A 1,153,433-nucleotide genomic window follows, 5' to 3' on the forward strand; every position below is an offset into this window, starting at 1 on the left:
CCCTGGCAGCCCCCTTTTTAATAAGTGTACACCCAGGGGGCGAGTGACCGGATGCGGAGAGGGGGCCGGGGAGAGGAGGGAGTGGCAAGAGGCCAGATGCAGAACGGGGGGAGGGGCGTTGAGAGCAGCCAGATGCGGAGCAGGGCATGGCGAGTGAAGTGGCAGCAATGCAGCTTCTGTGCACATCTGTGTGGCCCTGCTCTCGCCCCATCGCGGCCCTGCTCCTGTGAGGCAGTGGTGCAGAGTGGCAGTGCTCCATCCCCACCCACCCCCACATACCTTTCAAAGTACCCTCAGGGATAAGCGTACCCCCGGTTGACAACCCCTGGCCAACTGCAACTATAGCCTTGTACTCATGGCTACTAAGCCAGGTACAGATATTACATTTTTACCAATATAAAGGATTGGAAATTGGTCTATACCCATAGCAGAACAGAAGCTTGGTAAACACAGACTGATTTAAAAATGGTGGAACCTGGTTTAAAATGTGCTCCTGCCACCAAAGGGTGAATGTTTGTTCTGTTCACTATTGATCTAAACTACACTGCTTACAGAAAACTGTGCAACTTAGATTGATTCTGCCTCCGGGGTTTTGAATGTCTGTACCTAGCCCTAGAGTGGTTCTAGTTCTGGAGCTTAAGATGGGCTGTGAAATCGAAAAGGCTGAGAAGCACTGCCCTAGGGTACTAATTCTGTATGTACCTTAGTCAGTATCTCCATTGAACTTAGGCTTTTATCTGTGGTGTGCACTCAGTAATAGCTTTTGTCTCCTACAGACTTGGTCAAATTTTTATCTTTACTTTTAAAATTCAGATTTTTGCTGCTGCAGTCCCTATTTTTGCTTCTATAGTCTGTGCGAGTCTCACTCCATTCTTCTCTACAATCTGTGTTCCTTATTAGGATTACATCTCCCATGATGGTCCAAGGCTCTTCTTGGGGAATGCTGATAGTGCTTCATAGCAGATACATGGCTACAATAGAGAATGGAAAATTTAATTTACATAAGGAACTTAGACTATATAGGAAAACAGAGGCATGGGGCACCCAACTATAATTCCCAGGAACCATTATAGCAGAATTTGAGAACAAATCTCTCTGCTTTTGAACATTCAGATTTATGATGAAAAATATAAATAAAAGTCCTATAGAGAGGAGACAGTTGTCTAACATGTTTACATTCATTTCAGTTTTATATGCAAGCCACTTTTCTGCCTAAAAATCCACCAGCTTCAACAAAACATGTGAGCAGTACTACCTTCTCCATTATTGAGCTAAGTAGTAAACCTCCTTATGCATTACTTGGCTACAGAGCATCCCTATTTTTATAGTTTGAAGATTTTTCAGTTCTCTTTTTTACTGCACTCCTAACACTATGGAAATATACTTTTGCTTTAGGGGTCTGGGAAATAGGACTGTCTACAAGACATATCAGTGCATCTCCATGAATTAAACTGAGGAAGAAAGTTGTATGAAATGCTTCCTTTCAGTCGAGCAAGCTGTCAGCCTGCAGACCAAGACCCAAACCTGGAATCAAAACCACATTACTCTGGCTCTTGCACTATGAGATAGCAGATGAGCTAGGTTCTTGAAAGGTTGCTGCGCACTAGCAGTTTCTGACAGGCTCAGTGAAATGGCATGAATTCAAAATACGTTTATTAAAGTGAATTTAAAAGGCTATTTGTCATCCTGTTCAAAGTGGGTAGCTACATTAGACTTTCAAGTTTTGGACATCTACTAGATTTATACTTTGACTTGGGTCATAAGTAGAATAAAGAGTAGGATGAACCTAGCCTAGTACTGCATGAACATTTGCTTTAGTAAAAACAGCATACAGCTGAACAATTTGATCAAAAGGTAGCTAAAGACTGGGTTAGCAGATGAGTTTTGAATGTTGGGATTGTAATGCATTGGATTTACAGAGCTCTGTGAGAGGCCAAAATCAGAACAGCAGGGAGAATTGCAGGTCATATTTGAGATGTACTGGCAGAGGTATGTATGTGAGCTTGTACAGACATTGCTAGGTTCCAATCCAGCACTGTCAGTTTTCTTCTGTCATCATCAATTCCAAAAGCCTATTCAAAACTATTTGAAAAACAGAAACAAAAACTCAAACCTAAAATCAATGACTCTTGTAACAGTTTTATTCAAGTCTGTGTGCTCTAGTGTTGAGACAAGGCCTAGATCAGCATTACACTGTAATACAATAATTTTAGCCATTGAACCAAGCCTGCTTGGCATCCTTGGTTTACAATTTACAGTACATCCAAAAGAAAGCAAAGAGAAAAACAAAACAACTCATCAACTTTAATCAGCTCTTTGCTTCATTTAAATATTGTTCTATAACATAAAATAACTTAAGACAAAAAAGAATCATAATCCAAGATACACATAATACATTGACATGGAACAGAGGAAAGAGATACAGTAGATTATGCACAAGAGTAATTGGTTGATGTGTTAGCTACAGTGAAACAAACTAGACATTAATATAATTTAACTATTTTTTTTAAGCCCCAAAGGGTCAGAGGCAACAGCTGTGTCACAAATAAAGCTGTTTAAAAAATAAATCCAGGCTAATTTTCCCCTAGACTCGCTGTTGACTAGAAGCTAAAGGAGGGCTCCCACAAATCACTTAATTGAATATGGTATCGTTACACACAAAATGAAAATTTGGTGGCCTCAGTTATTTTATTTAACTCCATGGGGAAATTCCCATTTGCAGTTTTCATTGCTTTGCTGCTGCAAAATTGATCATGGACTTTGGGCAAAAAGCCCCTCCCAGTAACAAATTAGTGAGGATCCTGGGTGTGAAAGAAACCCACGCTGAAGTCTTCAAACTGCAGACAGAAGGGTGTCCAGGTTCCTCCATTCCCATTGCCTCCAACAGGAGGGGGGAAAAAAGTTTTCATTTCAAACAGCTGGATACAGAAGCACAGTCTTACAAAACTGAAATCTCTGCCTGGTTCTGTTCTGTTCACTCCAGTTTAATGACTTTACTCCAGAGCACTGTATCAGAGCAGAATCAGGTCACTAAGATTTCTGCTGGTGACTTTAATAGAAGCAAGATCAAACCCACGGCTAAGAGATGAGGCAAAATGAATAGATGTTCTTCATAAAAAGGGGGAGTTGGGGGGAAATATATTCCCTGGCTAAGCAGGAAATGAAGTCTCAAAGCACAGAAGAAACAGTACTTAAAAAGGACAAGTAATTTCTCTGACAAACCCTCATCTCATAAACACACATACTCTACATATAAGGTACAGAAACTCTGCTTTACACATAAAGCTATTCAACAGTGAAGTCAAGCAAAACATTTCAGTTGCACCAGGCCCATCTTTACATATGAATGGAAATAATATGCAGCAGCCCAGATAATAAGGTGCTGGACCAGCAGCAGAGCAATAGAAAAGGGGACACAAGAACCTGATTAACATCTGACCAGCAGGTATTGAATGTTGCTGAGCTTATCAGTTCTGTCCTTGGTAACCAGGGCGAGTGTGTTTTTGCACGGGGAGAAAAAAAAACCTGAGCCAAGGTCTCAGGGCTGTTGACACACAGAGAAAGAGAAAGAAGTGTATACTCAATGCTTCACTGCTCACAACCAGCTGGCACAGAACTAGTGTCTCCTGTTTTGGCAAGAGAAACCTTCACTTCCAGAAAAGATTGTTTACAGTAAGCACTAGCAGCTAAAGGGGTATCAGCATGTCACTAAAATCACCACAAACAAGCTAGGAAATGAAGGAAGGAGCCACCTTCCTAGGGCATGTGTGGCTCCCTTACCATGATACTTGTCAAAGCAGGGCAGTCTGGACTTGTACTGCTTTCCTGTATAAGAGGACAAGCTTCTAAACATTTGGGTGTCCAAAAGTTGAGCTTTTGTCTCCTACAGACCTGGTCAGATTTCAGGGTGGGCACGTGGGGAGGGGGCCGGGAGGGGAGAGTAAGAAGCAATTGCAAATGCAATCATGCAGCAACCAGAAGTCACCAGTCTCTGTGCCCCAGGTGCCTGGCTGCATCCCCAAGCTACTGCATACACTTAACTTCCACAGACTCCAATAAGACTAAAGTGTGTGCTTAAATGTTTTCTGAATGGGGACAGATTTAAACATGCTTAAGTGTTTTATTGAATTGGGGCCTACTGACTTCCTTTGTGTCTGTACAGACAGTTGGTAGCCAAAAATCAAAGGAATGACTGTCTTCTAAATCAGCTTTTTACCTGGATGTTCCCCACTTCAAATGATTTGTCATTGGGATGGTGTCTCTGACAGGAAAAATTGCCTGCTGCTGCCATAAACTATACTATATAAATCCACAGGTAAGCATGCTATTGTCTTCCTGATGCTCAGCCAAACCAGGGCCTGTCTTGGAATACTCATCCCGACCCCAAGAATGAAATACTGTTAATATTTGGAAAATTACAACTGCAATATGTATTTCAGCCATTAAATAAGGCTACCAGTCCCAAGGGAAAGTGGTGTCTATTGATGTCAGGAGTTATACATATCTTCTTGCAGGGACCCATTTTAAGAACGCCTTTTGCTCGGAAAAGCATGGTTCAAATTCAGCTAGCCCATGTTGGCTTGGTGTACTAGCTAACCTCTTTCATGAAGCTGCTTTATCCCTAGACCCTATCATTCCAAAAATGTTCTATAACTTATGACTACCAAGATAGCTTTGAAAATAGGTCTGGGGCATAACTGATGTAGCAGCATCTCACCTGTGTTTGCAGAGTTCAGGGGGAAAAAAGGAAGTATTCTGAGAAGTATTACCTGCACCATTCAGATGCAAAAGGCAACATTGCTAACATTTAAAGCATTAGCTATTTGCTGCTCATAAATACACATGAAAAAGAAGGGACTTGTACACAAATTACTATGCGCAACAGCTCACTTCGGATCTGAAGAGACCAAGATTGGGAATATTTTGTATTTCTTCACAAACAAGGAGCCAAAATTAAGCAGCTAAGGAGCCCTTTGAAGAGAAAGGTAAGTTCAAATAGCCCATGGGGCCTAGGAACCTCAGCGAGAAATGTTCAGATGCCATTTTGGATATTTTTGAGGAACCGTTAAATAAAACACAAGGATCTGAGAAAATGTATGCGACTATTCTGAACATCTGTTGACAAAGATGTTTTAGGTCTGTGGAGTTTATTTTGTGACTGGAGCTAGGAGAAGTACCAGCACATCCCAAAAAACTAATTCTGAGCCTTGCCGCAAAGTCACAGACTTGGGGAGGCATCAGGAAATAGCTGGAGCAATTTTTCCCCCCCTATGGCCCAGCTCCCTCTTCCTCCTGCCTCAAGATGAGAAGCAAATAAATCTGTTCTTGGGAAGGTCCTAAATAGGATATTAAAATCTCTGCAGATAAACAAGCTGAGTCATGGAAAAGGAAATGCAAACCATTCCCAAATGCTATATACACAGAACACCAAGGCTGGTCCTTGCTCACATCTTAGCCACCAGTGCTTAAAATTAGCATGAGTACAGCACTGCTAAATCATGCTGTATGGGTGCAAAGTGTATGGAGTACAGTTTTGTCCGAGTGCAGCTGTGCTGGAAACTAACAGCCTAATGTAGACAAGACCTTAAAAAAGCATTTCTGGGTTGTAGGGATATGTCCTAGCATTAGACTATTTTACAAAGCATCAAAGTAAGCAGGCCTAGCAATGTCCCCCTAGGGACATGATTTAGATTCCCATTTCCTATTTGTCCAGATGACCCATCAACTGCAATTGAAACAGGTGAAATTAAACAACAGTCCACTTCAAACCACCATTATAAATCTAGTGTTTTGTGCATGGATAATATATCATACCTTCCTAATGGTTGCTGAACTGGGCCACCTGCTAATTGTGGGCACTCAGATACTATGGTGACAAGAACATTAGGTAGATTAAGAGACCTGTATTGTACACAGAAAATGTGTTCATGGCTGTGTGAAGTTCTATTTAGAAGTTAGCCAGCTAGCATTGTTTTAACCTGTACATTTATGTATCTTCATTGTGAACAGAAATAATTATTATCACAGATGGTAGGACTGTGGGTAATCAGCTCCCCGAGAAAGAGTTGAATCTGTAATAAAAGAGTATTCTATGTGTTGAAGGTTTATGATAAACTCTGGTAATTCTTTTCTGTGATGAAATGAGTTTGTTTGTTTTTTACACACATGCATGCACGCACATAATCTTGTGTTTCCAAATACACTTATATGAGTATATGTACCCCACTTCATGCTTATTTTGCAATCAAGCAATTAATTTTGGGTCAGTTCTTAATATTATTAAAAGTGAGTTACATGGTTAAAAACCATGATAATTTTGAGGCTCTAGCAATGGCAAAAGCAAGTTGAATCCTAACATAAGCACATACATTCTGTTTTATTCAAATCTATAATGCAAAATATCTGAGACCAAATTTAATGTTTTTCTACCTCTGCTTTATAGCCCATACGACTCTGTTGCTCACTAGTGCAGTTTTCATCCAACCAGTTTTGTTTCTTGCACTGAGCCCTATATATGAGAAAGCAAAAAAACACCTCACTCTCTTTAAAGACACAGCTTTGCCACAAACTAGAAAAGCAATTGGTAGCTTCCACCTGCTGCTTATAATAGCAAACATGATAATTTCCTTGTTAATCTGTCTTCCTTTATCTCACCTCTATGTTTTTTCTCCCTCCATTGCCTTTTGAAAAATGCCTGCTCGGAAATGTCTTCAGATGTAGGGGCTATCTATTATGAGCTTGCAGAGTTACCCCATACCTGTTTTGGGCCCCAAAGGATTATCCTAATACCAATAAATAATAACAAATAAACACATGAAGATGGGGGATATATCATGCCACTGGAATGAGAAACTCTCACCAGAGTCGCAGAGAAGATTATGTGCACAGTTCAGTCAATAAAAAAGCATAATATCTACAAGGCAAGTATTGGATCTGACATGCTTAAAATTACACTCAGTACTGAAAACCACAGTGCAAGTCCTTTCAAAAATAAAAACCTAGACAACAGGTGTGTGAAATAAAAAAATACCTTGAGATGCAGGATGCACCTAAAACACACAGTATATACTCTTTGGAGCACACAAATTAGCCCAAGGAATCCACACTCAGTAGAAAAGTAATGCATTTGGGACTGAAAGATGATGAGAAATCTCTTTTCTATTCTCTGAGAGCTGAGCTTCTCTTATCCATACGCAGAGCAACTGTGGCAAAGATTCCCCAGAGAAGAAAAAAAGGGAAATCTTATTACAGAGCTTCTAAAAAAAATTATGGTTTTCTGGTCACTGCAGCAGCTTCCCCTAGTCAGCCTGTGACTGACTTTATTTTTTTTAAATAAAAATAAAGTAGACCTAATTTGTTTTCTAAAAAGTCACACATCTCTCACAGGACTGGCAAGACTGCTGAGAACAGCTAAACACAAGAGAAGGCAAAAGTTAATGTACACTGCAACCGCAGCACATGGCATATTACTACAACACTTAAAATCAACCTCATTTAGTCTCCCAGTTTCATAAAATACACAAAGTAAAAAAATAAGAGCTGAGACTGCTGGATACTTGGGACTGCAAGAAAATGCCAATGGCCTCCCCCGCCTCCCCACCAACACCTACACTTTTGTGAAAATGTTCTTCTTACTAACAAGCTCCAATATTGTACAGTAATGACCCCAAACACTGAAGAACATTAGAGCAACAATACATGTTTTAATTAATTCTAGAATGGGTGGGGGACAGCATATGGCCCACCATGGCAATCCAAGGGCCCACTGTAAATCTTTATTACACAACTCATTTGCTGCTGTTCGAGAACAGAAAGGATTTAAAAAGCAAAACAGCAAGTCAAATTACTCTTCATCACCTCAGCGTCCTCACAATGAGGATTCATAAATTTCTACAAACCCTGATATGCACTAGTTTCCCCGCTTGCAACTGTGTGCGGTCTTACATTCTCGCTAGTGGTAGTCTCCCTTGGGAAGCATATCTTGTAAGTGACACTCAGTAAAGTTTGAATTGGTCACCCCTGTTCTACTAGAATACTGTAAGTCTCTATTTAAAAGGGTATTCTATGTGTTGAAGATTTATGATAAACTCTGACAATTATCTGCTATGATGAAATGAGTTTGTTTGTTTTTCACACATGCAGGCGCATACACGCTTGTGTGTGTTTCCAAATACACTTGTATGAGTATATGTTCCCCACTTCATGTTTATTTTGCAATCAAGCAATTAATTTGGGGTCAGTTCTTAATATTATTAAAAGTGAGTTACAATGGGGAAGGAAATCAATTATTTTTAGAACAGTGTAAGACTAGGGTCAGTGTTTTTCTTCATTTACTAACACAATATTGGGTTTTTTCTTTGTGCAGAAAAAATGAAAAGTTAAAAGAAAAATGTAAAGATTGCCTCTGCCTTCCTGTCTCCTTGTGGTTCTCAGCATTTGGTACTTCCTTCTAAAGTGTAGGGAATGACCAACCTGAATAAGGGACAAGAAAAAACTTCAGGGCAATACAACAGGGTGATAGAGTTCTTCCAATTCTTAATTCAGCAACCCACATCTCCAATTTCATATATTATAATGCAATAAAATAGTGAGTGTGTGTAAGGAAAGAGAAAAAGTGCATGAGATTGACAAAAACAAAACAAAACACAGAGGATGCTTTGAAAATGTCAATCAATTCCTACATGGCAATTAAAAAAAAAGAGGGGGGAGATTCTTGGAAACATTCTTTGCAGCACTCTCTGCTGTTATAGGAAATATCAAAATTTTCCTTTTCTCCTTCCTGGACCCCATAACATTTTACACCTGAACACTTTTTACTCCAGTCTTTTGGCATCATTTCCTTTATGGGTGAGGGGAAATTAATTGTGGTTTTTCCCCTCCTTTGCTTGGCCCACAGCATGTGTGTTACTCAAATACCAAAGAACTCATATATTTATAAGAACAGCGGTTTTCTATAAAGATATTGCACTGCCTCTCTCTCCCAGTCTTCAACAACACTATTACAGTGATACAGTACTACTCTGCTACTTTTAATACTGAGAACAAACTCACTCTGCAAAATGCAGAAAACCGTGATCAGAAATATCAATGGGGATTAGTGCTCTTCCAGCTGGCTTTCAGTATTTTAGCATCTAATGAATGGCAGTGAAGCACACCCTGGAGATCTGGGGCATCCCAGCTACTAGCAAGTGGGAGAAACAGCAGATTAGCAGAGGAAAGAAATTAATTGAGAATGAGAGAGAGAGGGATATGAAAAGATTAGGGAATGGGAACAAAGTTAGGACCTTGGCTTAAATAAGATAACTTTTCTTGTGGCCTTCAGGCTTGAACTATGCCCACTGACTCCAGTGACAGCGGGCCCTGAAGATTACATTCTTGACTTACTAGCATTGTCAGGATGAGGCATTCACTGTGGCAGCATGTTAAAAATGACTCTCCACGGTGAAGACATTTGATTTGATCCTTGATGCACCTTCATCTATCCTTCCCAACTCCTTTTTCTGTAAAATCATACAGTTAGTGCTAATGACAGATGCCCTATTGAGAGTGCTGGCTACCTCTGATTACAAGAAAACTGCACACCACCTTCACCAAGGAGCAATTACCTTCTGGGGTACAGGAAGTTCCCTCTCCATGGCCCATTCAAACTCTAGCCACCATAATGAGGCAATGCAATACATTAAAATATATTAGAATAAATTAACTAGTGTTTTCTATGTATTTATAGACTTCGGCTTACTAAGTATTGGACAATGACTCTTTAGCTCACTTCACAAAGGCCAGTCAATTATCAGCTGGAATAACTTTCTCTCTACAAACCTGGGCTGAGTTGAGCCAATAGCTAAGAAATGCAATATCCCATTATATCATCTACCTGGATAGCAACATAGATGATTTTGTGGACAATGTTCCTTGCTAGATTTTTTGCTGTGCAACTTTTTAAATGACTGGTATTACACTTCAGGAGGACAACTCATCCTATTCTGATAGATATAACTTCTTCAGGATAGATCACAAAATGGATCATTTTAACCTCCAGTCACTACCCTTTTTGCACAGCTTCCTATTAGAAACCTTCAGTTTGTTTCTACAGAGCAACTAAAATTAATTATATGTTGTTTTTTTTTATAGCTTCTAAAACAAAAAAACAAAGATGGACAGAGATGAGTTGAGATGAGGCAGAGGGATTGCTTGCAAAACTGGAAAGGTCAGTCTGTACCCATTAAAGACAATAAGTGCCAGAGTTCCTTTTCTTAAATAAATACCTTATCCCTAAACTCTAAGGTCTTGTCTATCCTTGCAAACTATTTACCAAGTAGCAGCAATGGGGGCAAGAGCACTGATGTTAACAATGGAGCATGCAATGACAGACAGGAGCAAGCAGTTTTGCTACTAGCAAGCGTTTGTGAAGTGGTGGTAAAAAATAACTTTTGTCCCTTATACACTAAGGATAAAGAAAATTGCAAACATAGATGCACCTTAGTTTTGTGATCTACTCCAGGATAGGGGTTTCTATTACTATGAAGCTAGAAGTCTTCTTAGACATTTAACAGCAATAAATGTTTTATGATTTATAATCCCCAGTAGTCATAGTGCCTTCCACCCAAGTACTCAAACTACTATGTATACATCATAAATGCCTCAACCTCCAGCCTGTGAGGTAGGTATTAATCAGTGTTACTTAAAAATGGGGAAAACTAGGCAAAGACAGGTTAAATGATTTGCCCAAGGTCACATGGTGAGGCAGTGGCAGAACTAAAACAGAACCTAGAAGTTCCAATTGCCATTGCTATGATCCAACCATTAGACAACGTTACCTTCAATTTACACATGCTCTAAATAAAGGTCAAACTGTGTTTCAGAACAGTGTGGGGTATTGAGCCATGGGGCCACTCCCTTGTAAAACAGGAGAAAATTAAAAAAGGGCTAGGGAGGAAGGTGCAAGGCAACAGATACAACAACTTGTTTCTGCAACCCAGCACAGCTTGAGAAGGAAAGTCCTTCAGCACTCTTCCCAGGTTGGGGCAGAGCTTGAATATGAACCTTGGACATGGAGAAAGATGGAGGTCTCTGGAACTAAATCTTACACGATAAGGAAGTGGGGACAATGAACCATGCCATACCCTCTTCACTGCTATCAAAGCAGGGGTGCATCTTGTATCTGTCTGCATGAATCAATGCCTGTGAGTGCACACAGGCTTGTGCTCAGGTACTTGTGGTCCTGCAGCAGGGGAGTGGTGATTCCTAGAGCAACCCAGCAGTAAGAATAAGTTTCAGTGAAGCTGACCTCTCCAAATATTTGCCATTTGTCCCTCCTGGCGAGCCTGGGGAAAACATCAAACATTGGTGTCTGCTGTGGTGTAACACTTGGGTTTTCAAAATATCAGTTTATAGTGGGGTTCTGATATACTGCATGTATCAAGTTCTACATGGACAACAAACAAAGACTTTGATAGGATAATTTTTGCTTACTGCAGTTTCAAACTGCAACAAAAAACAAGGAAGACTACAGAAAAACCCCACAGCAAAACTCAGCAGCTTTGAGTTGCCAAGTTACATCGAACTTCAGACATAAATCAGGCAACGAGACAACACATTTTCAGTAGAGGCAGCACCATGATATGATCTCAGTAGCATCCCTCCACTTCATCTGTCTTCAAAGTGCATTCTCAGTGCAAAAAGTAGAATTGAAACTAAAGGGGTTTACCGCCCCCTAATGGATTTCATGCTAAGACCAGAACTCTTGTTTGAGTTCATATGCTGCAGTGTTATGTGTGTCAAGTTCACCTCTGCATAGCGGAATAGTGCTGTCCTGGCTCTGCCCCTCAGCATCTATGTCCAACAGCGTTCGCTCCTCTACAGAAAGACCCACCTGGAAAGGAAGCAGAGCAGGAAGTCCTGGCCTTTCCTCTACAGTGCTGCTACTACTGGCAAAACAGGAGTCCAGATTGCTTGGGGTGTCAGTACTTGAACTATTGGCAGAAGATTCACCCCTGGCATGGCTGGGTGACACAAACCACCAGGGGTCAAGCCGCTGCCGATTGGCTGAAGGACGTGGCCTGGGCAGGAACTCCAAAGTCTTGGGTCTTTCCAGCGTAGAGTCCTGCTGTGCATTCCAGCGTCTTGGGGTTGGAGGAAAGACAAGGTTGGGGTCTGGCAGACGGGGGACCTCATTACGATCTCGGCTTGGACTGGGGGTTTTTAATACTCCTATCCAAAAGAGAGAAAGACAGCAGAAACATGAATTAGCTGCAGCAAATAAATGACTCCAACTCATCAGATTTTACTGTATGTAGAAAGTAAATGAATACCTAAAAACAGAAGGTTTGCACTCAGAATTCGGAATCCACTGAGCTTTAACACTGTATTATTTTGAAATGAGGGATCAGTCTCCTGTACAGCTTGCAACAGTTAATGAGATGCATTTGCTTCACTGCCAGGTTATGAGCAGAACACAAAGGTTAAGGGAGTAATCTCTGTCATTTCCGGATTTTTGGCTGTTTCACTCTACAGTTTCTCTACAGATTATAATAAATGTAATCTCTCATCATACAGATGTTGTATATAGCCAAGCATCCCAAAACAGATTTTATTTATCAGTAAATGGAGTCCTTCAACTAGTTAATCCAAAACGTTAAAAAATGTTGCAGGATTTTTAAAGACAGGGTGCCCAACTGGTAATGCATACTCCTATCAGTGTACCCAACGAAGAGAAATGTTATAGTTTGACATGTCTTTGTACAAAAATGTGCAGTGCAGGCTACAAGAAGCTCCCCTTCACAGTGTCTGCAGTCATTCTTCTCTCCAGTCCCCAATCCACATTTCTGAAGGGCAGTGGCCAATGTGCGTTTCTGTTGTCTAGACAGATGTGATGATGGACAGAGACTTCGGTTTCAGAATCTATAGTCTGATGACCTACAACTGAAAAGGAAGGAGGGATAGGAACAGCAGACCTAAATGCTGTTACACATCATTTGATAAGTGTTGGATCCATTTAGGGTAGTTCAACACAAGGAGATGGGCAATGAGGATGCAGCCATCATCTCACAGATGTGGTGGGGTACACCCAGAATCCTTCCAAGTGGCTTCTCTTCCCTTTAAATAGCTTGTATCACCTCAAGAGAGGCAGGCACCATACTGGGTGTCTCACATGCATTAGAAGGAGCTTATGTATCCTAATATTAACTGATGAACCCTTTCAATACCTTAGTCAACACTTTTCCTTCCAAAACTACTTCACTATTCGTTAAAATCTCAGAAATTAAAAAATTCCACATCCACACATGCTTCTCTATCCGATTCTTCTTTTTCAATTTAACTTTTAATTTTCCACAAGGACTGGTTTTATGAACATGAATGATTGCAATAACCCATGAATCATTACTGACCATAGTTCAACAGAAAAAACAAAACAAAAACTACACACTGCCAGACCCTTAACCTATCTGCATAGGAAAAACTTAGGGCTTAGCCTCAACACATGACCTGGTGTATAACTTACAGCAGTTTTGTAGTCCGGCATTCTGAGCAGAGAAGCCATCAGCAATCCCAGATACCCACTTCAGTAGGCACTATTACAAAACCTGACCACTAGATGGCAGAAACGGTGAAAATGTCTTTTTGCATAGAGCCAAAGTTTACCCTAGAGTAAAAATGGAAACACAGGGCACCTATACACATGCTCCGGTGTAGGAAGTGGGATGTTTGAATTACAGCAGCTCTCAGGAGCCGCTCTAATTAAAATGCCCACAGTGTTTCATGTATTTAGCACTCCGCCTTTCAAAATGGTGGTGGGGGTGCTCTAACTAAAGCTTATTCAATGAGCTGCAGTTAAAGTGCCCCTACCACCATTTTGAAATGCAGGAACACTGCAGCATGCTTGAGCATTCTGATTAGGAGTAAAATTGCAAACACAGGACACCTATACAGGTGATTAGGACATTCTAATCAAAATGTGTTGGAGCACATGTAAAAGTGCCCACAAAGTCTAATTTCACCTTTGAATTCTTCCAGGGGCAACTGCATACTGGATTTCTGTAAGCTACACTGGCATGGGAGTGCTATGTTATAGATGTATTCATTTTGCCCCAGCATAAGATTGAGTTATCAGTCATCAAATCACAGTACAACTCTCAATCCTAGTCCTTCTTCATGAACTGATATTTTGGGTATGCTGTGGAGGCTCTGTCCCAATGATGGACTGGAGGAACAGAAAATCTTGCAATGCTCAGTATGATCCTTCTGACCAATGAAGATACAGAAGTGGAACTGGCACATTTCAGAAACAGCTTCAGGCCTGTTCTTCTTTGGATTCTAGACTAGGGATGTTCAACTTGTGGCCCACAAAGTTACTGCATCCAGCCTGCAGGGCTCCCCATAGGTCCAAATATTTGGCAGCGGGGGAGTGGTGTCAATTATTATGGCCACCCTATCCCCTGCCAAATCCCCAAACCTCAATACCTGCATGACAGGTCAGAGTCACGCTACGCCTCCTTCCCCCATGGGGCTGGGCCATGGTCCCTGCTTTTGGATCAGAGCCCGCCCATGCCCCCCCTTCCCTCCTTGTGGGGCTGGGTTGGGGCCTGACCATGCCCCCTTCCTTGAAGGGCCAAGCCATGCCCTCTTCCCTCCTGTTGGGCCTGGGCCATGCTCCCTTCCCCCTGCGGGACTGGGTTGGATCCTGGACATGCCTTCTTTCCTCCTGTTGGGGCCTAGCCATGCCACTTCCCTTGCAGGGCCAGTTAGGGCCTGGCCACACACCCCTTCCCCAACAGGACTGGGCCACATCCCTTCCCTCCCTGTGGGGCTGGGTTGGGGTTAGGGCTGGGCCATGCCTCCTTCCCCTGCAGGGCTGGGCCATGTCTCTTTCCCTCCCACTGGTGCTGGGCCATGCCCCCTTCCCCTCATGGGGCCGGGTTGGGGCCTAGCCATGTCCCCTTTCCCACGCCATGCCAGGCTATGCCCCCTTTCCTCTCCTCTCCAAAGGGCCGGGCCATGCTCCTTTCCCCTGCAGGGCTGTGTTGAGGCCAGCCTGCATCCCCCTTGCCCTCCAACCTCTGTACAGCTAGATGGTGCCCACACTTGATCAGGAGCACAAGCTGGATCCGGCACATGGACAGACCAGGTACTACCAATCTGTCCTGCTGGGCAAAAAGGTTGGGCACCACTGTTCTACACTAAAGGTTGGACTGAAGGTGCAAGAGTGAACACTTGTGGCAGAGGTGGAATCCTGGGAACAAATATGAGAAACATTTCTTTACCATCTACTTTTTGCCTAAAAACAGCATGCTAAGATGCAGAGAAGTCATGCAACTTCTCAAAGGTCTCATAGGGAATCAGTGGCAATATTGCATGGGAACCAATCAGTGTATTTACAATTAATTGTTTGTGTAAAGACTGCACTTAAGGGTCCTTGACATGGACCAGCCATTGTGCTAGGTGCTGTACTAACGGAATATTAATTTCCTTACTTTGTCTGGCACTTATCCTAGCAAAGAAAAATATAAGAAACTTACCTACTCCCAATGCTCCTGTTAAACAGTTACTGGAAGGGCATCCATTGGCAGGGCACCCATTGGCAACCAGTCCAGCTGCTCTGATGGCTCCATCAGAGGGGGTCCGCCTGTGTCCTTTCTGGGTATGGGAAGAAAGAGTCACATGCGTTGGAGTCAGAGACTGGTTACGGTCTTCCTTGAACCTCTCAATCTGGACATTGACCAGTGGGTTGCTAATTACTGGTAAAGGAGCCTTGACTGTCACAGGGCTGACAGGCATTTCATATACTACAATCTCATCACTGTCTGAACGCAGTAGTGACCGGGTAGAGTTACATTCAGAAATAGAAGACAGGGAAAGAAGGGTCAGGGAGGTGGATGGCTCGCCCAGCAATAACATGGGCTCATCCTTCTTGAACAGCTTCCGGGAAGGTGGGCTGGTGCTCCTGCGTGGGCGTCCAGCCCGCTGAAAAATGCTTTCCCGCTTCTTCTTTTCCTCCTTGAGTGGTTCTGGTTCCTCCTCAGTCAGCAACTGACACTTGCCTGCTTCCAGCAGGTCAAAGCCTAGCCCTGCAGCAGCCAGCACTGCCCCACAGCCAAGCAAGGCAACCTCATACCGCTTATGCTGAGAGCCACCCCGTTTCAGGCTGTTGGTGGGGGTGAGCTGGGGGGTGCTTGTGGCAGAGTTCACAGGTGTGGATTCCTCATTGGCATCACTAGATGGGCCATCCCAGTCTTCGTTCTTCTGGAATGGGATGCAGAGGTATGATGGGCTGGGCCCAGGCGAGTGGTGCACTTTGCTCTCTCCATTAGCACATTCGCTGTCTTCATCTTCTGCAAAGCAAATGGGAAATGTATTTTAGACTGGCATAACTTTTTCACTGGAGAATGTGGGATAATTACAAAATGTCTTATAAACATAAATGGTGTTTTTGCTTTGATTCTTTCTCCTTTGTATGCATTGCAATCTCATCTAAAGCATCAATTGTACAACCATAGCCAAACGCCAATAGTTTCTTCTCTCTAAAGTAGATAATCGAAGAGAGCATGTAGCTGGATTTAAACTCTCAAAGCTGATGCAAGCTAAAAATCACTGCAAAAATGAAGACCAGATGAGTCACATAATTCTCATCCCAGCTGGAACTGAACAACACATAAGGACATGGCCAGAAAGGTGGAGAAACAGATAAGGAGCCCTCCTACAATATTTCTGGTAAGTAAAGGTGTAGCCAGTCCCCATGCTGCCATGCTCCCATATCAATTCCAAAATTCCAACATCAATTATCAATATTTTTACCAGGGAAGATCACACTAAGTGTAAGAAGTTCAGAGCTTCCACAGAGAACAGCGTGACAGCTGAGAGGTTTGGAGAGACTCTGTGAGCAGCAGTAGCAGAAAGTGAGGGATGAACACATACAGAATATCTAAAAGGAGAAGGAAAGCTACTTATAGAAATACAGTGAAATACAAAAGTCACCAAAATGAAGAAATCCTGGGGAGGAACAAAGAGGCTCACTCAAATGTGTGCAGAGGCAGTGGTGAAGGTGGCTCGCTCTTACCCATCTCAGCTAGGCTGGTGAATCCTGGAAAGGCAGCTGCTGTTCTCTGGACCTTCCCAAGGTTTGGGGCACTGGATGACCAGTGCTTGTATCCTTCCACCAGAGCCTTCAGGCTGGAAAAGAAAGACAGGAAAAATACAGCACCCATAAAAATCTTCCCCTTCCTTCTGTGTTTACATTTAGTGCTACTCCATTTTGAGCTGTATGAGACCCTCCATATCAATTTAGATCAAGATAATGTCCTCCTCAACCAGACATGTTACAATGATATATTTCCACTAAAGAAAAACACAGAAAGGGTCTCTCCTAGTGTACTACGACATGGCAGGCACAGGGACCTCTGCTGTGAACTAGAGCTCTTTACTGAGGCAGAAATTTACAAGGTACCATTTTAAAGGATGGAAGCTAGAGAAACTAAGCAAAACTTTCAGGTCTCTTACTAAAATGCTTGTTGTTGCTATTTCATAGTAAGTGTGATGATAAACTCTGAATAAAAAATGAATTGTCATCAAGAACATTTCAATGCAGAACACAAGACAATAAAGAAAATCACTGGCATGAAATAGGATGTGTCAAATCATGACTTCTTTGTCCATTTAAAAATTTCCCCCTAAACGTAGTTTTAAAGCAACTATTTAATGGTAGCAGTAGTTTTATTTATATATAAAAACATGGTACACCCTGGAATGATTACATTAACATGAGAACAGCTGATGCAATCATACAAGCTGCATCTAAATCACTTATTCTCTCTTGCCTATGGGCAGAACTAACATTAGCTGGGGAAACTAACTCAAAATTACCTACTTGGGAGAATTTCTGAAACTGAGCTTTTTGTGGCTTGAGCCCAGCCCTTCTGTCCACCTATATATGCTGATGCTCAGTGGTTACCTCTTTGCGCAACTGTCTAGTCAGTACAAATGTCAGCACCTTGACTGACAACACTTTTTGGCATGCCAGCAGTCAGGAAGGGTACGGCCACCCATTAACTGCCTTGCTATCTGGTCTTAGATATCTGAAACAGCTCTTTCCACACCATTAAAATAAATCCATCACAGCTTTGGTGGAGAGCTATGACCTAGTAAGGCAAATCATACACTGAAAGAAGAAATCTAGTCACTGTCATATATCAAGCTCAGTAGCCTCACTGTATTATGGAGTCTAAGGATTGTGGCCTTTTAAGAGACTCCTATGATGGTTGGGTAGAACTGACTATTAACAGTGGGTCAGAAGCAATGGTGCCAAGCAGTCGCATTATGGAGTCGTCTCCTAGTTATCCCTCTCTTTTAATTTATTTATGAACGTACACCAACTTGTTCCTGAAAGCTAATTATGGCTCCTCAGCTGAACCCATAAATAACACAGGATGTCATTACCTGACCTTACCTGGGCCTGGAAAAAGTATCTTAATAGTTATTGAATGAGTTGGTAAAGCTGGTGTATACCCAGTTCTGTTGCTGACCTGTATGACCTTGGGGAAGTGACATAACCTTTCTGTGCCAATTTCTCCAAAATGGGAATGGGGATAATGACCTACATCTCTGAGTTCTCATGAGGCTTAATTATTGCTATAGACACAGTGCAATTCTACAGCGCCTTCTATTCCAGGATTTTGAAAGTATTAGTATTATAGATTTTCTTGTGCAGGTGTGCATACTTTATTTAATCTCCAGTTAACTAGAATGCCCCCTCCTCGTCACTGAACAGAAGATTGAATTATTGAAGCAAAGTTACAAGTCTACATTTGCTGCTGCATGTAAATCAGACTAACTGTAGTATCTGTATTACCCTGAAGCCATTAATATTTCCAGTGCACAGGAACATGTTTTAAGTTGCACTAAAAGCATCCTGTACCATTCTCATTTGTTTTGAGAGATCATCATTTTCCCTATATTAATAATTTTAAAATGTGTGCTATATAGTATCCTGCACTAATATCCAGACAGCATAGCACTGACTCTTACTTTCCAATGGAAGACCTCAATGCAACTTGATAAGAAGTGTGTGGCCTGGTCGTCTGTAAAAAGGCAAAATTTTGTGTCATGCTTCATTTATCCAACATGCTCTGTAGTTATATGGTAACCATATCTTTGTAACTTTAGATACATTTAAGCATCCCAGACAAATTTCTAGAAAAAGCACCACAGAAAAGGAGACCAATAAAAGGAGGATACAGGTGGTAACTGCAAGGAAAGAGCAGTGGCACTGCGCTCAACCTAAGGTTAAATACAAAGGTCTGTAACAACATACATAAATGACAATTAGGAAGAGGTTTCTCTCTCTCTCAAACTGTAAAAATGTGAGTTAGATTGTCCATGTGCAGATAGTAAAAAGCATACATGGTGAACAATGCACAATGTTAGTCTCAACTTCTCTTTAAAGCAAAATATCCATAACAATTAAAAGGGTATCCTCAGATGCCCTTCATGACATAGCAGGATATCAATTTCTGCTTCTCTATATCGTCTAGCTAGACAGTTTCCCCTCACAAAAAAAGCATAAAACAAAAGGTTCAATGGCACTAACAAAGAGAGCTTCACTTTGAAGGTCAAGATGAGGAGAGGTCTGTATAATTCCATGACTGCTAAATTTGACTGGGGTCATAAGATTTTCTTCTCATCTTTTCATTCTTCACCACTTCCTTCTTTCCCCTCAATCAGAACCACTGCTACCAAATGTTCTTGCAAGACTGACAAGAAGAATGCTGTACATTATAAAGGCCAGTAGGGTGCACTTTAAAGCCATTCAATATATATCTTCCACTCTTAATACACAACACTGAACCACTTATACTCTGCTTGAGGTAAGAACAACTGGAGTCATACTTGAAAGCACTAAAAGCCAAGCTACCGGTTCACCCTAACAGTATTAACTATTCATTTGGAAAGCTGTGGATTTTTCAGTAGTCCAATTTGGGTTGATTAACAGGCAGGGTGTTCATGTGTTTACTGAGTTAGACACCAGAGTTAGTAAGTTTTTTCTCCTCATCCACCTTTCCCAACAAAAAGCCTACTGCCATTTCCTAGGGATTTGAGACTTGATGATACTTCATTTTGTCAGCAAATTGCCAAAGTATAACTAAATCCTTAAGTAACCTTTCATCTATAGAGGGCTTCTCCAAGAGCATGCTGTCCCTTCACGCTATGCTGAAGCATTAATACAGTCCTGAGTCAAATAGAAGACAGCCTGTTACTGAATCTCCAGTGGCACTTCCTATGGCACCAATTTTCTACTAATCAGGCTCAGCACTGCTTGGCTTATGAGATCTGAAGAGATGACAGCTCAGAGGCCTGTGGCTACCACAAATCCATGCATGTACCTTTAGTACAACACTGCATTAAAATCACAAACACTAACCCAAATGCTGATGTAAAAAGTCTGACAAATGTCTATCTTCAGGCAAAACAAAATTTCCCATACCACTTGTATCACCAGACTAAGCCCATGTCAGTGTTTTCTCCTATTTGGGTCTGAAAGGGATAGGGGAGTATTTCACATACAAGAGATGAAGGGCACTTTTACACATGCTCCAGGGGTGGGAGAGGTGGCACTTTAATTACAGCAGCTCCAAGAGTCGCTCTGATTAAAGTGCCACTGCATCTCCTGTATTGGTAACCCCATACTTAAAAATGGCTTGTCTGATAGGCTTTAGTTCAAGTGCCCCGCTGCGATTTTTAAGCGTGGGGACACTGATACACAAGACGCAGGAGGCTACTGGAGCATGGCAATTTGCCATGCTCCAGCAGGCTCAATTAATCGAGTTTGCTCCAATGCACTGGAATCCCAGCATGTCAGAACAGCCTCTGCACCTGTGTACAGGTGCCCAACGGGCTTTCAAAATATTTCCTAGATTAATTATCACAGTATCACAGCAAAAATGTCTTGACACTGGTCCAAGATACAGTCAGCCTTAATCTGTTGCTGATGGTTTAGTTTATCAACCTGTTGTTACTGAATGTGCATATCACTGAAAGCCGTAGACAAGGTTTAGAAGGGCAAAGGTCTCCATGGAAACCCCGGCCCCGTGCTATCACAGCGCAACTGCTTCTGGGGTCTCCATGGAAACCAGCCCCAACCATGCGGGCAGGGACTGCCTGGAAATGGGAGTCCACTGCTGGCTGGATCTGGCCCCCAGGCCAGACTATGTCCGCCACTGCGTTAGAGTGAAATTGTAGCCATGATGGTCCAGGAATTGAGATGCAATGTTTTTGGGGGTGATATCATTTTATTGATCCAGTGTATGAACGAGCGCATTTGAAAGCTTATCTGACTTTATCCCAAATATGCAGTTGGTCCACAAAAGATATCACCAAAAAATCCTTGTCAAATCCTTGGAAGATAAACGTTCCCACTGTCCCTACAGAAGGGTCAAAGATCGAATGGTCCACAGAGACCATTCTACAGTCTCTTGTAAAGACCATCTTGAAACACATGGATAAGGCAGTGGGGAGGAAGTTTCCAGTCATCATCCATGCAGTCTCTGCAAATAAAGGAATTCATTTTCCGGAGCATCTGTATTTACTCTATTAAAGACGAGGCTTTCTCTCACTCTTAACATGGGGAAAAAAGCCCCTCGCCTTGCATTCAAGCATTGGGGTAGGGGGGTGGCAACAGCGACAGGATGCTGCTGGAGCTAAAACTGGAGCCACAGCTGAAGCTGCAGCCTGCCTCCCCTGTTGCCTCTGCATGCCCTGCCACCCCTCCCCCAAATCCCCTAGTCTCACCCCCTCTTCCCCTGCCACTTATCCCTCTCTCTCCCCCTCTGTTGCACTCCTTACCTTTGCTCCCTCATTGGAAGACTCCATACCTGCTGCAGCCTGGGGCATGGAGCATTGCTGTAGCCTGGCCCTGTGGCTGCAGCCTGGCCCCGTAGCAGCAGCACTGCTGTTCCAGTCCCAGCATGGAGGAGTGGGGAACAGGGGAATGAGGAATTGGGGCAGCCTCAGGCTGTGGGGGAGGGGCAGGCAGGCAAAGTGGAGCTCCTGTGGAGACAACCAGGCACCCCATTGTGAAGGAGCAGTACCTGGCCCCCTTTCTCTTTCTCTTCAGCCATGTCTTTATGTTAACTGAAATGTTTTTTGACAGGCTGTCTTTAAAGAACCTTGTCTTCCTACCCTGTCCCCCAGCCCTGAGTCTGATAAGGCTGTATAGGGCTTTGCCTCTCCTCTCTTTCTCTCGTCCCTGCCCTTATTGCTAGGGGGTGGATCACCAGCCCTGCCGGGCTTCAACCTGTCTTAGTCTTCTTCCTTTTTGTCAGGGTCCGAGAGTCCAACTTCTGGTCTCTGAGCCACCAAAACCATAAATTTAAGTCCAAAAAAAAGGAAACAGAAAAAAAATCTTTGTGTACTAGGCCCGATGTTCTGTGGCCTCCTTGCCTGCCCTTACTGCCACCATGGTCTATTGGGTGTTACTATCGTCATGAGCAGGAAAAAAAGGGATAAGAAAAAAGAGCAGCCAACAGGCCCACAATGGGCTCTCAAGAGAGTCTGTGGCCCTGGCGGTGCCCCACTTTCCTGGGCCCCTCTGGTGTCACCAGTTCTTACTCTGTTTGGGCACACACAGCCAATGCTTGGGGCTCATCAAAGGTGAACATAAAACCACCTTTCAGTTTTTTGTATCTTCTTCCTAGGACCTTCCAAGGTGCAACAAAAAAGGCAAAAAAAGAAAAGAAAACAAAGTTCTCAGTATTTCGTGGGTGCTTGTTCCTCTGTTCTCGGTTCACAGAAGTGCCTCCTTTCAGGCATCAGCTCTCCTGGCTGGATGGGTTTCTGCCCTTACCTCTCTGCGGTGCTCTGTCTCCCTCCGCCTCCATGGCCACCTATCTTCCTCTGGCCTGGGCATAGTTGTACCACACAGCCCCACCCACATGGACACCTGACTGGGCTTCCCGTTCCCTAGATGCAAGTATGCTCAATCTCTTGATCTCTTCCTCCAGCTCTGCAAGTGTAAGCCCCTGGCCTGGCCACATCCTTTCTCCAGGTCTCTGCTTCGCTTCTCTACTGCCAGCTGCTTGCCCTGCTCCTGTCCAGCTGGGGCCTCTGTTGACAGCCACTGTCTTCTCCATCCCCCCCACATTTTGGCTGGGTCCCTCCTTACAGCACACAATGATTCCCTTTTCTAAGCTACAAAGGTTCTGGCCTTAAAGGAACCCTGTTGCCTTTCCTTCCCTGGCCTCCTCTTCTCCATAACTAGAGAGTAAGTGGACGGGTGGGGACAGGTAACAGGGGGCAAGCTGCCTGCCTCTCTCACTGCCTGCTCCCTACTACTTGCTCCCTACTACTCCCCACATGCCCTATCATGTTCCACCCTCTTTTGCATTCCCCAACCTGTCCCCCACTGCTGGCCCCATTACTGCCCCCTCATCACCTCTTCCCCCACCACCTGCAGTAATGGGGAGAGACAAATTTAACAAGATCTTCCAATAATTAGATTCCATATATGGAAAATTAAAATAAATTTATAAATTTGCCATGTGTAGAATCTATTTATTGGGGAGATCACCTTGTCATCCTTGTATTTGGGTATGTATGGTAATATAACAACATCTTTCACTAGTATTTAAGTTTATGGGGAGGGAAATGTTGTAAGTGGCTAGGCCTTTTGCTGGAATTTAGAAAGACTATCCACCTTTTCTACCCTTACCGCTGCAAAACCACATGAAAGGATAGGACAGGTCAGTTCCTTAAAGTGAAGTTAATTTTACCCGTTCCCTTTAAAACTGAGATGTTGTCTGTCTGTTCATATCTTTCCAGATGGATTCAGTAAGGTCATGGCATCATGCACGAAACATCTAGAAAATAACAACTGTTTTGCTGACTGGGCAATGCATATATGATGAGATGCTGCTGCTAACAAAGTATCCCAGATTGATGGGCTATTTAGGGGGAAGGGGGCTGCAATAAGCTGTATTGACTCAGATTACACATTGCCCATCACTGGTATTATCTTTTTAGTTATTTATTTTGGCACAAATCTTGAGGTTTGCTTGAGGAAAGCTAGAAATAAACTGAAAAGTACTCTGCAAGCTTCGCCCACAGGGTTGTGCCACTACCCATTAATCCTGGCTAGTAACATTTTTGCTGTTCCAGTTGCCAACCCCCTCCCTCCACCCCCTACCCCCCTACTTTCTGCCAGTACATCTTGAACCTTACTTTCTCCATCACACCTGTAACTTTTTCCACAAAGGAAAAAGCCCTGAGTTTATATGATGATGTATTACAATGAAATTCAACATCATAAGTAATGTTCCTGTTTAATTCAAATTTATATAAAGCCAGTCATGGAAAGATGGAGTAATTCTTTACCCTTCTGAAGCCCTGGCTCCTTGCAAGGGTACCAGCATGGTCCAGAGCTGGGGCACAGCCACAACCCACTGCCTGTATGCCCCTGCCTGGAGCATGCAGGCTCCAAGTTGCAGCTCTGCCCTGGCTCTAGACCATGCTGTCACTATTGAAAGATCCCAGCCCGGCTCTGGAGCACCTCCCCACCACGCCACACACCCTGCCAGTGCTGCTGGGACCAGTATCTATGGAAACTGGCCCCAGCTGGGGCTGCTGGAAAGTGGAATCTGTCCACCGGTCAGATCCACCATTTTGCCCACTCGTGCTCCGACACAAAGATTTGACAGACAGATAGACTAATTACAGGCAAGCTATATCCTGTGACATCTTCCCCTCTACTAATCTGGGCTGCATTTGAACTAGCAATCTAAACATGAAGGCCTCCCAACTTATGAGGCATATGGCCCCTCCTTTCTTTTAATCATGTAATTAAAAATATACTCTAAGCTTTGAAGCCACACTGTAACAGTGCCAAGGTTAAGATCCAGGTACACAATACTCAGAGAAGACTGAAGCTATAGAGCAAGAGTCAACATCATTTCTGCAAGAACATTCCCCCAAGCATTCATTTACTGAAAGAATATGTATACTTTTTTAAGGCTGAAAAGAAATATCTGCGCGGTTGTTCCAGGCTCTATTTAATAACATCATATAACAGAAGGAAATAAGTATATGAAGAGTATAAAAATGAAGGAGGAAGAAAAACAAGGCACATTCAGAAATTGAAAAATATTGCCCTACAGAAAAGTTTAGATTCAATACCAAGAGAACTTAGACAACATCCACAAGTTACTACCTGTGAAACAGTTTCCCAAAGTTATATAGAAGATGCCTCATTGTTTAAAACGAGAATGAACAAAGCACTGGAAACCTTACCAGAGGGAATGGTCCTGCAAAGAAAACCTGAAGATGGAGTAGGTGCTACTTTACATATTTCCTTCTTGCTATAATGTCTATGACACTGTGAATAAACATGCCATCTGAAAAGTACAGTAGGCCTGCAGGCCAGAGGGCAGGATTTCTGCCAGGTAGTCTTCCTGAGAAGTTCTCTCAGCAGTTTTAACGGTTGGAAAACTTTACCTTCTCCTACTTACCCATCTTCTCCTGCAACTAACTCCTTGTGACAAAGGGAACTTGGTCCCCACGTGCGGCCTTTCTTTTTATGGCCTTTCTTCTCTTCCTCCTCTCCTTCCTCCTTCTGAAGGACAGAGCTGCGCCCCCAGGTTTTACTACTTTCGCCAGGTGTCACTATAGAAACCAATACAAGAAAAAATGTGGGCATATGGGGCAGGAAAAAACCCCAAGATGCTGTGTATGCTTTTTGAATTACAATGCAGCATTCTTTCAGCACAGGTGAGAAGAGGAGCAAGGCAAAATGCTATAGTTTTCAAGGAAATTCATGATTAAACTTACTACTTAACCATCTACCTGAAGAACTTGAAGAGCTCACCAGCATGTGAGACTTAGTATCACACATTCTAGCATCACAACACCCATGTCAGGCAAATAAGTGTTATTACTGTGTTTTTAGAGGGGGAAAATCAGGGACAGAAAGATTATGCAACTTGCCTATGGTGACAAGTAATCTGTAACAGTAGAAAATAAAGCACAGGCTCAAAAACAATATGGCAAAGGCAATGGCCATGTAAATTCTCCGCACACTGTCTTTCTACCATGCTTCAACCCTGAATCAAAAGCAATACCTCTAGAAATGAGAACAAGGCAGATCTTCACATCCTATTTAATCCTCAATATCTTCTTGGAAACTACTAATATATACAACTAAAGGTACCTGTACACATCATAGGTTTTAATCCTCATTAAATAGATTTAAACATTTACATTTGTTTATTTTGGAGTGTTGCATCTGTGTTTACACGCACTAGGTTTTCAAGTGAATTAAGCCTTGGAGCATCACAGATGTGTTTATATGCATTAGGTTTTAAAACAAATGAAGGTGGGTCCCTGGCCAATGCTGCAGGAGTGTGGGACAGTCCAGCACTGCTCCCCATCCCCTGGCCTGAGCCCCCCCACTCACTCCATGCCAATGCCCTGCCATGCAGCTGTGGAAGCAGGGAGCTGGCAAAATACACAAGGAAAAAAAACGAAAAAAAAACCAGAAGTAATTTGAAAGTGAAACCAATTCAAAGGGGTGAACTACAAAAAAGTTGCATTAGCATCTGGTAGACAAAAAGGCTCATTACATGTCTTTCAGTGCCTTTGTGTTTGCATGCAATGAATCCATGAACATGGTGCTTTCATTCTTGGCGAGTCAAACTAAAATACATCCAAGGAGTTTTAGTTTACTGCACAAGAAAGACTTTCAAAGCATTAGGAAATCCCGCTCATGCAAATTGATATACAGTTGCAGCGCATCAAAGGGCAAAAATTGCGGTGTGTACATAAGCCCTGGAAGCTCAAACCCATACCAGCCACTAAGCCATACTTCTCATTAACTCAGAGTTTCTTTACTTCCTGACTGCTTATTCAGGAATCCCATTTCCATATCAATTACCATTATTTTCTTGCATGCTAGCTACCAAACAATATCCATTTATTTGCCACAGATTTCTCTTTCAGCCAAGTAGCCTGTCTACTCTAGAAAGCCTGTCTAAAGTCACAGATCAAATCTGTAAGTTTAGCTATAACAAATATTTTGTTTTCCCATAGGAATACTTTTCCAATGTGATCAATTAGCAAGCTCTCAGGAACATGAGTAAGTAAAGTTCAGTCATTAAGGGAAATGAACAACCCTCTTTTCCCACTTCACTCCCATATATCATAAGGCAGCCTCATTTAGGAAGGTTTATACAGGTCTTGCCCTAAGGCAGCAGCCCAGGACTTTACTGCTGCTGAACATATTGTAAATTCCCCAGATTTAATGATTATAGTGAACTCCTTACACTGGATGGCTCGGAGCCTGGGAATGATGGTAGGACTAGCTGGGGGACTGGAGCAGCTACTGATCAAGCTTTTCCTTTTGTCCATGGTTGGAGATGCTTGCACAGTGAATTTATGCTGGAAATCTGTTTGAACACATACATGAACACAAATAGGTTAAAACATTAATGAAATAAACAAGCAAAAAAACCTCCAAAGTATTTCATTCTTGGTAGTATCTTTGAAAAACGACAACAGCTTCAGAGATTGAATTTTCAGCTCATACGCAGAAGTGTATATTTTCTAGTTCACAACCATCCAATCTTTTCAGTCCCCAATTCAGTCCCCAAGTTTGTAATTATGCCACCTGATATACATCTGCCAAGGAGATGCACAAGCTTATGTACAGAAACATATGTCTACTAGGTGGCTAAATTTTATGTCTACATATAAGCCTGAAAGCTCGTCTCCTATCTGCCCCAACCATATGAATTGATCCAATGAAAGGTATTATCTCACCTCACAAATATTGCTTCTTTCATCTCCCTGGACCATCACAACTACATCAATAACACTACTAAACATATTCCTGTATCTCTTTTTTTTAAAGTGAAAACCTTGTCATCTTATTTCCCAAACAGCCTTATAGGACAAGCAAAAACTCCAGCAACAAATGTGTAAAACCTAAAGAGGGTACTATTAACAAGTAATAAAAACTAAAACTACTCTCTACAATTACCTTAGATGACATGGAAAATAGCACAGTGTATGTTAAGAACCACATTTCAAAAAGCCAGAAACCCTGGGCAAATTAAACAGGAATAAACATAGTTTTCTGTTTCTTGCCAACTTTGACCTGTCCAGTCTAGTCACACATATAGTACCCACACCTCTCATTGTGGAGTGTTACTTATATTTGACAACCATCTTATTCTCATAACTGTCTCCAGTTGCTGACCAATTGTATTACCATTTTCATTAGGGGTGTGTGAAGTGGGCCCTATTTGATTCGGATTCTGATTCAGGCCGAATCAGGGACAGTGATTCGACTCGTTGATTCAGATCACTGCCCCTGATTTGATTCATCCAAATCTGAAGATTGGATGCCGATTCGGAGAATCAGTGATTCGGACACAGACACAGCTTTAAAAGTTTTTTCTGCATACCTTGAGGTACCAGACACGGCTTGTGATTGCTGCGATGCTGGGGCGGATGAAGCGTCCCACAGAAGTGCGGGGGGGGGGGGGGGGGGGGGGCGGCCCTCCACGTGCTCAGCAGCAAACCCAGAAGTGGACCAGAAGTACTTCCTGTCCATTTCCGGGTCTTCCAGGGATCACATTGGGGGTTCCCCCCATATTCCGCCCCGGCTCAGTGATCAGCCACAGGGGGACCCTGGGTGCCCTTCCAGACCTAGGAGGCACCAGTCACCAAGCTGGAGGGGTGCAGGAGGGCCCCCCAGCACACTCCCTGGAGGACCCAGAAGTGGACCAGAAGTGCTTCTCGTCCACTTCCAGGTCTGCTGCTGAGCGTGCTGGGGAGCCCCCCATGCTTCTGTGGGACACTCCACGCACCCCAGCATCACAGCATTCATGAGCCCCTGCTACCTAGTTATGTAGAAAAAACATTTAAAGCTGTCTCTACGTCCGAATCTCCGAATTGATTTGGAAGTTCCGATTCAATTCGGAGAGATTAAAGGGTCTCCTGATTTAATTCAGATTCAGAGATTCAGCCACCGAATCGGGCTGAATCTCCACCAAATTGAATCAGGGACCGAAGCTTCACACAGCCCTAATTTTCATCTAGCCTGAAAGAGTAGAACTAAAATCTAAGTCTACCTTACTCTCCGTACAAACATTCATTAGTAGTTCATCTTTTCTTTAACTGCCTGAGGTGACCCTTAGAGTTGCAAGGTAATTTCCAAATCTAAGTTTCCACAAACAGTAGGGTAATGGCAGCTCTTGTGATCCTATGTGCATTCAACATCATCTTTATTTAACAGTAAGACTATTCCAGAGTATGTCTCCACCATTTTCAAGTATTTTCCTCAACACAATAGAGCATTTGAAGTATTGCAGTACTGACTGTTGCCATGATGAGATTTTGCTTTTTATGGCAAACCACCTTGATACCACCATCTTGCTTGGGACCATGCAAAGGGTAACATTCTCTAACATGTCACATGCTTTTCCGGGTGCATTTTTCACTTTGGACCTCTGGGCAGTGTTATTCATGAAGTATCCTCTTGCTGCCATTTTCCAAACTTTTCTGTAGCCCCTGGCCTTTAATTCTTTGATGCCAAAGGGGTTGGAATTTCTTAGAGCACATCAGGTGACCAGCAGCATTTAACACAAAAGCCATAGGCATAAAGGAGTTCTCAGATTCACTGGCCTGTTCAGTAGCACCCATCTGGCACTGCAGCACCACTGACCTGAAGGGAGGCTGATATGATTGCCATCCTTCAGCTTGAGTCGGTGCTTCTTGAACTTTCCCATGCGTTTCTTCACCCGAGGCTTCTCCTGGCACAGCTGGTGGATGATGATGTTGAGTTCCCTTTCCAGGATATCAATTTCACGTTCTGCTAGCTCCTGCTCCCGCCGCCGCAACAGCTCCTCGTGGTTCTTTTGCTGGACTGCAGCACGGGTCAGCTCCTCCTCCCATGTACGTAGCTCCTGCAGGTAGATGAGGGAAGAGGAGGAAGAAAAATTGATGGGCTACAATCAGGCATTCTGGCTCAGATCAATATACCTTTGAGGGCAAAAAAACCTGACAGTGGTTTGTATCTATCTCATTTCTGCACCCCTGTTCACAGGCCCAGAGTGAAGTGATACAAAGACTGAACTTCCCTCTGCCCCCTTCAAAATTCTCCTTCCAGTGCAGGTTGTCCACTCTCTGGTTGGGCAGTGTGGGAAAAGCTAGTTCTGTTGCTGACCAGACATATCAGCCAGTGACTAATCAGAAAGCTTCTGTTTCTAAAGGGGTCAGTCAGGCATCTTTCTAACACCAATACATTTATTTAAAAAGAGACAAAATTCTATCTTTGACAGGCTATGAATCAGTGTTTCTTTCAACTAGTATAAAACACTTCAGATAATGCTCTTGTTATATTATAAAATGTTTAAATTAGAGAAAAATCTTTCAAGAAACAAAGAAAATCAAAGACTAGAACATGTATCAGACATGAGTCTGCTCTGTCTCTCAAGCCTGAGGCTGACTATAGGACTGGATGTCTGACCTGACCTTTCAAGTCTGATCAGCATCATGACCTTAAAGGTGTCAGAGAATAAGTCTCAGTAAAATAAGTTGTCTGTGAAATGATAGCACAGGTTCAGATTTTCCAAACCAGGGAAGACGAGGGCATTTGAACCTAGAAACTTCTAGAAATCAAGGAAGGCAGACAGAAGTGATAGAGAAGGAGACCAAGGAAAGCGGAGCTTATTTTTCAGTATATCCATTTACTTGTTCCCCGGCCCAAATTAGCACCTGCATTTATTTCATAAGGAGTTTTTAAAAAGTCTAAAAATAACGCTATCTCAGGCCACATAAGATCAAGGAAACCAGCTATACCACAAATAAAAAAAAATAATCAAGGGAAAGAAAGTGGTTTTTCTTTCTTTTTTTTTTTAAGCCCCCTTTAAACTGAGGTCATTCCTATTAATTTGTGCCAGAAGTATACTCCTGTAAACATACAGAAGTTAAAATTAACTTTTTAACCTTTTCCTTGCTGATTAAATGATTTAACGGAAATTATTAGAGATTTCAAAAACCACTGTTCTTCTCACTGCACTCCTTCCTTCCTATCACAGGACAAGCAAATTCAGAAACCAGAGTATGAAACTCCAGTCGGTCAATTTCACTCCAAGAGGTAAAAATTGAAGAGATTACAGTTAAACTCCTTACAATCTGGAAGCATTCTGTTAAGTAGGTTTCTTCAGACAGATTTTTGTAACTTCACTGTTTTCTGTGATACAGTTTGATATACTTTATTTAAAAGGGAAACAGTCTTAATATAGTGTTTTTCCTTAATGTTGCAGAGAAATGTTTCTATTACTCATATAATGGTAGTACCCAGAGGCTATACTTGGGAGTGTCACCTTTCTAGCACAGTGAACTATGCACAGTTAGACAGTCCTTGCTTCAAAGAATTTATCAATGTAATAAAATGTAAAAACTCATACGTTTATCTATCCCAACCATGCAGTTTGTCCAATAAAATATATCACTCACAAAAATCCTTGCCTGTACATTTAAACTATTTTTTCTTTATCATCAATGCTGCTTGCTTATTGTTTGCTCATCATCACTCAGTTTGAACACTGATAAAATCAGACTACAACCACTTTCCTTTTCTGCTTCTGGACAGGGTAACTCTGGTTCTCCTCTACTATTCTAACATTGTTGTACTGAGGGACAACAGCACTGAAGCGATAGGCCTACAGGAAGACAGTTAATTAAAAAACAAAATCCTGAAGGCAATTCTATTCAAATTAAGATATTTGTTTGTTTTGTTTTGTTTTTTAATTTAAAACTCCTTTTGTTTCCTACTTCTTAAATCTAACTTTTGCTTCTAAAACAAGTTGATTTTTAAATGTCAGTTTAGTTTTAGGCAAACTCATTGCTCCCTTAACCATAATTAGGGTAATATTCTGGAATCATTCCATTGCCTTCCTTCGCTCTTTTTAAAAAATTGATCATTGTAAGCAGATGTTCCCCAAGGGCAGTATCAGAGTAGCTTCAGGTCATGCTTTCTTTTCACAGCAGGTATAAAGGAAAAAGACTTCAGCCCTATTCACTGAACTCCAAGCATTGGGCACTAATATTCCCCATCCTTCTAGCCCTGCGCTGACTTCATTTCCAACTGCGGCTTCCTTGCTATCCCCCAAGACTGTTTCTACATCTGACTGCTTCTACCCACAATCACCCACTGCCTTCCTTACAATTATGAAAGGCTGCTAGTGTGTTCCAGGAAAATTATTGAGAGGGTGGAGGGACAAATGGGGCAACTGTTTTGATCATTTCAGCTGTGGCAGAGACAAAATAAAAAGTATAGGGTGGGAAACCCAAAGCATCTGTGCTTTTCGTTTCTATAACCAATCTTCAGTTTCAGTCACAGAGTTCCAGCTACGAGGAGAGGGCACATGAGGATACAGCTGCTGCTTCTACCCAAACGTCTTCTGGTTTCTCCAATGGCTATTTGTTTTTTTGTCTTTATTGCTGCTCTTACAACATAAGACTCTTTCCACAGACTAGAAAGACAAAAGTTTAAAGACTCTGTGTGTCACATTTTCATCACTAACACAGTAGGCCATACATTGCTTGTGGTCAAATCTAGTATATTTCAAAATCACATGACAACCTCACAAAAAAGCCTAGAACAGCCCTACAAAAAAGCCTAGTGTAGTACTAATTAAATCAGACCAGTAGGAAACTAATACGATCTGCAACAGAGGTCAATACTTTCACTGGCATGACTAGGTTGAGATATCTAAAAACATACATATACAGACATTTGGAAAGGTTCTCATTTATATAAGGAAGGAAGCTGTGTCTAAGCACTTGAGGAGAAGAAGGTGATTAGGAACAGACAGCATGGATTCACCAAGGGCAAGTCATGCCTGACCAACCTGATTGCTTTCTGTGATGAGATGAGTGGCTCTGTGAATGTGGGGAGCCCAGTGGATGTGATATACCTCAACTTTAGCAAGGCTTTTGATATGGTCTCCCACAACATTCTCACAAGCAAGCAAAGGAAATATGGGCTGAATGAATGGACTGTAAGGTGGAAAGAAAACTGGCTAGATCATCAGGGTCAGAGGGTACTGGTCAATGTCTCAATGTTTAGTTGGCAGCCGGTATCAAGTGGAGTGTCCCAGAGGTCAGTCCTGGGGCTGGTTTTGTTCAATATTTTCATCTATGACCTGGAAGGTGGGACAGAGTTCACCCTTAGCAAGTTTCCAAATGACACCAAGCAGGGGGAGTAGTAGATATACTGGAAGGTAGGACTAGGATTCAGAGAGACCTTGATGAATTGGAGGATTGGACCAAAAGAAATCTCATGAGCTTCAGTAAGAAGAAATGCAAAGTCTTGCAAGTAGGACAGAACAATCCCATGCACCAGTACAGGCAGGGGACTGACTGGCTAAGCAGCAGCTCTGCAGAAAAGGACCTGGGAGTTGCAGTGGACAGTAAGCTAAATATGAGCCAACAGTGTGCTCTTGTTGCAAAGAAGGCTAATGGCATACTGGGCTGCATTAGCAGAAGCGCTGCTAACAGATCAAGGGAAGTGATTATTCCCCTCTATTCAGCACTGGTGAGGCCACATCTGGAGTAGTGTGTCCAATCTTGGGCCCCTAATTACAGAAAGTATGTAGACAAATTGGAGAGAGTCCAGAAGATGGTAACAAAAATGGTGAGGGGGCTGGGACACATGACTTACGAGGACAGACTGAGGGAACTGGGCTTATTTAATCTGGAGAAGAAAAGACTGAGAGGGGATTTAATAGCAACCTTCAACTACCCAAAGGGAGCTTCCAAAAAGGATGGAACTAGACTGTCCTGTGGTGGCAGATGAGCGAACAAGAGGCAATGGTCTCAAGTTGCAGCAAGGGAAGTTTAGGTTACCTATTAGGAAAACTCTCACTAGGAGGGTAGTAAAATACTGGAACAGGTTATCCAGAGAGGTTGTGGACTCTCCATCCTTGGAGGTTTTTAAGACCTGGCTAGACAAAGCCTTGGCTGGGATGATCCCGTTTTTTTTTTTTACAGCTGGGGATGGTCCAAGGGGTTGGACTAGATAACTTCCTGAGGTCCCTTCCAACCCTAATTTTCTATGATTCTGTGATTTTAAGCCTTATTCCATAAGTAGAATCAAACTGAGCTGGTGACACTGTGCTCCAGTTTTTATGCTTGAAATTTAAAAAAAACAAAACAGTCTGACCCTTATGCTTGTGATTCCAGGACTGATGCATGAATGTGGCATAACCAATACCGTGATGTTTGCTCGAGTTTGGAGATAGTATGAAATAATGGAGAGGTATGACGCACCTCTTCCATTTTACATGGATATTAACACCGAAGCCTAACAATAGTTCGTCAGGATTATTAATTATTTCACTGCTGATTGACATATAAAACAATGAAGCAGAGCTTTCATGAGGACAATCTGCTCAATAGGTAGCTGGAGTTTCATTTTGGTGTTAAAAATCAACAGAATTTAGGTTATAGATAGAACATAAAACACTTCCATCTGTTTTCTTTGTAGTTAAGCAGCTATAGACATATATTAAAACTTTCAGGAAAACAGCAGATAAAGTATACTTAGACTGTGAAATTGGACAAGATCACAGACCAAAATAGCCTGTGGGGAATGTATTCCCCTGTTTACCTTTTCTTTGGCCCTAAGTTGGTCAAACATCTCTTGGATCTCATGTTTCCAGTCTTCTTGCAAGGAGTGGAAAGAATCTTTGGGCATTTCAAAGAAGCCAGACTCCTCTATGGTGGTGAGTTGGTCTAAGATATTGGCAAAAGATGGCCGTGAATGTGGGTCAGAGTTCCAACAATCTAGAACAAGACAAAGGCAGACAAATGTTGAATATCAGAATTAATAATGAGGGTTGAGATGATGCAAGTAGGAAAAATAAATACATTCTATTACTTTTGTTACCCTGTCTCTTCATTTTTACACTTGCCCTTTATCTAGCACAATTAGGCCATGAACTGTTTGGACAGTAGGCACATGAAATAAATGAGACTGACCTGTTTTTTATTGAAAACTACATTTCCAAATCTGTTAAGAAATCACATACATTTTTTTCTAAATGCTCTAGTTTAAATGGTAAATGCTTATGCATTTCACTGTTTGTTGGGTAGGAGTAGCATCAGCCCAGCTAGTGCAAATTTCTTTTGCATATGGCTCTTAACACTATGTTTTCATTGTTAACTCATCTAAAAAGTAGAACTTAGGTTAGCCTGAGTGTCTCTGGCTACACTGCAAAGGAGTGCACAAGTTACCAGATACTCACTGGTGCTTTATTCTCACATGTATGTCTCTAGAAGCATATCCCACAGTTCTTTGTGCTTCAGCTGTAAGAATCTGCACCCACCCCCACCCCCATTCCCCTTCACCATTAGCGGCACCTCCTCTCCCTTCCCATTCCCTCCTGCTCCTCCTGCCACTGCTGCTGTCCCTAGTTGATCTGGGTATGAAGGAAGCTCCAGATCACCGTCTGCCCCACTCCAGTTAGGTGGCAGAAGGAGCTGGGCTCAGCCAGGGGCTGTAGGCAGGTTCTTCCACCCTGCCCAGAACCTGCAGTGGGCAGGTTCTTCCACCCTACCCAGCCCCAGCAGTGCTCTCTGCCAGCCTGGCAGCAGGGTTAAGGACAGGAAGCCTGCCTGGCACTGCCCCTGTTGTCCCTGGCTGAGCCCAGCTCCCTGTGCAACCTAACTGAAGTGGGGAAGAAGTGGCTCTGGAGGCATGGAACAGCAACAGTGGTGAGTGGGGAGAAGGGGCCATGCACAGAGGGAAAGAGGGGGGATGCCAAGAGCAGAGCAAGGAGGATTCTTACCCAATGCAGGGACTTTAAAAAGTCTCCAGCTGCTGCTCCCACAGTGTGGTCTACCTGCACCAGTAGAGGGTGCAACCTGGGAATGCGGGAGTAAAACCACCTCTGCAGCACTACACCCATACCTCACTTAAAAAAATCCTGGATTAGCCCACACAGGGGCCAGGAACTGTTAGCTAGAAAATCAGGTTTAATGAAATTCCAAGTTATGAAAGTATAAGCAGCATACTAAAAAACTGCACTTGTTAAATGGCTGCTTTGGAAAGTCTTAACCAAGTGAAACCTAGCTATTCAGCTGCTTCACCTCACCCTTACATCTACCTTCAACAGATGTCAATTTATTACTGTATATTATTTCCTAGTGCTCCCCTTCATAGGTTTTTTTGCCTATATTGTACCCTATTCTTTTTACTACTGCAGAACTCCTGCATGCCAGAAACTGACAAGCAATTAGATAAGAAATGCCTATACAGAAACTTAGAGAAACAATCTCATCCACCCAAATAACAAGGCTGTAATATAAAGGGCCTTCCTAGTGTATCTGTATAACCAACCATCCCTTCTAACCAGTAGTTGGTGGGACTGAAACACAGTCTATTGCATAGCCAAAAGGAGTTAAGAATATTTGTAGGACATTCTTAAAAATTATTTATAAGATATTTCTGGAATAATGTGTTATTTCAAAAATTCCCTTTGGATTCATAGGACACCACTGGCCAAATGTATCCTTGCCATAAATGTCACCTGCATGAATTGCTGTAAGGATGAACTTGAGCTCTGATATTTTTACACGTTTGATTCTTTAGGATTTTCATTTTGCATGATTTAACCATCCTGATTTTGATATTATTGGGATTCTTTGTTCAGGATTCTGAGATTGTGTGTGTGCATCATGATGTTGTTATCTCAAGATCTGATCCAATCCTAACAATGACATAAGAAGGAAATCAGTTTTTATTACTTCCAAGTTGCTTCTCCTATCTATAAAAATGTTTAGAAATGCTTTGGAGAAACCCTGCTGCTGACCAATTAGTGGCAATAGGCAATACAGACAGATTTTTCAGTAGCATAATCCCTGTCCTTCTACCCCAGGTTTTAAGCATGGCAAAGAAAACATGACCCAGCATAAAACAAAGTGCTGCAATCAGCCAAACGCATGAATGACTAAAAAGGATAACTATGCAGGTGGCCTATGGCATTTATTTTCCCAGGCCTAGATCTGCTAGTATTTGCTCTAATGAGGACAGTTGTAATATACAAATCTTTGCTATGAAGAAGGAAAGTTCAGCTTTGCCACCTCACCAAAGACCACCAGAGCATAATTCAAAAGCAAAATCAACACTAGAGGAACTAGAGTTCACCACGAACAGAAATGGGATTTTTGGTAAACAGTTTGGGTTAAGGGGAAAAACAAGGATTGTTTTGCTTTATTCCCTTTCAGTTCTTCCTCCTCCCCCACCCCCCCAATGCCCATATAAAGATAGGCATTCAAAAGTAGAATGGACAATCACTCCATGTTTGGGGTTCAGATTAGGTATATGCTTTTACATAATCCTCCACAGTTTTAGAGGATGCTATCTCCAGTCTCATCAACATCCAAATTGCTTTAAGAAACACTGAATTACTTCTTTTTGGAAGCCTTGCCATTATGAACTACACTGAAAACAGCTGTTCGCTGTTGTGCCAGTAGCTCTTTTTGACAGAGTTTACTGCATCACACTGTTTGTGCTGTATGCTTATATAGTAGTCAGACAGAATGCCCTTTGTTTCATAGCATTCTCTTATGCCTCTCATGAGGGGATCTGTGAGCAAACTGCCCTGTTTTACCCTTACTGGCTTTCAGCATATATTTACACTAGCCCCTCAGCACCATATACAGCCACCTGCCAAGGTGTTCCCAGTGTCATAATAAGATGCTTACTGAAGGTTACACATTTATAGTAAAGTAAATGTGTATGTTGGACCTGCAATTACCTGGGGGTTAGTGATCTTATGGATCACTGTTTTAGGAAAACACTGCCAGAATTTTAGACTTTTAATTGAATCTTATAATCCATATCAGGGGTTGGCAACCTACGGCCTCTTGGCCAGATCTGGCTTGTGGAACCATGGAACGTGGCCCAGCAATGTGGGGCATCAGCAGCATTCAGCAGGGGTGGGGTGCTTCAGCTATAGGTGCTCTCCCAGTACTGCTGCAGAGACAAATATGAGCTGTGGATGGGTCCTAGCACTCGCCCCTGATCCACAGAGAGTCATTCTGGCCCACAGCCAGAAAAGATCACCTACCCCTGACCTATATCAAAGGATAATTATGAGAGTCAGACCACATCAGCCAAATTTGCCAACCCTATCACAGACTTGCTGCAAAATCCTGATCATGTCACTGTCATTCTACGCCTCAGTTTCCTTTTCTGTAAAGTGAGAAGTAATAATGCCAGACTCTCAGAAGATCACAAGGTTTAATTTTTTAATGTGGGAAGAGATGTTGAGACCCTCAGCTATAAAGGCACTGTAGCAGGACAAAACATTCTATTGACAAAGTATTAGGAAATGGGTCAGATCAACTGGCTCGGGGGACATACAAAGAGCTAGAAAGAGACAAGGTCAGTCAATTACCTACTTTATGTTCCACAAGATAATTCATTAGTTCATTGTTAAAACTATAACGGTACATTAGCTCCTATGACTGCATTTGGTACTTTTATTAATAAATGTAACTTATCTTTGGACATGGATAATGCAAAAAAGAAAATCAATGTCTGATTGAGCCTATGAAGCTTTCTGTGATATAGTCATGTTTAAAATCTCTTCTGAAGAAGTGAGTACAACACCACCCTACCAATGAACATAAATCAACTACTTCCCTGTCACTGCAGTGACAAGGCATTAGCAGTACCCTCTCTTCCCTGATTTTATTTCTAGCAGGTTATAGGGTGCTCTGGGTGTTTAGGGTTCAGTGTTCATCGCTAATTAGAATCACATGGTGCAAAGCAGGTTTGCTTTTAATAACTGGCAATTCTGATAATTGGATACAAATTAAAAAGCCTGTGTGGACATCATAACCATGCATGCTCAGTACTTACCAGCTGTTGCATGGTAACCAGGCTGTGCAAAGCACAGGCGCGCGCACACACACACACACACACACACAAGCATAGATCTGATTCCAATAGCCAGCAGAAAAATAGCTTATATGACACAGTATGGGTTCAGATTTTGATGCTAATAACCAGATGATTACATTAACTAAGAGTCTAATAACTGGTGGACACTGTACATTTAAGCTAGCTATGGACTTGAGGTGAAAATGCAGAACCAGAGTAGGATTTCAATCATTTCTAAATTTAGATGTAGAGTTTTGGTGCAAATTCACCTCCATTGTTCAAACACGACGAAGACTAAAAAGACAAGAGCCCCCTATGTTCTTCATAAATGCTCCTGTTAAAGCAGCTTTAATTCCTGAAGCCTATTGGCTTTACAATAGTCATGGCAGTTTGTTAGTCTCACTTCTGCAAAAGCATGCTTCACTCATTAAAGCCATCTAGATTCCGTGATCAGAAGTGTATGAGAAATAATATAGACACTGTCTCCCTTGCTCCTATTTGGTCTTACCTTCCATGAGTTTGGCAAAAGGTTCTGGGCATGTTGAAGGGATTGGAAGGGCAAGTTTATTCATGGCAACACCATATGCTACTGCTAGACCATCGATTCCTCGGAAGGGTACTTCTCCTGTTAGCAGTTCCCAAAGCAGCACACCATAACTGAGTAGAGAGACAGAAAGACAGAATAAGTATTTAGCTTTAATAATCCCTCTATTGATCTTCAAATAAAATAGGGCATGAAACATTTATTTAACAAAGACTGTCTTACAAAGTATACTAAATAAATATGACAATTTAAATCATTGCAACAAACCCAAATCAAAAACTGAAAGCAACTAACACAGGCATGTCTGTAGACAGACCACATAATTTGGGGGACAGAGGTAGGTATTTTTGCTAAATTTGACCTTAAAAAAAATCAAGTAATTTGAAGGTTGAAGGGTTATAATTCCTATTCTTAATTTTACATTTTGGGGAGGGGAATCAGTTGATTTTTCTAAAATCTACAAAATATTAAAGTGTAATTTTTGCTCATATACATTTACACACATCACATGCACCTACAGTGCATGTTACAACAAGGTTCTTCATTCAGAGTGTAACTTAATTCTTAACAGTAGGAGAGGGTTTCTGATAGATCTGGAATGGGGTAGAAGAGAAGGTGGAAATGGCATTTTGATGCAAGGTGATGAATTCCCAGTGCTCAGGGTTTTATATTGGTAAAATAGCTGACAGATAGCTTGGCTCAACTGACTGGTAGTTCAAGACATAAAATAGCCCTAGTGGGAAGGTATCAGACCATATGGAAAGCACCGACCACTCCTTCCATCCATAATTTTGCAATGTTAATTTGTTTAGCAGTGGAGATGAGGTGCTATAAATAGAATCTTTGAACGTACATGGTCTCTGTGAGTTTCCTGGATTAATCTTGGCTAAAAAGATCCTTACTCTTGAATCCTGAAGTCAACAAAAATAAAGAATCTGTTATTAATCATCAGTGCCTGGCTTGGAAAGACACAAAGCCAAACCTTTGGATATGGAAAATTTATACATTTGTTATAATTTTCCAGGTACAGAATCTAATTATTGGATGTTTGCCCTGAATTTGTCCCCCTCCCACAGCTACAGCTGGGGAAATAAATCTGGCCCCTTTGCCCTCTGCTCTCCCCACCCTCCCAACTCCAACCCCCCGCAGCCCCTTCCCTCTCCCCTTGCTGTCTCACCTTGCTCTCCCTGAACACATGGAAGTGAGGGGGTCTCCATGGAAACCGGCCACAGTGGCACAGGAAGGGGCTGCTGGGAAACAGAGTCCAGCTGCCAGCCTGATCCATCATTTTGCCCACCCCTGAGCTGGACTGTTCTCAGTGGTGGCAGATGATAGAACAAGGTCACAAATTGCAGCAAAGGAAGTTTAGGTTAGATGTTAGGAAAACCTCTCTCACAAGGAGGGTAGTAAAGCAATAGAACAAGTTACCCAGAGAGGTGGAGGAAGCTCCATCCTTGGAAGCTTTTAAGACCCAGCTAGACAAAGCCTTGGCTGGGAAGATCTAGTGATGGTCCAGTTTTAAGCAGGGATTAGGATTACATGACCTCCTGGGGTCTCTTCCAACTCAAATTTTCTATGATTCTATGATTATCTTAGAACTGTGCCGTATAGCCAGTACTAATCTGTACAACATAGCATCTCTTGATTCACTGAATGTAAAGGTCTTATTTGATAACCTTTCTTTCCAGCAAGGGCTCTTGATTTGTTAAGAGTTTTAAAAGCACAAATCAACCTAGCAACAATTCAAGCTTATTTCCTTTTAAATTAACAATCAACATGCTACAATTTTTAACTCTAATGTGAGTTAAACCCCCCCCCCCATGAGATAATCATTTTCCTATCCAAACCTTGCAAAAACAGAGCATGCAGCACAGTTATTTATGTTGATCTGTACACAGACTGGAGAAGTTAATACCTTTATCTTTAATAGAATTTAGTCTGTCCAAGTATTTTACCATGTTCAGTCTTCACACATCATCCAAATGATGTATTATTCACACCTTCATGAATCTCTGCATACTTCCATCCCAGCCCCAAAAGAAAATGGGTTTTTTTGATGGCTTTTATTCATGTAGGATGATTAAAATAAATAACATTCCCAGCGAGCTGCTGGGAAGAGATGGCCTCCACCTCTCTCCCCTAGGGAGGAGGCTCTTCTCAGCCAGACTGGCTGACCTGCTCCACCGGGCTTTAAACTAAGCCCGTTGGGGGACGGGGGGACTACCGCCACTGCTGGCCCGCTGAGCAATCCTTGCAAAGCCAGCAGATCACGGCGCTTCAGGGAGCCCACCCCTGCCCCAGCCCTGGTAAAATCTGTGGGCAAGGAAGGAGCCCCCCAGGGGACACTTGCCTGCCTGTACACTAATGCCAGGAGCTTGGGGAATAAGCAGGAGGAGCTTATCCTCCTGCTCAGTGCAAACAATTACGATGTCATAGGGATAACGGAGACCTGGTGGGACTCCACCCATGACTGGACCACGGGTATAGATGGCTATACCCTGTACAGGAGGGATCGTGTAGAAAAAAGGGGAGGGGGTGTAGCTCTCTATGTTAAAGAAAGCTACACGTCCCTGCAAGCCGATATTGGCGACCAGGGTGGACGGCTGGAGACCCTCTGGGTTAAAATCTGTGGGGAACACGGCACAGGGGACACAACGGTGGGAGTCTATTACAGACCTCCCACCCAAAGTCCTGAGCTTGACCAGGAGTTTGACCAGGAACTGGCTGAGGCAGCTTGCTCCAGGACCATGGTTGTCATGGGTGACTTCAGTTACCCGGACATCTCGTGGGAGGATCGCTCAGCAAAATCTGAGCGGTCGCAGAGCTTCCTCTCGTGCATGGATGACCTCTACCTGACTCAAGAAGTCTATGGGCCAACGAGAGGCAAAGCACTGCTCGACCTGGTACTGGCTACTGGGGATGACCTAGTCGGCAACCTAGTGATCTATGGGAAGCTGGGTGACAGTGATCATGAGCTGATCACCTTCACCATCCGCCGAAAAGCTGGCAAGTCAGTCAGCAACACACAAGTCCTTGACTTCAGGAAAGCCGACTTTGACAAGCTCAGGAGGCTTGTCAGTGAGGCCCTAAGGGACCATGACCACAGGGAGAGGAGAGTTCAAGAAGAGTGGTTGCTCCTCAAGGGAGCGATCCTCAATGCACAAACTAAGTCTATTCCATCTTGGAGGAAAGGCAGCAAGAGGGCACAGCAGCCCCCCTGGCTCTCCAGGGACCTAGCAGACCTCCTGAGGCTAAAAAGAAAGGCCTACAAAGGATGGAGGATGGGAGTCACCTCCAAGGAGGATTATTCTGCACTGGTCCGGTCCTGTAGGGAGCAGACCAGGAAAGCCAAGGCTGCAACTGAACTCCAGCTAGCTTTGAGCATCAAGGACAATAAAAAGTCCCTTTTCAGATATGTGGGGAGCCGGAGGAAAAGCAGGGGCAACATTGGACCCCTGCTGAACCAGATGGGGCAACTGACAACTGACACCCAGGAAAAAGCCAACCTATTAAACAGGTACTTTGCGTCAGTCTTTCATCAGCCCCATGGGACGCCCATGCCCGCTACAGGGCCGGGAAGTCCGAGTGAGGGTGATCCCCTGCCCTCCATTAATGCTGACTTTCTGAAGGAACATCTTGAGAAGCTGGATACCTTCAAGTCAGCTGGCCCTGACAATCTTCACCCCAGGGTACTCAAGGAGCTGGTGAGCATCATAGCCCAGCCTCTAGCACGGATCTTTGAAAACTCTTGGCGCTCTGGTGTAGTGCCCGAAGACTGGAAGAAGGCCAATGTGGTGCCTATCTTCAAGAAAGGGAGGAAAGTGGATCCGGCTAACTATAGGCTCATCAGCCTGACTTCTATCCCGGGGAAGATCTTAGAAAAGTTTATTAAAAAGAGGCCATCCTTAATGGACTGGCCGACGTCAACATCTTAAGGGATAGCCAGCACGGGTTTGTTGCGGGTAGGTCTTGCTTGACCGATCTCATTTCCTTTTACGACCAGGTGACCTATCACCTGGACAAGGGAGAAGAGATTGATGTCATATATCTTGACTTCAAAAAGCCTTCTATCTGGTGTCCCATGATCACCTCTTGGAGAAACTGGCCAATTGTCGCCTTGGGTCCTCCACGATCCACTGGCTGGAAAATTGGCTCCACGGTTGGACCCAGAGGGTAGTAATTGATGGAAGTCACTCATCGTGGTGTCCTGTGAACAGTGGGGTCCCCCAAGGTTCTGTCCTTGGACCCATACTGTTCAACATCTTCATTAATGATGTGGACACTGGAGTCAGAAGCGGACTGGCCAAGTTCGCCGATGACACCAAACTTTGGGGCAAAGCATCCACACCAGAAGACAGGCGGATGATCCAGGCTGACCTGGACAGGCTCAGCAAGTGGGTGGATGAGAATCTGATGGTGTTCAATGCCGATAAATGCAAGGTTCTCCACCTTGGGAAAAAAAACCCGTAGCATCCTTATAGGCTCGGCAGTGCTATGTTGGCTAGCACTATGGAAGAAAGAGACTTGGGGGTCATCATTGACCACAAGATGAACATGAGCCTGCAATGCGATGCTGTGGCTAGTAAAGCAACCAAAATGCTGGCTTGCATCCATAGATGCTTCTCAAGCAAATCCCGGGACGTCATTCTCCCCCTGTACTCGGCCTTAGTGAGGCCGCAGCTGGAGTACTGTGTCCAGTTTTGGGCTCCACAATTCAAAAAGGATGTGGAGAAGCTTGAGAGAGTCCAGAGAAGAGCCATGCGCATGATCAGAGGTCAGGGAAGCAGACCCTACGATGACAGGCTGAGAGCCCTGGGGCTCTTTAGCCTGGAAAAGCGCAGGCTCAGGGGTGATCTGATGGCCACCTACAAGTTTATCAGGGGTGACCACCAGTATCTGGGGGAATGTTTGTTCACCAGAGCGCCCCAAGGGATGACGAGGTTGAATGGTTACAAACTACTTCAAGATCGTTTCAGGCTGGACATAAGGAAGAATTTCTTTACTGTCTGAGCCCCCAAAGTCTGGAACAGCCTGCCACCGGAGGTGGTTCAAGCGCCTTCATTGAACACCTTCAAGATGAAACTGGATGCTTATCTTGCTGGGATCCTATGATCCCAGCTGACTTCCTGCCCTTTGGGCAGGGGGCTGGACTCGATGATCTTCCAAGGTCCCTTCCAGCCCTAATGTCTATGAAATTTCTATGAAAAAAACAAACAAACAGTAGTTTTAACTTTTGCTCTGAAGGAAGCGCATTTGCGGTCTGCAATCACTGTCATGATTTTAGTTCACAAATCTGTAAGACTAAATTTTATTGTAATTTACTTTTCAATTTCAGGTGGGTCTTGGTTCCTCGGGAGATGACAGAACTTTATTGTTCTATGTTACAAGCCACCAGAACCACCTGAATTTCTATTTGAAATTATGCTTTAACAAATTTGCACTGTTGGGAGCTAACGGTATGTATGGTGGCATCTAAAGTGCCTGCTAGATGCCGTGTATTTATACCGAAAGTATAAGTAAACTGACATTCCACCATTCCAATTTTAATCCTATTCTCTTCGATAAAAATTCCAAAAAGGCATAGAGGAAAAATGTCCATTAATATGATCCTTTACTGAAGGCTTTCATGAATGCTGAAAATGTCAATAGGGAATGGAGGATGTCAAGCAATTGTCAATAATTCTGCAGTCTTAGAAATCAATAACAACACCTCAAGGTGTTCCACTGGAAATAAAAACCCTCTGTAATCTTTTCCTGCAAAAAGTTTGCTCTTCGCTATCAAGGAAACTACCTGAAAGATACCAGTATAATCTCTGGTAGTCAGGGTAGCAAATTTTACGCTGAAATAGGTGGATATGGGATCTCACATAAATATGAGTTTATTTTTAAGAGAGAAAGTAAAAAACATGTGCATATGATTAAGTTTTATTTAGATATTGTCCAGGTCTATATTGTCCATGCTAAATTAGGAGAAGTCAGGGAAACAGAAGACTATGACTAACACACTTTAGTGTCTTTAAAAAAAAAATTCTAATTTGATAGAAATACTCCTGCAGGGAACCATGAACTAGCATCAGAAAAACTTACTATGTTATCTGTAGTATACCTGTAAAAGCAAATAAAATAGCAGCCAGAAGTAAATTCCAGACTTGGCAGGAATGTGGGACATCAGACATTTGACCTGTCAACTGCTGTGCTGGGTATTGAACATAGCTACCATTTATGATGTTACCATAGGGCAGGAGCAGACAATTATTTTGGGTGGAGGGCCACTTAATGAGTTTTGGTGAGCAGTCAAGGGCTGCATGGGTAGCCCCGCTCCTTGATGAATGCCCTGCCCCCTTGTCGCCATCCTGGGACTGGAAGTCCTACCCCTAACCCCTGACCTTTGCCACCAGAAGTCCTTCCCCTTGCCCCTGAAAATATTCCGGGGGCGGGGGTGCCATCTTACAACCAGGAAAAAAAAAAATCATACACTACAAGTAAAAAGGCTACTACAATGTTTTTTAATTTTATCATCAAAAATATTTTTGTCATGATTTCTGTTTGTGTACTGTATATAGAGATCTGATTACATAATAACTCAAAGATAAATTTTTAGTTTTATATAGTGGGGGTGTCTGTATGGTGGGGTATGTGTGTGTGGTGGGGGTGCATCTGGTAGGGTGCAAGGGTGTATGGGTGGATTGTGAGGGGGATAGGTTATATTTCAGGGTTTTGTATATGTGGAGGGTTGCAGGGCCACAGTGTGGGTGTAATGGAGGGTGGGGGTGTGTGGGGACCCCCCACACTCCCCCCATGGGGCAGCAACAGCAGGCCGGGGTGCTTACGGCACAGGCACCTGGTGGGACACAGCTCTGGCCAGTACTGCACATTGCAGAGAGGAGCACAGCTTCCACCCAGCCGCCTATTGTTGGCGCTCCCTGCCACTCACAGGCAGCCCCTGCACTCTCCAGGCACAGGAGGGAAGTCTCACGTGCTGGGGCCAGCTGCCTTCCCCACCCCGCAGGGAAAGGCACCCAGGGCTTCCCTCCCCTGTGGCACAGCCCCAGCAGGGAAGGTAGCAGGCTCTAGTACCCGGAGCTTCCTTCACATGCCTGGAGAGTGCAGGACCTGCCCATGAGTGGCAGGGAGTGCCAGCGATACAGATGGCTGGGTGAAGGCTGCACCCCGCACTGCAATGTGCAGTGCTGGCCAGAGCTGCGCCCTGCCTGGCACCTGTGTCCTGAGCACCCTGCCACCTGCTGCTGCTGCTGCCTGCCAGGGCTGTGCGCCATGCGGGGGGAAGGGGGGGGAAGTGTAGGGGGAGTCCCCACAGCCCCCACCATCCCTCACACCCACATGCTGCCCAGTCAAGCTCCATGCTGCTGCCGTCCCCCTACACATGGACTTCACACTGCCACCAGCCTCAGCCCCATGCTCCTGCCCAGATGCAGCTCCACCCCCACTGCTTCCTTACTTGCTGCCTGGAGCCAGCAGGAGACCGAGGATGTGAAGCAGGTTCCCAGGGGCTGCAGCAGTGGCAGCACCAGCCCTCCCCAGAACCTGCGCGCTGGCTGGGCTGTGCCCTTCTATCTACGAGGGTAGGAGTGAGGTGCAATAGGGCAAGTTTGGGGCTGTGTATACATGTGGGAGCCTCATTCCCATCCTTGTGGGTAGAAAGGCTGGGTGGAGTGCAATTCATTACGGGATGCCACAGCTGGATGAAAGTGCTTGGTGGGCTGGATCTGGCCTGTGGGCCGTATTTTGTTTGCCCCTGCCATAGGGTGAAGTATCCCTGAAATAGGTATTTTCAGCATTGTACTGACACATCAAATCAAGTACTTAATTTAGTAGTTTCATTTCTTGAAGTGGAGCTTTTATCCGCTGCTGTAGTTAAGGAAAGGCTTGACAATAAAACTTTATCCCTGACCTGACCCTCAGACCAGCTGGTATACATGTCTGGAGTAACGTGTTATTTCTTGAACCAGGTAGACATATTTCTCTGTCAGATGAGTCACAAAATTGGTTTGTACTTCACTGGATACACTGGAAAATGTACGATAATTAGGTCCTACTGTGCAAAAACCTTTGAACATAAGTAGACCCAAGCCTTTCCTGGATAGGATGGCATAGACATTTAATAAACAGATTTTGAGTCAGAAGTACCCTAAAATATTTTGCAAACTCTCAGTATTTCATTCACCAGTGAAATATGGAGTCTACCCTGTTTACTAAATAAAAGAGGCATGATATAACACAGACATTTAACAACTTCCATCAGGATGTCTATATCAGATCTGATATGATGACTATAACTGTATCAGGTCATTCAATTTTATGAGCCAGAAATACAGAGGTTAAAGACAGAATGTCCCTTTGTGCCTCTTAATACTAATAAAAATAAGTAATCTGATTCTCTAGTTTCCCTGCAGAAGCAATTCCGGAAGGAGCAGAAACAGACCTCTGATATACTACTCCACATAACACCTCTTTCACCCACGAGGAGAACCAGAGAGAAATTTACTAAGACCTCGGCAGCCTTACACTTCTATGGCTGCTCCTACCAGTGCTGTCAGGAAAGTCCTATAGACAAGTAGGACACTTTTTTTGGTGGAAAATTAAAAAAAAAAAAGCAGATGAGACATTTGGGATTCTAGTAAGTGCAGACTTAATTTAAATGCTTGCAAGAAACATTGTTATGATTTATGGTTCCAATCCCATCTCCATCTCTTCCTCGAGGTGCTGAGAATGTCAGAGAGATTACCTTCCAGATCCTCTGAAGAAAGCTGATGATAAAGCAGAAGCCAGAGGCAGAAGTAGCTAACACACAAAGGGAATAAAAAAAATCAAATGGGTCTCCGCATCCTCAAAAGGAAGGAGGAAGAGGGGGTAAACCCCATTTATTTATACTACATTCCATAGTATTGTTTAGATTTTAATTACAATGGGAGCCATGTGATACTCACCATACAGCCAAGTCCACTGACACTTGTATGAAAAATTAACAATGTCCTAGGGATCCAGTAATCCTTTAAGCCATTTAACATCAAATTCAGTCCTACTCAGTGGATTTCAGGCACTAATTTCCCTTCTCCCTCTTTCTTTAAATGTTATTAATACTCCAGCTTCCTTTTCTGCACCCCTCAATGGTCACCATTTCACATGAAAAAGGTACTACTTCCTCAAACAAATTTTCCCTCCCTGCAGGAGGGACTTTGACAGCCAAGTTAGGCAAAGCAATACAGTGTTTTGAAGCCCCGATTTAGTTTTTCCACCTCCCTAGCAAAAAAATATTTTACTTCTATAAAGAGTCTCAATTTATAAAAATAAAGATTATAACTTAGTGCTATGAATGGTATTGGACTGTTAGCTTCCAGGGTTCTCATAATCTATTTATCCATAAAACATGTGTGGAATGAACAGATACAGTACAATATTCCCCCAAACCACCCTCCACCAGTTTCACCAGTATGCCTATCCACTGGCAAGTGACCTGGCACTACTGATTCATTTCATGCAGGTCATTCATAGTCCGTAGATGGCAACTATTTTCAGCCATAACCAACTTGGACACCCTGAAGACAAATGTGTTGATATCCCATACATAAACCCAAATCATCTAGATCTACTAATTCAGAAATTCTAAGTGATTCCACTATTTTTTCTCGCACAGATAAAAAAATTAAATACTGGGTAGCTAATTGGTGCTTGGATTCTGGGCATGTATCTTATGACTATTTAAATGCAAGAGCTCAGGAAATTTCAATTAAGAAAATACTGTGGCACCACTTCCCTCATTATGGTAACTGCATGGCATGGTAAAAGAGTGTATTTCTTGTTAAATTTTTTTTTTTTAAATTATACATACATATATGGGTATTTCAAAGAGTGGGATACACAGTTACCAGAAATTTCCATGAACCAACCTTTGCTTGCTCCCTTCATTTCCAAACAGGAGAAGCCTCACTACACTCAAAAGTGCCTACTGTTCTTGCACTTATCATTGATGAATGCTAAATCTCTATAGAATGTGTTTACTCTGAAATTCCCCTATCCCTCCAAAAAATCCAGTTTTGAATGGTTCCTAAATATAGTTGTGAGAGTTCCAGTAGCTAGTGGAGAGGACCCTTATTCAGAGAGGCAAATTGTGGAAAGATTCTATAAGACAAAGGTGAAAAGCTGAAGTAATCTGCTACACGTCATATTCATACTTACCTGACACATGGCTACACGTGAAAGTTGCTATAAAAGCACAAATCATTATATCGTTAGCAGAAAGTATTATATTATTGGCAGAAATTACTCCCACAAGAGGATGTAGTTATTCATTTTCCAAGTTTTTAGGATGGTTCATGGGTGGCAAAAGCACAGTTAAGCAACTAAAGGACTCAGAGCTGAGCTGTATACTTCAGTGATGCTGATTTACTACAGTACATATGCAAGTTGTAACCTCTCTGCTTCATTTGTACCCTCTGTAAAATAGAAATAAATACCTACTTAACTCACAAGGATATTATTAGAATTAAGCATCTCTACAGTGGGTGTAGTAAAAAAAAAATATCACCCACAAAAATCCTTGCCTCTTGCATTTTTCCTTGACCATCACAGCTGCAACACCACCCTAACTTTATAAGGATTCTGAGCTTTTTCTGATGAAGAGACTATGTTTTTTGAGAATAGGGGGAGGTGAGAGGAGGGAGGTATGCATGCATATGTGTGCACAATACCAGCAGAGTGGGGCCTTGGTCTAGAACTAGGGCTCCACAATGCATCACAACATAAATAAGAGTAAGGCATTTGTGTTAAATGCAAAGTACTGTTACTATCAGCAAGACTAACTGGAGCACTAGTAGCAGAAACCACTTTGTGGGAACACTCCAGTAGGTTCAGGAACTCCCTTCCAACTGTAGGAGCAGCAGAACCAAGAAATCTAGCTGGTTTTAAGATGGATCTTAATACATTTATGAAAGGGATTAAATGATGTGGTTGCCTATAATAACAAAGTATAAGATTTGATGACTTAAGAAGTCCCTTCCAGTCTTCTCCAGGCACTGCCTGTGTATTTATCAAAGGACACAAGCTGGGTAAGATCTGTCAAAAGACCAGGGGTCCCCATTAAACTAAAACCCTTTTAAGGGAATGTATTGGGTTAAAAGAGTAGGGGCACTTAAGAGAAGCACACAGCTGATTTTGTGAAGCTGCACAGATTAATTGAAGGGTTGTTAATTAGTCAAACTGAACTCACCAGTCGCCAATCTGACAGTTGTTAGCCAAGAGCCTGGGGTGGACAAAGGGAGGGGCAAGTCTAATAGGATAAAGAAAAGATATCCTGTCAGAGATTTCAGCTGCATGCTTGGGTAGCAACAGGATTCTTTAAATGTGTCTATGCCTGTTTGTGAAAAGGCTAATGCTTTCAAATGAGGCACTGACAAACACTGCCTTGGGAGATACTTCTCCCTCTGTATATCCATCTCAAACGCCATATGGCCAGGTCCCAATGTCCAACTCCACCACACACTGTCAAACATATTTCAGCTCTGATCAAGGATTAAGAACACCACAAAACAACAAAATATTCATAGCCTGTAGAGATATAGCACATCACAGTTCTTATAACACTAATAACCTCTTCCAATTAAAGAACAGTACTGGCAGCCTTAAAGGAAAGTCATCCTGTTCTTAGGAGAAAAGGCACTAAAGCCAAAGTATATGAACCAAATAAAATGGGGAGGGGAGTTTAATGAAGGAGTATAATATTTCCCAAAACTATTAGGGGCTCTCACTACTAGGTCCACGCACATTAAGGCCTGGACTACACTGATATTTTTCTGCACAAGTGTAGCAGTAGCTTTGGCTTTGCATTGATGAAACCTGTAGCATTAGCATGACCCAGCAAAACTTTCCCTGTATTGAAACTAGGATGAATTGAACTGCTGTTGCCAGTCATTTAATACTAGTGGCACCCTATCCATTCTAAAAGCTGGCATCAGTGGAGTTACACAGAGGCAAAAAGACCTCAGCTGAGAAGCATTAAGCTTCAAAGCATCCTGTTATAGAGGAGAAAACTAAAGCACAAAGTTAAAGTGATATGTACTAAATGAAGTATTCTTGAACACTAGAAAATTGTACGCACTTTTGTTTTGTTTTTTCTTGCTTAGACTACACCCAGGATAAGAGCCCACTGCTTGCTTACAGCTAACAGAATTGCTCTGTTCCCTCAAGGGGTAGCAGTTTTTAATCTGGTGATGAAGGCCCTGGGCTTTAACAATGACTGCTGCAGTGTCTAAGACCACAAATTCATCACTCAAAACAACAGAGCATGTTTTTTGGACATCTCTCCCAGTTCCCTGCTTTAACAGCTGGACCATTTTCCCACCCTTGAATAATACCGGGTTCTCTCTGTCTTCTACAGTAGCCACAAAACTATGGATGTTAGTTCACAATATGTAGCAAAGAGAGTTGCCAATAAGTCCATGAGAAGCAACTAGTATTCGCTTTGGATTCAGATTTGGCCGATTCGGGGGACAGTGATTTGAATCACTGCCTTGAACTGATTCAGCTGAATCCGATCTGGAGATTCGGCCGCCATCAAATCTATGAATTAAACAGGCCTCATCCCCTGCCTGCTCTCCCAGCCCCGTCAATGGCTGCCTCGCCCAGCCCCAGCATCCCAGCACATTTTTTTTTTTTTTTTTTAAAGTCCCATACTCACCCAATGCTGCCAGGTGCAGGGGCAATCCCCGCTGCCCTCCACTGCCCCGTGCTGTCCCCCAGAAGCCCCGACAGCTGCTGCAGCAGCTGGTGAGTACAGGGATGTTTGGTTTTTTGGGGTTTTTTTTTTTTTTTAAAGAGCTGGGAGGCTGGGGCCAGGCAGCCATTGTTGGGGCTGGGAGAGCGGGTAGGGGATGGGGGCTTGTGGCAGAGCCCCCCCACACAGCATGGGGCAGCAGGCATCTCCCCCCTGCCTGGCAGGAGCCAGTGAGTGTGAGACTTTTTTTTTTTCTTTTTAAAGAGCCAGGAGGCTGGGGCCAGGCAGGGCAGCCATTGACAGGGCTGGAAGAGCAGGCAAGGGTTGGGGGGGCACTCAGGGGGGCTGGGGGAGGAGGCAGGGGATGGGGCCTGACAGGGGTTCCCCCATTTCCCCCCCGCAACCCACCCCCATTCCCTACTTACCGGCATGGAGTCCGGGTCCAGCTCCCTGCAGTGGTGAGTGGGGACTGCCCTAATCTCCAAATCTCTCTGAAGCTCTCTGAATTGATTCAGAGAGCTTTGAATTGATTTGGACCCTTTTATTCTCCTGATTTGATTCGGAGATTTGGCCAATGAATCGGGCCAAATAATCTCCAACTCTAATCAACACCTGAAGCTTCACACAGCCCTAGTTACCAATAGATTGCAAATAGCTGGAAAACTTTAAAACAAGAATGCCTAGTAATAGCAATGTTAGAATTTCAAGACACCTCTCTCCAGAAAAATTACACTTAAAGTCCATCTTTTTAAAATCACGCACTATTGTATTTGAGAGAAAAAAGTGGATCACTGCCCATTTGAACTGCTCCAGCTGCAACTCTTGAAGACCAGCTGTACAAACATAACAACAGTAGATGCTTATCTAGTAAACAAAGTTAAAGTCATTCAGCCTTGTGCAGTCAAGAGCAAATCTTGTGCAGTATCTGTAAGTGGTAACCCTATATCACTTTCTATCATTTTGAAGCAATCTACTAGACTCTAGATTTATTCTACCAGTAAATTTACCTGGCTTTCTTGCATTCATTTACTTTGCCCATAATGGCTTCCATTTAAAACAATCCAAGTGTTTTAATAAGAGTTACGAGAGATCAGTCTTAGTTTTGCCCATAATCAATAGTTAACATCTAATTTGATTACTGAAAGTATGAAACCTTACACAGATTTAGGAAAGGAAATGTGGAATACTATGCTCTGGTGAAACTTCAAGGAAAATTTGGGTAGGTAGAATGTAAATACTGGAACTGGTATAACTTGAAGTTGACTCCTTTACTCTTACAAAATCTTGGAGCCTTTAGTTAATCACAAGTGTATAATACTTCAGTCTTCTGTCATATTAAAAAGGCAGTAGTTAACCAAATAACTGAATGGGGCGTGATTTTGGTACTATAGAGTGGTGAGGGTCACAGAAGGCTTAGAAGAAAGGCATGGAAGGGGTAAGCTGAAATCCTTGAAGGAACAAGGATTTGGAGGATGCAGGACCTGGCTACTTTGTACAGATCACATTATGGATTCCCAAGCTCAAAGACAGATAAGGATATGGGAGGGTGGAAAGCCAGGAAACATAAAAGCTCTACTAAATCAGGGACTGTGCTATTCAGTTAGCCATCCCTGGTGTTGAATTAAGTAGTCCAGTGCATCTGGGAGTCCCAGTTAACATTTCCTATCCAAGCACTTAGTGCCAAATCAATACCTCCACACATCGCTGCCTTTGGAGAACATGGAAGAGCGGATGACCTCAGGAGCCATCCAGGCATATGTCCCAGCAGCACTCATTTTGGTGGTTTTATGCCATTCTCTGGCCAGGCCGAAATCAGTGATCTTCAGTATCTTGTTGCTCAGATCTCCATTTTCCACCTTCTCGAGTATCAATACTAGAGGAGAGGGGGGGAAAAAAGTGAAAGGCATGCATCATGTGGCTAGGATTTATTCAAAAAAGAAGAAAAAAAAAGTCCTCCTGCCAAGAGAAGCTATTTCCCAACTTTAAATCTTGCCTTGACTTTCAGCCTGTCACTCAACACATTATCATCATGATTTTTAAGAGGTCTTGAATTGCTCTATTAATCTGTTGAGGAATGAACAGCTGTCTTCTTACTAATAAACAGTCAATGTAGCCAAAATATAAAAACAAGGATGTTAGACATGGAAAGGGCTCCAACCTGAAATACTTGCTCAGTTTTTATTCAGACCTTAAGTAAACTCTCATGTAGATAAATCTACTATTCTATCTGATCAAAACTGAACAAAAACTTCAGAAAGGACCTATAGCACAACTCAGAATAATCAGTTAGTGTCTAATATTCACTTCTGAGGTGCTAGAGATGCAGGGACCTTGATTTTTTTTAAACTTCTATTTAAGCTACCCAAGGAACAAGTAAACTCAGCATAACAGTTTAGTATAGTATGTTCTGTAGCATTGTTCGACAAAACAATCCTCTGAGGAAGGGAAGTGAACCACTGTAGCTTCTAGAAATCCAGAGAAAGGGTAGGTGTGATATGCACCATCTTAATTAATCTTTTCTAAGTAAACCAATTATTGCACCTTTATTGAATGGGTTAGAAAAATTTCTTATCAGAGATGCCCATAAATGTGGATACATGATTATAATTAATATGCTGGAGTGGAAGTCTTATACATTCTGATATTAAGGTTAAGATTTTCAAATGCGACTAGTGATCAGAGCTGCTTCAATATCTTAGATGCCCAATTTGGGATATTTTAGAGAAAGATATTTTACTTTAGAGAAAACTGGTGCTTGGCACTTTCTCAAAACTCAGGCCCTTTAAATGTTCTTTTATTGGGAGCCTCAAGCTTTTAAAATTAAGTCACAGTTTGGCTGAGTAGATATGCTACATCTAATGCACCACAGTGGAGTGCCAGGATGGGACAAAGGTAAAGACAGAAACAACAGGACTGCAACCAGTTACCACTTCAAGTGCACTACACTAGGGTAAAGCTGTAATACAATTACATAATCAAGTTGAACCACCATATATCTCAAGTCCATTTTCACCATTAGCTCTGGGTAGGGCCTACCATACTCTATAGAATTTGATACTGATTCCCTCTTTTACATGAAACTCTGCTACAGAATCTTAAGGTTTTTATTTATAATGCTGACAAATAAAATCTTAAAACTAACTGACTGTAAATCAATGCACTGCCTTTTCAAGTCTGCAGATACCGCAAAATAATACCTTAACAAGTTTGAACCACTCTATTCATCTCAGCAAGTTAACCCCGAAATTCAAAGATAACAAACTTAACTGACAATATTAAATGTGTCACTGTTAATCAGTTTAATGCAAAAATCCAGCTAAAGTGGTCAACCTACAATTTGAAACCAACTTCCATGACCTCTTAGGTGCCAATCCTAAGAGCCAAACCCTTCTTTTTTTTCTGGCAACATTTGAGCTGTGATTAGGCATCAGTGGCAATATAGATAGATACCATTTGAAAATGGAAAGTTTGTGAATGGTAAAAGCTAATCCAGATTTAATATTGAATATGACGGGGACTGTATTGACTATATTATTTATTTACACAATTATTTTAAAGCATTTTGATTTGTATTTTAAACTAAGCTGCCAAAGTTTTTACGCGATTACAAAGGCAGTAAAAGAAAAAAAAAGGGTTGCTGCTAAAGAATTATGCTCAGCTTGCTACAATATACAAGAATCCTTGTCTGAGCTCTCTTGCTCTGCCACTACTGCTGTCATTTACATCAGCGCTAAACAGATGCCAAACACTTCTACTCTGCCTTGGTAGCATCTTAACAGCTCCTTTGTGTTGGTGCAAATGACATAAGACAGAACAATGGAAGATAAGGCAAAAGTATGCTGCTAGTCACAAAGTTGCTGTATTTGCAGGGGGCAAGAGGCTAAGACTTTTTTTTTGGTCATTCAAAAAAAAAGAATCAAGAAAAACAAATCTGCATTTTCAGTCTGTCCAGCAGTGAATCATACCATACTGTAGCAGACAGTGGTAAGCTATGAGCATAGGCAGATTAAGGATTTTGACATCTTTCTCCAGTTAAAAAGAAACTAGAGACTTTACTAATAACCTAAGTGCCTAAGACTATATCATCCAGTTTAAGATCAAAGAAAAATAAATATAACTTAATTGGAACTTAATTTGCTATATCATGTATTATGTATACAAACACAATACTAGACAAAAATAATCAAAATATGTTGTTTCATTAGTATAATCAGTAGCATAAAATGTATATTTATTTTCAGATTCATAAAACAAAATCTAGCCTTCCTAAGCATCTTGAAAATGCATCCAGTGCGTCACTGAAAGTTACTTCCATAGTTGAGTTAATGTTTTTAGCTAAACTTAAAATCAGTCTGCAGAGAACTGAAATAGGAGCTAGATTACCAGAAGCAGCTAAGAAACAGCAGGATTGCAGAAGAAAGGGAAGTTTGATTAATGGAATATCAAAACCACCTGTGGAATGAAGGGTTTTGAAAGAATCAGGTAGTTCAGTGCTTTTAGACCGTGTTCCATGGATCCCTGGGGTTCCACGACAGATTGTCAGGGGCTCCATAAAGAGGTTAAAGTGAACTGGGAGGCAGTGCGCTGCCATTCCTGGACTGGGATGCCTGGCTCCATGTCAGCACACACAGCCCATGGAGCCACTGTAGGGGTTCCACAGCAGAAGAAGAGATAAGAGACCATTCTGTGACTTCAGGAAGTTTGAAAACCACTGAGGTAGATTACAATGAGCCATGAAGTCAACTAACTCACTCGCTGCTGCCTGAATAGAAATGTTATTGCCGTCAGGCAATGTTATTTACTGCCGTTAAATGCAGTTGCATTTAAACTTTGAGGGGATTAGGAATCAAAGGGTGGTACAAGTGAACAATCTCCCACCCCTGATCCATTCTTGAGTATGAAAATATTGTTATTACACATCTATATTTATTCGTTATTAGGGCCATCAAACGATTAGTTGCACAATTTAAAAAATAAATCGCAATTAATCACGATTTTAATCACATAGCTAAAAACTCACAATTCTGTGCAGAAAACTCAAAATTATGCAGGTACTTGGTACGGTTGGGAGATGGGTGTGGTGCATGAGTGTATGTGGGGGGGATTTATGAAGATGTGGGGGGGGGCTGTGGGTGCTTGTGTGGGGTCTGAAACCTGGGGGGGGGGGGGGAAGGGGAGGGAGGTCTCCACACACCCTGGCAGAATGTGGGATACAGTGGGTCAGGAGTGAGGGGCAGCAGCAGGGCTGGGGGGGCTGTGGCTTGGGAGCGAGGGACATACACACACACACACACACACACACAGAGCAGGTAAGTCTGTGGAGGGGAAAGAGCAGATGCTGGGGTGAATGGGACCCTGGGGCTGGTGCAGGTTGTGGGACGGAGCTATGGATGGGTGGTCCAAGGGTGCAGGGGCTCCCCACGGCTGTGTGCATCCCTGGGGTAGGCATGGGGGGCATATACCTTCTGGATTTGTGCACGGGGTGAAGGCAGGCTGCCTGCTGCGGGCTGAGGCTCTGAGCCCTGCTGCCTTTTCCCCGGGAGCCATGTGACGCCATGTTGTATCTCCCACCACCAGGCAGGCAGGCAGGGGACACATGGTACAGCCAGCGTGCAGCTCCTGGGGCAAAGGCAGAAGGGCACAGAGTCCCAGCCTGCAGCAGGCAGTCTACCTCTGCCCCATGCACAAACCCAGGGGGTACATGCCCCCCCATGCCTCCCCCAGGGGTGCACACAGCAGAGGGGAGTCCTCCCTGCCCCGCACCCTCGGACAAGCCACCTGCAGGTCTATCTCACGACCCACCACGGCCCCCCATTCACCCCAGTGCCTGCCCCTGCTCCATTCCCTCCCTCACCATGGGGGCCTCAATCTAACCCTGCCCCCCGACCTCTTCCATCCCCCCTACCCTTTCCCCTCCACAGACTTACCAGCGCAGCGGTGTTCTACATACAGCGTGCAGCCTGCGGGGGTGGGGGGGGGTGTCCATCCACCCCCTCTCCTCCTGCTGCAGCCAGTTGGTGCCCGTGCCTGGGCTGCTCTGCAGTCCTCTGCATTGCCACTGCTGGCCTGCTGGACGGCCCACAGGTGGCAGAGTGGAGCTCCAAAACCACATGCGCAATGAACACATTAAAAAACATTAATGCAAGAACCAATTAACGTGTTCATTGTGAATGTTAACTGTGATCATCTGACAGCCCTATTAATTATTAATATTTATTAATTTGTTTATATTGGTTCCTAAGAAAGTTAGGTCTGTATTGTCAAAAAGGATAGTAGGAAAGAGAGAATTAAGTAAAAGCAAATAATCACGCAAATAGGATAATTCCACAACTAATTGTAGCCATATTAAAGAAAGCAGCACAACTTCTGATGATGCCTAGTTTGTAACTGCAGTATGTATTTGGAGCAAGGTCATTATAAGCAGGTGTGTTAAAAAGGGGGGTGGGGGGGCAGGTAAGACCAATGCTGAGCTGACTGAAAATTAGATCTCTTCAGGGGCGTACCCAGAAGGGGTGCAGTGATGCAGTCTTACCCCTTTTGACTGTGTTGCACAAGTTTTGGGCACAGGAGGGGTCTGCCCAGAGGGTGATTGCTACTGAAGCCACTTATATCCTCCTCTCCCCTGCTGACGAATTCAACGGGAATGGGAAGCAATGGTGAACAGTGGCAGTATTTACCACCTGGGCCCAAGTTGCTTGACAGCAGGGGCTCCAGCCAGCCCCAGCCCCAATCAGCTGGGGAGCCAAAAGCTCACTGCTCATGAAGAGCTCTGGCAGAAACCTGCAAAGAGCTCAGAGTTCACTGTACATGTACAGCCCAGCCTAAGTGGAGAGGATGCAATCTCTTGCCCTATCCCTCGATATGTCAATTGATTTCTCTCTTGGCAAAGGGCAAATTCTCACTTATAGAACTTATTCAGCTAAACAAAAGTCATATTTTTGGTCGATCATTTCTTCTGTGTGCTTTAGAGTCCCTTCATGTGTGTGGGACTGGTTTGCAATGGGATAGGTATACTTTTCCATCTCACCGATATCCGAATTGCAGATTGTGTAGGGACCAAGGATGAAGCCACAAACGAAGAACAGGCTCAGTGGGACAGAAACTACCATATATTGCTTCTGTATTTCTTATTAGCTAACAGCATGGTACAGAGTAGAACATCATGGTTACCGGCTTTTCAAAAGTTTTTTCCTTCAGGCATAAATTCAAATTCATTTTGTAATGGCACATTCTCCAGAAATTGTGGTCAGCTCCTGTGTGGGGAACCAAGATAATCCTAGTAATGAGAGGAAAATTTTCAGACTGCTGCCTACGTCATGCCTTTTCTGAAGATAGGAAGAAGTTTCTTTCATATTCTGCAAAGGTTCAAGAAGTGTTGCATGCTAGAGGGGTATTTGTTTGGAAAAACAGCATGTTAGTGACAAAGTACTTGCACAGGAGGGGCCAGCAAATAACTCTGATTTTCATTTTAAAGTAGGTCCTGGGATGGTTACCCTCTAATGGGCAGACAGCAGATACTTCTAGCTGGATTGCTTCTGCTCTTGGAACTTTATAAACACCTTGGAGTCAAAGCCACCATACACTATATAACAACTCTCCAGATTTGCTTGGTTATTTCATTACTTATAGCATTTCACTCAAGCCCCCAAGAGTACATGATCCTGAGCAGTGGTCCCCCGAAAGAGCAGTGTTTGGTGTGGCAGAAGGCCACCTCTGTTTCTCCCCAAAAACTCTGCTCTGTGACAATTTACATGCCTTTACCCTATCTCTTTAGGTAACCTGAGCTGGATACATTCCTGAGGGAGGGGGGAAACCTGCTCCCTCTGCCTATGTGACTAGTATCACATACCTGGGTAAGGGGCTTGCTCCCTGGTGGGCTAGAGTCTGCCCAACAACTAGTGATGTATTTTAAATTGGTTGGCTGACAGCCAACAGGTGCTGGCCTCCATTGGACCAGGTAAATGAAGTCACAAGGGCTATCTAAGTTAAGGACTGCCCAGGAGGAGGGGGCAGCAGCCATGAGGGAGACTCAGAGACAGAGAAGAGCTGGACCATCTGAAACTTGCTCTCTCTCTCAAAACTCATGATCAAGGAACTGCCTGCCTCCAGAGGGAATCTCCAACAGACTCTGGATGATACTTGTGAGTAAGCTACCTGAGATCTAACTAGATATACAACCTGCAGTAACTCAGATGTGTGATCAAAGGCAGCCACGGGAGTTTGCTCTATGGGATTTCTGTGATATTGCTCTACCCTGTACCCTATTCTAACCCTACCCTCTGTAACCAATAAAGTTCTCCTTTGTACCTAGCGTGGGAGACTTACTGGGAGTGGGTCTAGATTATGCCTTGGGGTTCCCTTGGTTCGGCTGACTAAGGGAGACCACTACTTGTGCTTCTGACTGAGGGAAGCATCCTAACTTCTTGAAGTGAATCAAGTACCCTTGAGGGCTACTAGGCCTGTGTTTCCAAGGGTACGCAGAGCCAGAATCAGTCCAGAGCCCTGGGTGGTGGCAGTGGAACCCCCAGGCTAGCCGGTGTGCTCCAGGAAGGGGGTCAGCCAGACGTGAGGTGCCCCCAGGGAGGCACTTGGAGCCTGGAACTTGGTCGGGCGCAGTGAGGTGGGTGGCTCAATGTAGGAGCGCCCCCTACTGGCCCACCACATTTGGAAGACAGTAGCTTGTGAATGGAATTTAGCCACATACATACAGGTGTCATTGTCTCTCTGCTCTGTCCTGGGAGTGTTGGAGCAGTGAGGAATTTCTAATGGAACTGCAAAAAGTTCTGGAGGACTGCTAGCTGAGAACCAAAATTTAAAAAAAAAAAGAAAGAAAGAAAGAAAAAAGTTCTGAATTAAAACAAAGACAAACTTGCCATTTCCCATGAAAGAAAGTCTTTAAATACTGATTCAGAAAAGTCAGTGTTTTGTTTTGACATTGTACTTTTGTTCATTTTGACAAGATTTTTCATTAAATGAAAATTATTTAAATTATATATATTATTGTAATGAATTCGAAACAAAAAAAATGGCTTTTTCCTAAAAACGTCATGAAGTCAGACATCCTACAAAGCACTTTAATTTCAATTAAATTGATTGTGATGGAATATGGCTCTGTCAAAGATCTTTTTGATCAGTTCTATTTGCAGGTAGTCAGAGCTAAGGAATAAACTCCAATGAGTCACTTACTAATGTTGCCAATGCTCCACTTCCCTCCTGATTCCAGCAAGTAGGAGGAGGCTCTGAAGGCTTAATAAAGTGCTGCTCTACCCCTTTGTCTCACCTTGGGTTTCACTGAAAGCAAAGATTTGCAACTGAACAGCAGTGAAGTGTCCTTTCTCAAACTTTGTTGATGGGCATGGAGCAAAGCTAGCTAGTGTGGAACTAAATGTTCAATTTGTCCTGCTGAGGTTGGAAACACATATCACTGAAGTCACCATTAGTAGTAGTAGTAGTAGTAGTAGTAGCAGCAGTAGCAGCAGTGACTGAGGCATTCCCAAGAAATTGTGGTAAAGATGTTTCTCCTTGGTATCCGCAGGCAGTGCTTCTCTTTCAGCTAACCTAAATTGAGGTAACAAAAGCAAATAGCTTACCACCTGAATGATCATTACCAATGGAAAAAAGATCTCAAACCACATTATTTTGTTAAGCAATATTGTAAACCTCTGCAAAAGAACTTAATGATCCCTTGCTGCAAGCAGAACAATGGGCAGGCTCTTTACAAAGAGGATCACATTCCTGTCTTAGTCACCTCTATAGCCACAAGGGAGAAGTGGGCATCATTGTCCGGATATAGAACCCACTCAGCCTGGAAGTCATCTTAATCCTGTTGCTTAGTTTGCAGAGGATTCGGAAAGTTACCTCAATTTGAGTCTAACAAAAAAAGTCAGTACTGAGACTTTTTATGTTCAAGTAGTTTTCTTTTTTTCAAATAGAAAAGATAATGAAATGCCAGAATAAATGCAAGAGAGAAGGACAATGTAAAATCTGGACTTATGCCCAAATCTCCAGTTCTTGTTTCCATTTCCACATACAAGTCACTATATGACACTTTCCTTCCTCCCTAGGATTGCTCAGCTTCATGTTCCTACAGGCCAAATCTAAATCACCAAATTTTACAAAGTAAAGTAACCCTGCATCCCTTCACAGGCCATCTTCAGCATATTTAGCAAATTTAGTACAGAAAGACTGACCCTACCTTCAATTAGCTTATGATGCCAGTGTCTGTAGCCCACCCACGCTGCCCTTCATCCTTGGAAGGAGCTCCCTGTAGACATCCATAATACTAACTCTCCTTTACTGTGTTGTGTACAAACAATTTAACAGCGTGCTAGTATATATACTACAACCACTACCTATAATCCTGACCAATACTGTCTCATGGTTTCTTTGTTTTCCTTTATCAATACCTACATGCTCTCTATCTGATACATTGATTTTAAGCTGCCTTCAGAAGGGACCATCTTTTTGTTCTGTGTTTAAACTGCTTAACGCAATTTGGTTCTAGCCTATAACTGAGGTCCAGTTGCATAACGACGAATGGGCAACCAGGGCACCCGCTGCAAGTGTCCACTTGGAGTGAGAGAGGGAGGGCAAGAACAGCAGCTATCACTGCCAGGCCAGCTGGTGCAGCCACAGCTGCAGCATCCAGCCCAGCTCCTGCCACCATCACTGCTGTCCAGGGTGCAGACTCTGGCTGTTATGCCTCAGTTAAGCTCCATAGGCAACAGGACAATACAAATGAGCAACAATTTGCCTAACCCAGGTCACTTATAGTCCACAAAGCTGTTATAAATCAATCTTTCCATCATTTTATAGCACTGTACAGTACACTCAGAACAGAATCAAGAACAAGGAGGTGATTTCAGTAAAATATGAGACAAAAAACTTTTAAGCCTTCCCAGAAATGGTTATTTTCTTAAGTGTTGTCTCATAAAACCTAGACTGGGAACACTCAAATAGGGCAAATGCACCCACCCACCCATTACAAATATGAACAACCTATTAACAGGAAATTTGTCCCCTGCCAGACTATTAATTCAACAGACCAGGATGAAAACTAGGCATAGGAAAAGAATGGCAGCATTGAGGTATAAAACTCTTTTACTCTCCCATCTTTAAAGAAAGACCTGGTTGTCAGCCAAGATACTAGGTATAGGTTTCAGGCATTTTGAGAACAGGGAGAGCTGACTCAGCAGAAACATTCAGCATATGTTAGTTATCAGTCACCATCAGCCTGCTTCAGCATAGCCTGGGCAAAACCCCTTCTCTTCCCAAGGAGAGATGTCTTGCTTATTAACACTTGCAACAATTCCAGCTCTCTCCATACAGGCTGCTGTGAAAAAGGAGGTCAAAGGCTTTAGAATATTAAAAGCGAAAGATGAACTGCAGACATGCAGATGTGGATGGTGAGATAGTTTATAGGCTTAAGATTTAATCAAAGTTAAAAGAATATCAAGGCTGCAAAGTCAGTAGGTTTTATGATAAAACATCCTTGTTTTTCAGACACAGGACTGAAAAACCTCAAACAAATTCCGTCACATGCCACAGAGTAACTAGAAGAGGATGAGCAAGGCAGCTGCCCCAAACACCAACTATAAATGGACCTCAGAATTTCCTATGCTGGGAGTCTTCGCGGTGGCAGGGGAAGCCCTGCACTGCCCCTGCCTGGCTAAAGGATCCAAGCAGCATAGTGCTGCACCAAACAATGCATCTGGGGAACAAGGGATTAGTGAAGCAAGCAGAATGGTACTACTCCTCTCTTCTCCCCACCTGCCCCTGGAGTCTTTGCCAAAGCAGGCACAGCTCTGCTTCCAATATATCCGTAATGGGAGGGGGTTCAGTGAGCTCAATACACCTCTGGTTGCGCGCAATATACCCACATGCACAAGGTTCATCAGCTGGGTTTGAATATATTGGTCCATAGGGGAGAACTCTACTGCTTGAAGTGAACAACTGATGCTGTACTAAGTTACTATTTTGTATATAAACTTCCACTAGAAGTCAACAAGACAAGCACATCACCAGTGGGCACCACAGCTTTTTACCAAGAGCAAAGGAACAAGACTCACGACCCCAAAGTTCTATTTTGGATTCTGGAAGGAGCATACTCTGCAGGAGAAAAAGCCTTTTACTCCCGTTTCCACTGAGCTTCCACTTCAACCCAACTGTGTCCCATCATCCCCATTCCCTTATTCAAATCCCAAATTCCTCACCTAGTCCCAATCTCCATCCCCACAACTCCTATTTCTAATCACCATCCCCATCTGCTTATCAAACTTCCTGTTATGCATACAATCAACCTCCTCCAGCCTCCACAATGCAGTTTTCCACCCCTCCTGCCCAGGTCTTAATCTAATCCCAGTCCTCTCACCACTCATCCTTTGCTCCAAATTGATTCCCACCAAACCTCCTGGGCTAATTAAGTCAGTATTAGGAGGCAGGCAGCTTTCCTTTCCATGTCATCTGGAAGCCAACAGGAACAATAAGGCACAAGGAATGCTCCCTACTCTCAGCTCCCTTGTTCACCTGCACTGGAGCCAGAAACAAAAGCTTGCGAGCAAAGACCTTCTTATTCCCTGCAGATCTAGGATAGAGCGTGCACAGTTGTTCTGTGTGAATGGTGGATAAACAATCCATTCAGTGCATGGGAACACTAAGGCAGTGGTTTTCCAACTTTCTAAATTCATGCAACCCTTTTGCATCACTTCTGCTGCTGAACCTTTAACCTTATCTGAAAGACTGATGCAGAGCCAGGCATCCGGGGGTCCCACAATGGCAGGATACTGGTTCCTGGCCCACTCCACCATTGTCACCAATCTCTTTGTAGAGTCCCTGATGATCTGTCATGAAACCCCAGGATGCCACAGAACAGTTTGAACACTACAGTTCTAAGGGACTGGTGAACAGACTGATCCTGCAGAGAAATTAGCCATCAGAAACTCTTATGTTTTGTAAATAACTTTACTGTAACCCTCCAGGGCACAAATATTTACTAAGTGAAATCTATGGAAGAAAGAATTAAAACCAAAACCAATTTGATGCTCTTGTACTGTAAAAAAGAAAGCAAGCAAGCAAGCAAAAAGGCAAATGCTGCTTAATATATATATTGGTATATATATATATAGGTTCCTTTTCCAATGATATCATATTCTCTGCTTGATCCATCTCCTTACCTTTATTTTCATTTTCCATATTAATGATCAGAATAGCTTTACAGTGTTATCAGACCCTTCCATACAAGCATGGAAACATCAACCATTACAAAAATGTTTTGATTCAGTACTGGTAAGCCTAAATGGCAATAGGAAATAACAACTGTCAAAGATACTTGTTGGCCCAGCATCTCACCTAGCGACTTAGAAAGTTAAATCTAATGACACTGTAACAGGGACTCAGACAACAGCCCTATTATTTAGAAGATTGGGTCAAGCTGACCTGACAGTGAGCCCAGCCAGGTGGGGGGAGTAGCACACCTGGGACATGACGAGGGTGATTAGCCTGCTGAATGAGGCATAAAATCGGCGGTGGGAGACAGACCGATTACCTTCGGGCACCAGAAGAAGAAATAAGGAGGGATGGAGTTCCAGAGAGAAAGAAGACTTGCCGGTGATCTGGACGGACTCCAGAAGTGAAGCCCTGAGGTACATGGCAAGTTGGTGGTGAAAAGGATCACCTTGCCGAGAATCCTGTCGGATGTTGGACCCCTGAGGGATGCAGCAGGGCAGCAGCAAAAGAGATTCTCTTGCCGGTAAACCCTGCTGTGCCGGTGAGTGTGGGGAAAAGCGGAGACACCAGGTGGCAGATCCGCCGGGACTTCTATGAAGAAGGGATTGTTACCCCTTAGTGGAAGAACAGGGGAGATTGAGATCAACCCCAAGTATGAAATCCAGTGGGATCATGGGATCTGGGAGCAATATAACAGATTGTGAGGGAGAGTAGCTAGAGATTACTCTCAGGGTCATGCACCCACGGAGAATGAAGAATGCAGAGAGTGTATGCCACTAATGAGAATTAGCGGCGAGGAATCTTTATTAAGTAACTGGTCCAAGTAGTCCCTGATTGTAACTCCAATTACTTTTGCCAATTAAGTAATTGGCAAGGACGTTGTTATCTCACCACTATTAAACTGGAAATAAAACATACACTGTGAGCAATTGACACCAGGGTGGCATTATTTTATCCAAGAACCATGAAAAAGCAGTAACCTCCTTTCTTTGCTCTTTCGTCCAAGTCACGACAGGCGAGTCTAAAGGAGAGACAGGGATAAGAGTAACTATCCCGCCCGCAGACACATTTCCATATTTATCAGATCAAGCAAAAACAGTTAATTCACAGACTTCCTTAATTAAGGGCCTGTCCATGCCAGCTTCCAAGTATGCTTATAACTTGCTAAGTTCACAAGGAACTGAAGACACTCAATACCACACAGGGGCACACAAAAAAACAGTTTTGGCCTTACTTACCCACTAATTATTTTAAAGCTAATATCCCATTCCCAGTATTTATTAAATTTCAAACTGATAAATCAGTTTGCATGTAACGTGTTAGAGGCAAAGATTTTTCAATGGAAGTAGTAGTACAAGTTTGAAATCTTTTGACCTTCATCTTCTGCTTTTCAGGATGATGCAGTAGTAAATATCATTAGGTATGAATTGTTCTTCTTAGAGATATAATACTTTGTATGCATTCAACTGTAAGCATACACAAACCCCATAAATAAGATCAGATTTTTTTCCACTAGCAACATCTACTTGAACTGCCATATGAGAGCATGAAGGTTGGAAGCGGCTGTAGCTCACCCTCAGTTCCCTCAATTGAAAGTCCATGTTGCTGAGGATTTCTAAACACAGGACTGAAGAGCAGGTCATGGGATTTACACTACACCATCTCAAAGAACCATATGTGGCGGCGAAGCGCCCCCACAGGCTAGTGAGGGAGAGAAGAGGGGACCCACAGACCCCAGACCCCGAGAGCAAGCCCCCAGAAGGGCATACGTACCGGCTGAGGAGCAGTGGGAGGAAGACCCGCATCCGCGGCTGCAGCCGCGTGAGCCGCCATTACGCCGGCTCTGGCAACAGCTGTTCCCCATGCGGCGAACAGCTGAGCCAATCCCAGCGGCCGGAGCGGCCTCTGCGGGAAGGTTTAAAAACGCCGGCAGGACAGGGAGGGGAGGAGAGCCAGGGAGAGAGAGTACGGGTGTGCTGCCCGTGCTACAGGCTCTCGCACGGAGCGGAGAGGACCCCGCCTGCGGGTCTCAAGCAGGCAGCTTAGGCAAGAGCTGGAAGCCTTTCGCAAACAGCAAAGCGAAAGGCAGTCAGAGAGTGCAAGCCGAGGCACTCTCTCTGCATCCTGAAGTGGCAGACGCCCAGGAGGCAGGGGAGCGCTCTGCAGACGGGAGGAAAGGGGAGACAGCGGAGGCCCCAGGAGGGGGCTGGAACCAGGGGGAGCACCCACCAGCTCCCCCTGATTCGGAGGAGTATTATCTGTAAGAGAGGAGAAAGGAGGAACCCCTCCCAGCAGGAGGGAGGATGACCAGGAACCGGGGAACCGGTCAGAGGCCATCATACTGGGCCTGGCAACATCTGGAACGCATCGCCCAGTGGTTGGCGTGTGGACGGGGTGTAGGGGAGGCGGAGCCCCATGGATCACTGCGTCCGATAACCGTGAGTAACACCGTCTATCGGGAGGCCCCACCCAGGATAAAGATCTCCACGGTAGACCTCTCTGAAGGTAATTGAGTACATCCAAGTCGTGGCAGGCGAGTTGAGGGGAGGGGCAACACCCTGATAGGCTAGGCGGAGCGAGGCGCAGGCTCCACACCATAGTTCCCATAGAGTAACTGTACTTTCTTCTCTAAGCACATATCAATGTGGATTCCAAAGTAGATGAATGACACACAGTGTTCTTCCTTGATGGCTGGAGTACAGAATGCAGTACTGTTGTCCCTAAATCTGGCATCTGACCTGACTGCTATAATTAAGTGCATAATGGATTAATAAAAGTATGATGAGCATATCTTAGCCTGTTACATTTAAGTAGGCAAAATATATTGCCTGTACTCTAGCAGGATTGTGCCTTACATAGTTAGAGAAAGAGGTCTGTCAGCCATCTGACAGAAGGTGGAAATAAGTTATGTGATTCACGTTCAGATTCTTTTCAAAGAGAGCTTGCTCTTTTGAAGCACCAGATGTGAGAAAAAAGGCTCTCTCCCCACGAATAAAATGCTGAATACTTTTAATGTTTAAACAAGGCTCTAGAGCAGGTGTGCTCAGCCCCAGTCTGTGGGCCACATCTGACCCACAGCACCATGTCATGTGGCCTGTGGGGCTCTCCCTGGGTCCAGAAAGTTGGTGATGGGGGACTGACAGCATCACTTCCCTGCTGCCAAGGTTCCAGACCTGGGCTGTGTGTGCTGGATCGGGTGCCTGATCCCAGGGCCCAATCTTGGCACGTGGAGGCAGCACCAGGCCCAAGGCTCAATCCCAGTGTGGGGGGCCAGTGTCAAGCTCCAGGGCCTGATCCTAGTACATAGAGTTCTATCTGGCGATACTCGTGGCCCACAAGGCCAAAAGACTGAGCACTATTGTTTGAGAGAGATTCAGAACACAGAAAAAAAGAGCCTTCACTACTGAACGTAATTTCGGAAAACTTTGCAAGGTAATGAATTAGTTTGGGTGGAATTCTAAAACCACCAATCACCTTAGGCCAAAATATCTGGTATATTTCATAATTTCCTTGTCCATGAAGAAAACTGTGCAAGATAGTTCTGCCTTAACTGCTTAGAGCTCACCAACTGCCCATGATGATGTCATGATCACAAGAAAAGCCAACTTGCTTGTGAAGCAGTGTACTGAACACACTGACATTCCTTCAGAAAAAGATTTTTGAGTTTTATAAGGATGACTTGAAGTCCTATATGATACTGCAGCAAAGTGGACTTTAAAGAAAGTTATGCTTTAAATCCTGCTCCTGAAAATGTGGGGTTAGTCTTAGATTTCCAGTACTAGAACTTCCACGGGATCAATATTTTTTGAAGTTTCTAAAACCGAGGTCCTTTTCTATTTGAAGGAATCTATGTAAGAACTGACTGTCCCTGTAGGAAGCAAATCTCATTTTGCTCAGCCATCCAAAATCCAGGCCATAAAATTCAGGGATTATTGGCCTCAGTATTTTAGGGTGGTTTGTGAGACCACGCTCAGGCAGGTCAAAAGATGCATAGAGGCTTCTAAGGAATCTGTAATGGATCTGATAGCCAGAGTCACTCCAGCCAGTACTGCACTGTCTTAAGGATCAAGGTCTTACCCTGTCACATCATGAATACTATATTTACTTGAATATGGGACAAGTTCCCCCCCACCCTCAACTGGCATGGAGAATAAAAGGCCCCTTATCTTATAACTGCATACAAAGAAATCTCACTAAATACACTGTCTATCATTAAACTGTTGCCAAAAGCAGCATGTACTCAGTAATGGAAACCAATTATGAAGCTGATTAAATACAACTAACGCTGAGCATGACTATAAGACACATTGCCCACATAGGTTCCTATCAGCATGTTTGCCCAATCACAAGAATAGTTTAGTATAACCCATCTCAGTAAGACATATGGTAGTGCCCATTAAGTGCAGTCACCCACAGCAGCAACTCTTTCTCAAGTCATGGTGAACCACAACACTGCATACTTTATTTCCTCTTCACTCCCACAGTTGAGCTGTGCCTTTCTTTCGCATTTCTGATAATTTGTTTCTTCACCAGCCTTTATTGCAAGGCAAACATCAAGAAACAAGGCCCCAAACAGTTCACCCAGAATCCCTCCGTCACCTCCGCTCTCAGCCTGCCACATAAAATTTGTGTGGCCCTACTCTCAAGAGGTGAAGCCATATCAAGCTGCCATGCACCTCATCTACATATAAACCTTGGAAAATCCCAGAACTTGTGACAAGAACACCAGGTTCCAGTCACAAGTGAGGGCTAATTAGTATTACCATGTGGATCCTCTTAGGGGGTGCGGGAGGGATTATCTGGAGTACACACTTGTACACACTTGTACTGAGCAGTGCTGAGCTGTGGGGTCACCATGGCTTGAAATGCTGTTGCCTCTGGTGAGTCCCAGCCTAACGATGTGGTAAATTGAACTAATATCATGCATATTTTGTACTATGGATAAGCAGGTGACAAGGTCACTTCTGTAATATGAGAAGAGCCCATGACAAAGGATGGGGAAAAGAGGGAGGCATAGGATAAAGGGAGGAACTAGACAAGGCAATAATATCCATTTGTCTAATGGTAAAGTATGTAATGTGTGGGGGAAATGGACAAGGGTCTGGTGCAGGTCAACCATCTTATCCAACCTGCTACTATGTCAAAGGAGCACACTACATTACCAGGGAAGAGGGCAGCTGTTGTACTTATTTCTTATATACTTTTGGTATAATATACCATATGTATAAAGTAGACTGACAGCATGTATTGTCTCAGTTTATGCTAAGGATGGCAAGGCTTATGATAGCAAAGGATAGATGTAAATCCTCAGAGCACATGAGTTCGTTAGTCATCTGGTAAATGTAAGGTACTTCCAGTCCTCTCATTAAGCCCCAAGGGGAAAGTCCTTAAAAGGTATCTCTCTGGATGCCCTATTCTTGGACCTATAGTACTCAACATTTCCATTTCAGCCTGCAAGTTTCTCTTGGTCACCATCTAGAAGTCTTTAGTTATGTCCCCGAGTCCTTCTTTGCTGCCATGAGAGAACTGAACAACTCTATTCTGCATCAAAGTCATACTCAGTTGGAAGGGTCTGGCAGTTAGCCAGTACAGACGTAGTAGAAATGCCAAGGGAACTTCTTCACAATGGGTCCATCCATCTAGGGTCGTCTCGGACTTCAACTTCCCTTGTACACTCAAGACAAGTAAGTAGCCAAGTCCTATGGCTGTGCATAGTAGAGGTTAAGCTCCAATTTCCAGAGTGCATTTTATTTTGGTCTGTTTACATGCATAGTGCCAAACTAAAAAATACAGCAGAAACAATTAAACAACAAAAAACAAAACCCTTGGAAAACAATATCTTGCAGAACATACCATGCACCTTCAAACACATTTTCCAGTTGGTGTTACTATGGCCACTATCTGCCTCAGTTTTCACAAATCTGGTAACCCCTTGTTACTGGGCAGCACTAGAAGTTAAAAAGGTGTCAAATAATTTGAGGAGCTTTTCTGAGATGATCAAAGTCTCAGAGTTTCAGCATAAGAAGTTTCTGGAAAAAAGTTTAAAAGTCAACCAGTCCTAGTACTAATTTTGAAGATAATACTTCATATCTGGCAAGGAGGAGGGAAGCCAAAGTGCTGGTAATGTAGCTCCAGGTTCCACTCCTTTGGTTTTTTTGGCTTTGGTGTTCCTACCAGGAAGGCTGCTAAAGAGAAACAGTAGACCTGGTAGAAGTCAATTTCTCAATGCCAAGCAAATGCAACCTCCCACAAAGAGCCCACAGATCCCATACATGTACTAGTGTGTACCCGCCTCCACTCTAGTAGGTGTTCCCACGCCGCCTTCGACCGAGCCCTAGATCTTGCGGGCCCCTGGGCTTACAGGTGGACCCCAGAGGCTACCCCTGGTGAAGTCAGGAGGACCCCTGAACTCGCCTGCCACGACTTTGAATGTAACTTCAGTGGGGGGTCCTTCCTTGGGGTAGCTCCTAGAGTTGGCGCGGTCCCCCGCAGGTAGTCTTGGGGCTCCATCCTCCCCTACACCCCGGCCACTTGCCACCTATAGCTCTGCCTCTCCTTGGCTTCCACGGTGTCCTGGGCCTGCCGCTGTCTTACCCCCAACCTGCCAAGCGTCCGTAAAGGTCCTCGGCTCAATGGGCCGTCTGCTGGGGTTGCCAGCCCAGACCTTCCTCCTCGGCTCCTTCTTTAACCCGGCTGCTGGTTTCTTCACCGGCTCTGCTGCTTATGAAGCGGCTGGTTCCTTCACCGGCTCTGCTGCCTGAAATGTGGCCGGCTCCCTCGCTGGCCCTTCTGCCCACAGCGCAGCCGGCTCCTCCACCGGCTCTGCTGCTCAGGATGCCACCGGTTCTCTCTCTGGCTCTGCTGCCTGCAATGCAGCCAGTTCCCTCCCTGGCTCTACTGCTCCAGACGCTGCCGGCGCCTCCACCGGCTCTGCTGCCTGCAGCGTAGTCAATTTCTTCCCTGGCTCTGCTGCTCCCAACGCTGCCGGTTCCTCCACTGGCTCTGCTGCTTGCAGTGTCATCAATTTCGCCCCCAGCTCTGCTGCTCCAGACGCTGCCGGCACCTCCACCGGCTCTGCTGCTTGCAGTGTCATCAATTTCACCCCCGGCTCTGCTGCTCCCGATGTTGCCGGCGTCTCCACCGGCTCTGCTGCTTGCAGTGTCATCAATTTCACCCCCGGCTCTGCTGCTCCTGATGCCACCGGCTCCTCCACCAGCTCTGTCACCTATAACGCAGCCGGCTCCTTCACTGGTTCTGCCGACAGCGTCGGAGCCAGTTCTACTGCCAGCACGGCTGCCGGTTGTGCTGCCGGCTTTCTCGGAGCCCGCTCTGGCTCCGCCCCTTGCACTCGCTGCAGCTGGGTGCGGCGGCTGATCTGCTCCCCGCAGGAGCTCACTCCCCTCGTCTCTCCTCATCAGCTGCCCCGCTGCCTCGGCAGGGCCGCTTTTTGTTTGTTCCGGGAGGCGTCCTCCGCCCCCGCTGCTCTGCCGCAGCCGGATAAACGCCCGGCTGATCACCCGCGCCGGCGTCCTCAGTGTACGCGCCTCCCCCGGCTTTTCCGGCTCTGCGGGACGTAAGTATGACTCCTTGCTGCCCCGGCGTTCCTTCGGTGTCCCAGCTCCCCTGGGACATAGTGCAAATAGAGTCTGCTCCTTCTTGCCCATTCCTCAGCACCATATGAGACTTTCTGAACTCCTGCCAGTATTGATATTAGGCAGCAACATTTTTGCTGTTTCTACACCATTTCCATGGGCATGGATAGTTAACTGAACAACTGACCAGTTATAGATATACCTGGACCTTTGTAAATTAGTGAAGTTGTGTGTATCCATTGTATATAAAACTCCACTTACTTTCACAAATGACCCTTAATACACCTATATCAAGATCAATTTCTTCTTTGTTGCTGTAATTAACAAGATGGTTTAATGCAGTTGAGGAAACTTTCATTTGAACATCTTTCCATAAGATAGTATTAAATATTCCAATATAAATATTACAATCATTTTAATTTGTTAAATTTTTCTTCTATGTAATCTGACTTGTTTCACCTGCAACATGCCCCATCATCTGCCATGTCATCTTTACATCTGTTACTGATTACCCTAATCAGTCCTAGCCTTTTTTAGTAAATGCCTCTCTCTCTCTCTTTCTCTCTCCTTCCTTTAATTTTCTCCAAACTTCTTTTCATTTTCTCAGGTCCCCTGACCCTTGCCCAACCTGTAGATTTTTTTTTCCAAGGGTTTTGGTTTTTTGTTGTTGAACTGTTCTCTGGCTTTTCAATTTGACACCGTGCATGTAAACAGACCAAAATAAAGCGCACACTGGAAATTGGAGCTTAACCTCTACTATGCACCATGGGATATTTCCTTTAGAAATACCTATTAAAAGCCTACTCTGATATTTGGGTTTTTTTTGTTAAATCCAGTACATGAGTGCTGATTGAATGTATTAACTATTAATGCTACCTTTGGAACTGCTGCATAGTTTATGATCACTGCCTATCTGGAGAACTACTTCAGAGGTTTATTCACTGTAAGTTACATATTAGGCTAATTATCCAGTACATCAACATACTCTGTTTTACACACTGTGCAAATATTTACACAGCCCTTTCCAGCTTTATCTGAGCAGATTCCAAGTCATTAAAGATACCAGCTAAAATAAAGCCATGAACAAATTCCATTCAACATTCCCTAAGTCTGTAAAATTAATAGAGAATCTTTAGCTAGTTATGGTACTCAGCTAGTAAATTAGACCCAGATTTCTTTAACTTCACTGTGATGATGATATTAAGATGGAAATTACTTAAAATGTATACAGTCTGCTAAGAAATTATTTCCCATTCACAAAAATAGCTGGAAGCAGACAGGCCTGCAAAGATTCCTGCTCTCCAGATCCCATGACAGCTAAGCACACAAGAGATTGCTTGTGTTCCCCCCAACCCACCTGCCTCCAACCATGGACCATTGAGGGAACAAAGTGCTGTAAGAGGCCAGAGGACCAACCAACCCCCCTGCCACACTTTGTAGAACAGGCAGGCACATATAACAGGAAGCATTTCAAAGTACTTGCTGTTTCTTCCAGGAATATTTTTGAAGCACTTCACAGGCCGTGAACTTCTGTCTACTTCACATTTGAAGCACTTCAAATATGATTATCTGTCCAGGCCCTAAGACTGCAATTATTTTAGAGAAAAAGCCACACATGATGTAGGGAGCTAATATGCTAGTGAGAAGATATTTTTACTCTGAATAAGCCATTTGAGATGTTCCTCTTCCCCCACCCCCACTTTTTTTTTCTCTCTTTTTTTCTTTGCAGGTGATTTGAGTCAGCAAATGCAAATCAAGGGGCTGTTTCCCAATCAGAACTGCAGTTTATACGCAGTTACACAGTTACTCTGGACTGACAGTTGTCCTTTTAAATTTCTTTGCTATAACCTGAGATTCTCCAGCAGTTAAAGTCTCTTTCTTTGTGGTTCAGTCACACCTTACTCCACGCACTAAACATCTGACATGCAATAAAGTTTCTCCCCTGCCTAATGACTAGAAGGGGAGAATTTTCTCTCTACCTCACCATTCACAAAGCAGCTGCATTTGCAAGAGTGGAGAGTGTCTTCTCTGTCAGAAGGCTCTGCTGTACCTTGAACTCTTGGCATGGCCTGAACTGTTGCACTCAAATTGGAAGTGCCAGTATAGTAACAGTACCTTATTTATGCACAGATCACTGTTCTTCTTGCCAGTTTGGCTACAAAGCAGATGTACTGAAAGCTTGATAATCCTTTCAGAAATAAGGAAATTCCGTAACCAAGCTTTATGTGACAAATTTATTCCTTGCTTACTGGTACAGCACATAGCTCTAGTGCTCCAGAGTCTGCACTGGCTTGCCATAGTTTTCCAGATAAAATTCAAGGAGCTGGTTTTGACCTATAAAGCCTTAAATGGTCTGGACCCTATGTACCTAAAGGATCACTGTCTTCCTTATTCCCCGTTGCAATCCTTAAGGTCCGCCAACAGCAGCCTGTCAGTACTGTCAACGTGCCCTGTCTCCTTGGCAAAAACACGTAAGAGGTGATCCTCAAAAGTTGTCCCTCAGCTCAAGAACTTCCTTTTCCTTGAGGCCCACCACACCCAGGCCTGAATATCTTTCAGAAAGTCTGTAAGACATTCCTCTTTGGGCAGACATTAAGCAGACAAAGCTAGTCTGGGATACTGTTCAGGGGGTTCTACTTCGTGCTACTTCTACTCACTTTCTAAGTTTTTTTGTACTCTTATTCACTTTCCTGTTTTATCAGTTATTTTGTTCTCATTTAGTAACTATTCTAAACTGTTCTTAGGAAAGGTGGCATATAAATAATCATATATATGATTATTTATTTATATACATTTTGGAGAGCTACAAACTACAAGGCTGCTAGAAGGAGCTGAAGCAGGTATGATCAGAAACCACTAGCATGACAAGCTGCTTAATTTCCCATGGGAAATTATTTCCCATTCACAAAAATAGCTGGAAGCAGACAGGCCTGCAAAGATTCCTGTTCTCCAGATCCCATGACAGCTAAGCACCCTCATATACACATTGAACAGGAGGAGGAACGATATGGACCTCTGTGGAACCCCACAGAAAAGCCCCCGAAGGGATGCTGAGCACAGATCCATCACCACCCTCTAGGTTCTCCCTGCTAGGAAAGAGAGGGACCAATTCAAAGCAGTCTTGCAAATAACCAGCAGGACATATAAACACTTCATCTGCATCTCATGGTCAACTGTATCAAAAGCCACTGACAAGTTCAATACTGACAAGTGCAGGGTAATGCACCTGGGGAGGAAGAACCAGAGGCACACCTACAGGCTGGGGAACTCCCTTCTCACCAGTGCTGAGACAGAAAAGGATCTTGGAGTCATCATTGATGCCACAATGAACATGGGTCGACAGTGTGGGGACGCGGTCAGGAAGGCCAACCATACCTTGTTGTGCATTCACAGATGCATCTCAAGCAGGTCCAAGGAGGTGATCCTTCCCCTCTACGTGACACTGGTCAGGCCACAGCTGGAGTACTGCGTCCAGTTCTGGGCGCCGCACTTCAGGAGGGATGTGGCCAATATGGAGAGGTTCCAAAGGAGGGCCACCTGCATGATCAGGGGTCAGCAGGGCAGGCCCTACAAGGAGAGGCTGAGGGACCTGAACCTATTCAGCCTCCAAAAGAGAAGGCTGAGAGGGGATCTAGTGGCAGTCTACAAACTAGTCAAGGGGGACGAGCAGGCATTGGGAGAGTCCCTGTTCCCCCAAGCAATCCCAGGAGTTACAAGAAACAATGGACACAAGCTAGCGGAGGGTAGTTTCAGGCTAGACATTAGGAAGCGCTATTTCACTGTCAGGGCAGCTAGGACCTGGAACCAACTTCCAAAAAAAGTGGTGCTGGCTTCTACCCCGGGGGGTCTTTAAAAGGAGGCTGGACAAACATCTGGTCGGGGTTCTTTTGACCCCAGTATTCTTTCCTGCCACGGCAGGTGGTCGGACTAGATGATCTGCTCAGGTCCCTTCCGACCCTACCAACTATGAAACTATATAGTAAGATCATCAGGGTACAATTTCCCTTGTCAATATCCAGGTGAAGATCATTAACCAAGGCCACAAGCACAATCTCTGTCCTATCCCCAGCATGAAAGCCTGACTGAGAAGGGTCCAGGAATCAGATGACATCCAGATACACCTGGATCTGTCAGGTGGCCACCCATTCAATGACCTTCTCCAAAAAGAGAGGTTGGAGATAAGGTAATAACCAGCTGAGGACTCAGTATTAAGTGACGGTTTCTTGAACAGGGGCTGAATAGTCACAAGTTTCAGGATGTCCAGTACTCTGCCCTCCCAGAGGGAGGCATTTGTCAACCCCCATCAGCAGTGGGCCCAATATGTACCATTTGGCTTTTACCAGCTAAAGGCTGTTTCTGCATCAGAGGAAAAAAAAGAATCTTACTAACAGTGCACCTAGGGCTATAATATATATATATATATATATATATATATATATATACACACACACACACACACACACACACACACACCAGCTAACTGTAAGCACTATTGGGGGGAAAAAAAGAAGGCAAGTAATCCTACCCTGCAGTAAGGTCTGATCATGTACCTAAGTGTTCCCTCTCTTTTAATTTATCATTTAAATCTTTTCCAGATTTTACTGAAAGTAAGCAACAGAAGTGTTATTTTATGTTAGGAACAGTATTAGAATTACTGTCCCAAGCATAAAGTACTTGTAAAAATTACAAACAGGGTAATGCACTCTAGTAACTAGAGACAGTCTCTCCACTTATCCTCACTCACCATGTTTCTGGGGAAAATGAAGCAGCTGGAAATTGTGCGGGCCGGGAGCGGTCCGCGGCCCTTTTTTTCCACGCGGCGGGCTGTGGCCAGCAGCCCGAACATGCCGGGTCGGGGAAGGCAGGCAGCACGCTAGAATTAGGCACGCTTAATGGTTGATTTAAGATTGTTTACTTACACCGTAGATGGTCGCGGTGCAGGCTGGAAAACTTCCAGGAAAACTTTGCTTAAGTCCTAGTTTAAGGACTTGGACAGAGCTCTGGATTCACTCACACGAAGTTTGCTAGGCTCCGTGGAACTTGTGCGCGCAGGGAAGGGTACATTGAGGGCTCGTTCGGCGACGGGGAGAGGCGAGAGGCTGATCAGACCCCTATAGCCTTCTTGAAATACACGCTGGGTCCGATAGGCTCCGCAGCGCTTGGAGATCTTCACGAGACGTGAAGTCTCCTCCTCCTGATGTTCGTGGAGTCCTCCAACTTGGGCGGAAACCACTCAAGCCTTTTATATGGCTAGCAAGCCAATCGCTAGCCGCCACGTAGGAATAATTTAGAACTGGCCAATACTGGGGCACGAATCTAAATACGAATGGCGGGAACTCCTTGCAACGTGCATTTCTCTTCTGCAGCTAAGAAATGCACCCTGCAAAGAAAGCTACAAGTGGCGGGAAATAATTCAGCAGTGCCGAAGCACACACAAACAAAAAATCACACCCTTGGGTTGTGACAGAAATAACTAAAATTATGTACAGCACCACTATATTGCAAATGTAAATCCTTGTAATTCTCACAAGAACTATTAAAGAACACTATTTTCAAGCACACCTGTGCATCAAGGACAGCATGTACTTCCTAGTAGCACCACACTGCTTGACAATTGAATCCCCATTCCTCCTCACCACCACCCACACACAGAGTTCATGGGAACAGCTTGATCAGCGTTCCCAGCCCCCTCTGCCTGGAATGTACATTCTCTCAGAATCAGGAGAGCAACTGCAATAAAGTCCTACAAGGCAGCCAGTCTCTGGCATACTCCAGCTTGCAAATTCACTACAGCTCATCCACCTGTCTGTGATGTTACTTTAGAAGTTTGGCACAAAAACCAAAAAAAAATTAGATAATGAAGATCAAACCTCCATCTAACTGGGAGTTGCTGCCAAGCATCATAATAAAACAACAAAAACCCCCACTGTGCAGTCCATGAGGTCAGCAGAGAGCATATAATAAGAAGGATGAGAAATAGCAAAATCTAGGAGAGTGAAAATGGTTTTATACAGACTGGGCTACTCTTCTTATTAGCATTTTGAGTGCTGCCAAAGCTTCTTGGAGTCAGGAGATGCGTTTCACATCTACACATCTGAAAAGTGCATGAAGTATGACACGTACTTGGAAGGCAAGGGAATGAGATTAACAATACAGCTGCAGGGTGGAAGTAGGCAACATTAAAAAACTTAACCACTTAACCTGACCGTGCTATGGGGAACAAAAACACTTAGCACTTACAGAAGGCTATTTGCCCAAAACCACACTGTCACTGTTGGAGTTAGAACTCTACCACCACTAATCACTAGACTTTGTTACCTCAGAGATCTTTGTATAGCTTAACAACCTTAAAATAACTATTCAACTCAAACATGGCAACTGGGACACTTGTAGCTCAGTTTTGCCAAGCAGCATGAAATGAAGGATATTATTCAGTTTCATGATGGCTATTCAGAAACTTTGGGCAGCACAAACTACAAATGAGAAGGACACTGAAAATTAAAGAAGATAACTTTTTTTTTGCCTGGGGAGGAGCAAAGTAGCAAAGCACTGGCCACCTTGTATAAGCCAGAAAGTTCTGAGGTTGAGTAGGAAAACAGAAATATTCTCTCTTTTTTTACTAATTTTTTTTTGCCTTGAGAAATGGGGCTGATCAAGTTTGAAACCCTTCATCAGAAGCCTAAGAATTCAAAACCATTTTCCTTCCCATAAGCTTCAGGATCCTTCCCCTCAACTTTTGCATCTTCCTCCAACCCTAGCAGCCTTCCAACATCTCTGCTCCAAACTAGAGCAGATGTAGTCAGAATTGTACAAGAGAGGGATTTAGATCTGTTGTGGGGAGGGAATAATGCATAAATGTGTGTTTCCTTCTGGGAAAAAGTAAAGGATTTGGTCCACTGTCTGCGACAAAGGGTTACAAATCTTTCCCTCCTTTAAATACTTCAGATCTAGAGAGCCCCTTAGAATAGATGATAGGGTGTAGAATCTGTGTTAAAGTGAACTGTATTGGATGGTTACTAGGGCATAATTGCTACAAACTGTATTTTGAATTTTCCTCCTGACTAGCCTTTTGTACCCATCAAAAGGAGGTGATCATGTCTCAAGTATTTCTAATACACACCTGAAATGGGAAGTTGTGGTGCTCTGGAAAACACAGGTTTTTTTGGTTGCTAGGTATCAAAGAGAATACTGGTTAAATATTCTTCAACTAAACCCTACCCAACATGTACAAGCACAAGGTGGATAGAGAAGATTTTGGAGGATTTGGTGGGCTATTAAAATATATATCATCCCATCACGATGCTATGAAATTAGTCTTCTCTTCTTCCCACTACTGAAAGATCATACATCAAAAAGGGGGGAAGCCATAAATGGAATCTTGATGGTAGTATGCATACGATCATAGAATCAAAGGAAATTAGGGTTAGAAGAGACCTCAGGAGGTCATCTAGTCTAACCCCCTGCTCAAAGCAGGTCTATTACTAACTCTACTGTAACAGCCATGGTTTTGTCTACTCAGATCTTAAAAATTTAGTGCCACCTGAGTGAGAAAAGGTACTTAGAAATGTTGCAGAGTTCAACCCTGTACTTCTAGGAGCAGCCTTCGCAATTTATCCATTTCAAGAATGTGGAATATGAGAAAAAAAACAGACCAATAATGATATCCATGTGATATTGTATTAGAGTATTAACTTGGGTCCCAGGCTGGATTCTTGGACTGGGGATTTTCAACTTACCTGCCTAAATGCTCTTCACCTCAAAAGTTTCGTGCCAAAACACTAACATGCTTTTTCTGCAGCTGGCATTCATAGTACCCCTAAACAGATCATTCTAGTGAAACTCAACTGACATGGGAGCTCAGCAAGAGACTTGTGTTTAGGGCAGTGCCATAGGCCTCTGCTCAGCTGTGCATATCTGACTCAGTGTGGCTATTGTTGTAAACAATGGACATACAGTAATGAGGACAAGAGATTACAAAGAAGGGAAGACTAACATTGACCCCTTTTGACAGATGGAGTGTGTTTAATTATTACTGAGGTTGAACACTCACTGCAGATGGGAACATTAAGCACTTCCTTGTAGATATCTTATCCAATCCCACAAAGTAGAATAGCACACTGAGGCCATAGGTACAAAGTAAGATGAGAAAAGCCTTGTCAGATGGCAATTTAAGCATCAATTTGCCTACTTTCTCCCATTTAGATAATCTGAAAATACCAGGGAGGTGGAGAAAAAAGATGCTATAAAATTTAGTCAGGAAATCTGAGTGAAAAGCATGGGGAGAAAAAAAAGAAGCTAACAGAATTACTGGTGAGCAATTCTCCCTTTTGCAAGTTTGTCCCTGGCTCCAGTGAGACACACATGGGCAGAAGCCCGTCGCGCTGCTGTTGAGCCCAGGGACCCCCAGGACCCCCCAGCGGGACCCTGACCCGGACCCCCAGTGCAGCCAGAGGTAGGTGGGGCCCATGGCAGGGCAGGGAGGGACCCCAACCCAGTCAGCTGCAGGTCAGCTGAGTGGAGCCGAGGAGGGACACGCCCCCCCCCCCGCTTCCCCAGTTCCTACTTGGCCCAGTCCTCAGGGAGCCAGGTGCCTGGTCCTACCCGGCACGTGAGACTGAGCCATCCCCCTCTGGCACTTCTGAGGTCTCCACCCAGACGGAACCCATGGTTCCAGGCTCCACGCACACGGAGCCTCTGGCTCTCGGCTGCGGGGGCTGCCTGGCATGTTTCCAGGCACATGAGACCGGGAGCATGGCCACCTCCCCTTGTGAGGTTTGCTCCACTTTGGAGTCTCTGGGGTGCCAGATACAGGAGCTTCAGGCCGCAGTCCAGAGACTGCATGCCATCAGGGATAGTGAGCAGGAGACAGACTCCTACTCCCAGGCCCTTCTCCCCCTGGAGGCTGAGGGTAGACCAAAGTCACCTTCCAGGACAAGGGAGGACTCAAGGATCTCCCATACTGTCCAGTGAGGGGGTTGGACCAAGGTGGTCAATGGCCCCCAGGCCTGCTGCACCAGGGTCCCTTCCCCTCTGGAGCTTTGCAAGAGGTGTGAACCTCTTGCAGCCCCAGTAGAGCCTGCAGAGCTGCCAGCTCCTGCAGGCAATGGAGGCTTACTCACAGCTACCATCCCTGTTCTCTCTAAGGCCACATGTAGAGTAGTCGTCATGGGAGACTCCTTCCTGAGGGGGACTGAGGGTGCAATCTGCCTCCCTGACCCCTTAGCCTAGGAGGTCTGCTGCTTCCCAGGAGCCCATATCCGAGATGTAGCCAAGAGGATCCCAAAACTCATTTGGCCCACCAACCACTACCCTATATTTCTTATCCATGTGGGCATGAATGACATGGCTTGGAGCAATCCCAGTCAGGTCATGAGAGGTTACAGGGCTTTGGGAGCGGGGCTTAGGGGGCACAGGTGGTGTTTTCCTTGATCCTCCTGGTTTTGGGCTATGGGCTGAGGAGGGAGAGGAGGACTGAGGTAGTTAACCAAAGACTGCGGTGCTGGTGTCATCATGAAGGCTTCAGCTTCCACGATCACAGTCCACTCTTAGGTGAGTGGCAGTAGTCTGCTGGGAAGAGACAGCCTCCACCTCACTGAGCTGGAGAGGAGGCTCTTCTCAGCCAGACTGGCTCACCTGCTCAACTGGGCTTTAAACTAAGCCCGCTGGGGGATGAGGGGACTACTGCCACAGCAAGCCCACTAGGCAACTTTTGCAAAACCAGCAGGCTAAGGTAACTCAAGGGCACCCATCCCTACCCCAGCCCCAGAACTATGTGTAAGGAAGACTAGGGCCTCCAATGGGACACTTACGTGCCTGTACACCAATTCTAGGAGCTTGGGAAACAAACAGGAGGAACTGGTCCTCCTGCTAAATAAGAAGGACTATGATCTCATTGGGATAACGGAGACCTGGTGGGACTCTGCCTATGACTGGACCGCAGGTATAGATGGCTATACATTGTACAGGAGAGATCGTGTAGACAAAATGGTAGGAGTCCATTACAGATCTCCTAATCAGGATCAAGAGCTCAACCAGGAATTCGCCAAGGAACTGGCTGAGGCTGCAAGCTCCTGGTGTATGGTTGGGTAGTTGAAGTCTCCCATGACAGACATCTTGTGGGAAGAGCACTCGACCAAATCTGAACGGTTGCAAAGCCTCCTCATGTGTGGATGAACTCTATCTGACTCAAGCCGTCTATGGACTAACAAGAGGAAAAACGCTGCTCGACATGGTACTGACAACAGGGGATGATCTAATCAGTGACCTAATGATCGAAGGGAAGCTACGAGACAGTGACCATAAGCTGATCACCTTCACTATCCACCGTAAAGCTGGCAAGTCAGTCAGCAAAGCAGAAGTCTTCAACTTCAGGAAAGCTGACTTTGACAAGCTCAGGAGGCTCATTGGCAAGGCCCTACAGGACCCATGCCCCGAAAGGGAGGGGCTGTCAGGATGAGTGGCCACTCCTCAAGGGAGCGATCCTGAAAGCACAAGCAATGTCTATGCCATCTCAGAGGAAAGGCAGCAAAAGGGCACAACAGCCCTCTTGGCTCTGCACAGAACTTGTGAACCTCTTGAATCTCAAAAGGAAAGACCTATAAAGAATGGAAGACTGGATCCACCTCAAAGGAGGAGTATTCTACACTGGTCTGGACCTATAGGGAGCAAACCAGGAAAGCCTAGGCTGCAACTGAACTCCATCTGGCTACACGTATCAAAGACGATAAAAAGTCCTTTTTGAGATATGCGGGGAGCCGGAGAAAAAGCAAGGGTAACATTGGACCCCTGCTAAACCATATGGGACAGCTGACAACCAACACCCAGGAAAAAGCCAACCCACTTAATGGGTATTTTGCGTCAGTTTTTCACCAGCCCCAAGGGATGGCCCTGCTCAATACAGTACGGGACAGTCAGGGTGAGAGAGAATTGTTACCCTTCATCAATGTAGACCATGTGAAGGAACACCTTGAGAGGCTGGACACCTTCAAGTCAGCCGGCCCAGGCAGTTTACACCCCAGGGTACTTAAGAAGCTGGGAAGCATCATAGCTCAGCCACTGGTACAGATCTTTGAGAATTCATGGCACTCAGGTGAAGTGCCCGAAGACTAGAAGAAGGCCAATGTGTTGCCTATCTTCAAGAAAGGGAGGAAAGTAGATCTGGGGAACTACAGGCCTATCAGCCTGACCTCTATCCCAGGGAAGACCTTGGAAAAAATTATCAAAGAGACCATTCTTGATAAAATGGCTGATGGCAACATCTTGAGGGATAGCTAGCATGGGTTTGTTGCCGGTAGGTCTTGCCTGACCAATCTCATCTCCTTCTATGACCAGGTGATATATCACCTGGACACGGGAGAATAAATTGACATCATACATCCTGATTTTAAAAAAAGCCTTTGATCTGGTGTCCCATGATCATCTCATGGAAAAATTGGCCAACTGCAGCCTTGGCTGCATCACAGTCTGATGGCTGGGGAATTGGCTCTGAGGTCAGACCCAGAGAGTGGTAGTCAACAGAAGTAAATCCTTGTGGTGCGCCGTGACCAGTGGGGTCCCCCAACGCTCCATCCTTGGGCCTATATTCTTTAACATCTTTATTAATGATGTGAACATTGGCATCAGAAGTAGACTGGCCAAGTTCTCTGAAAACACCAAACTTTGGGGTAAAGTGTCCATGCCCGAGGACAGGATGGTGATCCAGGCTGACCTAGACAGGCTCAGAAAATGGGCGGACAAAAACCTGATGGTGTTCAACACTAAAAAATGCAAGATACTCCACCTTGGGGAAAAAAACCTGCAGCACACTTATAGGTTTGGCAGTGCTATGCTTGCTAGCACCACAGCCAAAAGGGACTTGGGGGTCATGATAGGCCACAAGATGAATATGAGCCACCAATGCAATGTCACAGCTGGTAAAGCGAGCAACACTCTGGCTTGCATCCACAGATGCTTCTCAAGCAAATCCCAGGATGTCATCCTCCTGCTGTAATTGGTCTTGGTGAGGCCACAGCTGGAGTACTGCATCCAATTCTGGGCTCTACAATTTAAAAAGGATGTGGAGAAGCTTGAGAGAATCCAGAAGAGAGCCATGCACATGGTCAGAGGGCAGGAGAACAGGCCTTATGATGAGAGGCTGAGAGCCATGGAACTCTTCAGCCTAGAAAAGCGCAGGCTCAGGGGGGACCTGGTGGCTGCCTATAAGTATATACAAGGAGTGTGCATCAGGATCTGGGGGAATGCCTGTTCACCAGAGCCCCAAGGGATAACAAGGTCAAACAGTCACAAACTCCTCCAAGACCGTTTCAGGCTGGACATAAGGAAAAACTTCTTTACTGTCCGAGCCCCCAACGCCTGGAATACACTGCCACCAGAGGTGGTGCAAGCACCTACTCTGGACTCCTTTAAGAGGCATTTTACGTTTATCTTGCTGGGATCCTTTGACCCTAGCTGACTTTCCTGAGGCAGGTGACTGGACTCTATGATTTTCCGAGGTCCCTTCCAGTCCTTATGTCTATGAAATCTATGAAATAAGTTCCCCTTCATGCAAGCAGTTGAAACATTCGGTGCAGGTAGACAATATAATGGGAAGCTTGGTGACACTTCTGAGTGAAATTCTGGCCATTTGAATATTTTTGCATTATGCAGGTTTCCAATACAAATAGCTCAGCAATAATCAAACTAGGGGTGCACTGATATAGACATTTTGGAGGCAAATACAGAGAGCCAATTTTTAAGGAGGCACATCGGCCAATACCCATCTGATTTCCAATACAGCTGAGTTCAGCTGGTAAGGCTGTTGTGGTGAAAGGGGAAGGGGAGGGAAGGGGGGTAGGGGGCAGATCAACGCCCACCCATGGTAAGGGAGGAAACAGGGCTGGGGCTGGGGTAGGCACTGCCCTGCCAGGGCGGAGCAGGCACAGTAGGGAGCCGTGGCTCTTCTAGGAGGTGGGAGGGAGGGGGGGCAGATCCTGCCGCTGTGTGCCAACTGTCTGGCGGCTCCTGCCTCTGCTCCCACCACTCATCCAGAAGCACATGTGCCCCTGGATCTGTGCAGGTCAGAGCAGGGCGGAGGTGGCACTGGAAGGGGCTGCAGGGGGGCTATGGTAAAATTTAGGGTGGCTGCAGCCCCCCAGTAGCCCCTCTCCCAGAGCCACCACCACCTGCCCAAGCACTGCACAGCCCCTGGCCCCAGCCTGCAGCTGCAACCTACCTAGCCTGTACAGATGCAAGGGCACATGCCCTCCCCCACCCCGCCATGTCCTCCCAGATGAGCAGCAGGAGCAGTGGTGAGAGTCACCAGATGTGCCACCAGATGAGCAGCACGCAGCAACAGGAGCCAGGTTCCAGGATGCATGCTGAGGAAACAGAGTACAGCTACAAGGCATGAAGTAGAATCACTTCTGCCTTCTTTGTCTTTGTAAAACCTTGGAGTTGAGTGGGATAAGGGGAGCACTTTGTGTTTTCCCTCAATGCCAAGGGAATGTGCTCTGGGCTTAGAACTACAACTAGGATAAAAAAACTGTACTACAGGTTTGCACTGGAGTAAGTGAAGAGATGGTTTTCCCCAGCAACAAGTCAGACGGAACAAGAGAGGACTGAGAAACCACATAGAAAGTTGAAGCTGCTAAACACTGAGCTAGTCTATTACAGTATTTTCTATGGTTTACAAGGAAGTTTCTTGACACGCAACATAAGAGGACACCATACAATAAATGGCACCTCCCTTTCAGATTACATAAAACATAAGCAAGCTGAAATGACTCTTCTGAAAGTGGTTCCAGAACTAGAAAGCTGGCCAGATGACCTAGAACTTTTAAGGAACTGTTAAGAACAGAAATAACGTTATTAACGTTAGGCTTCAGCTTCCTTGACAGGCTTCAGCTTCCTTGACAATGACCCGCACATCACGGGTCCTTTACAGGCTTTGGCTTCCTTGACAATGACCCGCACATCAACTGTTAAGAACAGAAATAACATTATTAACGTCAGGCTTCGGCTTCCTTGACAGGCTTCGGCTTCCTTGACAATGACCCGCACATCACGACAAGGTACATGCTCAGTTGGGATGGGCTTCACCTGTCCCCCAAAGGTAAGCGTGTGTTCTCTTCTAGGTTGGCGGATCGCCTCCGGCGGGCTTTAAACTAGGCTCGTCAGGGGGAAGGGAAGATGAGGGCGGGGGAAGCCATGGACCACCAAACCATGTGGCACCCACAAGGACAGCCCAGCCTGAAGAAGGAGAATATCGGGAACCTGCAATCCATGGGGCGGCCAGCAGTACAGCACAGGTAAGCAATAAGGGGCCCTTTGGGAACCAGAGCTGGGGGGCAGCAAAGGCGCCAGTCACAGGGCTCAAGTGCCTATATACTAATGCTAGGAGCATGGGGAGCAAGCAGGATGAACTAGCACTCCTGCTTGCAGAAAACACCTATGACTTAGTAGGGCTAACAGAAACCTGGTGGGATTCTTCCCATGACTGGGCAGTACATATTGAGGGTTATAAACTGTACAGAAAGGACAGAGTGGGGAAGAAAGGGGGAGGGGTTGCGCTCTATGTCAATGAGCAATATACATCATATTTGGAGTTGATATTTCTCAGTGATGGAAGCTGTAGTATTAAGAAGACATAGATATAGTAAACACCTGACAGGCAGAAGGTAGGGCTGGTTGGCACCTTTAGAGACTAGCTGGGTCAGAGAGGAATGAGCATTTATCCACCTATGATGAAATAGGTAGGCATTTGAAGAAGTAGGTTTCTGCCTACCGATACTCATGCCTCTCTGAATGAGTTCATAAAAACTCATTCACATAAAAAGCACATAAAAAGTGGAAACACGGAGAGATCACCAAAGAGGAGTATACCTCCTCTGCTCATGCTTGTAGGGAGGCAGTTAGACGGGCCAAAGCTACCATGGAGCTGGGGATGGCATCCCAAGTAAAGGATAACAAGAAATTGTTTTTTAGATATATAGGGAGTAAAAGGAAGGCCCAGGGAGGAATAGGACCCCTACTAAATGGGCAGAATCAATTGGTGACTGACAGGGGGGACAAGGCTGAACTCCTCAACGAGTTCTTTGCCTCAGTGTTCCTAAGAGAGGGAGAAAACAAGTCTCTCACTGGGGTTGTAGAGAGGCAGCAGCAAGGCACCAGACTACCATGTGTAGACCCTGAGATGGTGCAGAATCACTTGGAAGAACTGGATGCCTTTAAGTCAGCAGGCCCGGATGAGCTCCATCTGAGGGTACTGAAGGCACTGGCCGACATCATTGCACAGCCACTGGTGGGAATATTTGAACGCTCGTGGCACACAGGCCAAGTCCCTCTTGTCCAAACGCTGTATTCACACTCTGATTGGTTGTTTCTGCCAGCCAACCAGAGTGCAAATAAAGTGTTACGGGCAGACAGACAGACAGACAGACAAAGGCTTTTATAATATTAAAATGTTAAAACGGAGTTACAAAGTTGAAGGGGAGAAGGAGATATAGAGACCCAGACAAGGGAGACAAGACCCAAACAGAGACCCAGACAAGCGTGGAGGCTGCTCCGACATAGTGGAATTCCAATGCATCAGAGCAGACTTGATTAACCAAGTCTGCTGGTGCACGGCAACTGTCATGTTCCAGCAGCCTCCTGTGTCTTGTGTATCAGGCTAGGGACAGACATTCAAAAAGCCTGAGCCTGAATTGATTTCATCTTTGCAGGTTAGTCTAACTTGGCTAGGCTGAATCAGTTTGTAACCAGACAGACATCCTCTCTGGACTGAGAAATGCAGGCACATACCTGCAGTCTCAGACCAGAAGCCAGGGGGCCTAGAGCAGCCCTCCCTTCCCTTCTACAGAACTGAGCTGAGGGTGAGCATGGCCAGGCCCTGGCAGGCCGCTCCAATTAGGGAGGAGCCCACTGCATTTAGCAATTCCCCAGCAGGGAGTTGAGAATACACCATCAAGAAAACAAAAGCCTCTCTCATTAGTTCAAGCTCTTCTTAAACAACTTTTTCCAAGGAAAGAACAGAGGGACATTACCAACTGACCTGCTGATTAGCTCCAAAAAGCCCTAAGTAGACACTGTCCTGTCTGCCTTATACAGACACCTCTCAGCATTAGCTAGCATACTACATGCTGGCTATGGTCAGTGCTCTGGGAGAGGGGAGGGGGGGAAAAAAAATCACTGCTTGAGCAGGGAGTGGGAGGAGGGCAGGGCCCAGGTAAGCCAGGCAGATCCTGCTGTGCCTGCTGTCTCTGCCAGAGCTCCAGTCAGGGAGCAGAGGGGAGGGACCAGCCCACCTCTCTGGAGCAGAGAGGACCACCCAGAGCTGAAAGGCATCTGGGATGCTGGGGGACTCTGTTTTAAGTTAAACTAGGAAGGGGTCTGGGACAGAAATTACATCAATCGGTTTGACTCAAATCAGTTAAGCTGATACTACATTCAATCAGGTTTATCTCAAACAGGTTTTAGCCATTTTCAAATTGGTTTATGTGCACTGAACATCTGTTCTGTTACAGGTTTAAACCAGTTTCTGATCACTTAAACTGGTTTGTGTGTAATGTCCGTCTCTAGCCTCAGTTTCCCTGTGCTTAAAAATGGCAGCAGGGACACTTGAACTAAAGCTCGTTTGACAATCACCATGCATAATTTTGCTTCAGAAATATCTAAATGACCCTTTTGAACAATTTATTCTCTGTGATCCTGCATTTAGAAAGATTCTTTAAAGTATAAAAAGTGATTACCAGGCTTGGACCTAAACCAGGTTTGGGCTTATCCATGCACACACTACATGGATGCTCTATCATTAGAGGACAAGACCCCTTCAACACTTCCTTCACCCATAGTATGCCATTGGTTTCAGTAGACTTGTATTTTCCACCAGACGTGAATTTAGACCAAAAGGTTAGGCATTGGTACAGCCTGGATTTAACTGGACACCTTCTAAATTCCTCAAGTTGGAAAGAAAAAAAAAACAAAAACACAGTGTGAGCGCTGAGTCAGCTAGCAGATACTCTTCTCCACTCAACCTCTTCAGCAATATTAAAAAAGGAAAATGTCTGCTTCATCATGGAAGCAAAAGCATTTTAATTATCAGGTGTGTGCGAGTCCAGAAAGCCATGAAGCTGGCCAAATGTCCTGTTTTATCAGCCTGAAGGATGTGATTGATGTGACAGCACAGCAGTTCTTGGATTTTAAGCTGTACTGCATAGTAACACTAAAGAGCTAATGCATAATGGGGGATGGAACGCCTCTAGAGCCATGATATATTTAGATTTGATCCCTTTCACCTAGCCAAGCTAAAAAGTAGTCCAACAACCAGTCTGATACAAAATACATCTCAACTTAATACTCAACTTCCCAGAAAAAAAAAAAGAGAAGGAGTTGCTCGTGTGTGGTTCAGACTGAATCCCAGGTACCTAGTTGCTTTAGAATACCCTTCGTGTTTAGGCTCAGATTAGCCTACTCTTCATAGTCAGTTAAGTGCTTCACGGAAAATAATTACAAACCAGAAGCTCAATGCTACCCCAAACCATAACAATTTAAAAGCGTAGATACTGTAAAGATATTGTTAAGATACAGATAGGAATTGAGATAGCAAAAGCCATAAGTGTCAGCTGTGTCAGGAGTAAGCACTGTATCAGGCAACAAAGAACTGAATATGAAAGTGGAAACACATGAATCATATTTCATTAATCATCTCTCTCAGGAGATTTTATGAAGGTAATAGTTTTACAGGCTTATTACAATGGCTTCTATATATACTATGACACAGCAGCTTCAGAAGGAGCTGCCTCAAGATTGAAGTATAAAGGTGAAGTCAAAGTAAAATTGTTGCTTTTTGGTTTTTTTAAACATGCATTTCTACTATATAGAGTCTCTCTAATTATCTGTAGTATAAGGTCACTGTATTTGGGTTCTTTCACCAAAGACAGCCTCTGTGGTAATTGTGAAATTGTAAAAGCCACTCAAAAACTTGGTTTTAAAAAGTCAAGGTTATATTTAGTACAAACTATAAACAGCAAAAGCAGCACATTTCATTACATCAAGCAAAATGCCTATGAAGAGGCTTTGTGAAATTTCCACAATGGACCAAACTACAGCGAACAGACTTATAAATTCCCCCACTCTTTCCTCAAAGATATGCGCTACAAAGGAGATTGTTACTTACTCTCTGCTTTGGGATTCATCAATCTGATAAGATTACCTCTCCACACTCCCACCTATTACAAAGAAAAACAGTGGATTCTGGGAAGCAAAAAGCATCCCAATACAATGGAATGGATTTTTCCTCTCTTCTCCCTACCCCCTCAATCTTTCACACAAGCATATAAATCACATGTTGATTCAAGAGAATGAACAAGGGTACTCAGAATATAGGAAGAGAGAAGAGCTGGAAGGGTCATTTGGCTCCTACCCCACAGCACTATTTTCATGTGTCATTGTGTCTTACTGCTCCACTATATGACAGTTCATCATATACCACCCAGTTATCACACAGTGGCATCCAGAATAGTGTCGTAAACCCATATTTTAAAATTAAAGTAACACTGTGCAAGGGGTGTTTTCTTAATGGTAATGAGATAATTGTAATATAACCCTCCCAGCTGTCTCTGTGATATCTATTTCTGTAAACTCTAGCTTTATACTGGTGACTGACAGCATTGCACAATCTCTCTTCTACACCCCAATGAGATCTCAGATTAACAAAGCTAAAGCTGCTCTCATATCTCAGAAAATTAGGCCACTGGACACATTTAACATACCATTTCTCTTACAATTCTTTACATCCTGGTAACTGAATTGCTCACTGACTGACCTCTGGAGTCCAGAAACAACAGGATGCATAAGTTTCTAGTTGTTAACACAATAAACAGTAGCCTGGGCTACTATGCTACACCCCATCAGTAATATAAGGAAGCAAGTGGGGCATGAGTCCCAGACGCTACTAGAAGTACTGGAATGGAATGAGGGAGGGCACCTCCCCTCCTGTCTCTCATATCCCCTGCACAAGTTCCTGCAGCAGGGAGAGCAGATAAGTAGCATGGCCAATGCAAGACCACCCTTTTTTGCTGCTGAAAGCTGGTCTTTTTTGGCCATTTCACACACATACCATTGGCAAAAAAGAAAGGAACATCTCCACCAGCAACAGCAACAAACCTATGGTTGCTGCCCTTCACCATGCGATGCCATCACCCCATGTGCAGTAGTGGCCAGTTACTGGGCAGAAGTAACAACAGCCCCCCAAAACCTATACCCACTCCTCCATGCCGCCCAACCCCTCGACAATATATAAGCGTAAGACTTCATTTTAAGCTACTGTGCAATCACCTCTATGTACACTACACAAAAGCATATAAATCAGGACAAAAATATTTTTTAACTCAAATTAATGAATAGGGTAGATGTTCAATTTTTAGAATATAGATTTGGTATTTTTCTGGTTCTAAGATGGCAAAACCCCTTGCTGAAAGGAATATTTCTGGGGGCAAGGGGAGGGACTTCTGGTGGCAAAGGTCAGGGGTTAGAGGCAGAATTTCCAGTCACAAGATGGTGATGAGGGGGCAGGGCACCTGTCAAGGAGTGGGGCTACCAATGCAGCCCTTGACAGCTTGCCAAAAATCAATAAGCAGCTCTATGCCCGAAATAATTGCCTGCCCCTGCCCTAAGGGGTACATGCGGGTGGGTGGTAATGAAGTACTGCCACCCACAACCCCGTACTGCCACCTCCCAGGAGCAGGGCAGGGGCCGGGCGAGGGCAGCAGTGCCCCTCTGCGGGCCGCACAGGTGCCGCCCAGCCGGAGGAAGTTTGTATGTGGCAGCGGTAAGCCATGGCTGCCATCCACCACCCTGTGCTGCCATCATTCTACATCCAGCCATGAAACATGCTCCCCTACCCCACCCCACCGCTCCATGTCCAGCTGCCGCGGGTACACTTATTAAAAAAGGTTGAAAACCCCTGCTCTAATGAATTATTTTTTTCCCCTTACCTTCTTTCTGCTTCTTCCATCTATTTCCTATCTTTGTCTGTTTGTCAAGAGTCTGGCCTAGAGACTTTAGATAGATTTAGTTTATCACTGCTTCATCATTATTAATTTGGCAATACTGAGAAACCCAATCTGCTTTCCAAAAACTTACCAGAGTGAATCAGTGCAACCTAGATAAATATTAAACTAAGGAATAAAGATGACTCCAGGAGAGAGAAGCTAAATCATGCTCTGTGCCCTTGGAACACAATCAAATTGAATGTAATCAAAAAGAAATAGCTTCCCTATTCTGTGGATGCTTTTCTTGTTCTGAGCAAATATGGGAACTACCACCTAAAGCTGACTTCCTCATTCAGGATAAATGTATCCAATTTCAGAGAGCTTCCTTGACGATTATTAGAACGAAAGTTTCCTCTGATCTGTGGATTTTTCAGTTGTTTCCTATTTCCATGCGTTTAAATGTTAAAAGGATTTGTTTGGTGATGTACAAACAAAGAAAACTGCTGGCAGAAAACTCCCAAATTCAACTTAATGCCACAGTGTTAGAACACAAATAACCCTGTGAAAACCTTCACTGCAGAGAAAATTCAGGAGACCAAGGAGGTATGCTGCCTCCTGTTTTGCCACAATTGTTCAGATAGTGAATGAGCATATCAATAGATAAACTTTCTGGGTGATCTTAGTCAATCCAATTAGTTTCTGGCCCTGTTTTCACATCTGTCAACTGGCACTTCTGCATTGCATACTACTGTGAGACGTAAGTATGGAAAGTATCGAGATTCAATGAGGAAAGATGTTACAAAAGTAAGTACTACATAAAAAAAAATAAAAAAAAAAAAAATCAGATAGGTTTGAAAATACAACTTTAATACAAAAAGGAATAATGGACCTTCTGCAAAAGGATTTTATTTTTGCTCAGAAAAATCAGACCTTCTGTTTGCTAAATTTTGTTTTATCGTTAGCTAGTTTTCCTCAAATTATTTGTATGAGTATAGAACTACTCCCATACGGACTCTGCATTTGGAATATAAAATTTATAGCTAACATATGAATTAGCATTTTAATATTTAACCAGAACAGCTTTCAAAATTGAGTTAACATCCCCTGGATCACGGGAAAGCTACTGTATTAAGGCTAGAGGTGCACCAATATATCAGTCCAATATCGGATCAGCACTGATATAAAGAAAATTAGCAAATTGCCCATCAAGAAAGATGGCAGCGGCGGGGTAGGGTAGGGGCAGAGCCCTGCGTTAGGCCCCGTGCTCTCCCTTTCCCCCTGCCCCGCCACTCCTCATCAGCCCTGCTCTACCTCCACTCCTTCCCAGTGCTTCAGATCTGACCCTGCTCCCCTCCCCTACTTTGATCCAGCCCCGTTCCCCCCACCACTGCTTCAGGTCCGACCTTGCTCCCCCCCTCCCCCCCACACTGCTTCAGGTACGACCCCGCTGCACCCCTCCTCTGGCTCCACTTGGCCCATATCCGCCTGCCCCCCTCCCTCCCTGCTGCCTCCCCCTTCCTGCCAACTGTTCGGGGGGGGTCCAGGCTGGGCTGCCACTGTGATCCCCACCTTCACCTTCAAGCAAGAAGGCAAGGGGGAAGCCCCGCTGCTTGGGTGGCTGGGGTGTGTTCTCCACTGCCAAACTTCCCCAGCAGTGGCACAAACTTTGGCCTGCGCAGCCCAGGCCACCTAGCCAATCACTGCCTGCCCTCTCGGAGGTGCATGCACAGTTGGCCAGAAGCATTACAGACAAACCCTTTTATTATATTAGAATTGACTGCATCAGAAATCGGCCTGATGTGGCTGATAACATGGCCAATAAATGCCCATGAATGCGCGCAGCTGCAGTGCAGCATGTAAGCGGTGAGGACCACAGCCCGGCAGCTTGGAGATCTGCATGCAACTGATAAAGCCTGTTGTGGTAGACAGGGAGGGGAGAAATGGGAGGGAAGGGGCATTTAGGGGAGGGGGGGCCAGATCAAGGCCCCTGCGGTGAGGGAGGGAGTGGGGCAGGGGCTGAGGTAAGCAGTGCCCAGCCAGGCTGGGGCTGTGTCAGGCTCTTTCTGGAGCATGGGGTCTGTGCTCCTGGCACATGGGAGTTGTGCTCAGAGCAGGCAGTGGCAGCACTGGAAGGGGGCTACAGCAAAATTTGGGGTGGCTGCAGCCCCCCCCAAAACGCCCCTCCCAGGGCCACTGTTGCCCGCCCTGAGTGCAACCCCCACATGCCAGAAGCACAGCCCCAAGTGCAGTCCCCATGCCTGGAAAGAGCCTGGCACAGCCACAGCCTGCAGACGAAGCCCACCCCCTGCGCAAATCCGGTGCACATACACTCCCCATGCCCTTCCAGGTTGTGCACAGCAGCGGGAGCCACCGCACCCCCCACAGACAAGCTGTGGCTCTGTCCCATGCTCCACCCTGCCCCAGCTGGGCAGTGCCTGCCCCTGCCCCACTGCCTTCCTCATCACAGGAGCATTGATCTGCTCCTCTTCCCATCCACCACAACAGACTTACCAGCTGCATGGAGATAAATTGGAAATCAGATCCGTATCAGCTGATATGTCATCTCCTTAAAAATCAGCTATCGATATCAGTTATCAAAATCTCTATCAAGGCACCCCTGATTAAGACATTACTCTTCAAAAACAGTAATACTGAAAACATTAAAGTATCTGCCTTGTCTCAGAGGCACAAGAAATGCCACTAGTTCAAACAATCAAAGAAGAATAAACAAAGGAATAGCCAAGGTGAAGGCCCCGAGTGAAACTTTTCCTATTTACTGGCTTTTTTTAAACAGGAATAGCATTCCTCATAATCCATACTCCATATTGCAACTGATTGACTGATCACTGTGTGGACAGTAAAGACTTCTTCCAATAGAGTAGAGCATAGAAGAGAGACCATTGTACCCTGCATATTACTAATGATATGATACCATGCATGGATGAACCACGTAAACGGAAAATGGCAATCCCCACCATGCTGCAACACACAAAAAAGCCTACAACATTTTTCAAGATGATCAGACATATCTAAAAGTTTCTCCCATGATTTCAACCATAGTACAAAGGCTATACTCAGCTTTATGAACTGAGCCAGAAGTGATGAGTCATCCCTGCACACCCACAGGATCTGCAAGAAGAGGTATACTTTAACCACCCAAACCTACTGGATAGAAGTTAACATTCCTATCTCTTCCCCTACTTTTGGGAGACAGACTGAGACCAGAACCATAGACTCAGATGGTCATGTAAAACCATCAAATAGCCTCAACTCTCCTTGTATAAAAACACTGATTTTGTTAAGGTGTATTGACAGCAGAGATCAATGGTGTTCTGGCATCTTTCATCAGAAGCCTGGGAAAATTTATTCATCTGTTTATGTAAAACTACAGGAAGTGACAATGCAAACCTCCACATTGCTCTACCAATGAGTCTTAATCATGCCCTGAATGGAGCCATCTGTAGAATGGCTGGGGGATGATATAGTTTCTACTTCTATTTGTTACTTTTCCCCTGTGCTGAGGCTATCATCAGGGTCAATGTGTCAAGCTAACACCAGAAAACTGGAAAATTGATTTAGACGACTATTTTGTACAGACCCTTAGAGAGCAGCAAATTTCATTCTTGGTACCCTTGGGCTGTATTTGAACTAATTACCTAGAAATAAAGTTTCTATTCTTGGCACCTGTTTTATTTATGGAATGTTTTAAATTACTGGGACACATGTTCTGAGTGACAGTCAGTTTTATTTGGAAATTTCGGGAAAAAGAAATTCTATACATGAAATACCCATAGATTTGACAATCGTGGGAAGTCTTCTGAAAGCTGCAGTTTTGAAGATGGGTATTTCAGACTTAGTTTGATGCTTTAAAAATAAAGTAGTGAGGAATCTCTTTTGGATTCAAGAACTGAAAAGAAAATATCTCCTGATGAACACACAGGTCTGAGTCACAATACTCAGGCTTTCTCTCGTTCTGTCCCACTGTGTGACCTTGATTATGTGCTTAGTCCTACTTTCTAAATGAAGATAGTGCTTTAGTCCTCTGTGCTTTAGTCCTACTTTCTAAAATGAAGATAGTGACTTTTGTGAAGTGCTTTAATATCTTAGATGAGATGCATCTGGAAAGCACATCCCACAATGCATTGAAAAGAAAGCCACATTTTGCTGAAACAGTCAAACAAGTGCTAGTATCCCCTGCTGCCTCTCTGCAGCACCACTTAACTGGCATTGTTCCTAGAGCTGTGTTTGCATCTTGAAGGCTGATGTACAAACAGAGAAGTAAACAAAAGCACCCATGCTAATTTCAATACTCCATTAGACACAGAGAAGGGGTAGAAGTCAGGAGTGGTAAGCAGCAAAGTTTAATTCCTTATTCTGGGTAAATTCTGAGCCTCTTTGGAACAAGATGTAGTACACAAAGAGGAACCACATCTATTCACATACCAGACCAAAACATCCATCCTGACTTTTCTACTAAGGAGACACTGGATTATGTTCTCCCTTCCATGTGCAGACATAAATTGCATTAAAAGCTGTTGTTAAACAACAGGCACATTCATCCAAATGAAGGAAAAAGTGGAAGCTGGCAAAGTAGATTTCAAGTTTGACCTACTGCAGATGAGCCAGAAGTAGCTTGGTAGCAGAACTTTAACATGTCTCCAAAATGTAGCCCAAACTCAAAAAATGATCCCCATAAAAGATTAGGCTTGTTTTATAACATAGATTACAAAGCAACCAAAGCTGTCAGGTGAAAGCTACTTAAAATGGGCATCAGTGTTACAGAGTGCTTTTCCTCTCCTCACCAGATATGTATCCAAGAAGGTCAAGTTTCAGGAAGTTAAGAGAACAGAATGGGGAAGGAAAATGTAGGGGAGAGCTGGAGCTTTGCTATATGGGAAGTAAAAATAAGGAATGGTGCCTACCCTGCTTGTTAAGGAGCAGGGAGGGTGGTTAAAATCTGTTTTGCATACTCCAAATGAACAGCCAAGATATTCAGAAATGGACAGCTCCTGTAACCTGTAAATTCAGGCCCACTTCAAGATGGAATTATATTCCCAAAGAAGTCAAAATCCAATCTTCTCAAAACATTTACAGGGCACAGAATAACACTCCTATTCTGAAAGACAGTCTCTTCAGTACTTACCAACTATGCTTCCAAAGAAAAGATTTGCCAATATTCTAAACCAGGGCAATGCGGGAAGGAGGTGAGAATTACCAATGGTCCTGGGGCCAGACATGACACAGGGCCCCAATCCTGGCATAAGGGACTGGGCAGAGGCAGGGAAGGACCCAGTCCTAGGACACAGTGGTTAGTTGAGGCCGCATAGGGCCCAATCCAGGCACACAGGCCTCATCCTGGTGTGTGGGGTCCAATCTGGCCCACAAACTGGCCCTGCACCATCATCTGGCCCACAGGGCTGGAAAGGTAGAAATTAAATATTCTATACCTCTTAAATTTTTAAAAGCTATCTGCCCACAGTACTTACTCAAACATGAATTCTTCCTAAAGGCGCAATCTTCACAAAATCATATATGTATCACTGAGTGAAGAGAACATCACAGATTTGCAATAAAGTCACCAATCCGACTTATGTCTTTGATGCCAAATATTTCTGGGAATAAGCATTTTAGTTACATATCCAGACAGCAGAGTACACATGCAAACAAGTTCTTGACATAAGCAGCAACCCTAATTCACACCATACAAAGCAGAGTTTCTATTTGGATAGATAAGCTAGAAAATAAGCACACAAGCTTCTGTAAACAGCAAGCGCCAAGGCTTTATCTGCATTACCACTCTTATGGTTTTTTGTACATCTAAACTGGAGGGAAACAAATAAAAGCTGCTTACTTGAAACAAACCAAAACTCCTTGCACAACATTTTGCTTGTTTTACAGCTGTGTTACTACTGTCTGATGTTCTTGCTGGGTTACAACAGAAATTCGCTTTCCTGGCATTTCCCTACTCCTTCTGAAGACATCCTTAGCACTTCAGTCTTTAACGGCATTTTTCTCAGCAGGACCATGTGCCATGGCTAAACACTGGGTGCATCTACACAAGATGCTTACTGCGCAGTAGACTAATAACTGCCCAGTAGCATGCCAATCAAAAAAACTGTGCTAATATGCTACTGCACAGTGTTATTAGGCTACTGTGCAGTAAGCATTACAAAAAAACCCCTGTGTACTCCACTACTGCACAATAACTGTAGTTACTGAACATTTAGTACTTCATTAAGCAAGTACTAAGTTAAATGTGCAGTAACTACTACACATTAATGAATTTTTAGCCTCCCTGCTCTCAACAATGACACTTAAATGTTCTTCTGTCTTTAGCCTTGCCCAAATTTCCCCACTCTGCCTTCTCTTCTTTTTATATGTTGCTTTCTTCCAAAAGAGAGCGTGGATTGTGACAGCATACATAGCAAGCTCCTTATCTTGAATAACTTAATCTGCAGCAGAATAGAAGTTAAACACTGCTGATTTATTTTGACAGGAAACATTTACTCTTGCTGTTCACAACATGGATGGTGTCTAACTGGGTACAGTTAGACTATGACATTTTGCTTTTCTATCCCTCTAGCTGGGTAGCTGTCCATGCATGGTTGAGGTGCTTCCCTTCTTGTATATCTAGAAATGCTTTAAGTAAATTTTAGACTGAGCAAATTAAAGGTAAAGCAAAAAGGCATGGTGGGGGGGCGGGGAAGAGTCAATGTTTTTTAGGCTCTTTTGAACTTTTGAATTATCGTGTTTTGCAAATATTGAGTGATGAAGTTTCATTGCTTCCTTGTGTTATAAGCCAATGGTGAGGTTTTTTCCTTTTTTAATTGGGGAAAACCAAACACCAAAAAAAAAAAAAAAATTAGTAAGCACCAGGCTAAAAACATGAAATACATGCTAAACATGTTCACCAAGAAGAGGGAATATTTTTACTATAAAAATTAAAATTGTCTACCTTAGAAGAGAGAGAGAAAAAAGGGGGGACAATACCTATATATAAAATAATCAACAGCAGAGAAGACAAATTAGGAACTTCTTTTCTGCATGTCTCAAAACACCAGACCAAGGGCAAATTCAGTGCAATTTATTTGGTGACAATGATTAAAAAACAAAACACTCTGTCATACAATTATTAATTTAGCTGTATAACTCATTACTATGGCATTTCAAGGAGGCAAAAAAAGAAAGAGTCCAAAATGGATTCTTTATAAAGAGACTATCTAGTGTTATAGTTTATGTTAACAAATCCTGGAAGAAACATTATGCTTCCGAGCTTAAACCTAAAACTAACTATGAAGTTCTCTTTGCTGCAGCATTCGCATGAGGAAGAGCAGCAACACTACAAAAGAGCTGCAAAGCATTGCTAATTCCAGCACGAGCAGCACTCAAACTTCTGCACACATCCCTCAAAAGATGTGCTAGCTCCAGTTTAAATTAAAGCACCCCTAAATTCAAGTTAGAAACTTGAAAGTGCACGGGAATCATATTATAAGCAATACTCAAAGTTATGCTTAAACTAATACTGCAGTCAAAATTAGCCCTGATGAGGTATCAGAAAACTTGAGGCTGAGGGCAGTTTTTCCCACAGTTGTCAAATGTGATGCAACACTGGACTAAATGGAACAGGTTTGATTCAGTATATCAATGTTTACACAAAAATTATTTAATCTGAGGAACACTACCCTTAGGTTCAACTAGACTCATTATCTTAACAATGAGAGGCAGGGTTCATTGGCATTTTAAGTTCAGTTGGATTTTTCTACACACTGATATAGACTGAAGTAACAATAAATATTCACTTAAGGTGGCATAACTATAGTATACACATTAAATTACCTTAACCTACTACCGAAACACACCATACTCCAGGCCTCAAACTACTGGAGGATTTTGCAAATTTACTGCATGCAGCCAACTTCATAGATGCATGCAAAGCAAAACTGTTCACACATTCCCTCTGGAAAATAATTCTATAACAGACTTATTGCCATCTTGACAAGAACTAAACTTCCTTGTAACACTTGATCTGGGGATTGCACTAGAAGATACAGTGGTTCACAAAGGATCTTAGACTGATACTTCCCTTTGAAACCCCATCTCAATATGCTGACCTCTCAAAGTATAGTACTTACTGTTGCTGGACTTGAGGTCACGGTGGATAACAGGAACAATTGCCTCGTCGTGCAAGTAGTTCATTCCCCTGGCAATCTGAACAGCCCAGTTCACTAGTATGTCTGGGGGAATCCTTTTACCTGACAGCACCCTATTTAGTGACCCTCCACGGGCAAATTCCATGATCAAGCAGAAGTTGGGCTCCCTCAGACACACCCCCCTGAGGGCAATGATATTGGGATGCTTTAACATGGCAAAGAGCTTGGCCTCTTGGCGGACATTCTCAATGGTCACACTGATGTCCTCATCAGGGTCATAGCGAGCTGCCTTGACAGCAACCTCAACGCCTCCCCAAATAGCTCGATAGACTTTTCCAAAGCCTCCGATGCCAATGATTTCTTCCAAAACCAGCTCTGAGAAGTCAATCTCCAGTACTAGAAAAAGATGGGAGAAGGGAAAAAAAGTAAATTTTAAATTATTGGGACAGATTATTCAGCCTCAACCATAACTGCATTATAAAAATCTGTGATGCCTAATGATACCCTTACAAAATAAGTAAACCCATATTAAAAGCCATAAATGAAGCATTCACTAGATTCACCCCTAAACAATCTAAATGAGAAGACAGTTTTGTATATCTTTGCTGCTAACTAAGAAACCATCAAGGGTCTAGCATTTTTTTTTTCAGAACCTTTTTGTATACTTTGGTGAAAGTATATTCCACTTTCATATGAGTTTTGTTGGACTTCACCTGAGAAGTGTGTGATACACTGCTGGTAAGATAGCTACAGTATATCACAGAATACAGTCTATTTGTGGTGTTAATTACATATCATGAGTGGCAGGGGCAGAGGGAGGGCAAAGGTTATACATTCCTGTCACATACTGGGGGCCTAATATACATCAATTATAACACTGACTTGTAAGGTGAAAAACAAATGAAAAAAAGAGCTCTTTTTCTTGCATTTGATCATTGAGCACATTTACTTTTCAATTGCCACAGATGTGTTTTCATTCCTGTTAGACTCCAGTTTGCTCTCCCACAATTCCATAGTTTTGCAGGGCTATCTTATATGTCAGCAAAATTGTCAGCCAAGTTCTGATATTACTCGGGATTAAGTGACAAACAGGTATATATGTAAACGATGCATTGAATGCACAGAGTTGGTAATGGGAAAAGTTATGTTTGGATGAATACATAGCAAACATTTAACAGAAATAATTAAAAAAACCAGACAGAAATAATTAGAAAAGCAGAATGTCATAATTTTTAAAAGTTTCTTTACTCAATACCTTAAATTTTATAAACTACCTCAGTAGACTGGTAGTTACATGGGATTGCCCAATAATTCACAGATTCCCAAAACTGAATTTAGCAGATAAACCAGCATCTGGAGCCCAAGGGGTTGGGGGGTGGGGAAGGGGGGAGGCCAGGGGGAAGAAGAAGCCACTACAACAGTGCACAGTTTATGCTTATAGATAGCCAAAAGGAGTGTTGCATGATGGCTAGTACATTGTATGTTAAACAAAAAACCCTACACACATGATTTACCTGTGAACATACCTTGACTTCACCTGCTCTGCACTGCTGGTAGGTCCCATTCCCAGTAGGACTCAACTGATGCTATCTACCCACTGCTATACAGATTACCAATTATTGCCATAAAGAAAGTAAAGGATTTAAAAAGAGATATGTATTATAAAGCATTAAATTTTTCCAGTATTTGAAATTCCACATAAGAAAACTTCGGAGGAAATGGAATACCAAGTTTGCTATTAACTAACTTGAGTCAAATCCTTTTCCTCAGATCCATTATAGAAAAGAAAGCAGACCTGCTCTTAGTGGGTATGTATTCACATCCCTGTGTTATTCTAGGCTGGTCCTGCAGCAGCTAGGTACACAAAACTAAATTCAAAAGAAATTGACCACAGAGTGGAGGGGTAGGAGGACTTGAGGAAAGACAACATAACTAAAATTTTGTTTACAGAGGTTCCTAACTGAAAAGGTCCCAAAGCTGGATGGAGTACAGGCAGTAAGTAGCACAATCATATGAGGCTAGTAAGAACTTTCCCTGATCCCAATAACTGCAAGCACTTCCACATGTTAGCTCTAAGTTTAGTGACTACCAAGTGAAACCAGAATTTTAAAAGCCCAGAAATTAGATTTGTTTTCAGTTTGGCTTGACTTATGTCTGTCAAAAAACTAATTAACAAAGCATGGATTAGATGCAACCATAATACAAATATGCTGCAAACTTCCTCAGCAAAATGCTGCCAATGCTGCTGACTCTCTACATTTCAGATGCATACAAGATCTTCTTCCTAATGTTCCACTGTCCTTCTCACCCCATGCAACCTTCTAGTTTGCTTCCTGCAACTTTGCCAAAAGATGATGGAAGGATACTTCACAGTCCAGAAAAATAAAGGCTTGAAGAGAAAACCCAAGCTATATTTGTCTGTCACTGCAAAGGTGTAGACATGCAGCCCCCAAGGAAGTACCCTGTGGCCCCAAGCTCCTAGTCTGGATGCCACTTCCCCCACTGTTCCAGCAGCTGCTACCACTTGAGTCTCTGGGGTCCCCATCCATCCTCCAGCTTAGGCTTCCTGCCCCCATTCCTAGGAGCCACACTGTAGGGCTGAAGGAGCCTGTGGTAAGGTGGCTCAGGGGGACTTTACATGGCATAGTGCGGCACGGGGGCATCATCACAGTACAGCAGGGTGCCCACCATGCAGCACGGCGGAAGTAATCATGTGGCACAGCAGCACTGGCATGGTGAATTAGTGGGGGAAGTTGCCATGTGACATGAGGCCCCCAGCCACTCAGATATTGAAAAGCACTTGTGTAGACCATCTCTACCTAGCAACCCTTTAAAACAGGACTAGGAAATTGGAGTTTACAGGTTCTTTCTTATAATCACAGAGAGGTTATCATGGTTCTGCAATGGTAATGGCTCTGTGATATTCTAGCACTGATTTACATGCAACTGAAAAAAACATAGTTCTGTATCTTGACACTTCTAAATTAAATCAAGCATACAACAAGGGAAAAAATACACTGATCAGGGCCTATATTATCACTACAAGCATGCAAGATGCACTTCTAATAGCTGTGCAGTAGGTCATTACTACCCTGGCATTTCTTCCTGGCAGAAAATCCAAAACAGAATAGTTGCCTTCTACCACCACTTTTTTACAACTGAAATTCCAGGAAAGGCATAATGTTCCCATAGCCCAATTTAATGAGAGAAAACCAAATTAAAACATACAGTAGTGGTAGATATGGTACTAAAACATCAGTTTTACAGAATCAAAAATTCAACTCACTGAAAGTGCTAGTGGTGATACTGATGGTAGGATTTTTCCATAAGTGATTTGGTCGATGGGTTCAAAAAAGCTGCAGAAAGGAATAATTAATTCAAACTGGCTCTGATATTAACTGGTCAAAGAAACTGATCAGGCAGTTTGGATACCAACATATACTCCTACATTCCAATGAAAAAGGATGGTTCTGACCCATGGGTGCTGAATGGACAGCTCCTCAAGGACTGCATTTTATCTGATTAGTGATACAAGAGCAGGAGTGAAGGAAAACAAAATTCCTATAGTTCTACCTTTATTTTAAAAAACAAACAAACAAAAAACTCATACTCTACATAGTCCATGTATTCTATATAATACACACAAAAAAAGAAAAAATACACAAGCAAGATAGAAGACACTGCTATGGACAGGAGGCAGACAGCAGCTATTAAAAAAAAAATCTAGAGTTTGACAGATTCTCTGCAAGGGCGTGAAAAGACAGAATTGCCACATTTGTATCATGTTTCACTCTGAGAACAGAGATAACCTTTGGAAGAAATTAGCCAAACAAGGAAAATCATGTCTGACTAAATGTTCATCTTTCACAATGACACTTAAAAAGACCACTGGTTTGGTCTTAATTAGCACACATCACTGAACAAGTGAATAAAAGCTACTCATGAAACTTTGCTAGAGGTACTAACATAACTTTTAATTTAATATTTAGCTTGATAGAGATACATTCTAGCTAACTGTAAAAGTGAAGTGAAACATTAGCACCTTTTAACCATATATAATTCCCAAGGCAATAAGAGAATTAAAACAGAAATAAATTAAAATGAAGTTGATGAAAGGGATATTGATTCCTACCAGGGTTGGTAACACATAATAGAGCCTGCAAGTCACTGGTTCAAACTCAGCCCAGACCGACAATGACAGACTTGATGTATGTTTATTACCCTATGTAAAACCAACTGCTCGGTTTAACTCCTAATGAATAACGGTTCATGGGACTGCAACCAGCACCTCTGTTGACAGCTATCAAAAATGACACCATAAATTAAGGGAAAGAAGAGTTCAAGTTCTGAGCTCACTTCTTTAGGCAGTTTCTCCAAATTAAGATTGAAGTACAAAGGTCACGTGGTGGAGGATACTGCCTACTACTGTCCAGGTTATTCCAACGAAAATAAGCTCTTTCTTTACTTATTTGCCTATTGATAATGTTGCCACTCCATGTTCCCAATACAAGAGAGTTCACTATTCACATAGCAACATAAGTGGACATAGAATATCACAGAACATTTCCCAGAGTTCCCAAAGAGCCCAGGACCTCTGTGTCACAAACTCAGCAAGGAAGTAGCACAGACATGGACAAAGGCAACCAGACAATTAACTCTCTGGATACCTCTACAATGCCAGCAACACTAAGGGGAAATGATTTCCTTTAGACTCCTATGTTAGAAGGTAAACTTCTGTCACAGTGAACCTTCAAACCTAATTCAAAAGTAGCTACAGTTCTCACAAATGATCCCACACAGCCTGATCAAATTGCATCACTTCTTGGTAGTAAGCTACTGCAGCATAAAAAAACATCTAATACACAGAAGCAAATCTTGGCCTAACATCAGCAAGTGTAAAGAGACTCCAGATAGCAATGGCAATGAAGTGGTGTTATATAAATGGATGGACATGATTCAGAGCTACTGAAAGGAGTATATTCCACAACAGCTCTTTGAGCACCAGCATGCACAGAAAGAGGAGAGGGGTTGGAGATCCACTGGTACATAAATTTCTATTAAAAAAGAGGGGCAGTGATTAGGACACCAGGACTTTTGCAGCCTCTGAGAAGCAGAAATGGCTCTAGGATTTGGAGAGGGCTTCTCTCTGGAATCTCCCTCAAACCCAAATAACACTACTCACTACATGGTTTTTCCCTCACCCTTGACAAGGAGACTAAGCCAGTGTCTCAGGAGATGAAAGCAGAGTCACTGTCAAACACACAGCTTTCAGGATCTGAACAGTGAATGCCCTTTCATGCTAATAAAGCCAGGACTCTCCCATAGGCAAAAGGAAGCAGTATTTAATCCCACCTATGTGCTTTTGGGTACCCATGGGCATAATGAAAGTCATTTTGCTTATCCTCTTTGAAGGTGCATGCCTGCCTATAATAGCAGATGCAACACGGCTCTTACCCTGTTTCCTTTCTACAGAACAGTCTCACACATACAAGACTTTCCTCAACCAAAAGTAGGTTTTTAAAAAGAACATTCTATTACTAGCTTTGATTTCTGACCATGGACTAAAGGCCAGGGAGAACAGCAGGCATATGATGTGACAGCAACATTCTGGAATATTTTGCTTTTCACAGCTGGAGCTGGCAGTCAATTGGTTGAGAGAGGCTGAAATGGCTTTACACTACAAAGTCAATAAAGGCCACAAACCTGCAGTTAGACCTATACCAACACCTTCAAAGTGCCATTCAAGTCAGTGAGCTCCCAAACGGCCACGAGGCAGGGGCCCTTACATAACTGGACCCAAGCAACTGACTTCAACAGTGGCATGGTAGGTTTTTAGGGCAGAATTCAATCTTAGGCATTTCAAGTAATAAAAAGTAGGTTGGTAACACAAGTCAGCACAGCCAGATACTTCACTGTTAACACCTTTACAGTCAGGTGGGATGAAAGACCCTATGGAGCAAGCATTAACAGTGCACTGACATTTCCAGTACGAATTAACTGGTGTGCTCCCAGCGCTCTCCTGCCTGGGGCGTGCAGGCAGAAACACCTGACCGAGTAAAGACCCGGGGCCTGCAAAGCCCTGTGCCTTTATTCACGACACATCAATGCACCCCCCTCTTGAAACAAGTTGCCGGAGCAAAAGCTGAGGGACACAGAACCTAATTCATCGGCACTGTAGCAATCTAGGCTATTCCCACCAAAGCAAGCTCTTCCCTTACTCATCTACCTATTTATAACATTGTCAACACAAGAGACAGAACTGGAGGACAAGGTGGAGAAGGAAACAGGGTGCCTGGGGCAAGAAGAAAAGCAAGGTGGTATGTAGGAGACAGTGGGGATGGCCCAGCAGCTCTGGGGTGGAAGGGGTGGTGGGGGCAGCCCGGCAGCCCAGCTGCAGTGGCACCGGCCACCAATTCTCCCACTGGCTCCGTACCACTGAGGTCCCCAGTGCGACAGGCCAAATCCCAGCTCGGATGCCACCGGGAGCTGGGGGAGGAGAAGGGGTCCGTCCCAGTCCACCCGCTAATGTCACCCCAAGATCAGCCCGGTGACCTGGAGGCGCCTGAGCCAGGAGCCGAGCTGGGGATCAGGGCAGAGGGAAGCCCCCCCAGCCCCCTTACGCTGGATGGCGGGGGGCGGCGGGTAGCGGGGCCGCAGCTCTGGGTCGGCGCCGTGGCGGTGGAGGCTGCTGCTGCTCACGTAGTTACTGGGGAAGATGCCGACGCGCTGGTCGATCTGGCCCGTCCACCAGCCTTCGTCGCCGGACACGTGCGAGTCCCGGGACAGCACCTGCACCACGTCGCCCGGCCGCAGGCTCAGCTCGTCCTCGCCGCACGCCTCGTACTCGAACACGGCCGTCCACAGCGGCCCCGCGCCGCCGCCCTCGTCCTCGCCCGCCTCCGCCTCGACCGCGGCCCCGGCCCCGGCCGGCGGGCTGCGCGCTGCCCAGGGCTCCATGGCGCGGTTGCTCCATAGGGCGCGCGGCCGCCGGAGCCACTGCAGCCGGGAGCCGCCGCCTATTGTTCATGCAGCCGGGCGCGGGGGCGCCTCCCGGGGCCGGGGGGCGCCTCAGCCCCGCGCGAGCCGGCTTGGGGGGACGCAGCACCAAGCGCCGCCTCAGCGCCGCCGCGCATCCCGAGCCACCTGACGTGCCCGGGGAAAGAGGGGGCGGTGACTGCGCCCCGCCTTCGCCCCCTTCTCATTGGCTGTCCGCGCCGTCCCTCACCGCCCTGCTCTACCTGATTGCAGAGCCTCGCCCCCTTGGCCACGCCCCCTGCCGCGGGGGCGATCCCGCCCCCTGCGCGTCTCTCCCAGCTCGCTCGCGCTCACCGGCGGCCTCCCAATTGGCCCCCGCCCCGTCAGCTCTCCTTTCTCATTGGCCAGCGGTGCCTTGTCCGAGGCCCCGCCCCCTCAATGGTGAAAGACCCTCCCCTTCCCGCTCTGTTCCTCGCGTTGGCAACCAGCGAGCCCTCAGGTTGGGGGTGGGATAAACGCTTCGTCGTGATTGGGCGAGCGGCACAGCAAAGGATGTCTCTTTGTTTGCCATTGGTCGAGAGAAGGTGAAACAGTGCCCAACGGCAGCTGCACCCGGACCTGGATGAGTCGCGCGTACCTGCTGCGGGAGGGAATGAGGGAGTTCTGCGTGCATGCGCAGCGGGTCACGGAGTAAGGGTGGGGGCTTGCATGGCTCCGTGTCTAGGATTGCCGGGTGGATCGTCACTTCAGCCCTTGTAGGTTGTACCATCAATAATAGTAGAAGCGTTCAAAATGTGTCATAATTTTTAAGGCAGCTAGTTGATGTAGCGCATGCAAAACCCAAGTCACTCTCAGGGAGGCTTCACTGACTTTTGGGATTGCTCTCAGCACTTCCTTATGACTACTCACCTCAAAATAACGAAATGTTCCCATTTTGATGACCTTGTTTTCTCACTGGCTGCAGTGAGCAACAGAAGATGAAGAAGTCTTACTTGAATACTTATTTACATATGTATTTGCATATTTTTTCAATGTACCATAGTTTTTCAGCAGATAAGATGATTTTGAGCTTCCAGTACAACGTAATAAACAAGACCTGGCAATGCTGGTCTTGCCCCTGCCACATGTTATGTCACCCAATTAATGGGCAGGCAAGCTTCTTTGGGTAAATGTGATCTCTTGTTCAACCAACTGAGCCTGCCTATGTCCTTAGATCAACACAAGGCAACCAAAAACAATTAACTGGTCAGTTGCACAATAAACAGGCCTGCTACACCTGCCAAGTTATTATCATACCATAAGAATAACTTCTTATCTACAAAAAGGAGCCAACCAGCTACAAAGTTAGTGCTTACCAATGTGTAAGGGTTTCTAACCAGTTTTAATTTGCATGTGTAGCTTGGCCCTCACACTCTGCTCCTCCTGTGTTTCCAGGCAGGCTCCTCTGCTGGCTTACCCTGCTTCCCAGCTTGCGGTCTGAAGTGGATGTCAAGGTGCCCCTGCTACTACTTCTGTAAGAAGGGATTAATGAGCATAGCTTCAGTTTCTGGCCACATAGGTCTATGGTTTTGTAGCTCTTAACTTTTTTTTGCTGGGGACTTTCATCTCTGCAGCTGGTCTGGATCCCAAGGGCTGGGGCTGACCTGTAGGAAGGATCCGTGCTTGGTTCCTTTGAAGTTAGTAAGCAATTTTTGAACTTGTTCTTTCCAATCTTTATGAAGGGCCAAATCAGGTTCCTATTTGAAGCCAATGGTGAATTAGTTCCCTGTGAAAAGGCAAAGTCCTCGTCCTCACCATAGCATACAGTTCCTTAGTGTAAGTAATTACTCTGCTCTTAAAAACTGTAGGGATTTTTAAGGCCTGGCTTGACAAAGCCCTAGCTGGGATAACCTAGTTGGGGATGGTCCTGCTTTGAATAGGGGCTGGACTAGATGACCTCCTGAGGTCCATTCCAGTGCTAATGTTCTATGATTCTAACTTCAGGTTTATGAAAGGACTCAAAAACATTAATATAAAATTAGCTAAATACTCCCCCCCCCCCCCCCCAAGGTTGGGTTTCTATCAAAAGCCTCCTCCTAAAAGGCTTCTTACCTCCTTCTAGCCAAGGGAAAGTTAATGAACAACAGCTGCTACATTCAGTTTGCTGACCTTCATTTTCAGCTCTGTGTACCTGCTGCCTGCTAACAAGGTGAGTCAACAAAAAAAGCTAGGCCCTAGCAATTTGGGTGCTGAACTCCCAATTGAGTTCTTATTCCCTGTTGTGTTATTGCTTATATTGTGGTAGTACCACCACACTTATAATGCAGTGGGATTTCTATTTTACCAGGGATAATGAAGTTTTCTTATTTTACAAATAAATTAGCAGGCAGATTGCATGAAATCACTTCCAGAGGAGTTGGGAAACAGCGTTTAGGTCTAATACAATACATCCAAGTCAGATGCACATAGGATTGTTGCTTTTCACATTGAACATGTCATATATATGAGTTTTGTTTATCCAGGCTCTAGATCTTGTATCATATTCTCTGTTGCCAGAGTTGGGGGTAGAGCCCAGGACTCCTGCTTTCCAGCACTTTTTCTGTTGTCTAGTAAATAGCTGACTAACCTATGGACAAAGTATTTGTCCACTCTGTCTCTTGTGGTTAGTGTTTAAAAAAAAAAAAAAAAAGGAATACAGTAAAAGCTCTGTTATCTGGTATCCATGGGGAATGCGGGGGTGCCAGTTAATCAAATATGCTGGCTATCTGAGAGTTATACTTATCTCCAGCCCGGTGGGTTGCAGGGAACTTTGCCTATTCAGGCCACCACCCCTCCCACTGCATCTGGTGTGCCAGGGCTTTCACTCCCTGGTGTCAGTGTGCCAGGAGACAGAAAGGTGGGGCCTGCACAGGCTGCTTTGCCTCAGGCCGTGGTCCACGAGGAAGAAGTGGACTTGCAGTTTTGCTTTTGCCATGTCAATTGGCAAGTGGTACGTAAGATGCCAGATGCCAGTTAACAGAGCATTCCGGATGATAAAGTGCTGGATAACACAGCTTTTACTGTATAATTACTCCTGTAGCTCAAATGATATAAAAATAGGCAGGGGATCTGAAGGTCTGGAAGTTTAGACTTACTGATGTGCTATGTGAGAGGTGGCATTTTAGACTTGGATATAATATGCTTCCAACTGTTTGACCTGGTTTCTTTCTTTCACTCAGTGAGAGAACTGCCTTTAAAGGAGTTTTGTAGTAAAAACATTATAATCAGTAAAGTATAGTGAAATGTACAAGATACAAATGTTCTATCCTGTTGTCACATATTTTGAGTGTTGGAGGTTTTAAAATTGAAAGATATGTTACTGATGATCAAAATTGTAATGGTAGAAAGGCAAGGATTTTTCATAGGTGATATCTTTTATTGGACCAACTCCATTGTTGGGATAGATTTAGATAAGCTTTTGAATGCAATGCATCCTTCTTCAGGTCTGAGGAAAAAGCAAGTGCAGCAAAAGATTAAAAACAGTTTGCAGGGCTGTAAAAAAACCGGCAGAATGATAGTTCTAAAATTAAATGGTAGAAAGATTACTCCTTTCATGCACTTATTCATCTCCTGTTTGAAATGGCAAGTCTGCCGCCTTGTGGAATTGAAAAAAATTGTTCAGGTCCAGGTTTAAGAGAGAGTTTTACTTACTTTTTTTTTTTTTTTTTAACAATTCGTTGATTTATTTATTTATTTTTGAAAGAGAGATTATATTAATTCCAAGAATTACTTTCAGTCACTACGAGGTTTAGATTGGCAAATTGATAGCAGGAAATACTATTATAAATTGATTACATGCAGTCCTGGAAATGAAGAAATGTTGTAGTGTGTTGTTACTTGCTCTCAGGTTAAGAATAGGGAAGATTTTGAAACTGTATAAGATTTTCTGCCAAAAACATCATCTAAATATAGTACTATAGTTTTTATCATCTAATCCTGTTTTGCCATCAGTCTCCAAAGTTAGTATTCAAGCAGAAGACAGGAGGAAGAATTAGTTTTTGAACAGTGTCTGTATTCCGGTCCAGCCTTCCCAAGAGTTGGGATTTAGGTAACCTTTTCTAAAAAGATGGCCTAAACTGCAGTGCACTGATGTCAGTCTGGTGTGGTTGAAAACTCCTGCAAAATTGTGGAGGTTTGGCACCAGGGTTTTGGTTCAGGCTCATCTCTGGTCCTAAAACTGCAGACAGTTGTTTCCCAGTTTTATGCATTTGTTTCATTTCTCTTTAATGATCCTAGTGTCTCAGTAAGAGTGTGTTGCTTTGCCAAGCTGTAGTTCTAGGGCTAGCCTTAAGCTCAAAAACCCTGGAGCTGCATGCTACCACTTGCTTTGGTCTGTGAGAGAACAGAATCATGAAACCCTTCTGGAAGTGGCAGGAAATGGAAAGCGACACAAAATGGTAAAATTTTCACTAGCAGCATTGAATAGTCACAATTCACCTTATAGTGGCTGTCGATGAAAGTACAGCTCTCCAGAAACAGGAGAAAATAAGTAATTGTCCCTCCCTCTCCTCATTTAACACAGGACATTCTTTGGCAATCATATAGTAATTTATAATATATCCTATATTATACTTTATTGAGTAGCAATAAGTATTCTTCTGCCCTTTCGAAGATGTCTAAAGGCTGTAGTTACAGTGAAGAGATGCAGTTTATACTGGTAAAATAACTTATTTTGCCAGGATAGTTAAAGTATCTAAATGAACAACATAAGCTATACTGGTGAGAAGACCCTTACCAATAAATTGCATCTATGCTGGGGAGGGAGGAAATGTAGACAATAGGTTGCCAACAGCACAGTACCTAGATTCCTGATTGCCCTGGGCAAACTTTTAGTATGGGCCCCCATTCATCAAAGATAGATAATAATAATCCTTATTTTCACCATTTTCGGGCCCCCTTTCTGTCTGGGCCCTGGGCAGCTGCCCAGTTCACCCATGCCCATGTCTGGCCCTGGTTGCCAACATACAGCTGCTCCTTGCTTAATGTGGTAATTATGTCCTTGAAAGATGCGACTTGAAGTGAAAGGATGTTAAGCAAATCTAGTTACGTCATAGTAGTTACTTACTAGCAGGCGGCAGCCAAACAACGTTGTAACCAAACATTGTGTGACTTTAAACAAGTATGTTCTCTAATAGATCAGAGATGTAATAATGAAACGTTAACTAGGACGACGTTAAGTGAGAAGTACCTGTAATTAAGTCAGCTTCCATAGACATAGAAGCCCTGTTAACAAATAGGTGTTATAGCTTAGAGGGAGGCTGAAGGTTTGCATCCTAGAATTGGATTCAGTGAGAGAGAGCACTTCAATCTTTTTGATACATTATATCTGCTGATCTCCCAGATGATTAAGGAAAATAATTCATTTTTCTTCATAAAAACAGGTGACCTGGAAAACAAAGCAAGATGCTGAAACCTCTGGCTAAAGAGAATCCTGGTACAGGTTTCCCTGGTAGAAGTCTGGGAAACTAAAGCAGATTTTACAGGCAGACTTGACTTTTAAGTCTAGTTTTTGTTTGTTGTCTGTTTATTTTACATGGCAGTGATTCTATGGACATTATTATAAGTCACAATACACTTTCACATGCACCACGAGGAACTTAGAATGTTAGTAGCTTCCGAGTACAAAACAAAAAGCAGCAGAACGTTTGCATGAGGATTAATAAGGCACAAGGAGCAATATCTCTAACAGAGGTATTACTCTGTTACTTTGTCCTGTGTTCTGAAGCTAATTGCAATAAATTCTATTTATATGTGGTTGTTCAGCTCTAAAGTGCAACAGATCACATTTATCAGTATTGTGTCACCTGGCAGTGGAGTGCAGCCAGCCTTACAGTGGAAAACACAAACTGTAGATTATCACATAAGCAGTGCTTTAAAACAATTTAGCAAAGGATGTGAAGAACAATAGCATGATGAATTATTGCTGAGGAATTTAGGGTCAGCAGCATGTAAATACTTCTTCTTTCATATAGTTGACTTAGAGCAACAATTATAAGTCCAGTTTAAAGTTAGTTAATCAGTCTAATGCTCTTGAGGAAAGGGAATGTATCTCTGCAATGCCACTGTCAAATTTGTATAGAGGGCAAAATGTTATGTGACCCACAATTTAATCTGGATTGTCACAGTCACTTTTTGCAGAACTCCTAATACACCATTTGTGCATCAAGTGACCGCAGTGGCTATGACTGGTTCAAATCTGATTTAGAGCCTTCCATGTTTCTCACAGAAGATCAAAACCAGGAGGCTTTATTGTTGAATCAAAAATTAGATTTTCATTCTGAATGGTGGCTTCATTCCACGCTTTCCTCCAAGCTACTGCATGTCATGTCCTACAAGGGCTTGTACACATGTCCACAAAAGTTTTCAGGAGACCAAGCAATGAGCTGGGAGGTTCTTTAAATCTCTATGGATGGGGAGGTCTGGGTTGTCATCCATGTGGACAACCTGTCTGTATGTAGCTTCGTCGCAGCGAATAGCTGAAGGAACAATATTAGCTAGCACTGGTAACCACTAAATTGGTATAGATTTCAGGGTTCCAGTGATGGCATGCATTGCAGAATTTAACTGGATATCCATGCATTTGGTATAACTGCTAGCAGCCCAGGCAGGTGCACAGTACTTGGCTGTTGAGAAGACCAGTGCCATAGCAGAGATGCAGAATACTCATGGGGTGGCACCCCTGTTCATTCCAGGGAGTTTTTACACTATGTTCAACCAACTTGTAATCTTCACAGCTATTTTTTAAAAAATGAGTATGAAAGATTAAGGTGTGGTCAAGTGTCACACGTAGGTAGGACAGAGTTGGATCATGTTGTAATTTTTCTATGCAAAAAGTATCATTGAGATGATCATGTGCTATGTGGCTGCTGAGATGAAATGCTGAGATGATGAACTTAGTTAGATTTGGCCGCAGCCTCCACTTGCAAAAATATTCTGCCATTATTGACAGGTCTAATGTCAGCGTGTCTTCAATCCCTTTGAAGGTCCTTGCCTATGTGGTTAGTGTCAGGTCATCGGCATATGCAAATATCCTCAAAGAGGTAGCAAGCATATTGCGTATATGAATGTTGAAGAGAGTCAGGGCAAGAAAACTTCCCTGTGGGAGGCTGTTACGTAGAGTCTTTGGTCTGCTCATTTTCTCGTGGAGGTAGACACGTGTCCATCAGTTGCCCAGAAATGTCCTCAAAAGGCAGAGCAGTCTGGTGCACAGGAGAAGACAGGACAATTTTAGCAACAGACTGTGCTTCCAAGCAATATCATATGCTGAGGAAAGGTCAGTGAATGCAGTGCCAGTCTCAATGTTGCACTGGAAGCCAGTCTTGATGTTTGTGGTGAGGGCAAGCACTTGGTTACAGCAGCTTCAGTGAGGCATAAAATGTAGGATGAATGCTGTGGCAATTGGGCTAAGCCTTGTTCATGTGGGATGGATGCTGTGGCAGTCAGGCTAATCCTTTGAAGGATAAGCCGCTCCAGTAATTTGTATGTTGTACAAAGCAATGATATTGCTGGGATCCTTTGACCCCAGCTGATTTCCTGCCCCTTGGGCAGGGGGCTGGACCCTATGATCTTGCAAGGTCCCTTACAGCCCTGAACTCTATGAAATATATTGGCCAGTAGGTCCTGGGATCGCTGCCTGATTTTCCTGGTTTCAGCAGAGCAATAACCATTGCTTCACGCAAGATTCGAGGGATTTGACCACTCTCCAACATGTTTGAATACAGGCACAGAAGTCACCTTTGATCTATTGGTCCAAAATAATGGAGGAAATCTGGAGGGACTCTGTTTTTCCCTGCAACCTTCCCTCTTTTTGTTGCAGACACACCAGCCCTAAGTTCCTTGGTAGAGAAACCGTCTGAGAGTTTGGAGGACTTTAGGCAGTTGGCTATTGACTTTTTCTGTTGCTGCCTGATGTGCTGCTTATAATGCTTGTCAAGTGGTCCCTTTGAATTCACAGCCAGCGTTGTGGTGATGGCATCCTTTTTGACCTGTGCATTCACAACTTCTGCAGGGTTAGTTGCTCCAAGCTTTCTTGGGTGGTTCCAGGCTTGGTGGCTTGAATGTGTGAAATCCAAGGATTCCATACACTCAGTCCATTTCTCATGTCTGGCTGTGTCCAGGGACACAAACAAGGCTGTTGCTAGTGCAGGATCCCCTAACTGCTAGTACTGTGGGAAGAGGTTCTCACACTCAGAATTCCAACAAGGAATGTATGTCTCCCTGTATCCACACAGAAATTTGTTCTTTGTGGCTGTAATGAGAAGGGCTGCAAAGCGGCCATACTCCTTTGGTGTTGTGGGGGGTTTCCACCTCACCACCTGTTTTGACGGCATAACAGGGATTTTGATCCCACTATGGATGATGGCTGGCTGTGTGGGAAGTCAGAAAGCACATTTCTAGATGCAAGGAGAGGAGTACCATCCCTGTTGGTCAAAACAAAGGTGCAGTCTGGATTATAGTCCTGTCCCCACTTTGCAAACCTAAAAGTACCGTATTGTTTAGCATAGTACACAAACTGTACAGCCTCTGCTGACATCCAGTCTGTCAAGGCTTCCCTGTTTTTGTTGTTAACATCATATCCCCATTCCATATAATGACTGTTGAAGTCTCCATCATATATACGGGTGTTCAGGAGTTGGTAGAGCTGGATGGGGCCATTTATCATTGGGTATCTTGTAAACATTAACAATTGTCAATTTACCAAGCTTGATGGATGTTGTGCCAATGCCTCAGTTTTCAGAGGACAATATTTGTGTATAGTCGGATATCTCATTCTTCACATGGATTGCCAGGCCATATTTTGGGTTGTAAGTGTTGGTGGCAAGCTTATTGCCATCCATCTTATAGAGGCAGGCTTGTTTCTTGCTCTTGACATGGGTTTCCTGAAGTGCTAGGACATCAATCGAATTTCTCTTCAGCATTTTCTCCAGATAGTCACATTTGGCCTCAAGAGACCCTCAACATTCAGTAGGCAGATCCATGTCCCAGGACCTAAACTTTTGAAAGAAGGACACTTAAAAGGGCTTTTTTGATTTTTACGGTTGTTGCTCCATTGGCTGGAAAGCCGTTGATTGTTCAGCCACCATTGTGATGACATTAGTTGTGAATTTTCCTGTTTTGGTTTTCCATGTAGCAGGGTGGGCCACACACAGGCTGTCATCTTCCACCCCATGTAAATACTGTTACTGGTATTACCTATACTGCTGAAGCAGGACTTTACTAAAAGAGCTGTGGGATCTTTACTGAACACTAGTGATAGAGATTTTTTTTATGTATCCCCTGAAAAGGGGCACCTCCGCAGTACATAACCACCTAAAAATGTATTGAGGCTTTGATCCCACCGTATTTCACAATGAAAGATGCCACCTGCTAAGGCGTTACAGCATCTGGGTTTTCCCTGGAGGCCTCCCATCAAAATAATTACCAAGCCCATTCATAACTTGGTTTCTGAAAAATTAGGAAATTCTGACCCTTGAAAAAGCAGAAAGTGAAAAGCTGAATGATTTTATTTTGTTTCAATTTTGACAAACAGTTTTATTTGATTATTTTAAAAACAGATTTGGGCCAGTTTTCAGTTTACTCAAACCTTCTTGCACAAAGTTAAAGGAGCACTGGATCAGACCTCAAAATGTGTGGCTCCAGACCATAACCATGACTTCTGAATCCCCTTGAAGTTTGTAGAAGCTCAGATCTGAATTGGTCATCCATAAGAGTGTGACTTACTACAAATATCAAAATCTATCAGCCTTGAACTCTGAAGACTTGCATCTAATTATAGCTCAAGGTAATTTCTTATCAGAAATAAATACAAAGTTATTGAAGCAAAATAGAAGTAGTTTCTCCCTTTCAGAGACAAAGAAACTTTTTGCTGATTTGAATCTGGTTTTTTCCCCTCTAAACTGTACTCAGTGGGTTAGCTTATTATACAGGATAATAAACCTCAAGCTAAAATAAGATCAAATAGGTCAGTGCAGTAGTAATTGTTTTCCCTGCTGTCTTGAGGGAGCAGGAAGCATTTGCCTGCTGTTGTCTAATATTTGCAGTCACAGCTGCAATTTCTGGCAGCTCTAACTAGATGACACTGAAAAAAATGTATGCATTTTTATTTGAAAATTTTCAAAATGGATTTTCCTACATAGGGTTGCTTAGAGAGGAGTGGATATTATAGAAGGAGAGCATTGAACCAGATACCTCTGGAATGATCTATCCCCTATTCTTCAGTACCTTCCCTAGATCCACCATTATTGGTTTTAAAGATGCTAGAGGAAATGCCTCTGTTCAACAGCCATTAATAGATCTATTGTCCATGAATTAATCCAGTCCCCTTTTGAACCTGTCTATGCTATCTATTCATGTTTACCCGTCTTGACTAAAATCAAATATGATACTCTATGTCATGTTTAATACAGCCTCTCAGGGGACTCTTTCCTGTACTTGTATGGAGATTAGTCTTAACTATTAAAAGATACAAATATAATTATAGGCAGGGAATGATGCAATATCCTTGTTGTGATGTCAGCTCTTAGCACTGGCTGCACCAGAACCAGAAATATCAAGAAGCATCAGTCCATTAAGCAACATGACCTTCACATTAAACTGATATAATTGTGTTTTGAGTGGTTTGCCCTTTATATTCCAATGGTTTTATATTTTCTGTTCGGTTTTTCTCCACTTTGTTTCTCTAAATGGTTTGAGGTGAACTCTGGTTGTGTATACCTGACAATATAGTACACTGCATTGTTAAAGCTCTTGTAACATCTGAAACAATTATGACTCGGAAGCTAAACCTGTAGATGGGGCCCAATCTTACACAGTACTGACTGGCTGCCAACAATAGTTGGACCTGGTCCTCTTCCCATTTAACTTAGTGGCAAAGTTCCCAGGGGCACTTATGGCCTATGACAGTTTATACCAGCTGAGGATCTGCCTCCTAGAAATAAGGAAGCTCAGCACCTGCTTCAGTGTCAGGCTCAATGGGAATATTCAATACCTCTCAGAAGTTAACCATGGCAGAATAAAGTGTAGGAGGGACCTGGGAAATCAGAGGAAATCAAAGACCTTTGAGACACCTATGTCATGTTCTGATAGAGTATCTATCAATAGAGTTTTCACTAGATAGTGCCCTATATATTTTGATGCATCAGTTCAGGACAATCTTGGGAATCAAATGTTCAGCAGGCTGCTTGCAGTTTGATGATATTTTGTGCTAAGGGACCTAGGGGCTATTGACCAAATACTTGTTTAATTTGCATCCTACCAATTTCTGTGGTATAGCTTTCACAATGGTAACTGAAAAGAATTTAACCCTGTTGGCATGTGTGTGTGTTCACACATACACATATATGAAGTAATCGGGAACTTTGACCTACTTATCTGCCCACAAATTAATCTTCCCAGCATTTATTCATATATTCTAACAGCTTCAGAACACTTTTTCAAAAAGCCATTTTTAAAAATCAACCTGTCCTTCTTCAACACAAGGAATTTTCTTTCAAAATTGCATCAGCTAGAGGCCCTAGAGAAGTAAGAGTCACTGTTACACTTGTGTTTGGCTTTCCGTCTATAAATGATACCCTCTTTCCTATCAGTGCTGCAAATTGGAGAGTTATACAGCTGGGAAAGGGGAGATTTTTAGCTTCTACTTTGGAAGGTCTCAGATGATAGACTTTGAAATGGTGACATTTTTATGTATATAAAGTAATGTTAAGTCTTTCATAGAAGATTTTATGGCTTCTTCTGAGGCCTCTGAAATTGGTTTCATGGTAACAAACCACATGACTTTACAATAGGTGGGAAATGAAAGAAAATCTAAAACTCTTTCAAATGTTGATGTCAAGGTTGACTGTGTAGTTTTATTAATAGGTTAGACAACGGGTTTGGATAGGGATGATCTTACCACAGGCAGGGGATTGGACTAGATGACCTCTGGAGGTCTTCCAGCCCTACTTTTCTCAGATTTTATGATTTATGAAATATTTTTTCTGTACCTTGCAGAGTTCATGTGGGATAGTTTTAATGCTGGTTTTAACACTTATTTGGGATGGCCTACATAATTCATTCACAAGCAATGCACTCATCTCAAGTTTGTGTCAGTAAAACCTTTATGCCCTGTTATTCCACACTATCATGTATTCTCTATGGACTCAGTCCTGTTCTCACTAAAATTGGTGGCAAACCTTCTACTGACTTGGTAGCACAGGATCAAATTATAAATCAGAAGTAACAACTAACTGGTGATTAAAACATGGAATTAAGTTAATGTTTTTTAACAAGCTTCATGAAAACCTAGCATGACTCTGAAAAACTGAATGTCAAACTGTGCTGCATTGGATAAATATAGAAAAAATGTTATAGTGAGATGGTTTCATATGCGTTTAAACATCTTTTAGTGATGTTGTTTCCCCAGTTTCACTTGCCTACACAGACTTTCTAGTTTAACATATTGCATTGCCAGGTGAAGGCTGAAAAAACCTGATAAATGTCTCCAATTTACTAAATATGTTGTTGCCTGTATTATTTGTAGCAGAAGGTATACTGCACTGTTTTTTTCAGAAATAGGCAATAAGAAGAAAATTTAAAAATATATTGCAGTTTTCTCTGTGGAGGAGGATCTATAATCAGGCATAACTGATTTCTTATCCGTATGCTGAGGAAATGTCACATGCTGAGTAGCTGCAGTGTCTGCCTTCGGGCCTTGAAGCTTTAGCTTCAAGCCTGCTCTGGAGAGTCAATACATAGCATGACATTTACAGTAACCTTCTAGTGCTTATTATGATCATTGTTATTAGTGAAGCAGAGATCAACTAACTGGCAGGAGTTATAGCTAATTGGCATTGATATTCTCACAGGTCCCAATTAGGGCAGCAGAAGAATGAAGCCCTTTGCCTGCAGCAGGGAAAAAATGAAGGAGAAGAGAGTTGATGAAAACCAAGTAAAAAGCTAATCTTTTAATTCCTGGAAATTTAGTATGTGCCCAGCTAAATGTCCTCCCCTCCACCCCAACTGAATTAAGCGAGTTTTCCTCACTTTCCCTGCACAAAACGAGCTGATATTCTGTAGCTCAGATGGTAGGACAAAATGATTCAGAACTCTAGACTTGGAAGACTAGAGAATCTCATCTGAACTGCTGCTTTATATTGATAAGATTACAGTGGCACAATATATAAATCTTGTATTGGAATTTTCTTGCTAAATGTAATGACTGCATATGATATAGTATTTCCAGTAGTTTGTAACTAAGACCAGACTTGACCTGATGTTATGATAGATGGTGTATAATCAGTAGCCTCAGGGGAAAGTACTACGTTTTCTTTTGATGTGATGTCTTTGCGGCAGAGTTTTATATTACATCAGTTTATAGGAAGGTTTAATAGTCTCATCAGAAATAAATTGGGACTCAGGGGAACTGAGTGTTGTTTCAGCTCTATCACAGGTTTCTTGGAATCGTGTAACCTCTACCTTATCTGTAAGAAGAGGGATAATAGTTGCCCCAACAGGAGGTTGTAAGGCTTACCTCATTAACATGCTTTAGGGGTATAGGTTGTAGCCATGTTGGTTTAAGGACATAGGCAGAAAAGGTTCTTTGGGTAAATCTGATATCTTTTATTAAAACAACTCTTATAGTTGGAAAAATTCTTCTTTGCAAGCTTTTGGGTACAAATACTCTTCATCAGGCTGAGGAAGCATCTGTAGTTGGCGTGTGCTCTTCCTGGATGAAGTAAATAGTAAAGAATCCAGAGGCTGGTATGCATGCAAGAAAGCCACTCAGTGAAGATGTAAACTGAGGAGTCAGTGGGTGGGAGACAGGTGAGGGGGTAGGGGTGGGAAGGTGAGTGGATGTAGCTGGTAAATAGTGGAGAGGTACCTGGGGAGTCAGATGTTAGGCGGTTATAATGTGTCATAAATCCAATGTCTATATTTAGTTCATGATTTTTTGTATCTAGTAGGTTGATGAAATGAAATTTGTAGGTTCGTCTGTGAAAGGTGTTTTGTAAATTCCCTTTGAGGATTAGAACTGAGAGATTGGAGAGGGAGTGGTTTTCTTGTGAGAAATGTGTCCCCACAGGTAATTGGGTATTCTTGTCTTTGCTAGATTTTCAGTGTGCATTCTAGTGCACAGTTGTTGTCTGGTCTCTCCTACATATTGTCCACCAGGGCATTTAAAGCTTTGTATGAGATGTATTATATTTCTGGAGGTGCAGCTGTAATATCCAGGAATGCTGATAGTTCTGTTGTGAGGTGTAGTAATTGTGGGGGGTGGGGGAGATATGTTGGCAGGTTTTACATTTATTGTCATGGCATGGTCTGGATCTATTTGGTGTGTTTTGGGCTGTAGGAAATTTGCTTCTGGTAATGAGGTTAGTGAAGTTTGGTGCTTGTTTTGAAGGCTAGGATAGGTGGTTCTGGGAAGATCTCTTTAAGAATTGGGTCTTCTTCTAGTATGAGTTGCAATTGTTTGAGGCTTTTCTGTATAGGTTCCAGGTTGGGGTGATATGTCATAACCAGTGGTGTGCGATTGATGGAGGTTTTCCTTCTGTATTGCAGCAGTTCCTTACGTGGTATCCAGGTGGCTTTTTCAAAAGTGCAATCCATCTCTCTGGAGGAATGTCCAGAAGTTGTTGAGTTGAAAGCCTTTTTGTCACCTCACAAATCTCAATCACGGGTGTTCTCCTCAGTGCAAATGTGGTGGTTTCTGAAGGCGTGGCTGTATATTACAGCTTTCTTGGTGTGTTTAGGGTGATTGCTGGTTCTATGCAGATCTGTATGTTGGTTGGTCTGTGGGTTTCATGTATATCATAGTCTATATTTTACTATTCTGGATAGTGATCATTATGTCTAAAAAAGGAGATGTTGCTACTGGAGTATTCAAAAGATAGTATGATGGAGGTGATGATCATTGAATTTCTGATGGAACTCAATCAGAGATTGTAGGTTTTCAGTCCAAATAATGAAGATGTCATTGATATATCTTAAGTATAGCAATGGTTTTATGGTGCAGGCTCATAAAAAGGTTGGTACATTGTGGGGCCATTTTGGTACCCATAGCTGTGCCCATGGTCTGGAGAAAGTGTTGGTTATTGAAAGTGAAGTTGTGTGCAAGGATGAAGTGTATAAGGTCAGTAATATCTTTGGATCTGTACTCTGAGTTGTCATCTGGCTATTGTAGATATGTAAGGCAGGCTTAGATGCCATCCTGGTGTGGGATGTTGGTATATAAGGTAGTAACATCCATGGTGGCTTAGGAGGGTGTTGCTGGAAAGGTGGTCTATGCTTTTAAGTTTTTGTAGAAAGTCTGTTGTGTTTTGGACAAAACTCACTCTTTGGGTGACAAGAGGTTTTAGGATTGATTCAATGAAACCTGATTTTTCCTCAGTTAGGGTTCTATGGTTGGATATGATGGGTCTGCCAGGGTTCCCATGTTTGTGGAATTTAGGGAGCATGTAGAAAGTCCCTGGGTTAGGTATTGGGGAAGGCGGGGATCAAGGTCTGTAGTTTTTCTTGTTCTTATGGAAATGATTTGATGGTAGTTTTGAGTTTCAAGCTACATTCATTCCCCTTTTCACTTCTCCCCACTCCACCCCCCCTCACTACCACCACCAGCCTATCTCTCACCCACTGACTCCTCAGTTTACATCTTCACTGAGTAGCTTTCTTGCATGCATACCAGCCTCTGGCTTCTTTACTATTCATTCTTCCAGGAAGAGCACAGACCAACTGCAGATGCTTCCTCAGCCTGACAAAGGGTATTTGTACCCAAAAGCTTTCAAAGAAGAATTTTACCAACAATTTGAGTTGGTCTAATAAAAGATATCAGATTTACCCAAAGAACCTTGTCTAACTAGCTTTAAGCTTTTTGAGCTTCTCAGGTGACACCAAAGAAGTGAAATACAGTAAAATCTCTGTTATCTAGCATGAGTGGGGAATGGGGGGGTGCTGGTTATCTAAAAATTCTGGGTATCTGAGAGTATACCTAGCAAGGAAGTAAGTGCCATACATGTGGTGCAAATTTTCAAAGAATTAGTGTATAATGTATTATAGTATAACATACTGTATAAAGAATAAAATAGTATACAAGTACTCACCAATCAAGTAGTAGTAAAACAACACTGGAGTGAAGAGAAATCCTGCGGCAGTGATATACAGTACAGTACACTAAAGTTACGTGTACTACACTATTGGCAGCGCATGGTGTACATGTAGATCACTTAAAAATACAGTACACTTAACACTACAGCATGTGTCCTGCGGCTGAAAGTGATGCAGCAGGCAGAAAAGCGGTGCGGTGCTGTGTGCATCCCACCACTGAAATTCTGGCTAATAGAGTGTTCTGGTTAGTTAAATGCCAGATAACAAAGATTTTACTGTAGTAATATTGCACATAAAAATGTAAGTAAATCCAAGGGTCCCACAGAGCTCTTCTCTTGATCCCCTTCTGCTCTTCTTTTCATCTAATCTCTGGATAAGCTTATCCACAAACAAACCAACAGTTCAGAGGTCTACCTCTGCACTGCAGAGGTGTCCCCCCTTCCATCCAACCTGAAATCTCAGCCTTTCAGTCTGAGATCTCATTATGGATGTCAAGCTATCAGTTCAGGCTCAAGTTCAGAGCTGTAAATCTGCCTGCTAAAAAAGTTTCTTCTCAATCACTGTGGACAACCCCACAATCGTAGCTGTCACTATAATTTTAGTGTCATTTTTGCCTTTGACTTTTTATCTAAGTTTTCATGTCCAGATTAAATCTTGTAGGCTCTTTCTGTATGGCAACTGTAAGATATAGGCTTCCCTACTCATATATACAGCTACAACTCATATCCAGATTTATCCTCTCATTTACTTCAGCATCCTTTCCTTTGGTCTTAACAAATGCAGCTGTGCCATGCTGATATCACTTCAGAATTTTGCTGGAAGTTTGTTTTCCTAACTGTTCACTTTGATCATGTGATACTTCTCATCGCATCCCTTTTCTCATTGAGTACATCAAAACTGAGCTACTTTTCTTTACTTTCAAGGTCTCTTATGACCTCGTCACCTGACTTATCCCTTCTCCTTTAGTATCAAGAAGTTTACTACTTGCCTCTGATCAGTTCAGGATACCAGTCTCTCTTGTCCATCTTTATATTTTCAAATGCAAACCTTTGTGTTTTTCCCCTCATATTCAGGAGTAATTCCCTATATACATCTGTTCTTCATTATCCTCCTTCAGTTCCCTCACCAGAAGCCTCCTGTGCCATGACAAAAAATGAACAACAACAAAAAACTTTGTAAGAGCTGTGGTGCTGATATGCTGAGTTCACTGTTAATCATACTGTCTCTCTGTTTCCTTGTGTTGTCCTGTTTGTATGCCCCTTGCCTTACGCAATGGGCTTTTTAGAGCAAGGACTATCTTTGTGTTCTGTGTTGGTACTATGGCTAGCACAAAGGAATTCTGATCCACAGTTGTGACTCTTTGCCACAACATTAATAGTAATAATTAAATGTGTGCTTTATATAATATTCCAAAGGCTTTATACTTAATGAAAGTGTACTATAATTAGATTTATCCTTAAAGTTCACATTTGTGGTAAGTTTCATTTTTCAGACTGCTTTATTTCAGTTAATCTGCAGCCCTGCCACCTCTGAGTTTCTGAGAATTGACTCCTTCATAGAGTTGGGACTCATTTGGATTAGAAATCTTCCTGAAAGCTCTCCCAGTATTCCATGCTCACATCTCCCCCTTTTTGCTCAGATTTATTCCAGTGCCATTTTGGGCTGATTAGAAGAAAACACTTTTGCAGTGAATCAAAAAGGTACATTTTTCTCTTGAACATGGTATTTCTTCCTTGTCTCCCTTATTTTGTTAGCATTCAGTACCTACCATTACCACATGAGGGCTCCCTATGTTTCAGCCTAAATTATTGGAAGCTGCAGGATAGAATCTCTGACCTTTTTAAGTGTAGTGTGTGATCCTTACATAATGGTTACTAAAATGTCTAAGGAAAACCACAAAGACTGCCTGGCCACATATTTCTAAAAATCAGCAACTGATAGCTTGATTTTTATTCCCAAGAATCCTAGGTACTCAAACAACTACATTTTTCTGTATAATTTATACCATTGTACATGGATGTAAAATAACTGAGATTAGGAATGGACAGATGTGCAGCTATCCTGGGGCTATTACTGTACTTTGCCAACAGGTGACTGAGAAGCAGGTTTGTCTTTTAGCAAACTGTTACCCCAGAATGGCCATGAGCAGACAGTACCTAAATCATTGTAATTTATATTGGTAGTATTTTACCATTGCTTCTTTCCATGGTGGTTCTTCACTGGTTTAACCCAGTTTCAGTGTTTGCATCATCTCTTTTACTTTTTTTTACACTGGTGTGATGCTGATTTCCCTGACATAAATGTGCCATCTGTCCATGACTGAAGTAGGTGTGTGTGAGATCCCTTTTGTCATGCTTAATATTTACCAGCCCTCAAATTATAGATATAGATGTATATCTTAATGCTATGACACTTCAGCTAAAGGTAATCTATGCTAACTGTAGTTGTAGGCAGGGGTGGATCCATGTGGGGTGCAGTGGTACAGTTGCACTTCCCCCTTGGTTCCTGCTCCATCTACAGTTTAAAACCACTTTCCTGGCAGTGGCAGCAGCATTTCTATTCAGGCAGCAATGAGGGAGCCAGTTAACTTCATGACTTATAACCTGCCTGATTTCTTAACTCTTCATTCCACAAGTGTCAATGACCCTCTTTCCTTGTTAATTTTCTTTGTCACTGGTCAGAGTGACTAGCTTACTGCTCGCCAAAGGAGTGAGGGGCTTTCTACCCAAATTGGCCCCAAACCATGAGGAATAATTGCCCAGGAAGGGCTGTTGACAAGTTAAACTTACCCACAGACACTGGAGTGGAGAAACAAGAGCAGCATGCACCTCCGCCACGCCGTTTTAAAAGCATGCACTCCCTGCGCACAGCAGTACAGGGGAGCTGGGTGCTGGAGATGGCAAAAGACGGGGGGACAAGGCTGAACTCCTCAACGGGGGGACAAGGCTGAACTCCTCAACGAGTTCTTTGCCTCAGTGTTCCTAAGTGAGGGGCACGACAAGTCTCTCACTGGGGTTGTAGAGAGGCAGCAGCAAGGCGCCAGACTTCCATACGTAGATCCTGAGGTGGTGCAGAGTCATTTGGAAGAACTGGATGCCTTTAAATTGGCAGGCCCGGATGGGCTCCATCCGAGGGTGCTGAAGGCACTGGCCGACATCATTGCAGAGCCACTGGCAGGAATATTTGAACGCTCGTGGCGCACGGGCCAAGTCCCAGAGGACTGGAAAAGGGCTAATGTGGTCCCCATTTTCAAAAAGGGGAGGAAGGAGGACCCGGGCAACTATAGGCCAGTCAGTCTCACCTCCACCCTTGGTAAAGTCTTTGAAAAAATTATCAAGGCTCACATTTGTGAGAGCCCGGCAGGGCAAATTATGCTGAGGGGAAACCAGCACGGGTTTGTGGCGGGCAGATCGTGCCTGACCAATCTAGTCTCTTTCTATGACCAGGTTACGAAACGCCTGGACACAGGAGGAGGGGTGGATGTCGTATACTTAGACTTCAGGAAGGCCTTTGATACGGTATCCCACCCCATACTGGTGAACAAGTTAAGAGGCTGTGATGTGGATGACTGCACAGTCCGGTGGGTGGCGAATTGGCTAGAGGGCCGCACCCAAAGAGTCATGGTGGATGGGTCGGTCTCAACCTGGAAGGGTGTGGGCAGTGGGGTCCCGCAGGGCTCGGTCCTTGGACCGATACTCTTTAATGTCTTCATCAGCGACTTGGATGAGGGAGTCAAATGTACTCTGTCCAAGTTTGCAGATGACACAAAGCTATGGGGAGAAGTGGACATGCTGGAGGGCAGGGAACAGCTGCAGGCAGACCTGGATAGGTTGGACAAGTGGGCAGAAAACAACAGGATGCAGTTCAACAAGGAGAAATGCAAAGTGCTGCACCTAGGGAGGAAAAATGTCCAGCACACCTACAGCCTAGGGAATGACCTGCTGGGTGGCACAGAGGTGGAAAGGGATTTTGGAGTCCTAGTGGACTCCAAGATGAACATGAGCCGGCAGTGTGACGAAGCCATCAGAAAAGCCAATGGCACTTCATCGTGCATCAGCAGATGCATGATGAATAGGTCCAGGGAGGTGATACTTCCCCTCTATAGGGCGCTGGTCAGACCGCAGTTGGAGTACTGCGTGCAATTCTGGGCGCCGCACTTCAAGAAGGATGCAGATAACCTGGAGAGGGTCCAGAGAAGGGCCACTCGTATGGTCAAGGGCCTGCAGACCAAGCCCTACGAGGAGAGACTAGAGAAACTGGACCTTTTCAGCCTCCGCAAGAGAAGGTTGAGAGGCAACCTTGTGGCTGCCTATAAGTTCATCACGGGGGCACAGAAGGGAATTGGTGAGTATTATTCACCAAGGCGCCCCCGGGGGTTACAAGAAACAATGGCCACAAGCTAGCAGAGAGCAGATTTAGACTGGACATTAGGAAGAACTTCTTCACAGTTCGAGTGGCCAAGGTCTGGAACGGGCTCCCAAGGGAGGTGGTGCTCTCCCCTACCCTGGGGGTCTTCAAGAGGAGGTTAGATGAGTATCTAGCTGGGGTCATCTAGACCCAGCACTCTTTCCTGCTTATGCAGGGGGTCAGACTTGATGATCTACTGAGGTCCCTTCCAACCCTAACATCTATGAATCTATGAAAAGACTGCCAACAACCAGAGTGGGATGGAGACAGCTGCAAGAGCCTCCATGCCCCAACCCAGACCCAAGCCCATGCTGCTGAGCTGGGCAGAGATCATTGGGAAAGCCCCATGCTCCAGTAAGCTGAGAAGCAAAAGGCTCTGGAGTTTGACTGGGGAACTTGTCAAAGGAGGACTCCGAGGAGTTCTCACTCACCGGGTGGACAAGCTTGAGGAGACTAGAAGACTGCAGGACCTCAGACTTGTTGGCAGTGATCTGAAGTGGTTGTGTGAATCTGAACCTCACACAGTGCCATACATAGGGTGCTGTGAGATGATTAGTATATTTTTTCATGTGTTTCTTTTTTGTGCTTAAGGATCAGAGATACTGGAAGCACGCTAGTATATGTCAATGCTTAGTTAAAATTAATCCAAGTTGAGAGTGGTATGGGATTATTGGACTTTGCTGATAACATTATCACTCTAGATTTAGGAACATAAATGTGGCTTTAAAGATGAAAAGCCAAGTTCTTGACACTTATGATTTAGACTTATGGACCTGCATATGGCCAATTACTGAAGGCCGCAGGTAACATCACTGATCTCGCAATGTGAAATCCTACTTGGTTAACAACACAGTTGGCATGTGGAAGGGGTGTAGGGGAGGTGGAGCCCCAAGAAATACGCCAAAAAGGAAAATCCCTGTCTTGAAGGGATGGTGACAACCCATTATTGGAGCCTCCCTTTTCATATATTTGTTTTCATCAAGTCATGGTGAGTTAATGGAGAGAGACTTTGTTTCTTCCTTTTTGGTAAAACCCAGGAGGGTTACAGTTTTGATGTTTGACTAATCAAGCTAGCCTTTCTTCTGCATTTCTGCCATCTGGTAGCTGTTCCTGTTATTGAGCTCCTATTTTACAACCCTGAAGACTGTTTTTAACTCTTGCTAAAAAAAGATTAACTCAGTTATGGAAATGGTAACTCAGATGCAGAAATAACTTTCAGTGATGCATGGGATAAATTGTCAAAGGCTAAGTACAGACAGTCAAAAAGCCCAAGGCTAAATTGATTCAGTTTTTGCAGGTTAGTCTAAGCTGCAGAGATTAAACTGAGAAACAAGTGGACACACGTTTACTTTTGATTCACAAAATTCAGTCACATGCCCACAGTGGCTCAGGCCAGAAGCTGAGGGGCACTAAAGCATGGCTCTGTAGCATGTAGCCAGCGTAGGCTGTATGTTCGCTTCCTCTTCCTGCTGCCCCCAAAGTCTTTGAGAATTGCAGGCCACAATCACCGCAGCAGGACTCTGCAGGGTTGCTCATCACTTCCTCTTCCTGCTTCCAAGTGCCTCTGGGATTTGTAGTCCACAGTCATAACCAGCAGTAAATCTCAGTAAGACTAGCAGGGTAGAGCAGCTCCGTACTTTGGGGGAAGTAGGGTTTAACACTCTTCCCTGGCCCCAGACCCCAGCTGAGGTTTGTTTTTGGGAGGCAGGGTAGTAGCTGCCTCTTCCCCACCAACCCTTCTCTGCTGGAGCAGACATCACAGCCCAGCTGGAAAGCATGCAGGAATGCTGGGGGACTGTGATTTAACTTGAACCAGGAAGGGATCTGGGCAGGGCCATCCCTAGGGGGAGGTGAATTGGGGTGATCGCCCTGGGCCCTGTGCTTTGGGGGGCCCCATGGAGTCAGGCAGAGTGGACATGGTGATTCTGCACTGCTGTTGGCTTCATGTCTGGCTGCTCGGCACCACCACCCCTTTGGCCCCCCCCCCCCAACCCAAATCCACCACCAGCTTCCTCACATCTGGGGGTGGGCCCTGCACAGGCTGATTTGCCCTGGGTCCTGAACCCTGCTCAGGTTATCTCTGGGTCTGGGACAGAAGATTCATAAACTGATTTGACCCAAATCAATTAAGTCTGATACTACTGATAATCAGGCTCATCTTGAACCAGTTTCAGCCATTTTGAAACTGGTTTATGTGCACTGAACTTCTGTTCTGTTACAGGTTTAAACCAGTTTCTGATTACTTAGATGAGTTTATGTGTAACTTCTGTCTCTAGCCAAAATGCTCAAGAAAGCAGTTTATTTTACAAATCTGAAAGAGATGTATGTTTAATTACAATGACTACAGGACTAATAAAACAGCACCTTTTGGTTATTTTTGCCTAGTTTGTTGTGTTTTTATGCATAATATATGATATAGCAAGCTAATGCATGTTCCAATAAAGATGTATTTGTTTTTGCTTCAATCTTGAACTGAATATCCATAAGACCCTAGCATATTTGTAAAGCTTCTAGTTTCCTTTTAACTGGGGGAAAATGTGGTGTGTTATATTTGTGATTATGCACCACAGCACCTGCACCCTCTCTTTTTAAAATCCTAGTTCTGCCCGTGGTTGCAGAGTCCAGATTGTTAAGAGTAGTAGAAGATCTTGAGTTCTTCCTCTATGTTGCTGGTAGCAGGTACCGCTTATGTGACCATGCAGTCCTAACACTATAGACTCATAGAATGAGCTGCATATTATTGTCTATATCAGATCAGGTATTTATTTCCCTTTCCTCAGACATTGCTTTTTCAATACATTTTTTGTTTTGTTTTTGTCTTTTCCAAGTTCAGTGGTAACAATTAAGAAAATCTCCCAGGCTATTTTTGGACCTGCTGGAGCCACGCACTATTCCAACAGACCTCAAAGCTTATTGTTTTTTTTAAGTTATGTGAAACAGTTGTAGTCTACAGAAGACTTATTTGTTTTCCAGTTCCTCAAACCATTATTAGCTTTTCCTGTTCCCCTTAAAAAAAGCAGGAGCTTTGATACTCTCCTATGTTGCATTATTTTATTTTCTGCATGATGAAAACATAGCCATGGAAGGAAAAAATAAAGAAAGAATCTAGAGGAGGGTTTTTTTGGAGGGGTGGTGGGGAGGGAGTTGGGGGGGAAATAAAGTGCATATTGCTGAGTAAGTAGAGTAGAAAGAGCACTAGTTAGTAACAGTACGTATGTTCCTAGAATATTGGTTTAATTTCTGATGCCCAAGTATTTGGGTAGGCTACGTTTGCCATTCATGTTGCACTTTTTTCTAAAATTTGAAATGATCTTATTTTGACACATCGTGTGTCTTGGGTTGTATTCCCAGATCGGCCACTGCTTAAAATAGATGGCAGAGCTCTCTGAGTGTCCAAATATATATCTACACTAGAATTACTAGCTCATTCCCAGTAGCTACATCTCTTGTCCGTGATTATATACCTCTATTTGCAAGAAGAAAGGATTGTACAGGCAAAAACAAACAAACAGTTGAAACATGGCTCTTGAGTGATGCATTGCTAGTTAGGAAGAAAAGGCCACTATCATAATGGAAATAGAGCCCTATTATAAAGCAGTACCTCTTTGTTTTGGGGGATTTATGGACCATGCACTCTGCCTGCACAGCTGTTTTCCCTTCCAAATTATCTTGAAGCTGGAGTTAGGGGCCCTGCTAAATGAATTTGATGGAGTTTTCTGAGATTTCTGTCATTCTTTTGCTAATTAGTCCCTTTCACCCTTGATGAGTTTCTCTCTCAGGAGAATAAAATGTCTTACTATATCATTAAACTTGTTCAGTGATGGGAGGGGATTTTCTAGTAAACATGAGCAAAATTTGACAAATAAAGTACCTATGGTATTTCAAAACTTTACAGAGCTGTGTGTTAATATGTTAAATGTATAGAATCAGGAGAGGATTAGAATATGAGATTTATGTCATCATGGAAGCCTCAGTTGATGTACAGATCACAGAGCACTCTAATCTGCATAGTGTTAATTCTATAGCAGGAAGCCAGGAAGGTGCTCTTTTAAATATCTTTGTATCATTTGACATGAGTGTTTAAAGAGAAAGCATTTAGTTGGGTTGACTCTGACAAAAAGATGAAGCAGAAACATGTGTAGAGATTTGAAACATAAATCTAAATGACAAAACAGTTTGACCACCCTGTGCTTGACTGTCCTGTTGTCGTATAAAGGTTATTTTCCACATGGTTTTGTATAACATGCAGTGTTTAATTAAATCTTGGAAATATATTTTCTATTGCAAAACAACTTTCTGTGGTTCAAGGGTTGCCTGTCATGTCACAGTCTGCCTGTGGACTTCTGATCCATCCATTATTGGAATATGTGGGCTCCATAAACAAAGCGGAGAGTAACTCTATTTAAAAGGGCTGCCAGTTCTACCCAAATTTTGTTTTGAAGCCATTTGTGGGGATGGGGGGAGGGGTTGTTTTGCTTTTGTTTTGTTGTTTTTGGGAGGGATATTTTTAATGTTAGCTCATTTCCATTGCTTATCTCTATAAAGTGTTTCCAGGCCATTCCACAATCCTCTTTATCCTGGGAAAGCTTGTGCAGTGAGAGGTTTTATATTTCTTCTTTGGATACAGTTATAATTCCATGTAACTCATGTCAGCATCAGACTGGTTATATCTGACCCCATTTCTCTTTATTAATCTGTTACTTCATTTTAGTTTCAGTGCAAATTCCATCCAGGATTTACCAAGGGGCTGGCTATGCTTCTCCCTTCTGATTAATATACCTATGAAGTAAATACATGATGTACATTTTTAATATGGGAGGTGGGATGGGGTGGGGGGGAGGCAAAACAGATACAGATGTCTAAAGAGTCTTGCCCACAAATGACCCTGAATTCTTGTAGTTATCCCCATAGACAACTGAGGATCAGTCAGGTTGAAGGATGGGGTTATAGCTTGTTCTGCAAAGGACAGAACCTAACTCCAGAGAAAAGGATTGGGCCAGATCTCTGTGTGAGAATACTCCGGGAGATTTTTTCTCTAGAGCCCTTCCTATGGGCTTTAACATGGGAGGCGATTAATCCAGTAGTCATCGTGGTGTTTATGGGAGAACTTGTTGCTTGGTAAAAGGTTTGAATAAAGCTGCTTTCTGTCATTCTCTGAACTGCAGATTTTGCTGTGGTCTTTGTTTTTAAACATTTTGTTTCCAGTTGAACAATACCAAGAATAGTGTCATGCTGTAAATAAATATAGCTTGGGAAGGAATTGTCTGAGGCTAGAACCACTGATCTGTCTCTCAACCAAAGAAATACCCATTCCTGGAGTCTAGATATTTTTGACCTTTCAGAAGCTCTGACAATATGCATGAGACGATTTAGCATAAAAGGTTTAATGGATAGGATACTGGACGGGGACTTAGGAGGTTTTGTTTCTGTTGTGTTCCTTACTCTGCAGCTAGTTTATTCAGTGACCTTGGGCAAATTACTCCACCTCTGTTTCTCAGCTTCCACACCTATAAAATAGAACTACTGATATGCCTTTTGTAAAATGTTTTGAGATCTGTGGATAAAAAGTGCTATATAAGAGCTAGGTAGTAGTATTAGTCTCATTGGTTCTCTCCTCCTCCCCATTGCCTCTGTACTTTGCTCCATTTTGATCATGTATTTGTCTGTGACATAAAGTAAGTCCTCCTGAAAACAGTGTCCAGGAAGCGTGGTTTGCCGGGAGACAGTCTGGGTGTGGTAGCAGGAACTTCTTGGTGTGGCAAGACAGCAACAAAACTAGGCCCTAGATCCTTGCAAGGGCAGTAACAAGACTTTTTCTTCTTTACTGTAAATAGTTCTTTACATAAGTTCTATTAAATAATAAACTGTTGTTTACATACCACAAGCCTCATCAAGATGCTACAGATTGCATGCAGCATGCTTGCCCTGAGCCAACTCAGTTGCTGCTTTATGCACAAGCTACAGTGCTTATCTAATAGCTACAGCTGTAAGAGAGTTAACACGGGACTCCATTCCTGCTTGCTAGGGCAGAGACAAGTGGCAGCCAGTTTATCGGTCATTACAGCATGGTGGCTGTATGCTTCTATTCCAGTAAAACAAAATCACCTTTCCCGCTTAAGACACGCACCTCAATTTTGTATAGTCAGTTGCCAGGGGATGCATGAGAAGTGCATATTGTGTGTGAGTAAGTATAGTAGTATACCCACCTGTCTGATATACGCAGGGAAATGTAACAAAATCATTAGAGAGCCATACACTAAATCAGGGCCAGCCCATAGTTCATGTGCCACAAGTGGCACACACAGCTGCTTTGTTTGTTAGGCGGTAGATCTGGCAGGGAGCAGAGAGAACAGCAGCAGATAGGGCAGAGAGGAGAAACAGCAGAGTAATGGGTCAGGAAAAGAAGTAGCAGCATTTGGGGAGGGGGCAGGGCTTACCTTGCGATATGCCTGCTAACAAGGTTGGCTCCAACTGCACTAAATAGCAAAAATATATCAGCTGAAAAATTATGCACAAAAGCAAAGCATTGCATTTAGAAAGAGCAATCAACAAAGAAATATAAAATGGGAAGTAACTGGCTAGGTGCAAATACCAAAAGAGAATTTGGGTTTATAGTACAAGACAAACTAAACATGTGCCTTTTTGCAACGCTGTTGACCCATCTCATTCTGGGCTGAATTAACAACAGTGTTGCAAGTAAGCCACAGGATGTAATAATTCCATTGTGTCTCATTTCTGGCAACACTCTTAAAGACGTGAACAAATTAGAAAGAAAAAGAGAACAGCAATGAGAAGAGATTTAGAAAACAAGACAGAAGATTAAAAGAATTGTCTTTGTTTCTCCTAGGACAGAGACAAGGGCAATGGGGCAAACATAATAAGGTTTTTTTGAAAGACTGATAGACGAATGGTCCATCAATTGCTCTCCTGGTCATGAAACCAACTTAATTAGTAGCAAGGAAGATGTAGGTTGGATATTAGCAAAATTTTCTAGCTATGAGGATAATTAGACACTAAAACATTGCTTGGGGAAGTCATAGAATTCACATAATTGGAGTTTTTATGAAAAAGATAGATAAACATTTGTTGGGGATGGGTTTGATGTACTGGATCTCACCTCGGTGCAGTAGAATGGTCTTAGGTAATCTTTTAAAGTCCCTTATGGACTGGGATCACTCTAATTCCACAGTTATTTCAGAATTTACCATGTATTTATGCACATATGTGTGAATACATATATGTTGGAGAAGATATGTAAATATGCATATATATTATATAATATGTATTGGTTTTTCTTTTGGGGAGTTCCTCCTTATTCAGTCTAATATGAAATGGTACCTCAAGAGGACAGAATCAAAAACATGCTCTCTGAAAGGTAATATATTTAACCAGCAGGGGATGCAGAAGAGCTATGTAGTTGCTGTTCTTCTGAAGATTAATTATGCCACCTCCAGTTGCATTCCAAGAGCCCTTTCTTTAAGATCCATATGTCCTACCTAATAAAGCTCTTTTCACACCTCCCTCAGGCTGTTCTTATTCTGCTGTGCTTATGTCTGATTAGTTCATTTACTCCAGGCACTGGTGTGGATGCAGGACTATGATTTAATTTATTAAGTACCTCTTTTTTACAAAGGGGAAAAAGGGAGTTTATTTGAGACAGTTAGAGTTGATGCTAGGATACAATTGTACCTGTATTGTACTTGGTATGGGATTTAGGAAAAAAAAGGTTCTTAAGAATGGTTAATAGAAACTAACTTTCTGTAAATGTAACACACAGTGACAACATTCCTGGGATGCTCTGCCTAAATTAATCATGTCAGTTTAAGTTTATGCAAGCTATCTACTACATCTCTAGGCTTTGCCAGATTGTACTATAAACACAGTAGTTATTAACATCTTGGCGGTATGATTTCATCACATCTTTCAAGCTTAAGCAGGTTTGGTCTAGACTCAAGGCAGTACTTAACTGCAAAACCTCCAGAGAAGAGGCAGAGCTGATGTAAGAGAGTGCTGGAGTCAGATTTTGTGATGGGGAAGGGTGTACCTTTTGCAAGTGTGAATTGAAAGATGTAGCACATCATAGGACCTGGTCCTTAATGGTTTTACATGTAGCACTCCTCCTTCAGAAGTCCTGACTAGATCAATGCTGGACCAATGTGTGGCTGGAGATAAAATCTTTCAGAAAAGGCACAAAACTGAGATTCCATAATATGTTTCTTCAGTTCTGAGGTGTCAGACCTCAGAACTTGGTGCTAATCTTGGTGTTGTGCGTGTCCATCCCAATGCAATGAATTACGTTTGCCTTCTCAAATTCTCTCAGTAATAGCAAATGTAGAAATTATTTTCCACTCCTCATCCTAAGTAAGTGGTATACATTTTATGACAGATAGTGACATCCTTGTAATGACTACATTCAATGATAGACCCTCTCTATGCACGTTGTAAAGCCCTTGAGATTCAGTGGGAAGAAAGTATTTGAGCATTGTAAACTTCCTGGTTCCCTCTTCCCCAGTGAAACAGAAGTCTGAGCTATACTTAGACCCCAGGGCTTGCAAGGTAATCTGCTCAAGTAGATCTTTGTGCCTGCGCAGAGCCCCATGAAAACCAGAAGAAGTCCACATGGATCAGTTTAAAGGATTATTATATAGGGTCAGGGCTAACAAAGAACCAGTTAAAATTAGGGGCTGAGAATAGAGGTTGAATAGAATCGAAGTGCTTTAAAAACATTCAAGAGAGAAATTTGAGAGAGCCTTTCAAATTTGGGGAGGAAGTGGATTTGCGAATGTACCCAAGAACATAGACAACAAACATGAAGCTATAACTTTGAATTATGGTTTTAATGAAGATTTTTTCCTAATATCATGAATCATTGTTGCTGGAAATGTGCTAGTATTTCTGTGCCTTAAAATGGATTATGCAGATGCTGTTAAAATGGTTCCAGATCAGTGTTTAAATATTAAATTAAACCTGTTTATCATGTTTTATCTCAGTGGTTTTTAGGAAATTCTTGTATTGTCTCAGTGGATAGTAAAGCCCCAATCCTGCAGCTGGCTGCATACAGTCAGAAACCTGATGTTGTATGAAATCCTGTAAGTTACTCCAGCTTTGTACAAGTGTAAGAATTTTCTTTGTAGAAACATTGGTAGAACTGGATCCTAAAATGCAAAAGTGAATGGTTAGAAATAGCATCACAATCTTCCTGTGAAAATTCTACCGATAGTATTAGATAAAAGATGGAAGATCATCTTAAAATTCTCCATGACGGGCTGCAGAGACCCTACAATAGCTTGGTAGTGAAAGAATTAGTTTCTTCCTCTGACAGCCATACCCATACCGCTGGAAAAGGTTAAGGTAATAAGACTGAGGGCTTAGGCAATGGGTTTAATAATAATAGTTCCTAGATGATAAGGGAAAGGTAACTCATTCATCTCTGTTCCATTTTCACTGGGGAGTCTTGAGATCTTGGGATCTGAAGGTGTAAACTCTAATTGGTTAGTTTGTTGTGAAATGGAAGAAGCTGCTCTATGTCTGTGAATGAGTGCAGGTCACCCTGACATCCCACAGAAGGGTCAATAACTGCAAAGAAAAAAACCTTGAGTTTGTGTCCATTGATTTATGATCCATTGCATGTGGGTGAAAATAGACCTCACGTCTGAGGCAGGTTCAGCATAGCCCTCACTCACACGCAGCTTGTCCCTAGAATGAATGGCATTTAATTCAAATAAGCAACAAAAGGAAAAATGAGGCTGCTTGTTCTTGACTTTAGAAAAGACCAGTTTTCTCCTTGTTCCAACTCAATGGGCACATCCACACAAGCGCACACATGCCTCTTGCCCCGCCTCAAACCCCTTTGAGGCAGGGCAACAGGCATGTGGGGTACAAAAAAATGTTCCCCACGCTGCAAACTTGCAGCACGGGGAGAAAATTAGACCCCTGGATATCCATGGGGCTCAAAAAAATGAAGTATAAAAAAGCAGGGCCGGGCACGGTCCCCGACTGTGCCCTGAGGCAACCGGAGGCTGGGTCCTCCAAAGAGATGCTCTGGCTGCCAGAGCATCTCTATGGTTGCCCCTCGCCCTGGTGCTGAAACACGTGACTGGCCAGACTGGGGTCCAGTGCTGGTGAGGAAGGGGTCAGGGGGGCTGGAGGAGGGGGAAGGGACTGTGGGGGGGGGGGCCCTGATGGCCTCACCTTCTCCCCCAGCCCCCCCTGCTGGGGCTGGCCCCTCCCCCTGCCAGGCCCCCCAAGCCCTGCCAGCCCCCCCCCCAAACTCTGCCAGGGCTGCCCCCATCCCCCCACCCCATACTTAAACCCTGGCACTTACCAACAGTTGAAGCTGCAGCTGCCGTCTGTCTGCCTGGGGCCCCACCCGCACAGTGCGGGGCAGGCTGACAGCCCCAGCGGCCCCAGCCTGAGCCCTCCTGCCCCTGCACTGTCCTGTGCTGCCTGGGGGGCTCTGCCAGGAGGCCCTGGAGCCTCCCTGCCCCTACTTCCCAGGTAAGCAGAGGCTTTTTTTTCCCATTTTTTTTCTGTTCTTTTTCTGTTTTTGTTTTTTTTTTAAGTGATGGTGCCTGGGGTTGTAGGGGTAGCCTTGGGGGCCTCAGGGTGCAAGTTGGGGGGTGGGGCTGGGTGAGGCAGCCATTGGGGGGCTACTGCAGCTGGTGGGGGATGGGGCCAGGTGGGGCAGCAATCAGCGGGCTGGGGGTGGGGCATGTGGGCCTTGCAGGGGGGGTGGTAGCCCCTGCGGGGGCCATTTGGCCCCTGTTGGGGGGCCGTACCCCTTGTGAGCATGCCAATCCCCCTGTTGGGGGTCTGAACCCCCTTTTGGGGGGCCAAATCCTTTGTATGGGGGACAAAACCCCTGTTGGGGGGCTGAACCCCTTGTGTGGGGGCTTAACACCATGTTGGAGGGCCATAGCAGTTGTGTGGGGGACCAACCCTTTGTGTGGGGGCCATTGGCCTGTGGGAGGGCAGCAAAATATGTATTCATGAATTCATTAAACCTGTATTTAGAGTTCACTTTATTATGATGAGACTTGCTTTAACACTGTAGATATATCAATAAAACATTGTCCAACTGATTGCTCTCTCTCTCTCTCTCTCTCTCTTTATAGTGGTCTTTTGTTTTACTTGTGGAGGAACATGGATTTGGGGGTATTTTAGAGAGTGATTTTGGGATTTTTTTAATCAGGGATTTTTCAGTTTTCCAATAAGGAACATCAGAATTCCTGCTGGGGAGGCCAGTGGCAGGGCCCTGCCTGCTCAGAGCTGGCACCTTGGACCCATCTGGCTGTGGCTGACCTCCTGGCCAAATGGGGCCAGGAGGACATGCTCTGACAGTTCAAAGCAGGCCACCACACCCGGAACATCTTTTGGGTGGTAGCTGTCCAGATGGCCAGGCAGGGGGCACAAATGGCAGTAGTGCCATGCAAGGGCCAACCCTGCAACCGCAGTCCACTGGCAGCTGGCCCAGAGGGGCAGATGGCTCTACTGGCTGTGCAGTCCCCATCCGAATCTGGCAGGTGCACAGCAGGTCACAGCCAGGCAGCAGCCCCCACTGCCAGACTGCTGCAGTGGGTAGAGAGTGCAGGGAACTCTCAGGGCTGCTTCAGCAATCTAGCTGGCACAAGGGGTAGCATCCACTAGTACCAACTGACTGGGCCCCAGAAACTCCTGAGAGCTAGTAGCCCCGAGCTACTTGCCAGGGTGGCTTTTTATACTGCTGGGGCCAGGACAGGGCAGTTTTTTATATTGCTGGGGACAGCACAGGTGCTGGTCCCAGGCTCTAGCTCCCCCTAGCTGAAGATCCGGGAAGAGTCGGGCAGGGTTATTTTGCCTCTAGTGGCACAATTTGCTCCACAACAAAGTGCATGTCCAAGCATGTGCGCTGAGGCAAAAAGCCCCAGCTCAAATTTTCACTGTTTCTATTTGAGCTGCTGCAAGCGCATGTGCTTGTATGTGTGGATGCGCCTAATGAGTTCAATGTATTTTCAGAGTCTCTTTGAAGGCATGAAGGTTTGCTTGCATGCATTCAGCTACAAAATCAAGACCACAACTTTAATTAAATGAGTGGAGGTATTTGTTTCTGTGCAATGTAGATCTATTGCATTTCTATGTGTTTGGGTTACATAACTATTAACATCCCCTTTCTCAAAAAGAAAAGAAGTTTAGAAAATTTGCTTCCCTTTACAGGCAATTAAATGGAACTTTGTTTGTGTCTTCTAGTAGCCTTAATCTAATAATATTTCCATGAGTTATACAGTCCTCAAGGAAAGAGAGTCAATAGGACCTGAAACATGAAGGTGTGGCAGAAGAGGAGCAGGAAAAAAAACTGGGAAAAGAAAGGGAAATCACAAAAAAAAATCTCCTTTGCAAATCTCTGTGATGGATTTTGTTAGAGGTACCAAGCCTGTTACTACTGTTTAAGCAAACGTTCAGTTTTTTCCTATAGCTAAGGATTTACCCAAGTCTCAGCATAACAAAGGGTTTTCTGCAGCCTGCTTGCGGTGCACAGAGCCAATTTTGCAGATGGTTTGTGGTGGCAACACCCCTTGCCACTGATTGGCAGAAGGACCCTGGTCCCTCACTGCTGAGTGGCAGAGAGTGCTTTCACTCAGTCTACTTACTACCACTTTTTCTTTTTGATTGGCCGCAATTTCCCATTAAATCAATGCTGGATTTACTAGCAATCAAGGACAACACTGTTTTTTGCAGTTTCCATGAATTTTGCAAAACTGTGATTTAGGTAGGTCCCTACCTATAGCCAATATACATCTTGACTACAGTCAAGAATCAGCACTGAAAATACTCAGAACTCTAGATAGCCCAGCACAGTCAATTAATTGATTAGTAAAGGACAAAGATAGAACTTGTCCAAAGACGGCATGTCACTTTGGAGAGAAGAGGTACAGCAGTAATTTCACATGTGAGATTTTTCCCTCAAATAGTTTCATAGTTGGTAGGTTTGGAAGGGACCTGAGCAGATCATCAAGTCTGATCCCCTGCCATGGGCAGGAAAGAGTACTGGGATCAAACGACCCCGGCTAGGTGATTCTCTAGCCTCCTTTTGAAGACCCCCAGGGTAGAAGCAAGCACCACTTCCCTTGGAAGTTGGTTCCAGATCCTAGCCACCCTGACAGTGAAGTAGCGCTTCCTGATATCTAGCCTGAATCTACTCTCAGTCAACTTTTGGCCATTATTCCTAGCTACTTCTGGTAGTGTTTGGGGGAGCAGGGACTCTCCCATTCCCTGCTGGTCCCCCCTGGTAAATTTATAGATGGCCACCAGATCCCCTCTCAGCCTTCTCTTGTGGTGGCTGAACAGGTTCAGGTCCTGTAGCCTCTCCTCATAGGGCCTGCCTTGCTGCCCCCGATCATGCGCGTGGCCCTCTTCTGGACCCTCTCAATGTTGTCTACATCCCTCCTGAAGTGTGATGCCCAGAACTGGATGCAGTACTCCAACTGCAGTCTGACCAATGTCACATAGAGGGGGAGGATCACCTCCTTGGCCCTGCTTGTGCTGCATCTGTGGTTGCATAACAAGGTGCAGTTAGCCTTACTGACAGTGTCCTCACATTGGTGGCCCATGTTCATCTTGGAATCAGTGATGACTCCAAGATCCCTTTCTGCCTCTGTGCTGACGAGAAGGGAATTCCCTAGCCTATAGGTATACTGCTGGTTCTTTCTCCCTAGGTGCAGTACCTTACACTTGTCAGTATTGAATCCCATCCTGTTCTCATCCGTCCACCCCTGTAACCTGTCCAGGTCTAGTTGTAGCCCGTCCCTCCCTTCTAGTGTGACCACCTCTCCCCACATCTTAGTGTCATCTGCGAATTTGAACAAGGTGCTTTTCACCCCCTCAAGTCACTGATGAAGATGTTGAACAGTGCAGGCCTGATGACCGAGCCCTGGGGGACCCCACTGCCCACATCCCTCCGGTTCGAAAATGACCCGTACACCACCACTCTTTGGGTGCAGCCCTCCAGCCAATTTGTGACCCATTTGACTGTGTAGGCATCGATGCCACAGTCGCCTAATTTTTTAATGAAGATGGGGTGAGAGACAGTATTGAAGGCCTTCCTGAAGTCCAGAAAGACGATGTCCACCGCAGCACCTGCATCTAAGGATTCTGTGACCTGGTCATAGAAGGCAACCAGGTTGGTCTGACAGGACCTGCCCGTAATGAACCCATGTTGGTTGCTCCTAAGCATAATCTCCCCTGCTGGTCCCTTGCAGATATGCTCCTGGATAATTTTCTCAAGGAACTTCCCCAGGACTGAGGTAAAACTAACAGGCCTATAGTTTCCTGGGTCCTCCTTCCTCCCTTTTTTGAAAATAGGAACCACATTTGCTCTCTTCCAGTCCTCTGGCACCTGGCCAGAGCACTACAAGTGCTCATCAAGCCATGCCAGGGGTCCCACAATGACCTCTGCCAATTCCCTCAGCACCCTGAGAGTGGAGATCATCTGGACCTGCTGATTTGAACACGTCCAGCCCCACCAGAAGTTCCCTAACTAGGTCCTCTCTGACCCTAGGTCTGGCGGTCCCTCTCCTGAGTCCATCCAGAATCCTGGTGGTGGGGAAGTCCTGGTCCCTGCTCAGAAGAATGGAGGCAAAGAATTTGTGCAATCACCATATTGCCAAGTGTGTCCTGCAGGGGCCCCACGTTACCCAGTGCCTTCTTTTTACTTCCTATGTATTTAAAAAAGGGCTTCTTATTATCTTTGGTCGTTAGTCCTAGTTCTGTCTTCACCTTAGCCTTCCTAACAGCCCCCTACAGTCTTGAGCAATGGAGGTATAATCCTGCTTGGTGATGGCTCCTCCCTTCCACCGGGTGTACGCCTCCTTTTTAGCTTTCAGGCATTCCTGAATGACTTTGGTGAGCCATAGGGGCTTTTGAGCACTCTTGCCCCCTTTTGATTTGCATTGGGACTGTCATCCTTTGGGCTCGGAGGATCGTCTCCTTAAGGAATGACCACTCATCTTGGACTCCCAACTCCCCTACCCTCCGGGACCTCAGTGCCTCCCCAGCTAACCTCCTTAACTAATTGAAATTGGCCCTCCTGGAGTCAAGGGCTGTGCCTTGCTGCAGGCCTTTGACATCCTGTGCTGGATGGTGAATTACAGTAGGCGATGATCGCTATCACCCAGGTGATTGAAAACCCGCAGTCCCCTCACCAGGTCATTGCCTGTGGCCAAGACCAGAGCCAGCAAGACATTTCCTCTGGTGAGAATGCGCACCTCCTGGGTTAGGTGGAGGTCCTGTATCTCAGCTAGGAACTATGTGAGTGGTCAGACCTGGCTGACTGCTCCTCCAAGCAGATGTCCGGGTAGTTTAGGTCACCCATGATGACCACGTCCCTTGACTTAACTGCCTCTGCAAGCTGACCTGAGAATTCCCGGTCCAGCTCTTCCCCCTGGTTGGGTGGTCAATAGTAGACACCCATCATCAAGTCCCTTTCCCCATGACCCCCTTGTATTCTAACCCAGAGCACTTTAGCCTGCCCCTTCTCTGACCCAGAGCTGCTTGTTGAGGACATGTATTGCACTTTGACGCAGAGCATCACATCCCCACCTTTCCTCCCTGTTCTATCCCACCTGTACAATCTGTAGCCCTTGATGTTTACCGCCCAATCATGGGTTGAATCCCACCAGGTTTCAGTAAGTCCCACTATGTCCAGGTTTGTGTTAGCTAACAGGAGGGCAAGTTCCTCCTGCTTGTTCCCCATACTATGAGCATTAGTGTAGAGGCATTTAAGGCCTCCTATGGGCACATGCACCCCTCCCCCCCCCGGACTATCCGGACCCCTGTCACTTACCTGGGAACTTCTTGTGCTTGTCTTGGCTGGGATGTGTCCTTGTGCTGCCCTGTAGCCCCATCACCCAGCGAAGCTAGTTTAAAGCACACCGTACGAGATCAGCCAATCTGAAAGAGAAGACATGCTTGCCTTTAGGGGAAAGGTGAAATGGAAGCTCAAATATACCTATATTAATAGGTCACCTGTTTCAACATACTGATTAATGGAAGTTTCTGTACCTCTCTTAAATCTGTTTTTAACCACCCCATTATCTATGTTTTGACCATAGTATCCCAAATTCTGAAAACGAGCAGTTTATTTGTACTAATTACTCCCAAGTACAAAGTTCTTGTTTTGAGCATCCAGAGAGTCATTCCTTCAATATGTTTTGCAACACACTAAAGGGTAGAGTATGCTGCAATCTCAAAACTAGTTTGGCATAATGAAATACATTGTCCTTGCCAGTTGGTTCAAGGACAATAAAGGCCTGAATATCTGAAACTTATAAGTGCCTAATATATGCAGAGCAATTCTATTGCAAAGAACTCGGAAACATTTTGACTGGACTCATTTTGTTTTGAAGTCCTTTGTTTTGAGCTTGAAATGAGTTGAAACAGAGTCAAATTGAAACAGCCAGTGAAATTTCACACAGCCCTAGGAGTTAGCCCTAGAAGGGTACCCATGTATGAGATTTGGTTACACATCTACTACAGTTGTTCTCCACGTTTTTAGATTCAAGGCACCCATTGAAAAATATCAGCTTTTAGCTTTCACTCTTTTCTGTAGTTAATAAAAAAAAACAAAAAACCAGAACAATACTTCTGCTGTAAAGAACTCAGAAAGGCCATGACTACAAAGAACTACAAGAAGATCCTACTCCCCTTTTCACCAAAAAAATCAACAATACCATCAAATCATTTCCATCAAGACTACAAGAAAAACTACAGACCTTGATCCCCCTGCTACCTAACCCGGGGACTTTTTACATGCTCCTTAAAATCCACAAACAAGGGAACCCTGGCAGACCTATCATATCCAACCGTGGGACCCTAACTGAGGAGATATCAGGTTTTGTTGAATCAATCCTAAAACCGCTCATCACCCACAGAGCAAGTTTTGTGCAAGATACTACAGACTTTCTACGGAAACTTAAAAACATAGACCACCTTCCCAGCAACACACTCCTAGCCACCATGGACGTTACCAGCCTATATACCAACATCCCACACCAGGATGGCATCCAAGCCTGCCTTACATATCTACAGGAACAAGATTACAACTCAGAATACAGACCCAAAGATATTACTGACCGTATACACTTCATCCTCACACACAACAATTTCACTTTTAATAATCAACACTCCCTCCAGATGATGGGAACAGCTATGGGCACTAAAATGGCCCCACAGTATGCCAACCTTTTTATAAGCCACCTGGAAGAAGACTTCCTCAAGAACTGCACCATCAAACCCTTGCTATACTTAAGATACATCGATGACATCTTCATCATTTGGAGTGAAAACCTACAATCTCTGATTGAGTTCCATCAGAAATTCAACAGTCACCATCCCTCCATCCAACTTTCTCTAGAATACTCCAGCACCAACATCTCCTTTTTAGACACAATGCTGAGTATCCAGAAGGGTAAAATACAGACCACAGTATACAAGAAACCCACAGACCAACATACATATCTGCACAGAACCAGCAATCACCCTAAACACACCAAAAAAGCTGTGATATACAGCCAAACCCTCAGATACCACCACATTTGCACTGAAGAGAACACCCGGGATTGCCACCTCACCAATCTTAAAAAGGCTTTCACCCAACAAGGACACTCATCTAGAGAGATAGATCGCACGTTTGAAAGAGACACCTGGATACCACGTGAAGAACTGCTGCAGTACAGAAGAAAAACCCCCACAAATCGCACACTGCTGGTTATGATGCATCACCCCTCCCTTGAACCTGTACGGAAAATCCTCAAAAAATTGCAACCCATACTAGACAGAGACCCTATTCTTAAAAAGATCTTCCCAGAGCCACCCATCCTAGCCTTCAAACAAGCACCGAACCTCGCCAACCTCATCACCAGAACTTCCTCAAGCCCAGAATACACCAAAAGGATCCAGACTGTGCCATGACAAGAAATGCAAAACCTGCCAACACATCTCCACCACCCCCACAATTACTACACCCCACAACAGCCATCAGCATCCCAGGATCTTACAGCTGCACCTCCAGAAATGTAATATACCTCATCCAATGCACCAAATGCCCTGATGGAAAATATGTAGGAGAGACCAAACAACAACTGCGCACCAGAATGAACACACACGGGAAATCTATCAAAGACAGAAATACCCAATTACTGGTGGGGGCCCATTTCTCACAGGAGGGCCACTCTCTCTCCAATCTCTCAGTCCTGATCCTCAAGGGAAACTTACACAACACTTCCCAGAGATGAGCCTATGAGCTCCATTTCATCAACCTCCTGGATACTAGAGATCATGGACTAAACATAGGCATTGGATTTTTGATACATTATAATCTTAAGGTACCTCAAGGGGTCACAGCAGCCTGGTTGAGGATTGCTGATCTTGTAAGGCAGATGTGCATGTGGACTGTTATGTCTTAAGATTTTTTTTTCATTCTTACTGTCACCAGCCCAGAGGAAGCAGAATTGCCTAGTCTAGACACATAAGGCTCCCATACATGTTCAGGGAGGCTTCTCGGATGGAATGTAATTACAGCGCATCAGAGCAGTCTCAGTTAATCGAGTCTGCTGGAGTGTGGTAATTACTGTGCTCCAGCAGACTCCAGTGTCACATGTATCACCATCCCCATGCTGAAAAATGGCAGGAGGGTGCTTTAAACTAAAGCTCATTTGATGAGCTTTTAATTAGTACAGCTCTCAGAGCTATGCTAATTAAAGCACAGCCCCCTCCCCCTCCTTTCCCACCTCCCAGAGCATGTCTATAAATGCCCATAGCCAAACCAACTAGAACAAATTATGGTGATACATGGTAACCAAGAATTGAGCAGGTTATAACTCATAGTAGTGTATGACAGTTTTAGTTCCAGAAGTAATTTGGAAACTGAAGTAAACATTCCAAAACATTTGACACATTTATCAGAAGAATGACTGTTCAACAATAAATCCAGATTAATTATTGTTCCTGTGTAATAACCCAAGTCAAAGCACGCTAGACTCCACCCTTTAAATAAAATAAATTATCCTTTGAATGCTGCTAGTAGGATAATGAAAGAATAAATCACATTACAACACCGTTCATAAAGGCAAATCATGTACTGTATTATAAAATCAACCTGAGGGCAGGTTATGCATTACACTGCATTTCTTTCAACAGCGTCATCATTAGGGGAAAAAGCCAATAGTCTTAACTTAGCAAAAGCGTTGCATTATCCACATAGCAAGCTAATAAAACTTCAGTTATCAGTGCTTCTGGATATCAAGTTTTTATATACTGAAGAAGTTTTGCTTATATAACCGTCTCCACAGCAGAATGAGGGAATTAAAGTTACAGCTTTAGAGTAATATATTGTACCAGAAATGACTATCTTTAAGGTCTACTTAAGAAGCTCAGATATGGTCCAGTCTGGATCTGTGCTTAAAGATGCAAGTACACTCTTTGTACTCATCCTTTTTAAAGGTGTTTCATGCTAAATTGCTAAAGTTAATGGTAGCTAGCAGAAGAAAGAGGGAAGTCAGCTTCTCTTCCTTCTCCTAGCCTTTGTTCAGTTCCGCCTTTTGCATCAAGTCTGGTCACCAAATATTATGCCATGTGGTTACCTTTCTTGGTTTTGGGGCTTGTCTAAAATATAATGTTTTACTACTTTAATCATATTTGTGTAGTTTAATACAGCAGTGTAAGGATGGGTCCAGGTACAGGGATGGACAAAATGGAAGCGGCGACTTCCAGTTGCTATGGTGTTGTGGTTGCAAACATGCAGCTGCTGGTAGCAGCCCTTTCTTTTGCCCCCTCCCAAGCCAGTGCCTGGGGTGGTTGGTTGCTCCCCTCACCACCCTCGAGTTGTGCCAGTAAGTTAAAGTGGCAGACCCCAAAATGTAGATGCAATGATACCATGATGAATTTCTATGTTTATGCCAGTAGAGCTTATTTTGGTTCAGAGAGTGAGTGAGCTATCATGGTTTAAGATGACTTCATTTCTGAATAATAGATGATAAAATAAGAATAATGTTTCTTCCCTGGGGGAAGAGGCATTGGGTTGGGTGTCTAGTGAGTGACAACTTGCTCACTATGCTTCACTTCTACAGCTTGTTGTTTATATCTATATGTACTCTGCTACCTCTAGTATTGAACCAGGCCTTATACCCCGACCTAGAATAAAATACAATATTGTTGCTTTTATTACGCAAGAGCTGGGAAGAGATCCTAGCACCTTTTATGTGACTGGTCCAAGTCTCATTCAAGTACCCTCACTGTATTAGAATTAATATGCCAACTGACTAGCTATGCTGTTGCTAATCACTGGATTACAATCCACCCCAAAGCCAGGAATAGAACAAGGCTTTTTTGGTTTAAAAACAGTTATCTGTAAATGATGATCGCAGCTTTTTTTTTTAAAGGTTTTTTTAATCGCACTATGATGAAAATGTCAATCTTGAATATATCAGTAGGATGGTTTGCAAGATGCACAAGTTAGTTATTCCAGTCCACTCACCATTGGTGAGAGCTGAGTTGGAGCATGTTGTCCATTTTGGAACGCCATACTTTCACATAAATGAAACAGAGGTATAACTGACTACTACAGTGCCCGGGGCAATACTGTGCTCCCCTGGATCCTGCACCTTCCAGTCTCTGGCTCTGGCAGTGGGGAGGGCAGAGCAGTGGTGGAACGGAGGAGCAGTCCCGAGGTTCACTTCTGCTCTGGGAGATGTCACCTCCTTTTCTCCCCATGAACACATGTTATGCAGCCAAAAAAACCCACCGGGTTTTGGTGGCAAAAGGTGACATCTTCCCGAGAGCTCTTTGTCCTGCATCATGTGCCACCATTACTTGTCTGACATTCCCACTGCTACAGCCAGACTTGAATCTGGAGCCACTGCAGAAAAGGTGCAGAATGTGGAGGGAAGAGGAGGATGGGAGGGTAGGGTGCCCTCCCCTGCCTCCAGGCAGCACTTGGGGTCTGTGCCCTGCTCACCCACCTGTTGTTATATTACTACAGTGCAACATTAAATTGTATTGGGGAGTCTAGAATAGAGGAACAAGAATGAGAACAGGCTTAGAAAGCATGACTTATGAAGGAAGGTTGAAGGAATTGGGTTTATTTCTTTGAGAAAAGAAAAAAACTGGGTAGTAGGAGAAATTATCATTTACATATTGAAAGACCTATAAAGAGGATAATGATCAATATGCTGTATAGCCTATAAAGGCTTTTTCAGAAGAGAGGTTCAGTCATATGAAAAGTATTCTAATTATAAGACTAATTAAGCAGTGGAATAGATTACTTAAAAGTTCTAGAATTCCTGTATCTGGAGAATTTTGAGAACAGATTAGACAAATATCAGTTGGGGATGACTTGGATAACCTTTTGAAATCCCTTCCAATCTTCCTACATTCCTGTGACTGAAAATACACTTCAAACAGGCTTTGTAGCCAGATAGCATCTATTTGTTTTGCTGTGCTTTGTGTCATGACAGATTTTCCACATCTTATTAATTTGTCACGCTTTTCATTGCTTGTTACTTGTTAAGAGGTATGGCAGTGGTTGGCTCCAATTGCTTGCAGGCACTGCTCCCCAGAAGAACACAGCAGTTGACATTGACTCTGCTTTGCCAGTATGCATGTATTGTCAGAAACAATACTTTAGATTGATCTCAGGTTTTTTTCTTCTCTCCTCTGCTCAGTGTTACTAAAACATTGTCAAGTGATTTCCCTGGATGCTTCTCCTGAAGTTTGACTTCCAACTAGTAGAGGAGTATTACAGTATTTTCCATTTAACTGAATAGCCTCAGGGCTGGCTTTTACCTGCAGTATGAACTTACCTGAACATAATGTAAAGAGTGGAAAGGGAAGCATATAAATCTAACATATAATAAGCACATAATATTGCCATCACTGTGGTATTAGCAGCCCCAAGACTCACTGAACTCTTCATTTTCAAGGCTCCTAGTAGTCAGGTTGGGGTTACTATTAGAAGCCTTAAACAGCAGTGGTGAACTCGATTAGCTTATAATTTTCAAGGCCTCCAATATGAACCTGTAGACAGCTGCTTTCTAGTCACTCTTCCTGGCCTACTTAAATGGACTACAGTTGGTTGGGTAGTAGACAGATACAGTTACAGTTAATATGCAGCTAACCAAAGTACAGATAAGTTACAAAGTAGACTGTGGTGCTAAAAGATGCTCTGTGCAATGTACCCAATAGGCATTAAACTGGGTCTGGCAATATGTTATGCAGTTAAGTCAGGAATGGGCAAAATATGGCCCGGGGACCAGATCTGGTCCGCCAAGGGATTTTATCTGGCCTGCAGTGGGTCCCTCAACCCTTCCCAGTTCAGGTGCTGTGGACAGTCTGGACTGGCACATATATCTGATCCCACCACCCCCAGGTACATAGTGGGTCTGGGGCAGTGCAGTGGCTAGACTCCACTTCTGTCAGACCCAGGAGCAGTGGCTCCTTCCAGCAACCACTGCTAGTGTCACTGCTGCTGCCAGCCCCAGCCCCACTGCTCAGGCACCTTGGCCTGCACACCCTGCACCTATTGCCAGGGGCACCAGATGGAGAGGGTAGGTGGGGTTTCCATGGAAACCAGGCTGGGACCCGCACAGACGGTATGTACTCGGCTGGGTGGATGAGATGGAGTCATGGGAGCAGGGGCTGGGTGGATGGGGCTGGGATCTTGGAGCGATGACAGTGCAGGGTCGGGGTCTAGGGCAAAGCCATGATCTGCCATGCACACATCCCTGTGATGGGTACCAGTTCCGCGGGCATGCCAGGAGGAGATTGTGGCTCTGCCCTGGTCCGTGGTCTCGTGTTGTCACCATCCTAAGATCCCAGCAGTGACATCACAGAGCTGGGATCTGGGGCAGAGCCACTTAGGGAGCTGTTTGGACCTGGGAGGATGGAAGGGGAGGAGCTGCTGATCTGGCCCATGGCAGCTAACCAAAACTCCCTAAGTGGTCCTTCAGCCCAAATAATTACCCACCCCTGAGTTCAGTGAATTATATACCTATGTGGTACACACACAAGTTGAGTACACTGCTGGGAATCACATGATGGTGCTATTTTAGAATTTGTAAAAAAAAAAAAAAAAAAAAAAAATTATATCTGAATACATAGACCAAGTTGGAAGAAATGGTTACTATTAGGTGCAACACCTATAAAAGAAATATATGCCTCTGAGTCTGTTTATTGATCAGTCTTTTTGAGTACGTAATTTCTTGGGAGCTGAGGTACTCAAGTTAGGACATGCAGAGTAGCATTTGCATTTTGCCTTGTGATGGCTTATTGTTTCTCTGGATACATTCTGGTAACAGCTAGTAACATGATGAATATGATATTAAAATGCCTGATTAAAGGTCAGCAAATGAATCACCCTGAATAACTGATTTTTACTGAAACTCAGTGCTACTCTGGCTCCTCTCATGTAGGCCATATGATGGTAAAATCATATGTGCGGCACACATAAGCTTACCATATATTTACATAATATTTTGTATCTCAGAAGCTAATTTAGAGGGGACAAGACTCCAAAAACTTCTTTGTACCTTCCCCTCATTTCTAACTCCAAGTTCCTCATTAGGTAGCTGCATATATTGATATACAGAATGTGAAGGTGGATAAGCAGATATTAACTTAATGTTGCACAGAGTAATGAGATCTGTCCTCAGGAGCAATGTATCCTGATGCTCCTTTTTAAGTTAAACCAATATTCATTCTGAACTTCTTCAGGAGAAATTTTGAAGCCTTCATAGTTTAGTCAAGGTGGGAAGGGAGCGTGTGGCTTTTTGGTTGTTATTTTTTGTTTGGCTTTTTTGTTTACTTTTTAAAAGTGGAACAGTATTTCTTTCCTATGCTAAAAGGGAGACAGCATGAAAGGACTAGGAATTAAATTACTCATCTCAGGCTGTCATCAAATGTAGACTTATATGTGCTCTCTGGCTGAAAGTCTCTGCAATTAATTTGGCCAGAGATATAATCCTTATTTCATACTTTTTCCCCAAGCTCTGGCAGCTGGACTACATGTAGAAATTTGAGTCTGTCACTGTGTCTTAGTTCCACCACTGGTTCCTTAGCTAAAGTAGTGTAGACTCATGATTTCTAAATCCAGTACTTCCATGTTCATTCCCCTGGATGCATAATCTGCTGGGATGTATTACACGATCTATAGGATTACAACAGGACCAAATGAGCTAGCTAACACTGTGCTGGAAGCCAGGTATTTTTGAGTACAAACGGTGATCTTTGGCAAATCACCAGATGCCTCTGTCTCAATTTCTACATCTACATAATAGTAATAACATTTTGTTTGTTGTTACAGAGATGTTGAAAAGAATTGTTAGTAGTTTATTTTGAAGATGACATATGGCATTTAGGTCTGTACATCATTCTAGCTTGCTATTATTGATACTGTGAACAACAGTTATTGGCTTGTGATTGATTTAACAGTCATGAGCCAGAAGTAACACTTCTGTAGCAAAATGTTATGTTGTAAACAAATTTTGCAACTAATTGCTGTGACAGCTTTTACCAGTTCCTCAAAAGTTGCTTTACTGTAACCTCAGTTGCTGATGGCTAATAAGGCTTGCCTGACAACAGATGAAACAATTAATGCATTTGTTCTTGTTGCATCTTTCTTCCAAATTGTCTATATTTGTCTAACTTACAGTTTCATTGATTCTAATATGCATCTCTTACTGTCTTAAGAAAACATAGCGTTTGATAGTCCTCCCAAAAAACTGCACATTAGAAGGAGCTCCTTTTTCTTTATGTAAATTAAATGCCAATAGCAGTGCAGAGTACATTGTAGCATCATTCTTGCAAAACAGAAACTCTCTAGCATACTACAGCATATTGTTTTAAATAATGATTGTGATTTAATTTATGCTCTTGTAATACTAAATTCATTCAAGAAATTGCAAAAAGTTAATCTCTGGATTTAGTACATAGAGCTCTTTGCTGCATCTCCTATCACACTATATTATTATAGGCAGACAAGGTTATTTGGGTAAATCTGATATCTTTTATTAGACCAACTCAAATAGTTGGAAACATTCTTCTTTGCAAGCTTTTGAGTACAATTACTCTTCACTGAGCAGAGGAAGCATCTGCAGATGGTCTGTGCTCTTCCTGGATGGAGTAGTAAAGCAGCCAGAGGCCAGTACTGTAGGCAAGAAAACCAGTCAGTTAAAATGTAAATGGAGTTTGTCACTGGGTGAGAGACAGGTGGGGCGAGAAGGGGAGGGGGAATGAATGTAGCTGTACTACTTCATTCCCCTTCCCACCCCCTGACCTGTCTCTCACCTATTGAGCAACCTAACTTACATTTTAACTGACTGGCATACATACCAGCCTCTGGCTGCTTTACTACTTGGTCCAGGAAGAGCACAGACCATCTGCAGATGCTTTCTGTGCCTGACAAAAGGTAATTGTACCTGAAAGCTTGCAAAGAAGAATTTTTCCAACTATTTGAGTTGGTCTAATGAAAGATATCAGATTTACCCAAAGAACCTTGCCTGCCTATGTCCTTAGACCAACATGGCTACAACCTACACCCCTGAAACTATGTTGTTGTTGAGTTTTGTTTACTTGTTTTTCATATGTCCCCCTACCCTCTCCCACCCTGGCAAAGGCCACATTCTGGTAGATCAAAGTGTATGGGGTGAATAAAAGTTTTGTTGTAAGTTGTTACAAAATTCCAAAATTAAGGCTAAATTGAACTCAAAACAACCATTTCATAGATTTCATAGACATTAGGGCTGAAAGGGACCTTTGGAAGATCATCGAGTCCAGCCCCCTGCCCGAAGGGAAGGAAGTCAGCTGGGGTCATAGGATCCCAGCAAGATAAGCGTCCAATTTACTCTTGAATGTTTTCAGTGTAGGTGCTTGAACCACCTCTGATGCCAGGCTATTCCAGACCTTGGAGGCTCAGACAGTAAAGAAATTCTTCCTTATGTCCAGCCTGAAACAGTCTTGCAGTAGTTTATAACCATTCGACCTCGTCATCCCTTAGGGTGCTCTGGTAAACAAATGTTCCCCCACATACTGATGTTCACCCCTGATAAACTTACAGGTGGCCATCAGATCACCCCTGAGCCTGAGCTTTTCCAGGCTATAGAGCCTCATAGATCTCAGCTTGTCGTTGTAAGATCTGTTTTCCTGACCTCTGATCATGTGTGTGGCTCTTCTCTGGACTCTCTCAAGCTTCTCCACATCCTTTTTGAATTGTGGGGCCCAAAACTGGATGCAGTACTTCAGCTGAGGCCTCACTAAGGCCGAGTACAAGGGGAGAATGACATCCCGGGATTTGCTTGAGAAGCACCTATGGATGCAAGCCAGCGTTTTGGTCGCTTTACTAGCCGCAGCATCGCATTGCAGGCTTATGTTCATCTTGTGGTCAATGATAACCCCCAAGTCTCTTTCTTCCATAGTACTAGCCAGTGTAGCACTGCTGAGCTTATAAGGATGCTGCAGGTTTTTCCTCCCAAGGTGGAGAACCTTGCATTTTTCAGTGTTAAACACTGTCCCAAGGACGCCAGGGTTAGAAGGGAACCCCGGGGCCGGACCAGGGGGGAAGTGACCACCTACTTACCCCAAGCAGAAGCCGGAGGGAGCAGGGGCACGCGCGCGGGAAGACCGCTGGCGCGGTTTGTAAGCCGCGCTTATATCGAGCTGGGGCTGGGTGACGTCAGCGGGAGACACCACCTGGCAGAGATAAAAGGCGGCCCTGGAAGCAGGGCCGGGGAGAGGCGAGGGAAGCCCGCAGGGAACCCCGAGAACGGGACCCGTGCCAGCAGGGCCCATGTATCCGGCCCGACGGGGCCAGCCAAGGCAGCGGTGTCAACAACAGCAGCTGCCGTGAGAGCGGCGGCAATAACAGCATCGACAGAGGCAGGGAGAGCCGCCTCGTTAAAGGAGCCGGGAGAGGAAGCCACGGCTACAGCTGTGAGAGCTGCGCTCTTAAAGGAGCCAACAGTAAAAGGGAAGACGACGTCGGCAGCACGACGGGAGAGGGAACTGGCTACAGTCATAGTAAAAGAGCGGGTGGTGTAGCCGGTGAGGAAACTGGTCGTGGACCCCGCGAGAGAGGTGACAGACGGGCCGGCGGGGAGCCGGCAGTGGACTCGGCGAGGGAGAGAACGCCGGATACAAGATTCCCAGAGAGAGGGAGCCACGAGCCCGGAGAGTAGTCACCCGGGGAAGTCGGTGGCCTTAAGTCTCCCGACAGGCTGGGAGCCAGGGAGAGCCCATCGGCCGGGGCTTAGGCACCCGGGTCAGAGCCCGGGCTAGGCATGGTAAAGGAGTTTGGGTTTTCAGTTTTAATATTCATTTTCTTTTGGCTCGCTCATTTTTGTAGTGTTGCGGAGGCCTCGGGGTAATACAGGCTAGGGGCAGCCGGGAATCAGGAGGGGGTGAGACCCTCTAGGCAGATTTCAGCCTGGGTAGGTTGGGTCCCTGGAATAGGGACCACCAGGAGATTCAGGACCGGAAATGCGGCGGGGCCACCAGAGGAAGGCCACTAGAAGACCTGCAGCAGCAGATGGCGATTGGCTGGGGTGTAGGGGAGGTCGGAGCCCCGTGAGTGCCTGCCAAAGGCGCAACGACCCCGGGAGGCGGCATTAATGGAGACCCCCACCACTGAGGTTACATTCGAAGTCATGGCAGGCGAGGTTAGGGGGCCTCCCGTCACCACCCGAGGCACCTCCCAGGGCCCTCTCGTGAGCTCGTGGCCAGTTAGAATGGCCACTCGGGCTAAGGCAGCTCGAGAGCGCCTGGTCGAGCAGAGGCGGGCACAAACACCATCAGGTTCTCGTCCACCCATTTGCTGAGCCTGTCCAGGTCAGCCTGGATCACCCTCCTGTCTTTAGGTGTGGATGCTTTGCCCCAAAGTTTGGTGTCATCAGCGAACTTGGCCAGTCCGCTTCTGACTCCAATGTCCACCTCGTTAATGAAGATGTTGAACAATATGGGTCCAAGGACAGAGACTTGGGGGACGCCACTGGTCACAGGGCACCATGACGATTGACTTCCATCAATTACCACCTTCTGGGTCTGACCATAGAGCCAATTTTCCAGCCAGCAGATCATGGTGGACCCAAGGCCACAATTGGCCAGATTTGCCAAGAGGTGATCATAGGATACCAGATCGAAGGCTTTTTTGAAGTCAAGATATATGACATCAATCTCTTCTCCCTTGTTCAGATGATAGGTCACCTGGTCATAAAAGGAAATGAGATTGGTCAAGCAAGACCTACCTGCTACAAACCTGTGCTGGCTATCCCTCAGGATGTTGGCGTCAGCCAGTCCATTAAGGATGGCCTCTTTAATAAAATTTTCTAAGATCTTCCCCGGGATAGAAGTCAGGCTGATGGGCCTATAGTTTGCTGGATCCACTTTCCTCCCTTTCTTAAAGATAGGCACCACATTGGCCTTCTTCCAGTCTTTGGGCACTACACCAGAGCGCCAGGAGTTCTCAAAGATCTGTGTCAGGGGCTGGGCTATGATGCTCGCCAGCTCCTTTAGCACCCTGGGGTGTAGATTGTCAGGGCCAGTTGACTTGAAGGTATCCAGCCTCTCAAGGTGTTCCTTTATGGGGTCCACATTGATGGATGGCAGGGGATCTCCTTCACCCGGACTTCCCTGTCCCATAGTGGGCTTAGGTGTCCCATGGGACTGATGAAAGACCGACGCAAAGTACCCATTTAATAGGTTGGCTTTTTCCTGGGCGTCAGTTGTCAGTTGTCCCATCTGGTTCAGCAGGGGTCCAATGCTGCCCTTGCTTTTCCTTCGGCTCCCCACCTATCTGAAAAGGGACTTTTTATTGTCCTTGATGCTCAAAGCTAGTTGGAGTTCAGTTGCAGCCTTGGCTTTCCTGGTTTGCTCCCTGCAGGACTGAACCAGTGCAGAATATTCCTCCTTAGAGGTGAATCCCATCCTCCATCCTTTGTAGGCCTTTCTTTTTAGCCTCAGGAGGTCTGCTAGATCCCTGGAGAGCCAGGGGGGGCTGTTGTGCCCTCTTGCTGCCTTTCCTTCGATATGGAACAGAATTAGCTTGTGCATCGAGGATTGCTCCCTTGAGGAGCAACCACTCTTCCTGGACTCCCCTCCCCCTGGGGTTGTGGTCCCTTAGGGCTTCACTGACAAGCCTCCTGAGCTTGTCAAAGTTGGCTTTCCTGAAGTCAAGGACTTCAGTGTTGCTGACTGACTTGCTAGCTTTACGGTGGATGGTGAAGGTGATCAGCTCGTGGTTGCTGTCACCCAGCTTCCCTTCAATCACAAGATCACCGATTAGGTCATCCCCAGTAGCCAGTACCAGGTCGAGCAGCGCTTTACCTCTTGTTGGCTCATAGACTTCTTGAGTCAGGTAGAGGACATCCACGCACGATAGGAAGCTTTGCGACTGCTTGGATTTTGCTGAGTAATCCTCCCACGAGATGTCTAGGTAATTGAAGTCATCCATGACAACCATGGTCCTGGAGCATGCAGCCTTGGCCAGTTCCCAGGTTAACTCCTGGTCAAGCCTTTGACTTTGGGTGGGAGGTCTGTAATAGACTCCCACCATTGTGTCCCCTGTGCTGTGTTCCACACGGATTTTAACACAGAGGGTCTCCAGTTGTCCACCCTGGTCACCAACATCAGCTTGCAGGGACGCATAGAGAGCTACACCCCAGCCCCTTTTATGTACTCGATCTCTCCTGTACAGGGTATAGCCGTCTATACCCGTGGCCCAGTCATGGGTGAAGTCACACCAGGTCTCTGTTATCCCTATGATGTCAAAATTATATGCATTAAGCAGGAGGATGAGTTCCTCCTGCTTATTCCCCAGGCTCCTGGCATTTGTGTACAGGCAGGCAAATGTCCCCTTGGGGGCTCTTGCCTTGCCCACAGATTGTACCAGGGCTGGGGCAGGGGTGGGCTCCCTTAAGTGCCTTGGCCTGCTGGCTTTGCAAGGGTTGCTCAGTGGGCCAGCAGTGGCGGTAGTCCCCCTGTCCCCTGGTGGGCTTAGTTTAAAGCCCGGTGGAGCAGGTGTCCCCAGGGGAGAGAGGTGGAGGCCATCTCTTCCCAGCAGCTCACTGCCTCTCTCACCAAAGAGCAGGCTGTGGTCATAGAAGCCAAAGCCTTCCCGATGATACCAGTGCCGCAGTCTCTAGTTGACTACCTGGATCCTCCTCTACCTCCTCAGCCCATACCCTGAGATGGGGAGGATCGAAGAGAACACCGTCTGTGCCCCCAGACTCTTTAGCCCTGCTCCCAAATCCCTGTAGTGCCTCATGACCTGGCTGGGAGTGCTCCGAGCCATGTCATTGGTGCCCACATGGATAAGGAGCATGGGATAGTGGTCTGTGGGCTGGAGGAGCTTAGGGATCTTCTCCGCAATGTATCAGATGCGGACCCCCGGGAAGCAGCAGACTTCCCGGGCTAAGGGGCCAGGGCAGCAGATTGCCCCCTCAGTCCCCCTCAGGATGGAGTCTCCCCCGACAAACACTTTGTGTTTTGTCTTGGGGAGAGCGGGGGCGGTAGGTGCAGTTGGGCCTGTGTTGCCTCTGGGAGCTGGCAACTCAGCAGGCTCAGCTGGGGCTGCAAGAGGTTCATACCTGTTGCTAAGCTCTGGCGGGGCAGGGGCCTTGGTGCGGTGGGCCTTAGGGCCCTTGACCACTTTGGTCCAACCCCCTCACTGGACAGAAGGGGGGGTCCCAAAGTCCTCCCTTGTCCTGGAGGGAGACCGTGGTCTACCCTCTGCCTCCCGGGGGAGAAGGGCCTGGCAGTAGGAGTCAACCTCCTGCTCACAGTCCCTGATGGCATGCTGTCTGTGGACTGTGGCCTGGAGCTCCTCCAGCTGGCGCGCCAGAGACCTGAAAAGGGAGCAGATCCCACAAGGGGAGGTAGCCATGCTCCCAAGCCCCAGAGCCTGAAAAAGGGACAGGCAGTCCCGCAGCCGAGAGCCAGCGGCTCTGTCTGCATGGAGCCCGGAACCATGGGCTCCGTCTGGGTGGCTGTTTCTGAGGTGCCGGGGGGGGGGGAGGCCGCGGAGCCCGAGGGGACCCTCGAGGTGCGGTGCGTGCCTGTCCACGTCATGCCGCTGGTAGGCTGGCTACTGCTGGGACTGTCTACCCTGGGGGGCTTGCAGGGAGGGCCTCAGGCCTCCTTCACAAACTCCATGCTAACTCATTTGCTGGCAGACAAGCGTGCCTGTTTGCACAGCCTGTTCGCGCAGCTCTGGTCATGTGGCTCCCTAGGGGGCTGGCCGAAGTAGGAGCCTGGGTGGGGTGAGACCCATCCCAGCTCCCACTCAGCTGTCTCCTCCCACTCTCTAAGAGTTAAACCCCTCCCACCATGGGCCCTGCTTACCTCTGGCTGTGCTGGGGGTTGGTGGGGGGCTCCGCGGCTGCTGGGGGGTCTCTGTGGGGCTTCGGGGGAGTGGGGGCGCACTGGGCTTTCACCCACGTGTCTCTCGCCACTCCCAGAGCCTAACTGAGGCTTTTTTTGCTGTTTGGTGGGTCCGCCGTCAATGAAACTGCTCTCAGGCTGGAAGGGGGACCCTGCCCCACTGGAGAGGGACTGGTAAGTACCCTCCCCTAACCTCTCTCTCTCCCTGGGGGGCTGGGTCAAGTAGGGGCCTGGGCAGGGCGAGACTGGGCCCGGCTCCCACTCAACTGCCTCCTCCCACCCTTGGCCAGGCTTACCTCCGGCATTTCTTTAGTATGATTAATATATATTAACAAATGTTATAACCGTAATTTGATACAGAAGAGCCTCAGTCTGTGTGGTGGGGGAAAAACCCCTCACTCCACAATGCAGGGTGCTTGTCTGTACAGCTGTGGCAGGAATGTGAAAAGAACCACTCTAACAGCTATTTCACTTGACTTGTCCAGTGAATTGGTAGGAAGAACTGCTGTCTAGTTATAGCACAGGTGTGTTGAGCTTTCTTCCTAGCACTACCACAGATTTGCTATGTTACCTTAAGCAAGTTGCCTAAGTTTTGTTCTGTATGCCTCAGTGTTACCATATGTAAATATAAGGCATCCATTGAGATAGTATGTGGACTTCTAACTAGTCAATATGTTTATGCTCTCTGTACTCTAAATATGCTTGCAAGTGTTATGTATTTTCCTGACTGTTTCTTCACAGTTCTGCTATAGAGTGAGGATAACAGCTCCTTCACAGATGTTGAGTGGATAAATTAATCTGAGACACTCAGATGGAGGATAAATGTACTCTTTAGAAACAACGGTAGAAGAGAGCTGCAGGGTAGATCGCAACAAGTTAATTTCATTGTACAGGATATATGTATTGGTATCCATTAGCTGCAGTTTCTGTATGCTTAGGGACAATGCTGTTATTCTTTCCCAAGAAATCAAGTAGGGTATGGTCATCTATCCAGGTTGTAGCCATATTGATCTAGGGGCAAAAGGAATCAGAACTCATGGTAGAGGTGATATATTTTATTAGACTAACTAGATTTTTGCAAAAAAAAAAAAAATTGCAAGCTTTCGGGCACAAACACCCTTCTTCAGGCATAGGAGAAAAGGCTGTAAAAGTTCTTCTAGGTAGAAATGAAAATTTTAATTTCATAGCAGAGTTGAAGTTGTGGTTAAAATCTCCTGTTTGGAGCAGTTTATTTTATATGCAGATTAGGCTCAGAGTGGGGTATGGTGGATTTTTTTAAAATTAACTCAATGGGTGTTTATAGCTTCACCTTGTAACAGTTAGTGCAAAGGTTTTATCATAACTGGATATCATATCACTTATAGTGCCTTACTATCCTGTATTTTAAGTATTTTCATCTTGTCTGTATTCAAAATGACTTTTCGGCAGTTTCTTTAGTTGAACAGAACTCCATCCTCAAAATAGTTCATAGCTGGACAAGTAACTTCCATGGGTGGGGGTTGGGTTTAATAGCAGCCTTCAACTACATGAAGGAGGGTTCGAAAGAGGATGAAGCTAGACTGTTCTGAGTGGTGGCAGATGACAGAACAAATATCAGTGGTCTTAAGTTGCAGGAAGGGATGTTTAGGTTAGCTATTAGGAAGAATTTTCTCACTAAGAGGGTAGTAAAACACTGGAACAGGTTGGAAGTTTTTGAGGCCCAGCTAGACAAAACTTTGTCTGGAATGATCTGGTTGGGGATGATGATCCTGCTTTGAGCAGGAGTTTGTACTAGATGACCTCCTGGGGTGCGTCCACACATGCAAGCATGTGCGCTTGCAGCAGCTCTAATAGAAGCGGTGCAAATTTGAGTTGGGGCTTTTTGCCTCAGTGCACGTGCTTGGACATGCACTTTGTTGTGGAGCAAATTGTGCCACTTGGGGCAAAATAACCCTGCCTGGCTCCTCCTGGATCTGCAGCCAGGGGGAGCTAGAGCCCGGGGCCAGCACCTCTGCTGTTCCCAGCAGTATAAAAAGCTGCCCTGTCAAGTAGCTCAGGGCTACTCGCTCTCAGGAGCTTCTGGGGCCGAGCCAATTGGTACCTGGGGACACTACCCCTTGTGCCAGCTAGACTGCTGAAGCAGCCCTGAATGTTCCCTGCACCCTCTACCCACTGCAGCAGTCTGGCAGCAGGGGCTGCTGCTTGGCTGTGACCTGCTGTGCACCTGCCAGACCTGGATGGGAACTGCAGAGCCAGTAGAGGCATCTGCCCCTCTGGGCCAGCTGCCAGCGGGCTGTGGCTGCAGAGTTGGCCTTTATGAGTCACTACTGCCATTTGTGCCCCCTGCCTGGCCATCTGGGCAGCTATCACCCGGAAGATGTTCCAGATGTGGTGGCCTGCTTTGAACTGTCAAAGCATGTCCTCCTGGCCCCATTTGGCCAGGAGGTCAGCCACAGCCAGATGGGTCCAAGGTGCCAGCTCTGAGCAGGCAGGGTCCTGCCACTGGCTTCCCTAGCAGGAACTGTGGTGTTCCCTATTGGAAAACTGAAAAATCCCTGATTTAAAAAAAATAAATAAATAAATAAAATCCTAAAATTACTCTGTAAAATACCCCAAAATCCATGTTCCTCCACAAGTAAAACAAAAGACTGCTATAAAGTAAGAGAGAGGGTGAAGTGAGACAGAGACAGCAATTAGTTGGACAATGTTTTATTGATATATCTACAGTGTTAAAGCATGTCTCTTATCATCATCATCATAATAATAATAATAAAGTGAACTCTAAATACATGTTTCATGAATACATGAATATATATTTTTCTGCCCTCCCACAGGGGCTACAGCCCCCACACAAGGGCTATGGTCCCCCAACAGGGGTTACAGCCCCCCAACAGGGGCCACCATCCCCCTGCAAGGCCCATATGCCCCACCCCAGCCCCCGATTGCTGCCCCACCCCCTGCTCCCTCAGACCCCCCCCCAATGGCTTCCCTGCTCCCCACCCCCCACTTGCACCCCCAGGCTCCCATGGCTGCCCCCCAACCCCAGGCACCTTCACTTTAAAGAAAAAAAAGGGAAAAAAAAGGGAAAAAATGGAAAAAAATAAGCCTCTATTTACCCTAGAAGCAGGGGTGGGGAGGCTCCGGGGCCTCCTGACAGAGCCCCTCTGGGCAGCACAGGGCAGCGGAGGGCAGGAGGCCCCAGGCTGGGGCTGTTTCTCTGCCCCACAGTGTGGGCAGGGCCCCAGTGAGCCAGATGGCAGCTGAACTGCCAGTAAATGCTGGGGCTTGTTTTTTGTTTTTTTTAAACTATGGGGATGCTGGGGGGGGGGCAGGGATTGGGGGGAGATGGGGCTGGGCAGGGCAGGGTTTGGGGGGGTTGGACGAGGCAGGTGGGGGTCAAGGCCAGCCATGGAAGTGATTGGGGGGGCTGGGGGGCTGGCGGGGGATGGGGCTGGGCAAAGCAGGGATTGGGGGGGCTGGGGCAGTGGGGGGGGCCAGTGGGGGTCCCCCCATGGTCCCCTCCCCACCCTTACAGTCCCCCCGATCCCTTACTCACTGGCACTGGAGCCCTAGTGCTGAACACGTGTGCTGCCCTGCTCAGGAAGGCTGCATGTTCAGCACCAGGGCAAGGAGCCAACCACAGAGATGCTCTGGCAGCCAGAGCGTTTGCGTGGAGGACCCAGCCTCCAGTTGCCTCAGGGCACGGTCCGGGACTGTGCCCTGCTTTGGTTTTTTAAGCTTCATTTTTTTTAGACCCCTGGATAGCCCTTGAGGTTCCTTCCGTCCTAGTTTTCTCTGATTCTATAACTCTCTTGAGTTTATCTTGTGAATTGTGTAGATGTTTGCACACCTAAAAGTGCTAATATTATATGACACCCCATGGCAGATTAATGCATAGGCAAACTAGACACATGCCTAGGGCCCTAAGTGAAGAAGGGACCCAGTTGTGCTCATGTTACATATTATAATTATTGAGTGAAAAAAAAGTAATATAAAAATTTCATCTTTAGCTGGGGCCTACAAGTGTGTTTGCCTAGGGCCCAGTAAAGGGTTAATCTGGCTCTGGTGGCACCCTGTGACATCCTTGAAAGGATCTCACAGTCCGCTGATTGAAAACCATGGGTATAGTTGCTTCTCTTTTCCGGTGCTCAAAATATGGCTTTTGCTTCAGCTTATGCTCCATGATGGCAAAACTATTTGTGAAGACTTCTTGTAACTACTATTTAAATGTTTCTGTCTCCAGTAGCCAGATACCTATTCAAGGTTCTGCCTAACCATCCCCACATAGTCATCTGATAAGAAACTGCATGTGTGTGAACTACTCTACAAGAATCAGCAGATGGATCCCACCACGCGTAAGATATCCTCATGATCTTGCGGGGTGCTATTGACAGTTTTGAGCTTGATTCTACATTATGTGTTACATTTTAAGCTGTCTTTCTCTGACTCAGATTTAATTAAAATGTAGTTTGAAAGCAGCAACAGCACTCATTCAAAGGGCTGCAATGGATACAACTGAAATGAGCTTCAGGGCTCTGTTGTCTCTCCTATTTATGTTCCTTTTCTCTCCTTGTTTTTTTCTTCTCTCTCCATCTCTCTTTGACTTCTGTCTACAATGAGTCTGAATTTTGCTGGACAAGACCACTGCACTTTTTACAACGGTGCTGGGAGCCAGTGACTAGAGAAGCATGCTGAAAGCACTGGCATGAGTCTAGGGACCCTGCTATCTATTCAGATTAAACCTGGATGGATACCAGTTGTTTCTAGAGTTGTTACACATTTTCAAGCACTAACTTCAAAGCTGGTTAGCTTATTTATGGCATAATTACTTGAAGTGAGTAGCTGGTCTACATTTATTGTGTGATACATGTAACGTGTAGCAGGGGCCTAGCAGTTGTCAGGCTGGCAGGTGAGAGCAGGAGGGTTTTCTAGGTAGGAGGTTGTAGAAGCAGAACTGGGAGGTGTGTGTGTGTGTATGTGTGTACACGTGTGTGTGTGTGTGTGTGTGCGTGCGTTTCCAGGTGTGTGTCTTTTTTTTTGGCGTGCCTGTGTCCATCTGTTTGGCCATGTGCAAGTGTGTGTCTGTCACTTTGGCCGTGTGTGTGTGTTTCTGTCTTACTCATCTTTTGGCTCTGTGCACATCTCTCTTTGGGCGTCTCTCTCTCTCTCTGGGTGTGCATGTGTGTCTCTTTTGTTTTGGCTGTGTGCCTATGGCTGGCTGTGTGCGCACGTGTGTGTCTCACTTTGGCCGTGTGTGTGTGTCACACGTGTTGCAGTAGCAGCGCTGTGCTCTCGCAGGGGGCCGTATCTGTGACGGTGCCGCACAGCCCCGGCGCCTCAGCTCCGCGGGGCGCTGGTGCCAGTGCCCGTCCCCGCCCCGGGCAGACAGCCCCCGCGGCTCCAGCCGCAGCCCAGGCCGAGGTCCCCAGGGGCCCACTAAGGCGCCGGCCGGGGCCGCTTGCCGCCGCCGCGGCGGGCCCTCCCCTTCGCCGCCGGGCCGCCAGGGGGCTCCCGCGCGGCGCCAGGCAGGAGGCGGGGGACGCCGCTCTTTCCGGAGGGGCCGCTCGTTGCCTGCGCCCAGCGCGGGGCGGCGCTGCCGCAGAGGCTGCCGGTCCGGCGGCGGCTGGGGGTGGCCGGGCCCGGGCGCAAGATGGCGGCGCCGGTGGGGCGGCGGGGAGGCGGGCGGCCGCGGCCGGGCGGGTAGAGCGGGTGGCGGCGGGCCGCGGCGCGGGGCCGCCATGGGCTCCCAGGTGCTGCAGATCCTGCGCCAGGGCGTGTGGGCGGCGCTGAGCGGCGGCTGGTACCAGGACCCGCACCAGGGCGCGGGCGTCAACGCGCTACACCTCTACCTGTGGCTCTTCCTGCTCGGCTTCCCCTTCACCCTCTACATGGTGAGCGCCGGCTCCGGCCTTCGCCGCTCCGAGCAAGGGCCCGGGTGCCGCCGGCAGCGGGCTGGGGCCCAGGAGCCCGGTGGGAGTCGCGGCCCGTCCAGCCCCCTTGGCTGACCTTGCAGCACCGCTGCATCCCCCGGGTCTGCCTGGGGAGCGGGGTGAGGGGCTGCCCTCCCCTGCCCGCTGCTGTCACGGGGGGTTCCCAACCCTTCTGGGACCAGGACCCATTTGTAAACATCCGTGGCCAGTCCCGCCCCACTGCCCTGTCCCCAGTGTGTGGGCCAGGCCAGCATTGGGAGGCCCCAGCAGCCCCTCCCAGGCTGGAGCTCTGCCAGACTGCTAGGGAAAAGCTGTGGTTTCCCACATTTTTCTTCTTTAAAGGGGACTCCATTTTTAAAGTTTGTTCGCAACCCTTTCATATACTCTTGTAACCTGCTTTGGGGTTGCGACCCCTGGGTTGAGAAATGCTGCTCCGAGCCATGTTGACAGAGAGCTGTGTTGTGCCTGTTGTGCTTGCCACAGCTTTCGGTGCCTGCCTGATGCGGCCAAGGGTTCCTTGGGCTGAGCAAGAGGTGCCTGTCCTGCCCCTGCCCCTTCTCCTCGCCCAGAATTGGCTGCTTTTTGAGAATGGAGGATCTATTTCAGGGGAGTTTAGTCTAAGGGCCATTGGCCTGTCACTTGGCGGTGTGCCAGCTGCCATCCTTGTGTCTCACTTGTGTTTTAGCAGCAAGAGAAGGGTTTTGATAACTTGAGACCATTTGGGTGGAGGGGCAGGTTCTGGAGAAATGTAACTGGCTGCTAAAGGTGTCTTTCACACTTGGCATCTTGCTTGATGTTAGGGCTTTGACGAACTGATTCTTTTCAAATCCAGAAACTTCTTTTTTTTTTTTTTTAATTTTCTACACACACCTTGTCCGTTCTGTTTACATGCCTGTGCGTGCACATGCTTTTCTCCCGTTTTAAAAGATTTCTAAATTTCAGTATAATTATCCGCAGGAGGAAGGACCAGTGGGTAGCTTCCTGTTACGCATTACTCACTTCAGCTTTTCAGCATCATGTTCTAACTGATATGTCATCCATGAAATGGAAATTAATTTTTCAGCTCACAAATTTCTCAGCAGTAGTACAATGCAGTCATTCTAGGAATGATGCGATTAGTCTCAGATTGTCATAGTCTAATCTAATTCACAAGCCCACCAGATCCAGATGATTTGACAACTTAAAGCATCAGCTGACTTGTAAAAAATGTATGTGGATTAGTGAATGAGTCCTCAGGGAATTGCTCTGCAAGCATTTCCAACTGCAGGAGATCCAGAGCTCATAGGTCAGGCTGCTGCTTTAATTAATAAGCAAGGTAGCTTGGGAGGAAGAGAGTAGTCTTAATGTAAGTAATTGGAAAATGTTATGAAATGGTTGGGGTTGAGGAAAAATGTAAGAGGTTAAGACCAAAACCTTGCAGGTTTACCATCTCTTCTGCAGTGTAGTGTACTTTGGAAGCAGCAATAAACTACTAGCAAGGAAACGGAGGATGATGCCCAACAGCCCCTTTCTTGAGGGGGAGAGTTACAGTACATGTCGTAGATGACCAGTTGCACCCAGTTTCTAATTAAATGCATATTTGTGTAAAGATTGGGGGGGGGGGGGGGGACGGGACTTTCTGGCCAGGGGAAGATTGTGTCAGGGGGCAAGAAGATTATTAGTGTCTCCTCCTGAAGTATAGTTTAATAGAGCATGTGCTGGTCTGCATTTTTATGGTAATTTTTATATATCCAGTTAGGATATACAACGTGACACTAAATTATAGTGTCCTGCTGAGAGGACTAACCATAAACTTTGTGATGAGCTGCAAAATACTGTGCATGCAGGAAACAGAATAGATTTAATTCCATCCTGTATGTGTCTCATTTTCCCTATTTTTATTTCCTTATTTACCCAAAGAACCACGTCTGCCTTATTTTCCCTAGGCAGACGAGATTCCTTGGGTGAATCTGATATCTTTTATTAGACCAACCCAAATAGTTGGAAAATAATTATTAAGCAAGCATTCGGGAACTTTTGGACCCAGAGTGTCACTTACGTCTAATGCTAGGGCAGACAGTAGTGATTTATTTATTAAGAGCCTTTGCATTGGAATAAATTTAAGCATTCTTTTTGTTAGTCTGTTGCTATGTGCTGTGGCATCAAGGGGTGGGGGAAGGGGAAACTGGGAGGAGGGAAATCCAGAGGAAAAAAACAAGCTGTTTTTTTGAGGTCATTAGAGAAAAATTCTCTTGCTTCATAGCCTTGGACAAGCTAAAGATGCAACAGCAAGTGCCAGCTTTCCTGAGAATAAGTAGGAAGATTAGTCACAAGTTAAAGCAGATTGAATCATGTTTGGCTGTTGTCCCTCTTTCCACCCTTTGCTGTTTGTGTTGTCTAGACATAAACCAAACAGACAGACCCACTATGGTCATCTTATTCCTTAATGTCTCTTTCTCAAACCATTGTTTATTGTTGGCATTCAAGAACTGTGCCATTGCAGGAATTGTACAATTAATCAACATTTGTTGCTTATCTTTGGAGGAAGTCAGATTACTTTTTTAGAATGTGGTTCCTAATGTGTAGAAGGGGATTTCTAAACTAGCTGCAAACTTATCATTACTGGGATCCAGCTTTCATAATTTAAAAACCCTAAGGGCTCCCAGTACCTGAAGTCTTTGTTTAACTTCTTTAAACATTAAGGCCTTTCCCACAGTAGGGAATTTTAGGAACAAATTGTTATTAGTTTTACTGTATTGATGTAGCAGCAATTAGGAATTGTTTCCAAAATATCCTACAATAATAGTGTTATCCAAAGTGTTGAGGCAGCTTGATCTCTGGGAGTTAAGGATAAGGCATTTTAAGAATTTATTTTGTAGTGATTGGCTTGCTTTTTGTTGTTCAAATACACCTCTGGTACCTAAGAACCGTACCCCAAATTCTCTCTGTCACTTCTTCCTATTGGCTTAACGTTGGCTGTTAGCAGTTTCTGTTCCTAGAGATGTATAGACTTGGTCACTTCAAATACCTGCAAGTGAGGCAGCAAATAGACTTGGATTAGTATTGATTTTGTTGGGTCCTGCATCTTGGGTCCTGCATGTGACTTGTCACCTTTTGGGGATATTGCTTGAGGCAGTAATACCATACATACACGGGTGTGTGGAGGAGGAGAGCCTGGTTGGCCTCTGTAGCAGTCCTACTCCCCTGTGGGCAAGTGAGGTAGGTAGCTGTGTTTAGTCTGAAGTCAGGTAGTGAGTGCATGGTCAGGAGTTTTTCTGACTCCTGAAAGAGAAAAGGTGGGTCCCCTGTGCCCAAGTGAAAGTGCAGGAGCCAGAAAACTACTAACTATAGGCTATTACATTTGTTAATAATCTATTTTTAAAAATTTAAAAGAAAATTGCAATTTAAATAATATTTGTGGTTTAGTTTTTACATGTAAAACCGAGCTTAAACTCAAGCATTGGAAAGCTGTGAAATATCAGATTTAATGTATGGCTGAAATAGGACAAGCCTTCTGTGTGTGCCTTAGCATAATCTCCAATTGCATGAAAATATATTGTTTCTTCTTTAGGATTCTTTTCAGTCAGCGTGCAGCTGGATGAACAGGGGAGTAGGAATTTAATGTTGCATGAGCAATCATAAATGTGTAATTTCTGAACTTTCAAATGTTTTGCTTGGCAGCTTAATTTAATGCAAAACTTCTAAGCACAGCTATAAATTACATACAGAAGTTGCAACTAATAGCAAGGCCCCATTTGTTAGTTGAGCTGTACATCTACTATGTAACAGTTCTTGCACTAAAAAGAGGGGTTTGGTTTTTTTAAAATAATTTAAAGAAGTCAGGAAAGGGTGGGGGAAACTAAAATACAAAATGAAATGCAACTTGTCCAGAATCGTGCAGTAGGTTATTGGCTGAAACAAGAGTATAACTTAAAGATTCCTAGCTCCTGAGATGAATGTTATAATATACAGATTTAATTCAGTAAAAGGAAACTCTGAATTAGTGTAACCCTTCTTCCCCAGATGTGCAACACAAAATGGGGTGAAACAGGATAAGGCATAATTAATGGAAATCTTGCCACTGACTTTCAGTAATACCAGGATTTGACCCATTATTTTTAAGTGTGGCACACGTTTACAGAACTTACTCATGTCTGTCATGTTTGGTTAGGTTTCATTAATTAACTGCAATTCAGGTAATGGTGGGTTATATATACTGGGGGGGGGGCTCAACCTGTGGGCCAGATCTGGCCCCAAGTCATCTTGTCATAGGGCCTTTGGGGCTCCCACTAAATGCAAGTGGAGGTAGCATGTGGAGCCGGGTGAGGGAATGCATGGGGCTGGGCCCATGCCACTCTTGGCTTGCAGAGCCAAAAGGTTGAGCACCACTTAATATACACCAATGGCCAGTAAAAGTGGGTCATGTAAATGTAGCTTAATGTAGAAAAGTGTTTTCATGGCAAGACTTAAAAGAAAGGCGTACTATTGTGTGATCATAATAACTAAGAAACCTAGATGCTGAACAGCTCTCTACTGAAGCAGCTTTCTTCTGACTTTATCCTCTAAATGACATTTACTGATCATTTAAAGCAGGAATGTTGAACTCAGTTGATCCCACAGGCTGGATGCTGGAGCTGGCATGGAACTGGGTTCTGGAGGCTAGATGCTGGAGCCACCACCTGCTCTATCCCATCCTGCCTGGCATGTGACTAGCAGATCTGACATGAGGGGGAGGGGACCTGGTATGATTCCTAGTCGAGCATGCCCTGTATGTGGCCTGTGGGTGTCAGACCCAGGGCCAGCACCAAGGGGTCAGATGATGGGGCTTTTCAGGCTGCATCTGTTGTGACAACTGGATCTTTAGCACCCCTGACTTAAAGGATGTCCTTGCTAAAGATATAAACTTCCTGGAAAAAGTTCACTTTTTTTCTTACTCCCTCCCCTGAAAAATTTCTCCCCACCCTAAACCCTTACTTCTGTAGTCTTCCCAGATGTTTAGATGCCAGTCAGAAATCTGAGGGTTACTCTGGAGATGGACCCAGGTAGGGTGTTTGTAGCATTGGAGGTACATATCTGTCAGGCTTTTTGGGAAGAGCTTAAAGTAACAGGTATTTTTGTAGGTCAGAATTAAGGGGCAAATGTAGCTTGTGTGCAAGAAGTATCTTGCCATGTCAATCTATCAAGCATGGTTTTAATGAGTTGATCCCACAGTCATTTATACATATATAGTATAATGCACGTTTTAAGAGTTGCATGTTGTAATAGCTACAAGTTATACATGTGATCAGCAGCCTCTGTAATTTACCAGAAACAAAAATAGAGTGTATTTGTTACTAATAGTTTGTGTTGAAATATGAGTCTTTATCTTCATCTCATTCCAGTCTGGATCTTTCTTCCTTGCTGAAAATATTTAGTGTTATCAGGTGCTATAAATGCTTAAATTGGTGGTTCCTTCATTCAGAAAAGAAAACTAAGCATGTTTCCCTTTGGATCCTGATGCTAAGACTTTTGTTCCTTTCACTGATCTTTCTGGGTCTACTTAAGTAGAAATTGGTATAAGTCTTGTGCTGGCACTAGCAATGTTTTTCGAGGGCTTCCAAAACTTTTTTCGGGAAGTCAGGGATATGCTCGGTAGAAGGAGACTTGCTAAACTATTTACTGTAACTCAAGGGTTCTCAAACTGTGGGTTGTGACCCCCTGGTGGGTTGTGAGCAACTTAAAAGGAGGTTGCAAACTTCCCTTCCCTTCCCTTCCCAGCACTTTCACTTTTGCTGCTGCTGCGCTCAGCATGGCCAAACGGGATCCCCCCAGGCTGCTCATTGACCAGCCGTGGGACTCCCTGCTTCTCGACCAGCTACTGGGGAACACCAACCAAAAAAGGTTGAAAACCCCTGGCTTTAATCAATAGCTTTAATCGTGGGGGATCAGTTACATTTATATATTATTTTATGGGGTCACAGTATCACAGTGTGAGAGATCCCCTGCTGTAACTAAACAAAAGCCCTGACATTCACAAGGTGGCTTACCTTGATAGAAGCCTCATGATGATTATGATAGCAGTAATTTAATTTAGGTTGGTTGTTATTAGGGAAAAACTAGCCTAACATTTCTAACATTAGACTGAAGATGTGATGCTGAGAACTCCTGTTTCCCATCCATAAAATGCTAACTTTACATACAAGTGAAGAGTATAGCTCTTTAGAAAAATTAAAAAGATACTAATTTAGTCTCCTGTTTATTCTGCCTTGAATGCTTAGAAAGAAATTATACCACATCTTGCTGTAATTGAAACCTTTTTATTCTTGTGGAATCAGTATAATCATTGTATAGTATGTAAACAGGAAGAGCTTGTATCTGTTTACCTGATTAATTATCTGTTGGTATGAAGTTCTGACTACCCTAACTTCACCTGCTCTCACTGGTTATGCAAAAGAGCAGTCAGTATGACAGGTTATTTGCTGGAGAGTTGGGAGTGCTTAACTATATATTAAATGGGGAGTATGAAATATTCAAGTTGTACTTCATTTATTCATATACCACACTTGCCTTTCCCCTTTAAAATTAGCCACTGAAAGTTGGGCTGTATGTTTTGTACAAAAATAATTTGGTTAAAAGATTTTTTTTTCCTTGATTCCGCCTTCCTAACACAAGGCGCATGTCTTATGGGGAGCATGGGTTATGCAAATAAATACAGTGATATTTTTGTAAGAGAATACTGCAGAGACCTCTTCAGTTCTAGAGGGACTAGAAGTGCTTCTGAGGTTGCGTTTGTCCCAATTGCTGAGTTGGAGGAGATACTTGAATGCAGGAGTAGAGAGCTTCCTGGTCGAAGTGAGAAGGATTGCAAATGCTTTGAAAGGTAGTTGATATTTTGTAGAACTGAACTGTGGACAACCGAGTGAACTGCAACAAGAAACAAATGTAAGTCCTTCATCTTGGAGTATGGGGGTGCACTTAGAAAAGAAAATACAAAACCAGAATGGGAGATGATGGGCAGTAGTACCTGATGAAAAGGATCTGTGGTTTCAGATGGATTACAAGCTCAGCATGAGTCAGCAACATGATTCAGCTACACAACCCCCTCTCCTCTCCCCCCCACCCCCAATTTCAATTTTGAACGGCATTAAACAGCATGATATGCAGAGCAAGGGAGGTGGTAGTACCACTGTACTTGGCACTGGGTAGGCCTCAGCTGGAGTGTTGTGGACCATTCTGGGCTCAGCATTTTGGGAAGGATGTAGGGAAACTAGATGCAAAACCTAACAACAAAAGTTGCTAGAGTTGGAATGCAATCGGTATGAGGAAGGGTTCAGGGAACTAGGTGCATTTCCTTTAGAGAAAAAGATTGGAGTGGGGAGAAACATGATAGCAGTTTTGAAATAGCTGAAGGCTGCCATAAAGAAGAGGGGGAACAACTGTTCTCTTGCTTCAGATGACAGGGGACAAAGCAATGAGGTTAAATTGTAGCAAAGCAGATTTATATTGAATCTCTGAAAACTTCCTGAGCATCAGGACAGTGGGACAATGGAACAAGCTACCCAGGAATGTTGTAGAATTTCTTTAGCTGAAATCTGGATCATGGTGTACACATAAGAGGTCTAGTCAGGTGCCTGATGAATCTGCTTGTCAGCTGGCAGACATTGAAAGGCTATTTTATTTAATTGCACACACAATTCTTGGTTTTATAAGTTATTTTGTTCTCTTGTTTAAGCTCTTTTTGTTTTTAAAACTGACACACACCATACAGAGAAAGGAAGGTATTTCAGGAAAAGAAGCAAAACCAATTAATTCACCTTCTTGAAAGGTATTTTCTTTTAAAATTGTTATGCACAAGTCGAGCAGGAAACTAACTTTATTATATTCATAGTCTACTTTGGTCTTTTCATGAGAAGGAAAGGAAAACAAGGTATGCAAGTTGAGTATCTTGCATATGGGTACATAATAAACATTAGTGTTGGGGCCCAGGTTTTTGGGCTATTTTTTTTATTTGCCTTTGGCCAGGGGGACCAAGGACATGAAAAGAGTGCACCGGAGAGGACTGTGTTGATAGAAACTCTATAGGCACACAGGAGAATGCAGTAGAGGTAAGGACCTAAAATAGGTGGGGAAAAATTCTCTTGTCCTTTAGAAGAATTGCACACTAGGCTGGGGATAGGTGTGCAGATAAACATGCCCTCATCTTCCAATCTAGTATTATCTTGGTTTTTGAGTGCATAACAGTGGATCATTTGCATATCTTGGTAGAATACTGTTTGATTCCTTCTCAGGTGGACTGATGAGTGAAGTCCTGCTTTAAATTACACATGGTGTAGCTTAGCCTACGAGTACCCATTCCCATTTAACTGCATTATAGGAGTTGACTTAAAAACTGTATTACTTTTCTCCAAGACAGCTTTAAGAGACTAATCTTTTTTAATGAGTTTGTGAAGGAATGGTAACAAGCAGTCTCCCTTCTGAATGCCATATTACAGACTTGCTTGTTTTTCTCTCTGTCTCTTTGCTAGAGACAGGACAAAACATTGGGCACCCTGCTTGCTTTTAACTAATCAGAAAGTAAATATTTACAGTACATGGCATCTTGTACTGATCCAGGGGATCCAGGAATATATTTTATCACACCCTCCCTCCCCCACCCCCTTCCCATCCACACAAGTCATGAGTTAGTAAGGAGTACTTTTAAACTAAATTTCAACATGAGCACTACCATTTGTTGTTTGTTGTATGTATAGCACTTCCTTGTAAAGGAAGGTGAGGTAAAATGTGTCATACAGTTGATATCATCCAGCACGTGTCTGAAAGTTTTCTAGGTTATAACCTTCAGTCCTGCTCTTCCATTCAGTGTTTAAAGATGGACTGGGTACAAATGTACAGTTTCTGTTGGGACAATCACCATTCTGCTGGTAGAAACTGAAAGTTCACAGATGTTCAGGTTTTTTCTCCTGGTGCAAATATGGCCACTCCAGGTGAGAGAGAACCTGGCAACAACCAGGGTTAAATTGCTCCTTCTGGGAGATTTTTCCCCTTGTTTACATCCTCCTGGGAACCAAGAGGAATGGAGCCAGGGGAAAGGCTCTCTACCTTCCTGAGACTGGGTTATGCTCACCTTGAGAAGATGTGGAAGCTGGCTTCACCCCCTCTTGCCTCTCCTGTAAACTGGGAGGTGAGAGAAGCAGCAGCCATCGCTCCTTGCCTCTTCACCAAACTGGACAGTTCCCAGTTGTGGGAAGTCGGGGAGCTTTGCTGGCTGCTGTTGATGATGAGAATTCCTTGACTTTGTCATTATGTGCTTAACAAAAACATAGGCTTTGAAGTGTATAACATGTAAAATGAGATGAGAATTTTTTAATCATCCTGCTAGTAAGAAGTTATGATTAAAGGATAACAGAGGTGGTTGCAGTCTGAAAAGACTAAACGGTTAGTACAGGTATGACAACGATGTGACGTGCTAGATCAGCCCCACACCACTCATCCAACCCAAAGGACCAGATAAGTTTAACACCTTTGGTTTAGTGTTGTAGAACTTGCCCACAGCAACTATAATGTAAATGGCACTGTACAGAGAGCAAAGCTGGACTTGTGCATTTCATGCTGCTCTGGGGGTGAGGAGGTTTTGGTTATTACCTGCTATATAGCTTGGTTAGTAACTGCGGCCTTCTTCAGGCTAAAAGATTCTGTTGACTTGGGTTATAATGAGAGGGCCAAGAGTGAAGATAAGTCAGGAAGAGGAAAGATTTGCTAGTCAGTCTCTAAATTGTTTGATTATCAGAGACTAACAGTTTGGGTAAATGGAGCTGGTTAAAGATTTAGTACTTTTGCCCCTCTATTGAAGTATCAAAGTTTAAAACAGAAATTCCTGAGGTCTTTTAACAAACTCTGAAGTTCTGATAATTTTTGGTACTTCCAAGATTAAATCAAGCTAACGAATTCCTGAGTTATTTTTCTCATATTAAAAAGGCTGGGGTGTGAGCTCACTTAAACAATCCGTTGCAGGTCACCTTTGTTGTGTTGCTACTTTTGTATCAAATTGTAGCATGCAGTCTTCTAGATTAGCTCTGGGTGAGGCTCAGGTGTCTAGGTCATATGGCATCAACAAGTGAATCTTTTTGCATGGGCAAGAAAAACATGTTTGGCTTGGGTGATTATTATGTGGGAGTAGCTCTTGAGATGACAAATCAAGTTTAAGACCATCTAGAGCAGTAGTTTTTGACCTTTTTAGACTTGAGGGCACTCAGTTTTCACTCTCTGTTGACTACCAAAAAATTAATAGAACAGTTTTTCTTTTGCAAAGAGCTCAGGAAGACCACAACTGTGAATTAATGTTTGAAGCCTCTGGGTTTATCTTGTGAAGCATGTTTGCAAACCTATCAGTGCTAACATTTTGTGGCATACTACAATACTCTTGAAAGTATCTCAAGACACCTCAGGGTGCCATGGCACCCTGGTTGAGAATCACTGATCTAAAGTTAAAAAAAAAACAACAAAACCCTAAAACAAACTCATTGTGGCACCTTGCTTCTTAGTCATCAGGTCATTTTATTTAGTGCTCCATGTTTACTGTTAGTATGTTTGGTCTTTCTTTTTGGTGTTTTTGATTACAGCTGGGTCGAAAGGCCGAGTGTGGTGTGGGAACGGTATGTTTCCAAAGATCCAACTCTACTACCTTTATATGTGCATGATGCTTACTATGTAGCAAATGTAGAAGAGTTATTTGGGATTCTTAATGTAGTTCTTTGTGTCAGCACAGTGTGCTGCTTTGTATGCTGTGTTTTCTAGCATGGTCAAGTTATGCCTTCCTTGTTTTCCCTTGCCTTAGAACTGTATTTGGTTTGACACAACTAATTGGAACAAGGTGCAGTGCGGTGGCACCTTTATAGATTAACTCATTCAGAGAGGCATGATCTTCCTTAAGCTATAGTCTGCCCTGTGAGATACATTTGATGAAGTAGACTGTAGCCTGCAGAAGCTTATGCCTCTCAGAATGAGTTGGCCTATAAACTATAAGGTGCCACCCTGCTTTTTGTTTCTGCCTAACATGGCCTCTCGCCTTCCCCCCCACCCTTGGAACAAGTCACACGTTGCTATTTTACATAGATTTTCTTACGTTTGTTTTGGGAAATTGTCTCTTTCTTCAATACACAACAAAAGCTGCTAATTCTAGTCATTTCTATATGTGCTTGGGAGTATTAGTGTCTAAAAGCTTGTCTGCCTACTTCATTTTCTTTTTTTCTTTTCAAAGGCCCTTCCTTCTTCCATGGCGATAGTAGCAGTCTATTGTCCAGTGATAGCAGCTCTCTTCATTGTTCTGAAGATGGTGAACTACCGATTGCATAGAGCGCTGGATGAGGGGGAGATTGTGGAGAGGAATGCCAATGAACGTATGGACAAAGGAGCAAAGTCAGGACAAGGCAGTGCATCCACCAGGAGAAAGGATAGCAATGGGCCCAGGTAAGAGAGTTTCAGTTACTTATGTGATCAGTTTTTCAGTGATACTCGGACTGGGGCTCCCAAATCATAGATGGCTCTTCACAAAGTTGCTGAAATTATCAAAGCTTTTCCTTTTTTTAACCTGGATGCATTGGGTATGTTTTTCTTGGAAATATTGAATGAATAAACACATGCATCATTTGATTGTACAAACATTAGCAAGTGTACTGTCATTTGTTCCTTTGGAACTGTTCACCTCAGGATATTTGATGTTATAGCTCTCTGGTTAACAGTGGCTCATGTGGCTTCTCCTTCTATCAGCACTGAGTGTCACAACTGCCTATAAAGACCCGTCATTCTGTCTTGCATTTTTGGAATTTGCCAAAGGCAAATCTTATTGAGCAAAGTGGAGGGGAGGGGGATCAAATGCATAAATATGGAATGGGAGATGGTTGCCTAGGCAGTAGCATTGCTGAGAAGCATCTGGGGGTTTTGGTAGATCACAGACTGAACATGACTCAGCAACATGATGCTGTTATATGTATATATAAAAATAAAATTCTGATCTGTATTAACAGGAGTGTAATATGTAAAATGTGGGAGTTTGTCTCCTTGGCACTGGTTAGATCTCAGCTGGAGTATTAAGTAGAGTTCTGGGCTTTTCATTCTAAGAAGGATGCAGCTAAATTGAAGAGGGTCCAGAGGCAACTGACAAAGATGAAAGGGTTAAAATGCAAGCTGTGTGTCAAAAGAGAACTAGTTATGTTCAGCTTTGGGAAAAGAAGATTAAAGGTTGGGACAGGGGTTAGAATATGATAGCAGTTTTCAAATATGTGAAAGGCTGCCATGTAGAAGAATGAGAATAACTGTTTTTGCTTGCCTTGAGGGCAGGACATAAACAAATATGTTTAAATTACAGAAAACAGATTTTGATTAAGTCTAAGGGGGGTGGGAAGCTTCTTGATTGTCAGAATAGTAGGGCAGTGGAGCAACTGGTTACTGAAATTGCTGGTTTTCATTGGTGGTTCTCAAGGAGCTGGATGAGCTGTTGTTTGGGATGGCTTAAAGACAGGATATCCTTTGTGCAGGGTGGTAAATTAGATGACCCTTGAGAGGTCCCATTCAGTTCTGTGATTCTATGAAAAGTATGTGCTTTATGGTCAGTCTTGCTGAGTTTTGGGAAATGAAGGGGCTGTTGGTACCGAAACATAACCTTATGACCTGATGCTTAAAGTTTGCCTGCTGTGGAGAACTGGACTACTTTGATTATCCAGTATACCTGGAATCACCTAATTGGTCCCCAAACCCACAAAGATGGTCTATAGGGAAGGGCATATCAGGAAAGGTAATCCTAAAGCCAGAAACCATGCAGAAGAAAAGATTTTTTTTCTTTTTCTGAGGCCTAGATGTTATTGATAGCCTATTTGCATCGCCATTGCCTGGACAAAACCATCAGAGGAAAAAGGCAAAATATTTTGAGTGTTTGTCAAGGCCAACACAACAAAAGACTATGCAAGTGTTATGAGCTTCACTGAAGTCTCCTTCATCTTCACCACACAGTTAATTTTTTTGAGACCCCAAAGACAAATAAAATTTGAATCCTTTTGTTTTTAAAGTAACATCTTTATTTTATTTTGACTGGAGGGCTGCTTATGGAGTTTTGGTGAGTTCTTGAGAGCTGGAAGGAGGTCGGGGAGGTGCTGACCTGGCTGAGGCCCCCTGTCAGCCATTTACACCTTCTGGTGAGGAGGGTGGCAGCTAGGAAGATGCCAAATTATCCTATCTGGCCCCAGGCCTGTCCACCCTACACCCACTGCTAGGGGCACTGGATGGAGTGGGTGAGCAGGTTCTCCACAGAGACCGGCCCAGGACCCCAGTGGGCAGGGTGCACTCAGCTGGACAGATGGGATGAGGCCACAGGAAGGCAGGGAACAGTGCCTGGGAGCAGGATGGGTGACTGGGATCATAGGGCGGTGACGGCACAGAGCCAGGTTCCAGGGCAGAGCCATGATCCACTCCCCGTTCATCCCTGTGATGGGCACCAGTTTCCTGTCCTGTGATTCCATTGCCCAATGCAGGGGCATGCAGAGAGCAGACTGGGCCGGTCTGTCTGGCAGCAGTGGGGCACGCACCTGCTCCTGAGTAGCAGCAGCAGGGGCTGCTGGGAAGCTAAGTCTGGCTGCTGCACTGCTGCTGCCTGGCCCTGGAGACAACTCCTAGCGTGCCCCAGAGCTGCATGTGGGGATAAGGCAGGTTGTGCCAGGTGACATCTCTGTCCCCAGGCCTGGTGGGACCAGCCACATGTGCCACTGCCTGGGCTGCCCCCTGTGCCTGTGCTAGGCAGGGCCAAGAGACCTGCCGCAGGCTAGATGGAATCATTTGGTGTGTCATATTTTGCCCACTCTGGTGTAGTGAGGCTAGCAATTGGACATAATAAATATATCTTGTTTTGCATGTTTTGGAGAGCCAGATTTGGCTCTATTGGGAACAGTATTGTCTATTGGGAACAGTAGTTTTATGAAATGTAGTTAGCTCTTCTTAAGGCAGTTGTGAGCTTGATTCTGGAGGCCAATTTGACATCATACTCCCATTTCCAGAAATTGAAATTACTAGTTGTGTTTTTTTTCACTGAATGAGGCCTCTCTATCTTTTTGCTGTTTAAAAATAGTAATATTCTTTTAAGGGGCAAAAGATTGTTAAACCCTGCTTTCCTTCTGAAGCTTTGTGGATGGCTTCTTCAAACTGGCACTTTCAGATGGCCCCTGTAAGGGACAGGCTTCTTTCTATGGACTCAGGCTGTACTGCATGTTCGCCTCCATCACTTTGCCACAGTTTCTGAATGGAATCAAAGCTTTGGATAAAAAAAAATTAAAACATTTTGACCTTCTAGATTCTTTTGAATAATATATGTCATGATCTGATTTTAATGGAAGATGTCTTCAGATCTGTGTAAAGCCTACAGTTTTTCACTTCTATTAGATCTTTCATTCACTAGTTCCAGCATCACTGTTCCTGTTGCCTCACTACTCCTCTATTGCAAATGGATTTCAGAAAATGTCAAGACCCAGTGCATACGTGGATTAAAGTGATTGTTGTTTGCATTGTTTCACTTTCACTGTTTTACCCTAGCATCTTTTACATCCATTGGAAAAGCAAAAGCTACTAGGACCTGAAAAGGCTAGATATGCATTAGGTAGGGTAGATTTGTACCAGTAGAGTAACCAAAGTTAATTTTTTTTTTTAAACAAGACAAGCTTTTGTGAGCAGAAGCTTATTTCATCATTTACTTTTCACAGCTTTTCATATATATATAGCAATTGCTATATATATACACACACAATCTACTTTGGTCAGTTGAGTGCAAATCTACCTTGCCTCCTATATAACTTCAAACTAACAAGGCTAAATATGACAGTTTCGTAGAGTGGTGGGCATCACACCTCCCTGTTTACAAGAGAACTGCACTCCATTGTGCTAGTGCAGGGATTGACAACATTTTTGGCCAGAGTGCCAAAAACAACCTGACCTTCACCCACGTCTTGATTTGACAGCCAGAAGTGGGGGAGCCATGAGGGGCCAGATCCTTATTGCTGGCAGTGGCTGCATACACACCTCCAGGTGGACAGCGGAGAAAGGGCTGGGGTTGTGCTGCCCTGGCCCCTTCCTTGCCATGTGCTGAGGCATGCATGCATCTGCCGCTGCCATGGAGCCAGTGCCAGGGTACCAGAGCTTAGTGCAGCAGGCTGGCTGTGGCAGGTAGTCAGGAAGCTGCAAACAGCTGCACAGGGCTCCACAGTTCCAGCATCAGCTCCGTGGTGGTGGTGGCTGTGTGTGCACCTCCAGGTGTACAGTTGGGAAGGGGCCTGGGACAGCGCAACCCTGGCCCTCTCCCCCACTGCCCATCCAGAAGCACATGTGCAGCCACAGAACTGGTGCCAGGGCTGCAGAGCCCGGCACAGCTGTTTGCAGTCTCCTGACTGCCTACCACAGCTGGCCTGGGCTCTGGGCAGCTGCAACAGGCAGCAGGCCAGCTGCTTACAGCCTCTTGGCCACTTGCTGCCAGCAGCCCAGGTTCCATGGCTGGTGTCAGCTGCTTGGAGCTTGGGCCAGCTGTGGCATGCTGAGGACAATGATCACGTGTACTGGGAATTGCCAATTCCTGTGCTAGTGCCTTAGATGTCATTAACTCAAACGGGTTTGAATGTCACTTTTACCATGAGTGACTTCCGTGTGTGGGCTTATCTGTTGTCTTGCCATTGACATGATGGTTTTTAACCATTTGGAAGACATTGGCCCCATTGCAATTGCTATAGATAGCCACCCTATGAAAAAACAGACTCTGCTGTTGTAGATTACCTCTGCTTCCAAATCTGTCCAACATGGGTGGCCCTACTAGCAGCTTAAGCTCTTGCCAGCATAGTTTTTCAGGTTACTGAAGGACACAGGTGTGTCCATCAAAAAGGTCAGTAGCAAGTGAAAAGAAACCTCTAGGCTAAGGTTCATAGTCCTGACAGAGTCTGTCTACAAACCCTTTCTTTCAAATCTGGGAGGAGGGTGTTGTCTCTCAAGTTCAAATATGTGACCTTAGTTAAGATTTACAAGGGGGAAGAGGCATGCATTGTAACTATTAAATAAAATACTGGCTTGGACCCTCCTTGGCTTCTGTGCTTTTACTCGTGCTACGTGGCAAGCTCCCAGAGTCCCAGGACAGCTTTAGAGCATGATTGGGGAATGGTGGACATAATTTTTGTTGGGTGACAGATCAAAGAGAGCAATCATGATAAGCATTGTAGTCTCCATGTCTTTCATTGACATCAAGAAAATTTGGGGTACAACAGTCAGTCCAGCCCTTTAGAGCCTGCTGGGAAGCCTTGGGTCTCCTGAGAAGCTCTTTGTGTTCCTGCGTCAAATAAGTGCCAATCCTTATTCAGCCATGTGTTCCTTCAAGCTGCCCAAACCTTTTTCTGTCTCTGTTAGAGTGAAACCATATCCAATTTTGTTTACTCTGTTTATGCAGCATTTTTTGAGGAAGCACTGGCAAGATTCTTCACTTCTGGAACACTGTTCAATCATGTAAAATTGCAAACAACGTTGACATTTGCCCCTCAGCTACTTTGTAGTTGCTTTGCAGTTTACTCTTTGTGGCTGACAGCATCAGTGGCTCAGTCCAAATAAAACCTGCAAGTGTTGTTTTGCTGTTTGTACAGGGGTGGGTGCAAATACCTCTAGAACTTGCAGTTAGTTTAGAGAAGACAAAGGTTATGTACTGATTGCCACTGGGTAGAGTTGCAGTCTGTCTGTACTATATGCCTATGGAAAGTGATATCCTGTAACTGAGCTTTTATGCCTGGGCAGTATGCTAACAGATTGATTTAGTGTTAATGAGGAAGTTGTTATATCCTGAAAACAAATGCAGCTTTTGGCAAACTGACTAGGCAGGTCTGGACTCAGCTATGAATGAAGGCCTCCATGAAGGCTAAGGTTTATTATTCTGTGGCTCTTGTTCATTTGCTTTATGGGTGTGGAACCTGGACACTACTGACACTTCTGACTGCTGGAGAGAGACCACCAACACTTCCTCCATACCTGCTTATGGGTCACAGGATTTTGTCAGCCAGTGTAGAAGTGCTGCAATGAGCTGGTTATTGCAGCATTGATAATGAAGGGTGGTACTGTTGTGTGTGATGTGGCTAGCCAAAAACTAATGGGCACGTACCTAGGAAGCTACTATATGGAGAACTGGAATGAAGTCAGCGGAAATGTGGCCAGGCAAAAAGCATATTGTGGACCTTTTGATGTTCCATCTAGTTCAGAACAGGATACTAACGGACATCTGGGAATGTCTGGCTGCAGTTAGACAGCAGTGATATACGAGGATGAAAGAAGGGTTGACCTCCTGGAACAACATTTGCAGTGCTGATCTGCAAGAAAAAAAATAGACTTAAGCAATAACAGAGCAGAAGTAACAGAATAGGCATAAGATTACAGGTGGCACTGCAGAGACTGTGGTCAAAGTTTATTATTGCAAATTGACCTACCTTGGTTATGCACATTGGTTGCATTTTTAGAATCAGAATCCTCACCATCCTTATTAGAAATTAGGTATGTATCTCTGGGAAAATTGCCCCATACCCCTCTTTGAAAACCATCATCTTAAGCTAAAATAGTTAGGCTTGCCTTGAGTGCCTTGACTGTAACATCCTCAAGCCTGAAGGCTGATGCAGTGACATGAAATTTCAGTGCAGATTAGTGCAAAGCATTTCATTTGATGTTTCAGAAAGTTCAAAATAAGCAAGCTGTACATATCCCATTACTGTACTTGGGGTTGCAATGTAATTAAAATTCTTTTAAAAATCTAATATGGCCTTCAAACTGGGAAACAATTTATAGGCATTCATGACTTTTTCCCTTACCTACTAGTATATACCCATACCATCCTTCCTTGCCTTCTTTACTAGTTGAGAGGGCTCTCTCTAAGCTGAAGGCACTTTGCCTGTTCTGTGGCTTAATCTTGCCAAGTAAAGCCCAGAACAAAAGGTCCCTCTAATATAGCGGTACTCAACCTTTTTGCCCTGCAGGCCAGAGTATGAATGATTGGTTCATCTCTAGGCCAGATCCAGCTAGTGTTCCTGATCCAGTGCCTAGGCAGGCATCATTTGGCCACTTGGAGTGGAGGGCCAGTTTGCCCCAACACAGCCTTGCAGGTGAAAGGAGCTTGACCTGTGTAGAGGGAATGGGACATGGCCCAAACCTATAAGGGGTGGGGGGAAGGGGGAGTGGGGGAGAAGGGAGTGTGGCTGGGCCTCAACCCAGCCCCCATGTGGGGAAGGTGTGGCTGAGGGAAAGGGGGGATATGGCCCAACCCCCATCCAGAAACCTAGTTTCCTGTACACTTAGAAAATGTGTGGATAACACCAAACTGGGTGGTGCAGCAATTCTTTAGAGCGTAGGTTCTCAACTGACAGTCGGTGGTTGAGGGGCCAGAAGCAGGTTTCAGGGGGTCTGTGGAGCTGCAGATCTGGCAGGATCATGATTCCTGAGTTCAGCTGGGGCATCCCACGCCCACTGCTGTGAGATGCACAGAAAAACGTGGATTTTCATGAATCCTTCTTTAAAGGAAAAAAACAGGAAATGGTGGGTTTCTCCTTGCAGGCTGGCAGCATTCCAGAGCATCTCTAATTAATGTGCCACTACGTCTCCTGTATCAGCATCCCCATGCTTAGAAATGGTGATGGAGGTGCTTGAACTAAAGCTGGTGTTTGACAAGCTTTATTACTAAATATCGCTTATCAGATCAGTATCGACTGATATGGCTGGTTAATAACTGACTACTGGTATTGGCCAAGAAGATCTTTATCAGTGCACCCCTAGTTATAATTCATATTCTGTATAGCTTTATTTTCATAAGATTTCAATTTAGAGCTTAGTAAAGTGTGTGTAGTTGGTATTGCTTACAATTCATGGTGTGCATAGCTTTATTTTAATAAGATATTTCAGTTTAGAGTCTAATTGTTTAGATGGCTTAATAACCTGTCAATTAATGGTTTTCATGGGCTTAATTCCCCGGTTTAAATTGGCAGAAGCCTTTAAGGAAAACGTTAACCAATTTTAAGTGGTGTTTTGGGGCCACCGGGCAATCTGTGGGGAGGGGTGGAACTGCCAGGGTCCCTTAGCCAATCAGAAGGGTGTGTGTGCGTGCGTGTGTGCATGTGTGTGTTGTGGGGGAGGGGGTATCATGCTCAACCTATGAAAATGGCGGCTGGACCTGGGATCTGCCCATGAAATTGGCTAGCCACTGCCTCAAGTTTGATAGACCCCTAGTTGTAATGGATCGTTAGCTGAATACTCAGCTAATGTAATTCTAATATTATAAAAGTGTAAATCAACTGTCTCTGTCTGTCGTGCTTTATTTGCACTTTGATTGGCTGATGGAAACAGCCAATCAGAGTGCTCCAAGTGTAGTGGAGCGCCACCATGATTCCGAAGGTGTGCCGGGGACCAGATGGGGTGGGCGTTGCTGGCCTTGGCTCCCCCACCCAGCTCCCTGCAAGAGGCAGAACAGCAGCAGCATGGGCCGTTAGGTGGCAGCGCTCCATCCCAGTCTCCCCCTCACCCCGACCCTCATTCTTGATGGGCTGTTGGCTAGTAATGTAATATTATTGTAAAGAAGCTGATACCATAACAGAGTGTAATAACAGAAGTGTTATTTACCAGTCACAGGAAATGATTCTTCCATTCTTTCCAGCACTGGTGAGACCTTTCCTAGAGTGCTGTGTCCAGTTTTGGGTACTACATTTCAAGAGAAATGTGTGCAAATTGGAAGAGTTTTGAGGGGGAGAGGAAATGACATGGGGGTGGGGGGCATGTTTGTTCATTATAATGAACAAACATGCTTTCTGTCTTTGCCTGTATAACATTTATAACATTGTTTCTTATGAGAAAAGTAATTCTGAGTTAAAAAGTTTCGACTTAAGACGGTTTTCAGGAACCAGTTGTGTTGTAAATCTGAGGACTGCCTGTATTTGAGTTAGTTCTAATATCCAAGTCTTAAAGCCCCACAAGTTTGGTCACTGAACAGAATATTTCTAGACTGTTGAAGCAGTCTATTGGGAATACCTGCAGTAAGAAATCTTCAGCGCTGTTCACTGGAATTCAGGTTGCCCCATGATCTGTGGAGCAACAATTAGAGATCTTGTTACTAAAAGAGTTTACATGTTGCTTTCCAACTGTTTGCCTTGTGGCTATGTTACAATAGCAGTACTAAAGTCTTTCAGTGGCCTCAAAAGCCTTTTATTCAGGCAATGCAGTATGCCATTATAAGAAGAAATTAGCTTACATAGCAGTGTTTGTCTTCCACTCTCCAGTTTTTAGAGACTGGAACATATTTCTAGTTGGCTTAGCTTCAAGTTCTGATGAGCCAGATCTTACTTCTAGGACACAAGCCACCAAAGTATTTAGGCTCTCCCTTGACATATACAGTTATGCCAGAAATGCCAAAAATTAACTTCTAAAATTCACATCTTTAATGGTAGATTTCACATTCATAAAAACTTACTGAAAACTGCAAACCCAGATTAGAACCTATTAAAATGTTTTCTAAATAAGTAATTTATTATATAACATGTATAATGCAAGGGCTGCCTACTAAGCTTTCACGTTTATTTGGACTGCAGTAGTCATGCCCTACTATACTATCCCTGCTTGAACTCGGTATTCATCATGAATTAAGAGGGGCAAATGTCAGCATAATATTTAAAATGCTAAATGCTGTTTAACTTATGAAAAGTATAATGGGCTCATTTTTTAATCCTGAAATTCTAGTATCCTAGATATGCATGTACTGATAGTACCATTTTCAGTTTTCCTGGCACAGAGACTGAACAAAGAGTCAGAGAAGGAGGGAATTTATTAATCTCGCATACTTGTAACTCAGCAAATAAAGTGGAAAGAACTGATTGCTGCACTATTTAAAATTACACCACAAGTGTAAAAATATAATTGGCTGTAAAATTGAAGGTCTTAGTTTTGAGGACTTTTGAAATCCGTTATAAGAGACAACAATTAAGTTTAGAAGTCTATCTCTGTCTGCTCATTTCAACTTTAGATTTTTCCTAGCCTCAGTTAATCTTTTAGCTCAAGCAATCCTTTAACAGGTTTTTCTACAGTCTGTATAGTAGCTCTTGAACAACTCTTATGGGGGGATCTAGTAGAGTAAACTTTCTCATGCAAGTATTTTTAATTCACTTTTTAAAAGCTGTGCTAAATTCAATCAACCTAATATCTGAAAAGTCACACTTTGAGATATCTTGTGAACTAATGAAGACTGCTTAATTGCATGTTGTATTTGTAAGTAGCCTCTCTGATGTGGGCAAAGGGAGTTGTATAGTCATCAGGGTCATTTTTTAATATCAATAAAACGGTGACTGTAACATAGACAAAATCAGTTAACTAGAAAATGCTTAAACTCTTCAGTTGTTCTGTACGTAAATTTCCAAAAACATTTCTATGAGGAATATTTGCCATTTTGCTAAAGCTGGTGAAGTTAATGAGGTGGAATTCAATGTTTTACATTTTAATTTTCCTGGCACTGTCCCAGCATTGGTATTAACAGGAGTACAGCAGCTTGGGAAATGTTAACTGCTGCTATATGGAGCAATAAGAGCTTGCACATTTCTCATTGCTGAGTTGTAACAAAATGGTCGCTATGTTCAATTCTTATTCAAATCCTTGGAGACAGAACATAATTATCTCACCAGCTCATATTTTTAGGAGGCTAGTATATTCTGCTTTAAATGTTTTTGCCCTCATTCCTATCCTGCCAAGCTTTTCTCTCTCTCACAGCTACAAGAGGGTTAGCTCTTGATGTGCCTGGGGACCATTCTAGTCTCTAGGATAAATTAAAATGCCTCCATGGACTGCATTCCATAGTCTCAGTGAGCCATTGAAGCAGTGTAATGTAGCCAGAATACATTGTGTTTGCACCTTCCTAGTATGCGACTGTCTACATGGCAAATCTTTGGCCTATTCAGTCCTCTCCATTGCTTCCTCATGGGTTTCTTGCAGCTCAAACTGGAAGGAATGACATGGTCCTGTTTTCCTAGATTAGATCTCTGGACTACACCCTTCTCTGTGTTGCTGTTGAGTCAATGATACCTATCCTGTTTAGTTTTGGTATGTGTAATAGGTGCCCTTCAGGACCCTGTGATTATACAGGCAAAGACAGAAAGCATGGTTGTTCATTATTCAAAGAATATAGAAAAATAAAGGCCTTGCATCTTAAACTTCTTTTTTGCCAGTTGTGTAAGTTCTTCTGAGACCAGCTAACATTATCTGTGGCAAAGAAAACATCCCATTGTGGACCAAGCATGTTGAACCTGTCTCAGTTTTCACTGCTACTCTGGGTAGTGTCCAGCCACTCGTTCAACCTCATTCTCAACTGGATGGAGCTAGATGGGGATATTTCTCAATTTAGGCTCTTCTGGTGTTTCCTCAAGGAGCCTTATGTCTACCATTGTTGCATTTCCTGTGGATTTCCTTCTTTGATTTAATTCCTGGAATCAGGCAAATTAGTATTAATTGGATAACCTGAAGGACAGATGAAGTGTGTATGAGGTAGTAAAAATAAAACTTTCTCTTAATCTACTCATTCTCCACAGTGGCCTTAGAATTCTCTAGTGATTGGGAAATTGCTGCATGGCTGCTTCTGTCAGCATACAGGGGCCAGGCATTCCAAAACGGCATTTTGTGTTAATTTCTTCAGCATCAACTTGATGAGTATGCAATTTAGATGAACTTTCCATATCTGAAAAGAAAGTAGAAACCCTACAAAATGAATGTTTCTTGTATGCTTTCCAGTCACATGTGTGAGAACTGATTCAAGTGCATTGAATTAAGGTTTGAAATTGTTGTGTCTTTGAATTATTGACAGTAATGAGAATAATGGTTTTAAAAATATGTTCTGTTTTCTACTTTTTTTTTTTTAAGTGACCCTGGTGGAGGGATTGAGATGTCAGAGTTCATCCGAGAAGCAACCCCCCCTGTTGGTTGCAGTTCTCGTAATTCTTATGCTGGAGTAGATCCAAACAACCAGGTAGGTATTACAGCTCTTCCAGCTGTTGTTACTGCATCACCACCATAATGTAACTAGGTGGGGGTAGGGGTGGTGACTGGGGCACTAACCCCAAGTGCTGCCCTTGAGGAGGGGGTGGGGAGGAAGGGCAAAAATAGCTGCTGCTGCAGCTGGTGATTGACTGTGCCAGCAGCAAGGTAACAGCAAGTGCTGCACTTATGTGAGGTTTCAGGGCATGGAGCTACCGTGTTTGAGCTCTGGTCACTACCTCTGCTGTTCCCAGTGAGCCATTAAAATAAAAGCCTCAGCACACTTTGGCCTTGTTCTTTGTGGATTTTCTCTTTACTTTGTCATTTTAAATTATTTCTTCAGTGCATTATGGCTTATGATCTAATGTGTTTCTTTCCTTACTACTTCATTAGCTTTTACCATTTCTCACTATGGGGTTTTTGGTTGACTTGATGGTTTGGTTTTTGTTTGTTTGTTTGCTTCCTTTTTTGTTTTTAGTTTGTTTACTTTATCATGTTTTGTTTTGATACTTCCTGCCTAATGTTTGGATGTTAAATTTAACCCTCTTGGTCATTTACATAGTGTTGTTATGGAGAAGCTGTTCTTTAATCTTAGTGAATGCCTGCATTGCTACCTTCGTGTGGCTGTTTCTTGCCATGCTGACTGGATTTTTAATAGCTATTTACTCTTGATGATAGTACTGTGTTGCACTTCAGTCAAGATTGCTAAGAAAATTTGGTGCACCTGGAAAGATGCTAAATTTATTTGCTTCTAGAGCCCCAGTTATGGGTTGTAGCTTATTTGGAAGGGATTATATAAAAATAATTCCTTGGTTTTTAATGTAGCTGCATTACACACTTACGGTATTCCCTGGTAGCTGGAAGTATGCTTCTTTGTTTTAAACCCTCTCCTCCAGTAAATGTCTGTGCTTGCAGGTTTTCTGTATAAGATTGTTTGTATGCTCCTTGTATAATAGAGCTTAGAAGATCGCTTGTTAGTTGTTACTGAGCACAGGGTCATGCTCACCTTATGCCTTAGGCCATATCTGCTGCAGCAGTGATTTCCCTTCAGGTCTGAATCTGACCTGAGGTGCAAGGTAAGTTTGACACACCTGTGCTAAAGTAAAAGGGAGGAGGAAGGGGATTAAGGGATCCCCTTCCTGTCATATTTGGAGTTGATATTTCTCAGTGATGGAAGCTGTAGTATTAAGAAGACATAGATACAGTAAACACCTGACAGGCAGAAGGTAGGGCTGGTTGGCACCTTTAGAGACTAGCTGGGTCAGAGAGGAATGAGCATTTATCCACCTGTGATGAAATAGGTAGGCATCTGAAGAAGTAGGTTTTTGCCTACCGATACTCATGCCTCTCTGAATGAGTTAGTCTCTAAGGTGTCATCCTGCCCTGCCTTCTGCCTGATTTCATACTAACCTCTGCTGACCTATCTGCTCAGTAAACACCTGAATCCTGTTTAAATTATGGCCTAAATGTGGAAGGAAAAAATACTTTTTTCAGTTGCCAGTGCACCAATTCTGCAGGTTCAGCCAAAACACCTTAAGGCTTTACAGAAGAAAACAGCTGACATAGCCATGTGACTTACTTTATCGTACTAAAAAATCTTAAGCTAAAAAAAATGGTGCTTTGGACCATTCTTGTCTTCAGCTGCAAATGTTCCTGCATTGTAATGATAATGGATCTGGTTCTCTGCTACAATGCAATTCTGTGTTGTATAGGGTGAGAAGGTATTTTTAGTAGAGAGAATGACGTATTAGTATTTTTTGTATGAGCCATTGGTAAGACCTCCTTTAGAACATGTTGTACAGTTTAGGTCATCTGGGTTAAAATGAGGAATTCAGACTAAAACAGGTGCAGAGAAGAGGGAATGAAGAATTTGAGAGGAGGTTGATTCACTTGTTTAGTTGAGCAAAACATGTTGAAAAGGGATATGATTATGGTTGAAATACATGGGAGTGCAAGCACAAAAGAGGAAAAAGAACTATTTAAGTTAAGGAATAAAATGAATACTCATACCATGCACACTGGAAATTAAAGAAGCTTTCCTCACACTAGCGGGCTGAAGTTGGAGAGTAGAATTCCAAATGGTAGTAGGGGGGGCAAGAAATCCTATTTAAAGATGGAACGTGAAAAGTTCATGGCAATGATTAAATGACTGGATAGGGGTGATCCTGGACTTGGAAAATAAAGATTGAGGCTTTAATATGAGGCTTCAGGTGTTCAGTTTGTAAGTATATTTTAAGAAGTTTACAGAAAACTTGATTGCTATGACTGGAATGGGACTTCTTGACCTTGCTGATAGTGCCTTATGGGATTCAGTGAGCAAATCTGGACATGGAGACGAAATGAGACAAAGATTTCTAGCAGCAGATTTCTGGTTGAGCTCTGGAGGGTTTTTTTCATTTAAGTTATAAGTTTGCTCCTTGAAGTTTAACTGTTTGGAAGTATGGCTTGTGTAGGCAGATAAGAAAGGCACGCCAGGTAGTTGTGTAAAATCTAAATCAGCTTTGTTCTGTTGTTCATGCCCTTTTCCTTGAGCCTGTCTTATTTCCTGCATTGTTTTATATTACATTTAATCGATGCCCTATTTAAGGGCTTCTGCTGGTTGCCTGTGCAGTCAGGAAGGAATCTTTTCTTCCCATCTACCCTACATTATGCATAATTTAGTCCCTGTTTGTTTCAGAGGAAGGCGGGAAAGACATCGATGGTAGTTGCAGTTAGTGATGGAAGATTGCACAGGGTGCAACCATGCTCCTAGCAGTACAGGTTTCCCTTACTTTATGCTGTATATGCATTCCTGGAAAATGGTGTATAACTTGAATTTGCATAAAGGGAACCCACTTTACAATGTAACAAATAGGGATTCGTTCCAAGACCTTAACCGTACTGACACCCAGACCCATTTCTACTGCTCAGCCCCCCCAAACATGGGGCTACAGGCTCTGGGCAGCTTCAGGAAGGATGGGGAGGGGTGCAGACACAGCCAGGATTGCAGCTTGGCATTAGTGACTGCTGTTGTGCTTTGTGCCCAGCTGCAGCTGTCCCAGGAGCAGCGCCACTGGGCTGCTCTGCACCCCCTGCCCACCTGGCAGCAGGACACACATGGCGTCGCACCGCTCCCAGGGCAGCTGCAGCTCCAGAAGCATGGGCACCAGCTGCCCTGAGCGGTGGGTGCTGTTGCCGGGCAGCTTCATGGCTCACAGTTCCTAGGGCACTGCACTGATGGGGCTGGAATGGACCAGGCTGCAAGGGCCAACGCTGCGGAGGAGATGGGCGCGGAGCTGTCCCTGGGCCGGGGGCTTCGCAGCGGTGCTGCCCTCATGTCACCCCTCGTGTGGAGCTGGCGTAAGGGTGCGGGGAGCCCCCCCTGCACCCCTGGATGAACCATTGGGCTCCAATTGTCCCACCACCCAGCTCAGCCCGCCCCCCCCCAATAATTTTTTCTTCCTCAGCTTATGGCGTCACTCCCACAATGCACTGTACAAAGTAGCTGACTGGGTTTCCACCACACTGATCTCATAAGAGTGAGTTTACCTCAAATATAACAGTTTTTTGGTATAAAAAGGGTCATTGCATAAGAGTGAATTCACACATACAGAACCTGCATAAAGCAAGAGAAACCTGTACTGAGAAGCCCCTTAGGTGTCTGGCTGGTAGATTTTGCTCACATACATTTAGAGTTATATTGATGACCAGATTTAGAGTCAGGAAGGAACTTCCTGCTAGGTCTTATTATAGGTCTTCAGTAGCTTGGGGCAAGATCTACTTCCTGTGTTTTGGACATACTTCACCTTACAATTTCTTGGCCCCTTGCAGTAGCAAAGATATTGGCAGCGTTCTTGGTGTCTCCTTTGCTTCTCCTGTGGCATGTGTAGCTTTTGATGTTCTTTTGTCGTAACAGACTTTACTGTAAAGTTTATTAAAGGTGTTGGGGCAGAGATGGGAGAGCATGGGTAGTTTGGAGTGGATATTATTGTGAACCTTTCTGCGTTTAAAATCTATTAGATACTTGACTGTGATCACAGGGGAGTGGAATTTGATCCATGTAGTACCTCTGGGCATGTCAACACATGCAGCCTCATGCGCTTGCAGCAGCTCAAATAGAAGTGGTGCAAATTTGAGTCGGGACTTTTTGCCTCGGCGCATGTGCGTGACATGCACTTTGGTATGGGGCAAATTGTGCCACTTGGGGTGAAATAACCGTGCCTGGCTCCTCCCAGATACGCAGCCAGGGGGAGCTGGAGCCCAGGGCCAGCACCTGTGCTGTCCCTAGCAGGATAAAAAACTTCCCTGTCCTGGCCCTATCAGTACAAGAAGCCACCCTGGCAAGTAGCTCAGGGCGACTCACTCTCAGGAGCTTCTGGGGCCGAGCCAATTGGTACCTGGGGACGCTACCCCTTGTGCCAGCTAGACTTCTGAAGCAGCCCTGAGAGTTCCCTGCACCCTCTACCCACTGCAGCAGTCTGGCAGTGGGGGCTGCTGCCTGGCTGTGACCTGCTGTGCCCCTGCCAGATCCAGATGGGGACTGCACAGCTAGGAGAGGCATCTGCCCCTCTGGGCCAGCTACCAGTGGGCTGTGGCTGCAGAGTTGGCCTTTGTGTGGCACTACTGCCATGTGTGACCCTGTCTGGCCATCTGGGCAGCTATCACCCGGAAGATGTTCCAGGTGTGGTGGCCTCCTTTGAGCTGTCAAAGCATGTCATCCTGGCCCCAGTTGGCCAGGAGGTCAGCCATGATCAGCTGAGTCCAAGGTGCCAGCTCTGAGCAGGCAGGGTCCTGCCACTGGCCTCCCTAGCAGGAACTGTGGTGTTCCCTATTTGAAAACTGAAAAATTCCCGATTTAAAAAAAAAAAATCCCAAAGTCACTCTGTAAAATACCTCAAAATCCATGTTCCTCTACAAGTAAAACAAGAGATAGGGGCAGGTTGGGCAATGTATTATTGATATATCTACAGTGTTAAAGCAATTTGGAAGGCTACCAGTTTCTCTAGCCTAATAAGTGAATTCTAAATACATGTTTTGCTGCCCCCCCAGGGGCTACAGCCCCCCAACAGGGGGCCAAATGGCCCCTGCAGGGGCTACCACCCCCCCCTGCAGGGCCCACATGCCCCACTCCTGCTTGCTCCCCCAGCCCCCTGGATTGCTGCCCCACCTGGCCCCATCCCCTGCCGGCTCCCGCAGCCCCCCCCATGGCTGCCCTACCTGCCCCGCCCCCACTTTCACCCCTAGCCCCCTCGATGGCTGCTCCCCCCAATAACACTTTAAAAAAAAGAAGGAAAAAAAAAGGGAAAAAAGCCTCTACTCACCCCAAGAGCAGGGGCTCTGGGGCTTCCTGGCAGAGCCCCCCCCCCCCCCCCCCCCCCCCCCCCACATAACACAGGACAGTGGGGGGCAGCAGGGCCTGGGATGGGGCTGCTGGGGCTGTCACTCTGCCCCGTGCTGTGCAGGGTGGGCCCAGTGATCGGAACTGCTGGTAAGTCCTGAGGCTTTTTTTTTTTTTTTTTTTTTTAATTTCGGGGGGGGGGGGGATGGGGCCGGGTAGGGCTGTGATGGGGGGGCTTGGGGAGCAGGCAGGGATTCAGGGGGGGGATGGGGCATTTGAGATGCTGCAAGAGGCACGTGTGGGCTCGTCTGGATGCACCGTCTGTGTCTTGTGCCCAAAATAAGGTTGCTAAGACATAGTTTAAAGGTCTGACCAGGTATCTAGAATCCATTTTACTTATTTTGCCTTGCCTTATGGGAGCATGCATGGTGGAGTTGGTGAACCAAATTTGGGCTTATTTGAGCAAGGGATTTCTGAGAGAGTGCTCCCACAAACCATTTCATAAAGTCAGTCTACCTGTGTTTTCTCTACCTACTTGGGATGGTCCTCTTACTAATATCAGTTGTCTGGCATTTGAGTCAGCTAATGTCTGACACCTGTAGCCTATTTGGAGAAGCTGTATTGAAAATTGGTAAGGGGAGAATTAGGGTCTCTTGGTTAGTTGCTGGCAGCAACTCATGCAGCCAAACAAATTACAGCACTTATGTGCAGAAAAACTAACCAAGAACATTTCCGAACAGTCAGTTTACTTATGACATGGGTACCTGTAGGTGTATAATTTGACCATTGAACCTGACCTAGATGCTCTAAATTTGAAGTAGCTTTGTCAAAAATCCGAGCAATAACTGTAGGCTTAGTGTGCAATTCACCTGTCAAATATGCTTTTATTTGGGGTGGGATGGGGGTCCAGAATGTATTCTTAGTATAGCAGATCATTCAGAAGATATTTAAGGTATTTTTTCTAAAGAACACAAATGACATATGCAATAGTTTTTTCTGGGAGAAGGGTTGAGGTGAAGGGATTAAGGGGATGGGTTGGTTGAAGAGGTTTAGGGCAGCTGTGGCTGGGGAGTGGGTGGCCTATGGCCAGAAGAGAGGCTGATTCAAAGCTCTGTAGAAATGAGGATTTCTGGATTCCTCCAGGTACATGTTCAGGTCTTTCCCTGTAAGCTCTCACTGGGAGATCCTGAACCCTCCAGTAAGAAAGCCCCCTCCCCTTCCCCCCCCCCCCCCCCCCCCGATTGCCTTGTATCACAGTTAAACTCTGTCAGGCTCCTTCAACTAATTCTTCCACTTTTCAGTGAAGATGCATTTAACACAATGAATTCAGCTGGTGTGCGTAACGATAATTCCTAGGGAGCTTTGCCAGCTCCTGGAGAACAGAGAGAAGCTTGTGCATCCACGTAATTCCTGATTTTTCAGAGATTTGAGTGTCACTGAACTTGCCATTCTAGAAGGGCACAAAAGACCGCCAGCCAGTCTTATTGTGGTTTGGTGGTGATGCTTTGTTTGATTCTTTCCATCTGTTCCTCAGTGTTAAAGTTTGACTGCCTACCCCTGGTAGTTTCCTTTTCAAAGCAGTACATCTTGTGTAAGCATTTGCACAATTCTGTTCAAGTGAATTCCTGTGCTTATTTTTTCCCCAACCAAAGTTGCTACAGTAGCTTTTTTACTTGAAATATCAAAAAATCGACGTATATTTGAGCTTTCTTTCCTTTAGTGCTGAGTGAAAAGGCAAATCTTTTGTGTTTGTGTAGAGTTTTTAACAAAACCAATAAAAGGTCAGCTTCAACCACATTAATTATTTAAGATAGTATATTATGTACCTTCTTGCAAATTTTATGTAAAGTGATATTTCAGATCTTACGGTTGAAAGAGTACATTCTGAAATCAAATATTAGTTTAAATGTTTCAGAATAGGCAACTATATCTGGTTTTCTTCAGATCCTGACCAAATCTTGATAGTTTAAATAGGGTAACAAATACCAAATAAAGACATAGATATATATTGGCTTTGTTCAATTATTTTCAACATTGAATTATTGGATTTCTTCCAGTTGATAGGTGGGCAATTAACAGGGCAGTCTAAAATAAGTATGTGGAAAGAAAGTAACAAACTGCATGAGCTGGGTGTTGAATAAAAGATTGTATTCTGCAACATCTACTAAACACAAACATAATTTTAAGTTGGCTAACTGGACTCTTTCTGTGTCTCGGGTGGTGGGTTTTGTTTTTCCAGGACTAAAAAGCAGCTGTTTAATTTCTATCCCCCTTCCCTCTCCTTTTAAGTTATTTGCATGAAGGTTGACATCAGGTAATAGGGAATGGAGGCAAGCACAAGAACAGCTTGTAGGTTGGCAGGCTAATCAAATAATAGGTGCCTTTGATTAGTATACAACCAAACACGAGTGTGCTGTTGGTCTGTTGAAAGAGGGAGAGATCGCAGTCATTCCACAACTGCAGTTTACTTTTCAGCCTTGCTAAAATAGTTATTAATGGGCAACCTGTTGGGGTTTACTTCCATACTGAATGACTTTAATGGGAAACTGCCAGATTAAAAGTTTGCACATTTAAAATATCATAATTTATGCACTCAGTGGGAATATATAAAATAATACCACTTAGTGATGACTGTAACTGAATGAACAAGCTGTCTTGTTATTCTTGTTTACAGAAGAAAATGTTAAAAGCGCAAAGGGCTCTTGTGCATTTCCCCTGGAATTGTCAGCTTCTATTAAATGTCCTATTTATGCCTTTGAAAATCTCCCTGATATGTCCAGGTAATACATGTAATACATGCATTATAGCAGTATGAAAAGGCACTTTTTTAATGCCCTGTTTCTAGATTGGATCTGGATTGTCTCGTCTTGGAACAGCAGCAACCATGAAAGGTAAGATTGTGGCCACTTTGAAGATTGTCCTGCAGTAGCATTTTCAAGTCAGTGTGTTGCTATCAGTGTGGTGACTTCAGATCTTTATATTACCTTACCTGTCAGCCTGCTGTTGTCAAAAAAAGTTAATAGTGGCTTACAGTAAAAGACAAAAAAGAACAAAACATTGAAATAACTTGTATAAGATGTAGGGGTGCACTGATTGAGAATTTTGGGGTCAATACTGATAGCCAGTATTTAAGGAGGCATATTGGCCAATACTGATCTGATATCCAATATAGTTGCTACCATCAGGTGGTAAGTCCTGTGTGGTGAAAAGGGGAGGGGGGAAGGAAGAGGTGTGTTGGAATTACAAATGCAGAAAAGAGAGATGTAGATATGTGTATGTATCTGTTTGTGTCTGTCTGTCTGTCTATCAGTATATTTTAAATATTGAGAGAGGAAAACATGTAAATCTTTTTTTCCTTGTTTCCCCAAAACAGCTTGTACTTATACATGTGGAACAGGGGGTCTGACTAAAGTACATTTCCCCTTCCCCTCCTCAATTGGTCACCTCCAGCAATTAAAGGGAGAGGAAGTATTGTGCTGTATAGCCACTTTAAATGGCTTTTAGCGAGAGAAATGGGTTTTCAGTATGTGAAATGGCAGGTGGCTTCCTTAAGTATACAACATTTATAATATAAATAATAGGGATGCACTGATAAAGATTTTTTGGGCCGATATTGGTGGCCGATTATTAACCAGCCATACCAGCCAAAACAGATCCAATTGCAGATATGCAGCCCTGCAGCTTGGAGAACAGTGTCCGGCTGGTAAGTCTGTTGTGGGGGGAAGGGGCATGGGAGGGCAGATCAAGGTCCTTGTGGTGAGGGAGGGAGTGGGGTAGAGGCTGCACAGTCAGGGTGTTGTAGGGCATGGGACAGAGCCATGGCTTGTCCGAGGGCCACAGGGAGATGTTCCCATCGTAGCATGCGACCCTGGGGAAGGTATGGCGGTGGAGGGGCACATGCCCCTCAGGTCTGTGCGCGGAGGGAGGGCTGCTGCTGCATGCTCACGGCTGAGGGCTGTACCGGGCTCTTCCTGGAGTGGGGGCTGGGCCCAGGCTGCACTCTACTCTTTTGGTAGGTGCCAGCAGCCCTGGAAGGGGAGCCTATGGTGTGGGCTATGTTCACCCCAAAATTCACAATAGCCCCCACTCCCAGCACCATCGCTGCCCGCCCCACCCACCCTGAGTGCAGCCCTGGCCCAGCCCACTCCAGGAACAGCCTGGTGCAGCCTTTGGCCACGAGCGCACAGTAGACAGCCCACCCTCACCTTGCACACAGATTTGGGGGGCATGTGCCCCCCATGCCTCCCCCAGGGTTGTGCACTGTGGCGGGAGCCACTTCCCCTCTGTCGTCCTCCCCCCTTTCTCCCCCCCCCCCTTCTGGACAAACTGTGGCTCTGTCCCGTGCCCCACCCCATTCTGGCTAGGTGGTGTCTGCCCCTGCCCCAGCCACACTTCCTCCCTCCCTTAATCTGCCCCCTTCTCTTCCCTTCCCTTCCCCCCCCACAGACTTACTGGACAGATGCTGGTCTCCAAGCTGCTGGGCTGCATTCATGGCCGCACATGTGCTGTGGCTGTGCGCATGCATGTGGCATTTATTGACGACAGTATTGGCCACATCAGTAAGAAAAAAAAAAGAAAAAAGCTGATTGCTGATAATGTCAATTTTTTTTTTGTATTGGTACACCTCTAATTAATAAGGGGGTCCAAAGAGGAAAGCCAACTATATTAGAGTTTTGTCCCCTGTCCTGTTTTATTTACTGTTCTAGATCTTTGGTTATGTAAACTGTGGGAAAATCTGACAGACTAGTATCACTGCTCTGAATACAACCTTTTCAATGATCTTTATTAACTATAAGCTTATCTGTAGTGAGGCTTTTAACAACTGTTGTCATTAATCTCTGAACAGAGGAGCTGTGCAGTTCTGGTAACTGTGACTTATGTCAGTCTAAGTCATATTTTCTACCAGTGCACCATAGTCGTTCTTTACTCCAGTGGCTAACAAATCTCAGTATAAACAAGTCTTCAGGAAAGTTTTAGCACATTTTCTGCTTTTTTCATTGATCTGAAAGTTGCTTTTCAAAATAAGTAGTGTTTCTTCTTATAGTTCTTATAAAAAAGCACAGTTTACTGCCAATCAGAGTGTAGGTTTTGAATCTTACGGCAGGGGTGTCAAATTTATTTAGCTTGTTGGCTAAAAGGGGGCAAGGGGCCAGTCTGCAGGCCAGATCAAGTCCACAGGCTGGCCTCGCATGCCAGATCCAGGTGCTGGTTTGGTTCAGGTGCTGCATGCAGCATGTGCCCTGGACTGGCCATGCGCACTGGGGTTATGGTGGCTCCAACCCCAGCCCTGTGCACCCTATGCGGTATGCACTAGTGCTCCCCCCGCCCTTCCCCTGGCACTGTGAACAGCAAGCAGTGCATGGTACTGGTTTAGGGTGTGCGTTACACTCACTGTTCAGGGCCAGTCTGCAGTTCATGCTGCCTTTTGGCACTCACTCCAGACTAGCCCTGTGCACTGGATTTGGTATGGGTGGTCTGTCTGTAGGCTCAAGCTGGGTGGACCCCAGATCCAGTGTGCAGGGCCAGTCTGATGCAGGTACCGTATTGAGCACACCTTGCAGATTGGCCCTGCCCTGTCTTATGGTATCACAAAGCATGTTGATTAGAAAGAATAGCTTTACAATGCAATTTTACCTCACTAGATTTACCAAGTTACTATTGAGCACTAATATACTACTATTTTGTGTATTAAGGAGATACTGACACTGCGAAGACTTCTGATGATATCAGTTTAAGTCTTGGCCAGAGTTCTAGCCTGTGTAAAGAAGGAAGTGAAGAACAAGGTGAGACTTGTTATCACTTTTTAGACTGCCATTGTGGTCTGTGCTTGCTAAACAAGGGTAATAAATCATGCCATTGCCACATTAGTAAAAGTAAATTATGTTTTAATAGTTTGTTACATTACTGGAGGGTTATTCTTAGAATAGTTCTGAGAACTTCATAATTTTTTTTCATTCCTGTTAAATAATATTAATAAATAAAATATAGTATCTTTCATTCCATCTACAAATTAAATGACATCTTGGATTCTTTTCTATATGTATGTATATGTGCATGCACAGACGCTTTAATTCCTGTAAACCACTTTGATGGATAATGCACATATTCACCCTTTGGATGCATACTCTATGTTCCAACATCCTCCAAAGGGTGTTGATCATTCACTATATTTTCTGCTGTTCCCTTTCTTCTCAAAAACTCTTGCAGGCTTTGTGTTTACTTCAGACTGCAGCATAACATCGAGATGCACGATTTGTCTTTTAAACAAGCTATCTCAGTTACAATATCATGGGGGACAGTGGACTAATTAACTACTTTGCTTACTTACCAGAGGAACTTACCCCCTTATACTGTCTTCCACAGATTAAATAAGCATGTGCAGGAGTTCTGGTGCTCTAATGGCTAGCTTCTTGTGCTTGGATGCAGTCTACAATATAGACACTATATGTGTTCAATTTGTAAGACTTGAGTATCTCATATTCTGGGAAAACAGTTTGCGGTAACCTGGTAAACAGTATCTGTGAAATGACTTGCCACAGACCTGTTTTATACTTGATTTAAATGATGTTATAAAATAAGTTGTAAAATAAATCTGTGTGACCTGCTGACTTAAACATTTCCAAATGTGTACTTATGCAGATTTGGCAGCTGATCGGAAGCTTTTTCGTCTGATGTCCAATGACTCCTTTGTCTCCATCCAGCCCTCGTTATCTTCTGGACAGGATTTGCTAAGGGAAAATAGTGACAAAGTGTGCCTCTCAAACAACCATCATTTGGATCAGTCCATGTCTAATGCAAGTGATACAGAAGTGGCTTCTCTTGTACCTTTACATTCACACTCCTATAATAGAAAAGATCATAGACCACGGGGTGTGCCAAGGACCTCTAGCTCTGCTGTTGCTTTTCCAGACGCTTCTCTAAACGACTTCCCTCTTTATCAGCAAAGACGAGGGCTAGATCCAGTCAGTGAGTTAGAAGCTTCCAAACCTCATTCTGGATCCAAAGAATCCTTAGTTGAGAACTCTTGTATACCAGGAGTCTTTCAGTTGGATGACGTTTTGAAAAGTAGCAGTCCGCAGCAAGCGGCCAAGAATGGAAAGAGTAAATCCTTGAAAACAGACAAAAGTGTAGACAGTCTGAGAAGCCTGAGCACTAGAAGCAGTGGTTCAACAGAAAGCTACTGTAGTGGAACTGATCGTGATACTAACAGTACTGTTAGCAGCTACAAAAGTGAGCAGACTAGCTCAACTCATATAGAAAGTGTGTTGTCAGAGCATGAGGAAGAGTGTCCTAGAGAAGAGAACGGCATCAAGAAAAAGGACTGTTGTGTTGATTCGGAGGATGATAGTAGCTCTGCTACTGACAAAAGGACTAGTAGCGAAAGGACAGCTGTGGAAGTGAGCACTAATAGTGGTGTTCAGGAGGCAAACGGTTCTAACACATCTGATGAGATGCACAGTCAAAGGGGTCTTAGTGCCTCTGCTTCAGAAGAGGCCAATAAGAACCCACATGCCAATGAACTGACTACACAAGTAGAAAAGCCCCCTGGAAAAGCTACTGAAAAAAAAGATGAGCAGTCTGAAAAACTAGCTGTCTTGGTAGGCTCGAGAACTTGTAAAGAAATAGGTGGGAAACAAAAGGAAGGAGATGTACGACCCAAATCATCTAGTTTAATTCACCGGACAACCTCTACTCATAAATCCAGCAGGAGAAGGACAGGAAAAAAGCGGGCTAGTAGTTTTGACTCAAGTCGGCATAGGGAATATGTTTCCTTTCGAGGTGTATCTGGTACTAAACCCCACAGTGCTGTATTTTGTCATGATGAGGACTCGAGTGATCAAAGTGACTTGAGTAGGACCTCAAGCATGCAATCAGCCCACCAGTTCAGCAGTGATAGCTCTTCCAGCACCACCTCCCATTCATGTCAGTCTCCTGAGGGAAAATACAGTGCTCTAAAGACCAAATACATTGCTAAAGAACGGGGAAGCACAGACTCTGAAAACACACACAAAGCTCACTTAGGGCCTGAAGGAATTAGCAAAAAACGTTCAACACGTCGGACTTCTGGCACAAACAGTGCCAAGAACCGTGCCAGAGTATTAAGCCTGGACAGTAGTACTGTGGCCTGTTTAAATGACCCAAATAGCTTGATGGCACCAGGTAACATAAAACAGTTAACCACTTCAAAATCAGATTTGGAAGCCAAAGAGGGAGAGGTGCTAGATGAGCTATCTCTTTTGGGAAGGGCTTCACATCTTGAGTCAGTCACTCGATCTAGGAATAGCTTACCAAGCCAGGCTACATTCCCTGAAGGGGAAGAGCAAGAACCAGCAAGTGGAGGTAAGTAACCAACCTAGTGGTTTAATGTTATGAGATTTTGCTGCTGAAATTGTATTCATGATTAGTTTGTCTTTGACTTGTAGCCTAAATAATGCTTCTGACATCTTCATCTTGTTTGAGTTTAACTGGACAAAAAGGAAAGCCATTCTATGGAGGTCCTTTGTTTTACAAGAAACAAAAGTTTTAGGGGATTAAGTGCAAGGACCCATCACAATCTAATTGTAAAATATTGAGGTCCACTATTGACATTTCTTACTTTAACAAGAGCTGTGCGTTTGAGTTGCACTGTTTTGACTGAGGATTAACCTGCTTCATTTTATCTGGCAGGGCAGAATCCTATATAAAATTGTGTATTTTTAATTGTGCAGTTTTTTGTACTACTGTACCTGTTATTTGGAATTGTGTAGCACGACTTGACATTGCACTAAAATATCTACTATTGTGTTTTGATCTGCTTTTTCACATGACAGTCTAAACTAAATTCTCCTAGGAATTTGATTGATTTTGCTTCAGCCTTGTCATTGTTACTGAGTTGGCTGCATATAGCTGTTTACATCAGGATTAGTATTCTTTATATTTTCTTCATTATGAGAACACACAGTCCTTCCTGTACCAGTGAGAAGAATGTGGCTGCCTATTGCTGCTAAAATAATTGTTTGGCTTACTGCAAGTTGGCATGACAATAGGGTATAAACTTTGAATTATTTGTTGCAGTGGGAACAAGCATAGGGGTTGCTACTGAATTTGTGCATGGGGTGAAGGTTGACTGTGGGCTCAGGGCCAGGGTCTGCATTGGCCTCTTCCCAGTGGGGGAGAAGGAGGTGGGGGCTGGACCGGGGCTGTGGGCAGAGGTGTTGCTGGGAGGAGGGGCTATGTGGTGGGCTATAGCCACTGCAAAATTCGCCATAGCCCCCCTGCCCACCCCGAGTGCAGCCCTGGCCTAGCCTCCACTGGGAATAGGCCAGTGCAGCCCCTGGTCCACAGCGTGCAGCCCACCTCTGCTCCGTGCACAAATCCAGGGGGTACATGCCCCCATGCCTACCCTGGAGATTCATGCAGCAGCAGGGAGCTGCCCCCAAACAAACAAGCTGCTTGTGGCTATGTCCCATGCCTTACCCTGTTGGGCAGCACCTGCCCCTGCCCCATTCCCTCCCTCACCATGGGGGCCTTGATCTGCCCCTCCCATGCCCCTTCCCACAGACTTACTGACTGGATGCTGCTCTCCATGTCAGCTACTGGATCATTGTCGCCTACTTTTATCAGTATCAGTTGATCATGTGGTTCAGCTTCTGGACTTTCATTGGTTAATTCAACAAGCTGATTGTCTTTAAACTGGAAAGATTATGCTTGTGGAAAAAAGTGGGTCCTGAAGTAAAAATGTTCAGGTCCTTCCCTAGTTAATTGTTTCTGCCAGTGTCTAGGTTCCCTTTAATTTTGATTTAATATCTGAAATGTTTATCTTGTTACAATCAAGAAAACTATAATAGTGTGTGTATATGAATAGAAGACTGTATAAATATTTTGAAGAAATTGCAATTGAGTTTAGAGCAAATATTTAATTTCCTTGAATAGTAAAATGTAGTTTAATCCTTCATCTTGAAAAGAGTAATTTTACTGAGCTGGGAAGACAAGATACAGCTAATAATATTCCCTTACTGCCTTTGGTTTGAGCTTTATTTTTTAAATGCATTTAATTTCTGAAAAAATAACTATAGAAGTGATGTTTGTAGACTCCCAGTTGATTATTGATCAAACTTGATTGACTTTAAGATGTGAAGGTTCTTTTTGAACTGTCTAGTCTGCCTGTTACCACTGGTAACATTTTGCAAATTGATTTTAGTTGGACATCATTAAAATATAACCCAGAAAAGCATTTATCTTGCTAATTCTGCAAAATCAACACTGATGGAAACATAAGGATTCAGAGCAATGCGAATCTGAAGCTAAGCAGAAATCAGGGCAGAGTGGCGCCTTAAAGACTAACTTGTTTAGAAAAACATAAGCTCCCACATCTTAAACCAGGGTAGGCAAAATATGGCCCGTGAGCTCGATGCAGCCTGCTAACTGACTGGATGCAGCCTGCAGCTTCCCCCATGGTGCTGCATGTAGGGCTAAGCTCCATCTGCTCCTGCTGGGACAGCCCATGCTGCACTCTTATTGGCCCAGGCCCTGATGCAGCTTCTGGCAGGGATGTTTCTAGTGCGGCTGCAACTAGACAGATGCTTTTCTGCTCCCCTCCTCTTCAGTGGAAGCTTCCCCCGCTACTCACCAGGAGCGGTGCAGCAGGAGGAGCCACCTCTGGAGGCAAGGGGAGCAGAGCAGCATGTGGGCAGCTGCAGCCACACTGGGAACAGCCCCACCAGAAGCTGTGCATGCTGGCTGGGGCCCAGGCTGCCTGGGCTGTTCTGTTCCCATTATCTCCAGCTCCTGGCTATCTTCCACGTGCTCTGCCTGCCAGGTGCAATGAGCAGCTACCTGTGGGTGGGTGGACGGAAAGCAGCTGGGAGCCCAGCTGAAGCTTCCCCCTGCCTGCCCACCTGGGGTGGTGTGATGGGGCAGGAGCAGCAGCGATAGCCACAGCCGCAGCTGGAGGTACAGGGAGCAGAACAGCCCCGCTGGCCTGGGCTCTGACCAGCTTCACACAGGTTCTGGTGGGGCCATTCCCAGTGCAGCTGCAGCCAGCTGGGTGCTCCCCTCGCCTCCCGGTGACCATGTGAGCCAGGTCATCTGCAGCTACATTGGGAACAGTCCCGCCAGAAGCTGTGCGCTGGCTGAGGCCAACAGTTATGCGCAGGAGCACAGCACGAGCTGCCTTTCGTGGGGCTTGGTCCTATGGAGACCACTGTGGGGGTAGCCATGGAACAGGCAAGCCCTGCTGCATGTGCTACCTACTTCCCTCTCCCTTCCCTCACCCCCCCCACTGGCTCCTAGGCAGTCCTCCCCCTGGCCTCTCTTCACATGTGCACGTGCCCCTTCCTCCCACTGCCATACCTAGGACAGGGTGTGCAGGGAGTGGACCATGCCTATCCCACTCTGGAACACTGTTCTCCACTCATCCAAAGTCCCATAGGGCATTTTGGTGAGCTGTTGGGGGGGGGAGGGGGGGAGGGGGTTGCTGACCCAGCCCATGATGGTTCATCAAAATGCCCTATGTAGCTCTTGGGCCCAAATAATTGCCCACCCCTAGACTACAGCCTGCTTCATCATAGCATCTGATGAAGTAGGCTGTAGTCTGTGAAAGCTTATGCCTTTCTGAATGAGTTGGTTTTTAAGGTGCCACTCTGCCCTGCCTTCTGCCTGATTAAAGCATAGTAAGAACATACTTGTCAGTGTAGAAATAAGCATCTTTGACTTGGTATGCCTACTGGAAGCAGAACTGATTAATAAACTGGGTTTCTGTATGTAGTTGCTGTTCTGCTTAGTAATTGCTCGTTCTTGACAAAACTATTTAATTTTCATTTCAGTTTTGCCTGTGCTAATGACAGCCATTTAGAATGTTTCCTAATGGGCAAGAAATGACAGATATATAATATATTATCTCACTTGGCACATTGAACTTGCCAGGATTTTTGCATGTATGCTAATTGTCTTTATTTTGTGGAAGGGGTAGTGGATTAAGAGGAGAAATAGGTTGCCAACTGGAAGGCCCTCTTATAAAGAGGGTGCACACACACAAGAAAATAATTTTATATAAAATCTTACAGTTGCTGTGTACTGCATGTGAGCTAGGTAAATTATTCAGTTAGACAGTTTGAAGAGAAGAGCAAATTCGCATGGTGGGGCAGATGATTAGATTTCAAGTTTTATATTTGTAGGTATGGAGACCCAGCTGCCTAGTCTACTTAACTGGTAATTCCAAATAGGACTGTGAAGGGCATTGTGCTACAATGCATTTGACCCAGGCCGTAGATGGAAATGTTAGTTCTTTATGGCCCTCATTATGCCATCTGGGCCAGCCTTCCATCTCCACCCACCTAGTCAGCTGTTATTATGTCTTCCTTGAATTCAGATTTTTGTCCTTCTGCGCTCTTCTTCCTTTACCTACCTGTCACATTCAGTTAACTGCAGCCCTGGGATGGTTTCATCAACATTTCTGCATCAACCACACAACTTCTGTTTGATCTATATAGCTTGTCTTTTAGAAAGACATCTAGTCTTGATTTAAAGATTCAGAGTGATGGCGAATCCACCATATTCTTAGGTAATTATTTCAGTTGTTAATTATCTGAAATGTTAAAAAAAAGAAAAAGAAAAAAAAAAAGTCCCTTTAGTTCTAGTCTGGATCCACCTAGCTTCAGCTTCTGACTATTAGGTCTCATTTTGATCTTACTTTTCTTGAATGAGAGTCTTCTTCTTTCAGAAATGTCTTATCCTTTTGAAACACATTAACCTCTCTTTACGTGTACTAAGTAGACTGATTTGCTTTAATCTGACACCAGAAAGCATATTTTCAAGTCTTCAAATCACTCTTGTAGTCTCCTGAATCATTCCAGTCTGTGAGCATCCTTTCTGAACTATGGACACCAGAACTGGATTTCTGTGTTGGTCTTACTAATGCAGAGGTTATATGCCATCATTGTTTACACATCCAGACATTGCATTAACCTTTTTCTGCTACAGCATTGCATTTGAAGCTCATGTCCATTTAGTTATTTCCTGTGACTCCCATCTTTTCCAGAGTAACTGCTTTCCAGGATGTATTCCCTCATCTTGTGTGATATATGCTGTTTGTTATTAGATGTGCAAGTTTGTATTTGGTTATATTTAGAACAAATGTTATATTCTGATGAGCATATTTTATAGGGGTGGGCAATTATTTTGGGTGGAGGGCCGCTTACTGAGTTTTGGCAAGCCATTGAGGGCCGCATGACAGGCAAACAGGGGCAGATTAATATTAATTTGCTAAATTTTTTAGGGGCCTGGCAGACTGCATCTGGCCTGTGGGCTGTATTTTGCCCTCCCCTGATGTAGTGATCTGGATATGCTCTACTTGTCCCCTTTATTATTTGACAATCTTTCAACTTTAGTTATCTGCAGATTTTATTATCAATGACTTTGTCAATGAACTGGAAGCAGATTAAAGTTACTGAATAGTGTGGGACTGAGAATATATAGGTATTTAGCTAGGTTCCACAAATACCTAATTGAATTAATATAGCTAATAACAGTTTGTTGACTCACCAGTTATTTAATCAGTTTCACAGACCTTGCCCTATCTGGAACCTATTCAGCAAGGCCCACTGATGGCATTGCAGATTGAACCCAGGTGGCCAGACTAGGATCTGTGATAAGGAACTTCTTTGGTTGTAATGTTGACCTCCACTCATCATACTAGAGGGTCTCTGCCATGCAGTCTTGGTACACGTGGGTGTCAGGATAGTAGACATGCAGCAGGTTGATTTAAGAGATCGTTGTACAGCGGCAGGTTTGGATTGATATAGATCTTCTCTAATTGCTTGCTAGTTGCAACTTGCTATCGCATATGAGGAGGAGCAGTGTTGCTCAGGACTCGGAGCCATGGTAGAAGGGTTAGTTGAAGAGTTTCTAAGATGATGCACATAATCTAATGTTGCTGCTCATAGAGTTTGGTTTGTGATGACCAGTTCCAGACTGGTGCACAGTACTCTGCCACATAGTACAAGATGGCAAGAGCTGACATCCTTAGGTCCGAGGCTCTTGCACCCCACGATGACCCTGCCATCTTGTTAAAGAGGTTGTTGCATGTCTTAACTTTCATTGCTGTCTTTTTCAAGTGTTCATGGTAGCTCAGTGTTCGGTCTAGTGTCACATCCAGGTAGACAGGTTGTGCTTTGTGCCTCAGTCTCTGACCATTCAGGTAGATGTTCAGCTCCTGGGCAGCATTGGCATTGTGTAGGTGGAAAATGCTGGAAATTGTCTTACTGATGCTTGGCTGGAGGTGCCAAGTCTTGCAGTAGTCAATGTGCTTTCCAGCATCACTGTTCAGAGTGTGTTTTATATCCGAGAAAGTCCGGGCCTGGAATCCACATAAATGTTGTCGGCATAGTTAAATTTCCACAACTGGGTTTGTGGCAGTTCATTGGTGTAGAGGTTGTACAAGGTCAGAGCAAGCACAGATTCCTGAGGCAGTCTGTTGGTCTGTCTTCTCCAAGTACTTGTTGTCTTACCGATGTATACCCTGAACTGTCTATTGCGAAGGAGCAGTTTGACAATGTCATTCACCCATGCAGGTATGACTCTTGCTATATTTACAAGCAGACCAGTGTGCCAAAGAGTATCATACATTGCTGCGAGGTCGAGGATAACAGTGCCTGTCTTGAAGGTCCTTTGAAAACCGTTTTCAATGAATGTTGTTAGTGCAAGTACTTGGTCACACATACTTCGACCTTGTTGGAAACCTGCTTGATCAATACTTAGGATCTTCTCCGTCTCTGAGAGCATGCACTGTAGAATCAGGTGCTCCAGGACTTTAAAACAGACAAACAGCAGTGATATCAGGCAGTAGCTTGACACCTGGGCTAGATCTTTTCTAAGTTTTGGGAGGCCAGTAACTTTTTACATGCTCCAGATCTTCGGCCGTGTTCCCTGGCCATGTGACCCTTGTAAAGAATTGAAGCGTGTGGGCTGAGATGCTTCAGGAACTCAGGGGAGATGTCAGCCTGGGACAGTACCAGAGTTGCTGTCCAAAACCGTGTTAAGGTGAAGAACTGTGAAGGGTTCTGGATAGGTTCTGGTTTGGTACATCTGGTGGAAAGTTCTCCATTTTGTTTTTGGAGGTGGCTTTTTACTCCCTTTTCCAGCAGTGCTCTGCTGTGTGAAGTAGGTGACTGGGTACTTGTTTGGGCACCATGGGAGGATGACTCAATATTGATGGCTGATGAGCTGCTCCAAGATGATGAAGTAGACTCCAACACCTCCAGCTGGAATGGGTGAAGTCTAGCTTGGTCGTTTCCTCCCATCTAGCTTGATGAGCTGCTTCCAATGATTTGGTCAAGTGGTCGGCCACGTCTGGGTCACCAGATGACTCGTACTGCTTTAGCAGTGTGGCACATTCTGAGTTGAGGCAGGGAGTACAGACTGGGCAGCAGCCACGTGTAATGGCCCCATGAGCTGCTTTATAAATGGCACTGCAGAGACTTCTATAGGCCTCCTCCACTGGAATACTTCGGGTTGGTATTGTCATGATGCTTTGTTCCAGTGCCTTGCTGTACTTCTCCCAGTTGGCCTTCCTAGTTGGAAGTTCAACCATTTCTTAGCACTTTTGACGATTGGGAACCAAAGCCCAGTGTGGACCAGTGACGGCCTGTGCTGACTGGGCAAGAAGTCATCAAAGTCCTGGCAAGATGCAAGGGACTGTGAGGCCCAGTTTGCAAGTTGTTCACTGTTCGCATCCACATCTGTGTAGCCCCAGTCCATGTGCTGGCTGTTAAAGTCTCCAACATAGATGGCTAGATGAAATGGAGTCTGCAGAACTTGTTGGTCCCAGTTGATTTGGGAGGCTTGTAGATGTTTGCAACCTGAAAACCACCAACCTGGATGACATCACAGAGATCAGTGGATATCAACTGTACTATGTCTGTGATGTCAGACTGAACATTTGTGGCTCAGCCATGCTTTGGATGTGGAACGTAAGACAGCAAGTCAAAGTCTCCGATTTTGTAGCATTTGGCTTCAGCAGGTGGAATGTGTGTCTCCTGTAGGCACTCAGTGTTGACAGCATGTCAGTGATCAGGAACACTGATTAGTCTTTGTTTGGCAACTGACCGCCCCCTGCGTTAAGATGCGAGATTGATAGTGCAGGCCCAATGGCACGAATACCATTGGATTGCACAACGTCTGGGTGGTTGGTGGCAGTAACAGAGATTCCTCAGAATTTTTAGAATTCAGTTTGCTAGGAGGATCATTAGTTTCCCTGGTGTGGACCAGATATTGATAGTTGGCGTGATGTGAATGCTGATCCACTGCCAATCGCAATTACATAGAACTGCAATTTCATATGAAATTATATCAAGTTTATTTTAGGACCTTTTTCCCCATAAAACCATGTTCATTGCTACTAGTTCTGTTTTAATACTTTAATTCTTCACTGATTGTGCCTTATCTTACCCTTTCCAAGATTTTGTTCTGCACTGGGTTTTTTTAATACCTGACCTCTGATTATCAGATTAATTTAATTGCTTTTTTTAAAGTATTGGCATAGTTGGGGGTTTGTTTGGTCCCCCTTCCTAATTTCCTAAAGAGCATTTCCCGGAATTCCAAGACGCATTAGTTAACAGCAGAGACTCCTATTTCCTCAGCCAGTTCTTGGATACAGGTTACTGCAGATTTAAAAATGTTGAATATTAGGTATTTAATACATTCTCTGCTTACTGAATAGAAATTATTTCTGTAGGATTATAGGAAGTGTGTCATCCTACTTCTTCCTGAAAATGAAACAGAAATGACAAGTAGCTCTGCTACATGGTCATTATGGATGCTTCCAGACATGGGGGACCCTGAAACTGCACCCCGCCCTTGCCAACAGCACTTTATTTTCAGTTGTGTGCGCCTCCACACCAAGTACTGTGCATGCCCAGAAGAGGAATTGCATCAGTTTGACCTGGCTCCCCAGCATCTGTATAGCTTACATAAAACCACCAAAAAGCCCTGCTGAAGCATGCAATAGCTGATTCAATTGGCTGTTAGATAGTGCCAAAAAACCCAGCTGAAGCTGGTGAGCTGTGCTGGTGTTGGGTCAAACTGATGCGATTCCTCTTCTGGTAAAGCACTCTGTCAGCACTCTGTTATAATCCTGGTCTAGAACCACACCAATATAATTATTTGTTTTTTATTTTTTCCTGATGCATTTAAAGAATCCATTTTATTGTCAATTCATTTTATCATTGTTTTAATTGATAACCATACATTTTTCTTATTAAATGGTTACGTTTACGTCTGCTGATTTATGTTTGTTGTTAACTTTTTTATTCTTGTGTGTATATATCTATTTATTATTAATTTTTGTCTTCTCTCCTCTTAACCATAAAGGTTTCTGATCAAAGTGTTCCTTGATTTTCCACCCTGCCCCTTTTTTGGTGGTGGGGGAGGTGGTGGCAGAAGGCATGGTTATGGTGTGTGTGGGGTGGGGGGGAGCACTACATTATTAGTTAAAATGTTAATGTTTTCCTCACTCAGTTTTCTAATGTGATTTCGGCTTTGAGAATTTTCCTTTCAGAAGCGCTAAGAAGTGTGTATAATATATAGGTACTAGTCAGGAATATATTGTATTTGTACCTAACAAAATTATATTGTGATCATTTATAGTTAAACTAAAAACTGATTTGTTGCCTAATCTTCTTCCATTAAAAAAGCTCTGATGGAGAATTATGAACAAGGTGAAATAATTTTTTTTTCAGGAAACTATCATGCATAATTCTTAGAAACTTCAGGATGTTTTAATAGATGCATTATAAAACCTATTATGTAAGTCCCTCAGTTGGAATGTAATCAAGCCAGTCTGTTTCTAAGTAATTTTAAATCATTATTTGTAATCTGTTTATATACGTGCTTTCCTTTAAAAATTCATTTTCACTGGTTGGTGAAACCATTGAAATGTTTTTGCAAGCAGATGCAGACTTTACACTAAATCTGCTGTTCCTTTCTTAAGTAGCAGGTTACACTATATCTATTACACACTTATTTATGCAGTTTTATAGCGTAATTGTGTATTCAGGTTCTGAATTTTTGCATTTTTTATTACTTTAGAAAATAGCGAATTATTTTTTTGTATTAGATGATAATTTCTGGCTTGTGATTTGTTAAGCTGCATTTAGCAACCAATTGAAATTCAACAAAATGCATACAAAAATTCTTTAAATGTGCAGAACGTGTAGGGGAAATCATATTAAATGCAAAACCATGTTCTGATAAATTTTATTAAGCAAAGGAAGTACTAAGTATAGATAGTGTGATTAGCTACTCTGCCTTCTGTCTGACTGTCAGGTCATCATAGGTCAAATTTTGGGAGTTAGGACTAGGATCCTGTCTGTTATTGTCAGATGAGTCTGGTTGTGTTTTTCAGGTTGGATATGTCAGTGTGTATGCCTGACTATAATATTTGTAACTACTATGCACATTTCTTTCCCAACCAAGAACAGAACTCAGGATTCCTGATTTCTACCGTTCTCTACTTATGTACACTACTTGTAGATGTCACTTCTCCCCTTCCCTGCCTCTAGTGGCTCCTCTATGGGCTGCAGTGGTCTGCTGCTGCTATGAGTTATTAATTTAACCAATATTGTAAAAGGTGATTTGTACCTGATGGCCTTAGGTTTAACCTTCCTGATCTGTGTGAGGTTTAATATGATTCTGTGTGATGGAGCTTGCTTCTAGAAAATGACAGACTGAAAAATCAGAATCGGGAGCATATGCACAGCTGTACATTTTTAGCTTACTTGTGTGTTTGCATTGTTCTATACAGAATGCTTCATTTAATCTATTTGTGTACTTGAGGCAGCAGGAGAAGTTGCATGGAGGATTTTGTTTCTTTAAGGTACTGTACTGGGGCCCGGAACAGGTGGATTCTGTTCTTAGCTGTGCCAGTCTTACGTGATAATAGGCATGGGGACTTTTCAGTGTTAACATTCTTTTTTCTGTGGCTTTATTCAGATATAATGAAAGACAAGTAAGGCGTGCAGCAACAGTTGAAAGCGTAAATTGGGATGGGCTCCCTTTAGACTAGTTGTTGTAAGAGGCTGCCAAAAAGGGGTGTGATTGTTCAGGCACTTCATCTTCCTAAGTAGCCACTTCACCCTTGATGGTACTTTCCTGGCTCCTGCTATTATTAATGGCGGCAGCAGCAGATATCTGACTGTGTGAATTGAAATAGTTGTTTCTTAATATGTCTCCCACCATGTAGTTGAACTCATGCTGTTAGAAAGCACACCACTTTGTGTGGATAGTCTGGGTGTTTTTCCAGATGGCTTGTTTACCAAGATAGAGTTATGTTCCTTACAGATGCTCTGTCTAGCCCTTATAAAATGACTGTTGTGCAGAGACTTTAGTCTTTTGAGATACTGAAACTGCTTAATATTCTTTCCAGCCCTGAATGTCCAATTGCAAGATTTGTGATGCTTTAACTTGCATCTTACTGCTGCAGATCCTGAATATAGTCTTCAGTTTGGCTTCTGGGCTGATGATGGCATGATAGGATCCTGCTAGAGCAAGTACAGTAAGAGTGAAATGCATATGACTTAAGAAACCTTGTTAGACTTGAAAGGGTAGGTGCTGACTGTTCAGTGTGGTGTAGTTCCCAGCCAGAAATCCAGAATTTTTATTGGTAGTAAAAAAGAAACTGTTCCTTATGGGTACTTCCATTTATACTCTCTGTACTTAGTATGCTACCCAGTATTCCACAGAGATGAATGACATGACTCAAGGGTACTAGAGAGGAGGAGGGGGAGGGAAATGCATGGCACTGCATTGTGGGATACATAAGCTTAAAAAATATGAAAAACTTTTCCCCTTACTCACTGGGGAGAATTTTTTCTGAGACTAACTCACCTTGATTGGACTTAATCAAAAGAGATTTCAAGCTTCCAAAAAAATAACATAAGCGATCCTTTTTAAAGCCTCCACAATGGCTATAGGATTGAGGTGCTTGTCTGGACCCCATTTCAACTGTTTTTATCTGATGTAAAAAGTACACTTGTGAACTTTTTAATTCTCAAAAACTATAGGGCATGGTCATATTGTAGAGCTAGCTGTTGGATTCTTCACTAGTATTTTAGCATTTTATTTATACTGAGCTTGATCTTTCTTGATCAGACCTGACTACAATTAAGCTTCCTTCATGAGCCACAGATGTGTTTCGATTTTCTGTTCCTAAAAACAACTCTTGATCTTAATAAAAGGAATGCATACTGGTCTTTGCCCATTACTGATGGATGCATCTCTGGGATGTAACTTAGGTGTTAACTTCAAATTTTTGCTATACAGAATGTAGTTAATCTGTATTAAATATGACTTTGAGCTGGAGAACTGTAGAAAACATTGTGTTAATAACAAATGCCTTCAAGATCTAGAAGTTGTCACCAAGGAAAAGACAGTGTTCTGTGAATTCCTGATTTTTTTTTTTTCTTATGATCCATCAACCTAGAGTCAAAAATGTGCAAAACCAGCATCGAGTATCAAAACTATACCTTCATCCATGGGCAACTGGTGCCTCCTGAGTCGGGGGGGGCACCTGCAGAAGCTGCTGACAGTGTTGGCGGCGGGGACGGGGCTGGCAAGCACCCGCAGAAGCCAGCAGCAGGGATAGGGCTCGTGAGCACCCACAGAAGCCGGCAGTGGTGGCGGGGATGGGGCTTGCGAACACCCGCAGAAGCTGCCTGCAGCATTGGCAGTGGGGACAGGGATCGCGAGCACACATAGAAGCCAGGGACAGGGCTTACAAGCACCCTCAGAAGCTACCACTGGGGATGGGGCTTGTGAGCACCCGCAGAAGCTGCTGCTGGGGACGGGGCTTGCGAGCACCCACAGAAGCTGCCACCGGTGGTGGGGGGAACATGGCCCCCCATGTCTCCCCTACCAGTTGCCTATGCTTTCAGCATTAATATTTTACAGGTTACAAAAATTGCCCATATTACTGGGAGAAGTTGTATAGTCCTGTGTTTAAGGAGGACATTTGACTAAGTTATCATGAGAGTCCCTAACCTAAAAAAAAAAAAATCTGGATATTCTATTAGCGGTCCTTATGTAGGAGTGTAGAAGTTTGAGTTCTATAATGTTCTTTCAGGTAACATGTTAATTCTGAGAAACGTGAAGTGAAACAACAAAGAAGGCCCACAGTTCAGTTTTTGGCATCAGTACAAAAAGGTGTCCACCTGATTTCAGATATTTGGTTCAGTAGTCAAAGCAGATTTTGATAGTCATAATTATTCAGTACTAGGTAACGTTTTGCCTCTCATACTGTTTTAGTGACTTCACTTGACATGATTCATCCTCCTCTTAACACTGTTTTTGTTGTTGAGATCAGCCACAACACTCATTTCATTTGAATGCTCTCTCTCCTATGGCTAACAGAACCAAAATTCATTTCTAGAATCTTTGATTGTTTCTATCAATCAAAATTATTCTTTCCTTTCATGTCAAACTTTGTAGTTGGATTCCAGAATGAAATTTAGGGGGCAGACCCTCTTGTTCTAGTGTAAAGTGTTACAGCTTTGCAGTGGACTGAACTGATCTTTGTAAAAAGATGGTCCTAGCAGCATCTTTAATAGAACATCTTTTTTGTGCATCTCTCAGATGAAAATAGATCACTTAATGTAGTTTATGGCCAGAAACTATCAACTGACTTTCGTCGTGTCTGTATTTATAGTTTATGCTGCTTTTATTGGCACAACTAAACCTTACCTTGTCAGTCTAACACAGTTATGGAAAAGTAAGCCTGATTGTATTGCATAACTATTAAAAATATGGAGGGGGCTACATTTTCTTATTTGGATACTTCACCTGAGGTATTTAATCTTTGCAGCAAATATTTAGATGCTTAGGTTTTTTGTTGATGTAGTTGATGTACAAGTAATCAATAGTTCAGCTTAGCTTTCAGATATCATGGGAAGTCCTCAGCACAAGCAGATGCATTTGGTTGAAAGGCAGATTTAAAACTTAACCCTTGGGGTACAAAAAAGGAATGTCCAAAGATCATTTTGTGCTAACAATCTAAAGATTCTGAGGAATCTACAAAAGGGACCTTTAATATGCCCCTTTTATGGGGAGGGGATTAAAAAAGACAAGGAAAGCGCCTTGGTCTTTTACAGGGGTGTAGGTTGTAGCCGTATTGGTCTAAGGACACAGGTAGACAAGGTTCTTTGGGTGAATCTGATATCTTTTATTAGACCAACTTAAATAGTTGGGAACAAAAATTTAAGTAACCTTTCGGGTTCAAAAACCCTTCGTCAGGCTGAGGAAGTTTCAGCAGTTGCTGTGTGCTCTTCCTGGATGGAATGAAAAGTAAAGCCAGAAGCTGGGCTGTTATACATACAAGATAGGCAGTCAGTGAAGATGTAGATTGAGGAGTCAAGGGGTGAGAGAGAAATCCTGAGAGAGCTTCTCTCTCACCCATTGACTCCTCAGTCTACATCTTCACTGACTGCCTATCTTATATGCATACCAGCCCAGCCTCTGGCTTCTTTACTTTTCATTCCATCCAGGAAGAGCGCATACCAACTGCTAAACTTCCTCAGCCTGATGAAGGGTTTTTGGAACCGGAAAGCTTGCTTAAAATTTTTTTTCCAACTATTTAAGTTGGTCTAATAAAAGATATCGGATTCACCCAGAGAACCTTGTCTTCCTTGGTCTTTTAAATGTTTTACATTTTATCCCTAGTGTCTTGCCTACTCATAGCAGAATATTTTCACTCCTAGAGTTCACCAAACTACTACGCTGACTTCAGAACTAATTTCAGCACTTCCTTCACAAAAATTGAATTGAACCTTTTTAAGTAAAAATAGCGTACATTGTTTTCACCAATTCCATTTTCACTTCTGGCCTTTTGGATACGAAGCAGTGACAGTGTATGTAAAAAGTGCCGCCTCTGGGCAGGGGGCTGGACTCGATCTTCCGAGGTCCCTTCCAGCCCTAATGTCTATGAAATCTATGAATTCCCTGCACCATGATGTCAGATGCTTGTCACACTTGTAAGTATTATTCTCAAGGACCAGATCTGTAGATACTCTATTGCAAAAGAGAATAGACCATTCGTGCTTTATGATAGTGTTTTCTTACAGAAGATGGTTATATAAAATATACGAACAAATCTTAGTAAGCCTTTATAATAATTCCAGGCTTTGTTGCACAATTTAATATATGTATTTTATAGAATATTACATAGCTAATGCTTCTGAGCTGTGTCTGAAAGGAAAGAAGAGGGGGGTTAGAAATATAGGTGCAGTAGTCAGGATTGTTCAGCTAATGTTCAGATATTCCATCAGTATGGATCAGCTGCTTGATTTTATTTAATCACATAATTATTATCAGGGTACCATACTTGTGGTAGGGGGAATTCAAACCATTAAATTCTGCAGAAATTATTTTATTTAGAACAGTGGTTTTCAACCTGTGGTCTGAAGACCCCCGGGGGTCCACAGACTGTCTAAGGGGTCTGTGAAATATGACTGACCAATCAAAAGTATGTGAATACCCAAAGTTACAATTCAGAGGAGTCTTCACCTCCATTCAAAATTTATTAGGGGTCTGCTAATGAAAAAAGGTTGAAAATTGCTGCCTTAGAATAAACTTTCATCCATTATGCTGGGAACGGAGGCTTCCACGTGTATGGTATTATAGTTGTGTTCATAACTCTTTAAATGGACAGTTCCAGTGATTATGCTGCTGCCAATTGTTGCTGCATGGGTAGAAGCCACTTAACAAAATTTGAAGGCTGTGTTTGTGTTCAGGCAGAATTTCAGCAATTAAGAGCCAAAGATTACAGTATGTTGCAAATGACTGTGATCCCTGGTCATTGCCTCTAAAAATTTGACTCATCCTGCTTCTTAAAAGTGGAGTTGGAGTTAACGAAGTAGGTTTTAGGATAGTCATGACAACCTTAACACTACATGCAGTCTTGACATTTTACAGAAAAAAATAAACTCTACCTTTTGTATATGTGAAATATATTCTTAATGTAGAAATACATAAATAATTCAAAGAGGTGAGAGCTATTGTATTCCTTAATAAACAATATTCTTGTATGCTCAGACAAAATTAAGAATAGGTATTGGTCAAAATACATGATGATGCTATGAAATACTGATTTTTAACAAAAAAAAAAAAAAGTTACTTTGTAAACCCTATATCCGTCTCCCTTACGGTTAAATCACCCAGATAGCATAATAGGGACTTGGAGTTTTTTCAATGGCAGGAACTTTCCTCGAGATTAACTATATTCCAATCTCTCTACATAATCCAAACAAGGATAGGTTCAGATACACAAATTCACCCCTTTTTTAACTTAATACTTTGAGCCACATGCAGTGTGTGGAATGTCTTTTAAAATCTGTGGCTGAACTTCTTCATTATGACTTTAAATAACTTATTTTAAAACTGGTTTAACTTTTATTTTAAACTGTAACACAATTCTTTCTGCACTTCTGATTTGTTGGATTGAGCTCCTTAATTGCAACGTTTAACATCTAGTTCAATAAAATATTCCATTCACTGGTTCATAACTGTTCAGTGCTTTGAATGCGACTTCAAGATAAGGCCTTGCATTTGATAAGCTGTTGCTTCTGCCACCGGAAGAATTAGTAGTTAATGCCTTTCAGACAAACCAGTTGGTTGGTCCAGTAGCAGCTTAGAGGTTCAGATGTTACATACACATGTTCAGAATCCTGCATATACAAACTATGTCAAAGAAGCAGCAATTCAGTCTCCTTGTCTGTATAGGTTATGGTAGTCTAATTATGTGGTCATATATTGTTTTTTCTGTCTCAGGCCGTGCACCATATGAGTCTGCTGATTTGTTGCAGATGATGAAAAGTGCAGCGTATAAAAGGTGGGGGGATGGCAGAAACAAACTGTCTCACAGGAAGGGAATATGGCTCTAGGGAACTGGATATGAATGCTGCCTTGGCTGCAGCGCTCTTATGCAAGGCTAGTCAAGTTGCTTTGTAGGTTATTACTCAGTTTCTTGAGTGTCTGAGTTGAAAACCTGAGGTCTGATTTAGCAAAAAATGATTCATCTTTAACTGAAGGCATTGGGAGCTGGGATTAGAACGTGTCATATGCAACAGTGCATATCCAGAGCATTCTTTGCTCTGAAAATGCGAAGTTCTAGGCATCTCAGGTTGGGCACGCGAAGTCAGTGGATGGTTTTGACCTTATTTTTGTTTTCTGTGTCTTAATGTCTCTTCAAAATTATGAGATAATACCTCATCTCCAAGAGGTGTTTTGAAGCGAGTTCACTAGTACCTCAGTGCTTGACAAATACTAGTCATAAGTTCCATAGAAGGATCTATGAGAATTTTAATAATTCTGCTTTCAAAGCAGAATAATTTTAAATAATATGTAGTAAATAAGGCATGAAGCCATACACTGAAAAGTAGAAGAAACAATATGGAAATATTAATTGAGTGAGTACCATCTGTCTTGTGCATGGAATGAAAATGGGGTTCTTGTGTAAAACAGAAATATAGTTGTGTTAGTGTATTTGCACCAAATGGACAAAATTAAGTTGCCAAAGACCACCTGCGTTCTGGCATTTTTTGAGGTTGATTTTACAACCTTAGAATTCTTTTAGCGCAACTTTTTCATAAAGGTTCATAAGCTTTTAAAAAGTAGGCTTCAAACAAATTCCATTATTTGGCATTTAGTTTACACCATGTGGTTCATTTATGTTATTGGAACATCTAGTTTCACTGCTCAGACTCTGCCACTTAAGCAAGTGGAGTAACCTCTAGCAATCATTGGTTGTCTTCCTATCACGAGGTGGATGAGACGCTTTGGTGGTGGGTTTCATGGCTATTTGGCAGCAAAAGAATGATGAGACTCAGGAATCTTGGGTTCGTTCCAAGCTCTGGAGGGAAATGTGTTTTGTGACAGTTCCTGATTTCTTCCTGTGGTTCTTTCATTCAAGTCCTGTAAAAACTCTGGGCCCGAGTCCTGTGTCTTCTTCCCCTTTGCTCCTTGATATAGCTATAGCCACTGCTCAGGTTTCTCATTCATTTCCTTCCACAGCAAATTCTGGTCACACCCCTCCAGATTGCTGGTCACTTTCTCCCCTTGCATGCTTGACTCCTTGGATGTTCTTTCACTTCACTTCCAAGTCTTTGCCTAGCCTTTTGCCTTTTTCCTTCTCATGCTTATCCACTCCTGCTTTCATCAATTTTATATTTAAATAGGACAGCTTCCTCCTGCCCATGGTCTGGGCCCTATTTGAGAGCATCAAAATGTATCAATACAGAGCTGCACTTGAAGAAACAGTCCTGCTCAGCCTTAGACTCAGCGTGCTGCTGCAGATAGTATTGTCAGAGAATTTAGCTGCTAAAAAATAAATGCCTGCTGAACATGTGCCAGCTGATTTCCTCCCCTCCAGACGCTTATAATATTTGGCTATTTTTCATGAAGGTGGTACAATGACCAGTGCATTGCCAAACTAATTCCCTGCTCCAAAGTATGATGGGAATGTAACTTTTAAAAATATAAGATCACTGGTGGGGTTTTTAAAAGGATTAATTTGGTGCTTGTTTGTTTGTTTGTTTTAAAAAGTTTGTTATCCTTGTTCTTGGAAATAAACTGTTTTAGCTGAAGTGTTCCGCCCCAGAAAGATAGCCAGAGGAAGATGCTTGGCATGGAAAATTTGGCTTGAACAGGCAAAATTATATTTAAAAAATCCTCAATTTTTTAATCATGAAAATACTAGGTAGTATTAATAAACAGTCTGATAAGGCTGGTTTTGAGTAAACTCTTCAAATTACAAGTCCCTGCCCTGTAAAGTTGGAAGGACTCAAAGGGAATATAGGTTTTACTACAATTTTGAATCCTGACTATTTGATTGTGGGGGTGGAATATGGTGAAGTGTATATGTAATGGCAATGTAAATGTATGTCTCTAATAAAGATTGTGCTTTATGTTCCTATTTAAGCCAAAATATGAGGCTCTGAGTTATCTGAGCACCATGCAAAAACTGTTTTTATTGCTCCAAGTCAAGTCCATTAACTTGGGCCAGGGCAAAGAAAAACATCTTAAGTTGCTGTGTTCATATCTGGGATGGGTTCTTATTTGACCTAAAGTCTGTCTTGATGCAGCAGTACAAACCAGTGAGGAGACTGTCACATTTCGCCGTGAACGCAGCACATTTAGGCGTCAGGCAGTCCGGCGCCGGCACAATGCAGGGAGTAACCCCACCCCTCCTACCTTGCTCATCGGATCACCCCTCAGGTATGGTATCTGAATGTTCCACCATATTTAGCATGCATGCAGCAAACACCTTTTCCTCACACCCGCTGGTGTTCACAGACAAACACTTCCTTTTTCCTTCCAACCCTTAATCTGTTTGGGCTGCCACTGCATGTCACTGTGAGTTTGTTGAATTGTGCATGTGTACATAGCACTGTTTTCAAAGGGACCAGGATAGCTTATCTCTAACTCGTTATCCTTGGTTTCAGGTCATCCACATAATGAATGAATGAAATTTAAAATGCCTCAGAACTGTTGCATTTTAGTTTTTTGTCAAATCTTTCAAGCAAGTAAAATATTGTTAAATAATCAATTCTTCTCTTCCTATTTCCCTCTTGCCCTTTGGGGGAAAAGTGTCGTCATTGTTTCTCAGAGGCTATAAAGGGGTAGGTATCTGCAACAGTAAAGCTTAATGTAAACAGGTCATCCAGAAAAAGCTCTAAATCTTAGTATAGGCAGGTCCTGAACAAGAGACCAGCAGTCAATCCTGACAAAAAAGTCTCTCATAAAATAGCACAATTTTAATTTACATGCAATAAAATCTTTTATGCGTGGCACTCCATATGCGCCAGCAATACATTTTAGTGTACTATACATGTACTGTACTTGCATTACTTCCATTTAGCTGCCAAATATTCTTGAAATACAAGAGTTTATATTGGTGTATTCTTAACCATTCCCCCTAACATTTTAAGCATCTACTATTAGGAGCAGTCAAGTTATATAAAAGTACAAAAACTGACTAAATACATTCCTGAAATGTTTAATATTGGTTTAGCTAAAAGAGGGGTGGGTGCATGTATGCGTGTGTGTTAAAGGAGGTAAAAAAATGGTTATCTCTTATGAAAGCAGTCAAAGACCTGTTTCTAAAATATTAAATAATGAGGTGTTACTTTCACATGAGGCATCTGTTTTTCTATTTTTTGAAGTGAAAGAGGTTTACTTAGAAAAGTGTATGTTTCCTTCCCATATTGAAGATAAATTTTAATTCATCAGAGAGAAGCTTGTATCTCTAGAATTAGATCAGATTGATATGTGGTGAAAGGTTGAATTCTGACTTATAAAGGATATGTTAGTGAAGTATTTATTGCCTAGCATTCTATATTGTAATGCTGAATCAGTTTGTTTAGGGTTTTTACGTCATTTAACAAAATGTATCTTTCTTACTGATATTTGATTATTTGAAAAAAATAAAAAATTTGAACAACTTGTTAGTGAGAGAGGTTGCAACTCCACCACACTCTCTTTAGTCACCTCTGTTTACTCTGCCCCATAGCTAGTTACTATGTGTTCTCTACTCTTCTGATTGAGCATAAGAGCAGCTGTGTCTTTTGGCCTTTAAGAGATCATATAGGCTAATCAGAGCACCATTAATTTCATATCAGCCAGAGGACAATGTGATTCTCCATTGGGCTGCATGGAGCAAATTGGGGAGGCTTTGAAGTGCTTAAAACTCGGGGTTACACTCATTTCACAAACTAATGGAAGCACTAAATCTTCCATGGCCTAAAGATGAACGTGAGCGTTCCTGAGAGAACTGGACTTAAAGAAAGTAATCTTCACATAATACAAATACAGGAGGATACGTAAAAGAGTTAGAAAATTTCTGGCCAAGTAAATTGTCTTCAACATACATCATTTTTGCCCATTCCATTTTGTTTGTGCATGAAAGATGTCCCATTTAAACAAAACAAAAAACAACTCTGCATCTAGTATCTTAGGTCTATAAAGAAACGTGTCATCATGACTAAATATAAATAGGCTTAAGTACGTGCAAAGTCAAATGACTGAAGATAATTTGTGATGCTGGATGGGAACCCCAATTATTAAATGTCAGTTATTAAATGTCTTTGGCTGACTGGGAGTCAGATATAAACACAGACTTTGTCACAAAAAACCATATCTTTACAGCAAGAGGGTTGCTGGTTGTGTTTTGGATTTCAAGTGTAATTTGTATAAACTAGCAATTATTCTTGAAATTTCTATAGAAGTAGCCTGAAAAATGGATTTTCCCTTTGTGTGGGTACCTTAGTGTTACTGGGAGTTGTATGCACACTGAAGAGAGGAAAGACATTTAAAGTGTGTGCATGTATGCAGAGGATAGATTAGGGTGTAATGAAAAGTGCAGAGACATATGGGTATTTAATCCATTATGAATAGACTTTATTGACTCAGTGCACATATCAAGTATTTCTTTATATAGGTTAATAGCATAAACAAATTTCTGTCTAGTTCTTAATATTAATCATCTCTACTGCTGCCTGCTTTAAACTTTTACATAATTAGTTAACCTGTAGTTGCCCTGAAACTGCTTTAATTTAATACTCTTAACAGTGACATTTTTTTTTCTCCTCGTGTCTTGGCTGTACCATAAAATTTACCATATTTACTCAAATACAGAAGATGTTTCCCTCCCCCATCAGCATGGGGGGGACAAGCCCCTTGTCTTATAATCACATACAAGGAAACCTCATTAAATACATTGTCTGTCATTAAACTGCTGCCAAAAGCAGCATGTGGTCAGTAATAGAAACCAACTACAAAGTTAATTAAAAGCAGCTAACATTGTGCATGACTATAAAATGTGTGACCCATATGGGGTAAACATACTAATTGGAACCTACCATAGGGATAGGTTAGTGCAGCCCATTTGAAGGAGACACATGGTAGTGCCCATTGCACTTATCCCCCTTCAACATGTACTCTATTTTTCAAGTTATGGTAAGTCACTACACTGCATACGTTTACTTCCTCTTCACTCCTACAACTGAGCTGAACCCTTTCCCATTTTCCAATGGTTCCTGTTTCTTTACTAGCCTTAAATGTCTGACAAACATCACCAAGTGGGGCTGCAAACGGTTCACTCAGAATTCCCCTGTTGCCCCCCTCTTTCAGCCTCTTTCATATGACTAGGTAGTCCCACCCTCCATGAAGTGGAGCCCAGATCAGGTTGTCGTGTGCCATCTGCATATAAAGTTTTGGAGGATCCCAGGACTCATGACAAGAACACTTGGTTCAGTCATGAGTGTGGGGGGTAGGGACAGGTAATTAATTAGCACATAGATCCTTTTGGGGCCATGGAGAATCTGGAGTACACGCATATACTGAGCAGTGCTTAGCCGTTGGGTCACCATGGCTTGAAACGCTGTTGACTCTGCTGAGGGCCCAGACCAATGAATTGTATAGTAAATCATGAGGCTTTTGGCTTTGACTGTATCATGTATAGTTTGTATTATATATATTTATCTGGTAGGGGAGATGCCATGATCATCGTCTTGGCCTTGAATGATAAGTGTAACTGGAGGGTGAAGGCCTGTTCCTTGCACTGCGGGCATGCTGACCTCTGTGAAAGTCTACAAATACTTCTAAATGCAAGGGTCTCTCGACTACACAATTTATAGTGATGGGGGATTGCTTTCGGGCTTTCACCCTGTCTTGTTTCTTCAGCCTTTGACTTAGCCCCTACTCTTGCTTGCCTCTATTTGAACTCCAAGGCCTCCAGGCTTGAGGCTTGCACGTAGGATGCCTGCCATGAATTTGGGAGTATCTAAAGCCCCAGACTGAGTCTGGGAGGTAGGATATTTACCTGTGTTAGTGACATGCAAACTTGGAACTTAATTTTGAACTGATTTGGCCCTGGAAACAAAATTTTATTAAATAATAATAAAAAGTATAGTTTCTACTGCAGATAAGTAAGTACGAAAATGCTACTTAAAAGTGTGTTTGTGGGGTACTTGTACTAAAACTTGCAGCAGTTTAAAGAAGGAACAGTGCCTTAGATGAACTAAGTCTATGGGTACCTAGGGTAATTTGCCTATATGCAGATTTTGCCCCTTACTTCTACGTGTTCAGGGAGAGCCAGGGGTCTAATAAGTAAGGAGGGAGGGAGAAATTGTTGGGGGCAAAGAGTAAGAAGGAGATTTATTTTTTTCTATTTTAGCAGTGAGAGGAAAATTCAAGGCAAATCTCCTGTAATTAGATTCTATACCTGTAAAATTATAACGAATTTACACATTTTTTCATATATAGAATCTAATTACTAGGGGGTCCTTTTATATTCTAGTAAATACAGTAGCCGTCACAGAGGTGATCTTTAAAAGGCCTGTTCAATTCTACTTAATATTTTCTATATTTCTAATAAAGGTGCCTCTGCTTTGGTCAAATATTTTATTAAAACGGACTGGTGGCATTGAGTAACTGTGCATTTAATGAACCCCAAAGGTTTTTCAAATTAAACCTTATGTAGTAAATTAAGGCTTGATTTTTAAACTAGGTATATTTTAATTCCAGAACTAAAAAAAAGCAAAACTTGGATAACTAAAACTAAACAAACCCTACCAAACAAGCCCACTAGACTGTTTCCACACTATCTAGTAACTGTCAGAAATAAATACAGCACCTCAAACATAGTGCATGCTAACACTTTAGTGCAGTTCTTAGTATCCACATTTGGGTCTGACATTTGATTCGAGTATTTACATTTAGTAGTTTTAATAGCAATGATTCATACAGCTTTTTGTACTTAGAATTATTTTATAGATTAGATGAATCCTCTGCTGGATACTCGTGCAAGTGGCTGCTTATAATGCTTGCTGCTGCTTTTCTGACAGAATAGTCTGGTAGCTAGAGTAGGTACAACTTAATGTTATTGAAGAAAAAGTTGTTCCAGTAACTACCAGCTGTTTAGGTTTGCATCACATCTCTGCTGGATAAGAATACTCAAGTGAGATGGTGAAGCACCTTAAGGGATGCTGCATCTTTTGAATCTTGCTCCCTAAGCACCCCTGTTGCCAGGTAGCTCCCTGAGAGCCTGGTCTATAGCAGCAAAACAGTGAAGTAAGGTTGAAACCTCAATATGTTAGAATAAGGTAATAATGACTCTTAAGATGGCTTTCTTCATGTTTTGTGTGCATGTCTTCTTTATTTTGCATTTACTTTCTCTGAACACATGTTCTGAGCTCATAAACTTATAGCTTTTTTCCCCAGTGGTCCTGTAAAAAGAGAACTGAAAAAGAGATGCTCTAAATACATTCTGTCACTATAATTTGATTGAGTGTTATGTCAGGCATATTCCACCCATGCTTTTATCAGTTGTTTCTGATTTACAGTTGCCTTGTTTACCAACTGTAGAACAGAAATCTTGCCTGGAAGGCTCCAGAACCAGTATATGCAACAAATAGCAGTGTTTTGTGCCTCAGAAGGGAAACTTGTATTGCACAACAGAAACTTCAGAATATACAACATAACGAGACCTCTCTAAGAAGATATTTGATCACAGGAAAAGTATGTTCTACATGTTATGGTTATGCACTGTATATTTTTCCAGCCCGGAAGGAAAATAAAAACATGCAGAGTAGATGTGATTAAAGACATTTTTAAAACACTGTTGTGGGATTTTGCCACCTTTAACACTAAAAAGGCTTGTTTTAGAAGACTTAGAAGCTATGACTTTCTGTAATCAGCAGTGCTTCTGGCTTTGCTTTCTGTCTTTTTCTTCTTTCCGAGCTATTTTTGTTGAATAACTAGTATTGTTTATTAAGTAAGCAGTATAGGAATGAGAATGGAATATAAAAGAAGAAATAAACAGATTCAAGCTTTTGAAGGGTGCAGTCATCAGCTAAGCTATAAAATTCTCTTCAAAATGGGGCTGAAATTTTTATTTATTTATTTTAAACTTGTTTCTTGGCATGCAGTACTCTGTAGCAGTACTGGGGTACAAACTGCCCTAATTGAATGCTTCCAAGGTAATCTGGTTTAGAAAAATTCAACCTAAAAAAAATAAAGTTGACTGATCTCTGCTACCTAGTTACTTCATCCACAACTGCACAAATCTTTAGGGGACTGGTGAGGGAGAAGGAGGACTAAGGGACAATTTAAAAGGTAACAGGACTTATTTATTTATTTTATTAAAGGACACAGTGGAGGGCTCTGTGAATGAGTTGACTTGGGTAACTTCCCGGTATGACAACTCCTGGGTTGTCATAACCCTAATTACAAGTGGCTTTTGTTTGCTGTATTTTGTCTGAACTTTGTCCTTTTGTTAATTTATGTAACTTCACTTTTAGCTATTTTTGGATTCTTCCCAGTAATGTCTCCCCAATCCATGTTTTTTCGTAGCCTTCAAGATGGTCAGCAAGGCCAGCAGTCCACAACCCAGGTCAAAGTCCAGTCCCGCCCCCCTTCCCAGGCAGCTGTGCTCAGCGCTAGCGCCTCCTTGCTGGTGAGAAATGGGAGTGTCCACTTAGAAGCATCACATGACAATGCATCTGCTGTAGGCGGTAGCAGTTTGCACGATGAACTTGGTATGCAGGCCTTATGTAACCTTGGTGACATGGAAGTTTTAATGCAGCAGATTTATGGGTAATAATGTACTAATATTCAGTTAAATTTAATCTCCTTTTAGAAGCATGTGGGTGAATTTCTTCAAAGGGAATACTTCTGGTTGGTTTCTCAGTCTTCTACATCATCTACTTCCCTACTTCTATAACAAAGGCAAAATGGAAAATATTTTAAAATGGCTTGAAAAGAATGCCAATAATGCAAGATCTTTTATGATGTGAACAGTACGATGGTTCTAGTATGTAAGCTTCATTTATGAGAAAATACTAGATAGCCATTTTGGTCTCTCTTAGTGGTTTCCTAATGGTCATAGAGTTGCAGGGATAGAAATTATATTCTGGTCCAGGATGAGCATTTGAAATTTACAGGTCCAAAAGTGTTTTTGTTAGGTGCCAAAGAATTCCTATTCATTGGGGGTGATGGTGGTTTCATAAGTCATTGGACATTCTTGTTGTGGAGGGCTGAGTATAGTAAATGAAATACTTCTGCTATTTTAGGTTATATTTTTAAAGACTCAGTAGCTTAAATACAGCATCTTTAATATTTGTGGTTTGAGATTTTCTTGTAGAATCTTAAATTATTTGAATATTGTGCTGCTGCTTCTAAAGCATTTGACACCATAATCAAGAAGATAGCTATGTAACTGAACAGTTTGAAACGCTTCTTTTTCCCCTTAATTCCATTTTCATAAGTGGGCCTACAGTGCCTTTTTAGTACTTCATATAGTACATTTTCTCTGAAGATCTCAAAGCACTTTTTAAATATTGACTAGCACTCTCAACAGTTCAGAGGTCAGCAAAATAGTTGTTGGTGTGGAACCTGAGAGAGAGTAACATTAAATGGCTTGTCCTAGCTGATACAGTAAGTCAGAGGTAGAAATGGAAACCAAGATGCTTTTGAGAGGGATTCTTGCTTTAACCTCCTCCTAAGTTGAGTGTCTAAACAGCTGCTTACGATTTTCAGGATCAACATTGGGACTTTTACTTTACTAGGCAGAGACCATAGCTGAGAGATTGAAGAAGGGCACCTCTAACAGTAACATTTATAACTGACTGCTGATTATTTTTAGGAGCTCCTAGTCGCATAGATGGAGTGCAGTTATATAAAATCACAGGCCAGCCGAAAACAAATTGTATAATATTTGTTTTAGATTACACTAATAATCCAATATTAAGAGACAAACAGACAATACCTTATTTGCCGCAATGCAGATGAGAGAATGTCGCGGGTTGTTGTGGTGTGATGCAAAAAAACTGAAAGCATTAGGTTGCATTTCTGGAACGGTGCTCTTTAAAACTAACTACAGAAGTTGGAAATGCGCTCTTAGAAAATTTATTTTAAAACCACCACTTTAAAATTTGTGGTAGTTTCCAGACAGCTAGCCAGATGACTTTGAGGATGCCTATTTATGTAATCCTAAACTACCACATCAAATACTAAATTTTATTGTGTACTTACTTTGGACTTAACAGAGAGCATAGTTGCAGTGTGACTATCGTGGACATTATGGAGCTGAGATTTATACTTAAGGAATTCAACCATTCTTTTAAAAAAAAATAGTCTACTGTTCCCAAAATTATAGATATTCTTTAGCACACTCCAAATTTTCTGAAAATTTGAGTAAATCCATTATGCTACTTTTAAATAAAACTAGTTTAAACTGATACTTTAAGAAATTAATATTTTTTCTAATAGAATATTGTAGATTTCAAACTTGACACAGTTGGTGAAAACTACTTAAGCTGTGTACTTGGGCTGCATTGGAGGGTTTTTAGAATTTTTTGGTTACTTCTTGATTGCAGTATCGGAAAGCTTACCCTTGAGCTTAAGGTGACAAATAATACTCTTCTACAGAGAATTCCATGAATTGTCCTTAAAATGCTTGCTACTCACTGCCAGTGGGACTGAAATCACAGCTCTCTACAGTCTTATTTAAAAATGGCTACTGTTTGCCATTGTTCTAGGTTAGAGTGAAAATGAACTGCCATCAGCCAAGGTGCTGGTCCTGATCTAGGCAGTGGAGATAACATTTTTCCTAAAATTGGAGGAGAGAAGCATCACATAGCTTACCTTACAGGCCTGACTTTTCTGACAGCTAAATTTATGGCAGCATTTCTTGGCAGAGTGCACTTATTTACATTAAATTTAACAGCCTGAGTTTTGCAACGTTTTCTGCTCTTTTCCATTTGTTGATAGCCACGTGCCTTAAAATGAACCCTGTCTTATTTTTGATTAAACCCCAAGTTGTCATTTTTTTCTCTACTGTCTAGGTCAATATCTTGTAAAAGTGTTAGGGTGGGGTATTGTCACTGAGAGGAAGAAAACACGTGCCAGGAACTGCTTGGTTAAAATATCCACATATGATCTCTGATTCATTCTGGATGTCAGCAATTTTAATGCTAAGTTTCACTATTTTTCCTAAAGTTAGGGGTTGAAAAATCTTTCTTTTTAGTGGCATGTAGCAAGATTTCCTAGGAGAAGGCTATTAACTTACACAGGCTCTAAGCTTTTGCTCTTCTGGAAAAAGTTTTTTTTATCCCTCATGCTACAAGGAAAACCTTCCACACTTCTGTGTGAGCCAGTGTTATGCTTTCTAAATCTGTAGACCAGCTACCACCACCACTCTTCATGTTTTTTACCTGTTACATCAGAATGAAATCAACAGAGGAACACTGCTCAAGAATAGAGGTTGGGGAAAGAGATGGAGAAGTGATTTCCCATTTAAAACAGCTAGAAAACTGAGGAAAAGGTATATTTGTTAAGAACATCTCTACAGTTAAAAAGCTAGAAGGGATGTAGGGTGAAGCAGGAGAGCATAGTTGTACTTCTTCCAACTGATAGGATGAATGAGGCACTTCAAACATCTTTCTAGTTGCATGCCATACAAAAGGTAGGCTCAGCCTGTATTCTCTCCTTTTCATATTGAGAAAGATAAGGTTGGTTTCTCAGCTAGGTGTCTGCATAAGGAGTGGGGATAGCAGGATGAGTCTTCAGTATTTGTATGTAGCTAATTCACTTTAATGGTAGTTACAGATTTAGAACTTTTTTTCTATTGGGTGTCTCTTAACCTCTGAGTTTGATGTGGAAGAGGTGGGAAAATGAATATAAAATATGGCTCTATACTGTTATGTCAGAATAAGAGATTTTTGTAGGGAGAGGGAGTTTGAGGTAGCACAAGCTACAAGGTTAGACAGTAACAGAAGGCAAGGCAGAAAAGGAGTGGGGAGGACAAGAACAACATCTTGAGGTAAGACAAGTGCAGAATTGTATGGTATTAATTTGGTATGAATCCAGTCAAGGAAAAAGTACTGATTTGCCTTGAATGGGAGTGACAACTCTCGGGCCATAGCCTGGCAGTATTAGTATCTTGCACTTTGGTTAGTAGGTGAAGTCTTGGCTAGTAGATGTCATGTAGATATTTCTGAAGCAGACACAAAGGGTATATTGTAAAGTAGCTTACTAAGGAAGAGTACTAAATTATTTGAGTGACTACTTAATATTTAGAACTTGAATGAGAAGCTTGTTAACAGTTCTTAATTTCAGCCAGGTGATTTTTTTTTAACCTGGAAAAAGGCTGGTCTTTTGGTCTAGGCACATCCCTGTTTGGCTTTATTTTAGACTGCTAGATGCAGTAACCTTTGGCAAATCAATGTTTATGCCTTTTCTCTTATTTCTAACATTTGGATTTGTTTTTGAGATCTACTTTTTGCAAGGTCCTATTGAAGATCAGCCTTTTCAATACTACCTGTAAGTGGTTCTAATAATGCATCTGAAGCATAAATCTGAATCAGTTCTCAGACATGTATAAAAGAATAAAATGATTAATTTGCAGGATTTGGGGTGGAGATAGACATAAGTCTTCTTATCACTGCTTCTACCTTTGGAAAATATCACCCTTATTTGTTAGGGAGGTTCTTTATTATTGTCAAAGCAGTAACCCTCCAATCTTTCAATCAAATCAATGCAATCAAAAGGACCACCTTAATTGAGTGACACTGCCACAATTTATAAACTTTGATAAATAATTTATAAACCTCACAAGTGACAGATAAGGATAAAGAAAGTAAGTTGTCCTTTGAAAATGCTTCTTGTGGGCTCAGATCAAGTGTTGTGTTCTTAAAATCTAATCTTGCACAGGACAAGTGTCCCCAGTTCCATTGACTTCTTTTACTTTGTCTTGTTTAGGACTTAAAGAAATGGTGTAGGAAAGTATTAACTAATATAGTCAAATGTATTCTGATGCTAGTGTAGACCGGGGTGCTCAACCTCCAGCTTGTGGGCTAAATGCAGCCTGCAGAGCCATCGCATCTGGCCTGCGGGGTTCCTTATGTGTCTAGAAATTTGGCAGTGGGAAGTGGTGGCCATTTCCCCACTGCCAAATCCCCAGACCCCCTTCCTTTCTGCAGAGACTGGGTCATGCACCCTCCTCCTCTTCTCCCCCTTTTTCCCCCCACATACTTCCATGCGGCCAGATGTTGTCCACCGTACCTACACCAGATCAAAAGCACTGGCCAATCTGGTCTGCCAGGCAAAAAAGGTTGAGCACCACTGGTGTAGACTAACATGCTTAGATGTCCAAGTCATTCAACAGATCTACATTTTGCAAGACCAAACCCTGAGAGGTTGAGAACAAGGTAAACTGTCATTTAATTAATAGAAAATGTGAATTTTATGCTGGAAGGGAACCTCTTGGGACAATAGGTAGGAACCTTTTGGCCTGACATCTGTGTCAAGTCCTTTCCTGGCATCGGCCATGAGGGCTGGTGAAACTTTGCCTTCCCGGGATCAGTCGAACCAGCCCTGTTCTCTCTTTCAACAGTGGCATGATATTCCATTGTCCTTGGAAAAAAAATGCAGGTATTCACATCATCTTTAACATCTGCATTTGAAGGTGTAGTCTTAATTTGTGCCAGACAATCACTGATTGGTTATCTGCCTTTTATTTTCAGGGCTTCTCTAAATAGGTAGAAAACTGTTAGTAGTCAGAGTGTTCTGGTTTGGTTTTTTTTAAACAGTAAGTCTTCAAGATTCACAGACCTTCCTTTGGGTAAAACAGTTACTGTTTGTTTCCCTGTAGCCACCTGTTACTGGGTCTGTGTTTATCCTACAAATACAAATTTCAGTGTGTGCCATAATACTGACATTTGTGGTGTTGGTTTGTTTGGGGTTGGGGTTTTTTTCTAATTTCCTTCAAATTGTTGCTGTTATACTGATTAAAACCATTACTTGATAAATTAACATAATGAGAGTTTGAAAGTATAAATGAAAAATTCCCAACCTCTTATTTTCAAGAGTAAATAATCTCATTTCAGTTTTGCCTCAGAAAATTTCAGGTCTGTAAAATCACTGTCAAATCACACATGCCTTCAATGCTTTAACTAATTCAATGTGACAAGATAAATTTAAAAAAAAATCTTTACTTTCAAAGAGAATGTTGTGCAAAGAGAGAGAGAGCGAGAGAAATGTATTATTGAGGTAAACATTAAACATCTATTTGTAGTCAGCCATGTCTAAAAATAAAAATATAGACTTATGTCTGACTTGGCATTGTTTGATGAAAACTTGGTAGTGGAACATGGAAAAAATAGCCATAGTCTCATTGTTCCTACATTCCACTGTAAAGAACACATGACCTTAATCTATCACTGAGCTGCCCTGGACTTTCTGAACATATGCTCTTGATTGTGCCAAAACTGAGTCCTTTTTGGGGGTTTTTTGTGTGTGGTTTGTTTTTTTTAAGAAGCAGGAAAGCTGAAAATGCATTAATTCAAACCAACTCTTGTAATATTGTAGTCTTCCTTGCTTTAGATAATTTCAAGATTTTTTTTTGAAAATGAGTTTCAAACTCTAACCAAGAATATGCCAACACTAGAGTCTTAAAGCCACATTTTTCTTGTGGGTTATGTGGGTTAACCTCCACTAGGAAAGGGAGTCATTTTCAGCAGACATGTTGAAGCATTGCCAACATCTTGGCAAAATTTGAGTCCATTTTGTAGTTCATATCCAAATAAGAAATCTTATTTTGTCTTTTTTCATTATTTGTCAAATCTGTACTTGCAGGTAATATATTATCCTGTCACTGTCTCGGACTGATTATAATATTCTGCATTTGCATTACTGGATTATGATAGGTTTGGAGAGGAACTGGGGTGAGGGAAGGGTGCACATTTCCAAGTATGAGGCATTACTATATTAGGTTCTTCTGTACTTGTAACTCTCCTGAGAGACCATTGAACAAGATGGTACTATTATGTCAAACTCCTCTGCTGTCCAGAGGAAACTTATCTTTGCAATATAAACATTATATTAAACATGATATAAATTCATTTCAAGGAGAAGCCCTTTAGGTGACTATTCACTTTTCATTATGTTTCCAGGATTGACTCCATTTATTTTTTTAAATAAAGTTTCTTAAACTTTCTCTGATCACCAATGCAAAAGCATCAACAACCAAAACTACTAAAGCTGACCCACCTGTTCCTTTTAAAGTTAACTCGTGTGTAATATGTGTTTTATTGATCATGAATAATGGTCTTCTGAATAGAATGTTAAGCACATTGTGTGATGTTTGCATTCATTCAAACTGCTGACATCTTTGTACTGACGTAATTGTGAAACTTAAGTATAATTGGGGCAAACCAATTATGATAGAGGAGATTTTTCTCTGGGGCTTTAATTAAAATTAAATTTTGCTCCAGTAGCATAATTGTATATTACATTGCGCAAGAGAGTGCCTTCAGTACTTAACTGAGATCTTAAATATCCAAAAAGGCACTGACAGTTTTAACCCTCTCACAACCACTGCCAAATTGACAGCAGCTTTCAGTTGAGCAGCCACCTTGGCAGTGGCTATGAAAGGGTTAAAACCAGTTTTGACCAAGGGTGAGTGCCCTGTTCCATGTAGTCAGCTTTTGGCTATGACTCTGGAATAATCTCCCTCCCCCACTTTTCTGCTGTCCCAAAATCAAAGTATATGTCCAACTTCCAACCTGAATAAATGTGTTGGTCACATGGCCAGATCATACTTTCACATTCCGTTTCCCATAAATGGTCAGTAGCTTGAAAATCATACTTCTAGCTGAAAAAGTTGAAACTACAGGTTACAAGTAACACTTAAATCTACTGTAACAGATGGTGAGTTTTTGTTGCTTTTATGAAGGTAAAAAAGCACTCTTGATTTCACAATTTTTGTTGACCATCAGTTGTATTTTCCATCTTACTTCTTTAGACTTTTCTGTGGGGGCTCAGTTGTAAACTCTGTCCTCTTTTCCCCCTACCCAGCCTGAATAAGAGGAGTTGGAGTACGAGATCTAGTAACAGTAGCAACCAAAGAAAACAGAAGAGGCGAGCAGGCCTTAGTGTGCCTATAGAGGAGGGAAGTGAAAAGGCTTTATGATAATCCTAAGAGAAACACCTACTTACTGGAGCTCCTAAACATCAGTAAAGGCAAAAGAGACTAAGCTAAAGGAATTTATAATGCTGTTTTTGGTTTTAAATGATCCTTCTTAAATCCACGAACCATTACAACTGTTCTAGATCAAGTATCACTGCCTTTTTATGTGCTGTGCTGCACAGAGGGAGCTGTTATCAGGACATTTTCCACAGAAAAATTTCAACTTAATTCATTTCTCATTCTCTGGACTGAAATAACCTGAATCTGATCTTCAAAGCAACTGATAGGGGATAACTTTTTTGTATTCAAGCTTTTGTTAAGAGAAGATCGTAATAAGGATAGGTGTTCTTCAGGGAAGGTGATTTATTGTTCAGGCTTGATTTCCGCTGCCACTCCCCCTCCCCGCCTATTTTATATTTAGGAATAGGCTTTATCTCATCCATAGCTATCTGATTCGAAAAGAATGTCTTTTCAGGCTAAAGATACCTAGTTAATGGTGTCCCTCTAGTTCCCAGTAATGTAACATCCCACTTTTGCTCTCTGACCCTTGGTAATTCCTCCACTGCAAATATCCCTGCTTGGATGTCTCTTCTTTTTCCAGAAACTAGAATGGACAAATGTATAACTGACAAAGTAGTTCTCCTCTCTGTAATTTTTTTTTCTTTTTGAACAGAAACTTGGCTTTCAGAGCTTTCTGTTCTGGCCCCCTGTGCAGTTTCTGCCATAGTTAATTTATTATGGTTGCCAGTTACCAATCCATGGATGATTCATTTGAGTTCTACGTGGTCATATGATCTGCAGTCTGGTGTCTTTTCTTTGAAACACCACTATTTACCATTTCAAATAATTCAACTCTTTATTCCCTTGAAGGGAGTGGGGTGAGGGAATCTGTCTCGGTGCCTCTGCTGGCTTTATTCTCACATGGGTTTTCTTGTATTTCTAAAACAGTTTTATTATGCATACAGAAATAACCAATAAAATTAATTCAGTGCATTTGTGGCAGTGTATGTATCATGTAAACTGATATAAATGACATCACTTCTAATTGAAAGATAATTCTGAGCATTTAAATCTTTATTTGATTTTTCTTTTTATTAGTAGTACTAGTAATTTTTGTTTATGCTGACCTGTTGGTTAGGGGTATACATTTACATCATACCCACTAGTACGTTATTGTATAGAAATCAGTGCCCCTCGGATTTAAATTAAGGAAATATGATGTTTTTCTTGACCTTTTCTCTAACAGGTAAGTTCAGTTCTACACTCTACGAGACAGGGGGCTGCGACATGTCACTTGTGAATTTTGAGCCAGCTGCAAGAAGATCATCCAACATCTGGTGTGTGTGAAGGCCAGTTAATAGTGATGATTTTTGTCTAATCTGCAACCTTAGTCATAAGTATTTAATAGTAAAAAGAGCATTTAGTATGGGTTATAAAAGGCCTGAAGTAAAAGGTGTGTGTGTGTATGTATATATACAAGATTATGTATAAACCATAAATATATACTTCTGTGTTCTTTATAACTTTACTGCTGAACAATTTTTGCAGAATTGGAAAAATGTCTCTTACAGCCACCCAAAAGTATAGTAACTGCTCTCAATCAGGGTGTGACAAATCCACTCTGTGGCCTGTAGGAAACCTTACTTTTTGGGGGACCCTAACTATCAACTTGTGCAGAATGTAAACTGTTAAATAAATTCCTAGCCATTACAATTGCAAAATGAACTTGTAGTTGTTTTGTCCTTTAAGTATATAGATAATCCAAAAAAGTGTAGATAAGTGTAATGTGTCTGAGGCTAAAAGACTGACCTGTACACAGACCAAATAACCAGCTGAGACCAAATGAGCAGCTGTCTTGGGCTAGAGGGAGACTCTGTATCCTTCACCTTTCATCTCTCTTCCCACTTCTCCCTTGCCTTCAAAAAAAAAATAAGTCACTTCAATGCAGAAAAATTGGGTGGAGTAACTGCATAGGATTCATGTAATAATGGCTCTAGAGACTTGTGAAGTAGTGTGCAGGGACAAGCCTGTACAACTAAGTTTTGTTATGCAGCTCTGTATCCTTTGTGTGCAATCCTGCCATATCCTAGCCCTAGCCCTCGCTTGTTCTGAGAGTAGTGACTTCCCTAATAGGGATCCTTACAGTTGTGAAGGACAGGGTAGGATTTGCCTAGGGAACAGAATGGACTGATTTTTATCTAATTGAGGCATTAACTCTAGCCTGAGTTTTGCATGTAGTAGCAGTCTCACTTCTGAGAGGCTTTAAGCATTTCCCTCTGAACAGCACCAAAATCGCCATACATGTATAAAGCATAAAATAGGGTAAATTTTCTGGCTGTTGAATTAGTGAATTAATTAGTAAATTATTTTTTTGGTTAGCTGCTCTGAACAGAAAATAAACAGTAGAAACGTCATCTAGTAGTAATGGTAATTACAGGATTCTGCAATTTTACAGTCAATTAACAGATTGAAAAACTGTTAATATATGACTAGCATATGACAGAATCTCATCAGTTGTAGTAAAACAGGGTGGAGAGTGCGTTCAGATACAGCCGGTTTGTTAACTGGAAAGTATCACTGGTATTCTTCCAAGTACCTGCTATTGCTCAAATTATAAATAATACCTCAATCTTCTTTCACGGTGCTACTGAATTCAGAGGGAGAATCTGGGAAGTGGTGTATTTTTTTTTTTGTCCGTTGTTTCACTGACAAGGGAGTATATTATACCTATGTTGATGATATTACCTTGCTAGAGCAGTAGCCTAGACCTGCAGTCAGTGGCAAATTAAAAAAAGAAAAATCTACTTCTAATGTTTCTTACCAAGAGACGGTTCTTTGAAGTTCTCCCAGCTTCCAGGGAACCTTTCTTTAAGAGACCGTTCTGCCAGAATGACTTATTCTACATTTTAAGTCGGCTATAAACTATTTTGCAGCTTGCCTAGACAATAAGGGATAAAGAAAGACTAATGTTCAGAAGCTGCCTCTATTAGTCACAACACAAACTGAAAACGTGTGGATAATCAGATTGTTGCTTTCTCTTTAAAAGACCCTACGAACTTCAAATAAAATCCAGAATCAAGATATCTTGTAACTCAAGGTGAGGGAAAGAAACTCCTTTAACCTTTGTATAATTCTAACATAACAGCACATGGTAAACGTACATTTTAAAATGTTCTTGCTGCTGGTTAAGCTTTGCTGCAAGAAACAATGGGTTGATATTGAAATCTATCAAATGGAACCGATCCTTGTCCATAATATGCATAAATGGAAGGATAACGTTGCATTCCTGACTGGAAGTTAAGGGTACCTTTTTGCCCCCCAAAACCTCCAATTTTATTTTTAGAAGTTACTTTCACTTAGACTCCAAAGATACTTTATTCAACTTCAAAAATTTTACCCTAATTATAAAGCAACGAGCAGCAGCTTGTAGGAGAAATAAGGGAGAGTTGAATATAGGAACAAAAGTCCACAGATTTCTCTTACCTGGAGAGCTAACTACAGATACAGTGTGTTCAGATTTTAACCGACAGGTATGTAGTACTCATCTCCTTTCAAGGGTCTGTCCAGTTTCAAAATTTATACAACAGAAGACAGGATGATTTAATTCATGGTAACACTTGCCAGCCAATCCAGGGATCTCTGGCGAGCTGCAGTTAAGTCCTGATGTTTTAATAGGAGGGTTAGACGAGCAGAGCATCTTTATCGTTGTGACTATAGAAGATAATGTTGTGTGCAAGCTCTTTGCAATATAATGCATAGATAAGATTTTAGGTTTACATGGAAGATGTTTTAAAGCAGTTACTTTCATTTAGTTTTAAAAAGTACAATCTAAGAACATTTTCAAAAAAAGGTTCATATGCTAAAACATTGATGCTATATTTAATAAAGATAGAACTTCAGGCGTTTTAATAAACTGGAATGGCTTATTGAAATCCAGTGTAATTTTATAATATGAAGTCTTTCCCTATTCTTATAGTGACACGGACTCTCATGTATCGAGTTCTACCTCAGTTCGCTTTTACCCACATGATCTAGTAAGTTATTTTTATTTGTTCCTATGTAAAGCATGCAAATGGGCAAAAAGCAGCAAATTTTTAGAGCACTGATCCAACAAGCTTATTGTTAAAGTTTAGAAAAAGCAGCCTTTTAAGTTAGCTCAAGTGGAAAGAAACCCTTGTTTGCTGTTGCATTCTTCACCGCTGCTGTACCATCCCACCACTGTGCTCACGTTGTAAAGTTACGGTTGTCCATGTGCACTTGGACAAATGCATTCTGAAGCCGTGTGTGTCGCTACAAATAATGTAGCGCTTCAAAATCTGCAACTGATTCTTTAGGAAGATTTTCATTTTGTGCAATTTGACCTTACAGTATATGAGATTTTAGGGATTTCCTGAGAAACCTCAGAGCTCACTTGGAGGATGTAGAACTGTGCTCTGCAGGAGCACAGGAGGTATAAATTTCTGAGCCTTTCTTCTGTAGTGCGTAAAGTAAACATAATCATTTATATTTTCCTTAATTAAAAAGGTGTATACACCCCTGCAAATCAGATCTGTTGTGAAAAGCTTAAATCAGTAGTTCTCAACCAAGGTGCCATGGCACCCTGAGTTGCTTTGAGGTCCTTTCAAGAGTGCTGTGGGGTGTCTCTCAATGTTAGCACTGGTAGGTATACAAACAGATAAAAATAAATCCAGAGATATCAAATAGCAATCCATGCTGTTAAAAAACATTCTGACCTGTTGTGGTGTTTCTGAGTTCTTTGCAACAGAAGAATTGCTTTGTTATTTTTCTGTAGTCAGAAAACAAGTAAAAACTAGGAACTGGTATTTTCCAAGGGGTGCCTTGAGTGTGAAATGATTGAGAACCACTGGCTTAGAACATAGGAAGTGACAGGCTTGTGTAAAGGCATAGACCCAACCAGTCATTCAGCATATAGTATCTGTGCAAAAAAAGTAATCAGTTTTCTGTTTTTTGTGATGCATAAACCTGCCCAAGAATATCTGTGTACTGTAGAGATTCACCATTCCTGTATCTGTCAAACCCTGCAAATAACCAGGGCTTTGGCTCAAGCAAACAGTAGTGAAACAATGGTGGAACTTATTAAGGTGCAAGTGATATGCAAAAGTGGAGGGAGGGTTGCATTTTGAAGTCCAGGTCAAAGTGAGAAACTCTCCATCGGTGCTATAATCTTTTCAACCCAATCTTGGTATATGCTAGAAGCACCGTAACTTCCCTTTCAAGAGAGAATTCTCACTGAATATTGGGTGCTGTTTTGCTATCTGTATGGCTAGAGAATTTTCATTAATTTTCTTCCAGCTTACACTATAAGCTAATAACTGGGATCTCATTAAAATGCTGTTTGGTCTCTTAAGAAGACTTGCATACTTAGTTGGGCAGAGAGTTTTTGTAATTCATGCTTTCGCAACTCATTTTTTATCAATCTTTAATAATGATGATCCTCAATTAATAGAACTCATGTATTCTTTATTATTACTATGATTTCAAGAAATAACTCTACAGGTGAAATGGCAAAGGAAGGAAGAAATGGGAAACATTTTGGATAATGCTTGATTAGCGAGGTCATATGCATTGGGCATAAATCTGATAGTCAATACGTGCACATGCTGCTTTGTCTTGCTAAAATCAGTTATTGAGTATGGGTGTACATGCAAAAGAATGGACTACATGAGAGATACCAATGTGTAGCCATCTTTTAAAATCAGAATTAGACCTAACCTGTAGCAAGTATTACTCTTGCTTGTCTCATTACTTTACTTGTGTTCAAATTTAAAGTTTTCAATGTAAATGGAATAATTTGTTTAGCAAACACATTCATGCTTCAGTTAAAACTAAAGTGGATAATAAAATACCAAACCTTCCTTACCTACGTCTCTACTGGTGCCATTTACATGTTGCTGTAAAGGCAGGCAAAGCTTAAGTGAAACATTCAAAGGTAGCAATAAGGGCGTAGGTTGTAGCTGTGTTGGTCTAAGGACATAGGCAGACAAGGTTCTTCGGGTGAATCTGATATCTTTTATTAGACCAACTTAAATAGTTGGGGGGAAAAAATTTAGCAAGCTTTTGGGTTTAAAAATCCTTCGTCAGGCTGAGGAAGTCTGCAGTTGGTGTGTGCTCTTCCTGAATGGAATGAATAGTAAAGAAGCCAGAGGCTTCTTTGGTCAGCCCAGCCTCTGGTTTCTTTACTATTCATTCCATCCAGGAAAAGCACACCAACTGCAGAGACTTCCTCAGCCTGACAAAGTGTTTTTAAACCTAAAGCTTGCTAAATTTTTTTTCCCCCCCACTATTTAAGTTGGTCTAATAAAAGATATCAGCTTCACCCAAAGAACCTTATCTGCCAAGGTAGCAATAAAAGCAAATAACCCTTCAAAACCCCAACTGCTTAATCTTGCAATGAGTTTTAATAGAATATATAATTAAAATGTGATGGTACTTGTAATACTGACTTTCTTTTAGCTTTCTCTTCCTCAGATCAGGTTGAACAGGCTGCTAACCATAGATACAGATCTACTGGAACAGCAAGACATTGACCTAAGCCCTGACCTACAGGACCACATGCAGCCTCAAGAGGAAGCAAACCAGAAAGTTAAACAATACTATCGCTTTTGGATCCTGCCCAAGCTGTGGATCAGCATCAATTTTGATCGGCTAACCCTGTTGGCTTTGTTTGATAGGTGAGATCTTCCTCCATTACCAGACTGCAGCTTAAGGATTCAGAAATTTAGAGTTGCAACTGAACTATGAATAATTACACCATATAATATAACTGGGGCACCCCATGAGCAACCCTGAAAACTTTTGTGGCTTGCTGCAAATAGAACCAAACAGTTTACTGTTCTGATATGAGAACTAACTCCCACCCACCACTAGCTCTAGCATGGAAAACTCTTAAGTTAATTACTCTAATTGTATCAGATCAAACTGATGAGTTATTTGAGAATTAAAAACAAGGGAACTGGTATTGCATATCTTACTGTAAAGCCGAAAAGGCAGCAGTGTCCAAAATATAATATTAACTTTAAAAAATAGTCCAGAAGGTAGTTGCTAACTGAAACCCATTTGTATGTTTTCAGCAGGTAAAAAACAAGATTTATCTAATATTTCAACCTCAAGGGGTTTTTCTCTGGCTTGAAATTGCCACATGGCATACCTGCTTCTTGTCGCATGTTATATGTTGTAATAAAGAGGGTATGAATCCCTCATAATAGCCTCTGAGTATGTTTAGTATATTTATACTTCAACAGTAAATTTTCTTCAGTAAGGTTGTCTGGACAGTTTTAAGAATGTAAACACCTATTTCTGTTGTATTTTATTTAATCCAGTTTGGGAGGCTTAATGCAAATCTATAAGAGTGTACCTTCAGCTTCTTCACTACAAAATTCTGTTAAATATGTGACTTATGTCAGTGCAGCCAGGATATTGGGGGTGTGTGTGCAGTTTTTCTTTCCCTAATGTGATCATCATAGCTTGTTTAGAATTCTGAAAGATCCATATTACAGGCCAGAGCTGAACATTTAAAGCCTGGACAGACTAACATTCGAAGCTCTGCAGGTGCCTTTAAAATGCTCTAAAATATGAGGGTTCACATGCATACAGTTGATGAAGTGCTTTAAAAGAGAGAAACTTTTGCTTCAGATGACAGCAGGGGGAGAGGGAAGAACAGAAATGACCTCAAAGTGATTTGTTACATTTGCACATTGTAATAGGGAGTTGGTCAGTTCCTCCCGCATTTCACATCAGAATCTGTGATTACCTCGGAAAGAAGCGTCTGAAAGATCCAGTTTCATAAAATGCTGAATTGCAGTCAACTTTCACTGAAATTATAGTAATTTGTGTCTCAACTTGGCTGATATTTTGCAACCGTTTACCAAATGTACATTTAAGCCCACTTTGACACTTCACTTTCATACACAGCATTACTTTTTTATTTGCTAGCCTTCTGCACTAGATGTATCCTATCCACCTGACCTTCTGAAAATATCTAGATATTTTACACTATATCTCTTCTTCCACAGGAATCGGGAGATTCTTGAAAATGTGTTGGCTGTTGTCCTAGCTATTTTGGTTGCTTTCCTGGGCTCTATACTCCTTATAGAGGGCTTCTTCAAGGATATCTGGGTCTTCCAATTCTGCCTGGTGATAGCCAGCTGTCAATACTCGCTCCTTAAGGTATATTAATTTCCATCTTCATTTGAATTCCGTAATTATAGTTATGGACTGTAAAAGCTATAATTTTGTCCACTAGTCATTCATGTTTAATTCAATTAATTCAGAGATGTCTTTAATAACTGAACTGAACTTGTTGAAATGAAGACGCTATCTGTATCTGCAAAAGAGTGTGCTGTTGTCAAAAGCTGTTCGTCTATTTCAATAAACTCTGATTCCTGGTGCTTAATCAGTTACTTACATCTGGCTACTGGTCTGAATTTCTTGAAAACTGGCAGCAAATACTCACTGCTTAACAGCTTTTTAATATAAACTATTATAATAAATTATGGTTAACTGAGGCCTTTCCTTAGCCCACTGACATTAAAAGGTCTATTTTTAAATAATAAATTTGATTTTTTTTTAAAATTAAAATTACAGTTTTATGCACTTTGCAAATAACCATATTTTTCTTTCCATTTTACTTTCAGAGTGTTCAGCCCGATTCTTCTTCCCCTCGACACGTAAGTTGGTGAACGTGCCATTTAGGCCCATACTTCTACCACTGAGGACTGATGCTTTGTCTGTCATGGATGAGACATCCTTTATCAGTGTGTATAGGATGAGAATTTGAGTGTTAGAAGAGTTGTGTGCTACATACTTACTCCAATCAAGGATAAGAGATATGTGAACTCTGACATTGTATGAACACTAAACATCCTTCCAGTACATCAGATACATTGGCAAGGCTGTATTTTTACCAGTATAGTTATTTTCTTACACAGGGTGATTTTATTGCTCTGTGAGACTGTTTTTAGTTACCTAAACCAGATAGGAATCCACTAAAGGAAGTTACTTAACATATTGGAACGGGTGATTGCTGAGTGTTTCTTTTGAAGTGTGTCAATATACTGGCTTTAGCAGGAGTGATATCTGATCAATAAATGCAAAATACACATTAATTTGTCACGCACCTAATCAAAATCAATAATTATTTTGTATTGCTTTGAAAAAACCTTTAGAGCATAGGTGGATTTTTGTTTTTTTGTTTGTTTTGGGGGCTTTTTTTGAGTGGGTTTGGGGTGGTTAATAGTAAAATAAGGAACATAGTTAAAAAATGTTGTGGAAGGGTAAAATAAATATGCCCCTGATCTAGAGGGGCTTTTTATGCTTTATATATTGGAGCCAAACGTTTATATGACTTCTCAGCAGTATAAAACAATCCATTGGGAGTTAATATCTTTAAGTGTACAGTAAGAGGTGTTGGCAAATTGTGGGAGATGATTTAAAGAAAAAGAGCAACAAAAGGAGCAACAGAAGTTAAAAAATTGTAGTCAGAATCATGTTTATTGTTAGAAAAGTAAAAAGCCAATTTTTGATTAATAGTAAAGCTGTTCTTTTGGTTTCAGGGTCACAACCGTATCATAGCCTATAGTAGGCCTGTTTACTTCTGTTTGTGTTGCGGTCTTATTTGGCTATTGGATTATGGCAGCAGAAACACTTCTACAACAAGGTTCAGGTTGTATGGAATGGCTTTCACCAACCCATTGCTGCTGTTGTCAGCCAGGGACTTAATTATAGGTGAGTGACTTTTGTCATATTTTGACTTCCAGTAATTTGGGGGCATGTTCATTCGGTTATAGCTGTTTGTTCCCCCAGAGTGGAGGCATTTTAGGCTGTTATTCTGTCAGTTTTTAATACTTTTTTCAGTCCTGGATTGTTGCAAGATCATAGTCCAGCCCCAGTGTATTTTGTTTCTGTTGCAGAAAGCACCTCCTAGGCATGTTGCTGTCCATAAGAAAAACTTGGAAAGTAAAAATTTTGCTTTCATAAGCTGATTAGTTCTACAGTGCAAAATGGTGGTATAGTTAATAAGCTTGGGTGCACTTCTGTCTTCCTAGTCTCTGGTGCTTTCACTTCTGCTCTTACGACTTTATCCTGTACATGCTTCAAGGTAGAATTTCCCAATTCCCCTATATCAGCTAGGGCTGTGTACAGACATTTAGTTTCTTCCAGGAGAATTGCTGTTCTCCCAGTAGAAACCAAAAGTATGCACATATTCAAGCTTGTTAAATGGCTGCCCCTTCTGCTCAGCTGATCAGTAGGACAGTGGGTAGGGGACCAAGGAAAAGTAGGCTGGGGGCAGAGCTGCTCCCTGTGCTTGATTCCTGTTGCTCAGCAGGTAAGCAGAGGGGAAAGCCCCTTCTTGCTTCTCACACTGGGGAATCTAGGGTGAAATCTCCTTTTCCTTTCAAGTCTGGTCATGGCAATGCTGTCTATTCGTAACATAAGTTGGTGTGCTGTTTTCTGTTAGTAGTGTGCAAGCAAAGTGATCTAAATAAAAAGGAGCATTTTACTTCTCTTAGATGACCTACTTCTGCAAATATACTTTTAAAGGGTACTTTTCTGCACAAAATCTTGCATAAATAGTGACTTTATAAATTAACATGGTTTTAAAAGAATTGATACAATTGTTAGTTCCTCTCCATCTTTAACCTAACTTTTAAAGCACTTCAATAGTAGTGTCTTAAATTAGCTTTTGAATCTCTTCTGCCCTCCCCACATAGTCTGCTCAGAGTCTTGTACTAAGCCATGCAGTGTGTATTTGTTCTGCACAAATACCATATTTACCTGAATCCAAGATGACCTTTAATTTAAGACAGCCCTCCATAATTAGTTTCTGTATATGGAAAATGTATAACCTTGTTATAATTTTCGATGTATAGAATCTAATTATTGGAGGATCATCTTAAATTTTTCCTGACCACCACTGCAGTGACGAAACCAGCGAAAGAGGGGTCAGGAAGCTGGGAAGGCAGTAAGGGGGCAGGCAGCTTGCCCCCTCCTGCCAGTCTCCTTCCTCTTGTGCTTGCCCCCCCCTTACTCGTCTGCTTTCCCCCCCCCCCCCCCGGAGCCTCAGGCCCCCATCCCTCCTGCCCTGCCTCTGCCCTTCCCACTCCCCTCTATGCATCTTACCCTTGCTCTGGGGATGACAGATTCCATCTCTACTTCAGCCTAGAGCATGGCCTCAGCCGGGCATTGCTGCTGTGGTGCTGGGCTAGGGCTATACCCTAGGGTGGAATAGGGATGACGCCTGCTAGCACCAGAGCAAGGGTAAGTGGTGGAGAGAAGGAGAGGGGGAGCAGAGGGTTCAGGAAAATGGGGGGTAGGGCCTCCACCACCTCATACTATATTCCAGGGGTTTTCAACTTTTTTTTAACTAGTGTACCCCTTCTGGTGGTGGTGGCGGCCAGACATGGGGAGAGGAGGGGGATGGCACTCGGCTCTGTGGGCTGCTGACGTGCTTTATGCCCTGCCAATTGCGTGCCGCCTGTCAGCAGCCCACAGAACCACACGTGCGACTGGCCGTGGAAAAGCTGTGTGGTGGTGGTGGCTGTTGTGTGCGAGCCCCTCCACCCCATGTCTGTCCGCAGAGGGGCACCTCCCTGCCCTTGGCCAATAGCCAAGGGTAGTGGCCAATCAGGAAAGCGAGCTGGGGTGGGGGGAGTGGGGAGGTGCCACGTGTAGGAGCCGCATGTACCCTCTGTGACCTTTCCAAGTACCCCCAGAGGTACGCGTACCCCTGGTTGACAATTCCTGCTGTATTCCAAGAAGAGGGACTTTTTTCCTACTGTTATATGGGGTGGGGAGGGGGAGAGCGCTTGTTTTTTAATTGAGTAAATAACGTAAAACCTGTTACTAGTGTGATGCTTTTAAATGCATGTGTACTTCCTAAGCAATTATTCCAAATGTCTTTGAGGTTCTAGGTGCTTTATCAAATGAATGCCGCCTTTTCTTTGTTGATGAAGCCTTTAGTACCTCTCTGTCTTGGATCTAAAACAGTGGTGTGCAAGCTCTGGGCCTTGTGTGTCAGCTGTGGTGCAGGGCCAGTCCCCAGGTTGGATTGAACCCCATGTACCAGATTGGGCCTTGGCACTGACCTACTGGGTCCTTCCTGCCTCTAAGGAAATGAAAACAGATTGCGCTTTCGGATTAGTATTTTATTCATTCTGTTCCATGTAGTACTTTGCGAGAAGGCAGTTGGTGACAATCCAGTTGGTACAGTATCAAGACTCCTCACTTCTGGAACATTGTTCAGCCATGCCAGGTTGTGAAGATGATTGAAAGTCACTGCATAACTGCTTTACAAGTTGCTGTGTGGATGACACTGCAGTGGTGCATTCAAATAGGACTTACAGGCGAGGGTTGGCCCCTTTGTGGAGGCTGCAGACCTTCTTAGATTTGTGGTTAGTTTAACAAAGACTGTCATATTATATGTCTGCCAGCCCACAGAAAGAGTTGCATACCATTTGCAGTGCATACTGAACAGTCACTTTCTGACTCATGAGTTCTGCTTCTTTGGGCAATATGCTGACATATGGGCTTATTAATATCAATGCAGGAGTTGTTTCCAACATTTCGAATGCAAGTGCAGCTTTTGGCAAATTGGCCAGACAGGTCTGGAGGCAATAAGGAGTTAGGGTCAAGATTTATAAAGCTGGGATTCTAACTGTTTGTTCAGTGGGTGGGCAAGTTGGACATCTGACCTTGGGTAATGATTTTCTTGGACATCTTGCCTCAAACAGCTGAAGAAAGTCTGTCAACATTTCTTCTGTTTCTTTGAGGGTCAGATTGTTGGACAAAAGTATCTAGTGCTGTGGCGCTGTAAAGAGCCACTTGTTACTACCTTGATAATGGTGGTAGGGGTCTGCCTAACTCAGGGAGGCGGCTGATGGATTTTGTGGGGAGATCAGAGGGCCCCACCCCTGCCTCTAGCCAAGGGGCCCCGTGGCCCCACCTCTTACCACTGACTGGTTGCAACAGCTGCCTGTCATGTGGCCCCACCTGTCTGCTGATTGATGAAGAGGGGTGGGGCTGCATGACAGGCAGCCCTCAGCCAATGAGGGCAAAGGCAGGAGCCATCTTGGGCTCCCCTTCATGCCAGCAGCCCCCCTTCTCCCCTTCCCCCACTTCTCCAGTGGGCTGTGCAGCCAGGCCACAGCACCATGGGAACAGCTGTCTTCCTTGGGGAGTCAGCATTTTATTTTCAGTAAGGTGTTTTTTCTTTTTACAGGTTTTGTGGGCATAGCCCAGTTTCACAATTTTTGCGAAATCGTGATTTCTGGAGATCCCTAATGATGAGGTAGCTCTTTTGGGCTTCAGTGTCATGTGTGGACAGTGAGCACATGCCTAATCAGCTGCTGTATGGGGAACTGGAGTGCAGTTGCTGAAAGCTCAGCCTGCTTTTAAAAAAATTGTTTTGTGGACCTAATAAATTCCTCCTTGTACAGAATAGTGTACCAGCTGACTGCTAGGAACCGTGGGCACCAGACAGACAAGCCACAGCATGCAAAGATGAAAGAAGGGATTGACTTCTTTGAGCAGTGGTGTAGTCCTGAACCTCAAATGGAGCATACTAGCCTTAGTGACAGTGGCAAAAGTCAACCAAAACACATATCCACAGGATTGGTATTTCAGGGAATGTGGTCAAATCTTTTCTCTGTAATTTGGCCCAGCAAGTCATCTGCATTTATTGCACTGCTAGGAATTTTTAATAATTTTTCAGGCTAAGATGTTTAGATTGAGGGGCCTTGGATCCTTTGACTGGGTCAAAATCCCTGAATTGGAAGACAGAGTATGAAATTTTAATCTTTATAATGGAGGATATAAAACGTATTGGGTGCCTATAGCAGGGAGGCTGCTCCAACACGCTGTAATTCCAGTGCATTGGAGCACACATGATTTAATCTAGTCTGCTGAAGTGTGGCAGTTACCACGCTCCAGCAGCCTCCTGTGTTATGTGTATCAGTGTCCTTGCACTTCAAAATAGCATTGGGGGTGCTTTATCTAAAGCTTGTTCAATAGCTGCTCTAATTCAAGCCTTCCTGTCCCTACCCCACCCCACCTGCTGAGCACGTGTATTAAACACCCTTACTTTAGAAAATAGTTACTAAGGTCAGAATAGTGCTGCAGCAGTTCAGTACAGATAATCTTCTCTTTACCCACCTGAGTTCAGGCTAAGATGCTTCCAGTGCAATGAAAAAGCATGTATACCTTATGACTAGCTATATGGCTTGTTGAGGAGACTGCATGAATATAATAACTAATTTCCTCTCCATTTTTTAAACTTTGCATATATTGTAATGGTTATTTCCACTGTTGAACAAATTAAGTTAATTCTGCCACTACCAGAGTGAAATGCTGGCCCACTTCTGTCAATAGAGGGACATACTCCCCCTGTCATGCTACAAGAAGAATGAACTGGCAACATGGGAGCCTTGACTTATGCATCTGATACCTGAGGACATTTGTGGGTGATTCTTATTATGTAAAATCAGAAAGCTTATGATACAAAAGTCAACTCATGTTAAATAGCCTACACAGTTTTCAGTAAAAATAAATAAAATATACAAATATCATAAATATAATTTTAGAAGGAACATAAAGTAGAACAGCCATAGGAATGTAGGGTAGTGCACTTCTCAATACAACAAAAGTGCAAAAAAACTGAAAAGTATTAAAGTTATTTCATACTCACTCTTCTTGCCTTGCCTTTTTCCTGCAGTGTTTACGCTATGTTTCCCTATAGTATTCTTCATTGGTCTCCTGCCTCAGGTGAATACTTTTGTAATGTATCTCTGTGAACAGCTGGATATACATGTCTTCGGTGGCAATGGTGAGTAAATTTTTTTTATGTCAGTGATAAAACTATTCAATAGATCAGGCAATAGTCACAATATTTCAGATCAAATTAAGAATATAGTTTTAAAAATCTGGTTACAAGACAGACTTTTAATGTCTGGCCTTTTGATTCTAAATTGTTTTAATGAGAGGTACAAGATCCTTTGCCATATCGGTGAGAACTAAAGCTAGTGTTCGTTCAGGACTGACATAAAATGTGAGTTTTTTCTTTTGCCTTTCCAGCAACAGCAGTTAACTATTCCCCTGGTGGTAATATTGAATAAATAAAGGTATAAATAAAGGTAAACACAGCCAAGTAAGTTAGGCTCAGTTACGAAAAATATTTTCAAAATGGTTTTATGAGTAAGGTTGTTATAACATTTCTTAAAGGGTATCACAAACTATCATGCTTTTTTTAAGACAACTTTATAAAGTCATTTATGGTCTTTAATTTTGTCTATTTATTCTTTCTCCCGACATCCAGCTACCACAAGCCTGCTTGCAGCACTTTACAGTTTTATCTGTAGTATTGTGGCAGTAGCATTATTATATGGATTGTGTTATGGCGCCTTGAAGGTAAGCAGTGTTCATATACAATATACAGGCATGTTTTGGTTTACTTTTCTGCTGTCTTTCACTTGGGTACATACTTGCATTTGTGCAAAAGAGACATAGAATTACTGCTCTGAATTGGTAAAGTTTTCCTTGCTTTGCTGAAGAGTAAATGACTATAAAACATTCAAGACAGCAGAGAATTGCACCCTCTCTTTCTGAAGTGGTTTGTTTTATTTCAGGAATGCATACAACTGTAATGTGGACTTGTTCTTTATGAAGCTTTCCCTACTTCTCTCCAGTTACTTTCTGCACTGTTGGTACTCATAGGAGGCACATAGCACTTGATTTGCACGTTGTGCATTGATATTTTCCTTAGCCATTCAAAAGGCTAAAGTATGAAAATTCACTTTCAGAGCAGCAAACTAGACATGCAGTACCGCTAGTTAATGTTTGTTTGTCTGAAAGAATGCTGGGAATAGTTTGTGCTGCCAAAGCATGGTGGCATATATACATGAAAAAAGTTGAGGCAGCCAAGCCACTTAAGGGTGTAAGCAAAAATGTTACCTTGCTTAAAATGCAGTTCTGTTTTGAAAGGTGACTGTGTTCAAAGTGGTATTATAAGTCCCATGTTGCGTGGTATGTGCCAATGATTTTTAGAGCTCATAAGATCAATTTGCTAGTAATTTTTTTTGTAATGGCTAGTCCTGCAGACTCAGCCTTGGCTCTGAACATTAAACTAGCTTCTTTCCATCTCTCTGTGTCACAGGTAATAAAAGATTGCTAGCCAAATTATACCCGTAGTGCCACCTATAGAGCCCTATTAGCTTCCATTCATTTTGCACAGATGTAACTGAATAGATCTTGGTAAACAAATCTGTTGAAATACAGAATTTAGCGAATAATTTTGTTCTCTCAGTCCTGCGTCTCCAGTTTAACACAGCTAATGGAATAAAAAATATTTATAGTCAGGAAATATTAGGAAAGAATTAGTCAGTTTTCAGCATAGAACTACATTTTGAATAATTTTTATAGGGAATTACTGCCATGGAGTGTGCAGTAAATACTATATGATATAGAGAAAATAGCTGAACATTTACTCATAGTTAAATAGCATCCTACTGTATGGCACTTATGACTGGTTAATATTTAAGTTATATTCTTACCTTCTAAAACAAATGCGTATTTCATGCTAATTAGTTTTGAACTTAGGAAATGTTACAACATGAATAGGAACATCAGTTTATTCTAGTGTTCTTATATAGTATTCATCATTTGGATACAAAGGGTATAGGCCTGTTTTAAAATATGATACAAGTGTTTATCAGGGATAAATGATGTGGTTAAGCAATTAACCTGTATCTGCCTAGTCATTCTGACATGCCACGTAGTGTGTGTAGGGTTTCATCCTGCACTTCCAAAGCTAGTGGAAGATTCTTCTATTGAATTGGACAAGAGCAAAATCACGTTTTTAAACTGATGAACAGCTTTAATTTTATATATTAAACCATGGGCAAATATTTTAATTGTTTTTTAAAGACTTATGACTTTCACTGAACTATTAAGTTCTTTTTTTTTTCCCTTTCTTATGACTATACATTTTTATTATGTGATATTGATTGTGTGTGTTCTTGTCTCTGTTGAATTTTTATTCTTCTGTCCCCAGGATTCTTGGGATGGCCAACATATTCCTGTTCTCTTCTCAATATTCTGTGGTTTGTTAGTGGCAATATCCTATCATCTCAGCAGACAAAGTAGTGACCCTTCTGTACTTTTGTAAGTGGCTAATTCTTACAAGAGGTCCATTGTGATCATTAATAAAAACCAACTATAATATTCAAAATAATGTTGCATTTGCACTGTGCGAAGGAGGGGGAAAGCTTGCTTGCTCAGTGGATAGAGATGTTGATGGGAACTCCAAACCCACAGGATCGGTTCTTTACTCATCTACAAGCTTCCTTTTTGGCCTTAGGTCAGTCACTTAGGTGTTTAAGTCCACCATCTAAGCACTAGTAACATTTGTTCCTGTCAGACCTGAAGAAGTGTGCCTTGCACTCAAAAGCTTGTCTAAATCAATCCCAACTATACAGTTGGTCCAATAAAAAATACTACCCTCAAAATCCTTGCCTCTCACATTGACAGAATTACCACTCTGCTGCTGTCCTGTCAGCACCATATATTTCTGCTGCTGGGTGTTTGCAGAACTGTCTAAGTGATGATACCACTTGGTAGCTAATAAGATGCTCAGAGTATTAGCTCAAGCTTGAAACCCTAGAAGTTTCAAGTAGGATTTTTGAATTAGGTACCCAGTAACCTGTCTCAGCAGTGGGGCCCAGTTCTGTATGCATGCAGAGGACATGCCTAACCTGAATGAAACCTGCTGGGGAATTAAGTTTGTTTGTGTGTCTGTCTTTGTTTCAGTGGTTAGCATTCTCATCTGGGATATGGGAGACCTGGTTTTTAAAGCCCTTTTCCTACTGTTAACCCATATTGATGCCAGGGTAGAAAATTAATATAAATGTATCTCTTAATGATGGCTGTTATGCCCATTCATATAAATTTACTTTTATATAGTGATTGAGATTTACTTAAATTACTTTACAAAGCAGTGAAAAAGAAGATTAACAGAAAGACAGGAATCCTGTTAATTAGTAATAGGCCTATTTTTTTTTTTTTTACCACTTGTAAACCTATGCCATGAAATGTACATTTTTTCAGTGGATTCTCTCTTTATTTTTTTTAGTTCTTTAGTACAATCAAAAATGTTTCCTAATTCTGAAGACAAGAACCCAGAGGATCCTCTCTCTGAAGTGAAAGATCCTTTACCTGAAAAACTTAGAAATTCAGTGGTAAGTTGGCTTTTCGTAAACATCAGCCTGAACATTTGATCAATCTCAACTGCTATAGAATCTTCTGGTCTGATATTAAATTAATTTGCATTTGTTAGGCTCGTGTATTCATTGGTATGGTGTGGCGTGGCTGACATTTAAGGGAGGGGGAGATTAAGACCATATGGTGGCATTAGAGTCCCACTAACTTTTATTTAACTTCAAGACTTTTAGGGCTCTGTTCATAGGAATTTCAAGTGGAATAATTAATTTAAGGCCTGAGTTATCACTACTAGGTATTTGTGTTGAAAATTTACTCTTTAGAAGACAAATTTAATTTGCACATATACTTTGGCAGTTAGCAACTCATCAAGCATGAAGAACTCTGTGTACATTGTGCACAGTAATTTACAGTCAAATGTTAATGGAGTAAAAATGTAGCCCAAAACATTTAAAAGTGCAGCTCTTGATTTTTTGAAGTGCATGCATAGGCTGAATTTTAAAAGAAATCAAAAACTTTTCAATGGAAATATAGATATCACATGGAAGGAAATTATATTTGTGAGAAATTGTTCTAGATTTGTAAACTTTGTCTGTTGCTTCAGTAACTGATCATGTTGAAATGATGCTGTTTCTTTGTCCATACACCCATCTGAAAAATGCAGTGTTAAGAGTGTGACCTTTCTTTTGCCCTCTAAAATTCACCATAAGTTATTTAAAAAAAAAGAAGGTAATTTAAGGTAGAATGTCCAAATAGATCAGTGAAGGATAATTGATGGTTTTCTATGACTGGTGTATTTACTCAAATCTAAGAAGAGGTTTTTTCCCCCTCGTTCAACATGGGAGAGGAGCCCTTCACCTTAGATTCATGTAAAAGGCAACAAGCGAGACAGGCAGCTTCTGCAATTGCAGCTCCATCTCTGGCTTCCAGGCTTGCAGTCCAGATCCACAGCTGGCACCCTGTGTCCCTCACCCTCCCACCCCCTGCTTTGTGCCCTTGCCCCCCTCTTCCACTTCTGCCTGGCCAGTGGAGGTTGGGGCCAGCATGCGCTCCATGCTGTAAGCTGGAGTTGGCACTGCAGCCACGACTCCGAGGCTAGTGGTGTGGGAGTGATAGCAAATACATACATTCCATGCTTAGAATCTAATTATTGGGGGTTATCTTAAATTCAAAGTCATTTTGGATTTGGCTAAATACACTAGCTTTCATAGTGTAATATATACCTATTAAATCTAATGGTACTTACTGTGTAAGTGAAGGGTCAGATAAAAAAAGAATTTTTGGACCTCTTGCTAACTCAGTATTTCTAATACTTTGGGACTTTTTAAATACTTTTGGCTTCATTAAGTCCAGCCCAGAAACTGCAACTAAAACTTTTTTTTTAATTGAAGATTGAATTGCTTTTAGTGACAATGGAGCCTGTTCCCTTGACTTCATTACATTGGTTGTCAAGCATAATTCTGTTGTAAATGCTTAAGCCAATGGCAATGTTCAGTTATTGTCCTTTTTCATAAAACAGTACAACAACAGCTGCTTGGTCAATTTAGGTTATTTAATAAAAAGCATAAGGGTTCTGAAAGTACCTGTCTAAAGGGAGAAAAACTTCTTCTAGAGCAGATCACTATTCTGGAAGGCAGAGGCCTGACAAGATCCAGTGCTGAAAGCTGATGCTAAACTTTCAGAATAGAAATGAAGTATTCTTTTTGTTTTAATGAAGAGGATAATTAACTAATTCAAGAACTTGTATAAAAAGATAATAGTTTCTTTTTTTTCCTTTGCTTCGAAGCTTTAAATCAAATTCTTTTGTCTTGTGTTCAGAGTTAATAGTCTTACTGAAGGATTTACTGGGTGAAATTATTTTGCCTGGGTTATGCACAAGCTTGACTAGATAAGGGATTCTCAACCAGAATTCTGAGAGATCCTTCCAAGAGTCCCATGGTACGCCACACAGTATTAGTACTGTTAGATAAACAAACACCTACATATGATTCACAGGACAAACCAACAAATTTCAAATAGCACCTGTTGTGGTCTTTCTAAGTTATTTCTCCCAGAAGATTTACTGTATTATTTTGTTGTAGTCAAGAACAGAGTGAAAGTTAAGAGCTGGCGTTTTCTGAGGAATTTCTTGAGTCTAACACAGTTGAGAAATCACTGGACTAGATTATCAGAATGCGTGCCCATCTGACATGAAAGTTCTGCTAATGTGTTCATGCACGCACATACACACAGGGCAGTAGGATTTTAAACTTGGGGAAGAACTGTCAGTTGTGTTGCAAGACTCACCATTTGCAGCATCCCTTTGTGGCCAGACCCAGTATACAGCTCTTTTATTGCCCCTGCCCATTTCTTTGCATCTAACTCCTCTTGGAATAACTAAGTTTAGACTTAACCCCAAGTGTCTGTGTGCCTAGCTTTAGGCCTCTCCCCAATTTGGGGCTCAGTAATCACTGGTTCTTTACTTCCAAGGCCATCATTTTTACTGCAGGAGAGCAGAAATAGGAGAGTGAAGGGATGTACTTTTCTGCGTTCCACAGCAACAGAAGACTTCCTTCTGTGATGCCTCAGTGCTTCTGACCTTACCTGTTTCCATTTCTTTCCCCGCATTTACTCTCCCTGCATCTTCCTCCTACCTTATAGTTCCAAAGCGTCTGCAGTGTGCTTCATTTCCTGCCCCATTCTGCCTGGGTTGTAGTTGTTTTCAACTGGCTCCTTGGCACAAATGGGAGGTCATGTCTGGGGTGCTGTCATGTAAGGTCTATATACCTCACCACAGGTTGGAATGAAAAAGTGTATACTTTGTTCATTAATTTATCTTCACAACACCAAATAAATATGTTTTGAATTAAGTTATTTGAATAAATGCTGTTGACCTAAGTCCACTGAATAAGGGTAATCATGCATACTTTTTCTGTTTTTGCGGCAGTCCTTTCCTGGTAGTTGGCACTGTTTTAGCTCAACTCTGTTTCTTTCAAAGCAGGAGATAAAATTTCCATTGACATCAGTGAGCGCAGTTAGGCCAGCACTGAGCTTCTGTAAAAATAGCAACTGAAATCACGTAGAGGTAGGCAGAGATTGTGGAAGGAGAGTGCCAAAATGTGCATGCTCAAACTATTTCTTTGTTCAACAGAGTGAACGGTTGCAATCTGACCTGATTGTGTGTGTAGTCATTGGTGTACTCTATTTTGCGATTCATGTCAGCACAGTTTTCACAGTCCTGCAGGTAAGCTGTTTTAAATTGTACTTTTCTCCTTCCTTGAAAATGAATTTTTGCACATCCTATTATATAACTGTTTTCCTAATAATAGTGCCCAAAGGCCTCATTTGCGTTTGGGGGCTTGACATGCATTAAGTGTTGCTCAAACAAAATGAATACAGGTTTCCTTCGATTTTCAGCTGTACATGCATTCCCGGAGAACGGCGCATAAATTGAATTCACATAAAGCAAACCCACTTTACAATATAACAAATAGGGATAGGGTCCCATGGCGGTGAGAGAGGGAGGGAGTGAGGATGGGACTAGGGAAGAGGCGGGGGGAGGGGTACTGCTCCCAGGGCTGCACAAGACAGCAAAGCAGAGGGAACAGAGCAGCACTCACCGCGGCCCCGGGAGCAGCTGGCACTAGCCTCCTGCAGCCGCTGGGCTGCACCATGCTCCGTCTGCCTCCACTCGCCTTTGCTCCTGGGCTGTGCCGTGCCAGGGTGCAGGCAGCTGGTGTCGGCTGCTCTTGGTGCCACTGCAGCCGGGGCTGGTGTGAGTGCTCTGTCCCACGCTGTCCGGGGCTCTGCTTGTCTGAACTCACCCCAGCCCTGGGAATGGCCTCAGGAGCAGCTGACACCAGCTGTCTGCACCATGGCATGGAGCAGCCCAGGAGCTGGGGTGCGCCCAGGCGCAAGGGGACAGGCAGAGCACGGTGCAGCCCAGTGGCTGCAGGTAGCTGGTGCCGGCTGTTCTGGGGCCGCTGCAGCCGGGGCTGCAGTGAGTGGGGCCACAGCCCTTTCCCCTCCCCCCACAGACTTACCTGCTTGGGCTGGGGGGGCATCTATGGTGATTGCATAAGAGCAAATTTACCTCACATATAACAAATTATGGGTCTAAATATGCTCATTGCATAAGAGCGAATTTGCATATAAAGAACCTGCATAAGTCGAGGGAAACCTGTACTGCCTTTCCTGAAGAGCTTCAAATGTCAGCCCTTGTTTCACTTCTCCAAACCATCCCTTTCTCCCTACTCCTTCCCCATCACTGTCTCCATACAGGTTTTTCAACCTGTCTGACACCATGCCCTTCTTTCAGGCTCTTTGTGGAGGAGAAAGAAGTTATACCTGTGAAATGGTTTTAAGGCTCTGTTACCCTCATTCTTGAGGGGCTGGATCCTCCCCCTCCTATTGTGGTTGAACTACAAGTGGACACAGTCCCTTTTCCTCCTTTCATTCTGTCTTTCCCCTCCTCTCGTGAGGCCAGAAGACCTTCCTTAAGGTTAATTTCTGCGATGTTTTCCCTGTTAGCATACCTGTTATTACCTGATGTTTCAGAATATTTTTAAAGCACGTGTACTTTCAACTTGATAGGTGTTGAGTTGTAGGATTTTGTATTTATATGTCAGGGCAGCTATATCTTCCACAGTAGCTGGAGAAATCTTCCTAAAATGGTTCCATTTCAGTAGAGGCCTGGTAGAAGTATGTTATCTTATTTTAATATTATTAGATTGTTTGAGCAAATATGATGCGGCAGGTTTTGACACAGATACCAAACACTGGGTGATGGCTTCTTGAAACGATCAGAATCTTTGATTTGCTTTTCCAGCCGAAATCAAGTGGAGGCCTTGGGACCATAGTAGCTTTATCAGTCTAGTGATGAAATGCAGAAGAATCAAAACCATGAAAGAAGGTCAGAAGTACTATAGAACAAGGGTCAGCTACTTGTGGTCTGTGAGCCAGATCTTGCCCAAGGAACCTTTGATTCTGGCCCATGGACATGGGGCTTCAGCAGCAGCAGGGGGTGCTCTCTGTGGGAACTCTACCTGCGCTGCTGCTGGGACAAGCAACAGTGGGACATACAGGTCCACAGCCAGAAAAAGGTTTGCTATCCCTGTTGTAGAACAAAAGATAGCAACCCAACTCCAGGCAACACCAAAAGATAGGATAGTCTGTCTATCTTAAAGTTGTTGTCTTCTAAAGCAGTGGTTGGCGATTTATGGCCTGTGGGCCAGATCCAGGCTGTGAAGCCAGAATGTTGGTGGCAATTTGGCAGCAGGGAAAGGAGCTGCCGGGTTGGAAATTCGGTGGCAGTGACCCATCTCTTAAATTGTTGCCAACTACAGCTCTACTGCTTCCTTTATTTTATATTCTTAAAAGGGCATCATATTTCTCCCTTTATCATGAGAAACTGTGTTCCAGGTGTGCTCTAAAAGGGGCTATTGTATGAGTGCTATGGAGTTATGAAGTTATTAGCTGTTACCCTTGTTTTATAAGCTTCAAATCTTTCTTTTCTTATTCAACTTTTCTTTAGCCTGTTCTGAGCTACGTTCTCTATGCTTTGGTGGGCTCAGTAGGTTTTGTAACCCATTATGTGCTGCCTCAACTCCGAAAACAGCTTCCTTGGCACTGTTTCTCCCACCCACTGTTGAAAACAAAGGAGTATTATCAATTTGAAGTCCGCAGTAAGTATCAACATTATTTTTTTAATGTACATGAATGGTTTGCCAACTTATATTAACCATTAATTTACTTCAACACTCTTTGCCTTGCATCTTTACTTGAATGTTTTGGGGTTTCTAATTTCTAGTGTTTTCTAGATAGATAAGCATGCCTTGCTTGATCCTGTAGCATTTATTTTTGTATAATAAATAATAATAATAAAAGTAATAATAATAATGACTGTCACATTAGACAAGCTTTCATTAATAATGAAGGCAATTTCAGTAAATCTGCTTTCAGGAGTTCACAAATTTGTGCTGAAAAAAATTTCTCGTGATTTGTTTTTGCAAAATCAGTTCCATTTTTCTCCTGTTTGGCGGTTTGTTTGTTTTTTTAAACTGTTCTACTGGATTAGATATTTTAGCTTTCTGCTTACTGGGCTTTTGGTCCTTATTAAATACTACTGGTTTTCATTGGAGATAAAAGCTAAGCTTCTAAAAATAGAAAATACTACAGTGCAACAGTTCTACCAGTGTGTTCCGGAGCACCCATTGCTTCATGTTCATGTGCTCGGGAATACATATATCGCTTGTTATACAAATCTAAAGAAATGTACACCTATTTACTTTGTTAATTAGTGAAACTTCCTTGGAAAACAAATATTATAATAACTTTTTCACCTAGAAGTTACGAAATGCAGTGGAGGTCTTCCCCCATTAACAAAAACCCTTTATAAAAAGCACTGGTATTGAAATATTTACATGCAATAGCTCATTCTTGTAAGGACCTCAAGGTCTTCATAAAGAAAGGTAAAAATATTTCAGTTTACAATTGGGGAAAATAAGCTAAGGCCGCAGTCCTGGGATTCAATCTGTTGGTGGAAATGTGCCCTCACTCTCCTCCTTCCCCCCCCGCCTTATTTGATTTCAGAGGAGCTTTGTATACCCTGCATTATGAAGTATTTGTGCAGAGGTTATCTGCCCATGCTAATCAGGTTTCCAGATCAGTGTCCAGGTATCTTCAGCAAGATTACATGACAAGTCCATGGTAAAGTCAGCATAGAACCCCAGGTTTTCTCTACTTCCAAGTCCCTATTTTATGGCTAAATTGTGCTGACAAAAATATATCTAAGAACTAAAGACTTCTTTCGTTTGAATGAAAATGTAGTTGTCTTCCATGTAGCATGCAGTTTGCCAGAGTAAATTGCAGTCTCAGCCTGGGTCTAATAACTGCAAGTTCATATTATTTCAGTGGATACACGTTCAAATGGATAGACGTGATCTTGTAATTTGATTTATTTGAAAGAAAAGTTGAATGGGAAAAAATAAACTTAAATGCAGTGTTATGATTGCGACTTTAAATGCACACAGATTTAACCCCCCTCCCCCCCCCCAAAAAAAAAACAAACAAAAAACAAAACTTAGTAGCAATTACATTCAGGCCCATTGACATATTTTTAATATGGATATACTTGGTAGTGTTTCCATTATGCACAGGCAGAACTGAAGCCATATTTAAAATGTAAAATATATAGTAACCTGTAATATAAAATACAGTAATGTAAAATACTATAGGTCCTAATGTTATGCCATCTGGGCCCTTGCAGGAACAATACATCTGAAGTTAAGGCAGGTCATTGTTGGTCATCCCTGAGGGTTTCTGCTCCAGGTGTGGCAGATGGTTAGTCTCAAGTTCTTCTGGGGCACCATACATTGCAATAGGATGTGCTTCAGTTCGTATGTTATTGCTATCTTAAACCTACCCCTCTGATTTTAATACCTGCTACCTCATACTGTTCTGGACACTAGCAGGCCTTGGTGATGAAGAGCTTATTGCCAGCTTACAGTAGTGCTGCCTCTTCCCAGTGGGCCAGATGCACTTGAGGAGCATAACTGAAAACTGGCACAAGCCTAGGCTGATTATGGGTCAGTTGTGCAAGAAAGTCGAAAGTTAAGAGACTGCCATGTGTCAAGTTTATACTGGCAAGATATGTAAGTTATTGTAGGCTGGTTGTTTGGTGCATTTTATAAGAATCCGAGAGGTGGTTAGCTGTGTTAATCTGAAGTCAGGCAGGGCAGGGTGGAACTTTAGAGACCAATTCATTCAGAGAGCCAGCCATAAGCTTTCGTAGGTGACAACCTACTTTGACAGATGCTGTCACCTACAAAAGCTTGTCTCTGACTCAAGTAGGGCTGGACTGCTCACACCTAAGAAACTGCCATCTATAAGAAAGGCCTTTAAGGGTTATCTAGGTTAGTTTGATTTTTTTCAGTACAAATATGATTGTCCTAAAATGTTTTCAAAATACATACTTAAAAACATTAACTTGATCAGTATCAATAGGAATAGCCTCCATCAATTTGAAGTTACTCTAATGATGTAGTTAAGAAAATTCCAAATTCTAAACTTTGTACATAACTAAATTATTGCAAATTTCCCACCAGTGTGACTTAGTCTAACTCAATCTGAGACTCTCAATCTAAGAATCCAAATTAGTGCTTGGGTCCTCTTTATAAACTGCCAGAAGCAGCTGTTGGTTTGTGGTTATATGGAAGTAAATTTTGCATCACTGCTAAAACTTATTGAATGTTTATTTCGGCCATCCAACAATTGCCAGAAAACAACTGTTCCAGAGCTGAAATAAACTGCATTTGATTGCCAGTGTCCCGTTCTAGTTAGTCTCTCTCTCTGATCTGTGGTCTCCTCTTTTTGCAATCCTTTAGATGCAGCACATGTAATGTGGTTTGAAAAACTTCACATTTGGCTTCTTTTTGTGGAGAAGAATATTATCTACCCACTGATAGTCCTCAATGAGCTCAGCAGCAGTGCCAAGACTATTGCTACTCCAAAGAAACTGGATACTGAGTAAGTAGAAAGGTGGTCAGTAACCTGAGTAATATCCAGTATAGTGGAAGGAAATGGGTGAAGTGGCTATAAATTAGAGCCTTATTAGAAATGTTAGTAGTGCTAGAAGCTGGGAAAAAAACTAATTATTACTTTGCTTTTATTGCAAAATATTGCATGAGTTAATCACTAAATTTATTTAAACTGAACAAAATATTTCCATGTTAAATGCATAATCATACAATTAAGTCTCTGGGTTTAACAAAAGGAATCACCCAGACGGTATCCAGCATTTTCTGTTTATGAACTATTAAACTATAGAAGTTGAGAGAGAAGTTTTATTACATGATTATACAGCCTAGGCCTCCTGAAGTAGGATTGTCCCCCAACTGTTGGCTCATGATATTCTGTCCCTTGTATTCTTAAGACGACTAGGTCGAATGGTCATAAACTACTACAAGACCGTTTCAGGCTGGACATAAGGAAGAATTTCTTTACTGTCCGAGCCCCCAAGGTCTGGAACAGCCTGCCACCGGAGGTGGTTCAAGTGCCTACACTGAACACCTTCAAGAGCAAACTGGATGCTTATCTTGCTGGGATCCTATGACCCCAGCTGACTTCCTGCCCTTTGGGCAGGGGGCTGGACTCAATGATCTTCCAAGGTCCCTTCCAGCCCTAATGTCTATGAAATCTGTTAAATCTATGAAGACCCAAATCATGTTGGTTACTGGACCAGTTGCCAGGTCTATGACTCTCTTTCTGGATCTGGTTATTTACCCCTCGTAGGTCTGAGATTTACAGCTATCACCTGACTCCAGATAGCATTACATGATTCTCCCTCTCCAACTGAGGCCATGTTACTCCAGCAAGTCTGACTAAAGCTCAGACCTTGCCATTCTGCGCTCCTCCTTTCCAAGACCAAGGAGCCTTCCTAAAGTGGAGCATTTTTAATTTTTTTAGAACAAAAGCACTAAAAGATCATTTGCATGTTTTAGTTTTTCCCTACACTTCACCATTCCCAGAATCTAGGAAGACCTAAGTTTTAGATAGACTGACAAACCGAGGCGCACATCTCCCTAGGCAGCTCTGGCATACAAACTGCCCCAATTTAAGTCACTTTTTAAAAGTGTTCATAACCTATTCATCTCTTTACAAACGGCCTTGGAAAATGAGGTTTGAAGCTTGGTGGAGGTTAGATTCTTAAAGCTAATGGATTCTCCCATGGACTTACAGTATATACTTGAGATATTCTCATCTGGAAAGCCACTGTGTAGTTTTCATACATAAGGCCCATTGAACTGAAACTTTTATAAGTGTGTGATAAAAGTTCTACTACCCTCAATGTAAGGTAGAACAATACAGTATGGCAGAACGTACTAATAACCCAGTATACAGTAACTTTTCCTCATTGATCAGATCTCATGCAGTATTCAAAGAGTGCACATCACTATTCATAACAATACAGATCTACTCCCTATCATACATAGGTTTTAAAATCTTTCTGAGGGAGATTGTTTTCCAGATGGTGCTGTAATACTGTATTCTTTAAATATCGTTTGAGTAGAGAGCATTAAAGGAATGACTGTGGTAGTTAGCTAAAAATTATAAAGGGTTCACAATACATCTATTGTGTATAAGTAGTGATTGAACTGCTTGTTGCAATACAGTCCTTTCAGGCAGCAGATGAAATAATTTTTCTTCCTGAATCTTTTCTTTAGGTTGGGTGCATTAATGATCACCATAGCTGGCTTGAAGTTGCTGCGTTCCTCTTTCAGTAGCCCAACCTGTCAGTATGTCACAGTTGTTTTCACAGTGCTCTTCTTTACATTTGACTACAAAAGTTTCTCTGAGACCATGCTGCTAGACCTCTTCTTCATGTCTATACTCTTCAGCAAGGTAACTTAACACAAACACACTCTGAAAAACCTGGTTGTTTCAGGTAGTCATATTTATGAATTCAGAGAATGAAAACCCCATAATGAACTCTTATGTATCATAAGTTCTATTAGTAAATCATCGCATACTTGTTGGAGGCCTTTTTTATCTTGGCATGTGACAGTCTCATCAGTGTTTTAGAGTACAGCAGCAAAATGTGAATTTTGTGTTTTAAGGTGCAGCATCTTGCTATTGTCAGAATAGAAACACTTTGGCTGATGAATGCAAGTGCTTTCAGGACTAGTAAGTTTTCCAAGCATTGATAATGAGCTAGTGAGGTCAAAATAGAAAAAAACCCCCAATCAAAAACCTTTTAATCCTAGGAATTGGCTCTGTGAGGAATGTCATTGTTGAACCACCTTGCAGATCCAAACTCTTTTTAGGCTCACTACTTTGCTCCCTTTTTATTGATTACCTTTCATCTTTTACCCCCTTCCTCCCCACAACAACTAAGTTCTACTATTTTAAGATTGGTTTAATATTTACTTATTAAACTAGTGATTGTTCCATGCCTATATGAGAGAACTCTTCTAAAATGTTACTACAGTATTGTATTGGTAAATACATTGGAAATCATGTAAGATGCCTTTGGGTAAAGTGGTAAGATATTTTAACCATGCAAATGGCACTAGCTGTTTGCTTGATCCTGTTGATTTTTTTAAAGTGTTAAATGTAATGCTCAAACCAGTTTTAACACTGCCTGAAAGTTTGTTTAGGCTAGCATGCCCTCAGCTTTTCACAAAACCATTAATGCTTATTACCAGACTTGGCAGGGGGGCCGGACAGTAGGCTGACAGCCTGGCAGCACAGCAACTTTCCCTACACCTGCTGTGTGCTGGGCTGCAGGAGGAAGTGTGCATGTGCACGTACGCAGGCACATGCACCCCTACTTTCTCACAATCCTGAACATTTAAATTAATAAAAAAATCAAAACAAATGCTTAAAAAATAAAAATTGATATCCGTCAAAATTATTAAAAACAATAAAACTAAACTCTGCCAAACCTACTTATTACTCAGTGTGACTTGCCTTTGCCTAACCTGTTCTTATCTCTTGAAGGTTTGTTGTTTCAATACCAAATTATTTTCGTACAAACTGCAATGGTGCAACTGTTGCAGCTGCATGCTTTCATTGTGATACATGTGTAGAAAAAACATTGCAAATTAGTCCCTGCTTCCTTCAGTGATTTCATATATGTATTTATATAGCACAGCAGTTGAGATGGGCAGTTCATCCTTCTAGCCCAGTCCACGTGTCAGGCAACTGTCTGATTGCCAAACTAACCTATCTTAGTGGCTTAGACTGTATATACCATTCTACAAAGTCAAGAGGGAGGGAGAGTGTGTGTGTGTGTGTGTGTGTGCACACACTGTTTTACAGTGTTATATTATAAATGGCTTATTTTTTGTGACAGCTAAATGGTTACATAGTTTTTCTCTTGTGCCTTTTTCTAGCTTTGGGAACTCTTTTATAAACTGAGATTTGTGTATACTTACATTGCGCCTTGGCAAATCACATGGGGTTCTGCTTTCCATGCTTTTGCCCAGCCATTTGCTGTGCCACGTATCCTTTGAAAAAAACCTAAATGTGTTAACAGCTGTCTAGATTTAAACCTATAACTGCTTTCTTCTTACAGTTGTCATGTGCTAAACCAGGCTTGTCTAACATGTGGCCTGCAGGCCGCCATGCAGCCCGCCAAGCCATTTTATCTGGCCCGTGGCGGCATGGCCACCGCAGAGCACGGAGCCGCAGCGGCGGCACGGAGTGTGGAGCTGCCGCCACGGAGCGCAGAGCCGCTGTGGCGGCGCAGAGCACGGCGGCAGCGCCGCAGAGCAGCAGCGAGGTGGGCAGGGCCGGCCTGCGGGCCCCAGCCGGCAGTGAGGGGAGGGGAGCTGCTTACCCCCATGGGGCCCAGGGGAGCAGCCCTGCGTGGGAGGCCAAGCAGCAGCTGCTGGCGCTTCCGGCCCGTGCCTGCCTCCTCATCCACCTGCTTCAAGCCAGCCCCGCTGCCCTGCCCTGCCCTGCCCTGCTCTGCCCTGCCCCGCAGCAAGGTGGCATCTGCCCCCCCAGCCAGTCTCCCCCTGGGCACTGCTGCTCTCTGGGCCTGGCCACCCGCGCATGAGGCCCTGAGAGGGTCGCTTCTCATGTGCTGCTGGGGACGGGAGGAGTCCAGCCAGGTCTGTACCAGCCAGCAGAAGCAGCGGTGGAGCCGTGTGCTGCTCGGGACAGGACGAGCCTGCACCGGTCAGACCCGAGCGGCACACGGCTCTACTGCCCCTCCTACTGGCTGGTGCAGACCTGTCCGGCCTCCTCCCGTCCCCAGCAGCACATGGGAAGCCGGCTTCAGCTGCATGCTGCTTTTCCTGGCTGGTGCTGACCCGGTTCTGCCCAGGCGGGTTCTGCAGCACCATGGCATGGCACCGGCAGGCCGGGCGGGCCCCAGGTTAACCCCGGCCAGCCCCTGCGGCTTCTCTAGCACCAGGTCAACCCGGTTGTAGCCAAGCAGCTCCTGCAGCACCATGTCAACCCAGGCATGCATGCCATGTCAACCAGCACCATGTCAACCCCTGTAACTTCATTGGTGTCAAAGGTCACATGACATCACTTCCTGATATGATACCACTTCCTGTGACGTCTTTGAATATGGCTCGCCGGCCCACTGGGTGATAAAAAGTTTGTGATCTGGCCCCACATTCAAAAAGGTTGGGCCCTGGATGAAGTGCGCATTACATAAGAGGTCCTAGGTATCCTGTTTTGTTTCTATTTGTAAAAAGTACCAGGGGTTTGTCTTTGTTTCCTTAACCCTGTCATGGCACAGATTCTACAATGTTGTTTGTCCAAGCAGCTGTATCGGCTTTCTTCTCCACTCCGCTCAACCCTTTCCTGGGAAGTGCAATATTCATCACTTCATATGCCAGACCTGTCAAATTCTGGGAGAGAGACTACAAGTGGGTGAAATTAGACCATTACTAAACACAGCAGAGATGGCTTCTTAATGAAAGCTGTGACCAAATGTGTGTGTATTTCTAGGTGATATGGTTATTTTCAAGAGAATTGGTTCATGGCTTTTAATACTCGCAAAAAGTGTGTTGTTTTTCTGAAATGGTGTAGTGGGTGTGTTTTGTTCTTTCTGCTGATTTTTTTTCTATGATACCTGATGGTATTTATGTTTTTTTCTTCTCATATTTTTTTAATCACATACAAAATCTCTAAAGTGTCAGTATTTTAAAATGTAATTGGAATCTGAAAAGTGCTTTCTTATGTAAGGGGTATTTAGGGTTTACTTGTTTATACTGATGAGTGATGACTCATTTAACATTCCATTTTACAGGTCAAGTAAGTTCCCTCATATCACAGGAAGTTTCCTCATGTCACAACTTACTGTGATACCTTTTAAAGTCAGTGTGGTTTCTTCTTGGCTTATGTATCACCATCCTGAGTAAAAGATACCCCAGATCAGATGATACTTTGTGTTAAACCAAACAGGAGGGTTACAAGTAGTTGAGGAAAGACACTGATCTGCACAATCTATACCTGCTCTTGGGTGCTTTTAAGCCAAAAAGAATCCAGCTTGACTTTCAGATGCCACTGTGAGGTTTCCATACTGTCATTTAGGAGGAAAGAATTTTGTGCAAACCAGATACATTTCACATGAAATCAGAAACTAACTATGAGGCCCAGGTGTTAGTTTTAGCAACTTCTCAGAATACAGCAATTTGAATACACCTTGCCTTCTAGCCTTGAGGTACAAATTTGAGTGTTATTTTCAGCTAATAAAAATTATACCTTTCTAGATGAATGTCACTTGCGCTTCTTAACTCCTAGTATCATACTGCAAATTAAATTTTCAATGTGTAGTCAACTTGGGTTTTAGCTTTGCTACTTTCATTAACAATACAAGTGATATAGCTAAAAAGCCAAGCAGAACTTTGACAGCATCTTATCCTTATTGTTTTCTGTTGGTTAATTGAGAGGGCTTCATTTATAGATCCTTTCAGTACTCTAACTAAATGGAGTTGTTACAAACAGTGGCAGAATGCTAGATTGAAAGTAGAATAGACTACCAGCAAAGATGGAAATATTTTCCTCAATGCATTGTCCGCAGCATGTTTACCCTATATTTTCTTATATTATGAACGACTATGTTAAGAATGTTTCATTTTGTTGTCTTCAGCACAAAACGTGTGGACCATTCAAACACAAGACTGGCTTCCCAACTTGATAGAAATCCAGGTAATACTCTAAATTGTTGGCTGAAAATGTTTCAAAAGCTGTGGGGGTGGTGTGTGTGTGTGTGTGTGTAAATAACATGAAAGGGAAACATCCACTCCTTTCACCTTCATAGTTTTTTGTGACAAAATTTAAGTTTGCTTGAGAAAGTTAGATTAACCCAGGGGTGGGCAAAGTACAGCCCGTGGGCTGGATCTGGCCTGCAAGGCCATTCTATCCAGCCCGCAGGGCCCCTAAAAAAATGTAGAAATTAATATTTCTCTGCCCTTGGTTCCTGTCAAAAATGACAGGACCCAAAGACAGTAGGACCCAGGGAAAGCCCGGCGGGCTCCATCAACAGTGGGGCCTGCCTGGCCCCACCCCTCTGCCGGAAGTCCCAGGTGCAGTTTCTAGGCTGGGAGCACATGGCTGCCCTGGTGTGGGAAGCTCAGGTAAGTGGGGGGGACCCCAGGCAAGGAAGGAGCATGGGGTGGGGGGGGGAAGCGGCTCCATCCCACCCCGCCCATGCCCAGTGCTCTGCGCTGCAGCTGCTTGCAGCCCAACTGGGGCTGCCTGTGCCCGCTCTGGACAGCCCCACGTGGACTGCGAGCGCCTGCAGCATGGGGCACTGGCTGTGGGGTGGGGGAGGGGCCGCTTCCCTCCCCCCCACTCAGCTTTTCCCCAGGCTCCTTCCCTGCGCAGAGAAAGACGGCCCCTCACCCGCCCCATGGCTGGCACCCCACGCTGCAGGTGCTCGCAGCCCACGTGGGACTGTCCAGAGCAGGCACAGGTAGCCTCAGGCAGGCTGCGAGCGGCTGCAGTATGGGGCACCGGCATGGGGCAAAGAGGGGCTGCTTTCTTCGCTCCCCCCCCCCCCCCCCCCAGCCACCTGCAGCCCGCATGAGGTTTCTGGTGCTTGCTCCAGACAGTTCCGCGTGGGCTGCAAGTGCCTGCAGCACAGGGCACCGGTCATGGGACAGGCGAGGGGCTGCTTTTCCCCACGCTCAGCACCAGCTTCTTATTGCTGGTGAGCAGGGGGTCGGGGCTGTGTGCTGCCCCCTGCCTGTACTGTGGGGCTGGGCAGGCACTGCGTGTGAGCGGGCGGGCAGCTAGTGGGAGCACAGATCCTGCACCAGTATCCTGGGGCCAGCGCCGGTGGGGCCCAGAGCAGGGTGGCAGGAGTGCAGGGTCCCAGCTGACAGGGGCTCTGTGGAGCTGAGCCAGCTCCCCCTTCCCTGCTGGTGCAGCCCAGCCCAGCTCCACAGACCCCTGCCAGCCTGTGCCCTGCTCTGGGCCCCAGTGGTGCTGGCCCTGGGACATTGGTCCCAACACGTTGGGATGTTGGTCCCAAGATGGTGACCAGGGGGTGGGGCACCTGTCAAGGGGTGGGGGCTACCCATGTGGCCTTCGACAGCCTGCCAAAACTGGGTAAACGGCCCTCCGCTCAAAATAATTGCCCACCCCTGGATTAACCTATGGCTATGCTGAATGTTAAATAAGCGCAGGATTTGTGTACAGTAGCTCATCTTATAGTGAGTTGCTTTTAAAGTGTTTGACTTAAATATGTTATTCACACACACAGAACTCTAAAATATTTTTTTGGAAAAATATTTAGCTTTTCTGGTTAATCTTGAAGGGAGTTTTGTTCTAGGTGGGAGAGAAGAAATTTTGGCACCAAACTAGCTACTATCTTGGCTGTAAATTATTTTAACTGCAGAGGATATAGCCATTATTTAATTCAGGGATCAGCAACCTATGGCACACCATTTGATCCAGTCTGTAGATGTGGGACTTGAGCAAAATTTAGTGGAATGGAGCTTCAGCAGGAGTGGGAAATGGGCAGGCACTTCCCCTGTGCCACCACAGGGAAAAGTGGCAGTTGTGTCTGAGTCCTGGTGCCCTCCCGTCTCTAACCCAAGCTGAGTCATTTTGGCCTGCAGCCTGACAAGGTTGCTAACTGCCATCTTAATCTTTAGGATTTTTTATTTTTGTGTATTTTTGTGTAGTTTTTAATGCGACACATGGCATTAGTTTATCACACTCAAGGAAGAGAACATGCTATTTGCATTTTATTTGGCATGGGGAGGGGAGCAAGACAAACCAATTGATAAAAATGAGAACACCAGTCTTTTGATAAAGGACAACCTTTTGAGAGTTCCATCCTTAACCCTCCTAAGACGACAGTTGTAAAATGTAGAACCAGTCTTGTTCAACTTGTCTATTTTTATATTTTTCTGGAATCTGTTTTCCTCTCCCCTCTTTTTCCTTCCTATCATTCCATTATGATTAACTTGGTTACTTTCTGCTCTTTCCTGCCATTCTTGTGCCTCTCATTTCCCATATCTACCTACTTTTTCCTTCACTTGGTCTAACAGCACCCCAGAGCTGCCTACTCTAAACAGAGCCAAGAGGAAAATGAAGCACTTGTTTAAACATACCTAGGTGGCACCAGAATGGTGGCATTGTAACATGTTACATCTGGCCATTAATGTGGCTCTTTCTGCACCTATGTATCTAAAGTGGTGTTTCTCAACTTTTTTGCACCCCAGTGACTTGCCCTTGACTGACTTGCAGACCAGAGGAATGAATCTTTTGGTTTGGTTGGATGGGAACCTGATCAACCTGTCAGATTGTTAAACTGTACCTGGCATCAATTCTGAATAGTTGCCTCTAAAAAATAGAAACTGGGCTTTTTGAAACAACATTGCCATTGAGTAATTGTAAAGTGCAGTTTTTGTTTGGCCTGAATTTTTCCTGTAGGTTTAGATGATGAGGATGATGATAACCTGAATTCAATCTTCCTGTAGGTTCAGATGATAACAACCTGAATTCAATCTTCTATGAGCATTTAACCCGTTCCCTTCAGCACAGCCTGTGTGGTGACCTTCTGCTTGGACGTTGGGGAAACTACAGTACTGGAGACTGCTTCATCCTAGCATCTGACTACCTCAATGCACTAGTACACCTTATAGAGATAGGAAATGGCCTGGTGACCTTCCAACTGAGGGGGCTTGAATTCAGAGGTAAGAGTTTTACAGCTTAACTGTTTTAGACAAACTTACAGAGTTGGCTCTTGCTGTATCTATTACAGGTTGAACATACAGCCAGGCCTGTGGTGCTGCTGGAAGTTGGGGAAGGGGAGACTAGGGGCAGGGTTTTTTCACAGAATTCTGGGTCATAGAGCCCTGATGGACATGGCCCTCAGTAGCAGGAGGTTGAGCAAGGGCTGATACAACTCTGGTCACCTTGTGGCTGCTTGGTCCATTGCCACCACCGCTGTCATTATTTGGCTTCTCCTGTACTCTTGCCCTGCCATCTAGAAGTGCCCTCACTGCATGCCCTGGGCTGCATTTGGCCTGCAAGGAGCCCTGTGATATGGATCCATCCCTGGGCATAAGGTGAGTTTGACACCTATGTTCTGTTACCCAAGTGAGGAAAACCAGGCTTCTCAGATTGCTACCAGGTTTTTCTTTTCCTCTCGGTGTAACACAGAGTGATTGACAACAGCCTTTTTCCTTATAACAGGTTAGCTTGTTTGTTCTTAGCATGACAAATTAGAACTAAGCAGTTCATGTCTTTTGTTTAGTTAAGAACAGTTAGTTATAATTGTTTACCAGCTGTTATCAGAAATGTACTTCTATTACTTTTTTTGGCAACAACCATGTTTAAATATCAAGCAGTTTGAGATTAGTTCCCTAAATGTCCCTTTTGTTTGTTTTTTTCTCTCCTTTTGCCCAAGGAACTTACTGTCAGCAGCGTGAAGTAGAGGCTATTACTGAAGGGGTAGAAGAAGACGAAGGCTTTTGTTGCTGTGAACCTGGTCACCTTCCTCATATGCTTTCTTTCAATGCTGCCTTTGGCCAACGTTGGCTGGCATGGGAGGTGCTAGTGACAAAGTACGTTCTGGAGGGCTACAGCATCACGGACAACAGTGCTGCTTCCATGCTTCAAGTCTTTGATCTTCGGAAAATTCTCACCACTTACTATGTCAAGGTATTATTCTGCAGTTATATGAGAGTCCATTTGTCCTTCAGCATAATGTTACTCTGCTGAATTTGAAAGCATGAACTCTAATGCTTTCAAATTGTATGTGTGTTTTTCAACATGAGGATTGTGAAATGTAACTCAAACTACGATTTTAGTAGGCAGCCATTGATCGTCTGGATTGTGATGTACACGTAAGAGGTCTAGTCAGCTGCTTGATGAATCTGTTTGTGGCTGACAAGCCCAATTTGAGAGCGATACAATTTGTTTACAAGTTTCACAGATCCACGTGTTGTCTGAGGTGGAGGCCAAGCATACAGCATGCTGCTTTCTTCTTTCTCGCTTTGCTTCCATCCTCTGGATCAAAGCCAGTTCATTTTAAGCTGCACCCGATGTCAGGTGTTACCTCTGGATTGGATGGGATTCTGCACGTTCTTCCTAGCTTTCTACACTGATTTTGAACGATTTCATATAATTTTTGCATACATTGTGGTACCTCCATAGAGAGTGCATTCACTTGCTAGAGACATTTTGAATTTCGTTATACAAAGTATTCTTGGGGGGGAATACTGTCTTCTCCCGTTCTCCTGACATGGCCGATGCATCACAATCTCCTTCTCTTGATAGGGGCTTCTAAGTGTGTCAGTCTTGTGCTCTCCAGTACCTCTGTTTGGTATTCTGCCTTCCACTTTATTTTCAGGATCTTATGCAGACATCCCATGTGGAAGCTGTTCAGTCTCTTGATATGCCTAGTATATGTAGTCCACGTTTCTGAACCATAAGGTAGGGATGACAGCACTCAAGTCTCATAGATACGTTTCTTCACTTCAGCTGATAGCTTACTGTTATTCTGTGCACGTTTTTGTAACAGCCCAAAATTCTTAGCAGCTTAGCTCAAACTACATATAAGTGAATTATTTCACCATAGGACATTCATATATTTGTAAAAATAGTAATTGTTTCTGCATTTGTGCAGCAAAATTACACTATAGTCTGGGACAAAGAATGAACAATATCCACTGTACAGTTGGTGGAAATTTTGAAGGTAGAAGATGATTACTTACATTTCAATTATGGGTAGTCTGGAATCCAAACTTAGTTGGGACAATGTTGAAGAAAGAGAGAGGTTGTATTTGCCCCCTCCCCATTAAAACAAACAAAGAAAAATCTTCCTTCCTGTTGATTTGGCCTCTGTAACGCTGGTTAAACACCACTCTGCCCTGCCTTCTGCCTTTTATAGTTAGTGAAGACTAATTTTTGTATCGTTAGGAAATTACTTTTTCTTTATCTTCAAGAATATCAGAGTCCTTCATAAATTGTATGCAGACAGCACCTTTGAAATGCAGTCACCTCTAGGATTTGGTGCAAGGAGCAGAAATCCATCATCATGAGCAAGACTGCGTTACAGGGAAAGAAATTATTGACCAATTCTCCACTTCTGCATAAAGGGCCAGAGGGTCTTCAGTGACCACCAAGAACCAGCCTTCAAAGATGACCTCAAAAGATCCTTTTATCGACTCTTACACGGTCTTTATAACTTTCACCAAACTCAGAGCTTAAAATACTTGCTAGACATTCAGTACACACCTAAGGTTTTTTTACAGCCACAAGGTTTAATAGTCCCTTCCTCCCTCATTCATTAATTTAAAAGTTTATACTCTATAGAAACTGACTGTTTAATCCCCTATATTTGCCAGATAAAATTTCCCATGCACTCAATCAAATATTTAGATTGCCATAGATTGCAAACTAGATAATCTAATAAACAAATGCATTTATACCACATCTCCAGTGGCAGTTAGATTTATTCCTCTTATGCGTTGTTTAAATATGGTATGCTAATACGTTACATTTCCATCCAGGATTTATGCGAGTACAAGGAAATGGAGATTTACTGTTTCCTGTATTGACCTATGTATCTTAAACTTCTGTTCCTTTCAGGGCATTATCTATTATGTCACAGCCTCCCCCAAGCTAGAGGAATGGTTGGCTAATGAAACAATGCAGGAAGGACTACGACTGTGTGCAGACCGCAACTATGTTGATGTAGATCCTACGTTTAATCCTAATATTGATGAAGATTATGACCATCGTCTAGCAGGTATCTCCCGAGAGAGCTTTTGTGTGATTTACCTCAACTGGATAGAGTACTGCTGCTCTCGAAGAGAAAAGGTAGGCATGATTGAGTCAGGAGAACCGTTTGTGATTCCCAGAAGTCTCTTACATACGTTTTCTTGCAGGGTTCAATTTTAGTCTCTACTGAAATTTAGATTTAAAATTGATTTGACAGTAACTATTGTTGTGGACTAGGTTAGTGGGTTAATGATTATACCTGTTCTCTTTATTTCAATTTGTATTTTTATCTCTCTTGGTCAAATAAAAGCATGCGCAGTAGATTTAAGTAAGTACAGTTATCCTACCTAATACAGTATAACCTCATAAATCTGACACGTTTGGGACTGAGCATCTGCTGGAAATTTGAAAATTCTGGATATTTGAAACCAGAGTGGGTGGGTGGGGTAATGGTGGCCAGTTGGGGAGTGGCGGCATGGGGGTGGTGGATGGTAGCGGCAGCCGCCGCATTGCATCCTTTTTCCTCCGCTGCTCCGGAACCAGCTGCCACTACTCCCTGATGTGCCAGATTTTCGAGAATTTCGGATTTTTTATATCTGGATTTATGAGGTTATGCTGTACCTGGATGTGTTTTAGTCATGTTAGAAATTAGAGGCAAGTAAAATATATACATGGGCCGAATTTGGCTTGCCCAGGGATTTTATCTGACTTGTGGCAGGTCCCATAGGCCTGGCCAGCCCAAGCACAGGGGGCTGTGTGGGCTGTGGCACATGGGCCTTATACCACCACCAGTGCGCAGCTGAGCTGGGGTGGCTCAGTAGTTGAACTCTGCTTACTAGCAGCTCTTCCCACCAGACCCAGCCCTGCTCTCTGGGCACCCTGGCCCATCCACTTCACACCCACTGCCAGGGGTGCCGGATGGAGCGGGTGGGTGGTTGGGGTCAGGGGCCAGGTTTGTGAGGCAATGACAGTGTGAGGAAGGGGTCCAGGGTGGCGCTATGATTCACTGCCCACACATCCCTGCAATGGGTGCCCGTTCTGCAGGCAGGGGCATGCAGGGAGTGGGGATCACAACTCTGCCCAGGCCCTGCCCCTGCATTGTCATTGCAAAATCCCCACCTCACCTACCCATCCTGCTCCCAGATGCCACTCCTAGCCCAGCCATAGCCCCATCCCATCCACCTGGCTGAGTGTACCCTGCCCACAGGGGTCCTGAGTCGGTCTCCATGGAAACCCTGGGGCCAGGGCCAGGATTGCCAGGTGGTGGCACGCCGGGGCCTGGGCAGAGCTGCAATCCACTCCCAGGTCCAGTAATCTACCACTTAAGGAGTTGTGGTGAGCAGTTGCGGGCCAGGGGGTTGGGGAGTACTGACCTGGCTTGCAACAGCCCACCAAAGCTCCCTAAGTGGTTCTCCAGCCCAAATGATTGCTCACCCTTGGTATAAATGGTCGTTTGTAGATAGTGAGGAATGCAGGTGAAAAAAGGGGCAACATTTAATGAAGCATCTGGGGCTTTAGAGTGAGAAATTATTTTGGAAGTTAGGGAGTAGGAGGAGGTCTTTCTAGGAAGTGTAACACTTGAACCATTTTTCTAATTAATGGAAAATAATGAAGAATGTTGTTTCACTTTTATTAAGTGATTGTTACTTGCCAAATACTTTTTGGGGATGATGGAAAGTGCATTTAATAATTTATATATGTGGTAGTCTAATACCAAGAGAATTGTATAAATATTACAAATATTACATCAGAACTGCTTCTTTGTAAATACTATGCACATCACCTTCCACTTAGAAATACGTATTTGAAACTTGCAAGTGACTTATGTCTGGTCTATCAAAATGGCTTTTGCTGTGATGATCATGGATACAGTTGGTCTTTTGTGCTCTGAGATGAATTTTACAAGTATGTAGTATGCATGACAGAAGGTGTATGCATGCTGTAGGTGTGCAACATATTCAAATGGCAAACAGCACACTTGTCTTTCTAATCAGGTTTGTACAGTATCTATAAGACACTTACTTAAATAATACATAATTTGATTTTGATCAGGGATTTTGGCATCTGGGAGAGATTTATTCTTTGCATAAGCACTAGAATTTCTGTCCTCCTTCCCTTGTAGCTTTTTTCTGTTGGGTTTTTTTTTTTAGCATTCTTTCCAGAAGGATAGACTTCGCTGTAATATCATTCTCTTTACCTGACCTTCCTTTTTTTTCTATTTTGTTTTTATTATAGCCACTGGATGCAAGTAAAGACTCATCCCTGGTGACTCTTTGTTATGGACTTTGCGTTCTGGGGCGGAGGGCGTTGGGGACGGCTTCTCATCACATGTCTAGGTAACACGATGTTCTTCTTAAGAAGGCAAAGATCCTAAGAGCATCTAGATAGGGATAATGGATGATGCTTTACACAAGTAGTGGTATTCTATCTGCCCCCAAATTAAACAGATGGCATAGTCCATTAAGGGGCCAAGTGTCACTCTTACCCCCTTCCCAAGTTTGATCTGCTGCTCTGCTTTCTGCTCCCTTCCTGGTACTCTACCCAATCTGCTGCTTTGCTTTCTGCTCCCTGTGGTGTCTTCCACTGTGCTGCCAGATTCCAACCTAATCTGCTGCCCCACACACACAGGTTGACCTATCATCCCAATCCAGGGAGATAGACACTATGTCTAGTGATTTGAATCTGGGCTTTTTCTTTATGGTTTCATTAATAAATGTGGTACTTAACAGTTTTCCTCAAAAGCTCAAAAATAAAGTTAAACATGTATCAAAATCTAAAGCATGTCCCTTCCCCGGACCTTGGGCTCCTGGCAGCTGCTGCTTCTGTATGCTGTCTACTTAAAGGTCCCCTGCTCCAGGGCCTGTCAGTGCAGCCAGCCTGCATGCTGTAGTTCTCCTCCAGCTCTCCTCTGTCAACCTTGCTAGGACTCAGCTGCATATTGGGCAAGTCACCTAACCCTTTGCAAACTATCAACCCTCAATCTGATATGGAAGGTTAGTGTAAAATATGGTTGTATGCTTTGTGGGGGGAGACCCCAAGTTGATGGCTTAAATATAGGACATAAAGTAACAGAATGCTACTCATCTCTTTGACTCTAAGTACAATGTAGAGGGTAAAAGGGCAAGTATAAGATAAAAACTGATGAATAACTCCTTAGAGCCACATAATGCAATTCAGCAGTCAGGTTAGCTCATTAGTGATGTCATTGAGGTTGGTTGCATGGTCCATGACTTTTCCATATTTTCTCTTTAAATTAATTCAGAGGATTTCCTTCTAGTGTATTATGCATTTATGCTAGTGCTAATAAACTAGAGGTAATATTTTGGCATTTTTTTCAAAGTTCCATTTTCAAAGTACCTTAGAAATTTAAGTACCATGATTTGCAGTGAGACTTTGACTCAAGCGCCTAAGTTACTTTTGGAAATGGGATGACAGATCCCAAATCACATTAGGTTTTTTCTTCAAAGTTTTACCCTAGATCAGGGGTGGACAAAATGAGGGATCCGGCCAGCAGCTGGACTCCATTTCCCAGCAGCCCCTGCCTGCATCGCTGCAGCCAGTTTCCATGGAGATCCCAGGGCCATGACAGTTTGGGGTTATCTGCTTAGAAAATCCCTCAGTATAGAATAATGCAGTAGTTCCCAAACTCTGACAGATTGCGCACCACCAATTTAAAATGCTACAACCTTCAATATCGCCAGCAAATTTTTCAGTTCAATCTTAAGTACCACCAGCCAATTTTTGTCATATAGAGTAATTATAATAAATCTGTTTACAGTTACCACTGACAGGTTGTCTGCGTACCACAGATTGGGAACCACTGGAATAATGCATTCTGAACTCTGGTCTCCATAACTACAATGCATCCATTGCAAATGTTAACATATTTTTAGTGCCTACATGCTGTTGTCACTTGGCTTTCATTCTTGTGTAAGCTTGCTGCTCCCCTAACCAAGACTGTTTATGGCAGGGGTGGGCAAAATGCAGCCTGGGAGCCAGATGCGGCCCACCAGGCCATTCTATTTGGCCCGTGAGGCCCCTAAAAAATTTAGAAAATTAATATTTATCTGCCCTGTGCTGCCTGTCATGCAGCCCTCAATAGCTTGCCAAAACTCATTAAGTGGCCCTCCACCCAAAATAATTGCTTGCCCCTGGTTTATGGGAAAGTAGCACAAGTATGCATGTCTTCACATATAATAACACTGTTCTAAATCAGTATTACCTGCAGATTTGTATAAAGCAGGGGTGGGCAAAATTCGGTCTGTGGGCTGAATCCAGCCCACCAGGTCATTCTATCGAGCCTGTGGGGCCCTTTAAAAAAATTAGAAAATTCATTGTTATCTTCTCAAGGCTACCTGTCAAAGATAACAAGGTGCCAGCAGCAGCAGGACCCAGGAGGAGCTGGTGGTAGGTGTCAGCAGCAAGGCCCACTCAGCCCTGTCCCACCCTCAGCCCCCAACTGAAAGATTTTGCCTAGCAGTGGCTTCTGGCCTGCTAACTCTGGGTCCTTCCTCCATCTGGGAGTGAAGAATCAGATAAGAACGGGTGGGAGCAGGGAAGCAGTGGGCAGGGAAGGAAGAGAAGTAGCAAAGGAAAGGCAGTAGTGGCAGGCGCTGTGGGGAAAGTGGCAGCGGTTGGAAGTGCGTGGCCCTGGGGCAGGCCCCCCCCCCCCCCCCCCCCCGGCTCCTACTGTGTTCTGTAGTCCTGGCACTGCAGCTGGGAACCATACGGCATGGCACGGAGCCAGCCAGCCCAGCCAGGCACCTCCCGGCAGTGCACGGTTCCCAGCTGCAATGCTGGGACTGCAGAATGCAGCAGGAGCCAGTCCGGCCCCTGCGGTTCTTGGCTGGCTTCTGTTGCCACCTCTATTGCCGGGGCCAGGTGCCTGCAGCTCCTGCACTAGAGCTGGCTGCCTTCCCTGCCCTGTGCTGCACAGGTAGGTCCATGGACTCTGTCAGGAGTGGAGGGAGCCCCACCCCCCACTTCCCTGCAGAGTCCTGTGTGGGGCTTCCCCCTGTGTGAAGGCAGGAGCTGCAGATGTGTGGTGCAGAGCCTCTGTGATGGAGGCAAGTTGTCCTCCTCGGCCCCTCATGCAGCACTGCTGGAACTGCACCCTGCCAGTTGCCAGTGCCTACTCAGGGCATAAGCTGATCACCCCTGCCTGCTGCTGCTGCTGGCACTGGGGGCTGTGCACCATGTGGGGAAGTGTTTTGAGGGTTCCCACACCCCCCACCTTCCCTCACACTCCACAAACCTCACACACCAACGCCCTGCCCTTATAACCCCCCATATACACACACCCCAGCATACCCTATCCCCCCCCCACACAGCCACACCCTCTCAACCCCCCCACACCCCACCTTATACACTCTCACCCCCCCCACACACACACTCTCTCAATGTAAAAGCGAGACTTTATTTTTGAGTTATTATGCAGTCCCTCCTATATACAGTACACACACACGCACATCATGACATACATTTTTTGTAATAAAATTAAAATATATTTTAGTAGGCGTTTGACTTTTAGTATATGATTTGGTTTTTGTCTAGGTCTAAGATGGCAAGGGGGTGCGACTTCCAGTCCCAGTATGGTGACCAGGGGGTGGGGTTACCCATGCAGCCCTCAACAGCTCACCAAAACTCATTAAGTGGTCTTGCAGCCAAAATAATTGCCTGCCCCTTGTATAAGGGGTTATGCTTACAGAGGCTTTTGATTAGTTATGTTAATATTTGGGGCTTTTTTCTCCAAACCCGCAGTAATTTGGAATCCTTCCTGTATGGGCTACATGCCCTGTTTAAAGGTGACTTTCGTATTTCTTCAATCCGAGATGAATGGATCTTTGCTGACATGGAATTACTGAGGAAAGTGGTAGTTCCTGGAATACGCATGTCACTTAAACTGCATCAGGTAATATATTTGATATATAGTTCTTTTGATTGCTATCCGTGCTAGTGATTAAATTGCAAAGCCTGAGGCCAGTTTTAAATATAGCCAATATGGGCAGGGCTTTGCAAGCTTTAAATTGTGTTTAAAGTGATACAAAGGGCTAACTGTGTCTACAGTATGTTTTTAAAGAGAGCTTTGTGCACCCCTTTCATTCTGGCCAAGCAAGTGAAATTATGTTCGTCATGGTTAAGCCCACTGACTTGCCTGAGTAGGCCCTTAGCCTTTCCAGGTAGTTATTAATTTATTTTCCCCCTCCATCATCCACAACCCTCCTGCCTTGTCTTCTTTTAAAGGGATTATCTCCAGTGCTCCTGGTGGTGCATTATAGAGTTTCCAAAACTAGCTTCAGTATTGCTGCACTGCATTTTGCAGTTTAAACCTATTCTTGGCTATGAAATTCTTACCAGTTACATGTCTCCACATCAGATACATTTCACTGAGATTTCTTAGGGAGAGGGGGAAATTAAGCAGAGAGAAACAGGAGATAAGGAAGGAGGGAAAAATGTGTGTGACAGTGGGGATGGAAAATTAATAAATGATAAACAAACTGATCCTGTAATCATATCATTTGGATGCATTGTATCTTTTGCAATTTTATGAGTGAGGAACGATGTAACTTATAATCAGCATTTGAAAAATTAATCAGAAATAGATGGCTAGAGGCAAATGTGAAGCAAGATAAAAGGGCCTATGGACTTGGTAAGAATGGCTGAATTTAGCAAATGCATTAGGCTTCCAGCTGATGTGCAGCCCAGGAGAAAAGAGTATTGTAGCCCAGAACTGTTTTGTTGCATCCTGAAAATTGGAAAGAGCTAAATTATGACAGAATTAAATGACTAAAAAAAAAAAAAAAAGGTAAAGTCCTTCCCCCAGCAATAGCTGAAAGCTTCCCAAAATATGCTATTTTTGTACCGGTGGTAATTAGAATCATAGAAAAGGAAGCTTAGACGGGACCTCCAGAGATCATCTATTCCAACCCCCTGCCTGAGGCAGGATCATCTGTCCAGAGCATTCTATAAAATACATAATCTAAGCTCTACATCAGGCTACCATCAACCCTAATACAACACAGAGCTAACACACTAACACCTTTACCTTTGTCGCAGGTAAAATAGGGGAATGACGGCATGTAATATTCTGCTTCTATGAAATATTGTCAGTGTATATGCTCAAGAGATCCCAGGTAGAGAGAAATGTCCTCTGCTACAGAGGAAGGCAAAAATCCCCAGTCTCTACCAATATGACCATGGGGTAAAATCCCTTCCTCACCCCAAATATGGTAATCAGTTTGACCCCGAGCAGAGGTGTAAGACCCTCTAGCCAGGGACCTCCATCCAACTTTGGTCCCAGCAAGAGAATTGACACACCCCAAAGTCCCCAGCCTTGGCTATAGTCCCCACCCAATGCCTCTGAGGAAGGCTTACAGACACCCTGATACATATAGCAGAAAGGGTGAGGGCAACCAGTAAAGCCCAGATATGTGGAAAATACCTGCAGTAGTACATAAATGTAGCTACACCTAGATCATTCCCAACCAGTGGCTGCCCAGTATCTTCTTGAACACCTCCAGAAATGGAGAGTCCACAACTTCCCTAGGCAGTCTGTTCCACTGTCTCACTATTCTAATAGTGAAAAAGTTTTCCAGATATCCATTCTAAGCTTACTTTGCTACAGCTTCATACTATTGGCCTCCTCTTTGCAGCAAGAGAGAAAAGGTGCTTTCCCTTTTCTTTATGGCATCCCTTCAAGTATTTGAAGACTGCTGTCATGTCCCCTCTTAAGTACCTTTTCCAGAAGCTGAACATGCCTAGCTCCTTCAGTGCTCTTCTTATTTGATTTGTTTTCCAAGCCCTTTATCTTTGTTGTTTGCCTCTGGACCCTCTCTTAACTTTTCCATGTCCATTTTTAAAATGTGGAGCCCCAAGCTGCACACTATTCTAGATGAGGCCTAGCCAGCGCATAGTAGAATGGCACTATCACCTCTTGTGTTTTGCACCCAATGCTTCTGTTGATGCATTGCAAAACTGCATTTGCCTTTTGTGCAGCTGCATCACACTACAGACTCATTGAGTATGTGATCTACTAACACTCCCAAGTCCTTTTCCATACTGCTGCCATCCAGCCAGGTGTTTTTATATTTGTTTTTGATTTATTCTTCTCGAGGTGTAATACCTTGCATTTGTCCACTCAGTCCCAAGAATTACAGGTTTTCCTTAATTTAGCAGAGTGAATATAAACTAACCAATCATAGGAGTAATGTAACAGATAACTCTAGTAGAGCAACACAAAGCCACTGTTGAAGTGGCAGAGCTAAAATGTATAAATCCTGAAATGCTCTTCATATTGTAGGTTGCTGAAAAATTTGACCACAAATAAGATAAAAATTAGAAATAGAAAAATACATACCAATATGCATATACAATTTTTGTTTTAATGGGACCTTTTGAATGAATAAAGTTTACATGTACCAAAGCATGCCTGAAGGAATTTTGATAAATGGAAAATATATTAGGTTTTAAAATCCAGCAGTTAATTCAATAATTCCACCTACTCCCAAACTAAAAAAAAAATGAAAAGAATGATAGATTGCATAATAGTGCAGGTCTGTATTTTGACCACTGTAATTTTGTGCACTGCATCGATCTGTTTGTGTGTTTGACGTGTAAGACCTTTTTTTTTTTTTGTCAGCATCTGAAAAGTTGACACTTTCAAATAATGCTTGCTTTCTTGGGTTCAGGATCACTTCACTTCCCCAGATGAATATGATGACCCTTCTATCCTCTATGAAGCCATAACCTCCCATGAGCAAAATCTGGTTATAGCACATGAAGGAGACCCTGCATGGAGGAGTGCTGTCCTTTCCAATTCTCCCTCCCTGCTTGCCCTCCGCCATGTGATGGATGATGGAACCAATGAATATAAAATCATTATGCTGAACAAGCGCTATCTTAGTTTCAGAGTCATTAAGGTAAACTGTTTTGGTACATACCAGAGGAATGGCCAGATGTGAAGCTTGATGGTGTTTTGGAATTTATTGTAATCATTGTTGGAAACTGCTACTTCAGCCCAGCCCAGTACTTGACTTGGGGGTTATGTCATGGCTTGTCTCTCCATGTGAAGACAGCACTACATGATTTGTTGTCAGTATAGAACTAGCCATAAATATTAAAAGAAAAACATACTATTTAATGTAATTCCTTAGATATCTAGTGACAGTTCTAGCAGTCCTTTGTTCATTCCAGTGGATCGAATTAAATTTTTCACTGTTCTTCATTTAGTCACTTAGTAATGAACAACATCTTATCATAAAACTCTTTCAATTGTCAGCTTGGCCATATGAAGGCAGTAGTGTTATAGTGAGGCTTTGCACCAGCTGTGGTAGTGGCTTAAATTTTATGTATGCTTAGATGTCAATGATAAATGTAGTTTTAATCTGACCCTTGTGTTGCTACATGCTGAAATGACTCGACACAATTTAAATTTCTCTTTTAAGGTCCACATAACATCCAATCAGCTTTGTATTATTTAGTCCCTTCCTTCTGTCCAGGTGTTGTTCTTGAAAGCTCCTTTTGCCTGCTTCATTCACACCCTGATTGTCGTCATTTGCTAAGTATGCCCCCATAAAGATGCATAGGAGAAGTCTCAAATAACATATATCAAGCTGTCACTCACTTCAAAACAAAATCCAACTTATTTGTAATGGTCCATCTGCCTTCCTGTATTTGTTTATGTCTTTGAAGTAGGAAACTTGAATTCTTAGCATAGTTCTTCCACAGTACAGTGCTTGTATATATTAAGGCCAGGAACAGACCTTGCAATTCATAGATTCATAGATGTTAGGGTCGGAAGGGACCTCAATAGATCATCAAGTCCGACCCCCTGCATAAGCAGGAAAGAGTGTTGGGTCTAAATGACCCCAGCTAGATACTCGTCTAACCTCCTCTTGAAGACCCCCAGGGTAGGGGAGAGCACCACCTCCCTTGGGAGCCCGTTCCAGACCTTGGCCACTCGAACTGTGAAGAAGTTCTTCCTAATGTCCAGTCTAAATCTGCTCTCTGCTAGCTTGTGGCCATTGTTTCTTGTAACCCCCGGGGGCGCCTTGGTGAATAAATCCTCACCAATTCCCTTCTGTGCCCCCGTGATGAACTTATAGGCAGCCACTAGGTCGCCTCTCAACCTTCTCTTGCGGAGGCTGAAAAGGTCCAGTTTCACTAGTCTCTCCTCGTAGGGCTTGGTCTGCAGGCCCTTGACCATACGAGTTGCCCTTCGCTGTACCCTCTCCAGGTTATCCGCATCCTTCTTGAAGTGCGGCGCCCAGAATTGCACGCAGTACTCCAACTGCGGTCTGACCAGCGCCCGATAGAGGGGAAGTATCACCTCCCTGGACCTATTTGTCATGCATCTGCTGATGCACGATAAAGTGCCATTGGCTTTTCTGATGGCTTCGTCACACTGCCGGCTCATGTTCAACTTGGAGTCCACTAGGACTCCAAGATCCCTTTCCACCTCCGTGCCACCCAGCAGGTCATTCCCTAGGCTGTAGGTGTGCTGGACATTTTTCCTCCCTAGGTGCAGCACTTTGCATTTCTCCTTGTTGAACTGCATCCTGTTGTTTTCTGCCCACTTGTCCAGCCTATCCAGGTCTGCCTGCAGCTGTTCCCTGCCCTCCGGCGTGTCCACTTCTCCCCATAGCTTTGTGTCATCTGCAAACTTGGACAGAGTACATTTCACTCCCACGTCCAAGTCGCTGATGAAGACATTAAAGAGTATCGGTCCAAGGACCGAACCCTGCGGGACCCCACTACCCACACCCTTCCAGGTCGAGACCGACCCATCTACCACGACTCTTTGGGTGCGACCCTCTAGCCAATTCGCCACCCACCGGACTGTGCAGTCATCCACATCACAGCCTCTTAATTTGTTCACCAGTATGGGGTGGGATACCGTATCGAAGGCCTTCCTGAAGTCCAGGTATACGACATCCACCCCTCCTCCTGCGTCCAGGCGTTTCGTAACCTGGTCATAGAAAGAGACTAGGTTGGTCAGGCACGATCTGCCCGCCACAAACCCATGCTGGTTTCCCCTCAGCATAATTTGCCCTGCCGGGCTCTCACAAATGTGAGCCTTGATAATTTTTTCAAATACTTTGCCAAGGATGGAGGTGAGACTGACTGGCCTATAGTTGCCCGGGTCCTCCTTCCTCCCCTTTTTGAAAATGGGGACCACGTTAGCCCTTTTCCAGTCCTCTGGGACTTGGCCCGTGCGCCACGAGCATTCGAATATTCCCGCCAGTGGCTCTGCAATGATGTCGGCCAGTGCCTTCAGCACCCTCGGATGGAGCCCATCCGGGCCTGCCGACTTAAAGGCATCCAGTTCTTCCAAATGACTCTGCACCACCTCAGGGTCTACGCATGGAAGTCTGGCGCCTTGCTGCTGCCTCTCTACAACCCCAGTGAGAGACTTGTCCATGGACAAGTCATGCCTGTGTTTATCCTGGAACAGAAATATCCCAGGACTGTTGTGTACACACATCTCCTTTTTAATTGGGTTTTAGTGAGCCTAGGAATGCATTGCTGCTTTTCTGTCTCCAAGGCTGGAGATGAGCAGGTGAATGAGCAGGGGGCTGGAGACCAGCCGGGGGGTTGGGGGGGGGGGGGCGGGCTGCAGGGAGAGCTGTAGTCTCTGGGGTGGCTGGGACCCTGCAGGCAGGGTAGTCCATGTACTTGGGGGGGGGAACCCACCGCTCCTAAGCTGTCCCCACACTCACAGCCCCCCCATACCTACCCACACTGACTTGCATCCCCCCACATCCCTCCGCACAGGGGTTGCATCTGTTTCATTTCCCGAGACAAATGTAACATCTGTTTGTAACCTTGTTCACATCTGTACACAATAGAATAGTCACTCCTGCCTGTCCTTACCTAATTTTATAATATGTTGTCCATCTTTTTCTTGCTTTTTGTTTTCTTATGCAGGTAAATAAGGAATGTGTACGTGGCCTCTGGGCAGGACAGCAGCAAGAACTTGTCTTTCTGCGCAACCGTAATCCAGAGAGAGGAAGTATTCAAAATGCAAAGCAGGCTTTGAGGAATATGATCAACTCATCCTGTGATCAGCCCATTGGATACCCAATCTATGTGTCACCTTTGACTACTTCTTATTCAGATAGCCATGATCAGCTTAAGGAGATTCTTGGGGGAGCTATCAGTTTAGGAAATATCAGGAACTTCATAGTGTCAACATGGCATAGGTGAGCTGTGAAAATTAGCTTTCAAGAGTATCCAGATCTTTAGAAACATCTGTCCTGTCACAGTTGTTGGGTTTATTTTGGCAGAATATAGTTTAAGAGAGTCACAGCAACGTGACTGCCTCCCTGGATTATTTTTCTTTTTGGCACAGTTGTAGCACACAGCTACTACTGTAGCATGGAATTTTTTTGGCAGAGCATGTGAATAATGTCCCAAGAACTTTCTAACTGACAGTTCAAAGAAACTTTGAGTTATCCCATCAATTGTAACTGAGATGCTCTTCATTTAGTTACACAAGGAATGAAAGTCTTTGGAGGAATAAAGCTTATGTTTATGCAGCACTTTGAATGTGTGAAACACCCTATGGGTTCTAAATGTTACTGTACTGTACTACATGGCTTTTATGAGTAGCATAATTGTACATAAATTAAAAAGCAGCATATTAAGATATTGGGGCTACTTCCTCATAAGTGCTTGGAGTATTTACCACAAGCCGAAGTATTTTTTCCTGTCTCAGTCCAAGTCTTTAACACATTAGTACAGTAACTTGTCATTCCTACAGTGGAGCATTAGATGCCGGCCAAGTATGTTTCAACACCCTTGATTTGGAAGCAAATAAAGGCAAGGATGTAATAAGATTAAATGGGATAGAAAGACAGGGGTGATGCTAGGGGCCAAAGAACAAATAAATCAGTCCATCTCAGACTTCATCCTCTGAGCAATAAAGTAAAAATGTTTATTAGTTCCATGTAACAAATTGATTAACGCACCACTTGAATGTTCAAATGTTGGCAGACATGCCATACATTTCAAAGCATCATAATATTCTCTATTTGCTGTGTTTTAACTGTGAAATTGTTGCTAAAGTAATGTGTGGGGAAAACCACAAAAATGCCAGCATCATTTTTTGTTCATTTAAATACAGTATAAATATAATACAAGGAAAGCCTTGACACTAGAGATACATAGCTTCTGTGGGAGATGGGACAGCATAAACTGTTACAATTAGAAATGGAGAACCAGTAGCTTCTGCATTTTTTTAAATGTGCTGTTCTACTTAATGTGACCAGAATTTTAAAAGGTGACTATTATGTTTCTCAGATATACAGCAATATATATTGCCTGAATGTTCAAGAGAAAAAAAACATTCTTGAAAAAACAACTACAAAATTAGAAAGCATGATATAGAATAGAATAAAACATGCTTGTAACTGACCTTGGGGAAGAGGATGGATAAAGACTTCATAGTCTTGATTTTTTTTTCAGTATGATGATTGAATTTTTAGTAATTTTGTACATGCAAAGTGCAAGGCCTTCCTTTGAATCCTGATGCACAGGATGTATGATTACTTTTTCCTCATTAATGCAGATGATTTTCATTGCATTTTCAGGTTGAGGAAAGGCTGTGGAGCTGGCTGCAACAGTGGTGGAAACATTGAAGATTCAGATGCTGTAGGTGGGCCTTCCTGCACAAGTAACAACGCAGCTGTCAATGAGTCAACACAGAGCAGCGTGTCACAAGGTGGAGGAAGTGTAGTTACAGGACAGGGACCTGCAGCAGGACTCCAGCCTCCTGTTGCATTTCACCCCCCGACGCTAGGTAAAGTAATGGAACCATATGTTAGTGCCTTCCTCTGGGACAACTTGCTTTGCACCTTTTAGGCTAGAGCTGAGTTGCAAATACTAAATGGAAATAGAGCCGTATCCCAAAATCACAGACCTGGATTAGCACCATGACAAGTCCCTGGACCAAGGCCTTGAACAGTTGTTCATGTCTAGCAATGGAAATTTTTTAGATATTTCCACTGCTGGGAAACATTTCAGGTGAGGGAACAGTACAGGCATTCAACCTGCAGTTGCCCCCTGCTCTCTGTCCCTTTCCCCAGACCAGGGGTTGGTCTGGGGAAGGTGTGAGGAGCAGCAGCAGCAGCTCCAGTCCTTCTTTACCAGGAGGCTGGAATAGCAGGGCAAAGCTGCCTGCCCATTTCTCAGACGAGGGACCCATGCAGTGTGCTCCTCTTAGTGCCATATTGGGGGAGCTCTTCATCACTTAGCACATTCAAAGACCGTAGCCCACAGATGCCAAGTAGAGGGAACAGTGGGGCAAAGCCCCCAGCCTGTTCTCTAAACTAGGCAGTCCCCAGTTTGAGGAGGCAGGGAGCAGCAACTCCTGTTCCCCTCCCGTCCCAGACAAGGTTGGGAGGGAAACATACAAGCGTTCACTCTTGCGAGAGGGTTTCTTTTGTAAGGGAGATCTTCCAGGTTGGCACCTAAAAGGTCTTTATCCCAGAAGGGCCCTCTTTTCCCCAGGATAAACTGGATGCATGCCTGTTCCCTTGTTTATACTGGGAGAGCAGCAATTCCCCACAGTAGAAATGTAATGCCTGTACATGGCCCAAGACCAGAACAGTAGGGGATGCAATAAAGGACTCAAAGATGAGTTTTCATAGCAGCATACCATAGAGCAGTTTGTCTATGTCAGGCATACTCACCCCTTAATTATGTGATCACTATGTCTTTGTTTCTTAAGCTACTGCAAGTTTGCTACAATGGAGTAAAGCATCTGCTATGCAAAGTTTTCAGTTAACTTCTGAGGATGTATCCAAGTTAGTGATCTAATGAGGAATTGCATGTAGTTAAACATTAAAACATATGTGCTTCCCCAGGTACTTTAGCTCACTTTTTAGCAGAACAGAATTTTTCTACAGGTTAATGTATTGCTACCTTTTAAATTTTCTCTCAGAATCCTAGAAAATAGGGCTGGATGGGGCCTCAGAGGATCTAGTTTAAGTTCTGCTTATGGCAGGGTCATTTCAGTCATAGTAATATTATATCTGTAATTGTGGAGAAATATCATGGTACCAGAAGAAAGATGATAGTATGCCTTTAATAAGACATAGAAGTTAAAATTTTGATTGTTTTTCTTCCCACCTTCAAATCAGTTTTAATATTTCCAAACTTGTTAAAAACAGGAGCAAGTATAACTACATTTTCTATCCCCAAAACTTAGGACTACAATTAAAGCAAGTGTATCTGACTAGAAATATTTGGTGTTCTGAAATATCGCAATTAATATTATTCCTGATACAGAATTACAGAAGGCAGCATGGGAAACTCCAATCTTTACCATGGAAAACTTTTTTTTATTAATTCAGGAATAGGACATCTACATTTATCAAGCATATCTGTATTGCTAGAAGTGTGGATGTGATTTCTTAAGATGATCTTTGCCTACTCAGAAGCTTCACTGTTAGATCTATGTATCTTGCCCCTCAAGTACTGTAGATATTTCTGATGTTCCTGTCAAAGTTGTGTCTAGACACCACAACACTTGTGTGAACATCTAAAATAGCATGTGTGGGATGCTTATACTGAAACTGTCAAGCTTTCCTGATTCTGTATCTTTTATTTTTAGGCACCAGTCACAGCTCTCACTCTGTGCAGTCAAGTCTTGTCAGACATTCCCCTGCCCGTGCCTCAGTTGCCAGCCATTCATCTTATTGCTACAGCAGTCGTCATTCATCCCTTCGTACATCCACTACAGGCTTTGTGCCTTGCCGACGCTCTTCCACTAGTCAGATATCCCTCCGCAATCTCCCATCGTCCATCCAGTCCCGCCTGTCAATGGTGAACCAGATGGAACCCACTAGCCAGACTGGCATTGTCAGCGTGCAGCATGGCCTACCCTCTTCCAGCAGTTCCAGCCAAAGTATCCCAGCCTGTAAACAACATGCCCTTGTGGGCTTTCTGGGGACAGAAGGAGGGAATAATGTGATTGATGCACAGTCAGGCAGTAATGCAAGCCCTGCAAGCCACATGCAAGCCAAAAGAGATGAAGTTATTTACAGAATTCAGGTGAATCATCCAGAAGAAAATGTTAATAAACTACATTGCCTTAGTCTTCGCCCTTCATTGTTATTTCCTATGTTGTGAAAGCTACGTAAGACTGCTTCTGCCTCCTTTCCCCATACGGGCTCTGGAATATAGGTATTTGTAGTTATGGTTAGAAAAATAATATGAGCATTGTATATGTGGCCTTTTCATGTCCTTAATAGTATCTACTCATAAACATGCTTTACTGTAGCACAAAACTGAGAGAGTCAACTGGATTCTCGCATGTTAACAGTAAAATGAACCCATTAAGTTTTGCTAGCAGTGTCTTAGTGGTGGTATGAAAGATCAAATAGATTCATTTTCAGTGCTGATAGTTTAGTATAATCTCTTGATTTTTTCAAAATGAGAATTTTTCATAGAGGTCACTGTAAAAATGTTTTCTCTTTCATTTTCCGTTGTTTGCTCATTGGCTGTGGCCCCACACCAAGTCTTTGAGCAGATGCCAGTACTCCATTGACTTAAGGTGTCAGGAACAACTTTGGGAGTCTAGAAATTGGAAAAATAAATTTGTACTCTAGCTTATCAGTCAGTAAGCCCATGTGTTTGCTTAAGTGTGTTGCAGGGAGAAATTTACAAGTTGTTAATTGGGCAGAGGCCATGTCCAACTTGTTTCTGGTGGTGACATCCTAACGTAGTAAACTACTCATGATCTTAAGCTTTTAGTGTAACTTCTTTGGCTGAAGTGTTGAAAAAACTCAAATTAATTTGGCAGGTCTGAGCTTTATAGCTTTTATTTGCAGAAGAGGTTGGAGGGCAGATAAAGCAGTTAGGACCCACCAATGTTTCTACAAAACTTTGGCTTCTCCCAGAATATTTCCTGTCTCCCATATAAATGTTGCCAGTAAATTTCAACCCCTCTGTGATGGTGATAGATCCCACTTGTTCATTGGACTGCTTTCCTGCTGTCCTCTTCCAGAAAGCCCATTTATTTTAAAACACCTATTAGGCATCTGTCAAATAGAGCTTCTTTTTTTCCTGGTGATTTATTGAGTCTACCCTGAAGTCTGTAGTGCTGAAATTAGTCAAAGCTTTGCTGATGACTTCAGTGGATGCAGAATCAGTCCTTTTTTGAGAGAGAGAGTTCTTGAGGAACAGCCAAGAGGATGGTTGTGATGTATCTGTTCCTTATGAATCCATGACTCATAGAAGCCTAAAATCAATTCTGTTTATCACTGTAGATAATGGATCCCAGCCAAGTACTGGAAGGGATCAACATGTCAAAGAGGAAGGAGCTGCAGTGGCCAGATGAGGTGATACGGCTAAAAGCTGGGAGAAACAGCTGGAAAGACTGGAGTCCTCAGGAAGGCATGGAAGGCCATGTAAGTTTCATTTGGTTGCTAATTAACGAAATACTTTTAAGCGAACTAAAGGTCAGGCTGAAGCACTGTTCAGCCATCACTTCCAAACATAAATATGGTAATATGCTCTTCTTGGAACAAACATCTGTGTTCAACTTCGGTAAAACTTCTGCAGACTCAACTGATGGCAGGATGGAGAATCAGATGTCTCAGCAAAAAGGAACAAAACTTTTTCTGTGCATTGGGTAGAAACTACTGTACCTTTTACCCAGCTTCCGTTTTCCTTTCCTAAACTATGTTGACAGTGAATTTACCAGCCAGTGTTCATTTTGCAGTGATATCTTGGTTATTTCTTTGTAGGAAGTTCCTGTTCCCAATTACTGTCATTTAGTGGTACACCATGGAATAATTAGTTTTGATCTCAGCCTGTGAGTAATGGTAAACACCCTTCAGCAACTGATGGCTGGATGGGATATAGCAGTATAAAAGCTTTTGCAGAGAGGCTGAATATTGAACTTCTCTCTGGAAAATAGGCTTTTGTAATTCTCTGGGGAGCAGAAAATCAATAATCTCCAAGAAGCTTAAAGGTCCTCAAAATCTTTTTATTTATTTATTTTTTTTTTACTTGTTTTGGCAGGGGTGTTGGGCATTAGCATTTATCAGAAGTTGCCCTGCCAAAGCAGGTTATTGGAATTGGCAGCCAAAAATGCAGCTATACTGTACTTTATGCTTACAGTATTTTCTAGCAAGGGATCTTGAAGTGCTTTAAAAGGTGGTTAAGATGATTCCTGTTCTGTGTGCTGGGGAGGAGAAGGGAGGAATAGAAGGGGATAGAAATTGCAACTTGCTGTAGGTCATGTAGGAGCATTAGGAAATTGAACTTAATAGGGTACCCTGACATTGATGACCCTATTCTAATCACTGCTACTGTCTCTTATGCTCATGCTTTAGCTGTTCAGATAACAAAATGACTAAGGCCATGTCTGTACTAGCAAATCACCAGAACTGTATTCAGCTTGCAGCTGATGATCTTGCTATGCTATTGGAGCATATGCATACTTTGCTGTTTTTTGCTAGCGTTGCACATTTTCCTGAGGAGAGGTGGTATTCCAATAAGAGGGAAAATAGCTTACAAAAGGAAGTAAAGCGGGGATCGGCAACCCCCAGTACATGTGACAGAGTATCGTGCACGAGGCCATTTTGCTTGGCATGCCACCACTGGCCTGTACTCTGGGTAGCTTCTGCTAGCCATGGAGCCCAGGCTGCTCCCAGGAGATGGCTGGGAGGCTGCAAGCAGCCCAAGCTCCATGGCTGGCAGGAGTTACTGAGAGCCTGGGCCAGCTGCAGGGGTGGCACCAGACTCTTCCCAGTGGGGGGTGCTGCACTGCAGCCAGGCTCATCTGTGCAGGGCAGGTACATGATGGTGGTGCTGAAGGGGTGGCTATGGGGCAGACTAAGGTGAATTTTGGGGTGGCCCTTGGCCCTGCAAGCTTCCCCCAGTACCGCCCTTGTGGGCTCCAGAGTCCCAGCTGGGCTTTGTGTCGGTGACTGCTGTGCACATCCCTTGGGCAGACGGTAGTGGAGGGGCCTGAGGCAGTGCAACCTCAGGCCCCTCCCCCACCATCCTCTCTGGGGTGCACATGCAATTGCCACCAGTGCAGAGCTGGTGCTCCAGAGCCTCGGCATCAGCTCTGCTGGTGGTGACTGCAACGCGTGCCTCCGGGTGCAGGGTGAGGGAGGGGCTGGGGTAGTGCATGCATGCATGTCTCCAGGTGGACAGCAGTGAAGGAGACAGGGTTGCAGTGCATCAGGCCCCTCCCCTGCTGTCTGTTCAAGGGGTGCACACAAGCTGCTGGCACAAAGCCCAGCTGGGGCTCTGGAGCCCACTGGGGGTGGAAAAGAGGGCCATGGCTCCCAAAAATTCACCTTAGCCTCCCCATAGCCACCCTTCCAGCACTGCCCAGGCCACCGCTGCCACTGCCTGCCCACCCCCTGCCCCAGGAGCGCTGCACCTTTTGTGGGCTTAGGTGTGCGGGGCTGGCAGGTGGAAGCCATGCTGGGAGGGGTGGCTAAAGCGAATTTTGGGGTGGCCATCGGCCCCCCTAGTGCTGCCTCTGTAGGGGTTGTAGCAGGCCCAGGGCATCATCGGGTTGGACTTTGTCCTGCGGCCCAGTAGCCCAGCTGCATGCGTGTCTGGTTCTCTGTGTTTGCGCACGTGTGGTTCTGTGCGTGTGTATGTCTGGTGTTCGCGCTCTCACTCTCTCGCTCGCTCTCGCGCTCTCTCTCGCGCTCTCTCGCTCTCATATCACAGCATGTTGAACAACAAAGGTAGTATATAAAGTTTTATTTATTGTCACCAGGTTTAGAATTTTTAGAAAACCAGCTATTTACTATAAAAATAAATAAATAAATAAAAAGCAGCATTTATGATTATTAACTATATTAAAATGCAGTGCGTCCTTCCATGTACCTCCCCCACTCTGTTTTTTTGGCATGCCATCTGGCATCTTACAGGATAGACACTGCAGTTTTTCAGTGCTCTGGCGAAAAATGTTGTTTATACCATAGGTAGAATATTAAAATGAAATGAAACAAACTCCTAAGACCAGAAGTGTTTACTCCATCTCATGGGCCACATCCATGACCTGTCATCTGGCCTGTAGGGCTCCCCGCAGGTCTGTGGGAGGCTCTGCAGGCAATGGCCCTGCATGCTAGATTGGGTGCATGGGACCTGATCCTGGCACATCAGGATGCCACAAGGCCCCAGGGCCCAATACCAGCACGTGGGGCCCAAACGTTGAGCACTACTGCCCAGCGTTCCCTCTAAACTGTGTGGCATGCCTGGCAGTGCGGCACGAGTGTGCCTGCATGGCCATGCACATCGCACAGCTTAGAGGGAACATTGCTACTGCCCCACCCATCCCTCTTTTGCTATTAGCCATCTACCCTAAACATTCCCATATATTTAAACGAAAGCTGTAGGCTCCTATGCAAAATCTGTTAGTAGAATGCAGATGTAAACAAGCATTAAGATTTAGAGAGTCCCATTTTACCATTTGCTCCACTAGCTGTTCTGGTAAAAAAAAATATCTAACAGGGAAGTTGCATGTCAATTTGATCGCCTAATTCAGCATGCACTCTGATCATTGGCCAGTGTTGCTTGGCAACTGTTTCAGAAATGCATTAGCTTGCCTTGCTAGTCAGGGGATAGCAATATGTACTGTTTTGATGTTAAGGGGATAGAGGAAGGTTAAAAAGAGGGCTTGAAGGTTAGAATAAGTTTGAATGGATTTTAGTTGTTTATTGAATTTTAGCGCACTGCTTGCTTTTGTGACCATACTGTAGGCAGCTATTTTCTGAGGTGGGGCTGTCCCACTGGTAGCCTGCAAGGTAGCAACATGCAGTCACCAAGCTGCTGTTGCCCCTACTACTCCAGCTGCAGCAGCAGCTGACATCTTAGGGCTCCCCTAGCTTTCATTGCCTGATGCAGCCCCAGGGGGTGGGGTAGGTTGGTGGTGTATGGCCATAGTGGTGCCAAGAGAGCCTGCAGAGAGCTGAAGGTGTGCTCCATTTGTTGGGGGGATGCTTTGCTCCATGCACATGGTGCAGTGTGGTAGAGGAATCCGCACCTATGCAGTGCAACAGGGTGGAGGCATGCCTGCCTATGAAAAGTGCATTGGGGCTGGGGGGTGCCCATGTGCACTTGCCCATGGCATGCAGCCTCTTGCCACTTTACAAGTTGGACTGCCCTGTTGAAAGTAATGTTCTTTCACCTGAGAGGAAGCTATTCCATTTCAGCTGCCTGTGGTAAACAGGCAGTTGTTAATAAAGCCATTGCGTTTCCTTTCTGTTCCTGTTGTTGTAGTCCATCATTCAAGCAGGCAGAGGAGACGTGCATACTGGAATGTAGGCTTACGAAGCAGCTCGTCAGTCAGAGCATCAACTGCTCTCCCAACACACGGTTGAGCTGCAAGAGCATGGCTCCTGGTGCCACGCAGCCACCAACAAGCATGACCCATAGTGGGCACATCTACATGTGATGCTATGTGGACAAAACCCATGACACCACAGCTACATTGCTGTAGCAACACGCTCCCCTGTTTATAGTGCATTGCTACAGCGATGTAGTGCCTAAAAATAACCATGCGCAGTGCTCACTGTGCCATACCAGCTGTTACTTCCAGAAGGAGGGGAGACATAAGAATAAAGAATGGGCATAAGGAAAAGATTTAGAAGGGACGTGGGATAGATGTCCCACAGTTTGAAGCTTTGTGTGTGGGTTATGATTGGCTCACTAGTAGTGTTTCTAAAAACTGTAGGAAGTTGTTTTGAGCTGTTCTGAGGAGTTCTGCACATTGGCTGTCAAAGTAGATATGCTCAGCAAGAGCTGATGTTAATTAAAGGTGATATTTCCCACTTGGCCTTGAATTTCTTACCATTGCATATAATTCACGTTTTTCTTAAATGTACTTCTGTTTTCTACTGAATATAGTATAATACCCTTTTTATGGAAAAGTATGCAAGGCAGCTACAAAAAGCACATGTCTCTGAAGAAATCAAAACGTGTGCTTTCTGAAAGCTTCCTAGGCAGTTAATGACAATATGTTTGAATTTCTTTCCCTGTCTGTGGCATCTTCTCATTGTAAGCAGTCGCGTTAGCAATTGATTTAAAGGAATGGTTGTCAATTCTAGCTTCAGGAAAGAAACTTTATTTCAGAAAGTCACTTGGGATTGGGAGGGTGCAGTATTTCATACTTCTCAACTGAAACTGCAGTTGTATACTTCAGTGCATCAAGATAATTTGGGAATCTTTTCCATTGCAATGGGAGTGTAATTATAGCCCGCATCCCTGATGTGTATATTTTTTCCTTGGTTATTTGCTAACTTTGCGCTGACTATGTGTGTTCAGGTTTGGGTTAATGTGGCTCCTCCCTGCTGAAATTCAAATCCAAGTCCAGTTTTTCTTTACAATTAAGGGTTTAAATGTTTAAATTGAATGTTTTTTAAAAGCCATTAGTCTTCTATAAACACTTCATTTTGGTGAATGGCAAAGGAAACCCTTCCTCCTTCCTGCTAAAGATGCACAGATACACAAGTACAATAACATGTAACCTGCAGACTATCTTTACATTTGTATCTAGAGAAGTTGAACATTGTAGTTAGAAGAAAAAAGAACACAGCTGAAGTTAGGTGGAAGACAGGAAAATAAGCAACTCATGTTTTTTGTTTACCCCTTATCCCAAAATAAACCATCCTTAGCTTGGCTTGTGTATACAAAGTAATATTTGTTTCTCAAATGACTTAGGCTATTTACAACTGTTCTTTACAGACTTTTAAAGAGATTGCAGCAGCTCTAGCAAGGTTTGCAAAAGAATGTACCTTCTTTTAGACTATGCTGGCATTGCAACATGTGTGACTGGGTTGAATAGCATTCTTTGCTGCTGCCTGTATATTGCTATGCAACAGGTTCATGATTCGCCACTGCTGAATGGCAGCCATCTGTGTAGGACTGACTTTTGATTTGGCTGTGGTTACCTCTCCAGGTGATTCACCGCTGGGTGCCTTGCAGCAGAGATCCAGGTAGTAGGTCCCACATAGACAAAACCATCCTGCTCGTCCAGATTGAAGATAAGTATGTTGCTGTGGTTGAAACTGGAGTCCTCGAACTTGGGGCCGAAGTGTGAGTCACACTGACAGTTAAGCTTCCCCTTCTCCAAGGAGTCAGAAAAGAGGACGGGTCACGAGAAGAGGCTCCCAGGACACGACGCTTCGGTCCAGTTGTAGGAAATGACTTAAAAACAGACAGGGCTTGTAAAAGTCCCTTCCCCCGAAATACACAAGCGTGACAGGTTTCTTTAAGTTATTAGCTGCTGAGGAAACACTTGCATGAAGGTTAGATTTGAGACATATCTTTTATTTTTAAAATTTGTTTTATGCATTGCATAATGCTTTAAATCGGCAAACTTCCATTCTACAATTGGAGCACCTCGTTTTTCTAATTGTTTTGCCAAAAAATTACCATACTTTATCAGTATGTAGTCTGTTCACCTTATTTTAAAGAAATGGAGTAGCATACAAACCTTAAGTTTGGTGTAAAGCAGTAGAGAGGTTTTATGTATGACAAAAAGAGACTGAACAGATGTATAGATTCTTATTCCTTGTGAGCTAAAAACATTAATGAGAGAACTGCACTAATTTTTTTACAGCGATGCACTAAGAACAAAAAACCTGAGATTGCTCAGAACATTTATTTATATATATAAATAAAGTACCATTATTTAAATTGCCTTTGGGATTAATCCCCTCCCTCTCCATATATGTGTTGATGGGTAAGGGCTGTGCCATGGGTTCTGTTTGGTTTAATAGTCTGTAATTCGTACAAGTGCATTTGTTGCATCCTTTTCACAATAAATGGAAAAATACCAAATATCTAGTAATGCACCCAAGTATCCCTGTACTATATAGATATATTTTGGTGGTGGTATATCCGCTTTGTACAACATATCCAGCTTTAAAGTGGACCCAAATGTACTTTGTTGAATCCTACTCCTTCCTTTACACAGCCTTGGCTATTGTACATCTTCTGTACCCAGAGCTAGCTATGTTATCTCAATGGCTCATCTCTGGAAGAGACACTTGCCTTTCTGAGGGAGGTAGAGATCCATGCTTCACATCTACTTTGTGGGATCTTGAAGGTTTCCACATTCAGTTCAGTTAACTAACTTGACTTTTCTTTTTTGTTTCAAGGAGCTTATATAGGAGGCACAGCCCTGAACTGTTATATCACTTTTACCATTTCGCCTTTTATTCCCCTGTAGTCTTCATTCTTTTCTATGACTTGAATTTTATTTTCTGTGATTATATATTCTATGTAAGTGTAATTTGAGTATTTATAACTGTGAAGTTGAATTATTCATGTGTTGCATATCCTAGGTTTTACTGTGTTTTTTAAATGTGTATATTCAGGGAAACAAGTAACTCGAGTTTATCCTGGAGTGTGAGGGGAAAACTGCAGTTTATTTAACTTGCAGCTCCTATGACTCGCTTCTCTTAATCCATGAGAGAAATTTACATGTCGTGATTGTTTCCTGTTTCTGATCTGTAATTACCTAGGGCTCTGCACACAGTCCTAGCTTTTGGGAGCAGCCATCTTTCTCTTCCAGATCACCTCTACTTCTTCCTAAGTAACGTAACTGGAGAGACTTTTATAGCCGGTTGTCGGGCATATGTTGCATTAGTTTCTCTGCCAACAGTGAAGTCTAGTTCCACTACATACATACTTGCAATAGTGAAGTTATATGGGATGTGGGAAATATGGAAAGCAATTGTCTACTGCAAAGAATTACTGAAATGATGACCCAAGTCACCATATTTTTTTTAAGTGTGAAAGCCCCCTTCCCATGCCTGGTGTCCAGTTAATAGTGATTACTGTTCAGTGTTTTGTATGAGGGTTCTGCTTACATTGTACACTATGCAAAGCCTGTACTAAGTACCGTGCGTTTTACAATTGCATATTGTGCAGTTTCTGTATACGCAGTCACATTTGATCTTAGCATCAACACACAATTCTTGGTGTACCACCTTGGAAATATTTTTTGCTTTTCCAAATAGCTTATCACTTGGGCACATTACAGTGTAATTAAACTCGTCTCTTACCTATCTGAAAACATCATTTCAGTAGGTGACTGAATTGGTAGTTTTTGCTGTCAAGACTGAAGAAAATGTGTTTGTTTTGTGTTGAAGCTACATAAATGGCCTAGCCTCTATGTCCCTCCCCTTCTGGTAGCTACAAAATGCATTTTCTTTATGACTTAGAATGTTATTTCACAAAGGTTATGAGGAATAAGCAACCTCTCTAGAAACAGGCCACAGGTTTGATATATTACTTATAAGAACTTTGTTCTTCCAGAGCCTCCAGATAATCAAATAATTTAAATAGTGAAGCAAGTACGTAGATGTCATTTTAAAATACCAGACCCTAAAGGAAGCAACACTTCAAATACATTAGAGCTGGATTTGATGCGCAGCCTTTTTTTCTAATTCTCCTTTAGCCAAGTCTGTCATTGGTAGTGAACATCATAGAAAATGACTTGAGGATACATAAAATACTATGTAAATATTTCTTGGCTAGAGTTGGATTAAGGCTTTAGAAGACTAAAGTTCTTTAGGAGGAAGTAGGATTTCTTAAAGGGTAAAAATGACTTTTTATTTTAAGGCTTCCATTGTATTGACATTTGGGGGCAGCTGATGTCTTGGTCACTTAATTAAAAAAACATGTTACTAACTGTCTGGTGCAAAGTCATTCAAATAGCTGCATTCACCTGCCCCAGGAGTGCTCAGTAGAAGATGGCTAATTGCCATTTCACTCTTCTGTGAGATTTTGGAGATTTTGCTTACCATTCCTTATGCCAATTACTTGGATAGAGAATCCATAAATTCTGAAAGTTACATTTGACTATTAGTCTGTTCAAATTTACAGTCTCTATCCTTTTCACTGAGAGAGGAGATGAAACCCATCTAATATTAATTCTGTCTCTTAACTTGTTAGGTCTGTCCATGTTCCAAAAAGCGTTTAAGTGGAGAATGTTATGTTTTCATTCCATGCTGGTATAATGTACTGGGATTTGATCTTGATGCAGAAGAATCTTCTGTTGGAAGTGGCACAGGTAAACTTTTTCCAGGTGGTTTCCATTAAATTGGCCAAGACTTCAGGAGAGCATGCTGAAACGTCTTCAGCCCATAATGGGACCTTCAGCCTCATAGAAGTGTGCTTTCATTACACTCTGGGAGCACTGTATGCTGCTAGCATTCTGTTGTACTAACATTCCAGTTAAGACTAGGTTTTTATCCTCCAGGTGGATTCTAATCTACCTTGTTTTTGTAAGGAGGTTTCTGTAAAGGTGGTATCTATGGATACATGCATAAAAGCTTACTGTTGACTTGCATATATGCAAGTACAGAACTGTGCTGAATGTCCCACTAAGCAGGTGATAGGAGCATTCAGAAGTAAAACACAATTTGTTTAACTTGTAAATCCCTTCCTCCCCTCCCGCTCCCAGCTATTAAACCTTTTGGTGCTTCCTTTTTTACTAAAGACATTCCAGAATGGATACGAGATACCAGTGATGATACCTGAAATCGTGTCTCACTTCTGGTATCTGCGACGTTGCAGAGTGATGAAACTGGGATATCTCTTAGGATGCGATAAATACCAAAGGTTTTCACAGTAAGGTTGGGGGAAGACAGGTGTTTTTTTTTAAAGAAGCTATAGTATTTGTTTGTGATTCTATATCCAGTCCAGTGGGATACTTAGCATTTATAGACCTTCATTCAATTTTCATATTGGCTTTGCAGTTTGTCAGTCCTCCCATGCTGTCTTGCTTCCCCTTTGAGAAGCAGTGAACTCTTAGGACAGAGACTGGGTGAATCATGAGCTGAAATGAGGTATGGTATGGCATCCATACTCTTGGCATTTTGTGGCAGGTGTCCTGAAAGTTTTTCACCTTGTGAGGGTGGGGGAAACATTACCTAATCAAACTGCGAAACATTTCCTTGATGCCACCTGTATAAGACCTGGTGACCCAGGAGTGTCAATACAGAAAAGCTATTTCTAAAGAACATTCTTAATTTCAAGGACTCTTCATCCACAAAACAGTGGAACAACTTGGATTTATTACAGTGAATAATGTAATCCTTCAAAATATGCAAGTACCTTATTGAACATTGGGTTAAACCACCACAGGAATTATGTACTTAATTTTATTAAGGGGATTTTATACCTATTATATAGGCTTCTACTCTTTCCTTGTTGTCCAGCATTACTCAGCAATTTGATAACCTAATGCATTTCACTCAGTGAAGCTGGACAGGATAAGAACTTGTAGTGATAATTAAGATGTGCCTTAGTAAAACAGTGGGTACATAAAACCGGGATGAAAGATAGCATACATGGTTTGTTTCAATCCAGCATTATGCATATTTCTAAAAAGGTGATCCAAGATGGCTGCTCCAAAAGAATCTGAGAGCAGACAGGCATACATCACTCAGTCACAAACCTTTGAATACCAACAAAGCTAATGATTTCTATTTTGTACAGTTTTGGAATATATAACCCCCCAGGACATTCATTCAGCCCAGGACCTGATAGACTGAGATCATTTAAACTGAGTATATAAACTTATTCCAAAAGGACCCTAAGTAGGCCTACCAATATGCTGCTGATTGGGACATAGAGGGAGAGGGGAATAAAGCGTAAACTGCAAGAATCACAGGATGGGTTTTCACTGGGCTACAGGAAGTATACATTGCCTCTACCAGCATATGGATATCTTGCCAGGGATAGGGATATATGTACTTGCGTGTGTCTGTGAGCGTGTATGTGTCTGCGCGTGTTATTGGAAACAGCCTGTAAATATTGTAGCTGTGTAAAATGGAAAAAGCTAAGGTTTTTTTGCAACCTGTTGCATCAAAAGGACAGTATTGACAGTGAAGAAACACTGAGAAATAAATTTTTTTTCACTTGTGCTATTGTCATTTATTGAGTTCTTCACTTCCCCTCCTACAGTGTGCCTGGCGTCTCACAAGTGACTAAGAAGCACTTTTCTTAAAGTTGCACCTTTAGCACATCGCTCCTGTTCCCTTTTATGAAGGACTCTCCTCTCGATTTCTCTTATGCACTATAACTCGTGACAGCTGAGAACTTCAAAATATTAAGTATTTGTTACTGTCAAGTTTCCCCAACTGCTGCTCCTCCTTAATACAGGCTGTATGGAGCGAGACCTTAAGGTGCAAGCAGACATCACCCTTGTGTGGCTGTAAAAAAAATAAATAAAATTATGGTGGCATGTAAGCAGATATCCGAGTCCCTTGTTGCACTCCAACTACCCAAAAATATTGCCCTGACCAAAGGTGGTCACAGCTTATGACACCTTAAATGGAAGGATGTTGTTTTGCTTATTGTGTACCATGGGAATCCCCCGCAGGGGATTCCTACAGCACCCATATCAGGCCCCTGCAGGGGAGTTCTATGGTACATGTATCTAATTCCTGTGCCCTGACTCGGGGCATGTCTGCAAGCAGAAGAACCCCCATAGGGGTTCCCCTATTTGCAAACACGCGCCCTGAGATGGGGCACAACATCCAGGGCTGTTGTCCCACAGGATCAGGTTCTTGAAGCCCTGGGAGCAGCAGAGGTTCATCCCTATGGGACAAAGGGCCCAGTGAGTCTATAGATGCCACTGAAGCAGATCAGCAGTGTTGACACATCGCAGCACCGCTGATCCTGCTACAGAGATGACATCTGTTTATATAGCCTTAGAAGACATGTTGGTTCTGTTTATAGTGTTTAACTTTAAATCCTATTGATCACTGATTTTGGACATATGTATGTTAATAACAAACTTTGCAACTATTAGCCAAAAGTAGACCCCAAAAGGGAGAGTTAAGTGGAACTCTAAAACCCTTTACCCCAACACCCTGGTGTTATATCTGGGATTTATACTGTCCCCTGAAGGGTAAAGATGTTTGTCACAGCAACCATGGAAGCCCTTTGATTAGAGGTGCCTAAGGTTGATCTTAATTGGTGAAAATTAGGGCTGTGCGAAGCTTTGGTCCTTGATTTGATTTGGAGGAGATTTGGCCCAATTTGGTGGCCGAATCTCTGAATCCAGATCAAATCAGGAGACCTATTAAAAGGTCTGAATTGAGTCCAAAGCCTCTGAGTTGATTCGAGGAGATTCGGATTCACCAGGGAGAGGCAGGCACAGCCGGGTGGCTGCAGGTTCTCCCACGGCTCCTCTGTCTGTGCCTGCCTCTCCCCAGGTTGGGGAAGCCATAGGAAAAGCCCCCATGGCTGCTCTGCCCAGCCCCAGCCTCCCAGCACTTAAAAAAAAAAAAAAAAAGCCCTGCACTCACTGGCTATAGCAGTGGCGATCATGGCCTCTGAGGGCTTGTGGCAGAGCCACCCCCCCCCCCACCCCCCACAATAGGGCAAAGCAGCTGGGCTCACCCCCCACGCCCCTGCTTGGCACCCATGTGGTAGCTGTCGCATTGTGCGGGTGCGGGTGTGGCTGAGTAGGGTGACCTGGTTAACATAGGTCTGTGAATTGATAGCAATCTCTGACCAAATGGAGTGGCTAATGGAAGGTTTGATTGATCAAGGTAGACAACATCATTAATGTCAATCAGCATGAATTTATTGCATATGGTTCAGGATGTTTTTATGTGAGATTCCAACTTAATTAAAGTTAATAAATACTGCTGTAATAACTTTCATAAAATGTTGGATTGCCCAATGCAGTATTGACACAGTACACACTGAATGGCTTAATGGTTAATTGGTCTCACTGTAACTACAAGCAGGGAAGTATCATCACACTGGTATATTTTTATTGGGAACTGCAGGGACTGGTTTGTTTTTTTGGTTGGGGGGGAGGGAGGGGTTGGCCCAAGGCTTTTATTGGTGGCTCAGAATTGATAGTTTGCAGATGACGTTGATTTGGGGTGTTGTAAAGAATGAAGACGGGTCACCAAGATGTTGTGCTGGATCACTGGGTAAATTAGGCATAAGCAAGCATTGTCCACTTCAATACAACCAAATGCAGGCTATACATACAGAATCAGAAGAAAGGGACTGTATCCTGGGAAACAGTGACTCGGAAAAGATGGGTATTATGTTGGATAATCAGTTAAGCATGAGCTCCCAGTGCACTACTGGGGAACAAAGGTTTAATACCATGGTTTTCAAACTTGTTAGACTCAAGGCATCTCTTGTGAAAATGCCAGCTTTTAGCCTGCACTCAGTTCTTGTTATGAAATAACAATAGAGCAATTCTTCACTTCCAAAGGAACCAGAAAGGCCGCTGCAGGTCAGGGTGTTTTTGACACTATAAATTGCGATTTGAAATCTCTGGGTTCATCTTGTGAAAGGTGTATGTGTTTACACACCTAAGGGTGCTTATATTAAGCAGCCTTCAAAGGATCTCATGGGGCCCTGGTTGAGAATGCAGTTGTTGGATACGTGAGTAGGAACAGCCAGTAGAAGGATGCTGATTGATATACTGCCTCGGTATTTGGCACTGGGGCAATAGTTATAATTCAACAGTGTTGAAAATCTGGAGAGGGTTCGGGGAAGTTTTGAGAGAATAGCCACATACTGAAAGGTGTGGGAAAGGTTAAGGGATCTGCTCCTTGGATGCTTCTGTCTCTTCTTCCCTTCTTGTTGCATAAGTAAGCCCCTTCCTGGAACCTGCTCCGTGATCAGGCAGTATCGATCATAGTACAACAGTACAACTCTTGTTCAAGAGTCATCTGGTAGGTGTAAGCAAGCAGGAAGGCTTTGCACTTTCCAAAGGCATAGTGAGCTCATTGCGGGGCGGGGTGTATGCTCTGACCACTGTAGATGGGGGAGCTGCTCGATTACATGAAAAGTACTAAAAACAAGATCATCTGACAAACACTCTGCCTGCAATGTCCTTGGTTCCAGCCCATCTTTCCCTTGCAGGTGTTCCCTCTGTTTGGGTGGGTCACAGCAGCTCATGGTTTCAACTCTGACCTCAGTTGGTGCTGTAGCTAAGGCAACCCTCCTTATTCAAAAAGTTTATTTTTTTTCCTTCTGTCCAACTCCAGATCGCTAGGAAGCTTCCATAAAGTGTCATCTTTGGTACCTAGAAGTTCACTACTAAAAATTCAGGGGTGTACTTGGTAGCCGTGTTGGTCTAAGACAAAAAGACATACAAAAAACTAGAACTCTTGGTTCCAAAATGATACCTTTTATTAGACCAACTGGAAAATGGCAAGAAAATTGTCCTTTTCTGCAAGCTTTCGGGATCAAAGTCCCTTTGTCAGACTCTGGGAAAAGTGTAGATGGTACAAGATGGTAAAAAGTCCTCATAGGTAGGAAATAAACTTCATTTTTGCACAGAGGGAGCTGAAGATGGAAGATTGTCCCTCTGGGTCCATGAGAGTGTCTGAGCTGTGTTGAATAGCTCCTGCAGAAAAGGACAATTTTCTTGCCATTTTCCAGTTGATCTAAAAAAAGGTATCATTTTGGAACCAAGAGTTCTAGTTTTTGTATGTCTTTTTGTCTCAGACCAACACGGCTACCAAGTACACCCCTGAAACATGGAAGATGTCAAACTTTAGCCAATTTTTTGGATTTTAAACTTCATTTCAGAGCAACAACGAAGTTTTTTAACCTCCCTGCCTGCCATCTGACACCTCCAGGGAAGGAATCCTACCTGATTAACACATCAAAGAGCTACTCAACACTGCTCAAAGACTCTCATGGACCCAGAGGGACAATCTTCCATCTTTAGCTCCCTCTGTGCAAAAATGAAGTTTATTTCCTACCTATGGGGACTTTTTACCATCTTGTACCATCTACACTTTTCCCTGAGCCTGATGAAGCGACTTCGATCCCAAAAGCTTGCAGAAAAGGACAATTTTCTTGCCATTTTCCAGTTGGTCTAAAAAAAGGTATCATTTTGAAACCAAGAGTTCTAGTTTTTTGTACTACTAAAATTTTGCAATCTGCATAATTAACCTGCTACAAGTTGGGAAAAGTTTATCCAGGGTTGTGGTGGATTCCCTCTCACTAAGCAGGTCAAAACCAAGAATGGAGCAGTGTCAGGGGAAAAAGCTTATGGTTCTAACTAGAATTAACTTGGGGATAGAATATGGCCTGTGTTATTCAAGTCAGATTATTTGATGAGCATGGCTGTAGTCTACCACAAGAACGTGAGGGAAAGAGCCAATTTGTTTCTCGTTTTTTCCATGATGATTAGATTTCTCTTTCTTGGAAGCTAAGAAGCCTCATAGATTACTCCTTAAAAGGCTCCAAATCATGTGTGATTTGGGGAAATGAGCAAAGTTCCAGAGGGATGAAAAAGGGCCAATGTGGTCCCTATTTTCAAGAAGGGGAGGAGGGACTAACTGGGAAACTATAGGCCAGTTAGTCTCACCTCCATCCTTGGGAAAACTCTGGAAAAAATCATTAAGGATCACATCTGTGGGAGCCCAGCAGGAGAAATAATGCTGAAAGGAAATCAGCACGGGTTCATTGCAGGTAAATCCTGCCTGACTAATCTTGTTCCTTTTTATGACCAGGTCACAAAATGCTTAGACGCAGGAGTCGAGGTAGATGTCATCCACCTAGACCTTAAGAAGGCCTTTGATACGGTATCTCATTCTGTTCTCGTAAATAAACTGACAGGCTGTGATGTAGATGATTACACGGTCAGGTGGGTGGCAAATTGGCTTAGAGGTCACACCCAGAGAGTGGTGGTGGATGGGTCAATATTGACCTGGAAAGTTGTGGGCAATGGAGTCCCTCAAGACTTGGTCCTTGGACCAGTGCTGTTCAGTGTCTTCATCAGTGACTTGGACAAGGGGGTGGAGAGCACCCTGTCCAAGTTTGCAGATCATACCAAATTATGGGGCAAAGTTAAGGCACCAGAGGGTAGGGAATGGTTCCAGGCAGATCTGGACAGGTTGGAAAAATTGGCAGAATGAAATAGGATGCAATCTAACAAAGACAAGTGCAAAGTGCTGCACCTGGGCAAAAAGAACCGCCAACACACTGACAGGCTGGGGTATGACCTTCTCAGCAGCTCAGCAGCGGAAAGGGATCTTGGAGACATTGATGACTCATGTTCATCGTGGAGTCATCAATGCAACGAAGTGATCAACAAGGCTAACCGCACTTTATCATGCATTAGCAGATGCATGACGAACAGGTTCAGGGAGGTGATGTGCCTCTATGTGGCACTGGTGAGACCGCAGTTGGAGTACTGCATCCAGTTTTGGGTACTGCACTTCAAGAGGGATGCGGAGAATCTTGAGAGGGTTCAGAGGAGGCCTCTTGTATGGTCAGAGGCCTGCAGGCAAGGCCCTATGAGGAGAGACTGCGGGACCCAGATCTCTTCAGCCTTAGCAAGAGAAGGCTGAGAGGTGATCTTATGGCTGCCTATAAATTCACCAGGGGAGAGGAGCAGGGAATAGATGCTATATTTACTAGGGCACCCCCTGGAGTAACTAGGAACAATGGGCACAAAATGATGATGGAGAGCAGATTTAGGTTGGACACTAGAAAGAATTTCTTCACAGTAAGGGTGGCCAGAATCTGGAATGGGCTTCCAAGGGAGGTGGTGCTCTCCCCTATCTTGGGGGTCTTTAAGAGGAGGCTGGACAAGCACCTAGCATCTGACCCCAGCGCTCTTTCCTGTCCAGGGCAGGGTGTCAGACTCGATGACCTGCTGAGGTCCCTTCTGACCCTAACAGCTATGAATCTGTATTCACAGCACAGCAACAATACCACTAAGAAAAATGAGTATCTGCTATAAAGGGTGTGAGGATATGTCTGATCTAACACAAATGGAACTAGATAGCTCTAGCGACCCATGAGAAATACCTTAAGTCTTCCAGTTCAGGAGCTCCAATCGCTCCACACTTACCTATTTTAGAGCCATGCCCTGGAGAAGTAAAGCATTGTTGGGCATTAACAGGATGGAGGCTTCCAATAATTTGATACAGCTAATGAGGTAGAACAGATCCGGGGAAATTCTTCAAATACAGCCTTAATTTGTGGTTGAGGATAGTACAGCCACAGCAGATGGATGTCAAGACCTTAGTCTGGAGTAGGAGGAAAGTTGCAGCAGTTCAGCTTTCTGCATCGTTTCCCTACCATGCTATCCAATGCCCTCATGTCTGATTTAAATTATTTTTATAAAGGCTGTTCTGAAGTAAGCTTACAAACAATAAGGCAACATTTGTTTGTAACTTTAAAAAGGCACAGCCCTTCCATCAGGTGGTCTCAGGCCAATTTCCCCCTTTTTGGAAGGATCATGTTAAAATAACCCTGTCCTGAAAGTACAAGGACTGTATTTACTCATGTACCACACCTGTCTTTTTCCTAACATTTACCCTTCAAAATTGGGATGCATGTCCTAAGCTGTTTTTTCTGCCCAGAGTAAGAGCATAGAGGACACAGTCAAATGGCTGTCTCTGCTGCTTTTCCTTCTTTCCCTCCCATACAACACATGAGGGGAGAGGGTGGATTTTGCTCTTCAGCAGCGATAATTTTAACCTTTTCACAGCTACTGTGGAACTGGCACTAGCTTTTGACTGAACAGCCAAGAGCTGCTGCCAATTAAACAACACATAGGAGAAGGTTCACAGGCGGTTCCAGGATTTTGTAAAGGGGGCTGTGGAGCAGCAACGGGTGCTGCAGAGGTGTCTGCACTCTGCTCACAGCATATCTCCTCTCCCCTCCTGCTATCTGGGGCAGGGCAGGCAGACTACCCCATGCAATCAGCAGCCAGGGATTTTTTAAGTCCCTGAATCAGGTAAGAATCCTAGGCCCTAGCACTCTCAGTATCCTGTCCATTCCCCTCTGTGCTCAGAAGCACATCCCCTCCTCTCATTTTCCTCCCCTTCTTCAACCCTACTTCTACCTGCCATAGCCCTCAACCTAGCCTATGGTTACATACCACCTCCACCCTTACTTCTAGCAGTTACAAACACTACTCTGGCTTCAAGCGGTCCCTTGTCTGTGCCTTCTGGATAGACGTGGGAAGCTTTTGCCACAGGAAGAGGGCAAGTCATAGCACTCACGAGCTGCTCCTTGCAGAAGTTTCTGCTATGGAGAGAGCCCGTCTAGCCTGCTGAGTTGAGACCAGGGCATTCCTGGGGCCCTTCCTTTCTTGCCAAAAGGTCAAGCACTGAAGCTGGGAGCCATCAAAGAGGGAGGGAAAACTCCCAACACTGGACCCAGCACAACACTGTGCTTGAGCTTGGTGTACTTGCTCAGGATATGGGGAAAGAGCACAGCCTAGGTTCTAAACTACTTTTCCTCTGCAGCTGAGGGTGAAAGTCAATGTCTCCCCCTGCCTGAGGTCAGAGTAGGGTGACCACTCATCCCTAATTGGACAGGACAGTCCCAGGATGAGATCATCAAGTTCCAGTCCCCAGCCACATGACTCCAGGCCAGGATTTGTCCTCGATTTGTAGTATTGTGCAGGGATCTGGGTTTTCCCTTGAAGGCTGGCAGCATCCAAGCCTGCAAGGAGCTGCTTGGGGCTGCCAGGAGTGGGACGCAGGAGGTGCCACATGCATGCGTGCACCCACACACATGCACGTGACTAGGAAAGAGCTTGGCAGTGTAGAGAGCACCTCCCTGCAGGTAAGTCTATGGGAGGCATGTGGGGGAGGGGCAGATTGAGGACCCCATGGTGAGGGAGGGAGAGTGGGGCTGGGGGCGCTGGCCAGCCAGGGCAGTGCATGGGGCCCCAGGGACGGGGTGGGGAGTGGGACACAGCCACAGGCAGCTCATCCAGGGGGTGCAGAGGAGAGCAGCTCTCTGCCACTGTGTGCACCCCCTTGGGGGGGCACATGCCCCCAGATTAGTGCCCAGGGCAGGGGCAGATGTGGGCTGCTCTCTGTGGGCTCAGGGCTCCCCCACCTCCTGCCCTCCTCCCCTCCCCCCTGCCCGAAGCCTTGTGCTGGCCACACGCTCCCTAACTGCCCAGCAGCAGCATCATGGAGTTGTGTCCCCTGCTGCTGCAGAGCAGGCAGGGGGCACGAGGCTGGGGCAAGGCTCCTGGAGGAGGGCAGCAGGGCAGGGAGTCGCAAGCCTGCAGCAGGCAGCCTGCATCTGCCCCCGCCCCACTTGGGTCTGCTTTGGCCATGCTGCCAGGGAGCGGGGTGGGAAGGCAGGCATGTGTCCCACCTTTCCAATTTAAAAAGGTGGTCACCCTAGGTCAGAGCCCTGTCCTGAGCTGCCAGCCTATCGTAGTCTCTCCATTTGAAGCACAGGGTTAGGCAGGGGTCTTGGCTTCCTGCATCAACCCCTGTAACATCGCCCCCCCCCCCCCCCCCCCAAAAAAAAAAAAAAAGTTTCAGTGTGTAAGGCCTTGTCTACATAAATAGTGGCAGCAGTTAAATAGATTGCATGTGGCTGCTCATTCTGTTTGAGGGAGGCTGGACTTGGTTTAGCTTCCTTCTGTGCTTGCTTGTTTGTCTCAGAGGTAAGAATTTTTTTTCTGTTTGTGTACACAGTATTACAATAGGTCCCTTGGCCATTGCTAAGGCTCCTATGAGCCATTGCAGTACAAGTCAAGTAATAAAACCTTGGTCTTGGGCATGTAGACAAAGCCTAATGACCATAAACAACCTATTTAGGAAATAGGCATTATGAAAAAGATCCAAGAACGTGAAGTGTTATCAGTGCATCAGGAACATGGAGCCTGGGAGAGGACTGGCTGATGTTGCAGAGCAGCAGTGCTTCCATGGCCAGGAAAGTGTTTGAGACTAACTTAAAACAGAATTCATCTAGACGAGCTGCAGTGTGACAGCCAAGCTCTGCCCGGGCTCCTGTAAATGGCTTTGAGTCCCTCTAAGCCATTAGACTTCTTGGATAATATCCACAAATGAATGGCTTAGGGAAAGCATTGTGCCTATAGCTACAAGGGTTTTGCACAAACCTTTGGACAACTGAAGCCTTCACCTCCATGTTTTGTCTCTCAAACCATTTGATGCTACTCCTGGCTTTTATGCTCCTTCCCTATCTGTTTTCAGCTGTGTGACTGGTACCCTCTTCTGCTGGTTCCCTCTGCCCAGCCAGTCCCATTCCAGCTGCAGCCTCAATGGGGGAGTTTCCTTTGGGTCTGTTTAAATGGGGGACTTGGTGACCTCCAGCTTACTGAAGCCTCTTATCCCCACTGCAGCCAGTCTGTCTACCCTTCTTCTGTACCTGGCTACCTGCCTTTGCCCCCTCTTAACTTTAACTCGCCTCATTTTCTAACAGTCAGTAGTTAAAATGAGAGAGAGAGGGAGAAATTACTGCATGCAAGTGGGAGGGTTGGGGCAGAGGCTTCTAGCTGTGCTCAAACTGGTGCTATGTCTTTAAAGCCTTCTTATTTCAGAGCCCAGCAAGGCAACAAATGGGACGGTTATCTCACTGAGCAGGAGGACAGGGGTGGAGCAATGCCACCTGGGCCCTGCCCCTGGTCTAGACAGAGCCATTACATACGTAACACCTCTGGGGCCAAGATTTCTTTCAGTTTTGAGGCAAAGGACACCTTTCTCTGGCGCACACATCCTTTAATCCAGCGGTGGCTGCGTGTAGGTGCTCTGAAGTTTGGAAAGCTAAAGTCCTGAGAAGATGGATCAGGAGCCATGTCAGGCTGCTAATGGTACGTGACACATTCATTTTGCACTTGGCCTGCAATATATTGCATGGGCACCATGGCAGCTTACATGGTGTGTTTACAATAGCATGAGCACCAAGGCATGTGCTCCAAGAGAAGTGCAGTAGCTTCATGGAGAAGCCACCACCTTTTCCCTTTGAACCATGCTCCATTCCCCCCATCCCCCCAAACATGCTGATATGTCACCATCCTTTCAAACCTAACTTGTATTGGAGCCCTGTCCCCAGTGCCAGATGGACACAAAGGCAAATTGGGCACATACCTAGGGCCCTGAACTGTGTGGGGGCCCCAGTCCTTCCCTCTGTGGCAGTGGCACAAATGGCCCTGTCCGCCTCCCTTCCCTTCCCTTCTACTCCACTGGTCTCACTGCTGTAGCAGCTGCTTCCTAGCGGTGGCTCCAAGCCCCACTCCCTGTGGGCAGCAGCACCGGGGTGCAGAGGGGGGTCTTGACCAGCCTGGGACCCACTACAGGGTTAACCCGACCCTGCCTGTACCTGCAGGTGAACTGTCTGACCATATGTACTTTGCCTTGCTTAGGTAAATATTTAAAAACTAGAATCTTGCCAGCAGATGGCACCAAGAACACATCACAGAGGAGAAGGATTTCTCTTCAGATTGGAGGCCTTGCTCAGATGTCTGTTCAACTGATCCCTAATGTCCAGTAGTCCAACCAGTGCACTTGGCTGCTTCTGACATATTCACCTGTTTGGTTACCTTTTTCCCAGCTCTGAAAGTGCTGGCTGTACTGAGCGCCCCAGTTGGAAACCTTGTGCTGGAAAGGTGATGATGATGCATTTGGTCTTTGTGGAGCAATGTGATGGGCTATCGATACATGGCCTGACAGTTGCCTTGACCTAATCTGTCCATGAGGAAGCTTCAGTTTCTTGCAGGGTAAATGCTGTGCTTTCCAACAAAGGGAAAACAGTGCTCTTGGCAGGGACCAAGAGTCAAAGAACCATGGCTCTGGGGGGCTTTTAGGGGAGTTGGTTTTTTTGGTGTGGGATTGATTCAGTGACTGCAAACTCCAGGAAAGAAAGGAGTATTAAGGCAGGCAGTATTTTTGACTGACATCAATACGGCAATATTTTAAAACCAAACTCCCGCTTGATTTTTTTGCTTGTGTAGATTTTGTATTCCAGGATAAGATGTTTTATTTAATGGGACCACTTTGTCCAAATGCCCAAACTGTTCTGCTCAACTAAACAGTGGAATTGAGAATGGTGTTCACATTTAATTTGTCATTACTAGGTGTTAGGGTCAGTTCTGTACTAGGTGGATATAGTACTTTATTTCTGCGCAGGGCTATGGTTTCAGGCTGTCTGTGGATAAGCTCACTGAAGAAGTCTCCATACAGCACACTTCTAGCAACCAGCTCAAACCACCCACAGCTTGGTCTGCTCATATCGATGCCAATGTCAAAGCTTCTTGGAGAGGTACCACATAGGCACACTGAGGACATGTTACCTCACCCTGTCCTCACTCCTTCCTTCTCGCTGTTATCCATAACAGCCAATAATTGTCAAGCTGTCATTTTTAATACTTCATGAGCTGAGTGGCTGTGAAACTTTTAGTAGCAAGGCAGAGCAATTTGTTTTGCATAAACTAGATAAACTCTTAGGTTGTATTATGTTAGGATTTTTTTTCTGACTGATATCAAAGAGCTGCCACATATGTTCAGTCTTGGGATAGTGGCAAAAACCCTGGAACACCTAAAGACCTAGTTTAAGTTGTCAGCATGTAAAAGAGAAAAGGAGGAGGAACACCCAGGGCTTTGTGGTTCAGATTGGTGGTACCAGCCAACAGATGTTTCTGGTGTTCGGGTCATGCTCAGATCTAGTCCGAGTGGTAGAAGTCACAGAATCATAGAACAGTAGGACAGGAAGGGACCTCAGGGAATCCACTAGTTCAACCTCCTGCTCAGGTAGGATCATCCCTAGCCAAAGCATTCTCTACAAGTGCTTGTCTAACCTATTCTTAAAACTGCATAAACAGCCCTGTCACACAACTACCTGGCACATTGCTCAAAAACACCAAGAACACCCTTGCCTGCCACAAATCAAGATGGGTACAAGGGAACCATCGCTGGCCTGCTGCTGCAAGGACAGGAAGTGGTTGTTAAAAGTACACTTGAGAAATTCAAGGAAGAGAATGACTGTACCACTCACTACAGTAGAAAGCAAGACCCTCTATAATCCACTCCACTCTGACTGTGGGGTAGATGTTTCTTCTAATGGTGAGTGTAGGAGCTGGTCTAGTCTTTAACATGCTGGGAATCCTATTGGCAGTCTTAGCAGGGAAGACTGAACTACTCTCATCTTACTTCAAGTCTTCCTAGGATGGAAAGTGGAGGGGACTTGCCCTTCCACTCATTCATTATCATCATCCGTTGGCCATGACTACTTGTTTTTTGATCAGTGGTCTTCTGCTGGAAACCCGCTGTGCAAGTTTCTGTGGAGTCAATTGCAAAGTCCCTGTTAGTGCCCAGATCTGCGCATAAGCTTTCTGCACAAGTTAAAGTTAAGAGTGGGTTTTGGAGGAAAACTGATGAGGAGCTTTTCTGCACAAAGTTGCTACATCAGAGTAGCCATTCATTCGGTGCCTCATGTCTTCACACTGTCTGGCTCCAAACCAAAGTGTTGCGCTTCTCAGGCTGCAGTATGTCAGCTTCCTCAGAACAGGTGTAACTCCACTTTGCAGTGAGTTTGCTTGCTTTAGGGTTTGTGTAGGTGCATTTCTAGTTGTTCTGTTTCCAGCAGCCTGCCTGCTACTATGCCATATTGCACTGTTTTACACATGGATTGAGCTCTTGGTGTACCCATGTGCACTCCCCTGCTTCAGGTTCATCATAAGCAGATCTTACCAGGGTTTGAATTATAGGGGAGCTTGCGGGGGCTGACGCCCCCCTCCCCCATAAGAGACGAGAGCCCCCTGTAGGATTTGAAAATTATAACTGGGGGGGGGAGGAGGGGAGGGGGGAGTTCCTCCAGTTTTATTAGGACATTGTAATGAACAGACCAATTTTTTTGGCAGACTCCCACAAGACTTAGTATAATTTGAACCCTAGACATTACTTTTCCATGTAAATTCTAACGGGCAGCCAAGAATCCCCTTTTGACATCAGACAGTAGGGAGTGCTCCCATGTGCTTCTGCAGGCCCCTCTTCAAAGGCTTGGGACTTGCTAGGTCTCACTGAGAAGCTGCTTATTCAGCGGTGGCTGAAGAGTTACCAGAATGCAGGCATCGACTAGATGCTTTCTGAGCATATGAAGACAATGGGGAACTCCTGGAGCTGGTCCCAGAAGCCACATGAAAGTAAAGAGCTCCAGCAGAGAAGTACTAGGAGCCAAGGGGCTAGAGAGAATGTTCCATAGCATAAAGAAGTGGTTTGGCAAGTGATGCCACCACTGATCCCCAGGCTCGTGTGTTGGATGCGTATGTCATAGGCCGAGCTAATAAGCTCATTTTGGACAAAGGCAAGAAACAATGGGACACGTTAAAGTAAAACAAAGCCACCTGTCAACAAAGGAAGTGGAATCTTCTCAGAAATACTGGAGCTATATGCATGGAGGCCTACACAAGGTGGTGTTTTGCCTTGAAGTGTCAGTATGCATAGCAGAGGAGAGAAACAGCACAAAGAGACTCATAGGCTGAGCAAATGTTCAGGCACAGCCAGAAAGTCATTGGTAATATGACAAAGAAAAAGTGTGAAGAAGGTTTTTCAGTTGGGTATTGAGTGAAAGCGGATCGGAGCTATACACAAGGAACCTCTTGTATGGGCTGATCCTTCCTGCTTTCAAGGACATAGACCTTGGTGCATTCTTTGTAAATAAATAGAATTGTGTTGGCGTTTATTTAACTCCATCACCGTTTTCTCCCTTGAACCGGCTGAAAGACCTTAAATTTTAGCTAGCTGCCCACAGCAAAAGATGTAATGTTCTCCACAAAGCACCCAAGACAACAGAGCTGTGGTAAAGTGACCTTCATTGGGTTAATGGGGTGGTTCTAAATATTCCTGCCTGGAGCCTGGTTTCCACTCCTTCCTTTTTTCCTGTTTACTCAATGGGAGTTTTTTCTCCATACTCTGCTTGTGATGCATTTAAAATAAAGTAGCAAGTTCCTGGTTCCAGTACAGAATAAACAAACACCCAGAAATCTCCCAGAAAAAAACTCATTAGGCCCTATAGTGTGTGATGGGGTCCAAAAAATGGAGTTTTGTCATGGTGGCCAAGAACTGTATGAAGTGTCAGATTTGGGCATGACAAATGAACCTCATACAGGTAGCCCCAGTGCTGTCCAGCATGAAAATGTGTCCAGCATGAAAATGCAACAGAGATGACCTTTCCCAGTCAGTATGATGTGCTGTATTACCATGCAACAGCACAGGGAGATGAAAACCATTATTCTTGAGTACCAGCTGCTATCTGCTATGTTGGGCAGAAATAGAAGCATCTATCCTCCCACCACATTCAAGCTTTATTCCTTGCTGTATCAAAGCTCACAACAGATGTCACCTCCATTCCCTCTTCCTCAAGTTACTTCCTGCTTACTCTTTTCTCTGCCCCATCTACCCAGGATATCACACTTCCATGCCCAGCTCAACATGAGAGCCCTGGGGAATCGGTATCAAATGCACAGGTTGACAAGCGTGGTTATCACCCTGTTAGATACAGAAAGAGAAAAATCACTGGAGAAGGTGCCTTGGTTCAGTTTCATTAATGTCCTCACCATTAGTAAAGCTCACGTTTTATGAGGTAGGTGGTGCAAATCAGTCTACAGGGACAGTGCAATGTGTCTGAAGATAATCAGCCAGAGAGATGCTGGCAAATATCCACATCAGGGCAAAAAGGCAAAAGAGGAATTGCTGATTTCATCCCAAGAGTGAGCCAGAACGATAGAGTTGTGTGGGGATGGCTTTCCTGAGCAGTCGCAAAGGAACAAAATGGAGCTCATGCCCTTTGTGCGGGCCGGGCCCCGATCCCACCTTCGTCGCCATGTGCGGCGGTGATTCCGATCCTATTCTCGCCGCCATGTGCAAGCCGAGGGCGAACCGGGGCAAACCGGACCCGTCTTCGTTGCACACGGGCTGTGGCCGGCAGCCCGGGCACGCGGGGCTGGAGAGAACCGCGGGGCCGTTTAGCGCACGCAAGTTAGAATTAGTTACAGAGGCGTAATGGTTGATTGAAAAGATTGTTTACTTACACCCAAAGATGGTATTGGTGTAGGCTGGACAGGTTTCCAGGCACAGCTCCCGCTTGGATCCTCACTAGAGGAACACGACAAATCGATTGCTCCCACGGAGTTTGCTAGGCTCCGCGGGTCCGGTTCGGTTGGGTTCGAAAAGTTTCCCTGGAGTTACTTAGGCTCCGCGGGTCCGAAGTTACAGGAAAGGGATACGTCTAGGACTGCGCTTGGCAATGGGGAGAGGCTAGAAGTGAAAGCTCCGTCGGCTCGGTTCTATTGCCTCTATTGCCTGCTTAGGGGAGGCGCGTCGGGTCCGCGAGGGTCCGCAGCGCTTGGAGATCTTCATACAGAATCTCTCTCGTCCTCCCTCCTCCGACTTGGGCGGAAACTACCCAAGCCTTTTGTACGGCTAGCAAGCCAATCGCTAGCCGCCACGTGTGCCTACATTAGGAATGGGCCAATAATGTGGCGTGAATCCTAATACAAATGGCGGGAACTTCTTTACAGCATGTATCACTACGATGCAAAAGAGATGCACCCTGCAAAGAAGCTGTAATCTGGCGGGAAATCCGCCGTTGCACCAGAGTTCTCTCTCGCAGCAGAGAACTCTACCGTGCAAAGAAAGCAACAAATTGGCGGGAAAATAATTTAGCGGTGCCGAAGCGCGCACACAAACAAAAAATCACACCTTTGGGTTGTGACACCCTTGAGCATTGAAATAATGCAGATGATGCAAAGGGAGACTGCCAGCCTCCTCCTCTTTCCCCACCAAACCCCAACATGGGCCAGCAGACGATGCCACAGGAACAGCAGTTGGGGACTTGAAGTCCCCAGAGCAGGTAAGAATTCCACCCCCTTCCCCTCTGTGCTCAGAGGCACATCCCTTCCCCCCGCCTCCACCTCGTGGGAGGTGGAGATCCAGAGCTGCTTCAGGCTGGGACAGCAGTGGTGGGTGGGCAGGTTCCCCCTCCCCACACCAGAGGCTGGCAGGGAACACCCAGGGAACCAGGCAGGGAGAGGGAACCTGCCTGCCTGCTGCCACCCCTGCATGGACTTCTTACCTTCTTCATGGACTTCAAGTCCCTAGATATTGCTCCTGCTGCTGGATCTGCCCCCAAGTAGAAAATAAGCTGGGTCTTACTCTCTACTCAGAGAAATTATCGGTCTATTAATATCCACTCTGGTCTGAGAAGCAAGCAGGCAAATGCTCCTAAATCTCTATCTTAAGTCTGTCTTAATATCATGAACCTCGGTAGGCCACTTGACCTTAATACCAGAAAATCTCCTGTGATAATCAACTGAAATTTGCAGCACTACAGAGAGGTGCTCCTTCATGTAGATGAAATCTTTGGCTTGACGGGAGTCGATCCATGAGAAGCCACCAGTAATCTCTCAAATAATATCAAGCTTTATGGCATGGCACAGCCCCAATTTACCCTCCTAAGAACTCTTCTGTCAGTAACAAATTGATTAGCTCCTGACCAGGTGGTGAGCCTCCAGATGGTTAGGGCGACACCCTTTTCAGTGAGACTTGCCATCCACTGCTAGGTGAACTTTGGGCCTCTTTCTAAGAAATCTTTTTAATCCTCATCATATCCCGTTCTGTATCACTGCCCTGTCCCATCAGTCAGTACTAGGTGGCTGAGCTCAGAAGCAGCATGCTGCTGAGTAAAGCTGCTCCAAATATATGTTCTGCAAACTTAACAGATGTATTTCACTCTTGTGCATTGTCGAGGCATCAGAAGTCCTATGAAAAACTACAGCACCAGATCCATGTCTCCAAGCACAAGTGCATCATAATTTTGTATTAGGACTGCCATGATCACAGCTTCCTTTTTATAATCTTGCCACTTCTCAGTAGCTTGCAGATTTTTCCAGGGAAAGGAGGATAAAAAAACCCTCAGATTTCTAATGAGTAAAGTGAGCAGAAGCTGAGTTTAAAAAAAAAAATCTACTTGTATGAAAAAGAAAAGGCAAAAACTACCCTTTCCCTCTGCCCTTTGCCAGTTACTATAACAAACAACAGCACTCTTTGCTTGCTATTTACCCTGTGTCCATGAGAGAGAATGCAAAGAGAGGAGCCGAGACAAATCACATGAGAAGGAAAAATAGGCAAGAAAAAGAATCGGGAAAAGGACGTGAGGGAAGAGAAACAACCTCCTCAGCTTCTTGACAGAGACAGGAGGCAAGTGGGGGGAGCACTGCTTCTCCTCATTTTCCTCATTAACTCTGTTGTCTTTTACAGTTTAGAAAAGCACTGCTAAAATGTGATTTGATCTCACAAAATGCTCCATAACAATGACTTATTCTCTCCCCGTAAATAGCTTTAAGTCTGTGCCTACACTATGTCCTCAGTGAGACCAGACACCACTGAGGTATGAGCTCTGCCTATTCTTGGTCATTCAACATGTGCTCACACTCATAAATTTGTGGAGCATATGTCTCAGTAGGGTGCTAGGCACACACTCAACCTCTGTGTTCAAACTCCCTATGGCTTATTTCTCAGTGGGGAACCCAGTGTCCCTCGTAATACAACGTAGTTGTATGCTTCGAGTTCTGGGAACTTCAGGTATGTCTAGAAAATGCTAACCTACCACAGCTCCTCCTGTAGTGATAGAAGTTGTAACATAGATCAGGGGTGGGCAAAATATGGCCTGCAGGCTGGATCCGGCTCACCAACCAACTGGATCCAGCCCATAGTTGTCCCCACAGCATGGGGCTAAGCTGTACCCATTCCCGGTAGGGCAGCCAGCGTCTGCTCATGTATGCCCAATGTCCTGGGCCCTGACTAGCATGCCCAGCTTCCAATAGGGCTTCCTGGTGCTGCTCTGCTCCCCTTGCCTCCAGTGGGAACTGCCTGGCTGAAGCTTTTCCTCCCCCCTCTCCTCCCACCTGGAGTGGTGCAACAGGGGCAGAAGCAGGAGGATGAGCCATCACTGGAGGCAAGGGGAGCAGAGCAGAGCAGCATCTGGCCAGCTGCAGCTGCACCAGGAACAGCCCCACTAAAGCTGCATGCACTGGTCAGGGCCTGGGCTGGTGAGGCTGTTCTGCTTCCCTTGCCTCCAGTGGCAGCTCCCGCTCCTGCCCCTGCTGTGCCACTCTGAGAACAGGGAGCTTCAGCTGGGCAGTTCCTGCCTCAGCATACAGGGCTCTGTTCCCTGCTCCCCTCCCCCCTCCGAAGCAGTGTAGCAGGGGCAGGAGCTGCAGCTTGAGGTAAGGGGAGCAGAACAGCCCTGCCAGCCCAGGCTGCAGCTCCAGCCAGCATGTACAGCTTCTGGCAGGGTGGTTCCCAGTGTGGTTGTAGCTGGCCAGGTGCTGGGTGGCTCCTGCTGGAAGTAAGGGGAGCAGAGCAGCACCCAGTTGGCTGTAGCTGCTCCAGCAACAGCCCCACCAAAAGCTGTGTGCCAGCCGGGGCCTGGCTGGCAGGCATGGGCGGAAGTCTAGCGTGGGCTGCCCTGGGCAGGGCTGGGCCCCATGCAGAGTGCTGTGGGGGCAGCTACAGACTGCACCGCCGGGCTGAGCTCTGCTGCATTTGTCCCCCACTTCCACCTCCTTGCCCTCACCTGTGGCTGGCTCCCAGGCCCAGGCAGCCTCCCCCCACACTCACGTTTATGTCCCCTCCACAGGGCATGGTGTACAGGGAGCAGATCACAGCTCAGCCCTGCAACTTGATCCCTTGATCCTGGTCTCACCTGCCTGACTCGCTCCCAAACATTGCTTCCCGCCTGTGCAAAGTTCCATAAGGAGTTTTGGTGAGGAGGTGGGGGGAGATGACCCTACCCACAACGGTTCATCAAACTTCCTATGTGTCCCTCAGGCACAAATGATTGCCCCTCCCTGATGTAGATATACTCCCTTACTTAAAAGACTATAGAAATTTGGAATTCAGTGATGGTCCCTGTTAGGTTAGTTAGTTAAAGAGAGACCAATGGTCTTCAGAGGTTGCTATTGCTCCACAATAAAGTTCTTTGTTTAGTTTTTCTCATTCACGTATCCTTGTTTTTTGAACCCAGTGGGTCACTATCTGGTGTTGGGATTGGCATATGAGAGAGAACATGAAAGAATTTGAGTTCTACACTGAAACAAGTTGGAAAATGAGAGCAAGAGGAGCAATGCAGCCATGCAGAAGAGCAAGGGCTATTGTAAGTGATCTTCCTGCACAGAATAGTCTAAGTAAACAGACAGCTAGTTATGGAATTTTTGCAGCCTCCTTCTGGTGTCAGGCAACAAAGCAGAGAACTGAAGGGTGTTCAGACAAAGGTTTGTGTGGTACCTAGCAGCCACAAGGGCAGAAGAAGAAAAAAAAATGACAGTCATATCCCCAATCTTCTTGCAGATCATCTTTGCCTTTGGAAAAAATAAGTCAAAAGAAGAAATTCAGTAAAATATTGTCCAACTTTGAGGAGTACTGCAAGCCAAAAAGAATAAGACTCTTGAAAGAAAGAGGGTTTTTTTATGTTCAGACAAACAGCAGCAGAAAGTATAGATGGGTATGTTGCTAAACTAAGGAGACAGAGTAAGATCTGTACTTTTGGGAACTTGACAGAATCTGTGATTGGAGATGGGATTATTTGTAGCATTGCAGATGCTGAGTTACTAGAAAGGCTATTGCATAAGGAAGACTTGGCCCTGGAAAGGACTGTCCAAATGTTTGGGATCTGAAACTATGAAGGACCAGGCTGAAGAGCTGAATACACAAAAAAAGGGTCATCCATGCACTAGGCATGAAAGAATATGGCTAGAAAAAGCCACCTCACTGCATGGAATTTTCCACTGGTAAGAAACCACTGCGCAGGATGGATTTTTCCATTGGCAAGGAGAATGCAAACGGGGAGAGACCAAATAAGCAGATGTGTACTAAATGTGGAAGGCAACATGGTACCAAACCTTGGGCTGCATTTGGAAAGCTCTGTTTTAAATGTAACAAAAAGAACCATTTTGCCAGGTACTGCACATCCCAAACAAAAACCTCAGGTGCATACAATTGAGAATATACCAAAAGAATGTTCTGCAGATATGGTAGTATCAAGCAGAACCAATGAGAAGGACTGGATTTTGTCAGTGGGAATGCAAGGAGCAATGGTTTCATTTAAATTGGATACAAGTTCAGGTTAATATGAATATAGAAAATTAAAACTGAAACAAAAATGAGTCTAGCAAACATCAAAATAACTGGCTATTCAGGAACAAATATATCTGTGAAAGGGAGATGCATCACTAGCATCCAATATAAGAAGAGTATACAAACTCCTATCATTGTGGTACCTAGGGAGATGACATCAGTTTTGGGTTTGGCAGCTTGTGAGAAATGGAATCTAATAAACGTGTGGTTACAATATAAGAAGATACAATATTGATGCCTTCTACTGATCCTCTTGGCCATCATGTCCCAAATCTGGACAGTTTTCTTTGAAGAAACCTATTGTTCCAGAACATAAGCAAGCATAAGAAGTAACGTGTTAACCTATGACACAAATGCAAATAATAATATCATGCAGAAGAAGGAGATCAGACTCGGGAGTGGGGTGGGGTGTTTCTAGCTAATGATCTTGGTGCTATGTGCAAGTCGGTCACATCTCAGTATAAGCACTAGAGTCATTCAAGATGTGGAAGAAAAGCTTCCCACCAGAAAACAAACCGGAAGCTGGATCTGATACTTTGTCAGTCCAGGAGGAAAGTGAGACCTCATGGAAGACTAACAGAAAATTGTTAAAATTTGCGGAAAAGGAGGAATAGGAAAGTGAGTGGTAAAGTGCTAGTGACCTCTCCTCCTGAAGAATGGTGTTAATTGATTTTTGTATTAATTGTTAAGAGAGAAGATGTAGTGATAGAAGTTATAATTTAGAGAGACTCCCACATTCTGTTGCCTTCTAAGTAAGGGGATTGGGAGATGGTCTCTCAGTCTAGTTGGTTAGAGAGAAGTGATTGCCTACTGCTCCATAGTAAAGCTAAGTATTTAGTTGTTCTCATTCACATGTGCCTGTGTTTCTTGAACCTGGTGATCACTGTGCCACCCCTGTAATGTATCCCAGGCACGACACAAAGTGCTGTTGTTCTGAATGACTTTTCTTCTGCTTAAAAAAATCAGGAAAAGATTTTAAGTGGCATGCCCATTAGAGAGCAGTGTCCCTGCCCCTATCCCAGGCCACAGACAACTATGACATTGAGAATAACGTGGCAGATCCCTCTGCATGCAGGCCAAGTTCTTCCACACCTAAAGGGGTACACTACACCGAAAAAAGACATTATACTTCTACAATCATTTTCATCACAGCCAATCTCATTCAAGCTGTCAAAATATTTCATCATACTGTTGAAACTCAGAACCCTTTCATGTGTGTATATATGCACACTAATGTGTGTAGGCACATGGGTATATGTGTACACACACACCCTTTCTTAAAATCTTGAGGAACGGTTAGCTGTGGATAAAAGCTATTTAAAAAAATAGATTAAATAAAAAGCTTTTTTTCAAATGAGAGTATTTAAAAAAAAAAATCATCTTCCCATCCTATCAATATGTTGCAGTTTCCAAGCACTCAAAGCTATTTTAAGGATGTGAAGAAGAGTCAGAAAAGAAATTCTCCTGCAACAGAAATGGTTCAGTTTTACTGTCAGAGCCCCAAAGGCCTAGAACAGACTCCCCCCAGAGGTGGTGCATGCACCTACTCTGGATGCTTTCAAGAAACATGTGGACACTTATCTTGCTGGGATTCTTTGACCCTAGCTGACTTCCTGCCCCTTGGGCCAGGGGGCTGGACCTGATGATCTTGCGAGGTCCCTGCCAGCCCTAATGTCTATGAAATCTATGAAACTCCTCTTCCTCATTCACTATGGGAACAGGTTTTGGATCAGACCTGTTTTATGTTCCTCCTCCTTTTCACAATGCAACTGCCATGGTACATTAATGTCTCTCTTCTTGTATTTCATATTTACCAGAGCTTTGAGTGATCAGTCCTTATTATTACCTACACCCACCAAGAGAAAGCCTACTATGTTCTAAGCCTCTCTTGCTGCCTGAGCAATTGCAAGCACATTAATTCAGTTATGAGGAAAGAAAGATTCTTAGCAACTTGTCCCTCTGAATTATTATAAAACAACAGATTTCTTCAGAAGAGCAAGCACCCTGATGTATTAGGAGCAATTACAAAGTACATCTTTCCCTTCTTGTGTCATATTTCCTTGGATCTTGTTTGTTATTAATAGTATATTTTTTTCCTTCAAAATATCCTTTGTACATCTTGCTGACAAACACAACTGAAATTGGAAATGTTCATTTTAACTATAGAGAAAGAAACATGTTTGTACCCAGGCTAGTTGGAACCCTTTCTCCTCTTCTTCCTATCCCATACTCTCTGGACTGATTAAAGTTAAATCCCAGAACATTTCATCAGTTGGTTACTTTAAATCAGTGGTTTTCAACGTGTGGTCTGCAGACCCCTAAGGATCTGCAGATTACGTCTATGGGGTCTGTGAAGGATGACTGATCAATCAAAAGTATGTAAATACCCACACTTACAATTCAAAGGGGCCCACATCTCCGTTCAACATTTCCAAAGGGGTCTGCACCTCCATTCAAATGTTTTTAGGGGTCCACAAATGAAAAAAGGTTGAAAACCACAGGTTTAGATTCATGGAAACATGTCAGTATCTCAGTTTTCTCTGCCAATAAAATGGGGATGATATTATTTACCCATCCTCATAAAGTGTTTTGAGATCTTGGGGGTTTTTTTTCATACAAAGTAACTGTTCAGCATTGTTGTTATTGTTTGTTGGCTGTTTAATTTCCCTGGAGAAGTGGGCTCTGCAGCCAGCTACTCAATCACTGGACCCTGGAGGATGCCCTTTAAAAGATTGCATCTGCATATGTCCTGGATGGCTAGTTTATGACTAAAAATAACTGTATCAATAAACAGAGATAAGAAAATAGCACCTCTGTTTGCAGGTTGTACTCAAGGGAACTTGTCCTCTTGTGGTGGTAAGTCTAATTTGTTCACTTTCATGATACATATTATCACTTCTTTACATTTCTGGTTTGTTACCTGAGTGAATCTTACCTCAGGTCTATAATTTTCCATCACTGCCTGCTGGATCAAGCCCAGAGAACATGCTTGTGTGTGCCTCAGAAGGGCTTCCTGGGCATTTTTGAACAATATCTGTGCTTGAAAAAACTCCTCTAGAAACTGGTGCTTGAAGGGAGAGGGGAGAGACTCTGTTTCCTTTGTATGTTCTTCCTGTCTTGACACAAAGTAGGTCACATTTCCTGTCACCAGACCTCGGGCATTGCCCAGTTGCCCAATTCAGAGCAACGGAGCTTTTAATTTGTTTTCAAATATCTCACTTTGTTATTTCCTGGCTTAACTTGCCAGTTCTGATCAAGTGATTTCCTCTTGCTGTTGAAGACTGCAGTGCAGCTCCCTACAGTTTCCATTTTAAATAAACTGGAGCAGGGTTTGGAGACTCATTTGGAGCAATGGTTGGCAGGTGTATCCAGAGAAAGTACCAACATCTCCTACCTCTTGTGGGAGACAAAGTCCCTCATGAAAAAACACCTTTACTAGCCTGCATTGCAGTGCAAAGGTATGATTACAGCCCATGGATATGTATCCAAGCTAGCTTTGCATTGGGTAGCTCAGTTATTGTTAGCAGGCAGCAAAGGATTCAGCTGGAGTTGAACAAGCACACTTGTGGCACAAGCTATGGATTCAGCAGCTGAAGCCCACATAGCTACACTGCTCTCTAAGCCAGGCAGTTCAAAACTAGCTCCAAAATACCTATGTGAGCTGCAGCCACACTTTTGCACTCCAGTATGGACGTATCCTGTATAGTTAGAGAGAAGCATTGTCTTCCATTGCAAACAATGTCAGCACACAAGGTTGGCGGAGGCCACTTTGGTCAAAGGAGAAACAAATGACCAGGCGAGCTGTAGATATGGTTGTTCTGGCTTCTTCATTAGTAATTTTTTACAATATCGGTGGGCCGCATTCATAGTAAGATTTTGCCTACAAATGTCAGCCAAAGGCTGGAGCAAATTTTCCGTGGACTACTTCCTTTCTGCAAGAGCTATTAGAGCTGTGATGAATCTCTCCTCTTCTACCAAGAGCTCATTTCACTTCCTTCAACATTCTTGTCTCCTGCTTGCAAGCAGGTGGCCATGATAGAAATTTGAGGTCTGATCTGCTCTGTGTGAATTCTCAGTACCATGATATCTGCTGGAGGGGTAATAACATCTGGATGTTTATCTTGCTGGGATCCTATGATCCCTGCTGACTTCCTGCGCCTGGGGCAGTGAGCTGGACTTGATGATCTTCTGAGGTCCCTTCCAGCCCTAACGTCTATGAAATCTATGAACAGTGCATAGGCAGTGCAGCAAGTTTTTGGAGCATGTCAGTGATACTTTTTGGCAGAGATGTTTGAGAAACCACCTAGGTAGGAAGCTCTTCTCAGTTTGTTGCTTATGAATAGGGAAGAACTGACTGAGAATGAGATGGTGAAAGGTAACTTGGGTGACAATGACTGGGAAATGATAAAGTTCAAGATCCTAAGGAAAGAAAGAAAGGAAGGAGGCTTTAACAGATTCAGGGACCTGGTGGACAGGATCCCAGGGGAGGCAGGTCTGAGGACAAAAGGAGTCCAGGAGAGTTGGGTGTACCATTAAGGAGTCCATATTAAGGATACTAGGTCACGCCATTTTGATATCAAGAAAAGTTATGCAATACAGCAGGAAACCAGCCTGGCTAACATTCAAGTCTTCAATGAGTTGAAACTCAAAAAGGGATCTTACAGTAAATGGAAACTGGTTTGTATTGAGTCACATATAAGAGCATAGCACAAGAAGAAAATCAGAAAGGCCAAGGCACAAACTGAGATACAGCTAAGCAAAGAATGTAGCAAGCAACAAAGACATTTTGTAAGTTTGTTAGAAGAGGAAGACCAAGGAAAATGTAGACCCCGTAGTGCATAAGGGAAAAGAATCTAGTAACAAATTATGAGCAGAAGCCTGAAGTGTTCAATGTTTGTTTTTATTTATTTATTTTTTTTTTGCTTTAGCCTTCATGAATAAGCTTGGTTATCAGATGATGAGCACAGCTGCAGCAAGGATGGGGGATGAGAGTAGGGGATGTGTAGCCTAGAGTAGGGGTAGAACAGGTTAGAGATTATTTAAACAAGCAGGATATTTTCAAATCAGCAAGACTGTGTGAGATTCATTCTAGAGTACTCAAGGAATTGGCAGAGGTAATTGCACAGCCATTGGCTATTCTCCTTGAGAACTCATGGTGGCCAAGGGAGTTCCCAGATAACTGGAAAAAAGGCAAATATATTGCCAATATTTCAGAAAGAGAGGGAGGAGGAGCCAAGGAATGATAGATCAGTCAGTCTGACCTTGATACCCAGAAATATTGTGGAGTATGGTATCAAGGTATCTATTTTAAGCACCCATAAGGTAAGAAAGTGATAAGTGACAGCCAACATGGATGCCTCAAGGGAAGCTTGTACTTGTCCAAATTTATTTTCTTCTGTGATATAGTGACTGGCATTGTGGATGGAGGGGAGAGAACAGTGGATATGATATACCTAGACTTAAGCAAAATTTTTGACACTCTTCCCCATGACATTCTCAATAGTAAGTTAAGGAAAGAGAGTCTAAACAAAATCATTGTGAAGTGGATATGTAACTGGTTGTATCATCATGTTCAGAGAGTAGTCATCAATGGCTATATGTCCAAGTGGGAGAAGTTATCAAGTAGGGATCTTCAAGGATCTGTCCTGGGTCTGGAACTGTTTAATATCCTCACTAATGGTTTAGGGGATAGAATTCAGTGGACAACTGACAAATTTTTAGATAATATCAAATTGAATGGAGTTAGCATGACTTAATAAAGTGGAAAAATATTCTGAAATTAAGCAAATGAAGTTCAATAAGGACAAGTCCAAAATTTTTCATTTAGGACAGAACAATCGTGTGCACAAATACACACTTGGGAATGACTGGCTAGGCTGTAGAAAAGAACCTAGTGGTTATAGTAGACCGCAAGTTGAATATGAGTCAATAGTGTGCTCTTGCTACACAAAGGGCCAGTAGCATACTGGGCTTGTTAGTCAAGGGAAGCAATTCCTTTGCTCTGTTTGGCACTGCTGAAGTCTCACTTTCCCAAAAGTGCCCAAAGTTTTAGGAACTTTGGAAAGAATCTAGCAAAGAGCACAAAAATTATAAGAGGTGCAGAAAATACAGTTTATGAGAAAACACTCAAACTATTGGGATTATTTAATCCACAGAAAATGGGAGGGCAGGGGGAAATTTGATAACAGTCTTTGTATACTTGAAGAGGATGGTGGTAAACTTCCCTGTGGCTGCAGGTGATAGGACAAGAAGTAATTATCTTAAAGTGCAAGAAGGGAAATTTAGGTTAAATATTAGGAAAAATTCTCTCAGTATGAGGGTGGCTAAGCATCAGAACAAATTACCTAGAAGTGCTTGAAATCTCCTTCCTTGGAATTTTTTAAAGAGCAAGTTAGACAAAGGCTTATCTGGGTTGGTTTAGACATGAATGATCCAACTTTGAGCAGGTGGTCACAGTGGATGATCTCCTGAGGTTCTTTCCAGTCCTACTTTTCTGTTTCTATTACCAGACCAAGTTTTTTTTTGTGGTAACTGAAGACAACCATGTGGTAAGAAATGTCTCAGTATTGACTAGGAGCACTGCCTTTTGCATGTCAAAGTTTTGGATAACTGAGTCTAATTGATGGGTTGAGGTGCAGGTGATACTTCTGCAGATGTGGAAACTGCAGTCTCTGAGTAGCTATCATTATGGAGTTTGTGTTTGGATAGCAAGACTGGCAGACGGGTGCATCAGCATAGGCAGTGCATGGCGGGGAGTGCATAGGGGTATGTGCCCCCCCCCCCAGATATTTATGCCGATGGTGGAGTGTGAGGCTGCAGCCTGGCCAGAACCAAAGCCTGGCAGCAGTGGGGGCAGTGGTGGTGGCTTGGGGTTGTGCCTCCCCACCATCAACACTTACATGTCATCTTTGTGCATCAGTAAGTTTGATCCTTTATCAAATTGTATAGCTCAGTATCTCCCAGTGTAAGAGATGGTAACAAAGCCACTTCGAAACAACAAATGGGGGTCATTATTGACCACAAGATGAACATGAGCCTGCAGTGCAATGCTGCGGCTAGTAAAGCGACCAAAATGCTGGCTTGCATCCATAGATGCTTCTCAGGCAAATCCCAGGACGTCATTCTCCCCTTGTACTCGGCCTTGGTGAGGCCGCAGCTGAAGTACTGCGTCCAGTTTTGGGCTCCACAATTCAAAAAGGATGTGGAGAAGCTTGAGAGAGTCCAGAGAAGAGCCACGCGCATGATCAGAGGTCAGGGAAGCAGACCCTATGATGACAGGCTGAGAGCCCTGGGGCTCTTTAGCCTGGAAAAGCGCAGGCTCAGGGGTGATCTGATGGCCACCTACAAGTTTATCAGGGGTGACCACCAGTATCTGGGGGAACGTTTGTTCACCAGAGCGCCCCAAGGGATGACGACTAGGTCGAATGGTCATAAACTACGACAAGACTGTTTCAGGCTGGACATAAGGAAGAATTTCTTTACTGTCCGAGCCCCCAAGGTCTGGAACAGCCTGCCACCAGAGGTGGTTCAAGTGCCTACATTGAACACCTTCAAGAGCAAACTGGATGCTTATCTTGCTGGGATCCTATGATCCCTGCTGACTTCCTGCCCTTTGGGCAGGGGGCTGGACTCGATGATCTTCCGAGGTCCCTTCCAGCCCTAATGTCTATGAAATCTATGAAACTAGCAAGCAAGCAAGTAGCATCAGTTTACCAACTGATTAGGTGAGATTCTTCAATGTGTAGGCCTCGCCACTGCTTCCAGCTTTACTGTTTAACCGGATATTGCAGGACTCCATCTGTGAAGAATTCGCTATACAGGAAAGTAGATACTGTATCATGAATGATTGCTTGCCAGACGCACATTCTACTCTACTCTCCAGCCCCTCACTTTGCATTTTAAAATCTCTCTCATGTATAATAATGAACAGAAGTGACCTGTGTAATGAACAAATGGCTCTGAATTCAAAATTGGCAGCAGTGATACATTCTTCTGCACATTTATACCACATGATTCTTCAATTGCTTTAGATACAAACAGTTTTTCTTACAGAAAATAAATTCCCTAAATGTGAACAATAATAATAATAACTTTGGCTGGTGCATTAAAATGGAATTGCAAGGCTATATGAGATCTCAGACTATAAATGGGTAGTGTAAATATGTTTACATTTTACAGGAAACCTGGGAAAAACCGTCCTTCCTATACTTGTGCGCCAAGACCAAACTATTCTTTTTACCCCTCACAACAGCTAAAGAATTGTCAACATGTAAAGCACCAGGGAAAAATATTCCTTTTGCTGTTTCATACTGGTGTCCTTCCTTACATGGAGAGAAAGCGGTTAGAACAGGGGGCTAAAGAGTCAGGAGCTTAGGAGTCTGTTTTCAGCTCTACTGTTGTTGTGTGATCTCTCGATAGTTTTCTGTTGTGGCTGTTTTCTTGTTTTAAAACTGGGGAGGAAAAGGCTGATCTATGATGCAGGGGCTTATGAAACTTCTCTCAGTTTCCAGCAGCTGAGGATCTGCCCCAACGTTTATCAAGCGTATAGAGATTCTCAGACGAAAAATATCATGTAATGCCAAGTTGTTATATTATTCAATTAAGTATTTAGAAACGAATATCCTAATGGTTAAAGATAAGTTAAGTTAGAAAAGACTAATTTTACAGATCCATAAGATATAGTTCCGAGTACTTCTATTTAGTACTTCTATTTTTTTGAAACAGGAGACTCACTATGCAGCTTTTATCTATCTATGGGCTACTTGGACACCTCCAGTATTGCCACCCTCACCACGGATATGCCAGTTATGCATTTTGAAAATGTGGCCAGTCCGATTTTCCCAGGAATGTAGGCCTCTTTTATTGGAGCTAAAGGAGAATCTCTTCTTGGCATTTAGCCATCCTGTAGAGGGCACTGGTGACACATGCTCACTAGTCACCACATCAGACAGGGATGCACAACTTGGCATGTGGGAAAAATTCTGCAGTTTAAAATCCTGACTTTGCCCCAGAACTTGGGTCAGAACATTCAGTTATTGCTTCCCACAAAGTGTTCGCAGGCATTTTGTATGTATTTTGTTAAAGGTCAGTTGCAAAGTTCAAAGTGAAAAGCAAGTGATGTTCAGAAATATGTGCTGACAGTCCTCACAAACCTAGCCATGAAGGGCATTCAGACAGAAGTGAGTTATAATTAATCTCTGTAACAGTTGTTGATTTGCTACTGTGTAATCCTCTGGCACTTCCTTGTTTGCAGAAGATATCCCAGAATGTACAGTTTTGTGACACAAATACCACCATACCATCTGGTTTCAATTATGTCATTGAATGAGACCTTCAGTAAAGTCTTCTGAGATGTCTTTAGCAACCAGGAAATGTCAGAGGATTTCAGGGGTGCATGGGAGATGGTGGAAGGGGTGAAGAAATATTAGCTATAATTTATTCCTGCCTCAGTACCTCTCACAGCTTGGTTAGTTGGGTCACTCGGCACATTTCTGAGCTTTACTAAATTTAAATTTATTAAATAGCCATTTAAGTCACCTTTCAAAATACCCCCTTCCCTTCCCCCAGCATAATTTTAGTGTTTTTGTGTGTCTGTCATATACACATACTTCCCACCTTTTCTTAAGAAATATTTTCCTCAATAGCTTAAGCAAACGGTTCTAAAGACGAAGATGATGGCTATGCTATTGCAATGTGAAATCATCCTTTCATTGTGCAGGCAATTATAAATAGCCATTTCAAAGTTATAACTGCTTGAAAGAGAATTGCTGAAAATTAGTTTGGACTTGGTTAACTGGCAAATCATCTATAGAGCAGAGTGGAAATGGTGGGAGAGGGTGTTTGTGCAGTGTTAAAGCTAGGAACTGGAACTCTGGAATCCTGGAGTGCTTGTACATGTGATGGTAGTTTAGTCCTCACTAAATTAAACTGGTTTATTCTATGCCCCCAAATTGACATGGTGTGTTTTAATTTGTTCTGTCACTGTGTACAAGTGACAGCTTTTAACTCGAATAAATCTCAGTGTGCTATTCACAGTAGATTACTGCAGGGGGCACCACATAACAATCCACCCCACTGATCTCTGGTACTGAATTACAGCAGGGGGCACCACCAAACTGCTATTCCTCGCTACAGACCGGTCAGTGATGTGTAGTTCACAGGTCGCTGATATGTACAGCTGACTGAAACTGTTATGATTTCATTAATTTAATAAATTTAATTAAGTGTCATTTCATTAATTTCATTACTTTTTAATATATATTTTTAAACTGCTGCCATGCAGAGGAAGGACCTACCCCCTCTTCCCCCCACCCTACAGCCCCAGGGTTTTCCTGGCTTGGCAGTAGACAGCCCCAGCAAGCTGCCACCACCTGCACAGACATCTGCACCTGCCCTGCATGGCCCTGGCCAGGGTAGCTGTCTGAGTCATGCTGCCCTGGCTCCCTAGGAGCCCCATTGGGCTATAATCCACTCCTGTTTCATGCAAGGAATTAACAACTGCTTGGCTGCCTAACATGGGTGCCCAGGAGTGGTTTCATTTGCTGTTACCAACAAATGGCACTCTCCTGGGTCCAGGACACCCCAGGTCCAGTAAGGCTAGGGGTGTCAGGGAGGGCTTAGTGTCAGGCACCAATTCATGCGGGGTGTGGTGGAATGAGTCTTGCTTCGTGGCCAGCACAAATAAATTCCTTGAGGTGGCCTCATGGTGCCATGCCAATCTCAAGGAGAGCCGCCACTCAGAGTCAGTGTTTAGAGAGGAGATCATTAAGCATATGACCATGGCCCCAAATTGTAAGCGACTCCCCACCCCTCCTCCCCTGGGATCAATCATGCAAGATCCAGTAAGCTTGCCTTTTATCCATGAGGTGACCCTCAGTGAGACTGCTGTCCCTGATCAGCCCCGCATAATGACAACCTCTGGGATATCCACTGTGGCTGCGAGCACGGGGCGCCCCAACTCTATCAGGGCCAAGAGAGTGGCACAATGCTTTAGGGAAGAATGGGAGGGTCAGACAGGGTGCATGGCTGGAAAAGAAGAGCATATGATGAGTGAGGGGTTCTTACTGTGTAATGATGCTGCTTCCTTAGGAAATCAGGGAGTGGGCATCCTGTGTTATTTTGAGTCTGCTTAGGTTACTATCAATAAAGTAAATGCTTTTGTCAAATTAAAAGGAATTTTCATCTATGTCTGCTTGCTGTAATGGGAAGGATTGTACATGTGTGGTTTTGGGGGATGGGGGATGTAAGCCAAGCCAAAGATATCCTGGCTTGCTTTAGACACACTGCAGTAATGAAAGAGGACTGGCCCACCTCTGGATTGAGGGTGGAGGGTATTTGCCTAGAATTGAGGGTATCTTCATACCTCGGTATATGGTGGGGAGAGAGTCTGGGGGGACCCTGCCCCGGGATGCCGGAACGTCCCTCTGATGGTCTTTCTGCCAGCACCAGTGAGGAAGGATGGTGCTGTCCTGTATTTTCTTAGTGGTACTGATGCTGGGAGCCGATTGCAGATGGCAGGGGGTGGGAGCCATCCATGGTGTCTTCTGGCAGCAGAAATCCCTGGAAAGCTGCCAGTGCCTGCAGGGATCCTCATGCCTGTGATGCACATGGCCCTGGCCAGGATGCCCACCTGGGCCGTGCCACCCCTGGGGTGTCTTCATTGCCAGGGGCACCATTGGCCCATAATCCACCCCTGCTTAATACAAAGACTATGAAGCCACTTGGGCACTTAGGTGGCCAGGATCTAGAATGGGCTGGGTGGGCAGGGGGCACGTTGCTATGGTGATGCAGGGCTCCTGTTTGGAAGGCAGCAGGGTAGATTCATAGATTCACAGATTCACAGATTGTAGAGTCAGAAGGGACCACAATGGATCATCGTGTCCGACCCCCTGCCCCTGGCAGGAAAGAGGACCAAGGTCAGATGACCCCAGCCAGGTGACTATCTAGCCTCCTCTTGAAGACCTTCAAGCTAGGTGATAGCACCACCTCTCTTGGAAGCCCATTCCAGGTCTTGGCCACCCTTACTGTGAAAAATGTCTTCCTAATATCAAACCTAAATCCACTCTCAACTAGTTTACACCCGTTATTCCTAGTCACTCTCTGGGGCGCCTTTAGTAAACAGTGCTTCCCCTATCCCCTGTTGACCTCCCCTAATAAATTTACAGGCGGCCACAAGATCTCCCCTCAGCCATCTCTTGTGAAGGCTGAAGAGATTCAGCTCTCTCAACCTCCCCCCGTAGGGTCTATCATGAAGGCCACTAATCATGTGAGTGGCCCTCCTCTGGACCCTCTCCAGATTCCCCACATCCCTCTTGAAGTGCAGTGCCCAAAACTGGACACAGTACTCCAGCTGCAGCCTGACCAGTGCCGCATAGAGGGGGAGCATCACTTCCTTTGTTCTATTAGTCATGCACCTGCTAATGCACGACAAGGTGCGATTGGCCTTGTTGATGGCCTCGTTACACTGCCGGCTCGTGTTCATCTTGGAGTCAACTATGACTCCAAGATCCCTCTCTGCCTCCGAGCTGCTGAGAAGGACACTCCCCAACCTATAGGTGTGCTGGGGTTCCTCCTTCCCAGGTGGAGTACCCTACATTTATCTTTATTAAATTGCATCCTATTTCTCTCTGCCCATTGATCCAACCTGTCCAGGTCGGCCTGAATCTGCTCCCTGCCCTCTGGTGTACTAACTTTGTCCCATAACTTGGTATCATCAGCAAACTTGTCCAAATCAGCCCTCGTCCAAATCACTGATGAAGATATTGAATAATATCGGTCCGAGGACCGAACCCTGTGGGACCCCACTGCCCACCTCCCTCCAGGCCGAGAAGGAACCATCCACTACCACTCTCTGGGTGCAGTCCTTAAGCCAGTTGGCCACCCACCTGACTGAGTAGGTGTCCACTTAGCAGTCTGCTAGCTTCCCAATGAGGATAGGGTGCGAAACTGTGTTGAAGGCCTTCCTAAAGTCCAGGAAGATGACATCAGCCTCGGCTCCCACATCCAGGCAGTGCGTGACCTGGCCATAGAAGGCTATAAGGTTTGTCAGGCAGGATCTACCTGTGACAAACCCATGCTGGTTTCCCCTCAGCATCATTTCCCCTGCTGGGCCTGCACAAATGTGTTCTTTGATTATTTTCTCTAGCATTTTCCCAGAAGTAGAGATAAGACTGACTGGTCTAGAACTTCCTAGTGCTTAGAGTGCACCTGAGTTCCCCATTTGGGACCCTTAGCTACGATGGTGCATGGGGCAAACCTGGCCTGCTACACTACCTTTACCACCAGCTGGATGGCTACATGTCACAGCAATACACATTCTTGTCCCCCTGCCAGTGAGGAGGACGTTGCTCCTGGAAACAACGCTTTCCTCAGCATGTGAGCTGTGTGTTCCCACTCATCTGTGGGATACCGGTTGCTAAATGAGGTTGTGAACATTGTCATGCCTGTCTGTGTGCTGTGTTATTAGGAACCAGGGGCCAGGATAGTGTGGGTGGGCCAGGCAGGGAGCCCAAGAAATAAGTTGCCCCATAATGTCATCCTAATCCAATCTTCGTTTAGTGCTGATGTAGCTGGTGAGGAAATGAATGCTGACAGAACTGACACACTATTCATAAAGTGGCCATGCTTAACAGTCCTGCATGGTCACAAAATACCACTCGGGTTTCTGTTAAACCAGTGAGTGAATAAATGGCATTGGGTGGGAAATTCAGCTGTGGCTAGTTATGGGACAAGTCTAAGGAGCTAAGCTCTACAAAGAAACTTTCTGCAACTGTTGCAAGTTATGCTGGAGCCAATGAGTGGCATGTTCAGAATGGCTTGGTGCCACGGGTATGGGATTCTGGGGAGTCACAGTAAGGAAAAGAACCTTTGTAAAATTCAGCAACCCAGACACTATGACCCATTTACCCAGAAACTGCTCCTGCTGACCCCTGTCTGCCTGCCTGACTAACCCCTTGAACATCTGGGATACTGCCTGCTTCTTCCCTGGTGTTGGGCCAGGCACTAAGCTTGGGTCTGGTTTGTACCTGAAGCCTCAGTCATTGGGGCAAAACATGAAAAATGTCTGTCCTGGTAAAACAAAAGCTTCTGGGGGAGGGGGAGGCTTGCACACCAGAAAAAAATAGTCATGATGCCTGCATGCTAGAACCTGCAATCCTAGAATCAGACAACCCCATACTGCTTTAAACAGCAAAAGAAATGTCTCCTGGCAGCCCACTTAAAGCATCAAAGCAGTTATTAATTCTGTACCAGTGTAGGATTAATGCATAGGACCATGGGCATGAACAAATCTGCCAACCTAATTAATTAATGGGGTGTGGGGGGGTTAAGCCAACATGCACTTTGTGACAAGCAAGACTCTGGTTAGGGATGTCCAGGAGATTCCCTTGGTGTCACAGAGGCATAGTGTTGTGTGACCCAAAAATATTTGCAGCCATAATCACAGCCAAATAGATGGTTCCTTATTTGAGCCATTATACTTAGCACAGTGTAGTTTTACCCCCAACACTATTTATTTGCTGGGCAGTTTTACATAAAACAGGCAAGCAGCTTGCTATGAGCCTACTTGAGTGTTAAGTGCACCTGGTTTATAAATAGCAGGTCAGTTCTGTCGGTATTCATTTCCTCACTGGCCATGTAAGAAACTGAACAGGGACCAATGTCTTGACATATGGGTCACCAGTGGGTAGTGTGCTGTTGTGCCATGTTCCAAAAGGGACCATGTGGGCATCCATCATGGGCCTAGCCATCAGTACATGGCTTACTGATTAGCTACACCTTGTAGATATATGTGGTAGCAAAAATTAAAAAAAAAGTATCCGAAGCAAATATACCCATAAGATACAAAGTTGTCAACATGGTGCCAGCATGTCTGGTGTCCAAACTTAGTACACCAAAAAGAGGGTTGGGATGGGGGAACTTCCCTGGACCCAGTCACCTCAAGACTCATAAACAGAGGACACAGCTCCCTGGGGTACCCCTTATAGATCTGATATGTCTGACACGGGAGAGCAGACCAGGGCCCATAAGACTAAGACCACTTGGTCCTATACAGAAACCAAGAGCCTGGTGCAGGTGCTGGGGGACCCTGAGGTATTACACCAGTTTGTCAAAAACCCACAGAGGAACTGGCACATATACCTTAATGTATCCAGGAGACTTGCCGAGTTGGGACACAACAAGACAGTGGCCCAATGTCAGGTCAAGGCCAAGATTCTGCAGGCTGCTTTCTGCAGAGATGTTGCAAGAGCACAGCAGCAGGGCATCCCAGTGCACGATGTATCACATTATAGGTACCTCCGTCTACTAATGGAAGTACTTGAACATCCTGAACAGACAAAGACAGAGGTCTCCATGCTGTTTTCTGCTGCAGAGACCTTGCTGACCACAGCTGTGACTTGAGCTGGCTCAAGCAAGGAAGATAGCAGCAGGGTACCAGTTATGGCAGTTGCGGATTCCTCCAAGGTAGAAAGACCAGCAACTTTGACCTCCACACACAGTATGTGAAACCCCATCTGGGGACCCTTTAAATCAGCTGTCACCTGAACTGACACCGGCAATTAGGCCTCCCTGAGATGAAGCAGGGGCAGGGGATTGGGTTGGCGTATGACACTACTTTAAAGACCCCACAAGTTAGTGGGCAGTGCAGGGAGGTTCAGTGAAACACACAGCAGGGAGGCTGTGATGGGCAATAGTTCACAGCCACTCAGGGCCTGCAAACCCTGCGGCCAGGCACCCTCTTCTCGGTTATTTTTGCTGAGAAGAGCTCTCAGTACAGAGCTCTCAAAAAAGACTCTAATTCCTGCATTTCTTGATTTTGAGCTCCACTTGGTACGCCATGGCTGAGCAGACGCAGGCCAGATAGGCATGCTGTTAATGATGCCCAGACAGATTGGATCATAAACACTATCAATAACTCTGTGGTGTGGCTGTGTGAGATTGCCAGACAGGTACATCTCACTAGTGGCCGCTTCTTGTCCAGGTACTGTGGCAGGAGGCATTCCCAGACAAGGGGGAGAGAATGGCAGTCAAGCTCAGAAACTTAGAAATTCTTATTGCTCATCTATTATAGATGTTGTTGCTTATTGCTTATTGTTACCTTATAAATGCTATTTTGGGGGGAATTGCTAAATTATGATTTATATACCAATTGTGTTTAATTATGTAAATAAAGGTTTCAATGTGCTTGCCTTTATGTTCCATGTGTGTACAGGACAAAGGGAGGGACTTGTATAAGCTTGATGGGCGTGCATTTCAGTGAGGGCAATTAGCAAATATTCAAGCCAGGCTGCTTTGTTCTCTTCACTGCCAAATCAACAGCAGTTGACAGAGGGACCCATAGAGGGGCTGGTAAAACTGGAAAACCTAGTAAATCCCTGTTCCGCCCTGGCCACACTGGCAGCTTTCCAGTGTGGGGGTACTGTCAGGGCTGAGGGAGACTGTGGGTCAGGAGTGACAGAGAGGCCCTCCAAGAGGTGCCCGACACCCGGCCCTATGTAAGGCACTCAAGCAGTTTTATATTCCTTACATTAAGCAGGGGCAGATTATAGGCCAACAGTGCCCTGGCAATCAAGGCACCCTTGAAGACGGGCAGCACGGCCCAAGCAGGGACCATGCTGTGCAGGCAGGGGTGTCTGTGCAGGCAGTGGCCACTTCTCAGGGCTGTCTGCTGCCTGAAGTGCTGGGATTGGGTGGCCACAATCTTCTTTTTACCAGGAAATGAAGCCACTCCTGGGTGCCTATGTTGCCCAAGCGGTTTTATATTCCTTGCATTAACCAGGCTAGAACCTGCGGTCCTGGGACTAGGTGCCTACTTGTTTCTTTTAATGGGAAATGAAACCGCTCTCAGCAGCCCAAATAAAGCAGCCAAATGATTATTAATTAACAACATGCACTGCAGTATCCCAGATAAGGGAGCACATGCAAACAACAATTCTCTATTTAATAACATACTAGTAAAAGGCAGCAGAAGATTGATTCATGTTGGGCTGTGCAGCTACACCTGGCATCTGAAAACATGCAACACACACAAATACCTGCAAATCACACACAAGTACCTGCAATTGGAACCACATCTGGTGGACAGAGAGGCTCACTACACAAAATTTGTAGTAGCATCTGGTGGACAAAGGGGCTCATTACATGCCATTCAGTGAATTAACATGTGCGTGTAATGAATTATTGGATGAATTGTTGCAATTTGTGTTCTTGGAAACTAAAATACATCGAGATGTGGTTTATTTTGAAGCATGACAAACTCATTTAAATCACAAAAAACCTGCACATTTGTACAATGTGTCACTGTTAGATCACACAAATGGGCGATTTTCATCATGTGTACCAGCCCCTAGGTTCTACTCTAAACTCTGTTACTGAGTGATTTTGTGTAAATTACTTTAACATATCTACCATTTGCATATCTGCAAAGAAGATGGAAGCATTTTTATCTGCATTGTGGGAGCGGGGTTTTGAGGTTATTAGTATATATAAAGCTGCTCTAAAAGTTCTACTAGTACTTTTGCTACTAAAGTAGGTGGAAGCTGCAGATTTACTGTTGTTTCCGTTTTTGTCTTTTGTATCTTTTTTTAATTAAGAAAGGGGGAAAAAGTAAAATTGAATGGCTGTAATTCAACATAAAACTAGAAATCAACCAAAATCAAAGCTCTGAATGTGATCAAAGCCAAATTCTGAGATGTTACAAATTCAAACCAGGCCCAAATTTTGAATTGTATAAATGTAACCCTTCCTGTAAAATAGGTTGAGCTAAAATACTGTGCATAATACCACTGGATCACCAAATCCAAAGTGGAACATTGATGCCTGAGCCTTTTTTGTACAATTACTCTTCAGTGAATGTGCTTTATGATGTTTGGATATAAAGCCACCAGCACAGGAGTGATGTAATTATGCAACATGTCAGATATCAATACTGTAGTCTATGTCCTATTAGATGTGATGGTATTTGAATTGGAAACAGGACTTGTTGAAAAAACCCAACCTGAGCTAAAATGTTCATTCAAGATTCAGCAGATGGGAAGTTGAGGAAGAGAATGTAAAAATATCAGATCCCCAGAGACAAACTTCCTTTTGAGAGCGAGAGAGATGTGTGAAGTTCAAAAGCCCATCAACCTGGCTAAATCAAAAGAGGGTCAGAGCTGCCATTTCCTGAAACATTCTTGTCAAATTAGCAGCATCCTGCTATCAGTCAGGCAAGGCAATTACACAAAATGTCTAGACATGGCAGTTTGACCATACATGTTTAAGAAGAAAAGAGCTGACTAAATTAGCAGATTGGTGCAGAGGGACAGGAAAACCTCACCAGTTTGCAGGGGCAAACTTAGAAAAGGGGTCTCACAGAGAGTTTAACTATACTGGTCCACATGAAGAAAGCATGGCTTATGGCATGTTTGTCTATGCAGTATAAGGCAACACCATGCTGAGACATAATATGCCAGCTTTGTGATACCCACATACCCACATAACAGTTTTATGGCCACGGTAGTCAATGGCTAGATGTAACTTGACCTCTTGAAAAAACAGAGAGGGAGTGTCCATGTGGAAGCATGTGCTAGCTGTTCTTATGTAACTGTTATGTCTGACTGCTCCCACAGGGTATGAATAAGTTAAATACCTGTAAGATTATCCCAGAATGAGGCAGAATTAAAGCTGACACAGTTTTCCTCCACCTATACCACTATAATGAGCACGCAAAGGTAACAATTATACCTAGTGCTATTACGTATCACCAATATAACTGCTATTTCTGTCCACACCCTGGCTAGAGACAGACATTACACATTATGTGATCAGAAACTGCTTTAAACCTGTAGCAGAACAGATGTTCAGTGCACATAACACAATTTGAAAATGGCTGAAACTGGTTTGAGATAAACCTGGTTGGATGTAGTATCAGACTTAACTGATATGGCTCAAACCAGTTTACGCAATGTCTGTCCCAGACATCTTGCTGATTTAAGATAAACCAGACTCTCTCAGCATCCTGGCATGCTCTCTGGGTGGAGTGGAGCTCTCTGCTACACAGCAGGGCTGGCCCCTCCCTTCCATTCCCTGGCTGCAGCTCCAGCAGAGACTGCAGGTACAGCAGGGTCTGCCTGGCTTCCCCCTGCCCTGCACCACCCCCCTCGCTGCTCGCTAATGAAGCAGGGATCCCCTCCTCCCTCCCTCCCATCTCCCACAGCACAGACCCCAGCCCCACGGACCCTAGGCATGTGGTATGCTAGCTCATGCCGAGAGGTGTCTATGTGTACCTCCAATTTCACTGGGACAGACAAACAGAACAGTGACCACTTAGGGCTTTTTGGAGCTAATCAGCTGGTCAGATGGTAAGCTATTTAATTAGAGTTTGAACTAATAGAGAGAGGCCATTGTTTTGCTGATGAGGTGATAAACACAGTTATCCGCTCCCTGCTGGCTTGCTTGCCCGGCAGTTTGCTGGAGACAGTATAAAGAAGCAGGGAGAGGGAGATTGAAAAGCTCCATATCATCGAAAGATACATGCACTGCACACCCCACCTTGCCTCAGAGTGCTAGCAGGGGTCTGGGGTTTGGCAACACTCCCGCCCCTTGAGCCGCCAGTGGGGAAAAGCCTGGAAGGGTGCAGGCAGGGTGGGGGGGTTACACCCCTCCCTAATCAAAGCCTCCTGCCAGGGCCTGGCCATGCCTCCCCTCAGCTCAGTACTGTGGAAGGGAAGGGAGGGCTGCTCTAGCGCCCCCTGGCACTAGCCTGAGACACTGCAGGCATGTGCCTGAATTTTCTCAGTCCAGAGAGAATGTCTGTCCAGTTACAAACTGGTTCAGCCTAGCCAGGTTAGACTAACCTGCAAAGATTGAATCAATTCAGGCTCAGGCTTTTTGAATGTCTCTCCCTAGGCCCTGAAAATGTCTGCTGTGCCAGTGCTGTTCTCTACTTTGATGGATGACTTTCCATCTCCTACACATCCTATGCCAGTCTTCTCCCACAAACATCTCCACTCATCTTCCACATGACCTCTTTCACATGGCACACTCTCCTTGAGCAGTTCCATAGAGTCACTGACAACCCCACAAGATATGCTTTTGCTGTTCTGTTTTTAAAAAATCAGCCAGCTAATGACACAAACACTGATCTGCCATCAGGGAAAGCTGACAATATTTATTTATTACATTTGTGAAGGGAAAAAAGCTTCCCTGTGTTTCAGAACCCCTAATTGTGCATGCTGGAATCCCTATTCCCTTTCCCCACCATCTTCCTTCCCTGCACCACTACCCCTGTATTGTTTGTTTTGACAACTTAGTACATTGCCTTAAATTACTTTGCAAGCCCTTTATCCTCCAGATCTTGTGTGGGTAGCACTGAGCACCATGGGGCATTTGGGTTCTAACATACTGTGAATAACAACCGTAGCCATTCAGATTTTGCAGACAGGGGGGATATTACTCAGATCCTCCTGCTTCAAAGAGACAGGTCCCTTCTTGTACCGCCAGTACAGACACTAGCCAGCTCATTACAACATATATGAGATTTCTTCTTATGCAAAGCAGGCATCTTTCCTGAAGCTGAACATGTAATGACTCACAATTCCTTTATAAACACAACTATGAATAGTTCCATATGCCCACATTAGCTCAGTGCCATTTCCTCATTATGCCACCTGCAGAGAAATAGTTTGGTGTGCATGCCTGTATTTGTCTCTCTCTTTCTCTCTCTCTCTTCCCCCTACCCTCTTGTTGCCCCTTGTTTTCTACCATGGAGGCCTATAATTGTAATTCTACTCTGTTCCCACAAGAAATTATATTGCTAATTAAGCTACTTAAGAGTGTACAAAAGCTATAAACTGTAAATACTCGTCTGTGTTAAAAAATCACTTGACATGCATTGTCATTGCTATTTAGTTGCCAGCTTGGTTATTAAGTGGATTTAGACTTCTACCAAATTAGAGTACAGAATGAGAATTGTCTGAAGGGCTGCAATAGTTGCTTGTGGAAAAAGACTGAATTAGAGATTTATTGCAATAAGGAGACACAAGTACAAGCCAAAAGATTATTTTAAAACTATACTGTTATTCTAAACATGGCTTAAATTGAATTACAGGTGCTCTATGGGCTGTCTTAAAACTGTATGAGTTTTGTAGCAGCTTTTTGGAAATAGTTCATAATCTCTTGTGTGATATGAGGGGATGGAAAAAAGTTTTTCTCTGGTGGTAACACTTTTTTATACTGGTGTTATTTGGAGCAGTTTCTCCTGCACCAGCAGACAGGGCATGCCAAAATCTCTCAGTCTCAGACCCTCTTAGATTTATAGGCCTCATTTTTAAAGTGGTTAGATGCCTAAAGACACAGATAAGCTCCTAGTGAGAATTTTCAACAGTTCTTCAGCACCTAAGTCCCAATAGACACTGAGGCATTTTTCAAAATCCCACTAAACAGTCCTCTGGCTCTTTGGGTGACAAAATACCTTAAAAAACTGATTTCTGCCTCTCCCTAGTAACACCCCATCTCTGTTCCTGATAGCACCAGATGGACTTGTGTCTTGCCACTCATTTAAATTACATTAAGCTTTAGCAAGTATCACCTGTTACTGGTAAGTCACTGAACACACATCATGATCTAAGTGTTCATAATTCATCATAGGCACATGGAAAGGCCAGCAGCAGATGGCATCTGATGGAAAGGTCCAGACAAAGCTTCCACGTAAAGTCAGAGCATGGACTGTTACAAACGGCGTTTCAATTTTACAGATGGCTCAGCTGCCCTTTTATACCAAGATACCCTTTTCCATCCCAGAGCCTTCAAAAAGCTGCTGAGACCTCATGAAAATGTTTGGAGGGCATTTGGTTCAGAAATCTTTTGCCTGGGTGGTATAGGGAGAAGCGTTTTGGTGAAATGAGTGGCAGTAGGAGATATGGCAGACAAGGTTCTTTGGATAGACAAGATAACTTTTATTAGACCAACTAAATAGATGGAAAAAATGTTCTTTGCAAGCTCTGGGGCACAAGCACCCTTCTTCAGGCATGTGTTAGGGGGTCTACTAATTCATTTTCTTTGTCACCAAGATCATTCTCACAAAACTGGACTGGAGCTCCTGAACACCCCAGTGAGTCAGGTGACTCTCTTGCACTCCTTTTGTGCTATGTCCCAAGGGAGTCTTGGGCTACCCAAAATTAAAAAAATGGTTGATGTAAGCGCAACAAGATCTAGAAGCCCCAAGCAGGAAACCTCAAGCAGCTTGACTACAGGAACTGGCATGGTAAGACCACAAACCCCATCACGAAGCTTAACTGGGGCATCCCTGGCTGCCAAAACAGCCTGGAGCTAAACAGATAAAGGAGGGTCCTCAACTATCTGCTATCTTCCAGCCATTTATATATTTTTAGAGCACAATAAGCAGAAAAGAAGTTAATGTGCTGCTTGTTTCACTCACACATTTTGAACTGACATGCCTACCACAGAGCTGAAGTGTGACCTTTTGTGAGGAGTACTTATTACATGCATTACGGAGCTATACTACAAGTGCAGAACAGGAACCATCAGTCAGAATTCGTGTACAGTGTATGTTGTTGCACCCTATTGTTTAAAGTTTAAAGGCTATAGTTACCCACCCTTTCACTCTTTAGGATAACATTTAATAAAAACTATTAGTGCTTAAATAACAAATACTATAATTAGGTTCAGATTTTCGAAGTAGGGCTGTCTGATCACTTTTTTCTTTCTCTCACTATCTCACACATACTATTCAAACACCTAACTAGTCTTAAGTTAGTATATTCTTATGACCAAATGCATACTTAACTGGTCTGTGCAGTGTGCAAATACCTCATTTGCATGCAGAAGTTCAGGGTACAAAAATGGATCCACACAGTTGCCCATGCCTAACTTTGAAAAGGTTTATGTGCCTGAGATTTTGTGAGGCCATGAACTGTGGTGTGATCTAACCACATTTAGGGATGTGAATCACATCCATAATCCTCTGGGCAGCCCAAGCATGGAAGGCTTGAATAGTTTATGCATTCTGTGGACAGACATGCAGGCAGGTAAAGCTGGTGGAATGGGCACTGAAATTTTCTTTCACCTTTTCCCAGCATCTTTGTCAACTTCCTCATTTTGACCTATTTCCAGAAGGCTGTGATGTGTGAGGAAAGAGTAAAAAACTGTACCCTTAACCCTTGCACCCAGCTTCAAAGAGCTGGGTCCCCATCTTGCTGCATTGATTTCAATAGATTTTCCTTTATGAATAATGCAAGTGTAATTTACTGTTTTAACTCTGAACACAGTAGAAGGAAACATCTGTGATGCCTCATTTACCTGAAAGTATTTCTAAAACACAGCAGATGAGTATCTAGGACATACCATTGGGTGTGCAGCAGAAGGGGACATAGCAGTGCACTCTGAGATGCGGTGAGAGTCCCTTGATTATGAATGTGCCTCTGACTCAAGTTTTATGAACAAATTGGGCTGCAGTGTTGTTCCCTGGAGTCACTTTCTCTTCTCTTTTTTTAAAACAAACCTAGAAGATTTTACACTAAAAATCTATATTGAAGCGGTGAAGTTTCCAAAGTGAAGCACTCAACAGTAAGGACATTACAAAATTAGTGTTGCCCCTTCACCTTTAACTGCTGGTCACATGAATTCCCATAGTGCTTCCTTAAGTAAGTTCATATCCCTTCTTTTCTACAGGACTCCCAGCTTCATTCATTGTGCAGTTTGGATGGTGCAGCCCTGCAAAAAAGAATTTGGATAAAAATACTGATTAAACAGCTTCATTCACTGTGAACCATACAACAAATGAGGCAGGAGTGTTGCAGAAAAAGAAGGTATGTGACTGTGTTTAAAGAGTGTGAACTTATATACGCACAAAGCAGCCAAGTCAAGTGAGTGTAAGCAACCTTGGCTTTGACATTCCCAATCTGTTGAGTGCCTTGCTAAATAACTGTCACATTCTTTTAGCATTTTTTATTAAATAAGTATAATATAGGTTCAAAATGCTTCTAACAACATGCTTTTTTTACTGGTGGCTTATACAAACTTTAATCAGGCTCACTTTAATAACATTTCAAGAATAAATGTGATTATGGGGGGGGGGGGGGGGGTTCCATCCTCTCTATTTAGGCTGCCTAACACTTTCCATTGTAAAAGTTTCCTGTGACTTTTTCCTTGAGCAGTTCTCACACCTGTGATTTGCAGCTGAGTTTTGATATTGTACATGCTATAATTTTGCCTTTTGTTTGCTCCATGAAAGTCCATTCAGTTTACCCCAATATGGTTAAAAAACATCATTTCCCTTATCTGTCTCATGCCGGTCAGGAAAATTATGGTGGCCCACCTAGCCAAACATGCTGGGCTGACATCACCCTAAAGAAGCAGCAGCACATGCTGTACTTGGAAAACCCTGGAACCTGCCAAAGCAGCTGATGGGCAAAATTTTCCCCCTTCTCCTAGACATAGCACATAGTCCCAGTGAGCCCAACTTGACCTCTGAAGGCACCACATGGGACAGGGAAGCAGGCAGTCAGACTGGGCTCTTCCTCCACCAAACTTGCCCTCTCCATGGGCTTCATGTGTGGCCCGAGCTCCCTAACTCCTTCAGCAGAAGGGACAGGCAGAAAGATATCAGTCTCCCTCCAGCTACCTCAGATCCAGTGCATGGATTTAGTAATCTCCCAACACAACAAACTTCTGCTGCTGTTGCTGCCAGGTAATGTTGTTAGTCTCACAGGTCAAGCAGTCACAGGCTAATCCAGCATGCTGCAGGCTTGCAGTTCTTCACTCAGCTTCCTTCTGCACATGCATTATGGTCCTCTTTTTATGCAAAAGACCTACCCAGTTAATAGTAACTGACAGGCACACCAGGTGGCCAGAAACAGGACTGAATGGGAAAGTATTGATCTGTCCTTTCCAAACTTTGGAATTCTTGACTTTACAGCCTCAGGCTCGATAGCTTAATGTAGCATGTTTGTATGCAATATGGGGGTGTAGTGAGCTCATTCAGTGCCTGGGGAGGTACCTAGATATGGATGGACTTCTGAACATGCTCAAGTGCTTTGATTCAGGGACACAATGTGGCAAAAGTTAATATATTGTTGCTAATATGCTTAATAATAAAATAAAATTACCCAGAGAAGGAGAAACACCAGCAAGATGTAAGCTATGTTGCCTTTTTCTACTGGATATCAATATTTTTAATACATGGGTCTGAATGATTTTCATATTTCTATTACATGGGAGTTTTTAGTTCTTTTCTATCAAGGTGAAAGCTAGTTAGGAAGCTGGAGTGATGTTTTCCAGTGGAAAAATGCTGAAGATAGAATTTCACAACTGTTCCAGCTGCCTCTCCTGGGAGCTAGTCAGCAAGGGGATGATTTATTTACCTCTGTGAACTTCATGTGCATAGTAAATGAAAAAGTAGCTCTTCTTGCCAATACCAAAAATAGTTCTGCTACTCTAAATTGAGGTAATGACAACCATAAAAGGGCAATAATAAAGACTGCATCCGTTAGTTTTATATCTGGATCCTAAAAGGACCTTTCTAGATTCCTGGAGGAATAGTTCATGCTGATTTTTTTTTTTTTACAGTTAGTCTAAAGAGTCTATAATTTAAAGGAGAGAAGAGTAACAGTTGGTTTGATGTTACACCTAATGCTACTCAAACTGCCTGACAAATTAATATTTATAAAGCATTGATAATAAAATAAAATCTTTTGGCAATAGGTCTTGTGCGAAGGCCCCTGTAATGGTTGAGCATGAAGTTAAAACGCTAGCCCCTAGTCAATGGAAAATTTCATAATCAAAATCTGTGTATTTATGGGGCACTTATCTACTTTGCATCAAAGCACACACTCAGATCTGACTGTGGATCTGTGCTGAAGAGGGTATCTAGCACTGCTGTAACCAGGTGTACAGCAGGTGAGGGCTGGAGGAACTCTGAGATCCTGGGGTGATATAGGTGAGCCCAGAGGTATATTAACACAGCTTCTTTTGAGGGTTTCCAAAGCATTATTTTACTTAGGAAAGGAGGAGGATATACCTTCTTATTTGAAAACAGTAGATGTTCAGAATCAAGAGCCTATGATTTATTGCTGTATACTTTCACCCATAACACCATCAGATTAGAAATCTTCCACACAGTGACCCACTGAAGTGTGAATTTCCAGGAGCTAGAGGGAGATCTGTAGCCACTCCAAAAAATAGATCTAGTTCTGAGAATCTTGGCTCTTTGGCCAGTGATGAAATTAATAAAATGGGTCTATTCAACCTGTCATGACCTTTGCTAAAACTGTGTTGATTAACCACAGTATGTAGAAAGCAGGCAGGACTGCCAGAGCATATATTGCAGCTGGCTGTTTTCTCTATAGATACGTTTCCCTTTCTGTGCTCAAATGGTACAAATAAATTGATTTTTTTAATACTTTAGATACCCATCCATCACTTGAATATTTCTTGGTGTCACAGAATTGCTTTGGGGGCATCTGTTTACTTGTACGTTGAGAGGCTGCTGAAGATGAACTGCTGATGGAAGCATTGGCGCTTCTTTGCTCATCAGAGCAATTTTATTTGTTTAATCAGCAGCTCTATGCTCTTCATTCCTCGTGCCCTGTTATGTGCAGTTAGCTGCCTTGGAGTCAGTAATAATGGTAGTTAGATTTCCATTCAACTTGATATTTCCATTCAACATGTGCCTATGCTTATGTACTATTTATATATATAAGGCTGGATTATTAAACTTCAATTGAGCTACATTGATTTATACCTGCGAAAGTGCTCTGAATGTGCATAGTTCTTTACAAAACAGGTAATGAAGTATATATAAAACATAAATATACTCTGTCCCAAAGAGCATATAACAACAGGAGGATGGCAATACAAGGAGAGGTTGGGAGGAGGAGTAGGGTGAAGCCAAGAAGATCACACATACATGTGTTAAGAGTAGTGCCCACATCTGTCTGTCAGTGTCTTAAATCATTCTAGGCACCAATCACTACGTTATTATTATAATGCCCCCAAATCAGGAAAGGGCTTTACACTGCCACAGGAAGAATTGTCTTCTGTCTTGATGTGCTTCCATACTGCTTTGTTCATATGGCATTGCAAGAGATTATGACAGAATGAGGACAAGTCGGGATGAAGAAGCATCCCTGTTACAAGCACTGGTAACATGCTTATGTAGTGCAGGCTTGTGCAGGCTTGGTGATCCAAACAATTGACATATGTACAAAAATATAGGCGGCAACTAGAACAGTGAATATTTGCAGGGACACTTACTGGAGGAGCCATGAAAGAAATTGGCTTTTAGGAAGTGTTTAAATGAAAAGGGCATAGAGGCAAAATAGACCAGGCATTCTATTTAGAAGGGTCACTGTGCCGCATAGTCCTACCACACATACACTCATTGTGATTTCCAAACAAAAAAACATGAATCCTTCATTATAAAGTTCTAAATGGATATTTGACTGTTTGGTCAGATTGTTTCACTAAGTATTTTTGTGCATAATTAGAAGTTGTCACATTGTCCTGGTGATAATTTAACAAGGATGGAGGACCAGCAGAGGTAGATCTTCTGGCTTTCCTTTTCTCAAAAGGCTTGTATTTTCATCAGGCAGGAGCCTTAGGGTACAGACAGAAGTTACATTTGTCGTGTGATTGCCCCCTTGAAAGTGCTCTATAGCTGTGCCCTTACAGAAGTACATGGCTGCAGAGCACTTTAAAAGTGCCCAGTCATGTGACAATCTGAACCCTCATTACATTCCCCAACCCCCTGAACCCAACAACAAATGTCTGTTGGGTTGGGAGAAATGCTGTAACTCATGGCACTTCCTGTAAAGTGCCATGAGTTACAGTGAGAAGCTGCATGTCTGCCAGTGCCTTCTGTAGCGTCGAAAGCCCAAATTTTACAAAACGGAAAGGGATTCACGACTCTGACAATAGATGAAGTTGATATCTGCTTTACAGCATGTGTTGTGTTTCTTCTCTCAGAAATATTCAGTTTCTTTGAATCAAAGCTTGCCCAAAGGGACAGATATTATATAAAAAAGGAACCTGCTGAGGCCTTTGAATATCAGTGGGGAACCCTGATTTTTTGCAAGAAGATTTAAATGTAAAGGTGACATTCAAAAAAACATCAAGATGAAAATTGAGATGAATTTCTTCCGACCTCACTTGACAGAAACTTTTGCTTTAAATTGCCTTTCATAAATACTTAGAGAGGCAAGAGAAGGCCAGATTCTGTGATTTGAAATGTAAAAATTAAGCAATACTTAGGTATAATCAGTTGTTTAAGAAAGCAGGTTTAGCAGGGAGAGATGATCAGTGGTATGAGTGAACAGTGGAAGTAAAAAGAATATCAAAATACAGGAAAAAATATGTATCTATTTTTAAACCTTCAGCCTTGACAGTCCAACAAAGAACATTGTCATTACTACCTTAAATGGTTCAACCAGAATAAACCACCTGAAATATTACAGACAAAATGATCACTGCAAAGAAAATCAGCACGTGTGTGTCTTTGCGAAGGCTTTTTGTTGCTAACTGCAAATTCCTGTATCATTGTGTGTGTGTGTGGACATACATCCTGGGCTCAGGCAGAATTGTTCCCCACAATATTTTCTTCCATCTAGTTTGAAATGATTCACAACTGATCTTTCTCTTCTTTGCTTGGAAACTATTAACAGCTCTCCCCATTACTATAATTGAAGGAATTATTTCTTTTCAACCTATTTTACCTGTATAGCAGGCTTGCCTTTTTGGAGCTTGGGTTGAGTCCCAGGCTTGAGATTTGCTGTTTTGATTGGTGGAGCCCATCCACCAATCAGGAGGCAACAAGAGGAGCTAAGTCATGCCCCTTTCCTGAGGGGTGGGGGAGAAGAGCTCCCCCTGGACCCGACTGTAGACTGCAACACTGTCAGATCCGGAAGACTTCAGGGGCAGAGCCCTGGAGAGTATGAAAGGAGCTGCGTGCCCAGCATGAAGGAGACACATCCAGGACAAAGAAGAGAGAAGAGCGGGGCTTAGAAAAGCTGAGAAGAGCTGCTCAGCAGGGCGAAGCAGTAGTCCGTAAGTGCCCCTGAAGACTTCCATTGGTGGGGAATGGCGGATGGCTCCAGCAGCTAGGGTTTCGGTGCACAGCATGGTGCACGGTGCCCAGACCCTGGGAGCTGCATGAGGTGGCTCGGGTCTGCAACCTCTGGCATGGTGCACAGACTGGTGCACGGACCAGGATCTTTGGAGCACTTGGGTGGCTCAGTTTCCCAACCCCCAGCGTGAGGCTGGGAGTTCGGTGCAGGAGGCGCTACATAGAGGGTCCGGGAGCGGACCAAGCCCAGTGCTGCATGATGCAGCCCAGGCCTCCAACCCATAGCAAAAGGTTGAGTCTAGGGAGCCAGATGGTGCTCGGGCTACTCAGCCAGCAGACAGGGCCAAGCCAGAGGCCCCAGACACCCTGCAGAGCGGAGCCCTGTTCCAGGGGACAGTGACCCCCCCAAAGCCCACCGCAGGCAAGAGTGCAGCTTGGCACAGAGGACAAGGGTCACCCTCCAGGCCTGGGAGCTGTGAGTTGCAGGGGAGGGGGGAGTCCCCCCTGGTTAGTTAAGGGCTCCTGAAAGTGGAGGTCCCACTGGGAGGGCCCCCTGAAGTAACCAGCTTCCTTGAAGGGCTTGGGGAAAAAGCACAAGGGTATTGAGGTTTTCCCTTGGGATTAAGTTTATCTTTGAGACTCTTACCCCATAAGTGGTGTGATGTCGTGCCTTATATTTTGTGAGCTCTCATATTTGCAAATTAGTAGATGAGTAGAGTCCTAGGGCTCTGCTGGGACCCCCTTTTGCTTTTATTTCACCTGTTGTTTATTTGTATTTATTTGTGATTAATTTATTTATTGTTCACCTATACTTATCTATAGTTTATCTGTTGGCTATCTATGTTTATTTTGGGGTTTATCTGTTTCAGATCAGATACTTACCTGTATCTGGAGAACTGGTATAACGTTTTATAGCATTTACCCAGGGGGTATTGGTTATGTTATTTGTTTAGATATGATATATATATAGTACATATGTTTATATTCATGTTTCTTTTCCTTGTGATAAGTTAATGTAAATAAATGTGTATATAGTTAAGTCCCCTGACTGTCCTGGCCTGGTTCTATAGGGACGGAGGGAAACAGTGGTCTGCAGTCCCCACCCCACAGCACACCTGCCAGCTAACAATTCCCTTCAATTGGAGAAGGGGAGTATATGCTCAAGTATACCTGGGCTACACCTGTTATGACTAATTTTTTCTCTGAAAAGTTTTATTTTTAAGTTTAATTCTTATTTATGGGCTATAAATTATTTAAGTATCTGAGGGCAAGGTAAGAAGCAATGGGCCCCCTGGGACTCGGAGCGGGGGGGCAGCAAAGGCACCAGTCGCAGGGCTCAAGTGCCTATATACTAATGCTAGGAGCATGGGGAACAAGCAGGATGAATTAGCGCTCCTGCTTGCACTAAACACCTATGACTTAGTGGGGCTAACAGAAAGCTGGTGGGATTCATCCCATGACTGGGCGGTACATATTGAGGGCTATAGATTGTACAGAAAGGACAGGTAGGGGAAGAAAGGGGCGGGGGGGATTGCACTTTATGTCAGTGAGCAATATACATCAACCCTCATCAAGACAGAATCCGAGGTTGAGGAAGTAGAAGGATTGTGGGTTAGGCTACATGGGGGGCAAGGAGAAAGGGATTTGGTGGTAGGGGTCTGCTACAGACCCCCACACCAAGCGGAAGAAATAGATGCGGGGCTCCTGAGGCAACTCTCGGAGACCATAAAAGCTAAAGAGGCGGTAGTCATGGGGGACCTAAACTATCCGGACATCTGCTGGGAGACGCAGACAGCAAGGTCCCGTCGCTCACGCAGGTTTCTAACCTGTATACAGGACCTCCACCTGACACAGGAGGTGCATGGTCCCACTAGGGGGAATGCCATACTGGATCTGGTATTGGCAACAGGAGATGACATGATAGGGGACCTCCAGATCGGTAGCCATCTGGGGGACAGTGATCACCTAATAATAGAATTCAACATAAGACGGCGAGTGGGTAAGGTAACTAGTAGGGTGAAAGTGCTAGACTTTAGGAAAGCTGATCTCATTGCACTCAGGCGATTAGTCAAGGACGCACTGCAGAGTAGGAGTTTTGAAGGGATGGGAGCCCAAGAAGGGTGGCTGTGCCTAAAGGAAACGATCCTTCGGGCACAAAGCAAGACGATCCCAGACCGAGGCAAAAGAGGGAAAGGGGCCAGGAGGCTTCCATGGCTGACCAGAGAAATCCAGGGCAGCCTAAGGGCCAAAAGGGGAGCACATAAAAAGTGGAAACAGGGTGAGATCACTAAAGATGAATATACCTCCTCTGCTCATGCTTGTAGGGAGGCAGTTAGGCGGGCCAAAGCTACCATGAAGCTGAGGATGGCAACCCAAGTAAAAGACAACAAGAAATTGTTTTTTAGATATATTGGGAGTAAAAGGAAGGCCCAGGGAGGAATAGGACCGCTGCTAAATGGGCAGAATCAATTGGTGACTGACGGGGGGGACAAGGCTGAACTCCTCAACGAGTTCTTTGCCTCAGTGTTCCTAAGCGAGGGGCACGACAAGTCTCTCACTGGGGTTGTAGAGAGGCAGCAGCAAGGTGCCATACTTCCATGCGTAGACCCTGAGGTGGTGCAGAGTCATTTGGAAGAACTGGATGCCTTTAAATCGGCAGGCCCGGATGGGCTCCATCCGAGGGTGCTGAAGGCACTGGCCGACATCATTGCAGAGCCACTGGCAGGAATATTCGAACACTCGTGGTGCACGGGGCAAGTCCCGGAGGACTGGAAAAGGGCTAACGTGGTCCCCATTTTCAAAAAAGGGAGGAAGGAGGACCCAGGCAACTATAGGCCAGTCAGTCTCACCTCCATCCTTGGTAAAGTCTTTGAAAAAATTATCAAGGCTCACATTTGTGAGAGCCCAGCAGGGCAAATTATGCTGAGGGGAAACCAGCACGGGTTTGTGGCGGGCAGATCGTGCCTGACCAACCTAGTCTCTTTCTATGACCAGGTTACGAAACGCCTGGACACAGGAGGAGGGTTGGATGTCGTATACTTAGACTTCAGGAAGGCCTTCGATACAGTATCCCACCCCATACTGGTGAACAAGTTAAGAGACTGTGACGTGGATGACTGCACAGTCTGGTGGGTGGCGAATTGGCTAGAGGGTCGCACCCAAAGAGTCGTGGTGGATGGGTCGGTCTCGACCTGGAAGGGTGTGGGCAGTGGGGTCCCGCAGGGCTCGGTCCTTGGACCGATACTCTTTAATGTCTTCATCAGCGACTTGGACGAGGGAGTGAAATGTACTCTGTCCAAGTTTGCAGATGACACAAAGCTATGGGGAGAAGTGGACACGCCGGAGGTCAGGGAACAGCTGCAGGCAGACCTGGATAGGTTGGACAAGTGGGCAGAAAACAACAGAGTGCAGTTCAACAAGGAGAAATGCAAAGTGCTGCACCTAGGGAGGAAAAATGTCCAGCACAGCTACAGCCTAGGGAATGACCTGCTGGGTGGCACAGAGGTGGAAAGGGATCTTGGAGTCCTAGTGGACTCCAAGATGAACATGAGCCGGCAGTGTGACGAAGCCATCAGAAAAGCCAATGGCACTTTATCGTGCATCAGCAGATGCATGACGAATAGGTCCAGGGAGGTGATACTTCCCCTCTATCGGGCGCTGGTCAGACCGCAGTTGGAGTACTGCGTGCAATTCTGGGCGCCACACTTCAAGAAGGATGCGGGTAACCTGGAGAGGGTCCAGAGAAGGGCAATTCGTATGGTCAAGGGCCTGCAGACCAAGCCCTACGAGGAGAGACTAGAGAACCTGGACCTTTTCAGCCTCCGCAAGAGAAGGTTGAGAGGCGACCTTGTGGCTGCCTATAAGTTCATCACGGGGGCACAGAAGGGAATTGGTGAGGATTTATTCACCAAGGCGCCCCCGGGGGTTACAAGAAACAATGGCCACAAGCTAGCAGAGAGCAGATTTAGACTGGACATTAGGAAGAACTTCTTCACAGTTCGAGTGGCCAAGGTCTGGAACGGGCTCCCAAGGGAGGTGGTGCTCTCCCCTACCCTGGGGGCCTTCAAGAGGAAGTTAGATAAGTATCTAGCTGTGGTCATCTAGACCCAGCACTCTTTCCTGCTTATGCAGGGGGTTGGACTCGATCTATTGAGGTCCCTTCCGACCCTAACATCTATGAATCTATGTGGATGCATGCAGTTCTCTCTCTGAAATGACTCCAGAAAATTTTTTTTTCTACATTCTGCTTTCCAAGACCAGGGTCTGTGGCCTTTGAGGGAGAAGGAAGGAAGGGGCAGGGGGTGCAGTACATGAGAAAATTCCCTAATTATGCCTAACCCTCCATTGTGAGTGACAGTGATTCAATGTTATCCCAGTCAAATAGTATGGGAAACTGAGGCAAAGGTGTTGAGTCACACAAGAAGTTTGAGCTGAAACCAGTAATAGATACCAGCCCCCTTGACTCCCAGTGTAGCTACTCAGCCACAAGACAATCCTTTCCAATCTCCTCCATGTTAATATAGGAACAATTAAGTATAGGACCAACACATTTTGATTACATATTTCTTATGTTTCTGGGATAGGTGTGAACATTGTGAAATTCCCTAGGATACAAATTCTAGGAAGGATGATGTTTCAACTGTGTCAGATGGTAAACTAAACAGATCTTATTACTGCATACTTTCCTTCATTCATGTTCTTTCCCATCTAATCCTAGAATCTGCTCCCCATGCTGTCTTTATTTCAGAAATTCATGTTGTGTTCGGTTTTGACAGAAGATTACATGTTCCTGAGACGGATTTTATTGGATTTAGCATGGGCTGAGATGCAGTCTCCACTGACTATTAGGGTTTCACTTATTCTCTTTAGCTCTGTCTTGAAAAATGTATTTTAATTGCCAATGTTGAAAAGCTACCAGAGTATCTCAGTTCTATTTGACATTGTTCAAATGCTTGTAATTTGCTATTTATAAATGAATCTTGCAAACATTTGGATCACAGAAACTAGAGATCAAAAAGACTTATCTGGTCCATCTCCCTGTCAGTGAAGGATTGTTTGCTATTGTACATGTATTAGTGCTTTATTCAACTTAATTATAAATGTGCCAATGTCGGAGGTTCCATTACTTCAGCTTTGGAGATAATTCCTCAGCTCTCACTGCTAGGGCGTCTTTTGTGATATCCCACAATTTTCTTTAATAAATTAATTTTAGAATTTTAATTCTACACCATTCTACAGCAGTTCCTTTCCCTGCCTGGTGTTTATACCCTGCCATGTCTCCTCAGTCATCACTTAGCTATGCTATAAGCAACAACATTTTTAAGGTTAAATACCTTTCTCCATAAAAACAATTGACGTTTTCCCTTTGGCTTCAGCAAGAGAAGCTACAGGCCTTTCTCCTTCTTTTGCAAGTTGAGCTGTACAAATAATTTATTTTGTAGTTTACCAGCTGAAACAACAAAATATTTTTGGAAGAAATTTTTCCCTGCTTTTTAAAATAGATTTCTAAACAGATCTAAATAGACAGATTTCTAAACAGCACATGGTTCTACAATGGAAAACCAAAGCCTTTTGCTTCAAAAAGGACAAAACTAAATGTCTGAACTCCTTTTGAATGTTTTTTTTCATTTTCTTCCAGCTAAAATGATTCAATAACTTTGCAGATAGGTCAATAAAATATTCATCCACATTTTTTCACACAGTCCTATTTAGAAATTAGTCCTTGTGCCCTTTGGAATCTATCATGTGGTTCTTTACTGTAATGCCTCTCACTTAAAATGCAGTGATTACAATTAAATGCGTCATCGTGGCAATGTGTGATCCAAAGGACTATTACCTCCTTTGTCTCTGATGTAGTGGCTTTGTATGGAATCAATATCCAGTGTTAGGACAAATTCTTAAAAGTCAGTGGTATCTCTGAGCAAACCAGCTGGTTGCTAGACTGATGTAGTGTTTGCAGCCCCCGACAGTGTGAAGACTTTCTTCCATCATCACAAAACTCTCTCATTTTCAATGTGTGTAGGATGATTTTGCAGCATATTTTGAAGGGTTGTGTCTCCCACTTACATTTGAGCTGGCCTGTTTCTTGGGGTACATCTGAATCAAGTCAGAGACAAAGGAATAGCAGCTGTGATAATGGGGAAACATTCAGAAAAGTGGGTAATATTGCTTGTGCTTTTTCAAACAGAAAGTTGTTTGGTCAAACAGATCCCCCAAAACTGGCCAAAAAAATAGAATTTTAACATGGAGTTTAAGCATTTAAAAAACCAACTTCTGTGATTAGTTATAGCACATTAGATGCATAACTACAAAAGATTACACTCAAAATGACAGTTTTCTCTTCACTGTTAATTGTTCATTTTCATTATTGTTAAGATAGGAATGTGTCTGGTGATTTAGTATTGTAAGAGTGATGGTGTAGCCATGATGATCCTTAAATTATGTGAGAGGCAAGGATTTCTTGGGATGATCTTTTTTTATGGGACCAACCATGTAGTTGGGATAGAGTGAGACAAGCTTTCAAATGCAAGACATTCTCTTCTTTGTAATTGGAGACAATGAGAGCATCTTTTATCTCACACTGGAATTTTTTTTAGCACTTCTCCAGAGCCACCTAGCAATTTTGAGTGCTTTACAAACAATAAAGCTCTGAAAGATTGAAAAGCGATATTTTGAAAACCATAAATAAATTGGGAAACTGACAAAAAGATGCAACTATGTGAATGGAATTGAGAAGATAAGGGCTAAAATGCAGTAGAATATGAGAGTTATCTTATCTACAAGGCAGTAAGAAGTGCAGGGGGAATTGCATCACTCCACACCTATGTGCTGTTGAACACCTATACCCAAACATTGAGCATCAGGGGAGAGCGCATCCAATTGCTGAAGTTTACATGTTTCAGTAGGTAGAAAGTTTATAGCTGAAGTCATGCATTTTCATCTGTTGTGATATATATTTCATGGTTCTTTACACTTGAAGAGCTTTTCATATGGGCTGCTTCCTGCAATAACAAAACTATCTTTAGTAATGCTGAATAATTCATTTTTTTGCACCAATTTATAGTTAGTCCAAAGCATTTACCTAATGCCCTGAGTGTTTAAAAAACTTGATGCAAAACTTCTCTGGGATTAGATAAATATATTAGTAAATCATCCATATAAAACAATGCCCTACTACTTATTTCCACATCATATGTCCCTTTTATGCTGTTCATTTGCCTGATGGTAGCTGCCATGAATTCTATCATAATCACCAATAAAAAGAAGAATCAGACATCCCTGTAAGATTCCCCAATAGGGCAGAAATGATATTTAACTGGCTGATTTCAGCAATCAGTTTCATAAAATAAGCAGAAGAGAACGGTCTCTGAGGAGCCTCTTGTGACCCAGGATAGGGCAGCAGGCAGTTTGCAACTGGCAGACAAAAAAAAAGGATGTGATCTCCCTTAATGACTGAATCACCTCCAGGGCTTGATATAAACCAAACCCTTCCTGACTTGAGCCTATAGACTTCCTGGCAACAGAGATTTTCCTGAAAGGTAGTTTCCCGGGAATACGCAATGAGCAGTCATTTACTGTCTTATAAACTTGCCTGTGCCCCAGCAAGATGAATTTTAAATGAATCTATCAGATAGAACTGCAAAACTAGCAGATGAAGAGAGCACATGACGAAATGGAATATATATGTATATATATATATATATATATAGGGTTCAGTGAAACATTTGAAAATATTGCTCGAAAATAATTCAAATTGTCTTGAATATCACGAAGACACCTGGATTTAAAAACTGCCTCAAAGTCCATAAACAAAGGGTGGTGTTATGGTGAAATGTCAGTTGTCAACGAGCAGTGTCCAGTCAGGCCCACGAATGATCTGTATTAACTCTAGTCTTTAAATATCTTCATTAACGACCCTGGAGACAGAATAAATGTTATGTTAATAATATTCAGAAGTGGGATGGTGAGGCTATGCACACATTACTGGGCCCAAAGCAATAGTAACATGGCTAGAAATAACAAAATGAGATTCAATTTAGAAAAATGCAAAGCAGTCCCCCAAAACCTGGATATTACTGGGAGGAAGGTAGCTAGGAAGTAATTATTTTGAAAAAGACTTAGTGGCAAAGGGTGAAGAGTAAAATATACATGACTGTGACACAGACTGTAAAGTCTGTCAAGACATTATTCTTTATTCATCACCATGGTACCTGAACACCTTGTAGAGATTATATAAATAAGCAGTTCCCGCATCATCTCTTCTATCCACTTGTGTATGTTGGGAATTTTAGAAACATTTTTTTTTATTGCGAGAGGTTTTGAGGTATAGGGGAAAGTGGTTACTAAGCCGAGAAAATGGGGTTTTGCATTTAGTGCTGGATAATACAAGCTCTATCCATACTCTCAATTCTTGGGGGAAAAAAAGATAAATCAATGCCATAACAATGATATAGTTGCTGAGAGCACTCTGTCCCAAATTCATTCAAGCTTCATGCTAGTTTAGACAGTTCCATTGTCCTTGATGAACAGTGCTGATGTGAGAGGGTGTCTCTGAAGCAGTGCAGTTCTCATCTTATTTCGAGCTTTGAAGATAGAAATCAGGACCCTGAATCTAATCTGGTATTGAATAGTCAACCAGTGTAATGTCCAGAGCCCTGGAGTAGCATGCCCACAGCAGTTTGTGTGGGAAAGCGGTGGGCTGCTAAATTCCAAGCCAGGTGCCTTGCTTTTTCTTTCAGAAACCTACCTTTATTTCTAAGACAGTGCATTGCAGGAATGGAAGTAGGAGGTGACAACAGCTTGAGGCCAGCTACAGATGTTACACTTTTACCAGTAAAAGTGATCAGAAACCAGTCTATATCCATAACAGAAGTTTGGTGCACACAACCAGTCTATACCCAGCAGAACAGAAGTTTTGCATACATAGAATGATTTTAAAATGGCAGAACCTGGTCTAAGATTCACCCACCCACCCAAACCAAAGGGCGAATATGTTTTCTGTTCACTTTTAATCTAAACTACGCTGCTTACAGAAAACCACATAACTTAGATCAATTCCTCCTCAGGCTTTTTGAATCTGTATACCTAGCTTGAATCACCTAGGGCAGGTCCTCATCCTTCAGCAGCAATGTCCTTGCCAACTATAGACAGAGGAAGGTGCTTTTAGCTGCCTGATGGTACCTTGATATTCAGTATCAGTGAGTTTCTGAAGGAACCCCTGACTCAGGGATAAGCAATTATTTGGGTCCATGGGCCACACAGGGAGTTTTGGTGAGTTATCACAGAGTCACCACCCCCACCCCTATGTAACAACTCACCAAAACTCCCTAAATGGCTCTGCTCCATGTTTGGCCGGGCAGCTGGGATGGGCCACGGGCAGGTGGGGAGCAACATCCAGGAATAGGACAGGTGGGCAGGGCCAGGCCTGGGATTATGAGGTGGTGACAGTGCCGGGCCAGGACCTGGGGTAATGTCGTGATCTACTGCCCGCACGCCTCTATGATGGACGCTGGTTCTGCGGGCAGAGGCATGCAGGGAGCAGATTGCAGCCCATAACTCTGCCCTAGGCCTGGATCCTGGCCCCAGCCCCAGCCCCATGCTATCACAGCCCAGCGATCCCGGGGACTCCATGGAGACCAGCCGAGATCCGCCTGGATAGGGTGTGTGGCCAAACAGATGGGCTGGGGCTGTGGGCAGGCAGAAAGCTACATCCAGGGCTGGATCCAGGATCTTGGGGCCTGGGCAAAGCCACAATCCAATCCCTGCATGCCCCTTCCTGCAGAACCCATGCCTGTTGCATGGCCGTGGAGGCAGCAGATCATGGCTCTGCCCTGGGCCCCAGCCCTGCACTGTCACTGCTCTGCAATACCACCCCATGATCTTGGCTTCATGCACCTGTCCTACCACCAAACACTGCTCCACGTCTGCCCATGGCCCCATCCCATCTGCCCAATCATGCACCCTGGCTGTGCAGGTCCCACCTCCAGCAGTAGGTGCAAGGCAGATTGGCTGGGGTGCCCAGGCAGAGGGGCCAGGTCTGGTGGTGGTGGCAGCTGGAAAGAGCTGCCGCTTCCAGGAAACTAGTCCAGCTTCTGTGCCAGCCCAATCCTGCTGTGTGCCTGGGGATGGTGGGACTGGCTGCATGTGCCATGGCCTGCGCTTCCCCCTGCACCTGGGCCAGGTGGGACTGAGCTGGACAAATCCCTCAGCAATCCAGATCCAACCCCTGGCCTAACTGCATACTTCTTTGATTATCAGAGAGTATGTGCCCTTGACCAGTGTACTGGCACTTCTCTGTAAATATTTCTTTCTTCCAATCATAATTTCTGTTTTGCCAACTGTGTACTTCAGCTATTTTTTTAAAAGCCAGGTACTTGCTTTTCTTAGGCCCTGGGGCAGGGGGGTGATGGAAGTATCTGGATAGCTAGAGGGAGAGAGGTTAGAAATAGCTGAACAATGCCACCTGTATGTTATTAGCATGCGAGCTGCCTTAATCCAAGGGGAAGAAATCTCCAGGCATTCTCCAAAATGATATGTTAATAAATGGGAAGTCACAAAGAAGCAGGTGTGAAGAGAAGCTATTGTGTTTTCAGCCTTTGACTACTGTGAGGTAGCAGAAGAGTACAACAAATTGAATGATTCAGTGAGTTTTGGAGCTGAAATAACCTCCCTCTGAAGCTGAAAGGGCCACTCTGTTCTATTAACTTTCTATTGTGAAAAAAAACAAGAAACCAGATGAAGACTTGGCTATAGCTTCTGCATGTTTCCTTTCAAGTAAAATTACAGTGGTGGGCTTATTCCATGCTGCCTTATTCTGGCTGCAGTTAAAGTGAAGTGCGTTAAGCCCCCGATCTGGAAGAGGCTGGTGTTAAAGCACGAACAGTAAGCAGCACAGAAACAAAATCACGTGCTTTTTTTGATTTACACCCTCTCATTTATGCTGGCCCCTCGCCACCACAGATACTTTCTCAGCAGCAGTTCAGTCCTGAAGCAGAGATCTCTGCGTGGAAAGCTCACATCAAGGATTCTACTGCAAATTAAAGTATAGCATTCCAGGAACCTCAGCAGTGAATTAATACTATGGGTTACTTTTCCCCCAAGGGGCCTCGAGTTTCTTGTCTCTCAGTAAGTCAGAGACCTGGAAGGGTGTCATGCTTCAGAAAAGCTGCCATATGCGAAACAGGGAAAAGATTACATTGAAAGAATGATTTGTAACCACAATAATCTGTGTATGATAAATGCAAACAGCACAAAGGCCATCAGCTCTAGCCAAATCCCATTCTTAACTGTTCCTATGAGGACCAGTAAGGACAAAGATAATAATATCTGATGCTGCTCTGGGCCTTTTATTTGTGCTTTCAAACACTGGATTTTGCCTCCCAGTATCCTATACTGAGATAGCCATTATTATCACCATCATGCAGATTGAAAAGCTGACACGTGGAGATGAGAGCAATATGATCCAAACTGGACAACAAATATACGGAAGCACTGGGAGTGGAACTCTGATCTCCTGGCCCTTTCCTTGAACCATGAAGCTTTGAAACAATATCAAAAGGGCCCTCTTTCCTACAGAGGATACCTCAGGGTGCCCAATGCGTTCAACTGCAGAGAGCAGGATTGGCAACTTCTCAGGAATCAGACAGCTCTATTGATTAGACACACAAATGTGCATTCTTAATTAATGAGAAGTGAATGCCCACAACTCTAGTATTTGCTCCTACTTGTCTCTTTCTTGACAAATGAAGAGAAATTGCTTGTTATTTTAATTCATGGGTAATAAAATCCTGAAGCTGAACTGCTTTGTCCTGACTGCAATTAGAAAGACAAAGAGCACTTCCCAGATAGCACTTGGGCCTCTTGCCTCTCTGAGTTTGGCAGTTGATGAAGTAATGCTGCAGAGTAAAAACAGCTACAATCCCCCAAGCCTCTGTCTCAGGCCTTTAGCATTTATAACCATAACTCATAAAGATATTAACATAATGAGAGAAAGCAAAAAGCAGGTTTAATTCAGCCTACCTATTCACATGCCTATGTAGCCCTCAAAATCATACCATCTGAGTGCCTTTGAATAGTGAATGTGGGGTTTTTAAAAATTCTCTCAGCACCTACCTACATGTGATAAAGTATCATTCCCATTTCAGAGATGTAGGAACCAGATGGATTAAACACTTCATTCAAGGTCACCAAAAAAGGTTGTGGTTGAACCAGGAACTGAATCCAAGCACCTGAGTCCCTGTACTCTGCTCTCTCCACCAGGCTAGCCTTTCTACTGCCTCACTGTGAAGTCCAGCCTTTCTGCAAAGTACTCTGTTCCTGCTCCATCTCCTAAGTGTCACACTTGCATCTCCTCTCATCCTATGGGTCAAAATATGGAAATTAGTAGGCTGACTTAAAGTTAACTCTGCTCACCAGCAACCACACAATGCCATGCCATGGGTATTACAAACTGTCTCTTGTGCATCAAAACTCCTGACCAGGTCAACTTCAAAAAGACTTCTGACATTAAACAAAGCATTTTTTAAAAATATATACCTCAGCCACTTAGAGAGAGAGAAAAGAACACCTCTACTACTGCTGAAGACAAGTTTTGCATTATAAATAAGTATAAGTAAAGTAGCATGGAAATAAGGTTAGTCTTACAGCACATGGTCATAAAGTGCACTTTTAAAATTAATATTTTTAAAGTAAAAATACCATTTGCCACTTATTTGTGTGCTGCTATATGATGGAAACACATCAGAGAAAAGCAGTGAAGAGACCCCTCTTTTCTCTCCTTCCTTGATGAAACCCCCAAAGAATGAACTTTCAACTAGACAAAGCAGCAGCACTGCAGCTTTCTTGTTTTGGGTCTCTGTCCTGACATATGGAAGAACTGAGGGGTGAGCGGGGTGAGGGAGTCATGATTCATGGAAGCATTTACTGTATTTTCTCACATAAAAAGCACCCCAGAGTAAGAGAGGCACATTGTTTTTGAAAGGCAGAATAAAGGAAAAAAGATCTTTCCTTGTAGCAAGTAAATGAGTGTAGCAGCAGCTAGGGAACTGAGCATGCTCCCTGTGGACGACATGCATATTTTACTTTGCTTTTGCCTGGTAAGCAACAGAAACTGCTCCTGTCATAAACCTCACATATAACATAAACTCCAATTTCCAGCAGCTGTTTTTTGGGGGGAAAGGGTGCATGTTACAGGAAAATATGGTAGTCTGGCTAGGAATAACACCTGCCAGCGTTACCAGGAGCAATGTTTCATTCAGATAACAACATTCATTAGTGTTTCTGAAATGAGAATTTTAGGAAGTTTCTATTACGTGGGAAACTTTGAAAAAAATGTTTTCAATTCATATAGGGATGAAACCAAACTTCAAAATTTCATACAAAACCAAAATTCTAAGTTTCAACCAACATGACACAACTACCCTGGCTGTGGTCCACGAGGCCATGATAATTGGTCCTTGGATCATATTGTATTCCTTTCCCTTTCATAAAAGTTTGATGATAAGGGTGCTAGGTGATTCAGTAGAAAGTCTGAGGGTTGACATTGGTCTGAAGGCCAAAAGGGTTTAGGAACCACTAGCTTAGTGGGTGTCTACACTGCAGTCACTATGTGACAGTAGCTTGTATAGACATATGTAAACTTTAAACCAGCTTTAAACCAGGGGTGTCAAAGATCGGGCCCATGAAACCTCATCATCCAGCCCCTAGTGCTGCCCCTGAGTCCTGAGTTGACCTACATATCACATGTGTTGGACTGGCCCTGTGCCACATGCAGTGCTCACTACAGCCAGTCTGGGACTCACACTGCACACAACCCCCAGTCCAGATCCTGCACTACACATGGGATCTGCCTGGGCAGTCTAGGACCTGCACTGCACATGGCATCCTACCCACCCCCGCATCATCCCTCCAGCCAGTCCAGGGTAGGTGTTGCATGCAGTGTGGGTCCCAGACCAGCTGGAATGGATACTATATGTGGCACAAATCTCGGACAGGCCCTGCATGGGTGCTGCATGCAGGAGAGTCCCAGACTGTCTGGAGCAGGCCCCACAATGTACTGGAGCTGGCATGTGAGGGGGGAAGTCCATGGGTCCAATCCAGCCCATGGGACCATCCCAGCACCACTCATCTGGCCCACAGGGACCAGATGAGTTTGATACCCCTGCTTTCAACCTCAGAGCTCAGGCACCAATTGCAGTGTAGCTGCTGGTGGCATAGAGCTCAGTGCATGTTGCAAAACCCTCCAGAGATACTAGGTAAATACTCGAATAGTTAGCCTCCCATCAGCTCTGTGAGGCCATGGCTATATTGCCAGCAGTGCCTAAGCTAACTCAGGTTTGTCTACAGGAGCTGCAGTCACACATTTGATGACAAGATAGGTCTATGCTTAATCCTGACTCTTGACCCTGTGTCCTAGGCACACTACTTCCTCCAGCATACAGCACGAGAAGAAAAGTAATCCAAGTCAGCAGTTTGCACTAACACAAGAGCACCTGAAACGATACTGGTGAATACAGTAAGGCTTGTTCCATCAGCAAAGCAGAAAAAGAGTTAACCCCCCCGCCCACACACACAATTTCTACTTCAGAAGAGAGAAGATGGAAATGTTTCATACTGTGCTATTTTTAAACTGTTCAAGAAATGTATTACTAGCAGTAGGATAGAATAACTGACATCTCCCAGCATCAGCTGATACAAGTACACATTACAGTTCCTTTGGGTAGTCCAGGAAAGGTAGAACAGCTTAAAATAGCTGTAGATACAAGTAAAAAAATCAACAATCCATTACACAGTTCTCAGAACAACACCCCAATGTCCATTTTAACTGTTAGTCATTTACTGAAGTTAATAGAAAGCAATTAAGCAATGTAACCATCAGAACATCTGTTTCCCAAATGAGTCCTAAAAATAGTTTCAGTTTATTGCTGGCAGACGATGCCAGACTGACAGCTCTGGAGACCAAAGGCCTCTATCCAAATGCAACTCACTCCTCTCCTATAGGGATCTCCATTAGTGAGAGAGGAAAATACAGTCTCTCCCACTCACTCAGTCCTTGGCTTCTCCATTGGGAACTAGAGGAGTGATGGGTGGTATTTATATCAAGCCAATATAAACTGGTCTGAGACCTATCAACTCATTTCACACAGTCCACCAAATGACTGAAATGTACTTTTACTGGAGTGGCATGTGGCATAAATTAATGTATTTGAAATAGGAGTTGTTATGCCTGTGCCGGTGTCTAACTGCTGTATAAGGAAGGGTCTGAAGAATCCAATATAATCAAATCACTACTACTGCAGCTGGACAGGACTATTATTTTTCTGAGGGCTTATTATCTTGCTTGTTACATGCACATTTTGCAAGGCTCGTTCCACAGCAATTTTCAAGCAGTAAGTTCAAACAGAAATTAATGCAGGGAAGTTTTGTGGCCTGTGGTATGCAGGAGGTTAAGCTAGGTGTTTGTAATTGTCCCTCCTGGCCTTATAATCTCTAAATAGAGTTTATTGCCACAAAATAGCACAACACAATTTAATATGCGCTGTTTTCTTAAAGTCACATAAGATGTGCTTTGGCTAAAAAATGAACCCCATCTTCCTGCTCCACACAGGAGTATTACCCTCGTATTTTGTATGTGCATGAAATCTAGACCTAGCTCACAATTTCATCTATTTTTATTACAGGCTGAAACAACTCACCATGAACAGTGGAGGGGGGAAGTGGGGAGTGTTGAAATGCACACATCCTTATTTTATAGCTTGGCTAAATCTCTAGTTGTGAGAAATAAGCAGGTTCAAAGATAAGTGGTTTTAGTCATCTGAGGGATACAATTGTGTGTCAATTCAGTATGCCCTAAAGAGCTTTACTGCTATTTTAAAATTTGACCTAAGGGCCAGCCCTGGTGCCAGCACTCTGCACTAGCATTTGATGGCCTGAATGTGAATTCTGTTCCCAGTCTCTTGCTTGTTATGTTGAGATCAGGGAGTGCTGCAGAGACAGTGCTTCTAGCCTTAAAGAGGGTAGAGTGGAGCTAGTTAACAAGTACATGAACAATACAAAGGAAAAAATTAAGCTAAAGTATCACATGGCATACCTTTTTACATTTATTTGACAAGTGCAGTTTAGCTTTGCTTGTAATGATCCTTCACAGTAGGCAAGTAAATGCAGAGAGGAGAAGGGGGAAAAAAGAAAGAAAAAAGGAAAAATTCCCCCTGTAGCTAAAAGATAAAGTATCAGCAAACATGAAGTGATGTACCTATGTGTCCTGGATTAACTATAACCAAGATGCAGCCAAGAACTAATTTGTAGAGCTGGTATGTGCTGTACAATATGCAACTACTATACAAGAAAGGTATGCTTTGATTCTCTTTTGCTGTGTGGCGCACCTTGTAAACCTAAGGAATCTGCCTGTGTGTTACGAAGCAGTACTGCAAATTTCTTCAAGATGGCTGCTATAGAATAATGAACATATTGAATACTTTAATAGGAACTGTATTTTTTTCCTTTGGCCTTGACTCCAATCCTGAAAATACCTAGATACCTGCTTAATAAATAAAATAAAGCATGTGCTTGAGCATTTGCATGGGCAGAGTCTTAGTTGGTTTTCCTCAATCTGAAATAATCATCATCTTGACATAGCTTTGCAATTTCTACAGAACATGTAACAAGGGATGTGATTCTCACTTCATTTCTAGTTAATACATGATAGTACAATCCTTTTATATGGGGTATATTGCACTAAATGCCAGTTTATTCCAAAGGTACATCAGACAACTGCAAGATCATCTATATGATGTGGAGGTGTTGTACTGACCTCCGTCACAAGTAATAATAGAAGTGACCAAAATATTTAGTCTCCTGAACATTTTAGAGTAGTTCATGGTGGATTGAGGCATGCACTTTACTGCCTTTTATATTCTTCTATTATTGATCTAGATTGCATTTAAGAGACAAGTATTGATGCCAATGTGTTACGACTTGTACAAACATACTGGAAAGGCTACGATTTAGAGACAGGCATAGGGTAGCTGTAGCAGGAAGGGCCCTGGGGTGGCCATGGCACCCCCTAGGCCCACCCTAATCATGTCCGCACTCCCAATCTTCTATGCAAGACCCACCTCCCCCTATTTTATCTCGCCCACCATGCCTTGATTTTCCTTGATATTAATTGGGAGGCTGCCCCTGAGTCCTGGCATGTCTTCACCAGTCCTTTGCCTAACCCAGCTCATCTCTTGTGATCACTGGTCCTTCTGCCCATTAGCCAAAATCATGCAGTTCTCCACAGGTTTCTCACACCCCAGTGGATCTAGTGGTGCCCTGCTGGTACTGTGAGCCAGTGGTCACCACTTAAGGCCTGAATGGCCCTTATTTAAGCCTTGGGGCTCTTAATTGTGGCCTCCAGCCACCTCCATAGCCATGCCTATGCCTCTCAAATGTCACTTGGTCATCATTTGCCTTCTGGTAAAGGCTTCAGCCCTCTTTAGCCTTAACCTACAGGTTACTTTGGCTGTTGACTGGTGGCCTAGCCCCACTGTCTCTGGCCTGGTCTTTCCAGTCTCAGCCTTAGGCCACCACTATCATTCTTTCTGGGCTTAGGCTTCAGCCCTCTTGGCCTCAGGCCTGCCTATGCCTTGTGCCCTTCCCCCTAGCAGGATTCAACCTAGCATGCTCCTCAGGTACTCCTCTGGCCTCCTTTTACCCCTTACAGCCACATTTGGTCTTCTGGTATAGATTGTAACAAAAAAAATAAATAAATAAGATCAAGCAACTGCTTTCAGAGTCCACCCTCTCTAGGTCATTATGCCACTGCCAGACCACCTTCCTACTCTTTGGCTTTCCCCATCCTGGGAGTAACTACTGTAGCCTGCAGCTCCCACACCCCACCAGCCTGAGCTAACAAAAGCTCCTCTCTTTGCAAAGATCAAGACTGCACTACCCGCTTTGCCTCAGGGACTCAGGCTTATATCTCCTGAGCTCCTCCCCTTCCGGTCAGGTGTGCTCCTGGCTAGCTGCAGGTGCAGCCCCTCATCTTATTGGGCAGCTTATTGCACCCAGGCTGCAGCTGCTCCCTTCCTTCCTGCAGCTACCTCTGTTCAGCTGCCTCAGGTTCTTTCTGCTGCAGTCTCTCTCTTTAAGTAACAGGACCCCTGGCTCCCTCTACATTAGGTAAGAAGAGTATATTATACAAGGGAACTGATAAGTCTTATGATAAGTGTTTGTCTTAATAATGTTTAGTATTGATTTCTTTCTAGATTGGGGAGTCTATTTTAAAATATATATATATATATATATATATATATATATATATATATATATATATATATATAAAATTTTTATTCTTTTGAAATTCTATGCATGTCTTTTCCAAAATGTGATATACTTGATCCAATGTACTAAGTACACTCATGACAACTATGTGGGGAAAGTAAACAGGAACTATGCACCAGAATGAACTCTTACAGAAAAAAATATAAAGGACAGGGACACACACACCATTAGGAGCATATTTCTCACAGAACAACCATTCTGTTTGACCTCACTATCCTCATACTCAAGGAAAATTTACCCAACACTAGGGTTACCATATTTCCAGTTTCAAAAAAGAGGACACCTGGTTGGGGTGGGAGAAGAGGGGTAAGGGGGTATATGATTAGGGGGGCAGTGATATGCCCATGCCCTATCCCTGCTCCTCACTCCCAAGCCACAGCACCCGCAGCCCTGCTGCTGCCCTTCACTCCCAACCCATAGTACCCTGCCCCCCAGACTATGCTGTTGCCCTTACTCTCAACCTGCAGGCCCCCCATCCCTGCTGATTCTTCTCACTCCTAACCCACAGCCCTCTAGCCCCCCCAGCCCTGCTGCTCCCCTCCCTGCTTCAGCCTCAGTGCTATGCACACACACACACGCACTTACCTGCCTGCAGCTGCTGGGATCCGTGCGCAGAGGATGCGATACCCCAGCCTCCAATCACCTTTCCCCGCTGCACCTATTCCCGAAGGATGGGCTGGGAAAGCAGAAGCACAGCAAAATAATGAATATTTGCAATTTTTTTTTTTTTTTTAAATGAGGCCCAGATGGAGAAAGGAGGACCCAAAAAGAGGACATGACCAGGAAAACCCAGATATATGGTAACCCTACCTAACACCTATAAAAAGTGAACTTTAGAACAAAAATTCATAAGCTGGCTGGACACTGAGAACCAAAGATAACCATTGATATCAGTTTTATGGCACATTATGTTTTACCTAACTCCTGAATTCTTTCTATGCAGGAAAGGAGAGAATGACCCTCTTCTCTTTTGATAGGCCTTGGTCTTCCAATAGTCAGCGTTTTTCTTCTTCTAATTGTGGGTCTGCTGCCCCTGGGAATTTCTCTCACCCTCTCCTCTCTGCTGTTTTTCACTGTGCTGTACCTGGCTCCCTGTGATCAGAGACCTGAGGAAGAATATCTTGCATTCAAAAGGTTGTCTAATTTTATCCCAGCTACATAGTTGGTCCAATAAAAAATTCCATTCTGAGAAATCCTTATTTTTTGCATAAATGTTGAGGGACATGGCAAATGAAGATAAGGGAGAATTAATGAGTTTATGCGGCAAAAAACAAGGAAGGAGTCAGGCTAGTGAAAAATGAAGTCCAAGGAAGGGGAAGCAGGAGGGGGACTGACTAAAAAGTTGGGTATAGAGAAACATGAGCTTCAGTGAAGAAAAGCAGTAGAGGGGGTGGGTCAGAACTGTCCATTACTATTTTGGTGGGGGTCTTTTGGATATTCTTCTGAGCCCAATGGTTCAATCATATTAGATCAATGCAAGTCAACAAGGCATCCACATCAGCCATGGCACGTCATCCAGCAATGCAGTAGTCCTCAACTTTAGGAAAGCTGACTTTCATAAGCTCAGAAGGCTTGTTCTTGCGGCCCTGCGAGGCCATGTTTTCACAGGGAGGGGAGTTCATGATGAGTGGTTTCTCCTTAAGGAAGCAATCCTAAAAGCACAAGGGGAGTCCATCCCAACCCATAGGAAAGATGGTAAGAGGGCTCAACAAACCCTTTAACTCAACAGGGAACCCATGGACCTCCTACATCTAAAAAGACAGGCTTATGAAGGATGGACTACAGGAAACACCACTAAGGAGGAGTGTTCTGCACTGGTCTGCACCTGCAAGGAGTGAACGAGGAAAGCCAAGGCTGCAACTGACCTCCAACTGGCTACACGAATCAAGGACAATAAAAAGTCCTTCTTCGGATATGTGGGGAATCGAAAGAAAAATCAAGGGCAACATTGGACCCCTGCTAAACCAGCTGGGACAGCTGACTACTGACACCCAGGAAAAAAACAATCTGCTTAATGATTACTTTGTGTCAGTTTTTCACCAGCCCAAAGGGACCACCCTGCCTAACATGATGCAGGATGACCAGGATGAGGAGGAATATTGGGGGTGTGCAAAACGGGCCATGTTCGATTTGGATTCGGCCCGCATGGGGGACAGTGATTCAATTTGTTGATTCGGATCACTGTCCCCTATTTAATTCACCTGAATCCAAATCTGAAGATTTGATGCTGATTCAGAGAATCAGTGATTCAACCATAAACACAGCTTTTAATGCTTTTTCTACATACTTTGAGGTACCAGGCGCAGCTCATGAACACTGTGGTCCACTTCCAGGTCCTCTGCTGAGTGGTCCCCCCATGCTCCCCTGGCTCAGTGATCAGCCACAGGGGAACCCCAGGTGGCCCCCCCAAACCCAGGAGGCACCAATCGCTGAGCCGATGGGTGTGGGGGGGCTCCCCAGTGGGCTCCTCGGTGGACCTGAAAGTGGACTGGAATTGCTTCTGGTCCACTTCTGAATCTGCTGCTGAGCACACTGGGGAGCCCCCTGCGCTCCTGTGGGATGCTCCATCCACCCTACCATTGCAGCATTCATGAACCGCCTGGTACTTTAAGGTATGTAGATGTCACGGCAGAGTCCCCTCGGAGGGCCGTGATCTCCTCGAGGTCCCTCACTCTGTGTCAAGGCCGGCCCAAGGCACCCTCTTATTCTTGCCCGCCACGTCTTTGATGTTTGTATATATAGTTGGGAGGTTGCCTATGACTCCCTGGGCACGGCTACTCGGGACTTCTGTCCCCACGGTCCTTCCAGACTCCTGTGGTCTCCCAGTGTAATGGGTGCTCCCCAGGCACCCTAGCCTTATGGGCTGCGCGTGGCTCCTACCACCCCTAATACCACGCCCCAAGCCTCGCTGATGTGAAAGACGTTGGTGTGTCTGCACGCCCGCTTCCTGGGCTCTTCTTTTATAATACGCTAGTCCCCTCTAGGACGTCTCCTCAAGCCACTGGTCTTTTAGGCCCACCGCACCACTACCCTCTCTAGTACGGGCTCACCGCGCTGCTACTCCCCGTCCTCTCGGGGGCCACCGCAGCACCTTGCCCTTCTCTGGGGTGCTGTACTGCTAACCCTTTCTGTCTGGGTCAACTGCAGCACCCTTCCCCTGTCCTGGGTTTTCCGCAGTGCTAGCCTGTTACCGGGCTCGCCGTGCCCACGCTGGGCTCCCTGATAAAATCACCCCTCTCTCTGGGGCTGGGGTCTACATACCCCACACACAACCTGGGGTCTGTGTCCCCCGTCTGCAACCCACTGGTTGCGCCCGCGCCCTCAACCCACTGGTTGCGCTCCTCACCACCAGTTGCGCCTGCACTGGCGCAGTGAGAATAATGCACCCTCCTGGCGCTAGACTGCACCCTCGCTCAGGTGCCGGGACCCCCACACTCCCATGGGGCCCTTTATGAGGCCTCCTCCAACCTCTACAGCCTCACCTAAACCTCCGGTTGTAATACAAACATTAACTAAACACAACACAAGCCTCCTGGCTGTAACTCAGACCCGAAGCCCTATGGCTATAACAACATTGCTCCATATGGCAATGGTACTTGCTACTAGGCTCCTTTCCACATCCTCGCTCCTGCTGCCCAGGCTGCCGGCAGAGAACTGCCAGCCTGGCCTCAGCCCTGGGCTTTATAAGGGCCAGGCCCTGCCTCCTACAGGCAGCTGGCTCTCCTTAGTTGCTCCGGCAACCCGCAGCTGCGCTCGTTATGTCAGGCCAGGGCTCGCTCACTCATTCCCTGGCAGTTTCTCCTCTCTAGGAGCAGAGCACTGAGGTGCCCTGCGACAGTAGATAAAACAGTTAAAGCTGTGTCTATATCCGAATCACTGAATCTTTCTGAATCTCTCCAAATTGATTTGGAGGGTTCCAATTCAATTCAGAGAGATCAAAGGGTCTCCTGATTCAATTCAGATTCAGAGATTCAGCCGCCAAATTGGGCCAAATTTCCACCAAAACAAATTGGGGACTGAAGCTTTGCATAGCCCTAATGAATATATGCCCACTATTGGTGTGCATCTTGTGAGGGAGCATCTTGAGAGGCTGGACATCCACAAGTCAGCTGGCCCATATGGAATGCACCTAAGAGTGCTAAAAGCATTGGCAGACATCATAGCATGGCCACTGGCAAGACTATTCAATAACTCGTGGCGCTAAAGCAAAGTACCTGAAGATTGGAAGAGGGCTAATGTGGTGCCCATTTTCAAGAAAGGGAGGAAAGAAGACCCAGAAAACTACAGGCCAATCAGTTTGACCTTAATCCCTGGGAAGATTTTGGAAAAAATTATCAAAGAAACCATTCTTGACAGGCTGACAGAAGACAACATCAAGGCTCTGTTCTTGGACCTTGTAATAGTAAGGGCTTTGTTAAATGCTAATAGCAAGAGTTTTGTATGCTGACTCCATAGTAGGCTGGTGAAACAGCATGTAGCTTCTTGCTCTGTGAGTGTGACTGAACCATGAACCTAGATAGTAGAATGTTGTAATACAGTAGAATGTGATAAACACCAGGTGTGCTGGATCACGACCCATCCCCAAATTCTTAGCTTGAGAGAACCAAATCCCTAGTTCAAGATAACATTATTTACTTACGACGAGTTCCTCCACTCTGGCAAGAGTTCTGACTTGCGCGGAGCCCCAGCGCAGGCTATCGCATCCCCGGGATCGGGACACTCCAGGGCCAGGGGAACTATGCGGGGTGGTGGCTGCTGCCTAGAGCCGATGTGAAGTGACCATCCTCTCTGCTCTGTCCTGTTGCCTGCCTCTGTGAGTATCCTTAAATAAAGCTTTGCAAGGGTGAGAACAACCGTGAATACGTCCTTTGTTCAAGCGCGGGGAATCTTCTGAACCCAGTAGTTCATTCTAAGACAGACCTGTACTCTTTAATGTCTTCATAAATGATCTGGACACTGGCATCAGAAGTGGACTGACTAAGTTTGTTGATGACACCAAACTTTGGGGAAGAGTGTCCACACTTGAGGATAGGCTGGTAATCTAGGCCAACTTCGATAGGCTTGCAAGGTGGGCAGATGAAAACCTGATGGCATTCAATATGGAGAAATGCAAGCTGCTCCACCTCGGGAAAAGAAATCCGCATCACACTTGTAGGCTTGGCATGTTACACTCACTAGCACCCTGACCAAAAGAGACTTGGGGGTCATGACTGACCACAAGATGAACATGAGCCACCAATATGATACCGCAGCTGGCAAAGCAAACAAAACTCTGGCTTGCATCTACTGATGCATCTTGAGCAACACCCAGGATGTCATCCTCCCTCTGTACTTGGCATTGGTGAGGCCGCAGCTGGAGTACTACATCCAATTCTGGGCTCCACAATTTAGGAAGGATGTGGAGAAGCTTGAAAGAGTCCAGAGGAGAGCCATTCACATGGTCAGAGGGCAGGAGAACAGGCCCTATAATGAGAGGCTGAGAGCCATGGAACTCTTCAGCCTAGAAAAGCACAGGCTCAGGGGTGACATGGTGGCAGCCTATAAGTACATAAGGGATGTGCATCAGGATCTGGGAGAACGCCTGTTCACCAGAGCGCCCCAAGGGATGACAAGGTCCAATGGTCACAAATCCCTCCAAGACTGTTTTAGGCTGGACATATGGAAACACTTCTTTACTGTGTGAGCCCCCAAGGCCTGGAACAGTCTCCCCCCAGAGGAGGTGCAAGCACTCACGCTAGACACTTTCAAGAAACATTTGGATGCTTATCTTGCTGGGATCCTTTGACCCCAGCTAACTTCCTGCCCCTTGGGCAGGGGGCTGGACCTGATGATCTTATGAGGTCCCTTCCAGCCCTAATGTCTATGAAATCTATGAAATATTCTTTGGCGGGACTGAATCACAGATGTGTCACTGAGACTAGGAACCTGCCTCCATCTCCTGCTACTCCCATTGCCAGAGTTTCCAGAGTTGTTTAAAACCTTATCACTCAGAGCCCTGGTGGTAGTGACTTGTGGGGGTTGATTTGGGTTGGAGTACTCATTGGGGCATGGTATCCCTAAGAGGCAGTTATGGGGAGGTCTGATAGGCTCAGCTGGGTCTTCTCACTGACTCCACTGCACCCAAAGAGGTTTTTCAGTCAGTGTCCTCCCATCCAGGCATATAGGTGGTATATGAAAGCACAAATACCTCTCTAAGGGATCATCAGCTCACAGAGCAGATTCATATTAAGGATGCAAAGAAAGACCACAGTCATGCTACAGCATTATGAATCACCAAGTCTGCCAACTGTGTTCTCACTGAATCTCTCACATGTTGCTTAATGGAAAGAGTACATGACTAGCATTTCTTTCATTTCAAAACATTGTAACATACACAAGTAGCACTACAGAAATGCTGGAGCAAACTGGTTCACAGCAGTGGCAGGAAAGGGAATTTTGGCCAAGGGCTGCATGACAAACTACCACAAATGCAAGGAGAGTCTTAATGTCCCCCCATGAGTTCCTAAATGTTAAAGAGGATGGTGCTGTGGCTAGCTACCTCAGAAAGGTGAAGGTTTGATTCCAGCCTGCTGGGATGTGAATCCATACTCCCCAGTACTACTGGTGATAACCAATGTTAAATATATGGGGGGTATTTAACAGGGTTCTCATTGGGTATCAAGGAGGGGTATGGGGCTGAACTGATGACATTCGAAAGTGCTTTGAAGTGAAGAGTCTGAAAGTTAAAGACAAAATGCAGGACTGTGTTCCAGTCACTTCATTGGTATGAGAAGACAATCAATTGTTGGCAAAGTAGGAGGGGATAGACCACAAATCATCCCGCACATATCTTTTACAGGCTAGAGAGATCTGTCCCAATGATACGCAGACATGTATTAACCTCCATGCCTTCTTCATTTATTTCCCTCTTCTGTTTATGCACTTGGAATTCCTGAACTTGCCTGAATTTCAGGACTGATGTTATTCACAATGCTTTGATTACATTTTGGACCAGATTCTCTGTGAGCATAAATAAGCATGGTTTCATTAAAGTAAATGGAGTCATGCCAGTTTAGACTAGTGGATAGTTTTGCCCTTTATTTAGAAGTTGCCCCCCACTCCCTCAAGATGCTTGGGATGTTGTATGACAACATTAAAATATTACTACTATTTACTTTTTCCATACTTCCTCAAGTCACCTTTTGGGGCCTGGTCTGCGTTGAATATAAATGTATGGAGCCTGGTCTGTGTTGAATATCAAGTAATTCATGTAGCCGCTGTTGTAATATTTAATTTTTAATTCTTAATTTAGTGAACTCTTCCCAGAGCATTATAAGTATCTAGCAGCTTTAAGAAGAGAATTTGGAAGTGGAGAGGTACCCATGAACCTGCCAGATAAAGTGAACTGAGGATCTCTAAAGAGATCGGAAAGAGTGTTCTGAAATACAAACTGGTGTCCATGATCTTGTGAAGGCAATCTGGAAGCCCAGTAGTGAGTCTGTAGTCTCCCAGCTGTGTTACTTTACCACAGACAGAAGTAAGTAAAGACATATGCTGCCTATCAAGGAGGCTCATCTCTAAACAAAACTGAAGTTTGCTTTCTTGATTTATGATGCCACCTCAAACCACTGAATGCTGCACAGCCTCCCGTATTGTAGCTGGGTCTGTTTGGTATGTACAGAGTCTTTCTTAGAGTAGTTCTCTGATGCATTCATGCAGCTTCCACCAAAGTCAGTAGAAGCTGTCTGCACTTCTCCAAGGTCAAAATTTGGCCTGATGTACCTAGACATGAATATCCTTCCTTCCACTTAATAGGCTGGCAGTTCTTCAGCTTGAATTACCTCATCATAATACTTCTGTTTTTCATAACACTTTACATCCTCCATCCCAATGAACTGTACAATGTACTTTAGAAATTGAGGTCTCACAATCATTCTTACAAAGAAAGAAAATACCATTCGCCTCACTTCTACAGATGCAGAAACTGAGGCACAGCAGCATTAAGAGATTTGTCCAGGGCCACCCAACAAGTCTGCAGCAGAGCCAAAAATCCTGACTCCCACTCCTGTGCTTTAATCACTAAAAAATGTTTCCACTTTCTGGAGGCCACACCAGAGAAAACAGCTGAGGAAACATTCATGTTTGGGAAATGCTGCATGTAGAAAAAGCTGAAATAAATACATTTTACCTAAATACAATGTGTGCACAGTGGGGAAGGCTGGAGTGAGTTGCCTAGAGGGTGGTTTCCACAAGTGGAAATATTTAATTAAGTGAGTTATTTTCCTTGCAGTATTTTAAAAGGTTATATCCCCAATTAACAGTGCATTAGACCTAGCCTGAGCCACATTACGATATGCTCAGTGGACTGTGTGGAATTTACTGTCAGGTTAAAAAGACAAAAAAGGTAGGAGTCCAGTTGGTGGCAAAATGAAATTTGGCTCTTGTCAGCATACCATGCATGCCTCATTAGTTTGATTTAAAGCCAAGATACTCTTTTATGGGACAGTTTATTACCCCTCCCTCCCCCCCATCTTTACTGAGTCAGAGAGTATTTCAGCTGCAAATGCTTCCTTGCTGCATTTCTTTTTCTTTCTTTTTGGTTATAAATCCTTCCTTTGAATTTCCTTATTGGAGCATGAGGTTTGCCTACAGCTGATAAAATATGTCCTTCTAGTAACCACATCTCTCAGGCTGTTTCAAACAGTATCTCTCTATCCAAGTATTTCAGATGCGCACTCGTTAGGCTGTGGCACCAAACTTGCAGAATGCAGGGGTTTCCTGGTGAAAATGCTGGTGTAATGTTACCTGCTCTTGCTCTTTTATCTCCTGGTGAGGAATGTAAGCTGCTTTGTTTCAAGTGACAGAACTACTAAAGCTCATTGAAGAAAATGGCTACCTTCCCTTTTATTGGAGCCTAATATGGATCAAATCACTTGACTCCATATCTCCCCTCTCTTCCTTTTCCCAGAAAGTCTCCATATCCTTTTCTCTTAGTTGCCCTTCACTAACACACGTACCCGTTATGGGCCTAGTTCCCACATTGTTCTCAGCTATGCAGAAGAGCCTACTCAACAGATATAAAAGTCCCCAGAGGAATATCTCCTGCCCTAATGTTGGGATCCACCTACCTGATGTGGGTTTAGCTCTACTAGCTCTATGTCAGCACCACAAGAGCCAAAGTGACATTCTGAGATGCTCTGGACGTAAGGCATGGTGAAGGAAGGAGGTTTCATGGCTGAAGCAGACTTGTACCCCAGCAATCATGTACTCCTGTAAAGCCCTGAAAGAACTTCTGAAGCTACAAAATTAAGGCAGGGCAGCCCTAGCCTGTGTTCTGCGGTATTTTAGCCCCTTTCAACCTCAGAATAGTTGAGAGACTATTCAGTGCTTGAAGGAATCTACCTTATTACTTCCATTCCCTTGACAGGTAGGCTTAGGAGTATAACACTGTTGGTAGAGAGGAAGCCACACATGAAAGCTTGGACCTTACAACAGGAGTGAGTCAACAGAATGTCTTCTGTTGATATAATCACAAATTCCCCTGAGATCTTCTATCCAAGTTAGACTCAGCAAATATTTAATGTAGTAAAAACAAGTACACGGCAAGTTATTACGACCACTACGACTGACAAAAGCAGTCAATCACTGGCATTCAGTCACAGAGGCCCTTGAGTAATGCCAAGCAGTAGTTTTGGGTTGGGAAATGAAGGTGGAGGGAGGAGAAACAGGGAACAAATAAAACATGTAACAAACAAACAAAAGAGAAGATTTTTAAGCTGCTGGAGCACTGAGACCACTACCAATCACCTGGCTATTACTGTGCCAGTATTTTCTTGTTGGCCTCTTTCTGTCCATTCTCTCTTATGTACAGGTCATAAAAAAAGCATATTAAAAATTAGGGCCCTAATTTGTGCGAAACGGGCCCTATTCAAATTGGATTAGGATTCGGCCTGAATTGTGGACAGTGATTTGATTCGTTGATTTGGATCACAGTCCCTGATTCGATTCAACCGAATCTGAAGATTCAATGCTGATTTGGAGAATCAGCAATTCGGACATAGACACAGCTTTAAATGTTTTTTTCTACATACCTCAAGGCACCAGCGTGGCTCGGGAATGCTGCGATGCTGGGGCAGATGGAGTGTTCCACAGAAGCTCGGCGGTGAACCTGAAAATGGACCAGAACTAGTTCTGGTCCACTTCTGGGTCCACCGGGGAGTGTACTGGGGTCCCCCCCATGCCGCGCCGACTCAGTGATCATCCACAGGGGGACCCCAGGTGCCCCCCCAGACCCAGGAATCACCAGCCACTGAGCCGAGATGGTGTGGGGGGGCCCCTCAGTGTGCTCCCTGATGGACCTGGAAGTGGACTGGAGTGCATCTGGTCCACTTCCAGGTCTGCTGCTGAGCATGCTGGGGATTCCCCCATGCTTCTGTGGGACACTCCATGCGCCCCAGCATTGCAGTATTCATGAGCCGCCTGCTACCTAGAGGTATGTAGGAAAAGCATTTAAAGCAGTGTCTATATCCAGATCACCAAATCTTTCCAAATCTCTCTGAATCGATTCAGAGGGTTCCAGTTTGATTTGGAGAGATTAAAGTGTCCTCTATTTGATTTGGCCAAATCTCTGCTGAATCAAATCAGGGACCGAATCAGGGACCGAAGCTTCGCATAGCCCTATTAAAAATATGTTTCAGATTATGCAGAGCTTATAATAACACTTGGCTTCCTTAACAGTCAAGCGAGCTTCAAAAACCATCTAGGGCAGTGGTCTCCAACCTTTTTAAGTAGATCACCTTTGGCATTTAAAAGCAACCCAAGATCTACCATGCACCACCACCACCCTCCCCCACCCAGCAGGTAAGTCTGTGGGAAGGGACGAGGGTGGGGGTAGATAGAGACAGAGGGAGAAAAAATTACTTGGGGGGGCATGCCTCCCGAGCAGGTAAGTCCCACCCAGCCAGGGCCCCACTCAACTTACCCCTGCAGCACTGTCCCTCACCATGGGGGCCTCGATCCTTCCCTCCACCACAGACTGATCTGCTGGGCTGGGGCACATGCGTACATGCACTCAGCCCCCTGCCCCAGCTTTGGATCCACTCCAAGAGGCTCCAAGATGTACCGGTGGTTGGTGACCACTGGTCTAGGGAGAGCAGTGTATGAATCATGTTTCCATTTTCTACTCCAGTATGGGCAGGCTCTCAGAAGATCTCTGCCTATTCAGATCAGGACCTCACTGAGGCAATAGCCCAGCTCTCCTGGAATAATGCAGACAAATGCATTTTTTTCGCCCCTGAGCAAGATACATGGCTTTAGGAGAGGTCTAACTTGGCCAAAAGAGTTACTGGGAGGAATGAAATCTTCAGCCTTTGATGAGGGGAATAATACTGACCCCGGCACAGCCTGATGGTAGGTTCTGATCCCAGCATGGACAAGACAAAGAATGATGACGCAGGCAGAGAAAAAAAATAAATGTACATGTCATTCAATTCTTTAACTACAGGGAGCCTAAAAACTTAAAATAAAATACAAGACCAAAGTCACCACCTTTATCTTTCTACATTAAACTAGCTCTTTCTTAATGTGCAAAGAAAAATGGGAAAGCTGTGAGACATTTGTTATAACACACACAAAGCCCTACCGAAGTGAGAAATAACTTGCACAGTAATTGCTAAGGAGATGTGAGAGTGCGTACGTAAGCTGCTGTGCTGTTGAGACTCATGTAATATGATGTGATAATTACATGGAGCCCACCTCTCCGCTTCTGTCAGAAATGTCCATAAAACCCAAGGTCATGACATGCGGCAGTTCCTAGCAGCAGTCCTGCTTAATGGAGTGAAGTTAGAGCAGGTGAATTCTCCTTCAATTACCTCAGCTCTGCTGTGAGTGAGGATGGCAATTGGTCTCAGGGGATGAGGGTAAGGCTGGAAGTGGGCTCAGTAATGGAAACAAGTCTCAAACAGGCAAACAAATAGAAAAATCCCATAAAGTGAATGCTTCTAGCCACAGTGGAACAGAGCTGAAATGTGCTGTGGGGAGTTGAGCCTGCGAGAGGTTTTGCAGAGAAGAAAGAATTTGCCTGAGAGATTTCTTTAGAGTATATGTTGCTTAAAGGAAAAAGCACAGACTTAGGAGGCGGGAGGTAGTGGGCAGAATCCCACCCCGTTCTACCATCTCTTAAAGAAAAGAGGTGAGTTATCACGTCCGTGCCTCTCAGAGATGCTGACAGCCTGGCTTTGCACTTCTGAAGCTGGGAAGAAAGCCTTGAGACTGTTGTTTTTTGCTGTTGAGTAACTTAGGGCCTCGTCAGCCCCTGTAAGCTGAACAAATGTTGATCATCTTAGTGTTGTTCGGCTTAATGGAGCAGTCACATGGTAAGGTGAAAAACCTGCTCTGACTCTCCTCACCTGCACAGCTGTGACTTGCTGCTAGGGGCTCGGTAAGCAGCGGCAGGACTAGGAGCTAGGGGACAAACAGACTTGCTGATCCTGCCAGGCAGAACGAATGTCGCAGCCCCAGAGCGCCTGGCAGCCGCACTGCCTCCCACCACCCTTGGACCAGCTCTACTCCCAGTGCCCAAAGTGGGAGGGCACTGCCTCCCCACTGCCGCTCACAGAGTGAGCCAGTCTGAGCAGCAGGGGCACTGCCTCCCCAGCCTGTTCACACAGACTTTGCTTCCAGCAGGAGCAGAGCAAGCCAGTTCAAGTGCGGGGGCTGGGGGAGCGGGCAGGGGAACCACCTCCCCGCCACTGGGGGCAGGGTGAGCTGGTTTGAGTTCAGGGGCGGGTGGGAGGGAGGGTCACTGCCTCCCCACTGCCACTCACACAGGCTCTGCTCCCAGCAGGAGCAGAGCTGCAGAGCTGGTGTGCGTGGGAAGCACTATGGTGGCCAGGTGCTCCGTGGCTATGGTGTTCACTCTGTCGGATGTCCCTGGGGGGCAGGGCACTGTGCCTGGCCCTGCTGTGCCCTGGCCTCTCCACTTACCCATTGCCTCCTGGGATGCTGGAGGACTTCAACCTGGGGTGGAGAGTGGACATGTCTACATGAGAGGCTACAAAGCTCGTCACTATGGCAACATAGCATCTAAAAATAACCATGCACCACCAGGACTGTGCAGTACCAAATGCAGAGTCAGGGGCATGGGTAGATGCACTGGGTAGATGCACCCAGTGACCACAAGTAAATGGAACAGAAGCAAAAGTAGGTGGATTAGAGATAATCCTTCCCCGGAGTGGCATAAATGTTAAATCAAATAACGAGAACTTTAACTCACTTAAATGGTGTCAATGTGCAGCCAGTTCAGGGGTTAAGGGTTCCAGAAGCTGCTTAAAATTATCAAGTAACCATCCAGACTTTGAGGAGCTGGGTCACCGCATCTGGCAGTAGGACAGTCCAGACACATTTAGGTGGTGGTATGCCAGGACTCAAGTATTAGAGCTCTACTGATCATCATAGCCCAGATCCAAGGTGCACAACTCAAACGCTACTGACAGCCTCCTACAAATTGCAGTTTCTACTGCAAGGCCACCTAGGTGCTTGCACCCAAAAGGAGTCTGGCAAGGCTGGAAATGTAACCTATGCATGGATCAGTCCATATGACTATGACCATTTCCCCTCTGGCTCTCACATATGGGTTCTATTTCTGGCTCTCAGGAAGCTGTGGCTTACTGAAAGAAGGGGGAAATGGTCTTGGATTTAGAAATCTTAATCTGAGCTGTGGAAATCAAGGTAGCCCAAGGGAATTCAAAACTTGGGGTTCCAGTCCTGGCTTTTTCCCAAACTCTTATCTTTATAAGGAATGCAATTATGATATTTTGCCCAGATACTTGATCTATGCTACCAAAATGCTTGTGTTTGTGAATTTGCTGCATCCCTAAATCTGCTCAGAGCTACTGCTCCCACTCAGATGTGGAGAAGTAAGAGAGAGCTAAGGCATCACCACAGTGTCTCAAGCTGAGCTGGTAAGTCACACTTCCCTTCCACCAGGCAAGTGCTTTGTTTACATGTTTATAAATCATAACCATTTTGGTAGCAATAAGTGCCTGATGTCATCATCAGTAAAGCACTGTTTTTAACTTTACTGCCATTACTGCAGTTGTCTAAGCTTTGGACAGCCTGAGTCAGCAGGCAAGCAGCAGGACTCACACACACAGTTCTGCTGTGCAGGGCAGACAGGCAGTATGCTTGGCACTGAACCAGCCACTGCAGAGGCCTTCTGGGCACAGGTGGCTCCCCTGGTCTCACAGCTCTACTGATTTCTTACCTGGTGCATGCCACCTTCCCTGGGACCACCCCTTACCACAGGGTAACCACCTGCAGCAGTGTCCAGCACAATGAGGGTGAGGGGGCAGTTAGTGGCAATGACAGCTGTGACTCACTGTGCAAGCACATCAAAAGGACGGTGGGTCAATTCTCAGCAGCTCTAGCACCTTGATTGTGTGACTGTTATCTGGAGGCTGGAGATGAGGTCTGCAGGGACACAGCACTGCTGCAGGGATCACTGCATTCAGCTTGTAGGGTGTCCAGGCCATTGATGTTCCCTGGCATGTGCCACATGCTAACCATGGGTTATGTGTTATGTGCTCTTAGCTCAGATAAGGGGGTGATTGGTACCCTGAAATTGTCTGTACAGAAACAACAATCAGAATACGAACTTGATGAGCAGGGAAGGGTAAAAGATTAGGGTTGTTGTTAGTGGTGGGTTTAGGTCATCAGGTACTTAACATGTGATTTTTCTGCATAACATACAGCCTTTACTGATTAACCCAACCGACTATTAGCTGTCACTGTTTCCCTCACAAATATATGGGACATGATATGTATCTGGTTGATAAAATACAGGACAACCATTTGTCTGTTGTATTGCTGTATAATATGATCACCACTGCAGTCTATTATATTGGACAGTGAACAGCAGTGAAATTGCATATTGCCTCTGCCTATGTTTGATCAATCAGAGGCTCTTCTGTGCTTCAAAATGGTCTCCTTCTTCAGTAGTCCTTAGCAGACAATAAAGCCACAACAGCTCTGACTTTTTATTTCTACCTGGGTGTCCTCTACTATTCTTCACTTTTTTCCCCCAGCTCAACAGGCATTCGTGAGGATGCACTCTTCTTGTGTTTCACACAGGTGCTACATGCAAGATGAAATGTGAGAGTAACACCGTAACAAATGGTAAACCTTTTTAAACAGAGAAATAGGGAGGGGGCGGGGGGGGGGAGTTTCAAAGCAACATTGTTATGCCCTTTTTTTCTTCTGTCTCCTACAATCCAATCCCTCAATTAATTTTTTAAAAGATACTTTGGCCAATAGCCAATACACTTTCAGCAGTTATTATTTAGGATCCATCCAAAACATTATTTAGGATCCATCAAGTGTCACCATTCAATTCATTTTCAAGTACTGCAGTGTTAAGGGAAAGAGCATTGTCTCGAGTCGGACCATTAATTGGGAGACAGAAGATCTAGGTTTGTTTCCAAACTTCTCCATGAGATCACTATGTGTGTGTGTGTCCCCTTAAGTAAGAGCAGGGTTAACATTTTCAAGAGTGGCCTCTGATTTTCCAGACCTAAGAAACATGCACCTACTATCTGAAAGTATTTTGGACATTTTTGGTCATACCAGCTTTGCATAAGTGTACTCCCATGAATACATTTTATTATAGCTGGCTGTTATGCCAATAAGGGGTTCATACTCAAGAAGCAATGCAAAATTGCTTAGAAAATATTACAATAGTGCATAGTTTAGCTATTATGTTAAAGCACCCATCTGAGAAAAGGATATGTGGCAGGGCACCTTTGGTGCCTACCACTTTAAGGGGCTGTCTCTAGTGGGTTATGGAATAGAGAAAATCCCACACAATTTACTGATTCATTTTGATGCACTGGCTGGGGGAGTAGTTAGTTGATTGCACGATTTCACAATGATTACACACTTAATTCATACAACACAATTTTATTTTAAAATTCTTTGCTACGCATATAACACTGCTTAGCTTTAAGAAATACCACAAACATTAAGAACACAATAACTACATATATCAGAAACAATGCTCCGAATGCACTTCCTTCCCAAACAATGCTATAAGAATTAGTATTACAAAAACAACTACAATTACAACTAAAAGTTAAATTTGAATCAATACTATTATTTTCATAATATACTTACAATCCTAGAATTCCAAGAAGCCAAACACCTAAATATGGTTTCATTCCTCAGTAGTACAATTTAATGGGTTAGCCTCAGTAGTATGGTTCAATGGGCTCGCCTCAGCAATACGATTCAATGGGCTGGCCTCAATACTGATAGGACTAGGTCCCCTTCCTTCAGTCCCTTTTGGGTGCTCTGCAGCTTCAGCGTGAACTAAGAGATTCGTGTTCACGGAGAGGGTGGTTCAGGTGATCAGTCTGATCCGGCCTACACTTGCGATTCTTCCTTCGTTGTTCTGCAAGTGAAGTTTACCTCCAATTTTGGGACAGTAGGTTACAGTTTTTATTGAGTGAGTTGCCGTCCTGGGCCACTCCTACCTAAACCTGTCACTACCCCCAAATTTGGGCTCGGATCTTACTTTACAGATTCTTTTGCTTGGTAATCAGTTTCTTTTGTTGATCATTTTAATTACTTTGGGGAACTTCCATACCACTGCAAGTGACCTTTTCTTTCCAATCTTGTCAAAAGGCCCTAGGGTTTGATCTCTCGGAACTTGGGATATTTGCTTAAGGCTCATTTTTAGGTTCTCTTTGTTAAAGACCTCTAAAGGTAAAATTCAAGAGTTAAGACTTTGAGCAAAGTCAGGACCTTTCGCACATAGACCAAAACAATGGCCTAGATAAGGAGATAAATCTTGTCTTCTTCCTAAACTGGCTAATGGGCAACTATTACAAACATTCAAACTATTTCATTCAATATGACAGGGGCTTGAGCAGGCAATGGAGCAGCTGGCAGGTATGGTTAGGCCCAATTAGTCAGTCAAATGACCACAAGGAGGCCACCAGATTGGAGGAGGACTAGGCAGCTTCAGTTTAAGGTCAGGCCCTAAAAGCTGAACCAGCAGTTAAGTCTAGGGAGCCAGTGTGTAAGGCGTGACCTAGAAACTACTATGCAAAGCCCAAGCAAAAGTGAATGTTATGTGACGAATGCCCATCTGCAATGATAAGGAGGAGACAGTTTTAGATAAAGGAGGCTTAAAAACAAAAGCAGAATCAGAGTACTGGGTCAAAGAGCTCATTAAAATACTAAAAATCACGCCCCTAGGTGAGGAAAAAGTATGCTAATGAAACATACATGTATGTTAATGAGATACATAGCTAAAACACAGGTATAGAGACATGCTCAGTAAAGAACTCCTTGCGTCACTCCTTTATAGACAATTAGCAAACAAGGATGCTTATGAAGGTCCAAAACCCCTGTATAAAAGATGCTTAGAATTAGAAATCTGTGTGCTTGTTATGTGAAATTATTCCACTTGCACCTTTTATTGCTAGCAATAAATCTTCTTTATACTTTCACCCCTGGTATCTTTATTGGCCTTTGCATACTGGGCACGATCCCAGATTTGAGCTGGGGCTCGACAAGAGGAACAACATCACTCAGCCTGCAGCTCTCAGAACGCCTGGAGGTCAAGGTAGGAACTATAGGGATGGAGGAGGTTCCTGGTCCTGGGGCATGACCTGAAACTACACCCTGCTGGGACTGGATAGTGTGGTGGGGCTGCCCATGGCAAGGCAGTCTCCAGGAAATGGTACAACTGTGCCTCTCCAGTGAAAGGGAGTATGGGGCACTGGAAAGCCTCAGCCCCCACTGGCTTGTGGGTGACCCTGTGGAGGGGAAAGTCTAGGAGAGCACACCCCAACAGAAGAGCACAGGGCCTAGGCCCACTGAATGGGGCCTGAGGTGGGATCCAGGCATGTCAACAGACACCTAAGGCCTAAGTGCGCCATAAGCCAAGTTAGGGGTCCAGGCACATTGACAGATACCTGAGGCCCAAGGGGTGTAAGGTCCAGGAGCCCAGTGAGGGATGCAGTAGAGGCCAAGTTTGGCCTGGTGTAGAACAGAGAGCCAGAGGCCACATAGAGTAGGGTCCATGGGGGCCTGAAGGACTGCAGATAGGCCGACTGGAGTAGTGGCAGCCAGAGGCTGTGTACAGTAGTGTCCGTGGTGTCCCGAAGGGCTGCATGTAGGCTGTCTGGACTAGAGGCCCCAGTGAGGAAGCAGAGTACAGGTCCCAGTGTGGGGCATGTGGCCAAGGTATGTCTGAGGATGCCTGAGGCAAAGTTTGGGCTAGAGGCTAAATGCAGCTCAGCTAAGGGGCCGGGGGAGTAATAGTGGATCTGGATGCTATCTGTAAGGCATGGGACACAGTGTAGGGTTGGTTCAGAGCCATGTATTATGCCCTTAGCATCAGGGCAAAAAAAGGGAAGCCTCCCACCTAGGAACAACTATTTAATTCCAACAAAGGCATGGCAGACAAATCAGATAGGAGGACTGCCCTCGACAGGTGGGTGAGCTGATGATGGGACTGACCTCAAGATGGCCCCCTGTGACAGGGTACTTAAGAATACTCAAACTATTCTGACATTGAAACTTTAGACCAAATGAAAATCTTTTTTCCAAATGTATGTCAGGTAACATCTACAGTAACATAAATCCTAGCTGCCATCTCTCAATACCTAAGAGGAATCACTTATGCTTTTAAAATGTCCTAATCTGATACTTAAAATAAGGATCATAATAATACAAAGTCTATGTAGTCATCAGCATAAGGTTATTTTATATAGCTGACTTGTTTATGCTGTTCACTGCCTCTCATAAGCAGCTACATTTGAAGAAGGCCAAAACAAGCCAATAAAATCAAAATGACCAGTCCATACAGACAGATAGCTAGAATTGAGGCAATTAGCACAAGGCACAGAAACTTGCAATGCTAGAATTGAGAAATATAGACCAGTGGGGTTACAGTAACAGAAGAGAATGCCCTACCCTCCTCAGGTCACGTACCATCAGCATTGTCTCCCTCCCTGTTCACTCTCAGTTATAATTCCACCAGTAAGGAGAAGCAGACTCATTACATAGCTGCTTAATGAGGCACACTACCAGAGCAGACAGCAGAGGCTAAAAGAGGAGTGCACAGTGCTAAAATCCAAAGTACAAGTGCTCTGAAATATGTCCCAGTGTTTTCTCCTAAGCCTACTTGTTTTGTTTTTATAAAATATATTTTATAAAATATAGGAAGACTCCTTGTCTCAGAAGGGAGTTGCTCCATTCATAAGTAGAGGCCACAACAGCTGGTTGGCTTCACCATTCAAAAGACAACACTTGAATTTAATAAGATGCTCCTAGGAGTTTAAAGCTGAGTCACTGCAGGCATCCATCATTCAGCCCAATTAGTGCTGTAGGTTCCTCTGTTACCTGGCAATTTCCAATTACCTTCTCTGCACTATATTCTACTTGTACGAGGAAGAAACCCCACAGGGAGAGGCTCCTTTGAAGAAAGCCTCACATAAATGATCCTCCAGTGCTTCAACCTCTAATCTGTATTAAAAAGGGCTTCTGTCTTTTCCTCCAGCAGTTTTGCCAGTCATCTCTTTCCTTGCTTCCTTCCAGAAAAGAGGAGCATCTGTATTGACAGTTGGCACATGGCTGTGTGAGCCAGCCAGCTGGAGTTATTACAGGGTGAGAGGCTTTCACACTGCTGCCCTTTCACAGAATGGTTCTTTTCTTCCAGTGATCTGCTGTAACACTTTTCAGTCCCCATGCAGTGATTTCCCCCTCACCCCTCTCCGGTCACAGAAAGGGCCCTTCCAAATCCTCTCACCTCTCTTTAATAACCACATGATAATGTATCTTGTCACTGCCAGTATACATATATATTGTTCCTCCTGACCTGTGCAGTGGTGGGTTGCTACAGAAGTCTACAAGGCATCCTTCCACTACCCACAGAAGTGGAGTTTGCTGTCTATAAAGCCAATAATTTGTACTGTAAAAGGCAGGCCTAGGTTGTTCCCTGAGGGGCATATTCTGCTGCAACAGGGTGACACTTCCTGAGCTTCTGCATAGGAATGCAGTTTCCCTCTGCTGAGCCACCCAACATTCAGGAACTATAAACCTTCCAAAAAAAAGGCAGAGAAACTACTGCTTTACTTGGCACTGCCTTTGATTGTGTGGAGGGCCTGCTTGTAGCAAAATGAGTACAGTTCTGCTGCCTAAGCAGTAAGAAGGGTGGGGGAAGGGTCAAGGTGTAACTAGGAAATTTTGCACTCTGGGTAGTGGTGGTAGTTGGAGCAATGCTGGCAGCATGGCTGGGGGTGGCTGTCATTCTTACAACCCCTCAAGTCAATAACCAGGGGCAGTACCCTGCTTACCCACTCCTAGTTACAATACTGGGGTAGGTCTTGCTGCGGGGCGGGCAATTATTTCGGCTTGCAGGCCACTTAATTAGTTTTGGTGAGCTGTTGAGGGCCACACAAACAAAATCTTTCAGAAGATTTCATTTTAACAAACTACAGATAAAAAACCAAGTCATATACTAAAAATCAAATGCCTACTATAACATTTTAAGTTTATTTTAAATTAATTTTTGTCCTGATTTTATGGTTTTTTGATTAGCGTATATAAAAGTGATTGCATAATAGCTCAAAAGAAAATCTTACTTTTGAATATTGTGGGGGGGGGGGGATGTGGGAGCATGGGGTACAGTGTGTTTATGTGAGGGGATGTGCATGTTTGGGGGGAGCTGCCCAAATGCTAGGTCCTGGGAACTGGGTAGGGTTGGGGGAAGGGGGAGAGGCAAGAAGCATATGCAGCAGAGCTTGTCAGGGTGAAGCTGGGCCATCTGCCAGCTCCTCCCCTTGCTATCTGGTCTGCAGCACTATGCATGAGGCTGAGCCCACACTCTGCTTGTGCATACACCTGCCAGCCCTGGCCCTGGCCAGCATGCACAACTTCCTAGCGGGGCTGCTCCTGGTGTGGCTGCAGCTGCCTGAGGACTGCTCAGCTCCACTGGCCTCCAGCAGCTCCTTCTCCTCCTCCTCCTGCCCTTGCTGTACCACTCTAGGAGGGGGGAAGCTGCAGCTAGGCAGTTCCAGCCCCAGAGTGTGGGGCTCCAACTCCAGCTCTAGCTCCTGAATGGGTGGAAGGCATCCAGGAGCTGGGACTGGAACCCCATGTGCTGGGGCAGGAGCCGCCCAGCTGCAGCTTCCCTCCCTGCCTGGAGTGGCACAGCAGAGGCAGGAGGAGCCACTAGAGACTGAGGGAGCCGAGAAGTACCTGGGTGGCTGCAGCTACACTGGGAGAAGCCCCACCAGGAAGGTGTGTACATGGGCCAGGACTGGCAGGCAGTGCAGTGCAGGCTGTCCCAGGTGGGAGTGCGTGGGGTTTGGCCCCATGCAGAGTGCTGTGGGGGCAGCCACAGGCCAGATCCAATCAATTGGTGGGAGCCTACCTGTGGGCTGGATCCAATCAGTTGGCAGGCCAGATCCAGCCCCTGGGCTGTATTTTGCCCACTTCTGCCTTACAGGCTGCATGTGTTGCCCAGACAGAGCCCAGCTCTATAGGAATCCCAGTACACTTCATGCAGAGTCTAACTTCCTTCTTCTGCCCCACACACCATGGACAGGGTCTGCACAGGGAGTTGTTCCATCTGTTAGTTTGCTATAAACACAGAAGAGCAATTCTGTTTCCACTCCAGGGAACAGGCAAAAAGGTTACCTTCCCTTTTTCTGGTAGTGACCTCCATTACACAGCCAAAATACTTTGGGTAGAAATAATGTTTGTTCTTTAAAGACTGACAGTGCCCTGTGTAGCTGAAGAAGATATGGCTTAAACTTTGCTTTTAGACTAAAATGTATTGATAGCACAGAGTTTCCCCTTATGAGTCTACTCAGATAAAAATGATGGTATAGAGAACAGAAAACATAAAATTCACTTTTACAACACAGCCCATCAGAAGATTTTTAAATGCTTTATCCAGACAATGCTACAACTCTACATTACAGATGAAGAAACCAAGCCACAAGAAAGTTAACCTTATCCAGGGCCATACAGCAAGTTATTTGTCAGAGCTGAGAATAGACCATAAACCTTAACTTCTAGTTACCATTCCAATCATATCACCACATGGCCTCTTAAATTAAACTAAGTTAGTTATTGTCAAACAGAAAACCCCTTAACTCAAGTGTCATAGGGTTTTTCAACTTGATTTGGGTGGTCCATGTAAAGGCCTTGTTATACATTTCACTTTGAGCTGGGCAAATATTGATCAGTGCTAGAACTAGCTTAAGTTTAGAGTAGTCACAACTTAAGGCTAAAAACCTTCTCTAACTATCCCTCACCTCCACAGCTCTGACTTGCCAGTAGAGGGCTGGTGAGCAGGGGCCTGACCAGGAGTCACAATTGTAAGTTGCTATTACAGGGCTGGTGAGCCAGGACCCGCTTCTATCTCTGCTCTAGGTTGGGGGGTGGGGGGAAGGAGTGAGAGAGGGGTTCAGGTGGGACAGCAGGACCATGAATCTGGGAGGCAGGGAATTAATGGTATGGGGGTGGGTAATGAAATGGGAGGTGGAAAGGAAATGGGGGTGGGGGAAGGGTGGTGAAATGGAGTAAGTCAGCCACCAAAGGATAAAATAAAACGAAGTAAAAACAAGAATTTAAAAAGAAAGAGGGAGTAAATTAAAGAAGGTCTCATGTTCTAATAAACTGGGATTTTGGGGATTGGGGTGAGGGGTTCTAGTCATGCTTCCTGGAGTGGCTGGGAGGTGGGAGCAGTGAGGGAAGGCAGTTTTGAGTGAGCTACTGCCCCTCCCCTGGGAAGGAAACCCCAGCTCATGGGGACCCAATCTGGCCCCCTACCTTGTTCTCCCCCCACCCTTGTAGAGCCCACTCCTGGACCCATCCATACCCGGTGACTTGGGTAGTGGGGATGTGATCTGCAGGCTGTTTGCATAGGGTTGCACCTCTGGGGTGGGAAGGTCACACCCCTGGGGTGGCAGAGGGAGTCAGCTTGGTGCCAGAATCACCCCCTGGGCAGCAGATGCATTCCCAGGCAGAGTTTAATGAGCCTGAATTTATTGCGCAGTAAATGCTTATCCATTTATTGCACGTGTAGACATGCCCACTGATCAGAAACAAACCTGACCTGGAGTGGCCTAACTTTTAAGCCACTTAAAGTGTGCTTAAAACTAATTTCAGGTGTTAATGTGCAGACAATCCGGGGGTTAAGAGCTCCAGGAGCTGCCTAAAGTGAATGTGTAACAAGGCCCTAAAGGTATGGGGTAAATCTCAAATGAATACAACGTGCCAGCTGCTAATAATGACTACACTGTAGTGTGGGGGAAGTAAGGGTTTGTTGGTGTAAATGTAGGTTAACTCACCTCAAGTGTCACTGGTCCTCCAATACCTTCCTAAAATGTTCCCTATGTTTTCAGAAAGGACAGCTAAGTTTTCCCACAATACGCTGTGGAAACATTTATATTGTAACCCAGTTCACGGTAGTGCTAAGAATCATGGGGGGAACATCTGGAACACCCAGTGCCACACAAACAAGCACAGGGCCAGTGCAGACACAGCAGCTTGAATATTCTTTTGCAGTATGTCTACTTTCTCTCAAAGCTAGGCTCACATGAGAGGAGTAATTTGAGGACAGATAATTCAAATTAACTCTGCATTGAAGAGACTGTCGATATAACTTAAAAGAGCAGGATCTGGAGGTATCTTCACGGCCTTGTGAAATCAACCTGCTACATATTGCCTTGAGAAAGAAAAATAGCCAGACTTGATCCCTTGAAACCACTGCTATGTAGTCCATTTTATTTATTAGCCTCAGCAGTTTAAATATATAAATTGGGAGCTGTAGGGTTGGAGTTTTAAGCATGTCTAGTGCATTTTCTTCCATACTGAGTGTTTGGATGAAATCCCAGAATAACGTATCTAGAAAAAAAGAGAAACTGTATTCTATGCAGAGGGGAAAAATGGTAAAAGCAATTAATCTGCCAAAGGCAATCCTCTTCATTACAATGAGTAAGTGTTTACTGTTCCTGAGTTAGTTAAAGGTGACGTGCTTCAAACTACAGAATAAAAAGATGAATTATCTGGAATCAATTCCAGACATCCTTGCTTACAAAGAGGTGTGCATTCTATTAGTCTTACCAAAAGGAGATTCTCAGTTGGGCCATGAATAAACTTGTTAGCAATTCAATACCATGCTAAATAGCCCAAAGACAGATTAACTACATTTTTTCCCTTTCTAAGTCACTAGTGCATAACATTTGATTCAAACGCTTTCAGGAAGATGAGAGTATGACTCAGGTTTTAATTCTCTTCTCCCACTTTTTGTTTTGTTGGTGCAGCATATGGCCAGGTTCCAGTTAGATGATAACAAACTAGTTAATAACAATCAAGGTAATTTTAAAAGGGTATTTTGAAGGAGCTGATATAACAATGAAGAAGATAGATTTGCTTCATAAATGTCTTACAACATAGTTGCTCTGTATTGTCCAGGAATAGAAAGGCAGCAACAAAAGAGCTGAAAGCAATCCACATTTTTTGTCAGCTCTGCTTGGCTATAATATATAGAATCTGTTGATGCTATCTTTCTGACTTCGATCCAAAAGTTAATATCCTTATTTTTTCCTCTCCATTTAACTGCCAGTGAATATCATCTGACATGAATACATTCCAGTACTGGCCTACTTTTGGCCTTTCATTCCAAATGTCCACACTTGTGATTAATGGGGTGATGTGACATGAGAAGTAAATATCCCATCAAAAATAAATTGGAATTGACTTTCTTTTAACAAAAAAGTAGTAATTTGTAATGTGGCATTAAAAGCTGCTAAGATTTTTCAGAAGTACTTGAATGATTTAAAAGCCAGTATTTCATAGTAAGTCAATAGAAATGAAGCTCCTAAATCATTTACCTGTTTTCCAAATCACTGCCCATAGGAATTAAGGGTGACAATCTCTTTTCTGCAAGAGGTCTTGATAAGGTTCTCCTTGATATCCTGGAACTACCCTCAAGACTTGGGTTTCCAGCATGCTCAACAGCAATGGCCTGGGGTGTCCCAGAATATTCTCAGAATCTCATTTTTGGGTTTGCCATGTGCGGTATAAGAGCAGGTGGGCAGGATTTATTGTCTTGGCTGTTGAGGTGCAGACATAACTTTAAACTCTGTAGCAGGTCTATAGAGAGGCAGGGAAGTGGCCACACTGTACGGTACTGTCACAGCATGATGCCAGGTCTCCATTTTGGCTATAAATAAGCAGCCTGAAGGCAGGTTTTGTAAGAGATCAGCAGGACCCGTGTCCGCACTGTTGGCAACTTGTGGGATTTCAAAATGTGAGACATTTGGTTTAATAGCCTCAGCTCCTGAAGAGAAGTGATTTTGGGAAAATCTCAACTAAGTTTCTAGCCCTCAGGGTTAAGAAGCAATATTTGAAAATGGGAGTTGATTACCCCCCAGGGCCTCAGAAAGCAGAAGGCGAAGAACAACAATTCAACATTTGGTATTTAAAAAAAGTCTTATGATTAAGTGTTTTTAAATGTTTGGGGCTGGCTAAGCCTCATGTCCTCAACCAGTATCTACTAAAAATCCCATCTTTCTCTGGTGGGAGTGCTACTGTGCCAATCAGGGGCCACAACTTGGAGGTTGTCGTGAGGTTTCAGCTGTTCTGTATATTGCATTCTTTCTCTCAATGATTAAACTCACTGACAGTAGTGCTAGTTGTTACTACTGTGGTATTTGAAAAGTAGTATAAGTATTAGTGGCACATTATAGATAAATAAACTGTCAAGCCTATGCCTTGAAGCTTGCTGTTAAAAGGGCCATACTGTAAACTCTTACTCACGTGAGTCATCCCAGGGCACAATGGAATATTTGAGGTGACTACAAATAATTTGAACTCTGCATTCCCAATGGCTAAGGTGGCCTACCCATGGGATGTAAAGAGGATCCAAACACAGTTCAAATCTTATGTTAGCGGAGATGCACTGCAGTCCCAAAGCCTGACACCAAGAAAATTTGGTCCATTTTGCACAACACGTTGGAAACCTGCCAATTCACCCTGACTTGGTTTTAATTTTGCTTCTTTTTAGAGGTCTTAGTTTTGTTTTTCCTCCTTAACTCTCTCTCCCAGGAAATTTGTTTTGGTTTTTATACTCTAACAACCTCCCAGAACTTCTACTTATTTCCATTGTTCACAGGAGCATCACACAGGCTCTAATTTGTTTTCTGGAAGCAAATTTTCATGACTAGAACGGCATGTCTTCCTCTGAGACCTCTGGCAAGAGCTCCATGTTATATAATTGCAGCATTTCAAATGAGGTCTGATTGCTGAAAGATCCTACTTTACTTAGTAACCTAATATCACTTGCATCTTTCCATAACTATAAAGGGCTTGATTTTTAATTCATGTAATGTTCCCACTGAGAACAATGCCTAGTTAAGGCATCTGTTAAAAGCTACAGTATATTAATTTGCTGAAAAAGAATTCAAGAAGAATTTCTATTAGGTGGAAGCTAAATGGCCCAAAGGCATTGATAATAAGATGCCCAGTCTCTCTTGTAAGTCACTTGTTTAAATCCAGGCAGAGTTAGTAATGACAATTAGTTGATTGCTATTTAGTGGTTTTAATCCTGTTTCACATGGACAAATATCAGCATCACAATGGCCACTCCTACTGACAGTCTCAGCCGAAAGGCCATAGACTATGGAGAGAAATCTCCCCCACTTCCTTGCAGTGGTTCCCCCATAATACTAATAAACAGGGCCGGACACAAGCATGGGTGAGCTGGGTGGCCACCGGGGGCCTGAGCAGAAAGTGGGCCTGAAAATAGTAATTGTTTTATTTATCATTATCTCTGGCGAAGGGGGGCCTGATACTAAAAGTTTTCCTGGGGCCTCCAGGAGTCTAGGTACAGTGCTGATAACAAAATGCCAGATATGGGGGAAGCTTGCACTAGAAGCTAGTAACAGATAGCAAGCTGCTATCAAACCAGCAGTAAATTCACTTAGAAATATTGTTGGGGGTCTTTTATTGACAGTTAACTCATACAGCTGAATTGTTATGGATGTCACAGTATTTAAAAGAATTAGAAAAAGATTTAAACAGTACTATGCAATAGGATAAATAGCTGAAGTAGCTATTTCACTTGGGGCTGCTGTTTTCAGGTAGAAGGAAAAAGCTTGAAAACTTGCCTGGAAGTCTTTATGGGAGCTGTAAATTAAAATTTGCAGAGAAGTGGAAAATAGCAACACTCACTGGGAAAAGCACAAGCTCTCAGTAGCAGCCTAAGGGGAGGGCAAACCAGGCGACTGCCCAGAGCCCCACACTTTAGGGGGTCCCAAAATTTTGAATCTAGAATGAACCTAGAATATAGCTCAATGTTAAAAAAAAACCAAAAAAACCCCTCTTTCTTTGTATTATCAATATTGTATTAAGATACTTTCATTGCAGTTTCATGGAGAGGGCAAAGTGAAATTGAAATAAAAAATGTCCAACTTGCTTATAGGTCATCAAAATTAAGCCTCTAAGAGGCCCCAAATGATTCTCTTGCCCAGGGCCCCAACAACCCTAAGGCTACCACTGCAAGCTCTGAACAGATGCCAAATACCCAAACAGTTTCAAGAGAGGGAGAACATGGAATCTGTGGTGTGGAGTGCACATATCTTCCTGCCCAGAGGAGTTTTCCACCTATTGACTTCTCTGTGAAATCCTATGAAATATAAACTTTCATTTCTACCCAGGAGAACTTTTACAATCTTTTCTCCAATGCTTGATGAAGGGTGTTTGTCCCTGAAAGCTTGCAATTTAAAGAATTTTTTTTTGCAAAAATCGTTTTGGTCTAATAAAAGATATCTCTACTACGAGTCCTGATTGCCTTTTCCTCTAGACCAGTACAGCTACAACCTGGATACCTGACATATACCTTCCTAGCATTCCCTTCTGTCCCTGGAGCCCATGGATGCTTTTGGTGGGGATGGGGAATCCAGAGATGGAAAGCAGCCAAGGTGCCTGATGCAGTATTTGAAAGTCCCTCTTCTCATACTCCAGCTGGGAGTCTGCTTCAGTCTTATCTTCCAAGTAAAGGTCTCTCTCCATACCTCATAACACCCGTCTTAAAAGGTGTAACAACCAACAGGGGAAACTGTGGTAGTATGACTGCACTGGGGGGTCTGCACTGGATAACTGCTTCTGTTGTGAAGATGGGTTCAAAATGCCCTGACAGAATACACTGAGGAAAACCACAGCAGAAAAGACACTTTTTTTTTTTTTTTATGGTTCCCTCCTACAAGAAAGGATGCTTTGGGCTAGCAGCATTAGGTTTCAGCAAATCCAGCTAAAGAAGAAGTTGGTGTGCTCCACTGGCCCGTGAAAAGAAACTTTATGACCAGCCTACAAGAAATACCCAAAATCAGACTTTCAAAATTGTGCAGATTTTTAGTACTGTGACCATTTATGATGATTACAAACTCTCTTTTGACCTCAGTAGATGCTGCAATGAACAGCTAACACTGGAGTCAAATGTAGCAGCATAAGAATGTTTGTCTTTGTGCTTTTCTTAATCTACTTCCCCTCAACCTCCTCCACCCCTCTCAAAAATGTGTGGACTCAGGTATTCCACTGCTCAAACCACAAAGGGTATGTAATGTATGTCTTATTTACTGTGTCTGATTGATCATGCAAGAAGCTATCTGTATATACTGAGTTAGGGTGAGAGAACTGTTGGATATGCTTCTGAAAATGCTGCCTGTTAAATGCTCTCTGTAGCTTTTCAAGTTGTGATGAACGGAGTTGGTTCTGATAGTCTGTAAAGGGTCCTCAGACAGAGCTCTGTGCATGCTCTTCGCTCCTCTGCATTATGTATAAGGAGAGAGTGGGAGAAATTACATCAAGCTGAGATTCTTTTCTTGTTTCACAGGCTCATATTTAGCCCCATAGGACTGGCCTCTTGGTACAATGAACCCTCTGAAGAGTATACATTAGTGGAAGGGGCATTTGAAAGAAGTCAGTACCCTTACTACCTTGGGTGGCTTCCTACCTCCAGCTACTTTCCCTGATGGCCTTATGGTTGTCTTTTGCCATGGCCTCATGTCCTCAACCAGAATCTGCTAAAAATCCCGTCTTTCTCTGGTGGGATTGCTACTGTGCCAGTCAGGGTCCACAACTTGAAGGCTGTTGTGAGGTTTCAGCTGTTCTGTATACTGCATTCTTTCTCTCAATGAATTGTTTCATCTTGCAGTTGACAGCTCCCAAACCAAAATAATGATTAAACTCAGTGGCACGTTCTCTCTAACAGTTCCTTCAGGTCACCACCTACAATAACTCACTTATCTGTCTTGTGGAGAAAATGAGAAAACTGTCACAACCAAAGATACAGCTAAATTCTGCACACTTCAGGTCAATTATAAATTGTTTCTGTGTGCTTCTATGCACGTCTCAAAGTTTTTCATCACATCCAGCTAGTGGGGTAATTTGGGCCCTTTTCACCTTCCATTTTAAGATCTCTCTTTCATGTGTGCTCAAGCACTAGTTCTAAACAGATAATTTATTTAGCAGTCATCTTACAGTCTCTCTCTTGCAGGCCAGAGTCAGTATGAAGTCTATCCATCTTCTGCACAGTGGAAGTGGAAAGTTTCAGGGTTTTCATGGCTTTCTTCTATGCAAAAAACAGATGGAGTTTCTACTAAATTAGGCTCTTACTTGTGATCTCTGTGCCAGCAATCTATGAAGATGATACTCAACACAAAGTCATTCATAGCAGTTGTATACTAACATTCCAAAATCACTTCGTCTTTATCATTGAAATATGATCTTTGTGTCTTATATGGAAAATAGGTATTTTTCACATGCTTGTGTTGTATATACCTAATAGCTTCTCATAGTTCATGGTCAGTGGATGTAAAGTAATAGAATTGACAAAAATCTAAACAATATATTAATTTTGTGTATGAAATATATTTTTCCTTTCTTTATTCTAAAGTAAAATAGTTCCCTATTTGCTCTCTGACAGATGCTATTAGGGAGGGCTACCTTATGTTTAATGATTTATATTTGAACTGGCTGAGAAGGATAAGCAGTGGTCAACTGACTGTTGCATACAAAAATGCATCATGCTAATCTATTGGCACTTTTTTCCAATTCTGTCTCTCATTTGCTGGCTGACTAAGGCATTCCTGTTCCTCTCTCAGATGTTTATCAATACATATAAATATAATTTAAAACAACCCCCTCCACACAATTTCTAAACACCCATCTAGATACAGTTAAACAATAAAAGCTGTATTGTTCCTTTATGAATCATATATGATATGTATACCACGTGTGGTGATATGAGGGGCAGCAGTCTTGAAGTGTATGGACAACAAAGAGTTAGGAAGGCAACTGCACTAAAGAGCAGTCTTGGATCAAATAATGCAGAAAAGGACACCTGATATCATAGATTTCATAGACATTAGGGCTGGAAGGGACCTTGCAAGATCATTGGGTCCAGCCCCCTGCCCAAAGGGCAGGAAGTCAGCTGGGGTCAGATCACCCCAGCTAGATAAGCATCTAGGCATTTCTTAAAGCTATCCAGAGTAGGTGCTTGCACCACTGGAGACTGGAGTGGATGGTAGAGAAGTTTTTCCTTATGTCCAGTCTAAAACGGTCTTCCAGCAGTTTGTGACCATTAAAGCTCATCTTCTCTTGGGGTGCCCTGGTGAACAGATGTTTTCCCAGTTCCTGATTCACACCCCTTATATACTTACTAGCCAATTGCCCATCAAGAAGGATGGGGGTGGTGGGGGAGTGGGCAGGGATGGAGTCCCATGTTCCCCCATCCCATCTGGGCACGCTCCCCACTTCTCTCCTGCCACTTGGGGTCCTGGCCCACTCCTCCCTTCCCTGCCACTGTGGTGGGGGGGGGGGGGGGGCGGGGATGGGATTTCATAGATTTCATAGACATTAGGGCTGGAAGGGACCTCAGAAGATCATCGAGTCCAGCCCCCTGCCCAAAGGGCAGGAAGTCAGCAGGGTTCATAGGATCCCAGCAAGATGAGCATCCAGTTTGCTCTTGAAGGTGTTCAATGTAGGCGCTTGAACCACCTCTGGTGGCAGGCTGTTCCAGACCTTGGGGGCTCGGACAGTAAAGAAATTCTTCCTTATGTCCAGCCTGAAACAGTCTTGTCGTAGTTTATGACCATTCGACCTAGTCGTCATCCCTTGGGGCGCTCTGGTGAACAAACGTTCCCCCAGATACTGGTGGTCACCCCTGATAAACTTGTAGGTGGCCATCAGATCACCCCTGAGCCTGCGCTTTTCCAGGCTAAAGAGCCCCAGGGCTCTCAGTCTGTCATCGTAGGGTCTGCTTCCCTGACCTCTGATCATGCGCGTGGCTCTTCTCTGGACTCTCTCAAGCTTCTCCACATTCTTTTTGAATTGTGGAGCCCAAAGCTGGACGCAGTACTCCAGCTGCGGCCTCACTAAGGCCGAGTACAGGGGGAGAATGAAGTCCTGGGATTTGCTTGAGAAGCATCTATGGATGCAAGCCAGCATTTTGGTCGCTTTACTAGCCGCAGCATCGCACTGCAGGCTCATGTTCATCTTGTGGTCAATGATGACCCCCAAGTATCTTTCTTGCGTAGTGCTAGCCAACATAGCACTGCCAAGCCTATAAGGATGCTGCGGGTTTTTCTTCCCAAGGTGGAGAACCTTGCATTTATCGGCGTTGAACACCATCAGATTCTCATCCGCCCACTTGCTGAGCCTGTCCAGGTCAGCCTGGATCACCTGCCTGTCTTCTGGTGTGGATGCTTTTCCCCAAAGTTTGGTGTCATCGGCGAACTTGGCCAGTCCACTTCTGACTCCAGTGTCCACATCATTAATGAAGATGTTGAACAGTATGGGTCCAAGGACAGAGCCTTGGGGGACCCCACTGGTCACAGGACACCACGATGAGTGACTTCCATCAATTACTACCCTCTGGGTCTGACCCTGGAGCCAGTTTTCCAGCCAGTGGATCGTGGAGGACCCAAGGCGACAATTGGCCAGTTTCTCTAAGAGGTGATTATGGGAAACCAGGTCAAAGGCTTTTTTGAAGTCAAGATATATGACATCAGTCTCTTCTCCCTTGTCCAGGTTAAAGGTCACCTGGTCGTAGAAGGAAATGAGATTGGTCAAGCAAGACCTACCCGCAACAAACCTGTGCTGGCTATCCCTTAAGATCTTGGCGTCGGCCAGTCCATTAAGGATGGCCTCTTTAATAAACTTTTCTAAGATCTTCCCCGGGATAGAAGTCAGGCTGATGGGCCTATAGTTAGCCGGATCCACTTTCCTCCCTTTCTTGAAGATAGGCACCACATTGGCCTTCTTCCAGTCTTCGGGCACTACACCAGAGCGCCAAGAGTTTTCAAAGATCCATGCTAGAGGCTGGGCTATGATGCTCGCCAGCTCCTTGAGTACCCTGGGTGAAGATTGTCAGGGCCGGCTGACTTGAAGGTATCCAGCTTCTCAAGATGTTCCTTCACGAAGTCAGCATCAATGGAGGGCAGGGGATCACCCTCACCCGGACTTCCCTGTCCCGTAGCAGGCATGGGCATCCCATGGGACTGATGAAAGACCGACGCAAAGTACCTATTTAATAGGTTGGCTTTTTCCTGGGCGTCAGTTGTCAGTTGTCCCATCTGGTTCAGCAGGGGTCCAACGTTGCCCCTGCTTTTCCTCCGGCTCCCCACATATCTGAAAAAGGACTTTTTATTGTCCTTGATGCTCAAAGCTAGGTGGAGTTCAGTTGCAGCCTTGGCTTTCCTGGTCTGCTCCCTACAGGACCGGACCAGTGCAGAATAATCCTCCTTGGAGGTGAATCCCATCCTCCATCCTTTGTAGGCCTTTCTTTTTAGCCTCAGGAGGTCTGCTAGGTCCCTGGAGAGCCAGGGGGGCTGCTGTGCCCTCTTGCTGCCTTTCCTCCGAGATGGAATAGACTTAGTTTGTGTATTGAGGATCACTCCCTTGAGGAGCAACCACTCTTCTTGAACTCCCCTTTCTCCATGGTCATGGACCCTTAGGGCCTCACTGACAAGTCTCCTGAGCTTGTCAAAGTCTGCTTTCCTGAAGTCAAGGACTTGCGTGTTGCTGACTGACTTGCCAGCTTTTCGGCGGATGGTGAAGGTGATCAGCTCGTGGTCGCTGTCACCCAGCTTCCCATCGATCACTAGGTCGCCGACTAGGTCCTCCCCAGTAGCCAGTACCAGGTCAAGCAGCGCTTTGCCTCTCATTGGCCCATAGACTTCTTGAGTCAGGTAGAGGTCATCCATGCACGAGAGGAAGCTTTGCAACCACTCAGATTTTGCTGAGCGATCCTCCCACGAGATGTCCGGGTAATTGAAGTCACCCATGACAACCATGGTCCTGGAGCATGCAGCCTCAGCCAGTTCCCGGGCAAACTCCTGGTCAAGCTTAGGACTTTGGATGGGAGGTCTGTAGTAGACTCCCACCATTGTGTCCCCTGTGCCGTGTTCCCCACGGATTTTAACCCAGAGGGTCTCCAGCTGTCCACCCTGGTCACCAATATCAGCTTGCAGGGACGTGTAGCTTTCCTTAACATAGAGAGCTACACCCCCGCCCCTTTTCTCTACACGATCCCTCCTGTACAGGGTATAGCCATCTATACCCGTGGTCCAGCCATGGGTGGAGTCCCACCAGGTCTCCGTTATCCCTATTACATCATAATTATTTGCATTGAGCAGGAGGATGAATTCCTCCTGCTTATTCCCCAAGCTCCCGGCATTTGTGTACAGGCAAGCAAGTGCTCCCTGGGGGGCTCCTTCCTTGCCCACAGATTTTGCCAGGGCTGGGGCAGGGGTGGGCTCCCTGAAGTGCCTTGACCTGCTGGAGGAACAGGCTCAGGGCTGACATGGGGGAGGTGGGGGTGGGGGAGGAGTGGGCCTGGGCCCGAGGTGGGCCCAGGCTTCCTCCCACCACCACTGTGTTGGCTCTCATTGTGCCTCCTCCCACCACCACTTTGTCGGCTCTCATTGGCCCTGCAGGTGGCAACAACAGAATGGGGAGGGGCAGGCTGAGGCCAGCATTGGTTGCCTCTTCCTTCCTCCCTGCGATGTCCCGACCCCACTTCCACCCACACTGCTGCCACCACCTGCAAGGGATGGGGGGTGAGGTCAGCTCTGGTGGCCTTGCCACCCCCCCTCTGCTCCATCATCGCTGCCTGCAGGGAGCAGGGTTCTCCGTTGCCACTGCTTTGAGGGAGCAGGGTGGTGGGGGGTAAGGCCAGCACAGCTGTGTTAGCCTCACCCCCTGCCCTATGTCCCCTGTGTCCCTGCTATCATGGCAGTGCTCCACCATGCCACCACCTCATGTTCCAATGCTGTATTCGCACTCTGATTGGTTGCTTTTGTTGGCCAATCACAATACAAATAAAGCATTATGGACAGACAGACAGATTAAGGCTTTTATAATATTAAAACAGGCTGCCACCAAGTCACCCCTGAGCCTTCACTTCTCCAGGTAGAAGAGTCCTGTGCCTCTCAGCTTCTCCTCATAAGGCCTGTTCTCCTGCCCTCTCATCATGTGCGTGGCTCTCCTCTGGATTCTCTCAAGTTTCTTCACATCCTTTCTAGAGTGTGGAGTCCAGAACTGGATGCAGTAGTCCAGCTGTGGCCTCACCAAGGCTGAGTAAAGCAGGAGGATGACTTCTTGGATCTTGCTTGAGATGCGTTGGTAGATGCAATCCAAGTTTTATTTGCTTTGCCAGCTGCGGCATTACATTTGTAGGTCATGTTCATCTTGTGGTTAATCATGACCCCCAAATTACTTTTGGTCATGGTGCTAGTGAGTGTAGCACTGCCGAGCCTATAAGTATGATGCGGGTTTTTTCTCCCGAGGTGGAGTACCTTGCATTTCTCCATGTTGAATGTCATCAGGTTTTGATCTGACCACCTTGCGAGCCTGTCCAGGTTGGCCTGAATTGTCAACCTATCCTTTACAGTGACCACACTTCCCCATAACTTGGTGTTGTCCACAAACTTAGCCAGTCCACTTTTGACAATTGAATCCAGATAATTTATGAATATAGTAAAGAAGACTGAGCCCTGGGGGTTGCCCCTGGTCACCATGCACCATGTTGACTCAGTTCCATCAACTATCAGTCTCTGGGTCTAACTATGGAGCCAGTTCCCTAGCAATTGGACCATAAGGTTGTTGAGGCCACAGTTCCCTAATTTTACTATGAAGACATCATGGGAGACGAAATCACAGGCTTTTTTGAAATCTAAATATATGACATCAACCTCTTCTCCTTTGTCCAAATGATGCATCACCTACTCATAGAAGGAAATGAGGTTGGTCAGGCAAGACCTACCCACAACAAAGCCATGTTGACTATCTCTCAGAACGTTGCCTACTGTTAGCCTATTGTTGATGGTTTCTTTGACTTTTTCCAAGATCAGGGCTTGAAGTCAAATTGATTGGCCTGTAGTTCCCTGGATCTTCCTTCCTTCCTTTCTTGAAGATAGGCACCACATCTGTCTTCATAGATAGGCCCTATTCCAGTCTTCAGGAACCTCTCCCAAGCACCACTGGTTCTCAAATATGCTCACCATTGGTTATGCTATGATGTCAGCCAACTCTTTTAGCACTCTTGGGTGTATTCTGTCCAGGCCAGCTGACTTGTGGGAGTCCAGCCTCTCATGCTGTCCACTCACAAGATCTTCACCCATTGCCCTTACCCTGGTAGTTCTGCATCCTGTCAGGCAGGGTGATCCCCTTGGGCTAGTGGAAAACCGACACAAAGTAATAATTGAGGAGATTAGCTTTTTGCTGGGTGTCAGTTGTTAGCTGCCCCATTTGGTTCAGCAGGGGTCCGACGTTGCCCTTGTTTTTTTTCAGACTTCCCACATATTTAAAGAAGGACTTTTTATTGTCCATAATTCCCATAGCCAGTTTGAGTTTGGTTTCAGCCTTGGCTTTTCTGGTCCGCTCCCTTCAGGTGTGGGCCAGTGCTGCATAATAGGGCTGTGCAAAGCTTTAGTCCCTGATTCAATTCAGCAGAGATTCGGCCCAATTTGGTGGCCAAATCTCTGAATCCAAATTAAATCAGAGGACCCATTAATCTGTCCAAATTGAATCAGAACCTCCAAATCGATTTGGATCAATTCAGAAAGATTTGGTGATTCAGACATAGACACAGCTTTAAATGTTTTTTCTACATATCTCTAGGTAGCAGGCAGCTCATGAATGCTGCGATGCTGGGGTGTCTGGAGTGTCCCATAGAACCGTGGGGAGGTGGTCCCCAGCATGCTTAGCAGCAGACCCAGAAGTGGACCAGAAGCACTTCTGGTCCACTTCCAGGTCTGCCAGACAGTGCATGGGGGGCCCCCCCTCTCCCACCTGGCTCAGCGACTGATGCCTCCTGGGTCTGGGGGGGCACCCAGGGTCCCCCCGTGGCCAATCGCTGAGCCAGGGGATACAGGGAGGCCCCCAGCGCACTCCCTGGCAGACCCAGAAGTGGAATGGAAGTACTTCCAGTCCAGTTCTGGGTTCACTGCAGAGCACATGGGGAGCCCCCCACACACTCCTGTAGGACACTCCATGTGCCCCACCATCACAGCCTTCATGAGCCACACCTGGTACCTCGAGACATGTAGAAAAAACATTTTAAAGCTGTGTCTATGGCTGGATCACTGATTCTCTGAATCAGCATCGAATCTTCACATTCAGATTCGGCCAAATTGAATTGGGGACAGTGATCCGAATCAACAAATTGAATCACTGTCCCCAATTTGGGCCGAATCTGAATCGAATAGGGCCCATTTTGCATGCCCCTACTGCATAATCCTCCTCCTGACTTCCATCTCTTATAAGCTTCTCTTTTAGATTCAGGAGGTCCATGAATTCCCTATTGAGCCAAGGGGTCTCCCAGTCCTTTTTCTACCTTTCCTACAGGTCGGAATGGACTTCCCTTGTGCTTTTAGGATCACATCCTTAAGGAGTGACCACTCATTGTGGACTCCTCTCCCTGTCAGATCATGGTTTCTCAGGGCCTCAAAAACCAACCTCCTGAGCTTTTGAAAGTCATCTTTCCTCAAGTCAAGGATTTCTGCATTGCTGACTGATTTGCCAGCTTAACGATGGATAGAGAAAGTGATCAACTGGTGATCACTGTCATCAAACTTCCCTTCAATCCTCAGGTTGCTGATTAGATCATCCCCTTTGGCCAGCACCAGATCCAGCAGCACCTTACCTGTTGCTGGCCCATAGACTTCCTGAGTCAAAAAGAGCTCATCAATGCAAGTGAGGAAAATTCTTCACCATGAGGTGAAGAATGGAAGTCAGTCTAGCTCCAGTAATGGGTGAAAAGATTAAAATGAGGGAAATGTTCTTAAGACATTCCAGTTTTCTACATTTAAAGTTGCTTCTCCTCTAATTCCTAGCTTTTCATGAGAACTTCTTTTGATAAAGGATGAGCTTTTTATTCACAGCTAACATATTAAGCATAGGACAAACTTTCACAGTGACTTACCAATCTGGCATTAGGTATGGCATTGCACCCATTTCCAGATTGCTGGTTGGTTAGTTCAGTCCTGTAGGTCAGTGATTCTCAACCAAGATGCTGCAATACCCTATGGTGCCTAGAGATCCTTTTAAGGTTGTCACAGGGTGCCATATTCTGATAGCACTATTCAGTGTGCAAACATGATTCACAAGATAAAACCAGAGGGTGCTTGTACATGTGATGGGGTTTTAGTCCTTAGGGTTGTATTCTATGCCCTCTAAATTGAAATAGCGAGGTTTTTAAGTGTAATGGTGGGTTTTATTTTTCCATCACTGTATGTACATTATTGTCCTGATGGCCGCAGGCATCTGATGAATGCAGAAGTGGCAAGGGGCCCAATCCTTTTCTTTTTTTTCGGCGGAGCCTGCCCACCGCCCCTGTGTCCAGGGTGCCATTAATATGTGCTATTAATTTGTCAGCTCACCCCCCAGCCACAGAAGAGGTGGGCAGACTCCACAGAAATAAAAAGAATCGGGACCCCTCACTGCTTCTGCCTTCAGCAGGCTCCTGCAGCTGGCAGGATGCCTGGGGCTGCCCAGGAATGGGCTGGCTTGCCCCTGGGGCAGTGCAGGGAGGAAGCAGGAGGGTGGCAGGGTGTGCTGGTGGCCAGAGAAGGGAGTGGGGAGGTGCACGGGGTGTGGGGATTTCCCTGAGTCTGCCTGGGCTTCCAGTACCCCATGCACCATCCCCACTGCCTTCTTACCCTGCCTTCTCACCCTCCTGCTGCCTCCCCACCCTGCTCCAGGGGCAAGCCAGCCCATTCCTGGGTGACCCTAGGCATCCTGCTGGGTTCAGGTGCCTGCTGAAGGCAGAAGCAGTCCTTTTTTTTCTGCAGAACCTGCCCACCTCTCCTGTGGCCAGGTGGCAAGCTGACTAATGGGTGCAATGTTCCAAGTTGCAACATTGCAAACTTAACTATATCAGGATGTACTTTAGTTTGCAACAATGCATACTTATTTAAAACCCCCAAAACTCAAGTACGTGTAATGTGTGATGCCATTAACCTACACAAAGGGAAATTTTCATCACTGTGATGGTGTGCCCAGCTTTCCACACAAATACTGGTGCAGGAGGACCCCAGGAAGCAGGCTGGGCTGCTTGCAAGGAGTGATTGAAAGCCTGGTAAGGGTGGGAGATGGGTACCCTTTACTCACTGGGGAGGAGACACTGACAGTGAAGCCTGATGTGCTGTGGCAGGCTTGCTTTAAAAGCACATGTTCACTGCATGTGGGCATGCACACTGGGGCTGATGTCATAAGTCAGTGCCCTGATCAGTCAGGTGGACATTCCTGGGACAGCACAGAGGCAGCTGCAGGAGCTCCACAGTGATGTCAATTTGGCTGTCCAGAGACAGCAAGGGTATAGGACCAATTCCACTGACCAAAAGCCCAGAAGGGCCTTCAGATAATTGGTGATTCCAAGCCTCCAGGAGAAGAATGGCTGGAGCAAGGAAAAGGGACAGTTCCATCTGGATGGTGACAGTTGACTCACAGAAGGCACGACGACACATGAGTAGGGAGGCATGAGTGCTTTATGGGCCTAGGCACATTGGAGATGCTGCTCTTTTTTTTTTATTGTATTGAAGCTGGACAGTGCAAATCTGGAAGTATATTTCATAGATTTCATAGACATTAGGGCTGGAAGGGACCTTGGAAGATCATCAAGTCCAGCCCCCTGCCCGAAGGGCAGGAAGTCAGCTGGGGTCATAGGATCCCAGCAAGATAAGCATCCAATTTACTCTTGAAGGTGTTCAATATAGGTGCTTGAACCACCTCTGATGGCAGGCTGTTCCAGACCTTGGGGGCTCGGACAGTAAAGAAATTCTTCCTTATGTCCAGCCTGAAACGGTCTTGTAGTAGTTTGTAACCATTTGACCTTGTCATCCCTTGGGGCGCTCTGGTGAACAAATGTTCCCCCAGATACTGGTGGTCACCCCTGATAAACTTGTAGGTGGCCATCAGATCACCCCTGAGCCTGCGCTTTTCCAGGCTAAAGAGCCCCAGGGCTCTCAGCCTTTCATCGTAAGATCTGTTTTCCTGACCTCTGATCATGTGTGTGGCTCTTCTCTGGACTCTCTCAAGCTTCTCCACATCCTTTTTGAATTGTGGAGCCCAGAACTGGACGCAGTACTCCAGCTGCGGCCTCACCAAGGCCGAGTACAGGGGGAGAATGACGTCCTGGGATTTGCTTGAGAAGCATCTATGGATGCAAGCCAGTGTTTTGGTCGCTTTACTAGCCGCAGTATCGCATTGCAGGCTCATGTTCATCTTGTGGTCAATGATGACCCCCAAGTCTCTTTCTTCCATAGTGCTAGCCAGTGTAGCACTGCTGAGCCTATATGGATGCTGCGGGTTTTTTTTCCCAAGGTGGAGAACCTTGCATTTATCGGCGTTGAACACCATCAGATTCTCATCCGCCCATTTGCTGAGCCTGTCCAGGTCAGCCTGGATTGCCCCCCCTGCCTTCTGGTGTGGATGCTTTGCCCCAAAGTTTGGTGTCATCAGCGAACTTGGCCAGTCCGCTTCTGACTCCAATTTCCACATCATTAATGAAGATGTTGAACACTATGGGTCCAAGGACAGAGCCTTGGGGGACCCTGCTGGTCACAGGGAACCATGATGATTGACTTCCATCAATTACCACCCTCTGGGTCTGACCACGGAGCCAGTTTCCCAGCCAGCAGATCGTGGTGGACCCAAGGCCACAATTGGCCAGTTTCGCCAAGAGGTGATCATGGGATACCAGATTGAAGGATTTTTTGAAGTCAAGATATGACATCAATCTCTTCTCCCTTGTCCAGGTGATAGGTCACCGGTCATAAAAGGAAATGAGATTGGTCAAGCAAGACCACCCGCAACAAACCTGTGCTGGCTATCCCTCAGGATGTTGCGGTTGGCCAATCTATTAAGGATGGCCTCTTTAATAAACTTTTCTAAGATCTTCCCCAGATAGAAGTCAGGCTGATGGGCCTATAGTTAGCCGGATCCACTTTCTTCCCTTTCTTGAAGATAGGCACCACATTGGCCTTCTTCCAGTCTTCAGGCACTACACCAGAGCACCAGGAGTTTTTAAAGATCTGTGCTAGAAGCTGGGCTATGATGTTCACCAGCTCCTTGAGTACCCTGGAGTGTAGATTGTCAGGGACAGCTGACTTGAAGGTATCCAGCCTCTCAAGGTGTTCCTTCACAAGGTCAGCATTGATGGAGGGCAGGGGATCTCTCTCACCCAGACTTCCCTGTCCTGTAGTGGGCATGGGAGTCCCATGGGACTGATGAAAGACTGACGCAAAGTACCCATTTAATAGGTTGGCTTTTTCCTGGGCGTCAGTTGTCAGTTGTCCCATCTGGTTCAGCAGGGGTCCAATGTTGCCCTTGCTTTTCCTCCGGCTCCCCACATATTTGAAAAAGGACTTTTTGTTGTCCTTGATGCTCAAAGCTAGTTGGAGTTCAGTTGCAGCCTTAGCTTTCTTGGTTTACTCCCTGCAGGACCAGACTAGTGCAGAATATTCCTCCTTGGAGGTGAATCCCATCCTCCAGCCTTTGTAGGCCTTTCTTTTTAGCCTCAGGAGGTCTGCTAGATCCCTGGAGAGCCAGGGGGGCTGCTGTGCCCTCTTGCTGCCTTTCCTCCGAGATGGAATAGACTTAGTTTGTGCATTGAGGATCGCTCCCTTGAGGAACAACCACTCTTCCTGAGCTCCCCTCCCCCTGGGGTTGTGGTCCCTTAGGGCCTCACTGACAAGTCTCCTGAGCTTGTCAAAGTCAGCTTTCCTGAAGTCAAGGACTTCAGTGTTGCTGACTGACTTGCCAGCTTTACGGCAGATGATGAAGGTGATCAGCTCGTGGTTGCTGTCACCCAGCTTCCCATTGATCACTGGGTCGCCGATTAGGTCATCCCCAGTAGCCAGTACCAGGTCAAGCAGCGCTTTACCTCTCATTGGCCCGTAGACTTCTTGAGTCAGGTAGAGGTCATCCACACACGATAGGAAGCTTTGTGACCACTCGGATTTTGCTGAGTGATCCTCCCACGAGATGTCTGGGTAATTGAAGTCACCCATGACAACCATAGTCAAAGAGCATGCGGCCTCGTCCAGTTCCCAGGCGAACTCCTGGTCAAGCTCTTGACTTTGGGTGGGAGGTCTGTAGTAGACTCCCACCATTGTGTCCCCTGTGCCGTGTTCCCCACAAATTTTAACCCAGAGGGTCTCCAGTCGTCCACCCTGGTCACCAATATCGGCTTGCAGGGACGCATAGCTTTCCTTAACATAGAGAGCTACACCCCCGCCTCTTTTATCTACTCGATCTCTCCTGTACAAGGTACAGACATTTATACCCATGGTCCAGTCATGGGTGAAGTCCCACCATGTCTCCATTATTCCTATGTCGTCATAATTATTTGCGTTAAGCAGGAGGATGAGTTCCTCCTGCTTATTCCTCAAGCTCCTGGCATTTGTATACAGGCAGGCAAATGGCCCCTTGGGGGCTCTTGCCTTGCCCTCAGATTGTACTAGGGCTGGGGCAGGGGTGGGCTCCCTTAAATGCCTTGGCCTGCTGGCTTTTCAAGGGTTGCTCAGCGGCCCAGCAGTGGAATTTATTTGAAGCTGGATTGTGCATATGAATTTATTTTTGACCCAGACTGGGTGAATTTAGAAGTACATGAATTCATTGAGGATGAAATAATTGATTTATTTACATGTTAATTGATTATTGAGCTCCTACAGTTAGGAGGTGTGGAGCAGCCTGACTATCAGCTGATGATAATTGTAGATCAGGCATTTGTCATGGCAAAAGGCTCACACAGGGGATTCCTGGCATGCACTACCATACAAGTGGCTCCAAGAGTGGGCTGGTAGCACAGATTCTGCATGTTAAGGGTCCTGACAAAGGCCCCCAGAGTAACACCCAGTTGTTCTCCAAAGTAAAACCCGGTGTGGAAGGGATGAAAGGGGAGGAGGAGCTCCAAGACTATGCGTTGTATGAGCATCTCATAAGGGTTGTTTTGTACACTCCTGAACCCCCCCTTTAATTGTAAAGATCAAGGTGTGGCAGGAAAGTTGGGTATATCCTGTGTCTCCAGTGCTTCAAGAGTAAACTGGTATGACCATAGGAGGTGTTCCACCCAAGACAAGATCTCTTGAGCCTGGTGGCACAGCCTATTTTTGGCATAACCGCTCACAGTCATGTGAACATCATGACATTGTCATGTATACAAGTGCCCAGAGATTTTGTATAGGAATCCATAGTGTTAAATGCATTCTGACCTTTTCTGATTTTGAGTCCTTTGCAACAGAAAAATTGTTCTATTTTTTTCCTGTAGTAAAAAACCAAGTGAAAACTGAGAGCTGGCATTTTCTAAAGAGTGTCTTGAGTCTATTGAGGGGTGTTTTGAATCTAACAAGGAGTACCTTGAGTCTAGAAAGATTGAAAATCAGTGCTCTAGGTAAACAAAACAGTCTTCTCCATGTAGAGTAATATCCAATGACTATAAAATTCAGTATTGTCAAAGACAAATGTTCAGAAAACCTTTTTTTTTTTTAAAAAAGGTTGAGGATTCTTTTTATCTGCCCAATGGATTCTGAGTTTTTAGGTTCACATTGTCCACCTTTTTGCCACCAAAACATAACCACCATTTTAAAAAAGTTATCTCTTGTTGTAAGTTATCACTTGACTGAAGGAGCTAGGACTTGAATAACACCAAAAAGGCTCAAGACTCGCAATAACGTTCCAGTAGTTATCAACAGCACAGTCCCAACATAATGTCCTTGTTTAGTTTCTCTCTCTGAAACTCATCCTTCTTTCTAGGGTCTTTAAACCTTCATCCTGTGAGTTGAGGCCCACAGTTAGTCTTTTTCCCCTCATTGCCAAGGGGGTATCAGCACAGCATATTGCATTAGCACTACTGAGGCACAGCAGACCCCGTTCTGGCCAGCAACCACATACTCTAGGTCCAATGTCTCATCCTGCAACACTTTCCTCAATGCAAAAGAGCCCTGTGTAGCAGGTGGATCAGTCAATAGAAAAACCTGGCTTCTCCTCTCAACACTTAAAAGTCTGGAGAGGTGACAGGACACCTTGCTTGATTTTCTGGGATGGGAGCAGGAAGTGTGTGTTTGCTGTTGCAAATGCAGCAGTCTGAGTCACAAGACTAGGGAGAAGCCTCAGTGCATGGACCCTCTGAGTCTCTGCAACTTGTGAGAGTCTGTGAGGAAGGAGCTGGACAACCCAAGCAGGGATGAAGAGATGGATGATCATGAGGCAGTTGCTGTGTATTTTCTAATTAAGGTGATTGCTACTGAAAAAGGAGAAGGAGTGTTTCTGGATGATGGTAGTAGGTAGATTCTGAGCCCTAGAGCAAGGGTTGTGAGGCTAGAGCTGATTGCTGGGAAGGGAAGCAGCTGCATGTTCTATACACTCTACTCTTCCTTTCTCCCTCTTTCTGTTTCTATCTTGTATGGTTGCATCTCTCTTTCAATTCCATCCCCTCCAAGGCTGCCACCATCTTCTTCAGCAGAGCCTCTCTTAGGCCTCTTCCCCAGCTCCCTCTCAGCTGGGTGCCCTGTTATAAATCCTACCCAAATCTCAGTTGCCAGAGGTCTCTGTCAGGTGATAGGCACAGCTGTTTTCATCATGTATGCTGAAAGCCCTCAATAGATATATTTATTTTCTCTATTTGTTAGCATGTTTTATATTTCTCACTAGGCTGTCTAGAACAGTGATTCTCCACCTTTTTAGACTCAAGGCACCCCTCATTGGACTGAAGGCAACCCTCTAAAACTTTTGTGATGCCCCATTTCAAAAACTAACTTATTTATTAAAGTGCTTAGTTCCTTGCAGAGGGCCATGCTGTGGCCTTAAACCTAGGGCCTCAGCATGCCTGGTGCAGCCATTCATCTTGGTCTGCTATCTCCTCAGCTGAGCATTAGGGTGGACATAGGTGGGTCAGAACTTGCTATCTGGTCCTAGCAACCCTCCCACTCCCTGCAACTGGAGTGGCCTTTACCCCTTCCTATAAAAGAACCCCTGACTTGGAAGGGAAAGTGTCCAGGTAGCAAGACTCAACCTTGTACTTGGGCTGCCTCACTGTTGGTTTGTGCCTCTACTGACTCTTTGATGGACTACTTGGCTACCTGATCTGCTTGCCCACAGATCCTGAGTTTGGCCTGACTCTCTTTGGCTCCTTACCCTGACTAGTTTGATCTCCTGGATACCTGACCTAGCTGTCCTCCTGACTCCATTTTCTGCCCAACCCTCTAGATCTCTGACACAATTCCCCAAATGGAGCTTCTGGCTTCCTGGCTCCCCTACACTCAAAATCTGTACACTCCCCTTGGATCTGGGTTGCTTCTTCTGACCCTGGGTGACCCCCCATACCTCGCTCCCCATGGCTTAGCATGACACAGAGGGGCTGGCATGGGAATGGTTAGGCAGAGACAAACCTGAGCCTGTGCTTATCTGCCTATCTTCTCACACTTTCCAGCACCCCAGAGTACCCCAGCACCCTAATTAAAAATAAGTGGCCTTCAGATCACAGCGGGTGTCTTTACATGTGCTCCAGGGTGGTGGGGATAGACTTTAGAGTTGCTCCAAGAGCTGCTCTAATTAAAGTGCCTATAACATCATGTGTATTCAGTGTCCCATGCTTCAAAATGGCAGGGGGGGGGGCACTTAACTAAAGTTCATTCAGCAAGCTTCAGTTAAAGCTCCCTCACCACCATTTTGAAGCATGGGGACACTAAATACACATGACATGGAGGCTGCTAGAGTGACTAATTGAGTCTGCACTGACACATTGTAATTAGCATGCATCACAGCAGATGCAGGGCACATATATAGGTGCCCAGAATGCCTTTGTCCTGAGATTAAAATGGTAATGGAAATGCTGCACTTTGGTGCCTGTCCTTAAATTAAACAATGATACTTATTCACATATCTAGTGGTTGCGATCAGAGGGTCAAATGGTGTGGGTTCTAATGGTGTTTTGCCATTGACTTGCAGCCTCACTTTGAGCAAGTTGCTTTACTTAGCTTTTCAGGGTAAAAGGTTTGTTGCTTTGTAATCACTAGATGTAAATGTTACATAAGGGCTTTGTCCATTCATAAAGCAAATTATTAAACTGGTCCCTCAATTACATTTTCCATATGCAAATGCTGGCTAGATTCCAAAAGTGTATTTTCTTTCCATCAATCTGGCTGACAGACATAGCTCACAATTGACCTTGTCAACTGGGAAATGTGAAACTCAGAAAAATAGTTACTTGAACTCTTTCTTCTGGGATTGTTCACTCATCTAGTCTCAGTGAGTCATTTTAGAGCCAGTAGCGGGTTTACTTCCTTGAGACCTGCTGACAATATGGAATTGGGGGTATTTTAAGTAACCAAGTGACTTAAATGAATGGGAGTTTACAGCTGAGAGGATATGATTGATATTTAGCTGTAAGTGGAAAAATGTATTTGGATACTGGAGCTGATAGCTGAAATTTTGCTGATCTCTGTTGCTGTGTCTGCTTCATAACATCACCACTCTGAATTTGACATCAAATTGGCAATGTTGGAATAAAGACTTGAAGCATTTGGGGCGGGGACAGAGGGGGGAATTCTCTGAGCTCCTATGTGTCTTTTTCTCTGTTGCTATGTTGCAGTTTACCCACCAGCTCATTGCTGAACATTAGTACTGCTTAGTTCAATATCCAGCTAGTAGTAGACTCCATAGTCCCTCTGGTGTGGGGAACAGAAGGACAACTTGAGATACATATGGGGGTGGGGGGAGAGGAACCTAGTTTAAAAGATCACTAGAGACTGCATAATTTGCAGACCAGAAGCTGTAGCCTGACAGCTGGGTGCCAAGAGATGGTCAGACAGAGCTCAACCTGGAAACTGGGACTCAAAGGCAAAGATTTGCTGCCCTCCCCCTGCTAGCAACCTTGTAAGGATACAAGGTGTCAATATGTAGCCAGGAGGTCAATGTGGAAGGGAAACAATGACACTGGTTTGTCATTATATTTTTCTACCTGACTGTTGTAGCAGTTGTCAGGAACCATTGGTGGGTCTTATTTGTAAACATTAAGTCAGTTGTGCCTATAGCTTTTTGCATCTTCTAGTTTTAGGCTGAGTAAAGCAGTCCTCTCTCTTCTTTCTTTCGCTCTCTCCTTTTTCTTTTGAATTTGTGAATGTTTATGGGAACCTACTAAGAGTGGTTGCTTGGAGTGCCTAAGGTCTTTTAAGCTTGTAATGTGCAGCATTATGTGCATAATTTAGCGCACTCAGCAACATCCTTACTCTTCTCTTCTCCAGACTAAATAATCCCAAAACTTGAATACAGGTTTTGTAATACTTTTGCTTCTGTAGTACCTGTCATACAAGACTGGCAACACTGACTACTTTTGCAATGTGTGCGGTGTTTATTGAGTCTCAAGTTATTGAGTAATTGTTAACCTTATTTGCTGAAATAATGATATAGCAAGAGAATCTCAACTTTTTTTTTTTTTAATGAAAGTTTCTGGTGCTCCTGGATGTAAGAACCTCAGGAATGTGAAACTAGTATAACCTGAAGGCACAGAAACCAGGAGGAAACTAAAAGGAATCTAAAATGCACTATTTTTTAAAATCACATGACTTGGGGCTTGGCTCATGATTTTTAATACATCTTACTGATAAAAGCAATAAACTTCCCAACATCAAGAAACAAACCATCTGCTATTTTATATAATGCTCATGCATGAACTGCTCCGTTTTGCTAATGGATAGTAAATATCAAAATGGAGAGGCAAAAGTTCAGTGCATCTAGCCATATGCATGGGAGGAAGCTCTGAAGTCTGAATTATTTAGGAAAGAGGGTTATAGGCTAGTCTGTTACTGAGGGTGCTTACCACTTCAGAGAATCAAAAACAAAACAAAACAACAACAACAACAAAAGGATTGGAAGGGACCCCAAAGGTCATCTAGTCTGACTCCCTGTTTAAGGCCTACCATCCCTGTCTGAACCATCCCAGACAAATGTTTGTCTAACTTGCACTTAAGTGCTCAGTGACTGAAATTCCATTGCCTCTCTAAGTAATCTGTTCCAGTGCTTACCAATCTTCATAATTAGTAAATCTTTTGTAATATCTAACCTAAATCTCCCTTGCTGCAATTTAAGCTCATTCTTGTTCTGTGAACATGAAGATGGCCATAAGCAGTTCTCTTTTACAGTAACCCTTTTTGTAGCTGAAGACTGTTATCATATCAACTCCCACTTCTCTTCTCCAGACTAAATAATTCCAATTCTTTCAATTTTTGCTTATATGTCATGTAGACCTCTAATTCTCTGGACTCAGGTTATGAAAATTAAGCATTCAAAAGTTAAGAAACACCAGAATTAAGGTTGCCCATGCATATATGTTTTAAAACAGTCTTTAATCACATGACTACATATTGGTCACTAGGATACATGCCTCAGTCAGCATGTAGGGTAGATGGTGCTCACTTACTGATCACGTGTTCAATATTTTGTTTTCTCTTCGTTGTTCAGTGTTTGGTCCTGTGACTTATTTACTGCAGACTATGTTCTGAAAACAGAATTATTCATTTCTTCATGGTATTTGTGTGTGGCACATCACTATAGTAACTGAGTGCTCCAGAAATATTAACACCTTTGTGAGATAACCTCCATTTTACAAAAGGTGGGGAGGGGGTTAAAATGCTGAGTGCTTATAGTCAAAAGTATTCACCAGTCTTGGATGCCCAAGAAGTTATGACTTGCATCTGATTCTTTTCAGAGAATTTAGTCTTTTATAGCACACTATATTCAAAGCACAGCTTCTCTTGATTTCAGTTCTTTAGCATATCAGACCCCAGAGTCTCAAATCAGGAACTCAGAATAGGAGGAACACACAATTAGTGACCAGCTGTCAAAACTTTTATTTAAAAGATTTGCTGAGCATCACAGAGGAAAGGTATGGCATAGGTAGACAGAGAATTCCATTCTGCAGGGCAGTATTCCACTGCCTTTTACCATGAAACCATCCTTTCTCTTCCTGCATTCCCCTCTTTGATCATTATATAACACATTTTAGATGTGTTTGGCCTAGATTAGAGATAATAAAAATAGTAGCTAATGTAGCATACTGAATTTAAAAATAACAAAATAACAACAGCTAATGTGAAACTATTAAGATATGTACCCATACACCTTGAGCAGTCTGTGTGCATGCGTCAGCTCTTTCCTTCCCTTGCTTGTTAAAGTACTACATCCTCCAGGGCAGAGACTCTCATACATGTTTAGCAAGTACCTTGCACACACTGGGTATTATGATCTAAACAATTATAACACCACTCCCATGAGATGTGAACATCTTACCACCAGTTTACAGATGGGAAAACTTAAAATACAAAGCTTGATTTCCAAAGATGGGTTAAAATGACTTCACGTGCTTTATTTGTACGAGCAAATACCACATTTATGAGAACCAAACCACTCTTGCCTTATTTCTCTACCTACTTAGGCATACAGCTGAACATTTGAGCGTACACACTAAGTATTTGTGGCCAGAATGTGTATAATTTAGCATGCACCCATCTTTGAGAACTGGGATGTTGTGATTAATTAAAGATTACACAGAAAGTCAGTGGTAGAAATGGGAACAGAACCCAGAAACTAGCTGTTGATTTTATCTTAACACTAAGTAATGATACTTATAGCAGAGGCAAAACATGCTTCATTAAAAATGCTTGCAAATCTTCCATATAAGAAGAAAATACCTTAAATTTTGCTAGGAGTCTAAGTTCTAATAAGCACCAATCTTTCTCACTTAATTACGCTCCATGGGGAAATACATTGCAGGTGTTTTTCATTACGTTTTTCAGCAGAAGCTTGGCAGTTTCTCTCTACATTCCATTTTCTCAAGACAAATCTGTTCTTTCCAACTGGGGAATGCTTTTTCTTTCAAAATTGTCTCTCTCCCTCCCAGATCATTGGAGTGAACACCTCTGTTTTTCTGTTCCTCTACACATCTTCCTAGGAGAAGACAAATGCAGGCTGAAGAAATAGATGAGGTTTCAGGTGCTGACATTATCTGGATTTCTAACACAAGGACAAAAGAATACAAGAAAAGCATTTGATTGTTAGCAATTGAAGAAGCCATGCCAGGTGCTAGGCAATATAAAACTCTCTTATTTTAATGCTTAGCCTGCTTCCTGAAAAATCAAATTAAACCCTTTCAAGGACATGTGCCTTAGTAAAGCAAGTAACATATAGGTGCAAGGTTACTAAACCATAGCACGCCTATATGAAAGAGTGCTGAGAGAATCAGACTCCTTCAAGTTGCCACCATGGTGGTGGCTTATTTTTCTATAGAAATGACTTGAACAAGGCAGGGAAGCTGGTAACACAACCTTTGCATGTGATGATCATCCTTTAACTCAAAATCTCCAAATGATTCAGGATTTTGCAAACAGTCTCTTTCTTCAGAGTTGGACTTAAACAATAATTTTAGATCCACACACACCTGAGCCCTGAATGCTTGGAATCTGCATTTGAGCAACTGGAGACTTTTTTTTTAAGTATCTGGGTGCCTTAAGATGCAAACAGATGCCTCCTGCTGACTTAAGTGGAAACTGCTTGTCTGGCTGCCCCTTAGGCACCTAGGGTGTGTACAGAAGTTGCTTTTTTCACCATTTAAAGTGCTGTATCTTAACAGACATGCATGGCTTTACAGCACTTTAAAAAAGGGCACAGTGCTTTAAATTAACCCTTGTTAAATGAAGTATTAAATTTTGAAGTGCTGTTTTTTACAGCATTTTAGCAACCTACAGCACTTTAAATAACTTCTGTACACTAGCCATATTTCTGGTGATTCTGCCAGTATCCCATGGTCTTTGTGAGCATGGTTAGTGCTCCCCAGCACCACACACGCCCACCCCCTGAGAGCCAGTGTGGCTGGGAACCAGATGCTTGGAGCTGGGTTGCTGGCCCCATGGCAGACACAGTACCCATTCCCAGTGAAGACAGGGGGTGAGGGGAATGAAAGGGACACACTGCACACATGCACATACCCTCTGAGACCCTACGTGAACACACTGTGGGTGGGACACATACACATGTGCACACCCCCAGACACAGACACACACCTCTACACTGCCAAAGACCTTGCGTGGAACAGGGCTGGGCAAGAGCTACTGCCTGGCCTCATAGCTAACGCAGTGCCCACTCTCAGTGATGGGAGGGATGGACACACCCTGGGTCACACACACATGCACATCCCCTGAGACCCTGCATAGCTGCAGGCCAGATGCTTGGAGCAAGGCCGTCAGCCTGGGTGAGAGCTGCTGCCCAGGCTGTGGTAGAAGCAGCGCCCACTCCCAGCACTGGGAGGAAGGCGGGTTGAGTGACAGCCTCTCATCCCAGCTCTGTTTTAGCCACTGATCAGCTGCCTCCTGCCTCCTAACCTGGAAAGTGCAGGAAGGCTCAGGGTCCCCCCCTTCCCTCCCCCACCAGACACTGCACTTCTGTCATGTTTAAAAGTGCTGTAACTTCATAGTGCTATAAAAAGTGCTCTAAATTACAGCACTGTAAAACATGCATGGAGCATTTCTGTACACACCCCTAATTACCCTTAATAATTTAGCCAATAGATGCTATGGTGATTGGAGCTGTGTACATCTTTAGGGAAGATTGTGAGTCAAATCCAAATTTTGTACTCTGAGTCACTCTCTGAAACCCTAGGTGGGGAAATTGAAATACCTCCCTGTTTCCTGGGAAGCTTGAAGAAGTATCATTGCAGATGAATGTGGAATTGACAATTACTGACAAACTGTTAACAGCATTAGTCTTTCCCAATAAGGAAGCTGTCTTAGGCTATTTGGGATCTTTGACAGTATGTTTAAAACATGTAGTTTGAAAAGGGATCTAGTGGTTTTAGCAGTAGCTACCTGTAATATTGTAGCACAGTGGCATTTTGTAAATAAGGAATTGTGGAAGTTATTAGAATTATGATAGGGCCTCAAAGCAGGACTTTGCAATTATTGAGATTTTTTCCATATCTGGAAGTTTCCAAAACTGTTCACTAATTCAGTCTTTTAACTGACAGAAATATCAGGACTTGATTTTTAAATCAGACTATCATTGACTGTGCAGTATGTTCTATTTTACACCTCCAGTTTTGATCCTGTCAACCTGTTAAGCCTGCTACAAATCAACACAGCTCTCATAAACTAATTCTTAACAGTTGCTTTATCTTGCCTACTGAATGTGGGAACAGGCAAAAGAAGATGGGGGGTGAGGGGGTGGGCATAGAGACACTGCAGGCTGATTGTAATATCTTTCCATGATAATTCAGTTAGATCAGTGTTAATATTGCTATTCCCTTACAGTAATTAATAGTATCTCATCAAGGAGCCCTCTGTTTACAATTATGCATAACCCCATGATGTTATCTCACATAAAGTGCTGAATTGTGCTAAAAATGATTGGGCTCAATAAGAAAGCAAACTTGCAAATAGATTGATAGTCCAAGTAGCTCGAGCTGTTTAGAATATTTTAGTAGTAGCTTGCTTTCAGAGCTCTTAAATACAGCCTTGTGCCCTTGATAACTGAGGTATAGGGAGTCTGGTCCTAGCCCTTTCTCAGCCGGATTCTTCACTGCCTTGCATCTTGTGTAGTAATGGACATTTGTGCAAAGTATAAAGCTACTAATCAGCATTGCAGAATTTTACAGCCACTTCGCACAGATGTGTGTGCATCTAAACAAGGGGCTGGGCAAGGTAGGGAAGGGCAGAAATGGGTGTAGAGAGCAGAAGACAGAACTTAGTTTTGTGATTTACCACCAAGGTACTGTCTATATGAGTAAAAATATAACGCTATAAAACAATCGCACTCCTTTAGAGAGCGGTAGGCCTCAAAATCTTGTGGACAAGGCTTGGTTAGTTTTGATACCTGGATCATCTGGACCACTTCTGATTTTTGTAAATACTGGGAGCAGGGTTCAAAATGTGGGGGAGCTTGGGGGAGGGTGAGCCCCCCCATAAGAGACAAGAGCCTCCTCATAAAAGCCCTTGGTGGTAAAAACACCTCTTCCCTTTCTGCACTTCAACCTGGTTTGCTGTTACTACTATCTGGTCAAGGGACAGGGAGTCCTTTCAAAGGGTAGTAGAGCTATTATTCTGGGGTCTGGTCCTACAAGAAACCCTGCATCTTCCAATACACCCATGGATTTCCAGGACAGAGTTTATTAAAGGCAGCTAACTTTTAAAAGATAATCATGCTGTGTGTGTGCAGGTGCATATGTGCGGGCATGTACATGACAGTTGTGCATGTATACACAAACATAATGTATGAAATGTGTTATGTTTCACTGGTAACATAGTAGCAAGGTTCATTGTTTATTTATCAGGATTTATTTTATGGGATTTATTTAGCAATGTAGCAGCAGCTAGCTTCTAAGCTAGCCAAGTGAATAATTTCCACCTACACTAACACATGTTGAAATGGTTCCTACTGTGTGTCTACCTATTAGGAATAAACAGAAAATAATTATACTCTTCTGTACTTCTATAAAGTCTCCTTTTATCTGAAGGTCTGAAAGTGGTTTATAAAACACCACTAGCTTAAGCCTCCCAAGTCTCCTGTGATGAGGGGTACGCTATTATATGCATTTATAGATGAGGAAATTGAAATACAGAAAAGTTAATTAACTAGGGTCACATAGTAGCTCTGCAGCAAGATCAGGTATAGAACCCAAAAGCCTTAACTCCTACTCATGTAATGTAACCACTGGACAATGCTGCTGCTAACCACTGTGAGAAATATGGTTTCTTGTGTTATTTCCAACACAAAAAAATAACATGATGGAGGATTTTTTCCTCTCTGTTGCTTAGCTACCTCAGTGACCTTTGGGTATTCCTTCTCATTGGCTGGGTGGATTCATTTCCTTTAAGCTGCCTGGATTTGGACATGTCTCAAATCTCCCCCTCCAGCAGCATTTCATCAGCTGTCCGGCTTACTGTGGGTGTCTTTCCTGTCTCACTGGAAGAAGTTTTGCTATTCTGTTTAATATCTGTCAAACCTTTTGAGTACTGAAAACAATGCAGCAGGTGCTTCCAGATATATCTTCTGTGCACTCTAAAAGACTTAAAGACTTCTTGTTAATCAAGGAAACTGAATTACGAGGGCTCTGTTTCTTTGGAGTTTTCTGTCACCAGGAAATCAAAGGGATTTCCTGCCCAAAGCAGATATGACTAGAGACAGATCTGAACAGATCTAGAATAGAACTTGGCAACTTGAACATACATCTATTTGACACGTGACCCTGTTGCTCTTAGAAACTGCTTACCACTAAAGTGCTGCAGGAGGAGTTCATTTGGTTCAGTGGCTTTTCTGCCTTTGCTTGAATTAAGACATTAGGTTTCAGGACCAGTTTTTTCACTTAGTAGTACAATGGCATATATTACCTCATAGCTTCAGATCCAGTTTGCCTCATTTTATGAGCCAAAAAGCAGTCAGAAGCTTCTCAGAGGTGCTGTGTACTGTTATCCTGATGTTTCTTACTGGCTAGCTTGAAACAAACAGCTTCCCAAACAGTGCATCAAGAGGTAGGCTCCTCAAAATAGGATCCAAAAGAACCAATTTGCTGAACAGGGAGTGGCTTAAAGTCAATTTTCTCACGGTGCAAGTGCCTAATGGTAGTCAATGGAGAAATGCTGAAGACAGGGCAAGTCTAAAATCCTAACCCTCAGGCACTTCACTCAGGACTGGAAAGAGGTGCTTCTATCTACTTTGGATCCATAGAGTAGAGCCCTCTCCTGCAGACTGGTGCTTGGATGTTTTTTGTTGGGGTTTTTTTTAAAGAGCTATGCTTTTCTTCTTAAAATGCAGTCAGAGAAGAGGCACCCTTTTTACATTGTACCCTTCACCTTTTGTGTTGAAGTTGTGTGCTATATGAATTGTAAGAGTCATAGGGCCAGAGGTTATTACACACTCCTGATGGTAGAAGACCAAGCCCTGGTCAAGAAAGGGTTTTGCACATCTTGGTGGAATTTCAAATGTGCTTGTGGTATGTTTTAGTATAAAATACAAGAAAATGTAAAGTCTGTCTTGATTGCCTAAGAGCCAAATGCAAGTGCTGGAGGTTGTCCATCCCTCAGCCAAGTAAAGGAATAAAGTATAGCTCATTTCAGTTATGCGTCACAACTAGGTTTGGAAGGGGAACTTTTCCCCCCTCTCTTTCCTGAGCTCCATTTCCTTCCAGCTTTGTCAGTCATTTACATTTAAAAAAGTATGTATAAGTCACATCTATCATGTTAGTTAGTATTTAATGTCCACCTTGCACTGGTGCAATAAGGTACAGGATAACAGATCTGACCACCTGTTACCAAAACCTCAAACCCTAATTTCCCACAGCAAATCCCCCTTACAGATAAATACCAGAAGTAATTAATTCACCAAAGCTCATCCTGCTCCATTTGCTGTAAATCCCTGTGCTGGGGTAGGCAATTGTAGTCCATTTTCTAGCACATGAAGATGGTTAACTGCTTCCTAGCCAAACTCCAGACATCATCTATTTGTCTTACACTCTTTCATGTTTATAAGTTATTTGTGCTAAGTTTAATTCACAAGAATTTGCTTAAAAATTAAGACCTTTAGATAGAAGACGTTGTAGAAGTGCAAATTATTATATTTAATTGTAGAGCTCTTGGGACTTTGTCCTTTGAAGCCTAGAGACATTCGTTAACAACTGCCTGGCCTAACAGTATGTAATGCTGAACTCTTAGCAGAACATAATGAAGATATTCCCAAGGCGAGTACAGTAGAAACCCTATTTCCTCTCATGGGAGAGGATAGGAACTATCCTGTTCACTTTGGCTAATCAGATGTAGAATTTCAACATAGGTTTTCCTTCTAGGATGGTGAAATTGTGGCTTTTTCGTAAGTGAAGAGCAATTTCCAAGAGATCTTTTGAGAACCACCGCAAGGTTAGGATGCTCAGTGTTTTCTTTATATTTTTAAAGGATCTCCAGGATTTTCTTTTTAATATTCAAGTGAAGATTGTGTCTTCACTTAATCCATAATGAGCTGGGCCAAAACCTCAGATCCAAAATATAAATACTGAGGAAGTTAAGATCCAGGCTTCAAATGCTGAAGCAGGCTTCAGGCTTCCCTGCCTGAGTATTGGGGTATTGCTCTTGTGACTATGAGAAATCATCCTGGGATGGTTGTCACTTAGGTGTCTGTATACTTCTCTTGTAGTCACCTTTTTAGCTGGTGCAATAAGCAGTTTCTGTTGCGTATTAATGGTTAAGGTGCTTTAAACCGTGACAATCCTAACTACGATGTATTAAAAACAAAAGATACTTGCCCCAAGGTTGTGTGTTATATACCTAGGAATTCCTTTGTTACTGGGATCAGTACGATCTATCATGGGTTTTAACTTTAGCCTGCCAGGAAGTAACTAGTGATGGACCAAAGCAGGATAGATTTGTGAAATGTTGTGACCTTGAGGGCTGTCTAGAAAGCATATGTACCTATGTTTGAGGGATTTAGTGAATTAAATGGGCAGGGTTTGGTCTTTGGCTCCTATAAATGCAAAGTGGCCCTTTAAATGCAAAGTCTGTCATCCTGTTTCTGGGGGATCTGGGTTGCGAAGGGATTCAGGATGGAAAATCTTCCTCTCTCTCAAATGTATATTTTATTTCTCTCTTCAGTGTTTTTGTTAATTTATAATAAATCATCCAGACTGAAAGTGCATGGTTTGCTCTTTGTGTATGAAAAACATTACACTGGAGAATGTCTCACTGTTGGCATTGGGTTATGTGAGTTATGCCGTGTGTATGTGTGCCTTAAAGATTATTAATTGTTCATGTGCCTAGGACTTGGGGTACTAGTAAGCAAATTGTCTTAAGAAATATATGCTCTGACAGTATATTTGTTCTATCTATATAGATCTATATTTAGTGAATACATTGATAAATGTTCTTCTGGTAAGCAGCACACTGTGTACTGACAGCAGGTTTGTTAAAACTAGATTGTTAAATGAGATGCTCACTTCTGTTTTCATCCCTCCCTCTTGCACAGCTATGACTCTGATGCCATGGTTTGTCAAGATCAGCTTTACATTGCAAGAACATGTAGTTTTGTCAGGTGCATGGAAATGATTTTCATTGACAGAAAAGCACATATACAGTGCTAAACCCTAATCAAACTGGCATGTTCTTTCACATCCATTACAGTCAGCTTCTTAGATATGGCTTTTTCTGAATGACCATCAAAAGAGAAATGTTTCCCTTTCAGGGGCTCTTGTAACTGGATCACTACTTTTTTTTTTAATTTGGAAGTATGAGAGAGAGACTGTATACACACTCATGTACTGCATCTTGCTGGCTGTATTCCCATAATCTCTTATACTTGGGAAAGAATACTGTAAATGAAGGCAAAAACACAGAGCCATTATAGTAATTGTCCATTGGCTCTGTAGGTGTGGTTTATTTTTAATAAAAAATAAAAAATGGGGTAATGGTGACTGACAGGATGATTTATTTCAGCTCTGTAAGGATTAGCTGAAGGGGTGGTTTCGAGGTCTGTGATTTAGTTGTGAAACTAGTGGAATCTTGATTGTAATCCTGATGGCATCAATTTAGTTCAGCCTTTTGTTTTTGTTAGGCAAAGAAAATGAATTTATTCTGAGTGGGTGGCACAGAGGGCGGGTAGCGGATGGGATTTAAAAAAAAAAAAGAGAGAGATTTGGTGTGGATCCCACATCACATGGCACATTTTGGAATCAGAGAAAAGTAGGATTAGAAGAGACCTTCAGAAGTCATCTAATCCAACCCCCTGCCTGAGGCAGGATCAACCATATCCAAACCAGCCTATACAAATCCATTGTCTGACTCTTACCAAAACTACACAGTGGGCACAGCTACACGTACACACTTACTGCACAGTAACTGAAATTACTGCACAGTACAGGCATGTACCTACATGTGCATGCATGTACTACATAGTAAATATAGCAACTTACACTGACTTGAGTGTAATTTGATACCTGCATCATGCAGGTATCAAATTTATGCCCAGTTAGTTCCCGCACAGTAACGCATGTGGAGACACCATGTGTGGACTGACTTGGGACTAACTTTAGTCCCGAGTCAGTCCACACACAGTGTTAATGTGCTTTAACATCTGCATGTGTAGACACTGGCCTATTTCTGCTTACTGCGCAGTGACTTACTGCACAGTAAATTTAAGCCAGTGTAAATGTACATGTAGACATGCCCAGTCATCCCTAAATATGGGATATTTAGTATATGTGATTTTCTAGAGCAAGAGTAGTGTAACAACCTATAACTATAGACAGCTATATATAGAGTGAGCTCATCTAGAATACATCTGGCTGGTCAAAGGCCCAGGCTCACCAACTATAATCATTATATAGTTAAAACATAGGCCACAGATTGTGTCAAGTCTGTCTTGGTTTTCTTATGTGGATGAACAGGTTAGGAAGAAGATGCCTAGAACTTTCAATAGCTCACAGCACACCTGTACTAAAAGCAAAGCAAAGCAGGTATGTCTACATGTGCATTTACTGCGCAGCAAGTGGATTTTGGCCAGCATCTACAGGTGCAGGTATTAAAGCGCAGTAACAGTTTGGACCAATTTGGCAGTAAAGTTAGTCCCAAATCAGTCCACACACACAGTGTTTCTACTCAGTAATGCATCTATATATGTGTTACTGCACTAACTAATTAACTAATTGGGCGTAAATTTTGCTACTTGCATGATGCAGGTATCAGATTTATACCCAAGTTGGCATAAGTTGCCATAGTTACTGTGCAGTACGGGCATGCATATGTAGACACTGACCCATACTGTGCAGTAATTTGTAGTTCCTGTGCAATAAGTATTCATGTGTAGACATGCCCAGTGTTAACCAAATGCTTTGCTGGTTGCTGGCTAGTTGGTGGGACCTAACCAATGCACCTGTTCATGTTTCTCTGCCTCGAGATTGGTTATCAAGGCCCCTGCCCACCATACTTTTCTTCTGGCAATCAGCAGCAGGTATGCAAGGTAGTGCATATTGCTCCTTTCCTGAGCAGATTATAAGAATGCTGTTGTGTGCATTGCCTCCCTACAACAGGCTTGGGGTATCCAATGTCTCTGGCATCTGACAGCCCCTAATGGGCAGACTCGCTTGTCAATACTACCCAGCCTTCTCTACCTCCAGTCTCTTACCTGCTGTAACTTGATCTTAACATACTTAAGAGATTGGTGCCTCCAGAGGCTGGGATAGCCTCTTCTTTGATGCCTTCTCTTCTTTGTAAGGCCTGGAGGCTACTTCCCCCTTCTCAGTCCCTGGGCTACTCTGCCAAATTTCCATGGTATGTACTTTCCATTTAAGATAGCCCTGGCCATACCTTATTATATTTGTGGCCTCCAGCCACCCTCGTAGCTATGCCTGTGCCTCATAGATGACTCACTTGCAAACTGTAGGGGCCCTCCAGGCTCCCACCCTGCCAACATTAGGCCCCTCAAGCCCTTAAAATCTTGGTCCAGGCTTCAGCTCCTTTTTAATCAAGCTGAGCCCCTAATGTCCAGATCCAGTGCCTTAGACCCCGTCTTATAGTTTCATAGTAGCTAGGGTCAGGAGGGACCTGAACAGATCATCTAGCCTGACCCCCTGCCACAGGCAGGAATGAATGCTGGGTTCACAAGACCCCAGACAGGTGATCGTCCTACCTCCTCTTCAATTTGCCCAAGGTACGGGTGAGGACCACTTCCCTGGGAAGTTGGTTCCAGATTTTGGCCACCCTAACTGTAAAACATTGCCTTCTGATCTCTAACCCAAACCTATTCTCCATCAGCTTATGACCATTGTTCCTTGTCACCCCAGGTGGTGCTGGGGAGAAATTGGCTCTGCCTATTCGCTGTTGATCTCCCCTGATGAGCTTGTAGGCAGCCACCAGGTCCCCCCTCAGCCTCCTCTTGCTGAGGCTGAACAGGTTCAGGTCCCTCAGTCTCTCCTTGTAGGGCCCATCCTGCTGCCCTCTCACCAAGCGGGTGGCCCTCCTCTGAACCCTCTCCAGGCTGGCCACATCCCTTTTGAAGTGCGGCGCCCAGTACTGGATGAAATACTCCAACTGCGGCCTGACCAAACTCACATAGAGGGGGAGTATCACTTCTCTGGACCAGCTTGAGGTGCATCTTCGGATTCATGACAATATGGTTGGCCTTGCTGGCTGCGGTCTGGCATTGGCGGCTCATGTTCATCTTGGAGTCAATAATGCCTCCAAGATCCCTTTCTGCCTCTGTACTTTCAAGAGGGGAACTCCCCAGCCTGTATGTATGCTGTGGATTCCTTCTCCCAAGGTGCAGCACCCTGCATTTATCTACGTTGAACCCATCCTATTCTCATCTGCCCACTTTTGTAGTCTGTCTAAAAGCTTCCTGGGCCTCATCTCTGCACATCCTGGGCCAAATGTTTTTAAAGTACTAAGTACCCTCTAGCACCTAGATTTGTGGTCTCTAGACTCCCTTACAGTAACAATCCAGTCATCCAGCTGCAAGCTCAAATGGAAAAAGGATTATCCATCTGGTTACAACTCATCCCAAAATCCCCTCAGGGAAGTATCAGTTACTACAAGGAGCCAACCTGATTTCCCTGCAGACCCAGGATACTGCCTTTTCCCTAGCAGCTAGAGTAGCTCTTATCTTCTACTTGTTCCCATACAGCCCGCAGACCTGGATTACCCACCCCAACCCAGAGCCTGGCCTTATATGCAGCACAAACTCGGCCCCTTTCAGTCAACTGATAAATACCCTTGGTGATGTGCCCAGGTGTTCTTGCTCAGCCTAATGAGCTGTTTCGATGCCCCTGCCCTGGAGCCCTCTTTAGCTGCTTAGCAGGCCCAAGTACTGAGGTTTGGGTTCTTGCTGGTCCTGGCTCCTGTAGTGGTCTGCTCCTGTGGATCACAAAAGTTTTGCCCAAACCCCACTCTTCCCTTCTGCATCACCTCTGCATGTAGTTAACAGGGTTGGGATCCCTGTTACCACCCTCTCCACCCCCAGGTGCCTGCTTCATTTTGGCTGCATCTGGCTGCCACATACAGAATGACTTTGGGGACCGCTCCTTGACTACTATGGCTTTACTCTCCTGACAAGGTTAGTACTCTAGCATCTCAGCAGGAAGTTTCTGTATAATGAAAATGGCTTGAATAAGGGAAAATAAGGTAAAAATACTGATAACAAATAAAAGCCTTCTGTCTGTGCTGGAACTATGGGGGAGAAGGGAGAAAAGAGAGAACATTTGGTCTTACTACAGTAACTGCTCAATATACATAAATATACTGTCAATGCATACATTTATTTTTTATTTTTAGAAGTGAATCCTTACTTTGTTCCTCTTTAATTCTTGACTATTGTATTTTGATTGTTGTCACTTATCATGTGGAAGACCTGAAGGGGATAAAACATGGAAGTGATAACTTTTTAAAAATAGAAGGGAATTAACAGGAAGGTATTTCTGGGAAACCAAAGCGAGGCTGCACTGTGAAATTTAGCTTCCTAAATTTTACATTTGGAAACTGGAGCCAGAGAGCTGGATGTAGGATTTTCTGTCAGAAAAGGGTCAAAATCAAAGCATAAATGTACTGAGGGTAAAATGAATGAATGCATACACAAGTGAAAAAAATGCTAAATTGGGGAGGGAAAATACAGTTCTACAAAACTGATGCATACCAACATAGGAATTCAGTTGTTTTGAAGTCATCCTTTTAGTTTTTCTTCTGAGATGTAAAGGAATCAGGCAAGCAACTTTTATAAAATAATTTGGGGCTGACAACATCCTCCAACTATCCTTACCTGTCCAATTCATTCATGCTTTCACCAAGGCCACTGAATCTTCTAATATAATTTTGGTGAAGATCATTAAAGAAAGGAAGATTATAATATTAAAGCAGGATGTCATTTTTACGGGTTAAAACCGACGTTGCAGTCTATTCTGTTATCTCCCCTCATCAAATAAAATGGGACTTGATTCTCCTGAATGTAATCATGGTGTGGACTGAAGTCAAACTGAATGGGGCTGCATATGTGACTCAGTACATCCACAAGTGAGTTATGGTAGAAAAAACTGGTTCTTAATTCCAAATTACTACACAAGAATGGCTTCAGCTACTCCATTTTTAGCATCTGTGTTAGATTTCACGTGCAATATAAAAGTATATTTTGAGTGTGTGTGGGGAATAGAGGTGAAAGAGCAAACTAGTAATCATGGGAACTAACTGAGGTTCTTATCTTCCAAACAGGTAACCAGGCACTGTGATTCAGTGCTTACTACTAGCAGTGTTCCTCTTGCCTTCAGTGTGGACTGTTGCACTTCATCTAACAGTAAGAGCTGGAAGAACTTTTAACATAGCTTTTCTAGAAAATAAAAACAGGAAAAATTAAACTTAAACAAATCCCACAACTTCCTCCCCGATACTATTTTAAAGGAGACCTGGTGATATAATTTCCGAAAATTGTTCATCCAGTATGGCAAATTACTAGTAAGGGCCTGCTTCTGTTGCCCAGGCAAACTACAAAGTGTCTAAGTTGGAATCTGAAACTTTCAGTTAGCATCTTTTTCACATACAGCTGTTCTCTTCACTGTTCCTTTTAAAAGTCATTTCATGTAAGTCTGTTTTGTAGGAAGCAACGTAATGATGATGAATTCTCAGTGTACATTAATGTTACTTCACTAATTTCTCTCCAAATGTGTAACTTACAAATATGCAAGCACTGTCCTCAAAAGCTAAGATATACTGAGTGCTTGAAAGGGAAGCAATTACTTTAGAATATCATTTTGCAAATGTTATGAAGTCCCTGTTAAATGAATTTATGAATGTTGTTATTGGAGCTGATGCAAGCACATCTGTTACTGGCTTGGTTTAACTATGTGAACCATTTAGTGACAATGCTTATAGAGTCTGGGATATAATATGTGATTTTTACAGGATGGCTTCAGTCATGAAGAGGCATCAGCCCAGGAATAATTCTCCTTGTAAGAGGCAAAGCTTGCTGCCCTCTATTTTTATCATTGTCCCAATAATTCCTGCTTTTTGTAGACAAGAGCAGAATAAAGGGAGCTGTGTCTTAATAGAAAGTGTTTAGATGGAAAGGAGGAGGATGTTTATTATTCTGTTGACTGGAAAGCCCATCAAGGCTTGGCTAAGTCCCCCAGCAAAGACTATAACTATGCTACTTGTCTTCCTTTCCTTTCCACCCTGTGGAAGCAAGGACCAGGGCTCCCAAAGGAACTTGGAGATCGGGACCCCAAGATATTCACTTACTGGGATGAAGCGGCAGAGCCCGGTAGGGACTGGAAGCTTCTCATGCGTCCCTGCAGAGATGGTGACAGCAGGAATGGATCAGCGAAGGTCCTGCGCACAGCCCCTATTCAGCACTTCCTGCTCCCTGTGGATTGGAAGAAATCAGGGAGCTGCTGATAAAACTGGATGTCCTGTGGGGGGAAGCAAGAGAGATGGATGCTCAGTCACCAGAGCACAGTGGTAGCAGAGAGCAGGGATCCAGCCAGAGACAGAGGAGTCTCCACAAGCTGGGTGCTCAGAGGAGCACCTGGTACAAGGTATTCAAACCCCAGGAGCAGAAGACAGGAGGTGTTATCCTTAGAAATCCCAGCAAGGGTGAGCTTGGAGAGCAAGGAGTTCTTGCTCTTCAGTAACCCCTGAGACACCTGAGAAAAGCTGCAGGAGGACACCACACCAGTACACAGAGCAACAACCAGGGGTTGCAGTTTGCTGTTGCAGAGTGGTCAAATAGACTAAGTAAGGTACCTGAATGAATTGGTAAGGAGTGAATTTGATTTAATGTGATTGTGGGGACATGACTACTAGGAATATGGAATTAAATGAACTGATTGGAGGCAAAACAGATATTTGTGAGAATTAATTTTATTTATCACAATGAATTAAGTTCATTTAATTGATTCAAGATTCGAATGCCTGGTTGGCCCTAAAGGAGGTCCCACCGAGATTAATTTAAGTTTGACGCATTTAGAACTGATTAAATTGATAAACTGACACATTGGATGATGTAAGCCATAATCTATGTTAAGGAACGGTGTCCTAAGAGTATGCCACTAGCTGAAGACGAGACTGAGAGATTGTCACTGCATATGCTTGGAGACAAAGATCCGACAGTATCCAAACAACTGGCTGGCATGTGAAAAGGGAGGCAGAGCCCCGTAGTCAAGGCACCCGCAGAACCCATGCACAGACTCTCTAATAACAAGATACCTCCTTCATACTGAGCAAGAACAAGACATGGCAGGTGAGAAGGGGAAAATCACTTCTAAGTGGGGAACGCGCTGGTGTCCCAAACTGTTGACCCTAAAGACCTGGTATTCCAGGGGCTTAGGCTGTCAAGCAGTCTGATGTGTGGTGCTGAGGGTAGGTCCTACACCCCCCCCCAAATTAAAAAATAGCCAATAGGCTGTTATGCAATTTATTCCTTGATACTTATAGTTTTGTGGGAAAAAGTAACCAACCAAAGTGGGTTCACTCTTATTTATGTCTAGTTAATGTGTAATAAGATGTTGGTGTTCTCACTGAAGCTTTTATATTATTAATAAAAATATTATTTTAATAAAATCAACTGTCAGTCAGATCGATGTAAGTTGTCATCTCATAAGGTTTTTTGTTTTTTTGTTTTTTTTGTTTTTAAACAAACCAAGCAAACTCTTGCAGGGTTAGTGCTCCACTTAGACAAGAGGCCCACTGTAGAGCATTTCAAAGTCTATGAACTATTAAATAGTACTGTCTCTCTTACTCATGAATCTCATGAATGAATTCCTAGAACAGCAATTGGAGTAGTAGGGGCAAAAAAACTAAGAATGGAGCTTGACCAGTTGATAAAAGGAACTATATGATGTGGTATCTGCAGGAGCAGGTTACTGAACCGAGTGACCCAGAAGGTCCCTTCCAGCCCCACCCCTGCTGTAGTGATAGAAATTATGATTTGGAGATTCTCCCTAACTTGGAAAACTATGGAGGTGGGAAATTGGGAGTTGGTCCCTCAGGTTAGTTAGGTAGAGAGACTACAGAGGTTGCCTACTGCTCTTCAATTTAAAGTTTTTTTGGTTCTTTATCATGTAAGAGTGGTGTTGTATGCCTGTGATGGTCCAGAAGCTGTGAGAGGCAAGGACTTCTTAGGGTGATATTCTTTATTGGACCAACAGTGTAGTTGGGATAAAGTTAGACAAGCTTTTGTAGGTAAGAGTCTATCATGTCATGCTTAGTTCTTCTCATTCATTGTATGCCTGTTTTTATTGAACCCAGTGATCATTACCTCTGTTTCATTCCTTGTAGAAAACTCATGCTTCATATGGGAAATAGGTTTAGTAGAATAAAAAACACATTGTCAACAAATAGTCACCATGTGCATGATTCTTGAATATGTGTCTAAAGATCTGTTTACCCTCCTAGGCTCTGTGAAAAGATCAACTACTGTTGCAGTCCTTGCACTGTCCTAAGTATAAGGGCTGTTCCATTGTTTGGCCTTATCAACTTTTTACATCAGCAGAAAAGAGTATGATGCACCCTTCCCCACATACAAGATGAGCCACATGCATGTAGCTGTGTGTATGTGTCTGTGCGTGCATGTGTGCTCACATTACCTGTGCTCTTCTGTGGTGATCTGCAGAGGATGTAAGCTGTAAAATCACCCAGCTATGGAGTGTTGGCTCAAGCCATAGCAGCTTATATTTCTGGCTCAGGAAGTTTCTGATTCAGTTACTTGTGCTTTGACTAAGGTGGTGGCTGTTGCTCATTTTGTTCTCTGAGGAGGTCCAAACAACCATGTGAATCTGTACTGTAGAAGTGCTCTCTAGTCCCATGGATTCCTGTCTCCAGTCTCACTTTAGATAATTTGCTATGTTCTCTTTGCTTAATAAGGGAGCATCAGATGAGTATTGCAATTATGTTATGCTGTTCAATTTTTTCTAACACTATTGAATATGTATATATATATATATATATATATATATATATATATATATATATAAGGGGAACTACCATAATTAGAAACTGAAAAAAAAGTAGTCTCTGGGCAACCTTCTTTTTTGGTTGTAGCTCTGTATACTTGGGGAGTGGGGAAGGGAAGTTTAAAAGACTTGAATTTGGGGAGAAATTGTGGGTCACTACTCTGGTATATCTTACTTTGGGACTATACATTGAAATATGGGCTTTGTGATATGAATATGAGCATGAGTGGATCTAGTGCATAATTCACAGAGGACATTTTGCCACTGGTCTCAGTGGGAGTACTAATCACTTTGGTTTAGCAGTGCACAATGAAACAGTAGACATCACAGGAGAGAAATTAAAGGAAGGAAAAAAAATAATGATCTTATGAGGGACTGGGGAATCCACAATTCCCAGTGTGTTCCAGTTTGCTGGGAGTTGAATATATTCATCCTGCCCCAGGCAGTACTCAGCATCTGATGATTAAAAAGGACCAATAATTCCAGTATAGAAAGTGATTCACTGACCCTTCCCATAAGAGAGAGAATCCCTAGATTGAATGCCTAAAATAGTCAGCTCCAGAAAAGCAGCTTCAGACTCTACAAGAAACTGCCAAAAGCTGTTCACCTTCCTGAGATAGGTTGGTTTCCACAGGGCAATGCATAATGTCTCTTTCCTCATCAAATATTGGGGCATTTTGAAACATGACGATACTGCAGAAGGAAAATAATGTGCAAGTATGGCTAAAGCAACAGATCTCGTGTACATTATGACACTGGAATATTTCTTCAGTTATTGCAGCTGCTATGGTTACCAGCCCTACATTTAGCCATCTCCTATGGTGGAAGCACAGAGTAATTATTTCATACATTGCATGAAGCTAAAGCCAGATAGACCATGGGGGTGAGTAGTGGGTTGAATTTTCTTCCCATTACAGAAGGAGAAGGTTTGAAAGAAAGGAATCTGGGTGCTATTACTGACAAAATTCTTGTAAACAAAGTATGCAATTGATGGGGGTGGAGGGTTGGCTTTTCTACTAATTTTTAAAGAAAAAATAAACACAACAGAGAGACAACCAAAATAATTATCTTTGGAAGTAACAGACATTAATACTGTCCTTTTAATTCTTTTTCTTTCATTGGAAATGGTGAATTAATGACCTTAGTAGTCTATGGCACTTAATGTATGAGATTTCACAGCCTGAGCAAAAGAACTAACTCCATCGCCTGGTAATTATAGCATACTTTTGATGGACCAACAACTATAGGAAGCTTATTTGGTTCCAGTTAGATCTTTTGGGTCTTGTCCAGTTTTTTTCTCTCATGCCCCATTTCAAAATATAACCCTTCCTTTTGCTGAATTTGGGTGACTGTGCATCCGAAAAGAGTCATTATAATGCTGCTTTGTCATCCAGGAAAGATTTTAATCAATGTAACGAAAGTTTGGTCAGCTGCAGGAGGAAGCATCTATTTAGACATTTCCTGTGATATAATGCTTATTGCAATAGGCAAAAGGCAGGGTAGATTTGCACTTCTATAAACCAACTAAATTGGAGATGTATCTCCAATTCATTGTCTACAATTTAGTTGGTCTATAAAGGTGCAAATCTACCCTGCTTTCTGACTGACTTCAGACTAACGCAGGTAACAACTACTTCTCTGTCTCAATAAATAGAACATCTACTTCCCCAGTTGTGGCAAAGTCAGTCATTAAAAAACTGATCAGACTTGGAGCCCCAGATGGTTGGAGCAGCCTCCAGGGGGTCTAGAACTTTTTCAGAAGCCTCTTCTGCAACAGCCTGGCAAAAAGCAGCCTGACAATAGAAACCTCACAAGGTGTGGTAAGTCAGCTGGGGGATGATTAAGGTGCTATTCCTTCTATACAAGATAGGGAGAAAATCAGAGTTTGAGGTACATGTTGTCAGGCCTCTGGGAAGATCAAAGGGTAGCTGGTATGGGCTAGAGAACCAGGAGACTAGGATCTTTAAAGAGCAAAGGAATCTACAGTAGTTCCTTAAAGAGAGGACATGGAAAAAAACCCTTATGCTCTTCTCAGTGTGCCTAATCACTGGTCTTCAAAGTCTTGTTGGTACAAGGAGATCAGGATTTCAACTCTGAGTCCTCACTGTAGCATTGCACGGAACAGACAAGATGGACAAATTGGTAGAAATGTATTTATTTGAGTCTTGGAGCACTCTGTGGTCCATAACTGGCTATAAGGCCCCTGAAAAGCATGCAGTAAGCTTTAACAGTTCTTCCTTGTCATAAATACCTTGCTGACTAGGTGCTTTCCTGACAAAGACCTACTTCCTCTCCAGGCACGGATTCTGCTCCCAACTAGCTAGCTCTCCTACATATACTATAGCATATTTTGGGCTGTTACCCACAAGTAGTCAACTCTGCAGAAGCAGGAGGCACTGAAGCAGCCACTTCAGTTTGAAGGCTGTTTGCAACTGCTGTTCCTGAGACAGCCTTCTGGACCTACTAGTTTTCTTCCTGTCTCTGTCCCTCTGATACCCCACCTAGTTATGCCATCTCTTTCTTTCCATCCCTTTCTGCACTTCAGTAACCCTTCTTAGTTTTGTCTGTATGCTTATAGGGGATTTGCTGGTGGCTCATCAGTGGCTCCTGATGTATTTTGGAGTCACAGTGGAAGTGTCTTGCTCTAAAAACTAAATGCTAATTGATGGCATCCTGTCTGTTTATGGAGAACTGTCACAGGTAGATTTCAAAAAGGTTTCCAAGGAATTTTAATCCAGGGTTCATAGAATTAAGTGATGGTGTTGGTAAAATAGCTTTTCAATGCAGCATGCTCCTAAACTTGATTGTCTGCAGCTGTTGATGAAGTCATGGTTTTCATGGGTGTCATGGATGACACCATTCCCTAACCCATTCATCCATGTAAAAGATGGGGTGCTACTGGACTTCTGATCATTTCATCTTCATGCTGGTTTGCAAAAATGGGCCAGCATTTGTAAAACTTTGACACTAGCAGACCATTTACAATTTACATTGGTTTTGGACTGCAAAATCTGATTATTTTTATATTTACACTGGTGGTTTGTAGCTTTACCTCTGGCCTTCAGCCTTTACCTGGGTTTAACTAGTTTCTGCTCCCGTGTTAAGCATTCCTTTATCTAAGTTCAACCAAAAGCCAGTGGCTTCTGTGAGCTTCATTGCTGCCTGGAGCATTGATAAGCCTTCCCTCAAGCTTCCTGAAGCCTCCTCAGCCCCACCTCATTCATATTTATCTTTTCCATTCATCAATAGGAAAAAAATGGTGCGTCACTTTCAGCTCAGCATGCCCTCACCCTGAGTGCAGCACAAGTACAGAAGAAGCATTGTGTTAGCTTGACCCAGCTTACCCAATGTCTGTAGAGATCAGGCACTTCATTGGGGCTTTTTGGTGCTTTTATCTACTCTGTCCCTCAGTGATTGAATCAGCTATTAGACAAAGTGCCAAAAAACCTGCTGAAGCATGCAATCTATACAGATGCTGAGAAGCTGGGTCAAACTAATGTGCTTCCTCTTCCAGTAAAGTGCTGGGTTTATTTGAGTTTGTTTGTTTGTTTGTTCTTTGAGTTCACATCTGTCAGCAGTGGTAATGAAGTATTTGGGTTAATGTGACTTGCATCTAAGGTAATAGCTTGAGATCTTGGCACAAACTTATTATGTTATAAACTTCTCATGCACGATCAAATGCAGGGGTCTCTTCCCTTACTTAATCACTCTATTAGTATATTTATTCATGTAAGAGGAGTCTGTGCCTGGAGATGCATAGCATCTTCCTTGTTACTAAGCATGCTCTAGATGTGATAGAGGTATCATAAGAGAGGGATAGAGGTGAAGTGTAAAGATATGTCACTAAAAATGTGACTGGCAACAGTATTGCATAGAAGATGCTGAGATGGAGAAAAAATGGTAATAAGCTTGTATGAAATTCTTTCATTTGTAAAATATTCTCAAGCATTCATCTTGTCAGTTTTTTTCCCCCCTCCTCTGAGACTGAGAAAAATCCTTCTTTTAAAAATTTTCATTCTGCAAGTTTATTTTCAAAAAGGCTGCTGGCAGGCTGTCACAGAAGGGGAAGATTATGATTAACTGAAATGTCATCAGCCTGTTATTCTCTGCAGAGGCGATATGAATGGGAATTAAGTAATGAACTTCTGCAAACAGATGATAGGAGAAGGAGCTCTAAGCAACAAGCTGATTTCTCATTTAATGCAGCGGCTTTGCTGAAGGGTTGGGAATAGTGAGATTTCTTCCCCTTCCTGGCTTCTTATTACACCTCATCAAATCTTATTACCAAAAAAGACAAAATTCTCCTGTCTTGTCAAGAATAACTCTACAAAATAATATGAAAAAGTAGTAATATTTTTTTTTTTAAACCAAAATACTTATACCCTGGCACTTCTAAAATAAGACCTAAAGACTGGAATTGAGAAATATATGTGCTATTGACCTTCCTTAAAATGTTCTGTGATTGTTACTGCAGTAGTCATTGTGATGCATTTCTATCCGCAGCATCAATGGATGACTGTGTTTAATTTCCTCCTATGGGAAGCCCATGCCTGATTCAATCAGGCATTCTTTAATTAGTGCTTTTGATATCAAACAGGAGGGAAAACATTACATGTTAGTCTATTTTGTTTCACATTATAACAAGAGATGAGTTAAAGCCACCAAGTTTGGCTCTGAATTTCAAGTGCTGATTCCATAGACAGAGGCCATTTTCAGCATACTGGTCTGGACAGGTGTTTGGGGTCATCAGTATGTGGGTATTTTAAATCTGAGCTCTCCCCTTTAGCCCTTCTTTTTACAGTACAGTTGTTGCATAGTGCAGTTGGGATCACTACTGAGGTATTAATCATGTAGTGGAGGCTCATCTTGCCCCTTTTGGGCCACTGGGTCGACACAAAGGCAGGAGAGATTATCTAAAAGGCTCTAGATGGGTGCACCCAGGTTACACACCAAATACTTGGTGCCTGGGAAATCCCTAAGTATTTGCTCCCCTCTCCAAATTGAAGGGATGGGTGGCCAGGCAGAAGTGCTGTGAGAAGGATATGCAATACTGGCCCATTCCCTCTGCTTTCTATAGAGTCAGGTCAGGACAAAAATAGTTTAACTATATACAGGTTTATTAATATACATACACATGTGTGTGTGTACACACACACACACACACACACACAACCCCCAAAAGTGATATTAATAAACATATACAATATATAGACTTTACATGTAAGCCTATATTCTATAATTGGCAACTAGGAAGTTATACCACCACCAATGGCCTTGAACCCAGCCCAGGTAAGTACAGATAAGTCTGAATAATCAACAAGTAAATATAGATGAACAGCAAATAAATACTGGCGAACCACTGGGGGGGGTGGGGATGATATCAACAAGGGATTTAGCAAGATGGGTAAATATATATATACACAATATACAACGGTTAAACAACAACTCACATTAGAAATAACAAAATATAAGGAGCTACCTATAGAATATGAAGTGCCTGCACACCCTTCAGCGTATCAATGACACAGTACTAGAGACTCCCCTTTGATGGTAGGAGCATTGACACTGGTCCAAAAAAGGGGAGAAGGAAGGAGCCCCAGAACTTCTCAGTCCCTAGTAGCTTTGCCAGAGACCCTTTCCCCACAAGGCCCTGTGCTAGACCCCCATCCAGGGGCTTCCTCCCCTGTGGGAACCCTTTCCCTGATTAACTCACAGCTCCAATGGGCAATATGGAGTCCTTGTCATCCCAGCTGGGGTTTCTTTCAGCTGATGCAGGCGCAGGCCTCTGGCTTCTGTGGGGCCTCTGATCCCCTTGCAGCCCTGTGCCTCACTTTGGGCACCCAGGGCTCTGCGTGCTGCTCGTGGTTGGGGGCTCAGGCCACCTTCTGTGGCTCTGAGGCCCAGGTCCCTGCCTGGGAGCAGCAGTGCACTGAGGGTGCACATGAGTCCTGGCTGTATGCCAGGAAATGGTAGACCCAAGCTGCCTTGAGCGGCTCCCAGGGTCGGGGACCTGCCAGACCATGCCACACCAGCTCCAGGTTCCCGGCCTCACACTGCGGGTTACAGACCTGAGCTGCCGCATGCCACTCCCAGGGTCTGAGCTTCCTGCGCCACTGCATGCACCAAGTGGCTGGAGACCTGAGCTGCCTTACCCAGCTCCCATGGTCTCACCCCACACGCCGTGCTACGCACTGACTGGGGCTGAAGCTATCTGCCACTCCTATCTGGCAAGAGGCATCTTCAGGGGCTCTTCAGGGCAACAGCATCCACCCGCTACGCTACTTTTCCGCAGCTCTTCTTATCCCCGCTTTCTCCTCTGTCCCTCGACACATCTGCCCGTGTTGGGTACGCTGTTTTTTTTCTTATCCTCTCTGGAGCCTCTGCCCCTGGATTGTAAAGGGACCAATCAGGGTGAGGTAGAGCTGGTCTACAACAAGGTTTGGACTCTTCACCTTGCCCTGAGTAGGGGCAGACCAGCCCCTCCCCAAGTGTTGCCTGATTGGTGAGAACACCCCACCAATCGGAATCAAGCTTCTGAGCCTGGCACGCTGGGCAATGGCTGATGAGCCCACCACAGGTGTTTGGAGAGTGGGTGTAGCTAGCCCCTAAAACTGGCAAAAAAGGGGGCCTGTAACAGGGCCTGCACCAGGGATAGCTGTTGCTGAGCTCCTTGGTGGTGACTTGACTCTTGCACCGCTTAAATTCTAAGGTGCCCTCCTTTTTTCTCTTTCCTTTCGTGTCTTGATCTTGTTACTATAACTTGGAAAGGAAGGCTGCCCATGGGTCTTAGTGAGCCATAACTTACCTTCTGCTCATGGTTCCTTCTTGGACCCTGCTATATGGGCCCTCCCAGCCCACACATGCCTCCCAAAGGCACTCATTGCCTTATGGCTAATCATAGCCGCAGACTCTCACCTGCAGGTGTTTCTAATCACTATTTTGGTGGGCACTTTTTGCCCCAAACTACCAGGCTACCTTAGGCCTCCACTTCCTTGTTGGGGCCTTGTCCTTCCCAGCTTTGACTAACTGCTCTGGCTGGTCTCTTTGACCTAAACCAACTACACCAAGCCTAACTTCTTGGGCTCCAAGCCTTGTTTCACCCACTTGGGCTCTTATCTCTGCCCCTCTCTAGACTATGGACTCTCTAGGTCATCTTCTGCCCCTCTTGTGGGCTGGGTTCCCTGGCCTCTGTCTGTGCCTTGAGCCTGAGCCCTGGCAGGGATTAAAACAGTCACATGCCCCTCCAAGCCACGCCTTTTGAGTCCCACCCAACCATCAGTTCTAATTATAATGAGCAATCCCACTGACTATAACCTGAACAAAAAGTATAAATACTCTGGTTATAACTAAAATGCTTAGCATGCTGGTTAACAGTGCCCCTGTTCACCCTGCATGGCAATTCCCTACAAGACCTCAGCTCTTTACTTGTTCCCAGGCACAGCAGGATCCTAGGTAGTACCTCAGCTACAGCTGGCTTGTAGGCCTGTGTGAAGTGACTAGTATTCACTTCAGATTTGGCCAATTTTCAGGGGACAGTGATTCAATTCAGTGATTTGAATCACTGTTCCAATTTGATTTGGCCAAATCCGATTTGGAGATTTGGCTACTGCCAAATCTCCAAATCGGCCAGGCCAGGCCAGGCCCATTCTCCACCTGCCCCAGCTCCCAGCACTTTGAGGGGAAAAAAGCCCCGGCTCACCGGGTGCTGCCAGACGGGGGGGCGGTGATCCCCACTGCCCCACACTGCATGGGGGGGGGCTCTGCATGAGCCCCCACCCCCCCCTTGCTCCCCTAGCCTGCCCATGGGTGCCCTGCCCAGGCCAACTTTGGCCCTTTAAGAAAAAAAAAAAAAAAATGTAAAAACCTCCAGACTCGCTGCTTCTGCTGGTGGGAGGTGATTCCCACTGCCCCATGCCATGTAGGGGGCTCTACATGAGCCCCAAAGCCTGGAGACTGCTGCAGGATTGGCGAGTCCTGGGGCTTTTCTTGGGGTTTTTTTTTTTCTTAAAGGGCTAGACCTGGCCCGGGCAGGGCACCCATGGTGGGGGCTGGGGGAGTGGGGAGGGTCAGGGGGGGTCATGCAGAGCCTCTCATGTGGCATGGGGCAGTGGGTGCCAGCAGGGATTGCCCCCCCCCCTGCTCAGCAGCACCCAGCGAGCCCGAGGCTTTTTTTTTTGTTTTGTTTAAAGTACCAAGCTGGGGCAGGTAGGCGGGGCAGCCATGGTGGGGCTGGGGGAATGGTGGGGGAGTCAGGAAGGGGCTGGCAGGGGTCTCCCCGTGGTCCCCTTCTCCAGCAGCAGAATTTCCAAATCAGCCAGGCCAGGCCCATCCCCCCACCCCTCTCCCAGCCTGGCACTTGTAAAAAAAAAAAAACAAAAACAAAAAAAACAACAACCCAGTATACCAGGTACTGCTGGGCAGGGGGCAATCCCTGCTGCCCTATGCTGCATGGGGGGGGCTCTACATGAGCCCCTGGGCCCCCACACGGGCGCCCTGCCCAGGCCAGGTCGGCCCTTTTAAGAAAAAAAACCAAAACAAAAAAAACCCCGGGACTCGCCACTCCTGCTGGCAGGGGGTGATCCCTGCTGCCTTCCACTGCCCCACACCATGTGGGGAGCTCTGCATGAGCCCCCAAAGCCTGAGGCTGCACCAGGAGTGGTGAGTCCTGGGGCTTTTCTCAGCTTTTTTTTTCCTAAAGGGCTGGAGCTGGCCTGGGTGGAACAGCCGTGGGGGGACTGGGGGAGCAAGGTGGGGTCGGGGGGGCTTGTGGCAGAGCCCCCACATGCAGCATGGGGCAGTGGGGGGCAGTAGGGATTGCCCCCACCCCCTGCCTGGCAGCACCCAGTGAGCGCCGGGGCTTCTCTTTAAGTACTGAGCTGGGTCAGGGTGGGGGGGCTGCAGGAGCAGGCTGGGGCTGGGGCGGGGGGCTGAGGGAGTGGTTGAGGGGTCAGGGAGGCTGGCAGGGGTTCCCCACATGGTCCCCTCTCCTTCCCCCAGCCCCCTTCCCCTGCCCCCTAGTACTTACCAGCTCAGAGTCAGCCGCAGCTTGCTGCTACAGCCACCAAGGGCTGCCCAAATCATCAAAGCTCTCTGAATCTTTTCCAAAGATTCAGAGAGCTTTGAATCAATTTGGACCTTTAACTTGGCCCCCTGATTCAATTCAGATTTGGAGATTCGGCCACCAAATCAGACTGAATCTCCTCCGAATCAAATCACCACCCGAAGCTTCACACGGCCCTACTGGCTTGATGCAGAGCTCTTCATCCTGTGGCTCACAGGACCAGACTGACTACCTTGGCTCAAGGCCCAGCTTATATGTCACTTCAGCTCTGTCTGCTTCTGGTCAGTTGACTTGCATCTGTATTCTGTCTTATTGCACTATTGCTGTGCACAACAATAGCCATGCTCAGTTTCTAGCCTCTAGCTGCTTATTCCTTTGTAGCTAGCCTTCATTTACCCTTCCAGGTGCTGTCTAGTGTCTACTACTTTTTTTTTTCTTTTAAAATAACAGGAGCCCCTGGCCTCCTGTTACAGTAGCACATTTAAAATTCATAATCGAATATAATTTAACACCATGGTGCTCAAGGGCCATAATGAAGTATTTCAGAGGCCGCAAGTGGTCTTTTAAACCACAAAAGGGGCACAAGTAATTTTATACTGATGCAACTAAAGCAGAATTTGGCCCCAATTTATTTAATATACAGGAGATGTATAAAAAAACATTTTTTTTTACTCTTTCAGAGTTGCACTCCAACTTTGCTTTGTTTCTTGGGTGCTAGCATTCCATAAAAGTACTTTTCCTTCCTTATTTTAGTTTCCTTTTTTCACTAGTGGTAACTAGATTCTGAAATTAGTTTCAAAATGTAGAGAGGAATTAAAATATGATTTCTTGCAATCAGATTCTTTTCTACTTTGAATAAGGCAGACCTATTTCTGACAGTTACCTTTGGGATCTGGCTAAAACACCTTTACATCCACCATCCAACTTCAGTATAATTATCTTCAGGTATTTTCACTTTTTTTTTATATGATTAATCATGTTCACATTTTATTGGTCTTGTCTATTTGTAACCATCAGACAGACATTGCAGAAGTCACTGGGCCTTTAGAGGCAGTTTCTACCCTCCTTACTCGAAAGAAGTACTACTATAAATGGAGGCAGTGAAATCAGTGGGCTGTTTGGAGCCTAAAGGACTGCTTGGCTTGAGGATGGCAGAACTGAGCCTATAGAGATTTGCAGGGGATTGAGAATGTATGGGGGAAAGACTTGGTGCAAATCAATTTTACAACAGTAATTCTCTCAATTGTATTGAGTATTAAAGGCATTTTAGATATGCCTTAGGATGAATTGAGTTCTTGGCAGCCTTCAATTCTCTCTCCTTCCTCTTTGCTGAAATAAGAGCATGATTGTTTATTGACAAAGAGCTCCAATTCCCTATTTATGTATTAGCTCCTGTAACACCATAATGGACATTGTACTGCAAAATAGCCTGCAGCAGGGCCAGGTGTAGGGTTCTTTGTGAGATAAAGTTACTACTGCATCTTTGTGCATCATGTAACCTGCTTAGACAGAGCAGTTGGATATCATTTGGTGTTCAATTATCTACTATAACTGGTGTCTCAAATGACCTGTGGCCAAATTACTTTATGCCTGTAGTTAAAATGCAGAATGAAGAGCTGCTTCTGTTCTTTGAACAGTTGTCTAAACTCGTGATGCAATAAATGATTTTAATGATGACCCTAATGATCAGATAATTCATGGTTATCACTCCTACTAGCCTTGTAAACCCTGGCAGTGAAGGACGTGAAACTTAATCCCTTCCACAAAACCTGTTTAAGATATGTCTAGTGTTGCAGATGAAGCCTGGACAGAGGGGAGGCATGGCGCACAGACCAGGCATGGCACAGTGAGCATATATGGCATAGGGAGGCTGGGGAGAGCGAGCCCTCCCACTGATGTGTGGGGCTGGTGCTCCCAACACCAGTAAGGAGGTCCATGAAGCCCTGGCCAACTGTCTCCTGGCCCATGGGGACGAGGAGCACTCCCCAGATGAGTAGGACCAAGGGGTTTTGAATGCCTGCACCCTGGCACCAGGTGATGGATCTCCTGCCCGAGGTTCCTCTGGTCCTGCACCACCTAGCCAACACTCCCCCTGACATACACACACTCCCCTGAAGGCCACATCCTTGGCTGTGGGGAAGTGTGGTGCAAGAAAGATATTCAGTTTACAATGTTACAGTTGCCAAACTGTTCTTGTTTTTAATAAAGAAAACCTGTTGAACATTGCCTGTGTCAGAACTTGGTCCCTCTTCCCACTGATGCAAACCAGAAAACCTTTAGAGGCAGCTCAGGGTGGAGAACTTTGTGAAAGGGCAAAAATAACCTGGAGGGGCACTTAGGACAGGGAACAGGGGGAGGGGGGCAGGAGCGGTGTGGGGGAGGGATTGGAGTTAGGGGGAGTACTGCAAGAATAGAACTCAACACAGATCCTTGGAGGAGAAGTGTGGGGAAAGTGGCTTTAGACCTGATATACTAGTTCCCTGACTTAGGAGGAAAGACCAGGGACTTTTCTCCATGTAGGAGGTGGACAGGTTGGTGATCCCAGATCCACTGTCTGCGTGAGAGTGTTGTGGAGGGGGGAAACCTTCCTGGTTTTACAGCCGCGTGCCCTGAGTCAGAATCCCCAGTGTACCTCTGGAGGCAGAGAACCTCAGGTTAGCAGAGGCATGTTCAGTGACTCCAACTCTGCAAATGGGGAACTCTGGGTTTCCCTGCTTACAGAGGCATACCTGGGAAATTGCCAGGTGTGTGTGTATATATATATATATATATATATATATATATATATGTAAACAATGTCCTGAGTGGTGTCTTACAGGATCACACCTCTGAAGCCCTGGGAGCAGCAGGGGCTGAATTCTGCAGGACAATGGGCAACATGTTTCACCCAGTGAAGCAGATCAACTGTCCTGGGACACAACCTGGCACAGCTGATCCACTTAATTTTATGACATGTTTGTAGCCTTACTGTCCCTTTCCCATTGTCAAAGCTATAAGGAGGCCACTGTGCAAATGAGAAATGGGTTGAATAAATTCAAATACTAAATCCTTTTGGTTCTCTGTATAGAATAAAAAAATCCTTAAGAAATCATTCTTAACATGATTTATTAACAAGATGAGGCATCACAAAAACTCTGGTGTGGGCTGTCATACAAATAAGCAGGGTCTTGGGGAATCATGTTCCCTGGGTGTTGGGAGGGTAGACTTGTCAGGGTGTATTGGTTTGTAATGTTGAATGTCATGTACTGTAATGTTGTAGTGTCAACTACAGCTTCCAGAAGCCTGCAGGGCACTGGAGAAAGAAACTATATTATGAACTACAACCCCCAGAAGCTTCCAGGGGACTGGAGGAATGAGCTGCAACATGCATTACAGTTCCCAGAAGGCTGCAGGTGATGAAGGAAGGGGAAAAGCAGCAACAGAGCGTAGGACACTGTGGCTGGGAGAGACACCTGGCTGAAGACTTGGGGAGGAGCAGCAGAGCCAAGACTGTGAGTTGTAGCAATAGGGCTCAGATGTGGGAGCCCTGGCAGATGGCAATTAAGTGTTTTTGGGACCAGAGGTTGGTTAGGAGTCCCTCCAGAATTGTGGGAGGGTTTAAGGTTTCTCAAACGTATATACTGGGGTATTAGTGTTCCCTACATGTTACTTGTTCTTGGGTGATTTCACCACAGTGTCACTGTTTCTTACCTGTTACTTGAATCCTAAGTGTATGTACCTTATGTTAATGTTTATCCACCTGTGCCTGTCCCTTTCTCCCTAGCCTGTCGGCTTGTGACCCTAATCCCCTATATAACAGTGGGAATTTCCCTTGCCAGCTCCCCTGTGACAGTTCCTGGGGTTGCAAGTTTTGGTACAAGGGAAAAGGAGTGATTAACTCAGCCCTTCAGTATAAGTGCCTACAGTTGGCAACATTAACAGCATCTGTAAAGGAGACAATGAATCTCTCAAGTAAGCTAGCAGAGAATTGCCATGATGGTGTCTGTAGCAGCAGTTCCTAGGAATGACACAGTGAGACCCATCCACACTCTTACATTTGAAAACATCAAGTAAAGGAAGTGCTTGCCATTTCTAATTTTGCTAGTAAGATGTCTTTGTTTTCTACAGGCTGCAGCAAGGTAGTACGCATGAATTATTGCCATATTCTTGTCTTTTGCCAGTCATCCCAGGACAGATCTTCACTGTACAACTTCAGGAACTGATTAAGCAAAGCAGATAAACATGTGAATTGTTAAAGAAGGAAGTACTGCATTTAACAGGATTTCTCATGACTAAAATTAAACATGTGCTTAAGTACCATGCTTTTGCACATATAACACAACCCAGAATAAAATATGCATCCGGTTTCTGAAAGGCAGAATGAAAAAAAAAAAAATCTTTCTTTGTAGTAAGTAACTGAGTAGCAGCATCTAAAGGGCTAAGACTGCTCTTGGTTCTGTTCCCTGTGGGCACTTATATTTGTGCCAGATGCCTGATCTGACGTGTGCTATTTAGCATGCGTCACACCAGACTCAATTTATCAAGTGCTAATTAGCACTCGATAAATCTACAGTCTGAATCTACAATCCAAATCTACACTACAGTGCTAATTAACGCACTCCAGCAGCCTCAGCATCACATGTATTCAGCATCCCTGTACTTCAAAATGGCAGTGAGGGTATTTTAACTGAAAGTGGTTGAACAAGCTTTAGTTAAAGCACCCCTGCCACCATTTTGAAGTGTGTGGATGCTGAATACAGGAGATGCTGTGGGTGCTTTAATACGAGTGATTCCCAAGAGCTGCTTTAATTAAACCTTCCCCCTCCACCCCCCAACCTGGAGCACATGTAAAGATGCTGTTTGAGCTTGCAGATTTTACTTTCACTTTTGTCCAGTAACCTGCAGAGAAACTGTTCACACTGTATTTTTCATATATAACACACAGTACAATTACCAGCAGTTGTTTCTGGGGGGACAAGTATGTGTTGTATGTGAGAAAATGTAGTACTTTGCTAGATTGAAGCCTCATTTTTTTGGTGAGAGGTAGAGGAGAGGATTTGCTTTGGAGTCAATGAACACTGACCTTTCATCATCCGGCAGAGATGGCTATGAAGTGATGATTTCTGCTTTATTGTTTTTTCAAGTGGCAGTCTCTTAATCAAAGAATTTTAACTTGAATTTCACTGCATCTACACAAAATATATGTACTGGCCCTATGGCCTGTCAACAGTAAAGTAAATGACAGTATTTGATTAATTTCAAACATGGTTTTCAAAGCTTTAAAGTTTTATGCCACAAAATGTAATTGTCTTCAATAAATAGTAAAGAGAATTCCTAGCTCTTGCCTGTCATGCTTTTGCTGCTGAAAGACAAAAATAATACTATGAGGTTTCAAAATGCATCAAAATAAGGCGCTGGAATTAAGAATTAATTTTTTTTTTTTATTGAGTTCATCAGTAAAACAAACACAGTTATTAGCTCTACCATCTCCCATAGGCATCATTGCTGCTGTCAATTTGCAATTTAAGTGCTAAAGATATGAAAAGTATCATAAAGCACATGACAAACATGATCCCAGTCCTTTCAACTGTCATATTGAATGAAATAGTTTGAATGTTTGTAAAGGTTGCCCATTAGCCAGTTTCAGGAAGAAGATAAGATTTATCTCCTTATCTAAGTCATTGTTTTTGGACTACGTGCAAAAGGTCCTGACTTTGTTTAAAGTCTTAATTTGAATTTTATCTTTAGAAGTCTTTTACAAAGAGAGCAAATATCCTGAGTTCCAAGAGATCAAACCCTAAGGCCTTTTGACCAGATTGGTAAGAAAAGGGCATTTGCAGTGATATGGAAGTTTCCCAAAGGTAATTTAAAATGATTAACAAAAGAATCTGTTGAGTAAGATCCGAGCCCAAATTTGGGAGCAGTGACAGGTTTGAGTAGGAGGAGCCCATAGACGGCAGCTCACTCAATAAAAACTGTAACTTACTTTCCCAATTTGGAGGTGACTTTACTTGTAGAACAACGAAGGAAGAATCACAAGTGTAGGCCGGATCAGATTGATCACCTGAACCACCCTCTCCGTGCCGCAGAGCACCTGAAAGGGACTGAAGGAAGGGGACTTAGTCCTATCACTGCTGAGGCCAGCCTATTGAATTGTATTGCTGAGGCGAGCCCATTGAACCGTACTACTGAGGCCAACCCATTAAATTGTACTACTGAGGAATGAAACCATATTTTGGTATTTGGCTTCTCGGAATTCTAGGATTGTAAGTATAATATGAAAAATAATAGTATTGATTCAAATTTAACTTTTAGTTGTAATTGTAGTTGTTTTTGTAACACTAATTCTTATAGTATTGTTTGGGAAGGAAGTGCATTCGGAGCATTGTTTCTGATATATGCAATTATTGTGTTCTTAATGTTTGTGGTGTTTCTTAAAGCTAAGCAGTGTTATATACGTAGCAAAGAGTTTTAAAATAAAATTGTGTTGTATAAATTAAGTGTGTAATCATTGTGAAATCGTGCAATCAGTTAACTACTCCCCCAGCCAGTGCATCAAAATGAATCTGTAAATTGTGTGGGATTTTCTCTATTCCATAACCCACTAGAGACATCAACACAAACTTTTATGTAACTTCACCCATGTGAGTAGTTGTTCCCATTAAGTTCTGTAAGAATTTTCACATGCATGGAGTTATTCATTTGTGGAAGTGTTAGCTAGACTGGGATTTACATCAGTATAACCACTCTTAAAATGGAGGGGATAGCTAATTGATACAGAGGGATCCAGGTTTTCCGTTTCCCATTGAAAAACAGAAAAAAACCCACGGATTTCCATGATTTTATCAGAGAAAAAATGGTTTCCCTTTTAGCAGAGATACCTGTGGATTTCCCGCTTTTGCAAAGAGCTCTGCAGGTGGGAAGAGTTCCAGCCTGCAAGAACTGATTGCAGAAAGGGCAGGAAACCCCCAACCCTGTCCAGAAAGGCTGGGGCCTGAGGCTCTGTCACCTGAAGCTTGGCTCTTTCCTTCCTGGAGCCTGTGAAGTAAGTGGGGCATGCAGGGGGCTAGGAGCCACCTGTGGCAGGGCTGGAGGGTTGCAAGTCATGGCTGGGGGGGCACTGACAGGGCTGGGGGGGCTCGGGGTGGTAGGTGTGGATGGGGGCGACTGCTAGAGCTGGAGGAAGAGCCAGTGGGGCAGGTCATTGGTGGTAGCTGGGGGCTGAGGGAGCAGGGAGGTGTTGGGGGAAGCCCCACATAGAGTGCCTGCCAGTGGCACGTGGACTGGGAGTGGCACACTATCACCAGGCCAGGCTTTTCCAGAGGCGGGGGGTGGGGCTGGCTCCTGGTGGCACCTTGCACTCCCAGGGAGCAGGGGGGGGACCTGGCCCCCTGATCTGTGTGTGGAAAGGGGGCAGGGTGGGCGCACTGTGGGCTCGTGCTCCCCACCCTGCTGCACTCCCCCAGGGCTGCCTCAGCACAGCGCATGCGACCCGGCATGGCAGAACACAGTGGGGATGCAAATGAAAGCTTCCTGCTGCTCTGAGCTCCATACTACCCTAGCCACACTTCCCCTGTGTGCACAGGGGCAGTGTGGGCAGCAGCACAGGGTTGTGCCCCTTGCTGCTGCCCTTGCCTGCAGGGAAAGCGTGGCTAGGGCAGCACGGAGCTTTCAAGGGAAAACAGCTTTCCTGCGTGTCCCTGCTGTGCTGGTTCGCACATGCTGCCCTTTAGAAACCCCAGGGGAGGGCAGCAGGGCAGGGAACACAAGCTTGCAGAGCACACCTACCTTGTCCCCACCCCCCTCACAGATCTGGAGGGCGCAGGTTCCCCCTGCCACCCAGGAGTGCGCATTGCAGCCAGGAGCCAGCCATGCTCCTGCCTGAGCCTGCAGCAAGCAGGCAGGAGGGGAGACCTGGCTCCGCTGCCTTCTGTTGGGGGCGAGGAGCTGCAGACCTTGGTCCCTGGCCCCATAGCCCTGGCAGCTGGGGGCCCCTCCGGCAGGGCTGGGGGGGCAGGGGCTGTGGGGAGTGAGAGGCATAAGCAGAGCAGGGTGGGGGCTGTGTGGGGAGTAAGGGGCACGAGCAGGACTGGGGGGCTGTGGGCAGGGAGGAGTGAGGGGCACCAACAGGGCGGGGGGGGGAGGTGAGGGGGGCTTCAATTTTAATAACAAATTTTGGGGGTTTTATGAGAGAATTTGTTTGTTTGTTTTTAATCAGGGAAAACTAGGATCCCTGTTGCAGACCATTGCATGAGATGGGGAGAGGAAATTTTTCCCAGAGACTATAAAGAAAAGGTTTATTTTATTGAAGAGTGTTATGGGAAGTTTAATGTTCACACAGAGTAGATGACTCAAATTCTTAAGGTCTCACTGAAAAGTAACATCAAAAGTGTTTCTGTGCTTATGCTTCAACTCAACCATGTAATTAATGTTCAAAGGGCAGAAAGGACATTACCTAAAAGCAAAATTCCAACATCTGAAACACTATCTTACTTCTAACACAAAGTGTTTCTTTGCTCTTATATTGGTTTGCTGAAGATCAGAAACCAAGTCTAAATCACAAGCAACCCTGATAGTCAATGAAGTTATATATTAACAACGGGTTTCATGGAGCAGGTTCTTCTTCATTTTTAGAGGGAAGCAAAAAGTTTCAGATTGGCACCAGGAAATGAAACTTTTCTATAAAATTACTGCATATGTACTTCAGTTACCATCTTTATTTGGTATGGTATTCTACTTGGTCAGTACTAAAGAGCAAAGTATATGGAGCTTCATTTTCTCCTTTGTGTCTGTAAGCAACTGTGGTATTTGTTTCATTTAGGAATCAAATTGTATCTGAAATCATCAGTTTAAAATAATCAATAGGAGTGAATTTCCAAATAAATCACCTTAAGCCCAAGCTCCTTACATTGCTTGGCTGTGGTTATCACTAAGCACTACTCAATTATTGTGAAGGGGGAAACAAATAGAATAAAACAACTAGAATGGAAGTCCAAAGGATTTACATATGGCAGTGTTTCCCTGTCATTTTGAAAGCCCAGTTGTAGTTTCTGGTAAAGGCTATGTTGATATTTAAGGTAGAAATGAATGAATTACTGGAGGGTAGGAAACAAGTTCTGTTATTTTACATCTGTCCTGTCCAATTGAGAGGATGTTGCCACTAACATCTTTTAAAAATAATTTGAACCTGGTGAAGTGTCATGTATTTTTTTTAAAACAGTCATTGTCTAGCATAGAAAGTGGCCCCATATAAAATGCTTAGACATATATTTATGTCATTTTTATACTCTGCTTACCTTTCTACTGAGTCTGGAGATCATGCCAGGCCAGAACACGATGTTGCAATCTATTAATACTCTTCGTTTGTTTCGTACAAGGTTTATGAATGTGTTGTGTTGAAATACAATTTCAGGGAGTATTAACAGATGTCTTAATATGACTCATAATGTCATGATTCAATGAAGCTGTGTTTTTGAAGACAAGAAAAAGTGAACACCTCCCCTCCACACGTTATGGGGGAAAAATATAAATTTCCACAAATTCTACTAAAGTATGTGTCTGTGGATATGGCAATAGAAGCTGTATCTATTCCTGCTGGAGACTTATGCAACTGAAAAGCATTAACCTTGTAAGAAAATGTAAAAAAAAAATCTTATGGCTTCCAAAGAAAATGTCAAGACAAAGTCATGTTATCCATGAGTCTCATAAATAAATCAGCAGATCTATCTGTGTCATTAGACAACCTGAGGGACAGAGCAACTGAAATTACAGATATTATTCTGCTTAAAAGGTATTCACAGTCTTGTTTTTTGTAACTGAAAGAGCTTAAACTTTGTTAGTGAAGGAGAATATTTAGTTATAAAGTAAAATACTTATAGCTAAAATATTTTGCAAATTAGTGCCATGTTACTGTGAAAAATCAGTGAATCTGGAAGAAGATTCTGAAGCTGTGTTGTATCCACCACTGGTGGTATCCTTAGGGAGGCCTCATCAAGACAGACAGTGGCATATCCCTAGATTTTAAACCCAGCAGATTTTCAAAAGACTGAGAAGACATAAGGGTTCCTTGACTAGATACTAAGACACGGAATTTTGAGATCTTGAAATCTGCCTTGTGTAGGTGTGTTTTTTGGTTTGGAGTAGAACTACTCAGAAAATGGTAAGCATGTTCTACTAAAAAAAAAAAGTTGTGGATCACTTTTTGTAGAAATGTTTCTGCTTTCTTTTTATTTGAAAATTCAGAGCTGTCTATAGGGTTAGCATATGTCTGGGTTTTCTTGGACATGTCCTCTTTTTTGGCCCCCTGTGCTGCATCCGGGCAGGTTTTTAAAATAAGAGTAAATGTCTGGGATTTCTGTTCTCCTGGGCTGGCTGCCTGGGGATGGCAGCAGCAGGCAATGTGATTGTCTGTCAGAGGTTGCATGCTCCCTGTGCGGGCTCTGGCAAGCTCCCAGGTGTGAGAGAGAGAGAGAGAGAGAGAGCGAGAGCCTGCATGTGCACAATGCTCAAGCTGCTTGGGCAGCAGAGCTGGAGAAGGCAGGGGTCTGTGAATCAGGACTGAGGGGCACCAGCAGGGAGTGAGGCAGGGTACTGCTGTTTGGGAGTGAGGGGCACTGGCAGGGCTGGGGTCAGTGGGTCCAGAGTGAGGGGAAGCAGCAGGGCTAGGTGGGGGTGGCTTGTCAGTGAGGGGCAAGAGAATGGGCAGGGCACTGGCATGTCATTGCCCCCTGCATCATGTTCTCCCTGCCTCCCCACCCGCCCATGACAGGTGTCTTCTTTTTGGACCTAGAAATATGGTAACCCTAGAGATGACAATTTTTGGTGTTGGAAACTTTTTGATGCTTAGTAAAGCAAACAAACTGAAAGCATTTATAAAAACATTGATTTCAGTTTTCACAAGCATGAACATTTATCTTTTAGGGTTTTTTGTATTCATACAAATACTAAATTTTGAACTTAAATGTATTGCTTTAACTTTTGTGAAAATTTCTACTGGAAAATTTGTAGCCAGCTCTACCTGAAGTTGAGATGGTGTTAATCTATATAAAAAGAACGTAACAGAATGCCTTTTTTATTCTTATGATCAAAAAAATATCTTGTGAATAATTCAGAAAGCTCAGAGAGAGATTTTTCCTCAATGCAAGTCTCCAGTGAACTTTATTTTCAGCCTCCCAGACAATTTCAGAGGGACAATTCTACAAGATTCTGGGCGCATCTACACATGCATTTGATCCAGCCTAAGTTTATTCTGCTGTAAACTACTCTGGAGTAAGTGCTTTTGAGTAGGCATCTACACGGGCAGAGATTAGGGAGAAGATTTGCTTCTCTTTGAACCATGTTTCCTGCAGCCCTGAACTGGGCTCCTGCTGCCACTGGGGGGAGCTCCAGGCTCCCCCTGGGTGCTAGCCCAGGGACTCGCAGGGAACACTGGCCAGTGGGGCCTGCTGCTGGGGCAGAGACAATGTCCTTCTCCCCTGTCAGTAGGGAACTCCTGGCCCTGGCTCCCCAATCAGGGGCAGAGGACTTGGGAAGAGCTGCAGGGCAGGAGAGGGGCAGGTCCCAGACCTCTGACCTGGTCTGCCAGTGGGGCAGCTAGCTGCCCCACCAGAGGATTGGGTCAGGGGGCTGGGACCTACCCGATCCCTGCAGCCATCTCCAAGCCTTGCTTACTTGATTGGGGCACAGGGCTGGGACCTGTCCCTGACCAGGACAGTTCCCAGTCCCTGCCCTGCATTCCAGATGGAGCCTGGCCAGCTTGTTCCTCACTCTGCTAGGCAAGACCAGAGCTGGGGGGCGGGGGTGGAAAAACAGACTGGAGGGCTTGTTCCCCACCCAACTCCATGAGTGTGACGCTGGGGGGAGAACAAGCTGGGTGGCTTGTTCCCTGTCCAGCTCCATGAGTGCAGAGCTGAGTGGGGAACAAGCTCCCCAGCCTCTTCCCCAGCCCCCTGCTCCATGCTAATGGAACTGGGCAGGGAACCGGCTCCTCTGCCCCTACCAGCAGGAAGCTCCCAGCGCCTACTGGGAGACCCTTATCTCCCAGCCAGAGCTCTGCTGGCAGACTCTTATCTCTCAGTGCTGTCTCCCAGCCTGAGCCCCACAACTGCAGAACTCGGGCTGGGAGACAAACATCTCCCAGCACTGGCCCCATGGTTGCGGAGCCAGTGCTGGGAGATAAGGGTCTCCCAGCCTTCCACTTGCCTATCATGATGGCAGAGCAGATCCTTATCTCCCAGCCCCTGCTCCCTGATTGTGATCTTGGAGCAGGGGGCTTGGAGCTCCCTCCTGGCAGGGCAGGGGGGCATAGTTCCCTCCCAGGCTCCTGTGCTGGAGCCTCTCCTGGCACCAGGCAGCTCCCAGGGTCAGAGAGCTCTCTCCCACCTCCTGGCAGATGGCTGATTGGGAGCAGATTTTGCTCCCGGTCAGGTGTCTACATGAGCACTACTGTGCTGTTACTAATCTCAAGTAAATTTACTACTTGCATTTGCAGGTAGCAAAGTTACTTGGGATTAGGGAGGTTTACTGCATAGTAAGCATGTGCATGTGTAGATGCATGTGCTTACTTCTCAGTAAGCTATGCTAATGCAAAGTTAAGCATCTCTTGTATATGCACCTTCTGAGTACTGTTTCAGGAGTCCTGAAAGCTTTCAACTCCCATTAATATCTGAACTGCCAAAGTAATCTTAGTACTTCAGGTTCTCAGATCCTTGGTGTAAGATATATGTGTTAAGTTGAGACCAAATATATTTGGGTATGACCTTACAAAACCATAGCATCTGACAGGAATCAGAATGGCTCTACATTTGAGAAAAGAGAGGCTGCCAAGAATTGAATAGTATTTTACAAAGAATTATGTCTTTAGAGCAGTACCATAGCAAGGGCAGTGCACTGGCACCAAGCTCCCTCGCATGGGAGCACCAAATCAAATGGAAGTAATATTATATAATAGTGCATGGCGGGGAGTAGGCCCTTTGCGTATGACCTGCACCAGGTACCAAATACCCAGCTATGGCTCTGCCTTAGACTTATAGAGCCTCTATGACTCGGTTCAGAAGATTTTTTGCTGAATCAAACCTTTATGTTTTCTTCTTTTTTTTTTTTTTTTCCCCAACCAAAATATCTGCTTGGAGCCCCAAGAGAGATTTTTACTCCTTAGAAAGGTATATAGATATAAAATTCCATTTACATATATGACACTATTACTGCCATTAATAGGGTTGGCATCATGAAGAGCTGAAATAATTATGTGACTAGGAACAGAGGCATGTTCTCAGGGCATGATTAATCAATAAATATTTCTCATGATAGGAATGTTTTGCCACCTTAAATCCTGTTGGAGGATCCTGTACCAGACAAAATAGTAAGCCTTTTTATCATTCAGTTTCATGAAATATGAACTGAAAAAAAAAAAAATAAAGCCTTCATTTCTTTAAAGACTCAGATATTAAGAATACATGTCCTGCTTTGTTTATATGATAGATATCTGTTCTTAATGTGTCTCTTTGATGGAGGACTCTTTGGCAAGATCTCTGGATGATGACATAAAAACAGATGGAAATCTGACATCCAGAACTCATAGCCCCCAGATAAACAGAAAGTAGATGTTGAGTTTAGGACTCTATAATATGATAACTTAATTTAGTATTGATCACTAATAGGCAGTAGTTGAAAACTTGCATGTTCCTGAACAAGATTTTCAATTTTTGAGAAGTAAGGTAAGACCCATTGGAAGGTCGTTGGAAGTTGAGAAGTAGCAGACATGGGCTTTTTATGGAAAAAAACCCATGGGAAGGATATGGGGAAAAAGTAAAATTCTGTGAAGTTTCTCTTATATTTTTTCTAAATCTTTCTGATGGTGAGAGACCAGGCAGGATGGAGTCCTTTCCCCAAGGAGGAGGGAGCATCCCCTTGCTCAGAGTCTGTGAAGATCTCAGAGGTTCTACAAAACATCTGAGGATCTACAGAATGCTAAACCCATGTGTGAAGTGTCTGTGACATTTTTGGTAGTCCTTTGTATTTGTCTCAGTCCTGGGTAATGTGGTCACAATGGCACAAACCCACAAAGGCCTTCTCTCTGGCCCTTGCTACTCATTGTCTCCTTCATATGAGCCAAAGCTTCAGGTTGCAATAATTTTTCCTACTGGAAAAATTCTCTTGTTTCTTTGGAAGGGAGTGATGAACATCTTGCTTCCCTTCCACCTCTCTAGATTTCAAACACACATGAAAAGCTCTCTGAAATGTCCACACAGGAAGGAATAATGTTGTGGAAACATGTGTCCTTTCCATTGTCTCACCATGAATGATGGTGAGGGGTTCTGTTCCTGGCCCTCAAAATTACCAAATATCCTTTATGCCTCAGTTTTCCCATTGGAAAATTTAAGGAAAACTGTACTGACCTGTCTTACAGGGATAATGTAGAACATTGTTAGTATTGTAAAATAATTTACTGCTGATGTAAAAGTTCCTCTTTTTTTCCCAAATCTGGTTCAATAAAAATGTTCCTATTAAAGCAATTGTGTGCACAAATAAAACCCCAGACAAATTAACTGTTGCAAAAATGATCACTTTTTTAAGATTTGGTTCTATGCATCTAATATTTGATATTGATGCATTTAAAAAGAAAAAAAAACATAATTCTATTTATTACATTTCTGCTCCCAAGAGGAATAGATTCTGTAGTTCTATCTACATTATGAAGTTAACTCATTAGTCACAATGGTTGTCAGCAATGGGTCTTCTGAACTGGGGCTGAATATAAGCTAACCAAAGTGGACAGGATAAAACTGTTCTTAGCATCATTAAAATAATGATGATTGATGCTGCTAACTGTAATGGTGCAGAAATTGGTTTTAGTTTATATATCTATACTAGAAGCTAAACATCTGCAAGGGAGGACAAGGTTAGTGGGACCTAATTAATCCTTACAGCATCTCATATCCTCTTATGAGTAACTTCCTTAGAAATGTCAAAGACACCTGGGCTGTCTGGCACTGTAATTCCCTGTCTTGGACATTGACATGTAGACCATCTTGATGCCATAGAAAGGCTACGATTGAATTCACAGTGTATCTAGTTCACTTCTTAATTCTAACATTATTGCTGTTTCTCACCACATTGTCTTAAAAAAAAAACTAGGCGACTGTGGCATTGATGCCTACACAGTCAGATGGGTGGCAAATTGGCTAGACAGTTGCACCCAAAGAGCGGTGGTAGATGGGTTGTTTTTGACCTGGAGGGATGTGGGCAGTGGAGTCCCCCAGGGCTCGGTCCTGGGGCCTGTACTGTTCCACATCCAGATCACTGATAAAGATGTTGGTGTGGAAAGCACGCTGTCCAAATTCAGTGATGACACCAAGATGTGGGACAAGGTGGGCACACTGGAGGGAAGGGACAGAATCCAGCTAGATCTAGACAGGTTACAGAGGTGAGCAGATGAGAATAGGATGGAATTCAATGCAGCCAAGTGGAGGGTACTGCATCTAGGGAGCAGGAACCAGCAACACACCTAGAGGCTGAGGAATACCCTTCTTGTCAACACAGTGCCAGAAAGGGATCTTGGAGTCATTGTTGACTCCAGGATGAACATGAGCTGCCAATGTGAGGAAGTAGTCAGTAAGGCTAACCATACCTTGTCATGCATCTACAGATGCATCACAAGCAGGTCCAGGGAAGTGATCCTTCCCCTCTATGTGATGTTGGTCAGGCCGCAGTTGGAGTACTGCGTCCAGTTCTGAGTGCTGCACTTCAAAAGGGATGTGGCTAACCTTGAGAGGGTCCAGAGGAGAGCCTGGTTAAGAGGCAGCAGGTCCTGGTTAAGAGGCAGCAGGGCAGGCCCACCAAGAGATGCTGAAGGGCCTGAACTTATTCAGCCTCCACAAGAGAAAGCTGAGAGGGGATTTGGTGGCTGTTTACAAACTCACCAGGGAGGACCGGCGGAAAATGGGTGAGGCTCTGTTCTCTCAGAGACCACCAGGGATTATTAGGAATAACGGCCACACATTATTAGAGAGAAGGTTCAGGCTGGACATCAGGAGACATTACTTTACAGTTAGGGCTGCCAGGCTCTGGAAATGGCTCCCAAGGGAGGTGGTGCTCTCTCCTATCTTGGGGGTTTTCAAGAGGAGGCTGGATAGATATTTGGCTGGGGTGATATGACCGCAGCACTCATTCCTGCCTGGGGCAGGGGGTCAGACCTGATGATCTGTTTAGGTCCCTTCTAACCCTAAGCTCTATGAAACTATGAATTGGTTGTAAAAAATGTCTATGTTTTATTGGGGTTATTAATACTTTCCTCTGGGAGGAAAGGAAGCTATGGCAGAGGATTCCAAAGGTAGATATATAGAGCAGGGCATGTACAGAATTATCTGTATTTCATCTGAAATATAAGATTCAAGATCAGAGAGTTCAAAGCATGTGTCTGAAACACTAACACCCTGTTAATATCTTCCATTTTTGCCACTTTTCTAAATTGAAAAGTGCTTTAGAGCCAAGCAACATTGTAGGAGCTCTTTACCTCAGAAATGCAGCCATCACTAGTGGTGGCTATAATACAATTTGATATTTTAAACACTGTTGTGGGGATTCTTATGGAAATCAGGGATTTCCTGTACAGATCACTTGCAGGATCAGAATCTGAAGTTGTAAAGCAACATTACTACAAGAATTTAGGACAGAAAATGAAAATTCCAGGATCAGATTGAAAACCCAGGGAAAATGTAGATAGAATGAATACTGTTGACTTTAACAGGAATTGCTCAGATCCCAGCAAGCGAAAAAGGGGCAGGGCCCAATGTGTCAAGACAAACTGTTGGTCATAATCAATTCTTTCCTGAAAGATCTCAAACTTGAAAAGCTGTATTTGTCAAAAAGACATTCACCTTGAAACTTAGGTTTTACCTGTGTGCATTTTTTCTAAACCAGTATGATTAAATTGGCATAGCCCGTAGCATGGATGCAGATATACCAAAATAAAGGTGCTAATCACTACCAATCTAAAGGTGCTTAGGTAGTATGCACTGTAATTTTATGAAGATCAATTCTTAAATGGTTTAAAACAGCTTGAGGGGAATTGAGGGTGCAATCTGCTGCCCCGACCCCTTAGCCCGGGAAGTCTTCTGCCTCCCGGGAGCCTGTATCCAGGATGTAGCAGAGAGGATCCCAAAACTCTTCTGGCCCACTGATTACTACCTTATGCTACCTATCCATGTGGGCATAAATGACATGGCTCGGAGCAATCCCAGCCAGGTCATGAGAGGCTACAGGGCTTTGAAAGCAGGGCTTAGGGAGTTGGGGGTACAGGTGGTGTTTTCCTCAATCCTCCCGGTTTCAGGTTATGGGCTGAGGAGGATCGAGGTAATCAGCCAAAGACTGTGGCGCTGGTGTTATCATGAAGGCTTTGGCTTCCACGATCACAGTCCGCTCTTTGGTGAGTGGCAGTTGTCTGCTGGGAAGAGATGGCTTCCACTTCACTGCACTGGAGAGGATGCTCTTCTCAGCCAGACTTGCTGACCTGCTTGACTGGGCTTTAAACTAAGCCCGCCAGGGGATCGGGGGACTACCACCACAGCAAGCCCAGTGGCCAACTTTTACAAATCCAGCAGGCTAAGGTACTCAAGGGCCCCTACCCCTACCCCAGCCCTGGAACTATGTGTAGGGAAGACTAGGACCCCCAATGGGACACTTACGTGCCTGTACACCAGTTCCAGGAGCTTGGGGAACAAACAGGAGGAACTGGTCATCCTGCTAAACAAGAACGACTATGATCTCATAGGGATATCAGAGACCTGGTGGGACTCCACCTATGACTGGGCCACAGGTATAGGTGGCTATACCCTGTACAGGAGAGATTGTGCAGATAAAAGGGGTGGCGATGTAGCTCTCTGTCTAGGAAAGCTACACGTCCCTACAAGCTAACATTGGCACCCAGGGTGGATGACTGGAGACCCTCTGGGTTAAATTCATGGTGAACATGGCACAAGAGACACAATGGTAGGAGTCTATTACAGACCTCCTAATCAGGATCAAGAGCTTGACCAGGAATTCGTCAAGGAACTGGCTGAGGCTGCAAGCTCCTGGTGCATGGTTGTCATGGGAGACTTCAGCTACCCAGATATCTTGTGGGAAGAGCACTCAGCCAAATCCGAATGCTCACAAAGCTTCCTCGTGTGTGGACGAGCTCTGACTCAAGAAGTCTATGGACCAACAAGAGGCAAAGCACTACTCAACCTGATACTGGCAAAGGGGGATGATCTAATCAATGACCTAATGATCGAAGGGAAGCTGGGAGACAGTGACCATGAGCTGATCACTTTCACTATCCACCATAAAGCTGGCAAGTCAATCAGCAAAGCAGAAGTCCTCGACTTCAGGAAAACTGACTTTGACAAGCTCAGGAGGCTTGTTGGCAAGGCCCTAAGGGACCACGACTCAAAGGGGAGGGGTGGTCAGGATGAGTGGCTGCTCCTGAGGAAGCGATCCTGAAAGCACAAGCAATGTCTATCCCATCTCGGAGGAAAGGTAGCAAAAGGGTACAGCAGCCCCCTTCATTCTGCAGGGAACTTGTGGACCTCCTGTGTCTCCAAAGAAAGATCTATAAAGGATTGAACACGGGACCCACCTCAATGGAGGAGTATTCTGCACTGGTCTGGACCTGTAGGGTGTGAACCAGGAAAGCCAAGGCTGCGACTGGCCTCCAACTGGCTACACGTATCAAAGATCATAAAAAAATCCTTTTTTAGATATATGTGGGGAGCTGGAAGAAAAGCAAGGGTAACATTGGACCCCTGCTAAACCAAATGGGACAGCTGACAACTGCCACCCGGGAAAAAGCCAACCTGCTTAATGGGTACTTTGTGTCTGTTTTTCACTAGCCCCAAGGGACCGCCCTGCTCAATATGGTACAGGATGGCCAGGGTGAGGTAGAATTGTTACCTTACATCAATGTAGACCATTGTGACAGGTACACGATCTGGGCCGACCTAAACGTGGCCCGCACACCTGTTCCTGGGGGCAACCGCCCGCCTACTCGCCTGCCACACCTTGTTGTTAATTGATTAATTGGTGTTAATTAGCAGGAGGCTGCCCTTGTACAACCCTGCTGCCAGGGGGCGATATCTGCAGTTCCATTTCCTCCCCTACACCGCAGTCCACACCTTGCTGATGGAATAGATGTTATGTCTCATTCTAATTATGATCTGGTCACTTTTTGTCCTCTCTGAGCCTCCTCAGTTATGCCGCCCCCTCTCTGGGGCTCCCTAATAATGCCCCCTCCTCTGGGGCTTCTTGGCAACTGCCCTCTCTCTGGGGGCTCCCGGTAGTGCCGCCCCCTCTCCAGGGCTCACCATGCCTGCACTGGGGCTTCTCAGTAACTGACCCCTTCTCTGGGGCTTTTGCCCCCTCTCAGGGTGCTCCTCAATACTGCTGCCCCCTCTCGGGGTCTTCTCTGTCAAGCTGCCCTCTCTGGGCTCAACATGCCTGCACTGGGCTTCTCAATAAGGCCGCCCCCTCTCTGGGGCTCACCATGCCCTCACTGGGGCTTCTCAGTAATGCCCCCTCTCTGGGGATTCTCAACTGCCCTTCTCTAGGGCTGGGGTCTATGCACCCCGAACACTGCGCCCTCACTGGCACTGGGGTCCTCACACTCCTCTGTGAGTTCCCTATGAGGCCTCCTCCAACCCCTAATAGCCTCTCCCAAACCACCGGCCACAAACAACAACATAAACGCAAGCCCTTCGGCCCAAACAACGTTCGGTCCTACCAGTGACCCTTTAACTCTCAGTAATGTTGGATGCAGCTCCTATATCAGGTTTCCCCGCTCTCCCAGGGCAGAGAGCTCCTTCCTCTTTGACAGCTGGCAGGGAACTGCCTCTGGCCCCAGCCCCTAGGGTTTATAAGGGAGCCAGGCCCTGCCCCTTCTGGTCAGCTGACCTTCCCTGGTTGCCCTGGCAACCCACAGCTGGGCTCCTTATTTCCTGCTAGGGCTTCCTCCCTAGCAGTTTTCCCCTCTTTGGGAGCAGGGCACCTCAGTGGTCTGTGACAACTATGTAAAGGAACTCGAGGCTTGAGAGGCTGGACACCTTCATGTCAGCTGGCCCAGACAATTTACTTCCCAGGGTACTTTAGGAGCTGGCAGGCACCATAGCTCAGCCACTGACACGGATCTTCGAGATCTTGTGGCACACGGGTGAAATGCCCAAAGATTGGAAGAAGGCCAATGTGGTGCCTATCTTCAAGAAAGGGAGTGTCACGGCGGGGTCCTCTCGGAGGGCCGTGATCTCCTCGAGGTCCCTCGCTCCGTGTCAAGGCCGGCCCAAGGCACCCTCTTATTCTCGCCCGCCACGTCTTTGATGTTTGTATATATAGTTGGGAGGCTGCCTATGACTCCCTGGGCACAGCTACTCGGGACCTCTGTCCCCGTGTGTTCCTGGACCCCCTGGGGGTCTCCCGCTATGGTGGGTGTTCCCCGGACACCCTAGCCTTATGGGCTATGTGTGGCTCCTACCAGCCCCTAAAACCACGCCCCAAGCCTCGCAGATGTAATAGACGTTGGTGTGTCAACACGCCCGCTTCCCGGGCCTCCTCTATAGTCTAGCCCACTCTGGGCTCTCTCTAGTACCCAGCCTCTCACTGGGACTCTCATCCACTCTGGGACTTCCTCTCTGGCCACCTGTCTTTTGGGCCCACCGCACTACTACCCTCTCTGATACGGGCTCACCACACTGCTACTCCCCGTCCTCTCAGAGCAACCGCAGCACCTTGCCCTTCTCTGGGATGCTGTGCCACTAACCCCTTCCGTCAGGGTCCACCGTGGCACCCTGCCTCTGTCCTGGGTTTCCCTGCAGTGCAGGCCTATTACCGGGTCCGCCCCGCCCGTTCTGGGCTCCTCAATAAGGCCCCTCTCTAGGGCTCCTCAATAATCGCCCCTCCCTGGGGCTGGGGTCTATGCACCCCGCAAGTGACGCCCTTGCTGGCGTCTGCTGCGCCGGTCCTGGGCTTCCTAATATGGTGCTCCCCCTCTTCGGGGCTCGCCGTGCCCACACTGGGTTTCCCAATAGTTCAATATGGCGCTCCCCCTCTTTGGGGCTTGCCGTGCCCACCTTGGGCTTCCCAATATTTCAATATGGCGCTCCCCCTCTTTGGGGCTCGCCGTGCCCACCTCGGGCTCCCTGATAAAATCGCCCCTCTCTCTGGGGCTGGGGTCTACGTGCCCCGCACACAACCCGGGGTCTTCGTTCCCCGCCCGCAACCCACTGGTTGTGCTCCTTGCCACCAGTTGCTCCTCCGTTGGTGCGTAAACTGCACCTTCACTGGCGCTGTAAGAATGATGCGCCCTCCTGGCGCTAGACCACGCCCTCACTGGCACTGGGGCACCCCACCCCTATGGTATCCCTATGAGAACACTGTGCCCTCCTCGGGCTCTGGGGCCCCCACACTCCCGTGGGGCCCTTTATAAGGACACTGTGCCCTCTTGGCACTAGGGCACCCCACACTCTCTGGGGTCCCTATGAGGCTCAGCCACTCCTCTCTGAGCTAACTGAGCTCACGACTCTGCCCTGTAACTCTCAGGGCCTAGCGCGCCCTCACTGGCGCCGGGGCCTCACACTCCCTTGTGAGTCCCCGATGAGGCCTCCTCCAACCCCTACAGCCTCACCCAAGCCTCCGGTGTAATATCACAAACACAACTTCAAGCCTCCTGGCTGTAACTCAAAACACAACCCAAAGCCGCCTGGCTATAACTTAACATCATGGCTTAACTCCGCTCCAGCAGTACTTGCTGTTAGCCTCATAAGCTCCTGCCTCTCTGGCTGCTGGCAGAGAACTGCCAGCCTGGCCTCAGCCCTGGGCTTTATAAGGGCCAGGCCCTGCCCCCTACAGGCAGCTGGCTCCCCTTAGTTGCTCCGGCATCCCGCAGCTGCGCTCAATTGGCTCTGCCAGGGCTCTCTCCCTGGCAGTTTCTCCTCTCTAGGAGCAGGCACTGAGGTGCCCTGCGACAGGGAGGAAAGCAGACCCAGGGAACTACAGGCCTATCAGCTTGACCTCTATCCTGGGGAAGATCTTGGAAAAAATTATCAAAGAGACCATTCTTGACAAACTGGCTGATGGCAACATCCTGGGGGATAACCAGCATGGGTTTGTTGTGGGTAGGTCTTGCCTGACCAGTCTCATCTCCTTCTATGACCAGGTGACATATCACCTGGACAAGGGAGAAGAGATTGATGACATATATCTGGACTTTAAAAAAAGCCTTTCATCTGGTGTCCCATGATCTCCTCTTGGAAAAATTGGCCAACTGTGGCCTCGGCTACATCACAGTCTGATGGCTAGGAAATTGGCTACAAGGTTGGACCCAGACAGTGCTAATAGATGGAAGTAAATCATCGTGGTGTGCTGTGAGCAGTGGGGTCCCGCAAGGCTCCGTCCTTGGTCCTATATTCTTTAACATCTTCATTAATGATGTAGACATTGGTATCAGAAGCAGACAGGCCAAGGTTGCCGATGACACCCAAACTTTGGGGTAAAGCGTCCACACCTGAGGATAGGCTGGTGATCCAGGCTGACCTCGACAGGCTCAGAAATTGGGCGGATGGAAACCTGATGGTGTTCAACACTGAAAAATGCAAGGTACTCCACCTTGGGGAAAAAAGCCCCGCAGCATGCTTATAGGCTTGGCAGTGCTACGCTTGCTAGCACCATGGCCGAAGGGGACTTGGGGGTCTTGATTTACCACAAGATGCATATGAGCCACCAATGCGATGTCACAGCTGGTAAAGCAAGTAAAACTCTGGCTTGCATTCATAGATGCTTCTCAAGCAAATCCCAGAATGATTTCATCCCACTGTATTTAGATTTCATAAATTTCATAGACATTAGGGCTGGTGGAAGGGACCTCGGAAGATCATCGAGTCCAGCCCCCTGCCCCAGGGGCAGGAAGTCAGCTGGGATCCCAGTAAGATAAACATCCTAATTTTTCTTGAAGGTATTCAAAGTAGGTGCTTGAACCACCTTCAATGGCAGGCTATTCCAGAGTTTGGGGGCTTGGACAGTAAAGAACTTCTTCCTTATGTCCAGCCTGAAATGGTCTTGCTGGAGTTTATAACCATTTGACCTTGTCATCCCTTGGGGTGCTCTGGTGAACAAATGTTCCCCCAGATCCTGGTGAACACCCCTGGTAAACTTATAGGTGGCCATCAGATCGCCCCTGAGCCTGCGCTTTTCCAGGCTGAAGAGTCCCATAGCTCTCAGCCTGTCGTCGTAAGGTCTGTTTTCCTGATGTCTGATCATTTGACCTTGGTGAGGCCGCAGCTGGAGTACTGCATCCAATTCCAGGCTCAACAATTTAAAAAGGGTGTGGAGAAGCTTGAGAGAATCCAGAGGAGAGCCATGTGCATGATCAGAGGGCAGGAGAACAGGCCCTATAATGAGAGGCTTAGAGGCATGGGACTCTTCAGCCTGGAAAGCGCAAGCTCAGGGGGGACCTGGTGGCTGCCTATAAGTATATAAGGGGTGCACATCAGGATCTAGGGGAATGCTTGTTCACCAAAGCGCCCCAAGGTCAAACAGTCACAAACTCCTCCAAGACCATTTCAAGCTGAACATAAGGGAAAACTTCTTCACTATCCGAGCCGCCAAGGCCTGGAATAGATTGCCTCCAGACGTGGTGCAAGCACCTACTCCGGACTCTTAAGAACCATTTGGACGTCTATCTTGCTGGGATCCTTTGACCCCAGCTGACTTCCTGCCCCTGGGGAAGGGGCTGGACTTGATCTTCCAAGGTCTCTTCCAGTCCTCAAGTCTATGAAATCTATGAAAAATAAATTAATATCTTATCTGTGCTCCAGCATCTTTCTGGCAAATTTTAGAGTTTTACAGTCCGATTTTCCAACTCCTCCCCCTCCTCTTACTGTGTGAAAGACCTACAAACCCTACAAGGGAAACTGTCTCAGTGCTCAAGCACTACTTACCAAGTGTTGTCAAATGGACTATAAAGGAACTAAAAAAATTCTTTCTGTCTTCCAGTTATAGTGAACTCTAGTGTGATCTACAACAATAAGTACAAAAATGCTTATGTAGAAATAATTTTCATATTGATGGTTTTCTTCAAACAGCAAATTAGAAAGAGCAACTTAAAATATTTGCTTCAAAGTGTAATGAAAGCTTGTATAGCTATACTGTTGCTGACACAGTACCTTCTTCTTATTTCCAAAGTAGATGTTTTTTTAACACCAGTTTAAGCAGCGGAGGATTTTGGTGGTAATTTATGATTCTAATAGGGTTCTAGGAATGTATCCCAGAACTCAGGCTGATTGGCAGGTCTGCAAGGAGTGATAGCTAGCCCAGCTATCCATCAACTAAATGAGTGGTAAGTCATTTGGCATTTCTCCTAATATCACTCAGTTTTTATTAGAATTTAATTTTGTTGTGTATAGTAGAGATTTCTCAAAGATTAATATCTATGTCATTTTATATTTTGTTCAGAATGCTGACAGCCACAGAGCCACCTTATGGACTAATTGCACGTAAGATACCAGTTTCGAGAAGTCATTGTGAATTATGGGGAAATGAAAATAAATGTGTGTGAAGGCTGATGTTTTTATTTATATCTTCTTTAAAGAAATATATTCTCAGGTTGAAAACTTCTTTTTAAAATGAATGTACATTACTAGACACTTTTTGTATTGGTGAACTATACGCATCTCTGGAAAAGCAGAAAATTACATATATCTTAAAAAAGAGCTATTAATCATCCTGCAGCTTTTCATTTATGTCCTAAACAGTTCCATTATGTTGCTGATGCCAATGCTGTTAAATAGCTGTTGTGTCTCTATCCTTTAGCAAAGATATTTTTGTGATAGAGGAACTCCTTGTAAACAGCCCTGGTGGTGCTGCCTACATGGGTTACTTTCAGCCTCTTGTAACTTTGCTAAACAAACAGTTTAAAGCTGAAATTTCCCATGTTGGGTGTTTGCCTCAGGCTGAATTTTGTTTTAATTTTTTTAATTTTTTTTTTTTTTTTGTAAATTCTACCGAAATGGCTCAGTCATGTCTGAGAGAGAGGCCAAGGAAAAATGTTTTGCACGTGTTGCAACATTTTAGCAACCTTCTCTTTGAACAGCTCTTGCCCTTTCCTTAGATTTTGGAGATGGAACTTGAGATGTGGCAAGGGAATGTTTTCATATCAGAGATGTGCCTCTGGTTGTCTATATTCACCCAAATTTGAATGAGTTACAAGTCTTTGAAAGCATTGCATTTTCATATACAAGTAAGGTATGAAGTGACTTCAGGAGGTCATCTACTCTTAGCCCCCTCCTCAAGGCAGAACCATCCCTGACTAAACCATCCCAGCCAAGTGTTTGTGTAATCTGTTCTTAAAAACTTCCAAAGATGGAGATTTCATAATCTCTATGGGTAGCTTGTTCCAATGTTTGCCATCCACAGAGTGAGAAACTTCCTCCTAATATCCAACCTAAATTTCCCTTGCAGCAGTTTGAGGCCTTGCTCCTGGTCTTGTCCCCTGCAGTCACAGAGAACAGTATCTCTATCATTCTCTTCATAATAATCATTCAGGTATTTGCAGATTTCTATCAAATCCTCCCTCTTCTCAAAACTAAACAATCCTAGTTCTTCCAGCCTTTCCTCATAAGTCATATTTCTCAAACCTCTACTCATCTTTTGACAGGATGCTGTTGGCCTCTTTATTTTTTTGGCAACAAGAGCACGCTGTTGGCTCATATTTAAATATTGGTCTAGTGCAGGGGTGGTCAACCCATGGCCTGCACCGGCATTGCTTCTGGCCCACAGGGCTCTGTACAGGTCTGGAAATTTGGCGGGGGTGGGGAGCAGTGGCCATTAATATGACTTCACTTCCCCTGCAAAATCCCCAAACCCTATTCCCTGCATAACTGGTCAGAGCCAAGCTATGCCTCTTTCCCTGCAGGGTCGGGCCAAAACCCTTCCCCAACACACTTCTGTATCGGAGCCAGGCTATGCCCCTTCCCTGTTCCCCCTCCCGCCCCTGCTAGCCCAGGCCACACTGCTTTCCCTCTCATTGGGGCTGAGCCATGCCCTCACCTCTTGTGTGGCTGAGCTGGGGCCTGGACATGCCCTTTTCCCTCTCCACAAGGCCAGATCAAGCTCCGTTCTCCTGTGGGGCTGTGTTGGGGCTGGTCTACCATTTTCCCCTCCCATGCCCTCTGTATGGTCAGATGGTGCCTGCTGTGCCCATCGGGGCACCAGACTGGGAGTGCCAGCTAGATCCAGCCCACAGATGGACTAAGGACTGCCAATCTGTCCTGCCAGGCAAAAAGGTTGGGCACCACTGGTCTACTGTAAGCGCTGGTCCTTTTCTAGAGTGCTGCAGTCTAGCCAGTCATCCCTCAGTCTATGTGCTGCGCCATCCCAAATGCGGGACTTTATACTCTTCCTTACTAAATTTCATTTGATTGATTTCAGACCTTTTCTCCAGAAATTAAGAGGAAGGAAGGACATATCTGATGTGCAGCCAAAGTACAGAGGGAGAACTGACATTGGCTAGACAAAGAGGCTGGGTTAAGAAGGTAAGAGGAGTGAAAATTAGATTGGTGGAAGACCATGAGGCACTGGTTAGGACAAGTCAATAGGGATTGTTGGGGAAGGACTATCTGAAATCTCCTCCATCTCTGGAGCCTGGGCATATTGCTTAGGGCTGCAGGTATACACCATCCTCAACTTAAAGTCCACTTCTAGAACCTTTCCTGAAGATACTTACCTATGCCCGTTCTTTAAAAGAAATGAGCAGGGAGTCATAATTTTAGGTCTGAGCTCAGGAGTAAGTGGTACCCTGGTTGTACAACAGCCTGGTCATTAGAACACTCATCAGAAAATGGGAGACCTGGATTCCATTTTTCCTCTGGCCTGACAAGATTCAGTTCCCCACTCTGACCTCCCAGAAGAGTACCTAACCAAGAAGTCATTGGCTGTTCTGGAAACTGGAACACTCCACCCTTTCTGTTTTGAAGCTGGGACACTTGGAATGTAATTCAGGATCCATTGGCGAAAGAGAGAAGGAAGTGCACAAGACGGAGTTTTGCTCTGTACCTAATGGTTAGGGACATCACTGGGGAGAGTCCTTGGTTCTGGTTCCTGCTTCCTGGCCCTTCTCTATGTTTTCTCTCATAAACAAAACACGTTATCTGTGTTCTAATGAAGTCTTCTTATTTTCTGAATACCTGAACTCTGATGTGAAGAACTGTTTAACATTCACAGTTGCAAATTAAGTCAGTGAGAGTTCAGTGTTTCCTGTAAGGAATTTTAGAAAAAGCTAAGTACACTGAAAAATCAGGGTCTAGAATCCCATCTATATAGTGGGGATCATGATACTATCTGACTGATAATTTCCCATTGGGCTTGTGTATGGTGTTTAATAATTTCATTTTCGGTGCAAGGTTTTGATACTGTATAGTAAATAATGCATTGGGCTGTACAGTGAATGGAAAGAAAACAAAATATTGAAAAGCTGCCCATTAATTGAGACATCCATCCTGTAAACCTAAGGAAGCAGACCTGTACACCTAAGGAGGCCTTTGGAAAAAATGATGTAATCATATAATTAAAATCTGTATTATAATGTAGACACACAAGGCAACTTTACTTTTAGCATGCCTGATTTTTGAGTGCTTGACTTTGCATCCTAATACTGTATCTGTGTGCCTCCGTGATCCAGCCTCCACCAGTCATATTTCTGGCCCATCAGCTTTGACAGTTGTCATATAATATCATGCCTCCCACTTAACAATGTCCTTTGTGTCCTTGTGTATATTGAACTTCATGTCTTTTCGCTGCCCTGTGGTTTGAATTCGTTTTCTTCCCCTGGGTGCCATCAAGCTTCCTGTTTTCAAATCCTTTCTTAAACATTTTACTGAAAACTCCATTAACATGAATGTGGTAAAGTCAGAAACACTTGCTTATATTTATTTTAAAGTATACACTTATGTATGACTAGTAACATATTTATGAAGATGTATATGTAGCAGGGCACTAAGACAAGCCTTCTCCTTATGCCTGAAGAAGCCTGGCCAGGGAGCTCTGCAGGCCAAACAGAGCTCCCCCAGCTGCAGGTCGCTGGGTAAGAGCCTAAAGGAAGTAATTGGCCACACCTGCTGACATCACCTGACCAGCAGGAGGCAGGCTTCTGGGATATATAAGCCCAGGCTGTAGCTAGTAGACACACATCAGTTCTCTGGCAACTGACTGGAGAAAAGCTCCTGTCTGCTGAAGTTACTTGAGACCTGGTGCTACCTGCCTAGCCCTCCTAGTACTGCCTGCTCTGCTATCTAGGTGCTACATGACTATAGTGAGTCTCCCAAGTACCTAGATAGGGGTATGTTACTCTGAATGGAAGTTTGTCCCCTTAAAGACACATAGCACTGTTGTTATTGCTGGTATTTAAGTTATAGTCTAGGGGCTTGTGTTTGTGTTCATGTTTACCTTGGAGGATTATGATGAGGCTAGGAGGGGAGGTTTAGAGGCCTCATTAGTGCCTAGAGAGAAAGGTTATATGATTTGGTAGAACCCAGTGTCAGGCACAGCCCCTGTAGTGCCAGAGGGGTACAGCCACAGGGGTGCAGTGAGCCCCCATAGCGCCAAAGAGTCTCAGCCACAGGGCCAGAGGACCAGGTGCCCAGGAGAGAGACACTGAGCCAGGCATCCAAGAGAAAGGCACAGAAAGCCAGTCACCAGAGAACTCGGTGCCTGTGTGTTGCAGAGAGACAGGACTCAGAGGGTTCAACATCAGGGGCATATAGAGTTTATGATGCTAGTAACACCTGCAAGGCATGGGACATATGTAGGGGAGGTCAAAGCATGTATGCACCATCTGGTATAGCTGGGCACATGAAGGGCTGCAGCCACACAAAAATTTGCCATAGCAACCCCCCCGACCCCTCCCAGCACTATTGCCACCTGCCCTGAGCACAGCCTGACTCAGCCCCCACCGGGAAGAGCCTGGTGCAGCCTCCCAGTCTGCAGCAACAGCTTGCCCTTTGCCACACAGATCTTGGGTAGACGGCCCCCATAACCTTGCAGGGAGGGGAGGGAAGGGGCTGGGGTTGGAGTTGGCACTGGGCCACACTGTGCTTAAAGCAGGCAGCGGCAGTGCTGGGAGAGGGTGTTGGGGTGGATTATGGGCTCCCCCTGCCCCATAGCCCTCCTTCCAGTGCTGTTGCTGCCTAGCCTGAGTGCAGCCCTGCCCAACACTCCCACCAGAAAGAGCCCGGAGCTGCCCCAGTGGCAGCCTGCCCCTCCCCATGCAGATCCAGAGGTGCATGGCCTTCTGGGGTGTGTGACTTCCCCCCCTGTGCCCCCTGGATGAGCCACTCATGGCTCTGTCCCATGCCACAGCTGTGCAGGGCTTTCCCCTGCCCCAACCCCACTCCCTTCCTCATTGCCGGCGGGGGGAAGGCAGATTGAGGCCCCAGTGGTGAAGGAGGGAGCAGGGCAGAGGCAGGAGCAGGAGCTGGGGGGAGTGGGGCCCTGGCCGGGCTGGGCTGGGTGATGGGACAAGTGGGGTGGGGAGCACATGCCGCCCAGACTTCCACTTGTCCCACTACCTGGCCCAGTGGGGGCCCCATTCCCCCCCAGTCCCTGCCTCTGCCCTGCTCCCTCCCTCACTGCTGGGGCCTTGATCTGCCCTGCCTCCTCACCCTATGTCCCTTTCCCCTCCCCCTTCCCCTTCCCCCCACACTTACCAGTGGAGGGAGAAAAAAGATTGTTCTCCCTCTGCCTCAATTTGCCCCCCTCCCCACACAGACTGCTAAGTACACTGCCCACCCCCGCACAAAAGCTAAGTACACTGAAAAATCAGGGTCTAGAATCTCATCTATATAGTGAGGATTATGATACTATGCTGTGGGGGTGGGGGGAGGAGGCAGGGCACGCAATAGATCTTGAGTTGCTTTTTATTTCAAAAAGTGATCTCCTACTTAAAAAGGTTGAAGACCACTGTTCTAGGGCAAGCTTGTACAGAAATCATGGAAGGAAAAACCTTCCTATTTAATCTAACCTCTCAGGCTTCTGAATGAAAAGACAGACATTATAGTATGTCTTGAAGGTCATTCTGTCATGGCATAGTTCTCAAACTGTGGTCTGCATGGCCACAATCAAAGTCCACAGCTTAGGCCATGGGCTGTTCCAGCCCCCTTTCTCTCTTTTTCAGTTAATTTAATAATGGTGTATAATTGGCTGTGAGAAGTTTTTAGGGTTGACAGTGGTGCATTGGTCCCATAGTCTGGGCACCATTAATCTAGAGTTCAGTCTAGTTGGGTGTGAAATCCATCCTCTGGTCCATACAGAATGTTTTGTAACTAACTTGTATTGTTTTTCTTCTTGGGGAAGGGATGTTCTATGCAATGCTGAGGACACTGTCAGTGTTCATCAGCTCACAAATACACAAATAGTATGTTCTGTTTGAAGCCAAACTAAAAAGTTCAGCTTCTGATTTAAATTTTTCCATAGTTTCTGGTAGTTGACTCTAGAACTCTAGTTCTGGCAGTTCTAATCAGAAACAATAATATTACTTGGCCTTTACATAACTGTTTATTCTTTCAAAGACCTACATGAATGTTAATTAATCCACAGAGACTCCTATGAGTAATTTTCCCTTTCTGTAATAGGATTATGAAGCAGACAGTTTTAGGCCCAGCTGGGAGGTAATGCTAGCTGCCCCACCAGTGAATTTGGGGCAGGAGGTTGGTACCTGTCCCTTACCCACAGCTCTTTCCCAACCCCCTGCCCCTGATCATAGAGCCAGGGCTGGGAGTTCCCAGCTTCTGGGGCAGGGGGACATTGTCCTAGCCTGGACTCCACGTTTGGAGCCCAACCCAGCAGCAGGCAGCTCCCGGGAGCAGAGAGCAATCTCCCCGCCCTCATTCCAATGGTGGAGTTGGGGCCAGGAGCTCCCTGCACAGGGAGAGTTTCCTGTCTAGTGTGGAGCTGGCTGGGACCTGCCCCAGACTAGGACAGTTCCTGGCCAGCCCCAGGCTGTGCGGGGAAATCTCTACATGCAGGCTGGAGTTATCTGGGAACCCTTAAATCAGGGATGTCCAACCTTTTTGAATGTGGGGCCAGATCATGAACTTTTTATCACCCAGTGGGCTATCGAGCCATATTCAAACACCCTCTGCCCTGGGGCAGAGAGACCCTGCTTGTGTAGCCCTACCGCAGCTGCCTGTTACTGCAGGGTTCATGGTAGCTGCTGGTGGGCAGGGGCAAGAGGGACCCATTCTGCATCCAGCCAGCTACTGCCCCAGAGACTGAAGTGGAGAAATAAATAGCTCCACATCTCCATCCCCCGAGCAGCGCAGCCCCATGAGCTGGCACTGCCTGAGGGGGGCTGGAGCAAGGTGGCCGCTGCACCACAGCCCCTCACCTGCTCACCCACATGGCCCTGCTCACCGTGGTGCCCGGCCACCCACACACGCAGCCCCGGTGGCCTCAGCGCTGTGAGCCCGGAGCGCGGGGTCCGGCAGACACTGACTCCTCCCTCCTCGCCCCACAGAGGTCACACCAGTACCCCGCCTGCTGAGGCCCCCCAGTGCTGGCTTCCCATGTGCTGCTGGGGACGGGAGGAGGCCGGCCATGTTGGCACCAGCCAGCAGAAGCGGTGGCGGAGCCATGTGCCGCTCGGGACTGACCAGTGCAGGCAGGGGGAAAATGCTTTTCTCCTGGGTGTCGTACCCCCATGTTTCACTGCCCCACCCCACACTTCCCTGGTTCCCCCTGCCCAACATTGGCTCCAGGTCCTGGCCTGCTGCCCCTTTGCCTCTCCCTGGCTGTCCTGGTACCTGGAGGGCCCTGCTCCCAGGGGAAGTGCTGGCAGGCCTGAGCCTGGCTGCAGGAGAGGCTCCACACATCAGGCTTCTCGGGTGCCCAGGGGCAGGCGCCTGCCAGGCCGTGCCGCCCCCAGGCACCTTGGCCAGGCCCCCGGGGCCAGGCAGACCCATCCCAGAGGCTCGCCACAGGCTCCAGGGGGGAGCAGCAGGCCGGAGGCTTCTAGGTGGACTCAGAGGTGCCCCCATCGACTCCACGCACCGCGCTAACACAGTTACCCCTGGAGCCCGGGTGTAGGCGCCTACTGGGTCCTGCCACCCCAGGCGGCTCAGGCAGCCCCACCGGGCTGGGCAGACCCCACCCAGAGGCTCCAGGGGGGAGCAACAGCAGGCCGGAGGTTTGCCTGGTGGACTTGGAGCCGGCTCCATCGACTCCACGCGCCGTGCTAGCAGTTACCCATTGGAGCCCGGGGACAGGCACCTGCTGGGCTCTGCCACCCCCAGGCGCCTCGGGCAGTCCCGCCGGGCTGGGCAGACCCCTCCTGGATGCTCGGGGGAAGGGAGCAGCAGGCCAGAGATTTGCCTGGTGGATTCGGAGTCGGCTCCATCGACTGACCGGTGCAGGCAGGGGGCCGCTTTTCCTGGCCGGTGCTGACCCGGTTGGGTCCATCCCATCCGGAGCAGCATGCGGCTGAAGTCGGCTTCCCATGTGGTGCTGGGGACGGGAGGAAGCGGGCCAGGTCTGCACTGGCCAGCAGAAATGGCAGTGGAGCCGTGTGCCACTTGGGATGAGACGAGCCCGGCCAGAGCGGCAGGGGCTCAGCTGCATTTTCCCCCTGCCTGCACCGGTCAGTCCCGAGCGGCACATGGCTCTGCCGCCACTTCTGCTGGCTGGTGCCGACCTGGCCAATCTCCTCCAGTCCCCAGCAGCATGTGGGAATCCGGCTTCAGCTGCATGCTGCTCCGAATGGGACAGACCCGCCTGGGTCGGCACCAGCCAGCAGAGGCGGTGGCGGATCTGTGCTGCTCAGAACTAACTGACGCAGGTAGGGGAAAAGTGCAGCTGAGCCCCCTACTGCTTCGGCTGGGCTCATCCTGTCCTGAGAGGCACATGGCTACTCCTATTCCCACACGCACAGTGTCAGCAACGTCAAGCTGATGCGGTGCGTGTGGGAACCTTGTCCCTTCCCCTCCTTTCAGCAGCCGTTAGGAAGCTGCTGAGGGAGGGACAAGGAGCGGGAACAAAAGTAAACCATGTTCCCGTCGCAGCACTGCAGGCCACAGAAAATGCCTTGGTGGGCTGCATGTTGGACAAGCCTGCCTTAAATCGTCCCTTTGGAACTGGAGGACTGGTTCACTCTCTCATTTGAAAACATAGCTGCAGAAGGAAAACATGATGATGGCTCATCTTATTCTATGACACTTGTAAATTAGAGTACTTGCCCAAAAAGTGGGGGACTAGGCTTCCATGCTTTTTTTAGCCTGAGGGAGTTCAAGCCTACATCTCCCAGGAAACTGCTGTAACCATCAGACTAGATACAAGGCTGGAGTGGGGGCACCTTCTGTAACTCCTGTTGAAACTGTGCTGATCTGAAGAAAGGAATTCAGGATTCACTGGGCCAAAAGGAGAGCAAGTGAGAATGAGTATGACTGTAGCTCTAGGATGAGGATACTCTCCTAGGCATTGTCCACATGACTGTGCATGTGTGCGCAGTGGTGTCTCAAAGGAGTTTGAGACACCACATGCACCCTATGCATGAGATAATATTCCCCATGCTGCATGTTTGCAATGTGGACTCTAAATGCGATACTGGGGAATCCCTGTATCAAAAAAAGGCTAGAAAAAGCGGAGCAGGGTGCACCCTTGGAGCATGCCCAGAAACAGCTGGAGTCCTGCAAAGAGACACACTGGCAGCTGACCAGAATGTCTCCGTGGCTGCTGCGTCCCTCTGCTGCTCCAGCACACTGCCTCAGCTTTCTGGAGGAAATAAAAGTGGGGCATAGCTCACTGTGGCAGCAGGCTCTTGGAGCACTTATGGCCTGCAGGAGGCAGAGCCCCTGGTGGTGTGCAGTTCTGGCTGAGTCCTAGGAGCTGCACATGGCAGCATGGAGCCAACCTGGCCCAACCTATTGGCGCATGCCTTCGGACCAGACTAGGCTGGTTCCATGCCACCGCATGGGGCTTCTGGCACTGTAGGCAGGAGTTGTATGCCACTCGACCGAGCCAGGCTGGCTCTGTGCCTCCTTGTGGGGCTTCCAGGACTCCCAGCAGGGAGCCCCACATGGCGGCACAGAGCCTGCCGGGCCTAATGGTGCGTGGACTGGGAACCACAGGGAGTTTCATGCCATTGGGTCAAACATGGGGAGTCGCATGCCTTCGAGCTGGGAGCATAGGGAGTCGCATTGGGCTGAGCCATGTGTGGCTCCCTGCTGGAACGCTGGAAGCCCTACATGGAAGCATGGAGCTGGCCCAGATCAGCCCAATGGCATGTGGCTCCCACCTGCAATGCTGTTAGCCTTGTATGCTGGCATGGAGCCAGCCTGATCCAATTTGAAGATGCGCCCTGCCTCACCCCACACACCTCCCTACAAGCCCTCCCAGACCCTGCATACCCAGCAGCTGGATGGGACGGGACCCGCTGGCAGGAGCTGCAGCCACACAAGCAGCTGCTACACTGTAGCTCTGCCCCAAACCCACACCAGTACCAAGTCATATGGCCCTGGCATGGGGGGGAGTCCTAGTCCAGGGAACCACTTGGGATACATGTGATGGGCTGGGGAGAAGGGTGGAGGTGGCAGGAAGGGTGGGTGATGGGGAGGGAAGGATTGAGGTGGCAGCAGGGTTAATGTTATGGCTCGGGGTTGGTAGCAGGGATGTGAGAGAGACAGAGATGCAGGGACAGGCTTCAGGTAGAAATAGCTGCCAGAGCCAGGCTTGGAGCCCCTTTGCCCCCCTAGAGCAGCCTGTGTCGGGGGAGACTGGCCTGGAAGGGAAGGGGCTTGCCCAGCCCAATCCTTTAGCCCCAGTTAAGGGCTTCCCAGTAAGGGCATGGGGATTGCTGGGGCCTGGGCACAGATGCAGGGAGCAGAGGAACAAGGGCTGGCACTGCTTAGTTCCACAAAGCAGTGGGTGGGACAGCTGCAGCTGGACCCGTGTCCTGGTGCAAAAAGAGCTGCTGCTAGGAGGGAGCGAGCAGGGGAGCAGCTGGGGGCTGTGGGTCAGGAATGAGAGGCACTGGTGGGGCTGTGGGTTGCGAGTGAAGGGCAAGGGCATGGACAGGGGCAGGGCTTCTGCATATTGGTGCTGCTCAGCACCACAGAGCAGCTGTGGGGACAGCTGCAGCTGGACCTGCATCCTGTTGAGCAAAGGGGGCGGGGGGAGCTTTGATTTCATAGATTCATAGATAGATTCATAGATGTTAGGGTCGGAAGGGACCTCAATAGATCATCGAGTCCGACCCCCCGCATAGGCAGGAAAGAGTGCTGGGTCTAGATGACCCCAGCTAGATGCCTATCTAACCTCCTCTTGAAGACCCCCAGGGTAGGGGAGAGCACCACTTCCCTTGGGAGCCCGTTCCAGACCTTGGCCACTCTAACTGTGAAGAAGTTCTTCCTAATGTCCAATCTAAATCTGCTCTCTGCTAGCTTGTGGCCATTATTTCTTGTAACCCCTGGGGGCGCCTTGGTGAATAAATCCTCACCAATTCCCTTCTGTGCCCCCATGATGAACTTATAGGCAGCCACAAGGTCACCTCTCAACCTTCTCTTGCGGAGGCTGAAAAGGTCCAGGTTCTCTAGTCTCTCCTCGTAGGGCTTGGTCTGCAAGCCCTTAACCATATGAGTGGCCCTTCTCTGGACTCTCTCCAGGTTATCCGCATCCCTCTTGAATTGCGGTGCCCAGAATTGCACGCAGTACTCCAACTGCGGTCTGACCAGCGCCCTATAGAGGGGAAGTATCACCTCCTTGGTTCTGTTCATCATGCATCTGCTGATGCACGATAAAGTGCCATTGGGTTTTCTGATGGCTTCGTCACACTGCCGACTCATGTTCATCTTGGAGTCTGCTAGGACTCCAAGGTCCCTTTCCACCTCTGTGCCACCCAGCAGGTAATTTCCTAGGCTGTAGGTGTGCTGGACATTTTTCCTCCCTAGGTGCAGCACTTTGCATTTCTCCTTGTTGAACTGCATTCTTTTGTTTTCTGCCCTCTTGTCCAACCTGTCCAGGTCTGCCTGCAGCTGTTCCCTGCCCTCCGGCGTGTCCACTTCTCCCCATAGCTTTGTGTCATCTGCAAACTTGGACAGAGTACATTTCACTCCCTCGTTCAAGTCGCTGATGAAGACATTAAAGAGTATCGGTCCAAGGACCGAGCCCTGCGGGACCCCACTGCCCACACCCTTCCAGGTCGAAACCGACCCATCCACCATGACTCTCTGGGTGCGACCCTCCAGCCAATTCGCCACCCACCGGACTGTGTAGTCATCCAAGTCACAGCCTCTTAACTTGTTCACCAGTATGGGTTGGGATACTGTATCGAAGGCCTTCCTGAAGTCATATTTCCTATGATACAAAAACCAACAGCAAATGCCAAAATATATAGGTATTCAGAATTTATTTTATTATAGTAATTGAAGTGGTGGTAGGCGTCCAAATTGCATTAAAATTGTAAATATATCAATAAAACATTGTACTCAACTGATACCTATAGAGAGAGTGGTGTTTCATTTTAATTAAGGAAAAAAGTGGATTTGGCATTTTAAATATAGAAAATTCTCTGATTTAAAAACCTTGCAAAATCTATTTTTAAACAGAGAAAACCAGGATCCCTGCTGGTGAGGCAAGTGGGATCTGGGCAGAGGAGCCTGCCCAGGGCTGGCACTGGGGACCTAGCTGGAGGTTGGGTGAGGTGGCTGACTTCCTGGCCATTTGGGGCCAGGAGGCCATACTCCCAACAGTTCAAAGCAGGCCACTGCAATAAACACATCTTCTGGGCAATAGCTGCCCAGAAGGCAGAGTGGGGGCACCAGAAGACATGGCAGCAGTGCCACGCAAAGGCCAACTATGCAGCCATGGCCTGCTGGCAGCTGGCCCAGAGGTGCAGGCAGCTCTGCTGCAGTGCCTATGCCACATCCCAGGTAGCCAATGTGAACCCTGTCTAGGTCTGGCAGGTGTGCAGCCATGTGGCCACAGGTTCAAGGTGGTGGATGCCATCATAGGTGGCAGCAGGTCAAAACCAGGAAGCAGTTCCTGCTGCCAGACTGCTGCAGTGGGGAGAGGATGCAGGGCCCACTCTAGGTCAGGGCTACTGCATTTCAGCTGGCACAGGGGGTGTGTGTTCCCAGATAGCAAGTGGCCAGGCCTCAGAAGGTCCTGAGGGCAAGTAGTCCTGAGCTGCTAGACAGGGCAGCTTTTTTATGTTGCTGAGGTCAGCACAAGCTGGTTGAAGATCTGGGAGGAGCTGGGCAGGATCAGTTTGCCCCAAGCAGTAATTTGTCCCACACCAAAGTGCACGTTCAGGTACATGTGCTAAGGCACAAATCTCCGGCACAAATTTGTGCCACTGCTATTTGAGTTGCTCCAGGGAAAGTCTGGATGCCAGTCCCTATTTCAGGGACTGATTATATATTTTGCCTTACAGTTTTTGAATATAGTGACTAGTTTGGTGGCTACGGCACTCTTCAAGGAGGTGGGAAAGATGTATATGTACCCCCTCCCCATGAGGGCCTAAAGTCTAAGATTCTCATTTCCTGGGCATGTGCTGTAACTGCTAGCCAACTATAAAAGTGGGCAGTATCACCTCTTCTTAAACCTCCACTCTGGCCATGTTTTCTAATGAAAGCTACTGTGCGTTATCCTGAACTCAGTGCTGTCAGCATCTGTCGGATGTACTCTGAGCATACTTACTGGATTAAACCCTTCAAGGGATTTAGGAGCAGTGATACCTAATATGTGAATCCTAAGTGGCTGTAGGTTTCATAGATTTCATAGACATTAGGGCTGGAAGGGACCTCGGAAGATCATCGAGTCTAGCCCCCCGCCCAAAGGGCAGGAAGTCAGCTGGGGTCATAGGATCCCAGCAAGATAAGCATCCAGTTTCATCTTGAAGGTGTTCAATGAAGGCGCTTGAACAACCTCCGGTGGCAGGCTGTTCCAGACCTTGGGGGCTCGGACAGTAAAGAAATTCTTCCTTATGTCCAGCCTGAAACGATCTTGTAGTAGTTTGTGACCATTCGACCTCGTCATCCCTTGGGGCGCTTTGGTGAACAAACGTTCCCCCAGATACTGGTGGTCACCCCTGATAAACTTGTAGGTGGCCATCAGATCACCCCTGAGCCTGCGCTTTTCCAGGCTAAAGAGCCCCAGGGCTCTCAGCCTGTCATCGTAGGGTCTGCTTCCCTGACCTCTGATCATGCGCGTGGCTCTTCTCTGGACTCTCTCAAGCTTCTCCACATCCTTTTTGAATTGTGGAGCCCAAAACTGGACGCAGTACTCCAGCTGCGGCCTCACCAAGGCTGAGTACAGGGGGAGAATGACGTCCCGGGATTTGCTTGAGAAGCATCTATGGATGCAAGCCAGTGTTTTGGTCGCTTTACTAGCCGCAGCATCGCATTGCAGGCTCATGTTCATCTTGTGGTCAATGATGACCCCCAAGTCTCTTTCTTGTGTAGTGCTAGCCAACATAGCACTGCCGAGCCTATAAGGATGCTGCGGGTTTTTTTTTCCCAAGGTGGAGAACCTTGCATTTATCGGCGTTGAACACCATCAGATTCTCATCCGCCCACTTGCTGAGCCTGTCCAGGTCAGCCTGGATCATCCGCCTGTCTTCTGGTGTGGATGCTTTGCCCCAAAGTTTGGTGTCATCGGCGAACTTGGCCAGTCTGCTTCTGACTCCCTTGTCCACATCATTAATGAAAATGTTGAACAGTATGGGTCCAAGGACAGAGCCCTGGGGGACCCCACTGGTCACAGGACACCACGATGAGTGACTTCCATCAATTACTACCCTCTGGGTCCGACCCCGGAGCCAATTTTCCAGCCAGTGGATCGTGGGGGACCCAAGGCGACAATTGGCCAGTTTCTCCAAGAGACGATCATGGGACACCAGATCGAAGGCTTTTTTGAAGTCAAGATATATGACATCAATCTCATCTCCCTTGTCCAGGTGATAGGTCACCTGGTCGTAGAAGGAAATGAGATTGGTCAAGCAAGACCTACCCGCAACAAACCCGTGCTGGCTATCCCTTAAGATGTTGGCGTCGGCCAGTCCATTAAGGATGGCCTCCTTAATAAACTTTTCTAAGATCTTCCCTGGGATAGAAGTCAGGCTGATGGGCCTATAGTTAGCCGGATCCACTTTCCTCCCTTTCTTGAAGATAGGCACCACATTGGCCTTCTTCCAGTCTTCGGGCACTACACCGGAGCGCCAAGAGTTTTCAAAGATCTGCGCTAGAGGCTGGGCTATGATGCTCGCCAGCTCCTTGAGTACCCTGGGGTGAAGATTGTCAGGGCTGGCTGACTTGAAGGTATCCAGCTTCTCAAGATGTTCCTTCACGAAGTCAGCATTAATGGAGGGCAGGGGATCACCCTCACCCGGACTTCCCAGCCGAGTAGCGGGCACGGGCGTCCCATGGGGCTGATGAAAGACCGACGCAGGTGCAAGAGAAGTACTGAAATGCTCAGCTCAGCCAATATGGTAGCAGTTCTGGATATGTGCAGCAGGGGGATGTTATGGGTCTCATTACGTTTTCTGGTGAAACTGAGGCCTATGGATTCTCAAGATGGGCAGGATTTTTGAAGGTTGCTCCCATAGGCCATGTCCAGACAAGTGTGGCCATTTCTTTCCCCAGGGACAAGTAGCAGTGGCACACTTTGGACCGCTTCTACTTGTACCCAGGGAGCACCCATGCCACGTGTGCTCTGGTATGCGGGATGTTATCCCAGGTGGGGCAGGGGAGGCTAGGGCCAGCAACTGTGCTAGCCCCATTAGCTTTACCTGAAGTCCTCGGGGACCTCCAGCCTCAGTGCTCCTGCAGATGGGAGCCTGGCCAACAGCCAGAGTGTGGCTTTGACAGGCCATGCCCTGGTTTGGGGTGGCACACGCTCCTACCATGTGTATTGCCCCTCTTTTTTAAAGCGTGCATTTTTTTGACCCCAGGATCTCTGTTCTGCAAGGTAGCACCGTGAGGGACACCCACATATCCAGTGTGTGGCACTGCAGATGGGTCTGCAGTGCCACATACTGCATGTCCACGCTTGTCTGGACATGGCCATACAGTCTCTGACCCTAAGGCCTCTTTTACAAATTACAGGTATCATGAAATTAACTGGTTAATTGTGCAATTATCTTGAGACCAGCTACACATGCAAAGTACTTATCACACAATAAAAAGCTCCAATGAGCTATCAAGTTAGACCTCAAAAATGATACCAACTTTACAGCTGGTTGCTATTGAGCTTTAATTTCCATGTGTAGCACGGTCTCCCCTGTGGCTGGGAACCTTGTCACCTGTGAACTATCAGCCACAAGGGTGCACCTTGCCTAGGTGAGGGCTGTGAGTCCTGCAACTGGTAGGCATGCTCAGCCTGAGCAGCTGCAGACTGTGTCCTGGCAGCACTCTGCAGCTGCTGGGACCCAGAGTCCCACAGCTGTGGAGGCTGGGTCCCTGAAGCATGCCTCCCAGGGCTGGCACCCAGCTGGGTCCTAGTAGCCACTGGGCATGGCTACAATCTCCCAGTTCCAGGCAGAGGGGGTATCAACCACATGAGCTTGTTTCTTGCTGGTGCAGGAGGAGCCCATGATCAGGCTCTCCCTGCACTGGCAAGAAGGCCCAATGGGATCTAATACATGTATGTCAGGAGGTGCCATTGGTAGGAACAAGTGTGGCATGGCAGAAGGTGCAATTGTGTGAATTGCATATTAGATCCCATTATGCCTTTACCTGCATGTGCAGAGGGGATGTATGTGACTTGTCTTATGCTTCTGCCACTGACATGCTGTGTAGACTAACAAACACTCAGAAGCTCCCATTCCTTACAGTTCATCTGCCTGAGGAAATTAACCAGAATACCTACTGCAGTATAAATGTGTCCTGCATTATCTTTTCTGTGGGCATTCTATTGAGGAATAAGTACTACTTTATTCTGAAATAATTAGCATGCTTTTGATGTAGAGCAATTTTTCTAGAATAAAATCACTAATGAAATGTCCATACAGGCAGTTATTTTGAAATAGCTATTCTGGTTGGTTTCCCTATTTAGAGAAGACCTGTGTTGCTTTTCAATGAAAAATGACACTTTTTGAATGGCAAAAGGCATTAAAAGAAATTTTAACTTTTAAGCCTATAAAAGGGCAAGTTACTAAATGTGACAAATATCATAAAAACAAACCTATAACTTGTATAAAAGGGTACAAACAAACACTGTATTTGTCCAGGGATAAACTGTTTTATCCCCAAAGTGCAGTTGTTCAGATACCCATGTCCACTGTTCTGGGATAAATCCTAAAAAGGTCCACAGGATAAGAAGCACAAACAGTTTATCACAGGACATTGCAAAGTACATCTGAACAGATATTCTGGGATTGCATTGTTTAATCAATGGCAGAAAAATGTTTTTTCATTGAGGTTGTTTTTATTAGAAAATAATTTGTTTTGTCGTTTTGTTTTGTTTTTGTTTACTTTGCCCTTCCAGATCATGTTCTAACATGATGTTAAATACAACTTTGTAGACAATGTAGATTGGGATGAATTGTCCTTAACATTGTTCCATCTGGTCATAATTAAATCTATCACGGTGGTAGTGTTTCTTTACAAACAGCAGACACAATATTATCGTCTGCATTTTTAACATTATTTGATTTTTCTTGTGAAGACAAGCCCAGCATCACTGCCGTCTGCTCCCTTCTGGGAACAGCCAGCTGGCCCTGGATCTGCAAGCCTAAAGGTTATGTGGACTAGGAACAGGGTCTATTTTACTATTTTTAAACTTTCCTGTTTTGCTTTTGTGAAATGTTTGGAGAATGTAATATAGATATATTAAGATTTAGGAAACACCCATATCCCATGGTCTGAAAAAAATCTTTTTCAACCCTACCGGGACTAGCTCTGAAACCTTATTTTCCATTGAGCTGGAACTTCCCTGTCACTTAGCAATATGGAAAAAGTAGTTAAGTGGTGACCCTAACATCTGCTGGGAGGGTAATATAGCAGTGCACAGGCAATCCAGGAATTTTTGGGAGTGCTAGGGACAACTTCCTGGTGCAAGTGCTGGAGTGGCCAACTCGGGGCCATGGTCTTCTTGACTTGCTGCTCACAAACAGGGAAGAATTGGTGGGGAATCTAGTAGTAGTGGATGGCAACTTGGGCAGCAGTTACCACCAGACGATTGAGTTCAAAATCCTAATAAAGAAGGATGAAGAGCAGCAGAGTAAGGATCCTGGACTTCAGGAAACCAAACTTTGACTTCCTCAGGGAACTCATGGGCAGGATCCCCTGGGAAGCCAGACTGAGAGACAGAAGAGTCTGGGACAGCTGGCTATACTTTAAAGAAGCCATACTGAGAGTGCAGGAACAAATCATCCCGATGTGCAGGAAGACTAGCAAGTGTGGCAGAAGACCAGCTTGGTTTAGCTGGGAACTCTTCAGTAAACTAAATCACAAAAAGGAAGCTTATAAGAAGTGGAAACTTGGACAAATAACTAGGGAATGGTATAAGAGCATTGCTTGGGCATGCAGGGATGAAGTCAGGAAGGCCAAAGCACAATTGGAGTTGCAGCTAGCATGGGATACGAATGGTTACAAGAAGGGTTTCTACAAGTATGTCAGTAGCAAGAGGAGGAGCAGGGAAAGCATAGGCCCCTTGCTGAATGATGGAGGCAACCTTGTGACAGAGGATGCAGAAAAGGCTGAAATGCTCAATACCGTTTTTGCCTCCATCTTCAAAGTTTGGGGAGGAGGTGAGCAGCCCTTTGTGCTGAAAGAACAGGTTAGGGATTACTTAGAAAAGCTGGATGCATACAAGTCCATGAGGCAGGATGCGATGCACCCAAGGGTGCTGAAGGAGTTGGCCGATATGATTTTTAGAGCCACTGGCCATCATTTTTGAAAACTCATGGCAATCAGGAGAGGTTTCAGATGATTGGAAAAAGACAAACATAGTGCCCATATATAAGAAAGGGGGAAATAGGAGGATCCAGGGAAGTACAGACCAGTCAATCTCACCTCAGTCCCTGGAAAAATCATGGAGCAGATCCTCAGAGAATCCATTTCTAAGCATTTGGAGAAAAAGGTGATTGGGAACAGTCAGCATGGATTCAGCAGGGGCAAGTCATGCCTGACCTACCTAATTGCCTTCTATGATGAGGTGACTGGCTCTGTGGAGAGATCGGTGGATGATGTAGTGTACCTTGATTTTTAGCTATGCTTTTGATATGGTCTCCCACAACATTCTCTCAGGCAAGCTAAGGAAGTATGGGCTGAATGAATGGACTGTAAGGTGGATAGAAAACTGGCTGGAGCATTGGGCTCAGACAATAGTAATCAATGGTTCGAAGTCTAGTTGGCAGCTGGTATCGAGTGTCCCAGGGTCAGTCTTGGGGCTGGTTTTGTTCAATGTCTTCATCAGTGACCTGGAAGATGGCATAGAGTGCACCCTCAGCAAGTTTGCAGATGGCACCAAGCTGCGGGGAGTAGTAGATTTGCTGGAGGGTAGGGCTAGGATTCAGAGTGACCTAGACAAATTGGAGGATTGGGCCATAAGAAATCTCATGAGGTTCAACAAAGACAAGTGCAAAGTCCTGCACTTAGGATGGAACAATCCCATGTACCAGTACAGGCTGGGGGCTGACTGGCTGGGCAGCAGCTCTGCAGAAAAATACTTGGGGTTTACAGTGGACAATAAGCTGAATATGAGCGAGCAGTGTGCAATTGTTGCCAAGAAGGCTAACAGCATACTGGGCTGCATTGGTAGGTGTGTTGCCAGTAGGTCCAGGGAAGTAGACCTATTCAGTACTGGTGAGGTCACACCTGGAGTATTGTGTTCAGTTTTGGGCCCCCCACTACAGAAAGGATGTGGACAAACTGCAGAGTCCAGAAGAGGGGGCTGGGGGCTTTGACATATGAGGACAGGCTGAGGGAACTGGGCTTATTTAGTCTAAAGAAGAGAAGACTGATATGGGGATTTACTAGCTGCCTTCAACTACCTGAACACGTTTGAAAGAGGATGGTGCTAGACTGTTCTCAGTGGTGGCATATGACAGAACAAGGAGCAACAGTTTCAAGTTGCAACAAGGGAAGTTCAAGTTAGATATTAGTAAGAATTTTCTCACTAGGAGAATAGTCAAATCCTGGAACAGGTTATCCAGAGCGGTGGTGGAAGCTCCATCCTTGGAAGTTTTCAAGTCAAAACTCGGCTAGACAAAGCTTTGGCTGGGATGATCTAGTTGGGGCTGGTCCTGGTTTGAGCAAGTGGTTGGACTAAATGACTTCCTGAGGTCCCTTCCAATCCTAATTTTCTATGATTTCCCTGCTAGCAGGAGTCCTGACTCCCCTCCTGAAAATGAGAACCTGCAAGATCATGATCGCATCCTATGGCAATGGGGGCCATAAAGGCCTCTACATCAGTGATTCTCAACCGGGGAGGGGGAGGGGAGCTGCAGCATTCTAGGGTGTCTTGAGATCTTTTCAAGGGTACTGCAGGATGCCATGCAATGTTAGCACTATTGGATGCACAAACAAGATTCACTAGATAAATCCAGATATTTCGAACAGGTATTTGTAGGGCCACAAACATTCTGCCCTGCTCAGCTCTTTGCAAAGGAAGAACTGCTTTATTTTTTTTGTAATCAAGAAAAAAGGGAAAGCCAAGAGCTGGTGTTTTCCAAGGGACACCTCCAGTCTAAACAGTGGGAGGAGAACTGCACTCCCTGTCCATGTAGAAGTTTCAGGGGGTGTGCCTACACAAGAGGTTTACTGCGCAGTTGACTAATTTATCCCAAAATTTATATTTAAATTAAAATTAATTTCGCTCTATGCTGAAGCTCCCTGATGCCCCAATCAGCCCCTCTTCAGCATGCTCAGCCAGGGGGAAACAGTCCTGGGCTGGCAGGTTGAGCCTCAAGGCTCCCTGCCAGCCGAGGCTGCTCTGTCTTAGCTCCACATGCTGTGCATGAATAAACTGCGGAGCTTATTGTTCTGCAGATAATTGTTCCTGGGTGCGCCATTTGAACGTGCGCTGGAAGCAATAAACTCCAGAGCAATTAGCTCTGCTGTTTATTCATGTGCACTAATAACACATGTAGATACGCTCAGGATGTTACAACAGGGGTGGATCGGGGGCAGGGTTACCATATTCCCAGTATTAAAAAAGAGGACACCTGTGAGGGGAAGAGGGCAGGGGCATATGATGGTGGGGGGGTGGGCAGTGATATGCCAGTGCCCTGACTCTGCCCCTCACTCCTAAGCCCCTGCCCCCCCAGCCCTGCTGCCCAAGCAGCTCCTTGCCCGCAGCTCCCAACCCTAAGCAGCCAGCCCAGGAAAGCAGAGGAAATGTAAAAACCTGGACATTTGCTTTCATTTTAAAAACCTGCCCAGACACAAGGACAGGGGACCAAAAAAGTGGACATGTCCAGGAACACATGGACGTGTGGTAACCCTCGCAGGGCGGGAAGGGTGCAGCGGTGCAATCGCACCTCCCTTTGAGTCCTACTCTGCCCAAACTTAAAACCCTAGTGCCTGGGATGCACAGCGGCATTTCTATTCAGGCAGTGCTGAGAGAGTCGGCTGACTTCGTGGCTCAGTGTCACCTCCTGATTCCTGCCAATCGCTCTCCACTCCACAGGTGTTAGCCACCCTCTATCCTTACCCACCCCACGGGTGTTAAGGGCCCTCACCCCTTCTTAACGCTCTTGCTGTTTCTTTATTCCAACCCTCCTTTCTCCTGCGGGCTGTTAGCCATTTCTGGCTGCACCTCTTTTTTTAATTTCATAGGCCCCCCGACTCAGGCCTGTTGAGTAAAAGCCTTAACTGGGGTGCAGTCTTATTAGAAATGAGGGGCGGGGAAGCCTTGGGGGCAGCCTCAAGGTGCTCCAGGCGGCCAGGTACTGTTTGAGGGAGTGGGATAAGAAACGGCCATTTAACTCTAGTCCCTACAGCACCGTTTCGCCATCCGTGGGTCGCAAGAACATATATGAAAAGGTTGCGAACAAACCTAAAAGAAAACAACAGATCCATGATCTTTAAAAATAGATTCTCCGTTAAAGGGGAAACGTCGGGAACAAGCAGCTTTTCCCGTGCAGGCCGCAGAGCTGCAGCCTACGAGGGGCTGCTTGGGGCTCCTCGCCGTGGGGGGCTGGGGCAGCGGGTGTGGAGCGAGGGGCACTGAGAGGCCCGAGGCCCCCATTGCTGCCCGAGGCGGGAGGGAGCCGGGACCGCGGCTGCCCGCGCTTGGCCGTTGCTGTGGTAACGGCGGCGCTCCCCCGCCCCGGGAGCGCGAGTCCGGGCGGCCCTGCCTCCCGCCCGCGCGGCCTCTCTCTCGCGAGAGCTGCGGCGCTGCAGCCGCGGGCGGAGCGGAGCGGAGCAGAGCAGAGCAGAGCGGCGCGGATGAGCTCACCCCCGAGCGCGGCGCAGAGCCGAGCCGAGCCTCCCGCCGCCGCAACTTTGTTGGGTGAGTTCCGCGGCGTCCCCCGCGCGCCCCGGGGGGCAGGAGCGGCCGCCGGCACTTGGCTTTGCTGCCCCCGCCCCCGGCTTCCAGCCTGTGCTGCGGCGGGGGACGGGACGGGACGGGACGGGACGGGGCCGCGCGGGGGAGGGTCTGAGAGGGGGCAAGACCCAGGGCTGGCTTCAGCCGGGCGCCCGGTCCCTCCCCGCCCAGCGCAGCCCGACCTGCTCGGCCGGCGTGATTCATGCGCTGAAGCCTCCCAGCTTCGTACAGCTGGGGTAGCGCCTCTGCGGGGCTCTTCCTTAAGTCGGGCGGTCGCGGCTCTTTCTGAAGTCACACACTGGCACGCACGGGCAGGTCTCTCGCGCACCTCCCTGCTCAAGTCGCACACTCGCTTGTACATAGGCTCACACACACAGAGATCTCTTGTGCACGTCTCTGCCTGAAGTCACACACTCGCACCCACCGGTCTCGCACGTCCCATTCTGAAGTCACACACTCGCACCCACAGGTCTCTTGCCCACATCCCTTTCTGAAGTCACACACTTGCTCACACCGGTCTCTTGCCCACATCCCTTTCTGAAGTCACACACTCGCACCCACAGGTCTCTTGCCCACATCCCTTTCTGAAGTCACACATATACACAGGGCTGGCACGTCCCTTTCTGAAGTCACACGCTTGCACATGCAAACTCACAGGTCTGTCACATGTCCCTTTCTGAAGTCACCCCCCTCCCCTCTTCCTGAAGTTTGATGCGATTTTTAGCTCTTTCCCCACTTAGGAAGCAAGTTAGTTTGGTGCTGTCCATACTGGGTCACACACATTTCTCTCCTTGCCTCGCAGTGGGTCTAAGGTGCTGCAGACTCTTCCAAACCAGTTTCACAGCCGCAGTCGCCATCGCGATCAGCTTCGCAAAAGGCAGTGCCAAGGGGGGTGTTCTAAATCTGTGCAGCGTGGGAAAGGGAGTGAAGGAATAAAATGTTTGGAGGCAGCCACTTTCTTTTCTTGGTGTCTGGAGAAGTGAAAGGCAGAGGATCCCTTACACTGGGTCTCTTGGAACAGGTAGAGAGAAGGGAGGAAGTATTTTTGTCCGTGGCAGAAACAGGTGAAGAGATGGAAGCGAAAGATGTAGAGTTATCACTTTTTTTCCCTTTTAAAAAATATTTTCTCAGATCTTGACATTGAATCTCTCTGTATCTTGCTTCATAAATAAAATGTATACACAGACAGAACAATTGTCATGTTGATCATGTTCATTTAATGTACCCATTCCTGTCTGGCAAAAGCTGTGATGCAAAATGGGAATTGCTCGACTTAAAGGAAGGTCTCCTTGTGTAACCTTGGCTACAGTGTGCATGTGGGTTTAAGATGGAAAAAGCATTTTTTTTAAGTTGAAAAACCTTCCTTTAATCATCTTTGAATGGTATTGTTTATGAGAGAACCTTTTTGTAAAATAGTACCTGCATTGAATATTTTAGTGATGCTGTTTTAATGGTACACTTAAACCAGTGTGCTGTAAGGGGATCTGTGAGCTTGGATTCTTAGCTGATGATACAATGATAAATTTGTTTTTTGAGTAACGGCATCTAGTTTCATTAGATTCCAAGTCTATCTGGAATGAGCCAAGATTGCTGTTTCCTCTAAAAGCAGTCCTTTCATGATGGAATTTTGACTCGGGTCCTTTTTGACCATTCTAGGAATTAAGTGTTAGCTTTCCTAAATTTCTGGTATTAAGCTGTTTTCTAAGGAAGAAAATATTACAATTTTTCCATAGTTTTTGCTTCTTGTCATTGTGTATGCTAATTAAATAATGTGCATCTCTTGTCTCACTTGATGGAAAGACTGATTGTTGTTTTTTATTTGGAAGGTGCTGTCAAGCTAACCTAATTCCTTCTATTTCTCGTAGGGGGACAGGAAAAGTGCAAACAATAGTGGAGAAGTTTATGGATGTAGTAACCATAGGGGGGGAGAGGAGCAAAAGGTTCAAATATTGTATTTTATTTCATCCCTTAGGCCATCAGATGCCATAACAGTTGTTCAGTCAGAAACTTGGCATAAGGAACTTGAGAGGTTTGATTACCTAATGTAAAAACATTTTGTATCTTATTGATGTCAAGTCAAGTAGATTTCAAAATAGATTTTAAAAAATTGAAGTTTTTATGGACTTCAGAGAGTAGCTGTTTTGAAATTGCATGATTGAATGCATTATGCAAATACTGTCTTTATTTTATTGATAGATAGTTAAGAACTGAAGAACTTGAAGTTGCCTACATAACTGGGCTTACTTACTGTCAGCTGATTAAGAGATATGTACTTAGTTGCCCAGTAACACAGAGTAGGTGTTACAGCTGCTAATTTGCACTTAGTTTTTACCATTACTAGTTGGGTTGGAAATACATGATTCAGAGTTGTGGTTCAGTGAATCTCTTATACTGTAAGGTGCCAAGCAAATTCGGGTCACTGGCTGTGACTTTATTGTAGGGTTCTGCAAGAGTCAGTTGTCTGTGAGTACTAAGCAGGCCTAGATGCAAGTGACAGAATATGAAAGTGTAACAGGGAAAAAGCTGAACTATGGAAATGAAATGTCAATAAAGAAATGCATACTTCCCTAATTCTTTGTTGGATTTACTTTTTGTGTCTTTAAATATCAGATTGCCACCTCATTGTTCTTGCATGAGTGACTTTATTTTTTCTTCTTCTGCTTTTGGGAGAGACATAAATATCTCAATTACTTCCTTGATCTATGTAATTATTGCCTTAAAACCATTTATGATCACATGTGTCCAACATATTTCCTCTACTTCTCAAGCCTTTGCATTGACTGAGAAGTTGTTAACTTGGCTATATATACTTCTCTATAGTCTCAAGGACTTTGTTTGTATTGCAATGTAGTATTTGTCCTTTTGATGCTTTTCCAATGTGTTCCATGCGTTACCCCCCTTTTATTTGCAAATGCTATTTATTAGTGTGCATATGTTTTATCTTGCCTAAGCAATCATTTAAATTCAGTTTTTGTTCTCTTTACCAAGCTTATTCACTATGCGATTCAGCAAGATTACATTCTTGCAGTAGAGGAACACCAGTTGGAAAAGACATCAAGAAAACACAAACTGCTCTAGTATGGGAAAGAGTGGAAGCCCATTTGATTCCCTTTTGTATCCATCATTCTGCATTGTGCTATAGTATTTTCATTGTATAGAAGAGAAAGGCACAGTTTTCTCCATATCAATAGATTAATCCTCTCAACAAGGGTTTTCCTGCTAACCATGCAGTTTCCAGGGCTGCTAGTTAGAAATCCAGGATGTCCTACTGTGGTGCAGGAAAAGTTGCACCATTGCCCTCATCAGAATTTCAGTCATGCAGGTTGGTTGGCTTTCTGACAGTGACATTTTTGGGACTTTAAAAGTTCTTTTGATTGAGCTTGCACACTGACCTTTTGAGAGAGACTTTTTTTGGCTGTTGTAGCATCTCTCAGATTTCTAATATATTTGCCCCCTCCATTTCCAAATGTTTACCTACATTTTTTATAGCGAATTATTTTGCTGTCCATTAATATTTTTATGCCCTTGCCTTAGTCTGAAATAGTCTGAAATCTATTTTCCAGGTTTCTCTTGTGTAATCCTGCCAAATAGGTGTCCTCATTTGTCCCTCAAGTAATGCAGTGTATATTATATGTCAGAAGACATGGTCTAGCGCCCTTACTGTTCTGGTATTCTCTTACTCAGGGGAAGTTTGTTTGGTTAGTTCTACACAGTTTTTTATATTAAAAGTCATTTCCTTTGACTTCAAGTGAACCTGGCATCCAGAAATTCTTCTATTCTTTCTTAGAGTTTAAAAGACTTTGTCTTGCTTAGGAATTGTTGATTCCACCTCTTGTTAAGGAATGCGCACCTTCCCTTGTTATTATTCCTTTATTGATATAATATTTCTGGATTTTGCAGTATAAAAGTTTTGAAATCTGTTAGGTCAAGCTACTTTGCAGTTCTGCATTGAAAGCTAATCATATGTTAAATATCCTTTTGCGAGCAGGAAAAAATACATGTTAGATTGTTCCTTGTACGTTTCCAGGGAGATGTGACTCAGTAGCTTGACTTTAAATTGACTTTAAATACATCGTGCTAAAAGAGAGATTTAGAATAGGCTAATTTTAATATTTTGGTGAATTCAGTATGATCTTTGAATGAGGATCCTTAAGCTGAATGTTTTTTAAAGAGACATTTTTATAGAATTTTAAGATTTTTTTTTTTTTAAATTGGAATTTAAATTTTACCAGATGTTAGTTAGGCAGAAGTGTAATTTTCCAGCAGTAGTGTTGCCAGAGGTGAGGATGTGAATTGGGCCACTGTTAGGGGTAAATGGCAATATGTTAGTGCCTTTGACTGGTTCTCGTTTTGTATGTTTTTAGTAGAAGCAGTGTAAAACTAAGAGGTGTAGCAGTTTCAGTCTTGCACTTGGAAGCTTGGAAGCCTATCAGCAGCTGAAGGCGCAAGTCTGTGGCCTCAGGAAGACACTTTTCCCTTGGTTTGCATGAGATTTATATTTGGAAGGGTATCTTCATAATCATACAGGTTAGACTTATTTATTTACATGGAAGTTTTCAGTTTATGATGACTTTTTTGGTCTCCTTATTCAGGCTTTTTTTTTCCAAACTCTGGTTTGGGATCTATTGAGGGCCTTTTCTGCTTAGCTTAAGGTGGAAGTAGACATTCAAAAGTTGTATTTTTTAAATGGAAATGTGCCATAAAGAAAAAGTCCTGTGAATGAAGCAAATTGGATTTTTGTTTAAATCTCAAATCAACAGCTGCTGAATTTCCTAGTTGCTAATTAATGACACCTTTTCAATACTCTTTGAAAGAGGTCTGAACATATATGGAGAAAAAACTGGTGTAAAATTCTGTTTGGTGGGCTAGATCAAAATTCACCTTGGCTGCTGCTATTCATAGCACTTTTGAAGCTTAAATGATCTGTTCAGGTGCTAGAATGCAGTGTCAGCACATCAGACTTTAAGATGTCATTTGGCCCTAATGTTATACGCTGGTGTTTGTTACTGATAGATATACTGCGTTCTGTGAAAATACAGGAATCCATAGGACAACTTTCTCTACGTAAATTATTTGAAAAACCTCAGTGTTGTTGCCTATTTTCTTGGAAATAAGTGTGTATTTATAAGTGAGGTATGAAATAATACATTCTTAAACTATGTGCATATTATTGTATAAAAGAGAAATATAATAGTTTCTTTTTGTACTTGATATTTTGAAAGTGCTAATTATTGAAGGGGCATGTTTAGTGCATAGGGCAGGGAGATGAGAATTCTTGAGTTCTAATCCCAGCTCTAATGCAAACTCATTTTGCAGTTTGAATACTGTGCCCAATCTCTACTTCAGCTTCCCCATCTGTATTATGGGCATAATAACTTAATGGGTGTTGCTAAGGTCTAACACATTAGGTGCTTTAATAAGATGTGAGGTGGTAGGTTCTATAACGGGGGGTTTTCAACCTTTTTGAATGTGGGGCCGGATCACGAACTTTTTATCACCCAGTGGGCCGGTGAGCCATATTCAAAGGCCTCACAGGAAGTGGTATCACATCAGGAAGTGATGTCACATGACCTTTGACACCAATGAAGTTGCAGGAAGTGACAATGAAATGGGTCTGGAAATGTGGTTTAAAATCCAAAATAAAAACAATATAAAAGCAAGAATGAAATAATACCAAACACTTGACTAAAATAAACACTTTCGCTTCTACTCACTTCTCAATGAATGAAAGAAGCATAATGCAAGTCGACAGATCAAATGTGGAAAAGATATCAGCCAGAGTGGAAACTAATCAAAGCAACAAAATATGGGCATTTTTGAGAATAATCTTCAAGAAGATTTACTTTTATTGAATTAATAACTTGTTAGTAACACATCTTTAACAAGTAGTAACAAGTTGAACCCCCAATCCTGCACAAAGAGAAACAGAAGCAAACACAATCCAAACATTGGACCGTATTTTTACAAAGATTTTTACCTGCTCTAAATTTACATTGGAGCCCAGATCGTTTATGCTCTATTCTTGAGCATATTGTTCAGTCTTAAAGGAGGAGCATAGAGCACAGCTGCAGGGGGCTCAGCCACAGATTTCCCTCCCTGGTGCAGCCTGCCCAGCCCATCCCGTCCCCTATCAAGTGGTGGCTTCCCCATGTGCTGCTGCATTTTCCCCCTACCTGTGCCAGCTGGTCCCAAAAGGCAGGAGGCTTCACCACTGCTTCTGCTGGCCAGTGCCGACCCATCTGGGCATCCCCAGCAGCACGTGGGAAGCCAGCTTCAGCCGCATGCTGCCCTGCCCAGCCAGGTTGGCACCAGCCAGGAAAAGCAGCATGCAGCTGAAGCTGGCTTCTCACATGCTGCTGGGGACAGGAGGAGGCCGGCCATGTCGGTACCAGCCAGCAGAAGCGGCAGTGGAACCATGTGCTGCTCAGGATGGGACGAGCCTGGCCAGAGTGGCAGGGGCTCAGTTTCATTTCCCCCCTGCCTGTATCAGTCAGTCCCGAGTGGCACATGGCTCTGTCGCTGCTTCTGCTGGCTGGTGCCGACCTGGCTGGCCTCCTCCCATCCCCAGCAGCACATGGGAATCCGGCTTCAGCCGCGTGCTGCTCCGGTTGCGACAGACCCGTCCGGGTCGGCACCAGCCAGCAGAGGTAGTGGCGGAGCTATGTGCCGCTCGGGACTGACCAGCACAGGTAGGGGAAAAGTGCAGCTGAGCCCCCTGCTGCTCCGGCTGGGCTCATCCTGTCCCGAGCGGCACATGGTTACTCCTCTTCCCACATGCACTGCGTCGGCAACGTCAAGCTTACGTGGCGCGTGTGGGAACCTCGTCCCTTCCCCAGCCCTTCATCAGCCATTAGGAAGCTGCTGGGGGAGGGACAAGGGGTGGGAATGAAAGTAAACCGTATTTACTTTTGTTTCCCGTCGCAGCACCGCAGGCCATAGAAAATGCCTTGGTGGGCTGCATGTGGGACAAGCCTGTTCTATAATAATCAAATAGATTCTGGAGAATATTGTCTGTTCCCTGTTAGGTGTTGTTAAGGACCTGAAGCTAGCAGCTGGCAGGTGCCTGATGAGGGCCACCATTTTGGATCTAGGGCTGCCCATATAAACAGGGCAGTTTGCTGCTGAGAGGCCAGGCAACAACATCACCTGGCTACAGGGCTGCTGGTATCATCTGGAGGTAAGGGAGGAGCTGTAGGGGATGGTCAGGAGGCTCCTGGTCCTGGGCATGACCTAAAACTGCACCCTGCCAGGAGTGGGTGGCCTGGTGGGGCTCTCAGTGGCGCCGGGGCCCCCAGGAAATGCCAGGCCAGTTATCACCCTGGTGAAAGGTGGGTCAGGGCGCCTTAACCCCTAGCCCTCACCTTTGGGTGGGTTTATGTACCATCGGAGGTAGTTGGGGCCAGGCACAGCTGTGGCCACCTGAGCCCTGTGGGGGTGCAAGCCCTGAGGAGAAGAGTTGGGCTAGGCACGGCTATGGCCACCTGAGCCCTGCGGGGGTGCGAGACCCCGAGAGGGAAAGTTGGGGACAGGCACGGCTACAGCCACCTGGGCCCACTGGGGAGCAAACCCCTGTGGCCCCGAATGAGGGGGTGGAGGTGTGGAGCCCCAGTGAGGGGGTAGCCCCAGTGAAGGGGGCCAAGATCTATAGCCGCAAGTGAGGGGCGATGTGGTAGCCCCAAGTGAAAGGGCAGAGTTGTGGAGCGCCAGCGAGCAGGTAGCCCCAAGTGAGGGGGGCGATGTGGAGCCCCAAGCGAGGGGAGTAGGCCCAGGTAAGTCTTTGGACGCCTGAGGCCGAGGTTTGGGCTGGAGGCCGAGTGAAAGGGGCTCAGCCCCAGAGCGAGAGAGGCGAGTCCTGGCCCCGGTAAGTCCTCCACTGCTGGGAGGCCGAGTGTGGGCCGAATGTAAGATCTGAAGTAGCACCACGACCTGCTGCCCCAGGGGGATAGTGAGAGTTCCCTGTGAGACCCTGGGGTACCAGTCGTGGTGCGAGGTACCCCAGCTCCCCACATCCAGGAAGGTGGACCCGGAGAGAATGGGGGACTAGTGAGGCCAGGAGCAGAGTGCCCCCTCAACTGGTCCATGTTGGAGCCAGGACCAAGAAGGTCAAAAGGGCCAGGCGCCCACTGCAAAGGGCACCCAGAGTTGTGGGCCTGGGACCCCGCCTGGCTTTATATACCCTCACCTGGGGCTGGCCTCAGCTAGTATTTTTTGCTCTAAAGGGGCCGTGTTTTTGTCTTTGGATATCTGTTAGTCATCCTGAGATTAAAAATTTCACTTGTATCAACAGTGAAGACAGTCTTATTTCAAGCTGGTATAAAGCACTACCTATTAGAAATTGAGAACCATTTAGAAGGTGAAGTTGTCTTCTGAATCTGCTTGCAAGATGCAATTACATGGCATTGTACTCTCCAGTTGGATGGTACTATGATGTAATTCTAATGCTTGCTTTCCTAGATGGAGGAAAAATAACAAGTAAGCTCCTTCACAGGCTGTTCAAGAAAGCAGGCAAAAACTAGTACAGGTGACAGCTGCTTTGTAAAAGGTTACAGGTGTTTCTGTTGCAAATGAATAAGGGTGCACTGATAGAGATTTTTTGGGTCTGTACCAATAGCCGATTTTTAAGGAGACATATCGGCCGATACTGATCCAATTTCCAATACACAGCCTGGCAGCTTGAAGAGCAGTGTGTGGCTGATAAGCCTGTTGTGGTGGAAGGGGGGGGGGGGAAAGAGGCATGTTGGGGGGCAGATCGAGGCTTCTGCAGTGAGGGAGGGAGTGGGGCAGGGGTTGGGGCAGGCACTGCCTAGCCAGGGCGGGGGGTGCAGGATGGAGCCGCGGCTTGACTGGAGAGGGGGGCGTAAGGAGTAGGGAGAAGCAGCTTCTGTTGCTGCATGCACCCCTCCCCAATTTGTTCCTTGGAATCAGGAATCAGAGCACCCCCTCCCCTCCTTGCCTCCCAGCAAGAGCCGGCAGGAAGGGGAAGGGAGATGGCATTTACCAGTAGCCACGGCTACCAGCCTGCAGCCGCCACCCTCTGCCCACAGCCGCCCCACCAGGCATGCACGTGCAGCCACCCTGCCAGGCTGTGCCCGTTGCTACCACCGAGGCTGCCACTAGGTCCAGGCGGCTGCTGCCGGGCTTGTACTGCCTGCTGCTGGGCTTGGGCCTGGGCCTGTGGGCACTGCTGGGTGGCGGTGGCACAGGTGCAGCGGCAGCCACGGTGGGGAGTAGGCTCAGACCCAAAGCTGCAGGGGGTAAGGAGGGGGTGAACAGGAGGTGGGTGGGGTGGCGGGTGGACACGGGCCTGGCCCTGTAGCACGGGGAGAGGGTGGGGGCAAGGGTGGGGGGAGTGGACCCGGCCCCAAAGCAGGGGCAGGGCCACTGTGATGATGGGCAACGGGGTCGGGCCTGTGGGGGGTGGGAAGGAGGGGCAGCAGCCCCAGCCCGGAACCCAAACTGCTGAGTGGGACAGGGTCGGGCCTGAAGCGGTTGGGGCCCAACTAGCCTTGCGGGGTAGAACGGAGGCGCAGGGCCGAATGCTAGGCTCCATCCCGATCCCCTCTGTCATTTTTGATGGGCAATTTGCTAGTTTTATAATATTCTTTATTATAATACACTACAATCATTACTTTTATGTTCACTGTAGAAGTACTATTTCCATCTGTTTTATTATTTCACACGATCATTTAAAATATTCATTGCAAGTCTTTGACCACTTTTAGGAAGTATTTCAGGTAGACCTGCAGTTTTTCAACATCTGACTTTTCCCAATCTCTGTTTGATTCAGATAGAAGAAAAGAAAAAAAAAGCTCTCCATTTGGTAGGACTTTCTTGAGGGATTTCTGAGCTGTCTTTTAAGAATTTGGAACATCCTGCTGGTGGACTTTTTTGTGGTTTAACTAAAATGCTTTGTACTCTTGGATTCATTTTGTATTTTTTGCTTTGAGTATCTGTTGTGCGATCTATGGATATTTACTGAAGTGTGTTGATTTTGGCTATGAGGTCACAGACCTGTGATAGAAAACATGATTTCCTTTGTACACTTGACACCCTGGAACTGCAGACTTTTCTGTTCTATTGAATTCTTACAGAAGCTTTCATCATACATCTTTAAAAGTTTGTCTTTGAATTGGGTAATAACGTGAACTCAAATTCCTGAAGAAAGGATGTTTGCACAGTAACAAACTTTATTTCCTGTTGAATGAAGGAAAAAGGTAGGATTTACTTTACTGTAGCATTAAGAAAGGTAGAATAAAAATTAGTAGACAACAAATAATTCATATACCCCTGAGAAAATGGAAGGTAAATCCAAGCTAATAAAGGTTTTTTGAGAAGTATTGTTTCAGTGCAAGCAGGTTTGCAGATTCATATAACAACTAGGTTTGTACCTTTACAGAAAAACTATGATTTTATTTTGATCAGAGGTGAGAATATCAATCTCTCTCTCTCTCTCTCTCTCTCTCATTTTTAATCAGTATTCTAGTTGAAGTTTCTTTTCTATTTTAGAGACTTGCCAGTTCTAATTCTTTAGATTTTAATAATGAATTCCCTACCTACTTAGGAAGCATCACTGTTTGGTTTGTATTTTTTTTCTTTCTCCTTTTGTCTTTTTCATGAACCTATAGTTGCACAGAACTTTTTAACCCCATCATGGTAATGGACAGTATTTGTACATGTCTAGCTTAAGTTGATACTGTACTCTACAAAATAAATACTAGGGGGCCTGCCAAGTTTCTATTGGATGCAATCCCGATTTTCTAGCATTAAATGCTAACCTTGTAGAATTTGGAAGATGGAGTTGGATTTTAGGCTTCAAGGCCATGCTAAAGGACTGAATCATTTTCTGAACTTTATAAACATGCTTACCCCTGAAAAGTAAACATTTGGATTTCGTACATTAATGTGGTGTCTCTGTATGTGGCAATATTGTTGTAATTTCAGTTTTTAAATTGACTAAACCAGTGAGGTTCAACCTTTGGCCCTGTAGCCTGGATACATGGTGTGGGAGGGTTGACAGACTGGATTGGTCCCTGCACACCAGGATCTAGCACTGCACCACCTTGGCTGATCCCACACGTGCAGTCAGTTGAACAGAGCCACATTATCCAGCCTCGTGGGGCTTCCTTGGTTCCGTAAATTTGTAGCAGGGGAGTGGCAGTTAACTGCCATTGTTCCCCTGCTGCCAAGTTTTTAGACCCATGGCGGGCCCTGCTTGCTAGGTGACCTGGCTCTGTGGCTTGGATCTGGCCTCCAGGCTGGGAGTTAAGCACCTCTGGATTAAACCATTTGCTGCACAGATCTTGATGATTCAAAGTATACCTTGTTTGATTGCTGTACAACAACCTGAATAGAGAGTGAAAAATCAAGTACAAGTTTAAAGCTAAAATAAACTTTTGGAAACTGAAGGAAAGTAAATATTCATCCAGAAAGGCTTATTTAGCCACTCTTTCTCCTTATCCATTTTTCCATATAGCTACTGAAGAAGATCATGTTTGCATAACACATTTATTCCTAACTTTCCCAGTTGGCTTTCTGTTGCTTCCTGTAGTGAAGTTGTCAGTCTGTGTTTGACACAGCTTTGTTTCCATGGAAATTGTTATGATGTCATGAATTCAGCTTTATATACTTATTGTGCTATTAGGCAGAAGGAATAGAATAGAATCCTAGATTTCATAGATCTTTAGGGTCGGAAGGGACCTCAGTAAGTCATTGAGTCCGAGCCACTGCCCTGGGCAGGAAAGAGCGCTGGGGTCAGATGACCCCAGCTGGGTGCTTGTCTAGTCTTCTCTTAAAGACCTTCAAGGTAGGGGAGAGTACCGCATCCCTTGGAAGCCCATTCCAGATTTTGGCAACCTTCACTGTAAAGAAATTTTTCCTAATGTCTAATCTAAATCTGCTGTCTGTCAGTTTATGGCCATTGTTCCTGGTAGCCCCAAGGGCATCCTGGTAAACAGAGATTCCCTATTCCTTGCTGCCCCTGCCCGATGAATTTGTAGATGGCCATTAAGACAACAACGCCTCTGTTAAATATTAAGACAAAATTTCTAAAAGTATGCAAAAGGGAAATATAAGACACAGTCTATTTTTGTTCCCTCTTAAGATAAGGAGGCCAATTCTGGAAGCTTGGAATAATAGTGCCTGCATTGGGAGTTATTCAGGAGTAGCAGTTGCCTTTAAAGTCACACCTGACCTTATTCTGCAATAACTGCCTGTAGTGCAGGGGCGGGCAATTATTTTGGGCGGAGGGCCGTTTACTGAGTTTTGGCAAGCTGTCAAGGGCTGCATGGGTAGCCCTGCCCCTTGACAGATACCCCGCTTCCTAGTTGCCATCTTGTGACCAGAAGTCCCACCCCCTAATCCCTCACCTTTGCCACCAGAAATCCCTCCCCTTGCCCCCAGAAGTATTCCTTTCAGCACGGGATTTTGGGTCATGGGTGACTGGTGCTGCCTTAGTTGGGGGGGGAATGTGCCCCCCCCCCCCCCCATGATCACTGCGGCTGATCCTGCTGACCTGGGGGGGGAATGTGTGCTTCCATGGCCAGTCTTGCTGCCCAGGGGGACCCCCATGGCTAATCCTGCGACAGCCGATTGCTGCGGCCGATTGCTGCAGCCACTTCTGGGAGTGGCTGCAGCTACTTCCGGGAGTGGCTGCAGCGATCAGCTGGCGCTTGCAGGGGGGCACTGGCGCTCCTGTTCTCCCCTCTGCCCATCGCCTAAGCAGCGAGCCTGGCTGTTCAAGGGGTGCACTGGTGCTCTCAGGGCGTGCAGGTGCACCCCCTACACGTCGCCACTGCTTTAAGTATTTATTTACAGTCTTTTTTCACTGTCTTTATTCCTTCGGGGCAGACTACCTCCTGGTAGGAGTCAACATAACCAAACTTGATCTGTAAGTAAAACATTTAAACAGCGCGGGGTCTTTTCCCAGACTTGAAGAGAGTCCTCTGGTGTGGTATTTCCACCACTGACCCTGCTCTCTCTCTTGCCTTTCAGTCCCTTCAGCCACAGGAAAGGCTCACTCACAGTTTCTCTGCTGCACTCGCATCTGAGAGAGAGGCGCTCCTGGCATGATATTTGAGTTCCGCCATGAGCTTACCCGCTGACTCTCTTCCTCCTGGCTTTTGCTTTCAGCTCTGTTTTTTTTTTTTTTTTTTCCTCAGCTTCCCACTCTCTGAGACCCCTCAACTTCCAATATTCCTCTGACATCTAGCTCCCCTCCCTGGGAGACTTTAGCTTCCTATGGCCTGCTAACGATCTCTTTCACCTGGCCCAGTTCTTCAAGGCAGCCTGTAATCTGCCTGTGGCTGGGCTGAAGCTGCTGCAAGTCTGCAGACTGCTCCCATACTCTCTGAGCTAGCAGGTTTCTACACTGCCCTGAGATGTTTAAGCTTTTTAAAATTGTTTTGGGGCTTAATAACATAGCGTTGACAGCTCTCTTTAACACTTTGAATGACAATGTTTTGTGTTTACTTTTAGACACAGAAAGAGAATGTTAAAGGCTAATAGAAATGGTAAATTAAATATACTTATCTCCCCCCTTACTGCCAAGAATTATTGGTTTGGTGTTTTCTGTGGATACTTTGATCTTGGGTGGATAATGTGAATTTCATCACTCATGTAAATATTGGTGTACTGAAGATTTTTTTTTTTTAACCGACTGATAATAATAGTAATTAATAGGTATCTCTTACATGATTGATTTTTAGTTAGGAACACTGCATGGGTGAGACGAGACTAATCTCAAAAGTCATTATGTGCACCTTGCCAGTTCTATCAAATTCCAATATGTAGGAATTAGTGCTTTAACTAACAAGACAACTGAAAAGAGTACAAAACTTCCTTGTTTAGTTGGACAACTGACTTCATGCCTCTGTTTTAAAACCTTTTATTTTAGTTCCTCATTTCTAACAAGGAGATGCAAACTGATTTTGAACTGCCAACAAGTTTAGTCCTGCCAAGGACAGGCTCACATAAATTATGGACATACTCTTCAATTTCCCCTGCTGCTCATATGAGACAGAGTTCAGCAAACTAGAAAGACACTTAATTCAGAAATAGCACCTTTGAGGAACATGCAGTATGAAAAAGCATAATAAACAAAGTGAAATGTCGACCTTAGTCTTTGTACATTGCCTCTTATTAATACATACTAGCTAATTGCCCATCAAGAATGATGGATTTCAGGAAGTGTGTACATGGCCTCCCCCCAGCTCACCCTTCAGGGCCGGCCATATAAAGACTCACGCCGCTGCCGCCTCCAGCCTCTGGCGTGGGGGTTCCCTCCCCCTACCCACCTCTGCCTTGCAGCAGGGCTTGCCCCCGCCCCCGCTGGCTATTGTTGGGGCCAGGCAGTGGGGGGTGTTGCCACCATGACCCCCCCCTTCCCCCCCCAGCTTTCCTCCCTCCCTTCCTTCCTTCCCTGCCGTCTGGCCCTGAGAACAGCTGCCACCATGACCCCTCCCCCCTTTGCCACCCCCTGCCCTGTGCCTGCTTGGGCCCACCCAGCCTGCCTGCCTGCCTCCCTCCCTCCCTACCACCTCCCCCACCTAGCCAGCTGTTGTTGGGGGGCCCCCTTTCCGCTCCCCTCCCTCCCTCTGTCCCTGCCGCCCGGCTCCAACAACACTCGCCAGTGTGACCCCCCCGCCCCACTCCCCTCCCTCCCTGCCCACTGCCTCCCCCTCCCTGCCAGCTGTTCTGGGGATGGGCAGCTGGGGGGGGGGGCGCTGCCACTGTGCTCCCCCCCCACTTCGTCCTCAGGCAGGAAGGCAAGGGGAAGCCCCGCTGCACAGGCAGCTGGCGCATGTTCATCACCACAACAAAATTCTCTGGCAGCAGCTCAGACTTGGGCCCGTGCAGTCCAGGCCCGCACAGCCAATTGCCACCCACCTTCTTGGTGGAGTGCACACAGTTGGCCAAAAGCGTTATGGACAGACAGACAGATTATGCCCTTTATTCTATTAGAATATTCACGTAATCTCCAGTCAGTTTGGGGCCTCTTTCAGATGCACTTCAGGAAATGTACAGAGAAGATAGGTGACAGAAGAAGGGTTGAGGGGGAGAGATTTTGGATATTTCTGCTTTTAAAAAGACAAATTTATCAGCTTCCCCCTTCTCCCCCATTCCCCCCCCAACAAACAAACTAACCTTGTATGGATTTTAACTGCCAAGTAGTTACAGTTACCCTTTAGCTGAAACTTGACTAATTAGTTGATTTCTTAAGGAGCTCAAGCAGAGAGTCCAAGGGATTTGAAGATGGAGAACACAGTTTAGCTTTATAAATCAGTTCAGGCAGAAGGCACAGATAAAACTAGCATTTCAAGCAGGGTGGAGGAAGTAAGTATATGTTTTTGAAGGAGTAGAGAATTAGGAAGGCAAGCAGTTGTGAAGGACTTTGAGGAAGAGTAGAGGCTTGGAATTCATGTGGTGAAAGAATGGGAATCAGTGGAGAGATTTAGAGTGGTCAAGGACCATTATATTCAGCAACTTTGTATTTCAGGCGTACTCAACCTCTGGCCTGCAGGCTGGTCTGCGAGATTCCCCTTTGGTCTGGAAATGGGGGGGCAGGGGAGCAGTGGCAGTTAATACTGCCACCCCTCCCCACTGCTAAATTCCTAAGCCCCCTACCATGGGTTGGAGCCAGGCTATGACTCCTCCCCCACCCCCCAGTCAAATTGGGGCTGGGCCAGGCCTCTTTTCCTTCTGTGCCACTGGTTCTAGGTTGGCTCATACCTCTTTCCCCACTACCCCCCCCCCACACTGTGGGGCTGACTCACACCCCCTTCTTGGTTTGGGGCTGGGCCACACGCTGCTTCCCTCCTCCCCCCAACACAGGGCTGGGCCACACCCTCTTTCCCCTTCTTGGCCAGGTTGTGGCTGGGCCATGCCCCCTTCCTCCTGTGGAGTTAAGCCACACTTCCTACCCCTATGGGGCTGGATTGGTGCTGGATCATGCCCTCTCTTTGCTCCTGGGACTGGGTCAAGCCCCCTTCCCCAGCATGACTGTATCAGGGCTGAGCTGCCCCCCACCCTCCTCTGCAGCTGGATGGGCCCCATTCCTGCCACAGGCATCAGATTGGGTCCTTCAGCTGGATCTGGCTTGCAGAGGGACTGGACACTGTTCATCTGGCTAGCCGGACAAAAAGGTTGAGCATCATTGCTGTATTGAATAGATTAGAAGGTGAGAGAATTAAAGATGGAGAATACAGTTCAAAGGAGTAGAGAATGTGAACTTTACAGAAATTGGAGAGAGTAATTAAAACAGGAGGTAGTGATAATTTTGTTTGTCTACGCATTAAAAGGCTGGATCTTAAAAATGTTCAGGAGCAAGAAGTAAGATTTGAACACAACCTGGATATATATTGGGCAGCAGAGATGGGTGAGGATTCAGAAGTGATCATAAAGTTATAGCCTTAGGGGAAAGGGAAAATTAGTGTTGTCAGCTGCTCTATAATGTGGGGAATTAAGATGGTTTTGGCACAAAGATTGGGATTTCAAGTTTAGTTGTGTTGTTTTTTTTTATAATAAAACCTTCAGCATGGAAGGTACTGCTTTGCGTTTGGATGGATTCCAGCAACACAAAGGTAGATTTGAGTTGTGCATGACTATGGTAGTTGAAACTGAAGCAGATGAGATAGTCAGGCTAGAAAGTATAAAATCAGAAGGGCCCAAGTATTGGTTTTATGGTTCACTCTTGGAAAGTGGGAGAGAGAATGAGGAGGACTCACCAAAAGAAGCAATCAGAGTAGAGGAAACCAGGAGAACATGGTATAAATGAGGCAAAACTTTAGATTTTTGACTAATTCTCTTTAAGCTCTTGAAGGTAACTCTACCTCTACCTGAGTGCTAGGCCTTTGCCACTAAGTATTGGTCACAGAAGGACTGGTCCTTTTGTCCAAACATGGTTAGGTCATGTGTTAAAAACAATTGTATAAACAAAGGACTAGAACTATTGCTACTGCCAGTGGAGTGGCATCAATAGTGGTCCAAGTGTGGGAGATTTCCAGAAAAAAAATGTGGGTCTAGATATAGGTTTAGTGATTAGTACACAATTTTAAGCATTTTTCCTTACCCTTGTTTTAAAACTCATCTTCAAATTGCCAGTATAACCTCATTTTTAGTACCTCCACATATGTAATACTGGGTAATGCAGAAAGTGTATATTTTTGTGTAATCTTCTTCACTCCATTTTTTTAAATGGAGAAAGCAGAGCTTGTGATAGTGCTGTACTATTTCAGTAACATTTTACAGGTGGCAATAAAAGCTCTTGGCTTTGCTACAATATGTGGGTGTCACATGCATATGCTTGCAGCTAGAGTACTTAACTTTTAGCTTTTAATGGTACTTTTTAAAATGAAGTAATTATATGCACAATATGATGCAAAATACCCTTGTTTAAATAGTGGTTGGTTTATGCATCTGCCATCTAAACTGTCTTATCTTCACTGATATTTTCACAATGAAATCTTTTCCAAGTTAGGAGTTTAGAAGTTTGATACTAGGTAAGAAAATCAGTTTTTTAAAAACACCTATTTTTAACTCATGTTACTAGTGAGTGACTGAGCACACTTACACATGCATTAATGCATGTTAGTTAATGTACATTAAATCTAGTACCTCCATTGTGAGGTACAGTAAAATCTGTGTTAACCGGCATTCTACTATCCAGAACACTCCATTAACCAGAATTTCTGGCCAGCCGGACACCACATCGGGAAAGCTTGCATGCGGAGGCTGCTGTGCCCCCTCTCCCCCACTCTGCAGGCATTTTCAAAAAGGTTGAAAACCCCTGCCTCAGATAACTGGAAGTTTTAGGTAACTGGCACCCCCCCATTCCCTACTCATGCCGGATAACAGAGCTTTTACTGTACTAGGAAAATGTGCAGTAGCCTGTCTTGATGCATATTAATTAAAGAGCACAGTTTTTAAGTGATACTTAATGCACATTAGCCTATTTTAATGTGCATTAACTAAACATTTTTTTTAGTGATGCTTTAATGTCCTTTAAAATAGGCTAATGCACATTAAAGTGCGCATGTAAAAAAAATAAATAAATTTTCACTGCGAGTGCTTCTGGTTTAAAAAGTGGAATGGCAATTGATTCTTTCTTTGAAATCTTTTTAATACTCTGGTCAAGTGTAGGAAATATCTTAGATGTATTGAACACCTTAAACTTGTATTTTAGGATATTGATGGCTGAAGGCAATAAAGCATGATGCCAGTTAAAAGTATCTTGTTCAAAATAATGAAACCAAAAATGGTGCTAGCAGTGAATTGACACTGTTAGTTCGTTGAAATCTGTGTCCAGTGATCCTAAAATTCATTAAGATGGATGTAAATTGTTGTTCATTGCTTAACTTGTTTGTAACATTACAAAACATTTTAGCTATGATATCTATATTTCATAGATTTCATAGACATTAGGGCTGGAAGGGACCTCAGAAGATCATCAAGTCCAGCCCCCTGCCACAGGGGCAGGAAGTTAGCTAGGGTCAAAGGATATGAGCAAGACAAGCATCCAAACATTTCTTAAAAGAGTCCAGAAGAGGTGCTTGCACCACCTCTGGAGGCAGTCCAGAGGCCCCTAGGCCTTGAGGGCTTGGACAGTAAAGAAGTTTTTCCTTGTGTCCAGCTTAAAATTGTCTTGGAGGAGTTTGTGACCATTAGTCCTTGTCATCCCTTGGGGCACTCTGGTGAACAGGTGTTCCCCCAGATTCTGATGCACACCCCTGATGTACTTATAGGTTGCCACCAGGTCACCCCTGAACCTGTGCTTTTCCAGGCTGAAATGTCCCATGGCTCTCGGCCTCCCTTCATAAGGCCTATTCTCTTGCCCCCGATCATGTGCGTGGCTCTCCTCCGGACTCTCTCAAGCTTCTCGACATCCTACTTGAATTGTGGAGCCCACAATTGGATGCAGTACTCCAGCTGCGGCCTCACCAAGGCCAAGTACAGCAGGAGGATGGCATACTGAGATTTACTTGAGAAGCGTCTATGGATACAAGCCAGAGTTTTGTTTGCTTTACCAGTTGTGACATTGCATTGGTGGCTCATATTCATCTTGTGGTCAGTCATGACCCCCAAGTCTTTTTCAACTGTGGTACTAGGGAGCGTAACACTGCTGAGCGTATAAGCATGCTGTGGGGTTTTTTTCTCCTGAGGTGGAGCACCTTGCAGTTGTTGCTATTGAATGTCATCAGGTTTTTATCCACCCACTTTCTAAGCCTATCCAGGTCAGCCTGGATTACCAGCCTATCCTCAGGTGTGGGATGCAATAGTTAAAATGTTTTGTAGTAATAGTCCTTTCTGACCCTGAGTTATTGATGATTTAATACTTTATGATTGCACCTTTCTTCCAAATTGTTCCTAAAATGCTTTGCAAACTTTTTGTTCAATGAATTACATCTGCAGTTGTACCTACCTATGGGATAAAAACTCTTATTCTCCAATCCTACAGTGTTTTGCAGAAGGAAATGAGATTAATTAATTGAAGCTTGTTATGGACCCTAGGCTAACATCTATATTCATAAAAATTGCAAAGGGATTTTAATTTACTGCAAGTGGTCAGGTCCCTAGCTCTATGATTTATCCAAAATATAGAATCTCTTGCCAAATATCCTAGTACCTGGTGACACACAGTTGAGCACTGATTTGTTATTGATTCAGTTCAGGCTTGTTCAATTCTGAATGCTAATGGGATTGTATATTGGTATGCCACTTACTTTGTTAATATTTCTATGGTATTCATCACCAGAGTACCAATACCTCCATGTTTATTAGTAAGTTTAATATTCAGAGCAACCTTGTGAAGTAGGGAAGAATTATATTTTTATAGGGTGGGGGGAGGCAGGGGAATGAAGAATTAAGAAATCCAAGTGCGAATGATAAGTGATTTGGTCAGGATACGCAGAAACTCTGGTAGAGTTGAGCCAAGAATAGAAACCAGAGCTTCAGATGTCTATTCTTTAACTTGAGTAACGATTGAAAATTAATAGAATAGTGCTCCAGCATAATGTTTGACAATGCTGTAAGACGTTATATTAAATAATTTGAATGAACTGCTTTGGATTTTCTTTGCCTGCTAGATGTCCTTTTTCCAGTTTGATGGTAAATTTATGCATATTGAGCTGCAAAAATAAAATGAGACGCATGGTTTGGGAAATTGTAGAATGAATAAAACAAGCTGATGCATACAAAATATGAGCACAAGGAAGCTGTAAACTTGAAATTAGTTTATAAGAAACTGTCAAACCCAAGCTGTTGGAGAAATACTTTTTTCTCTAAAAAATAGAATCAAATCCGAAAGTAACTGGGTGAACATCCAGTATAGTCACTGAACTTCTGTTTAACTAGTTCCATTTTGACAACATTTCTGTGCTCAAGAAGTGTTGTATGTATTACATTGTATTTAAAGTACTAGCTGTCTTCATTGAAATGTGGAACCTATTCCTAAATCCCCTGGCTGAGGTCATGCCTTGCTAGAAAAAGCAAAACTGCCTCATTTTGAAACCTCAGCTTTTCCCCTATTCTAGTTGTAGCCTACTATATGTAAGTGTATGGATAGTATTGATGTTTTAAAGTTATTACATCACCCAAAACCTTCTCTTAAGTCATGATGAGCTGGAAATGAGTGGCTGTACTACACAATAACTTCAGTATTGATTTTACATAAGTGTTAAAAGTCTTGGGCCTTTATAAATATGCACATTTTTTTTCTTTTTAATGTTATCAGTATAATAGTTTTGTATTTGAAGAAGTCCACCAAGAGATTGAGTTAGGTTTAATTGGAGCCAAAATACCCATTTTTAGTGGGAGTTAGAAGACTATTGCAATGAAACAGCATTATGATGTGATATTCTGTTTTTGCTTATTTCTGTTGTTGGACTGCAGCTTAATTAATCTGTCTTCCTTAACTCATTGTGGTAGTAATGCGGTAAAGCCTCTTTTAGTTCCGTAACTGGACAGATCCACCGTAATACATCATAAATTCTGGTACCTTTTAACATTTTGTTTGACTTTTGCAAATTAAGAATACTTTTTAATGTAGTTTTTGTATATGCAATACATCTGAATACACACAAATGGTGTAGTTATGATTTTATAAAATCAATTTGCATTGTTTAATGTTTGCTAACACTTTTAACATGAAAAATATCATAGCTCTGGAAATAGTTATTGATTATTTTTGAGAGGTTGTAATCCAACTCGGATAAATAAGGTATGTAACATGTAAACATTTCTTTCAGAAGTTTGAAAGTTGTACAAATAACAATAGTTTTTAAAAAACAGACATTTTCTGGGATGCTAAGAAATGCCAGAGTGGTAAGAAGGTCTCAAATGTAGTAAATGCTAACTTTTATCACACTTATCTCTATTTTGAACTGTATTGCTATATTCTTAATGTTGGGCCAAAACTCAGGTCTGTTTCTAATTATTAGAAAGTTTAAAAAAATTTGGATATACACGCTCATAAAATAATTCATTCACAATGAAGCAGACTTCTTTGATTCTTTTCGTTGCATGGTTGGTTCTTTTCTATTTTTTTATTAAATGTTTTGCATGTGGAGAAAATAAAGAACACTTTAAAAGAAAACATTTAATGGGGCTGATATAAAATGTTATGCCCAGATCTCCGTTATTGGATGTGTCTTGGAAATTGAATGTAAAAGGCTTCAGACAGAGATTAAACACATTCTCTGTAAATGACCTAGTTCCACCATATGTTATTGTTCACATTTTGGCCCTGTCAGATTAATATTTTTTTTCCTGTCGTTTTCATAAAAAGTAAAGTTTAGAAAAGGAAGGCATCACTTGTGAGGCTTGCACTATGCTTCTTAAATTTTTTTTTCTTAAAAGTTTTCCTTTGGGGGTTATACCAGAGGCTTTAGCAGCTCCAATTCCTTTTAGGATTGACAGGGTTCTATATGGGTGGTGCTCAAGATGTTAGCTAATCCTCTTTGGAGTAGTTCCATTGCTCTCTTATGAATGCTTGCGGCTGAGTTTTTATTAGTGATTAATGCATTGTTACTACTGGTGGAGGTATGTCTATGGGAGACTTCTTGCCAAACCTCAGGTGGATCTTGATTTGGATGTTTTTGAAATATTCAGTAATTTTGATGACGAGAGGTTGTCTTAGGTTTCCAGGTTGTTTCTCAAGAACCACATTTTCTGTTAAGAGGTTTTCACTAGTTATGTTTGGGATGGAGGAAAGCTACCTGTCATTTCTCACACTTTCTAGTGATGTGCATTTATGCATGATGCTTCAAAGAAAATCAAGGAGCTATTTTTGTTTGTAGTATTTTGCATGCCTTGGTGCCTGAGCAGTGAGATGGTATTTTTTTGTTTTGCTGTTGTACTTACAAGTAGGACTGGGCTTCGCTTTTGTAAGGAGCCCTGACCCTTCTGTTGGTCCTGCTATCAAGGTTAAAAGGATTTTAGTTGGTGGACCTTGCATTCCTGTATAGTCCCACTGACTTTACAGAGACTCCAAATAGGTGCAATACTCCATCTGTATGGCTGTGATTATAGGACAGATAGAGCATATTAAGATGGTTGGGTTATAAAGAACTTACGATTTAAAGCCCTAAACATGTGAATGTGTGTAGTTCACGTGAAGTATGAGTACATCCTCCACCCAAATACTGGAAGCTTAGGCATCTAATTGTTTGTGGGATCAGGGTGTACATGTCTGATTTTTTTTTACTGTTGGTGTCAACAGAGAAACTGGGTACTAGATTGGGCCCAAAATGTATAGTGCAGACAAATAATGGGGGAAGAAAATCTTGCAGGACAGGGGTCAGCAACTGACAGTCCATAGGCTGAATCTAGCTCATGGAGCCATTGGATTCAGCCTGTGGGGCTTTGGCAGCATTTGGTAGTAGGGGCCTTAGGGTGCTCTCCCTTTGCTGCTGCAGGGATGAGTGCTGGCTCATGGGCAGGTCCTAACACCTGCCTGTCTCTGAACCAGGGCAGGTTGTGGCTGGAAAAGGTTGTCTACCCTTGATATCGGAGATACTACACTGTTGTCTGACATGATCCTTTTAGAAAAGAAGAATTTATTCTGAATGGCACTTTGAAGATGGGATGCCATACTCAGCTAATGGATATGAAACAAGGATGTTGTTCCAAGATCTCATGTTCTAAGATAATCAGGGAAGATTTTACCACCTACGGGATAAGCTTACTGTGTTGTACACCAACAGTTTTCTTTCTGTAATCACAAACAGATTTTTTTTCCCCAAGCTTCTGTTGAGTGAATTCTTTAAACTAATGACTAGCCTTTTAGAACAGCTTGAAGGCACGCTGCATTTTTGGCTTGGGCCATGTTAAATTCTGTGGTTAAGTTATGTTCAAAACAATTTAGTTTTTTCTCTAAAGTGCTAGTGTGGCAGCTGCTTCCTTTTTTATTTTTACCATTTCTGTATTCAATTATTATGATGGTTTTGCTTGAACAGAATTTCTTTTGCTATCAGTGCAAGGGTGACATAATTTTAGTATATGCCAGGACATTATATATAATATATTATGTTTACATTTTTTTTCTTTTCCACACTGGCGGTGATAGATTGTTAACTTGCAGAAGTCAAAACTCCGGAGACTGCAATTCTCAAACGTCTTAGGCAAGCTTTACAGCCCATTGGTTTTTAAAACGTCACTGAGCATAAGCTCTCTGTTTGTTTAAGGATGCTAGCACAGTTTATGGTGATACTTTCTGATTTTTCCACTGTGTGAATTTTTTCTTAAGGTTGCTTAGTTTTCTAATCTCACTGTTGATGTTTCATTATATGATTCCTCCAAGGAAAATAAAATTGTGTCAAAAATGGTTTAAATGAAACTAAATAATAAACTTATGGCAACTCACTTTTTCAGTGCGTAAGTGTGAACCGCATACTTTACAGATTCAAGGAGTGTCATATGCTGGGATGTGAAATCTTTGAGTAATGTTTATCTATATTAAAAAGAAAGGGGTACAATCTGTTGCAAATTCAGTGATGCCATTGCCACCAGGTAAATTGCTGAGTCAGTATTCTTTTGGGTAAAGATCACATACCCTAAGGTATGTACTCATAACTCTCTTTAAATGTACTCTTTGATGCGATAATATTCTAGAGTTGGAGGATACTTTTTCCTTCTTCCAATAGGTTTACTTTCTCCCTGTCTTTTTGGATTATATTTTTGTTTGTATGTATTTAGTATCATAAACATCCTACTTCAGTAAGGCACTCCAACTTGTACGTTACTTGAAGCATGCAAGGTTTATCATCTTGCCCTTTATTGGACTGCACACATGTTTAATTAAATGGCTTGCTTAAATGTCTTGCTGAATTCAGTACTTTAAAGAAAATGCCTGTGAATAAAACCATAGGACTATGGAGCCTTTATTTCAAAGCTTTATTTTTGCTATGGAGACTTTCTTCTTATTTAAAAATGACAGTACATCTATATTCATGTTGGTTCATGCTGTGGGGCTATTGTCTCTTCATTGCCCTGTTTCAGGCTTGACTTTCCCTTTACCTCTGAATTGTTTCACATGCTGCACTACAAAGACGAAAGTTGTGTTTTTCTTCATGGTTATATTATGGAAAAATCTAGATCTGTTCTGCTGTTGGTGTGCTGACATTACCTGAAACTGGTACAGCAAGGAATACCTTGTGAAAATTTCATGTGTTAGCCATTGGATGGACTCAGAAGCACACCTATAGTACATAAAGTGTTCACAAACTGCTTCCAGCAGGGTACGAGCATTTGAATTATTCTTTGGCCTGGACATGCTCTGAGCCAGACTGCTGTGAAACTAGACCTTCAATTTGTTAATTATAGGTTCTTTGAAAAGTGGGTGAAAGTTTGCATTCAATGTGTTAGTCAAGACTAGGAAATCTGTGGCGAACTTCAGAGAGATCAGACAAACCCAGATGAATGTAGGAGGACAGCAGATGAAATTGTGCATCTACATACACAAGATGATGCATAGTTCATACATGATATGTATATCTAAATCAGTTGTTCTCAACCTTTTTTTTACACTAGAAACGCTCCTTGGAAGATGCCAGGTCTTAGTTTTCACTGTGGTTTTTTTTTCTCTAACTATAGGAAAAAAAACAACTCTTTTGTTGCAAAGAACTCGGGAAGATTCCAAATTGAATGTTTTTTAACACTGTAGATTCATCTTTGAAATCTCTGGGCTTATCTTGTGAATCTTGACTACACACCAAACAGTACTAACCTTGTGTGGCACCCCACAGCACCCTTGAAAAGTTATCAAGGCACCCCAGGGTGCTTCAGCATCCTGGTTGAGATTCACTGACATAAATGAATTCTAACTGTTTAGTGAAAGGACCCATGTGTCCTTTTGAGCAGCTGGTCAAGCAGTCCTTTGCTTAGTGGTAGCAATGTTCATAAAAGAATAAAATGTGGGCATGGATAAGGAATTACATTGAACACAGTCCTGAAATTATTATACAACTAAAGTGGTTTGCACTTAACTGGAATACTAAGTTATGTTCTGCTTGTCTTATTTCAAAAGGTCTAATAGAAATAGGAAGTTCAGTGATGGCTAATGAGTGATTAACTTTATTGAAAAACATACATGTGATTGCCTAAGCCTTTTCAAATCAGCTGTTTATCAGGGAATTTGAAATATGCAATGTACTAAATGGCACAGGAAAAATGAATTGTAAGCTCTTCTGTGCCATTTTGCATAATAGAAGAACTGAAAGATAATTAGAGAAAGCAAATGCAAAAAATTAACTGGTTGGAACTCACTGATGAGATATTATTAGGGACCAAAGCTGTGCGCGTGTGTGTGTGCGCGTGTGTGTGTGCGCGCGCGTGTGTGTGTGTGTGTGTTTTATAGCCAGAAATATTTTGGATACTTGAAATGGGCATCTAAACATCTTGGCCAGCGGAATGCTTTATTTGTTCTGGGAAAACAATGCTGGAAGAGGGTAAAAAGGCTTGAGGTCCAGTTATATCAAGAATCAGCATGCTGGTAATAACTGTTAGATGGGTTGGGTGGTAGGGGGGGACTTCCCTGTTTAGGAAAAAATTAACTGCATTTTGGGCATTTTGGCATTTAGGATGCTTGCAAGTGTGTGTGTGTGTGGGGGGGAGGGCGGGGGGTGGGAAGGGGAATGACACTTTAAAGTTGAGTCCAGCGCATACCCAGAAGAGGCATTGCATTAGTTGGACTTGGCTTTCCTAATATCTGCATAGATTGGGCGCATTAGTGGGGCTATTTTGGTGCTTTTTATGATTGAATCAGCTTCAGATAAAAGCACCTAAAAGCCCCACTGAAGCACCTGATCTATACAGGCACAATGGAGCCAGGTTGAAATAATGTGCTACTACTTTTGGTAAAGTGCTTGTTGTTTTTTTGGTCTCCCCCACCCCCCATGTCTATCAGCACCCCTAGTGAACCTGCATTAACTCTGGAAAGCACTGAGATAATTGGTAAAATTTTCTTGTGATCCCAGAAAGAGGGACACAGTGTGGGATATAAATACCAGAAATCCAAGATTTTTCTTTTTTAAATGAATCAAAATCTTAGGAAATTGCAGTCTATGGATAGCAGATAACTAAGTTGCAAAGGGGGAGTCCTCCAGAGATGAGGGAAATTGTACAAGGATTCCTGTTCTTTTTACTTTGAGCCTTGCATCTTATGAAGCTGCTGGACTACTTTGTGGCTATGAATACTAACCTTGTTTTGAAATGGGTTGACGCATCCTCAAAAGAGAAGGGGAAATTGCTCTGGCTCCATTTCCAGAGCAGAAATGACAGCTTCGTCCTTGACTCCAACTAATAGTTGAGGTACCCAACAACTGGTGCTCAGTTTTTGGTATGTCATTTCATCTGGGACTCAAACTGGCAGACTAGTACAGAGAAGAAGTTGTTAACCACAGACACATTTTAAATGACAAAGCAGGATTATAAGCCCCATTACCCCAGCATGTACAATATGTTGTCCCATTTGGTTGGTTGCCTTTGGGCAGCTTTACTGGAGACCTGTCTAGTTGCATTCATATTTTTATTATATATGAAATACAGGTTTACTTGTTGGAATTCAGCTTGCTTTAATGTAAATCCAGGCAAAGGCAATGGAACCCTGGCTCTCTGCAGACCCTATACTGCCAGTTAACACATTTAAGAAAGCAGTCTAGCAAAGGCAATTGACTACCCCCACCTCAGTCTGGTGGGGTAACCTGAGAAAATCTGTCTAAAATTATTTCTCTACCCTGGCAATTACATTGAGGGGGTTTTACTAGTTTCCTTACACCTTTGTAGAAGCTACTATAACTCCAGTTTCATAGTAGATGTTGGGTCACCAGAGAGTAACTACAAAAAAATTATCATTTCACTTGCTCAAAATGGGATTTCCCCCCCCCCCCGAAGAAAGGTGTTCGGAGCGGGGCAGGTGAGGAAGGGTTTGTTTTTAAAGGGTGTATTTAATCATCTGATATTAGTCCCTTTGCCCTGTGAACCCTCCCGCAATCCCTACCTATGTGTATACCCTCCAAATCCCTCTCCTTCCTTTTTTTTTTGTACTAAATTCTCTGAAGGAACAAAAGTAAATTAAGGAGGTTATGGGGTTTTAAGCTTTATGCTGTTAAACCTCTGAGCAGCACACCTGCTGGAAAAGGTTTTGCATAAGAAAAACAAAACAACAAATTGAAATTGTTTATCGTCTTTGGAAAGTCAAGACTGGCCAGTATATTGATACATCTGTTACACACTTGTTTCTCTTCTTGTACGGCAGTACTCCATGTTCCTAAGCAAGAAATACTGGTGAGGTGACTAACTAGGCATATTTCCAGGATCAAAAAAGGAGGATACCTGTGAGGGGGAGAGGGGAAAGGGCATATGACTGTGGGGGGAGGGGGTCAGTGATATGCCTGTGCCCTGCCTCTGCCCATCACTTCTAAGTCCCTTCCTCCAGCCCCTCACTCCCAACCTGTATCCCCCTGCCCCCCCCAGCCCTGCCAGTGCCCCTCACTCCTGACCTAGAGCCACCTGCCCATCCAGCTCTGCTGCCCACGCAGCTCCAGCATGCACATGCACGCATGCATACACATACACACTTGCCAGCACTTGTGTGCAGAGCACATGACCTCCGACAGCCAATCACCTTGTCTGTAGCTCCCAGCCCAAGCATTCAAGCTCCTTCTGCCCAGGAAAAGCAGAGGCAAAGCAAAAACCTGGACATTTGCTTACATTTTAAAAACCTGCCCAGATACGAGGACAGGGGCCAAAAAAGAGGACATGTCTAAGAAAACCTAGGCACCTAGCACAAGTCAGAATGTGTGACCAGTCTTTGTGCCAAAAAATGTGGAGGTCAGGGAATGTAGAACTGAGGATTACAAGCCAAATTTAATATTTTAAAAGCAAGGGGTTAGGGGAAAAGATAAAGGGAAAAAATGGAGTACATCTGTTATGATAGGAACATAAGGCTGCTAGTGCAAGAGGGCCAGCAGGAGCTATTAAGCAAGTCTGTGAAGAACTAAAGACAAGTTCACAATTAGCTCATCTAGTTGTTTATACTTTTAGCTGATGACAGACCATATTGCTCATTTATCTAGTGCTGCATAACTTTCAGAAAAGCTTGGTCCTGAAACATTTCACTTATACTCTCACAACTGAGTAGTATATAATCATATTAAAGAGTATACCGGGGTAGGCAATGTTTTTTTGGCGGAGTGCTGAAAAAACCACAATGTCTACCTTGGAAGGTGCTGGAGTGTCGACATGCTAGAGCCTGGAGCAGCTGTTTGCAGCCTCCTGGCTGCAGCTGGCCTATGGAGCCCGGTCTGCTTGCAGCAGGCCTTGTAGCCTCCCAGCTGCGTGCTGGGAGCAGCCTGGGCTTTGTGGCTGGCAACAGCTGCTTAGAGCTCAGGCTGGTGGTGGTGTGCCAAGCAAAGTGGCCTTGCATGTCATGCTTGGCATGCGTGCTGGGGGTTGCTGACCCTTGGAGTATATTCTCATTGCTAGTCAGCTTCCAACTGCACTCTCCACCACCATCTCAAACCTGATGAATTTGAACTGCCATCTGTCAGGGCAGTGCTTCATAACTTAGGAGAGCAGCGGGTAGGCAAAGTGTAATGATCGTTGGATGGTTTAAAGAATCCATTTTAGATAAAGCTCCTTGGGATGCCTTATAGTTTAGCAACTTGAACACTTGGGTTTAAAAACCTCTGTTTTCGTTAGTTTACAACTTTGTCGGACTTCAGTCATTTGGACAGATGTTTTCCATGGATGTACTTCCTTTTCCATGGATGTACTTCTGGTCTGAATTGTTTTAATATTTAAGAGCAATTTGGTCATTTTAAAACAAGGAAACAGAAAAGTAGTTAAATTTTACTAATGTTAGTTAATTTCCTATGACTTCCTCAAATGGGGCAGGTAGCTGTTCTTGGGGTCAGAACATGCTACTTGCTTTCCTTCTAAAAATCCATGCAGATTTGGCCAAATTTATAATATCTTGAGCATTCCTTAAGAGAGCTCATTAGAAATTTTGATGCCAAAACTTCAAAGCCATCTGTATTCATCATGCTGTGGTTCCACAGAGCTCCCTAATTGTCATTTGTTCTCAATGTATTCTTGAGCATGGAACTTGAGTTTTAGATAAGAAAATGATGCAGTTGCTACCACGTACTCTTTAGGCCATTTAGTCTTGACTCTAGAGCAGGGGTCAGCAACCCCTGGCACGTGTGCTGAGCATGGCACGCAAGGGCATTTTGCTCGGCACACCACCGCCAGCCTGAGCTCTAAGCAGCTGCTCCAGGCTCTGGCATGCCGGCACTCTGGCACCTTCCAAGGTAGACATTGTGGTTTTTTTGGCACTCTGGCCAAAAAACGTTGCCTGCCCTTGCTCTAGAGGAATTAATGCTATGTTTAGCTCTCCTAATCACTGGTGCAGATGATTCTTTGTGCTTTACAACACAACCCTTATTGGTAATTTAGCATGCAGGTGAGTCGCATTTCCTTGAAGTTAAAGATGATGTTTAGAGTTTGAATAGAGTCACTTCCTGAGAATCTGGGAAATATAATCCAAAGGTCAGACTGTGTGTGTTGTGCCTGCATTGTGACTTAAAGCCTCCTTTGAAGTTGCTACATTTGGAGCTGCTTCAGTGTCTGATGTGGATTTTGGAGTAATTTTGAAGGGCCTGGGTGAGTGCATGCCTTGGCAAAAGGCAATCAGGGCTCATAGTAGAGATGATATCTTTTATTAGACCAACAAGATTGCCTTTTCTTCTAGACCAATGTGGCTATAACCTGGATACCTGACACGTGAAAGGTATCGAATTTTAGCCGCTTTAAAAAAAAATGACAGATCCTCACAGGAGGTGAGAGGCTCCATAGTACCTATGAACTGACTGCCCAGAGGAGTTTTCCATCTATTGACTCCTCTGTGGAATCCTATGAAATATGCACTTCCATTTCTACCCAGGAGAGCTTCTACAATCTTTTCTCCAATGCCCTATGAAGGGTGTTTGTGCCCAAAAGCTTGCAATTAAAGATTTTTTTTTTTTGCAAAAATCTAGTTTGTCTTATAAACTATATCATCTCTACTATGAGTCCTGATTGCCTTTTCCTCTCTAGACCAATATGGCTACAACCTGGATTCCTTGGTGAATGCATGCTTGGTATTTGCGTGCTGTTGATATACAGGACCTTGGTCTTAGTGTCTGTCTGGATGGGCCATGAATGAGGCAGAGGTTTACAGAGGTAGAGAAACTTCTTTCCTTTTGAGGTTCTAGACTGACATCCAGAAAAGAGTTGGCTTTTATTTGTGACTTTGCCACAGATTGGTGATCCCCCTAATAGCTATAGCTATGTCCTTTAAGATTATGCAGGAAAAAATAATTTATAAAGGGATCTGACTAATGGAAGAGAGGGATTTTTTTTCCGTTATCAAAGGGTCGAAGTGGTTCAGGGTATTTAAGGGAAGCACAAGAATCTATTAATCATTTTCTTTTATGTTACTGATAAAGATGTGATACGAGGTCCTTTGTGCAGATCTTCAGTGTCATTATAGATTAATCTATTTTTCAGAAGTTTTTAAAAAATGGTGCTTTCAGAAAGCTTTGCATTTACTTTGATAATCCATAACTTTCATCTTTGTTTACCAGTTCTATGTTTGCATTTGAATTGCTGGGGGAATACAATAGACAAAAGAACTAGCTTGATTAGTATGCACTTTCCCCATCTTTTACTGAAAAATGGTTAAGGCAGTTACTAGAAGCTTGGTTCCATTTTTGAGTATGTGAATCCATAAGAGGATGCAGTTATTTTGTAGATCCAGTAATAATTCACTGGGTTGATTGGTTGACCCTTGGAGAGAGGGAGAAATTAACAGATAAGAAGAGGTGAGATAAGACAATTGTTATTGAATTTTTATAGGCCTGTAATATCATGCCTTCATTCTTTAAGGCCCCCTCTGACATGTTACAGTTATCATGCAATTAACTGGAGACTGCTACCCATGAAAAGTAGCTATCACAAAAGAAAAAGCTCCAACCAGTTGTAAAATTGGACCTTGAAAACGTGTATTAAGTTTTGTAGCTGGTTGCTATTGAGTTTTAATTTGCACATGTAGTCTCTCCTGTAGCTGGAAGCCCAGTCAGCTGATGGGTCTCCTAGCCACAGGGGTGCACCATGCCCATTGTAAAATCCCCAAGTCCTAGAGAGCTGCAATCCACAGGGTCTGGGCATTTCCGACATTTCTGAGCCCTAGGGATTGTGGGAACCACAATTCCCAGGGTCCAAGGGTTTCTTGTACTCCTGAGCCCTGGGGATCTTGGATCCTGTGATCCCCCGGGCTTGGGAGTATGGGAAACCCCCGGACCCTGGAGATAGTGGGAGATGTGATCTCTAGGGCCTAGGGGTGTGGGAAACCCCTGGGGCTGGAGGATCACAATGATCCCCTGGCCCCAGGGGTTTCCTGTACCTTGGGGCAAGGAGATTGCCCTTGTGGCTATTCACTGGCCCTGGGAGTACATGGGGCTCCCAGCCACAGGTGCTTGCTGGTGGTGCAAGGGGAGCCTGGGATTGGGTTTCCCCTGCACCGACAGTAAGGAGAAATGGGATCTAATGCACAATTGTGAGACTCCTGCTTTACATTCCATCGCACCTTTAGCTTCATGTGTAGAGGGGGCCTAAGATGCATTATTAAGTGAATGATACCACAGAGCAGTATGACTAGATGTTCATCATGACAAATCTTGAAGTGTAAATCTAGGCTCAGAAGTAAGAGAAAGGAGGAAGAGGGAAGTACGAAATTACTATTTAAAGCAGGCTTGTCCAACATGTGGCCCGCCAAGGCATTTTCTGTGGCTCGCGGTGCTGCAAAGGGAAATTAAAGTAAACGCTGTTTACTTTCGTTCCCACCCTTTGTCCCTCCCCCAACCCCTCATCAGCTTCCTAATGGCTGCTGAAGGGCTGGGGGAGGGATAAGGTTTCCACATGCACTGCGTCAGCTTGACGTTGCAGACGTGGTGTGTGTGGGAAGAGGAGTAGCCATGTGCCACTTGGGGCAGGATGAGCCCAGCCGGAGCAGCAGGGCATTCAGATGGGACCTCCTTCTTTCTATTCAAGGCCTGGCCCTAACAACCAGTATAAACTATAAAAAAAAAAAAAAAAAAGAAAAAAAAAAAAAGCCCTCTGGCTGTAATGCAACCTGTCCCACACTGGGTTCGAACATAAATCTCTGCAGTACAACCCACACCTGCCCCTACGCTGGTCATTTTCCCCTGCAAGCCATCGATGCCTTACTTGAAACATCCTATATCAGCCCAGCAGTCCTCTACAGCCTCTCTGCTTAGGAGCTCTCTCCCCTTGAGCCTGCAGGGCCAGACTGTCTCCCTAGACTCAGCCCTGGGCTTATATCCACTAAGCCACACCCTTGTGAGTCCTGTGCTTTCCTTTGGCCAGCTGCAGGTGTCCTCCATTAGGTTCCCAGATTGGCCTAACTGCTGCAGCAGCATCCCTCTTCCCTAGGCTGAGCTCTGTCCTGCAGCACTATTGCTGTGCTACCAACGCTGCAATTGGCACTCTGCCCTGTAACCTTATAGCTGAGCCACTTACTTTGCACTGGGTGCCTGCAGCCTATTAGTCCCTTACTGCTCTGCCTTTCCTGGTTCCTGGTAAGCGGCTCCCTGGGGCTGTTTGCTACCCTCAAAGTAACAGAGTCCTTAGCTCCCTGTTACAATAGGTTTTAATGGGGTTTTGGAGCTTCTATTGATATAGGCATTACAAGAGATCCCTCGCACATTTTTGGACACCTGTGACCTGGTTTTGGATTTTTCTGGTAGTTTCTGAATTTCCTCAGAAATTCCTGCAGGATCATGAGTCACCTGCTGTTGAAAACTTTCAAGGATGGGCATTCCACGGTTTCTCTAGCTAGCTTGTTCCAATGCTTGACCACCCTCATAGTCAGAAAGTTCCTCCTAATCTCCAATCTGTATTTCCCCTGCTACAGCTGGATGCCAAACAGTTTTTTATAAAGAGGTTTGAGATCTGATGAAGAAGGTTATAGAATAGGTAGGCAGTATTAGCATATGCTCCCATTATAAAACAACATATATAAAATAGTTTTCCTTCTCATGGTAGCAATGGTAAAAATGTATTGGGTAGTACAGATGGTCACAATTAAATGTGTTTCAATGGTTTTTAATGTTTTGTGGATTATGGAAAATCTCAGCATTTTTCATATGACGATTACAGTTTCTCATCTGGCTGACTTGCTAGTGAACCCTAGTTACTGGTCTTGTCCCTAATTGCGCCTTGGTCTATGTCTCCTTTTCCTTTTGGCTCTTTTTGTGAGCAAGTGAAGTGATGGAGCGTGACTTTAACTTGGACACTTTTTTGTGCTTTTTTTAGGACCAGGGTATGTAGTGGTTATGCAAACTTTAACAAAAACAGTGGGTTTTATCTTAAACTGGTCACAAAGGCTGTGCAAATGGCTGTGTTTCATTTTGGATTTGGCATTTCAGAGGGCCAGTGATTTATTTTGGTGTTTCGGATCACTGTCCTGTTTCTATTTGGCCAAATCAGTTTAGGAGTTTTGACGGTGTTTCAGCCATAGGCTATAATGGGGAATCACTAAAATGCCTATAACTTTGGCATTTCATGCCTAATTCAGATGAAAATTGCTGGGATCGGTAGCCCCTTCTGATGGCATGGATCCTGCCAAGTTTCAAGGAGATAGGTATAGGGTTGTTTGTGAAACTGCACCTCAAACTGTTCAAAGCAAAACTAGTATCATTTGCTGGCAGCATGCTGTCATCCTGCACGCAGATCCGGGGGCCCGCGCCTCCCCGGGAAGAGTCCAGAACAGCCCTGCAGTCCCCAGCAGGGTGCTGTGCGCTGTCTGGGAGCTGGGGAGGCTCCACCTGTCAGCTGGAGCTCCTGGTTCAATTTCTGAGCTCTGTGATCAGTTCCCCAGCTTTTCCTAGGGGTGTGGGCTCCGGATCTGTGCTCTGGGTTTCAGCAGGCTGCTGCCACAGGCTGAGGCCAGCAGCTGCACCGCAGTCTTCCCGGCACTCAGTTCAGGGTGCGCTGAGTGGCTGCCACTGGCCCTAGCCTGCAGCAGCAGTCTGCTGAAATCCCAAATGCAGATCTGGGGGCCTGCGCCCCCTGGGAAATGCTGGGGAATTGAACCGGGAGCTAGATGTCAATATTGGAGTAGTCCTCCCCACTGTCTTCCCCCTCCCTCTTAGTTTTTGTTTCCCTGCAAGCCCGGCTCCAAAAGTCCGAAATTCTCCAAAACACTTCCAAAATGTTTCTGAGCCTTCTGTTTCAATTCAGATTTGGTGTTTCGGGCACCAAAACGGCCCAAAACACCTCTGAAACGGAACAGCTGCTCAGATTTTGCACAGCCCTACTAGTTACCTCTAAGTATCCATTTTAAAGTGTATCTGATGAGATTTCTGTAATAAGGTCAGCACCTGTGACCTAACAGTAAAACTAGTGTACCAGTATTCAGATATTATGGGGATGGGCTCCTTAGAAACAGCAAAGGGAGGTGGAATGTGTAAGGAAGTTTAGTTATTTTTGTTAGTTGAACAGGATGCATCTGGAGCCGTCAGCTGTGACCTTAAGGTACACATTTCTCTGGGAGAGTCCAGTAGTTCAGAGTTATTTGATTCTTTCACATGTGTAACTTGCAGCTATCAGAGTTCATTCTCCTAATATCATTGTTCTGGTGGGTTTGGAAGTAATTCATGCCTGACAGTTTTGCTCAGCTCTGGTTTAGACTGCAAGGTAGTGGACCTTCTAAGTGTTTTCAGTGTGTGGTAGATTTTTATGTATGTATGTGTATATTTAGAAGAATTAAACAAGGTTTTGAATTTCTTTGATTCTTTCCTACAAAACAGAACATTAAAGGAAGGGTTGGTTGCAGAAGTAGGCTCAAGTTAAATGTGGACTTACTCAGTTGATTAGGTTGCTCTATAGCAGGGGTTGGCAAAATATTTGGGCAGAGTGCCAAAACGCCCACAATCTCAACTTGTTAGATGTTGGCATGCCGGGGCAGAGGGTGGGGAGCCACAAAGGGCCCAATCCTTGTTGTGGTAGCACAGCCTCAGTCCTTTCCCTGAGGCGCGAGTGCCAAACGAATTGCCTTTGCTTGCCATACTCTGGCACATGCAGGTGGTTGCCTACCTTCCCTGTTCTGTAGTAACCTGTAGAGTTAAATTATTGCTACAGTATAAAATCTTTTTCTTTTCTTTTCTTTTCTTTCCCACAGATGAAACTCCTTCATTGAAATTGATTTAGCATTGATTCTGGCAGAAGGAATGGAAACCTCAAGATTCAAATGAACCCAGAATTAACTAGAAGAACTGATGAACAGAGTGAGAATTCAACATTTATTTTTAATACATAAAACTTAATACAGACCTGATGACTAAATATGTAGCTTTCTGGCGTGCTGTTAATAGGCAGAGGAAGTTCTAAATGCTACATGTGTAACTGAACTGAAAGATCTTCAGCTACTGGGTATTGGCTGAGATGTTGCTATGGTTTTGTGCTAAATCTAGACAGTAGAAACATGGCAAAAATGAGACACTCTCTGTAGTACAGAAATATAAAGATTAAATGTACACTTTAATTTTGAAGGGAAACGATACACCTTTTGGTATCTTTAATTTGAGAACAGCGGATCTGAAGTAAAATACAGTGCGAGTTCTAAAACCTAGTCGAAGCAGAAAATGTCCCTTTTCATTGCTTTACTATATGAGTCATAGTATTTTGAGCACTGCTCTAAGTAGTAAAAGCTCCAGGGAGGTTCAGATTGAGCTGCTCTAGAATACCCTCCGACTCAGTTCTATATGAGTTGGAAAGGGTTTTTTTATTGTCAGGTATTAAAATATTTTGCTTGAAAAAATTGCAAAGAAGCTGAAGTGAAGTAGAATCAAGAACAGAACCTTCCACTGCGTTTGAAGGCCCATGTTGCTGTGTGTAGTTGAGCAGTGCTTATGTTCTCTGTTAAGTTCCTAATGATTTTGAATTTGTTTCCATGGCCATAGTTGTGGGTGATTCATTGTAGTTATTTCTGACTGGCTTGTTCTTATGGTTCTAAGTTGTTCAAGGAATGAACAGCAGAATAACTTTCTTTTTAAAATAGAATTAAATAACTTAAAATAGTCATGGCAATAGATATGACAGAAGTTATTATTTATAGCAAACTTGCCACCATTCAGTGACTTGAGATCCTGAAGCCTGTTCTTTTTTCTTTACAAAATAAAATGTAATCCCTGCAGTGTTCAGTGTTTCTGAATGCATATGATAGTGCTGCCTACTAAGGTTGATTTGATTTAGTCTTTTAAAAAATGCAAGATTTATGTACTGGATAATGGAGAAGAGAGAAAGTAGTTTGGATTTATACAGGTAGATTTTTGTCTCCCCTTTCCAAAAGGAAAGCACTTTAGACTAATGGTAAGACTGCCTGTGTAATGGCTTTGTCATAGGCATGTATTTTTCTAACACACTCCCAAAATGTGACTGCAAGGAAACTAATAATTGGATATTTTTATCAGGATGTTATTTTTGTCAGCTATTATTTTAAATATATTTTTATAAGGAATGTGCTATATTTTTCCTACATTAGCCTCCTTTGTCTATTGATGCTCTTCTAATGTACTGAATGGATACTGTTGTACTTTCCTCTTGGGTTGGAGATGGGGCACTTGTCCCCTGTGAAAGCAGCTGCTACTAGATTGGCTTCTTGGATGTGTGCCAGAGCTGACCATGTGTCTTATGCTGATTCTTTTACAGAATGCATGCTTCACCCAGACAGTCCTCACTGCTGTAATAACAGAAAGAAATATGGAGTTTAGTTGGGCTTCCCTAAAGTTTCCTACACGTTCTATTTAATCCTTTAAGTGTGATGTGTGCTCTTCTGATGATGGAATACTTGCTTCTTAATTTAAAAAACTGTTTAATTTGACTAGATGTCATTTATCCCTTTTAAAATTTATCGTTGAATGTCTGTATTTTTGAGGGTTATAAGGCCAGGTTGTAAGTTTTGTTTTGTTACCTTTGTAAAAATAAAAATACAGTCAATTGTGGAAATGGCTTTGCATTATTTCACTTACATCATTGTACCATTACATTTGTCAGTGTTTTTGGGTACCCTGTAGATACACAGTAGGGGATTGGTTATGAAACATGGTTTAGTTTCATTATGCTACTGAAACCTATCCAGATTGTAATGATGTTCCTAAACATATGCTTGACCTGTAAAAAACAAAACAAAATAAAACAGCACCCCTCCCCCTCAGAAAACTCAGGACACAAAAAAAATCTTGAAAGGCAAGAATGATTGAAAAACACTACACATGAAATTCAGTAGGGGCCTGTGTCTGTTGTAAAACCAGAGTTATGCAGTAAATTTTATTTTTCTCTATTTGTGTTGTAGCACAGTTTGTTGGTTTTAAAGATGGATCAAAACATGCTAGAACTGAATTAAACATACTGATTTAGTTCAAATACAGATTCTAGGGTAAGATCCAAAAAGCACATTGGCATTTTAAGTCCAGGAATGCAGCGCGCAAAATGTCTCGCACCTTCATGCTCTCTCGCTCTCTCGTGCCAAACGAACTGTGGATACCTTGGTTTTTGCCACCAAAGTTCTTTAGGCATCCAAAGTTCTGTTATGGTACCTGCATAAAGGTGTGCCACCTTTAAACGCCATGCTACTCAGTTTACTCATTTTGTACAGAAAGCGTCAAGGGCTTAACCAAGGCTAAAGCCCTTGACTTCAAAAGGGCCAACTTCAATGATTTTAGGAGACTAGTGGGGGAGGCACTGAGGGTCCAGAAGGTAGAGGAGATGGGAGTCCACGAGGGATGGTCATACCTTTAGGGGCGATCCTCCAGGCCCAAAGGATAACAGTCCCTGAGAGAAGCAAGAGGGATAAGAGTGCTCAGAAACCCCCTTGGCTCAGCAAGGGCATTCAGGGGGGCGTACCACCAGTGGAAGGGAGGATCTATCGCCAAGGAGGAGTACTCCTCCTCGATCCAGGAGTGTAGGAGGGCTATTAGGAAGGCCAAGGCAGAGATGGAACTCAGGCTTAAGCGTCCAGGATTAAGGACAACAAAAAGTCCTTTTTCAAGTACATTGGGAGCAAGAAGAGGGCACCAGGCAATGTAGGGCCCCTGCAAGACACAAACGGTAATCTGGTGGCCATGCCAGACAAGAAAGCTGATATTTTTAACAGTTTCTTTGCCTCTGTTTTCTTGAACAGGGACTGGGATATCCCACCTACCAGAGGTAGGGACAATCTTGGGGATAGCTCTGTCAGGCCTTCAGTCAGTGCAGATGTAGTTAGGAATCTTCTGGAAGGGCTAGACATTTTTAAATCTGCAGGTTCAGATGCCCTCCACCCAAGGGTGTTGAGGGAGCTGGCAGGGGTCATCGTGGAGCCCTTGTCCCGGCTGTATGAGCATTCGTGGTCATCTCGCCAGGTGCCGGGGGATTGGAAACTGGCTAATGTGGTCCCAACTTTCAAGAAAGGGAGGAAGGAGGACACAAGTAACTATAGGCCTGTAAGCCTCACCTCGGTGCTCGGGAAGATCTTGGAGAGAATCATCAAGGAGCGCATCTGTGGGGGGCCTGCAGGGAAGATCATGCTCAGGGGCAATCAGCATGGGTTCACCAAAGGCAGGTCTTGCCTGACCGACCCGATTGCCTTTTATGACCAAGTAACTAAATCCTTGGACGATGGTGTCACCGTGGACATAGTTTTTCTAGACTTTAAGAAGGCCTTTGACACTGTCTCTCACCCCATCCTTATCAATAAATTAAGCAACTGTGGGATTGATGCCTACACAGTTGGATGGGTAAAAAATTGGCTGATGGGGCGCACCCAGAGAGTAGTGGTGGATGGGTTGTACTCAACGTGGCAAGATGTGAGCAGTGGGGTACCCCAGGGCTTGGTCCTTGGGCCCGCACTGTTTAACATCTTCATCAGCGACTTGGACAAGGGGGTGGAAAGCACCCTGTCCAAGTTTGCTGATGACACTAAGATGTGGGGCAAGGTTGACACAATTGAAGGGAGAGAGAGGCTGCGAATAGATTTAGACAGACTACAAAAGTGGGCAGATGAGAATAGGATGGGGTTCAATGTAGATAAATGCAGGGTGCTGCACCTTGGGAGAAGGAATCCACAGCATACATACAGGCTGGGGAGTTCCCTTCTTGAAAGCACAGAGGCGGAAAAGGATCTTGGAGTCATTATTGACTCCAAGATGAACATGAGCCGCCAATGCCAGACCGCAGCCAGCAAGGCCAGCCATACCTTGTCATGCATCCACAGATGCATCTCAGGCTGGTCCAGATAGGTGATACTTCCCCTCTATGTGACTTTGGTCAGGCTGCAGTTGGAGTACTGTGTCCAGTACTGGGCGCCGCACTTCAAAAGGGATGTGGCCAGCCTGGAGAGGGTTCAGAGGAGGGCCATCTGCTTGGTGAGGGGGCAGCAGGACAGGCCCTATGAGGAGAGATTGAGGGACCTGAACCTGTTCAGCCTCAGCAAGAGGAGGCTGAGGGGGGACCTGGTGGCTGCCTACAAGCTCATCAGGGGAGATCAACAGCAAATAGGCAGAGCCCTTTTCTCCCCAGCACCACCTGGGGTGACAAGGAACAATGGTAGTAAGCTGATGGAGAATAGGTTTAGGTTAGAGATCAGGAGGCAATATTTTACAGTTAGGGTGGCCAAAATCTGGAACCAACTTCCCAGGGAAGTGGTCCTTGCCTCTACCTTGGGCAAATTCAAGAGGAGGTTGGATGATCACCTGTTTGGGGTCTTGTGAACCCAGCATTCATTCCTGCCTGTGGCAGGGGGTCAGGCTAGATGATCTGTCCAGGTCCTTCCTGACCCTAGGTACTATGAAACTATGGATTGACTAACTAGGTTTTCTTATGTCAAAGCTCCTTGATCTGGTAAGTGTACTCAGATCATGTTGACAGCCTATTGACATGTTGACAGTGCAATGGCTATGGTTGCTCTCATTTAAAAATACAGGAGAAGGAAGAGGTGATAGTTCTGGCTGCTTACCTGGCTGCTTAAATGGTGCTGCTTACTTTTTATGCAATAGCCTAGTGAGTACAGCACTCATCCAGGAAGTGACCTGTGGGTAAAGTACTTGCCCAGGAACTGGCCTGAACCTAGCATCGGGTATGTGAGGTTAAGATTTATTTTTCTGCATGTGCATTATCTTGTGCTTGTTGCCTTTGAAGTTCATCTGCCATATTTTTATCCCATTCAGTTAGTTTTTTGAGATCTTTCTGCAACTCTTCTGTGTCAGTTTGGGATTTGATTACCCAGAATAATTTAGTATCATCTGCAGACTTGGAGATTTCACTACGCATTCCTATTTCTAGGTCGCTGATGAAAATGTTGGACAAACTGAGCCCAACACAGATCTGGCAGGACCCTACTTATGACCTCCCTCCATCCTGAAAAATGCTTACTTAACCCTGCCCTTCGCTTCCTATCCTTTAACTGCTCTCAATCCACTAAAGAATCTTCCCTCTAATTGTTTAACAACTATTTTTAAGCCTATGGTGAAGGTTCTTATTGAAATGTATGATGTCAACTGGATCTCCTTTGTCCACATGTTTTAACACCCACAAAGAACTCCAGCAGATTAGAGAGGCAGGGTTTCCCTTTACTTAAATCAGGCTGACTCTTCCACGGCATGTCATATTTGTCCATGTGACTGTTTTATTCGTTATTAATGATTCTACCTGTCAGGGATGCAAGTGAGACTCACCTGTCTGTAGAGCTCAGGATCACCTCTGTAACATTTTGAAGATGGGTGTTATGTTGGCAACTGGTCAGTTGTAACAATAGGTTGTATAATACTACCTACAGTTCTGCAATTGCATATTTAAGTTCCTTCAGAACTCTCAGGTGATTGCCATGTGGTCCTGGAAACTTTATTAATGTTTAATTTATTGTTTTTTGCTCTAAAACTTCTGTTGTCACTTCAGTGTAATCTAAATCTTGAGACCCATCTGCTAGGAAGAATTGATCTGGTTTGGGAATTAGCCTAATATGTTCTGTATTAAAAACCAATAGAAAGAATTCATTTAGCTTTTCTGCTATGGTCTTATCAACCTTGAGTGTGTCTTTTACAACTTGGTCATTGAAGGGTCCTGGTAATTCTCTCATTGGCTTCCTTCTTCTGATCCTTTTTAAAAAAACTTTTATTATTAATTTTAGCATCTTTAGCAAGACACTCCTTATATAACTTTCAGCTGCCACTTCTGTGATTCTGAATTGAAGCGGTAATCTAGAGAGGACAGACATCATACTCCTTTCCAATTCAGCTCCTTTCACTTCCTATTATAGCCCCTAGCAAGTAATCCCATCACCCATCAGTGATATGGGATTGCAGTTTGACATTTACATTCTCCCTTCTCCTTAGCCTGTACTTTGACTGTGAAAGATCACTGGGAAGCAGTGGACAGAGAGAGCTGTGTGCATGAAAGGTTTCAAACAGTTTAGGTTTTTTTGACCATCTTTGTTGTTTAGGATTAATACAGTGTTTTAAATCTGTCTGATCTAGTCCCAGCAAGTTGAATTCAAGTCTTGGTTGAATTGAGGTCAAGTTATATATGTATTATCCTTGGCAAGATAACTGTGTAAATGCTTTAATGCTTCCAACATAAAAGGTCTAGGGGCAATCTCACTATGCAGTTGCATAATCTTGAATTATATGATTTACAAACAAGGGGTGATTATAAGACTTGCATAAAAAGTTTCAAACAGTAGCAAAATTGGTATAAGGGGAGGAGATTGTTTTAAAGGCTCTGTAGTTATCCATGCCACTGTTAAAAAAAAAATAAAAAAATGTTCCATTTTGAAGTATTTCAAATTATACTGTAGTATACATGTTATATTACAGTTAATCCGTTAGATCCACTAGTAGAAACAGAATCAGCTTCAGGTATTTTTTTCACAAGGCAGGGTTTCCTTTTGATTTTTGTGTCATTAATCTGCAATTTCTAGTTAGTTGTTTCAGATTCTAATTCATTCGTCCCACAGATGACTCTTGAAAAAATAGTTGAACCGGAATGTATGGTACTGTTCAAGAAAGATGCCTTAACATAGATTTCATAGACATTAGGGCTGGAAGGGACCTCGGAAGATCATCGAGTCCAGCCCCCCGCCCAAAGGGCAGGACGTCAGCTGGGGTCATAGGATCCCAGCAAGATAAGCATCCAGTTTCATCTTGAAGGTGTTCAATGAAGGCGCTTGAACAACCTCCGGCAGCAGGCTGTTCCAGACCTTGGGGGCTCGGACAGTAAAGAAATTCTTCCTTATGTCCAGCCTGAAACGATCTTGTAGTAGTTTGTGACCGTTCATCCTCGTCATCCCTTGGGGCGCTCTGGTGAACAAACGTTCCCCTAGATACTGGTGGTCACCCCGATAAACTTGTAGGTGGCCATCAGATCACCCCTGAGCCTGCGCTTTTCCAGGCTAAAGAGCCCCAGGGCTCTCAGCCTGTCATCGTAGGGTCTGCTTCCCTGACCTCTGATCATGCGCGTGGCTCTTCTCTGGACTCTCTCAAGCTTCTCCACATCCTTTTGAATTGTGGAGCCCAAAACTGAACGCAGTACTCCAGCTGTGGCCTCACTAAGGCCGAGTACAGGGGGAGAATGACGTCCCGGGATTTGCTTGAGAAGTATCTATTGATGCAAGCCAGCGTTTTGGTCGCTTTACTAGCCGCAGCATCGCATTGCAGGCTCATGTTCATCTTGTGGTCAATGATGACCCCCAAGTCTCTTTCTTCCATAGTGCTAACCAACATAGCACTGCTGAGCCTATAAGGATGCTGCGGGTTTTTTTTCCCAAGGTGGAGAACCTTGCATTTATCGGCGTTGAACACCATCAGATTCTCATCCGCCCACTTGCTGAGCCTGTCCAGGTCAGCCTGGATCACCCACCTGTCTTCTGGTGTGGATGCTTTGCCCCAAAGTTTGGTGTCATCGGCGAACTTGGCCAGTCTGCTTCTGACTCCCTTGTCCACATCATTAATGAAAATGTTGAACAGTATGGGTCCAAGGACAGAGCCCTGGGGGACCCCACTGGTCACAGGACACCACGATGAGTGACTTCCATCAATTACTACCCTCTGGGTCCGACCCCGGAGCCAATTTTCCAGCCAGTGGATCGTGGGGGACCCAAGGCGACAATTGGCCAGTTTCTCCAAGAGACGATCATGGGACACCAGATCGAAGGCTTTTTTGAAGTCAAGATATATGACATCAATCTCATCTCCCTTGTCCAGGTGATAGGTCACCTGGTCGTAGAAGGAAATGAGATTGGTCAAGCAAGACCTACCCGCAACAAACCCGTGCTGGCTATCCCTTAAGATGTTGGCGTCGGCCAGTCCATTAAGGATGGCCTCCTTAATAAACTTTTCTAAGATCTTCCCTGGGATAGAAGTCAGGCTGATGGGCCTATAGTTAGCCGGATCCACTTTCCTCCCTTTCTTGAAGATAGGCACCACATTGGCCTTCTTCCAGTCTTCGGGCACTACACCGGAGCGCCAAGAGTTTTCAAAGATCCGCGCTAGAGGCTGGGCTATGATGCTCGCCAGCTCCTTGAGTACCCTGGGGTGAAGATTGTCAGGGCCGGCTGACTTGAAGGTATCCAGCTTCTCAAGATGTTCCTTCACGAAGTCAGCATTAATGGAGGGCAGGGGATCACCGTCACCCGGACTTCCCGGCCCTGTAGCGGGCACGGGCGTCCCATGGGGCTGATGAAAGACCGACACAAAGTACCTATTTAATAGGTTGGCTTTTTCCTGGGCGTCAGTTGTCAGTTGCCCCATCTGGTTCAGCAGGGGTCCAACGTTGCCCCTGCTTTTCCTCCGGCTCCCCACATATCTGAAAAAGGACTTTTTATTGTCCTTGATGCTCAAAGCTAGGTGGAGTTCAGTTGCAGCCTTGGCTTTCCTGGTCTGCTCCCTACAGGACCGGACCAGTGCAGAATAATCCTCCTTGGAGGTGACTCCCATCCTCCATCCTTTGTAGGCCTTTCTTTTTAGCCTCAGGAGGTCTGTTAGGTCCCTGGAGAGCCAGGGGGGCTGCTGTGCCCTCTTGCTGCCTTTCCTCCGAGATGGAATAGACTTAGTTTGTGCATTGAGGATCGCTCCCTTGAGGAGCAAACACTCTTCTTGAACTCCCCTCTCCCTGTGGTCACAGTCCCTTAGGGCCTCACTGACAAGCCTCCTGAGCTTGTCAAAGTTGGCTTTTCTGAAGTCAAGGACTTGCGTGTTGCTGACTGACTTGCCAGCTTTTCGGCGGATGGTGAAGGTGATCAGCTCGTGGTCACTGTCACCCAGCTTCCCATCGATTACTAGGTCGCCGACTAGGTCCTCCCCAGTAGCCAGCACCAGGTCGAGCAGCGCTTTGCCTCTCGTTGGCCCATAGACTTCTTGAGTCAGGTAGAGGTCATCCACGCATGAGAGGAAGCTCTGCGACCGCTCAGATTTTGCTGAGCGATCCTCCCACGAGATGTCTGGGTAATTGAAGTCACCCATGACAACCATGGTCCTGGAGCAAGCTGCCTCAGCCAGTTCCTGGGCAAACTCCTGGTCTAGCTCAGGACTTTGGGTGGGAGGTCTGTAATAGACTCCCACCATTGTGTCCCCTGTGCCGTGTTCCCCACGGATTTTAACCCAGAGGGTCTCCAGCTGTCCACCCTGGTCACCAATATCGGCTTGCAGGGACGCGTAGCTTTCCTTAACATAGAGAGCTACACCCCCGCCCCTTTTCTCTACACGATCCCTCCTGTACAGGGTATAGCCATCTATCCCCGTGGTATAACATGACATGGATATACATGCTTTTTTTTTTTTTAAGTAAGGAAATGTTAAAAATATTTTATTTATGAAGGTGAGTTAATGGACAAAGAGGTTCCTAGGACTGTCTTATAAGTACCATACATTCTTATAAGTACCATACACCATACCCTGGAATAAAATAGCACCTTGTTTTTGAAAGGCAGAACAAAGAAAAATCTGTCCTTGTAGTAAGTAACTGAGTAGCAGTAGCTAGGGAGCCAAGCTTGCTCATTGTTCTGCTTTTGGAGTTGATTGCAGATTTTTATTTTGCCTGGTAACTGCAGAAACTGTTCTTAGTGTATTTCTTGTGTATGATGTGCACTACAATTTCAAGCAGCTATTTTGTTTAAAGGTGTGTGCTGTATGTAACAGCATATGATAATAACCAAACTAGTATGCAGGAAACAGTACTTGATAAATCCTGGGCTGGAGCCTGATGTCTAGTTAAAAAAGTCTGTTCAAGATGCCATTTTTGCTCCTGAGGGTTCTGAAATTTAAAATTGTTTTTGTTGAGAAATGATATGGTTTCGCTTTGACTACAATAGTAACAAGTTGAATAATAGATTACACTAGGTGCGTCTTGGCCCTTGTATAGCTTTGGCAACGATATGAGAACTTGTGAATGTGTTTCAGTCTGTGAATGTGTTTTAACTTGTTGCATTATTTTGGCTCAAGCATAAGCTTCCAAACAGTAAAACTGGCAATATTTGAGACACCCATTATTAGGTTTAGTACCTTCCCTACTTGTTGCAAGTCAGAGTTTCTGGACAGTCCCTGATTTTGCAGTTGCAACTGGGAAGGTGGTGTTTTTGTAAATGTAAATAGTTTCTCATGCTCACTGTGTAATTTTAAAGTTGATTTAGTGAAGGAACAAACAGTTCTGCTTAACATTTTGTTTGAACATTTGATTCTATTGGATAAAATATCTGTATACAGTTAAACCTAACTTAGCATGTGCACTTTATACCATTAATATATTCTTTATTAGGCATGCCAATTTATAGTTAATTGGCTTTCAGGTCACATTATACTAGACTGAAGATTAATATGTTTTCCAAGAACAGAATCATAATGTGAAATTTTTAATGTTCTCAGTTTCAAATGTATCGTATAGGTGGTGTGTTCTTTTCAAATAATGGGGTGGAGGTATTCAGAATGATTCTGTATTGCTTCCATTTATTTGTTTTTCTCAAAAGGCTTCTGGAGTACATTTTAAAGATCTTCTATATTGACTGGGCGTGTAGGTTTTAGATAAATATAACGCCTATTTGAATAGTGTGTAAATAAATGGTTTCAGATAGTATCTCAAGTGCTGTTTGTTTAATTCTAGGACACTACAGAAAATGTACATGGTGATCCTAATGTAATTAGTATTTTCATGCATGGTAATGTTTTGTGTAAATTAATTTCACTTTTGAAAATTTAATTGCAAGAACAGTGAATCTGTATGATATTTTTGAGATAAAAGCTTATAATTTTGTTTACTAAGTGTATTTTTTTTAAATGTAATTGCATGAGCATAAGAAACAAAGTAAGTTCTGTGAATCATCAGGCTGGTAGCAAGTACCAGCTCCATGAGTGGGGGTGAAGGTGTGTGTGCGTGCTTTAATTAGAGTGGCTCCGAGAGCTGGTCTGATTAAAGGAGCCTGGAGCGTCACATGTATCAGCGTCCCAATGCTGAAAAATGGAGGCGGGTGCGCTTTAACTAAAGCTTGTTAGATGAGCTTTAGTTAAAGCACCCCCGCTGCCATTTTTCAGCATGGGGATGCTGATGCACATGATGCCAGAGTCTGCTGGAGCACGGTAATTATCACGCTCTGGCAGACTATTAATTGAATCTTCAATGTGCTGTAATTATAGCATGTTGGAGCAGCCTCACTGTGCATGTGTATAGGTGTCCTAAACGAGAGAAAATCCTCAACTCTTACTAGTTACTGAGAATAAAATCAGGGAAGAAGCAAGGGCATTTGTCCCCATCAGCTGTTCAGAGAGAACTCTTTTTTGTGTTCACCTGTGTAGCTTGCTCCCCCCAAAAACTGCATCTTTTGCTGTCTAACATGTGCATTTTAAAACAGAAATTTAAAGAATGGAAAATGTTAAGTAGTGGTATTCCTTCCAGCTCTGTTCACAACTGAACTCCTACCACTTGTTGTCAAAATAAGTAAGTCTTCATGATTTCCTACATGGTTTGTTCAGGTATTAATATTTTTTGTTCTCCATTAGACTAGATTAACTTCCTTGAAATAAATTCATACTTCTTTCAGAGTAATTGTTGCAGACTGACTGTCTATAGCCTTGAGTTCTCATTTTAACATTTATTGCCACAAGTAAATACCTGCCAAATGAGCAGGTTCTAGAAAAAACATACCAGCTCATAGAACCATCATGAATTGACTAAATCTGAACACTTCTAAGGCTGAATTAAGAAACTGGTAAAATGCATACATTTAAAATGTGTATCTTTGTAGAAAATTGTCAGAAAACATTGCTTTCTTCAACTTATTTTCCCCTTACATGCGTGTCTGGTTTGGTTGCTTTGTTGGCAAAATTAAGTCTTTGCTGCAATTAGCATAGCATATCCCATTACTTGCATAGTATTCTGTTCTGGTTCACAGAACTGAAACTGAAATCAGTAGAGTTGAACTTTTACTTTTGCCTAATGTAACAATTTCTGTATTTTTAAGCAAAGACAGATATTTGTCTGCATATTATTTTGTTTGAGCTGTCCTGTTTTGGATTCATCAATTGTTTCAACTTAACCTTTTCAGGTTTCATAGGATGAGCCTGGAGCTGTCAAATTTGATTATGTATACCAGGAAGTCATTTGAGAGACCAGCATTCAGTCCACAGGTGCCATATTTGAGATTAATTTTCAGAACAGAACTTTCTTTAATTGACCTGGGAGAACTGAAAATTCCCCTCCACCCCTCAACATAGCAGATTAATAACTGGATGTTACATGTAGACCTGTAGTTAGGTTGACCCATTATAATAATTTTTAGTGGTGTGCGGGCTGGGGGCGAGCCGGGCCTGTCTTTGCGCACACGGGCTGTGGCCGGCAGCCCGGGCACGCAGGGTTGGAGAAAACCGCGGGGCGGTTTGGTACGCGCGAGCTAGAATTAGTTACGGAGGCGTAATGCTTGATTGAAAAAGTTGTTTACTTACACCCGAAGATGGTATTGGTGTAGGCTGGACAGGTTTCCAGGCACAGCTCCTGCTTAGATCCTCGCTAGAGGAACATGACAAATTCGATTGCTCCCACGGAGTTGTTTAGGCTCCGCGGGTCCGGTTCGGGGTTCGAAGAGTTCCCTGGAGTTACTTAGGCTCCGCGTGTCCGAAGTTTACAGGAAAGGGATACGTCTGGGATTGCGATCGGCGACGGGGAGAGGCTAGAAGCGAAAGGTCCGTAGGTTCGGTTCTATCGCCTCTATTGCCTGCTTAGGAGAGGCGCGTTGGGTCCACGAGCGTCCGCAGCGCTTGGAGATCTTCACAGTCTCTCTCTCTCTCTCTCCTGGTGTTTGTGGAGTCCTCCAGTTTTCCTCTCTCTCCAACTTGGGCGGAAACTACCCAAGCTTTTGTATGGCTAGCACACCAATAGCTAGCCGCCACGTGTGCCTACATTTGGAACTGGCCAATAATGTGGCGCGAATCCGAATACAAATGGCAGGAACTCCTTTGCAGCGTGTATCACCAGTATGCAAAAGAAATGCACCGTGCAAAGTAGCTGTAATTTGGCGGGAAATCCCCCGTTGCACCAGAGTTCTCTCTCGCAGCAGAGAACTCTACCGTGCAAAGAAAGCGACAGTTGGCGGGAAAATAATTTAGCGGTGCCGAAGCGCGCACACAAACAAAAACCACAACTTTGGGTTGTGACAAGTGGTAGCTTTACTTTTTTTTATACCTATTTTAAGGACTTTATTTTTTAATTTTTCTTTTGATAAGGGCTTCTAATTTTCACAAAACCTTATTACAACACTTCTATAAAGCTGAGAGATACTATGCTTTTATAATCATATTTTGTTAAAGGCTGGAAAAAGAGATGGATTGATAAACAAACTTAAACGTACCCTTTTCTGAGATTTGGAGTGAACTTTGTAAAATACATGTTTTCTCTTTAAAACCCCCCCACCTATAATTGTAGAATGGTCATTTATTGATAAAAGAACAAACTGTGTGCATCTTTTCATTGGAATTAGCTTAAGGTAGGTAGTAAGCCTGTGCGAACAGGGAAGCATTTGATTCGGATTCAGCCAATTCGGAGGACCGAGATTCAATCTGGTGGTTTGAATCGCTGTCCCCGTTCGATTTGGCCGGATTAGAATAGGAGATTTGGCACTGATTCGGATCCGCTGGGGAGAGGCAGGCACAGCCGTGAGGCTGCTTCTCCAGCTGTGCCTGCCTCTTCCTGGGCAGGGGGAGCTGAGGAAGCAGCCCCCATGGCTGCCCTACCCATCCCCATCCCCAGCCTGGCCCCCGCCTCCGGGCACTTAAAAAACAAAACAAAAAAAACCCCAACACCCCCCCCTGCACTTAATGGCGGTAGCAGAGGCTGTGGGGGCTCTGGGACCATGTGACATAGACCCCCTGCCCAGCCCCACCCCCAGTGGCTGCTCCGCTCAGCCCCAGCCTCCTGGCAATTAAAAAAGAAAAATGGTATGCACTCACTGTCTGCAGCAGTGGTGGGGATCAAGGCCCCTGAGGGCTTGTGGCAGAGCCCCAGTGGGGGCAGGGGCGATTGCTCCCTTCCATCTGGCATCCACAGCTCCCAGACAACGCACAGTGCCCTGCCGAGTTGCGTTGCACCCATGCCATGGGGCAGCTGTCATCTGGGTGCCAGATGAGGTGGGAGGTGACCCCTGCTGTCTCCTACTGACCTATGCTGCACAAAGGGGCTCTGCCACAAGCCCTCAGAGTCCCTGATCCCTGCTGCTGCAGCCAGTGAGTGTGGGGCTTTTTTTTTTAAAGTGACGGGAGGCTGGGGCCAGGCAGGGGATGGGGCCGGACAGCCATGGCGGCTTCTCCCGCGGCTTCCCCCAACTGGGGAGAGGCAGGCACAGCCGGAGGACCTGCCGCCCAGCTGTGTCTGCCTCTCTTCTGCCGATCTGAATCTCCGAATCTCTCCGAATCCTTTCCAAATCGATTCAGAGGCTTTGTATTCAATTTGGACCTTTTAATGGGTCTCCCAATTCGATTTGGATTCAGCGATTTGGCTGCTGAATCAGGCCAAATCTCCAAATCGAATTGGCAACTGAAGCTTTGCACAGCCCTAATAGGTAGGCAATTGTTTTCACTCCTTTAATTTTTGTACTACTCTTAAGGATTTAATATTGGAGTATACCATGCTCCAATTCAAGTACTTCTTGCATAAAACAATATTTTAATTATAAACTGCATTCAGGAATTTTGTTTTTTTTCTTCCTAGCATCTAGGCTTTTGTGTGTAGGTGATAAGTGTTCAGCAATTTTTAAGTAGCCAAGATGCACTCTTAAGGTGAACTAGCTGTAAATGCCTCTGGCCTGTCCTATCTTCTTTGGAGGACTTTTTTTAGAGGCCTGCTTGGTATGATGAACACCCCTGGTAAATTTGAGAACTTTTAGTTTTAATTTGTGGTTGCAAGTATACTCTCTGTGTCTCTTTTACAAGTATATATGGCTTGAGTTCTAGTTTTGTTAAAAATATACTTTCTTATATCTTGAGATCCTGTGGGATACTTGCAAATTCTGTTTAAACATCTGGGACCTAGTTGGTGGCAGGTAATGCTTAATGCAGATCTCTTAACCCATAGGTTTTTTTTTTTTTTTTGAGGGGGAAGCTTGTTTCTGAAATGAGCCCATGTTTGAACTTTGGGTGTCACTGTGCAAAGCCTTTTTTCTACCCATCTAGATGGGAGTGAGAAGAGGTAGAGAGTGCTGATTTTTCTTCTGTGTAAATTATTGTTTTATCTTTAGCTTTGTAACATTTCCTTTTTCCAGAAAGATGAATGTTCTGAAGATTCCCAAGGAAAAATATCCTTTCAAGCTAAAGAAAATGTTTAAATGCTTATGGAAAAGTGCCAGTTTGGTTCCCATTTTCAAAAAAGCGAGGAAGGAGGACCCAGGAAACTGTAGGCCAATTAGTCTTACCTCGGTTCTGCGTAAGCTTTTTGAGAGAATTATCCTAGTGCATGTCCACGAGGGGCCAGCAGGGGAGATTATGCTTAGGGGCAACCAACATGGGTTCATTAGAGGCAGGTCCTGTCAGACCAACCTGGTGGCCTTCTATGACCAGGTCACAAAATCCTTAGATGCAGGTGTAGAAATGGACGTAGTCTTTCTGGACTTTAGGAAGGCTTTCAACACTGTCTCTCACCCCATTCTCATTAAAAAACTAGTGGACTGTGGTATCAACACCTAGACAGTCAAATGGGTCACTAACTGGCTGGATGGCTGCACCTAGAGAGTGGTGGTGGACGGGCCTTATTCGACCTGGAGGGATGTGGGCAGTGGGGTTCTACAGGGCTCAGTCCTTGTGCCTGCACTGTTCAACATCTTCATCAGCGACTTGGATGAGGGGGTAAAAAGCACCCTGTTCAAATTCACAGACGACACTAAGATGTAGGGGGAAGTGGGCATGCTAGAAGGGAGGAATAGGCTGCAATCAGACCTAGACAGGTTACAGGGGTGGGCAGATGAGAACAGGATGGGTTTCAACACTGACAAGTGCAAGGTACTGCACCTGGGGGGGGAAGAACCAGCAGCATACCTACAGGCTGGGGAACTCCCTTCTCGTCAGTGCAGAGACAGAAAAGGATCTTGGAGTCATTATTGATGCCAAAATGAACATGGGCCAACAGCATGGGGATGTGGTCAGGAAGGCCAATCGCACCTTATCATGCATACACAGATGCATCTCAAGCAGGTCCAAGGAGGTGATCCTCCCCCTCTATGCGACACTGGTCAGGCTGCAGTTGGAGTACTGTGTCCAGTTCTGGGCGCCGCACTTCAGGAGGGATGTGGACATCATGGAGAGGGTCCAGAGGAGGGCCAACCGCATGATCAGGGGTCAGCAGGGCAGGCCCTATGAGGAGAGGCTAAGGAACCTGAACCTGTTCAGCCTCCACAAGAGAAGGCTGAGGGGGGATCTAGTGGCTGTTTACAAACTAGTCAGGGGGGACCAGCAGGCATTGGGGGAGTCCCTGTTCCCCCAAGCACTACCAGGAGTGACTAGAAATAACAATCACAAACTGGCAGAGGGTAGATTCAAGCTAGATATCAGGAGGCGCTACTTCAGTCAGGGCGACTAGGACCTGGAACCAACTTCCAGGAGAAGTAGTGCTGGCTCCTACCCTGGTGGTCTTTAAGAGGAGGCTGGATGAACACCTTGCTGGGGTCGTTTGACCGCAGTACTCTTTCCTGCCATGGCAGAGGGTCGGACTTGATGATCTGCTCATGTTCCTTCCAAACCTACCAACTATGAAACGTCCTCTGTCCCTTTTTATTTAGTTTTCATGAAATATTTTTTCTTTTGCTTTTTTTGGATTCCTGTAACAAAGGCATTTCTTAAGGTTGGGTGTTTTTAAAATTAAGCATTTTTAAAGTCAATGATATGCAAATAGTTGATTTCTGAATACTTAGTTGAAACTATTTCTTTTTACGTTGCTGTTTATATGTTTAGTCAGAGGAATGTGTAACAAAACATGTTTTGCAGAACATAAATTATTTTCTAATAGATAAATCAACAGTTGGAAACTGATAGCCAGTTCTCTTCCCTGATTAGTGGCCACCCCTCAGTTAATACTCTTGCACCTCCTCATATTTATCGTAATCTGCAAGCAGCTAGGAAAATGCTTTTTATGTAAGATTATGTCTATTTTTGTAAGCCACTCTATCTGTTCAGTTCCTCAGTCAGACAACTGAATCACAATTGTGACCTAGCAATTTTTTGTATAGGTGCAGTGATGCATCGGTCTGCTATCAGATTAGGGCTGCTATAAAGAAAATTGTCTGTATCGGAAATTGGCATTTTGTGCCTAATGTGGCAGATAAATGCCCTGTGTATGCATGCAGCTGCAGCACAGCACGTAGGTGGTAAGGAGCACAGCCTGGCAGCATGGAGAGCTGCAATCAGCTGGTAAGTCTGTTGTGGTGGAAGGGGAGGGGAGAGGGAAGGGATGTTGTGGGGGAGGGGGCGCAGATTAAGGCTCCTTAATTTAGGAACGTCTTTTTATTGTTTGCACTGTAAGTAAATATACTAGAGGAACCTTAATTCTAAATTAAAGGTTTTGTGTGCAGATCAATATTCTTGTTAGCTGATAGTCTATGAAGAAATGTGGAGCTCCTTCTCCTAAGTCAGAACTGCATAGCACGGTTTAGGTGGATGCATTTTAAGCACATAAAAAAGGTTTGCTATCAAAACAGCAAGAATTTTAACAGTGTATTTCCTAGACAAAGTGCATCCTCATTTCCTCCAGGTTTAGTAGTGTCACAATATTGATATTAGATAATCTAAAGCAGTGGTTTTCAACCTGTGATCTGCGGACCCCTGCAGGTCTGCAGACTGTGTCTAAGTGGTCCATGAAAGATGACTATGATCAATCAAAGTATGTGACTACCCACATGTATACTTCAAAGGGGTCTGCAGCTCCATTTGAAATTTTTTAGGGGTCTGCAAATGAAAAAAGGCAGATAACCATTGCTTTAAAGAATGTTCAGTGTGCGCGCCGGGTCTGACCCTGGGTCGCTTTCGTCGCTCTGCACGCGGGCTGTGGCCAGCAGCTCGGGCAGGCCGGGTCGGAGAGGGTGGGCGCCGAGCTAGAATTAGGCACAGACACGTAACGGTTGATTTTAAGATTATTTTACTTACACTGAGATGGTCGTGGTGTAGGCTGAGAACTTGCTTGAGTTGCAGTTACAACAGAAAACACGAACACACGTGGAGGTTGTAAGGCTCCACGCAGACAGAACACGAACAATCACGTGGAGCTTGCAAGGCTCCATGCAGACAAACTCCAGATGTCCAGGACAAGCGCGCATAAAACTCGTCGTTACGTCTTATAGTAGGCTCCGTTCGAAGACGGGAAGAGGTGGGCGGTGGATCAGGCCGCCAAACCCCTCTGAGCGACACACGGGGTTTCTATTACCCTGCCGCGCACACCCAGAGTCCCCACAAGATGGATGTGAAGTCCTCTTCGGCTTGGGCAGAAACTGCTCAAGCCTCTTATACGGCTAGCAGGCCAATGGCTAGCCGCCACGTGTGAATAATTTAGAACTAGCCAATTGTGGGGCATGAATTTGCATACGACGAGCGGGAACTCTTTGCACCGTGCATTTCTGTGCTGCAAAGGAAATGCACCCTGCAAAGATCGCTGCAAAGTGGCGGGAACACTCCTTTGCACGCGGGTTCTCTGCACAGCAGAACTCCTCCGTGCAACGAAGCAGTAAACCCACGGGGATAATTCTTAGTGCCGAAGCACACACAAAAAAAATCAGACCTTTGGGTCATGACATTCAGGAATTCCTATTAATAGTCCATGATGCCAACCTGAGGAGGTTGTACATTGTGTTTTATTGATCATGCAAAGTGTTGGCAGTCTCCTTTCTTCTATGGAAGGTAGTTGCTGGAAGCTGTACCCATGGGAGATATTAACTGCTCAAATGACCGTTAGTTAATACAAGTAGCCGAATGTGTCAACAAACAGGTTGCTAAATTACTAGAAAATAACTTTTTGTAACTGGAGTTTCTACTGTATGGTTCCAAGAGATATCTTTATATCTGTTTCTTGCCTGCTGAGAGAAACTGAATGTGAAAATTAGAGTAAACTTTGGAACTATGGGATCTTTGAATTGAACATAGTAAAAATGCCTTTTTGAATCTCAGCATGAGGGTCATTAGGGAATACATTGTAAGGAATTAAGTAATCTAGGACCTGACCCTGACTTTTTGCCACACTTACTCACTTTTTATTAGTACTTCTATTCTTCAGGTTCTGTTGTTGAAATGAACAGGACTACTACTAAAAGTGAGAAGTATAAAATTTCTTTTGCTCGTTACACAGTTATCAAGGTAACATCTAGGGAATTATTACACTTGATTTCTGGAGTAGTCTTTTTAATCTTTTTTATGACCCCTTTCTTCTATGACAGAGGTTGTTGGGGGCACTTGGGAAGACTTAGGGGGTATGCGCGGGTGGGGACCAAGCGCTGCCACCCACCACCCTGCACTGCTGCCTCCCAGGAGCAGGGCTGGGGGGGGAGTGGGGGCAGCAGCACCCCTCTGCGGGCTGCATAGGTGCCAGCTGGCTGGACATGGGGAGAGGAGGGGGAAGCTTGCATGTGGTGGCCGCTGCCACCACCCACCACCCCCTGCTGCCACTGCTACATGTCTGGCTGTGCGCTCGTCCCCCCAGCTCTGCATCTGGCTGCTGGGGGGTACACTTATTAAAAAAGGTTGAAAACTCCTCTTCTATGATAGGAAAATCACTGTTCCAAGAGGGCAATGAGGAAAAATAGGGTAAAGATAATGCAAGATACTTAGCTTAAACCTTCTATTAACCAGTTTACTGATTTAAAGCCTTTTTTCCCTTCTTTTGGCATTAGAAACAGCTGAGGAATACATTTATTTTAGTCCAGTGGTTCTGAACTTTTTCTAGACTTGAGGCACCCCGGGTTGGACTCGAGGCACCCTGTGGAAAATGCTAGCTCTTAGTTTTCACTTATTTTTTGACAGTGGAAAAATAATAAAGTAGCTTTTGTGTTGCAGAGAACTCAAAAGACCACAAGTCATGAAGTATTTAACCCTGTGCATTCCTAGCTGAAATCTCTGGGTTTATCTTGGGAATCATGTTTGCATACCTAATAATGTTAACATTTGTGTGGCATCTTGAAAGGAACTTGGGGCACCCCAGGGTTCTTGGGCACCCTGGCTGAGAATTGCTTGTATAGTCCTCATTTTATTTCCGGTAAAATTGAAATACATGATGAGACTAACGGAATATGGAAAATATTTTCTTTTTGATTCAAGGGATAGACAAAAAACTGTGGTCAACTTTTAGCATGAAATGTATTTTCAGTACTTGAGCAGTGGGGCTTGTATATGTTTGCTATAGCTTTCACTTTGGGTTAATATTTTACTAATAGAAATTGCTTTATAATATTGTCTTTGTGAAATATTCATGGCTTCCCAGAAGTTTGTGTATGGATTGCCAATGTATATATGTCCAGATTTGCATGGCACAGATTTATATGTGTATGTATGTCCAGATAGCACAGATTTAAAAAAACTGGATGTAAAAACAATATAATGCGTCTTGTAAAAAATAATTCTTCCAGTGGAGAAGTTAAGTGAAGAATATAGGGTAGAAAAAGTAGTGAAGGATGTTTGATACCTCTTTTCCTACTCAAATCTCAGACCTTTTTAAAATCAATTACAAAATTTAGATTTTTAATGGGAGGTTAAGACTTTCACTGGGACTTGGGTGCCTAATTAATCTTTTCAGATCTCCTCGTGTATCTTCTAGATTGCTTAGGATGTAGACCAGGGAACTGTACTACAACAGCGGTTTGGTGAATCTGCAGAGGCCTTGATTTCAGTGATTATCTGCCAGACCTCTAAAGAGCACTGTGAATGGGCTCTGAGTAACATTCAGTTTTACTTTCTGTAAGATTTGTCCCACTATGCAGAGCACTTGGAATTTGTGGGATACGAAGGAGAATAAAAATAGGGAGTTGAGGGTAGATCACCTAAACCAGTGGTTGGCAACCTATGACTTGAGGGCTTGATCTGACCTGCAAAGTGATCGGATCCAAGCCACAAGGCCTGCACGTCTACAGTTACTAGCTGTGTCAGAAGGAGCAGCCCACCTTCAGAACTAGTTCCATTAATTTGGATGTTGTCTTCCTGGACTTCAAGAAGGCCTTTGACATTGTTTCTCAGCCCATTCTCATAAAAAAAACTAGGTGACTGTGGCATTTATGCCTACACGGTCAGATGGGTGGCAAATTGGCTCGATGGTTGCACCCAGAGAGTGGTGGTAGATGGGTTGTTTTCGACCTGGAGGTATATGGGCAGTTGAGTTCCCCAGGGCTTGGTCCTCAGGCCTGTGCTATTCAACATCTTTATCAGTGACTTGCAGGTGGCCGTGGAAAGCACGCTGTCCAAATTCGCTGATGACACAAAGATGTGGGGAGAAGTGGGCACACTGAAGGGGAGGGACAGAATCCAACTAGATCTAGACAGGTTACAGAGGTGGGCGGATGAGAATAGAAAGGAATTCAACACAGACAAGTGCAAGGAGCTGCATCTACGGAGAAGGAACCTGCAGCATATCTATAGGCTGGGGAACACCCTTGTCAACAACACAGTGGCTGAAAGGGATCTTGGAGTCGTTGTTGACTCCAGGATGGACATGAGCCGCCAATGCGAGGAAGCGGTCAGTAAGACTAACCACACCATGTCGTGCATCTACCGAGGCATCACAAGCAGGTCCAGGGAGGTGATCCTTCCACTCTGTGCGGCAGTGGTCAGGCCGCAGTTGGAGTACTGTGTCCAGTTCTGGGTGCCGCACTTCAAGAGGGATGCGGCTAACCTTGAGAGGGTCCAGAGGAGGGCCCCTTGCATGGTCAAGGGGCAGCAGGCCAGGCCCTACAAAGAAAGACTATAAAGGGCCTGAATCTATTCAGCCACCACAAGAGAAGACTGAGAGGGGATCTGGTGGCTGTCTATAAACTCACTAGTGGGGGACCAGCGGGAATTAGGTGAGGCTCTGTTCCCTTGGGCACCGCCTGGGATACGAAGGAATAACGGCCACAAGTTGATTGAGAGCAGGTTCAGGCTTCATATCAGGAGGCATTACTTTACAGTTAGGGCTGCCAGGCTCTGGAATGGACTCCCACGGGAGGTGGTGCTGTTCTCTACCTTGGGGGTCTTCAAGAGGAGGCTGGATAGATGTCTGGCTGGGGTGTTATGACCCCAGCACTCGTTCCTGCCCAGGGCAGGGGGTTGGACATGATCTGTTCAGGTCCCTTCTGACCCTAGAAACTATGAAACTATAATTAAAGTGACCTGCCACTCCAAAAAGTTGACATAACCTTATCTAGGCTGGTGCAGGAAAATAATAGAGCAAATTAAAGAGACGGGAGTGGTAGGGGGGAATAAAGTTATTTGTATTAGTGATTACATTCTTGCATCTTGTAATGTAAATGTCTTGGTGTGATGTCCCTTGTTCTGAAACCAAGGGCAGCAAAACAGTTTATCTAGCACGTGTCGTGGAGCTCTAAGATTAAGTTCTGAGGTAGGCCAAAGAGCTGTTTACATTTGGACAGCAGCACAGAGCTTGCAAAAACAAGCCAGTCCAGCCACAGTTTTGATTTTAAAGCTTAAACTTACTCTCTCCAATAATGATGAAAGCTGGAAATAGACCAGATTTTTATTTTGTGTCAAGATGTAAAACCAGTTCTATTCCTCCCCTAAATGTAGTGTAAAACAGCAACTGGGACAGTATGTCTTACAACTTGAATGCATACCTACCTAACTGAATGTACTGAGAATAGTCTGCATAACCAGTTACTCAAACTTTCAGTAAAGTGGAACAGAACTGCTGTCTTAGAGCTGCAAGTACTAGTAATTTGTGACTGAGAATACTTAAATGTAAAGAAAATACATGGGTGTGTATGTGTACACACGCGTACAATGTTACTTTAACTTCTCAAAGTAAGATATATCTGATGAAGGTTACATTTCTGGTTTGCATGTATAAAATGAGCCGTTTTCACACTGACTAATATTCCTCCTTCCTTATCTCTTCCTTTTTAAAATAATCATAGTTATCTTCTGCAGGTTTGTTGCTTATGCCTCCCTTTTTGTAGCTGAGCATTATTTCCATAAAGTCGGGAGTTCTGTGATACTGGTTTTTACTTTAAAAAAATAACCCCCCCCCCCCCCCAAATGCTGATATTTTGAGAAAAAATACCCCCCCCCCAAATGCTGATATTTTGAGCATTAGCACCTACACAGTTGAGCTAAAAGAGTAAATGTAAAGCTTGCCACTCATATTCGACTAGTGACAGTGCTGGGCCCCATGCGTCAGAGATAATGACTAGAATCTTATGCTAGTGACAGATGGTGTGTTCTTGAGTGAATGTTTTCAAACGAAAGCCAGGTCAAAAAGAGTTGTATTGAAATTTGATATTTGTTTGGTATTTCAGGCAACTAGATTTTTATGCATAGTTTTACTCCCTTTTTCAATTTTGTGGTTGTTGACATTCTGTTTTTTTACTTACCTCTGTTTCATGGGTCCATTGATTACTAAATATAGCTTTTAATAAGATTTATTGTGTAACAGTACATTTTGTTATGGAAAGGGTGCTTAATGTTTGCTTATTTTGTGGGTTGCTGTACCTTCTTGGAAACTGGCAGATGTTGTGGCTAGCCATCTTAGTCTGAAGTCAGGCAGAAGGTAGAGTAGAACTGATTTTATAGAGCAAGTCAGAGATGCTTAAACTTTCATAAGCATCAACCCCTTTCATCAGATGCTAGGAAGGGACTGCAGGAACTATTTTTAAATAGAAAGCAGTGGTATAGGGAAAGGGGAGAAAAAAAAGAGGGACACTGCGGAAAGGCAAAAGTGGGTAGAAGAGGTGAAAACAAAGCAGTTGAGATGCCGTTGTTGCCATTCCATTTGGTACTTGATATTATACAAATGCACGAGATTAACAAGATTGATGTTGTTTGGCAGAAGAGAGAGAGAGTTATTCGGTTGTTCCTTATAGGTACTTCACAATAAAACCTAAAACAAAACTAGGAGCTGTTATGAGAAGGGAATGAACAGTTGTTCCTAAAATGAGTAATGTGTAGTGTTGTGGTAGGAGTGAAGATTTTATATTAAATGGTTCTTCACAGCCTGCAAATGATAATGAGCTTAAATGCTAAAATCATGTTAGAATTCAGATACGTGAATTCCAATTAAGAGAACCATTTCTTGAGGAAGGAACTGAAGTAAATGTTAGTCTGAAAAAAATAAAACCCAATATTGCAGCATTAACTACAAAGTTAATGCATGTGTCCTTGATCATTTCTATTTATCCTCTTTTAATTACGTAGAATCTAGATGACCGAACTTTTTGTTGGAGTTGCTTTCAGTTATGGAGTACTCTGATTTGGAAGCTGACAGAAGAATGGAAAGAAGGTTGTGGCTTGTGCCAATTTCTGTATCCTTTCACTTCAAAATGCCTGGTTATGAGTAAAGTTGCAATGCTGGAGAAAGCTGCTGCTTATCTGTAAAAATAAAGATTTAGGTGGCAAGTATTGTAAACAGCTTAAGCTCATGAATTCCTACAAGGGACTTAACTTTAGCTTTTTGAAAAAAAGAAATGGCCTTATGCTGGAAAATGATAGCGAAATTGGGAAAAAATATGTAATTGTTAGATGGAGCTTGAATTTCACATTAAAGTACTTTTCAATATTGGGTGTTGGTTTCTGATCCCCTTATTGTGTTGATTCATCCACTCCTTTGTTAATAAAGTTTCAGAGTTTAACACAAATCAATGCATTTTCCATTTGTGAAAAGAGAAAGTTATAAAGCTCTTTAATGATGGAAATGGCAAAGAAGAATGCTGTAAAGCTTAGAGGAGAGCATGTCTGATATTCATGCAGGTGTTTATGGTCACATTGTTGGACATACACTGTTGCTTTAAGATTCTCATTGATTTATTGATTTTCTTTCTTTTTTTTTTTTAAGTTTACATTTTAAAAAATCTGCGTAAGTGATGAAATTCATGCAGGTATCAAGACCTACCAAAGGTGTTCTGCAGTTAAATCTCAGAAAAGTTAACTTTTGGTGAGAGGTGTGTGTGTGAGATTAATATTACCGTCAATCTGTATTCTTCTACAAGACCTTGAGCATTCTTCGTCTTTGTGCAGATGGAGAACATTTATTCTGATGAATAAACAGGGAACACATTGCAGTAGTTTACTAAGGGTAAAACAAAGGCTTCCTTTTCTAATTCTGTATACAGAATTGTTTTGAAGTTCTTTGAATACAAAAAAAAAAAAATGTTTTCCGCACATATTGTTCATGTTTTGGTTTACAAAGCATTTGTTAAAAAAAAAAAAGTTTCTTTTTTTTTAACTGTAAGCAGATATGTTGCATCTTTCTCTTTTTCCACTTGAGCCACACTACATTTTAATTACCAGGTTTCTGAGCACTAATTAATGCAAGAAATGGTGCACATTTGATGTTATTAGTAAATGTTTTAAAGTTTTTACTGATGTATTTACAGCCTATTTTGTAATTTGGCAAGCAACTGTAATTTAAATGTAACTCTGGAATAATTTACTACTTTCTAGTGTTCTCTTGAAGAAATGGGCTTCTCCCTTTTTGTTGCTTCATCATCTGTGTGACATAAGTAAATATGGTAGAATTGTCAAGGGAGGTGTTAGTATAGGAAGTTTTATTTTTTGTTTTTTGTTTGTGGTCAGGAAGTTTGGTAGTTATGGGATGATTTGAGTCTAGTGATTTGAAGTGCCAAGTATGTGCATTTGAGAGATAGCACAGTACTAATTTATTCTTTGGTGAAGAATAAACAAACAAAAAATTATTGCTTTATTTTAATGCACTTTACTATGGGCAGCAAGAAAAAGTTTGTTAATAGAGGATTTGGTTTTGATTTGTTTCTTTCATTCTGTTTCTTTGCTTTTGGCCATATTATCTTTGAATTGACTTTGCTACATGTCTGAGATACTCTCCTACGTGATGGCTAAAACCATGCTTATTATACACAGTTGGTCTTGGTATTTTTGAGCGTGTCAGCAAAATATTTTTTTATGCTCTTCCTTGCCCTCTCAAAGTAACTTTCACTATTATCCCACAATCCACAGAACTACCAAAATGTTGGGGTGGATGATTCCATAGTCAATTCATTAAGAGAGATAACAATTTTAAATAATTATTTTTCAGTAAAAATTAACATGAGAGATTTTCTAAGTCTTCCACCAGTCTGGAGGATCTTCAGGTTCTCCACTGAAATGCTTCTGAAATCAAGTTCAACTTTGTTCTTCTCAGTATTACTAATTTGCTTATATTGTTTTGTGTCTCTTTTTCAAGAAGTGGAATAAAATTTGCTGTCCTTCTAAGAGGAAAAATGAGGTTCCATTTCACATGATCTAGTTTGTACAAGTCTGAAATGCACAGGGCCTGAAGGCTGACTCTGGCTGACCTGGTTTTGAATACTCATCTGCAAAATATGGTAAAGAAAATAAATTTGCTAACAAGCTACTGTTTTAAACCTGATTTACCTCCATCCAGACTGCCTTGTTAAACAGTGTTAAGTAAAGTTTAGTCTAACTCCCCCCTCCCCCTATACACCTTAAATAGATGAATTCTGTAAACAATGAGTTGTGGAGAGTGACATCTTATAGACTAACTCCTTCAATAAACTTTGGTAGGTCCAATTGAGAGGAAGTCACAGAGACTCAGTCTGTTAAGTGGATTGGGGCCAGTCCATGGGCTGGATTGGGCCCACAGACTGGCTGCATGCACTGGATTCAGTGTGTTGGGTTGGTCTGATGCCAGCATGACATGTCCCAGACAGTCTGGGTGTGGGACCAGGGCATGTTAGATGCAGCATGTGGGCTCGTTCAGGGCATGCATATTGCTTGTAGCCAAAGACCCACAGGCTGTGCTGTGGCCCGGGTGATGCAGCTATGAGTTATAGGGCTCCGCAACTTGTATCTTTGACACCCCTGGTTTAAGAAATACGCAAATGATAAGACTGTTTTGCAGGGATGGGGCAATATCTTTTCTTGGACCAACTACATGGTATGAGAGATTTTAGATGAGCTTTTGAGCACAAAATGTTCTTCCTTAAGTCTGAAAAAGAAGCCTGTTAAAAAAAAATCCTTATAAACAAAATCATAGTCTGCTAAAAGGAATGGAGCAGGGCTGTAAAAACAGCAAACAAACATTATCAGGATGAACTGAAAGATGACAGAAATGGAGTAGGAAGGATAACCTGATAAGTGGAGGAGCACAACTATTTAAGAAGGAAGAGAGTCATGGAGTGCAGAGAGATTCGCAGGTAGATTATAATGAGTCAAAAAGTCTTTGTTAAATCCTTGAGTTCTGTTGTCCAGTATAGTTATGAATATTTATTCCTGGGGCCATCATTTGAAGGTGGTTTGTATATTGCAGTTGAGCACAAGGGTTGTGAGGTTGGAGAATGAGTAGTAGTTTTGTGAAAAAAGTTCTTCCTCCCTTGTTTAGATGCTATGAAAGAAGAAATATGTAACATGACATTAACCATGACATTCACAGGACCGTGAAACTAACCTACTGCTTGATTTTGTTCTACTTTTAAAAACATTACATGCAAAAGTTGCAGTTTGTTTTCCAGTTCCCTCAAAACCTTTCATAGATACATTATACACTTATAAAGAAACAGCCCTTTTTATGTATAGGGTATCATTAAGCTGAGCCACAGCTTTGTTTTAAACTTAACTGACTAGTACTGTGTACTGTGATAAACTGCTCCAAAGAGGGGTGATGCTCAATTCTGCAGCAAAGTCTTTTTGGGAGAGAAGTGAAATAACACCTCTGTATCTCATCTATTAGAAGGGAGCATGCAGGGAGTGAAATGGTTTTGTTGCAGTCTTTCTGGAAAAAAAGTTAACAGTTCCATCTGACATTTGTCAGTGAGACTCAAAATTTGTCTTGAGAAGTCCTTTGCAAAGTGATGCAAAGTTCTGCCTCTTTCCATTAGCTCTTCTGCAGAGTAGTGTAACCACAGCACTACACATTGATCCTTTCTTTCATGGTCTTTGGTTTAAATAGTATATGTGAGAATGGATTGTTGGTTGTAGCCTTGTTGGTCTAAGGACATAGGCAGACAAGATTTTTTTGGGTAGATGTGATATTTTTTATTAGACCAACTAAATAATTGGGAAAAGGTTCTTTACGAGCTTTTGGGTACAAACAGTCTTCATCAGGCATAGTCTTCTTATACCTGATGAAAGGTGTTTGTGCCCAAAAGCTTGCAAAGAAAATGTGAGACTAGAACTTTGCACCCAACATGATGCTGCACTTTCTCAAGTTGGCAGATAAGGTAATCTTTTTAAGTGTTCTGTTGAATCTTGCTTGTGATAAAATGTACAATTAGTTTTGTTTCACTGGTAAGAAAGACGTTTGCATGATTTAATCAGATGGCAGTAGTTCAAATTCCTACTCTCCATGTAGTCATTTTTATGTTTCCATCTGCTGGCTGTTAAAAATAAAAATTTTAGGATTTCAACAGGTGTGAGATTAGGCTGGATTCAGACACTAGATGGGAAAGTTAGAAATCTACCCTTCTGTTCTAAGAGAGAGCTTTACAAGATCCCCTATAAACATTGTCAGATGAGTCACAAATTATTTTATCAAGCTTGGATAGTAAGCTTTTAACATGCATTCCTACAGATTGCAGATACTGGGTAATGGTTATGGTGCAATATACTAGGCCACAAACCAACCTTTTTTCAAGTCATTCTTCTGTAAGAGCCTAACTATAAGGTTTATGACTAATGGGTGGCTTTTCTGTAAAAGAAGTCCTTTGTCCATAGTTCAGCTTGACTGCCTCAAAACAGGGGGATACAAGGTGATTTGGCAGTCCTCAGATATCTAGAAACAAAAGATTATCTCCAAAAGCATGCTCAAATTTTCTTCATTTTTTTTTGGTCAAGTTTACATTGCTGATTCCCACCCTCAAGACTGCTTGGATGATTCAATAGATTAGACAGCGTGCATTCTATCTCAGTAGGAAAAGTATCTAAGTCTTTATATGTATTTTAATAGAGACTCTGTAGTCATTATATATACATTTTTCCACACGTTTTAGTATTACTGGGTTCTAAAGTTTGCTGAGCTCTAGTTAAAAGGGCACGCTGCTTCTTTTCCCATAGCTGCTGCTTGTTGTGCTCAGGAATGCCAGTTTTGAGACATGCTGTCCCATCAATTTACTTTAAATGATGGAAAAGGTAATGATGTAGGTTTAAGTAAAACAACAACAAAAAAGCCCAAGCCTTTTTCTTTTCAACTTAATTTTAAATTTGTTTTGTCCCAGGTGAAATGTTCTTAAGTCTAGCCCATGGGTTTTACTCCTTACTAGTTGCCACTTTTGTTGTGTGGATAGGAATCTTCTCTTAGATGTAGGGACAGGACAAAGAGAAATGTTGCAGTCTCAGGTAGGATACGTTGCGTGGAGGATGCTTGTAGATATTGTAGGTTTGTCAGGTTAGTTCATAAAAATCTGTCTTGAAGCTCAGCCTTTACAAAGTGTATGAATGTTCTTTCAAATAGATTCTGTCATAGCTAAAGTCTCTCCAGTTCTGCTGAACTTTCTTTCCTTAGAAAATTGTGGTACTGCAGATTATTAACAGCTAACTTGGCATGTAGGAAAGGTGGAGAGATGCTAAATAGTTTAATTTTTTCCAACAATATACTCTTCATTATATTTTACATTGCTGGCAACACTTTAGCCCAGAAGTTTATGATATCAGAAAAAACGTTAAATATATTTAACAGAACATAAAAATGAGCCAAACACAGGAAAAAGAGGCATGTTTGCTGGGAAAGAATGTAGGGATGTGGCTAACGCTATAAACCAAGTAAGTTTTATAATTGAGTGCTTTATTGGAAATCTTTTTCAGTCAGGTTGCCAATATGATGACAACATCAATTTTTTTATAGCTTTAATTTTGTCTAACCTTTCAGTAGAATCTAGTGATAATGATTGACTGTTGGGAACTGTCGTATCCCCTCTTCCAGCATTCTTCAAATACACAGTCAACAGATAGATTCAAAGGATAGGCACAAGTCGTGTCGCTTTCTTTTTGAAGGGAAAGGAAACAAGACTCAAACTGGATTTTACTTAATTTTATATTCACTATGCTAAAGTGGGCTATCTAGTATTTGTTCTTCATTTATAGATTGGATTATATAAATGATCTGTCTGTAAAGTTAGTCTGTAAATTTATTCAGACTAACTATTAGAAGAATGCAAGGTGCAGAAGACAGGTGGAAAAATGTTCAAAATTTACTTCCTTTCTATAAAAGACATATTTAATCAATTAGGATTGTTGGTTGTAACCGTGTTGGTCTAAGGACATAGGCAGACACGGTTCTTTGGGTAGAAGTGATATCTTTTATTAGACCAACTAAATAATTGGAAAAATTGTTCTTGGCAAGCTTTTGGTCACAAACACCCTTCTTCCTTTTAACCAATATTCACCAATGTAATCAATTTTAATAAATACATTAAATACATTTTAAAATTTAAAAATAAATTTAAAAATAATACACAGGACAGTAATACTTTTCCAGCATTTAGAGAAAATAAAACATTAATTATGACATTCAAAGTAGTATTACATCAATTGTAAGTGTTGCCTAGAGGATAGGGGTGCAGTGAAAGAGATTTTTGGAGACGATACCGAGAGCTGATATTTAAAGAGGTATGTCAACCAATACCGATCCAATTTCCAATACAGCTGCCTCCAGCTGGTAAGTCTGGTGTGGTGGAAGGGGAGGGGGGAGGGAAGAGGCTGGGGGGTAGATCAGTGCCCCCCATCGTGAGGGAGGGGGCAGGGGCAGGCACTGCCCAGGCGAGGCAGGGAGGGGCTGGAGCTGTGGGGAGTGGAGGCGGCTCCCACTGCTGCGTGGACCCCAGGAGGGCACAGGGGACATGTGCCCCCTGGATCTGGGTGGGGTGGGCTGCAGCTGGGGCTGTGCAGGGCTCTTCTTGGTGGGGGCTGGGCTCGGAGCAGGTGCCAGTAGCACTGGGAGGATGCTGCATCCACCCCAAATTTCACTGCTGCTCTACTCCCAGCACTGTTGCCAGTGCAGCCCTGGCTCAATGCCCTACCTCTACCCACACTCCGGGAAGAGCCGGGGCTGCACCAGGCAGCTGGTGGCAATGGCGGTCAGAGTGGAGTGGCGGCAAAATTTGGGGTGGATGCAGCATCTTCCTAGTGCCACCAGCGCTCATTCCAAGCCCAGCCTCCTGCCAAAAATTGCCCTATGCAGCCCTGGCTGCAGCTCACCCTGCCCCACACAGGTCTGGGGGGCACATGCCTCCACCTCCCCCCATGCCCTTCTGGGGTGTAAGCAGCATCAGGAGCTGCCTTTCCCCCCACCCCCACAAGTTGTGGCTCTGCCCCCACCCCCTCTGCCTGGGCAGTGCCTGCCTTTGCCCCTGCCCCATCACTGTGGGGGGTATTGATCTATCCCCCATCCTTCCCTCCCTCTTCCCCTTCTACCACACTGAACTTACTAGCTGGAGGCAGCTCTTCACACTGCTGGCTATGCTCCTTGCTGCCTGAGTGCTGCACTGCAGCTGTGTACAGCATGAGCATTTATTGGCCAAATTAATGGCCCCATTGTGCTGATATCTGATACAGTCAGTTTTCTTTATATTGGTACCGATCCAATATCGGATCAATATAACGGTGCACCTCTACTAGAGGAAGCTGTTTTAATGGCAAATCCAAGTTTCAGATAAGTGCAATGTAATTGCCAACTGAGTCAAAGTTTAATAACTAGTTATCACAAGACTTATGAAGTTTGGCTTATCACTATCCACTTGACCAGGTTAGCTGCCCTCCTGTACACCTTCACTTTTTATTATATTAATAACAATTCTTTTGTATTCTAGAGCTAGAACATGCTATGAGTGCCTAGGGGCTCCCAGCTCTTTTCTTGCATGCTTCTTTTTTTTGTCTCTGACTAAAACCAGATTCCACCTCTTTCTGCTCAAGCTTTATTTAATGAAATTAATGAGTTGAGGTGCAGTAGCCATAGTTGACTGCAGCTGCTTAGAAGTCACTGGGATAAGATAAAATATTATATACATTTAGAAAAGATAGCTGATATTAACATTACAAAATCTGTTTACCATAATATAAATTCTGAGGTGTCACTGTGTGGATGGATTACTTCAGGAGGTACCACAAAATGAAATAAGAATGAAACAAGAAAAAAGATAGGCAGAGAGCTGGGCATGTAATACAGATAAATTATTCACAGACATTTTAGCAACCTTGATTAGAAATATGTGCTTACACCTATTTTTTGAACTTCTGGGTAAGCAAAAATTTTTTTGGGGGGGCTAGTGTTAGAAGACATACTTTTGGACATGGATTGCAGTAATATAATTTGGGCAGAAATAGCATGTTAAATTAGAGAACAAAAACATTATTAGGTAACAAGTATTGTATACTTTCTAGTGGTGAGTAGTAACAGTTGGTTGAATTTGAAAGATTGGATATGCAAAGAAACGCTCAGTAAAAATTAGACTGATTTATAGGTTGAAATTCATGTATACAAAATCTTAACATTTCAGATAATGAACATGTCATTAATCAATATGATTAATTAGATGAATGAAATGTTCAGCATTCATTTGATTAATAGAATTTTATGCATCTATTTGTTAACGTAATAATTAGGTTCACCAGATTATTCATTGTGAATTGCTGGTTAGTTCAATTTCTGTTCAGCAACTTTTCCTCTGCTAAGGGTGACCAAGTTTCAGCCTGTGGGCTTGATTTGGCCTGCAGAACTGTGTCATTTGTCCTGTGGGTCTTGATATTTGGCAATATCAAGAGTGATGGCAGTGTTAATTGATGCGTTTCCCCAAGCTGCAGCAATCAGTGCTGCCTCCAGTTGTCCTGCTGCCAAATTTCTGGGCCCACGGGGAGCTGTATGGGCCAGATCAAGAGTGTGGAGATGTCACCCAATTTGTGGGGCAATCTGCAGAGCCAAATATTTGGTGGTGGGATGAACATGGCTCCAGGAGCAATGGAAATGAAGGCTTCCCTACCAAATTCCAGCCCACAGACCAAATGATGTGGCCTCTTGCTCTGGATCCAGTCCACGGACCAGCCCTGCTCAACTCATCGAGCCCTTGGGACCGAATGAGTTGTTATACCACTTCTCTGTGCCATTCAGTTCCTCCTTAAGTATCTCTAGGGCCATATCCAGACATGCAGGTACATGTGGTTTGTAGTGCCACAAACGGCATGCATGGAACATTAATCTGTGCCCTGTACTGCAGATTTGCTACTAGGTGAAATTTGCTTCTAAGATTTCCTGGTAGCAAAAAACAAGCAGCAGGGCAAAAAGTGGTGCAGGGCATAGGAACATAGCATGTACTGGGACAAACAATGGCTTAGTCCTCCAGTGAGAAGCTCTCAAATAAAGTCTAAAGTCTTAGCTCAGAACTTGGTTTTTTTTTTCAATATTCAAAAAACGTTTCTCAAACGTTCTGGTTTGGAGGCAGGAGGAAATTCTTTTCTTAGCAAACTCTAAAGATTGGCACCAGATTTCCAAGTAAACCTTTTTTTTTTTCTTTTCCCCAGTAGAATGCTGACTGGATAGGACAACTTTTCCATTGCTATAACTTCCCCAACTTAAAAAACAAAACAAACAGGCAGTAGTTTTAGGGGTGTCACTTCTCTTTCAGACTTTTGCAATTGTAATATTTGCAGCTACAAGAAGATGAGTGATTAATTCCTTAAGACTCTTAGATGTTGCAGAATTCTCAGGACAGTTCAATAAGAGGGTTCTCTGATAGTTGGCATCCTGTTACTTCTCTCACATTGTCTCCAGCCTTCTTCCAGAAGAGTCTAGCCCTGCGACACATTCACTTTGTGGTGGAATCCTCCCAGCTGACTACACTCCCTCCAACATTTGCTTGTTTCTGTAGCATAGATGTGTTTAATTTTAAGTGGGGTGAGATACTGCTGATAGGATTTTAAAGTAATTTTATTATTGTGTAAATGGATGTGTGAGGACCATTGTTCTAGGTTAGCTTCCTGATCTTCACCACTAATTTCTGATCCAATGTCATTAGCCCAGTTATCAACAGCATTTTGTCTTCTATATTAATGTTTAAAACTGCTTTATAAAACACAAACAACAGTCCTGTGTGTCTCATAGGTGTGACCCAATAGTTTATCAAATTCTGTCAAATTTCTGTGTCTGAATTGCAGATGTTGGAAAAATGGGATTTTAAGGTCATCTGTGTTATGTTGTATTTTGTCAAAAGCTTTAAAAAATTTCTTTGAATAATTATCCAAATGTATGATACCAATTATGTTCCCAGATATAAAATTTTCTAGATAATTAATAAGATTAAATGTAATATTATTTTATATTAGTCTTGTTTCTATGAACTGATTTCAGTTTTTTTCTTTTCGTTGAAACCCAAAGTAGAATATTACCATGTTAACTTTAAAAAAGACAGGGTGGAATTTTTGAAATGCTGCAGTTACTGTTTTTGTAGGTTAATTAGCTTTAAAAACCAGATTAATTTCTAATTTACAAAAGAATTAAAAATGAAGTTGTATTCCCTTTTTCGTGACACATCTCTGTCTTTTAGATGCTTTAATCTCCACCTACCAGTATGTAATTTTTTGAATTTGTAATTAATCCCAATGAAAAATCGGTAATATGATGTCATTGGCAATCCCTCAATTTGAGGATGATCTCTACCACAGCTCATTGATATGTTTTGTGTTGGCTTAAGAATCCAATCCTTGAGCCCAGATCCATCTGTAGAAGTTGCAGGTCTTTCCACAAGAGGGAGGAGGCTGTTGGCTGAGATTCCCCTCCTTTTCCTTCCTCTGCTCCCTTTTCTCTGCTTTGAGGACAAGATACTTTCCCTTGGAGCAGATTGATGTTTGGTTGAAGTTGCAGTACCACTGGAGTTGCATAGCAGCCAGTTCCTCCCAGCTCTTGATGTCAGCATCCATTTTCTTGAGGTATGCCTTCAATGTGTCCTTTTAATGTTTCCATTGGCCACCTCAATCACAAGCTGTTGCTAAGGTGGGAGTAGAACACTTGTTTTGGGAGTTAAGAGTTGGGAATCCGCACATGATGTCCAGTCCAACAGAGTTGGTACTTGAGGATCACTGACTCAAAGCTGATATCGTTGGTTTAGCAAGGATGCTGATGTTTGTGTGTTGATCTTCCCATTTGTTGTGGAGGATTTCCTAGAGGCATCATTAGTAACACCTCTCCAGGTTTTTGAGATCATGATGGTAGGTCATCCATATCGGTAGAGGAGAGTGGGGATGATGACCGCATTTTAGACTTTGATCATGATCTCCAGAAAGACACCAAGATCAATAAAAATGTATCAAAGCAATTTCCCAAAGGAGGCACTTGTGCACCAGATCCAATGCTGGATCTCCTTATTAACGTTAAGTCTCTGAGAGGTGGCTACCCGGTTATGGAAAGTGCTCAATTACATAGCTATCAGTAGTTATTGATTTTAGACATATTATAGAAATATTGAACAATTCCATAAACTGACCCATGGAGTCGCCAGTGGGTGTTTCATCTACCATGTAAACAGTGTTTGAACAGCTTCTCAGAAGTTCAAGACATACAGAGACAAATAATTGCCTTAATCAGCATTTTTAAGGTGCTCTGATAAGTAAGGCTTAAATTGATTTTAAGTGCATCTATGTTAGGTCTTATGTTCCTGGGTTTAATGTGATCTGTTTGAAACTGATTTGAATTTTCATGTATGGACAAGGTGTATGGTTGAGACTCTGAAAGTCACATTCAGATGAATAGAGAGAATTACACATCTTTTGCTTCAAGAGGTTTGAAGAGCACTATTGGTTCACTTTGGGACTTATTGTTTAAATCAGGGGTGGGCAGTTGTTTTGGCTGGCAGGCCACTGAATGAGTTTTGGTGAGCTGTCAAGGGCCTCACTCACACTGTCTTTCAGAAGATATCATTTTAACAAATTATAGATAAAAAATAAATACATCGTATACTAAAAATCAAACCTCTACTATAACATTTTAATATTATTTCAAAAAATAATTTGAAAAAAATTGCTGCAGCTGCCCAGGTACTGCTTAGCTTCCCCTACCTCCAGCGGCTCCTCCTCCTGCTTCTGCCCCTGTTGCATTGCTGTGGGCAACAGTAGCATCGGGAAGCACTGGCAGCTCTGGGGGCGGTGCATGCTGGGCACCACATGCCCAGCCAGGTGTTGGGGGGGAAGCTGCAGTTGGGTGGCTCCTGCCCTAGATAGTGGGACTCTAGCTCCAGTCACCTGCTACCCTCTTGGCCCACCCTGCAGGATGAGCAGCCACCTGCTGGGGGTTGAGTGGGTGGAAGGCAGCTCTGCTGGGAAACTGCACATTGGCCAGTGCTGGAGCCACGGTGGTTCTGTTAGCAGGAGAGGGGCAGGTGCATGTGGGGAGAGTGTGGGTGAGAGCATGGCAGGGGCAGCAGTGCACTGGATACAATCAGTCGGTGGGCCAGATCCATCCTGTGGACTGTATTTTGCCCACCCTGGGTTTAAATGCTTATGGTTTGATTCTGTGAAGGTTTGAACCTTACTGTATCTCATTGCTAACTTAAGCTACTTTGTTACACTTGAGTAACCCCATCTTCCTTCAGGTAATGCCCTTGCAGATGGTCATATAAAGCCACTAAAGTGGCTTATTTGACTTGCAGATCATGTGTTACTAGGGCTGATGTAGAAATAGAAAGAAACTGCTTGCCAGCAGGTTAAATTTGTCCTGTTTAGAGTGAAGGACAAAACTTCAGTTTATCTGGATATTTTATTAAATCTACTTTGAACAATGACTCTGAAACATTTATCACAATTCAGATCAGTTCTGTTCAGAAAACTATTTTTGTGGGCAATGATGTACGCGATACTGACTCATTTTTAAACTAGTTACCACTTATTTGGACCTCTTGCCTGTCTTAACTTTTTATTTGTAAATCATACAAACCTTGTCACTGATTATTCCTGAGAAATATGCTCCAAATGTTTGGTTTTTTTTCTGATGTTACTTGTCTGCCATGAACGAGGGGGGAGACGTTAAACATGCTTTTGTTTAAAGGCAATAGAAAATTAGCACAATAAGCAGCAAAATGTTTTTATGATCATAAAGCGCTGCTTCTCAAGTCAAAACTTAAAATGGCTGACATCAGGGCCTGAAATTATTATTTTTTTAAATCCTCCTGTGTAAATTGCCCATTATAACTGAATTGCAGCATTGAAAGGTCTACTAACTTTTCACTATTTGTTTTGATCACCTAGTATTTTACACGCTACACTTATCAAAATGCTTGCAATTTGTACATTATTTTGCACCTTAGCTGTCAGGTGGTGGAGACCTCTGAAAAATGGGTTAGTGAAGAAAGTCAGTATGCTGGAAGATTCATATAGGACTTTAAGCAGGCATAGTTTTAATCTGATTGTCCCAGAGGATGACCCAGTTTGCTCAATTTGAATGGAATAAGCACATAATAATGCTTTTATGTCTGTATGATTTTGGTTATATACTGTCCTTCCCAACAGAGACTTGGAATGTCTTTAAATGGGAGAACAAAATAACTTAAGAAGGAGAAAACATTAAATAGAAACCCACTGTTAGACCTTGGGCAATATCCTAGCCTAGTGTGGTTTACTAAAAGCTTGCTCAAATAGGAAGATCTTAGTGTGCTTCTGAGAGATGTATGGGTTTGGGCTTTGACTAGCATTAAGAGGGAGGAAGTTCCAAAGCTGAGAAGTGACCATTGAGCATTGACCTGTCACATATTTTTGTTGAGCAGATTTGACACCTTGGTGGTACTTGCAGGAGTTTGTTTTCAGCTGACCTTCAGGATCATGATGGAGGATAAGGGAGCAGGTGGTTCCTTAGATATATGGTAGAGTCTTATAGGATCAGGTGTTTGAACTAGAATATTGTTGCCTGAGGTTTTTTTTTTCCACTGTCTGGTCTGTATAATTTTGGAGCACTCAGTTCTTGAAGGGGATTTGAACAATCTGAGTTTTTGAAAATGACCGTGGCCAACTTTGTCCTGAGCTCTTAACTCCTGATGGGTATAATAAAGTATGGAATTAAAAACAAAACAAATACCTTTAAAATCCAAAAAAAATCTATCTTTTCATATGTAGTGGGTTCCACAGCATCAGTTTATCTACTTTGTAACAGAGGTTTCCATGATTCATACTTGCTGTTTCCTTCATCAATTTAAGTCTATTGACCAAGGAAATCCTATAAGCCAAATGTGCATAATTAGAAAAAGAAATTAATGAGAAGCTTTTGGAGATGACAACTTTTAAAGCAAACTATTATCAGATAAAAAGAGGTCTTAAATTGTGCTGTAGCAACACTTCAGGGTAGATTGCCAATTCAGTTAAAATACCTGAGCTTGCTTTGCTGTTCTCAAGAGGAGATAGAGGTAATTATTACACTACCATCTAAGAGCAAAATGAATTCATTTTCTGTTTCTTGCACAAGTTGCCTACAAATGTTAAGTAATCCTTTGGGGTTTTGCTAATTAATATTATAGTGATTTGGGCCTGGGATTATTGGAGGGGAGTATGAATTTGGAGAGGGAAAATTTAGGATCAGTCTGTCCTTTTGCACAAGTTTGATACTTGTCACTTTTTGTGGAGGCTATACTTCCATGTACTAATTTAGGGTGTAGCCCGGACTCTGAAATATCCCAGTTGAATGTTAGCAAGAGTAGTAGGGTGGATGGGGAGGTCTTGCAAGTAATGGGGCCTCAACACCTTCCGGACTGAGTGGAATTTAACTTACTGGGTAGTGCAGACTAATAGTTAGAGCATTGTTGTAATGTGTTTACTCCAAGCATCACTACTCAAGAACCAGTGTGCAGTGTGAAACTAAAGTAGCTAGGTATCTCCTTGGATTAACTCCATGTACAGTCATTTATTACAGGCTGGTCTGATGCGACGAGAAAGTGTGGCTGTTTTTTGCAAAATCCACTTTAAGGACATACAGAGGTAGCTGTTCTGCTGTTTAACATGATAAAAGGCATTTTTAGTCACTACTGCTACCAGCACCTATTTGAACAGGAAGTACTTTGACGCTGTGAGTTACTTTGTTAGGAGCAGACCTCTCTTGATAGTGGAGAAGGTCACCTTTTCATTTGCTTTCATGAATTGCCTATTGACCACTCTGTCTTCCTGAACTGAGTGTTAGCTAGGTTTGTGTTTTTCCTCAGCCAAGTGTTACTGGGGGGGGTTGCAGATCCTTGACTGTAACAGCTGTAAACCAGTTAAGGATTTGTCTACAGTGTTATGGCTAAGCAATAACTATATACAGATTAGGATTATGCAGGTCAGATAGTAACAACTAATCAAAACAGAGAACTGCATAATACTTTATATATCAAAATCCCCAGTTTTTCTTTTTTTCTTTTAAAATGCATTCCCTCCCCTTCCCCAACCGTTTCTGATTTTTTTCTTTTCCTCTATTCCCTATAGATAAGTATAAGTGAGCTAAGACATAGGATAAGCTTCAGCATTTTATTTTGGTAGCAAGTTGTATTTGTTTTGTTTTTTCTCCTTCTTTATATTGTATAATTATTAGGTTTATGTTGATTTTTACTGCTCTATATTACTGTTTTACTGGTACTATATGATTTAGGCCTACATATGTAAGTTAGCATAAGTCATGTCAAGTTTCCATTTTGTCAGGTCTCCATCCTGTCCCCAAGCCCGGTTGTGTAACCAATGACTCACACTTACCACTCCTATGTAACTTGGTTCCTGAATGAATGGGGATGAATGAGGGTGCTTGAGAGACAATGGCAGTAGATCTAAAAATAGCTCCTTCTGAATGACTGAACCATCAAAACCAATACCTAGGCCAATGACCCAGCCATTGGAACCACCTTCAGCATTCAAGAAATAAAAGATGAGGCAACCCACCGTTGTGCCAGGCTGCACATGCTCAGTAAGAACACCTGGAGCCCTCTGGAACAAGACTGACCTTGGCTGGACAGGCCCTCCCCATAGGAGATCAGAGGTAGTGTGGAGCCTGCACCTCGCTCCGCCTGGCCTATCGGGGTGTTGCCCCTCCCTTCAACTCGCCTGCCACGACTTGGATGTACTTAATTACCTTCAGAGGGGTCTACAGTGGAGATCTTTATCCTGGGTGGGGTCTCCCGATAGACGGTGTTACTCACGGTTATCGGACGCGGTGATCCACGGGGCTCCGCCTCCCCTACACCCCGTCCACACGCCAACCGCTGGGCGATGCGTTCCAGATGTTGCCAGGCCCAGTATGATGGCCTCTGACTGGTTCCCCGGTTCCCGGTCGTCCTCCCTCCTGCTGGGAGGGGTTCCTCCTTTCTCCTCTCTTACAGATAATACTCCTCCGAATCAGGGGGAGCTGGTGGGTGCTCCCCCTGGTTCCAGCCCCCTCCTGGGGCCTCCGATGTCTCCCCTTTCCTCCCGTCCGCAGAGCGCTCCCCTGCCTCCTGGGCGTCTGCCGCTTCAGGATGCAGAGAGAGTGCCTCGGCTTGCACTCTCTGACTGCCTTTCGCTTTGCTGTTTGCGAAAGGCTTCCAGCTCTTGCCTAAGCTGCCTGCTTGAGACCCGCAGGCAGGGTCCTCTCCGCTCCGTGCGAGAGCCTGCAGCACGGGCAGCACACCCGTACTCTCTCTCCCTGGCTCTCCTCTCCTCCCTGTCCTGCCGGCGTTTTTAAACCTTCCCGCAGCGGCCGCTCCAGCCGCTGGGATTGGCTCAGCTGTTCGCCGCGCGGGGAACAGCTGTTGCCAGAGCCGGCGTAATGGAGGCTCGCGTGGCTGCAGCCGTGGATGCGGCTCTTCCTCCCACTGCTCCTCAGCCTGTACGTATGCCCTTCTGGGGGCTTGCTTTCGGGGTCTGGGGTCTGTGGGTCCCCTCTTCTCTCCCTCACTAGCCTGTGGGGGCACTTCGCCGCCACAGGTAGTCTATCCCATAAAAGAGGCAGTGAAGAATGACTCCTTGGGACGCCCTCTCCGTCTGGACCAGCACCATGCCACACCACCTATCCACCCAGTGGCCCTGCCAGCGACACCCCCCCCCCCCCCGGACAACACCTACTGGACAAAGACCCCTTTCCAGCCTGGATAGGTAGCTATCACCTCCCACCCCCTCTTCAACCAAGAACTTGGACTCTGCTTCTCTTCCCTACCTGGACTCCAGCCCTTCCACTGAGTCTTTCTCCTGCTGCCATTTTGTGTGTGTGTGTGTGTGTGTGTGTGTGAACCAACAACTTCATGGGGCTGTGTAGTGTGTTGTCTGTTTAATAAAACTGTTATTTGGACCCCTAATTTGGGTTTTGCTTTACTCTGGTTTGGCCCTGCTCCAATCTCTGCTCCTCGCCCCTCTAACTTCTGTCTCATTTCTTCCTCTCCTGCTTCTGGCTCTCTGCCACCTCCAACACCTGTCCTGAGCTCCTCTCTGCCTCCAAGCTCCCTGTTTCTTTGCCACTGTGTTATCCCCACTGCCTTTTTCTTTTTCCCTGAGCAACCAGGTTTCTGCCTCAGTTTCTTTCCTGGCTGTCTCCTCCTTGCCACCACTTATCTGCCCCACTAATCTCTAAACTGTCAGCCTGTTTCCAGCCCCAAACTCCCAGGTTTCTGCCTCTCTCTGTCTCTCTCTCTCTTTCCTGACTGTCTCCTCCTCGCCACCACTTATCTGTTGTCCCACTCCCCAATATCTCAGCTGTCTGCCTCAGTTTCCAGCCCCAGTCTACCTTAAGTAAACCCAAGCTTCAGTTCCTCAGCCAGCTTCTCTATAGTCCACTGGTTCTAATCCCGGTTCTGGCAACTTTCACTTCCTACACTTTAACTGTCTCTCTCTGTCACCTGAACCTTCTCCCAAGTATCCCAGGTACCCCAAGCACACACATACACACTGTACTATCCAAGTTAGGAACTGGTGTGTATGTGTAGGTAAGGTGTGTGTGTGTGTGTGTGTATATATGTATATGCTATTGTATGCATGATATATGAATTAGTGATCTAACTTTTGGGGTGTATAGTGTATGTGCTTGAATTGATGATAGGTATGCATGTGCCTAGGCTGGTTTGGATGTGTATGTGCCTGAGCTGGTTGTGTGTGTGTGTGTGTGTATGCACCTAATTGATTTGTGTTTGTATATGTGCAATTGTGTCACACCCTCCTGTCTAACAGCACAATATTGAGATCCTGAGAGTTGGCCTGACCCCACAGGGCTGGCTATCTATCTATCTGTCTATCTGTGGGTCCCTACATATAGAGAAAATGTGTATTTACTTGTGAGTGTGTGTGGATACATTTTTTCTCTATATGTAGGGACCCACTTAAATCACAGTTTCATGATTTTTGTGGAACATTGCTTTCTCTTGCTGCAAGTTACGTAGGTCCCTGTCTATATGCCGTTCTTCCCTCTGAGGCAATACCACTTCAATACTTATTTATCTAAGTCCCCAAACCTCTGAGGCGGCTTAGTAACTATTGTCTCAGGGACCATATTTTGGTATTGTTTGTTTAGCATGTAATGGAGTGGAGGCCCCATTTTTGATTTAGACCTCTGGGCACCATTGTAATATGTAATAAAGATGCCTGTTTCTTCCTATACGGATTTTAAAATATTCCAGGGATAACCCTCCACCTCATGACAGTGATTTTTAATACTGTGATTCCTGAGGAGTAATTGGCAATATTTTACAATAAAGTTAACCTTGCCATCCAGAGGGCAGTGTTTTATGTAGATATAGCTCCTATTTGTTCCATGAATTGTTCACTTTATTAAAAATTATATACATCCTTCTTATAGAGTGTGTTGCCTCAGCTGGCACAAACAAAGCTAAAATAACCCCAAACTTGGTGGCAGTGGTGTTTTTTAGAAATACATCTGACATAGAACATTAAAATTGTAATTTATTGCCTGACTTTTTCAGGCAGTAATCTAGCATAACTGGTTGTGTAAGACTTGAATTCATCAGACAAGGAAAAAATGTTGTTTGTATCACTTACATGCATACCCACTGTTGATGATTGATTTGCTAGAATAGGGAAGTTTCTTCAGCTTCATTAGTACATCTGCAGGCTGGCTAGATTTAAATAATAATTTAACTTTTTATGGGAACAACCTGTAAACTGGTTCAGAAGTTGAAAGTAGAACTCTTCTCATTTCTGAATTGGCATCTAAAATGAGTAAGATTAGCCACAACTACAGCCATTTGTAATTACTTTAAAGGAAAAGATAGTTGAGGGGGAGATCCCCTTTTGAAATCCAAAAGCTACATCAAAAAATTCCTCAAATTAACATTTTATCCTTGACCCATTTATCAGGTGTATTTAGTGTCAATAATTTAGTGTCAGAAAATGAAAATGCTGAATGCAGTGGTTGCTATAATTGTATTCTGTACCCTTCAGGAGTAAGTGTTTATTATTATAATTATACTTAAATTATTTTTTCAGCTGAGGTATCATGCATTAGTACTTCAATATTTTTCCTTCTACTCAACTATTTAAATTAAAAAAAAAAAGGCTGCCATACATATTTTATGTTCATAAGAAAGCAAAATCATGCATAGGATGGTGTAAAAACTTTCTTCTGGGAGCTATAAATATCATTGCCTCCTGAAAATATGAATATACTCAACTTTTTAAAAATGGGTTTTCTCATGAGGCTAGAGACACTATATGCAGTCAGAGAGGCAAGAGGACCAGCCATTAAAAGAGTATGGGAAACCGAAGACAGACAGGAAGTGGGAAATTCAAAAAGCAGTGGAGCCACTTTGGGTCAGCAGCCATAGACTCATTGGTGACGTCCATAGGTGAAGGTAATTGCTCTTTTCCTACCTTGCGTGGGATGGCCCCAAACAGTTTTCCCTTCATTTTTAGCCAAAGAGATTCTAGGCTTTTTGTTGTAAAGAGCCGGGTAACTAAAATTTTGGTTTGAAATAAGAAGGAGGCATCTCAAGCTAACCCTCTGGAAACCACATTGATGGAAATCCTGATCTATATTACTGTTAAAATCTAGCACTTGCCTGCTGACTGTTAAAACCCCAGCTGACGGTACTGTATCCAGAGGCTGGAGTTTATCAGTGTGGATTTAACTCAGGGGTAGGCAGTTATTTTGACTGGTGGGCCACTTAAGGAGTTTTGGTGAGCTGTCAAGGGTTGCATACACAATCTTTCAGAAGATGTAATTTAAACAAATTATACATAAAAAAACCAAATCATATACCAAAAATCAACCAGCTATTATAACATATTTTAATTTTGTTTAAAAATAATTTTTGTCCTGATTTATGTTTTTTGAGTAGTGTATATAGAGGCGATTGCATAATAGCTCAAAATAATCTTAATCTTGTATATTATGTGGAGAGAGGTGTGGGATGTATGTGTGGGACAGTGGGGGCTGCCTGCACACTACATCCCAGGAGCTGAAAGCGGGGGCCACAGGAAGCATGTACAGCAGAGGTTGCCAGGGCAGAGTGCCCACCCCACCATATGGCCCGCAGCTGCTCCTGTGGTACTCTGCGTGGGGCCAAACCCTACCCACTCCCAACCAGCTCCCAGGTCAGCTGTAACCACCCATGTGCTGCTCGTCTTCTCCTCTCCCCCCCCACCCCCAATGGCTCCTCCTCATCCGCCCACTGCTGTGTTGCTCCAGGCTGGGGGGAAGCTGCAGCCAGACAGCTCCTGCCACAGTGCACAGGGCTTCAACTCCAGCTCTTGAGTTTCCCCCCCTCCTGGAGTAGTGCAGCAGGGGGAGGAGGAGAATGAGGAGCCACTAGAGGCAGGGGAGCCGAGTAGTATCCAGGTGGTTGCAGCTGGGACCAGCAGATATGGCCAGAAGCACAATGGCAGGCTGCCCCAGGTGGGAGCAGGTGGGGCTCAGCCCCATATGGAGCACTGTGGGGGCAGCTGTGGACTGGATCCAGTCGGTTGGTGGGCTCAGTTCGGTCCATGGGTCATATTTTGCCCACCCCAGATTTAACCTAAGGATGGAAGCCTAAGTTTCCTTTGCATTTCCTTCTTTACTTGCTCTTTTAATTTTCTTCTTCCCTTTAATTTAATGTCCCTTCCTTGGAATGTCCTCTCTTCATGCAGTGAGCCAATTTCCATTCCCTTCAGAATCTGCCTTTAAAACGTACTACATTCGTGAAGACTTTTAATAAGGCATCAGATAAAATAGTCCATCTGTAATACACATCCAAAGACTAGACATTCACCTGATGTATTGTAAATGCCAAGATTGTATTGTCTGTGCTTGATTTAAATTTTAAAATTCCTTTGGGCAGCTCTCCTCTGAGAACACATTAATAACATGCTAATAATAAAGCTTCCACCAGCATCAAGGTGACTAAGAAATGCTTATATCTGGAATGCTTGAAGAAGGTTGGCAGTAGACGGGAGGAGTATCCATACCTTCCCATCTACTGTTAGCCTTCTTCAGGCATGGATGCTCTTAGGTATTTCCTTTCTGGTTGTTAGGACAGAGGTGAGAGATTATTCCATTTCTCTACTTTCCCTGTGTGGGACTGATGGTATGGGAATAGATGGGATTTTTGACTTTTTTTTTGTTTACAAATGATGGGCCATATTTTCGGTTTATAAGTAGGTTTTAATTACTTGTGGGCTAACTTTTAATCCTTTAAATTTAAAGAATACACATGTTGTGTGGGAGTTAAGGGAGAGGGGGGGAAATTGACCTACCATTTGTTCAATGATTTTGTGAAGTCTCTGATGCAAATAACTGAAAGGAAGGAAAATAAAGACTGCATCTTTTCTCCATTACTGCACATGGGAATCTTTAAAACCACTTTGTCCCTCTGCATTAGAGATTGTTGTGGTTGGAACTTCCTTTCTTAAAATTCCTTAAATGTAATTAAAATGCTGTTACCTTCTTAATATTTGCAGTTGAGTGAAGTGTATATTCTATTGTAGCTGGCTCTATCACTAGTTTTTTGCAGCTAACTCCATCTTCCATGTATATCTGATTGATCTAAGTGGGGAGAGGGTTTTCAAAAAATTGGCTAAAAGTTGTTTTAACTTAACTTTTGTTTTTAAAGTTTGATAGTTGACCCATTTTACTAGTAAGCTGAGCTACAGCATAGCCTGTTATAGGACATTCTTTTACCATGTGTCATCTCTTTGGAATTGTTATAAAAGATCAGACACCGATTTATACTGAAGAGTATTGTAAAAGTGAATGACGCATCCCAACATACAGTAGAAAGACTGCAAAAAATGTGTTCACGTTTTAGTTTGCTCCTGCTGTGGGGAAATGTGTGAGAGGAGCAGACTAGAATGGAAAGTTGATTTGCAGCTTTAGTTTGTTAATCTGATATTCAGACGACATAATCCAAATTTAGTGCCCCATTTTCATTTCACATACTTGTATAGAGTGATCACTGGATCCCTTGTGTAGATATTGAATTTGTGAGTATCTTTTTATTTAAAAAGGACATTACAGAGGTTTCAGTATTAAACACTTCTTTACCTTAATTATGCATTCTTTCTATACTCTTTATTCTGAAAAAGTATTGCTTTATTCTTTAAAGAATGGCTATAATACTGCTAGACAAGGTTATTTGGGTAAATGTGACAACTTTTATTAGACCAGCTAAATACTTGGAAAAATGTTCGTTACAAGCTTAACTATTTAGCTATTTATTTTTTTCCAACTATTTAGCTGGTCTAATAAAAAGATATCTCATTTACCCAAAAACCCTTATCTGCCTATGTCCTTAGACCAACACAGTTATAACTAACACCCCCAAAACAGGGAAGATATATAATGCTACTAAAAAAAATTTTTCTTTACTCAGTAGCTTTGAGTTGGATTTATTTATTCTATAGAGAGTCATTCCTCCTTTCCATTTTTTGTCCTGGAATTGCTGAAAGAGAATTGAAATATGCAACAATCTAAAGAATGTGATGAATTTGGTGATTCATTTGTTTACTTTAAAATTGAATACATTCCATGCTAACAGGCAGTGCAACTTTAAAAGGACATTGACTATTTGAAAATCATGGCCTGGATATATAAAAGTGACAGATGATTTGAGGTTTCTTCTTTGACTGACTTCTGCATATTCCTGCTCGTGGGATTTGCCAGATGATGTCCTGAATGGTAAAACACTCTTGTTAGTGTAGTTGTGAGCTTCTTTTGGTTCTTCCCCTCAATATTTTCCCAAATGTTCTGAGATTCATAGATTGTAAGGGGTTGGAAGGGACCTCACAAAATCATCTGGTCCAGCCCCCCTGCACTAGGCAGGAAATACAACTGGGGTCAGGTGACCCCAGCGAGGTGAGCATCCAGTCTCCTCATGAAGATCTCCAAGGTAGGTGATTGCACCACCTCTGGAAGGAGTTTATTCCATAGTCTGGACACCCTAACTGTGAAGAGGTTTTTCTTAGTGTTAAGCCTGAAACGGTCTTCCAAGTGTTTGTGGCTGTTACTCCTGGTTTTCCCCAAGGGTGCTGTGGTGAACAGTTGTTTGCCGAGCCCTTGATGTATTCCTCTGATACATCAGTGAGCTGCTACCAAGTCCCCTCTCAGCCTTCTCTTTTTTAGGTTGAAGAGACGCAAGTCCCTCGGCCCTTCCTCGTATGGCTTGCCTTGGAAGTCTCTGATCATACAGGTGGCTCTTCTCTGGACTCTCTCAAGCTTTTCTACATCCCTGTTGAAATGTGGTGCCCAGAACTGGACACAGTACTCCAGCTGCGATCTCACCAATGTTGAATAAAGTGGAAGAATCGCTTCCTCGGTTTTGCTTGAGATGCATTGGTTGATGCACACCAGAGTATTGTTTGCCCTGCTGGCTACAGCATTTCACTGATGACTCATGTTCATACTATGGCCTATTATTACCCCAAGGTCCCTTTCAGCCACGGTGCTAGTCAGTTAGCGCCACTGAGCCTGTAAGTTTGTTGGGGATTGTTTGTCCCCAGATGAAGTACTTTACACTTCTCAATGTTGAACTTCATCTGGTTCTGATCCGCCCAACTTGTCAGCCTGTCTAGGTCTGCCTGTATCTGCAGCCTATTTTCAAGCATGACCACACTCCCCCATAACTTAATGTTGTCTGTGAACTTGGCCAGTGAGCTCTTCACCCCCACATCCAAATCATTGATAAAGATGTTGAAAAGGACAGACCCCCTGAGGGACACCACTGGCCTATTGTCGCCAGGACAACACAGATCTGTTCATTAGAACTCTCTGGGTCCTACCCCGCAGCCAGCTTCCTCCCACCTAACTGTTGAGCAGTTAAGCCTGCAACCCTCCAATTTTCCAATGAGAATATCATGGGATACCAGATCAAAGGCCTTTTGGAAGTCTAGGTATATAGTGTCCGCCTCCTCTCTCTTATCTAGGTGATGAGTTAGCTGGTCGTAGAAAGAGATTAGACTGGTAAGACCAGACCTGCCCACGATGAAGCCATGCTGGCTCTTGTTCAGAATCCTACCTTCTGCAAGTGTATCACATATAGACTCCTTGATAAATTATTTAAGGATTTTCCCTGGGTTAGAAGTTAGGCTGATTGGCCTATAGTTGCCCAGGTCCTTGCTCCTCCCCTTCTTGAAGATGGGCACAACATTGGCCCTCTTCCAGTCTTCAGGGACCTCCCCCAAGTGCCATGAATTTTGGAATAGTTTCACCAGAGGCCCACAGTGACTTTGGCCTGCTCCTTCAGCACTCTCAGGTGAAGTTCATCTGTTCCTGCTGACTTATAAATATCTAACTTTTCTAACCGATCACACACCAGCTCAACACCAACAATAGAAAGGCGGTCATTCCCATCATGCCCATTCTGAACCGTATCTAGTGTGATTTTTCCCCTTAGTCCAGTGAAATACCGAAGCAAAGTAGTTATTCAGGACTTCAGTTTTCTCCTGAGTGTCAGTAACTAGCTGTCCTGAGTTGTTAAGCAATGTCCCCACAGTTCCATTTGTTTTCCTCCTGTTCCCTACATACCTAGGTAAGGTATGTAGGGAACAGACTTATTGTCCTTGATTTCTGTTGCTAGTTTAAATTCAGTTGTCGCCTTAGCCTTTCCAATCTGCTCCCTACAAGTGTGGGCCCTTGTTGTATAGTCCTCCTTGGGGACTGTCTGAAGCTTCCCTTGTTTGTATGACTCTTTCTTCTTTTTCAAGAGGACCATGATATCCCTATTAAGCCAAGAGGAATTACCAGCCTGTCTGCTACCTTTTCTCTGCATGGGAATGGACTTCTTTTGTGCTTTGAGGATCATGTCCTTGAGGAATGACCACTCTTCATGCACTCCTTTCACCTTTGGTTTCTGGTCCTACAGTGCTTCCCCTATTATTGGCCTGAGCTTGTTGAAATTCACTTTTTTTGAAATCCAAAACTTCAACCCTGCTAGCTGATTTGCCTGCCTTGCAATGGACAGTGAATGTGATGGTTTTGTGGTTGCTGTCACCCAGGCTACTCTCTATATTCAAGTCACTCACCAGATCGTCTCCTTTCACCAAGGCCAAGTCCAGGAGAGTGTTACCTCTTGTTGGCCTGTGCACTTCCTGAGTATGGTAGAGCTCTTCAATACAGGTCAGGAAGCAACGTGATTGATCCGACTTAGCTGAGTGTTCCTCCCAAGAGATGTCTGGGTAATTGAAATCACCCATGATGACCATGTCGTGTGTGCATGCAGCCTCTGCCTGTACTCAAGAGAACTCCAAATCGAGCTCCTCCCCCTGGTTTGGTGGTCTGTAGTATATACCTACAGTTAGGTCTCCCTCTCTGTGCTTCTCCCTCCTCTTCATCCCTCCCCTTAATTTGACCCAGAGGGTTTTGAGCTGCTCTTCTTTGGAGCCGATGTCGGCCTCCAAGGAGGTGTACTGTTCCCTCACATAGAGAGCTACACCTCCACATTTTCTTCCCTACTCGGTCCCTTCTGTGCAGGGTGTAGCCCTTTATGGCTACATTCCAATCACATGAGGAGTCCCACCAGGTCTCCGTAATCCCTACTAGATTGTTATGTCCACTGGAATGGAGAAGTAAGAGGGCTAGCCTCTCCTGCTTGTTCCCCATGCTCCTGGCATTAGTGTACAGGCACCTGAGTTCTTCAGTCGAGACCGTCAATTTCCTGTCATGCTGAGGAAGAACCATTCCCTCATCTCTTGCAAGAGTGGATCTCCTAGTGTCACCAGCTTCAAAGCTTTCTTGTGTGCCTGTGCCCAGGCATGTTCCAGTCAGTGTTTCCCCATCCCCTAGTGATCTCACTTTAAAGGCCTGTCTAGAAGATCAGCCATCTTGGCCAAGAACAGGGACTTTACCCCTCCGCATGAGGTGGATGCCATCTCATCTCAGAAGTCCTTTCTCTCTGAAGTGTGTGCTGTGGTTGAAGAAACCAAAGCCCTCTTGGTAGCACCACCACCGGAGTTAGAGGGTATAAAAAGGGCCTGACATTCTACCCCTGAAATTCATTCCAACTGTTGGATCCGAGATCAGAACCTTAGACTAAATAAACATTAGATCTGATTGTATCTACCAATTTCTCTCAAACTTTTCAGTCACAGAGAATATTGACATCTTTTGATCCATAAAGATTTATCTCCCTATGAAAGATGCAATATATTTTTGGACTTCGGAGGTTCAGTGTTGTCAGGTACCACTCTGGATGGTTTAGCCGAACTGACCGTTGCCTGTTCTGCCTTAAGAGTCCAGAATGTCCAGCTGAAGTTTAATGAAAATCTCTTGTCTTCAGATTGAATGCACTTGGATCCAAAGCAATTAGGGTGGTTGTACATGTGATGGGGGTTTAATCCCCAAGGTTTTTTTCTGTGTCCCCTAAATTGAAATGGTAGGACATAGAATAAAACTAACTAAACTGTTTCAATGTTTCCATCAAATTACACTGAGGGGCCTGATCCTTTTTTTTTATACCAGAGCCTGCCTGCGGGTCGGGGGTGAGCTGACAGCGGGCCGAGCAGCCCCGAGCTGTGGAGGGCTCTGGTCCTTCCCTCCATGACAGCAGCAGCACCCCCTGGGGGCAGCCAGGTGGGCTGCCAGTGGGCCGGGTGCTGCCCCAGCTCAGAGGTGCCCAATCCAACTTCCCCACCTAAAAGAAGACTGCTATCCAAGAGGCATTTATAAAACTGAGAGCTGCAGAAATGCCGAAGAAAAGGACCACATAGTGGAAATGATCTTAACTGACCAAAACAGAAGATACTTGAACTGAAATGGTTTTACAGATACAAAGAAATACACATCTTTTAGATCAGTGGCTCCTGATTGATTGATTGATTGATTTTGTACCAGGACCCATTTGTAAACATTGATTGTATTGTGTAATGATATTAAGCCACACAAAGGAAATTGTTGTTACGTGTACATGGTTGTGATTGTCATGTGTATAAATAAGCACCTTTAGATCCAACCTCCCTGCATACCTGTAGATAACCTTATTCTGTTGTAGATACTAGTGCTTGATACTATCTAACCAGAGATGCAAATGGAATATCAACAATTAGATGAAGAATCAGAGGTCAGGTATTCTCTGGTTGAGAATGTGGGCGTTATTGCCTTCAGATTATGCTTTGCAAATTTATTTCGTAGCTGGAACAGTTGAAAATTGGAAAACTGTACTCAGTAACTTCAGAGGGAATTGAGGGGGGATTTCTCCATCAGTTTTCAATATTCTAGGTTCCGTTTTCCAGAATAAAGTATCTCTGCCACAGTTAGACTATCTGTTAAGCAGCCAGACCTCTGCAGTCTATCCCATCTTTGTACCAACAGATTTCAGAAAGGCCAGCAAGCTATTCCTGACTCCATATTCCCTTGTTTGTTTGTATGACCTCTTTCCAGTTTCTGGGCAGTGGTAGCAGTACTTCATGAAACTAAAGCAGGACATTTAATTAATTCTGTATCCTTTGACAGAGAAGGTAGAAAAATACTGCCTGGATTTCTTCAGCATTAGAATAGCAAATTTAAGAGTAGGTGTTCACCAGGTACCTTTTAACATATTTTTTGCAAATAGTTGCGGGGGATAAATTGAAGAGCTACTTGGGCTCAGGAGTGGTCAGAGTATACTTGGTGGTCAGAGTATACTTGGTTACTCTTTGATTCAAACCCTTCCTTCTGTATGAATTCCTACAAGTAAGGGGTAACAGGGAAGGTGAACGCCCATATGAAGAAATTCCAGCTCCATGTGTTGAATCATGACTCTGCTGTCCATTCCTTTTCCATCTAGACTGGTTTGTAGCAGCTGATCTAAGGCAGCGTTTCTCAATCTGTGGGTCGCAAGAATATATGAAAGGGTCGCAAACACTTTAAAAATGGATTTACCTTTAAAGGATAAAAATGTAGGAAACGGTGGGTTTTCCCTTTCAGGCTGGCAGAGTTCCAGCATGCAGGGGGGTGTTAGGGGGCCCCCTATGCTCCTAACTTCCCCCCCACCCCACACACTGGGGAGCTGGGGGGCAGGGGGCAATGGGTTAGGAGTGAGGGGCACCGGCAGAGCCAGGGGACTGTTTTCTACTTAAACTATTTACTGGGTCGGGACTGGCCATCAGTGTTTACAAATGGGTCCCAGTACAAAAAGAAATAAATCAGGAACCACTGATCTAAAGGATGTGTATTTCTTTGTATCTGTAAGACCATTTCAGTTCAAGTATCTTCTGTTTTGGTCAGTCAAGATCATTTCCACTATGTGGTCCTTTTCTTCAGTATTTCTGCAGCTCTCAGTTGTATAAATGCCTCTTGGATAGCAGTCTTCTTTTAGGAAGGCTGTGTATTTTAATAGAACTGTATTTGAATGATTGGTTGCTCACAGCACTTCTTTGAAGAGGTCTCATGAAGAATATACAGTTTAAAAGCTGCCTGTTCAAGATACTAGGATTCTTTAGTAAAATAGTAAAGGTCTTTTTCCTACTGAAAGAATTCCATTGGTAGAAGTGGTTGTCTATTCATGACAAGGCAGAGTGCTTTTACCAGTGGCAAGGTTCCTGCAGTTGCAGTCTATCAGGCATCTAAATTCCTCACGCAGACAGTGTGTTTCCTAAGTATGCCAGGATCTCCTAGTGTTAGCAAAGTGTGCCTCCCTTTGTACTAGACCAAGGCTTCATCTGTATTGAGTAGCATCTAAGTTCAAACTAGGTAAAAACAGTATGTCCAAAATGTCCAACCCAAAGCAATTGTATCAGCACTACAAGGTGAGTGTATCTAAGGATTTTTTTTTTAAGGAAATGTCCTTCAACTCATCAGCTTGTTTGGTGACTGTTGGTTTGGATACGTCAAAAAATAAACGGGGAGCTCATCTAGGCAGGTTTTTCTGTAAGATTCTTAGAGTTGTCAAGAAAGGACAGTTTAATCTGGGGTTGGGCATTTGACCAGTCAAATAAAGTTTGGTTAATTGACCAGTTAAATATCAGTCAAAAATTGCCCAGTATGATCAAACAAAATTTTTGTTTGTTTACATTGAAAAAAATAGCAATTTCTTACATAATGTTGAAATAAATTTATTTCACTGTCCTTTGCAAAAACTAAACAGAGAAGATGTTTTTGCATTTCACCAAAACTGCTTCAAGAAGATGTCCAGCCAGCTGTTCTCTGTGTGGTAATGTGAAGTTTGGACATAGTTTGGCAATTCCTTCATGTAGGGGTTTTCTACTAATGTGAAAAGGCAAATTGCTTGCATATACAGCTTTACCAAATATCTGATGAAGCTCACAGCTTTCTTGTGCATTAATCCTGTCCAAAAATCCTAAAATATTTTATTGTGGTTTTGATCTGCTTGGTTTTTCCTATGAAGCTGGAGATTTCACAGAAGTTGATTCCCAAGAACTGGCTGAAGAAGACTTGGAAAAAGAAAGCTGCTGAGATGAAGCTTTGAAGTTAAAATTGCTTACAGAAGTTGAGTTTGAAGGTGAAAGAAGCAGAAGATCACCAGCCTGAGTTTCAGTATTTTCTTCCATTCCTGTCAACACACCATTTTCATCAGAAGAATCTTCTATGCTCATTGCACCATCAGAGGAAGCATCTGATGTTATGAGTAGAAGAAAACTGCTTCTTGGAATTGTTGTTACTAGGGAATCTTTCTTTTACAACAGCTGGGCACATTTCACAAACTTTAAGGTGTTTTATCATTCTGTCTACGTGAATTACATATTCACAACTGAGGAATTTACATCTGCTTTTCATTGCTTTTCCCTCTTGCACTCTTTTATAAAATTTCCATATAAAAGCTTTAGGTTTTCTTTTGCCACTCATTTCTTTTTTAATTATAGTTAACGTTTCCTAATTGAAAAGATTTTTTTTTATTTGAAACTTTCATAACACTTCAAATAAAAAAATTCACAAAAACCAATGTGCTGAAACAGTCACTGAGTATTATAAGACAAAAATATAGTTAATAAGTAAGTCCAGTGGAAATACCATCCTATATATATAAGGTGATTACATTTGCTAGTTTCATCTAGGTTATTCTAGAAAGAGAGAAACAGTCGAGAAATGTCTGTGTTATCTGGAAGATTCCAAACAATCAGATAACTGTTCAGACCTGCAGATTTAAAAACTATTCAGCTTCCATGATTTTCACTCAGCCCCCTTCAGCACCAGTAGCTCCAGCCACGTGTTCTTGTTGCTATTATGGATGTGAAAAGTTAAACAATAATTATATCTATACCATTAATATATACAGTTAACATTTAAACCAGCCTGCCTTTGCACTCTGTGTTCCCTTTTCATCAGCAGTTTGCACTGTAAAAATTTTGGGGCTGGGGTGGGGGCAGGGAGGAGGTAGTGGAGCTTAAGCGGAGTAAGCCTTCTCCCTGGAGGAGAGGAATGGAAGAGGAGGCAAGGCAGAGCTTAATGGCTGGCAGCAGGAGGTCTGGGCAGGAGACAGGGGGTGGCTCTGGCGAGAGGGACTGGGATGCGGTACAGCCTATGGGTGCTATGGCTGGCTTGGCGGCAGCATGCTCCCCTCATCCCATGCAGGGGATGTGTGTCTCCAGCCACCATGGAGGAAAAGAGTACTCTGCCCCTCTCTTCCTCTGTGGAAATGCTGACCAGGGAGGTGCCTTTCCTGTGCTCCATGCACCACCTGCCTCCCTGCTGTGCACCTGGTTGTGGGCTGCCTGGGGCTGTTTGGCTGCAAGATGCTGGGTCCTGGGCACCAGCCACCAGTCACACCAGCATGGGGAGCTGCCTTGCACCAGGGAGCCCCAGGCTTCTGCAGCATATCCCCTATGTGGCCTCTGTGCCCTTAGTCCTCCGTAGTAGGTATGTATTATCAATTCAATGATTAATATATTTAGAAGAGTAGAAATGGCTAATTTTAAAACAATATTTACATCCCTAATTGCTATAATTAGGGGCCTACTTAAGTTTCGGTGGGACAAAGCTTTGTCCTAGCATGAAGAACCCTTTTTGCGGGTATTTCATAGCAGCTCCATCCCTTGGTGCAGATTGGTGGAGAGGCCCTGCCCCTCAGCACTGATTGACAGACAGATATTGTGGGACTCCCTGGATTTTGTGGGCAACCCCAGATTTCATGATTTCTGTGAAACCACAATTTAGGTAGGTTCCTAGCTATAATCGCAGAAAGCATTCCTATAATATGTGACCGGGCAGGTTACCGTTTTGTCAATCCCAGTTTAACCTAAATGTGCTGAATTGGAGAGCTGTTTGTAAAAACTTCTTTATAAGCTGAGTGCTGAGGGTTTGGAACAGGCTCCCCTCATAGGTGGCACAGTTGTCCACCCTGGCGATCTTCAAAAGGCGTCTCAACACCCATCTCGTTGGGTTCATCTGATCCCAGTAGTCTTTCCTGCCCAAGTGCAGGGGGGCTGGACCTAATGATCTGTAAGGTCCCTTTCATCCCCTAACAACTATGAATTCTCAGATAATGTATTCCTTAACATCCAGTCATAGTATCATAGAAAAATAGGGTTGGGGGTTGGACTACATATTTTCCAAGGTAATCGTGCTTTGCTCCCAAGAAGAGATCCTGTTTCTGCTTAGTCTCAATTCTGGGAATCTCTTGTGTGTTATGCAAATATGATGACCACTATGCTACAGAAACCTGACCTGAATTTTTCTACTATACAGTTTTATTACTTGCCACTGTTGGAGGCAGGCCTATTTGACGTATTGTAGGTCATGGGCTTAGGCCCATCACAAAAAACTATAAGCTTCCCTTAATAAAGAGGCCACTTGGGGCACACCAACTGATTACTTGGGACAACTAAAAGGAAAACGGGGATAGGATTGAGATCATAGATTAATAACAAGGAATCTGGAAGAGGACACTGAGCAGAGCATGCCGGCCAGCACCCACTGCCCTCTAAATGTATTGAGGGAGCCTGTGAATGCTGACCAATGAACCTCTACTCAGAGATGTGACTGAAGGACTGACAGGAAGTCATTTGCCTGGGTTCCCTCTCCTTCCTGGTCTTATAGATGGCTAGTTTGGCCAGAGCTAGGAGGAGGTTGACCAGGAGGTCCTGGGACTTAGTGAGGGCCACGGACGGGAAGTGCATAACAAAACAGGTGTGGGGAGAAGTGCAGCCAGAACCTGAGCAGGAGGTTCTGGAGGAGGTGGAAAAGGAGATGCAAGCTGGTACACTCAAGGTGTAGGTGTGCACCAGGGTCTCGCTGTGTTGGCAAAAGGCGCAAGTATTGGGGGAGGAGGAGCCCAGCTGGAGGCAGGATACAAAATTAGATGGACTGTTGGTCTGACCAAGTATGGTACTTTGTTCTTATGTTGTTAAAGACAATGGAACAGCAGCGTATTTGAACAAAAGGGGAAAAGCTCACTCCTCTATCAAATCCCAGTATTGGTGTATTTGCTGCAAAGCCTTCCTATTGCTTTGCACTTAGCAGGCAAGGGCAGCAGCTAAGTTGATAAACTCAGCAGAGGATCGGATACAGGTGCACAAGTGGTTGAAGGTCTTCCAAAACATTGTCTTTGGTGGTTTCTGAATAGAACTTTGTCACCAAAGGCAGTATTAAATATCCTCATTTTTGTGCATGGGCAGACAGAGACAAACTAGCCAGGCTGGGTGCTTTCCTACTGAATTCCTATTCTCAATATTAAAAAAAATAATAATTTGGGAGGGGCACATCCTCCAAGCTACTGTAAGCCTGTTAGTTTGACTTAGGTAGTATGCAGACTTTTAGGACAGATTTTTTGGAGGGGAGAATGGTTGAGGACATGAAGGTAAACAAAAAGCATGGTTTTATTCAAGGCAGCTTGTTAAGACAGGTCTACACTTGATCTGAGCCAAAAGGCCAGAAGTGATTCATATCCTTCTCCAAAAAACAATAAAGGCAATGCATTGTACCTAATCTATCTGGGTTTAAGCAAAACGTTTAATACTGTGCTTCTGGGGAAACTATTAGTTAAGATGAAGACTAATATTGTAATTATAAAATGGATAAAAGACCATGCTAAAAGGGAGACTGAGCATAATCCTTCACAAAGGGAGTTATCAGATTGGAGAGAAGTTACTTCTGTCTATCAGGGATCAGTCTTGAGATTCATCCTGTTTAATATATCCATTAGGGACTTCAGTTCAAGAAAAACACATACAATATGAAATTTGCAGATAAGACAAAAGTGGGCGATTGCACCAGTACTGTTATTACACATGAATAATCAGATAACCTTGTAGATTGGAGCATGGGAAAGAGATACAAAAGGTTTTAATTAATTTTACAAAAAAGTCACCTAGAAGGTTTTGAGCTTAAATGGCATAGATTGCTCGTCTATGGGCTTTTATGTTTCTAGCTCTATTTTCTCTCTTAGAATACAGTTGATAGCTATAGTATAATATTTCATAGTGGTAGTAAGTTACATTTTATTCAGGATATTGTTAATTTTTATGACACTCACTTGAGCATGTTTCTCTCAGTAAAATACCATGTTCCACCCTAGAACCTTAATTTGGCCAATTATTTCTCCACTTGAAGATAAGCATCTGGGAGAGAGTTAATTAATTGTCAAATTAGATTTTTAAGGCATTTTATTGACAAGACAATTAATAAATTGCATGCCTTCATTTCTAACCACACCATTTGTTGTTTTTTTCCCCTCTAGAATTTTTCCTAAACCTCACCTTAAATACTCTTAGAATTAGTCTGTTTTTTAGCTTACTAGTTGTCTACGACTTCATGCTCATAAAAGAATGTAGGCATTTTGGAACCTAAAAGACCATTAGTTTATTTGAACAGGACATGTTATTTCTTTAATGTATCTGCCCACACACAAAGTATCCCCTTGCATCTCTTACAGAGTTCTGTTTTAAGATGGCAGTGTATTGGAAGGAAGCAGTTGGGCTAGTACAGAGCATTTACAACCTTTGCTCTAACTCTTTGGTACTCCTAGGACAGGGGTTGGCAATAGGGCTGTGCAAAATTTCACCGGCAGTTTCATTTCGACTCTGTTTCGACTCGTTTTGAGCTTGAAACACTGAAATTGAAATGAAACAGAGAACTTCGAAACAGCCTTGAAACAAAATGAGGCAAGTCGAAACATTTCAAAATTTTTAAAATTTTTCGAGTTTCAAAGCTCAAGTTGGGCTTGCCTGCAGGGAAACAGAAACTAAGGAGAGGGAGGGGGAAGGGGGGCAGGGAAGAAGTGCTTTCATATTGACTGTATAGCTGGTCAGTGACTGTCATCCTTCCCTGAGGTCTCTTCCAATCCCAGTGCTCTGGGGGAGGGATGGAAAAACTGCATAAAAGGCAGCATTGTTTGAACTGCTCTGCTTTCTACCTTGGTGTCAGCTACTGAGCTGTGTTCCAGTTTTGCCTGTCAGCAGCTAGAGGTGCAGGGCCCCAGAGCCCAGACTTCCCCTGCACCTATCTCCTTGACAGCTGGCAGGCTTCGTGGCCTCAGCAGGGGCTAGCAGGCTGGCAGTTTTCACCCTGCTGTGCCTTAACATGCACAGTGTCACCCATGTCACGAGTTTTGCTTGTCCACAGCTTGAGGTGCAGTGTCCCCAGAACCCCTGCACCTATCTCTTTGAAACTTGGCAGGCTTTGTGGCCTCAGCAGGGGCTAGCATACCCACAGTTTTGACCTGCTGTGGCTTAATACATACAAGTGACATGAGTTTTGCTTTCAAGACTGAGGTGCAGTTTCCCCGAAACCCCTGCACCTATTTACTTGAAACATGGCAGGTTTCATGCCCTCAGAAGGGGCTACCATTTCTGCAAGTTTCATCCAAATCAGGCCAGAAATGACAAAGTTATAGGCTGTTTTGAGTGTCCCTGAAACAAAATGGAACAGCGGTTTCTAATTGAAACGAAATTCAGAACAAAACGCTGTTCTGTCGAAACGCAAGTTGAAACAGAATGGTGCCGTTTTACACAGCCCTAGTTGGCAACCCCCAGCACGTGTCCCAGAGCATGGCATGTGAAGCTTTTTGCTTGGCACGCCAGAGCTGGCCCCAGCTCTTGACAGGCCCCTGCTGCTTGCAGCAGGTGGTGGGGAGGCTACGAGCCCTGCTGTGAGCAGCCCGGGCTCTGTGGCAGGTGGCAGGATCCTGCCCAGAACCTGGGCCAGTTGTGGCAGGCAGCTGTGAGGCTGCAAGCAGCTGCACCGGGGTCTGGAGCCCTGGCCTGACTTGTTGCCAGTGGCGGCTGCATATGTGCCTTGGGACAGGCAGGAGGGAAGAGAAGCCTGGGCTCTGTGGCAAGCAGCAGGGGCCTGCCTGCCTGAAGCCCTGGTCGCATACAACAGGCACTGCGGTCTGGAGCCCTGGCCTAGCACATTGCTGGTGGCACCTGCATACACACCTTGGGGAAGGGGCTAGGTCTGTGCTGCCACAACAAGGTTTGAGCCCCTCGTGGGTCCCCTACTATCCGCCCTGGCACAGCAATGTATTTCAAGTCGAGGTTGCGGTGTTTTTTGGCACAAAAATGTTGCTGACCCCTGTCCTAGAGGGTATTTTTATGAACTCAAAAGTTGGAACTTTCTAGAGCAGGGGTGTGAAAGGTGGTCCATGGAGCCGTGGAATCTGGCCTGTGGGGTTCCCCCCAGGTTGGGAAATTTGGTGGTGGGGGAGCAGTGGCCATTAATATGGCCACCTTCTCCACCCTGACAAATTCCCAAATCCTGCAAGGGTGATTGGAGCTGGCTTGCGTCCCCTTCCTACCATGGGACCAGGCCATGCCCTTACCTTTTGCATCTGGATTGGGGCTGGCCTACATCCCCTGTCCGCCCTGCATGGCTGGGTTGGGACTGGGCCACACTCCCCTCGTGGGGCCAGGCCATGTCACCTTTCACTGTGGGGACAAGCTGCCCCCCATCCCACTCCATATGGCCAGATGGATGCCATCTGTGCTTGCCTTCGGTGCCAGATTGGGGCCACCAATGAGATCTGGCCTGTGGAGGGATGGGGCAATTGTCTTTCTGGCGTATGGGGGGAAGAGGTTGAGCACTGCTATTCTAGAGGGTTCTTCAGCCTGGGGGGAGGTGTTGGCTGTGTATCCTGCAGAATGAAGACTATTGTAATGCAGCTTATGGTGAATAAGCTTTGTTTATTATCTGCAAAAACAAATGGACAAAAAACTCTCAAATCAACCCACTGCATGTTATTCACTTTCCTAAAATTGAATAACTATGGCCTCTGGCTGACATTACATAAAGACATGATCAGTCTTAAATAGTACTTAAATAGTAACCCAGCCACATGTTCAAGGAATTGTTGGTGCTACAAAAATATTATTCAAAAAATGTGTAAATGGTTTCTATCATGGACATGTGGCAGGGTTAGGACTGCACCAGGGTCTCCAGGTGGCCCTAGTGTAGTTCCTGCCAGCTGGCGATCAGCTGATTGTTGGCTGGCTCAAGCCCTGGTGTGGTCCAGATCCAGCTGGCAATGAGCTGATGGTCAGGCACCCAGCTTTCAATTTGTCAGTGCAAGGGGAGCCCAGGATCTTGAAGCCCAAAATTGCATGTCCTGCTATGCAGGTGTTCCATGGCAGGAGGAGTGATTGTTGGGATTGGGGATCAGATCCCGTCAAATGAATATGTCAGTGGTCTATGTGAAACACACTTGCCCTGCATTTACAGCGATCCCTTTGACAATATCTCACATTTCATTTCATTTTTAAAAGGAGTTAAATTCTGTTGTCTTAATGTGAACAAGAAGAGTTTTGGAACAAAAGAAATTGCAAGAGAAAATATTTGGTCTCTTATTGAGAAACATGATCACGTCCAAGTTAAATTAAATTGTGGATTCATTCTTTATCTTCCTTTATTAGTAGATATTGAGTCCCAGAAGCAAAGTGTTTGGCTTCTATCTTATTCTTCTTTTACAAGGAAACTTTTTCTTAGAGTTCATGAATGTTATCACTGAATATCTAAAAACTAAAGTTAAACCCAAACCAGTTGCAGTTCTTTTAACTTTGACCAAAAAGAAAATAAATAAGAACACTTATTTGTGGATGAGAATAATTTGCAGATTTTTTTTTTGTTTGCACAGAGTTTATTAGTAGTTACATGATCTTCTTTGCCTGACTGTCAGAGTAAAATTTTGATTTGACTGAAAAAGTTTCCAATCCTGTACTTGCAAAATTACATACACATTTGTTCAGAGATGTAGCATTGAAATAAAATGGCAAAGATCCATGTAAATGGATACCTGTGCAGTATAAAAAGCTGCTGCTGAAAGTGTTCTCCTTACTTTGCAGTCATTTTGTAGATCTGGAGTGTAAACAGAGGGCACAGAAAGCCTTTTGTTCCAAGATCCTACAGGGTAAAAACAGACATCACATTTGAGTTGGTTCTGATTGATCCGATTGATTGACACACACAGTTTGCCCCTAAGATGAATGGCAATTAACTCAAATTAGCTGTGATTGTGAGAGAAGGGGAGAGAGTGTAGTGTGCTATCTCAGATACTTTACAGGTGCTTAAAGTGGGATAAAGGGCTTGTACAGCTGTAGGATCCTATGATAAAAAGGCTTTCTCCAAGGAAAAATCCACATCAGTTTTTACCTACAGACATACCAGTTCACTGTCCTAGTTTATGTACCTATGAACTGTGCAAGATAAAATGTACTAACCCTTTTTCCCAGGACAATTCTGTGTAAATCTAAGTTAATAGCAGGTGATATCTTTTAGTAGACCAACTACATTTGTAAAATAAATAAATAAATACAAATTATTCCCACCCCTAACAGTTCTGGCTAATTCAAGTTAATTGCTATTCAAGCTTCTCCTGTAAATGATGGGAGTCAAAGCCTGGCAAAGTCAGACCCAAGATAAACCTGATGTCTATTTTTACTCTTGATGTAACAGATGATATCCATATTTTGGATCTTGATGGTGACTAGTCTAGTATGAATAGTGAACGAAGTTGGGAAGGCTCCATTATGCCCTGAGGCGAAAACCAATAAGTAGAAGTTGTCCTTGAATTTCTAAGACACAACAGATGTTCAGCAAGAACATTTGGTAATTAGGATATAAATGCAGATAAAGAGTGGAATCACTTTTGGAGTTTAATTTGAACAAAAGACATGCACCGACTAGGGATTAGCTCTTTGGATATATTGGGACTATTCTAGGATATGTTTAAACAAACTTGAAAAACCTGTCATGATTTCCCCCCTCCCACCTTGGGTCAGGCACAAAAAAGTGCCCACCTACCTGTTATCAACGGGATTATAATCTGCTTCTACTCTGACCCTGGTTCCATTCCTAGAGCTCCTCAGGCATGCTCCTACAGCTTTTCTCATGTTTGGGAGGCTTGCCCCTGTTGCTTTTTCATGAGTTGCAGAAATCTTTCTCCAGTTTCACTTTGATCCCTAAAATCGGCTTGGTTTTAGAACCTATAGAACCTTGAAGACCTGGCCCTTTTAGAGAACCCCAAAGATTTGTTCCTGAGCCTTGGAAGTCATCTGAATATAGCTGAAGGGAGGTTCACATCCTACAGTGTGGGGACAGAATACTTGGGTCATGGGGAGGCTATGGCCCACCTGAAAGACAACCCCATACAAAGGGGGACAGCAGATTGCAGGCCAACTAACAGTTCTTCTGGAGGTCTACTTTGGTATGCTTCCCTGATCTTGTACTGCTAGTTCTCCGACTCCTGACCCTGCTCATCTCTGTTCCTAGACTCTGACTTTTTGGATATTCCCCTTGGATCTGGTAACTCAGTCTCTGACTCTTGGTTCCCCCTAACTTTGGCTCTAGCATCCTGGTGTACCCTGATTTTGACTCTTTCAGCTTATCCTGACTTTAGCACCAACTTCTGACTCCTGCATCTTGACCTGACCTGTGACTTGGACTCTGCCCCCTAGATTCCCCTTTGAATTTGGTCTTCGATTTATGACCCCTTATTCCAGCCTATGGTTTGGCTCCTGCTGTTCCCCAGTGACCTAACCAGTAGATCAGACTGCCCATGGCCTGGTCCTTACAGCTTGGTTGGCTTGCAGCCTGCCGCTACAGGTGGAACTAAGTGGGGGAGGCCCAGCAGCCAGTCAGGAGACCCAGATAGAGGCTAGCTGGTTCATTAGCTGAGCTAGGGCAGCCAGTCAGAGCCCTCAGGCAGGTATGGCCAAGTAGGCAATTGTCCCAGGCTGCCCTGCCTCTTGAGGCCTGTGGCCACCTAGGTAATCTTACTTTTTAATCATTATCAGGGTCCCTGGGTTAGCTTTATTTTTAGAGCTCCTTCAAGATTACAAGGGACACTCCTTCATGAAATAGATCTTGTGACCTCATGCTCTATGAGAAATCTCACTTTTTACAGTGTACCTCATCTTCTGAGGAGGTACATCTGGGTGTGCCCAGTGATATAGAGATGAGGAAAGTGGGTAGAGGTGGAAACACCTGACAAAATCCTCAAAATAACCTATTTGCTTATAGAAATGTTGGAGAGAGAAGGGCTAAAATACAAAGGGTTTGCCTATGTTAATTCCGCTATGCTCTGTATTTCTCTTAAAACTTGGGTAGGCTGGACTAATCACCTAATGAATCTGTTTTTCTGGGACCCAGGTTAAAGTCTTGTAGACCTTATTTTTCTCCCTTCAAATCAAGTCTGTGGCTTTTATTGCTTTACATGTATTTTGTTCAAGGAATTCTGTCTGTTTTCTGCCTGTTCCTCTTGTCCCCCAATTATCAACTGACCATGAACAGGGTGTAATGATAGGCATAAATCCACAAAGATATTGACACCTGTCTTGTTCAAATGTCAGTGATTTGGTTAACTACAACCATTATCTGTCTTCCTACAAATATGCAAATCTGCTCAGACAACATGAGGTACTCAGTACATTAATAAAAGAAATGTAATAATTTTCTAGATTTTTTACAAGGACTTTAAGCTCTTAATTTACTATTAACATTTTCTCTGTCTTGATTTGCTTAGGTTTTGGTTCATTCCTTTATCTATCACTGTAACCTTCCCTCTAGGTTTAATGTCAGGGCTATTGCCCCCCTTCTGTTCAGGTCTAGTCTATCTACTAGGGGTGTGTGAAGCAGGCAGTATTTGAATTCAACCTGATTGGGGGACAGTGATTTGATTAACTGATTTGGATCACTGTCCTGATTCGATTTGGCCGAATCCGAATCTGAAGATTCGAATTTGATTTGGAGAATCAGTGTTTCGGCCATAGACACAGCTTTTATATGTTTTTTTTTCTACGCACCTTGAGGTACCAGGTGCGGCTTGTGAACACTGAGATGGTGGGGTGGATGGAGCGTCCCATGGGGGTGGGGGGGTGGGGTCACTGAAGCTCGGTGATCAGCCATGGGGAGACCCTGGGTCCCTTCCCCCTCCCCACCCCCGACCCAGGAGGCACCAGTTGCCGAGCCAGGGGCTGGGGGGGTCCCCTGTGTGCTCCTGTGGGACACTTCATCTGCCCCACCATCTCAGCGTTCATGAGCCATTCCTGGTACCTCAAGGTACATAGAAAAAACATATAAAGCTGTGTCGAAGGCCGAATTGTCGAATCTCTCTGAATCTAATCGGAGGCTTCCGATTTCCTTCAGAGAGATTAATAGTTCTCCTGATTCAGTTCGGATTTGGAGATTTGGCTGCCCAATTGGGCCAAATCTCCTCCGAATTGAATCAGTGACGGAAGCTTCGCACAGCCCTAGTAGCTATCAGGATCCTGGATAGCTGTTCTAGTCAAGTCACTTTCTATCCTTTTCATTTTTTTTGTTTTTATTTCTTCTGTGGCTCCTGTCTTGCACTGTAGCAAATACAGATCTCACAAACTGTTTCAGTTGTTCACTATTAGACTTATCCTGTCTGTTAATCTTTCTGTTCCTCCCTTTGCCCTGCCACTGCCTCTTTTCCTCTTAAATAATTTTGCACTTTCTTATTTGCTGCTCTCCTTGTGTAGGTAAAATCCATAAAGGCACTAACTTGTCATTTTCTCCATGTTTGTGCAGAACAATGTGGCCCAGACTTAGTTGATCTCTAGGCACTATTGAAGAACAAATATTAAACCTTAATATAAAATGGAAGGGAATTGCGGGCTTGAAGGGAGGGAAGTTGTTATGGAAATACGAAATGTCTTTTTGTGTGAGGACTGCTAAGATCTGGATGTGGGTATACAAAATGATAAGTAAATGGTTTCTCAGAACTGCTGTGATTACCGGTCATACCCGTTTTGTGGTGTTTATTCACATCTTACATGGCATACTATAACCAAATGTTTTTGAAGGGGATCAGCACACCTAATTTTTTCCTGTTAATTTTCCCAATTTTTCCTGACTCATTAAAGCACCTTCACCATATTTTCATTATTTTCTCCTTGCTGTGGATCAACAGTTTGGCTATCTGAAAAAGAATATCTAAAGAGGAGAGCTTAGAACTCATGCGTTTGCTATTGGTTTAGAGTTTGAAGCTAAGAATATGATCTTATTGTCCAGTCCCTTGCATCTAATGCACTGTGCTATGTATAGGCACGTTTTAGACTCCTGATTGAAAGGTTTAGTCAGTTGGATGCTAAAACCATCTTGTGTGGTTTTTTTAGCTTTTTCTGTTCACATTGAGCTCCATTACCTACTGTGACAGTAATGCTTGCATTAATGTACACATTTGAGCTTTAGAAGAGTAAAATTGATTGGATGACATGGAAACTCAAGTGATTTAGTGTTCCTCTTCTTACCTCCATAAAAGAAAAAAAATCAAGAATAATTGAGCTACAAACTTTCTACCTGCTGTGCCCTCCAAAAGTCTCCTATTTGTCATGAATTTGTCAACCACAGAGAAACTTCTGATTGCTTCTAATTTCATGTGGCTGATTTGTAGGTGTAGTGAAGGGTGGGGTGCACGCTTGCTTTCTGCTGTAGGAAATCTGCTAACCTAGAACTGAGTGGATTTAATTGAAGACAGTAATGTGCTGACTTACGTGAAAACATTTTAAATACTAGCTGGAAAATAATTTTCTCATTGTAGTTCCATTTTCAACCTATTTCTTCTGTTCTAGGTTTATTCCCCTTTCTATGTATTTTTTTAAAGACAAGGTTCATTAGTTATTTGAGTATTGCTTTCTTCTGCTGTTCATGACAAAGGGAGTACTTGGGATATTTTTGTAAGAAATGAGTGATCTAAAATCTTAAGTAGCATCGTTTAGAGAGTGATCATTTCCCAGCAACCCTCCCCCCTAAAACTACCTTTAATGGAACAACCTCTTGTTGTTCAGGTAAGTATGCCTTCCTCATTTTCCAAAAACCCGGTTAAACAGGGACTTGTGCAGCACACCCTGATTGTCATCCAATTTTGACTGTTTGGACCAAGGGAGAAGTCCATTCCAGTGTCTTAGAGCGCCCTCCTAAAGAATGCTCTGCCAGCAGCTATCTTTATTGTTTCCAGAGAGCACTCCTTCTAGTTTATATTGCTACATTTGGAATTTCTTTATATCTGAGGTTATCTATGCAAAGAAAAGAGCCAGATGACTTGAACACTAATTCTTCATTTCTGCTTCTGGAGTTAATAATGATTCTTCATGTATTAAAGAGGGTTGACATGAAGTGCCTTTCCTGGAGGGGGAGTCTGCTGCTACCAGAAGGCTTTCTTGCTAGCCTAGGTCCTGAGTCAAGAGTATCTGCATTTTGGAAAGCCAAAGACGCCATGTGTTGCTGCTTGGCTAGTCTATCTTTGGTGAAATCTGGTGGTTTTCTGGAACAAATTACAAAGTAACTGACACCTTGCAGGCCCTACTCCCAAACACATATGGATGCCACCAACTTGTCTTATGCTATTAATAATGTATGAATTCTGCCATGTAGAGTATTCATTTGACAAGATGTGTTCTGGTCTGTAGGGAAATTATTGCCTTTTGAACTGGCAAGATCCTTAGGCTGGCAAGAAATATGCTTCCTTGCCCCTACTGGGTCACAGATGAATGAAAAGCTGTAGCTGATTTTCTTTTTTAATTTCCCTCATTTCAGACATGAATTTATAGGACAAGAACAAATTATGTTAAATCTTCAATTTTAGTATGCTGTATATGTGTGACTCACCTTTTCATGTTTACAATCCAAGCAAGAACTATGATGAATTGGTTTATTTCTCCAAAATACTTACTAGAGTCTTAAAAATGATTTTTCTGACAAAACTTACAAAGGTGTTTTAAAAAATCAACCACATAATTGAAAAAGCAAACTGAATGTATTACTAGTTACATATTTTTGTACATTTCTTTTCATCTGAAGTTACTTTGCCAGTTTTCTTCTTTCTAAATATTTTAATTAATCTAATTGAACTTGATGACAAAACAAGTATTTAGCCAAAGAAGCAGGCTGTGCTAAAGATTAAGAGATTTAAGACTATCACGAGTCCTGAAAGATTAAGAATACATTTTCTTAACACCCTTAGTGTCATATCTTTAACAAACCAATATTTTTTGTAACTAGTATCTGTCTGGATTATGATGTCCATCAACGATTGAATAAATTCAGATTCTGATCCACATGTGGAACAATTGGTAGAGTTCTGATCTTGGATATGGGGAAGGGGGGAAATCCAGCTCTGCACTCTTGTCTTGTGTCTATAGCAACTTCCCCCTTTCTTTCTGCTTCCCAAGTTGTTTAGTGGCCAATACCAATACTCCTGTCACACTTTCTAAATAAAATGGCAATGAGTGATGTATTTTGTGTAGAACTCATTTCAGTCTCTTTGTCTCAGAACGTGTTTGTCAGATTGTATTCTTCCCATCCAAGTTGCCTGAAATGTCACACACCTACAGTATTTTGAGGTGTTTATAGAATGTCTGTCATACAGGTTTTCCTGAGCTGTTTTTACTGATACAGTATGTATAGTCTTGATGTACAGGTATTATAAAGCTTTATTAAGTCTTACTGTCCTTATGTTTATATGCATTGCAGTATTTTTAATAAAGGTATTTTTGGCATATTTTAATAAGGGTGTAGTAGAGTGCATACAATGATAATGAGTTTCAGGTGTTGCTCCTTAAACAACATTTTGCATCTGGGAGAGGATCAAAGCCTAAATGGCTGAGAGAAGTAATCACAAGAACTAGCATCCTGGGTGTGTTTAAGGGCCAGTCAGATAGACCCTTGCAGACATGGTCTGAGGCACTTGAGCCATGCCCTTTCAGACAATGACAAACATACATGTTAAGAGAAGAGACCCGTAACAATAACACCTGATAACAGGCTGTTCAAAGAAGGACATTTCTCATAGTGGGAAAGATAAGTGAGGCGGTAAATTTAGCATATTGGATTCATAATCTTTGTCTGAAAGGATGCATATATGATCTCCTGATCATAACTGGAGCAGGAAAGACTTCTGGTTTGTTAAACAAATATACTGGTGGGGTGGGGGGTGGGGAGAAGCAAGTTATACGCATAGCATGGGCTCCCAAAGAATCCAGAGAGAATGGATGTAAATGGCCAGATGACAAACTATATTTAAGGCTTGCTGTGGGAGCACGTGTCTGTCTGTATATTTTTTCCCTTGGCAATATCGGGTGACTTCAGGCCCTCAACACTGGGCTGGCTGAAATGGGTGGACAGGAGAACTTTCAGGAGACCCTGACAGGAAGGTCAAAGATAGGAGCTGCTTTCTAACCTGTTAGAGCTGAGTAGAAGCTGCATGGTTTAAGATGTAGGGTAAAATCAGTTTATTGTTCTGATATTAAGTCTCAGTCTGTCTCTCACTGTATGGTTACTGATTTCTTATGTTTGCTCTTGCTCTTATAAATGTTTTTGTTATCTTGTATAGCTTACTGTTGTCAGCCCTTATGAAGTGCTTTTGTGTAATATGCTTGTCCTGCCCACAGATTTTTGAACAAATCCCCTCCCTCATCTCTTCTTGTGTCAGCCCTAAAGCATGTCACCTGAATGTTTATTTACACTGTGGGCTTCACAGAGAGGTGCTAATCCCTTCCTAAAGAAACAGGCTGGTTAAGAAAGAGAGGAAGGGCAGTGAGTCATGACAGCTCCTGGTACTGGTGCCTTAGGGCAGCAGAATTAAGCATGAGTCACAGTTGAGTCCTCTTGCAGGAAGGAGGAGTGGGAGGGAGAGAGCAGTGTACTTTGGGATATTGAAGGACTTGGTCAAACACTATCACTGAGTATGTGCTATCCACACATTCAGATTAAAGCTTGATAAAAACCAGCTGTAACAGTGTTCTACTTTTTTCAAGCAACAACTTTATGGCTCATTGGCTGTTTTTATGGCTTGTTGGCCATTTTTATTTTGTGATAATTACTTTGCATGTGCAACACCTCTAAATTTATTGTTCAGTTAACCAGTTAATTGCACAATAGATGTAAAGTGTGTCAGGGTGAACTTACTTTATGACTCACCCTGTAGTTCAGGGCCTTAGTCTTCTTGTCTCCGTGAAATGAGATAGTAGTGGTTTCTCTCACAAGTAGAGTAAAGAGAAATACATTTAAGATTGAGGCACTGTAGTACAGGGGAGATGTACAAGTCATAGTGTTACCATATTTCCAGGTGCAAAAGAGAAGACGTGTGGAAGGGGAGGGGCAGGGGGAATATGATGGGGGCGGGGGGCAGTGACATGCTGGTGTCCTGTCCCTGCCCATTCTGTTGCCCCTCAATGACAAGCCACCCCCCACCCCTGAACGTACTGACCCCAGCCCTGCCAGTGCCCCTCACTCCCAAACTGCAGTACCCTGTCCCCCTCACTCCCAACCCACAGCCCTCTGGTGCTGCCAGTGCCCTGCACACCCAACCCACAGTCACCCGTCTCATCCCCTGTGCCCCTTGCTCCTGATCTGCAGCCCCCTGCACCCCTCCCAGCTCTGCCAGTGTCCCTCACTCCTGACCTGCAGCTCCTGTATTGTTCGCATGCAGGTTCTCGCTCTCTTGCGCGCTCTGGTTTCTGGAGCCTGCACAGGGAACATGTGACCCCTGACAGCCAATCACCTTGCCCACTGCTCCCAGCCCCAAGCAGCCAGCCCAGGACAGCATAAAACCCAGCCATATGCTCTTATTTTAAAAACCTGCCTGGATGCAGCTCAGGGGTCCAAAAAAATGGACATGTCCAGGCAAACCCAGACATAGAGTAACCCTATATAAGAAGCATAGATGGATTAATAGAAAACCTTCACAGCCTTCTAAAATATTTTTATTCCACCATACTGACATATTTGACTTGCGTGTTCTGTATGGCTGGGAAGGTTTCTGCTTTCACATTGCTGAAATTATCGATCAGATTTTGTGCCAGTCTGCAAATTTAATGAAATTAGGGCATGTATTTTTTTGGTGTCTGTTGGAGGTGGAATGAAATTCTACTGTTGACTGTGTTGTAGTGAAAGCAACTAACAACTCCATAACTACGTTACTCTACCAAATGCTGAGCTTTTTGCTAACTTCAAGTGAGCCTTTTCAAGCATTATTCTTTTAAAAGGTAGTGTGTAAGTAATAGATTGACATATGAAACAATGTAAGACATTGATATGAAGTTGTTCACATGTAACCTTGATTTTGGGGGTTGGCTTGTAGAGATGGGGTTATAGGATCAGCATCTGCCTGTTTCAGATTCTGATGCGTATTGTGGATGAAATGTAGTTCTTTGTTTTTTTTCTAAATAGGCATTCTGTAAACTGTATTCTTTTTAAGGCATGGGTAACCTGGCTTCCAACTTGCCAATTAATAAACATCCTTTAAGTTTATAAACTTTGTTTTGGGAACTGGGCTCAAAATACTGCCAGGCATTGCAAAGCCTGGAAGGAAGGTAGGGGTAAAGCATTGTACTTGAGAGAAGAGCTTATTTTAAAGCATATACTCACCTTTTGCTTTTTATTAAAAATATGCAGTGTTTGAAATTGCTTAGTAAAAATGAAAACAAAATGCCTCATTTGTGCCAGCATTCTGCAAAGTGATAGTTCTGCTCATGTTTTGAACACAAGTAAACTTTAGGTAGCTGAGCCCATGACTCTGAAGTCACATAGTTGTAAAATAAAACTTGGATTGAAAAATTAAATAACAATATTCATTGTTTGTTTGTTTGGTTTTTGGTGGGGTTTTTTGAGTGTAGACTCCAAAGACTATTTTATAGGAAGCTTTTGATTAGTCTTCGGCCTGTAATTTCTACAAGTCTTTTTCCAGATCTGGTTACAAGTACAATTTTGCTGATGAATTAATGAATAAAAAACATAATCTGAATTGATGATAAAAGCAGCACAGCCCATACAATGGCTAATGCCGTTTTTGAGAAATAGTTTTAATGATGCCCAGATTTGTTTTATGTTTATACTGTACAGGAAAAAATAGTTTTCCATCACAATAAGCATACGGTTTTCATGGAGCTTTATCTGATATGGACTACTGTGGTTTACATTTGTCTTGTTCAGCTGATTCTCTGCCGGGATTTATAAATTCCCTTTGTACTTCCTTGTTTTGACCTCTGTTTATCATGGGGAGGAAAAGTTTCAAGTCATGTCATTTAGGTTTCAATTCCAGTGTAGATTGGCTGGCTTGAAGCCATTTTCCTTCCCACCCCCCTCTTTCTTGGATTGTTGGGCACTTATTGTGTTTCTTCTTGTGTAACTTTAAACTGATTTTGAAATCCTTTGATGCTAACATCTACATCTGTTTTTCTGATACTGACATTCAGTAGATTTAGATTAATTTTTACAAGTTCTATAACCATAAAAAAATTGTGTGTGAAAAGATAAAAGCTGTAAAAGAGGGAAAAATCTCAAATCTGTCATCTTAGGTGGACTGTTTTGGTGTAATAGTGTGTGTTTGAATACTCTACTGCAGTGGTTTTTAACCTTTTTTTCATTTGCAGACCCCTTTGGAAATTTTGAATGGAGATGCAGACACACCCCTTTGAATTGTAAATGTGGATATTCACATACTTTTGACTGATCATAGTAATCTTTTGTGTACCCCTTAGACATAGGATCCGTGGGCCACAGGTTGAAAACGATTGCTTTGCTACTTTTGTATCCCAATCCTTTCTTTAATCAAATAATATAGTACAAGTAGAAACTGTACCCAGTGTTTATATGAATATTCCATCATGTAGAATGCAAAAATATCCAAATACGAATTAATGAAATGTGTTAAAATCTTGCAAGTTATGTCTTTAGAAAGTAATTATAATGCATGTCTAAAATGTTGTAGGGCTTGAAGGATGGAGATTAGTAATAGGATAAAAAGCTTTATCCATGTCACCCTTAGGGGCTTTATTTTTTCACTCAGCATGGCATTTAATGGCACCTTTTGGTGGGGGTAGGAGTAGGGGAGAGGCTTAACTCCTTACCTGGAGACTCCTTCTCCCATTGCTATGAGACCGTAGAGCTGCTCTGGCTCCATCCCTTGTTTCCTTCTACTTCTCTATGCAGCTGGAGCCTTTAGCTGTTGAGACCCTGCCTTCTTCCCCTAGGCCCTGGACATCACTAGAGGCATTTATACACATGCTCCTGGGGGGGGCATGTAATTAAAGCTCCTGGAGCATCGAATGAGCTTTAGTTCAAGAGCCCTCGCTGCTATTTTTCACGTGATGCATGTGACATTGTAGTCTCCTGGAGCATGGCAATTACCACGCTCCAGCAAACTTGATTCGAGTCTGCTCCAATGTGTTGTAATTATGCTCCAGGGTGCTGTAATTACAGTTAGAGCAGCCTCGATGCACATGTATAGGCACCCTTGGAGTCTTAGCTATGTCCCTGGGCAACCCACCCCACCTCTTACTTTGCTACTTTGCTCAGGGTAGCTAAAGAGCTTGCTACACCTCTGGGCTAACTCTTCTCTGGCCCTGTAACTGCTGCTTAATTAAGGGCTTTGAATCCTTGCTTGCTATATAAAAATGCAGCACTTGTGTGTCTGGAGAAGGACATCACCTCTCACAGAAGTGTCTTGCCCCTGCTCCATTCTGTGCTGCGAGAGGCTTGACCTCCCCTCCCTTGCCTTCACTCTGTTGTCCCAGGGTGCAAACTCTATCGGGTACATCTCTGGCACGTGGGGATCACACCTGCTAAAAAAGTCAGCCACCACTGACCTAAGTAATCCTTCCTCATCCACAGAATTAAATATGTTGAGACCTGAGTACTGGGTAGGTCTGGAAGCTGAGATGTGTGGTGACTATCAGAAGATTTCTTTCTGCTACAATAACCTGTAGACTAAAAGCTGAGAGTTTGCAGAGCCCCTGGCCTATGTAAAAAAAAAAAAAAAAAAAAAAAAAAAAAAAAAAGTTGGTCTCATTTCAGGTTCAACTTAGTACAGAGATATTCCCACCAGAAATCCACCCATATATTTGTCACAAATTAGCATCCTATTGCAGTCTAATGATTAGGATCGATTCAGCAGGGGGACTGATTTACTGTCTCTTTATTATAGGTGAACCCTGATGCTCAAGGCTGCCACACATTGAGAGATACCTGTGGGGAATTTTGCTCAGTATCTGCTGCTCAGTGTCTGTGCAAGCTGTATTCTTTTTTTGAATAAGTAGGGCACAATCCTGTATTTGCTAAAAGTGCTGAATGAACCACCTCCATCTCATCAGAAATTTATAATTTAAAAATGTATAATGCCACTTTTTTTTTCCAGCCACAAGGTCAGGTTCGTAAGGTAGTGTTAGGTGAATGATGTATTTACAAAAAATATGTTCAGGCTTTTAAAGTCCAGGTGATTATTTTAATCTTCACCTAAGTTACCTAATTATGAAGAGAGTCCACAAAGGTTGCAAAGCTTTAATGTGTCAGGGGCAGTTTTTACTTGGTATTAAAATGTATGTTGTAGTTTACATTTTTATTCAAACTGTTTTGTTTGTGTGTTAACAAAAACTAAGAGACAACAAATGATAACATTAATAAGGCTTTTGAAAAGTTTACTTTCCGTGTGATTTGAAGTAACATGAAATCTTATTTATGAGGAAAGATTAGTAAATTGTCAAAAAACCAAGATGATAATAGTGAATATTTATAGCAGCCCTAGGACCTTTTTGTTTGTGTTTGTGGGGGCGGGAGGGAAGTGCGGGCTCAAGTGAAAAGGGAATCAAAAGTAAAATAATGAGGAGTTGGCTAACAGTGTCATAAGACTGACATCTGTATTTGAATCCGAGTCATAGAAAATTATGGTTGGAAGGGACCTCGGAGGTCAACTAGTCCAGCCCCCTGCTCAAAATAAGACCAGCCCCAACTAGATCACTCTAGACCGGGCTTTGTCAAGCTGGGCCTTAAAAACCTCCAAGGATAGAGAATCTACCACCTCTCTAGGTAACTTGTTCCAGTGCTTCACCACCCTCCTAGTGAGGGTGTATATGAATTGGGTCTAAGGGAATTATGAATGTCCACTTTGTTAGCCAACATGGACTCTACAGGGTATTCCTCTTCAGTTTGTCAGGTATGTTCCTTTTGCAAAGTTAATTTATGGCATCTCTGCTGGTTTTCAATTGGAAGCTCCTAAGTTTCATTCTACAACTTATTGCAGTAGTTGGTGCCTCTGTTTGGGCATTTTCTCCTATCCTCATCTAATAAGACTGCATGAAGGGGGCAGGAAATCTAAAACTAGTCCAAATTTGTAAAGTGGAGGGATTATCTGTACCTTAGGCACGTGTTCCAGGGTCTCACTGCAGGTTCTTTATGCCTGCACTGAACCTTGTGGTGATGTATATAAAACACTCTATGAAGACTGTCCTCCATTGCTGATGGAGACTTTCAGGAGGCTGCTGTTTCCTGGAGAACGCTGTTATTTAACATCTATACTGGTTTTAGTGAAGACATTCCCTGGCTCAGGCCCTTTAAAATTTCTGGTTTAAGTATCAAGACAATAAGGAGGAGAATCTTTTTTTTCCCCCCCCCAAAAAAAACTAAGTATAGCTGGGAAGGTCCTTTCTATTCAGACTTTTAAGCCTGAGTTTGTTTTGCCTCCATGGTACTTCCTTGGAATTTGCTCAGAGAGATCCCTCACTCCTGAATTATATTGCCTAAAGCAGAGGTATCAAATATATAGCCCATGGGCCAGACCAGCCAATGCAGCAGTGTAAGGGCTGTAAGGCTCCTGCTGGGCCTGGCAGTTCAGGGGGTGGAATAAGTAGAAGTGGGGCCCACCATGGAAATCCAGGGTACAGAGCCTTGTTGAGGATGTGTAGGTCAGGAAGCAAATGACAGCTGCGGTAACTACCACCATGTATGGATCCAACCCAGAAGTCTGGATGAGTTTAACACAAGTTTAGAATTAACAAGAACAAATAGTTTTTTTTAATGCAGTGCATTTGTGGAACTTGTTACCACAGGAAGTAATAGAGGCAGATAATCTAGCCAGGTTCAAAAAGGGACTAGACAAATGCATGGATGATGGATCCATTAATAGCTATTAAAGGGAACACTTGGGAATATATCTTCTAGCATCTGTAAACCAGTGATTGTGGGTGTAAGGAAGGTATGACAGGATAGATCACTGTAGATGTATCTCATTCGTATGTTCTCCCTCTAAAGCATCCACTTCTGCCTCTGTCAGAGACAGTATACTGGGCTAGATGGACCATTGATCTGACCCAGTATAGCACCTCTGGCTTGAAGCAGTAGCATCCTAATCTTTCAGATTTTTCAGAATCCAGGCAGTCACATGAAGAGCAAAATCATTTTAGGTTAAGACCTGGATTATTTTTTCTTCAGTTGGATTTGGGACAGATCTCCTGCTGTCCCCCATTCCCACTGCCAGCTGAAATCAGGAGGAAAATTGTTTTAAGAGGAGAAATGTGAACACTCAGGGCCAAATTAATGCTTGTCCGAACTCCACTGAAGTCTTTAGTAATGCTGAGATAAATCTGTCACTGAATATTGTTTGTATTGGTATTTATTTGTATTGCAAAATCTTTTATCTTAAGGTTTGACGTTTGATCCGTATACTTAAACTGACGGTTTGGCTTCTGAAACCTTCTTCCTGGATTAATGTTGTTACAAAAGTTGGAAAGAATTCTTTTCTTAAATTAATAGCATCAGAGTTTGTGATTTCTGTTGAAGGTAGTCAGAACAGTGGTATCTGATATCTGTGGTATAAACCAATTAATTACTTGGGGTTTTTTTTGTCTTTAAGTGCTAATTTATATTCTAGTTCACACACAAGGACCAAAAGGATAAAATCCCAGTGTTGCTTGAATGCATTGTTTTCAGAATGGGGTTTAGGTCTGATCTGAAGAAGAAAGCTCTGGCAAAACTCGCCTTTTTCTGGCACGGTCAATTATGTCCATGCTGAATTTTTCTTGGTACCAGAAGTTCATGTTGTTTTTAAGTATCTGTTAAAGTTGTAATAGTCATATCTTGCCTGTTATGCATAGTCTTTTCGTTAAAAGTATGGTTTCATACTTGGTCTTGTGTTGCTATCTGCTCTGTCAGCATCACCTGCAGATTGGTGTGATGAGTTTGTTGAGGCACAGTTATGGCATGCTTACTGGAAGAAAAATGCAGGAGAACTCTGAATACTCCAGAGGGGCATGCATGGGTGAAGGAGAACAATATAATGCCTAGCTCCTTTAATTCAGGGGTGGCTAACCTGAAGCACATGTGCCACAAATGGCATGGACAGCCTTTGGATATAGCAGGCAGCACAGTGGCAGATAAGGCAGGAAGCAGAAAGCAGAACAGTAGATCAGACAGGGAGCAGAAAGCAGAGCACCAGACTGGGCAGGGGAAGGAATCAGAGTAGCACTCAGGCAATGTGCAGGGCTAATTTTTGTCATGCCTGCCATAAAGGCGGGCCCTCACTGCTTTAGTCCATTTTTTATTTCCTGCGTTTTGGCCAGTCCGACTGTTAGGTAAACAGGACGTGCTTTATTGCCTTGTATACCATGATGACAGCTACCCCCTGCTGATTTTTTTCCAATGCCATATAGCAGTCTGGGATTGCAGGGTTCCATACAACAGTCACCGCTCATTTCTCCACTCAAAGATCAGCTCTCTTCTTGGCATTTCTGCCGGTGAACTTGACATATGATTCCACAAATGTAGTCTTCTGCACCTGATGAATGTTATAGAGCCACTGCTAATTTTCTCACGTTTTCCTGTTTTGGGCGGCCAGCATGTGGCATGCCTTTGTGTGTGGCACACAGTAGATCAGGGAGGAGATGGGCAGTACAGCAGTAGATAGGGCAGGGAGCAGAAAGCAGAGCTACAGATTGAGCTGGAGAAATTAATTGGAGTAGCACTTGGGGAATATGTGGGATAAATTCATGGTATTCCTGCCAAAAATGTTGGTCCCCACTGCCTGTCAGGTCATATCACTTGGTGCTTGGTTTGAAAACAGCAGCCCTATGGCTTGCAGTTGTTCCATGAGCAGCTGTATCAGTAGTGTCTCTCTTTGACTGTCTGGTTATACTCTGTTGTGAGCAAGTACCTCATCCTTGCTTATACAACAGGATTCTCTCTTTCATTACATTGGGAAGGAAGACTCTTTTTTCTCCACACTGCATCCCTTTGTAGTAGCATGTTTTGTAATCAATGTGCAAAAGCAATTTTATAGGATAATGCCAACAATTTTAGGAAGTTCACCTCAAATCCTGTAACTCTGAGAGGCATGAGGGTATTCCACAGTATATGGAGGCTGCCTCATAGTACGTAGCAAAAATTTTCCAACAAGATGGTGCACCTGAATGTGATCATAGTGACAGTATCATTTGCTAGTGTAGACAAGACTATAGAGGCTTCATATGTGTCTCATCATCCTGTGCTTTGATCCAGTTTAATAGTTTGGTAAATTAAGCTGTTTTATTTAATAGTGAGATTTTTCTGTGGATGTTGAAACTTTAGGTGACTTCGGATACTATTTTTGAGTCAGTGTTTCACTTGAAGCTTATTTGCCAAAAAATTGGTGGTTTGGAGGTGAAGGGACAAGTATTAGTTGTCAATTCAAAATCATTATTAAATGTTGCTCAAGCAAACTGAACTTGATCAAAAGTAGTGCCGTGAGGCCTTCTAAAAGATAATCTCTTGTTCCATGAGAGATGCTTAAATGTCACTGAAAATATAATTGTGGGTCTGTTTAAAATGTGTAACGGTGAGTTAGAGTAATTTATTGAAAAAATGAGCATCCAGAAGAGGTCTCCGTTAGCAATGGAGATGTTAAATAACAGCATTCTCCAGGAAACAGCAGCCTCCTGAAAGTCTCCGTTAGCAGTGGAGGACAGGCTACATAGAGTGTTATATATACATCACCACAATGTTCAGTGCAGGCATAAAGAGCCTGCAGTGAGAGCCTGGAACATGTGCCTAAGGTACAAATAATCCCTCCACTTATTGGAATCCTTCCTCTGTTTTAACTTTATTCATAGCTTTCAGATACCCCATAGGACTGCCAAAAGTTTGAATATAAATGATTTTTCTTAGTTGCTAAACTTTTTTCTTGCTGTCTTCAGGGGACAAAGGTAAAGTTGGAGTGTGTGTGTGTAAAATTTTACTTTTGCTATCCACTAAATAAGAACAGGAAGAACTTTAGAAGCGTTTATCCCCAGGTCCTCTCTAGACATATACCCTCCCTATTTCTCAATCTGTTATCCAACAATTAATTTGAGATCAAAGGGATAAATTAGAGCAGACTTGCAACACTTCAGTTTTTCAGTTACATCACGTTTCTGAAACACTGTTTAGTATTTCAGGATTTTCAATGTGGGATTCATTAAAATTAATAGTTTGTACTTGAGTCATCTTTGTTTTTTGGACAGCCAGGTTTATTAGGCTTTATTTTCTACCTCAGCGTCCTAAAACAAGTATTTCCAATCCCCACTTCCAAAGAAGAAAGATTTGGAGTCTCTTCTAGAACTTTCATATCTCGATAAACCCTGCCTTTGTTTCAAGGTCAGGACTGTTATTCTGGATTCCATAGCTTCCTCATTAGCTCCTTAAACTAATTTGTGGCTCTCGATCTCTTTTTGTCTATCCATGTATTCAATTCGCAGGAAATTCTTCATGTTCCTACTAAGAACATCCTACTATGAGGTACAGCATTCTTTGGTCTTTTCACAGTACTGCTGGTATTCATGTCTGCCAAACACTTGGTGGAGACTCATCTAAGGATCCACGTCTACCCGTATCTTGACAACTGGCTGATCTCATGATTAGCTTCTTTGGTGACTATTGTTTCAAATGACCTTTGAAATTTAGTTGCAAGTCAGCAAGGGAAAATGCACACTTACTTCAACTCTGCTTTGAGTTCAAGGGAGCTGTGTTTGATTCCAGGTCAGTGAAAGTTTATTTTCCATAATAATTCCAAACTTTACAGAATATCATCAAGCCAGTCTCACCCGGTCAAAACATATCAGGTATATGATACACTTATATGATGCAGTTTTACAGACATCCATCCACCTATTCTTCACGCAAAGGTGGTAAAATCAGTGCATCTCCACAGAAGGCACCACAGGAATATGATGCTCACAGTCATTAAAAAAAAAAGTTCTTTTCCTTGTTAATCCGCTAGAAAGACTCTCCTTAGCTGTGTAACAAGAGTGTACTTTTGTAACTCTCTCTGCATGCCAGCTTTCTGATGGTTAGACACCTGTAGTAAGGAACAGGAAGACCTAGATCATCTTTAGATTCAGAGTGTATTGTACTCTGAAGAATTCCATCTGTCCATATACACCCTGGGACATGGAGCAATCTGTCTGGCTTCTAAAAGCACTTTTCTCTTCACTTTTACTGACAGACAACACCATAACTCTGCACTATGTCAACAAGCGAGGAGAAGCCAGGTAATCTCCACTTTCAGGATGCTTGTCTTTGGAACTGGTGCATTTGTTACTAGATTTCACTGCTGGGTCTGCACCTCTCAAGTGCTCAGAACTCACAAGCAGTAGGGCTGTGTGAAGCTTCGGTAGCTGATTCAATTTGGAGGAGATTTGGCTTGATTTGGGGACCGAATCTCTGAATCGAATCGGGAGACCAACTAAAAGCTCTGAATCAATTCGAAGCATCTAAATTGATTTGAAAAAGCTTCGGAAAAAGATTAAGCCTATTTGGAGATTCAGCCATAGACTAAACAGGCAGCTGACAGCTGTCTCCAGCTGGTACGTCTGTTAGGGTTGGGGGAGAGAAAGGGTATGCAGGTGAGAGGGGTTGGGGATGGGGCTGGGACAAGCTGCCGAGCTGGGTCGGAGGGCACGTTACTCAGTGAACGGGGCGGGAGGGTGTGGGATGTGGGTGCGGCAGTGCTGGGAGTGGGGGCTCTGCCCTGCTGCTGCTTGCCCTGGGAGGGGGCAGGATGCAGGCACAGCTCGCTCTAGGCAGAAGGGGGCAAGCAGCAGCAGGGCATAGCCCCCACGGCTCCCCCCACCAGGGTAGAGGCAAGCGTAGCTGGAGGAGCCGTGAGAGAAGCGCCCATGGCTGCCCTGCCTGGCCACATCCCTCTCCTGGCACTTACAAAAATAAACAAAAAACAAAAATGCCCTACACTCACCGGCTGCAGGAGCAACAAATGGGGCCTCTGGGCGCTTGTGGCAGAACCCACCCCATGCAGCGGGAATTTTCCCCCCCATCTGGCACCTGCGCATTAGCTGCCCCATAGCACAGGTGCAGCGTGGCTCGGTAGGGTGCTGTGCACTGTTCAGTAGCTGGAGCAGATCCATCTGTCAGCCGGAGCTCCCGTTTTGATTCCCCAGCTCTCTGATCATTCCCCCAGCTCTGCCTGGGTGGCATGGCCCCTGGATCTGCATGCAGGGTTTCAGCAGGCTGCTGCTGCCAGCTGGGGAAATAGCCCAGAGCTGCCACCATCCCCAGCTGGCACCAGCAGCCTGCTGTCATCCTGCATCATCCGGGGGCCTATGCCCCCTGGGAAGAGCTGGGGGAAGTGATCAGGGAGCTGGGGACTCAAACCAGGACCTGGGGGAACGTTCAGGGTTCAATTCCCCCTCCCCCAGTTCAATTTACCTGGGAGCTGGGGCGGCTCCATGTGTCAGCTGGAGCCCGGCAATGCTCAGCCCCAGTGGCCCCAGCTCCCAGGCAGCATGCAGTGCCCTGCAGAGCTGTGCTGCACCTGCGCCATGGGGCAGCTGCCATGTGGGTGCTAGGCAGGGGGAATCCCACTGCCTCGCACTGCACGAGCCCTCAGAGGCCCCAATTGCTGTTGCAGTAGCCAGTGAGTGCAGGGTTTGTTTTTCTTTTTGTGCTGGGACTAGGCTGGGGCCGGGCGGGGGATGGGCCGGGCAGGGCAGCCATGGGGTCTTCTCCCACGACTCCCTCCCACTCAGGGAGAGGCAGGCACTGCCGGAGGAGCTGCGGGAGAACCTGCAGCCACTCGGCTGTGCCTGCCTCTTCCCGGATGCTCTGAATTATCAAATCTCTCTGAATCAGTGCCATGTCTTCTGAAGCTGATTCAGCTGAATTGATTCAGAACAGTGATCTGAATCTCTGAATTAAATCACTGTTCTCCGATTCGGTCAAATTCGAATTGAATACTTCCCTATTCACACAGGCCTAACAAGCAGATCATTTTAAGTCAGTTCTGAGACTACCACTTGTGGTCTATCTGGGATCCATTTTGTAGAGCATTCTTTGCAGGGGAGAACTTGTCTATGGATGTGTATTAACGACAGACCAGGGAAAGAAACGTTGAGTTGAAATGTTGAGTTCTACTCTGAAGCAGGATGCATTCCAGGCCTTCTTCCAGATGACTTTCTTGTCCCTTGAACACCAAGAGTGATGTATTTTTTTTTTGTCCCTGATGCCCATGATTCTGAAAATCTTACAGAAACCAAGGCAGGATATGGCATCAGTGATCCTGATAGCCCTATCATGAATGAGCAGTTACAGTACTTGGATCAACTGAGTCTCTCAGTGTAGTTCCCATGTATTCTGCCTGCTCTACTTAAGTCTTGTACAGGCAGATCCTAAACCTGGACTTGGCTTTATTACATCTTGTAGCTTGCTGGCTGGTTTGACAACTGCTTAAAAAAACTATTCTGTTGAAGTGCAGAATGTTCTGCTCCAAAGCCAGAAATAGCTAGACTGACTGATAATAAAGTTAAATTGACAGGATTTTTGATTTGGATATTTCGGCAACAGATGTCTCCCTTGACAACAACCATTTCAGCAATGTTAGATTTAATAGTCTTGGAATCATCTGGACTTTATATTAGTATAATAAGGGTCCATTCAGCAGCAGCATCTGCACATCGCTGTTCTATTTAGGACCACTATATTTTTCTCACGCAGTAGTGGTGGGACTTCTTAATTACTTCGTTCATGATTTTCCCCTCCCTCCCCCCCCCTTTGGGAATCTCTTCTCCCTTTTGCAGTTCAGTGTTGTACTAAGGGGGTTGATGAGCTCCATCTTCTGCCATCTTTCAATGAACAGTGACTTTTTAATAGCTATTGTGTCTGTTTACAGGAAAGTATGAGTTAAGCTGTCATGCAGGTCGAGTTTTTATACAGTGTTTTGTAAAAACAGAGTTGCTCTGAGGCCTTGCTCCAGGTTTCTGTTCAGAGTTGGTTTGGAGTTCTGTATGGATCAATTTCAGGGTAGATTAATCACAATTTAAATCACTGGTCAGGAAGTCTTGATTTAATCATTGTTTTCTACAAAGAAGTGCATTTTTGTTGTTTGATATCCTTTATTCACTTAACTTGTTGAAACTTTGCACTTTTTTAGAGAAAGATAAGAGCTTGACTGTGTGTACATAAACTTGCAGAGAGACAATAGGGTTAATGGGTGGGTAATCAGGTCTGTATTTCTCTTCTCCATATACTGCTGTTAACAAGGATGTTATCTCTGGAGAGGACAAACTCTCCCTATGCATGAAGAAGGGCATTTGCGCCTGAAAGTTTGCAAAGAACAATTTTTCCAACTGTTTACTTGGTCTAATAAAGATATTGCATCTACCCAAAGAAGCTTGTCTGCCTATGATCTCTGGAGACACAAATCCAGTTTGAGAACTGAAGCTAAGCATCACATAGATAGATGCTCAATGGGATCTTCTAGACTGAGCACTGGGTCCCATTGAGTAGAGTGGTTTTCTTTAATCTTTACTAATCTGTAGAGGAGCCTCTTGGAATCCCATAAGATTGGGCCCCTAATACAGTCCATGGCCGGTTGTGACCTATTTATAATTTTTTTCTAAAAAGGTTACATGAATATATTGTCTCAAATAGTATATAATTGGAAGTTATAATCCCTATTCCATGGTGCTATCTTTGAGCTTTAACATATCTTAAATTAAAACTATCTTTATATAGATTTATTTTTTTTTAAAAAGCATCTTAAAAAATAAATTAAAAATTCAGTGTTTTTTATTTTTATTTTAAATCATTGATTTTTATCTACCCTGATCAATTTATTCATCTCCCAGTTTTCTTCCTGAAGTATTGCTCAATCCCCATCAAAGCTCACCTTCATACATTTTTAGTAAAGGTACTTTGCTGTTATTGTAACAAGACCAAACTTGACTGTTCCTGGCCTCTGCTGTTAGACCAAAGGCAGGGCAGGGTGATACCTTATAGATCCACTCGGAATTCTCAACTAAGGCGTTCCAAGATCCTTTGAAGCGTGCCACAAGGTGTGAAGGAATGAGCAGGTAAGGGAGGGTTAGGTTTTTTTTTTCTGGCCAATTCCTTGCCCCCACTGCTGCCAGGAGGTATGCATACCTTCTTCTGTAAGGAGGTATACACTGCAGTACAAAAGTTCTTGAAATTGGGTGTCACTCAATTTACAAAGTTTATGGAGGGGTGCCTTGAGTCCACAAAGTTTGGGAGCCAGTAGACTAACTTGTTCAGAATTAGACTACGTAAAGTGCCACCCTGCTTTGCCTCTGCCTAACTTCAGGTTAATGCGGCTGACTACCTCTCTTTTCTGGTATAGTTAAGGAGATTATCAGTGCATTTTCGCATGTATAAGAATGGTCTATAACTTAGTTAAGTTAGATCCACATAGCCACATTAAAGCTCATTATATTAGAGCTCAGGGAGTCTGCTGGCTTTGAAAAGAATGTTCTTAGTTATTAAAAATGTGTAGATCAGCTACACAGAGCTTTGTCAACATGCTTACAAGGCACTGGTCCTTAATAGAGGTTTTCAGATTAGTTGCTCATTTGGTAGGTTCTGTCCTGCAGTCATTGCTTCATTAGGATTCCTAATCTCTTCTTTAGGGCAAACAGAGTAGTACTTGTTAGTCACCAAGAGCAAAACCCATGTGTACAATCACTCACTGATTACCTTGCTTTATATTATCAGTGTGCCATTTGGAGGTGTTTTCTATATGGATTTCATGGCTCACCCTTCTCCAATGCTCTGGAATCCAAATGCTCTGGAATTCTGTATTGATGAAGGAACTGAGACATGATTCATTCTGATTCAGCTGTCAGGGGTCAGGGACTACATCTGAAGGCCCCTAAGACTTGGGTTTGCCCTTTCAGAAGACTGCTGGTCAAAAGAATCTGATCTCGAGTACATGAGGCAGAAGCACGCAATGGCTGGAAGCCATGTATAAGCATCTCAAAGGTTTACACAGATATTATAAAATAAGTAACTTTTATTTATTTGACAATATTGCTCCTTTTACAATGGTCTTCCTGGATGGCATTTTGAGAATGCTTAGTTCTTTGGGTCTGCAGTTCCATCTTGCTTGAGAAAAAGAAGATAACCTTTCAGGTAGTTGATCCTGTTTGCTCTGCATAAAATTGGGTTACCATAAGTCCAGGTTTTTCAGACATGTCCTCTTTTTTGGTCCTCTGTCCCCTATCTGGGCGGATTTTCAAAATGCAAGCAAATGTCTGAAATTTTGCTCTGCCTCTGCTTTTCCCTGGCACTTCCCCTGCTGACCCCAACCCCAAGTAGCTTCTTGCTCAGGCAAGCTGGAAGGTGATTGGAGGCTGGGGCATCATGTACTCTGTGCGCAGGCCCCAGCAGCTCAGGCAGTTAAGAGAGAGAAAGTGTGAGTGAGAGAGTGAGAGTGGGTAGCAAGGTTGGGGGGGAGGGGAGTGGGGGGCGGCAGGGGGCTGTGGGTCAGGAGTGAGGGGCACTGGCAGGGCTGGAGGGGGCCAGGGTGCTGCAGTTTGGGAGTGAGAGATATCAGCATGGTCTGTGGGGCAGGGTACAATGGGTCAGGAGTGAGGGACAGCAGCAGGGCTGGGAGGGCTGTGGCTTGGGAATGAGGGGCAGGGCAGGGCATGGGCATATCACTGCCCCCTTACAATCATAAACCCCTTCCTCCTCTCCTTTCCTTACCTCCCCCGCTTCCCCCCACAGATATTCTCTTTTTTTTAAACTGGAAATATGGTAAGCCTAGCATAAAAGACTATGTTGAAAGGACAACTCAAGAAGAAGCAGCTACCTCTGAACCTCAATTACCCATGTCAGTTGAACTAGCTGTTGAGCAAATTCTTGTGTTTCAAAACATGTAGAGATGACTTGATGCAAGCTTGGTGAAGTGTGTGGTGGGGGGGGGGTACACAAAGGCTGGAGAGGAATAAGACCAAAACCCACAGATAAGAATCATGATATTGCCATAAATTTACTTTTGAAAATCGATATGAAAATAGATAATTTATCAATTTACATTAGCCATTCAGGAAATGGTGATCATCAGATGATGACAGTGTCCATTATTTGTCAGGTGGAACATCCTTGGGAAAAAATAACATGATTGGAGATTTTTTAGATGGAAAGAGGAACTTTACTTACTGCATTTCCCATAATTTCAGTACAAATAATCAAGGAAAACTTAGATCTCCTCTAGTAGACAAAACTCTTTTGGGGTAGAAGTGCTTTCTTTTATGAGACCAACAAAATAGTAGCAACAAAATTTCTTTTTTTGCAAGCTTTTGGGCCCAAGCACCCTTCATCAGGCAGAGGAGACTTCACACATTGTAAAAGTTCTCCCAGGTAGAAAAGAAATTTCATCTTGCACATCTTTCTACCTGGGAGAACTTTTACAATCTTTGAATTCTCCTCTGCCTGATGAAGTATGTTTGGGCCCAAAAGCTTTCAAAGAAAAACATTTTTTTTGCTGCTATTTAGTTGGTCTAATAAAAGATATCGCTTGTACCCCAAGAGTTTTTTGTCTGCATCTGCTTGTTTAGACCAACATGGCTACAACCTGTATCCCTGAGCTCCTCTAGTTGTTATGTTTTTAAAATTTAAGTCTGCAAGATGAGGAAGACAGTTATTCAAAAAAGTACTGTGCAGTATAAGGGGTATAGGTTATAGCCGTGTGGTCTAAGGACACAGGCAGATAAAAGATTTACCCAAAGAACCTTGTCTACCTGTGCAGTATAAGAAACTCATACATTAATTCTTACCAATTTTTGTGCAGTTCATTCAGCAAACGTTATAGATTGGTTGTCCATATAAATCTTTTAAGTAAACATTGCATTCTAAGCAAGTAACAAGTGTCTTTTTAAAGTTTAGTTGTGATATTTTTGTTTGTTTTCTGTTTCACTCTTTCAAGTTCAAGTCAGGAAGCTTAAACCTTTTCTGGCATAGTCATTAAAATGACTCACTGACTTTTTAAGCTTTTGTTATTTAGAAGAAGAGTCATGTTCTGCCCTAAGGAAATGGAAAAACAGATGAAGAATTGATTTGTTTTTGTGTGTTCTTTATTTTGATGGACAATGACTCAAGCGGAGTAGGGGGAAGACACTATTTGGAATGTGAAATTGCTTGAAAAAGTGTTAATTTGTAAAGTTTACTGCGCTGTTCTTTTTCTTTTTGTCATTAACTAATGTTCCCTTTCAACTTGAGCCCTTTACCTTATTATAAGAACGGTGAATCCTGTTGTCTCCAGTGGACATTTCTCTTGCCTACAGAAGGGTAATTGATCTAAGTCTTTACCACAATATTCACTTTAATTTTAAAGCTTGTATATAAGCCTGCTATTATTGGGTTGGTTAGGTATAAATATCTTACAAGAGGAGGAAGGTTGGTGAGAAATGTTGCTGTGGCTAGAGAGCTCCAATTTGTTAATAATATTTCTGTGGTGTTGGGGAACCATTCTTTTTAGTGTTTTTCTTATGTCTTTTTCAGATTTTAATTAAATGCTGTTTAAATATATTGGGTTGGTTAAATACACAATGCAGACAAGATTTTAATTAATGGAGTTTTTAACAGACTCAACTTTTAGAAAGGCTTTACTTCTTAGAACAAGGAAGAAAATGGACAGAAACAATTCCAACATGGGGCCAGATTTCTTTTATATAAGTCTTCCCCCCCTTGCTTTTCATACTTGTAGTCTACAAAGAGAGGCCAGTTAACAGTTTGTAAATTGAAAACTTGGTGCAGACTCCATGGGCCAGGTTTGGTTCTACCTATTAGGTGTCTAAGTGGATTCAGGTGCCAATGTGTAATTTTGTTGTACCTTAAGTCCCTGAAAATCCATAAATACCTACTTTTATAAAATACCATAATCTTACCTTTAAGACTGAATCACATAAAAGCAGTGAAAGCCTTGAAAGCCACATTCTAGTGTATTTACCAGCAATGTAGATGGTGTTTTCACTTAAATTCAGAGTAAAAAAAAAGTTAGACAATTTTCATGTAAGATTTTTGGGTCAGTTCCTTAGCTATACCCATTAAGTTGGGACATAACAGGTGGGGAATGTTCACTTACTGATTCTTTACTACACTCCAAGCATGGGCTGCATCTAGGCAGGAGGAGAGGCACTGAAGATTTTTTTTCCCCCAAAACATCTATAATCATACCTGTACTAATCTCGGCAGGGGGTTGATTTGCTCCTATTACTAGATAAATGCTTTAATGGATCCTGGGGTGTAGGTTGTAGCCATGTTGGTCTAAGGACATAGGTGGACATTACCATTGCATCGAGGAAGGGCACAGACCATCTTCAGATGCTTCCTCAGCCTGAGGAAGGGTGTTTGTGCCTGGAAGCTCGCTAAGAAGAATTTTTCCAACTATTTGAGTTTGTCTTATACAAGATTAATGGATCCTAGATTTACAAAGCACTCTTCTAACAGATCTTTGTGGAAAAAGCAAAACATTCAGAGGATTCCAGTCACTTCCAGTCACCTCTAAGTAACTTTCATTCCTTTACAGCTATGTGTAGATGAGTTCAACGTTCTGAAATTCCAGTGTTAAATCTCACTTTAACATTTAAAATGCTGCAAGTTTTGAAAGATGAATGAAATAAAACAGGGATCTATGTTATAGCTGTTTGGTCTAGGAAATGGAGATAAACAAAGCTGTTGGGTCAGAGGCGATATCTTTTATTAGACTAAATAGTAACAAAAAAAAATCTTTCTTTGCAAGCTTTTAGGGCACACACCCTTCTTTAGGCTGAGGGGAATTTAAAGATTGTAAAAGTTCTCCTAGGTAGAAAATAAATTTCATTTTGCACAGGGGAGGTAGAAGGTATAAATTTATTCCCCTGGGTACCTCAGAGTCCTTTTGTGAGTCTTTTCACCTCCCTGTCTGACATTGGACACCTTCAGAGAAGAAGCCTGGCTAATCTGCATGTCACAGAGCAACTATCTCACAAGGGTCCCCTGCACCAGTAAAATTATGAAGTCTTAAGTGTAACTAACCTTACATGGAGTGTTGGAGTCATTGAATCATAGAGAAGTTGGGCTGGAAGGACCTCAGGAAGTCTAACCGTCTCTTAAAAAATTCCCAGGATGGAGATTCCTTCACCTCTTTGGGTACCCTCTTCTTGTACTTAACCACCCTAATTATCTTGGAAAGTTGGTTGCAATATCAAATGTGAGAGCTGTTGGACCCTGAGGTGTTGACTGTTATCTGTTTTTTGTTTGGTTTGAGTGCTGATGTAAAAGATTATTTTTATCTCAGCTGAAAATAAGACCCATGAAAGTGGCAGAGAGAACATTTGGGAAGAATGATTTCTATTTTGCTTGTTCCATAGGTTGGTGATGCTCAATTCTGCTAAGTTACAAGGATGATTGGGATAAATGATTTCAGTTTTCATTGATATATGTCCTTGTAAGTAGGAAAGTTGAATTTTGACAATGATTACATAAAGTTTTGGAGAAGGAATTGCTGTATTTGTGCATCTCTTAGAGCATGAAAATCTGAGGTTTTGGACAGGTAAACCTTTAATTACTTAAAAAGGGGGATGAGAATTGCTACCAGGGAGATGCATCAATTATTATAATGTAACTTGTATCTGCATGCACCTGAACCTATACAAGTGAGCTAAATCACTGTCATTTTAACTTCGAATGACATGGGTTAATATTACACTATTTTTTCTACACTTGTGTCACTGTAGGAGCATGGGAACCTAACAGTTAGATTGAATATAGCTTCTATCAAAATACAGTTGTTACATCTGTCTACCTTGAATGATTATTGGAGAAGATTTTTTTAAACTTTGAGCGAGTCATTTGGGAAGGTTTGAAGGATCTGTATAATTTTTGTCAAAACAAAAACCTGATTAAATTAGTTAGAGATGTTTTGTATTTTTGGAGATGCCATAACACCATAATTGATCTTTTCAGTGGTGGTAAAGTAGTTAATTTTTTTTTGGTAAATATACAGGAAATTGGAAGTCTCACTTTTTCGCTGTTGCCTACGAAAACTTATGCATCTCTGAATGAGTTAGTCTGAGGTGTCTTCCTGCTGTGCCTTTTCCCTGACTTCAGACTACCTCTCTAGCTCTCTCAGTTTTTTAGCATGAACTTTCCTTTTATAACACGCGTGGTGTGTATTTCTAATGCCCCATCTATGTGGTTGATGGGGATTTATAGAAAAGAGGGTCTTTTATCATTTGAATGAACAGTAGTGACCTGAACTCTAAACTTGGCTATTATATTTTTGTAGTTAAACTTGTAAAATAGTGATAGCTTCTACACTATACCAATATAAGCAATGTTGTACAAAATTGGAAGAGGTTTTTTTTAGCAAACATTTATTAATTATACAGTAATGGGTATGTCTTGTTTAATCATCATATAAGGATGCTGTTCAGCAACAGGAACAGCCGTTATTTTGTTAGCAATTGTGAAGTTATGTGCATTTTGGTTTTGGGTGTCTGATTCGCATAATTATTGTACAGTTGTTTCTGAAGCGCATTATGCCAGTTCCTGAATAGTAGCTAAAAGCCCCTCTGAGTCAGAGTGCAGAGGATTATATATTTACAATAATATTACTTTTTAGTAACAGCATCATGAAAGAATAGCATACAGATCTTAATACAAATCTTAAAAGGGACACGGATTATGGTCCAGAGCAGGGATAGGTAATCCCCAGTATGGGTGCCAGAGCATGGCACGTGAAGGCATTTTGTTTGGCATGCAGGCCTCAGGGCTCACGACAGGGAAGGGGCTGGGGCTGCACTGCCATAACAAGAATCGGGCCTCTTGTGGCTTCCCTGCTGTCTGCCCTGGCACATCAACATCTTACAAATTCAGGTTGTGGGTGTTTTGGCACACAGCCCAAAAGTGTTGCCAACCCCTGGTCCAGAGTATAGAGCCCTACTAAGACTTGGGAGATTTGTGTTCTGTTTCTGGCCACACATCAGTGGTGTGCTGGTTCAATGTTAAGCAAGTTATGCAAGCTCTCTGTGCCTTTCCTTCCCTGTCTGTAAAATTAATTTAATAATATTTACTTCTATGTAAAATAACTGTGATATCTGTTGGTACAAAGCACTATGAGTGAAGCTTATTACCTACTGTTGTGCTGTGAATGAACAGTTCATTCAGAATTTTCAGGTTGTTAGTCCAGGATGAAGATGCACCCCAGCCTCTCATGTCTTTTAGCAGAAGCCACACAACTGCTAAGTAGACTTGATTGGGCTTTTCCTTTCTTCACTCCTTTTGTCCCCTGGACAATCCTCAGGTGCTGTTTGTTTCATGATACATGTATCTGGAAGAAGAGCCAGGAATTTTCCTATTCAGTTGCATAACAAACACATTTTTGTTTTTTCTCTTTCTTTTTTCTTTAATATACAAGTTTTTCTGGAGGGCAAAGCCTCCAGGTAAAGAAAAGGGATAAGGTAAAGAAAAGGGATAACCAGGAGAAAGAAAGACAAACCAACATGTTATGTAAAATTTCATTTCCTAATTTGCCTACCAACAGTTTGACATGCATCTTTGCTTTTCTTCTCTTCAAATTTGAATGTTTAAAATAAATGATAGTGTTTGCTGTCAACTTCATTGTAACAATATCAGAGACTGATATGAACTATGGAGGTTATATGAATGAACTATGGAGGTTATATGAATTCTTTGACCTTTGTTTTCAGAATTTTATTCAGCCCTGCATAAAGATTTTCTGTTATAAACAGGTAGTACCTTAAAGCTAATGGTATTTTATTGCTGCATATAGTATATTGTGCTAGTATTTCATTTGTAAAATATGACAGTATTTTTTAAAGTAACTGTATGAATGTTACAACACTACACTGTGTGGCCAGTAAATCAGTTTGACTACTAGTGTGAACATTTTTGTGCCTATGGTAGTTGTGAGAATAATCATTGATAGGGTGGTTACTGAAGTGGAAACTTGAGATGCTACTGCTTCAGGCATCTTTACATCCAGAAAAGGTTATTTCCTGGTCACCCTGAGGAAGAAGTGATAGGAGAAAAAATTATGATCTTTAATTGACATGGTAGGGGAAAAAAAACTGGTGAAAAAAATACCTGAACTGAATGTAATATTCTTTCACTGTCATAATTGCATTGTGTTACTGATTAAAGAGGATATACTACTGAGTATCTTCCTGTAATCAATATTACAATGCTGCTTAAATGCTAACAGAAGTGTTTAAACATGTATAAAACTACATCAAGTTTCTGTTGCATGTGTACTAAAAGTTTCCTTAAAGGAATGCCTTTTCCAGAGTCTAAACTTAAGATATTTTTGGCAGACACTTGGTATATTCCAGTTAGATAAAAATAGGTGAAAACTTACAAATTCAGTATCTTTCTTGGCTGGCAGGTCTTTTGGGTCTTTAGTGTCTGAGAGGCGAAGTCAGAAATATTCTGTTTGAATTTCAGTGTATCAAAGAATCAAAGTACTTAATGTGCTGTTGTAGTCTTCTCTAAGTCTGCTCTGATTGGAGACCTTGTAGCATAGAGTAGGGTTACCATATATCCAGCTTCAAAAAAGAAAACACCTGTTGGGGAGGGGGGTTAATATGATTGGGGATGGGGCAGTGATATGCCCATGCCCTGCCCCTGCCCTTCACTCCCAAGCCACAACCCTCCCCAGCCCTGCTGGTGCCCTTCACTCCCAACCTGCAGCCCCTCCCCCCCCACCATCACTGCTGATACCCCTTACACTGACCTACAGCCCCCTGGCACTGTCTGTGCCCTGTGCTCCTGATCCACAGTTCTCCCTCCCTCCCTGGTGCCCCTCCCTCCCAATCCACATCCTCCCCAGCCTGCCAGTGTTCATCATTCCCCAGCCACAGCCCTCCCCCCCCACCCTCCCCCAGCCCTGCCAGTGCCCTTCAGTTTCAGCTCTGCAGTGTCTCCCAGCCGCCCCTGAAGGGCGGCTCTGCCCCCTTCTCCTGCTGGAAGGACAGGCACCTCCTGCACCTCCCCTGCCCTGTTGCAGCCCCAGCTCCCAGACACTTTCCCCAACACCGGCAGGCACCTGCCCCCCTCCCCTCCACAGACCCACACACAGCCCCCCAGACAGTCCGCAAGCCCTGGCCCTGCAACCCCCGCCCTCCGTAGACTTACCTGCATGCAGCTGCTGGGGCTGCTTTCACCACCCTGCCTGGACCCTGCCTTGCTGCATGCTGGCCATGTGCGTGTGCAGACCCACATGATGCCCCCTGATTCCAATCACCCTCCTCCCAGCCCCAGTTTTTATTTTTAATGGAATGCGTTAATGAATAGAACAGATTAAAGTGTTTTGGCAGTAGTTTTTGAAGGAAAATGCTCTTCAGCTCATAAATGTTGATGTGAACATATGCTGCTAAAATTGTCATTGTCCACAAAAGATTGGGATGTAAAGTTGATATATGAAGTTCACTTGCAGTAATATAGATTATTTTTATGCATTTTTCCCTGTAGAAGCATTCTGCATTCCTAATTATTTATAAACATTTTATTTTCAATTCTTACAGAAATAATATTCTTCCCTCTTGTCCCCTTTCATAATAGGCAAAGGGGGAGGTGTGACTTGATGCCAAAATTTAAGGAGAATTTTTCTCTATTTACTAGCCAATTGCCTCTCAAGAATGATGGGGAGGGGGGCAGGGGGCGGGGATAGAGCATCGGCACCCAATGCCCCGTGCTGCCACTGCTCTGCCTCTGGCCCTGTGCACCCCCCCGCCTACCCGCCCCGCTTCTAGCCCTGTGCACCAGAGTGGGGGGGCAAGGCCAGCGCTATGCTGCCAGCTCCCCACGCTCCCGCCGCCTCCAAGAAGCATAGCTGAAGGAGGGGCACACCCCATTTCCCACTCATGCCAGATTACACTGAGTCTATTGTATTGTACTACTTCTTTTATTACTAAAACTCCCCTGTAAGTAAAGCATTTCAGTTTTGGGGTTTTGGATGTTCTGATATCTTTCCCCTTGTTTCCTTCCATTTTCCTCTTATCTGTATTTGTGTGTTCAGGTTCTACTGCTATTGATTTCTGCTACCTCCCTTTGTTACTGCAGTACTCTTATCCTTCTAACCTAAAAGGCTTGTGTTGGTTACTTTTCAAGGGAGAAGAATGGTTAATCTTCTTGTTCTAGGGTTGGTCTGGAAATGGAAACGTGTTTTCTTTTTCTAGTTGTTTCAGACTTTGCATAAAACATTGGGACTTGCACTCATTAATCGTAATGGTGCTTTGGAAAATTTTACTCTATACCTGTCTTTTTCCTCTGTTTTGCAGTCTGTAAACTTGCTTATTCATAGGAGTTAGTGTAATTATTTGAAATTCCTACATAGTAGTCCAAAGGGTGACTAGCAGTCCATCAGTGTGAAAGTGTTTCTGTGCAATAGGTAGGCAAGGTTCTTTGAGTGGATGTGATATCTTTTATTAGACCAAGTGAGTAGTTGGAAAAAAGTTTTTGGCAAGCTTTCAGGCACAGTCACCCTTCTTTAGGCATAGGCAGTCTCTGCTGGTCTGAGACTCCAAGGAGATTTTCTATAGCTGAAGAAAGGTGACTGTGCCCAAAAGCTTGCCAAGAACTTCTTTCCAACTACTCAAAGAACCTTGCCTACCTACGTCCTTAGACCAACGTGGCTACAACCAAAAACCCAGTTTCTATGCAAAAGTTTTTTCTATAGATATTTGTTAGTTGGTTTATGGCATCAGTTTTATATTTAGCCTATAACAGTCATTGTTATGGTACAGCTCCATGGATTAGAATATATACTCCTGAGTCTTTAAATAACATAAGTTCATTCAGTTAGAATGGGGCCACTGGTGAGTGGCTATTTCAGTGGTAGTTGAGGCTGTTGCACTTGAAGGAATCTGAGCTTCCTCTACTAATGGGATTTAAGTGCCCAATTTTGAAAAATTTGGCCTAAAAGTCTTGATTTTTTGAGGGCCAAATTCTGTTTATTTTGGAAATCGCACAGTTATTGACATCAGTGGTGAAATATGTTCAAATATAGGCCTTTTGTTTGCACTGTTGTCATTTTCAGCATGTGTATTTTGTCCTGCTTTATAAGACTGTATTTATCCTTTTGATCCTAATTGTAGTGATAATCAAATGGAGACAGTTGCATCAAAATCCTTCTGATTTTAAGTTAGAGACAGGGGGAGGGGTATTTAAAATATTTTTATAGTTCTAAAATTGTATAAAGTACATTAACAAAGAGAGTTTTGGTAGAAAATATAACACTGATGTTAGTGCTATGATGAAAATGTAGGAGGACAGATCACACAGGTTCACAGAAGTTTAGGGCTGGTAGGGACCTTGTGAGATCATCAGGTCCATCCCCCTGCTTTGGGCAGGAAAGACTGTTGTGGTCAAATAACCCATCAAGGTGAGCATCCAGTCTCCTTTTGAAGATCTCCAGGGGAGAGATTTTTTTTAATTGGACCTACTGCATGATTGGAAAGTATCCTTCTTCTGGTCTAAGATAATACTAATGATGTCTCTTTGCTCTTTTTACAGTCCTGCTCCATTTCTTTATGCAGACAGTTTTGCATATGGAGTTTTATACAAGCTGTTGTTCTGTTTGTTGCTTAGCTCAAAGCTACATCTGCTTCTTTCTCAGACCTGAAGAAGAATACTTTTGCTCAAAGGCCTGTCTAAAATCTCTCCCAATGTTTTTGCAGGGGGTCCAATAAAAGATATTGCCCCCAGCCCTAAATATCCTTGCCTCACGTTACCTGTACCATCACAGCTACAATATTATTTTATTTTATTGCATCAAGACTGCAGACTTTGGACAATTGCTGGCATGTATTTGAACTCTGTGAGGGTGTTTAGTACCAGGAACTGGAAAAACAGTTGAGGAAATGCAGCTTTCCTGCACTCAGTCTTAAAGCCTCTGTGAAGGATGTGAATTTGCAGTGATTCTTCTAATTACTTATGCAGGAGATTTAGCATTTGGTAACTTGTTTTGGAGTGGAGAACAGTTCTTTTGCCTGTCTTCAAGCAATGCATTCCCCCCCCCCCCACCTGTAAGAAAATAATCTTTTTCACTGGGACCAAGTTATTTTCTTTCCCTTCCCCCATGTACGCCTACACCAGTATTTTTTTCAGCTCTGCGAGTGTGTTTTTCTCACTTTCTCTGCTGTGTAGGCGGCCTTCCTGATCACAATTGAGCTTCACAGGAAATTTTAAAAACCTCTCTCCACAGTAAATCTATAATTTAACACCAAAGAAAATATATGGCTTCTGTTTAGAATCATGAGGCATCTCATTAATGGTCAGAGTGGTTAGGAATCTAGTTTTAAGGAAAATGGATTTTTTTTTTGCATAAATGTATGCTGTTGACATTTGGTCTAAGCTTCTTTTATTGGGCACTACTTGTAGTAGTAATAATTCACATCATCTACTTCACAAATGATTGCTAACAAAATGTCATAAATGCACGAAAGGAAGGAGGAAATAGCAAAACATTTAACCCCCCCTACTTGTTTTAGACTGATCTAGAATAGAAAATGTTTAGCCTGTAGCTAGAATGACTTTCAAATGTGGCCATGCATAAAGCATTACCATTTGTGAGGTCCAAATACATTTCTCTGTTGCAGGTTATGTTTTTTGGGTGGGTTGTTTGTTGTTTGCTTGTTTTTTTTAAATGGAAGTAATCATTCTGTTTGGAAATGTTTGTTTTCATTGTAATTGCTCATTTTGAGTACCTTTTATGTCCTATTAGTGATGCTTGTAACTTAAAGATGTTGGTATCAGACCATTTTGTAAGTACATCCAAACTTCTCTTTTTATTTAGGCCACACTTATTTATAAAGGCCACATTATTTTCTCAAAGTGCACTGAATAATATTGCATCTGGCCCTTGCTAGAAAAACCTTTATTTGATACTAGTGTTCTCGCCAATGGTTGCTTGAATTCTAATATCCCTTTTCTGGCAATGATTACTGACACAGTTATGATGGGCCAGTTGTCATAGCGTCTGAAAACCTCAATTTTTTTAATAACAGCCAATCAAATTGTAGAACTGATTACCGTGAGCAAGAGTGGTCCATCTACATCTGTTTTTCTAATCTAAGTTTTTAGATGGAAGCCAAAACTTTGGGATCCAAAAGTCTTTATGGCAGTAGAGATCAGATTTGTTAACACTGCGAACTAGTGGTGTTTAATGTTGATTTGATTATATATTTTGGCAGACTTGGAAAAAAGTTTTTAAATTTGTTTCTGTTGTAGAGTTTTTAGAAGCCCATAATGGATGGTTCAGCTAAATTCAAATCTGGCCACCCCTCTTCTTCAGTACATGTGTTTAAACACTTTGGTGGATAAAGATGTAGTGTGAGCCGCAGTACTACTGTACTGGCATCTTCTTTCCATCAGACTGACCTGTGATGATGTCTATCTTCCCATAATGTCCTGTAGAGATAACAACCAGGAAGAAAACAAGGCAGCTTGATCTGGTGTGGATAAAAGAATGACCAGGATATTTATTTACTGTCCAACTTCTTCACCCAAGAGAGTAGCCATGTCTGCCTCTTCCTTATGTAGTTCACCTTTTACAAGACTTTTGTTCTTGGCCTCCTACAGAAACAGTTCTTGAAAATGTTTGGTTTTTTTTTATATCTTGGATTTGCCAGAAGTTTTTTTTTCCTTTTCTTTACAGCTCAGGTGGTTGTCTTTATCATTCATGTCTCAGTTATTTTCAGGCTGCACCACTTATTGTCACCCTAGAACTGTCAGTGAATGCCTTGAGAAGTTTGGTAGTGCAGAATTCAGCTGCATGTCTTCCTGGGAAGTTGGACTGGTGGGAACCTATGCTTCATTTTGTGTACTGAGTCAGCCTTTGGAAGAAATGTAGGTGCTATTTGCTAGTTGGTTTAGAAGCCCTAGTTGGCTTAGTACCTTATGGTTTTGCCTGAGCACTGAAAATGTTTAAAGTTCTACAGAATATATAAGATGCAATCTCTACTCAAATGATAACCCCCCTGGGGCCATTTGTTGCAGATTGTGAGACTGTCTCTAATTTCCTACCATTTCAATGCATCCAGAACACTTAAGAAAGGGCTGAAATTCAAGGGAGGTAGATAAAGGCTTTTTTAATGCTTGTTGTTTATGAGAAATTTGTCTAGTGCCAAGTCTGGCTACATTCAAAATGTCTTGTAAAATGCATTTTTCTCCAGGGTTCTGCAAAAGGATGGCTGATACTTCAGTATGCTGGTCAAGTTAAATTTGTGTTGTAAAGGGAAAAGGCAGATGAGATATTTGGAGTGTAGTTGTGGAAAGTAAGCCCAGATATTGAAAAGACCAGCATCTTTTTAAATGCTTGTGCTAGGAATGCAAGCTTTGTCTGGTTAGCCTTATCACTTACAGGATTAAAACCCCCCCATTTAGCTACTCTAAAGAAGAGGGAATCTTCAGTATGTGTTAAGCAAGGTTACCGGTAGATGAAAATACCTCATTTTAAAGCTTTTCATTTTGTGTGTTGCTAGCAAAGCTATATTATCATTAAGGAAATGGAGAGCCTTTATGAGAGTTGTGTATGCATGCATGCGCCTTTAGATGCAGTTATCTATGATAGATATTACTATGGTTTTCTTTTTTGGGGTAAGTCACATGAAGGTCCAGATAACTGAGGAAGCCACTGAAAATGTTCACCTAATCTCTCTTATCACCTCTGTGACTGAGGCATTCATCATAACTCTGGATGGAAAGGATATGTGGTTGGAGTGCTCACACTGTCTTAGGTGCAGAGGAGAAAATTCTTTTCTGGCCATCAATTTTACTTGTCATTGGCAAGGAGAATGCTGTCTCCCAGTTGTATTGCAATCCCATGGTTTAGCTTTTTTGCAAATGATTTACGTATATTTGTTGAAATTAGGATATGCTTCTAGTGCATGCAGCTTACATTAGTTTTCAGGTTTACGCTACTAGGGTACTTACTCAAGACCTCATTTGCTTTCGTGTGGGAGTGTGCAATTCTTGTCTGTTGGAGTTTAGCTTGCAAACTGATGACAACATATTTCTATTTCTCTTTGAGCTCAGGGCCTTAACAAAAGTTATGTGATTACTTGAAATTGTACTTCAGATCAAATTTGTTTTCCTTTTTTCTGTTTTTGGTTATTTATGAGCTATATTCCCATAGGTAAAGCCTTATTGGGACTCTTTTATTGAAATTAATACATGAACTCTTATGATTGGGAGCTAAACTTTTGAAGTGAATCATACATGCATTACCAAGTGATTTTTCTAGAATAAGTGTGCCACAATAAAGCTTCTTTTTGCTTATGTTTCAAATAACATGTGCTTCTAATTAGACACCTAAAGCTATTTAGGTGCCAAACCTTCAACACCTCTATAATTAGCTCATCATCTTGTCAGATGCAGCAGATCCTTTTGTTAATGATGGAAGAATAAAACTAAAAATTCCAAATATAACTTGTTTGTGGGTTAAAGCTCTTTAGATTCAATCATCACTGGTGATGTGGGTGGCCATCTGGGTTGTTTGAAGGGGCTGCACCTGCTTCAAAGAGCAGTAGTCCTTACAAGAGAAGGGAGGCCTAGTTGGAAGTGTATGCTTCTAGTTTGGGAAGAAAGCTATTATATCATTTCTCTGTAAAAATATAAATGATTGGTTTATGGAATCATTGTTTTGATTTTATACATCTCTGAAGCAGTGATTTTACACCTTATGGCTTTGTAGAATGCCTTACTGGATCAACTCAGATAAATAATATTCTGATAATAATGAATGGATTACCAATTACTCAGTAATGCTGAGCATATTTTACATGGTGAGGGGTGCAAATTGAGTTTTGGTTACTTACCAGAGCAAGAAATGCCTTCCATTATACCAAACATGGTCACTGACCGTCTAAATAGGTGATCAGTTGTATGAATTCTGTTTTAGTGTTATGCTACACTATATTGGATTTGCCTATTTCAACTTTGTTCAAACAGCATCTTTAAGAAACATCTTTATTTCAGTAATTTACAAAAAGGCTGCTTGAGAATAAGCCCACCCTTTCTTTTTTACCCAGCAGCAATCCTTGTTTGAGGATTTGAGATCTGAGACCTCCTCTGATAGACTTTTCCTGTAGTCCTTGTTTACTATCACTCACTACCTGATTAAAAGATCATGGCTTTCAAGTCAATTAAAGTGAAATCCATGTGGCAATCACTGAAATCAATAATGGTCACTTACCTTACAATAACAGTGTCTTCAGTATGTTTTGCCAGGATAGATTCTGTGACCTTTCCTCAGTACTTGGAAGTCCTATACCACCTGGATTCTGTATTGCTAAGGAACAGAGAGAGAGCTGAGTCCACTTTACTTTTTATACCCTTAGGTAGGCAAGCTAGGCCCCAAAAGACACTGCTGTCCCCCCAAAAAGATCTTGCTTACACGTCCACATGGATTCCATTCTTGGTGCATAACACATTTCTTTTTTGCATTAAAGCTGATGTATGCTGTAATTACATCTCTGATTGTACGTGTTCCATTGGTTCAGTGGCAGGGGCATATCGTCAGTTAATAGACATTGTTCTTCAGCCCTTGTCTTTTTCTAGGCATGGAAAAGATCTTTTAAGTCTGTTTTACACAAATTATTTTTGTATTCAATTTTCATAAATTGAGCAAGCAATCGATAGATGAAATGTATACATCAAAATAAGTCAATACATATATTTAGTTTAGTTGTACTTTTAAACATACATGCATAGTGTATAGTCTGTCTCTTAAGGCAGTTATGTACTCTGCATGTTGTTGATTAGGAAGAATGTGATATGTTTGTAGTTAACATTTGTACATTACATTTCAAATACATTAATTTTTGGAGGTTGGCTGGCAAAGTAATCTGAAAATCAAGCAATCTGAAAATAAGCCAAGATTCAGCCTGCTATAACTTTTTTATAACGTGCAGTTCATACAAACTTGTGAAGATTTAACAGCAACAGATTCAGTGCAATTAAATTAAAACTATTACATTTTTTTGCAGGTTAATTCTTGTGGGTGTTTGCGTTTGACTTCATGAGAAACAGCAGAATCCTGGAGTGGTAAAGTAAGTTCACATTTTCATAATTTAAGGGTAGAAGAGACTATAGTGTTATCTAGTAGATAGAGCATCGGACTGCGAGATCTTAGTGCTATCCCTGGCACTGTGAGTGATCTGCTATATGACCTTTTGGAAGTCACTTCACCCCTGTGCCTCAGTTTCTTCATCAGGAAAATAGGGAGAATGCTAGACTTTTAGAAAATGATTTGTAATTTATTGCTGAAAAACACTGCAACAGCTACTGGGGATCGGATGATAGTAATAATAATACATAGGCCTTTAGATTATAATGAATTCCTCCATCAAGTCCAGTAGCTTTGATACAAAAATGTTCAGGCTCAACTTAACAATGTCCAGGAATGGAAAATCCACTACAGTCCCTGTTCAGTTGTTCCAACTGTTAACTACTTATGGTTAAAACTGGCATCTTATTTCCAGTCTGAATTTGTCTAGCTTCAGTTTGCAGGCATTGAAACTTGTTAAACAGCTGTTGACTAGACTGAAGAACCCTCTACCAAATATATTTTCCCTGAGATAGATGGTACTCAAATTTAACCTTTGCTTTGACAAAGTTACTTGAGTCTTTCACTATAGATACATCTTTTCACTGATTCTCTTGGTTCCTTGGTCAGATTTCTCTCATTTTTCATCATCCTCTTGATTTTCTCATTCTGCATTATGCCCTTTTCACTTAATCTTGTCTTTCACTGCCGTCTCACAATTATCACTCCATCACTACCCCAAACATTACCATGCACCTAACATTCCTGAAGTTGTACTACAGCATTTTCCGGGCAGATCCTCATGTTCACCTAAGTACATCTCCTTCCCTCATCCTTCTCTGACATGGATGCATGTTCTCATTCATGACTCAGCTAAATATGTGCACACTGTCACAGTGATGCTTTTCCCCTCTGTCTCCAACACTGGAGCTTCAAGACTAGGAGGTAGTTTCACAGGGCTGAATAAGACTGGAAGGTAGGAAGCCTATACCTCCTTCTGCATGAGAGGAACCAGCATGGGATTAGCTGATATTTCCAGTGGGGATTCACAGGAGTGGAGTGGATCCTGACAAGGAGATGATGTACAAAGCTGGCTGCAGAGTGGTTCCTCCCTAGCTGTGGTCAACCTCATGATCTAGAGCGGGCTGTTGAATTTCTAGGTGGCTGTGGGCCACACCAGAGGAGGTCACTGCCCCCACCCCTCTCCCTGGGTTCCCCCTCCCATCCATCTCTACACTGAGTCAGGTGCCCTGGCTTCACCCTTGGCTCCCATGCGTCACCACAGAGGTGCCTTAAGCCGTGAGCTGTCCTGGCACCGTGGGCTATGCTGCATCACTCTCTGTGGCAGGGGTAGGAAGTGGAAGCCAGAAGAGGGAGGAGGAGCTCAAAGACCCCACCTGCTGCTGCAGCTGGAGTGATGGTGGGAATGGTAGTTAGGATAGAGCATGGGGGTTTCAAATTAAACCCTTACAGACTACCAGTTGGACAGCCCTGATGTAGAAAACCTGCTTACTTTTACTGTGTTGCTTTCTGTACAGAAGCAGTTCTTTCCTTAGCAGACAGACCCAAGGCTTCTCTTTGGCTTTCTGAAAAGCTATGTGGAGATAAAAACAATTTTTTGAGTTTTTTGCAGCCATCTTTATAGGCATCTAAAAGCCAGATTAAATATTTGGACAGTTTGGATATATTTTCTCTTTCATTAAAACTTTGAATGTTGCCTTTCAGTCAGAACTACAACTCTGGAATTGATTTATAAATACTATACTATAAGGGTGTGCAGATACTACCTCTCTGTAACGATATGAAAATTTGAAACATAGATTCTTGAAATCTATTGAACATCAATAGTGTGACTGCTTATCTACCTTGATAAGAAGCTGCCCATTGGACTATTTGGACTGTGGATGTAGGATGTTCTGAATTGCATCTCTTCATATGTCAAATGATTTGCAGGCCCTTTTGCATGACCAGGACTTGAAAAGAGATTTCCCCAAACCTGCTAGCTCAGCTGAAAAATGTAGTCTGTCATGTTTCTAAAGCCTCACCCATCTCATTTAAGTTGTCATACTTTAACTTCTCTTACCTTTCCAAATAATTCCTTCTCTCCTCTCTGTAAACTACTGTAGTTTCCAGTTAGCCCTATACGCTCTTTTTCTCCCCAGTTAGCCCTATCTTATCTTTTTTCTCCCCAGTCTCAGTCAAAGATGGTGACCTCTACCTAGGATCACCTCTGGAACTGCTAATCTGTCTTTTGAGGTACTCTTATCTTCTAGTGTGAAAGACAGCATTTTAGAATTATACAGTAAAGCAGGGATTGTAGAAGTTTGGTTCTTGGTTTGAGCAATTGATGGGAAGGAAACGAATTTTCATTTTGGACTTAAAATGAAGGGACTCTTCTAGGATTCAAAATGATTTTGACAAAGCTGGAAATAATATTACTGGTCACGATAGTAAATACACTGGCAGGGAAATGTAGCAGTGCTTAATTTATAGATTACTGAATGTTTTTTCATCCTATGGAAGCTTTACTTCTGTACTTCACTTGAATAATCATTTTGCAGTAAAAGAATGTTTTGGGGAAAAATGTGTTTGTCTTTTATTTTGATTTTTTGAGTGTTTCTGCAGATATGTGAGATGCTCCTCCTTGAGAGTCACTCTGTTTAATGTAGTGGTTGTGGACAGGCATCTATTTAACTCCATTTGGGATTTAGCACACTATAGAGTTCATAGCTCCTGTGTGAATCCTTACTTTTCCCAGTACTGCTTTGTTAGTGCAGTTCAGCTATTACAGGAACATCTTTGTTGTTTCAAACCACTCCTGAGCAGACTGGCAAATGCCACACACTGAATTTCAGTTTTGTGATATAGGTGTAGCTTTATTGTGGTCTTATATGTGCTCATATATTCATGTTCATTTGTAGTAATAAAACTCCTGAAGTGAAAGACTGTTGTATACAACTGCCTGCGCCACAGGCTGGCTTTGAGGAGCTGATATGTAAGGAGGTCCTTACAGACCTTTGGGTCTTAAAGAGTTGAAGGTCCTTCAGATTTGCTTTTGCCTGCTTTCAGTGTTTCAGAGCAAGCCAGATTTTCAGAATGGATCTGACAGCCCAGTGATCTATCCAGCAGTCTTTGGCTCCTCGCAAGGCTCATGTGATAGACAACCATCTGATTCCAGGCTCTAACAATACCGTAGTCAAGGAGGTGCCAGCGCTTAGAGCAAGGGTTGTCTTGTACTTGTCACTCTGTCTGAAGATGGTGTTTATGATGACAAGACTGTACACTTGCTCAGGAGAGCATTAGTACATTAGTCAGAATGTCGTCAAGGTTGAAATAGAACTGTTTTTTGACAGCATTGTCAGCATTTTAGTGTTGGGGCATATGCACTGATGATGGTGGTGTACTAGTTGTTGCTGAACTTAAGACAGAAAGTCATAAGATGTTCATTAGTGCCCATAGGGAGCTCTGTATATTGACCAATGAGCTGACTTTTGGTGGGGAGATCTCAGCCTTGGTAGCAGCTGCTGAGTTGCACCCCTGTCTCAACTCAGGTGCAAGATGCCCATCAGGCTACTGCCGCCTACATGCAGATTTGTGACTGGAGACTGCTGGATTCATTCGTCCTGTGTCTGTCACTGCCATTGCTTCAGGGATTTTGGAGTTCGGTACAGAAGAACATGTTGTTTCTTGTGGTAGAAGCCTGCATGTGACTAATGTGAGGAAGCTGGTGTGTTGAAACAGCAGCCATCTTACCTTGACATGGTAGAGATCTGGGCCCTGTAGCAAGGGAGAACACTAGATGACAGAAGACCTTTATCTTGCTGCAGCCTTCTTCTGTCTTTACAGCAGTTGTGATCATGACATCTTTTCTCTCATCCACTGTTGAGGACTTGAGGCTGGACTGTGGTTTGTCTGGAACCTCCCCATAGGCCTGTTCACCATGGATGACCCTGCTGCGAGTGTGAGATTCTGAGTGACAGCATTGGGACACACAAGCCTCTCCACCATGACAAGGTTTCAGTCCACAGAGAGGCAAGTCTTGTGACTGTGGTATTGTTTCCTGTCCTACTTGCAGGTGAAATTAAATGGTGTCTAATTTCTATGCTGTATTAAAAACCTATACTGTTTATTAATGCAGAATGAATCATTGCTTCATAATAAACAGTGGAAAAGAAAGGAACTTCATTAGATTTTATTCCTTAAAGCTGACGTGAAGTGGGGAATTGTGCCTGGAATTCTAATTACAATAGAATACCATTTTTAATTTTGTCCTGTTTATAGTGCCATTGAGAAAAAGAAGGGTCTGTGAAATAACAGTGAGTTTTTTATGTAAGTACTGAATACTTTCCAAGCTTTGTGATAAGATGTGTTAAGATCTGCCTTCTGAGCTGAAAGATTTGGAGGTGCTAACTGTTTTTTAAAATACAAGAAGAACATTTTAAGCTTTAAACTTTAGTTCTCTTTTACCCTCCCCTATCCCCCAAACATGCAGATGTTTAAAAAAAAGTGGTAATTTAAACCAAGGAGAAAAATACTTTTATTAATGGCAAATGTGCATCTGGATGATTTCCTAGGCAATGTGGTTGTCTGGGATTTTGTTCAGCAAGAACGTATGCCTTTAAGTGGGACAAAACATGAACATTTTTTGCAATTCCGGGAGCTGAAGCTATGAAGGATGTTCATCTTTGGAAAAACTGTGCATCTATTTAAAGTATAGGGAGTATAGATCTCTTGCATGACAGAAAAAGTTCAGAGAATAAATTTGTTAGTATCTATCCCCTTAGCTCATGCTGTGCAGCCCTCCCTACTGTTTTCCTAACTCTGCTATATAGTTAGCATTGGAACAAGTTGTGTTTGTCTTTCATATTGTAGCCTCACCTGTCATAGAATCATAGAAATAAAGGGCTGGAAGGGACCTCAAAAGATCATAGAACCCAATCCCCCACCCTTCTGTCTGGTAAGTCTGTTGTGGGGGAATGAGAGAGGGGAGGGAAGGGGCAGATTGAGGCACCCGCAATGAGGGAGGGATAGGGGCTGGAGCTGGGGCTGGGGCAGGTGCTGCCTACCTGGGTCGGGTCATTGGACAAAGCTGCAAGTGGCTCTTCTGGGGGGTGCAGGGAGTGGAGATGGCTCCCACTGCTATGTGCCTCCGGATCTGAGCATGGGGCATGAGTGGGTTACTGCTGCAGGCTGGAGCCAGGGCTGTACTGAGCTTTTCCTGGGGAGGTGGGGGGGCTTGGATTGGGCTGCACTCAGGGTGGGCAGTGGCAGCCCTGGGAGGAAGGACTACAGGGGGGGAGCTACAGCTACCCCAAAATTCGCCATATCCCCACCCTTACATCCACTGCTTGTCCTGGGCACAGCCTGGCTCAGCCCCTGTCCCTTCCTCTCCCCCCCTTCCCCCCGCCAGGACAAGCCTGGCGCTGCCCCCGGCCCCAGCCTGCCCTTGCCTCACACACAGATCTAGGGGGCATGTGCCCCCAGTGCCCTCTCGGGGTGCATGTATTGGCGGGAGCTGCCCCCACCCCTCCCTGCACCCTACCCCCGGACAAGCCATGACTCCATCCCGTGCCCTGCCCCACCCCAGCTAGGCAGCCTCTGCCCCAGTGCCAGCCCAACTCCTTCCCTCACCACAGGGTCTTGATCTGCGCTCCCCTTGTCCCTTCCCCCACAACAGACTTACCAGCCAGATGCTGTTCTCCAAGCTGCTGGGCCGCATATTGGCAACTGGATTGGTATCAGCTGATTTGGCTTATGAAAAATCAACCATTGGTATCAGCCCAAAAAATCTCTATGTTTTGGGCCCCTGTCTATGTTTGTTACCACATTCAACCACATTTATCTTAGACCAGTTTCAGCCATTTTGAAACTGGTTTATGTGCACTGAGCTTCTGTTCTGTTACAGGTTTAAACCAGTTTCTGATCATTTAAACCAGTTTATGTGTAACTTCTGTCTCTAGCCTAGTAGTTTAACATCCTTTTCACTTACTATTGTAATAGAAAGTATTTTGTTATTTCTTTGAGTGTCTTATGCCTTTTTTTTTTTTTAACCTAGGCTGTTTTGAAAATGTTTACCCTCTTTTGAATTTTTACAAGTCATGAATCTCATCCTTATCTTTATTCATAGATTGGATGATAAAGATGGCTTTTTCAACTCCCAGTTGTTTTCTCAGCTTTGAATGAACCAGTCCAAATGAAGAAAATATTTTGTCTGCACCTACAGAAGAGGCTACTGCTGGCAGTAGCTGGTTTAGCACTTCAACTGAGTCTGGTCCCAGGTGCTTTGCTATTGCCTTCCCTCAGTTCAGTGGTGTGACATTTTTTAAAAACATCCTCAGCAAACATGTATTTCTTGAATGGTTCATCTCCAGCCCTTAAATTTTTTTATGGTTGACACATTTGAGTGATTCGTAGCTGTCCATGTCGTACCAGCATTTTCCTCTTCCGCAGTTTGGTGTCTACCCTGGCACCTTGTGTTAAGAACACTGGCAAGAAAATGAGATGGAATAAATGCTTAATCCATCCTCTTTACTGCTTGTAATTTAACTTTGCTGTTGAGTATTTGTTCATTGAATGTTTCTTGAATTTCTTTCCAAATTTCGGCAGCATCCACAATACAGCAGCAGTTTTTTGTAGTTTGTCCAAGGCTGTGGAAATAGGTTTCAGTGTAGTCAGCATATCTTCTACATTTCTTTTTAGTCCAATGTTCTCTACTACAGGTGTGATACTTGCATCAATTTTGTCACAATTTTCTTCACAGATGGTCATCAGGATAGGCCAGTTTATTAATAAATAGCTCAAAGCAGTCAGCTACTGAATTCCATCATACATCTTGGGGGAAGATGAAAGGGAGAATGTGTTGCATAAATGAACTGAGCAGTCTTTTCTTCTATGTTGTCTTGCTGGACCTGATTATGAACTCTTCCGTAGTTTTATTTAATAATAAATGTCTCTCTTTGAATACAGTTAACTCACTGTCTGAGGTATATTTAGTTGCAGTACTGCTAGTATTACCAGTAGATGATTCTGAAGTTGCAGACATTGCCAATAATGGATGTTTATAGCTTCTTACAGCTGGACCTTGAAACAAAAGGGTTGGGTTAAAAAGTCACTTAAATTGAGTATTACTCAGTGCATTACTTATAGAGGGAGGGGCAGGGGAATTGTAAGTGAAAGACCCTTCGCAAAGCAGGTTTTTTTAACTGGAGTTTTAAGTGATATAATTTTTCCAAACCCAGTTCTATAGGGAAAATATTCAAAAAATCATAAAGGTTATCTCGTTCTATCTTAAACTCTTTTCTTTATAGATATAAAACAGCTTGAAAAAAAATTACATTTAATGCACATCCATTAGATTTTGAACATAGACATTTTGAAATACATAAGTAATTCACCCAAAATAACTATTATTGTCAGAGATTTATCACTTACTGTCATTACAATATATGGTAGGCAATCCATAAGAATGGTTCAAAAATAGCATGTTTATAAACCAATTGATCCAGATGGCTTACACATGTGTACATCACCATCTTCAAGTTCATTGCCTTCTGAGAAGCATTTTTCATAAAGTTGTTTCAACCAGGCTACACACGCCTAGCATCTCTTTGTTGCACTGTTTATATTTGGCACTAGTTCCTCTTTTTTCCAGGGATTCAGGAATTTCTTGAAAATATTCCCAAATAGGGCCTTTTTTTGCTACCTGCACTCATGACAGTTTTTTTCTCCAGTTTCCAGGTGTTGAAATTGAGACTAATCTACACTTCATAGGATGTTGTTCCTTTCCCTGCACCAGGGTGGGTTTTATTTAACTCAAAAAGATTTAAATAATAATTTAAATCACTGATCAGGAAGCCTCGATTTAATCATTGTTTTCTACAAACAGCGCATCCTGTTTGTTTGATATCCTTTATTCACTTAACTTCGTGAAATGTTGCACTTTTAGAGAAAGATAAGGGCTTGACTCTGTGTACATAAACTTGCAGAGACGAGGGTGATGGGTAGGTAATCAGGTCTGTTATCTCTCATCTCCATATACTGCTGTTAACAAGGATGTATCCCTAGAGACGCACATCCACATTTTGATAACTAAAACTAAGCATCACACAGATGGTCAATGGGATCTTCTAGATTAAGCACCGAGTCCCATTGGGTAGAGTGGTTTTCTTTAATCTTTTCTAATCTATAGAGGAGCCTCTGGAAACCCCATAAGATTCGGCCCCTAATATAGTCCATGGCCTGTTGTGATGTATTTACAAAACTTTTCTAGAAAGGTTACATGAATATATTGTCTCAAATCATATGTAATTAGAAGTTGTAATCCCTATTCCATGATGATATATTTAAGCTTTAACATATCTTAAATTAAAGCTATCTTATATAGGTTTATTGTTTTAAAAAAACATCTTAAAAAATCACTGATTTTTATCCACCCTTTCCTGCACTGTCTTGGGCCCAGTGTTGGTCCTTTCTGTTGCACATATTGCTCCTTACTCTCCTCCATATCCCTCCTCCACACAAGAAATTAACAAGACTACTTTTCCATGTGACATACATCACCACAAACTTTATCCTCCCCTTGCCGCCTCCCCCCAATCCAAAACCCTCACTCCTAACAATCAATGACATCTGCTTTTGTATTCGCCCTGGTCTCATGTGCTGTAGTATTTTAGTTTAGAGACATGGATAGAGCACTTGAAATTAGTATTTGCTTCTCTGTACACATGCAAAGGGACTAAGAAAGGCCATTTAACTGAAGCACCCAGCTGCAAGGGGTTGGTAGTTACTGAGCAGATGGTTGTTTTTCCACGAGCTGGAGAATAAGCCTCCATTACAGGTGCAGAATTATAAAATTTTGTAATTGTAGAGCTCAGATAAAGAGAATAAAGCAAGAGTTTGATACCATCTACGTGGGCTCAGTGGATAATCCTGATCAAGGAATACACATGAAAGTGCCTGCTGGAGTTGGAGGTTAGGTTCCAACTAGGGATGGAAATACCAATTATAAAATTATTTCTTTATCCTGTTGTAATTACAGTGGTTAAACAATTAATTGGTATGGCAATCCCCGGATTGGCCCACGTGGAGCTGATCAGGTTTGGCCTGCGGGTCTCTTCCAGCTCCCCAAGATGCGTTGGGGACTCAGTGACTCAGCAGGCCTGGGCGTCATGACAAACTGGGCAAGCAGTTGGTTCCTCTCTGAGCCTTGGTCTGGGAGTGGGCAGCATGCGCTGAGGTGCTGAGCTGCAAGCCCAGGGGAGCTGCTCCATGTCCATTTACCTCCACTGTGCCCCTGCTAGGCACAGAAGGTGCCACGTCTGGCTGGGCACAGGGATGGGGGCGGGTGTAGCAGCGCTGGGTTCTGTTGCGGCAGAGGGTGCAGAGCCCAGGGCTGGCACCTGCATTGCTGCAGAGGAGGGGCTGTGCCCACCTGCCTGGAGCAGTGTGGGGATCTGGGGGCCAGAGTAGCCCTTCCAGGCAGGCAGGGAAGCCCAGGAAGCTGCGGGAGGCAGCAGCCAGCAAGGGGCTGTAGCCACCATCATGCCGTTTCCCAGGGCCAGCTGCAGCAGTGCAGAAGGAAGGCAGCGGTGGTGCAGGGTGGTGGGTGGTGATGCTTTGTCCCCGCCCGTCTCCTCCCCCCGTCATTCTTGACGGGCAGTTGGCTAATACATTAAATAATGTGTGTATTTTGAACTTCTGACCTCAAAAGTTAAATGTTTGTCGTCATTCTTATACAGAAGAAAATCAGCCTTTGAGTGCAGAGTTTTTAGTAGAGGCTCATTGACTGAATATATTATTTTATTTAAATTATTTCAATAGATTCTACTATATTTATACCTTAGCCTATGCTGTATTAAATTCATTTTTTTAAAAGGAAAGCATATTTATTATTTAAATGAAAACATTTAAAAAATCTGATTTACATTTTTAAATTCTGAGTTATTGATTTATTTTTAAAAAATAATTGATTTGTATCTGTCCTGGAACATAACTATGAATTAAATAATTAAATATTAATAATTTCTGCATCATTATTCACACCTTCACTGTCCATATTTACTAATGGACTGATAGCATTGCTAGGGTTTCTTGTTCCAGATACAGTTAAAAAAAACATTATTGTTTCTAACTGTAGTGGCAATAGGTATTTCTTTATCACCTATCTTAATTTAATAAGTGCTAATATCTAGTAATTGGTATCAAATTCCTTTTTTTGTTTTGTGTTACTGATTTTGCTTCTTTTCTGTCAAGGAGATGTGGTCTTCCAGGGAAACCATTTTTCATTAATGGCTATGTGGGGCAATCTAGTAAGGCTTTCTTAACCGCAATATATAATATGTGAAAGCCGTATATATATAATATATGATTCACCCCCCCACACCCCAGAACCATTTTCCTGTATAATATAAAAATATTATTAGTCTCATCAATATTCAGTTTGCACATGATATATATTATTAGATAGTAATTGCTTCTACTTGTGCAGTGACTGACATCCAGCAATCTAATCATCTTCATTTATCAGAATAAAGTCTAATACATTTTTCTTCATACTTTTTTCCTTGATACTTCTTGTTAAAAATATAATAGATTCAAGAAAATTTTATGCATGACAGTATGACACCTCCACTATGTAGGTTTCCATATTTGATTGAAATGCCAGTGAAAGTGATTTTTTTTTCTTTCTGCACATTGTAGATAGGTAGATGCTTACAAGTTTGTTTACCTCATTGGCCAGTTTGACTTCCCTGGTTTGTTACAGAGCTGAGAAACCTCTTAATCTTTTAAAAGACTGATCTGTGAGTATTCCAGGTCTTGCATTTCTGAATTGCATGCCTCACACACTTTCCATTCTATTTTTCTTGAATAGGATGTATCCACAGATTTTGATTTTCATTTGACTTCTGTACCTTGTTTCAGTAATATCTGTTATGCCATTTCTTTCTATAAAGGACTATTTCTAATTCTTTGTTTTTATTACCTAGGCTTCCGGGTTTTGTTACATGCACCCCAAAAATGTGCCCTGTGCCACCTTAACCATTTACATTTGTAATATATCTGTTATGTCTATATTCTCTTATTCTACTACATCTGAGGAAGAGTAATTTTAGATTCTTTAATATTTGTATTAGGGTGTGAAAAGTAATTAGATTTTGTATATATTTAAAAACATAGCATGTGGCTTTTCTTCAACATTTCACCCACTTTGCCTAATCTTTACCGTAAAAACCCAAACCATTGAATGCAAATCCTTAACTATATTTATAAGTGTGGCAAAATTACAATACATCCTTATTTATATACTAGAAAGGAAGGTAATGTGGAAAAGGCAATGTTCACTTACGTTTCACTTCAAAATAAAAGTTAAGTGAAGTGAGTTTAATCTAAGCACGCTAAGGTTTTCTATTGAGAATACTGATAATTTAAAGATTTTTTATCCACTGTTAATAGCCTCTTTGAAGTTTGAATTTAAAAGATTTTTCAATATTTTTTTCCTCTAAGACATATGAATACTTTCTCTGTTATAAAAATGCTTACAAGGGCTGAGTAACTAACATTGATTTGCCTTTAAAAAAGAAAGGCATTTGCTTTTTGGAAGAAATGGTAATACCACACAGTTTGCAAACTGATGTATGAAGTAAAATAGGTCAAATTAAATTCCTTGAAATTTTTCCCCTGCTAATAAAAACCTTACACAGGAATTATATTTCCATCTCAGATTTATAGATTAAATCCTAACCTCCTTGAAGTTAGTGAAAAAAACTACAATTGATTTCAGCAGGTCAAGAATTTCAGCTTGTATGTGATAGTCATTGCAACCCAAACAGGAAAGCATAGTGGTTGTGCAGATGGTATACATCTCTTGCTAATATATTGAGTAAGTTTACCAGCTTTGTTTTACTATTCCCTACTTGGAATCCAATACTGTTACATTTCAGGAGGTAATTCGTCACCAGTATTTTCAGGCCTTGTAGCTAAGGACATGTGCTTGTAGGATGGTCAATTGGGAGTAAATTTTGTTGAGTGATGCTTATAGCTATATTTTTTCACTGTTTCAGAGGGTGTTTTTTAAGGATTCTCTACATAGGGAGAAATTTTGCATAAAGGCTAAAGCAGAGGACCGAGAGCCAGGAGTGTTAAATTCCATTGCTGACTATAACTTCAGGCAAGTCACTTAGCTTCTTTCCATCTCTCTGTAGTTGCATAATAAAGTTCCTACCTTATAAAGATGTTTTAAAAGTTCTTTGAAATGCACAGCTAGAAAGCGTCATAGGTGAATTTAAGAATCTGTGCATTATAGGATTTAAGAGTCTTATGCTCCACTCTTGTTCATTCTTCAGACATATTTAATAGGTGAAGATGGCAAGGTAGGTGCCTGGGCTTCTCTAGATTCTTTTGCTCCCTTTAGATCTACTGATGATTAGCCCCGTTTTCCTCAGTGCTCTTTTTGGGGTTGTTCCAAGAAGCTGGGGTAGGAGTTGGGTGGAGGTGGGAGAGAACCTGTAAAAGCACAGCACCTAAAGATGTCCACCTTGAGATGAACAGGCTAAAAGAGGGGGCTGCTAGACTTCTGATATTTAAATATATAGCAAAAGTACTATATATACTTGCTGTGCCATCAGTGCTCTTTCTTGACTTGGCTGTAAATAACACATCAGTAGCAGATACAAATACAAACATAAAGTATATGCATGGGCAAATCACGCTCCCTAGTTAATCACTAATGGAAAGGAGAAAGTCTAAACATCAGATCCTGTTTTATCAGAGAAGCAGCTCACATATAGGGGAATGAAGCCTAAGAATTGTACTCTTTATAAATACCCTTTTTGGTAAATTATTTCTCTGTGTGTGTCTTCAACTTAATTCTTTAAAGTATTTATAGTTTTTTTTTTTAAATGCATCTATTAGGCTTCATTGTGATACTGTTCATCTTTCACCTTCAATACAATATTCCTGTGTGCTTCTGGATATTATTCTCATTTCACCTTTCTGGAATGGTATGCCATATAGCAATATGTGGGTGTAATGTAGTTTTGACTCCTTTTATCCCGTTTTAAAGAAACACTGTCTAATCTGATAGCTATATTACTAGACCTATATATATATTTTTTTTTTTTTTCAACTCACAGGATTTTCTTTTTTTAAACAACAAATTGATTAATATCAGGAACAGTGACACACACAAGTAGTCCTTCAATAACAAATGGATATGTGAGCAAAATAGAGGAAAAACTTTTGTGCCAGGGGTAGTTTTAATTTCAAACTTCCAAAGGGTGATTTACAAACAGTACCTAAATTATTAAATGCCATGGTCATACTTAATTTGTATTTTTTAATTCAGCAGTATTGGATGTGGTCCAATTCCAGCAGATGTATGTGAGGCTTCTTTTCTCATTGCAGCATACTGTACACATTTTCTGAAATTCATATTGTTATCTTGTCTCATTATTTTGGAAGATTTTTTTTTTACCCATCATCCATTTTTTACTTTGTAGAGCAGGTACATTGTTAGCTAATGTAGTGTTCTGTCTTGGATTTAGTGATATGGATTGGATTTTATCATATGTAAATTATAACTTTTTTTTGTTAATAGCTCCCCCCCCCCCCCCCCATTTACACAGGTTTTATCTAAAAATGTAGTTTGTTCAACTTGGTTGTCAAATTTCCAAGACAGAGCTTCTCATAGTGGGAAGAGGAGTTCAGATATAGGAAAAAGAGTGAAGTTCAAAATGGGGTTTATTGCTCTATAAAAGTTACAAAAATGTAAGATCACATACATATTTGATAGAGAATAGTTATTAATATCTAAGTGGCTGAATTCTTGGAATAGAATTTGAAAAATAGTGCTGTGAAATGATTGAGAACATTGCATTCTTTCCATGGTCTCATAAATTAATTTTATCCATGTGTGGACGGTCACATTCCTGTGGTTTACAATACTCTTCCAGAATACTGTGCCTGTAGATAGATTGTATTTGCAGGCCTGAGACTAAACTCATGTTGGACCTAGAATTAAAATACCAGAAAAAGACAAGAAAAATATTCCTCAGATATTTGTAAGATGTCTCTCCCTTCATTTGATATGCATTTTATTAAAGGAATTGTTAATATCCAGGGTCTTTATAGACACAAATTGCTTGGAATGTATTTTGTCTGCTAATAATTTGATCTTGATATATGGTATGTTAAAAAATCTATTGTACAAGTATTAGGTTCTAGAACTTTGCCTAGGAAAATCATTTATGCATAGAGAAAGCTGGCACATAGAAAGGTTCAGCACTGTAAAATATTTTTTCCAGAAGTACCGGTAAAGGAAACACCTGCAGTGCTTAGAGTTTTGGTTACTTCATGTGTGTTAGTGCTTAGTAGTTCCTGGAGCATGGCAGTTTGTGCCAATATGTTGAAGGTTGCTCTGTCTCTATGGAGAATTTTATAATATTTACATCTTTAGTAGAAGGAAATACGGCTGGAGGGAGTGGGAGGGAGATCTTTGTAAAACTAAGCAAAAATAACTTAGATTTACTTCTTGAAATGGTTGGAAGAAAGTCTTAGTCTTTGGGTACACAGTTCTTAACCTTTCAGTGGTGGTGGATTCTCAGAATATCCCTGTAATTGATACACAATGCATTGGCTCCTTACAGAATATTCCACTGGAGCTGTATCACTATTATGAAGCCGAGAAGTAAAAAATTGTGGCTGGCATGCATTAAAAAGAAGATGAATTTTGAAAATCTCTTGTGTTAAAGGTCTAGGTGCAGCATACAAAATAGACTAATGTTCCTCTATTTTCTTTTGAGGTTTGTCTCCTCCACAATTGAGATTTTAGGTATGTTTCTAGCCAAAAAAAAACAAATCCACTGGAAAATTCACTTGAAACTTAAAAGACTAAACAGAGACAGAAATGCCAGAAAGCTTGCCAGATAGACTTGAAAAAGTAATAAAAATTATACAAATATCTGTTACTATGGAATCAGTAGTTCCTTTCTAGCCAAAGTGATTAATTTCAAGTTGAGCAAAGAAATTTGAAACTGGAATAGGAGAAAGAAAAAGATTTCATAGACATTTGGGCTGGAAGGGACCCCGGAGGATCATCGAGTCCAGCCCCCTGCCCCAGGGGCAGGAAGTCAGCAGGGATCATAGGATCCCAGCAAGATAAGTATCCAAATGTGTCTTGAAGGCGTTCAAAGTGGGTGCTTGAACCGCCTCCGGTGGCAGTCTATTCCAAACCTTGGGGGCTCGAACAGTGAAGAAGCTCTTTCTTATGTCCAGCCTGAAACGGTCACAGTGGAGTTTGTGACCATTCAATCTTGTCATCCCTTGGGGGGCTCTGGTGAACAGATGTTCCCCCAGATCCTGATGAGCACCCCTGATAAACTGATAGGTGGCCACCAGATCACCCCTGAGCCTGCGCTTTTCCAGGCTGAATAGCCCCATGGCTCTCAGCCTCTTGTCATAAGGTGTGTTTTCCTGACCTCTGATCATACACATGGCTCTCCTGCACCCCCTCAAGCTTCTCCACATCCTTTTTGAATTGTGGAGCCCAAAACTGGATGCTGTATTCCAGCTGCGGCCTCACCAAGGCTGAGTACAGCGGGAGAATGACCTCCCGGGATTTGCTTGAGAAGCATCTATGGATGCAAGCCTGCATTTTGCTCGCTTTACTAGCTGCAGCATCACACTGAAGGCTCATGTTCATCTTGTGGTCAACCATGACCCCCAAGTCCCTTTCATCTGTAGTGCTAACCATCGTAGCACTACTGAGCCTATAAGCATGCTGCAGGTTTTTCCTCCCAAGGTGGAGAACCTTGCATTTTTCGGTGTTGAACATCATCAGGTTCTCGTCCGCCCATTTCATGAGTCTATCCAGATCCTCCTGGATCACCCTCTTGTCCTCAGGTGTGGATGCTTTACCCCAGAGTTTGGTGTTGTCAGTGAACTTGGCCAGTCCACTTCTGACACCAGTTTCCACATCGTTGATGAAGACGTTAAATAGTATAGGCCCTAGGACAGAGCCTTGTGGGATCCCACTGGTCACAGCTCACCAAGACAATTGGCTCCTGTCGACTACCACCCTCTGGGTCCTACCACGGAGCCAGTTCCCCAGCCAGCAGATCATTGTGATGTCAAGGCCGCAGTTTGCCAGTTTTGTCAAGAGGTGATCATGGGATACCAGATTGAAGGCTTTTTTAAAGTCAAGGTGCACAACGTCGATCTCTTCCCCCTTGTCCAGGTGATAGGTCACCTGGTCATAAAAGGAAATGAGATTGGTCAAGCAAGACCTACCCGCAACAAACCCATGCTGGGTATCCTTCAGGATATTTCCTTCAGCTAGTCTGTTAAGGATGGCCTCCTTGATAATCTTTTCCAAGACCTTCCCCAGGATAAAGGTCAGACTGATGGGCCTGTAGTTTGCTGGATCTACTTTCGTCCCTTTCTTGAAGATAGGCACGACATTGGCCCTCTTCCAATCATCGGGCAGTTCACCAGAGCACCAAGAGCTCTCAAAGATCCATGCCAGGGGCTGAGCTATGATGCTCGCCAGCTCCCTGAGTACTCTTGGGTGTAACCCATCAGGGCCGGCCTACTTGAAGGTATCCAGCCTGTCAAGGTGTTCCTTCATGAGGTCAGCTTCGATGGAGGGCAAGGAATCTCCTTCACCTGGACCTCCCTGACCCATAGTGGGCAGGGCCATCCCATGGAACTGGTGAAAAGCTGACACAAAGTACCCATTTAGCAAGTTCGCTTTTTCCTGGGCGTCAGTTGTCAGTTGCCCCATCTGGTTTAGCAGGGGTCCAGTGTTGCCCTTGCTTTTCCTCTGGCTCCTCGCATATCTAAAAAAGGACTTTTTATTTTCTTTGATATTTGTAGCTAGCTGGAGTTCTGTCACAGCCTTGGCTTTCCTGATTTGCTGTCTGCAAGTCCGGACCAGGGCAGAGTATTCCTCCTTGGTGGCGGTTCCAGTCCTCCATCCTTTGTAGGTCTACCTAATTCCCTTTTGGGATTTACAACAATCTGGTTTTAAAACTCAAAGTGCTCTAAATAGGTGTGTTAACATGAGCTCTTTTTATCCTGGTAACTTGTTTTGCAGTACCTTTTTCATAGATTAACATATGCTCCTTAGAATTTAAAGGAAACGATTTCAAATTATTTTAAAACTAGAGAATGGGCTTTTCTTTCATAAAATTCTTTAATCTCTGATGAATTTTAGAAATGCAGGGCTGGAGGGGACCTCAAGATTATCAAATCTAACCCCCTGTCTGGAAGCAGAATCAAATACACCTAGACCATCCCATTTTCATTAAAAAAAAAAAATTAGGCGACTGTGACATTGATACTTACACAGTCAGGTGGGTTGCAAATTGGCCAGAGGGCCAAGAGAGTGGTGGTGGACGGGTCATTTTCGACCTGGAGGGATGTGGGCAGTGGAGTTTATGGGCTTTATCCTCTTGATAGAGAGCTAATCCTAACATTTTTTCCCTGAATTAAGCTAATTTCTTCTTTTCCCACCCCAGTGGTTTCGGAGAACAATAGATCTCTGTTTCTCTTTGTAACTCCCTTTTTTACTGTATTTGAAGACTGGTAGCCTGCCTAGTACCATTTCTTTTTTTGACTAAACAAACCTGGTTTCTTAAGCCATTCCTTGTATGTCTGTTTGCTAAGCCTATCATCATTCTTGTTACTGTCCTCTTTGATTTTTTCCCCCTATTCTCCAGTTTGCTTACATCTTTCTTACTGTGGTGCCAAAAACAGGACAGTTTTTCTGAAGAAGCCTCATCAGTGCCAAGTAAAGCAGACTCATCTCCCATGCCGTGCATGTGACATTCCTATTAGGAAATCTCATTCTGGGATATATATATACTTTGCAAGAATATGACATTGTTGACTCATGTTTATTTTACAGTACACTATAACTCCTTTTCTGCCTTTTAATGATTTTTAGTGAGCAATTCCCCATTTTCTATCTCTGAATTGAATTTCTTCCAAAGCGTAGCAATTTACATTCAAATTTTATCTTGTGGATTGAAGATCATTTTGAATGCTGATCCCTTTCTCCACAGTACTTGTAACTTCTTACAGCTTTGGTGTGTACTCTCTAGTTCAGTGTTTCTCAACCTTTTAAGTAGTAAGTACCCCCTAACTTCTGAAAATTTGAATAAATATTCCAACACTCAATTTTCCAGGGGATTTTATATTTACAGACTAATGCAGGGGTGGGCAAAATGCAGCCTGGAGGCCAGATGCCGCCCTCCAGGCCATTCTATCTGGCCTGTGAGGCCCCTAAAAAATTTAGAAAATTAATATTAATCTGCCCTGGGCTGCCCTCTGCCCAAAATAATTGCCCGCCTCTGGACTAATGTGTGCCATATGTTGAAAGAACGGCTGTGTATATAAGGCTGTGATATGACAGATGTCTGATCTGGTGTGGGTACGGTTGCCACCTTTTACACCAGGGGTGCACAACTCAAGTATGTACCTGAGCTAGAGGTGATGTTGGCCAAAGCTAGGAGGGCTGAACCCAGTGCAGTGCAAAATGTAGCACACCAAATTATTACTGGGCAATTTAAAGCGCCGCACAATGCGTGGTGCACCAAATTTTTTGCCATAGTTGAGAGGAGGAAGGGGCAAGAGAGAGAGATGGTGAGAGAGAGAAAAGAAGGCGAGAAAGAGAGAATGTTGGGGTACCACAGGTTGAGAAACTATGCTCTAGTTCAATGGTGTTCAGTCATTTGGCTCCATGGGCCAAATGGTGGTGCAGGGCCTGTTAGTGGGCCAGTTTGGGCCCAGTTTCACCCCACATGCTAGGAGTGGGCTGTGGCACCCTGTGCTGGCCCTGCATTCCAGGATCAGTTCCTGTGCAATCCTATGCACATGATCTAGTGTGCAGGGCCACACTATTTAGTCCACAGGGCTCCCCACCATGGGTTTGGAAATTTGGCAGCAGGGGAGTGGCAGCTTTTTCAGACGTGTGGGGAACCCAGCAGACTGGATGATATAGTTCTGGGGCTAGATGTGGCCTGCAGGCCAGGGGCTGAGTATCCCTGCTCTGATCAGTTGTTTAAATCTTCAATGGAAGTATTTAGCAGAACTAGCCAGAGGAAAGATCTCTGTAGTAACTCTTAAGATTTAACAGTGATTTAGTCTGAGTGCATGGTTTTTTTTCTTTTAATAGTTGTATATCCATCTTCTAGTTGCATCTGAGTATTTCCATAGTTTGCTTTTATAGAAATATATTGTGGTACAGTGTCAAAACTTTAATAAAGTCAATATATGTAATATTTACCACTTCCCCCTTATCTACTAAGCCAGTTGCAGTGCCAAAGAAGAATTGGGTTGATTTTGATGAAATTTGTTCTTGATGATATTCATATCAGCTGTTTATAATCACCTAATTATTTTCTAGGAACTTTGAAACTGATTGCTTTATATTGGTAATTCTGTTCCAGAATGTTTTTGGAAATCAATGGTAGGCTGACTGCCGTATTATTCCCAGAGTCCTTCTTCTTTTTTGTTTTTCTTCTTTTTTTTGGTTTTTTTTCTTAAAGACAGATTTTTTTTATTTGCCCTTCTCCACTTCTCTGGGACCTACCCTGGTTGCCACGAATTCTTGAAGATAAGTGCTAATGGGGAAGAGGTTACTTTAGCTAATGCCTTAAGTACTCAAATTTATATTAGAAAAAAAGCAATCCAGTGAATTGTAAATGGGTAATGGAAACAAGTTCTTTTAATTAAATAATATATTTTCCAACTTGTATTTTTGCTAACACTTTTTGTTCACTTTCCTATTGGACTTCTGCATGTTTGCTGGAATGTGGAACACCCTTATAATGTGACATAAGAGCCAAAGAAGCAGAGATTCTCTAAAGAGCATTTAAGCATGACTTAAAAATAGCTAGTAGTGTAATACACTATTTTCTTTTTGCCAGCTGGGGTGTGATCCATAATTGAAGTGGGCTGCCCTAGAGGACAGGGAAGTTCACTAGTATAAAACCTACTACCAAGTAATTTGTTCTCCAGTGGGACAGCACTGCCATTATTTAATCATTTTCAGGTTATTTAATTGTTTTCACATTTAACATGTTTTTCTTTTTGGATGATTTTTTATCTTTTACAGCTGTTCTGAAGAGCCCAGCCTGGGTATTCCCTTAAGTCAATATGAGTTTAGCTTGACTATAGCATAGCAAGACTGCAGTAGCTCTTTAGAATTGTAATAGACCCTCAATCAACTGGGTCACCTGGGGGCAGTTTCTGTAGAAAACTTTTTTACTGCACTTGCCTTCTTAACAATTTAAACTTAAACTTTCTGCTACATGTGTGGGTAGATTCTATAAATGCACAAATATACTATAGGCTTGGGAATTATTTTGCTGATAGGCTGCAGGGGGGATAAGTAACCATTTATAGCAGACATTGGGTAAATGACCTTAGCATTCTCCCTAGTTGAAAGCTGAATGCATTGTGATTAGATATTTTCCAGAAATCTGCAATGCTTTTTTCTTTAAATGCTTAAATAGCTGTTGGTTTAATATGTATTTAATGAATTACTGAAACAGTTCTTAACAGCCTGCTGTTGTACTACTTAACAGAAGCAGGTAACATGAAAACACTTAGGCTAAGTACAGACAGTTAACAAGCTCAAGGCTGAATAGATTGAATCTTCACAGATTAGTCTAAACTGCATAGATTGAACCTATAAGCAAGTGGACAGAATTTCACTTTTGATTCTGGAAATGCAGCCACGTGGTTGCAGTGGGCCAGGTCAGAAGACAGGGGGTGCTAGAGCATTCCTCCCTGCTCTGCTGGAACAGACAGATTGGGCCAAAGCTAGCCTGCCCACCTTGTGAGGGGGGGCTTGCCGGGAAGGTGCAAAGCATCCTGGAATACTGAAGGACTGAGTTAACTTGAATTTTAGGGGAGAGGGAGGAATCTGGGACAAAAATCTAATTAACTGATTTAACCCAAATCAGTCTGATACTAGATCCACCCAGGTGTATCCACTGAACTTTTGTTATATTATGGATTTGAACCAGTTTCCAATCACCAAAGATCCTGGTTTTCTGTGTTTAAAAATTCCAAGTTCTCTGATAAAAAAAAAAAATTAAAAAATTCCAAAATTGATAAAATTCCAAAAATCTAAAATTCTCTGATCTAAAAAACCCCAAATTTGTGTTTTTCTGTTATTAAAATGAAACACCACTAATATCTATATGTATATCTATATATATTAGTTGAACACAATGTTTTATTGATATATTTACAATTTTAAAACAGTTTGGAAGCCTACCAGTGCTTCAATCATTATAATAACACAAATTGTAAATACCTATATGTTTTGATATTTTATTTTATTTTTATTTTTTTTGTCATAGAAAATCAGAGCACCCCCTGCCTCCTTTGTTCACCAGGACACAGGTCCAGCTGTGGCTATTCCTGCCCCCCCCACCTCCCCTGCTGCCTTGTGGTGCTGAGCAGCCCTGATATGCCAGTCCCTTGGGCCTGCTGATGCAGACCCCCTAGCCCTGCTGGTGCCCCTCACTCCCACTTGCAGCTCCCCATTCCCCTAGCCGTGGTGGTGCCTCTCACTCCGACCCACAGGTCCCTAGCCCTGCTAGAGGGGGTCCCCAGCTGCCAGGGCTATAGGATCAGGGCCAGGGCCTGCAGCCTGAGCCATGGCTACTGCATGGGAGGCCATGGCTATGGCGTCTGGAAAGGAGCGTGGAGGCTGTCTCTACCCCTCCCCTTCCCCCTTTTCCCCCATGGCATGGTTGGTGAAGAGCCACATAAAGCCTGTGGGTTGTGGAGGAGGATGTGGGCTGACCACAGTGGGCTTGGGGCTACCTGCACTTCTGCCCGCCCCTTGGGGACCTTTGGCCTAGCAGGTGGGACCTGGCGTGGGAAAGCAGAGAGGCTCAGTGCTGCTGCTAGGAGTCACTGTTGGAGTGAAGCCAATATGGAATTGTGTGCCCTGCTGCCAGGCAGGCAAGGGGTGCCTTGCTGTGGTGGTGTGGGGTTCCCAGTAGCAGTGGCAGCACTGAGCCTCTCTGCCTTCCTGTGCCAGGTCCCACCTGCTGGGCCTCAGATGCCTCTGCGGGGAGGGCAGCAGGCCAGGGAGCCATGATCCTGTGGTAGGCAGCCCACATCTGCCCTGTGAACAGATCGGAGGGGGAGGGGGGCACAGGTCTTCCTTACCTCATTCCTGGGAATGTGTGCAGTAGCAGGGAGCTGGCCCCCAGTCATCTCCCAAATGAGCCGTCCATGGCTCTGTTTTTCTCCCTGGCTGGGACCTGTGGCCGCACATTATTGACTCAGCCCTGGGCCCCACTCACTGCCCCCAGCTGGGAAGTGCCTCCAGCCCTACCCCACTCCCTCCCTCACTGTGGGGGCCTCAGTATGCCCCCCTTCAATAGACTTACCAATAGACTTACCTGTAGGCAGCTGGGGGAGCTGCTCTCTACCATGCTGCCTGGCTGTATTCCTGAATCTGTGTATCTGTGCATGCACAAGAGCACTTGGTGCCCCGTGCTTCCCACTCCCCCCAGCCCCAAGCAGCCCCTTGCAGGCTGGAACTCTGCCAACCCACAAGGAGAAACTTGTGATTTCCCATGTTTTTCTCTTACAGGAGAAAATCTGTCTTTTTTTCACAGGGAATAGAAAACCCAGATCCCTGCCCAATCACTTATAGTTTCATAGTTGGTAGGGTTGGAAGGGACCTGAGCAGATCATCAAGTCTGACCCCCTGCCATGGCAGGAAAAAGTACTAGGGTCAAATGACCCCAGCAAGGTGTTTGTCTAACCTCCTCTTAAAGTCCCCCAGGGTAGGAGCCAGCACCACTTCGCTTGGAAGTTGGTTCCAGGTCCTAGCCGCCCTGACTGTGAAGTAGCGCCTCCTGATGTCTAGCCTGAATCTACCCTCTGCCAGCTTGTGACCCTTATTTCTAGTCACTCCTGGTAGTGCTCGGGGGAACAGGGACTCTCCCAATGCCTGCTGGTCCCCTTTGACTAGTTTGTAAACAGCCACTAGGGTCCCCCCTCAGCCTTCTTTTGTGCAGGCTGAACAGGTTTGGGTCCCTTAGCCTCTCCTCGTAGGGCCTGCCCTGCTGCCCCCGATCATCAGTTTATGTTTAATTTCTGTCTCTGCCCTTGGTAGCAAACCAATATTCTGCAAACAATGAGAGAGAGGAGGAGGGAGTGAGTGAGTTAAGTCTTGTAAAATAACTTGTACCAATATGAAAGAGTTACTCGTTCCCCTATTGGTAAAGTCTTTATACAGATGGAAAATTCTTCAGGTGTGCTATATCTATCTACTGAATCACAATCAATAGTTTGTAGGTATGTTTTCTAATATTTTTTATTTCAAGAGTGAACTTGTACTGTGGTCATAATGGTTTAATCTTATGTTAGTTTAAATCTCAAAACAAGCAGGAAAAACTTGAAAATAGCAAAAGAACTGAATATTTCATAGATAAAAAGTCAAAAGATTCATACACTCTGAAGAGATATCAGAGTATATTACATAACTTTTCACTCCAGGATTTGCCACAGAGTATTAAGCACATTTCTTTGAAGGAGGTACAAACAGAATAGCAAACTTGATGAAGCACAATTCTCATCTAATGTAGCAATTCCTGTTGGGCTCTGTGGGGAGCCCCATGGATTAGACAGCATGGTCCTGCACACTAGATCAGGTGCATAGGGTTGCATAGGGCCAGATCCTGGAGCACAGGGCCAGCACATGGTATCAGGGCTCAATCCTCACCTGTGGTGGGGAGGCCAGGGGAGCAATAAAAATAATGACAGAACTTAACTTAAAATTCCTTAGCCAACAAGCAAGGTTTTTAGGTTTGTGTGTCCATTTTTTCCAAAAGAAAACTCTGCATGTTTGCTTACATTTTTTTGCAAGACAAGAAGCAAAAGAATGATGTTACTGACAGCAGAAAAATGACTCTCAGTTGAGGGGAGGTTGTTTTATCATCCTGTGAGAGAGTTCGTTTTCCATATTTACAGCTATTGGAATAATAAATCCTCAAGCTATAGTTGTAGTTATTCTACCTCAAATCCTGCTCAGATAGAAACACTGAAATTAAAATAAAAGTATCAAAATACAAGCTTGGCAAGCTCAAGTCATAGAAGTTATAAATGAAAAATAAAACCTTTTCAAGTTAGCTATATCATCCTCCAGCTCAGATGATTTGGAAGCTGAGTGCCTTTTGAGTTAAGCAAAAAATGGAATGTCTGCCCCATGGGAAAATCTGGTGATTTAATATTTTCTGTCTGTCCAAACTCAGCTTTCCACAGAATAAAGCATGCCAGAAATTTCAATTGGGAAATGTCAAAATGTTGCATGTTAAACGCATTTGATCTAAACATAATGGCCTGACATTTCCTAAATTGTAATGTTCCGTATAGAAGAGTTGAAATGAACTGAAACAGTTGTTTTGAGTTTGTCATTAAATCACACCTGCATGTGATGCACTACAATACATGTGATGCACCACTTGTCTCAAGTAAAGACTTGTATGTAATGAGAGATGAAATCCAGTCAGGCAGCTTGTCTTATAAGAAAGAATGTAGACTTGAAGCATGTGCACTTTGGTATGTTAGTCTACGCCATATAGTGAAAGTTCTTGGTATTGTTCCCAAAGTGCTTGATTTTGTTCTTAAACAAGGTGCTATTAAATTTCACTCTAGTCCATGATATTATGTGGGTCTTTTTAATCAGATAATGACAATTCAGTCCTCCTCCATATTGGCAGAACTGTCTATTTAGAGTCTTCCATAAATTTCATGAGCACCGATCTACCTCTTGTACCAGTTGCTAATTTAAACGTTAATTAGGTTGGGTTCCAAGAATGATCCTTGAGGAATGGCATTAATAACCTATCTCCAAAGTAATATTTGTGACAGACTTTTATCTTCGGTTGGGATTTTGTCATAATCATTGTGGGAGCTGTCTAGAAGGGTTTATATACAGGGATTGCTATACTAGATGAGAATTGTGGTTCATCTAGTTTGCTCTTCTGTTTGCATCTTGCTCAGAGAAAGGTACTTAATACCTCTGTGGCAAACCCTGGAGTGAGAAGTTATCTAATATACTCTGACTTCTTTTCAGTTTGTATAAATCTTCTGCCTTTTTACCTATGAAAATTTTTTCCTAACCTTGGTAATTTGAGTTTCATTATGTCTCAACACAGCAAGATGCATATTTCTTCCAACAGCTTTAAAACAAAAGAAAATGCTATATGATGTGGCTCTGCATCCTCATTATTCATATAAATGTTAAGGTCTTTTGTGAATTCTGTACGATTCTTAACCTCTGCTATTTTATGACAATGCATTCCATTGCTAATCATTTGTTGTGTGGACAAGTGTTTTATTCTATACATTTTAAATTTCCTGCCTTTCAGTCTTGTTGAATGTCCTTGTCCTTTTGTTTCTGTACTGTGAGAGGGTAAATAATGCATTAGAAGATGGAAAGCAGTTTAATGACTTCCATTAACTTACTTTTTAATAATTTTACTGTAGACACGGTAGAGTTATATATAGTGTTTTCAGTGAATTAAATTATTTTTCATGTCTTGCTAGTACAGGAGATGTTAATTCTTTGCAAGTGCTCTCTATATAATTTAATTCAGATAATCACCTTGAAAACCAATCAGAATTTCTGGCTCAGTTACAGGGCCCTCATCAGATTCTTTATATCAGCCCAAGCTGATATAATGGGCATCTTCTTGTAAGCCTTTGGTTCCACTGAAGCAAATAGGTTGTTGCTGACCTTCCTATTGTCCCAGTGGAGCTTTCATTTAACTGGCCCAAAGAAGTCCTTTTTTATTTTCAGTGCCTCTGCATTTCCATTTTGGGGATTTGATATCTGTGGTATTAAGCACGAGAGCTGCAGCTTCATGTCCTTTGGGAGCTGCAGAAGCACGCTCTTATGCTCCCCTCTTTATAGAGGAGTATACACCCCAATCATCTAGCTTACTTTGTTGGCAGTGAAGGAACTGAAAGAACTATGTTCATGTCCATAAACAAGTTGTTACTTTTTCCTGTTACAGTGGTAAGAAACAACCTTGTTCTGTTTCCTTTCTGAGAAAATTCCATTGTGAATCTTGGCTAGGTTCTGCTGCTTTGTGCAGAATACCATATTATCTTGCCTACAGCATGCTCCTTAGTAAGCTACACACCCTGTTTTTGAAAAGTAGAATGGAAAAAAAGATCTTTCCTTGTAGTAGTGTGTAACTGAGTGGCAGCAGCTAGGTAGGTGAGCTGAGTCATTGTTCTACTCCCTGTGGATTATGTGCAGAGTTACTTTCTGTTTCAGTTGGCAGAAGCTTCAGATGGCAGGAGCTGCTATTACCATATTGCCTTGCTTATAATGCACACCCTCATTTATAGTAGCTGTTTTTTGAAAAGTGGCACATGTTTATGCAAGAAAACACAATATTCCTCAATGAACTTGATTTTAAAAATCTCAGAGAAAAGAAAACTGCTCCAGTCCCTTTGAGGTAGCTTAGCTGTCTCTTGTTATTGGAAGCTAAATCACTTGGAAGATCTTCTGTAAGACCACCTCCAAGTACTGGTGTGATCCAGAATTCAGGCCAAATGCAATGATACAGTGACTTTGGGAACAACAGTATCATCAGTGATAATTGTTTTGGTATTAAATGTACCTTTCTTAGGTTTTTTGAGAATAATTTGGCACCAGCCTTGTCTCGGGCACTGCTGCCTTCAGTTGCCTCCCTCTTTAATTTGGTGCCTGCATAACTGGTCCTGTTGATGACAGTACTGACATGTGCAAGGACACTTGTCTGATGAATGGAGGAGATTCCTCTATAAGAAACGGAGCAGGCACCCATTGATGGATGCAGATCTCTTCAAAAGTGCATTAGTTCTTTCTGGTTCTTTTCTTCTGATGAACAAAGGAAGCCTAAAAAGCTTAAGAGAAATAAAATAACTTCTACCTTCCTTTTGGCACCAAAAAAATCTAGTCCCGTGTTGGTGTCAGGAATTTCTTTCAGGTTTACTAAATCTGGTCAGGGACATTTGGTGATTCTTCCTTTTTTTCATGTCCAGTGTCAGAAGGCTAATTACCAGGGATCCTGGCTTTCCCTGATTAAAAATTGCAAATTCCCTGATTAAAAACCTGAAATCCATGATTAAAATTAAAAGCCCCCCTCAGCACCCCCTCAGCACTGCTGGTGCCCCTCACTCCCCCGCCACAACCTCCTCAGCCCTCCTGATTCCCTTCGCTCCCCCACAGCCCTCCAGCCTCACACACAGGCACAGACATGCAGACACACACATGCACGGACACTGACATCCACCCCAGCAGGTAAGTGTGTGTGGGAGGAAGGGGCGGGGGAAAGGGAAAGTGGGAAAGGGCAGGGGAAAGGATGTAGCAGTGGTGGTGCGGTGGCAGCTGCCCTGCGGCCAGCTGCACTGCTCCACGGCAGTGCAGGGTGGTGGCTGTGGCAGCTGTGTGCCAGCCAGGGGGTGGAGGGGGGCTTGCCACTGCTGCTGCTTGTCTGTGGAGCCATACCTGCATGGAGTCAGCTGCTGTGTGTGAGCTGCCCCCCCTCCTGTGGGCATGGTTCTGAAGACAAGCAGCAGCGGTGGTGCGAGGTGGTGGTGGCCACCATGTGCGAAACCCCCCTGCTCCCACCAGCTGGCTGGGTGGCAACCACCACCACCACCCTGCACCACTGCTGCCGCTTGTCTAAGGAGTCATGCCCACAGAAAGTGGGGGCTTGCACGTGGCGGCCACCACCACATCACTGCTGCTGCCCCACGGCCGGTGATAGCGACTGTGTGCCAGCTGGCGGGGTGGGGGAAGGTTTTGCATGCAGCAGCTGCCACCACGGGCACAGCTCCATAGGCAAGCGGCAGCAGTGCCAGCTGCTGCATGTAAGCTGCCCCTCCCACTGGCACGCAGCTGCCACAGCCACCACCTCTTGCTGCTGCTGCTGTGGAGCCGTGTCCACAGAGCTGTGCAGCCAACTGCAGGAAGGCAGCGCAGGGTGCAGCAGCGGCGGTGCGGTGATGACCACCACGTGCGAAACCCCCCCCCCCCGACTGGCCAACACGTGTGTGGCCCACAGAGGGGCACCCCTGCCCTCAGGCCCTCGCCCTACTCCAGGGAGCAGGCTGAGGTGGGGGGCAGGGAGGCGCTGGGCAGTGCCCAGTGAATCCTCTGCTCCCTCAGCCACCTTCCACCCCCAGCCCTGCCCCACAACCCCCAAGCCCCACTTACCTCCAGTCTGCAAAGGGCAAAGGGCGAGCCTGAGCCCAGCCTTGGCTGACTTAGAGGCTCAGGCCTTGCCCTTCCCCCTCTCCCTCCTTCGGGCAGGGTTGGGGGTTTCCCGACTTTTCTGTAATCAGCTCCTGCAGCCTGGAGCTGTGGCAGCCTGCAAGAGCTCTTTGAAAGCGGAGAGTCTGCGGATTTCTTTGCTAAAAGGGGAAATTCACATTTTTTCTGATAAAAACAGGGAATCTGTTTTTTTTTCTCCATTTTTCTGTGGGAAACAGAAAACCCATATGCTTGCTAATTATACAGTACCAAGCTAGCACCAAAGGGTGTCATTTTTTGTTACAGCATGTTTTTGACAGATGTTATATTGGTTGCTCTGCAGGCCAGGAATTGGTTAAAAGCAATGAAGTATTTCTTTCTGCTCCCCTTATATAGAATGTCACAGGCTAGATACTACTGGGAGACAAGTTCATTCTTTCTTCTCATTAGGCTGTCACATGGCTAAAGCAGCCAGCTATGCACTTGTGGATTGTATTATTCTTATATGGGATTAATTAGGAGAACAAGGGAAAGCTTAAAAGAATTGTCACAGGGCGCATCTATACATGCACTTTAATGCTCATTAGCCTATTCTACTGCTCATTAAAGCATCACATCAAAAACAGTGCTAATATCCCAATACACTAATGCACAGTAGATTTAGTCTACTATGCATTAAGCATTGTTAAATGGCATTTGCTTTTGCTACTGTGCATTAGGGCAGCCTAATGCACTTTTATGTACTAGATCATATTAGAGGTATTAAACTTAATGCAAAGGTGTATTAATGAATGTTTAGGCACACCCAACAAAGATAAAACATTAGCCAGGCATTCATTTTGAGCAGCATATAATGCCTGATTGCTCTTGCAAGAGCTATGGTCACTGGTAAGTGGAAATGACATTTAATCTTAATGTTACATTTAGTGACATAATAGGATTGTAGGGAGATAGGACTGGAAGGGACCTCAGGAGATAATCTGGTTCAGCCCCCTGCTCAAAAAAGGATTATCCCCCAACTAAACTTTCTCAGTCAAGTGTCAGTCAAACCTGCTCTTACAAACTTCCAGAGATGGAGATTCCAGAACTTCTCTATGTAGCCTGTTTGCTTATGTGCTTGATCACCCTCATGGTCAAAAGTTCTTCTGGATCTTCAGTTTAAGCTTCCCCTGCTGCAGCTTGAGGCTATTGCTCTTAGTCTTATCTGTTATAGTAAGGATGGCCAACCTGTTTGGCAAGTTTGCTACAAGTGGCACAGGCTCCCCAAGCAGTCAGTAAAGGGTTGTGCCAGAATGTAGGTGGGAAGCAGAGCAAAGCAGGGTCAGGATCCTGCTGCAACAGGTGGTGTTAGGTGTCACTTCCAAGAGCCAGGTTAACTTTTCCCTAGCCCTGCAGCTGCTGCTGAATTCAGACCTTTGGATCCTTGCTCACTGTAAAACTGCAGCAGTTGCAGAGTCAGGGAAAAATTAACTTGCTCTTGGCAGTGACACTTCTTGCAATAATGTCCTGCTCATGCTCCTCTCTGTGAGTCTGTGCCTGGGGACTCCAGCCCCCTGCCTCCATTCTGGCACTCCAGGTGCAAACCATATCTGGTACATCTCTGGGAAGGGAAGAGATCAGAGTGTCACTCTGAGGGGATGGGGCTTAACTTGTGGCATACCTGTGAAAAAAGGTTGATCACCTCTGCTCTACAGCAACAGAAAAATGTTTATTTCCATCCTTTCTATAATAATTTTTCAGGTATTTGAAGACTATTACTAGATCCTGCCTCAGTTTTCTCCGGACTAAACTATCGTAGCTCTTTCAGTCTGTTCTCATATGGCATGCTTTCCAAGTTTCTAATAATTTTTGTCACTCTCCTCTGGAATCTTTCCAAACTGTGCATACCTTTCTTGAAGTGTGAGGTCCAAAATTGGATACAGTACTCCCGGTGAGACCTCACCAGTGCTGAATAGAGTAGAAGAATTCCTTTCTTTGATTTGCAAATTACACTCCTGTTGAAAAGCGCACTGCTGTCTCGTATTCGGTTTAGATCCACTATGGCCCCAGGTTCTTCTGTGCAGTACCACAGTTTAGTTGTTACCTCAGATTATGGGCAGCCAGATCTGGGTCTGCTTGGGGATTGAGGTGCTGACTGAGGTCATGAAGTATCCAGGACTGAGCCAGGTCAGGAAGCCAGGAGGTCAGTCAGAGAGGGGTCTATGACCAAGCCGAGACAGGAAACCAGGAGATCAGTCCTGGGAGTAGAGTCAGAGAGCAAACTGGGTTAAGGAATCAGGAGATCAAGTGGAGAGTAGAGTCAGAGGGAACAGGAAGTGGTTTGGGATTAGGTTTGAGCCTTGTTGCCTGAACACTTCATGTTTCAGGTCAAGGGTTTATATGGGGGGAAGTGAGGAGTCAGCTGACTGCAACCAGCAACTGGTGACAGGGAGTGGGGTGAAGGTTAGGAGGCTTCACACCAACTTTGACAAGCCTGGGTGGCTAGCCATAGGATGGCAGGTTGAGATGAGTGACTCTGTTGTCTGTCCAAAATTTGTTGGCACTCAATTTTGTCTTCCAAATCATTAATGATTAATAAATATGCACATATTCATAGCTGCATAAAAAATGTTTTGCATGGCCTAAATACTTTACAGACTTGTTTGTACGCAATGCATGTGTTATCAAGTATTAAAAGAAAATATAACATAGAAGGACATTTAATTTTTTGTCACAGTTGAGAGGAAGGCTTTTGAATCTGCAGTTTTTTTGTCTTTGGTTACTTTTGGACTGGGGTATACTCTACTTCATGCTAGGAAGTGATGCTGGCAACAAATCTTATCTGCCACAATACTTCTTCAACATATTCTTTAGAGACTTCTGTTGAATGCATATGCTTATTAGATCACAAGAAGAATGGTCTATCCAGTCCAGCATTAAAGCATTACAATAAACATTCATTATTTTTTATCCTTCAACTACTGTGGTATAAGAATGCAAACAGTGGAATGAGGTTAATTACTGTCTTTTTAGGATTGCTAGAATCAGTGAGAGGGAGGGACTGCTTTCTTTTCTGAGTTGAGAATCTTCACGGGAAAAATTTGGGTTGCATTTTTAAGTTGATTTGCCAACAGTCTTAAGGCTTGAATCCAAAATTACATTAGAAGCAAAGGCCTTTAGGTACCTAAACTCCATTTATTTCAAATATGAGTTAGTTGTTCTTGTAGTATGATTTTTAAGGAACTGTGTGCGAAGCAAGGGTTTTTTGGTAATATCTTTTGTTGGACCCAATAAAAGATATTTCTAAATGTCCTTGCTTATCATAAACATGATTTCAGGCAGCCTTGAAATTCTCAATAGTTATCTACTAGCATCTTTAGGTGCCTAAATACTTCTGTTACTGAATCCATAAGGTTTATGGCTTCTAAAGATACCAGTTTTCTAGCTTTCAGATAGAGTACATGTATTTCAAGTGCTCAAGTGTCTTAACTGAAAAAAAATAAACTTGCTTGTCTTTTGGAAATCAAATGAGACAAGGTAGGGTACAAAAGGGCTGTAGTGATTATGGTTGCTGTACATATGACCAGGTGCAGAGGAATACATATTTCCCCCATTATTTGTTTAAGAGATACTACTAATTCTAGAACAAATACACTGAGAACGTCTGGATGAGAGAGTTGGAGTACTTTATGTAGCCCTCACTGGAAAGAAATAACTGAATATTGTAGTGAAAGCTGGTTTTGATTTGTCTGAGTAATGAATCTTGAAATCAATGTAAGAGTATAAGAAATGCTATCCTGGGTCAGAACACAGGCCCATCTAGTCCAGTACCCTTTCTCTCATATTGACAGAGAGTTGATGCTAAGGGGGAAGAATATTAAAGCAGGGCATACTGATCTGTCTTCTGTTCCTCTCCCAACTAGAGCTTCCAGCGTTGAGGCAATATATTTTCTGTTTGGTCCCCACCCCTCCCTTTCAGACCCTGCCCCCCCACCACCTTCATTGAATTTGAGAAATGCTCATTTGGGAACTTTTATGTGCACATACCTCTATTAAACCTTAATGGTGTAGTCAAAAGTTTACTGAGGGTACATACAGTCCCTTTATGGAGATTCAAAAATCATAGGATGTCATTTCTAGGGGTGCACCGGTAAGGATTTTTTGGGCTAATACTGATGGCTGATTATTAACAAGCCATATCGGCCAGTACTGATCTGATTGCCAATATGCAGCCTGGCAGCTGGGAGAGCAGTGTCCAGCTAGTAAGTCTGTTGTGGGGTAGAGGCGGGGGGGCGGGGAGGGAGGAGGCATGGGGCGGCAGATTGAAGCCCCTGCGGTGAGGGGAGGGGCTAGGGCTAGGGTGGCGTGAGGTGCAGGATGCAGTCACAAGTGGCTCATCTTGAGGGGGGCAGCCCCCGGGGTAAGCATGGGGGGCATGTGCCCCCCCCCGGGTCTGTGTGCTAGGCAAGGGCGGGCTGCTGCTGTGGGCTGGGGCTGGGGGCAGCACTGGGCTCTTCCTTCTGTGTGGGTTAGGCTGGGGCTGCACTCAGGGTGGGCAGTGGCGGTGTTGTGAGTGCAGCCTGGTACTACCCACAGTGGCAGCCCGCCCTCACGCTGCACACAGATCTGGAGGGCATGTGCCCTCTATGCCTCCTCCAGGTGCGTGCAGCAGTGGAAGTTGTACCCTCTCTCTCCATGCCCCCTGAATGAGCCGCTCGTGGGTCTGTCCTGTGCTCTGCCCCGCCCTGGCTGGGCAGCACTTGCTCCAGCTCCAGCCCCACTCTCTCCCTCACCACAGAGGTCTCAGTTTGCCCCACGCCCCTTTCCCACAACAGACTTTACCAGCTGGATGCTGCTCTCCAAGCTACTGGACTGCGCTGCTGGCTGTGTGCATGCTGCTTCTGTGCACATGCACACAGCATTTATGGGCAATGTTATTGGCCACACCAGCCATAAAAAGCTGATTGCCCCCACCCCCTTCTGCTTACCCTCTGGCTCTGGTTGTTGTGCCTGAGCTCCAGCATGGCCATAGGGGGGCTGGAGCAAGGCTAGAGCTGGAGTCGGGAAGAGCTGGAGCCAAGGACTAAGGTAGCAGAGATGGGGCAGAAGTGGCAGTGTGGGACAGATGGCTGCTCTGACAGTCTCTTCCATTTGCTTTGCTCCTCCAATTGTACTCAGATCTAAGATGAGTGGCTTTCTCCCCCATGTTAAATGTGGAAGAAACCTCGTCTCAGATTGAAGTAAAGATGGTATTTGTTTAAAATTATGCGTAAAAATTGTAGATTAGTTTTATTAGATTAGTAGCATTTTGAATATTATTCTTTTTTCCACCTATCCCATTTTATAAGTCATAGTGCCATTGGTTTTGTTATAATGAGGGCTGAAGCCAGATAAGCATTCAGTGAAGAGACAGCTTGATAAGAAGAGTCATCTATATAGCCAGAAAAACAGAGCTGATTTAATAAGATCACAGTTTGCATTACATGAAACCTATATCACCTATATCAAACCCATTCAGTCTGTTTTTAATTATGTGATTAATAGAATGAAGGTTTGGTTGAAAGATTTCTTTGTTGGTTTAATATCTGTTGTTTTGCATGCAAAAATTCCTGAGGCTTAAAACATCACAGCACTCAATCCTTAGATGTGAAACTAGGGGAAATAACTCTTGAATGAAGAAATTACCTCAGACAGGATTTGGCAAAAAAGTGTAATTTTGATGAATCCAGCAAAAATTGCAAACGTTGCCTTTTTCTGCACCTGTGTTCTATAGAGATTCTGAACTTTTTCCAAAGTTGCATTGCCTGCAATTACATCTAATCACCTAGTATGACTTTAGGTTTAAAAAATGTACTAAACGTATTCTTTTAAACTTCAGAAAATAATAAATGTTAAGACATCAAAGGAATAGGTCAGTGAATTGGGGATGTGGCCATACACAATGCAGAACTTTAGATAATAAGACAATGTCAGTGCTCTGTTGCTTACATGTCAATTGGAAGCAGTTGCAGACCTGGAAATGAGCAAGTAATTACACGGAGTATCAGTGGGCCTAGATGAAGGAGCTCTTAGTGACTGAAGTAAGGACAGCCAACCGTATGTCAGTTTGATGAATTATGCACTGATGTTTTTTAAAAAATCAGTCAAGAAAATGTATTGCTTTCATATGGTTTAATCCAGATGTTTTCAGGCTCTGGTCTGTGAACCACCAGTGGCATGTGGAGCCTTTCCACGGTCTGCAAAGTAGGTTTTTAATTTTTTTTTTAAATAACCAAACAGTTTGAGAAAGTGGAATCATGAGAGCATGTGTCTCACAGTGATCCACTGAATAAAAAGTGCCTGAGGAGGACTAGAAGCATATGGTTGTTTTACAGGTGGCCACCAGGCTAGTCAATGCGACTAGTGAGATTACCTCTGATTACTAATGTGTACTGTCACTGCTCTGTATAACCTTGCCTTTGAACCCCTTCCCTCTCCCTTTGTGTTTACCTACTGCATATTGCCTGAAGCCAATATTATGAGATTTCTGAGAGAGTTAGATATGTGTGTTTTGTACGAGTCAGCATACAAAGCAATGGACCAGCTTGGAATTTTAAATATTTACCACAATAATAGTAGTAATATAAGAACCTAGAATATAGTGGGTAATGCAGAAGAGCTCTGAAGGACTGAAAGCATTTTGCTTCCAGAACAATTTATTTGGAGTAAAAATGTATAATTTGACTATATGGAGACATTTCTGAAAATGTCATCCTTTATATTAGATGTGATTAGAAAGGCCATAGATCTTATGTATTTAGAGCTGCCTTGAAATCTTAAAATTGAGTAATACTATCTTAAAAACTGTTTGTCTAGGCTAATAAATATAGCTACAAGAGATTTGCTTTGTGAAGAAGCATGGTATTTTCTGATACTGGGTACTTATATGGCTTAATTGCTTAGGGCCTATGGCAAGCAAGTTTCATGTGTGTGTGTGTGTATCTATATCTCTCTCTCTATATATCTGAATAAGGTTATCTTTCTGTTAAAAATTAGATTTAGCAGTTTATGAAACTGCATTGCATGCTAAGATATCAGATCCTTTTTTAAATATTGAGGAGCACCCTAGTTATTGATAACCTTACTTCAAGAATTAGTTAACCATTGATTATTAGCTTTTAAATATATGTTAAGAATATTTAAAATTGCTAGGTGCTGGAAGTTATAGAGAACAACTTCACACAATAGAAAGGTGGTACTTGGCAGGAAGTGGGTATAGCAATTAAGTTGTTGTGAATAATGTACAAAAGTTCTTCTGAAACAATAGCCACTGGCAACCAGTTCTTTCAGTTCTGTTCTGATATTCCAATGATAACAGTGTTGTTACTCTGTTAGTCTCCTGTTTACTAGTGAAGTTTTATCAGAAGCCATTGAGCAGATCTGTTTAATCTCTCATTACGTTTTCAGTACTTACAGCCACATTTAATGTTTTAGAGAAGCTGGGCATCATATCTTCACATTAGACCTTCCAAGTAGGGTTCAGAAAGAACACTTGCACAGCAAATCCTTTTTGGGTACTTGACAGCAGTGGTTTAGATTGCCTTGAAAAATGAGAATACCTTCTGCACTGCATTGCGTACTGTATCCAGGTTTCCCATAGTTTTAAATATAATTAGGTGCAAGAGATTTCATGTTAAATAGATTTTTCTGTATATATATTCATTCTCTGTTTTTACAGGGATATTTTCTTCTTTGCAAAATAACTTTATTGACTCCATATAGTGATCTAGTCACTGTCAAGTTAATGTCAAAATCCTCTCAAAAGAGATCAGCATGACTGTTTATATCTGTAGACTAATACAAAACAATTTTAATGTAAAGTATTTTGTGCTTGGTTGATAGAATTTGTATTCAAACTATGCATCTACAATGACTTCATCCTTGTTTAATGGGCAGATACATTCTCAGCATTAAGTAAGGTGCAACATCCAAGTAGAATAATGATCTTAAAAGTAAAATCAGTTATTGAGTTTTTTACCACACAAAAGTGAAATAAAGTGCTCTAACTAAAGTGCCCCCCCCCCGCATTTATAGAAGTGCCCTGTATGTCCAGTGTTTGTAGGAGTGCGGCAGGCATTAGAAAATGGAGAGAAATGGCTTAGTCTACTTAGTTAAGTATATTTCTTAGGGCTGTGCGAAACTTCAGTAGCTGATTTGATTCAGAGGAGATTCGGCCCGATTCGGGGGCCGAATCTCAGAATCGAATTGGGAGACCCATTAATCTCTCCGATTCCCCCAGCTCCTGATTTGATTCCCTCAGCTCCCCAATCATTCCCCCTAGTCCCCACAGCTTCTCCCGGGGCTGCCAGCATTGCCTGCCTTGCCCCGGTGGTGGGGCAGCCGAGGGAGCAGGTAGACGAGCCGTGGCTTGAGCCGGCAGCTTTGGGAGAAGCCATGGGGGTTGGGGGGAATGATGGGGGGCTAGAGGAACAAACAGGGCCTTCCCCCAGCTCCCAGTTCAATCTCCCAGCTCCCAATCATTCCCCTAGCTCCCCGATCATTTCCCCCAGCCCCCACAGCTTCTCCTGGGGCTGCTAGCACTGTCTGCCTCGCCCTGGCAGGGATGCAGCTGGGAGAACAGCTGGATGAGCCGCAGTTTCTCTGGGGCTGCTAGCTCAAGTCGGAGTTTGTCCGGCTGCTCCCCCAGCTGCTCCTGCCAGCACTGCCTGCCTGTAGAGCCTATGACCAAATAAAATTTGGCGCTGAATATCTTCAGATTCGGATTCGGCCGAATCGAATTGGGACAGTGATTTGAATCACTGAATTGAATCACTGTCCCTCTGAATCAGTGAATCTGAAGCGAATACTTCCCACTTCACACAGGCCTAATATTTATGTATTTATATAGAGAAAAATGTGCTCTATTTTATTACCATGTTCGATTGCTTAAATTTTGAAATCTGGTTTACCAGTTGGAATTGCAGAAATGGGTGGTATTTAAGGGTGCCTATGAGTGGTATTTAAAACACTCTCAAATTGGCCGCTGTATTTGGCTTTTATTTTTGTTTGTATACAAATGTGCTTTTGGAAGTGTCCTGAAAGAGTCCTAGTACTTCTTTATATTAGAATGCGTGCTTATGCTTAGTATTAAGATGACACAAAACCTGTGTGGGTTCTTCAGTTAGAAGAGCTTTCTGTTAAAGCAGGGGTGACAAGTTCACATGGAGCCCCAGGCTGGATTCCCATTACAGGGCTCCTCATGGGTCAGATCCAGCCCAAGGCATGGGCACGACCACTGTAGTCAAGAGGTAGCGAGCAATCTGCCAGTGGTGAAGGGTCTGCTAGTGGCAGCAGTGGGTCCAGGGATGGTATCAGCAAGTCTAGCTCACCACCGATAGCTATGGTCAGTGGGGTGAAAGGCCCCTGAATTGTGCGGCAGGCCACATTCCCCAGCTTCCATGTTCCTGTCAGTTACCTGTCAGACCAGATTCAGCCTGTCAGTCATATGTTTGACACCAGTGTGTTAAAGGAGTACCTGGAGCTGTTTGGGACCTTGGATTGCCATTTGTCAGGTGGTTGCTCAATTTTGAAGTACCATACTGGAATATAAGATGAGTTTTTCTTCCCCAGTCGGCACGGGGGAAAAAGCTCCTCATTGCACATTTACATACAAGGAAACCTCATTAAATACATTGCCTATCATTAAACTGCTGCCAAAAGGAGCATGTGCTCCACAGTAGAAACCAACTATGAAGTTGATTAAGTGCAGCCAACAGTGAGCATGACTATAAAACACATGGCCCCTGTTGGGCAAACATACTCATGGGAACCTACCACAAGGCTAGGTTAATGCAGCCCATCTGAATAAGATATTTGGTGGTGCCCATTGAGCTCAGTCCCCCTCAAAGCCATAGTTTCATAGTAGCTAGGGTCAGGAGGGACCTGAACAGATCATCTAGCCTGACCCCCTGCCACAGGCAGGAATGAATGCTGGGTTCACAAGACCCCACACAGGTGATCATCCAACCTCCTTTTGAATTTGCCCAAGATAGGGGCGAGGACCACTTCCCTGGGAAGTTGGTTCCAGATTTTGGCCACCCTAACTGCAAAATATTGCCTCCTGATCTCTAACCTAAATCTCCATCAGCTTATGACCATTGTTCCTTGTCACCCCAGGTGGTGCTGGGGAGAAAAGGGCTTTGCCTATTTGCTGTTGATCTCCCCTGATGAGCTTGTAGGCAGCCACCAGGTCCCCCCTCAGCCTCCTCTTGCTGAGGCTGAACAGGTTCAGGTCCCTCAATCTCTCTTCATAGGACCTGTCCTGCTGCCCTCTCACCAAGCAGGTGGCCCTCCTCTGAACCCTCTCCAGGCTGGCCACATCCCTTTTGAAGTGCGGCGCCCAGTACTGGACGCAGTACTCCAACTGCAGCCTGACCAAAGTCACGTAGAGGGGAAGTATCACCTCTCTGGACCAGCTTGAGATGCACCTTTGGATGCATGACAAGTTATGGCTGGCTTTGCTGGCTGCGGTCTGGCATTGGCGGCTCATGTTCATCTTGGAGTCAATAATGACTCCAAGATCCCGTTCCGCCTCTGTGCTTTCAAGAGGGGAACTCCCCAGCCTGTATGTATGCTGTGGATTCCTTCTCCCCAGGTGCAGCACCCTGCATTTGTCTATGTTGAACCCCATCCTATTCTCGTGTGCCCACTTTTGTAGTCTGTCTAAATCTAGTTGCAGCCTCTCTCTCCCTTCAAGTGTGTCCACCTTGCCCCACATCTTAGTGTCATCAGCAAACTTGGACAGCGTGCTTTCCACCCCCTCGTCCAAGTCGCTGATGAAGATGTTAAACATTGTGGGCCCGAGGACTGAGCCCTGGGGGACCCCACTGCTTACATCTCACCAGGTTGAGTACAGCCTGTCCACCACTACTCTCTGGGTGCGCCCCATTAGCCAATTTTTTACCCATCCAACTGTGCAGGCATCAATGCCACAGTTGCCAACTTTTCCAAGTCATGGTGAGCCACTATATTGCATACATTTCAACTTCCTCTTCACTCCCATAGCTGAGCTACACTTTTCTTTCCCATTTCCTGTGATTCCTGTTTCTTAACCAGCCTTAAATTCTGGGAAACATTACAAAAAAGGGCCCCAAACAGTTCACCTAGAATCCCTCTGTCTCCCTCCCTCTCAGCCTGTTGCAAATGATTAGTATGGCCGTGCACTCCATGAAGTAGAGGCAGACCAGGTTGCTCTGCGCCTCATTCGCATATGGTTTTTTGGAGGATCCCAGGACTTGACAAGAACACCTAGCTCCAGTCATGATTGGGAGGCTAATTAGCACATGGCTCCTATATGAAGGGTATCTGGAGAACGTACACATACGGAGCAGTGCTGAGCTGTTGGGTCACCATGGCTTGAAACACTATTGACTGTTGGGGCCCAGTCCAATAAGCTATATAGTAAATCATTAACTTTTTGGCTTTGGACTAATGTCTTGCATAGTTTGTAAAAATCAGGTTTGTTTTTTTTCACTTAACCAAAATTTTGGCATGTTACTACAGAACAAATGGATTTAACAAAATTTACTTTTTTGACAGTGTTGTGTTTTGGAAGAATGTTTACTTGCACAATTAGTAGTCACTAAGAATGAAATTGCAGGTATATAATTATTATGTTGATTTTTCAGTATTTTCTTTGATTCTAATAGAAAAACTTCGTAGAGTCTTTACTGGTATAAGCAAGTTGGTGAATGACTATTTGTAACAAAAAATGGGTAAAGGACCACTGAATACCTTTTGCAATTCTATTGCCACTGTCAGGTTGTCATTTTTGCCTTACTGATGCAACTGCTCACACACAGCTTCCTAAATCATTTAAAAAAAATTCTACCTAGCAGAGTCCCCGTTAATTTCATATGCTAGAAAATTATCCGCCCCCCATACTGTATTCAGTTTTGAAGATTAAGTTTCCTTTAATCCTTCTGTACCTTGTTTTCATCTATAAAGTGGAGCTGAGGCCCCTGCATCTCAGATGAGGTATTAAGGGTAAGCTTTTGCTAATTGAATTAACATTTTCAGATGAAAGGGACTGTAAAAGCATAGTATATTGTATATATAATTTAGTACACAATCAAGTTTGAAAAAGCTCCTTATGGCATAGAAATTTAACTTCCTAGATTGTGTTGTGTCAGGAAGAAATCAGAGAAGATTAGACTCTCCTTCCTTGCTAAATATATTATGTTATCATAATCAGACCAGGAAAAATGTACACTCAAAATTCGTGATCGTTGCTTTGATTAATCCTGTAAAAATATCTGTTAGCACCGTAACATTTTTGTTTCTGTTTTTAAATTCCCTGGAATCCATTAAAAAGTTGTGGTTGTCTCCTTCAGATATCACAGTTTGAACCTTGTTTGCTTGTTTTTTTCCCTTTTTTCTCAGTTCTGCTTAATGTGGATATGATCAGATTGGGGGGAGGGGGAGAAGCTTTGTCTTGGTTTTGAGTACCAATTTGCGATAGATAGCGGCTGCGGCCCCAATCCCAAGCCTGGGACTGTGACCTCAACCATAGCTGTTGGTTGTCCCAGCCTGGGGACAAGGCTGCCACTGCTGTAGCTGTCTGGTTGGAGCTGGGGACCAAGTCCAGGGCCTGGGCACAGGCCAGAGCTGGTGCTGCCTGGCTAGGGCCGGAGTTGCCACTAACACTTGGCTGGGTCCTGGGCTGGAACCAGAGCCAGAGCTGCCACATAGGATAAGTGACAGTGGGGGACAGGTGGCAGAGAAGCAGGCACTGAATGGGCAAATGGCAGGGGGAACAGGCAGTGGTGGGGCATGAGAGGGACAAGGAGCTGGGGTCAGGCTGCCTGACCTTCTCTACTATCACACCCCTGCTGCCTTCTTTTTCACTTACCCAACTGCTGCTGCTTTCCCTGTCACAGTGTGGGGGGCATATATTTGAGATGACCCTCAAATTAATTATAACAAATTTATTATTTTCTATGGTTAGAATCCAATTATTGGAGGTTTCATCTTGTATTCAAAGTCATGTTTGATTTGGGTAAATATAGTTCTGTAGAATGTGTGGAAGGGATTGGGTTTAGAAAGCCTTTTGGGAAGAAAATGAAGCTCTTAGAATAGAGCACATGATGAGGGGCAGGCACTGGGGGGAGAGCAAGTGATGGAGGAGCATTAGGGGGCAGGCAGGGGAGCATGGAGTGCAGATCTGGCTTCACCTTCAGCTGCAGCTTTCCCTACCACAGCAGTGGGGGGCTGAGGGGGAGCAAGGGGGGATGCATTTAAGATGACTTTCCAATAATTAGATTCTATACATGGAAAATTATAACAAATTTGAAGTTATCTTGAATTTGGGTAAATACGGTAACTTTACTGGGATGTGCATTACTTTGCTATATCAATGACGAATATACCTCCTCTGCTCGTGCTTGTAGGGAGGCAGTTAGACGGGCCAAAGCTACCATGGAGCTGAGGATGGCAACCCAAGTAAAAGACAACAAGAAATTGTTTTTTAGATATATAGGGAGTAAAAGGAAGGCCCAGGGAGGAATAGGACCCCTGCTAAATGGGCAGAAACAATTGGTGACAGACAGGGGGGACAAGGCTGAACTCCTCAACAAGTTCTTTGCCTCAGTGTTCCTAAGTGAGGGGCACGACAAGTCTCTCACTGGGGTTGTAGAGAGGCAGCAGCAAGGCGCCAGACTTCCATGCATAGACCCTGAGATGGTGCAGAGTCTCTTGGAAGAACTGGATGCCTTTAAGTCGGCAGGCCCGGATGAGCTCCATCCGAGGGTGCTGAAGGCACTGGCCGACATCATTGCAGAGCCACTGGCAGGAATATTTGAATGCTCGTGGCACATGGGCCAAGTCCCAGAGGACTGGAAAAGGGCCAACGTGGTCCCCATTTTCAAAAAGGGGAGGAAGGAGGACCCGGGCAACTATAGGCCAGTCAGTCTCACCTCCATCCTTGGCAAAGTCTTTGAAAAAATTATCAAGGCTCACATTTGTGAGAGCCCGGCAGGACAAATTATGCTGAGGGGAAATCAGCATGGGTTCGTGGCAGGCAGATCGTGCCTGACCAGTCTAGTTTCTTTTTATGACCAGGTTATGAAATGCCTGGACCCAGGAGGAGGGGTGGATGTCGTATACTTAGACTTCAGGAAGGCCTTCGATACGGTATCCCACCCCATACTGGTGAACAAGTTAAGAGGCTGTGACTTGGATGACTACACAGTCCGGTGGGTGGCGAATTGGCTGGAGGGTCGCACCCAGAGAGTCGTGGTAGATGGGTGGGTTTCGACCTGGAAGGGTGTGGGCAGTGGGGTCCCGCAGGGTTCGGTCCTTGGACCGATACTCTTTAATGTCTTCATCAGTGACTTGGACGAGGGAGTGAAATGTACTCTGTCCAAGTTTGCAGATGACACAAAGCTATGGGGAGAAGTGGACATGCCGGAGGGCAGGGAACAGCTGCAAGCAGATCTGGACAGGTTGGACAAGTGGGCAGAAAACAACAGGATGCAGTTCAACAAGGAGAAATGCAAAGTGCTGCACCTAGGGAGGAAAAATGTCCAGCACACCTACAGCCTAGGGAATGACCTGCTGGGTGGCACGGAAGTGAAAAGGGATCTTGGAGTCCTAACAGACTCCAAGATGAACATGATGGCTTCGTCACACTGCCGACTCAAAAAAGCCAATGGCACTTTATCGTGCATCAGCAGATGCATGACGAATAGGTCCAAGGAGGTGATACTTCCCCTCTATTGAGCGCTGGTCAGACTGCAGTTGGAGTACTGCGTGCAATTCTGGGCGCCGCAATTCAAGAGGAATGCGGATAACCTGGAGAGGGTCCAGAGAAGGGCTACTCGTATGGTTAAGGGCCTACAGACCAAGCCCTACGAGGAGAGACTAGAGAAACTGGATCTTTTCAGCCTCCGTAAGAGAAGGTTGAGAGGCGACCTTGTGGCCGCCTATAAGTTCATCATGGGGGCACAGAAGGGAATTGGTGAGTATTTATTCACCAAGGCATCCCCGGGGGTTACAAGAAATAATGGCCACAAGCTAGCAGAGAGCAGATTTAGACTGAACATTAGGAAGAACTTCTTCACAGTTCGAGTGGCCAGGGTCTGGAACGGGCTCCCAAGGGAGGTGGTGCTCTCCCCTACCCTGGGGGTCTTCAAGAGGAGGTTAGATGAGCATCTAGCTGGGGTCATCTAGACCCAGCACTCTTTCCTGCTTATGCAGGGGGTCGGACTCGATGATCTGTTGAGGTCCCTTCCGACCCTAATATCTATGAATCTATGAATCATGTATTATGTATAAACACAACAAACTTGGTAAATATTCAAAAGATGTTTCTTTAGTTCTATTGTCTGAATTAAATGTACATCTCTTTCAGATTTATAAAACCAAATTTAGCCTTCTTGAACATCTTGACAGTGCATCCAGTACTTTACTGAAAGTAATTTCTATATCCAAGTTGATGTTCCACCTGAGTTATTGTTTCCACACCTGAATTAATGTTTTTAACTAGAATAAAAAATAATCGCTGGGCTGTGAAATACATTGAGAAGCCAATAGAGAGTGGAATTTCAGAACTAAGGATAGTAAGTGGATCATCAAGGCCATTAAAAAGGAGAGAGCGTCATTAACACCTGTTGAGTGAAGAGTTTAGAAGGATTCAGGTAACTTATAATGAGCCATAAACTCAAGCAACTCCCTCACTGTTGCCTTGATAGAAATACTGGTGCCATTTTCAGACAGTTTTAAATTTTAGGTGGACCAGTGATCAAAGGTGGGAGTGACTGCACTATTGCATTTTTCCCCTGCTCCCAATTCTGCCCCTGGAACCAGGTCTCTCTTCGACTCCCCCACCCCCTGGAGACTGTAGATGAGACTTAATGAACTTCTAAATCTGTCTATGATGAGTTCTATTTTCTTTTGGCTCCTGATTTTCTTAATGTATTTAGGAAAGAACCCCTTTTGGAGGTTTTTTTTCTTTTTTCTTTCTTTTTGGAAATTCACAGAACTTGATATAAGGCTTTTGGTGTGATTCAGTGAATAAAACATTGGATTCAGATCTGGGAAAATCTGAATTCTATCCATAGCTCTCCCAGTAACCAGTTGTTTGAGGACAGACAAGTCACTTTTTCTAGGTATGCCTTAGTTTCCTTGCCTTTCCTTGTGTATTTTGTGGATTGTTCAGATTATAATCCTGGCAGGCCAGAGTGTTTTACCCTATACAATGCCTAGTCCAGTAGGATTTTGATTTCATTTGGGCTTTAGAGCTCTACGGAAATAAATTTATAAACACTTTTGGGTGGTGTAACTGGGTGCATGGCTCAGGGGTGGGAGCCCAGCTGAGGGGTTAATGACTATTATCTTGCTTGGTCAGGGGCACACAGCCATCTGACAGGGATGATTGCGTGGCCCCAGAGGAAGTTAAAAGCTCCCAGGGAGGCCAGTCAAGGCGGAGAGAGAAGGCTGCAGTGTTGAGGAGGCAGCACAGCTAGGTTTGCCCTCTCCAGGTCTCAGGAAGGACTGCAGGTTTTAAGTTAACCCTTTGCTGTTTGTATATTTGTTTGTTTTATTATTGATGTTTCCTGTAGGGACACGTTTGTCCCAGCGAAAATGAAAGCTGAGTGACAATCTGCTGCAGGTGGGTTGTTACAGATCATTAATTCTTTCCACTTGTATTTAATATTCTTATGTTAACAGCAAAGATTAAAACTGAAACATGTCATTTGAAATATTAGTTTTCTAAAATGAGGAGTCTGGATTGTAATTGCACCAAATTTAAAGGAAAACTATTTTATAAGATCTCACTCAAGTGTATCTGATGACTTGAAAGTAGTTATAATAATTCACCCTACATAAGTACTTATAGACATACACATTTGTTTAGTAATAATGGCCCTATTTCTGGGAGATTTCCTGGTATCCATAGCTTTGAAAGGTTATTGTATCCACAGTTTCATTGTAAAGGCGTATCAACATTGCTATGATTTACTCTGGACTCTGAGAACTGACTTTTTTCCTATTCGGTGTAGTGTTAGTCAATGGTAGTAGCCTAATGCCAGAAAACAGACATCTAGCCACTCGTGCATCTACCCAGACTGACCAGTGCCTGGCTCCTGGAAACCATGGGTGTGACTCATCATTTTTAGCATTGTTTCAGATTTCTGCCAGTATGACTCCACTGATATTTTCTTTAGGTGAAAGACTCCAAAAGTTCTGTGCTGGACTTGTTTTCTACAACTGACATTTGTAATCAACCCGAAATAAAGGCTAAGCATTCACCCAGTTATGTGTGCTATTTGTGAGTCTTATAACTCTCTTTGGAAGTCTTTAATTTCAAAGAAAAAGTTCTCCATTAAACAGGTATGCATTTAGATTAGCCAGATAAAGATTAGATCTGAATCTGTTTTTTGCACCATCTCTTCAGCAATATAGAGTTTGAAAAGGTTTCTTGGGGAAAAAAAATTAATTCTCCTATCACATCCTGAATGATTGGTATCACGTATTACATAGCTATTCTTTGAAATATTTCACGGTTCTGGCAAAGTTTACTGTTTAATCTGCAACCTGGTTTAATCATGCAATACATGTAATGTGCCAGACATTCAAGCACTTTATTGCACTGTAAAAAGTTTTTAAAAGTAAATATTTTTTTGCACCTGTTTAAAACTATTTATTTATTAAATGTGGAAATTCTTCATGCTGGGTATGCACTGCACATGTATTTGAACCTATAGTATCTTATCTAGACCCTTTACTATCCCAGAGTGCTTTGCTGTCCTTCCTCTTCCATCTCCCCTCACCCCCAAGGTATGCCTGCAGTGCAAAACCCTAGAACATGGGGCAGTTCTGCTCTGTCAGGCCTGGGGGCTGTTCCCTGCCTACCCCTTCTGATTGGTAGGACTGGCAATGGGAGCCCCTGTTTCTGGGACAGAAGGGCCCACAGGCAACCTGAAATTGGGGAGCTTCTCCCTGGTCTTGGGCTACTTGTTCACTGTTGTGTGTGTGTGTGTGTGTGTAGCCTGAGACCTGGGCACATCTGCCAGTTGCATCCTTGGGTCCTAGATTGCTAATATACTTCATTCTTAAAGGGGCCTGGAACAAAACAGGCATTTTCTGGAATAAAGGAGGCATTTTCTGGCTGTAGGAGGCATGCCTGCCTTTTAAAGTTGCTTGTGCCCTGGGTAGGCAGCAAAGGTGAAGGTGCTCCCTGCAAGTGGGGCAGAGGTTTATGGGGAGTCTGTCTGTGCATCCCTGTCAGCTCCTGCTCACGCTCGAAGGGAGCCCCCTCACCTTTACCCCTGTGCAAGTAGCTGGCATGAGCTGATTGGGGTACAGACTCTGATCAGACCCTGTTGCTCCCAGATGACATTCCGTGTTGCACTTCTCACCTGCCAGGTAGCAAGGGTGAGGGGGCTCTAAAGGGACAGGGAACTTTTTTAAAAGTTCAAAAGCCTATCAGTTTTCCTATTTGGCTGACTGACAGGCTCCCCTGGAGTCAGGGGAAGCTATGGCGCATCACTTTATTGCCCCCCAGATTGGAGAGTGTGCTTTTGTCCATACTCGGATGAGAGGGTTTTGAATATGTGGTTACTCCTAGTGCTTTATTTTTTTATGCTAAACTTTGTAGAATGATAGAAATAACACTTGCCAAGGACTTGAGTATTTTAAAGCTGTATTTAGATCAGTACATTCCAACCATCTTTTTCCCATACAGACAAACTGGGGGATTATTCAAGTCTCTGCCTAAAATGCAAGTGCTGTAAAAATGTGGGGGGAAAAAAAATCCACAAAAATGATCAGTGCCTGCTATCTCCTGCATGATAGCACAATGTGCTATCAAGCGTGCTTTAAGAGAGGCAAGATGGATGTGATGCACAGTGAGTCAACAGGTCACAAGCCAGGGTTTCTATATTTGCATTTAGAGGAAGAAACAAAGCTGTACAGCAAACACTCAGGTTTGCCTTCAATTTTTTTTTTCATATTAGGAGATAAAAATCTCTATTTTAACTCAAAAAAAGCCAAATAAATGGCTTATTCACGAAACAGTATTGCATTATATAACGCCTCTAACTCTCTTATTCTTTTTCTAATTCAGAATACTTTTTCATTTATTCTACTTCCTAAACTTTTCAACAAGAAAGCTAATTAACCATAATATAGCATTTTTGTGTAAGAATTGTGGGTGTGAAAATGTAACGTGGATTTTCTATCATGAAAGAAGTTCAACAGCACCTATATCAAAATGGGGACTTTGTGTCCAAAATAGGCAGTTGGCTTTTAATTCAGATCTGTTTTATAAAAATGGGTACACTTCTTGTAACAGAAATACCATCTGGTACTTTGTCCCATCCACTGTGGTTTAATATTACAAATAAACTACAGTGAAAAAACATTGGGCTCGCAAATCCAAGTGCCTAAAAGTTAGGAATTACTAGAGAATTCAATTTCCCCATACAATCTTATTAATTTGTCCACTTTGCATGTGTGCATCATGGTACAGTCTTATATTTCATGGGTACATACCATCCCTTCCTTATTCCTCACTCAAGGTGGTTGTGCTCTGGGAAAGAATAAGGGTTATGCAGTAAAGGAAACTCCTGTCTGGGGGATTTTTGTTTAATTTGTTACTGAAGCTAGATGGAGTTTAGTAAATGAAGTAGGGGACTGCAGGAAAAGAAAAAGAAAGTCCCATGGTTAAGGCCAATTGAATGTTACTCTGGAGAACTAGACTCCATCTTTATTTATGCTACAGAGTTCTGATGTGATACATTTGGGTCACTAAAACCAAATGTTTCACTAGTAATCGATAATTGTTTCTCATTTTTACGTGCTGTGTCAGAGACGTGTAGGATATGAGTTGCAGAAAAGTGCTGGGCATTAAACACAGTAACTGGAATCATTGGGACCTCTTTTAGATATATAAAATGCTATGTAATGTTTAAATGCTGTGAAAAATCCAATCATACGCATCTCAAATTGGGTTCTAAAATTAGTATTATTACTTACATGTCACACCCCTCACAGGTGTTATGAAAATAAATTGTTTGTGAAGCATTTAGATTCTGTAGTGATGAATGTCACAAATAAATCCTGTAGGAAATAAATCATTCCATTTTCAGAGCAGAGTTTGACTAGTTTGCAATAAGAAAGGTGTGGGATTACACAGTAAACTGTAAGGAAAAAACAGTACTGAACAGCTGGTCATTCATACTTTAAAAGTATGTAAATAATTAAATATGGTACCAGTATAGCAGTTCTATTTTCTTCCCTTTCTTTCAGTAGAATACTGAACTCTGGGAGTAAAAATCCCATTATTTAATATCCCACAAAACCAGAGTATATCTCTTCTCAATTAGAGGTTGGATTTCAGGAACCTTGGGGTACAGCTACTATAATTCACAACTGTAGCTAGAAAATTGCCAAGCCTTACTATATTCTCTGCTAGGATTTCAGGTTTTTATTTTACCCAATTGACTTTGGTCTTTTTAGCACTAAAGGGAAGTGTATTAGAGTGCACTGACTATTCTGTATCCACCCAAATAGATTCCCTCAGCAATTGTTCCCCCTGTCACTGTTACCCCTTCATCTCAAGGACCCAGAGGAGACCTCTGCTGCAATCCCTGCCCTTTTTAAGGAGATGGATTGACTTTGCGCTGTCCCTAAGGAAAGAGAGGCCCTTGCTCACTGGCAGAAGAGTAGGGACCTTAGTGTCAATCTTGTGCTTTATTCCAGCCAAGTATGAACTCCAAACTGTTATTGTTCATTTCCCACCCTCCTCATTTTATCAGGTTTTCATAAAAAAGTGATGGTTTTGACCTCCTCCCTCCACCCTCCCACACACTTCTTGTCAAAGGTTTGGTCCAAATGTGTTCATTTCCTTACTTTTGCAGACTTTGTAACAAATCCGGGGTAGCCTCATTCTGTAAGTTTTGTGAAGCAGGGACTCATTTATATACTGGATGAATTCTTTCTTTCTGAGTTTATTCAGATCTTAATGTTGCAGTTGGAGAAATGTAAAGAGACTCTGTTTCCATGCAGAGACTGTCTGAATAGATCATACTTTGTTCAGAACTGATATTTTCAGTCAGTGTGTCATATAGGCACCGACTTTTATTTTTGCCGGGGGAGGAAGGAGGGCTAAGATGATGCCCCCCTCCCCTCCTCCGGCAGCATGACTGGAGCAGAGCCAAGTGGAGCCTGGAGGAGGGGAGGGGGGCAGATGCAGGCTCTGGGCTCCTAGCCCTGCTGCCCTTCCCCCAGGAGCCCCACACTGGCCACACCACCATGGTGAGTTGCCCCCTGCCCACCCGGCAGCAACATGGAGCACAGGCGAAGGGCAGCAGGGTGGGGAGCCCTGAGGCCTCGGTGGCCAACCTACATCTGCCCCTGCCCCACACACAAACCTGGGGGGCGTCTGCTTCCCCATTCTACCCTCCCCAGGAGTGCACACAGTTGCAGGGAGCCACCCTGCTCCCTGGATGAGCCACTCATGGCTCTGTCCTACTCCCTGCCCTGGCCTGGGCCCCATGCACCATCCTGGCTGGGCACCATACTGCCCAGCTCCTGCCCTACTCCATCCATCAACATGGGGGCCTCAATTCCCCACTCCACCCCACCTCCAGACTTGCCTGCAGGCAGCTGGAGCTGCTCTCCATCGCTGCCAGTGGCTGTATTCCTGGCCACATGCATGTATGTGCATGCACACATTCACGTGATGCCCCCTGAGTCCCACTCCCTGCAGTCCCTTGCAGGCTGAAACTCTGCCAGCCCACAAGGGGAAATCTGCCATTCGCTGCGTTTTTATGTGGCAAACAGAAAATCCGGATCCTTGCACACTACTGAGAATTCAGGACAAATGTTGTCCTAGAGTTATGCATCCTGGGACCAGGACTTGATGTTCCCGTTTTGGGACTGTCCCTCCCAATTAGGGATGGGTGGTCACCCTACCCTCTTCCCAAGGGTGGCCATGGCCCTTAGGCCCCCATGTACTCAGCGCCTGTCCAGTGTCATCTTCCAGATGACCTTGAAAGCCCGTTTAGGTAGCTGTTTATGAATCCTTCTTACTATATTCAAGCCTTGAAAACTTCATTTTCTCACTTGCCTGTAGAACACAGGTACATAGAAATTGCCATATTGTATCATACCAGTTAATTAATTGATCCCAGTAGGCAGTTACCATAAAATCTGGTACAAGGAATATCCTCCTAAACCCTGATAATTTAGCATGGACTGGAAAATGCAAGGTCTTTTCCAACTCTGTATTTTTAAATATTTTCCATTATAACTACTAAATGTTATTATCCATATAAATATCTATATTTTCCTTTGAATTGTGGTAAGCTCTTGGCTTCAGTGTTCCATTGTAGTACCAGCAGATCTGCAGATTGTGTTTAGAAAAAGCAGTTCTTTTTGTCAGTAACAGATTTAGCATCTTGGTTTTATTAAATATGTCCCTTTATTATATTTTAAAAAAGAAATAAAATTTCCTCATCTATTTTTCCTGTGCCATTCTTAATTTTATAAATTTTTATCATAGCATCTCTTAAATTAGTTCTAATCTTTTCAATCTCTTTATCTCAGTTTTTCCATGCATCTTATTCTTGTCACCTGTCTTTAATCCATTCAAATTCTACTACATTCATCCATGACGGGGAAAATCCTAACTAACCTCAATATTTTTGAGAACAGCATTGATTTCTATAAAAACCTAACGGTTTCCCATATTATTAACCATGCTTTATTGGCTACTGCTAGAGAAACTTTCCTTGGAAGCTTCCTTTGAAATCTTAGCTTTAATTTAAAAACAGAGAAGTCTTCCTTATGGTTGTGAAGATAACCTTGCAGAAGTGAAGCTAATGTAGACTTGGCAAAGTGCTGCAGCACAGTGAAAACTAATTGTTTTTATCTGCTTTCACTGCAGCTTTCAGATCACTGGGGGAAGCAGTGAAACTAACAAGAATTAGTTTAGTTTTTGTGCTACTGTTTGGAATAGACAACACTAACAAAGGCAGGTACAACTTAATGGGAGGGAAGACCAAGAGAGGTTCAGCTAATAAGAGGAAAATCCTCTTTCATTGTCCAGAAAGTCTTTGACTAGAAGGTGGAATACACAAAGAGAAACTTCTCTTTCTTGTTTACTGCAGCTGGAATGGGATTTGAAGGACACTTCAGAATCACTGGCTGCTTAATAGTCAGGGAGCAAATGGTAATTGTAGTAGTAGTTGCAGTAGTCTTAGTGTCCCTAGACTTTAGTAGAGTACATCTAATTTTAGATCAAGGCCTTATTTTTCTAAGCATTTTCCAAAATGATAAGTACCATGGAAAATATGCAGGCGCCCTTATAAGCATCATGCTGTGCTCTCCTTTGTCAGAGGCTTGGGCATGAAGGGCTGTTTCTTGCCTAGTTATTGCCTTGGACAGTGATGACTTCCATATTTCACATCCTATTTTTGCCTAGCAGGTGCTTGGAAAATTAATCAAGCTGTACAGTATAAGTGAATAGGTGAATGAATGGATGGAAGTGGATGCATTTTTAAAATGGAGATGAAGAGGAATTAATAGCAATGACAGGACAAGTTAGAGAAGAGAAATAAAGTATTAAACCACAATTCACACAGCAGGGGAGCAGAGGTTATTTTTCTAGTCCAAATGGAAAACACTATAGTCAGAAGTTTGCAATATATATTTTATTTTGGTTTCCAAGGAGACATGGGATATTTTTGTCAAAGAAAGAAATTGGGAAATCACAGGAAAAAGAATGTTAGATTATACAGCAGACCACAAAATGTTATAAGGAAGATTTATAGTATGAAATAAACTTTTAAGGCTTGAAGTTAAGCGATATACAACTGAAATTGGCTTATTGAACCAATGGAAATGATTAGTGGTTAATTCTGTGGTCTTTTAAGACCATAAATAACAATCTTTTCATTTTCAGCTACTTGGAGGGAAGATTTTGTCCAAGTGCCAAGTAATAGCTTTTATTTAACCCCAAAGTTTTACTGTCTAAGAATTCTTGTCCTCAAGATTTTAAAAAAATCACCAAGAAATTAAGAATAGACAAAAATATTGTGTATCTCTTCTTTCTCTACTTTTTTGTTACACACAAAATCTGGGGAGCACTTCTGTTTGTAAAAGAAGTGCACGAGTTTACAAAAATCTACAGATTATTTTTTTGAGGAAAATAGAAAGTGTTAGTAAACCAGAACACATTTTAGGGCCAGATTTTGATTTATGTTGAGGAATGGAGCCATGATGTTATTGGGGAATACAGGCACTGTGCATGAGTGACACTGGTGGCTGGTGTGATGGAGTTCCTGAAGTTACTGAAACAGGCCATGTTCTATAGATACAGACGTAAAAGGTCTATTGGATTGTTTTAAAAAGAGTATGTAGAATATAGAAATCAGACTTGAGGGGGCCTTCATTTTGATTTACTTTGAAATTTTGAAAGAGCATTCAGACTGTGAAATTTTGTATCTAGCAGATGTACTAATACAGTGGTTCTCAACTCGTGGTCCAGTCAACACACTGCTGTGGCCCATGTGACATCCTGTTAAGAAAAAAAGTAAAGATTGCTGGTTTGTTAGAGTCAGGGAGAAAAATGTGCAAAACAGGTTTCCCTTTGCAGGCTGGCAGAATCCAGCTTGCAAGGGGCTGCTTGGGACTGGGGGGTAGGGGAGCAGGAGGAGGGAAATTGGGGGCAGGGGCCACTGTGTGCATGTGTGGACAGCAGGTCCCTGCAGCTACATCTATGCAGGGGGAGGGCAAAATGAGGCCCCCACAGGGAGGGAGGGAATAGAGTAAGGCAGGCCATGGCAGGGCTGGGACTGGGGGCACTGCGCAGCTGGGCCATGTGTGGAGCCTGGGGCTGGGGTGGGAATGCACGGCTGCAGGGCCCAGCCTTGAAGCAGGATGGAGCCACAGGAAGCTCATCCACAGAGCAGCGAGGGGGCCGGCTGCCCACCACTGCACATACTCCTGGAGAAGGAGGCATGTGGGGACATGTGCCCCCCAGATATGTATGAGGGATGGGGGCAGATGCAGGCTGCCTGCTATGGGCTTGGGGCTCCTCACCCTGCTGCCCCCCCCCCCCCAAGGGCCCCTGCAGCAGATCAGGGGAGGGAGGCTTGGTGCTGCTGCCAGCTGCACCACCATGGTGAGGTGCCCCCTGCCCACCCAGCAGCAGTGGGGGGCACAACTCCATTCTGCTGCTGCCACCAGGTGGGCAGGGGTGCTTCGCCATGGTGGTGCGGCCAGTGTGGGGCTTCTGGCGTGACACCAAGCCTCTCCTCCTGATGGTGCTGGATCCCATGTGCTGGGCTGCAGAGGCCCTGGGGAGAGGGCAGTAGGGCAGGGAGCCCCAGGCCCACAGCAGGAAGCCTGCATCTGCCCTCCTCCCATGGGCCCTGCTCCAACCGTGCCACCTGCCACCAGCTGGGAGGGGGGACCTGGGCTCCGCACTCCACTCTGGCCATAGCAACTGCCATCTCCCGCATGTGGCAGCTGGGGCTCGGGCACTGCTGGGAGGGGTGGGAGGCTGCAGGCCCTGGCCCTGGTCCCATAGCTCTGGCAGTTGGGGCCCCTAAACTGTGGGGTGTGGCCCACATAACACATTGAGAGCTGCAAATGTGGCCCACTATGGCAAATAGGTTGAGAACCACTGTACTAATGTAAGGGGACTTGAAAGGAGTTTAAGGCTAAAAAGAGCAAGGTGCATACTTTTAGCTGTAGTCAAACGGATTAGCCTGTTTTTATCCTCTTGCAGATTTCCCTTTATTTTCACAAGTCTATATCTATATCTCGTCTCTTGCACCTTGATTTTAGTAGTTTTCTTGGAGCTCCACTTCTACAACCCAGCCTGTGACTTTATTCTTTTACATGAATTGACTGAGGAGAAAAAGCTACGTGTACTGGCAAAGCTATCAATTATAGTACTTAAAAAAATTAATGTACCCTTTGGGCTCGGGACAGAAGTTGCACACAAACCGCTCTAAGGGATCAGAAACTGGTTTAAACCTGTAACAGAACAGACATTCACTGCATATAAACCAGTTTCAAAATGGCTGAAACTGGTGTAAAATAAACCTGGTTGAATATAGTATCAGGCTTAACTGATTTAAGTTAAGTACCGGTGAAACTGGTATATGAAACTTCTGTCTCTGACCCCTTCCTGGTTCAAGTTAAATCAGAGTCCCCCCCAGCATCCCAGGGCGGGACTGTCTGCTCCAGAGGACAGGGCTGGCCCCGCCCCTCTGCTCCCTTGCCAGAGCAGTGATGGCTGGCTCACTGCCCCCCCCCCAAGCAAATCCCAGCTGTGGTTTGGGGCTGAGGTGGCGGGTCAAACTCACCTTCCCCCGAGTACAGAGCTGCCGTGCTAAAACTTAGTGCCAGCTGCAACTGTGGACTACAATTCCCACAGGCACCTGGAAGTGGGAAGAGGAAGTGACAAGCAACCCTGAGGGTCCCCATCCTGCAGCTGTGACTGCAAATCCCAGAGACCTTGGGGGCAGCAGGAAGAGTAAGCGAATACACAGCCCAGGTTGTATTTCAGTTTATAGTTTTTCAGAGATAACTATTTTTGTTAAGGCTTTTATGAATTCAGTGCCACTACCTTGACACCCAACTTGCTGGGGTCATCTGACCCCAGCAGTCTTTCCTGTCAACTGCAGGGGCTGTGGACCTGATGATCTGTAAGGTCCCTTCCAGCCCCTAACAACTATGAAACTTTTTCCCCCCACCCCCCTGCCCAGGCAGAGCAGGGCTGGGGTCTGGCCATGCCCCCTCTGCTCCAGCAGGGCTTTCCCTCTCCCCTCCCCTTTAGCAGTGGCTGGCAGCTGTGCTCTAGCACCCCTCTCTGGCTTGAGCCACTGCAGGCATGTGGCTGTATTTCTTTAATGAAAAGTGATTGTCTGCTCGTTTGCTTATTGGTTCAATCCCTGCAGTTTAGACTAATCTGCAAAAACTGACTAAATTGAGCCTCAGGCTTTTTGACTGTCTGTACCTAGCCTTGGGGGCAGAGGGTTTGATGGAAAAGGAGAGCCACTACTGTGAAATCATTTGGGTCCTTGGCTGTCATGATAGCTGTGTCAATCACTTAGTCTACAGATAAGTGACTGTTTCCTTACCAAGTAACTTTGGCAGGAAGCCAGTTAACTAGCTTTAGTAGTTTTATAAAAAGGTTAATGAAAGCAAGAATATCTAACTGTAGAGAAATGGAAAATATGTGTTGTTAACTTTTTGACTTTTTGTTCCATGGTATGTGTAGCAGCTTACCGCCTCTAAACCTCTTTTCGGAAGACGCTTTCTACTAATATATTCCTTTTTTACATATGCTTTGTGCATATATCACTTAAAATTCTTGTTCTACAAAATGTTGCGTCAGATCAGCAGGTTGTCGGCACATCTTTCTTTACGATGGTATATTGCAGATTTTTTTAAAATCTTGAGCCTTCATGTTTAATCTGTGGGTAGTCCAAGGAGAAATGTTCATTCTTAATTTCAAACGTTCAAACGTTAATTTCAAACTTCCATCACAAAAAAGTATTATTTGTGTTAATGAAGTTGTGTTTAAGCAAACGTGTAATTTATAATACTGTTTTTGAGAGTGAGTGTTGTTTTTCTGGAAAATGAAAGTATTTTCATGCAACAAAATACTAAATTATGGAAGTCTTCAACACCGATAATTTTGAAAATGTTGAAGTAATTTAATATATATGTTTAGATTTATATTTGTAAAAAGGGTCTAGATCTTTCTTAACAAACAACCGTCTCAAATTCAAGCTCTGGGCATTTTTAAAAATTTCTTAAAAGCATAACCTAATATAGAAACCAGCAACTATTATCTAGCCATTATCCTTCTAGTAAAAAAAAAAAAAAAAAAAAGGAGAGAAAAAAAATGCCATGCTTAGTTAATATCACTTAATTTTGGACTACTTTAGATGTGGAAAGAACAAATTCTAATACAAAAATTTCCTTATGGAGAGTTGCTTGCCAGATCTTTAATGTTGAGGGAGCTCCTGTTTGAGCATCTTCACCAATTACAACTGTGGAGATATCTCACTTGGAGAGAGGAAATACTTTAAGTAGGTAAGTTTCAAACCATTTAGGATTTTCTAGGTTGAAATGAATATAGAATCTAACTGGAAAACTGGAGACACCTAGTGCAATGCACAGAGCACTGGTATTGTGTTCTTGCTAAGATATGCCATTTAATAAGCAGGCATGTTCTGCACTAATTTTAGTGTTTGGTGTAGCATAAGATGTGGCCCTCATGCAAAAGACTTTTTTTCCATGGTATAATTTTCATGCAACAAAGACCTGTATTATTTTTAGCAGTGTGAGACCTGATAGAAATTTTTAGACCCTCCTTGGTCAAAGTGCGGAGACTTAGTAATTTTACATTTTATTATAGTTGTTTTAATACTTTGAAATTAAGATGTGACATAATCTAAAATGAAAATTACATCATTCATTATTAATGAGTGGTGATGTGACTAATTCTATGAAGAAGTTTTTCATACAAAATGTCCTGACTTCAAAAGCTTATAATTGAAAGCTGTGACTGGAGCCTTATTGTAAGCATGTAAAAGTTTTCTGTGCTAAAGTATGTGTGTTAGGTTGAACACTTCAAGAAAAGATTTTAATTTATTTTTATACATGAAGACTGAAGGAGTCCATAATTATGTGTTGGGGTATCATTTAAAGGTTTGAGCGAGGTAGAAGAAAGTACATAAATAGTTATGTTTAAGACAGGTTCTAATGAGATTAGAGAAGGAAGGTTTTGAATTCAAAGAAAATTGGATGTCACCAGGAATGAGTTTGCTGATGCATACTTTTTCCAGTTAGGCGAAATGTGTACAACTCTCTTTTAAAGTTAGCAAGCATTTATGCCGTAAAGTGGGAATATGGGAATTTGTCGTCTTCTAACATGGAATGTGTTTAAAATATGGATACTAGGAGGAAGATGGAGAAGTGAAGCAACAGGAAGGGAATAATTTTAAAAAGTGTAAGAACTGTGGTGAAAAAACTTGACAGGATACTAAATAGTGATCATGTTACCTAGTGAACATGTGGGAAAACTTGGGATGGGTTTCACACTCAGAATAGTCACATTAATAAATGAATATAAACATGCAAATGCATGAAGAAACTGAGATAAATGGTAGAGGGACAAACTAGTGAACAATTTTTGCTCGTCACCATGCATGAAGGACCCTCAGAGTAGTTTACAGATCCGAGTTACTTGGGTCTCATAAAATTCCTCTGAGATAGGGAAGCACTTTTTTTCATTGTATATTAAGACATCTGTAGCGTAGAGAAAATAAGGGAACTTACATAGGTGACATAGCATGTCACTGTCAACTTGGAATAAAAAACAAATCTCTTGATTTTCCTATTAGTGGTTCTAATCATACTTACTCCCAGAAGGTTGCACTTCTTAATGTAATGGGTGGCAGAATATTCTGAAGAACAATAGAAAGAATTAAAGGAAAATTAATTTAAAGAGAGAGGAAGTAATGAACGTGTGCTACATGACCACAGCAAACAGAGAATATGAATAAAAAGCATTCTTGACAAAGATAGGGAGCTGTAAACCATATCATATTGTATTCACAGGGAATTTTAATTATCCAGACATTTGAGCAATACATACAGCTAAACATCAGAATGGTTTGTAGGTTACACAGAAGACAGCTTCATGATCAGGAAAATATAGATGCCATTGTAAATCAGCTTTTTTCTTCTTGTTCTGGCAGAATTGACCATGGATAGTAGAGAACTAGAGAATGTTAAGATGCAGCAGTTTAGAATTACTAGCAAAACAAATGCCCAGGAGTTTAAAAAAAAAATAGTACTGATAGGTGGAAAAGGGCGAAGGATACAAAGAAATAATACATATTGTCTGTTAAGACTTTCATAGAAATTTAGAGGTTAGTAAAAAGCAAAATGAATGGCTAATCAAAGATATAAAGATGGTGATGGTCTCTCAGAAGTATTAAAAAATCTATACTTAAAAAGTAGGCCAGTAATGGAATAAATCAGAAGAAAATTAATTACTCAAACTTATGAATTACTGGACTATTTCTAACATGATTAAATGGAGAATTATCAAAATACTGTAAATGTTAAAATGGATAATAAGCAAGTAGGATTGTTTGCTTTTATCTGTATGTATACATGTATGACCTTGACTCTTCATAAAGGAAAAAAGAAAGATATTAAATAAATTGAAAAGTGGCTGAAGAACCAGAAACTTCAGTGAATAAAAGGAATTAAGGGTAAAGTAATGTTTTCCCTCCAGTATCTTTATCATCTGTTTGGAAAAAGCAGTAAACAAATTAACTGAATTATTGAAGTTATACTGAATTCAGAGGTGTCGCAAACATCAATAAGAAAGCAGGGACAATTCACAGAAATAAGCAAAATACATATAAAAATCTAAGATTTTTTGTTGAAAAAAATGCAAATACATGTGAAGAAATATAAAATATAGAATAGGGAGCAGTAATGGGGGGGGGGAAACAGAATACTTGATTATGAGGCCCTTCTTCATGGTACAGATGTTGCACAATTAACTGCTTAATGGCACAATTACTTGGTGATCAGCTACATGTGCAAAGTAACTGTCACACAATAAAAGGCTCTAACCAGCTATAAAGTTAGACTTGAAAAATATGTGCTAACTTAAAGCTCGGTAGCAACCAGCTATAAATTTGCACATGTAGCAGGGTCTCCCCTGTCGTTGGGAGCCCCGTCAGCTAACAGGGCTCCCAGTCACAGGGTGTATCATGTCCAGTGTGAAACCCCCAGGCCTGAGAGATTGCAGCAGCCATGGTCCCTGGGGCTCAGAGGTCTGTGAACCTGCCAAGCCCTTGTGTGGAATGGCAGGAGGTGCGATTGTGTGGACTGTGCATTAGATCCCATTGTACCTTGACCTGAATGTGTAGAGGCAGCCAGAGTTTGCAGCAAATGCATTGACATTATTTACACTCTAGGTTTAATAGTATCAGACCATAGACCAGTGGTTCTCAACCTTTTTAGGCTCTAGGCATGCCTCAAAAATGCCAGTTCTTAATTTTCACTTATTTTTTGCTACAGAAAAATAATAGAGCAATTCTTCTGTTGCATGGAACTCAGACAGGCCACAACAGGTTAGGTTGTAGCCGTGTTGGTCTAAGGACATAGGCAGACAAGGTTCCTTGGGTGAATTTGATATCTTTTATTAGACCAACCCAAATAGTTGGAGAATAGTTATTAGGCAAGCTTTCGGGTTCAAAAACCCTTCGTCAGGCTAAGGAAGTTTCAGCAGTTAGTGTGTGCTCTTCCTGGATGGAATGAAAAGTAAAGAAGCCAGGGGCTGGGCTGGGGAGTCAGTTGCCAGGCAGATTATAATGTATCAAAAATCCAATGTCTGTTTAGTCCCTGATCTCTAGTATCCAGCAGGTTGATGAAATGGAGCTCATAGGCTCGTCTCTGGGAAGTGTTGTGTAAGTTTCCCTTGAGGATCAGGACTGAGAGATAGGAGGGAGAGTGGCCCTCCTGTGAGAAATGTGCCCCCACCGGTAATTAGGTATTTCTGTCTTTGATAGATTTCCGGTGTGCGTTCATTCTGGTGCACAGTTGTTGTTTGGTCTCCACCACCCGCACAATTACTACACTTCACAACAGAGCCATCAGCATCCCAGGATCTTACAGCTGCACCTCCAGAAATGTAATATACCTCATCCAATGCACCAAATGCCCTGATGGAAAATATGTAGGAGAGACCAAACAACAACTGCGCACCAGAATGAACGCACACTGGAAATCCATCAAAGACAGAAATACCCAATTACCGGTGGGGGCACATTTCTCACAGGAGGGCCGCTCTCCCTCCAATCTCTCAGTCCTGATCCTCAAGGGAAACTTACGCAACACTTCCCAGAGACGAGCCTATGAGCTCCATTTCATCAACCTGCTGGATACTAGAGATCAGGGACTAAACAGACATTGGATTTTTGATACATTATAATCTGCCTGGCAACTGACTCCCCAGCCCAGCCCCTGGCTTCTTTACTTTTCATTCCATCCAGGAAGAGCACACACCAACTGCTGAAACTTCCTTAGCCTGATGAAGGGTTTTTGAACCCGAAAGCTTGCCTAATAACTATTCTCCAACTATTTGGGTTTGTCTAATAAAAGATATCAAATTCACCCAAGGAACCTTGTCTGACAATAGGTTAGTATATTTTTATCACTATGAATTTCTGTTTGAAATTTTGTGGCTTATCTTGTGAATCATATGTAGGCGTTTGCACACCTAACAGTGCTAACATTGTGTGGTACCGTGCGGCACCTTCATAAGGATCTCAAGGCACCCAGGGTATTGTGGCATCCTGGCTGAGAATCATTGCCATAGACGTGAGAGGTGATGGATCTTAATCTGTATGATATTAGTGAGACAGCTCTAAGATATGAAGGAATTTAGAGCAAGAGGGCCTGATTTATGAGGTAAAGTGAAACCTATATTAGAATATTTGTAGGTTCCTGAATAGATACACTAAACTCTGTGTTTCCAGGGAGGGGAGGAGAGGGTTGGTTTTGCTTTTGCTTTTTACTTGATGGGTAGTAAACCATACCGAGAAGAAAATATTATATTTTTAAAATAAAATGCTTGCTTAGTTAGTGTCCAGTTTCCTATTTAAGCCAAGTTCCTACAAAAAGAGAATGCATATTTGAAAGTAAGTTTTGATGCTGAAGGATTGTAAACTGAGCGCTAGGATGCATGTTAATTTGTACTGAGTGCTAAGGCACTGTGTAGCACTGTGAAAGTAAAGCACTGGGGGTGTGCGTGTGTGCACAGCCCACTGGCCGGAGCACTACAGATTTGCCTCCAAGGTATGCTTTTCAGTCAGGGAGTATATAGGGGAGCTACTCCTTTGCTCCCCCTTCCCCTAGGGAATCCTGCCTGTGGCTCCAGTCACTGATAGCCTGCCGTCTCCCCTATGTGTAAAGGGGGGCCTGGCTGTCAGTGATCAGCTGGCAGCTGCCACCAGAAGCTACTTGAGTGGGGGAGTTTAGGAGAACTACTCTCTTCATCCCTTTCACCCCCATGAATGGCAGTAACAACTGTAGCAGTTGGGCCCCTGCTGTAGCAGCTGCTCCTATGGTAGCTGTGTCCCAGCAGGGCTATGTACTACCTCACTAGGGCTAGGTGGGCTGCCAGGTTTGTCATCCGACAGGTGGTATGAATGTGTGGATGCTCACTTTTTGTAGAGCTACAAGGGAGTTCGTAGCACTACAAAGGTAACATGTCCTTATAGTTTTTTCATATGTTATCTGTATTTGAAATGTACATGGAAAATGTTAAGATGGTGAAGTGAAACCAGTATTGCCAATCCCGCCATGTCAAAAATTGGGAAAACTCTTAAAAATCAAGATTTTTGGTATGTAAATCATGAGATGGTATTCTTGAAGTATAAACCAATATAGAAATATCGACCGTTGGTTTATAAATCCCATTAGTCACTTATTTAATTTCTAGCAGGTCAGAGATTTATACAAAAACTATACTACTACAACTGATAATGCTTTAGAAAAAAAATTAAAAATTCCTACTTGTTGTTACAATTGGGATGAAATCTGCTGGACTCTTGTGCATTTAGCACTTGCCAGACACAGGCACATGGGCAAACACACAGACAGCGCCCAGCAGGTAAATCTGTGGAGGGAAAGGGGTGGGGGAGAGAGGGAAGGGGCAGGGTCAGATTGAGGCCCCCACGGTGAGTGAAGGAGTGGGGTAGGAGCTGGGGTGAATGGGCCCCTGGGGCTAGGGTGGGTCGTGTGACAGCTGCGGGCAGCTTGTCCAGAGGTGCGGGGGACGGGGGTGTGGCTCCCCACCACTGCGCGCACCCCTGGGGAGGCATGTGCCCCCCAGATCTGTGCATAGGGCAGAGGCTGGCTGCAGGCTAGGGCTTTGCGTTCTGCTGCCTTTGTCCCAGGAGCCACACAGCGCCATGTGCCGCCCACCACTGGGTGGGCAGGGGACGTGCGGCACGGCCAGTATGTGGCTCCTGGAGCAAAGGCATGCCATGCCTCCCCCAGGGTTGCATGCAGCAGCAGGGAGCCAGGCCCCTCCTCCCCAAGCCTCTGGATGAGCTTTTTTCACCTCTGTCACATGACCTGCCCTGGCCCCGGGTCCCTATTCACCCCAGGCCATGCCCCTGCCCCACTGCTCACTGTGGGGGGGGAACCTCAATCTGCCCCCTTCCTCATCCACAGACTTACCTGCTGGATGCTGCTCTACATGTGCCAGAAGAAAAAATCTAGAGATTTGAGAGTTCTGTTGCGAGATCATGAGTCAGACTTAATTTTACTTAGAAATTGTGACTCGTGATAATTTCATGAGAGTTGGGATTACTGTGAAACACTCAAAAATCAGGAAATGATGGCTAGATGATCAAATAGTGTCCACTTGCACAATAGTTTATTTACCCTGAAGCATTCTTGTCTCAATTAGCATGTAGAAATGGAGGGTCGTTAGTTCCATGAATAGAACCCTTTTTTACTTTGTGCACCTTGTCTACTTAAGGATAGAAATATGCTGTCATAATGGTGTAAATACAGGGAAACTATTGATTCCATTAGATTGACTGACAATTTTGTAATTGTCAATATAATTCTTCCCAAATTTTTACTCTTATTCACTACAGAGTATGCAGCAAGTGTGATAAGTGAGGCAGGGAATTTGTAGGAAAAATTGTTTCTTAGTTTCATAGTTGTTAGGGACTGGAAGGGACCTTACAGATCATCAGGTCCAGCCCCCCTGCACTTGGCAAGAAAGACTGCTGGGGTCAGATGACTGAAACTATAAACTGAAATACAGCCTGGGCTATGTATTCGCTTACTCTTCCTGCTGCCCCTAAGGTCTCTGGGAACTTTGAAGACCATAGGATGTTAATTTATGTGCATAATGGTTACAGAGCAGGGGATCTGGTCTGCAGGGTAGCTTAACGTAGCCTGTGGGGCTCCCAGATGTTCCAGGAATTCATGGGCAAGGTGAGCAGGGCCAGGGCCTGCCATTAAATATCTAGCTATGGAACCCCACTGGGGACAAATATCAGCACTTGTGGGGTAATAAATAGCTGTGTTAACCCACATGCTGCCACTTACCCTGCTGTCAGGTCTGGAGCCAGTCTGCGAGGAGCCCTGTGGTCTTGATCTGACTTGGGGGATGTCAGCAGTGGTGGCAGTCCCTTGATATGAAGATGAAAGTCTTTTAGTAAATAGGGAAGTAATTGGTGAGCCTGTGCATAACAGAAGAGGCCAATCCAACATCGTAGTGTTTGACTGCAGATGTAGCAAATTGTTCTGGGAGGAAGAAGTAGATTCTGGTAATGCCACATCACAGCTCTTTCCCTTTGTCTCTTTTGTCTGTCTGAGATGAGTTTCCTAGAAATGATTGATACGTGGTTGTACATCACAACACCATTTGGGATGATTCAGTGCCTGGTGTCACCGGTATCGATGTTAATATTACTTTTCTTCAAGTTGACCTTCAAGCTGTCCTTGGATCTCTTCTTTTGCCCATATCTAGAGTTTACCATCAGTGAGTTGGGAGTATAGGACCTGTTTTGGGAGCAGGTTGTTAGGCATCCTTATGACATGTTTAAGAGAGCTGGTGCCATATAAACATGTCTTCAATGCTGGTAGTGTTTGCTTGAACTAGAAAGCTAGCATTCATTCTTCTGTCCTTCTGGTTGATGTGGAAGATTTTCCAAAGGCATTGCTGATGGTAACACTCCCGAGCTTTCAGGTTTCTGATAGGTTGTTTGTATTTCACACCCATACAACAGGGTAGAGATTCATAGATTCATAGATTGTAAGGGGCTAGAAGGGACCTCAGAAGATCATCGGGTCCAGCCCCCTGCACCAAGCAGGAAAGATAACTGGGGGTCAGGTGACCCCAGCAAGGTGAGCGTCCAGTCTTCTCTTGGAGATTTCCAGGGTAGGTGATTGCACCACCTCTGGAGGGAGCTTATTCTAGTCTGGACACCCTGACTATGAAGAAGTTTTCCTAATGTTTATCTTGAATTGTTCTTCCAGGGGTTTGTGGCCATTACTCCTGGTTTTCCCTTCGGGTGCCCTAGTGAACAGTTGCTCACTGAGCCCTTGATGTACTCCCTTAGTGTAACGGTAAGCTGCTACCAGGCCCCCTCCCAGCTTTCTTTTCCTCAGGTTGAAGAGTCCCAGATCCCTTAGCTTTTCCTCGTATGGCTTGTCTTTTGAGACTCTGATCATATGGGTGGCTCTTCTTTGGACTCTCAAGCTTGTCCATGTCTTTGTTAAAGTGTGGTGCCCAGAAATGGACGCGGTACTCCAGCTGCGGTCTCACCAGTGCTGAGTAGAGCGGAAGAATTGCCTCCTTAGTTTTGCTGGCGATGCATCGATTCATGCATGCCAGAGTATTATTTGCCCTATTGGCTTATATTCATACTGTGGTCTGGTATTACCTCCAGGTCCCTTTCATTCATGGTGCTAGTCACTTTGGTGCCGCCAAGCCTTTAGGTGCATTGGGGGTGCTCATCCCAAGGTGGAGCACTTTACATTTCTCAACGTTGAACTTCATCAGATTCCGATCCGCCCAACTAGCTAGCCTGTTTAGGTCTGTCTATAACCTATCTTCAAGCATGACTGTAGCCTATCTTCAGGCGTGACCACATTCTCCCATAACTTGGTGTCGTCCACGAACTTGGCCAGTGAGCTCTTCCCCCACATCCAAATCATTAATAAAAATGTTGAAAAGTACTGGACCAAGCACCGACCCCTGAGGGCCACAGCTGCCCACTTCTCGCCAGGATGACACAGATCCATTCACTATGACTCTCTGGGTTATATCCTGCAGCCAGTTTCTCACCCACCTGACTGTCTTGGAGTTTACCCCACAATCTGCCAATTTTTTCATGAGGACATTGTAGGATACTAGTTCCAAGGCCTTTTGGAAGTCAAGGTATTATACAGTGTCAACCTGCTCTCTCATGACAACAGCCTGGTAGAAGAGAAGTTTTGTTTGGGTCCCAATGTCATGATCATCAAAGACAGGATTTTGGAGAGATCCAAAGGCAGCGTTGCCAGATTTTATCCAGTATTGAATATTATCATATATGTTTACTTTGGAATGGTTGCTACCTAGGTAGAGAGAAATGCTCAACATTCTTGAACAATTGCCTTCTGTAATCTGTGAAAGAGCAGCTGGATGGTTGGTGATGGATTGATTAAGTATCTTAGCTTCCATGAAGGTGATAGTGAGTCTGAGTCTAAGCATATGCTTTTCAGAAGCAATCAGGAGTTACCTGGACCTCTTCAGTTGAGTGGGCACACACAACACAACCATAACTGAACTTCAGTACACTTAAGGAGGTGTTGGTTATCATGGATTTGGAATGTAGTTGGTAGGTGTTAAATTTCCATCCATGTAATACTGGATGCTGATTCCAGATGGAAGTCTATCAATGAAATGTGGAATAGTTGTAATACAGATGAAAAATAGTGTTGGTGCAATCATATATTCTTACTTGACTCCAGTTCTAATGGTGAAGGGGTCTGTTTCTGAGAAATTACTTAGGATGGTTGCTGTTGTGGAAGAAGTCTGATAATGGTAAGAAATGTTGGATGGCACCCAACAAAAGTGGATTGGTTCAAGGTGAGTTTGACATATAATGGTTAAATATATGCATATATATGTATATAACTTTTATTTTGGCACTGCCTGTCTTTTAGTGCTTGTCTTTATAACCTTGCTATTCTTTAGTATTTTTTTTAAACAAATAAAATGAAGAAAAAAATTCTCTCCTGAGATTAACTGATGCACTGCAGTGGAATACCTGTTTGCTGGGCAAAAGGAACATCTTAAGAGGCAAAACTTGTAATTCACATCTTGCTGCTAAAGTAAACCTGAAGGATTCCTGATTAAATTACACTTAAATACAGGCATCCCGCATCTTACGCGTGGATTACGTTCTAAAGGCGGCATGTAAATGCGAAAATCACGTATAGTGAAATTGCATATTACCATGCCAGTGGTGACTGCCTCTGCCTCCAAAACCTCCCGCTGCCACCGCCATGGAGCTGCGGTTAGAGCTGTGCGGCCGGCGGCAGCGGCGCAGGGTGGTGGTGGGGATGGCTGTGTGCTGCCCGGCCACCACCACGCCCAGTGGCCAGCCACACAGCTCCGGGCAAGGCTCCGTGGCGGCGGTGGGAGGTTTTGGAGGCAGAGGCAGTCACCGCTGGCAGCATGGTGGTGGCCAGGCCTCCAGGTAAGCGGCAGCGCCGCGTGCAGACTCAAGCCCCACCCCCCCTCCTCACCCGCGTATAGTTGAACTTGCGTAAGTTAAATGCGCGTAAGATGCGGGATGCCTGTAATTGAAACAAAGCTGCTATTTGTAGCTTGGCTTAAAAAAAAAAAAAAAGAGGCCACACCCAGTGATTTAAAAAAAAAAAAAAAAAAAGCAATAACTTGGGCAAATTGAAACCAAAAGACACATGTCAAGCCTGGGAATGGTGTCCTTGAAAAATCTAAAATTTCTTCTTCAAAAACTGCAAAGGTTGGAAACTAGATTGAATTTTTGTGCTTTAAAGTTGCATCATTTATTTTGTAGTGGTAAGTGTTCTGCCAGTGCTCCCCCCACATGCCCTTCGTACTTCGAATTATCTGAGTCAGTTTTGCTCCCCTTCTGCACCACCTTTGACAAAGAACCTGACTTAAAGTTTGGGGATACTTTAGGAACTGAAAAAGAAATGTGTAGCAACCTTAATTTACAGATACCATTACGCACTGCATCTGCAATATAGAACATTTATTAGTTGCATGAAGAGAGATGCATATGCTTGAAAAAATACTGATTTTAAATGTAGATAATTGGGAAATCTTTTGATCAATGGAAGCATTACATTTTCTCCATCTGTCATCTCCATATGACATTGTGAACTTTTATTTAAACTTTTGTTCTTAAGTCAGTAGTATTCTGTTTTAAGATTTAGTTGACAGATGAGAGAAGGAGGCTTACTTCTCAGCTAATTACATTTCTTTCTTTTTTTAGTGCCTTTTATCCAAGGATGTCAAATTGCCTTATAGTTATTAACTGATTAAACACAATACTGTTGAAAAAAGTAAGAAAGGGTTGTGTGGAGATCATTACCCACTCCACGTTCTCTGGAAGTGGGACATAGCTGTTTAACAGTGCACATTCAGAATAGTTCAGGTCAGTCAGGAAATGAAGAAGAATGTTGTATCCACTTGAAACTGCAGGGGGAATTCCAGTAGGTAAAATGTAATTACCAGGTTGAAGTTTAGTTAGGCCATTGGGGAATGATGGTGCTTAAAAAAAGAAAATGAAGTAACCTATATTCTTTAATACAAATGGTTGCGAGTGCTGCTTCAACAAGTAAAATGTATAAACCATCCTTAAACATGCTATGAGTGCTGCTTCTGTAGGAAGAATGCCTCCTTTTGCAGCAGGCAGGGCTTCTTTGCAATTTTAACATTCATGGACCATAGCAACCTTCCTTAGCTTCCAAAGTCTGTATAAAAGGGATATAGCATGTTTGATTAAAAATATACATAATGGTAAGCCATTTTTTTTAAATGGCAGGAAGCAGTACAGGGTAACTCCTCTGAGACTAACTTGTTCAGAAAGGCATATGCTTTTGTAGGTGACAGCTTGTTTCATCAGATCCTGTAAATGTACTATTTTTCTCTCTCCCATAAGAGATTAAAAAGGGAGCACTCAACACTTGAAATAAGCAAGAATGAGTTTTGATCTCTTCAGAGTGCAGGGACTTTGGACATGGCTGTCTGTAATGGGGATCATTTCACCTGTTTGTGTCCTCTTCTTTCCTCCCAGCTAGGTCACAGCTTTGCTGTGGCAGTTGTACTGTCAGTCTCTTCAGACTGCAATATTGCTCTAAATCATTATAGAAATGTGATTCTGAGTAATTCTGCTCTCTGACAAAAGGTGGTATATAAATATGAAGCATTTATTTATTTTTCTGTTTTCATCCTCTTTCTCCATTACTTTTCCAAACTGCTTCCATTTTTTTATGCTCCATTATGTATGATCCTGAACTAAAGCATAGCCTAAGGTTTGACATCCATAAGAAAAAGTAACTATTTTCCAAAACTGCTTTCCTATTATTTATATTTCTGGGTCCATTTTCAATATCTGGAATTCTGGTAATACTCCCAAGGACTAACAGTTCAGTCTTTGACCTTTACATTCATGGTATTCTTACAACTGTGTGTGTGTCTGTGCATTTCAAAGCAAAGATTTGCTTCTTCTATAGGGGTGTGGTATGTGTGCATGTGTGATAGTTTTTCTCTTCTGGAAAGGGAAGTCTAAAAAGGAATGTAAATTTGGACATATGATCTGCATTTGTTGTCATCAGGGAAGAGATATAAGGTCCTTCATAAATTTTAAGGATGAATCTTGTAGGAAAACTGAAACTGGGCTTTTTAATAGGACATTGTGTTTAAAAAGAAAATACCATCAGTTGTAAGAGGAATCTGCCACTTAACACAGAAAAATATCACGTGGGTCAATGGTTAAAGAAAGTAATTGACATAATAGAGAAAATAATAGAGGATAAATGTGATGTTGTGTTGTTTGCCATAAAATATTTGGAAGGGGAATATTGTTACCTTCATAGCTTTGCATAATGCCATTTAGAGAGCTCTGCAGCAGACCAAGCTGTGCTGACACAGCATCTGCATTTTTCCATCCTCCTTGAGGCTTCTTAGCACTGTACAGCTAAAGAGTCACCTTCATGGTGCTTTCTGTATAACGTTACCTATAACGTTTTGCATTATTATTCAGTTTGTAAAATGAGTACCTTGCGGAAGTGTTTGATGCTAATTAAATGTTTTCCTCTCAGGAGCCAAGTTCTTGGTAAATAGAGAGAAGTACCAGCTCACACTGTGCTGGGTCCCAGAGAAGATGAAATACCTCTCTAGTTGCTGTTTTCAGCCTTGGCTAACAAACCACTTATCCATTTTATCAGTCAAATTTACATTCTGAAGCTTGCTTTAAGCAGAAACCTTAAGGCATAGTGCTTGGTTTATAATAAATACTATTTGCATTTTTAAGAGGCTAAGTCAAACATGCATTTTAAGTTTGACAGAAACACGAAGCCTTAAAAGCATTTTATGTAGCTTTAATATTTGCCATTGCTTTTAGTACCCTCTTAGAAGTTTGATTAATGAATAAAATTTCTTTTCTTTTTCATTTTGTCCTCTATAGTTTAAAACTAAGATTACTGTCCAATGGAATTTAAACCATTTAATAGTTTATGTGAAAGGTTCAGCCAGTTCCCTACTGTAGTAACATCAACAATCAGAAAAAACACTTTCACAATGGAGACCCTTGCTGGCAGTTTTAACGGAGGCAAAACAATGGATAATAGGCAATACTGTATCTTGAAGGTTGATTAGTGCAAATCAGAGTGAGGCATGTTGGTAGGGTGTTCTTGCATTGTTTGTGCTTTCTAATTAATTTTCAGTGCTGGTCCTCTGGTGCTATTCATAGATGTTGTACATGGAAAAGAATGTTTACAAATTGAATCCACTTCTCTTTGTATGATATGCAGCAGCCAGAAGAGGTCCTGAAAGCATATATCTTCTGCTTTTTTCTTTAAAAATACCAGTAAAGTCAACTCTTGTCTTCCCTTGCTTTGCTTGATGTTGCACAGGAAGTATATAGCTAACTCTCATGACATAATTGGAGAGATGTAGTTTTATCAAAGAGATGTTTCTGCTAAAAGGTTAGTCAGTAAATGCAGACAAGCCAAAATTTGAGTATTATGCCTAAAAACCTTACTTTTCCCCTACCTACCAGCTGTTGCTCACCTTTTACTCTCTTGACTCTTGTAGTTTCTACATGAGGTTTGCATTCATCATAGTGTCTTCAGAGTAAACAGGACTTCCATTCCTAATACAAAAACTCAATGGAAACTCATCCCTGCCTTTATTACTTGTGTTTCATAAGGGGCTTTTAAGGTTAACTTTGCATTTTGTAAAGAAATAAAAAGGGGAATAAGGCTGTTATTTTCCGTTTGGCGCACACTTTTATATTTATTTACTAAACACACCAGTAATGCCTGAGTTTCCTTGCCTGCTTCTGATTTTGCACATCATCAGCAGAGCTCAGTGTTTTGCTGCACTCTTGTAACAGTCCCATCAAGAAGAAGAGTGCGTACAAGATTGAGCTTAGAATTTGTTAGTTGATGTTAGAAAATCAGTTTTGCATCAGTAGTTTAAATATTTGTCTTTGAGTACAGGACACTTGCTTCTGAGCATATTTCAGTAGTCCAGTTATTGGTTGTAACAAACAAAAAGTGGTTCTTACATCAAATCTGTGTGAAAATGTGTTATGTTGCTTAGGAGAGGAAATCCATTCCACCAGATGTCTAGCTGTTTGATGTTTCCTAGCTTCAAACTGAAATTTCTGTTATGCTGCCTAAAACCGTATTTGGGATAATGGGGTAAGATGGGGTTTTTCTGATATTCCAAGCAGCTAGGATTTTTTTTTAAAGGATTTTAGATCAGTAGCCTTTTGGAGCCAGAGGCTGGAGCAACCTGGCCTGGCTTTGGGGCAGGCTAAGGTTCCCATCTGACAGCTGCTACCACCACTGTTCCAGTTGCCCTCCTACCAGCTTGGCCCTGGCACAGCTCCTGGTTGCCCGGGGGGGAGGGATGCTGAGCAAAGCTCCTGTTGTTGAAGGCCCCTGGCTCTTAAGGCCAGATATAGTGGCTCTGCAGGCTGTATGTTACCAACCCCTATTTTAGATCAATGAGGGCCAACCTTGTTGGCAGGAATGTCACAGATTAGCCCCATGTCCTCCCTGAGTGCCACTGATCCCTTTTCCCTTCCTGATCTGCTGCTGTGCTTTCTGTTCCCTGCTCTGTGCTCCCTTCTGATGTGCTGCTGTTTTCTGCTCCCTGCTCTGTTTGCTGCTGTGCTGTCTCTCCTCTCCCTAATCTGTTGTGTGCCACACACAGTCTGTTAGTGCCACTTGTAGGATGTGTGCTGCAGCTTCTCCACCTCTGTTTTAGATAATCATTGCCAGATTGCAGTAAGTTTAGGATAAGTCAGCTTTTGATCCTAAACTACTCATGTTTAAAAATTTACTTTTTTTTTAAATGATTGCCCCAATCAGTTAATTATTGCATTAAGACAGGCTTGCTACCTGCCCCCACTTTTGTTTTTATGGTGTTATCACAAGTTTTGACATGGTTCTTTCATGTCCTATAGAGTGCTGCGTAATGATGTGCTGACCCAGAGTTGAGTAAAAATATTTGCACTTAAACACTGAAAATGTGCTTGCTTTTGAAGGCATAGAACTACTGTAAACATGCTGTGCTGTACTAAAATATCTTGTGTTAGGGGAATTTTTACTGCTGAGTGCTGCTAATCTGCATCCTGCCTGCCTGGCCTAAATTTTCTCTTATATATGCCATATGCTACCAGCTTAATGCAAAGATGTTAAAAATGCTGATTCTCTATTTACTATCGCACTTTTTTTTTCATTCTTAGAGCCATCAGAATAAAAATTAATCCCATAAAATAGATGGATTAACAGTTGGTCCACTGACATTTAATGTGAGCACTGACTGGATAAGCTTTCTGGGAGGAAATCTGGGTAGGGACACAGATGACTAGTAGAAGCAGCAACATAACTGTCTTTTACAACGAGGTTTTGCACACAGTGGAGCAAAACATGACCACCATGCTGCTTACTTTAGGCTCTAAATTTTGTGTCTATCATTCAGTATTAGGGTTTCAAATATTCTTTACATATTTCAGAGCAGTTACTAATGATCATCTTAAAATTCCACAGTGACATTTGATGAATAGAATTCATTTTTTAAATAAATAGATTGACTTTTTTCCTTCCACTTATTCACCGCTCTTACAGGGATAACATTTTTGTTGGAGATTTTAATTTAAAGGTGGTATTTGAATTTTGGGCATCTCCTGGGATTTGGACACTTAAACTCTAGCCCAGGGGTCAGCAATGTTTTTGGGCAGTGTGCCAAAAACACCTGCCACCTCGATTTGTAAGATGTCATGCCAGGGCCGGATGATGGGGGAACTGCTAGAGGCACAATCCTTGTTGTGGCAGTGTAATGGTGGCTGCTTCCTCGCCACCTGCCCTGAAGCATGTGTGCAAGCAAAATGCCTTCACTGCCCCACCCTGGCACCCAAGCCGGGGGTTGCTTATCCCTGCTCTAGTTACAATAAGAATACATTGGAATGCCTCAGAGGTGGAGCTTAAGTTTTTTAGGTTTAGACTGATGTTTAGCCATCCTTTGCCTTTTTGTTTGGGAAACGGAATTATGGAAATGAAATTACAACTAAATATTTATTTATGCCTCAGGTATTTGTTGCTTGTTTTTTACATTTCCTGGAGTTTTCTTCTCTAATTATAAGATACAGTTGGCTTCCAGGCTACTTTATGCAGAATAGTAGTGTAGGGAAAATGGTGAAGGTGTGTAGGTACACACTGAAAAAATAGCATTAACAAATGAATGGGGGATATCTTTTTCTATGTTATACAATGTCATTTCCCAATGCAATTCCAAAATTAAAGGAATTATGCTAAACAGGTGAGAAAAGTCAGTCTGAGGTAGAGATTGGGTATGGAAACCTTTGGTCCAAACATTTAAAATCTGGTAAGGATTTAAGCAGTTGAAAAGAGCATCCTATAAAGGGAACTGTTAGATGGAGTGATCACTCAAGGGAGTGATCCTTGCGGCTCAAAAGGAGTCTATCCCATTATGTAGGAAGGGAGGTAAGGTGGCAAAAAAGCCCCCTTGGCTGAACAGGGAACTCCAGGAGAGTCTGGGGGCAAAGAAAGAGATGTACAGGCAATGGAAGAAGGGAGCAGCCACCAAGGAGGAATATATCTCCCTGGCGCGCTATTGCAGGGAATCAGACAGGCCAAGGCGGGGCTTGAGCTCAGGCTGGCTTCAACAATCAAGAACAATAAAAAGTCCTCCTTCAGGTATATAGCGGGCAAAAGGAAAGCTCAGAGCAACATAGGGCCCCTGCAGGACAAATCAGGACAGTTGGTGGTTGATGTGGGGAAAAAAGCAGAGTTCTTCAGTGAGTTCTTTGCTTCAGTATTTCTATGTACCGACCAAGCCATTTCCCCCACCTTGATCATTGACAGATGTCCACATGGCACCAGTCCTCCTATAGTTAGTTCTGAAATAGTTAAGGAGCTCCTGGAGGAGCTGGATGGGTACAAGTCAGCAGGCCCGGATGACCTCCATCCACGGCTGCTGAAAGATTTGGCCAGTGTCATAGCTGAGCCTCTGGCACAGCTGTTCGAGCACTCATGGTGCTCCAGCCAGGTCCTAAGGACTGGAGAAGGGCCAATGTGGTGCCCATTTTCAAGAAAAGGAGAAGGGATGATCCGGGTAACTTTAGATCAGTCAGTCTTACCTCTATTCCTAGGAAAATGCTAGGGAAAATAATCAAAGAACACATTTGTGCAGGCCAAGCCGGGGAAATGATGCTGAGGGGAAACCAGCACGGGTTTGTCATAGGTAGATCCTGCCTGACAAACCTTGTAGCCTTCTATGACCAGGTCACGCACTGCCTGGACACAGGACCCAAGGCTGATGTCATCTTTGTGGACTTTAGGGAGGGCTTCGACACAGTTTTGCACCCTATCCTCATTGGGAAGCTAGCAGACTGGAGTGGATGCCTACATGGTCAGGGGGTGGCCAGCTGGCTTAGGGACCGCACCCAGAGAGTGGTGGTGGATGGTTTCCTTCTCGGCCTGGAGGGAGGTGGGCAGTGGGGTCCCGTAGGGTTCGGTCCGTGGACCGATATTATTTAATACCTTCATCAGTGATTTGGAAGAGGGTGTGGAGAGCACCCTCTCCAAGTTCGCTGATGATACCAAGTTATGGGGCAAAGTTAGTACACCGGAGGGCAGGGAGCAGATTCAGGCTGACCTGGACAGGTTGGATCAATGGGCAGAGAGAAATAGGATGCAGTTTAATAAAGATAAATGTAAGGTACTCCACCTGGGAAGGAGGAATCCCCAGCACACCTATAGGTTGGGGAGTGTCCTTCTCAGCAGCTCGGAGGCAGAGAGGGATCTTGGAGTCATAATTGACTCCAAGATGAACATGAGCCGGCAGTGTAACAAGGCCATCAACAAGGCCAATCGCACCTTGTTGTGCAGTAGCAGGTGCATGACTAATAAAGCAAAGGAGGTGATGCTTCCCCTCTATGCAGCACTGGTCAGGCCGCAGATGGAGTACTGTGTCCAGTTTTGGGCGCCACACTTCAAGAGGGATGCGGAGAATCTGGAGAGGGCCACTTGCATGATTAGTGGCCTTCGTGATAGACCCTACGGGGGGAGGTTGAGAGAGCTGAATCTCTTCAGCCTTCACAAGAGACGGCTGAGGGGAGATCTTGTGGCCACCTATAAATTTATTAGGGGAGGTCAACGGGGAATAGAGGAAGCGCTGTTTACTAAGGCGCCCCAGGGAGTGACTAGGAATAACGGGTGTAAACTAGTTGAGAGTGGGTTTAGGTTAGATATTAGGAAGAAATTTTTCACAGTAAGGGTGGCCAGGATCTGGAATGGGCTTCCAAGAGAGGTGGTGCTATCACCTAGCTTGGAGGTCTTCAAGAGGAGGCTAGATAGTCACCTGGCTGGGGTCATCTGACCTCAGTCCTCTTTCCTGCCAGGTGCAGGGGGTCGGACACGATAATCCATTGTGGTCCCTTCCGATTCTACAATCTGTGAATCTATGAATCTATGGTGCTATCAACCCTGTTTTTAATATTAGATGTACATGATTTTTAAGGGGTATCCTCCAATTAGGTTTCTTAGTAGTGATATGGAAGAGTTTTTTGTTTTTTTTTTTTTGCTGTTGTGCTGTTCCAATGGTGTGTCTGGCCCTTGGAATTGAAGTGTACATTTTTTCCCTTTGGGAAACCAGAGCAAATCAGAAACCTGGGTGTTCCTGAAAACCTTGATGATTTTTAAGTTAGCTTTCTTGAGAAAATGGTTTCTGCAGATTTAAAATTTTGCTACCAAAATTAACTGCATTTGAACAGAGAGAGCTCATTTCCTTTGCTTCTGCTGCTGCTGTCCCAATCACTGTAGAGACTTGAAATTAAACTGAACCATGCTTCTATTTTAGATTTTGTTGGCTACTGTTGTTCCAGTACACATGGAATTTATTAGAGAACTTTTTATGGCATGGAAAGGCTACTGGCAGGCTGAAATATTTTATACTGGCATAAAAGTAATGCTGTATCTGCTGAATAAATTGCCTTACTGTTTATTTCTTATTTTGTGTGTCATATAAAGCTATGTTGGCTAGAGCAGAATGAATGTTCTGTGCTTAATTTGTCCCTTCCTTGGAGTTCTATCCTGCTTTTCAGGTTACCATGTCAACCTCATGTACTTCTCTCACTATTTTATACTTATGTGTGTTTGTTTCTCTCTGGTGTTAAAGGCAACTGGAATGTCTAACTCTTAGTACTCTTATGTTTTATTGTGTTACTTCTGGTGGTTTGTCTGTATGTTGAATATTAAGAGTTGGTAGGTTTTTTTGCTTAAGTTGTAGAATGGTAACAATTGTTGCTTTCAGTAGAAATAGGCATCAGCTCATTGCTTTGGCAAATTTCATAGTTGAATGTGTGACTCTAACTGCCTCTGCACTGTCAGCTGTCCAATCTGATTTATAATAGTTTTTAAACATGCTGTACTGCGTTATATTTCAGTCTATGCGAGTTTTCAAAATGATTTTTAGTATGCTGGCTTACTGTTCCAGGTTTAGAGTGTGGTCTCTAAATTTTGTTTTTATTTTGTTTTTGGATGTGTTATTTGCTGGGACAAGATGTGATGATGAAGACTTAATTTCTTGTTTAATTCAGGGATATATTGAAGCAAACGTGTTTATCCTTTAGTATGCTGGTTGATATAAAACTATTTTTCTTTGGCTTCACTGTATTGGACAATCATTGTTCTAAACCTACAGGTAGCCTTGTTCCTTAGAATATTAAAGGTAATACATAATTGTTTCTCAAACGGCAGATGCCATCAATTCTGAAAGTCTTGCTCAATAGAATGGTCCGATCTTCAAAAAGCGATAAGCAGTCTGTATTGAGAATTGTCTGTATGGATTTCTGCTCTGGTAGAAAAGGTACGTCTTGGTGCTGAGAGTCCTAGAACCATTTAAAAAACAGTGAGCTCTGGGATGCGCTCATGCTTTATACCAGCAGGGTATAAATAGGATATTCCCTGAGCAACCAGGGAGCAAGTGACCAAGGAGCCAGTGAACAGGGGCTGTAAACAGGGTAAGTAGTTGGCAGGCAGTTTGCAGGTCAGTTTGTCACCCCCCTCCCCTTTTGATGGGAGAGCCTTTTAGCTTGGTGTGAGGAAACAGGTATAAAAGGAACTTTTTGGGGCAACAAGCAGTAAACAGATCAGCTTCCAGGCAAGTTTGCTAGGGAATGTGTGCTTGGAAGAAGGGCAGTAAGAGAGAAGAGGCAGATTAAGAGACCCAGGGAAATGGCTGGAGGACGTCGCAATGCCAGAGCCACTGCCACTGTCTGCACCTGTGAGGTTTCTGTCGAGGCACATCATCAAAGCTTTCACCCAGGTCCAGGTTTGGCGCTGTGGGGACTGTGGGTTGTAGGTTGTTTCTAGTGATGGCCATGTTGGGGGGTACCTGTAGTGTGAGCGGTGTCTCCTGGTGGTGGCTCTCAGGGAACAGGCAAGGGAGCTACAGGAGGAGGTGGTGAGGCGAGACCTCCAGGACTGTGGAGGAAAAAGGTACTGGAGGCAGCGCTAGAAAAGAGAGAGGACATGATCTCCCAAGAAGGATGGAAGCTGGAAACTTGTGACCTCTGGCAGCAAGCAGAAATCTTCACCTCCAACTGCAGCTGTTTGTCTGGAGAACAGATATATAGCCCTGTCAACAGAGAGGGAGGAGCAGATCAAGGGAAGTGATTATTCCAGGGGTGGGCAGTTATTTCAGCTGGAGAGCCACTTAAGTTTTGGTGAGCTGTCAAGAGCCGCATAGGTTGCTGCCCCCCCGGTCGCCATCTTGGAATCCCCCCCCGCCCACCCACCTGCAGCTCTGGCAGCACCTGGTTCCCGGCTTCATGGCCGGGAGTGCAGCACACTGTAGGAGGCAGCCTGGCCTCCATGGTGCACAGCTGGCTCCTGCTGCTGCTGGACCTTGGCCCAGGGCATTGTGCTCCCACCTGCTTGCTGCCACTTCCATCCAACCTGTTGCTGCTGCCCTTTCCCTGCTAGGCAGTAGCTTCTGGTTGGGGGTGGGACAGGGCTGGGCGGGTCTTGCTGCTGCTGCCACTGGGTCCTGCTGCCGGCTTCTCCTGGATCCTGCTGCCGCTGTCACCTTGTCATCTTAGGCAGCTAGGAGCAGATAATAATTATTTTTCTAATTTTTTAGGGGGTCCTGCAGGCCAGAAGAATGGCCTGGTGGGTTGGATCCAGCCTATGGGCCGTATTTTGCCTGCTCCTAGATTATTCCCTTTGATTCAATGCTGGTGAGGCCCCATCTGAAGTACTGTGTTCAGTTTTGGGCCTCCCACTACAGAAAGGATGTGGTCCGGACCTACAGAGAGCAAATCAGAAAAGCCAAGGCTGTGATGGAACTCCAGCGAGCTACAAGTATCAAGGACAATAAAAAGTCCTTTTTTAGATATGTGGGGAGCCGGATGAAAAGCAAGGGCTACGTTGGACCCCTGCTGAACCAGATGGGACAACGGACAACCGACGCCCAGGAAAAAGCAAATTTGCTAAATGGGTACTTTGGGTCATTTTTCCACCAGTCCCATGGGACGCCCCTGCCCACTGCAGGACAGGGAGGCCTGGGAGAGGGAGATTTCTTACCCTCCATCAAAGCTGACCTCGTGAAGTAACACCTTGAGAGGCTGGATACCATCTAGTCAGCCGGCCCTGACAGCTTATACCCAAGGGAGCTGGCAAGCATCATAGCTCAGCCCCTGGCATAGATCTTTGAGAACTGGTGCTCTGGTGAAGTGCCCGAAAATTGGAAGAAGGCCAGCGTGGTGCCTATCTTCAAGAAAGGGAGGAAAGTGGATCCGGCAAACTACAGGCCCATCAGCCTGACCTCTATCCCAGGGAAAGTCTTGGAAAAGATTATCAGAGAGGCCATCCTTAACAGACTGGCTGACGGCAACATCCTGAGGGATAGCCAGCATGGGTTTGTTGCGGGTAGGTCTTGCCTGACCAATCTTATTTCCTTTTACGATCAGGTGACCTATCACCTGGACAAGGGAGAAGAGATTGATGTCATATATCTTGACTTCAAAAAAGCCTTTGATCTGGTATCCCATGATCACCTCTTAGCAAAACTGGCAAACTGTGGCCTTGGCCTCACCACGATCCTCTGGCTGGGGAACTGGCTCCATGGTTGGACCCAGAGGGTGGTGGTGGACGGAAGTCAATCATCGAGGTGTGCTGTGACCAGTGGGGTCCCTCAAGGCTCTGTCCTAGGGCCTCTACTACTATTTAGTATTTAATATACTAAATATACTGTTTAACATCTTCATCTATGATGTAGATATTGGTGTCAGAAGTGGACTGGCCAAGTTCGCTGACGACATCAAACTCTGGGGTAAAGCATCCATACCTGAGGACAGGAAGGCGATCCAGGCAGACCTTGACAGGCTCAGGAAATGGGCGGATGAGAACCTGATGGTGTTTAATACCGAAAAATGCAAGGTTCTCCACCTTGGGAGGAAAAACCTGCAGTATCCTTATAGGCTTGGTAGTGCTACAATGTTTAGCACTACAGACGAAAGGGACTTAGGGGTCATGATTGACCACAAAATGAGCATGAGCCTTCAATGTGATGCTGCGTTTAGTAAAGTGAGCAAAACACTGGTTTGCATCCACAGGTGCTTCTCAAGCAAATCCCAGGACGTCATTCTCCCGTTGTACTTGGCCTTGGTGAGGCCGCAGCTGGAGTACTGTGTCCAGTTTTGGGCTCCACAATTCAAAAAGGATGTGGAGAAGCTTGAGAGAGTGCAGAGGAGTGCCACACACATGATCAGAGGTCAGAAAAACAGACCTTATGACGAGAGGCTGAGAGCCATGGGACTCTTCTGCCTGGAAAATGCAGGCTCGGGGTGATCTGGTGACCACCTCTAAGTTTATCAGGGGTGCTCATCAGGATCTGGGGGAATGTCTGTTCACCAGAGCCCCCCCAAGGGATGACAAGGTTGAATGGTCATAAACTCCTCTATGCCCGTTTTAGGCTGGACATGAGGAAGAACTTCTTTACTGTTCGAGCCCCCAAGGTTTGGAATAGACTGCCACCAGTGGTGGTTCAAGCACCTACTTTGAATGCCTTCAAGAGACATTTAGATATTTAACTTGCTGGGATCCTGTGATCCCTGCTGACTTCCTGCCCCTCGGGCAGGGGGCTGGACTTGATGAACTTCCGAGGTCCTTTCTAGCCCTAGTGTTTATTAATCTATGAATAGAAGAGAATCCAGCAGAGGGCAACAGAAAGGGGGAGGGGGGGGGGCTGTGGCACATGACTTATGAGGAAAGACTGAGAGAACTGTGCTTATTTAGTTTAGAGAAGAGAAGACTAGGGGGGGATTTAATAGCAGCCTTCAACTACCTGAAGAGGGGTTCAAAAGAGGATGGACCTAGACTCTTCTCAGTGGTGGCAGATGACAGAACAAGGAGCAATGGTCTCAAGTTGCAGCAAGGGAAGTTGAGGTTAGATAGTAGGAAGAATTTTCTCACTAGGAGAATAGTAAAACAGTGTAACAGGTTACCCAGAAAGATTGTGCAATCTCCATCCTTGGAGGCTTTTCAGACCTGGCTAGACAAAGCCTTGGCTGGGATGATCTAGTTGGGGATGGTCCTGGTTTGAACAGGAGGTTGGACTAGATGACCTCCTGAGGTCCCTTCCAACCCTAATTTTCTGTGATTCTGTACTGCCTTAAGGATTTGAATATGAGTATGTTTATAAAAGGGACACAAGGTTGCATAAAAATAGGAGATACCAATTACCTGCAGGGTTTTTTTTTGCTACAGTATATACAGTGCTTCATAGAAATATTGCTTCATTCAGGTGTTCTGAACTGAAGCACGATCCTTTTTGTTCATGGTTTCTTGTGTTATGCATAAATGCACACTAACTGTACAACAATGTAGTTTTAACCAATGTATAAGTAAATATAGGAAGCTGTTAACACATAAAGATTGTCTTATTTATACTTTTTTAGTGCATTGCTTGTTTTACTTTTATGTTAGTTGCATCTCACTTTTTGTGCGGTTTGGATCTGTTGGCTTTCGCAAATCTCAATTTGAAAAAAACTCAGGTTTTATATGTATAATGGTACACTAATCTATGTAATTCTATATCAAGTACCCGAAGTGCCCAGAAAGATGTCTGCTGGAAGTACTCCATCTACATTGCCTTTATTGGTGAAGCCTTTTTTTTTTTGTGGGTCTGCCTTACTGGGGTTTCCTGTTTTCCAAACCCTCTTCCACAACAGTCCAGCTGATCAGGACTTTTTTGATTTCTTCCATTTCATCCTTGATAAATGAGCCTGCTCACCCAGTGGCTAGGACAAACCGGGATGCTTCAAAGATAGTGGCACATGGATTGGGCTGTGTCAGATTTATTTCCTTTTGGAAATATGAAAAGGACACTAATGCACAATCAGAATCACATTTTTTAAAGATAATGGTCACCACTCTTTTTGGACTTCTAGAAGAGATGCATCAGAGATCTGTGTATATTTCACAGACCCATCCACCTGTGGTCAAAAGGCATCTGATGTAGATCAGATATCAGTTTGTTTCCTCTTATTTGGCAGCGTGCATGGTGTCTGGTTTTGCCCTTTAGATTTATGACGATCCACATGCTGTTCAATTCTGAACAGACTCTTGGGAGAAAGCAATCTCTGCCCCACTCCAGGTTAGCAGACTGTCTCTCTTAGTTGGCTGGAATTTATTGTCATTATTTTTCTTTTAATCTCTTATAGGACTGTGGTCTCCTATCCATTGGATTGGATCCAAGAACTATCAGAATCATCTTCATTTCTGATGGGACTGAGGCATTTGCCTTAGGTCTCTGGTATATAAGTCTGTCATTGAATATAAGGTTGATTTCTAGCTTTAAAGAGTTAGAGAAAGCTCAGTCGTTGTTTCCTGATACCTTCAAATATTGGTTCCCCAGCTTAATCATGTGTCACTATCAGGATTTGAACCTAGACTACAATGCGTATTTCTGCTATCAGTTTTTTGTACTGGCCACTATAGAAGGACAGATGGTAGACAGTATGGTGGGTTATATCAGTGGGTGTTGTCACAGTTTGCAGGCAGCCCAGCTAAACACAATAATGTAGCAGAGTTTTTCTGAGGAATAGTTTTAAAATGGCTGAGATTTTGATTTTACTGATTGAATATCTAGGTTCAGCCCCTGGCTTGTGTACATCTCCCTGATCTTTAAAATATCTGCAGCTACCATGATCTGGATCAGAATCCTGAATTTGGCAGAGGGGCAGGCTTGGGATCTCAGTGAGGTCTGAGGTCTTGTTCAGTAAGGGTTGAAAAAAGCATACTATTACAGTATTTACTCAAATCCAGGATGAGGATGACCTGTGCCCCTCCCCTATTCAACATGGTGGGAAAAAATCCCACTCGTCTTAGATTTGAGTAGTGACCTAGGTCAGGCGGCTGCTATGGCTCCAATCGGGGCCTGAGCCAGAGCTGCTTCCTTCCCTGGGCTGAGATCAGTTCATATGGCAGGGTAGAGGGCACATGGCAGAGGGAAGGAGTTCAGCGGAGGGGGTGTACAATGCGAGGAGGAAGAGGCATGCAAGCTGCAGAAACTCCTCTGCTACTGCATGCTCCCCCACACTCCCTGCACACTTTCTTCTCTTGTGTTCCCCTTCTGCACACCCCTCTACACCACACTTCCCCCCTTCCCCACACTGTGCTCTCCTTCTCTTGCATTCTTACCTGCACCATGCTCCCCTGTGCTTCCCACTGTACCACATGCTCCTTCCCCCCACACTTCCCCTGCTCCCATGTTGCTTGCTCTGAGCCAGAACCAGAGCAGCTGCACAGGGTAAGGTAGAAGGGAAAAAGTGGTGTGGAGGGTAGACAGAAGAGGGAGAAGTGGCAGGCACGAGGTGCCGGGGCAAGTGGTAGGGGGTGCAGGCATTGGAGTGGTGAGGGAAGAAGTGCTGGGGAGGATAAGCAATGGGGGGTCTGGGAGGAGCAAGTTGCGGATGGGTTCAGGAGCTGGGGTGGGGGAGCAAGCCACCTGCCCCGCATACGCTTCCCCACTGCTAGTTCCACTGCTTTCCCTGATGTAAAGTGGGGATGACTTTAAGATGATCCTCCAATAGTTAGATTCTAGACATGGTAAATTATAACAGGTTTATAATTTTCTATCTTGAGAATGTGGTAATTGTGGGGTCATCTTAAATTCAAAGTCATCTTGGATTCAGGCAAATATAATCCAACTCAGTAGAAACAAAACTAGAGCTTCTACTCTACTGGTGTCCAGTCCTGTGCATTCCCCTAGTCCAGAATTTATTCTGTTTTGGGAAGCAGTGTTTATTTGTTTGCACAGGCCATTATAGCAGGCCAAAGCAAGATGCTGGGATGGTGTCTGCCCAGGACAAGCCTAATATTTTTTCTACCAAGTAAATCACAAATGGAAAACAGTAGTCTTCAGTAGCTTGCAACATGGCCTATATCTATATCTGTATCATGACATAGGACAAGGAAATTGCTTCATGATCCCTGACCTGTTACTCAGCCAAATTTTAAAGTCCTGCAGCAGACCATGGGGACAGCACATCTTTTAAAAATCTACAAAATGTATAATGAAAAGTATTAAGTTATCTTAATATTGGAATTGTCACTTATTCCATTGTAAAATGCATGGGATAGTCAGCATAGTGATTCAGTTATTTTTTTTTTTCTATTTTCCAAGGTGCTCTTGCTCTAGGAGCTTTTCAGCCATTTCACATGCTCTGTTCCTCATTCCACGGTCTTCATAGAATTAATGTCACATTGGTTTCTTGATCATTTACTAATAGGATCAAAGTAAGATTTGTTGAGATTAGCACTGTTTCATTTCTGAATGCAACTCTGTGTGTGGTGGAGATGTATATTGTGTGGTTTTTCATAACTGTATGCTACAGGAATTTGAGGTCCAAGGGGCTTAATTTCTAACTGCTGAAAGTTCTTTATTTCAAAGAGTAAGTAATTGACCAGTTACATGGTTATATTGGTCTACTTTTGGAAATCTTTATTGTAAACAATATATTTTTTTTAATGTCTTGATGTGTTGTCAGCAAGGTAGATGTTTGAAGTATTCTGCATCTAGTTTTTGGAGGGGTTTGTTAAAGTGCAGTGTTCAGATCTAACCTATGATGTGAAAACTCAGTTATTATTGCAGAATATGTGTAGTGAATGTTAACATGAAGTGTGAAGACTAATGTGAACAATAGGTATTTGTATGATAGTGGGCTCTTTCATGAAGGACTAATGCCTCCTGAGACTGGGGGGGGCACCCACAGAAGCCAGCAGCAGTGGCAGGGACGGGGCTGGCGAGCACCCGCAGAAGATGGTGGTAGCGTTGGCAGTGGGGGATGGCCCTGTCGGGGGGGGGAGTGGTGCACATGCCCCCCCGTGTCCCTCCTACCTGTCGCCTGTGGGCTTTTTTTCCAAAGGGAGAAGGCACTATGAAAACTTAACACTTAGAGAACAATTTCTTTGTTCAGTTAAGTGCTAAACTGTGCCCTTTGGAAATGTGGGCAATATTTGGGGTTTGAGAGAGTCCAGAGTCTTAAAGATATCAGTTAATGAACTTTAATAGATTGAGTTAAAACAAACAAACAAACAAACAAACAAAAGCCAACTAGTCAGTGGCCTTCAGTTTAGTTATATGTGGGACTGATATACATTCATTGGCTCAGGCTACACTGGAGCATTGGCACTTGTAACATAAACTATTTCTTGTTTTAGTATTTTATTGTCCATTGAATGAACTCTTATTTGTAAAATGTAGGCTGGAAGGGACCTCAGAAGATCATTGGGTCCAGCTCCCCTGCAGCAAGCAAGAAAGATAACTGGGGTCAAGTGACCCCAGCAAGGTGACCCTCCAGTCTCCTTTTGAAGATTTCCAGGGTAGGTGATTGCACCACCTCTGGAGGGAGCTTATTTCACGGTCTGGACACCCTAGCTATGAAGAAGTTTTTCCTAATGTTGAACCTGAAACTATCTTCCAGGAGTTTGTTCCTGGTTTTCCCCAAGGGTACCCTGTTGAACAGTTGCTCACTGAGCCCTTGATGTACACCTCTGATGTAGCGGTAAGCTGCTACCAACTCCCCTCTCAGTCTTCTCTTCTTCAGGCTGAAGAGTCCCAAGTCCCTCAGCCTTACCTTGTATGGCTGGCCGTGCAAGTCTCTGATCATATGGATGGCTCTTCTCTGGACTCTCTCGAGCTTTTCCATGTCCTTGTTGAAACGTGGCGCCCAGAACTGGATGCAGTACTCCGTCTGCAGTCTCACCAATGCTGAAGTAGAGCGGAAGAATCTCTACCTTGGTTTTGCTGGAGATGCATAGATTAATACACACCAAAGTATTGTTTGTCCTGCTGGTTACAATGTCGCACTGCTGGCTCATGTTCATACTGTGGTCAATTATTACCCCCAGGTCTCTTTCATTCGTAGTACTGGTCAGATTGGCATTGCCAAGCCTGTAGGTGTGCGTAGGATTGTGCTTCCCCAGGTGGAGCACTTCACATTTCTCAATGTTAAACCTCACCTGGTTCTGATCAGCCTCTCTACGTCCACCTGTATCGGCAGCCTATCTTCAAGCGGGATTATGCTTCCCCTAACTTGGTGTTATCCGCGAACTTGACCAGTGAGCTCTTCTCCCCCACCTCCAAATCATTGATGAAAATGGTAAAAAGCACTGGACCATAAGTATCAAGTATTAAATTTAAACTAAAATGATGATGATAACAAAGCCCTTGACCTTTTGAAAAGTCTAATGACCATATTCAGTAGATCCAGGGTCTAAGTTTCCCTGATTTTTGGCTTATTTTCAGTTCTCTTAGCAAAGGTTAGCACCTCTGTTGTCAACTTCAGAACCTTTCAATGGTTTGTCTAAAAAATGTTTCTGGCTTTCCAGGGGATGATGTATGAGTAGTCTTGAGAACCCAACGCTAATGATACATGTGGTTCAGTTTAGTGGGCAGAATGGCCATCTTGGGCTAGAGTCTGAGCAGTTTGTCCTTTTATGTAAAAACTTCTTCCTTTCCTGTAAAACTTCTTTTTTAAGGAATTGTTTCTGTAATGAGGCTCCTCTGCCATCCCCAGTCCTGTACTCTTTCTATTTGTTAGTTTTCCCCTTTTCTTAAAGGAAACCCTTGCTAGGTCTCTGGTATATGCACTCAGCCAAACCCTGTCTTCATGAATTTTATATTAATATATTGTATTTTTGGTCCTTGCCTTTCAACAATAGATGGTTGTTTTGTTTCCGTACAGTGATTCTGTAACATTGTGCAGTCCATGAATGGTGATTTGTACATGGTAGATTATCTACTGTTAGATTAGCCACTAGGATCTGATACAAGAAGAAAATATTTTCGGGCATATACATAAGGCCTAAAGGATCAGTAATCTGTGGGATTACTGTTGTTGTAAAAGCAGTTGGTTTGAGGATCCATTATTGAGGGGAATCAACCTTTGCTCCCACTTCTTGCCTTAGCATTTCCATTTATTCCATGGACATATTTGCTTCCATCTCAAGTGTTATGGTGCTTGATATTTATACATCTTTTTTTCCCATTCTACTTGAATTCACAATGAAAAAAAATCATGACATGTAGCTGAATTTAGAGAACAATTTGCTTCTGTGTCGTTCCCCCCCCCCCTTTTTTTTTTTTTTTTTGGTCCTATCTCTCTGGACGTATGTAGTTACCATAACAACACAAGATAATTTTTTAAATGCATGTTAATTTTGTCATCTCCCCTGGTACTTACGTTTAGAAACTAGTGAGATACAAGGTAAAATGTCTTAGGAAAATTTTAAACAGATAAACCAGTGGTTCTCAATCTTCTTAGACTCAAACACCCATCAGGAAAATGCCAACTCTTAGTTTTCACTGTTTTTTTTTTTTGACTGAGGAAAAATAGTAGAGACATTCTTCTATTGCAAAGAATTCTGAAAGACCGTAACAAGTAAGTATGTTATGATGCTATGAATTCCTGTTTGAAATCTCTGGGCTTATCTTGCAAAGCGTGTAGGTGTTTGCACACCTTACAGTGCTAATGTGCATCATCTTTAAAAGGATTTCCCATCACCTTGGTTAAGAATCACTGAGATAAAAAATGCAAAATACTTAATTATAGTTTCTTCCTTTATTTCATCAAATTAACCTCAGGTGCAGTGTTTACCTGTATGTAAATTGAATTGAATACATTGTCAAACCTTACACTTTGAACACCTTCCCCTGCTCTTTCAGCAGTCGGAATTGTAGTGTGGATCATTGTTCTAAGATATTTATCCAAAAGAGACTGGAAGAAAGAAATTTCTAACTTAGTATTTTTTTTGCCCTATCCAGGTCTATGGCATCTGCAAGTGGCTTTTAGTTCCTTTAGGGATGAAAGTGCATAAATAATTATCTAATGAAGCAGCAAGCACACTGCTGATGGTTAAGAACTTTGTTTATATGCTGAGCTCTGTATTTGGGACCTCCTAAATGATGTATAATGGGAATCCATTAATGTTTACCGAAGTTTTCTTTATAGTGAATTGTTCTAACTAACTGTGGAACATTTGAACTTGATGGAAGGAAATAAGCCTGTTTTAATTTGTATGACTTTTGTAGTTAATATAATGCTGTATTGCTGGGGTTTTCAACCTTTTTTAGTCTAAGTACCCCTGCCAGTTGGATGCGGAGCCAGGGGTGGTGGGGGTAGCGTGCGGCCGAGTGGAGGAGGAAGTGTGCATGGCCAGACACAGAGCAGGTAGGTTGGGATGGTGGGTGGGCAGGGACGGAGCACCTCCACCTCCCAGGAGCAGGCGAGGCTGGGAAGCTCACCAGGCTGGGGTGTGGTGGCAGCGGTCACCACCTGCGAGCTTCCCCACCCTGCAGAGGGGTGCTGCTGCCCTCGCCTCACCCCGGCTCTGCTCCTAGGAGGGGGCGGTGCTCTGTCTCTGCCTGCCGACGTGTACCCGCTAGGGACCGGTCCAAGTACACCTAGGAGTACGTGTACCCCTGGTTGAAAACCCCTGCTGCACTGGTTTTATTTCTAACTTTTAGAAAGGACATATCTATTTAGACTTCAAATAAAAAAGCTTGAACAGGGTTATAAAAGACAACAAACATTGCACTTTGATTTATTCAGAGTGCTAAAGTTGAAGAAACCTAATATTCATGCAGCAAAGTGATGACTTATTGTAATAAATTTGATGAACACTGGGTTGTATCATTGGATCCTGAGCTTCAAAAGTTAAAATTAATGGTCTGTAGATAAAATTACCCACATCCATAAATGCATTCTAAAAATGTAATAATGCCAAGTTGACCCATGATGTAATAATTCATATAAACAAGGCACTACTGGTTTTGTGATAAGTATGTAAAATCCCTGTCAGAAGGCTTTATGGAAACTGCTTTAATTTTCTTGTTAGTTAAGAAACAATTTATCAGAGCTAAGCAAGCATAATTTCACCATGTCTGTAACAATTAATGTCATCCCTTTATGAATTTCAGGCACTTTCTTCTGGAATTCAGCCATTTGACCAAAAACCATCTCAAGACTGTATTAGGTTTAAAGCAGAAAACATTATACCATTACTGTTTTTGTGCTGGACTTATCAAGAGTTCTTGTTCAGCTAATCTAACCTCTTCCACATATCTTTGTTTTTAAAGAATAGGGTATATTATACTCTCTTAAATAAATGACAGACTGGTATAAACACTTAACATTTAATTTTGGTTGGATGGATTTATGTCTATTCAAACAGAGCTGATGGAGGCTCCAGTAGATATATTTTCTTTGATGGTTAGTCCATTTCCCAGCTATTTACAATGTTTTTATTTATTTTATGTAAATACATAATAATGCTTTGCTCAATGAAACACAAGTTTCATCACACTTTAAGGTCATAATAGGAAAGTTAATTCAGAATCCAAAGCCTAGTAGAAAGCAGATTCATTACTTAGATTCATCAAGCATATCATTACTTAGTTTTGACTTCTCTCTCGCTCTCTCTGCCAGAGCACTGATTCCCCTACCAGTGATAACAGGTCAAATCTTTGTCAGTTCAACATAATGTTTGTTCAGCTGTTATCCAAGTTCTTTATTGATTGTGTTTCGTGGTGTGTGGGGGCATGTTGGTTGTTTTTGGATGGTCCAAGATTAACTTCTGTGGCCTACTATGGTATTCGTGTCAAATTACTTTTCATGGTTTTGTGGTTCTGACCGATTGCCACTACAATCTGAAGCCTGAACGAGAGGGGAGATTCAGAGAAGACTATTAATTTGCTTAAGATTGAAAACCAAGTGTGGGAAGCTGCTCTGGTGTTCTGATGTTGGTTCTTCAGAAAAAGCAGTCAATCTGAGCATAGTGTTTTAATAATAAGGCTCAAGATAATTGCAGTTTTGACCAACTGCCTTCATTTGGATACATTTATTTTGAAACTTTCAACTGTTTGGTTTATTGTATTCTTTGCTAATTTGGAATAAAAACAGAATCACTGACAGTGCTCAGGAATTGTCTCATAATGAAATTGATTTTAAATTTAAATACTGCAGCATAAAAGTATGAGGGGGCAGGTAAAGATGGAATTAAATACTGCAACATAACATGAGAAAAGAGGACAGGTAAAGATGGAATTTTACCTCAACATCAGAATTTTTACTTTTTAAATTTCAAGACAGAGTTTTATACCAGAGAGAAAAATTACACTGTGGCACTGTTCATTTAGCATATAAGGTAAAATCTTAAATGGGAACATGGGGACACTAAGGGGCCTCCTGCACCATTGAGTCCTGTCATTTGCATTTCCATGAAATTGTTAATCTAAGGAATCTCAGAATTGCCACTTCAGATTCTTATACATAACTACATACCCAGAACACCCTATAATATGCCACATATATAACTGGGGGGTGGAAGGACAGGGAGGACCACCTGTTTTCTGCTGCAACAAGAGGCAAATAGTTGGCTAATGTATGCTTAGAAGACCCTAGGAAAAGGATTGTCCCATGTTACAGGGCATCGGTGTCTATCCTGGGGCATGCATGCTACAAGTGGCATAGGCAGCCTGTGTGCATGGCACATGGCAGATCAGGGAGGGGACAGAGTACAGGGCAGATAGGATAGGGAGCAGAAAGAGCAGTCAGGGGAAAGGGGTCGGAGTGGCACTTGGGGAGGGCGTGAGACTTAAGTTGTTGTGCACTTGCCACAAAGGTTTGCTCCCACTTTTACACAGGAAGACAAAAACCTCCATGGTATTTGCCAATTTAACCTAAGGTAAAAATGCCTCCAGACCCCAAATTTGGTGACTGGCATAACAGTGAGCCGGAGAGTAAAACAATCTATCCAGGAACTGTGCTACTGTGTTACAAGTGCTGGCAGGAGTATCAGGGCACTCAGTTCAAAACACCAACCTTATCCTGTGGCCAATAGTTCAGTTTTTCAAAGAATAGCAACCCCCCTACCTCCTTTCCTTCCCTCAGTAGCATTCACTGGGAGGAGGGCTCCAGCTGGTGGGGCATGGGATTACCAGACACTTTCCACACTAAAAGAGCTAAATGTCATTTCACAAATTGAATGCGGAGCTAGGTCTCCCTGTTCTATCCGATCATCCCTTTCAGAAACATAACCAATTCATTCTTAAAGCGAGGGTCTTTTCCTGTACTGTGTTGCTTAGAAAACCATTCCAAAACTTCACTCCTCTGATAGTTGTCTTCTTTTAATTTTTTATCTAAACTTTTTATCTAAACTATCTATCCATAGATAGTTTCTAGTCAGTTGATCTTGTACAAAATTATATAAGCTATTTTACTATGAGCCACTAATAGGTTTTTTAGAACTACAGGTCTATAAAACCATGTTTTATAGACCTGTAATTTTTAGGCAACTGGGTTTTTAGTTTTTTTTAATGAAAAGAAAATGTGGGTTTGTGTATAATTTCAGCAACAAAATTTTTTTGTGAAAAAGAAATTGCTTTCTAGACAAGATCTTTGCTGTCACCTTTCAGACAGCTTTAACCACAAAATAATGCTCAAAATAGATACAATATGAATATTTTCATGAGACAGGAGCAGGTACAAAACAAACAGTGCTAATACAAATTTTGTATCTAAAAGTGGTTTTCCATATCCTCTTGAGGTATCAATAGGAAACCTTTATTTTCACTAAACTAATAACTTTTTTAGCACCTGAAGAGGAAATCTTGGTGATTATTGGGGATTAGGTCTTATGCAGCACCTTGTAATTGATTCTGCTTATTTACTAAAAGGGTGTTAACTGTTTAAAATGTATGTCCAACCAGTGCCTCCCCAGGCAATGTTCCTAGGTTCTGCAGAGGACTTTTGTGTGGACATAAATGTTAGCATTATAGTCCCTCAGTTCTTTATGGCACTTCATATAACACAACTGTTTGTTTCACTGGTCTCAGTTTTTCAGCTAAGCTAGTTAGGTCCTTGCTCATTTTGGCTTCTCCTCCATGTAGAGGAAAGGGCTGAAAGAAGAATTTAAAAGCAAGACTTTTACTGCAGCATTCAGAATGAAGCATTGAGATACCAGGATGTAAATATTGATGTTTTCTAAGCACAGGCACAGTATGTTGCTTATAGAAGTTGGTTGCCACACCATTTTAGTCCCAAATAACTCGTATCCTGATTACTTGATATCCCCTTGGCTCATGTTTTCCATTGTAGTTTCCTTAATGATGTTTTTTCCTTTGAGTAGTTGTCCATATGCACATCCTCACTGAATACATGTGTGTGCCTCAAGCACTTGATTGGAGAATTTTTGCTTTAATAGACATGGAATGCACCATAGTCCTGCCTCTTCTTATTCCTCAAGTAAAACAAACCATACAGGATAATGCATTCTTTCTGTTCCTCACCTCCTCTGAATTGCTTTGGCTAGAGATAGAGTCTCTTGTCAACTCATACTTGTTACCAAATTTTCCTGAAGCTTTCTATTACTGATACAGTAGTAGTAGTAGTTGCTGCTGTTGTTTTCTTTCAGTATTTCGTTAGCAGTATTTTATTTCTTTCACAGGGGCTTGTACCCTCTCGCATATTTATACAGCATCATCTTGATGGTCATTTCCTTTTGTTGTCTGTACCTTAGGGTAGTAAAATTAAGGCCTTCTTCCCTTTTTTTTTTTATTACGTCTGGTGTGTACTTTCAGTGGCTTGTACCTTCTATTCAAGGTTTAAGCTTTATAAATAATGAAGGCATCTGATAACTCCATCCAGTATGGGTATGGCACCACTGAGATATCTTTACGCTCGTTTGATGTGGAAAGGGTTTTGTCCTTTCTCTTAGCTGAGAGATCTACAGCACAAAACCCATCCAGTTTCATATTAAATTGTTTTGAGTCTGCCAGGGAACACCATCCATGCTCAGTCATTCCATCAGAGCCCAGGCAAATCTTGTAGCATCTTTGCATCACATTTTCATAACTGCAGTGTCCCATCAAAGAAGCTTCCTAGGCCAATGTTGCATTTACAGTGGTCCTTCACTTGCTGTTAGTCTGTGGAACTTAAAAACCCATCTCCTAGCGTGCAGGTACTACTTTAGTCACACACACAAGGCATTTGTTGTAAGGGGAAATAAAAGTTATCAGTAGCTGGAATGCTTTGCCCATCTACATCTCTCCCCCTTTTCTTCCCTGGAGTTGCATCTTGTATCGGACATTGGTTGAAAGGGAACTTGAACAGGATCTTCATATGATCCTTTATCCCCTCAGTGCAGAATACAGAGGGGCAGGTTTGCAGTATGCCTGATCGGTATAGTTGAGGCAAAAGTCTCTCAACTGTGTGCTTGAGACGGATGCACACCTACAGTGAGAGTGGGTATATGGACAATGCATCTCAAAGAACTCCATTTCTGGGAACATAATTATTTTTTAATCCATTCTGAACTGATCAATAGATCTTTTTTTTTTTGCCAAGGAATATTAACATGACATTAATGCAGTGTATTTGGTTGTGCTTACATAAATGTAAATACTGAGGTATAAATAAATACGTTAATAGGTTTCAGTGGGATTGAAATCAATTATATATCCTCTTAATAAGAGACTTTCATCTTTCATTTGAGGTTTGCACTTGAATGATCAAACTTTAGGATATTCATAGTTATAATTAACTTGTCTCTAAAATATGTATTGTTCTCTTTTGTTTACATGTAATTCTTCCTAGTATAAATATTTAAAACAAAAACAGATTTGAAGTGAGCATAGAGGAGGTGAAAGGAGAATGAAAATTACTGAACAAAACTGTAATTTTAGAAATCTTTATTTTTATGTATTTATTTTTCCAAAGTTCAGAACGTATTTTTCAACTAGTGCTGAAAGAGAGAAGGACCCAGTATTATTTTCTCATCTGAGGCCCTCTCTACACAGTACAGGTATCGCACAATTAACTGGTTAACTGTGCAATTATGTTAAGACCAGCTACACATGCAAAATACTTATCACATAATAAAATGCTCCAACCAGCTATAGCTAGATCTCAAAAATGTGTACTAACTTTAGAGCTCTCTAACTTTAATTTGCATATGTCAGTAGGGTCTTCTCTGTGGTTGGGAGCCCTGTCGGCTGAATCCTAAATCAAATGCTCTGTTAAAATGTGTATAGTGCACCCCTGAGGCATAGGGGTGCACTATACTCAGCATGAAACTTCTAAGCCCTGAGGATCATGGCTGCTGTGATCCCCAAGGCTCAGGGGTGTGTAAAAGCCCTGGGCCCACACGTGCAGCCAGGACCAAGAGTCCTGCACTTGATGGGACTCTCAGTCCTAGCTGTGTGTGGCCCTCACAACTGGGAGCCCCCTCAGCAAAGGGGGCTCCCAGTCTTGGGAGCCTGCTTCTTGCCGATGTAGGGGGAGCCCAAGATTGGATACCACCTACACTGGTAATAAGGCACGGTTGGATTTAATGCACGATCTCATGATCTCTGGCAGGGGGCACAATTGTGTGGATCATGCATTAGATCCAATCGTGCCTTTACCTGCATATACAGAAAGGGCCTCAGTCTCTGCTATACAGTGATATGTAGAAGAAAGAACTTAATCTGCAGCATCTAGAAATCTAGAATGTTTCTTTTTTCTTTTTTTGCTTACAGTATTGAGTACTTGTTTTCATTATCTGAAATGATGCTCTCATTTTATGAATATGAATAAAACCATCCTCTATGTAAATTAGTTTCAAGATGCAAAAAATATTCAATTGGGAGTGGGGAACTGTACATTTTGGTATGGATTTCAAGAAACTAAAGTGCTTGCTTTTCTTTTCTTTTCAAACCCTTTGCTACTCATTTGTGACTCTGCACTTAAACCTTGCCCTTCTAAGGAAACCTTTCCTGATCCGGGGATTGTCAGTGTAATATAATGAAATATGTGAAAATACATCTTTGGCAACTAGTAACATGCAAAATTTGATTACAGTCATGGACCCCTGAAGCTGATAGCAACAGTACGTTGACTTAATTTGAGCCAAGACTTTCACTCAATGTATTCTAAACTTTTATTCTCCTTCCTTAGCCCTTTGACTTTCCTCCTTACATTTAGAGTCCCTAATACTTTCCTAAGCCATCCATACCTGTCTTACAGATTTACCTGCATTCTCATTCTGCTAGTGGTTGTGTGGTGAGGGTTAGGTATAAATATTGTGTTGCTGCTACTTTACAGCAGATCATGTATTTTTCTATGTTGGTTTGAGGTAGTAGTTTTTCTTTGTAAAATGTGCAGATTTCCACATATCTGGATGAGATACCAAGCCTAACATGATAGAGAGATTTATTGTCTTCTGTTAAGAAAATCCAGTCCCATTGTGCTTGGTACCTTTGCTCAGTCCTCGACCACCTTCCTGTATAGAGTAGAAATCACTCATGGGATGGGCAGCCTCAGAGCAACTGAATTTCAGATGTTTCTGCCATTTGACATATTTGAGCTACCATCGCATGGATTTGTTACCAAATTTGCCCATTACTTTGGGGTGTGCTCATTTATTAAAGGATAGTTTCTAGGGTCTTGGTGATTCTGTCAATGTGCTGCTTGTGTTACTATACGGAGCTGTATTTCTCCCTTCTGCAAGCCCTCACCCCCAGTGGAGCTATCTTGCAGGACTCAATCTCAATGGGACTGGGTTCCTCTAGTCACCGAATCAATCATACACACAAACACACACAGATTAACGTGACACGCCTGAGCTGGCCGGGCTGATCAGCATGGACAGGCTGACACCCTCATATGCCAAGGATCAGTTCATAAGTGCAATAATAAAATGCAGTCAGACACAAGGACACAGGTAAACAAAATCCCTCTGAATCCGGCTGGGTGTCCAGCTGACACCCTCATGGGCCAGCATTCATTTCATAAGGGCACGTCTGAGTCAAACTGGGTCAATCAGCCTGTACAAGCTGATCCCTTTATGTATTTCAAACTCAGCACGTCCCAATCTTTGGCCTCTTGATGAGCAGACTCCACAATAATTTGGGCTTCACAGGGACCTTTAGCATAGGTAAAAGAAGTGTTGCTGCAGAGCACGAGAGGAAAGAGAAGCAGAGAAGGAAAAATATACCCAATTACTACCAGTTTGACTATAAAAGCTATTTATTGCTAAGCATATGAAATATATATAATAGTACTAGTAGTAATAGACATGCAAAAGAAAAACAAACACAAACAATGACAATACTACCCTGGTTTCACTAAGTATTTGGGGAAACTTAGCTCAAGCTTAACTAATACAGTTCAGGTTCAGAAGTTTATGCCTGGAGAGAAGAGATAGAGAGCGAGCGTTGGGATCTCACCTAGTCCACGGTACTCAGGCTGCAAAGCTGACAGGCACAGTCCGTAGCACAATCCTTGAAGAGAGAGATGATCTGTTCTTCCAGCGTCCCAAGAACGACAGGGGATGGTGTCAGCACAGGAGTTTTCTTCTTCTTTCTTCTTCTCCTTCTTTCCCCTTTTTGCAGCACACACACTTACAGATTTTTATACCCTCAGTTCAGCTGCTTCGAAGCACCCTCAGTAGTGTAAATCATTGTCTTTTCTATTGACAAGGGGTTATCTGGTTTGGATCATCTCAGGAAACTGATTGATAATCAGGAAACACTTAAGATTAGGGAGTAACCCAAATACTTGGGAGCCAGCTTGAGATCCCTATGGATGGCAGATATACTGATGGGATATCTCATGGTTTCTTCAGGAACAATAGATAGCTTACAGCATCAGGATTTTGGATTTTTACTTGTTGTGCACAAGCCTCAGCTTAGCATGACTCTTCCAGATCTTACTATAGTCTTTTAACAGACTTAAAGCAATTGTCTGGGTGCTCATAACCTTTTGTGGAGAGGACTCCCACCAGTCGTCTCAGGAAAGATATGACAACACCTGGGATTAGGGCTCCAGCAGGCTGGATGCTGTGATGAACCCTTAACCATTGTTCCAATGTTACCCATACCCCCTCTGACTCGGTCTCTTGCCTCAGCATTCCCTAACCCGGCAACCGAGTTTTAGTCAATCAAGTTTAAATAGGCCTCCCATAGTGGGACCGGGGAATGTACGGCCTGAGATGCCTATTAAACTTAGAGCTGTGTGTGTGTGTCTGGGGGGGGAAAGTCCTTAGTAAATCCAGATTAGAACTGGTCTGATAAATGCTGAGCTGGGTGTGTGTGAACATGGGTTGATTAACATTTGAAGCACAGATTCTCCATCATGCAGCACTCTCCTGCTTCTCTGGACCCAGAATTCACTGCAGTCTCTGCTTCAGGCTTTCTGTTTTCCATCTCTCATGTAAATGAATGGTTATCTGGTTCCATCTTGGATGTAAATGAGACCTAGGGCAGTTGTTTCACTCTTATCACCCTTATCTGGTGAGGGTCTTAGGTGCGTCTCTCACTGCATCTTAATCAGTTTCATTTAGGTAGGGGGGGGGGTGAGTCCTTTGTGAGTCAGACAGACTGCATCCTGTGCCAGGGTTGCCCAAGAATATTGAGCTGAGGCGTAACAGATTGGAGGCACAGAGTTAAGCTTTCCTGCCTCCACTGGACAAATTCAAGGTCACATTTTAACCGGGTATTTGATTTAGGATATATTTGTTTATTCCAAGGTCAGCTTTTTGTTCAGTTTTTAATTAAAGATAATAGTTGCATCTCAATATGTTACCCTTTTTTTACCTTAAGGTCTAACTGAAACAACTTAAATTTTGCATATATAAGTACAAGTTGAAGTATTAATTTTTTTTAAAAACTGGTTTGTGGTGTATAATACTGATTTGTGGTGTATAACTGGCTTTTTCTGCTGCAGGTTAGACCTTTTAATCTTCTTTCAAAACGTCTAAGGGCCTTGTCGCACGTTAATTTTGGGCAGCTTCTGGAGCGCTAACCCCCAGATTGTCCACATGTAACACCTTTAAGTGGCTTAAAGCACTTGTTATGCAGCTCAAAGTTATGCCACTCCAGGGCAGGATTATCTCTTGATCCATATAACCAAGCTCCTATTCTATTCAGTTATGGCCACTCCCCACAGATGTGCCCCTTAAGTTGAAGGTGTGATTACAAGCTAGCACTAAGCCAATCAATATTTGTGCAGCTTTCAGTGTAACGTGTAACAAAGCCCTAATATTTTCAAGATTTTATCTCTTGGGAGAGAGACTGTGCCCCTCTCCTCCCCCACAAATTTCAGTATCCAAATGTAAGATGGCAATTCACATCTTTGGTAACATTATTGTGTATTTTCTTTATAATTGTTCTTAATAGTGGGTTTCTGCTTTTCCCTCAGCTCAGACAGTTTCTTTTATGGATACTGAAGTCAATGCATGTGTTTTCACCAAGATGCCATGAAACTATAGTAAGTATTTTTTTTGCCTTCTGCCTTAATCTGCCTCTTTCTCAGCCTTTAGCAGCTGCTGTAGAAATTCTCATTTTCATGTTTGATCATGCAGTTCTGTATTACGTGATGAGCTTTGCTGCCATATGATAAGATGCTGGGCTGAAGACATTTTTAAAAATGATATTATATCTCATTGTTCTCACCATAGTGTCAACCTAGATTGTCCAGTTTGAAGCTATCTTTTGTAGTAAAATATGGACATTAACACAGTGCAAGGTTGATTTAATTTCACCTTCTGTCAATTACTGTATTGTTCAGACATTTCACTGCAAATGCTAATATCCATTTTATTTTTAGCCAACCATTAGTCTCGTACAGGGGAATGTAGGAGTAATTGTCAAAGTTAGCAAAGGGCTGCTATTAAACCAAACTGCCAGAGCAGGTGTAGGGTGGGATCCCCTTCATTCTCGCCAATTAGCAACTGGTAGCTTTACATTGTGAAGCATTAAAAAGAGAGTCCTGTCATAAAGAGCATTACTAAAATACTCATTTTCCTTTGGCCTCATTTTGATTTGTGTTTTTGACAAGTATTTCTTTATTGGTCTTTGTTGTTTGTGATTACATATGAATCTATAATGCCTGTTCTCTGCTCTCTTGCACTTTTATACATTTATATTTTGTACATTTAAAAATGGTCATAAATAAAAGAGTGGTGAACTGGGGAGAGAGGAATGGATGAGAAGATAGTGGGGCTGAAGGGCATTGGTACTGGGTATAAGTTGCATATTGGAGCTAAGGAGTTGGAGCTCATTTGGGCAGCAGTGTCCTGTGGGAATGAGAGCCAGCTGTGTAGGTTAGTTATCCAGGTGGCAGATTAGTTACGCCATGTTGCTTCTAATTCCCCTGATGTGCCAAACCTTTTTACTCTGCACCCTTCCACGCCACCTGGTCCACTCCCTTAAGTCAATGGGACATCAGTTCCTTAAGTCACTTGAATACTTTTGAAAATGTAACTTACAGCTTTATGAACTGAAGTTGAGCTGTTGGCTACTGTTCCATAAAGCTGATTGGGCTGGTTAGCACAAGGTGTGCCACTGCTACTTGTCCCCAGGGAACCAAACATCTGCAATCTGCTGCCTTGTGCCGCTGCTACTTGTCCCTGGGGAACATCTGTGCCATGTGCGCTCTGGCACACAGCAAATTACCCTGCATGGGGTAGGGGAGTCTGAGGCCAGCAATAGTGCTGGCCCCAGAAGTCTTACCTGGGGGCTGGGGAAGCTGCAGCTACGGTGCTTCTCTTAGCTGGGAACCTGGCTGGCAGCCAGCATGTGGCTCCAGTTAGCCAGACTCTGGTTTTGGGCAGCGCACGCTGCTGCCACGTGCGCCGCCCTGCTTTTTTTCCACACAGGTTTTTTGAGCCTGGGATCTCCCCGGGTGAAACCCCCACTCCTTGCAGCAAGGTAGCAGCATGGAGAATGCCTGAATGTGCAGCGTGGGGCGTTGCAGATGGATCTGCAGTACTGCATACCACACAACCACATTCATCTGGATGAGGTCTTGGAGTCCAATGCACACTCAATGCTTTTATTTCTTCTTTTTTTCCCTTCTTTTTAAAGAAAAATCTTCCAGAGCAGAATACAGGCCCTGCTTTATAATTACATCTCCTCCTTTCATCTTGCCCACACACATTTGCAAGCCTAAGGATTGCCAGTCCCACCTCTGTTGCTGTATATAGCAAGAGAGGAATTTCTTTGGCAGGGGACCCTTTTAAGTAAGTTTATGGACTCCTCCTTTCCTGTCTTCCATCAGAGATCATTATACAGAGGTGGGCTAACACGCGAATGGCCAAAAGGCCTATAGAAACGAAAGAAAAATGCCAGATAAATAGAGATTATTATCGGGGAGCTCTTAATCAGATGGAAAGTTTAGAAGAAATCTGTTGCTGACTGTAAATCACTGTTGATTCAGATTTTTTTTTTTTGGCAGAAGGCTGAGAACTAATTAGAATAAATACTATCCTTCTGTAGATCAAAAATGCCCCTGACTTCTGTAAATGAAGACCGGCTGCTGCAGCCTTTCTGTTGACTAGCTTGGCCTGTTGTGTGGTCCAAGTGTACTATCTTGCAAAGCATGTTATCCCATGGATTTTTTCTGATCGTTAGATATTTCAGAGGCAGATTTTCAAATAGTTTATACTAATGAAATATTTTAAACTTATCTTTTCCTGGTCAGTTGTCAGAGGTGCGGCTGGTACCTTGGACTCCATGTAATAGGAGCTTTACTCTGTCAAGATGAAATTCATGTACTAGTTACGGGGGGAACCACCCAAGATCCACACATTATTTAAGTCTTGCACATAAGCCTACAAAGTAGGATTTAAATGATGCCTAGAGCTTATATTTTAAGCTTCTGTAGTAAAGTTCCTTCCCAAATGCTAAATTATTGCAAGTTATATTTTTCTAATTTGTGCATTAGGGTTGTGGCATTTTCAATGTTTTTTAATCCATTCATAGTCGCTGGTTTTTAAACCCATTCATAGTCTTCCTCATTCTTATCACAGATGACAGAAACAAATCTTTCCCCTCACTTCCATTTTCCATTTGCAAAATGCAAATGAATTACAGGGTAGTTCTGAGTCTTGCATTTTGCCAGTTACAAGATCTTGGTCAGTTAGTTTAAAAAAAAAAAAAAGTGTGATGAGGTGACCATATGCTGCTTCACTGAGAACGGTTTTTATAGGTTTTGTATGTAGAAGGTAACTTGTCACATTACAGCAACGATAAATAAGCACAGATCTTGAAAATCAAAATTTACTTTGCTGATTGGAATATCCTATTTAATAATTGGTTAGAAATTCATGATTTAATATGGCTTCCTTTAGTTAAATCAGGGGTGGGTAAAATACGGCCTGTGGGCCGGATCTGGCCCACCAGCCATTCTATCTGGCCCATGGGCCACCTAAAAAATTTACAGAAGCCTAGCAGAGGCTTCTGGCCTGGGACCCTGGGCCTGTTCCAGCCTCCCTCCGTCGGAGAAGGAAACTCTGATAAGAATGCGAAGGGTGGGGAGGGGGCAAAGGAAGCAGGGGAGGACCGTCGTCGATCGCCCCAATCTTCGGGGCCAGGCCGGCTCCTCTGGAGTCCTGTTGTCTGGCCATGCAGCGGGGAACCACATGGTGCTGAAGCACCGTGGCAGGCAGGAAAGTGGTGAAAGCAGCAGCAGGCAGGGAAGTGGCAGTGAGTGGGGCCTGAACAGGCAGTGAGTGGGGCCGGTGGGGGCCCAGAGCGGGATGGCAGGAGTGTGGGGCCTGGGCTGATAGAGGCTCAGTGGAGCTGGGCTGGGCTGCATCAGCAGGGAAAGGGGGGAGCTGGGCTAGCTCCATAGAGCCTTTGCCAGCTCAACCCCGTGCTCCTGCTGCCCTGCCTTGGGCCCTGTTGGTACTGGTCCTGGAACACCTGTGCAGGCCCCACGCTCCTGCCCAGCTGTTGCTGCACTCCTGCTCATTGTCACTTGCCTCGCCTGTAGCTGCCGTTTCCCTGCTTTCCTGCCCGCCTGCCACTCCAGCACCATGTGCCTCCTGACTTCATCACCAGGCCGTGGGAGCATGGGTCCTGTGTCGGTACCCCAGGGCCAAGAGCAGGAGGGGTGTGTGTGTGTATGTGTGTGCGTGCATGCATGTCCATGCAATGAGGGAGGGCGAGAGAGAGAGTGAGTTTGTAGGGTGAGTCCCAAACACGCACCTCACCATACACAAACACCCACGCCCCCCTGCACTGCCATATACTGAGACAACCATACCCCCTCACACATCCCAGCTACCCTTTCCCCCACAAACCACATACCCACCCACACACCCTATATCCACACACACCGACATACTCCCTCACGCCACACTTATCCACCCCCCCACAAGCCCCCACAGACACACCCACACCCTCCCCCATACTCCACATACTCACATACCCACAGTTCCCCATAAACCTGTACCCAAGCCCCCATGCCCCCCTGACAATATACAAGAGTGAGACTTCATTTTAAGCTATTGTACAATCACCTCTATGTACACTATACAAACACACATAAATCAGGACAAAAATATTTTTTGAAATCAAATTAATGAATGCTATAGATGTTTAATTTTTAGAATATAATTTGGTATTTTTCTGGTTTGGGATGGCAGAACTCATTGCTGAAAGAAGTACTTCCAGGGGCAAGGGGAGGGACTTCTGGTGGCAAAGGGCAAGGGTTAGGGGGCAGGACTTCTGGTCACAAGATGGGAACCAGGGGGCAGGGCACCTGTCAAGAGGTGGGGCTATCCATGTGGCCCTCGATACCTTGCCAAAACTCAGTAAGCAGCTCTCCAGCCAAAATAGTTGTCCGCTGTGGCAGGGCCCTAGTAGTGCTTGCCACTTTAAGGGTTGAGTCAAGCAGTCAGCAGGTGCTTGATTGCAGCAGCCAGTTTTAAAACAGTGGCTGCCTATATAATAAACAGGGCAGTTTGCTGTTGGCAAGCCAGCCAGAAATATTGCCTGGCTGAACTGTTGCATGGAAAATCTTGCAGGTAGGAGCTGGAGGCTCTTGGTCCTGGGTGTGGTCTAAAACTGCATCCTGCTGGGGAAGGGTGGCCTGGTGGGGCTCCTGGTGGTGGGGGAGTCCCCAGGAAATGCCAGGCCAGTTATGTCCCCAGTGAAAGGCGAGGAGGGGCGCTTTAACCCCAGCCCCTATCTTTGGGTGGGTTTTTGGAGGCAGGTGTGGGAATAGTGGGGCCAGGTATGTTCACATGTAGGCGCCTGAGCCCAATAGGGATGAGAGATCCCGGAGACCCCAGATGGGCTAGTGTAGAGTTATGGGAGTAGTGGGGGCCAGGTATGCCCATGTTTAAGCGACTGAGCCCAGCAGGGATATGAGGTCCTGGAGACCCCAGAGTTGGGTAGTGTGGAGAACATTGGGAGGCCCTGCACAGAGTAGGGTTGAAGTATGAGTAGGCCTGAAAGGTTGTGCGTGTGAGGGGGCTGAGTAGGCCTGAAGGACAGCTCATGGGGTGCACTGAGTATGGCCGAATGGGTGTAAGCTTGAAAGACAGGACAAGGGCCAGCCCCATGAGAAGTTATAAGTTGTGCTTGGTGAGAGGCTTGGGGCAGAGTTAGCCCAGGGTTTGGCAGAAGGCCGGACCACGTACAGTAGGGTAACTTGTGGGAACCGAAGGTTCTGCATGGCAAGGCCAGTATGAGAGTAGCAAAGCCTGATGGCCCAAGTGGGGCCGCTTAAGGAGGAGCATGGCAGTGGAGTGTGGCCTGGTAACAAGCAGTATGCCAGAGGCCCTGGTGAGAGAGGGGCAGAGTGGAAGAGGCCTCCTGTGAGAGGGGAGGTGGTGTGCGTGTGTGTGTGTGGAGCCCAACTTTGGGCTCAGTTTGCTCTGGTCTTAGACTGGGAGTAATGTTAACCTAGATGCCATCTGTGAGGCATGGGGTGCGGTGTAGGGGAGGTCAGAGCCGCAGATAGTGTCTCCCGGCATTGGGGCATGTAATGAACAGTCTTCTGTATTTACCATCTGTTTGTAGGAACAGGAGTCATGGCAGGCGAGACTGGGTGGATTGCCCATAGCGACAGGTGGGCAGGCTGACATAAGACCCAGCCTTAGGAGAGTGCCCCCTGTCTCACCCGCTCCTGAGTTGAATGATATGAAAGCATGGGGAATATATTTTTAGGGTCAGATCAAATATGACTTACCTAACCAACACAAAATGTCTCTAAATCCTTGTAAACCATTTCTAGCATATATCCCCATTCTTTTTCAGAAGAATGAAAGTGTTATTCTAATCATTTGGGAACACAAGAGGGAAAGGTTCTGTAGGCACAATGTTATTTCTGTTTTTGGTCAGATGAAAGGAATTGAAATAGGACATCTATATATTCTTTGTGAATGGACCCGTCTTAATCTTCTGCATGCTAACTTATGGTATAGTTGCATTGACATTCTTACCAGACAAAAGAATGGTGAAGAATATTGGTAGCTATGCAATTTCTTACAGCCATTAACTAAACTTTCTGTCTGTACTTTACCACTGTTCAGTAATCATCAAAGATACTTTTGTTTTATTAATGTACTTTATATGCATTTGTGTTTAATTGCTTTTCCAGGCCTTGATTATTTGGCTTGTTTTATTGAGGGTTAAGGCTTACTCATTGTATAGTTTAAGGATATAGGGACCAGTTATGGCTCTTTATCCTGGGAAGATAGGGAAACATAGTGTTCCTAAGGCATCTCAGTGGAAAATTGACACCATTATTTTCGTAAACTGAGGATAAACTTTTAAATAAACTTACACTTTCAGTTACTTATAGTCTTGTGCTGTCTGGGCAGCTAAATGCAGTTTGCTTTATCTTTTTTCTATTGTGTAAAATGTGCGGTGGCAGTTAAAAGAAATATAATAAATTATCATCTCTCTCACACACCTTAATATAAGATTTCATCTTTGGAATATTTAACTTTCTACTTGTCTCAGCTTAACATTTTGTGTAGCAAAGTAAAGAGTCAAATGGTAAAATTTTCAAAAGGAGCCTGGGTTCTCAGGCATTCATCTCTATACTTGGGATTTCTGCTTCTCAGAGTCTGTGTTTTTTGAAAACAGGACTTCAACTTCTTACCCATTTAGGTACTTTTGAAAAAATTACCTGAGAACTTTTAAAATGTGAGACTGTTAAGTTTCTGCTCAGTAAACCATCATTTGATATAGAAAGGTGACAGTTATTGTCCTGAGTGTAATTAATATGGGGGGAGGGGGTGCGTGCGGATTTTGATGAAACAGTAGCTCTTTTGATTTGATTTCTAGAGATCTCAGATTTCCTTCATCTTTTAAAGTTTTGACTGTGTATAGTACAGAGAGAGTCTCAGTCAATGCTATTCTTCTGGAGATGGATTCAAACTAATTATTTGGGTCAGTTATATCAACTCTGTCACCAGTCTTTGAATCCATTGCCTACACGGTATCAATATGCCAATGGGATATGTGGAGTTCTGCTTGCATGGCTTGGTTCTTTCCATGCACACTGCTTTCTGTACGGTACATGAGCACACAGGTTTGGGCTTGTTCCTTGGAACATTCATGTTACTGTGAAACATTCACACTTTCAAAACCTCAGGAATCCCTCCTCTGCCCGCTATAGTCACCAAAGTGCGTTTTCTTTTCTTTGCCAAATTAAATAAAGTTTTCTTACGAAAGGAAAAAGATTTCAACTGTAAATTTTTGAGCCCATACTTGTGAAAGAAATGAACCTTGGAAAAAGCAACTGTTGAGAGAGAGACTTATTGAAAAACAGTTTACATGGATACTCCAGTATCTGTTACATTACAGAGTTTATTTTTTCTCTCATGCGTGATCGACTATTTCATACTAATGTTTGCTTGATATGAAAGTAATCCTTTTTGAAATTCACAACACCCAAAATTCAGAGTTTAAAAAACATATTGTGGGAATATGTGCCTAGTGAAGAGCTGGTTTGGGTTATATTTTAGAGTGACATGCCAGTAATACAATTTATAGATTATTTTATAAGTCATTGAATGATATAAGCCAGAATAGCCTATCAAAAGGATAAATACAACCATCTAACCGTCTAACCAGTAACTTACAAGTTTTACATGGTGGCTGCATGGTAAATTTGGAATCTACTGTTTTGGAGGGCTTTTTTTTCCCCATTGGACTTGGAAGAGATTGAGGGAAGAAGGGAGGGGGATAGAGAGAGAGCGCTGGCTGGTCATATTTTCTTTTTCAACTTAACTTACTCCTGTATCTTCATCTGTATTAAAAACACCTTTTGTACATCCTATATATCTGCATAGTTTATGAACTTGTTAATAAAAATCAGCATTTGCTTGCATAAGTCATGTAGCATTTTTGTGCTAACCTAGGCAAGCATTTCATTTCTGTGTTTTCAGAAACAGCTTTAAAACAATTAACTATCCTCCTTTGAGACTTCAGAAAAGAAGTGAGAAGCAGATTTGAAGTGTGATACAGACTTTCCTTTCCTTCCTTGGGAAATTTCATGGCTCACTTAAATTTATTTTATAAACTTTTCTTCCTTCACCCTCTCCCCTAATCTGGCTGGCTACAAAATGGAAATATGGACACTTCTTCCATCCCTTACATCCCTCCAACCCACCCTGAGGTGTTCTAGGGACCAAGGAAGGTTCAAAAAGCCTGGCCCAGTAACACCACACACACAAAGAAATATATTAAAAAAAAATATTAATAGCAGTTCTATAACAGAATCATTACTACAGAAAAAAATGAAGCTTTTGAGTCTTAAAGTCTTAAAGATCTGTAACAGGTGGCCAACCTGCCAGGTGAAAGAATTTCTTATCTAGGTTCCAGAGACCTTGTGGCAATAGAATGGTATTTCTCCTGCTAGAAATATAACACCTGCCCATGGCCTTGAGTTTTGAACCAGCACTGATCTTGGTTCAGCTACAGATGGCAATCCAGCAAGGATCATGGTTCCTGCCTGAAGAACAAGCTTCTGAACCAGACCTGGACCTTTTATCCAGACTAGCTCAGGATGTCCCCAAATTGACCTACTGAGCTTAACTGGTTTCCCCCCAGACTTTATAGTCTTCTCTCCCGAGAGGTTCTTTCACTGCTTACCACTTCTTTCATTTCTTCCTCTCTTATATTAACTTTAAATAGATAACTGCAAGCTAATATGATCTCAGTCTAATAATCCTATTAAACAGCCTAAGATTGATTAAAGTCTATGTAAATTTCTCACTTTATGTACTTGACACAACCAGGACTTGGTATTAGCTCCCACAGAATTGTTAAAATATTTGGTCATCCATTGAACAAACTGCTGCTGTTGAGGTAGTATTTGACAGGGACACTTGCTTATTTTAGCATATCACTCTGTAGAATAGAATACACTAAACTGGTTTCTTTGACACTCTTAGAGGAATGCAAATTATGGTGAATTATCCTGTAGTGATCTATTTGATGATCAGTGGCGGGGGTCAGTGGCAGAGAAGTGGAACAGTGGCAAATACCTTGTTTAAGAAAACCTTATATAAGTGTTAAAAGAGCAAACACAAGATAAGGGATCAAAACGGAGCTGGATCATTATAGGTCAAGAGCTATTGTGTGCATTGCATGAAAGTTCTAATTTACCTCTTATATCCTGAAGTTTCTTAAACTAGTTGTTCATTTAATACAGATAAAAATGCTGTGGACATACAAACCATTTATTAGGACATAGGAGTGGGATGTATTTATCATGAATCACTGCTTTGAAGTAATTGTCTGCATGTACACTGTTATCCTGCAGTAAGTAGAAGATAAACTACAGTATCTTAGCTCTCATTGAAAGAGTGTTGGAGAGAAACTGCCATCTTAGTGGAAAGGTTGAGACACAGACTCTTCTCTAAGGCTCCCTCTACACATTACAGGTATTGCATAATTAACTGGTTAATTGCACAGTTACCTGGAGAATGCTACCCATGCAAAGTAGCTATTACACAATAAAAAGCTCTAACCAGCTATAAAGTTAGACCTTGAAAATGTGTACTAACTTTATAACTGGTTACTGTTGAGCTCTAATTTGCATGTGTAGCACATGTCAGGTTACAAGGCTTCCAACCACAGGGATGCACTATACCCAGTGTAAAACCCCAAAGCCTAGGGATTAAGGCAGTTGCAATCCCCTGGGGTTTTGTGGAAATAGGATCAGGCACAAAGAGAGTGTTTGCACAATGACCATTTTCACAATGCCTAAACTAGCTGAAAATTAGGGGAGAAGCTAAGAACCGTGAAAATAGTAGAGAGCTGTATATGGGGACAGAGATGCTTGTAGTAGCTGAGCTTGCACCTGCAAATTGCCACTAGAGTAGACTTCTTTCCAGCAGCTGATTTGTAGGAAAAGGAAAGGAGGTCTTGAATAATATGTCCTAGACCAGGGGTGGGCAAAATGCAGCCCGCGGGCTGGATGTGGCCCGCCAGGCCATTCTATCCGGTCCATAGGGTCCCTAAAAAAATTTAGAAAATTAATATTAATCTGCCCCTGGCTGCCTGTCATGCGGCCCTCAGTGGCTTGCCAAAACTCAGTAAACGGCCCTCCACCTGAAATAATTGCCTGCCCCTGTCCTAGACAGATTGGACTTACTTTGGTCAGGAATTTTCTTTAGGGTGAAGATTTAGAATCTAGAAAAGGATCCAACAAGTGTTGTCTCTCTGTCTGTGTCTGTCTGTCTGTCTGTCTGTCTGTCTGTCTGTCTATCTCTACACTTATAAGAATGGCAAAGTCCATTGAGGCTCATGATCTCATCAGATAGGAGGTGCATAACTTGCTTATACCATAGTAGTCAGATATGTCTGGCTGAAATCACAGATCGCATCATTTGTTTAAGCATTTCTTGGTAAGCATCATTTGTGGTAAGCATTTCTTGACCTGCTGAAAGGACTTCATACTCTTGCTGTGACAGAATCTGATTTGACAGGGATTAACAGGGTATCTAGACATAGTGACTTGTGCTTTTACATTAGGTTCTGAAAGAATGATAAATAAAAAGGTTTTTACAATAAATACTTTTTTATTTAAAGAATACTAGCCTTTGTCTCTACTCATGGATATGAGATGATTTTTAAACAGCTTGTTGTCCTCCTTCCATCTCCAAGATATATGTTGTAACTTCTGAACAATTAGGAGATAAATATATCCAAAGTTCAAGTTCTGCCACTGAAACTTTTTGAGAAGTGGCCAGATTATAGGTTAGCAAATGGAGACATGCACTCTTTTAAAGTTATGTGGTTTCTTCTTAGATTTCCTAAATTTAGTTAGGAATGTCTTAACCAATTTACCCATTGATCTTCTTTATGATGATGTATTATGAGAGTAGTATTCTTAGTTATTGGAGACATGTAGTAAATTAGATGCCTGACAAGGATCACTACAGTTTCTAGTCACAAGCCAATTGTGGGTATAAACAAATAAGAGCCTTGCCTGCATCTTTTTTCCTTTTCCTACAACCCGTCCTTCCCCCCCTTGCAAATCAGGGGTTTCTAAGCCACTGGTAGGAACTCTGTGTTTTGTGGTGTCCCACAGTTGTGTACTCATAACCATTTTGTTCTGAAGTATGGAAGTATTGAGAGAGATTTGGGGGCGGGGGAAACCAAACAGCATTTAAAGTGAGCAAGAACACAGGGCTGCTTTTCATGAGCTGTTGATTGTACATCAGCTGAATACACCCATCTTAAATATTTTTGTGAGTAAATGCTATTCACTTAGTTTCTGGTTTGGGTGTGCTGGACTATATAGCCTTACATTATTTACAACTGTACTTCATACAGAAAATGTAACATTTTCTGGTTTAGTGTTGTGGTTCCTTTACTAGTTGTTTTGGGGCAAAAAATATGAGCTTGCTTCACTAAAATATTTATAGATATCATGGGCTTTCTTCTGCTTTAGAGGTTTTCACCATTCATCTTTGTTCTTTTTTCCCCCCTCTGCTTATAGCTTTTAACCATTTGTTGCAGGAATTGTATGTTGGTACAGGCATGTCTATAGGAGAACTAAATTATTGATCTCATAATATTTGTTAGCTCAGTAGCATAGGAATATAGGACTTCACATCTTATTTTTTTCAACATCAGTCGGTATCTGTTTAGACTACCATTCCAGTGAAGTGTTGTAGTCGTGATGGTCTAGGAAATATGTGAGAAGCAAGGGGATATTTTTTGGTGATAACTTTTATTGGCCCAGCTGTCTAGTTAAGAGAGAGATTTGACAAGCTCTCACACAATGCCCTTCCTCGGGTTTGGAAAGAGCCGCACAGGTACAGTGGGCACAGATAAAAACAAAGGTTTGTGTTTAATTCCATATGTGAATTAGAACAGCTAAGTGTTGTACTGGTATCACCATTTCATGTTTTTAAAAATCACACTACAAGCTCATTGTGTAGACCTGAACTAAGAAAAGGTGATCTGTTTTCTAACAGGCTCAGGACCACTGAAAATCTGGACAGTTTTATTCACAAGCATGACTTCTGGTATTTGACTTGAAAATCCAGAGTTGAATCTTTATAGTATTCATGTCCTTTCACCGTTTAATTGTGAAACAGAGTATGGATAGTTTAAAAAAGAATTTTCACTTGTGTATGTGATTTCCTCCTCAGAACTGTTGTTTACTATCAATTTTTCTCAGTAGGTGTTCAGATAGTATTATTTCCTTTCATAAGCCTTTAGGGTTAATTATGATATATGTGCCAACTGGTCATGAGTTTAGATGAAAAGTATATGACTGCAAGAAATCTTTGGTAAAATCAACTAAGACACTATTACCATAGGTGTCTTTACTTAAGGGTATGCACTTTCTGCTGTGAACAACTACGGGTGCAGACGCACATAACAATGGTGTAATTTTAAAATGTCAGTGATTAGGAACTGGTTCACAATACTTGGTGAAGTTTTGTGTCTCTAATGCCCAGTGAGTGAGCACCTAACCCAGCATGCCTTGTAGTGGGTGTGTGTGGGAGAATAACTGCACTCTTGCTTTGGGAGTCATAGCAGTGGGTGACCTTGGCTGGGGGTATTTTTACTTTTCTGCTTTTCCATCTCTCTCAGACATGAACACAGTAAATTTCAATAATCTGCAATTGACCCAAATCTGCACTGTACTTGTCTGGTCTGTCTGCCATGTACTTGTCTGACTTGGGCTGTGGGAGACAATGCCTGGACCCATACTTTTTAGTTCCCAGGGGCCCAGAGAGCATGATGAGAGAGCATAGTTGAGTAGGGAGGGAGGATCCAGCTAGTTCTTAGATTTTTTGTTCAATAAAAGCTATCTTTCTATCTTTGGGAGCTCATTGATAAAAAGTGCCAACAAAAGAAAGAAAAAAATGTGTGTGTGGGGGGGAGAAGTAACATTCTGGATGTATGCCAGACCAGCCAGTTGCAACAGTTGGAGGTGGGTGGGAGGGAAAGAATTGATGTAGCATGAGATGCCTGGAGGACTGATCAGGCCCATGTCACAGAATGTTTGGCATCCACATGTAACATTGAACCAGTTCACGGTCAACTAATTCAGCAGAGTACTTTATTTAACTTCACATCTATGAAGACTGTAAACTTTTTCCCCAAAGGAGCTTAATTTTTTTCTTCATTATTTGCATTGCTGTGGTATCTCATAGCTTCAGTTAAAAACCAGTGCTCCATTGTGCTAAACACATTTTAAAAAAGGCTATCCAGAAGTTCATGGCTTAGTTACCTGTACTTTCTAGGAAAAACTTCTCACAAATTAAGTGGATTTTTCAAGTCCTGTGCAATAGAGGCAGATCACATTGGTCTAGTGTAGGGGTGCTCAACCTCTAGCCCCCAGGGCAGGTCTGGCATGCACTGTGTGATCCAGCCCATGGGGCTCCTCTTGGCTTCAGAAATTTGGCAGTGGGAAAGGAATGTGACTGCTCCCCCACTGCCAAATCTCTGGACCACTGGGGAGCCCTTGGTCCTGTGCACTGGATCTGGTACCTAATCCCAACACGCAGGGCTGGCCAGGGATGGTGCTGGCCCCCTCCCCTGGGACCCAGTCCTGGCACAAGGGGGTGCAGGAGGGAATGGTATCGGACCCCAGTGGGAGGGATGGGGCTGCCCTCCTCCCCCTTCCCGGACCTAATCCTGGCACACAGGGAGCTGTGTCCCAGGACACAGTCCTGGCCTCTTAGGACCCAGTCCTGGTGTGTTGGAGGTGGAAGGGGGTGGTGTTGAGCCCCACATCCTGATCTGGCCCATGGATGACCAGATCCAGCCCACAGATGGACTCTGTGCTGCTCATCTGGCCTGCGGGGCCAAAGGTTGAGCATCACTGGTTTAGTGCAAGAGAAGGTAATACCCAAATGGGCAGGGGACTTAGCTCTTCCCTGCACAGACAGATACAAGCAGATAGAAGTAGGTATAACCGTTGTCAAATGAGACAGGAAAGTAAAAAAAAATTATGCATTGTTTCTAGGAAGAAAGCAATTTCCATTATTAGACATTATTACCGTATTTACTGGAATATTGGCACGGGGGAAAAAAACCCTTGTCTTTATAATCACATACAGGGAAATCACACAAAGTACATTGGCCATCGTTAAACTGCTGCCAAAAGCAGCATGTGTTCAGCAATGGAAACCACCTATGAAGTTGATTAAATGCAGCCAACACTGAGCATGAATATAAACACATGGCCCACATTGGTAAAATATACTGATGGGAATCTACCACAAGGATAGGTTAGTACAGCCCATATGAAGACATACGCTAGACTCTTTTTAAGTCATGGTGAGCCACAGCATTGCTCTTTGTTGCCTTCTTTCTCAGCCTGGCACATATAATAAGTGTGACCCCGCTGTCCATGAGGTGAAGCCAGACCAGATTGCTCTGTGCGTCATCTGCATATACATTTTTGGAGCATCCCTGGACTTGTGACAAAAATACCCAGTTCCAGTCATGAGTGGGGGCTAAGTAGAACATAGATCCTTTGTTTGGGGGGAGGGGGAATCTGGAAATGTATAAACATACTGAGCAGTGCTGCGAGGTGGAGATCACTGTTGCGGGCAGGGCCATACTCATAGATTCATAGATGTTAGGGTCGGAAGGGACCTCAATAGATCATCGAGTCCGACCCCCTGCATAAGCAGGAAAGAGTGCTGGGTCTAGATGACCCCAGCAAGATGCTCATCTAATCTCCTCTTGAAGACCCCCAGGGTAGGGGAGAGCACCACCTCCCTTGGGAGCCCGTTCCAGACCCTGGCCACTCGAACTGTGAAGAAGTTCTTCTTAATGTAGTCTAAATCTGCTCTCTGCTAGTTTGTGGCCATTATTTCATGTAACCCCTGGGGGCGCCTTGGTGAATAAAACCTCACCAATTCCCTTCTGTGCCCCTGTGATGAACTTATAGGCAGCCACAAGGTCGCCTCTCAACCTTCTCTTGCGGAGGCTGAAAAGGTCCAGGTTCTCTAGTCTTTCCTCGTAGGGCTTGGCCTGCAGGCCCTTAACCATATGAGTGGCCCTTCTCTGGGCCCTCTCCAGGTTATCCACATCCCTCTTGAAGTGCGGTGTCCAGAATTGCACGCAGTACTCCAACTGCAGTCTGACCAGCGCCCGATAGAGGGGAAGAATCACCTCTTTGGATCTATTCGTCATGCATCTGCTGATGCATGATAAAGTACCATGCTTTTCTGATGGCTTCGTTACACTGCCGACTCATGTTCAACTTGGAGTCCACTAGGACTCCAAGATCCCTTTCCACTTCCGTGCCACCCAGCAGGTCATTTCCTAGGCAGTAGGTATGCTCGACATTTTTCCTCCCTAGGTGCAGCACTTTGCATTTCTCCTTGTTGAACTGCATTCTGTTGTTTTCTGCCCACTTGTCCAACCTGTCCAGGTCTGCTTGCAGCTGTTCCCTGCCCTCCAGCGTGTCCACTTCTCCCCACAGTTTTGTGTCATCCGCAAACTTGGACAGAGTACATTTCACTCCCTCGTCCAAGTCCCTGATGAAAACATTAAAGAGTATCGGTCCAAGGACCGAGCCCTGTGGGACCCCACTGCCCACACCCTTCCAGGTCAAAACCAACCCATCCACCATGACTCTCTGGGTACGACCCTCTAGCCAATTCGCCACCCACCGGACTGTGTAGTCATCCAAGTCACAGCCTCTTAACTTGTTCAGCAGTATGGGGTGGGATACTGTATCGAAGGCCTTCCTGAAGTCTAAGTATACGACATCCACCCCTCCTCTTGTGTCCAGGCATTTCGTAACCTGGTCATAAAAGGAGACTAGATTAGTCTGCCTGCCATGAACCCGTGCTGGTTTCCCCTCAGCATAATTTGTCCTGCCAGGCTCTCGCAAATGTGAGCCTTGATAATTTTTTCAAAGACTTTGCCAAGGATGGAGGTGAGACTGACTATATGATACTAATCATATGTGTTAGACTGAGAGAAGGCATGACAGAGGGATTCTGGGTGAACTATATGAAGTGTCTTGGCTTACCATGATTTGCAATGTTGTTGACTCTGGTGGGGCCCAGCCTCATGAACTGTGTAGTAAATCATGAGCCTTTTTGCTTTGGGCTATTATCATGCATGGTTTATACTAGGTATAAGTAGGTGCCAAAATGCTGCTCAGAAGTATGTTCATGGAGTACCTGTGCTAAAACTTGTAGCAGTTTAAAAAAAGTCACATGCACCAATTCTGTATTAACTAAGTCTATGGGTACTAATATGCCAGTTGCTGTTGCTATGTTTAATTTCAAGGTTATTTGTTTTCAAATTTGTTTCTCACTTCCACAGGCTCAGGGAGAGGAAGGTCTGACAGTAAAGACAGGTGTAAAGGGCTATCAGGGGAAAAAGTTGGGGGAAGCAGAGAGCAAAGGGGCTATCATATACTGCAGATAGTTTCCTTGCTGTAGTAGTGGGGAGGGGACAAATTCAAAGCAAACCTCCAGTAAATAGATTCTATACCTGGAAAATTATAATTATTGGGGGTCATCTTATAATCAGGAGCAGTCTTTTATTTGAGTAAATATGGTTTTATAATGCAGTAGAATAGAATTTTATGTGGTTGCCTGCATATCCATACATATTCTTTTCTGATCTTTATTTAATCACCAGATCTCTTTCCAAAACATTCAGCCTGGATTTTACTAATAGCATGATTAGATTCGGTGAGGCTTTTACTAATAGCATGACTAGTTTTTTTTAATAGTCTTAGAATTTGTCAGTAATACTGATGTAGGAAATTATTACCATCTATAAATGCTGTTTTTTCCTAGAGGAAAATGAGGTTGTCCTAATTATTTATGTTTAGTGTAAATATTCTAATTTAATAGATTTTTGGCTTTTGAAACTCCCACCATTTAAAAAAACTAAACAAATTAGTAGTGGTGGTTTTATTAGAGATTATTGGTTACTGAAAATTCGTATCTGTGATCTACCCACACACAGTCTACATTCAGGCACTGAAAAGTAATGCCATCTTGAATTGGTAATAAACTAATTTTTGCATGTGGCTTTATTGGGTGGACTCCTCTGGTACAATGCAAAGAAGTTAATGTTTTGGAAGATCGGACTAGATAGCCAATAAAATATGCTAAAATAGAAAGATTATAGGAAGGTGTAGAGTCCAAGCTTGACTAGTGTCTTTGGTACTAAATAATATTCAGACATTTAAAGCTGTTTATGGAGGATAGACCTGAATATTATGAAGATGTTAAATGTTTTATCAAAAAATTGCTTGCAACTTTTTTATCTAATAGGATTCTAGAATCATATCTATCCATGTAGATCTTCAATATTTTTACATATATCTGTAAATCCCAGTTTTGGTCAATCTTAATTTTATCAAATTACAGTTTTTCATTCATGAATGCAGAAGTGGAAGATTTGGTACATATTTGAGAAGCACATATTCTTTAATCTTTGCATAGATTTAGATCATCATTTTCTCTCTTCAAAATTCACGTTATGCTAACAAGTGCTGCTTAGCCAGCACTCGTGGCTTCCTTTTTTTCCCCTTTTTTGTTTTTCTTAGCCTCTACTGTAATGTATTTGCAGTAAGAAGAGAGAACCACATAAGCCACAATCATTGGGGTTTCTTATAAGTGGGGAGAATGCCATGTCTCGCCAGAACATTTATATTGCACTGCTTTCAGGAAATAAAGACATTTTTGGAGATAAAGACGTTTACAAATCTTAGACATTTACATTTTTGTTTACCAAAAAACAACATTCATTCAGTGCTTGTCATTTATCAGACAGTTGTTACAATTCTAATAATCTCGGCCATGGTCTAACTGCTTGTATTGTTTTGAGAGATCCTTGTATGATTGTAGAAAGCCTAGAGTAAGAGTTGCATTTGTATTTATTCATTAGGATTTTCCATACATTCAGCATTAATGGTAGCATATCAAAGATCTGCTGATGCTTTATATAAAGCATTCCACTTTGAAACTGGCTTTATTTTTTTATTCTTTGTTACTAAAAGAACATGCCAGCATGTGGTGCTGATGCTTGATGGCCTATTCTGACCATTCTGTTTTGGCCAGAGGGGTTGAGTTAAGAGAACCTTATGGGGAAAAGACTGATACATGAAAGCAAGTTTCAATCTCTGACACTGAAGCCAAGCATGCTGTTACAAGTCCATTATGTAAGTTTTGTGCTGTTATACTACCTGCAACAAGATTTTTATCAGAAGAAACAGATATGTCAGCTAGGTCTGTACGAAGCGGCTAGTATTCGCTTCAGATTCGGTCTATTCGGAGGACAATGATTTGATTTGGTGATTCGAATGACTATCCCAAATCAATTCAGCTGAATCGGCCACTGCCAAATTGTGTTAACCAATCCTTTTTAAAGAAATGTGTTCTTGTATTTCAAAATATACCTGTTCAGGGTACAATGAAGAAAATTGCCAAACACTCCTACGTATCAAATCTCTCCATACAGTTAGATAGGTATTCCTTGTAGCCAGCCTATGGTTTTTATTAACAGTTCTCTTTTTAAAAATGTTTCAGAGTCCTGCTTGCTGTTTTAGTGGCTTTTTTATCTGAAGGAGGATGGCTTGTTGCTGAATGGACTGAAAGTGCCTGATTAAAGAGATAATTTTAAGCTCAGATGTACTGTTTTACTTTTCCAACATATTTTTAAATATCTCTTTCCTCACCCATTAAGATAAGCTTTTCCTAACACAGTAACCTTGTAGGAAATGAGAAAACCTGATCTCATCGTAAAACAAAATCATACACAAAAATGCACTTGGGTTTTTAATTGAGTGAATGGGGAGGTCAAGATTTCAGATAGGTAGATAGGTATCTGTTCAGTGATTTAGTGCTACACTTTTGCATTTGACTTTTTTACTCTTGCCTGCTACTCATAACACACACACACACACACACACACACACACACACGCACGCACGCACGCACGCACACATTTTAAAAGTATGAAATGGGCAATGATAGCGTAGCAAAGCTGAGGACAAAAGTGTAGCATAGTAACTCTCAAAACATGCACACACACATGCAGAATACATGAAAGGGAATGGATAATATGGCAACTCATGACTTCCAGAATACAGGCAAGTTTTTATTATCTTTAACAAGTTTTGTAATGTTTATTCCTTTATAGTTCTTATGTTTGTGGTAGTTGCTACTGATGGCATTGGAAATAGTATGTGTTAGAAAAAAGATACAGACATACAAGTACTGGTGTAGAATTTTGACTAAATACCGTTAGCTACATGATGGGTTATGTTCTTTCAGCTGTTTGACAATAGGTGGAATAAGCAAGGATTCTGATTAACTAGCCCCCAGAGCCCAACACACCTTCAATCTCCTTTTCCCTCCAATGTCATCTGGATTTGATGCCAAGCCATCTAATTCTTTGCTCATTGTTACATTTGCCATCTCACCTTAAGCCAGTTCTCTCTGTTGCTGATATAATTCCCTTTGACTTCCCATAGTTTAATTATCCCCTTGTCCTTAGCTTTGCTTCATCATCGCATCCAAAACAGCTGCCCTGTCTTCTCAACAGAGTCTCCTTTTTCCTCCCAAGTTTCTGTTACTGCCCTCTCTTCAAATGGAATTGCTTTTCAGATTTCAATTTAAGATTTCCTACTAGTATCCCCAGTACTTTTGGGTTTTTTTCTATAGATACATCCCAAAAGGCTTTGACTGCTTCTCTCTGTGACAGAAGCGTAAAGCTTTGTTGGAAGCATTAGTGTTACTGTTAGTTGATAGGCTGTGAATGGAAAATGGATTGTGCAGATGTTGGTAGCACAGCGGGCCAGCATGCTGCAGCAAATATACAGATCTCAACAAAATGAAAATGGCATCATGTAGGCTAGAGGAGCCTCCTGTTTGCAAAGCTCTATCTAAAAATGTCAAAGGAGGCACTTAGAAGCTTTTCATTTTCTGTGGCTACATATTTTTGGTGAGGTGATTTAATTTACCCTTTAGGCTGATTTTTTTTCCCCATCCTTTTCTTATGTGTGTGGGCAGTTTGGTGAAATTGTGTGGAGCAGCTCATGGTATGTTATGCTATCTATTACACCATTGTTGTATCACTAAAACACCATTGCTGAAAATATATAGGGGTAGGTGTGTGTGTGTGTGTGTGTGTGTGTATGTGTGTACATCCACATCTGTGGGGGGGGCAGATAAGACCCCCATGGTGAGAAGGGTGTGGGGCTGGAGCTGGGGCAGGTGCTGCCCAGCTGGGGGGAGGGGGAGACAAGGATGGAGCTGTGGCTTGTCTGGGGTGTGCGGGAAGGTGGGGGCAGCTCCTGCTGCTGCTGCATGCAGCTCGTTCAGCAGCTTGTCTGCTCATCTGGCAGCTCCCGTTGCTGCTCCCTCCACTCATCTGGGAGGTCATGGGGGGGGGGGCATGTGCCCCCTGGATCTGCATAGGGTGGGTGGCGGCAGTGCTGGGAGGGGTGCTATGGGGGAGCTATGGTGATTTTTTGGGTGTCTGTAGCCCTCCCCTGTAGCTCCCTGTCAGTGCTGCTGCTGCCTGCCCAGTGCTGCCCCAGTGCCAGCCCCAGCCTGCAGCTGCAGCCTGCCCTGCCCTCACCCCGCTTAGATTCGGGGCACAACTCTCCCTCCCTCCCCACGCCTTCCTAGGGTGCACACAGCAGCGACAGCTGTGCCCCGCTCCCTGTGCCCTCCAGATGAGCCACGGCTCCATCCCACACCCTGCCCTGCCCCTGCTGGGCAGCGCCTGCTCCAGCCCCACTCTCTCCCTCACCACGGGGGCCTTGATCTGCCCCCTCATGCCCCTTCCTTCTACTCTCCCCTTCCACCACACCAGACTTACCAGCCGCACGCAGCTGTATTGGAAATCAGATCGGGATTGGCCGATATGCTTCCTTAAAAATTGACTATTGATATCAGCCCCCAAAATCTCTATCAATGCACCCCTAATGTTGCCCTGAGGAGTCAGGCCAACACTCAGGATCTCAATATTGCGCTGTTAGACAGGAGGGTGTGGTGTATAATTGCACATGCATGCATAAAAATCAATTAAGCACACATACACTCACTAGGTGCATACACCCCTACTAGAGATAGATGCACACTCACATTAGCAGCTCAGATACACACACGTTCAAAATAATTAGTCTAGGTTCATGCACACCTATCACCAGTTTAAGCCCATACATGCTATACACGCACCAAATTTAGACAGAATCAGTTACCAGTTACCAACACCTGCACATCCAATACACATACGTGGATTACTAATTCGTACCCCTCCCCCCCCCCACACACACATAATGGCAGCAGGGGTTAGAGAGGCTTGGTGCAGGGGCTGAAGTCCACTGAAGTCCAGGAGGAGAGAGGCAGAGAGAGAAAGAGAGAGTCCAAATTGTAGGCGGAGGTGTGCAGGTAATATCTACCTATCCCAGGCTGGAAGTTGATCCTCGATGGTCAGTCGGGGTCTCCTTCAGCTCGGTGTTGTCTAGTGGGGGTCACTGGCAGAGCCTCTGGGGTGGATAGGTGACGTGAAGCTGGTCTGGTCCGGATGGAAATGATGTTCCCACTGGGTCTGTCTTCACTGCCCCTTTTTATAGGGGCAGACCATGTGTGACACTAGTGACAGGTGGCATGCCCAAGCAAGGGTCAGCCCCTGATGTACTGAGCATGTGTGCTCCATGCAGGGATGTGCAGTTTCTCATGTCTGTAAGGGTGAGAGTTGCTGGTTCTGTGGGGTCTTTTGTTTCTCAAATGCTGGTCTTGTCTCTGTTCCTGGGTGAGGTCCATGGTTGCTGGGTGAATCAGTGCAAGGTGATGGCCTGGTCATTACAGGCCATTCAGTAGAGGCCTGCTACCATTGTATTTCAATCAATCTCAATCATTCTCATTCATTGGGGAATCAATTTACATGGGAGGGGTACAATGAATCATATTATTGCACCATGAGATGCCCAGGCAGAGGACAGAAGATGGAGGCTTGACATATAAAATGGAAACTTGACATGACTTTGGTTCACTTAAAAACACAGGCCTAAACCATACAATATCCATATGAAACAATAAAAATCAATATGAAAATGATAATAATATAATATACAACAGTAAAAATTAATACAAACCTAATAATTATACAATATAAAACAGTAGATATCCAAAACCAAGAACTTACTTGGAAAATAAAAATGTTCAAAGCTTATCCTAAGTTTGAGCTCACTTATACTTATCTATAGGGAACAGAGAGGGAGAGAAAAGTCAGAAATGATTGGGGAAGGGGAGGGAATGCATTTTAAAATAAATAAATTAAAAAAAAAAAGAAAAACTGGGGGTTTTGCTACACTAAAATCAAGAAGTGTTTTAATTATAAGAGGAAAATTGAATGAGATATTTGGCCCTTGGGGGTTGCAGTGGATAACTGGGTGTTTTCACTAAACTGCTTGTCTTTTTCTTTATAGTCTTTTTATTTCTATGCCCCAGCACTCACCTGGATGATCCTTTCGCTTATTTCCTTGTTATCCAAATCTTACCATAATTTTCATCCTTTCTGAGGAATTGCCCTCTGTCCTGCCTTCAGCCTGACTTGAGACTAACATGGCTAACTACCTCTCTCTCTAGCCACGAACATGTATACCTTATCATTTTTTTCCCTTTGAAGATTATGCTGTTGCAGCCATTTGAGGCACTACATCAGAGTGACATTTAAGAACTGCCTTTTATTGAGTCTGACCACTGGTCCATCTAGCCCAGTATCCTGTTTCAGTGGCAGGGAGTGGATGCTGAGGTGAAGGTGAACAGGGTATGTCCAGAATTTTCAACCCCCTTGCTCCTTTGCCACTGAAGCTTCCACCATTCAGAGGTTTAGAAAGCTGCACTTCTGTTTACCATATTCAGTACCTACAAATTGACCTTTCCTCCATGAATTTTTCCAAGCCCCTTTTGAACTGAGTTGAGCTATCAGCTTCTACAATATTTTGTGGCAGAGTTCCTTAACTTAATTATGTACTGTTAGTTTTAAACATGCTACCTAATAATTTCATTTTATGTCCCCTAGTTCTAATACTTTGGGAAGTAATAGATAATAAATCTCTATTTACTCTATTTACTGTTGCTACACCATTTAATATTTTGTAGACCTCTGTCCTGTCCCTCTTCAAGCATCCTTTTGCTAAGATGAGAAGTCCTAGCCTTTTTACCTTGTCTCACCTTCCCTGCCTCCCCCCCCCCCCCCCCCCCCCCCCATTTTTGGTGTTAATCTACAATGACAGTTACAAAAATGAAAATTTAAACTTGTTTAAATTTTTTTTTCCCATCCTGTTTCTCCTTGCATGTCTGATTTCCAGCCGGGGCTGGAAAAAGGAATACTTTTCTTATAGAATTTTCTAGCTGTAAAAGAGATGAGGAGTACTAGCGATCTGAACCAAATGTCACAATCTCTAGAAGTCTGGATACGCTTCAGCACCATGTGAACTTTTTGGGTATAATGTGAATTATCCAGAACTCTGAATCATGTTGCAGTTCACTTGTCTCAGCTATTAACCCACAGGTAACGTGACCTTCCAAATTTGACTTCTCAACTGAGCAAACAAGTGATTTCCTGTTTAAACATTTTAATCCATTGGTTTTATGGAAATACCATGTATAAAAATCCTCTTAGCTGCCTACACAAATTTCTACAAATATGCATCTTGGGGGGCACAAAATGGAATTCTAAGAATAGATTTAGGTGTCTAAATCTAAATATTGAGGATCCATAGCACAGTTTATAGACTTCACTAGTTCAAGGATTTTCTACTCCTAGCATTAAGGAAAAAAAAGTTTCAGTTCACCTGTACACTCTCTTCTCTGATGTTTGATTCATTACTTAGGAGGCATCAGAATTTTAGCATCTCTCATTTGGAAGTTAGAAAGCTTTTTCAGGTGTTTCTCAGGATTGCTAACTTTTCTGAAATTGGTAGCAAGTGTTACACCTTATGGTAACTTCTCTAACTGCTCACTGAGGAGTAAGTTTAAAGTGTGATTAAAATACTAGCAAGATGATACCACTTCAAAACCTTTTTTTTTTTTCTCTTTTTAAAAGAGGGAAGAAAGAAAAGGAAGAAATTATTTGAAAAGATGTTGGATAATCTTTTGAAGCATTTTTTGATCCCAGTAATCTGTATTCATCAAACAATTTTAAAACCATTTTTTAATTCCTTCTTTTCCTCTGTTCTCCCAGTCCATCTATTTATTGAGAAGTATGTCTATAAAGTTAGTCTTTAAATGTGCTAGTTTTTGTTACCTTTAGCCCACTCCAAACCTGACACTTGGCTGCTATAGTACCATGTTGTACACAGGGTATGTGTGAGGTTTAGAGGAAAAATAGTAAAGGATGCAACCTAAATTTAACTGACCATAAATACACTTCTGTAGCAGCAGAAGTGAAGTCTAGCTTTGTGCATTGGGGTTGATGTGTACAGTCATGGTGTTTTAGTTTTTTGTCTGTATTGAAAGGAATTTCCTGATTAATGTTGAGGTCTTGCTTTATTTTTTAAGCCTCTTCATGCAATTTTAGGACATCTGAGTTAGAAATCACTAGTTTTATCCCACATTGTCCAAGGTGGTGACCCACTGTGACTTCCCAAAGCAACAGCAATGTTAGCGTTCACCAGAACGTTAAAAAAATTCTGAAATCTACACAGGCAGAATGTATTTTTCACACAAGTTTGCAAATGTTTTCATTGCCTTTATCTTTTTACATTCATGTGAAAAATTGGCACCCCATTACATTCTTGTCTCCCTGTTCAGGATCATGCTTACCACAATTATTTTTTGAAAAAGCTTTGCAGAGGAAAGTTGTTCAAATAAACTGTGCACCGCTAGCTTAATCCTGGGACATTTTTGTAGTTTTCTGGTGAATTTTATTACTCACCGTTTATATAAATCAAGTACCTAATTGTCTCAGCAGGGAAAAGTTACTCTTTATGGATTGAAGTTCTTAAACACATCAATTGATTTCAATTTCTGCAGTGTCACAGGAAGAAGGAAGAAGGGCTTGAGTGCAATATTTACAGGAGTCAAGTCATTTAGGTTTTTTGTATGCTGAAATTAAGTCCTTCAGTTAGATCTGGAAATTTAAAAGGCATATTATGGAGCATGGACATAATGGATTCCCTGTCAGAAAATCTATTAAGCAAATTGCTTGTTACACTATGCACTTGCTGAAATTTCTGAGTTTTCAAATGTAATCCTACTAATAGAAAGTATGGTAGGAATCCAATTTAGGTGATGCAAGCCTTGAACCAAGTTGTACACGCTTAAGAAAAGGTTGCATCCTTGCCAAGTGCAGATGTGGCTGGGAGGCAGGGGTAGGGGATGTGGGTATATTTTTGGCTTCTACTGCTGTTTTACATTGAAAGGCACCTGAGAATCCCCACAGGCTCTCCAGATTGTAAACAGGAAATATGTTTTTGAATGTGGAAATAGCTTTGTTGTTTTTCACCAGCCAACGAATGTTGTATCATTTTTTCTTGTTGGGGCCTCCCAAACAGCTCCGAGATTTCAGTACGGAAACTATATTTGGAGAGACTTATGCAGGTGGCCAAGATTAAGTGCTGGAGTAAATTTGGAGTCTTAGGCTAGGGACAGACATTCAAAAAGCCCAAACCTGAATTGATTAAATCTTTGGAGGTTAATCTAACCTGCAGAGATTGAACCAATTTGCAAGTGGATATACATTCACTTTTGATTCAGGTAATGCAGGCACATGCCTGCAGTGGCTCTGGCTAGAAGCCAGGGGGCACTATAGTGAGCCCTTACTTCCTTTCCACAGTGCTGAGCTGAGGGGGTATTGTGGCCTGGCCCCAACAGGATGCTATGATTAGGCAGGGGTTTAAACCCCCACCCTGACTCTGCAGAGTCCCCAGCCTGGGTGTGCCTGGAGGAGGAGGGGGAAGCAGCCCTCTCCAGGATCATCCCCCTCCCTCCCCCCCTCCCCCCCCACACACACTCGCTGCTACAGGGGTGGAAATGTTGTCAGACTCTGGCCTATGACTAGCATTTTGAGGCAAAGAGTGTGGTGGGGGGGGAAGGACTGCTTGTGTGGTGTATGCATCTGTTGATACTGAGCTTTTCAGGCTCCCTCTCCCTGCTTCTTCATACTTTGTGCAGCAAACTGACAGCACTCACAGGTCCTACGCATTGCAAACCAGATCATTTCTCACACCTCACTCTCTTGAACACTGTTAGGTTGCAGCCTTTGATGCAAGCCAGTAGGGAGCTTATCAGAAAACAAAGCTTATCAGTCCATCAAGAAAACAAAAGCTTCTCTCTCATTTGTTCAAGCTCTTCTTAAACAGCTTTTTCCAAGGCATTCATAAGGAAGAACAGAGGGACATTACCAGCAGACCTGATTAATTCCAAAAAGCCCTAAGCAGACCCCGTTCTGTCTGCCTTTGTTCCAGTTGGAGACACACAGAGACACCTCTAAGCATTAGCTAGCATGGAGGTAGCATGACTGTGATCAGATGCTGGCTCTGGTCCATGCTGTGGGAGAGGGGAGGGAAGGGGAATCCCTGCTTCAGTAGTGAGCCAGGGGTGGGGGGAAGGCAAGGGGAAGCCAGGCAGACTGCCTGCAATCTCCACCTCCTTCTCAGCTAGCCAGAGCTCTGGCTAGGAAGGAGGGGGGCGGGGGGCAGCCCTGCTCTCTGGAACAGACTGCTTAGTCCAGCCCAGGGCTGAAAAGCATGCTAGGGGATTCCGATTTAGCTTAAACCAGGAAGGGGTCTGGGACACAAGTTCCATAAACTGGTTTGATGCATATCATTTAAGTATGATGCTACATTCAAAAAGGTTTATCTTAAACCAGTCTTGGCCATTTCGAAACTGGTTTATGTGCACTGAATTTCTGTTCTGTTATAGGTTTAAACCAGTTTCTATTCACTTAAACTGGTTTATGTGTAACTTCTGTCCCCAGCCTTAATGTTGATGGCCCTGTATATTTCCAGCTGTTTTTTTTACATTGGTAGCTCCAAGTGATCAGGAACACTGGGAGAAGTCGTAAAGAACAAGAAATATATGTTCAAAGCGTATGATTCCTGTCTCTTTCAGAAAGGGTTAAGCAGGATTCTTTTGAACTGTTACCAGCATGATTTTATATAATGAACTGTAATCAGAGCAAAAGAGTATGGAAGGCTGATTAAAGCTGTTGATGCAGTGGAACAGGAATACACCCACACATGTACTGTAGATAATTTGCTTGTGAAGGTTTAGCATTGGAATCTGAATCTAAAATGTATTTTCATTTTATGCAATATATTGCATGCTTACAAACCAGCAACAGATGTAGATATTTCTTCTTACTGACTGTAGCTAATGGAAACAACAATAATTGCAGAGAAGATTTGCATAAAATAAAAGTGTCTTTTGTTTAGTGAACACTATACCTTTTTCATAATAAAAAACAAAACAAGGAAACCCTCAAGGTGACATATTGGAACATGCTAGCCACTGGCTTGGAAAGCTGTAGGTGGATCTTTCAAGGATCTGTCAAGATTTGTGTCCTTATTACCAAAAGGAACTGAACAATAAACTGACTAGTCCTGGGAGAAGTGGTAAGACAGGTAGAACATCTGGAGTGTTATGAAACTTTATTAAATATGCCTCTGCAAAATAATTCTAATGACGTGTGTGTACTTGTAATGGGCTGATTCTTACTATGAACCGGTATAATTAATTCTGCTAATTAAAGAGTTTTGTTGGTATCTGCCAGCACAATCACTTTCTTTCTCAATTGCTTTATCAACTGTAGTATTGGATTTAGAAAGAGAGCATTTCATTTTGCTTTAGACTGGGTACATCTACTAAAGATGCTTTGCTCAAGATTAGAACTAATTACTGCACAGTAAGCTTCATAGTCTACACATACGGACATTTGCTGCGCAATAATTTGCTTTAATTACGAGTAAATTTCCTACCTGTAAATACAAGTAGCAGATTTACTCCTAATTTCTTACTGTGCAGTAGCACATGTAGATGGCCAACCAGGAGCAAATGTGTTTCCAGTCAGCTGGGCAGCAGGGGGCAGGAGGTTGCTCCCTGTCCTCAGGAGCCGCCTGCTGCCGGGGCGGGCTGTGCCACTGCAGCCTGAGTGAGGGGCAGTGTCTCCACACCCTGGAGGCAGGGAGCTCCCAGCTCCTGCTTTGCAATTGGGGTGTGGGGGCTAGGAGATTCTTATGTCCCAGCCTTGGCCCCGCAGTCCTGACCATGGAGCTGGGGCTGAGAGATAAGAATCTCCCATCCCCAGCCCTGCAATCATGAAGCCGGGGAGGGGGGCGGGTGCTCCTTGCTGTCAGAGCAGGGTGACATTGACCCTGCCTAGGTTATGGTGGCAGAGCCTGCTCCAGCAACAGGCAGCTCCTGGAGGCAGGGAGCAATGTCCCAGCCCCTGCCAGGAGACAGCTGTCTCCTAGCCCTGTGCTTTCTGCAAGCCCCTGGGCTAAAACCCAGGGGGTGCCTGGAGATCCCCATGGCTGCTACAGGGGGCTGGTGCAGGGCTGGCAGGTTTGGGAGTAGAATGTGTAGATGCCTGCCTGGGTGGGTTTACTCTGGAGTAAATTACTAGAGTAAACCAATCCCGGAGTGTTTGCACGTGTTGATGTGCACACTAAAACTAAAGTTTGCAGTTCGTGGGACTTAACATGTATCTAATATTGTATATTATAATTAGAGGATTTGGTCTGTTTTGTTCATTGCTTGAGGAATCCAGGCAATAAAACCTTTCTAGTGAATGGAAGGATTGTCTGACTCTTGCTGCTTCACTTCTATTCTCATCATTTGAAATGCATCATTAACTCCCGCTTCTAATGTAATGTCCAAAAGAAGCGAATCTAGTACAATAATTTTATATGGGGTGTGTGTATATATATATATGTAAATTAATTAGATGTTGAAGCCCTGGCCCATACAAACTTTTGACTGAGTGCTTGCATAATTTTAGTATTGCATACTTTTGTTTTGTGCCCCCTTGCAAGGACCTAACACTCTTCGGGGAGTGGTGAAATAAGTCAGTATTCACAGATAAGGTAGCCTTACTAGTACTTGGGCCCATCACATTATGCTACTGAACAGCCCAGTTCTTTTGTTCCAAGTAAATTCTTACTTGCAGTAAAAGCAGAGTGCTTATTAAATTAGCAAAGCACTAGGCCTTTTGAGAGAGTTGGTTTTCTCCCAGGTGTGGGTTTATCAGTGCAATTAACTGTTATGGAAGTCTGTCTTTTGTGTGTTAAGCTGATAGCTGAATTTGTCCCTTGTAAATTTGTGTTTGATAGTATTGTTGTTAAATTAAGGCAATCAGCTTTGTCCCTGGACTCTCCAATAAAAGGTATCACCCACAAAAATCCTTTCCTCTCATTTTTCCTGCACCATAGTGGCTACAATCTCACCCCAACTCTACCTTTTTGTTCATACACATTTTCCTAATAGCAATATTTCGATACTGATATGAAAATGAACAAAATTATTAATCAAAGATCACCCTTATGTCTGTGACCTTTCATCCATTTATTTTTATTGCATCTTATTTAGTTTTTAACTCAAAATGTGTTGGGGGCATTTATGTATAATTAACAAGAAATACAGGCATATAGGAATTTTCACTTTGCTTGTTTTTAAGATCTACCTGGAGGTTATGGGTTTTTTTCCCTTTTTAATTGTTGTTAAGAGTGTTTTGGAAATGATGTGTAATACATGTGGTTGTCAAAGGGCAAAAAAGCTTTTCATGTGTTTTTCTCAAAAATAGCAAATTGAATTATCCCTAGGGAGCTCTGCTGTCATGCTTGTTTGTTACATAAGAACTTGATGCCTAAAAGCTTTTTCTGCTGGATTTATGTTGCCTCATGAATTCATATATATGCTGTGTAGGTGTCAGATTTTAACTGAAGATATTTTTGCCTTCTTTCGTTGACAAGACAACCCCTCACCTCCCCTTAGGTCTGAATAGAACTAAAAATAGCATTTAAATAAAAATGCACTTTTGTAACAAAGTTCCAAAGCTTTTCTATTATGGAAATTCCTGTTTTGTTGATATCTGGGGAGTGTTTAGACGGTGTGCCCACAGACACCCTTTAAAAAACGCTGACTTTTGGGGGTTTTTTTGAATCAGTTGTACTTTAAAAGGGTTTGTGTGCTGTGTGCACAATTAAATTGATTTTAGAAGATTCATCCATTTCTAGTTTTTATTTAAGAAAAGATATAAAGTACAATATCTACCTTAAGGAATAAGATTTCACACAGTATTTCAGATTGCCACAGAAATGGACAACTTGGTTTTATTTCAAGAAAACTTCTCTCTAGACTAAGGTTGCTCAACCCCCAACCTGTGGGCCAGATCCTGCCCACAGTGCTGTCTTTTGGCTCGCAAGGTTCCCCACTTGTCCAGAAATTTGGTGATGGGGGCATGGTACCACCACTCCTCCACTTCTAAATTTCTGGACGTGTGGAGAGCCCTGGGCACTGGATTGAGCACCTGATCTAGCTTGCAGGACTGGGAGGGGATGGCACTTGGGGCCCTGAGGGGCTCAGTTTGGCCTGCTACTTGGCCCTGTGTCACTCATCTGGTCCACAGGGCCAAAGGTTTGAGCACCACTGCTCTAGACTGGAGGTGGTCAACCTGCTTGACAGTTAAGCCCCACCCTCCCCAATTGCCAATCCACTCCCATGCCCCTGACTCTGCATCCTGTCCTCTGCCCTGGTGCTTCCGGCTGATCTGCTTTCTGCCCCTTCCTGATCTGCTGCTCTGCCTTCTGCTTCCTGCCATACCTGCCACTGTGCTGCCTGCCCCTCCCCAATCTGCCATGTGCCATGCAAAGAAGCTGCCTATGCCACTTGTGGCACATGTCCCACAAGTTGACTACTCCTGCTCTAGATTTAAGTCAGAAACCCACCATGGTTGAATATTAGCCATATGTTTTGTAGGGACCTGTCAATGGTAAGGTACCATTGACAAGCAAATAAAGATCAATAATTGGAACTTTTGCAAATTAGCTAAGTTGGAAATGTTATGAAAATGATCCTGCCATTAGAGCAGAGTGCTACCTGTAGTCTGAATATGTATTTCCTACCACAGTCACAGGGAATATGTGAATTTTAAAGGACATATTGATCAGTAAATAAAAGAGAAAAAGATGGTGAGCAGGAGTTACTTTCTTTGCATAAGATTCAGTGATGGATTGTGTACATTTGTTTCACTCTTCTAGGATCGGTACTTGAATGAAAAATGCTTCATGCAGTGAACCTTCCTTTTATTATGTTTGTTTCTTTTAATTTTATTTTTTAACAACTTTTTTGTTTTTACTCGAATCAAACTCAGGATTGCCAGCATTTCTTCTGTAATCTTAGAAGCAAAGGCATGGTAGTCCATTTTTATCTCTCATTCATTTTTAAGCACTGTTTTAAACAACAGCGTTTAATTCTTTAAATTATTCTAAAAGGAGATGTAATTTAGGAATTTTTGAAAATGCAGCTGAATACATTTATATTTAAATTTTCAATTTTCTGTTCAAATATCATATGAAAAATCCCAACCCAAACACATTTATATATTGTGATCAAGTATTGCTGGGTTTCTATGTGATAGGGTTGAGAGTGCGGCCTTATAGCAATCCCTTGTTGCAAAAGCTTGTTCTGTTTGTTTCACAGGATGGTTTGTGGATTAATTCTACATGATTGTGTAATTGTTCAGACTTCAAAGGTGCTGTTAGATTTCATAACTCAACAGTTACCTTTAGAATAACAGAATTACAGTTCACCATAGTTCCCTATTTGAATTTGGGGATCACTTTTTTAAAATATAACTGTTGCATAGTTTTGAGGAAATTGGGAACTTTGTACTTTGTTTCACTTGGGGATATTTCTTAAAATGGCACCTGAATTGCTTTCAGAAGTTCTCCTTAGGCGTCCCCTGTTATACCTGTAACGTTTTGTCTATGGTCAAGAAACTCCCTGTGGAGCAGCATTCTTAACATTGTATTATGTATGTTATTTCAAGAAAACATCTGTCTAGACAAAGAATTTTTGTAAAATTTGTGTGTGTGATATTATAAAAGGGAATATTTTAGATAGACCAAAGCAATTCTCTGGCAGGCAGATAAAGAGATTTTTTTTGGCTGAGGCTTATGGGACTAAAGGTTTTCTGCTACCTGCTTCCAAACGCAAGGAATTCTATGGGTACTATAAAAGTCTGTACCCAGAGCATAGGTCAGCACTATATTTGAAAGTCACCAGGGAACATAGCTTAGGATCTGTTGGCTTTCATATTGCTTTACAAGCTAGAAGTTGAAATTCAGCAGGCTGCTTTCCAAAGGTGATCCATAGTCTGTTTTCTCCTGTATGAATTTTTTTTCAGTAGTGATGAAAGCTAAAATAATATTTTTCTATTGGGTTTACCTTCAAAATGCTAATATTTTAAAAGAAACTTAATTTGTTTTCATGGTAGTGATAATATTTCTGATTCATTTATATGTGCAACACTCCTGAAGTTTGAATGTGTGAGGATGGTACACCGGCTGATGGCCTGGTTTCTGTTTTAAAACCATCAGAGAAGTAGGTATGTTCAATGCTGTACTCATTTAGAAATGCATTTAGAATGTAGCTCTGGATGTTTAGAAATGTAAAAATCTAGTTATAGCAAGGAAAGTAACTTTAAAAATAAATATTTTGAGTGTTCAAGTGAAGTGAGTTTGGGGCTAGGGGCAAACATTACACATAAACCGGTTTAAGTGATCAGAAATTGGTTTAAACCTGTAACAGAACACATGTTCAGTGCACATAAACCAGTTTGAAAATGGCTGAACCCAGTCTGAGATAAACCTGGTTGAATGTAGTATCAGACTTGACTGATTTGACTCAAACCCATTTATGCAATGTTTGTCCCAGAGCCCTTCGTGGTTTAACTTAAACCAGAGTCCCCCAGCGTCCCAGATGCATTGCAGCCCTGGGCAGGGTTCTGTGGAGCAGAGTATGGCGGGCCCCGCCCCTCTGCCTGGCTTCCCCATGCCCCCACTCACCACTCCCTGCTCAAGCAGGGATTCTCCCCCGCCCCTCTCCCACAGCATGGACCGTAGCCAGCATGTGCTATGCTAGCTAATGCTGAGAGGTGTCTGTGTAAGGCAGATAGGACAGTGTGTGCTTAGGGCTTTTTGGAGATAATCAGCAGTTCAGCTGGTAATGTCCCTCCATTCCTTCCTTGGAAAAAGTTGTTTAAGAAGAGCTTGAACTAATTTGAGAGGCTTTTGTTTTCCCAATGGGATGCTAAATGCGGCATTATCAACTCCGTGCTGGCTCCCTTGCTGGTCAGGAGCAGCAAGGAGGTCAGCGGGGATGGACCCCCTTCCTAATCAGAGCGTCCTGCCTGGGGCCTGGCCACAACACAAGAGATAATGGCCACAAGCTAGCAGAGAGCAGATTTAGACTGGACATTAGGAAGAACTTCTTCACAATTAGAGTGGCCAAGGTCTGGAATGGGCTCCCAAGGGAGGTGGTGCTCTCCCCTACCCTGGGGGTCTTCAAGAGGAGGTTGGATATGCATCTAGCGGGGGTCATCTAGACCCGGCACTCTTTCCTGCCTATGCAGGGGGTCGGACACAATGGTCTATTTAGGTCCCTTCTGACCCTAACATCTATGAATCTATGAACCCCACTCAGCTCAGCAGTGTGGAAGGGAAGGGAGAGTTGCTCTAGTGCCCCCTTGGCTTCTATCCTGAGCCACTGAAGGCATGTGCCTGCATTTTCTCAGTCCAGTGGGAATGTCTGTGCACTTGCACACTGGCTCAATCTAGCCAGGTTAGACTAATGTGCAAAGATTGAATGAATTCAGGCTCAGGCTTTTTTAATGTCTGTCCCTAGGCTTAATGTTCAACTCAGTGGCATTTCTCTCTCTGTAATATGGGAAAAGAAAACATGGGATATACATGGCCCCTAGCGTGGGAAGGGAGTTTGTGGTGAGTTGCAGGAAGTCCATGAAGTAGAGGAGGTTGGGAATCTGACAATCAGGGAACTTTGGGTGAGGTGGAGTGAGGAGGGAATTCAAGAAACCCTTATTGGGTGCAATGTGCTTGGCCTGTAGTGGCTTAGAAATGGAATTCATGCTACCTTTGGTCAAAGAAGCTGTTCTTCATTACACAGTACCATTCCACTGTTACCTGTCTGATTTTATGTTTGAAATCTATTGTTTTATTGATTTGTGACTAATGAAAGTCAAATCAGCAGTGTTCTATTAAAAAAGGAGAGGTAAAGAAAAACAGAGATGTTTATTACAGGTGAAGTGATTTGACTGCTGTGCCTGGGAAGTCAATTTTTTCCTACTTATTCTTTGAAATACAGCTAAACAAAGTGCACTTACAAGCATTCTGTCCAGAAAATATATTGGTAAAATAAAACGTTGAAGGATTTAATATAAAATGAAGGAATATTATATTTGATAATATGATGATTTATCATTTTTTCTATGTATCACTCATTAATTTTGGTTAAAGTTATAATGCTGTGAATAAGTTATATCAGTGGTGCTCATTCTTTTGTCTGTGGGCTGGTAAAATGATATGGTGCTGCTCTGTGGGCTGGATTGAGCCTGGCACCTCCCCCCTCAACTCTGCTCAGCCTCACCCTGCTCAGATGCATGCTGTCCCACTTAGCCTTACACTGCTCTAATTGACCCCACACATTCAATCTACCATGCCGGGCCATACTCTCTCACCCTCAGGGCTCCCCCCATGTCTAGAAATGTGACAACAGGGGGGCAGCAATTAACTGCCATCACTCCGTCGCCGCCAAACTTTCAAACTTATGCTGAGGCCCATGGACTGGATCTGACTCCCTACGCTGAAGGTTGAGCATCTCTGAGTTGTATCATGGACTGCCTGCCTCAGTGGATGTGTAATTAGCCATTTGCTCACATGGGTCTCTACCAGACCAGAAGCAGTATTAAGATGATTAAATCTATTGTCCACTGTAACCCCCAGGTCCTTTTCTGCAGAGCTACTGCTTAGCCAGTCAGTCCCCAGCCTGTACTGGGATTGTTCTGTCCTAAGTGCAGGACTTTGCACTACTCCTTATTGAACCTCACGAGATTCCTTTTGGTCCAATCGTCCAATTTGTCACAATCTCTCTGAATCCTAGTCCTACCCTCCATCTTATCTACTACTCCTTGCAACTTGGTGTCATCTGCAAACTTGTTGAGAGTGCACACCATCCCATCTTCTGGATTGTTGATGAAGATATTGAACAAAACTGGCCCCAGGACCGACCCCTGAGGCACTCCGCTTGAGACTGGCTGCCAACTAGACATCAAACTATTGATTGAGCCTGATGACCCAGCCAGTTTTCTATCCACCTAACAGTCCATTCATCCAACCTGTACTTCGTACTTCCTTAGCTTGCTTGCAAGAATGCTGTGGGAGACTGTATCCAAATCCTTACTAAAGGCAAGTTATAAAAAAGAAAGGCAGCACAGGACCTCAAACTCACAATCTTTAGGCTATCAGTTGTGTACCTTAGCACCTGCACCACCAGAACAGCCTTTTATTTTTGAACACCTTCAGTGATAGGCAGTTCACAACTTCCCTAGGCAGTCTATTCCAGACTCATTATTCTAAGGTTTTCCTATATATCTACTCTAAACTTTCTTTGCTGCAACTTCAAGCCATTAGTCTGCATCCTTCTCTCAGTAACAAGATAGAGAAGTTGTTTTTTCCCTATTCTTTATGGCAACCCTTCATGGCAACCCCCCAAGCATTTGAAGACTGCTGTCATGCAGGCTGTCCTCTCTCAAGTGCCTTTTCTGCAAGCTGAAAATGATAAGCTCCTCCAGCCTTTCCTCATCTGACTTGCCTTCCAAGCCCTTTATCATCTTTTTGACCACCTATGGGCTCTCTCTAGCTTCTCCACGTCCTTTTTAAAATGAGTCCAGAACTACACACAGTTCTCCAGAGGAGGCCTAACCAGTGTTGAGTAGAAAGGTACCATCACCTCCCGCATCTTGGACCTAATGCTTCTATCGATGCATCCCAAGATTACATTTGCCTTTTGTGCAGCTGCATAACACTGCTGATTCATGATGAGTCTGTGATCTACCAAGATTCCCAAGTCCTTTTCCATAGTGCTTCTGCCCAGGCAGGTACCAATTCATTTTATATTTGTGTTTTTAATGATTCTTTCCAAGGTGTAGCACTTTGCATTTGTCTGCATTGAATTTCATCTGGTTAGCTCTAGCTCAGCTTGACATGAAACTGGACAGGATTGTGGACACATTGAAGGATGTGAGTGCAATTCAGAAGGATCATGACAGATTGTAATCTGCATACCTGCCCAGGACACTTTCTATGCCAGCATCTAAATCATTAATAAACACATTGAACAACACCGGGCCCAAGACAGACTTCTGTGGGACTCCACTTGAAACCTCCTGCCATTCTGACTTGGACTTGTTAATAATTACACTTTATTGCAGCTAATGAGCCAGTTATCTATTGCTGCAGCTCATTTCTTCTGCTCATGGAGTCTCATTCTCCCCGCCTTTTTCTCTCCTTCATGTCAGCTGGAGCTAAGAGTCCTTTATTGTGGCTGATCTCACAGTTAAATAACAACTTCCAACTAGGAAGGCATACTTCTGTATTCTACTGACTGTCTCTACACTTCCTGTGTGGCTCTTATGGTTTCAGGACATCACTCCCTTTTATTTATTTCCTAGCTCCAGACAATCCATTGCTCAAATACATTTCTGAATTTAAGGTGAAGATTTATTAAAACACTGGAACAGGTTTTACCGCAGAGAGGTGGTGGAATCTCCATCCTTGGAGGTTTTCAAGACCCAGCTAGACAAAGCTTTGACTGGGATGATCTAGTTGGGAATGGTCTTGCTGTGAGGAGGGGATTGGACTAGATGACCTGAGGTCTGTTCCAACCCTAATTTTCTATGATGCTAAGAGGTTGGACAACCACTGGTCAGGGATGTTCTAGGCATAGCTCTGCCTATGTTCTACTTATGGGTATTTCCCGTACTTCTGAGCTTTGCTGGTTTTCCCTGCCCCTCCTTCTGCTACATGTGTGAGGGTGATTTTAAGCCTCCCTCAGAGGCATTGGGTGTTGTCTGCAATCAAGGCTGGGGACTTTTGACTGGGGTGTGCCAATGCTCCTACTGGGACTAAAGCTGGAGGTTCCTCACTAGAAAGTCTTGCTCCTCAGCTCGAGGTAAAATCTATTGCCATATTCTGAGTCGGGAAGGAATTTTACCCTATGGTCAGATAGATACAGACTGTAGGGGTTTTTGCCTTCCTCTGTAGCAGGTGGTGTGGCCCCTCTTCAGCATATATTGACAGCATTTCATTGAAGCAGGGCATTGGCTGCTGTGGTTCTCTTGTTTTACCTGTGGCAGGTTAGGGAGCAAGATCTGTGTTGTGTCAAGGTTGACAGTACTCTTATGTCGAGTTTAGATTATGGATTGTATAGGATGGTTTAAATAGAGAAGATCCTGCCTCAGGCAGGGGGATGTGGTAGATGACCTCTGGAGGTCCCTTCCAGCCCTAATTCTCTATGATTCTATGATCTTGGACAATCCTGAGAACTTTGACCCCTAGTGCTTCAGAGAAAGGAGGAACTGGGGCAGGAAGGCATGCAGGGTTTATTATTTTACATAATTATGTGCATTTCCCATGTTGTCCACTTGGTCATTTGTTTTAGATGCATATGCAAAGTTTGTGTGTCATGCCTGCCTAGTTGGATTTCAGGGAGAGGATGTGCTTAAACTATGAGAGACATTGCATTAGTTCCAGGATCTGCATAGTTGGTGGTCCTCCCTGAGTCTCACCAGCAGGTGCAGGCAAAGTGTGCTTGGAAACCCCAGCCAGGTGCAGTATATGTCTGGATTCTGCTCTGATTCAGGGAAGCATGAGAGCACATTAGCCCAATGGATTGGCACCCAACAAAGCTGCCTGAATTTGGAAGCAGGAGGAAGCTCTAATATGGCAGTCCCAACCGGTATAACTGTAGAAAGAATATGGAAATTCCATGTTCTTAGCCCTAAACCAACTTTTCAAATTTGGAATACTTAATTTGCTTTCATTGTGACTAGGCAAGATGTAATATAATGTGAAATTTTAGTGTAGCTAATGAAAAGTTTGAACTTTGAGCTGAAGGCAGGATCTGCAGTACCCTGGTGTTCTGTAACTCTATGTTAAACAAGTGCATTTTGACTGGGTGTGGAAAGAAGCCATAACGTGCTCACTGCACTTGCGTTATTGAAAAAGAACAACCTGTTTTCATTGTAATAATGTTGAGATTATAAACAATTGGATGTGCTATGATTGCTTCATTGATTAAGTTAAATAACTATTTTTTGGGATTGGCTTCATTATAAAACTAGTTAAAAAGATCATTTTTATCCAATAAAATAAATACATTTATGAAATGTATTAAATTAATTTTTTTGTCCAGCTCCAACAAAACTGGTATATTTTGATAGTTTGAGTAAAATCCACAAACTTGTGAAATTAATTGCAATGAATGCATATTTTCTTAGTCTTTAACCTATTATTCTGAGCTTTTGTTGCTGATGCCATTCTTCTGTGGTTCCTGTTTTCTGCTAAATTGCTTTTTGACATACAGGTTAAACATGTAAAACTGAAATGTTTCAACAGCAAAGTTGTCCCTGATTTTTTGTCAAGGCAGGTGTCCTGTAGGTTTTCAGTTTATACTAGATCTGTCTTTCTCTTTTGTTCATTCTTTATTTTTTTTTCCTGCCACGTGCTTAAATCTTCTCAGAAGCCAACATGTGCTGTTTCATGAGCCAGTTTCTTATCAGTGGATACTCTGTAGGTCAGGAAGCAGAAGCTCAGCTATGCATGGCTTTCGTGTGAGACATAGAGGGAACTTTGTTGGACAGGAGTGAAAAAGTACACTGGTGAACTAGCTGAGCTGGTTGAGCTAAACTAGGAACCATGCTACTTTATTAAGAAATAATTAGTGCTGATAGGACTAATATTAGTGCTGATTGCAAATAATTTTTCAAACCTAAAGGGAGGTGGTGCTTAGTACTACAGTCAAAATGTATTTGCCCCATTGGAATAAAAAGTTTACAAGCTTTGGTATTTGGAGTTTGTCATCTATACCATTTCACCTTGCTTCAGTAATCCATCGGTAATGATACTACAGTCAGGGAGCTAGCAGTGTGATTCTCATAATGTATAGAGTAATTAATTGGAGGTTATTTCTAACCTGCTAGCTGTGCTTATGTATGTGTAATATATATCAACATTTTGTTCATTCCATTTTTCTGTATTTTTAGACAGCTGGGCAGTCAGCTTTCCAGATACATTCTTCTCTTCCAGTTCACTATCATTGTTTTATAACCATGTATCAACAAGATAAATTACAAATAGCACATAGCATACTTACTTTGGCACAAAGCTGATATTTCAGCTGTACTGATAAATATTCATGAAGACTTTTTTGTGAAAACATTGTATTTTTGTTTCCCTTGAAGGCAGCATAATGTAATAGTTGAAGTTCAGGGTTCTGCCTCATGCTGTATCATAAACTTGATGATTGGTTTTGTCGTATAAGCTCTGTTTACTTTAGATTTCCCATCATTATAATAAACCAAATAGTCTAGAATCAGGGTGTTGGCTTGAGGGTTGCTGGATGTTTTAAAAGGATTATGAGATGCTTATTTAGCAATAATGGGCCCAAGCTTAAGGCAATTAAATACTGCCCTTTAGAATTGGATTTCCCCTGGGTCTGCCACAGAATCCCCATGCAATACTAGGTAAATTGCTGAAACCAGACCTTTCACAAGTGTCTATTGTGTGTTCTTTATTTTCTGGTGAGTGTCTCAGTATCGTACCTGTGACCTAACGTGCAGAAGATCTGGTCAAGTACTTTGCAAAACGAAGTCTGAGCTGTCTCAAAATAGCACCTCAAGATGCGTGGACTGTTCTGACCTAACTCTCTCTATTTTAATTTTCTATTCTTAAAATGGGTATAATCTATTTCTGATGATCTGTTGAGGAAATCAGTAATTCTGTGTTTAGTTCTGGTTTTGGAAGTGGTTCAGTAAATAAGGCTTGAGTTTGCACACTGAATGATAATGCTAAGAAGTCCCTTAGCCTGTTGTTGTCCAGGAGAATGTGCTCCTGCCCCTCCCTCTATAATAGCTTTGTGGCTTTTTTATCATGCCATGTGCTGCCATGGCTATGAGTCCTGCAGCTGACAGGGCTCGAAGCTGTGGCTGCATACTGGTCCAATACCACGCACTGAGGTATTACAGAGCTTGGGTGTTGCTGCAGCTGCAAGTCCCATCAGCTGATGGGGCTTCTGGTCAGGGGAGCTTGCTGCTTGCAGTAAGGCATGGTATATCAGTTGGCTGTGAGATGGCACTGATTAAAGGAGAAACAATGTCATTGCCTATTGGGTTTTTTTTGGTTGCATGTCCGGAGCACCCTGGCGAGTGTAGTCTAGTCCCTGTACCCTGCTGCCAGCCCGAGCATACAGCAGACTAGAGGTCCTGGTGAGCAGTGGGAGGGAGCACTGGAGAGTGGTCACGTGGCACTGCACTTAGCCACACAGAGACTGTTGCTGGCTCCTGCCACTGTTGCTGCTGCCACTGACATGGCAATGGGTCATGCACAGCAGGAGCCTGAGTGTCAAGGCTCCTGTGAAGACATTGGGGTATGTGCAGGTGGGGTAAGGCACTATGTGAGGAAGATTCTGCTCTGTCAGGCCCTGGGCACTTTTGCAAAAGTGGCTCCTCCCTGCTAGCCACAGGAGCTCGACTGCATGGGGCCCAATGGTACTGAAGCAGTGGTGTGCTCTAGGGCTCCAAACATGCCTGGCGCCACTGTCCATACAAGGCTCTGTCCCGACTGCCTAGGATGGCAGCACAGGCTGTGTGGGGAGTGGGGCTGCATGTACGTGTGTTGGAATAAGGTGGTCACCGCCTTCCTCATTGAGGGCCAGAACAGGCAGGATGTGTACGCACGCGCGCGCACGTGTGTGTGTGTGTGTATGAAATGCAAAACAAACAAAGAAGGTTTACTTATGTCAGTAGTTTAAAATGCCTTGTGCTATTACTAAATATCTGTTATCATATCAGCCGATATGGTTGGTTAATTGTCTGCTATCAGTACCAGCCAAGAAAATCTTTATTGCTATACCGCTACATGATTGGATCTCATGCTGGACCCCAATTGCACCTCCTGCCATGCATGTGTGGCATGGCAGGACATGCAATTATGTGGATCATGCATCAAATTTTATCACACCTTTACTAGAACATCTAGAGGCTCCCAATATTTAAAAAGTAATTTATAGAGAATTTTAATGTGGCCAGATTTGGAGGAATTTTCATGATTCTGGGGAAAAAAGGCTGTTGTGGATCTTTTGCCAAACCTCAATTCTTTGTTCCAGAGTACAGAGATAACAACTTTATGAAAGCATTGTAAAAATGTAATATTGGCAAAACAATGTGTTTTTTCTAACAATGTTATCAGAAATGGTCTAGGTCTTTTTTTGCTGAAACTCTAAAAATAAGTTAACCTTGAGGTATACACCTGGCATGGAAAATGTTAGCTTGCATGATTAAAGTTTGGAAAATTATAGGCAAATGAAAATGTTAGCTATCAGTTTGGTTTATAATTTGCCAAATTAAGTAAGGTCCTTCACTCAACTCTGACCTTTCTCAGATAGAACACTTCATAGTCATCATAAGTAAATGACTTCTACCTATTAACAAAATAGGCTGTGGAACACGGATACAACTCCTGCTAAAGGAATTACCTGCTCAGTCTTACCTTTCCATTGGTAATGAAGTTATTTTGGAAACAAATTTGTGGGCAGGAAAAGGACCTGTCAGTGGTATGATACAGTGATTGAGCCACAACAAACCCATAGCAAAATATACCGAGTAGTATTTTGTGAGTTTGGTAAGTAATGAAGTGTGAAGTTTTGGTCGCTGATTCAGTTCAGTGGAGATTCAGCCCTATTCAGCGGCTGAATCTCCGAATTGAACTAGGAGACCCTTTAATCTCTCTGAATCGAATCGGAGCCCTTATCAATTCAGAGAGATTCGGAAAGATTCAACAATTTGGGCATAGACACAGCTTTAAATGTTTTTTTCTACATACCTCAAGGTACCAGGCGGCTCGTGAATGCTGACATGATGGGGTGGATGGAGCATCCCACAGGAGCGCAAGGGGATCTCCAGTGCACTTGGCAGCCGACACGGAAGTGGACAAGAAGCACTTCCGGTCCACTTCTGGGTCCTCCGGCGAGCACACGGGGGGCCCTCCCATGCACCCCCAGCTTGGCAACTAGTGCCTCCTGGGTCTGGGGGGCCACCCAGGCCCCCCACTTCCCGCAGCTGATTGCTGAGCCAGAGGGGGGTGGCGGGAAGTCGGACGAATGGTCGGCAGTGGACCCAGAAGTGGACCAGAAGTACTTCTGATCCACTTCTGGGTCTGCTGCCAAGCACGCAAGGGGTCCCCTGCACTCCTGTGGGACGCTTCATCTGCCCCACCATCTCAGCATTCATGACCCACACCTGGTACCTCGAGGTATGTAGAAAAAAACATTTAAAGCTGTGTTTATGGCTGAATTGCTGATTCTCCAAATTGGATTTGAATCTTCAGATTCAGCTGACTCATAGATTCATAGATGTTAGGGTCGGAAGGGACCTCAATAGATCATCGAGTCCGACCCCCTGCATAAGCAGGAAAGAGTGCTGGGTCTAGATGACCCCAGCTAGATACTCATCTAACCTCCTCTTGAAGACCCCCAGGGTAGGGGAGAGCACAACCTCCCTTGGGAGCCCGTTCCAGACCTTGGCCACTCGAACTGTGAAGAAGTTCTTCCTAATGTCCAATCTAAATCTGCTCTCTGCTAGCTTGTGGCCATTATTTCTTGTAACCCCCAGGGGCGCCTTGGTGAATAAATACTCACCCCCTTCTGTGCCCCCATGATGAACTTATAGGCAGCCACAAGGTCGCCTCTCAACCTTCTCTTGTGGAGGCTGAAAAGATCCAGTTTCTCTAGTCTGTTCCTTTAGGCACAGCCACCCTTCTTGGGCTCCCATCCCTTCAAAACTACTCTGCAGTGCTTCTTTGACTAATCGCCTGAGTGCATTGAGATCAGCTTTCCTAAAGTCTAGCACTTTCACCCTACTAGTTACCTTACCCACTCGACGTCTTATGTTGAATTCTATTATTAGGTGATCACTGTCTCCCAAATGGCTACCGATCTGGAGGTCCCCTATCATGTCATCCCCTGTTGCCAATACCAGATCCAGTATGGCATTCCCCCTAGTGGGACCATGCACCTCCTGTGTCAGGTGGAGGTCCTGTACACAGGTTAGAAACCTGCGTGAGCGATGGGACCTTGCTGTCTGCGTCTCCCAGCAGATGTCTGGGTAGTTTAGGTCCCCCATGACTACCGCCTCTTTAGCTTTTATGGTCTCCGAGAGTTGCCTCAGGAGCCCCGCATCTATTTCTTCCCCTTGGTGTGGGGGTCTGTAGCAGACCCCTACCACCAAATCCCTTTCTCCTTGCCCCCCATGTAGCCTAACCCACAATCCTTCTACTTCCTCAACCTTGGATTCTGTCTTGATGAGGGTTGATGTATATTGCTCACTGACATAAAGTGCAACCCCCCCCTTTCTTCCCCGACCTGCCCTTTCTATACAATCTATAGCCCTCAATATGTACCGCCCAGTCATGGGATGAATCCCACCAGGTCTCTGTTAGCCCCACTAAGTCATAGGTGTTTAGTGCAAGCAGGAGCGCTAATTCATCCTGCTTGTTCCCCATGCTCCTAGCATTAGTATATAGGCACTTGAGCCCTGCGACTGGTGCCTTTGCTGCCCCCCTGCTCCGAGTCCCAAGGGGCCCATTGTTTCTTACCTTCTTGTTTCTTACCTGTTCTGTAGTGCTGGTCTCCCCATGGCTTTCAGGTTTCCAATGTTCTTCTTCTTCAGGCTGGGCTGTCCTTGTGGGTGCCACATGGTTTGATGGTCCACAGCTTCCCCTGCCCTCGTAGTCCCCTCCCCCCGACGAGCCTAGTTTAAAGCCCGCTGGAGGAGATCCGCCAACCTAGTAGAAAACACATGCTTACCTTTGGGGGACAGGTGAAGCCTATCCCAGCTGAGCATGTCCCTCCTCGTGATGTGCGGGTCATTGTCCAGGAAGCCGAAGCCTGCCTCGAGACACCACTGCCGAAGCCGCCAGTTGGTCTCTCTGATGCAGTTCTCCTGCCATCTTCCTCGTCTGGTCACTGGTAGGATGGAAGAGAAAACCACCTGTGCACCGAACTCCTTCAGCACGCCACCCAGAGCACTGTAGTCCGCCATCAGGTGATCGGGGGTTCTCCTGGTCGCATCATTAGTACCCACATGGACTAGGACCATGGGGTAGTAATCGGTGGACTTGATCCTGGCCTGGATTACCTCCGTCACATCCCGAATCTTTGCTCCAGGGAGGCAGCATACCTCTCGTGCCGAGGGGTCCTGGCGACAGATGGGTCCTTCCGTACCTCTCAGGATGGAGTCACCTATGACGAGCACTCGTCGCCTCCTCCTCTGGGTCCTCGTGGATCTCTTGATCTGTTTGGAGTGTGAAGAACGTGGTGTTTCTTCTTGCCCAAGGGTTTCCTCCTCCCCTTCCATCTCCTGCAGGGTTGCCAGGGCCTCGTACGTGTTCACCAGTCGGACTGGAGAAGCTGGTACCGGTTCGCTGTGAGCTGCTCCGGTCCTGGCTGTGACCATCTGCCACTGCTGTGGAGGGCACTCCCCGGGCTGCTTCTTCCTTGGGTGCCTGGTCCTGCAGGGAAAGGAAATAACTGTCAATTTCATCCTCCACCTCCCTGATCCCTCTCAGCCTGCTAACCTCCTCCCGGAGCTCCCTCACCTGCACCTCCAGAGCCCTAAGACGGGCACCTGCCGGACAGGTGTGGGGGCCTCCAATCTCTGCCCCCGCCGGCCCTGCTGGGGATCCTCCACAGGCCAGGAGGTAGGGGGACATCAGCTCCCCCATGGGCTCGGTCTGGGTGGAGGCCTCAGACCTGCCCCAGGTATCCTTGTCCCCCTGGGCAGAGGCCCTAGCAGCACTCCTCGTAGACACCATTCTATAAGCTGCTGTTCATAGACCTGTGCGGTGTCTACGCCCTACCCCTACAGGAGTCTCATTCCTGGCCCTTCCTGCCCACCCCCCGGCGCGAATGCCTGCGCAAACGCCAGCGTGCTCTTACAGAGCGCGCCTGTTTGCACGCTCTGTTCGCACTGCGCGGCTCCCTACCGGCTCAGCTATATGGGACCCGGGGGGCTTCCCCTCCGGATCTGGCTCAGCTGCGCCGGGTCCCTCCACCCCACTTACCTTCGGGGGATCAGCTGCTGCTGCCCCCGCCGCCGCTTCCTCTGCTGCTGCTGCTGCTGCCGCCGCCGCCGCCTCCGGTCAGTCAGTTGGTAAAAGGGGCACACGTGCGTGCGGGACACACGTGTGCTGACTCCTCTCCTTCCCGCTGCTGGTTCCCAAGTGCTGGGAACTACGTCACCCCGCGGCTTTAAAGCCCGCGGTTTGAATTACCCGCCCCGCTCCAATGGCCAATCAGGCGCCCCGGTCTACCCGGAAGTGCCTGCTGGCAGTTCCGCCCCTACGCTCCCCCGCTGGGGGGATCCGCTGCCACAGGAGCCTGTTCCCCCAAGGGTTAGCCCCGGGGGTGCCCCCTGGCCTGGGGGGACAGTCCCTTCCCTAGCCCTCCCTGTTTGTGCGCTCTGTTCGCGCCGCGCGGCTTGGGAGTGCGGCTCCCTACCGGCTCAGCTATATGGGACCCGGGGGGCTTCCCCTCCGGATCCGACTCAGCTGCGCCGGGTCCCTCCGCCCCACTTACCTTCGGGGGATCAGCTGCTGCTGCCCCCGCCACAGCTTCCTCTGCTGCTGCTGCTGCTGCTGCCGCCGCCGCCGCTTCCGCCGCCTCCTCCGGTCAGTCAGTTGCTAAAAGGGGCACACATGCGTGCGGGACACACGTGTGCTGACTCCTCTCCTTCCTGCCGCTGGTTCCCGAGTCAAACTGGGGCAATGATCCGAATCTTTGAATGAAATCACTGTCCCTTATTCAGGCTGAATCTGAATTGAATACGGCCTGTTTTGCACATTCCTAGTAAGTACATAGGACTGATTTTATTGTGTGACGCTAGAAGACTAGAAAGGTAGCTTGGTCTGGGAACCTACGTCTTTTAATTTTGTTTTCATTTGTGGTTATTGTCAGTGGTTGTTGACATTAGACATAGTTAGCTCACAGGTACTTGACTTGTGTGCAAGGCACCTTTCCAGTGACCCAAACATTTGAGGGGATAATATTTGACTCTGAGTTCATTTTACCTATGCATGCGAAGTAAGAAACTGGTAAAACAGTGGATAGAAGAGCAGCAGCTTACATGATTTAAGAGAAATTTGGCTTAATGCAAGTATCCTATGCAAATGCTAGAATTTCTAGTATATTCATGGAATCATACTGTAATTTATGGGGAAAACTTGAAAAAAAACTTTTTCACTTAAAGGTTGGAGAATATGTGAATAGGAAGATGTGACTTGCATTGGTGATGTCAGGGGGGCATATGCCCTCCCAGATCTCTTTGCTGACAGTGGGGCATGGTGTGCAGGGCTGCAGCCCAGCTGAAGCCAGGGCCTGGCAGCAGCAGTGGTGCGATTTCTGCATTGGGCGCAGGGCTGCAGCCCAATCAGAGCCAGCGCCCAACAGCAGTGCTGGTGGTGACAGCACAGAGTTGTGCCCCTGCACTGTCAACTTCCCTGGATCCTCCTTTTCCCTTTCATAAATATAGGCACTATGTTTGCCCTTTTCCAATCATCCAGGACCTCTCTTGATGGCCAATGGCTCTGCAATCGCATCAGGCCTCAGCACCCTGCCCTATAGACTTGTACATGTCCACCTTTTCTAAGTGGTCCCTAACCTGTTCTTTCACCACTGAGGGCTGCTCACCTCCTCTTCAAATTGTGTTGTCCAGTGCAGTAGTCTGGGAGCTGACCTTGCCTGTAAAGACTGAGGCAAAAAAGGCATTGAGCACTTTTCTGTATCCCCTGTCACAAGGTTGCCTCCCTCATTTAGTAAGGGACCCACACAAACCCTTCTTGTTACCCTTTATGTCCCTTGCCAGCTGCAACTCCAATTGCCCTTTGGCTTTCCTGACTTCATCCCTGCATGCCTGAGCAATGCTCTTATATTCTTCCCTAATCATTTGTCCAAGTTTCTACCTATAAGCTTCGTTTTTGTGATTTAGTTTACTAAAGAGTTCCCTGCTAAGGCAAGCTAGTTTTCTGCCATACTTGCTAGTTTTCCTGCGCATTGGGATGATTTGTTCCTGCACTCTCAGTAAGGCTTCTTTAAAGTACAACCAGCTGTCAACTTCACTGAAGCTCCAGAAGGACAGCACCAGTAAACTCACTGTATTTAGCAAATCCTAAGGCTCTTCTGCCCTCTGGATCAGTGTATAATTTTCCTGCTCACTAGCTGAGATGTCTGATTTGAAGATAAAAGTAAAAGGATGTTCCCAAGGATGTGGAGTCTACAAAACATTCCTGTGGGGGCCGAGAGGGAATCGAGGATCAGGAGTCCTCGGGAACGCTAGCTGGGGTTGCGCCTGCAATCCCGTGACGGGCAGATGGGTACTCTCTATCACCGGAGCGGAATTAGGCGCAGACGAGACACGTATCAATTGGAAAAACAGAGGTAGCTTTACTTACACTGTAGAGTCGTATACAACACAGGCGATTGTAGTTGCAACAATTCTACTCTCTAATCGTTAATCGAGGAGCTCTTGTAGACTGGGTAGCTTGGGTCTAACTCGGGCATGCAACGCGGAGGATATGTTGCAAGGCTTTGCCGACGGGGAGTCGTTGGCAGGTGATCAAGCTGCCGGAGTTCCACTCTAGGGGGAATCGCAGAGTTCTCCAACTAAGGCAGAAACACCCCTAACCTTTTATACGGCTAGCGAGCCAATTGCCAGCCACCACGTGGGAATAATTTAACATCGGCCAATCGTATTATGCAAATCTGCATTTCCTCGGCGGGAACTCTATCCACGCCGGAACTCTTCATCATGCCGAGACTTCCCCTGCCTTACCATGCCTTGTGCTAGAAAGTTCCACTGTGTCGAGGCACTGATCCAAATCAGCTCTGACATGCCCCCTTGCCGAAGACACAGCTGGGACTTGAAGCACGTGCACGCCATCCAAGTTATCGCTCCTTTCTAAAGATAACTGGCTATGTACAAAAGTATACAACGACAGTAGTTCGTCCTCTACGGATCGAACCAAATAGTAACCAGTACACATACACATTAACATATTGGTCACAAAAAGTTCAGTCACGAGGAGTTCAATAGGTGTCATGGCGGAGTCATGCGTCAGACAACCTCTACGTCTCTCTTTCTTTCTCTGGATCCACCTCCAACACGTATCTCGAACCTCGGGTAAACCTGTAGAAAAAAGAATTCTTAGACACTGTTAATCAACCTATATAACACTATCCATATGGAGAGGTAATCAGATCTCTTCTCTTGGTTCCCCACTCTCCTTCAAGCACATAACATAGGTGCTCGAACTCGACTCAGCTCCGGATGGCTCTTGCACGCCCCCAGATGCACCGTCACGAATGACGATCCACACACAGACGCTGCGTGGTCTTGTCCTAACACGATGAGGACACTCCGGAGTTGCCGTCTAGATCCTTTGGACACTGGAAACCCAGCTCATGGGCCAACTGCCATTGACCCTCGTCTCCCAGGATCCGCAGCTGTCGCTTCGTGAGTCTGGAGTGGTGCAACAGGAAACCAAACATAATCCTCTCCTCTTTCGTCTTCTGCGGCGGTTGCCACACTCGCTCTGGGTCGTTCGAAGTCCCTGTGTCTGACTTCATGAGCGCTTGGACTCGCGGAAGCTGTCGCAGCAGGCTGCAGGCTGGTTGGCCGGCTAATGGGTTGAGGAGAGCTCGAAGGACGGTGGACCAACACACATCGTTCCTCCCTCCATACACTTCAACACAAGCCTCTATGCTGTCAAAAGTCACTGGAACAGTTCCAGGGTTTCGTAGGTGGCGATGCGGCCACGGTCTCTGCTGCTGGGTTGGTGTCAATCCCAGCGCGTGCTCCCTGGGGTTCCAGGAACCATACGAGCTTCCTATCACCGCCAGTAGGATCTGCTTTGCACTGATCCTCGCCAGACGACCCTCGTGCCAGACGTCGGGCTTGTGATCCACTTGACCCGCAACGAGTGCTGGGAGCGGAACAGGCCAGTGAGTGTTATACGTCAGCCAATCTATATCGGTGGCGTGTCCTCCACTCCACGAGGCTTGTCGAGTGAAGAAACTAGCCTCTTCTAGATCAAGCAGGTCGGATACAAACTCCACGACCAGATGTCCTAACCATACAGCCAAGGTCTCATCGGGCTTAATCTTTGATTCTTTACACAGTTCCTGTAGCTCAGTCCAGGTTCTAGTGTGATGGGTAGTGTGAATTGTCTCCCTCACTCGGCTGCTTGCTGCTGCTGCTGCTGTATCCGTGGAGAGGGGCGGATGTCCTCCGCTCACTGCCCCCTCCCCGTGGAAAGGAGGCGGGGCTGCTGGAAGCAACATCGCGTCGGTGGGTGGGGTCGCCGGACGGGTTCCCGCCGATTCTCCTGAAGCTCCTCCCTTCTCTTCCGGTTCCAGGCAGCTTGCTACTTCCTCGGTGCCATCTTGTAGTGGCGTCGACTCGGGGCTTCTCTCCTCTGCCGCTTCTCGTGCCGCCGGAACAGCCGCGAGCAGTCGGGCTTTCAGGTCTGCATTCCTCTGCAGCAAAGTTGTCACAGCGCGAAGCAACACATCCAGCACTCTCTCTTTTCTATCCCTTGGGGCTACACACGTATGGCCTCTCAATCCAAGCGCCATCGGGGGGCTAAACCGGTTAGCCGTTGTTGGCTCTTCACCCTCCCGTGCGAGCTGCACGCAGCAAGCGAACTCTTGGCTGAGAGCTGGGTTCACGTCGCCCGATTCCCATCGGGCAAGGGATGCGGTGTTCCCTCTCTCCCGGGGCCTGAACTGGACTCTCTCGCTGCCCATCACACACCCAAACGCCTCGGGGTGCAGATGTGCCTCCCATACTTCCGATACCTCTTCTCCTTTTTCCTTCAGTGAAAGGTAGCCATCGATAAACCTTTCACCCACTCCGCCCGCCTGGTGATACGCGATGTGGGCACCTAGTTCCTCGGAGCTGGCCACATGGCGTCTCCCGCTATGCCAGGGGCAACTTCTCACTAGCTCCTGCTCCAGTAGATCTTCCCTAAATCCTGACTCCAATCCTGTCGATCCTAATCCCTATCCCGCTGATCCTGTTCGTGACGCCATGTGGGGGCCGAGGGGGAATCAAGGATCAGGAGTCCTTGGGAACGCTAGCTGGGGTTGCGGCTGCGATCCCATGACGGGCAGATGGGTACTCTCTATCACCAGAGCGGAATTAGGCACAGACGAGACACATATCAATTGGAAAAACAGAGGTAGCTTTACTTACACTGTAGAGTCATATACAGCGCAAGCAATCGTAGTTGCAACAATTCTACTCTCTAATCGTTAATCGAGGAGCTCTTGTAGACTGGGTAGCTCGGGTCTAACTCGGGCATGCAACATGGAGGATACGTTGCAAGGCTTTGCCGACGGGGAGTTGTTGGCAGGTGATCAAGCTGCTGGAGTTCCACTCCAGGGGGAATCGCGGAGTTCTCCAACTAGGGTGGAAACGCCCCTAACCTTTTATACGGCTAGCGAGCCAATTGCCAGCCACCACGTGGGAATAATTTAACATCAGCCAATCGTATTATGCAAATCTGCATTTCCTCGGTGGGAACTCTATCCACGCCGGAACTCTTCACCATGCCGAGACTTCTCCTGCCTTACCGTGCCTTGTGCTAGAAAGTTCCACTGTGTCAAGGCACTGATCCAAATCAGCTCTGACAATTCCAAGGACTGGTTTCAAATTTAGGCCCATAATCCGCATCTGATATCAGTCAGTTAGAAAAAATGAAACCAAATCTGAAGCTGATTTCCAGCCTTAAGGAGTTTTTATAGGAGAATGGAAAAAATGCACCGTGCAGCTTGCTTATATAGTAAAAATGCTGACATGTACAAGTGCATTACTTCCAGGAAAACTGTCACAGCACCGGCCATTCTACATTTTCTAGCACTGTGAAATCTTGCTCTGAAAGTACCATATTTAAGAGCAATATATGAATATGGGTGATGTTTCATTTCAGACACACTAATGCTATCAGGAGGAACTACTGAAGTAAATACATTTGCACTAGAGCAGTGATGCTCAACTGGGGTGCTACAAGATAATTTCAGGGACAATGCCGAGTCCTGCCTTACCATTTCTTCTCCCCCTAACCTGGTACCTGCCCCAGCTCCAGCCCCAGCATCCTTCAGACAAACAGCTGTGTGGCTGCTCCTTTGGGGATTCATGCTGCTGCGCTCCCCTGGCCCACTGCTCTCCAGTCAATTCCTGTTCTGACCACCTATGTGCTCTGAGCAGTGTGCTCTGCTGCGGGCAGACACTTTCCAGCCCAGCTTTTCCCTAGCTCTCCCTGATCTTCTGACATCAGTGGGAGAAGTCATAAGGGCAGGTGGTCAACCACATGCTAATTCAAAGCTGCTGTTTGGTGCACCTCAAAGCCATGCTAGTCAGTCAGGAATGGGGGCGGATAAATGTTTCTTTGAAAGAACTTTTTTTATCTAAGCATGCATCTACTTTCAGCAATGTCAGGGACTCTCTCGCTGCTAATGGCTGTAGCCAGTTGTATCTCAGGACAGGCTATTCTGCAATGTGGCAGATGCAAAACAATTTTAATCCAGTAGTGATGGCCAGTTGTCTTAGCTCCTTAACTGGCCATTTGCTTTTAATGAGCTGAGAAGGGGGAAAGAAAGGCCAAGTCATTCCAGTGCTTTTTGCTGCTTGACTTATCCCCTTTATAGAATGCTCAGACCTATGCCTAAGGCCTGCACATAGGTTTAGGAGATTAAAACCCAGCACACAATGAATAATTGAGCAGTTTACGGTAGAAAACATACCCTGTATGATAACTAATATCCCAAGCTGTATAAGGTGCACCATGGGCGACTGGTGCCTCCTGAGTCTGGGGGGGTGGGGAACCCACAGAAGCTGGCGTCGGAGGTGGGGATGGGGCTGGCAAGTACCCACAGATGCCACTGCCAGCGTCAGCAGCGGCAATGGGGCTGGCAAGTAACTGCAAACGCTGCCGGTGGCTGTGGGGATGGAGCTGGGGAGCATCTGCAGATGTTGGTGGCAGTGAGGATTACCCTGTCAGGGGAGGCGTGTGGCCCCCACCAGTCACCTATGAGTTGCACGTTCATTTTAAATGCACATCACTTTCATCTGCATGTGTTTATGTGATACACAGACACAGAGGGAAGAGAGGGAAAGAGGAGAGCAGGGGGGTATGGGGCAGTGGAAAAGCAAGCAACATGAGACCGCAGAGGAGCAGGCCCTGGAGGAGCAATTGTGTTTGCAGGGGCCACAATGCTTCCCCCCCAGCTCCCCTTCCCCTGTTCTTAATGAAAAGACAGCTGGGTAGAAATAAAAAACAAGTAAGCAATGAAACCCAAATGAAGCATGAGAAAAGAATAGTGGAGAAGATGCTCATTGATCACAGACCAGTGATTTTTCACCTGGGATGCTGCCAAATTCAGAAAGACTATGGAAAGTTTGCCTTGAACCTGTAAAAGCTGAAAACTACTGCATTAGAGTAAGATTAAAATTAAGTGCATGGGTGCTCAGAGTAGTTATGTAGTATAACTAGCAAATTAACATCCTCCCCACACCTGCAAGTTTTTACCTGATTTAGAATTAATAGAATATTTCCTGAACTCTCCTTAGGTTAGTGGTGCCCAAATTTCTGGCCCTGTGAGCCAGATGTCTAGTGTGGTGTCAGTCTGTGGGCTGGATCTCACACAGGGGGGACAGTCCATAGGTGCTATCCAGCATGCTGACCTGACCCCATGTGCCCAGATCTAGCTGTGGAGCAACCCTCCATGCCAGCCTTACTATGTGCTGGTGCAGTCTAGCACACAGAACTAATATTAACACTGCCACTGCTCCCCTGTCACCAAATTTTTGGATACATGGGGGCCCTATGGGCTGGATGGCATGGCTCTGGGTCCATAGGCTGGATGTTGAGCACTACTGATCAAGGTTATTAACAACAAACTATCAAACTAGGATTCTAATATTAATTCCATTCTACTCTTAAAGTTTTCAAATGCAGCACTGACTAGTTAGGAAAGTGTATGTGTAGGTTGATTGTCCAAGTATTGTACCGTATGTTTTGGACTTCGAACTTTTGCAGTCTTCCATTTAAAGGATTCTTCTTAGATTTGTCGTGTTTTTCAGTAATGCCTTGTTTTTAGAAGGGCTTTCTACACCAAAACAAGTTTTGTAATATACCTAGTATGTCCTTCAACTCTGAAGTAATCATGAAATTTGTAGCAGCAAGCACTCATCACTATGTTTAATTATATTGCAGCATTTATTATAGGCTAAGAAAAGGCAGTACTTCCTGTTCCTCATGTGCAAATATTATATATCAACTATTACTTTATGTGCTTGAATATAAGATGACCCTGGATATGGACAACCCTCTAATAATTAGATTTTGTACTTGGAAAATGTATACATTTGTTATAATTTTCCAGGTATAGAATCTAATTATTGGAGGCTTGCCTTGCATTTATCCCCCTCCCACTGTTACAGCAGGGAAAATAAATCTGGGAGGTTAAGTAGCCCGCCTGCCTTTTGGTCCCCACAGCTCCTTCTTCCCTTCCTTATTGGCAGACCCTGCTCTCCCTGAGCACAAAGAAGTGAGGGGCAAATTTGAAAACACTGACCTTAAAATAAACATACCAAAACATATATGTAGTAACTTACAGATAGGTAAATTACCGTGGGTACCAGTAGATTCAGTTTAACTAGGATTGATGCATTTTACCTTTTTTGAAACCACTGAAAGTTTTAGCACAGGTATTCCATAAACCCACTTTCAAGCAACACTTTTTACTTGTTTATAATACAAACTATGTATGTTATTAGTACAAAGCCAAAAGAACTTATGATTTACAAAATAATTCATTCAGCTGGGCTCCAGCAGAGTCAACAGTATTTCAAGTTATGGTGACCACATAGCTCAGCACTGCTCAGTATGTGTGTACTCCAGATACCCTTATAAAGGATCCAGTGTTTAATAAGTCCCATCTCATGACTATAACTGGGTGTTATTGTCACAAGTTCTGGGATGGGGATGCTCAAAAAAATTATATACAGATGAGGCACAAAGCAACTTGGTCCAGCCCCACATCATGGAGGCAGGCCACACTAATCATGTGCAACAGGCTGAGAGAGGAGGTGACACAAGATTCTGGGTGAACTGTTTGGACTCCCATTTGGTGATCTTTGCCAGACATTTAAGCTAGGTGAAGATGCAGGAATTCTTGGAAATGGGAAAGAAAGGCACAGCTTAGTTATGGGAGTGAAGAGGAAGTAAAAATGTATGTAATGTAGTGGCTTACCATGACTTGAAAAAGAATCAGTGCTGAGGGGAACTGCGAAATGGGTACTACTATATGCCTTATGGTCTTCGCTAACCTATCCTTGTGAAAGGTTCTCTCACTATGTTTCCCCAATATGGGCTATGTGTTTTATAGTCATGCTCAGTGTTGGTTGTATTTAATCAACTTTGTAGTTTGTTTCCATTACTGAGCCCATGCTTTGGCAGCAGTTTAACAATGTATTTTATGTAATTCCCTTGTATGTCATTATAAGACAAAGGACTGTTTTCCCCAAGCTGATTGGGCTGGAAAAACCTCAATTTGCATTTGATTAAGTATGATAATTACTGCCTAAGTTAGTGATACTCAACCTTTTCCCCAGGTAGGCTGGATGGGCAGTGCCTGTTCTGATCATGGGCTAGGTGGTAGGTGAAAGGGGGCATAGCCTGGTCCCAGCCCAGCCTGACAAGGAGAAGGGAGCATGGCTTGACTCCAGCTGGGTGCATGGGGCTTGGGTTTAGGAATTTGGCAGGTGGGAGGGTTTTAATGGCCACCACTCCCCCACTGCCAACTTTCCTGACCTCTGGGAAGCCCCACAGACAAGGTACGATAGTTCTGCAGGCCACAATTGGCCCAAAGGCTGGAGGTTGAGCCCTCTTGATCTAGGGGAAGAGAATGTGACTGTATTTGTTCTCTTCTTTGGAGAATTCTGAAATGTTGGGTCTTGTTCTCTTTCCATGTCTTGTTTTATGTTGAAAATGGATTATTTGTGGTTGATAAAATGCAGACTACCAAAACTATAAATTGTCATGGCCCTACATGTGTTTTCAGTCCAGTTGCATCTCCCAAGAAATGTAATTTTTCAGAGATTTAGAACCATGGAATCATTGAAAATTAGGGTTGGGAGGGACCACAGGAGGTCCAACCCCCTGCTCAAGCAGGAACTGACCCAACTATATCATCCCAGCCAAAGGCTTTGTTTACCTGGGTCTTGAAAACCTCCAAGGATGGAGATTCCACAACCTCTCTGGGTAACCTGTTCCTGTGTTTTTCTACACTCCTATTGAAAAGGCTTTTCCTAATATCTAAGCTAATTTTCCCTTGCTGCAATTTAAGACCATTGCTCCTTGTTCTGTCATCAGCCACCACTGAACAGTTTAGCTCTATCCTCTATCACCCTTCAGGTAGTTGAAGGCTACTGTTAAACTTTTGCTCTTATAATATTGTCAATTTTACCAAAGAATGAAATTAAGAGTAATTTTCTGGCAAAACTCAGCAGAAGATGAGTGAAGATGATCATTTCTATATTTGGCAACAGATGGTACTCTATCTCCTGAGAGTTTTATTCTTGGGATTATAGAATAATGAAGCATTCAGAAAAAATGTAAACTTGCTACACACAGATCAACAGTGAACTCAGTAGATCCACATAAATATATTGATTTAATTTTTATTTCAATTTATAAAACCACCAGAGGCATCTATCTTGCATGCTAGGTATTTCTGACAACTGATTAAAAATGCAATTAGCATGGGGAAAATAACTAGCAGAAATTCAACAAAGTATAACAAAAATACAGCTAATAAACAGGTAAAATATTAAGTATAATCTTTCAAACAGCTTTTCCCACCTAAAAATTTCTTTTCAAAGATGTGTCTTTTATTGTGCCCTGAATTACTGTGATGGAAAGGAGAAAAGGACAGTGCTTATAGTAGCTAACCACAAATCCTGTTATGTTTTTAGTTCAGTAAAGGTCTACCCCTTAAAGGCTATAGGAATCAGTTAGATTAAAACCCCTATATTTCTAAAATGGGGATTTGTTTGATATTTTTTCCTTAGAGAAAAGTATCCCTATATTAAATTAGATATTATTTGATATTTATAGTGACGTAATTGGCACATGGTTGAATGGTTTCCTCATATTTTAGTCAGTGTAGTTACTCGGCTGTAAATCTAATATATGTACCAAAGAGGCTTCTATGTAGAAACATCTTTTTCATTTCTTTCAGTTATTTCAAACTTTTGATTTTCTCGAATTCCAAAAGCTACTTTTCTTTATCTTTAATTTTTGTAGCATTGTCTTTTCCAAGTAAAAGTTAAGTCTTACCGGCATTAATAATTTGACAACCACTTGTTGCCAGTGTTTGGCTAAGTTTCAGTAAATCTGTATGAGTAATAGTTTCATAGTGCTTAGGGTCAGAAGGGACCTAAACACATCATCAGGTCCAACCCCCTGCCCCAGGCAGGAATGAATGCTGGGGTCATAACACCCCAGCCAAATATCTGTCCAGCCTCCTCTTCAAGACCTCCACAATAGGAGAGAGCACCACCTCCCTTGGGAGTCCATTCTGGAGCCTGGCAGCCCTAACTGTAAAGTAGTGTCTCCTGATGTCCAGCCTGAACCTTCTCCCTTAACAATTTGTGCCTGTTATTCCTAGTAACCCCCGGTGGTGCCTGAGGGCACAGAGCCTCACCCAATTTCCTTTGGTCCCCCTGGTGAGTTTGTAAATGGCCACCAGATCCCCTTCTTTTGTGGAGACTGAATAGATTCAGGCCCCTTAGCCTCACTTTGTAGGGCCTGACCCACTGCCCCTTGACCATGTGAGTGGCCCTCCTCTGGACCCTCTCAATGCTAGCCACATCCCTCTTGAAGTGCAGCATTCAGAACTGGCCACAGTACTCCAACTGTGGCCTGACCAGCGCCGCATAGAGGGGAAGGATCACCTCCCTGAACCTGCTTGTGATGCATCTGTAGATGCACAACAAGGTGCAGTTACCGTTACTTGCATTGGTGGCTCATGTTCATTCTGGAGTCAGCAGTGATTCCAAGATCCATTTCTGCCGCTGTGTTGACAAGAAGGGTGTTCCCCAGCCTATAGGTGTGTTGCTGGTTCACCCTAGAAGCAGTACCCTGCACTTGTCTGCCTTGAATTCCATCCTATTCTCATCCACCCAGCTCTGTAACCTATCTAGATCTAGCTGGATTCTGTCCTCCTCTCCCGCATGCCCACCTCGCCCCACATCTTGGTGTCATCAGTGAATTTGGACTGTGTGCTTTCCACACCCAGATCGCTGATAAAGATGTTGAACAGTACAGGCCCCTGGACTGAGCCCTGGGGGATACCACTGCCCACATCCCTCCAGGTCAAAAACAACCTGTCCACCACCACTCTCTGGGTGCAACCATCTAGCCAATTTGCCACCCATCTGACTGTGTAGGCATCAATGCCACAGTCACCTAGTTTTTTTAAGAGGATGTGGTGGGAAACAGTGTCAAAGGCCTTCTTAAAGTCCAGGAAGATGACATCCACCTTGACGCCCTCATTCAGGGACTTTGTGACCTGATCATAAAAGGAAACCAGGTTAGTCAGGCAGGATCTGCCCTCAATGTGTTAATGTGTTAAAAATTATCTACCATAAAATAGCCTTTTATCTGAAAATTGTGATTCTCAAACAGTGAGCCTGATGCATTTAATATTTTCTGCATCTACTAAGCTTTCATTGTCTACAATTTATCGTTAGATATTTTTTAATCAGTTCCTTGTATGTTAATTTGGACTTCCTAGAAATCAGAAAATGATTTTTTTTTTCAAATTATGAATTGTAAAAGGACACTTTGTAATGGGGATTGATAATGAAAAATGGAGTCTTGTTTCTAGGACATTGTCCCCTGGCATAAGTTATTTCCATCAAACAATAGGCAATAGTATTGTGGCAGGACACTTGCAGTGCCTGCCACTTTAAGGGCTGAGTCAAGCAGCTGGCAGGTGCTTGATTGCAGCAGTCATTTTAAAATACTGTCTTTCTATATAAATACAGCAGTTTGCTGCTGGCAGCCCAGGCAGAAACATTGCCTGGGTGAGCTGCATGGAACATCTTGCAGGTAGGAGCTGGAGGATCTTGGTCCTGGGCATGACCTAAAACTGCACCCTGCTGGGGAATGATGGCTTGATGGGGCTCCTGGTGGCATGGGAGTCTGCAGGAAATGCCAGGCTAGTTACCTCCCTGGTGAAAGGCAAGGAAGAGCACCTTAACCCTATCTTCCATCTTCAGATGGGCTTTGGAGGCAGTAACGGGGCCAGGCATGTCTGCGGCCACCTGAGCCATGATGGGGGCTGTAAAACCCCAGGGAGTGGGAGTAGTGGGGCCAGGCATGGCAAGCAGAGTGCCACCTGAGCCCAGCAGGGATGCGAGATCCCAGAGACCCCAGAGGGGGTAGCATGGGGACCGTAGTTGTGTGGCCCCACATAGAGCAGGGTTGAATGAGGAGTCGGCCTGAAGGGCAGTCCCAGGGGCACGTTGTATAGGGCCGAACTGGGAGTAAGCCTAAAGAGCAGCACAAGGGCCAGCCCCATGAATAGTCAGTTATGAAGATGAGAAGACCCCAGGGTAGGGCGTGGTGTAGAGGCCCTAAAGGGGGTGCAGTATGAATCCTGTGTGTAGGGAAGAGGCCAAGGCATGTTTGTGGATGCCAGAGGCCAAGTAGGGGGCTCAGCCAGAGAGTTAGGGGCGAGTGCTGACCCTGGTAAGTCCTCCATGGTAAGGAGGCTGAGTTTGGAATGAAACTAAGACCAGTGGGTTGAGCACAATGACCTGCTGCTCCAGGGAGAGAGTGAGAGTCCCTGTTAGACCTGGGAGCATTAGTCATGGTAGAGAGTATGATTACAACACATGGGTGCCATCTGCAAGGCATGGGCTGTGGTGTAGGGGAGGTCAGATCCACAGATAGCGCCCCCTGGCATTGTGGCATGTAACGGGTTCTCCCCCGCATTTACCATCCATTTATGGGAACAACAAAGTCGTGGCAGGCGAGACAGGACGGATTGTCCCATAGAGACAGGTGGGAGGGCTGGCGTGGGACCCTAGTTTGTCTCCCATCACAAGTATTTTTGTGGAAACTGTCACAGCATGTAGGCTGTTTCATATTCAGAGGGCAATATCCCCTGGGGAAAAAAAGTGCCAGAGGGGAAAAGCTATCCAAAGGGGAATTTGCACTGCCAGCTCTCACCAGCAAAGGAAACTGCTGGCAGGGGCTATTGACCAGGGCTTCAGCTGTGCTGGGAATGACAAGCTGGGCTTCCCCTTGATGAAGGAACGGGTCCCCAACCCTTGTGCAGATACCTGTGGAAAGGGCCAGTGGGGGTAGGGGTGAGGGTGGGGACAGAAAGAACAAGGTCACCAGGGCTCCAGCTCTCTAGGGACCTCCTGAGGTGCTTTTGTTTATGTGCTTATTCTGCTTCCAGGTTTCTGAACAAATTCCCACACCCATCTCTTCATGTGTTAGACAAGTAAAACATATCACTTGAATGTTTGTTTAATATCTTCTGCCACTGTGACCTGGGGCAGCAGAGTTAATCATGAGTCACAGAATTCCTCTGCAGGTAGGGTCGGGGGGAGAGAGAGGGCAATCCTTCCTGGGATGCTGGAGGACCTGGACAAGTACTCGCACCCTATTTGTCATGCCACACATTCAAATTAAAGCTTGATAGAAACGAGTTACAAAAATGTTCTCCATTTTCAAGCAGCAATTTTGTGGCTCTTTTGTCATTTGTATTGTGTGATAATTACCTTGCACATGAAGCATGTCTAAATTTACTGTGCAATGTCCATAAATATATAGGAGTTGAAGGTAGGCTTTTAAGCATTTAATATGTTTAAGGGCTTGCCATGCCAGAGTGTTTTGTTTTGGGTTTTTTTAAGAAACCCATATTAACTTACTTAAAAAAAAAGAAAAGAAGAAGAACAAAACAAAAACAAAAGGACACTGAGGTCCTTTTCTTCTGGAAAACTCTTAAGAGAGGGAATGGTTAGAATATTCTAGTGAACCAATTGAAGCTGAATCCAGCAAAGAGAGGTGAGGGTGGTTGGTGCAAGCCTTTAGACGTGATGGGGAATAGGACATCTTTCATAGATAAGGTTCAGCCTCTCCTTGTCATTCAGGTTCATAATCTTAGGGTGCTACTGGATCCTTAGCTGTACTTAGATTTTTAGATTGTGGTGGTGAGGAGCAGCTCTATTCACTAATTCCATCTGGTAAGAAGACTGTAACTTTCTTTCAGATTTGGATCTGTCCACCATCATCTGTGCTTTTGTAACCTCAGGGTTTGACTACTGTGTGATGTGTTCTATGTGGAGCTGCCATTAATGACCATTCAGAAGTTATAGCTGTTATAGAGCTTGGTGACCAAATTTCTAATGGTGGGTTTGCGTGGGGTAAGGAGGGGATCGCATGTGCTCTGGTTTCTAATAGCTTTGTGGGTTCAATTTAAGGTACTTGTTTTGATCTGTAAGTCCCTAAACCAATGATTTTTCCCCCAAAAGTTTTCAGACTCATGGCACCGCTCATTAGACTCAAAGCACCCCTCACAAAATGCCAGCTTTTAGTTTTCACTCACTACTTTACTACAACCCCCCCCCCCGAAAAAAACCAAACCAAAAAAAAAAGAAGCAATCCTTCTGTTGCAAAGAGCTCAGAAAAACCACAAGCAGTCAAGTTTTTCTTGACACTATGGATTTGATGCTATGAACAATATGGATTTCTATTTGAAGTTTCTGGGTTTCTCTTGTGCATCATGTGTAGGTGCTTGCACACCTAACAGTAATGTTGAGAGGCATCCCCTGCTGTGCCTTTAAAATAATCTCATAGTACCCCAGGGTGCTGTAATACCTTGGTTGAGAATCACAGCCCTAAACAGTTTGGGTACTACATACCTACTATATAGTGGACCACCTCTTCACTTATGTTCCATCATGATCCCTAAGGTCAGCCAAAAACAACTTCCTGTATCACTTACACATCAAGTTCATTTAGTGAAAACACATGGGAGGTCATTCTTGGTACTTGCCTCACAAGACAATTTATTTCAGAAGTGTTATAAGCAGGGATCCTGGTTTTCTCTGTTCAAAAAAATCACAAATTCTCCAATTAAAAAGAATGCAAATTCTCTGATTAAAACCCCCAAATCTGTGATTAAAACGAAAGGCAGCTAATATATACATACATACATACATACATACATACACACTATGTGTGTGTGTGTGTGTGTGTTTCACTTGAACACGATGTTTTATTGTTATATGTCAGTTTTAAAGCAATTTGGAAGCCTCCCGGTGCCTCAAAGCTATAATAAAATAACTTCTAAATACCTATATATTTTGGCATTTGATTTTGGGGTTTTCATCATGGAAAATCAGAGCTCCTGCTGCACCCCTCACTTACCAGGATGTGGGTCCAGCTGCGATTTTCCCCCCCCCCCTGCGGTGTAGTGCTGAGGAGCCCTGATATGCGATTGCCCCTCACTCCTGAGCCACAACCCCTCACTGGCTGTACTGGTGCCCCTCACTCCCTGCCTACCCCCACTTGCTCCCTCCCAGCAGCAGCTCCCCCTGTGCACCAGGATGTGGTGGGGGAGGGGTGTTGGGATTGTGGGGGGGTATGGGAGTGTGTGGGGCTTGTGGGGGAAGTTCTAAAGGGGTGTGGGAGGTGTGGGTGTCTGTGTGGGGTTTGTGGGCCAGTGTGGGGTGTGTGGTGCACAGCCCCCATCACTGACAACTCAGCAGCAGGCAGCAGGCTCTCGGAGCATTCATGGCTGCGGCAGGCAGAACCCCCAGTGGTGCGTGACTCTGGCTGAGTCCCAGGGCCTGCACATGCTGGCACAGAGCTGGCCTGGCACCTTCACACCAGACCGGGCTGGCTCTGTGCCAGCATGTATGGATTGCAGCAGTGCAGGTGGGATCCATGTGCCATCGGGCCAGGCGGGCTCCGTGCCTCCATGTGCAGTTTCCTGATGGAGTGCTGGAAGCCCCACATGGAGGCACGGTGCCAGCCGGCCTTGCCTGATGGTGCGTGGACCGGGACCCATGCACCATCAGTCCGGGCAGGCTCTGTGCCTCCATGTGGGACTTCCAGCACTCCAGCAGGAAGCTGCATGTGGAGATGAGCAGGAGCCCACCTGACCCAGTGGTGCACAACTCTGTGCCTCCATGTGCAGCTTCCTGCCTGACCTGATGGCACTTAACTCCCAGTCCACATGCCATTGGGCCAGGCCAGCCTCTAAATGGGGCTTACAGCACTCCAGCAGGAAGTTACACACTGAGGCACAGAGTCACGTGCCATTGGGCTGGGCAGGCTTCTGCTTGTCTCTGCATGTGGCTTCCTGCTGGAGTGCTGGAAGCCCCTTGCGGAGGCACAGAGCCTACCTGGCCCAACAGCACGTTGATGGCAGCAGCAGCTCAGCACCTGCCCCAGCCTCTGGCACGCTGCAGCATCCCCTGAGCTGCAGTGCTGCGCCATGGCCACTGCTGACTCCTTGCAGGAGTGGGCAGCAGGGCAGGTGCCCCAGCTGCTCAACAGTGCTAGGCACTTGCCCACCCATCCCTACCCCTAGCGGGTCACAGGGATGCTGCCTGGGTTCTACCGTCCTGGCCTGAGAGTGCCCGGGGACACCTCCCCACTCCCTTAGCCCCCACCTACCCAGCTGGCTCTTCCCATAGCCTCCCCCACATCCCTGGCAGTCACCCGCACCTGCCCCGCAGGGCCTCCCCAGCCCTGCTGGTGCCCTCCAGCCCTCTGCAACTCTCACTTACCTCAAAGGCTCCAGGAGAGAAAGTGAGCCTGAGCCAAGCTGTGGCTGGCTGAGAGTCTCAGGCCCCACCCCTTCACTTCTCCCTTCTCCTCGGGACAAGGCTTAGGGCAGGGGTGGGCAAAATGCGGCCCAGGGGCCAGATGTGGCCTGCCAGGCCATTCTATCCGGCCTGCAGGGCCCCTAAAAATTTTAGAAAATTAATATTTATCTGCCCTGGGCTGCCTGTCATGCAGCCCTCAATGGCTTGCCAAAACTCAGTAAGCGGCCCTCTGCCCAAAATAATTGCTCATCCCTGACTTAGGGTTTGCCACCCTTTTTGCAAGAAGCTCTTGCAAGCTGGAACTCTGCCAGCCTGCAGAGAGCTCTTATCAAATGTGGAAAATCCATTAAAATGAAGAATCTGCTTTTTTTCTCTGTTAAAAGGGAAAATTGCAGTTTTTTCCCCCACTTTTTAAAGATGGGAAACAGAAAACCCAGGTTCCTGGCTATAAGGCTTTTTTATTTGAGCAGGACTTCAGCAGATGGAGTTAAGTTTAAAAGCACTGTCTGGGGTGCTTGTTCTATTTCATTTTACTTACTGTTTTTTACCTGTCTCCATTATTTATCTCTTTTTATTGTAAGCTGCCTTTGGGGATTGCAGCATCTAATAAATAAATGAGTAAATATTTACAGTGAAAGAAGGTACCACATGATCTTTTCCAGAGTTTGCCTGTTATTGATACTGCTGAGTGATATCTGGATCTTGGACTGGCAAATCAGATATCCACATCTGATATCTGTCAGTGGAGGATCTTTTTGCCAGTTACTCAAAGAAGTCTTTTGTGTATGGCATATTAGAAAAGGATGTTTTCTTCATCCATTTTGGTACTAAAAGTCCTGGGGGAAATTGAAGTTCTGTGGTGGCCTAGACCAATGGGTCTCAAGCTCTGAAGTCCTGAGGCATCCCTCATTAGATTCGAGGCAGTCATAGAAAAATGTGTAGTTTTCACTCATTTTTTGACTACAGAAAAATAGTAGAGCAATTTTTCTGTTGCAAAGAGCTCAAAGATCACAACAGATCAAAATGTTTTTATCCTGTGGGTTTCCATCTGAAATTTCTGGTTTTATATTGTGAATCAAGTCTGCATGCCTAACAATGCTAATGTTGCATGGTGCCCTACAGCACCCTTGAAAGGCTCTCAAGGCACCCCAGAGTGCTGTCACACCCTGGTTGAGAATCACTGGCCTATTCTGTTTTTTCTCAACTGGGTTGTAGATGGGCAAAGCCACTCATAAACCTGGGCTTAAGTTTAAAGTTTGGTCTCAAATCATATCTCAAAGTCACAGGGCACCCACTGCACAACATCCAGACCCAGTTACTATTCTTCTGGAAGTTTGACTCTTGAATAAAGGTTGGTAGACTTGGTGGCTTGAAGCAAATTGCTTGTGTCCCACTGGCATTGTGGAAGAACCTACAACTGCAAATTGTGTGCGAGTGTGAATCAGTCAGGACCAAGTGGACATTTTTACTTTTCCTGTACCACTTAATTACCATCTTTACCAGTTTGAGTTCCAGTTAAAGACTAGTTTCCTTCTGGTATACTTGACAGCTCTTTTGGCCTATCATGAGGTAGTCTAAAGTTAAAGGAGTGCTTGTTTAGTTGCCTGTGATTAGAGTTATGTGGAACCCTCCCATTTAAAAGCCCTCTTTGTTATGTGATACTAACATAGCCCTGACAAAGCAATGGAAAGCTCTCTTGGTTCCTGTGTGTTTAATCTCCTTGCATGAATGATTATTTTCATTTTCCTGATGATTTATTTCAGTTTGACGAACGAAGAAAATATGATCCTTCATCTAATCCACCTTTCACTGGGCGTTACACAAATAAAGTAGTCCTGCAGATTACTCCAAGATTTGTCTCCAAGGAGCTTCAGAGTTTCCACCTTAATGAGCCCATTTTCTTGCTGACGTAATCCAATTTTTTCCTGGGGAGAAGGGGCTGATTATTTTGATTGGGATTAAGTGAAACAATTTAGCTTTGATTATTTTGCCTGAGATTAGATGAAAACTAGTAAAGTTATAAATAATCAAATTGCTGTTTGGAAGCAACTTGACCAGATCTAAGGATCGAGACCCTTGTAGGACAGATTCTTGGGCAGGGGCAGATCTACAGGGGTTTTGGGAGTGCAGTTGCACCCCTTCTTCCCCCCCCCCCCCCCCCGACTCCTGTTGCACTGAAAGTTTAAAACAAACTGCCGAGCAGGGACAGCATTTCTATTTAGGTGGAGCTAAGGGAGTTGACTTCTGCTCATTATTATCTTCTTCAGTGGGAGCTAATCTTTTTGGCAAGCATGCCACAAATTAGTCCCACACCCTTCCTGAGTGCTACTCCAACAGTCTTCCCCTGCCCAGTTGGCAGTTCTGCCTTCTGCTCTCTGCCCTGTTCTCTCTGCCCAATCTGCTGCTCTGTTTTCTGTTTCCTACTTTATCTGCCATTATAATGCCTCTCCCTTCCCTGTTCTGCCACATGCCATTCATGCAGGTTGCTTCTGCCACTTGTGGTATTTGCAGCTGGGCCACTGTAGTAGGGTCCCCCAACTGCAGCTACTTAGAGAATAAGAAGGAAGCATTGGAAGGCTGCAATATGGTGTAGGCAGCTAAGTCTGAGATAGATGAAGGTGAGTAAACCATCAGGGGTAGCTAAAGATAGGGGCTATATGGCTGGGAGAGATGACTTCAGAGCTAGCTGCATGGCCATAGGCAAAAAGGGTAGAGATCCAGGAAGGTAAGTGGGAAATGACTTTAGCTCAGTTGCTCAAACTGCAGCATATGAGAGCAGACTGCTCATTAAGCAAAATGGAAGGGGTGGCACCCAGGAGAGTATAAAAGTTAGCTCCTGAGCCAGAGAAATCAATTTTGCCTTGATCTTTGCAGTAAGACAAGTTCCTGGGAACACAGGCTCCTAGAGAGGAGCAGAGGCAAGCTCAAGTACCTGGGAAAGCTGGAGGAGGAAGCACCAGTGAATGGAGGGGTAGGAATTTGCAGGTTCAGGGACCTAACAAGGGATAAGTGATTTATGTTCCTTGTAAGTTTGTTAAACAACCGGAAGTTTTGGAGTGGCTCCAGGGGCAGTTGAAAGCCACAGGGGTGACTAAGAGGCACTCTGTGCATTGAAGATGTGAGGGTGAGATGTGATGGGGATGAGTTAGTGCAGGATGCAGTGGATTTATGGGGGCAGTGAGGAGACAGGGTAGGACTCAGTGAGGTGTGGGATCTGATAAGGATCTGATAGGTTTGGGCCACGATGGGGATGTGTGGAATACGGGAGCTAGGGGGCATTTGAAGTGGCAGGGGCAATATATGAAGCACAGTGAAGGGGCACTTGGGGCCACAGTGGAGTGACTGGGGGACTCTTGAGGGAGTACCAGGAGCAGTTCTGTCTGTGGCCAGTCTGTGGGGGATCAGCTGTACAGTCGGCACTAGGTGCCTGCTCCACCCTGAATCTGGCAGTCAGCCCCCCACAGGCTTGATTATATTTGCTTTTGCGTGGATTATTAACTGAATAATATAGCCCTAGGCACCTTGAATATTAGTAAAGCTTCTAGTTTATTTTTAACTGGAGAAAGATATGCGTTGTGTTAAGGAATGATGCACCACACTAATTGTGTACCCCCCTCTTTCAAAATCCTATATCTGCCCATGTTCTTGCGGTATCTCTCTCTCAACATCTAGGGCTTTTTTTTTTGTAACTAATCATTTGTTCTCTCTCTCTCTCTAAATCTCTTAACTGGTTTCTGATATGAATAATATCACTACTTATAATTTTAATGTGATTGCTTATTTTTCTTAATAGTCTTTAGTGAGAGAATTTTAGCTAAGGCTTTTTGTAAACATCTAGTGGTTACAACTCTCTCTTTAATTATAGTTGCAACTAATTTACATAATGAAGCAAGATTCTCTTAATTCCCAGGATCACCTCTGTCATTTTTGTTTAAAGATGGGTACAATATTGGCTATTCTATACTCCTAGCTAATTTTAATACAAGATTGCATATTTTGTGTTAGCAACTCAGCCACATCATTCTTTATTTTCTTCACAATTCTTTCATCAATGCCATCTAACCACTAGACTTGTTTCAGTTCAAATGCAGCTTGTTCAGACACCTCTCTGACATTTTGGTCTCTTGACAGTTCCTCATTTTCATTACCTGCAAGGAATAGATTGATCTCCTGTCTACTAATTTAGGTGTCCAATTTTGAGATGCTTGGTATGGTGATTTTTCAGTGTATTTAACCTCACATAAAACAGTACTTTATATTCATAGCACAGCTCCTACTTATTTGAGGTACTCTTGCAAAACAGACCCCACTTCTCAAGTCAGACACCTGGACAAAGAAGGGCACAGAATACATGACCACCTCTGAAAATGTTGGTTTAGGACTTTGATTAGCAGCACTTGGGAGCTCTGTGATGAACAACCAAAGACAAATCCAGTTTTTCAGAGGAGCCTACAGTTGTTTAAATAAAATTATCCTTTTTTCTTCCGTCAGTTTACTTCATTTAATATATGTCTTCTGACTTCTCCAACAAATGAAGTAGGGTAGAGGTACTCTACCCATCTCCTGCAGAGCCATATCATTCGATGTGCGGAGCTTCCCACAGGCTTGAAATTTTGGTGGCAGGGGAATGGTGGCAGCATTAATTGCTTCTTTCCTGCTGCTGGACCTGTGGGGAACCTTGTGGACTGAATAGCATGGACCTCTATGCTACATCAGGCACACAGGGCTGATTGGGGTGGCCTGGGGCTTTGTTTGGCCCACAGACCAGCCTCGCAATGTTCTTCTCACTCATGAGGCCAAAACACTGAGCGCAACTGAAGTAGGGACCTGTAGCAAACTGGCGTCTTTGCTATATAGCTCTAGCTCATCCCCATAGTATAGCGAATAAGACAGGGACCCCATGGAAAATATAGGATGAGATCATGCCACTGAAGACTATTATTATCTGTGCAAAAGGACCAAAATAAGTTTGCATGGCAACTTTGGAGTTTTTGATTGTGTAAACTTAGGGCCCTGGCACACATTACATTTAAGGCATGAATAAGTTGTTAATCATGCAACACATTAAAGCTAATTTATGGCATACTAATATAGCAAACAAGCCACAAAGGTATTATGCATATAATGTGTAACCTCCTCATGGCTCATTTGTATCGCACCTTAAAGTGAATGTGCGACATGTCAGGGCTGCCCTGTGATGGATCCCAAGGTTCAGTTGAGCATAGAGATCTGGCAGGATGCAGTCCCAGGATTGGGGATATGGCCACCCTGTACCCAGTCAGTTGGATTGGACTGGGGCAGAATTAGGTTCTGGACCTGACACTCCTGTCCAGTTCCCTAAGGCAGAAGGGGCAGGAGATGCTCTTAGCCTGACATCAGGGAGTGTGTCCCCAATCTTCGAGTCACTGAGCCCAGGACCTGGGAGCCCTAGCTGCATGCCTACTTTTTTACGGTCCTAGGACATGCATGGAAGCAGCAGTTTAGGTGCTGCTTCACACATGCAGAAGCTGCTTTACAGTATGGGGCTAGGGAGCTGGGAGCTCCCAACTTCCCATATCCTGCATTGTAGGTCACAGCACACAAGGAGTTTTAGAGAGTGCCTCTGAGGTGGCTTCTGCACTAGGGATGTTAAATCTCATGCCCAGCAGCTCAGGTGTGGAGGATTAGAGGCTACCAGTGGGGTTTAAATTCCTCAGCGGGAGAAGCCCTTCTACTCCCTGCCATCCCTACCTCCCGGCTGGGAGCCTTTAATCCCCCACTCTTGGCAGCTTGGCCAGATCTGCTGGCCATGGGATTTTGACATTCAGTTGATTGTCAGCCTGGACAGCCCCAGTCTTGAACTGAACTAAGAGCTGTCGCAGCTGGGGCCAGAAATCAGCTGATTGTCACCCAGGGCCCCAGAGAGCACTGGAGACTGTTTGAGTCCCTGGTAGGCTCCCAGGGGCCAGCTGACAATATGGTGACTGTTGGTCCAGCTGGACCTGCAGGCATACCTCTTTCATTTTGCTGGTGCAGGGGGACTCTGGGATTATGATCCCAGGCAGCCCTGAACTGGCAAATAGTAATGGCATGATTGGGATTATCATCTAATCTTTGATTACAACAATCACGCCTCCTGCCATACACTTGTGGCATGGCAGGAGATGCGATTGTTGGGGTCGGGGATCAGCTCCCATTGCGCCATTAAATGTACTTCTGCCAGTTACCTTGTTGTTGATAATGGGTTTCCCCCCTGTGTTATTTCTTAGGTTTTTAAAAAAGAACAAAGAAGTGCTATGCAGTATCATTTCATAGTTCATCCCATAGTTTCCCAATTCTTTAAGCCATCATACAAACTTGTGCTACTTCAGCTAATGGAATGTCTGGTAGCAATAACGGGTTTGTCATCCACTCTGTGGATCAGCACTTGAGGGAAGTGAGGTGCCACTTTGCCAGTGAGTTTCACAAATATTTGATAAGAGTTGAGGAGTGGTGAGAGTCAGGAATCTTGGATTCATTTCAGACTCTGGAGGAGAATGCATTGCGATGGGGACAGACTTCTGAATGTTTCCCTCCAAACTGCAAGCTTGACCACTTGCGAGTGCTCACCAATTTATTCCTGTTTCTGTCTTTCCTCCTCTTCCATCCCTTTCTCCTTGTTCCAGTCTCATTTTCCTTGTCTACCCTCGTCTTTTATTTTTCTTGTTCTCAGTTTCTTTTTCTCTCATCCTTTCTTAATAAGAGCAAAGGACTCTTTACAAGCAGATAATGTTCCCACATCTTAGAACTTACATTGTAAACATATTTTCTGTTTCACTGCTGACAGCTGTAGGAGAAACATTGATCTATTTTGTGATTATGGTCAAGACTTGAATTACTTCATCCCCCAGTATAACTTATATGCATATTGTATCTGTTTTACTTTTAATTGTCTAGAAGTCGATTTGGTTTTCAAGCTAAATAGTGTTTGAAATGTGCGTGGCTTAAAATACCAAAAATTCAGTAATTTTATGATTAAAGTAGCCAGGCCAAGCTTCAAGAGTTCCTTTAACTGTTTTAATTATTTAGGCATGGAAAACTATTATACCTATAACAATAGTGGATGAAGGAGAATTACTAGGGAAACGATTGTATTTATCTGAATGGCTGCACAGATTCAGCAGCACCACAAACTGCTTGCACTGCTTTTGCCATGTGTACTGCAGTCAGCTGGCATTTTAAACATCCTTAAATGTTCAGCTTCATATAAATAGCAGCTGCTGTTTCAAGCCCATGCTATCTAGTGCAAGTGGAATTAAAACATGCTGCCTTTGGAGGCAGAAACTGTTCTGGCTGGATATTTAATTACTGTGGAAGTAAGTACTCTTTTGAGAAGAGAAGGCAGAAAGTACTGGTTTTCCTAGAAGCGTCAGAAGGCTTGATTCATAGACAATACTGCCCTGTCAACTTGATGCTGGTTCAGCAGCATCTTTCCACACATATCTGGCAAGTATTTAAAGGCCACATTTTGTGTAATTGGTTGAGCCTTTGAAAACTATCTACTTCATTGTTTTAAAGGATGAACACAGCAATACAGATTTTATGCTGACAAACTCATGCCTTTGTCTCATACCAACCAGGGTGTACTTGCTGAAGTTTTTTAGCTCCTCAAGGGATAATATAATGCTTTGTAATCAGTTCCATTGCTGATGAGGTGTGGGAGAGCATTTAATTTCAATAGCCCTGTGGAAATGAAATGTAGAAGAACTCTTTTGCAATATTTTGTCACAAAGTGAAATGAGTAAATGATTTCCCTATCAGGTTATGCAGAAGTGTGCGTGTGGGACTACATTGGACAGCATTTGTGAAGACAGGGTTGAGGGGATGCTACTTATTTTCTGAAGTATTCAGTTGCTGTGCGAATTAGACAAGTCATGGAATATCACTGAAACACTTGCCATCTACAATAGAACCATTTTATAATATCATTAGCTTTCTACAATTTCGTTATTGTAAATAATGGTGTAGAAGTAACAAAGGGTGAGCAAGGGATATTAATGTCTAATGACTTTCTATCTTAACATTAGTCTTGCTACAACCTTTAAAAGAATTCTAGTTGTCTAACTTAGCTAGCGTGTTGTCTGTCCAGTAAGAATTATTTCTGCAGTATATGTGCTTCTCACTTGCTTAGGGTAATAGTTATCACACTGACATATTTAGTGACCTAGTGAAGATTAATAGGATATCATGACTGCACTCAGAATTGTACACCTGAAGAAATCTGCTCTCTTTTGTTTGTATAACTCTCTAGCAACCAAGCTATAACACACTGTTAGTTCAGCAAGAAGGGATTTTTCTTAAATGCCTCTTCCAAAATTAAACAATATCCTTTTAGTAAGTGGATTACCTGGAGACACCTGCACTACCACCATTGCGTATTTTTGAGATATAGTGAAGAAGTGTAAAAATTGAATGTTTTTTAGATGCCTGCTTCTATGTAGGAACTCATTTAGTAACTGCTTGTGAAATAAATTACATACAATTCCTAATAGTTCTGTTTTTCTCTTCCCCAGGCTTAAAATAGGCATAAAATAATTGGATTATAATAATTGAAGATTTGGAACCCAAGTGATGTTAAGACAGTCAAAACACACTGGAACTTGGCTGGCTGTTGAAATGCAGAAGCTGAAGGGGCTATTCCATATCAAAACATACTGAAGACCTGATTTTCATGCATCTCTCTGTTAACCACTTCCTTAAATGACCACGAGTGGGATCTCATGCAACCTTTGTATTTTTTGGAAACTATTCTCCAAAAGGGAATTGTGCATTTAAAAAGCAGACATGACTCTGTTTTTTCTTGGAACTTACTAAGGTTAAACACATTTTCAAATCATGACCAGCTTAAAGCGGTCCCAGACTGAGAGGGCTGTTGCCACTGGAGTGTCAGCTGGAACAGATGGCACTTCTAAAGTCCATTCAGATGACTTTTACATGAGGCGCTTTAGGTCTCAGAATGGCAGCTTAGGATCTGCAGTCATGGCTCCTGTTGGACCTCCACGAAATGAAGGTTCCCATCATCTTACCTCTACTCCTGGTGTTCCTAAAATGGGAGTAAGAGCAAGGATTGCTGACTGGCCACCAAGGAAGGACAACATCAAAGAAACTAGTAGATCGAGTCAGGAAATTGAAACATCAAGCTGCCTTGATAGTATGTCTTGTAAAAGTAGTCCTGGGAGTCAGGGGAGCTCTGTAAATCTGAATGCTAGCGACTCTGTCATGTTAAAGAGTATCCAGAACACCCTTAAAAACAAAACAAGACAATCTGAGAACCTAGATTCTCGGTTTCTAACACCTGATGGATACCCCAGTTCCCCCAGAAAAGCTCTTCGCAGAATAAGACAGCGCAGCAACAGTGATATTACCATAAGTGAGCTTGATGTGGATAGCTTTGATGAATGTATTTCACCAACTTTTAAATCTGGGCCATCACTGCATAGGGAGTATGGCAGCACATCTTCAATAGATAAGCAGGGAACTTCAGGGGATAGTTTTTTTGATTTATTAAAGGGTTATAAAGATGATAAGTCTGGTCAGAGAGGCCCAGCCGCAACCAAGCTCAGTGAACTTCTGATAGCCAGTGGAAGCAAGGGTTCAGGATTCTCTTTGGATGTGATAGATGGGCCTATTACTCAGAGAGAGAACCTCCGACTCTTTAAGGAAAGGGAAAAACCACTCAAGAGACGCTCAAAGTCAGAGACAGGGGATTCTTCTATTTTTCGTAAGTTGCGTAATGCCAAAGGTGAAGGGGAACTTGGAAAGTCTTCAGATCTTGAAGATAACAGGTCTGAAGATAGTGTCAGACCTTGGACTTGTCCAAAATGTTTTGCCCATTATGATGTCCAGAGTATATTATTTGATTTGAATGAAGCAGCAATCAATAGACATAACGTTATTAAAAGACGGAACACCACAACAGGAGCTTCTGCTGCTGCTGTCGCATCCTTGGTTTCTGGACCCTTGTCTCATTCTGCAAGTTTCAATTCTCCCATGGGCAGTACTGAAGACCTGAATTCAAAAGGAAGTCTCAATATGGACCAGGGGGATGATAAAAGCAATGAACTTGTGATGAGTTGTCCTTATTTTCGTAATGAGATTGGTGGGGAAGGAGAGAGGAAGATCAGCCTGTCCAAATCCAATTCGGGTTCATTCAGCGGATGTGAAAGTGCCTCTTTTGAGTCTACGCTTAGTTCCCATTGCACAAATGCAGGAGTGGCAGTACTTGAAGTACCCAAGGAGAATCTGGTTTTACATTTAGACAGAGTGAAGAGATATATTGTTGAACATGTGGACCTTGGTGCATATTATTATCGGAAATTCTTTTATCAGAAAGGTAGGCAGTCTTTTTTTTTCCGTACATTATATAGCAGTATTTTGTCACTTAACTAAAATGTGAAAATCTGTCTGCCTATAATTGTGAGATTTGAATGACTTATAGATTGCTCTTACAGGTAAAAATGAAGTACTTGCTACAACAGTGATTATAATCAATTTTGTTGGTATGAATTTGTTTACGCTGTACTAGAAAACCACTTGTCATCTATGACTGCTACTGTGGAAAAGTAGTCTTCTGTATGTTCCAGCATAGGCACAATTACAATTAAAAACCATGCCTTTCGAAAGCCAGCATTGGTACCAAGAAAAGAAATATCATACATGGTTAAAAAATGGGAGAAAATCCTGAAACTTTAAGAATTGATGGGCCAAGGACTTGCTAGGTAAAAAATGTCATTAGAGGTTCAAAGTTAAGGAAACATTGCTTTGTAATTAAAATGAGCTTTGCAATAAGGGCCACACCTATGTGGGGGTGTTTTTTAGAGATGTATGATTTTCTAAAGTGTGTTGAGAATGGTTAGTGCACAATCAAAAAGTAGTATATTAAATTAAACTTTAAAATTGGGGGTTGGGGGAGTGTTTAGATACTGACATTTTTAGTATTAAGAACAAAAGCAAATTAGAGACACAGTTCCTCACTACCGAGATCTACACTGCTTGCTAGTTGTCAGTCATAGTAGGCTTAGAAATGCTAATAGCTGGGTCACTTTTCTTTTGTAGATGGAGTATTTATGATTTTAATTTCTTTCCTACAGTAATATGATTAGAATACAAAAGTAGTGAATAATCTTAGAAATAGTCCTAAGTGAATAGGTGTTGATGAGCTACTTGATCAACTTCAGATATGGCATGAAAATATTTCCCTTGACCTAAAGGAGAAATATCAACATTGTTGGTATCAGAAGTATCAACCAAACATTCAAGAAAAAGTTAGAAAAACGTTTATGTGGGTAACCGAGCTTGGGATCCGGGAAAGGGGCCGGCTGGGTTGTAGCCACAAAGCCGGCACATACAGATGGGTACTCGCGACTGCTGGAGTAGAATTAGGCACAAACGCGTACTGGTTCAAACAAAGATGGCTTTACTTACACTGTCACGATATACAGCGTAGGAAGAAAGTTAACTTCAAACTCCAACTTCTGTTACAATCAAACCGAGGAGCTCTTATAAGACAAGATATCTTTAAACCGGGTCTGAACTCGAGCATGCAGGACACGGGGGTACGTCGGGGGGGGGGGTCGTCGACGGGGAGTCGTCGGCGGGTCATCAGACCACCAGGTTCCACTCCGAGACGAGCATGGAGTTCTCTAACCTGGGCAGAAACGACTCCAACCCTTTATACGGCTAGCGAGCCAATTGCCAGCTGCCACGTAGGAATAATTTGAAACCGGCCAATTAGAGTATGCGCATTTGCATATAAGCTGCAGGAACTTTTCCACGCCGGGGCTCTCCACCGTGCCGAGAATTCCCCTGTCTCACCGTGCCTTGTGCTAGAAAGTTCCACTGTACCAAGGCACTCAACTAATCAGTTCTGACAGTTTATTGTACAAGAATGCCTGAATGAATGTTTGATAATTTTTGAAACTCCAAAGGTATAAATTCACTCTCTAGAAGGCTACCTACAACTTTAAAAATAAAAAAAAAAGCATTAGTTTTTAAAGCTTTAGTTTCAGGACTTTAAATTAGAGGTGCAGGTATCTAATCTTTAATAAAAGCATTCAGTGGTATTAATCTCTACTGATTTGCTGGTTTCCTTAGAGCTCTGGGTTAGGATAGCCCTTATTTTTGGTACTGTCATGTCTTTTGATGTAGTAAGGATAAGAAAAGAAAGGAATGTGGTAGACCTCTGCTGTGTTCTCATTCAAGTCACTAAAATCTGGAGTAGCTGAAATAGATTGAGACTCTCTACTAGCCTGGGAACAATCTGTAAGAGTTGGAGGAGGAGATTTGTGTGCATAGGAGGGCCCAAAGCAAACAACTGGCACTGTTGGAACTGGGAACAACTTTAGAGTTTCTGACTGGAAGTGGGCTAGAGACAGGAAGGAATTAAAAGGGTCAGGGTACAGAAAGAAGAGCATGAGGTAGAATGAAAAGGAAACATGGGGATGAGGAGCAACAAGGAGAGGATGTACAAATGGATGCAACGGTACCACACAGAAAACAGAAAAAGCAGGGGGAGGGCATTCCCAATCTGAGGTTTAGGTGGAAAATGATGGGTTAGGTTCTGGTAGGGTTAGGTAGTGGGAGATGAGGAAGGGAAAGGATTAAATGGCTTATGTTTTAGGCCTGAGATTTATACTAATTTCCTTCACTGATCTTTAATTATTTAATCTTAGATAATATGAAGGTAACTGCAACATGAACAATTAAATAGGTTGGATTAACAGTTGAAATGAATCTGGAAATTACAACATCTCTACATTTCTGAATACTTCCTCAATTCCACATTTAATTATTTCTTCTATTCTTTCTCTGATTCCTGGACCCTTGTTCTTTCCTCCTATTTGAAAGAATGTGGGAAGAATAGCATGAAGACAAAAATGAAATTAAAGCTTAAATATCTAGAACTAAGTTTTTACTTAATTATTTCTTCCACTTTAGTCAGATACTTGCCTCTCCTCATTATTTAGATGTTAGCAGATTTAAAAAGGCAATAAAGAGAGTAATTTCTTACTGTAAACATCTGAGTATTCATGTATTCAGTAACTCCGGTATAGATACATGGCAGTAGGTGAAAGCAACCTACAGTAGTTTGTGGGGGGTTTTCTGTGATTTTTTTTTTTTTTGTTATCCAACCGGTCAGCCACTTTCCACTTCCTTTTAAAAGAGCGCACAGATACTATTTTTGTTTTTTTTCCCTCCTGCAGTGACTATCTGCTGCTTCTGACATGGTTTCAGGCTCTACTATCAAGGGCAGTGGTTCTCAGCACCTCAGAAAGTATCAGCTCTTATTTTTCACTCATTTTTTGACTACAGAAAAACAACAGAGTAAGTCTTCTGTTGCAAAGAACTCAGAAAGCCCCGCAATAGGACAGACTGTTTTTAATACCATAAATTCCTATTTGAAATCTCTGGGATTATCTTGGGAATCATGTCTGCACACAGTGCTAACATTGGGTGGCCCCCTGTGGCAACCTTGGAAGAATCTTGAGGCACTTCAGCATGCCACAGGACCCTGGTTAAGAATCACCGATCTTGGCCCATTATTCAAATTTAATCTGTTACTTGGCTTTTCACGGGTGACCGCCCTAACACAATGATTCTAAGCCAGGGTGTAGTGAAGTGACATCCTGTGACAGTGATGCAGAGTGTCATGCAATATTACCACTGTTAAGCATACAGTTACCCATGATTCACAAGATATAACCGGAGATTTCCAGTAGGAATCTATAATGTTAAGAACATTCTTACCAGTTGTGGTCTTAGCTGTTTGCAACAGAAGAACTGCTCTATTTGTCTGTAGCCAAAAAAGAGTAAAAGCTAAGAGCTAGCATTTTCAGAGGATGCCTCAAATCTAACAAGGAGTGCATTGAATTAAAAAAGGTTGAGAACCACTGCCCTAATGGCATGTCAACAATAGGGGAGTAATCTATATGTAGTTTCAGTGCACTCAAAACATTGTTTTCTTCAGTACCCCATCTTTTTTTGTAAAAGGTAGGTAGATGTTTTTGGATCTAGAGATGCACCAATACATCAGTCTGATATTGAATAGGTACCAATATAAAGAAAACTGGCTGTCTTGGATATCGGCCCAATGGGGCTGATTATTTGGCCAATAAATGCCTGTGCTGTACACAGCCGCAGCACAGCACTCAGGCAGTGAGGAGCACAGTCGGTAGCTTGGAGAGTTGCCTCCAGCTGGTAACTCCCTGTGGTGGAAGGGGAGGGGAGAGGAGAGGAAAGGGGCATAGGCGGGTGCTGATCAACACCCCCCTGCAGTGAGGGAGGGGGCAGAGGCAGGCACTGCCCAGGTGGGTGAGGGGGCAGAGCCACAACTCATGGCAAGGCAGTTCCTGCTGCTGCTGCTTGCACTGTGGGAGGGCACAGGGCAGATCTGGGCAGGGCAAGCTGCATCTGAGGCTGCACGGGGCTCTTCTTGGCAGGGGCCAGCTGCCTTCCTCACTCCCCAGGGGAAGACGGCTGGGCTCCCCTCCTGTGCTGCACAGCCCCGGCAGGGAAGGCAGCTGGCTCCAGTGGACAGGGCTTCCTTCCCATGCTGTGCGAGTGGGGAGCACCAACAATATAGAAGGCCCAGTGGAGGCTGCGCCCTTCGCTGCAACGCGCAGGAGTGGGCAGAGCTGCACCTTGTCAGGCACCTGCTCCAGACACGAGTGCCCTGAGTACCGCCGTCTGCTGGTGCTGCTGCCGCCAGTGGCTGCACACCATGGGAGGGAGTGTGGTGGGGGTTCCCACACCCCCAAACCTCCCCCACAGTGTGGTTGAGCTATCGCCCTCAGCCATCTGTGCTGCCATCACCCTGTGGGTGCAGACTTCATGCTGCCACCAGCCCTGCCCAGCTTACCCTCCCCCCCCATTGCTTCCCTACCAGCTGCACAGAGTAAGCGGGAGGCTGGGGAAGCGGAGCAGCTCCCCAGGGGCTGCGGCAGCAGCAGCCGTACCTGGAAGCTGCATGCTAGCTGGGCCAGGCCCTTCTCCCCACGAGGGTGGGAGTCAGGCACAATAGGGTATGTTTGGGTGTGTGTATACACGTGGGTGCCTCGCTCCTACCCTCATGGGCGGAAGGGCTGGGCAGGGTCCTATTTGTTGTGGTGCGCTGTGGGCTGGATGAAAGTGCTTGGCAGGCTGGATTCAGCCTGCAGGCCATAGTTTGCCCGCCCCGATTTAGTTTTTATTTGAATTGCCATTCCGCCTATCTACAGGGATCACTATCCTGGACCTTGCAGTATTTATTTCCCTGAATAGTAGTACATAGATAATATTTCTGTATGAGCTTTCAAAATGCTTTGAGTTGGTATCTCAAAAATTACTTGAGTCTTTCTGATGAGAAGTTCCCGGCTGTAGTTAACGGTTTTGGTTTGTTGCCTTTAATGCAAACCAATTGACTATATGATATACACTTTCTTTCACACTATGATTTCCATTTTCTTTGTTTAAGCTCCTCACAGGATAATATGTTAACTTTCCAGTTTACTCAGGTGCACTTGCTTAATAAAGTGATACAGCATTAGAATCTTCTTCTTGTTTTTATATTTTGATCATATATCTTTTAGTGACATATATTTAGAAAAACCAGCTTAATTATATTTTCTTTTGTTGTTTTTGTGAGCCGAGCTCACTGGTGGACATCCGTGTCCAGAGTCGGACTCAGGTGAACAAATACCCCTCCTGAAAATAAATGATGCATCAAGTCATGGTAGGTGAGAATTAGGAGGACCCCAAAGTCTCACCAGCTGGCCAGGGCTTTCATACCGGTGACGACTAGGTGAATGTCATTGGGGCACCAAGGGCCATGCCCCTATGTGGTGATCACCTGACAGTTGTTCCCCCCACTGCTGCTGGGAGGGCAGAGGGCACCTCACCTTGGTGGTAATGGCCATGGAGGTGGCTCCTGCCTGGAACTGCTGCAGCCTCACATCCCTCTGTGCATGTAAAAATATTGGAGGGCACATCGCCCCACATGACCTGTGCCCCCTTGCCCCTCCAATGCATGGCCTGTTCCCCTCTCCTCCCCTCCCCCCCAGCCAGAGCATAGCCTTCCCTATGCCATGTCCCATGCCTTGCAGATGGAATCGCAAATTAATAACAGCTTCGGCCTGAGACTGAGCTAAACTCTGCTCCTTGCTGGGCCTCTAACATTCTACTCGCACTCTCTGCCCCCTCTCACAGAGCCCCTTTCGTACTGCCCCTCTGTGGGCCATTTGCAACCCACTCTGCTCCATGAGCAGCCTGCTTGGGCCATCAGGCTTATCTACTCTCACTTCAGCCGGTCCACATGCAGCACTGGCTTTATGCCTCACACTGGGCTGAACTCTGCCCCTAGTCCCTTGCTGGGCAACTTGCTCCTGTTGTCACTCATGGGGGTTGGCCAGTGTGCTGCCCTTCAAGCTGCCCCTGCAACCCTACTCAGCACACCCCCGGTGTAGCCCTTCAGGTCGCTCTCTGTAACCCTACTCTGCACCCATCATGTACAGTCCTTCAAGTGCCACCATGCACTCTACTCTCTGCGGGCCTCCACGCAAACTTCCACCCCCTCACTGGGGCCCCTTTATGCCCCCTCACTAGGGCCAACTCTATGCCCTCTGGGACTCGAGATCTTATACCCTACAGGCTCAGGTGTTTGCAAATGTGCCTGGCCCCACTGCCTGTTTCAGCTCTAAAATTACCTACTGGGTAGTGGGAGCTGGCGCTATAAGTCACCCCTACCCACCTTTCACTGGGGAGGCAACTGGCCTGGCATTTCTGGGAAACTGCTCTGCCACAGGCAGTCCCACTAGGCCATCCTTCCCTAGCAGGTGCAGTTTTTGGTTATACCCAGGACCAGGAGTCTCCTGTGAACCCCATAGCTCCTGCTCTTATCTCCAAGGATGTTCTGGCTGGCAGCCAGAAGAACACCAGCTCAGCCAGGTGGTGTTCTTCTGGCTGCAAGCAGCATACTGCTGGCTCAGTCCTTAGTGCCTGAGCTAAAATGGAGTCTGCTCAGGGCTCTCCTCCAATCACATGGCCCTCTTGGGGTCATGTGACCGCCCCATCATGGCTGGCCTGCACCTGCTGGCTACTCTTAGCCCTTAAAGTGACAGGCACCAAAGGTGCTCTGCCACACTCACATTAGCAGCTCATAATCCTCCTATGAGCAACTAGTACAACCAGGTCTTTCTTTTCTTCAGTCATTTCCATCCGATGAGCTCTCAGTTTACAACATGAATTCTTGTTGCTAACCTCTAAATTCATAGTCTTTGAATGGATGAATTTTATTCTATTTCTGTAACTTTAGTCCTCAAATCATGGTAGTTCAAGAGTGATGTTATAAGTATAAGGGTCCAGAAATCAAAGTTAGACAAGCTTTTGAGTGTAAGAAAATCTGCTTCAGGTCTGACAGTACAAGCATATGACTATTTTGTGCTTGGCTTGTACTGGTCAGACAGACCTGATGAAGAATGTCTTCTTGCATTTGGAAGCTTGTGTAACTTTATCCTAATTTTATCATTGGTCCAATAAAAGATATCACTCTAAGAAATCCTTGATGAGCAAGCAAGAAATATATTACTTATAGTGGACTAAGAGGGTTTTTTCCCTTAAAATTGACAAAGGTATATAATTTGAAAGCATCTTCCATGATTATGGTATATTATCAGCAAGCCGAACATTTTTTCTACATTTTCTGGCTTTCAAAAAGTGTGCTACATATACTGTTCCTGAAATTGAAGTACAAATACTTTTATTTGCTCAGTAGTGGCAGGGAAAGAATGACTTTCCTCCTATGGTTCCATCAAACTGTTTCCACCTTCTTCTGGAAGGACTTCCTTTTGTATCAACAGGGCATGTCTACATGTGCGCTTATGGCCCTATTGTTACTGTGCCATGCCTGTGGCACATGGTTGTTTTTTAGCCGCTATGTCACTGTAGCAACATTACTACAGCGACGTAGCTGTGGTGTCACAGTTTGTGCCCGCCAACGCTATGTCACCATAGTGTGTTGCTACAGTGATGTAGCATCACATGTAGGTGTGCCCACAGGGTAGTTTACCCCATGTGCCCATTCAGTTTTTGGAATTTTTGCTTAGACTCCTCATTCTAGCAACATTTTTAATGAAAGGGAATTAATACTATCAGTTTTTCAGAGGCTGCTACCAAACAGCTGTCACTAACTTTTAGTTTATTGCCATCAAAAGAATAATTTTAACTTGTTTCCTAGAATGAAAGGCTTCATTTCCTATTACCACTCTATTGAACAACACATCCTTTAAATCTCATTTTATACTTTAAAATAAAAACAACTATACTTTTTTCTTTTACACTTGTTAGGTAATTCACAGATTAGGTTCCATTCTTGTAAAGTATTGAGTGCTTTTGTGTCAACCCAGCACAGTATTTAAATGTGTTCTTAACTATGTGATTAATTCCACTGAACTCAGTTGCTTAAAGTTAAGCATATGCTTTAGTGCTTTACTGAAATGTGGGCCAAAATATATACATAGAACCTTACAGGACATAGTCCTAAATGTTCTATTACCTCATCTCCTGAGAACCACAGAGCTTTACTTAGTATGCTTGGAAAAACAAATTTATATACTTAAATTTTTAGGAGAAAATATTTGAATGTGGGTTCCTGACGTTAGGTGCCAAAATTTAGACATCCTGTAAGTGGCCTTATTATCAGAAGTGCTTCTACTTAGGACTTCTGAAAATGTGATAACATATATTTAAAAAATGAATTAAAAAGTTTGAAAAATATCCTTTTTAAATACAAAAAAAACTATTTAAAAAGGTCAGTTATATAAGCTATGAGAAAAGCTTTCCATTAAGAATTTCATCTTGAGACCAAATATTTTGCTGTTTCCTTGTTTTCATTTTAACTTTTTAAGGTGTTACTTAAGAGGCTTTATAAAGCTGAATACGACATCTGAAAACTTTGAAAATATTTATATGAACAAAAATATATACTTCAGTTAACTTTACAGTGTATTCTTATAGACTTCTTCTGAAGAAATAAATCAATATTTTTTTTACTTGGGGACTTCGGGTTCTTAAGTTGATACTTTTTCTTAATTACCTTGTACATATTTAATGTAGCCCATGATTTAATTGTCAGGAAGTTTTGTTAAGATATTAAACCTTAATGACTTACAAATATATTTGTGCTCTTTATGGCAAGTTATAACCTAGGGCTCAGTTTTTCAGCCTTTGATATTAATGGTAATTTTACTGTAGTTTAAAGTGATATGTAAACAACAAAATACTTCATTTTAATTTTAAAGATTATTTCGTGACTATTGCAAATGATCAGCAAGACCTTTTTTCACAATATATTTTACAAGTCCCTCAAATTAAAAGGTCTTAGGCTATAGAGGTGGTGGTTGTTTTCTTTTTTGTCTTTTTCTTTCTTTTTTTCTTTTTTTTAAGTACCCTTGCACATACTTACAAAGATCCCTATTGAGTTTGGTGAGGTTCATTGTGGGTTTACTTGTCTACCATCACACTGCATTCTGAGTAGACTCCTTGAAGTGCAGAGGTCAGTTAGTTCCCCAAACCTTCTTTTCATTATGAATGAACTCCATTTTACCCCTTGACTGAGGTGCCAAATTTTGTGTAGCTTCATGTCTAACCCCTTATTACTTTGTAGAGTTCTACTGTTAATTGGAGTTAGCTTGCAATGTATTTACAAATGTGCTAATTTTTATTTAAACAGTGTTTCACAAAGACACAAAACTTTTGGCATTTCTAAGTTGGTACTAAAATAGTTTCTGAATGTATAAAAGTGTCAGAAGGTTATAGTAATTATGATTTTTGAGAAACATTTTTAAAACTGAAATTTCTATAAGTCCCTTGGAAGCCTCCTCCACACATTACAGGTATCATGCAATTAACTGGTTAATTGCACAATTACCTTGAGACCAGCTACATGTGCAAAGTAGCTGTTACAAAATAAAACTCCAACAAGTTATAAAGTTAATCCTTGAAAATGTGTGCTAACTTTATACCTGGTTGCTACTGAGCTTTAATTTGCACGTGTAGTGGGGTCTCCCCTGTGACTGGGAGCCCTTAAACTGACAGGGTTTCCATCTACAGGGATACACCCCCCAAGCCCTGGGGATCACAGCTGTTGTGATTCCCCAAGGCTTGGGGGTGCATGAAACCCCTGAGCCCACATGGGGCTCTTGATCCCAGCAGCACCTAAAGGCAGCCAGGACCAAGAATCCTGGAACTGACAGGGCTCTTGGTTCTAGCTGCATCTCATGAGCAGCTGGGACTGAGAGTCCCACAGTTTATGGGTTTCTGGATCCCAACTTTACCTCATACACAGCCAAGATTCAGAGCCCAGTCAGCTGCAGGCCCTCTGGGTCCCAGCTGCATGTGGCCCCCATGGCTGGGAGCCCCTTCAGCAAAGGCAGCTCCCAACTGTAGGAGCTTGCTTCTTGTTGATGCATGGAGAGCCAGAGAATTGAGCAATAAGGTTCAATTGGATCCTATTCATGATCCCACAGTTGCACCTCCTGCCACGCACGTGTGGCATGACAGGGGCACAATTGTGTGGATCTTACATTAGATCCCATGACACCTGTACCTGCATATGTAGAGGGGGCCTTCTAAACCTGTTTCTTTTCAAACTCTGCGTAATATATCTTAGTGTCCTTGAGACTCATTACAGTGACTCTACTTATTCTTTCTGGAGGATTAAGTGTTAAACTAAATTGAAAAGTAGTTTGAAACATTGGCTCTCATTCAGATGGACAGGAAGCAGGTTTTGTAGAAACTAAATGCAGTTAGGTAGCTTCACCAGATGTTGATAAAGAATTCATGGTGTTTTTTGAAGATATAAATAGGAGAACAGAGTTCATACTGAGTATGAAAGTACCGCAAATGTAGGTTATTCGTCTGAAATTAGCATATTGTCCTTTTGAATGCTTCTTACTGTGTTCAGAAACAGCCTATTTTATGCTTTTGATAGCTGTGCATTTTAAATTACAAAGCCAAGATACAGTGGTCTGATGAATGGTAGTACTTTCAGATAAACACTCCAGTTCTGAATTCCCATGCTATGATCTTGAAGATGCTGACAGAGAAGATGCTTATACAAACCACTTATACAAGCAACCTTGCTCATCCTGGTGCAACTTTACAGCAAACGTGCAGGTCTTCAGAGGTCACCACCACTTCAGCTGTCTGATGCAGGATTTGTGAAGTCACAAGAGAATGGGTGTGCCATAGCAGAGTGGTTGTTGTGATTGAGTGTAACAGGATTTGGAAGCAATAGAAAATTGTGTATGGATGTGAGTAAATTTAGGGTAACACGGAAATAAGTTACGTAGTAGGACTGTGCAAAGCTTTGGTCGCTGATTCATTTCGGCGGAGATTCGGCCCAATTTGGCGGCCAAATCTCCAAATCCAAATCGAATCAAAAGGCCCTTTAATCTCTCTGAATCAAATTGCAACCCTCTGAATCGATTCGGAGAGATTCAGAGAGATTCAATGATTCAGACACAGACACAAATTTAAATGTTTTTTCTACATACTTCAAGGTACCAGGTGGCTTGTGAACACTGAGATGGTGGGGTGGATGGAGCGTCCCATGGGAGCATGGGGGGGTTGCCAGTGCACTGGGTGGTGACCCGGAAGTGGACCAGAAGCACTTCTGGTCCACTTCTGGGTCCGCCGTATAGTGCATGGGGGATCCCTCCCCCTGCCCCCTGGCTTAGCAGCTGGTGCCTCCTGGGTCTGGGGGGCACCCTCCCTGCCCCGGCCAATCATCAAGCCGGGAGGGGGCAGGGGTTCCACCGTTGAGCATGCAGGGGGACCCCCCCCTGCGCTCCTGTGGGACATTCCATCTGCCCCACCATCTCAGCGTTCATGAGCCGCACCTGGTACCTTGAGGTATGTAGAAAAAACATTTAAGGCTGTGTCTATGTCCAAATCACTGATTCTCCAAATCAGAATTGTAACTTCAGATCCGGATTCAGCTGAATTGAATCAGGACAGTGATCCGAATCAACGAATTGAATCACTGTCCGCTGAATCTGGCCGAATCCAAATCAAATGCGGCCCGCTTTGCACACCCCTAATAGGTAGCTGTAATTGAATGCAGTACGGGATGCAGAATACAGTGGAATTTGAAGAACCTAGAGGGAGATGGTGGAGAAGGAAAATAGATATGAGATTAGAGGACTTCAGAGGAAAAACATGAATGGTTGGCATGAGGGAAATAGAATTGAGGAAATAAGCATAATATAGGGGAGGGATGGCACCTTCCTAACTCGGGTTAAGGCAGAGATTACATTAAGTTTCCTTCTAAGAAGCCCTACGTAAACACCTGCGTTTTTCTCCATGCACCTTCCAACATGTAAGTCTAGATTTTGAAAGAGAAATAATCACAAATATAAGAGACTTGCCTCTAAAGGCTGAAAAGAATGGAAGCAGCAGCAGCACGCTTCCCCAGTTGGGATGGAAGGATACCACGCCTCCAGCTGCTCTACAGAATAGCTTTTAGCTTGCATGATTACCAGTCAGGTGGAATATAACAGTCTAAAAGTCTAGGAAGCAGTGAGCAAAGCCTTTTTCTCCCCTATAAAATGTAAATTGCATGGCATAAAATTACTGGGATTTTTCTTCCAAATGCAGAATGTCTCCTTTCCCCTGTTCCCCTCCCTCTAAATTCTATCATAACTTTAGGCAGAGGATGGACAGGATTTGTTCCTGAAGTCTCATCAGGATTGAAATAGATATCAAATGAAGCACTCTCTTGACTTTCAGGTGGCACCCAATTTCTCTTAGCACAGACAAAAAACAAGGTGTAAAAGCCTTACTATCTGGACGATGATCTGTACAGAAACATTTGTAGGTAATTTTTAGAGGTTTCTAAAAGATATTAACTCTGTTTTTTGAGTCCCTAAGAATTTTGTGCAATGTAATGAAACACATGCTTACATAGCACAATGCAATTTTAAATAAGCTTCTGAGTTATAGAAGAGATGTAGGTGTGGGAGGATGCAGTGGAATTTTGAAAAGCTAGGAGGGAGACACCTCTGTAAAGAGCCCACATTGCTGTAAGCTAATTTACCCTGTTGAGAAGGGTTAGACTAGCCTCTGCAGAGCTCTGTTTGAATGTGTCTTTACCGTTTCTGGTATTAGATGTCTCATTTGACCTGGGACTGATTGTCCCAGGAGTTGACTTGGATCAACACAGGCACAGCACAGTTATTTATACTCATCACCCTTCTGAGCTGTATTGCTCTTCTTTTGCCAATAGGCAGTTAGCAGGAGCACACAGCCTGGCTGGCTTATCACTGGACAACCCGTAATAACTATTCCGGTATACACAAGATGTCCTGGGAAAGAGTGTTCATACATTTTATATGGGATACTTAAGTGGAATTTGAAGTAGGACAGTGGACATGTACATCTGTATGATCCCAGGACAAGAGGCTTTCTCCTAGATTAAAATACCATGTCTGCTCAGCCTTTGGGTACTAGACTGGGTATCTACATTAGACTGCATTGTACAGTGTAGACCTATCTCTAAAACCATTAGCTATTCTGATGAAAAGGCATAAGCAAGTAGTAGCTCCAGTAAAATTTTCCTTAAACAGCCTATGAGGCATTTATAGAATATGTTGCTGTGGTTTAATATAAATATTTTATTATGCTCATGTGGATAACTTGCATAGCTTACTCAGTTTCACCACTCGTGAGTAATCCAGCATTCTTAGGCTCATGCCAGTAAAATATTTTATGTTATGCCCCAGGGGAAGGCTTGGCAGAACTCAAGGTTTATTTTTTAATAATCTTGACAACTAAAATCAATGTGTATTTTCAAGTATTTATTTTGTTTTTTATCAATTACAATTTTCAGAATTGTGCAGTTAGAGTTATTTTGATTCTTATTGATTAAAATGTTCAGGATTGTACAAAAGTAGGAATGTGGGGGGCAGACAATTTAGTAGTGATATTATACTGTTAAAAGCTTTAAAAAAATTGCATCAAAATATAAAAAGTAAATATCCATGAATCAATAAATCATATCTGCTTTAAATTATTCTGCATTTTCTGCAAGCTTTCGGGCTCATTGGCTCTGGGAAAATTTGCGATTTCCTAGTTGGTCTAATAAGAGGTATCATTTCTGAACCAAGAGTTCTAGATTTTTGCATTTCTTTTTGTCTCAGACCAACCTGGCTACCAAATACATCCCTTAAATTATTCCGTTCATTCATCAGGAAAGAGCCAGGCCAGCAGGGACGAGAAGAGGAGGGCAGCAGCACTGCCAGACCTCTGGGAACACAGGAAGAGGTCATGGCCAGCTCAGCCCAGGCAGGACCCTGCTGCCAGGGGGCTGAAGCCTCCTCAAATACTCTGTGCTTTCCCTCCTTCCCCCTTCTGGGCTTTGGGTAGACTAGAGGTTTGTTTAAGTAGCCTGTTAGCTCCTTCCAGCCTGCTTCCCCTACCTGTGTACTTGCAGTTAATTACTTAATTGAGGAGTCATTAGGCTGCCCATTGTTTTCCTCTTTAACTGCCCTGGCCTCTGTCTTCACTGTCCAGTAACAGGGGTAAGGTTCCCGGTTACACTCCCCTTTCTATAAATTTTGATTATTACTGCTGGCAATATTTTTGGTTGGTCTGTGAGTGTGAGGTAAAATCAAAGTTTATCAATAAAAATTGGACCTTGCCAAGACTACCCATGGGACTGCCAGCTTCAAAGGTTTTAAGCCTAGTTGATTAGAGAGGTGAAAATCTTCCTTATGCAGTGCTAATACAAAGCTTGTATTTGAGGTACTTCCACTCTATTTTGAGGACCTTAACAGGACTCCTCAAAGATGTTTGGTCCCTAATGTTTTATATAGCCCTTTAAAGCCTATAATAGAGATTCAAGGTAGTGAAACAGCATGATCAAAGAGAATTTTCATTATGGTAGAGAAGCTAGTAGGAGGATCCAGTCAGGTTCAAGACTCTGCTAAAGCAGTAGACAATCACACATGAAAATGTGTGACTTGATATAATGTATAAGTACTTACCAGTTAATAAAGGGATCTTTAATCTAGTGGAGAAAGGTTTAAGAAGACCAGTTGCTGGAAGTTAAGGCCAGAAAAACTCAAATTAGAAATAAGATGCACCTTTTTAACCCTGATTCTGGTTACTCATTGGAACAAATAAGCTACTGTGCTTGTCAGAGAAAGCATCTCTTGATATCTGTAAAACAAGACTGGACACCTTTCTACAAGTTACTGGCTTTGATATAAGGTGGAAAGCTGTGTGGAATTTTGCAGCTTCTGTTATACAAGAGGTTAGAGCTGATGATCCCTTCTGTCCATAAAACCCATGAACCTAAAAGAAATAGTCTATCCCCCGAGGAGCTGGCAATCAGCATTTCAGATACTCAAGGTTTTATCCTCATATTATTTTACTAAATAATCTAGAGAATATCATATCCTCTAGTTTTACATTTTCAAGCCAAACACTTCTTACTGCTTTTTCTATAGGAATATGATTTAAATCAGATTAGTGAACCACAACACAGAAGGTCTATAACACTGTTTTAAAAAACTACACAAAATAACATGATGCAAGATGAGTTTACCATCCGGGTGAGGAGGATGTGGGAAGAGGTGTGGTGAGCAGGACCCTTTCCCCAGTGATCTGTTTTGTTGTGGGGTTTCTTAAGAATTTGAGAATAACAGGTTCATCCAAGTGTGTAACAGCTCCTCCCAAATTTTGATTTAAAGTTAAAGTGTTTCCAAACATTACATCAGTTGCATACAATCCACACACAGTACTACAGTTAACATTTGTTTTAAACTATAGTTAAAGAAAATGAATATTCTCTAATAAGAGTCTAATTTAATCCAGGAAATTCATAGAGAACACTGAAAATCTCAGAGAACCTTTTCCTTTTCTTTTTCCATAAAGTCATTTTTGTTTATTTATTTATCTATGTAATGAAGCTCCTGTTCAAAGTTCAACTTTGACATGATTTTTTTTTTTGGTTGGACCTGTAGTTTTCCATTACTCTGTGTATAATTAATTTAATCATACATACAGTTACAACATTATGATGTAAAGCAACTTGTTGCCTTGCTAAATATGCCAGTTTTCTGTTTACTAAGTGTTTCGCTTAAATCAACCTCATTCTAAGCATTCTTGATTTAGATTGCCATCTCTCTAGTCACCTTATATCTTCCTACTTTTGTTCCAAACAGTTCAGGAATTCTGAGTGAAGAAGTGATCCTTTAGTTGAATCCAACCTCTGAAGATTTGTGCATAAGTTTTAGTTCCTGCAGCTTTGAGACTTACATTTTTTCTGGGCTGGAAAACTTGGATTCATGCATACAATAATTTGCACATGTAAAATATGATTGAAATAATTTATTTTGCCCTTAGATAATGAGTGATTTTTCTTAGCACTCTTTTCTCCAATTTGGCCTTAAACTCAACCCTTTAAAACCTCTAAGGGAGGTGCCAGAAAATAGAAGAGGAAGTGGAAATCCATGTTAATAAATAGAATGGACTGTTTCCTGTTGAAAAATATTTCTGGCTGTTCATCCTAGTTTTTCTTGTACTTAATTTTTTGCCATTATTTGTGCAGTAGTTATGTGACTTTAAAAGGCACTTTACAATGCTCGATTTTTATATTTTTCAAACACGGGTTTGGCATGTTATCACTAAACTGTTATTTGTGAAGATGTAAGTTGGTCAAGTAGAACCTGTTTATCCTCTAGTTACTAGTGGTTTTCAAATTTCCTCATGTCTCAGAGCTCTTTCATACAATTTATGCTGCAGAGTCCCTACTCCTATCCTAAAGACTGATGTGGAGCCAAGTGACCTGGCCCAGCAATGGCAGCACACCATCTCCCAGCCCATTACCCCCAATCTCTTTGCAGAACTGCTGATGACTTATCATGCCACCATAGGGTTCCACAGAAAACCACTGCTCTAGTATAAATTATCAACTGTCATTTCTTATTTTAATGTATCAGTCAGTGAGTTCTTCATTTTTTGCACATTTAGCTTCTGCATTTTAGCATTTAACGCAGTGGGTCAATTGTACTGGTTAATGAAATGTGGATGAAATTCAGCTTTTTGCAAAGGTCCAGCACAAGGTTATATGCATATAAAGTCCTATTTTAGACCTATTTTAAATTTAGGCCCAGAGCTGAATTTCACCCTGTAAAGTATAGATGATTAAGTTCATTGATGAACTGAAGTCAGAGTATATGACTGAAGTCACTAAAGTCAGTGGCAAAACTTCCATTGAATTAAATCTTTCAGGATTTAATATATTGTCTGAATATAAAACACAACAAGTTATAAAATTGATTTTTCCCTTTATTTTTGTTTTTATACACAAGAACACTGGAATTATTTTGGAGCAGATGAGAACCTTGGTCCAGTCGCTGTGAGTATTAGAAGAGAAAAACCAGAAGAAATAAAAGAAAACGGACCTCCATACAATTACCGCATTATTTTCAGAACCAGTGAGGTAAGCAGCATATGAGCAAAATGGCAGTGAAAGATGCTAATGACAAACAGGCAAAGCCATAGAGCACACTGTGAAGCTCTAGGCCCTGAAAGGGTTTGTATCGCAGATATTGGAAACCAGAAGGAAATTTGCAGTCTGCCCATCATTGATAAATTTGTCTCTCTTCCACATGTACAAGGTCCAGTAATTTCCACACAAAGAGTTATATACATTAAATTTTCCAGAATAGTGATAAATATGTCACTAAGGCCTTAGGCACATGTTCTTTTGTAGCACTACAGGGTACCTCAGCACTTTGTATTGCCCCCAAAATAGAGTGCTGTTGGACCATCTACACGTGCACAACCTCTTAGTGGTAAAGATGCATTTTCCAGTTGGGGGGCAATAGGGAACTGTTCTTTAGCCTCCAAGGGAGCCTATCAGTGAACCTCAGAAACAGGCTCAGCCAATCAGCCACTGCTGCCACAACAACAGCTGAGTGAGCTGCCTGCACCCTACTTGTGGTAACAGCTTATCAGGTGATCTTGGCCACTCAGTTAGCCATTGTGGCCACTGCAACCCAATCAGCTTTTTGGTGGAGGAAGGTAGCAGTGGCACTGTGGCAAGCAGAGCTGTAGGTCTGCTTCCCATGGCTGTCAGGGAGCCAGCCACTGTCCTTCCTTCCCCCTTGGAGGAGAGAGGAAGAGGAGAGCTGTCTGGGATGCTGCTGGCCTGAGAAGCCCCCTGTAGTACTACATAAAACTGCATGTGGTACATGTAGCACTACAAAAGTTACTTGTTTGAAACAACAACTTTTTTGTGGAAGATTGCTGTCCTTTGCAACCTTTGTAGTGCTGCAGACAGCCTGAAAGTATGGACCATTTGTTTTTTGTAACACTATCAGGAAATCAATAACAGTATAAAAGTAATGCGTCTCCAAAGCCTGCGTGAATTATATAATAGCATTTCAGTAATAGCAGTGTATTTAAGGAAATCACTTTGGTTAGGGCATGGAAGATGTACTGGACCTTTCCTAGCCTTAGGGCTGGCACATTTCATACTTTAGCCTCTGGTGCATTGGTCTGAGAAGTCCACTGTGTTTCTAACTGTGGAAGATATGGTGGAGGCAGATAAGACAGGTGTATACAATTAGGTTTGTCACCAGCTGCTGCATCTGGGCTTTGCACTGATCTAATTTTTCCTATGTAGCAGATGTTTGAGAGAAGTGAACTGTTCCTTCTCAACCTTTTATTCTCCTAGATGACTGGAAATTGTCACACACTTCCTCTGCTTTCCTCTCTCGCTGTGTCAACAATTATTGTTTATAGCAAAGACATTTTAGAAGAGTAAGGCCAACTTCACCTCTGCTGTTAATATTCTTTAGAGCAACTAGAGTGAAGATGAATGAATTTGTGCATTTATCAGTCTACCAATCTGTAAATCTAAGTAATAGAAATTATTAATCTTCAACTGCTGCTAAGCGTGTTGTCCATTATGTATACATACATACAGGTGTTGGTCTCTTCCTTCTATAGGTAGATTTCTGGAACAGCAAAGTAAAATCCCAAGTGTTTGGTCAATCTTATTCCCACAACAAAAGTAAAACTGACCCCTGACCCTTTTAAAGTTCATTTCCCTTCAGCAAAGGGATTGTCAGCAAAGAATATTGCCAATGACAGTTAAGGAAGAGCACTTGTTTAAAGTGTGGATTCAGAATGGTGTTCTCTCTCTCTGCTGACTGTTGTTATAGGGGCATAAATATAATAAGTTTGTTAGCAGCAAACAAAGATACAGTGCACACTATAAAAGCAAATATAGATTTTCTGCTGTTACTTTATGTACTTTCCTAACTTAACTCCTTAGCCTTGTCTTTTAAAGGAATTGCAACTTTCCTTCTCATGTCAGCTTCAACTAAAGTTCTTCATAAGGCTGACATAACTTTTCTAATGGACAGTGCTCAATTTATCCTATCAGAAGTATTCAGTTCAAAGGCAGTTCAGTGCACAACTGGGACTCTTGTTCCCTATTTAAAACTGAAATGCTAATAAACAAAGATTAGAGTACATCTTGTAGACCAACTCACGCCAAACTTAGAACACCCACTGTTTTTATGTCTACTAAAAGCCTTATTTTGGGATTTTTTTTTTCATACTAACATGTCTGTTTTATTAGGGTGGGTACAAATGCCAGGCTCAGGAGTTGCCAGGTTTGCAGCAGCAGTTAGCTCCCCTGCCAGGGAACCTTGTAACCCCCTCTCCCAGTAGCTAATTTTCAGGACTGGGACCAGGGTTAAACCTATAAATGTAAAATTTTTCCTCAGGCATGTAGGTTGTAGCTGTGTTGGTCTAAGGACATAGGCAGACAAGGTTCCTTGGGTGAATCTGATATCTTTTATTAGACCAACCCAAATAGTTGGTTGAATAAAAGATATGAAAGAATGAACAATGAAATAATCAGCAACACACGCCACCATAATGACCTCTCTCTACCAGAGAAAAAGGCCATAGAATCTCTAAGATCTAACCACCAAATAGTAATAAAACCAGCAGATAAAGGAGGAGCCATAGTCATCCTAAACCTTGAAGACTACATAAAGGAAGCCAACAGACAGCTCTCTGACACCACGTACTACAAAGAACTACAAGAAGATCCTACTCCCCTTTTCACCAAAAAACTCAACAATACCATCAAATCATTTCCATCACGATTACAAGAAAAACTACAGACCTTGATCCCCCCACTACCTAACCCGGGGACTTTTTACATGTTCCCTAAAATCCACAAACAAGTGAACCCTGGCAAACCTATCATATCTAATCATGGGACCCTAACTGAGGAAATATCAGGTTTCATTGAATCAATCCTAAAACCACTCGTCACCCACAGAGCAAGTTTTGTACAAGACACTACAGACTTTCTACGGAAACTTAAAAAATAGACCACCTTCCCAGCAACACACTCCTAGCCACCATGGATTTTACCAGCTTATATACCAACATCCCACACCAAGATGGCATCCAAGCCTGCCTTAGATATCTACAGGAATAAGATTACAACTCAGAATACAGACCCAAAGATATTACTGACCTTATACACTTCGTCCTCGCACACAACAATTTCACTTTTAATAATCAACACTTCCTCCAGATGATGGGAACAGCTATGGGCACTAAAATGGCCCCACAGTATGCCAACCTTTTATGCCAAGCTTTTTATGAGCCACCTGCAAGAAGACTTCCTCAAGAACTGCACCATCAAACCCTTGCTATATTTAAGATATATCGATGACATCTTCATCATTTGGACTGAAAACCTACAATCTCTGATTGAGTTACATCAGAAATTCAACAATCACCATCTCTCCATCTGACTTTCTCTAGAATACTCCAGCACCAACAGCTCCTTTTTAGACACAATGATCAGTATCCAGAATGATAAAATACAGACCACGTTATACAAGAAACCCACAGACCAACATACATATCTGCACAGAACCAGCAAGCACCCTAAACACACCAATAAAGCTGCGATGTACAGCCAAGCCCTCAGATACCACCGCATTTGCACTGAAGAGAACACCCGGGATTGCCACCTCACCAATCTTAAAAAGGCTTTCACCCAACAAGGACACTCATCTAGAGAGATAGATCGCACGTTTGAAAGAGACACCTGGATACCACGTGAAGAACTGCTGCAGTACAGAAGAAAACCCCCCACAAATCGCACACCGCTGGTTATGATGTATCACCCATCCCTTGAACCTATACGGAAAATACTCAAACAATTGCAACTCATACTAGAAAGAGACCCTATTCTTAAAGATCTTCCCAGAGCCACCCATCCTAGCCTTCAGACAAGCACCAAACCTCGCTAACCTCATCACCAGAAGCAGACTTCCTCAAGCCCAGAACACACCAAAAGGATCCAGACTGTGCCATGACAAGAAATGCAAAACCTGCCAACACATCTCCACCACCCCCACTATTACTACACCCCACAACAGAGCCATCAGCATTCCTGGATCTTACAGCTGCACCTCCAGAAATGTAATATACCTCATCCAATGCACCAAATGCCCTGATGGAAAATACGTACAAAGACCAAACAACAACTGCGCACCAGAATGAACGCACACTGGAAATCTATCAAAGACAGAAATACCCAATTACCGGTGGGGGCACATTTCTCACAAGAAAACCACTCTGTCTCCAATCTCTCAGTCCTGATCCTCAAAGGAAACTTACAGAACACTTCCCAGAGACAAGCCTATGAACTCCACTTCATCAACCTCCTGGATACTAAAAATCATGGACTAAATAAAGACATTAGATTTTTGACACATTATATATAACCTGCCTGACATCTGACTCCCCAGGTATCTCTCCACTTTCATCCCCCTTCTCTCTCTTCCCCCCCTCCCCCCAGCCTGTCTTTCTCCCATTGACTCCTCAGTCTACATTTTCACTGACTACCTGTCTTGTATGCATACCAGCCCAGCCGCTGGCTTCTTTACTTTTCATTCCATCCAGGAAGAGCACACACCAACTGCTGAAACTTCCTTAGCCTGACGAAGGGTTTTTGAACCCGAAAGCTTGCTTAATAATTATTTTCCAACTATTTGGGTTGGTCTAATAAAAGATATCAGATTCACCCAAGGAATTCAGATTCACCCAAGCTGTACGTTTCTCATCCTATTACACATGGTTCACTAAAGCCTAAGTTAGGTTTCTATGATGAGAATACTTGCAAGCTTACTCATCTAGTTTTCAAAATACTTATTTGCAGACTTGGAAGAATGTATAATTGAGGACTATGGTTGTTTAAACAAAGAAATTAAAGAGAAATAGAATCCTCTTATAATTAGCTATTATAAATGTACAGATTCGTAGATTCATAGATGTAGGGTCGGAAGGGACCTAAGTAGATCTTCAAGTCTGACCCCCTGCCCTGGGCAGGAGAGAATACTGGGCTCATATGACCCCAGCTAGGTAATTGTCAAGCCTCCTCTTAAAGACCCCCAAGGTAGGAGCCAGCACTGCTTCCCGTGGAAGTTGGTTCCAGATCCTAGCCGCCCTGACTGTGAAGTAGTGCCTTCTAATGTCCTGCCTGAACCTACTCTCAAACAACTTATGGCCATGATTCCTTGTTACTCCGGGAGGTGCTTGGGTGAACAGGGTCTCTCCCATTCCCTGCTGGTCCCCCTGCTAAGTTTGTAGATGGCCAGCAGGTCCCCTCTCAGCCTTCTCTTGTGAAGGTGAAGGCTGAACAGGTTCAGGTCCCGTAGCCTCCATTCATAGGGTCTGCCCCGCTGCCCCGGATCATGTGAGTGGCCCTCCTCTGGACCCTCTCGATGCTGGCCACATCTCTCCTAAAGTGTGGCGCCCAGAACTGGATGCAGTACTCCAACTGTGGTCTGACCAGTGTCGCATAGAGGGGGAGAATCACATCCTTGGCCCTGCTTGTGATGCATCTGTGGATGCATGATAAGGTGCAGTTGGCCTTACTGACCACGTCCTCACATTGGCGGCCCACGTTCATTTTGGAATCGATAATGACTCCAAGATCTCTTTCTGCCACTGTGCTTTCAAGAAGGGAGTTCCCCAGCCTGTAGGTATGCTGCTGGTTCTTACTGCCTAAGTGCAGTACCCTGAACTTGTCAGTATTGAATCCCATCCTATTCTCATTCACCCACCCCTGTAACCTGTCCAGGTCCATCTGTATCTTGTCCCTCCCTTCTAGCATGCCCACCTCTCCCCAAATCTTGGTGTTGTCAGCGAATTTGAACAGGGTGCTTTTCACCCCCTCGTCCAAGTCCCTAATAAAGAAATTGAACAGCCCGGGCCCAAGGACTGAGCCCTGGGGGACTCCACTGCCCACATTCCTCCAGGTCGAATATGACCTGTCCATCACCACTCTCTGGGTGTGGCCCCTCAGCCAGTTTGCGACCCATCTGATTGCGTAGGCATCAATGCCACAGTCGCCTAGCTTTTTAATGAGAATGGAGTTGAGGACAGTGTCAAATGCCTTCCTGAAGTCCAGAAAGACTACATCCACTGCGGCACCTGCGTTCAATGATTTTGTGACCTGATCGTAGAAGGCAATCAGGTTGGTCTGACAGGACCTGCCCCTAATGAACCCATGCTGGTTGCCTCTGAGCATCATCCCCCTTGCTGGTCCTTCCCATGTGTGCTCCTGAATAATCTTCTCAAAGAGCTTCCCCAGGATTGAAGTAAGACTAACGGGCCTGTAGTTGCCCGGGTCCTCTCTCCTCCCTTTTTTGAAAATGGGGACCACATTGGCCTTCTTCCAGTTGTGTGGCACCTGGCCAAAGTACCATGAGTGCTTGTAAAGCCATGCCAGGGCCCCCCTCAATAACCCCTGCCAAATCCCTCAGCACCCTGGGGTAGAAAACATCTGGACCTGCTGATTTGGACATGTCCAGCCCCTCCAGAAGTTCCCTAACTCGGTTCTCCCTGACCCTAGGCCTGGCAGAGTCTCTCCTGAGTCCGTCCTGAATCTTGGTGGCAGAGTCCTGGTCCCTGCACAAAAAAATGGAGGCAAAGAAATGGTTTAAAAGATCTGCCTTTTCCTGTGGTGCAACCACCAGATTGCCAAGCATATCTCACAGGGGGCCCACGTTACCTGGTGCTTTCTTCATACTCTCTATGTATTTAAAAAAGGACTTTTTGTTGTCCTTGATCCTTGATGCTAGCCCTAGTTCCGTATCTGCCTTAGCTTTCCTAACAACCACACTACAAACCCAAGCGTATAAAAACTGTGCAATAAAAAGAATAATCAAATAATGGTACAGTAAAGATAATGAATATATTTATTTATTGCCATCCATTTGAAGCAAGAGTATATTTCTTTAGACGTAGCAATAACAAACTTAAAATCAAATTATATTTGATAATCCCCTACCTTAGGGGTCTTTAAGAGAAGGCTGGATAGGCATGTGGCTGTGGTCATCTGACCTCAGCACTCTTTCCTGCCTAGACATTTAAATCTGACCTTATTGTTCCAATTTGATTGGCTGATACATTGAGCATTTACTATGTAGCAGAGCCCAGTGGGTGCCACATTCATGCCATGCTGCATATACAGTGAGAGAAGACACAATTTGGAGGACAACTGGTAAAATAAAAGGCTAACTTGGGAGTATTTTTTTAAAATTTTTCCCCACATAAAAGCTTTTGCTTATGACCTCAGCCACCTTAACACATAGCATTTTGATCTTTGTTGACTACATGGAGCTGCATGCCTGAGGTGCATCAGTTCCTGCTGGCCCACCATTAATCTCCAGGAAATTCTCTCTGTCACTATTGTATAAATTAAGATTCCTTCTGAAGTGAAGGATTTGAGGGAAATGGAAATGGGTGGGGGAGGGGGAGAGACTTTGTTTTTAGTCCTGTACTGCACTCATAACAAAAATTGAAGCTGTTCTAAATTGTTTTCTCTTCTTAATATCCAGTTTTCATTTATAATCTGATATATGCTTTGGGAGTTTGTCAGTCATTTTTATTTCTTTTTTAACCCCCACCCCATTTTTTAATAAAGAACTTAACACGCACACACTGTTTATTTAGGTCAGCTTTCCTTCAGATATTTATTCTGGCACATCTAATGAATTTCATTTCCTTTTAGTCTCATAGTTAGAATTCTGTGAGTCTCATGAGCAGATGAAAAGCCTATTTTGGTAAACTCCTTGTACTTCCTATCTCACTGGGAATCTCTTTGAATATTTCATCTTTCAAATTTATCTCAGTTCTGACTTTTTATTACTTAAGATATGTTGTTCTGCCCACGGATGATACTCTTTATTACTTACGGTATATTGTTCTCCTGTGGTACCTGAATCAATTTTAATTTGGATTCTGCTACATGGATTTACACTAAACAAATGTGAACTTCTATTTATCTCTCCCAACTGTTTGTTTCCCACAAAATATAAACCTGCGAAGACAATTAGAGAATGTTTGCAACATTATGGCTGCAGTTAGCTATCATCACAAATAATGTGTGCACATCTATATCTACATCTCACAACATGAAGTGTTGCCTTGCAAGAATTATTGTCATTTATTATGCAGTAGGCCTGTGCAAATAGGGAAGTATTCGATTTGGATTCAGCCAATTTGGAGGACAGTGATTCGATTTGAAGATTCGGTCACTATCCTGAATCAATTCAGCCAAACTGGGTTCAGAAGATTCGGTGCTGATTTGGAGAGATTCAATGACTTGGATTGGCTGGGGAGAGGCAGGCACAACCAGGTGGCTGCAGGTTCTCCCACAGCTCCTCCAGCTGTGCGTGCCTCTCCCCGGGCCGGGGGAGCCATGGGAGAAGCCTCCATGGCTGCCCTGCCCAGCCCCATCCCTCACCTGGCTCCAGCCTAGTCCTGACACATAAAGAAAGACAGAAAATAAAAAGCCCTGCACCAACCGGCTGCAGCAGCAGTGACTGGGGCCTCTGGGCACCTATGGCAGAGCCCCCCAGAGCAGTGGGGGGGCAGCAGGAATCGCCTCCCCACCTGGCACTTGCATGGCAGCTGTCGCATTGCGCAGGTGCAGTGTGGCTTGGCATGGTATCGTGTGCTGTCTGGGAGCTGGGGCCAATGGGGCTGAGCAGTGCTGGCCTCTGGCGGACACGTGGAGCTGTCCCAACTCCCAGACAGAGTGCAGTGCCCTGCTGAGCCGATCTGCACCCGCACCAAGGGGCAGCTGCTGACAGGGTGCCAAATGGGGGGGGGGCAGTCCCCGCTGCCCTGTGCTGTGCTGGGGGGCTTTTCCACAAGCCTTCAGAGGCCCTGATCCCTGCTGCCACAGCCCGGTGAGCACGGGACTTTTTTTTTTTCCAGCGCCGGGAGGCTGGGCTGGGCGGGGGCTGGGGCTGGGTAGAGCAGCCATGGGGGCTTCTCCCATGGCTCCTCAGGTTGTGCTTGCCTCTGCCCCGGCATGGGGAGCCACGGGGGCTATGCCCTGCTGCCACTTGACCAGCTGGTGCGGGGAGTGGGGTGCAATACAGGCATGGCTCACTCCAGGCAGCAGCCAGGCATAGCCCCTGCTCCCAGCCACACCCATATCAGCACGGGGAGCGGGGGTTCTGCCCTGCCTCCACTTGCCAGCTGGCGTGAGGGGTGTGGGATGCGGGCAGCAGTGCTGGGAGCAGGGGCTACGCCCAGCTGCCGCTTGTCCCCTTCTGCCTGGAGTGAGCTACGCCTGCATCCTCCTGCCCCAGCTAGGCAAGTGGCAACAAGGCAGAGCCCCTGCTCCTAGCACTGTCACAGCCACATCAGTGCTGGGAGCAGGGGCTGCCGCTTGCAAGCCAGCATGGGGGGATATGGAATGCGGGCGTGGCAGTGCTGGAAGCAGAGGCTATGCCCAGCTGCTGCTTGCCCCCTTCTGCCTGGAGTGAGCCAGGCCTCCACCCCTCCCCGCCCCCACCCTGGCTGGGCAAGTGGCAGCAGGGCAGAGCCCCCACTCCCAGCGCTGCCATGCCTGCATTCCATGCCCCCTACCCCCTCTCCCTGAGTAACATGGCCCTCCACCCTGGCTGGGCAGCTTGTCCTATCCCTAATCCCTTCCTCCCCCATTCCCCTTTCCTCCCCCCAACCCCAACAGATTTACCAGCTGGAGGCAGCTGTCAGCTGCCTGTTTAGTCTATGGCCGAATCTCCGAAGTAGCTGAATTTTTTTTGAAGTTTTTCAGAATCGATTTGGATGCTTCAAATCGATTTGGAGCTTTTAATTGGTCTCCAGATTCAATATGGATTCAGAGATTCGGTCCCCGAATCAGACCGAATCTGAATCGAATCAGCTACCGAAGCTTCGTGAAGCTCTATTATGCAGGATATACTAATAGATCAACTGAGATATTGAGAAGCTGGCTTTCCCTGGATGTCACAACAAGTCAGAGTCAAAGGCAGAAATAGAACTCAGGAGTCCTGACTTCAGTTGTGTACTCTTCCCACTCCCTTCCTAAATATGACAACATAATACTACTGTTTTTCTGTTTTCTAGCTTATGACCTTAAGAGGCTCTGTACTGGAAGATGCTATTCCTTCAACTGCAAAGCACTGCACAGCCAGGGGACTCCCCCTAAAAGAAGTGCTTGAGTATGTGGTTCCTGAGCTGAATATCCATTGTCTCAGGTTGGCGTTCAACACTCCAAAAGTCACAGAGCAGCTTATGAAATTGGACGAACAAGGGGTAAGTCCTAAGATACAGAATAAGATACTGTAAAGTGTGACATTAAATTACCAGACCTGTACTTGGACTGCCAAATTGCTTCTTAGGTCTTTTCTGAGTCTGTCTTGTACTTTTAATGGGGGTGCTCTTAAACATTAGCCTTTATATGCAGAGCAAATTTGAAATTTGTCTTTTTTTCTCCGCTTTTCCAGGTTGGTTGATTTGGTTAAAATCAAGCTCACTGCACTGGCTGGTGTAAACATTTGACATTCTGAGGGAAATGTTCTGATCTTGCTTGCAATTATTTTAGACCCTACTTGTGTAAAATCTTAATTCAGACTAATTTTTCTACCAGTAGGGGCTCCCTTTAATCACTGTATAGATAATAATTAAGCTGGTGTGTAGCTCCGTGATATAAGAAGCATGCATATGTTCTCACTTTGTAATGCACAGCCCTTTGCCCACTGCAGAAGAGACATTATTGGAGATGAAACCTTAAAAATACATTTTTATGCCAGTTGTTCCATTTAATTGCTGTTACATTAAAGATGCCAGCCATCAGTGTTTTTTTTAAATACTTATTTCACTACTGTAGTACCAAAAGAGCAGCAGCACTCTGCACTGAAAAGAGAAATTTCCCAAGTTATTGAATGTTCAGTTGTAATGTACTACTTTTATTCAGTAAAAGGTATAATAAATGTGTATGAGATTTTTGCAAGGTTTGTTCCTAGAACAAAATGTATGGTGATGCTCTTAAAAACACCCACATTGTCCTTAAAAAGTGATTTGAGTGTTCTTGCTTCAAGGTGTCAGTGTAACTTCAGGAAATAGAGCTTAGGAGTCTTAAGTTATTTGGGGATATTTACCCATAGTTATCTAAGTTTAGAGCCAGCTCAAGAGATATCATCAATAAAGCTAATTTAATGCCTAGCAGATTTGATTATGACATTTCACAGTTCCATTTCAAATGCCGAATGCATCTATCGCAGCTTCCACTGTGTTGCCCATGTACAGCACTCCCTAGACAGAAAATAATACCCATGTCCCTATTTCTTGCCTGTCTAAGCATATCTAATGCATCTAATACTGAAGAGATGTCACAAAACAGAAAAAGATCACATTATTATCTGCCCAAGAAGGCATAAAAGCTATGTCACCTTCTGTTTTATAGCTTATCCCAAACGGGCATAATTATCAGCGGCTACCTTCAGAAGAAATATTGCTAACTTCTTTATGGTACCAATGGGAGAGGATGTCTATCTATTCCAAACAGGAACAAGATTAGCTTATTATGCTTCCTAGTGGGAGGGAGTTCCATATCCAAGGCTCTTTCACTGACAGTAATATGCCCAATATCCCACAGAGACGTATCAACCTAGAATTCTTTAGCTTCATCGTTAACATCGCAATTGCAATGGAGGGATGTCACCTGAGAAACTGTATGAGAGAGGAGGTTTACAGTCATCCACCAAAATATTTAAAGATTAGGACTTGCAGTTTGAATTGACTCTAGCCAAGAATGTGTGAAGTTCCTGGGCCAAGGCATGGTAGGACAGTAGTAGGCTCCCTGGGATTTTCTTTGTTCTAAGTGTAGCCTGGAAATGGGGTTTATAATTGTAGCTAAGTCTGTACCAGAATGAAGCGGAGCACATCTCGGCTAACCTGAGATGCAAGAAAGTTTTTTTAGGTATTCATGCCATTTAAATATCAAAATAATGACAAATTCAGTAGGGTCTTGATGTTGCCAACTTAGCTTTTAGAGGTTTGGATGCTCTCATGAAATCATGGCTTCCTTACTGCCTGATCAGAGTACCTTCTGTTTATTAATAATTACCTCTCCTTTTTCTGTCTTAACTTAAATTCACTCTGTTCTTTATCTGGAATCGAGTTTCTGTCAGGCCTTCTGACTGTTTGTGATGCTTCTCAATCTCCTCCTATTTTTCCATTCAGAATTTTATTTCAGTGCCAGAGAAGATTGCTTTAAACCCAATAGGATTCCATAAATGAGCTTTCAGAGGTGCTGAAACAGCTACCAGTAATATGGCTTGAATCCGAGAAAGAAACTGGCTGGAAGATTTTCAGTGAAATAATTTTCTTTCCGAAAATGCTTTTTTATTAACTGATATTTTTTCTGAAATTATATCTATTTCAATAAAATTTCCCATAGGACTAAATAATCAGCACAATGTTTTGTTTCATTAAATTGCATTTTGAAAAATTTCATTTTTTTTTTTCAAACGTATATCTTCATTTTAAAATTTACTCCCTGGGTTTTTCATTTTACATATTCTTTTACATTATTGTGCGACTTATGACGTATCACTGGTAATAATGAATAATATGATGGTTAACATATATTTTTTTAAATTTTTAAATAATTAAGGGCAGCTGCTCCTTCGTACTGATTGAGACATCTTATTTTCTAGATCAGAGTTGTCTAGCTGGTGGCCCACAGGCCATAAGCAGTCCTGGAAACTTGCAGCTTTTGGGTCCCTATTCAGGGTGCTGCTTGCCCCACTGCTCTGGCCACTGCTGCTACCAGAGTCTCCAGACTCCCCCTCTCTTCTCCAGTTTCTGCTGCCTACCCCCACCCCTGGGGGTGAGGCTAATGGAGCCACAGCTGGATAACTCGGGGAGCCCCAGGGAACCTGTGCAGTGTGGGGGGGACATGCACAATTCAATGTAGCCTCTGCAGATTGTAGACTAGGAGGTGTGTGGCCTCCAGCCACTCAAAAATTGACAGCTGTGTTTTAAATCAAAGTGTCTTCTTTGTGTGTTTTTTCCTTTAACGAATTAGCATGCTATTTCATTCAGTACAAATGGGCATGACCTTTATCTAGGAAGCTAGGTTAGGTGTTTCATGGAGTAAAAGAAATTAAGTTCAGAAGGAACTATTGACTGATCTGAACTGGGCACCTGTGTGTCACAGACTGTGAAGTTTTACCCTATTACCTCAATATTGAACCTGAAACACGTATTTGTCTAACATTCCAGAAAGACACTTGCCTGGATCTAAGGACATCAAGAAATAGAGAATCCACTACTTCTGTTAGTTGTTTATTAAAATGATTAATCGCCTTTGTTATCATAGGTGCCATATTTCTTATTTGAATTTGTCTAGATTCAGCTTGCAGCCATTTGCTCTTGTTATACCCTTTCTCTGCCAGATTAAAACCTTTTAGTGCTTATTATTCTCCCTGTGAAGATACTTATCCAGTAATCAAATCACCTGCCAATCTTGGTTTTATAAATTAAACTGAGCACATTCTTTCACTGTAAGGCATTTTTTCCAGCCGCATACCATTTTGTTGATCTGTTCTGCATATACTCCAAAATTAGCATCCATTTAAAAGGGAAAAACAAAAAGTACATGCAGTTTTCATGTATTGATTTCATGAGTTCTGTACAACAAGGTTTCAGTCGCTTACCATCTCCTTCTCACTATTCCTCTTTTTAAGGACTGTATTAGTTTTCTTGCCACAATATCACAATGACAATCTATGTTGAATTTGTGATCCTTGCTTATCAAGAATTATAGATGACACTGTCTTCCTCGTTACTTACCATTCCACCAGTCTTTGGATCATCTGCAAATTCTGTCAGTTCTGATTTTTTTTAAATTTATATTGAAATCAGTATGTAAAGATTGACTTTCTTCAGCACTAGCACCAAGAACTCCCTGCCTCACCTCACCTTGATAATGTTTCTCTGATAGATTAAATACCTTGAGATCTGTCAGTTAGCCAGTTCTTAATCCATTTAAGATTTTTGTTGGTGATATACTGTAATGCCGCTTTTTAAAATCAAAATATTTGTCAGTATTAAGTTAAAATGTATTGCATCTTTGGCGTTACCTTTAGCAACCAAACTTGTAATTTTGTCAAAATAATTAAATCAGGTTTGTTGGTCAAGACCCATTTTCAGTAAAGCCATGTTGTCTGGCATTAATTATATTGCTGTCCTTTATTACATTTTAATTGATTCCTGTATCAGCTTTTCCATTATCCTACTTGGGATGTATAATAAGTAACTTGCCTGCAATTATCTAGATATTGTGTGCCCTTTTAGAATATCAGTATTATATATAACACTCTTCCAAGCTCAGTGGATTTCCCTGGTGTCCCACGTTTAACTAAAAATTAACATCAGACACTTACATCTCCACAAAAAACTCTGGAATATGTTATCTTATCTTAACTTGCTCATTTAAAAATATTTATACTTAGTAGATGTCACCATTCTCTTTTCTTACTTTTGGATGGGAAAGTATTTCCATGATCCTGTTTCTTTTCCATATATAGAACAGAAAAGTTTATTGAATGCTTCTGTCTTTTCTGCATCATCATAAATAATTTTAACATCTCTGCATGGTAGTCAGGTCTGTACCATTGTAGGATTTCTTTTTTTTGTGTGTACTTGATGCCTTATTGTCCTTAGCCTTACCAAGTCTTTTTTATGCTTTTAGCTTCCATTATCAATTTTCTATATTTCCTAGCTGCTAATTTATGTTGATAATAATCAGTTTCCTCTTATCTTGTTATGTATCGTTTTTATTTCTAATGGCTACCTTTCCTTTTGTTTGATCAGGGTGGTCTTTTGACCGAGGTAGTACTTTCTTGTTTGTAGAATCGTGGCTTTTTGGTCACCTAAATAATACATAATTAGTAATAAGTAGAAGCTGCTCTTCATGATTTTAAAAATAAAATATGAATCTATAGAATAGTTTGATCCATATGATATGACATGTTACAATGAGCATGCTATTATTGATCTTCATAATGTGTCCAACAACATGGCTTGAGTGGTACCACAGATGTTTGGAAAGAATATAAAAATAGTAGCAATTTAACAATGAAATGAAGTAAAGTTCCAAGATAAAATTTATTTTTCCCCCAAATTAAGTCATCTTTATTTTCTTAGAATTCCTGTGATCTAGGAATTTGTTGACAATTTTTTTCTCATCAAATCAGATGTCATTATAAATATTGTACCAAAAAATTAAACAATTCATTCAGATATTGTTTTGTTTAAAAAGTGGACTTGGGGGGTCCCATCTAATTTTATATAATATCTGAGAATAAAGAAAAGAGAAGAAAACAAGATCCCATTAAGTTCGTTGAAAGGAATAATTAAAAAAAAAAAAAGGGATTGGGGGTTTTTGTTTGTCTTAATTGCAAAAATCCTTCTTGAAATAGTATTAGACATTAGAGATGTGGAATTGGTTAGGCATTAGAACAGATAGTGGAACAGATTATTTAATTTTGTTACAAAAAATGAATTATTGTGACTTCTTGTGCTACTGCAGAATAGGGTGTGGTGCTGTGTTGTTAATTTGTGTATATTGAAGAGTTATATAGGTGAGTAGATTAAAATATTATCTTGTCATGGCTAGGGGAATACACACGCACACACACACACACACACACTAAAATCACTTAACATATCAAATATAACTAGATGTGGCAGAGAATATTTCTCTCCTTTCTTAGGAAAGACCTAAAACTAAAGTAATACAGAATAATGTTCTGAAGATTAAATGATATTGAAATATTTTTATATTGATAAGAAATCTCATATTCTATTTTTTATATTTATGTTGGAAAGTAATACTTAAAAAGCTCTCTGTAAAGTCTGGGGCTAGGGACTGATATTCAAAAAGCCTGAGCCTGAATTGATTCAGTTTTTGCAGTTTAGTCTAACCTGGCTAGGCTAAATCAGTTTTGTAGTCAAACAGACATCCGAGAAGTGCAGGCACATGCTTGCAGTGGCTCAGGTTAGAAACTGGGGGGCGGTAGAGCAGCCTTCCCTTCCACAAGGCTGAGCTCAGGGGGGCATGGCCAGGACCCTACAAGATGCTCTGATTTTTTTTCCCCCACCTCTCCTAAGCAACCCAGCAGGGAATGTTTATCCCCTAACTCGGTGTTTATCAACCCATTAAAAAAACAAAGTCTCTCTCCATTAACTAATGGAGCTCTTAAACAGCTCTTCCAAGGATGGACATGAAGCTACCTGTTGATTAGCTCCAAAAAGTCTGTTTGCCTATCGTCTGCCACAGCATGGACCGTAGCCACTATGTGGTCTGCTAGCTAATGCTGAGGTGTCTGCGTAAAGCAGAGGGGAGGGAGGAATAATCCCTGCATAGCAGGGAGAAGCCAGGCAGACACTCTGTGAATGCAAATCTCTGCTGGAGCTCTGGCCAGGGAGCAGAGAGGAGGGGCCAGCTCTGCTGCGTAGCAGATCACCCTGCCCAGCCCAGAGAACATGCTGGGATGCTGGGGGACTCTGATTTAACTTAAACCAGGTAGGAGTCTAGGACAGACATTGCATAAACTGGTTTGAGCCAAATCATTTAAGTCTGATACCACATTCAAACAGATTTATCTCAAACTGGTTTCAGCCATTTTCAAACTGGTTGATGTGCGCTAAATTTCTGTTCTGTTACAGGTTTGAACCAGTTTCTGATCACTTAAACTGATTTAGGTGTAATGTCTGTCCCTAACCTCTGTGTCAAATAATAATGGCAACGTACAACTATCAGTCTTGAACATGTCTTTTGAAAAATATACCTGTTACATTAAATGTATTTTACAGGGAGAGTAGGGCAGTGAAAATGGTAAGTAGCATTTGTGGGTCCATAAACGGGTTAAGATACAGACATGCTTTAAGGAGGGGAAAATTTGAGCACCATTTGAGGAGGAATAGTGGAAAAGAAAACTGAAAACAACAGTCCATATGTGCTATGTTGCTCTGTAAAATAGCTCCAATATTACTGGCCATCAGAAAAGAGCCTTATCTCCCTTTCTTCTCCCTTCTCTTCCTTCTGTTACCCTTCTCTCCCTGTCTTCCCTACCTCTGCCAAAGAGTTTCCTCAGGGAGAGACAAAGTACTAGAAGAGGGAGGTAGATCTGCCTAACAATTTTTACTTGTATGTTTTAAAAACTCATTTTGTTCAACAGATAAATTGAACAAAAGTTTAGGATAGGTTCACCTGTCCTTCACTTCTGACTGGCTGGTTAGGAAGATAACTTTTCTTCTTCTAATGTAGGGCTATGTAGACTAAAATTTTAAAACTTTTGCATGCAGTTAGAATATATGCACCCATTTTTATCAATTTGTTGTGAGGAAATTTGAGTGAATCTCTCTAAAATAGAACATCAAGGGACTGGTAATTCTGCTTAAACTAAAATCAAGAATGATATATTATTAATTGACTATGGCTCTTGCATTATGATTAATTAGAATAACTTAATGTTATAAATCTACCATAATGTAAATATTTAATAAGTACTGAGGGTAGAACTGTTCTGTGTCAATTTTCAGGTGACTCAGGTACCACTCAGAGGTACACATAAAAGGGTTTGTCTGCCCCTAGCTTGGGTGACCCTACTGAATTGCGATTTTTGACATTGACTTTGTGGCTGGGAATTCATCTTTGAATTCAAAGTATTGTACAGAAATAAACTAATCTTCAAAATGACCTTAGAAGGTAAATTAGTAATATCATACCTCAGTGGGATATGTTAAAGAAGCAAGAGTAATGTGATTTGATCAGATTCACAGGGGAAGATAGTTGCTACACCCAGATTAGATACTTACATTTTAAGTCTGTATTTCTCGTACACTTTAGAATTCACTCTCTTAAAAATAATAAGAAGATTGAAATGATTCATTTTAGCCTTGATGTTGTGAGATTGAGTGAGCAGGGGAGGTCAAAGGAGTCACATTCACCGTGAATTTCTATTTCAGTTGTGAGCTTTTTAAGTTAGCTATTCATAACACTATCACTATTGGCATGTAGCTATTTTTGGAATCTTATACATTCAGTGCACAGATGGTGTTTCTGAATTCAGCTTTTACAGTTTTTGGTGAATGGGAGTTTAGGTAGATTATGATAATTCAGAACAATTTGCACATGCTCAATAGCTATTGTACATCAATGAATGGCTCAGCTGTTTCTAATTTGTTTATCCAAAATACTTTATTACAGTGCTTAATAGTTTACATTATTGATTGTCTCTATAGTTTCATGTTTAAAAAGCAAATATAGGTAAAGCTGTATAGAATAACAAAAAAAAAATCCTGTTTACATAAACACAGAACAGACTTTTATAAGGTGAAATTTTAGAAGTCCTCTAAATGCATCTCATGCATAAAAGCTAAGCAAGGCTGAAGTGCTGTCATCTCCCAAGACACTTAAAGATTCAAAGATCACCTTGTCAGTGATTTACAGTAGGAGTATCAAACATACACCTCCAGTAGCACTCCATCCAACCCACTGGGCTACTAGTGGACCTTGGAATTTGGAGTTGTGGTTAGCAGTGGACAGGGCCTACACCAGAAACTAGCCCAGTGGCAGCAGGGGTGTGAGTGAAGTCTCTGCTGACACAGCTTCACTTGCCCTTCAGCTGCTCAGCTCATCGCTGCATGTTTCACGTTCATCACAAGTGTCCACTTGCCCCACTGCCACCAGCCCTGGAAATCTAACCTACCAAGAAGTCCAGCTCGGGGCATGGTGTGAGTTGGACATCCCTGATTTAAAGAGTAAAATTAAGAGCACCTCTATACAAATTAGTAACTTCAAGTATGAAGCTGAAAATAATTTCATGTATATTAAATTTTACACAATGTGAGTAGATAAAGTAAAGGACCTACATGGGTTTTTGTTATCACCTGAGCCTTAGGCAGCCTGAGAAATCTGCTACAAGCCATCAGTGTCTGATAACAATGCCAAACACTCATATAGTACTAGTGAGGATCTCAACGTTCTTCATGCTGAAATTTAATTCTGAATGCTGCAATTCTGTTTCCAGCCTTCCATGATTGTTACCTAGGAGAACAGAATTTATACTAAGAAATTACAGTATGGCCTCTCTCTTGTTCTATCAAGAAAATTTGATTTCTGATGCTTTGGAGGGAAGTACTAAGGAGAGAAATATTTCCTCTTACTCCTTTCCTGCTCCATAGTGGTCCTTCCTGACCCTTATGGCAATCATAGATTCATAGATATTAGGGTCGGAAGGGACCTCAATAGATCATCGAGTCCGACCCCCTGCATAAGCAGGAAAGAGTGCTGGGTCTAGATGACCCCAGCTAGGTGCTCATCTAACCTCCTCTTGAAGACCCCCAGGGTAGGAGAGAGCACCACCTCCCTTGGGAGCCCGTTCCAGACCCTGGCCACTCGAACTGTGAAGAAGTTCTTCCTAATGTTCAGTCTAAATCTGCTCTCTGCTAGCTTGTGGCCATTATTTCTTGTAACCCCCGGAGGCGCCTTGGTGAATAAATACTCACCAATTCCCTTCTGTGCCCCCATGATGAACTTATAGGCGGCCACAAGGTCGCCTCTCAACCTTCTCTTGCGGAGGCTGAAAAGGTCCAGTTTCTCTAGTCTCTCCTCGTAGGGCTTGGCCTGTAGGCCCTTAACTATACGAGTAGCCCTTCTCTGGACCCTCTCCAGGTTATCCGCATTCCTCTTGAATTGCAGCGCCCAGAATTGCACGCAGTAATCCAACTGCGGTCTGACCAGCGCCCAATAGAGGGGAAGTATCACCTCCTTGGACCTATTCGTCATGCATCTGCTGATGCACGATAAAGTGCCATTGGCTTTTTTGAGTCGGCTGTGTGACGAAGCCATCATGTTCATCTTGGAGTCCAGTTTTATTTAAATTGTAGGATTGAAGTTCCCCAATTAGCATGCATAATTACCACTAATAATAACTGTATTGAATCTTGTGAATGGAGAATGGGAGTAAGAGAAGATCTATGTTCTATTGGTTTGACATTGATTTGCTGTGTAACCATGAGTAAATGACTCAACTTTCTTTTTCTCTGTGCTACTTGCAATCTTAGTTTTACAAGGATAGCCCTTGAGAAGTCTAATGGAAGTATTAAGAGGTCTTAAAAAATGGGGAAAAAATTGAACAAGGTTTTGAAAAAATGACAGTGAGGAACTGCGCCTCCCTCTACACATTGCAGGTATTTAACAATTACCTGGTTAATTACGCAATTACATGGAGACCAGCTACATGTGCAAAGTAGCTATCACACAACAAAAAGCTCCAACCAGCTATAAAGTTAGACCTAAAACATTTGTACTGACTTTATAACTTGTTGCTATCGAGCATTAATTTGCACATGTAGCAGGGAATCCCTGTGGCTTCAAGCTGCAGGAGTGCAACATGCCTAGTATAAAAACCCTGAGAATTACAGGAGCCATGATCCCCAGGGTCCAGGGGTTTCCCACACCCCTGGATGCTAAAGCTCGGGGGTGCAGGAAAGCCCCAGTCCCTGGAGATTGTGCTGATCCTCCAGTGCCAGAGGTTGCTCTGTGCCCCTAGGATGGGAGGGATCACTGCTGCAGCAATCTTCTGACCCTGGGGGTTTCCCCACACCCCTAGAGCAGTGAAATCATTGCAGCAGTGATCCTCCAGCCCTGGGATTGCCTGGGGTGTCCCCCGCAGCTGGGAACCCACAGCACTGGCAGTGAGCTGCAATGGAATCTAATGCATGATCCCATGATCATACCTCCTGCCACGCACACGTGGTGTGGCAAGAGGCACAATTAGGTGAATCGTGCATTAGATGTATCGTGCTTTTACCTTCTTGTGTAGAGGGGGCCTGAGAGGGACAACACTTAATTTTTAGTTTCTCTTGCTTTATAGTTATGTATAGACAGTGAAAAAGCCCAAGGTGAAATTGATGTAATCTATGCAGCTTTCTAAAAGTTGTGTAGATTGGACTGTTAATGAACAGAATACACGTTCACTCAGCAGTTGGCCAAGACAGGCAGATGCCTGCACTGGCCAAGGCCAGAAGCTCTAGTGGGCTGCAGCCCACTCACACACACCTCCCAGCTCTAGTGGGCTGCAAAGCCAGAGGGCCCTGTGCCCCCACTCACACACACCTCCCAGCTCTAGTGGGCTGCAAAGCCAGAGGGCCCTGTGCCCTCACCAGCCCCCCCGCCTGTCGGTGGGGGGGTCAGTGAGGGGGAAATGGACCCCCACTCCAGCACCCCAGTCAGGGTCTGCACAGTGAGAAGAGGAAAGCCCCTGGGGCTGACAGGTTGGGAGCTGGCAAGGAATCAGGGCTGGGTTGTTCACAGCCTTGCAGAGCCACGTTGTGGGGAGAAAGCCTTTGCCTCAGGGGGTCTCTCCCCCACCCACTGTGGAGACCCTAGCTGGAGGGCCTGGGCTGGAGTGGGGGTTCAGTCCTTCCCGACCCTCCTGTCCCCTTGCAGCTGATGATTAGTGTGCAGGCAAGGGTGCAGGGTTGGGGCTTTTGCAGTCCAGCAGAGTGCTTCCTCCCCCACTCACTGTGCACACCCCAGCTGGGGAGCCAGGGCTGGAGTGGTTCCCTACTCAAAGATTCACAGAAGTTTAGGGCTGGAAGGGACCTTGTAAGATCATCGGGTCCAATCCCTCTGCTCTGGGCAGGAAAGACTTTTGGGGTCAAATAACCCCAGCAAGGTGTGTGTCCAGTCTCCTTTTGAAGATCTCCAGGGTAGGTGCCTGCACCACCCCTGCTGGGAGTCTACTCCAGAGTTTGGTCACACGAACCATGAAGAAGTTTTTCCTTATATCCCATCTAAAATCTAGGAGTTTATTCCTTGCCCACCACCCTGATATTGAGAGGTGTGGGGAGGGGGCGGGCCTGGGGTGGCTGAGCCATGTTATGTGGGGGGGTAAAGCCCCCACCCCCTGCTGTGTAGACTGTGACTGCAGGGAGGCAGGGCCGGGGTGGGGTTTGTTCTCCCCCTCACCTGCCCCGGTGTTGCTGCCAGCGGGGTTGGGGAGACTGCCTTAGCTTTGTGACAGTAGGGGCAAGGCCCTCTAGCTGGGCTGGAGCAGCCATCTGGGATGGAGGCTAGCCTGCTCCCACCGTATGGGAGGGGGATAGTGGGGCCTGCAGTGCATCCTGGGGTGCTGAGGCCTAACGTGTCAGGAATAGATCTGGAACAGAAGTTTGATTGACCAGTTTAAGCTAAATTGGTTAAGTCTGATACTACATCCATCCAGGACTATCTTAAACGGGTTTTGGCCATTTTGAAAATGATCTACGTTCACTAAACTTCTGTTCTTTTACAAACTTAAAACAGTTTCCAATCACTTATACCGGTTTATGTGTGTTGTCTATCCCTAGCCTGTATGTTTATGTTGAATAAACAATGAAATTGCTAACTAAAATAATAAAAAAAATTTCAACCCAACTGAGTCACAGGAGCCATACAAGTTGTCCTTTTGTTATATCAATAGCAAAAAATGCAAATTGAACTTCAAAATCACTTTCTAGAAGGATCAGCTGGGTCTTTGAGGACAGTACTGTGTTCTTCAGGATGTTCACCAAAGGAGCTTGGGGTTTCACTTTCATGTCAAGCAAAAACCTGTCTTTATTATGTCCATTTGACCTTTCTTTTCCTTTCTAGAGTTTACGTATGTGCTGGCGTAAGGCCAGCCTAAGCTTCAGTACAACTCCACTATGCTTAGAAAGAGACTTCTCTCTTCCTTTTCCCCAGCATGGGCTCTCCAGCAGCAAAAAAAGCAAAACTAACCCGTTCTTTACTTCCTTCTTCTTACTCCCATGCTCTTATTAATTTACTTCCTTCTCACCATCTGCCATTATATACTAAAGTTACAGTAAGGGTTGGATTTGGGGTTTGAAATAGTTTAACTTTGGCAAGATCTGTGCTTTTTAAAGTCCATGGGAGTTTTAGTGTACAATTCATTGGAAGTGGTTAGGTCAGTTTTGAGTACAGTCACATTTCCCACCCTAATATATTGATTAAAATTATTGAAATTGTTCTCTTACCTTCCAGGGTTAATGAAAGCTGACAAAATATTAGCCTTTTCCTATTACACACTCTGCTCCTTCTTTTTAAAACAATCTATATTTTGTTTACACTCAGACTCTTAAGAATCATCTAAGTATTTTCAATCAAAATTCATTAAATTTGAGTTCATATAACTTTTAAGTACCAAAGTATATATACAGTCTCTTTGATTAATTTGTAAAGAAGGCAGCCTACACTTATGCTTTCACATTAAAGGACAACACCATCAGGGCTTGGCAGCCTTTCAAACAGGAGAGAAATAGTCATTGTAACACATTACATAATTCCCTTAGTCATGTTCCACTATGACAATCCAGTCAGAACCTGACAGACTAGTTTGCTTGGTATCTACAAGCATTGTACTAGCAATTACCTTCTAAAACAAGCCTAACCATCATATTTGCTTGCAGACAGTACACCCCTCAAGTAAGATATGCATGCTGTTTTTTGGAAGGCAGAATGAAGAATAATAGATTGTTCTAGAATTACAGCTTGTTTGGAGCAAGGCTAGAGCCTAATATTCAGCTCACTACCCTTCTCCCTTTCTCTTTCCTACTCAGACAAAATATACACTTTGAACCCTCTCACAGACATAGGCCTTATTGGCAGCAGGCCTTGGTTCAAAATCACAGGACTGCTGAATGTCCCATGGCATGTTGGGGAGTTGAGGGGGAAGGGAGTATGGATTCCCATGGTTTTCTACTCATCTGGGGGATTTCCCCTGCCTCAGACATTAGTGTGACCTATATTTGTGGGACATTTGCTTCAGCCCATGGCAATTTGCTCCTTTTACCTTCTGTTCCAAGAGATAGTGTGTTTTGATAGCTATTATCTCAGCCACAAGAGTCAGTGAAATACTTGCCATTATGGTTAGTTTTCCAAATGTTGTATTCCATAAGGACAAGGGCACCCTTAGACACCTCCTGAAGTTCTTGCCTAACTACCTTTTTTTCTTCCCTAAACCCCATGTCAGAACAGGTGAAGTGAATATTCTTGTATTTGGAGAAAACACAGGGAGAGATAAAATCTTTCAAGTTCTATATAACATTTTGCAGAGAGTATTGAATGACAATCAGTTTCTACTTGCAGGTTATCTAAGTATCTCTCACCAGGATATACTAGCAAGTAATAAACACCACCTGCCCACCCCCCTGGTCATGTCAAGTCACATTCATTAGATCTCATCTAGCTTCTGCCAGTTTCTTCATAAATGTCTCAGTTCCCAAGATCTATAGATCTACTACCTGGAGTCTGTTGATTCATTTTACACTACTCTTTGGTGTAGGCTTCCAGATCTGTTATCCTTTTTGGTAGAATTCTTTCAATCGTCCTGCTGAGAGAACTGTTTGTAGTTGCTAAGAGTGGTATCTATATGGATATTCACTTAGTTACTTATCCTACAGCAGCTTGTTCTTTGAGGTTTGTTATCCATACAGTTACAAAACCTACCCTACAACCCTGCTAATTGGAGTGTTTTTCTCTGGGATTTTGTTTGTCAAAGAAAATGAATGGCTGTTGGGGATGCTTCACCCCTTATATCCTCAGCTGTAATAGTCAGAAGAGTATGCAGAGAAACACCTGAGACCTCAATAGATACTGATGTTCAAAAAGAAATCTATCTTTTACACATGGGAAGCATACACAACAAGAGTAGAACCTGAGTGATCACATCTTGAAGAATCATAGAAGGGTTAATTTCAGTTGCATTAGAAACAGGGAATGGAAATAGTGAAAACCAAGCAAAGAGAAATGTTTGCTTAGTTGCTAACCTGTAGCTTGAAAAAAAAATGATAGGGACCCCCTAAAAGAAATAAAATAGTTGCTAAAATCAATAGCAACTCAAATATGATGCATCTTATTATCAGAAATACGTGTTATGTAGTGCCACTTTACATAGAAGAGAGAGGTTGAGCTAATGCAGTGGTTCTCAGACTTTTAAAATTCAAAAGGCACTCTGTTTCCAAAAGTAATTTATTTATTACAGTGCTTTTTTTTATCTTGTTGCACTCAACAGCATCCTTAAAAGCATCTCCTGGCACTCCAAGTTTAAAACTATAAAAAAAAGCTATTAAAATGTTCATAGATTCATAGATGTTAGGGTCGGAAGGGATCTCAATAGATCATCGAGTCCGACCCCCTGCATAAGCAGGAAAGAGTGCTGGGTCTAGATGACCCCAGCTAGATACTCATCTAACCTCCTCTTGAAGACCCCCAGGGTAGGGGAGAGCACCACCTCCCTTGGGAGCCCGTTCCAGACCCTGGCCACTCGAACTGTGAAGAAGTTCTTCCTAATGTCCAATCTAAATCTGCTCTCTGCTAGCTTGTGGCCATTATTTCTTGTAACCCCTGGAGGTGCCTTGGTGAATGAATACTCACCAATTCCCTTCTGTGCCCCCGTGATGAACTTATAGGCAGCCACAAGGTCACCTCTCAACCTTCTCTTGCGGAGGCTGAAAAGGTCCAGTTTCTCTAGTCTCTCCTCGTAGGGCTTGGTCTGCAGGCCCTTAACCATACGAGTGGCCCTTCTCTGGACCCTCTCCAGGTTATCCGCATCCCTCTTGAATTGCGGTGCCCAGAATTGCACGTGGTACTCCAACTGCGGTCTGACCAGCGCCCGATAGAGGGGAAGTATCACCTCCTTGGACCTATTCGTCATGCATCTGACAACAAATGCAGAACTGTTTGTAGTTGCTAAGAGTGGTATCTATACTATCTATACTAAGTTATTCACTTAGTTACTTATCCTACAGCAGCTTGTTCTTTGAGGTTTGTTATCCATACAGTTAAAAAACCTACCCTACAACCCTGCTAATTGGAGTGTTTTTCTCTGGGATTTTGTTTGTCAAAGAAAGTGAATGGCTGTTGGGGATGCCTCACCCCTTATATCCTCAGCTGTAATAGTCAATAACATATGAAACGTGTATCCTCACCATTGGGTAATATTCAAGGTGACACCTGACAAAATTTACAAATTATGCTCAGCACAATGAAATCCTGCCACAGTGCATAGGATGGATTTGAATGGATCTGCAGTGGATTTAAGTGGTCCTATTAAGAAGCTCACCCAACTTCAATAATTGTTTATTATGAGACCTTATAACCAAATGTTAGCTTACTGACCAGGCCTTGCATAGACACTTAATGTCTCCTGCAGGAGTCACTGCTTTCCCAGGAGAAAATATGAGGATACAGATATTCAGGATTTTTCTACTAGAGCAAAAATGGCCATTTCAGGAGAGAAATAACCCAGGAACAACCAGGGTTAAATCACTCCCAGGAGAGTTTCTCCTGGAAGAGCAAATGTCTGTACTTTACCTTTCTGAAAGAAGCCACAGCATAGTCTGTTCTCCAGTATCCCAGAGAGCTTTGCTCCCCTTCTCCCCCCCTCTCCCCCCCAAAAAAGTAAGCTGCTTGGGCTGGCTGGACTCCCAAGCAGGGAGCAGAACATTCCCTCTTCATAATCTCACAAAGTGCAGCAGAAGACACAGGTTGATTCTGAGCTGTCTGGGTCAGCCACTCAGGGGTTCCCTTTGTTCTGCTGTCATCTTTTGCTAGAAAGACTGAGGGAGTCTGCAGAGTACACTGAGCTGTGTGTACAGGGCCTCCTTGGTTGTACAGCATCAACACTGCAAGTTCTGTGCTCTTCAAGGCTTAGCATTCAAATGTACATTCAGGCATCCCTGGGTAAGTTTTTCTACCAGGAGAACAACCCTGGGAGAATTCTCAGAGGCCATTTGAATGTGTACATGCAGCCTAAGATCACAAAATGAATAGGGCTTCAATACATTTCTACAACCAAATAAAAAAGTAGACATCCTTTAGAAAAATAAAGGAAAGACAGCAGTCATCACTGCAGTCAATTCAGTATTTTAATTCAAGCAGAGCAAAGGTAGCTTCAGTAGTATAGCAGTTAAAACAAGTGAGAAAAATAGGAAACATAAAGAGTATCTAATATCAATAAACATTTTATTTCCTATTGTTTAAGAATTTCTAGTATAGTAGATGCCTCCTTCCCCACCCTGAGTCTGTACCTGAGGTGGGCAAGCACAGCTCCCAATGCCATGGCTGCTCCAGGAGCACGCACTCTGACAACCAGCCCACATGGCCCTTTCCACAGCCCCAGTGGTGGGGGGACCAGTTGAGCAGAAAAACCCAGCCTCTTCCTGCCCACAGCAGAGTATGCTGCTTAGAATATGAGGGCTGGGAGCAGAGTAGCAGCTGCAGATGCCACTTGTCCATGGGACAGTGGGTGGTGGGGAAGGAGTGAGCACCCCAGCACCCTGGTTGAAAATCACTGATCTAGTCAATAGGATACAATAGGAGTGAGGAAGTCTAGTTCTTCTCTTTCCTTTTTTTATACACTTGTTGTGGGGCTTTCGATAATGCACTCAGCTTTTCTGTGCCCCAGCATTTTTGCAAACTAAGCAGTTGGACGTCATCACCAGGTATGATCAACTTCATCACCACAGTACTTATCTATTTGAGACAGGTGGTAAAAAAAACAGTAGGGAATTTGGAAGAAAGTTATACAAATAAGTAAACTTTTTCAAGTCTATCAGTTTGGGGATTAGTTAAATTGCTGTACATTAGCTGAAACTTTCTATCTAATTTATTGGATATAAAAATCTTGTTTTTTTTATTTGCAGTTAAGCTATCAGCTGAAGGTGGGTGTCATGTACTGCAAAGGTGGACAGAGCACAGAAGAGGAAATGTACAACAATGAATCAGCAGGGGCAGCCTTTGAAGAGTTCCTTCAGCTGTTAGGAGAACGAGTTCGACTGAAGGGGTTTGAAAAGTATCGTGCTCAGCTAGACACCAAGAGTAAGACGGCCTTCTTTATCTTTTTCCAATTCTAACAAAATATGTCATGATCAATAATTGATACTTCTCTCACATTTCTTTTAAAAAAATCTCCTTCTTTGCTACAAACTAAAAGTTGTTCTCTATCAAACATCATAAGTGAAAAAAGCAAACATAAAATAACTCATACCTACCTGGTTTCTCATCACTTTAATAACAAATCATTGCACTTTTACAAATATTCAGCTACAAAGTGATAGCTAAAACTGCAACGTAAAGGTGTTCCAAAAATCCAAAGTAAAAAATGAGTGTCCTATGGAATTATTGTTAATGTGTTGGCGCATTACACTACATGACAGCACTGCCTCAGTTATGCATTATTAACTTCAATATTAATTTCTTTGCTTTTTTGATGATATCTTAATGATCTTTCTTCACCAAAAACAACATTTTAAGTATCCAAGTTTATAATCTCACCTTGGTAAATTAATAAATTGATTTTATGCCGTGACCAGCTTGTAGTCTGCTTCCCCTAGGCATTTATATTGTGTTGCTTCTGCTGAATTTATTCTAGTATATTCTTTTTTATATTTTTTATAGAGTTTGTCTCTGTGAACTAAACTATATTAGGGCAACTGTGCCCACCCAGCTTTGCCATAAAGCAAAGGGTTGCAAAAAAGCAGTTGAAAAAGATTTAATGCAGCATTATCTGTAAATGTAATATTCTGCTCTTGAATGAGGGGGACAACATAAATTTTATGAAATATATTTATCAGACAATACATGTTTTGTTTGCCTGTTTGTGCTCTCTTTTAAAATCTGTTTAAAAACTCAAATACCTGAGACCCATTTTTGACTAATTTGAGTAACCCCATTTGTATTGAAGTCCATTGTTATCTTCCTTACTTGCAGTAAAGGAACTTAACCTGAGTCATGAAAGAAAAAAATAAAATTCAGTGTAGCAAAAAATGGCCTGTTTCCATGATTCTGCTACCCTCAGCAGTGTAACAGGTAATTGAGAGACTATAAAAAATGTGAAATAGCCCTTCTTAAATATGACCTTAAAAGCATGTTTTAAGAACACACAAGGGCCTTCTTCAGTCATTGAGTCCAGTCTCCTCCTATTGCAGGCAACTGCATTATATATAATCCCATTTATAAAGTTGTAACGCTCCATCTTGAAGCTAGATAAGTTATTTGCTCCCACTACTTTTATTTGCAGGTGCATAGTGGCAGAACAGTTAAGGCTACCAATGTAGAGGCATGCTGAAGGCCATACCCAGTCAACCCAGTTACCATTAAACAGTCATCAAATGGTTACCAAGTAATATGGGATGATGAATCAGAGGGGGCCCAGTGTGATGGTAGTCATGTCATTCTTTTGTATGCTCTTATACACTCTTTTGTATGCTCTTAACTACAAAAACTGGGATGCCTTAACTGTCCTAGCCTAATGCACCATCTGAACTTGAGATGTACCTATAACCTTGACTACTATTAGAAGACTGTTCTGCAACGAAGCTCTCCTGTAGTTTAAAAATCTTCTAGTTTTCACCCTAAATTTATTCATAGTTAATATATACCTATGTGTTCTTGTGTGCTACTATTGTTGTTTAACTTATATAGCTACTTTTCCACTCTGGTTTTTACCCTGTTGATGTATTCATGAGCAGGAATCATGACTAACATCATTCAGTTAGTACTGAAGTGCTCCCTGCCTTTGTTTTATCAAGGTAAACAAGCCATGACCTTTTAGTTTTATGAGAGCATCTTCATTTCCATGGATTTTCCTAATAGCCGTTTTCTTATACCTGTTTGAATTCCCAGTTCCTATACCTAGTTTGCATTCCTTTTCTTTAAATGTGCTTGACCAGAAATGTATCCACCATTCCAGATGAGGTCTTACCAGTGTCTTGTTCAAAGGCATTAATAATTTCATATCTCTGCTGGAAATACCTCACTTGGTATATCCTGGGATTGCATTTTCCTTTTTCACAGCTGCATCATGTTTATTATTTTTATAACCAGTAAATAGTGTCAAAATCAACTACATGAAAGTACATTACCATCTTAGAGCAGTCAGTATTCATCTGTGTCAAAGTAGTGTCATCTAACCCAGTTTTTCTATAATCAGCTACAGCTGAGATTATGTAGGAGGACATGGAAAGAGCTAGGGAGGGGAGAAGCAAATATTTTGATTCCTGATGGGTGTTTTAATGGGTGAATTAATGATCTTTCTCTAGTATTTTTTTCCCATTTGAACTGGGCTTGTATTAGAACTTGCATTCAGAATTGACAAAAGTTCACTCCTCAAATTCTTACAAACAGATAAATCTGTTAAATGCAAATGTTGTAAACTCTTCAGATTGTGCATTAATCTGCAAAATTAATTGTTGCAACAATACGCTGTAAGGATGGTTTTCATAATAATAAGTAAATAATACTTTGATAAAGCATATCTTTGTTAATAAGGGAAGCAATCACTAGATAAATATTTTAACTCTGCACCTGAAAAAATATTGCAACATATCTGGCATTGGTAGATGTTGAAGCAGGTTTAACATTTTCTCAAGTTTTAAACCTAGATGTTCATGGTGGTGTTCTGCAGGTCATTAAAGTATGTTGCATTAGTATTTCACATTACCAGGCCTCACTTTTGTTGTCTAAAATAATGTTTTCCACCTGTGTTCCATGGAACCTGGGCTTCCACAATAGGTCACCAGAGGTTCCACAAAGAGATTGGAGGTAATGGTGGAGTGGGCCAGGTCACCTGGCTCTGCATCATTCTTTAGGATAAGGCTAGGGATAGGGGGTTCCACTACAGAAGAAATAATATGAAAGGGTTCCATAACCTTAGGAAGTTTGAAAACCACTACAGAATAACTCTAAGCTGAAATTGTATGATTTCCTGCAAAATTGAGCATTAGAGAGTGATCTTGTGATTCTGTCCCCACTATGGTATTTCCATTCTAATATTATAAAAGCCTACATCTGTCTGTCTATCTGTAACACTTTATTTGCACTCTGATTTTCTGATGGAAACAGCCAATCAAAGTGCTCCAAGTGTGGGGGAGTGCCGCCATGATTCTGAAGGACCAGACAGAGAGTGGGGGAGCCGAGGCCAGGAGTGCAGCATGGGCCGTTAGGTGGCGGCACTCCATCCTAGCCCCCTCCCCCCCAGTCATTCTTGATGGGCAACTGGCTAGTATACTACAGAATTGTAGTATTCTACCTGCAGACTACTTTGAAATATCTTAATTCAAAGATTTGTTTCTGATGTATTCTTGTCATGTAGAATTGCTGATATATAAAACCCACAAAATACCATGCATCATATTGTTCTTATGATGCTGTGTTTTGCTTTTACAAAAATTGATAAGTATATGTTCCAGATGGAGCAAGCACACATTTACATTGCATGAAGGGGCACAGGAAGACTATATTATGGTAAATTGTGAGGCTAGGGCAATCACACAGAGCAGTCTGGATTTTTATGTGAATGGGACAAGTCTACCAAAATGCATTTTAACAGAATCGAAGGCAAACTGAAATGTTTGGGAACGAGGAATGCAGACTATGTTTGCAAAATAGGAAGTGTTTTGGAAGACATGACACTGAAGTATTGAGAGGTCATAGTAGACGAGCAACTCAATAGGAGCCTCCTGTGCAATAGTGAGGTAAAGAGCACTAGATAAATTGGGCTATAGTAAATACAGAATGAACAGAGATTTTCCTCTATAAAGACAACCAGCAAAAGGAATACTGCATGCAGTTCTGGCATCCCCGTCTTGAAAAGAATGTTGAAAAATTGGAGAGAATGCAGAAAAAAGCCACAAAAATTATTCAAGGTTTAGAGAAAATGTCTACATCAAGAAATTCAGAGTTTGGTCTGTTTAGTGTAACAGAAACACTGAGAAGTCGGTTGATTACAGTGAATAATTACCTTCATGAGAAGCTTAGGCTGTTTAATATAGTGGAGAAGGGTATATATAACAAGGACACATGACTAAGCTGAAGCCAGAAATTAGGGAAAGTTTTTTTAATGGCAAAAGTGAGTAACTACTGGATCAAACTACAGAGGGAAATGGTGGACTTTCCATTCTAGATACAGTATCTTGAAATCAAAATTGGATGTCTTCCTGAATGATATACAAGTTGTGCTGCAGATAAACACAAATTTTGGGGCTTAATAACACGGGTAAGAGGGCAAAAATTAACAATTTATGGTGTGTAAGAGATCAGACTGTCTGATGGGAACTAATGGCTCTTTCTGGCCTTAAACTCTGGAAATGCTGCTCCTCCAGAGAATGGAAATCTCAGCCACCCTCAGCAGACAGAGCCTTCTAGAAAATGACAGATTGCCTCTGCTGCCTTCTTAGAGGCTAGCAAAATGAGTTTTAACAATGTTATAGAATCGTAAGTATCTTGTATTGGACACTTTGTCAGCACTATTAAGAGCAGAGTCCATAGTTAACATAATTGCTTCCAGTTTACAGCAGCTGGAACTCAAAAATAATAATGATCTTCTGTTATCTAAGAAATAACTAGGTTCAACAGCTGTCTCCTAGTGACACCCAGACAACAGTTGTGCTCCCTACTTCTACACAGCCTTACATCTACAAGATGTTCTGTACTCAGTGGTTGATAATTTCTCCACATCCCTATAGAAACATTACAGGAGAAGTCCTGTGTGCTGCTACATCCATCAGTGTCTGCACACCTGACTGTGCTGATTAATAAGCAAGCAGTTGATGAAGTCAGCAGAACATTGCAGGCAGATGCCAGCATATGTTACACCTACCCCTTAAAAAAACCCAAAAAACAAGACAGCTGCTGCTAGGTACATTAAGCTGGCTTTTACATTGTCCTTGGTTGTACAGGCTGTATATGTGAAAATCAGGCACTAAGAACCATCAAAAGTCCCACCTTAAGAAAGATTTAAATAGATTTATTTAGAGGAAAATTATTTCTCACCAAGTTTGCAAATATGGTATTGCCTAAGTATTTTAGCCCTAGGTATTTGCAGCCTTTTCAGTTAAATAAAATTATTTAAACTGGGACAGATTATAAAATTTTGTTGATTAAATTCCTGCAACAGAGTTTGGAGGAGCTAAGAGCCCTCATTTCTGAGGGTCTTCTGATAGCAGTAGATTCCTTGGACACAGTGGTGAAATTTAGAGCAATGGCCATCACCATGCACACAAATTGGTGATTACAGATTTTAGTGATATCTAAAGAAATACAAACATTGGGGAAGTGATTTTTGAGGCTGTGACCTCTTTAAGAACAAAATAAATATGACTTAGACTAGCTTAAAGATTTATGAGCTCCTTGAGATTCTGCATCCCAACATCCAGAAGAAAACAAGCCAGATTACTCATTCCAAACAAGGAGCTCTTCACCTATAATGATAGTCAGCAAGGACCCTTGAACTCCTCAGGAAAAGACAGAGGCTCAAAGTTATGCCCTCCTTTGGAGTGGGAGTGTAAGTCAAAGTTTGCATGCTACGTGTAGTAGTCAGGGTTCTTTCCTTTTAGCTAAACAGAACCAGACCATTCAGCATTTGCAGAAGGAATGAAATGTCAAGCAGTATCATCCCAGAAACTCAAAATGGTTGTCTGATTGTATATGTTTGTTATGAGTTAGCCAAACAGATAACTCAAAGAAAGGTCAGTTATATACCCAAAAGTGTTGTACATGTGTATTCCATGCCCCACACTCCTGCTTTACTAATGCAGTGTCTTAGAATACCTGGAATTTCTTGTGGTGAAGGAACTGAGGGATGGGGTTTTGCCTGATTTCCATATTTTATGCCCTGGGAAATAAGAGACAAGGGTACCTTGTGTATAGGCACTGCCCCAGTAGATACAGCTGGACAATAGAAACTAGCTGAGTACAGGGGAGTATAAGTACACCAACAGTGGAATATAAGTGGGCAGCATATTTCAAAGAACAAAAACTACTGTAGGGTACTTTACAATTCTTTGCTGCCATGGTATTGATACAAAAAGTCCCTGAGGAAAAAATGATGTGGTAGTGAAGATAATTTAGGCCAAATGGATTGTGTTTAAACATCTCTGGTATGTAGTAGTCTACAGCTGTGAAACTTTCTTCTCTTTTTTCCAGCTGTTTGCTCTCCAAAAGCCAAAGCCAGAGACCACCATCATGATACAGTTCTTGGATTCATTATCCAGGAAAATATTTCCTGGCTGGAAATTCTGCATCAAGTCAGCACATAGGAAACTTAGAGTTGATTGTGAAGCTGCTCCTACAACAAGCACTGTCTGTCTGTTCATTAGCTTGCAAGAAAGGGCAGGGTTCTAGTGTAGGTTAATTCATTAGTCCTCCACACCTTTGGCAGCATTTCACAAGGAACAAAAAATAGATGCTTGATCCAAGACAGGATGTAGGGCTTTCCAACACAAAGGAAAGCTGATTTTTATATACTATCTGAAAATGTAATAAGATTTAATGTTAGTATTTGATGTCGGAGTTATTCTAGCTAAGAATTGTTTTCAAGTATGTTAAGCTTAGTTCCTCAATATTTACTCTTAAAATGACTATCATAATGCTCACTCTAATTAACTATATTACAGTTGTCTCTGGCAGAGAGGTAGAACTCCTTTCATTTTAAAGTTCATACATCCTTTCAGATGCACCTGTTTCTGATGCATTGGAACAATGAACTTTATCCACCATGGCTATGGACTTCAACAAATGCCATTGGTGAAAATAACAGTTATTTATATTCTGTTTGCTTATTTCCAGCTTGAATTACAAAAGTAGTCTGTCATTTGGCAGCCAGGAATCTTTGGGTAGAAAATACAATTTGGAAATGACATGCATTGTAGAGACATTGTCTTCTTATTTTAAATCATGCCCACTATTTCCCAGTCTCTCAAATTGTATTTTTATTGTTTTTATTTTGCCATTATACAACCTGTCTCTCATCATGTGCCCAGCCAAGGCCTGCCCACCCTATGGGTGATCACTCAGACTGATCAAGCTTGTCCTGAAGCTTTCAGCAGGGTGTAATCTCCTGCCCACTCCATCCCTAGTAGTTGGTTAGGGTCTGCTGACCCTCCTCTTTCTCCATATAAACCCCTAAGTCAGAACAGGCAGTGTCCAGGCAAGAGAGCTCTACCTGATGCATTACCACTTTGCTAATCTCTCTGGCTTGATACTTGACTCCACTCTCTTACTGATCTCTCGGATTCCTGACTTGGTCTATCCCAAGATTCTCCTTGCCCGTATCTTACAGACTCTGCTCTGCCCTTAATATAATCAATGTCAAGCAACATGAGTTTATGGAAAATAAATCGGGTCAAACTGATTTTTTTGCTGAAATTGTTTGTTTGATAGAGATGAAGTTACTTTTAAGAAATGTCTATAAGCCGTTTGACTTGGTGCTACACATTTTGATTAAGAAGCAAAAGTGATAGAAAATCAACATGACACATGTTTTAAATGTATTTTAAAAACCTGGTGAACTGCTAGGTGGGAATATGATTGTAAATGAAGAATCACCATCAAGTGGGTCTGTTTTCAATAGGGCACTACAGGGATCAGCACTTAGTACTACGTTATTCATTGTTTTTATCAGTGTCCCAGAAACGAAACATCTTGTTGATAAGGTTTGCAGATTAGAACTAGATTGTGGCAGTAATAAATAATGTTGAGGACACATTTTGATCAGAAAAGCTGTATGAGGGGGAGGGGGAGGTAAAATGTAAAATCACACATTTAGGAACAAGGAATACAGGCCATGATTACTAGACTGAGGGGGGCGGGGGGGGATTGTATCTTGAGACCTGGTGCATGTTCATTTAATGGCACAATGGGATTTGAGCTCTGATCCCAACAATTGTTCCTCCTGCCATGTCATGCATGCATGGCAGGAGGCATGATTGTGGATCAGGTCCCAATCGTGCAATTACGACTAGCCAGTCATAATCCCAGGCCTCCCCTGCACCAGCAAGTTGAAAGCTGGTTGTCATGGCCTCTCATTCAGAGCTGACAATCAGTGGCTTGTCAGAATGCCACACCTGGTAACTCTGGGTTTTAATGTCCCTAGCAGATTTGATGCCCCCTTTTGGCTCCCCCCACTGGCAACCTCTGATCCCCTGCAACTGGCAGCCTGGCAAGAGCTTCTGGGTACAGAGTTTAAAGTCCCCAGTGGTGGAGTGCTTTCTTTGATTGTGAGCCAATCAGCTGATTATCGGCCCTGGCCACTTGTTAAATTTAAAGATACCATACAAACCAGCCAATAAAAGGGTCTACATTGTGTGTGGAACATTTTTATGGCTTGTTTGCTATTTTGTGGCTCCTTAAATTGGGTGCATGTGTAGCACCCTTCATGTTTATGCCACAATTAACACATTCATTGCAGCATAAATGTAATGTGTAGAGGTGACCCTGGAAGTTATGGGTATTAGTATTGATTATTGTAGCAGATGTTGGACCAGTGAGAGAAGCCTGCACATAACTTTTTGTCAGGAGGCTGTTGCACAAAGGCAACCACATGGCAAAGAAGAAACCCGTGCCCAGCAGCAAGGAGATCCAAGACAAGCAGGCTTATTCTTCCACTGCAGCCTTCATTCACCTTCGTATGTCTTCTGTGTCTGCCTGCTCCACTGTTGAGGTGTTTGTGTTGTGTTGCATTGCTCTTCATCTGGTACCTCACCTTTGACCTTACCGCCATGGGTGACCCTACCAGGAGTACAAGCCTCTTGGCACTATTGCTGTTATGGTCATCGGTACACACAAGCCTCTCCATGCCATCAAGGAAGCAGTTCATAGAGAGGAGATGGAAACAGTGATTCAGAGAAGACTTGGGGGTCATGTTGCATTAATCAGCTGAACATGAGTTCCAGGTTTAATGCTGTGACCAGAATAGTTAATGTGCTCCTTAAATCTTGAAAGAGTAGAACAGGGAGGTTTTATTAACCTCTGTATCTTGAACTGCTGCAAACAACGCTGGATGCTGTGTCCAGTTTTAGAATCCACCAGGCAAGAAAGATGGGAAAATGGGATAGAGTTGGCATCAGAATTATTAAAGAATTGGAAAATGTCCCTTACAATGAGTGTCAAGGAGCATTCAGTCTATTTCATTTAGCAGAGAGAAAGTTAAAAGTGGATCACAGTCCTACCTGCAGGACAGAAGTTTTATAGTGGAATATTAAATTCAGAAAAGATATGGGTGGAGGTCTTGAGGCTAAAAAGATTAAGAACCACTAGTCTGGTTTAATTAATGCTAGGTAGGGATGGCAGAGGCAGGACCTAACCCTGCCCTGCCATGCTCTTTACGTTTTCTCACTCCTCCCCAACCCCCATCTGTATCTTGGGGAAGCAGGTCCCACCACCAAGGCTATCTTCAAAGGCTTCACGTGCTGGCAGCCACCCTCATGGCCCCCATCTCCAATCCCAGGAGTGTGGGAGGTGCAGAGGGAGAAACTAAGCTGCAAAGCTTAGCTCCAGCCTCTTGTCCGCTTGGTCACCCACAACATAGCACACTGCTGGAAGTGAGGGGTGGGAGGAAATGGGGGAAGCTAGCATAGAAGGCAGCTGGAGGATGCAGGGAGGGCAGCAGTAGTAGAAATCCCCAGGGGAGCAGCTGCAGGCTGGAGTAGGCACAGGGCACCAGTTGGAGGAGAGCATTTACCTCCTTCCACAAGGGCTGGGCAGTGTGGAACTCTTAATGGGATTGTGCGGCACCTCAGGGTGCTGTGTAACCCCAGTTGAGAATCACTGGTTTGATGTTTCAAATAGTTCTGTTTAGTCCTGAATAAGTGTAAAGATTTTGTGAAATACATACATTTTCCTGCTGTGCTGCTTTCCATTTTTCTAGATAGTTGTTAGTGTTAAACAACTTTGAACCAAATAAAGCATCTCTTATAGCATCTCTTTGGTAACCTTTTTTACTGTCTTGAATATTGACTAATTTCCCTGCTTCTTTGTTGGATATTTAATGCAGTACTTCCTCAGTCAGCCAGGACTACCTTCTTGCTTAGTAACTTTTTGTGAGGAACTTTGACAAAGACTTTTTGAAACTCCTTTTTGTCAGGATAAGGTAGGCAACTAGGGATACTAAAATAAAAGTCACCTAATAGTTAACTAAACCGTGAAGGTCCTGTGCTGGTAGTAAAATAAAGCTAAGCAAGTTTATTCTGCAATATTAAACGCTGCTCTGTACCTTCAGCAAACTGTTTGACTATATACTATAAAAAATGAATGCAACTATTGTGTGGGCCACATTTTATCTCACCGTGTATTTCAGAAGTGTATGTACATTCATTTTACAGTAGTAAATTCACCAGTGCTGATATTCAACTAGATTGAGGTCAGGATGTTTTTGTAGTCTTAATAATTTAAATGTTTTTCTTCTTTTTCCAAGTCCTTTAAAGCATCATGTGTTAAAGTATCCTTGCAAAATTATATTAACTATCTTAGTAGCTTGGTTAGTAGCTTGTTTTGACAGTTGAATAAATTATGGCTAGGTTTCCCATTGTTTTTGCCATCATGAAAGCAAAAATCAATGATGAGTTTTCATGACAATTATGAAGCACTATTTTAAAGTCAATTGTAAGGACTTGATGATCAGCTTTTATTATTTTATTTATTAATTAATTTTATTTATTTTTGTATTGCAGCTGATTCAACTGGTACTCATTCTCTTTATACAACATACAAGGATTACGAAATCATGTTCCATGTTTCCACCATGCTGCCCTACACTCCTAACAACAAGCAACAGGTAGAATGGATCTTGATCATTTATATTTTTCTTCTTCCTCAAGCCTTATGAAATAATTGTACTTTTGAATCAGTATTAAAAGTCCATCCTGTAAGGATGGTAGAAAACACTTAACTCTGTTGATGGATAAATTAGAGTGAGCTAAAAGAAAGTGACTAAACAGGAAAAAGCCTAGATAAATCAGTCAGTACATTGGCCTTACATTCAGCAGGTTCAAGTTATTCATAAAATTGGAAGAGAAGTTGGAAAAAAAGTAGGCAAATCATTTTGAGGTATGGTGAGCAACATGAATTATGCTTAGGTTAAATTTAATGAGGAGAAAATGGATAACTGCATAAACCAAGAGATTCTAATGTTTCACTGGAAAGCTGGGGTAGAAAACTTAAATTTGAAGGGTGGACTTAATAAAGTAGAATAGCATGTACAAGAATCTGCCATGAACAATGGTTGACATTACAAAGCCCACAGCTGTCAATAGTTATCCTGTCTAAAGCCTAGGGAAAAAACCCAAAATTTAATGAGTAGCGGAATGCACTGCCACTTTTCTGCCATTGATTCAATTATTCAATCCCAATACAACTGTTGAGACACACTTTGATAATCCAGGATAAACTGTTATTACTACTTACCTTTGAACCTTTTTAGGATTTATCCCAAGACAACAGACATGGATGTCTGAATGATTGCCCTTTGTCCCAGGACAAGCACAGCATTTCTGTTGCACTTGTTACTGGAGGCTGTGTTCAGTAATTCCGATGAGGAGAGTTTCTGAGCTGCACATTCAAACAGCCATGCTTTATAACAGAGGCATTGAAAGAGCACAGAGTTGTTTCCTTAAAACCTAATCCATTCTGAAATCCCCAAACTCTTAATTTCAAGAGCCAGCCTTTAGCCATTCAAATATTACACATGTGGATATCATTTTGTATCAAGATGTGGTTAATAGTTTGTTTTTTAGAGGAGCTTTCTACAAGAGCTAAACCAAAACTTCCACACCTTGTCTCTGGAATTCTCTATGGTTGACATCTTAGAGTCGATGCATATAGTATCATGCATGCATTCATGTCAGATTACTCCTGTAGATTTACCTTGAAAGTCCAAGGCTTAATGGGACAAAGAGATACTTGTCTTTCATTAGATAGTATCCATAGACTAACTACCTGCCTGAGGGCAATCTTAGCTCCCCAGTAGGGGGATGTGTGTAGATCGTACTTGAATAAGAAAAACACCTATCGAACATTTGCTGGAGTTCTTTCAGGAGACTATACACCGGGGTGGGTAAAATGCGGCCCACGGGCTGGATGTGACCCGCCAGGCCATTCTGTCCGGCCCACGGGGCCCCTCAAAAATTTTGAAAATTAATATTTATCTGCCCCTGGCTGCTTGTCATGCGGCCCTCAATGGCTTGCTAAAACTCAGTAAGCGGCCCTCCACCTGAAATAATTGCCCACCTCTGATCTACACAGACCCACAGGAATGTTTTCTTCAAGAGTCAGTGGTTCAGCACTGCATCTAGTGGTAGAAATAAGGAGGAGGGCTTCAATTTCTAAAATGCCCTCAGACTAAGATACTCAGTGTTGCAAAGGATAATGTGAATGCCTCCAATGAACAGTTCTGACTCCTAGTCAGTCCTGGGAAAGGAATGGAGATCACAGGTGTATCCAAGAGTGTGAAACAATAGAGACAGTGATCTCAGAGTTCAGCAACAGGGAACTTGTTTTATTTTTATTCCTTTTAACCACCTAATTAATACTGATTGTAATATTGTCAGATTTTGTAAGCTTGTGATGCATCATCAGATTCCACAAGCTAAATAGAGAGGGATGGGATGGAGCCGCACGGGCACTAAGGCATACAGTGGATAGCCGAGTGGTTGCATATTTGAGGCCGTAGCAGAAGTGCTCACAGCACAGCCTATCAGAATCAACAAACCTGTGAATTCTAGACAGGGCTAATTCAATATTTGAGACAGAAACCTCAAAAGGGAAAAAATCTAGGTGGCTTCAGAAAGTTGCTTACGTCTTGCAGCAATTTGCATTTTTTTTTAATCAAAGACAGTATTAAATCTGGGGTTATTGCTGTAGTTATGGGATGGGAAAGAAGAAAAAACCGTACAGTGAAGTGCTGTCCTTTAGCTGAGACATAAAATCAAGGTCTTGTAGTCAATAAAAAAACGAAGGCACTTTTAAAAAGTATAGATATGTTAATCCAAGTGTCCTGGCCAATTTCCAAGTCTGATAATTACATTCTACCCATTACACCTCCTCCACAGTTCGTTTTCAATTGAATAAATCTATTAATCTCTTTCCTCATAAAATACTGTGCAATTTTGCTATGCACTGTTAAGCAACTGCTTCATTTAAATCCTGAAATGGCTGAATTTCTGTTATGGAGCAAGTTTATTATACCCATTTTACAAGCAAAACATACATCTGTTACATCAGTACAAAATAATAACAGTTAACAAGATTTTTGTTTATTTTTCTCTGTTTATCAGCATTTCTGTGCCTATCAAAATATACTCAATCTGGGAATAATATATAATGCCTTGTTGCATAATTATAGAAAGATTTTGTGTTCTTTTGTGTGCTGCAACAAGCTTTGCTTTTTTCAGGAAAAATGGTATTTTTGGACTACACTGTTGTATTTCAAAAAAGCCAGATATTCTGTTTGGCAAATTGACATAGTTTAAAAGATACTGGGTGCATCTACACATGCTTTACTATGGAGCTGACTAGTGTCACTGTCTACACATGCACCTGTATTAGGGTGCAGTAAATTAATTAACTCCACTGTAGGATAGTACTGTCCAGAAAAAGTACTATCCTACAGTGAAGTATTTACATGCACCAAAACATATGTGTAGATGGTGTCCAGGGCTGGTTAAGGCATAAGTGTGCTACAGTGTGGGGGCTGCCTGCTGGCTAACCTTGCACTGTAGCACCCTCATGCCCCAGCCAATTTCTGCACAGCATGTTGAGTTGGGGCAGAGCAGCACCAGGCTGGCAGGCTGACTACCCAGTCCCCTGCCAGCCTGGGGGCTGCTCTACCATGGCTTAATGTGCTGCAGTTTCAGGCACACGTGTAAAGATTGCACCCAGGAGAAATAAACTCTGGTGCGGACTGTACTGGAGTTTATTGCCTTTTGCTAGTTGCACATGTAGATGCACCTGCTGTCAACCAATTTAAGTCTGAAATGCCAACATACCTCAAATTTATTATATAATTATCTACTGAAGAAAGGTGTCCACCCTCTAAATATTATTAGCTCAGAACTCTGAGAGAATGTTGTAGTGTCTACTTAAAAAGCCCACAGAACAAGTAGACAAATTAAACCATAACATACAATATGTTATAATTTGATTGTAAAAGCACTTAAAACCTTAAAAAAAAAAAAAGCAAGGTCTGACTTTGTACTAAAGTAGCGTTAAACTGTTTTTATGGAAACAGAGGATGCAGGATGCTATCTGTTTGGCTAAGTATATCAGGCTTTGGCAGTTTTGTCATTTAAGTCTTCAAATATTCTGTATGCATTAATCTCTGGATTATTTTTTGGAATAAAATGTTGCCAATACTTGACGTAGATAAAAATATTCTATAATTAGTAATGGCATTAAAACATAAGATTGGAGGACAAAGATATTATTAAAAGATTGGGATGCTTTAACCTAAACTCTGTGATGTACATTATCTTCTTTTTAACTTTTTATTCTTTATTTTCTTAGCTCTTAAGAAAACGGCATATTGGAAATGATATTGTGACGATAGTTTTCCAGGAACCTGGAGCACAGCCATTCAGCCCAAAGAACATTCGTTCTCACTTCCAGCATGTCTTTGTCATTGTAAGAGTGCATAACCCCTGCACTGACAACGTCTGTTACAGGTAGCTATTACCAGATTAACACCAGAAAGAAAATGATTGCATACTGAGGCTTAACCCTTTTTGCATTTCTACACAGAATTTGTGCCTTGGCTACTTTTCTGGATGTTAAAACTTACAGAGTTGTGTATGTTTTTGTTGAAACACAGTGTGCAAAAGCCATGGTGGTGTTTCTTGCAACTGTGCTGTTATTCCTTTGAACAATTTGTAAAGCCTCCAGATTCATTGAATTTAGTACTGTGCCAATTAACAGCTGGCAGTACCTTTACATTCATTAAATCTTTGCAGTGAAAGATAAATTTCTAACAATAAATAACCCACATTTATATTGACCAAAGCTATGGACAGGGAGCAGGGAGTGGAGAGCAGTTCTCTTCACCAGTGTAAGCCCTATAGAACAAGGGGCTGTCTGTAACAGCTGCCATTCTACAGCAGCAGTAAGCTGCCCATTGACAGCCTATCCCCTTCACTGACAGAGGAGAGTGCAAACTGTCAGTCATTGAGTTCAAGAAGCAGCCCTCTCATGCCCCCTGGCTGGAGAGCTATGCAGGTGAGCTCTTCAGCCAGGGGCCTGGAATGCCTGTACTTGGTAAACCCTGGCCTATTTTTCTAGCAAAAAGAATCACATAGAATTTCATGTCATAGCACTCAAAATAAGTACCTTTCCATAACCAAAGAGGACTTGAAGTATCATTTGGTATAAGTATTTTAAATAGCTGCACTCTAAAAGAAAAGTTTTTAAATTTTGTAGATAAGTCATGGATTTGCTGCTTTCGAGGGTGGGGGGAACAACTTGGGAACCTGAGTTTATGCTGACACTGGCATAATGAAAGTACTGATGGAGTGTGAGCCGCTCTACAGAAAGAGAAGGAACGGGAAACCATATCTTCTGTCTGAAAGCATGTTTTTCACACTTGACATATGCACAGAAATATATCTTCCAGAACACTAAGCAGCAAAACATCTGAAACTGAGACCTTAAAGTTAATGGAATAATAATGTAAAAAACTAATTGAAAGTAGACTTTAATGTGGAATTGAAAGTCTAAAATTGGGAACCTTGTTTTCTCTAACTTTTATTATTAGATGCAAGTTTAAGGAATTGACACACATTTTAGTGTTGCTTAACTGTGTTGTAAAGGAGGTAAAAAGTTTTGACTTTCAGGTTAATCACAGAAAGAGTTCAGACCATCAATATTTTAAAATATTGACTAAAGTGTGAACAAAACCTAAAATAGAAAACCTTTTAAGATCTGTAACGAAGAATGTAGTGAATTTATAATGACTATCTTTATTCAAAAAGGTAGCATTTAAATTAACTAGTCTCTGTTGAAATCCAAAATGTTCCCCTATGTGTTTAATTCAGCAAAACATAAACCTATTTCTTTGGGGAGAAATTAAGCTTAAGCAGAACTATTGCCTTCAACTTTACTGAAATAGTGTGTTGTATTTCTTCCAAGAGGTAAAGGAAGGACTTACCCAAACCTCTTTGTAAGTTTAGTTTTGTATACACACACCTCTCTCTATGATATGCCATATTTACACTGGTATTTTTTTACAAGGTAGATTGACTGTACGTAGTCTATTAAAATATTCCTTTTCTCTTTACAGTATACCTTTTTAACACTTGCATTCATAATTGTCAAAACTAGTATTTCCTAGGTGAGCAGCCATCAGGTGAACTTAAAAAGGACAAGAGAAACTAAATTTTTCACCTACGCTAAGACCACTATTATTCAGATTGTCTAGATATTTCCTATTAAGTCCCTTCAGCTCCTGTTTAGTGGAAAGATTGTCCAGGAAGGACCAAAAACATATTTAATGTCGCCGCCTGGCAGATATTACACTTAAGATGTGATTAATCAGTTAACCACGTCCTAAGTAGTAATAGTAATTATAACACAAAATATGTGTAATAATTTTGTGTCTGTTTTCCATTGCACCTTAAATTGAATGTGTGACAGGCTCCCCACCATGCAGACCAATGTGGGCTGCATGGCGGGTGTCTGGAACTGGCCCTAGTGTGGTCCCAAGTTTGGGACCCACAATCAGCTGATTGGAAGTCCCAGCCCTGGGATTCCACCTGTGTGTTAAGCTCACTGCAGTCTAGTCCCAGCCCCAGGACTGCACCTGTTTACTGGCCACCCAGCTTTCTATTTGCTGGTGCGAGAAGTAAGTGCTAGTGCAAGCATTGGCACATAGTAAATAGCATGATTGGGATCTCATCCCCAGTCCCAAAATTGCACATCCTGTCATGCACGTGGGAACAGATCCTATCACACCATTAAGTGAAGGTGTGCCAAAGAAGTCATTTACACAAAATTATGTAACCAAAAGCATTGAGAGGTCACTTTTAAGTTGCGAAATAAATCCTTTCTCTGAATTTTACAGATACCTGTAGAAGTATAAACAACATTAAAAATTATAAGTAATGCTTAAAATTATTAAATTAAACAAATTTGGGGTTCTCTTGGGTTTTTTGCTTTCTGTGTTTTAAATCTAGATTTCATACCTCTTTCATCACAACCATGGTAACTAGAAATATCCTGTTTATTTTCAAATAAAAGCTCAGGTACTCACATAATCATATGACTCTTAAGAGTTCAGACTTGAAATTCCCAAATATCATGAGTCTTTTAGTTTTGTCTTGATAGTCAACAACATTGCTTCAGACTCAAGCCTCAATCATTCAGATATAACCAGACATGATGAACGTATACCTATGTGAAGACTTAGTTGGTATAGGGCCACTTATTGTACCTTGGAGGGTAAGGGTCTTTCTCTGTTATGTAAATCTTTTATTTAACTTAAAATCCCTCGTTACTATTTCCAGTGCAGGTATTTAGTCCAATTTATCCAAATCACTTCTGAAAAATTTTTATAGTCTTTCAAAGTAAATTTTACATTTTTCTCTAATGGATTATTTGTAACAGTTTAACAGTTCCTGAATTCTCCGTGGAACAGGAAGCTGTATTGTGTAAACTTGTGCTGGAGTAAATATAGATAGCCGTATGAAAGGAGTAAAATTGGGGCCATCTTGCCCAGGGATGCTCCCTCCCATTTATGAATGAACAATCTGTTAAAGGATTGGTCTCTAAATATAAAGCATTACCTTCTGAAACTGTTCTGCATTGATAACCATATGGGAAAGAGTAAATCCTTATCCCCACAGTTCACACTATAGAGAAGATAGTGATGCAAAATGTTACCAGTAACCTTTCATTATACACCATAATTGTTTAACTCTTAGGCAGCCTGTATTAAATGGACCCTCCAGGACCACTGGAGCTGATTGAGAACCAGATGGCTGCTCCACTTCAGCACTCCTTCACATGTAGTTTCTGATATGTTGTCACTCCCTTCAAGGAAAATGTGATAATGTCCATCCTTGCATATCAGATGCCAGAAAATAAGTTTACAAAACAAAGCTAATGAAAGGTATCATCAGCTTCCTTGTTCTTGTGGAGGTTTCTGTAGCCTTCATTGAGTTCCTTAGAAAGCAAGGGCATGTATACACATACATTTTTGTGCAGGGGTGCGCTGGTGTCCAGGGAATTGGACAGAAAATGGCAGTGGTGCACTGTTGAACTAAAGCACCTCCAGTGTGTTTTAGTTCAGAAGCACACCACCACCATTTTCTCAGCACTGACATGCATTTTGCCACTTATACAACTACACACACTGCAGCACCAGGCACTTTTCAAAGCGCCCACCGCTGTGGTGCATGCATGTGTACAAAGGCCCTGAGGTTTCATCATGTTTTCTGAGTATATCTGTTGAGTTAAAATCAGATATAGGTTAGATCAGAACTTCATAACAAACAGCATTTGGAATGAACCACCAGACGCGTTCTATTACTGGAGTACTTCTCTTCCGTTTTTCTTTTATAACGTGCAAACATCCTAAGATTTTGAACACAGTAAATGGAAATTTTCCATAAAATCAAGTTATAAATTTATATAGAATCATATGTGAAGTATGTTTCCTGGATCTTCAGATGTTTATCCATAGCATAAAGCTTTCACATTTTAGCACAGTTAGCAATCTCTGCTCATGACCAAGAATCCGGGTTTTCCATTTCCCATGGAGAAAACCACAGATTTTATCTTTTACAGGAAGCAAACACAGATTTCTCATTTTACCAGAGAAACCTGCGGATTTTGCAGTTTTGCAAAGAGATCTCTGCAGGCTGGCACAGTTCTAGCCTGTAGGGAGCTGGGAGGGAGCAGGAAGATGATGGTTAGGCAAGGTAGAGCAGCATGCACAGGTAATTGTGGGGATGGGGAGGGTGGAATTGAGGGCCCCCTTAGGAAAGGAGGGAAGGAGTAGGGCAGAGGCGGGCTGCTACCCAGCCAGGCAGTTCATGTGGCTTGGGGCCCAGGGATGCAATGCATGGCCACAGGGCCCTGGAGGGAAGTGAGACAGGGCTGTGGGGAGCTCGTCTTGGGGGAAAGCTGGAGGGGTTGGCTCCCTGCTGCTGCACACACTTCTGGGGAGCAGGGGGGGCATGTGTCCCCAATGTCTGTGTGCGGGGTGCCAGCTGCAGGTTTGGGCTCCTGCCCTGCTGCCCTCCTCTGGGGCCTCTGCAGCCTGGTGGGTGTATCCTGGCACTGCAAAGAACAGTGGGGCCATGCAGGAAAGCTGCTTGCTATTGTGAGCTCCGTGCTGCCTTGGCAGCATTTCCCCTGCACGCAACCCCGTGCTGCTGCCCGCTCTGCAGCCATGCGCACAGGGGACATGTCACCAGGGCAGCACGGAGCTCGTAGTGGCAAGCAGCTTTCCTGCACAGTTCTGGGGGGCACAGGTCCTCCCTGCCCCCCCCAGGATTGTGAGCCGCAGCAGGGAGCTGGCCCCACCCCAACCTGAGCCCACAGCAGGCAGGCGCAGGCGGGGCGAGGGGGGAGCTGGGCTCTGCTACACTGCAGCAGCTGCTGCTTCCTGCCAGGGGGCTGTGGACCTGGGTCCCTGGCATCTGGAGGCCCCCTCCAGCAGGGCTGGGGGGCAGGGAGTTGGTGGGAGGCAAGGGGCAGGAGCAGGGCTGGGGGGATTGGGGAGAGTCAGGAGGAGGGCTGGCAGGGCTAGGGGTGGGGAGTGAAGGGCACCAGCAGGGCCAGGGAGCTGTTGGGGAGAGTAAGGGGCACCAACTAGGCCAGGATGGTTGTAGGGGCCCTTTCATTTTAATCACAGATTTAGGGGGTTTATCAGAGAATTTGCAGTTTTTTATCAGGGAAAACCAGGATCCCTGCTCATGATAAATTTGAGGCTGGATTAGCAGCTGAACTCGAATGACCTGATTTTTCAGAGGTGCCTGATAGCCCTTTGCTCTTACAGATTGGGCTGAAAGTGGCCAGTCAGGACAACTATGCCTTAGCAACATCTGCTGTCAATCATTTTCTTTCATGAGAACCAAAAGCAGACATTTGAAAAAAGAACGTGTTTGTAAACGTGTACCTTTCTTTCCTCAATAGAGGCCATAAAACCTACCTGCAAATTTGCAGGGAGTTTCCCAAGAGTGTTTTATTGAGCAGCTTCTAACAGTAATTTATTTTTAGTAGGAAAGTGAGGAAAAACATTCTTTGTGGTGCTACATTAATTCAGTTTTGATCTAAGAAAATTATGGAGAACGTTAGACATGTTTCTGTGCAGTCAGAGTCATCAGAAACCAGCCAGCACAGTCAAATCAACCTACAAACAACATTTTTCTCACTAGCTCTATTTAATCTCCTTCCTTGCTCTTTTTATTATGTGTTTTCTAAACAGAACTGTTTATTGACTTTTTTAATGCATCTCCTAGTTTAAAAAGTAGATAACTGTTACTTTGAATCTTTTATCCTTTCCATTTCTTGTTTTTTGTTGATACATATGAAGAGCAGGTTGACTTGTGTTACTGAATGCACCAGAAATATTCTGTTTAGAACATAAACCATTTTAAAAATACCTATAGGTGCCTATTCTGTGCTTAGCAGGCATGTATCATAGTTTAGAATGCAGAACTAACCATACCTAAATTATCATTTCCTCATAAACCAGTCAGCAGCAAGTATTCTGCATCTGAAACACTGTTTAAGTTGTGCTACCATGTCTAGTTCTAAAGTTGTCAGTTCCTGATTAGAATTAGAACAGTTAATAATATATTACGAAGACATGGTCCCTGTCCTGAAGAGCTTAAAATCTCCATGGAGAAACACCAACAAAGGGAGTAAAAGCAGACAAATAGGTCTGAGGCCAAGGGGGAGCAGAACTTATGAGAGACCAAGAGAGACCAAACTTATGTATTTGCAGTATTGGGTTATTTCATTTAGAGTGTTTAAAGCTTTTGTGGAGACACCAGTTAAGCCATCTTAGCAGGCATTCAACTATTTGGTTATATATGAAGATGTACTGTCCTTTCCCTTTGGACTCAGAATAGTTTTCTGAAAATTTACAAGAAAAATAAGCATGTTCACCGATAATGGATCCTATATGAAGCCTTTTGGGCTCAAATTATTCCAGCTCAACATGGTCTGTCTATACTAGGGGAGTCAAATTCATCCCAACCCACAGACCAGATGAGTGGTGCAGGGTCAGTCTGAAAGCTGTATTGGGCCCATGGGTCCCACCCCTTCCTCTCCCTCCTTCTACTCTCCCAGCTTAACTGATTCAGTGCCCACTCCATCCAGTCTGGGACCCACACTGTATGCATGTGGTGGGTGACCCAGTGAGACTGCACCATGTGTGGCACCTGCCCAGCGGCTCTGGGACTGAGCTGCACACAGCACTTGCTCCAGGCAGTCTGGGATCTGTGCTGCATGTGGCACCCAGACCCGCTGGAGCAGGTGCTCTGTGCAGTGCGCATCTCAGAGCAGGCTCTGCGTACTGTACAGTCTAGCCAGAACAGCCACCACATGCAATGTGGCTGCCACTCTGGCTGGACTCTGCTGCATGTGTTGCCCATTCCAGCCACTCTAGGATCTAAACTGCATGCAGTGCTGGTCCCAGAGCAGCTGTGGAATCAGGTATGCTGGGGAAGGGTAGGGGTCTGTGGGCCTAATTTGTCCTGTGAAACTGCTGTGGGAACACTCCACAGCCCACATGGGTCAGATCATATTCAAAGGGCAGCACCAGGGGCTCCAGCACTGCAGACTATATATTTACCAACCCTGGCCTACATAAAGAGCAGCAAAGGTATGAATCTTGAGGAATCTTTTGCAGTGGATAGTTTCTGAAACTAGATTTAATGATGACTGGTTCTGAAATTCTGCTTCTTAGGCACAGACTAAGTACATGGACAGATTTCACTGAAAGCACATTCAAAAGGGGATGGGGAGCTGCTGCACCAAACTTGACAGTGGCTGTTGCACTATAATGAGCCTGCAACCATGACAGTTGTAGCAAAATCATACCAGCTTTACCCCTGCTTCATCCAGAGTTAAAGTTGGGGCAGTTAAGCTCACTTTTACAGCTACAGGCCCAAGCACATGTAGCAGTAAGAGCACAGCAGCTGCTCCATGCTCCTGGGTAGCAGCTCATGTTCCTTTTTCCTAGCTGCTCCAAATGTCCACACCCTAAATAATGTCCTCCTCCAGAGAAAACCTCAAAGATTGGTTTCAAGTTCCTGTTGTTCTCAACAGGAACAAAGCCAAAAACTGCTTTCAACTACTGTGGTCTCTATCCCTGTATTCTCCTGCCTCTCCCTGCCTCTTGACAGCAGAGTTGGCCACTATCTTCCCTAGAACAGCTGGGGTTCATTTGGGAACATCTGAATTCAGTAGCCACTTTGAGAAAGTCACTGGAGTTGAAGGATGCTTGTGGCCTGGGTTTCATAAAGCATGCTGTATGATTAAAGCCATTTTGAGAAGACAAAACTTGGTGAGTTTCTTTGAAGATTGGATGCACCAGTCTCTGCTGAAGGACAGACTTTCAGGGTAGGGACAGACATTCAAAAAGCCTGAGCCCAAATTGCTTCAATCTTTGCAGGTTAATTTAACCTGGCTAGGCAGAACCAGTTTGTAACTGAACAGACATCCCCTCTGGACTAAGGAAATTCAGGCATGTGCCTGCAGTGGCTCAGGCTAGAAGCCGGGAGGCACTAGAGCAGCCCTCCCTTCCCTTCTTTACTGCTGAGCTAGGGATAGGGCATGGCCAGGCCCCAGCAGGAGGCTCTGATTAGGAGGGTCCCCCCGTTTCTCCCCCCCTCCCCCGGCTCCTTGATAACAGAGCATTTATCAGCTCTATTATCAGCATTTAACACCCTATCGGAAAACAAAGCCTCTCTCATTAGTTTAAGCTCTTCTTAAACAACTTTTTCCAAGGAAGGGCAGACAAGGTTCTTTGGGTAAATCTGATATCTTTTATTAGACCAATTTAAGGAAGTCTAAGGAAGGGAACATTCCAAAGACAGACATTACCAGCTACCTGTTGGTTAGCTCCAACAAGCCCTAAGTGGACACTGTCCTGTCTGCCTTACACAGACACCTCTCAGCATTAGCTAGCATAGCACATGCTGACTCCGATCTGTGGTGTGGGAGGGAAGAGGGGTGGTCCCTGCTTGAGCAAGGGAGGGGGCAGGGGAAGCCAGGCAGCTGCTGTTCCTGCAAGTCTCTGCTGGAGCTCCTGCAAGGGAGCAGAGGGAAGGGGCCAGCCCAGTTCTCTGGAATAGAGAGCCCTGCCCAGCCCAGACAACACTGGGATGTTAGGGGACTCTGATTTAACTTAAACCAGGAAGGAGTCTGGGACAGACATTGCATAAACCGGGTTTAGCCAGATCAGTCAAGTCTGATACTACATTCAAACAGGCTTATCTCAAACTGGTTTCAACCATTTTCAAACCGGTTGATCTGTGCTGAACATCTGTTCTGTTACAGGTTTAAACCAGTTTCTGATCACTTAAGCCGGTTTATGTGTAATGTCTGACCCTAACCTCCATGTCAAATAATAATGGCAAAGTACAACTATCAGTCTTGAACATGTCTTTTGAAAAATATACCTGTTACATTAAATGTATTTTACAGGGAGAGTAGGGCAGTGAAAACGGTAAGTAGCATTTGTGGGTCCATAAACATGTTAAGATACAGACGTGCTTTAAGGAGGGGAAAATTTGAGGACTGTTTAAGGAGGAATAGTGAAAGAGAAAACTGAAATCCATACTCCATATGTGCTATGTTGCTCTGTAAAACATCCCATATTACTGGCCATCAAAAAAGAGCCTTCTCTCTCTTTTTTCTCCCTTCTCTTCCTCCCTTCACCCTTCTCTCCCTATTTTCCCTACCTCTGCCAAAGAGATTCCTCAGGGAGAGACAAAGTACTAGAAAAGGGAGGTAGAAGACTAACAATTTTTACTTGTATGTTTTAAAAAGTCATTTTGTTCAACAGGTAAATTGAACAAAAGTTTAGGATAGGTTCACCTATCCTTCACTTCTGACTGGCTGGTTAGGAAGATAATTTTTCTTCTTCTAATGTAGGGCTATGTAGGCTAAAATTTTAAAACTTTTGCATGCAGCTAGAGTATATGCACCCATTTTTATCAATTTGTTGTGAGGAAATTTGAGTGAATCTCTCTAAAATAGAACATCAGGGACTGGTAATTCTGCTTAAACTAAAATCAAGAATGATATATTAGTAATTGACTATGGCTCTTGTATTATGATTAATTAGAATAACTTAATGTTATAAATCTACCATAATGTAAATATTTAATAAGTACTGAGGGTAGAACTGTTCTATGTCATTTCTCAGGTGACCCATGTACCACTTAGAGGATGAAAATATTATAAAACAAGTTATACCTCCAGTATCATTAAATTATGACTATACGGTAGTTAAAAAACATACAGATATTAACATGTACATTTTGCTGTTCTTAAAATATATCACAAGTATAATTAGACATGTTTTCAATATGCTGTAAATATTAAGATCTTGCATGCAAAAAATACTCATGCAAATGTAGTGTTTTTATAGGTTTCCAGTATGCAGAAAGTTGTTTTTTTTTAATTGCACACTATATATAGCAATCACTAGTATTTACTTAATGGTGTATTTAGCAAGAAATTGAAAGTTGTTAAGAATGAATAGTTAAAAGAAACAAAATAAAATCATGTGTGTATATTATAGAAATCTTCATGAAGCTAGCAATTCTTTAAAAAAAATCAATTCTTCATTAAATACATTCATTAAATGTCTTTGAGTCAGGCAGCCCTTGGTTTTGCATTGGTGCATGTTTGTTTGCAAATAACTAGGTGCACAAAGAATGCTTGCTTCATGTATTCCCTAGATTCAGTAAACTGTGGGAGAGAAATAAAAATATACTGAGACATACCACATATAATTGACTTCCCTCTTTCTTCTAGTGTTGCTGTAACAAGATCCAGAGATGTACCATCCTTTGGACCACCAATTCCAAAAGGTGTCACTTTTCCTAAATCGAATGTGTTCAGGGACTTTTTATTGGCCAAGGTCATTAATGCAGAGAATGCTGCTCATAAATCAGAGAAGTTCCGTGCCATGGCCACCAGGACCCGTCAAGAGTACTTGAAAGACCTGGCAGAGAAGAATGTCACCAACACACCTATTGACCCTTCTGGCAAATTCCCCTTCATCTCACTTGCCTCAAAAAAGAAGGAAAAGTCCAAGCCTTATCAAGGAGCAGAGCTCTCTAGTTCTGGTGCCATTGTATGGAGTGTCCATGCAAAGGATTATAGCAAGGGCACAGAAATAGACTGTCTCCTGGGCATCTCTAATGAGTTTGTAGTTCTTATTGAGCAGGATACAAAGAGTGTGGTGTTCAATTGTTCCTGCCGAGATGTGATAGGGTGGACTTCAACAGACACTAATGTCAAAATCTTCTATGAGCGGGGTGAATGTGTTTCCTTGGAGAGCTTCATAAACAACATTGATGATATCAAAGAGATCGTCAAAAGGCTTGAGGTTAGAATATGTTTTTCTTCTACATGTGGAGTTTGATAATAGATAAATTTACCATGCCTGTGATAACTGTGTTTAAATCCATTAAGCTAGTTCCTATTCTCCCTGTCCTCAAAACCCACTTCTATTTAAATACCTACCAGGAAATGGGTGCCTTCTTACCTGGTTATATGTCTATGAAGAGTAACCATGATACAATTTTAAAAAGGAAGAGAAAAGAAATGAGTACTTTGGGGAAGTTAATAAGTTGTGCAGTAAATTCCCAAATAGTCACATTCTTAGTTGTACTAGCCTTGTTTTTCTTCATCATATTCTCTTGTTATGTCTTGTGTCAAGTGAGATAAGTTTGTTGGTGTGAGGGCTGCCCAATCTGTGCTTGTATATTGTCTAACACAGTGAGGTCTAAATTTAGTTTGAGGCCTGAAATGTTATCTTAACACAAATAAGAGGAAGTGTGCAATTCATTTCATTGTTACTGCCTGTCTAAAATCTTTGTCCAACCAAATAATTAAACAAGGCAGCATGTATTAATTCTGCTTTTTCAACTGCATTTTAAAAGGGAAATAATAGAATTAGCAAGGAGAGAAGCATGTTCTGTTAAATTAAGCAAGAATGAAAACAGATTTTACATAATTGTGTCATGTTAAAAAAGGGACATAACGTTCTAGTTTCACCAGATTTAATGGTAGTTTAGTGAAATATCCATAGACCTAATAAAACTGCTCCTTGCCAAAATAGAATGAAAGATTAAGTAAAAGAGCACTATATATGTATAGATTTGCACATCTATCTGTTTGCTATCACATGCCTTGAACGTTCCTATGAAGTCAGTAGTGTCAGAGTGATGCTGTAGCTGTGATGGTCCAGAAATTATGCAAGAGGCAGGGATTTCTTAGGGTAGTTTCTTGTATTGGATCAACTATGTAGTTGGGATAAAGTTGTACAAGCTTTTGAACGCAAGACGTTCTTCATCGGAGACCTAATGAAGAATGTCTTGCATTAGAAAGCTTACCTAACTGTATCCAGACTACATATTTGGTCCAATAAAAGATATCACCGTAAGAAATCCTTGTTCCTCTATGAAAATAGTGAAACTTCTAATTGGAAGTGTAATATAGTGGTTTAGTCTACCTAAAATACACAGTTTTAGTTTCAGGATTAATTTCAGGTGATAATTGTATGAATAGTGTGTCTACCTGCCCTGTGATTGAGCATTTCTGTGCCATTTTCCCATTTCTCCTTCTTTACTTCAGTTTTCAGACATAGACACATTCCTTTATGCCCCTCTTTTACTGAATGTAATTTGTTGCACTAAATCTTTTTTTTTTCTTATTTCAATTCTCAGATTGTGACAAAAGGCTGTGAAACAGTAGAGATGACCCTGCGCAGGAATGGACTGGGCCAGCTTGGTTTCCATGTAAACTATGAAGGCATTGTGGCAGATGTTGAGCCCTATGGCTATGCTTGGCAGGCAGGACTACGACAGGGAAGCCGACTAGTAGAGATTTGCAAAGTGGCAGTAGCCACACTAAGCCATGAGCAAATGATTGATCTGCTGAGAACATCAGTCACTGTGAAGGTTGTCATCGTTCCTCCGTATGAGGACTGCACCCCACGCAGGTACTGAAAGAGCAGTGAATGAGCACTGTTGACTTCACCACCTTTGGTCAGGAAGTTTAGTGTCTTTAAAAAATGCATCACTTTCTCTCCCTTGATACTGGAATGAATTTGGCTTGTTTAAAAATCATAAAATAATTATGGTAAACCATCCGGTAGTGTCAGGGACAGAATAGGGCAAACTGCCAGTATTTACGTAAATTATCCACTGTAAGTACAATAGCTTAGTAAAATTCATGAGACACATGAATCTCTTAAAGTATCTTATCTCCCTGTGGAGATCTAACTATTTTTGGCTCAGAAGCACAATGTATTGTTGATGTGTCAGAAATACCTTTTATCTATTTTCCTCCCTGTTCTCCTGTATACAGAGGGCTTCTGATTTCTGTGGAGCCATCTCTCAAATGCCATCAAAAGACAAATATTCTACCCTTTTCCCCCAACCAAATGAGATTGGACTCTGTCAGTGTTATGTGTGCTTTGTGTATATCGGTCAGAGAAATTGCTGCAGATTCTTTGGGTATGTTGACACAATGTCTATTGTGGGGCCTGTTAGAAACGTGTCTTGGCACATTTCATCCACCCACTCATCTGGAAATGTGCCATTGAAGCTACTCCACGATCATCCTGTGCCCGCCAGAGGCAAGTCTGCAACTGCAAAGTGGGCACCCTTGAACAACCTCGCCAGTCATGTCTACATTGGGTGCTTTGGGGACGTGGGGGGAGCATGGTCATGAGGTGTCCCTGCCAGACTGCATGGAGAACATGGTGTAGACATACCCCTTCTGCCAAATGGTGGAGTTAGCTGCCTTCACATCATTTTTAGTCTTTTCTAACCCCTAGGCTAGCTGTCAACTTATTTATTGCTTTTATGGCTTTTTGAATGTAGCTTTTTCTATAATGGATAGCCTTTATCTTTTGCTTTTCTTGCTAAACTGAATATTCTCAATTCCACCATATTCCCTCAGAGTTTTTATTTTCCAAAGCTTTTTATCATCTTATTTGTCTCCTCTGAAATTTCTCCATTATGTCTTTTAGTCTTTTACTCTCATCACTGAATCAAATTTCCTGTCACCAAAACACCACCTACTAATTCCTCACAAATAGTGTTTAAACAGGAAGAAAGAATATGGTATAGACTAGGCTTGCTCAGGTTTAGCTCAAGATTTATGCTAAAATTGCCAGGAAGAAAAGAAAACAAAATACAGGAATCAAATATGTATGCAATCCTTGCAAAGCAAGACTATGAGATGAGTTGTGCTCGCAAGTTAATCTTGAAGAATAAGGTGAAAGACAAGTTATTTCAATTCTTGTTCTTACATTTGAGAACTTGGCAGCTGAGTTCAAACAATGCACTTACTGTTTTCAGATGTGATCATTTGTCTCTAAGCAAAAGAGACCACCTTCCTGACAAGTAAGATAGAAGTCTGCAGTATAAAAATCCCTTGTTTGTTTTTGATCTTTTAGATCTGCCAGAAGTACAAAGCCAGGTTAACCCATTTTATAACTGGCAATGAAATGAAGGGGAAAAGAGGCCAGGGCTTAAGTTGTCCCTAAATTGTCAAAGCAAAATAGAGTGCATGTTAGGGATTTAAATGAGCAATGGCACAAGGTCGTTTCTGTGAGATATTTGAAAAGCTTTTCTACTGTATTTGGAAGGATGAGCAAATGGAAAGTTCAGCTACAGTCATAGCAAAAAGATTAGTACATAAAAAATCTGTACAGAAGGCACAGATCCCATTATTTCCAGAACCATGGCTGAACTAAATTAAACACAGCAAAAGCCGGATTAACATTAGTCTATCCACACTCACAGCAGGAAGGGAGATCACAGCATTTTTTCAAAATGTTCTCCTCAGCATGGCCTTTAGTGAGCGAATGATCATAGTATTTTTACCCAGTTTCAAAGCCCTTAAGACAGTTCCTTTGCTTGTTTACTGCCTTCCAGAAATCATCATGGTTTATAAATTGTGCCTTACCATTGTCATTTGCTAAATATTGAATGATAAAGGTACCATTAAAGACTCAGGTTATATCTTTACACAAAGCAATATATTTTTAGCAAGTTTTTTTCCAGATCTAAAATCCATTCTTTGTAGCATCCAGAGAATGATAACGTGTTAGAGTAATATCCAGGAACCCTAATTTAGATGAAAGGTGCATTCTGCTAGGTGCTATACATAGAAAAAGAAAGCCTGTATCCCAAAGAGTCTCTGATTGGAATACGGACTAGACAAAGAGTGGGAGGAGAAGCCGAGGCACAGTGGTGAAGTGAATTGCTCAAAGTCATGTAGCCAGTCAGTAGCAGAATCAGTATAGAGAACCAGGTATCCTGACTCCCAGTCTAGTGTCCTTTCGACAAAACCATTCTGCCATGTTTGGCCTCTGACACATGTTACACTTAAGACGTGATTAACTGATTAATCACATCTTAAGTAGTGACCTGGCCACATGTTTATTCAATTAATGGCATGATAAAAAAGTGACAAAGTTATTATACAAAATATGTGTAATAAGTTTGTTGCTGGTTCTTATGACGCCTTTAAGTAAACGTTTGGCCAGTGCTCCCAGCCTCTGTGTGTTCCGAAGGCTGGGAGCAGTTGTCAGCACATGGAACTCCCCAGCTGGGAGCCCCAATTAGTGCTCCCGGCCTTGGAAAGGCACCCCCTTGCAGCTAGGAGATTTGATCACTGCTGGGGCTCCCAGTCATGGTAGCACAGGGTGCACCCCTAAGGCTTATAATCCAGGCAGTGTTTACAGCTCCCAGCTGCAAGGGGGCACTCTGCATCCCTGTGGCTGGAAGCCCCAGTACCTGCATGGCGCACTTATCCATGGGGGCACACCATACACCTTTGTGGTAGGAAACCCTTCAGTGTTAGAAGTTCCTAGCCGGGAGGTGTGGGAGAGAGGCAACCTGCATCCCTGCGGCTGGAAGCCCCATCAGCTGACAAGGCTCCCAACCACAAGAGTGAAGTTTGCTAGTGCAGGGGGAGCCCAAGATCATGATCCCAGGCTTCCTTTGCACCAGCACTATGGTGTGATATGATCTGATTCTTGATCCTACAATCATGATGTCACCTGCCATTGTTGGGATTGCACATCAGATCCCATCACACCTTCTTCTCAACATCTATCAGTGGCCGTTGAAAAATAGGCACCAGTAAAGTAGAACCCCTAAGTTCACTTAATGGGGTGATTTATGTCCTTGAAATGGAGGGACAGAGATGGGGAAGAACTACATAACCTCATTACAGCCACAAATAGAACAGAGTCCAGTTGAAAAAAAAGTAATGAGTTACTAGGAAAACAGTAAGGGAGGAATAAAGTGTAGAGAAGAAAAAGAAAAGGGATGGCAACATTCATCTGTTTTTTGTTTAAAAAAAACTAGAGAGGGATGCCAATGGCTTATTTCACTCATTGTATAATCAATGAAGTCAGTGGAATCAGTGATTGTTGAAGTAAGTGTGAAGATATTGATGTTGTCCATTGGGAAGCAAATATATATACAGTAAAAGCTGTGTTAACCGGCATTCTACTATCCAGAATACTATATTAACCAGAATTGCTGGCTGGCCGGATGTGGGGGAAGGGGGGAGAAGCTCGTACACGGCCCCTGCGCATCACCCTGTGCTGTCACCTCTCAGCGTGCAGCTGCCACCATCCCTCCTTCCCCCCAGCTCCCGCTCCACACAGGTTTTCAAAAAGGTTGTAAACCCCTGCCTCGGATAACTGGAATTTTTAGATGCCCAGCATCCCCCTTCCCCACATATGCTGGTTAACACAGCTTTTATTGTATAATATCTATCTATCTATCTATCTATCTATCTATCTATCTATCTATCTATCTATCTATCTATCTATCTATCTATCTATCTATCTATCTTTAGTTTGTGCAGAAGAAACATCAAAATATCCCTGTCAGTGTTCTTTTTACATGTGGCAGACTAGTATTGGAAGCCCAACAAGAAACTGTCCTGGCACAATGGAAACAAAAGAAGAATGGCAAGAGACCAATGTGGCTGCACAAGGAGCTTCTAAAATGCTTCAAATACAAAAGGAAAGCATACAGGGAATGGAAGAATGGGCAGGTTACCAAGGATGCATACCAGGAAATAGCAAGAACCTGCAGGGATAAAATCAGGACAGCGTAGATAAAGATTGAGCTGCACCTGGCAACGGAAGTTAAGGACAACACGAAGAGGTTCTATAAATATGTTGGCCAGAAAAGAAGGACCAAGGAAGTTTTGGTCCTCTGTTAACAAGCCACAGGGAACTCCTAACTGAAGATACAAAGAAGGTAGAGCTACAGCTACTTTGCCTCGGTCTTCTCCAAAAAATTCTGCTGCAGCTAGATACCTAATAGGGATTATCTGGATAAGGAGGGGGGCAAGCTGAGGGAGGGGATAACACAAAAGATCATCTGAATTGTTGCATCTGAATTGATTCAAGTCAGCAGGGCTGGATGAACTTTTTCCCAGGGTCCTGAAAGAACTAGCACTGGAGATTTTGGAACCCTTGGCAATGATATTCATGAAATCATGGGAGACAGGCCAGGTAACAGAGGACTGGAAAATAGGGCCAACGTAGTGCCCCTTTTTTAAAAAAGACAAAGAGGAGGGCCCAGGGAACTACAGACCAGTTAACTTCACCTCAGTACCTGGGAAGTTACTGGAATATATCCTAAGGGAGACCTGCAAGCATCTGGAGGAGAAAGAGCTGATTGCAAGCAACCAGCATGGATTTATGAAAAACAAGTTGTGTCAAACAAACCTGATCTTTGACAAAGTAATTACTTGGGTTTACCTTGGAGTCATCTTTGATTGAACCCTCTCAGACAGAACACATCATGAAGACAAAAGTAAAGGCGAGCTCTCATTACAATGATGAGCTGTCATCATTGACCACAAGATGAACATGAGCCTGCAGTGTGATGCTGCGGCTAGTAAAGCGACCAAAATGCTGGCTTGCATCCATAGATGCTTCTCAAGCAAATCCCGGGACGTCATTCTCCCCTTGTATTCGGCCTTAGTGAGGCCGCAGCTGGAGTACTGCGTCCAGTTTTGGGCTCCACAATTCAAAAAGGATGTGGAGAAGCTTGAGAGAGTCCAGAGAAGAGCCACACGCATGATCAGAGGTCAGGGAAGCAGACCCTACGATGACAGGCTGAGAGCCCTGGGGCTCTTTAGCCTGGAAAAACGCAGGCTCAGGGGTGATCTGATGGCCACCTACAAGTTTATCAGGGGTGACCACCAGTATCAGGGGGAACGTTTGTTCACCAGAGCGCCCCAAGGGATGACGACTAGGTCGAATGGTCATAAACTACTACAAGACCGTTTCAGGCTGGACATAAGGAAGAATTTCTTTACTGTCCGAGCCCCCAAGGTCTGGAACAGCCTGCCACCGGAGGTGTTCAAGCACCCACATTGAACACCTTCAAGGGCAAACTGGATGCTCATCTTGCTGGGATCCTATGACCCCAGCTGAGTTCCTGCCCTTTGGGCAGGGGGCTGGACTCGATGATCTTCCGAGGTCCCTTCCAGCCCTAATGTCTATGAAATCTATGAAATTACACCATTCTATACAAGCTTACCAACTCAAAATGGGGAGCTAGCCCCTCAAATATCCAAACCATTGCTCTGGCTCTCAGCTTCTCCTCTGCTGACTATGCATGCCTTGTATGGAAGAGATCCATACATGCTAGGTGCCTTGACCCCATCCTGAGTGTTAGTTGCTGATCCATCACAGGATGTCTAAAGCCTACTAGCCTAAAATGCATACCTGCTGGCTGGCATTGCTCTACCTAACCACAGAAGAGCAGTAGCCAGCAGGATAGAATGCTTGAGATAAACTGAACATGTGAGACACCTGCTGTACGAGCATCCTGCAGTAAATAAAAGTCTGAAGATATGCAGGAGCTTCCTCACCAGCACGCAACCTCTCAATGCTACACCCAAGGTGTCACAACTACAGACGTAGAATAAGAAGCTGAAGAACATACTTGACAGCAAAAAATTGACATTCCAGTAGCTGAGTCCTTACTACCAGGGGCTGATGAACCATGGCAAAGGTTGGGGATGTCTCAACCACCTATGTACCAGAGATGGACACTTCAAGGAACTAATGAAGAAGTGGGGCTATACCATTGGTTCAACCACCTTCATTCAAAAATGTTTTTGCAAAACTCTAGTTGGTCTAATAAAAGATATCACCTCTACCACAAGTTCTGATTCCTAAAGGTGAATGAGTAACCCATTGCTTCTATACCCCAGCCCCTCTCCCACAGCTTTACAAAGATAATAGCATTGCAGTAGCAACTTTAACTATAAAGTTGTATTCTGCTTTACAGTTCTGACTTGCTCCTGAATCTGCAAATTCCTGAAACAAATATCTCTTTAGATCTAAATGTGGCATTTGTGATTTCTAGCAAGGGTTGATTACAAAGCAGTATTGGATCAGTGAAGGTATTTCAAATATCCCTTTACTTTCTCTTCTACCTAATGTCTTGTTTCTTTAGAATATAGAATTCATTTTGGCATAAGCCCCCTCCCGCTCCCCCCAAAAAATCTAAAACCATCTTAACTACAAATCTTTCATTTGTATTTTTTCTAGGGTCCTAGATTATATCTAGTGCTCATGACCTTTTTCATTAATAGGGGGAAATATATTACCTTCAGTATTTTTTAGTCTTCAAGCAGTCAATAACTTAATAAACTTCAAAATGTAATAAAGCCTGTTGGAAGGCTTCCTTTTTTTAAATTTCTGTCCCATACTTTGCCTTGACACTCAGCTAACCTTGTGAAGGGCCATACTCATAATATTTTTTCCTTTAAAAAATTGCATGAAACTCAAATTTTCTACTTCGTTGAACTTCCTTTGTTAGCCATCAAACTGTTAAATTGCATACTTCCCCAGAAGCTTATCCTTGCAATTCTCCCCTATACTTTTGTCTATATTGTATCCCAGAGCTGGCATCCTTGCTTTAGGCACACCTTGCTTTTGCTCTTGGAGACCCTCCCTTCCCCCATAGGAATTTTATATGCTGAGTAACTAGGATTCTCTTTTATATCTGTAGTCAGAATTTCTGGTAAAAGAAAATGGGACCTGTACTCACGTGTGCCTAGAGACACCTACTCTCCAGCATTTCTGCCTTCTTTTTAATTTTCTTCAGTTTTGCTTATTTTCTTCATATTGCACTTTTGACTAGCTTTGTGAGCTGCCCTTGATATTCAGTGATGGCATTTTCAGATGATTTGAATTTGCTTTCTAAGTCCTGCTCTTTCATTTCTCCTGTTACATTTTATAGAAATTCCCTCCTTTTTTTCTTCCCAAAGGAGACAGTAAGGCAAGGAATGATACATTCAGAGTTCAGCCCTTCTGGCTTTCCTTGAATAAAATGGCAAAGTATCAATAGGGGTAGTGAAAGGCTCTATGCTTGAAGAATTCTTCATGAGCATTTTCCTGTTTACCTTTACTGGGCACATTTGCCGTCTCCAGTTCAGTCTTGGGAGGCAGGGTTGCAGCAATTGTTTCCCTTGCTTTATATCAAGACAGCATTTAACCTGCTCTTAAAAACTTCCATGGTTTGAGATGCCAAACCTGTTCTAGGTAATCTTTTCCAATGCTTAACCACCCTCATCATTGGGAAGTTCTTCCTAATATTCAATCTGGATACGCCACGTTGCAGTTTAAGCCAGTTATTTCCTGTCCCTTGCGACAGAGAATAGTCTATCACCATCTTCTTTATAGCAACCATTTTTGTATTTGAAAAGTGTTATCAAATCCCTCCAGTCTTTTCTTCTCCAGACTAAATAATCCCAGTGCACTGGATCTTGTTCTGTTGTTCTTGCTTTAACATGCAGTGGTCTGGTGTTTAGTCTGATCCCAGTGCCATATTCACCTTGTGAGTTAAAGTACACGCAAAGGAATGGAACTTTGAAGCACTGATTGGTGAATCCACATATTTGATTTGGAAAATTGATGCAGATGCCTAAAGAGATTGGGACCCAGTAGTATAAAAATGAAATACTGAATGTAGAATTTAAGATTTAAAGGCATCTTTAAAGATTTGACCTGACTTGCCTGCTGCACTTAGTGAGGTACAGCAAGGGAAGAGAGATGCATTGGCCTTCAAAAAACATTTATGAATATAAAGCTGAATGTTGAACAGCTGCACTCCAGGCAACAGCACTTTGCCACAGGTTGTTTCTGCCGTGCAGTTTTTTTCCCCATCTCTGACAGTTCTATAAATAGTTATTTCTCATCTTTGATCAGGAAATCTCTTGCTGGTTTGTGAGAATTTGAGTGCAAAAATAGCTTTCTAACTTTCCTTGTAAGTTAACAGAGTACTTTAAAAGGCAGTCTCTGGCTACAGAAAAAGGAAACGTAACTGCTTTAAGGGAGATGGGGAATCTTCCCTGTGGAGTGTGTATCTGCTGCCACACTAAGTTTTAACTCAGCAGATTCATGCGTTGCTACAATTGAGATGAAGCACCGTACATGTAACCCTGAATAAAATTGTGTTGAAGTTTCCAAGGCTTTGCCACATTTGTATTGCTAAAGGACCATGAGAATGTAATACCTGCATTATAAAATCAGTGATGAATTGCAGGTTGTCCATGGAGGTTTTTCCGAATTGACGTGGTGGTTCAATGCATGTGCGTGTCCCACATGTGTCTGGGGTGGGGTGGGGAGGAGTGGTATTATGGTTCACCTTTAAACCATTCTGAAGGCACTTGAAACAGTAGAGTCCACACGTTAGAGTGCTAAACTGTTTAAAGTACTCTCTAAGCATCTTAAAGTTACACCACTTTGGGTAAGGGTTATCTTTGAGCCATTTTACCCAACTAGGGTTAGGGTTTTGTTAGTCTACTCCACAGAGGTATAGTGACCAATTTGCAGTTATCCAGCATCCCAAGATCCATGGCTCCCAGCCTCTCTACTCCTGACAAACTTCCCACCCTCTGAAAGTGCCCAGAGGGCAGGACTGGCCCCAAGCCTCCACCCCTACCTACCCTGAGTGGATGACCCCTGCCCTGATGGCACCATGTTGCCAGGTGCAAGAACCCCAGGAGACCCAACCTAAGCCCTCCCCTAGCCAGGAGAATTGGGTTGGGCGCTGTGGCTTCCCTACCTAGCCTGTCTTTTTCCGGGGAAAGGGGGGGGGGGTTGGAAGAGGAGGGTGCTGCCTAGTACCAAGTGTAGCAAGACCATGGAGCCCAGGGAGGCATACTTCCCTAGGGTCCATGCTGTCTCTGTGGTTAACCCCTGGCTGCTCCATTCTGGGAGCAGAGCCATGGGTGGGGGGGGTGTTCCCCAGGCTTTTGCCATGATTAAATCATGACAGCTTTACTCCCATCATGGTGTCACCACAGATAACTCCAAGTGGCTCCACACTAAGAACAGGGGCTAACTGCATCAAGGGCATGGAGCCTGGGGAAGCATGCCTCCCCAGGGCCCACCTCCCTCCTCACCCAGAACCAGAACATGAAGGCTGAAGGGATAGATTCCCCTTCCCCCCAGCTAGATAGATTCTTCACCCCTCTCCCACCAACCTTCCTGGCTGGTGGGGGAGGCACTTAGGACTAATTTGGTAAGGCTCCTTGCAGGCATGTGGCATGGAGCCAGTCACCTGAGCTTGACTCAGGAATCACCAACCACACCCTCCCTCCCCAAGTTGGGACAGGACTCAGGTGGGGCAAGGAGGGCAGAGCTGTGTTCAACTGAATATTTCTGTGCCATCTGCCAGGTGCATGGGGAGCTGGGCATGGGCAGCCTCATGCTGAGATGGGTTCAGGGGAGTCGAGATGAGCTTGATCAGGGCACAGTGGAGATGTCTCTGTGCTCCCCAAGTCTCCCCTTCCCTACCACTACTGCACCCTGCAGTTTCCCCACCCCCAGGCTAGGCAGGCCAGCCAGGGCCTAGGTGGGAACATTGGAACTGTGGGTAAGCCACTGGCCCTCTTAAGCCATGTGAGCAACGCTAGCTTGGCAGGCCTCCGCCTATCCCTATACTGGCCAGGATGGGAGGGAGTAGCTAGGGCCCTTGTCAGCTCCCCATTTCAGCCAGCACAACCCCTGCTGCTCCTAACTCAGTCTCCCCTCCAACCCAATCCCAATTCATTAACACACATACAAGTTTTTGGTTTATTTATTTATTTGTTTATTTTTATCTTTTTTGTTATTCTGTTATTCTTTACTTCTTCCATTTCCCCCACCCCCTCCCCACACTAAAGTTTATCAGAAGATATTTCCCCTCCCACCCATGGCTCTGGCTTTGGGAGAGGGAGTGCTGCATTGTCTTCTTCCTGGCTATATGATCCTGATGTGCCACCTTCCCTCCCCCCCTCCCCTCCCCTCCCCTCCCCTCCCTCCCTGCCCCATCTCCTTTCGCACCTCAGAGGAGGGATAGAGTCCTGGCTCCTGCCCATGTCCCTGCTCAGCAGGCCCTCTAGTGGCATGTCTCAGGTCAGAGACAGCATTAAGCCTTAACCTGCAGCTGCTCTGTAACTTTTTAACACTGCCTAATATTCCACAGATTTAGAATGGTTTTAAAGGTAACCTGTAGCAGCATGGAGACCTGAGATTTAAGATTCAATGCAAATGAAAATCTATCTTGCAGACTCTTGGGAGGTAGAGATGGTCTTACCATATTATCTAGTCCATTTCTTGTGTGTATGCTTTTATCTTACTGACTCTCAATTTTAGTATTGTATATAAGTTTCTTTAACAAAAGGAAAAGCAACAGACGAGAAGTAGGACCATGAGTAGAGCCTGCTGTTTAACAATGCCCTTTGTAAGCACATGTTGGTGTAATTTGATGCAGTGCTGCTGCTGCTTCTTTTACCATGAGCGAGTATTTTACCTAAGTGTCCATTTTTGCTTTTCCAGGAGTTCTTCAGAAAGCTATCGCATGCCAGTGATGGAATACAAAATGAACGAGGGGGTTCCATACGAATTCAAATTCCCCTTCAGAAATAACAACAAATGGCAACGAAATGCAAACAAGGGGCAGGGATCTCACATGTCACAGGTACCATCCCAGATGCAGAGTCCAGTAATCTCAAGGATTGGGTCAGGGAAAGGAGAAGGGAAAATGCCTCCTCCAGAACGATCAGCCAACATTCCTCGCAGCATCTCTAGTGATGGGCGTCCATTGGAAAGCCGAAGGTATGTATGATCTATGTTTGTTAGGTCTCCAAACTTTAAATCTTATCAGAAACAAAACCACATTAGACATTTTAGGCATACCAAATATTTTACTTGTCTGAATCTCACTGCTAATTAAAAAATAAAAATATAGAAGCCAAAAGTGAGTAATTCACACAGGACAATTGTCCACAAGATAGGTTGTTACTGCTTTGCACAAAATGTATTTCACTATGGCAGATGGTATATTGAAATTGTTATACAACTACTTAAATTTACTGCTCATATTCCAATTAAACACATATTGTAATTAAAATAAAATTAAAATGCTTGATCCAAACATTCCTGAAATTTTTGCATTGACAATTTGTGCGTTCCTGTTTGTATTTTACGTGCAGGCAAGTATGGAAGTCACAAAGATGTTGACACAAGAATGGCATGTGGTAATATATTTAGTTAATGCATATGATGATATAGCAAAGTGATGAAGCCAAATATGTTTCCATGACTGGGAAGTGATTATGCTTTTAGAGGTAGAGAGTAAACAGTTTTAAAGTCTGCATTTTTCAAGCTCCTGCTTTAGAAACAAAGCACAAATTCATTCTGAGTTGATGGTATCAGCCACAAAATGTCACAATATTTCCATCACTTTAAAAAAGGGAGATGTGGATGATAGTGCTGAAATGCAGTTTCTTTGTTTTGATTGTCTGAATAAATCTCTTAGCATCACTTAGCTTTCAAAGAGATGAGCAAAGGGAAACAAGCTAGTACAATAGCCTTTGTTTTGCATAGCCTCTGTTTTACATACAAGACAGCTTGTATCTGAAAATACCTTATAGACTTGAAAGCTACTAGGCATTGAACAATATATGACATAAACTGTAGAAAACTAAAGGAAGATATAGTGTGGTAAATTCATTTTCTAAAGCATTTGTTCATATAGTTGAAAACTGAAGGAGGGAAGATGTTAGATCTTATAGCTGAGAGTAACGCTATTACAGTGAGGCAGAAAACTCAATCATAGCTCAACTATTAGCAAGCAAGGAGGAAGCTAAGGAGTTCCAGACTATTTTTTCATTTTTTTTTCATCCACAAGAATTTTTATTATATTTACACACGCTTAAACACCAAAATTAAACAGGTATTTTTGGTGAATTATATAAAACCCATTTTGTGTCTCACAAGCAAAACTTACATCTGGGTGCTTTAGGAAAGAACACACTTGTAATGCTATTGATTCTGTGATAGCACCAGTATTTTTATCAGTGTACCATTTAAGTTACATTAACGTAAAATAAAAAGACCAAGGTCACTTGAGTCTGCTAAATTGGTGCTAGAATTGATGGGAGGTTTTTTTCTAAAATTCTCTGCTGCAGAGAAGATGCTAGAGGCCAGTGGACATCTAAAATAAAGTTAGCTTACCTCTGAGCATCCTGTCTGAATCAAAGTATATGTTGAGCCATGTAGGCTCTACAAGATATATTTCCTGATCAATCTTGGAGAGCCTGAAGATGTATTTTAAAAACGGCACAGGTTGATTTTTTTTTTTTTTTTTTTTTTTTTATGTATGCAGTATTTCTTTTGTACAGTAGGATCTCATACTGTTTCATCATAGGTATAGCAGCAGAACAAGGTGTTTGGGAGTGTGGAAAAATTATCATTCACTTTTTCATGCATTTATTTCTTCTTATGTCATCTCCAAAACAGCTTTGTCTCAGATTTGATTTAATGTGTTGGTCCTGCTGGATGGGGGTTCTTCTTCACTCATCTTTGATGTGTGGAATTATATAAATATTACTGGTATTTTCCTAACAAATAAAAATTTGTGCAGCTAATGTAAGCATTAAAGCATTCAAACATCTAATCATTGGATGCTGTCAATAAAAGAGCATAGGCGAATGGACACTTTGCAGAGTGGAAATTGTACCTCTGTGCCACTCTGTTTTGTTTTTTAATAAATGAAACCATGACTTTGTTTCAAAAGTGTTTCACCTCATCTCTCCCCCCACTTTCTTCACTTTTAAAAAGCATTTAAAGACTTTTTTCCCCAAAAGGTTTATATTGTGTCTATCCAGATTTAATTATAAGTTATCAAGGATATTTTGCTGGAAATATATGTCTGTTTGTCTGCCTCCCCCTCTAGTCTGCTAAAGATGTTAATCTAGTGGGCTGAATCCAGTTTTATATATAGCTACAGCTGTTTAATGTTCAGTTGTTTCCAGCTAAAATAAAGAAAAAAATACTTGCTTGAAGTTCAAGTAAAGATTAGTGAGCTCAGATAGTGGCTTTTTTCCTTCTCTTGCAAAATTGTATATAATGCTTTGTGTTTTTACTAAATAAATCCCAAGTGCTTAATTGCTTTTATTTTTATTGTGTAGCTGTCCTAAAATCAACAGAGATGAGTTTTTGTTCTGTTTTGTTTTAAGTCAGTAAAGAATTATTTTCTGCTTTGGATTTTCATCAGTAGTTTTCATACCTTCAAAAGCACAAAGTTTATACATGGATCATGCCAAGGACATTTTGTACGTTCCAGGCTGATAACTTGCACTTTTTCTAGTGTGAGCTGGAGCAACTATACTCCAGCTCTTTTTGTTGCATGTAACTTGCATGAATCTTGATATAGCATTGCTAGATGATTTAAAATAGGGGAGATCCTGGAGTTCCATTTCACAGGAGTGTAAGATGGCAAAGAAAAGCAGCACTTAACTGAAACATAAAACTGATTCATCTCCTTTTTCCTCTGTGAAGTTAGATGGGAGATTTAGTTGTGTGGAAATCTAGATAGAGTTGAGGAAAATGCTCTTACTCACTGGTGATATTTGTGGCTGATGGGAGCCTGCTTTGATTTAGAGTCTTTATCAGTTAAGCCTGTAGAAAAGTGTCTTTTTCCTGCTATTGACTTCTTGCTCTGAAGTACCAGGGGGTTAATATACAGTATAGTCTTTATATACTGGTTGCATGCCTGAAGATTTTTGTCTCGTTTTATAATAAATGAAGAAAAGATCCAGCATCAAAAATCTTTTGACACAAAAACCATGCTTTGCACAATGTATACTTACAACCCACTGTATGTGATTCAAACAGTAATTATGAACAAGTCTTTAATGCACTAAAAGAATATCCCCTTTTTTTAAAACGTGGCACTTCGTTATCTCCTTTTCTTTGTCAGATGTTTACATTCTGAACCAGTAACTTTACACTTTCATTTAGAAAGAAATGCACAGAATAATTTGTGTGGTTTAAATTTGAATTTTACTCTAGGCTGTATAATTACTGAGCTTGGACGTTGCCAAGAAACAAATTTTAATTGGGTTTCCTACAAAAATGCCACATGATCGTTAAGGACAAAGGGCTTGTCTGTACTTCAGAGTTGTGTTGATTTAACTGTGCCAGCAAGTTAGATCTGTAAACCCCACCTACTTTAAACACATTTTACCAGTTAGAAAGTGCTTATATTAGTTTAACTTACTCCATTTCAGAAACTGAATAGTATTTTTAAAAATACTGCAGGTCACCATAATACTGGTATAACTTCACTTATGCTAGACTTGTGCTAGCTTATGTCACTAAAAATCACCTCTGTACCTGATACAGCTGTACCAGAAATTAAAAAAAAAAAAATGTAGACCAATCCAAAAGCAACTGAGAGTTTCAGTTCTATATAGCAGGTACAAATGGCAGCTTCCAGCATTATAGTCTCTCTTACTCTCTGCTTTAATACTGATTCATTAAAGAGGAGTTACCACCTACAAAGGATTAATACTACCTCTTGAATCATTTTGTATTTTTTTTAAATTTTTCATTCAAATGCTGGCATGGTTCAAAACTGCTTCACTTACTGAAATCAAAATTGATCATCGTCAGACTGGATAATAGTGTTGAAAGATTAGGATTAGGATTATAGTTCTATGCTCCTTTAGGGCATACTTCAGACATGGGTAGATGATCCTGTGCCCATACTGCAGGCATTAAGGGTAGTGATAGATGTCACACACAAACTGGTTTAAGTGATCAGAAACTGGTTTAAACCTGTAACAGAACAGACATTCAATGCACATAAACCAATTTGAAAATGGCTGAAATCAGTTTGAATGCAGTATCAGACTTGACTGATTTGGGTCAAACCAGTTTATGTAATGTCGCCTGGTTTAAGTTAAACCAGAGTCCCTCAGCATCCCAGTTGTTTGCAGCCTTGGGCGGGGGCTCTCTGCTCCGGAGATTTGGACTGGCCCCTCCCCTCTGCACCCTGGCTGCAGCGCCAACAGAGACGGCAGGCACAGCAGTGTCTACCTCGCTTACTTCTGCTTCCTACTCCCTGCATAAGCAGGGATTCCCCCATCCCCTCTCCCAGGGCAGGAACTATAGCCAGCATGTGGTATGCTAGCTAATGCTGAGAGGTGTCTGTGTAAGGCAGATAAGACAGTGTCCACTTAGGGCTTTTTGGGGGGCATAGGACAGAAGCACAGCTGGTGGGGTGGGGACAGCTCCTGCTGCTGTTTGCACCCCGGGAGGGGGCAGGTGGGGGGCATGTGCCCCTGATCTGTGGGGGGTGGGCGGCAGCTGCAAGGTGGAGCCAGAGCCAGCGCTGCATGGGGCTTTTCTTGCTGGGGACTGGGCTCAGAATGGGCTCCAGTGGCCCTGGAAGGAGGCTGCAGCCACCCCAAATTTTGCCACCGCTCCGTTCCCAGCCCTGCATCACTGCCCAGCGCAGCCCCATTTTTTCCTAGTGCTTGGATGGAGACATGGCTTTCAGCCAGGCCTGCACCAAATGGCAGGTGGTGGCACAGGGCTGGGAACTGAGCGGCAGCAAAATTTGGGATGGCTGCAACCTCCTCCAGCACTGCCAGAGCCCTCTCTGAACCCAGCCCCCAGCAAGAAGAGCCCCATGCAACTCTGGCTTCACCTTACAGCTGCCGCCCACCCCATGCTTTGCAGACTGGGGGCGTATGCCATCCCTGCCCTGGTTGGCAGCCCCTGCCTCTGCCCCCCCTCACTGCAGGGGGGAATGATCTGTCCTCCCATGCCCCTTCCCTCCCCCCTTCACTTCCAACTTACCAGCTGGAGGCAGCTCTCCACGCTGCCAGCTCTGCTCCATGCTGCGCTGTGGCTGCACACAGCACAGGCATTTATCTGCCAAATTATTGGCCGCATAGGGCTGATATCTGATATAGATAATTTTCTTCATATCGGTACTGATCCAATATCAGACCAATGTATCAGTGCACCTCCACTTTTTGGAGTTAATCAACAGGTAGCTGGTAATGTTTCTTTGTTCCTTCCATGGAAAAAGTTGTTTAAGAAGAGCTTGAAATAATGAGAGAGGCTTTTGTTTTGTTGATGGGGTGTTATCAACTCCATGCTGGGGAGTTGCTAAATGCTCTGTTGTCAATTCCCTGCTGGGTGGTCAGGAGCAGTGGGGGAGGGGGACCCCTCCCTAATCAGAGCGTCCTGTTGGGACCTGGCTGTGCCCCCTCTCAACTCAGCATTGTGGAAGGGAAGGGAGACCTGCTGTAGTGCGCCCCAGCTTCTAGCCTGAGCCACTGCAGGCATGTGCCTGCATTTCCTCAGTCCAGAGGGTATGTCTGTATGATTACAAACCAGTTCAGCCTAGCCATATTAGACTAACCTCTAAAGATGGAATCAATTCAGGCTCAGGCTTTTTTAATGTCTGTCCCTAGCCTAAATGCTCAGATTTTAACTGATTGCTTGTGAACTTATCAATGTCTTTGTAAACCTAAGGTTCCATTAATTCTCAAAGAGAATTTTGAAACCATTTCAGGGCTACTTTAAATTATGCCAGTTGTCAAGGATTAATGGAGTCTGAGTTTAGTTTAGCCTCATTGTCTTTGTCCTGGTAATGTCTCTGCTGTCTATACCACCAACTTGAGCAAAACTTCTGTTCAACAAAATCCACTTTTATGATGGCTTTGAGTAGGGGGTCTTATAGCTAAGTGGCTGCAGAAAGGGCCAACACCCAGCTTAGTGGAGTACTTTGGCTAATGTGTAGTGTCAGTTCTATCAATAAATGTATTTGTTGGTAAGCTTAAGTTAAACAATCTAGCAAGTTCTTTGGTAGACTTTTGTTCAGAAGTGATGGATGCCTTTTCTGTGCATTTTCCATAACGGCTTTTTTTTTTAACCAAACATGACACATACTGCAAATTTTCCATATTGCTTGACACACGAGCTGTGTTGACTAGCTGTTGGGCAAAGGTATTGTTTGCTTTTGTTGAACACATTGGGGTGAGAAGGGTCTGTGGCAGCAGAGATGGTGAATCGCGGACAATTTCTTCAATTGCTGAACATGTGCTGCTGCTGTCTTTTGCTCTATGAGAAATGTGCTATTGCTATTTTCATACTCTTTGCTCTAAATTCTTGTGTCTTATATTCAAAGCACACCACTTTCTGCATTTATTTTTAGTGATTGGTAACGGGTTGAATGAGAGAGGTGATGACTGGAAAGGAGAGATAAGAGTGGCTAGCTGAGTTGGCAATATGAGGAGCGATCATGGTGACCTGAAATGTAATACGAAAGGGCTCTAAAATAACAGAATGTGTTCCTATAATAGTACATGTGTCTTCAAATATTTCTGTCTGGTTCAAAAATACAGAATAGATGTCAGCTAGAAAATTTGTATTTTCAATACGTTTCATGGTAGCCGCTAAGCTTTGATAACTCCTCATTTTCATTCAATCATTACACTATCAAATTTTTTTCTTGTAAGCTGATGCCTTCACAAAGCTCAAAGATAAATTGATTTGCTTAGTGGATTCAATAGGTTAATGCACTGTCTCTTCACATTTAAAAAATAGGTTCAAATCTCCCCAGGCTTACTAGCAAAAATGAGCTTGGTCCCATACAAAACTTCATTTAACCACGCTGAAAATCTACTGTGCTTGATTAGGTTCAGATTGCAGCCATCAGAACAGATCCAGGACTGTAATAACAGGAGTATAAGGCTGCAGGCAGACATTGCCTTTGTGTGTCTCCAAGCATTTTTATGGCAGAACAAAACCGAGGCAAACAGACATCCATGCCCCCTGTTGCACCACAAATGCCCCAAATCGTGCCTGTGATAATTTACAGTAATAATTTGTTCTGCCTTTTCTTGGTGGATGTCTGCTTGCTTAGGGCATGAGAGTCTGTGCTCTCCAACTGCCCCAGGCAGGCACTAGTGGGAATTCAGGGGTCCGATCCTGAGATTCCCAGGGTGCCCAGCTGCAAATGGATTCCCCTGCTTGCAGACACAGGTCACAGCAGCATGAAATGAACACCAGGAATTCCCTGGAGAGGGAATCCTGGGCCATGTCTTTCATGTTTCCTCACCTCAGGAATCCCCCTGCATAGGATTCCCAGTGCTCATTTCATGCCTGGGGTGCAGCTTCTGGGGTCACTATCCCCTGAAGCCCCAGAACAGGTAGGGACCCAACCCTATCGGACAGTGGCCCCAGGCAGCATCTGTAGACGCCAATGAGGCAGACCATCTTTGCCAGAACACATCCTGGCACAGTTGATCCTGCTCCAAAGACAGTGTCTGTTTATACCTTTACAAGCCATAGTTTTGGCTTCTTGGCAAAACTGTGTGTGAAGCATGTGTGAGACCTCCCTATGCCTGAAGAAGGGTGATTGCACCCAAAAGCTTGCTAAGAACCTTTTTCCAATTGCTCATTTTGGTCTAATAAAAGATGTCACATCTACTCAAAGAACCTTACCTGCCTGTGAAGCTTGTATGCTCTTTGCAATGTATTCATCTCTCACTTTCAAGTTACTGAATTGTTCATAATTTTTTCATATTCTCACAGTACCTTTACATGGTAATTTATCTTAGTGACAACTTCCTAAAGAAATTAACTTGATCTTTTTCTAAGACACCAGCTTTTGAGCAAATGCTTTTGTGTGAAGAACTTTAATATTCTACCTTGTTTGCAAAGTATTTCAGAACTGTGTTCCCAGTAGCAGTTTGCATTGTCTTTGGTCATGTGGCCTAGAAATAAGTAGCTTTCATTCATACTTCTCACCCAGATAGGAGAGTCCAGCGCTTGAATAATTTCAATATTTTGTTTTTTCAGGTTTTAACAATAACATCTATTGTTTTGCCATATAGCTGAAAAGTCCTTGTTTATTTACTGAGAAGCAATGACCACAGTAATAAATCCCCTTCACCTCCAAGGGTGGCTTAGAAGGATTGTTTCCTGAGTTCAGTTCATAGTTTATATTTTAAGGGATATTGCAGCTGCAAATCTCACACATAATAAATTAATGCAGATGGCCCTTTGAACTAGGAATTTGAGATGATTTGTGAGACTAGCCTATGTAGCAGCATTAAAATCCATTCAGCAAAAATCAAGTAATCTAATACCATTATCATATTTACCCTAACTGTAAATTTTAAAATGAAACAGAGACGCGGTATACAATTTCTAGCTTACTTTGGACTTGACACAGTATTCAGTTTAATAGTACTACAGGTCATGCCAGGATTGCTGATCCTATGTTAATATATCTGGAAAAGACTAAATATTTCAGGGATTTAACTTAAACCAAAGCATCTTAAAAGAAAAAGAAGTGTTTTTCTTACTCTTTTTCTTTGAGAGAGTACTCATGGGACTTAGCTGAATGGTCCCTTTATGCTAATGAAGTCTGTAAACCTGGCTATCAGGTCAAACGAGTTTACAGTTAGACCATAATGGTAGTGGTTAATTACAACAGAAGGTGTATGTCATATGATTATACCAGGGATTAGCAACCTGTAAGGTAGATTTGGCTTGCACAGGGATTGGATAAGGGCCAACCGGGTCTGCATTTTACTAAGGGTGCACTGATTTCCCCATTTCATCCAGTCCTCATTTTGCCAATGGTGCACTGATCAACTCTAGTGCTCCAGCCAGCTGCTACTGCCCACATGGAGGTCTGTGCTTTCTCATTGCAGCCCCTCCTCACTGTCACTATGAGAATGGTGGCTTATGGCACTGGTTGGGTTGCAAGCTGCAGCCTGCATTTGCAAAAAGTTCCCTGATCCATACAAATAAAATATTCATGTGTGTGCTACAGACTGCATGGGGAAGGAAAGATAAGAGCAGGAGGTATGGAAAAGGGGGAAGAACAAAAAGAGAACTTACTCTGGTTTGTTATAAAGCAAATGCTTAGAATTACTCATTTTGCTGAAATAAAAATACACACAGAACAAATATTAAATGTAGCTTCTGACTGAGATTTATGACATGATCTGTGTGTTTCAGACAAAGTAGGGGGTACTGCTGACTAGGAGAATTGGTGGAAGAGATAAATGTGTGAAGCCACTGCTGATAGTGTTGTGGGGAGGTAGAGACAGGGGGCAGATGGCCAGGATGTTGAAGTAGGAAAAGAAGACGTGTAGGGGCATGAAGTAGAGTAAGAAGAAAATTTCAGATCTTTATGTAACCTCTCACTGAACCATGATGATTCTCCTTCGAGCAATGTAGAAACAGTCATGACTAACTCATTGAGAACCACAAAGCAAGCAGCCAAGGGCCCTGTCCCAGAGCTTGTACCCTTGTAAATAATATGTTTGTAGTCAATAGTATTAATGCAGGAACTGTACTTTTCAAGTTCATTCCTGATTTTGTTTTTATTTACATTTACTTCATATTAGATTTGCATAAAAATTCTGATGAGCAGCGCATCCATTTCTGTTGTCTGGTGTTAGGAATTACGTATGTTTTTCCTAGTATAAAGAAAGACCATTTGTGTCTGTCTGTCTGTAAAATGTGCATTTTATCACTTACATTGTCTCCCGCACTCTTGGGAACAACCTGTCAGGTAGCTGAAGGCTGCTATTAAATCCCCCCTTAATCTCCTCCTGTCCAGACTAAATAAACCCAGTTCCCTCAGTTTCTTTTCATAAGCCATGTTCCCCAACCCCCTAACCATTTTCATTACCTTCTGCTGAACTCTTTCCGATTTGCCCACATTCTTTCTGTAGTGGGGGACCCAAAAATGAAGACAGGACATCAAATGTGGCCTCACCAGTGCCAAATAGAGGGGAATAATCAGTTTCCTTATTGAACCACATGAGATTTCTTTTGGTCTAATCCTCCAATTTATTGAACTCTCTCTCAGTCTTAGCCCTACCCTCCAGCATATCTACTACTCCCCCCAGCTTGGTGTCGGTAAACTTGCTGAGGCTGCACTCCATCCTGTCTTCCAAGTCATTGGTGAAGGTATTGAACAGAACCAGCCCCAGGACTGACCCCTGGGGCACTCGACTTGAGACTGGCTGCCAACAACAGATCGAGCTATTGATTACTGCCTTTTGAACCTGACAATTCAGCCAATTTTCTATCCACCTTACAGTCTGTTCATCAAACTCGTACTTTCTTAGCTTAGCAATAATATTGTGGGAGACCATATCTAAAACCTTGCTAAAATCAAGGTATATCACATCCACTGGTCCCCCTGCATCTACAGAGCCAGTCATAGAAATCAGGTTTGTCAGGCATGACTTGCCCTTGGTGACAGTTCCTAATCACCTTCTCATCCAAGTGCTTAGAAATGCATTCCTTGAGGACCTGCTTCATGATTTTTCTAGGAACCAAGGTGAGACTGATTGGTTTATAATTCCCTGGATCCTCTTTCTTACCTTTCTTAAAGATGAACATTATTTGCCCTTTTTCTATCATCCAGGACCTCTCCCAATCGCTATGAGTTTTCAAAGATAATGACCAGCGGCTCTGCAGTCATATTGGCTAACTCCCTCAGCACGCTTGGGTGCATCACATCTGGCCCCATGGACTTGTACACATCCAACTTACTAGTAGTCCCTAACCTGTTCTGTTGCCACTGTTGGCTGCCCACCTCCTCCCCAAGCTGTGTTGCCAGGTGCAGTAGTCTGGGAGCTGCCCTTGCCTGTGAAGACTGAAGTACAAAAAGGCATTGAGCACTTCAGCCTTTTTCGCATCCTCTTTCACTAGGTTGCCTCCCCCATTTAGTAAAGGACACACACTTTCCCTGATCCTCTTGTAGAAACCCTTCTTGTCACCCTTCATGTCCCTTGCTAGCTGCAACTCCAGTTGCACTTTGGCCTTCCTGATTTCATTCCTGCATGCCCAAGCAATACTCTTATACTCCTCCCCAGTAATTTGTTTCCACTTCTTGTAAGCTTCCTTTTTGCGTTTTAGCTCACTGAAGAGTTCTCTGCTAAGCCAAGCTGGTCTTCTGCCATATTTGCTAGCCTTCCTGCTCATCAGAATGGTTCAATCCTGCACTTTCAGTAAAGTTTCTTTAAAACTGGGGAGAAGTGGGCATGCTAGAAGGGAGGGACAGGCTGCAATTGGATCTGGACAGGTTACAGGGATGGGCGGATGAGAACAAGATGGGATTCAACACTGACAAGTGCAAAGTACTGCACCTAGGGAGAAAGAACCAGCAGCACACCTACAGGCTGGGGAACTCCCTTCTCATCAGCACAGAGGCAGAAAAGGATCTTGGAGTCGTTATAGACTCCAGGATGAACATGGGCCATGGGTGTGGGGATGCAGTCAGGAAGGCTAACCGCACCTTGTCATGCATCCACAGGTGCATCATGAGCAGGTCCAAGGAGGTAATCTTCTCCCTCTATGCGACATTGGTAAGGCCACAGTTGGACTATTGCATCCAGTTCTGGGTGCCGCACTTCAGGAGGGATGTGGACAGCATCAAGAGGGTCCAGAGGAGGGCCACTCGCATGATCAGGGGGCAGTAGGGCAGACCCTACGGGGAGAGGCTACGGGACCTGAACCTGTTCAGCCTCCACAAGAGAAGGCTGAGAGGGGATCTGGTGGCCGTCTACAAACTGGCCAAGGGAGACCAGCAGGCAATGGGAGAGTCCCTGTTCCCCCGAGCACTACTGGGAGTAGCAAGGAATAATGGCCATAAGTTGATGGAGAGTAGATTCAGACTAGACATCAGGAGGCACTACTTCACAGTCAGAGTCTGCTTTTCTGAAGTCCAGGTTCCTTACTCTGCTGCTCTACTTCCTTCCTTTACTCAGGATCCTAAACTCAGTCATCTCATAATCACTGCTACCTAAGCTACCATCCACTACTACATTCCCCACCAGTTCTTCCCTGTTTTTGAGCACCATGTCAAGAAGGGCATGGCCCCTAGTTGGCTGCTCCAGCACTTGCACCAGGAAGTTGTTGCCAACCCTCTCCAGAAACTTCCTCAGTTGCCTACACACTGCTGTATTGCCCTCCAAGTAGATGTCAGGGTGGCTGAAGTCCCCTGTGAGAACCAAGGCCTATGATCAGGAAATTTTTGCTAGCTGTTTGAAGACTCGGAGCACAGGACTCATTGACTTGAATGGCTGTGGTGAACTTTCACCAGTTCTTATAAATCAAGACACCTGGGTTTCAGGTGAGACACCTGAGGAACAGGCAGTTAGTGACCACCTCTGAAGCGTTTGATTTAAATGCATTGGCTTATATCAGAAAGAAGTGCTTACGCAGAAGCAGGGAAAGAATCAAAATCTCTACTACAGCATTAAGCTACTTTTTCCTATAGGACCAGCCTGTAGTGCAGTCCCCTGCATCATTCATGTGTAATTTTTGCAACAAATGAAGCAGAGGTCCTACAAACGGAAGCCTCCTTGACTACACAGCCTAGTCCATTTCAAGAGCAGGTCCAGCCTATGCACTGAATGACATAGAATCCAGTGGGGAAAAAATAGTATGTGCTCTATTAATTAAAGACTATGATAATGCATATGCACAAGGGGGACAAATTAAGCTTGAATAGCCATCCAGATAGCACATTTGGGTGCTTGGCTTTGCACCTTAATGGCATTCATTTTCATATTTTGTTCCGTGTTTTATATACCTATAACATATATGGTAGATTGTGGTGTATCACTTATAGGGTTGCCAGCCCTCCCGGATTGACTGGGAGTCTACTGGAATTAGCATCAGTCTCCTCGACTATTGAAAGCAATCCGGAAGATTGATATTGTGAACAGGTTGAACAGTACAATTAATGACTAGGGATGCACCGATACACCAGTCCCGTATCAAATCGGCACTGGTATCAGGAAATTGACAGTATCGGCAGTCGGGGTTTTTTGGCTGATGTGGCTGATAATGTCACTAATAAATGCCTTGTTCATGCGTGCAGCCGCAGTGCAGCACACAGATGTCGTGGAGAGCAGCTGGGTCAAGCTGGTCAAGTCTGTTGTGAGGGAAGGGGTGTGGGGGAGTGGGGGAGGGGGTGCAGACCAAGGCCCCAGCAGTGAAAGAGGGAGTGGGGCTGGGACAGGGGCTGGGGCAGGTGCTACACAGCTGGGTCGGGGCATGGGACGGAGCTGTGAGCAGCTCATCCGGGGGGCCTGGGGAGTGGGGCAAGTGTGGGCTGCTGCTGCAGGCTGGGGCCAGGGGCAGCACCGGGCTCTTCCTGGTGGGGGGGGGTTGGGCCAGGGCTGCACTTGGGGTGGGCGGCGGTGGCACTGGGGGGGGGTTACAGTTAATTTTGGGGTGGCTGCAGCCCCCCGTAGCTCCTCCCCCAGTGCACTCCTCCCTCTCTCCACCCGTCCAGAGTGCAGTCCGGCCCAGGCCCCCGCCAAGCAAAGCTCGATGCCGCCATGGCCCCAGCCCACAGCCGCAACCTGCCTTGCCCTGAGAACAGATCCATGGGCACGTGCCCTCCCGGGATGCACATAGGGGCACCAATTTGTACTAGATTGGTGCAGTTTATACCAAGGCACACTTACTTTTTACTTGCAAAGGTGGGTGGGTGTGGGGAGACAGTATATTTATTCTAGGGGGGGCAGTAGCTTACACTGCTGTAGAGCTCTATATACTATTTATCTGCTTACCACAGAATAAAGTCAAATCAGTCTTGAATAAATGAGTGTGGCTGTCATTTATGTAGCTTCTCAGAACAAGTTTCTAATCACTTTGCTGTATTCATTCTAAAAGTCTTCCTTGCTGGTAGAGGAGTTGTATCTCTGTCATTAGTATGAAATCTTCTTTCCCCTCAGGACATTGCTGTCACATTTTTGGTAATGCACAGAAAATGAAGTAAGCCATATCTGAAACTGAAGTGCAAATATAAGCTATTCTGTTAGAGTGACATTTTACACGCACCATACAAAGAGTGATTGTCCCCCTACCATAAATTTTGATGTGTTGTTATATGAGAGAAATTCATAGTTAACAAATTTTTGATTTATGTATTTCTAAGTATGAGTTGGTCTAAATATGTATTTATAACACACACACACACACACACACACACACACACGTGTGTGTGTGTATCTTATTTCAAAGCAAGTATTTCTCCTGGCTGGACTTTGCTCATTCTCTCTTTCTCTCCCCCTCTCTCTTTCTCCCCTTTTCCCCCTGTTGCTTCCCCTTTATCCGTATCTCTTTTTTTTTTCTCTCTTTCTCTCTCTCTTAGAATGCCACTGGAAAAATGAGCTTGCCATTAATCTGGTTCATCTCTCCCAAGGTCTCAAGCTATTGTACTCTTTTGAGGGTTTGGGTTTTTTTTGCAATCAAATACTTGAAAATTTTTGCTTACACTGATAAATGTGAGAGGAGTTAAATTTAGGTCTGTAAACTAAAGAGGCTTTATTGGGTTTGGTGCTGTGCTTCAAATAATCAGGATTTAAATCGCTGCTACCTTGGCTGTGTAGAAAATTTCTTGAATTTCATTATACAAATAGCACTTATGGAGTCCCAGATGATGGTACACCCTTTATTTGCACTTTCCTCCCCTCCTTTCAGCAGTCTTACGTTATGTTTTGCTTCTGGTAAGCAAAAGGGTAGAGTAAGAGAATATAAAATTAAAGGAGATGAAAAACATCTACTCACAAATTCTTGAAATACTTTGAAAAAATACTTTGAGAATTCCTTCTCACAGTAAGCAGAACTTGTAAACCTTTTTCACCTTCAGAGTGAAGTTTTCAAGCTTTAATAGTTTCTTCAATATCATGGTACAAAGCCAGTGAAATATTGCTTCCATTTTACAGATTGGAATGCTGAGGCATGCAGATTAAGTATACTTTAACAATTTTTTTGTAAGTTTTGGGATCACTTCTTATTCAACTAAACTAGGGCTGTCCACAGCCTGCATGTAGGCTATGAGGATTAATTTTTGGCCCCCAGGCTATCACCTGGCTATTTACCCCACTTTTGCTCTGGCTGGAGTAGCAGCCAGGATCTCCAGCACCGACTCCTTTCTCTGTCTTCTCTGGCTTCTGTTTCTTGCCCCTGCTCAAGTGGGTGGTGCAGTACAGCACGGCCTCTGATGCCAGGAGAGTCTGCTGCTGTGCAGTCTGAGGCATCTGCACAGCACAGTATATTGGGGGCCTGTGGGCTGTCGTGGTGCAGCCCATGCAGCATTAGCCCCTGGCTGCTTAGAATTTGGACAGTCCTGAACTAAACTGTCTTTCACTGTAATCTCTATTCTTTTGCAAATAAGATGACTGTAACATCTTAAACTGCAATGTGTTGGTTATTTTCCAGTTAAAATTTCCATAGAAATGTATTTAAATGTTTCCATAGAAATGTATTTAAATGTTTTTCATGGAGATGCAAAGTTCTTTTAAGCCTCCTTTAAAGGCTCCTATTGATTTCAGCCACTCCCAGACAGAACAAAATCATTAGATCATCTTAACCAGTATAAAATCCAATAGATGTATGAAAGACAGGAAATGGAAAATAATCCAGTAATCTTAATTTACAGGGCAAATATGTTAGCTGGACAGTGGAAGCAAGCTCCTATTCAGAATTTGTCCAGATGCAAATGTTGGAACCTAACCATTTATATAATACACTCTTGCTTTAGTAACAGGAGACAACTCCGTGTAACTCTATAGTCAGAGTTACAAGAAGTTATGAACAATTCTATTTATTTAGGAGTGATGAACCTCTTATTTAGATTTACAAATAATGTTAACTAATTCTGTGATCCTAGCATTTTAATTAACAGTTTTGTGGCAAAGAGATTAATTTTCTGCTCTTGGAGGATTGATCTAGGCCTGCACTTTGTTAAAATTCCACACACAACTTGGCTCTGAAATGTAGGAATAAATCACTCTTTTGTATGGTATTTGGGTGAAGTATGTTATGGTTCAATATTCTTTACTAGCAAACTGCCAAAACAACTCTGTTTATTTTTGGCACTGTTTGGCAGTTGGATTGTTCTTCTAAAAGTGTTCCTCACTACCATCCTAATGCTCTTTTCCCACTGATCCCACAGGGAATAAATTAACAGGGGGAAATCTGTATGGATTTCCAACTGTTTTTATGTTTACTGTCTTCATGAAGCCATGTTTACAGCTGACATGGCAATTTGCACATTGTCTGTCATGCCTTGCATTATCTTACTCTTCAGAACTTTTGACTTTGGGTTTGTTTGCTCTGTACAGGTTGTCTCCTGGTTCCGATGTCTACGTCACCGTTTCATCCATTGCTTTAGCAAGATCACAGCAGTGCCGTAATTCACCAAGCAACCTATCATCCTCAAGTGAGACTGGCTCTGGTGGGGGAACATACAGGCAGAAATCTATGCCAGAAGGGTAAGTAGTAGATTTTTCTTCTTATACACTTTTTTTTTAGGTGCTGTTGGCTGACGTTTCTCTCTTCCATTTGATGTTTAGAGCAGTGGTGCTCAACCTACAGTCCACATGCCAGATCTGGCCACCAAAGTGACTTGATATGGCCTGTGGCATGGAGAATCAGCAGCAAGCAGCTCTGCCCAGCACATCCCCTTCCTTGCTCTGTGCTGTACTGCAGCCCCCTCCTCCCACAACTATCTCCCTTCCCTTACAGAAGGCACAGCTTTCTCTCTCCCTCCCTCCCTTTCTGCCTCCCCCCTCCCTATAGCAGACACTGTTTACAGTGAGATAATCTTTCCTTTCCCTGCCTCCCTCCCCTCCCTCTGACACTGGCAGCCACCTCCTTCCTCCTCTCTCCTTTGCCCCCGCCCCCCCTGGGAGTAGTGGCCCTTGGTACAGCTGGGTCTCAGCCACCTAACCTTCCTCCGTAAAAGGTTGAGTGTGACTAACTTAGAGTAATAAAATACAAGCAATCCTTACTGTTCTTTACATGCAGTTAAGAAAACAATTTTATATGACTCCCTTCCTTTTTGCAAAAGTCAGGTTGAAGAGCAGTCTTACATGTTTTTCCCCCTTCTGTTCTTAGATCTGACGGTGCATAGTCTGGTATCTATGGAGACCTTGAAGTATTTTAGAGTCATTGTTAAGGGCATCAGTTTTATTTGCAAAGCACTTAATTTCACAGATTTAGCTTCTAAAATGAAATCCATAATACACAGTAATCAGACTGAGTTCTTGGGCACTTGACTTTGCAGTGGGTGCAGCTGTTTTGAAGCAAGAGAAGTGATTTATGCATTGAAGACTTAGAATATTTAAAGACAAAGGTACTAAGTGACCATGAAGGAGTGTTCAAATAAGCAGTTCTTTCGCTGAAACCCTCTATGAATCAGCCTGTCTCTTTCAGCTATCATGAAATTCCCTGAAATGATCCAAAATTCTCCTTTGGGGAAAGCTCACGGAGGAAGAAATTAAATATGTAGCATTTTCAGAGAACACTGAAAAGAAAAAATAAATCAAATGCCCTTAAGTAGGGAAAGAAAAATAATTGGCAGCAATAAAACTACACATTCTGAAATACCCCTTACAGAGAGGAAGGAATAGAAGCTGTTAAGCAGTTCACATCAGGAAGTTTTCCTCTGAAGTCTCCTTGAATATTTTGCAGGTCATTTTATAATCCTCTCCATGCTGGGTCTTTGTAAAGTTGTAGTCTCTGCTTCTGTGTTGAAAAAAATGGCATGAGGGAATGTAAATACTGTTGTCTGAAACTAGTGAAACACCCTGTGTCTCATGCATATCAGAATGTCTTCAAACTCCCCTGTCCAGTGTACAATAAGACTATGCATATGAGCAAGGCATCAAGTACATCCGCCATCTGCAAAACTCCTAAGGTGTCTCTCATCCAGTCGTTTTTCATCACAGTTTAGGAAATTTGCTTAAAAAATTACCCTCTTCTGCACACCTTTTGGTGTTTTGTGTCTTTCCCTGTAGAGTTATCCCTTCCTGCACAGCTTCATAAAGGCATCTTGATTCAGTAAGCTTCTCTGTTAAGCAAGTTCCCTTTAATGTCCATAAGGCATAACTGTTTTTTTGAATAAGAATGCACTTAAACATATACCTACGCTTTGTCCTGAATCAGGCCCAAAATGCGCATACATATCCTTCCTCAGCCAATTTCCTTCTTAAAAGTTAATTTTGCACACAAGTGCAATAGGTCCTTTCTGTCTGAGTGTTTTTCAAGCTGTGCAAAAAGAAAATTCCTAAAAACTTGGGTACTTAGTTCACTATTTCCAAACTCAGTCAGATCAAAACCTTATTTCACTGGAACAACAAAAGGAACAATAAAAACAAGAATTGGCACTGATCTTCTGTAAATACTTCTCTCACCATCTCCCACAATTTCACCTTTCAGCTACTTGGCTGTTTAAAAAAAGTAGCAAGATTTAATTATCATGGAAAAGAATGCCCTGTCCCTCCTGTCCCACTGTTTTCATGCTCACAAATGGCTGAGCTATGTTTGCTTAGAAGGCCAAGCATGAACAATTTCATCATGAAAGATGAACGTTTCCAAAACTTACCAGTGACTGCAAGGAGAGGTTAGAATACAACTTTTAACTGACATTAATTATGGCAATAACAGCTGTGCCTGCTATATTATTGTCCATGTTTCCACTACAGGCAATGACAGGTGCTCATTGATTTCAACAGTATCCAGATTGGGCTTCTATTATAGATGTTTCATGTATACATCCATTTGTTTACATATGTTACTTCTGTGTTTACATGAATGTTAATGGAACGTAAAAGTAGAGTAAGGAAGAATGTTTTTTCTTTTATAGCTGTTTACTTTTCCTTCATTTCTCATTACTGAAAATGATACCGTTTTGTATCTGAGGCTTCTTTCTGGTTTTTTGTAAGTGACATAAAAGATGCCCCAATCATCACTCATTATTTTTAATCAGTAAGTTTTAAAAAGTATAGTTAAAAAAAAAATGAAAGAAACAAATGTGTTGCATTTTAATTAGTGAAATAGTTAGACCTAAAAGAGATTGAAAGCAAACAGTGTTTTCATGGGTCTTTGTTCCTTATGGAAAAATTTCCACATCATAAATTAAACAAAATATGTAAGATTGAACATTCATATTCACAAATATATCAACAGTAATAATAGGAGTGTGTTGCATGAAGAATAAATTACAGGTGACACACAAGTGGATAAATGAGATTTTAGATTTTGAACTTTTCTTTTAGATTACCCATTACTCTTTTTTTTTTCTTGTAATTTTTTGTTGTTGTTGTGGCACGGACAAATACTTATCACATAACATTTCCATTCTTTCAATAGTTCCATAATAATATCTAGGAAAATCATCATTTTTTAAAAATATATATTTAAAAATAACAGATATCCTTAGTATAGTGATCTTCATTTTATTCCATTTTTAATTGAATAGCATCTGTTAATAATGACTGGGTATGGTGTGTTTAAGAATGGATTAACCTTTCATTTCTGGAGACCCCAAGATTTCCAAATTCAGTGTTTCCTAGGCTGTATATATCCATGTATATGCATATATTACTCCTGCTATTCTTTCTTGCAGTAGTAAGGCAGTTTTGGATTGTTGAGCCAATTATTATCTTTCTTGGGTTGATTCAATTAATGAGAAACGTCTGAACAGTCAAAAGGAGTCACAGGGCCTTATTTGGCTAAGGCAAGTTTCCATTTTGGTAGGCCTACATTTGGTGGATTTGGTAGAAAGTGGGGTGTGAGGATTGATTTCCCTGCCCCCACCCCCATCTGTACATGAAGCCGTTGAAGAAATGTTCTAAACCTAAATAGGTCAAATAGAACTAGACAGTTAGCTTGACCCCAGTTGTCTTCCTGCCTAGAGCAGGGGGGCTGGACCCAATGATCTGCAAGGTCCCTTCCATCCCCTAATAATCTATGAATCTAAATAAAATATCTGTACAGCAATATTGAAACTGCAGTATGTTATACTCCAATATTTAACATTAAATTGTTTTACGTCCAGCTAAGTGGCTTATTCCACAGATTCCAACTACAGTACTTACTACAGTTCTGCTGATTCTACAAATCCCAGCTGGTCCTTGACACTAGAAGTCAGAAACCTTTTTTTCAGGAGTAGGCCCAAATGACCGGGCTCAGGTCTGAGCCAGGCCAACAGCCGCTACTACCACTGCTTCTCCATGCCACCTGTCTATGGCATGTGCAAAGCTCCTTGCTGCTGAAGATCCCACTAGCTGGCTGTGCTGCAACACCAGTGAAATCTCCCACTGCCAAAACCCAAAAGGTCCAGGGGCAACTCCTATGGCTTTCCAGGCCATAAGTTGCCAACCCCGCTTTACATCATTACAAAAAGCTTCAGTTTTTCTCTGACATCTTTAACATTATAGTTGTATATTTAATACAAGATTTGACAGCACATTTGAAAATTTAAAATTTGTGGGCACCATAAAAAAATGAATTTAATTTCAAATTAAATGAGAGGAAAAATACTGTAGTGACTGCATTCATTTTCATATTTAATTTAATGAAACTTCTGAAGCTACCATAGTATCACCAGCCTGCTCCATTGAAGTATCTCAAAACGTGCACGTCTTCCCCCAGAATTTAGGTCAGAGTCATTATGCGGAGTATGCAGGACTTTGGTTCTACTTCATTTTATGTGAAAAGGATAGTCACCCAGACACTTTCTGTATCAATTCATTCTTAAGATCTCTTCTTCCCTCTATATTTCCTTGTCTGTTATGCAGATTAGTACCATATCCTGAATCCTCACCTTTTTCTGTACTGTCCCCACATCATAGAAAAATAATATAACCATCAATCAGGAAAAGGAAGGATGACAAAGAAAAATTATTGGGCTTTAGCTTCAGTTGTGCATTCCCATGTAAGGTGCCCTGATTCTCTGCAGTGATAACAGTTGACTTCACTCATCCTGCTGCAGTTGATGGCTACAAAGCCAGTTGCACCATACCTATAGCATTTTACTTCAGAAAACTAGGGCTGGAAGAGACCTTAGGAGGTCATCTAGTCCAGCACCCTTCTCAAGGCAGACTTCCCTATCTAAATCATCCTAGATAAGTGTCTGCCTAGCTTATTCCAAGCAAAGCTACGCAAATGACTCTCCCATATAACTACCAGGCACAATGACTGACAGATAAACTTACCAAAGGTAAAGTTGGGGGGACAGGGTCACTATCCATGCCCTACCATTGTAAGGGCAAGAAATAGTTTGTTAAGATATACTTGAGGTTCAAGGAAGAGAACCATGCCCCCTTCACCCTCTGCCCCACCCCACTACAAAGGAAGGCAAAAATCCACACAGTCCATGCCAAACTGTGGGATAAGTATGTTTTAGAGCTGTTTGGTTTTTGCCATGTAATTGCTTTTCAGAAAAATGTTTGTTGAGCAACCTAGATTTGCCTCGCACCATAATTTGAATATATCAGCAAAAAGTTTGATTAGCAGTTCATATCATGGTGAAACTTTCCATGATACCTGTACTCCTAAGTCATTTAGGTACTTCTGGAAATTCCTCAGAAGGCTAGAGAAGGAAATTAAGTGACAACAGCACTTTTATGCCTTTGATTGATCATGCATCTAATTTAGTGGTTCTCAACCTTTTTAGACGCAAGGTACCCCTTGTTAAACTCAAGGCACCCCTTTTTGAGAATGCCAGCTCTTAGCTTTGACTGATCTTCTGACTGCAGGAAAATAGTGGAGCAGTTCTTTTGTTGCAAAGAACTCAGGACAACCATAACTGAAAGACTGTTTTTGACACTATTTGAAATCTTTGGCGCATCGTGTAAATCTTGTAGATGTTTTGCACACCTGACTGCACTGATATTACTTGGCACCCTGCAACACAGTTAGAAGTATCTCACAGCACCCTGGTTAAAAACTACTAATCTAAGCTAAAAGTGTTCCATTTTTAACCTTAAAATTAATTAATGTCAGTAGTTCACTATAAGATCCTGACCAATGGTTATTCCATAGCCCGTATGAAAGAATTTGAGCTTTAGGTACAATTCCTAATGGGCAATTCTCCATAACCCAAAAACTGTTTCTGCAGTTGCTACTAATTGGTGTATGTACTAGTTGCCTCAGAAAATAGGCCAAGAACAAAATACGTTCTCAAGTCTGTAAGATCTCACAGATCAGTTTTGAGGTAATGCAGGAAAATTTATGCTGACACTTACTGTGTTTTAACAGTTGTGTGAATAAGTAGAGTTGTTGATCCAGCACTTTAAAATTTCTGGCATGAATTTTTTTCAAAAGACGGTAAGTAACTTGGGAGCAAAATTCCCGAAAGTTTTCAGTGGGACCTGTGATCCTCTAGTTGCTTAGGGACTATTGAAAATCTCACATTTAGTCAGAAAGTTCAGATTAGCCATGTGACGGGGGAAATATTGTTAAGCATCCCATTGCCACTCTTAATTTTTCACTCATTTCTGGTTAAGGAGTTATAATGTGATGTGTCTACTAATTGCAAAAGTTACATTTTAATGATAAAAGTATTCAAATTTGTCTTGTGTTCCTCCTTTTTGTCTATATAGTCCTCTCAAAACTCAGTGATAGTTTCTTTACCAATATTAATACGATCTTCATTTTTTCCTTGGCCTTAGCTTTATCAACCTTTCACTGTACATCATATGATTTCATAATTTAAAAGTGTAGGTACAAGAAAAGGTCTTCTGATTTTGTATGCTGACTTCATTTCTTAGTTGTTCCTTTTTGTTTTTCACCATAATCCTTTTTCCACAGAAGCGTATCTAAATGTGCCATCATTTTTTGCAGTTCTCTTTGCTTCCCAAGTGCAGAATTGAATATTTTATAAGTAATTGAACTACTTAAAGTAATTCTTCCCCTGTTCCTTTATGGATTAATAATTTTATTATTTTCAGATTTTATTCTGCCAGCTGTGGAACTGTAACTATTGTGTACTGTTTATTGGAGTCCGTTTATTGGCTCATTAAGGATTATATCATTTCCACGTTTGAAAGTTTTGATTTTAATATACTATAATCCAGATCAGAGCATTCATGAATGTAAATAAATGTCTGTGGTGTCTAGTGGTGGCTGAATAGTAAAAGAGGTTTTCCTAGAGTCCTTGTAAAGTGATTAAGATAAATTGGGTTGTCCTTGCTAGCTCTCCTGAAGTTCAGTTTGACTAGGACTGGGGCCTGTCCTTTTTTCATGTTAAGGTCTCATGCACGCTCTTCCCTGAGCTAGCCATCAGTATCCTCTGTAACTATCAGAACACGTAAGTCTTGCCAGTTTGGATCAGTTATTCTATTTCTCCTTTTCTGAAAATGAGTAGTGATTTCTAGCTGGCCCACTTTTTAGTTAAATATTTTTTGTGCCATCCTTGTTTAAGATGTTATGAAGCAGGGGCGCTCAGTACAAGAATGATTCCCTGTGTGCTGTATATGTTGTACATTATATGTGTTTAATGACCCCATGGAACTAAAAAGAAAAATTCAGTGGAAAAGCATTGTAAGTGCTACCGTCAGTTATTGTTGTGAATTTATGTAAGAAGTTACTTGCTGGTTTCATGTAAGTGCTCTTTTCTTCCTGTACAGGATTTAAACCTCATTAAAAATGTTGTCTACCTTTTATTTTGGGGATATTTCAACAGGTTTGGAATGACCCGTAGATCTCCTGCCTCCATTGACAGGCAAAGCACACAGACAGATACTGGGGGCAGCGGCAAATCCACACCCAGCTGGCAAAGGAGTGAAGATAGTATTGCTGACCAGATGGGTAGGTAATTAATTTTCCCAGCAAGCAAATGGTGTCAAGCACAAGGTGACTTTGGCAATACATTTCTCCGTGAAAAGAACCCTCTTAAGCACTGTATTTTCTGTGTCTTTTTAACCCTGGTTCATCAGAATGAATAATTACATCTTGGGTATAATGGTCTCTGCGGTCTGTGTCCTTGAGGTCTGTGAGTATTTGGTGAGGAGGAACTGAAGTAAATCTGCCATAATGCCCCCATTCTCTGGAACGCCCTGTCCTTAAGAAGAGGTTGGGTAGACATGCTCATTAGTTTGTCTTGCTGTTGAAGACTTGTGTGACCTCAACTGCTTTCCCTAGTGGCTTGGCTTAGTTTAATTTTCGCTTAGTTTGTCTAAAGTGCTTGTGATGCTCCCTTTCAAATGGTGCTATATAAATGCAAATTGATTGTTTGATCGTTGAAGCTGTAAAAATCCCATGTACAAAATGGAAAATATGCAGTTAAACTTTAAATAGCGAAATAAATCTATAGCTTTGTTAGAATCGCCTTCCGCCTGTGTATACATTTTCATTGCACTTGGCAATTAAGCTGTCAGCTGAGGAAATGTATTAACTACATAAAACAGCTGGGTACTGAGGATTTGCATTGTTAAGCCCTCATTTGGAGTTTCAGCACATAGACCTTTTCCATCTTTATGTGTTGCTGCTGTGCACTGAGGCAATGACTTGACACTAGTTGTTACCAATAAGTCTCTGACACTGATAGAAGTTTTATCTCAGCAACATGCAACCATTGGCATTGATCCAATATGAAAAGCTTAGTTAAGGCTGTTAGATTTTTCCCTACTTCCATTACCGTAGGTTAATAGGAATTGAGGGAATTTTAGACCCCAGAAACCTGAAGGTATTCTTGTTGGTCCATAGTTTTCCTTTCTCACCTGTAGTTTTTACTGCATGCCTTTTGCTACTAGTCCTAGGGGAATGTGTTAGACTTGAATATAGAATGAAGTATTCAGTAAATGCATTAGAAGCTTAGGAAGTGAAATGTGATTCTGAAGACATACTTTGTTCCAATAACTTCAGAGACTCAGTGAGCTGTGCCTTATTGAAGCCATCTGTCATTCCTCCCCCCCCATTCTTCCTTTAACACAAAAAACCTATGATTGTATGATCTGCAGCTCTCATTTTGTCAGAATACTTTTTAATGCATATATTTTTATACTGTTGTGATGGTAACGACACACGTAAAACAGATTTCTTGTTCAGTATTGCTTTTGCAGGTTTTCTGTTGTGCATTGATGCTGGTACTGAATAGAGCTACCAGCAAATTCTGCTGTGGAATGTTAGATGTCACAGTTCACAGCCTAAAAATAGGAAGGGAGCAAGAAATGTTGTGCCTGGTGGGGAAACTTGTTCCAAGGTTTGTCAAAGGCAGAGAGAGAGAATATAGGACTCTTTGTCCATCTCTTGAGTGGTATCACACTTGCAATTGTAAGCTATGTCCCTGAGTAGAAGCTGTAATGCCAGTTCTGGTGACTTTATGTAGCATTTTGGTTCACCACAAAATGAGCAAAGTCCCTTTGCTTTTAGAAAGAGAATATTACAATTTGTAAGTAGGGAGAGAACAAGACACAGCTCTTCTTGTCTCACCCTAGACTTCAGAGAATGCTTGTCCAGTTCCCACTGTCACCTCTTGTTTTCTCTTGCCAGAATAAGCAGTCAGGAGGCCCAGAAAGTTAATGATGTTGCAGTTCAAGACTGAGAGGGTGTAGTAAAAGAGGGAAATTTTGTCAGATTCCATCTGCACTTTGGCTAGTTCTCCTGTAAAGACCCGGATATTGGAAGTGTAAATTTCCCTTAAAAGTTGCCTTTAAAAAATACAGAATTTCCAGTATCCCCAGGAGAAGAAGTTCCATGTAAAAAATTACCACCAAGAGAGACCCTCTTAGGGACACTCAAGAAGTAGATACATATTTTTGGAGGACCTTGTATGAAAGTCAGCTAATACTCAGTAGCAGCAACCGAAGAAAGGGTAGCTTTTTATTTATTCATACATACTTATTTTATCTATTTAAACTGACCTAATAAAAGTCATTCTTAGGCCAAATAAAGGCACAAGGGGCAGGGGAAGGCACCGCATGGGTTTAACTTAATCCAGTGGTTCTCAAACTTTGTGCTACCGCACCCCCTAGTGCTGGATGGCAGTGGCGGGGGTCAGGGAGCTTGCACACGACAGCTGCTGCCATCATGTCCCACATCCCTGCGTCACCGTGGTAACTGCTGGGAAGTTTGCAGCCCCCTTTTAAGTTGCTCACGACCCCCTGGGGGATCATGACCCACCGTTTGAGAACCCCTGACTTAATCCATTTTAAAACTGATATTGTTTAATTGGTTCAATAAAAATAGCTTTCTTGTGTAGGCAAGGCCAAATATATGCTGTTTGCATGAAATCTAGACAAAGCCATTGGTTTGTATAGAAATATTGAAGTTTTAATAAATGATATAGCTTATTTAGTGTTTCAGACAATATGTTGTTCTCTTAAAAATAATTACCCGTGCTGAGTTTGAGAATTATGGTGGATATTTCTACCAGATAGGTTTAAAGCTCAGTGGAGAAACAAATGTATGCAGTTAAGCGATCACTGTAACTTTAACTGTTTTGCCTTCCTTACAGTAAAACCAAAAGAGGGTGGATCTCGAGATTTCTAATTGGTTGTCTTTAGTCAGTGTAAACATAGGGACACATTTGATATTCATTGTCATGGTGTGTAGATATCTAGTTTAATGTCCTGGTCAAAATCTCTTGGACCCACGGAACCTGGTCCTCCCCTGACAAAAGTAATTTGTGTGGTTTCACAGATTTTGATGAACCTATCCTGATTAGGAGTTTAAGGATTGACCCTGGGTTCCTCACATGGTGCCATTGTTGCACAAACGGCTAGTTTCATGCCCCTGGAGGCTTTTCCAATATACCTCAAGGAGAGAGTCACACACACTCAGGCCGGGTCCAGCTCGAGTTTATTGTTTGCAAACAGATTGACAAGGGAGTTCAATGCTCAAAGCTGAGTCGACCCCCTAGCCACGCCCGAAGTTACATTTTTATACCTCTCATGAACAAGATTCCATTCTGGCAATCTGTGATTGGCTACAGTTTTCTGCAAAGTTTAATACATGTGTAAACCTAAAACGGGCAAGTAACAAGGGTTGCAAAATTTATGTGCAAAGCAGGCAGTAACTAATCTTTGTGTTCCCACAGGAATCAGCCTTATCGCAAACCGAACATTTGTTCGGGCTGTTCCTTACTATGCTACTGATTATCTAATGCAGGAAGAAAGAAGAGAAAAAGAAACAATTTGCAGTTCTCAGCTGTGAGGCCTTTTGTGTAGTGAGATCATGAGACATTTTGCCACAATTCCCCCCTCAAGATGCTTTCTAACTCTAATCTTAATAGGTTTCAGCCAGTGCTAATTTTTGATAATGCACAAACATTTCTCGGTTGAAGACTGACTGACTTGTCCATTTTACGAGGGCTGTGTGACAGGGTAAAATACAGGGGAGCAAGCAAAGCACTGACATTAGCAGGTACAAGACGAGGAAAACTTTTAACCATCCAAAATTGGGGAGCCAGGATGTAAACCAATCAAAATTCCACCCATTCCATGTTTGGACGGGGACATGTGCGACCTTTTCCATTTTATCTGCTAAGGTTTTGATTACTTCACCATTATCGTCGATATTGACACAACAGTTTGACAAGTTCAGCTTTCTACATACCCCTCCTTCACTTGCAAGTAAATAATCAAAAGCTAAGCGATTTTGCAGTCGTACTGAGCCTTACTGAGGGTTGCAAGCTCGTTTTGAGAACAAGTATAACAGGTGGACATAACTTTTGGGTTCGATATACCTAAAAGGGACAAGAGTCCCAACAAATAGATTAGGGTCCACATCTTTGCAAGCGTAACTTCAAACCTCCAGCAGGTTCGCTTTTCCATTTGTTGGCTTTTTGTTCCCGGGTGTTATCAGCTTCCGGAGTGACCACACCCTGGGAGTTGGTGTCCTCCTGATGAAAAGTCTTCACCCTCAAGCAATGGGTCCACTTATCACTGTTTGATAAGCGAACAGCTGTGTGTGTAGTCAGCAGCACCTGGTAGGGTCCCTCCCACCTTTCCGCAAGAGGATCCTTTCTCCATTTTTGTACCAGGACCTGGTCACCCGGTTTAAAGTTGTGGATCGGCGCATCAAGCGGGAGACTCTGGAAAGGTGCAGCGAATCTGTGTAGGGAAGACAAAACAGATTGCAAGGCGATAACATGTTCCCAAATTTCAGATTTTCCCAAATCTATAGTAATCTGTTCCCTCTACCCCGCTGGTAAGACTCTGGGAGGCATACCAAACATTAATTCAAAAAGTGACAATTTAATCCCTCTACGTGGTGTGCTACGAATACGAGTTAAAGCCAGTGGGAGTGCCTGCGGCCATTTCAAATGAGTCTCAATACAGATTTTCGTTAACATCGCTTTCAGCGTTCTATTCATGCGCTCCACCTGACCTGAACTCTGGGGTCTCCATGGAGCTTCCATGTGATATCTAAAGCTTTGGACACTTCCTGTACTATTTTCCCCACAAAATCCTTTATCTGACTCAATAGACTCAGGCAACAGAAATCGGGGTATCATCTCGTGGAGTAGTACTCGTGTCACCGTGGATGCGGTAGCCGTTCTTGTGGGGTATGCTTCCACCCATCCAGTCAGTTGATCAACCAATACCAGCAGATAACGGTAATGACCGGATTTAGGAAGTTCAGCGAAGTCAATCTGCCAGGCTTGTCCAGGATAATGGGCCCACGGTCTTCCTCCCATGGGGGCTGGTGGTCTTGAGGATTTTGGGTTCACCTTTTGGCAGGTCGGGCACTGAGAGGCCACTCTCTGGGTGTCAAAATAGAGTCCTGGAGCCACTATCTGATGAACTAACAGATCTCCCATGGCAGTGCCCCCCATATGGGTGGAATAGTGTAACTGGTGAAGTACATCCCCTAAGATGCCTCGGGGTACTAATACCTTTCCTCCAGGTACGACCCACCATCCCTGAGGATTTTTGATGGCTTTGAGCTCTGCGGCTAGCTGATTTGATTTGGGGCCATATTGTATTTTACAGTCTTCTAAGCAAAAGGGCACCCCGTGGACCGAACCCTGAAACACTACCTCTCCTCCCATCTGTGCTGCCTCTTTGGCTGCCACGTCGGTCCTTGCGTTTCCCCTTTTCTAGCGCTCGTCTGCAGCCTTGCCATGGGCTTTTACGTGCACCACGGCCACTTCTTTTGGTAGCCGGAGGGCTTCCAATAGCATTACAATCTGTGGCCCATTTGCAATCTTTTGTCCAGAGGCCATGATAAACCCACGTTCTTTCCACAACAATCCATGGGCATGTACAGTAGCAAAAGCATATCGCGAATCTGTAAAGATGTTCACTCTTTTATCTTTACCTAATTCCAACGCGCGTGTCAGGGCAGTGAGCTCCGCTGCTTGTGCTGACCAATTTTCAGGGAGCTTTTCTTTCCACATAGTCTCAGTCAATGTTACCACAGCACAACCCGTATGCCGCACGCCATGTATTACACTACTTGAACCGTCTACGAAGAACTCCTCCTCTGGGTTCTCAAGTGGGTCATCTGCCAAGTCAGGACGAATCAGTACTGTCTGAGTCAATACCTCTAGACAATCATGGCACGGGGGTCCCGGTTCTGGCATCAGTGTGGCTGGGTTCAAAGCAGTGGTGTGCTTAAAGGTAAGGCCCAGATTAGATAGGAGAAAGATTTCATATCTGGATTGTCTGGAGGGGTTTAAAAATTTTCCTCCCTCTCCTCCAAGGATTTGGGGAACTCCATGTGGGGTATGTATTTCCATATCAGCTCCCATAACAATCTTTTGAGCCTCCTCCACAAGAGTAGCTGTGGCAGCGACAGCCCTCAAACATGCAGGCCACCCCTTCGCCACCGGGTCTAGGACCTTGGAGTAGTAGCCCACGGGCTTCCAAGTTGGGCCCACTGGTTGAGTTAAGACCCCTGAGGCCACCCCCTTATTCTCATGCACATACAGTCTATAAGACTTGCGCCCATTTGGAATCATCAACGCTGGGGGTCGCAAGAGGGCAGCTTTTAACAACTCAAATGCATGTTGGTTTTCCTTAGTCCATTTCCAATTTGTGAGACCCTCCTTTGTGAGGGATTCATATAGGGGTTTGTCTTTTCCCCCATAATCAGGAATCCAGTCTACAAAACCCGGTTAGGCCCAGGAAAGCTCACAGCTCTTTGGGGTTTTTGGGAGCGGGCATATCCTGTATTGCTTGAATTTGATCTCTACTCAGAGCCCGAACCCCCTCCTCAATTTCATAACCCAAAGAGGTGACCTTTGGCTGGCAAATTTGAGCCTTTTCCCGTGACACCTTATACCCTTTCTTTCCCAGGGTATTCAGCAAGGATTCTGTCGCTCTCTTTCCCATCTGCACATCAGGACTTGCTATTAATAAATCATCAACATACTGCAACAACGCCACCTCAGGGTGTCTCCCTTTCCAATGCTCCAGGTATTTTTGCAATGCTGTTCCAAAGATATGGGGGGATGAGACAAATCCCTGGGGTAACACTGTCCATAACAATTGAGTCTTATGATATGTGTCTGAGTCCTCCCGTTCAAAGGCAAACAATTTCTGACTATCTTCGTGTAGCGGAATAGAGAAGAAAGCATCTTTTAAAACACCTTGGCATCTGCTGGAACTTGAGTCAGAATGGTGTGGGGATTTGGAACCATAGGATGATCCACTAAAATCTTTTCTTTTTTTGTTTACAGCCTTCAGGTTTTATACCAACCTGAAGGAGGCGCCATCTGCCCATATACATGAATCAGCATTTTCTAAAATCTCAATTCCTTTGGCTTTTGACACAGTCTTGGCTGCCCGGAGGGCTGTTTAGTAATTTGTGCCCTGTTTTACTGACAGCCGCATTACAATCAGGTTTTCACGGAAGAAGATTTCAGCTTGCAGCTTTTTTTCTCATACGGGGGAGGTTTTTTCGAACGGCTTGCATCAGCTATCTCTTCCCGATCCGTTTGGTCTGTGTCCGGTGGCATTTTAGCCTCATCCCTGCGCCTTAACCCTTGAGTCAGATCTTCCCTCACTATCAGAATTAAAGAGGACCCGGGGCTTTCTCCCAGCGTCCTAGTTAATTTATGACAAGCCCGATGTGCTGTCGGATGAGGGCGCTTTGAGCAGTTTTTCCTCGAATACAACGTATGTTATCGGACGCAAAAATAGGATCCTTTACCAGACAAAATTCTAGCCGGCAGTAAGGTTTTAAACTGACCTGTATTTAATTAGTTTCAGATCCAGTCACCATGATTTTAAACACACAAAAAGACACAGGAAAGGCTTATTTAGGATGTCCGGGCTGCTCAGTGCCTTGCCTTGCAGACTTTACTGCCCAGACTCAAGGCCACTGACCTGACACCTGCTCATACAGTGGAAGGAGGGAGGGAAACACAAAAGGGATTCTTTTACTCCTGCCCTTGGCAGAAGATACTGGGACAATGGATTTGGAAAAGACAAAATCACTCAGACACCTGTCCACTGGGTCACGAGGTTCCAGCTGAGCCCCCTTGCGTTCGACACTACCTTATCAGGCAGAATCGGGGTGGCTAGACTCAGCTTTAGTCCCAGACCTGGTCAGTGGCTCATTTTTCTAAATACACAGACGCACATTCATTCAGTCAGACCTACCTCCTCCCCCACACCGCCTTAGCCAGATTCACATTGAAAGAACCAGCATCTGGCCACTCCAACTGACAGAGAGTAATCAATCTATCTTTTGACATTTCTACCCCATAATCCCCTTTGAACTTACTAAAGTTTCTTAGCGTGCATCCTAATGGGGTTGCGGAGTTTTCTTCTCGGGAGCTACCCGAACCCATTGTGTCAATCAAAATTCAGACCTATATGCTGAACACTAAAACAAAACAAAGTCCCCGGGGCTAATGTTCAGACTTATATACTGAACGTTCCAAAATTCCAAATTCCCCGAAAGACTACGCAACAAAGTCCCCAAAAGACTACCCAGATGACACAAGGCAAACGAATACTTACTCCGTCAACACCCTGGCGCCGTCTCTTTGGACCCACTTAGCCTGGTTGACTCATTTAAGGGAGAGCCTTTAACCTCCCGGGTGTCCTGACTCACGGTTCCAGTGCCGTGGCAGACTCCAAAAGCGGTCTGGTGACCACTTCACGGACACCTTTTCCAGTCTTGTCGTCCGACCCCGGGGTGGTCCAAGGGCTTCTCCTGGCTGGCTCGCCAAATTGTTGTACAAACGGCTAGTTTCATGCCCCTGGAGGCTTTTCCAATATACCTCAAGGATAGAGTCACACACACTCAGGCCGGGTCTAACTCGAGTTTATTGTTTGCAAACAGATCGACAAGGGAGTTCAATGCTCAAAGCTGAGTCGACCCCTAGCCACGCCCAAAGTTACATTTTTATACCTCTCATGAACAAGATTCCATTGTGGCAATCTGTGATTGGCTACAGTTTTCTGCAAAGTTTAATACATGCGTAATCCTAAAACAGGCAAGTAACAAGGGTTGCAAAATTTATGTGCAAAGCAGGCAGTAACTAATCTTTGTGTTCCCACAGGAATCAGCCTTATCACAAACCGAACATTTGTTCGGACTGTTCCTTATTATGCTACTGATTATCTAATGCAGGAAGAAAGAAGAGAAAAAGAAACAATTTGCAGTTCTCAGCTGTGAGGCCTTTTGTGTAGTGAGATCATGAGACATTTTTGCCACACATGTACTGAGACATCGTGCATTTTGAAATAAATGTATTACCAAATGTCCTAAGTTGATGGCTAATGATAGCAGTGAGGAGTATCAAAAGAGAAGATCTTATTCAAGTTATCTTAATTTGTCACACTGCATCTGTCATAACTGCAGTGTTGTACTGTCTTGCAGAACCAACATGCCATCTCCCAGCAGTATCAAAAGTGCTGCCATCCTTCAGAGAGAGCCCCAGTGGAAGACTAATGAGGCAAGATCCTGTGGTTCACTTGTCTCCAAATAAGCAGGGTCAAGTAAGTTACCTTTTTTAAAAATACTGCTTCTGCTATGGCTGCAAAGACGTGCATGATGTCCAAGAGCAAGGGAGCTTTCAGATGCATATATTACCTCATTAAAATATGGAGGAGGCAGTAGAGTAGATCTGCTGGCTCCTCTGTATTCCTGGAGCTAAGCACAACTTAATGTCAAAGTTTTTAGTAGAGCATTCTGCTGCCAGTTGAACAGCAGGCTTTTCATGTGTAATTTGGTGATAATCAGGGAAATTGTGGGAAATATGATTACTTCAGAAGTTTCCTTTACTCGTTTTCTGCAGGGACTAGGAAGGAATCATTTTTTTCCTCTTCTCATGAATGCCAGCATCTCTTGGTTTGGTTTCCCCCGACCTCCTTCCCCTGAAGCACTGGATATTAACCAGAGCTAGAGCTGGGGGATTTATTACTGGAGTGAACTGTTGCTCTTGCCCCTACTTAGAAAACTTAAAAGGTTCCTAAATAGTGGGTCTTGCTGTTCTACTCCAGGTCATACAAGTAGCGAAATGAGGGGTCAGGGAGGAATTCTTCCCCTAGGCAGGGTTGGCAAGATCTCTCCAGGGGTTTGCCTTCATATATTAAGCGCTTATTAGGTACTGATCTTCTTAGCATACCATATTTACTTGAGTCCAAGACAAGATTTTTTTCTCCCCATTTAACATGGGGAAGCCCCTCATCTTGGATTCAAGTACAAGGTAGCAGGGAGGCTGGTGGCTGCTGGAGCTCTGACTTTGAGCCTGACATGGGGTTGGAGCTGTAGTTGCAGCCACTACCTGTCCCCACCGCAATATCTGCCCCCTTGCTTGCTTTTTCCCCTGCCCCACTGCCACCTCTGCCTCCTTTCCACTCCCACTCCCTGCTTCACCGCTATAACTTACCCTCCAGCTCCAGCCCCACTCTAGACCCAGCCTAGAAATGCAACAGTAACAGCTGTTGTCTGGCCAGGCTGGAGCTGGAGCAACCACATGATCTGTGCCCCAGGCTTGAGCGGGGCCAGAGCCATGCTGGAGCCAAAGGATGTAAGCAGCTGTGACAGGGGGAGGCCACAGGAGCAGTGGCTGCTATGGCAGTTTTGTGGATTCCAAATTGATTTGTGTAAATCTGTTGTCTGCCAGTGCAGGAGACTGGACTCATTGGCCCAGGAGGCCCCTTCCAGTCGTATGCTTCTGTAAAACACTATAGCTCTTTCCAGACCCCACAGCACAAGGCTCTAAGACCTTACCAACAGTCTTCAGACAGCAAAAGATTAGAAGATTGCTCTAGCAGTCCATGCACATAATCTGAAATATAACTAGCACCTTCCTAGCCTTGACTTGAATTTTGATTTTCCTTTCTTTAGCTAGTCCTTTATTTTTTATTTACTTTGTGATTGTATCTTTTTCACCAATTGGAAAGGCTCTTCTGCAGTCTCTACTTGGAGCACTTCACTTTTCAATGTCGACTTCTTATTTTTATCCACATACTTTAATCACATAGTTTCTAGGGTCGGGAGGTACCTGAACAGATCATCAAGTCTGACCACCCTGCCCTGGGCAGAAACGAGTGCTGGGATCATAATACCCCAGCCAGATATCTATCCAACCTCCTCTTAAAGACCCCCAAGGTAAGGGAGAGCACCACCTCCCTTGGGAGCCCATTCCAGAGGCTGTCAGCCCTAACCATAAAGTAATGCCTCCTGATATCAAGCCTGAAACTGCTCTCAATCAATTTGTGACCATTATTCCTTGTTATCCCAGGTGGTGCCCAGGGGAACAGAGCCTTACTTATTTTCTGTGAGTCCCCCCTGGTGAGTTTATAGATGGCCACCAGATCTCCTCTCAGTCTTCTCTTGTGGAGGCTGAATAGATTCAGGCCCTTTAGTCTATCTTTGTAGGGCCTGGCCTGCTGCCCCCTGACCATGCAGGGGGTCCTCCTCTGGACTCTCTCAAGGTTAGCCGCATCCCTCTTGAAGTGCGGCACCCAGAACTGGACACAGTACTCCAGTTGCGGCCTGACCAGTGCCGCATAGAGTGGAAGGATCACCTCCCTGGACCTGCTTGTGATGCCTTGGTAGATGCATGACAAGGTGCGGTTAGCCTTACTGACTGCTTCCTTGCATTGGTGGCTCATGTCCATCCTGGAGTCAGCAATGACTCCAAGATCCCGTACAGCCACTGTGTTGTTGACAAGGGTGTTCCCCAGCCTTATAGGTATGTTGCAGGTTCCTTCTCCCTAGATGCAGTTCCTTGCACTTGTCTGCATTGAATTCCTTTCTATTCTCATCTGCCCACCTCTGTAACCTAGCTGGACTCTGTCCCTCCCCTCCAGTGTGCCCACTTCTCCCCATGTCTTTGTCATCAGCGACACATCTTTGTGTCATCATGGATAAGAACACTCCATTTTTCTGACCCAGTAGTAATAAATAGGGACATCTTTCCTTTTTCTGCTCTGAAGCTTCTTTTCTTGCAGTGTTGACTTTTGAACTAAAACAAAAGACACATCAGTGCTCATTTGCACAGAAGACTGCTGCTGAGGAAGCAGTGTCTCAGGACAAGGGGATCAGATTAGTTAAAGATACAAAATTTTTAGAATCATAGAAAAAGAACTGAGAGAGACCTCCACAAGTCAACCCTCTACTCAAGGCAGAATCATCACTATCCAACCTATACTAAAAAAAGTCCATTAATGAAGATTCTGCAACCTCTTCCAGTCTTTCACCCCCTCATAATGAGAAGTTTCTTCCTAGTATCCAAATCTTCCTTGTTGCAATTTAAGGCCGTTACTTCTCCCTGTGAACAGAGTGGATAGTTGATCACCATCATCTTTATAACAATCTTTTTTTGTGTTTGAGGACATGATAATTTCCCTCCTTAGTTTTCTCTTCTTCATGGCCAGTAATTTCAGTCTTCTCCTTTATGTAATTTTTCTAGACTTCTCACTTTTTGTTGCTTTCCTCCACTCTTTCCAATTTGTCCACAAGTTTCTTGAAGGGTTGAGCCTAGAACTGTTCACAGTAGTTCAGCTAAGCCCTTCTTGGTGCTGAATAAAGTAGGAGAATCACTTCCCATGTCTTGCCTGTAATATTCCCATTAATACATCCCAATGTACTATTAGAATCTGTCTGCCGTAAATGCTATGTTATTGGCTCATTCAGCTTACAGTCCATTGTAACCCCAAGTCAGTGGCCTATTCACCCCATATCAAATTTTTGGATAAGTAATCAGTTCAATTAATACAAGCCTCAGCAATGGATTGACAGGTTCACAAGTTCTAAAAAAGGAAGTCATAAATCTGGAAATCTGCAGTGTCTTTAATTTTAAATCCTACTGAAGTGATGGGCCCTTTTCCAGTGTTCTGAAGTTACAGTTATGTACCATAACCTTAAATATGAATGATCATTTTTTCTGAGCATAATACAAATGAGAGCATTTTAAAGCAAATGGTTTAAAATAGTTTGGAACAATTACAAGTAAACTGGACTTTCACTAGTAAATTAAGCGATGGCTGCCCAAACTTGTGCCCAGCCTGTCAAAACTCAGGTGTTAAACTGAGCACCTGAATTACACTGAAGTGAAATCTTAGAATTTCTGAGTTAAGTCTCCTCAACAGCTTGTAAAAGGAGAGCTCTTCATGCCATGGTATGCCCCCTTTGTCATTTCTCCATCCCGGTAACCTATAAACATTTTTTTTGTAGTCTGACAGCCACTACTCCAGCCACTCCAGTAGCAATACTCTCTCTAGCAATGCCTCCAGTGTGCATAGTGAGGAGAAGTGGTATGACAGCGGAGAGCGTATGGATTCAGAACTGAACAGCTACAACTACCTTCAAGGAACATCCGCAGATAGTGGCATAGACACCACTTCGTACGGCCCCAGTCATGGCAGCACAGCCTCTCTGGGAACCTTAACAACATCTCCTCGATCAGGGTTGACAAAGGAGAAAGTGGCACCACTGTGGCACAGCTCCAGTGAAGTAGTCTCCATTGCAGACAGGACTTTAGAAAAAGAGAGCCATATTGTAGACCGAAAGACAGAGTCTTCGCTAAGCCTGGATATTCACACCAAGAGTCAACCAGCCTCCAATCCATTAACAAGAGAGAACAGTGCTTATAGTCTAAGTGATGCTGTTTCACACACAAGGTAATTTTCTCTTGCATTGATTGATTGCCCCTTCCACCTTTTTTTCCTCTCTTTGATATAACAGAGGTGAGAAGTGGGTGTTAAGGGAAAACCAAGTACACATTAAAAATGGAAACTATATTTGTTCTTTGTACCTCCTGCTGGTGAGTTGCTGTTATGCTATAGACTAACAACATTTGTGCCAACAGGAGAAGCTATTCCATTATCAAAGATGCTACGAGTTTTATAGTGTGATATGTGTATAGGGAACATATTGCAAGTCTTACTGTTCAAATCATTGTTAACAATGGGATCAATAAAATTAATGCCTAGTTTGATTTGGGAATATTTTGGTTTTGTTCTTTCATGGAGAAGTTTAGTCTCATCTCTGCATTTTTTTCCCCACAGTCTTTTTGTTTAGAACATTGCTGGGAAGCAGTGTGATCTAATGTATAAGCAAAGGATTTTGAGGAGGGACATCTAGATTCTAGTACCTAGTCTGCTGCTGACCTTGACATGACAGTTGCTTTACCTCTTTGCTTCACTTCCTCTATTTGTAAAATTGAAATAATGAATATATGTACAAAAGTGATTTGAACTCCTTAGTTGAGGTGCCTACTTTCCAAATTTATCATAAAAAATAGAGGTGAAAGAGACTCTAGATCCTCTAGCTTGCATCCCAGGAATGCTAAATATAATCTTTTTTTAAATTCTGTTGATCATTTTAAAATGAAAAATACCTGTACAGTATTAAGAAAGTGAAATATTAAAGGAAAAACATTTATCATAATCATAACCTAGTCCACTATGCAGATTTGGCACCATCTCCTCCTCTTCCAGATGTATATGTGAATGGAAATGTCTGTGGCTGTGCTTTCCACTGAACTCACTGCTGTCAGTGCACTTGAAGGATGCTCTGAGCAAGTTACCAGATTGGGCTCTTCAGAGGGCTGAGATGCAAGGGCACACATAGTTTGTGGATCCTGAGCAGCCAGAAGGGGGTAGGGGAGAGAGATTCAGCTCAGCCATGATGGTCAGATGAGGATTGCTCACATGCATTTACAAAATGTCAATTGATGCTCCTCTACTGCAATTTTTAAGGCAAATATAGTTTTGTGAGTTTCCTCTTGACATTTATTAGAGATTACTGAGCACTCTGCTGTACTGCTCATAATGGTCTTCTGTTGGGAAAAGCAGGCTTGGTCTTATAGAAATGTCTTAACATTGAAATATTTGCCACCTTGAACATGGGGATCTTGTACAAGAACCTTTGACTGCAGAAGAGTTGTCAGCAGCTTTTTTGTTGAGAGGGAGCTTCTTAAAAGGGAAGAAAAAGGCCGAGTATATCTGAAGGAACATTTAAGAACAAAACACTAAAGGGAGAAAATATTCCTAATGGTAATTATGCGTTTGTAGATTTGAGGTTCTAGCTTTCTCTCCTCTGTGCAGGGAATAGCACTGACTCATTTGTAGGAATAAAGACAGTCAGAGGAAAAAGAAAAGAAATGTGATAACATCAACTAGAGCGCTATATACAGACTAGTACACTTGATTGTAGGCATAGCCTATCAAATTGTCTCATTAATTATTAATTGTACAATAGCAGTATGTCTCACAACACGGCATTTTCTCTGTAGTTTATTTGGTTTAACCCACCTCCTATTTCACTAGTTGCACTAAAATAGTTGTTCTAAATGTATTTTTTTCAGAATGTTGTTGAACTTTCTTGATAAAGGTACTCTTGTTTATAGTAAATACAACAGTCTTAGTTTGCTTTATTGAAAAGAAATAAAAAATACGGCTCTTTACAAAGAGCAGTATTGTATAGCAAGTTCTTAAACAGAATTTGGAGACCCTAATTGGGAAATTATAGTACCTTGTAAAATTAATGCATAATATTTGGTCTATCAGCCGGGGGGGGGGGAGACAATGCTACCTCATATTCTTTCATTAATTTTTAATTTTTTTTGTAATATTCAAAAAATATATTCAGTTCCTTGAAACCAGGAACATTAATATTTCCTTCCCAGAAAGGCTGTACTTGTACTTTGACATAACAAAATGTCAGGGTTACTGACAGGTAAGGAAGAAGAGAGGAAAGTCAAGAGTGACTGATTTTTAAAAATGCAGTTAAGAAATAAAGCAGGTACACATCTTATTTGTTCTGTTTCTATAGCACTTCCCTCCCCCAACCTTTAATTTGTTATCCCATTGTCTTCACATTTTACAGGCTTTTGCCTGCTGACCTCAAAGTGCCTGTCTCAAGATCTATAGAAGCAATTGTTCTGAGCTAGAAGAAAAGGAATTTAATGACAAAAGGAACAGAGATGGAGAAAATAAAATAACTGTAAATTAGAGTGTTTGTGTCTTCAAACGACAGGAACAATAATTAGTGTGCAGATCAGTTGACAGTGCATAAAGGAGCTTGTACCTGAGAATTGGTGACAAAATCTAAATTATAGTGATTAACTTTTGCAGCAGTGTTTCTGACTAGATTTTATTTTCTGTCTCCACCTCCCTACCCAAAATCTTTATTAATGATTGTGCAGGTTTCTCATTGCATCCTTGGAGAATTGCATTATGTAGGGTGGTAATTACACAGAATCATTAGATCTGAATGTCATTAGCTGAAACCATATGCGTTGATCTCTTGAATTTCCTTGAATAAAAAAGGAGCATATTAATCATGTCAAACTTTCATGTGCTTCTTAGCTTGATGGTCTCTTAGGGTCCTTTCTGTCAAAACTAAAATCATAATTGCTAGTATTGCCAACCCCGAATGGTATTAAACTATTTTTTAATATTTTTTTTTTTATTGGAAAATAGTTTTAATAGTTCATCTAGGATTCTTCTTCGGGTACTGCAGAGAGAAGGCAGATAGGATCTACTGTATGTTTTTTTTTTTGATACTCTTGTGCTCAGTATAAAAACAATTCATTTTCAGCTCAAGGTCTGGACACAGTTCCATTTAGAGATGATTGGAACTACTTCAAGTGCTTCCCAGGGATTGAATGTGCTGCCTCCATGATGCTTTTTTCCCCCCATCTGTTGGCTCAGACCTATTTCCTTTAAACTTTGGTCCCATTCAACAGGCAAGCTACTTGCCTTGTGCAGAGCCCCATTGTCTTCGTTGTGCCAACTTGCAAAATGGGAAGTTTGGTCTCCTCTGTGTCAACAATACAATATGCTGCCAGTAAAGCACCAGGCCAGCCCTAAGAGTGTTCACATTATATTAGTGAGCACCGCAAAACTTATTCAAAATGTATTTACAAGTCCCTATAGGAGACTGCAATTTAAAAAATAATGGACAGCAAAAAATAAAAATAAAGCACTTCTCTTGTTCCTTTGCCACCTACTGCTGCTTGCATAATTAATGTGTTCTTGGCTGTTTAGATCTTGTTTAATCTGTTTAACTTGTGTTGTTTAACCTTGTTCTCTTCAGAGAAACACCTGCATAGTAATAGGTAGAAATAAACACACTGAATGTAGCTAGAAATTATTTATAAGCCTTCCCTTTGCTCTTCACTAATACCATTGTCTTTATATTTTTTTTAGTAACACTAAAGAATTCTCAAAAATGGTGGGAATATTAATTTTACTACAGAAAAGGAAAAACATCTACTCTGGAATTACATACCCATTCTGAATTATAAAACATTTAATAACAAAACAGCCCTTTAAAATGTCTTTAAATATATGCAGCTTCTCATGGTTTCACTTGACAATGACGATGCCCCTCACAAATGTACTTAGTTTGCTCAGTGTCCCAGGGACAACGGGACTAGAGGGAGCCCCCGGCCCAGGGCCAGGGGAAACACTTACATATGCTCTGCAGGAGAGGGGAGCAGCGGTGGTGTGCAGGCCGGGGAACCACCCGCACGGCTTGTTAGCCGCGCTTTCATACGGCTGAGGCGGAGCGACGTCAGCGAGAGGCGCCGCTCAGCAGAAATAAAAAGGCAGCCCTGAGGAGAGAGGGGCGCGCGGCGGGAGGACACGGAGCCCGGGAGGAAGCCCGGGAGTGGAACCGGGCCCCCGCAAGGGGCTTTGACCGTGGGCCGAACAGGCTGCAGCCGTGCCGGGAGCAACGGAGGCAGGGAGAGCTGCGCCGCCGGAGAAGAGCGGCGAAACTGACGAGGGAGCCAGCAGAAGCCCCGAGGAGGAGCCCAGAGAGAGGGCCAGCTGGATCCACCGGTGAAGTAACGGGGGACGAGCTGGCAGAGGCTCCGGGGAGCCGGCGGGAGACTCCGGTGAAGGAACCGGATTGGAGCCGGCGGGAGACTCCGGTGAAGGAACCGGATTGGAGCCGGCGGGAGACTCCGGTGAAGGAACCGGATTGGAGCCGGCGGGAGACTCCGGTGAAGGAACCGGATTGGAGCCGGCGGGAGACTCCGGTGAAGGAACCGGATTGGAGCCGGCGGGAGACTCCGGTGAAGGAACCGGATTGGAGCCGGCGGGAGACTCCGGTGAAGGAACCGGATTGGAGCCGGCGGGAGACTCCGGTGAAGGAACCGGATTGGAGCCGGCGGGAGACTCCGGTGAAGGAACCGGATTGGAGCCGGCGGGAGACTCCGGTGAAGGAACCGGATTGGAGCCGGCGGGAGACTCCGGTGAAGGAACCAGGGAAGACCGGGCAGAGGCCCCGGCAGGGTGTCGGGGAAGAGAGCCACAAAGGGCGGAGAGGGCCCTCGACGCCCAGTCCTCGCTCGGGGACGAGGGACGGAAGGTCCACGACCAAAGGTGGCGTTGGCCAGGGTGTAGGGGAGGTCGGAGCCCCGTGTGAGCCCGCCCAGGGGCGCTTCGGCGCTGGAGGCCGCAGCAAGGGGGACACCCCTGCGGCAGGCCCAGCCACGACCGCGGTCAGCGAGTTCCAGGGACTCCCCAGCGAGAGCAGGGCAGGCCAGGTCAGCCGCCCGTGCAAGTTGCCCGGGAGCACCTCCTGGAGCAGAGGCGGGCACACTCAGCATGAATAGAAATGTCTCTCTAAAAAAGAAGAAAACCTGTGTTTGTTAATGGAACCTACTTCTCTTTCACTTCCATTTCTCTGCTTTCTCAATAAAAGTGTTTCTGCAAGGCACAAGAGGACAACATTTGTGATCTGCATTTCCATGTGGACTACACCTTTAAAACGCAGGCTGTTCTTGTACACAAAGTCCTTTACCTCCCACCAGTCAGTCAGACACTTGCTGGCATATAGTGGGAAGAAATGATGGTCAGCTGAATCCAAGGACCTGAGTAGACTTATTTAAAAAAAATATAAAACCAAAAAAAGCTTTTGATCAGGCATGCAACTGGAAATGAGGAATTTGGATTTTTTCACACAAATTTGTATCCTTGGGCAAGTTGCTCAATACTACTTTGCCTTGATTTCAATATCTGTAGAATAGGAATAACAATATTGTCTTTTGCAAAGACCTTGGAAATTTACACATGGGTGAGATATTACATAAAGTATCTCATCATTAGTATGAACTTGATGGACAGTCAGTGACCATCATTGATGCTTTGAATACCTTCCATAATTGTTTCAGAAGCAAATTAAAACATTTGCTCATATCTTTCTCAATCAAGAGATGACAGGATCATAGGAGAATTGCTGTTAGGCCAAATATGGTCAGGTCATTCAACTATAGTTAATTCAGCCATCCAGCTAGTTTTTATTTTGCAATCAGATGCTACTCTATACCTGATGGCCATTTGTTTCAAATGCTAGACCTACTTGTCCCTGAAGCACTTGATGTAGAGAAGAAAAATGCACATACGCAGTGTTATAGATTGTGAAGTCCTTAAAACATATTAAGATATTCTAGCACAGCATATATGCCCAACATTTTCTGTATTTGTAGTTAAAAATGATTGCCAGTTTTTTTAAAGAAAATCATTATGTAGTCTTAAAGTCTTATGTTCCTGTTTACGCCAAGAAAAAAAATGTCATATCAACAAATAAATAAGTAAATAAAAAGCTGAGACAAGGATTTTTGTGGGTGATATCTTTTATTGGACCAACTGTCTTTGAAAATCTAATCTAACCATGCAGTTGGTCCAATAAAAGATATCACCCACAAAAATCCTTGCCTCTTGCATATTTCCTGGACCATCATGACTACAAAATCACTGCAACACTACTATAAAAATATGAACTAATTCCCTTAGGGATTTCCTCCTATCCTGCAAACAAATTGGACTCAGTCATTCTGTGTCTTCTCATGCTTTATCTAGTCGGTTATGTATGGATGATATTAAAAGGAAGGGAAAAAAACTCTTTCTAATTAATGCCTAGTTTGACACAATAATTAATATACCTTCCTTATAGATAGGGCTCCCACAAGAGGTTCTAGATTATTTCAATACATTGGCATTTATTCCATTAGGAATAAATTAATAAAATTGCTCTTACCAATCTGCCATTTACATTGGATGATAGGAAGAAGGAAATTGTATATATTAACCAGCCTCTCTCTCTGCTTCCCAATGTTGCTTGCTTTCCCCTGAAACTTTTTTGGAAAGTCTAAATGAGACTGTCACGGCGGGGTCCTCACGGAGGGCTGTGATCGCCTTAAGGTCCCTCGCTCCGTGTCAGGCCGGCCCAAGACACCCTCTAATTCTCGTCCGCCACGTCTTGTTGGTCAATATAATGTTGGGAGGCTGCCTTGTGTCTTCCCTGGGCACGGCTACTCGGGACCTCTGTCCCCGTGGTTCTTCCGGACCCCCTGGGGGTCTCCCGATACGGTGGGTGTTCCTCGGACACCCTAGCCTTATGGGCTATGCGTGGCTCCTACCTCCCCTGATACCACGCCCCAAGCCTCGCAGATGTAATAGACGTTGTCCGGTCTGTACGCCCGCTTCCTGGGCCTCCTCTCTAATGTGGCCCACTCCGGGCTCCCTCTCTCATGCCCAGCCTCTTGCTGGAACTCTCCTGATGCTGCAGTCCCACTCAGGGACTCCCTAGCGGGCCCCGGCCCTTCCGGCCAACCGCACGGGTACCCTCTCTGACCCCGGCTCACCGCGCTGCTACTCCCTGTCTTCCCAGGGGCAACCGCAGCGCCCTGCCTCGGTCTGAGGGGTGTTGCCGCACTAGCCTGCGGCCGGACTCGCTATGCCTATCTCGGGCTCCTTGATATGGCCCCTCTAGGGCTCCTCAGTAATGGCACTCTCCCTCTGTGGGGTTCGCCGTGCCCACACTGGGCTACTCAATAATATTGCCCCTTTCCTGAGGCCGGGGTCTATGTTCCCCCCCACACGCAATCCGGGGTCTAGGTCTCCGTCCGCAACCTACGGGTTGCGCCCGCGACCCACTGGCCGCGCTCCTCGCCGCCAGCTGCTCACGCCCTGGCGTGCGAGCTGCGCCTTCCCTGGCGCTATGCAGATAATGCGCCCTCTTGGCGTTAGGGCACCCCACACTCTCTGGGGTCCCTATAGTTGAGGCCTCCTCCAACCCCTACAGCCTCACCCAAGCCTCCGGGTTGTAATAACACAAACACAATGCAAAACCACAAGCCCCTAGGCTGTAACATAAATGCAAGCTCCATGGCCATACCTCAGTATCATAGCTCAAGCCTCCAGGGCTATCATGAGCTGTACTTGCAACTCAGGCTCGTTCCCATCTCTCAGCTGAGGGAGCTCCTGCCTCTCTGGCTGCTGGCAGAGAACTGCCAGCCTGGCCTCAGCCCTGAGCTTTATAAAGGGCCAGGCCCTGCCCCCTACAGGCAGCTGGCTCCGCTTGGTTGCTCCGGCAACCCACAGCTGTGCTCAATTAGCTCTGCCAGGGCTCTCTCCCTGGCAGTTTCTCCTCTCTAGGAGCAGGCACTAAGGTGCCCTGCGACAGACTGAAAATAATTCAGGCTCATGGGTTCGAGGTCTGGCCCATCTAGACTATCAAGGCCTGGCCTACTTTTCAGAAAGTGTGTATCAACCAAATGATTTCACTATTTGATTAACTGCTTATTTTATGACTGTAAAATAATAAAGGAGGACTCCTACCATGGTTAGCAATCCTATCATTTTTATTTTTTATCTTAAACTTTTGAATTTGAAAAGTGGCTTTTAAAGTGCTAGACACCCAGGCGACTCCATTGATCATGGTCAACATAACACACAACCTCTCAGAAGAATGATGTTTCTGTCCTTGTAAAGTCCTCAGCTGTTGGACCTCAATGGTAAGTCCACATTTTGCAGTCAGTGCAGCTCTTTCTTACTGATAATATTGCCCAAGTTCTATCGAGGGAACCATTCAGTATTTTTATACATACCAATTCCTATCATGTCAGATCTCTCATTTGTTCTAATGATTTTTTTCTTTCCCTTCTATCTCCTGCCCTTTTATAATAAGACTGAAATGAAACTTCTGTTACTGCAAAATGTTAGTGTGTCACCAAGGCTCTCAAACACTGCCATTTTTCACCCCATAGACAATGTGGTCTCATGATGCCTTTATCAGCTGTGATGCTAGCTGCTTCTAAATAAGCAGTAATGAATAAGGCTAGCAGTGTATATCCACTTATTGCTTTAAAAATCTCAGCAATTACAACTCTAAAATTATACATCCTAAAATTGATACAGATGGTTCTGTGGATGAAACACTAACTATAAATCAGACCTGGGTTTTCTTGCTAGTCTAGCCACAGGCTTCCTGTGTTACCTTGAAGGCGCACAACCTTTCTGAGCTGGATGTTCCTTATTTATAAATCGGGGATGACAGTTTTGGTCCTCATGTGTGGCTTAAGAAGTTTGGTTCACTGATATTTGGCAAGTCTTTTGTGATCCTTTAATGGAAAATGCTAGAGACGTGCAATATTATTACACATTTTATACTAGATAATAAGAGTAATAACTTGTGTTCCAGTCAGCTCTAAAAAGCAGCTTTAAAAGCTGTTATGCAAGATGCAAAAGCATATACCTAAGTGAAGCTTTGTCTTTATGCTTCTCTTCCAGTACCATGAGCTCACGACATTCTGCCAGCCCAGTTGTTTTCACCAGTGCCAGAAGTTCACCTAAAGAAGAGCTTCATTCTGCTACTTCCCCGCAGCTCGCACCTCCTTTCTCCTCCTCCTCCTCCTCCTCTTCCGGTCCTAGGACTTTCTACCCACGCCAGGGTGCTACTAGCAAGTACCTGATTGGATGGAAAAAACCAGAAGGGACAATAAACTCTGTGGGGTTTATGGATACAAGAAAGTAAGAGTGTTTTTTGGTTCTGTTGTTTGGTTGTTAACTTTAAGCACAAAAGAAGCATTGAAATCCAAAGAAATTTCCTGTATGGAAAAGCCTTAGAGCATTTCATGTAATATAATTTTCTTATAAAACTTAATGTTTGCTCTATATTTTGGCTTGAAAATTCAATTGCTAGGTTGTCGTTCTCTGTTAATTTTTTAAAAAGCTTTCAGATTAATTTCTATTTATTTTAGCCTTATTAAATTCTATGGGATTTTTCTTTAAGAAAATTCTTAAAGCAACTCTGAGTATTGGTTTCCTCTTAACTCCAGGAAATGATTTATTTTCACATGTACCTGTCCTGCACACTGCCATGTGTCATCGTGGCAAGCTAAATTAACCAACATAGAGCTCCTTGCTGCCACAGCTAGACTGTTGCGGGTACCTATGCCAGCTTGTTTAAAGTTACTTCAGCTATCTCTACTTTATACTGAAACTCTTTCTATTGTAGGCATGCCCTAACTAAGCGTTTCATGGTTTGTGGTCTCAGGTGACCATGAAAAGAAGTAGTTGGGAGAATACGTTTACAAATAACTGGCCCACTGCCTTTGAGACTGGAAGATCTGGCAATCTGAGGTGCTTGAAGACCTTTGTGGATGTGAAGCACACCATTACCAAATAATACCAATGATTTTCAACCATGGGGAATGCTGGAAAAGAGAGGCCAGCAGAAAACTATTTTGTAGAAGTTATACAATACAAGCCAATTTAAAAAATAGACACACTCAGGTTAATTTAACAGGCTTTTTATATGTGTTCTTTGTACAGAAAACACATTCTATTAATTCTTCCATGGAGACATTTATTATAATAATTATTATATGTATTGAAAATTAAAGCTTTCAGACGGTTTATTCCTTTAACAGGTATTTATTTATACGGGACTTAACAGTATTATGCAAGACTCAATCTCCTACTTCCCTCCTTCATGTCTTCTCTACCCCAGTTTTCCCTCTAGAAATTCTGAGAATCCTTTACTGTTTGTTTAATTTATGGCTGTGAAATGGTTAAGAATCCTGAACGTGTCTGTCCCCTTGCTTTTAAGACGTCACCAGAGTGATGGCAATGAAATGGCACATCCTAGGTTGCGTGCATCAGCCAGAGATCTACGGGCATCACCCAAAGGGTCCTCCAAGTCCACTGTCGAGGAAGAGCTGAAGAAACTGATTGATCTGGACAGCCCAACGCCAGAGTCCCAGAAGAATTTCAAGGTATGTTACATAAATGGGCTATGCTCTGTTATCACTATTAAGTGAAATTCAAGAGCAGGTAGAGGCTAAGGTAGCACATCTAAATCTGGTGTGGATAAGTGTAAATCCATTGACCACAATAGTACTGTGCAGAATTAAACCGGGTGAAGATCTGGGTCCAAGGCCTTTGTTAATGGGCTCATGCATCAGTCATAAAGATTGTGCATTGTTGTTCAGAACAAAATAAAAGCTCTGAACCAGCAAGATGTTGAGTGGTTCTTGGAGAATGCTAAACACCTTTAACTCCCATGGAAGTTGAAGGCATTCACTTCTTAACAGAAGCTACTCAGTGCTTCTTAATATGGGGGCATAGATGCGTCTCAGGTGAAACGTTTCTGTTTGCACTGATCGCAGACAAACAAAATCCAAAACAGTAATCTTCCCTGATTTCTCAGCTTGGAGACGAGGCTTGCCATTTTCCCCAGTGTTTCTCACTGTAGCATTTAGGGAACGGTATTGATACTCCCACAATTATGCCAGTTCCACATACAAGCCATTGCAGAGACTAGTATACAAAATAAAAGACGCTATCTGGGACTGATTGTATGACTTACTTATTTGAATGGTCCTTCCACTCTCTGATTACAAGCAGTCGAAGAGAGGCATGTTGACAAAGTACTGAACCTTCTTGCAACATACATGCTTGCTTTAGTGCCTTTCTTGAGTGCCTATTGCTCATTGTGCAATGACCCAGTATGCTTCTAAATCTTAAATATTTATACAGAAAAATCTAATACAGAAATATCTTCTAAGTTTTCATTAACAGTAATACAGACTTAAATTTTTAAACATTAATATAAAAGATCATGTGATCATTTGCAAGGGAGAGTCTTGATTTCTATAGTGTACTAAGTCACTGCTTAACAGCTCAGGCTCATCACCTAAGGCCCAAATGGTTTCCACAGCAACCATGCAAAAGAGAGCTTGCAACTTCTTTCTCCTCTTGTCAAAACCCAAAGAGGCTTATTAAAACTTGTAAATAACAGGTCTAGATACAGATTATTTCAGTTGTCATTTTTGAGGCTGGAAGGCAAAAAATTAGCCACGGGCAAGAAATTTTTTAACCGCATGTTGTTTTTATGAGGAGGGAAAAAAACCTTAGGACAGGTCTGCCCAACCTTGTGGCCCCATGGGCTAGATGAGTTGCGTGCAGGGTGAGTCTGCAGACTGAATCCCACATAGGAAAGGTGCACGGGAGTGGTCCACAGGTGTGATCCTTTATATCAGATCCAGCCATATGCCAACTTGATCCCATGTGCTCAGATCCAGCTGCAGGCCAACCCAACCTCACACACTCAGATCTGGCCACAGAATGACCCATCATGCTGGGGTCCACACACTGTCACAATTGTGTTCTGGCCTGATCTAGCATACAGTGCCACTTATCTGGCCTGTATGGGTCTGGAAATTTGGCAGCAGGGGAGTGGCAAGTAATGCTGCCACCAGTCCCCCACCTCCACAGCTCCAGAGATTTGAGAGCCCTGTAGGCCAGAAGGCACAGCTCCATGGGCTGAAGGTTGAACACCAGGGCTGTGCGAAATGGCACCATTCCATTTTGCCATGAGTTTCGATGGTTTGATGGAACAGCGTTCCATTTCGAATTACATTTCGAGTTGAAACAGCTGTTCTGTTTCAACGCTGTTTTGATGTTTCGCAGGGGCTGGGAAGTCAGCCCAGCTAGATCACACTGGGGGCAGGAGGCAGCCACTACGATCTAGCATGGGGGATGGGAAAGCAGCCCAGCTGGGCTGCCTCCTGCCCCGGCACAATCTAGTGCCGGTGTTGGGGATCTAGCACAGAGGATGGGGAGTCAACCCAGCTGGGCTGACTTCCTGTTCCCTGCCAGATCTTACACTGGGGATGGGAAGTTAGCCCAGCTGGACTCACTTCCCATCCCCAGCCTATGGTCGAAACATTTCAACTTTCAAAATGTTTCGACTCGCCTCGTTTTGTTTCAAGGCTATTTCAACGGCCTTTGTTTTGTTCTAATTTTGCTGTTTCAACCTCGAAATTGGTCAAAACAGTGTCAAAACGAAATGGCTGGCGAAATTTTGCACAGTCCTATTGAACACCACCACATTAGGAGATGGGAAGTATCTTTTTCCGGACACATTTTAGCAGGAGGCTGTTGTCTTTGTGAGAAATTTCATTCCATTTAAACAACTAATTGTCCCAGAGACCACGAATATTCTGTATTTATAGTGAGTCTTTTCTATGACCACCTGAGTCCACTCTTTCAATATCCTTTGTTCTGGTGACTGTGATCAGTGTGTCAGCTCACCAGACTAGTAACCTGCTGAAATGTTGTAGTAATAGAGTGTTTCACCAATAATGGAAACAAGTGTTAGGGTTTTAAAATGGCCATCATTTCTCTTCACTGCACACAATTTATACTGCACCTTAGGTAATGTCCCATAGTCTCTACTTAGCATCCGAATTCTTTTTTTTTTTTTTTGTCTAATAGTTAGTTAGCAAGAGGGACTGTTTCTTCATAGGACAGAAGCTTCTTCTAGTTTCTTACTATTTTTTTCTGTTCTTCATCTTTATCTCTTCACCTAGTCCTTTCCTTTTCATACCTTTCACTTTTGCCATCTTCTCATTTCCCTTGTTAGTCTCCTTTTCACTTTCCTGCTTGCATTGTTTCTACTCTATTAATCCACTTAGCAGTCAGAGGTTAGCAGACCAATAGTTTATAGGTGTGGCATTCATCATACTTTGACTTTCTAACGCTTGGCGCTGGAAGTTTGGGATCTGTAACACAAGATGTGCTGCAGTGTTTGGTAGTTGGTTCTTTCCCCACTCAACTGCCAGGACAGATATTGTGAGATTTTGGTGGGTTATAAATTACAAACCTTCTCACTGGATTTTTGGTCCCGGCAAGAAAAAGCCAGAGTGATTCTCAACCCAATGTAAAAATCCTAATTATTGAACTGTTGGTTTGGCTTTTTTTACTGCTCAGCCTTTAAATACAAGGCTCACCTTATGACAGATATTCCAGAATTTTGCCACTATGCCAGTCATGTTAGCTAAGTCCTATTTCTATGCAAGTCCCTAATGAGGTTTGATCCCAGATCTCCATAGTTCCATTATATAAAGACCAACTTTGTGTGCACCCTATATTATTTGTTTTGTTCAGCAAATAACCGAACATATGTTGCATCTTCGTGTAGACAATCCCATGGAGAAGAACTATCAGAATAAACAAACAATTAGCATGTAAAATGGTCTCATTCTTATTCCTTAAGGGCTTTTTTTGGACGGTATCAGCAGGTTTTTTAAAAACATTTTAACTATATTTCAGGCTCTTTAACCATAGACACAAAACTTGCAGCAAATTATAGCAGGGGCTTCTGATCCTTTTAGCAGTAAGTTTTTTTCTTTTTGGCAGATTGCCCTCCAGTGCAATAACTCTGCTCCCTGCCTCCTTCCCTCTCCATTTCCTCCTCCATGCTTTCTCCCACACAGCAGCGTGGGCTTTAGTCACAGGAATAGAATACCGTCTGTTTAAACTGTTTTCCTAGTGTACAGAGAAGTATTTCTCTGTGCAAATGAGCAGTTCCCCAAAAGGCACTTAATCACATCTGCTCTAGGGAATTCAATTAGTAGAGCTGTGTTTTGTGTTTTAATTTTTACTCAAAGCTCTCTAAAGAATTTTAGTTTGTCAGACTTTAATTGTCCTATTACATGAGGCTTGTAGTCAGTTGACATCTTCCTGGCTGTCTGTGCTCTAAGGATAGAGTAGAACAAAGTAATTTAGGGAGAACTTTTGGTTTTAGGTATCACTTAGCATATTTCTGTGAGCATCATCCTTAGTATGCATGTTCTACATCTAATCCATACACTCCTTGAGGATGTTATTTGTGTGGTCAAAATGGTGAAAAAGATCTAATAGGTCATCTACTCTTGATGTCTTCCAAAGCAGTCTTTCTGTCCAGTTTGAAGAACATTGGGCCTACTAACACCTTTTTTCTTATACAAATAGAGATTGACTAAAATTCATTTAGTAGATGTTTGAAATGTTGCCATTTCCTGATGCACTCTTATGAATTTATATTCACATGTCTCCCTGCTCTCAGTCTCCATTCCCTAGCACTCCTACCACAAGGCGTGCCTTGCAGAGAACCCTGTCAGATGAGAGTATTTACAGTGGTCAAAGGGAACACTTCTTCAACTCACGGGCCTCACTTCTGGACCAAGCCTTGCCAAATGATGTCCTTTTCAGCAGCACATACCCGTCTCTACCAAAGTCATTACCCTTACGGAGGCCATCATATACATTAGGAATGAAATCATTGCATGGTAAGTAGATTTCTATCTTTCCCGTAGAAAAGGAAAGATGTTGGGGTGGTTCCTTGAACAAAAACCTGGATGCAGCATTGAATAGTAGGTCAGATACATATGTTTATGGGAGTTTGCCTCCTGCTTTAGCATCATGTTTTCAACAGTGCTGACAACAGGAATCAAGACTAGGTGAACCAATGAGCCAATTATGTGTACCCTTGAGAGTAACTAATGCCTGTTCTAGTATCAACTCTTTTAATCTATGGTTATAGGAGCAAAGAAGTACTGACAAATGAATACCACCAAATGAATAAATGCCTATGGACATTTGGGGATTCTGAATCCCTTAATAAAATCTTTATTGCAGTAAGTGATCCTGGATTCAGATTCATGTGCTACAAACTGCAGGTTTTGAGTCTATTTAAACATTTTGATCAGGCATTAAAATGTAATTGGAAAAAGATACTGTATTTAAGTTGTTGTGCAAGGGATATTCAAAATGCCTCCATTAGTCTAGTGAAGACCCTCAAGAAGATTATGCAGCATAACATAGATTACTTACAGCTGAATCTCCTGATGCTAAGTGGGTTGGGGATTTTCACAGATTCCCACTGTACCTCATATTTATATAAATAAATATATGTTTTCTGATCATTTAATTTTGACTTGGAGAAATGCTTTAATAGGTCTCCCCGTATGGGGATGTTCTATACTGTCTTTTAGAAACTTATAGCTGTTTGTTTGTCCGTGTTATAATGTATGTTATGATGAAAAATATGAATGTTTGCATACCAATAAGTGCAGCTCAGTGCAGCAGCATATAAGCACTTAACCAAGATCCAGCTAAAATGCTGACCATTTCCATCCAGTCCTTTGATCTTCTCCAGTTTTGAGTTTTGAGCTGCAGTTTTGCTCAGCCTGATCACAATGATGATGATGTTACATGGCTGGCATGCAGAAATAGACTTTGAAATTTAAACAGTGGATGTGTTGAAAAACAAAGACATGACAAACCAGATCAAGCAGAGAAAAGCTACCCAAAGTTCAGTGCACAAGGGACCCCCCCAAAAGAACAGATAACCAGCACGTAAAATCTGACTAGCTGTTGTAGGAAATTCTGATTCCTATTATATAATTGTAATCTTTCTAAATTTGTTTATCATTGTGGGCATTTGTCTGTCCATAACTGTTATCAGAACAGGTTTCATGAATAAAAGTATAATACTCTTCAGCCTATCCCACCATACCTCTAAAACTAGGGAAAAAAACTGTCTCCTGTGTCACAGGAAAGTCCATTTGGCCCCTTGATTGTCATCAGATGTGCATGAGATGTTTTCTGAAACTGAAGACTGCTGGAAAAAATCTATCTTCAGACACTTCAGTTGCCCCATCATTAGGCACAGATTAAGAGGTGCTGAATTTCATGTCTGTGAACAGTTGCTGCCATTTAACATACTTCTCACAAAAGAAGGGGAATGAAGCCCTTTTAGTCCTTCTCTTTATGAGTATTCTTTTTTTTTTTTCTTCAAACTCGGTTACACCTCTTCACACTTATGAAAATAACATCTTAGTGTCTGGGTCAGAAAATGAATGATGGAAGAGCACTTGTGCGCCCTTGGAACATGGTTCCTTTGTATTTAACCCCTTATATTCTCCAAATAGAAGCCTGTCTGCTCTGTCATTTTCTTCTCCATGCCGAAGTCAAGAATCCTCTTACTAGTTCTGGAGCATGGGTTTAATGCAGTTGGCACCAAAATGGGTTTGGGGGTTTTCTATAAAAGTTAGGTCTCTGCGATAAAAGGACCGAATATGCGAGTGATGCAAACATTGTCTGCTGCCTATGTGCCTCTGGGGAGGGAGTTTGAGTAGGACTGGATATTTAATCCCACCCAAGATCTGACTTCCGTTTACTTATTTAGTTCTTTAAACGTATTAGTAAAGCTGTACCTCCAAAGCTGCTCTTCAAATGATGTGAAGGGGAAACATGAAATAAAATATTCTGACTTCCCATTCTGTCTTAATTGATGATCCAGTTAATACCTTTAAAAGACAAACATTTGTAAGTGATTACTTGTTTCATTTTCTTTCAGTTCCATGTTTCTTTTCCCTAAATCATAAACTGACTGTCTCAGAGATCCACATACTTGTGGAGATGCATCCTACTCTTCCCACGGCACTATATCAAGGGCTTGCAATGTCTGCTATGCGTGAAGTAAAACAAGGGCCTGTACAAGTTGTCAGGGAGGTCAGAAGCTTCTAAGCAACGACAGTGCTGTGATTGCTCTTTAAACTCCTATTCCCCAGACAAAAAACTTTGACTAAAATTAGTTGAAAGCAGTTATCAGTAACATGACTTTGGGCTCCAGCATTCTTGGAGAGCCTTTATCAAAAAGCAAACATTCAAAACAAAGACATTCAGAAGTTTGGTTACAAGGAATTTGCCACAATATTACAGTTAAATTGAAAAAATGGAATCGGCATGAGAGAGAGAGAGGAAGAATGGCCTTGCATGTCGCGCTTCTGACTGTGAGCTGACGTGTGTGACAGCTCTTTTAGTCCAATGTTTAAATCCTGATGGGCCAGTTCTAGAGCTCTAGAGCCTTTTTTTCCACAGCTCCCTCTGCACAGAAAGCCCAAATTGAGCCATTCAATGTCTTGATCACCTTGTGCTTTCTCAGAGCAGCCAGACCTGAAGGAGGGTGCTACCCAGCATGCTTTGCAGGCCTTGCTAACCCAGGTAGAGACTAGGAAAATGCATTAGCCCTGGACAAATCTTTGAAAGCACCTCATTTTCTGGGTTGTCTAAGAAGTTCTTAACCATTCCCAGCCCCTAGGAAAAGTGCATCACACATGGAGAGTCTTGGGAGGCCTGTTCATGTGTTTCATTGCCTTAAATGGTCTGCGTGGCAAGGGAAGAGCCCCAATCAACAGACTTTAGCATGTGAGAAAGTATGTGTTGAAGCATTGTTGCAGAGCCAGCAGTCTGCTGAACCCTCAGAAGCTTATCAGGCTTGTGCAGGGACATGAGTTTCTGGGACGCAGCCACGATCCCAGGAAAGAGCTTGATTTTTCCATGTACAGGTGTTGACTATATTCGAAAGAAATTAATTCCGACTGTGAGATGTTAAAACTATCCCCCAAAAGCTAACTTGCAGAATGTTGTTTATGATCAGCTTCAAGGAGGATCTAGGTGGCCTCAGGTCTGGTTTTGAAAATGCCAGGAAAGAGAGGAATGAAGGATTCTTTATAATTTGGAAAGGAAAATAAAGAGGCCACCTGCGAGGGAAATGCAGAGTTTGTGGTGATTTGTCTCTGTTCTGCTCTGCTCTAGGAGAGTTCTCTGCCTCAGAGACCTCCCTCACAGACATCCAGGAGCAAAGAAGGCAGCCCATGCCAGACCCAGGTCTTATGCCCTTGCCTGATTCTGCCTCTGATCTGGACTGGTCAAACTTGGTAGATGCTGCCAAAGCCTTTGAGGGTAAGTATTCAGAATGCAATAGTGAAGAAGTATCCTACTGCAGACTTCACTAGCAGTATCTTCCTTTATTCTCATAATTTTTTCCACTTCTTTGCTTTGTATCTACTTTGAAGTTCAACTTCTTTCAAAATTGCGAACATCTCAGCAGCCTAACATTTGTTTGTCTATAATATTCACATGCTGCTACATTATGTTAGAGTTCTGCCACACTAGAAGTTAGCTGCATTTCTGCAAAACTGACTACTTGTCATTAATGCAGACCAGCCGCACGCATCGCAGCCTGCATGGAAAAACATCTGGCATGAAAGTGCAGAGTGAAGCCAAGCAGTGGGGGGGAAAGGAGTGTGAACACACTAATGGCTGCTTACTGCGTGAGACAGACATTTCTGTATTCCAGCTGAGACGTGTTGCCAAAGTAATTTGGGAAATCTGCCTTGCTGGCACATGCCTTTCCTTTGCCATTCTCCCCTCAGCCTCCCTCCAGCCACATGGACTTATGATACTTTCCATCTCTTTCACAAATACTGAACTGAAGAGAAATGTAAGTTGACGAGATGCAGTGGAATTCTAAAGAAACAGAAGATTTTTAGCCCACTGTGTAACCACTCCTATAAACTCATGAAAAAAGCTTTCTAAATACATTGAACAAAAGAACATTTTCCTAACTTCTACATAAGACCATTCTGTCATGGGATTGACTTAACTGATCCTCGCTCTTTTGGATGCTGCATTACTTAGACACCAAGAATGCTGATCCCAGAAGCCTGGGAAGTTATCTTCTTTCTGCTTCTCCTTTGGCAGTTCTACAGTGACCGCAGTACAAGTAATTAGCACACAATATGCCCACGGTAGCGCCTGTATCAGTCAATGATGAAAACATATGCTCTGCTACATGGATTGAACACATTTGCCCTTCAGCTCTAGAGGGCAGAGATCCAATTCTTTCTTAGTTCACAAGGAGAGGCAAATTTGTTGTGGAGAGTTGCACAAATATAGACTAGAAACAGACTGATATTTTAATGCAATGTACTGCGATTGGCAAGATCAGTAGAAGAGATCCCTTTCTTTACTTGTTTATAGTATACCAAACTCTAGTTAACAGCATTATTCCCTCTGTTTATAGGCTTTGAATTCATTCTTACTGTCTTAAAAGTTTGAATAAACGTGGTGAAAGCTGTTTAACAGTCCTTTGTCTACCATGGAACAGGTATATTGTGGGCAGCATTTTGCTAGGTTCCTTTCTCACCACTCCACGAAAGTGCTTCACACCTGAGTTAGAAACTCTATCTGGTCTACAAACTCAGCCCATGGCCTCCCTGCTGAGTGCTAGTGAGGGCCTGGCAAATACCAATGAAAGTAAATGATTGATGCATCTTGTCATGTTGGACACTTCTTTGCTTAGAAACTTGACAGAAGCCAGTCGGCTTAAGTGCTAACTGCTAGTCACTAACAGCTAAAATGAAAACCCTCACAACCTCTTGCTAAATTCTTAAACCATCCAGTGATCCTGCTGTTCTCAGTCTTTAAAAAATGGACATGGCGAAATTCTGTTAAATTTAATGTAAGTTTAGCTTTACTGATCGTTGTTCAAGCATCTCATAGTTAGGGGTGTGCAAAACAGGCCATATTCGATTCGGATTTGGCCCAAATCAGGGACAGTGATTCGATTTGTTAATTCGGATCACTGTCCCTGATTTGATTTGGTCAAATCCAGATCTGAAGATTCAATGCTTATTCAGAGAATCGGCAATTCGACCATAGACACAGCTTTAAATGTTTTTTCTACATACCTCAAGGTACCAGCACAGCTCATGAACGCTGCGATGCTGGGGCGGATGGAGCATCCCACAGGAGTGTTCCCTCCCCTCCCTCCCCCCCCGTGCTCATGGTGAACCCAGAAGTGGACCAGACGTACTTCCAGTTCACTTCTGGGTCTTCCAGGGAGCACAGTAGGTGGCCTCCCTGCGCCCCCCCCCCACCCTTCAGCTCAGCAGTTGGCCACAGGGGGGCCCCAGGTGCTCCCCCCAGACCCAGGAGGCACCAGTTGCCAAGCTGGGGAGGCGAACGCTTCTGGAAGTGCTTCTGGTCCACTTCCGGGTCTGCTGCTGAGCGCGCTGGGGACCCCCCCCCCCACCCCAATGCTCCTGTGGGACCTCCATCCACCCCAGCATCTCAGCATTCATGAGCCCCTGCTACCTAGAGATATGTAGAAAAAACATTTAAAGCTGTGTCTATGTCCCAGTCTTTCCGAATCTCCAAATCGATTCAGAGGGTTCCAGTTCGATTCGGAGAGATTAGAGGGTCTCCTGATTTGATTCAGATTCGGAGATTTGGCCACTGAATTGGGCTGAATCTCTGCCAAACTGAATCAGGGACTGAAGCTTCACACAGCCCTACTCATAGTATCTCCCAAAACAATGAGATAGGACATGATGTGCTGATTTGTTAAAACTTCCTAAATAAGCAGTCATAAGAAAAAAAAATGCTGGGGAAGGGAGAAGATGTTTTCATTTTTGTTATGCACAAATGTGTAATAAAATCTTAGGAATAAATAAAAAAAGTATTTAAAAATGATAAAGGTCTGTTTGCATTCCTGTGTAATCTTACAAAATCATATGGGAACTCTTATTTCTGGGGGAAAAAAAGATGTGCCAGGTTACTCAAACTGTGGTTTCTGGAAGCCATGAAATGGAATCCCATTTTCTTTTTCAGTGCATAGAGGCAGCATGATGTAGGTGTTAGGGCAGCAAGCTGGGAGTTAGGATTTCTGAGTTTTAATCCTCTGTGTTGCTGCCGATTTGCTTTAGCTTCCCTTCTGTGCCTCTGTTTACCCCTTTCATGCTGAACACCAGGGATGGTTTTGAGTTTAGTCCTTGAGACCCTCAAATGCAGATGCTATAACCTGTAAGCAAATTATTATTGCATGTATTATTTTTTGTCTGCTCTCTCTCTCTCTCTCGCTCTCTCTCTCTCTCTCTCTCTCTCTAGTTCAGCGAGCCTCTTTCTTTGCTGCTAGTGATGAAAATCACAGACCAGTGAGTGCTGCCTCCAACAGTGATCAGACTGAGGACCAGCTCACTGGACAGATAAAGCCTTACACAGGGTAGGTTGGAAGGTTTTTTTACACTAAAATCTGGGGCATGGGATGGAGACATGTTTTACTTTGTAATAAACTTCTTAGCTTATGAATTTTTACAAGAAAAATTGGAAGAAGGAAACACTTGAACGCTAAGAATATTTCAGCCTTTGTAAGATAACCTGTTTTTGAAGGTTATTGAAGGGTTGAAAGTCATCTAAAATGTTTAAAGAGCATCCAAAGCTGCATTTTTCTAAGGCACATGTAATTATCATGCAACTAATAGAGGTAGAGAGAAAGCAAAAAATGAGACCTCAACTTCTCACAGCTACTCTCCATTATTTGATTGTGCTGCATATAGATGTGCATCTGTTCTGGTTGAGACATGCAGTGGACATTTTAAAATAATTGTATATTCACAACGAGCCCTACTGCACATCCACATGAAGCACTGTGTCACAGAAAAGCCTGTAGAAACCCAGATTAGAGTTGAGTAAAGCATGATTACTAAATCCTGCTAATACCATGTGTGCCTCCTCCTTTCCACAGGAAAGAGTCTCCTCCTACTCTTGCCTCAAAAGTAGACCAGTTAGAAGGTTTACTGAAGATTCTGCAAGAGGATTTAAGGAAGGTAAACACTTATTCTACAGAAAGTGAGTTGGTGGTTGATGTGATGTTGATCAGCCATGCTATCGAGCTTATCACCTTGCCCTCATAACCTAGAAGCCTGAGACGCACTCAGCCTTCTTTCAGAAAATGGCATGCTTCTTCTCAGATAGAAAGTGGGGTAGATATACACCTTATAGACTAACTAAATGGGAGATGCATACATTTTCACAAATGCTTATGCATCTCTGATTTAGTTTATAACATGCATCTCTACCCTGCCTTCTGCCTGACTTCAGGCTAACATGGCCAACTACCTCTCTCTTACCTGTTTTCTCACACCATAGTTCAGGATATTTACTAATAAGGTGTTAACAGTGGCTTTTAGGAAGCAGAAGGAAAGATCAGTACATGTGTGTTTTAGTGCTCAAATGCACACCGCCATGTCTGTGGCTGTTTTAACACAGGAAGGATCTTGCTGTGATCAGGCCAGAGATTGCTTTATGCAGCATAGTATTCACAGAAGCATTTCCCACCTCTTTTAGGTAACCTTCAGCTTTCACATTGTAGGGGGCTACATTAACAGCACAGGTTAAAATGAGACCATTTTCAGGTGCTTGCTTGGAGAGCAAGCTTACACATTAACATTTATCCTGAAGAAAGGTCAGTAATATGTGTGCAAGGAGTGTGGCAAGGGGAAAGGAAGGAGGTCACCATATACAGCTTGCAGGTGTAGAATTTCCTTGTGCCAGCAAAAGGTTTCACCACACTTGAAGCCCTTGCAAAGGAAAAGTGCTAAAACCCTCTGGATGATTTCTTGCTCATTGAGACAGGTAGGAAACATGACCTGGAATCATCACTGAGTTCTCATGTTCTTCACCCTTCAGGAAAAGGAAGACAAGGCCAATCTTCAGGCTGAAGTGCAGCACTTGCGGGAAGACAATTTACGGTTACAGGAGGAGTCTCAGAACGCAACTGAAAAACTGAAGAAATTCACAGAATGGGTTTTCAACACGATTGATATGAACTGAAGACAGTAAATGGGGAAGGAAGGAAACCATCAGTGCTGAGCATCATCAGTGGGACTTAAGCTTTAATGCCATCTTTACTCATGATGTGAAAGTGTATAGTCACAGCACTTCCCCACCCTCCCTCCTCTAACAGCCCTTTTTTGCATCCTTGCGCTCTCTCTGAACAATTGCAGATCAACAATCAACATCTGCCTTTTGTAGAAAAACAAAAAAGTAAATAATTTTACAAAGGTAAAAGAGAAGGTAACTGCTAAAATGTGAATGTCTTTATTTTTTGCACATTATCTCTTTACCTGTTATGTACAAAATGATTTGGAGACAGGGCCAGAATTGCTCTGCCCTTCACCTCTACTTATTTCCATTAACTCCTTTCTATCTATTTCAGGTAATCTGCTTTTCCTTGCTGCTTTGGCAAATATTATGACACCTAGAAGACTAGAAAGAAATGTTTCTTTTGCTGCTTTTCTTATGTTGGTTTCTGAAGTTTGCCGCAGACAAGGGGATATGAAACAAGGGTTGAGGTGTCTCCTGAATGATTTGCGCTTGACCGCTAGTGCTGCCTTCCCATATGTTATGCAAGACATAGGCCCGTAGTGGATGGTACAGTAGAGACTAGAGATTTGAGCCATGGGTGAGACTTATCACATATCTCCTCCTTGCATTAGCATTTCTAGTTACTTTTGTTTCCTGTGGAAACAATGGTTGCCAGTTTACTGTAGGACAGTGCAGTTTGGCTCTTTGGCTCGCCAAATGGCACACCACATCAGGCAGGCTGAAAGAGACTGTGTAACACATGGTCTCCATCCCTTCCATAGCCTGGACGGTCCTGTTCTCTGAGCATATACAGTAAGTTCTTGACTAAAGTCCTAAAATATTTAGATTTTTTCAAACCCCAGACATTTTCTTGAACTATCTTTATGCCATGTCAGTGCTCCTGCCCTGCTGTTCCCCCCCTGTTTGATTATGAGACTCCCAAATAACAGCAGGCTCAAGCAGTGTTTAGAAATCACTTGATTTCCTGTATGCCAGGCCTTCTGGAATTAATAACCCCCCTTTATGTAGAACTATGTAAAGACTAAATGAAAAAAAGGGTATTTTTAGAAGTATTGGGACAGGGAAAAAAATCAATATTTTAACTCTTAGGTCTCTGGAGTCTGGCATTCCCTTTACTACTACCTAGCATTATGTTTCCCATCCTGCTTAATACCAGGAACCTATTTTTGTTTTCTTTGAAGGTGCCATGAACTTGCCATAAGATGTCACCTCTCCAGAAATGCCTTTTTTTTTTTTTTTTTGCATTACAATGCAACTCTCACTGATTGCAGCCTGCACAAATACTGCTGCAAGCAGCATGCAGTAATCATCTCTACCCTCCACTATCAACATCCTTCCCATCTAAACATATTTCTTACATAAGAAATATTAAGGAATATTTGTCCATTTCAGCCACCCTCCTGCCCCCTCCCTCCCCCTCTTTCCCCTCTGTCAGATGCTTCTTTAAAAAAAAATGGTAGACATATTCATAGTTTCATAGTTGGTAGAGGCGTAAGGGACCTGAGCAGATCACCAAGTCCGACCCCCTGCCGTGGCAGGAAAGAGTACTGGGGTCAAATGACCCCAGCCAGATGTTCGTCCAGCCTTCTTTTAAAGACCCCTCCAGGGTAGGAGCCAGCACCACTTCTCTTGGAAGTGTGCTGCCCTGACAATGAAGTAGCACTTCCTAATATCTAGCCTGAATCTACCCTTCGCTAGCTTGTGTCCATTGTTTCTTGTAAATCCCAGGAGTGCTCGGGGGAACAGGGACTCTCCCAATGCCTGCTGGTCCCCTTGACTAGTTTGTAGACTGCCACTAGTTCCCCTCTCAGCCTTCTCTTATGGAGGCTGAACAGGTTCAGGTCCCTCAGCCTCTTCTCGTAGGGCCTGCCCTGCTGACCCCTGATCATGTGGGTGGCCCTCCTTTGGACCCTCGCCATACTGTCCACATCTCCCCTGAAGTGTGGCGCCCAGAACTGGATGCAGTACTCCAGCTGTGGCCTGACTAGTGTCGCATAGAGGGGGAGGATCACCTCCTTGGACCTGCTTGAGATGCATCTGTGGATGCATGACAAGGTGCGGTTGGCCTTCATGACCGCGTCCCCACACTGTTGGCCCATGTTCATTGTGGTATCAATAATGACTCCAAGATCCTTTTCTGTCTCTGCACTGATGAGAAGGGAGTTCCCCAGCCTGTAGGTATGCTGCTAGTTCTTCCTCCCCAGGTGCAGTTCCTTGCACTTGTCAGTGTTGAAACCCATCCTGTTCTCATCTGCCCACCCCTGTAACCTGTCTAGGTCTGATTGCAGCCTGTTCCTTCCTTCTAGCGTACCCACTTCCCACCACATCTTAGTGTCGTCTGCAAATTCGAACAGGGTGCTTTTTACCCCCTTGTTCAAGTCACTGATGAAGATGTTGAACAGTGCAGGCCCGAGGACCGAGCCCTGTGGAACCACACTGCCCACATCCCTCCAGGTCAAAAATGACCTGTCCACCACCACTCTCTGGGTGCAGCCTTCCAGCCAGTTAGTGACCCATCTGACCATGTAGGCATCAACACCACAGTCTCCTAGTTTCTTAATGAGAATGGGGTGAGAGACAGTGTCGAAGGCCTTCCTGAAGTCCATAAAGACAATATCCACTGCGACACCAGCATCCAAGGACTTGGTGACCTGGTCATTTCTTATCATTAACTTTTCTATGCCTCCTTCACTACACTTTTCCATACCTTCCATCTCCCTACACATACAGACATTCTGTACTTTAACCTAAAACTTCATTTGTGGTGATAATCCTCATGGAATTCTTCTCTAATGTTTTGTCATGGAAATGGATCCATTGGGAGCTGTTTCTGGAATGCTCTTGTAAAGGTTTAGAATGTCCTGGGTTTTTTAATGACTTGTATGAAGGAAATTTGTATAATGCCTGATATTATTTGTAAATGGGAAATATTGCTAACATCTCTGAGCATCCTGAAGTCTTGCTTATTCTCTCTTATTTTTAAGTTTGTTTGGTTTTTATTTTATTTTAAAAAAAACTGGGACTTGGGGCAGACTATTTATTAGAGTTTTGCAACAGAGTTCTTCTTGTATGAAGCCTCTAAAGGCTACTTGTAAAATTCTGACAATAAAACTCATTTTAAAGGCTCTTCTAAACCACTTGCTGTTGATTTTATCGGGTGCTGTTTTTAACAAGTGAGCCCCCTTTCTGTTTTTTCTTACTACACCAATTGCACCATACTCAAGTCTCATTCTCTAAGCGTTTTGTTTTGCCTTCCCTCTGGAGGCCATCACTAGTTATATGCAGGTGTTTCACCATTACACTTTCTATTCCTACTAGCTCTAAGTCACTGCCTCCCTTCCTTATTTAGAGAAATCCTTTGTTTCTCTTGCAAAGGACATTTTTTCTTATCTTTAAGTTGGGTCCCTTTACTTTGATGTCACCCTGCTGATAGGAAAGTTTCTTTGCCTACTAGCACAACTGGTAGGCCAAAGGTGGGGCGAGTATTTCAGTGAATGTTGTCCTGAAAAACCAGATTGCAAGATATTTTTTTTTCTTAATTTTGGTCCAACCTCAGTGTCACCCAGTTGGTCATATCTCCCCACAGTAAATGATCTTTCCGTTTACTCTCCTGCCTATTTACTAATTGTATTTCTAAAGATTTCACATGCCTCTGAATATTGTACATCCAGGAGCTTGTGGAGCACAGTCCACTTTCTGCACTTCTTGAAAGACTGAAGGATGTGCTCTGTGGGCGATGTCCTCCACTGGTTATTAGGGGTAGGGAACCTGAGCCTGACTTATCCACCCACTAGTTAGGCTAGTACTGCTGAAGGCACTAACTCACAGCAGGCTTTCCATTCCCTGAGCACAAGGACTAGATTGTACCCAGCCCCTGAGCAGGAACTCTGTGTAAGGAGGCATTGCCTTCCCTCCATGTTTGTTGTTTACTGTGCTGCACTGAGCTAATAAGCTCCTCACTGTGCAGTTACTGTTTTGATCAAGGTTTTCTCATTTCTTCAGACAGTTATATTTATACCTATATAGCAAAACATGGCTCCCACCCCCAATTCAGAATAATTCCATGCTATGTTCCTGCAGAGAAGCATATACCTAGCATCAGGGCTGGCACAGCAGCTGCTGGGCAGATGGTACTTCTAATAACCAAAGGAGATTCCTTGCCTCATCAGTTTTCAGCACACAAAGGAGCTAATCCATCAGTGCTCAAGGACTGACTTGCATCTTCCCTATCCTTCAGTTGCAAGTACCAGTGAGCAGCTATGCACAGGACTTGCACCTAATGGGTAAGGAAGGAGGGCGTTCTTCTAACTTTCACATTCAACTCTGTCTACTCCTTTCCCTCCCTATGCTCATCCTATAGTCCTTGCATTTACCTCCCCTCCTCTAAGGCAGTTTGCTCCACATGACTGAGCGTTTGGTCCCCCATCTGCTCTGCCTCCTAGGCACTCAGCATCCAGCATAGCAAGAGTTACTGTAGTGCCGATTCTGACAACCAGATGGCTGAGGAATCCAAATGAGCATCATGGAGCCCAGGAGAGAGAAAAGTGATAGCTTGAAGCAGATAATTAAAGTATGAGACTCAGCTCCTCACCTGTTTATGAGAAAAGACTTGAATCAAAAACAAAGCCAGTGTACATCTGCTCTAAGGATGATGTTACAGGTTACCTTTAAACCAGGCACTTAAAACAGGAGTATCCACACATTAAAAGGTGTTAAATTGTGCTAAGAACCATCTAAGTATCTTAAAGTTGCACCACTTCAGGCAAGGGCTGTCTATGAGCTGTTCCACCCAGCTTGAGGTAGGGTATTTGTCAGCTCCACAGAAGTAAAGCAACCAATTTGCGGTCATCCAGCATCCCAAGATGCACAGCTCCCAGCCCCTCTACTCCTGACAAACTTTTCACCCTCCCAAGCTCTGGTCCCAAGGGATAGTACTGGCCCCAAGCCAAACCCCCCACCCTGCCCTATCCTGACCATAGTGGGTATGATCCTAGCCCACATGGTGTGAGATCCAAGGGCTCCAGGAGACCCAATCTGGGCTCAGGAGCTGGGGGCCAGGCACTCTCAGAACAAAGTCTTTCCCCACATTCAGGTGGTGCTTTCCTAGCCAGGAAATTTGGAGGTAGGGGGAGGGCATGACTTCCCTCCCCAGCCTTCCACATTCCTGGAGAAGGGGGAAAGTGCTGCCTAGTGCAGAGTGCGGCAAGATCCTGGGGCCCAAGGAGGCAGGCTTCCTTAGGCTCCATGCTCTTGCTGTGCTTAACCCCTGTGGCTCCAACCCCAGAGAAGGGATAGAGTCCTGCCTCCTGGATGGGTCCCTGGACCCCAAACCCTCTAGTGACAAGACACAGTTGTGCAGGTCAGAGATGGCAACAAGCCTTCACTTGCAACTGTTCTAACTTGAACCGTGCCTGACATCCCACAGGTGTAGAATGGTTTGAAGGGGACCTGCAATGGCACACTGAGACTCCCGTCAGAAAGGGATTCTGCTGCCCTGGGACACTGAGGACAAATCTTGTCGGTGGGGAGGTGAGGGGGGGAGTCACCAGCAGATGACACTGACCTCATAGAAAGGAGGCAAGTCAATGACAGCTGGGTGGAACTTGGATGATCACCAAGGCAAAGGGTCAATAAATGACAGAAGTTACCTGCATGGCAGGAGTGAATTCAGGCCTGCCCCAACAGGTATATAGTGAAGATGCTACTGTACTAGACATCTCAGCTGTTGGCTTTCCTGCCTGACTAATACTCATTTGCGTGTGCAAGCCAGGGTATGGGTAAAACACTGTGGTGCAGACCTGCTCATAGGCTCCAGGCCTGCAAGGGAGCACCTGGAAAAGGATAATAAAACCATTTATGCTGTATACAAGAGCTGGCTGCTTTCAAGAAAGGAGAAAAGAGACACATCTAGGCGGAATAGGCCTGCAGGAGGCAGCTATGACCTCAGCCCTGCTAATAGGTTGTAAGACTACAGTTCCTAGTCTTGGCCTTCCTGTACCAGACATGCTGATCCCTTGTAGCATGTTGTGTTCCAAGGACTTGTCTTGCTGAGAGCAAGAGAAAAGGTTTTGATTTATTTTTCAGTTTTTCTGTTCTCCAAGGGATACTGACTGCTAGTTAACTACCATATTTTTGCAAAAACCACTTGGGGAAAGTTGGGGAAAACTGGGTTGTGCACTATATGCACAGGTCTGGAAAATTGGGGGTGGGGGTGGGGGGAGGTGAATCAGTAGCCACATTAATTACTGGAACTCTGGGAGCCATGTCAATTAATGCTGTCATTGCCCTGCATCCACCCCACCCCCCACCAAATTTCCAGACTCATGGGGAGCCCCCTGCGCCCCAACTGCACACCAGATTGGGCTGGCACATGGGGTTGCTCCACATCCGGGGTGCCAAGTCCAGCACAGGACCCTGGACGCAGCAGGCCTGGGGTGATCCCATATGCTCTTTGTAGAGCCATGTGCTGGCAGACCCAGTGCACTGAGCCTGGGACATGTCCCGGGTCAGACCCAGCATGGGGTTCCAGACTCAGTGTGCTGGGTTGGATGCATGGCCCCAGTACCTACATGCTGGATTGGGCCCTGCAGTGTGGCCTTAGTGCTTGTGTGCTAATTGGGCCATTGCATGCAGCCCCTGGCCCCAGTGCATGGCACCAGCCCTGAAGACCCCAGACTTCAGGTACTTAACTGTACTCCAAGGTAAAATCTTTTTTTTCCTTCTTGGGGCTTTTCAAAAATAGTGAGCATGTTGTACTTGAGATCGTGTTTTATCCAAGAAAATTGGGGAGGGGGGGAGGGTTTGTTTCTCAAAGAGGTTATTCAGGGTAGCTCCAGGTCCTACCCTTGCCCCAAAATCTCCTTTCAAGTCTTCGTGGTTTTACAGTCCTATAGGGCCAGACTGACAATGCTATGCAGACATCTAACTACTTAAAGAGGTGCTGCATGGCATTTACAAACATAGCTTGCATTCTCATTGAAAAGCACTTCTCTCTGCCCTGTTGCCCTAAAAGACCCTCTTGCAAGCAACAGAGAGAACTGAACAGCCTGAAAGGCACTGCGAAGCTGACTGTGCACCAGTGCCTATCACTTGTAGGAAATTAACAAATAGGAAAACAGATTTATTTTTCCCCTGATTTCTTTCAGAGCCATGCCTTAGATATACTTGTAACAGCATTAGGAACACCATTGTTTGAGTACTATCTAATTTCCATACAAAGACAATGGGATTTTAACTGCTGATTTGGCTGCTCTAACTGTTGTTGGCATATTCCTAGCAATGAAGACTCCTTCCTCCTTAGGACATGAGAAAGAGCAAGATATGGTTAGCTAACAGCTACACACCAAAGGGCTGAAGTAGGACTCTGGAGAGTTGGAGATCTCTTAATGTATTTTGACCTCATTCTTCTGGCCATGGCAGACTGGAATAGCCCTCTGAGGGACTGGGCTGCAGGGCTCTGCTACAGAAGGCTCGAGTGAAAAACTAGACTAGTGATTGGTCCTTCTCTTTTGCTCTCCAAGACCACATCCAGACAAGTGCAGCCATGTGGTATGTGGTATTGCAAACATGTCTGCAGCGCCACATACCATACCTTTAGATGTTCTTCATGCTGCAAGGGAATGCTGCACAAGTGTGTGCTGCTCTGCTTTTTTTCCGTGGTTTTTTTTTGACCCCTGGATATCCAGGAGTCAAAAAAACCTGCGGGGGAAAAAAAGAGGAGGGCACACACAGACAGTATGCACCACTCAAAAGTGGAACCGGGCTGCCTGGAGCCATACTTGAGCTGCCAGCCATGCTCTGCACTGCAGAATTGTTGCTGCTGAAGCCCCAGGAGGCCCCCAGGACCCCAGGTAAGGCTGCTGGGGCCAGCAAAGTGCTGGCCCCAGCCTCCCCAACCCTACCTGGGGTAGCTTGCCATGTGGCACAGGCGTTCCCCAGGGAGAAGTAGCGGTGGTGCAAGGTGCACCGCTGCTTCTTGTCCCCAGGGAACCAAATATCCACACATGTCTGGACACAGCACAATAGTATGAAAACAAAGGGTCATTCAAAGTTATTCACACAGTGTTAGAATAAGTACAAGGAAATAAACTTGTTACAAACTTGTTAAGGGTATTTAGGAACCTACTTCAACGTTTAAAAACACCCAGGTGAAGTAATGTGTCTAACTCCCACTATTTTCAGAGAGCAGAGGAAGGAAAAGAAGAGAAGTTCCAGCCTATGGCCTACTTTTCCTGCAGAAAGACCTGCAACTTCTGTGAATGAATCTGACTCAAGGATTGTGCTAAGTCTCCCCAAGACCCATCAATTTGCTGTGGTAGAGATCATCCTCAACTCAAGGGATTTGACAGCAACCTTTCAAAAATTGCATTAGTTTCCTGCCACCTCCTTCAAACAGCAATATGCCTAGGTTTACCTATAGCAGGGGTGTCCAACCTTTTTGAATGTGGAGCCGGATCATGAACTTTTTATCACCCAGTGGGCCAGCAGGAGCAGGCGCTCGTGCAGCCTATCCAGTCCTGCCGCAGCCTGGGGGCGCAGGGGTCAAGGGGTGCCGCCTGACCCCGCTGTGCCCTCCCTGCCACCTGGGAGGCCTCGAGGATGCTCCCACACCTGCGCACCTGGGCTCAGCAGCCAGGGGGACATGTGGGGACTCTACAGGGGGTGCAGGATGTGCAGGGACACTCCCCTGCTCCCTCTCCCCAGGGGCAGCCTGAGCCCAAGCAGCAGGGGTCCCTCCATCCCTGGGGCCCGCAACTCACCACCCCCAGTGCGATGTCTGTGGGTGCGGGGGGATGCAGGGCGGTGGGAGCAGTGCCGGCTTCCCGCCCCAACAGCCATAGCAGCATCAGCATCTCCCACAGGCCTGGCTGCAGCATCCCTCCAAGCCGGCATCCACGCCCCCTGTGCCTGCCACCCTGCTGCGCTATGACCTGCTCCAGCCCACACGGCCGGCAGGGACTGGCACAGGGCGGGGCCGGCATGCAAATGAGGGGAGGGCGGGGCTAGGAACAGAAACCCTGCAATGTGGGAGAGGGGAGGAGCTGGCATGCAAATGAGGAAGGGAGGGGTGGGGTGAGGAAGGGACACTGTGAAATGAAGGGGGAGGGGAGGAGCCGCACCGAGTTGACAACATCAAGCTGACACGGTGCGTGTGGGAACCTTATCCCTCCCCCAGCCCTTCAGCAACCATTAGGAAGCTTCTGAGGGGTTGGGGGAGGGACAAGGGGTGGGAATGAAAGTAAACAGCATTTACTTTCGTTTCCTGTCGCAGCACCGCGGGCCACAGAAAATGGCTTGGCAGGCCATATGTTGGACAAGCCTGTTCTATAATGTGAGCAGCCTGATTGCAGCTAAAGTCTGGAGCTGGGTTTCTAAAAAGGCAGGATAATGTGTTTTATGGCAGATTATAGTTGTAGTTGTGCTTTTTAAGATGAGAATAAGCAAATCTTAAGCCTTGCCTTGTGACCTGGTCATTTCTGCAGGGACTAAGGAGTTTTTCCCTTGTGTACACATCACTAACTGGAGCTAGGGGTTTTCTGGACACTGCCAGAAGCAGGATACGAGTTCCCATTCAACGCCCCAAGCCCCTATAATAAATTCTGTGTTCCTGTAACTCTTAACGTGTAAGACTGTAGAAATACTCTTTTCTTTCTTTTTTTTAGACTGCTGTGTAGAAACAAAGAACAGTCAAATATTGTTTGCAGGCAGAGAGGGGCTTGTGGAGGTCTGGTCTTCATTTTATTAATTCTTATTGAAAATCCAAAAAGAGCTGACATTTGGAGCTAGTTTCAATTGTATGGTAACCCAGTCCTAGAGGGTTGGGATGAAACCTTTTAGTTTCATTTCATCACCATAAAGAACAAACCAGGTTGATTGATTCCAATTAAAATAATGTAAATTGCCAGTTTTAATTATGACTTAAATCGGCAAGCAGAAATCTTTGTATAAATAATTGGCATTCATCTTGCTTTGAGTCTGTCCTTTTTAGAGAAGTTCATCAGAAAGTTGGATTCGTATTGGTTGGAGTCCATTTAAACACGTCAATTTGCAACTAAAATAGTTGTAACACTAAAATTTGTTCTTTCATGCTAATCAGAAAGATGCATTGTATCCACACACGTTTATTTAAGCAGGAGAGGTTTTCCATGCATTTATTCAGATTCATAATTTGTTATGTTTTTATTTTGTTAAAAAGGATAAATGCTTTTTTAACTAGATAATGATTCGTTTATACTCATCATTTATGTCAAGCTGTATTTGAACATAAATTGGAGTTCAATGGATAATGTACAAGGACAGAATGATTAAGTTATTTCTTACCAGTTAAATAAAACTACTTTAAAATGTACTGAATACATTAAAAAAAAAAAGGTAACTTTATTAATTTTTGTTGTTTGAACCTGATTTATAAAGGAAGAAAAGTGCTATCTGTAGTAGTAGTGAACGGAACTGCTTGTTCCTGGTCATCATGTCCTACAGGATTTTAGAACTAATAGATCTCATCCTTTCATACCTCATTTTTAATCAGAAGTTTAAGGATGCAAACAAGCTTTCATGTTCTTTTACTTTCCAAGCAGTTTCTTAACTGTAGATAAGCTAGTCTCAAACTTAACTCATTTACAAAACTGAAATGAAGAAAAGATACTGCTTTAGACAGTATTGGAAACCAGAGCTACCAGGTTCTCTTCTCAAGTATGTCACTGCCTCTCTTGTGTGACCAGAGGTAATCACTTAGAATTAAATTTTCAAAAGTGGTCACTGATTTTGTGCCTAGGTACAGAGAGTCATAAATTCATAGATGTTAGGGACTGGAAGGGACCTTGTAGATCATCGGGTCCAGTCCAACTGGGGTCAAGTGAGCCCAGCAAGGTGACTGTCCAGTCTCCTTTTGAAGATTTCCAGTGTAGGTGACTGCACCACCACTGGAGGGAGTTTATTCCACAGTTTGGACACCCTGACTGTGAAGGAGTTTTTACTGGAATTGAGTCTGAAGCAGCTTTCCAGGAGCTTTTATCCATTGCTCCTGGTCTTCCCCAGGGGTGCCCTGGTGAACAGCTGTTCACCAAGTTCTTGATGTACTCCCTTGATGTAGCGGTAAGCCACTACCAAGTCCCCTCTCAGCCTTCTCTTCAGTAGGCTGAAGAGACCCAAGTCCCTCAACCTCTCCTCGTATGGCTTGTCTTGCAAGTCCCTGATCATATGGGTGGCTCTTCTCTGTTTTTCCATGTCCTTGTTGAAGTGCAGCACCCAGAACTGGATGCAGTACTCCAGCTAGGGTTTCACCAGTGTGGAGTATAGTGGGAGTATCACTTCCTTAGTTTTGCATGAGAAGCAACAGTTAATGCATGTCAGCGTGTTGTTTGCCCTGCTGGGCACAGCATTGCACTGCCAGCTCATGTTCATGTGATGGTCAATCACTACCCTTAGGTCCCTTTTGGCTGTGGTGCAAGTCAAATTGTTGCCACCAAGCCTGTAGGTATGTTGGGGATTGTTTACCCCACAGATGGAGCACCTTACACTTCTGAGTGTTGAACTTCATCTGGTTCCAGTCTATTCAATTGTCCAGCCTGTCCAAGTCTGCCTGTATCTGCAACCTATCTTCTGGCATGACCATGCTCCCCCATAACTTGGTGTTGCCCGCAAACTTGGCCAGTGAGCTTTTCACCCCCACATCCAAATCATTGATAAAGATGTTGAAAAGCACCGGTCCAAGCATGGACCCCTGAGGGACACCACTGGCCACTTCTTGCCAGGACAACACAGATCTGTTCATGAGAACTCTCTGGATCCTACCATGCAGCCAGTTTTCCACCCACTGAACTATTGAGCAGTTAAGCCCACAATCTTCCAATTTTTCCACAAGGATATGGTGGGATACTAGATCAAAAGCCTTTTGGAAGTCTAGGTATATAATGTCAACCATCTTTCCCATGTCCAGGTGGCAAGAGACCTGTTCATAGAAGGAGATGAGATTGGTAAGACAAGACCTACATGCAATGAAGCCATGTTCGCTGTCTTTCTGAATCTTACCCTCAACAAGCTTATCGCACATGGATTCTTTAATGAGTTTTTCCAGGACTTTCCCTGGGATGGAAGTTAGTCTGATTGGCCTATAGTTGCCCGGATCCTCCCTCTTCCCCTTCTTGAAGATGAGCACAATGTTGGCCCTCTTCCAATCCTCAGGGATCTCCCCTGTGTGCCACGATTTCTGAAAGAGCTTTGCCAGGGGTTCCAGGATGACCTCAGCCAGCTCCTTCAGCACTCTCGGATGAAGTCCATCTAGTCCTGCTGTCTTATAAATGTCTAGCTTTTCTAGCTGATTTTGCACCAGCTCAGCATCCACAGTGGGAAGGCTATCATTTCCACCATGACCCCCGTGATCTTTATCTTGCTTGTCTTTCTCCTTGGGGGAAATAACAAAGCAAAGTTGGCATTCAATAGTTCAGTTTTTTCCTGAGTGTCTGTTACTAGCTGTCCCGAGGTGTTAAGATGTAATGTAATCTTCGTGGGTCCAGATAGTGCATAGCTAACGTACCCCTCCTCAAGCTCCTGCACTTGGGTCTCCAGAAACTCCACCAGGAAGCATACCCCACCAGTGGGGGTGCCCCCATGCAGGGTGGGGGGCTCCATTCCTCCCCCCACCCCATCAAGCTGATGGGCATACAGGAGGCAGGCTAGGGAGCAGAGGTTTTGCTGCCTTAGCTCTGTGACAGCTGAAGTTAGAACTGGGCCAACTCCACCAGAACAGACACCACAGAAGAAAGCTGCAAAGTATTCTGGATGCTGGGAGACTGTGAGGTAACTTGAGTCAGGAAGAGATCTGGGACAGAAGTTTGATAGACTGGTTTAACTTAAATCAGTTAAGTCTGATACTACATCCATCCAGGTCTATCTTTAACCAAATTTAGCCATTTTGCAACCGGTCTATGTACACTGAACTTCTCTTCTGTTATAGGTAGTGTTCTGCATTTTCACTTTTTATTTAAAAAAAAAAAAATCCAGGAATTTTTCAGGGTTTATTTTCCAAACCTAAAAACCAAGTTGAAATCGGGATAAAAGGAAGAAAAGAAAAAAAAAAATCAGTTTAAATCAGGGAAAATAATAATATGTTCCCATGGGAGGGAGGGAGTAAGGCTGGGACTAGGGAAAGGGTGAGGGGAGGGGTGCAGCACAGCCTGTCGGCTGCTTGTGGGTCTGCAGCAGGGAGTAAAGTGGGGGAGCTATCAGTGGATGCGGGGGGGGGGGGGGTGGATCTTGCTGCTACATACACCTCAGGAGGGCTGGGGAGCTGCACCAGGCTATTCCCGGGGGGAATGTGCCCCTGGATCTGTGTGCAGGACAAGAGCAGGCTGCCGCTGGCAGCTGGGGGCTGGCAGTGGCACTGGGCTCTTCCCAGTGCTTGGGGTGGGCAGCAGCCTGCTCTTGTCCAGTGCACAGATCCAGGAGCATGCGCTCCCCAGGAAGAGCCTGCTGCAGCCCCCTATCCCACAGCCCTCTTAGGGTGTACTTAGCAGCAAGAGCCATGCCCCCCCGCCTTACACCCACTGACTTACAATTCCCTCCACAGTTGGCATCCCCAGTTCCCAGGACCGCTACAGCAGGGGCTGAGATGAGTGGGCCCCAGGGGGTGCAGAGTGTGGTGCAGCTTGTCCCGCCTCACACCAGCCCCTGCTGCAGTGGCTCTGGGAGCGGCTGTGCCAACTGCCTGCAGATGCTGGGCTGCGCTATGCCCCGAACCCCTGAGGCTCCACTTGTCCCTACTCACCACAGCCCCTGGGCTGCACTGTGTGATGATGCAGGCAGCTGGCATCAGCTGCTCTCAGGACCTCTGCAGCGGGGACTTAGGTGAGTGGGAACAAACGGAGCTCCAGGGGGCACGTGGCACGGGACAGCACAGCTTGTCCCCACTCACCCCAGCCTCTGCTGCAGTGGCCCAAGGAGCAGCCGACACCACCTGCCTGCACCATGGCACAGTGCAGCCCAGGGGTTGGGGGAAGTAGCATGCGGCCAGACCGGGGGTGGGGGGGGGGAGTAGGACCTGACCCCAACCCCAGCACCTCCCACCACACCTGGTGTCAGAACCAGGAGCCCCGGGCAGTGGCTCCAGCCCCATGGGCCTGTGTGGAGCAGCTGGGTGCAGCGCCCACCACGGAGCAGGGCCGGGCTCACAGCTCCCGGTGCCTGGGGCAGGGCTGCAGCCACAGCTGCCGGGGTGCATCTGGGACCTGCTTGCCTCGGGAGTGATTCCTGCGGCCCCTCCTGCCCCACCTGGGGTTAGAACCAGGAGCCCTGTGCCCCCAGGCAGCAGCTCCAGTCATCCTCCCCCTGCCCCCCGTGCAGCCACTGCCGCATGTGGCTGCTGCCTCCCCCACAGCCCCTCCACGTCTGGCTGGAAACCTGTGTCTCAGGTAACCAGTCCTTCGAGCTTACCAGCACTCCCCAGCCATTCCTGACTTGTGCCAATTAACGGATTTTACTGTACCCGGTAAAATTGAATGAACTGAAAAAAGGTGTAGATCAATAAAAACGAGTGTAAATCAGTAAAAACTGAAAAACTTCAATAAAAAAAAATCAGGGAATTTATTGGTGAAAATCAGTAAAAAGTGAAAACATGGAACACTAGTTATAGGTTTAGACCAGTTTCTGATCACTCATTCCAGTTTATGTGTAATGTCTGTCCCTAGCCTGCATGTCCAATTTTTTAGAAATGCATATGGACAACTTATTTTTCAGAGCTGCTATAAAAACTGCAAGACCAAGTCAGCCTTAACTTTGGTCCTTAAAAATACTGGCACTGAGAGTTGGTGGCAATTTTTGAAAACTTGGGTCATATTCAATGCCTCCATTTCCCATATATGATCTGGATAAAAGGATGCCAGAAAGAACGTGACTACAGTATTTTAGGATTTATGGTAGTTAATGTTAATCTATACAAAGCTTGGAGATCTCTGGCAATAGTTGCCCTCATGTATAAGTGTGAAGTTGTACTTTATTACTGGGTGCACTTACAGAAACCTTGTGGGGCAGGGGGAGGAATCAGAAAAGTAAAGGCAGGCATAGGGAAGAAATGCATAGATTCCCCTGTAATCTTTTTAGCATAGTTTAATTGTTGCTAGATCACATGGTTGGTTGGTTGGTGCCACCTCCTCTCTCTCCTCCCCTTAGCTCCTTGCAGCACAGAAATATCCCTGCCTGGGGTTATGCTGCTGAACAAAGTAGTAGCAGTAATAGTAGTAGTAGTAACGGCTCAGGTCAAATCAAAATGTAATGTCCATACACACTTGGGTTCTGTATGGTAAAGTGTGTGCCATTTGTGTGTTTTTACATGGGCAAGATGGCCCCTGTTGTTCTGGCCACATGTTCAAAACATGGCAAGCTGGGGCCTGTATCTGGGCAAAATATGCAAAACTCTCTGGCCTCACTAGCCAAAGGAAGCAGAAGATCCTTCAGATAGATTAAGTAAGAGAGAAGCTAGAGCATGGCACTCCCTAATTGGGCATGGCTTCAGTGATGTCACACCAGGTATATAAGAACAACTCTACTAAGGTTTCTCTCTCTTTATCCTGAGGCTACTGAGAGCTGCACAGCTGAATTGGGAGCCAGAAAACCTGCTCCCCATGGTGTTGGGGGGGGGTCTCCTCTCTTCACTGGAGAGGCAAGCAAAAGCTGTGCAATAGGAAAGCCTCAGGTACAGGGAGAGAAAGTCTGTCTGAGATCTGGAGACTCCTATTTCCTCCCTGTCCCCCTCTTCTGCCCCCACCCCTTTTTTCCCCCTGAGTAGGAGTGTTGATCCCTGGAGCAAACTGATCAGAAATCAGTATTTCTGCTGGCAGTTTCAGCCACACAGACCTTGAGTGGGATAATGCCATGTGGGTGTTAAACCCTGGAGCAGACTAACTAGGGCTGAATCCTGACACTTACTGGCCACATGGGCCTGGCCCCCTCTGTTTTGTAATGGTAGTGTCTCAACATAGTGGTATAGCTGAGACCGGATGTCCAGGCTGCAGCCATAGGCCTGGGCCCTTCTTGCTGTTTCATAGCTATTATGTGTCAGCCTAGCTGTGTGTCTGAACCCCAGCCATATGTCTGACTGGCAGATTTGGGCCAGGGTAAGACCGAGCACTATTTGTTGTTTATCCAGGCCTCAGTGCAGTATAGACCTGGCCGTCTTTTTGCTGCCCAGTTTGGCCCAGCAAGATAGGCCTGACTTTTCCTTCAAGTTCTTTTGTTTTCTGCCCAGCACAGCTAGGATTGGGACTAGGACTGTTGGGGTGCAGTATGCTGACAAAAGCTGCAGTAAACTGCTCAAAGCCACCATGTGGAAGTGGGGGTCAGCACTCTACTATGTCTCCATAAGCAATGGAGCCCCTTGCAACGCAGAAGGACCCATGCTCTCGAGCAGCTCCCTGCAGTAAAGTGAGCCCAAGGAGCAGCTCATGACTTCCCAGTATGAGCCACTCTCTCCAGCCCATTGCTGAAGGGCAGGTATAGGGGTGCAGGCCCCTGGAACTACCTGTTGGGAAGCCTCAAGTCCCAGACTGCCTGGGTATGGGCGAAGCCTTCCCAAAAGGGTGTCACCTATAGACTTTGCTTTGTAGTTAATAGTGTTTTAAAATTATATTTTGTGTTTTCTTTTGTTTTTATTCTTTGTGAAAAAAATGGGGGTTTTGTGTTTACACTGCTTGTGAGGAGAGGGTTTGGTTTATCTGGGGCACCCCAGCAAATTTAGTGTTCCCAGATTTCTGGGTCGGGGCTCAAGCCACTGGTTTAATTTATGAGGTACCCTGATATGTGAACCTGGCCCTTTTTGCTGCCGACCAGTGCCCGGCAGAACACTTACAAAAATAATTTACCAGTTTTTCTGAGAAAAGCAAAACTTTCATTTTTTGTCAAAAGAAACATTCTAGCTGATCTGAAATGAAATAGTTATCAAATTTGGATGCACATCAGAAAGGCAAAAGGATCTGAAGGGCAAGATTTATCGACTAGAAGGAGATGGAGTTATTGTTCCTCTTTATCCAGATCCATAGAGCACTCTCCTAGGATGTGAAACCCAAGATCAATTCCCTCTACCTGAGTGGATAGGAACTTATATCTCTGAGCATCTTCACCACCAGGCTGCTGGTAGTGTGCTCAAAATCCCTTCTGTGAAAGCAGTTCACTTTGTATAACACATTTCCCTATTCACTGAAGAGACCCTGGTTTTATGGCTGGAACATGCACTGGGGCACCTGAGTTCCTATCCTTGTTCCAGTAAGTATGTAGTCATTCAAGGCAGGGTAGATGCATTCACTATTTCTTTTCCCCTTCTCGCATCATTCTTTTCTGAAAAAAAAAATGGCAAATTCAACTCAAATGTTTGAGTAGCTTCCAGAGGAGCAAAATGACATTTTGGGGTGAATAAGCTATTTTTTGAAAAAGTATGTCCAGTTCGAGCCCTACCCAGCTGACAAGAGAAGGTGACAAGTTGAGACCCTGACATCTTGAATGACTTATATCCCATAGAAATATGAGGGGGAGGAACAGAGACAGGCATATAGCTGCTGCAATGCGCAGAACTCCTGGTTGAAGAAAAACTGGGAGGGAAGGGGTCCTGACTCGGGAAGGGGTGGAGTGGGGCATACAGCCCCTAGTCCCTGGGGGAATGGGATGAGGAGAAATGAGGACACATGCAATCCTTGGTGAGGGAAAAATTGTGGTAGGGAGCATATAGAAGCCCTGCCACAAGGGGGGAATGGAAATGGGGAGCGGGACTCAAAGATGCTGTCATGGAAAGGACTCGGGGGAGCTGTTGGGAATCCCTGAAACAGAGGGGAATGGAAAGGGTGGCGCTGAAGGTGGGTGTACACAGGGACTCAAGAAATCCCTAACACGCGCAATGTACTTGGTTCACTGAAGCTTTGAAGTGTGAGACCTCCTCCCCCCACCCTGCCCAATGAATCGTATTCTTGAACTGCACTTCACATTGTTTTATAGGGCTGTGCAAAAATTTCACCAGCCGTTTCGTTCCAACACTGTTTCAACCAATTTTGAGGTCAAAACAGCAAAATCGGAACAAAATAAAGCCGATCGAAATAGCCTCAAAACAAAATGAGGCTCGTTGAAATGTTTTGAAGGTCAAAATGTTTCAACCATAGGTTGGGGATGGGGAGTCAGTCCAGCTGGGCTGACTTCCCATCCCCAGTGCAAGATCCAGCATCCACATCCTCTTGATCGCACCGGGGCTGGAAGGCTGCCTCCTGCCCCCAGCGCAATCGAGCGCGAGGCCCCAGGAAGCAGCCCTGCTGGGCTGCCTCCCGCCTCAGTGTGATGTAGCACCAGGGATGGGAAGTCAGCCCAGCTGGTCTGACTTCCCATCCTCAGCAAAACTTGAAACGGTGTCAAAACAGCCTTTTTGTTTCAATGGAACAGAACAGCTGTTTCAACTTGAAATAAAATTAGAGATGAAACACTGTTCCCTCGAACCATCGAAACTCAAGGAGAAATGCAACGCTGCCATTTTGCACAGCCCTATTGTTTTAGCATCTTGTACCACTCTCCAGATTTGACAGGCTGTGGGCCATTTTGCAGCCTGCTCCCAGATAGAGGGAGAGGTCGGTGTCTATGTGAGCTCCTCAGAGGGCTTCCCACACTCTGTCCACAGTGCTCTGAGCTTGTCAAATGAGTTATCAGTAATTATAATCCCTCGGCCTGTCCAGATCCACACGAATGTCAATAACAGCTATCGTGGCCACGGGGCTGAGAGCACGTATGAATGTTACCAACTGATGGCAAGAATTAGATTGAAAGGAGGCAGATATTAGAGGATTATAATTAAATGTAATGAAGATTGTTTGGCTATAAAGCCTGGTGCTACTTTCATCTGGTGATGGTTAAAAACCCTGAGTACAAAGACTTTCACTTCACACTGTGGCCAGTATTCTGAGTTGGGTCCTACAAGCCGTCTCCACAACAGCACTTCTGTTCTCAGGAGAGGAATCAAACTGGAGCGTGTTTGCAATGGAGATGGCACCCTCTGCCTGCTACAGAGTAATACAGAGAGGAACTCGTACAGCCTGGCTGTTCGGTACCTCAGGCCTCTGATTCTCAGAGATGAAAACCATTCATCACAGCTAGTTTCTTGCTAACTAAAACAAAGCACTAGGAAATGTCCTGTAGAGAATAGCCCTGTGCTGCTTTCTGAGGCTGGACTAAGCCTAATAAGGCCTTTTCCCTTCCTAATGGCTGTGATAAAATCAGAATCCTTTTCAGGGAGTTAGCTGACACGGTGATATTGTAATGCTATCTATAATTCACTTTTTATTCATGGGACCTGACAGCCTGTCTCCCAAATGAGCTGTTCATGCTGCATGCTTTCCTCTGAGAGGTTTCTTCCTGCTGCGCCAGGTATTTGGGGCACTGATCATCAGGGCTGAGAGAAAGTGATAAAAATGCTTGCATGGGGTCTCTCCCCACCGTGGTTTTAAGCATAGGAAATGCAGGCCGGCATAAGGCAGTAATAGCACAAGCTGAGCAAGGACCTTGGTGTCAGGAGAGGAGACTTGTATTTTGTTCCTTTCTGACTCACAGTGACTGAAGTAGAGACAGTCAAAAAGCCTGAGGCTGAGTCAATTCAGTCATTGTAGGTTAGTCTAAACTGCATAGATTAAACTGACAAGCAAGTGAAGAGACATTCACTTTTGATTTCAGAAATGCAGCCACGTACGTGCAGTGGCCCAGGCCAGAAGCTGGGGGCTCTAAAGCAAGCCTTCCCTTCCCTTCAGCAGTGGTGAGAAGGCTGGAGGGAAGCTAGGCAAGAAGTCCTCCAGGCTTTCCCTTGCTCCCTCCTGGAGCTGTGGGGAAGGAGTGTGGCCAGGCCCTGGTAGGCCTGCTGAGTATGATTGGGGGAGGGGGGGCTAAACCCCCACCCTGGCTTGTAAAAACCCCAGACAGGGTGTGCCCAGGGGGAGGGAGGGAGGAAGCAGCCCCTGCTAGGCTTTTTCTCTGCTCCCTGCTGGGTGGTGGGTGCATGGCCAGACCCAGGCCTGGGCTGCCATGCTGATGTAGAGGGGATGAGAGGGGTTTTTAAGCCCCCTCCCCCACCTGCACAAGACCCCAGCCAGAGTCTCCCTGGCAGGGGTGCAGGAGACCTTTCCAGGCTTTTCCCATGCTCCCCACTGGGATGGAGAGGGCGGGGGGGGGGTAGGGGGCATGGCCAGACCTGGGTCTGGGCCAGCATGCTGAAGCAAGGAGGAGTGGAGGGGAGTTTAAATCCCCTTCCACCCCTTGCATGGGAACCCAGCTGAAGTCTGCTTGGCAGGGGCACAGCAGCCCCTGCTTGGCTTTTGCCGCTCCAGTGGGGGGGGTCAGGGGGTGTGGACAGCTGCTGGCCTTGGGCCGGCATGCTGAGGCGTAGGGAAGGGAGGGGGTTTAAACTCCCCTCCCTCCCCTTCACCTCAGTGTGCAGCATCCTGCCAAACCCCTGACCCCCTCTGCTTGAGTGGTAAGTGGGGGAAAAGCTTGTGAAGGGCTGCTCCACCCCTGCCAGGCAGACCCTGGCTGGTAGCCTTTTTGGGTGGGAGGGGCTTAAAGCCCCCTTCCTCCCCTTCCACCTCATTCTGCTGGCCTGGTCCAGGGTCTGTCCACCACTCTCCCTCTGCTCCAGTGGCAAGTGGCAGAAAAGCCTGTCAAGGGCTGCTCTGCTCCCACCAAGCAGACCCTGGCTGGGGTCCAGAGTTGGGTTTCCCATGCCCACCCCCTTCTCAGCCAGCTGGAGCAGTGATAGTGCTCTGGCTAGGGTGCGGAGGGGCAGGACCAACCCTGGTCTGCTGGAGCAGGCAGCACAGCCCAGCCCAGGACTGCAAAGCATCCTGGGATGCTGGAGGACTGTGAATTAACTTGAACCAGGAAAGTGTCATGGACAGAAGTTCCATAAAATGGTTTGACCTAAATCAGTTATCTTAAACCACTTTTGGCGATTTTGAAAGTGGCTTGTGTGCATTGAACTTCTGTTCTGTTATAAGTTTAAACCAGTTTCTGATCAGTTAAACTGGTTTATGTGTAACTTCTGTCCCTAGCCAGTGACTTGATCCTGATGACTTTACTTGTTTCTGATACAGCATCTTCAATTGTACCTGAAGCACTTGGAGATCCCCTGACAAAAGCTGCTGTGGAAGTGCCAAATGTCATGGTATGCTTAACATTTTGATTCCTGCACTTTCCAATGGTTGACCCTACCTAATTTTGTAGGTTAGTAAAAGGTCTAACTTAGGACCATTATAAGTAGAAACTCTTCTCTTTGTATTTGTAGTCATCCTTCGCAGAAGGGAGCTCCTTATAGTTGATCCTGCTGGTTGAAATTATTTCTGTGAGGTGATTTCTTTTCAGGGACCACTGGCATGTTCTAAAATACTGTTCTAAGGGAACAGCCCCTAATTTCAGAAGCAAAAGATAACATAGCCACCTTTACACATTATTATTCAGCACATACGTGCAACTCTGGGTTTCCATACTAAGTAGAGAATATCTTCCTTCTGCGCATGAAGTTGGCAATCTTGAAAACAAGAGGAAGATTAAGGCCAGTGGGAGGCCTGCAAGCTGTTGCCTCTGAAAGGAAGGAAGGTCTTTGTGAACAAGAAATAAATGCTTTGTGCAATTGGTGAAAATACACAGCAATTTGCCCACTGAAGCTTCTCTTCAAATAGGGCAGCTAGAAGTGCCTCATCAGGAGGCCAGGAGAGGTCAGTGACTCTATTATGAAAGGAAGGAATGGACTGATGGATGATTCAGCAGAACTAATATCTCAGGCAACTTGGAAGGCTTTTCTGTCTGAATTCGTGGAGCTTTTTATCCTTTTATCTGTCTCAGGTAATTGAAAGTCTTGGCCTTTATGCAGGTCTCAACTGATCTGAAGAAAGTGAAATGCTTAATGGGAATTGGAGATCCCAGAAGCTCAGTTCTGTTTTGGTTTTTCTGGGATGGGGGATCTGTTTGGGGGTTTGGGGATGGGGTTGTGCTTTTGTTGTGTTGATGAACATTTGTGACAAAGAACACGTGATGCTAGTCCCACTGAGCTAACATGTGTTGACCTATCCCCACTGCAAATGTTGGAGGATATGTAATGCATATTAAACCCCTTGCTATCAAACCAAGGCCCTCAATTCTCCAATGGGTTACACAATGTTCAAGGTGGGCAGAAGCAGGTAAGTCTCAAGGGGTTTCCCAAAAAGGATGCATCACAATGCAGTGCTGCACGGAGCTAGCTTGGGTACCAGAAGCAGCGAGTTGTCACTGCATCTGAGCTATTATCTCTGTCGAGTGGCAGGATTTATTCAGAGCCAGCGAGCTAGCTTGGCTCTCTCTGCACAGCACTGCATTATGCTGTGGAGATGTACCTGAGTGCCATTAGCTGTAACAAGTCATAAGCACATGTGTTGCTGCTGCCTTATACGGATATTCTCTGCTGAAGGGCCCTGCATGTCATTAAACCCCTTCTTCAGCAAAATCACAGAATTGAAACCCTGGATCTTGGTGAGATGGAATATGTGCTTTCAACTGAAGCTGTGGAGGGCAACAGCAGCTAAATGAACTCCAGTGATTATCCCTTTTTACCCAGCACCAACAGAACTCAAATTACCAGGCTGGATAGAAAATCCTTTGGGCTGAACTAGAGCAGTGCTGAGACAGCATCACTGCTGGGGATGACAACATGGAAGCGGTGGCAGCATCATGGCTGGAAATGTGCTGGCATGGAGGCAGTCTTGTGGCTTGAGGTAATATTACAGAGACAGCAACATAGCTAGAGGCAAAGACAAGATGCCCCTTCATCAAAGCCATGAAGTCAGCAGTTGCCCCTGGGGATTGGAGATGGACTTGATTGATTGCATTCATGAGCTCTGACACTTCAATAACCATTGATGGCAAACAGTGCAGTGCACCAGAAGGCAGGGAACTGTATTAATGGGGCTCATATACATGCCAGGATTTTTGCCCTTTCATCTGCTGCAGCTGTGTGTCTGTTTGCACAATTGAGATTTCCTAATGCTTTAAAAGTCTTTCTTGTGCATTAAAATAAAATTCCTCAGATATAGTTTAGTTTGGCTCGCCAGGAATTAAAGCGTCATATCCATGGATTCATTGCGTGCAAACACAAAGGCACTCAAAGATGTGTAATGAGCCTCTTTGTCCACCAGATGGCTCTGTAACTGTTTTGTAGTTCACTGCTTGGAATTCCTTGTGCTTTCAAATTGCTTCCACTTTTTTTTTCCTTGTGTGGCTTTTCCCTTTTTTTTCTTGTTTGTCAAATACCTGCTTCCACAGCTTCATGGCAGGGCATGAGCACAGGATGGGTGGGGGGCCCTGGGCTGGGGAGGGGGCAGTGCTGGACCATCCCACTCTCCTGAGGCTTGGGCCAGGGACCTGGCTTAATTAATTTGAAAACACTTAGTATGTGTAAACACAGATGCAACGCTCCAAGGCTTATTCATTTGAAAACCTAGTGCTTGTAAACACAAATGTGACACTCCAAAAGAAACAAGTTCAAATTTTATAAACCTATTTAATTTAATGAGGATTAAAACCTGTGATGTGTACAGGTGCCCATGAAAGACATTTGTACCCTGCACAATCACACTGGCAAGAGGAAAAACTGAGGCAAAGGTACTTATGGGATGGCTGTTTTACTTAATATTGTTTGTGTGTTGTTTCTGCATAGTCTCAAATTAATGCCATGTTCTCTCTTCCTTACAATGCAAGTTTGTTTTATACACAAGCTAAGTATTTGCAAATGGGGAAGTTTTGCCTGTCATGAGCACCTAGAGGATGTGTTTGGTTTACGTAGGTTACTGGGTGGGTGGCAGCTTGGGTTTGCATGAAGACTCCTGAGATTTTTGTACCCAGTCTTTGTTGCTGTCAGCAACATCTGACAAAAGGTTATGTCAATAATATTACATCAAGCACTGGCTTTAAGCTAATGTGCTAGTCCCAGCAATTATATTTTGGACTAATCAGTGTCTTCAGAGAGTGTTCGTAAAATGGCTGGAGAGGAAAATCAGTATGTTGATCCATCGTGTAGTACACCCTGGCATCAGTCTTTTTCTTCAGTGCTTACGGCAGAACAGACCTGCCCCCGTGCTCTCTCTGTACCAATTACTCAGAAGGATTTGGCACATCTGAAAATGTTCTGTGTTGAGTGACACATTTTGTACTTTGTGGGCAAAAGGATCTGCCACTTCCACTAAATTGTTTCATTTTGGATTGAAGAAAATCTTGCTCTTTATCTGTGGCATTTTGACACCTATATGATAATCTTCCTTCTAATCAGTCAGGAGGCAATGAAAGCAATGGAAAATTATGCTGCTACTTTAGGAGTGATTCAGATCCCTTCACTTGCCTCAACAGGTTATGCTCTGACCACAATACTGACGTGTATGACAACACTTCCAAGTAAGTGATCATGAATGGAATACTTAGTGCAATAGCAATAGTGTTTATTCCCATTTATCTGGTATGGTTTCTAACTGGTAGCAGCTTTCAAAAGGAAAAATACCTCATGAGGGTTTTGGTGAAGTCTTTTCTGAATTCCCCAGTGAGGAATTAATTTCAACTATAGTTTTACTATACTATTAATTTCAACTATAATATAGTGCCTTTTTAAATAAACTCCATCAAAACACCTTTACAATACAGCTCTGTCAAAGGATAGGGAAACTGAAAAGAAGGCTGTTAGCTCCCTCTAGTGTTGGCTATACCACACTAAATAAAGTGTATTTGGGAAAAGAATACCCATCACTTAGAACCAGTTTGGTTTTCAGGCTATGGACAAACATACTTTTGGAGCTGCTTTAAAAGGGAAAGGAGAGCTGTCTCTTTAGTGCACATGGTAGCTGTTATCTCTACCTGCTCCTGTAGTGATAAAAGTTGACTAAATTGCTGTAACCTTTAAAGTTGCAACAGTTTCCTACATTTGTGTCATGACAGGAGCCATGCAGATACACAAGCTACCTTGTAGCAGCTCATATTATTGTCATTTAATATTGATACTGATATTGTTACATATGTCTATTAGGGCTGTACAAAATTTTGTTGGACGTTTCATTTTGACACTTTTGACTAATTTTGAGGTCAAAACAGCAAAATCTGAATGAAACAAACACTGTCAAAATAGCCTCAAAGCAAAACAAGGCTGGCTGAAATGTTTTGAAACGTTTCGATCATGGGCTGAGGATGGGAAGTCACTTGGGAAGCCAAGATCCGGTAGGGGGCAGCGTGGCAGCCCAGCTGGGCTGCTTTCCTGTCCCCCATGCTAGATCTGCTGGGGGCAGGAGGCAGCCCAGGTGAGCTGCTTCCCGATCCCCTGTGCTAGATTACACCAGGGGTGGGAGGCAGCCCGGCTGGGCTGCTTCCTGGGGCCCCACACTAGATTGCACTAGGGCAGGAGTTTCCCCACCCCCTGCAATGTAGTGCGGGAGACGGGGAAGCAGCCCAGTTGAGCTGCCTCCCACCCCCGGCGCAATCTAGCATGGGGACTGGGTAGCAGCTCAGCTGGGCTGCCTCCCGCCCCCGTGCGATCTAGTGCTGGGGATGGGAAGTCAGCCCAGCTGGGCTGACTTCCCATCCCCAGCGAAATGTCGAAACAGCCTTTCTGTTTTGACAGAATGGAACAGCTGTTTCGACTTGAAATGAAATTTGATATGAAACACTGCTCCCTCAAACTGTCGAAACTCAAGGTGAAACAAAACAGTGCCGTTTCGCACAGCCCTAACGTCTATACCCTCAGGCAGTGAAAAGGGAAATGTATATGTTTGTGAGCTGGGAGTTAATGGCAGGCTGGACTAGCTTTAGAGGACAAAAGCATTTTGAATAAGGGATGTAACTACTGGAATGACAACTGAAAGTGTGACAGCAAGACATGGTGGATGACTAAAATGAAATGAGGCCTGGGGTGGAGTTGGCACAGGGATAAGGAAAAGATGTAATAAATGGAACCAAACTTGCCCCCCATGGTATTGTAAAGAGGCAGTGAGTTTACAGGGTGGAGAGGAGTGAACCAAAGAATCCCCACTAGAGGCTTGGAGTGGCATTTAATGGGGAAAAAAGAACTCACAGAATCAGGTTGAAGGAATGTCACAATGTCAATCTTTGATGCACCATCCAGAGCTATACTATGGTTTCTTAATAAAAAAATAAATCACTTGAATGTCAGAGGTGCAGCTTGCACTGAGTGTCACCAAGTTTCAAGTGCTCAATACCCCTGAAAATAGGGCCACTGAGTGTCTAACTTTTGCCCCCCAAATTTAGGTCTCAAATATTGGCCTTTTCCTCTCAGTACATCAAGCAGGATTTCTTACTGGAAGCTGCTGCAATGAAAATAAGGGAATGCATGTTCAACATAGGACAGCATATTGGATCAGGCTAATTTAGACTCCTGCCTTTCAGGCAGTTTCCTAATGCAATTTATTTGGACCAATCTACAGAAGTGGCTTTCTAAGCATGTCCTGCAGTACCTACCTAATATTACTATACTTGTCTCCCTATACTGACTCCTGATTTACCCTAGTCCACTTTCTGCTGGGGACCAGATCCTGGTGAGACACTAGGCCAGTGGTTCTTAAGCTGTTTAGATTCAAGGCCCTCCTCAGAAAATGTCTGCTCTTACCTTTTGTTCATTTTTGTGATTATGGAAAAATAATAGGACAATTCTTTTGGTGCAAAGATCTCAGGAAAACCACAGCAGAGCAGAATTTTTTTGAAATGGGATTCCTCTTTGAAAGCTCTGGGTTTACCTTGTGAATCATATGTCTGTGTTTGCCCACCTAACACTGCTAATGTTATGCGTCACACCACAGTACACTTAAAAGGATTTCCTGGCATCCCAGCATGCTATAGCATCCTGGTTGAGAATTGCTGCACTAAGCCATGGTAGGAAAACTCTTCCAGAACAAATGTCTTTCTGCTATCCCTTTCCTACCACTTCTGTCTCCTCATTGTTCTCTGGGGTTTTTGGTTTTGTTCTTAACATGTATCCATTGCCCTTCATCTCCTCTTTTGCTCCATCACTAGCATTTTGATTTTCTTCCTAGCTTTCTGAAGCATGACAAATTCTTCTACAATTACTCTTGATGTAGGATTTAAATCTTGTGTGCAAAATCTCTCTTAAAGGAGAAGGAGGTGGAGGAAGAGAAGGAGGAGAATGAGAAAACAAGGAGAAAAGGTTAAAGAGGCAGGAATCAGATGATTTCCAATTTAGAAATTAAAAGAACTTTTCGTTAGTAGTATCCATACTAGCAAAGCAGAGAAAGTAATGGTGCTAGGTCAGAGTATAAGAGAACTTAATGGGAGAACTTGGTCCCTGGAAGACAATGGAGTAATATTGCCCTGAGTCCCCATGGCAAGGCTGCATGCACACAACTGGGGAAGCAGTGTGGCCTAGTGGAAATGGTGCTGGGTTGGAAACCTGACTTCAACAACCACTTCTGCTAGTACTTTACTGGGTAACCTTAAGCAAATTACTTGACCTGCTGCTTCAGTTTCCTCATTTATAAAATTAAAATATTTGTGCTGATTTCCTTTTTTGTGTCATTCTTAGAGATTTATAGATGAAAAAAGCATAGAAGAGCTTAGGTTATATTGTTGCTGTTGTTGTTGTTGTTTCTGTTGTTGTTGTTATTATTTTTATTATAGTTGCTAGAGAAAGGGAAGGGGAGAGACAAGTCTTTAGGATGATCCTGTAGCTGTAGGGTCCCCATCTGGGGTCACAGGACTGGGGTAAACCCAAGCTCTAATGTAGGGGTTATTTCTGACATATGTTCATTTTCTATGTGTATGCTGTCTGCTTCCTTTTCTGGCTTCAAGTGTTGTTGCTGGAGGAAAGATTCTATTGGCTGCAACAGTATCTTTTTAAAATTTTATTTCTTAAGATCCTGGTCCATAGTTATGCACAAGTCAGGTACCAAAAGTAAATGTGTTTCTGCTTTAAAAATCACAGTACTGATTTCTCCTCATCTGTGAGAATATTTTCATGTGGAGTGATTTGGTATGAATTAGTAGTAATGAAGGATGATTTGCTAGCTGAGTGATCCTCTTGATGAGAGAACTGAGTCAAGGCTTCAGTACTTTCATACGTTTCTCTTTTGTTAGTAAAAGAAAGAACATAATACTCTGGTTATTCAGTTTGCTTAATATCCTTCCCTCTTCCATCTCCAACAGTTTACTGCTGAATTTACAGGGAATTGTACATTTTAGTTTATTAAGGAAAAGATCTCTCCACAGAAATGCATCCCTTTCGGGTAAGTGCTTCTCCATTGATTTCCTTCTGTCTCGCCTCCTACATTTTTATGGTTGTAAAACACTCAGATGTCTAGTACAGTTGTCATAGGCCATTTCCTTCCTGCTGTGCTGAACTGGAGCTTTCTATAAAAGTACTTTCTCTTTGAGGATAAAATCAGATGTCAGGCAATAAGAGAAGTGTAGATTCTGCTCTTCTGATCCACCCTTCTAGAGTAATGGATGCTATTCCTAAACTTAATCTAGCAGGCAGATAAACTAGTCCAGCTATGTTATGATGTATAATGTCTTGTGTTAATCTTTTAAACTGTCCTGGATGGGTGAAAGGTGGCAGGAGGGTCACTGTAACCTATAAACATGCTATATAAAATTGTTGCTGAAAGAAAATATGGGATAGACCAAAAGAAATTCTGCAAGCCATTTTTTTCTCTGATCTCAGGGGAACTTAGTTTAATTAGAGCTTTATGAGGCTTTGGGGGGAAAAATAAAATGGTCATTTAACAGATCAGCACTTTTAAAGATTAAATGAAGTGTCCATACAGATTAAGTGTTCCCCTTTGTGTGTTTTTATCTTGCCTTGTCTTAAAAAGAAACATTACGTGAATCAATACAACCAGAAGTCCTGCCTAATATTGACTCTTTCCCAACCACAAACCTAGTAATGAGTGATACCATCTAAAAGACTGTCAAGCAAGGGTTTTCTTCCTTGATGAGCTCTGGAAAAAAAACCCCATGGAGATGTTGAAAGAGTCATTTAACATACTTTTATTTCTTCTTTTGTATTCAGTAAAAATATAAATGTTCTGAGTCCTACATTTGGTGCTCAGAGAGCAAAGCCAAGAACCTGACACCCAAACCTAAATGTTATGGCACTAAAGAAATTAACAGACCAGAAAACTCTCAGCTCCCATCCAATCTCTTCAACCATTGCAGTGATTTGCACTTCTGATTCTTCCAACACTTCAACTTCTAGGCTGTTACTGTTTATTCCAGTTTATTCCACATCAACGTTTGAAAGTCCTGCAGCTCAGTGAGTGTTGACATAACACGTGGGAGTGGTTGCTGAGGGCAGAGCTGGCCCATAAGGGAACATTGGAGGATGTTCTTAGCTGTGTATTTTATTTAGCTTCTGCTAGGTTAATCCTGTAGTTGTGGATCAAGAAGCCCTTCTTGACTACCTCTGATAAATCACATTCCTGCTTTTTATTAAGTTTTCAGCATCTTAAGCAAAGTTCAAGTCTGAGCATCTAATCAGTCTTATTAACTTCTTAAAAAAATATGTATGCACACAGAACAGCTAGTGATATGAATGTTAAAGGCCTGCTAAGTGTTACTTGTCAGAGTGAATAATTCATCTCCCACTTTGGAGCCATCACGTATTCCAGCTGTGCAATGGAAGATGTGCAAATCAGAAGAGGAAAAAGTGTGCAAACATCAAATGTAGAGAAAAGACTTTCCTCTAGACCCATTTTATTCATACAGGCAGTGGCTGTGTAACACCTTTCTGTAACTCCCCCTTGTAGTGCTGTGGTTTTATTACACTTTATCTGTTAAGAATGTCCAGTGCTTGGAGTGAAAACCTCTGAAGAAAGCCCCAAAGTGCTACAGAAAATGGTGCATGTACTTTAATAGGTGATACTCTTCACCTGACACAGTTCAGTAGCGAGTCAAGACTCCTTGGTGATGGTTGAGGGCATTGTGCTGTGGGAGAGGCCATGTTTTTGAATGAGAGACAAACCTATGCTGTTGAAAAAAATGTGTTGAGAAAAGAACAAAACACATGTGTGACAATATATTTGGAGTTTCCCGGTAAGATAGCTTTTATAGGGTTCATTCCTTTCGCAGGGCTGGGCAACTGTGGTAGGGAATTACAAGGTGGACCTCCTTATCTAGTAGCCACCTGGGCTTGACCTGGCCAAGGTGGATCTGTCAGAGAAGGGATGATTGGGACCATATGGAAGCATCATGGCTGAACCTGGGACACTGGCCATGACATCAGTGAACTTGAAGTAGGCATTGCTGATTCATGGCATATGTATAGTGCCTGCTCAAGAACATGTGGGAGTTCTGCCTGGGCTTTGTGACGTTAACGTATTTTGTTGTCCACAGCGCCCAGGTCTTGCAGGATGTTGGCTATTTGCATGCTCCCACATGGCCTTTCTTCCAGCCTGTGAGCTAGATCCAGCCCACAGAGCCATATCGTCCAAGGAACACAGGGTAGGGAGCAGAAAGCAGAGCAGAACATCAGGCAGGGCAGGGGGATCAGAGTGGCATTTGGGGGAGGGTGTAGGGCTTAATTTGTGGCTCACCTGCCAAAAAGGTTTGGCCCCCACTGGCCTAGACTATGGCTTTGTGGTTCGGGCACTTTGCTGGGAAGTAGGAGATGTAAATTCAAATTCTTTCTGGGTAAAAAGGGGCCCAGTGTTTCCTACTTCCTGGGCAATTGTCTTAGTCACTTGGCTATTGGACTAAAAGGACAAAAGGCAGGAAGCTCTGCCTCTGCCTCCTCTGTCAAACAGTTGCTGACCTGAAAATGATGAGACTGATTTGGACTTCCTGGCAAAGTGACTTAATAAAATATCTCTGCAGTTCCACATGACATTCATCATGTAACCCTTTATGGTCTAGGCACAGAGTTATGAGAAATCTCATAAAGACCAATTATGGTACAAGTATAACCTGCTTATATGGGAAGTCTCTTATTAGCCCCCCTCCCCCCCGCCCAATCCATTAGTAGTTCACTTATGTCCTGAAGCTTGCTGATTGATCATATAAAATTGCATTTTATTCTATCTAATGTAACTGAATTTCCTCATTATCAATATAAATGTCCAATCTTTTTTTATACTAATCCCTTGAAGCTACTAGATTTTTGAAAGAAGTCTTGCTTTTTTCAGCCTTATGATGCCAGTTCTGAGCAATGATTACAATCTGAGGGTCCAAGATAGGGAACCAATAGCTTCTGTAGCAGCATGTTTTTTTAAGGTAACCTAAAGGGTTTCAGGCCTAACTTCCTTATTTTGTGAGGCTATTTATTAAATAATATTAGGGACAAGAGAAAGGCATTTCCCGATGGAATTTTTTTGGGCCTAGTGGGGTTTTTATACAATGCCTCAAACTCCTACAGACTCAGACTCTCTCTCTCATATATAGCATGTATGTGTGTGTGTGTGTGTACATATATATCCCTTGTAAAGGAACCATCTTAGTGACTACTACTAATACCCACTGGGTGGAGCAGCCTACTGCTTATTGCATGCTGCATTTGAGTACTGCTTGGAAAAAGAAAATCCAGACCAAACATAAAACTGAGTTAGAGAGGAAGAGGTTGGAGAGTAGGGTAGGCAGCAATTCCGCTAGGAAATGTATCTAGAGACCATATTAATAAGGATCTGAACTTAATAGTTTGTTAACATGTTCAAGCTTAATGTTGCAGTAAAAAGGGGCAGAGGCTATTCTATATGAAAAGAAAGGGGTGAAGTTAGGCCAAACATTTAGATTTTGTCTTAACGTAAGCAAATACACCATAGGCATTGCTTCACTGGCCTCGCAGCTCTAGCTTTAAAAAGCAAGTTTCTGTTTCCTGTCCAAAAGAGTATCCCAGCCTGTGCTCCTAGAAATGGAAGCATAAGCAGGGAAATAAATCAGAAAGGGAATATGTGAATATATAATTGTATGGCTGCAAGAAGGAACTGGTCAAGATGTTTTCATTTAAATTTAATTTTATTAAGTAATGGCTTTTTTGAGCAAAAGAAAAATGTGCAGAACTTTGGCAGATATGTTCTGTTTCTTTTTTTCCCCTGAAAAACTTGATCTAACCAAAACCAGAATTTTAGTACTGGTGGTTCTCTTTCATTTATTCATTGGAAAACACCCAAAATGTTGTTGGAAATTAAAAAAATAAATTAAATTAAATTAAAATGACTGATTTTTTTTAAAAATCCATCTCTAGGATAAAAACACACTTTTAATTATCCTTCTTCCTTTCCCAGGAGGAAAGGGAAAAGAGACCCCCCCCCCACCACATGCACACACAAAACAATCATCAGCTTCAGCAGAAGGCAAGGGGAACTCATTAAGCTTTACTATCTCATTTTATATACCTTTTTGCCACAACAGCCTGAAGTATAGGACAGGAGTCCTAGGGCAAATAAATAAGACCACAACTGCTGCCAAATCATGATGTAATCATTTGCCACCAGTGGAAAGCACCCAGCAGAGGAATACAAAGGCAGACATTAGGATCCCAAGTTGCTGCTGATCAATACAAGATCAATAGAAAGGAAATTCTTTGTTATCCATAGTGTCATCATAAATAAGACATCCCTGTCCCTCTTCTGACCTGCCCTGCATTGCAACAACCTAGCTGTATGACACTGAAGGGCCAGGGTTGACTTAGCTTCTCTCCCACATCACTCAGCCTATCACAAACCTAGTCGCATAAAAGCGAAATAGTTTATGGAAAAGCCATTCTACTCCACTGTAGTTTCAAATGTGCATGTGCGTGTGTGTGACACGGAAATGCTCCCTTGAGCCCAAATCCTTTCTGTACATCTCTATACTCTGCTAATGTAATGACAACTCCAATGTGTTCTACTCCAAGGGGCCAAACTGTGGCCACCAGATTCCTAGTTCAAGCCCCACTCCACATAGCACTCCTGCTGATGCCAGAGTCTCTGGGTTCCCTCTCTGTCCTGCAGCTTCAAGCTAGCCAGTTAGGGTAATGAGTTAATGAGAAAGGATTAACACCTATTGAAACCACTGACTAAGGAGAGGAAAGAATCAATACAGAGCTGGGAACTGCTTCTGCCCCAAGATAGACACAGTCAGTTGCACAAGCACCCATGTCACGAGTTTTGCCTGTCTGTAGCTAGATGTGCAGGGCCCCAGAACCCAGAAGCCCCTGAACCTATCTATTTGACATCTGGCAGGCTTCGTGGCTGCAGCAGGGGCTGGCATGCCTGCAGTTTTTACCCTACTGTGGCAAAAATGTCTCATGATCTCACTACACAAAGGGCCTCACAGCTGAGAACTACAAATTGTTTCTTTTTCTCTTCTTTCTTCCTGCATTAGATAATCAGTAGCATAATAAGGAACAGTCCGAACAACTGTTCGGTTTGCGATAAGGCTGATTCCTGTGGGAACACAAAGATTAGTTACTGCCTGCTTTGCACATAAATTTTGCAACCCTTGTTACTTGCCCGTTTTAGGACTATGCATGTACTAAACTTTGCAGAAAACTGTAGCCAATCACAGATTGCCACAATGGAATCTTGTTCATGAGAGGTATAAAAATGTAACTTCGGGCGTGGCTAGGGGGTCGACTCGGCTTTGAGCATTGAACTCCCTTGTCAATCTGTTTGCAAACAATAAACTCGAGTTGGACCCGGCCTGAGTGTGTGTGACTCTCTCCTTGAGGTAAATTGGACAAGCCTCCAGGGGCACGAAACTAGCCGTTTGTGCAACACTACTGTGCCTTAACACACACAGTCTCACCCATGTCACGAGTTTTGCTTGTCCGCATCTTGAGGTGCAGTTTCCCCCCAACCCCTGCACCTGTCTCCTTGAAACTTGGAAGGCTTTGTGGCCTCTGCAGGGGCCAGTATGCCTGCAGTTTTGACCCCACTGTGGCTTAACACATACCCATGACACAAGTTTTGCTTTCAAAACTTTGGGGTGCAGTTTCCCTGACCCCCTGCACCTATCTCCTTGAAACTTGGCAGGCTTCATATCCTCAGAAGAGGCTACCATTCCTGCATGTTTCATCTAAATTTCATCAGAAATGACAAAGTTATAGGCTGCTTCAATGTTCCCCATTATAGCCTATGGTCGAAACAGCAAAACATTTTGACTTGCCTCTTTTTGTTTTGAGGCTGTTTTGATTATATCTGTTCCATTTCAATTTTGCTGTTTTGACCTTGAAACAGGTCAAAACAAAACTTGCAGCAGAATTTTGCGCAGCCCTATCATTTGTATGGCTTAATTAGCTTTCCTAATTTTGCATTATGTCTTAGTATAGCTGCAAGGGTTTCTTTCTTCTGTGGGATGAGAATAAGAGAGATGATCACATAGACCTATCCGGGTTGGTATGGATCAAGAACTGTCCACGTATGAATGGGGCTACCTTGGAGAGATGATGACTGGTAGTCAAGGGAGGCAGAACTTTCTGGAATCAGTGTCACTAGAGGTAGAAAGAAACATTTGAGGTGTTAGGTCACCATGATAAAAAGTTGTCTACCCAGTATAGGGAGAAAAATAAAATCTTGGATGTTTTTGGTGTGAAAAGCAGATAATATTGCCAACATGGACATGTGTGTAAGTGTTGCTTTTCCAGTCTAACCTAGGGACCCTAAAATATAGCGTTCCACCTGACAGATAAGAGGTGTCTTGTTTTGCAAAGGCTGTCCTGTGTCACTGCAAACACTTGCTGGCTTTACAGCTCCCAGGGAGGTAAACCTCCAACAAGAGTTCAAGTTCTTTTGGAGTGGCTGCAAGCGCTGAGTGTTGAGAAACGATGATGACAAAGCCATGGCCCGGTCTCACTGAATAGCTGAACAACAGGGCTTCCCTTCCTTGAAAAAAGTGGAGATGAAGGCCTCCACTGAAAGGGTGATATGTTTTCAGGGGGACTATAGAGATTGGAGGCAAGCTTGGTCTGTGGATCTTTGACAGTAAGCATCTCCAGTGAGGTGGGTAAGCCAGGACTACCTCTCCATAAAACTGTGGTGTTGATGAATGATTCTCTCACAGCTGGGAGATACACTTTTATATCACAAAATGCTACTATCAGTACCTCACTACCATCAGCACTGCTTCAGGAAGCCCAGTGTCCTCCTAAATCTTCCTCAAAGTGTTTGATGCAGGCAGGGGAGGACAATGTTCACTATTTAATTTCTTTCACTGAAACCTTCCCTGAAGAGCTGCTAATGAGTCTGACCTTTATTAGCCAATTAGGCCCATTGAAATGACATGATCACATTTAAATAATGTTTTCTCTTTTATGCAAAACTCCAAATAAGGTCTTTACCATGAACCAGGTTTGAAGGGAATTTGTACTCTAATTGTTCCATGTATGGAGGTCATTTGAGAGCTCTGTCACCTCCCTATGTTGTTAAAAGCAGCAGATGGATAGAGCTAAACGAAGCTCAAACAGATGTTGGTTTTGATTAATTTGTAATTACATTTAATGTATTATAAATTTACATTGCCAAACATTTTAAAGAACCAGAATTTACATATATAAAGGAGTTGTTATGCACCAGAAGTAGAATAAGAATTCACAAATTATTGTCTGAAAGTTCTATTTTGGAATGCAGCTTTAGCAGTTTCATATAGAAAAAATGTTCAATTATAACATTTGTGCAATCTATCAGCCATGTGTTCTGCTATACCACAGAAGCATAGAACCCACCTAAGTAAAAGAACTCTTAGACAATGAAAGAAAAATCAGCTACTGGCTTAGATAGATGTTACACTTCTTCTGCTACATCAGTTTAGGACAACAAAAAGCAACTGTCCACACATTCATCATACTGAAAGAACTGATGCCGTGATGACAACAGTGGATCAGGCAAGTCTGTCATTGAGTCAGTCTTGGTCACTGACACATTCCCTGGAAGGGGGCAAGGGGATCTAAGGAGAAGCTCCCTGTTGTCCCCTAGCTGGAAAGTGTACCTCTGTGGTAAGTTTGTTGTGCTCCAGTTAGGGGACCATGCACATTTGCATGCCCACAGTGATCCAGCTTTGTAGGACTATAAAAATAATGTCTGTCAGAGTTCTACAAGGCCAGATTACTGTGTCACTGGGTTGGCAGATCAATGGAATGCCAAAATGACCTCAGTTATTAGTATCTTGTTCCAGGGGTGGAGTGGGGGGAGGGAGGGACATGAAGCCATAGTGGTGCAGTTTCATTCCCTTTTAATTCTTGCTCCACCCAAACATGAAAACCAACAACCTTGGGAGGGGAACAGCATTTCTATACAGACAGTGATGAGAGACTCAATTGACTTCATGGCTTATTGTCAAGTCCCTGATTCCTGCTAGTCTATCTCCACTCCACAGGTGTTAACTACCCGAAATCCTTATTCACTGCATGGGCGTTAATGACTAGGGTTGTGCAAAGCTTCGGTCCCTGATTTGATTCGGTGGAGATTTGGCTTGATTCAGTGGCCAAATCTCCAAATCTGAATTGAATCAAGAGACCCTTTAATCTCTCCAAATTGAGTCGGAACCCTCTGAATCGATTTGGAGAGATTTGGAAAGATTTGATGATTTGGACATAGACACAGCTTTAAATGTTTTTTCTACATATCTCAAGGTACCAGGCAGCTTGTGAATGCTACAGTGGTAGGGAGGATGAAGCATCCCACAGGAGCACAGGGGACTCCCCAGTGTGCTTGGCAGCAGACCTGGAAATGGACCAGAAGCACTTCCGGTCCACTTCCAGGTCTGCTGGGGAGCGCATGGGGGGGCCCCTCACGCCCCCCTGGCTCAGTGACTAGTGCCTCCTGCATCTGGGGGGGAACTCAGGGTCCCCCCGTGGCCGATCGCTGAGCCAGAGGGTGTGGGTGGGCCCCCCACATGCTCTGCCATGGATGAGGAAGTGGACTGGAAGTACTTCTGGTCCACTTCCAGGTTTGCCACCAAGCACCTTTGGGGCCCTCCCTGCACTCCTGTGGGACACTCCATCTGCCCCAGCATCGCAGTGTTCATGAGCCACACCTGGTACCTCAAGGTATGTAGAAAAAATATTTAAAGCTGCGTCTATGTCTGAATTGCTGATTCTCCAAATCAGCATCAAATCTTCAGATTTGGATTCGGCTGAATCAAATTGGGGACAGTGATCTGAATCAACAGATCGAATCACTGTCCCTGATTTGGGCTGAATCCAAATCCGAATTGAATATGGTGCATTTCGCACACCCATATTAATGACCCTCTATCCTTTTTAATGGTGTTGATATTCCACTACTCAAGCTATCCTTTCTTCTGAAATTTTGCTTCCTGTTAGCCATTCCTGGGAACATCTTTCTTTTATTTCACAGTCCAGCAGACTGTTTTTAGCTCTAGCTAAATGTCTTAACTGAGGTGTGGTAATATTAACTCAGGTGTAGAAATGACTGACAGTGAAGTATTGGAGGTAGGGGGTGTGTGACACAGGCAGTATTCAATTTGGATTTGGCCTGATCTGGAGGACAGTGATTCGATTAGCTGCTTCAGATCACTGTCCTGATTCAATTTGTCCAAATCTGAATCTGAAGATTTGATTCTGGGGCAGATGGAGCATCCCATGGGAGCACGGTGGGGGGAGGGGTCCCTGCATGCTTGGTGGTGGACCCAGAAGTGGACCAGAAGTGCTTCTGGTCCACTTATGGGTCTGCTACCAAGCGATAAGCTGTGAGGGGACCCCAGGTGCAGCCCCAGACTCAGGAGGCACCTGTCACTGAGCCAGAGGGTGGGCCACTTCTGGGTCCACCACCAAGCATTCAGGGTACCCCCCATGCTCCCATGGGACGCTCTATTCACCCCAACATCTCTGCATTCATGAGCCATGCCTGGTACCCTAAGGTATGTAGAAAAAACATATAAAGCTGTGTCTATGGCCAAATCTCCGAATCTCTCTGAATCAGAACCCTTCAAATTGATTCAATTCAGAGAGATTAAAGGGTCTCCTGATTTGATTCGGAGATTCAGCTGCTGAATCAGGCTGAATCTCCTCCGAATCAAATCAGCAACCGACGCTTTGCACAGCCCTAATTGAAGGCACTCTGAAGACACTCAAGAAAGCTAGATTTTAATTTCTGAATCAGAATAAAGGGTATACATTTAACTATAATGACTGCAGGACTAATGACACAATATCTTTTGACTATTTTTTGCCGAGTTTGTTGTAGTTTTTTTCAACTTTATATACAATCTAGCAAATTAGTGCACATTCCAATAGTTATATTTGTATAGCGCTAGCTCCCTAGCATATTAGTAAGGCATCTAGTTCCTCTTCAACTGGAGAAAAATGCGTTGTTATATGTAATGATGTACCACATCATATGAACCCCCCTCTTCACAATCCTAGATCTGCTCATGCTTGTTCCTAAGTGCTTGTCTGTGTTTCTTTTGTGTCACAGGTGGGTATACCTGTGAAGTGTGCCCTGGCTGTTCATTCCTGCTACATGCATGCCAGTAACTGGAAATGAGGCAATATAACTAGCTATAGAGGCCCTGCTGTTCTTAGGCTCTGTCTCTCAGGTGTGCTTTGTGGTATGTGCTTAGGATCTTCCCAAAGGGGCAACACTGCTTTATTTTGAAGCTTTGTGTGTACTAAGCAGGAATAAGTGGTCAGGGCTTGTGCCTTGAAGGTGCTTATGGGTGCAGCATGGAGGCAATGTAGAAAAGTCCAAAGTGAACCTCTCCAATGGCAGGATATAGTCCAAGCATTTCTTCCAAGTACAACCTGCTGTTCAGACAATTTTTACCACCTTGCAGAAAATATATAGATACGAAAAAAATCTGCCAGTTCTGTACAGACATGGCTCCTACTAAGGTTAAATTAACATATTTCCTACACTGGAAGCTGGATCCAGCATGCTGAAGAGCAGTCTAGCTGTGATATAGGAAAGCATTTACACTGACTTGAGGCATGTCAGTGTAATTCTCTTGACTTGCATTTCAAAATAAGGTAAACATTTTCTCTATCTAAAGGATTCTTTTTTTAACAATTATCTGGATGAAGGAAACTCCTGCAGAACATAGTGAATTAAGAAGAATCACGTATGTCTACTCAGAATTGGCAAATTGTGCTCCCTGCCAATACGATTCAGAAGAATAATTATAGAAAATACTAGGGGTGCATTGATTTTTTGGGCTGATACCGATGGACGATTTTTAATGACCCATATAAGCTGATACCAATCCAATTCTGATATGCAGCCAGGCAGCATGGAGAGTGGCATCCAGCTGGTAAATCTGTTGGGGAGGAAGGGGCAAGGGGGGAGGGAAGGGGTGTGTGTGGGGCAGATTGAGGCCCCCATGGTGATGGAGGGAGTGGGGCTGGGGCAGGGGCAGGTGCTGCACAGCCAGGGCAGTGTGGGGGACAGAGCCGTGAGTGGCCCATCTGGGTAGCCCCAGCCCACAGCAGCAGCCTGCCCTCACCCCATGCAGATCCGGGGGCACACCCCACCATACCCTCCCGGGTATGCATGTAGCAGTGGGAGCTGTCCCTCTTCCCATGCCTCCCAATCCACCCCGGCTGTGCAGCACCTGCCCCTGCCCCAGCTCCACTCCCTCGCTCATTGCAGGGTCCTCAATCATAGATTCATAGATGTTAGGGTCGGAAGGGACCTCAATAGATCATTGAGTCCGACCCCCTGCATAGGCAGGAAAGAGTGCTGGGTCTAGATGACCCCAGCTAGATGCTTATCTAACCTCCTCTTGAAGACCCCCAGGGTAGGGGAGAGCACCACCTCCCTTGGGAGCCCATTCCAGACCTTGGCCACTCGAAATGTGAAGAAGTTCTTCCTAATGTCCAGTCTAAATCTGCTCTCTGCTAGCTTGTGGCCATTATTTCTTGTAACCCCTGGGGGCGCCTTGGTGAATAAATCCTCACCAATTCCCTTCTGTGCCCCCATGATGAACTTATAGGCAGCCACAAGGTCGCCTCTCAGCCTTCTTTTGCAGAGGCTGAAAAGGTCCAGATTCTATAGTCTCTCCTCATAGGGCTTGGTCTGCAGGCCCTTAACCATATGAGTGGCCCTTCTCTGGACCCTCTCCAGGTTATCCGCATCCCACTTGAAGTGCAGCGCCCAGAATTGCATGCAGTACTCCAACTGCGGTCTGACCAGCGCCCGATAGAGGGGAAGTATCACCTCCTTGGATCTATTCATCATGCATCTGCTGATGCACGATAAAGTGCCATTGGCTTTTCTGATGGCTTCGTCACACTGCCGACTCATGTTCATCTTGGAGTCCACTAGGACTCCAAGATCCCTTTCCACCTCCGTGCCACCCAGCAGGTCATTTCCTAGGCTGTAGGTGTGCTGGACATTTTTCCTCCCTAGGTGCAGCACTTTGCATTTCTCCTTGTTGATCTGGCCCCCCCATGCCCCTTCCCTCACAACAGACTTACTAGCTGGACCTGGCTGCTCTCCATGCTGCCAGGCTTTGCTCCTGGCTGCCTGCGTGCTGCACTACTGCTGAGCACACACACGGGGCATCTATTCGTGGCATTATCAGCCACATCAGCCAAAAAAAAGCCAATTGCCATTACAGTAAATTTCCTTATATCAGTGCCAATCCAATATGGGACCAATGTATCGGTGTACCTTTACAAAATACATATAGTATATTATATATATAAAACAGATTGCAATAAATAATAAGCAATAAGAAGTGCATCCTCCCCAATGTGCTTATTAATTGCATCTCATGGGATGTAGTTCTTTCAAAAAGCAGATTACATTTTATTGGCATTTTCTGTGTGCAGGATTTTCATATCCATGTAGCTCATTTTAGTAGCTCATCATCTGTGTTGAATCTATCATTCTGCTTATTTGCCTTTTCTTGCCATATTTAGTTCCAGAAGGTCTCAGTTCTGTCTTCCTGTTTTGAGGATTTTAGTATTTTGCTTGCAGCCTGTGCATTCAGCATCTGCCATTTGACTGTGATAGCCAAAAGCTGCAAAAATTCTGTCCCAGCATTAGTTCTTATTTGACTTACTTATTGCATCCATTCAGCAATTAAATGAAAGATTCTTGAAAATAGTCAGTCACTGATTATCATGTCTGTCCACTCAGAATTGGCAAATTGTGCTCCCTGCCAATAAGATTTGGAATGATATGAAAGCAACACAATTACCTTGAGGTAGGTGTTTTTAAAATGATCACTGGAATCACAAACTGAAAAGTCTAGTTCTAAAATGATTAAGTAGAGGATGGATTAGATGATAATTTGTATGGCTGATTACTGCAAATGACTCACAATTAAGTGAAGTGGTAGCTGTAGTCTTTATGAGTCTCTGCTCACAGGACTGATATTTTATGGAATGTTTCATCTGGCAAATGTCTTCCTTAAATAATTTCACTAAGTCACATTTCTTTAAGAAAAAAATGGAAAACTGGTGATATCCCGGCCAGCTGTTTGGGTATAGAAATTGACTTTCATTCTATCTCCTGCATATCTGTAATACAGAATCTAGAAGACCTTCTAAAGCATAATCTTCTCTTTAAATTTTAATTCTTTAAATTAAACTCTCCTCTCAGTTATTCATGTGTGCCTTTTTATTATTAATAACTATTTCTACAGAACCTGTGCATGGTTCTGGCCTACATTTTAAAAGTGACTCATGATTTGGCGTATTATGTCTGACAGACCCATGGAGGGGAGCAGAGTAGGCTGCAGAAAATATAACCCTGATTCAAAATTATATGTTTCTTGTCCCCCAAAATGTACAGCCTAAATTAGTGATTCCTAGACTAGGGCTCCAAATGGGACCATAGCACTTAACAAGTAGAGTTGTTAGATGAGTAAAAATTCAGTTGTAAAGGCTGGACTTGCAACGGATGTAGAGCTGCAAGCCTGAAAGTAAGATACCGCATGAGAACATTTGGAACCACCGATCTAAGGTCAGCTCTGACTGAGAGAGCCGTAAGAGGAATGTAAGAGTGCATTCAAGTGTGTAGTGTTGGGGTCTGTCACATGTTAGTTCTAGTGTTGTTTAAAGTAATGTAGTGATATATTATAAAATTATAAATCATCTGTCTTAAATATGGCCTAGAAACAAAATACTTAGTAGTGGAAGGCTAGCTTACAGAGTTTCTAGGAGGTACTTTAAAGAAAGAAGAGCAAGGTAGCAAATTAGGTTAACTTTGCTGAGTTGTTTAATATTTTTCATCACTGAAAATATAGTGTGTACTTCATTAACTTACTGAATTACCATAACAGTCTTGCTGTTGAAATCCTCATGCTGTGACTGTGTTGTTACAAGTCTATTTCCAGCACCTGTGATCTTCAATACAGCTGGAGAGATACTGGCAGATGTCTATTTCAGAATGATCAATCCTTTTATGGGTTATGACCTTCTGTGGGTGCTGGTCCATTTAAAGACCAAGTTACACATTTTACTGTTTGTATTTAGAGCCTTTTATGCTTTTCCTGTCTTGAATAAATAAAGGTGATACAGGTTAAAAACCCCAACCAAAGCTTTGTATTTATCTAATACCTTGCCTTTGGTTTCCTAGGTAGGGAACATATTTATTAGGGCTGTGTGAAACAGCATGGTTTCATTTTGACTTCCATTTTGACAGGACTTAGTTTTGTTTTGAGCTTTGTTTAATTTAGAAACCGCTGTTCTGTTTCGTTTTGTCCAAACTATTTCACTGTTTCAACACAGTTTTCATGTTTTGCCCATAGGCTATAATGGGGAAGCACAAAACTGCCTATAACTTTGTCATTTCTTGCTTGATTTGGATGAAATGTACAGGAATGGTAGCCCTTTTGAGGGCATGAATCCTGCCATATTTCAAGGAGAGAGGTGCAGGGGTTTCTGGGAAACTGCACCTCAAAGCCCTGAAAGCAAAACTCATGTCACGTGTGTGTGTTAAGCCACAGCAGGGTGAAAACTGCAGGCATAGTAGCCTGTGCTGAGGCCACAAAGCCTTCCAAGTTTCAAGGAGACAGGTGCAGGAGTTTCTGGGGAACAGCACCTCAAGCTGCTGACGAGCAAAACTTGTGTCATGTGTGTGTGTGTTAAGGCACAGCAGGGTGAAAACTGCAGGCATGGTAACCCCTGCTGAGGCCATGAATCCTGCCAGCTTTCAAGAAGATAGGTGAAGGGGTTTCTGGGAAACTGCACCTCAGGCTGTTGACAAGCAAAGCTTGTGATATGGGTGAGACTGTGTGCGTTAAGGCACACCCTTTGTCAGGCTGAAAAGCACCTGTAGTTGGTGTGTGCGTGCTATTCCTGGATGGAAGGAATAGTAAAGAAGCCAGAAGCTGGCATGCAATGCAGGCAAGAAAGACAGTCAGTGAAAATGGAAATGGAGGCATCAGGAGGTGAGGGACAGGGTGGGGTGGGATGTAGCAGCACAGGTAAAAGTAGAGAGGTACCTGGGGAATGTCTATCAGGTTATAGTGTGTCAGAATTCCAATGTCTATATTGAGTCCATGAGTTTCTGTACCTAGGAGGTTGATGAATTGCAATTCATAGGCTCGTTTGTGAAAAGTAGTTTGTAAATTCAAACAGGCACTGAACCTCGCTAACCTCATCACCAGAATCCAACGTCCTACAGCCCACAACGGATCCAGGCCATGCCATGAGAAGACACGCAAAACCTGCCAACAATATCTCCACTATGGAGATATCTTCACAATACAATACATATCTCTATCAGGGCACAAAAATATGTGGCAACACCAAGCAAGAACTGTGCATCAGAATGAGCGCACACCAAAAATCTATCAAATACAACAACAGAACACCACCTGTCTCCAGTCTCTCAGGTCTGATCCTCAAATGGAATTTACAAGCCACTTTTCACAGATGAGCCTATGAACTGCATTTCATCAACCTCCTATGTAGTAGGTACAGAAACTCATGGACTCAATATAGACATTGGAATTCTGACACACTATGACCTGCCGGACATCTCACTCCCTGGGTACCTGTCCAATTTTACCTGCGCTGCTACATCCCCCTTCTCCCTCCCACCCCAGCCTGTCCCTCACCCCCTTACACCTCTATTTCCATTTTCACTGACTGGCTTTCTTGCCTGCATTGCATGCCAGCTTCTTTACTATTTCTTCCATTCAGGAACAGCACACACACACACACTAACTGCAGGTGCTTCCTCAGGTTGTTAAAGGGTTTTTCAACCCAAAAGCTGGCATCCCAGGCAGCAGAGAGATCCTCAGTCCTGGCATTTCCTCCAGACTCAGGCACAGGCAGTGGCACTGGTCCCCTCTCCTTGCTGCTTCAGGAAGCCTCATCCCTACTAGTTGTAGGAAAGAGGTTGCATCTCAGTTTGCGGGGGGGGGGCTTATGGCTTACACCTTTCCCTCTAACGCCTCTTCCGCCCCTAACTGAGGCTTGCCAGTTGCCTTTCCACCATACTTCATGGTATGTTTCATATATAAATGTATTTGCCTTCCTATATAAATTCTATAATGTAATATGCCGCAAGGTATAAATGTATAGAAATGAAATATAAATGTATCTGCCTTCCTATATAAATTCTATAGTATAATATGCTGCCAGATATAAATGTATAGAAATAAAAATGTATGTGTCTGCCTTCCTATATACATTCTATAGTGTAATATCCAATGTAATTATGAAAGTGAAAAGAATAAATCAATGAATATGATAGTAAAATAAAAGGGTCTAGAAGAAAGCAAAAGGTATTGTGGAATTCCACTTGCTAGGTTAGCAAGTAGGAAATCATTCAAATCAATGGTAGTAGTAGCCTTCATTGTTTAATGCTCCTCAGCTGCTGGAAGACAGCTCAGTAACTGTCAAGGCAGAAAGCAGGTCAGTTCAAACAATGCTGCCTTTTATGCTATTTTCCATCCCTCCCGCAGAGCACTGGGAATGGAAGGGACCTCAGGGAAGGATCACAATCACTGGCCAGCTACACAGTCAATATGAGAGTAGTCCTTCCCCCCTCTCTTCCCCCTCCCTCTGCTTACTTTGTTTCCCTGCAGGCAAGCCCAGCTTGAGCTTCAAAATGTTTTGAAACTTTTGAAATGTTTCGACTGCCCTCGTTTCATTTTGAGGCTGTATAAGTCCTTCATTTTGTTTCAATTTCACGGTTTCAAGCTCGAAACAAGTCGAACAAAACAGCTGGGGAAATTTTTCACAGCCCTAATATTTAGTCCATCTCTGCATCTCTTTAGTCAATAGAGCAAGTGGGCTACCTCCCTTAGGTCTCTCTCATCTTCTCCCCTTCACTTCTTGTTGCATCCTCATCTCTTTTCCTTCTGCAGATTTTATCCACTCTCTTTTTGATTCTCCTTTTTTTTTTCTTTTTCTGGACTTTCTCACCTCATTTGTCTGAAACATCCCTTGTTACAGAGAGGATTCCATCTACTGAGCAGCCTGTTTTCTCCTGGAACCCATGCATTCCAGAAGAGGAGACTCTTCAGGGCAGAGATATTTGGGTTGAATGAATGACTTCTTCTTACAACAGAGATCTACCCTGAGTCTCAGCATTCTTCACTTGCCTATGGTACCTGTAAGTACCTGCCTGTGCCAGAAGTTTTCATTTCAGGATTTCCACATATTAGCTGTTTACACAACATCCTGCTTTGATAAGGCCTTTGGCCAAAGTACGGTCTTTTGGTCCAGGCTGTTGGTTAATTTAAATTCAACAGGATGATTACCATATTTTGTTTTAAATTTTACCTCTTTGATTTTATATATTGAGAAAAAAAGACTACATATTCAGCTTGCAATCTTGCCTAACCAGCAGAAAGAGAATAATGAAATGGGAAGGGGATGTAACAGTCATATTATTAGTGAAACACTGATCCATTTAAATCTATATACTCCATTCCCTACTACCCCTTAAAAAATTACAACCACCTAAAGTAAGTTATTGAAGAAGTGAAGTCTTTAGATACTTCTTTTTAATTTCTATCTCCTCATATGACCATATTAAAGTCATGGGAATATGGGGACCTAATAGCTCAACAAATAATTGTAGCTCCAATTCTGTTCTCCTAAAATTGTTTGCATGGATAATTTTTCCCCAGTTCTTCACCATGTTTTATATTGAACTGACACCCATGGGACCTGTAGATGAGTTCAATAAAGAATAATTGAGTCTAGCATCAACCACTGGAGAGCAGCAAGTTGGTTTGCAGAAAATCCAAGGCATTTATTTGCCTAATGACATATAACATAGTAGAGTTGCTACAAATAACCTCAACTTCAGACCAATTCCTCTGATGAAATTACTGAAGTTAGTATGAATCCTCTTTATTAGATTAATTTCTAAGATTTCTTAGAGTCTGAAAATTCTTGCATACCTTGCTAGCATATTTTTTGGTTTTAGATTATTGTTTCTGTAAAGGGAATATGGAACCTTGTGTTCAGGAACTTGGGATGAGGCAGCCTTTACATAAATTGAAAGCATCAAAGGATTGACAGTAAATCCAGATTTATTCATGACAAGGTCTTATAACTGTGGAATCCAGGATAGCTTCAAAGAGACTGGCAGAATTCCAACATCCAAATTGAGTAGTTAACAAGTGAACACTCCAAAGCCATCTGCTCATTCAAAATCCTGGCACTGGCATACATTTGTGATTAGCTTTAGAAAGTCCTAATTCAACCCAAAGACTTATCCTGGGTTCATTTCACTTTTGAATGTCCTCCCATATGGGTGGGATGGACTCAGTTAAAGCATGTGCACAAAGCCCTGGATCATGGTGTGATGTAATGAGGTCAGAAACTCAAGGGGCGAGGATCTTTTCCTTTTTAATTTTTGTTTTTAGCCAACATGGTTGCAAAGATATCTTTAAAACTATGAACTGAGTTTCAGTCAACTCAGTGAAACTTCCCCAAGTAAGTCTATAGAGAGTCGAAAACAATAGCTCAGAGCAATGGGAACAGTCCTACTCACCTTCTGTGTTCTCTACTGTGCAACTTGCTGCTCTAGGGGTGTGTTGTAAATGCCCACACCAGCAAAATATTTTGTTTTAACAGGCACTTATTGCAGCCATCTCATCATGGCTTATGGATTGTGAGTCCTCTGTCCTCTGGGAGAGCTCTCAGAATTCACTTACCAGAATGTTGGAACTACTGTCTCAAAAGCAGAAAGTAATGTCATCTGATGCTTTGAGCAGGGGGTTGGACTAGATGACCTCCTGAGGTCCCTTCCAACCCTAATTTTCTATGATTCTATGACATGTGTCCTAGTTCTTAGGGTGATATAAGCCTAGGACTAGATATCTAAAATGTAGCTTGAAGGAACTGAGATGACTTAACCAAGGGAGTAGTCCACAAAACACTTGCTTAATTGTTTAGGCACCTAAGTGACCACCAGCATCTAGGTGCATCTACAGGAGATGCTTTACTGCACATTAGACTAATCTAATGCGCAGTAAAGCATCACAGTCTACACATGCACAAGAGTTATTGTGTGGTAAATTAGGCTAATATGCCATTCGCTAGTACCAGGAAATACAGGTACTAGTTTAACAATAGTACAAATGTAGACTCTGACCTGGAGCAATTCGCTCCCTGTCAGCCCAGGCAGCATGGGATTCTGGCAGTGGCAGGGCAAGCAATGGTGGTGTTAAGCGCTGCCATGGGAGGTAATACTTCCATTGCTCTCTCTGCTGCTGGAGGTGGGTCTGGATCTGGTCCACAAGGAGCTCAGAGGTCTGGATCCAGCCTGTGGGGCCAAATGAGTTTGATGCTTCTGGTTTAGACCATTATAGATTGACAAACTAAGTGTCACCAAGCTTAAGTCTCCTGAGGGGGCTGAGTAGTAGGGCTGTGCAAAACGACACTGTTCTGTTTTGACTTCAGTTTTGAGGTTTGGATGGAACAGTATTTGTTTCGAATTTCATTTTGAGTCGAAACAGATGTTCTGTTTCACTTTGTTGGAACAGTAAGGCTGTTTCAATGCTGTTTTGACATTTCACCTGACCGTCAGGCTGGGGTTGGGAAATCAGCCCAGCTGGGCTGAGTTCATTTCCTCAGCCCGATCTAGTGTGGGGGATGGGAAGTCAGCCCAGCTGGTCTGAATTCCCATCCCCAGCCTGATCTAACACAGGGGGTGGGCACTCAGCCCAGCTGGACTGACTTCCCATCTCCAGCCTGATCTAGCACTGGGGATCTAGTGTGGGGGATGGGAAGCACAGCCCGATCTAGTGTGGGGGATGGGAAGTCAGCTCAGCTGGGCTGGCTTCCCATCCCCATTCCAATCGTAGGGCTGGGGAGGGGAACTGAGCGATTGGGCTCAGTTCCCTTCCCCTGCACTGTGCTTGGCTTCCCGCAGCCCAGCAGCAAGAGACGGGGAGAGCCAGGGTTGCGCTTCCCAGCTGCTGCTGGGAGCACAGCCCTGGTTCTTCCCTGTCTCCCACCACCTCGCTGCTGCCTGCTTCAAAACTCGAAACGTTTTGACTAGCCTCATTTTGTTTCAAGACTGTTTTGAAGCCCTTTGTTTCAATTTGATTTCGCTGTTTCGAGCTCAAAATGTGTCGAAACAGCGTCGAATCCAAACAGCTGGCAGAATTTCACACAGCCCTATTGAGTAGGCCCACTTTATGCCTATTTAACCCATGCCAACATATCGTTGAGTTCAGGACAAGGACAGCAGTCACAGCCATTCAAAAATGGTAGTGGCAGCAGTGTCCATCTTTTATAGACAAGCCCTGGGGCTGGAGCATATTTTAACTCAGTGCTCTGATGTAGCATTGTCTTTGAAGATACTGTAGGTCAAGATATGCTAATTTCTGGACTTCTGAAATTTGGGACTTTCCCATGTCCCAGCACACAACTTAAGGTTCATTGTTTGTTTTTTATTATAAAGCAGGATAAATTGTGTGGCTTTGGTTCTAATGGTTCAGGGGTCATAAATATTTTTGTGCCATGGAATACTGCATTTCAATCAAGCTGTGAGACAGCGTGTTTGTAAATATTTAGCATAATCCATTGCTTGAGCCCCTGGTGGCAACTGCATCTGGTTCTTTTTTCTGCCTCAAGCCCCTAATTCTTAGATGTCATTAAGTAAACTCTGTTGTTCTTTTATTAGCTGTACACTGAAAAACCTTCTAGACACAAAACCTGGTTTAAAGAGTGTCAAAGGAGGCTGAAGGGTACATGGGAATTATCTGTCAGAAAGCTTCACAGCTTGCTTTCTTCAAACCCTGAATCCAAGAGTAGTTTTAATTAATTTTGGCTGGGGGGGGAGGGTATTATATTGCCAGTCTAGAAATGGTGTGCCTTCTCCACTGAGATCATGTCTATCCAGATGCTTACACTGACTCTATGTTTGCAAATGGAACTATGTGGAACTTTGACTTCTGTGGATTTCTCTGTGGACATCAGTGCCCTTCTGTATGGATATGACTGCAGGTTCAGACTCATCAGATTTTGGATGGTGTTGAGTGGTGTGAAAAATCTCCATATTGTGTGTGCAGTAACAAGAGTCAGTGGGAAAATCTTTGTTTGAAATTTTTATCACCGCTCATCACTCTGGACAATCCTGTGAGGAACATGCACATCTATAGCTTCCATTTATATCAATCATACATGACGGAGGTCAGTCCCTCCCAGAAGTGATCAGCACATTACAGGATGAAGCCTTTTGTCACAGCTTCTGGTTTTTTGCCTCATTGCTCTTGTAGCAACAGTGTGAAAATCTGTTTCAGATGATGTCTGGCTCTCTGGAATGCAAATTGCATCTACTATCCAAAACCTGAAGACTTTTAGAGAAGTGGGAGGGTATTCTTTTGGAGGTCATTTAACCAGAGTGAAATTTCTTTGTCTAAGGCCAAGACACTTGGCTGAACATTCCATGTTCCCTAGGAGTCAGGGAGCTTTGGACTCTGATGCTTACTTTGGACTCTGATTACTGCTTACATGTAATTAATGACTGACCTGCAGAGGAAGGGAGCAAATTCTTCAGGGATTAAATTAAGTACCATAAAACAGTTTTTCCTCTATTGCCTTTTGCTATTAAAAATATCCCCATCATTGTAATGCAGAATAAAACACAAGAATGACTTTGACAAACTTTATTACCCTGTGCACAAGTTACATTGTTGTGATGATTATTAGAGCAACCAAAGTAATAAAGCTCATTCATAAAGAATGGAAGTCAATATTGCATTCTTATATTAATAATAAATGCATAAGTAGGTGTTTATAGGCAGCCAATCAGCATATCTGGCCACTGAACACACTTAGCTCTAATAATTATTACACAATTATCCATCTGAATATCTCAAAGTGATTTGTTTTAACAATTTCTTTGCTACACAGCTAGCAAGATATCCTCAGGTCCAGGGGTGTAGTAAGCTCATTGAGAGCCCTGGTCTGGGTGGGGGCATGAGCGACTGGTGCCACATTAGTCGGGGGCGGGGGGGCACGTGCCCCCCAGTGACCAGTCAGTGACCGGGCCTGATCTTGCCGACCAGGGGGGCAGGGGGTGGGTCCTAGTGAGTAGCCGTGCTGCTCCCAGAAGTAACCACAGCACTTCTGGAAGTCACCACAGCCTACATCTGGAGCTCCCATTCCCTGGCCGGCACTTGCAGGGGGGACACTGGCGCTCCTGCCTGCCCACCCCTTGCCCAGCGCCTAAGTGGGGAGTGTGGCCAGTCAGGGGGTGCACCAGCACCCTTGGGGGGGGTGCATGTGCACCCCTGTGCACCTCCTAAGTGTCACCACTGGCATGGGGGCATGCAGGGGTATGCTGAACCACTGTATACCAGGGGGTGGTGAGTTAGTGGAATGGAAGGCTTACCTTCCCAAGCTACTGCTGGCATTGCTGCTGCTCAGGCTGCAGCAGCCCCATGTCTGGGCTCCCTGGAAGCTGCTCCTGGTGCTTCCCTCCCCTCCTCCCCCATACATATATATTGGGTGCAGGGCTATGCCTACTCTGGCAAAAGCTCCAGGGTGGAAGCACCATTCCACTTGCTGCACTCACTCCCCGCCCTCCAGAAACACTGATTTGTGCAGCACTGCCCTGCACATCTCCTATGGCACATGTTCACCCTTGCTATGGCAAAGACTCATGGTGGGGGGTGATACTGGCACCCCTTCTTAGTCAGCGCCCTGGGCTCGTGCCCCACTCACCCCATCCTAAATCTTTAGAAAGTGTGGAGTAGCCACCCTTGGGAACCCAGGCCTCTGTATCCCATGCAATAAAGGAAGCAACCTAAATCACTAGCCTCGTCTCAGAATTTAGGTCTTTGATCTCTCTTTTTAAAATTCAGGACCTTCTAATTTGGGGAGGGAGAGCTGTGAGCAAGGAAAAGGGAGAGATTTCAAGGAAAGGTATGCAATGACATAACAACCTGACATTCTAGTTGTGGCTGTCTGGTCTGGGGATTGGATGGGAAGTCTGTTTTTTTGGATGTGGAAGTAACAAAGGAAGTCAGTGGGGAGAAGATGTTGAGTAAGAGAATACAATGAAATGGGACTTCAGCAGACTGAGGGGAAACTTTGTACGTGTTATGAAAGGAGATTTGTAGAAAGACTAAGGGTCAAGTTCTAATCTGCCTCTGTGCAGCTGTTAGACATCCAAATCACTAAGCATGAGGGCTGTGCAAAGCTTCAGTCCCTGATTCGATTCAGTGGAGATTTGGCCCAATTCAATGACCAAATCTCCGAATCCAAATTGAATCATAGGACCCTTTAATCTCTCCTAATTGGATGCAAACCCTCCAAATGGATTCAGAGAGATTTGGAGATTCAAACATAGACACAGCTTTAAATGTTTTTTCTACATACCTCTAGGTAGCAGGAGCTTGTGATCGCTGTGATTCTGGGGCACATGGAGTGTCCCACAGGAGCACGGGGGGCTTCCCGGCGTGCTTTGCAACAGACCTGGAAGTGGACCAGAAGCACTTCTGGTCCACTTCCGGGTCTGCTGGGGAACACGGTGGGGGGGCCCCCCACAATCCCCCCGGCTTGGCGACTGCTGCCTCCTGGGTTGGGGGGGCACCCAAGGTCCCCCCATGGCCAATTGTCGAGCTGGAGGGGCACAGGGGAGCCCCCCAGTGCGGTCCCTGGCAGACCTGGAAGTGGACCAGAAGTACTTCCAGCCCATTTCCTGGTTCACTGCCAAGCATGTGGAGGGGCCCCCCCACATGCGCCCCCCACTCCATGCGTCCCAGCATTGCAGTGATCACAAGCCACACTGGTACCTCGAGGTATGTAGAAAAAACTTTCAAAGCTGTGTCTTGTCACAACCCAAAGTTGTGATTTTTTGTTTGTGTGCGCGCTTCGGCACCGCTAAATTATTTCCCGCCAATTCGTTGCTTTCTTTGCACGGTAGAGTTCTCTGCTACAAGAGAGAACTCTGGTGCAACAGAGGATTTCCCGCCAGATTACAGCTTCTTTGCAGTGTGCATCTCTTTTGCATCGTACTGATACATGCTGTAAAGAAGTTCCCTCCAGTTGTATTAGGATTCGCGCCACGTTATTGGCCCATTCCTAATGTAGGCACACGTGGCAGCTAGCGATTGGCTTGCTAGCCGTACAAAAGGCTTGGGTAGTTTCCGCCCAAGTCGGAGGAGGGAGGACGAGAGAGATTCTGTGTGAAGATCTCCAAGCGCTGCGGACCCTTGCGGACCCGACGCGCCTCCCCTAAGCAGGCAATAGAGGCAATAGAACCGAGCCTACGGAGCTTTCGCTTCTCGCCTCTCCCCATCACCGAGCGCAATCCTAGACATATCCCTTTCCTGTAACTTCGGACCCGCAGAGCCTGAATAACTCCGGGGAAATTTTCGAACCCAACTTAACCAGACCCGCGGAGCCTAGCAAACTCCGTGGGAGCAATCGATTTGTCGTGTTCCTCTAGTGAGGATTCAAGCGGGAGCTGTGCCTGGAAACCTGTCCAGCCTACACCAATACCATCTTTGGGTGTAAGTAAACAATCTTTTCAATCAACCATTATGCCTCCGTAACTAATTCTAACTCGCGTGCGCTAAACCGCCCCGCGGTTCTCTCCAGCCCCGCGTGCCCGGGCTGCTGGCCACAGCCTGTGTGCAACGAAGACGGGTCCGGTATGACCCCGGCTCGCCCATGGTGGCCAGAATGGGATCGGAATCACCGCCGCACATGGCGACGAGGGCGGGATCGGGACCCGGCCTGCACATGGCGACGAGGATTGGATTGGGATCGGGAGAGAATGCGCACGTAACAACTCAGACGGAATTGAGAGAGAACACGCTAGAGTTAGAATTGGTTAGAAATTGCCCTTGGCGTGATAACCAACGCCAAGTGAAAAGCTTTGAAGAATTAGAGATCCATATTGCTTACCACCAGGCGGGCGGAACGGGTGAAAGATTTGTAAGCGGCCATTTGTCGCTAAAGGGAGAAGAGGGAATCTCCGAAGACGGAGCCCCGAGAGAAAGGGAAGTGTACTTGCTCCCTGCGGTGTTCGGGTGTATAATGAGAGATGAGCGGGTCCTGTTTAGGCCCCTCGATACTGTGTCCCTCGCCGAACCCAACCTGGCGGGCGAAACGAACCCGACTTTCACCCGGGAGTGTGCCCGATGCCTACGATATGCTCGGAAGAGTGAAGAACCGGAGCCCATCGGCCGGTTCTCTCCATGTATGGTAATGTCTAGATTACGGGGTCGTGAGCTTCCATCCGAGCTCCGCGAAGATCTGAAGACGGAGGAATGCCCCGCGGATTAAAGAATGGCCTTGCGGTACGACAAGGGGGGAGAAGGTAGTGCAACTATTCGTACTATAATAAATCTAATGCAGAGGAATTTAAGTTTAAAAACCCAGCTGCAGATGGCGATCTGATCGGTCAAAGAAGCGGCTGAGAAAAAGGAGCCTGAAATGCCAGTCCAAGATGGCGCCAAGCAAGAGAGAGACCGTGTGGAAGAACCGGAAAAGAAGGATGGAGCTTCTAACGAACCCGCGAGAGTTCGGTCAGCGACTCCACCCATCGACGCAGCGTCGTCGCCGGCAACCCCGCCTAGCGACGCAGCAGCGTCTCGGCCGACCACGCCTTCCTGCCGACGAAGGAGAGAGTCAAGCGGAGGAGAGCATCCGCCCCTCCTGCCTGAAGCAGCAACAGCAGCAGTAACCCCCGCGGCAGCAGTTCAGCCTTTAACAACATCGACTCCCGAAAAAACAGCTTGCCCTGCAATCACGGTCGGCCCGGCAACGGATGGGCGAGATGTCATCACTAGTCGCATTCGTGCTTGGACAGATCTACAACAATGGTATAAAGAATCTGAGATGGAATCTGAAGAAGCTATAATTTCATGGCTAGATCTTATGGCCACGGAATTTAAATGTGATTAAAGAGTAATCTTCTTTGTCAATTGCCGAGACTGCATATCCTGATGGAGCCAAGATTGTCTTATGATCGGGACTGTCAACACCCGACCAGGCCTCAGGGCACCAGACGACATGGATCCGATCTCCCACCACTGCCACCGAGAACCTTAGAGGAGCGATACATGTTTGGATTTCTCCTACAGCGTTCCGGACTTAACAAGCGGCAGCTTCGGATTTTAGGGGACGCAGGCCAATGGCAATTAGCTTATGAGTTAGGTTTCCGGTATTTAGAAGAGCCAGATGATGAATCTTCGACGATTTCGTCTAATTAGGCCATGAAAATCGTTTACAATTGTTTAAGTTTGTTAAATTAGGTCATTAATCTGTTTTGAGAGTTTTCTGTTTACAGATCCGGAATTCAGAGCGTGTGACGAGGAGGAGCCTTAAGAGAGACGACATCACTGAGGAGAGTGAGGAGACGTGTGACCTCGCCATGACGCCCACTGAAGCCCTGATCGTGCAATTTTTGTTATGAATCAGATTATGTGTTTATGTTGATTATTGTTTCTTGATTGTTATGTAACTTGATCCCAGGACAGCGAATTTTATGTTTGTGTATTTGTTTGATGGCTTGTTTACTCGTTGGATGATCACGACAAAACTCTAGATTGCTCAGAAGAGTGTGGCATAATTTAGCTATGCTCTCAGCAAGGGGGGATGTCACAACCCAAAGTTGTGATTTTTTGTTTGTATGTGTGCTTCGGCACCGCTAAATTATTTCCCGCCAATTTGTCGCTTTCTTTGCACGGTAGAGTTCTCTGCTGCAAGAGAGAACTCTGGTGCAACGGGTGATTTCCCGCCAGATTACAGCTTCTTTGCAGTGTGCATCTCTTTTGCATCGTAGTGATACACGCTGTAAAGAAGTTCCCGCCATTTGTATTAGGATTCGCGCCACGTTATTGGCCCATTCCTAATGTAGGCACACGTGGCGGCTAGCGATTGGCTTGCTAGCCGTACAAAAGGCTTGGGTAGTTTCCGCCCAAGTCGGAGGAGGGAGGACGAGAGAGATTCTGTGTGAAGATCTCCAAGCGCTGCGGACCCTTGCGGACCCGACGCGCCTCTCCTAAGCAGGCAATAGAGGCGATAGAACCGAGCCTACGGAGCTTTCGCTTCTCGCCTCTCCCCATCGCTGAGCGCAATCCTAGACGTATCCCTTTCCTGTAACTTCGGACCCGTGGAGCCTGAATAACTCCGGGGAAACTTTTCGAACCCAACTTAACTGGACCCGCGGAGCCTAGCAAACTCCATGGGAGCAATCAATTTGTCGTGTTCCTCTAGTGAGGATTCAAGCGATTCAAGGACACCAATACCATCTTTGGGTGTAAGTAAACAATCTTTTCAATCAACCATTACGCCTCTGTAACTGATTCTAACTCGAGTGCGCTAAACCGCCCCGCGGTTCTCTCCAGCCCCGCGTGCCCGGGCTGCTGGCCACAGCCCGTGTGCAACGAAAACGGGTCCAGTACGACCCCGGTTTACCCCCGGCTCGCCCATGGTGGCCAGAATGGGATCGGAATCACCGCCGCACATGGCGACGAGGGCGGGATCGGGGCCCGGCCCACACCTGTCTATGTCCGAATCACTGTTTCTCCAAATCAGCATTGAATCTTCAGATTCGGATTCGGCCAAATCGAATCAGGGACAGTGATCCTAATCAACTAATCGAATCACTGTCCCTGATTTGGGCTGAATCTGAATCCAAATCGGATAGGGTGCGCTTTGCACACCCCTGCTAAGCACAATCCTACTGCATCTTGCACAGCATCTACTAGGATATCTAGATCCCCTACACATTTCCATTTTGGTTTCTGTGCAGGAACCTGCCACTTTACTTTATGCTCTGTTGTAATTCCAATCCAACCTGGGAAGCATCTTCCTTCTGCATAAATCTCAAATCTTTAGTAGGGACTGTTTGAAGGAGACCCCATCTACCTATTTCAAAATTTCATTGTGGTTTAGGGACTTGCCCAGGGAATTGGAAGTGCATGTTCTAGACCTCCCCCCCACAGCCCACAGGGGTTTTGAACTCACATATCCCACTTCTCAGCTAAGTCCTCTTATTACCAGTCTCCGAGGTAAGGCCAAGAACACCCAAGGCCACCAAGATGGAAAGAACCATTGGACCAGAAGAAGAAATACTCAAAAAGGAAATGTGACTCTTCCCTAACAAGTACAGAACTTGTCTGGATTCTTCTGTGCTCTTCCGGAAGACTGAAGTTCTCCTGTGCACCCAATGCTGTATATGCATTTTGCATTCAATTGTCATTGAATAAAATGTAGGAATAATATTGGAACAAGCCAACATTTAAAACAGATATACTCATGATATAATTTTATTGACTTAATTACCTTCTGTACAATACTCTATGGTAGGGGAGGGCAAGATTCCTGTGGATTTGCTTTATTAACAGGTGCTAGTCTTGAGTGGAAATGCTAAGTAAGCCTTGCTAATTTACTGTTGCTTATGGCTCTTTAACATCAAGTTGGTGATAGGAGTGGTTTTTCTGAGATTTTTAGTGCAAAAGAGAAATTTCAGGGTCAGCAACCCTGAAAGAAGAAACCCAAGTAGAAGATGTAGCTGGCTATACTTTTTGCTGCATCAAGTTGTTAATAAAAGCCTCAGAAAGGAGGTGAAACTCCCCTCTCATACCTCGCTTTCTCTCTGGGAGGAATACCTAAGAGAATATTTACCCCATGGAGCACTGCTGCTGCTAGATTTTCCCTTTTTTGCCAGTGTTTAGTGGCAGATAGAAAGGGGTCCCTGAGCCTAGTGCGACATCAGGCAGCAGAAGCTCCCACTTGAACATCTGCTAAGTTATGAATTCTTTCTGTTTTCTTTTGTGTTCTGTCTGCGTTTGAGCTGGTCTCTGGATTTGCTGTCTGTTGTACAATTATATAGTTTATTTAAGTGTTACTGAGTTTGTTGCAATCCTATTCATTATTACACTATATTGTTTTGGTTTTGAGTGACTCTCCTGATGTCTATTAGTTTCTCTGTTCTCAGAGTTGATCTATATCATTAACAATGTAACCAACATTGATATTGCTTTCATTAAAAGCAGTAGCACTGCTTGTGGACCGTGTTGACTGTGAAGGTGTGGAAAACGTAAGTTTGGTGCAAAAGTTCCTTTGGTATAGAGCCACATGGATTCATACCTACTGATTTGTTTTTCTTTTTTAATCTTACATGAAACCTTGACTGGGTTTGTGTCAGGCTCTGGTCTTAAACCTGGGGCCTTAGCTTTCCTGGCGCAGCCGCTCATCCTGGTCTACCATCTCCTCAGCATAGTATTGGGATGGACACAGGTGGCCAAAGTCCTTCAGCTGGGCCTGGCCACATGTCCATTCCCTGTCACCAAAGTCAGACCCCCTCATCCCTTACCATATAAACCTCTGACCTGGAAGAATAAGTATCTGGGCAGCAAGGTTCAACCCTGTACATAGGCCACTGCAGCCTTGGCTTGTGCTGCTACTGGCTTCCTGCCAGACTCTCTGGATACCTGACCCAGCTTGCCCAGAGCCCTTGAGTTTGGCCTGACTCTTTATATACTCGATCCAATTCTTATTTGATTTCCTGGATACCTGACCCAACTTGTCTCCTGACCCTGTGCTCTGCTTGATCCTCTGGATCTCTGACTTGGTTCTCTGGATGGATTTTCTGGCTTTTGGCTTCCTTATCCTCTGACTCAGCATGCTCCCCTCGGACTTTGGCTGCTTCTCCTGAACCTGACCTGGCCACCTATGATGTGGCATGACAAGTTGCAGACATGGTAAAGGGGGCTCAGCATGGAGATAAACTCTGTATTGGGGCCCCCAGAGCTCTTTGGGCTAAACCAGCTGGTGCAGATAGCCTCTAGCCAGCATGTTCTAAAAGATTAGGTCTGTCAGTTGTTTGGCAGAAAACCAGCTTCTTTGCTCCCAGATCTACCACCTCTACACTGAGGTTTCCATGCATCAGCCTCCCTGCCTATAACCCCACCTACCCATCCCATTATCAGAGGTACAATGGTGACTGGCTGCACCTCCACAGGTCCCTTATTCAACGTCACATATTGTTTGTAGCTCAACCTGAACTCTAGTCCTGAGTCTCAGCAAGGGTGAGCCTGAATTTGGAGAAGCCCTGAATTTGGTTATAGCCATGATGGCCAATAGTCTTGTCCTCCAAGACTGAGGAGCATTCCTCAAGAAACTCATGACCATGTTTGGAGATTCTCACCTGGTCTGGATGGCAGAGATTGTGCTGTGGTCCCTGTGTCCAGGGGAAAGTTCTGTCGCAGTTTATGCTTCCCCTTTTCACTGCTATGCAGCAGACACCCAGTGGAATGAGAGAGCTCAATTCTAGTATTTCTTCTGGGATCTGCAGGAGGAAATTAAGGATGAACTGGCTCGGGTGGAACCACCCTCAGAATTCAACATGTTTGTGGATCTGACTGCCCAGTTTGACTTCCACCTCTGGGAATGCAGAGAGGAAAAGAAAAATGCCTCTTTTCTTCCATGCTCTCACCCTGCTATGGTCCCTCCCAACCCAATGCCAGTGGACAAAGGGCTCCGGTGCCCTATACCAGAAGAACCAAAAGCTGGAGCTGTGCTGCTATGGTGTGGCTCCGGGACCAGACCATGCCATGTGTCTCCAGAGAGGGGGTCATGGTAAACATGTAATTTTGGGTCTGGTGAAAGGGACTGGCTCAGAGTTATCCACAGTCTGCAAAGCATCCACAACTCATGAGGTCTACAATAAACCAGCTCCAATTATTTTATCTGCCCACCTCCGAATCCCAGGGCAGACTTGCTCATTCGCTGTGCTGAACTATGGAGCCATGGGCAATGTCATAGATGAGACTGTGGCATGAGGTTTACAAATCCCACTAAGGCAGCAGTGCAAACCTGAGACAATAGAGACCATGGATGTCTCATCCCTGGCTTCAGGGCCTATGGGGTGGAGGACCATCACTCTAGAGATGAACCTCCATGGGCACAGGGAGACCACATACTTTGTGGCCATTCACTCCCTGCACTACCCCTTGATTCTGGACTTTCTCTGACTCATGCTCCATGGCCCATTGATCAGGTGGAAAGCCTGGGAGGTCTATTTGAACTCAGACTACTGCCAAAAATACTGTTGAAAATCCCGGGGGACAGACCACCTGATGATCCAAGCCAGGAACTGCATGAAGTGTCCCCCCCCACCCCTCCAGGAGGCATCAGGAAAATAGCATGAATTTGTGGATTTCTTTGAGAAGGAAAATGCAGAAGTTCTTCCTCCGCATCAAGATTTATGATTGCCTCATTGATCTGCAGCTTGGAGTGAAAATCCCCGTGGCATGCATTTATACTGTCAGACCCCAAACTCACTGCTCTCCACAAATATCTAGAAAAGAACCTGGCCTGGGGCTTCATAGGCAGGTTGACCTCATTCACAGGAGCCCCTGACCTGTTAATTAAAAAGAAGGATTGGAGTTTCCATCTATGAGTCCAGTATCAGGAAGTGAACAAGATTACCACTTGTAATCAGTACCCTCTGTCTCTCATCCTGGAACAGCTTGATGGGCTCACAATTGATTGGCATCTTCACTAAACTTGATCTTGAGGAGGCCTATAACCTGGTGCAAATCTGCACTGGGGATAAGTGGAAGACTGTGGATTTCAGAATCTGGTATGGGCATTTCAAGTACTTAATCATGCCCTTCAGGCTCACAAACAACTTCATTAATGACATGCTGTAAGACCTACTGGAACAGTTCATAATTGCCTACCTGGACAATATACTGAACTTCTTGGAGGACCCTAACCAACATTCAGCACACATCTGAACAGTGCTGGAAAGACTGTGCCAATATGGCCTTTCCCCAAAAATTAGAGATTTGACCAAATGACAACCAAGTTTCTTTATCCCCTTGTTGTGCCCCAGCTCAAGTCTGGGATCGTGCCCGGTATGCAAAGGCCAATAAAGATACCGGGGTGAAAGTACAAAGAAGGTTTATTGCTAGCAATAAAAGGTGCAAGCGGAATAATTCACGTAACAAGCACACCTACTACTACTTCTAAGCATCTTTTATACAGGAGTTTTCAAGCCTTCGCAAGCATGCTTGTTTAATGATTGGTTATAAGTGAGTGACGCAAGAAGTTCTTTACTGAGCATGTCTCTATACCTGTGTTTTAGCCATGTATCTCATTTACATACATGTGTGTTTCATTAGCATACTTTTTCCCCACCTAGGGGTGTGATTTTTAGTATTTTAATGAGCCGTTTAACCCAGTACTCAGTTTCTTCTTTTGTTTTCAAGCCCCCTTTATCTAAGACTGTCTCCTTATCATTGCAGATAGGCATTCTTCACATAGCATTCTCTTCTTCTTCATCTTCGAGTAGAGGTTTCTAGGTCACTCCTTACATTTCCCCCCTTTGGAGCATTTTTAATTATTATTATAATTGCTCCATTCAATTTGATTTAACACCTTTTAAAGTTTCACACCCAAGATTGTGTCGTAATAAGAGATAATCAATAGTGGCTCTATTCTCCATGACAGCGTCCCTTAATTGTTTTTGTTCAGCAGTCAGGGCTGAAAGAGCTCGGGATGTAGCATTTAGTCCTTTTGCTAGAACACAGGCAACTGCATTAAGATTTCTGCTATTACTTACAGCGAGGCCCGGAACCCCCACCATAGATACAGCTAATGCTACATATTCAGCCTTAGATAATAGTCCAGGGGAATCATTCTCATCACAATCGGCAGTGAGAGTAGTGTATGCTCGCTCATACCTCCCACCAAGAGGGGTTTGTTCAGTGTGCATTAGGTCAGATTTCCTTGGAAGAGCTGCAGTTACCCGGGCAATGGTGCATGGTCCTCCAGTAGCGTTCGCTGGGAGGTATGAATATATTATTCTCCCGCAGGCTAGAAACCATCCTCGAGGAAGGACGGTATGTGCGTATGCATAGGATATTTGACTGGTCTCATTACAGAGGACATTTTTACCTTGGTTCAATTTAAGGCAATTACCAGTACAATTAACCATTAGAAAACATTCGGAAGCATTAGCTGTTGCCTGAACCCATAAGGAGAACATGTTTCTGCTTTTATCTTTTACAATAGTCCCCCAATTATATATATCCTGATATGTACTTTCCTTATCTATATCTTTCAGCATAGTATAATTTTGTAAAATTTTCAAAGGGGTTGGTACTGCGATTAAGCATGAGGTAAAAACCAGGTGAGCATCGATCCCTCCCGCTAAGCAGAAGTCCGTTCTATTTAAAATTTCCCATCTGCTCCTTTAACCTTTGCACCCACACTAAAAGATGCACAGAGAAACTTTACCTTGCAAAGATTCATACGTTCCACTTTTCCACTGGACTGGGGTCGCCAAGGGGTGTGTAAATGCCAGCTGATTCCCAGGAACTCAGAAACCTTCTGAGTAATTTGTGCAATGAAATGTGGGCCATTGTCTGACCCTATTCCTTTTGGAAGTCCGAAGCGAGGTATGAGTTCTCGTAGGAGCGCCTTGACCACCTCTCGGGCTTGGGCAGTCTGACATGGGAAGCACTCAACCCAATTTGAGAAAGTGTCCACAAAGACAAGGAGATATCTCATCCCTTGTTGCCGGGGCAACTCGGTAAAATCCACCTGCCATTCTTCTCCTGGCCCATTGCCTATTCTCGGATGTCCTGGAGTTTCTTTTTTCCCTCCTTTTGGGTTATTTCTCTGGCAGACCTCACATGTCTCTGATACCTTCTTGGCAGCCTCTTTTAATCCCACTCCAGTTACATAGTGACTGATTCATCTTACCAGGGCTCTGGGTCCGTAGTGGGTGCCATGATGAGCGCTCTTTACTACCGCATGAACCCAGGCAGCTGGGATGATAATGCGGCCATCCTTTGCTACTAGCTACCCGTGCTCCCCCTTCTTTGCTTGAAACTCTTTTATTAATTGTTTGTCTTTTTCCCCATACTGTGGTGTCACAGGCTGGTATAGGTCTGGGAGGAGAGGTAACAGATTACTTACTTCAGGCAGCAAGTCTGTCTGAGGTCTTTTAGCTGCTCTCTTTGCCGTAGCGTCAGCAAATTGATTACCTTTTGTGGAGGGGTCGTTCCCTTTCTGATGTGCCTTATAATGCATTACCGCTACCTCCTTTGGTTCCCAGACTGCCTTGAGGAGAGCTTTTATTTGCTTGCTATGTTTAATGCTTTCTCCTTTAGCATCAAGTAGACCCCGCTCTTTCCACAGCGCTCCGTGACCATGTAAAACAAGGAAAACATATTTAGAATCAGTATAAATATTAACAGTTTTGTTGGCTGCCAATTGCAAAGCCCGAGTCATAGCAATGAGTTCAGCCTTTTGAGCTGAAACAGATGGGTTTAAAGGTCCTGCTTCTATCACATTCTGTGTAGTCACGATAGCGTATCCGGATTTTTGAATTCCATTCTCCATACTCGAGCTGCCATCCATGTAGAATTCCAGTTCAGCATTGTCAAGGGGTCGGTCTCTCAGGTTTGGTCTTGGGGAGTAAACAGCTTCCAATGTTTGCAGGCAATCATGTACAAGATCTGGTGTGTCAGCCATAGGTGGCAACAGTGTTGCTGGATTTACAGTGCGAGAAATGGCCAATTTTATTTCAGGCTTATCGAGGAGGATGGCCTGATATCGAGCCATTCGTCCCGGGGTTAACCAGTTCCCTCCTTTCTGCTCCAGGACTGTAAGCACTGCGTGAGGCACATATACAGTCATTTCATGACCTAGGGTTAACTTTTCAGCTTCTTGTATTAGCAGACAGGTGGCAGCAACGGCCCGGAGACAAGCAGGCCATCCGGATGACACAAGTTCTAATTGCTTAGAAAAATATGCCACTGGTTGTTGCCAGCTACCTAATTTTTGTGTTAATACTCCAACGGCCACCCCCCTTTGGTCATGCACAAAAAGGGAAAAAGGCTTACTCATGTCTGGTAGTCCTAAGGCGGGTGCTCCAATAAGAGCCTGCTTTAACTGGCAGAATGCTTGCTCACACTCTTCAGTCCATTCGAGCACCTTTTCATCACCTTGTGTAGCTCCATACAGAGGTTTTTCAATAACCCCAAAATTTGGAATCCAAATCCTGCAAAAACCTACTGTACCTAAGAAGCCCCGTAGTTGCTTCTTTATTTTTGGGGTTGCTAGCCGGCATATAGCTTCTTTTCTTTCAGGCAACAGGGCTCTCTGACCAGGCTGTAGTTCAAATCCCAAATATGTTACCTTCTGGGACATTGGTTGCATCTTATTTTTGGACACCCGGTATCCTTCTTGTCCCAGAAAATTAAGGAGGCAGATTGTTCCTTCCAGGCAACTTGCTTCAGTGGTGGCTGTTAAAAGCAAGTCATCCACATATTGCAGAAGGGCACAGGACAGTGGCAGTTTTAGCCTACGTAAATCCTTGCTTAACGCAGTGCCGAATAGGGTTGGGCTGTTTTTAAACCCTTGGGGTAAGACAGTCCAGCAAAACTGAGTCTTAATGCTACTATCTGGGTCTTCCCATTCAAATGCAAATATTTCCTGAGATTGCCTCTCTACCGGTATACAGAAGAAAGCATCTTTTAAATCAATAACCGTGAACCAGTTATGAGCTGGGTTCAAGACAGACAGCAGGGTGTATGGGTTGGGGACAACCGGGTGTATACTCATGACCACTTTATTTACAGCTCTCAGGTCTTGAACAAAACGATATTCGTCACTCTTAGGCTTCTTCACGGGCAAGATGGGTGTGTTAAAAGCTGATGTGCATTCACGGAGAAGGCCATACTCCAGGAACTGTTCAACTAATGGCTTCAGTCCTTTCCTGGCTTCCATCCGCATTGGATATTGTTTCACACATGGAGGCTGGGCCCCTGGCAAAAGTTGAATCTTTACAGGGTCAGCATTCTTAGCCTTCCCGGGTTGGTGACCTGCCCATACCCCTGGAACAACAGCATCGAGCAGGAGTTGAGGAATATCCGGTGTACTTTCCTCTCGGAGAAGGCCGGGAAGGCAGGCCTGCAGGTGCCACCCCTTTTCAGGAGGCACCGTTAGGAACATTAGCCCATCCTGAGATGACAACGTAGCTTGCAGTTTACAGAGGAGGTCTCTCCCTAAAAGGGGAACGGGGCAGTCTGGCATATACAAGAATTGATGGGTGACTTCAGCCTGCCCAAGATTACAGGCCATTGGCTGTAGGAAGGGCCGTGTTACTGCCTTCCCTGTGACCCCTACCACCGGCACAGTCTTTTTACTTAAAGGTTTCAGTTTTTGAGTTAAGACGGAATGAGTAGCACCTGTATTGATGAGAAATTCTACCAATTCATCTCTGTCCCCTAGTTGCATTTTAACCAGAGGCTCGCCAGGGGACACCAGGATCTGGGTTATCTTTCCCTCCCGGGCCTCCGGTCCCCTTCAATCTGAATCCCCTCCAAAAGCAAACAGTCCACTGCTCTCCTCTCTTTTCTTTTCACCTTCACCTACTTTCCTATTGCGGCATTCCCGCTTCCAGTGTCCCTTTTGTTTGCAATAGGCACACTGATCTTTCTCTAATGGACCCCGCCTCTGAGGCTGTCTCCGGGATCCCTCATTTCTGGGTTTTCCCGTGATTGCAGCCGCCACTAGGGCTGCCTGCATTTTCATCTTTCTCTCCTCTTTCTTGTCCTGTTTCTTTTCCTGAACACTTTCTCGGTTAGTAAATACTTTGTAAGCAATGTCTACTAGTTCGGAAATAGGCATACCTGCTGCTCCGTCTGTCTTCTGCAATTTCTTCCTAATGTCCGGTGCGCTCTGACCTATGAAGATCATATTTACCATGCGAGCATTTGATGCATTCTCTGGGTCCTCGCGGGTGTATTTTCTGAAAGTAGTGTAGATTCTTTCCAAGAAGGCACTCGGGGTCTCATTCGTCTCCTGTCGAACCTCATACACCTTACTGAGATTCTGAGGTTTTTTCACAGCACCTCTCAATCCTCGGAGGATATATTCTAGAGAGGCGCGGATGGAGGTCATATTTGGTCTGGGTTCCAATCTGGCTCCTGGGTGGGGACATGATTGTCCTTATTTCCATGTAGGCGCCCTGTGGTAATTTCCTTTTCCACGTACTCACGGGCTTTGTTTATTATCATCCTCCTTTCCTCTGGTGTCAACAGGATATCTAAAAGAGACTGAACATCTGCCCAAGTTGGGTTATGGGTTTTGAAAATCATTTCAAACAGGTTTCGTACCTTTTCAGGATCCTCTCTCAAGCTGGGGGTATTGTTCCGCCAGTTATACAAATCTGAGGTAGTGAAAGGAACGTGTACAAAGGTTCGACGGTAGGTTGGCTCACCATCATCTTCGAGTGGTCCGGGTACCACTTGTTCTCTTAGGGGAAATACCCCATTTCCCTTCCCATGGCCAGGATCAGATACCCTGTGATGTTTTCCCTTAACCCCAGAGTCTGCTCCTAACTGTACTCTCCACCCACCTCCCGGGGTTATATCAGGAGAAGCCGGGTGTTCTGGAGATTGCCAAGCACCTGACGGCCATGGTCGGTGCTGTTCCAGATCCCTGGGTCGGGGAGTGTTCTCAACCTCTGCCTCGGGGGGGGGGAAGAAGGAGGAAGAGCGGATGCCAACGAGGAATCAGACGAATGAGGAGGAGGAGGGGGAAGAGGAGGAGGATAAGGTGGAGGTGGCAAAGGGAGTGGAACCTCCGGCTCCGGACATTCCAGGACAGGATTTTCAGTTGGTTGAGCCACTGCCACCTTACAGATCCCAACCCCCTCCCCCAATCCACATTTATCCAAAACCTTTCCCTCCAGAGAGACATAAACGCTTGCGCATACATCAATTCCTCCCATTTACCATTCTGCCGGCAGAACAAAATCAATTGTAAGATGGTATTATAATTAACACTTCCCTCCCGAGGCCAATGTTCTTGATCATCTAGCTGATAGTGTGGCCACGCAGTTTCACAGAAGAATTTAGCTTTCTTCTTAGTCATAGGATCCCCTCCGAATTCTGCCCAATGTCCCAATACACAAGAGAGGGGGGTACATTCCCTAACCTTACTGTTAATGGTACCCATCTCAGGGCTGCCTTCCCGGTTCTGACCGTCCGACTTACCTGGGATCCAGGGATCTGTTCTTAGTCCTCATCCTCACAGGGGAAAAATCACTGGTCTTAGACTCGAGCCAGACAGAATACTTACAGAGATAATCCCAGGTAGGCGTACTGACGGTAGGCCTTATGCCCTTTCTACCCTCTCACCCAAGTGCCTGTTACTGGTACTTTCACTCTATGGCGTTGCACCATTAGGCTACTGCCGCCTCAGCGATCCAGCTCCCCCTGAAGCAAAAGTCTTACTGGGAAAAAAGATCCCGGGGCGCGCCTGACATTCGTTCCGGAGGAGCGGTCAGCTGGTCGTCAGTTAGTCCGGGCAAAGCCTTATCTAAGGCAGTCCCATCTGGGGTGCCAAAAACTGTTGTGCCCCAGCTCAAGTCTGGGATCGTGCCCGGTATGCAAAGGCCAATAAAGATACCGGGGTGAAAGTACAAAGAAGGTTTATTGCTAGCACTAAAAGGTGCAAGCGGAATAATTCACGTAACAAGCACACCTACTACTACTTCTAAGCATCTTTTATACAGGAGTTTTCAAGCCTTCGCAAGCATGCTTGTTTAATGATTGGTTATAAGTGAGTGATGCAAGAAGTTCTTTACTGAGCATGTCTCTATACCTGTGTTTTAGCCATGTATCTCATTTACATACATGTGTGTTTCATTAGCATACTTTTTCCCCACCTAGGGGTGTGATTTTTAGTATTTTAATGAGCCCTTTAACCCAGTACTCAGTTTCTTCTTTTGTTTTCAAGCCCCCTTTATCTAAGACTGTCTCCTTATCATTGCAGATGGGCATTCTTCACATAGCATTCTCCTCTTCTTCGTCTTTGAGTAGAGGTTTCTAGGTTACTCCTTACACCCTGAAGGACTGCAAATGGACCCTTGGAAGGTTCAGGCTATCTGTGAGTGGAAAGCTCCCCCCAAATTTCAATGAAATTAGAAGATTCCTAGGGTTTGCCAACTTCAGATTCATTGCCAACTTTGCTCAGGTAGTAAGTCTTCTCACTGTTATTGTGGAAGAACCTCCACTTCTACTGGTTCAGAGAGACCTACCCAGCATTTGAACACCTGAAACAGGCCTTCACCTCTACTCCTATGCTTGCCCATCCAGATCCTGCCCTGCCATTTGTGGTAGAAGTGGATGCCTCTAGCACCACCATAGGTGCAGTGTTTTCCTAACACAGACCTTCGAGACTTGCACTTTCTTTTCCCCTAAAACTTACCCTAGTGGGACAGAATTATGAGATCCTGGATTGCTATCTCCTGGCCATCTGGGTGGCCTTCAGGGAGTTGTAGCATTATCTAGAAGGAGCACAGCAGAAGATACAGGTCCCCACAGACCACAAGAACTTAGAATATTTCCATAAGGTGAGTGCTGTCATTCAGAGGCAGTTACCCAGGCATTCTTTTTCTCCCAATTTGACTTCCAAATAATGTACCAACCTGGGTTCAGGAATGGAAAAGCACATTCCATCTTATCCTGAAGGACGGAATATGATGTTGATCCCATGCAGGCACCAGCCGAACCCAGCTGTATTCTGAAGCTGCAGAATGTCATCAGTGCCACACAACCAATAGACCTACTAACCTTGCTTCAAGGTGCCACCTGAAAGAGAATTCCCCTCAGGGAGCAGGCTGCCCTCTCTCAACAGCCCCACCAGGTACAGAAAGGAGTCATATTCACATGGGGTAGGATCTATGTACCTCCGGGTCTGTTCAGACCAAGAGTGCTTTGTGCAAGCCACAACTCACTGTTAGCAAGCCACCCTGGAACAGACCAAACCTACTGATTGGTTGCCTGATGTTTTTGGAGATGGTCCAAGACTTCATCTGCTCCTTTAACCTTTGCACCCACACTAAAAGATGCACAGAGAAACTGTGCAGGTTCCTCCAGCCTCTTCCAGTTTTCCCCCCACCCCTCCAACCCTGGTCCATTATTTCACTAGCTTTTATTATAGAGATGCCTGGATCCAACAGATACTCCACAATCCCGACTGTGACACATCAGCTTACCAAAATGGTCCACTTTATCTCATGCACAGGTCTGCCTTCAGCCAAAGACACTGCCCAATTATGGTTGGATCATGTGGTTCACCTTCACGATCTTCCAGACCACATAATCACTGACCATGGGGGCCCAGTTTGTCTCCCAATTTTGATGCAAAGCCCTGCACCGGCTGGGGTTCCATGTCCAGCTCTTGTCCGCATACCACTCAAAAATGGTTAAGCAGAGAGAACAAATCAGATCCTGGCAATACCTCCAGTATCACTTCTATTCCCAACAGAACAACTAGGCATTCAAGTTCCTTCATCATCCCATTTTCTACCACCAGCCAAGATAATGCAGGAGGTAAAAAGGAATAGCAGCAATGTAAATACTTTAATTGGGTGCATTAATACTTAATAAATGTGCAATGCATAATACATGGTCACTAGCCCTCCCACCAGGGGTACTTAAGTATTCATGAATACTGACAGGTGCTGCAAAAGAGATCAGAAAAAGATCAAACATGTTGACTTAAAACCATCTGTGCCCCCTCCCCCCATAATCTGGTACATAAAGCACGATCCTCCCTAACCCATCCCTGGCCATGGCAGGACTTTGATTCCAGGAATTGGAACAGTTCAATTTGGGGATATCAGAAGACTGCTGTAGGGAGACCTTGAGCACGGCTCAGTAGGGATTCCCTGCATCCTGCTCAGAGGAGGCTACACCATCCAGTGAGGAAGGCATGACAAAACCTAAAGGCTGAGCCCTCAGGAGGCAGTTATAGCTGTGGTACATGATGGTCACTTTTCCCCCTGGACAGAAGGATATCTTCCTCTATAGACATCCTTAGTCCACAGTCCCTTGGAATGCTCTAGTAGTCCCCAAGACAAGAAACTGCATGAATCAGTCGGGATACAGGCACACAACTACTTGACAGTGTTGCCCATGAGTCTGAGCAATTAGCCAATATTTGGGAGCTGGCCAGGTTGTTTTGGTTAGGAAAAGAAATTGATGACAGTGGGTTGGATAGTACTTTGGTGCAATCCTGTTAATTTGCAAAGACTGAACGTGAAGTCCCACTTCCCTGCATGTAGGAGCAACACATGACAGCAGGCGGTTTTTTTGCTTCCCAGTTGCCAAGCCTGGTTCGCCATATACTTCCATACTCTGAGAAGAAACTTCTCTGGTCCTCCACTGGGCTGTGTTCATGGCTTCCCTGGCTTTCTGCTTTGGTTGCTTTCATACAGGCACAACACCCTGACCTTTGTGTTTACAATCAGTCAGCCAAGAAACACTTCAGCTTGCATGGCTTGGCTGCTGTTTGGCTTTATATGTGCCCTGGTGCCCAATGTAGTGGCTTTCATTGTCTTCAGTTAACTTACTCCAAAAGGGGACTTTATCATGTCCTCCCCTTACCTAGCATTTTCATTAATTTTAATGAGGTCTGTGATTGCCAGAAAATCAATGCCATGCTTGATGGTGTCCATTAACTTCTTCTAATTTAACAAGTGGGCTGACAAAATCAGTGCATGGGGCACATTTGGTTCTAGCAAGATCCAGCTTCCCAGGGTTTAATGTTATTTTTTTATTATTTCAGTCTAGGATAACAGCCTACGCTCAATGAAGGAGAAGTTTCTGTCTTTCCCTATTAATCTCTTATTCATAAATACACAGCTTTTCAGTCTTCTAGTTACCTGTACTAGGATTTTTAAGGTGCAGTGAATGCAGAATGAAGCCCACCTTCAGTCACAGTAAGACTGGAAGCCAGGCTACAACCCTATCACAAAGGGTGTGGTACCATCTGTACGTATTTAACAATGACAAAAAATGATGTGAGCAGACTGTGTGATCAGGTTTTCCTCTGTACCATGCCATTAGAAATTCCATTCAACTCCCTGGCGCACAGGATTGCACCCACGGGCTGACCCCATGTTCCAAGCCCTGTGTGGGATTTAGTCTGAGGACTGACCCTGCATCCAATAGCATAACTAGGGGCGGGTGAAAGGCACCTACCCTAGGCACCAAGTTAGGAGGGGACTCAGAATCACCTGCACCCCCATGGAGTCTCCACATCCCAGCAACTTCAAAACAGTCCCCAGTTGCTGCTGCTGCTGCTTTAAGAGCAACAGCTGGGACAGGCAGAGCATCTAAAGATGCAGACAGCTGTCTAGTAGAGTTGTCAAAAGTGTGTATGTGCCTAGATCCCTGACATCTCTGCATATTTAGGCACTTTAAAAACAAATCTGGGCTTAGAAAACAACATGTTATGATAGTAATTCATGCAATTTTTAAATAACCTACCCAATAAACTTATTTATGGAATCTTCTTAACTTAAAATACTATAAATATACCTGGTGACCTCATTAGGTCTCTGGATGTTTTGACCCACAGAAAAAATATAAAAGGAGTTTTGTAAATTGGTTGCACCTTATCTAAGGGTCCGTGGTTGTTTGAAATGCACTGAGAATGAGGGATGAGAATCTGATGAAAGAGATCTTCACAAGGCACCATTGATGCCCTATGTAAGCCCCATTTTCAGGGTGTAAGGGATGCACAAACACTTTTGACAGATATGACTGTAACCTGGAGCGAGGACAAGTGAGCAGATCTGCCCAACTGTTTGATGGTAAAGAGCCATCTCCAATAAAGATAAGGAAGAACTTAGCTGTTCATGTCCTCTTGAGACATGAGTTCTAGCCCTTGTAATCTACAGTTTTGTACCTAGATGTATTAGAATATCTGATACATGACTGACACTTATTTTCTCCTTTAATCTCACATGCCTTAAGGCAGGTCAAGACCAGGCTGCTATTGGCATCCAACTGGAAAATACTGCACAACTTTTTATAGGAAAATGTTTTCTAAAAGAGTACTATCAAAATGAATAACATTTATGGCATACCTCCACCCTGATAGCCAACATGCATGCAATAATGATTTTCTCTGCAGAACTTATAGCACTGAGACACTGCAATATTAATACTAGTCCCAATATTACATTTCAGTAGATAGTAATCATTTTGATGATTGTCTATTGGTTAGAACTGTCACTGAGTTCTGCCTTACAAATGTGTCATATTTCATTCCAACCTTTCTTTCTCTTTCATCCCAGGCTTTACTTTTTTTTCCCCCAGCAGCTTCAAATTAAAGATTTTAATCTTTGTCAGTTGCTGGAGATGTGATGTGAAGCTCCAGGGGAATGCATGCACAGCAACAACTGAGGGATAGAAACAAGGGGAATCTTCTGCTGGAGATGCAGGAAAAACATTTGCCATTGCTGAAAATTTAGAGAATGCTGCAAAGCACCTTTGCCTTTAGATTCTGCACTACAGCAGCAACATAGTGAGTTCATTGAGCACCCAGGGCTGGAAGGGATGAGGGCAGGCTGGCCACAATAGATGGTGTAGGGGGCGGGGTGCAATGTTATGAATGAAGGGAAGGGAAGTTGTACCTGTGCAGGTTCAATGTCAGCTCCATGGCCAGGCTTCCTCAGAGTACACCTGGGTGCCCCATTTGCACCCCCCATACCTGCATATTGGGAGTGGGGTTATGTCTGCTTTGGCAAAGGCTGCTGGGGGGAGCACAATTATACTTAACCCACTCATACCCCTGCTGCCCCCAGGCACTGCTAGTCAGGCAGGGGCAATGCAGGGCTTCCCCCCATTGCTGCGTAGGCCCCTGGAGAGAGGGGAGCACCATTCTTCTTACCCTATTCACACCCTGTCCTCCCAGATATCCTCTTTGTTATGGCTACTATAAACAGGCACATGCAGCATAGAGCTTCCCCTGCCATGGCAAAGACCTCTGGTGCAGGGATTCTGGCAGCCCACCCCAATAGTCAGTGCCTGGGGCAGGTGCCCCACTAGTTACACTACTGTAGTTACACTATAGCCATAGAAAAGGCACAGGTTCTGGGCCCAAACTGCTAATAAATTCCTCGGGGATAAAGGATTTGGGGGGGGTGATACCTTTAATTGGACCAAATATATGGTTGATATAAAACTAAAGATTTTGAAGGCAAAGCATTCGTCCTCAGGTCTGAGGCGGTATAGAAAATTCTCTCTTATCTTTATTTTATACTGCAGCCACTTGAATATTGTCTACTCCTGTATCATATGTGCTGTAATCCTCCATCTGTTTTACATTCATTATAATTTTGATCCTCAGCTGTGCTTTCCACATCAAACCTACAGACTGGCAGCTTTGCTTCCCCTGTGCCAATGATGTTGAAAGGACTTAAATCTTAGGACCTCTATTCCACTCTAAAGGGGGATGTTGTAGTTATAAAAAGGCTTTCTTAGGCCTTCTAAATAGTGATTTAAAATTTGATGTTGCAGGATGCTATAACTTAAAAGTCAAAGGTTGGGAAGCTCTGCTAGGCCTCCAGCAGGCAGAGGCTAGAAGCATGGGAGGCAAAGGAAGCTTTAAGCCATCTTTATGACCTCAGCTCCAAGAGCTGAAACTGCTCCAAGAGCTCAAGCTACTAAGATGACACTCTCAAATCTACAAAATGCTTTTGAGGGCTACCTATGACCTCTCAAGAAGCCAGAGCTTTTGTAGTGGTGTGCTATGGAGACCCTAAGAATTTTAAACTTACTTAAAAAAAATATTCCTATTATATTATTTGTCAGATCTGAAGCTGCCTGTGATAGGATCAGGGTCCAGGGGTGGCTATGATGCCCCCTGGTGGCCACAACCCCTGTCCCTACTCCAGTTCCTGGGGTACCTTCCCTTTTCTAGCTCTTCTGCCATGCCTTGATGTTATTTATTAGATAGTGGGTGGCTTCCCCCAGAGCCCCAGAGTGAACTCAGTCTGCTCTCACCTTGTTCCTAGGACACTATGCTGTGGCCCTCCTGGCCCTATTTGTGCCTTAGGGCATCAGTTGCCTTATGGCCTCTTTCTGCCCCTGAACCCATGCTTCTGCCTCACAGATAGCATTTAGTTTTACTTTATAGGGGTTGGCCATCCCCAGTGCAATCCTTGGCCCCCTCAGGCCTCAAAACTTTGTTGGGGCTTCAGCCTTCCCGGCTTTGGGCGCTTTCTTCTGGCTGTGCCTCCTCAGCATAGGTCCACTGCCTTGGACCTCAACTTCCAGGCCCCTAGCCCTGGTCTTACCCCTTCTCAGGCTCCACCCCTGGTCACTGACCCAGGTGAGGCTCTAAACTGGGTGCTCCTCAGGTACCCCTGTGGCCTCCATACCTCCCTCATCGCCACAACCCAGTCAACCTAATGAAAGCATAAACACAAGCCTGACAGCTGTATAACAAAAATTGTCCCACAAGCTTTAAGTCCCCCTTAGAGTTTTCCCTTGCAGCTCTCTGGGACAGCTGAGGTGCTGGTCAGCCCATCTCCCACAGCCACCTTGTGCAAGAGTTCCTGTCCCTGAACTTGCAGGGCCACACTGCCCTGTTAACTCCCAGGACCTGGTTTTATGGGCCACTGAGATCCACCACTTTCTGTCCATTGGCTCTCCAGCTAAACACAGGGGTTTCTGCTCTGTCCAGTAATTGGCCTGCCCCTGCCTGTTGCTGCTTAGCTCAGCTGTCTCTGCTTGGCCTAATGAGCCTGAGCTATTCTGCCCTAAACTCTCCCAGGGTTCATAACAAATCCCAGCCTCAGGTTCTGTTTTCCTGTTGGGGCTGGCTGGTATAACTGTTGGCCCCTGAAGGCTAGAAAAGACCTGCTCTGCTCTCCCTTTCTTGCCCTGTTCTGGGCCAGCACACCTGGCTCAATCCCATTTCCCTGCCTCAGCTTTCTCCTGGAGGGGACACTGATAGGGGTGGAAGGTTAACTTAATCTCTGTACTACTTAACTTAAATCCATTAGGTTGTCTTCTGCGAGAGTCAATGTGGGTGCCACTTAGTACCAGTTATGATGGTATCTTTTTGTGATTAAAGCCTTTAAAAATTATTGGAATCAACATTTCATTATGAAGATTGCTAATTATATTCCAGCAGAACTCTAGTAGCATAACTAAGGGGGGCAGGGAATGACCAGGGTAGCAGCAAAAGTAGCTGTTGCTACTGCTTCCAGCAGCTGGCACTTCCCATGCACCATGTGCCCAAAATAGAGCACTGCTCTGTTACTTCTCTACAAAGCTGCTGACATTTGGGTTTTTTTAAGATGAGGTGATCTATTAGGTATGCATGAGTTAAGGATGAGACCAATAGTGAGCCAGAAAGCCAATCATAGAGTATTGTTCTGTCTCTTAAACCATAGGAGGAATTAAATTGATTTACCACCAGTTTTCTCTCCATAATTTTGTCTTTTAAACTTTCCAGGGATCATCTCTAGCTAGGAGCTGAAAGACAGAAAATAATGGTGATGCTTCTAAGCCCAAGGTCTGTTTTGTGTTATAAGAAGCTATGAAACACATGCTATCATCTAAAAAACCACCTGGTAGAGGGAGAGCCTGCACTGGCTGATAGGACAGGACAGAATGAACTGATGAATATTTTCATCCAAATTTCAATCGTTCAGATGATTCTCTGTAGGAAGAGATCTTTTTATATTTTTATATTTCAGGGCAATCCTATTTATTGTCCTCATGGGCCTAACACAGTTCCTGCTGAAGTTAATGAGAAGACTCCTATAGTTTTAGCTGGAGTTGGATTGGGCCTAAGTCACCTGTCCAGGATATGGGTGCAGTACTTGTTCCTAAGAGCGAGCACTGGAGTTGATGGGGAGTCACAGTCTGCTTGGCTACAAACTCTGCCTAGAGCATCTTCAAAGGGTAAGAAACATTTCTGCCAATCTCCGGCACTCAGGGTGAATGTGCATTGACAGAGCTGTGTGGGAAGCTTGCTCATTTTACTTTAGAAAACACTCATAAATATTTAAAAGTGAATGAAACATTATTATATTTCACAAGGGAAAAAAGAAAAAGCAAAGAATGGAGGGGAAATGCTTATTTACTGTGAATAGTTTGAGAAGGCTTCAGGAAGGGTGCATTCTGGCAAACAATGCAATGCTTTAATTAACTTTACACCACATCTTTGGGCTCACCCAGGCCCTTTGTAACTCTCAGAAACATGTTCAGTCCAGAGACAATCCTGTTGATAGAGTTAAACTCACGCCTGAACAGAGAGTTATTACAAGCTTACATACCAGTTAAGTCCCACGTAAATTCTCATAAAATGATTTAACTGTTACATGGGCTATGTGCTAACCTTCTGAACAACGGTGAATCTTTACCAGAATGAATAAACAGCAGCACTGGGAGTGAAGATTATGATTTTAGAAAATCCATCCTGAAGGAAATATAGGTGTGGAATGGGGAAGACTGTTCATCCAGGTAACAGAGAGAGAGCTTGTTAAGGGCTTTCTCTTATTTGCTGATGACAGAATTGACCTGGTCTTTTCACCTGTTTCCATTCAAAGGAATAGGATGCGCCTATGTGCAGCATGTTATTTCTCAGGACTGTAGAGTCCATATTTCTAGGATAATAATAGTCTGTATATTATCCAGTACTCCAAGGCTACACTCCAGCTGGGGGCTCATGCAAAAAGGTGCTACACGTTTGCAAAAATGTTAAGGCTGACTTGTGTTTGGCTTAAGCATTTCATACTTGATCATAATTTCAGACAGTTAAAGCATAGTTTATTCAGCTGTTTTTTAAATACCTGAGTGTGTGTGTGTGTTTCTCACCTTGAACAAATAAGTAATGTAAATACATACACATTCAAGCAGTTGAGAAACTGAGATGAGGAAATGCAGAATCATGCACCCCTGATCATCTCACCTGTACTCTGTCCACTAATCTGAGATACTCGGGGACCAGTTTTAACATGTTATGCAGTTGGTATTGTTTTAACTTACTCCAGAAAAGAAATGTTCATTTTTGCCAGAGAGATCCATTTAGTTCAGTACCAGGATGGACACTATTCAATCCTGTATCACTACTAACAGCTTTTTTATATCCAAAAATGTATAAATTTGAAGTTTTATAGTTCCTGTCTGTGCATGGCTAAAATTAAGAGCTTTATATCTCTGGAAGCGGGAAGGTTCCCCATTTTTCCCCACTGAGATCTTGCACTAGTTTCTTGTTATGCAAGAGATCAAGATAATGGACTTTAATGGTATGACATTTTTAGGTATTTTAAGATACTTTAAAGAAATTTTATGGCTCCCTCCAAGGCTTACATAATTGGAATGATGATAACTGAGGCACCAACCTTTATTTGAAGAGGGATATGAGAAACAGACTGGATAAAAAATTTATAAGCTCTAAAATAGCTTTTCTATAACAGGTACCACGTCAGAATACACAGTTTGCTGTGTACTTAGGTTTTATTAACACTTGTTTAAATTGATTTATATAATTTTGACTTTGTCACTTACTAATAATGTGTTTATTCACAACATTAGGATGCTAAAACATTTATACCAAACCAACCATCACACATTCCCTTCATACACAACTGAACAGAGAACTGAAAAGTAGCACACTGACCTATCTTCTCAATGTCCTTTGGGTAATTTTCATTAACAAAATATGGATGTTTCTAGGGGGGTGAATTTGACTAGCTGGTGTTGCCTTCCCCCTGGTTAGGATTATGAAAATGCATTTTATTTATACAGAGAAACAAATAGATTTCCCATAATGTGCTCTTCCTTTCTGCAAAGTTCAGGCACCACTGGAACAGGAGAGTTATATTGATGCAAAATGCAGAACTAAATCCATTCCATAGCTATGCTGGCTTTGCAGAACTAACGGGAGTGAAAAATAGTAAAAGTGCTCTTTAGTCAATGAGGTAATCTGATCCAACTCAGAATCCATGCAGCAAGGAGATCTGCTGAATGTGAAGGTGACATTTTACACAGTCACGTTTTTTAGGAGAACTTCACTTTATATTATTGTTCTGAGTTTGTGTTGCTAAATCTGAAGCCTGACCACAAAGGATTTGATTCTCTGCTGCTTTGTACCTTGTATACTTATTGACACCCAGGTAAAAATGAGTACAAAACTGATACTGGGAGTAGCATTTTACACCTACTTTCTACATTTTCTGTATAGATAAATGTCACCACAATGTGTAAGCCAGTGGAGAATTAGACTGTAGAGGGTTTTCTTGTGTGGAATGTATTTATGGCTTTATCATACTTGTATAATTCCACAATACTTGAATTACTTGTCTCCCCAGAGCACAATGATCTTTTTTACTTACATTCTAACTTATATATTCTTTTTGAGGTGGTTTCCGTCTCCCCCATCCCCCTTTGCTGACATTAACAAACTCACTTCTGGAGCATGGAGTAAAATGGTTTCATTTCACAATGGCTTTATGCAGCTCTCTTACTGTGTTATTTTAATACCATCTAAAAATATACCACTTCAGCATTTTTTTTGTTTCTCTTAGTTGACTGTACCTGATAAAGGCAAAGGACAGACTAAACCTGCTGATTTCTATTGTTTGCTGCTCATTGAATTATTAATAATACAATCACTTGGGGGTCAGGGGTAGGCTTGGAGGAAACTGGATACACTTAAAAAGAACTACTACAGGGATCAAAGAATTAAAATTCACATCATATGGTTCTACAGTTCTCAGCCAGAGAATCAAGGGAAGATGCAAATACTGCATGTCAAGAAATGGTTAAGAACAAAGGAAAAATGGGGAAAGTGTACATCTCTGCTACATGTTCTGGAAAGACCGCTAGAAGCAGTGATGGAGTGTACAAATCTTCGTGGCTACTGCATTTCACAGAAAATGCTCAGATCAATATAGTAGCAGAAATTTATTCCGGGAAGAATATTGTATACTGTTAAGCACAGTTCCCAAACAGATAAGTGTCTTAAGTTTCTTGAATACCAGACCCATTTCAGCAATATTAGCCTATTAAACCCTGAAGATACAAAATTTAAAATAAAATTCCATTGCTGTTGGATTTGGCCCTAAAGGAAGGACCTTGAGCAGGTGAAAAAGTAGTAGAACTCCTCAAAAGAGCCTCTGAGAGTGATCTGGACTGACACTGTAATGGCCATCCTGTCAGATTCAGCCAACAAGCGAGTTTTACAGTAGCCTGTAAGAAAAGATTTTATTGTCATGGAGAAACATCTGTTTCCACCCAATGAAAGCTGAAGTAAACTTTCCATTTGAAGCTTGTTTTTGTTAAATATATCCAGAACTTCACCAACATCAAATTCATGCACTCCAAACCTTAACTATAACTGCTAAGTAGAGAATCTCTGCTTTCTTTTGAAGGCTGAGTTCAAGCTGAACCAAGTGTTGTTGGAGGAGGAGTTGCTGAAAGACAGAAGGCACCACTTCAGGAGTCAGGTAGGCCAGTGGTGCTTGGGTAAAACATTGGCCCTTCCACACCAGGGGGAAGGTGTATAAATATACCCTGCCACCCTGGGGCTCCCAGCACGACCTGATTAACAGTTTCAGCTGTCCTTGGGATTAATGTAATGGGCTTTTTGAAATGGCGTAAGCATAATATTTGCTGTTGTTCTTGAGGCACAGAAGGAATTTTCCCTGCGCTTGTAGGCTGGGATGGGTTTTTTGGCTTTCTTACAGCATCTCAGGGACCCTGTGAAGTAGATTCCAACATCTATTTCAAGTTGTTACAATTTAGGAGGTGGCAGGGATGCAGTGCAGGTACTTGTTCCATTTGCCGCTTGGTTCCCCAGGAAGCTGGAGTTGGAAGTAGACTTAGAGGAAGACATCCCTTAAATAAGCTGAAGATGGGGGTTATAGCACCTATTGTCTGGTACAGGGAGCAGAGGATCCTCTCATACAAGGGGAGGCCAATGGGTCTGAGCAATGTGCTGGGCACCCCCCTGTGGAAGGGTGGGAGGCTGAGGAAAGGGGTGAAATCTAATCCTGATCCCTGTTAAGGCTATAGGAACTTCCTTTCAGTAGCGGTTCACAGCCAGGTGCTTGGGCTTGCATGTCTAAGCCAGGTCAATGTTTTCTCAGGCAAAACATGGCTAGAAAGAGGAAGGGTCCTCCTTATCTCTAAGAAACCACTGGGTAAAGTACCCAGGTATGTGAAAGGTCCAGACCAAATCCCTCCTCTGCTTGATTTTTAGCAAGGATTTGAACCTTCAGTCTCCTATGTCTCAACAAGGCGACCTAGGCAGTAGGGTACTCTGGAATGGTTGTCTCTCCATCGCTCCTGTTGGAGCTATTCTATTTTACATAAAACACTGAACTATTCATGGTAACGGTAGCTGGAAGCCAGGCCTCTGAGGGAATTGCCCAAACTGTGAGGCCATAGAATCATTCTTTCTGGGCCAATGACTATTTAACTGTGTTATAGAAAATGGAGCAGGTTCAGTATAGACACTGAGAGAAAACCACCTCCAAATGGTAGAGTACTTAGGGCATTCATTTAAGAGATGGGTTCAAACTGATGTTTTTAATCTGGCAGAAGAGGAATTTTAACCTCTCTCTCCTACATCGTAGCTGATTTCTCATGGGCTCTTAGTTAATGGGAGTAGCAGTATCTGTTCCTTCTCCTGTTTGTGTTTTCTATAAGATCTAATGTGGTAGGTATCTTCTGAGAACATTAGATGAGACCCAAAAGGAGACATCAGTCAAGTTTGCAGCTTCTTATAACCAACAGGATTTGCATGGTTGTATATGCAACAAGTGGCAGAAATTTAGGCACCTATAGGAATTTACCAGTGAACATTGGCTTGGAAGTTATACATTGTGAATCTGTGCACTTCAAAGTAGTAGTTAGATGTCTAAGCTCTTTGTAGAGTTAAGCTTGAGTAACTACACAGCTTTGAGGCAGCAAATAATCTGGTTCTACTGATATTATTGTAAATGAGGAAAGTGAATACTTAAGTTGAGGGTATTTCTTTATCTGAATTGCTCTATTTCAATGGTAGAAGCCAAGCGGCTTGAGAAATTTAGAAATAAATGTGACAAAAAACTCACAGACGCACTGTATGTAACAGCCATGCACCAAACCTCAGAGGATTGACTTCATGGAACTTAACAGGTCTTTTCTATCTTTACTGTCTGTGGTTCTATATATGGAGGCTAGGATAGCAGTGCATTTGGTTGAAATACATGAGTCTGGTCAAATTGATTCCACTTCACAGAAACCTAATTGTCTTCACACATTGCTTCCCTTTTTCCAATCTCCTCCAACATAAATGGGTTATTGAACTGGAAGCATTTTTGGCACTGCAATGCTTGAAAGCTAATAGAGAGTTATGCAGTAAGAGACTGTATTCCCTTAGGAAATTATTGTGGAATATAGTAAGGTAATTGTATATGAGATTGGAAAAGAAAACTGCAGTTGGAGGAAAGTAAAATTTTTATGAGTGAAGCGATCATTTTTATGATCTCTTAAAGGGTCACTATCATGGTGTGCTGGAAGCCAAAATTTAGACTGCGTTAAAACCAAACTACAATTGGAGCAAGGAAGATACAAGCTCTGGTAGATACAAGCACTGGTAGACCTAGTGTGTGCTTGGCATGGCAGCACCAAAGCTGCTGGTTCAAGAATTCTTTGTTTGGGGCCTGGATTAGATGGCCTCCTGAGGTCTGTTCCAGCCCTACTCTTCCGCTGATTTTGTGACTAGTGATTTTGAGTTTTTCAGTTTTTAGGTGTCCAACCAGAGAAACATAAAAGGAGCCTTGGTTTTAGAGAGTGATTAGTACTTTCTGAAAATTTGACCCTGGAAAGAGCTAAAGAGGTGTCTAAACTCACTAGTTACTTTTGATAATTTCAAACTCATATCAAATAGAAACAATTCTCTTAGCACTCTTTGGTAGAGTGAAGGAACATAAATACAACAGACAGGAGATAACGTGTAAGAACCAGACCGAAACTGCTCCAACTGTTTTAACTGCCCAAGCTGACAGTATTGACAAAGTCAACAGATATCATTAATGCTATAAAAGCAAACCTGAGTTTTATATTTACTTCTCCAGTTTTAATAGATCAAGGTCAATTTAGATGGGCAAGGATTTATCTTAAATATGATTTTCACCTTTTGTCCCTTTACCACACTGTAGAGTTTTGTATCTGAGGGATTCAGTTTTTCTTTCTTGCACTGCAATAAAAAGAGATGTCTGTGGTCAGTGCCTCTGGATAATGGTTTTATGATATTTACTTTTGTACCATAGCAAAGTGGAGATTTATTTCCAGCTTGAGGCAAATATATCAGTGATACTGGCCCTATGGTATGTTCATAGTAATACATTACATTTGCAAAAATAGTACCTTTTGTTTGAGGATCTCAGAGAACTTCAAAAACAATTCTTGCAACACTGTTTTGAATCTGATATGTCTTGTCCTTTAATGAAAGCTGGGGAATTATCATATGAGAGAAGGTAAGTGACTCATCCAGGGTTACATAGTATTAGGAACCTTAACAGTCCATCCTTCCCAGTTTGAGTGGCCACCTCAGATGTCAGGCTGTCTTCATCTGCATACCAACTGATTAACCAAAAAAGACAACAAGGCCCTATTTAAGATCACCTGTAACAACTGACTGGTAACTGGTCAGTGCCAAAGACTGTGGCTCTTGCTCTTCTCTTGGTCTTTGGCTTGTTTTCTGGTCTCTGACTTCATCTGGCTTTCTCTTCCAGTCCTAACCCTAACCACTGAACGGGACTGTTGGCACTGGATTTATGACCCATATACCTTGTTCCAGGTGGACCCAAACCCTCAGAATGACTATGTCCTCTCCATTCAATAATAGGCAAATTTTATTGATACATGGTGATAGCAGATAAGAATAATGCAAACAACTCTATAGCTACCAGTCCTAGAGCTGTCACAGAGTCAAGATACATCTGGCCGGTAGGCAAGCTTTACCCTGAGGTTCTTTCTTGCCTGTCAGATGTCAGCAGCCTGGAGGTTGAAGTCCACCCCCAACCCCAGTAGAGTGAGGGAGACAGGCTGGTGGTATGCCCCCTGTTCATGGTAGCCTCAGGTTCCCCTTTCAGGGACCCTTTCCTGCTCTGAAATCCCTCTTCTTGTATTCTTTCTCTTCTCTGGTGATTCTTCATCTCTAGGCATCATTGATTGGTCACCCTGTGGTGGTCATACTGTCTACATTCTGTCCTGTCAGCATGTTCTTCTGTTTCATAAATCCATCACACATCCTAATTTGTTTATTTACCAGTTTTTCCTAATTTGGTCCATCTACCAAAACTGGAAATCCCAAGGGCTCTTGTGTTTGGCACTGTGACCTGCAGAGTCCCTTACCTCTGTTATGGAACAGTGTGGTACATGTCTGCAATTTCCCAGCCTGTGTGTCTGCTTGCGGTTTGCCTTTGTCAAACATAGTGGGCCTTGAAGGAAACTTTGTCACAAACAGGGTTTTAAAAGTCATTTAACCCTTGCCATTCCACTGGACCATTGTTCAAATTAATATATACTTTACCTACAAGCTAATTCCCAAAAGAAAACATGTAAATATAATTTTTTAGTTTTCAGGGACCACTTATGCTGTAGTCTTCGGGGACCACCTATGCTGCTGTAATGTGTAGGCACATATTGATAATGCTTCTAAGGATTACTTTCAGGCTTCCTCAAACACATGCATGCCTACCATTTGCTTCACAACCCACTAAGACCATTCATCTGTGGCAGTCCAGTCTGACTTCAGAAGTTCTGTTGAGTGTTAGGAGCAGAGATTGAGCCTTCTTTTAGCCAGTCCCTTCCTGTGATGTATTTTGAATTTACCCAATTACTGCAAGCCCAAAAGTCTGACAGCAGTAATCCTGAAATTCCATGTTTCTGACTTTTGGTCCTTCTGCACCCTATTTCCTGTCTCTGCTGGAATAGCTGCAGCCCCTGTGCACTGGGTAAGACCCCTCCGTGCAGCCCCAACCCCAGTGTACCAGATCAGGCCCTGCTGTGTAGCCCCAGCCTTTGAGACCCCAGACTTCAGTACTTATTCATACTCCACAATCTTTTTTTTTCCTTTTTGCGGCCTTTCAAAAACAGGGTCTGTGTTATATTCAGGGTCATACTATATATGAGTAAATATGGTAGATTGGAAGGGGCAGCTCATATGACATAGGGTGGTTAAGGACAGCTCTCATGGTTGACCCTAAGTAGCAATGCAAGACATATGCATAGTGGTCGTATCCAGACAAGCATGGGCGTTTGGTTCCCCAGGAACAAGTTGCAGTGGTGTACCTTGTGCTGCAGCTATTTGTCCCCAGGGAATGCCCATGCCATGCATGCTTTGGCACATCAAGTTACCCTGTGTGGGGTAGGGGAGACTGGGGCCAGCACTGGGCTGGCCCCAGTAGCCTTACCTGGAGTCCTGGGGGCCTCTCAGGGCTGCAGCGGTGGCGATTCTGCTGTGCAGAGCCTGGTCAGCAGTCGAAGCATGGCTCCAGGCGACCCGGCTCCACTTTTGAGAGTCATGTAAGGTCTATGCATGTGCTGCTCCGCTTTTCTTTTTCAGTGTTTTTTTTTTTGACCACTGGATACCTAGAGGACAAAAAACCCTCCAGAAAAAAAGCAGAGAAGCACACACATGGGCAGCATGCCCTTGCAGCACAGAGAACATCTAAATGTGCGGTATGTGGTGCTGCAGACGTGTTTGAGGTGCCACATACCGCATGGCTGCATTTGTCTGGATGCAACCAGTGGGTCAAGGACAGATGGTATAGTCACAGCAAGTGGGAGCTATAGTACCAAGTATGAATAAACCTAAGCGATAATGAAAGCTGAGAATGGAATCTTTCCCTGCGCATTTTTTTTGTTTGTAGTTGAAGGATGACTCCTGGGAAAGCTGGAGTTCAGCTCTCTTCCAGTTAAGAAAAAAATTAGGACTGCATGTTTTTGGGGTTGCTTTTGGTGCAAGTGTTTATTGTTTCATTCTGTATTTGCTAATCAATCACTTAAGTTACCTTCCAAAACCAGCATCATTATTGCATGTATTTCTGAAATGAAAACCTTAAATATATGGAGATGAAAAATACACTGCTGTCTGTGTGGCATCAACATGGGGAATGGCTACTTCAATTAATAAGGATATATCTCTGTTAAGTGAGACATAAAAATGCAATTCACATGGGAATTCAAAATTAACAAAATGTAGCTAGAATAAAATAAAGAGGAAACATCCATTTATTCATGTTCCCTTGTGAACATGTATTCTATAAAGTACATCAAAGATTTCTTTTCTAATTCAGCTGAGGAAGTAGTGCAAGGCTGGGTCCCATTTGACCATGCAGTTTGGCAAGAAGTGTTATCAAATTCAAATATCCTTTTCCCATGGGAGTGGGGTGTGTATATTTTTCAGAGCTCAACATAGCTGTTTTTGTGATATGTTCTGCTGCTATTCATTTAAAAAAGAGGGAGAGTGATAAATTTGTGTTCTCTTCAATGACAATTTCATCAACTTTGTGATGAAGGAGATTTAGTCTGTGAATAATCCACAAGAGGACACTCTGTTGGAATATAGTATTGAAGGTCTGTTTTGATGAGATCCCTACAGTTTCCATAGGAGGAGATAGGCTGACAGAGACAGGAGAGAAATGAGTGAAAATCTAAGTTGGGTTCATAAAAAAAAAAGAAAAGAAAAAGAAAACACCTAGTTTGAAACAGCAGAAAGGTATAGTCTCATATACATGTGTTAAGACTAGCAGGTAAGTTTGCTGGTGTTATGTCAGTGAATCAAAATATTTTTAAAGTATACAGCATCTTGAAATATTTGATTTATTTAGCCATTAGAAGGACAGAGATGGATACAAGACTCCAAGAAACTGGTACAATATCCTCAGGTACTGGAATTCAATTCTGTATAGTTCTGAGTACCACCTGCTGTCAGGATGAATATTTTTTACCCCTTCAAATTTGATTGGGTGGATATAAGAACAAGAATTAATTAGCATCTTAATGAGTGAAGTGTAACCAATCTGTCACCTGGGACAACCATGCTCCTTGCCAGTGCAAAGTCAGAGAACACCAGCTAAGCCTTGAAAACAGCAGAGACGGTGCAAATAAATACTTACTGTTTTTTTTGGCACATGAGAAAACTTTCTCTTTGGGTTTAATTAAGGCTTGTATATTTGGGGAAGAAGGAATGGGGTCATTGTGTGGGAGGAGGAATGGGTGCAGGATTAGGTGTGCACCCAACAGACTGCTTTTGTTGAAGATCTAGACAAATCTTCCAGCTTGGCGGCTACATGGGATGAAGCAGCTGCTCTGTTAACAAAAGATATGCTGCTAGGCCCCAATTCAGCAAGGCACTTACATGGGTGAGAAATCCCTCCCTATTCAGTAAAGCACATAAGCTCACAGAATGGGATAATGATATTCATGTCCTTATTTTCTGTGCTGAATCAAGGCATTAATGATGCTCAAAAGTAATTAAGAAGATTAGAGTGACAAATTAATCTTTCAGACCCACTCCTGCCTCAATAAATAATAGTGCCTTCCCAAACTCCAGGTCTTGTCCCTCCTCTTACTTCCTCCTAATAGCTTAGAATTGCAGCCAGCCCAAACTGCATGCATGCGCTGTCACTTTCACTTTCATTCAAAAGAAGAAAAGAAAAGATTTAGGGCAATGGCCAGATGCCTAACTTCACAGAAGCAATGGCAACATGGACTATGCTTTTCTTTTGGCCCCGGTCCTAGCAAACAACTTTAAGCACTGCTACCTACATATTACAACTAATAATTAGAATAATAGAACTATGATACTAGAAAACTAGTCATAGATGCAGTGTTTCTTTGTAGCATACCTCACTTCACTGGAAGTAGTAAGCGAAGAGGTGCTAGCCAATGAAAACCATGTATCTACATTCAGGAGGCCTGTATCCATATGCAGCTAGGGATGACCAGCCAGGAAGGTGGCAGGCATGCATAGCCTGCCACCTTAGTAGCTTCATTTTCAAAAATGCCCACTTAGGACCAGTTAGGAATGCCCACTAAATGGAAATTAGCATATACAGTCTAGCCATTTACATTAGGGAGGTCTAAACACCAAGCAGAAGGCAGTTAAAAACCAGGCAATTTTTAAACATTATGGGAGAGTGCAAGGACCACTCCACATGGGAGAGTGTTAGGACCACTCCATTAGGGGACTGTCAGTAGTACAAATGGCAACTATTTGGGGTGTGCAAAGTGGGCCCTATTTGATTTGGATTCAGATTTGGCCTGAATCAGGAACAGCGATTCAATTCGTTGATTTGAATCACTGTCCCTGATTCAATTTAGCCGAATCCGAATCTGAAGATTCGATGCTGATTCAGTGAATCAGCAATTCAGACATAGACACAGCTTTAAAAGTTTTTTCTACATAGCTAGAGGTACCAGCACGGCTTGTGAACACTGTGATGCTGGGGTGGATGGAGTGTTCCACAGGAGCGTGCGGAGCCTCTCCATGTGCTTGGCGGCGAACCTGGAAGTGGACCGGAAGTACTTCTGGGTCCACTGGGGAGCACACTGGGGGCCCCCCCTGCACCTCCTTGGCTTGGCAATTGGCCATGGGGGGCCCCGGGTACTCCCCCCATACCCAGGAGGCACCAGTTGCTGAGCCAGGGCGGGGCAGGGAGTGGGGGCATGTATACTTCTGGAAATCTTACCCTGACATGCCAAAGCACTAGCTCTAAAACAGGGTTGGGTGGTCTGGAAGACTGCAAAGGGATTTGGGGACGGGGTGAAGAGGGAACATATCTACAGATCCCAAAACTGACAGGATACTTAAGGAAATGATGCCCTCTCACAGGAGAACAGAGAAAATAAAGTATAGGGGAGGGCCACAAGCGAAGAAGATCCTTGGGACTATCCCAAAAGGAAAATTCAGACACACTGCAGTAGAGCCAAAGGGAATTTTTTTTTAAATAAGATGCTATATATAGCATGTGCTGTCCTTGCTCTCCATCCAAGGATGGTAGCATCTTCTTAAACCCAGCTTTGTACCTTCTCATTCTTGCCAGACACCTTCATCTTCACCTGGCCAGCTTTTTCCTCCATCTTGTCAATGCTTATGAGAAAGCAGTATGTCTGAGGCTTAAATGCCATTCCAAGTTCAGTAAAGTGTATTCATTACAGAGCTGGCCTTCAAGGAGGTATAGCTAAGTTTTCAGACCATGTTCATATCTGCCTAGTAATGTCCACTCCCCTTTTAAGCATCACTAGGAAAAGCTTCAGTCACAGTTCAACTATGTCTGAAAGACATCAAATGTCTCTGGAAGAAGAAAATTCCAACCAAATTCCACCACGTCTGTTCACGTCTCTTCAGTGCAGGGATACATCTATTCCCAACAACCAACTGGAGGTTGGATGCTGGTAGGTTAAACTAGGAGCATTTTAGAAACAGACAAGCTCCGAGTCACTATGAAAGTTAGTCAGTAATCCCTTTCTTCATTAGCAAAGTGAAGGCCTATAGATAGAATCAGCTTCTATGGAAGGGGCATAAGGCAGAGATTCCCTCTGCTCCTGGTCTGCACACAGCCAGGTTTCCCTGAAACCACGTTTGAGTTACCCAGCTGAAGTTTCTGGGTAGATGAAAGTAGTCCCTTCCAAGGGAAGGAGCCCCACTTCAGGGAAAGCACAATTTGCCTGTCTGTCTACCTTCCTTCCTAGCAAGCTGGGCTACTATAAGAATGGAGGTAGTAAATGCTTGAAGGAGAAATAAGTGGATGGTGGTCGGAAGCAACCGCATATTTGCAAACACTGGATAAGGCTTGGTGTAAGAACTGAGGGATGTTTGGGGCTGGCCCTCGTTTAGCCCATCTCTGTCTAACTGGTATCTCAGAGAAACTGAACACTTGGTTCAAGAAAGGACTGCGATATTTTTTTAATCCAGAAAAATAAGTTTATTCAATACAGTAAATTTTATTACCACATTATGGGAACAAGACAAAAAGGTACAAGGAATGAAACAAAATTAAAGGAAATATAACTTGAAAGAAACATGGAAAGGTATTAGAAAAGAGGGAAGTTAGTTTGGATTAGTAGCCTAGATGTTGTGATTCCTTGACCAAAACAAATGCTATGTTGTTAGTACAGGGGTGGGCAAAATACGGCCTACAGGCCAGATGTGGCCTGCTAAGCACTTTCCTCCAGCCCGTGGAGCCCCTTCAAAACCCATGTTGCCTCTCTAAAAGCCTCTGGTGGCACCAGCCACCGGCTGCAGCACCTCAGGCTGTTTCCTTGGGTTGTGATTGTGAGGCAACCAACCCTGATCTCAGCCTGCCCCAGCTGGCCCCGCCCCGCCCCGCCCCGCCCTGCCCCTGCCTCAGGCCACGTTTGCAGTTTGAGAGGGGCAGGAGGGCTGGGCCAGAACCTGTGGCGCCGGTGAGGGGAAACAGTGTCTGGGCCACCTTCTGCTTTGCTGCAAGGGAAAGGGCCCTGCCCTGCAGGTAAGCCCAGGAAAGTGGTTGCTGGGCAGGCTTTCCTCATGCCATGCCATGCCATGCCGCTTGGGCCGTGCAGGGTCAGGCTGGGCCAGCACTGGGCAGGGGAAGCAGCAACTGGGCTGCAGCTCTAGCCCAGTCAGCACCAGGGAGGAAAGGCTGCAGCAGAGCTGTGTGCTGCTCGGAACAGGATGAGCCCAGCTGGAGCGGCAGGGGCTCAGCTGCATTTTCCCCCTACCTGTGCTGGTCAGTCCTGAGCAGCACATGGCTCCACCACCGCTTCTGATGGTTGGTGCAGACCTGGCCGGGCTCGCCCCATCCCCAGCAGCACATGGGAAGCTGGCTTCAGCCACATGCTTTTCATAGATTCATAGATGTAGGGTCCTAAGGGACCTAAGTAGATCATCAAGTCTGACCCCCTGCCCTGGGCAGGAGAGAATACTGGGCTCATATGACCCCAGCTAGGTAATTGTCAAGCCTCCTCTTAAAGACCCCCAAGGTAGGAGCCAGCACTGCTTCCCTTGGAAGTTGGTTCCAGATCCTAGCCGCCCTGACTGTGAAGTAGTGCCTTCTAATGTCCTGCCTGAACCTACTCTCAAACAACTTATGGCCATGATTCCTTGTTACTCCGGGAGGTGCTTGGGTGAACAGGGTCTCTCCCATTCCCTGCTGGTCCCCCTGCTAAGTTTGTAGATGGCCAGCAGGTCCCCTCTCAGCCTTCTCTTGTGAAGGTGAAGGCTGAACAGATTCAGGTCCTGTAGCCTCCATTCATAGGGTCTGCCCTGCTGTCCCCTGATCATGTGAGTGGCCCTTCTCTGGACCTTCTCGATGCTGGCCACATCCCTCCTAAAGTGCGGTGCCCAGAATTGGACGCAGTGCTCCAACTGTGGCCTGACCAGTGTCGCATAGGTGGGGAGGATCACCTCTTTGGCCCTGCTTGTGATGCATCTGTGAATGCACGACAAGGTGCAGTTGGCCTTACTGACCGTGTCCTCACATTGTCAGCCCATGTTTATTTTAGAATCAATGATGACTCCAAGATCTCTTTCTGCCACTGTGCTTTCGAGAAGGGAATTCCCCAGCCTATAGGTATGCTGCTGGTTCTTACTGCACAGGTGCAGTACCCTGCACTTGTCAGTATTGAATCCCATCCTATTCTCATTTGCCCACCCCTGTAACCTGTCCAGGTCTAGCTATATCCTGTCCCTCCCTTCTAGTGTGCCCACCTCGCCCCGGATCTTGGTGTCATCGGCAAATTTGAACAGGGTGCTTTTCACCCCCTCATCCAAGTCACTAATAAAGAAATTAAACAGTGTGGGCCCAAGGACTGAGCCCTGGGAGACCCCACTGCCCACATCCCTCCAGGTCGAGTATGACCCGTGCATCACCACTCTCTGGGTGCGGTCCCTCAGCCAATTTGCCACCCATCTGACTGTGTAGACATCAATGCCACAGTCGCCTAGCTTTGCTGCTCTGGATGGGACGGACCCAGCCGGGTCTGCACCAGCCAGGAAAGGCAGCATGCAGCTGAAATCGGTTCCTCACATGCTGCTGGGGACAAGAGGAGCCCGGCTGGGTCTGCACTGGCCAGGAAAGGTGGCATGCATCTGAAGTCGGCTCCTCACGTGCCACTTCTGCTGGCTGGTGCAGACCTGTCCGGGCTTTTCCCGTCCCCAGAAGCACATGAGAAGCTGGCTTCAGCCGCATGCTGCTAGGGATGGGAGGAGCCTGACTGGGTCTGCACTGGCCAGCAGAAGTGGCGGTGGAGCCATGTGCCGCTCAGGACAGGACAAGCCCAGCTGGAGCAGCAGGGGCTCAGCTGCACTTTCCCCCTGCCTGTGCCGGTCAGTCCTGAGCAGCACACAGCTCCACTGCTGCTTCTGCTGGCTGGTGCAGACCCGGCTGGGCTCCTCCCATCCCCAGCAGCACGTGAGGAGTTGACTTCAGCTGCATGCCACCTTTCCTGGCCGGTGCAGACCCAGCCGGGCAACCTCCCCCACCCATCACTCCTTTTGAGACCAGCTGGCACAGGTAGGGGGAAAGTGCAGCAGCATCTGGGGAAGCCACTGCTTGATAGGGGATGAGATGGGCTGACCAGGCCCCACCAGGGAGGGAAAGCTGTGGCTGAGGCCCCTGTGGCTTGGGGCAGGAGGGGTCCTACAGCACCGGAGGTGAGAGGACCTGGGCCTGGGCTGGCTTCTGCTGTGCTGGGGTGGGGGGGGGGGAGGGAGGGTCAGGACTAGGTCATGTTGGCACCAGTGATGGGTGGGGGAGGTTGATCAGCTTTTGATGCCTGGGGCCTGATGGGGTGGGCTGGGTTTTTGCTTGTGGGAGGGTCTAGTGACCAGTACTGGTTAGGGGAAGAGAAGCTGGGGCAGGATGTTAGAGGGGTCACAACCCCTTGCTACCTGGTAAGTTGTGCAAGGGGAGGGACTTCTGGAGGCAAAGGTCAGGGGTCAGGGAGTGGGACTTCCAGTCCCAAGATGGAGACCAGGGGGTGGGGCAACTGAAGGGGCGAGGCTACCCATGCGGCCCGACAGCTCACCAAAACTCATCAAGCAGCCCTCCACCCAAAATAATTGCCTGCCCCTGTGTAAGTGGAACATCCCTGCTTTTCTGCCCCTTTCTATGTGTTTCAGAATAACAGGAGCTTCTGAGTGTTTGATAGTAAAACAGACTCTGGTTTACTGAAAAGTTTCCTTTTGCTCATCACCCTCATTTCCAAGTGGCTGGGGTTTGGCACCTGTTTATCAGCAGGAACAAATGCCATTCAGGCACTACCATAAATGGGGGATGTTGCTGTTAGGTTGGAGATTACAGCTTTAAATGCTATGGCTCATGGACAATGTGTCACTTGTGCTACCCTCCAACTTTGATCAGAGCCATGGGAAATCTAAAAGTTAAAGCTGTAGTTGTCAAGGAGAGCAGATGTTTCCTGCAGCATATTGTTTGTTCAGTATTGTCCCCTAGACCAGTGAAAGTTGGGGTGGGGAGGAGGGGGAACTGATTTAAGAGGAAAGCAAAGTAATTCTGGATAGGGCTACCATTTGAAGCCATGATATTTGACAATCTCCTTTGCTCTGGAACATGAGAATTGATTTTAGACTGCAGTTTATGATAGGTAGATAATCAGAGTGCCTGTATGGCATCGTTCTCCCACTGTTTTTCTTCCAACTGGGGTAATAAGGTCAAAATGTGGTATGCATTATTGGTTTGGATATAAAGATGAACATTATTAATAGAGGTGCTTGTAAGTATGTCTTCAGTTTAATCTGGCCTAGTGCTGTGGCAAGGAAGTTTTGCTCTCAGGGCAAAGCCCACAGTAGCAGCCCACCCTCTCCCCATGCACAGATCCGGGGGGCACCCCCCCCCCCCCTTGCTTGCCTGGAAGTGCAGGAGTCACCCTCCCTCCGTGCCCATGCCCCCCCCAAAACGAGCTGCTCACAGCTCTGTTCTGCACTCCATCCTGGCTGGGCAGCACCTGTTGGCTCCCTTTCAATTCCACGGTGGTGGGAGGGCGGTTGCCCCTCTTGCGCCCCCCACCCCCCTTGCAATGGCATTGATCTGGGCTCTCTTGATTAGATTTATGTCTCTGCATTTTCCCCTCCTTTCTCTGCATCTCCTTTTTTTTCTTCTGTTCCCCTTTGAGTCCATCTCTCTTAACTTGTTCTGCTATTCTTTCAGAATGTGTTAGGCAGCCTCCCAAGCCTTTTCAAGGCCAATTGAGTGCTGAAGAGGTCAGTGAGCTAATCAACAAGCTCTACCTCTTGAAAAAGCAAAATGCAAAAGCATCCCCCCCAAAAATAAACTCTCCGTGTTAGGCAGAAAGGAACTGAAAGAGGAGAGCAGCCTGGCACCAGCCAAGTGTGCACACATGAGCCTGCCAACACAGAAAAGATTGGAGGGGAAGTGTGGAAGTTGTACCACTGATAATTTATTTCCAATATTGAGCTTGGGAGTGGTAATGGCACAGAACAACCACTGCAAATGTGGTAATCCAAGTTACAGCAGTGTGCATAATACTTATGAAAAGTATTATGCCTCCTATCCAGCACCTTTATTACTGCTCAAGCACATCAAGAAACAAAATTGGTAAAAGTCACTCAAAGAGCCATACTGATGATTCTGCTCAAGTTGCATCAATTGAGATTTTTCTACCCTGTTTTACATTTCTTTTTTTATTGTAACATAGGGGTTACACTTTAGTATGGCACATGTAATAGCATTATATTTACACTGCAATTACATTGCAGATATGCTGTGGTTATGCTTTATGATACCTACAATTACCACTGATGCATGTAACTGGAAGGTTAACTCAGTGAGTGACTTATCCTTTTACTTTACTTTTAGATTTAATGACTTGCATTTAATTGCTCTGAAATTATACTTTGTATGTGTATCTAACAGTTTACAATATGACAAAACCCTCCATAAAAAGTGTTATTTGTTAAATAATTTGTGCTTGAATTCCATGTGCGCCTTGGTCCACTTAAAAAATATGATGTTATTTGCATTGTAATAGTACCTCCAGGCTGGGGCCCCACTGTATTTAGGCTCTGTTCAAACATATACAAGGCCTTGCCTTAAAGAAGTTGCATTTGAAAGATAAGCCTGTAGACTACTGGTAGAGACAACTAACAGAGAGGGTAAGGGCAGCACAAAGAAAGAATTGGATGGTTTAAGTGCATGGGATAAACCATGACCACTATAATCCAGCTGGTAGCAGTGTGTATGTAGTAAAAGAAACTGAAGAAACTCAAAAGAAGCTAACAGGGACAACATGGATTATATTGTCTTCATTTATCTTCAGCAAATCAGAAATTTGTGTATGAATATGTGTACCAGGGTGAAGACCTTTATTTCTTCTCTCACAAAGTGGAAGAGAGGAGCTGGTATATGGTGAGCAGAATCTTGTGTATTTCAAGGCCTAAATATTACTTGATCTGGAACATGACTTTAAACCATGTGAAATGAGAACAGCTCTGGCTCATTAGCAAAGTGACACAATGAGAATGCAGAAGGCTAATAAAAGAAAACAACACCCTAACATTACTCTTCCTAACCGGGTGAAATCCTTGGGAGTTTTGCTATGGATTTCAGTAAACCTGACATGTTAGCCTCGGTATATAGTCCTGTCTTCCTGGTGAGCGTATTCAGTTTACTTAACATTTTTTGGTTCTGAGGTGCTACTCAGATGGCATATCAGAATCACTGCCACTTCAGAGAATTTCAGGGCTTGAAGAATGCTGCAAAACTTTGATGTTAAAAGGCAGCAATGAGCTGCGGCTTTTGTCCAGTTCACCAGTTCCTGCACCCACTTCTCTTTATCTGCAGTAGAAAGTCTATTGGCTGGCAACAGAAGCAAGCTGGCCAGCAGAACAGGGCTGGCACAGCACTTTCTTAGCCAGCCAGGAACCATTTTAGCCTGTTATGCAAAGCCAACAAGCTTCCTATTGCCTCATCTGTTTATCTGCTTTCCTCTACCCAAGACCATCCTCAAAAACCTGACACTCCCTTCTCTAAAATACCTACCTCTCTTGTAGCCCCCTACTGTGTTCTATGCCTTCTCTCTACCCTGAACATCAAACCTCAACTCTTTCACCTGGCTCTCCTGCTTCCCTGGTTTTCTTTCTCTTTAACTACTATCTGTTTCTTTCCTTGTTACTTCTTCCCGTATCTCCCAGCACCGGACACCACTACTTCTTAACCCTGGCAAAAATGAACCAGTAATGTAGAGGTTAACATAGTTAACATGTACAATGATCAGTGAAGTCCTGAAGCTAGCACTTCAGTACAAACAAGTCACACTCTGGTGCTTTGGACCTGTCCTTTCCTTTTCAAAATATCGAATTTTCTTTATTGATTTTCTTGCAGAAGTAAGATACAGGTAAAGCTTCAGAGATTGAAGAACAGAAAGGCAGCAACAATGCTCTTCAGCTGGGATTCCTTCGTAACACACTATTTAATGCATCCCCTCCAAGTTCCGAGCTCCCTTTTTTCTTCCCTAGTTTTGTGTTCTTTCTATCCCTTCCTCAGGTACCTGAGCCTTTGATGACTCTTTAGATTCCTACAATCTTCTGATAACTTTCACCTCTTGCTCCTCCTCCTCAGGATTCTATACCTGATGGTGCTTGTAGACTTTGGAAAAAACAGGTCCAAATCATTCTTTTAGGTACTTAAAGGAGATTTTGAGGAGTATTTAGTGGCCCTTGTCACAAAAAATTATGTAGATTGACCTCACTTCAGGCCAGAATGAACCACTTAGGTGCCTTTAATCATTAAGCACTTCTGTTCTGACCTGAAAAGTTTCCTAGGCACTTAGACACAAGGTATCTGAACATGCTTAGAAGCTACCAAGATCAAGCAGCAAGGTACCTAATTCCTGCCTAAGCCCTATTGAAATTGTGATTGGGACCAAAAGTCACCTAGAATCTAATTTTCCACTATCTTAGGTGTTGGCAGACTATACCAAACTGACACAAATAGCATCAAGTTTAGTACAAAGCAGACCACCCTTGGTCACTCCTTGATGGTTCTGGTGCCATCCTTCTTTCAACAAGAGTCTAGTGATTAGAGCATCTGCCCAGAAACCTGAGATCTAGGCCTACCACTTCACCCTGATGACTTAAGTAAGAGGGACTGTAGCCCAATGATGAGGCCATTGCTCTGGGAGGAGGGAAGCAGTCCTGAGAGAAGACATTGGAACTAGCCCTCCTCTCTTCCAGGGGCGTGCTGCCAAGACAGGATTCCTTTTGCAGCTCAGATTCAATGGAAGAGGTGGAAGGTGCTGCCCATCCAGGCTATTCTGTAGCCTTCTGGTTAGTGTACTCTCCTGCCAAGATGGAAAGGTGTGTTTGAGTCCTTTCACAGTGAGGAGGATCTAGAACTCAGGTGTCCCACTTCCCTCAGCAGTCGCTTTAACCAGTAAGCTGTTGGGAAAAGGATGAGTGACGTCACTAACACTAGTCATACTTGGCAGCTAAAATTGCAGTGGGTTTTGTAATTTGTACTGAACTGAATGATGCTATCCACGTGAGTTAGCCACCTCCTATATAGGTGCCCTGGATTCTGAGATGATGGAAGCTGTCTAATGGGGGGCCTTGAGCCAGGTTGCTTGGCTTCAAGTAGGAACAGAAGTCTAGATACACCCTGTACCTACTGTTTCCCTGATGTTCTGTATTGTCCTTTGGAGGAGGCTAACCATTTTCATCGATTGTACATGGATCCATTGTGCCTAACCCTATCAATATGAATCATCCTTGTGGGGCAAGATATTTTGTGGAAGTACCTACGAGAACAATTTTCATCCAGCTGTTATTCCTGTGTACCTGTTTTCTCAGCATTAATAAAATGTGGCTAATAAAACATACTACAGTATCTTTGCTGATGATACCAAAATTTGGGGTGAGGTGGGCACGCCAGTAGGGAGAGAAAGGCTGCAGAAAGACCTGGATAGGTTGCACGGGTGGGCTAACAAAAACAGGATGTGTTTCAATACTGACAAGTGCAGGGTGCTGCACTTGGGCAATAGTAACCGGCAGCACACTTATAAGATGGGAAACTCCCTTCTTGAGAGCACGGAGGCAGAAAGGGATCTTGGAATCATCATTGACTCCAAGATGAACATGGGCCGACAATGCAAGGTCACGGTGGGCAGGGCTAATCGGACCCTATCGTGCATCCACAGGTGCATCTCAAGTAGGGCCAAGGAGGTGATCCTCCCCCCTCTCCGCGACACAGGTCAGGCCATAGCTGGAGTACTGTGTCCAGTTCTGGGTGTGCAGGCCGGGAGCGATCCAGGGCCCTTTTTGTGCGCTGCAGGCTGTGGCCAGCAGCCCAGGCACGCTGGATCGGAGAAAACAGGCAACACGCTAGAATTAATCGCAGACGCATAGTGGTTGATTCAAGATTGTTTACTTACACCGAAGATGGTCGCGGTGTAGGCTGGACAGTTTTCCAGGCACAGCTCCGATTAAATCCTCGTTTGAAGACTACGACAAGCTCGGGTCTCTCCCACGGAGTGGTTGAGGCTCCGTGGATCCTTTTGCGCGCAAGGAAAGGGATACGTTGAGGATTGCGAATGGCGACGGGGAGAGGCTAGAGGCTGATCAGACCTCTGTTGCCTGCTTGAAATGCGCTGGGTCCGATAGGCTCTGCAGCGCTTAGAGATCTTCACACAGCGTGAAGATCCCTCCTCCTGGTGTTCGTGGAGTCCTCCAACTTGGGCGGAAACCACTCAAGCTTTTTATACGGCTAGCAAGCCAATCACTAGCCACCACATGTGAATAATTTCACACGAGCCAATAACGGGGCTCAAATTATCATACAAATGGAGGGAACTCTTTGCAACAAGCATTTCTTAACTGCAAAGAAGAAATGCACACTGCAAAGAAAGCTACAATTTGGCGGGAAAATAATTCAGTGGTGCCAAAGCACACCCCAAACAAAAATCACACCCTTGGGTTGTGACACTGGGCACCCCACTTCAAGAGGGATGTGGACAACATTGAGAGGGTCCAAAGGAGGGCCACCCGCATGATCCGGGGACAGCAGGGCAGACCCTACAATGAAAGGTTACGGGACCTGAACCTGTTCAGCCTTCACAAGAGAAGGCTGAGGGGGGACCTGGTGACCGTCTATAAACTCACTAGGGGGGACCAGAAGGGTTTGAGGGAGACCTTGTTTCTCCTAGCGCCCCCTGGGATAACAAGGAATAATGGCCACAAGTTGTTGGAGAGTAGGTTTAGATTAGACATCCATAGGAACTACTTCACAGTTAGGGTGGCTAGGATCTGGAACCAACTTCCAAGGGACATGGTGCTGGCTCCTACCCTGGGAGTCTTTAAGAAGCGGCTCGGTGCCTACCTGGCTGGGGTCACTTGAGCTCAGTTTCCCTCCTGCCCAGGCAGGGGTCGGACTTGAAGATCTACAAGGCCCCTTCCGACCCTACTTCTATGATTCTATGATCTTCACTGGAGGGTAAAGGGTTAGATTTTCAAAGGAGTCCACAGGAAGTAGCCACTCAGATCCCTTTGTAAGTTAAAGAGATTGGGGTATCTGATTCCTTTATGATCTAGTCTAAATTAACAAATGCTTCTAAAGCATGTTGTGAACCTGGGATGGGAGATAAATCTATCAGGTTATATTATTATCATCTTCTATTTGTATTTTGAGTGCAATTGTGTAATGTTCACAAGTCCCTCAAATATCCATTTGCCAGTAGAGCACAAACAGCTTTCTCTTGTTGTGTGGAAGATGTGTGCTCAACCCAGGCATAACAAGTGGGTGTGCCAGGGCCAATCTCATAGAAGGCCCACCCACTTGTTTCTGGGCTAGCCACCTGTCCGTCTTACCTGCCATGCCTTGATGCTCCTGATTGTCTGATGTTAATCAGGCAGGAGGCTGCCCTGCTGACAAGGGCCTCTGTACATGCTCCGACCTTCCCTTGATGTGTCCCGTGCCTTGCAGATGTTTCATATGGCCTAATAATTGGCCTCATCATCACATGGCTTAACAACCAGCCTCATCATATACTGAGCTCCCAGACCCTTCCATAGGCTCTAGGCCCTGCCCTCAAGCTCCAAGCTCTGTCCACAGGCCACAAGCCTCTCTTGACTCTCAGCCCTGTCCTCAGACTCCTAGCCCAAACCCGGGCATCAAACCTGCCCCGTGCTCGGGCTCCCAAGTCCCATCCCTGGGCTCCCAAGCCCTGTCCCTGGGAATCCTATCACTCTCGGGCCCCAGGGCCCTCACTGGGTTCCAAGCTCCTCTCTGCCAGACTAGGGCTCCAAGCCCTGTCCCCCCTGGAGCTTCACACCTGGTTTCTAGGTCCCTGTTATAGATAAACCCACCAGGGATGTAGGGGCTGGAGTTATCAGGTGCCCCTACCTGCCTTTCACCAGGGAGGTAACTGGCCTGGTATTTCTTGGGAGCTACCCTGCCACAGGTAGTTCCACCAGGCCACCCCTCCAGTGCAGTTCTCTGTCATGCCCAGGACAAGAAACCTCATATACCATCCCCATAGTTCCTCCAGATTGAGCAGCAGCTCAGCCAATGTTTACCTTTGTAGCTCTTGGCAGCAGACTGATGCCCACTCTGCAGTTCATGGCTAAGCTTTTATAGCCCTGTTGGGCACTGTTCCCCAATCAGGCAACCCTGCCTGATTAGGGCTTGCAACCAGCTGCAGCTGCTTGCCTGCTGCCTATGCTCCTGTAGGTAACAGAGTCCAAAAATTAACTTAATTACATTTTTTCCCTGTAACTGTGCGTTTGCTGTTTATATGCATCTAGAAGGAAATTGTAGGCAGTGCCTGCCAAGTATATCCCCAAAAATATTTTTGAAACTGTCATCTAAAGGCATTGAACACCAGTGGTTGTTTGATCTTTCTCTCACACCCCCGTCTCCAACTTCCTGGCTTGCTTTTTATATAAAGGAGGTTAGCATTTTAATAGAGTGTAGAGTATTAGACAATTGAATTTGAGACCAAAATGGAATTCATCTGGCATTTCAGTTTGAGTCCCTTGAGATGTTGCCACTTCTTGCTAATGCAGCATCAGCCTAAGATGATGATTGGATTCTAATAAGTTAAAGTAGGAGCATTCTAGAAACAGTCATGAGGCTGGGAAAGCCCCTAGTTGCTATGAAAGTTGGCCGGTGCCTCCTTCCTTCATCAGCAGTGATGGGCCACAGCTGGAATCAGCTCCTCTGGAAGTGGCACAAGGCAGAGATTCCCTTTCCTTCTGCATGTGCCCATATAGGCAATAATCACAGTATGTCCTTTCCCTAGTTAAATGAGTAGATAAGTATCTATTGTTTATATTGAGATGCAGGTAATTAAATGGACAGTACTTGTAAGATGTCAAGAACGAGTAACATCTCAGAGTGGTTGATTGCTTCCCCAGGTGCTGAAACTCTTTCACTGCCAGTGAAAACGAGATAGTGGGACAAGCATAGCCAAGGACATAATTTCACATGTACCATATTTATGACTGTGTTAGTAAATGATGACATGAGAGAAAGGAAGAAACCAGCTTGATTATCGGAGCCCAGCTTTACCGCAAACAGGAAAGACACATTTTTTATTATGAAAAGATGGTATGGCATCACTGAGGCATAGCCAACATGAAACTCTATGGGATAATTTTGCTAGTCACTTTTTAGTTTAGACCCATTTTTATTGTTGTTGGGTTTTTTTTAATGTGATACAAAAATGAGATAAACACATATAGAGCAGCTATATATAAACTATAAACATATCTGTCATAAGTAAATAATAAAGAGGAAAAGAAAAGAAGAAGAGAGAAGAGGGAGGGACAGAATACAGTAATATTATCCTGTGTGTCACTAACAAGGCCCGGTGCAACCTGGGAAGGATTGTCTTTGAATTTCTTAGGGAAATGCCCAGGAACACACATTTGCCAAAAGTATCAGTGCTGTGTTCAAAACACCTTAACTCTAGTTATAATTTCTTTTTTTTTTAAGGGACATAACCAAAATATGTGACCAAGCATTGGTTATAATGCATCATATCTCCAACATGTATCTACTGGCATTATATTTACTTTTTCTTAATTTAGAGATCCCAGAGCAGACAAAAAATGATCTTCTGTTGTGTAAAATGTGTCACAACCCAAGGGTGTGATTTCTGTTTGTGTGTGCTTCGGCACTGCTGAATTATTTCCCGCCACTTACAGCTTTTTTTGCAGGGTGCATTTCTGAGCTGCAGAAAGGAAATGCACGCTGCAAGGAGTTCCCGCCGTTTGTATTCAAATTTGTGCCCCACTATTGGCCAGTTCTAAATTATTCCCACGTGGCAGCTAGCGATTGGCTTGCTAGCCATATAAGAGGCTTGAGCGGTTTCTGCCCAAGTTGGAGGACTCCATGACTATCAGGAGGAGTAGAACTTCACGTCTCGTGAAGATCTCTAAGCGCTGCAGAGCCTGTCGGACCCAGCGTGTATCTCAAGAAGGCTATAGGGGTCTGATCAACCTCTCGCCTTTCCCCGTCGCCTCCTGATCCCTCGACGTACCCTTCCCTGCACGCAAGTTCTACGGAGCCTAGCAAACTTCGTGTGAGTGAATCCAGAGCTCTACCCGGGTTCAAGTCCTGCAGTTTTTTTCTTCCCGTCACCGAAACCCCATTGCGACGTACTCTCGAGGTTTTTGTTCATCTTCCTGTCGCCGAAACCCCATTGCGACGTACCCTCATGTTCTGCAGGTTCGAGTTTTGTTTTGTTTTGTAACTGCAACTCAAGCAAGTTTTCCTGCCTGCACCGCGACCATCTTCGGTGTAAGTAAAATAATCTTAAATCAACCACTAAGCGTCCGTGCCTAATTCTAGCGTGCTGCCTGTCTTCCCCGACCCAGCGTGTCCGGGCTGCTGGCCACAGCCCACCGCGCGGAAAAAAAACACCCGAAGGCCTCAGACCTCTCCCGGCCCACACAAAATGAAGTCTAGATCAACTGTCAATGTTCAAATATTGTGAATTGCTAGATACCAAGGGTATCTATTGAATATCTGGGTACCTAGTTCTTTATTCCACAAATAGTCTGTATCAGAACTGTTATGTGACATTATATATCAGTGATGGCACAGAATGGGGAAGAGAAGCAGGTTTCAAGGCAAAAATAATACCTGTCATATTTGCTACACCTAAAGCCTCAGGTCCAAATCAATTTTCTTCTTGATGCAACTGCATATATTACCATTCAGCTGTTTTTGGAAGGTTAAATTAATCACATAACTCAGAAAAGCATATGATACCATTTCCTATTAGAAGCTATTCAACATGCAAAATACCATTACCCATTTACTTTCTTTACATCAGTTTGTGGAACCTGAATTTCAAAAAGGGATTGCCCCAAATAGAGGTCTTTTGATGTAATGAAGGATGAAACTTCAGTAAATCTTCCAGTTTTGTCCAAGTTTGTTAGACGGCAAGAACTGAGGGAATTAGAGAGTTAGAAAGATGGTGATAAATAGAGTTTATGATGGTTGATAATGAAAATGGAAACATAAGTGCCTGTTTTATTTCCTTCCATAAGGAAAGTTATCAGATATGCTAGTTATTCTAGTACATAGGCTAACTTACTAAGAGGACATTGTGATATCATCAAGGGTTTGGAAGATGAAAGCTGACAATTTTAACTGGTAGATAACAGCTTTTTTTATATGAAAGTCAAGCCTGGTTATTCTCTCCCTACATAAACCTGTTGAATATTCAGCTGATTTTAACAGAAAAGGATTGGGGGATTATAACTGATAGATCATGTAATAGGCAAATTTGATGAGGTAAGATTTTCAGTTTTAAAATACAGGCGACCCTCACCATTTGCGAGGTATACGTTCTCGTATCCCCTGCGAATGGTGAAATCTGTGAATAAGACACTGCATTCATGAACACAGTCTGCATTCATGAACACAGTGCCCCCTGGTGCCTGGGGTGGGAGGGTGTGGCTCCAGCGGTGGTGGTGGGAGTGCGGTGGCAGGAGCCCAGTGGTAGCAATCGCGGAGCTCCCGAGGAGCTCCTGTAAGTGTATAAAGTGTATTTAAAATGCGGGTTCAGCATTCACGAATATTTGAAACCGCAAATGCCGAACCCACAAATAATGAGGGTTTCCTGTATTAACATGCCCCTATAAGGATATTGCCAAATTTCTACATTTGTTCAGAGCCTGTAATATAATATATAGAATCTTGTGAAAGTTTTGGCACACAATAACAATACTATTCTTGGATATTTTAATATCCAAACAAGTTATGTGTTCTGATTGTCATTGCAACTGCCTTTTGCTAAATATATCCTATGTGGTATTCTTATTTAGTTCAAGTAACTCAGATTTAATCTAATTAAATTTATAAATGTATAGCTTGCTTAAATTGTTGATTAAAGATAAGAGGGAAGGAACTGATCTCTCAGGCTGGGACAGCAGTGTTAGCATATCATCTGCATACAACAGGATTTGTGTTCCCTGTTTCTTCTCTTACTGCATTTTATATCATCCTTATTTATTTTTTATAGCTGTAGCAATGATTCAAAAGCTAAATCAAATACAAGGGGGGATAATGGGCTTCCTTATTGAGTCCCCCTGTGAAAGGGGAATGGATCAAATAACATAATATTGATCACAACTCTTGAATTTGCAAATAGCAACTGTATTCACCTTATGAATTCTTTACCAAAACCCATTTTTTGTAATACACAAAAAGGTACCTCCCAAAAAACAGTCAAAGACCTTCTGCAGAGGCACTACTGCAGAGCTAATTATTTAAGCGCATGTGTAGATGCACCCACAGAATAATAGCTTCATGTAAAAGTTACTGTTAGCATACCTTGGTTTTTATAATCATTATATACATTCAGTAATTGAGGCAACTATATCTTTAGATTGTTTATAGAATACCACAGGAAATACATCATTGCCTGGAGATTTATTATTGTAAGTGTCCTCTAAGGCCAAAGTTATTTCATCTAATGATAAAAGAGCCTCCACAATTTCTTCCTCTGGCTCTGAAATTTGTTGTATGGATATAAACAAGGAACATATCTGTTTCCTCACTAGTAACATTCAGATTCTCTGTGTACAAACTAGAATAGAATTGATTGAACTGTTGGTTGATTTGTATCTTTATCATAGGTGTATTCCCCAGACAATCAATTATAACTGCTATTTTGTAATAATTGGATTTACTTTTAGTCTATATGCTTGAAACCTTCCTTCATATTTCTCTGATTCCCAGTTATCTTGGTGTAATCTATATAAAGCATGTACCGCCTTCTGGAACAGTAATTCATTCAATTAATATCTCATACTGGTAAAAATGTATAGTTTATCAAGCAGAGGATTTATGACATAATCCTCATTTAAGGACTTAATTTTTCTTGTTGAAGCGTCTATGTCTGTATCCCTCCCCCTCCTGCCCCCCCCCCTTTTTTTTCAGATGCGTATGATATTATACACGCTTGTAAGAAGACTTTGGTAGCTTCCCATAATATTGGAGGAAGCTATAGGTTGATTAAGCTTCACATAATTTTTGATCTCCTTTAGAATGAATGCTTCAAATTTATAATCATTCAAAAGGGAGGTGTTGAGTTGTCAGTAATTATTTACAGCTGGTCTATCTGAGATGAAGAGCTGTAGGTCCACCTCAGCATGGTCCAAAACAGCTGTACAGCCAATAGAAGCATTGACCACAAAGTAATTATGCTTTGAAAAAGGAAAATGTCATTCTAGAATATACAGAATGAGGTATTAAAAAAACAATAAGCCCTAAGGGAGTCTATACGCATGCTTTGGGGTGGCAGAGTGCTTTAATTAGACTGGCTCTGAGCGCCCCATGCTTCAAAATATGTATTTAGTGTCCTGCGCTACCATATGAAACACAGGGACGCATTTTGGCACGTCAGAGCACATGTTGGAGCAGAGGTCCATCATGTATAGATGTGCCCTCATTGTTGGTTTCACTATTCTCCAAATATCTACTAAACTAAGTCTAACATATACTTTTTAATAACATCCTTAGAAATAGATTTCAAGGATAGAGAGGCATGAGACCTATCAGTGATAGAATCCAAATATTCATTCAATCTCCCCTTCCCCACAAAGATATAAGCGTATTTCCAAAATTCAAAGAGATTTAAAAAACCCCATAAAACATTGGATTGTCTGCATTAGGACTGTAGCAGAAACCCCCCTTCTCCTCTTGCCTGCATTTGCTCTCCCCTCTTTGGATATGTTTCTCTTTTTCTACCTTTTCTTCCTTCCTCTCTCTTTCACTTTAAGATAAGGAATTGTATTTTAAAATTTGTATGTGTGCATTTTGTATCTCCGCTTGTAGTTTGGTATTTTTATCTATTTGCGTGCCATGGCATTTGTAGCTTATATTTTATACTCCTCACCTTTCAACTTTCAACTAAACGTGTTTTGGTAAGTTATACATTGTAACATTGTTAACAAGGGCAGGAATCAAACTTCCTTCCTTGTATCAGGCTGGCCTGTGAAAGAGTGAGTGAATCAGCGATTGAATGTGTAACATGATTGAATGTGTAACATGGAAGCAGGCAGCAATTATCACCTGGAAGCTGAACTCAATAGAAGACAATGTAACAACCGGGAAATCTCTAAACGTCACTGATCAAGGGCTAGAAGCCCTGGCCTGACTTAATCAACACCAGAGACCAACTTTTGGGCTGAGTATTTCCAGATCAACCGCTCCCAGAGCCCTATTCTAAATTCATCAACGGACTCCCAAACCTGCACGTACATGCGGACGACCCCTGGGGCTGACAGATGCTGTCCAGTAGCCACCGAGGGGGTGGGGGGGAGTCCCACAAAGGTCAATGACCCCTGGATTGGGCAAACCAGAAAACTGGGGAGTCACCAAAGTCTGCCAGGGACTGATAAAAGGGAGTGAAAAGTGACCCTCAGTGGCGCCGTCTTGATCTCCAACTCGACCAGACCTGTCCAGCCAGAAGGACCAGCCAGCGACCCCCTTCTGGAAGATAACACCACGCTGAAAGAAGCCTCAACGACAGGCTCCAGCACTTGTAGGATAGGTATACCTGACTCTGTAGCCTGCTACTGTGTGTGTGTATGTGTGTGCATGTGTGCATGTGTGTGTGTGGGGACCAGCCCCAAGGTTTATGATTATAGTGTTTCAATCCGACTAATAAACTAGAATTTTAAGGATCTTGAGTTGGACATTTGTAGCCAACATTATTTGGTGGAGAATGCGGGCATTATTCTAGGATTATTAGCGGATTGGTAATTGGGGAGACTGTGTCTCCAGATAGAACCCACGTCTACGGAGGTTGGTGGGCAATAGTCACCCAAGGGGGTGGATTAGGATTAAGACTCACCCAAGGGGGTGGGCAGACTCAAGGAGGGTCTGGATTTAGTTGTCACCCAAGGGGGTGGATTAGGATTTAGACTCACCCAAGGGGGTGGACAGACTGAAGGAGGGTCTGGATTTAGTTGTCACCTAAGGGGGTGAGCATATCTCAAGGAAGGAATTTGGTTATAGAACTGCAGGGGCAGGGGCAGAGTCGGTTGGGAGCATGAGGACTCAAGGAAACTGAGAGGCTTGAGGCATGTTGAAGAAAATGTCTTTGTTTAGGAAAAAAGCCCCTAAGTTTGGAGCAGGAGGCCAAGAAGATAAGTGGGTATGGAGGGAGGAAATTTCCCCTCTCCATAGGGAGATTCTGAAGGGTGGACCCAGCCCATGGAGGGAGGATGTGTGCACCCCAGGCTTTTCCATAGGGGACATTGAATCTCAATTTGAAAGATTTTGCCTTTGTGAAAAACCCTCGGTTCAAAGGCAACACAGTGCCTTGGTCTGGCTGCTGTGGCATGCTGTAAAAACAGCAGTTGAGGAAAAAGCTCAGCGAGCCTCTGAAATTGAGGAAAAGGAGGAGCTAATCCAAATTCTAAAAGATAGACGTATTCAATTGGAAACCAGTAATCAGACTCTAAAGGGGTTGTCTCGGAATTTGGAAAATGAAAATGAGCAATTGAGAAAAATAAATCAAGACAATGCCCAACAATTGGAATTATTGGACCAAGAAAAGGCTAGCCGAGAAGCCTTGCAAAAATTGGTAAAAATAATGGCTAAAGACCAAGCTGAGAAGGGAGCCAAGGTCAACCATGGCCCCTGTCTAAATACCATTAACCGTTTAAAAAAGGAACTCCAGGAGCGCAGCCTGCAAGTAGCAGCTGTCATCCGGGGAGACCAAGCCAGGGATCCAGACATCCCCTTCAATCCAGGAGAGATTTGGGGTGGGGAGATATGGGGAGACCCAGAGGATGCAGGGGAGCCCTCTCCTGAAGACCCTAAGTCAGATCAGGAAAGGACCCTGGTGCCTGAGGTGAGTGCAATCACGCGGACCTCAGTCACTTGGGATGCTCAGGGAAAACCCACAGAAACCACACAGGTAACAGTGCCCCTCAGTGGAGCTGATCTAGAAGCCCTGGGCAAGACCCTGGGATCTGCTAACATTAAGAATTTGGGACAGTGGTTGCAGAAATCCCTGAATGTAGTGGAGTGTGAAACTCTGAGTGTCCAGGAATGGCACCGCCTACTAAGGGCTTGTGCCACCCCAGAGATTCAGGCAGCTATGAATCAGGAGGACAGCTTTGGGGGAGACAATATTCTCCAGAGCATAGTGTGTTTGGGGATCAGTTTGGGAAGAAAGACATTTAAGGGACAGTTTGGGGCTAGCCACCAGACACCTGGGGAACCTGTTAGGGACTATGTGATCCGGTGTGTTATGCTGGGATTGCTGTCAGGGACGGTTCTGCCCCTAGACAAGGAGAACAAAAGGACATCAGACATAAGAAGTATAGATTACCCTCCTGGGTTTTGGAAGGAGGTACAGGAGGGCATGCATCAGCCCATAATTGGACTGATGGGGCCACTCTGAGAGACTGGGAGATATGTGCTGGGAGAAGTCCTAGCCCGGGCTCAGGATGCAGAGAGGTTAATTGGACGTCAAGGGGGGGCGATTGCAGCCACCCAGTTCAGAGAAAAGCTTAATGACACACCGAATTATATGGTTACCAATTCTAATGAAAGTGCCTACCCCAAAACTGATAGGGCAGTTGGGGGCCCAAATTATCGCCCCAGTCCACACTGGGTTACCGAGGGTATCAAAGGAAAGAGAGGGGGAAAATTGGATTCGGTCAGCAGTTTGGAAGTTTTTAATGCAGCATGGGGAACCGAGAGGGAAATGGCATGGAAAGCCTCTAGCCGAGCTGCTTATCAGAATGGCAGAGCTGACTAGGGAGGGAGCAGCACCTCCCCTTTCCAACAGGGTAGCAGCCTCAGCCCCGGTCTCTGAGGAGCACTGATGGAGCCCCCGTAATAAGACCCCTGAGCAAAGCGCTGGCTCATGGGGGAAATTGGGGACCCTCATTTGGGATCCAGGAGGGAGACCCCAAATACCTGTTACAGTGGGAACTCAAGGGTATACCAGTGCACTCCTGAACACCAGAGCTGCACTAAATGTATATAGGAGGAAATGGGACCTAAATCAGGAAAATGGGTACATGTGTCCCAAGAAACTGTTTAAGGGGGCAGAATAGATCTAACCCTGAATCTAGCCTTGTTAATAGGATTCTTTGTGTCATGAGGAGAGCATCCCAGTGACCCAGCTTGGAGAAAAGAAAAAAAAAAATGAGCCACCAACCACCTGACCCTCGAGGAACAGGGCAACCAATCTCTTAATCCTGCCGGCCACCCTTCTTGGCTAGCAGGAAGGAATGGCTCTGAGCCATTGGAAAATACGCATCGGACAGGCTGATCGGTGCCCACCTCGATGTTGAGGCAGGAAAAGGCCAGAGAACACACCCTGCTGTGTTCTACTCTTTCCACTGTCTGCCCTCTCCCAATCTCTTTTCTATACCTCAGGGCTGGGGACAGACATTACACATAAACTGGTTTAAGTGATCAGGAACTGATTTAAACTTGTAACAGAACAGATGCTCAGTGCACATAAACCAGTTTGAAAATGGCTGCAACTGGTTTGAGATAAACCTGGTTGAATGAAGTATCAGACTTAATTGATTTGGGTCAAACTGGTTTATGCAATGTCTGTCCCAGACCCCCTCCTGGTTTAACTTAAACCAAAGTCCCCCAGCATCCCAGATGCTTTGTACCCCTGGGTAGGGCTCTCTGCTCCAGAGAAGGACTGTTCCCACCCCTCTGCTCCCTGGCTGGAGCTCCAGCAGAGACTGCAGGCACAGTGACATCTGCCTGGTTTCCTCCTGCCCCCCACCCCCTCACCACTCCCTTCTCAAGCAGGGATTCCCCCCTCCTCTGTCGCACAGCACGGACTGTAGCCAGCATGTGGTATGCTAGCTAATGTTGAGCGGTCTGTGTAAGGCAGACAGGACAGTGTCCTCTTAGGGCTTTTTAAAGCTAATCATCAGGTCACTTGGTAATGTCCTTCTGCTCCTTCCTTGAAAAAAGATGTTTAAGAAGAGCTTGAACTAATGAGAGAGGCTTCTGTTTTGTTTTGATGAGCTGATAAATGCTGTGTAACTAAATGCTGTGTAACTCCTTCTTGGCTTCCTTGCTGGTCAGGAGCAGCAAGCGGGGAGGGGAACCCCTCACTAATCAGAGCATCCTCCTGGGGCCTGGCCATACACCCCCTCAGCTCAGTACTGTAGAAGGGAAGGGAAGGCTGCTCAAGTGCCCCCCAGCTTCTAGCCTGAGCCACTGCAGTCATGTGCCTGCATTTCTTCAATCCAGAGGGGCTGTCTATTCAGTTACAAACTGGTTCAGCCTAGCCGGGTTAGATTAACCTGCAAAGAGTGAATACATTCTGGCTCAAGCTTTTTGAATGTCTTTCCCTAGCCCAGGAGGCAAAGGCAGGCCCCAAGGCTGAAGCTGCTTCAGCAGGGTCTCACATGCTAGTGACCACCCTTGCACCCCATCTCATTTGGTTTGGTTTGGCTACTCCTGATCTAATAGAGGCAGAGCTTAGATTTATATTTGACTTATAATAAACAAATAAAATAAAATAAAATAAAATTCATGATCCCCCTGAGGCATACCTTGCTTAATGTGCTCTCTTAAGTTGGTGTGTGCAAACATTAACTATCTTATGCCAAAAGGCTTTACCTTTTAAAACCAAGCTGAGAGATGTGGACAATGTCTTTTCTTCCTTTTTTCAATGAGGTTAAGAATGCTCACTGCAGGACTCAAGCATTTGGTATTCTACACTTGCTTTTCCTTCTCATGCAAATCCTGTTTTTGAGTTGACATAATGCTGATCTGTTTACCTCTCTTTTGAGAGGAAAATAATCTGACAGTGCTTTGTCATTATCTTCCCAGGAGTATTTTTAAAATGACAGTAGCAAATCCACTCCTAATGTAACAGTTCAGCTCTGATTTTAAAGATACGCTCTAATATTAATATTTATATTAGTAATGTGTATTAATAATTTAATATTAATGTTTCCATATGCACCCAGGATCACCATATGGGTTGGGCACATGCATTCCTAAATCAGTGCTTTGTAATCCTAATGGTGATGTAGTTGGCATTTGAAGAGTTGCATGCAATGTTTTCTTAAAGCTAACTCATCAGGATATAGAAGCACTTTCAACAGTGATATTTAATCTACATTTCTCTATACTATGCAAGTTTTGAAGATAAGATTCAGAGTTGTTCAATATCATTTCCAATAAAGCAGTTTTATTACTATTATTAATTATTTACTGAGTGCTGTCATTATGACCAATACAGCCAAAATAGAGGAAGACACTGTCCTTACCACCACAGACTTCTGAGTTAGATAACATAGTATTTTAGTTTGCTCCAATTTTATCTTTTCTTCTGCATTCTAAACCCTAACATTTCAAGAGGGTGTGAGGTTTCCTAGGGATTAATGTAGTATGTAAGTTAAGGAAGATCCACCACAGTTAATTGTTATTAGTATAGTAACAGTAATGTACTTAGCATTGTATAAAGCAAAAATATAACTCTCCCCCCGCTCCACCTTTTCCTCAATGATCTTATAGTCTAAAATAGGGCTGTTAATTTGTGGCCTGCAAGAGGTTAACATGGCAGCTGCTCCAGCTATTGTTCCTTGTTCTGCTGCCAAGGTCTCTGGGCTCTCTCTTTTTCCTCTGGCTTCTGTTTCCTGCTCCTGGCCCTGGGGTGGAGTGGTGCCACTGGTGGAGACCGGGGGAGTCCACACAACTTGAGTGGTGGGGGAAGAGGGACTTGCAATGGGGAGAAGGAGGGAGAAGAGAACCTGGGGAGTCTGTATTGCCCATGCTGTGGGGTGACCCATTCAATGTGCAATCATAGGAAAATAGAGTTGGAAGGGATCTTGCAAATTTAACTAGTCCAGCCCCCCGCTCAAGTTTGTTACCAGATTTGCCCGTCACTTTGGGGTGTGCTCATTTATTAGGGGTAGGTTTCTGGAGTCTCTAATTCTATTAATGTGCTGCTTGTGTTATTTGTGTTTCTATATGGATCTGTATCTCTCCCTTCTGCAAGTCCTTACCCCCAGTGGAGCTATCTTGCAGGATTCAGTTTCAATGTGGCTGGGTTCCTCCAACCACCAAATCAGTCAGACACATATATGCACATACACACACAGATTAACAGGACACACCTGAGCCAGGCCAGGTTATTCAGCATTGACAGGGTGACACCCTCATGTGCCTTGAACTCAGTTCATCCCTTATTTCAGCAGGACAATTAATAAATGCAGTTAGACACACATACACACACCTAACAGAGTATGTCTGAGCAGGCTGGGTCCGATCAGCACTTTCAGCTGATACCCTCATGTGCCTCAAAGCTCAGCACATCACAATGGTCCTAGTAATAACTCCCTTGATGAGAAGACCCCACTGTAGTATTGGGCATTACAGGGATCTTTGGCTTAAGTAAAAGAAGTGTTGCTACAGAGCAAATGGGGAGGTCAAGGGGAAGGAAGAGTAAGTGAGATTCAGAGACTGAGTGTAGCAACCAGCTTGACCATAAAAGTTATTTATTGCCAAGTATATGAACTTATGATGATACCAGTAGTAATAGCCAGACAAGAGAGATAAATAAAACAGTTACAATATTACATAGTTTCAATTACGTATTTGGGGAAGTCTAGCTCAAGTCTGATTAGCAAAAGTCTGGTTTAGAAAGCTGTGCCTGAAGCAAGAGAGTAAAAGCCAGGTTCCTGGAGTCAGAAAAAGAGAGAGAGAGAGTTAGGATCTCACCACTCAGTGAAGCTTGAACCAGTCGAGGTTCCCAGGTGTTGTTGGAGCCGGCAGACAGGCAGAGTTCTCAACACAACCAGTGAAGGGATTCCATTAAGAAAAGGAGTGGAACTAGTGCAGCTTTTGGCTCCAACCACCAAGACAGACACTTGAGGTTGGGTAGGGGGTTTTGTAGAGAGCTAACAATGACTCAAGGGAGAACACTAGGTTTGTTTATGGGTAAACAATGGCTCATATGCTGGATAATAGGAACTGATCACTCCTGGCTATGGGTGGCATTACTCTGAGGGAGCTCACAATACAGACAGGCAGATTAAGTGTTTTGGGTACCAATAAAGGAGTCATTACTAGAATTGGTCTGATAACTGCTGAGCTGGGTGTGTGTAGATGTGGGTTGATTAGCATTTGGAGCAGGGATCCCCCATCATGAAGTGGTCCCCTTCTTTTCTGGTCCCAGAATTCAGTGTGGTGCTTGCCTTGGAATCTCTGTTCTCCATCCTGAATGCTAATGAAGGTGCATGCCTGTCCCATCTCCCATTTAAATTAGTTGTCATCCGGTTCCATCAAGGATGCACATGAAACCAGGGAGTTGCTTCACTCTTATCACCCTTGTTTGGAGGGCTTTAGATGCATCTCCCACTGCATCTTCATTGTCTTTTGTAAGTCCTTCCTCTAATCAGTTCTTTTTCAGGAAGAGGTGGGGAGAAGGTGAGTCCTTTGTGAGTCAGACAGGCTGCGTACTGTGCCAGGGTTCCCCAAGAACACAAAGCTGAGAGGTAACAAGTTAGGACCACCCCTGACTAAGTTTAAGTTAAGCCAGAGTCCCCCAGCATCCCAGATGCTTTGCAGCCCTGGGCTGGACTGGTCTGGGCTATGCTCTCTGCTCCAGAGAACAGGGCTGGCCCCACCCCTCTGCTCCCTGGCTGGAGCTCCAGCAGAGACTACAGGAAGAGCAGGGTCTGCCTGGCTTCCCCCTGCCAGCCCCCCTTCCCCCCACTTCTTGCTGCTCACTGCTCAAGCAGGGATTTCCTGCTCCCTCCCATCTCCCACAGCATGGACCCCAGCCCCACGGACCCTAGGCATGTAGTATGCTAGCTAATGCTGAGAAGTGTCTGTATCTGTGTGTGTGTGTCCATTTTCACTGGGACAGGCAGACAGAACAGTAGAGGCAGCTACTCATTGAAAGTCCACTTAGGGCTTTTGGAGTAATGAACAGGTCAGCTGGTAATGTCCCTCCATTCCCTCCTTGGAAAAAGCTGTTTAAGAAGAGCTTGAACTAATGAAAGAGGCTTTTGTTTTGTTGATGGTCTGATAAACATAGTGTTATCAGCTCTCTGCTGACTCCCTTGCCTGTCACATTTGCGGACGGTATGAAGAAGCAGGGAGAGGAGATTGAAAAACTTAGTATCATCAACAGATGCTTGCACTCCACACACCACCTTTGCCTCAGAGTGCCAGCTGGGGGCTGGAGTTTGGCAACACTCCTGCCCCTTGAGCAGTGATCAGGGAAAAGTCTGGGACTGTGTAGGCAGGGTGGGGATTTAAATCCCTCCCTAATCAGAGGTCCTTCCAGGACCTGGCCATGCCCTTCCCCTCAGCTCAGCACTGTGGAAGGCATGGGAGAGCTGCTCTAGTGCCCCCCCAGCTTCTAGCCTAAGCCACTACAGGCATGTGCCTACCTTTCCTCATTCCAGAGAGACTGTTTGCGCAGTTGCAAACTTATTCAATTTAGGTAGGTTAGACTAACTTGCAAAGATTAAATCAATTCTGGCTCTGGCTTTTTGAATGTCTATCCCTAGCTTTTGTCACTCTCTGCTGGACTCTTTCCAAATTGTGCACATCCTTCTTGAAGTTCAGGGCCCATAACTGGACACAGTATTCCAGGTGAGGCCTCACTACTGCTGAATAGAGCAGAAGAAAGACTTCCTCTGATTTGGAAGTGATGCTCCTGTTACAACAACCCAGTGTGATGCTTGCAACAAGAGCACACTTGGCTCATACTCAGCTTATGATTTACTGTAATACTATAATGCCCAGGTCCTTCTCTACAGTACTGCAGCCTAGCCAATCATTCCCCAGGCTATATTTGTGCATGCAATTATTTTGTCCTAAGGGCAGGATTTGCACTTGTCCTTGTTGAATTTCATTTAACTGATTGTGGACCATTTCTTCAGTCTATCCAGGCCATTCTAAATCCTGGCCCTACCCTCCAGAGTACCTCCAATTCTATCCAACTTGGTGTCATCAGCAAATTTGCTAATCATGCACCCATTCCCATCATCCAAATCATTAATTAAGTTGTTATACAATACTGGATCCAGGACAGACCCCTGAGGAACCCCACTTAATACCTCCATACAACTGCCATAATGACCATAGCAGAAGTGCTCACTTCACAGCACTGTCAGATTCTAACAAATCTCCAAATTCTGCTAAATACCTATCATCAACAATCTCAGACAGGGCAGAAGAAGAAGAAGACCTGATGGTCCAACTAATTATGCATCCACCTTATTTTTGTCTAAGCTGTATTTCCTTAGACTGTTAATGCAAATAATGTGGGAGACAGTGTAAAAATCCTTTTTAAAGTCAGTGTATTTTACATCCACTGTTATCTCCCCATCCAAAGAGCCTTTCACCTCATCCAAGAGAGATATGAGGTTGGTCAGGCATGACATGTTTTTAGTGAATCCATGCTGGCTGTTTTTGATCACCTTGTTGTCCTCTAGGTGCTTCACAGTAGATTTCTTGAGGACCTGTTCCATGATTTTTCCAGTTATTGAGGTAAGGCTGACTGGTATGTAATTCTCTGGCTTCTCCTTCTTTTTGTTCTTAAAAAGTTTGGCATTATATTTGCCCTTTTCCAAAACCCAGGACTCACCTGACCTCCACATGTTCTCAAAGAGGCAAGTCAATGACTCTGAAATTAGCTCAGCCCATTCCTTCAGTACCCTAGGATGCATCCCATCCAGTCCTGCTCATTTGAAGGGATCTAGCTTCTCTAAATAATCTCTAACCTGTTTTCTATTTCTCTAAGCTGTTTCTCTTCCCCTGTCTTTGCTGCCAACCATGCTCACCAATGAGTAGCTGCCCCTATTTCTGAAGACTGAAGTAAAAAAAAACATTAAATACTTCATACTTCTCTGCATCACCCATAACTAGTTTGCCTTTTACATTCTGTAAGGGACATGGTTTCTCTGGTTTTCCTCTTTTGACATGCTTATTGAATCCTTTTTTATTGACTTTTAATGTCCCTTGCTAGTTGCACTCAAATAATGCCTAGGGCTTCCTAATTTTCTCTTTGTTTGTACCTGTGATATTCTTATACTCTTCCCTAGTTATATGACCAAGTTTCCATTTTTTTTGTAGGATTCCTCTTTTGTGATTCATCTTATTGAAGAGATTGCTGTCTAGGCAGACTGGTCTTTTGTTGTACTTTCCATTTCTCCATCACATCAGGACATCTTCCTCTGGTACTCTTAGAAAAGCCTCCTTAAAACAGGCCAGCTCTCCTGGACTCTTTCCCCCCTCAGACTTGCCTCCCAGAGGATTGTGCCCACCAGTTATCTGAGTTTCTTGGGGTAGGGCCAAAAATCCAGAGCCAGAATTGATTCAATCTTTGCAGATTACTCTAACCTGGCTAGGCTGAACCGGTTTATAACCATGCAGACATTCCCTCTGGACTGAAAAAATTCAGGCACGTGCCTGCAGTGGTTCAGGCTAGAAACTGGGGGGTGCTAGGGAATCCCTTCATTCCCTTCCAGTGCTGAGCTGAGGCTCTGGCAGGATGCTCTGATGCCTTTCCAGAGCAGCCCAGCAGGGAATGCTTATCACCCCATAGTCAGTGTTTATCAACCCATTAAGAAAACAAAGCCTCTCTCCATTAGTTCAAGCTCTTCTTAAACAGCTTTTCCAAGGAAGGACATTACACGTTACCTGTTGATTAGCTCCAAAAAGCCTCTCTGCCCTTGTCATCTCCCACAGCACAAACTGCAGCCAGCATGTGGTCTGCTAGCTAATGCTGAGAGGTGTAAGGCAAAAGGACAGGGGGAATAATCCCTGCTTAGCAGGGAGAAGACGGGCAGATGGCTGCACTCTCTGCTGGAGCTCTAGTGAGGGAGCAGAGGGGAGGGGGGAATTCCTACTTAGCAGGAAGTGGCAAGGGGGAGGGGGGAAGCCACCTGCAGTCTCTGCCGGAGCTGCAGCCAGAGAGCAGAGGGGAAGGGCCAGCCCTGCTGTAGAGCAGAGAGCCCCACCCAGCCCAGAGAGCATGCCAGGATGTTGGGGGAGTCTGGTTTATCTTAAACCAGCAAGGGGTCTGGGACAGACATTGCATAAACTGGTTTGAGCCAAATGAGTTATGTCTGATACTACATTCAAGAGGTTTATCTCAAACCAGTTTCATCCATTTTCATACTGGTTTGTGTGCACTCAACATCTCTTCTGTTACAGGTTTAAACCAGTTTTTGATAACTTAAACCAGTTTATATGTAGCATCTGTCCCTAGCCTCAATGTCTGAATTTCTGAAGGCAAGTGTAATTATTCTGCTGCTCTCTTTCCTCCTCTTAGGAGAAGTTGGACAGCCCTGGTCTAAAAGATAATACATGAAAGAAAGCACACTTAAATAAAATGTGGGGGGGAGGGGCAGGAATAATTTATTAATGACATGTATCTCATCTCAGAATTTCTCTAGGGTTTAGACAGAATTTTAATAACTTTTAAAACATTTAGAATTGCTTTAGATGATTGTATTGTCCAGTCTAATTTACCCCATGTGAACATACCTTTGCCATTTTGAGGAGTGATTTTGGGTGTTAAAATTAAGAAATTTTTATAATGATATTTAGTAAGCAAACATATAATTTTAGTCTCGTGTATCCTAAATTGTTGCCAGATCTAGGAGTTGTGCTGATTCTAATATTGCAAAAGCATTTATCACAGGTCTAACATAATTTGCTAGATTCATGCAAGATGGGAGAGTGGTTTTTTTTCTAGACTCCTAGATTTTCCCCTTTGCTTCTATAAATTATCTTGCAGTCTTGTGGGGCCTACTGGTTTCTGGGAGGCTCCATTTCATGGAACATGGTGGTAGAATGAACAGGACCATATGTACATTAGGCAATGCTCTAAACTATTTTTAGCTCCTCCCAAGGAGTGAAAGAAAAAATCCTCAGAGAAATGATCATTACATGTCTAATATAAGTTATGTTTCATTAATTTCTAAATGAATCCAGAGAAAAGCTACCTGGGTTTTCCCCTGCAAGTAAAATGGAGAGATTAGTAGATGGATCACTATTTTTAAATGATTTAGTAGGGCTGTATGAAGCTTTGGTCACTGATTTGATTTGGTGGAGATTTGGCCCAGTTCAGCAGCCGAATCTCCAAATTGAATTGAACCCTCTGAATCTATTCAGAGAGATTTGGAGAGATTTGATGATACAGCTTTAAATGTTTTTTTCTACACACCTCAAGGTACCAGGCAGCTCATGAATGCTATGATGGTGGGGAGCATGGGGGGGGGGGGTCCCCAACGCATTTGATGTCAGACTTGGAAGAAGCACTTCTGGTCCACTTCCAGGTTCACCATGGAGTGCCCAGGGGGACCCTTCCCCCACCCTCTAGCTCAGCAACTGGTGCCTCCTGGGCCGGGGTGGGGCACCTGGGGTTGCTCTGCAGCTGATTGCTGAGCTGGAGGGGTGCAGTGGGGGGGACCCAGAAGTGGATCGGAACTACTTCTAATCCTCTTCCAGGTCCACTGCTGAGACTGCGGGGGTTCCTCCCAAGCTCCTGTGGGATACTCCATTTGCCCCACCATCTTAGCGTTCACAAGCCATGCCTGGTACCTCGAGGTATGTAGAAAAAACATTTAAAGCTGTGTCTATGGCCGAATCACTGATTCTCTGAATCAGCATTGAATCTTCAGATTTGGATTCAGCTGAATTGAATCAGGACAGTGATCTGAATCAATGAATTGGATCAGTGTCCCCCAATTTGGGCTGAATCCAAATTTAAATTGAATACAGCCCATTTTGCACACCCCTATGATTTAGACAGAATTTACCTGTCTCATTTATTGTTCATTTATTGTTTCAAGCTATGCAACAACCTTTGTTTTTTGAGTCACTGAAGAGCTAAAGTAATATTTGTGTCCATTATGGAACAATCAGAAATAAATTTGAAGAGACTTTTTTTTTCCAAACAATGTGCAATTTACTAGCACTTCCTTGTTCGCTAAAGATACTTGCATTTTCTCACTTACAACACCCCAGAATATAATACAGATCTTGTTTTTGAAAAACAGAATGAAGGAAAAAAGAAAACTTTTTTCTGTATTTACAGGTGCATAATGCTGGGACAGAACCTAATATTCAGTAGATTCACCCTCTGTTTCTTGCCTTACTAAGACCAAAATCCTATATGCTCCCGAAAACTGGTCTTTATGGATGGATTTATGAGTTTGAAAACCATCCACCCCAGTTTTCAGGGGGCTGAGTTTGACAAAGAAAGGTGCACCTTGTATACAAGAAAATTCAATATGTACAGATATATCAGATACTGCTCTGTGACAGTACAAGCCAGAAGTCTCATAATAGTGTTACAGATTTGAGAATTATTTTTCTCTGAAAATCTTGGATGGAAATTATTGATTAATTAAAACTTTTCTTGTCTGAACATGCCTTTCTGCCTGATCAGTGGGAGCAATCAATAGGAACATTATTTCTGGGCTTAACGTGGGTGATCATATAAAACCTTCCATTTGCTCTGGCAGGCAGGGGGAGAGGATGGGGAGACGGACTGATATGTGTGGCAGACCTTGGGTCACTCCAAATTACCCTGCCTTGTGGTTAGATCTCAGAAGGTCAGCGCAGAAAAATGCACAGTGCTATCTGGCAGGAATAGCAGCTGATGTTCCTGATTTGGTCAGGAGACTTATAGGATTTGCCAGTTTATACTATATAATTGCTGTCTTGGCTAGTGTTCCAGGGCTAAGGTATCACTGGAAAAAAATTACACCACTTCTAGGCTCAGTATATGGGAGTCCCACTCGTAATTCTATAGATCCGCACAACCCCCGATGACTATCAATCTCATTTGCTTCTGTGCTTCTTATAATTTTCAGAAGAAGAAACTCCTCCCAAAGCCAAGAAGTAGATGCTGGGACTTGTGAGGTGACAGGAAATTATATTCTAATAGTGTTTAAAAATAAAGTAGCTGAGCTGCGGTTTTGATCAGGCAAACATTCTTGGCCACTATCCAAGTAGAAATGAGAGGCAGCAAATGTTGCAGATATTGTTAAAAAAGCTTTGTTTGCTTTCAGGATACAGTATTCAGTTCTGGTTACCACATCTATAAAAATGTAGTAGAAATAGATGTGTATCCAGCAATGGGCAATAAAAATGATTTAGGGAACTGAAAGATTACCATAGACAGGGATCAGCAACCTATTGCTGCAGTGGGCCAGAGCTTGTGACCCTGCCAAGGGTGATGAACCTCTGCTCCACTCCTGAGCATCCAAGCTGCTGCACTTACCCTCATTGCTTATATGTAGCCCCTCTGCAGTAAGGATAAGCACAGGCATCAGAGAGCAGCAGAGGGCTGCAAAGGGGATGGGTGGCTCAGTGCAGCTGAATGCCCCAGTCACCTGGGTTGGACCTTTATGGGCTGGATCCAATTCTTTTGTGGGCCAAATCCAGCCCATGGGCCATAGATTGCCGACTCTTGCATAGGAGGATAGAAAAGATTAAGACTATGGTTTTCCAAGGAGACCAGTAACAGTGGGTGTAATATAGAGAGATATGCACGTAACACTAACTGATAAAGAAAAAAATTAAACTCTTTCAGTACGACCATGAGAATATTTAAAGAAAATGAAAGGCAACACACTTAAAGTATGTTAATTTGATAAAGATAATAACATACCATAATTAGCCTCTGGGACTCTGTCACAAGATTGAAGCACAGAGCTTTCTAGGATTCATAAAGAAGCAGACACTTATACAGATAATAGAGCAGACAGTTATTTTAGATCAGATATTTACATATCTTCATAACCAAAAAACTTTCAGTGATGCTTATGGTGACATCAGGATCTGTTCTTAAATGGCTTGGAGAGTATAATAACAAAGTGCTAGGTGATGAGAAGATGGCAAAAATTTGTTCAGCCAATATACTTTTCCCCTTAACTTGTTATTTCTGGCCTTCTTAGGGGTTGGGTGGCTAGAATGGATTTTGATTCAACCTAAACTGATTGTTAATTTCCTGTTTTTGTGTGCAGGGTTTGTGTACTTCAGTAATTTCCATGATTACAGAAGGGTGAGGAGTAACTGAATTACTGAAGCTGCTCCTGACTGAGCCCACTGGCCTGCAGGAGAAAACTGCCTGAGGAAAGCTGAGCGATTGTGACATTCCTTCAGAGGGTCTTTGCCTCTCTACCATTTTATCGCTATTGGAAAACTATTGAAAGGCTGCATCTACACATGCACTTAACTGCAGAGTAGACTACTTAGCTGTAGAGTAAAGCATTACTGTCTAAATGTGTGACAGTATTAGGTCACAGTAAACTAATTAATGCCACAGTAAAATAATACTGTCAGGGTCAGTACTATGTTGAGCCAGGGTAATTTACTGTGATTAAATGCTTGTGTAGATGCTGACTGCAGGTGTAAATTGCATCCAGTCAGCCCAGCCAGCTGGGTGCCAGACTCCTGCCTGTCACCTATATATGTGGCTCCACACTTTTACCACCCTCGTGCCCCAGGCAGCCCCTCCACTGCCCAATGCCACCACCCAGAGCCTGGGGTTGAGTGGCCCTGGTGTAAACTGCTCTGTCCCAGCTCAAATTGCTGCTGTCCTGGGCGCATGTGTAGACGCTATAGCTATAGGACTGATGAAATAATATAGGTAACAGCAACATGTAGTACATGGAGCATTATATAACTTTAACTCTAGTAAAATATATATATACTTTCTTTAAATATATAATTAATCTTATATTTACAAACCTCATAAAACAAGTTCTCAGCAGTAATGCTTTGACCTGTTTTGATGCCTAAGTTCTGACAAATTTCATTTATGTTGATGCCCAATTAATGTAGGTAATAGCCAGAGTTAGCAGCTTTTCTGGGACTGAGCTAAGCTTTCTCATTTTGATCAGACAAAACAGAAACATTGACCTCACAGAAGATTTTGTGAAGAAAATTGTGGGCTGTTCAAGATCACTGACAAGTCTGAGAAGTGACTGAAAATGTGGGTATTTCTTGCAGAAGGGCAAAATCCAAAGTTATTTGGATCTAGAATCCATTTTTATTGAATGTCTTACCTTTAGGGAGTTTTGATTAAATACCATGTCAAGTGCTGAGGGGAGCATGACAAGAGTACCATGTTGCCGTATGTCTGGGTCCCAGGTGACTTTACTGAGCTTGGTTGTTAGGAAGGAAAAATGGAAATAATCTCTTTTAAATTGTGAGAAGTAGTCAAAGCACTGAGGTGGTGGGGGAAGAGAAGACACAGTAATATCTAATGCTGCCAAGAATATTATAGCAATAGTGATAAATAAGTGGTGTTCTCAAACTTAAGTTCTAGCTAAGGAAATAAAACATGTGCAAACTTATCTTCTTTCCAAAAATAAAAGGTAAGAAGAAATTAATTGCAGACTGCCTTGCTCTTGCTTCCCAAGTTAATGAGAGAGCAAAAGAGATAAATAGGAATCCTAATGGAACATAAAATTAGACATGGTCTATATTGCCTGAAACTGTTTCAACTAATCAAAGTAAACACAGCAGCTTACATGCAACAGCATCACCAGTTCCATCAAGATGTAGCCTGAGCCTGCTGCTAAGTAATGAAGTAAAGCATTTCCTACAAAGGGCATATCAGTGAATTATTTTTCGCGTTGGCATAAGTAGGTTGTGCTTCTTTACTTACAGCATAATACAGGTGAACAAAAGCCAATATAGATTTTCATGCCCCATAGGAATTATTTAAGCCAAGGCTTTAGCATTGAAGGAAAGGTAAATGAAGAGACTGACCCGTGTTCTGCGGTATTATGGGGCCTTTCTGTGGAAAGGGGCAATGTTTATATATTATGGTAACAAAAACTTCTGACAATAAAGATTTTATATCTGTTCTGTTTTGCTAACTCTGGGTACAGTATGGTGGTTTGCCTCAGAAATGTCCCATGTCTAAACAAAGTTGAGGCCAAAGAGAGTGCATAGTTTAAGACTGTAGAACATTCCCATGGCCTCTACAGCCCCAAAATAGTATTTGTTCCCTGCCTGAGGCTACTTGAAGCTTTATTTTGAACCTGGCCAAAATGTTTGGTACATGGAAGCAGGCCCAGCTGTCATATTAAAAGTAGATAATATTTCAACTGTCTACAACCCTCTGATGAGCTAGTGTATTGGCTTTTTGCCAGAGTAGCTATATTTAAATTATACTGGCTTAAATCTTAAGTATTTTATAAAACTCCCTCTGTAGCTGCAGATTCTCAAATGTTTTATGTGTATCATTCACCAGCTGGGCACTGGGCAGTGTAGAATGGCAGGTCCTCTAGGGCCCTGGCAGAGATGGTGAATGTAACCAGAGTTGGCTAAATTAATATGCTGGTAGGATGAATCAGTTCCATTAGGGCAACTAGCAGGAAGAAGGGGCTAAAGGATATAGGTATGACAGAAGGAGGAAAGGACAACTGGTGTCTAGCATAGTATCACTTTTGTCTGCAACTCTGGCTCTATTTCTCTCCCTTCTGTTCTCTTGTATCATTCTCTTGTTTGGGGGTCTCTTGACAATTCAACAGCTCCAGGGGGACAGGGCTGAATTCAGGTGCTGAAAATTTGTATATGTAAAGTAAGCTACAGAGGAAAATTGGTCAACACTATTGATGATCCAAGTCTGTTTCCCTCTGCAGCTACTCTATATGTAAAAGTACTTCTGATGATGATCCTGGTTGTTCTGTTTTCACATTGGTAGTAATTTGCACCTGCTGCAAATGGCAATTTTTATGCTTTAACATAGTAGCGCATTTGTAAAGTGTTTTCATTTTATTATAGGGCATATGGCATTGGATTTTCTGGGACCTTTACAATAAAACTAGTGTAATGTTGCAATACTGAGTTATTTTTGCATTTTTATTCCTTTAAAATAAGAACCAGCATTTGATGAAGTGGAAGTAAATATTTACCAGAATTGTATGGACTATGGTCCATTCTTTTCCCTTTTATTTTATTTTATTTTATTTTGCACTGGGACAAATCTTGCAGCATATTGAGATGCCATAAACACAAATGAGAGGTTAGGAGGCTAAACACCTTGTAGAACCAGACCCCTTCTGATGAGATTCTCTTACTGCTTTCCTGACCCCATAACTGCAAATAAACACTCGCCCTACCTGGCCCATGTACCTACCCCTCACACAACATGAGCATGAGCTAGAAAAATTGTGGCATATGTCTAGCTTTGTTTGGAATACATTTCTGATTATCTAAAAAATCAGGAAAAGGACTGGAAGACTAATGGGCAAGCTGCTTGAATAGATATCTAAACAATGCACCTATTATACTGTTAACATTGCTTTAGTTTTGGGGAATTTGCATGTGCTTGAGAAGGGGCAAGTGTTGAAGGCAGGGAGATAGCAGTGAGTTGAGAGGAGGTGAATAACAATGGGCGGATGCACTGTGCTGAAGAACTGGAGATCATGTCAGTAAATGGTGAGGCTGGGCGACAAGTTGTATATATGACCAATGGCCACTTGTAAACACGGATGATAGGGCAACATGCTTATCAAAGCTTTGAGAGCTACAAAGTGAAATAAGTGCAAAAGGGGGAGAAACAAGAGCAGGAACTTACTTGTAGCACAAAAGGTTAGCCCTGTGGATTCTCAGTGAAAGCTGAACTCTCTGTATGGTTTAGGAGCCAAGACCTCAGCTAGGATTGATTTACAAAGATGAGTAGATAGCTATGTAACAGGCCTCAGATTCTTGACTTTTTACTGTGATTTTCAAAATGTAGCCTACCAGCTACTAGCTCTGAGACTGCCACCAATTTAAGAATTCTGTGTCTGGGGCAAGTACAGGAAAGCAAAAAAAAACAACTTACAGGTTTGGGCAAGAGTGGGGAGCCAGGATGGAATTACCTTTTCTGTATACCTGATTATCGTGAAAATCAAAGGTGTGGGCTGCAAGTATGGCAAATCAAATCCACAGGAGAATAGAATGTTACAAGTAGACTCGATGAGAATCTGGCAAAGGATGAAAATTTTTCCCTAGGATGAAAGTTTTCCCTAGGATGAAAGTTAGTCTGATTGGCCTATAATTACCTGGGTCCTCCCTCCTGCCCTTCTTGTGGATGGGCACAACATTGGCCTTCTTCCAGTCCTCAGGGACTTCTTTAGAGTGCCACGAGTTGTGGAAGAGTTTTGCCAGGGGTTCCACAGTGACTTTGGCCAAGTTAAGTTGTTTCCTTGCACCAAGAGACAGCTGGGCTAAGAACACGTTTTGTCTGTCCATATGTCAAATGTTCCTATGTAACAGTGTGCTGTTACCAAAAACTTAATACAGACAAGCTCTTCCAGAAGTGGAATCAGGACTCGCAGGTGAAGGAAAGGATGGAGCCAGGTTGTGTCCTGAACCAACAGGTGCTTCATCTATTCCTAACGTTGCTGGTTGAATACTTCAACACATTTCTTACAAATATTCCTTTGAATTAAAAATAAAATTTGCTTCACCCAAGCTTAAACACCTTGCCTGTATGCATTCTATGAATGTTCTCCTGAATGAGTTTGCTGGCAGGAAAATAGACAGAACTAGAGAATTTTGAACAAATAGTCACAGAAGGCAAGCTGTGAATTTGTTAATTGCCAACATTTGTATTGTAAATGTGATGCACAGTTACACTTCTCCTTCAGGACTCAGGAAAAAAATGTGTCCAATCCAAAACAATGAATCCATTCTGAATATTTAATATTCATTATAAAGCCTTACAATAAACTGAAAACAATCCACAGATTAAGAATTAAGAAAAGAAAATAATTATTAGAAAGAGCAGTTAAAATAATCAGACCAAATATTCTTTTAAAGTTATTCTTTCAGTTCCAATTATTAACTTATCGGATGATGAGAACCTTATCATAGAAGTTCTAAATTTGCTCCCTGTGTGCAGATATGGTTTCCATGTTAGTCCCTGCAGCAGAACCAACCCATAAGAATGGAAAATAATGAAATATAAAGTTAATAAAATACATCTCCTTGCATACTGCAGGATATCCCCTAAGATCTTCTACTGAGTATTATCTAAAATAGTACTTACTGGCTTGGTACACTAACAATCTTACTGTGTAACTCAGAATCATGGGGGTTTACTGATAAGCCAGTTAAAATGGGAGAAAATTATTACAAAATGTTTTCCCCATTTTTGTCAATATTTGAAATTTCCATGAAAGATTTTGGCAAAATACCAGATTAAAAGAAAAGCTTATCAATTGTACTGAGGTTTATAATCAACAGTGACACAACCTTAAGTATCTGAGAAAAGCAGTCAGGTCCTGGAAAATGTAGGTGAGCCTAAAATTCAGTAAAATGAAATGAGGTGACTAACTTATCCAGTGTTAAAGCAGATAATTGAAAGTTATGATTTCTGGCTCCCTATTCTCAGTTCTGCCACTAAACTGCTTTGACACTTATCTTATCTGTGCCGTGTATAACCTGCAGATAAGCATCAGAGTACCTAGAAAGCACCAGTTTTCAGATTGCAACCTTAATTTGTTTTCCTTCTGCATAGCAAGATAATACTGTTTTTATCCACAGGGATCCCTCCCCTCCAGTTTCCTCAACCATTTCTCTCTTTTTCTTTTCTCTCTTCTATTCACCAGTAGAGGGAGCACCGAAGATACAAGTGAGAATGTCTTCAGACTCTCAGGTCTTGTGTTAAGCACAAAAGTGGCCTCTGATAGCAGGAAGAGGAATTGCAGGAAGACTTCTGCTTAGCTTCTACAGCCAGGATGGAGTAAAGCACTTTGAGATCATGGGATGAAAGGTGCTTTCTAGGTGTAATGTACCTTTAAACATTATGTTTGTTTTTAATGGTGAAACTGTTTTAAACAGCTTATTGGATACTTTGTTTTTTTAAATTAAAATAACATATTTTAAGACAGCCTTTCTGCCTTGTTTTGATGCTCATTGTACAAGCATGCTGCTCTGGTGTTCCTGTTTAACAGAGCAGAATAATTTGAATTTTGTTTTAATTGCATATGTGTCTATGTATTATAGAATCTTTATGGTATGCATATTAATATAAGGTGCATGCTCTCAAGAGAGTGTCTCATGGTATTTGCTAGGTTTGAAAGGCTGAAGGTGTATATCAGAGATCAATTTATCATAAAGAGACAGAGAGAGAGAGAAAATGGTCCCTGAGTCACCATTTGGGAATCACCCCAGTATGTTTGCCTTTTTCTAACTTACTTTCTCAAAAAAAATCCTTTCCCCCCATGTAGTTAAATAAACAGCAGAATAGACAGAGTAGTAACAAAGGAAGAACATTCAGCTTCCCAGCTGAATGCTTTACATTTGAACCAAAGATGGGAGTTCAGTATCTTACACTAGTAATGAGGTAGGTTAAAATTGTCTATGTTGCGTAAGGGACTTGGATACCTACTTCCCATTCATTTTAAACAGAACTGGACATCTTTGTTCTCCATTATGGCTTTTATAATCTCAGCCACAACCTTTTCTCAGTACTTTCCTTTATCAGCTCCTAGAAGTGTTGAGGAAATACTGGAAAAAATTGTTCAAGAATAATTACTTGAGTTCAAAAGTGACTTTGTTTGACCACATTTTACAACTTTTTATCATGCTCATTTTCCACAAATATTTGACTGCCGAAGCTTTACAAGCTTGGAATACTCAAAAAAATCTTTTAGATGAAATATTTGAATATTCATCAAAAATAAATTTCAAATGTTATTTTCTATCATAATATTCAGAATGTATTCTGTGTTGTTTAGCTACATAAATTATCCAAGAAAGAAGCAGCAACATTCTTGCATAATTAGCCAACATAATATAAATTACAATAAAGTATAAACTTTGAAATTAAAGTTGTTAGATGCATAAGTTATATGGTACTTATTGTCTTTCATGATAGGATGACTTACATAAATGACAGAGTGTGACTATTACAATTATATGCACATTGAAATTTGAGCTGTGTGGGTTGGTCATATCACAGCATCTGATGAAATAAGACCTCTGCTTACAAAACCTTATGCTACACATCTCTGATTTAGTTAGTCGATAAAGTGCAAATCTACCCTGCCTCCTTCTTAGTTATATAAATCGTCCAAGCTGGTAACAGAAACCACATCTTCCTCCTCTTCCTCTTCTTCTGCTTAATATACACAGCTTGTGCCAGTGCACATATAGAACGTGGCAGGCTGTGAATGGCCTACTCATGCCTGCTTTCTTACAGAAAAAGAACTTTTTGATAAACCTTGCTGTCCATAGGAGTGCAACTCTTTGATTGATGATGATGGTTCAGAGAAGCAGTAGTGCCTACTATTTCTGTAAATTCAGGGGGGAAGACATAGACTCTGTCCTAAAAACTGAAGCATCTAAGAAGTCACAGACAGATGCCTGGTGGTAAGACAGGAATACAATATACAAATAATCTGATCAGGGTCATGATAGGCATATATCTTTTTAGTTACACTTTTCAAACTCTAAATAGGTTTCATTCCTCCCTCCAAACTTTAATTTTCTCCTCCCCCTTCCATATCAGCCCCCAAAAACTTTTATATAAGTAACTGACATTCTTCATAATTTAAATTGCAGGTGTCTACAGGAAATTTGTGAATGATCTGCAGCATAAGAAATATCTCATGAAATTATTCCTGAATAATTTTGAAACCAATTACATGTAAGATTCTGCAGTTTATTCAAATAAGCTGTTCCTCACAACCACAAACACACATCTAATATAGCAAATATGTAGAACTTTCCTCTGCCATATAGATTTTTTTCACGTTTAGACTATATTTATGGAAAGCAGGCAATTATATAATCTTTGTTAAGGTAGACAGGAAATGTTCCTGGATACAAAGGAACTGAATTCTGGATGGACAGGCAGCAGTGAAATCTTGGACAATCTTTAATTTTGAAAGACGAGAAGCCAGAATCCCATATAAGTATTTGCCAGTAAGCATGGGAAAGCAGTGGAACATGATGACTTTTGTTTGGCAGCACCTCCTCATTCCATAAACATTCTGCATCCTTCTAGGTGTGTGAGACACTTCTAAGCTAAGTACAGATGTTTGGGGAGGTTAGATCAAGTTTGAAATAGCCACCCCATCTAAGGTAAGTCAGGGTGCGGGACTAATGGGTGGGGGGAGGGGGGGGGCGTTGTGGAATTGGGGGGTAGACAGCACCTGCAGCAGGGATCAGGGGAACTAACGGGATCTGTGAGGGAGATGGGGGGAGCAGGATCCGTGGAAGGAACAGGTGAGTAGGTGGGGTCCACAGGGGGTTTCTGGGGTCTGGGGGGTTTAGCAAGATCAGGGTAACTTACGGGGCCCACAGGGAGCTTGGGGGGTGGGGACTAGGGGATCTTTTTAGCCCCCGATCACCTCCCAGGGTGAACCTACACCCCCATCCTTTCTGCCCCTCCTCACACCGGGACTTACTTCCTCAGCTCCTGGCATTGGCAAACACTGATAAAACCAGCACTGGGAGCAGCTTGCAGAATATGGGTGGTTTGGTAGAGGGAGGAGGCTGGCTGGTTGGGGTGGGGGCTAGAGGGGCTAAAAATAGCTCAGGGCCAGGGGGATAGGTAGCAAAATAGCCTGGGGCTGCGCAGAAGTGCAGGAAACTTAGATTGGTCTAAAAATGCTGAACCCAATCTAAGATAGACTACCTTGGAGTATGGTTAGTTTAGATTGTATGGCCATTTTTAATGTGATCAAACCTCCTGCTAACTCCCTGTGAACTGCACTTAGCCCTAGTAAGTAAAGTAAACTACACCAGGTTTGCAGAGGTTGTTTCTTTTTTGTCATACTCCATTAATAAAAAAAAATTGAAATAACAGAGGAGATTTAAAAAGTGGTTTTATGTTTTTAGCTTTAAAAGAAAATTTCCTCTTGACATTTTCAGTTTTCCCACGTTTAGGGCCCAAGTTTCTCCCTGTCTGAAATGCGCATTATTCCCCCTGATGACAAGAGGGCCGATAGAAGTCTTGCAAAATCCATTCAAATATTTAAGAACTATTAGAGCTGACATAAATATCATGTTTGCAAAGACAGCTAAAATCCCATTGCAGAAAGTTGGGAACTCAGTGAAGCTGAACAATGAAACTAGATAGAAGTTTGACTCTGCTTGCTTCAGAATATTTTCTGTTCAGTTATCTTTATTTTTATAGCTTGCACGATCCTTGAGGATTCAGATGTTTATGTTTAACTTGATGTTGGTTTTCCTTGTATTTCTTGGGCGTTCTGTCCCACCATATATGAGTAGAACTCAGGCAGAGTATACAATTGAGTCATGCATATAGATTTAAAAAAAGAAGAAAAAAAAAGAAAAGAAAAGCTAAGAACTGCAGAGGGAGACCCAGAAAACAGCAAATAGTTGGTAAGTCATATGTAAGCTGATATTTGTGCACGGCATCTGAATGAGCATGTGGCACTGGATTAGCCAGCCAATGAGTACAAAGGCAGAATAGACAATATTTTTTCACGAGAAACTCCAGTAGAGAATATACACTGAAACTATTAACATCACCTTTGCTGATGCAGGTATTGAATCTAGGTATGATTGTATGCTGCTTATAAGCTGTGATACTTGCTAGTCAATTCACTGACTCAACAAAGTTATTAAATATTTACAAAACAAAGGATCCTTCTGTGAAAAGGCTGAGGCATTCAAGGCTGCTGTCACAGTTTGATATTCTAAAATTTACCACACAATAAGTAAAAGTGTTCTGGGTTGACATTTGAAAGAAATTGTCAATGCCTGACAATAAAAGATGTGCTAAAACCTCCGTATAACTAAAAAGAAGGGAAGTCACTATTAACATCTGAACTATAATAGTAAAGAATAATTATCCAAAAGTCACATTCTTCTTTAGTTTGCTTTAGCCATTTCTACAGAGCCTATTGTTCTGTCGCTCTGATGATGTAGGTTAAGACACAGGAGATGAAGTTTACCATTGGGATGCATAAGGAAAGCTAAGACACTGAAATCTGCTGTAAAATTAGGTTACTGTTAAATTAAACATTATATGAAAAAACAGAAGTTGCCTTGAACAACTCTGAAAGCTTCTCTGCTTTGTCATGCACTTTAATGAGGAGGTGCAGTTCTTATGTCTTAACATGTTCACAGAAGTTCCAGAGTCCCTTTGAGAGACAGCGATGCAATATTCTTCCTCCTGATAATTATTTAATATCTACACAAGGGTAACAATTAGAGTCTCTGGTCATGTTTTGGGCTCCTGTTGTACAAGGTACTGTACAAAGTGGAAGGAAGACTTTGTTCTATCCCCAAAGAGTGTACCATCAAACAACCAGATTCTGAACCCATCTTCAGCACCTTTGTACCACAAATCTATAGGATTCCTCTTGTAAGGAGAAAGTGACTGGCCACTGAGTTTGTATATTCTGTCTGTGTTTGTCTTTACATGTATCTTTTCTCTATTTAAAAATCCCAAATTCTCTGATTTAAAACTCCCCCCCCGAAATTGGCATTTTTCTGAAATTAAAACAAAACACGACTATATATATAGGTATCAGTTGAACACAATTTTTTTTTATATATTTACAATTTTAAAGCAATTTGGAAGCCTACCAGTGCCTCAATCTTTATAATAAAATACATTCTAAATGTCTATGCATTTTGGCATTTGATTTTGGTTTTATCACGGAAAATCAGAGTTCCCCCTGCCCCTTTGCTCACCAGGACACGGATCCAGCTGCAGCTGTCCCCCTGCTGCTTTGTGGCACTGAGCAGCCCTGATATGCCGGTGCACTGTCCCTACCCATGCTGCTGCCTCTCACTCCTGACCCACAGCCCTCTGCCCCCCAGTTATGAGGAAGAGGGTGGGGGAGGGGAGAGTGGTCACAGGTGATGTGGCAGGAGGGCAGAGAGGGCACAGGCTATGCATGGGAGGCAGCAGGGCATTTACCCTCCCAGATTTCTATGCTCACATTGGGGCATGGGGCTGCAGCTGGGCCAGACCAGGTCCGGGCAGAAACTGCCTCCATGGCCTAGGGGCCAGGACCCAGAGCGGGAAGGGAGTGCCATGCCACCATAGCTGACAATGTGAGGCACCCCCTGCCCACCTGGCAACAGCAGGAGGCACAACTCCACGCCACTACTGTGCCTCACCGTGGTGACCACAGCAGTGCGGTGCTCCTTCCTGCACCAAGTCCTGCCCGTAGCTGGTCTGGCTTGGCTTCACTCTCACATCCCACTTCAGGTGCAGAAATCTGGGGGAGGGAGCATGTGCCTCCCTGTCCTTCCATTCGTACCACCTGTGCCTTCCCCCCCGGCCCCAATAGAGGGGGGCTTACTTAGAGGGAGCTGTGAGAGCTGCTCTCCACCGCTGCCTGATTGCTACATGAATGTACGTGCATGCACTTGCATGTGGCGCCCCCTGCATCCTGCTCCTTCCAGCCCCAAGCAGCCCCTTGCAGGCTAGAACTTTGCCAACCTGCAAGGGGAAACCTGCTCTTACCAGGGTTTTTCTGCTTTAAAGGAGAAAAATCCATATTTTTCTCCTGTGACAGAAGAAATCTGCATTTTTCCACAGCAAATGGAAAACCTGAATCCCAGGTAATGACTCCCTTAGGAAGCTGTGACACTTCCAGGTTTGAGCTGTGGCCAAAATGTGCTAATATAGTTCTTGGATGTATAAACCAGGAATGTGGATTACATGTAGGGATCTGATAGACTGAAAGAGGGTTTTGCAAGAGAGATATAAAAATTATTTTCAGCCTAGAAAACGTATCTTACAATGAAAGATTTATGGAACTTTATATAGTTTTATGAAGAGAAGGTCAAAAGGTGACTTGATTATGTCCTTTTATGTACCTGTCCATGGGAGAAGATACCTGATACTAGAGTGTTGTTTAGCATAAACAGACAATAAAAAAGTCAAGCAGGTACAAGCTGAAACTAGGGAAATTCAAGACTGAGGTAAGGTACACATTTTAAGCACTGAGCATAAATAAGACATTGGAATAGTTTACCTACGGATAAGGCCACTTTTCCCTCATTTGATGTCTGTGAACAAAGACGGAATGATTTTCTAAAATACATGTTTTGTTTATTTTTATCAATGCAGGAATCACTGGATGAAGTTCTTTTGACCTGTGCTATAAAAGAGATCAGATTAGATAGTGGTGCTCAACATTATGGCCCATGGAGCCATGTCATCTAGCACATGGGGTTCCTCACAAGTCCAGAAATTTGGCAGTAAGAAAACAGCATTAGTGTTAATTGCCACTCCCCTACTGCCAAATTTCCAAACCAATGGGCAGCAGAATATGGCCCTGTCCCTGTGTGAGATTGCTCCGCAGCCAGATCTGGCGCGCAGGATCAGGCCACCATGCAGGCGTATTTGAGCACATGGCCAGATCTGGGTACAAAGAGTTGGGCTCTCACACTGCCACATCCAGTGTGTGTGGTTGGGCTGGCACATGGGATCTCACCCACAGACTGATCACACATGCTGACCCTGCTTGGGATCTGGCCCATATATTTACCCTGTGCCACTCTTGTGGCCCATGGGGCCAGATATTTGGGCACCACTGGGTTAAATTTTCATATTCACCCCTTTTGGCTTTAAAAACTCAGAAGTTACTATACTAAAGATGGGGACAGCAAAACCTAGCCACACAGGGCATTGAACTGCAAAGATCCTTTGATATAGCTTATTTTTCAGACCGTACTATGTACAACAGGATATTCAGCCGTATTGCCTTGATCCTGCAAATTCTTATATATGTGCTTAACTTTAGGCCAGTGAAAATGATACCATTGATTTAAATGGTTATATTCCTAAAATCTGTAAATGCATTCATCATCGAACTGGTGAGGAGGCACTTAGAGCAGCTGATTGTCTTCAAGTCGGCAGAAACAAATGGACTACACCCAAGAGTGCTGAAGGAATTGGCTAGAATCATTACGGGACCATTGGTGAAGGTATTTGAAGACTTATGGTGCTTGGGAGAGGTCCCAGAAAACTGGAAAAGAGCTGAGGTGGTGCAAATCTTTAAGAAGGGGAGGAGGGAGGATCCAGGAAACTATAAGCTGATCAGTTGACCTCGATACTGGATACAATTTTGGAAAAAATTATCAAGAAGTCCGTTTGTGAGAGACTGGCAGAAGGCATGATGCTGAGGATAGCCAACATGATTTTGTTGTAGGAAGATCATGCCTGACCAACTGCATATCCTTCTTTGGTCAAGTAACAAACCACTTAGGTGTGGGAGACAAGATTGATGTCATGTACTTGGAATTTAAAAAGTCCTTCAATATGGTCTCCCATGGCACTCTTATAAAATAACTAGGGGATTGGGGGCTGGCAGAGTCCATGGTCAGGTGGTTTGGGAACTGGTTAAGGGGTCAAACCCAGAAAATGTTAGTGGATGGGTCTGTATTGTCTTGGAGGGAGGTGGCCAGCGGTGTCCCACAGGGTTTGGTTCTTGGTCCTGTGCTGTTCAACATCTTATCAATGATTTAGATGAGGATTTGGAAAGCATGCTGGCCAAGTCTTTAGATGATACTAAGTTATAGGGAAAAGTGGTCATGCTAGGGGATAGGATGCAGATCAAAGTGGACCTGGATAAGCCGGAAGGGTAGGCAGAGGAGAACCAGATGCAGTTCAATGAGAATAAATGCGGAGTGCTTCATCTGGGGAGAAGTAAACAGTGACATGAATATAGGTTAGAAGGAGATGTCCTGGGCAGCACGATGGCTGAAAGGGACCTTGTGGTTATGGTTGATCACAAGATGAACGTGAGCTGCCAGTGCGATGCTGTAGTCCACAGAGCTAACAGCATAGTGGGATGCATTAGCTGATGCATCATGAGCAGGGCTAAGGAAGTGATACTTCCTCCCTACTCAGCACTGGTGACATCCCAACTGGAGTACTGTGTCCAGTTCTGGGCACCGCATTTCAAAAAAGATGTGGAGAATCTTGAAAGGGTCCAGAGAAGGATGACACAAATGATTAAAGGCCTGAAGGACAAATCTTATGAAGACTGTTCAGTCTGTGGAAGAGAAGACTGAAGGGGGACTTGGTGGGCATCTGTAAGTATGTAAGGGGTGAATATAGGGAGCTGGGAGAAAAATTGTTCACTAGGGCACCCCAGGGGAAGACAAGGAGCAATGGCCATAAACTGTTAGAGGATGGTTTCAGGTTGGATGTAAGGAAGAACTTCTTTATGGTAAGGGTGACCAGAATCTGGACTAGAGACTGGACAGATAATTTGATTTCAGCAGTATTCCTGCCTAGAGCAGGGGGGGTTGGACTCTATGATATTTCAAGGTCTCTTCCAGCCCTTAATTTCTGTGATTCTATATGATCTAGCTATTCCATTGGGAGACAGATCGAAATGAGAAAAGACTGGTTACTTTAACATTTGTAATCAACTTCATTTTCTGGTTCTTATGTGCTAGCACACCTCTGCAGTCTGGTATCTGTGTTGGAAATGCTGTCAAGGAATTCATTTAAAATCTGTCTGCACTGGAATTCTAAGAAATATATAAAACTGTTTCTATTGATCATAGATTTGTAAAAGATATCTATATAGAACCTACATTTTGGTCTAAATTTGAGCTGATAGTTTCTCTTTAAGTGCTGTCTCTATACTCTTTTAGGAGGGGTGGAAGAATGAAGACAAAAAATGAGGTTTTCAAAGCCTGAGGTGGTACAAGGACCAAAATATTCAGTCCTTGATGTGACACACATTAGAATAATGTCCTGGGATAATGCTCCTGCTTCATTTAACTGCTAGTGTTAACTATTTTTCTGACAAAAACCTGACAAAAATATGTATTTAAGTGCAGTGGCATACCAATGGCGGGGGGAGATGGTAGGGGCTGTGGTGGGGTGGAGGGGGACGGCACTGGCTGGCCATGAAACTGGAAGCGGCGGCAGCAGTGCTTCCGGTTTCTGGTCCTCACCCCCCCAGGTCTGCAATCAGCTGCTGAGGGGGCACAAATGTAAGCACTGGCCCCTAGGTGCTGGACACCCTTGGTACGCCACTGTTTAAGTGCTAAAAATAGAACTAAGAAGCCTCTCTTAGGAATGCTTAACATGTTTTGGCTTTATTTAATGGATGTTGACAAGTAGTTTAAATCCAAACCCAATATAAATGGAAACATTTCAAGTACACTCTTTTATAAAAAGTTTTGGAAGCACAAATTACAACTTCTTTGTTCTAATATGTGAGAACAAACAAAAAGGAAGGGGGAGAAAAAAGATGGAAACAATACAATTCAGATTTAATGTGCATAACATTAAGACAGGCTGAATCCCCAAATAGTTTAAGTAATTGTTGCAATGTATAAAAGGGTATTGTGGAAGCTATCAAATAAGGAAAACAACTGAGAAGGAATGCAGGAAAAAGGCTTCAAGTGAGATCTTCTGAATTGAGTAGGCAGATACTGAAAAGGTGTTCTAGATGGAGCAGCTACAGAGAAGAAAACTCCAGCATTAACTAGAGGGAGGCTTGTGATAGGTAAATGAATGAAATGAAAAGGGCAGGACTGAAGTGTACTAGTTTGCATTGGTTGTGAGTGCAGAGCTTAGCCTCCTCTCTTCTTTCCGCACCTCCCAAATCAGTTTTGACCAAGATTCTGAAATGAATTTGTACTAAATAATGCATATCAAGGTGCTAGAGGATGTACTGGTATGTTCTGTAAATACTGAAATCTGTGTCTTGGGGAGACCACAGGAGGAGGAGTCAAATGGTCCAAAACAAGAAGAGTTAAAGGTGTGAATTAGGTAGGTCAGCAGAAATTGAACTGAGGCATGGCATGCATAAGCAATGTTACAGACGTGCTGATAGATCAAAATCTTTGTCTTGCCTTTAACTTATTCTTAATTTTACTTGAGAGTATTTGCAGGGACTTTGTAGCATTGAGACTCTGGTAGCCTCTGGTAGCTCTTTCAGATATCGGTAATGATTGGAAGCTAATTTTGCCTCACCTCTGATAAAATGTACATAGTACATGATGAAAGGATTTTGGTGTTAATGTATGTATTTAATTAGGTTTCCCCCCCACCCCTCTTATATTCCTCAGGCATTCCTCAGGAGTTTATGGTCCTTTTATAAAAACACACACGTAGTAAGGTACACCAAGGAATATAAGTGACAAAACTATATGAATTTGAAATATATGTATATGGCAAACACCATTTTAAAATACTTAAGGGGTAGCTACTCTTCCTGGGCAGGTACTTAAAAATTGTTTTAAATCCTACAGGCAGTAGTTACAAGAATTTTTTTTCAAAAACAATAGACTACTGAAAATAATTGCAACACCTTTGTATTCTGTAGCTTTCAGTTGGACAAGTGGTTCTGTTGGTCATTAAGCCATACAACTGAGCAGCTGAAATCTGTAAAATATGACACTGTAGTCTGGTTCAGCGATGCTCTGCTGAGCTCATTGAATGCCATTGACTGTTTTGAATACCTGTAAAAAATAAAGCATATCAGTAGGACTGATGGTATGAGAAGGAGTAATACTTCTGGTACAAGGTGGTATTGCATTTTAAAAAAGACATGGTGGTGGTCTCTTAAGGTGCTGGCAGACATGTAGCTCCCGGGTTTAACTCACAGCACTTCACAGAAAGTGCCATGAGTTCGAATGACCCTCTAGACCCAACAGACATTTGCTGTTTGATTGGGAAGGTGGGTGATTGAGCTCTACTTTGGAGCAAATCCAGGGAGAGAGGCTGTGTGTCTGCAGCATCTGTCTTCTAGCCCTTTCCCCCTCTTCAAGCTCCCATGCTGTCTCAGGATGTGAGTAGGGGAAGGCAGTGGAGGAAGGTCCACCACTTCAGGGTAGGGGGCTCCAATCCAACCAACCCCACCATGGCTGGGCAAACCCCAGACTGATCTCACTCCCCTCCCTTCTCCCCTTCCCATTCTGAAGACAGCATTGGGAGCCAAGGCTGGACTGCATCAGCCCTGCTCAGCCTTACTCTTGGCAAGTGCTGACAGGTGTTAATGAAGATGCTCCGCTTTGGAGTGCGCAGACTGTTGCACAATCAGGCATTTTTAAAACGCTCTGCAGCCATGCACTTCAGTCAGTGCATGACTGTAGAGCACTTTCAGTGACTGATTGCGTGACAAACTGTCATGTCTGTTAGCATCCTTAATGTATCTCTCGTCTTAATCCATTTTGGATGGTTCCACACAGCACCATTCAACAAGTCAGCATTTGAGTTACCAGAGCTCAGACTTCACTCTGCAATGGCAACAACTGGTAGCTTCTGCAGTGCTTGCCTTGCTGGCAGCCTCTCTGTTTTTCTTCTTGCTCTTCCTACTTGAGTATACTATTCAAACACAGCATTGGGTAGATAGCAGCAGAGCTGAGGGGCGTAATGCAAGGCCTGTGTGACTTACCACAATGATACCCCTCTAGGACAGGGGTTTTCAACCTTTTTTTAATAAATGTACCCCCAGCAGCCAGATGTGAAGTGTGTGGGGGGGTTGGTGGCGCACAGCTGGATGCAGAGTGGGGGGGTGAAGGGGTTGGTGTTGTAGCTGGATGTGGAGTGGTGGCAGTGCAGGGTGGTGGGTGGCGGCAGCCACCGCCGCGTACAAACTTCCCCCACCTGTCTCCAGCCAGCCAGGCAGTGGCTGTGCAGCCCACAGAGGGTTGCTGCTGCCCTTGCCCTGCCCTGCCCCTGCTCCTAGGAGGTGGCGGTGCAGGGTGGTCGGTGGCAGTGCTCCATCCCTGCCTGCCCATGTGTACCCTCTAGGGCTTTCCCAAGTACCCCCAGAGGTACGTGTACCCCCGGTTGACAACCCCTGCTCTAGGAAATCCAGCACCTACCTGCAGCTGTCAAGTTTTGTATAGCTACTATTGCCTGGAGCATCATGTATCAAGCAAATCATGATTCACTACCATGTGCGAGTGACATAACATAGAGTTGCACAGAATTTAGCAGCTACAAACCTCAAGTCATCTGCATAGAATTTCAGTCCCCCAAAAATAGTGGTATTGAGGGCAGGATTAAGGGAGACTCTATGTGGAGACACTAATCAGCACAAATTGTGAGAGCTACAGGATCAGTGTCTAGCAGCCTGAATGAAAGTCTCTTTATATTCCTGACAAGAGTTGTACCTTTCTTTACCATGCCGGGTATAGCTACTAATAAAGAATATAGGAAGACAAATGATAATGCCATCTGCATCTTATAAGGAAAATGTATTTTTTAAAGTGGTTTTTTGGGGGGTGGAGTGGCATCTCAGCCAACATGTTCTGGTCTTATTTTCCATTTCTACTGAAAACAACCCTCCACTAACATGTCGTATTGTAGGGACAAGCTGAGACTTGGAGAGATTCTGACAGAACTTCCTTTATTCCTGTAAGGATGAGGATGATCCTTCCTGACTCGGGAAGGGGGCTGGACTAGCCCTAGATGACCTCTGGAGGTTCCTTCCAGCCCTTCATCTCTATGACTCTGTGCCTGTGACCAGTGCCGTAGCAAGGGCGGGCAGGTAGGGTGACTACCCCGGATGCCAAGTGAAGGGGCGCCAATAGGCTCTGCCCAGACGGGGTGGGTGTGGGATGGAGCTGTGGGTGGTGACTCGTTTGGGGGGGGCGCAGGGATGGGAGAAGGGCGGCTCCCGCCACTGAGTTCACTCTTGGGCAAGCATGGGGGGGTGCCCCCCGGATTTGTGCATAGGGCGAGAGCGGGCTGCTGCTGCGGGCTTTGCCTCTTGTGCCAAACTTTGTTGCTCCGGCGCTGCCTGTAACTGAGGCAGCCTAGCTTCCAGGAGCTCTCGCTCTCTTTTATATGGCATCAGATGTCAGCTTCCAAATCTATGAGCCACTGTCTGATACCATCACTCAATGTGCGGATTCCATCTGCCCCGTCTGGACATTTGCAAAGACTGCAGCTTTCCAAAAAGTGCTGTTCTGTTTGTCAGACACATTCACACAAGGGGCTGTCCAAGAGTTTCTCCACTTATTCTGTCCCTCTGTAAGAGGCTCCACTATCAATGGGGTCAAGTTCTTGACCATCTGTTAATAGTAATTCAGAAGGAGCTGGGACACCTGGTGAAAATTTAACTACACCAGGGCTTTTTTTTTTTTTTGGCTTTGCAGTTGTCCTTTCAGGACTAACCAGTCACCTTGAGCATCTCTCTCTATTTATGAACCTGCTAGGGATAGAAGGGAGGAAGTGGCATAATGTCTTCAAAGCTTGTGAACTAAGCTAAATGCTGCATCCTCCTTTATTCTTGGAAAATCACGATGGAAAAGGCTAGGGGAGGGGTGGGGGGAAAGCAAACGTAGTGTTCAGGGGCCAGGGGTGTAGAAAGATACTTTGACTCTCCTCTTTCCAAAACTTATTCCAGCCCACCCACTTCCCGGGGACACCATGCTGAAGAGTTGCAAGCAGGGATTGTGTGCAACGGGGCTGATGGCTGCCAGTTGAGCGGAGGTCCCGGTCCTTTCTGGTCCCCACTGCCTGGCAGGAGGCTGCACGGGCCCCTTCTGCCTGCAGCTGTAGCACAGGGCTCCCGCAGCTGGGGGCTGTCTCCCCCCTGAGCATGGAGCCGCTGGAGTGAGTGTATGTGCAGAGAGAGAGACATTGGCGAGAGGGGGATGAAAAAGAGAGGGAGGGCATATCCTACCCGGGGCTTTTCTGTTTCCATCTCCTCTGTGTGCACCCCAAAGCCCCAGTGCCATCCGCAGCCAGAGGGACAGTGAGAGGACAAGCCATTCCCAAAGAGGGGGGAAAAGTCCTCCGGAAACTGCAAGTCTCTCATTCATCTCCCCCCCCCCCCCACACTCCTGTTTTACCATGAACCAGGCTCTTCCCTGTCTCCGAGGAGAGATTTAAAACAAACAGCAAGCAAGCAAACAAACAAACAAAAACACCCCAAAGGGAGAAATTCTTTGGTTGCTACGGGAAATTGGAGATGGCTGAGCACCGCTTTCTCTGGGCCCTAATGGGCAGATGAGGTTTTGAATGTAGAGGCTCTGCTCTCGCCTTTCTCGGGAGGTGAGGGCGGACTCCGCGGGTCGCTCTGCTCGCACGGCCGCGGCGGGGCCAGGGGGCTGGGACTGCCCCCCCCGTGGGTGCATGTTTGGGTGGCGTATAGGGGAGGAGTGTGTGTGTATCCTGCCTGTGTATAGGGGAAGTGGTGTGTGTGTGGGAGGGGGGTGTTCTGGCTCTGTGTGTGTGTGTGTGTGTGTGTGTGTGTGCTGGCTGTGTATAGGGAAGGTGTGTTTGTGTTCTTCCTGTATGCAGGAAAAGGGGCGGGGGGGAGTGCGTATTCTGCCTGTGTATAGGGAAGGGGTGTGTGTGTGTGTGTGTTCTGCTTGTGTATAAGGAAAGGGGGGTGTTCTGGTTCTGTGTGTGTGTGTGCTGGTTGTGTATAGGGAAGGTGTGTGTGTGTGTTCTTCCTGTATACAGGGAAAGGGGTGTGTGTGTGTGTATTCTGGCTGTGTATAGGGAAGGTTTGTGTTGGCTGTGTATAGAAAAGGTGCGCGCGCGCGTTCTTCCTGTGTGTACGGAAAGGCGCGTGTGTGTTCTGTGTATAGGGAAGGCGTGTGTGTGTGTGTATAGGGAAGGAGTGTGCGTGTGCGGGAGGGGAGGGCGAGCGCAGGAGCGGGGCTGCCGGAGCTGCGAGCTGCGCCCTTGGGGGCCGCGCTGTGGAAGTGCAGCTCTGCGCGCTGTGGGTTTCATTGAGGCGCAGGGCGGCATCTCGGTGTGTGGATGTGTGAACGCGCGCACGGCCCCCCGCCCCCGGGCGCGCAGGCAGCTTGGAGGAGGGCTTGCTCTCAAGGAGAAGCGATCTGATTCCTGTGCAATAGGATGGGAAGACATCGCTGCTGAGGGGCAGGTACAGGGATCGCTAAGCAACCCCTCCTGGGAGCGGAGGTGTGTGTGTAGGGGTGGTTTGTGTGTGTGTGTGTGTGTGTGTGTGGTTCACCTGCTGTGTAGCTTTGCCTGCCTTTCTCAGGGCGGTAAGCTGGGAGCTGATCAGCGGTCGCTCGCAGGCAGCAGTCTCTGTTCTGCCCTGTCAAATGGCAGTAGTAAAGGGACATGTCCTGCACCCCGTGCACATCTTCCGTGGGGCAGTGACACGCCCGGGACAAGCGGGGCCGAGGGGAGGCTTGCGGGCGGGAGGGGGGGGCAGACTGCTGCGGCCGGGCATGGCTGGTCCCGGGGCGGGCAGGCACTTACCTGCCCCCGCCCAGAGGACGAGCTGCTGGTGTGGGTACCGGGAGAAGTTTTCCTGCAGGCGATCTGCACCCGAGTCTTCCCGAAGGCGCGTGCGTGCCCGGGGGGCTTGGGAGGTGGCCGCTCCGGCCGGATCCTTTGGAAAAGAGGGAAAGTTGGGCGGAGGCTTTCTGTGGCCGCTTCCTGGTGCGGTTTCCTCTTGCGGGGCTGGAAGGGGGAGTCTCAGGGCTACACTGGGAGATGCCCGGGGTGATTCCCCGCGGGGCAGCACAGCTAAAGTTTGTCTCCCTTGTAGTGCGACAGGGAATAATCCTCCAGCTCCAGTGGGAGCCTAAAGGCTGCACAGCAGGGAGGAAAATGTGGAGTTTGCCCTCTTGCATGTCCCCATGCGTAGTGCCTAGCCCTTCCCCACCACCCAGGCAGCCGGCTCCGAGGCGTGCTGCGGGGTTTGAGAAATGCCAGCTCTTGCAAAGCGAGTTGCTGCTCTTCACTGCGCTGTGTAAGTGATGAGGTTTATATTACGTACCGGTGTCCCTAAGCAGTCCTTGCCGGGGTGGCATTAACGGGACGTTGAACAAAAAAATACCTCCTGTTCGAAAGGGACGAGTTGCCCGACCACACGCAGGGTTGGAGCCCCGCTTTTGGGGGGCAGAAGTCTTTGAACTGGGACACCAGATATTTACTAAGCAAGGGCGGCATTTCCAAGCTCTGATACCTCCCGGGAAAACTTTGGAGCGGTATTCTCCTTGGAAACAGCCTTGCTTAGGCGGCACATCGCGGCGATGTTACAAAGTCCATTGGTAGGACGACAAGATCTTTTAAGAGTTAAGCTGCCACCTATTCCCCAGCCCAAGTCACAGTCTTTTGTGGCACTAAAAACATCTCCTTAGTAACCTGTTGTGACGTCATAAACGGAGGACTAGGTTGCAGAGCCGTAGGAGCCGCACGCAAAACGTTCTCTCTGGGGGAAATAGAGGATTTATTAAGGGTAACAATGCGCTACTATATGCCGTGTGCTGTACAGGGATAGCAGCGAAAGTCACCGCCTCAGAGAGCGTACTGTGTATGTATGGGATCTAGTTTTGTAAATCCTTATTCGGAGGAGTCCATCCAGCTCATTGCAGTCATCGTTTCAATAGGTAAATGACTCTTCACAAACCAGGAGTACTGGAAAAGTCAGGATTCACAGGGACTGGCTCACAGAATGATTGATGGCAGCGTGCCCTAATTAAAAACTCTATATGACAGAGCAGCATAATGTTTCCATGAAGCTACAGATTATACGATCCAGGAAAACTGCTTTTTGGTTGATCTTTACTTATATCCCCAGCTGCTAGTGAGTGCTGATGAGGCGAGGTGTGGAAATCTCTCTCTTGTAACTAAAATTGTACTATCAAACTCCCTGTGCTATTGGGATTGCTGCGCAGTAGTTGCTTTTTGCCTCCCTCAGAAAGCTGGCTGCATTTCAGTTTTGTTGGGATGTATATTGTTTGTAGTGCTTGGAGATCCTTGGTGCTTCAGAAAAGTAGTGTGGTTTGTGGGAGTTGATTAAAACTTCAAAAAATGTAATGAGTAATTTAGAGCTTTGGGAGTTTTAAAAGCGTACAAAGTGAATTAGAAATCATGAGTGTGTAGGTTTTCTTAACTTCTAACTTTTTAAAGGAAGGATCTGGCTCTTTCCCTTCCCTCAACTGTTTTGTTTGATTGTTTGTTTGTTTGCTTGGTGAATACTAGAGGTAGATTAAGCCTGGAAGTCAGAAGAAGTAGCAATCTTTTGCAGTTTAATTATGAAGTATAATATTTTCTTCCCCATTTTATTTTAAACACATTTGATGCATGACCTCTAAAAATCCTGTAAGAGGTCAGATGTTTGACAGATACTCATTTACTTAGGGGCATATCACTGCAGGCACAGAATAATAGATCTCATTGCTTGAACGTTTACACAAAATGCTAAAGAAACTATATAGACTCTGCCAATATTGACTTTTTTGGATGGCTCGCTGTCTTTTTCTTGTGTCCTATTAGAATAATTAATGGAAAACGTTCCCATTTTCCCCCTTAACATTTGCAAGCCTGATGGAACTTAAATAGTTTTTTTCCATTTTGAATTACAGCTAAGATCATGAACTGGTAAAAGAGAGAGTAGTAATTCGTTACAGAGCTCAATGTCAGCTATATTTATAGTAGGTATTTAGATGCTGTGGTTCAATACACCTCACTAATTTTTTCTTAGTGCCATTTGGGAAAAAAAGCTGTATTACACAGCTGCATATCATCTTTATTACGATTGTTATTGACACTGCTTTCCCTCAGTTTCTGGCTGATCATTACTGTAATGGTGGTGGCACAGCAAACTGTTTTAATCCAACTAGACCTTGAGAATCAGGGGAAAAACAAGTCTCCTTTCAAAGCAGTGGTACTCTTCTCTAGAACCATGTGAAGATGCTTCAGTGTCCAGCATGTATTCCTAGTGGAACTCACAAGTCTATTAACAGTGAGCATAATGCAGGAGAACACTCCCCTCATTGCTTAGATATGTGAGACAGCTGGAGAAAAATTGAGTAAATGGATTGGAAGTACCAAGATCCATCATTGCCCCTTTCAGCAGCCAGGAAGGGAAGAAAAAGAGAGGGTAATACCTTCTCAGCAGACTGCAGTGAGCTAGCAGGGGGTGGACAAAAAAAAGTCGGTGCCTGAAAAGAAGTGAAAGATAAAGACCACATAACCTCAGCATGGTAACTTGATACAGTTTGTTGTAATGTCGCATCAACCTGTGGTAAAACTGACTAATGATGTTGCAGTTGCATGACTCAGTCTTCTTAATGCAATGTCAGGCTGTCACAATGCAATTATTTTGTGGCAGTCTGTGATTCCAGTCTGTGTAGCTCTCCAGTCTCAAGAGTGAAGGCCACTATCTTCAGGAATCCAACTCCGAATAGTTTTGCTCTTATCACTGAGCCAATAAGCATTTACATCAAAACCTATCTCTGCATTTATATGTTCATTAAAAACAGCAGGCCCATATCTGCCTAATGGCAGTGGTATCAGAACTAGGGCAGGTTGTTCCTCAGCAGGGTGGCATAGCTGCTTCCAGTGCTTAGGATTGTGCACTACCATAAGCAGAGTGAGTGAGAGTTGCATTTCATTACCAGAGTACCATAAGCCTTTACCTTGGCATGTCTGGTGAGGCATTTAGATACTATAGTAATGGAGATCATATGAACAGATAGATTCATTTTACTGAGGAGCTCTGAGTTATTCTGAATAAATATTATGCCTTTTCGATTTAGAAACTGAAACAAGGCAGATTTCACATGGGAATTTTTTCAGAAGACTTCTGAGTGGATTATTTTCCATAACTAGATGAGGCACAGCCTGTTTATCTTGTGGTGAATACTGGTCTGCGTTTGGATGGAACACTTCCAAAGAGACCCCCCTTTTTTTTTTTAAGGGAGTAATAATGGTGATTCAGTAGGGTATTGCAGCAGGGGTATTCAACTTCTGTCCCAATATGGGATTGATGGACACTGTGCTGCCTGAAGTGTCGGATTAGGGGTAGAGGCATAAATATTTACAATGGGGTAAGATGGTGGGAGAGGTTATGGTGCATCAGCTGCTATGTTGTAACTGCCTATGTGCATGAGCTTATCCCACAGTACCATAATTTAGTCTTTAAGGCACGGACAACTGGTGCCTCCCAAGTCTGGGGGGCACCCACAGATTCCGCCACTGGTGGCGGCTGTGGGGATGGAGCTGGCAAGCTCCTGCAGGCACCGCCACCACCAGCAGGGGCAGGGATGGAGCTGGCGAGCTCTTGCAGGTGCCAACACTGGCATCAGCAGCAGGGCCAGAGCTGGCAAACTCTTGCAGGCTCCACCGTTGGTGTCAGCCCTGTCGGGGGCGGGGCGCATGCCCCCCCCTACGCGTTGCCTGTGCTTTAAGGAGTGAGGTAAGAGAGGTCACACAAGCAGTTAATGTAGAGAAGCTGACATTTGGTAAATTTCTACCCACTTTTGCCCTTCAGTAAGTTGTTTATATATCCCTGTTCTTGATGTAAAATTGAAATACGGACCACTTGTCAGTAAAGATTCCATAGTCTTGTTTATACTGGAAATCTGCTTCTCTCTATGTGTGTCTAAAAGATAAGAGTTGCTGCTTATTGAGGGACAGACTTTCAGCAGTAGTTAGGTACCTAAGGAGAGCTGCTAGTGAAATTTTCAAAACCGTCTAAAATTAGGCATTTAACCTTTGTCACTTTTGAAACCACGAGGTGCTTCTCCACATGTTTAGGAACTTAAATACCTTTGAAAATCTGGCTCCAAATTCCAGTCCAATTTATTGCTTTTTGCTTAAATAAAATGTATTCCTCTCTTTCTGCAACAAATTGTGGCATAATTATGCCATGTACTGTCCAGATTTCTGTATTACACTGGTGGTTGGTTATGCTGACACTATTTCACTCGGAAGCACTTCGGAAATCTTCACTATGTATTTGATCATGTGGTGGGGTTTCCACTCTATTTCCCCCCTCTCTTTTTAAAGATGCAATTGGCCCTTTCTTCGTAGATAAAAATTTACTTTGGGGAACTTCTTTTGTATACAACTCCAGTTTGCACTCCTAGCTAAGTAGAGAATTATTTTATGATAAATAGCGAAAGAACCAATTTCTGCTGTGAGCAGGAGCAAGGACGAGAAACTAATCTGTAATTTCTTTACTGGTACTCGTATACAGAAGGGCTATGGCTATAATAAAGGCTGCTGCTGCCTACTTGCACTGTATCAGATGTATTTCAGCATCTCCTTCAGTGGTAATGCATATGAAGAGATGCATACAGCAGCAGCTACTGTGAGCAGTATTACTTCAACATTTGTGTGTATCCAGAGTTCTGCCTTGATATGTAGGAAACCTCTACCGTGTTCCTTTGCGTTCAGGCCTAGCAATGGCAGAAAAATGCAAAAGTATTGGGATTGGCTACCTGGAGACTAGAGGCAAGAATCTGCACTTGTCAGGCATGGAAGGGGAGTCGCCACTGCCAGTAATCTCTCTGACCCAAGGGACAGACATTGACAGACTTAAGAGGATGTTTTGTTTTAGTTTAAAAGAAAACCAGGGATGAAAGTACATGGTAGTTATAGGATCCTCAAGCATGGAGGACATTTTTTTTCATCAGAGGACAAGGGAAACTGACTAGTACAAATAACTAAATAATTGTAGACTTAATATGTTCTAGGTCCAGGGCCATGTGTGATGATTTTGATCAATGGTTTGAAAGTTAGGCCTGGCATGTTCCAGTCATTGCTCTCCCACTGAATGTTTGGCTATGGGCAAGTCCCTTAACCTGTACAGCCTTAGTTTATTCCTTTGTGAAAATGAGAATTATATCTGGCTTTGTCACGGAAGTGTAATAAGTGAATCCTATGGTAGGCCTACACTGCTGTGCCTGAGATGTAATGCAAACATATCTGAGCTAGTTTAAAACTGTTTGGCTTGGGATACCAGTAGCAGGGTGACTGCAGAAGTCTGAGGTTCAGCACAAGCTAACTACCTGGTTATTTACTCAGCTTTTCAAATTGATTTTTGCAACCCATACTGAACTCTGTGGTTACATGGGTGCTACATGAACCCAAGCTGGCTAATTTAAAGTTAGTTCCAGTATGACTAAACTACCCTTCAGTTACAGCAGTGTAGACTTACACATTAGCCTATACCTGTTGGTATAGGGTTTTGAGTTCCTGAAATTAAGGCTGGTGGAGAAGTGCAGCAAAATAATTCATGTTGCATCATTTTGTTGTAAACATACACATGGATTTGTAACTAATGCTTGCATGTGGATCAGGGGTCCTGTTTCATGCTCAGGCAGTGTTGTTGTAGTAGAGGGTACTGTTTCTGACTCCTGGTGGGCTGCCTTCTAAGCCAGAAACAGCATAGTTACATTTGTGCATGTGGACTAATTGGCACTGTGATTCAGCAGTGCTAATTAGTTAGTTGAAAGTGTCACCTGCAGTAGCCACACTGGCTCCAGTTTAGGAAGCAGGCTACCTGGAAAATTCCTGCATGCTGGAGGGTGCCGTCACAGGTGGTCGAACATTTACCATGTAGACCTTACCTAAGTCTGCAAGGCACAGTTTTATGTTTGGGTACTGAAACTTCCCCTTTACTGTAATCAAAGGTGTGCTCAAACTTTCATTCTCTTGAGAGTGAGTTACCTGCAAGAATTCTAAGCAGCTGAGTTTTTCAGTGGGACTTTGCAGTAGTTTGAATCATGCCATGGCTATTATGCTAGTTTGCATTAAACTATTTGAAGAGAATTTGTTGCATCATGTCAAATTTGGCACTGGGAATTTGAGTTGAGTAGCTCTGGATTTGGAATTTAATTGGTGCTGCGGCTTCCATTTTATGATTTTAATATTTTGATCTTTACTTTCTGGTCAGTGTACATTAGATAGGTGCAGGGGTTTGGGGGGAACTGCACCTCAAGCTGCGGACAAGCAAAACTTGTGACACAGGTGGCACTGTGTGTGTTAAGGCACAGCAGGGTGAAAGCTGCAGGCCTGCTAGCCTGTGCTGCGGCCACGAAGTCTGCCAGCTTTCAAGGAGATAGGTGTGGGGGGTGGGGGTGTTCTGGGGCCCTGCACCTCTAGCTGCTGACAGGCAAAACTCATGACATGGGTGCTTGTGCAAATGACTGTGTCTGACTTGAGGCAGTTGATTGTTTGTATTGATTATTTCCTCTCCTTAGTTTGTGGTTTTGTAGGTGTTAATCATTGCTCGTTAACTTGTTAACACCTATAAAACCACTGACTAAGGAGAGGAAATAATCAATACAGACAATCAACTGGCCCAAAACGGAGACAGTCAGTTTGCACAAGCACCCATGTCAGGAGCTTTGCCTGTCAGCAGCTAGAGGTGCAGGGACTCTGCACCTATCCCCTTGACAGCTGGCAGACTTGTGGCCACAGCAGGGGCTAGCATGCCTGCAGCTTTCATCCTGCTGTGCCTTAACACACAGTATCACCCATGTCACGAGTTTTGCTTGTCTGCAGCTTGAGGTGCAGTTCCTCCCAAGCCCCCGCACTTATCTCCTTGAAACTCGCCAGCCTTCATGGCCTCAGCAGGGGCTACCACCCCTGCAGTTTTCACCCCCCTGTGGCTTAACACATACACGTGACATGAATTTGGGGTGCAGTTTCCCCCGAACCCCCACACCGATCTTCTTGAAACCTGGCAGGCTTCATGCTATCAGCAGAGGCTACCAATCCTGCAAGTTTCATCCAAATCAGACAAAAAACAACAAAATTATAGATATTTCATTGATTCCCCATTATACACTGTGGCCAGATCTCCGAGGCAGCTCCAAAGCTTTTCCGAAGGAGTTCGGAAGCTCCAAACCACTTTGGAAAGCCTAACAAAGCCAGGGCTTCAATCCAGACATGCTGCTTCGGACACCGAAGCATCTGAAGCTTCTCCGGATCCAAAGCATGGTCCGAAGCCTCGCACAGCCCTACTAAATTGCTCTTCTCATGGTGGCCTTAAATACAACTGATGCACGTGCCCTGGAGGACCGTTTGTATGTGTTTTTTGTTTAAATTATGTCATGTTTAGCTTTACTCTGGTGCTTCTGTTTCTGCTCCCCACACTGCTTATCTGCCCTTTTTACTTTTCATCCATTCAACCTCTACTGTTCAAGTTAATGTTGTCCTTTCTGCCAGTGCCATACAGTTTGTCTTTTGTGTATACAGTTCCATAACTCTCCCCAATTTCTCTCCCCTAATTTTTTAAAAATATACTGCTGTTATGATTTTGCCTTCCCCCTCTAGTGGCAGTACTGGGACAGTAATGTGTTGCTTATACTGTAACACAGAATTCTTCAATAACCTGTGAAAAAACCCTGCCCCAGAGTTGCACATACTCTGAAGGAGGAATGAGGGACTTAGGAGCCTGTTTATTTTTTCAAGCATAAATAAAACTGCTTTCTCAGAAGCCAAGAAAGAGGCATTTGGCAAACAAATTGATATCAAGTGTACTTAGTACTTACTGGAAATGTTTATACTTTGTTCCTGAAAAAATATTCTGAGTATATTGATAGTATCACAGAGTGTTTAACTTTTACAACTTGAAAGGATGGGGTGCAGTGAGTGTCTTGGGGTGATCATTCACAAGGAATAGTTTTTGCCAGTAAACTCTTTCTAGTGCTCATCTGTAGCCAGAAATCTCCTCAGTTTTTTTTGTTTGTTTGTTTGTTTTTTTAATGAGCACTGGCAATCAGACCTCTGGCTGGGAAGATTTAAGTATCCAGAATGGTAGTACCTCCATCAGGCAGAAACATCTCTTACTTCCTGCTTCCATTTCAGGTGATGAAACGTCACTAAGGTGGTCTGCAAGATCTTGCTAGTGTTTTGCCCATCTTGTCTAATTAGACTGGGAGCCAGGCTTATCAAGCTCCCTTGAAGGAACAGACCCCAGAGTGTCTGTCTGTGGTCCATGGATTGTTGAACAGTACTTTGAATTCACAGTGGAAACTGTGTTAGGAGGTTTGCATAGAGACCAAGGGGAGAGTGTGGCCTCTCTGTGGTAATTTCATTTTTATTTCTATATTTCCTTGCTGGTCACAAGTCTCAATTCCCACCCTCCTATCCCATTCTGTTAACTAAACTGATAAGCAGTGCAGTAGATACGACAATGCTGGAGTGCTGACATCCAGTGTGTTACAGGTGACACTCCCATCAGATGATTATGAGTCAGAGAAGTTTTCTGATTTTTCCTTTTTGTTTTAGGTTCTCTCTTGACTCAGGCAGCACTTGGACCAATTACCCTTGGTTCATTTTAGAAGGGCTGTCTCTGCAGGCATGAAGACTAGAGACCTGTACAAAAAATTAAAGCTGAGATTCTGCATATTCTTATTAGAGTCATATTGGCCTCTGAACTGCATCCTGTGGACCAGATGTGACATCCCCCATGTACTTATTTGGAACAGGAGCTATCACTTACCGGTTGTTATTATATTGCCTACCATATACACATTTTGATTGGTGCCTCTGTGTCATTATAATATGAATGAGTCAACAACAAATAGAAAAATAAAAAGATACAAATTCCTTCATTCCTTGTAGCTTCCTAGTGAGATTTACAGTAGTGGATGTGAAATATCAATTTAGAGTTAATGGGGACTAATTGAATTCAAATTAACTAATTATTTTTTCCTGTCTTTTCCCTCCTGTCACTTTAATTATCTAATGAATTGGATCTAAATATTCCACCAAACCAGGTAGGCTTTCTCTGTTAGATAATTATCAGATCAGCAAGGCACATGGCTGTAGGATTTCTCAAATGCATGAAAAGCAGAGAGAACTAGATTTGTATGTTAATTAGACAAGTGAAACATTGGCATTAAAATGGACAAAACTGCTTTTGACATTGTATTTGCAAAATAACGGTCATCAGAAATTCCAAATCTCTCACTTCTTGATGCTGGCAGTGCATCCCAGGCAGGGCACTTCTGAAATGTACAAATTATACAGGACAAAAAAGATTGCCGTTAATTATCCTGAGCTAAAATTTTAGCTCAGTCAAGAATAGCTGACAGACTTTTGTGCAGGAATTTATTAAATAGGTTCTATTTTGTAGGTTGACATTTGTGTGCAACACAGGCAAAACTTCCCATTAAAATTATACATGCTAGAAGTGCTCAACATTTCACCAGCTGCTATTGGTGTTTTTACTGAAATGCAGAATTGGACCCCCAACCAGCACCTGTATTGGCCTGGAAAATGCTGCATGCATTTAACAATGAATATTTTTAAAAGAATAACTCCTTTTAACTTTCCATTGTTTTTTTTTTTCTTTTTTCTCCCTCTCTCCCATCTCTTCTCCCTTCACTCCCAGCATGTAGCTCATAATGACTCTAATGTGATCTCATTTTTACTCTTTCCAAATACTTACAAAAAACATGGTTTTGTATGACTGAGAGCGAGCTCTGTTGTTACACCTGTCTTATATTTTATTTATTGACAAGGTATTTCAAGAAGTTGAAAGAAGGGAACTATTACTATTCCTTTTTGATTCAGTATAATAACTAAATTATCATATATTTACAATATTTTTTATTAACAATATATTTATGCTTTGGGAGATAGGTATTGTTGGCTCCCAAAATCTGCTGCCTCACTTCAAACTCCAGCATCAGGGCACTTTGTCAATTGGGTTTTTGACAAACCAGTGTCTGCTTCTCAAGGCTTCTCTACCTGTTGGTCATCATAGTTTAAATGAAATTGCAGATCTTGATGTAACATAATGGAACTGTTTGTTCTTTATAATGATTGGTTCCCTCTACCTCATATTATTAAATTCCAGGACCCTAATCAGAGAGGGGAAAAACAATCTGTTATCATGAAGCTAGTATCAACTCCTGCTAATCTAGTCTACCGAGATTATTTTTCAGGAAAAATGGGGAGTTCAGTGTTAGCAAACATCCAAAATAAATCTTTATTTTCCCTGCCTCCCAAAGAATATTGCCTATATTGAATCTGTTAATATGTTTATTGAATTTCTTACCTGTTGTTTACCTTTTTACTTTTAAATTATAATCAGGCCAATAATAAAATATTGAATGATATTGGCTCATAATGCATGAGAGACCAACAGTGAGACCCTTTTAGATGGTGTAGCATAAACCATATAGCATATGTAACTCATGCTTCTAAACTTTTGTGTAACCCTGGGGCACGACACTACATGTGCCCTCACCTGAATAATGGGATCCTGGGGTACCCGGTAGCCAGTAGACTTGCCCAGCCCCCCTGGGAAGCTGCTGCAGTGCCCCCGAGCGGAGAGCCTCCCCTTACAAGCACCCTTGCAGACAGTTCTCAAACTATTTACAAGATTTAATTATTTACAACATAACAAATTATCATTAAATAAGCACATGGATATACCGACTAATAAACCCTCAAGAACTTATTTACACAGTCTCTCACTTGCACACGGTATACTGGGGATCCTGTGTGCACTGCCCCTGGCGGGGTATCTCGGGGAGCGGGACTGCCTGTGTCCCTGCACGTGGTCTGTGGACGCTGTCTGGCACTGGTGTCCGTCTCTGTCCTCCTGGGGTCTCTGAGCAGCAAGCAGCAGCTCCTCTGCAGTTCCAGCAAGACAGCCTTCCCCTGCCTTTGACCCCCTTCCCTGGTTCTGCTGTGAGCAGTGTCTGGGCTGCAGGCTGTAGCAACCCTCCTGTCCCACACAGCCTCACGGCCCCAGCAAATGCAGCCCCACCCTGGGCTTTCCCTGCCTCTGGGGCCCCTCACTCATCAGGGAAACTAGGGCTGACTCCGGCAGTCCCCACCCCGGCTCTGCTGTGCTCACCCAGCCACACTAGCTGCAGTCGGGTCTCTCCACACTTGGATGCTCCACACCAGCAGTCCCTGCCTGCTCCTGCCCCCACAGCTTCTCCACTGCTGCTCCTGCAGGCCTCTCTCAGGGGCTCTCTGTGGGACCACTGCACTGAGACTCTCAATCCGGTCTCCAGCCTGTCCCTCAACCCCCTCTCTCCCTCTTGTTCCCCCCTCGCGGGAAAAACTGCCCCCCTTTTATGCAAGCCTCTCAGCCAATCCCAGCTCAGGGCCCTTCCCGGACTTTTGCTAAAGGCTCTCTTTCAAAACTTTGCTGGGGTTACATCACCCCTCTCAGTTCCAACAGGGCTGCTACCGAAACAGCTTCACTTGCCCTCAGGGACAAACTCCGTCTCTCTGCCAGGTGGCCCTTCCCATTCTGTTCAGGTGGGTCAATTTTTTAAAGGCTGCTACATTTGATTTCACTTTTTGATTGCTTTGGTTGACCTAAAACATGTCTGGTGTTAGAAAAGTAACTGCGAAACTAGCATCTTCTTAATAAACAGGTCTGTTCCCTGGCTGAATTCAGGAACCATTTGTTTCACTTAGCCTTCGGAAGAAAGGAAGGTGGATTGAGATATTAGATGGATGGGTTATGTCAGGGGTGGGCAAAATATGGCTTGCGGGATGGATTTGACCCACCAGGCACTTTCATCTGACCCATGGTGCCCCCAATGAATTGCACCCTGCCCAGCCCTTCCATCCACGAGAGTGGGAGCAAGGCACTCACCCTCATACATCCTCCATCCCCAACATTCCCAATTGTGCCTCGCTCCCGCCCTGGTGGGTAGAAGGACCCTGACTGCCAGCAGCAGCTTCCAGGTGGAGCTGCTACTGCCTCTGCTGCAGCTGCACCCATGGGAACCTGCTTGGCTTCCCTGGCTTCCAGTTCTCTCTGGGCTGCAGGTAGGGAAGCGATGGGGGGCAGGGGCTGGGGCCTGGGTGTGGGTGGTGGAGCTGCAGCTGGGTGGAAGCGCAGAGAGCAGCACAGAGCCTGTGCCCAAGGGGTGCACTAGGTGGGGTGTAGGTGTGAGGGAGGGTGGGGGGTGTGGAACAGCAGGCAGGGGGCTCAGGGTTTTCATGTCAGGCGCAGGCCAGTGCTGCATATGGGGGCAAGGAGCGCAGCCTGCCCAGCAGCTCTGCTCTATGCCATGCTCTTGTAGCTCCTGCACTTGCAGCAGGGGAATCCCTGCACTGGAGCTGGATGCCTTCCCTGCCTCCTGCTGTGCAGGTTTGCAAACCTGGAGTGGAGGGAGCCCTGCCCTCTGTTTCCCCATGGAGTCTAGCACGGGGCAGTGAGAGTGCAGGAGTTCCCCAGTGAGAGTGCAGGAGTTGCAGGCAGGTGCGGCACACAGTCCCTGCACACAGCACTAGCCAGAACTGCATCCCACCAGGCAGGAGCACCCTGGTCCATCCACCCCCACCTGCTGCTGCTGCTAGCAGCAGGGGCTGTACTCCATGGGGGGGAAGTGTGTGTGGGGGTCCCCTTCACCCCCCACCAACATACCCTATGCGCCCCACAGCCCCCACCATGCCCACACACCCATACACATACCCTCCCACCAGACACCCACCGACACATACCCCCACCATACACACCCACCATATACCCCACCGCCATACATACAAATGTAAGACTTTATTTTTTAATTATTATGAAATCACCTTTCTATATAGTACACAAACCCAAATCATGGCAAAAATATTTTAAAAATAAAACTAAAATATGTTACAGTTGGTGTTTGACTTTTAGTGTATGATTTGTTTTTTTTCTGGTTCTAAGATGCAACCCCCCCATCCAAAAGGAGCATTTGGGAGAGTTAAATGGGGGGTCAATGGTCAGGGATTAGGGCAAGCTTTCAAGGGCTGCATGGGTAGCCCTGCCCCTTGAAAGGTGCCCCGCCCCTTGGTTGCCATCTTGTGACTGGAAGTCCTGCCCCCTAACCCCTGACCTAGAAGTCCCTCCCCTTGCCTCAGGAAGTACTCCTTTCAGCAAGGAGTTTTGCCATCTCAGAACCAGAAAAATACCAAATTATATTCTAAAAAACAAACATCTAAAACATTCATTAATTTAATTACAAAAAAATATTTTTGCCTTGGTTTACATGTGTTTGTGTAGAGTACATAGAGGTGATTGCACAATAACTTAAAATGAACTCTTACGCTTGTATATTGTGGGGGGGTGGGTATAGGTTTGTGAGGGGCTGTGGGTATGTGGGGTGAGGGAGCATGCAGGTGTGTGTGTGGATATGTGGGGTGTGGGTGGTTAGGGGGTTTGTGGGGAGAAAGGTAGCTGGGGTGTGTGAGGGGGTGTGGGTGCGGGGCTCTGCGTGTATGGCAGTTCAAGGAGGGGTGTGGGTGCATGTATATGATGGGGTGTGCATATGGGACTCACCCTACAAGCGTGCGCACATGCGCATGCGCGCGTGCGCGCACACACACACACACACACACACACACACACACACACACACACACACACACTCTGTCCCTGTCTACACAGACACACATACACAATCTGCCCCTGCCTGTGCACACGCACACACCCCCTGCGCCAGAGAGGCCCCGTGCTCCCCGGTTCAGCTATGCAGCCGGGAGCCACATGGTGCTGGAGCAGGACAGGGGCAGGAAGCAGGGAAATGGCTGGGGGTGGGCAGGGGTGGTCTCCTGTCTCCTGCTGCTGGTTCCCATTGGGTCCTACTGCCCCTGGCTCCTGTCATCTTTGACAGGCAGCCAGGAGCAGATAAATATGTTCTAAATTTGTTAGGGATCCCATGGGCCGGATAGACTGGCCTAGTGGGCCAGATCTGGCCTAGTGGGCCGGATCTGGCCTGTGGGCCATATTTTGCCCACCCCTGGGTTAGGGGGTGGGACTTCCAGTCTCAATATGGTGACCAGGGGCAGAGCAACTGTCAAGGGACAGGTTTATCCATGCAGCCCTTGACAGCTCACTCAAACTCGTGAAGTGCCCCTCCAGCCAAAATAATTGCCTATCCCTGTGTTATGTGGTGTGGCTTAGTAAAAGGGGAGTACTGCTTATATTTCATTTTATTTTGCTAATATTGCATAACAAATAATTGGTAGGGCTCTTAAATCTTCTGCATAGGACCTTTCTATGCTAATTTAAAATGTCTATCTGCTTCAGTAACAAAAATAATTTTTTACTATGTTATGCTCCTTTCGACCTTGTGGAATCAGCACAGCTATGGGAGAAAAATGATGGCTTGTTTTTTTTATCTTCTAATTCATTTGCGCATAACAGAATTATGGCCAAAATTCACACTGCAGAATCTTTGTTTGTGGACACGTCGAAATGCAGGAAAATCCAAATTAGACATTCATTGCCTAGGTTGAGTACACAGGGACAACAGTGAAGAGAAATGCTTACAAAGAGAATAAATTTGGAAAGCATTCCTTGGGTTAGTGGGGATGAGGAATCAGTAAGTATGGCACCCTTTAATGACATCTTAATTATTTCTCTAAAAAGAGCAGCATAAATGCTGTTAATAACTGCTCTCAATATCTCTAGTGCATGTTTGCTGTTTATTCTTTTAAAGGTGGTCAGATTACATTTTTAGTTAAGACTTGTGTGTTCTTGTTCTGAAAGAGAGCAAGAATTTTGTTCTCCAAGCATTTTGTTGCAATACATTCTTTTTCTCTAGAGTTCTCTGATCCATAGGGGCAACGCTGAGCAGAAGAGTGCCAGTTTTGAAGTTTGTTATTTAATTACAGATGTATATCCACTTGGAAGTGTATTGGAGCCATACTTCATTTTGCATAAGCCTCTAGGTGGTCTTGATGCTTAAAACTTTAAGTCATTGCCTATTCTGGCTGAATACAAACTAGTGAGCAAGTGATAAAAGGTTCCTATCCAATTACCAATTTTATGGGGTCATTTTGTCTGTAATTATAGCACCACTTCTTATACATGCTTTTTCTTAAAAAGAGAGAGAGAGAGAGAGAGAGGGAGAGAAACCTCTAGTTTCTATTTTAAAAATAAATGAAATAATACAAATGTCAAATTTAATTTCACCCAGGCATGACTACCTTTCCAGTTGTTGCTTCTCCAATCCTCTATAAAACAAGTAACAACATGTGCTTTTAGCACATTCTGGGCTTCAAGTTTCAACATTTTCTGTTACCAGAAAACATATCAAACTTTCCTCTATCACACAGAGACCTATTGTACAGAGGCCAAAAATGATTGCATTTAATTTTTTGTTACATTTAGTAGATGATAAAAATCCTGTGTGTAGGAGTACATAAGATGCAAGGTCATATTTGCTTCTTTGACAATTCATTCTACCAGATCAGATAATACCTACCAAATGGAAAAAAGTCCCTTTGGAGTAGTTGTATAAACAGCTAAAGTTAACTACTTGTTTGTCTTTCTCAAAGTTACAGTCCATTTATAATAAGGTAAGCATACTTCAGAATTAAGTTGATGTTTAAATCTAATATGGTTATATTATTAAATATGTCTATGAGCGCTATTTGCAAAGTAGTTGGTAGTTAGTAGGGGTAGGGTCAGAAGGGACCTGAGCAGATCTTCAAGTCCAACCCCCTGCTGTGGCAGGAAAGAGTACTGGGGTCAAACGACCCCAGCAAGGTGTTCATCCAGCCTCCTGTTCCAGACCCCCAGGGTAGGAGCCAGCACCACTTCTCTTGGAAGTTGGTTCCAGATCCTAGCTGCCCTGACAGTGAAGTAGTGCCTCCTGATGTCTAGCATGAATCTACCCTCTGCCAGCTTGTGACTGTTATTTCTAGTCACTCCTGGGAGTGCTTGGGGGAACAGGGACTCCCCCAATGCCTGCTGGTCCCCTCTGACTAGTTTGTAAACGGCCACTAGATTCTCCACCTCAGCCTTCTCTTGTGGAGGCTGAACAGGTTCATGTCCCTTAACCTCTCCTCGTAGGGCCTGCCGTGCTGCCCCCTGATCATGCAGGTGACCCTCCTCTGGACCCTCTCCATGTTGTCCACATCCCTCCTGAAGTGCGGCGCCCAGAACTGGACGCAGTACTCCAACTGCAGCCTGACCAGTGTCGCATAGAGGGGGAGGATCACCTCCTTGGACCTGCTTGAGATGCATCTGTGGATGCATGCCAAGGTACGATTGGCCTTCCTGACCACGTCTCCACACTGTTGGCCCATGTTCATTTTGGCATCAATAATGACTCCAAGATCTTTTTCTGCCTCTGCACTGATGAGAAGGGAGTTCCCCAGCCTGTAGGTATGCTGCTGGTTCTTCCCCCCCCAGTTTTTTAATGAGAATGGGGTGAGAGACAGTGTTGAAAGCCTTCCTAAAGTCCAGAAATACTACGTCCACTGCTACACCTGTGTCTAAGTAATAGTTGCATAGCACAGGAAGCCTGAAAGAAAGAGAAGTGATGTAACTGCATTATTAAATGAAGGCAGGGTATAGATGCACTTGATAGACTAACTGAATTGGATACATAAGCTGTTTTGAAGAAGATTTTATTGTTCCTCTACCCCTTGGAATAGTCATTGAAACCCAAGACTAAAAAAAAATAATTAGCATGTTTTTCCTCCAGATACAGAGATCAAACATACAATTTCCATCTCTGTATCTAGATGACCAGGCCAAGTGCTTATCTCCTCGTGGTGTGCTCCCGAACAGAATAAAATATATTGTTAAAAGATTGTTTTCTTGCTGCAAAGTGAATTTTGATCTTCTATGATAACACCATAGCCTCTGCAAAGTTGGGTGTGATTACTCAAGGAAAGCATAACTTGTAATTTCTCAAATGGGTATAAATAAGATATATTTGGCTTACATAGGAAACACATAAACTTAAACCTTTCCTAACATGTACAGAACAAAGATCTGTTAACTAAAACAAGGTTCATAATATGAAAACAGGTAGGTATTAATTGAATAAATAATTGAAAAATACTTTATTATCTAAAAAGAAAATATTGATGTATTTGGAAATATTTTAATTCTTTTTGCCTATTGCTATTGTAAGTAGTTTTGAAAAGTCATAATAATATCTTAAACCTTTTAAACAAAATAGGGTAGAACTGGGATCATTTGTGTGTGGCTAGATTGCAATGCACTTTAATTAAGAGCAGGTTGCCAAATAAGGACAGCTGTTGGCTGTGGCTGTCTCTGATCCCCTCCACCCCCACCCCACCTGGTTCACAAACCCACATCTTTGCAAGAGTTATGGAATGTAACCCTATAAACTAACTGTGTTCTCCTGTTTAACAGTATTTGACAGACCCTGTATCATTGCATAGTTCCAGGCATGTTAAGAAAATTGTAGTTAAAGTGTATTTTATTTACCATAAAATGTTTGTTTCTCCTCCTTTCTCCATGCACAATAAACCACTGGAGCCCTTGGGATTCTTTCCCCGCACCCTTTGTGCTGATCTGCTTATCAGTTCTACTCCAAAATCTTCCAGAGGGCTCAGAGTGACACAAGGCACTTGAGCTGGGTGCATTAAGTGTAAGGGGAGTGAGATTTCAGACGTGCTAACTGAACTGAGCCTAATCTCTAACATGCTTGTAGTGCAGAGAGCCAAGCAAAAGACCAACAGCTGCTTAGGTTGCTTTTAACTTGTACAGTAGAGGCCTATGTCAACAAAGCATAAATGGAGCAGGAGTTAATAGGAACCTAGCACAGTCATACTTTTCCGCAGCACTGAATATACCTTCACTATTTTCTCCATGTATTCCTTCACGCTTCAATGGAAAAACTAAATGACCCAAGAAATAAACTGTTTTTAGCTAAGTGCATGAACTGAAGTAAAGGAACAAAAGTCTGCAGATGCACTTGGTTCTGTTCAGCAGTGCTGTGTCTGAATTTACTCTGTCACCTTCCATTTCTGTAGGTTAATTAAGACTTCCTTATTTCTCTTCATTTCTTTTGTAATTGGACTATACAACACTCTATAGAATAAACTGTAGGGAATAACCATAAACTGGTAGAAGGGAGTACTAGGTAAGATTTATAGGTACATTCTACCAATAACACTTGCTTCTGTTTGTATTTCAGGAACGGTTTTTTCAGGCGTACCTGCTACCATTACATCAGTCTCGTAAAATAATATAAGGCAGTCAAAACCTGGAATTATGACTAGTTCCATATGGCAATTTAAGGATGAAACCAAAATGAAGCACAGCTAAATATCAGTTTAGGAGAATTTTGACTAGATATTGTAAATATCCCCTTCAAAGAGTACATTGTCAGATTGAAATGAATACATGTATTTTAAACGTAAACCCAAAAAACCTTGCTTCTTTTCAGAGGACAGCTATGATGCATTGATCAGTCTGGTTGTGAAGGCACACTAGCTGCATTCTTAACTCTGCTTTGACTTGCAGGGCCCTTAGAAAGTCTCTTATCCTCTCTGCCTTTAATTTTCTAAGACTGTAGTCTTTTTTTTATAAAGCACTCACAAATCTATGGATGAGAAGTGCTGTAAAAGGGCATATTGGCACCTTGGGTAATTCACACTGAAAGAATTTTAAAACAGGTATTTTTCAAGCTTCATGCTGTTTTAAATCATTTTGCATTTAATCATATTCATTAGAGAAATTAATCAATTAACTTTTTTTACTCCTATGCCCTTGCACAGCATTGCAGTGACTTGGGTTTCCAACAATAGCTAGAAATTGATAACAAAAAAGATTTTAATTGGAATTAAAACAATGGACAAAATGTTTCTGTTGATCTTAGAAATTATAGTTTTAGATTATGCAAACATTATTGCAAATTTTGTATCCAAATGATCTAGGCATCATTTCAACTGAACATGTTCATATTTTCAGGTTTAAGATAGAACCTGAACATGTTAAAGAACTTTTACTGTTGTGTAGAAAATTTCCATAGCAAGAATTTTAAGGAAACATTTCATTTGGTTTGTCAATTCAGTACAAAAATACTTCATGTTGGGTCAGCGTGGGAGTGTTGTTGTAGCCATGTTTTGTGACTGAAAGCTTGTCTAACATTTCTCCCAACTAATAGCAGTTGGAAGTGGTTTACGTACAGATTTTGCTAAAACACTTCAATAAAATGAGTAATGTATATGTATATGTATACACACACACCACTACATGGCCTCTCATTGTTTGTAGTTTTTTACCACAGATAGATAGGTTTCTGGGCTAAAGGAGTGCTTTATTAATCTCCAAAGAGGGGAGGTTAGAGAGAATCTCACTGTCAGCATATCTGTGTGTATGCTGATATTTCCCTATTATACTGTTGCTCCAATAAAAGATATTACCAAAAAAAAAAAGGAAAAAAAAGGAAAAAAAAAAGGAATGAGGCAAAACACCTTGGTTCATGTTTGGTCAGAATTCATCTCTGTGTCTGCCTAAATTGCCATGGTGCCTCACAAGAACTGTAGCTGTAGTTGTCTCATGTCATGCCTCCATGAGGCAGGATAGGTCACCCAGAAGGAGCATGACCAACCTGGAAGTACAGCTTCCACAAGACATTGTGAAAGTTTGGGCAGAGGCAGAGATTAATGTTGACCCTTTAATTATATATACATTTCAACATTTTCCAGTTGAATTTTTAAAACTTTTTATTCTCTGGAAAATGTCAGGGTTTTTTTTAATCATTTTTTGGTCCCACATCACTATAAAAAAACCATGTTGGAATATTGGAATTTCCCATGCAACATTATGATTTTTAATTTGAAGTGCCCTCCATGAGTGATGTTCTACTTTTTTGACTGGTATATTTGAATCAGCAAGTCTCATTATAGGGAACACTACGGGGACCATCTTTCTAGTTGTTTGTTCTGCAGTCTGGGTGTGAGCTGGAAGCACTGAGCTGCTTCCTGTCCTTGCTGTTTAGCAACTCCCTCTTTGTGCTCTTCTCCTCCTTGTGATACAACCATATTGTTTATTATTTACAGGCAGCCCTCAGACTTATGACACAATTGGCTCCTGAAAACCGCATCTTAAGTGGAAACATTGTAACTCAGAACCGTGGGATTGGCTCCTGAACCAAGGCCTGATACCCTCTTTTCATGAAAAATACCCCAGAATTTTGTACTTGATCAATTATAGATGAGTAATATAGCTACATTAATGTATTTATATTGGAAATAGCAATCATATTGATTTGAAAGGACTTCTTTGAGGTGACTTTGCTCGACTTTTTGAAAGGCTCTTGGTTGGACTTTGTGAAGGGTTCTTGGCTGGAGTCTTCTCAGGAGTCTTAGCTGCAGGTTTTTCTGGAGTCTTGTCTGTTTTCTTAAAGAAAGTATCCAAGGAAGTTTGGACAGATGTTCTCCAGGGAGATGAGTGATGCAGCAAACTTGTTTGCTGGCATGTAAGCACATTGGATCAAGCATTGTAAAGTCGAAAATGACGTCATACATTTGAAACAGGGTGTCAATTTATAAATGTTGTAAGTGCGTGTGGCAGGGCACTGTTTGTGCCTGCCACTTTAAGGGCCTGGAGCTGGCAGCCGGCAGCTGCCAGGTGCCTGATGAGGGCAGCCATTTTGAGTCCTGGGCTACCCATGTAAACAGGGCAGTTTGGCTTTTGGAGGCAGGCAACAACACTGCCTGGCCGGAGGGCTGCTGGTATCAACTGGAGGTAAGGGAGGAGCTGTCGGGGATGGTCAGGAGGCTCCTGGTCCTGAGTACGACCTAAAACTGCACCCTGCCAGGAGTGGGTGGCCTGGTGGGGCTCTCAGTGGTGCGGGAGCCCCCAGGAAATGCCAGGCCAGTTACCACCCTGGTGAAAGGTGGGTCAGGGCGCCTTAACCCCTAGCTCCCACCACCGGGTGGGTTACGCCTTCATAGGGTCTGGAGGGTGGACCCCTGGAGAGAGAGCATGTGTGTCTGAACTTCCCCTGACTGGTCAATTCTGGGGCCAGGACTGGAAGGGTCGAAGGGTCGGGGGCCCACTGAGAGGGACGCCCAAGAACTGTGCACCTGGGGTCCCAACTGGCCTGGAGGTGGGCCAGGGCTAGTAGCCAAAGGTCCTGGGGGGATCACACCCGAAGGGGAAGTGGTTCAGGGAGCTATGCTGCCCAGTATGAAGGCGGATGAGACCGCCCGAGGAGAGGAATCCAGGCGGTGTTCAATTAGGAGGATTCTGGGGCCCGGTGTGGGGGCCGGTGATGATGATAATATCTAGATGCCATCTGCAAGGCTTGGGCTGTGGTGTAGGGGAGGAACGGAGCCACAGATGGCGTCTCCTGGCATCGGGGCGAGAAATGGGCAGCCTCCCAGTTAATTATATCATTAATTACCAACAAGGTGTGGCGGGCAAGAAGGTGAGTGGTTAGCCCAGAAACAGGTGGGCAGGCCACAGTGAGATCGGCCCAGAGCAGGCCCCCTGTTATAGTGTGAAATGTTATAACTTGAAACATTGTAAGTCGAGGACTGCCTGTACTCTGTTTCCTTGCTGGGCTATTGGAGTCGCAGGCAGGGCAACAAAGGAGATTAGGCTTAGGAAGAGTGAGCTAGAACTGCTTAGCAAAGCATAGCTCCCTTCCCCAAGAAAGCCACGTAGGGCAGCCCAGGAATGGAGAGCCGGAAAAACCTAAAGCCAACAACTGGTTACATCTGCTTGCTGTCTGCCTCAGCTCAGCTTAGAGCAGCCTAGAGGCTTCTGGAAGTTGCACCTGGTGACACCAGTCATCCCTCAGCTGGGATGGAGCAGAGCACACTCCCTACTCTACCCTGATGCACACACCTGACTCAAAGGCAGCGGAGATGTAGTTGTAAGAATTTGCTCTCTCTTCTATACCTGCTGGGGACTCCCTGCATGCCAGGGGATTACCTGACAAGACCTGAAGATAGCTTCTGTTTCCTTCAGGTTGCCCCAGAATTTTCCCCAAACTACTGACTGTTATTCTTTGACCTTTCTGGTATAAAATATCTTGCTTCTGGATTGACAAATTTGGATTTGCTGATCACAGGCACATGCAGAGCTCCAGCCACTGTGTTGTCTAGGCAGTATCTAATTTTTTTGTATTCTTGGGAACTGAATGTACAACATTTACAGCTAGTTCATAGGAGAATGGTGCCAGGATAAGTTTAAACAAATTCAGAACCTCCTTGCTTTGCCAAAGCTATGATAGTAGTGATACTGAAACAGTTAAGAAACAGTCTCTGCCAAGAAAAGTTTTCTATCTGGGAACGACACCAGCGAATTTAAAATTTCAGTTTTGATTATCTATCAAAATTAAAGAGAAGAAATTATAAATGTCATAAGATGTTAGGGTACAAAATGACATGTAGGAATGAAAAGTTTAGGGTCTAATTATTCTCTGGTGAGAATTTTTTAAAATACACATTTAAGACCAAATCCAATGTCTGTTGAAGTCAGTAGAAAGATTAACCGTTATTAAATGCAGACCATTAGAGAATGTGGTTTTCAGTCTGATGAATAGGGCCAGGGATCATGATCATGACTGTCCTCACCTTCCTCCTTGTGGCTGAGTGGGGGATATCTCCTTAAACAATTTACCAGTGTAATGTGGAATCTTAATGTTTCCTAGAGTTAATGTAAATGAAGGGCACTAGTTTTACTCACTAAAAGCAATGAGGCTTAAGCCAATCTCTTACCAACGTGTATTTCAGGCATAGACAGTAGATGGAAAAAAGGGGAAAGTATGTAAGAAGGTACTAGTTCAGGGGTGGGCAAAATACGGCCTGCGGGCCAGATCTGGCCCGCCAAGCACTTTCATCCGGCCTGTGGGCCCCACAACAAATTGTGCCTTGCCAAGCCCTTCTGCTCAAGAGGGTGGGATTGAGGCACCCACATGTACACCCAGCCCCAAAAACATACCCTATTGCCTGGCTCCCACCCTTATGGGTAGAAGGGCCTGGCCAGCCAGCATGCAGCTTTCATGCAGGGCTGCTGCTGCTGCACCCTCTGAGACCTGCTTGCTTTCCTGGTCTCCTGTTGGCTCCAGGCAGCAAGTAGGGAAGCTAGGAAGGAGCCTGGAGTGTGGGGCTGGTACTAGTGGCAGCGTGGAGCCTGCACCCAGGGGAACAGGGGTAGTTACAGCACGGAGCTGGGGTGAGCAGTGTGTGGGTATGAGGGAGAGTGGGGGATGTGGGGATCCCCCGCAAGCCCCCCATGGTGCACAGCCCTGGAAGGCAGTGGTGGCGGCAGCAGCAGGCAGGGTGCTTAGGGCACAGGTGCCCAGCGGGGTGCACCTCCAGCCAGCGCTGCACATCAGAGCAAGGGGTGCAGCGTCCGTGTGGCTGTCTGTATCACCAGCGCTCCCTGCCACTCATGCACAGCCCCTGCACTTACACAGACCCATGTGCTGGAGCCAGGCATTTTCCCTGCTGGGGCTGTGCACACACATACCATACACCATACATACCACATATACCATGCCCATACCACACACCCTGCACACAACACGCACACACCCTCCCCCACAATATACAAAATTAAGAATTTATTTTTGAGTTACTATGCAATCACCTCTATATACACTATGCAAACACAAATCATGACAAAATATTTTTTGTAATAATATTAAAGTATGTTATAGTAGATGTTTGACTTTTAGTGTATGCTTTGTTTTTTTTCTGGCTCCAAGATGGCAATCCTCCCTCCCAAAAGGAGTATTTATGGGGGGCAAGGGGAAGGACTTCTGATGGCAAAAGTCAAGGGTTACAGGTGGGACTTCCAGTCCCAAGATGGCGACAAGGGGGTGGGGCAATTGTCAAGGGGTGGGACTACTCATGCAGCCCTCGACAGCTCACCAAAACTCGTTAAGAGGCCCTCCACCCAAAATAATTGCCCGCCCCTGCGTTAGTCAATAGTGTTGGTGTGCTTATCATGAGGATAAGAAGTTTTGTGCACAACTCTCATCTGCTTATTGGAAAGGGGCTTAAAACATCATGCTGGAAATAGGGAAAGAATGCTTTTTTTACTGAAGACAGTTGTTTGTGACTACTTATTTGCTCTATGAGTAGTGTACTTTATATTAGTAAGATCAAAACATCTCTCTGTCTTACATATCTGAGGTATTCTGCATGTGCACGTACATATGTGTCTTGAACCTGTGCAAGAATAAAACCAGAGTGAAGTTTCTTTTTCCCTTTCTTTCCTGTGCATCTGTCTTTGAATTTGGAATATATCCTTATCATGCTTCTGTGTTACTTGGTATTTAACTGAATTCTATTCTTGTCTTTGCAGTCTGAGTGACAATTCTTCATCATGGCTCAAGGATCCAGTGATCAGAGTAATGTGGAAATGTCTGACCCAGAGGAGAGCTCTCCAAATATGATTGTCTACAGAAGGGTAATGCATTTGGGTTTGTTCATTTAAAAAAAAAAGTTCTTTGTTGTTGTTGGCTAGAGATAGGAGGACACTTTTGGCACACTATCTTTTTCTGGTAGAGAAGTGTGTTGTTAATGTTTTTAGGACAGCAAGTGTTCTATAAAATTTGACAGGTAGTGTTGGTTTCTCTATGCTTGGAAGTATTTTGTTGGGGGTTTTTTGCAGTGTCATATATAAAATTATTTTGTGTGAAATGTAATGCCTATTCTGATTCTAATATTAATTGCTGTTTGTATGTGTGTGTTGTTAGCTGTGAAGCAACACTTCCTTATTTCATTTACCTTTTTAATGTCCTAAAAATATGTTTCTGAAATTGTATATACTTCACAGTCCTTATCGAACATACATTCTTTAAAAAAACACAACAAAAACTCTGTTCAAGTACATTATCTCTTCTTCCATATGGTGGTTGCCATTACAAAATTTGCAGTTGCTTTTGCATATTATCAAATGTTGTCACTTGCCTTTGCCTTATTAATTATTAACCACAGAAAACACCATATATGCTAGAATAAAATAAATCAGGCCAAAGGTAAAATTATGTATTTTAATTGCTGGACACCGTACACAGTGCCATTAGTAATCATGACATATTAGCTGTATACAGATTTCTGTAGAATATTAGCCCAGGGAGGGGGAGTGGGAGGGAAGTGTCCCTTCCCTGGAGTGTACGCATTTGCAATTGTGTTTTTGGACATGTGTGTATTGTGCTGCGATTTGAATCTTGATTAATGTTTAAATCCTGAAGTCATCCACCTAATTATTGCAACATATATCTTAGACCCATGAATATTTGGATCTGCAATGAGTGTACTGACTTTGATTTCTCTTCCAAGTTAAAATATTGAAGAGGTTTGCATCTTTATTTTTGTTATTTATTTTTAAAAAAGTCTCTGAGTTTTTAAAAAAAATACATTTTTCAGAGGATGAAGAATGCTCTGGCTTGAGATAACTGACACATCTATTTAAGACCTACATAGTGTTTTAAAGTGGAGGTGTAAATCACTTGAAATCCTGAGTGATGACGTAGCTCAGCTGGCAGTATCAAATTTAGTTTATAAAAATTATAGTGAACCCCACTTTCTGAAGTACTTTGAGAAGCTTGTTAAAGCTGAAGGGAAAAGCAACCTTTTTTAAAAATCTAGTTATAAGAGCATTGTTTTATTTTAATATTTGTATATCTATGGACTATACAATTAGGTCTTTTTATAAGAAATAGCAAAATATTGTAAATGCGTCCAATATTGTGTGGGGAAAGTATTGTACAGTTCTGCTGAAAATGAAATTTCTTGCATTAATCAGATTTTCTGCAATTGTGTTCAGTTGTATTCTGAGAAGTTTGCAACGTTCTACTACGTCATATTGTTGTTCAGCACATATTAAGTTTGAATAAGTAGTACAATCCTGGATTACTGGTAAATTATTTTTACCTAGCTCTTCACCTAATACAGGAGCTATAGATATGCTCTATGTCATAGTCTGTGATTTGTGATTATTATTCAGATAATTTCAGCTGAATCCAGAACATCAGTTTTAAAGCTTTCTGCTCAGATAACAATGATTTGTGTTTGGTTGTTGCATGCAAGCTTTAGCAACAAAGCTGTGGACCTGGTACTGTACTTTTGGTGATGTGCAAGATTTTGTTTGCTTGCTTGCTTTTTAAAAATGTGGTATAAAGTCAGTTTATCTGCTAATTTAAAAGTAGTTGTAGTGGGTTACAGTCTGATATGACTGTCCAAGCCCTGCTAGAGGTCCAAACACCAGCAGTGTCAAGTTGATTTGGAGCCTGTGCTTTGAAGGATGCCTCCGTGTTTTCTGGTCTCAGTACCCAGAATTGGGGTCCCAACTTTGGGTTTGTACCTGAGAACCTTTTGTCCAGTCCTGAAAATGTTAATCAGCATTATTGCATTTGATCTTGAAACCTAATCCCATGACATTTACCTTAGAAACTTGTTTAGTTTCTGTGGCTGCTGCTTGTGCGGGCCGGGCGCGAACCCGGGCCCTTTGTTGCGCTGCACGCGGGCTGTGGCCGGCAGCCCGGGCACGCCGAGTCGGAGAGGGCAGGCGCCAAGCTAGAATTAGGCACAGATACTTAACGGTTGATTTTAAGATTGTTTACTTACACCGAGATGGTCGCGGTGCAGGCTGAAAAACTTGCTTGAGTTGCGGTTACAAACAGAAAGAGCACGAACAATCACATGGAGTTTGCTAGGATCCATGCAGACAGAACTCCGGATGTCCAGGACAAGCGCGCCTCAAAACTCGTCGATACATCTTATAAAAGGTTACCTCTCGAAGACGGGAAGAGGTGGGCAGTGGATTAGGCCGCCAAGCTCCTCTGAGTAACACACAGGGTTTCTATTACCCCGCCGCGTACCCAGAGTCCCCACGAGATGGATGTGGAGTCCTCTTCGGCTTGGGCGGAAACTGCTCAAGCCTCTTATACGGCTAGCAGGCCAATCGCTAGCCGCCACGTGGGAATAATTTAGCACTAGCCAATAGCGGGGAACAAATTTGCATTCGAAGAGCGGGAACTCTTTTGCACCGTGCATTTCTGTGTTGCAAAGAAAATGCACCCTGCAAAGACAACTGCAAAGTGGCGGGAACTCTCTCCTTTGCACGCGGGTTCTCTGTGCAGCAAAACTCCACTGTGCAATGAAGCTGTAAACCCACGGGGATAATTCTAGTGCCGAAGCACACACAAAATCAGACCTTTGGGTCATGACACTGCTATTTCATTATCATCACTGGAAAATAATCTTTGTGTTTTCCACCTATTAACAGAAAAACATGCTCCTACCATTTGATTGATTTTTCTTCACTTGTGTATATCAAGTGTCAGCACTATCAGTATTCCATGCACACACTCCTTCAAAAGGTACAGGTATCTGTAGATTAGCATGTCCTGCACATCATCCAGTATCATGCTGTTCTGTATGTTACATTAATATTGCTCTGATGTTGTTGTTCCTGTTGTGTGATTTTTTTGAAGATCATACTTTTCTTTTTAGGGGCAATAAGTGCTATTTCTTAATAAAAGCACATTCAAATTGCTGACTGACTTTAAAAACCTTATTGATAATAAGTAACAAGTATATTAATTATATATAAAAGACTGCTGTTGGGAAAAAGCTAAACACATGATCAATATTCTTTTCCAGAGCTAAAACCCCATGGAAAAGTCTAAGCCTGTCGTGTTCTTTTAGCAACATCCTCTCTCTCCCAGATATTGCTTGTCTCTTTGTCTCCTCTCGTTCCTTTTCAAATGGTCTAATCATGAGTGCTCAATGAAAAACACTTTAGTAAAGACCTTTTTCAAATTTGGAAGGTAAGAGCTGTCAGCACATCAACATCTTTTGCAGCTTTAGCCACATGTAATAATTTGGTATTCATGTTAGCTAATACATGTTAACAGAGAAGAAGGTTTTAATTTTACTTTCTTTAGATGTAACTCATCAGTGCAGATAATATATGTGATTCTTGAATGTGGAAAGGTCAATCTCTAGTACTTTGTTCCAGGACCTGCAAGCCTATTTCCTGTCTTCCCATTACCACAAAAGAACTCTGAAGTCTGATGGTGCTTCTCAACCCAGTCACTAAAATGGACTTCCAGTCTGCTAAAGCACTTGCCACTCTCTAGGGGTACACTGATAAAGATTTATTTTGGCAAATTATTAACCAGTCATGTCAGCTGATACCTATCCACTAGCCGATATGCAGCCTGGCAGCATAGAGAGCAGCATCCAGCCAGTAAATCTGTGGGGGAAGGGGCATGGGTTAGGGAAGGGGTGTTTGGGGGGGGCAGATCAAGGCCCCCATGGTGAGGGAGGGAGTGGGGCAGGGGCAGGCACTGCCCAGCCTAGGTAGGGCATGGGACGGAGCCACAGGTGGCTCATCTGGTGGGGCCTGGGAGAGTGTGTGTGGGCGGTGAAGCTCCTGGCCACTTTGTGCATCCCCAGGGGAGGCATGGGGGGAATGTACCCCCCCTGGATTTATGCCCAAGGTGAGGGCAGGCTGCCTGCTGCAGGCTCTGGGCCAGGGGCTGCACTAGCCTCTTCCTATCAGAGGAGCTGGGCTCGGGGTTGGTAGGGGTGAGCCAGGAGGCAGTGGTACTGGGAGGGGGTTTATGGAGGGCTATGGGGAATTTTGGGGCCTAAAAAAAGCTGATTGCCTGCAATACCAATTTTCCTTTTTTTCGGTGCTGATCCAATATAAACCAATATATTGGTGCACCTCTACCATTCTCTTATCTTCCTATATCCCTCAAGCTATATCTCATAAGAGAGAATGTACCCAGGAGATATGGGCATTGTAACAAGTACCTTCTGTAGTTTGTTTTTTTTTATTGAGTACTTGGACAACTTAAGAATTTTAATTATGCTCTGGAAACCGTGTTGGGTTTCTGCCATTCATGTACTTAGCTGTGAATAAAAAGTAGCAATCACATTTCGTATAGTTCTGGCAATGCATGGCAAAGATGTGGGGTTTTGTTTTTATTTTTTGTATAGTTACTACGGCTTTGCGAAATGGTACTGTTCCATTTTGCCTTGAGTTTCGACAGTTTGATGGAACAGCGTACCATTTCGAATTTCGTTTTGATTCGAAACAGCCGTTCTGTTCCATTCCATCAAAACAGAAAGGCTGTTTTGATGCTGTTTTGACGTTTTGCTGGGGATGGGAAGTCAAGCCTGCTACCTCATCCTCAGCGCTAGATCACATGGGGGGTGGGAGGCAGCCCAGCTGGACAGTGATCTAGTGCGGGGGTTGGGGAAGCAGCCCAACTGGGCTGCCTCCCGCCCCCCACCCAATCTAGTGCCGGGGATGGGGAACTAGCGCGGGGGATGGGGAGTCAAGCTAGCTGGGCTGACTCCCAGTACCCTGCCAGATATTGCGCTGGGGCTAGGAAGTCAGCCCAGGTGGACTGAATTCCCATCCCCAGCCTATGGTTGAAATGTTTCGACTAGCCTCATTTTGTTTCGAGGCTATTTCAACAGCCTTTGTTGCATACCAGTTTTGCTGTTTCGACCTTGAAATTGTTTGAAACAATATCAAAATGAAATGGCTGGAGAAATTTCATACAGCCCTAATAGTTGCATCTGATGTTAGAAGACAGTTTTAAAAATTGTATGTAACGCCCAGTCTTTTGTACCCTGGACAAAATGTTGTCCAATTTTCATGGGAATAGGTGTTGTCTATACAAAAGGGTTTTCCTGGAAGTTAGTAGGATCTTGCCTTGTATTTATTAGTGTTTCTTTGGTCACTATAGCAAGAGGGACAGATGCTAGGAATAGAGAAAACGCATTCTTTAACAAACAGTAACATAACATATCCAATTGATTTTACATGGCTGTCACTTTTTCTTGAAATCTAAGCTCTGCTGATTGCACTGCTTGCTTATAAGTGCAATTTCATACAGCCTAGTTGCCCATCTCTCCAATAATCTCACCCTTAAAAGTTCAAGCTCTGTGGACCATATCAAAAGAGGAAGTGTTGGCTGACACCATCTGGTATCAGTAAATAAACAAAATGAATCTGTGCAAGTCATTATCAGTAAAAAAAAAAAAAAAAATAAAAAAAATTGGCAAACAATGATCTGAGCTCTAGAGGGAAAGATGTGAGGAAGGATTAAAAGTTAAATTTGTAGGGCTTGGTTAAATAAGGGCACAGTGCTTTCAACATTCTGAAGCAGTGAAAACCAACAAGGAAGAAGACTTGTTTACAGCAGTATATAGAAACCATGACAAGAGTAATAATGAAATAAAAAAAATGAAAATCTAGACTGAATAGCAGTTAGATTCGTAATTGGGTTCTCTTAAGATGGGGAAATAGCCTAATTGATGTATGAAAACTTCATTATTTGAGATATTTGAAATTAAACTGAGGAAAGCACCAGATAATATATCATAGGGGACAATCTTGCTTAGCAACAAAATATTTGCAGTAACTGAATTGGATCTTTCCATCACTGTAGCTGAACTTGGCGAGATGTAGCTGGTATTTGGGGCAGCATTGGAAGGGTTAAAATATGAATTTTTGTGAACAAATGGCAAATGTAAACTTTTGTGTCAGTCTTCTAAGGAAGGAATAAAACTGTATTCATAACTAATTTATTTTTATAGTTAATTTTGTATGAATTTGAAGTTAGCACAGTATTAAAAAAACAAAACCAAACTAGTTGTTTGTTTGCTACAGTAATTAATTACCTTGCCCATTTTTTAAAACATGCTTTTCCAGGTAGGGTTAATGAGAACTGTTTTTTTTTTTAAGTGAATTTTTTGGTTAGCATTTGTCTCACACAATCTGAGGAAATGTGTGACCGGCTGGTATTTTAGTTGGAAATATGTAGTTGTGATAGGGAGAGAGAGAGGAGAAGAGGAGATGGAGGAGGATAGAGAGAGAGAAGCAAAGCAACATTGTACCTCATTCAGAAAAAGTGATATTGGTCAGGCTAAACGGAGAAAGCGAAAGAGGCTGAGCAATGAGCAGTTACTAAAAAGTCCATTCATAGAATCTGAGGAAATGAGCTGTAGCCAATGAAAGCTCATGTCTTGCTGAATGAGTTAGTCTGTAAGGTGCCACCCTGCTGTGCCTTTTGCCTAAAGTGATACTGATGAGAGAAAACTGTTCAACTCTCATCTTGTGCAGTACTACTATGATATGGTTTTATTTGCTGGGGGGGGGGCGTTTGTGTGTTTCTGAGAGAACAGAGCTGGCATTCCCAGTTATGATTGACTTAAAATTTATTGAGAGAGAGATTTTAACATTGTGTTATTTGATTTGCTTTCTTGCTTTTGAGGCTTTACATGTTGCACTTAGGTTGCACTTCCAGGAATTACTCTGCAGTTTACTTACTTTTTAAAGAAATCTGGGATTCTCACAGAATTGCTTATCTTCAGCAGCTGGGGTTTTAATTAAAATGTCAAATATCACAAACTTGTAATGATTGGAAGAATTGGCAACACTGCAGACCTACAGTGAAGAAATTTTCCCTCATCTTGAATGAGCTTTGCGCTAGTCTGTGTTTTATTACAAACACCAGTCTTAAAAAAATACAATACATATAATTCGTTTAAGGCTAAAAGACCTTGTATGGATATTATCTCCCAAATAATAATTTAAGTCTGAATTGTCATATTTCATGAACTTAACATAAATGTGAACATGTCAAAAGACATGGACATGCACAGGTAGGGCATGCAGACAACCTTAACTCTGCTTGGTCATAGTGCCATATGATAAAAATATATTAAAAATATCTTCCATTAAAAAATTGAATGTCATTTGGGACCACAAACCCTAAAACATCTTTGTCCTAATCAAATGGTTATGGTGTGGCAAGAGCCAGAAGCTGGAGTGCATAAGTGTTGTAAAATAAGTACACCTCTTCCCTGGGGGAGTTCGGGGTCATTGTCACAACTGGAAATATACCCCATTGTGTGTTATAGTATCATTAATGGATGGCTGATGTTATAATTACATCGTGTTATAATTTGTATGTGCCAGACTGTCATACTTTCCGAAAGGAGGTGTCTGGCCCACATGTTCACATAGTAGCAAAGAATCAAGTGTAATTATAGACCTTTTCACTTACTGATTTGTCCAGTTACTTGTAGGTCTAATAACATTTGTAGCTAGTAACAGTATCTTTGTACTTCAATCAAAGTAGTTCATGGATGCAGCCTATATGATGTAAGAGCAAATAAATTCAGTCCAACTAAAATCAGTAATGCTATATTAGCTATTGTTGGAGTGATAAAATCTAAAGCAGAGGGGTCAATGCCTCCTTATCTGGCCCCCGTGCTGACCTGGGGTCTCAGAGTTGACTCATATGCCACATGAGGCACATACTGGAGTGGTCACATGGAGGGCCTGGGATACCCGGTGCCAAGCTTGACTGATCTGGAACTCATGCCATCTGTATGTGGTAACTGCTCTAGCCAGTCTGGGGCCCACCTTGCATGGGGTGCCATGTGGTGCATGTGTCCTGGACTGACTGAAATGAGTGCCCAAGTACTAGATCTGACATGCAGCAGGGGAGGAAGGGGCAGATGAGTTTGACACCCCTGATCTAAACAAAGCCTTGGGAATACATTTGAATTTCACTTTTAGCAAGCTGTTTAGCAACTTTAACTGCTAAGGATGACCAGACCGTGACATTTTTTTTCTAGAAGGTAGCAGCATCTGGATTGTTTTAGAACAGGACTTAGGATGAGGGACTTTCCTTGGCCCTTTCAGCTGCTGTGGCTTGCACTGAGTAGTAAATTAATCGGTAAGTCATTCTATTGCTAACAAAGGGCCTGTTTTTTAAATGAGATATTGCTCAACATGAGCAAGGCTGGCAGAATCTGAAAAATGCCTCTAACAAAATTGCTTTGCTAATTTTAAACTTCTTTATAAGCTGAAATACTAAAAGAATGGATAATTAAGAATTTTGGGGGGGGGGGGGGTTTGAGGGAGGTAACCAAGTAGATTTTGCAAAGGAGCATTATGAAATAAGCAATGAAAAGAGAGTGAATGTTTGTTGATTAAGAGTTTTTCAGAAGAGCAGAAAGGACAAAGATGTAACAGAATAAATTCATATGGAGATGTTATTGCATGTAGGTATGGGGTAAGAGAGGGAGGATGGAAACTAGAATGTGACAAGGCCTAAGGAAGTTTACCTGAGACTGGAGAGGACAAGAGGCAGCTGATAGTGTACGAATCTGGAGACAGACTGGAGCACAGAGGAGGAGAGTCCTGAAGAAGTGGGAATGCCTCATGGAAACGTACAGCATTCCCGATGGAAGGGAAAAGTAAAGGCAAAAAGGTGTCTGTTTTCAAATAGTTATGAAGGTAGAACTGACAAGCTCTGACAACAGATGAGATGCAATGACCAAGAAGTACTGAGTTCAAAAAGAATTGTAAGTTTGAGCAAAAATATTAGAGTGAAGGGCTGCAACCACATGCGCATGGTGTTTGGTTCCCCAGGGACAACCAGCAGTGGGGCACCCTGTGCTGCCACCAGTTGATCCCTGAAAACGCGTGTGCCACTCATCCTCTGATGTGCAGGAGGTTATAGCGGGTGGGATAGGGGACGCTGAGTCCAGCACTGGGTTGGCCCCTGCAGCCTTACCTGGGGTCCTGCGGGCCTCCCGGGGCTGCAGCAGCAGTGACCCTGCCACATGGAGCCTGGCTGGCAGCTGCAGTAGGGCTCTGGCTGGCCAGGCTCTGGTTTTGACAGGCACACACTGCCCCCATGCATGCCACTGTTGTTGTTTTTTCTGCAGGTTTTTTTGGCCCCTGGATATCAAGGAGTCAACCCCACACCCTGTTGCTGCCTTGCAGTGTGGAGAACAACTGAACTTGTGGTATGTGGCGCCACAGACATGTCTGTGGCGCCACACAGCCATGCTCGTCTGGACGTGGCCAAGGAGTAGTTTCTGCAGTTATTGGCAGCAAGCATGGCATGAGAGAGTAAGGGAGAAAAATAAAGAAGGAAGAGTTTTATCCAGGTTAAATTTAGATACTGTTTCATAATTGGTGGAAATTAAGGGATAGTAATAAATAGTGAATGAAGATGTATGAGGTGAAAAAAAATCTTGATTCACTGGTACTTCAGCAGAAAAAAAGAGTAAGCACATAAGAGAGTTTGTTAGGACAGCACCTCTGGTCTGAACATTCAGAGGGATAAGGTGGGAACTGTGAGAAAACAGAATCCCATGTGCCCCTAAGAAAGATTAGATGTGAAGTGCCTCTAGTCAATAATATTAAAAGCAACCCGATGATCAAAGAGAAAGAGAGAGAGAGAGAGAACCTTTAGCAAGTAGGATTAAGCAGAAGAAAATGTTAAGTAAATAGTTCAGAAAAAAAGTTGTTACAGCAGAGGATCAAGTGGATAATAGTACTAACATTGTGAATGAACAATGCTCTCTAAAACTTGACAGATAGGTAAGAAAGAGAGAGAGAGAGATTGGGTGATAGTTATTTTGAAATCTAGATCTAGCACTTTGGAAATTTGAGATTGGTGAGGTCTTGTTTTGCCTTAATGAGATAGGAGAAAGACCAGGAAAAACAATGAGTTAAAGAAAAGATACAGAAAGTTGTAAGAATTTAGAACAATGAAAAAGACATGGTTTTATTTGGGGATGGAAAAAGTTTGAAAGTCACATTGAGAGAGGACAGCAATTGTAGCATGAAGCAGTGGAAGGAGTCAACAAGGAGGTACAGGATGGAGGAAATGTAGGAGGAGAAAATGAACCATGAAGTGAGATAGATAGATAGATAGATAGATAGATAGATAGATAGATAGATAGATAGATAGATAGATAGATAGATTTTTTTTTCAAGCTAAGAAGGCAAGTTCTCTTCAGAAAAGACAGGGGAGAGAGGTAAAGGAAAATGAAGGAATGAATTAAGAATATAAGAAACTTTGAATAAGAGCTATTGGAGTTCACATGTAGGGAAGGGGGAATTCTGTGGTAACACACCAAGAGAGATTTATAGTATAGGAAACCAGAGGGAAACTTTTATTCAGTGTAAATTCCTACTGGTGTTTCAAATATTAAAAAACTTTTCCCACTTGTCAGTAAAATTGTCGACATTGCGGACCAGGTAGGTACTATGATATATCGAATACTGATCAGAGCAGTGGCTCTCAACCAGGGGCCAAGTTCTGCTTTAGTGCTTCCATGTTCGGCTCGTGCATTCAGACGTGCCATCAGTGCTGCTGCTCCTTCTCAGTTGGGCTCCATGTGCTTCCTGAAAACGAAGGTGTGTGGGGCAATTTCACCCCACAGTGCCTGCAGCATGGAGATGGATGTTACTGACACCAGGTAGGACTGCCCCGTGTGCTTCCATGTTCAGGAGGCATGTTGGGGCAGAACTGGGAAGAGCTGCAGCAGAAACAGCATGCCTACCTGCATAATGTAATGCAGGCAGCATGCTTTTCTGCTGCAGCCATTTCTCAGTTTGGCTCTGATGTGCCTCCTGAAACTAGAGGGGTTTGGGCGGGGTGTGTGTGTGTGTGTGTGTGTGTGTGTGTGTGTGTGTGTGTGTGTGTGTGTGTGTGTGCAGCATAGGCGACTGGTAGAGGGTGCACAGGGGTGCACATGCCCCCCCTGACGGGGCCGGTGCCCCCCCGACAGCCGACACTGATTCTGTCAGTAGGGCTGGTGCCAGTAGGGCTTCTGCGGGTGCCACCCCAGATTCAGGAGGCACCAGTCACTCATGGTGTGCAGGACAATTCCATCTGTCCTGTGTGTGTTGTTTCTGGGAGACACCTTGCAGGGTCAGACTGGGAAGGGCTGCAACAAGAGCACCTGCTCCTGCTGCAGCTGCTTCCTGACCTGGGTTGGCAGGAGGTGAGGTGCATGGTACAGATCCATCTGTTCTCAGTCAGGGTACCAGTGCGGGGAGTATAATTATAAGGATCCAATCAATTAATAATGAATTAAAATTTACTGGTGCAGTTATGTTTATATTATAATATTTGTCATATATTTATATTCGTTTTATTAAATGGGGTGCTGTGAAATTTTGAAAAGTTGTGGAGGGGTGCCTTGGATCAAAAAATGTTGAGAACCACTGTATTAGTTGTTAAAAGGCTTCGTGCATATGACTTGGACCTTGGTAGACAAAGCCTAGCCAGCTAATCCTGGAGAACCTCTGTTTTTATTCTGCCTTAAATTGTTGTGGTCACTATTAAACAGCTATGCTCTTTTACCTTGGAGGTGGTGCACTTAAGTGGAGTAGTGAGTGACATTGTATGGTACACATGCAGGTTATAAAACCAGTGCTGTTCATAACCATGGTGTTAGGAACTGCTCAAAGAGACAGATGTGTAGTAATAGAACTCCAGTGGTTTTCAAAATTTTAGATTCCAGGCACCCCTTGGAAAATGCCAGCTCTTAGCTTTCACTCATTTTTTTTTTTTTTTGATAAAGGAAAAATAATAGAGCAATTCTTCTGTTGCAAACAATTCAGCAGGAAACACCAGAAGTCAGAATGCTTTTGACCCTATGGGTTCCTATTTGAAATCTCTGGGTTTATCTTGTGAATCACATGTAAGTGTTTGCAAACAGAATGCTGCTAATATTGCGCGGCACCCCACATTACCCTTAAAGGGATTTCACAGTAGCCTGACTTAATTCATGGTCACTGACTTAATTGACGATTACCACTTAATTCTTAGAAAGTAACCACAATTCTTATTTCAAGCTACAGAAGAGTCAGTAAGAATGACTTGACAACAAAAGAAAGGGAAAAATATCTGCATCCCAGACCTCAGCAAGGCTATGTGCTCCTCAGTGAATGCAGACACCACTGGCCTAGGTTGCTGCTGGTGAAAATCCTGAACGTGCATTTAAATATGTATTTAAAACCTACATACAAGGCATACAGTTGGAATTAGAAAAAAAATTTACAGTAAGAATTTCAGTAATTTGTCTCCTCTGTAAAGAATTTTACATCCTCAGCCAACAGAGATTTTTCAAGTGATTCAGAAAAAGTAACAGCATTTTCACAATAAAGCTGAAGACCAAAGGCAGATCAAAATTCTAAGACCTAATAATAGCACTGGAGAGGGAGATGAAGGCAAAGACATGGTTGATTATAAATCCAATCTGATTACTAAGGCAATGGGAGGGAGGATTAAGGGGATGGGAACTGTCTTCACACACAAATTGAAAGTGGACAGAACAAGGCACAGATCACATACTGTTATAATGAAACCATGAAGATTTTAGGACAAGGAAGATGTTTTAGCACAAATTAGAAAACATGGAGAATTCACTAGTGAGTAGCATTTCTACTGTGTATCTCAAGAAATGAGTTTTGAGACGGAGGAGGAAAATGGTACAGGGTGAAACCTACTCTTATGCAAACAGAGCCAGTTCCAAGCCTATGGACTACTTGGCCAAAAAGCTGAGCAAATAATTGATTATTTTAGTTTGGCTACCATATCACAGGAAAAAAAAATCAGATAAAGCCATAATAGATTGACTTGTTCCCTCTCCCCCCCCCCACCCCATGTAAATAAGAAAAAAGTAATCACTTCAGGTTGAACATAAGATTTTCTTCCACCCCAAACAGAATACTTTTTGGGAGGCGCTCTTAGAAAACTAGTGGTTATATTCATTTTTGCTAAGTGTCCAGTATCCTGGTTTTTAGAGAACTCTCTGCAGAGGTGGGAGACTTGGTTCAGATCTCTGCTCTGAACTAGGGAGGGAGTAAATCTGAACCAAGGCCTTTTACCCTCGCAGGATACATCTACATGAGACTTTTACTGTGATGTAGACTAAGTAGCTCTGCAGTAGAGTTTCAGCCTCTACACATGAAGCTCTATTCGGCTGCAGTAGACTAATAAACACTGCCGTAGGTTAGTATTTGTCAATACAAGTACTGTCCTACCTACAGCAGTGTTATTTAGTGCACTGCAGCTCACATGTAGACGCCGATGAGTCTGGCTGGGGCATGAGGGTGCTTCAGCATAGGGGCTGCCTGCCGGCTAGCTCCACACTAGAGCACCCTCAAGCCCCAGCCAGCCCCTCCGCAGCATGTTGAGTCAGGTCAGAGCAGCTCCAGGCTGGCAGGCTGACCGTGCACGGTCCCCCTACCATCTGGGGCTGCTCCAACCTGGCTCAACATGCTGCAGTCCTGGGTGCGTGTGTAAATGTGACGCCTGGCAGGAGTAAACTCTGGCTCGAACTACATTGGATTTTATTCAGTCACAATAAATGCACATGTAGGCGTGCCCACAGAGTGCTGTTCATTAGACCTAACCCCCTAGCTTAGCAGTTAGGACAATTTCTTGAGAGCTAGGAGGTGTGAATTTATATCAGCTCAGGCAGAAGAGGGAATAGTACCTGGATCACTGACACCCCATCTGAATGCCCTAACAGTTGGGCTAATAATGGGTAAAAAGTTTATTACTGCTACTTCCCTTCCCTTTTTCTTTCCTTACAAGTGCCTGAAAATGCTACATTCTGGCAACGTTAACTTTTGACACTTCTGGCATTTTTCTTTGTTGTTGAAACTACACGGGCAATTCACTAACAGTTTTTCAGCTGTCTTGAAATTGCTTTGTTCTGTATGACCAGCCCTACTTGAGCTCTCTTTCTGAATTCTAGTGAAATATTTAAAGTAAAACTTCTCTTCCATCATAAAACCAATTCTGTTCCCTTGATTTGTCAGGAATTTAAGTTTTCCCAGTAACAGATCTACACAAGAGTCAGTTTTTTTCAGTTCTTCCAGTTAGACCAAACTGTTCTCACCCTGCTCCATACCTTACTAGAGTATTCAAAATTTTCATTTTTCTTCTTTACTGGTTAGCCTCTGAGCTACTATATCCTTTTTTGTTTAGGAAAGCATACACAAAAGCTTAAGAGATTTTGTCCTAGATATTATGCATCCATAACTAAAGAAAAGCCTGCATAATTCAAAGTCAGTGTCAGTGAGGTAAGGAATTTATTCTTTAGTGGGCAAGTTTCTTGAGAGCTGAGAGCTTTGTTCTTCAGAATGGGCAAGTTTATCTCTATATAGATATATATCTGTATAGATATACTGATATATCTATATACAAGTTTCCCTCACCAACCATGGTTCTGAGTATCCAAGCTTAATATCCTATACAGGCAGTCCTCAGACTTATAACACAATAGATTCCTGAAAACCACATCTTAAGTCAAAACGTTGTAACTTGGAACCAATTTTCCCATAGGAAATAATGTTATAAATGGGGGATTTGTTCTGGAACCAAGGCCCGATACCCTATTTTCACCAAAAATAACCAGAATTTTATACTCAATCAATTATAGATGAGTAATATAGCCAAATTAATGTATTTATATTGTAAATAGCAATCATACTGATTTGGAAGGACTTCTTTGAGGTGACTTTGCTGGACTTTTTGAAGGGCTCTTGGTTGGACTTTTTGAAAGGTTCTTGGCTGGAGTCTTCTCAGGAGCCTTGGCTGCAGGTTTTTCTGGAGTCTTGTCTGCTTTCTTAAAGAGAGTGTCCAAGGAAGTTTGAACAGATGTTCTCATCTTTTACTTGTCAATTTCTCTGTAGCAGCTGTCCATGTTGGATATTCCCCTATTCACTGATGCACTGTGTTCAATGTCGGGCTCATTTTCCTCGAACAGGGACATGGCAGCTTCCAAATGTTGAAGTGCCTCAGCCAACACTTTTGTTGTCAAGACTTTACAAGGAGGAGTCTCTTCAATGGTGTGTGCATCTTCTTCCTCTGCCACATTTTGCTGTTCATCATAAAGGCTCCTAGCCTGACTGATGCCTAAACTCACAGGACCACAGGGTTTATCTTGATCCTTCAGCCAAATGATTAACAGCCCATAGTCCCTGGAGCAAAGCCATGGCTCAACCAGCTTCTCCCCTGCTGGTCCCCCCACGGGGATGCCAGCAGTGCCGGGCTGCTCTCCGGCAGTGCTGGGAGCAGAGGCTGTGGGCAGCCACTGGAGAATTTGCAGCTTGTCCAGCTGATTTCCTGCTGTTCCCCCCGTGGCAAGGCAAAAGGTGCTGGGAGTGGGGGCTCTGCCCTGCTGCCACTTTTCCAGCTGAGGGGAGGCGGGGTGCGAGGGGCAGAGGCAGTGCACTGCCTTGGACAAGTGGCGCACAGCAGCGGAGCTGCTTCAGCCTCCCCGCACCTCCTGGATGAACCACGGTTTAGGTCTGCCCCAGCAAGCAGTGGCAGGGCATGGCAGGTGTGTGTGCTCCAGATCTCCTTGGGGCAGCCTGGACTGGGGCTGCTCTGGGTGGGTGGCAGGGGCTATGGGGAATTTTAGAGTGGCTGCAGCCCCCCGTAGTCCCCACTCTGCCGCCTACCCCATGCAGATCTGGGACACATCATCCCCCACCCCCATGTCCCAGACCTGTGGTGCACAGCGGTGGGAGCCACCCCACCCCCTTCTCCCCCCATACCCTGGCTTGGCAGTGCTAGCCCCAGCCCCAGTCCCAGCCCCTTCTGCAATCCCTCCCTCACTGCGGGGCGTTGATCTGCCTTCTCACTCCTCTTCCTTCCCCTGTCTCCCCCACCACAACAGACTTACCAGCTGGATACAGCTGTGTCCAGCATTGTAAAGGCAAAATCCATGTCGGAATGTCAAAACAAAGTATAAATTTACAAATGTTGTAAGTGCCGTTTGATGTAACTTGAAACATCGTAAGTCTAGGACCGCCTGTATACCATTTTGGCTACCACAGTATACAGTTTTGAGTAAACATAGTTTACTGTGGCCATGTATCAGTGCACCACCTGCCATTTTTCCCATAAGCCTTTTGTCTTGCCAGCCATGTTTTTTCCATGGAAACTTTTAGGAATCTAACCACAGTGATTGGCGAGGGAAACCTGTAGATATCTGTCTATATAGATATAGTGATGAGCAGGGATCCTGGTTTTCTCTGCTTAGAAATCTCAAATTCTCCCTGATTTAAAAAAAATCCAGAATTCTCTGACTAAAAACCCTTCAATCTGCATTTTTCTGTTTTTAAAAATGAAACTGTAATATATATATCTGTATGTAGGTATATGTGTGTGTGTGTGTGTATGTATGTAGGTATGATGTATGTATCAGTTGAACACAATGTTTTATTGATATATTTACAATTTTAAAGCAATTTGGAAGCCTATCAATGCCTCAAACATTATATTAAAATAAATTCTAAATACCTGTATATTTTGGCATTTGGTTTTGTTTTTTTTATCATAGAAAATCAGAGCTACACCTACCCCATTCTCTCAGATGTGTCCAGCTGTGGCTATCTCCCCTTGCTCTTTGTGGTGCTGAGTAGCTCTGATATGCCGGTGCCCTGCCCCTACCCATGCCCCTCACTCCCAATCCAGACCCCCCTGACCCTGCCAGTGCCCCTCACCCCTGGCTTGAAGCCCGCTGTACCCCAGTCCTTCCAGAGGGGGCCCCCAGCTGCCAGGGCTACAGGATCATTCTGTCTGCTCCTTACTGTATGGGCAGCAGTTGCAGCTGGCCAACAGTGCTTGAGCCTCAGCTGCCATGTGCAGGAGGCGTAGGTTGCTGTGGCCAGAGCAGAGTACGAAGCCAACCCCTCCCTTCCCCCTACAGGCAGCACAGCTGGAGTGAAGCCAAATGAGGCCTGTGGGGGCGGGGGCAGGGGACAATATGGGCTGCTTGCTGCTTGGGGCTCCCTGTCCTGCTCCCCTTCCTCCTGGGGTCTCTGTGGGCCAGCAGGCAGGACTCAATGCAGGAGGGCAGTGGGCAGGACCTAGCAGTGGGGGCTCGGTGGGCAGGGGGTATCTTGCCATGGTGCCACAGTTGACACAGGGCTCCTGGTGGTGGTGGTGGTGGCAGCGGCAGCAGCACTGAGCCTTCCCCATCATCATGGGGAGTTGTGTGCCTCCTGCTGCTGCTGGGCAGGCAGGGGGCACCTTGCCATAGCAGTGCGGCTGGTGCAGAGCTCCTAGCAGCAGTGGCACCAAGCCTTCCCAGCCAGCTCTGCCCTCCTGCACCCGGTTCTGCCTGCTGGACTGTGGAGGCCCCCGGGGGGGGGCTACAGGGTGAAGGGCCTCAAGCCCCGCAGGGGACAGCCTGCATCTACCCCTGCCCCATGCACAAATCTGGCAAGACACATGCCCCCCACTCCCCATGCTGCTTATGCCCCTCCCCCCCCCATAGACTTGCCTGCAGGCAGCTGGGGGAGCTGCTTTCCACCCTTGTCTGGCTGTATTGTTGGCTGTGTACATATGTGCTCACCCCCTGCATCCTGCTCTCCCCAGCCCCAAGCAGCCCTTTGCAGGCTGGAACTCTGCCAACCTGGAAGGGGAAGCCCACAGTGTCCTGTGTTTTTTCTCCTATAAAGGAGAAAATCTGTGAATTTCTGTGGTGAACAGAAAACCCAGATCTCCTGTTATGTACTTGAACAAGTGTGCAGTGCATTTGTTTTTTAATGCTATGATTTAATATTTATGTCATAAATATTTCACTATCCAGGGTGTACGTTCCATGTTAGTCTCTTCCTTTACTGAGAAATAAGTTTGAATTATCTATAAAGTGTATAGAAATAGGGCACGAAGACACTCTCATGGACCCAGATGGACAGACTTCCATCTTCAGCTCCCTCTGTGCAAAAATGAAGTTTATTTCTGACCTATAGGGACATTTACCATCTTGTATCATCTACACTTTTCCCAGAGCCTGACGAAGGCACTTTGATTCCTGAAAGCTTGCAGAAAAGGACAATTTTCTTGCCAATTTCCAGTTGGTCTAATAAAAGGTATAATTTTGGAACCAAGAGTTCTAGTTTTTTGTATGTCTTAGAAATAGGGCATTGTGCTTAGTTTTTGTTTGTTTGTTTGTTTTAAACTATAATATAAAGATACCAAAGTGCAATTCTCCAGCCGAGTGCAAAATTAGCAAGCTAGCTATAGCGCAGGATTTTAATTCCAGGATTTTAATTATAACTTTTCCTGATGTAACTTATGGAGCTAGAGTAGTTGCTGAAATGTAATGTGAAACACCTCATCCAGGGAGAAGCTTTCTGGAAAGTATAAGGGGAAAGTAGCAGAAAAGGAGTTTTTAATGTTTTCGTTTTAGGAAAGCTCTCCAAGAGTAAGCAGCTGAAATCTGGCAATATACAGAAGTAAATCTTTGTTCCATTCCTTGACCTTTTCCACAGCCTTCATGTCCCACCATTTTCCCAAACCTATATAGGAGTCTTGCTAAGTTGCAATGAATTTCACAGTCCAGTAGTGAGGTATAAAGGAGGAAAAATCCATTACTCAGAATATACCACCTTTCCATTTCGCTGAGTGTCTCTCTATTTTTTTTATTATGGAAAAAAAATATCCTGTGATTCTTTTAGTGTCTCCTCTCTAAGGTAAACAATCCAAATCATTCCCATCTATTACATGCAAAGTCTTTTTCCATGCCCCATTCTTATCAAACAAGGTAGATCTGTATAGAATTCAGGAGTTTGGCATCAAACCAGCTATTTGGTTATGCATCTCAGTAACATATACACTCATGTAAAATACAATGGTGAACAAGTAGAGTGTCTGTAGGATACGTTTTTGCTTGTTTTTATACATATTGGATATGTCTATTTGTTTTCAAATATTGGCTCTAACTCCTGAGTAAAGACCTTGTGCTTGAAGCCATACTTTTCACTTAGTACTAGTTCAACCTGTGCTTTGCTGTGAAACTTTATTTTTTTTATTTTTTTATAACCTTTTGTCATAATCGTCATCTTCACTTTATGATTTATGCATCATTGCCTTTTCCAGCTTCAAAAGCTTTCAGACCACTGTTTCCATCTGCTTTGTCCCTTGTAGATTGTAGTTCAAATTTTTGACATGGGGGAGCTACTAACCCGCATGATCTGGCCTCCGGATCTGGTCTTCAGAATAAGAGATTTAATTTATAATAAATTGATAACCTGAGATGTTTAGCCATGCCTTTTTACAATTCTTCTCCATTTCAATTACTTCTTTCTTGTGTACCCATTTATTATAATTGACTTTGTTTAACTCTCCTCCTAGACCATTTTATCTTTAGTTCTTTTTTGGATTATAATAATCTCTCTTCTGGAATCATCAGAGCCTACTTGCAGTAATCCACAGTGATTGTGGTTCACAAAGGCTGACCCAAGAATGGCAGATATGACAAGTCCAAAATATATTTATAACAGCTAGTGTATTTTAGAGGAGAGAGGTGGGGGACAATTGAGCTAGAGGATGAAGTCAGACATTAGCATCTCTAAAAATAATCCCTCCCCCCCCACAAAACAAAACAAACCCTTACATTATTGAGGAGGAGTCCTTTTCTCTCTCATAATTTTTCCCCATATCATTTCCTCAATATTTGTTGCTGCCAATGCTTTTCCGTACTTGTAGTTATGGAATCTTTTCATTATGTTTACTGTTTTACTGTCATGTTATTCACAGCAAGTAGCTAAACTTGCTTTTCTTTCTGTCTCGAGCATCTCTTTAACTATGAAATTGTTTGGGTCTTGTTTTGCTTTATTATTTTCACCAAAACGTTTCAGAGCTCAACAATGAAAGTTAAAACTGTACGCTATCATGCTTTTCATCAGCAATTTCTAGAAAAAAAAGTTTTTCTGCTCAACTAGATTTTTCTCTCATTAGTATTAGGTTTTACAAGGATGACTTCAGACTTAGTTCCTATCACATGTTTAACCTTTGGGTCTTAATCCTGTGGGTGCAGTTTACCAAAACCTTAATCAGCATGGGTGACTGGTGGCTCCTGAGTCTGGGGAGTCACCAGATCGCTGATGGGGAGGAATCCCCCAGTGGCCGATCACCGACTGGGGATGGGGTGTGGTCCCTCAGTGGCTGATCACTGAGCCAGCAGTAAAACTGGAAGTGCATTTCTGGCTTCACAGCTGGCTCTTCCAAAGGGTGCATGGCTGATCTCAAGGGGTGCACCCCCTATGCAACTCCAATGTTAATCAACAACAGGGCTGCTTGGTGATATTTTTCAAGCTTTTTCTGAGCTTTTAAGTCTTTCAGGCTGATATTCAAATGGGAACATCTACCTGTGTTTTTATAGTTCACTTGGCTCATCTCTCCTCGGATTCTCAGGTTTTTAAGGAGGAGGGTATCCTACATTACATGATGCATAAAGCAGCTACAGTGCTCTGCACTCACAACTCAGGCTATAGGACAGCTGCTCATGTTGTTGCACAGTACAAGGATGCAAGGATAATTTTGCAGTTTGATAGCCGTGGATGAGCCATCCTGGTTTACCCCTATTTGAGTTGATTAAATGCTACAGCTTCAATACTCTGGATTATGATAGCTGTAACCATTTCATAAAGCATGTTACAGACTTATTACTAAAATTCCCTGCATTTTTCATCTCTGATGTTATTGCCTCCCACTGCCTTCATTTTCCATTCTTCAGTCCTCTTTCCAAGTTCTTTCTCCCACAGTCCTCTGTGTGCAAAATGACCATACAGTCTATCTGTAGTGCAGAACCCCAGAGCAGTCCAACCAGACATAGGTTCTTCAAATTAGAGGTCCACTTAAGAGCTAAATCTGTGCTTCCATCTTCCAGACAAAAACTGGGAAAGGACTTCTCTAAGCCTTTAGTAGGATAGTAGGGCTGTGTGAAGCTTCAGTCCCTGATTCGATTCAGTGGAGATTTGGCCCAATTTGGTGGACGAATCTCTGAATCCAAATCAAATCAGAGGACCCTTTAATCTCTCCAAATCGAATTGGAACCCTCTGAATTAATTTGGAGAGATTTGGAAAGATTCAGAGATTCAGACATAGAGACAGCTTTAAGTGTTTTTTCTACATACCTCTAGGTAGCAGGGGCTCATAAGTGCTGTGATGCTGGGGCGCATGGAGCGTCCCACAGAAGCACAGGGCGGTCCCCAGTGCACTCAGCAGCAGACCTGGAAGTGGACCAGAAGCACTTCCGGTCCACTTTCGGGTCTGCCAGGGAGTGCCCTCTGCATCCCCCCAGCTCGATGACTGGTGCCTCCTGGGTCTGGGGGGGGGCAGCCACATTCCCCCTGCGGCTGATCGCTGAGCTGGGGAGGCGCAGGGGGGGTCCCCTAGCGCACTCCCTGGCAGACCCGGAAGTGGACCGAAAAAATTTCCAGTCCACTTCTGGGTTCATCGCTGAGCATGTGGAGGGCCCCCTTGTACTCCTGTGCCATGCTTCATGCACCCCAGCATCACCGTGATCATGAGCCACATTCTACCTCAAAGTATGTAGAAAAAACTTTTAAAGCTACATCAATATCTGAATTGCTGATTCAGATTCAGCTGAGTCAAATCAAGGACAGTGATCCGAACCAATGAATTGAATCACTGTCCCTGATTCAGGCCAAATCGAATAGGGCCCACTTTGCACACCCCTAATGGATAGGGTAGGATATATATCTAAAAAATAAAAATAAGATGTGAGTAGCAGAATGAAAAATGCCCCAAAGCCCATTCATTCTGCTGCACTGAATAAATAGTTTCCTTCAAGAATCACTTATTGCTGCCCTTCACCAAATAATGAATTAAATACTAGTGCCATCTTTGTTTTTTCTACTGTCCTGGACTCAAGGTGGCCTCTAGCCTCAGCTGTGTTTTGTTCACTCTTCCTTCTCCCCCTGTGGAAAACAGTTAGCAGTGCCTGCACAGAGCTGTTCCCTGCTTCTCCCTCCCCAGTGTATGCTGTAAACAATCTTTTATTGAGGGAAGGAAGTGAAAAACATTTTCAAGATTGTAATAATGTTTTCAGGATATGACTTAGAACTTTGGGACTGTTCCTCCAGACTATATGATCCCATTCAGTCAGGCCCTATGGTCCCCTTAATTACAGCCTACTTCTTTTGACATCATGTTTTTATGATTCTTGTGCATATTCTCAATTTTGTTCCATTCTTAAATATGTGTAATAGCCCCACATGCATTATGAATTCCACACATTCCATAGGAGCTTTAATTTCTCTGGGTAATAAGTATGAAATAGCCAATATTTATTATAGAACAGTTTTTGGATAACTTGAATAGACAACAGTGCTGATTTAACTCTCTTACACTCTTCTGAGACACTATTAATCCTTCCCTTTATTTCAGTGTCCCGTCATCATGATGCATAAAAAAGTGGGATAGAATATAAAATAGCTTCCAATCATCTGAAGAAATGTAAATCGTGACTTTAGTCACTGTTCATTATTTACTTAAAACTCTTTATACAAAACTCTTTATACAAAACTCTTCGAACTTTAAGAGGAGGCTTGACGATTACCTAGCAGGGGTCATTTGAGCCCAGTTTTCTCTCCTGCCCAGGGCAGGGGGTCAGACTAGAAGATCTGCAAGGTCCCTTCCGACCCTACATCTATCAATCTATGAATCTATGAAAATTTGTGAAATAATAGAGCAGGACATTTGTCAGCTTGACATACATCAAGGAAGCTGGAGTAAAGTTCCAGCAGGAAACTTGCACAGCTATTTTTTAAATGTAAGTTGCATATTTTTTGGATGGCTTTCAATTATATATATGCCATGCATTCATATAACTGTTACCTAAAATAAGCTCTCATAGAGATTCATAATCTTCCTCCTTTCTCCATCGTCTCTACTTGCAGTTTTCCTTATTTTGTTTGGATAAATACCTAACGAGCTTAATTTCTTGTGAACTTTTCTTTAAAAAGGCAGGTCCGTTCCCTTCCCCAAATCTTTGGAATTGCTTGGCTCCCCAATAAGTATACCCTGTGATTAAGTGATTTCTTTTCTATAGTCCTTTAACACAGTAGTAAAATCACTGCACTTATCTTCAAGTATCGGTGTTACCAACTCTCAAAATTCTATTGAGAGTTTCACAATATTTAGTGCTTCTCTAAACACTTGAATGGAGAGATTGTGACCCTTCCCTTATCTTTTGTAAACAGGCAGGTTTTTCTCTCTGTTTTGGAGGAAAGCTTGAGAATAAGAAGTGTACAAACCTTAAAAGCTTGGAAACCAGAGGCAAATAAAAAGTAATCAACACTTATTATTATACCTCCCCTAACCTAAACACCCCCTGCAAAAAAAAAATCTTATTTTAAAACTAACAGGCTTTTTAGACATTTTCTTGTCTTTAGTTTCCAGATTCATGTTTTGAATGCTTGCAGTTGACAATACCTATCTCTGTTAGACAGATAATGTTACAGCAACATTCAAACTGGTATGAAAAATGTGAAAGAACTCATTAAAGGGTATCCTTGTTCCTCTGGGCTGCAGCCAGAAAACAGGATCAGGCCCCAAGTACAGCAGATTAATCCTCAGCTATATCCTGCAGCTGGAGGGGGAAGGATATACTTCTGGAACAGGATTTTTCTCACCTCTCAGTTCTGTAGGTCCTAAATGTTGCAACATAGAACTGAATCAGAGAAGCACAGCACATGGAATGGGGTTAAAATGAGAGGTGCATTGATATATCGGTCCATATTGCATCAGCACCAATAAAAGGAAAATTGACATTATCAGCAATCGGCTTTTTTTTTGGCTGGTGTAGGTGATAATGTCACTGAGAAATACTTGTGTATGTGCACAGCTGCAACATGCATGTGGCCAGGAATGCAGCCTGGCAGCTTGGAGAGCAGCATCCAGCTAGTAAGTCTGTGGGGTGGAAGGGGCATAGTAGGGGGCAGATTGAGGCCCCCACAGTGAGGGAGGAAATTGGGCAGGGGCAGGGGTAGATGCTGCCTAGCCAGGGTGGGGAGGGCATGGGATGGAGCTGTGGGTAGCTCCTGGCTGCTGCACACACCTCTGGGGGAGGTACGGAGGGCATGTGCCCCCAGATTTGTGTGCGGGTGAGGGTGGGCTACCCAGTGAGGGCTCAGGGCCAGAGGCTGTGTTGGCCTCTTCTTGGCAGGAGGCTGGGCCAGGCTGTGCTTGGAGCAGGCAGAGGATGGATGGACAGTGGCACTGGGAGGGGAGCTATGGGGTAGGCTGTAGCCACTCTAAAATTCGCCATAGCCCCCCCCATAGCCCCTCCTTCCAGCACTGCCACTTGCCCTGTGCACAGCCCTGGCTCAGCCCCCCTGCTGGGAAGAAGCTGGTGCATCCCCTGAGCCTGCAGTGGGAAACCTGCCCTTGCCCCATGTACAAATCTGGGGGGCACATGTCCCCCATTCTTCCCTTGGGTTTTGCACATAGCAGCCGGGAGCCTCCCCCCCACCACACCTCCCATGCCCCTGGGATGAGCCACCCATGACTCTGTCCTACACCTTGCCCCATCCTGCCCCTGCCCCAGTCCCAGCCCCGCTCTCTCCCTCACCGTCAGAACCTCAGTCTGGCCCCCCCACAGACTTACTGGTTAGATGCTGCTCTCCAAGCTGCCAGGCTGCATATTGGCAATTGGATCAGTATCGACCAGTATGGCTGGTTAATAATCAGCCATCAGTAGCAGCCAAAAAGAAATCTTTATCCATGCACCATTAAGTTAAAATAAAGTAGCAATGAATTTTGTCAGGAGTTTAAACCTGATGCATGGGTAACTAACGTATAAATATCAGCATTTTCCAATGTTTAGTTGGTTTAATAAAAGATAACACATTTACACAAAGAACCTTTTCTGCTTATGTCCTTAGACCAAAGCAGCTACAAGCAGCAGCCCTAAAGCATTTTATGCAGTATTGCATTTTATGCAATATTTCATTCTTGTCGTTTATATTTTTTTCTCATGATATAGTAAAACAGTAATACCTTGTTAAAAAATGGGGGGCTAGTACTTCTGCATGTGTGTTTTAAATGCTGGGTTTTATATCTGTGGTTTACAGTGCTCCAGTGTTGAAAAGTCTTTTCATGGGTGACTGGTGCCTCTTGATGCCACTGACTGGGGGGGGCAGGGGGGGGGTCCCCCGGTGGCCAATCACACTCACCAAAAAGCAGTCGTGCTGCTTCCAGAAGTCCTGCAGCCACTTCCAGAAGCGACGTGGTTGCTTTTGCTGGCAGCCCTGCTCCGCGGCTGATGCTCACAGGGGAGGCACAGATGCTCCCACCTGCCCCCCTGCCTGTCAGCTGAACAGGGAGCAGAGCCTGACAGTGGGTGCACAGGCACTTTCAGGGGGTGCATGTGCAGTCCCTATGCGTCACCACTGAGTCTTTTTTCCATTGCTCAGCTATATAGTACATCAGTCAATATATATTCAATAATTAAGATTTTTTTTTCCTTGTCAGGGATCCTGGTTTTCTCTTTTTTTTTCTGCTGGTGTCCTGGAAGGCCCATGTGGAGGTATGGGGCTAGACGGCTTGGCCTGATGGCGCGTGGACTGGGAGCCATATTCCATCAGGCCAGGCAGGCTCTATGCCTCCACATGGGCCTTCCAGTACTCCAGCTGTAAACCACATGTGGAGGCAAGCAGGAGGCCACCTGACTCGATGATGTACAACTCTATGCCTCCATGTTCAGTTTCCCATCCAGGCTGATGGCACACAGCTCCAAATCAATGTGCCATTGGGCCAGGCTGGCCATCCACTTAGGGTTTCCAGTCTTCCAGTGGGAAGCTGCACATGGAGGCACAGAGCCTGGTGGGCTCTTGCTTGCCTCCACATGCAGTTTCCTGCTGGAGTGCTGGAAGCCCCATGTGGTGGCATGGAGCTGGCCGGCCCAGCCAAATGGCGCATGGGTGGCAGCAGCAGCTCAGCATCCACCCTGGCCTCCGCATCCCCTGAGCTGCAGTTCTGTGCCGTGGCCACTGCCTCTTCCTTGTGGGGGTGGGCAGCAGGGCACGTGCCCTGGCTGCTCAACACTGCTGGGCACCTGTCTGCCTATCCCCACCCTCAGCAGGGCACGGGGATGCTGCTTGGGTTCTCTCATACTGGCCTGAGAGCACCTGTGGACATCTCCCTGCTCCCACAGCCCCCAACCCCACCAGTCCTGACAGTCACCTGCATCTGCCCCACAGGGCCCCCCCAGCCCTGGCAGTGCCCCCCATCCCTGACCCACAGCCTGCCACCCTCCACAGCCCCACTGGAGGAGGCCTCCAGCTGGCCCCTGCAAAACCACACTTACCTCAAAGGCTCCAGGAGGGGAAGTGAGCTTCTGCCAAGCCCTGGCTGGCTCCCGTCTCCTTCCCCCTGGGACAGGGCTTAGGGTTTGCCACCCTTTTTGCACTCAGCTCTTTCAGGCTGGAACTCTGCCAGCCTGCAGAGAGCTCTTTGCAAAAGTGGAAAATCTGCATGTTTCTCTGTTAAAATTAAAAGTCCATTTTTTCCTCTGTTAAAAGGGAAATCCACGGGGTTTTTTTTAAAATTTTTCCATGGAAAATGGAAAACCTGAATCCCTGGTGATAATACACTTGAAACAACATCCACAGCAATTGATTAGGTTTCCAAAATGGACTGTAGGATTTTAATTAGTGGTAGAAGTGATTCTTTGCTGTTTATAAAAATAAATGTTGGTTATATCTAATTATGGTCTAGATTATGAATTAACAATTTGCTTTGAGCAAGGGATAGTGTGGTGTACTGAGCTGTCCACGGGTTATACCAAATGAAAAATTGCTATCTATCTCATCACAATCTATTGTTTAGTCTTCCTGCAGTAGTGGGAAGGAATAAATTGTTCTGAGTCCGTATGCTGCAGCATATGAGTGTTGGTGAGCTGCATCCCCATGCTTTGGCCTGAACAGACAGTAGAAATATCCCTTAATGAAACACCAGCTGGGCACTTTCTGATACAGTTTATTCCATATCAGCCAGAAGAGAGTGACTATCACCATTTGTCCCACCAATGATTTTAGCCCTTTTTGTGGTTATCTTGAATATTAAAATTAGCATATCAGAGAAAAAGTTTAAAATGAAAGTAAAATATACACCAACTTTAAAATGCAAACTTCAGCTAAACTCTTGTTCTCAGAGTATTAAAATATCACTTTGGGGGATTAGGAACTTCCTTCAAGAGCTTCCTGATTTAAACTTTGAATGGGAATATACATTTCAAGACGTGGAATTACGTGTGCAGGACCATGAAGAGATGCAAATGAGTTTCCATTTAAAAAGCCATGTTTTGCATCCCAAGACATTTTTGAAGTGCTTTTTCTCTTTTTCATGAGAAGCTGTTACACGATGTTCAAGGGGAAGCAATTACATCCTTTTGTTGTTGTTGTCTCATATCTCCCTTCTCCTTTTCTCTCTCTCAGTTAAATGAGCTGAAGAGGGTAGAAAATAACCAATTAACTCAACCAGACAGAAGTGTGCAGTTATTTTTCACAAATAAATGTATTCTTCTTCTTGGGCATTTTGGATAATTTGGCTCAGGGGCTTATTGTGCACTTCATCAAGAAAGACTGGCACACAGCAGATTGTTTCCCCACTTGTCTTAACTGATGTTAACTGTGTTTATTACTGTCATCTCAAAATGAAGAGTCTGAAAATTGTCGGGCCACTAATTCTTTGCAGCAGAAAGTGATGGATTAACTTTTCTGAAATGTATACCAAAAAAAATGGAACTTATTTTTATAAAGTTTCAAATTAGACTGGTATTAATGGAAAAGATGGCGTAGTGCAGGGATCAGCAACTTTTTTGGACAGAGTGCCAAAAATACCCGCAACCTCAAATTGTAAGATATTGGTGTGCGAGGGGCAGATGGTGGGGGAGCCGCGAGTGGTTCGATTCCTGTTGCCCTGCTGCCTGTCCTGAGGGGTGTGTGTGTGTGTGTGTGTGTGTGTGTGTGTGAAGCAAAATGCCCTCAAGTGCCATGCTCTGGCACCCATAGAGCATTTGCCAAGGAACATATAGGGAAGTGAAGTATGAAAACATCAGTTATTTAATTCTTTAGACCAGGGATATGTGTCTGGAGTATATAAAGAAGCTGTCAACTCAAACTGCCATTCAATATAAGCCCCCCACATAATTCAAACTTGAATTCAATATAAGCCCCCCAGCCCCTGCATTTAATACTGTGAGAAATGGTGGGGGAAGTCCATCTTGCATTCAAGTATAAGGTGGTAGGGGTGGCAGGCTGTGGCTGCATCTCCATCCTAGGGTCAGGGCAGGATCCAAAGCTGCTGCCTCCTCCCTGTCACTTCTCCCTCCTACTACCCTTCTCTCTCCCTACTTGCTGCCCTGCAGCCTGGGGCCAGAGCTGCCATGCTGTTGCTGCAGCTGCTGCTGCTGCTATCTGGCTGGGATGGGGCCAGAGCAAGCAAGTGCTGCATACCCCAAGCTGGAGGAGGCCCAAAGATAGAACAAGGGTAAGCAGCAGGCAGGGATAAGGAGCCAGATGGGTGGCAAAAGCTGCAGGGAGATGGGGGGGAAAAGGGAGAGATAGGGGGCCCAAGGCTTGGGGAGAAAAGAGGCAGCAGGGGGGAGCTAGTGGTGGGAGGACAGGTGGAAGGGGATAAGGGTCAAACTGTTTGACCCTCCTTTGCTGCCTTCTTCACTGCCTGCCCCTTACCATTGACTCCTCTGCCACTGCTTTCTCTGCTGCATCAGTAGTCGGGGGTGGGGACACATATAAGACAACCCTTCAATACTGCAATTCTATACTTGGAAAATTATAACATTTATAAGTTTTCCATGTATAGAATTAAATTATTGAAGGGTCATCTTAAATTTAGTATTGTCTTGGATTCAGGCAAATGTGGTAGGTTTCAGATTTCACAAAATTACCACCATGCCTTATGATAATGAGCAAATCCAGCAAAAGGGCTAAGAACTGCGGGGCCTTAGAAGCTAAAAGTACACCTGAAACTAACTGCAAGGAGAAGTTTCCTTTGCCTGTGGCAGGGATGGGACTGTGTGGAGCTTGCTTTGTTGCTACTTTTGTGCATAGATGGAATACTTCATTCACCAGGACTGTAAATTGGATGTCTTTCCCACTATTAAATCTTTACAGTTTTGTTGAACTGAGACATAGACATCTGCAAATGAGCCTATTAAGTAAATTGCATAAAATGTCACACAAAACTTGGCAGCTGTGGATTCTTGTCAACTTCACTGTTCCCAACAGGGCTCTGAATAGTAAAATTAACTGGAATCTTGTTAATTAATATTTCCCTTACTGCATGGGAAAACTGAGCTGTAGCAGAGACGCATGTATAATCTGTTTGTAGACTAAGGATGCTACAGCATGTGCTGTATTCATATTTAGAGGATCATTTTCACACAAGTAAAGGCTAGAAACACACTTTAAAATACTAACACACAAATTCCAGAGAAATTAATGACTTGGGTCCTTTTTTTCCTACAGCCAGGAAAAGTTAGTTACTTGCCAGAGGCAAGTAGAGAAGTGGATTTTTTTTGTTAAGCTCAGCATCAACTTTTTATATTTTGACTGAAAGTACTTAAAATGTTAGGTATGAAGGAAAACCCTAATACCCCTTTCTTATCATACTTGATTTATTGTTTAAATATATATCTTGAGGCCAGAGCCATGACATTTCCCTTCCGCTCAAAAATGAATGTGAGAGCATGGTGTGGGGGAAGGAAGGCTTTGACTTCAGCCTACATGAACTTGAGGATATGGTTCTTTCTGAGGTGGAGTCAAAAATTGTTTGATACTGATCAGCACTCCACAATCACAAGGGGCTTACTGAACTCAAAGTGGCGGCCAGCTGATTTCATGAGCAGATGCCCAGGATGGCAGCCATTTTCACAAACTGAATGAGGTAGGTCCCCCCCCATGCGTCTGATTGGTCAAGGGGCCCCAGTGGCCCTGTCCCTTGCTGCTGATTGGCTGTGAGGGCTGTCCACTATGTGGCCCCACCCCCCACCACTAATTGGTTGCGAGGGCTGTCTGTCATATAGCCTCCCCTTGTCACTGATTAGAAAGGGGTGGGGTCATATGACAGACAGCCCTTGCAGCCAATCAGTAGCAAGGGGCAGTGGCAGACATCTTGCCATGCTGGCAGCCCCCCCTCCCCTCTTTTCCCCAGCAGGCTATGTGGCTGGACTGCAGCAGCCATGAGTTTTTCAGTTGTTATTCGTATCATCTCCATATTCTCGCACTGTCACTTGCACTTCATCCTGACGGTTATCTCTGTTTACTACAAATATTTTGTATCAGTCTGCCTAATACCTGTTGTAATCATCCAACTATCAGTCATATACCCACAGCATGCATACATACACACCTCCTTATTGGTTCTTTTTCTATAAAATGGAAGTACATTTAAAATGGCAGCTTATTACAGCATAGATATATCTATTATAGCATAGATATAATATATTCTAACATATTCCCCCCCTTGATATTAGGGTATCACCTTAAAGCATGCGTCACCACTCTTTAGCCTCTGCAATTTTCACATTCAAGTTATACATTGCACACATTATCTTGCAATATAAAATTAAGGTTATTACAAACAACACACCAGCAATGCACATCAACACAACTATTGGATGCAACATTATATTTAACACTCCATTTTCTTATGGTGACCATCCTAGCAAGGTTTCCACCAACTATGATAGGCCGTGTTTTCGACTTCAGTTAAAACCTTATTTATGTGCTTAGAATTGGGATGTATGTCCTCCTGGCATTTTCTTTTAAATTTTTCTACCACCGAAATCCTTATTTCAACCTGTAGTGTATTTGAGTTAAACAGAAAATCCAAAAGTTGATTATAAGGGTGTAGCCATTCTGGCTGTTTAGTATGGTCATATAGCAATTTGAGTATTTCAATTGTAATTTGCCCTTCTATGCCTTGTGTTATGATTCCTTTGACTATATCTAGATACCAGAGTTGAGCCTGTATACACATAAGAACGGTGGAGGCACTATCTTGGATGGTTGAGATAGCCTCCACAAGATCACTTTCAGTTTTTCATAAAGTCTTAGCGACAAGTTTAAGAATCCTTGGCAAAGTCTTTGAAAAAATTATCAAGGCTTACATTTGTGAGAGCCTGGCAGGACAAATTATGCTGAGGGGAAATCAGCACGGGTTCGTGGCAGGCAGATCATGCCTGACCAATCTAGTTTCTTTTTATGACCAGGTTACAAAACGCCTGGACACAGGAGGAGGGGTGGATGTTGTATACTTAGACTTCAGGAAGGTCTTCGATACGGTATCCCACCCCATACTGGTGAACAAGTTAAGAGGCTGTGACTTGGATGACTACGCAGTCCAGTGGGTGGCGAATTGGCTGGAGGGTCACTCCCAGAGAGTCATGGTGGATGGGTCGGTTTCGACCTGGAAGGGTGTGGGCAGTGGGGTCCCGCAGGGTTCGGTCCTTGGACCGATACTCTTTAATGTCTTCATCAGTGACTTGGACGAGGGAGTGAAATGTACTCTGTCCAAGTTTGCAGATGACACAAAGCTACAGGGAGATGTGGACATGCCGGAGGGCAGGGAACAGCTGCAAGCAGACCTGGACAGGTTGGACAAGTGGGCAGAAAACAACAGAATGCAGTTCAACAAGGAGAAATTCAAAGTGCTGCACCTAGGGAGGAAAAATGTCCAGCACACCTACAGCCTAGGGAATGACCTGCTGGGTGGCACGGAAGTGGAAAGGGATCTTGGAGTCCCAGTGGACTCCAAGATGAACATGAGTCGGCAGTGTGACGAAGCCATCAAAAAAGCCAATGGCACTTTATCGTGCATCAGCAGATGCATGACAAATAGGTCCAAGGAGGTGATACTTCCCCTCTATCGGGCGCTGGTCAGACCACAGTTGGAGTACTGCGTGCAATTCTGGGCGCCGCAATTCAAGAGGGATGCGGATAACCTGGAGAGGGTCCAGAGAAGGGCCACTCGTATGGTTAAGGGCCTACAGACCAAGCCCTACGAGGAGAGACTAGAGAAACTGGATCTTTTCAGCCTCCGCAAGAGAAGGTTGAGAGGCGACCTTGTGGCCACCTATAAGTTCATCACGGGGGCACAGAAGGGAATTGGTGAGTATTTATTCACCAAGGCGCCCCTGGGGGTTACAAGAAATAATGGCCACAAGCTAGCAGAGAGCAGATTTAGACTGGACGTTAGGAAGAACTTCTTCACAGTTAGAGTGGCCAGGGTCTGGAACAGGCTCCCAAGGGAGGTGGTGCTCTCCCCTACCCTGCGGGTCTTCAAGAGGAGGTTAGATGAGCATCTAGCTGGGGTCATCTAGACCCAGCACTCTTTCCTGCTTATGCAGGGGGTCGGACTCGATGATCTATTGAGGTCCCTTCCGACCCTAACATCTATGAATCTATGAATATCCAATATAGAGACACTTAATTTGATGGACATCTCAAAATTTTCCTTAGTTGGCCTATCCAGTTGGTATAACAATTTACCCAATGTAGATACTTTATTTTGGATTACTTCCAGATCCATCAAATTAAGCACTGCAGCCCCGGTACCCACTGTGCCTAAAACTGTATCAGTAGATCAAGTTTTCCAAGTCTTCTGTTTAAAGGAATCCATTATATTATTGTATAAAGTTTGCTGTATCCAACTTTCCCATCCTTTAACTAGAGGCTCTAAAAAAACACTACACTGCGGATATTGAACAGCTGGATTTCCTGGGGATAAATCAATTATTACCTTCCAATTATATTGTGACACTTCAGTCAATAATACTGCGGGAGTATCTGTTTTGACCACAAAGGGACCTACCTCAAAAACATACGCACAATCATGAACTAAAACATGTTACCAGGGCTCCCTTCATACTATTCCAGGTTGCTATCCAGTGTTCTGATGATGCCGATGAAAATTGAAATTTAAAGCCCCTACAGTGACTTAACAAACACCTGGAGTCCACACAGGTAGTATAGTTTAATACATTTGTCCAGGCATCTTCAAACACATTTTTCCAATTAACCCTTACATTTATTTAAACTTATCTCTGTTTGTCCCACAGGTGAATCTACCATTACCTTTGTTACATTTTCCATCTCATCTTCATTATCTACAACAAAACAAAGGGTTATAGTTTTACTTTGCTCACTGAGAGTGTTGGGCAAATTTCAGGCTAGACAACCACGTTCTATAGATGGAAGGGTGGGAGTTGGAGTTGGGACAAATGATGGATAACACATTAAAAAATGAGATCCTGTTCCTCACAATTATTTCTAGTCACCATGCAGCCTGTGGCTCCTGCTAACAGATTAATGCCAACATTCTAAACTTGTGGATGGCTGGTGTAATTTAGAAAGATAGGACCTGAGCTGGTTACGTTTCAGAGCAAAAGTATAACCATAGAACACTCACTTAGATATACATAACATCTAGATCTTAGGTGCACAAGCCCTTTTAAATTGGAGCCTCTATATTTGTACCAGGTCATACCCTGATCCACTACCCATACTTGCAGGGTAAGCTGTGAACATCCTTCTTGCAGTAACTGTAGGGGAATGGTCTCACCATCATGGTTGCATAAAATTATCTGTACATAACATCTCAATCCAACATTGACACGCTATGAAATTGCAACTCCTTGCTTGAATTACAATTGTTAATATCTTCACATTCCGCTATTTAAATGAGTGTCCATATTAATACTAACAAAATCTTTAACATCGTCATTTTCTTTCTTTGCTTGAGCAAGTTGACCTAAAAAGAAATTAAAACTTAACCAATCTTGCTCATAATAACAAACAGCAAGCAAAAGCAAGCCAGCAGAGCAAATTGCAAATAGAAGTCCTTCATCTTCTTCAGTTAGAATCCACAGCAAAGTTTCTGCTCCTGCCGCAGAGTCAGTCATTTCAGGGACAGCTTCTCATCCCAATCAGTTCCTGACCTGTTTACTACTTTTCGGAGTGACTCCTTGATTCATTCATTCATTCATTCTACTTGCCCTGATGCTTGTGGATGATAAGGTATGGGTAGTTGTTACTTTATCCCTAGAGCTTGCAACAATTGTTTAACTACTAATCCTGTAAAGTGGGAACCGCGATCTGAATCAGTTATTCCTGGGGTTCCAAATCTATAAATCACCTCTGTCCACAATTTTTTGGTAGTAGCTTTGGCGGTATGTGTTTTCATTGGAAAAGCTTCTACCCATCTGCTAAAGGAGTCAGTAATCACTAATAGATACTGATTTCTTCTGGCTGTTCATGGTAACTTATCAATGTAGTCCATTTGAATTCTTTGCCATGGTCCTACTACTCTCTGGTGCATAAGGAGTCCTCCATTCCAGGCCAACATGCTAATTCTTGAACCCTTGAGAGAGTGCCCTCTGTGACCTCATGCTGCAAATTATGACAGACATTTATGACTTCTTTTCTACATTCTGTAGGTGGATAACACTTGACCTCCCTGGTACCTTGATGAACTACATATTCTCCTTGTACTTCCCATGTCCGTTTACTTTGGTTACGTGTTTGGACTACAGCCACCCCCCTTTCTGCCCCTTCCTTAGCTGTGGCATCAGCTAACTCATTCATCTGGGCTTTTAAGGATGGGGCGTGCTGATGCACCTTCACATGCCTAATTGTCAACTGACCAGGATGTTTATGTATCCATTCCCAAATAGCTTGCCAGTCTTCCTTTTGGGCAATTTCTTTCCTTTCTGCTGTATGCCATGCTGGTTTACTTCAGTTCTTAGTCCAATATATTAGTGCCTTAGCACAAAAAACAGAATCTGAGTATATCTAAATTTTGTTTTGCCCATTAGAATACTTTCGAGTTAACAACTCTTTTATGGCTCTAATTTCTGTTGCCTGTGCTGAGTACTGTGGGGGTAGAGCTCCTCCTATCTTTTTACTTGACAAACTTATAGCTCCATACTCAGTATATCTTTTCCCTTTTTCATAGATAGAGCTCCCATCGGTAAACCAGACATCCTAAGGAGTATTAGACACTGCTGGATTTTCTTCTGGAGGTGGAGTGTGTTCCACTCCTGTTTGTTCTAGTGGAGGGTCTATGTTTAGGCACACATGCATGCTACCCTCAATCATCAGTGCATATGGGAGCATATCTATTTTTTATTTGGTTTCGTGTTGAACTCCTCGTCCTGTCAGAAACAAAGCCCACTGGGCTATTCGGGTGTTAGAGATTTTTGAACCTGCCAACTTTTCTGACAATTCATACTTCAAAGGAGAGTGATGGGTTTGAATGATAATTGGTGCCATTGCAGTTAAACGTTCAAATTTTTGCACTCCCTAAACAGCAGCCAAACAGTCTTTTTCACACTGATTAAAATGTATTTCCAGACCCATAACTTGCGTGACTCATAAACCACAGGCAAAAATTTGCCCTCCAACTATGTTTGCATTAAAACTGCTGAAATTGTTTTTTCAGTGGCCACCAATTTTATATAGAACAGCTTATCCAGGTCTGAGTACTTCAAGGCAGGTGGTGTGACTAACGCTGTTTTCAGTTTTTCCAAATCTTGCTGTTCATTAGACCCCCATTCCCACTGAGTCTTTTTCTTCAAAAGTCTCCACAGAGGCTATGTAATCTCAGAAAACTGAAATATATGTAACCTCAAGAAATCAAATTTTGCCAACAGCTCTTTCAAGGAATAAGGATCCTTTGGGGCTGGTAGATCTAATAAAGCCTTTACCTTTTGCAAGTCCACCTTTTTTCCTTCAGCCCCTAAACCTTACTCCTAAGTATGTTACTTCTTGGGTTATTAACCAATTCAGTGGGACAGTGATTCAGTTCAGTGATTCGAGTCACTGTCCCGATTCAATTTGGCCAAATCAGATTTGGAGATCTGGTGCTGATTTGGAGATTTAGCCATAGACTATAATGGGGAGTCACTAAAATACCTATACCTTTGTCATTTTTTTTCAGATTCAGATGAAAACAGCAGGAATGGTAGCCCCTTCTGAGGGCAGGAAGCATGCCAGGTGTCAAGGAGATAGGTATAGGTGTTTCTGTGAAAGTACACCTCAGACTGTTGAAAGAAAAACTCATATCACTTGTGTGTGTTAAGCAGTGTAGGTTGTAGCTATGTTTCATATTTCATAGACATTCAGGCTGGAAGGGACCACAGAGGATCATCGAGTCCAGCCCCCTGCCCCAGTGGCAGGAAGTCAGCAGGGGTCATAGGATCCCAGCAAGATAAACAACCAAGTGTGTCTTGAAGGCTGCCCTTTTCCAGGCTGAAGAGTCCCATGGCTTTCAGCCTTTCATCATAAGGTCTGTTTTCCTGACCTCTGATCATGCACATGGCTCTCCTCTGCACTCTCTCAAGCTTCTCCACATCCTTTTTGAATTGTGGAGCCCAAAACTGGACGCAGTACTCCAACTGTGGCCTCACCAGGGCTGAGTACAATGGGAGAACGATGTCCCAGGATTTTCTTGAGAAGCATCTATGGATGCAAACCAGTGTTTTGCTCACTTTACTAGCCGCAGCATCACATTGAAGGCTCACATTCATCTTGTGGTCAATCATGACCTCCAAGCCCCTTTCATTTGTAGTGCTAACCAGTGTAACACTGCTGAGCCTATAAGCATGCTGCAGGTTTTTCCTCCCAAGGTGGAGAACCTTGTGTTTTTTGGTGTTAAACACCAATCAGGTTCTCATCTGCCCATTTCATGAGCCTGTCAAGATCTGCCTGGATTACCCTCCTGTCCTCAGGTGTGGATGATTTACCCCAGAGTTTGGTGTCATCGGTGAACTTGGCCAGCCTGCTTCGGACACCAATGTCTACATCATTGATGAAGATGTTAAAAGTATAGGCCCTAGGACAGAGCCTTGAAGGACCCCACTGGTCACAGCGCACCACGATGATTGACTTCCGTCAACCACCACCCTCTAGGTCCTACTGCGGAGCCAGGCAGACAAGGTTCTTTGGGTCAATCTAATATCTTTTATTAGACCAACTGAATAGTTGGAGAAATATATCTCAGCAAGCTTTTGGGTTTTAAAACCCTTTGTCAGGCTGATGAAGCATCTGCAGGTGGTATATGTGCTATTCCTGGATGGGATGAATAGTAAAGAAGCCAAAGACTGGTATGCATGCAAGAAAGCCAGTCAGTGAAAATGTAAATTGAGGCATCAGGGGGTGAGAGAGAGGCTAGGAGGAGGGAGGTGGAAGGGGGATGTAGCAGGTAAAAGTGCAGCAGTACCTGGGGAGTCGGATGTCAGGCAGGTTATAGTGTCATAAATCCAATGTCTATATTGAGTCCATGAGTTTTTGTATCTAGGAGGTTGATGAAGTTAAAGTTCATAGGCTCATCTGTAAAAAAGTGTTTTGTAAATTCAAACAAGCACCAAACCTTGCTAACATCATCACCAGAAGCAAACTTCCTACAGCCCAAAAAACACTGAATGGATCCAGACCATTCCATGACAATAAATTCAAAACCCGTCAACTTACCTCCAGTACCCCCACAATTACTACACCCCACAACAAGACCATCAACATTCCTGGATGTTACAACTGTGCCTCCAGAAACATTATATATCTTATCCAGTGCACCAAATCCCCTGGTGGAAAATAAGTAGGAGACACCAAACAACAACTGTGCACCAGAATGAATGCACACGGGAAATCTGTTAAAGACAAGAACACCCAATTACCAGTGGGGGCACATTTCTCCCAAGAAAACCACTCTTTATCCAATCTCTGAGTCCTGATCCTCAATGGGAATTTACAAAACACTTTTCACAGAGGAGCCTATGAACTTCACTTCATCAACCTCCTAGCTAGAACCTCCTGAACTGTCAAAGCATGTGCTCTTGGCCATTTGGGGCCAAGAGGTCAGCCACTGTGTCTGCCCTCCAGCTGGGTCCCCAGTGCTGGCCCTGGACAGACCCCTCTGCACAGGTCTCACCACTTATCTCACCAGCAGCTATCCTGTTGTTCCTTATTTATGAATTGCAAATACTTTGATAAGAAACCCAAATTCTCTCATTAAAATACCTGTAATAGTGTTTTTCCACTATTAAAATGAAATGCCACTATATAGAGAGAAATCAGTTGGGCAATGTTTTATTGATATATTTACAAGGGCAAAGCAATTTAAAGGGGGTTTGGTGGAGTTTGTGGGTGGGTGTAGGGTTTGTGGGGCATGAGGTTTGGGGGGCTATGGGGTTTGTGCTGGGGTTTGGGGTTTCTGGCTGGGTATGTGGCTGAGGGGTTTATGGGGGTAGCTTGGGGATGTGGGTGTTGTCGGTAGATTGCGGGGAGCCTGTGTGTGGGGAGCTGCTCAGGAGGGGTGGGTCCCTTGACCCCCCACAGGGTGTTGTGCGGGCCGGGCCCCGATCCCGCCGCCAAGTGCGAGTCGGGGGGGGGTGATCCGCGGCCCGTCTTTGCGCATGCGGGCTGTGGCCAGCAGCCCGGGCACGCGGGGTCGGAGAAAACCGGTGGCAAGCTAGAATTAGTCACAAACGCGTAGTGGTTGATTAAAAGATTATTTACTTACACCCAAAGATGGTAGTGGTGTAGGCTGAACAGCTTTCCAGGTGCAGCTCCACTTAAATCCTCGTTGGAGGACCACAACAAATTCTTTCCCTTGGAGTTGTTTAGGCTCTGCGGGTTCAGCAATTCTTTCCCACGGAGTTGTCGAAGCTCCGTGGGCCGTCCGGTTCCCAGGCCCCGGAGTTGTTTAAGCTCCGTGGGTTTGAAAATTGGGTTTGGTTCCCTGGTCCCCCGGAGTTGTTAAGACTCCGTGGGTTCGAAAATTGGGTTTACAGGAAAGGGATACGTCTTGGATTGCGCTCGGCGACGGGGAGAGGCTAGAGGCGGTTCGTTCTTTTGTTTCCCCCTCCGGAGTTGTTAAAGCTCCGTGGGTTCAGTTATTAAGCCTCTATTGCCTGCTTAAGAGAGGCGCGTTGGGACCGCAAGGGTCCACATTGCTTAGAGATCTTCACACAGCGCGAAGTCTCCTCCTCCTGGCGAGTTCTGTATCTCTCCAGTTTTCCTCTCTCTCCGGCTTGGGCGGAAGCTACCCAAGCCTTTTGTACGGCTAGCAAGCCAATAGCTAGCCGCCACGTATGCCTACATTTAGAACCGGCTAATAATGTGGCGCGAATCTAAATACAAATGGCGGGAACTCCTTTGCAATGTGCATCACTAGTATGCAGCAAAGAAATGCACCCTGCAAAGAAGCTACAAAATGGCAGGAAAGCCTTTTGCACCCGGAGCTCCCCTCCACAGCAGAGAACTCCACCATGCAAAGAAACTATAATTTGGCGGGAAAAAATAATTTAGCGGTGCCGAAGCACACACAAACAAAAACCACAACTTTGGGTTGCGACATCCCCCCTTGCTGAGAGCAGAGCTAATTTATGCTATACTCTCCTAAGGATCTAGAACCTTGTTGTGAGTCGTCAAACGAACAGATAAGCTAACAAACAAATAAACAAACATAAAATTTGCTGCCCTGGGATTAAGTTACATAACAATCAAGAAGTAACAATCAACACAAACATATAATCTGATTCATAACAAAATTGCACGATCAGGGTTTCAGTGGGCGTCGTGGCGAAGTCGTGCGTCAGGCCCTCACTTCTCTCGATGATGTCATCCCTCTTAGGGCTCCTCTTTGCCACGCACTCTGAATCTTGGATCTGTAAACAGAAAACTCTCAAAAAACAGATTAATGATCTTATTCAACAAACTTAAACAATTTTTATGGCTCAATTAGATGAAATCGTTGAGGATACATCATCTGGCTCTTCTAAATAACGGAAACCTAACTCATAAGCCAACTGCCATTGGCCTGCGTCCCCTAAAATCTGAAGCTGCCGCTTGTTAAGTCTGGAACGCTGTAGGAGAAATCCAAACATGTATCACTCCTCTAGGGTTCTTGGTGGCAGTGGTGGAAGATTGGATCCACAACGTCTGGTGCCTTGAGGTCCGGTCGGGTGTCGACAGTCCCGATCAAGAGACAACCTTGGCTCCATCAGGATACACAGTCGTGGCAACTGACAAAGAAGATTACTGACGGGTTGATTTACCATTGGACTGAGCAGAATCCGAAGGACAACGATGTTCTTTTGCCCATAAATCTCAAGGCAACTATCTAAACTGTGAGTGGTTAGTGGAATGGTTCCAGGATCTCGCAAGTGACAGTGAGGCCATGGTCTTATTCACTGGAGTGATGTCAGTCCCAGCGCACATGCTCTCGGGTTCCAAGCACAATACGAGACGCCGATGATTGCTAGCATAAGATGCTCTGTGCCGGTACATTCTGGCCGTCCTGCATGCCACATGTGGGCTTTCTGTCTAATCAGTCCTGCAACAAGTGCTGGCAGTGGAATAGGCCAGTGAGTATTACATGTTATCATGTCGATGTCAGTGACATGTCCTCTACTCCATAAAGCTTGTCTCACTAAGAAGCTTACTTCTTCTTGATCCAGCAGGTTGGATCCAAGTTCTATGACTAAACATCCTAACCATACAGCTAGAGTCTCTTCAGGTTGAATCCTTGATGCTCTACACAAATCCTGCAACTCAATTCTGGTGCGAGCATAATAGGTAGTAGCAACTCGGTTAGTTGTTGTTGTAGAATAAGCTGCTCCTTCGGGAGTTGATGTTGTTATAGGCTGAACTGCTGCCGCGGGAGTCACTGCTGCTGTTATTGCTTCAGGCAGGAGGGGCGGATGCACTCCTCCGCTTGACTCCCTCCCTCGTTGGCAGGAAGGCGTGGTCGGTAGAGGCGTCGCTGCATCACTAGGCGGGGTTGCCGGAGACGACACTGCATCGATGGGCGGAGTCACTGACCGAACTCTCGTGGGTTCTTCGGAAGCTCCACCCTTCTTTTCCGGTTCTTCCACGTGGTCTCCCTCTTGCTCGGCGCTATCTTGGACCGGCGTTTCAGGCTCCTTTTTCTCAGCCGCTTCTTTGACCGCTTGGATCGCCATCTGCAGCTGGGCTTTCAAACTCAAGTTCTTTTGCATTAAATCCATCACAGTACGAAAAGTTGTACCATATTCTCCCCCCTTGTCATACCACAAGGCCACTCTTTCATCCGCGGCGTGTTCCTCCGTCTCCAGATCTTCGCGGAGCTCGGATGGAAGCTCGTGACCCTGTAATCTAGGCATTACCATACAAGGGGAGAACCGGCCGATTGGCTCCGGTCCTTCACTCTCTCGAGCACATCGTAGGTATTGGGCACACTCCCGGGTGAAAGTCGGGTTCGTTTCGCCCGCCGGGTTGGGTCCGGCGAGAGACACAGTATTGAGGGGCCTGAACAGGACCTGCTCATCTCTCATTATATACCCGAACGCTGAGGGGAGCAAGTACACTTCCCTCTCTCTCGGGGCTCCGTCTTCGGAGATTCCCTCTTCTCCCTTTAGCAACAGGCGTCCGCTCACAAATCTTTCACCCGTTCCGCCCACCTGGTGGTAAGCGATATGTGCCTCCAGTTCCTCAAAGCTTTTCACTTGGCGTTGGTTATCGCGCCAAGGGCAGTTCTGAACCAACTCTAGCTCTAGAGTGTTTTCTCCTGATCCCATCCTCGTCGCCATGTGTGGGCCGGGCCCCGATCCTGCCGCCAAGTGCGAGTTGGGGGGGGCGCGATCCGCAGCCCGTCTTCGCGCATGCGGGCTGTGGCCAGCAGCCCGGGCACGCGTGGTTGGAGAAAACCGGTGGCGAGCTAGAATTAGTCACAAACGCGTAGTGGTTGATTAAAAGATTATTTACTTACACCCAAAGATGGTAGTGGTGTAGGCTGGACAGCTTTCCAGGTGCAGCTCCACTTAAATCCTTGTTGGAGGACCACGACAAATTCTTTCCCACGGAGTTGTTTAGGCTCCGCGGGTTCGGCAATTCTTTCCCACGGAGTTGTCGAAGCTCCGTGGGCCGTCCGGTTCCCAGGCCCCGGAGTTGTTTAAGCTCCGTGGGTTCGAAAATTGGGTTCGGTTCCCTGGTCCCCGAGTTGTTAAGACTCCGTGGGTTCGAAAATTGGGTTTACAGGAAAGGGATACGTCTTGGATTGCGCTCGGTGACAGGGAGAGGCTAGAGGCAGTTCGTTCTTTTGTTCCCCCCTCCGGAGTTGTTAAAGCTCCGTGGGTTCGGTTATTAAGCCTCTATTGCCTGCTTAAGAGAGGCGCGTTGGGTCCGCAAGGGTCCACATCGCTTAGAGATCTTCACACAGCGCGAAGTCTCCTCCTCCTGGCGAGTTCTGTATCTCTCCAGTTTTCCTCTCTCTCCGGCTTGGGCGGAAGCTACCCAAGCCTTTTGTACGGCTAGCAAGCCAATAGCTAGCCACCACGTATGCCTACATTTAGAACCGGCCAATAATGTGGCGCGATCTAAATACAAATGGCGGGAACTCCTTTGCAATGTGCATCACTAGTATGCAGCAAAGAAATGCACCCTGCAAAGAAGCTACAAAACGGCGGGAAAGCCTTTTTCATCCAGAGCTCCCCTCCACAGCAAAGAACTCCACCATGCAAAGAAACTATAATTTGGCGGGAAAAATAATTTAGCGGTGCCGAAGCGCACACAAACAAAAACCACAACTTTGGGTTGTGACAGGTGTATCCCCCTGGACAGCACACAGACTGCCCTCCCCACAGGGCCCACATGATCCCCCCCCACAGAGCCCTCATGACCCCTGGAGGGCCCACATGCTCCCCTCCCCCCCCCCCCCGCAGGGCTTACAGCTCACCCCTGCAGCAGCAGCAGCCCATAGTAGTGCGGCGCAATGAGGCACGGCCCTGATTGCCTCAGAACTGGTGCTACTTGTGCCACCTGTTGTAGGGCTGGCCTGGCTTCAGGCAGCACCAGGGTTGCTCGAGCTATCACCCAGGGGCCGGCAATGCTCATGGGGACCGCATGTCATGCTGGGTTGGGTTCTGTCTCCATGGGCGCCGTGCACTGTTGGGCTAGGCTGGTTCCATAGAGGCAGGACCCAGCCTAGGATGACACATGGTCTCTGTGACCAGCACCAGACCCAGGTGACAGTCCAAGTGGCCCCAGTGCTGCCTGAAGCTGCACAGCCCCACGCCACACCATGCTGAGCCTGACCAGCCCTATGACAGGCATCACAGGCAGTGCCAGCTCTGAGGCAATCAGGGCCATGCTATGCCACTGGGGGCTCTGGCCACAGCAGGCCCAGAGCACCCCACAGCCACTGTTGCTGTGGGGGGAGGAGGGCTGTGGGCCTGCGGGGGACCCATGCCCCCTGACCAGCCCCCCCCACAACCTGTACACATGCACAGCCCCACTGCCCCCCAATCCCTCACACCTCCCAGTTCCTATTTACCAGGGACAGCGCCTGAATCACAGCCTTGCCCCTCTCCAGCTTGCCCCAGCACATGAGCACAGTGTGCTAGGGCAGCAGGGGGCACCATAGAGACTCTTTGGCCAAATGCCAGAGCATGTCTGAAGGTCTGAGCCCTGGCTTGCCTCAGGGCATGGTGGGGAACTGTGCTCTGTGCTGCTTTTTCCCGGGGTGTTTTTATTTGATACCTGGAAATCCAGGTATAAAATTTTGAGCCTGCACTGCAAATATGGGGAGCATGGGGAACATTTTTTTCATTCTCAGCGTGCCTCTTGTGGTGTCTCAACCTGTTTTGAGATGCTGCAGGGGCATATGCATGCTCGTCTGGATGTGCCCTCTGTGGCTATAGCCACGACAGCATAATAGACTATGTTGAACTTCATAAGGAAAGCTGACATGCAATCCTCTGTCAGCATAGTTGTACCCATACCAGGAATTATCCTAGCATAGCCAAGGGGAGCAAACTCATCATGTAACCTAGCCAACACAGCAACACCGGCACTGCTTGGTGGTATAGACTAAGCCTTGATTTTCTTGTAGCCTTTTTAGGCAAGGTAGAGCTGTGCTGTTTTGGTGACCATGCATGGAATGCCTAATCAGTTTTATGGAGGGAGGATATTTTACTCTGCTGTTAGCACCCAGCTGCCACAATTGCCTAGCAGCAGTAAGCTGACAGAGGTTCCACATTACTGGCTTTTTTTGAGTGAACAGGTGAAATGACATTTTATATTTTGTGTGTGGTAACCCTTTAAATTGAATTGGCCCTTTGAATATTTATTGCTGGTTTGAAGAAAAAAATTCTATCTCAGACTTTAAATATTCTTAATGAATGTTGGGATCTGATCCAAGAAACTGCTTTTCCTTCGCTGTAACGCCTAGCGTATAAATCTCCAATTACTGTTGACAAAATGCATTCAAAATGTAAATTGATTAAACATTTTGTTCTTGAATTCTTCAAAATGAGCTCTTTGAAATATTTGATAAGAGGTGTTTGTCATTTGTTCAGTAAACTGTGCAAATTGCTAATCAAATAATTAAATTATTATAAAAGGGCCCTATAAAGGTAGTTGAGATTTTTTTTTTTTTTTTGCTGAAACACTTTATTATTGAAGAGTGTCTGTTTGTCAGAACTAAAACTTTTTGCTGAAACATTCCTTGAGAAGATTTCTCAGGCCCAGCTTGGTATTTTTGGTCAGAAGCAGAAAATCAGGTTCATGGAGACAGCTGTGCTAGAATGAATGCGGAAGTTCTGGGATGAAGTTCCTGTGCAGATTTACATTGGTCTCCCCCACAGCGGAGGTGAGTGCCCCAACCACATTTTCATAAAAAAGAAAAAATAAATAAAAACCCTGCACTTTTGTTTCATATTGGAATAAAAACAAATGTTAAAACTTTGCTATTTTGGGGGAAATGGATTACTTGTTTTCACCACTATTGTGCAATGCTTTATAGGATGTTGTAGAGCAAGGTTGTTAAACTCATTGGACCCTGTGGGCCAGATGGGTGGCATGGGGCTGTTCCTTGTCCAGCTTTGGCCCACAAAACCACTTCCTGCCCCCAGCATATTCTGGTCTGGTACTTGCTCCAGTCTGGGCCCTGTGCTGTATAAGGTGCAAATCTTGGAGCAGCCAGAGATAGGTGCCATGTGTGATGTAGTCTGGTTGGGGGTGTGTGGTGTGGATCTCAGGCCATTTGGAAGAAATGCCATGCTACACGCAATGCCTGTCCTGGCTGGACTACATCATGCACTGCCCACTCTGTGAACTGTGCCACATGTGGTGTGCACTCCAGGGCAAACCTGGAGCTCTGGAGCAAGTGCTGCATGCAGCACAGTCCTGGAGCTGCCAGGTGGGGGCTGTGTGCAGTGTGTGTCCTGGAGTGAGGGCTATGCATGGCACAGTATGCCCACCAAGGAAGGCACTGCATGTAGCCTGGCACCCATTCTGGCTGCTCCAGGATCTGCGCTGCATGCACCTGCCTGAACAGCACACAGGCCCTGGCCCTGCTCACAGGATTGGGCCAGCACATGCCATGCTCCATGTAGGCTTGTTCAGAAACAAAGGCAGCACTGGGGGCTGGATAGTAGGGCTCCTCTCACCATATGTTTGACACCTCTGTTGTAGACACCTCATATGGGTATGGAGATGCACTGTTTGCCAGTTTAAGCTGTCTTGTTATTTAGACAACAGATTGATTAAACCTCAGCATTCTTAGAATTCAGACTCCGTTCAAATGCCTTCTTGAATTAGTAAAGTTATTCTGGAAACATCACAACAAGTAGTTTTATTGTCAGGCTCCTTGCACGTCTGGCCTATGCGAGTAGGCAGCTATTCAATCCAGCTTCAGATCTGGCTACTTCAGATGCCAACGATCTGATCCAGAGCTCTGGAGCGGGTTGCCACTTTGATCCGGCTGAAGCGGCTCCGAGGGATCTGACCATAGGGCATAATTGGGAATCAATAAAATATCTATAATTTTGTTGTTTTTTGTCTGATTTGGATGAAACCTGCTGGGTTGGTAGCCTCTGCTGAGAGCATGAAGCCTGCCAAGTTTCAAGAAGATTGGTGCAGGAGTTTGGGGGGAACTGCACCCCAAATTCTTGAAAACAAAACTTGTATCACGTGTATGTGTTACACCACAGGGGGCTGAAAACTGCAGTAGTGGCC

The 1,153,433-nt window shown here is 43.8% G+C and overlaps 4 protein-coding genes and 2 long non-coding RNA genes across 20 annotated transcripts in view; 4 read left to right on the forward strand and 2 right to left on the reverse strand.

Annotated features, from left to right (window-relative positions):
• Positions 1–2,123: 2,123 nt before the first annotated feature.
• Positions 2,124–108,284, reverse strand: MAP3K9 (mitogen-activated protein kinase kinase kinase 9). 2 transcript variants are annotated; one of them, XM_059722913.1, is made up of 12 exons: positions 107,763–108,284; positions 101,125–101,538; positions 53,902–54,082; positions 39,444–39,592; positions 34,655–34,830; positions 29,702–29,942; positions 27,297–27,419; positions 25,488–25,641; positions 17,054–17,166; positions 15,516–16,328; positions 11,873–12,210; positions 2,124–11,324 (listed from the first exon to the last, which is right to left on the reverse strand). In XM_059722913.1, exons 1-12 carry the CDS (start codon positions 108,097–108,099, stop codon positions 11,274–11,276), a joined length of 3,090 nt encoding a protein of 1,029 aa, XP_059578896.1. In that variant the 5' UTR covers positions 108,100–108,284; the 3' UTR covers positions 2,124–11,273. The 2 variants fall into 2 exon arrangements, with proteins under 2 accessions (XP_059578896.1, XP_006268007.2); XM_006267945.4 differs by having other exon boundaries at positions 2,124–12,210.
• A 57,390-nt stretch (positions 108,285–165,674) lies between these two features.
• On the forward strand, positions 165,675–302,057 carry PCNX1 (pecanex 1). Of its 7 annotated transcripts, none has more exons than XM_019476829.2 (36): positions 165,675–165,890; positions 177,145–177,353; positions 188,817–188,922; positions 197,093–197,138; positions 199,941–200,030; positions 200,887–202,587; positions 221,352–221,484; positions 227,620–227,804; positions 236,481–236,571; positions 239,211–239,268; positions 241,724–241,926; positions 243,268–243,421; positions 243,889–243,921; positions 244,807–244,978; positions 249,963–250,073; positions 250,563–250,654; positions 252,297–252,406; positions 253,374–253,479; positions 256,590–256,682; positions 258,972–259,122; positions 261,823–261,964; positions 263,662–263,839; positions 265,333–265,441; positions 266,697–266,826; positions 268,053–268,111; positions 270,895–271,110; positions 271,827–272,080; positions 274,013–274,243; positions 276,380–276,480; positions 279,905–280,055; positions 282,832–283,062; positions 286,070–286,344; positions 287,734–287,942; positions 289,758–290,197; positions 291,415–291,555; positions 297,078–302,057. In XM_019476829.2, the coding sequence occupies exons 1-36, from the start codon at positions 165,738–165,740 to the stop codon at positions 297,216–297,218; spliced, it is 7,005 nt and encodes a 2,334-aa protein (XP_019332374.1). In that variant the 5' UTR covers positions 165,675–165,737; the 3' UTR covers positions 297,219–302,057. The 7 variants fall into 7 exon arrangements, with proteins under 7 accessions (XP_019332374.1, XP_006268004.2, XP_019332373.1 ...); XM_006267942.4 differs by having other exon boundaries at positions 165,676–165,890; positions 241,709–241,926; XM_019476828.2 differs by having other exon boundaries at positions 165,676–165,890; positions 221,355–221,484; positions 241,709–241,926.
• Positions 302,058–469,416: 167,359 nt separating this feature from the next.
• On the forward strand, positions 469,417–480,069 carry LOC109280477 (uncharacterized). Its single transcript, XR_009459598.1, has 3 exons — positions 469,417–469,536; positions 470,422–470,525; positions 479,997–480,069. It is a non-coding gene; the product is annotated as an uncharacterized LOC109280477 (long non-coding RNA).
• A 10,247-nt stretch (positions 480,070–490,316) lies between these two features.
• Positions 490,317–944,889, forward strand: SIPA1L1 (signal induced proliferation associated 1 like 1). 5 transcript variants are annotated; one of them, XM_059722914.1, is made up of 25 exons: positions 490,317–490,431; positions 526,199–526,304; positions 627,444–627,506; positions 724,862–724,930; positions 796,671–798,490; positions 815,505–815,635; positions 825,631–825,819; positions 843,268–843,442; positions 854,071–854,174; positions 857,900–858,057; positions 868,382–868,958; positions 870,301–870,575; positions 881,460–881,738; positions 898,100–898,249; positions 905,449–905,573; positions 912,008–912,127; positions 914,544–914,662; positions 918,351–918,796; positions 927,704–927,943; positions 929,025–929,190; positions 933,306–933,528; positions 936,842–936,988; positions 939,977–940,091; positions 940,614–940,695; positions 941,558–944,889. In XM_059722914.1, the coding sequence occupies exons 5-25, from the start codon at positions 796,993–796,995 to the stop codon at positions 941,699–941,701; spliced, it is 5,463 nt and encodes a 1,820-aa protein (XP_059578897.1). In that variant the 5' UTR covers positions 490,317–490,431; positions 526,199–526,304; positions 627,444–627,506; positions 724,862–724,930; positions 796,671–796,992; the 3' UTR covers positions 941,702–944,889. The 5 variants fall into 5 exon arrangements, with proteins under 5 accessions (XP_059578897.1, XP_059578899.1, XP_059578900.1 ...); XM_059722916.1 differs by lacking the exon at positions 940,614–940,695; XM_059722917.1 differs by lacking the exon at positions 936,842–936,988.
• Positions 944,890–1,076,391: 131,502 nt separating this feature from the next.
• On the reverse strand, positions 1,076,392–1,083,423 carry LOC109280450 (uncharacterized). Its single transcript, XR_002086771.2, has 3 exons — positions 1,083,084–1,083,423; positions 1,082,561–1,082,693; positions 1,076,392–1,077,825 (listed from the first exon to the last, which is right to left on the reverse strand). It is a non-coding gene; the product is annotated as an uncharacterized LOC109280450 (long non-coding RNA).
• Positions 1,082,082–1,153,433, forward strand: part of RGS6 (regulator of G protein signaling 6) — a 600,794-nt gene continuing 529,442 nt past the window's right edge. For 3 of the 4 annotated variants that reach the window (XM_059722918.1, XM_059722920.1, XM_059722921.1), the window contains exons 1-2: positions 1,082,082–1,082,216; positions 1,107,099–1,107,203. In XM_059722918.1, the coding sequence (XP_059578901.1) occupies positions 1,107,120–1,107,203 (84 nt within the window). In that variant the 5' untranslated portion in view covers positions 1,082,082–1,082,216; positions 1,107,099–1,107,119. Of the gene's footprint in view, positions 1,082,217–1,083,499; positions 1,083,697–1,107,098; positions 1,107,204–1,153,433 lie in introns of those variants that run through there. The other variant, XM_059722919.1, reaches the window with a different exon arrangement.

This window comes from Alligator mississippiensis, chromosome 2 (genome assembly GCF_030867095.1).
Source record: "Alligator mississippiensis isolate rAllMis1 chromosome 2, rAllMis1, whole genome shotgun sequence".
Lineage (NCBI taxonomy): Eukaryota > Metazoa > Chordata > Crocodylia > Alligatoridae > Alligator > Alligator mississippiensis.

Bases quoted from the DNA above. Each gene is read 5' to 3' on its own strand.
- SIPA1L1 (XM_059722914.1), top strand. From the start codon at position 796,993: ATGACCAGCTTAAAGCGGTCCCAGACTGAGAGGGCTGTTGCCACTGGA. The intron at 858,058-868,381 runs GTAGCTATTACC...TCTTTCTTCTAG, and splicing joins ACTGACAACGTCTGTTACAG to TGTTGCTGTAACAAGATCCA. The intron at 898,250-905,448 runs GTAAGTAGTAGA...ATATTTCAACAG, and splicing joins CAGAAATCTATGCCAGAAGG to GTTTGGAATGACCCGTAGAT.
- MAP3K9 (XM_006267945.4), bottom strand. From the start codon at position 108,099: ATGGAGCCCTGGGCAGCGCGCAGCCCGCCGGCCGGGGCCGGGGCCGCG. The intron at 54,083-101,124 runs GTAAGTACTATA...CCTCTCCTCTAG, and splicing joins TGACCTCAAGTCCAGCAACA to TATTGATACTCGAGAAGGTG. The intron at 29,943-34,654 runs GTAAACAGGGGA...ATCTACCTGCAG, and splicing joins AACTTAGGGCCAAAGAAAAG to GAGCTACGTACATGGGAGGA.
- PCNX1 (XM_006267942.4), top strand. From the start codon at position 165,738: ATGGGCTCCCAGGTGCTGCAGATCCTGCGCCAGGGCGTGTGGGCGGCG. The intron at 165,891-177,144 runs GTGAGCGCCGGC...TTCTTTTCAAAG, and splicing joins TCCCCTTCACCCTCTACATG to GCCCTTCCTTCTTCCATGGC. The intron at 250,074-250,562 runs GTGAGTAAATTT...CCCGACATCCAG, and splicing joins ACATGTCTTCGGTGGCAATG to CTACCACAAGCCTGCTTGCA.